This window comes from Lissotriton vulgaris, chromosome 3_1, assembly GCF_964263255.1.
Source record: "Lissotriton vulgaris chromosome 3_1, aLisVul1.2, whole genome shotgun sequence".
Classification (NCBI taxonomy): domain Eukaryota; kingdom Metazoa; phylum Chordata; class Amphibia; order Caudata; family Salamandridae; genus Lissotriton; species Lissotriton vulgaris.
This window is the reverse complement of record NC_141689.1, coordinates 1,018,836,605-1,019,941,581: the sequence shown is the minus strand read 5'-3', so window position 1 is coordinate 1,019,941,581 and position 1,104,977 is coordinate 1,018,836,605. Positions and strand designations below refer to the sequence as shown.

Sequence of the window (1,104,977 nt, the reverse complement as noted above, 5' to 3'; positions counted from 1 at the left end):
TAGATTTAAATATAACTTGAACCTAATCTCTGTTCTTCCAGGGGATATTCTTACCTAAAAGACCAAAAATACCCCAGCGAATAACCAAGACAAGGCAGCACACCGCGCCTCTGAGAAATAATCTTAAGATTGAGCCATCCCCCCTAACTGGTAAGAAACAGGGAACGATTAAAATATTCGCCTTTATGTTTTGATTTAAAAATAGTATCCAAGCATAACTATATAGACCTTCAGCTTAAAATTTATTTTTCTTTACTCTTCTCTTTATTTAAGAGCGATTTACTCAGGTCAACTGCATATACCTGATCAGAAGCGCGACACGACGCATGTCATTTATAGAGGTCGTCTGGTCGCACTAAAGTATCCACTTTTTGATGGACCCGAACTAATACTTTTATCCCCAAAGGGAATAGGAATTATATTAATAAACCACAGGTACGTTCATTGCAAGATTTATGGAGAATTATAAAAATTAGAATATACGTTAACCCAACCTTAACCAAGTGAAATATATGCTTCCTCTTATAGATGGTTTTATCTTTTAATTTCAAGAACCGCAGCCACTATAATTTGCAGAACAGTTCACGTACAGGAAACCCACAGGTATGCCATAGAGAACAAGCTCAAAGAATAGACATGTAGACATGGCGTATTCCAAAGCTTATACCTGCTAGCTTTGTAACTAGCTCTTCCTATCTCAAAAAGCAGTTCATATCCTTGAACAAATACCTTAGTCAGAACTAACATGGTTCAACATCTTGTCTAAACAACCAGCATGCTTCCGGCCACTCTACTTTAACTAAGGAGGGTCTAATTTCAAGATAGTATTGGTTCCGCCCTGGAATATATCTAGCAGGCTACCAATTCTAAACAGATTACATTAGTTAGTACGAAGTTTCAAAGTGGCATTCAAACAAAGCAGTTTGGAATTTGGATGTAGAGAGACCCTCCATGTGTTGAGATATTAGGCATGTATACAGTTACTCTCCATATAACATGGTTTGCTTAGATAATAGTATAAGCATTAATTCTCTACCAGACAGAGCTACCCTGTTTGGAAAATTAGATATCTAATCTCATGTATATCTATCTTAGGAGATCGATGAAGATCCATCTGTGAGACAGACAACGAAAACAACAGTCTTGATAAAGGTGGTACCTATTCACACGTTCAACCACCGAAACGCGTCGACGCAAGTCCATGTATAATTCACGCACCTCTCCCAGATGTATATAAGATTGTAAGGTTATAACACCAGGGTTGTTTGAAAAGTCTACTGTGAATATACGCTCTGTAAACTCTCAAGTCCTACGTTTTACAATTTAGTTTTGTCTGTCTTGTATTTTTTGTGCAGGTCACAAAATTTCAAATTTGTTTTTAATCTGTTTTTGGATATTATTTAGAAGTGTACCGTATGCTATTTTTATACTATAATAAACTGTTAAATACTTTTAATATTAATTCTGTTTTTATTCTTAATGTGTGTGATATAAAATTGTTCTGTGTTATAGCTAATTTTTAGCTATTTGTGTATATAACGCAAGGGAATCTATCTGTTTTGACTATGCTTAAAGACGTACAGTAACAATATTGCCATGTATTTCAAATACGTCATTTCAAATGCAAATATGTATTTTGGGGTGGGTAATGTTACACATGCATCTTATTGCTATAGTTTTTAGTAATTTGATGGACATAAATTCGTGGAGTGGGTGTCGCGTTCTAATCTAGGACCCCGATCAATACTGTGACCTTATGCCCCTATACGGCTATAATCCATTTGTACCCCTATAATGGCATAAACGTTCAAGTGTGATATTTCAGAAACTCGTCTCTGGCCTCACACGATCAGAGCCACATTTCAGAATCGCTTCCTCTGCAGCTCATTAGAGCAAATGACACAGCAGAAGCCACTATCTAAGATTCCTAGATTACACTCAGAGTTCTTCAACAAGATAAAACTCAGCAACCTGGGAAAGCCCCGCTTGCTATGTTTTGATTAGTAATAGAACTCTAATGAGCACTGAGAGACGATCACTTCCTAGTGACATCTTTATTGACGTCTTATGTCCAAAAACTTACGTCAAACAAGGCACCTTTCAGGTATAAATATTACCAACGTTGCCTTAAGCAAACGCTGATGCTGATGCCACCACTGCCTCAACGACATCGGCGAACGATGGTGTGGTGAACACAGGAGCAAAACAGATGTCCCTTGCAGAGCCCAGCGAATGCAAGCTGCCCACAGACGCTGCCCCTCCTCCTCCTCGACGCGCTGAGAGAGACGCTGTCTTTTCTCCTGCCGAGAAAATCCAGCTCCGGCGTTTCCTGCCTACTCTTGCGAGTGACTGGGATATCGAGTCCTGGAAGGAGATACAAGACCTCCAACATTCTTTTCCAGAGGTATGGTGTTGACTAAACCCTTAGAGAGAATTCTTGAAGCAAACCTTGGCAAAACCAACTTAACTTAAACTGCTACTTACTCCCTTCCACATGTTAGGCTTAGGTCAGGTACACTGGGGTAGGCGTAGTTAGAAGCACCAGTTGAGTACGTTAGCCTAATGTATATATGAATGTATATATGTTTTATTCATTTTAACCATTGTATGGCTAAGAAACCATATCAATGCTTTTACAGTATTATTTCGCAATCCCCATTTTACTGTACGCACTTTTTATAATAACTAGTCTTGCAATTGTGGCAATTCATTTCTCTTGCATGAGAAGAAAGACTGTTCAATAAATAATACCTTTTATTGAAAACGCCCGTCTCTCTATTCTCTGCATATTGGTGAAAGTAATCTGCACAAAACTGACTGAGTAAAATAACTGTCTATTGTTTCACACGACTCTAGAGATTGACTCTTATTCTAAGGAGCAAAGTTGTCATGTTTATGCGGTTGTTGGAAAACTGAATCCCTTCTTGTCTGTACCAGGGAAGCTGATCACTTCCTATTCAGTCAAGAAAGTTTCCAGTGACCTCTGAGCTAGTTGGTAAATAACCCAATTAAGTTTAGCATAGTCAGTAGAGACCTGGAAGACCGCACTTCTACGTCCATACTATTGTTTATGTTATTCCAATGCGCAGGGCCTATTGGGAAAATAGGAACTACACTACACTCATACACGTAACACCAGCACCAAGTGACGTTGTAGATATTATACCACAAGTAGAACAGCTGTTAAAGTCATTTATGCTCCCACTTATTGAGAGACTGAATATAATCAACGAGAAAATGGGAAAGTTAGAACAGGCCACCACAGAAAACACTCATATGCTGGAAAGTCTAACAGCCAGCCTCCAAACGGGGGGCCCTCAATTATACCCGAGTAAACAGACCATAAACCCATCACTAATGTCTTGCCCAGCTGCAAATACCGCAGCCAGCGAGCAAAGGAACATAACAATGAAGGAGCATGGGACTGAGGAAGGAAGAATTACTACACTGGGGGACAATGGTAGAACAAGTACCGCAGTGAAAACAGCAAGTATCGCAAACATGACACCTTATCATCAACACAGGTTGAGGGAAAAAGAAATACGGACAAATCAATCAGAATTGTTGATTACCTCCCTGTTATCGACCTACCCCCGCAATCAACCCCGCTGGTGTTAGTATTGGGTAGTGTACCACCCGTCCCCGAGGGAGCTAAAGAGGATTACAGCCAACTTAAAAATAAGGTTAGCCACTGTCTGTCTCATAACACCACAGAAGGACACACGGTAGGGCACAATGTCATCATGGCCCGACGTGTATCCTGGCTAGGCAGTTCGAGAAAATCTAGAAATGGTGACTGCATTGTGATACATTTTAATAGACCAGTAATAGTAGAAAGGATACTCAGGGAAGTAGAGCAAGTAGGGGAGTTTCGGGGTCAGGGTATAGAGATACTACCCCTAGGTTTCTTCTATAGGACAGCGACTCGAGTCCGACTCGATACCCGGAATGGGGATACTATGATAGGACACCCATTACGGAAGACAACAGGGAGGGGGTCCACTACTGTCGAGGCCACTAAGGGAACCTATTTGGGGAGGATATGGGTTTCCCCCGCCCATCGAGGGAGTAAACAGATACACAGTTCTTTCTGGTGTTAACGACTGCGACTGACTGTGTGGGAAAAATGTAACCCGTACCCACAGTATTATTTCACCCAAAGCCAGGCCCCCCTTAGTAGACAGTCCAGCACTTGAGCCTGTACCTGGGGTGGCTAAATTAGATAAATCTGCCTCCACCCTAGCCGATGGGCCTTTGGAAGAAAACTCTCCTGAAATAATATCGCCTGACCCTCTACGGGAGGTTGCTCTAGTTACTAAGGAGAATCATCATGATCACAACGTACTCTCGTGGAACATCACAGGTTTGGCAGAAAAGGTTACAGACCCCATATGGGTGCAGTTTGTTAGTAAATTCTCACTAATCTGTCTCCAAGAGACGTGGCTCGTCAACTGCAATATTGCGCTGAAGGGGTATAGAGCCTTCTTTGTTCCAGCGACTAAAGTAACCAGCGGTAGAGCCAGGGGAGGTCTGGCAATTTTTGCATCGTTGGCCCTAAGATGTAGTATCAGGGTTATTTGCCTTGACAATAGAAACATTCAGGCCATCTCCTTGGGCCAAAAAGACAGCACCCTCTACGTGATAAATTTCTATAATGCCATTCACAAAGAAGAGTGTTGTGGGATTGCCGAGTTGAATATTCATGTTGAACAGGGCCGTGGTTCTCTTATGAAGAATCTGCTCATTGTAGGAGATTTTAATGTCCACCCCCGTGGCGACCCTAAGTCTAACGCCATGGGGTCACTGGGTTGCCCACTAATATCGGGACTCCACTTTGAGCACACCAAACGGGGTATCGCCCTTAATTACTTGCTTGATGAGCTAGACCTATCCTCTGCGTTTAGCTTTGTCCCACCACATAGCAAACAAAGGGAACCTACGTTTAAAGGCTGAGGCTATGGTACTTTTATAGACCACATTTTACTGTCCAGAACCATCTTACCTCTTCTCCAGGGTTTTGCCATAATCCCAAGCACACACAGCAATCACAACCCTGTCTGTGTGACTATAGGAGGGAGTATAATGAAGAAAAAGGGACCAGCTAAAGGCAGTAACACATTACAATCGACTGATGGAGGGCGGCGGATTAAATGGAGCCAAGTAATTCCGTCCCTCTTTCACGATACACTTAAGGTTGCCTGTGAGGCAGAATTCTCCTGTTGCCTAGATGATGATTCCTTGCCCACAGGAATCTTAAAATCCTTTGAAGGGATTGCTTCTAAAGTGGGAGGCATGTTACTAGCCCAAGGGAGAACCAGTAAGTCTAGTGATCCTAAATGATTCTGTCACCTATGCTCAAAAGCTGCAAGAGAACTTAAGGCAGGTTTAAAAACCACACCCAGGGATAGATCCCTGATTAGTACACTACGGAAAAACTATAAAAATGCTGTGGCCAAACGTAAAGCGGAAATGAAAGAAGCACTATGGAGGGAACTCCTAGATTCCATGACCCTATCCAGCAGCTCTAGATTTTGGAGTACCTTTAACCGATCACCTTTTTTAGCGGAAGGGGTCAAAGAAGTGGGCTCCAACATTACAGAGGACGAATGGGTGTCCCACTTTGTTAACATATTTAAAAACACGTCTACTCCACTAGACTCACCTGATAAGATCCCAGACAAGGAAGCAGTGGTGTTTTCCATGAATGAAATAGAGGAGGGCATTAAGAACCTTACAAATAAAAAGGCCACAGGCCCGGATGGAATCCCCCCGGATCTTTTTAAATCAAAACCCTCATTATGGGCCCTGATCCTGACCGCAGCGGGTAACGCTGCAGCCAAGGAAGGATGCCCAGCATCCTGGGGAGTTTCAACAATCGTACCAGTTTACAAGAAGGGGGATCGTAACTGTACTATGAACTACAGGTCAATCTCCCTGATTGACTCTGTCGTAAAGGTCATAGGTGGAGTCATACTGAAGAGATTGAGCACCTGAGGAGAACAAGATCATCTCGGATACCCAGTATGGATTCCGCCCAGGCCACTCGACAATGGCTCAGTGCCTAAATCTCTACCTGATCTTAGGATCTACATGGCCTTCATGGACCTTTCTTCCGCTTTTGACTGTGTCAACCGGGGAAAGTTGTGGCAGTCCATGGTGGCCATGGGGGTGGAGCGAAACCTGGTGGACTTCTTGAGGGATATACACAGAGAAACCAAGGCTAACATCAGATACACCACAGATCTTAAGGTATCCAGGAACTTTAACACTGAAACGGGGGTTCAGCAGGGGGGCATATTAGCCCCCTTCCTTTTTAACCTTTATATCAACAACTTAGAAGGATCATTGCTAGACACAGGGGCCGATTACCCTTACGTGGGACGGCGTGGACTGCCCGTCCTGCTATACACGGACGATGCAGTCCTCCTGGCCCGCACCCCAAAAGGGTTACAATCTCTACTTGATGCCTTCCATGGATTTATGACCAAACGAGACCTGTCCATAAGCAACACCAAATCTGATGTGATGGATGTAGGGCCGAGTCTCAAAAGACAGTACCCTTTTGTGGTGAACAAAGTCAGAGTGTCAAACTGCTTAACTTTTTCCTATTTGGGTGTACTTTTAGACCACCGGCTCAATTGGGTCGCTCTTTTAAACAAAAAAAGGGGTGAGGTCACCAGGGCAAATGCCGCTTTATTTGGATTTGCCGCCAAAATGGATAACCGACCTGTGGCAGCTATGCTAAAGATGTACCGCGCCAAATGCTTATCAATAGCCGGCTATGGGAGTGACCTATGGGGATACAGTGGCCTTGATGGTCTTCAGGTGACTGAAAACAACTTTTTAAAACAGCTATTGAGCGTCCCAAAGGGGACAGCAAATATGTCAGTACATGAAGAAACCGGTATGCCCTTTATAAGCGACACACTGGCCCTGCGTCCCCTGACTTTCTGGCTACAATGTTGGCTCAACAAGCACCTTGGCCTTGCACATAACCTTTTAAAGGAGACTTTGAGCTTAGACCACATGATCAAAATTCCATGGTTTAAATATTTAAAAACTTGTTTTAGTGCGTTGGGACGTTTGGACTTATTTTTAAAACCAGAAGGCATCACCAGAAAGGATGTAGCGCTCGTAAAATACTCCTTCACCTTAATTAAAACTATGGAAAGAGATTAGAAAGAACTGCTGAAGCCTAGTGTGCGGTCACATTTGATGCTTAAAACTTCTCTAGATATGGAACCATACCTAGCATGGCCGTTATCAGCATACGAGCGATTTCATATTTTATTAGCAGTACCAAGGGAAAGTTACAAAGGGAAAGTGTTAGCACGCTGTGGCTGCGACAACAAGTCTCCTCAGGATCTGCTTCACTTCATGTTCCTTTGTAAATACTATGAAATGCCCAGGACTTTTTATCTAAAACCAATTAAAAAAAAGCTAAACTTTATGCAAGCACGTCCCGCTCTCTTCTATTTGCAACTATTAAAACTTGAATGTATCCCTTTTGTGGCTGGATTTCTGAAATGTGCAATGAAACATAGAAAATGTTTGGACTTTTAATTGGACATAGTGTTTTTTATGGCTTTTCTTATTATTATCATTATTAAATGGCCCATAATGACGCCCTCCCCATCATGTTTAATGCTGAAGTTAATTAATCGCTACTGTTTTTAATAAGGGCAACGTGTATTTTGATTGTATTTTGTAACTTGCAACTTTTATGGTTTCTCACAAAGTAAACCGAATAAAGTACTTTGAAATTGAAAATTGAAATTGATTGAATGAATTATTATGAATACAAAGATACGGCAATCCCTAGGGGCCACGCCCTCCACCATCCTCCAAAGTGTATACTGTGCGTGTCTGCAGCATAAACACATGAAATGAAAATAAACCCTTCTGTGCCTGAGCAGTACAAATTATCCACCAGTCTAGCAAAACCTTAGAAAGGCAAGAAAATTGTACCTTTAATTCATCACAGCACGACATCACCTCGCCCTTTGTACCTGGTGTTGCATTTCGATTTTCCCATCTAAATCTATAGCACCGCTTTCCTGTGATTACACATCAGAAACAGTAAATGGAAGTAACTGTCTATAATCCACACGGCTTGTGCTTTTTTTGCTTGTTTAGGAGCATGTCAGTTACAGATGTTCCCATTAAATGAACAGCAGTCATACTGTGGGTGCGCCTCTGCCCTTTAATTATCATATAATTACTCCCACGCCATCCTTAAAGTACACCTTGTAAAAGAATACGTTCGTTTCAAGAAAAAAAGCCAAGGCCTCCTAGGGTTCTTGCTCTGAAAGCAATCTTCCTGCTGACTTGAGGTAATTTGCTTTTCGTCAGCAGCTGCGAGAAAATAGGACTTTTTTTCTTTAAGAAGAAAAATATGACCTCCCCTCCTACCTTATGGAAACATTCACCATTTAAAATTGGGCGCAGTAACACAATACAGCCATTTTCCACTGTTTACAACACTGGGACTCGTGGCCATGAATTAATGGGGTCAAGTGCCTGCTAATGCTTAGCAAGAGGGTTGCTATCTTTCAAAGGTTTCAGAGGACTTGGAATCACATGAGCAAAGGGTGCCCGCTTCACCCATATTTGCACACCCACGGCTTTAGACTGTGTTCTGATACTGGCATGCCGGACCAACAACACTGTAGCTGTATGGCAGACTTGAGTTCTCACGGAAGTTAAAAACATATTTACTCTAAGTAAGATGTATGAACTTTTGTTTTTTCTCTCCCAAATTAGCTCATTACTTCTCAGCTTCCCAGAGATACAATGAAATGGAATACAGAGAATATTCCGAGAAGTTTGGAACACATAGCAAGTGTTCTCAAGTTACTGGTTATGGTAAATGTTCACCTCTACAGTAGGATCCTATAGATTAAGCCTAAGCAAACTTTCTAAGAAAGTGCCCCGTGAAGTCTTGTGATCTCCTGTGAAGTATTCGAGAATATGTGCAGGTAGACATATGTCAATCATGTGATGGAACCTTGTGGTACTTGAATGTGATGTGAATGTTGTGAGTGTGTATGATTTATATTTTTGGGAGGAGACACCCATTCCCCACTTATCAACTACCCTTACCACCCAATACCCTTACCCACACTTAAACCCTACAAATACTACATATATATATATTATATATATATATATATATATATATATATATATATATATATATATATATATATATATATATATATATATATATATATATATATTATATATATATATATATATATATATATATATATATATATATATATATATATATATATATATATATATATATTTCAATGGCAATGATACTCGAAGCGTTTCGAGGCAGACGCCTCTTCATCATGAGTTTCAAACAGAGGCAAGGAAGGCTCACCTGGTGAATCACTTTCTTTTATTTTCATTACATGACTCCGCCCACAGTGGGCTTGGCTTGCAGTTTATCGCCTTGATGCATGCTGGTCATTGCAGTTCAGGTGAGTGTTAGTGTTCTTCCATTAGTAGGCTCCAAGCCCCTGTTAACATTAAAAACATATGTTACATCCTTAAGTAGGTTGGCACTTCAGGGTTACATGCTAATTAAGCAAGGGAACATCGTGTCACAGATCGGGATTGTTGCCCTCTCAGTCCTTCCATTAGAAGTGGTGCACCTCCTGTTACCGCGGCTCGGGCAGCCGCGTTTCAAAATTCCAAACAATGCGCCCTTGCGCTCAGGATATGCACTCCACAATGTCCCTTCCACATTCATGGATTTTTAGCCTCTCTGCAGCATGTTTGCCTTGTGTCCATCAATGGCAATGATACTCGACGCGTTTCAAGGTAGACGCCTCTTCACCATGAGTTTCAAACAGAGGCAAGAAAGGCTCACCTGGTGAATCACTTTCTTTTATTTTCATTACATGACTCCGCCCACAGTGGGCTTGGCTTGCAGTTTATCGCCTTGATGCATGCTGGTCCTTGCAGTTCAGGTGAGTGTTAGTGTTCTTCCTTTAGTAGGCTCCAAGCCCCTGTTAACATTAAAAACATATGTTACATCCTTTAGTAGGTTGGCACTTCAGGGTTACATGCTAATCAAGCAAGGGAACATCGTGTCACAGATCGGGATTGTTGCCCTCTTAGTCCTTCCATTAGAAGTGGTGCACCTCCTGTTACCGAGGCTCGGAATGCCGCGTTTAAAAATTCCAAACAATGCGCCCTTGCACTCAGGATGAGCACTCCACAATGTTTCTTCCACATTCATGGATTTTTAGCCTCTCTGTAGCATGTTTGCCTTGTGTCCATCAATGGCAATGATACTCGTCACGTTTCGAGGCAGACACCTCTTCATCATGAGTTTCAAACAGAGGCAAGGAAGGCCCACCTGGTGAATCACCTTCTTTTATTTTCATTACATGACTCCGCCCAGAGTGGGCTTGGCTTGCAGTTTATCGCCTTGATGCATGCTGGTCCTTGCAGTTCAGGTGAGTGTTAGTGTTCTTCCTTTAGTAGGCTCCAAGCCCCTGTTAACATTAAAAACACATGTTATATCCTTTAGTAGGTTGGCACTTCAGGGTTACATGCTAATTAAGCAAGGGAACATCGTGTCACAGATCAGGATTGTTGCCCTCTCAGTCCTTCCATTAGAAGTGGTGCACCTCCTGTTACCGCGGCTCGGGATGCCGCGTTTAAAAATTCCAAACAATGCGCCCTTGCACTCAGGATGAGCACTCCACAATGTTTCTTCCACATTCATGGATTTCTAGCCTCTCTGCAGCATGTTTGCCTTGTGTCCATCAATGGCAATGATACTCGACGCGTTTCGAGGCAGACACCTCTTCATCATAAGTTTCAAACAGAGGCAAGAAAGGCTCACCTGGTGAATCACTTTTCTTTATTTTCATTACATGACTCCACCCACAGTGGGATTGGCTTGCAGTTTATCGCCTTGATGCATGCTGGTCCTTGCAGTTCAGGTGAGTGTTAGTGTTCTTCTTTGAGTAGGCTCCAAGCCCCTGTTAACGTTACAAACATATGTTACACGCTTTAGTAGGTTGGCACTTCAGGGTTACATGCTAATTTAGCAAGGGAACATCGTGTCACAGATCGGGATTTTTGCCCTCTCAGTCCTTCCATTAGAAGTGGTGCACCTTCTGTTACCGCGGCTCAGGCAGCCGCGTTTCAAAATTCCAAACAATGCGTCCTTGCGCTCAGGATATGCACTCCACAATGTTCCTTCCACATTAATGGATTTTTAGCCTCTCTGCAGCATGTTTGCCTTGTGTCCATCAATGGCAACGATACTCGAAGCGTTTCGAGGCAGGCGCCTCTTCATCATGAGTTTCAAACAGAGGCAAGGAAGGCTCACCTGGTGAATCACTTTCTTTTATTTTCATTACATGACTCCGCCCACAGTGGGCTTGGCTTGCAGTTTATCGCCTTGATGCATGCTTGTCCTTGCAGTTCAGGTGAGTGTTAGTGTTCTTCCTTTAGTAGGCTCCAAGCCCCTGTTAACATTAAAAACATATGTTACATGCTTTAGTAGGTTGGCACTTCAGGGTTACATGCTAATTAATCAAGGGAACATCGTGTCACAGATCGGGATTGTTGCCCTCTCAGTCCTTCCATTAGAAGTGGTGTACCTCCTGTTACCGCCGCTCGGGCAGCCGCGTTTCAAAATTCCAAACAATGCGCCCTTGCGCTCAGGATATGCACTCCACAATGTCCCTTCCACATTCATGGATTTTTAGCCTCTCTGCAGCATGTTTGCCTTGTGTCCATCAATGGCAATGATACTCGACGCGTTTCAAGGTAGACGCCTCTTCACCATGAGTTTCAAACAGAGGCAAGGAAGGCCCACCTGGTGAATCACTTTCTTTTATTTTCATTACATGACTCCGCCCAGAGTGGGCTTGGCTTGCAGTTTATCGCCTTGATGCATGCTGGTCCTTGCAGTTCAGGTGAGTGTTAGTGTTCTTCCTTTAGTAGGCTCCAAGCCACTGTTAACATTAGAAAAATATGTTACATCCTTTAGTAGGTTGGCACTTCAGGGTTACATGCTAATTAAGCAAGGGAACATCGTGTCACAGATCGGGATTGTTGCCCTCTCAGTCCTTCCATTAGAAGTGGTGCACCTCCTGTTACCGCCGCTCGGGCAGCCGCGTTTCAAAATTCCAAACAATGCGCCCTTGCACTCAGGATATGCACTCCACAATGTTCCTTCCACATTCATGGATTTTTAGCCTCTCTGCAGCATGTTTGCTTTGTGTCCATCAATGGCAATGATACTCGACGCGTTTCGAGGCAGACACCTCTTCATCATGAGTTTCAAACAGAGGCAAGAAAGGCTCACCTGGCGAATCACTTACTTTTATTTTCATTACATGACTCCACCCACAGTTGGATTGATTGCAGTTTATCGCCTAGATGCATGCTGGTCCTTGCAGTTCAGGTGAGTGTTAGTGTTCTTCCTTTAGTAGGCTCCAAGCCCCTGTTAACATTAAAAACATATGTTACACGCTTTAGTGGGTTGGCACTTCAGGGTTACATGCTAATTAAGCTAGGGAACATCGTGTCACAGATCGGGATTGTTGCCCTCTCAGTCCTTCCATTAGAAGTGGTGCACCTCCTGTTACCGCGGCTCGGGCAGCCGCGTTTCAAAATTCCAAACAATGAGCCCTTGCGCTCAGGATATGCACTCCACAATGTTCCTTCCACATTCATGGATTTTTAGCCTCTCTGCAGCATGTTTGCCTTGTGTCCATCAATGGCAATGATACTTGACGCGTTTCGAGGCAGACGCCTCTTCATTATGAGTTTCAAACAGAGGCAAGGAAGGCTCACCTGGTGAATCACTTTCTTTTATTTTCATTACATGACTCCGCCCACAGTGGGCTTGGCTTGCAGTTTATCGCCTTGATGCATGCTGGTCCTTTCAGTTCAGGTGAGTGTTAGTGTTCTTCCTTTAGTAGGCTCCAAGCCCCTGTTAACATTAAAAACATATGTTACATCCTTTAGTAGGTTGGCACTTCAGGGATACTTGCTAATTAAGCAAGGGAACATCGTGTCACAGATCGGGATTGTTGCCCTCTCAGTCCTTCCATTAGAAGTGGTGCACCTCCTGTTACCGCGGCGCGGGCAGCCGCGTTTCAAAATTCCTAACAATGCGCCCTTGCGCTCAGGATATGCACTCCACAATGTTCCTTCCACATTTATGGATTTTTTGCCTCTCTGCAGCATGTTTGCCTTGTGTCCATCAATTGCAATGATACTCGATGCATTTCGAGGCAGACGCCTCTTCATCATGAGTTTCAAACAGAGGCAAGGAAGGCTCACCTGGTGAATCACTTTCTTTTATTTTCATTACATGACTCCGCCCACAGTGGGCTTGGCTTGCAGTTTATCGCCTTGATGCATGCTGGTCCTTGCAGTTCAGGTGAGTGTTAGTGTTCTTCCTTTAGTAGGCTCCAAGCCCCTGTTAACATTAAAAACATATGTTACATCCTTTAGTAGGTTGGCACTTCAGGGTTACATGCTAATCAAGCAAGGGAACATCGTGTCATAGATCAGGATTGTTGCCCTCTTAGTCCTTCCATTAGAAGTGGTGCACCTCCTGTTACTGCGGCTCGGGCAGCCGCGTTTCAAAATTCCAAACAATGAGCCCTTGCGCTCAGGATATGCACTCCACAATGTTCCTTCCACATTCATGGATTTTTAGCCTCTCTGCAGCATGTTTGCCTTGTGTCCATCAATGGCAATGATACTCGTCACGTTTCGAGGCAGACACCTCTTCATCATGAGTTTCAAACAGAGGCAAGGAAGGCCCACCTGGTGAATCACTTTCTTTTATTTTCATTACATGACTCCGCCCAGAGTGGGCTTGGCTTGCAGTTTATCGCCTTGATGCATGCTGGTCCTTGCAGTTCAGGTGAGTGTTAGTGTTCTTCCTTTAGTAGGCTCCAAGCCCCTGTTAACATTAAAAACACATGTTACATCCTTTAGTAGGTTGGCACTTCAGGGTTACATGCTAATTAAGCAAGGGAACATCGTGTCACAGATCGGGATTGTTGCCCTCTCAGTCCTTCCATTAGAAGTGGTGCACCTCCTGTTACCGCGGCTCGGGATGCCGCGTTTAAAAATTCCAAACAAAGCGCCCTTGCACTCAGGATGAGCACTCCACAATGTTTCTTCCACATTCATGGATTTTTAGCCTCTCTGCAGCATGTTTGCCTTGTGTCCATCAATGGCAATGATACTCGACGCGTTTCGAGGCAGACGCCTCTTCATCATAAGTTTCAAACAGAGGCAAGAAAGGCTCACCTGGTGAATCACTTTCTTTTATTTTCATTACATGACTCCACTCACAGTGGGATTGGCTTGCAGTTTATCGCCTTGATGCATGCTGGTCCTTGCCATTCAGGTGAGTGTTAGTGTTCTTCCTTGAGTAGGCTCCAAGCCCCTGTTAACATTAAAAACATATGTTACACGCTTTAGTAGGTTGGCACTTCAGGGTTACATGCTAATTAAGCAAGGGAACATCGTGTCACAGATCGGGATTGTTGCCCTCCCAGTCCTTCCATTAGAAGTGGTGCACCTCCTGTTACCGCCGCTCGGGCAGCCGCGTTTCAAAATTCCAAACAATGCGCCCTTGCGCTCAGGATATGCACTCCAAAATGTTCCTTACACATTTATCGATTTTTAGCCTCTCTGCAGCATGTTTGCCTTGTGTCCATCAATGGCAATGATACTCGACGCGTTTCGAGGCAGACGCCTCTTCATCATGAGTTTCAAACAGAGGCAAGAAAGGCTCACCTAGTGAATCACTTTCTTTTATTTTCATTACATGACTCCGCCCACAGTGGGCTTGGCTTGCAGTTTATCGCCTTGATCCATGCTGGTCCTTGCAGTTCAGGTGAGTGTTAGTGTTCTTCCTTTAGTAGGCTCCAAGCCCCTGTTAACATTAAAAACATATGTTACATCCTTTAGTAGGTTGGCACTTCAGGGTTACATGCTAATTAAGCAAGGGAACATCGTGTCACAGATCGGGATTGTTGCCCTCTCAGTCCTTCCATTAGAAGTGGTGCACCTCCTGTTACCGCGGCTCGGGCAGCCGCGTTTCAAAATTCCAAACAATGCGCCCTTGCGCTCAGGATATGCACTCCACAATATTCCTTCCACATTCATGGATTTTTAGCCTCTCTGCAGCATGTTTGCCTTGTGTCCATCAATGGCAATGATACTCGATGCGTTTCGAGGCAGACGCCTCTTCATCATGAGTTACAAACAGAGGCAAGGAAGGCTCACCTGGTGAATCACTTTCTTTTATTTTCATTACATGACTCCGCCCACAGTGGGCTTGGCTTGCAGTTTATCGCCTTGATGCATGCTGGTCCTTGCAGTTCAGGTGAGTGTTAGTGATCTTCCTTTAGTAGGCTCCAAGCCCCTGTTAACATTAAAAACATATGGTACATCCTTTAGTAGGTTGGCACCTCAGGGTTACATGCTAATTAAGCAAGGGAACATTGTGTCACAGATCGGGATTGTTGCCCTCTCAGTCCTTCCATTAGAAGTGATGCACCTCCTGTTACCGCGGCTCGGGCAGCCGCATTTCAAAATTCCAAACAATGCGCCCTTGCGCTCAGGATATGCACTCCACAATGTTCCTTCCACATTCATGGATTTTTAGCCTCTCTGCAGCATGTTTGCCTTGTGTCCATCAATGGCAATGATACTCGACGCGTTTCGAGGCAGACACCTCTTCATCATAAGTTTCAAACAGAGTCAAGAAAGGCTCACCTGGTGAATCACTTTCTTTTATTTTCATTACATGACTCCACCCACAGTGGGATTGGCTTGGAGTTTATCGCCTTGATGCATGCTGGTCCTTTCAGTTCAGGTGAGTGTTAGTGTTCTTCCGTGAGTAGGCTCCAAGCCCCTGTTAACATTAAAAACATATGTTACACGCTTTAGTAGGTTGGCTCTTCAGGGTTACATGCTAATTAAGCAAGGGAACATCGTGTCACAGATCGGGATTTTTGCCCTCTCAGTCCTTCCATTAGAAGTGGTGCACCTCCTGTTACCGCGGCTCAGGCAGCCGCGTTTCAAAATTCCAAGCAATGCGCCCTTGCGCTCAGGATATGCACTCCACAATGTTCCTTCCACATTCATGGATTTTTAGCCTCTCTGCAGCATGTTTGCCTTGTGTCCATCAATGGCAATGATACTCGACGCGTTTCAAGGTAGACGCCTCTTCACCATGAGTTTCAAACAGAGGCAAGAAAGGCTCACCTGGTGAATCACTTTCTTTTATTTTCATTACATGACTCCGCCCACAGTGGGCTTGGCTTGCAGTTTATCGCCTTGATGCATGCTGGTCCTTGCAGTTCAGGTGAGTGTTAGTGTTCTTCCTTTAGTAGGCTCCAAGCCCCTGTTAACATTAAAAACATATGTTACATCCTTTAGTAGGTTGGCACTTCAGGGTTACATGCTAATTAAGCAAGGGAACATCGTGTCATAGATCGGGATTGTTGCCCTCTCAGTCCTTCCATTAGAAGTGGTGCACCTCCTGTTACCGCGGCTCGGGCAGCCGCATTTCAAAATTCCAAACAATGCGCCCTTGCGCTCAGGATATGCACTCCACAATGTTCCTTCCTCATTCATGGATTTTTTGCCTCTCTGCAGCATGTTTGCCTTGTGTCCATAAATGGCAATGATACTAAACGCGTTTCGAGGCAGACGCCTCTTCATCATGAGTTTCAAACAGAGGCAAGGAAGGCTCACCTGGTGAATCACTTTCTTTTATTTTCATTACATGACTCCGCCCACAGTGGGCTTGGCTTGCAGTTTATCGCCTTGATGCATGCTGGTCCTTGCAGTTCAGGTGAGTGTTACTGTTCTTCCTTTAGTAGGCTCCAAGCCCCTGTTAACATTAAAAAAATATGTTACATCCTTTAGTAGGTTGGCACTTCAGGGTTACATGCTAATTAAGCAAGGGAACATCGTGTCACAGATCGGGATTGTTGCCCTCTCAGTCCTTCCATTAGAAGTGGTGCACCTCCTGTTACCGCCGCTTGGGCAGCCGCGTTTCAAAATTCCAAACAATGCGCCCTTGCGCTCAGGATATGCACTCCACAATGTTCCTTCCACAATCATGGATTTTTAGCCTCTCTGCAGCATGTTTGCTTTGTGTCCATCAATGGCAATGATACTCGACGCGTTTCGAGGCAGACACCTCTTCATCTTGTGTTTCAAACAGAGGCAAGAAAGGCTCACCTGGTGAATCACTTACTTTTATTTTCATTACATGACTCCACCCACAGAGGGATTGATTGCAGTTTATCGCCTTGATGCATGCTGGTCCTTGCAGTTCAGGTGAGTGTTAGTGTTCTTCCTTTAGTAGGCTCCAAGCCCCTGTTAACATTAAAAACATATGTAACACGCTTTAGTAGGTTGGCACTTCAGGGTTACATGCTAATTAAGCAAGGGAACATCGTGTCACAGATCGGGATTGTTGCCCTCTCAGTCCTTCCATTAGAAGTGGTGCACCTCCTGTTACCGCGGCTCAGGCAGCCGCATTTCAAAATTCCAAACAATGCGCCCTTGCGCTCAGGATATGCACTCCACAATGTTCCTTCCACATTCATGGATTTTTAGCCTCTCTGCAGCATGTTTGCCTTGTGTCCATCAATGGCTATGATACTCAATGCGTTTCGAGGCAGACGACTCTTCATCATGAGTTTCAAACAGAGGTAAGAAAGGCTCACCTAGTGAATCACTTTCTTTTATTTTCATTACATGACTCCGCCCACAGTGGGCTTGGCTTGTAGTTTATCGCCTTGATGCATGCTGGTCCTTGCAGTTCAGGTGAGTGTTAGTGTTCTTCCTTTAGTAGGCTCCAAGCCCCTGTTAACATAAAAAACATATGTTACACCCTTTAGTAGGTTGGCACTTCAGGGTTACATGCTAATTAAGCAAGGGAACATCGTGTCACAGATCGGGATTGTTGCCCTCTCAGTCCTTCCATTAGAAGAGGTGCACCTCCTGTTACCGCGGCTCGGGCAGCCGCGTTTCAAAATTCCAAACAATGCACCCTTGCGCTCAGGACATACACTCCACAGTGTTCCTTCCACATTCATGGATTTTTAGCCTCTCTGCAGCATGTGTGCCTTGTGTCCATCAATGGCAATGATACTTGACGCGTTTCGAGGCAGACGCCTCTTCATTATGAGTTTCAAACAGGGGCAAGGAAGGCTCACCTGGTGAATCACTTTCTTTTATTTTCATTACATGACTCCGCCCACAGTGGGCTTGGCTTGCAGTTTATCGCCTTGATGCATGCTGGTCCTTTCAGTTCAGGTGAGTGTTAGTGTTCTTCCTTTAGTAGGCTCCAAGCCCCTGTTAACATTAAAAACATTTGTTACATCCTTTAGTAGGTTGGCACTTCAGGGTTACATGCTAATTAAGCAAGGGAACATCGTGTCACAGATCGGGTTTGTTGCCCTCTCAGTCCTTACATTAGAAGTGGTGCACCTCCTGTTACCGCAGCTCAGGCAGCCGCGTTTCAAAATTCCAAACAATGCGCCCTTGCGCTCAGGATATGCACTCCACAATGTTCCTTCCACATTCATGGATTTTTAGCCTCTCTGCAGCATGTTTGCCTTGTGTCCATCAATGGCAATGATACTCGACGCAGGCAGAAAACCAGAGCACACTATATTTATTCAAAATATATTCCTCATTGAGTACTTTATTGATTCCGGATAGATCACACCCAAAGTAGATTTTTCAAAAGAGTTTTATTTGTGAACAGTGTCCACTTTTCAGGATTCACTGTATCAATCACTTAAGCCTACACGTGTTTCATCACAGCATGTGGCTGTGACTCATCAGGGCTGATCAAATGATCGTGACTCGTGGTCGGGGAGCCGGTGATAATTCCAACCCGGTCCTAGTCGGGTGGTTAAATGGCACAGACGATTGTTACGTGTGCCGTCAGAAGATAAATTCAGTAGGGAAATGTTCTCAATTCAAATTCAGGCCGTGTGCAGCCCGGGTGCAGCTTGTAGAGCTTCTGTCTCCGAATGCGGGAACCCACTCACTCACCTGAACTGCAAGGACCAGCATGCATCAAGGCGATAAACTGCAAGCCAAGTCCGCTGTGGGCGGAGTCATGTAATGAAAATAAAAGAAAGTGATTCACCAGGTGAGCCTTCCTTGCCTCTGTTTGAAACTCCTGATAAAGAGGCGTCTGCCTCGAAACGCGTCGAGTATCATTGCCATTGATGGACACAAGGCAAACATGCTGCAGAGAGGCTAAACATCCATGAATGTGGAAGGAACATTGTGGAGTGCATATCCTGAGCACAAGGGCGCATTGTTTGGAATTTTGAAACGCGGCTGCCCGAGCCTCGGTAACAGGAGGTGCACCACTTCTAATGGAAGGACTGAGAGGGCAACAATCCCGATCTGTGACACGATGTTCCCTTGCTTAATTAGCATGTAAACCTGAAGTGCCAACCTACTAAAGGATGTAACATATGTGTTTAATGTTAACATGGACTTGGAGCCTACTAAAGGAAGAACATGAACACTCACCTGAACTGCAAGGACCAGCATGCATCAAGGCGATAAACTGCAAGCCAAGCCCACTGTGGGCGGAGTCATGTAATGAAAATAAAAGAAAGTGATTCACCAGGTGAGCCTTCCCTGACTCTGTTTGAAACTCATGATGAAGCGGCGTCTGCCTCGAAACGCGTCGAGTATCATTGCCATTGATGGACACAAGGCAAACATGCTGCAGAGAGGCTAAAAATCCATGAATGTGGAAGGAACATTGTTGGGTGCATATCCTGAGCGCAAGGGCGCATTGTTTGGAATTTTGAAACGCGGCTGCCCGAGCCGCGGTAACAGGAGGTGCACCACTTCTAATGGAAGGACTGAGAGGGCAACAATCCCGATCTGTGACACGATGTTCCCTTGCTTAATTAGCATGTAACCCTGAAGTGCCAACCTACTAAAGGATGTAACATATGTTTTTAATGTTAACAGGGACTTGGAGCCTACTAAAGGAAGAACACGAACACTCACCTGAACTGCAAGGACCAGCATGCATCAAGGCGATAAACTGCAAGCCAAGCCCACTGTGGGCGGAGTCATGTAATGAAAATAAAAGAAAGTGATTCACCAGGTGAGCCTTCCTTGCCTCTGTTTAAAACTCATGATGAAGAGGCGTCTGCCTCAAAACGCGTCAAGTATCATTGCCATTGATGGACACAAGGCAAACATGCTGCAGAGAGGCTAAAAATCCATGAACGTGGAAGGAACATTGTAGAGTGCATATCCTGAGCGCAAGGGCGCATTGTTTGGAATTTTGAAACGCGGCTGCCCGATCCGCGGTAACAGGAGGTGCACCACTTCTAATGGAAGGACTGAGAGGGCAACAATCCCGATCTGTGACACGATGTTCCCTTGGTTAATTAGCATGTAACCCTGAAGTGCCAACCTACTAAAGGATGTAACATATGTTTTTAATGTTAACAGGGACTTGGAGCCTACTAAAGGAAGAACACGAACACTCACCTGAACTGCAAGGACCAGCATGCATCAAGGCGATAAACTGCAAGCCAAGCCCACTGTGGGCGGAGTCATGTAATGAAAATAAAAGAAAGTGATTCACCAGATGAGCCTTCCTTGCCTCTGTTTGAAACTCATGATGAAGAGGCGTCTGCCTCGAAACGAGTCGAGTATCATTGCCATTGATGGAGACAAGGCAAACATGCTGCAGAGAAGCTAAAAATCCATGAATGTGGAAGGAACATTGTGGAGTGCATATCCTGAGTGCAATGGCGCATTGTTTGGAAGTTTGAAACGCGTCTGCCCGAGCCGCGGTAACAGGAGGTACACCACTTTTAATGGAAGGACTGAGAGGGCAACAATCCCGATCTGTGACATGATGTTCCCTTGCTTAATTAGCATGTAACCCTGAAGTGCCAACCTACTAAAGGATGTAACATATGTTTTTAATGTTCACAGGGACTTGGAGCCTCGTAAGGAAGAAAACGAACACTCACCTGAACTGCAAGGACCAGCATGAGTCAAGGCGATAAACTGCAAGCCAAGCCCACTGTGGGCGGAGTCATGTAATGAAAATAAAAGAAAGTGATTCACCAGGTGAGCCTTCCTTGCCTCTGTTTGAAACTCATGATGAAGAGGCGTCTGCCTCGAAATGCGTCGAGTATCATTGCCATTGAAGGACACAAGGCAAACATGCTGCAGAGAGGCTAAAAATCCATGAATGTGGAAGGAACATTGTTGGGTGCATATCCTGAGCGCAAGGGCGCATTGTTTGGAATTTTGAAACGCGGCTGCCCGAGCCGCGGTAACAGGAGGTGCACCACTTCTAATGGAAGGACTGAGAGGGCAACAATCCCGATCTGTGACACGATGTTCCCTTGCTTAATTAGCATGTAACCCTGAAGTGCCAACCTACTAAAGGATGTAACATATGTTTTTAATGTTAACAGGGACTTGGAGCCTACTAAAGGAAGAACACGAACACTCACCTGAACTGCAAGGACCAGCATGCATCAAGGCGATAAACTGCAAGCCAAGCCCACTGTGGGCGGAGTCATGTAATGAAAATAAAAGAAAGTGATTCACCAGGTGAGCCTTCCTTGCCTCTGTTTAAAACTCATGATGAAGAGGCGTCTGCCTCAAAACGCGTCAAGTATCATTGCCATTGATGGACACAAGGCAAACATGCTGCAGAGAGGCTAAAAATCCATGAACGTGGAAGGAACATTGTAGAGTGCATATCCTGAGCGCAAGGGCGCATTGTTTGGAATTTTGAAACGCGGCTGCCCGATCCGCGGTAACAGGAGGTGCACCACTTCTAATGGAAGGACTGAGAGGGCAACAATCCCGATCTGTGACACGATGTTCCCTTGGTTAATTAGCATGTAACCCTGAAGTGCCAACCTACTAAAGGATGTAACATATGTTTTTAATGTTAACAGGGACTTGGAGCCTACTAAAGGAAGAACACGAACACTCACCTGAACTGCAAGGACCAGCATGCATCAAGGCGATAAACTGCAAGCCAAGCCCACTGTGGGCGGAGTCATGTAATGAAAATAAAAGAAAGTGATTCACCAGATGAGCCTTCCTTGCCTCTGTTTGAAACTCATGATGAAGAGGCGTCTGCCTCGAAACGAGTCGAGTATCATTGCCATTGATGGAGACAAGGCAAACATGCTGCAGAGAAGCTAAAAATCCATGAATGTGGAAGGAACATTGTGGAGTGCATATCCTGAGTGCAATGGCGCATTGTTTGGAAGTTTGAAACGCGTCTGCCCGAGCCGCGGTAACAGGAGGTACACCACTTTTAATGGAAGGACTGAGAGGGCAACAATCCCGATCTGTGACATGATGTTCCCTTGCTTAATTAGCATGTAACCCTGAAGTGCCAACCTACTAAAGGATGTAACATATGTTTTTAATGTTCACAGGGACTTGGAGCCTCGTAAGGAAGAACACGAACACTCACCTGAACTGCAAGGACCAGCATGAGTCAAGGCGATAAACTGCAAGCCAAGCCCACTGTGGGCGGAGTCATGTAATGAAAATAAAAGAAAGTGATTCACCAGGTGAGCCTTCCTTGCCTCTGTTTGAAACTCATGATGAAGAGGCGTCTGCCTCGAAATGCGTCGAGTATCATTGCCATTGAAGGACACAAGGCAAACATGCTGCAGAGAGGCTAAAAATCCATGAATGTGGAAGGGACATTGTGGAGTGCATATCCTGAGCGCAAGGGCGCATTGTTTGGAATATATATATATATATATATATATATATATATATATATATATATATATATATATATATATATATATATATATATATATATATATATATATATATATATATATATTCACTGAAAAAACCATAGGTTATAGACCATATATAGTTAGGAATTTGCATTTACAAAACCTTGAAAATTCACTGAAAAAACCATAGGTTAGAGACCATATATAGTTAGCTGGACATTTTATTGACATAAAACCAATGAAATTCCATATATAGTTAGTTGCACTAACTATATATCGCGCACCCGCAATCCACTACTGATGATGTCACATATTACATCATTCATGACATGGTCAGTGACATCACTGATGACATCACTGATGACATCTCAAATGACATCACTGATGACATCACTGATGACATCTCAAATGACATCACTGATGACATCATCTAGTGTCTGTGTGTTTTTGTAAAGTTTAAATATGTTTTACATATTGAAGAATGAGTGGATGTATGAAAGACTGAGTGTTTGTGTGGCTGGCTGGGAGGTGTGTGACTCTTTGCATATCAATGTGTACTTGTATCAGTGATTGTATAAGAGAGTAAGTATGTGTTAGTATATGTGTGAAAAGTATGGTGTTCTGTGTTTAACTGTATAGATGAGGAAATCGAAGTGTGATTGATTCTTCACAGGACTGACTAGGTGTATGAGTGCATATGATAGTCTTGTAATAATGAGTGACTGTATGTATGAGTGATTGTATGGGTGAATGAGTGAATGTGTGTGTAGACGTAGGAATCAGTGAGTGCGTATGTAGTAACTGGTATTGGTGTGTCATGATGTCATCAGTGATGTCATTTGAGATGTCATCAGTGATGTCATTTGAGATGTCATCAGTGATGTCATCAGTGATGTCACTGAAGTATGGTGTTCTGTGTTTACCTGTATAGATGAGGAAATGGAAGTGTGATTGATTCTTTACAGGACTGACTAGATGTGTGAGTAACTCCATGGATGAGTGGCAGTGTGTGAGTGTCTGCATAGGTGTATGAGTGCATATGATAGTGTTGTAATAATGAGTGACTGTATGTATGAGTGATTGTATGGGTGAATGAGTGAATGTGTGTGTAGACGTAGGAATCAGTGAGTGCGTATGTAGTAACTGGTATTGGTGTGTCATGATGTCATCAGTGATGTTATTTGAGATGTCATCAGTGATGTCATCAGTGATGTCATTTGAGATGTCATCAGTGATGTCATCAGTGATGTCACTGACCATGTCATGAATGATGTAATATGTGACATCATCAGCAGTGGATTGCGGGTGCGCGATATATAGTTAGTGCAACTAACTATATATGGAATTTCATTGGTTTTATGTCAATAAAATGTCCAGCTAACTATATATGGTCTCTAACCTATGGTTTTTTCAGTGAATTTTCAAGGTTTTGTAAATGCAAATTCCTAACTATATATGGTCTATAACCTATGGTTTTTTCAGTGAATTTCATTGGTTTTTTAAAAGCTAATATCTATAGCTGTAAAATATATTCTTTATTACGTGACGTATCACGTAGCCACGTGAGACGCCTCATGGCGCGTCGCATAACCGTGACGTATCGGCTCTGCAGCGCAAACAAAACCCGTAACGTAAGCGTGCCGGAGCACGCTTACAGATATATATATTTTTTTTAACCTTAATTAGACAAAATCCACACGTGCACATATCTTGAGGCCTTGCAAAGGCACATCAAACAAACAGTCCCTACAATTTTGTCAAGTTTGCTGGAAATCTATTCCCTTAATTTTTTTTTTACTGTTTCTCTTGGTTTTCTCCTTGTTACGCTTACCGGGACGCTACCCGGTACGCGAACCGGACGCTTCAAAAACACAAGATGGCGGACTCCCGTTACGCTGCCGGTTAGCTGCCCAGTTCGCGTACCGGGAAGCGCCTCTACCGCGAAAAATCGCGGGGGACTTTAATATCCCCCTCATCAATCCTAGGGGGTCAGGAGGGGTTTACCTTGCCCCCTTTCCTTCATTTCCCCCTTCTTTTTTCACCACATCTTGTCTCTCGAACCTACCGAGAGACAAGATGGCGGCCGCTCCGGACTGTTTACAATGTTGACAGCTACGCTGCCGGTTAGCTGCCCGGTTAGCTGCCCGGTGAGCTGCCCGGTTCGCGTATCGGGACGCGCCTCTACGGCGTAAAATCGCCAAAAAATTTTTTTTTTTTTTTTTGCCCTGCGGGGCACTTTAATATCCCCCTCATCAATCCTAGGGGGTCAAGAGTGGTCTACCTTGCCCCCTTTCCTTCATTTCCCCCTTCGTTTTTCACCACATCTTGTCTCTCGATCGTACCGAGAGACAAGATGGCGGCCGCTCCGGACTGTTTAGAATGTTGACAGACACCGGAGAGCCAATCAACTTCGCTTCGCGAAGTTCCGTTACGCGTCAGGTACGCAAACCGGGGCGCTAACCGGAGCGCTGTCACAGATATATATTTTTTTTTAAACGTTAATTTCTCAAAATCCACTGGAGCACATATATTGAGACATAGCAAAGGCACGTCGGGCAAACCATATCTACAATTTTGCCAAGTTTCATGTAAATCTATTCAGCCGTTCGAGCTAAAAGTGAGTCCAACCGCCCAATGGAAAAATGAATGGGAAAAACGTGTTTTGGGACCCCCCTTGTTTCTCGGCCCCCCCCCTTGACGAAACCCCCCCAAATTTTCAGGGGCTGCTCAGAAACGAAATGTGCCATTTTCCTGAAAATTTCAGCCAATTCCGTCCACAAACGCCAAAGTTATTAGACATAGAATTTTCAGAAATCCCATAGAGAAAAAATCCTAACTATATATACCCACTGGCTATCGCCAGTAGGTAATATACATATATAAACATATATAATCTGCATATCTATATAAATATAAATGCATGCATACATATACATATATGCATACATATGCATGTTATTTACATGAAAGTTTTAAAAACACTAATAAAAGCAAAGCTAAAAAGCCACCTCATTACAAACAGAATGGCTTTAACTTAAACGAGGGCGAGATCTATTGCATTTTCCATGCTTGTTTACTTTGGTTCTATCAAGAAGGCATTCAGATGTTTCACACATTTGCCATACATTCTGAATGTTAGCACTCTAGTTGCTCATTAGATCACTGTAGTAAAGCTAGTGCTCACCAGGGAAGTCTGCTGCTAATCATGGTTTGCAGCCATTTTCCCGCATTTTTTATCCCGCAGACTTTCAGTCTGCATACCATTATCCCGCAAGGTCATTGACCTCGCATACCATTATCCCACATTTTTTCAAAACGCATGTGCATTTATCGCGCATGCCTTTACAAAGAATTACGTTTTAAAGGCATGTATGGTAAATGCATTTGCGTTGTGAAAACCACGATGACGAGAGAGGTAAGTGGGTTTGTGTTAATTTTTTCGTGGGTTAGTGATTGTGTAGTGTAGTGTAGTGTTGTGTAGTGTAGTGTTGTGTTAGTGTAGTGTAGAGTTGTGGTGGTTGTTTAGTGTAGGGTCATGCTGGGGGTAGTGTTTTAGGGTTTAGGGTTGTGTTGTAGTGTTTGCGTAGTGTAGGGTCATGCTGGGGGTAGTGTTTTAGGGTTTAGGGTAGTGTTGTAGTGTTTGCGTAGTGTAGGGTCATGCTGGGGGTAGTGTTTTAGGGTTTTGGGTAGTGTTGTAGTGTTTGCGTAGTGTAGGGTCATGCTGGGGTGTAGTATTTTAGGGTTTAGGGTAGTGTTGTAGTGTTTGGGTAGTGTTGTAGTGTTTGCGTAGTGTAGGGTCATGCTGGGGTGTAGTATTTTAGGGTTTAGGGTAGTGTTGTAGTGTTTGTGTAGTGTAGGGTCATGCTGGGGGTAGTGTTTTAGGGTTTTGGGTAGTGTTGTAGTGTTTGCGTAGTGTAGGGTCATGCTGGGGTAGTGTTTTAGGGTTTTGGGTAGTGTTGTAGTGTTTGCGTAGTGTAGGGTCATGCTGGGGTGTAGTGTTTTAGGGTTTTCGGTAGTGTTGTAGTGTTTGCGTAGTGTAGGGTCATGCTGGGGTGTAGTGTTTTAGGGTTTTGGGTAGTGTTGTAGTGTTGGCGTAGTGAAGGGTCATGCTGGGGGTAGTGTTTTAGGGTTTTGGGTAGTGTTGTAGTGTTTGCGTAGTGTAGGGTCATGCTGGGGGTAGTGTTTTAGGGTTTTGGGTAGTGTTGTAGTGTTTGCGTAGTGTAGGGTCATGCTGGGGGTAGTGTTTTAGGGTTTTGGGTAGTGTTGTAGTGTTTGCGTAGTGTAGGGTCATGCTGGGGGTAGTGTTTTAGGGTTTAGGGTAGTGTTGTAGTGTTTGCGTAGTGTAGGGTCATGCTGGGGGTAGTGTTTTAGGGTTTAGGGTAGTGTTGTAGTGTTTGCGTAGTGTAGGGTCATGCTGGGGGTAGTGTTTTAGGGTTTAGGGTAGTGTTGTAGTGTTTGCGTAGTGTAGGGTCATGCTGGGGGTAGTGTTTTAGGGTTTAGGGTAGTGTTGCAGTGTTTGCGTAGTGTAGGGTCATGCTGGGGTGTAGTGTTTTAGGGTTTTGGGTAGTGTTGTAGTGTTTGCGTAGTGTAGGGTCATGCTGGGGGTGGTGTTTTAGGGTTTAGGGTAGTGTTGTAGTGTTTGCGTAGTGTAGGGTCATGCTGGGGTGTAGTGTTTTAGGGTTTTGGGTAGTGTTGTAGTGTTTGCGTAGTGTAGGGTCATGCTGGGGGTAGTGTTTTAGGGTTTAGGGTAGTGTTGTAGTGTTTGCGTAGTGTAGGGTCATGCTGGGGGTAGTGTTTTAGGGTTTAGGGTTGTGTTGTAGTGTTTGCGTAGTGTAGGGTCATGTTTGGGGTAGTGTTTTAGGGTTTAGGGTTGTGTTGTAGTGTTTGTGTAGTGTAGGGTCATGCTGGGGGTAGTGTTTTAGGGTTTAGGGTAGTGTTGTAGTGTTTGCGTAGTGTAGGGTCATGCTGGGGTGTAGTGTTTTAGGGTTTTGGGTAGTGTTGTAGTGTTTGCGTAGTGTAGGGTCATGCTGGGGGTAGTGTTTTAGGGTTTAGGGTAGTGTTGTACTGTTTGTGTAGTGTAGGGTCATGCTGGGGGTAGTGTTTTAGGGTTTAGGATAGTGTTGTAGTGTTTGCGTAGTGTAGGGTCATGCTGGGGGTAGTGTTTTAGGGTTTTGGGTAGTGTTGTAGTGTTTGCGTAGTGTAGGGTCATGCTGGGGTAGTGTTTTAGGGTTTTGGGTAGTGTTGTAGTGTTTGCGTAGTGTAGGGTCATGCTGGGGTGTAGTGTTTTAGGGTTTTGGGTAGTGTTGTAGTGTTTGCGTAGTGTAGGGTCATGCTGGGGTGTAGTGTTTTAGGGTTTTGGGTAGTGTTGTAGTGTTGGCGTAGTGAAGGGTCATGCTGGGGGTAGTGTTTTAGGGTTTTGGGTAGTGTTGTAGTGTTTGCGTAGTGTAGGGTCATGCTGGGGGTAGTGTTTTAGGGTTTTGGGTAGTGTTGTAGTGTTTGCGTAGTGTAGGGTCATGCTGGGGGGTAGTGTTTTAGGGTTTTGGGTAGTGTTGTAGTGTTTGCGTAGTGTAGGGTCCTGCTGGGGGTAGTGTTTTAGGGTTTTGGGTAGTGTTGTAGTGTTTGCGTAGTGTAGGGTCATGCTGGGGGTAGTGTTTTAGGGTTTAGGGTAGTGTTGTAGTGTTTGCGTAGTGTAGGGTCATGCTGGGGGTAGTGTTTTAGGGTTTAGGGTAGTGTTGTAGTGTTTGCGTAGTGTAGGGTCATGCTGGGGGTAGTGTTTTAGGGTTTAGGGTAGTGTTGTAGTGTTTGCGTAGTGTAGGGTCATGCTGGGGGTAGTGTTTTAGGGTTTAGGGTAGTGTTGCAGTGTTTGCGTAGTGTAGGGTCATGCTGGGGTGTAGTGTTTTAGGGTTTTGGGTAGTGTTGTAGTGTTTGCGTAGTGTAGGGTCATGCTGGGGGTAGTGTTTTAGGGTTTAGGGTAGTGTTGTAGTGTTTGCGTAGTGTAGGGTCATGCTGGGGTGTAGTGTTTAGGGTTTTGGGTAGTGTTGTAGTGTTTGCGTAGTGTAGGGTCATGCTGGGGGTAGTGTTTTAGGGTTTAGGGTTGTGTTGTAGTGTTTGTGTAGTGTAGGGTCATGCTGGGGGTAGTGTTTTAGGGTTTAGGGTTGTGTTGTAGTGTTTGCGTAGTGTAGGGTCATGCTGGGGGTAGTGTTTTAGGGTTTAGGGTTGTGTTGTAGTGTTTGTGTAGTGTAGGGTCATGCTGGGGGTAGTGTTTTAGGGTTTAGGGTAGTGTTGTAGTGTTTGCGTAGTGTAGGGTCATGCTGGGGTGTAGTGTTTTAGGGTTTTGGGTAGTGTTGTAGTGTTTGCGTAGTGTAGGGTCATGCTGGGGGTAGTGTTTTAGGGTTTAGGGTAGTGTTGTACTGTTTGTGTAGTGTAGGGTCATGCTGGGGGTAGTGTTTTAGGGTTTAGGGTAGTTTAGTTGTTTAGTGTATGCTAAAGGCATATTCGTTCTAACAGTTTTCGTTATTTTAATTTGCAGCCTAATAGTACATGCAGGATTTTTTTTGCGGACTGATGGTATGCGGGATTTCGTCATATATTCGCTAATCATACTTTCTATGGCAAAATGAACCCCCTCATTTTGTTCCTTTTTAATTTAAATGTTTTAAGAGTTACCACTTTATTCCAATCAAGATGGCTTCAGGTGTGCCATACCTTTGTAATAAGTAGGACTGTTAGCACTCTAGTTGTTCTTTAGAACACTCTGGGACATTCTGTCATTGGGCTATAGTTGGGCTACATCTGGCTGATATTTGGGCTACATTTGTTTTTTTGTCTCTGGTGGCCATCTTTGGGCTACATTGGGCTACATTGGGCTACATTGGGCTACATTTGGGCTCCAACATATATATAGCCCAAAGTAGCCCAATATATATTTTTCAAAGTTAATTTTCGTAAAAACCACTGGAGCCTATATCTTGAGACATAGCAAAGGCACATCGGGCTACCAGTCCCTACAATTTTGCCAAGTTTGGTGTAAATCCATTCAGCCGTTCAGGCTAAAAGTGAGGCCAACCGCCCTATGGAAAATTGCATGGGAAAAACACGTTTTGGGACCCCCCTTTTTTCTCGGCCCCCCCTTGACGAAACCCCCCCAAATTTTCAGGGGCTGCTCAGAAACAAAATGTTCCATTTTCCTGAAAATGTCAGCCAATTCTGTCCTCAAACGCCAAAGTTATTCGACATAGAATTTTCAAAAATCCCATAGGAAAAAAATCCTAACTATATATACCTACTGGCTATCGCCAGTAGGTAATATATATATATATGTATATATATATATATATATATGTATATATATATATATATATATATATATATATGTGTATATATATATATATATATATATATATATATATATATATATATATATATATATATATATATATATATATATATATGTAGTTCTAGTTAGGACCTAGTTTCCATAGGAAATCCACAACATTCTATTTGGAATAACTTTGGCGTCGGTGGACGAATCTTCATGAATTTCTCCAAGAAAATTGCCTGCTCAATTCCGCTCCTTCCCTGAAAATTTGGGGGTGATTCATCAAGCGGGGGCCGAGAGAAAAGGGGATCCTAAAATGTGTTTTCCCAAAGCAATTTTCCATAGGGACCTTTAGCCAGGGCTACAGCCCGAACGGCTAAACGGAATTACACAAAATTTGTCAGAGCGGTAGAGTTCTGTTCGCAGATTGTGCTTTTTGTTAAATGGTGTAAATCAGTTCAGTTGTTTCTGAGAAAATTCCAAGTAAAACCATAGCGCTTTCTAGAGTCGGAGTTCAGTACGCGTACTGAAATCTATTCAATTACGAGCGCGAGCTGCATGCTGATTGGCTGTGAACTGTCTGTCAACACTCGAAACTAGGAAGTGTTGGCGGCCATCTTGTGCCTTGCTAGAACCGAGTCAGAAGATAACAGTAAAACAAAGTTGAGAAATAAGGGAAGGGGGTTGGGTAGAAATATTCTGACCCTCTAGGCTTGCTTAGGTGGTCGTATATGGATGTTTAGGCTCTATTTTTTATTTTATTTTTTTAAAGAAAGATCGCGGGGTACGCGTATGTAAATACCTACGATTACGAGCAGGAGCTCCATGCTGATTGGCTGTCAATACTCCAAACCAGGAAGTATTGGCAGCCATGTTTTTTTTCGGAAGAGCATAGTCACAGGAAAACAGTAAAACAAAGTTGAGAAATAAGGAAAGGGGGCAGGGTAGAAACATTATGAGCCTATAGTCTTGGTCAGGGGGTGGTACATGGATCTTTAGGGTCAATTTTTATTTAAAAATAAATAAAAAAAGGCGGGGTACTCGTGCAGTACTTGTACGCGGTGGAAAAGGTGAAAAAAATAGTAGAAGTCCGTTTTATTCATTAGGTCCCGGGGGTAAAATACAGGGGCAATTTTTCTGCATAATGGGGGCTTGTAAGGTGCCCGAGCACTGGGGAACGGCACTCCTCTGGTTTTATTTTGAAGTATGCAGGAGGGGTTACGGTCCTACTCCCCGCAGTCACGGGGAGCGGCACCCCTCAGGTCTTTTTAAAAAAAAATATGTTTTGAGCTCTCTCGCTCTGTCCTCGTACACGTCGCGGGGAACGCCACATTTCTGGGGCAGTGATATGTAAAATGACCTTCCATCTCCGGGTATCTGCATTGTCTGTAGTTTTTTATTAATGTTGGGAGGGTGGGCTTGATAATACGTCCTTGTTAAGTCCCATAGAAGCCTATGTTCTGGTGCTATCACGGGGTTCTATGGAAAATAACAAGGCCGTATTATGAAGCTCATTATCGCCGATTTATCAGCAGTTTCTTGCCAATAAAACGGCGATAATTTTAACACCGGTCCTTGATAATATGCACCTAAGTTTACTGGTAAAAAATAAAAGCAATGGTCCATATTATCAGCGAAAGGCGATACATTATCGTCGCATTTATTGGCAGGAAACTGCCAATAAAGCGTAAATAATGGGCTTGATAATATGTACTTGTGAATAACCATAGCAGCCTAGGTTAGGATCAGAACCTGGGCTGCTATGGGAAGTTACAAGGGCCTATTATCAAGCACATTATCGCCGCTTTATCAGCAGTTTCCTGTCGATAAAAGCGGCGATAATGTATCGCCTTTTGTATGTAAAGCTTTCCTTTTTTTTGGTGTAGCAGTTGTACTCTCTTTGCATGCTCAGCGTCGTTTCGAACCCCACATTTTCTTTTTCTTCAAGTTCAACAAGCAAACCTTTCTTTATATCAGTTAGTAAATCTGTCACTTTCTTTTCCCGGTTCATGTGATTCATCCGGTGCTGAATTTTAACACCGGTCCTTGATAATATGCACCTAAGTTTAATGGTAAAAAAAAAGAGCAATGGTCCATATTATCAAAAAAAGGCGATACATTATCGTCGCATTTATTGGCAGGAAACTGCCGATAAAGCGAAGATAATGGGCTTGATAATATGTACTTGTGAATAACCATAGCAGCCTAGGTTAGGATCAGAACCTGGGCTGCTATGGGAAGTTACAAGGGCCTATTATCAGCACATTATCGCCGCTTTGTCAGCAGTTTCCTGTCGATAAAAGCGGCGATAATGTATCGCCTTTTGTATGTAAATCTTTCCTTTTATTTTGGTGTAGCAGTTGTACTCTCTTCGCATGCTCAGCGTCGTTTCCAAGCCCACGTTTTCTTTTTCTTCAAGTTCAACAAGCAAACCTTTCGTTATATCAGTTAGTAAATCTGTCGCTTTCTTTTCCCGGTTTGTGTGATTCATCCGGTGCTGAATTTTAACACCGGTCCTTGATAATATGCACCTAAGTTTACTGGACAAAAAAAAAGAGCAATAGTCCATATAATCAACAAAAGGCGATACATTATCGTCGCATTTATTGGTAGGAAACTGCCGATAAAGCGGAGATAATGGGCTTGATAATATGTACTTGTGAATAACCATAGCAGCCTAGGTTAGGATCAGAACCTGGGCTGCTACGAGAAGTTACAAGGGCCTATTATCAAGCACATTATGGCCGCTTTATCTGCAGTTTCCTGTCGATAAAAGCGGCGATAATGTATCGCTTTTTGTATGTAAAGCTTTCCTTTTTTTTGGTGTAGCAGTTGTACTCTCTTCGCATGATCAGCGTCGTTTCGAAGTTCACGGTATTTTCTTCAAGTTCAACGAGCAAACCTTTCTTTATATCAGTTAGTAAATCTGCTGCTTTCTTTTCCCGGTTCGTGTGATTCATCCGGTGCTGTACTTTTGTACAGTATTAATAGTCATATTTTTTATATATTTATTTGAAAGGTAGTGCCGAGGTGCCAAACGTTGATTACGTACTCCGTCCACCGCCATTTTAGTAGTTTCTCACCGTTGTATTTATTATATCAGTTAGTTAGAACTCAGTCTTGAATATCTTACTATAGTATTTCAACATTATTTTTATTGTGAACCGTCATACCCCTCCCCCACAAAATAAAAGAAGTATGCAATTTTTTTTATTAACTTTTATTAAACAATAAATACAAATGAAACTCAATTATAACTATATTAGAACTGGCAAAATAAGTTAAACAATGTTATAAAGAAATTGTGAAATGGATTCCAAAAGATGTCCGATTGGTAATCTGCAAAAGAAAAAAGAAAATTAGACTTTAGAATTATGTAGATGTGAGTAAATGAGCTGAAGCATTACAAGTTGTGGTAACTCTACAGTTTTACGTGTGCAGTGTGACTCGTATATTCCTGTTCTGTTATAGTGCCACATCCAAGTGGTGTCTATATGGAAGTGCCTACTGCGTTACTGACGCCCGTTATGGTGACTTATTTCTAATGCATTCCTATGAAGGATTTGTAGATCTAGGCCTGTGTGCTTACCGTTGTATAAAGCTTGCGGCCAAACACTGCAGGCACTGGGATGGACAACTTCAGGTGGGCTGATCTTCTAGACGTCCAAGCAGACAGCAGTGTCTAAGTTTAAGAGAGATAGAGAAATGATGTTACAGAGATTGAGAGAGAGAGAAAACAACATTAAAACTGTGTCGCAGAGTCTGGAGTTGAGATTTTTTGTTGAACCAGACGTAGATTTACTAGCTCTTTGCATCACTTTACCCATGTTAAAAGTGACTCAAAAGTGGCGTAATAAGGTTGATGATCTGTTTGTCAGACTGTTGTAGCCTATCTGTTGTCTTGCTCGGAGGTAATTATACATTTTATAGAGAAGATGCTGTACACTACACACTCTGGGCCATAATATCAAGCCTTTGGCGACAAACATTATTTTTATAGGCAGGAAAGTGGCGCTAAAGTGGCGATAATCGGTTTGATAATATGCTCTATGGAATTCCAATCGAAGCTCATGTCAGATGTCCTTCACATCTAACATGAGCTTCGATTGGAATTCCATAGAGCATATTATCAAACCTATTATGGCCACTTTAGCTGCAGTTTTCTGCCGATAAAGTGGCGAAAATGTTGTCGCCAAGGGTTGATAATATGGCCCTCTCTCGTTTCAGAAATAAAGCTAACACTACAGTTTTACCAGTGCAGTGTACCTGGTACATTTTACTTGTTATAGTGCCGCGTTCAAGTGGTGTCTATATGGAAGTGGCTACTACGTTACTGACGCCCGTTATGCCAAATTATTTCTAATGCATTCCTATGAAGGATTTGTAGATCTAGGCCTCTGTGCTTACCGTTGTGTAAACTTTGCGCCAAACACATTAGGAAGTGGAGTTGACAACTTAAGTTGAGCAGATCTTCTAGACATCCAAGCAGACAGCAGTGTCTAAGTTTAAGAGAGAAAGAGAAATGATGTCACAGAGAGTGAGAGAGAGAGAAAACAACATTAAAACTGTGTAGCAGAGTCTGGAGTTGAGATTTTTTGTTGAACCAGACGTAGATTTACTAGCTCTTTGCATCACTTTACCCATGTTAAAAGTAACTCAAAAGTGGCGCAATAAGGTTGAGGATCTGTTTGTCAGACTGTTGTAACCTATCTGTTGTCACTGCTCGGAGGTAATTATACATTTTACAGAGAAGCTGCTGTACACTATGCACTCTGGGAAATAATATCAAGCCTGGGCGACAAAAATGATTGCCACTTTATCGGCAGGAAAGTGTCGCTAAAGTGGCGATAATGTGTTTGATAATATGCTCTATGGAATTCCAATTGAAGCTCATGTCAGATGTCCTTCACATCTAACATGTGCTTCGATTGGAATTCCATAGAGCATATTATCAAACCTATTATGGCCACTTTAGTGGCAGTTAGCTGCCGATAAAGTGGCGATAATTTTGTCGCCAAGGGTTGATAATATAGCCCTCTCTCGTTTCAGAAATAAAGCCAACACTACAGTTTTACGAGTGTAGTGTACCTGGTACATTTTACTTGTTATAGTGCCGCCTTCAAGTGGTGTCTATATGGAAGTGCCTTCTGCGTTACTGACGCCCGTTATGACGAATTATTTCTAATGCATTCCGATGAAGTATTTGTAGATCTAGGCCTCTGTGCTTACCGTTGTGTAAACTTTGCACCAAACACATTAGGAAGTGGAGTTCACAACTTAAGTTGAGCAGATCTTCTACACGTCCAAGCAGACAGCAGTGTCTAAGTGTACGAGAGAAAGAGAAATGATGTCACAGAGAGTGAGAGAGAGAGAAAACAACATTAAAACTGTGTCGCAGAGTCTGGAGTTGAGATTTTTTGTTGAACCAGACGTAGATTTACTAGCTCTTTGCATTACTTTACCTATGTTAAAAGTGACTCAAAAGTGGCGTAATAAGGTTGATGATCTGTTTGTCAGACTGTTGTAACCTATCCGTTGTCACTGCTCAGAGGTAATTTTACATTTTACAGAGAACTGCTGTACACTACGCACTCTGGGACATAATATCAAGCTTGGAAGACAAAAATTATTGCCACTTTATCGGCAGGAAAGTGTCGCTAAAGTGGCGATAATGGGTTTGATAATATGCTCTATGGAATTCCAATCGAAGCTCGTGTCAGATGTCCTTCACATCTAACATGAGCTTTGATTGGAATTCCATAGAGTATATTATCAAACCTATTATCGCCACTTTCCTGACGATAAAGTGGCGATAATTCTGTTGCCAAGGTTTGATAATATGGCCCTCTCTCTTTTCATAAATAAAAGTTACACTACAGTTTTACGAGTGCAGTGTACCTGGTACATTTTACTTGTTATAGTGCCGCGTTCAAGTGGTGTCTATATGGAAGTGCCTACTGCGTTACTGACGCCCGTTATGGCGACTTATTTCTAATGCATTGCTATGCAGGCTTTGTAGATCTAGGCTGCTGTGCTTACCTTGTATAAAGAGTGCGGCCACTGGAGTTCACCACTCCACTTGAACTCTGCTTCTATACGTCAAAGTATATTCAATAAGTTGCAGAGAATTCCATTGCTGTTGCTCGATAGGCCGTAGTTGCTTCTGAACGATGTTTGGTGAAGGAAACAAAAGGAGATTTTTATTAGTCATTGAAACTGAGTTCCGTAACTACTATCAAAACTGAATTTTAATGTGGGATCTTAATATTCCGTAGTTAAGACTGTTGCAGCTCCATGAAACAAAGGAAGCTCAATAAGTTTATAATGGCCTGGGACGCGTCGTGACGCAGAAAAAAAATACTATCATGGACGCACAATTAATAATAATAGAGGCCTAAGCACGTGGCGCAGTACAGAAATACGAAACAGAAATGTATGCACGCACAATTTTTAAGATTAGAGGTGTTAAGGACCTCGTGACTTATAAAGAAATATTTCAATTATGTAAGTACAATTTAAAACCATTGAGGGGTAGGAAAGCCTGTAGTGTAGTTCCTATATTCCCAATAGGCTCTGCGCATTGGAATAACATAAACGGCAGTTTAGACGTAGGACTGAGGTCGACTAGGTCTCTACTGAATATGTTAGACTTAATTGTGTGTGCCAGCTAGCTCAGAGGTCACTAGAAACTTTCTCGAATGAACAGGAAGGAGTTAACTTTCCTGATTTAGACAAGAAGGGATTAGCTTCTGACAACCATATAACATGACAACTTTGCTCCCTCCAGAACGAGGAGTATAGCTCCAGAGTCGTGTGAAAACAATAGATAGCTATTTCACTCAGTGAATCGTGCATGCTTAGTTTCACCAGAGTGCAGAGAAATAGAGAGACAGGCTTTTTCAATAAAAGGTGTTATTTATTGAGCAGTCTTCTTTGTCATGCAAGAGAAATGAATTGCCACAATTGCAATACTCATTATAAAGTAAAGTGCGTACAGTAAAAGGAGTATTATGAAATAATACTGTAAAAGCATTGATATGGTTTCTGAGCCATATGATACTTAAAACGGATAAAATATATACAATACATACAATGATAAAAGTTGACTAAACGTACTCAACTGGTGCTTCTAAAATACGCCTACCCCAGTGTACCTAACCTAAGCCTAGTACGTGGGAAGGAGTAAGTGAGCTGCAGTTTAACTTAAGTTAGTTTTTGCCAAGAATCTGAGTCAAGAATTCTCTAAGGATCTAATCAGCTCCGTACCTTGCTTTTAGAATGAAGGAGGTCTTGTATCTCTTTCTCAGCACTCGATCTCCCAGCAACCCGCAAGGGTGACTGGAAACACTGGAGCTGGATTTCTCGGCATGAGAAAGGACAGTGTCTCTCTCAGTGCGTCAATGGGAGGGTCGGCTTCCTTCGGCACTGCATCAGCTGGGCTTTGGATAAGTAGATAGCCGCTCTGCTCTAAACCACCGTGTGTTTGCTTAAGGCAAGTGCTGGTATATTTATAATTGGAAGGTGCCGTGTTTCGACATAAGACATCACTAAGAACTGTCACTAAGGGCCATATGTAGGAAGCCGTTTTTGAATCGCAAAGGCCGAAATTCACAGAATTTCGGCCTTTGCGATTCGCTAACCGCATTTTTGCATGATTTCCAATGTATCATACAATCGCAATTTAAGGAATCGCAATAATTTGAGATTCCTTATTTTGCCATAGCATTTAAGGAATCGCAAATTTTGCGATTCCTTAAATCATATGTATGATACATTTTTGAAGTGTGAATTTGTGTTAAGGAATCGCAATTTACAACCAACTTGTAGTTGGTGGTAATTTGCGATTTCTCATAATAATGCCCTATTTGGCATTCGTGAGGGTGGTATTAATTGCAGGTTTATATAGCGCTAGGATCGACTCCCGGAGGAGTATCTCCGCGCTTCGACCGCTGCGAAACCCTTCCTGGCTTCCCTGTGAGATGGTCCCTTATTGGGTATCTCCAGGGTGAGACCAGGCATCCCCGGCGGTCTGGTGGGGCCGTTAGTGAAGATGAGGCAAGCTAATGCCCAGAGTTGCCGAGTGTGATCGCTGATCAGAGTGGGCACTGGGGCGAGAGAATTATCGAGTCCGCTGACCCTGGTCCAGAAACCTGCCGCGTCGGGAATCGAACCCTGGTCCCGGGCCGTCCTCTGCTCTCGGGTCTGCCGACTCTAACCAGTGAGCCACACTACTTCATAGGGCATGTATGTATGCCACATGCACACACATGTAGATTTGAGGGGTGCAGCAGGGTGTCTTTGAGACACCCCTGCACCCTTGTAATAATTCTCAAATTGCGATTAGCAAATTGCAAAATCGCAATTTGAGAATTATTGCACCATCATTCCTATGGGCCTCATGGCCCATAGGAATGAATTGGAAATCATTCTTTATTTGCGATTTCGCAAATTGCGAATTCGCAAATAAAGAATGATAAGGAATCGCTAAAAAATAGCGATTTTGTACATACATACCGTTTTGCGATTTCTAAATAGCGATTTGCAAAAATTCGCTATTTAGAAATCGCAAAACTATATCTTGATACATCCGGCCCTAAGAACTGGCAGTTCGTTCAGGACTCTCAGGAGTTCTGGGACAAATCAAAACAAAAGCAGGGGCAATTCCCGGGCTGCTGGAGGCTTGGTTTGTTTAAAGAACGCGTTGTACTTTCTAGGAGTCTAGGGAAGTAGCCTTGCCGTATTTGGCCTGCATGGGCTATGACTAAATATGGATATGATTCTTATGCCTTTATAAGGACATGATTTATTATAACCATATAGGGGCATGAATCGGGAATATTTAATTAGGGTCCTAGATACATTCACAACAAGCCATATGAAGGATAAAAAAATGGTATTATGCATATACAATTTACAGTGGAGGCTGATGTTGTGACGTCTTTTCTTACCTTTGTTTCTGTCGTCTTTTGTCGTGTCTTGAAAGGCTGTGGTTTCGCTGAGTCTGGGGTGTTTTCGACAGTCTGTGTCTCATCGCAGTAGAGGCAGGCAAAAGAGAGCGTGCTCACGTCAGTGCCCGCATTAATTGGGAACCGCAGGGGCTAACCAAACCAAGCCCAGGGCTGTCATTGGTAGCGTTTTCGCGGCCTTTAAGAATGATGGACCTGGGGGAGATCACATTGGCTAATGTATTGGTTTCTAGGCTAAATGATAGCAAGCATGCTTAGGGGTGGCATGTGGGTAGTGTGGGCGGGCGTGCACCGCGCATGTGCAAGTATGAGTGTGTGCACCAACAATTAACAACAGAGAGAGATGGGGGCGGTGTTATAATGTATGCAGAGGCAGGCCTAGAATCGGATCTGAAAGTAGTCAGCACTTCTAATCATTTTCGCAGTCTAGTGAGTCTACCACCTTCGACACCATCAATTCCACTCATGTTAGATATGGGCTTTTATTCTATCAAACATCATGCCCAATATAGGATGGTTGCGTTATGGAGACGTATCTGGTCCACTCCAGACCTTTCCATGTTCGCTAAAGAGATACTGGACGTCAGATCGTTACAAGGGGCAGGGGACATACCCTGGTTCAAATCCATTAAGTCTACCCTTTTTAGAATGGGTCTGCATATGCTATGGTTAGAGCCAGGTGATCACATCTTCCCGTCTAAAAAAGACTTCAAACTGCAATATTGGGCTTTAGTGAAAGAAGAGTATGTTGTGCTCTCACAGAAATCCAATTTGACAAGTACATTCCTGATCTACAAAGTGGTTCCACATACAGAGTCCTATTGGGATATTATTCTTAAAAACACCAATAGGAAACTGTATCATCAGTTTCGTGTAGGGACGCTGCCAATAAGAGATTTTTCCAATAAGTGGCATAACCACCCTTCCTTGTTCTGCCCCTGGTGTAGTGAGCATAGAGAATCCTTAGAGCACTTCCTGTTTGCTTGCCCAGCTTATTGTGCACCACGCCAGAAATGGCTTAAACCATTATGTAAAAGATTAAACACCCGGGTGTGCGAGGAAGCATTGTCAATTCTTAGATTTAACACAGCCGAATGGCTGTCTATAGGGGTGGCAAAATATCTTGGATGGGCCTGGATTATCAGAGCAAGATGTTTACAAAGAACTAACAGCTGAAAGACAAGGGAGTTTTCCCAAACCTATGTATTTCTGAATCATATTTTATATTTGTATTAATTTTGGAAAAATCGTCTTTCGATGTAATTTAATTGATTTTTTAAAAGTATGATCTATGATAGTCTAAATTGTTTGTAAATGGTTGTATATACTTGTGTATTTTTTGTAAAGATTTTACATGCTTGTCTTTTATGAAGAAAAACTTCGAAATAAAGACGTTAAAAAACTGAAACTGACTTCTAATCATTCTCCTTAGCGCACCCTGAGCTCTGATTTGTCACTGAGAGGGTGATTGCACCATAGTTTGTAATGTTTATCATACTCAGCGTGTACCCGTGCATACAGTACAAATATGCTTTGACCTTACGCGTCGCATTAAAGCTTCGGTGTTACGTCATGTCCGGCGTTCTGTACGTGAAAGGGGGCAATGTTTCTACTTGGTTTAAAACATTTATTTATGTATTTAATGTATATACTAAGGGCAGACATTTGGGATAACTATAATTTTTTTTAAATACTTTTAATAATACTATATTACTTTTAAAAAGAATTACACAAATCGTGGTAGAAGATCATGCGTACTCGTATTGAAAGAGCAGCGCAAGCGCATCATAAGCGTACGCAAAGCCATGTGACTTTAAAAGTAGAGATTTGATTGGTTCGTAACTTTTCCTATTGCGAGTGTTGAATGTTCCGCCTCATTATAATTATTCGACTTTGACTTTCTAAGAAGAAGCATTTGTTGTGAGAATCTTCTCAAATAGAAGGAAGATCACCATAATAAGAGCAATGGAGTCATCTTCCAGCAGTTCTTCAGAGGGAGATTTCATTTGTGATGATCCTCCAAAGAAGAGGAAAGAAGCTCTAATTTGGAAGTTTTTCACTTTTCCAGAAGGTCAAAAAAAGGTTAATGCTGCAAAAGTAACCTGTAAAATTTGCCAAACAACTCTTTCAAGGGGTGATCCATGTAAAAAATACTCCTTTGGCACAGCAAATATGGTGCGACACGTGAAAAACTTGCACCCCAAGAACTTTGCTTGAGCTGAAAGACGGAGGTTGCACGAGACCCCACCTGCTGCTACACCAAGCACATCAACTGCGGCAGCATTTTCAGCAAGCAGTCCACACCTACATATTGATAGGGACTTTGATAAAGTTACAATTCTTTGCATTTATTGCGATAAACTTTTGTGTTATGGGGAACAGTCTATCGACCTGATAAAACGCAGGATACAGGATCATTGCTGTCCTCGACATTAGTTGTTCTTTTTTTCATTCTTTTGTTCCGCTTGGAATTTGTTGAGAAAACACAAAAAAGAATTAAAAACAAAAAAACTGTTCTTTTTAGAACTACCTTCACTGGTCAAAGAAAGAACTATATTTCTATGTTAGTGTGTAAAAGTTTGTCAGAATGAATGTGTAGTTCATAAATGAATGAATGAATATATTACTAGTGTATGGAGAATGTGAAAGTGCAGAACTATAAGGAAGTGCTACAGCATAAATCTATAAGGTGTTTACCTATAGTATACTGTAGTATGTGCAAAGCACTTGAATGTAACATATGTACATAAATATATTAGAAGTCTATGCTTCAATTTGCGCTGCTGGTGAAACTGCCTGGGTGAATTTGTATGTGTTAGGGGCGGATTTACAATCCCCTTGTGCCTCTTTTACACAGCCGTTGCGTCACTTTTGTGACACAGTGGTGGTGCAAAAGATGTGCCATGGTGTGTACTATTAACAATGTGACGCATCTGGAGGGTGCATTACATTGTAAAGCCATGCGCCAGAAGAGGCTTTCCTGTGCAGAAGGGGGGTGCAGCAACGCCTCCTAAACGTGACTGGGTGAAATGTATAACATTTCATTCAGTCACTTTTGAGCTTAAGCTGCGTCAAAACCTTGCACATGCTTGAAGCAGGTGTAAGGATTGATACAGCTTTGTGAGCATAGGGCCCCAGAGCATTGCTGGAGTTGTGTTATACTTGCAACCGAAGTCAAGCAATAATTAATCCAAAAATTACTTTGCAATTTAGTTTTGTTATTATTTTATAATAAGAATATGAAATATAATCTAAAAAATTAAATACAAATAAATATTTATATTAAAAATATAAGAAATTAGTGTAAAAAGAAAGACATAATAATTAATACATATATAACTTATCATTTACAAAACCTTTGAAATTCACTGAAAAAACAATAGGTTTCACAAATGTTATAGTTAGGAATTAGCATTTAAAAAACCTTGCAAATTCATTGAAAAAACTATAGGTTTCACACACGTTATAGTTAGGAATTAGCATTTAAAAAACCATGCAAATTCATTGAAAAAACCCTAGTTTTCACACGTTATAGTTAGCTGAACATTTCTCTCATACAAAACCTTTGCATGGTTTTTAAATGCTAATTCCTAACTATAACTTGTGTGAAACCTATGCATTTTTCAATTAATTTGCAAGGTTTTTTAAATGCTAATTCCTAACTATAACGTTTGTGAAACCTATGGTTTTTTCAGTGAGAATATTTATATATCAGGCAGCGTGAACAAGGACATACCTTGCCAGAAACGCGTAGCTGCTTTCTGTGTACCGAATAAAAATACCGATATGCTGATGTTGCGTGGTCCGTCTCCCTTCTGTTTGCTGGTGTGCTGAGCAGGCGCCGGAAACACCGAGAAATTCAGAGGAGTCACGTGTTTCATATATATATATATATATATATATATATATATATATATATATATATATATATATATATATATATATATATATATATATATACATATATATATATATATGGATCGAATTCTGTTTCCAGGTTGAACCCACAGAAAATACGGACCACCACACGAATTGCAGAGTGTCACAGCAGGCGTTTATTCAACCATTTTGCAGCTTAGGTTTTGGCATGACGCGTTTCGGGCAGGGTCTGCCCTTGGTCACATGACGGACATGCAGTGTTTTTTCATTTAAATAGGGCACACACTCATTTTTTTCAATTCACAGTGACACCACGTGATCTATACATAAACATAGAAAGTAGACTACCAATGTGAGGTGTTTCACATGTGCATACCATTGGGCACTGTCTATGGGCTATTTGTAAATCTTGGCAGCATATTTGTACAGGGCACCTGAACACAAATATTTAAAATAACAATTAAGTAACGATGTACATTTATAACCGCGTAAATGCGTGTTAAAAATGTGTGTAACAGTGAGCTAGCAGCATATTCCTATATAAATGACACTTTTTTTAAAAGAAGGGGTATTGCTACACATATCTGTACAGCGAAGCAATTATTTACACCAATGCATCAAATATATAACATATAAATATGTTAAAATTCTAAAGCGACAATATATAAAAGTCCATGGTAATAATTTATAATGCATAAATAAATAAATATTATGCTAAAAAATACATTGTGCAAAAATGGCAGTGTGTTCCACATTCGCTGAGATAGCCTTAGTGTATCTAGTTCATTCATTATAGTTGGAGCTAGCTTACTCAAGTATTACAATCCAATGTCACGTTACAATGTACAAATATTTGCTTGTATTAAAGTGCCAGTGCTGAACCATATAAACAGGGATAGAAACCTATCCCTTGCCCATTTGGCAACCCAGAAGGGTTGCACAACTTGGTCTTGCTCCAACAGCAATCCCAACTGTAAAGTGCTAAGTGTTATAAGTGCAACCAAAATTGTGGGAGGTTTTAAAAATGATGATTAACGAGAGAGGTAAAATTAACGGGATAGAAAAACTGATCATAAGTTCGTGGTCAACTTTGTATGAGTCACTAGGGCATTTATTAGCTTGATCTATTACACTACGCCCGGAAAGGATACAGATTTAGTGATTACATGATAGTGGAGATGGAGAATCAGGCAGGACCATTTAGATTTGAGTTAAAGGAAGGTATGTATGTCTTCCCTATCATTGAGGCCGTTAGGATGCTTACTGTTAAGATTCAGGATGTATCTGGTCTCTAACTGCCTCAAAGTCTTGTACCTATCCCCACCTCGCTTTAACACCGGTGCCTGGTCAATTACAAAGTATGTCAAACAGTTCACATTTTTATTGTGACTCACCTTGAAATGTCGGGCTACCGGGTAAGCCGGATCACAGTTAATGATTGCACGAATGTGCTGTAGGATACGCATGTAGACAGGGTTTTTTGTACTGCCTACATACCGTAAGCCGCATGTACATGTGAGGACGTATATGGCGTACTCAGTGCGGCAGTCATATTTTCCCCTGATGGATATTTCTTTTGTTTTAAAAGGGGTTTTGTATGTGGCAGTGTTGGCTCCAAAGTTACATGCCCTGCAAGTGGCACACTTGCGGAAGCCATTGCTTGTGGGCATCCAAGTTTGAATACTGGTGGACCCGGTTGGAATCTCCCTTGATAAGAGATTAGCCATGTTTTTAGATTTCCTGAACGTCACGCTGGGATGTTCTGGCAACGTGTTTCTCAGAATGGGGTCGGTTAGAACTATGGGCCAATTTTTGTTTATGATGTTACGTATTTTGCGTTCCTGTCTACAGTAAGTGGTGATGAGTCTAGGTGAATTATTCTCATCCGCTGTGCTCGTGTTACTCTCACTGGTGCTAGGTAGTAGGGTAGTTCTGGGTCTTTCACTTGTTTTTATCATGGCTTTTTTCAGAATTTCCTCACTATACCCTCTCTTGCGCATGTGCTCTAAGCATAATTGACTGCAGACATCGAATTGCTCCGATGTACTGCAGATACGCTTAAGCCGTAGCAATTCCCCGTAGGGTATGCTAGCTATTAAGTGACGTGGATGCGCGCTGGATGCATGTAATATTGCATTACCAGCAGAAGGTTTTCTGTAGGCTGAGGTAATGAGTGTCTCGTCAGTTACTTGTATCTGGACATCCAAAAATTCTAATTTGGAGTCACTCATGTTGGAAGTGAAGTGAAGATTAAACTCATTAATGTTTAACAGGTTGACAAATTCTTGTGCGCTTTGCATGCTTCCCTTCCAAATAACGAAAACATCGTCTATATAACGAAGCCATGATATCACATTATTTTCAAACATGTCCCTGTGTGTGTTCATGAGGACCTGCTTTTCCCAAAAACCCACGTGCAGACACGCGTAGCTCGGGGAAAAGCAAGCCCCCATGGCTACCCCCTGTTTTTGTCTATACATGTTCTTTTCAAAAGAAAAGTAGTTATTATTCAAGCACCATGAAATAAGAGACATTAACATTTTGTTATGCATAGCATATTCAGCAGGACGTGTGTTTAAAAAGTATTCAACACCACGCAGGCCACATTCGTGTCTTATGCTGGTATAGAGAGACTCTATATCCAGAGTTAGTAAGATCCAATCCTTTGACCAAGTTATGTTGTTGAGGTGTCTTAGAAAATCCCCAGTGTCTTTCAAATAAGAGGGCAAAGCTTTTACCAGGTCCTGCAGATAGAAGTCAATGTAAGAGCCCACATTCTCAGTCATGCTTCCTAACGCCGAAATTATAGGGCGTCCAGGAACAGGGGTGGTGTTCTTGTGGATTTTTGGTAGCAAATAAAGGAAGGGTAACCGGGGGTGAGTGTTGAATAAAAATTTGTATTCTTCATTTGATATCAAACCCTCTGATTTCCATTTTAATAGTTCCTTTTTAATGTTCTCCTTCGCTTTGTTGTATATGCTCCATGTTATTTGCTCATAACACTCACAGTTGTTTAACTGTCTCTTGGCTTCTGCATCGTATTGTTGTTTGGGCCACAGGACCACATTGCCCCCTTTGTCAGATTTTTTAATTATGATAGAGGCATCATTGGCTAGCTTATCAGTCAGCTTTTTCAAAGAAACTTCTCGTTGGTTCTGTGTGCGCCTTCTATTTCGATCAATAGAGCAATTCAAATCTTTTATCTCCTCCACGATGCGATCATGAAAGACGTCGATTGCGTCTCGTGGCATCAATGGCATAAAGGTTGACTTCGGTTTGAAAGGGCTTTCCCCAGCACCTTTTTGCAATAAAGTCAACTCCCTTAGTTTTGTTTGAGTTGGCGCTTGAGAACTCAAATCGTCTTCATTATTCAAGCTGTGTAGAGCCCAAAGTGCTGGTATTTCTCCAACTTGTAGGCCGGAGGAATCAGAGGCTGCCAGCTTGTCTTGTTTATCTTCTCCTAGATTTTTTAGGGTGTGAAACTTTCTGAGTTTTAGTTTTCTAATGAAGAGAAATACATCTACCCGTGTAGAAGCATAGTCAAAGTTGGTGTTAGGGCAGAAATTGAGACCTAATACATATATATATATATATATATATATATATATATATATATATATATATATATATATATATATATATATATATATATATATATATATATATATACATTTTCAGCAGCTTTGAAAAATAAACTTCAATCTTGAGTAAACTCACGGAGTCGGTGCCGTCCTTCATCGTGAGGAAGTGTGCTTGGTAAAAAATATATATATTAACTACTGGAGGTTGCCAGTAGGTAGTTATAGTTAGGATCTATTTTCCATAGGAAATCCGCAACATTCTATTTGGAATAACTTTGGCGCCGGTTGACGTATCTTTGCAAAATTTTCAAAACTAGTGGGGCGCTCAGGTCCACTCCTATCCTGAAAGTCTCGGGGTGATTCATGAAGCGGGGGCCGAGAAAAAAGGGGGAACGCAAAACGTGTTTTCCCCATGCAATTTTCAATAGGAACCGTTCATTGCGGCTACAGCCCGACCTGCTGAACGGAATTACACCAAATTTGGCAAAGAGGTAGTCTTTGGTTCAGACGTGTGCCTTTTGCTTAAATGGTGTAAATCCATTCAGTAGTTCCTGAGAAAATCACAATTAAAAGTACATATATATCTATGGCCGCGCAGGATCTGCGCACCCTGCCGAGCATGAGCTGTATTCTAATTGGCTGTCAACACTCCAAATCAGGAAGTGTTGGCAGCCATCTTGTGCCTCAATAGAACCAAGGCACAAGAAACCTAAATAAAAAACACACAAAACGCGAAAAGGGGGCAGGGTAGAAACACCCTGACCCGCTAGGCCTGTTCACGGGGTCCCACAAGAACCCCAAAGGCCCCGCTGAAATGTTCTATTTTTTTTATCTGCAAAATCCACGCAGGGTGCGCGGATCTTGTCGATAAAAAAAAACGAAACGCAGGATCCCGCGCTTCTTAGGTAATTGGTCCCCAGGGGCGCCAAATCCTGGGGGCAATACTTATGTAAAGGGGGCCCTGAGATGCCCTCCAGCCCAGGGGACTGCCACCCCCAGGGCTTTTTTTAATTATGTGCGGGGGGCTCTCAGGCCCCCCCAGCCCCAGGGCCCGCCACCCCCTGGGACTTCTTTCAATTGTGTGGGGGAGCTCTCAGGCCCCCCCATCCCGGGGGCAGCAAACCCTGGGGCTTCTTGAAATTAGGTGGGGGGGCTCTCAGGTCCCCCCCAGCCCTGGAGACTGCCACCCCTGGGGCTTTTTGAAAAGAATGGCGGGGGCTCACGGCCGCCCGCAGCCCCAGGAACCACCACCACCGTGCTTTTTTAAAAATAAAATACCCTGTGTGGGGGGCTCAAGCCCCTCCACGCGCCCCCCGGGGACTGCCAACTCCCCGGGGCTCTAAATATTTAAATTGTGGGTCCGTGATGGACCCCCCAGCCCCGGCGACCACCACCCCTCGGGGCTTTGAAAAAGGTGGATGGGTCCACGCAGCCCCCCTCCTGGAGCCCTCGAGTTCCCTGGGGACCGCCACCCCCCAGGGCCGGCTCCTGCAGTGTCCTGGGGTTCCCACCCCGGGACACTGTAGTTTGCAATGACAGGGCGGGACCCTCGCGGCTCGCACCTTGTCATTGCAAACTGCTTTGCTATTTGGAAGAGAGAGCAGGAAACCTTCCAAATAGCAAAGCAGATTGCTTTTCCACAGGGGGAGCATCATGTTAGCTGCTCCCCATGTGGAAAAGCAATGCCACATGGGGGATCGGGTCCCCGGGGCAAATTATGGCATCGGGAGGGGGGCCACGCGGCCTCCTTCCTGATTTCGACTTTTTAAAAAAAAAATTGGGGGCAGGCCCTGGGGAATGGGGTCCCCAGGGCCAATAAATTAAAAAAAGAAGGGGGGCCACACAGCCCCCCTTCTTAAAAATTTAGTTTTTTTTTAAACGGGATCTCACCGGAGGCCACGTCCCTCCTTGCACCACTCTGCAAACGCACCCCCGGTGCGTTTGCAGATGGGGAACAAATTCCCCTTGAATACTGGGGGTCCCTGGGGGTAAGTAAACAATTAAATAAATAAAACAAATTGCGTAGCGAGCGCTGCATCGCATTTACGCGGGCCACGAAATTTGTTTTATTTATGTAATTGTTTACTTACCTCCAATCATCCACATTCCAGTGTTTACTACTACCCACCCTGCCCGTCCCCAGCTCTGCCCTACCGCCCCATGGAACACCCTCCACGGGCCGCTAGTGGTCACCCCACTGCTTTCTAGCAGTGCGAGAAGAGTAAACATAAAATGATAATAACTTTCAGTTATTATCATTTTATGTTTGTGCTACTTTGCAGGCAGGTGGGTGGACGGGGCTGCTCACGTGGTTTGCCCACTCCTAAGTGCGGAGTGACTGTTTTGGTCGGCCCTCTTGGGCCACCCAAACCAGTCATGCACACTTTCCCCTTTCTCCATGCAGGCTGCATTTATAGCTTACATGGAGAACATGCTCAGGCCCCCAGTCCCTGCTTGCGCATCAAACCAGGATGCTCAAAACCAATCGCAATGCTGCATTGCAGCGTTGTGATTGGTCAGGGGAGCCTGGGTGACTACCAATTGATTGGTCTGTGGGGCCTGGCTGTGCTTCCTGATTCTTGGGAAGAGCATGGGTCAGAGACGCTGGACCCGTCGGGAAGCTACGTTTTTGTTTTGCGCATCCATGCACGACCCCCTCGCCCTCGACCCCCCAACCCATCGTCCTTCCCGCCACCCGTGAGTCATACTGGCCATGGGCGTAGGAAGTGTGGGGGACGCAGGGGATATGTTCCCCCCAGATTTTGGAGTGGGGGGGACACGGGGGACAAGGGTTTGGGGGACGAGGGGACAAAAGAATTTCCCCTCTCCCTTCTGTTATTCAGCAGGGCCATTAGCACGCGAAAGCGCTACCTAATGGCCCTGCACTTGACCTGCCTGGAGTCAAAGAGGCCACCCGCCCTCTGCCCTTTATTATGCTGCAGGAAGGCTCGGAGTCCTGGGAAGAGCAGAGAAGGGGAAAAAACTGTCTCTTTTCCTTCATACCCATTTCTGTCTCTGTTCCGATCCTCCTTAAGTTCTGATTTCAAGAGCTCTTATTACTCTCTCTTGCATCTCCTTTTCTTCATTTGTTTCTCTGTGAAATGGATCCAAAATAGGCAAACACTGGCTGGATATTTCCTCATTTACTGACTGTTTTATAATTCCAAAGAAAAACCTCGGGACGGAGAGAAAAAAAATGAAATACCTAAATCGAGCAATACAGAGTGGTCAGCAGACAGGCCAGATTGTTATTTACACCCACACACATTAGAACTACTTTCTTTTTTTTCCTTTCTTTGAACAACATTGTTTTCCCACGGGAAGTGCACAATTTCTAAAGGGACTGCAATACCTGGTTGATGAGTGGAGTGAAAATGTTTAATATGATCGTTTTCAACAGTTTTAATTATTTTAGCGTATAAAATGTGTGCTGCAGCTCTGTGCTCGGGGATGTGATTTTTTTTTTTAACCGAACTGCTTACATTTTGAAAGGATATAAGCGATGGACATTGAAAAGGGTCCCTTCATGGTCCTGTAGCCATGTCCTGAATTTTTCAGGCAAAATCACTTACTGATTTCTGAATAATGAGTTTAAAACTGTTACGGTAACCATGTTGTTCCTGAATACATTTCACATGATTTGCTTATTCTTGCATTCCTTATGAGTGTTTGCTTTTTTCAGGGTGTTATTCATTTTTTCTCAGGCAGCATTTTACTGTTGTCTAGTGCATAATTTGAATTTAGTTGCAGCATAATTGAGTTGTAGCTGAAGGCAGTGCAAGTTTCTCTCAGTGGGGCACTATGGTGTTCAGTGTGGGAGAGGATGTGGCACTCTGGCCAGAGCTGCTGAATTCTGAACTGGAGCACCATTTTCAGCCTTCATGACCAGTCCACCAGACAGCACTCCTGACAGAGCTCATTCCGATGCTACACCTTAGAAGGCCCGATAGACCTTAGAAGCCCTGGTGTCTTAGCACCCGCAGGTGGACCCAAACGGTGGCAAGTGTGAGTTAACCTGGAAGGCCTGTCCACCACAATCCATACTGCAGTTCACCTCCAGTCTTGCGAGCAGGCATACAAAGAAGCACACCCTAGATCGACAGTGACTGTCACTGAAGTCACAAGATCCTTGAGGCCAGTCCACCGCACCCATTGGTACCTCCATTGGCCTTTTTTAGCAGTAGTGGTGCAACTTACCAGGGGTTGGCAATGTATGATTTGCATGCACACCAAACTTAGGGGGTGATTATAATGAAGGTGGAACCGCCACGTCACCCCGCCAATGGCGGTCCCACTGCCATCAGTGACTGCATCAACGCCAACCATATCACAATGGTAGGTGCTTTCCTGGCAGTCGGAAAGACCAACTGCCACGCACCCTACTGGCTACTTGAGCCCGCCAGTGCGGCGGAGGGGCTCAAGGTTCCTGCAATGCTGGTGGTGCCTACCAGGCACCATAGTAGGGCTTACGATAACCCTTACCCGCCAGCATATCCATGGGGGTTCACCCGCCATGGAAAAGTTTGAGGAAAGGGACATTGGAGGCCCATAGTGGGCCCCTTTCCCCTCAGCCCCCAGATATGGGACCTGACAGAGCGTCCGCTTCCCCCCTTCCGCTCCAAAACCACCGAGATAATCTGCGGCGTACCCCAAGGCTCATCCCTCAGCCCAACACTGTTCAACATCTACATGGCACCATTCGCCCACGTCGCCTGACAGCACGACCTAAACATCATCTCCTACGCCGACGACAGCCAGCTGATCCTCTCGCTCACCAAGGACCCCCACACAGCCAAAACCAACCTCCACGAAGGAATGAAGGCTGTCGCCGACTGGATGAGGGACAGCCGACTGAAGCTGAACTCGGACAAGACAGAGATCCTCATCTTCGGCTCAACCCCATCTGCCTGGGACGACTCCTGGTGGCCAAAGGCACTAGGAGCACCCACCAACCACGCATGAAACCTAGAGATTATCCTCGACCCCACACTCTTCATGACAAAGCAGGTCAACGCCGTCACCTCCACCTGCTTCAATACCCTCTGCATGCTTCGCAGGATCTTCAAGTGGATCCCCACCGTAACTAGAAGGACGGTCACCCAAGCCCTAGTCAGCAGTAGACTGGGCTATGGCAACGCACTCTACGCAGGAGCCCCGGCCAAACTCCTGTCACGACGGCAACGCATCCAGAATGCCTCCGCACGACTGATCCTCAACATACCCCGCCACAGCCACATCACAACCCACCTGAAAGACCTGCACTCGCTCCCCATCAACAAGAGGATAACCTTCAAGCTCCTCACCCATGCACACAAGGCACTCCACCACACCGGACCGGCGTACCTCAACAGACGACTCGGCTTCTACACCCCCGCCCGTCAGCTCCGCTCCACAGACCACGCCCTCGCCATTGTCCCCCACACCCGAAGAGTGACCACTGGTGGCAGATCATTCTCCCACCTCGCCACCAAAGACATGGAACACCCTCCCCATCGGCCTACGACAAACCGAAGATCTTCTAACCTTCAAGAGACTCCTCAAGACCTGGCTCTTCGATCAGTAGCAGTCCCCCCCTCCCCCCAGCGCCTTGAGACCCTCACATGTATGTAGCGCGCTTTACAAATGCTATGATTGATTGATTGACATGTCAGTTTTTATATTGCGGCAGATGATGCAGCCAGCAGCACCTGCTGCAATGTAAAAGATAGGCACTGCGAACGCCATAGTGGCGGTTGCATTGTAATGCCTATCGTCGGGCCGCCACCTTGAAGGCCAGCGATCCCATTCCTCGATTCGATGGCAGACGGACTGAAGTTCCCATGAGGCACAGGAACAACAACAATAGAAGGGGGCTCCCCGTAGGGTTTCTTAGAGATATAGGCAGGCCAAGGGGGAAGAACAACTGTATAGAGAAAAATAGAAGGTACCCTGCCAATTACTTATAGAGGTCCCAGCTAGGGGATCCTACTGTGATAAAGTGAGGGGGTGGTTAGCCCAGAGGCTGAGGCTGCACAGGACAAAACTAAGTCATTCCAAACAAACTCAACAACATGTTTTGAAAAAATACATATTTTTTTATTTTTCTCTTCTTAAATATATTCAAAAGACATACATGTATAAATTTAAATAGTCAGTGATATTTCGCAAAACACATAGACAAAATTCTTTTCAGGATTAAGATCTGCCCACACTTCAAACAAACTACCACACTCATTCACACAGGGATTTTCCTAACTACGATAGAAACATTCAACTCTCATTCATCCATTCTTATAGTCCTGGCGTAGACAACAATAGATCTTAAATAAGTTGCCTAAAACGGGGGGTTCAACCAGGAAGGTGGTATTAATACGGGTCCTGATGTATTTGGAACGGGTTGCCGTATTCCTGGGACAACGTGCCGACGCGCGTTTCGGTGGAAAGCCAATATGGCCGCACCTTCGTCAGGGCCAAGGTAGTATGCTGGGCAGGGGTAAGGAGTAAAAATCTAGAAGTAAAAAAGTCATGTCTTAGTTCTGCATTTTTGATAAGCTCACACAAAGAAGACATATTCCATCATTTCATTTTACTTGAATTTCTATCACTCTACTGAACATTTATGAGGCGAGTTGATTCAATACATGCCAGGATGACATTTTTGACACTGTGCAGTAACAGACCACCTGAAGACACTCCCCAAGTTAGAATTCCCTGTTTCGTGGAATCCAAAGAAGGCATACAGATAGCCTTAGCCAAATGAGTAGTAGAATTTATATTACAACATCATACAACATCATACACCTTTTTTCTAATCTCACATACTTAGTTTCACCCACCTAAGACCTCTTGTTTCAGCAAGACAGTTTTTCATTTATATTTTTAATCAAAGAAGGTTGCTAATAGGAAAAGACGGGAATTATTTTCAACAGAAGGGTAACCAGGTCGTATTATCTACCTAGCACAGATTATAGCTATTTAGAACATGATATTATACCTGATAGTTTACTTTCATGAACGTTACCTGTTTAGTGAGGCACAGGGTCAGACTGATTTGCATATAGCCATGTCTGAACTGGGGTGGCAGAGTGGGCTAAAGAAAGGTGATGGATTAAACCCAGATCTTTTGACTGGGTGTGAGTGTTTGATTGATTCAGATGCTCCGTCCATCACCACCCCCTTTTGTACCGCTTTTGGCCGCCATAATTGTGGCAGGGTATACTCAGACGTGAGTCCCTTGCTCACTTTGCCACTGGATTCAAGCAAGCCGGGCTGAAGACGGCTGGAATGCCAGAAACCGGTCCTCGGAAGCTTGTTTCCGGTCCAGGGAAGACATGGCTTGGCAGTTCGGGCTGGACTGTTCCCATGAGGCACAGGGTCAGACTGATTTGCATATAGCCATGTCTGAACTGGGGTGGCAGAGTGGGCTAAAGAACGGTGATGGATTAAACCCAGATCTTTTGACTGGGTGTGAGTGTTTGATTGATTCAGATGCTCCGTCCATCACCACCCCCTTTTGTACCGCTTTTGGCCGCCATAAGTGTGGCAGGGTATACTCAGACGTGAGTCCCTTGCTCACTTTGCCACTGGATTCAAGCAAGCCGGGCTGAAGACGGCTGGAATGCCAGAAACTGGTCCTCGGAAGCTTGTTTCCGGTCCAGGGAAGACATGGCTTGGCAGTTCGGGCTGGACTGTTCCCATGAGGCACAGGGTCAGACTGATTTGCATATAGCCATGTCTGAACTGGGGTGGCAGAGTGGGCTAAAGAACGGTGATGGATTAAACCCAGATCTTTTGACTGGGTGTGAGTGTTTGATTGATTCAGATGCTCCGTCAAGTCAAGTCAAGTCATAGAATTTATATAGCGCACTACATACCCAGAGGGTTTCAAGGCGCTTAGGAAGGGGGGGAGGATTACTTGTCAAATATCCACGTTTTAAGTTGCTTTCTGAATGCCAGGTGGTTCTGGGTAAGGCAAAGGTAAGCGAGGAGTGAGTTCCATGTTTTAGCAGCCAGGTATGAAAAGGATCTGCCTCCCATGGTGGTCTTGTTGATGCGAGGTACAGTGGCGAGGGCTTGGCTGGAAGAACGTAGTTGGCGGGAGGGGGTGTAGAAGGACAGTCGTGAGTTGAGGCATTCTGGACCGATGTCGTAGAGTGATTTGTGTGCGTGGGTAAGCAGTCGGAAAGTGATCCTCTTATTGATGGGTAGCCAGTGGAGGTCTTTAAGGTGACCAGAGATGTGTTCGTTGCGTGGGATGTCTAATATGAGTCTGGCTGAGGCGTTTTGGATTCGTTGGAGTTTCTTCTGGAGTTTTGCGGTAGTACCTGCGTAGAGGGTGTTTCCGTAGTCCAGCCGGCTCGTGACCAGAGCGTGGGTGACTGTTTTCCTTGTTTCGGAGGGGATCCAGCGAAATGTTTTTCTGAGCAAGCGAAGAATGTTGAAGCAGGAGGAGGATACGGCGTTGACTTGTCTGTTCATTGAGAGTGAGGAGTCCAGGATGACGCCTAGGTTCCGTGCGTGGTCTGTCGGGGTGGGTGCTTTTCCGAGGGCTTCCGGCCACCAGGAGTCGTCCCATGCAGAGGGGGATGTACCTAAGATGAGGACTTCTGTTTTGTCTGAGTTCAGTTTCAGACGGCTTTGTTTCATCCATTCGGCGACTTCTTTCATTCCTTCGTGTAGGTTAGTTTTGGCGGTGCTGGGGTCCTTGGTGAGAGAAAGGATCAGTTGAGTGTCATCCGCGTAAGAGATGATGTTGAGGTTGTGTTGGCGGGCGATGGCCGCGAGGGGGCTCATGTATACGTTGAAGAGGGTGGGACTGAGTGAGGATCCTTGAGGTACGCCGCAGATGACTTCAGAGGCCTCGGACTTGAATGGTGGGAGGCGGACTCTCTGGGTTCTTCCGGTGAGGAACGAGGTGATCCATTCAAGTGCTTTTCCTTGGATTCCGATGTTATTGAGGCGTTGTAAAAGGGTGCTGTGGCAGACTGTGTCGAATGCTGCAGAGAGGTCAAGGAGCATGAGGGCGACTGTGTCTCCATTGTCCAGTAGAGTTCGAATGTCGTCTGTTGCTGCGATGAGGGCGGTCTCAGTGCTGTGTTTTGCTTGGAAGCCAGATTGTGAGGGGTCGAGGGATTTGTTGGCTTCGAGGAAGGCGGCGAGCTGGTTGTTGACAGCTTTCTCGATGACTTTGGCCGGGAATGGAAGAAGCGAGATGGGGCGGTAATTTTTGAGTTCGGTGGGGTCCGCTGTGGGTTTTTTCAGAAGGGCGGTGAGTTCAGCGTGTTTCCAGTCTTCCGGGAAGGTGGCGGAGTTGAGGGAGCAGTTGATGACGTCTCGGAGGTGCGGTGCTACGACGGAGTCAGCTTTGTTGAAGATGTGGTGAGGACATGGGTCTGTGGGGGATCCTGAGTGGATGGAATTCATCAGGCGGATGGTGTCCTCAGTGGAGATTGGGTTCCAGTCGTTAAGGGTGTTCACGGGGGGAAGATGATCAGCAGATGGTAGGGTGGGTTGGTTTCCAGGTTGGTTGTCAAAGCTGTTGTGGATGTCTGCAATCTTGTTGTGGAAAAATGAGGCTAGGGAGTCGCAGAGGGTTTGAGAGGGGGTGATGTCGTTGGAGTTGGCCGAGGGATTTGAAAATTCCTTGACGATGTTGAAAAGTTCCTTGCTGTTGTGAGCGTTGTTGTCAAGTCGATCCTTGAATGCTGTTTTCTTGGCTTTTCGGATTAGTTGGTGGTGAGTGCGGGTGGCGTTTTTGAAGGCGTCCTTGGTGCTGGTGGTTGGGTCTTTTTTCCAGGCCTTTTCACGGGAGCGGCAGAGTTTCTTGGACTTCTTGAGATCATCGTTGAACCATGAGGCCTTCTTGTTGCCAGGTTTACTTTGACGTTTTTTCAGTGGTGCTAGGGTGTCAGCGGTGTTGGATAACCATAGGGTGAGGTTGGCGGCGGCTTCGTTAGCGTTAGAAGAGAGGGCTGGGGTGTTTTGAAGGAGCGATGCGGAGATTTGGTCCGTGGTGATTTTGTTCCAGTTTCTTTGCAGGGTAGGTTGGAGGTGGATGCTGGGTTTACGTTTGTTGTAGGTGAAGTGAACGCAGCTGTGGTCAGTCCAGAGGAGGTCCGTGGTGTGGCTGAAGGAGACATGGTTGCTGGATGTGAAGATGGGGTCGAGTGTGTGACCTGCGATGTGGGTGGGGGAAGTGACTAGTTGTTTGAGTCCGAGGTTGGCGAGGTTGTCCACGAGGGTGGCGGTGTTGCGGTCGTTGATCTTTTCGAGGTGAAAGTTGAGGTCTCCCAGAAGGATGTAGTCTTTGGAGGGGAGCGCGTGTGGGGTGATGAAGTCCGTGATGTCTTCACTGAATTTTGCGCGGGGTCCTGGTGGTCTGTAGAGGAGGGTGCCTCTGAGTGTGGTTTTGGGGTCGATGTGGATCTGGAAGTGAAGGTGTTCGGAGTTGGCGAGGTTGGCGTCAGAGCTGGTTGATATGCGGATTGATTTCTTATGGACGATAGCGATTCCTCCTCCTGTGTGGCTGGTACGGTCTTTGCGAGTGATCTTATAGTCTTCAGGGATGGCAATGGTGATGTCTGGTGCGGAGGAAGCATTCATCCATGTTTCCGTGAGGAAGGCGATGTCCGGGGAAATGGTGTCTAGTAGATTCCATAGGTCAATGGCGTGCCTGTGGACTGATCGGGTGTTGAGGAGGATGCATTGTAGGTGGTTGGGGTCGGGAATCTGTGGTGCGGTCGTAGCGGAGATCTTGTCGGTGCCGCTGAATTTGCAGGAGAAGCAGGAGAAAGGTCCATGGGTGTGTCCAGGAGCGGCTTGGACGCAGTTGGGGGCGCGACCGGGGTTAAGGGCTAGGAGGGTGGCGGCATCGTAGATAATGCGGGGGGCTGGGCAGCACGAGGGGCAGGGGGTCTGGCGCTGGGCGCGGTCCAGGCGCGGACGGGCGTAGACAGGCTTACCTTTGGCGCACCTTCGGCGCGGCCGAAGCGCGTGGACGCTGCGCGTGGGACCATTGGCCATAAATGGATGGTGGGGGGGGAGGGGCGAGGGCGTCTCAGCTGGGAGGCGGGTCGGGCACACGAGGACGACAACAAACACGCAAAATGGAGGCGGGGGGAGGAGCAGAGCGGAGCGCTATTGACAAATGCGCAGTCAATGTACACAAGCAAAAATGAAGTCACTAAACAAGCAGAAATTGAAAGTTACAGCGCTATTTAGGCAAAGCGCTATGCAAGCTATCACTAAACAAGCAGAAATTGAAAGTTACAGCGCTATTTAGGCAAAGCGCTAGACAGGCACACAGCACGCGAAAAACAATGCAAATTTGAGAGGGCTTCTGACACGGAGCAGCGCTACGATACCAGGTGTCTGCCAGGGAGCGACCACTCCGACCGTGAGGAGGAGCGAGTCACAGGGTCTGCAGGGCGAGGAACGCTTTTACAAGTTAGTGGGAGGGCGTCTCAGCTGGGAGGCGGGTCGGGCACACGAGGACGACAACAAACACGCAAAATGGAGGCGGGGGGAGGAGCAGAGCGGAGTGCTATTGACAAATGCGCAGTCAATGTACACAAGCAGAAATGAAGTCACTAAACAAGCAGAAATTGAAAGTTACAGCGCTATTTAGGCAAAGCGCTATGCAAGCTATCACTAAACAAGCAGAAATTGAAAGTTACAGCGCTATTTAGGCAAAGCGCTAGACAGGCACACAGCACGCGAAAAACAATGCAAATTTGAGAGGGCTTCTGACACGGAGCAGCGCTACGATACCAGGTGTCTGCCAGGGAGCGACCACTCCGACCGTGAGGAGGAGCGAGTCACAGGGTCTGCAGGGCGAGGAACGCTTTTACAAGTTAGTGGGAGGGCGTCTCAGCTGGGAGGCGGGTCGGGCACACGAGGACGACAACAAACACGCAAAATGGAGGCGGGGGAGGAGCAGAGCGGAGCGCTATTGACAAATGCGCAGTCAATGTACACAAGCAGAAATGAAGTCACTAAACAAGCAGAAATTGAAAGTTACAGCGCAATTTAGGCAAAGCGCTATGCAAGCTATCACTAAACAAGCAGAAATTGAAAGTTACAGCGCTATTTAGGCAAAGCGCTAGACAGGCACACAGCACGCGAAAAACAATGCAAATTTGAGAGGGCTTCTGACACGGAGCAGCGCTACGATACCAGGTGTCTGCCAGGGAGCGACCACTCCGACCGTGAGGAGGAGCGAGTCACAGGGTCTGCAGGGCGAGGAACGCTTTTACAAGTTAGTGGGAGGGCGTCTCAGCTGGGAGGCGGGTCGGGCACACGAGGACGACAACAAACACGCAAAATGGAGGCGGGGGAGGAGCAGAGCGGAGCGCTATTGACAAATGCGCAGTCAATGTACACAAGCAGAAATGAAGTCACTAAACAAGCAGAAATTGAAAGTTACAGCGCTATTTAGGCAAAGCGCTATGCAAGCTATCACTAAACAAGCAGAAATTGAAAGTTACAGCGCTATTTAGGCAAAGCGCTAGACAGGCACACAGCACGCGAAAAACAATGCAAATTTGAGAGGGCTTCTTGTGGAAAAAGGTAGGGCTAAGACCTTTCTCAAGATTTGCCCGGCGCTAACCGCCCTTGTACCATTCAAGTTTACCAAGCAATGAGGCAGGCGCCGGAGACCAGAAGGCAGGAAACAGAAGTTTTATTCCGACGGAGCAGAACACATCAGATCAGACAACAAGGTATCATCTCGAGGTGCTCTAACAGCCTCTCGGAGGCCTGGCCTCTTATACACTGGTTTATGGCATGTGACCTTTCTTTAATACAATCAGATCTTTGTAAAGCAAGAAAAAGACATCCCCGTAATCCTAGTGTCAATCCCACCCCCATATACCTTCACAATAGAGGTCCTCAACCTGCTGATAAGAGGAGGGGACCATCACGCAGCTGAGTGTTCCGTCGAGTCTTAGGATGTGTGCGCCTGATCATATCACAGGGGGGTGGGGAGGCCTGGATCAATAGAGGGTCCTTTGAAGGAGAGCGACCTCATACAATAAAGGGCAGTAAATGATATCTCCCGGCTTAGGCAATGGCCTCGGACCTGTGTGGACAGTCGGACACGGGGTGAGGGGCCATCAATGGAGTGGTATTCATGCTGCGTGGACAATCCAGCGCAGGAGGGAGGTTTATCAACAGAGGGGCATTCATGGGAGGAGAGGAGGTGTTGGTCAGGCGTTGGCGTGACTCCCAAGGACAGGGTCATGCAGAAGGGTCATGCTCATAAGGAGGAGGAGGGAGGGGGAGCCAGGGTGCGCGGAGGATGCTTGCTGGGTCAGAGGGACGTGCTGGCGATTCGATCGTGGACAGGGAGACCATGATACCTAAAATGGCTGCCGTGCTCGTAGTAAATAGGTGACCTAGAATAGCCGCCGTGCATGTAGTACATAGGTGACAAGCTGGCGCAGATGATGTTCAGATCGCAAATTAAAATTCCACAGTCCTCCCTTTTAACATATCTCGCCAACTTGTCAGTTTGGATTTATCCCCATAAGGCCACGTATTTCTACTTCATAGAGGGGACTCATGTGCTCATTTCGGAAGTCCAAAGTCTTTGGGCACATACAGTTAGAAACAAGGCCGCACAAAGGTGGCAGACATTGGATACCTAAACAACACCCACATAAGATCACAACAGGTATCAGCACGAAGGAAAACAACCTCCAACCCCAATTCTTCAAAGTGTCCCAAAACCAGTTCCCAAGCGACCATCCTTCTTGTTCTTGGTGAACCTCTGAGGAAAGTCTGTGGAGGTGTTCAATGGCTTTGTAGACTGAAGGCGAGTTGTCAGGCACGTATGTGCAGCAGCTGGATCCGATGATGCGGCATGCTCCTCCTCGGTTGGCTAGGACCACGTCTAGGACAAGTCTATTTTGAAGGGTCACAAGGCGGACCGCCTGAAGTTCCGCAGTGTTGTTGGCGAGGATACCGGCAGTGATGTTGATCGTTGTTTCTACTGCCTGGGTCAGGTGCCGGATAGCACGGCTGTTTGCCATTGGGCCCCACAGAGGAACAAGTCCCTTTGCTGCATCTAGGAACTGTGCTCCGGTGGAGTCGGCTTGTCCAACGTCATCTGCACGCCTCTGTCGGTGATGGTTGGCAGGGGCTACATATGTGGGTGGAAGAACGAAGGCAATGTAACATGCGCCCTTCCAACCTCTCGGGAGCCAGGTGTAAGCTTTGGTGCCACACACAAAGTACATGTTCGGAGAAGCAACAAAGGAAGGGGGGTCAGCTGAGTCCAATGTTCTGGTGATTCGGCAGGCGCTGTGACCCACCAGTTGCGTTCCCTGGCCTTCTAGGCACACAAGGCCGGTGACATTGATAACAGACAGGGCCACAGTCAGAGTGGCGGTAGTTTGTTTTTGCAGATGAGAGAAGGTGGTTCTGGCTGGATTGTGGAGCACCTGTACTTCGACTCGTTCCTTGGCTGGAATGTCTTTGAGGAAGGTGGCGCCGGCGAGCGCAGGACACAGGGCAGTAGGAGTCTTTCCTGTTTTGTTCAGCCAGAACCCAGAGTAGAAGTGTGACACTGTCCGGCTGGAGGTGGCGTTGTCCTTGTGGCTCTCTTGCATGAGGATCAGCCAGGCGAGGCAAGAGCCGTGAACTGAGAAGGGTGAAGGGATGAAGGGAATAGAGTGTCCAGTGGCATGCGGGAGCAACCCGCAGATCCAACAGTTCGTAGCATTCGCAGCAAGGTTGTGTTGGTGCAACAGTTGCACGAAGGAATTGTTCCAGAATTCCCTGCGCCTTTCTCGGAGCTGAGGCGACAGAGAGATTAGGTGATGCTCTTTCAGGGGGGTCGGCTGTGCAGTAGGTAGCAATGCCTCATGAGCCGGTGTGCTTTCCTCCAGAATCCAGAAGGAGGTCATGAGGAGGAGGCAGAAGAGGAAGACAATGAGGAGTGCGATTGTCTTTGATTTGTGCAAGTTGTCAGTCTTTGGATTTCTATACTGGGTATTTCCTGTTGCTTCCATCATCTTCTTATCTGGCGCTTCCATCATCTTCTTATCTGGCGCTTCCATCACCTTCAAGGGGGCTCGGTAGCGGGCAGAACCACAGACTTCGTTTAGCTTCTCTCCCGGCAACCCTTGATTGTGTTTAGGTCACCGTTCTGAGATTTAACTTAGTCCGTGGCCTACTTAGCCGAAACTCCCTCCTTTCGACGCAGGAAATACCCTTCTCTGGATGGCACAGTGGGATCAGAGAATTTTGCAAGTTCGAGTGCCTCAGTATCGGGATAACAGTCCAATATCGGTCGGTCTTTGCTCAGGAGCTCTTCTTGGGTGCTGACGTTTTCTGTCGTGGCCAGGTTTGCAGAGACCTTTCGGCAATGATGCGCGTGCAGCCAGTGCTTCTTCCCCTCCACTCGGAGTGCCGTTCGGGTGGTGATCAGCACTTGCCAGGGGCCCGTCCACCGAGGTTCCAGACTCTTGGTTCGCTGGAAATTTCGTATCAATACGAAATCTCCCGGTTGGATGTCGTGGCCGGGGCCCCTGGAAGCATCGGGGATGGCCTGCTGCACCTGTTGATGAATGACAGACAACGTTTTAGTTAACTTGCACAAATAATCAGACAGTAGGACGTCCGGGACGTCATGAATGGAGGTCGGTTTGGGAGCAGTCCAGAGATTCATCGGTCGCCCAAACACGACCTCGTAGGGGGTCAGATGGTGCTTGGTGGGAGTGGAGCGCATCGATAACAAGGCCAGTGGGAGGGCATCCGGCCAGTTAAGTCCAGTGGTGGCCACTATTTTTGCCAGTTTCAGCTTCAGTGTGGCATTATGGCGTTCCACTAGACCGGCGGATTGGGGGTGGAAGACCGCATGAAACCGCTGCTTCACCCCCAACCCCTTTAGGATTAATTGGATAACCTCAGCTATGAAGTGGGGGCCATTGTCGCTCCATAAAATTCGGCAAAGGCCATAGCGAGGGAAGAATTCTTTCAGTAGTACTTTGGCAGTAGTCATGGCAGTGTTGTCACGGGTTGGATAGGCCTCTACCCATTTACTGAAGGCACATACAATGACTAGTACATACTTCAGGTTTTGGCATCTCTCTAGTTGGATGTAATCCATCTGAAGGACCTCAAAGGGGTGATTGGGGGTCCCAAACCCTCCCCGGGGCACTACAGTTCCTTTCCCGGGGTTGTGTTGCAGGCAGATAAGGCACTGCTGAACTAGGCGTCTGGCTGAGTCGGGGATTTTGTCATTGTGCCAGACTTTGGAAATGAGTTCGATCATGGGTGCAGATCCTATGTGTGCGGGGGAATGTGCCATTGTCAGTATGGGGATCAGGTATGAGTCGGGCAGCAACCATTTGTTTGCATCCTTCGTTCGCCAGCAACCCTCTTCGTCCTTCAAACCCACCCTTGCCCACTTAGTCAGTTCGTGAGGGGTGCTGGCCGACTGTATGTCTCTGATCATTTCCCTTGTGTCACTCCATTTTTCTGCTTGTGACCTGGTCACATATATGCGTGTCACCGTCCTATTCTCAGCTGTGGTTCGTGCAGTGATGTCGGCTAATGCATTCCCTTGTCCGACTAAGTCTGTCACCCTTTTGTGTGCCTGACATTTGATCACCGCTAATCGTTTGGGGAGGAGAACTGCCTCAATCAGAGCGGAGACTAAATCTCCGTGGAGGATTGGGGTACCGTGGGACGTCAGGAATCCCCTCTCCCTCCACAAGAGCCCAAAATGGTGGACCACTCCGAAGGCATACTGGCTGTCCGTATATACGTTCGTGGTGGTCCCTGCGGCTATGATGCATGCTCGGGTGAGGGCTATCAGCTCTGCTGCCTGGGCAGATCGTTGTGTGATGCAGGCTGTCTCAACTACTGTTCGGGCTGTCGTGACTGCATAGGCAGCTGAAGTGGTGCCATCTGGGAGTTTGATGCATGAGCCGTCCACCCATAGCTCTCCATCGGGGTCAGTGAAAGCAGTGTCTCGGAGGTCAACCCTACTCCTAGTCTGTTCGTCTGTGAGGGTCACACAGTCGTGTATGGGAGGAACGTCGGGGTCGTTCTCAGGCAGGGGTAACAATGTGGCAGGATTCAAAGTCGTGCATCTCTTTAGTGTGATGTGGGGTGCAAGCAGAGTCAACTCGTACCCTGTCAGTCGTGCGCTAGTCAGGTGTTGGGTCTTTGTCTGGTTCAAAAGGGTGTCTACTGCATGGGGCACTAATACAGTGAGGGAGTTGGAAAGTACAATTCCCTCGCTCTGACGGATAGAGACAGCAGCGGCAGCTACTGCTCGAAGGCAGGCAGGTAAGGCTCTGGCCACAGGATCAAGAGTGGCGGAGAAGTAGGCACAAGGGCGCTGCTTAGGGCCAATTGATTGAGTCAGGACAGACAATGCGCATCCCTCCCTTTCGTGGGTGAAGAGGGAGAAGGGTTTGGAGTAATCCGGCGTTCCGAGGACGGGTGCTGAGCAGAGTGCATCCCGCAATTCCTTAAAGGAGGCTTGACACTCAGTGGTCCAAGGAAGCGGGGAGGGGACATCTTTGGTCAGCAGGGCAAGTAATGGTTTCACAATGAGGCTATAATTAGGCAACCACTGTCTGCAAAAAGAGGTTAGGCCAACCAAAGAGCGGACCTGTTTTTGTGTTTTTGGGATGGGGGTGTCTAGGATGGTTTGGATTCGGTCAGGGGTAAGTTTCCTCCCTTCTTTGGACAGAAGATGGCCTAGGTAAGTCACCTGTGGCTGACAGAACTGCAACTTCTTTTTGGAGACTTTATGGCCATTTTCTGCAAGGAAGTGTAGGAGTTGGACAGTGGCTGTCGTTGCAAGCGGGGTGGTGTCGGCCGCCAAAAGGATATCGTCGACATATTGGATCAACACCACTCCCTCTGGTAGCTGGAAGGCATCCAGCTGTCTTTTGAGGGCCTGGCTGTAAATGCTGGGACTTTCAGTGTACCCCTGGGGAGCTCTACAAAATCGGTACGAGCGGGATTTTAAAGTGAAGCCGAAGAGGTAACGGCTGTCTGGATGGATGGGGATAGAGAAAAACGCGTTCTTAAGGTCGATAACAGTGAAGGTGGTGGCGGTGGACGGGATGAGGGTCAAAATGGTGGTGATATCAGAGACTACGGGATATTGGGGTACAACTACTTTGTTAATCTCTCGCAAGTCGATGATGAAGCGGTACGCTTTCTCATCTCCTTCACCTTGCTTCTTAACAATAGGTAGGATTGGGCTGTTGCAGACGTTACTAACCACCTCTTCAACCACTCCTGCATCTACCAGAGACTGAATGATCGCTACCAGTGCCTTCTCACCCTCTGGGGATATCCGATATTGCGGGAGTTTCGGGAGCATAGCGTCCTGTCGTACAGTTATGTGAATAGGATCAATCATCATTCGTCCCACATCAGAGTCATTTTTGGCCCACAGGTACGGAGGCAGGGTGTCAAGCAAGGACAGGTCAGCGTCAGTTATGGAGCACATGTGTCGCGGGGGAGGGGACCTGGGCATGTCTGGGTTGTCGTACAGGATGACTCGTATTCCATCTGGGGAACACCTAATGGTAGCTCGAAAATGCTTCAGTAAGTCAATGCCCATAATGGCGTCAGGGGAGTTGGAGGAGAGTAGGAATGTCGCGTCAGCAGTGTTGTTTTCTAGGTCAAAGGTAATAGGTACGGACAGGGGGTTAGTGGAGGGCGTCCCGTCGAAACCTATCGACGTTATGTGTGAGCCAGACAAGGGTGCCCTTGGAATCAGTCGTTTTGATAACACACTACGTGTCGCCCCAGTGTCTACCAAGAATGGAGACTCTGTACCCAAGACCTTAGCGGTGACATAAGGACCTTGCTGGTCAACACAGAGCTCGACTGGATCCCTCCCTTGCCCCTGGCAGTCCTATGCAAAATCGGGGGCATTTTCACCTTCGGATAGCTGATATTGGTTCTGTCGGGGACGGTCAAATGTGTTCAGTCTTCCTGATCTGTCATTGTTGGTGTCGTTGGAGTTCCCTCGTCCCTGTACTCTATTCCTCGGACCACCTGCCACATCCCTGGAATCCCTATTTCTATTCATCTCTAGCAGAACCGGACACTGGGTTTTCCAATGGCCGAACCCTTTGCAGAAGGCGCATTGGTCATTGCTAATGTCTCTCCGTCCAGTGTGGGATGTTGGGGTGTGATCTTTAGGAGGTAGATCTCTGGGGGTGTTTGATTGGTAGTTCCCCCTTTGATGTTCCCGTCCTAGCGCTATACCCTGTATCTGGGCTATCATTACCCTTTCCTTTAAATCTTTCTTCTTTTTCTCGGACGCCCTATCATTCTCATTCTTTTGGTGCTCGTAATACTGAGCCATCTGAAGGATAGCTGCAGGTTTGGAGGCCCCCCAACTACTCTCACTCGTCTGCAGTTTTTGGGAGACTTCTTGTGTTAGTCCCTTTACATAATTTTGCACAAACAGGTGCTGTCCGGTTGCGGTGGTCATGTCTTGGCCACTGTAGTCGGAGAACACTGTCTCAAATCGGGAGAAGTATTCTGACACATCTTCCTGGGGTTTCTGTCGACAGGCCGTGACTATCGACCAGTCTACTTTTCTTTCCGGGACCAGTGTTTTTAATTTCTGAACTATTTTATCTGGGAGTTCCAGTATGTCCTTCACTGGTTTACTCCCCGGCTCTCGCTGTCTATCTAGTTTACCGAGTTGGTCCCAGGTATGTCCAAACAGATCCGTGTGGTCAGCCTTCCGGATTTGCTTCCACACGTCAGCCGGCAGACATAACCCAAAGAACAAGTCAATATCTGCTAAAGTCATTATTGTCGAACCCAAGGCTGTGCCTAATTCGGTATAAAATGCTGTCGGGTTCTTTCTTAAGTCGGGCAGGGTTTGCTTAAAGGTTAGGATATCTTGTCGGTCCCATGGTTGGTAAACCCAATTGTACACAACCCTTCCCTTTGCATTTTCGTTATTAATATCATCGCTCGTTCCCTGGCCCCGTGGCGGGATCCAGTAAGGAGCCGCTTCTCTGATAGGCATCATAGTATTGGCTACTTCTGCCGAGGTTGTTTCAGGGACCGTAACCTTGGCTTCTGGTTTCTGTTCCGCGAGGTGGCGGAAGACCTCAAGCATTTGCATGAAGAGCTCCGTCGCCTCACGTTCAGTCCCATCTCCAACATTAAGCATGGGCGGAAAATCCGTTACGCTCGCGGATTTTGCGGATTTTCGGGAAATCCGCAATCCGCGAGATTTGCGGATTTCCCGCAAAATCCGCAAATTCGCACGCAGCGGATTTTTTTGGTGGCGCGCGGCGTTGGTGATACAATTTTTGCGGCGCGCGGCGTTTATCATCGTTTGCCGAGTTGTTTTTTTCGATAGTTTGCGAGTGCTGCGCCATTTTGGATCTTGCTGTGTGATCCCGCGGGAATTGGCGAGCGCGATTACGTCATCGCGGCTTGCCAGCGATAGTTTGTCAACGCGAGTACGGCGAGATCACGTCTCGCGGTACTTCGCAATTGCGAGATTTGAGATGCGGCGAGCGAAAATATAAATTTGCAATTCTGCACAAGAAATCCACCAGCAAGCAGCATAAACCTTCTAGAAATGATGATTTTTATGTGAATAACTCCTTAGTTTGACATTTGCCTGCACTTTTTTAGCAAGGAGTCCATTTTGGGGAGGGGGGCAGGGGGGTGGGAGGAAGGAAGTGCCCCATAGTCTTCAACTTCCTGTTCCTGTTCAGCAGGCTCCTCCCAGTGCTTTGTCCATCTCCTGGTCACTTTTCATTTGGATGTGGACCTGGAAGGATTACTTTTTGTGGATGCTGCTGGATCTTTGGATTTGAGGCCTTTTTGACTTTCTTTGGATCACTGTTGGATTAGAAATTTTACAAGTAAGTTTGTTTGGGGCATTACAGTTGCTGCAACTAAAATTTTGGGATCTTCGATTTTTGGGCTGTTTTGGGGCCTTTTGCCCAGGGGTACTCAGTGGTGGGTGGACTGATTCTTTCTGTGGGTTGTCTTGAACTTAAACATCATGGAGGCCATAGATGAATTGGGATTGTGCTGATTTTTCTGTGTTTTTCGATTTTTTTTTTTTGTAAAATTTTGTGTTTTTCGATTTTTGACCTGTTGTTGGGGCCTTGACCAGGGGTAGTGAGTGGTGCATGGGCCTAGTCTTTCTGTGGGCTGTCTTGAATTTAAACATCATGGAGGCCATGGATGGAATGGGATTGTGCTGATTTTGCAGTGTTTTTCGATTTTTGGGCCTGTACTTGTGGCCTTTTCACCAGGGGTATTTGAGTCTAGCATGGGCCTAGTCTTTCTGTGGGCTGTCTTGAATTTAAACATCATGGAGGCCATGGATGGAATGGGATTGTGCTGATTTTGCAGTGTTTTTCGATTTTTGGGGGTGTTCATGGGGAGGGACATGCCATGTGGCTGGTGGCCATTTTGAGTGCAGCTACAGGCACTGGCCATGTGCTGGCAGGCAAGTGGCCATTTTGAATGCAGGCTTTGTTGTTAGGCCTCCAACCATTTTGCCTACTTTTCAACCTTTATTTATGCCCAGGGGTAGTGAGTCTTGCATGGGCCTAGTCTTTCTGTGGGTTGTCTTGAATTTAAACATCATGGAGGCCATGGATTGAATGGGATTGTGCTGATTTTGCAGTGTTTTTCGATTTTTGGGTGTGTTCATGGGGAGGGACATGCCATGTGGCTGGTGGCCATTTTGAGTGCAGCTACAGGCACTGGCCATGTGCTGGCAGGCAAGTGGCCATTTTGAATGCAGGCTTTGTTGTTAGGCCTCCAACCATTTTGCCTACTTTTCAACCTTTATTTATGCCCAGGGGTAGTGAGTCTTGCATGGGCCTAGTATTTCTGTGGGTTGTCTTGAATTTAAACATCATGGAGGCCATGGATTGAATGGGATTGTGCTGATTTTGCAGTGTTTTTCGATTTTTGGGCCTGTACTTGTGGCCTTTTCACCAGGGGTATTTGAGTCTAGCATGGGCCTAGTCTTTCTGTGGGCTGTCTTGAATTTAAACATCATGGAGGCCATGGATGGAATGGGATTGTGCTGATTTTGCAGTGTTTTTCGATTTTTGGGCCTGTACTTGTGGCCTTTTCACGAGGGGTATTTGAGTCTAGCATGGGCCTAGTCTTTCTGTGGGCTGTCTTGAATTTAAACATCATGGAGGCCATGGATGGAATGGGATTGTGCTGATTTTGCAGTGTTTTTCGATTTTTGGGGGTGTTCATGGGGAGGGACATGCCATGTGGCTGGTGGCCATTTTGAGTGCAGCTACAGGCACTGGCCATGTGCTGGCAGGCAAGTGGCCATTTTGAATGCAGGCTTTGTTGTTAGGCCTCCAACCATTTTGCCTACTTTTCAACCTTTATTTATGCCCAGGGGTAGTGAGTCTTGCATGGGCCTAGTCTTTCTGTGGGTTGTCTTGAATTTAAACATCATGGAGGCCATGGATTGAATGGGATTGTGCTGATTTTGCAGTGTTTTTCGATTTTTGGGTGTGTTCATGGGGAGGGACATGCCATGTGGCTGGTGGCCATTTTGAGTGCAGCTACAGGCACTGGCCATGTGCTGGCAGGCAAGTGGCCATTTTGAATGCAGGCTTTGTTGTTAGGCCTCCAACCATTTTGCCTACTTTTCAACCTTTATTTATGCCCAGGGGTAGTGAGTCTTGCATGGGCCTAGTATTTCTGTGGGTTGTCTTGAATTTAAACATCATGGAGGCCATGGATTGAATGGGATTGTGCTGATTTTGCAGTGTTTTTCGATTTTTGGGCCTGTACTTGTGGCCTTTTCACCAGGGGTATTTGAGTCTAGCATGGGCCTAGTCTTTCTGTGGGCTGTCTTGAATTTAAACATCATGGAGGCCATGGATGGAATGGGATTGTGCTGATTTTGCAGTGTTTTTCGATTTTTGGGCCTGTACTTGTGGCCTTTTCACGAGGGGTATTTGAGTCTAGCATGGGCCTAGTCTTTCTGTGGGCTGTCTTGAATTTAAACATCATGGAGGCCATGGATGGAATGGGATTGTGCTGATTTTGCAGTGTTTTTCGATTTTTGGGGGTGTTCATGGGGAGGGACATGCCATGTGGCTGGTGGCCATTTTGAGTGCAGCTACAGGCACTGGCCATGTGCTGGCAGGCAAGTGGCCATTTTGAATGCAGGCTTTGTTGTTAGGCCTCCAACCATTTTGCCTACTTTTCAACCTTTATTTATGCCCAGGGGTAGTGAGTCTTGCATGGGCCTAGTCTTTCTGTGGGTTGTCTTGAATTTAAACATCATGGAGGCCATGGATTGAATGGGATTGTGCTGATTTTGCAGTGTTTTTCGATTTTTGGGTGTGTTCATGGGGAGGGACATGCCATGTGGCTGGTGGCCATTTTGAGTGCAGCTACAGGCACTGGCCATGTGCTGGCAGGCAAGTGGCCATTTTGAATGCAGGCTTTGTTGTTAGGCCTCCAACCATTTTGCCTACTTTTCAACCTTTATTTATGCCCAGGGGTAGTGAGTCTTGCATGGGCCTAGTATTTCTGTGGGTTGTCTTGAATTTAAACATCATGGAGGCCATGGATTGAATGGGATTGTGCTGATTTTGCAGTGTTTTTCGATTTTTGGGCCTGTACTTGTGGCCTTTTCACCAGGGGTATTTGAGTCTAGCATGGGCCTAGTCTTTCTGTGGGCTGTCTTGAATTTAAACATCATGGAGGCCATGGATGGAATGGGATTGTGCTGATTTTGCAGTGTTTTTCGATTTTTGGGCCTGTACTTGTGGCCTTTTCACCAGTGGTATTTGAGTCTAGCATGGGCCTAGTCTTTCTGTGGGCTGTCTTGAATTTAAACATCATGGAGGCCATGGATGGAATGGGATTGTGCTGATTTTGCAGTGTTTTTCGATTTTTGGGGGTGTTCATGGGGAGGGACATGCCATGTGGCTGGTGGCCATTTTGAGTGCAGCTACAGGCACTGGCCATGTGCTGGCAGGCAAGTGGCCATTTTGAATGCAGGCTTTGTTGTTAGGCCTCCAACCATTTTGCCTACTTTTCAACCTTTATTTATGCCCAGGGGTAGTGAGTCTTGCATGGGCCTAGTATTTCTGTGGGTTGTCTTGAATTTAAACATCATGGAGGCCATGGATTGAATGGGATTGTGCTGATTTTGCAGTGTTTTTCGATTTTTGGGGGTGTTCATGGGGAGGGACATGCCATGTGGCTGGTGGCCATTTTGAGTGCAGCTACAGGCACTGGCCATGTGCTGGCAGGCAAGTGGCCATTTTAAATGCAGGCTTTGTTGTTAGGCCTCCAACCATTTTGCCTACTTTTCAACCTTTATTTATGCCCAGGGGTAGTGAGTCTTGCATGGGCCTAGTCTTTCTGTGGGTTGTCTTGAATTTAAACATTATGGAGGGCATGGATGGATTGGGATTGTGCTGATTTTGCAGTGTTTTTCGATTTTTTTGTGCTCTATAACTGAACTGATGTTCCTCTGTCTTCCATTTTTTTTAGGTGCACAAGACTCAAGAGAACCACCAGTGCCAGGAAGAAGTCCTGCAGCGGTGTGTGTGTGCAGCATAACGTCACGCGACGTCACGTCTGGCCTCAGACAACTCTACAATTCGTGCAACTGCGGCCTGCTGTCTGACCTGCTCTGAAGAAGATGGCCCCGCCCCCAAAGAAAGTTCTCCGTAGCTCCTCTAGCAAGAAAGTTGCTAGTAAGGAGCAGAAGAAGCAAGTTACCAAGGAGGCTGGTGTGCCACCCGCCACTTTTTTTGGGAGCAAAAAAAAAAGTACGCCTGCAGCAGCAGGATCTGCTGGGGACCAAGCTGAGAGCAGCACCCCTGCTCCATTGGGTTCAGTGCCTCCACCACCACGCCAACTTAAGTCAAAGCCCTTGAGTGCTTCAGAGGCAGTCAGTGTACTTCTCCAATCACCATCGACCAGTGATGTTGGCTCATCGCAAGAAAGTAGCAGCAATGTCCCTGAATCAACACAGGTTGTTGTAACTCATCTGACAAGTGTTGACCAACCACAGCCGCAACAACAACACCATGTGCAAGTACACGCCCAAGTACATGTGGAAGGAGAGGCAGCAAAAGGAGATGCGCAAGCAAAGGTGCATGGAGGTTCACAAGTGCCCACAATAGTTGTTCCTCCCGAAGTAGGGGCACATTTGGAAATCGACAATGAAGCCGAGGTATCATTGGAAGCCACTCCTCCTGATGATCATTCATTGTCTTCCACATCCCTAGCAAGGAAAAGATCAAGGGGGGTGTCTACATCTTCTTCAAGCCCACCTCGTTCTGATGCAAGTGATCTGTCTTGGGAACCACAACTGCGGTCTGACAGTGAGGCACACCATGATCTGACACCGGTACCTAAGCGTAAAAGGAAGGTCGTCCAAAAACTCAAACCTATGGAGTGTGATGAGGCTCAACAAGAAGTGACAGATACTGCTGGTGATGAAGCCTCTCACGATGACGACGAGCCAGTCATCACAAAGGTCACTGCAGCCCCACCGGGCATGCAGCAAAGAGACATTTTGACCCTATCCCGAGAAGCTGCTGAGCGTGATGATGATGTCGGCGAGGAGGCAATGGAAATGGAATCATTAGATTTGGAGTTAAGTAGTACACCAAAACCTACCGCTTCCATATTTCTTCGCAAGAAGGTACCCACCTCGTCCTCGACCTCAATTCGTGGTGGTGAAAGTGCAAAACGTACTGAAGTTCGGCAATCCACATCCTCCACTTCATCTGTCATTAGCAGCAGGACCACCACCACCAGTATCGCCGCCTCCTCCGGCCCCCGAAGACATTTCAAGTCTCCAGTTTGGGACTTCTTTAGTGTTTGCCCAAAAAAGGAAAACGTAGCCATTTGTAGCCTTTGTAAGCTTCGATTAAGTCGTGGTAAGCTTGGTTCTAACTATGGTACCGGAGGCCAGAGAGGTCATCTTGAGAGAAGGCACGCTGTCCAATGGTTTCCGCACCTAGAGGCGGTCAAGAAAGCCGGAATTGCACGTAATGAAAACGTTGATTTGTCATCTGCTGATGACGAGGAGGTAGAAGAAGACGATTCAAACACTTCACTTACACCCAGTTCCCATGTCAGCAGCACACCCCATGGGAGCCACACTAAGAGTGTGGGAGAGAGTGAGACATCAATGCGGAAAAGTTCATCAGCGAGCGTAACTGGGTCGAAGAGATCATCATCATCCCGTAAATCATTGGTCCAGGGCAACATTAAAAAGATGTTGTTTACAGAAGCGCAATATGAACGCAACCACCCAATGACCCGTCTGTATAACACTAAGCTGGCTAAAATGCTAGCTCTGGACCTTCTCCCTTTTTCTTTTGTAGAAGGGGTTGGTTTTCTAGAATTAGTGACAGCGCTCTGCCCTAAATGGAAGGTTCCTAGCCGGTTCTATTTTGCCCGAGTTGCGGTTCCAGCACTACATGAAGATGTTCTGAAGGTGATTGGGGCAGCTTTGCAGAAGAGTGCTGTTCACACTATACATCTGACAACAGACATGTGGACCAGTGGCGCAGGCGCTGATTACATGTGCATCACTGCACACTGGGTCTCTTTTTCAGGGGCTAAAGCAAAGCTAAACTCAGGTGTTGACACTAACATTGTTTTTAAAGGTGCTCGGAAACATGCAACACTAGCCATGTTTGGTTTGGAGAAACGTCACACAGCAGAAAACATTTTGGATGTCTTTAACACAAAGGTCCTTAACTGTCTGTCCCCACTAAAACGCAAGGTTGGTTATGTTTCCACGGACAATGGCGCCAATATAGTTAAGGCCATGAGGGACGGTTACTATTTCAGAGTGCCGTGTTTGGCGCACTGTATAAACCTGGTTGTCCAAAAATTCTTGGGTAATAAACGCAGTGCAGCGTACAGTGTATTGGAGAACTGACGAAAAATTTTCAAGCATTTCAGGCATTCTTTTAAGGCCCGGAAGCAGCTGAGGAGCATGCTATATCAATGTCAAATGCCAGTGAAAGCACTCATCCAGGAGGTGGTAACACGTTGGAACTCAACCTTCTACATGCTTGAGCGTCTGTATGAGCAGTATACGCAACTCGATCAATATTTCTTGAAAGAGGGTATAGAGGAGCTGAGGATGGGTGGGCCACAATGGAACATAGTTGAAAGCCTAACACGCATGCTTCGTCCTTTTGAGGTCTTCACGCGTGCAGTCAGCAAGGAGGACTCTAATTTGGGAAAAGCTATCCCATTGTTGTACATGCTGGAGGACCAACTGAAGGAGGTGTGTTCTGTGTTTGGAAAAGATGACAAAAAGAAAGACTCTTTGCTTCTGGCTGAGCAATTATTAGAGCTCCTACAAGGTGATGAACGTCTTAAAAAGATCCACTCAGAACAGCATTACATTTGTGCTACTATTCTGGATCCACGCTACAAAAAGGCGCTGGCAGGCAGAGCATTCTTTCCTTTTGGTGATGAAGATGTTACAAAGTACAAACGTTGGCTAGCCTTGCCAGCCAAGAAGTTTGAAACAGAACGGCTGGAAATTGAAGGAAATGGCAGTACATCAGCAGGCCATCCCCAGTCAAAACAATCCACTTCTGCACCTGTGGCTGTGGCACAAGTGACCTCTCAGCCGTTAAAGACACCGGCAACCGGATCATCTGCACGAAAGACAACAGAAACATTGGAGGCTGAAGAGGATTGGCTAGCTCTGCGTGGGTTTGGTTCTCAAAAGGTCAGAGGCACAGCAAGAGCTACGCAAAGTGGAGGAACCTTGGAGGAGGACCTTGAGTCGATGGTGAAGGACTATCTGAATGACTCCACAGAGGTCTATGTTAATTCTGACCCATTGGCGTATTGGCATGGGAAAAAAGAATTGTGGCCACAGCTCACCAACCTGGCTTTAAACTACTTGTCTTGCCCACTCGCAAGTGTGTCTTCTGAACGGGTTTTCAGTGCGGCTGGTGGGATTGTAACTCCCAAACGGAGCCGCCTCTCGCCCAAAAATGTGGAGAGGTTAACAATGATCAAGATGAATCAGCACCTCATACCACCAGATTTCAGAGTACGAGAGAGCGTGCCGGATGAAGAGGAGGTGGCCAGCAACATAGATGAGGGAATTTCTACTCTGTCAGGTGGCACTGACCTCACCCTGGCTGAATTCGCAGAGTATGATGACGAAGCCTTATTCTTATTCCTGGACCGTGATACCGACTTCGAGCCCTGAAAATGAGACAACGAATCAATAACTTTCTTTTTCATCCTTATTCACTTTTATTCCTGTGTGTCTGTCTTTCTTTGTTGTGCACAGTTAATATAATTCAAACTTTAAACAGATAATCACAAAAACAAGCCCATCAGCAGAACTGTCTTCACTTGTTTGCTAATTTATTTGAAGGTGCCGCAGTCTGCATTCCTCAGGTTCACAAGTTCAGAAGAACATGCTCCTCTATCCTCCTCCTCCAGACTCCTATTTCCATCAAAGCAGAGGGCTGGTTTACGCCCAATGAAGAAAGACTCAGCACTTGTGGGGGTGTTGTTCTACCTCTTTGCAGGTGAGTTGACGGGTCTGGGGCCATTGCTGGGAAGCACTAAAAGTGGTTTGGACCAAATCCGAGGCGGAAAATTTTTTGTGTTTTTGATGACTTGCTTGCCTTTGAGGTGCTCTTAGGGGGGGGTTCCGTCTGTTTGTGGGTGAGTTTCGTGGTCTGAGAGCATTGCTGGGACACTCTAATCTTGATTGCATTTGCTTTTCAGGAAATCCGTCGTGCCAACCCCGACTTATGGCCTAGCTACGCAGCGCGTTTGGACCGAAGGCCCAGAAATATTGCAAGTATGAGATTTTGCTTTTGGCCTGTTTGGGGGTGTTATGCTTCTTGGCGGGTGGGTTGCCGGGTCTTGGGGCATTCCTGGGAAGGTCTAATACCGGGTAGAAGTGGTTGGGACAAAATCCAGGCCGATTTTTTTTTGGGCTATTTCTGACATTTTGCTCTATGTAGCGTTTTCGGGGGCCTGTTTGGGGGGCTTCCTGGTGTTTGTGGGTGAGTTTCGTGGTCTGGGAGCACTGCTGGGACACTCTAATCTTGATTGCATTTGCTTTTCAGGAAATCCGTCGTGCCAACCCCGACTTATGGCCTAGCTACGCAGCGCGTTTGGACCGAAGGCCCAGAAATATTGCAAGTATGAGATTTTGCTTTTGGCCTGTTTGGGGGTGTTATGCTTCTTGGCGGGTGGGTTGACGGGTCTTGGGGCATTCCTGGGAAGGTCTAATACCGGGTAGAAGTGGTTGGGACAAAATCCAGGCCGATTTTTTTTTGGCTATTTCTGACATTTTGCTCTATGTAGCGTTTTCGGGGGCCTGTTTGGGGGGCTTCCTGGTGTTTGCGGGTGAGTTTCGTGGTCTGGGAGCACTGCTGGGACACTCTAATCTTGATTGCATTTGCTTTTCAGGAAATCCGTCGTGCCAACCCCGACTTATGGCCTAGCTACGCAGCGCGTTTGGACCGAAGGCCCAGAAATATTGCAAGTATGAGATTTTGCTTTTGGCCTGTTTGGGGGTGTTATGCTTCTTGGCGGGTGGGTTGACGGGTCTTGGGGCATTCCTGGGAAGGTCTAATACCGGGTAGAAGTGGTTGGGACAAAATCCAGGCCGATTTTTTTTTTGGCTATTTCTGACATTTTGCTCTATGTAGCGTTTTCGGGGGCCTGTTTGGGGGGCTTCCTGGTGTTTGTGGGTGAGTTTCATGGTCTGGGAGCACTGCTGGCTATATATACTTTACTTTGCAAGAGGTTTGAAGCAAATCCATGGTGGCAGAGGGGACTTAGGGCCTAGCTGCAGAGCGCGCGCGGAGTGATTTGGGAAATTTGTGAAAAATTGACTAAGTCCCCATTTTTGTACTTTTGCTCTTTAGCTGTTTGGGGGTCTTCTACTCGTCTTCTCCTGGGTTGACGGCTCTGGGGCCATTGCTGGGAAGCTCTAATACCGGATAAAAGTGTTTTGGACCAAATCCCAGGCGGAATTTTTTGTGTGTTTTTGATGACTTGCTTGCCTTTGAGGTGCTCTTAGGGGGGGTTCCGTCTGTTTGCGGGTGAGTTTCGTGGTCTGGGAGCACTGCTGGGACACTCTAATCTTGATTGCATTTGCTTTTCAGGAAATCCGTCGTGCCAACCCCGACTTATGGCCTAGCTACGCAGCGCGTTTGGACCGAAGGCCCAGAAATATTGCAAGTATGAGATTTTGCTTTTGGCCTGTTTGGGGGTGTTATGCTTCTTGGCGGGTGGGTTGCCAGGTCTTGGGGCATTCCTGGGAAGGTCTAATACCGGGTAGAAGTGGTTGGGACAAAATCCAGGCCGATTTTTTTTTTGGCTATTTCTGACATTTTGCTCTATGTAGTGTTTTCGGGGGCCTGTTTGGGGGGGCTTCCTGGTGTTTGTGGGTGAGTTTCGTGGTCTGGGAGCACTGCTGGGACACTCTAATCTTGATTGCATTTGCTTTTCAGGAAATCCGTCGTGCCAACCCCGACTTATGGCCTAGCTACGCAGCGCGTTTGGACCGAAGGCCCAGAAATATTGCAAGTATGAGATTTTGCTTTTGCCTGTTTGGGGGTGTTATGCTTCTTGGCGGGTGGGTTGACGGGTCTTGGGGCATTCCTGGGAAGGTCTAATACCGGGTAGAAGTGGTTGGGACAAAATCCAGGCCGATTTTTTTTTTGGCTATTTCTGACATTTTGCTCTATGTAGCGTTTTCGGGGGCCTGTTTGGGGGGCTTCCTGGTGTTTGTGGGTGAGTTTCGTGGTCTGGGAGCACTGCTGGCTATATATACTTTACTTTGCAAGAGGTTTGAAGCAAATCCATGGTGGCAGAGGGGACTTAGGGCCTAGCTGCAGAGCGCGCGCGGAGTGATTTGGGAAATTTGTGAAAAATTGACTAAGTCCCCATTTTTGTACTTTTGCTCTTTGGCTGTTTGGGGGTCTTCTACTCGTTTTCTCCTGGGTTGACGGCTCTGGGGCCATTGCTGGGAAGCTCTAATACCGGATAAAAGTGTTTTGGACCAAATCCCAGGCGGAATTTTTTTTGTGTTTTTGATGACTTGCTTGCCTTTGAGGTGCTCTTAGGGGGGGTTCCGTCTGTTTGCGGGTGAGTTTCGTGGTCTGGGAGCACTGCTGGGACACTCTAATCTTGATTGCATTTGCTTTTCAGGAAATCCGTCGTGCCAACCCCGACTTATGGCCTAGCTACGCAGCGCGTTTGGACCGAAGGCCCAGAAATATTGCAAGTATGAGATTTTGCTTTTGGCCTGTTTGGGGGTGTTACGCTTCTTGGCGGGTGGGTTGCCGGGTCTTGGGGCATTCCTGGGAAGGTCTAATACCGGGTAGAAGTGGTTGGGACAAAATCCGCGCGGAAAAGCCTTTAGTTTTGGCACTTTTTGTAACTTAGGGTTTGTTAGGGTTAGCCCTAGCAGCAGGATTGCATGTGTTTCGGGGTGTTCTAGATTTTTCAAACTGAGTTCTGGGGTCTTAGAGCACTCGTGAGAATGTGTAATTTTGGTTGCAAGTCATTTGAAGAAAATCCATGGTGGGAAAGGGGGGATTTGGCATAGTTAAAGAAAGCCTTTGCCACTATTCTTAACTTAGGGTTCGTTAGGGTTAGCAGTATTTCTATTGCATGTGTTTGAGTGGGGGGGATTTCGAGTCTTGGAGCGATGCTGGCTATGGCTACTTTTGCTTGGTTGCTTGCAAGTGGTTTGAATGCAATCCACGGTGGGTAATGGGTAATTAGGGTACTTCGGCCTACTTTTACTTTCAAAGTAAGTTTTGTCACCAGTTTTCTGCTAGGCCTCGTTTTTTGAGATTTGATTGGGGGTCTTCTACATTTTTGCGACTGGCTTTAGTAAGGGTCTGGGTGGGAGCACTGCTAGGAAGATCTAATTTTGTTCTAAAACACAGTTTACAGTACACCTAGCTTGAGGGGCAAGATCCGCTACATTAATTTGCCCATACTTATTTATCCTTCAAAAGGTGACTCAGAGTACGCACTTTCAAAAACATTGTACTGTCTACTAGGAAAAACAAATTGTGACTTTTTGCACTCCACAGCCTACATACCTTATATTTATTTATCAGTGGTGTTGTAATATTATATCACTTCCTGTTTTTCGTTGAATAATTACAGGCCGGGTTTCAGTCTCTGCAATGGGGAAAAAAGGATGGAGTCAGGCTTCACAGTAGCGAGCCACAATTCAGCATCAGGCAGGCAGTGGACAGGGTGTCTTCTGGTGACCAACATCGGTGGACGAAGCGTCGGCTGCAATGGAGGAGTGCCGCTAATAGGAGGATTTTTTTTCTGCGGGCAACTTACTTACCACTTCCAACAGGACCACTACAACCACATAGATACAGTATCCCTTGCCTTTTTCTCTGACTGTGACTGCATTTCTTGGCTCTCTCTCGGCTTCTACATTGATCCCTTAACACATCACTTAGTCCACTCCACTATCTGCACCACACATAGTCATTTGTAAGTGCTCCTACGTAATTCGCAAGTCGCAGCACGCCCCAGGCCGTAGAGGACTGGGATGGCCCCAATGATGAAGCATGTCACCAAGGGGCAACCCTGGTGAGTGAGGGGACACCTAGAAAAAAAGCAATTTCTCCTTTTCTATCTACTATACCTTCTGTCAGGTTACGCAGCCCCTAAGCGCCTACCGTACTATGAAACTACATTTCCCATGAGTAGGCGGGAGACTTGCAGACTATTTAGTGAGACTATATGAGAGTACCCTTGTATGTTAGGACAGCACTTCACTGATGCCTGTCTTGTCTTCTGTTACAGGTATCCTTTCCCTGCTGACCCTACCTTTACCCATCCCACATTTTTTATTTTAGTTTGTTATTTTTCTCCCCCGCCTAATGCCTCGAACACCCTGTGTTTACACTTCTGGGTGTTGGTGACATTTGGAGGTGGAACCATATTTGCATCGACTGGATCACGGGGAGTAAACCTGACACCTTCCAGACCAACCCCATTGAGTGTTGTTGTGAATGGATTTATAGTGACCAGCAAGGCTCTCGGGTATCTGGCTACAGAGACCTTATGTTGAATATCGTTATCAATAATTCCACACAGGCCCTGTACTGTCGCATTCTTTCTTTCCACAGTTGTCGATGATATATTCTTACTCTGCTTGACAAAGAACCATTGCTAATGTGAAAGAACTTCAACCGAATTAGTAGTTATACTTTACCATTTGTTAGGCTACAATGTGGCACTGCTCTACTGTACTTCTGTCACCTGCTATATTCTCAGTTGTACCGTTGAATTGCTCAGGAGGACAAACCAGATTTCATTTTCTTTTTTTTCATAGGCATGCAACTGCCACTGTGTCACACCACTAGTACCACCGCTATGAGGAAATTTTATCCGACCAAGATTGCCAACGTTATTCGGTGTTTCCCGTGGAGCCAGCCCTGGGTCTAGCCCTACTTTCAAACACAAATTACAGGTAAGATAAGCGTTTGGTGGTTTGGGGGTATAATGGAGTATTAGTACGAGAGACGAGAGACTGAAGGTAGTACTACTAAAGTCCTAGGACTCTTGGATTCACTTCACTTAGTCTGTGAGAGGCACTTAGTGTTGAAAACATTTGGGCATTTACACTTAAAGGAAGAAAATGGAACTAAACTTTCAGGAAAACAGTCAACGTTAAACCCCCACCCACCAGACAAGCAGTAAAAAACAGGTATGCTCAGATAAAGTTTGAAAAAGTATATTTATATCCCTAACAAAATAATCTCCCGCAAGACCCTCCCTAACCCCAACGATTGTCCTTCAAAAGTCCCCAAAAACCCAACTCCCAATTCCCACCCCCCAAAAGTCTCTAAAAAAGGGGCAAGGGACACTATGGGTGGATGCTGTTAACTTTTTGGGCCAGGGCATTATGCTCCTCGCGGAGCAAGGCGAGCTCCTGCTGAAGGCGGGACACCATCAGGGTAGTGCGGCGCAGGCGTGCCTTCACTGCCTTGCAGGTGCAAGGCCTGTGAGAGGCAGCTGTTGGCCTTGCTGCTCGGCGGTGGCGTTTGCCTTTGGCAGCCCGGCTCAGTCTCGGTGGACCACTGTGCTGGGTGGCAGCCCGTGGGGCCACGGAGGCCGATGCAGACGACGTTGTTGTAGTTGTCGACTGCACACTTTCCACGTCCTCCAGGGCCACCAGCCGCCGATATTCCGCAACAGTGGCCTCGATCCTCCGTTGCCGGGCCGCTCTAGCCAGCTCCTTCCTCCTTGTTCGTTTGGAAGGAGAACCTATATGAAGAAAGAAAGACATAGTCTGTAACCAATGCTCTTTAAGATTAACTCAATCATTCAGCAGAAATTTGTGCTGCAGTACAACTAGCAACTTGCAAGCGCATTACATAACTATTGAGGCCAGTATCTATCTAACCTCACACTTCTTCATCCTTGCTCTAACATTAGTGGGAGTTTAAGGAACAAATTCTACGAGCACTGTGGACTTCCATTGGAGTCGACTATGAAAGTACACCAGTCTTATTCTTCTTCTTATCTCGTGTTTTGGAAAATTGGTACGTTATTTTCTGCAAGCCGGCATAATGCCAGCGCGGTAAACTTGCACCCGAGAAAAAGAGACGCACGCCATGAGGAGTGACCTAGACTTGCGTTGCCGTTGCGTTACTGTACCCGTCCAGTACATGCAGGTGGTGAATCTCTTACTTTTCTATTACGGGTGGCACTGAGAATACTCTGTTACAACTCAAGGGCTACTGCTTAATTAATTTAACTTTCACCCTACAGTGGAAATGAGTACTAGAAATGGAAAATTGAAGAAGATAAATAATCTGATTATCTATCACTTCACATGGGATGTTTTTGCTTATATATGGGATGACTTTAGGTGCTTTGCTTTTTATTGAGTGACCAGTGATACATCCACACATGAATGACTGAGTACTACTAAACTTATTAAGAGAGGTAGGGAGTGGCCACCATAATAACCGGATCTATGCAGTGCTTGCAATACAAACTACTGCTACTATTTATGGTAGTATTTGGACAAAATTAAAAGTTCTTTTCCTTGCCTTTCCTACACTGGAACGGACGTGCGGGTGCAGTGTTACATGCTCTTCAAAGTTACACTTAGTTCATCCACTGACCATCTACTCTCTCTAGATCATGGGTACTCACAAACTTTCTCTCAGGGGCTACATTTACAGTGTAGTTTGGGGCCGAGGGCCGCACTGGTGGGGGCGGAGTCAGAGGGGGCGGGGCTAAAGCAAAACGATAACTTGTGACCATGAGGTTGCACACAGGTCCCTGCAGCAGATGCCCTCATCCACTGAGCCACCAGACCCAGCATTTACATACATCTCTCTCCCTCCTGCTCTCCCTCCTGCCCTCCCTCCATCTCTCTCTCCCTCCTGCCCTCCCTCTCCCTCCCCCTCTGTCATCTCACTGTGTGTGTGTCTATCTGTGTCAGCCTTCAGCCCGGGTTGAGACCGCTTCCTCAACGCGCACACACAGACAACAACACCAAAGTACTTAACAGGTCTTTAAAAGACCATTAACATATTATTGAGGCTTTGTTTGTTTTAGCGCCCCTGCTTCTCCACCCTGACAATCACTGCTTGCCCGGCCCCACAGAGCAGAGGCTTTGTTCTATTTCACCTCTTTGTGGCCTTGCATCTCCACTCTGCTCTGTGGGGGCCGGGGGAGCAGTGATTGTCAGAGTGGAGATGCAGGGGCGCTAACAGGTGAAATACAAAAAAGCCTCTGCTCTGTGGGGGCCGGGGGAGCAGTGATTGTCTGCAAGGTCTGCGCACCGCCAACGAAGGCTTGCCGGGCCACCACCGGCCCGCGGGCCGTACTAGGAGTACCCCTGCTCTAGATACACATATGCTATCTAAGAGTCAGATAGTAGCATGATCCAGGTATATGGACACATACAGTTTCTGTGTCACCCACCCAGGCTGTTGTCCTTCCACCCATCATTGCTTCATCATTCACCCAGCCATGCATCTCATATTCTTGCCTTCCCAGCTAGTCTTCAATCTCAATAAGTAAGGAATATATAAGAGCTTACCTCTGGCCGCCACCACCACCGTCTCAACTCTCACAGCTGCCGCCGCCGCCTCCTCCCCTGAAGAATCGCCCTCCGCCTCCGTGTCGAGCACCACCACCTCCACACTGGCCCCGCCACCAGATGTTCCACCTACAAAGTACATTTAAGAATGTTAGAATAAAGCACTCACTAGTCACTAGTATTTGGTCTAGGAATGAAGACATGTGAAAACAATGTAATTTGTGACTGTCTACGTTAAAGTTAAAAAAAATGTCCCTTTTTCCAGGGAAGGTTGTCTTGCTGCACTTTTTGGCACAACTGATGAAGGCTGTTTTTTTAACACGCACCATTTTTCTCCACACAGACAGAAGATGGACTTCTAACAACAAGATCAAGTTGAAACCAGGTGAGAGCTCGGCTCGACCACAAGAAATGTCTTCAATTAATCGTCAGCACTAACCACTTTTCCATTATCAGTTAAACGTTTAGTTTTATTATGACTTCATTTTAATAAATGTGTTTACTTTTAATAAAGCTTTTAAACTTAAATACAATCTGTGTTTTTTGGTCCAGACTAGAGTGACTGAGCGAAAGGTTTTGCAATTTTTGCAAGCATGAGTCCAGATAGAACACTTCAAAAGACATTATGGACAATCCCAGAGGACTGCACTAAGTTGATAGAGCTATTGCTGACTAGAATCATGGGAGTTTCGCCAACCGTGCAATCTTAGTTAGCTACACAGACAGACTAATAAGAATAATCTAGTAATACCACAGGGAGTCATAGTAGAGGCAGGATAAGAATTTAGATACAGTCTACAAGAAGAGCAAAGACAATTTTGAAAAAAGTCAAATGAGGAACGCTAGGAAAAATAGGTACTAGTCTAAAATGAAAACTTACTGGGGCCAGCAGAGGAGCCCTCGCCTGCCCGATCCTGGCCTGTTGATGAACAGCATCCGCCGCCTGCTGCTCCTGTGTCCTCCTTTCGCCCCTGGGGGGAGCTGACGTACAACATGAAAGAAAGAACAGAAAACATGGATGATTGTTGCTTGTCAATGTCAACCAAATCAAACATTTCAAAAGAACAATAACAAAATATTTCTGCGAAATTATATTGATTATGGTTACTTTTCATTTATTTGCGGACCTGTGACTTCGAAAGTCACGTAACTCACTAAACAAAGTACTGAAACGTTCACCTAGGACTGGCAGGCAGCAGTCCGCAGGCAAGACGCAAAGTGACAGACAAACTCCATTGTGATTTCAGTCAGATCAGTGACAACACTAACAGTTGCCTGCTACATTACCAGTCATTTAAATAGTCAAACTATCAATCCACCGCCACTATTTTTCTTATTGTCAGGGTTACAAAGGAAGGGGCAGATTTAAGCCCTTGCGGCTCTTTTGCGCCGTTCTTGCGTGACTTTTGTGACGCAGCAGCTAAACAAAAAAGGGCGCCATGGTGCGGCGTATAATATTATAACAACGTGACGCATTTGGGAGATGCATCCCGTTATAAAGCCCTGCGCCATCAGGGGGCGTTCCGGCGCAAGGGAGGGCATTCCTGCGCTGGAACACATCCTAATAGTGGCTGAGGGAAATCTACAAAATATCAATCAGTCACCTTTAGGACAATGATGCGTCACACAAACCCTGCACCTGCTTGAAGCAGACGTACGGCTTGACCCAGCATTGGGGAGATAGGGTACCCCAGAGCATTGATGGAGCTGCGCCATCGTTGCGACGCAACTCCAGCAGTAAAGCTTCGGTGACGTTTTGGGCCCATGGTGCGCCGCATTGCAAATACGGCGCACCATGTTTGGTGGTGGTAGCGGGCCGCACAATTAATGGCGCATCCCTGCTACTTTGCAGGGATGCGACGGTAATTGCAATTCTGCCCCTTAGGGGCATACTTACTTACGCGTTCTGGCGCATCTCCAGAGATGCGCCAGATCAAATGCGTCACGCAAAACTACCCTTGCGACACGGCAGATGTGCCTCATTTACAATGCGGCGCGCCCTGGCGCAAGGGTAGGCACTTGCGTGAGGCATCTCGTCACGTAAGAGCGGCGCATCGCTGGAGTCACGTCGCCAACGCAATGCAACTCCAGTAATGCTCAGGGCCACCCAATACTTAACATGCTGTGTCAGTCCTTTCGCCTGCTTCGAGCAGACATAAGGAATTGAATTGACGTAGCAGCGTCGCAGAAGTGCCTGCGTTAAATCTTGTACATTTCACGCAGGCAATTTTGCGAGGCGCACAGCCGCTGGACCGCCCACCCTGCGTACTAGGAACGCACCCATTGTGGTGCAGGCCCATGGCTTTATAACATGACGCATCTCCCTAGATGCGTCATGCTGTAAATGACTCGCAGGGATGCGGCACGTTTACGCCGCTGTTGCGTCACGCAAGGCAACGTAAACGTGGCGCAAGGGGCTTGTAAATGTAATCTGCCCCCTAGTGTCTAGCATTACACAGTTCTGTAAAGTACACTCATACATAATAGTTACTCAGGCCAATGAGACCACGAAATAGAAAACAAATAAGCATAGTAGCAACGCCACTGAGAAGGAGAGCAGTGCACCTGAAATGCACAGAAGATTTTGAAATATAATTTAACTACAATGTAATCGTCATCAGCGGCATTATTGGCTTGCTCCATGTAAAAAACAAATATTTGCAATACAACAACACAGAGCAGGAGAAAACATCATAGTAGTGAGTGATTAAATGGCTACTACTACTCACCAAGCCCGGGGATCTCCAAGCCGAGCTGGTCCAGCAGGTCGCGCTCGCGGTCCAGGAGGTCCGTCCAGCGATGGGTGACCTGGCTGTAGGTGCGCTGGACCCCGTAGAGGTGGGATATGGCCCAGCACACCTTCTCCCACCGCTTCCGGCGCTCCCGCATGTTGTAGCCGCCGGCCGCGATCCTGCCGCCTCCCGCGATGGTCCTGGGCAGGCGGCGCTGGACGAAGTAGACCAGCGCGCCCACTTCCTCCGGGCTGAAGATCTCCCGTCGCGTCACCTGCTCCCCCCTCAATCTCCCGCATGCTGTCCTGCCACTGGGTCCAGCACTACTCCCCGCCGCCGCTGCGGCCCTCAAGTGCCTGGGCAGCTTCACGGCGCCTGGCTTGACCATGGTCTGGGCAGGTAAGGTAGGAAGAAGTAGAAAATTAAGAAAGAATAGGATAGGGAAGAAGAAAAGAAAAGAGTTTAAAAAAGTAGTTTAAAAGTAAAGAAAAATAGCAGAAAAGACAAAAATATACAGCTAGGAAAAGAGAGGGATAGATAAGAAGCAAAATCGTAAAAAAAAAACTGAAAACAAGCAAAGGATGGCAAAGATACCAAGAGGATTAAACACCATGCCCAGACACAGGAAATGAATGAAAAACAAGATGGCCGGCGCCCGTTCACGAGCGCAAAAGTAAGTTCGCGCGAGATTTTCCTCGCGATCTCGTGCGAACCTCTAGATTTCCCGCGCGATCTCGTGCGAACCTCTACTCGCAATGCGCTTACTGCGCGAGATTATACATAGCGGGCGGAAACGGAAATACGTCACGCAAACAAAATGGCCGCGCCCGTACTCGACCTTGGGGTAAATTCGCGTGTTGCGCTGCAAGCGGCTCGCGAATACTGCAAAAAAACTCGCGAAACAACAAGCCGCAAAAAAATAAAATGCTCATTCGCACGAATTGGCGGCTTCCGCGGTCGGTTTCGCACGACGCCGCGCCCCGCGAATAGCGCGAAAAAAACCGAAAAACGATTTCAGCAAAAGCAAAAGCAATGAGCAGGTGCAAAAGGTCAACCTCATGATTTGTAACGATTCTTTGTAGTGCTTCCTGAGGGGGCCCTCCAGAATTCGGTTGCCTGCTTGCAACTATTGTGTGACCCTGCTCTGACCTTAACTGTATGCCACAAAGGTCCTGATTTACAGCTAAAGGAGCAGACAAGCAGGTGCCAGGCTGGAACTTTAAATTCTTTCAGTGACACATTAATTAGCCCCTAATTCATTATTGTCAGTTGGGGCAGGGCAGGTGTTGTTAATAAACTAACCCCAAATTAATTCATGTCAGTTCAAGCAGGGCAGGTGGGCTTGCTTTTCCCCCCCATCTTCTACAGTGATGATGAACCAGAGGGTGGCATTGATGTAACAGAGGGTGGCATGGGTCAAAGAGAGGGTGCCAGTGGTAAAACAGAGGGTGCTGGGAGGCTGTGATGATGAACCAGACGTAGAAACAACATAGTCGCGACCGTTGCGAGCCGACAAGTAAGTTCGCAATTGCGAACTAGTACCAAATCCTCGCGAACTGGCAGAAACAATTGCGAACACAAAAAAAAAAAATCCGCAAATTCGCGGGAATTCGCGGATTTTGCGGATTGCGAATCCACAAATCCGCAAAATTCGCGAACGCGAAATCCGCAAAATTCGCCCATGCTTATCCAACATCAATTTTCCTATACAGTGTTGTTAGTTTAGCGGGTCCCTTACTCTGATACCTATCTTCATACGCGTTCAGGGTGTAGTAGCTGAATCGCAAGATGAAATGCCGTCTGTGGCTGTCGGCATGTGAATTATATACGCTCATTGTATAATCTTCGCTCTCCCTTCGTTCTACTAATGTCTTTGCTATTTTGTCGATCCCATCCCGCTCATCTTTGCTCAACCTATTTAGTCTGTCTGGTGATTGTTTGCTAGGCTCGGGGTCGTCTGATGAGGCTGTTAATGTGGCTGGTGCAAAGGCCGTAAGGGCTGGTGCACTAGCACTGAGATCGCTTTCGCTCACACTCGGAGCGTGAAAGCTTTGTCGGCAGGGGGCATATGGAGGGGGCATGTAGATGATTGGGGGACCTAGTAGTAACTCATCGTTCGCCCATTGTTTGGAGGGCAATTCAGGGTAGAGCGCAGAGGGGGTCCTAACAGGACATTGGCCTGTCGACCCTGATTCTTGGTTTTGCATAGTATCTTTTCTTTCTTTTATTTCTTCTTCTAGTTGCTTCGCGGCTAGGTGGGCTGCCTTTCGTAATTCTTTCCCTATTTTTGCTTCTTCTCTTTTCTTTCGTTGTTCCGTTTCTTTGCGCCACATGCCGATACTGTCGAGCATAGTGGGCGTGGTTTTATTCTTCTGGAGCGCTATTTCTAATGTTTTTATTTTATTTTCGTCAAAGGAACCTATCAGTGGCCACTGACTTTCAGGGTTCTTTTTCGTATATTTATGCCATAGTTTAGTGTAAGCTATAGCGACTAGTCCATACTTAGTGAACATGTCCTTATTAGGGGTGCCCTCCAGTGGAGCTGGATGGTTCATCTCTAATAAGCGGTCCGGGCTAAACAGGCTACCAACCAGTGGGGAGAAGACAGGCATGACGGATTACAACGGGGACAAAAGTCTGCACTACCTATCTTATCACGGCGGACAAAGACTAGACAGAATATTTCTATTCTACGTTATTTGGAGGCCGTGAATACCTCAAAAGAACCAATACCGAATAATCGGCCAATCAAACAATCCAGTGTGGAGAATAAGTGGGCACGAAAAGTTATCGTTACCCACTCTTTCTCTACCTGCAAAGAGAGACCTTGTTCTTCCCTGTTTGCAGACAAAGAATCTCCAGACAATAATCCACGAACGACAGTTCGGGAAACAGTGGGGGAGGAAGATAGGCACGGCGGATTACAATGGGGACAAAAGTCTGCGTTACCTATCCTTCACTGCTTGCAAAGAGAGAGCCTGTTTGTTTTTCCCCGTTTGCAGACAGTGAATCTCCAGAGGGTTTCAACAAAGCGTAATACTAGTATTATCCAAACAAAAACAATTTTCCTCAATTCGTCGTGTTTACACGACCTTACCCGGACCGCATGGACGGTTTCCTGTCCTCTGGATCCAGCGCCCGATCGTCCTCTCTCCTTCGTGTTGTTCGCGGCACTCCTGATGGTTCCCAGTCAGGACCGTAGATCACTCGAGAGAGGTCTGTTCAGAACTAGTGAAGGTCGGATGATCGGCTGTCAGACGAGGGTCTATCGGACACGAGCTCTTCCCGATCGTTGCAGTCGTTCACTCTGTCATCGGGACCTCTCCCACTGGATCCACGTGTCGCTGATGGGCCCCACGCTTTGGGACGCCAATTGTGGAAAAAGGTAGGGCTAGGACCTTTCTCAAGATTTGCCCGGCGCTAACCGCCCTTGTACCATTCAAGTTTACCAAGCAATGAGACAGGCGCCGGAGACCAGAAGGCAGGAAACAGAAGTTTTATTCCGACGGAGCAGAACACATCAGATCAGACAACAAGGTATCATCTCGAGGTGCTCTAACAGCCTCTCGGAGGCCTGGCCTCTTATACACTGGTTTATGGCATGTGACCTTTCTTTAATACAATCAGATCTTTGTAAAGCAAGAAAAAGACATCCCCGTAATCCTAGTGTCAATCCCACCCCCATATACCTTCACAATAGAGGTCCTCAACCTGCTGATAAGAGGAGGGGGCCATCACGCAGCTGAGTGTTCCGTCGAATCTTAGGATGTGTGCGCCTGATCATATCACAGGGGGGTGGGGAGGCCTGGATCAATAGAGGGTCCTTTGAAGGAGAGCGACCTCATACAATAAAGGGCAGTAAATGATATCTCCCGGCTTAGGCAATGGCCTCGGACCTGTGTGGACAGTCGGACACGGGGTGAGGGGCCATCAATGGAGTGGTATTCATGCTGCGTGGACAATCCAGCGCAGGAGGGAGGTTTATCAACAGAGGGGCATTCATGGGAGGAGAGGAGGTGTTGGTCAGGCGTTGGCGTGACTCCCAAGGACAGGGTCATGCAGAAGGGTCATGCTCATAAGGAGGAAGAGGGAGGGGGAGCCAGGGTGCGCGGAGGATGCTTGCTGGGTCAGAGGGACGTGCTGGCGATTCGATCGTGGACAGGGAGACCATGATACCTAAAATGGCTGCCGTGCTCGTAGTAAATAGGTGACCTAGAATAGCCGCCGTGCATGTAGTACATAGGTGACAAGCTGGCGCAGATGATGTTCAGATCGCAAATTAAAATTCCACATTCTGACACGGAGCAGCGCTACGATACCAGGTGTCTGCCAGGGAGCGACCACTCCGACCGTGAGGAGGAGCGAGTCACAGGGTCTGCAGGGCGAGGAACGCTTTTACAAGTTAGTGGGAGGGCGTCTCAGCTGGGAGGCGGGTCGGGCACACGAGGACGACAACAAACACGCAAAATGGAGGCGGGGGGAGGAGCAGAGCGGAGCGCTATTGACAAATGCGCAGTCAATGTACACAAGCAGAAATGAAGTCACTAAACAAGCAGAAATTGAAAGTTACAGCGCTATTTAGGCAAAGCGCTATGCAAGCTATCACTAAACAAGCAGAAATTGAAAGTTACAGCGCTATTTAGGCAAAGCGCTAGACAGGCACACAGCACGCGAAAAACAATGCAAATTTGAGAGGGCTTCTGACACGGAGCAGCGCTACGATACCAGGTGTCTGCCAGGGAGCGACCACTCCGACCGTGAGGAGGAGCGAGTCACAGGGTCTGCAGGGCGAGGAACGCTTTTACAAGTTAGTGGGAGGGCGTCTCAGCTGGGAGGCGGGTCGGGCACACGAGGACGACAACAAACACGCAAAATGGAGGCGGGGGGAGGAGCAGAGCGGAGCGCTATTGACAAATGCGCAGTCAATGTACACAAGCAGAAATGAAGTCACTAAACAAGCAGAAATTGAAAGTTACAGCGCTATTTAGGCAAAGCGCTATGCAAGCTATCACTAAACAAGCAGAAATTGAAAGTTACAGCGCTATTTAGGCAAAGCGCTAGACAGGCACACAGCACGCGAAAAACAATGCAAATTTGAGAGGGCTTCTGACACGGAGCAGCGCTACGATACCAGGTGTCTGCCAGGGAGCGACCACTCCGACCGTGAGGAGGAGCGAGTCACAGGGTCTGCAGGGCGAGGAACGCTTTTACAAGTTAGTGGGAGGGCGTCTCAGCTGGGAGGCGGGTCGGGCACACGAGGACGACAACAAACACGCAAAATGGAGGCGGGGGGAGGAGCAGAGCGGAGCGCTATTGACAAATGCGCAGTCAATGTACACAAGCAGAAATGAAGTCACTAAACAAGCAGAAATTGAAAGTTACAGCGCTATTTAGGCAAAGCGCTATGCAAGCTATCACTAAACAAGCAGAAATTGAAAGTTACAGCGCTATTTAGGCAAAGCGCTAGACAGGCACACAGCACGCGAAAAACAATGCAAATTTGAGAGGGCTTCTGACACGGAGCAGCGCTACGATACCAGGTGTCTGCCAGGGAGCGACCACTCCGACCGTGAGGAGGAGCGAGTCCATCACCACCCCCTTTTGTACCGCTTTTGGCCGCCATAAGTGTGGCAGGGTATACTCAGACGTGAGTCCCTTGCTCACTTTGCCACTGGATTCAAGCAAGCCGGGCTGAAGACGGCTGGAATGCCAGAAACTGGTCCTCTGAACTTGTTTCCGGTCCAGGGAAGACATGGCTTGGCAGTTCGGGCTGGACTGTTCCCATGAGGCACAGGGTCAGACTGATTTGCATATAGCCATGTCTGAACTGGGGTGGCAGAGTGGGCTAAAGAACGGTGATGGATTAAACCCAGATCTTTTGACTGGGTGTGAGTGTTTGATTGATTCAGATGCTCCGTCCATCACCACCCCCTTTTGTACTAATACTACTGTCTTCGTAATCAGCCCCTAAGTTTGCAAACTTCACGATCTCTGCTTCATGCACAAACACTTTTAACATGTGCAGCCTTCTTTCGGGCCATTGGAGTTATGCAGCAATGGAGGCCAAAATTATGTTGCAGTGTTCACTAAAGGATGCAACAATAAAAAGGCTGCAGCATAATGCAGTGCATTTTAAGATACTTTATTATTGTAACATATTTATACATACTAACAGCCTCTGCAAAGCTTTTGCCTCATTAGTACCTGTGTAACATACAAATGCATCACAGGGAAAGGTGACCAGTCAACCTTTGCAAAGGGCCCTACACTTCACAGCAACAGGCCACATTTCTTTTAGTAATTTTTGAACCGTTTGAGCTACAAACTTTTTTGGGTCAAATCGTTAGATTATGCAGCAGATGATGTATTATGTGGCAAATATGATACAGCCATAGTTAAGTGGAATTTTTTTTCCACTTAACGTAATTTTGCCCCAGTATTGTAGTTGATCAATTTATACGTTCCCCAAACCCAAAAGTCGAGTTTGGGCACAATTTGCATTTTAAAACCAGTCCTACAACACAGGGCGACTTTTAAACTGACCTCAGGCTTCAGCAGTGCACACATGCAAACGCCGAAAGGGCTGCTGGCTTCTAAACTGCCATGCCCTAATATATTCTTGGGACTTAAAGGTAGTTCTATTCTCCCTGCCCTACTATGAACTAGGGCCTTATAGGAGAGGTCATGCCAATCATAGGGGTACCCTAACCCATAGTGCACCCTAGTGTATGTAGGTGTTTTCACAGTATCTTTAAGTGTCTCTTTCAGAATAGTACTGGCCCTGTGCCTTTTCAGGCAGAGGACAGGGTCAGTCAGAGTCAGGTACCACCAGTACCAGTCAGCAAAACATTGGGGAGTGCCCAGGGCACAGGATGGCTTTGCAGCACTAAAGAAGCACACAATCAGAATTTAAAACATAACACCAGGGTTGCGGGTTCTCTTTAATAATCAGAATTGATTTCTATCCTAATGAACCCATTTTCCAACATTAGGATAAGGAAATATTGGGGAAAAATCATAATGTTCTAATCTATACCTTGAAGTTTTCATGCAGCTCTTTGATGAAGCTTAATAGCTCACTGTTCAATGTTAGGATTTTAACTTATAAACTGCAAATACCAACAGAATCTCTCAGACAAAGGCAGTAACTCACTGACCAATTTACATGATATGCATTTTGTGATCTGCGCGGTACACATTCTTTGCAGCATGCATATTAACCCACTGTGTCTACCTTACCAAGATTCAAAACTTCCACTAGACAAACCTTTGATCTCTCTCAATAAAGAACATTAAGCACCAAAGTTATCTTCACATTTTTATTGTTGCCTGAAAATTGCTGGAGACAAGGAATGCAGCAGCAGGTACTTTTCAAATCATAATGCACTTGCAAACACGACGCCCCCACCCTAAGCCAGCCACCTATGTTTGCTTGGTGCATCAAGATGATTCATATACATGTTTTTTTAACATTTGGTCTGATTACTATATGAATGTAAATAACAATAAAGCATAAATGAAAATTGTTACAACATGCCTGCTTTTCTTAATATTTCACTTCGAAAGTATGTGATTGCATTTGTTTAACAGGCGGTGATTTGTATAGGGTCACTGGAAAGTCCACAAGGTTGTCCCTGTCCCCACCAGAATTTTAGTGTCTCCTACGCCCCTGATACTGGCTGCTACTGGCTATCACTGGTGAATTCCTGTGGGTTTTTTTTTCAAAACGTTAATGTTGTCACTGACATATTCTCCTAACTATTCTGTTACTTTAGCCTTTGTTTTTTCAGTTAATGTATACATATACAGCGCGTGGGCTTCTTTCTGTCTGTTTGGGGCCGAGCAGGAGCTGCTAGCAGTAACCTGGCGGGCAGGCAGCAGCAGGGACAGACATGATGAAGAGCAGAGCTCATTAACAAGTGTCCCGGGCCGCGGAGGGAGCTGGGGCTGCCTGCCAAGGAGGCTGAGCTGAGAGTAAACACCGCGCAGCAGTGCAGAGCCCTCCACTCAAGACATCCTGCTGCCTTGTCTCTGCGGAGGGCTCGCCAGTGCCCCGGGCTCGCGAGGGGTTAGACACAACACGTCCCGGTGCATCTGGAGTGCAAGGCCGACCACAAAGTCCGGAATTTCACATCCTTTCCCGTAGATGTTTTTTTCCTCACCTCATTTAAACCAAGATTCCGGAGTCCGTGGTTCACACCACTCACCTTAGACGAAGTACTCTTCACGCGGTGCCTCTCGGATCCATTCTACCTGTAAGTAACTTTTCTGTACAGTCTTTGGAGTTGGCAAGTTATTCCTCTGTAACTCGATCAGAGCTTTATGTCTGCGGCTATTATTACTTGCCGGCTTTGAAACTGGGGAGGCAGGTTCGAGTCTCGGCGTCTGCTCAGCATCCTGTGATTCTGGGCAAATCACTTAACCTTCTGGTGCCTACCAAAAAGTGACTGTGTCCTTATGTAACGTAACAGGTCCTTATGTAAAGCGCTCCAATACCTTCGAGTCGAGCTCGTGGTATATAAAACTGCAAAAAACAAATGGGACACTTTAAAGTAACACCGTCAGGAATTGCCCTTTTAGTGAAATGGAGTTAGGAATCATCAAAGAGGGGGTGAGTGCCCTTCCTCGTCAGTCTATCTCTGGGGGGGGGGGGGGAGGGGGGGCAATTCTAGTACAGGAACTGTACTTACAATCAGGAATTCCAGTGTTCGTCAGGAATATAGAAAAATGCACCTTCATGAATCTTAGGTACAGGGCGAGCCCTTTAAAATAATTATCTACTTGGAAACATTTGTACAGCAGGGCGTTTGCTGCCCCCATACTGATCTAGCCTCTAAGTTATAAACTGGCGGCAGGAAGGGGATATCCGGTCTCGATTTCCTTATTTGACTAAATGTGTGATCCTGAGCAAATCGCTTTGAACATCTGGTGCATCCATTCCCAAATCTACAGGGGTAACCTGAGTCCCCGCAGGTCCTGCAGCGGAGGGGACCCCCAACCTTTTAAGGGGACCCCATCCAGCCCATATCTGTGATATATCGGGAGATATCACATTCTGCAAGGGGTCCCCCATCATTTTGCGTTACTTCACTACATATCCACCAAAAATGTTCGCTAACTCAGAGTGATTCTGGTCACAGTGTGTACTCTGTATAACAAGTTATTCAACATGGGAATAAAAATCGAGTTTTAGCTAGGTGCTCGCCACTGTGTGAACTCGTTTGGTGTCGCCCCTAGCTACAGTCTGCAAGCATTAGACTGACTTCCTGACTGAACTTCGTAGAACAGTTTATTCAGTGTTTAGTGCCCGGGTGGGACGTGCCAACATTGTTTGCCAGAGTCGTGTTAATGGGGGCAGAAAAATAATAAACACCTACGGTCTCGCAATCCGAAAAGGGGACCTCATACCGGGGGCGCGTTATAACCCCGTATAAACGCGTTATAAACAGGTAGTCGCCGCACCTTTCATTCCTGCCCATTGTTCGAATGTACCAACTAGCGACGAACCTTACAATAACGAGGGGGGCGCTGCGCTCAGACCACTGAGCCGTGGGCTTGATATTGCTGCCAAACTGTGAATAAAGACGCCGAGAGCGGCGCTGCGCACTTATACTAGCAGGGATGGTTTACATCTGAACCTGGAGGAAGGAAACTAGGTAACAAAAGCGAGGTAAGTGGGGTACTCCTGGGTGACCGATTATTGGACTCACTTTCTTTCTGCACTCAGTGACTTTCATTCCTCCATGGGCTGTGGATAGTTATTTTACTCGTTCCAAACGTCAGCGAACTCTGGCTTCTCAGAGAACAGCAGGATGCATTTTGGAGCGAGCGCTAATAATGCAAACCACCTTTTAACAGCATTCTACTCAGGGCCACTGGACGTATGCAATTGTACTACTGCGACGTTTTTCACATAAGCATACATTTGCCGCATTTGCCACACAATCCCTCATCTGCTTTATAATGCGTAGGTTTAATTAGAAAAAAAAGTTTGTTTCCATCGCAAACAGTTCAAAAGTTACTACAGACGCAGAAACATAATTTACGTTTTCTTGCCGCATTATTTACTCAACGCTGCCGCATAATTTGGTCCTTCCCTGCCGCATAATTCCAGTGGCAATGATTATACATTGTGTCACAGGCTTTTCACGTGACCATGGGCATAGCTGCCTTTGGTGCAGTGACAGGGGTGCAAATAGCCTTGAGCGTCCCAATGAACCCTGATTGTTGTTCAATTTTACTGTCCACCACCAGCCAAAGGGGTCATTTTCCCTGCTTGCCCCAGGACCAGTGCTATGCTACTGATGGCGACATGCAACTTGTCTCTTTTCTTAGACACCACAGGCTGCATGATGGTTACTGTCCTCTATGCTGTATTGAGGATGTAGAGCCCTCAGATATGCTCTTTCCTCTATGTTTGCAGGTGACTTTGGTGGGATTAAATAGGTCGGAGTGTGTGTGCACGGGCTGGGGGAGGAGGAGGCGTGGAGTGGCGCCAAAAGGGTTGCACAAGATGTTAATGATACACCTCTGGGCTCTGTGGAGAAACAGAGGGAAGCTAAAAGCTTCCCGACTCTTCCAAGCCCCCCGTGCTTTGACCACTTCTGTACCCCATGAGCTTCCTCGCCATAGAAGTTTAGGTGCGGTGCCCAGCCTATGTGAATACATTAATGTCCCGTTACACGTGTGTCTGCACTGATTTCTGTAGGCACTGGGAGTAGAGATCTCCGTGAAGGGCAGGAACCAATCAGCTGACCCTTGACCGGAAGCATTGCCTTTAAACCCCTTGCCCCCATTGTTGCCGTAGTCAGCTCGCGCTTGATGAATGGGGTTAGCAGTGACCCCTGGGCCAGGGCTGACCCCGGATGTGTTGTTGACCTGCACTCTCTGGGTGGTCTCCACAGCGCCTGACAGCAGCGCCCGCCTTCATAGCGCACCGGCAGCATACAGCCACACGGATGACTAACGTGCTTTATGGCACTAACACATGAAAACCAGGCACTAAATAGTCAGCGAAAAGGCCCCTGAGGAGATCGGCTGTTTTGTTTGTGTCAGGACAGTCTCTGTCTGAGTAGACGCCTAAGAAGACCTTGAAAGCTGGCTATGAATACAAAAATCTGCAACTTCACTCGCGCCTGTGTTTGAAGTGTTTGCTGTTCAGAGAAATGCGTCCAGTAGTTGTTCAGAGCCGCCAGAATAGCAGCCAGAAGATACCATGAATAACAAAAACGGGTCTTGACTCAAAACTCAGCAAGGCTGAGTCAACAATAACTGAGAAAACAGTACACCTGCCTGTGCTGAGAAACTATTTTTTAGAACACAACCGTTAGTACAGCATACATGAAAATAAAGCATGAACACTTGCTTTTAGAATTGCAACTTTTACTTTAATTCTTAGCTGAAGACTGTTAATTATTTTTAGTCTCTTGTTTTTTGTTTTTTAGTGCATGAGAATACAAACAACATGAATAATTGTATACATTTAGATATAAACAAAAACACACAAATTGGTATGTACATAGTTCCAACAAACTCACACTCAACACATTCTTGGCCATCCAATCATACAAAAACATTCATACTGGTCCCAATGTCATGAAAGCAATTGTGTAAAATGAAATACAATCCAGTTTGATGATTTTTGCACATAAATCAAAATTTTTCAAATTTTCGAAAAAGCAATATTTCAGTCAATTAGTGCATTTCATGTAGGACAAATGACAAGGGACCGGGTCAGGTCGACGCGTTTCGAACCCTAAAATTCTGGGGGTTCTCTTCAGGACCACAGTCTAACTGGAAAAGAGAGGAAAGAATCATCACTAACCAAAATCTGCGGAATCAACATCTCAACCGAAGCAAAGCTTCCCTCAGCCTACCTTGACAAGTGGGACGAGTCTCCACAGAAAACGAAAGGAAATGAGTGTATTCCCAATGAAAAGGGGAGCGAGAGGTGCTGCAAGAGAAATGAATGAAGTGCTTTCAATCTCACTGCGCGTCTCAAACATAGTTGTGCCTAGGCTGGTAGTAGTGGGTCTGTGCGCTTACCTTGGCGTAGCGCGTGTGTGCTCCAAAAAGGATGCTTCACAGTCTAAACGATCGCGATCCAGGGGATCGAATGCAGCGTAGCTGTGGCTGGCGAAAGGAAGAATAGCGCGGGTTACCGACATGCAAAAGCGGTCGCGTGACAGTTTACGCGTTCGCCGGCGCTTTGGTGAAAGCTTACCTTGCTTGATGCTCAGTATCAGGAAATCGATGGTACTCGCTCCTCACCCTGCAGACAATGGCGGGTTCCCGGAGTCATAGCACCGTATACCATATAGGTTAGGCCTCATGGAATGCTGGGAATTGTAGTACTGTAGTTCCAACAGAAATGGCAGGGTCCATGCGTACAGGAGAAGTGGAATTCTGGGAAATGAAGTCCATGAATGAAAGCTCAGGAGTAGGTTTTATAAATCTCGGAAATTTCATTTAATCCATTGACTGCTGTATCATATTTCATGATCAGCAGTGCTTCCCTTTGATTCAGTCTTGTTTCCAAATCACCGCCTCGAGGGTCATTTTCAATTTTTGACAGGACTGTCCACTTGAAATTATTCTTGTCATGTTTATTATTCAGCCAATGATGAACTAAGGGCGCATTTTCCACTTCTCTGCGTAACCTGGATTTATGCTGAGTGATGCGTTGCCTGACCTCTTGGGTAGTTTTCCCAATGTATAACTTGGGGCAGGGACATACAATGGCATAAACAACATTCCTCGTTTTACAATTTGTAAAAACTTCGTGTTTCCAGTGGATGTTGTTAAATGAGAACAATGTCTCTTCTATAGTATCTGAGCAGCAAATGCAAGTTCCACATTTATGGTGTCCTTTAATCTGTGGAAAGCCGAATAGGCTTCTTAAGGTCGGTGGTTCTTCCGTGGGCAGTGCTGCCCGTACAATATGGTTCGCCACGCTTTTTTCTTTTTTAAAGGCAAACAATGGCGGATTATTGAAGTCCTCATGCAGATTTTTCACAATGTGCCAATTTACATTTATCAACTTCTTGAGTTGATTAGCAGCCGGGCAAAAGGTTGATACACACACCAATCGATTTTGCTCCACTCTGGTTTTCTTGTGCATCAATGTCTCACGTGGCGTCCACCATGCTCTTTTCAGAGACATTTTTAGTAGCTTCCTCGGGTATCCTCTTTGGAGAAGCCTCTCCAAAAGTGAATTCGCATGTGCAAAGTATTCCTCTTTGCATGAACAATTTCTACGAATTCTAAGGAATTGCCCGAATGGCAAGTTTTGTCTCAGACTTCGAGGGTGATTGCTTGTAAATAACAGAGCTTTATTCCTATCTGTTGGCTTTCTGAATAAGGTAGTTTCCAGGCGTCCATTGCAAGGGACAACTTGTACGTCCAAAAATGTGATGGATTGGTTGGAGGACGTGCAATTAAACTTTATGTCACCTGTACGCCCGTTCAGCCATTCAACAAACATATTAAGGGAATCGAGGTTCCCGGTCCAAATAAGGAAGACATCATCAATATATCGCATATAATGCGAAATTTGGTGCACAAAGGGATTGTCATTATAAATGAATTTTTGCTCGTAGAGACCCATGAACATAACCGCCAATTCCGGGGCAAAGGGACACCCCATAGCTACTCCCTTAACCTGAAAGAAGTATTCGGAATTGAACGTGAAAAAGTTCTTTTTCAATGCAAAGGATGCCAGCTGAAGAATAAATTCTGAAGGGACCTGACACGGTCTAGCACGTGTATTCAAGAAGAATGAAAGTGTCTCAAGGGCTTGGTCTTGGGGTATCTGAGTGTACAGAGAAACGACGTCTAGCGTTACTAAAAGCTGGGTGCTTTGTTCAAATGATATTGGATTGATTCTATTAAGGAAAGACGTGGTATCTTGAAGATGTGCTGGGATATCTTCAATGAAGGGTTTTAAGAAGAAATCTATGTACTTAGCGACTGGTTCTAGTAAAGATTCGCACCCCGAAACTATGGGGCGTCCTGGTGGATTCACCTCGTCCTTATGAATCTTTGGTAACAGATAAAAAACTGGAGTTCGTGGATTCTTATTCTGTAAAAATGCCAGTTCTTTAGGTCCGATGAACCCTTGATCAAATCCTTTTTGAATCGTTGAAAACAATTCACTTTGAATTTCAACTGTGGGATTTTTTGTGATGCGTCTATAACATGAATTGTCATTGAGTTGACGATAGACTTCCGTTTTGTATTTATTAATGTCCCAGATAACCACCGCTCCTCCCTTATCTGCTTGCTTCACTACTATCGTTTTGTCATTTTTTAGAGTTGTTATGGCATCCTTTTCAGCTTTTGCAAGATTAAATTTGACGAAGTTCCTCTTCTTTTCAAGGGCTGATATTCCTGAAAGGACCGTTCTCTCAAAAGCCAAAATCTCCTTAGGAATTTTTGAACCTGCTGGACAGAAAGTTGATTTTTTCCGTAGTCCCGTTACTTCGAGTTGGTGTTCCTCGCATGTTTCCGAAAAAAATGTTTTAAGTCTTATTTTGCGGCAAAATTCAAGTGTTTCTAACTTCATCTTGATGAAGTCTGTGGGTCTCGACGGGACAAATCCAAGGCCCTTTGTCAAAATTGACGTTTCGGCTTCAGTCAGGGTTCTATCAGATAAGTTAAAAATCGATGGCAGATCTAACTCTTGTAGAACCGGGATCGTGTCCTCATTTCCCATGGCTGGACGGGTCGTGAGCGACCTCTGGTCTTCTGTGGGCCTTGTCCTAAAAAAGGAGCCTGATTCTGTTGTTGTCGTTGTCCCTGGTCTTGTTGATTACCTTGCCTGTTCTGATAGGGTCTGTTTGAGTTGTTTGAATCACTTCCCGATGATGATGTGTCTGAGAATGAGACAAATTTACGTCGTGAGCGACCTTGATTGTCCTGGAGGAATCTCCGTGACTCAGGGTTTGAATAAAAATCTTTCCTTAAATATGGGTAAACGGATTCCAGCGAGAAATTTTTCTTATCCAGCTCAAATTTATTGTTCTTTTGGGCAACAGTGAAGTCTTTAAATTCACCGATTTCTTTTTCCACCTTTTCAAGGAGTCCTTTGGAATCAGTTATTAGTTGATTATCCTGGATCTCTTTTTCAAGTGCTGCGATTTCTTCAAGTTCTTTTACAGAAATCCTATGTGCTGTTTCAATAGTAAGGACCATCAGGTCCCTACTACACTTTGTTTCAACACCACTGAATCCTTTCTTGTATTCAGGGTCATCCGTGAACACAACAGGAATATTGCGAATTTGAAGTCCTGCAGGGATCGTGCCCGATTTTAAATGCTGGAGCAAAAAATGTCCGTGAAGATCCGTTCTAATTTGTTTTTTCCGTAAACGTATAAGTTTTTCCGAATCGTTTAAGGTGTTTGCCGCGATGCTAAGGGTTGCTGATGCAAAGGGAGGCGGATCCCTGATCAGATTTTGAATATATTCCTCTGTATACGCTACCGTGTCATGTTCAGCCATACCACAACTGAACACACGTGCAAAGAGAAAGTAGAGTTAAAGAAAGTGTAAACCCAATGGAAAAAGGTAAAAGAAAAAGAAGTTGAAGAATACTAAAGCTACCAGCACCAACAACAAATGGGAAAGTGACCAATCAATGATGGACAACAATTAGTCCCGTGGCAGCTCCTTCTCTGCCCAACAGAACCTCGCGAGCGTGCGCCCGCTAACAGATATGAATAACAAAAACGGGTCTTGACTCAAAACTCAGCAAGGCTGAGTCAACAATAACTGAGAAAACAGTACACCTGCCTGTGCTGAGAAACTATTTTTTAGAACACAACCATTAGTACAGCATACATGAAAATAAAGCATGAACACTTGCTTTTAGAATTGCAACTTTTACTTTAATTCTTAGCTGAAGACTGTTAATTATTTTTAGTCTCTTGTTTTTTGTTTTTTAGTGCATGAGAATACAAACAACATGAATAATTTTATACATTTAGATATAAACAAAAACACACAAATTGGTATGTACATAGTTCCAACAAACTCACACTCAACACATTCTTGGCCATCCAATCATACAAAAACATTCATACTGGTCCCAATGTCATGAAAGCAATTGTGTAAAATGAAATACAATCCAGTTTGATGATTTTTGCACATAAATCAAAATTTTTCAAATTTTCGAAAAAGCAATATTTCAGTCAATTAGTGCATTTCATGTAGGACAAATGACAAGGGACCGGGTCAGGTCGACGCGTTTCGAACCCTAAAATTCTGGGGGTTCTCTTCAGGACCACAGTCTAACTGGAAAAGAGAGGAAAGAATCATCACTAACCAAAATCTGCGGAATCAACATCTCAACCGAAGCAAAGCTTCCCTCAGCCTACCTTGACAAGTGGGACGAGTCTCCACAGAAAACGAAAGGAAATGAGTGTATTCCCAATGAAAAGGGGAGCGAGAGGTGCTGCAAGAGAAATGAATGAAGTGCTTTCAATCTCACTGCGCGTCTCAAACATAGTTGTGCCTAGGCTGGTAGTAGTGGGTCTGTGCGCTTACCTTGGCGTAGCGCGTGTGTGCTCCAAAAAGGATGCTTCACAGTCTAAACGATCGCGATCCAGGGGATCGAATGCAGCGTAGCTGTGGCTGGCGAAAGGAAGAATAGCGCGGGTTACCGACATGCAAAAGCGGTCGCGTGACAGTTTACGCGTTCGCCGGCGCTTTGGTGAAAGCTTACCTTGCTTGATGCTCAGTATCAGGAAATCGATGGTACTCGCTCCTCACCCTGCAGACAATGGCGGGTTCCCGGAGTCATAGCACCGTATACCATATAGGTTAGGCCTCATGGAATGCTGGGAATTGTAGTACTGTAGTTCCAACAGAAATGGCAGGGTCCATGCGTACAGGAGAAGTGGAATTCTGGGAAATGAAGTCCATGAATGAAAGCTCAGGAGTAGGTTTTATAAATCTCGGAAATTTCATTTAATCCATTGACTGCTGTATCATATTTCATGATCAGCAGTGCTTCCCTTTGATTCAGTCTTGTTTCCAAATCACCGCCTCGAGGGTCATTTTCAATTTTTGACAGGACTGTCCACTTGAAATTATTCTTGCCATGTTTATTATTCAGCCAATGATGAACTAAGGGCGCATTTTCCACTTCTCTGCGTAACCTGGATTTATGCTGAGTGATGCGTTGCCTGACCTCTTGGGTAGTTTTCCCAATGTATAACTTGGGGCAGGGACATACAATGGCATAAACAACATTCCTCGTTTTACAATTTGTAAAAACTTCGTGTTTCCAGTGGATGTTGTTAAATGAGAACAATGTCTCTTCTATAGTATCTGAGCAGCAAATGCAAGTTCCACATTTATGGTGTCCTTTAATCTGTGGAAAGCCGAATAGGCTTCTTAAGGTCGGTGGTTCTTCCGTGGGCAGTGCTGCCCGTACAATATGGTTCGCCACGCTTTTTTCTTTTTTAAAGGCAAACAATGGCGGATTATTGAAGTCCTCATGCAGATTTTTCACAATGTGCCAATTTACATTTATCAACTTCTTGAGTTGATTAGCAGCCGGGCAAAAGGTTGATACACACACCATTTCCCAGAATTCCACTTCTCCTGTACGCATGGACCCTGCCATTTCTGTTGGAACTACAGTACTACAATTCCCAGCATTCCATGAGGCCTAACCTATATGGTATACGGTGCTATGACTCCGGGAACCCGCCATTGTCTGCAGGGTGAGGAGCGAGTACCATCGATTTCATGATACTGAGCATCAAGCAAGGTAAGCTTTCACCAAAGCGCCGGCGAACGCGTAAACTGTCACGCGACCGCTTTTGCATGTCGGTAACCCGCGCTATTCTTCCTTTCGCCAGCCACAGCTACGCTGCATTCGATCCCCTGGATCGCGATCGTTTAGACTGTGAAGCATCCTTTTTGGAGCACACACGCGCTACGCCAAGGTAAGCGCACAGACCCACTACTACCAGCCTAGGCACAACTATGTTTGAGACGCGCAGTGAGATTGAAAGCACTTCATTAATTTCTCTTGCAGCACCTCTCGCTCCCCTTTTCATTGGGAATACACTCATTTCCTTTCGTTTTCTGTGGAGACTCGTCCCACTTGTCAAGGTAGGCTGAGGGAAGCTTTGCTTCGGTTGAGATGTTGATTCCGCAGATTTTGGTTAGTGATGATTCTTTCCTCTCCTTTCCAGTTAGACTGTGGTCCTGAAGAGAACCCCCAGAATTTTAGGGTTCGAAACGCGTCGACCTGACCCGGTCCCTTGTCATTTGTCCTACATGAAATGCACTAATTGACTGAAATATTGCTTTTTCGAAAATTTGAAAAATTTTGATTTATGTGCAAAAATCATCAAACTGGATTGTATTTCATTTTACACAATTGCTTTCATGACATTGGGACCAGTATGAATGTTTTTGTATGATTGGATGGCCAAGAATGTGTTGAGTGTGAGTTTGTTGGAACTATGTACATACCAATTTGTGTGTTTTTGTTTATATCTAAATGTATAAAATTATTCATGTTGTTTGTATTCTCATGCACTAAAAAACAAAAAACAAGAGACTAAAAATAATTAACAGTCTTCAGCTAAGAATTAAAGTAAAAGTTGCAATTCTAAAAGCAAGTGTTCATGCTTTATTTTCATGTATGCTGTACTAACGGTTGTGTTCTAAAAAATAGTTTCTCAGCACAGGCAGGTGTACTGTTTTCTCAGTTATTGTTGACTCAGCCTTGCTGAGTTTTGAGTCAAGACCCGTTTTTGTTATTCATATCTGTTAGCGGGCGCACGCTCGCGAGGTTCTGTTGGGCAGAGAAGGAGCTGCCACGGGACTAATTGTTGTCCATCATTGATTGGTCACTTTCCCATTTGTTGTTGGTGCTGGTAGCTTTAGTATTCTTCAACTTCTTTTTCTTTTACCTTTTTCCATTGGGTTTACACTTTCTTTAACTCTACTTTCTCTTTGCACGTGTGTTCAGTTGTGGTATGGCTGAACATGACACGGTAGCGTATACAGAGGAACATATTCAAAATCTGATCAGGGATCCGCCTCCCTTTGCATCAGCAACCCTTAGCATCGCGGCAAACACCTTAAACGAATTGGAAAAACTTATACGTTTACGGAAAAAACAAATTAGAACGGATCTTCACGGACATTTTTTGCTCCAGCATTTAAAATCGGGCACGATCCCTGCAGGACTTCAAATTCGCAATATTCCTGTTGTGTTCACGGATGACCCTGAATACAAGAAAGGATTCAGTGGTGTTGAAACAAAGTGTAGTAGGGACCTGATGGTCCTTACTATTGAAACAGCACATAGGATTTCTGTAAAAGAACTTGAAGAAATCGCAGCACTTGAAAAAGAGATCCAGGATAATCAACTAATAACTGATTCCAAAGGACTCCTTGAAAAGGTGGAAAAAGAAATCGGTGAATTTAAAGACTTCACTGTTGCCCAAAAGAACAATAAATTTGAGCTGGATAAGAAAAATTTCTCGCTGGAATCCGTTTACCCATATTTAAGGAAAGATTTTTATTCAAACCCTGAGTCACGGAGATTCCTCCAGGACAATCAAGGTCGCTCACGACGTAAATTTGTCTCATTCTCAGACACATCATCATCGGGAAGTGATTCAAACAACTCAAACAGACCCTATCAGAACAGGCAAGGTAATCAACAAGACCAGGGACAACGACAACGACAGAATCAGGCTCCTTTTTTAGGACAAGGCCCACAGAAGACCAGAGGTCGCTCACGACCCGTCCAGCCATGGGAAATGAGGACACGATCCCGGTTCTACAAGAGTTAGATCTGCCATCGATTTTTAACTTATCTGATAGAACCCTGACTGAAGCCGAAACGTCAATTTTGACAAAGGGCCTTGGATTTGTCCCGTCGAGACCCACAGACTTCATCAAGATGAAGTTAGAAACACTTGAATTTTGCCGCAAAATAAGACTTAAAACATTTTTTTCGGAAACATGCGAGGAACACCAACTCGAAGTAACGGGACTACGGAAAAAATCAACTTTCTGTCCAGCAGGTTCAAAAATTCCTAAGGAGATTTTGACTTTTGAGAGAACGGTCCTTTCAGGAATATCAGCCCTTGAAAAGAAGAGGAACTTCGTCAAATTTAATCTTGCAAAAGCTGAAAAGGATGCCCTAACAACTCTAAAAAATGACAAAACGATAGTAGTGAAGCAAGCAGATAAGGGAGGAGCGGTGGTTATCTGGGACATTAATAAATACAAAACGGAAGTCTATCGTCAACTCAATGACAATTCATGTTATAGACGCATCACAAAAAATCCCACAGTTGAAATTCAAAGTGAATTGTTTTCAACGATTCAAAAAGGATTTGATCAAGGGTTCATTGGACCTAAAGAACTGGCATTTTTACAGAATAAGAATCCACGAACTCCAGTTTTTTATCTGTTACCAAAGATTCATAAGGACGAGGTGAATCCACCAGGACGCCCCATAGTTTCGGGGTGCGAATCTTTACTAGAACCAGTCGCTAAGTACATAGATTTCTTCTTAAAACCCTTCATTGAAGATATCCCAGCACATCTTCAAGATACCACGTCTTTCCTTAATAGAATCAATCCAATATCATTTGAACAAAGCACCCAGCTTTTAGTAACGCTAGACGTCGTTTCTCTGTACACTCAGATACCCCAAGACCAAGCCCTTGAGACACTTTCATTCTTCTTGAATACACGTGCTAGACCGTGTCAGGTCCCTTCAGAATTTATTCTTCAGCTGGCATCCTTTGCATTGAAAAAGAACTTTTTCACGTTCAATTCCGAATACTTCTTTCAGGTTAAGGGAGTAGCTATGGGGTGTCCCTTTGCCCCGGAATTGGCGGTTATGTTCATGGGTCTCTACGAGCAAAAATTCATTTATAATGACAATCCCTTTGTGCACCAAATTTCGCATTATATGCGATATATTGATGATGTCTTCCTTATTTGGACCGGGAACCTCGATTCCCTTAATATGTTTGTTGAATGGCTGAACGGGCGTACAGGTGACATAAAGTTTAATTGCACGTCCTCCAACCAATCCATCACATTTTTGGACGTACAAGTTGTCCCTTGCAATGGACGCCTGGAAACTACCTTATTCAGAAAGCCAACAGATAGGAATAAAGCTCTGTTATTTACAAGCAATCACCCTCGAAGTCTGAGACAAAACTTGCCATTCGGGCAATTCCTTAGATTTCGTAGAAATTGTTCATGCAAAGAGGAATACTTTGCACATGCGAATTCACTTTTGGAGAGGCTTCTCCAAAGAGGATACCCGAGGAAGCTACTAAAAATGTCTCTGAAAAGAGCATGGTGGACGCCACGTGAGACATTGATGCACAAGAAAACCAGAGTGGAGCAAAATCGATTGGTGTGTGTATCAACCTTTTGCCCGGCTGCTAATCAACTCAAGAAGTTGATAAATGTAAATTGGCACATTGTGAAAAATCTGCATGAGGACTTCAATAATCCGCCATTGTTTGCCTTTAAAAAAGAAAAAAGCGTGGCGAACCATATTGTACGGGCAGCACTGCCCACGGAAGAACCACCGACCTTAAGAAGCCTATTCGGCTTTCCACAGATTAAAGGACACCATAAATGTGGAACTTGCATTTGCTGCTCAGATACTATAGAAGAGACATTGTTCTCATTTAACAACATCCACTGGAAACACGAAGTTTTTACAAATTGTAAAACGAGGAATGTTGTTTATGCCATTGTATGTCCCTGCCCCAAGTTATACATTGGGAAAACTACCCAAGAGGTCAGGCAACGCATCACTCAGCATAAATCCAGGTTACGCAGAGAAGTGGAAAATGCGCCCTTAGTTCATCATTGGCTGAATAATAAACATGACAAGAATAATTTCAAGTGGACAGTCCTGTCAAAAATTGAAAATTACCCTCGAGGCGGTGATTTGGAAACAAGACTGAATCAAAGGGAAGCACTGCTGATCATGAAATATGATACAGCAGTCAATGGATTAAATGAAATTTCCGAGATTTATAAAACCTACTCCTGAGCTTTCATTCATGGACTTCATTTCCCAGAATTCCACTTCTCCTGTACGCATGGACCCTGCCATTTCTGTTGGAACTACAGTACTACAATTCCCAGCATTCCATGAGGCCTAACCTATATGGTATACGGTGCTATGACTCCGGGAACCCGCCATTGTCTGCAGGGTGAGGAGCGAGTACCATCGATTTCCTGATACTGAGCATCAAGCAAGGTAAGCTTTCACCAAAGCGCCGGCGAACGCGTAAACTGTCACGCGACCGCTTTTGCATGTCGGTAACCCGCGCTATTCTTCCTTTCGCCAGCCACAGCTACGCTGCATTCGATCCCCTGGATCGCGATCGTTTAGACTGTGAAGCATCCTTTTTGGAGCACACACGCGCTACGCCAAGGTAAGCGCACAGACCCACTACTACCAGCCTAGGCACAACTATGTTTGAGACGCGCAGTGAGATTGAAAGCACTTCATTCATTTCTCTTGCAGCACCTCTCGCTCCCCTTTTCATTGGGAATACACTCATTTCCTTTCGTTTTCTGTGGAGACTCGTCCCACTTGTCAAGGTAGGCTGAGGGAAGCTTTGCTTCGGTTGAGATGTTGATTCCGCAGATTTTGGTTAGTGATGATTCTTTCCTCTCTTTTCCAGTTAGACTGTGGTCCTGAAGAGAACCCCCAGAATTTTAGGGTTCGAAACGCGTCGACCTGACCCGGTCCCTTGTCATTTGTCCTACATGAAATGCACTAATTGACTGAAATATTGCTTTTTCGAAAATTTGAAAAATTTTGATTTATGTGCAAAAATCATCAAACTGGATTGTATTTCATTTTACACAATTGCTTTCATGACATTGGGACCAGTATGAATGTTTTTGTATGATTGGATGGCCAAGAATGTGTTGAGTGTGAGTTTGTTGGAACTATGTACATACCAATTTGTGTGTTTTTTTTTATATCTAAATGTATAAAATTATTCATGTTGTTTGTATTCTCATGCACTAAAAAACAAAAAACAAGAGACTAAAAATAATTAACAGTCTTCAGCTAAGAATTAAAGTAAAAGTTGCAATTCTAAAAGCAAGTGTTCATGCTTTATTTTCATGTATGCTGTACTGACGGTTGTGTTCTAAAAAATAGTTTCTCAGCACAGGCAGGTGTACTGTTTTCTCAGTTATTGTTGACTCAGCCTTGCTGAGTTTTGAGTCAAGACCCGTTTTTGTTATTCATATCTGTTAGCGGGCGCACGCTCGCGAGGTTCTGTTGGGCAGAGAAGGAGCTGCCACGGGACTAATTGTTGTCCATCATTGATTGGTCACTTTCCCATTTGTTGTTGGTGCTGGTAGCTTTAGTATTCTTCAACTTCTTTTTCTTTTACCTTTTTCCATTGGGTTTACACTTTCTTTAACTCTACTTTCTCTTTGCACGTGTGTTCAGTTGTGGTATGGCTGAACATGACACGGTAGCGTATACAGAGGAACATATTCAAAATCTGATCAGGGATCCGCCTCCCTTTGCATCAGCAACCCTTAGCATCGCGGCAAACACCTTAAACGAATCGGAAAAACGTATACGTTTACGGAAAAAACAAATTAGAACGGATCTTCACGGACATTTTTTGCTCCAGCATTTAAAATCGGGCACGATCCCTGCAGGACTTCAAATTCGCAATATTCCTGTTGTGTTCACGGATGACCCTGAATACAAGAAAGGATTCAGTGGTGTTGAAACAAAGTGTAGTAGGGACCTGATGGTCCTTACTATTGAAACAGCACATAGGATTTCTGTAAAAGAACTTGAAGAAATCGCAGCACTTGAAAAAGAGATCCAGGATAATCAACTAATAACTGATTCCAAAGGACTCCTTGAAAAGGTGGAAAAAGAAATCGGTGAATTTAAAGACTTCACTGTTGCCCAAAAGAACAATAAATTTGAGCTGGATAAGAAAAATTTCTCGCTGGAATCCGTTTACCCATATTTAAGGAAAGATTTTTATTCAAACCCTGAGTCACGGAGATTCCTCCAGGACAATCAAGGTCGCTCACGACGTAAATTTGTCTCATTCTCAGACACATCATCATCGGGAAGTGATTCAAACAACTCAAACAGACCCTATCAGAACAGGCAAGGTAATCAACAAGACCAGGGACAACGACAACAACAGAATCAGGCTCCTTTTTTAGGACAAGGCCCACAGAAGACCAGAGGTCGCTCACGACCCGTCCAGCCATGGGAAATGAGGACACGATCCCGGTTCTACAAGAGTTAGATCTGCCATCGATTTTTAACTTATCTGATAGAACCCTGACTGAAGCCGAAACGTCAATTTTGACAAAGGGCCTTGGATTTGTCCCGTCGAGACCCACAGACTTCATCAAGATGAAGTTAGAAACACTTGAATTTTGCCGCAAAATAAGACTTAAAACATTTTTTTCGGAAACATGCGAGGAACACCAACTCGAAGTAACGGGACTACGGAAAAAATCAACTTTCTGTCCAGCAGGTTCAAAAATTCCTAAGGAGATTTTGACTTTTGAGAGAACGGTCCTTTCAGGAATATCAGCCCTTGAAAAGAAGAGGAACTTCGTCAAATTTAATCTTGCAAAAGCTGAAAAGGATGCCCTAACAACTCTAAAAAATGACAAAACGATAGTAGTGAAGCAAGCAGATAAGGGAGGAGCGGTGGTTATCTGGGACATTAATAAATACAAAACGGAAGTCTATCGTCAACTCAATGACAATTCATGTTATAGACGCATCACAAAAAATCCCACAGTTGAAATTCAAAGTGAATTGTTTTCAACGATTCAAAAAGGATTTGATCAAGGGTTCATCGGACCTAAAGAACTGGCATTTTTACAGAATAAGAATCCACGAACTCCAGTTTTTTATCTGTTACCAAAGATTCATAAGGACGAGGTGAATCCACCAGGACGCCCCATAGTTTCGGGGTGCGAATCTTTACTAGAACCAGTCGCTAAGTACATAGATTTCTTCTTAAAACCCTTCATTGAAGATATCCCAGCACATCTTCAAGATACCACGTCTTTCCTTAATAGAATCAATCCAATATCATTTGAACAAAGCACCCAGCTTTTAGTAACGCTAGACGTCGTTTCTCTGTACACTCAGATACCCCAAGACCAAGCCCGTGAGACACTTTCATTCTTCTTGAATACACGTGCTAGACCGTGTCAGGTCCCTTCAGAATTTATTCTTCAGCTGGCATCCTTTGCATTGAAAAAGAACTTTTTCACGTTCAATTCCGAATACTTCTTTCAGGTTAAGGGAGTAGCTATGGGGTGTCCCTTTGCCCCGGAATTGGCGGTTATGTTCATGGGTCTCTACGAGCAAAAATTCATTTATAATGACAATCCCTTTGTGCACCAAATTTCGCATTATATGCGATATATTGATGATGTCTTCCTTATTTGGACCGGGAACCTCGATTCCCTTAATATGTTTGTTGAATGGCTGAACGGGCGTACAGGTGACATAAAGTTTAATTGCACGTCCTCCAACCAATCCATCACATTTTTGGACGTACAAGTTGTCCCTTGCAATGGACGCCTGGAAACTACCTTATTCAGAAAGCCAACAGATAGGAATAAAGCTCTGTTATTTACAAGCAATCACCCTCGAAGTCTGAGACAAAACTTGCCATTCGGGCAATTCCTTAGAATTCGTAGAAATTGTTCATGCAAAGAGGAATACTTTGCACATGCGAATTCACTTTTGGAGAGGCTTCTCCAAAGAGGATACCCGAGGAAGCTACTAAAAATGTCTCTGAAAAGAGCATGGTGGACGCCACGTGAGACATTGATGCACAAGAAAACCAGAGTGGAGCAAAATCGATTGGTGTGTGTATCAACCTTTTGCCCGGCTGCTAATCAACTCAAGAAGTTGATAAATGTAAATTGGCACATTGTGAAAAATCTGCATGAGGACTTCAATAATCCGCCATTGTTTGCCTTTAAAAAAGAAAAAAGCGTGGCGAACCATATTGTACGGGCAGCACTGCCCACGGAAGAACCACCGACCTTAAGAAGCCTATTCGGCTTTCCACAGATTAAAGGACACCATAAATGTGGAACTTGCATTTGCTGCTCAGATACTATAGAAGAGACATTGTTCTCATTTAACAACATCCACTGGAAACACGAAGTTTTTACAAATTGTAAAACGAGGAATGTTGTTTATGCCATTGTATGTCCCTGCCCCAAGTTATACATTGGGAAAACTACCCAAGAGGTCAGGCAACGCATCACTCAGCATAAATCCAGGTTACGCAGAGAAGTGGAAAATGCGCCCTTAGTTCATCATTGGCTGAATAATAAACATGACAAGAATAATTTCAAGTGGACAGTCCTGTCAAAAATTGAAAATGACCCTCGAGGCGGTGATTTGGAAACAAGACTGAATCAAAGGGAAGCACTGCTGATCATGAAATATGATACAGCAGTCAATGGATTAAATGAAATTTCCGAGATTTATAAAACCTACTCCTGAGCTTTCATTCATGGACTTCATTTCCCAGAATTCCACTTCTCCTGTACGCATGGACCCTGCCATTTCTGTTGGAACTACAGTACTACAATTCCCAGCATTCCATGAGGCCTAACCTATATGGTATACGGTGCTATGACTCCGGGAACCCGCCATTGTCTGCAGGGTGAGGAGCGAGTACCATCGATTTCCTGATACTGAGCATCAAGCAAGGTAAGCTTTCACCAAAGCGCCGGCGAACGCGTAAACTGTCACGCGACCGCTTTTGCATGTCGGTAACCCGCGCTATTCTTCCTTTCGCCAGCCACAGCTACGCTGCATTCGATCCCCTGGATCGCGATCGTTTAGACTGTGAAGCATCCTTTTTGGAGCACACACGCGCTACGCCAAGGTAAGCGCACAGACCCACTACTACCAGCCTAGGCACAACTATGTTTGAGACGCGCAGTGAGATTGAAAGCACTTCATTCATTTCTCTTGCAGCACCTCTCGCTCCCCTTTTCATTGGGAATACACTCATTTCCTTTCGTTTTCTGTGGAGACTCGTCCCACTTGTCAAGGTAGGCTGAGGGAAGCTTTGCTTCGGTTGAGATGTTGATTCCGCAGATTTTGGTTAGTGATGATTCTTTCCTCTCTTTTCCAGTTAGACTGTGGTCCTGAAGAGAACCCCCAGAATTTTAGGGTTCGAAACGCGTCGACCTGACCCGGTCCCTTGTCATTTGTCCTACATGAAATGCACTAATTGACTGAAATATTGCTTTTTCGAAAATTTGAAAAATTTTGATTTATGTGCAAAAATCATCAAACTGGATTGTATTTCATTTTACACAATTGCTTTCATGACATTGGGACCAGTATGAATGTTTTTGTATGATTGGATGGCCAAGAATGTGTTGAGTGTGAGTTTGTTGGAACTATGTACATACCAATTTGTGTGTTTTTTTTTATATCTAAATGTATAAAATTATTCATGTTGTTTGTATTCTCATGCACTAAAAAACAAAAAACAAGAGACTAAAATAATTAACAGTCTTCAGCTAAGAATTAAAGTAAAAGTTGCAATTCTAAAAGCAAGTGTTCATGCTTTATTTTCATGTATGCTGTACTAACGGTTGTGTTCTAAAAAATAGTTTCTCAGCACAGGCAGGTGTACTGTTTTCTCAGTTATTGTTGACTCAGCCTTGCTGAGTTTTGAGTCAAGACCCGTTTTTGTTATTCATATCTGTTAGCGGGCGCACGCTCGCGAGGTTCTGTTGGGCAGAGAAGGAGCTGCCACGGGACTAATTGTTGTCCATCATTGATTGGTCACTTTCCCATTTGTTGTTGGTGCTGGTAGCTTTAGTATTCTTCAACTTCTTTTTCTTTTACCTTTTTCCATTGGGTTTACACTTTCTTTAACTCTACTTTCTCTTTGCACGTGTGTTCAGTTGTGGTATGGCTGAACATGACACGGTAGCGTATACAGAGGAACATATTCAAAATCTGATCAGGGATCCGCCTCCCTTTGCATCAGCAACCCTTAGCATCGCGGCAAACACCTTAAACGAATCGGAAAAACTTATACGTTTACGGAAAAAACAAATTAGAACGGATCTTCACGGACATTTTTTGCTCCAGCATTTAAAATCGGGCACGATCCCTGCAGGACTTCAAATTCGCAATATTCCTGTTGTGTTCACGGATGACCCTGAATACAAGAAAGGATTCAGTGGTGTTGAAACAAAGTGTAGTAGGGACCTGATGGTCCTTACTATTGAAACAGCACATAGGATTTCTGTAAAAGAACTTGAAGAAATCGCAGCACTTGAAAAAGAGATCCAGGATAATCAACTAATAACTGATTCCAAAGGACTCCTTGAAAAGGTGGAAAAAGAAATCGGTGAATTTAAAGACTTCACTGTTGCCCAAAAGAACAATAAATTTGAGCTGGATAAGAAAAATTTCTCGCTGGAATCCGTTTACCCATATTTAAGGAAAGATTTTTATTCAAACCCTGAGTCACGGAGATTCCTCCAGGACAATCAAGGTCGCTCACGACGTAAATTTGTCTCATTCTCAGACACATCATCATCGGGAAGTGATTCAAACAACTCAAACAGACCCTATCAGAACAGGCAAGGTAATCAACAAGACCAGGGACAACGACAACAACAGAATCAGGCTCCTTTTTTAGGACAAGGCCCACAGAAGACCAGAGGTCGCTCACGACCCGTCCAGCCATGGGAAATGAGGACACGATCCCGGTTCTACAAGAGTTAGATCTGCCATCGATTTTTAACTTATCTGATAGAACCCTGACTGAAGCCGAAACGTCAATTTTGACAAAGGGCCTTGGATTTGTCCCGTCGAGACCCACAGACTTCATCAAGATGAAGTTAGAAACACTTGAATTTTGCCGCAAAATAAGACTTAAAACATTTTTTTCGGAAACATGCGAGGAACACCAACTCGAAGTAACGGGACTACGGAAAAAATCAACTTTCTGTCCAGCAGGTTCAAAAATTCCTAAGGAGATTTTGACTTTTGAGAGAACGGTCCTTTCAGGAATATCAGCCCTTGAAAAGAAGAGGAACTTCGTCAAATTTAATCTTGCAAAAGCTGAAAAGGATGCCCTAACAACTCTAAAAAATGACAAAACGATAGTAGTGAAGCAAGCAGATAAGGGAGGAGCGGTGGTTATCTGGGACATTAATAAATACAAAACGGAAGTCTATCGTCAACTCAATGACAATTCATGTTATAGACGCATCACAAAAAATCCCACAGTTGAAATTCAAAGTGAATTGTTTTCAACGATTCAAAAAGGATTTGATCAAGGGTTCATCGGACCTAAAGAACTGGCATTTTTACAGAATAAGAATCCACGAACTCCAGTTTTTTATCTGTTACCAAAGATTCATAAGGACGAGGTGAATCCACCAGGACGCCCCATAGTTTCGGGGTGCGAATCTTTACTAGAACCAGTCGCTAAGTACATAGATTTCTTCTTAAAACCCTTCATTGAAGATATCCCAGCACATCTTCAAGATACCACGTCTTTCCTTAATAGAATCAATCCAATATCATTTGAACAAAGCACCCAGCTTTTAGTAACGCTAGACGTCGTTTCTCTGTACACTCAGATACCCCAAGACCAAGCCCTTGAGACACTTTCATTCTTCTTGAATACAAATGCTAGACCGTGTCAGGTCCCTTCAGAATTTATTCTTCAGCTGGCATCCTTTGCATTGAAAAAGAACTTTTTCACGTTCAATTCCGAATACTTCTTTCAGGTTAAGGGAGTAGCTATGGGGTGTCCCTTTGCCCCGGAATTGGCGGTTATGTTCATGGGTCTCTACGAGCAAAAATTCATTTATAATGACAATCCCTTTGTGCACCAAATTTCGCATTATATGCGATATATTGATGATGTCTTCCTTATTTGGACCGGGAACCTCGATTCCCTTAATATGTTTGTTGAATGGCTGAACGGGCGTACAGGTGACATAAAGTTTAATTGCACGTCCTCCAACCAATCCATCACATTTTTGGACGTACAAGTTGTCCCTTGCAATGGACGCCCGGAAACTACCTTATTCAGAAAGCCAACAGATAGGAATAAAGCTCTGTTATTTACAAGCAATCACCCTCGAAGTCTGAGACAAAACTTGCCATTCGGGCAATTCCTTAGAATTCGTAGAAATTGTTCATGCAAAGAGGAATACTTTGCACATGCGAATTCACTTTTGGAGAGGCTTCTCCAAAGAGGATACCCGAGGAAGCTACTAAAAATGTCTCTGAAAAGAGCATGGTGGACGCCACGTGAGACATTGATGCACAAGAAAACCAGAGTGGAGCAAAATCGATTGGTGTGTGTATCAACCTTTTGCCCGGCTGCTAATCAACTCAAGAAGTTGATAAATGTAAATTGGCACATTGTGAAAAATCTGCATGAGGACTTCAATAATCCGCCATTGTTTGCCTTTAAAAAAGAAAAAAGCGTGGCGAACCATATTGTACGGGCAGCACTGCCCACGGAAGAACCACCGACCTTAAGAAGCCTATTCGGCTTTCCACAGATTAAAGGACACCATAAATGTGGAACTTGCATTTGCTGCTCAGATACTATAGAAGAGACATTGTTCTCATTTAACAACATCCACTGGAAACACGAAGTTTTTACAAATTGTAAAACGAGGAATGTTGTTTATGCCATTGTATGTCCCTGCCCCAAGTTATACATTGGGAAAACTACCCAAGAGGTCAGGCAACGCATCACTCAGCATAAATCCAGGTTACGCAGAGAAGTGGAAAATGCGCCCTTAGTTCATCATTGGCTGAATAATAAACATGACAAGAATAATTTCAAGTGGACAGTCCTGTCAAAAATTGAAAATGACCCTCGAGGCGGTGATTTGGAAACAAGACTGAATCAAAGGGAAGCACTGCTGATCATGAAATATGATACAGCAGTCAATGGATTAAATGAAATTTCCGAGATTTATAAAACCTACTCCTGAGCTTTCATTCATGGACTTCATTTCCCAGAATTCCACTTCTCCTGTACGCATGGACCCTGCCATTTCTGTTGGAACTACAGTACTACAATTCCCAGCATTCCATGAGGCCTAACCTATATGGTATACGGTGCTATGACTCCGGGAACCCGCCATTGTCTGCAGGGTGAGGAGCGAGTACCATCGATTTCCTGATACTGAGCATCAAGCAAGGTAAGCTTTCACCAAAGCGCCGGCGAACGCGTAAACTGTCACGCGACCGCTTTTGCATGTCGGTAACCCGCGCTATTCTTCCTTTCGCCAGCCACAGCTACGCTGCATTCGATCCCCTGGATCGCGATCGTTTAGACTGTGAAGCATCCTTTTTGGAGCACACACGCGCTACGCCAAGGTAAGCGCACAGACCCACTACTACCAGCCTAGGCACAACTATGTTTGAGACGCGCAGTGAGATTGAAAGCACTTCATTCATTTCTCTTGCAGCACCTCTCGCTCCCCTTTTCATTGGGAATACACTCATTTCCTTTCGTTTTCTGTGGAGACTCGTCCCACTTGTCAAGGTAGGCTGAGGGAAGCTTTGCTTCGGTTGAGATGTTGATTCCGCAGATTTTGGTTAGTGATGATTCTTTCCTCTCTTTTCCAGTTAGACTGTGGTCCTGAAGAGAACCCCCAGAATTTTAGGGTTCGAAACGCGTCGACCTGACCCGGTCCCTTGTCATTTGTCCTACATGAAATGCACTAATTGACTGAAATATTGCTTTTTCGAAAATTTGAAAAATTTTGATTTATGTGCAAAAATCATCAAACTGGATTGTATTTCATTTTACACAATTGCTTTCATGACATTGGGACCAGTATGAATGTTTTTGTATGATTGGATGGCCAAGAATGTGTTGAGTGTGAGTTTGTTGGAACTATGTACATACCAATTTGTGTGTTTTTTTTTATATCTAAATGTATAAAATTATTCATGTTGTTTGTATTCTCATGCACTAAAAAACAAAAAACAAGAGACTAAAAATAATTAACAGTCTTCAGCTAAGAATTAAAGTAAAAGTTGCAATTCTAAAAGCAAGTGTTCATGCTTTATTTTCATGTATGCTGTACTAACGGTTGTGTTCTAAAAAATAGTTTCTCAGCACAGGCAGGTGTACTGTTTTCTCAGAAGATACCATGAGGCACCCAAGGTGGGGGTATTTACTTTTCACCGAACAGAGGCCCGGGCTTTACTTTAAACAGTGGCACATACAAATGATTCGAAGGCACAGGAAATATTCGGTGATTGTTACCAGGGCAGCCCCATAGTAGCGCAGAATTATTCACTCCGAAATGGAAAATACTCAACGATTATCTTGAAAACCTGTGTTAGAGAAGCTGAGGAATATCTTTTGCAGGCCCTATGTATCAACGTAACAAAAAAGGGGTTCAGGAACCCCCGACCCTGAGGCCATAACACAGTTTGTATTTGAAGGCAACATGAATGCCAGGTGTCCCTGTGTGACCGAGGAATGCTGGGACGAATGCCAACTCCTTTGAAATATTTCGGAGCTCCGTGCAAACAGTGCTTGCCTGGCTGCTTTGTTCCGAAGGCTGCACCTAGGCGGCCTGCTCCTCTTGGGCTGTAAGAAATGCATATTTAAGAAACTTCTTTATTGTCCTATCACCTACAGGTGCTGAAGGGGTCAAACCGCACCGGGTATCCATGAACTCTTCGTTATTCCATGCCCTCGTCACATGCATGGGTGTCTGAGGGCCAGACGCTGTACCACAACACTGTTAGCTATTTACAAAAGTGAGCAAAGTTTACTTTTAATCAGATCTTGGTTTAGAGCAATAGCGAGAAAGGCAGAAAAGGGTGAAAGTACGAGATATAGGGTGGGCGAACCACTAAAAACTTGAGCCTGGCTCGAGCCTGAAGCCTAGCTCCCGCTCACCTGGAGGTACTGTTGGAACCGTGAGCCCATAACGAGTTGTGCTTTAATGTGGCTTCTGTCTCATGCCCTCCCTCTACCCAGGCAGTTCGGGATGGACTGTTCCCATGAGGCACAGGGTCAGACTGATTTGCATATGGCCATGTCTGAACTGGGGTGGCTGAGTGAGCTAAAGAATGGTGATGGATTAAACCCAGATCAGTTGACTGGGGTGAGTGTTTGATTGACTCAAACGCTCCGTCCATCATCCCCTTTTGTATCGCTTTGTTCGCCCTAAATTGGCAGGGTATGCTCAGACGTGAGTCCCTTGCTCACTTGGCCACTGGATTCAAGATAGCCTAGCTGATGAGGATTATGAAACCGAAACCGGTCCCAGGATGCTTGTTTCCGGTCCAGGGAAGACATGGCTTGGCAGTTCGGGCTGGACTGTTCCCATGAGGCACAGGGTCAGACTGATTTGCATATGGCCATGTCTGAACTGGGGTGGCTGAGTGAGCTAAAGAATGGTGATGGATTAAACCCAGATCAGTTGACTGGGGTGAGTGTTTGATTGGCTCAAACGCTCCGTCCATCACCTCCTTTTGTATCGCCTGGATGATGAGGATTATGAATCCGAAACCGGTCCCAGGATGCTTGTTTCCGGTCCAGGAAAGACATGGCTTGGCAGTTCGGGCTGGACTGTTCCCATGAGGCACAGGGTCAGACTGATTTGCATATGGCCATGCCTGAACTGGTGTGGCTGAGTGAGCTAAAGAATGGTGATGGATTTAACCCAGATCAGTTGACTGGGGTGAGTGATTGGCTCAAACGCTCCTTCCATCACCCCCTTTTGTATCGCTTTGTTCGCCCTAAATTGGCAGGGTATGCTCAGACGTGAGTCCCTTGCTCACTTGGCCACTGGATTCAAGAAAGCCTGGCTGATGAGGATTATGAATCCGAAACCGGTCCCAGGATGCTTGTTTCCGGTCCAGGGAAGACATGGCTTGGCAGTTCAGGCTGGACTGTTCCCATGAGGCACAGGGTCAGACTGATTTGCATATGGCCATGTCTGAACTGGGGTGGCTGAGTGAGCTAAAGAATGGTGATTGATTAAACCCAGATCAGTTGACTGGGGTGAGTGTTTGATTGGCTCAAACGCTCCGTCCATCACCCCCCTTTTGTATCGCCCTGTCCAGAGCTGCCAACTTTGGAACTGGGGAACCATATTCAAGTTCTGAGTCGGTTCAGTATTCTTTGATTCTGAGAAAATCACTTAGGGAGAACACGAAGCGTGGCCAGGTTAGACTTGCGCAAAGCCGATTTTTACAATGAGTCCTAAAGTTAGTTGCTCCAGGGAACGAGGAGAAAACGGCCACTCACGTCCCCAAAACTCCTCTGTGTAAACACAAAGAATACAAGAAAAAATAAATTACTGTTCCCGAGCACAGCACAATAAATATTGAGTCTTAAAAGAAGAGAAAAAGTAAATCAGATTTTTTCTGTATTCAAAGTTCGTTAAGTTAGTTCCTTTTATTTTCATTACTTTTCTCTTCACAAGCGTGAAATTTCCATCACATAGTCAGTTTTCATATAATGTGCATTGGAGTCATACAAAATTTAGCCAGAAAAAACAAAGCCGACACGTGTTTCCACACGGGAAGCAATCACCCAATGACTTCTTCAGGGCATAAGAGCTCCTCACGAACTCATACACCACATTCCAGATATGACCTGTCTACGGCCCAGTACTATATAAGACTAAGTAAAGTCGTTTACTCCTCAGACGGTCATGTCTCCATCCGTCATTTATAAGTTCAATATCTCCATATAGTTTATAAATCTGTTGTGATTCAAAAAAGGATATATAGAAATTTCTGGGAGAGTACTCCCGTCGTTGTCTACAGTGCTTCAAAAGTTGTGGTGACACAACTTTTGAAGCACTGTATACGACGACGGCCATTTGGTGATTGCTTTCCGTGACGAAACACGTGTCGGCTTTGTTTTTTCTGGCTACATTTTGTATGACTCCTATGAACATTCAATCAATCAAACACATTTATAGAGCGCGCTACTTACCCGCTAGGGTCTCAAGGCGCTGGGGGGAGGGGGGGGGGGCTGCTACTGCTCGAAGAGCCAGGTCTTGAGTTGCTTCCTGAAGGAGAGATGGTCCTTGGCCAGCCGTAGGTGGGTGGGGAGGGAGTTCCATGTCTTGGCCGCCTGGTAGGAGAAAGATGTTCCTCCGGTGGTGGTTCTGCGAATCCGTGGGACGGTGGCGATGGCAAGGCTGGCGGATCGGAGCTGGCGGGTGGGTGTGTAGAACGTGAGGTGGTTGTTGAGGTATTTGGGGCTCATGTCGTGGAGAGCCTTGTGTGCGTGGGTGAGGAGCCTGAACGTGATCCTCTTGCTGACTGGGAGCCAGTGCAGGTCTCTCAGGTGGGCAGAGATGTGGCTGTGACGGGGGATGCCAGGATGAGTCCTTCAGAAGCGTTCTGTATGCGTTGGAGTCTTTTCTGTAGTTTGGCTGTGGTTCCAGCGTAGAGAGCGTTCCCGTAGTCCAGTCGGCTGGTGACGAGGGCCTGGGTGACCGTCTTTCTGGTTTCGGGGGGGATCCACCGGAAGATCTTTCGGAGCATGCGCAGGTTGTTGAAACATGATGATGAGACGGTGTTGACTTGCTTGGTCATCGTGAGGGAGGAGTCCAGGATGAACCCCAGGTTGTGTGTGTGGTCCGTGGGAATGTGGGCGGTGCCCAGTGCAGGGGGCCACCAGGAGTCGTCCCAGGCGGAGGGGGATGGTCTGAGAATGAGGACTTCCGTCTTGTCCGAGTTCAGCTTCAGACGGCTGAGCTTCATCCATTCCGCGACGTCTCTCATTCCTTCCTGGAGGCTGGCTCTGGCGGTGGTGGGGTTGTTGGTGAGGGAGCGGATCAGCTGGGTGTCGTCAGCGTAGGAGATAATGTTTAGGAAGTGTTGGCGTGTGATGGCTGCGAGGGGGCTCATGTAGACGTTGAAGAGGGTGGGGCTGAGCGAGGAACCTTGAGGAACGCTGCAGATGATCTTGGTGGCCGCTGAGCGGAAGGGAGGGAGGCAGACTCTCTGAGTTCTGCCGGAGAGGAAGGAGGTGATCCATTCCAGAGCTTTTCCTTGGATCCCGGGGTGGTGGAGGCAGGTTGTTAGGGATGCGGTGGCAGACAGTGTCGAATGCGGCCGATAGGTGGAGGAGGATGAGGGCAGCAGTTTCCCCGTTGTCGAGCAGGGACCTGATGTTTTCGGTGGCTGTGATGAGGGCGGTCTCGGTGCTGTGGTTAGCTCGGAAGCTGGACTGCGATGGGTCGAGGGAGCCGTTTGTCTCGAGGAAGGCGGTCAGCTGTTTGTTGACGGTCTTCTCGATGACTTTAGCGGGGAAAGGGAGGAGCAAGATGGGGTGGAAGTTCTTGAGGTCCGAGGGGTCCGCGGTGGGTTTCTTCGGGAGGGCGATGATCTCTGCATGCTTCGAGCTCCCTGGAAAGGTGGCAGATGCGAAGGAGTTGTTAATGATGTTCCGGAGTTGGAGTGCGATGATGGAGCCGGCTTTGTTAAAGATGTGGTGAAGACAGGGGTCGGCTGGGGAGCCGGAGTGGATGGTGTTCATCACGTGGGTGGTGTCTTCAGTGCTGACGGGGGTCCAGGGGCAGAGGGTGGGGGTGGGGGGCATTGGTTCGGTGGTTGGGTGCATGGTCTGGGCACCGAAGCTGTTGTTTATGTCGGCGATCTTGTGGTGGAAGAACAAGGCGAGTGAATCGCAGAGGACTTGCGAGGGCGTGATGTCGTTGTTGCTGGCGCTGGGGTTGGAGAGATCTTTGACGATGGTGAAGAGTTCCTTGCTGTTGTGGGTGTTGTTGTCCAGTCGTTCTCAGAATGCTGTCCTTTTGGTGGTGCGGATCAGCTGGTGGTGTTTGGGGATGGCGTTCTTGAGGGCTGTTATGTTTTCTGTTGACTGGTTGTGGCGCCAGGCTTTCTCAAGGGTGCGGCAGGATTTCTTGAGGTCGTTGGTGAACCACGAGGCTTTCTTGATGCCAGGTCTGCTGGGAGGATTCTTCAGTGGTGCAAGGGCATCGGCACAGTTGGTGATCCACTGTGTGAGGTTGCGGGCTGCTTCGTTGGAGTCCGTAGTGGTGGTGGGAGGGTTCTGGCTCAGCGAGGTGGTGAGCTGGTCGGTGGTGATCTTGCTCCAGCATCTTCGGGGAGCCTGTTGTGGGTGGTGGTGGGTCGTGGTTTTTCTGAAGTTGAAGTGGGCGCAGCTGTAATCTGTCCAGTGTAGTTCGGTGGAGTGGCTGAAGGAGATGTGGTTGCTGGAGGAGAAGACTGGATCAAGAGTGTGGCCGGCATAGTGGGTGGGCGTGTTCACCAGTTGTTTGAGTCCGAGGTTGGCGAGGTTGTCCAGCAGGGTGGTGGTGTTGTTGTCATTGTTGTTTTCCAGGTGGAAGTTGAGGTCCTCTAAGAGGATGTAGTCTGAGGAGGTGAGGGCAAGCGGGGTGATGAAGTCTGCGATGGCTTCGCTGAATTGTGTGTGTGGTCCCGGGGGTCTGTAGATGAGGGTGGAATTGGGGTCGGTGTGTATCTGGAAGTAAAGGTGCTCAGCGGCGGTGAGGGTGTTGTCGGAGTTGGTCGTGATGCGGATGGTGTTTCTGTGGACGATGGCGATGCCTCCTCCGGTTTGGTTGGCGCCGTCCCTCCGGGTGATCTTGTAGCCATCCGGGATGGCTATGGCGATGTCGGGGGCTGAGGAGGCGTTCATCCAGGTTTCTGTGAGGAAGGCGACATCCGGCGCTGTTGTGTCGAGGAGCTTCCAGAGTTCAACGGCGTGCCTGTGGACGGAGCGGGTGTTGAGTAGGATGCACTTGAGGTGGTTGTTGCTGGTGCCTGGTCTGGCGGGTGCGGTGGGGTGCAGGTCCGGAGGCAGGTGAATTTGCGAAGTGGGAGGGAGCAGCTGGGCGGCGGGAGCGGGGCGGCGAATAGGGAGGGGGGAACGGGTACAAAAGAAAAGGGGCGGGGACGCAGGGGGAGCAGCGGCGGGGAGCAGGGGGGGTGCAGAGAGCAGGAAAACGGTCCCGGAAGGAGCGGCAAGGGAGCAAAACACAGTGACAATACCAGTGGCGCAGATACTAAACACAGGGCAAAGAAAGCAAAATGCACCAAATAAACAGGGCAGCAGGAACGGCGAGGAAGCAAAAACACAGTGACAATACCAGAGGTGCTAATACTAATCACAGGGCACAGAAAACAAAAGTCACCAAATATTCAGGGCAATAGGAGCAGCGGCGGACTAGCTGCAGCAGCGGTGAGGATCTGGACACAGTCACGGGGAGCCGCGCGGTGCGTGGAGCGACCGGCCCTGCGAGCAGGGTCAAGAGGTCACATTGTATGAAGACTGACTATGTGATGGAAATTTCACGCTTGTGAAAAGAAAAGAAAGGAAAATAAAAGGAACTAACTTAACGAACTTTGAATACAGAAAGAATCTGATTTACTTGTTCTCTTCTTTTAAGACTCAATATTTATTGGCTGTGCTCGGGAACAGTAATTTATTTTTTTCAAATCACTTAGGGGCTGATTGCGAGTTTGGTGGTAAGGCAACCAATATTAAAGTGGCGTCAGATTCCCCGCCACACAGTTGGCGGTCCGGCCCCGCCTAATTTCGATGTTGCTGGTCTATGACGGAAAGACCGCCGGAGTCCAGATGATGCCGGCAGCCATTCGTAGACTGCTGCGATGGCGGTATGGGGAAAGCAGCTGTCAGAGGCCGGTACGGTACAGACAAGTTCACCTCCATCGGAAATACGAGTTGGCTCTCCGTTGAGCCAAAAATGGTGAGAAGGCTGCCTGCTTTGGCCAGCAGAATCAAAGGAATTGCAGTGCATACTCACCCATTTCCTTTTATTCCATTCATCTCCTACTTGGACCCCTTTCCCCAGGGGCTCCCTTCTCTTTAACATCTTGACTCAGAAGAAAATGACCCTGTTGGCGTCAAAATCCAGGTAAGTCCGTTTTGAAGTATTTACCCATTTACTGGACTGGGCACATATGGTCTGGACTCCAGCAATAGGAAAGTACTGTTGGTAGGCATTTTTTCACATGTGTCACGCATATGTGTACATTTAACACTTATGCAGTCAAAATATACACACCTGCATCAACACATATGAAAATATGTTCCACGCCATCAGAAACACCACTGCTGGGCAAGCGGTGACATCGTAATACAGCGGGCAGGAGACCAACGCCGTGGCAATCATAATCAGGCCCTAGATCTCCCCGTGCCTGTTAAATTTAAATTCGTTCTTGTGTAATGTAACTGATGCTCACGTATAGTTCCAATACCTTCAGGTCGAGTTTGCGCCATAAACACTGTAGAAAAAGCACAAAGAGGTAAAACCAAAGTGCAAACATAAACAAGACAAATAGATACCCATTTAGTTTCAGATTTGTACAAAGTGAAACCAGAAAATATGGATACATTGCCATTTCCTTGCTTAAATTGTGTGATCTTACCTAAATATTTCATTTACTAAAACTCTGTTTTCTTCATTATCACATACAAAAACACTTTCAAATATGTGAGTTTAGAAAACTAGTTGTAGCAAAACCTATTGTGTTTAATTTAATAGACTGTAATGTTGCTCTATAAAAATCTGTGCCACATACAGGGTTTACATGACAACTGTTTTGCCTCTTAGTTCACTAATGGTTTATGTTTAAACATGTTCTCTTTTCATAAATATTTCTCGTGCAGTGTTACAATGTGACGTATTATTGGCAAACATTTCACATGTTAAAGAAGTACACTTTTATGAATTTTGAAGAGTCTTTATCATATTTTATGGGATGTTTGTTGTATGATTTACATAGCAAACATTTTCAGGGCTCAGTTCTTGCACGGGTTCTAAGAGCCAAGCCAAGCCTTGGCTCGGCTCGGCTCTCCATATTTATTTGTTGACTCGGCCAACTCTGAAAGAGAAATAGAAAAGTAGGAAAGCAGCAACAAATGGAGAAAACTGAGGGCCCAATTCACAGAATTAACTTAAGACAAAATCCTAAACTTACTACTTTTGGTATTGACAGAATTCACTTGCTACTTTTGGTATTCACAGAATGGATTTAAGACTACTAAATTAATGTTCGCAATTGGGCCATGGATTCTGGCCTGGAGGTGGGCATTCCGGCCCGGAGGGTGGGATTCCGGCCGGTGGCAGACATTTAGCCATGGCCGAAATCTCCACCTCCGGGCCGGAAGTCCCACCTCTGGGCCGGAAGTCCCACCTTCGGGCCGGAATCTCCGCCTCTGTGCCGCGAGTGCGGACGTAAATTTAGTGGTCGTAAATCCATTGTGTGAATACCAAAAGTAGTAATTGCATTCTGTGAATACCAAAATTAGTACGTTTAGGATTTTGGTCTTAAGTTAGTTCTGTGAATCGGACCCTGAATCTTCAAGAGTGACAAACAGAGGCATGGGGTATATGGTGGAGGAAGAAAGAGGCATAAGGAGGAATGAAGATCAGGCTACCTTCGTACTTGGCAGCCCTGGCATTTGTGGCATCTCTGGTGACAGGCTTCTAAGTAATACCAACTTGGGCCCCAGTATATTCTTTAATATTTTAACATTTTTTACAAGTTAAGCACTTTCCACTGGATGTATGTTAAACTTTATGATAGAGTTCTACATCCCATGCATGGATGCCATCACTCAGATGCATGAATGCTCTACATTGATGTCTGCAAGCCATAGCTGTACTTTCCTTGAACTTGAAAGAGGACATTCTATGCTCCATTTTATAGACCCTTCTCATTGGAATTGTCAAATGTACATTTATGCTTCCCCTTCAACGAACAGACAGCTAGGATACCAGACTATTACCTGACGTATGCCATTCATCCCTAAGTCATACAACAAAAGAAGAGAGGTCTGGTCAGTCACAAGGCTGCCAGGAATATGGAGCAAGAGATAAGAGGGTTTTATTACAGTCACTCTGATTGAGTAGGAAGGCCCTCACACACCGACCTGGTCAGTGTCATGCTTCATCATCGGGCCCCACCGAAGAGACCGAGTGTCTCTTCGGTGTGCTGCGACGCCAGAAAGACTGCGGAGCTGGTCGTGTGGGGAGGACGTGTTGTGAAAAATAGAGATTAAGAGTGCCTAACAGGGTATCAAAAAAACTTTAATGAGTGATCCCTAAGACACGTGTAGGTGGTATATGTGTCTGAATTTAAGTGCCAAGGTTGTTAGGATTTGGTTAAATTCAGCTAAATACCACGTGGTTAAATTAATCTGTCAACATGTTTCTGCCGTACTAGTGGTATGTATTCACCAAGGCATTCTTCAGGACTATACCCCGGCGGTATGGACACTCTAATAGTCCACCCTAACCTGGGGACGTGAAAGTGAAAAAAGAAAAGTGAAAAAAGTGCTTAAAAATTAGAAGAGCAAATGCTCATTCTGAAAAAAACCCAAATTCAGGGGTGTATCAGCACTTTAAAATAGGGCGCTACTAGCACCATGGGTCTCGGGAGGAGGAACCGGACCCCGACGATGATCGTCGGGGTCCGGTTTTGAGGATTCTTGCAGGTTGAGAAGCGGGTTGAGAGCGCTGAGGGCGATGTGCCAGGCGCGCTCCAATCCTCCTCCCGAGACCCATGGTGCTAGTAGCGCCCTATTTTAAAGTGCTGATACACCCCTGAATTTGGGTTTTTTTCAGAATGAGCATTTGCTCTTCTAATTTTTAAGCACTTTTTTCACTTTTCTTTTTTCACTTTCACGTCCCCAGGTTAGGGTGGACTATTAGAGTGTCCATACCGCCGGGGTATAGTCCTGAAGAATGCCTTGGTGAATACATACCACTAGTACGGCAGAAACATGTTGACTGATTAATTTAACCACGTGGTATTTAGCTGAATTTAACCAAATCCTAACAACCTTGGCACTTAAATTCAGACACGTATACCACCTACACGTGTCTTAGGGATCACTCATTAAAGTTTTTTTGATACCCTGTTAGGCACTCTTAGGGCCAGATGTAGGTAGGCATTTACCGGTCGGTAACGGCCGAATTCGGCCGTTACCGACCGGTAAATGCAATTTGAGATGTAGGGCCCTGTATTTTACAGAATCGGTAAATTTACCGATCGGTAAATTTACCGATTCTGTAAAATACCGAATCAGTATTTTTTCCGATTCGGTAAAATTGATATGTAGGTGGGACTCTTCTGAGTCCCACAAGCATTACAGAATCGGTATTTTACCATCAAATACTATTTGATGGTAAAATACCGATTCTGGTGTGCATGCACATGTGTGCATGCACACCTGTGCCATATGACAGGCAGACCTGCCCTTAGGGCAGGTATGCCTGCCACATGGCCCCCGAACCTTTTTTGGGGGTGCTAGAGGGTGTCAAAGTGACACCCCCTGCACCCTTGTCAGAATCGGTATTTACCGATTCGGTAAATACCGACCGGTAATGCCCCATTCATTCCTATGGGCTTCAAAGCCCGTAGGAATGAATGGGGCATTACCGGTCGGTATTTACCGAATCGGTAAATACAGATATTTACCGATTCGTTAAAAGGAACATCTGGATGTTCCTACATATCCACCCCTCAGATTTACCGATTTTTAATTACCGAATCGGTAAAATTCGGTAATTAAAAATCGGTAAATCTCACTTACCTACATCTGGCCCTTAATCTCTATTTTTCACAACACGTCCTCCCCACCCGACCAGCTCCGCAGTCTTTCTGGCGTCGCAGCACACCGAAGAGACACTCGGTCTCTTCGGTGGGGCCCGATGATGAAGCATGACACTGACCAGGTCGGTGTGTGAGGGCCTTCCTACTCAATCAGAGTGACTGTGTTAAAACCCTCTTATCTCTTGCTCCATATTCCTGGCAGCCTTGTGACTGACCAGACCTCTCTTCTTTTGTTGTATGACATTTAACCGGGGATTAAAAGAGTGTCCTTGATTCTCCCTACCTCTCCCTTTGTTGACATATATTCATCATAAGTGCCATACAACAGTTTAAATCCTGTCTGCATTCTTGTGCAATTAAGGAAAACATGGCATGTGCATATTGTAAAGGCTGGGAATGCGCACAGTGCTGTTCCACCCTCCCCCCACGTGCCAGTCACTGAGACTTAATGCTCATTGGTGGATTAAAGTAAATGTCGCATTTATGTCACACATTTGCATTGAGAAAGTATACTTTAAATATTCATTCTTCATATTTACAGCGAACTAATTCTTTGTTAGCAAACAAAACAAGAACATTCAATTTGAAATAGGGATCAACAATGAAGTTCCTTTCCGTCTTCTTATGCACGTGAAACTACACACGCCTTTTTGAGAGCGTAAGTGAGTAATTGGATGGACCCAGAGACGCTTCTCTCAACCACCAGGGCCTGTTCGGTCAATTGCAGAGGCTAGAGTCCCTTGCACTGCCAATGTCCTTATGGTCTCAATCGGCCCTTGGGTGAAAAACACGAAATACCATTGCCCTAATCAATCTCTTAATGTTTCTGAGTTGCAACCGGTAGGAAGATTGACTGCAGTACTCACACTGGAGCTTCTAACCTGCCACAACGGTGACTGGGCAATCCGGTTCATTGTGCCCCCATCCTTACCCCAAAAACTAAGAATGAAAACGCAAAAGACTCAAAGTGTCAATGATGACATTCATGCCCCTCCCTAGCAGATACAATACATTATGATCAGACATGTCCATACCCACTAACTGGGGACTGGAGCCCATCACAACCCCATGCCTTGGGCCATTGTCGAAGGCAGATGCAACAATCGCAAATCCCCAATGATCTGCCTTTAATAGTATGGGCTGTACACTGCTCAGGCCAGTCAGGGCTTGTTTTGCTGGATACTGTCAGTGACCTGTCACACATTTACACCCACAGTCACGTGGTACGCAAAAAATTTTTTAACACATACAAGAAAATAAAGAACCGTTGTAATCTAAAGGAATTCGTCCCATACATACACTTGTAGCAGCTACAGGACCCAGCCCGAATTTCATGAATTCACTTGGACTGAAGCCCATGCTCACTATCAAAATTGTCACCCTTATCCTAAAGGAATGAGGAGAGGAGTTGCAGGTAGGTATCAATGTCCACCACTTACAAGGCCGAAGAACACACTTCTGAAACCTGGTAATGCGAGAGGGATGTCCTGTCCACATGGATCAATAATGCAATGGCCATCCCGGGAGTGCTCGCTCACAAGAACTCCTTATGGGTTCTCACCAGACACCAGGGCATGTGTGACACCACAAATGAATACATACAACTAGAACCTTCCCTTACTGAATAGCCTTCATTTCAAGGTTGGGATTCTGATATCCGTGAAGGTCTGGCAAATGTGCAGGTGCGGCATCTGAATACCCCTGGAGTGGTCAGATTGGCATTCATTCACTATCTCCACTTTTTTCACCCTGCTTTGTGGCCTGGACCTGTCTTTTTTGTTGCCCTCCTAGATTCCTCTTCGCATTGCCATTCTCACCTCTCTAACTTACCTTCTTCTGCTTCCTAGCTGATTAGGTTTATGTTTTTTTAGATTCGCTGGTGGTGGGGGGAGGCCTGAGGTGGTTGGTTTCGGTTTTAGATTGCTGGAATTTGCTGAGATCTCCTTAGGCCAACTTTTCAACCACTTCCTAACTGCTGTGGGTTGCTGTGTTCTGGGTGGTAGTTCCAGTTAACCCTGGTGTTTTTTTTAGTGGAGATGTAGATGATGTTGTTTGAGGGTATGCCTGAACAGTGAAGGCCCCAATAAGAGACCCACTACTGGCCTGTATACTAAATGTCAGGGTGGAGGAACCTGACTCCAACTCAAGAGTCAGAGCTTGTGGAGCGCAATCGCCCTACACAGAGTTTCCTCCCATACCGAAAAGGCAGATGAGGCAGTCTAAATCCAGCATTGGTATGACAGTTACCATTGAGCCATATTAAGAGAAGGGCAATGTTGCATCCTACAAGAGTAATCCCGGAGGGTGATTTAAGGACAGGTTCTGCAAGAGTACAGGGGTAAAAATGCCAAGGTCAAGGCCACTTGTCAATAAGTACCCCTGTATAGTTTAGCTGGAACATCACCCCGTTCCCATTTTCTGCCATTTTCCATCAAAACAAAAATGGCTCTCCAGTTTTGACATGAGCTCTGTGGTAAACAGCTGCCTTTTCCTAATGGACCATGAATTCTATAGATAGGGTGAACCACATGGTGAGGGCTAACCATGTCCCCCACTTACCCAATTCCATTGCCGCTGGTGTAGGGCATGTGCTACCATTTTGAGCCAAGGTGCACCTTCTATTGAGTGCTGTGGCTATCCTAACTGCCTCTGGATCTAAACCAAAACAAAGTGGAGGGCACTTGTTATTATCCCTCACATTGGACCCTGTCTTTGAAGTCAAGTCAAAGTTTGCATGTGCTCATCACCTGCCTATTGCAACTTCACACTGCAACTTTCAGTGGGTTCCACAGACATTTCACAATCAATTTTCATATGTAAATAACTCAATCAAGTGACAGAATCATATTATGTATTAATGTAACTCCCAAAGTTGTCTAGCACTGCGTTGATAGTAACTTAAGGGCCGATTACGAGGTAACTAGGACCGACACCAACTGCTGTCGGTCCCACCAATATCTATATCTGCTGTCAGACCGCTACATTACGATGCGGTTGGCCGGACCGCATTGCTCTAGGGACCAAGCAACAGCTTCCAATGGGTCAAGAAGCCCATCGGGCGGTCACTCGGATCGTATTTCCCACAATGGAGGCTGTGTTTTCCCAGGCACTACCTTGCGGATTACGATGCACCTTTTCCATCAGCCATTATATGTCAGTTCTTCTGAAGTGAAAAGGCTGGTGGGAAGGCTGTACTGGGGACCCTAGCAGGACCCTATCCCCCTTGGCACTCCACTATGGGCCCTGGTGACCCCTAAACATCCCTGTTTTTGTGTGGCAGGCACTGCATGGTGCCTGCCACAGGGGGCAGGGATGTTTAAAAACATTACTTTTGGCATTGGGGCTTGTGCTACACCCTTTTTTCAGGCCGCAGCACAAGCCTCAATGCAAAGATGCATGTTTCCGACTGCCTACATTGTGGTTGGATCCTAATTTGGCGGTCGGTTCCCCTGGCTACCTGTCAGCCGGTGCCTTTACCGCAACGATGCAGGTTGGACGCTCATCCGACCAGCATCGCAATCAGGCCCTTAGTCAGGTAGCCGCATTTGGTCACACCACGTCATTACTGCACGTGATCTCTTTTAGTCTGTGTTCCCTTACTCCAAAAGTGGACAGGGCAGAACAGGGCTTTAACCTGGAGACTGACTGCAGTGCTGAAACCAGCTTTAATAAGCACTTCGTTTTAAAGTCCTGCAGTATATTACAGTTCATCCAAACTGTCCTATTTACTTATTGCAAAGTTATAAATCGTGACCAACTAACTACTTTTTAGTTGCTGCTTACACATTAGTAGTAATTAGGACCACTAGTGGAATGTGATTTATGTACTGGCCCAGATAATAAAACTGCAGGATAAGACCAAGCCCTACCAGTGTATAGCAATGTGTAAAGTATAATGAGATTTTATCACAGTTGATAGGAACAATGCAATTCAATCAAAGCACCAATCACAAAGAGATCTCAAAATAATTCCACCAGGAACCACAAATATTGTCATGTTTTTAGGAGCATCACTAGCGTGATAAAACGTCTCCTCCAAAAGTGGACAACTATCCATCTCTCTCAGCTGTTCATGTTAAGGTGGTGCTGCTGCAGCTCACCAATTCTTAGCAACATCTAGCTTGGTATTTAAGAACTGTTGTCACAATTCATAACTCAGGACTTCCATAATACCCAGTAGAATGGATTTTTGGAAAAATACAACCTGCCAACTCACATCTTGGAGCTTATGTGAAACACCTCTCCAGTATGCCAGGCTCATGCTACTTCTTCGGTTGTACATAAGAACCGGTAGCAGAAATATATTGTGCTACCAACATATTGTAGCCAAAATATTGACTGAGGCCATCATAGTGTCATGTTTGAAGCAATCTACTGAAGTCAGTTTGATGGAGAAGGAACTTGTGGGTAAATGCAAAGTCAGATCTACTAGATATCCATTGCAGTTCAGGGGTTGACACAATGAAGTAATTCAATCAAGGAAAGGATTGGTGGTTTGCGGAAAAAAGGTAAAAGATCTAACATGGGTTTCAACTCTGGCATGCACCTTTTATGGACATATTAAGAATTTGGCAGACAAGGTAATCTGCTGCAAATGTGACAGTGTACCCTATCCACCAAATTGTTGGTCCACCCACTCTCTCATGAGTTGGGGAAACTTCCCTGATTCTGCCAGCAGATCATCTTCTTTGGCCCACATTGGGAACTATTGAGCGAAGACCCCTCGGATATTAGGCTGCCGGTCAGTCGACATCAGACCCTCCACCCTACAGTGGAGGTTCCAATGTTATTTTTTCTGTTGGAAAATGCTAGGAAAATCCTGGTAGACCTTAACAAAAGAAATAACAAGCATTGGTATAGCCAATAGGTCTCGCCTTTGGCACCTTATAAGTGTTTAGCCATGCAACAGTTGATGTTGTTGCACCAAGGATATTGCGCTGGATAACTAAACACTTATAATGTCCAAAAGCGAGACCTATTGGCTATGCCAATTCTTGTTTCACCTTATGATATTGCATCAGTTTTGTAGCATGTCATCTGTGCTCAATTTTTCTCCCATCAGGTATTCTAGGGGTTTTAAGTTTCGTTGGGTTGAACCTCCAGGAGCAGTGACGTTTTACCCTCAGTAATGCGCAGACTTTGTTTGCTTCCTCCTTGGTAGAAGCAAGTGTCCATGGGGGGGCGGAGCTTGCCGGCGTCTATGGCGGACGTGTGAGTGCTGGGCTCCTCGCCTAAGCCCCAGTAATATCCGTTAAACTCATCCTAAGCCGTGCCAAATGAGGCCCTGACAACGCTGTTAACTCCCTAGCACCCCCGGGAGCCAGCGGCTAGACCTGCCGCGAATCAGATGGCCTCGGTGGTAAGGGATCTGCGGCGGCGGACCAGGCCTGAATCCACGGCCTCCCCTGAAACAACAGCCGGGCGACGTCACGCTACGTGCGGCCTGAACGGAGCTGCATGAGTCGGAGTTTCGGATCCATTGATGAAGCTGGGGAGTCCTGCGGGGACGACAGGTGTGCTACCCCCCGCGCCAGGAAGCACCTGAGTCGCGTTGAGGAGCGAGGCACCGAGCTCTAGCTGCCCGCTGTGGGAGGCAGTGGAGCCGGGGAATTGGAGACGTCACAAGACCAGACTTGGTGGACCCCGCCATTAGCTGCTGACCTGATACCGAGTGCTCACACTTTGCAGGCGACTCCCCCGGTGTAAGAGGGCGCTCCGGGGGAAAACGACACTCGAGAGCGCGGAGGGAGTCCTGCTGCGTCCATGCTGATAATCTGAGCACCTATCGTGAACACCCGTGCGGCCCTAGCGGCTCCGAGACGTGCATGTTTGGATAGCGCCTACTGCGGCCCCGTCCCCGCGCCCTGCTTGACACAAGCTAACGGAAGGTCTTGTTCGCCAACGTGGTGGTTTGGGACACTTGAGCAGTGTTTCTATGGGTGGTCCGCTGCCGGTACCCGGCCCACGTGGACGCCGCCATTTTGGAGCCGGGTTGCGCCTGGAGGAGACTTGTCGGGGAGGAACCAGCGGCTTGCACATTTGGCTGGGAGAACTGCTCGCCTGGGAGTGCGGGACCATGCACTGAGGTCGGTGAGCGATCGCAGTGGGACCCCCTCGATTGCTCACTACTTTGGGCCAGAGTGGTGCTGCGGTCCACGATAACGTAAGGAGCGCGAGTCTGGGAGCTCCTTTGGGTTGGCCGGACCCTGGTGTAGCTGGAGTGTATACCACCGTAGGACTCAGGAAACCACTGGTTCACTCTGTCTGGCCGCTGTATCCGGCGTCATAGAGTGTCTGGATGTCCACCAGATTAGCAATGGGTAAAAATGACAGAACGCAGGCCAAGCTCACTTTCGAGCAGCGCCGGACCAAGGGGACGGAGACGCCTGCTACTGAATCGTCTCCGAGGAGCGCTACCACCGACGGGTCCGCGGGAGCGGATATTCGAGAGCTGCTGGTGTCCATGGAAAAGGGACTGCACGAAAGCATAGCTGCCATTGGAACTAAGATCGATGCCCTGACGTACCGCATGGACCGCATGTCGGAACGGGTCGACAAACATGCCGAGCGTCTGGACATGGCGGAGAGGCGGCTCACAGAAGCGGAGGAGGCGCAATCAGAGTGGGACAAAGACCGTAAGCAGTTTGGCAGGCTGCTACAGGTGATTCAGGACAAGTCCGAAGACTTGGAAGCGAGGTCACGGAGGTCCAACATCCGCATAACGGGAGTGGCGGAGACCACACACACAGGCAAAATGGAACTCTTCGTGGAAAAACTCCTGAAGGCCCTGCTTGGTGAGGAAGCTTTCTCGCCCATGTTCATTGTTGAGAGAGCCCACCGCACGCTGGGACCTAGGCCGAAGCCAGGCGCGTACCCCCGTCCCATAATCGCGAAACTCTTGAACTACAGAGATAGGGACACGGCGCTCCGTCTGGCCAGAGACAAAGGCAAACTGCAATATGAAGGCATGGAAATCTCACTTTACCCGGATTTCACAGCCAAGGTGCAAGAGGAAAGGAGGCAGTTTGCCCCCTACAAAAAACAGCTGCGCGATTTGGGGTTGGACTACGCCATGATGTATCCTGCGAAGCTCCGGATAAACAAACAAGGCCACTCACACTTCTTTACGGACCCCAGAGAACTGCAAAAATCCTTGAAGGAATGGGCCAGAGAACGCAAGGCCGACCGGGGGAACAATCATGACGATGCCGCTGACTCCTCGCCCATGGACGAACAAGACTAAGTGTATAGGAGCTGGAAGTCTAGGACAAACACGGCTCCTGCAGTAGCCATCCCCCTGTTAACCAGGAGACTTTCCAGCATGACTGGCCCCCAAATGACTGAGTACCGGAGGACCACTGGCGACTCCCTGCCGGGTGAGATTGTTCCACTTCCTCTGGGTGTTTGGGGGGGCTGAGTGGTGGCCTCGAGACTTGGAACCTGCACTATGGGGGAGTTGAGTGGAGCGCGGGTGCCCCAGTATGAAACTGAACCGAGGGGCTGGGTGAGAAGTACAAACCTTTCCACTTGTCAACTTGGGTCTTGCCAAAGGCACCGAACTCTTAGCAGGGGCAAGGCGTGCGGGCACGCCAGCTTTATCGTGGTGGATTGGTGACTGGCTACATTTGGCTGGCAACCTCTGCCCTTGTGCTTTCGGCTGTTAGGCTCCATAGAGAGCCGATTAAGGGACTGTTTGAATTTGTGTTTTTGGGGTGTGGGGGGTGGTATGGGGTACTGTCTGACCAGGTTGGGGGTGGTCGGCTGTGGGTGGGCTGAGTACTGTCAGGCCAAGTTTGGGGAGGCCGGCTTTGGGTGGAGGGGGAATAGTGTTGGGAACTGTCCTCGCTATCTTGCTTATGGTGCTCTGAATCTAATACTGGGTGAAGTGTTGCCTGCTCTCAAGAATAGAGGGAGATTGCGGCACAGTAACACAGCTGTTGGTGACCTGTTGATCCTGCTGTTGAGATGACGAATGCTAATGACGAGAATGTCACTCAGAATTTGCAGAAACTGAAGATGTTGACATGGAATGTGAGAGGGCTCAACGATTACCGTAAATTACGTAAGGTACTCAGTTACTTGCACAGGCACCACGTTGACCTTGCTCTACTTCAGGAGACTCACCTCCCACTTTCCAGCAGAATGCTGCAGACCAGGGGACTAGGGGGACATACTGTGGCAGCAGGGTTCACGACACACTCCAGGGGTGTACTCACGTGGGTCAATCCGGCCTCCCGACTAAAACTGGTGCCACTGGTGTCGGACACGGAGGGTAGGTTTGTTATAGCTAAATGTATAGGCCAAGGGCTTGATTTGATTGTAGTTAATGTCTATGGGCCAAACTACGACTGTCCCGAATTTTTCACTACGCTGTCCGCCCACCAGCGCAGGACACACATTTCCTCCAGAATGTTGTGGGGTGGCGATTTCAATTTTGTCTTCGACCCAGACCTGGATAGGTCGGCGGGACCTGCCCGGAGGCCAGTGGCCTCGGCTCTGCACATGAAGGCAGAGCTGCTTAAATTAGATCTGGTGGACGTGTGGAGAAGCAGGCACCCCACAAAAGGTGGTTACAAGCACTACTCTGCTTACCATAATATTCACACTAGAATAGATTACTGGTTAGTGTCCCAGGCCCTTCTAGATAGCATTAAGAACTGCGAGGTACTGCCCCGTACCCTCTCTGACCACTCTCCTATACTGCTGCAATTGGTGATCCCAAAGAAAGTGATCCCCCCTTTACCTGGAGATTTCCCCCCTACTCCCTTCTAGACGACGTGTTTCGCGCGGTACTAGCGGAAGATATAGATGTATTTTTTGAAACGAACCTGGGGACTGTGGACAGTTTTCAAACTGTTTGGGAGGCTTTTAAGGTCTATGTCAGGGGTATGGCCATATCCAAACACTCCAGTGTGCTCAAATCCATTCGACGCGACCTGAAACAACTGGAAACCCGGCTGTGTACCTTGGAGGGTCGACAACAGGGCGACTCCGACGCAGAGGCTGACCCCCAAATTAACCTCCTCCTAACCGAATACCACGAACTAGCTGACAGGGAAATACATCACATGGGCAAATATGCTACGGCCCGAACGTACGGGGAGGGAGAGAGACCGGGCGCTTTACTAGCGAGAATGATTCGCAGCTCCAGAAAGCCACTTGTGATCGATGAGCTGCACACACGGGAGGGCGAGGTTCTCACAGACGAGGAGGAGATCCTACAATCCTTTCGGCAGTACTATGCTGAGTTGTACAAGACCAGATCGCTGCGGGTTGAGGAAGAGATTGATGACTATCTCGGGCATATAGCCATGCCTTTTTTGCCGGATTCAGACAGGGAATTCTTGATGTCCCCCATACAGGAGGACGAGATCTTGGAGGCGCTTGCGGGTATGCGGTCTGGCAGTGCGCCGGGCGCTGACGGGCTGACGGTGGGCTTTTATAAGTCATTCAAAGATAAACTGGTCCCCCATCTGATTACACTCTTCGACGATATCTGCGAGGAGGGCAGTATGCCTCACTCAATGAGAGAAGCCCTTCTTATCGCAATTTTAAAGCCTGGGAAACCCCCGGAATCTTGCAGTTCGTACAGGCCACTATCCCTGCTGAACGTGGACGCTAAGATATTCGCCAAAGTGTTAGCCACGCGGTTGGCGCTTCTAGTGCCGGAACTGGTTGCCCCAGAACAAGCGGGTTTCGTCCCCAACAGGAACCTGACATATAATATCCACACGGTGTTGGGAACCATGCAGCACGTGCGTCACGAAAACACTGCCCTAACGGTCTTCCTGGACATGGAAAAGGCCTTTGACTCCGTGGAGTGGCCCTTTATGGTTAGAGTTCTTAGGAAGTTGGGGCTGGGAGAGCCGTTCTTGCAAATGCTGGGAGCCTTGTACCACCGGCCTACAGCAAGGTTGAAGATTGGGGACAGAGTAACTGACCAGTTCGAAATCAGCAGAGGCACTAGGCAGGGGTGTCCTCTATCGCCCCTCTTATTGCGCAATTAGACAATACCACAGCCTGGAAGGTGTTAGCTTCCCCACTTATAAAATTGGCATATCAACATATGCAGATGATACCCTCTTGTACGTCCTCGACCCCCAAGTGAATCTCTCTGCCATCTTGCGGGAGGTTGTGCGCTTTGACGCTCTCTCCGGCTTAAAGGTAAACTGGGATAAATCCATTGCCTTTCCACTGACGCCCGTGACACAGCCTTTTGAAATGGAATATCCTCTGAAGTGGACCACCGAGTCCGTTAGATACCTAGGCATTCAACTCCACACTGACCCGAAAGTTTTGATCAGAGAAAATTACGGCGTAGCGTACACAAAGCTCGTGGAGGACGTGGACGCATGGTGCAAGCTGCCGTTGTCCCTTATGGGCAGGATTGCCATCATGAAAATGATAGTCCTGCCTAGGTTCCTTTTCCTCTTTACCAACATTCCAGTGGTGCTGTCTAAGGCTTTCTTCAAACAGCTCACACAGGTCCTCATCAGGCTGGCATGGGGAGGCAAACAGCCTAGAGTAAAGTGGACAACACTGATGCTCCCTTGCGAAATGGGTGGCCTGGGAGCCCCCGATATGGAGAGGTACTATCGTATCGCGCAGGCGTCACACTTGCACTCCTGGATTCATGGGGATCCGCGCATACCGCACGTTAACTTGGAACGCTTGTTTGCGGAGCCTCTCCCCCTTCCGGCCACTGTCTGCCTCCCGGAGGATCGTGCCATAGGTCAGCTGGACTCACTAAAGTCCACCAATCATGCCTGGCATGCGCTGGGACGAGCGCGAGATTGTAAACTCCAGTACTCGCCGCAAATGCAGGTTGACTGGGCACTGTGGTTGGGCCCACTGAGGGAAAAGGGAGTGACGGATGCTCTCCGCGCGCTAGGGCTTACGAAAATGGAGGACCTGTTTGCTGCAGGGGTGCCGAAGACTTGGGAACAGCTTACCCCCACGCCACTGGAGCCTACGCTCCTACAGCGGTTTCAGTTCCATAGAGTTCGGAGTGCGTTCAGGGACGCGCTGGGCCCCGAAATGGAGGAACCACAGGAGGTCCCTGAGCTCATTTATGTTATTAACTCCACGTCCTCCCGCAAGCTGGTTTCAAATCTGAACAATCTTGGTCTGGCCCATCGGCAGTTCCAGCATTCCAAAGCCAGAGACGACTGGCAGAACGATTTGCAGATGCCGATTGAGGATGATATGTGGAAATACTGCTGCACCAGCACAAGAAGACTTTCCCTTAATGGCAGACATAGATTGGTGCACTTTAAATTTCTGCAACGAGTGTACTATACCCCAGAGAGACTGCACCGATACGGGCTTAGACAGACAGCGGAGTGTGAACGGTGCCACGCGCCGGTAGCGGATTTTATCCACCTGGCGTGGTACTGCCCGGGAGTTCAGAGGTTTTGGGTGGCGATCTTCTCAGAGATTAGCGCGATCCTGGGCTCGGAGCTGGCTATCGGACAGGCATTGGCGCTATTGGGGTACTCTAAGCCTCTTCCTCCATCCCAACGTCGGCTGGTAGATATGGCACTTCTGATGGCTAGAAGGGTAGTTGCTCAATGCTGGATGAGGGGACCACTCCCCACCAAACAGAGATGGGCGGGTGACTTGCTCTACTGCTGCACTCAATCAGAACTTTATAGCAAACAACTCCCCCCCAGAAGTAGACCCAAAAATGTCTGGGGTCTCTACCAGGCGTATGTACAGCAGAGTGAAGAGGAGAGCTCGGTCAGTGACAGGGATCTGGACCCCCCGGACTCCCCACAAGGTCAGTTGGAGCAATAGCCGTAATCCCTTAGAGGAGATGGGTTGGAGGGTGATTGGGTACTTGGGTTAATGATTTAGGCAACATCTCTCCCTAGCAGGCTGGTACTCGGGTTAGGGTCTCTGGAGTGTTGGTTGCGGGTGAGGAGGCAAGAACTAGCTGACAGTACCACTGGGGGTGAGTTACTAGGAGCAGGATAGCAGACACACGGGGGAGGGTGGGGGGGGGGGTAGTTGGGGTAGTTAATTTGTTTGTAGACCTTTTTTCAGATTACTAAGGCTTTCGCCACGTGTGTGGGGGGTCCCGCCGATCAGCGCCTTGTGCGCACAGACTTGTACTGTGCATGCAGGAGACGCCATGTCTTTACAAACACTTATTGTTCCATCTGCTTCTACCGACATGTTAGGATTGATCACTACTGTCTCTGAATGTCTGTCACACTATACGCCACCGGGCCTCCGGGATGCCGGCTGATGGGCTGTGTCTACCTTTTCCCACTGGTGCTGACAGGCGGAGCTCCTTTGGTTGATGGCGGATATTGTATTCTATGTAATGCTTACTATGCATCATGAATAATAAAGGTCTTTTTAAAATAAAAAATAAAAAAAGAAGCAAGTGTCCATACTCTGTTCTCAGTGAGAGGTGCCATTTCGTCAAACAACATGTTTTATTTTGAGGAGTTTATACAGTTGGCACATATGGGCGAGCACTTGTATGTTTTATTAATTTCTGACTGTTGGGTCTTTTACTTACTTTATCACTTATTTTGGAGCCCCTGGCATGTGTGACTCGTAGTGGACATTAATGTCTTTCATCTTCCGCCACCGGGTTGAATGGTTTTGTTTCTGAGCCGTATCTGTGGTTTTCATACATTTCATTACAGCCAACAGCCGATTAGTTCGGAATGAGACGACAGCAGCACGTTTGCTCGCATCTTCCTAACAGGGAAAGGCCTTTTCAGTTTATTTTTCTGATGTTTGTGGCTTGTTTTTGAGTTGGTTTTTTGTGTCCCCTATTAACACGATTACCTGTGGGTAACTTTTATCAGCTGGTATGTTTTTCACAATGCATGTAGGTGGTGGTCTCTCTACCTGAATTGTTGCCGCATAGGTAGTCATTTCTGATTTAATTTTTTAGATGTGATCAGAATATTCCCCTGATGGACAGCATGTCTGAAATGCACTGGGAACCATTGAATTAGAATTCTGCTGTGACGGATTCATGTCGATGGAAATATCACAACGTGTTGTGTTTAATAAAATAAATATAATTCAAGCAAAGTAACAGGATGGGGACCAAACGCTTGAATCTTTTAGTTTCTTCATTCCAACTGTGCAACTTTAGTCAATGATTGTTTGCAATTGTACTAACTTGTATTCCTGTGACCCGAGGACAGAGGCAGCCTCGCAGCACAAGTTGCATTTTGACCTGATGACCCATTGGTACACTCGTCGGGAGGGCTTGAGAGACTTGGCACATTGTGTGTCCTGGAGCCTCACATGTATGACCCATGCATACACCTGCCGAGCCATGCACATGCACATCTCTGGCCTAGACTGTGACCGCCTGACATGTACCCCGACTGCCCATCTCATGAGGAACATGCCCCACATGGTACCCATCGTGAGGGTGGAGGGGGGTGATTCTGTTTGCCAAGAGAGGTGCTTTGTTCTGAGAGGGCAGTAGAAAAACATTCCCAAATGCCTTAAAAAAAGAGAAACCAGCGCGACCAGTGCTGATCACCATCGCGCCATCTGTTTCAAATTAACGCAAACTCGATAATTGGAAACAGATGCATTAATGCTCGCTCCCGAGCACCCTAGGCCAGGGAACAAAGAAGGCGGTACAATCACCCGCCTTGGACCAATTGCATGCTGTCTTTTTAAGAAAGACGCATGCACAGGCCAATTGTGGGTTAATAAATAAAAAGCACACACACCAGCGTGTGTTCTGAGTTCAAAAGCCCTTAGTAAATGACTCGCAGAGCAGCGCATGCACGCTTGCTGAGGCGAGACCTAAAAAATGACGTCATATACTGAGAGAGGACTCCCAATGTTCCACTGCCATTAATTTTTGGTTTTCCAAAATAAGTGAAGTATAGCTAAAAGTTAAAAAAAGCTTATTAAACTTGAAAAAGTAAAACTATTTTTGTGATAAATAGTAATGTAGATTCATTTTATATCAGTTCAGTTCAGTTCATAAACTTTATTCGATTTTCCATGAAAGTCATATGAGTACACATATAAACCCAGCAGGTCTTTACATACACCAATAAAATCCTTACGCAATAAGAACAATACATAAAAACAACCTAAGAACAATAATACCACAACAGACTTTCATAAGGTGCAAAAGTGTCATAATAAAGAATCCTGCATAGTTACAAGTTAGCACTACAGACACCTGCCAGTTATCTGTATATTACAAAAACTCAGTTTAGGGGTGGATAACAATTGTAAATATTGAAAGGTGGCCCTAATCTGTCGAAAGTTCATCAACAACAGAAGTGCCTGCTATACTTGGAGCACAGGGAAGATAATTTGGGGCAGATTAGCACTAAGTGAATGCTATCATACACAGAAACATTTTCACAGGTATAAAGGGGAAGACAAGTTGGCTTAAACCATTGCCCTTTTTGGAACAGAAGCTGATAATAAATACTCAGTCTAAAATAAGTTAAAAGATATTGATGATGTTCAGACAAATACAGGATTAGATACAGCTCGATTTCCCTCACTGATTTAATCATGTTATATGTACCCATGGACTGCTTGGGTACCACAGTTTACTCCCGCTCCGCTGTCACCCATCAGGAAAACGTCTGCATTACCCAAACCACATCCTTGTTAGGTGGAGCCTGGACAGTGCATGCGCTGCTCTGTGAGGCATGCTGTATTCAAGTATGGATTTGAAGCTCCGACCATATTTTTCATTGGGTTGTGCCATTGTCCTTTATAAATGCCGGCTTCTGATTCGTTAATAGGCTTGTTAGTCCCACCTTAGCACCGCCTTGTCTTCATTTGTAACCTCCCATGAGGGCTGACCCTTTTACTTCAGTTGTTACACAGTATGTCTTATTTAGTCAGTAAGCACTATTTTCTTTAATGCGTTTTTCCTACTGCAGGCATGACATATCTTTTCCTGCAAATTTCAGGGCGCCATGTGTGCTTTCACTTTTTAAGCAGACCTGCACAATGAAGTCCGAGGTCTCGCATTTACAAGAGTTTGAGCTTTTGACATTGTAAATGACAATGCCTTTTATTTATGTGTTAATTATCAAAACAGATAAATAAAATGCATTGTCATTTATAATGCTAATAGCTTAAACACTTGCAAATGCAAGACCAATTGTATTGTAAATGCTTGTTTTTCTATGGCTTTATGATCAAACAATGAACTAGACCTCCCATGGAGTTCAAAGCAGGATTTTATGTAGTTAAGCCAGCAAATTTAAAAGTCATTTTCTAAAGACGAATAATCCCTGAGAATCAAGTGATTCAAATCTCGTTCCTCCCTGTGCCAAATTGAACAACAAAATAGAAATGGGCTCAATCAAATATAATCATAAATACAATTCCTGACCAATTCTTCATGAGTAATTTCAGACAGAGTGCTTGGGCCCACTGACAACAAACCCCTTAGAAAAGTATTTTCAGTAACCTGGATAGAGTGAATTGACGCAAAGCCAAAGATCTCACTCCCAAATGTTGCCATAGGAATACATTATGGCATTTACACATCTAACATTAGTTTTATTGGCCTGCACCACAACCAGTTAGCAAAATCATTCAAACTTGAAATAGTCCTCTTTAAAACCCCAATGTTTTTTTCTTATGTATGGGGTTGCCAGCTAACATTAGAATTTTGAAGAATCCCCAGGTAGGAAACCTTTTCCACTCTACTTCAAGAGTTACAAAGTTGGCTGTTTATGTATTCTTAGGGCCAACCACCATGAAATTAGATTACTTGTGATTGATGGTGAAATCCATTGCATTCATAAAAGAAACAAATAAATTTAAGAGCTGCTGTAAGCTTCTGGCAGTACGATCAATTGAAACCGCATCATCTGTGTATAAAAGCACAGGGATGGGTCTACCCTTTACCTCCAGAACGTCTAAGCCACTACTGGACAGCACCCCTTTCAGATGGTTAATGTAAATTGTAAACAAAAAAGGAGTAAGAATGTAACCCTGTTGAACACCTCCATCCAACCCCTGTCTAACCACTCTCTCAGGTCCGAAAGAAGATCTCTCAGGAAGGTAACCAAGACCATGTCAACCCCCATGGACTCCAACTCAGCCCATCACCTATCATGATTTACCATGTGGAAGGCAAAGGTCAATGAAGGCCTAACTGATCGAACCCTTTCAGGCCAAAGCATATTTGTCAATTACAAGATACTAACTTAAGTTCTGTTCCATTGTCACTCTGTCACAAAGAAACTCATATTGAAGTTTAGATAAAATATTATTCTCATTGGCCCAGCAAGAGGAACCTCACTATAATAACCTTCCCCATAATTTTAACTTCAATAGCTACAAGGAAAATTGGCCTATAGCAGGCTGGGTCACTTCTATTTTCCTTCTTTAAACAACAGGACTATTAGCAACTGACCCCAGGTTTCAGGTAGTGGGCCACACACAGCTGCACTAACATGTAAAGTGACAACTAAGGACTTCAAAAGGTCACCCTGAACACCACTCAGGGGTAGAAAAAGTATAGCCTAGGGTATTTCTTCCCAGCTAATCTTAAGCCTTTCATCTCCAGGTGTGGACTGTGTCCCAGGGACAGAAAAATCATGATTATACAGAGCAGAAAAGTGACCCACCCATGCTTGAGTGGGAACATTACTAGCCAGATCATAAAGCTGAGAATCTTTAAAGAAGGAATGATTCAATGTCCTTCAAAATATAGTACTATCCTTCAGATTGCTTGCATTCACTAAATCCACCCATAGATCATTCTTCAATTTCAGCTTCCTTTCATGCAGCGCAGCTCTATATACAGTCTGGCACTACTCAATCTCTTCCTTGTCCCATGGTATTTTTTTCACAGTCAACAAAAGCACCTTTCTCTTCTTGGTAAAGTTCCAATCAAACCATCCACTGTAGGAGCCAAGTTAATAAAAGACAGATTGCATCAAAAGCCTTAAGAATACACGCGGGCTGGTCTAATTCATCTAAGCATCTCTTAAATTCTGCCTGACAAGCTCGAATCATATCCGCATTGAAATTCTCGGTAAAAACATGTTCCTATTTGAGCCAACGCCCATTGTCTTTGGAAATAGTTATAGTATTGTGAGCGGCATAAGTGGCACAGGTTTTCTTCCCCACAAAAATGTTGCGGTTAATGGGTTGTGGTCCCTATAAACATTCCATTCTACTTTGAAACTAGTCAAAATTGCATAAAGACTCTTAGGAATTAACATATCGTACCCCCTGTGGCCTTTGAATGTTGGCATAATATCCATTTGATCTAAATTACTCCTACTGAGTAAAATCAAGTTATAATCTGCAGCCATATCATTCAGAAAGTTACTTTGCGAAGTGTGCTTAATGTGCACCTGATTAACTTCATCCCCTTCTGCATTCACAGGGTTGTACAGATGACAATTATTATAGGGATGGAGATTAAAAGCTCCTGTTATCACTAGAGCTGTGTGGGTGAATGACTGAGAGCTAGAATAACCATTTAGGAATTTGGCATGGTCATTCGTGATATCTGGAGCATCAGTTCCATGTAAAGGCATTTTAAACATTAATACATAAAATGTTTAAATTATACTCAAAAACTAATAATGCGAACATAAAATACTTAGAAGTAACCATTGTAGGATTACAATTCAAGTCTAATTTGACTAGAGTAACGAGGCCCCCTCTGGTATGCCCACTCATCGATGAGATCCCTTTAGTACTGAATGATCGAGCAGCCTTTTTAGTGCTGTTCGACATGTCGGCCGCGTTCGACACGGTCAGCCATGCCATTCTGGTCAGGAGACTAGAGGAGATTGGGGTATCTGGCCTGGCCCTGGACTGGCTGGTCTCTTACCTTGGTAACAGACACCAGGTGGTAGCCTTACCGCCCTACCGTTCTGACATCAAGAAAGTGGGGCAGGGCGTACCTCAAGGGTCGGCCATTAGCCCTATTCTATTTAATCTATACCTCCGTCCCCTGGTCAGACTGATCAAGTCCTTTGGCATCGCGGTCATCAATTATGCCGATGACACGCAACTTATCTTCTCGTTCGAGGGTAGGGATGCTGTGTCACAGGAGACTTTCCACTGCTGCATGACAGCTACCACGGACTGGCTGAGTCTGAACTCCCTGCAATTTAACAGCTCAAAAACCGAGGTACTGCACTGCTCAATGGATCGCATCCCCCAGCCTTTGCCACCCGACTTTTGGCCTTCTTCCTCCCAGGGCACGGGGGCAGCGGCAGGTTCAACTCGGAATCTGGGTGTGATGTTCGAATCTAATCTACAGCTAGACGTGTTTGTCAATAAGACTGTGGCCACGTGTATGATGCTTCTCCGAACATTGCGGAAGATTCTTTCTTTCCTCCCGGTTCATGCCCGCCCAGAGGTAGTGCGTAGTATCATCTTAAGCAGGCTTGATTACTGCAACGCGCTACTTCTGGGTGTGCCAGCTACCCTAGTGGGTAAATTGCAGCGAGTGCAGAATATGGCTGCTAAGCTGGCTCTCTCTAGACGGCGTCTTGACTCTTATTCCTTGGCACTTATGGATCTTCATTGGTTGCCAATTGTCCAGCGCATTGATTTTAAAGCACTATTGGGCACATGCATCAACCTATTTAGGAAGTGCAAACGGTGCGAATCGGTAAATTCGGCCGTTTGCACTTCCTAAATACGTTTTTGGGATGCATCAAACTATTTTTCAGAATTCGCATTTTTTTGCATTTCCCAAAAATGCAAATGCATTTAAGGAATCACATTTGTGCGATTCCTTAAATGCAATGCATCAATTTAAAAAAAAATGCGAATTCTGAAATTGGAAGTGCAAATTAACACGAGGTTGACCCTCGTGGTAATTTGCAAAAATGTTTAAAAAAGAAAAAAAAATCATTTTTTACACTGTCATGTTACAGACACACATGTCCGTGTGTGAAACATGCACTTTCAAATGCATTTCAGGGGTGCGGGGGGGGGGGGTCCTTTGGACCCCCCCTGCACCCTTGGAATGCATCAACAAATTGCGAATTTGGAAATGCCTTCCCATTGACTCCTATGGGCTTTTTGGCCCATAGGAATCAATGGAAATTGCGAAAATGCACGTAGGAATTCGCTATTTATTTGGAATTCGGTAAAAATTGCGATTTTTACCGAATCCCAAATGAAAAGCCAAAAAAATGATGCATACCATTTTGCAATTCCTAATTTGCGATTCGGTATTTTTCGCAAATTAGGAAATGCTAAATGTATGAATGATGCATGTGCCCATATGTCTTGTTTTTAGGGCCCTCCATGGCCAGGGGCCGTCTTCGCTGCAGGCGATGTTCTGGTACATTCCTACCAGACCCCTTCGCTCTTCTTCAGCCTGTTTGGTGGTAATCCCTAAAATTGTGAGGAGTCGGATGGGCGGACGCTCTTTCAGATTCGCCGCAGCTAAGCTGTGGAATGCTTTACCCTTGCCCTTGAGAAGTAAGGAGGATTTCTCCTCCTTTAAAAAAGGATTGAAAACAGACCTCTCCCCCAGGATAGCGTAAAGATTGAGGCAGCATAACATCGCGTATGGCTGGTCAAGTCAAGCGCCAGGATACCCTTTGGGTGACAGTTTTGCCCTATATAAATATGCCATACATACATACATACATGAAGCGTTTCCATCTACATATAGACCTTTTCGAGTACCATGTTTCTTGTAAATTGATAATGACATGGGTGTAAGTATCTTCAACCATTAGGGGCCTTCAGATTTTCCTTGCTCTCCTGCTACGTTCCAACTCATGAATTTAACTCCCTTCATTTCTGTATATTTCTTTTAAATGTAGAACAAAAGAAGAAAATAATGCTACAGTACAATTAACTTAATTTGGAATAAAATCGTTAATTAAATTAAATATATTAAGTTAAATTAAAATGTTTTGTATGAAGTTTAAATTGAAAGATAAATTCCCACCTAAAGTAAAACACTATTTTATATTATGCATTTATAATTTTTAAGAGTGATGTTTAGATATACTGAAAAGTCATTTAAATATAGTTTATTAAAATGAAATATTACATTAATTATCAAATTAGTTGATAAAATATGTTATAACTAAATATTACATTTATGTTATTTTTAGAGTTTTTAAAGCATTACATTATATTTATTTATATTTTTAACTAATGTAAATAATTTATCATAATTTGACTTTATTTTCGATCTGGTTTTATTTTTAGTCCCTAACTCCATTATTTTCTGTGGGGAAGTGTTGCAGTACCAGTGGGTGGCCATGTGTGGTGCTGGATTTTCTTTTTGGCAGTAATAATTTATGCTTGTAATTTTGGCTCCAACTTCCTGATTAAGGGGGCGGAAATGTATAAGTCTACGCTTTTGAGCAACTTTACCCTCAGGCTGTTTTGAATAGCCAAAGGTAGTATTTATTTCTTTATTTATTTATGCGATTATTTAAAGCGCTGCAATTACCCATAGGTGTCTCGGCGCTGTGAGCTAAGTCTGATACCAATAATGTAAATCTCTGAAGCAATATTTTGTGTATTTTATGAATAATCAAGTCATTGAGAAAACAACCATGTCTTTAGTTGCTTTCTAAAGATAATCAGCGTGGGACTGGATTTTATGCTCAAAGGAAGGGAGTTCCATAATTTTGCAGCTGCGATGGTAAAACGTCTGTCTCCCCAGTTAACTTTCCTTGTTCTGGGTATATGAAGCAGATGAGCAGTATTGGAACGAAGCGTTCTGGGGGTAGATAGAGGCTTGAGTGAACTCCTAAGAAATTTAGGTCCAGTATTATTTATTGCCTTGTAGACAATACAAAGGGACTTGAATTTCGTGCGACTTTTGACCGGAAGCCAATGCAGTTGATCCAAATGTCTGGAAACAGAGCTAAATTTTGGAATGCCCAGTAAAACTCTAGCTGAGGCATTCTGTATCATTTGAAGTTTGGAGATGACCTTTTCTTGTGCGTTGAGGAAGAGGGCATTGCAGTAGTCAGTGCGTGAAAACACCAGTGTTGAGATTAGTGTTTTTCCTGTAGTTGTGGGAAGATATGGAAGAAGTTTCTTTATTTTCCTTAAGATGTTAAATGATGATGAAACTACGGCGTTCACATGATGGTGGAAAAGGAGTTTGTCATCAAATATTACTCCCAAATTTCTGACTTTACTGACTGGTTCAGGTGGAGTGCCCATTTCCTCCGGCCACCATAAGGGAGACCACAAAGGCTGAATCTTACCAAACAGCATTACTTCGGTCTTTGATGAGTTAAGTTTTAGACAGTTGGAAGCCATCCAACTGCTGATGGCCCTCATGCCATCTTTGAAGTTTGCTGCTATCTTGGGACCGTTTTTATGTATGGATAATACCAACTGGGTGTCATCAGCGTATGTTGTTAGGTTGATGTTGTAGGCTTTTTTTACCCTCGCTAAGTCCGAAACATAGATATTAAAAAGGGTCGGACTTAGCGAGGAGCCCTGTGGAACTCCACAAGGGAGGGTGAAGGTAGGAGAGGTGAATGTGCCTAACTTAACTGCCTGTTTGCGGTCAGCCAAGAAAGATGTAATAAGATCTCTGGCTTTGTGTTTAATACCGATGGCCTCGACACGGCCGATCAAAGTAGAGTGATCGACCGTGTCGAAAGCCGCCGATAGATCCAACAAAATCAACACAGCCTGTCCGCCGTAGTAAAGTTATAAAAAAACATAAGGCGATCGCTACATGTGTAAATTACTCACAAGTGTACATTACCTTTCTGAATACCCTTGATAGTGTTCTTGGTTTTGATAGAGGTTAGACCTACACTTTCCATCCATCCAATGTGCTTTGATTTTGCCAATTCCTGTGAGGCAATCACAGACCTTTTGCAGGGGCGTAACACAGCCCCCCGCAGCCCCTGCGGTGTAGGGGGGCCCAAAGCTCCGGGGTGCCCCCTTTGCACTGCACTCTGGCCAGAGAGCTCCTGATTGAGCATGGAGGGGGCCCCTCTTTGTTCCGTGCAGCGAGGCCCCCTCAATTTTCTTTATGCCAGTGACCTTTTCATGTCATGGCGATCTCTATAGTGTCCTCAAAAGTCAGGTTTTTACAACATAATACTCTTTCTTGAGTCTTGCCCTCAAAACAGTTGACCCCCAGCTCAGCTCTCAGCCATGTTCTATCAAATTTGCCTACAGACGTTTCATGCCATTGTTGTTTACATGTAAACAAAACTGTGGCTTTCTACAATGATGCTGAGATCCTCGTTGAAATGATTTTCAAGTCTCTTCACTGCTTCGGTGAATACACACCACTTGCCTGGAGAAGTTGGAACCACCTCAGGGAGATGGTAAAATATTGTCTGCCTTCAGTGCTTAAGCAATTACAACATTTCTCTCATCCTAATTTGTTCAAACCCCGGTTCAAACCTGATGCCATCTAAAGGTATTAAATTGCTGACAAAAGCCTTATACACCTGTTCCATTTCATTATTGGAGCTACCGGTTCTGGAAAAAGGGATTTTCATAAATTTACAATCTGTATTTTAAAAACATGCATAACTTATTCCCAGCCTGTTGATTGAAACTGGTCTGTTTTCTGTGGAGTCCTTAACAATTTAGCAGTTAGTTGTGAAAAGTGTGAAAATCTAATAGATGATTCCCACTAAAGTTAATATATTCTTCAAATGAAATCTTCTCAGCTATCCATAAATAACACATCTGTAACTGTGAGACCAATAAGAGCATTATGACCGGTCAGAATTACCAGTCCAGCGATTTTCTTTCATCCTTCCATCATGTGAAAGGGAGGTGGGACAGTTCCATAAGTTTCTCTCGCTAATTTGTTTGTGCATAGCGTGCTTTTAGCCGCATATGGCTTCTTTCTGTCCTCACTTTGTTGCAAGATCTTCATCCTGCCACCACACTCATACGCATGCATGTGAGTCTTCTCCGCATTAGGCATTGTTGCACTCTACCTTACTTCAACTTCCCTGTCCCTTATGTCACACCAACAGCTAGTGAGAGGGTATATCTCTTAATAACCTTCTCGTGCCTTCTGTACTTTGCATCCAGGACTGACTGGTGAGGAGGAGGACTTATGGGGGAGCGTAATAGACAGGGGCTGACTGGTGTAATGATCACTTCAAAGCAGCTGATTGTTTGCTGTGCAGCTTCTTCCACTCATATCTGCAGATACCAAATCAATTCTTACCAATATATGTTGTGATGCAACCAGGTGACAGGTTAATTTATTTTTATAAAAGCAAAAAACAACACACAACATCCCTTCAGCGGCCGGGTCCGACTCTGCTCCTTAACAAGCTAAAGACTGAAATTCCAACTTAAAGATGCTGTGATAGAACAAACAAATTAAAGGAAACAATCCTCAAAAACATGGGAATCAAAAGCCCATAAGAGTGTATTATCTTATTCCTCCACAATCCATATGTTTTCTCTTCTGGGCAGGATCTGGGTTCATAAAATGTATTTGAATTATCTCCCTGTAGCGCAGTCATACTGTACAGTAAACTTGGTCCCTTGAATAAATTAAATCTCAGGTTCCTCACCATTTTCAATGATTATGTATAATCAATGAAGCTCACATCTGCGATCACGGTTGCACACTTGGCTTGCACCATAGTGCAACAGCTGGAACTTTCACCTGCAGCCACCTTTTAGCCCCTTGACCACCCTCCCCACAGATGAAGGGGCTGAGCCACTCTTGCACAATTCCTTGTTAGGTCTTGCCAACAGACGGCTTTTAGCTGTCTGTATTCGAAGACCTATTGTGTACAAAACGAATTCTTAAAGTAGGATTTAGTCAGCCAATTTTCATAATTTCTTGGCTTTCTTGAAAATTTCATTTGCTTGCTTCTTATTCAGCAGCTTTCCTTCCTCTAATTGTGTCCCCTGTAGCATTGCTTCTTTATCATCCTTTTGAATGGATACCTTTTAGCCTTCCCTGGTGCACACCAAGAAATGCCTTTTCTTTCAGCTCTCCATGGAAGGGCATGTTTCTTTATGCTCTCTCCCACATTTTCTGTTTCACCCTTCATATGCCCGCCTCTCCATACTCTCCATGTAGCCCAAACCTCTCCCAGCTGCTCTGTAAAAACACAGCAACAGGTATATTTTTTGCCAGATTTGACTAAAAAGCATACTTTAGCGGGTTAATTTTCTTTTATCTATTGTCCTCCAAATGTTGATTGAAAGCTAAGGTCTTTGCCCAAAAAAGGAACCATTTATGATGACTGTTGAGGGACAGGTTCTGGACTCCCCCACCCTGCCTTTGAGTCAGAAGGTGTACTTAAAATAATTGGAAAGATGTCTTTTCTCCTGACGGCCCATAAATCTGCTCCTTAGGCTACTACAGATCACCATATACATTATGATATTTCCTCAGACAAGAGGTATGTTCCTTTAAGAACATGCAGCTACTCCTCAGCTTTTTAAGCTGATGCATGAGTATTTTGTTAAAAAGTTTGTTCAGAGTTTCCTGCCTGATGTGTGAGAAATAAACCACACCATTTATAAAGATTGAAAATATTACATTTAAAGTTCAGGTTTGCTATTCCGTAAAATGCCTGCTTGCTTTTCCACAGTATTGTTTGTGTTTTAATACAAACATTGTCAAAGTTAGTAGCTTATCACTCGCATTATGCCTAAAGGCTTTGTCGACATTAGCTTACCTTTATTCCTAAAAATGCTCTGACTGGTATTGGGGTAACTGGAGATGAGGGAGTGAGATGGGATATTTCTACAAAATAAAAAACAGCAAAGCTCTTGAGGTGCTGAATTTACACTCCAGGAAGACTGTCACCCATGCACTCAACAGCAGCAGGCTGGACTATGGAAACGTTCTCTATGCCGGAATCAACAAATAACTCCTTTGCAAACTCCAGACCATCCAGAATGCTGCAGCCAGACTCATCCTCAGCATCCCACAGCACAACCACATCACACAGCACCTCAACCGGTAAAGGTAGGGACGGTGGCAGAGTCTCTCCTTCCGCTTTTTCAAACTGGCTAGCGCTACGGCTATGAGCAAGGCTTCATGATTACATTTATTGCCAGCATTATTGTGACATATTTTTAAACTGATTGATTTTAAAAAGCATAACGCTAGTACTTTGTTTAATTGCAATTTTAAATACCTGATTAGCACTGATACTCCCCAAGGTGCCTGAGCTCGATCATCTGCCTGCACGCCTCGTTCCGACTCGGTGACTAGCACCGTTGAGCGGAGGGCGGACAGGCGAGAGCCAGACTCACTTCCGGTGTGCGAGCGGTTAGCGCTCTAGTTAACACAAGGGCGAGAGCCATAAAGCCCTTCTTTAGTTTCGAGCGCGCAGCGGTTGCGCGCAGTGGATCCCCTAAGAGATCCCCTAAGAGATCGCCTAAGAGGAGCCAAAGAGTAGCCCGTCTGCGCCCGTCCGCGCCAGAACGGGACTAGGGGCCACGGGCTCTGATTACTCCTCTATGGAGAAACCCACAATCAGGTATTCGGCTTTAAACTTGCTAAATCTTAGACAACCTTCACTGCCTGATTGTGTCACTGATACATGTCCAAATCCTGAGGGCCCTTTTTCCTGTCACAAATGCCATTTCCAAACATCCTGTTTTCACATTACTAGCAAGGCAAACATCGTAACTAATGTACCTACAAAAGGGATAAAGTGCTTACTTTTAAACGTTCGCTCTTTGCCCAAACATCAGTTACAAATATGGGATCTGTTACATTCTTCGCAAACCGATTTGTTTTTTTTTACCGAGACTTGGCTCAAACCCCACATAGCCTTAGGGATCCCCCAAGGGTATAAGTTTCTAAACATGGACCGCCCAGAGAAAGTAGGCGGTGGAATAGCCATTGTATACAAAGAAAATTTAAAAGTTACTGTTCTAGAACAAAAATGTTGTCCACAATTTGAAATATTTGTCTTTAGAGTTGTTACCACTACAAGAGCATCCTGGAAAGGAGCGTTAGTTTATCGCCCACCTAGATCTAGTTCAGTTTTTACTCTTTCTCTTCTTGAGCTTTTAGCCCCCCACCTTAGAGCCAATGAAGATTTTTTGCTTCTTGGCGATTTTAATACTCACATAGATAATCTAGAGCTTCCTGAAACTAAGTCCTTATTGGCTGACCTATCCACCCTAGGTCTGGAGTTGCAGAATCATGGACCCACACATATAGGGGGCCACTCCTTAGACCTGCTTTTCTCAAACGGCACCAAAATTCTGTGCCAATCCACCATCCAGCTAGACTGGTCTGATCATTTCTTGTTGAAATTCTGTCTGTCGGAAGAGGATAAACATCCTAAAAAGAACACTCCTCCACCAGCTTTGCGTCGACAGTGGCACAGGGTAACGGTGGAGGACCTACAGAGGGTCTGGATAAGGCCTAACTTTATGCCCACAGGCGATGTGGAAGAAGTTCTAGCTAAATTTAATGACTCCATGACTGCAGCAATAGATAAACTGGCTCCCTTAAAGCTGCATAAACAATCTTCTGTGAGCAAACAAGAAAAATGGTACACTGAAGCATTGAGAGTAGAGAAGCAGTGCTGTAGGAAGTTAGAGAAAAAATGGAGGAAAGATCGCACAGAAGAAAACGGCAGAGCACATCGTGCAGCCCAGTCTAACTATTACAAACAAATAAAGATGGCGCGGAAGAATAGTCTCACACAGCAACTTGCAGAGGCAGGCAATTCCTCTAAGGAACTATACAAAATATTACAAGCATTTGTAAAACCGACAGCCTGTGACAGCCCAGATGACTTCTCCCAATCTTTATGTGACAACATCTCTCTGTTTTTCGAAAACAAAATCAATCTGATATATGAGAAAATCATGAAGGCTCCCAGCAATCATAGCAATATTTGTACTCCCGTCCCATCCTCCTCTTCATCAACACATAGAAATGTTTCCTTGACAACTTTCCCTTTAGTTGGTGAATCAGACCTTTCATCCCTCATCAGCCATATAAAGTCAGGATCTCCTGACGACTTCCTACCAGCAAAAATGATGGTCCCCCTGAGTACTCTTCTTGGACCACAAATCCAAGATATCATTAACCACTCTCTCAGGGAAGGACATGTACCCGGGGATTGGAAAAAAGCGGTGGTGAACCCTATCCGGAAGAATGCAGCACTTCCATGGACGGACCTTTCTAACCTCCGACCCATCTCCCTCCTGCCATACCTTAGCAAGATGACCGAGAGACATGTGAACACCCATTTGTCAAATTACATCGAGGCAGCGGAGGGCCTGGACCACTCTCAATCTGGCTTCAGGCCCAATCACAGCACCGAGTCGGCCCTCATCTCAGTGACCGATAACATCAGGATGTCACTGGATGGAGGGGGATCAACGATTCTGGTGCTGTTAGATTTATCCTCGGCCTTCGACACGGTGTCACATGAAATACTTCTCGGTCGTTTGAGGGAGGTGGGCATAGGAGGCACAGCTCTGTCCTGGCTGGAAAGCTTTCTTTCGGGTCGCCTACAAGGAGTCAAGTTGGGCTCCCATAAATCCATTCTAAGGGAGCTCACCAAGGGAGTGCCACAGGGCTCATGTCTAAGCCCCATGCTCTTTAACGTGTACGTGGCCCCCTTGGCGGACATTGTAAGAAAATCCGGGTTCACCCTGGTGTCGTACGCCGACGACACCCAACTCCTATTCCCCTTCCAGACCCTCACGCCCGTAATTCAACAATCTTTTGCAGATGGGATGAGAGCAGTGTCAGATTGGATGGCAAAAAATTGCCTCCAATGCAATGTGACCAAGACAGAAGTCATGTTGTTTGGTGGGGCTACTCTCCTATGGTCCCCAGATTGGTGGCCCTTGGAGTTAGGACCTGTCCCCAGCCCGAAACAAATTGTTAAAAATCTTGGAATACGTCTGGATCAAACACTCCTGTTTAAAGAACACATCAATCAAGTTACAGGAGCATGCTTCCGTGTTATCGGCATGTTACAGCGTGTTTTTCCATTCTTGCCCGATAACTATAGGAAAACATTAGTCCAGACGTTAGTAATTAGTAGGATGAACTACTTCAATGGCTTGCTAATTGCAGCCAATGAGGAACAACTAAAAACTAAAAAAATTGCAAGTAGTCCAGAATACTGCGGCGAGGCTGGTCCTCAATGCTCAACCCAGAACCCCATCTCGTCCTCTTGTACACCAGCTTCACTGGTTGCCAATTAGGCAACGTATCGAATTTAAGACGTGTTGTACAATATATAAATGTTTGCTTGGCTCGGGACCCAGATATCTGAAGGAAAAGTTTTTACCATACATTCCACGACGCTCTTTACGCTCCAGCAGTCACCAATTACTTCAGGTCCCAAGATTTAGAAGAACAAGACAAGGTGGTCGTGCCTTATCATATAAAGGCCCAGTTCTATGGAATTCACTCCCCTCCACACTGAAGCAAATTACCAATCTGGAATCCTTTAGGAAACATCTTAAAACTTACTTATTCACTCAGTCTTAACAATTCTTTGCTATCAGTACATGATCATATCTGAGCCTTTCCTTTAGGAGCGCAAGTGCAGAGATATCCCTGCCGGGATTGATTCAGGCGCTATACAAGAAAATAATAAAATAAATGAATAAACGACCTCCACTGGCTCCCCGTCGAAAAGAGAGTACCTTCAAGCTGCTCAATCACACCTACAAAGCCCTCCACAACACCGGACCCCAATACTTTAACAAAAGAATCTCCTTCCACGCCCCCAAGAGAATCCTCTGCTCCACCAACCTAGCCTTTGCCGAAATCCCACGCATCCTCAGAGCCAAAATGGGCTCAGATCTTTCTTCTACATCACGGTCAAGACCTGGAATGAGCTCAGCCTCAGCATTAGACGAAGCCCTAGACTGTATGCCTTCACAAAATACCTCAATACCTGGCTCTTCAAATGACCTCAGAGCTGCCCGAACACCCCTACCCCAGTACCTTGAGACCCTTAAGGGTGAGTAGTGCGCTCTATAAATCACTGATTGATTGATTGATTGATTGATTGACTAGAGGGTCTGTCAGAAGAAATAATTAGTTCATTTTGTTTTGATTGATCTGGTTATTTTCTTCAAAATGCAACTTTGTTGACGGTTTTGCCACAAGGAGCGAAGACTCTAAGCTTTGATTCCCCCTGAAGATGCCTTGAAGTGATGTATGAATACACATGCACACACAAAAACAGATGCTACTATTAGACACACTGATACATAGATACACCCTCAAAATAAATATTGGTGTTGATTCGCATTCTGTTTTTCACATACATTTGATGTAATTTTTTACCATGAATGGTGAGCAAATACACTAGGTGGCGTAATGGCATAATTTGGGGGATTTCAAGTAACATGCAGAATGCAAAATCCCTGAAATTACATGAATTGCACCAGTGTGATTCAAATTTCACCCAAGCATAGCTCTTATCTTCTTTTGACAGCACTTTGCAGTGTGATGGAGAAAGTATGAGTGAGAGATAGTACATATCCAGATTACCTTAGCGTACTCTGAAGGTCCTGTGTTGAGTTTATGGTTACTTCCAACAGCTTTCAATCTTCCTGTGCTTGATACAGCAATGAGGGCATCCACTCTGTACATTTTGCAGGTCTAGGCAGGGGGGACAAGACAGAGATCTACCTTGGTGGTCTGCATCACAGTTATCCCTTTTGTAAGTTAATTATTTCTCCAGTAACCTTTAAATGCTTTAGGTTGTTCAGATTTGAATCTGGCAGGGAGCAAGGGATGCCAGTCATATGTGGCAGATCTCTTCATCCATTGGGTGCCTTTCCTCCTTGATGTTGAGTGACTTGGTTTAGGTGGATGCATTGTATTAGATTGTATTGGACTGGCATTTCTGTATCTCTTTTTATCACAAATAAGGTGCTGCAGTTCTTTGATGATGGGTAGCATGATGGATAGCACGCGACTCCATGGTATACTTATACCATCGAAAACATTTGTGATATACTCTGAAATTTGTCATGCAATCTGTTGTATAAAGACTTTGCAAACTGTCATTCTGTATGGCCTGAAGAGGTTATGCAATCTGTCATTAAGTGGCTATTAAGGTGATTGTGTGTGAACTTGTGTTGTGATCACGCAAGCAGCCATGAAGGGGCACGCAAGTTTCCATGCAGTGGTGATGTGACTGTATATATACCACCTGACAATATTGGTACCAATAAAATCCAATACTGCACCAACCCAGGGAACATCAGGAAACTAGACCCTGGTGTTTGAGGGAGGCCTCCAGGAAATATTACATCCATGTCCGAGAGATTTTGTTAGCATGTACACACCGCCTGAAATAAGACAAACTCAACATATCCCCCAATAGTTTCTTCACTTTTATGTAGAGAATGCATCGTTGTTGTCATTTTTTGAAGTATTCATAAGGCTATGATTTGCATATTTCAGAGTAGTCAAAGGTTAAATAGAAATATTTTGAGTACTACATAATCATTTTCTTTTGAACTATCTGGATTCATTATTAATGCATTTGCCGGACCTGCTTCTTTTTAGGGATCATTCATGATGATTTACCAACTGTATCTATTTTTCTTGGATCTCCTTTTTTAGTGTAGCAGCATCAGATTAATCGTTTTACCAACTTTATCAGGTTGTGCGTTGTGTTGGTGTGTAAAGAAACAAGTGAGGGCAAAGACAGACTTTGAGAACCTTTCAAAATAAATAGATAAATGTCTTCCATGATGCAGTATTCAGGATGGTCAACAACTTTCTTCAATATACATGTATTAAAGTATCTATGTGCATCATATCCCCATCAATATAATATTCTTCAAACAAGCATTCACTTTCCTTTGCTTCCTAATAATTTTGTATTCTTGGCTAGCACATCAAAAGGGATGTCATTTGTTCATAAAATATGTTGTGAAAAAGGATAGCATGAAACTCATTGACTGATTCCATTATAGCAACAAGTGTATTTCAACCAAATGCCACAGATCTCCCTTTTGCTCCATCCAGGGTTGAATTCCCATTCAGCTGTTTCATGAAATCCACTTCTCCATTCTTTGTATTGGTGAATTCACCTCCACTCTCTCACCACTGTATGTATCACTCTTTCGTGTCTCCTCAGAATGATACAACCCCTAATGGAGGATGAGCCCATGCCCAGGCACCCTTAGTATAGACGATTCCCCTTCATTGCACAAATATTGTAAGAATACCAACAATTTTAAATGGAGGAAATCTACCCTCGAAATGTACTTCCACTAGTTGGCAGCTTGTTCCTTCATCCCACTTCTGCTGATTTGCTCACACTTTTGGGGAATCTCTTTTACAAATCCACCCTCAGTGGGAATTCCCATTTCCCACTCTATTCAATAATCAGTCTTCCAGAGATTGACATACAGAGATCTCTGCTTTGGCCTAAAATTAAAAAATGAATTTCTTCTTAGAACTTTTTTCTCTTGAATTTCCCTTTTGCTTTACATATTAGTTGTTGGATGGATGCGCTAAAGGACCTTACAGTTCAATTCACATCTGCTATCAACATTATTCTAAGGCTTTTTATGCATTCTAAAGGTGAAAGTAAGGTCCCAGGAGTGAGCTGCAATTTTGAAAAAGATTTGAAAGCAAATACATATTTTCAATGTGCCTATCGTTCTGTGAGCTTTAGACGCTGAGTCAGACGTACAAAACTATTTTGTGGTTAAACGCAATTGCAAAATAGGTGTTTTTGTCAAAGCAAAATAGGTTTTTACTATAAACTAATATCATTTTGGAAGTTGCTAAACTTTTATCAACTTCTAAAATGCGATTGTGAATGGATACCAATTTGAAAGATTGCAAATCTGCATATCTGCAATTGCTAATTTGGATGCGATGTATCAATGTTTTGCAACCGTAGTCCAGTTGTAAAACATTGAAGAGTTACCAACTCCTAAGGTGTGATGACAATCAATTTGTAAAAGGGAAGAGCTCCTCAGAGGACCCCTTTGTGAATGTAAACAAAAAGTTTGCTGGGGAGTAGACATTGATCCATGGGACCAATGCCAACTCTCAAAAAAACTTTATAAAGAAAGAAATTCATAGCCCTGTTTCCTTTAAGGAAGATGGGCTGCATCTAAGTTTACTTTATATAAATGCAGTCACAGACATAGTGGTCTGCTGACCCTCACATACCATCACTTTAATAGCATTCTGTCAGCGTAATTCGTAATTTGTGACCTACCTCATTAATATTCATGAGGCAGGCCTGATTGCAACCCATTTCTAATGGGAATTTCGCTACCTACCTATTAATACATAGGCCCGTTCATAAAATGTAACATTGTTCACAAAAATACTGGTTGTAATTTGTGACCAATATTTTGCGACACGTGTTTTGTACATTCGACTCTAGGTTCCTTCAATAGGAGCTTGATGCATGACAGTGGAAGGTTGGCATGGAATGTTCCAGTTTTGAATGATGCATTGACAGTAATTTTCATGCAGTTAGATGCTTATCAGCCACATAGAATTGACTTAAAAAAGGTAAAAGGGTAGGTAGGGATTAGCCAGAGGTCCAGACTATCAAGTGGATGTTCATCATAGTCCACCTGGGAAAGCAAAGCAAATGCTTTTGAGATAGGGTCCTATGGGTTGTGGAAGCTGAGTTGAGGAATGTTGATAACAAGAGTCAAGTTTGGACATTTATGAAGTAAGGCAGTACGTAGGGCTTGAGCTTTCTGAAGTGGCAAGTAAATACAACATAAAAGTTGCTTGGCGGAGGTAACCTGCTGGGAAAAAAACACATGCTAGGATTACTGAAATAATTGACCAGCTAGTCAATTAGACTGCTATGCAAGTTCTGACTCTTTGCAGACAGCAATGTTTGTGGGATCATATCAATTCCTGCATTTGTCCTCAACAGGCAGATTTAACATTTTGAGAGGAGCAGGCTTGTCAGTAAACCCTTTGCTCAATTTGCATTTCTGAAAAATTAGGATATTTTTTGCAAGGAACTCTGGTTACATGTAAAGAGTTCAGTAGATTAAAATGCAGTCTTGACTTGTGTGCAGATAGAGTCTGTAATACTGGTATGGTCAGCCTCTTCAAAATACAGAGAAGTAGTTGTGCTACCAAGGATGTAGAATTCTGAAAGGATAGTGTGATCGTCACTCGAAGCAAGTGAGTATAACTACAAAGCAACGAATCCCTGAAAGTACATACATTTCATTGAGTGTGAGTTTAGGTCCATGATGATGAAGTTGCAGTGTGTGAGAAATTGGGTTGTTGGTTGACTGGGGTAGGAGCCCTGGTTGAGGAGTTAGCTGCTTGTTAAAGGTGGCATTTCCCATGCTGGAGGCCCAAACATCTTGAATGCTTAAATCCTCGATGGCCTGTTCTAAAGATTCTCTCCATGAGCCTTTTTGGTTGCTGTAGACAGAAAAGGGGGGAGACTGTTGTCTTGTGGAAGGGCTCGTGTGAGGTCTGCTAGATATAAGTTAAACAGGCTCGTGGCAAGTACGCATTCCTGTTTGAGGCTGTTTATTGTGGCGATTTTGTTTGTGACTCGGCTACCATCTCCTATTTTAAGTTCCACCCAGGTTTCTGAGTACAGAGCTGTAATTGCTCTCAGCAAATATTTTGGGATTTCCCATTCTTCCAGTTTCGCCCAGATACAACCCTGGGGAACCCTGTCAAAGACAGACTTAAGGTCAACAAACATGCAAACAGCTGACTTTCTTTCCGTTGGCCTTCTCTATTAAGATGCTTAGGGCCGTTAAGTTCATAGGTGTTCCCATGACTGGTCTAAACCCAGTTTGTATCAGATTTCTTTCACTGACCAATGCTTGTAAGTGATGGACTAAGCACGTCACTTATAGTTTTGCTTCTAAGTCAATTCTATCAATAAGGCAGTAGTTGTTTGGTAAGGCTCGGATTCCGATCTTATAGATGGGTTCAAGGATGTTACCTTTCCATGAGTCTGGAATAATATTGATGCAAAAGATGTAGATGAAGAAAGGTGCTAGATAGTGGACCCAATAAGTTATATCACATGTAACGAGGGCATTGGGGAGTCTGCTTGGGCCTGGGGCCCGTTCAGGCTTCAGTTTCTTCAATATGTTTACTAATTGTTCTCTGTCCACAATTGAAGCCACGTTGTTCTGTTGGTTTCTTGTGAATTCCCAGTCTGGCCAGAGTTCACCTAGTCACCATGAGTTGTGGGAACTGGCTGTACCTTTTGGCACTCCCAGGTTTTGACTCTGGGAGAATGACCTCCCCCATCTCCGTCAATAACTGGCTTTGCATACATTTCTTGAATATAGGCTTCCCAGTATTCTGCTTCTATCCCTGCGTTTTGTTGTTTGGCCTTTCCAGATAGCAACCCACCTACCACTTCCCAGAATTCTTTGCTATTTTGCTGCTTGTGTTAAATAAGAGCTTGTTCCACATTTCCCCTTGTAACTTCTTCTTTATGATCTCAAGTTTAGTAATGTGGGTTATCAACCTGCTGCCCTATATCTCCTTTCTTAATCTTCAAGATTCTCTTGCGATTTGAGTTTTTAGCTTAGGTAGCCTGCTGCTGTACCACTTTTTTTACTTCCTGAACCTCCTTTTTTGTTTGTTCTCTCTATGTTCCTGAATTGTTTTATTCTGACTGGTAGTTTTATGAGTAGAGTCGAAATTATGCTTGCTCATGCTTAACATAAGGTATGTGCGATCATGGCAAGTGCTGGGAGTGCATGATGTGGATATTAAGAAAGGCCAACTTTTTAGTATTGTGTGTGAAAAAATTAATTTACATCGCATGTCCTTGGCGTCTTCTCCTTACCTAGGGATTCCCACTTTTTAACCCAAATTTACTCTACCTTCTGAATATATGTGTTGCAAATTGTACACTCACATAAACCTCTAATGCTGGAATAAATTGTTGACGAGTCTTTTTTAGACTTCTGAAACTTCATTGGTTGAGTTTAGAAAAAAATAAGCATATATATTTTCCTAAAAACATATGATTGAAGTTAATTTGTCACCATCAAAAATTCTTCCACCGAGAAATAATATTTGTGTTCACTTAATAAACCGAACAGGTTTTCACGTTTGTACATCTTCATGCATGTCGGGGAAGTTTAGAAATAAACATATCGGGTGAAATAGCATCCAAAATCTTGGTTTTGTGAAAGAAAAAAATCTATACGTCCTCTAAACCATTTTTTGAAGTAAATTGCAACACAAGGTACTTTTTGGCGAGGTGACACTCTGGGCATCTGAAAATATCATGGGCTTCATGTACAAGCCCATTGCACCGCCGGTTCGTCACCTATTTTGATGCAACGGTGGCACAATGGGCTTGCCCATATTTAAAAGCCACTTAAAGTACCCCTGCGTGACTTTTCATGGCCTTGTAAATATGGGCCTCTTTCACACATTACTCTGCTTTAAAGGGGCGTTCCAAGGATGTTGCTGTAGGTGTTCCTACGCAACATCCATGGCACCCGACACATTCCCAGATTTACAATGTTTTGTAAAACTGGGAACGCATCAGAATCCGAATGGCGCAACGAGGAGAAATACTTTTATTTATTTTTCCTCTTTCTATGTGTGCTGCTACATTCTGCAGCATCAGAGAAAGGAGAAAATATCCGCAATGCAGGCAACCTTGCAAAATGACATAAGGATGCCTACACTGGCGCCAGGCAGCTAACTGTGCACCAGTGCATGGAAACGCACATGGATGCATTGTATTGCTGTTAATATGACGCATCCATGTGCTCTGAAAATGACGCAGCTCGGTGCAGCAAAATGGCTTGCAGCGCCGCGCTGCATCGTTTTCTTGTAAATGAGGCCCCATGTTTGTCACCTTCTAACCTTCCAAAGCGAAATCATTATGTTGCTGAATTCTAATATATTTGACACCTATTTGACCTTTGTGCATGATGCATACAATATCACTTGTTCTAAGTGTAATTCTACCTGAAAAGCTTTATGCCTGTCCCTCTACTCTTGCTCTTCTACTTCTGTCTTAGTTGGCAGGCTTTGAAGAGGATGTTGATACACTTTTCGTAACCTTGCTAGGTCTAACAGGAGACAATACATGTGCAGACAGTATTCTAACTGTGCAAAAGTATTTGGGTCTCAGAGGATTGTCTTTGTTTTCCTGGAAAGCTGAAGGACCCCAAGTCAGAAATGGAAATCAGACCTCAGGAAACGAGTCATGGTCGCCCAGGGCAGGGCACGCGTCAAATGTAGAAGTGCAAAGGATGCAAATATGTATTTACATTAATAATACAATATTGATGAAAGCATAAAACGCACAGCCTCCTTCTTAAAAATCACGTCAGGCAGGGCAACCAGAATTACTTCCAGCTGTCAGATGGTTGGTGCTATATTAAAAAAAATCTCAAAAACTCACATAAGGACATCAAACTTTGCCATAGGCAACACTGGAAGCAGTCTTAACATACCATGTTTATTAATCAGTTATGTCCTCACCCGACCTTATTTTCCTCCTCGTCATCTGGGTTTATTTGTGTTAGGATGTGGAAATACAAAGCTTACATAAATAAAAGGAAATGTCTAAATACGTAGTGTACTTCCAGTGGTATTCCTGGTCTTCCTGTCAAGGTTTATATAATAAACAATGTAAATAATTCAGATACACTTTTAGAAGAATCGGTAGTCAGAAAGCCAGCACAGTCGGCAATGACATTTTTTCCAATTTATATTATATTACGTTTCATTGTAAATGTAAAGGTATTGCTTGTCAGTCTCTCTGTCACCCTCTACACACCGAATGGGCCATCTGGATGGTAGAGATGCTTGTCATCTCGATTTCATCGAACTCCTGGCGACCATTGACCAAATTGGCCTAGGTAGGTTTCTGCACACTTTGGAGCACAGAATAGGTTCATCCACCATGCCCAAAGCTGGTTTGGCTAATTTCTAACAAATGGTGTCAGCCAGTGAAGACATCCATGGTGGACACCGATGCCCTGAGATGTTTCAGAGGGTTCGATACTGGCTCCTATCTGCTTCAATGTATATCTAGAACTCTGAGTCTGGTGTTAAAGCGGTCAGTAACACTCTTTAAAGAATATGTGTATAATGGGGAACAGCGTTTACAACGCAACTTTTACCACGCAGTACCTTTACCACGCAACTTTTACAACGCAAGTCGTTACAACGACTTGCGCTGGGGGGCCCTGTAGGATAGGGAATAGTTTAATTTACTATCCAAAACATTCCCTACTATCCACGGGGACTGGAGTTGGAATAGTAAATTAAACCATTCACTATCCAGTGCCCACCAACGCAAGTCGTTGTAACGACTTGCGTTGTAAAACCTGCGTGGTAAAGGCATGCATTGTAAAAGCATGCGTAGTAACGACATGCATCCGTGTATAATACACAACTGTACATTGAAACCACATCCAGACATGACATAGTCACCCTCCAATTCACCCACGCCAAACTCAAGCCCTGGAAGTTTGTTTCCTGCAATTGAATTCCTCCAAAACGAATCCTACTCACCGGCAGACACATACAACATTTTGTGTGCTATTTACTTGACAAAATCAAAGAAGAGGGCTTCAACCCACCGTCAGCCACTTCTGTTAAATCCCAGGCCTTCACCCTGGGTCCAGTGCTTAATTTGGAAAAAAGATAAGTGCCAGGGCCCTCAGTAGGAGGCCACTGCAACTTGCACCACCCATTGCCACTGTCAGTGCTGTCATTGACAGTACCTACACAACTACTAGCCATCACAATGCTACAAGTGTGACAGTTCAGACTGTTCAAGGCCTCCAAAGAAATAGGAATAGCTTGGCAGCAGGTATTAGTTGTTGTAAATGCATATTGAAATAATTATCAACTGGTGTTTTCCTCATCTTTAAATTACACAAATGGCACCACCATGTGGCAGCTGTCATAAGTGCCAGTGTCGACAATAAAGTGCTGGTGCCAAGCACCGTAAACCACTGGCTCAAATTAGGCACTGCCTGGATCCCTCATGTGAACTAAATTGCAGATCAACCAATCCTGTCATCCCAAGAAACTCAAAACAGGTCTCGCACCATCTGCACTGCCAGCTGCACACATGCACTAATCTAAATCTGTTTAGACAGGTGGAGGCACCATATTTACTGGAAGTTTGAAACCACTCTAGACCCCATAAAGGCAGTATTTACTCAAAAGCTCTCTGGTCTCCACCACAAAATCTCATCGCTTCATGCTCATTCTTCAAGACACAACTGGTTCCCCATCAAGGAAAGGATAACATTTAAAATAAGATGCTATTGATACTATACCTGTCACACCCACCATCAGACTTACCCTCCCAGCTTTCTTACCATCTCTGGAAAATGCCTGCAAATGTCACCATTATTTACTCAACAGCTCTTGTCATTGCATGTGAGCTTTTTGCGGACAGTCCTGCAGGCAGGCAGGAATACCAGCAGGGCCAAAGCTAGACACCTTCAGACTTGGCTCCAGTCTGAGGGGAATATCAGACAATTTTTAAGTTCAGAAAACTACTAAGGTTTATGCATGTCAGGACAAGGAAAATCTTCAAATAAATGGCTTCAAGTGTATTTTTGGTTTGGGCTCGTAGCGGCTCACATCCTGCTATAATCACGTTTTTTGCTATGTTTAAAGTTTTCCATTAGCCAAGTAGGTTAGATATCCATTTCTCAGTCTTTCCTCCAGGGTTGAGCCAGTACAAGGCCTTGGAGCTAGATCTGGACATATTTTTTTGTTCCTGGCATGGGCATTATACTGCATTGTTGGATAGGGCAGCATGATATAGCTATATCATAAAGCTATCTGTAAATCTTGCGCTGCGTACTATGCAAGTCAGATTAGGATGCGTCAGAATCCAGCTAAATGCATTTTTAAGATCCTTAAAGATCTCAGGTCCAAGAAGACTTCTATGCCTGCGACATCCTCAGCACAGCAGTGTGATGCTCTAGCTACCTTTTTTGTTGAAAAGGTACGTGCCATTTACCAGTCGTTTCATTCAGCTTCCTCCTGTTCTGCCTCGGTTTTCCCTGACACCGGACCACGGCAGACATTGTCGAAAATTCCTCATCTAGCGCCGGAGGAGCTTATCCGGCTGTGTGGCAAAATTAAAACTGGCTCCCCTGCTGACCCTCTGAGGCCCTCTCAAGTTAGAGAATCCTTTTCTATCTTTCAGGCCCCTCTTTGTAATATCATCAATACATCCTTCTCCAAAGGTACCGGCTCTCTGGAAACAGGCGTATGTGTCCCCCATTCTTAAAAAACCCACATTGGACCCATCTAAACCAGAGAATTTTAGACCTATTTCCCTGCTCCCTTGGGTGGCGAAGGTTGCAGAGGCCCATGTCACAACTTTCTGTCCCAATTCCTACAATCCAATGAAATTCTGGATGTCTCTCAGAATGGGTTTCGATCCGGTCATAGCACAGAGGCCGCCCTCCTGGCTACCTAAGAGCACCTGCGGTCCATTCTTGACGACGGTCAAAGTGCGGCACTTATCCTGTTAGATTTTAGTGCCGCCTTTGACACGGTCTCACATAACATCTTACTGCAGCGGCTTGAGGTAGCAGGAGTGACTGGATCAGCCCTGGAATGGTTCAGATCCTTCTTGACCATGAGATCCTTCAGAGTGTCTGCGCCTCCGTTTGTCTCCAAGGCCCATCCCATAGATCAGGGAGTTCCCCAGGGCTCTGCCCTGAGCCCGGTTTTGTTTAACCTTTACGTCCAATCTTTGGCTGTGGTCTCCAGGCAATGGGACCTGGCTATGGTCTCCTATGCCGATGACACGCAGCTGGTGGTCACCTTGGCGAAAGGTTCATCGCCTAATGCCTCTAGGTTCAGAGACGGGATGGCGGCTGTGGCGCGCTGGATAGCTTCCAACTGTCTGCAACTTAATGCCAACAAAACTGAGGTCCTGCTGGTGGGAAAAAATGCTGATCTCTGGAACGAGCAGTGGTGGCCTACTGTTCTGGGTACGGTCCCTACGCCTAACACCTTGGTAACAAATCTTGGGGTCTGGATGGATGCCTCCCTTTGTTTCCAGGACCATACCAGGAAAGTCGCAGGCACCTGTCTCAGCCTGCTGCGGGGGCTTAAACCCCTCCTCAAATTTTTTTACCCCACAACACGACAGCTGATTGTGCACGCCACCATTCTCTCACGCCTTGATTATGCCAGCTTTCTTTTACTTGGGGCTAGCAAGGCCAAAATATGGCGGTTACAACGCATCCAAAATGCTGCACCCAGAGTGCTTGTAGGTCTCCCACGCTTCTGCTCCGCTGCTGACACTATTCGGAAGCTGCACTGGCTCCCCATGGAGAGTAGCATTCAATTTAAAGTACTCTGCCTTTTGTTTAAAATTTTGAAATCTGCCTGCCCTAGCCTTCTGAGCAATCTGCTCACTCTGTATGTTCCTACACGCAGGCTATGATCGTCGGATCGGCAGTTGGTCACTGTCCCTCGGGTAAAGCGCAGCCGGGCGGGTGGTCGTTCCTTCCGCTACCTTGCAGCCAGGCTATGGAACTCTCTGCCGGAGCAGATCCGAGGCATAGACTGTCTACTTACCTTTAGAAAGGCTATTAAGACCTTCCGCTTTCCGTTAGCCTAACCTCTATTTTTTTCTGGTTTCCCCTTCTGTCTGTGGCCTTAAGCGTCCCTTACCTGTAGCTGTAAGCGCTGGGACGCCCCTTCGCTGGGGCAGCTGCGCGCTATATAAGCTCTTTTAACATAACATAACATAACATAACATAACATAACATGATATGTGGACTCCACCAACACAGGAAGAAGAAATACGAAAGAAATAAAAAGCAAGTATCTGCAGTAATGGACATGGTCTCACCCAATTTGCTTGAAAAATATCAGATATGATCAATTAGTGAACAATGCTCAGAGCCCAGTTATCTAATATCTACTGTGAGCACCTGCTCAAGGAGCAATACCTTCCTTAAGATTAAATGATAGCCAACACAGCTGTCCAGTGAAATGCAGAAGCAAGAACACTAACAGGAGAGGCTGGAACTGAGGCATACAGAGTAGCCCACAGCAGCAGGTGGCAGATACTGGGTAAATCTGGGGCCTTGCATTCTATGTGACGTGTTCACCGCAATATCTGCCTCGCTTTTTCTGGCATTTGACAAGCTGAAGTCGTGTCTCGGTGGTGTAAGAGCATGAATTGGAAGAAACAAGATTCCATCTTGAATCTCTACTACATCTCCCCCTGGTAAAGGGAAAGTCTTCCATGTGGCTATGTCTTGGGCCACTGAGGCAGTCAATAATAGACGGTATTCTAAATGCTTTTTTATCATTTATGGCATGTGTTGCCAGGCCATAAATGCTGTTGAACACCTATTAGATATCTGTTCCATATTTTAGGAATTTGTTTCTCGAGGAGTTAAGTGGAGCGAACAACGGCTACATGAGGTAAAAAGAGATGAACCATTAAATAATGCACAAGAAACAAAGTATTATTAACTATGAATTAAATAGGGAAGTGAAACTTACCATTTTCAAAAATATATGTTGCTATTGCCTTTGCATGGATAACATCTTTAAAGTATCCATAGCATTTACAGGTTAAGCACCAGATTTTCAAATAATATTGAGTCTTATGAACCCCATGTAACACTGTTTGGTGTTCTCCATTAGTTTCAAGTTCATGTTCACTGTTCTTCTAGTAGGGACACATGAAATTTGCTACCCCCCTCTTGACCTAAATATTCAACCAGTTCCAATTGAAAAATGGAATTTAGGGCTGGGATCTATCTTTTTCTTTAAGTCATGATAATTGTGGAACCATAGATCAAATAGTTTTAGATTCTGTCTGGTTAAATGGTTCTTCTGCAGCACAATGTCAGCATATGGGCGTCCAAATGTACTGGAGAGGTCAGGGATGCTGCAGACTCACTGCAGCTATCATAATGAAAATGGAAGAAGCAGCTTCTCAACTTCAGGTGATGCCTTGCCCTCGGTCTGTGATTCTGGCCAACTGGGATGCAGAAATCCTGTGGCTCATGGGTGGCATAGAATGTTGTGGCGGCATAAATACTGATCATCAGTCAGCTGGGGCTTGTCATATCTTCCTGACAGTCAGCAGGCAGCTCTTCTTCTTGCTGGGCAATTCAGCTGCCCTTCGTCTGCTCAGCTTGTAGTGTCCGCCCTAGCCAGGGTACATGCAAATGATCATACCATTCATGGACTTAATTCCTCAACATGAAACAATTAACTGAACATTCTACATCATGAATTCTGTCACCCATACACACGCACTTACGTTACTGTACTGTGGAGTCCATCAGGAACCAGAAGGGTCCTGTCATCTCTGACTCACAAGACACTACATCACCCCCTTTATTAAATAAAAAGTACCAATAATACATATACATTGCAACTCTTCAATAAGTCATTTTGGTGCTCGAATCAATCGCCCAGATTTGATCATGTGAGGTTGCGGAGTTACAGGAGAAGTATCCATTACTGGCACTGGTGACAGAGACACTGGTACAGTCATTAGGCTCTCCGGATGCTCAGGTGGGCAAATCTCACTTCTGACATCTGGAGCTGGTGAGAAATGCAAAGAATCTCTCGCAACCGACTTTCCAGGATGGTGAGCCGTCACCACATGTCCTTTACTATTCACAACCCTCAGTGGGTTAGCATCGGTCGTAGCATCAGACTTGTGTTTCTGTGTCTGCCTGACGATAACCTGGTCTATTCTGTTGAATACAGTGCTCTGAGCACAGCAGCATTTATCCACATAGGTCTTCATTTTACGTTTGTGAGACGAGTAAGTAGTGCAAAGTTTATCAATGTCAATAAATCTCTCATTTGTCTGCTGTGGCAATTTGGTGTCCATGGCTCTCTCAAACACTAAGTTAGAAAGGGTTTTTACCTGTGGTGGAATGTTGAGCTGACCTGTATGCATGAAGCGTAGACTGGATAACTGATTTGAGTTCAAGCTTTTCCAGCGCAGCATGCTGAAAAGTCTTCTTGAGAGTGCTCATAAATCTCTCAACCAAACCATTCGCCTGTGCCCAGAGAGGTATGCTTTTCTGCTATTTGATATTTAGATGAGTGAGAAAATCTTTAAATGCTCGGCTATTGAAAAGCGGGCCAGCTTCAGATATCAAAATCGAAGGAACACCTATGTTGCAAAGATACTTTCTAATCTCTCAATGACTCTGTCATGAGTAGTTGACAATAGACGTTCCATAACGGGGAAAATGGGAATATTCATCAACAATTGCTAGTAGATGATGTTCATTGTCAAGGGGCCCAAATAAATCAATTGCAATCCTCTCTCATGCATGCTTGTGAAGATCAGACATGTTTAATGGATGTAGAATTGTCTTGGATGACAAGCAGTTGCACAAATGACATTGCTTTAACTCTTTTTCAACTCTTTCATCAAGGCAAGGGAACCACAATCGGTCCCTTAGGGCTTGTGTCATAGCCACCACACCACGGTGTCCAGAGCCTAATTTGTAAGAGACTAAGTGCCAGTGCCATCGTCAGGGGGCAGCTGTAGCTTGCGACACCTATTGCCCCTGCCAGCACTGCCAATGACAGTACCAACATAACCAATCAATCCAATCCAAGAAAGTTTTATTCAACAGATATAAAATATTTAATTAATCCCATGTATAAACACAGGTTAAAACCCCTTTCTGTGTTTTTAAAACGTTTAAAATCTGTCCTCTAAAATGGTAAAATACAATTAATACAGTTTAAATTGACTGGGAATATTAATACTTATAAAACCTTTCAAGCATTTTACAATTCATAGTGTAACATGATACTCGGGCACCCAAATTACATTACTAACAGTTAGCACATGCCCGAACATACCAGAACAGTGCTACAGTACCTAGTATGCAAGTGGCCAACCCAATATACTCATATACAGAAGAACAGTAACAAATACAGGCCTTCAGTATGCGGATAGTGCTTGAGATCTGATGGCCCATGTCCATCCTAGAAACTTTGCCAATGCAATGACAATGGGGGGTTGATGTTTCCGAGCACAGTGATCTTAGCGAACGCCATTCCTTCTGGTGCCCTATGATCTGCAAATTGATGTCAAACGTGCTCGGCGAGGGGCAGCATAGGCATGGCAGACAAACAGCGGATGGGCTAGTGACTCCAATTGAGCATGACAAATAGGGCAGGACTCGTCATCCAAGTTACCCCATCTTGCTGTAAATGATCTTACTTGTAGTGAGCCTACCCTGAATTGGAAGTATAACTTCCGATCATGGGGCTTAGTTATTGTAGCCCAGTACTATTCCAAACCTGGGACTGATTTAACTTCTAGGAATCTTCCCATGAGTGAAGAGGTGTCACTATTCCTATAAGCATTTTGGGTCACCCATTCCCAATACTTTACTTGTAGGATAGCCTTGGGGGGTATCTGCTTGATTCTCCCAAAGTGATGCCATGCCAATACTTATTAGGGAGGCTCTGACCTCCTGCAACCATTTTATTTTGTTGAAGCGGTCTGCTCTGATTCGGTCCTTGAGGCCTGCAGCATAGGTTACCAGTTCTGGTGCACTCCAGATTCTCCGCCAATGAAGTAAATGACACAGTCTGGCTATGTCAGCCAGTGCCTTTCTGCCTAGGTCATAGAGCAGTGGGCGCACTAGGGTGCTTTGCGGGAGGTTGGTAAACTTACATAGGAAACTATTTTCTGCTGCAGTTAACTTGGAGAGATTCTCGTACCCCCATAGCTCAGCCCCATATAGGGCGGAGCTGACCACCAACATAACTATTTGCTATCACACTCCTACAAGTGCGATAATTCTGACTATTCCATGCCCACAATGCTATAAGAATAGCATCAGAGGCAGGTATGAGTCATTTTTAAAGTATATTGAATGAAAAAGCAACTGTTGTTGTCCTCATCTCTAAATTAGATATACATCAACACTATGTGGCAGACTGTCATAAGTCCCAGTGTTGTCAATTAAGTGCTGGTGTGGAGCACCAGAAACCACCGACTCAAATTAAGCACTGATGGTGTCCCTCATGAGCCAGTTCAATAACTTGTAGACTCAGACTCTCAGGTATGACAATTCTCGACCCTCTTAAGATGATGCTTCTGGGGTAGCTGAAAGTTATTCTTGCACATTTTTTAGTTTCTGGTATTCAAGGTCATCATGAAGAGGTTGATTATGTTGTCGCCATGATTGTGTTATGATAATGGATACTTACTTGTGTACTTTGTGGGGCACCTTATTAGGTGTCATCAACTGTATGTTGCTGTCACTGCCTGGATGTTCTATAATGCTGACAGAACATATGCTGGGACTGACAAGAGAGGTCAACACAAGGTGTTCTTCACCATTCCCATACAATAAATAAGGACTTCCAATTCCGAATAGTATGGTGTTGTGTTTACAGATTGGTTTATAATAATGTCTTTGAGTATTAGCAAACCCCTGTCAGTACTCGTGGCACCAATTATTTGTTCTACTGACATGGCAGCAAGGGTACTGGACTACTCAGTGAAGTTAACGTAAGCATCAGCAGCTTTATAAGCAGTGCCATGACACTGTATTGGCACACGTGAGAAGTAGTCAGCAGGGTATTGATGTTTTCCTGGATGATGCACAATCATGTAATCATACTCCTGCATTCGCAATCCACACCTCTCAATTCAAAGGGGCATCTTGGCTTTAGGATTTCTGAAAATGGTGAGCAGTTCTTGGTGATCAGTGACAACTCTGAAATGCTGTCCATAAGGAATGCATGAACAATTTTCACAAGCTCACACCGCATCAAGGCTTTCTTTTCCAGGTTGTCAATAGGTACATTCTTTCAATGACAAACTTTGTCTAGCGTAAGCCACAATGTTTCTTGGAGCATTGGGATGTTCATTGTGCTGGGTAAGGATGGCACCTATTCTCACTGTGTTTGCATCAACAACAACCTCCATCTGCAATTTGGGATCAAAGTATGCCATTTCATTGGCCTTCTCAATTCCATGCTTGATTTTCTTGAAGCTTTGTTTACATTCACTTGAACATTGAAATGGGACATTTTGTTTTGTTAAGTCTCTCAATGGGGCAAACTCACATATAAACCTTTGACAGTAACTGACCATACCAAGGAAGGATCTCTGGATAGTTGCAACTTTTGGGGTAGAAGTGGTTGACAAGCCCTGTACTTTATTTATATCTGGATTCATTCCCCATCAGAAAAGATATGACCAAAGAACTTGACTTTGGTTTGATGAAAGTCACGCTTTTCTGCGTTTAAAATGAGACCAGCATCGGCAAGTATGCAACACACTTGTGTAAGTGCTTTATCATATTCCTATTGTGTGGCCTCATAAACTAGTATGCCTTCACTATAATTGAAAGCATTTGTGACTGGCTGTATTATTCGATGAATGACATCCTGAAAAAGTTCTGCAGCTGGTGACACTCCAAAACCTACCATTTTGTATCTAAATAAACAAAAATGAGTCAAAAAGGTGGCAATCTACTTGCAATTCTCATCCAGTTCGAGATGGTGATATCATTTGCTCAAATCAAGGCGATAAAAGACTTTGGCTCCATTCAGCTGAGTAATCAAATCAACAATGTGCAGACCTGGATGTTGTTCTCTTTCAATCTCCTTGTTCACTTGGCACATATCCACACAGATGCGCACGACTCTTCCACTATCCTTTTTTGACACTAGTACTGTGGGGGGTACCCATGGTGTTGGACCAGTGGATCACTCAAAAAGTCATGCCTTAATAGTGTCTCAAGCCTCTTATAAATGAAATGCAATTTGATTATGTCTTTGAGCGACAGGATGGATGTCCTCATTTATGTGAAGTTGCACTTTCATGTTCTTAAGTCTTCCTGTGGAGAAGTGTGGCTCAGGGGTTAGAGGCGGCAGACCCGGAAGCAGAGATCGGCCCTGGACCAGGGTTCAATTCCCTGCCTCGGTGGGTCTTGGGCTAAAAATTCCACTGACTCGATAATTCTCGCTCCGGTGCCTTCTCGACTCACAGGTTCACACTCTGCGACTCAGGGCAATAGCTTGCTTAATCTCCACAACGGCCCCTCGCGGCGGTATGCCTGGCTTTCACCTTGTGGATACCTTGCCAGGGTTATCTCACAGTGGAATACCAGGACAGGTTCCCTAAGCAAGCGCCGGGAAACCTACTGCGGGTAGCTGTGTGCTATATAAGCTCAAATACATTTACATTTCCGAGTCCATGAAACAAAGATGAAAACTGATCTACCATATCATGATAGGCATTGCCATTGTAGTTTACAGAAATCAGCCCTATGCCAACAGCAGAACTGAAACTGAGTAAACATGGACTCGAAGAAGTGCCTGCTACGACATGAATTGGTGCTTGTACTGTTGTCTTTTTATGCTTCATAGTTGCAATGAGTGAACTGTGACTTTGCAGTGGCATCAAAGCAGCCCATATCTACACTTTGGTTTTCGAAGGAGTTAAACGGGGTGCTAGAGACAGTTTATTGTACTCTGTCACTTGCATAATGTGTATCGACACACCACTATCTGTGATGAAAAGTATGGAGCACCCATTCACTTTCAGTGCGATTTTGGGACAGTGTCCAAATGAATTTTGCACTTTGACTTGTCGACCTAGCTTCAACCGACATTCTTTCTTGCACTAAGCTAATCCTACATGTGCACGTTGTCCAGCAGTCAACATGGACATCGCACCCCATCTTCCTCACTGACGCTTGACAATAACAGTGATGAACTTTTAGATTAGGAATGTGATGATAATAGATGTCTGTTAGTTTCCACTTGCCTCAACTTATGTGGTCGCGGGGCCTTGTGGGAATGCATAGAACGTCTTTTCTGGAACGTTCTGGCATCCATTTTGTTCTTTCGTGAGGCACTTGAATTTATTTTCCTCCATTTTGTTTTCTTGACATGACTCACTGGATTTCACCCTTGCTTTGCAAATGTTACAACATGGTTCTCTTTCCCACAGCCTTTGCATATCTGTCCAATGGTGGGACATTTACCTTCATGTGGTAAGGCAAATCCACGTCGAAAATACAACTTTTTTTTGAAGACATTACTTTATGGCCTTCTGCCTTTTGTTTCTCCTTGCTTTTCACACTTAGCGTTGATTCATTTTGGGCCGTTCTGGCTTCCATGTTAGCTGCTTGTCAGCTCTTTCTTCCGCTTTGGCAGCCATGATTACTTGCTCCAAGCTGAGTGTCTCTTTCAGCATTCTTCGTCTGAAGGAATCGGAAAGGCAACCATATACTACTCCAAGATGCATGGCCTCTTCATTGTGGAACTCATTGGACTTGCAATGCTTTATGAGTAAATCAAGCCTTTCTACAAACTCAGCCATGGTTTCACCAGCTCACTGCCTTTCCTGACTGAAATTGTACCTTTCATAGTCAACATTTGGCATTGGATTGAACTTGGTTTGTAAGCTTCTTTGATCTGATGGTGTGTAATTTCATCACCTTGTGGTATTTCTTTATCACTTCTTTTACTTCTTTTGTCATTTTCTTCATCCAGCGCATCAATGAAATCATCAAAGGTTTCAATCCATGCATTCCATCTGTCACCATTATTCTGTTTTTTGGTGCTATCAAAGGGAGGCGGTGGGTTGCGAAATGGGGAAGCATCATAACCTGTGGAACTTTCTGCTGTCAGGAGTGGAGCTCGCTCCGCCAGGGTCTGCTGCCCACTTGTATTGGCAGCTTCATCATGCACTAGCCACATGCAGACATTTGGGTCCTAGTGCTCGTCTCTCTGGTTGTGAGGCGCTATCTTCTTCTTTGGCGGTGAGTAGCAGCTTTGTTCCTTGCATTGTATCTGATTTCTAATACCTTTAATGTTTCTTTGCATCAGAAATGTTCGCGCTTTTAGTGCTTTCTTTCACTCGGCTATCAGTGCCCTTTGTGCTTCTCTGAACCTGGTTGTCGCTGTTTTTGGCATTGTCGTACTGTGTGAATGATGGTTATGTCACACGTTTGGGAACAGTACCTCTTGCCTTGAGTTTACTAGCACATTTCTAACTGACAAGGAACTAACTTTCCATAAGGCCTTCACTTTCTTCACAGGCTTTGCACTGGTTGGAGTTGCGCTTTGAATCCATATACCCCCACTGTCGATTTTCACTTCGACTGAGGCACATGTGGCACACACAAACAGTTTGCTGGAAGATGGGAAACTCTCCGGCAGAGCACACTATGTTCTTTTGGTCATGGGGTTTACATAATCCCCTATCTCATCACCACTTGTAGCCCCCAGCCTGGGTATATGTAAATGATTACACCTATAGGAACATGCCTCTATTGACTTGGCTAGCCCCCCACTTTTTGCCTGATGTCTGATGTAATTCTGAACTGTAAGTGCTCTAGGCCCTTGCTAACCAGGGGGCATATTATCAACAACTAGCTATATTTATCGCTAAATAAGCTTAGTGACATTTTTTTTATCGCCGTGCATCGCCGGATTTTTTCGCAGAGATAACGTGCTATTAGCAACATTTATCTCCAAAGCGATAAAATATCCGGCGATATCGGCAAAATGGTGAATATCGCTGGAAATCCAGCAATATTCAGGCATTATCGCCTTAGCCTGAATATCCACCTCCTATTGGATATACAGGCTAAGAACTGGTCTGAGCAGGCGTTAGTTTTCAGTGATATTTACGCTTAGCGCAAATATTTTTGTCGCTACGCCTGCGTTGATAATAGGCAATAGCGATGTTAGCAACTGCTTTCAGTCGCTAACAGGTTGGATACCCCACTTTGCATGTCATTAGTGATAAATATCGCTGACATGCAAAGCGGGCCCCAAACTACTCGCTATCACCTAAAAGCTGTCGCTAACTGATGTTAGCGACAGCGTGCTAATAGGGCGATGAAACTATCGCTGCTTTGCGGCCGAAAACGGCCGCAAAAGCGGCAATAATTTCATATCGCCTGCCTTGGTAATATGCCCCCAGGTTCCCAGTGCCAGATCTCCGTTCCCAAACACTGTTCCACAATTGGCACAACTCCTGTTTCCCCTGTAAGCCCCAGTAAATGGTACCCTTGGTACCCAGGGCATGGGGACAGAAAACAGTCCCACACCCTGACCAGGCAGTACTGCTATTGCTGGCTGCGTGTCCAGGACTAACCAAGGAGTAGACATGGCACATGGCCCTGTAGGCCATGCTGCCCTTACACTGCATAATATATAGGTAAGTCACCCCTATGGCAGGCCTTCCGCCCTAAGGAAGTGTTCTCTATAATCTATACGAAGGCATATCAGCATGAAGCATGAAGATATGCCACTACATTGTCCAGCCTATTTTGGGTGTTGTAAGTGAACCGAGAATCATAAAGAGCACATGGCCTGGATATTTGTCAGCACGAGTTTCCTAGCTCCATGATGGCTTAACTGATTTCTAAGATGTTCGGTACCAAACATCTAGCTTTAATAAAACCTTGCTGATGCCAATATGTTAATTTTATTGATAAATTCACACAAGAGACCTGGCTGCTAGAGGGTTCCCTGAAACCTACTTACCGCTGGTGTTGTCCCTGTCTAGTTTTAGCCAGCCTGCCATCACCAGATATGTTTATGGACCCCTGGGTAGAGGACCAGAGCTCTCCAGATCCAGCAGCAATGCTTGCACTGGGCGGAGGTGATCACACCTTCCCCGCTGCAGAAGCTGCCTCAGCAGAATTGGGAAATTCAATGGACATGCCACCTTTGAACCCTGCCCCCAGTCCTCTGATGTTAGAAGCAGATAGTGATCCCCCATTCCTGCTCCTCTTTTGGTGGGAGGACTGGTGTTAAAATTTGGTAAAATTGGAGGTAGATCTAACTTCACCCTGGACTACCCCTCAGGTGGGGCAGGCGAGGTAGACCTCACTTTTCACTATCCACCATCTTGAGGATGGGTGTAGCAGACTATTATGAGTCAGGGTATGCCCAGCCACATGTGGGGTGAGCATAAAGAGGGTGTAGGCACCCTACAGGTAAGCAGCCCATTGGCTACCACCTAGCCCCCTCTAAAAAAAACAAAATTCAGTATTTAGGTGGCTCCAATTCAGAAAAAACTGGCGCAAACCCCTGCGCTGCTAAAGACTCGACCTTTGCAATCTGCTGTCCTTCCTGACAACTGTGACGCCTCCAAGAAACCCTGGAGCCCTTCAGCCTTCTGCAAATTACCAAGAACCTCTCTATGGGCTAGAGGCTCTAGTTCCCGGTGACTTCCAGTAAAGAACCATGATAGTTGAGGACCGGCACTTGTGTCGATGCGACTCCCCACTATAAAGAAACTTTGCAACGCGCTTCCATCACCTTTAGGGATCCTCTCAGCACAGCGACCAATGCTGGAAACAGCCCGACTCCTGAGAGCCTGCACGCTCCTGCTTGTGGCCCCGACGGTGGAAGCAGCAATGCTGGCACAACTGCCTCTCCTCTGAGACAGTCCGCCCTGAAACCCACCTGTGGCCCAACTGTTGCCAGTGAGCTTCGACATCCAGCCAGTGAAGAAGACCTCCGACCGTCCCAGATAGCGTGGTCCTCCAGAACTCAGCGGAGTCCTCCTTCCTGCAACCGAAAGGGTATTTGCATCAGCGGTACTCCACCAACCAAGACTACACCTTTATCCCATCAACCAGGACCGCCCGGGTTCGGCTGTGCCTCCATAGAGCTGCAGTGATCTGCTGCCGGTGACCGCAACTGTAACTGTGTTGGTAGTCAACTGAACCCCACTAAAGCTATACTCATTCCAGGCTTCCTCCCCTGACTGTGATGGTAAATATTTGATGATATCAGCCACCGTGTGCCTAGATACTGAAAACACTGCATTGCCTTTTATTCTGAATGCCACAGTCTACAAAGTATTTTAAAACTGTACAAAGTATTGCTCCGATTTGAAGTCTTCTTTCTCAAAACATATATAAAGAAACTTGTTATTTTTATATAAAATTGAACTCGGGTATATTCTTGATTTTGAATCTCATTTACTGCCTCTGTGAGTACAACAAATGCTAAACATTGTCATCTGTAAGCCGAACTGCTCGCCCGCACTCCCACAAAAAGAGAGTTAGTATTATCTTCTTGCTGCCTCTATCTACCTCTGGAGATATCTCGTACTCAGTACTTAGTGTACTTTATTTTAGTACAGTGTACAGTGAGGGGGTATCATACAACACCACAAATGAAGCTTGGTACTGCAAGCCTATATTCCTCAACGTGTAACCTCTAACTGAACATTCTACATTATGAATTCTATCACCCATACCCACATACTTACATCACTGTTCTACGGAGTCCTGTCATCTCTAACTCACAAGACTCCACACAGCATACGATAGCAAGGGTAAGCTAAAGATAATAGTTTGTCTTCAGCCGTAAAGGTCCTTTCTCTGGCAAACACAGTTCCAGCACTGGTGTGAAGATGCTTCTGGAAAAACAATAAAGTACATGAAACTCACTAGAGTGGTTCAATAATTATCTGAGTGGAGAGTAAAGGTGGAATATCTGTGATAGCCTTAATTAAAGTTCTGCATACGTTCAAAAACATACCCCAAGTAGGCACAAGTGCATCCTTTGTCTTTTCCTGGCTTCGGTGAGGTTTTCCACGTAGCCAGTAAAGGTTAGATTGGTGCAATTGGTCAAAGTAGTCAATGCACCTCCCCAGACGGCACAGATGCCGCGTTGAAGTACCGACGGAAAGAGCGGTGCTTCACCTATGTCCTGAGCTGCAGCCAGGTGGGGTGAGGTCTCCACATCTTACAAATCGGTGAACAACCGAATTTGTAAGAAGATACGGAACAGTACACCTAGGAGGTCCAGGTGACTTACATACCAGTATCTACGTTGTTTCACTCTTTTAGAACACTATTTCTTTACACTTTAGTTTTGTTTGCAGTAGCAGTAGTCGTTATGACAAGGTCCTGAAGAAAGCAAGGCCACTTGGCCATAAATTGCTGAAACATGTTGACCACGTTCCACTACTAGACAGTATATACATTTTTCTCTGTCTTGGCTATTTTTAATATTGCCATTGGAAGCTGTACCCAATTAAATTCAATGTTTTGCTTCCTAAACCAATTTTACTCCCTTTATCCTAACTCTTTGGTATCACATTTTCTCTGCACTGCACTTTTTCAAGTTACCCCGTCAGCCACATCAGTCTCATACAACCAAATACTTTTGACAAAAGGTGACCCCACCCTGCCTACAGGAGGGACCGTTTACTATCTATTAGGCCCTTTCCTGATAGAGTTCAGACCATGTGGTGTGTTGGTCCTCAGAACCCCAAATGATGAAGGGCGGTTCCGAGTGGTGACTGATGGGTGTTAGAGACCATACACTAGTTTGGCTCACGTCTATTTCACAAAGAAGAGTTGCGGTATAGCTAGTGGTAATAATTCTCAACCATTATCCAAATATTCCTTGTTAAGACTTTGACCCTCTGGTACCCTTGTTGTAGTCAATGCAGTAGCCACAATGCTGTGTTCGTTAGGGGGTAGCTGCCATACCACAGTGAAGGTTGTAGGGAGTAGGCAAGCAGCAGGCCTTTTTCTGCAACAATGGGAATGATAATTCTTCTTCAGACCCACAACACAGCTCCAGTTTAGAGAAGGTGGCACTGAACAAATGAAAACAAATCACCTTAGACAATAAGTGACTGAAGAAACCACACTTTTCTATAACTGTAAACAGGTGTTCCAATGGACACCTGTGCCTATCCACATGCCATTAAACACACACAAGCAGAACTCTTACACCACACTGAATATAGATGACGAAAGGCAAGAATCACAGTTTCGAAGTACTGGACAGACCTTTACTGGGGAGGGTTAGTGAACACTCCCACCCCTATGTCCCCCAAATGTGCAGGTAGAAAAGCCAACACATAAACTATCATCTGCTCTACTATAAATCACCTCAGAGTCTCATATAATGTTGCTGTGGCCACCTTCAACTGTGGTTGGAGATTCTCTTCAAGTGTATCTCTTGTCAGCATAGAAAAGCTCTACTGTAGCTGTATGCTGTTAAAATGGAGAGCATTCCTGTGGTGCTCACAGGGTGATGGGTCTCCTGTGGCAAAATTATAGAGAAGGTCAAAAAAGGAGATAGAAGTATGTACAGCTATTCCAAACTATGTGGAGGACATCTATCCTAATTTTGGGTCTCATTACCATTTGTACATATTCCATAGAAGCTACACAGGCACAGGCAGACACTTTTTCACTTTAGCCTCTTGGAGTGCTCTTCTTTGTGTGGTTTCAATAATGCCTATTTCAGGAACACTAGTTTCACCACTCTAGCCTTATTGACACACAGTATAGTGCATTTAAAAATTCAATTTTCCCTGCTTCCCCCCAAATCCCAGTCTGGCCATGCAGTTATCAATATCTTAGTCATCAGTGGTTGCTAGTTGTTGTGGTATAACACTGGAGTGGCTTCATTAACATCTATCCATATTGACTATATTTTATTGTTACCTTTGGCGTAAGATTACTTATGTCCTACATCTCCATAGGCCCCTGGAAACCATTATAACAATTGTTCTGGTGATTCCTTTGGGTGGTTGGATTATTGCTTGTTTTTAGGGTGTTCTAAAATTCCAACCTCTGCAGAATCGACTCTAGCTGCTGAGTTGTCTAAATATGATTTGGCTAAGAACTCAAAGAGACACTGTTTTAGAAATACCTCAATGAAGTCAAGGGCATAATAGGAGCCGGTTTGCTTCACTTTTGCACCACGCAACGTTGTACATGTGTGATGTAAACCTTAAATGCGATTAATGAGTCCATGCAAGGCCACTTGGAGTAGCCCTGAGTGGGTCCATAAATCTGGAGTAAAGCAGTGCAGGGCAAATAGTTGTGTTGCCTTACTCTGAGCTAGGGAGGCGTGCCATGGGCGTTGCATGGGTGTTCCCATTCAACTCCCATTTTTTTGTACGCATTGCCAGATTGACCAGAACTTGTAAACCTGGAAATGCACCGAAAATATATGCCTTCCCAGAGAGGCATTGCAAGGAGAAATATTTTTATTTGTCCTTGTTACTTGCTCTTCCTTTGTGTGCTGCATCCTGCAGCACACATAGAAAGAGGAATTTGCCTCTCAGGATTACCTTTGTGCAGGAACCTGCCCCTTCCTCCACAAAAACAATCCTGCATGCATTATAGCCACCTTTTGCACCATGATGCAAGGGTACCTGCATTGGCACTAGGCAGCCAAAAGGGTGCCAGCGCAGGGGAAATAGTGACTTAAATACGGTGTATTTCTGCCCTTTCCCTGTCACGCAGCACAGCCAGGTGACTTGCTGTGCTGCCCTGCCTGCCAAACTCGTAAATGTGGCATTCAATGCTTCAATTAGGTATTCTATACATTATAGCACATGCTGGGACTTGAGAGACTATCTAATTTCTGTGAGTGAAATCCTTAAGTTAGAGAATACTTCAGTAAACCTGAATGGAAAAAGTGCGGGTGGGCCATTGCCAAGAGAACTTTGACTTTTATCAGCATTTTTTAAGCTAATAATTGCAGGAGGGCTCACTGTTATTTGATTGGCAGCACCTGAAGTTGAGATTGGTATAATAACGTTTGAGGTTTTATCTTTTCACTGTTGATTGCCTGGGCCTTCTGGTGTGCTTTGCTAATCATCATGTTTAGTGTTCCATTGCAGTATAATTAAGTCTGGCACGTTTTCTATTCACAGAGAGAAATATATGTGGATATCTCCATACTCATAGATTTCTGGCATCTTCTGGGTCAACATCTCCACTCTGATGGTATTCATCTTTTCCTAGTGGAAATATCCAGCCATGGTGCAAGCATTTACTAGTATCAGTCCCCTTCCATGAGTGGGTACAGATTCTGGTGGCTAAAATTACAGTTGTAAGCTGAATACTAGTAACTGTATGAGCCGATTTTAGATGTTTGCCTGTAGGCAGAGATCTCTGCAATGAAGGTAGAACTCTTTACAACTACTTTGTAAATCTCAAACTGGAAACATTTAAGGAAACAATGTTCACCTAACATAAATCACACACAACTGATCAGCATTACCTTTGCAATCAGAGCCTCCCTGATGGAGCCTTCCTGATTCAAAAGAAAAAGGGACATCACCGAGGAGGAGACAGACCATTGTAGTTACCTGTGTTGTTGATCACTACATGGAACTAAATATCCTGCCCCTATCCACCTCAGTAGAAGGGAGAAGGCAGTCATGTGGTAGAACCTGACAGACTCTCGCAATGCATTGCTGGTGGAGGTATACGTTGAGAGGGAGATGGATGAAGAAGATGTTTTCCAGAATACAGGCATCAAAGGCTCTTCTTAGAGGTGTACCTGTAACACATCTCTGCCTCATCCCTGTGGATCAATGTATCAATCAATCAATCAATCAATCAATCAGGGAATTGAAAGCAGGCTACTCACCCATGAGGGTCTGCAGATCTGTTTAGCCGAAGAGCCAGGTCTTAAGAGTCGTCTTGAAGGTGTTCAGGGAGGGGGCACGTCTGATGTCTGCCGGTAGCTCGTTCCAGGTCTTGGCTGCAATGTGAGAGAAGTATTTTCCGCTTGCTCTGGCTCTGTGGAAACGCTGGGTTTTGACCAGTGCGAGGTTGGAAGATCAGAGGTTTCATTTGGGTACGTGGAAGTTGATTCTGTCATTGAGGATTTGGGTCAGTTGTTGTGTAGGCATTTGTAGGCGTGAGTGAGGATTTTGAAAGTGACTCTTTTCACCACGGCGAGCCAGGGGAGACTTCGTAGGTGTTGACTGATGTGTTTGTGTCGGGGGATGCCGAGGACGAGTCTGGTGGCAGTGTTCTGTATTGTCTGGAGTTTGCAGAGGAGGGATGCAAACTGACTTGTTATATTGCCTACTTGTTCTTGGGAATCCCAACACCAGGCCAGGTAATAATATACGGCCAGATTCATGAAGCTTAATTGCGCTCGCAAAGGGCCAGATTCTGAGAATCTGGTCCTTTGCGAGTGCAATTTTTGCATTTGGGATTCATCATCCCAATTGCAAAATTCGCTATTTAAGAACTCGCAAATTTGCGAGGAATAGCATTTAAGGAATCTCTATTAGAGATTCCTTAAATGCTATTCTTGAAACATTTAAAAATTGCGAATTCGCAATTTTGGGCCGCTATTTACGGCGAGGTCAAACCTCGTGTTAAATAGCGAATACTTAGAAAAATGCTTTTAAATGCATTTTTCTAAGTTGCATGTTACACACACATGTCCTTTGGACATGTGTGTGTGTAACATCTGTGTAATTTTACATTTCAGGGGTGTCACAGGGTGTCCTTTGAACACCCCTGCACCCTTGAAATCGCAATCTCATTTGCGATTAGCTAATTGCTAATCAGCAATTTGCTAATCGCAAATAAGGAATGTGTAGGAATCGCATTTTATTTTGCGATTCCTACATGAATCCCATTTTGCGAGTTTGTAATAGCGATTCCTTATGAATCGCTATTAAAGACTCGCAAAACGGGTCTTTGATGAATCTGGCAGATAGCCCCTAGCTTTGCATATCACAATTTGCTTACCTCTCCGTTCATATCACACATATATCACTCATACACATATTTACCCATTCCTAAGAGTATAAATTTGTTATACTCAATGTTTATGCAGTCTCCATATTTAGTGCATTGGTAGATGCAGCTGCAATAGGAGTAACCTCTAATGTAGAAGGACAAAAACCAGGCCACATTTCTAAATGCATCCCTACTAATCACACAGGTAGGCCACAATTATATCAAAGTCACTAGCACAGTAAAGAGATTCGAATATGTATTTGTATTAACATTGACATTAAGTCATCTTTATGTTATATATTCATGCAAAATGTACTTAACACATACATATATTGTAACTGAAATTGAATATATTAACTGTTCATTCATATCATGTCATCATTTCCTTCGATGGGCCTCTGTGTTCTGACCAGGACAGTGCCATCCACCTGCCACCACTTCATATTCTGCTCCTGCAGTGCATCAACATATGAACTTTCCACAGGCAACAGATCAATGGGAGAGCCTAGTAAATCTTCAAAAAGATCAATTGTAATCTTAACAAGCATAATTTTCTTGGCATAAGTGTCAGGATATGCAACATATTATTCAGTGGTGTAACAACATGTTGAAAGGGCCCATTGCAAGATATGCAGAAGGGCCCCCTCACAGTCACATCAGTAGTGGATGAGAGGGCCCCCCTCCACTTTGGGGAAGCCAGGGCCCCCCGCTCTGCAGGGGTTGCAGGGGCCTTTGTTATGCCGCTGATATTATTCCATAAGATAATATATACCCCATGTTCAGTATTTGTTATAGACATTTTCTAATGGATGAACTTATATGTCTAAACTCTCTGTCCTTATGTCACTAAATACATTGTTCCGTTGTGCACTTTCATTGATAAGCATGTGCATATGGCCCCTATCACTTAATCTGTTCACCCATTTCCTTATTTTCTAGAATTGTTGAGTGATATGTTTTTGTCACAGGACTTAGCACTCTCTCACATTATGCCAGTGTATGCCTACAAGTAACAATTTCATCTCACTAGCTAGGATCCAGGAGATTTTTATGCAGTTGTTTATGTATTATGGGCCTCATCTACAATATTTTGATAAAATTCATCCGTAAAGACATGGGGAAATGACACCATCAATTTCTTTCCCCAGTCAGGATCATCCTTTAAAACAGGCAAATTACATTCTTGCGTAGACTCTACAACCATCACCGCTTCTTTAGCATTAGGGTCAAGGCTCATGTTAAGATCCTTTTGATGACGCCACCCTAAAAGATTGGATCCATCTTCTGTTACACACACTCTACCATGTACACTGTTATTCTTGAAAAGTATATCCATCCATTCCATCCCCACAATGTTAATTCTTTTTCCACCGTAACCCACTGCTTTTATATCAGGATGTTGAAAGTCATTCATGTTTTTCTTGAACTCTTTCTCGTAAACATCTTTAGATATTAACGTGAATAGACTACCTGAATCCACCAACATTTTGATTTGAGTATTACCAAAGGTGATTCCACAATGGGGTTTCTCAATACTTTCCATTTGTATATCCTTATTCTCATTAATAATTATTTTATGATTGTGGTCAGGCATTCCACACTCACCCACAGATAGCATTAATTCTTCTCTTACATCTCCCAGATGTTCTACTGTTTTAACACTTGGACTTTGTACTTTAAATCTGCACATTTTAGCTAAATGACCCTTCTTCCCACCCGACCTACACGTCATGTTTCTACCCCCACAAGCAAAACTAGAGGCAATGTGCCCAGGGCCACCACATCTATAACATGTAATTTTTCTTTTTACAACTACATTAGGTACATTTTTTTTTTTATTGGATGCACATGGAACTTCAACTTTAGCAGTATTTTTCAGTCCAACCTCTTGTACATCCAGGGCAACAACTTCTTTTTCCGAAGATTTTACAGATAAGTTTCCCATGTCAATCTCCTTCATCCACATCACAATATGTTCCAAGCTCCTGGTAATCTGTACAGCTTCTTCTAATGTAGGATCCAATGACAAAAGTCTTTTTTTGACCTTTTTCTCTCTGGTACACCTCACATTTTGGTCACATATTAAAGACTCCATTAAAACGTGAAACTCACATGTTCCTGCCAAACCACGCAGTGTTGCTACATAAGTCATAATATCCTCGCCATGTGCTTGTGCTCGACAAACAAATGTGTTTCTCTCAAAAACCACACTAGACGCTGGGCCTCGTGCGTTCTTGTCATGGAATGCTGGTCTCTCGTGCCATCGCTCGAGCAGACAGCTTATTTAAAATCCAACTACAATTTGGCAAACATGAACTCAAAAACAATAGTAGTTACCAAATTTGAGTTGGCTTTAAAATACACGTTTAAGTTAATGATAAATTAATGTTGCAAACCACCCCAAACATGTTTTTCCATTTAGTCTTCAGTGGCAAAACGAGTAAATTCTACTTTAAAGGCTCACAGCAACGCAGGTTCACAGCAATGCTTGTACCATTAAACCAGTAACCAAAACTTCCAGAATTTGCCAAAAACAACTTGTTCCTCTTCAGTAAGGCAAATAAAAAAACGATGGAATTACTCACAGTTTCAATATTTAAAGAGCATGAGCAGGACCCCTCGGTAAGCTGCTTTTCCAGGGGTGGAGGTCACTCAGTAATCTGCCCCCTGCACAGAACCTTGTCGCCAAAAATTGTAGTAACCATGCTCATAGTGGTTAGTAGATAAAAGGTATTTATTCATAAGTACATCTTCAAAGTTGTACAGCAACCTCCAGCTTCCTTAACTGACTCTCTTTCCTAAAACTACTCAGTGATGTCATTCTATTACATCACCAAGTTCTACAATAGAAGAAAGAGATCTCCACATCTACCTTTGGGAGATCTACAGCACAGTGACAGTGATCATCATGGTGGCAGAGATCTCGACCAAGGTGGTAGAGATTTCTCTGTATGTGTGAAAACTTACAAGTAGTAACTTTACACTCGTAAATTTGGATTTGACTCTGGACCCCTTTTTCAGGGGGTGGAGACATGTAAGTCTGCATTTTGGAGCAAATTTACACCCTCAAATGGTAAATTGGACTAAGTCACATTTACCGCAAAGCGCAAAAGTTAATTTATTATGTGTAGGTTTATTCATGTGAAAATTTCCCTTCGTGAATAGGCCCCACAATGTCCTTCTCACCTTAAATCACTCTAGGTGGATCAAGTGGAAAACCTTAGAATGTGCTGGAATATACTTCAGAGGAGGATTTGTGAGGAGCAGGTCAATGTTCTATCTTGCAAACAAAATTTATAGTTGAATTACCCAGTTACTTTTTGATACCTGCTTTCCCCCTTCTTTCATATCCCTCTAGCTCTTAGCATGGGGCATAATGAGGTCGTCAGACTGTGACTGTAGCCATTTAAAGGGTAATACTACCATAGAGTTCATAATATACCCAAACAGACAGTGATAATACCCAGTTGTTACCAAACAGGGAGCATGATTTCTGCAGACCCGCCAAGTGGTGTCTAAAACCCAATGGAGTTTAGGAAGAGCCATCCAGGTAAATACTAATTATGTATGCACTTTGGGCTGGGAGGTGGAGTTTTCTGGGTATAGATGGCTAACCAAGCATATCATTTTGGCCTACACAACTCGAGAGTGCATGAAGGGCAGTTCAGGCACCTCGCATTAGGGTGTCCCCAGAGCCCTCTACTTTAGAAAATGTGATTATTGGCAACATTTTCTTCAAAATCGTAACATGCCTCACTCAAAAGAATTTATGAAAGCACGGTTTTAGACATTTTTGTGAATCACCCTCACAGACCTTACAGTCTTATAGCAAAATACGTGAGCACGCTTCCAGACGAGATGGGCCTATCAAAAACTGTGCAGCATCTTATAGCACTGTTTTATCTATGGTTGAGGAAACAAAGCATTTTCCAGTAAGACATACACATATCTACCACATCTTTAGTATATGGATGGGGGTGCTTATAGGTTGAAATCTTATATATTAATGTTGAGTTTTGGTGCCATGTGTGAGGACTGAAATGTGTGCTCCAGACTTGGTGCCATTTCACTCATGGGGTGGTGAGCTAAAAAGATCTGAGGATAGGTTCTCAGGCTGCATGCCACAGCCAGTCAGGGTGCTAGTCTGAGTGTTATTTGGGTCATGCTTTTGGTAAATGCCAGGTCCTTTGGCTTTTCTGAGTTCTTGATAATTGTTGATAGTCTTGAACTGATGTATAGCCATTTATTGGACTAAACCAAGGGATTACAGTTGCATGCATTTGAAATCTGCTGAAAATTAGTAACAATGTATAAAACATTTGGATTCTCATTTGTTTACTTGGAATTAACTTGAATGCTTAGATGGCATAATGCAGAATGTTCAAACAACCACGGTTGGTCTACTGAATGCTGAAAAGTGCATCTTTTTGGCTAATACAATGAAAAAGGAGAGAACCCGGATTTGAAACAACCTTTACACCACGGCTCGAACCACACTGTGCCTTTACAACAGCAAGGGTCCGAACCATGAACGCTTCTTTACAATACGCTCCTTTACCCCACACATCGTTACAATGACTTGCCTTAAGGGAATGGTTGTTGGATTGCTGTTGGACTTTTAAGTCCGACACTTTCCCTACTGTTGCACAGACTGGAGTTGGAATAGTAAATTATACAACTCAAGTACTTTCCCTAAAATGAGTTATTTTAATGACTTGCGGGGTAAAGCAACGCGTTGTAAAGATGTGTTGGTGGTTCAGACCATGTTGTAAAGGGATGCGGATAAATGCCTTTGAAATTCCGACATATATCCACCTTGAGTTTTGACATTTTTAGACTTGAATATTAAAAAGTGAAACATTCCTTAAAATGTCTGAACCATTTTATCAGAATTAGAAGACTGACAGTGAAATATACAAAACAAACAACATGAAAGAATATCAACTTTTGTACTACAGATTGAAGGGGAAAAAACACTGACTGTAATCATACAAATAATGAGACGAGAAATACAAAATAAAAACTGCAAAATTGTGAGCTACAATTTTGAAATGATGTAATATTAATTTTATATCTATTTGCATTAATTGACCTTGCCTTCTTAATTTCACAATTCTTTAATTTCAGCATTTAAATGTCTAATACTTCTTCTTTTTCAAATGGCGTTTCACTGATTGCACCACAAATGTTTGGATCATTTCATGTATCTATCAATTGAGCCATGGGGGCCTAAATTAAGATGCAGTTACTGCCAATGTTTTGTACAGATTGGTGTCTTAGTTTAGGAGTCGGAGCAGCACTATTTTACCACCTTAGACTGTGGTAAATGGTTTCTGTCACAGCCTCCAAGAAATGTGCTGCTTTTGTCTGGAAATATAGCATCATTTGTTGATATATTTAAAGTAAGCAAATGAATATAACATATCAACAGAGGTAGAACAATAACATTAAACATAACAGGGCACATAACTACTAACAGCACATCAAAATTAAAAGCAAAATCCAACACAACAACCACAGTACAACACAATAAAATCACATTGCAATAATTAAGCACAATCACATCAGCATAAAAAGTACGAAACACATCAACAGCAAAGTGCAACATAACATATGAGCACAAACGATATTATAACTCATTATCACGTTCAGGATCCTGTTTTCGTAACATGGTGCTTAAAGCTGTAATTTACTACTGAGACCAAAAAATAGTGGCAGTCAAAATGTTTTGTGATCTGAACAACGATTTCGGATCTTGCCACATCTGTTTTTTAATAATGGCCCACAAATCATTTCTTCCTCTACGATTATCGTCAAAGTCTTTACTGTCCATTTAATGCTGTTGTGGGAATAAGGAAAGAACTCGAAATGTGGAGAGATGTACAGTTTTATACGTATAGGATGCAAAAACTAGAAAAATGCAAATAACTATTGAATACCAAAAGAAATTAAATTAGTTGAAGGCACACCGAAAACCTAAGTGAAAACTGGCTTTTGTAAAGAAACAAAGTGATAGTACTTCGAGACTAATATGTACATCTGGAATGTTAGTATCCGGAAGGATACTCACAGGATATAAAGAAAGTGATGGCAAGGTGAAATCGAATCACTTGGTTGAGTTGACTTGAAAAATCAAGTGTTTACGGCCATTCTACAGACGACAAAGTCTCCATTACTTGTGGCCCATTGAACAAGGAAACTGGAACCAGCTGTGAACAATTTCCTTCTTCCAACGATTGAATTAAAGGGTGCTAATGTCACTTTAACAAGAGCATACTCATAGTGGGGGATGCTGCAGGGCCATACATTCATAACAGGACTTCTTGTAATAAAATATCATAACATGGCTATTCGCGTAGGCCATTATGTGTAGACATAAGCACAGGATATATGGTTGTGCTATTTGACTCCTGACTTTGTGACAAAGCTGAACTTCTTCAAGTGCAAACAAAATGGTTAACTGATTTTAAGAAGAAAAAATACCTGTAACATTACAAAGGAGTTACTAAAGGGGTTGCTTAACCTATTAGTGCGTTTTGCATTAAATTATTTTTTGCAATTTTGACATGTATGCACAAGGCGCTGTCTTCCTTGACCTAGACCTGTAGGCAACACATCACAGGGGAAAATATAACCCTTTGCATACAAATACATTGTTAGCTACTTTGGATGACGAGTGTATGAGTTAAACCTTGTAATGTTTTTGCACAACACAAAAATACATCAGGTACATGCTACCTTTATGTGAGAGGTCATGTGACTTTGAGTTCAGTTCGTTGACATTGTGCGATGGGTGAAAGATTGCTCTCTCCACTCTAATTTCTCTAATGATGCCTGGTTCTGTGTGCTTCTGTTTTTTCAGCATTCCAAGAAATTTTGTGAAGGACTCTGAAGCACGTTATTACATATGGCGTTGTCAGGACTGATCAACGAGTTTTATTAACGCAGAAAGTCTCTCTGAAAGGGCCCCTTATTCAAGTTCCAAGGAAAGGGGCGCGTGCCTCTACCTGAACCCACGCAGCCTGTGACGGACCAGTGGCCGCCATTGGATGATGTGTTGACGTAGTTCAAGGAAGAGAAGGAAAGAAAGACTCGCCCTTCTGAAATGAAGTGTCCCTCTTGGGAGAAACCACTGGATTGCCTGAAAAATATGAAGCCCTGTGGGAACGGCCAGCTGCTTCTGCTTTTGTTGTGTTGTTTTCTTGTGCTGCCGCACTCTAACCAATCGTTTGTTAAAGTTAACCGCGGGATAAGGGTGGCGAAGGGACAGTCGGCGTTCCTGTCCCGTGAAGATCTGGAGTTTTCTATTCCACGCGAGAAGGATGCATGCAAAGTGGAGGTTGTGATGAATGAACCGATAACGCAGAGAGTCGGGAAACTGTCACCCCAGGTAAGACGAACTTCTGTTAATATCAGCACTATGTGGCCCATGCCTATTTTTGAGAATGGCCTTCTAGGTCTTTCGTGATATTTTGATAATATGCCCCGACAATGACGACAGGTTTTTTAGCCTCACATTTTCCAGTCGTGTAATCATTTAACTTATGGAAAGGGACATGGTTTGATAAAGACAGTAGTTGTGGCTTTTGTATAATAGAATTGTTTCAAAAATATTCACTAACAAACGGCATATTTACAGTGAGGGCGGTAGAAATGTGTCGAGTTTCCTCATATGCAGAATGTGGCATGCATAATGTAAGTGCCTGTGAGGCGCAATGGGTTGTTGCACCTGTTTGCACTTGCTATGACCCGTATGTAGGGTCAGATTTACCACGTATTCACACACCGCAGTGCAGCAGTCGCAAATGCTGTGGTGCGCCAAAAGGAGAGAGGAGGTGAGCACCAATTTACAGAAATATTCCTTTGTCCTCCCCTTTCTCTAGCACCGGCGATAAAATCAGCTGCCTTGTGCCACGGAGACACCCTTGCACCATAGTGCAAGGGTGTCTCCCTGAGTCTAGCATGGTTTTGTACTGAAAGAAGATTCCCTTCTAGTACAAAATACTACACTCAGACTAACTTTAAAACTTTCCCCACCTTGTATGTTTGCTGTACAGTGCAGCACACACACTTAAAGTCGCAAAAGGAATGAGAAATGAAAGCATTTTTCCTTCATTGCCCCTATTTGAAAAGGACGCAGTTTTCTGAAGCTAAACCCTATCTACTTTATTCAGTAAATAATGTTTAGCTTTAGAATACCTGGGTGGCTGCATGTGAATGGCTGTGCACCACCCATGGTATACCCCATTGGCGCTAAGCAATGCAAATATCGATGCTTCGTATTACTTTCACGTTATTTTCAGAAAGTAAATCGCAAAAATAGATTTTACGCCAAATTGTATCACTTTTGTGACTCAAACACGACTTAACATCTTAGTAAATCTCCCCCTAAGCGTGTTCCAGTCGGAGTGATAGTGCATAAACTGTCCTGTCTTGGCAACTCAGCTGAATATCAGTGCATCAGCTCAATAATCCAAGCTTCAATCTGCTTTAAAAATGCCAGTGTGACATAAGATGAAATGCTTCAACAAATAGCTTCCTATGTTTAGTGATTAAATAGATTTCAGTTTAACATTCTCTTTTTATTCTTGAAAGTACCTCAACATTACACTTTCTCAACCCTTTTCCAACAACTACTCCTTTGCACAGATTTTTCTATGATTAAGGCTCGCGGGCAAAGTCTTCGTAATTTTATAGTTAACCAATTATACAGCACAAAAAACGTAAAATGTAGTTCAATAACGCCCCGGTTGTCCTCGTGCTTCATTCTAGTTGTGTTTGCTTTTTGTCTATTTATTGAAAATCCCTGAGAAAACAGCCGACGTGCCCCTAAATGTGCAGCATTTTAAAAACAATGTGCATTATTTATTTATCTATTTATTTGAGGATTTTTATAAAGTGCTGATGATCACCATGTGTGTAGCTAGTATTTTGGGCATGCTTGAGTCTTTTTGTGGTGGGGCGGGGGCAGTTTATTGTGAGGTCTCTTTGCCTGTGCATCTAAAACGTGTACAGTTTGATGCCTACACCATCAGGCACTGCGACATCCGTGCGCAGCAAGACAAATGCAGCAGTATGCAGCTGCAGGAAGGAAATGGCGGGAGGAGACCTTTCTGTGCCTAGAGCTCTCTTTCTGTTCGAAACTTAAAGACAATTGTTTACACATTACCAGAGACATTTTAAGGCATGAGCAAGGTGGACAATTGCCCATGGCCCCCACTTTACAGGGGTTCCTCTGGTAAAATAAATTGGACAGTCACAAGCCTTTCTCTCTTCTTACCCGTCTCTTTGTCACTCTCACTCTTTTGTCTAGTTCTCTATCTCTACCTCTCTCTGCTTACCTCTGCCTCTCTACCTATCCCTAACTCACAACACAATATCTTTCTTCCTCTCACTGCACCTCACTTACCTGAGGCTCCACAATTTCTCTCTCAATACGTTTTTCATTCTCTTTAGCTCCCTCTCTTCCTGAAAATTACTCTTACCGCCTACTGCGTTCTGTGGTTCCCTCTTACCTCTTTTTGTACCTCACCTTTCTCTACTTCATATCTACTTCTAAATTGTTTTATCTCATCTCGCTCGACTTCAAAAATCAGTAGAACCCCATCTTTCTCTCTACCCCCTCCTTGTACCTTAACTCTCTCAAACTCATCACGCCTGAGTGCTTGATCGGTCTGTGAACTTTGGGGATTTGCGGTTTAATTCATGTGACGTGGTTCAGCAGTTGTCCTTTGAAAGGGCTTTTCAAACTACCTCTTGCTTTTTAGGTCTCGGGCTTCGAGACCTATTGTTGCCGAGATGGGTCTGAAGGGACGTAGACTGGGGAACGAGTGCCGATTGCCCTTCGTGAACGCGCAAGCCCAGCCCCGCCCCCCCCCCCAGCCGTGCACATCTCTTGCTCCAACTGTGCACAGCAAGGCAGCCTCTCGCCTCTCAATCACGCGCACACACACACACACACACAGGAGCGCACAGACACCACCCCCCCTTACAACTAAGCGGCACACTCAGACACATGCACACACACATTCCCGCCCCCCCCCAGCCGACCGGGGTCTGTGGACGCGCACACACACAGGCAGGCAGGCAGTCACGAGCCGTGCACACACAGACACACACTCAGAGACAGACAGACACACGCACACACACACACCCCCTTCCTCTCTGCCCACTCCCTCTCTGCCGCCCCCCCTCTACCCCCCACTCACCGGGCTCTTTCCCTCGCAGCGGGTCAGTCATGGCAGCAGGCAGACTCGGTGTCTTCTCCGGGGATCTTCAGATGATGTGCACGCCCACGCTGCGTCTCGTGCACGCCCACCACGCTGTTTCGCGCCTGTTGATCCTCAGCTTGTTGCTTACAGCCAGTGGGTTGAACTTGAACGTACTCGACAAAATATCCTTATATAACTAAAAACTAAGCATCATCTTCATCTCACGTTTGTAAAGGTAACCATGAACACCAATTGTGTTAAAATATATTGAATACGATAGATCACCTTCCACTCGCCCATACATATACTTTAAATTCCTTATTCCTGATTTATTAGAACAAAGCAACGCAGAAGATAATTTTTGGTTGTCTGTGGGTGGGGAGATGCTGTTAGCACTCTCTGCCCCCTTTTCCTATCATTGACTCTTTGGCGCTTATAGGAAAAACCCAAGCTGCTTATACTGTAGAGGAATTCTGCATAAGGATTATTATAGCGTGAGTGCAGAGTGCGCACAGTTCAGAGTGCGCAGACTGCAGAGTGTGAAGTAGTGAGTGCAGAGTGAGTGAGCAGAGTGTGAGTGCAGAGTGCAGAGTGTGAAGTAGTGAGTGCAGAGTGTGAAGTAGTGAGTGCAGAGTAGTGAGTGCAGAGTAGTGAGTGCAGAGTAGTGAGTGCAGAGTAGTGAGTGCAGAGTAGTGAGTGCAGTGAGTAGTGAGTGCAGTGAGTAGTGAGTGCAGTGAGTAGTGAGTGCAGTGAGTAGTGAGTGCAGTGAGTAGTGAGTGCAGTGAGTGCAGAGTAGTGAGTAGTGAGTGCAGAGTAGTGAGTGCAGAGTAGTGAGTGCAGAGTAGTGAGTAGTGAGTGTAGAGTAGTGAGTGCAGAGTAGTGAGTAGTGAGTGGTGAGTGCAGAGTAGTGAGTAGTGAGTGCAGAGTAGTGAGTAGTGAGTAGTGAGTAGTGAGTGCAGAGTAGTGAGTAGTGAGTGCAGAGTAGTGAGTGCAGAGTAGTGAGTGCAGAGTAGTGAGTAGTGAGTGCAGAGTAGTGAGTGCAAAGTAGTGAGTAGTGAGTGGTGAGTGCAGAGTAGTGAGTAGTGAGTGCAGAGTAGTGAGTAGTGAGTGCAGAGTAGTGAGTAGTGAGTGCAGAGTAGTGAGTAGTGAGTGCAGAGTAGTGTGTAGTGAGTGCAGAGTAGTGAGTGCAGAGTAGTGAGTAGTAAGTGCAGAGTAGTGAGTGCAGAGTAGTGAGTAGTGAGTGGTGAGTGCAGAGTAGTGAGTAGTGAGTGCAGAGTAGTGAGTAGTGAGTGCAGAGTAGTGAGTAGTGAGTGCAGAGTAGTGAGTAGTGAGTGGTGAGTGCAGAGTAGTGAGTAGTGAGTGGTGAGTGCAGAGTAGTGAGTAGTGAGTGGTGAGTGCAGAGTAGTGAGTAGTGAGTGCAGAGTAGTGGGTAGTGAGTGCAGAGTAGTGAGTAGTGAGTGCAGAGTAGTGAGTAGTGAGTGGTGAGTGCAGAGTAGTGAGTAGTGAGTGCAGAGCAGTGAGTGCAGAGTAGTGAGTGCAGAGTAGTGAGTAGTGAGTGCAGAGTAGTGTGTAGTGTGTAGTGAGTAGTGAGTAGTGAGTGCAGAGTAGTGAGTGCAGAGTAGTGTGTAGTGTGTAGTGAGTAGTGAGTAGTGAGTGCAGAGTAGTGAGTAGTGAGTGCAGAGTAGTGAGTAGTGAATGCAGAGTAGTGAGTAGTGAGTGCAGAGTAGTGAGTAGTGAGTAGTGAGTGCAGAGTAGTGAGTAGTGAGTGCAGAGTAGTGAGTGCAGAGTAGTGAGTAGTGAGTGCAGAGTAGTGAGTAGTGAGTGGTGAGTGCAGAGTAGTGAGTAGTGAGTGCAGAGTAGTGAGTAGTGAGTGCAGAGTAGTGAGTGCAGAGTAGTGAGTAGTGAGTGCAGAGTAGTGAGTAGTGAGTGCAGAGTAGTGAGTAGTGAGTGCAGAGTAGTGAGTGCAGAGTAGTGAGTAGTGAGTGCAGAGTAGTGAGTAGTGAGTGGTGAGTGCAGAGTAGTGAGTAGTGAGTGCAGAGTAGTGAGTAGTGAGTGGTGAGTGCAGAGTAGTGAGTAGTGAGTGGTGAGTGCAGAGTAGTGAGTAGTGAGTGGTGAGTGCAGAGTAGTGAGTAGTGAGTGGTGAGTGCAGAGTAGTGAGTAGTGAGTGCAGAGTAGTGAGTAGTGAGTGCAGAGTAGTGAGTAGTGAGTGGTGAGTGCAGAGTAGTGAGTAGTGAGTGCAGAGCAGTGAGTGCAGAGTAGTGAGTGCAGAGTAGTGAGTAGTGAGTGCAGAGTAGTGTGTAGTGTGTAGTGAGTAGTGAGTAGTGAGTGCAGAGTAGTGAGTGCAGAGTAGTGTGTAGTGTGTAGTGAGTAGTGAGTGCAGAGTAGTGAGTAGTGAGTGCAGAGTAGTGAGTAGTGAATGCAGAGTAGTGAGTAGTGAGTGCAGAGTAGTGAGTAGTGAGTAGTGAGTGCAGAGTAGTGAGTAGTGAGTGCAGAGTAGTGAGTGCAGAGTAGTGAGTAGTGAGTGCAGAGTAGTGAGTAGTGAGTGGTGAGTGCAGAGTAGTGAGTAGTGAGTGCAGAGTAGTGAGTAGTGAGTGCAGAGTAGTGAGTGCAGAGTAGTGAGTAGTGAGTGCAGAGTAGTGAGTAGTGAGTGCAGAGTAGTGAGTAGTGAGTGCAGAGTAGTGAGTGCAGAGTAGTGAGTAGTGAGTGCAGAGTAGTGAGTAGTGAGTGCAGAGTAGTGAGTAGTTAGTGCAGAGTAGTGAGTAGTGAGTGCAGAGTAGTGAGTAGTGAGTGCAGAGTAGTGAGTAGTGAGTGGTGAGTAGTGAGTAGTGAGTGGTGAGTGGTGAGTGCAGAGTAAAGAGTAGTGAGTGCAGAGTAGTGAGTAGTGAGTGCAGAGTAGTGAGTGCAGAGTAGTGAGTAGTGAGTGCAGAGTAGTGAGTAGTGAGTGCAGAGTAGTGAGTAGTGAGTGCAGAGTAGTGAGTGCAGAGTAGTGAGTGCAGAGTAGTGAGTAGTGAGTGCAGAGTAGTGAGTAGTGAGTGCAGAGTAGTGAGTGCAGAGTAGTGAGTAGTGAGTAGTGAATGCAGAGTAGTGAGTAGTGAGTGCAGAGTAGTGAGTAGTGAGTGCAGAGTAGTGAGTGCAGAGTAGTGAGTAGTGAGTGCAGAGTAGTGAGTAGTGAGTGCAGAGTAGTGAGTAGTGAGTAGTGAGTGCATAGTAGTGAGTAGTTAGTAGTGAGTGCAGAGTAGTGAGTAGTGAGTGCAGAGTAGTGAGTAGTGAGTGCAGAGTAGTGAGTGCAGAGTAGTGAGTGCAGAGTAGTGAGTGCAGAGTAGCGAGTAGTGAGTGCAGAGTAGCGAGTAGTGAGTGCAGAGTAGCGAGTAGTGAGTGCAGAGTAGTGAGTAGTGAGTGCAGAGTAGTGAGTACAGAGTAGTGAGTAGTGAGTGCAGAGTAGTGAGTAGTTAGTGCAGAGTAGTGAGTAGTGCGTACAGAGTAGTGAGTAATGAGTGCAGAGTAGTGAGTGCAGAGTAGTGAGTAGTGAGTAGTGAGTGCATAGTAGTGAGTAGTTAGTAGTGAGTGCAGAGTAGTGAGTAGTGAGTGCAGAGTAGTGAGTAGTGAGTGCAGAGTAGTGAGTAGTGAGTGCAGAGTAGTGAGTAGTGAGTGCAGAGTAGTGAGTGCAGAGTAGTGAGTGCAGAGTAGTGAGTGCAGAGTAGCGAGTAGTGAGTGCAGAGTAGCGAGTAGTGAGTGCAGAGTAGTGAGTAGTGAGTGCAGAGTAGTGAGTGCAGAGTGGTGAGTGCAGAGTAGTGAGTGCAGAGTAGTGAGTGCAGAGTAGTGAGTAGTGAGTGCAGAGTAGTGAGTAGTGAGTGCAGAGTAGTGAGTAGTGAGTGCAGAGTAGTGAGTAGTGAGTGCAGAGTAGTGAGTAGTGAGTAGTGAGTAGTGAGTGCAGAGTAGTGAGTAGAGAGTAGTGAGTGCAGAGTAGTGAGTGCAGAGTAGTGAGTAGTGAGTGCAGAGTAGTGAGTAGTGAGTGCAGAGTAGTGTGTAGTGTGTAGTGAGTAGTGAGTAGTGAGTGCAGAGTAGTGAGTGCAGAGTAGTGTGTAGTGTGTAGTGAGTAGTGAGTGCAGAGTAGTGAGTAGTGAGTGCAGAGTAGTGAGTGCAGAGTAGTGAGTAGTGAGTGCGGAGTAGTGAGTAGTGAGTAGTGAGTAATGAGTGCAGAGTAGTGAGTAGTGAGTGCAGAGTAGTGAGTAGTGAGTGGTGAGTGGTGAGTGCAGAGTAGTGAGTAGTGAGTGCAGAGTAGTGAGTAGTGAGTGCAGAGTAGTGAGTAGTGAGTGCAGAGTAGTGAGTAGTGAGTGCAGAGTAGTGAGTAGTGAGTAGTGAGTGCAGAGTAGTGAGTAGTGAGTGCAGAGTAGTGAGTAGTGAGTGCAGAGTAGTGAGTAGTGAGTGCAGAGTAGTGAGTAGTGAGTGGTGAGTGCAGAGTAGTGAGTAGTGAGTGGTGAGTGCAGAGTAGTGAGTAGTGAGTGCAGAGTAGTGAGTAGTGAGTGCAGAGTAGTGAGTAGTGAGTGCAGAGTAGTGAGTGCAGAGTAGTGAGTAGTGAGTGCAGAGTAGTGAGTAGTGAGTGCAGAGTAGTGAGTAGTGAGTGCAGAGTAGTGAGTGCAGAGTAGTGAGTAGTGAGTAGTGAATGCAGAGTAGTGAGTAGTGAGTGCAGAGTAGTGAGTAGTGAGTAGTGAGTGCAGAGTAGTGAGTGCAGAGTAGTGAGTAGTGAGTGCAGAGTAGTGAGTAGTGAGTGCAGAGTAGTGAGTAGTGAGTAGTGAGTGCAGAGTAGTGAGTAGTGAGTGCAGAGTAGTGAGTAGTGAGTGCAGAGTAGTGAGTAGTGAGTGCAGAGTAGTGAGTGCAGAGTAGTGAGTGCAGAGTAGCGAGTAGTGAGTGCAGAGTAGCGAGTAGTGAGTGCAGAGTAGCGAGTAGTGAGTGCAGAGTAGTGAGTACAGAGTAGTGAGTAGTGAGTAGTGAGTAGTTAGTGCAGAGTAGTGAGTAGTGCGTACAGAGTAGTGAGTAGTGAGTGCAGAGTAGTGAGTGCAGAGTAGTGAGTAGTGAGTAGTGAGTGCATAGTAGTGAGTAGTTAGTAGTGAGTACAGAGCAGTGAGTAGTGAGTGCAGAGTAGTGAGTAGTGAGTGCAGAGTAGTGAGTAGTGAGTAGTGAGTGCAGAGTAGTGAGTAGTGAGTAGTGAGTGCATAGTAGTGAGTAGTTAGTAGTGAGTGCAGAGTAGTGAGTAGTGAGTGCAGAGTAGTGAGTAGTGAGTGCAGAGTAGTGAGTAGTGAGTGCAGAGTAGTGAGTGCAGAGTAGTGAGTACAGAGTAGTGAGTGCAGAGTAGTGAGTGCAGAGTAGTGAGTGCAGAGTAGTGAGTAGTGAGTGCAGAGTAGTGAGTGCAGAGTAATGAGTGCAGAGTAGTGAGTGCAGAGTAGCGAGTAGTGAGTGCAGAGTAGCGAGTAGTGAGTGCAGAGTAGTGAGTAGTGAGTGCAGAGTAGTGAGTGCAGAGTAGTGAGTACAGAGTAGTGAGTGCAGAGTAGTGAGTGCAGAGTAGTGAGTGCAGAGTAGTGAGTAGTGAGTGCAGAGTAGTGAGTAGTGAGTGCAGAGTAGTGAGTAGTGAGTAGTGAGTGCAGAGTAGTGAGTAGTGAGTAGTGAGTGCAGAGTAGTGAGTAGAGAGTAGTGAGTGCAGAGTAGTGAGTGCAGAGTAGTGAGTAGTGAGTGCAGAGAAGTGAGTAGTGAGTGCAGAGTAGTGAGTAGTGAGTGCAGAGTAGTGAGTGCAGAGTAGTGAGTAGTGAGTGCAGAGTAGTGAGTGCAGAGTAGTGAGTAGTGAGTGCAGAGTAGTGAGCAGTGAGTAGTGAGTGCAGAGTAGTGAGTAGTGAGTGCAGCGTAGTGAGTAGTGAGTGCAGAGTAGTGAGTGCAGAGTAGTGAGTAGTGAGTGCAGAGTAGTGAGTAGTGAGTGCAGAGTAGTGAGTAGTGAGTAGTGAGTAGTGACTGCAGAGTAGTGAGTAGTGAGTGCAGAGTAGTGAGTAGTGAGTGCAGAGTAGTGAGTAGTGAGTAGTGAGTGCAGAGTAGTGAGTGCAGAGTAGTGAGTAGTGAGAGCAGAGTAGTGAGTAGTGAGTGCAGAGTAGTGAGTAGTGAGTAGTGAGTGCAGAGTAGTGAGTAGTGAGTGCAGAGTAGCAGAGTAGTGAGTGCAGAGTAGCAGAGTAGTGAGTAGTGAGTGCAGAGTAGTGAGTGCAGAGTAGTGAGTAGTGAGTGCAGAGTAGTGAGTGCAGAGTAGTGAGTGCAGAGTAGTGAGTGCAGAGTAGTGAGTAGTGAGTGCAGAGTAGTGAGTAGTGAGTGCAGACTAGTGAGTAGTGAGTGCAGAGTAGTGAGTAGTGAGTGCAGAGTGAGTACGCAGAGTAGTGAGTGCAGGTGCAGAGTGGTGTGTGCTGTTGAGTGCAGAGTGGTGTGTGCTGTTGAGTGCAGAGTGGTGTGTGCTGTTGAGTGCAAAGTGGTGTGTATTGGCAATGTAAATGACAATGCCATTTATTTATGATTTAAAGAAAAAAAAGAAATGTCATGAGCAATGCCAATAGCTCCACCTTTAATGATGCCGAGACCATTGCATTGTAAATGCTTGTTAAACAATTCACCCAACTAACACGTGCACATGTCCACTACTTCCGATAACAAGTCACCACTTCCTCTTACTTATCCACCCCCATCTGGGACGCCAGAAATCCGCTAGATTTCACTGCACATTAGGGACGCTAATGAGCCAAACTCAGCCGAAACATCTTTCTAGTTTCACGAAAGCTGCAGCTATCCTGCCACCAGGGAGTGTAACTGATGAACAGTTGGATGAGTGTACTGATTGATGGTAACATTATCTGGACTTTTGGAGGAATGATGGCTGCCTGCTATTAGTAGAAAGGTTGGAAGCCTACCAGTGCGGTGCTGCCCTCTTGTCTGCTGAACGATTATTTGTCTTTAGTGAAGTGAAGAAGCTCGTTCACCACTGCCAGTGACCGACAGAAGGTTACTAAGACTTTCTTGGTGAATAAACAAATGATTTGTGTTTACAGCATCCAAATGGAATCCTAGCTCTGCCTGTTACTAGCCAATGTGCGGCTACGATTTATAAAATTAACCGTATATCTCTTTTTTTAATAAAATCCGTGCAAAATATTTTTTACATCTTTATTTCCATTTTATTAGTCAATAGAGAAGGATATACACAGGTCATTGCTGTCCGATGAAGCCAACATGTTCAATGAAAGTAAGCAGACCTAGAAGTATGCAGATCAATCTTGTAGCAGCTTGTAGAAAATTAAACTAATACTGGTCCCTAAACACCCCCCCTCCCCGCACCTCCACCCCTGACCTTCCATGATTGGCACATTGTCTTACATTGTGTACTGTGCGTGATAACAGAGTCATTCTAATGCCGGTAGTCCCTAATAGCCTGGCATTTGATTAGCAGGGACAATCTCCCACTACACCCCAAGGCTGTTATACATTCTCCCCATTCTGCTCTGGTGTGCCTTCCCATTGTGTACGTGTGTGTGCAAACAGGGCCTGCGTTATTTTAGCCCAGGCCGCAAGGGCCTCCTGTGCTTTGGCCATCCCTTCTCGTCCTTCCCATATGTACCTCTTCCGCTCCCGCCGGTTCCACTGCACCTGCCTCCCAAGCTTCCCTTGTTGGCACCCGAGGACTTATCCAGTGAATTGCAATATGCCTTTTTGCTATAATGAGTCCTAGTATGGTGTACCGTCTACTAAGTTTCTTTTTTGGGTTCTATGGAAGACAACCCAGCAGACATGTTCTTATCCTCCAACCCGTGGCCCCCTGCAACTGAACCAGGACTTCCGACCAAAAGCCCTGCACCAATGGACAGTGCAAAATCATATGCATAAAGTCGGCCATCTCCGCATGGCATCTCTGGTCTTTGGTTCCCTAGATGTGTTTGGGGGAAAGTTTGGTCAGGTGTATGAAATTATATTATATCTGCTTAAAACGGGCACACATTGCCACTCTTTTCACACCCGCATGGATCTTGAGCCCGTCCCGCTGAGATATTGGGTCCTCGCTGATCCGTGCAAAATGTTGTTGTGACTTTTCTATTTGCAGGTAATAACAAATTCATCTAAAGATTTCTTGCTCCTCATCTGTTGTAAAATGAGAGACAAGTGAGCATATACAAGGGCAGGAAGCAGAAAGGCAGAGAGGCAGACAGACACATAGTCAAGCCCTTTCACCAGTTCATAAAAGGAGAACCATAAGAAATGTCACATAATAAGAGGGGGAAACTCATAACAAACACTTTGCAGAACTATTCACCATTTGGCAGATCCATGTTATGCAGCATAGATGAAGTGGGATTGTGCTTTTCAGATAAAATTATAGATAAAACACCACAACGTAATTATAACTTGTGTGACTCACTAGTCCAACAGGGAGAGCTCCCTTGGTAGCTAAGGCCCGGATTTACTAATCGTTCACGCAATGCAATACAGCAAGCAAACTTGTTGCACTGCCTTGCGAGAAGGGGAGAGAGTAAAACGTGTTATATCTACTAAGATATGACACACTACCGCTCTCTCTTTGCTCTGGCACACTTCCAGTATCCTAGCGCCTACTCAGGCACCCTTTCGCAATGGTGCAAAGGTGCTTGTGCTACAGGAAGGAATATTTTTGTGAATGAAGGAATACCTTCCTACAGTAAAAGAATCCATAGAGGCTTATTGCTCTTTTGAATGTGGGCTGCATAATGCAGCACACATACAAAGAGAAAGTAACAAGGATAAATTAATGTGTGTTATTGTTACACCTGTCTCGTGTAGGCGCATCATTTTGGCGCAATCCCAGGTTTCCTGTCTATAGTAAATCCAGGTTTACATCAAAATACATGAGTGAATGCTTTGGAAAACCCCTGCTCACCCATTGCAAACCTCCCTGATGCATCGAAACGCAACTCACGAGGTGCTGTGTTGCATTACTTTTTTTTATCAAGCCATGCAAGGCAATGCAAATCGGCCCTTGCATGGCTCTGTAAAACTCAACTACCATTTTGCATGGTGGCTGTGCCAAGAAAGTGGTGCAACCACAACACAATTTGTGAGTAAATAAGGACTGACATATGAGTGCAGGATCTGTTGTAAAACACAGAGGGGCCGATTTGCTAAGGACTTGTGTTTGCATGAAGAAGGTCATTGTAGGGAAACGCAAGTCCATATCTGGGATTTACTACGCTATGACAAGTCGCTTTGTGTGGCTTTGTATGGTACAGTGAATATAAAGTAACACAACACAGGGCCATTGCTGCCATACATTACATGGTTGGAGCATGGGAGTTCCCATGCATCCATCCATGTATTTTGATGCAAATCCAGATTTATAAAGACATGTCAAACTGTGTTTGCACCAAAATGGTATCCTTACCGTATAGAGGCGTCATGAGGAGAAATATCTTTATTTCTTCCCGTTAATTCCGCCTTACATGTGTGCCGAATTCTGCAGCACGGGTGTAAAGAGAAATATGCCTCTAAGGATTGCTTTTGTGCAGGACAGTGCCCCTTCCTGCACAAAAACAATCCTGCCACAACACAGACACCTATGCACCATGGTGCAAGGGTGCCTGCATTGGCACTAGGCAGCAGGCTGTGCAAGTGCAAGGAAAGACCTGAAATGCTCCATATTTTTTTAAATATGAAGCATTCCTCTACCCAACCTTTCACACAGGATGTATGACATCACAATGCATGCTTTTACGTCACAAGCTTTTACATCGCAACTTTTACAACGCATGCCTTTACAACGCATAGTGTTGAGGTGTGCTGGATAGTGAATAGTTTTATTTACTATTCCAACTCCAATCCCCGTGGATAGTAGGGAAGGTGTTTGATAGTAAATTAAATCTATTCCCTATCCTAGAGCGCCCCCAGCGCAATGCGTTGTAATGGTTTGCGTTGTAAAAGTTGCGATGTAAAAGCACTGCATGGTAAAAGTTGTGTTGTAAAGGATGTTTCTCTTTCACACAGCACAACACTGAGCACCAAGTTGCCTTGTTGCATTGCTTTGCATGAACAAAATGTAAATGTGCCCTTCAGATTCTGAAACAGCCACTCCTGATAGATCAGAACAACTTTAATTATATATGTGACAAGGCTGTGTTTCACAAAGGTTTTCCTTCAACTGCAATAAGGAGAAGTAACTTTAATGAAGAGTAAACCATAACACATTTTGCAAACTCTTCTCTTCAGACCAACTGCCAAGAAACTAATCTTCAATAGAGAACACCAATGAAATTAAGGTTTTTGTACTGGAAAGCAATGGAACCTTCTACATAGACAGGAAGAACTATGCAGAGAAACCCCTACAACTAAGTCAAACACAACCACAGTATGCACGCATAAACTGATTACTGAAAAAAATCATATCTCTAAATCAATGGGGGAAGGAAGAACAAGATATTTATTGAGGCCCTACACCCTACCTCCACCCGGAAAGCAGTAAATTTGTTATCAAAATCAGGGTTGATCCTCTACTGCCAAGTGGACAAAATCGTAGATCCAGTTGGCTAAGTTATGTGTCACTGGAAGATCTGAAAATCAGAGCTTAGTGCCCTCACACAACTGTTAGGGTGTCATGCTTCATCATTGGGCGCTCCTCGTATAGCCGGCACTGCAATGCCTGATGAGCCTGAGGACTTAATTATCAGAGATCTTTTGATCTGGAGATGCCGTAAAGATGAATGCAGGTGAGAGACTTAAGTGAGTTACGTGAGTTGTGAGTGAGTAAAATAGGCTCTGGTAACATTAAGAAAGGTTTTATGAAAACAAGGTAGCAGGACTAAGTAAATCAGTGGTGCTAGCTTATGGTCTTCAGTTACCAGGATAGCTGCTAGACAAAAAATGGTCACTAGTATGGTGTGGTCAACATGTTTAGTGCCATTGGTGCCCAGTCTTCGGGTGGCACTTTGTCAGGACCAAAAGTCAGTTAATCCCCTATCTGGGGCTGACGGTCTCCTCTAGAGCAGAGAGAGACCTCTTAGTGTTTTGCCAGTATGCCCTGTGTGGGTGCCAATCAGTGCTTCCACCTGGGAAAATGAGACATAAGGTGGAAGGAACAAGTGACACACATTTTTAGATGAGGTGTACCAAGTTCATTCAATTATCGGTAAAAATGGTGCAATTGTGTATATATAAGTCCTATCGAAAGTAGTAACATGTATCTGGGTTGTTTTCCAGTGAGGTTAATAATCCTCATAATGCAGAGATCAACATACATTAGTTTAAAATGTTTATGCGCAACAAGTAGGAGAGTACATCAAAATGTAGCATTGAGTACGCTGGCTTTAGACACTTGAGGTAGAGGGTGCAGCGTTTTTGGTATGACAGTGACTTACCTCAAATGAGGCTTGGTAGTGCTCCTTAGGCGTAATGGAGGGTCCTGACCACAGTGAGGGACACGTTCATAAGACATAAAAGGAAGAGGCAACCGTGGTCCTCATTTCTAAACATTAACTCAAAATTCCATTGCGGGTGTCATCCTTTGTGATGAGTTACATTGCTTTTTGTTCTACTAAATGGGATGACTGGTTAATAAAGTGTAAAAACCTATTGTGCCATATTAAGATTTTCAAATGACCAGCTACACCCAGGTGTGTAAACAAGTGCAGGTGACTAATATGCTGGTTCTAAAAGGTGCACTAGCACTGAGCGGCACTAGTGTCACAAAAGGCACTGATATATGCTGGTTCACCAGGATGTGTTTACCATCTACAACCTTGTCGGAGTGTCATAGGACACTGTAAGAGTCATTGTGCTAGGGCTCTATAACCGTCGGGGTGTAGGGCATGTAGTCATATTTAGTGGTATGTCACGGTAGCGTATATCGGGGGCCACGTTGTGGAAAAAGCGACCCCTCATACTGGTCTTGTCATTGTGTAAAGGAGGTATGATAACCAATTACGCACACGCATCCCTCAATCGGTACGTTATGCGAGTCTACAGGGCCTCCCCGTACCCTCACCTATATCCTTCCCCACGGACTATGGGGCAGATTTATGATGCCCTTGCGCCTCTTTGCGCCGCAATTGCGTCACTTTATTTGACGCAACGGCGCCCTATTTACAACGTGACGCATCTAGGAGATGCGTCACGTTGTAAAGCCCTGCGCCATAAGGAGGCGTTCCTGTGCAGGGGGGGGGCATTCCTGCGCAGGAACGCCTCCTGAAAGTGGCTGAGTGAAATCTATGAGATTTCACTCAGTCACTTTCAGGCCAATGCTGCGTCAAAACCCTGCGCCTGCTTGAAGCAGGCGTAGGTCTTAACGCAGTATTGTGAAGATGGGGCACCCCCGAGCCTTGCTGGAGCTGCGTCGCGCTTGCGACGCAACTCCAGCAATGCGCCACCTTTCCGGCACAGATGCGTCACGCATCTGTGCCGTTTTTGTACCATGGTGCGCTGCATTGTAAATGGACTGGGTAAGAGTGGTCTGCTTAATTCAGACACTCTGTTCATCACCACCCCCTTTTCTGAATCATTTTTGTCCACCATAAGCGTGGAAGGGTATACTCAGACATGAGTCCCTTGCTCACTGCACCATCAGGATTCAAGCAAGCCGGGCCGAAGACGGCTGAAATGCCAGAAACCGGTCCCCGGAAGCTTGTTTCCTTCCCGGTATAAGAATTGGCTTGGTGGTTTGGTCTGCCCTGTTCCCATGATGCACTGGGTCAGGGACAGACTAATTTGCATGTAGCCAGGTTCTGAGCTGGGATGGTGCAGTGAGCTAAAAAACGGTGATGGATCAAGCCCTGATCTTTGGACTGGGTAAGAGTGGTCTGCTTAATTCAGACACTCTGTTCATCACCACCCCCTTTTCTGAATCAGCATTGTAAATGCGGCGCACCATGGGTGGCGTAGCTGTGGCGCACTGTGGTGTACATTAACTGGCGCATCCCTGGGGATGCGCCAGTTAACATAAATCTGCCCCCAATAATTTAAGGATTTTTATGTTTAAGTTGTTGAAAGGACTCAGTGGAGTTGTGTGTTTTTGTTTTTGTACATGCAATGGGCCTCGGGATGGGGGCTCCAGCCCCAGGACCCACCGTAACACTGGCCCCATTCTGTGCTTCTGAACCCAGCCGAGCAGGAGGAGCCTCCCCAGGCCCGTTGGACCCCAGTCCCATGGCTTTTGCAATGCAGCAGGATAGAGGACAGAGCCCCGGAGCAGGGAGCCCATGCCATAGCGCAGTGGGAGGCCCAGGCCCGATTCAGATCATCTGAACCTTGCCACATGAAGAGAACCCAGGGGCCTGGTAGGCTCGCAGACTCAAGTCTGCTGGCACCCTGACCCTGCGGAGCCCTGTTATTTCCGCTCTCTGGCTCAGAAGCCCTGACCAGGGCCACGGTTAGATGTTTCAAACCAAGCAGCCCACAGTTACCAAAGAGGCCCAACTATGCCCGATTGACCAGAGGCCGGTCTGGACCTTCCCCAGGCAGGCCCTCTGTCTGTGACCGAAGAGCCCATTTCTCCGGCAGCTCAGAAGCATGGCGGCACGGAGGGCTGCTGCATGGAACCTGGACCCTGCCAGAGTACTGATTGAGGGTGCAACAACAGCCTCCCTTCTTGATAGAAAAGAGGGGGGGAGGGCTTACCGGGCCTGTAGCTTCCCCTTTGCCAGGACCTGCTTATTCTTAGAGAAATGCTAAGCTTTGCGCTTGGCCTGCTGAGAGTACCTCCGGGGTAGCGCGGGACATCGACAGTCGCTGCTAATTGAGACAGGGTCTAGTCAACTGCTGAAGGCTTCTCTGAACTCTCCCGGGCTCGTGTTCTAGCTTATTACCCCGGGGTGCTGGGCCTTCATGCGAGACTCTATACCCCAAACCCAGTACGGGAGCAAGAGAATGCTCCCAGGGCCTGCAGCCACCCTGCTCTGGGTACTGACTGTCACCGCCATACCGTGGATTGCAGGGTGCTGCATTGGGTGAGTGCCGTCAACCTTTCTGGAGCCCATTGACCCAAGGAGGGTTAAGCCCAGGCCACATCCTCTGCCCACGGGCCAGCCTAGGAAGCCTATTTTCTTCAACTAGAGCTTCCAGAGCCGGGGGGGCAAAAGTTGGAGTTTGCCCGGTCTGCTGGCTGGCCGGCCATCTAGTCACCCAGCCAGGCGGGCCATCTGGTTTGGCATGCAAGGCGACTAAATGGCCCAATACAACCCAGCAACCAGATGGCCCTTGATGACCAGACCCCAGACCCAGTCTCACGGCAGTCCAATGATGACAAAAGTGGCATTGCACTCTGAGGCCGGTGGTCGGGAGGCTCCTTCACAACACAAGTGAGGTATCATTTTACTAGGGAGATCAAGGGGAATGCTGGGTGGTAGAATATTTTTGCCGGCGCGTTGATCCCACACAGGAAAATTAGATTGTTTTGTTAAATGTGAGCTTTGCAGGGGATTCTGGGTAAGAAATCTTTGGGGGATCCATGCAAGCCACACCTCCCTGGACTCCTCTGTGTCTAGTGTTCGGAATTGTCTGGGTTAGGTAGGTTTCTCTAGATGGCCCAAAAACTCAGGTTATCCCCTTGGAAACCACACCATTTTGTGATCGATCATTTTGATGCCTCGACAATATGTTTTGGGTCCTTCCCTATCACTGGCTCTTGGCCCACCTACACAAGTGAGCTAGCATTTTTAATGCGAGACCTGGGGAAATGCTGGGTGGTAGGAAATTTGTGCCGGCCACAGAAATATGAGGAAAACATGATTTTCTTTAGCTAAATTTGAGGTTTGCAAGGAATTCTGGTAAAGAAAATGTTCGGATCCATGCAAGCCACCCCTCCTTGGTCTACCCTTGATGTCTAGTTTTCAGAAATGTCTGGGTTTGGTAGGTTTCCCTAGACGGCGTCCGATCCTGGGACCAAAAATGCAAGTGACCCCCTTTTAAAACCAGGTCGTTTTGTGATCAATAATTTTGATGCCTCCACAATATGTTTTCGCCCTGCACTGTCACTGGACATCAAAGCCACATTTCTTCCAGTCTTCGACTTATACCGTTCTCCTCCACTGCTACAGTACGCTAAGACGGTGACCTGATGAAGGCGACCTCGCCGAAACGCGCGTAGTCTACACTACCGCCTTGCCAACATCATTTGTGTCTGAGTTTTATTTTGTACTGTATATGTGTTTTATACATTAAGAAACTATGCTAATCATGTTTTAGTAGCAAAATACCTTTGAGATTAGGATGGTAAAACTATTTTTCTTATAAAAATACCAATAAATATATAAATATAAAAAAATGATTGAAATCATGTTTGTTTTGAAGTAATATATGTTTAGGCCATAGCATTGTTAAAATATATGTTTTTGGGTATATTTATTTAAATGTCACAGCTTTAGACTAAGCTATAGACCTTTCCTTACACATAGTTTTTCAAAATGTACAGGATAACTAGGATTCCCTAGGTTCATTTATCAATCATCAATATCATAATTGTCATTATTATCAATTCCCTTTCTATGCATTTCTGACTTCCAAATGCAAGACAGTATGTAAAAAAGAAGTCATTTTGAAAAATGCCCTCTATTTCACATGCTAGTATGGGTACCCACAAGTTCAGAGATGCTCAAATATCCACTGTTTCTAAACTCCTTATCGTGTCCCTTTTTCAGAAATACATAGGTTTCCTTGATACCTATTGTTCACTCTTTAAATTTTACCAAGTGAATTGCTGTATTCCCGGTACAAAATGAAAAACCATTGCAAGGTACAGCTCAGTTATTGGCTCTGGGTACCTCAGGTTCTTGGTGAACCTACTAGACCTATATATCCCTCCAACCACAGATGGGTCCAGCAGACGTAACGGTATATTGCTCTAAAAAATCTGCCATAGTTAGTAGAAGTTACAGGTAAAAATATCGGCAAAAAGGGCTGGATTTTCTCAACTCAATTTCAATATGTTTTTATTTAAACTGTTACTTCCTATAGGAAAACCTTGAAGGATCTACACAAATGACCCCTTGCGGAATTCAAAATTTAGTCTACTTTCCAGAAATGTATAGCCTTCCAGGAATCAATATTAGTTTCACACCCATTACTACCACTAACTGGAAAGAGTTTGAAAGCACAAAAAATAGGAAAAATAGGATTTGTTGTAGTAAAATGCCAAAACTGTGTAGAAAATGTTCGTTTTCTGACAAAAGTCCGCCTGTTTCAGAAAGCTGGGAAGATGGGGATTTTAGCAGCACAAACCTTTCATTTATACCATTTTCAGGAAAAACAACAGACGCTTTCTTCTGCTGTACAGTTTTCCCAGTTGTCCGAAAAAAACAAGCTGTTGCTGTATTTTGGTTAATTTCTCAATCCCCTCCAGTGGAATCCACAAACCCTGGCTACCTTTAGAAACCTCTGGATATTGGAAAAAAGGACGCACATTTGGCATGGATACCTTATGTGGACAAAATGTTTTCGGGCCTAATCGCAAACTACCTCAAATTGCCAAAAAAGGCTTACCACCGGTTGAGGAGAGGGGTGAAGGCCTCGCAGCGAGTGGGTTAAGAGGAATACATCTCCCTTCACCCTGCTGATGTTGAGAAGTTTCAACCCTGCTGGCTAGGCCTCTACGGGTCTTGGGATTTAATCAGAACTTATAAGTATTCCCCGTGAAGTACAGTGTTATAGTCTAGTTGGCCTGTCTCTGTCAGTCAGAACACATAAGACACCATAAAATACACAAACATGCAATAGGACCTTTTTTGAGGCACACATAATGATGACTGTAATAAAACAATTTGACATTGATCATAGGTATTGAGTTTATTTCTTGTAATGGCACCCATCAAATGTACACCTGTCAGGTAGAAATGGTTGGGAGGTAACATTTTCACTCCACACTCTCATATCACTGATGCATCAGTGTATACTCATTTCAAGGACCACTATGCATCTAGTGTCATATATCCAGATACATTCAAAACACATTAAAAGTGACAGGTACTGTGTCATACTGTACTCTAATCCCTGCACTTTAAAAGTGGGTTGTGAAAGCAGGTCAAGCCAACTAAGGGTAATTTCTGTTAAAGAACTCAACCTGCTACTAACTCTCTCTAGAACTCATTTTGCGCACTGCCAGGCTCCACTGGCATAGTAGCAGAGTCCTCAATACAACCAGAATGGGTCCTTGCCTTGTCCTCCCCTCCCCAACTGTACTGTCCCAAAAATGGTTGATCCAGTCTACTGCTGGGATGTTAGAGTTTAGTGTAGCAACTGAATCCGGGGACCTGTCGGCCAAAACAAACCATGATCTCTCAATTATGAATCATATTAAAGTCACCCCACAAGGCCGCTGTCAAGGAGTTTCCTCTCAACATTAAGACTGCTTTCAGGGCCGCGGCAAGAGCTTCATAAATTCTTTTTTGGATAGACCCGGATGAGGCAATGAAACTCCACCTCAACTTTCGACGATTACTTGAGGGGACCAGCCTCCTCTGAAATGGTTCATTGAAACAAGAGGAGAAATTAAGCCCCCAATGAACCAAGATTAAGGTCTAGGGCATTGTGGTCACTATCATACCGCAGTACCACTTCCATATCAACAACTTTGGGCCATAGCCTAATATCAAACAGGATGTAATCTATTTGACTCGAAGCACCTGTCGATTAAATGTATCCCTCTCATCTTGGCAGAGGGGGTTCTCCCATTACATGCTCTCAAACTGCTGCTAAGAACAAAGCGTTCAGCTGCATAACAGCAGCTTACCACCTCCTAACAGATGGTAAAGTAAGAGCAGGTATCACCCATAGTTCATCCTCTTCGCCACTAATGAGACCAGATCCTGCATCAATAGGTTCAAAGCAACAATTAAAATCCCCCATTATATTCTAAGTGTATCAGATGGAAGAGATACAAGGTGGCCACTAACTAGGTCGATAGCTGCCAGGTCGGCCATATGATTTTCATTCCTTCAATCTACAGAGAACCCCCCTTGGCAAACTTTAAGTTCACATGTAAAACATCAGCGGAACCTAGATCAATCACTCTAGAGGAGCATGCAAGTGTGACACTGATTCATGTCAACAAGCCCCCTGACGGTGGGCCCCTCCTGCCTGCAACGGCAGAACAGTCATAGGAGGTAAACCAGTTCGAAATAAAGAACATATTTCAAATGTAACCAAAAAATGAGCCCATTCTGGATAACCCAACTTATTCATCAAGCCTGCAATGTTCCAGGATAGGAATGTATTACTCCTAGGTGCAGTGAGGAGGGTATTAACCTGCCAGGCACTAGTACCATTGTGGCCCAATGAATCAGGACCTTTGCCTGCAACACGATCAATCCATCTTTCCCCTGCTTGGAGCCATCAATCTTCCTAGGAGACTGATGATAGGAGTGCAGCAGTCTCGTCCCCTGCATCTGTTGCCTTGTCCTTTGGATTACCCATTGTCCAGTCCATTGGCGCAAGTCAGTCATTGGCATCCAATCCTGATTAAAAAGCAAACCTATTACTGGTTGTGACAGGGTGGACTTCTCCCTTGTTCTCTCTTAATGGGTCTCTTTGTGGCTGGGGCCTCATACTGTTTGGTTTGGTGTGTCTATAAAAAAGAAACAAAGGAACAATGTTTCAGGTGAAGCTGTTTTCTAGTCTTGGCTTCCCGAAAGGAGAAAAAACGACCTTCACTTCTCATCAGCCTGACCCGTGGCGCTACTTTGCCAGAGCGGAACTCTCTTGAATGACGATTCACGCAAGAATCTTTCCAAAAGACAACTAGGGCCCAAACGACATAGCTTGCAATGTACCAGGACTAAAGATTTGAAGAGGATTCTTACCTTTATTGGTAGCCAAGAAAGGGGATCTTAGATGGGTGGTAACCGAAGCACTACAGGGAAGTCTTAAAAGTAATTGAGCATCGACGTTCTGAACTACCTGAAACTGTCTAACCAGGTCTTCGGTCAACCCTATGTAAAGGGCGTTAGCCTGGTCTAATCTAGATGTACCAGCACATGAACTACGGTCTTCCTAGAATAGAGAGGCAGCAAGAAGAGAACTTTCTTAAGGGTGTGAAGCAACCAAAGCAGTAATGTACAACAGTAGAAACCTGCAGCTGGAGCAAGAGTTGGTTATCAAACTTGACTCCAAACTTTTTAGCCACTAGCGTTGGTGGCAAAGGGGTTGGTAACAATGCTGGCCAGCCCAGCTCCCTCAAGCAAGTTGACTTGTAGGGACCCAAAAAACAGAATTTCAGTTTTATCAGAGTTGCTTTTCAGTTTACTCCTGTGCATCCAACCGAAAATTGCATGCATGCAGGCTTTAAAAGACATCTCTACTGATGTTAGATCATTCTCAAAAGAGAGAAGCCCAGTCTGATGGCTGTAGCTTTAGAAACTCTGCGCCAAGGTTATGCAATGTCATGTATCTCGTGAAGTAGGTGCACACTGCTTAGTGCTGCATCCATCACACGTGACATGGACACGCTTCCCACATAGGATCAAAACACCCTTCCATCCAAACAACAACCTGGTGTAGCATGCTGCCTTTGTAGGCAAGTGCTTCAGTGCCCCCATGGGGAAAGTGAGCACCATATAAATTTTGCAATACAATACAATAATGAGAGAAAAACTGTGGCATGATTATTGTGACACTGGACCCCCCCACCCCCCATTGGCACCCCCAGGATTGTATGCAGGGACGGGCACCACCCTCTAAAAACTGTATCTGCATTGCACCGTGAAACCCGACACAGCAGTCTCACACACGGCCTAAACCATTGTGCAGTAAGGGCAAGGGTGGGCATCTGTCTATTAGCACTCTACCACGCATGGGGCCCTTGGCTCAATTCTAATCACGTTCATTGAACATCTCACCACATCGAAAGGGGATGAACTACCGCAGCTAAACACAGAATACCATTCTTTTTATGATTTAATCTACCTTCTGAAAATAAAAATAATTGTTTTTCAACCTTTTTTCTACTGTACTCAGTAGGTGGCGAGAACAAGTTACATTGCGATGAACTGTCACAATGCAGTTCCACAATACTTTGGCGGTGATTGGTGTTTTTGGTTTGGAAGGAAAGAGTTCAGTTAATGCAGGTTGTACGTGGTGGGCACGGCCCCTCATTTTTGTGCACTGGGACGTATTTGTCATCGTCAAACTTTGACCCAGAGCAGTGGCGTCACTAGGGTTGGTGTCACCCGGTGCGGGTAACTCATGGTGTCACCCCCTCACGACTTACCGCATGGACCAAGGATACCAGTAAAAACCCTGGGGCTTATTTTATTTACAAGCCGCTTGCGCCGCCGGTGCGCCACTTTTTCCCATATTAAAAGTGACGCACTGGTCGCGCAAGGGGCTTGTAAATAAGCCCCCCTGTGCTCCTAGAGCATGATGTATCACATATCTGAATGCAATGACAGAAACAGCAAAATACAAGTCAGTTGACACACCATGGTAAACACAGCTTTTTAGTGTTTTAAAACCACGCCCTCAGTGCTCCTAGACAGAGTGAGCATGATGTATCACATATCCGAATGCAATGACAAACAGCAAAATACAAGTCAGTTGACACACCATGGTAAACACAGCTTTTTAGTGTGCTTTAAAACCACGCCCTTAATTAAATTTAAAATTAAGATGCGCCATGTTATGCTTAGCGTGTACACACACTTTTAATGGCAGCTGCGCCCAGTGCACTAATAGCCCCCAGGGATCCAGCACAACTCCCCCCAACCACAAAAAGAGTGATAATACTCCCCAATCAAATAACTTGATTTTACATATTGCTGCATCCCTCGCTTATGCCATTTCAATACCTATACGTGACTGGGGCAGGTTACATAAACTTAAGGTGCAGATACCAGTGTCCAATTCATTTTGGACAATGTTGGCACTTTTCAAATATGAAATTGTCCCCAAAATGTTTGTCTGAGTCCACATTACAGAAAGATCTTTGTACCAGGGAAACGATTGTGGAACCATTGCTGACCATATCAACTCACTTTTTTTGCTTATAAATCAATGTATGCGATCATTGAGATTTTAACAGACAAGCCATTGTCCATGAGCAATTCTTCATGTAAAAGAACGAGCAAAGACACTTTAATATATAATATATATAAAATATGTTCAGACTGATTTTCCTTCAGATGTATTCCTAAATCGTGCACATTTGAAAAATGCTGAAAATGTTTTTTTCTTTACACATGCTTTTTAGAAAACAGTAACAACTGACTTCACTTTGTGTCTTGCTTGTCCTGGTGAAACCAGAATTTATCTGAATCCCTATCACAAAAGTAGCACAAATGGTGCCAATAAATATGCTCTGATTTTGGGGTCTCAGTGGGGTGTTTCTGCAAAACGGTCAGTGATGTTTCTGTCATTTGACTTAATAGTGCTCAGTTTACTCACTTTAGGAAGATGGAACGCTGACTCGACGTTTAAAGGATTAAAACTCGTGCCCTGGCGATCATTGCAGAGGGCAGACGGAAACGCCCAACTCACTGGACCATCTTGACGGCTAGTGCTTTAAATGAGACTGCAATGTCGGGTTCTGAGTACCTACACTTCTTTATTTGGAGAGGGAGAGTACCTGCACTCCATACACTTTAATGGGAAAGAACCGACCCTTTTCACAAGTAAACAGGTACTGTTGTATATAGGGTACCTGCACTTATTTTTCTTTTTAAAGCACTGTTGGCAGCATATATGAAAACATAAAAAAGGATGTCCCAAAGACTTTCTAAAGGTGGCATTTTGGGCAGCAGTCACCACACCTATGCAACATACGCTTGCTACCCTTTGTAAACTGCTTGCATGCTCTGTGGTTTAACCCAATTTTATTTTTAATTAAGTGTTCAACTTTTTAAAGTTGCAGTAACTGTTTTGTCAGTGCCCGTTGTCAAATATTAGCGTGCTGCTGCTTCGTTTCACAAAACTTTAAAACAGTTATGTCGTCCACTGGTCAAGTGTTCTGTGATAAAATCAGAGTTTTTTTTCCGTTTTATATAGCGCGAACAAGACCTGAAGGTATTACATGAGCACCAGTTATATTACACAAGAACACCATTTTTGGTAGGCACGGGGAGATTAAGTGATTTGCCCAGATTAGAATCACTGGATGTTAGCCGCTGCTGAGACTCGAACCTGGTTCCCCAGTCCCAACGTTGGCAGCTCCCTCTGGCCATTGCGCCACATCCTCTCTCCACATCCTCTCCTATAAGGGGCCTACAAGGTTGTTTCCGCTCCCCATTATTTTGCTAAAATGGTGTAGCCGAGTCTAGTCCTGTCCCCCCCTCACCCTTCCCTTCTTATATGTTGAGAGGCCCTTCCAACAAGAAGCAGAAGGCGAGAGCAGTGGAGCACACGCCTGGCACCATGCATGTTATTGTTGCCTCCTTGAGTGGGCAGGGAAACCACACCAAGTTCTCCTACATTATTTTTAAATCTCATCAAATCCTAGACGGAGTGAGCATGATGTATCACATACAGGGCTGATCACATATCCGAATGCAATGACAGAAACAGCAAAATACAAGCTTTTTAGTGTGTCTTAAAACCGCGCCCTTAATTAAATCGGCCACCGGCCTTTGAGAGAACCCCCCCCCCCATTTTTTATAGCCCACTTAAAGCCCTGTTGGTATCTATGCTACCCACTGAAAGCTCTCTTACCTCACTCGTGAATGATGCACTCCAAAGTCTGTCTCTATACAAGGCAGCCAGGGGTAGTTGACTAGAGAGCAGAACAGCGCCGACTCCTCAGGCCAAAATGAGCGCGAGAGCGCGTAGCCATGAAGTGCCTGACGCTAACTGCTACGTCCTACTCATCGCGACGCGGGGGCAGGGCCAGAAAAAATAATACATGATTTAATGTCGTCCCAGGGCCGTCATTGGTAGCGCTCGCGCTCTACAAGTCTGGTTGACGGTCCTGGAGGCTGGGACGGACGGGCGGACAGTAGCAAATTAAAATGCTGGCAGCAAAATGCGGGAGTCGGGACCGGGACGTTGCGACCGCAATTTTTGAAGAACAGTTGCGCGCACTTTCAAACTGGGCCACGCACAGCCTTTCTAATTTATTTGTGGACAATAAACAGTGTCCCAAGGCCCACATAAATAATAAAGGCCGCAAAAGGCCACAGTGCCACGCGACGCCCCCGAAATTGTGCCGCCTGGTGCGGACCCTCCCACCCCCCACCGCCCCTCCCTAGCTACGCGGCTGCAGTGAAAACAACAACGCTCACGCATTGCCCGGAGGCCGCCAAATCCTGCCAGGGGACCGCCAGTGATACTTCCGATCCGATCCTCGTGGCGGCCCCTGGGGTTTGGCGGCCCTGTGCAGGTGCACAGTTTGCACATGCCTTGGGCCGGCCCTGGTCATAGCTACAATCACTAGGAGGGCCTTTGTTGTATTGCACTGCCCAGTCCTGGCTCGGAGATTAATCATTTCTCATGTAAAATAATGAAACAATGATTTCGCATTTTAATCAATACCTATATGTACCATCTGAAAATATCACTAACAAGTTATAATTATCTGTGACTTTATTGGCACATGACATATAAAAAATTGGCCGATTTAGCCAGAACCCTAAACTGTTTTATGCTTTGGAGCTATAGAAACGGTAATTAATTGGGCTGATTTGGGGCACTAATTGAAGTAGACTCACAAACCTACACATGGTTTTGAGGCAGCCAGCAGCAGTACTCTGAAACAGGCTTAGCACATCTAGGAAAGCCAGGTTCAGGGGGTACTCCTGTTTGCCTCCAGATCCTGCGAGAGAAAGAATGAGACCCTCTATATTGCTCAATGCTGGTTGGAGCATTTTTCATCTGCCGTAGGTTCCTGTTTTATCAAGTGAAAATCCTCTTTCAGTTTTTAGAAAACTGTATGAATTCCCAAAAAATAATCAGGACCTGAACAGTAGGACCATTCAATCAACTATTTGGGCTCATTTATTAGGTTTACACTTCTGCTGTTGGCAAGAGCCAGTGCTTAATTTGAACTATTGGTTGCAGGTGGGGCCCACCGGAATTCTTTTTTGGGCACCTCTGCCTAATTTTCATCATTAGATGCTGAGCCAGGATGAGAGAAAAACAGAAAAGGTCGAAATAATTAGGAAGAGGAATGGAAAAACTATGTAAAAAAACGTGCAGAAGTGAGCTAGATGAGCAGTGAGTGTTTGTAGCTGTATTGCAGAGGCATGAGGTAGAATCGGGACAATGCATCCTTAGTATGCAGCCGCCCTGACCACCTTCTTTGCCGGCAGCAGCTTCTGAGCTAAAGTTTGGGCCATGGCACTTATGTTTAGATGCAGTGGTTACTTTGTAAACAAGCATTTGCACTGCTACTGGGCGTGCATTTATGCGAGTTTAAGCTATTGGCATTGTAAATGACAATGCGTTTTATTTATGTTTTAAAAACCAAAACATAAATAAAAGGCATTGTCAATTACAATCCCAACAGCTCAAGCTCGCGTAAATGTGATACCTATTGGATAGCAAATGGTAGGTATCACGGACAACGGGAGGGCGGGCGGGGCAGGGGGTTTGGGGTGTTGTGGAGGGAGAAGGGACGGACAACTGGAGGGAGGGCGGGGGGGGGGGGGGTAAACAAGGCACAACAACGGGAGGGGGGGTCACCGAGTCCCTGTCCTTCACACACGGGGATGGTGGTGCTGGGGGCTGTTAGGGCGGGCTGTGGCTACAGGACTGGCGGACGGCAATTAGCGAGCCCACTACTACTGGCTGCAATTATGTGCGTGCGGACATTTGATAAGTTGCGGCCGCCGCCTGCATGCGAGCTCTGCCATAAATATAAATAATGTTGCCATAACTGTACCTGAAACACTGCAACTTCACAAGGAGGCCGGTGGGGTCTGGTCTATCGCGTCGGGATCACACAGTGTGTGTGGCAGTCTATTTTGCGAGCGCGAGCTGCCATACCCATTGCATAACTTAGTGCAGTCCATAGAGAGAGACTGTAAGGCGCCCGCACGCGCCGCAGGAGTCAGGAGCCGGACAGTAGTTCCAAAGTAAACTTCCCGCCTTTCGCAGGCGCAGCAGGACGTGACGTCACCCGGCGGCGCCAGGTATGGCTTTATGTCATTGGGGCTCCCCTGCCTGTGATGTTAGTAGCCTTTGCGCACTACCGTGCGAGAGCGGAGAGACAAGCAGGGACATGATTTTCATATTTTGGAGCTGCCTAGCAGCTTTCAGTCATCTCACCACGAGGTGCACTTTCCCCCATACGCGTCTTCGTGTAAATGCCCAGCCTGAGTTCATATGTGGTGTAATATTCTCACGGTGTCACCCCATGAGGATGGTGTCACCCGGTGCGGTCCGCACCCCCCGCACCCCCCTAGTGACGCCACTGACCCAGAGGAAGAGACAAAAAGGCAGGAGAGGAAGAAAGAAGGAGAACAAAAGAAAGCAAAACAGTGACCAAGGGAGAAGAAACAGGGATGGAAAAAGACCCCCCAAGAGTGAAATGAGACAGGAAGTGTACTGAGTTGAAACTTGGAAGAAAGTCGCATGAACAGGAATTAAGAATATGTAGCCTTGGTGTTTGACAACCTGGCAATCGGAGTGGTGGGCTCCTGCGAAACCTGTGGTCCCTTATACTTTTCCCTTTTTTAAATCAATCAATGTGCTGAGGGCACTGTCGAGCTTGTTTCTTGCTTGCTGATCTTAAAGACTTGCTAATCATGGAAACGAGAGCACCTCAGAAATGCTCTTATATATTTTTTTGTATGGTTTCTTCTGTATGCCAATAAAAGATTTTTTTTAAATAAAAAAAAAAAAAGAGAGAGCACCAGCCTGGGAAATGCAAAGCACTTTCATTTTATTGCGAAACAGCTTCCCTTTGAAGCGACCTTCTGCTGTGAAAACACATATTGTGTTTCATCGCATTTACTGTCATTAGAGGCATTTGCGCAACAACGTGAAGCAAGTCACTTGTAACATGTCATTAAAAAAGAATCTGAAGTGGATAAACATGGCTAGACAACAATTAGAGAAATATTTAGATCCCTCGTGTTACAGTTGATGAACCTACTATTAAAGTTGCTTACAGTCTGAACAAACATTGGAAAATCCCAAACAGATGGGGCACTTTCTCTACCAGAAGGGTTTTTCATTTTTTCGGAGTACTGTATAATTACAATATGTGAGAAGAGAGAAGTGTCCATGAAAATGTTTCATTAACTAGCCAGAACAATAATGAAATCAGGGAATGCTTAAAATTAATTTCGACAGAGAAAGAAAACCATTGGTTTTATAAGTACCCCCCAAAATCTGCCCTGCACTTGTGAGTTTGCTTAGCTTTTGTACGTGCAAGAAAGGTATGGGATGCCGACTTGTATTAGAACATGACTGGGGCTATATTTTACATGTTGCACATTTTCCTAAAAGTTGCACCCAGCGCAATGAAGGAAAGTGCGCCATATTATGGTGAACGTCCTGAGAGAATAGCCCAGCACACTTTAACACACAATATAACAATTTGAATAGTCAGAAATGCAGAGTTTTTAAAGACAACTCGATGTTATGTTCCAGTTTATCCTTTATTTTTCATCTTAAAAACTTTTGAATCCGCCAACGCGTTTCGTCCCATCCAGGGACTTCTTCAGGGCTACCAAAGTGCACATAAAAAAAGACTATTTTACAATTTGTACATATACATTTAAAAACAGAGTTCCAAACATCGGCTTTCATAGTTATAAACTTATTTATCCTGGCTAGATTTACATATTAATTTCGAAAAATCAGGTCCTTTTCCATTCAAGCTTACCTATTCGTTATTTGTTACATTTACATTAAAAAAAAACACGACCATATCAAGAGATTTACACATACATTAGAGGAGGGAGGAACAACTCCATGTATCGACACTTGACATAGACCCTGCATTTACTATAAAAATGCATACCTTGGATAAATACAGACAGAAGTCTGGTATGACAAGTCATAAAAAGAACTCCTGTGTCCGAACTACACCCCTCCAAGATGGCGGCCCCATGTGCGCTTATAGGAGGCAACGATTACAATGCTTGTTACCCTCCATGTATAATCAAAGAAATCGGTTTTTTTTAGTTGAGGCTGATGATTATACCTCAATACAAAGAGGAAAATGTTTTGAAATCTTTGCAAATTGCAATTTCCTTTGCAAAATCCATGCACATTTTTACAAGACAAAGCAGGCCAATGTCACAGGGTGTGGATTTTGTTGTAATGAGGTGCAATAACATATACTAAACAGATGCAATTTCCCTTTTTCCACAACTGCTGATGTATTTTAAGCCTGTGGCCAGACCGGCCTTTTATTCGAGCAGGCATTTCCCCCAGTTGGCTGGGTTCCTTGGAGGCCGGTTTTGAAAGACCAAGGTTACTCCTGGTGCCTCTGTCACTTTCCCCAGCTCCCTGAGGATAATTACAGCAGGCATGGAAAGGCTTCAAGAGAGAAAGAAAACAAGTTTGGCATAGCCAATAGGTCTAGCTTTTGGGACCTTATAAGTATTTAGTTATGCAATACAATATCCTTGGTGCAACAACATCAGCTGTTGCATGGCTAAACCTTGTACCTTGTAAGTGTTTAGCCATGCAACAGTTGATGTTGTTGCACCAAGGATATTGTGCTGCATAACTAAATACTTATAAGGTCCCAAAAGCGAGACCTATTGTCCTATTAAAGCGTATGACAAAATTACACAGCAACTCCAGTATACTTGCTAAACTCCTGTTAGGTGAACAGAAAGCGCATTCAACGCATTTTTAGGAAGCTTTTTAAATTAAAGTGAATCAGAATCATGGAGGTCTTTAGTGAACTCCCATCAAACGTGCTTCCTGTTCGGCCAGCGGAACTTTAGCTAACATTCCCTTAGTGCTAATACATTTTAATGTAAAACACTGAGTGAAATTCCATTGGACGCACATTGAGGATGCTTGTTACTTTACAGTTTGTTATCACTTTGACAATGCTTACTAAATTCCTGTTGGGTGTACGCCTTTGGATGTAAAAAATGGTGATTGTTTGGGAGAGTGAAAGTAGTATAACATCCAGAGCTGCTAAATGTGGTATAAGGGAACTAGGTTTGAATCTTGGCATGCTCTCCACGTGCAATTAAAAATAAAAACCAAAGGAGAGATGTGCCGATAACAAAAATGTAAATACTGTATGGTTTTTAAAGGTCTGGTAGGGCTGGTATGGAATTAGTCATTTGTTAGACATTTTAACGTTTTTAAATCAGCTGCATTTGGATGCAAAAAATGCCGATTGTTTGAGAAAGAAGATGTAGCTTAACATCCAGAGCTGCCGTCTTCTCAAATGGGGAACCAGATCAAGTTTTGCCGTGCACATTGGTGCTTAGTAACAATCTAAAAGTCTGTGGTGCTAAAGAGAGTGTGTGTGCGAAATCCTGACCCTGTCTTCCACAATGACAAACTGATAAACACCATCTGTAGTTCTTTTATTGCTTTTTCTGTGCTGATGGGGAAGTGGCCAATGGTGCCAGCTATAATGAAAATCTCATTGACCAATATAACCCCTTTGTAATGGAAAACCCTCTGCTGACACCATCAAAGACTTCCAGAAATTGACCACAAATGTTGGGTTTACAGGTAAGCACTAATCTAACCACCTACATGCAACACGTTTTACAGTATTGCTGAACAAAACGAACTAAGCCGTCTGAAACCAAGAGACATGTCTTGGTTTCAGACGGCTTAGGAAAACACGGAGTGCTAGCTAATAAAAATAACAAGCCCGGGAGTTGTGTTGGCGCGCTAAAAGAAAAAAAGGACGCAAGTGGTGCCTGCGTACGCGACTGCAAAAGTGAAAGCAGGCTGGCGAGTGGTGTGCGATGTGCGCGCACCATAACAAGAGAGGAAAGCCAGATGGCGCCTCTGCTCGTCATTGTGCGCGTAACTGCACGATCTATGCCAGCCAAAAAGCTGTGGTCGGCTTTTTAAAGCCCACACACTAAATGTCCCGCCAGAGCAGCGCATGCGCTGGCTCAGGCAAGACCTAAAAAGGGAGGGGGGAAAGGGAGAAAGTGATCAGAGAGGGGAAAAAGAGACGAGAGACAGAGGGAGCATTGGGTGGATTGGATGGTGAGAGAGAGATATTACGCAAGAAGATGAAGGAAGCAGGGCTGGTTGAACATTTTTGGCAGTGCTGATGTCAGTTCCCCAATCCGGTCCTGTTTCTGCCCTGTTACCCAGTGCCATACAACTATAAAACATCCATATGCTTGCATATCTGGGGCTGTTCACTTTAGTGCGTCTGTGGGTGTTGCAAAAGTGTTTGATGCCTAAGCCAATAGAGACAGCCTTCGCACCCTCCGTCCTAACATATAAGCAATGCAGGTTCGCAATTTGTTCCTGAATCTCCATTATCTTGAAGGCATCTGGTGTAGTTCACCATATGATTTGGTTCAATGTACATTCCTCCACACAGTCAGTCATAGGGGATTCTGTGAATTCCCAAATTCTTGTCTCCAGTCATGTATTCTCTGCTCCTGCCCCAGACTTCACAACCAAAATCTTGAAGAATGCCATGTGGAAGATGGCGGGGATCACTTCAGTGCTTTATAATGTCTTTGTTATTTAAAGCAAAACATTGGTGGGCATTCACACACAACAGCAAAAGTTGGAGTTACTGTGGCACACTGTGATTTCATGATCATTAAGTCTGGACACTATCACCTCAATTTACAAATTGGGGGTTCCCTTCTGTCACTTCACCAAAACTGCAACTGGAACTGACAACACCTGCAACTACTACACCTTCTGCCCCATAGCTGTGTGCTGAGTGTAACCACTTAGATATCAGCAACTTTTCTGACCCTGGTCCACAAATGAAGACCTAGAAATACACAGAGGGACCCTGGGAACTAGCCTGCTTGGTTAATTGTGGTGGGGCTGCCTATCATGGGCGTCAGTGCTCACTAGAGTAATGTGGGTCATCTGAGAAATGGCGATAGCACATTGGAGGCCACAGTAATCAGTGGAACATGAGCAAGGTGTAGTGGTCTTTAGCAGTATTATATAGCAGCTCACAAATTGTTTTGGCATACTTGCAGATGCTGCAAAGATCCCTTATGCTGTTTAAAAACTAACAGAGTCTATTAAGCACAGCTGCTCAGTGTCTAGGAAGTGCCAACACATTCAATGCAGCCATTTGCAAAGACTGCACTTTGGAATCAGAAACTCTGAGGAGTAGTAAAGATTGGAGTTTCAGTCTTTGAATTATCTCTTCATATGATATCACAAGGGGTAACGACAGTCATTTGTCCATGTGGGATGCATAGTAAGAAAGACATCTTCCACCAAAATGAATGAAAATTAGGTAAAAGTTCAAGTCCAGTAAGCATTTAGAGGCATGCAGTGAAAAATAGGGTGTTGGATGAAATGGGAGCAATAACATTTTTAAAAGCAACAGCTTAAATTAACATCTAGAACAGCATCTCAACATTAGAGAATGAAGTTGGGAAAGCCGCAGAACAAATGGTGGTATCTAAGGAGGATACTGAAAGTATGATGCAAAGATTTAGTAGAGGTGCGGGAGACCTTTACATGACCCATGCAAAGGTAGTGCTGACAGGAGCTGAGGAATTGGATAGAAGGAGTAAAGAAGGATAGTTCTGCTCTCGTCCTGAAACATGGAAACCTAAGCACACCCATCTGCTGGAGAAACCCCTGAATGGTCTGAAGTTATTGGAAAGGCCCAAGCTTCATAAAAGGAGTGCTGGGCCACATCTTTAGCTGCACATGGACATAGGAGAACTGGCTTCTGGCTCTGTATTGGCCTTGGGAATTTGGTGAGCCAGTGACCACACTCAGTACCTCCAGATCATGGAAGAATCACCACTCTCTGAAGTCAGATAACCTTTGGAACTTTGGAACTTTTTTATGATACTCATATCCCTACTAGGTTTTGCAAACCTTGTAAACTAGCCATTCTTGCTGGCAGTCATCCATTTGTATAAGAGGTATACATGGAGCCTCTTTCTAAGGGTTCTTTCTCTCTCTCTTCCCTAAAGATGAATCAGGGATGAACACCTAAAGACAGTGCTTGTTGCAATTTCTGCAATACCTGGCTATTGAAAGAGATCATTTGAGAAGTGCCTGTTGGAGGATAAACTGCTTAGGGCAACACATGAACTACACATTCATTTTACCTTAGTCTTGGCAAGCCACAGGTCACTAATTCCTCACTAAATTGCGTGCCATCCAAACTCACTGATCTTTACTATCTCAGTAGAGGTGTGATTTTGCCACCAATGGTGCAAGTAAGACTTTACTGCAGCCCCTGCAACCAGGGAGGATCAGGGAATCCCACATCTACATATCGTAACTCACTCTGAATGGCAACCACCTAGAAAATATTCCTTAGAGACATTTAGATTTAAGCTCGGACACTTCACAAGTTGTTTCTTGGTCCCCAAACTCTGACTCTATGTCTTTTGATGAACATTTCTGAAATAAACATGGCTCATGAGAACTTTCTGTTCTCTGAACTTTATGCTACTGGTTAGACTCGGAAACCTGCAGGATGGGGAGGGACTGAGTACTTGATGTCCCATGGTGGGCTTTTATACTTTTTACTGCAAGGTTGCATTACTTTTTTCACCCTTCAAGTGGAGGCTATCTCTTTGTTCCATACATGCTTCGTCAATTTGGTTTGCCCAATGTGCTTTCATCTGTAGTTATTTTTTGGGGTTCTGTATACATATGTGAAATGCACAAGGGGTAAAGACTAGGACTAGGAACAGGTATTGGATTCAATTGAAGTACAATATTTCAGGCTACATATGTGAAATGAGCACTTAGGGCACACACCAACTTGTTTTCCACAGAAAAAGTGTCTTGTAATCAATTAAAGAAGGTATGAGTTTCCAGTGACACAACTGTAGCTTAAAAATGCTTTGTAGTGTATATATATATATCCTAGTCCTTGCTAAGCATCGAGGCTTGTTAACACAGAGAGCCAGCATTTTCAGGCGAGTGTAAACGTTATTTGTCCAACGCGTTTCAAGGCACCAGCCTCTTCCTCATGGACAGCTACAAATCTGCACAAATGACTCCAATCACTTTTAAATGTGCATGCAAAAACCCGCAGTGGATCGTATTTGGTGCTTTGTATAGAACAGTGCATGCTGGGATCAGAGGGAAGTGATTACCTTTGTAGGTTCTGTGTAGTCTTGAAATTAAAAGCATTTTCTTCGCACTTCAGTGTGCCCCCATCTGTTGTGCTGGCTGATTTATCTCGCAATTACTGTGCTGATTGCAGTGGCGGTATAGTTCCTGTCCCGCACAGCCTTTCCTTGCCTTAATGGAAATGGTGCAGCCTTCCACGGCCGGGCAGCCGTGTTTGCATTTTTTAACCAAAGCCCCAGGGGTTTTGAAGGCGCACTTCACAGTCCTTGCTAAGCCTCGAGTCTTGTTAACACAGAGAGCCAGCATTTTCAGGCGAGTGTAAACGTTATTTGTCCAACGCGTTTCAAGTCACCAGCTTCTTCCTCATGGACAGCTACAAATCTGCACAGATGACTCCAATCACTTTTAAATGTGCATGCAAAAACCCGCAGTGGATCGTAACATTCTATTTGGAATAACGTTGGCGTTGATTGATGAATCTTCTTGAAATTTTCCAAACTTTTGGCCAGCTCAGTTCCGCTCCTTCCCAAAAAGTTTAGGGGTGATAGGTGAAGTGGGGGCCGAGAAAAAAGGGGGTCCCAAAACGTGTTTTCCCCATGCAATTTCCCATAGGATTTTAGACACGGCTACAGCTCGAACGGCTGAACGGAATTACACCAAATTTGGCAGAGAGGTAGTCCTCAGTTCCAACTTGTGCCTTTTGCTTATATGGTGTCAATCTGTTCAGTAGTTTTTGAGAAAATTGCTGTTAAAGTCATTTATATATCTATGGGCGCGGGGATCCGCGGATTGTGCGAGGATTGGCATCGTAGCATAAGCGCACCGTCCCGATCACGCGCTGAATTCTAATTGGCTGTCAAGTGGTTGTAAACATTCGAAACCAGGAACTGTTGGCAGCCATTTTGTGCCTCGGTAGAAGCGAGGCTGAGGAAGTCAGTGAAATATGTGTGCAAAACATGAACAGGGGCAGGGTAGACACACCCTGACCCCCTAGGCCTGCTCAGGGGGTCTCATAAGGACCCGTAGGGCAAAAAAAGTAAGAACATTATTTTATTTGCATTTTGTGCCTCGGTAGAAGCGAGGGTGAGGAAGTCAGTGAAATATGTGTGCAAAATATGAACAGGGGCAGGGTAGACACACCCTGACCCCCTAGGCCTGCTCAGGGGGTCTCATAAGGACCCGTAGGGCAAAAAAAGTAAGAACATTATTTTTTTTGCATTTTGTGCCTCGGTAGAAGCGAGGGTGAGGAAGTCAGTGAAATATGTGTGCAAAATATGAACAGGGGCAGGGTAGACACACCCTGACCCCCTAGGCCTGCTCAGGGGGGTCTCATAAGGACCAATAGGGGAAAAAAAGTAAGAACATTTTTTTTTACAAAAAATGTCGCGGGATGCTCGTAGGATCCGCGCATTTCGTCGCTGAAAAAAACGAAGCATGTATTTTTGAAATATATATCAAGCATATGTGTTTAGATGTTGGGTGGCTCTAAAAAGAGCCCTTGTGTTTATTGAGACATTTTAGTACTTACAAGTAAGTACCGATGCAGAGTCTAAAGTTCATGAGGAAGACTCTGTTCCCTTCATCTGTAAATTGTACACTATCTGTTCTATAGATGCAATGCATAATGTAGGCACCCCGGGGCACTGCAGGAGCAGGTCGTGGTAGTTTCCAGGGCCCTCGAGAGCACCAGGCGGAGGGCCACGCAGTCTGCCTTCCATAATACACAAATTCCCGGGGGTGGTGATTCTCGGAGCTTGAGGGGGGTCGTTGAGGCCCACATACTTGTAATTTTGTAGGGGGAGGGTTTGACGCGGAAGTGGTGCAAGGGGGTTGTAAATCTGGTACACAGTGTTTTGTTTTACTTTGCTTTCCTTTTTGGTCTTGTAGAGGATCCAGGGTAAATATAACAGTTTTTGTACAGCCAATGCCTTTCAACCCTACCCCCAAACGGCTTTCTGTCTGTTACCATAGTAACAGTTCATGGAACACTTACTTGAGCCCAGAGGTTAGAAGTTCACCACATTATTGGTATAGACTCTGGTAAAGATCTGGTAAAGAGTTAGCCTCAGGATTATACTTCAAATTATAAATATCCTTTCTATTGTGGACTGCTACCCTCACAAAAAAAACCGTATATACATTTTTTAAATTAACTTTTATTAAAACAATAAATAACTGGAAACATAACTAAAAGATAACAATACAATAAATAACTAGAACCTTAACTTTAACAAAACAATATAAAAAACAACTTGTGATATGGCTGGAAAATAGAAGTACTGTAGGTAATCTGCAAAACAAAAGAGAAAATTAGTGTTTAAAATTAGATCGATGTGACTAAATGAGGTGAAACATTACAAGTTAAAGTAACAAACCCAGTCTCCACCACCCATGGAGCTTCTTCCCTGTTGTTGCCACCTTCATTGCTATACCTTATCAATCAAATGTCTTCACTTGACCCCTGGGTGTACCCGCTCTCAAAACGCTTCCACTGGCCATTGTACATGCAGACTTTGGTCCACAGATTTTATCCATTTTTGCAGTTTGAGATATAACATCCTACCTGTGTTCTTCATCTCCTACTTTCTCCTTTCAAATTCTCTTGGAAGGACCTTATCAAGCCTTCAAGAGAAAAAGTAAGAAGGCAGGGAAACCACTTTATATGTGAGTTCAGAATGCCATCCTAATACCCAATCATGTAATTTCTTGCATGCTACTTTTCTGTAATGCACTACAGTTGCAGTGTTCATTCTTGTCTGGCTGTGTGCGTTCCGACAATATTGAATGTTTTGAAATTAATTTCCACAAGTCTTAAAAAAGGTGAATGCAAGAAAAGTTACTTGCCGCATATGCAAGACTGTTTTCAAGAGGAGACCCCAATAAAAAGTACTTGTGTGGAACTGCAAGTATGCGGACGCACTTGCAGATCAAGCATCTGGTCAACTTTGCAAGTGAAGAGTTAAGGAGATTGAAAGAGGATCCTCCTGCTTCATGAGAAGGCCCAAGTACTAGTGGAGCAACACCGTCAACCTCTGTTGTACACCCTAATATTCGTCCCTAATTTGGAACCCTTTAAGAGAAAAAGTAAGAAGGTTGGGAGCTCTGTATGTCAACCTACTACCTAATCATCCATTAGTTATACAGAGATCCACCCTGTATCAATCAGACCCATTCGTACAAGTGTGAATTTGAGATTATCTGCCACCAAACACCCCTCGAGTACTTATATCCGTTACTTTTTAACTTCGTCGACTAGTCATATTGAGAGTATTTACCTTAACGTTATCCATTAGAAATTTGTGAATCTTTTTGGGTCCATACAGCAAAGAAGGAGTCTAAATGTAAAAAAGAAGTACATTAGTGCATCATAACAGCAATGGTACACATTGTAGTACCTAATTTGCTATATTTTCTACATGTTTTCAGGGGTTTACCAATCGAGTACATAGGACAGTCACAAATTTTAAGCTGTGCCTTTTTATAAAAAAAATTCAAAGACAAAACAAAGTACCAAGTAATCCGAAGTTTATGACACCACTAGGGTATTATACATTTTCTATCATAACATTCTGCAAACTGAAAAAAGAGTTACTAATGTATATGTTGTACAAATGTCCAAGCTTAATTTTAATGTACATAAAAACAATTGTTCTCAATAAGATTGGCGTTGAAAAGCAATCATCAGAGGTTTCAAACCAATCGCTTTAGGACCATACTAGTGGTTAGACAACATCATATGCGAATACCAATATGTTTTTGAGGGGCACTATGGACGCGCTCGGTAGGCGTTCAAAAGTGTCATCCCTAAGAGCCCTCTTTCCTATTTACAACTATTCTAACGAAAACAGTTATTACATTAAATAACATAAAGTAATGTATCTTCAACAAATTAATTTTTTGGGAAGTATCATTACCACCATGCAAACAACACCACAATTGTAGCTGTCCTGTTATCTTTGGTTAGATTCTATCACTAACTGCCATTGGTTATATTCGGGACGCTTCAATATCTGTAGGAAAACCTTTTAGAGACATACGATGGTTATGTAAAGTATTTCGCATGAAATACACAAATCCTCATCTCAGAATCCTATTTTATCATGAAATGTTGAAGTCAAACCTGATAACTCCATTAGGTCCATTGCAATTTTCGGCTGATAGCATATGGAGAGTAGTCAGTGGATCTGGTGTGTTGAGTTGTTGACCACAACCTGGGATAGTGCATGGGCAGGAATAAACAGCTTGTGACGACCAATACGTCCCATGGTTGAGACATCTGTTTAATGAGCTAGAACAGGGGGCAAATCAAGTTTAAAGTTATTAAAAAAACATGGAGAGCGTGCTAAAATACAATATTGGCCAATCGATTACATGTGCATTACCCGAGAAAAACTACATCGCATTAACTTGAACAGCACGTAGCACACTGCTGCGGGAACGGCCATGTGGCGCTTGGCAAATTAAAGAAACGTGGTAGGATTAAGTGATTTGCACAGAAGAAAGGATAAGAAATCAAGTTTAACATTATTAAAAAACATTGAGAGCGTGCTAAAATACAACATTGGTCAATCGATTACATGTTCACCGCATGGGGAGGAAGCAGCACGTGGCGTACTACTTAAAAAAATGAACGGCGGCAGGATTAAGATATTTGCCCAGAAACATCGCCTATCAAGGCAAGATATTTGAGGTATAAGAGCTGGAAACTATACTAAAACACACTACTGCTGAAAACCTTACTTTTGCAATGCATGGGGCACGTGACGTACTACTTACATGAGAAAAACTATATCGCATTAACAGCACGTAGCACATTGGTGCGGGAACGACCATGTGGCGCTTGGCAAATTAAAGAAATGCACCAGGATTAAGTGATTTGCACAGAACAAAGGATAGCAAATCAAGTTTAACGTTATTAAAAAACATGGAGAGCATGCTAAAATACCACATTGGTCAATCGGTTACATGTGCAGTGCATGGGGAAGAAGCAGTATGTGGCGCACTACTTGAATAATGAAAGGTGGCAGGATTAAGTGATTTTCCCAGAAACACTGGTTACCAAGGTAACTTATTCGATATACAAGAGTTGGAAACCTCACTATTGCCGAAAACATTACTTTTGCAATGCATGGGGCACGTGACGCACTACAACCACGAGAAAAACTACATTGCATTAAGTTGAACAGCACATAGCTCACCGGTGCGGGAATGGTCATGTGGCTCTTGGCAAATTAAAGAAACGCACCAGGATTAAGTTATTTGCACAGAAATTAACGTTACGAAGTCAACTTTAACAATATAAAAAAGCAGGAAAGCGTGCTTAAAAACAACATTGTCAAATCAAACAAAAATTCGCATTTACGCGGAATTTAAAGATAGTTCCGATTAATTAATTTAATTACTCTTAAAAAAAGTGCTCACCTACGAAGAAATGGATACGAACACTATCAATGGCTGTGACTGCAGAATAGAAAAAGTTCGAGAAGGTTGGCAGGTTATAAATGCTTTGCAGAACGATGATTGGTTGAGCATAATGTCACTGGGTGTGAGAGCTGTGATTGGGCATGTTGTAATTGAGCATGCGCAAATAAAATGAAATACGTTAGGGGTACTTAACCAGACGGTGGTGATAGAGCGCGCAGGTCGCCCGACTCTTAATTTTACCAGATTTCATGCACTTGGGCCCATGACGTGTTTATGACAGTATTTTTGTGAATCGGGCGATTTTACACGACACCATCAGTAATTCTATGTGTTTACTTTACCACTATTACCAGAATACCTGACTTACCACAGGTACCTCTTTCCTGACAGATCAGGAGCTAGCAGTGGACAGAAGATAAGACTAACCACAATACTTTATACATTTTAATCATACCATATACCTTATATAATGACCACAGACACCTGAAGGGTTTTAAGGATTTTTATATATAGAAGTTTAAAATCAGAATGACATAAGAATGAGACTAATACAGATTAGAATATCAATAATCAGTATTATAACTATGGTATAACTGTGAATGAGGGCAAGCACCATTGAGTGCGAGTGAAAAAACTACAGGGTAAGGGTAACAAGGAACATACTATTTAATTCAGGCTTATACTGGGATAGGTGAGTTTATAACACATTAGTCCGTGAATTTTGCTAAAGTCCTACAAGTGATTCAACAGATCTTAGTCTAACTGCTAATTCAAGCCTAGATTCTAAACACATGTGAATGTAGGTCACACTAATTAAGTAAAACAGTTTCAATAAAGTCCTACAGGTAAAGGGAAAAATGGAACATACCTAATAAACAATAACATGAATATTTTGAAAAAGCAGAGGAAATAATACGGGCAAGAATGCTTTATTAAAGAGGAAAGGAAGAATATAGCTAGACGAACACCCACAGCTATATTTACCTAGGACGGGAATGAGGACTAACCCTGGCCATGGGTCAGTTTGGGAAAAGGCGAGGACAAGGACCCTCAAGGATTTAGGATGCCAGTAGGGGAGCAGGTACAACTCATTGACAGTCAGGACAGGATACCCCTCAGGATTTGGATCAGAACTGGGCTCACCAAAGGGCACGACCAACACCTGCAGCTTTGGATGCAACGCCTGCGCTACTCCCTCTCTGCACGGAATCCGCCAATAACCCCGATTGGGTTCTCGAATCTCCTAGCAAAGTGCTTCGCCAGCACTTAAGACTATTCCACCCCTTGGAGTTTGTGGAAATTACGGACAGAGTGCTCCGCAGCCCTCTGTATCAATTTCCTATAGAGTTCGTAGGGTCGGTGACAGGTCTGCTACTCGGACAAGTCGGACAATTTCTCTAGCTAAACAAGGCTAGTTATACTAATTTCGGGTCATTAGACCACCCACAAATGTTGCAAGTGACAGGATCCCCAACATTGGATTGGTCAGGAGAGGTGGTTAGGTCATTGTCACCACCTAAAATTTTGGGTTCACATGATTAATATTTATATTTCAGTACCCACCCCTTACATTCCAGTTCCCATGCCCTAAGCAGCAAGGAATACAATAGGACACACAGTGAAGTATCAATTTGTTTCAAGTTCAGGTGTAGCTCGGCTCCTCTCGCTGGGTCATAGTTCAGTTTCTCATGAGCATCCCAGCTTCGGCAGCCAGCTGGCGGGGTTTTGCTTCTGCACAGTTTGAATTCTCCCTCATCACATGATTGGGGTGTAATGGGTTTCAAAGATGGAGCAACTCCCCACTCCCAGGCCCACAGATACGCGGTACATGAAAAGTAAGCGAAAACAAATTAGAAACACAGAAAAAATGAATACACTGTACACCATGAATAGCTGCACTTCATCCCTTACTTTATAATATCTATAGCATTAGGATTTTAGGCAGAAATAGACAGCTAGGCAAAGCAGCAGGAGCAAGCGGAGTGCATGGTTAAAGACAAGCGGCCATTTCAGCTGTAATGCGCATGAGCGAAAAATCCCTCCAGAACTGCGAGTGCGTCACATCACATGGGTATGACCGACGCATGCGCAGACTGGGTTTCTGCGAAGCAGCCATTCTGTAGTATGCAAGCCTCATTACGATTAATAGACACATAGGCAAGCATCTCTGGGACACCCGCGTGTAATGTAAAAGTGCAATATTAATGACAAACAGGTTGTTTAATGATATTACAAGTTAAACGAGGTTCTTGAATGTGAGCAAGGCGCTTTACGTGCGAATCCTTGCTCCATCAATCCCCTCTTTGATGATATTTACTATCATCACTATTAATGGAAACAGATGCCAACTTCCTTTCTTACATCTCACTCATTTCGATCTCGACAAATTTGTTGTTGAGCCTCTTCTCAGCATCCTTATTAGGATGGAAACTCTTGGCTTTCTTATAGATCTGGTTTCTCAATTCTTCTAATTCCAGCTCATCAACATTTCGTTTCACTCCCCACTTGTTTACTGTGTACTTCTTTCGGCATTTTTGGCATTTACAGCAAATTATAATAATCAACACAACCAAACTTATTCCAGCTATTGGCATCAGTATTTTTCCCACGAAACTTCTACCTATGTTAGAAAACCAACTACCTACAGAGGAGAGACCATCTGTCAGTCTCTTCCAGGCACTATCAACCTCCAGTGGTTTGAGTTCTTTTTCCAAATTAGTTATGTTTCTCACATATTTCTTAATTTCTACGCTTTTATCAGGAATGTAAGTGCAACAATGTTGCGCCTTCATCATCCTGCAGACTCCGCCCTCTTTTGCCAATAAGGTATCAAGAGCAAGGCGATTCTGTAAAACCATTGATCTGATCGCAACCATTTCAGTATTGACCTGCAGGAATCCAGCAGCAGTGTCAGTCGATAACCGATCCACTACTGTAGACAATTTGGAAATACGATGAGTATTCAGAACCACTCCCACTCCAGGTATCAGTGCACTAAACATATCACCTATAATTTCTCCTACACTTTCTCGTCTACTACGTACTAAACCATTAGTATTTTCATTGCTTCCAGCGGCGTTATTCACATGGTATATTTTCTGGAAGACAATGCCAAAATAGCAGCTTCCATACCAGTGATCTGGCAATTTGAAATAAGCCTTGTTTCCACATATATAATAAATTCCGGGAAACACAGGTTCTGACCCATTTTTGAAACCCCAACCTCCAATTACCTTGTAATTATGTTCGCATTCACTGGAACCGATGAATACATTGTTATAATAACTAGTCTTTTCTCTATGAAGACAGAGTTTCCCTTTCCGTTCGAAGTCCAGCAACAGTGCAGGATTAGCTTCACCATTTGAGGTGCTTTCCATGTTTTCAGCCCATTTAGGAGTTTTCTGCCTCTTATCATTTGCCTTTCTCTGGAAACTCTCCCTTCTCTTTTCTGCCATTTTCAAAAACATTTTCTCTTGCTCATGTAATGAACAAGTCAAATTATCTCTGCATGCTTCATTTAAATCGATGTCACCTATAGTCATGAAGTATTCTCCCATGTAACGAGTCACTTCGCTTCTAACATGTACAATGTTCAGGTTTCCCCGAATAGGAAGTTCAGAAAAGATTAGGTCAGTGTTTGAATAGTAGTACTTTAAGGTGTTTCTGTAAAATAAGCTTGCTAATATACTACAGGAAATTCCATAGGTTAGGGGTAGATGGTGATAGGTCACACCTTCAGCTACAGAAGTAGGTAGCTTCATGCAGACATAACAATCTTCTATTTCCATAGCTTCTACATAGTGCACTAAAAGATTTGCAAAGACATTTAAATGTGTTCTGTTCTTGATTCTGTGATAATGTAGTCCTCCCTCATCTGATGCTTCTAAGTCAGGTCTAGTTTGTTTCATGCTAACTGTATTTTCACGTCTTTCTACACTTCGTGGTGTTTCTTCGGTCTGTACAACTTCTGCGTCTGGCGTCACTGATTTAGTAGGGTACAGGTTAGTATCTTTACTTATCATAAAAGGTATAAAGACTGTTAGTCCTATCCATACTATCAGTACTATGGCTACACTACATAAGCATATTTTACAGCATGTTTTACAACAGTTTCCTCTAGGTCTTCCATTGGCATTTGAATCAGACATTTTGGCTCTCAAGAAGTCTTCCAACCCCTCTTTGTTACTTTACACAAGAGGCTTACGCAATTTTACTTTCAGGTTGGGTCTTCTTCTTCAGAACTCTGATCAGCAATCGAATCTTGGTCGCTTTTGTCGCTTATTTCAGGATCATCAATTTCTTCCAACACCAGGTAAGTCCATTCAGGACTCCGATAATTTTTGTTTTGTCTTTTTACTCTGGTACTTCGTCTGTTTGGCTGGCCTCCGGTTTTCTGTCTTTCACTGGCAGCCCTTTTTCGGTCTTCTAACTTTTCTTCTACTGTTTTTAATCTTAGTCTCAGTCTTTTTATGTATCTGGGTACACTTTTCTTCTTGGGCCTTTTAGCTGTCACTGTATTTTGGCTCTCTTCACGAGCTCCCTTATTTTCGTTCAGTTGTGGCACTGTTTCTTTGACGGTATCTTTTTCCCTTCCTGTCTGACTAGTCCCAAGTCTTTCTTCAGTTTCTTCCGCCTGGTTTCTAAACTGGCCTTGTTCAGGTATATTTTGGAATTGTCTTTGGTTTTCAACTATTTCAGGCTCTGCTTCCTGAACACGTTCATCTATTTCTATCTGCTCCTGTTCATGCACTTCGAACCCTTGATCTTCTTCCGCATGAACTTCAGTCTTAATTACTATCTGTCCCTTTTCAGTTTCTGGGGTCTTTGGAGGGGGTGTCGATAACTTGGTCTGTCCCTGCTTGACCTATTTCCTGATCAGGTCTGATGTGATTCTCGTTAACCTGATCTTCTCCTTCTATTCCTGTCTCATCCTCACTATCCCACTCTCTATCTAAGTAAGAATATTTTCTGGTTCTTATTGGATCAAGAATCAAATCGTCTGCTGGGAACCATTCGTCGTGACTGGTGCTCGGTAGTTCGATATCAGCTAGTTCCGGACCCTCATCTGGAGTTTCCTCAGCTGTACCACCTTCAGCTTCAGTCGCTTCTTCTCCGGTTACCCTCTTTGTATGGCTGGCATGAATCCACTTTGGCACGCCTGCGCACTTCACGGCGGTTGTAGTCACAAGGATCACTTGCCTCAGTTTTCCCCACTTTGGTGCAAGGCAACTCTTCCGGGTGTGTTTCTTCAACACAACCCAATCTCCAGGTTTCAGTTTATGGGCTGGAGTGGTTGGCCATTTGACAGCAGTCTCCCCAATCTGGTGAGAGATAGAACGCACTTGGTCACGCAGCTGCTTGCAGTATTCTAGTACCAAATCATCAGAAATACTAAGCAGTTTGTGTCCAGGTACCCATGCCTGTCGCATCACTCTTCCCATTAGTACTTCATGCGGGCTCAGGCCTGTCTTTCGGTTTGGAATGCTTCTCAATCCCATCAGGACAAGGGGTAAAGCTTGTATCCAGTTCAATCTTGTAGAGTTACACATTTTTGCCAATCTTGATTTTAGGGTGCCATTCACCTGTTCGACTACTCCAGAAGCCTCTGGATGATATGCACAGTGCAGCTTTGGCTCAATTTTGAATGCTTTATAGAGTTCATCTAGGATTTCGTTGGCAAAATGCCCACCTCTGTCTGTTTCAATTGTTTCTGGAAAACCATACCTAGGTATTAGCTCCCTAAGTAACAATTTGGCTACAGTAATGGCATAATTTTTCTTTGCTGGGTAGGCCTCCACCAATCTTGAGAATAGGCAGACTATAACTAGGACGTACCTATATCCTTTGCACATGGGCAACTGAATAAAGTCCGCCTGCATTCTGATAAAGGGACCTTCAGCTTTTCCAATTGTACTCTGGTCTACTACTATTCTTTTTCCTGGGTTAAATTGCTGACAAACCAAGCACCTGTGGCAAAGTGTCTCTGCAATGTTTCTGAATTTCGAATTGTAAAACACTTCTTGGAACATACGGCACATCGCATCTCTCCCTATGTGTGTGTCTCCATGTATCATCCTGGTCATTGGAGCAACCATGCTGTCTGGTAATACAGGTATACCTTTCACATTGACAATAACACCATCCCTGTCCCTAGGATGACACCCATCTGTCTCCCATCTCTCTTTTTCCTCTTCGTCTGCTGCCTGCTGCAACTCTTTCAGTTCCCTCCAAGTAGATACATTCTCAAACACCATAAGTTGGCAGCTGTTTCCGCCTCCCCATAATTTGATCTTTAGGGACATTTTGTATCGGGCACAATATTGGGCAATTTGGCCAGCATATCGATTTCCGGCTGTCACATCGTCGTTGCCAGATTTGTGAGCAGCACATTTGACCACCGCCAATTCTTTGGGTAACTGGATTGCTTCCAGTAGGATTTGTACCACTTTTCCATTTCTGATAGGGGTACCTGAGGAAGTCATGAATTCTCTTTGCAACCATAGCTGGCCGAAGTCATGCACAACCCCTAACCATATTGACTGTCAGTGTATATGGTTACTCTCTTATTTTTCCCTTGTTTGCAAGCTCTTGCCAATGCAATTAACTCAGCTACTTGGGCAGATTTTATTTCACTTAAGTAGGATGCCTCTAGGGTCGTTTCCAGTGTGACTACGGCATAGGCAGCACTCAACCCTCCATCCTCATGTCTCAAGCAGGAGCCATCCACAAACATCACAAGGTCTTTTACAGGTAATGCTGTTTCTTTTATATCAGGACGTGGTTTGGTGCTAAACTCAGTTAGGTCAATGCAGTTATGTTCAATTTCACCCTCCACTTCTGCATTTTGGGAGATGGGTAACAAGGTTGCAGGATTTAGAATATTACATCGGGAAATTATCATATTTTCTGCACCTATAAGAATTCTCTCATACTTAGTCAGCCGACTAGGTGTGAGATACTGGGTCTTTGTTCGGGTCAGCAGAATCACAACTGAATGTGGAACATATACAGTCACCGGATGTCCCATAACAATGTTTTCACTCTGCTCTAGGCTAGTGCACGTTGCAGCTACTGATTTCAGGCATCCAGGCAATCCAGCAGCCACTGGATCTAGAGTAGCCGAAAAATAGGCCACTGGACGTCTGGTCAGACCATGTTCTTGTGTTAGGACTGAGAGTGCACAATTGTCTCGTGTATCACAAAACAATTCAAAGTTCTTGGAGTAATCAGGCATTCCTAATGCAGGAGCTGAACACAGACAGTTCCGCAATTTTATCCACGCTGTCATGCTTTCGTCATCCCACGTGACTGGATCTTGTACTCCTTTCTTGGTCATTTTTATCAATGGTTTGGCCAAAACTGCAAATCCCACAATCCATTGTCTGCAGTATCCTACCACTCCTAGGAACATTCTGAATTCTTTCTGGGTTCTAGGTAAATCCATATCTCAAATTATTCTAATTCTTTCTGAAGTGACCCTTCGGATACCCTTTTCTATCTGGTGCCCCAGATATTTCACTGAGTTTTTACAGAACTGCAATTTGTCAGGTGACACTTTATGTCCTCCCTTGCCTAGATGATTCAATAAGGCAATGGTATCAGTAACACAGTCGTTCCGACTTTTAGACGCCACCAGAAGGTTGTCTATGTACTGGACCAAAACTGATTCTTTTGGCAGAATTAGTGGTTCAAGGCATCTTTTTAGAATCTGATTGAAAATTGAAGGACTCTCTGTGTACCCTTGAGGGACACGATTCCAGACGTAGACATGACTGTCAAATTCAAATGAGAAAAGAAATGTGCTGTCTGGGTGCAATGGGATGGAAAAGAATGCGTGACATAAGTCAATAACGGTAAACCATTCCGCATTCCATGGGATCTGGTACAAAATCACTGCAGGGTTCGGCACAATGGGACAGCAAGGTACAACAATCTGGTTTACCTTTCGCAGGTCCTGCACTACCCTGTACTTTCCGCTAGGCTTTTTAATTCCAATTATGGGTGAATTACAAGGACTGCTCATTACTTCCTGTATTATGTTTGACTCTAGCAACCTTTTTACTTCAATAGCAACTCCTGCTTTCACTTCTGCACTCATTTTATACTGTCTGGTTTTCGGGTAAATAGCATTTGTCTTGATGGCTATTTTAACTGGGTCTACATTTGCCATTAATCCCACATCTTTCCCAGTGAAATCCCACACATCGGGTATCACCTTTTGCTGGAGCTCTTCAGGTAAGTCCTGTATTGTCAGTGTCTTAATTTCTGTATCGGGCCTTAGTAACATCAGTTTGTACAATCCATCTTCATCTGGGGTCTGAATTTCGACGCCTTTTGGTGTGCAAAAGATGGTACAGTTCATTTTGCACAACAAATCACGTCCCAGTAGATTCACTGGACTAGAGTCACAGACAACAAATCTGTGCATTTCTTTGAAGTTCCCTATAGAAATCTCCATTGGTTCAGTTACTGGAGTACTTATTATCTGATTCGACACACCCACTACTTGGATGGCTTCTCCCGAGAGGGGTAGGTTTGGAACGTCCACTGTTCTCACAGTAGAACGGGTAGCACCAGTGTCCAACAGAAAGGTGACATCATTTCCTTCAACCTTTCCTTCAATGGATGGCCCTGTCTGGTCTACCGGTAAGGAGGCGCCAAGCACGCACTCCTCGCCCTCCCCTCTCAGGCCCCGTCAGTATGGTTCATCACAGAGGAATGTATCATTTAACAGGAATTGCGAAGTTGCTGCATGTCTTTCATCTCCTCCTTCCCATACCTCGACCCCCTCATTTTGCTGAACCTGATTCTTATAGTTAGGTCTAGGAGCTCGAGGCAACGGATGCTGTTTTACCTGTTGCTGGTTCTTTCGTGGCCCCTCTTTCTGCACCTGTGGATTTAAACCATTTATGGGGGCATTACCAGCCTGCAAATGTGGACACTCGTCTCTCCAGTGCCCTATCTGACCGCACCCGTGGCAGGGGAATTTTTTCTTGGCCTCTTCTTTGCTCATTTTTACTCGGGGCTTCCCTCCTCCCCCAGAAGTATTGTTTTGAGTATTATTATTATTCATTTTACTTAACTGTTTCTCTTGTTGTTCAGCCAATTTTACTTGTGCCCACATCACTTTCTCCTTCAGGGCTTTTCTTTTGTTCTCCATCTCATCCTCACAGTACTTGGCGTACTTGAGGACCTCATCTATGGGTTTGCCCTGCCAACAGATTTTATTATCTATGATCCACTGGGATATTTCAGGTCTCAAACCCAACACAAATCGATAAATGAAATGGGTCATATCCTTCATTTCAATATTATCGATTCCACTGTAAGTTTTGAACACCTGTAGTAATCTTTCATAATAGGTGTGCACTGTTTCATCACGGTTTTGAGTAGTTCTATCTATTCGGGTCCAATCAGTTTCTTTTGCTGGCACTTTCTCTTTTAGGTATTGTATGACTTTATCATACTTTCTCATTACTTCTGGCGAGGGAGCTCCGGTTCTGGAGTCTCTCTCATATTCTTCACTGGGCCAATCAACTGCAATTTTGCATTCTGTCCACAAATCTACAGGTACTACAATGTCAAAGAACCCATCCAGGTCCTTTAGAAGACATTTTTGGACCTTCACGAATCGCTCAACCTGCCAATACCACTCTACAGGTTTCTCTCGTAATTTTGGGAAGTCATTTGTAAAAGATACAATATCCTGTCGGGACCATGGGACATGTACATATTTCCCACCCGGTACTTCTCTCATAGGATACAGGTTTTCTGCCTTGCCTACTTCTTTTAGTACATATTCTGAAGTTTTTGGTTTGGCCTTACTGTCTTCTTTTTTCTTGGCCCACCTGGTTTTCCACTTGTCTAGATCTCCCCATTTCTGTACTATGTTCAGTAATTCCTTTATCGGGATCTTTTTCCCAGACACATTCATGTTTTCTAAATCTTTGTCTGAAAATTCTGCTCTGTAAGGTTTCTGTAGTACTTTGGATCGACTAACATCTATTCCCATATTTGCAGCTGTGTCCATTAATTTTTCATGGAACACTCTAGTGTTCCGGGTAAGGCTTTTGCATAGGAACAGCAATTCTTCTTCATCAAAGGTATTTAACCTGTCTAATCTCACATTCCCAGCCGTTAGTTCCTCCAGTTCTATTCTTAACTTGTATATGTCTAATGGTTTGGGCTGGGGAGTTTCTTTTTCTAATTCACGGGTCCACCGATCCAGTTCCTCCGGAGTCACTACCGTGGCACTCCGAGTTCCTGAAGCTGTTTCAATTAGGATTTCCTTTGGCTTGGTCTGATGTCCTGACCGCGGTACACTGGTTCCGGGTTCCCTTATGGGCAGATCCATTAGGGAAATCACAGACTCACATTCACTTGCCTGATCATCAACTATGAGCGGTTCTTTTCTTGGTGGGGCTACAATTGGTGTAATAACTGGGGTACTTGGACTAGCCTGTCTATCCCCATAAAGAGGAACAACAGGACCAATAGTTACTGGGATTGTCAGGGCGTCAGGACTGGGATTTATCTGAGCTATGGTCTGAATTAATTCATTTAGCTGTTTAATCAGTGCTTCTCTTTCTCGTTCATGCAAGACCCTTTCCATAGAGTTGTCATGTATTAATTGGGGTACTAATGGAGGGTATATACTTGGGGCAGTTGGGATTGCTAACCCTGGTCTGACTTCACCAAAAGGTTGGTATTTTGCGACCGCTGTGCTAGGTCTGCAAAATCCATCACTATCACTGGGTTTGCTACCAGTACCATCTACATCTGTCTCACTGGCCCTCCTACTTCTGGGATGTCGGAAAAACGGATTCTTTGAGCTTAGGGGTCCTGAGTCTTCAGCATAAGGAGGTGGATTTTTCATTAATAAATCCTCCAGGTACTCATCCTCCGAGTCCCCCATAGCCATCAAGTGTCGGGATTTCTCTGTCCTCTTTCCTCCCCCTGGTTCAGTTACCCCAAACATTGGAAACAGTCCCTCAACCATCATATTCTGTCTCCACTGTTTCATCTTTTTCTCTTTTGTTTCCCGCTGTACTTTAGGATACCATTTGCTCACTCCTTTATCCATTCGGGCCTATCTCTCTCTAGAGCCTCAATCTCCCATTCCTCTAAAGCTTCATATTGCGTTAATCTGGGTCGGGGTGTAGTTCATTCATTCGGGTCCTTAAGTTAAACAGGATTCTACCATTAAAGGTACCATCGAGGGGAAATGGTAGGACTCCGTCATCTTCAGTATACTTTACCCAATTTTCTAGCCATACACAGGTATGATACCCTTTGTCAAACATCATAAATGATGCGGGGGTATTAGGTGGTGGAATGATCACACCTTCTCTAGTTCTAATGGGTTTGTCTTTCTTGAAATAATACCTGACCTTTTCGGAAAATGACAATTTTCTCTTTCCTCCGTACATATTGTAAGGTCTACCTCTTAGCATCTGCTCCTTATGAAAACCTAGATTTTTCGGATTAGGTAAGAATTCAGGATACCACATACACCTTTCCAAACTATCTTCAAGCTCGGATTGATTAATTTTGTTTACTTAAGATGCTTCTAATGCTAGCGCGTCTTTTAATTCACAGCAACCAATCTGCACAAAGGTTGCAAAGACTCTTGACCAATGGGTGCGCGGCCCCGTCGTGAGACGCGGTCTCACTCTTCGGCGCTCACCCCTCCCTTACAATTCTCAGCCTCGCTACACACCCGCTGGCTACGCCCGTCCGCGCCTGGATCGCGCCCAGCGCCAGACCCCCTGGCCCTCGTCCCACCCACCCTACCCGCATTACTTACGACGCATCCACCCTTTTAGCCCTTAACCCAGGCCGAATCTCCACCTGCACCCAAGTCGCTCCCGGACACACCCATGGACCCTTCTCATGCAACTCCTGCAAGTATGACAGCACCAAGACCAACTCCTCTTCCACTAACACCAAACAGAGATCCGACACCAACCACCTAAAATGCATCCTGCTCAACACCCGCTCAGTCCACAGACACGCCATCGACCTCTGGAATCTACTAGACACCATCTCTCCGGACATCGCCTTCCTAACTGAAACATGGATGAACGCCTCCTCAGCCCCAGACATCACCATTGCCATCCCGGAAGGCTACAAGATCATCCGAAAGGACCGCATCAAGCAAACAGGAGGAGGCATCGCCATCGTCCATAAGAATTCCATCCGCATCTCAACCAGCTCTGACGTCAACCTCACTAGCGCCGAACACCTTCACTTCCAGATCCACACAGACCCCAAGACCACACTCAGAGGCACCCTCCTCTACAGGCCACCTGGCCCCCGGGCACAATTCAGTGAGGACATCATTGACTTTATCACCCCGCACGCCCTCCCCTCCGAGGACTACATTCTACTAGGAGACCTCAATTTTCACCTGGAAAAGAGCAATGACAGCAACGCCTCCACCCTTCTGGACAATCTCGCCAACCTTGGACTCAAACAACTTGTTAACACCCCCACCCACTACGCAGGTCACACACTCGACCCCATCTTCACTTCCAGCAAACATATCTCCTTCAGTCACACCACAGTTCTCCATTCGATGGACCACAGCTGCATTCACTTTGTCTACAAAAAGACCACATCCCACAACCATCCTCAACCTACTCTGCGAAGAAACTGGAACAAAATCACCATCGACCAGATCTCCTCATCGCTTCTTCAAAACCCCCCTGCCCACTCTTTGAACCCCAACCAAGCAGCCATTAACCTCAATCAATGGCTAACCAACAGCGCCGACAACCTAGCACCTTTGAAAAAACGGCAACTCAAACCAGGCAGCAAAAACGCTTCCTGGTTCAACGATGATCTTAAGAAATCCAAGAAACTCTGTCGCTCCCTTGAGAAGGCCTGGAAAAAAGACCCAAACACCAGCACCAAGGACGCCTTCAAAAACGCCACCCGCACACACCACCAACTGATCCGGACTGCCAAGAAAGCTGCACTTAAAGACCGACTAGACAACAACGCTCACAACAGCAAGGAATTATTCAACATCGTCAAAGAATTTACCAACCCCTCAGCCAACTCCAACGACATCACTCCCTCTCAAATCCTCTGCAACTCCCTAGCCTCGTTCTTCCACAACAAAATCGCAGACATCCACAACAGCTTCGACAACCAACCCGGAGACCTACCCTCCCAACCCTCTGCCGTACCCTCACCCCCCTTGAACATCCTTAATGAATGGAACCCAATCTCCACTGAGGACACCATCCGCCTGATGAACTCCATTCACTCAGGATCCCCTACAGACCCATTCCCTCACCATATCTTCAACAAAGCAGACTCCATCATAGCACCACACCTCCGAGACGTCATCAACTGCTCCCTCAACTCCGCCACCTTCCCGGAAAACTGGAAACACGCCGAACTCAGCGCCCTTCTGAAAAAACCCACAGCTGACCCCACCGAACTCAAAAATTACCGCCCCATCTCGCTCCTTCCATTCCCGGCCAAAGTCATTGAGAAAGCTGTCAACAACCAGCTCGCCGCCTTCCTCGAAACCAACAAATCCCTCGACTCCTCACAGTCCGGCTTCCGAGCCATACACAGCACTGAGACCGCACTCATCGCAGCAACAGACGACATTCGAACTCTACTGGACAATGGAGATACAGTCGCCCTCATCCTCCTCGACCTCTCCGCAGCCTTCGACACAGTCTGTCATAGCACCCTCCTACAACGCCTCAGAAACATCGGAATCCAAGGAAAAGCACTGGAGTGGATCACCTCCTTCCTTACCGGAAGAACTCAGAGAGTCCGCCTTCCACCATTCAAGTCAGAGGCCACTGAAGTCATTTGCGGCGTGCCACATGGATCTTCACTCAGTCCCACCCTCTTCAACGTATACATGAGCCCCCTCGCGACCATCGCACGCCAACACAACCTCAACATCATCTCCTACGCTGATGACACTCAACTGATCCTCTCACTCACCAAAGACCCGAACACCGCCAAAACCAACCTACATGAAGGAATGAAAGAAGTAGCCGAGTGGATGAAGCACAGCCGTCTGAAACTGAACTCAGACAAAACAGAAGTCCTTATCTTAGGTACCTCCCCCTCCGCCTGGGATGACTCCTGGTGGCCAGAGGCCCTTGGAAAAGCACCCATCCCGACGGACCACGCACGGAACCTGGGCGTCATCCTGGACTCCTCACTCTCGATGAACAGACAAGTCAACGCCGTTTCATCATCTTGCTTCAACATTCTTCGCATGCTCAAAAAAACATTTCGCTGGCTCCCCACCGAAACTAGAAAAACGGTCACCCATGCACTGGTCACGAGCCGCCTGGACTACGGTAACACCCTATACGCCGGTACCACCGCATCCAGAACGCATCAGCCAGACTCATACTGCGTAATGACCACATTTCGAGTCACCTGAAAAACCTCCACGGGCTCCCCGTTAATAAGAGGATAACATTCCGCCTCCTAACCCGCGCACACAAAGCACTCTACGAACTTGGACCCGAATGCCTCAACACACGACTTTCCTTCTACACCCCCTCCCGTCATCTACGCTCCTCCAACCAAGCCCTTGCTGCCGTACCTCGCATCAACAAAACCACCATGGGAGGAAGATCCTTCTCCTACCTGGCAGCTAAAACCTGGAACTCACTTCCCATTCACCTTCGCCTCACTCAGAACCACCCAGCATTCAGAAAGCAACTTAAAACTTGGATATTCGATAAGTAATTCCCCACCCTTCCTCTAGCGCCTTGAGACCCTCTGGGTATGTAGCGCGCTATATAAATTATTTGACTTGACTTGACTTGACAATACCAGCGCGGCACGGAGTGACGTCAGCGCAGCCTTGCGACCGACTCCCGCCTTCACAAGGTAACGGAAACTTTGAATTTTTCTTAAAGTGCACGTGCTTAGTTTAGTTAACAACGTATAACGTTCGCCACTGTGCTTGAGGGTTTTTAAAAGAAAAAGGGTTTTTCTCTTATTGCAAGTAAACCACTTCTGTCTACTTTTCATTCACTACGGGTAGATTTCTCCTACCTATCCCCTCACACAAGCATTAGAGAACCTGCTACTCCTTTGACTCATCCACTTCTTTCCGGGATATATACTAAGTCAAACTTTCACCAGCGGACTCCTTTGCTATCCTTCAAGCTCCGAAGAACCTATTACTCCTTCCGCACGTGACCCTTACTAGGTGATATCACAACGGAAGTTTCAACAGGGTACTTGTAGCTATCATATATTCAATAATTCAAAAAAATCTTAATTAGCACTTCCAGTTTTTCTTAACCATGCGCTAATCTCCCTCCTAGCCAGTGACCTCACAGCCAAGTGGATTCTACTCACCACTTGCTTTTCTATTTCCCCGGGGATTCCCACAACATAAAACAATTACGAACAATTGTCCAGAACGTGGACTTATTGGACACTCAGATCTCTGGCTGGTTAAAAACAGCAAGTGATCAGTTTGCCCCTCTCAAAAAAATCAAGATAAACCGGAAGGCAGATGCCCATAAATGGTTTTCCCCCGAATTAAAGGAGATGAAACTACTACTCCGCCAAAAGGAAAGGAGATGGAGAGCTCGCTATGACCCTGGAGACAAGCTCCTCTATAAATCAGAGCAGGCAAAATATAATACTGCAATCAAATCAGCCAAGATAGAGTACTTCTCCTCCAAGATTCTAACGTCCACAAACAAATCAAGAGAGATTTTCTCAATTGTGGATGAACTATCCAACCCTGATAGTGACGTCTAAACCTACTCCTACACAGGAATTATGTGATAAATTGAATACATTCTTCATAGAAAAGATCACTACAATCAAAGCCAGTATTGTATGCTCCTCACCAGCCGCGAGTCCATCTGACTCCTTCATGAATAATCGTACCCTGGATAGTTTTCCAACGATCGATCACGAATCTCTTATTTCCTTGATGTCTAAGGTCAAATCGGGTTCTCCCAGAGACTGCTGTCCCCCACATATATTGAGGGAAGTCTTCTCCACCATCCCCCAACCCGCCCTTTCTTTATTAAACTCATCACTCACCCAAGGTCGCGTCCCCAAATCTTTCAAGAACGCTACAGTGGTCCCTCTGATCAAAAAGGTCGGTACCGATTCAGCTTATCCATCTAATTATCGCCCCATCTCCCTGCTCCCATTCTTAGCCAAGGTCTTGGAGGCACATGTTGCTAAATCCATGTCCACCTTCATAGAAGAGTCTGGACACTTGGATCCCCACCAAGCAGGCTTCCGCCCAGGTCATTCAACTGAGATGGTTATCTTGGCAGTGCTGGATGAGCTCTGCAGGCAGGCTGACATTAGAACCCCTCAGGCCTTAGTTCTCTTAGATCTGTCAGCCGCGTTCGACACGGTGGACCATAAGATCTTGGTAGACCGTGTCGGACGGGCAGGCCTGCAGGGCAGGGCCTTGAGATGGGTTACCTCATTTCTGGCAGATCGCTCACAGGCGGTTCGCCTGGCTAACTTCACAGCTCCTGAGTTAAGCTCCACATGTGGGGTCCCCCAGTGTTCTTCCCTGTCCCCACATCTGTTTAACATCTACCTACTCCCCCTGATCAAAGCCTTAAAACAGAGGAAAGTAAAAACATTCAACTATGCAGATGATCTGCAGCTCTCCTTTACAATAGATAATTCTATCGAATCTATTACCAACTTTCAGGACACCATGGTGTTCATCCGTCATTGGATGGATTATAACCATTTGAAGCTAAACCCTGGAAAGACGGAGGTACTGCTGATAGGAGACAGCCGCATCTCCTGGGGCCCTCATTATTGGCCGGCCGAACTGGGGCCTTTCCCTAAACCCTCCTCCTCCGTCAAAAGCTATGAGGTGACTATTGATGGAGACCTGTCCCTTAACACCCAGGTGGGAGCAGTTGTTTCTAAATGTTTCTTCCAACTGCGTAAAATCCAGAAGATACATCACCTGCTCACCCAGGCAGCACTGATACAAGCTGTGATTGGCCTAGTCCTGTCGCATTTAGACTATGCAAATTCAATCTATTTAGGCCTTCCCTCTTTTCAAATCAAGAGACTCCAGCTTGTGCAGAACCAGGCGGCAAGACTGATATATCAACAACCTAAGTGGCAATCGGCCAGACCCCTGATAAAAAAGCTCCACTGGCTCCCACTTCTCCAACGTGCCACCTTCGAAACCGCCTGTCTCACATTTAAGTCCCTAAACTGTCACAGTCCTATGTTTATTAACAGCTTAATCGTGAGATACATTCCTTCCCGTGACCTCCGCTCTAAACATCAAAACTTTCTGGTCAGCACAAAGTATAAACGCAAACGGCACGGCGGAAGTCGTTTTGGCTACCTGGCGCCACAACTTTGGAACTCACTCCCATGGGAGATCCGCTCCTGTCCCCATCTGCTCCAATTCAGAAAGCAGCTTAAGACATGGCTGTTTATACAGGCACATGAGTAATTCACTCCCATTGCTATCATTTCAGAACAGGCTACTCAGTACAGTCTCAACAGCGCCATGAAACCTTGGTCAAAGTGCGCTTTATAAATTGGTTAAACATAAACATAATGACATGCAATAATATAGCAGCAATTCATAAATCTTATTTCAAAAACCTCTATAACATTTAAATGCAATAATTGAAAACTTATTTTAGCAGCAATAAATTTTAGCAGCACATTTTTATTTTTCACAGTTCCTAAAACTATCTTATCTATCTATCTTAACTAGTCCTAACCATCTATCTGCTACCAGAAAATTACTGATAGAGCGCACAAGTCGCCCGACTCTTAATTTTACCAGATTTCACGCACTTGGGCCCATGACGTGTTTATGACAGTATTTTTGTGAATCGGGCGATTTTACACGACACCATCAGTAATTCTATGTGTTTACTTTACCACTATTACCAGAATACCTGACTTACCACAGGTACCTATTTCCTGACGGATCAGGAGCTAGCAGTGGACAGAAGATAAGACTAACCACAATACTTTATACATTTTAATCATACCTTATATAATGACCACAGACACCTGAAGGGTTTTAAGGATTTTTATATATAGAAGTTTAAAATCAGAATGACATAAGAATGAGACTAATACAGATTAGAATATCAATAATCAGTATTATAACTATGGTATAACTGTGAATGAGGGCAAGCACCATTGAGTGCGAGTGGAAAAACTACAGGGTAAGGGTAACAAGGAACATACTACTTAATTCAGGCTTATACTAGTATAGGTGAGTTTATAACACATTAGTCCGTGAATTTTGCTAAAGTCCTACAAGTGATTCAACAGATCTTAGTCTAACTGCTAATTCAAGCCTAGATTCTAAACACATGTGAATTTAGGTCACACTAATTAAGTAAAACAGTTTCAATAAAGTCCTACAGGTAAAGGGAAAAATGGAACATACCTAATAAACAATAACATGAATATTTTGGAAAAGCAGAGGAAATAATACGGGCAAGAATGCTTTATTAAAGAGGAAAGGAAGAATATAGCTAGACGAAAACCCACAGATATATTTACCTAGGACGGGAATGAGGACTAACCCTGGCCATGGGTCAGTTTGGGAAAAGGCGAGGACAAGGACCCTCAAAGATTTAGGATGCCAGTAGGCGAGCAGGTTCAGCTCATGGACAGTCAGGACAGGATACCCCTCAGGATTTGGATCAGGACTGGGCTCACCAAAGGGCACGACCAACACCTGCAGCTTCGGATGCAACACCTGCGCTACTCCCTCTCTGCACGGAATCCGCCAATAACCCCGATTGGGTTCTCGAATCTCCCAGCAAAGTGCTTCGCCAACACTTAAGACTATTCCACCCCTTTGAGTTTGTGGAAATTACGGACAGAGTGCTCCGCAGCCCTCTGTATCAATTACCTATAGAGTTCGTAGGGTCGGTGACAGGTCTGCTACTCAGACAAGTCGGACAATTTCTCTAGCTAAACTAGGCTAGTTATACTAATTTCGGGTCATTAGACCACCCACAAATGTAGCAAGTGACAGGATCCCCAACATTGGATTGGTCAGGAGAGGTGGTTAGGTCATTGTCACCACCTAAAATTCTGGGTTCACATGATTAATATTTATATTTCAGTACCCACCCCTTACATTCCAGTTCCCATGCCCTAAGCAGCAAGGAATACAATAGGACACACAGTGAAGTATCAATTTGTTTCAAGTTCAGGTGCAGCTCGGCTCCTCTCGCTGGGTCATAGTTCAGTTTCTCATGAGCATCCCAGCTTCGGCAGCCAGCCGGCGGGGTTTTGCTTCTGCGCAGTTTGAATTCTCCCTCATCACATGATTGGGGTGTAATGGGTTTCAAAGATGGAGCGACTCCCCACTCCCAGGCCCACAGATACTCGGTACATGAAAAGTAAGCGAAAACAAATTAGAAACACAGAAAAAATGAATACACTGTACACCATGAATAGCTGCACTTCATCCCTTACTTTATAATATCTATAGCATTAGGATTTTAGGCAGAAAAAGACAGCTAGGCAAAGCAGCAGGAGCATGCGGAGTGCATGGTTAAAGACAAGCGGCCATTTCAGCTGTAATGCGCATGAGCGAAAAATCCCTCCAGAACTGCGAGTGCGTCACATCACATGGGTATGACCGACGCATGCGCAGACTGGGTTTCTGCGAAGCAGCCATTCTGTAGTATGCAAGCCTCATTACGATTAATAGACACATAGGCAAGCATCTCTGGTTCACCCGCGTGTAATGTAAAAGTGCAATATTAATGACAAACAGGTTGTTTAATGATATTACAAGTTAAACGAGGTTCTTGAATGTGAGCAAGGCGTTTTACGTGCGAATCCTTGCTCCATCAGTGGCAACTCCTAGGGGGTAAATACACAGATGGAGTTCGGATGTCGTTTGAACACCGGCTCCTGCAGGAGGCGGGAAGCCTGCAGGACAGTGGGGGAATTGGAGACTCTCCCACGGTCCCCAACGGTGACGGCCAAAATGAATTTTTTTAAAAGTCCATTTCCGTGGAATGGGGTCCCCGGGACCTTGAAGTGGCTTTAGGACGGGGGCTATGTGCCCTCCTCCATAAAATAAAAATATATAATTAGCCATGTCCCTTGTGATGGGGACCCCGGTGCCCGGAATTGGCCATGTGAGGGGGCCACGCGGCCCCCTTCCCATAAAAAAATGTAATACGGAAACTCCGCTTATTGTCATCGTACCATAAGCGTACCCTTCCGATCACGCGCTGAATGCTAATTGGCTGACAAGTGGTTGTCAACATTCGAAACTAGAAATTTTGTCCAGCCATTTTATGCCTCGGTAGAAGCGAGGCTGAAAAAGCGTGTGAAATGTGTGTTTAAAACATGAAAAGGGGAGTGTAAACACACCCTGATCCTGTAAGCCTGCTCAGGGGGTCCCACAAGAAGCCCCAGAGCCCCAGATTTTTTTTGGGGGGGGGTAAAATCGCGGGGTGCGCATATGATCCGCGCATTCTAGAGATATTCCGCGCCTCTTCAGTAATTTGCATTCTTTTAACTGTTTAGAGGAGATGCAGCAGTGCTGGATCCAGGATCCACCCCTGAGTAAGAAAAGGTAACAATAACACTATTTACCTGCTAAGTGAATTTCCTTTCATAGACTAACATTGACTGGTTTCACTTGCAAATTCTTCTAAGCGTGGAGTTTTGGAACTTTAAAATATTCACCTAAAGTCATCCGAACAACGAATTCCAATTTACTCACCTGTTATCAGGAGAGAACCCAGTGCTGCATCTTTTAGCCCAACACTGACCCTTAAAAGTAGTTCTAAGCATATTTACAAGTAACTTCTATTTCCTTCCACAGGAATCCCCTTCCTATAAAAAAAAAAGAATAAAGGTAGATTTGCGGGTCAGGCTCTAGGGGATCGGGTCCCCAGGGCCCAAAAAAAGTAAAAGGAAGGGGGGGCCACACAATGTAATGTAATTTAAAAAATAAAATATCTAAAAATAAAGTTTTAAAAAAATTAGTAAATCAGTATCAAAAAAAAAATATATGAATAAATATATTTAAAAATTGTCATTTACAAAACCTTTGAAATTCATTGAAAAAAACATAGGTTTCAGACATGTTATAGTTAGAAATTAGCATTTAAAAAATCTTTGAAATTCACTGAAAAAACCATAGGTTTGTATGATGAGGTGTATCAGTTTGTCACATGGATGATGTCAACAGTGATGTCATCAGTGATGTCATTTGAGATGTCATCAGTGATGTCATCAGTGATGTCACTGGCCATGTCATGAATGATGTAATATGTGACATCATCAGCAGTGGATTGCTGGCGCGTGAGTTATAGTTAGTACAACTAACTATAACGGGAATTTCAATGGTTTTGTACGAGTGAAATGTCCAACTAACTATAACACCCCTGAAACCTGTGTTTTTTTTTTCTGTGAATATATATATATATATTTTTGGACCTCATAACTTTTGTTTCACGGATGTGATTTGATGGGCTGCTCGTTGCCCATTTTCCAAGGCCACCCTGTGGGGTCGGGGGATCTTTTGATCGGAGGATGATGGTTGATGTGATATATGTATATATTTATATATATATATATATATAAGTATATATATATATATATATATATTACCTACTGGCGGTCCCCAGTAGGTAGTTATAGTTAGGACCTAGTTTCCATAGGAAATCCGCAACATTCTATATGGAATAACTTTGGCGCCGGTTGACGAATCTTCGCGAAATTCTCAAAGAAGATGGGGTGCTCCGCTCCTATCCTGAAAGTTTTGGGCTGATTTGTGAAGCGTGGGCCGAGAAAAAAGGGGGTCCCAAAACATGTTTTCCCCATGCAATTTTCCATATGGACCTTCAGACACGGCTACAGCCTGAACTGCTGAACGGAATTACACCAAATTTGGCAAAAAGGTAGAGTTTGGTTCGCAGGTTACGCTTTTTGTTAATGTAAATCCGTGCAGTAGTTCCTGAGAAAATCAAAAGTAAAATCATAATATATCTATAGACTAAGTACCGTACGCGTATGGTACGCGTACCCTCGCGAGCACAAGCTTTATGCTAATTGGCTGTCAACACTCCAAACCAGGAAGTGCTGGCAGCCATCTTGCCCAAGAAAACAGAAAAAGAAACACGGAAAACGCGAAAAGGGGGCAGGGTAGAAACACCCTGACCCCCTAGGCCTGCTTAGGGGGTCCCACAAGGACACCCAAGGCCCCAAAATATATATCTTTTTTTTTAAATCGCGGGATGCGCGTAGGGTACGCATACCCTGCCGATCCTAAAAGAAAATTAAGCGCGGCTCCCGCGCTTTAAGGTTAATTCGCCCCAGGGGGGCTAAATTCCGGGGGCTTTATACAAATAAAGTGTGGGGGGCCCAATCCCCCCCACACTGCACCGGGGACCGCCACCCCCGGGGTAAAGTATGTTTTATAGTGGGGCAAACGACCCCCCCACAGCCCAGGGGACCGCCACCCCCATGGCTTCATTGTATAATGATGGGGGCCCTCTAAGGCCCCTGAGCCCCAGGGACCGCAACCCCCCAGGGCTTCTTTAAAAAAAAAAAAACCTGTTTGGGGCATTCTAATATTCAAAATAGGGGGTCCGTGACGGACCCCTCAACCCCGGTAACCATCAACCCCCGGGGATTTTACCTGTTTGGAGGGGGGCACGCGCGGCCCGCGTGACCCCTTCCTGGAGCCTTGTGGTGGCCCTGGGGACCGCCAACCCCCAGGGCCAGCTCCTGCAGTGTCTCGGGGTGACTACCCCTGGGACACTGCTGTCTGCAATGGTAGGGCAGGATCCTCGCGACTCCCGCCCTACCATAGCAAACTGCTTTGGTTTTTCTTTTAAAAACAAAAGCTGATTGCTTTTCTGCATGGGGAGCAGCATGTTAGCTGCCCCCCATGCAGAAAAGCAATGCCGGCTCCCATCCCAAAATAATTAAAATTATTATTTTTATTTTTTAAAAGGAGGCAGGCCGGCCCCGGGGGATGCGGTCCCCTGGGCCTTAAGTGGCCTGAGGAGGAGGGCTATGCAGCCCCCTCCTTGAAAATTTGAAAAAAATGTGGCTATGCCCCAGGGGATGGGGTCCCCAGGGCCTGGATTAGCCATGGGAGGGGGACACGAGGCCCCCTTCCCCTTAAAGAAATAAAAAAATAACAAATAGGCTCCCCAGGGCCCAAAAAAAAGAAAAAGAAGAGGGGATACACAGCCCCCCTTCTTAAAAAAACAATTAAAAAAAACTGGATCGGGTAGGAGGCCACGCCCCCTCCCTGCACCACTCTGCAAACGCGCCCCGACGTATTTGCAGAGGGGGAAGTAATTCCCTTGAATACTGGGGGTCCCTGGGGGCCAAGTAGCCGACTAGAAACCTCCAGTATGCGCCAGGGGGCTACGTTGCAGAGAGGTGTAATGAGGCCATGCCCCTTTTTACACTTCTCTGCAACGCAGCCCCCTGGCGCATACTGGAGGTTCCTGGTGGGCTAGTTGGCCCCCAGTGATCCCCAGTATTCAAGGAGATGTAGTTCCCACTCTGGAAACGCGCCAGGGGGCTGCATTTCAGAGAGGTGTAATGAGGCCACGCCCCTTTTTACACCTCTCTGCAACGCAGCCCTCTGGCGCATACTGGAGATTCCTGGTGGGCTAGTTGCCCCCTAGGTACCCCCAGTATTCAAGGGGATTTAGTTCCTCCACTGGAAACGTGCCAGGGGGCTGCGTTGCAGAGAGGTGTAATGAGGCCACGCCCCTTTTTACACCCCTCTGCAACGCAGCCCCCTGGCGCAAACTGGAGGTTCCTGGTGGGCTAGTTGGCCCGCAGGGACCCTCAGTATTCAAGGGGATTTAGTTCCTCCTCTGGAAACGCGCCAGGGGGCTGCGTTGCAGAGAGGTGTAATGAGGCCACGCCCCTTTTACACCTCTCTGCAACGCAGCCCCCTGGCGCAAACTGGAGGTTCCTGGTGGGCTAGTTGGCCCCTAGGGACTCCCAGTATGCAAGGGGGCTTAATCCCCCAACTTGGAACGTGCTACGGGGCGCGTTTGCACAGTGGTGAAGGTAGGGGGCGGGGCTTGAGGTGATATGTGTGCAAACATGCCCTGAGGCGCATTTTAAATTGGGGAATTAAATTCTCTTCAATCCAGAGGTTCCCTTGGGGCCAACTAGCCCAACAGGTAACTCCAGTAAGCACCACAGAGCTGCATTGCAGAATGTTGTAAAAAGGGGCCATGGCCTCTGAACACCTCTCTGCAAATCAGCTCCCTGTCGCATACTGGAGGTACCTGGTGGGCTAGTTGGCCCATAGGGGACCTCAGGATTGAAGAGGAATTAATTCCTCAACTTAAAACGTGCCACAGGGCATGTTTGCACACATGTCGGCTCAGGCCCGCCCCCTTCCTTCACTATTTAGCAAAATATTCCTCTAAAATCAGCCGAACTACTAATTCCGATTTACTAACCTGTTATCACGAGAGACGTCAGTGATGCATCTTTGAGCCCAGTACCTACCCTGAAAAGTAAATCGTAGCGTACTTACCAGTACCTTGTATTTCCTTCCATAGGAATCTTTTGTGTGGTTTTCACCAGAAAAGTTTCTTAGTGTCTATTTTTGAAACGTACAAATATTCCTCTAAATTCAGCCGAACTAAGAATTCCGATTTACTCACCTGTTATCAGGAGAGACCTCAGTGCTGCATCTTTTAGCCCACTACTGATCCTGAAAAGTAACTCTAACCATACTTATAGTAACTTGAATTTCCCTCCATAGGATATCATTGCCTGCTACATGAAATATATATAAATTAACACCTTGGCTGCTAGGTGTTTTCCCCCCCCTGTGCTGGAAACTGCACTTAGGCTGCATTCATGACGAGCTCAGCTCGTCATCAGCACAGCTCAACTGTGCATCATGACGAGCTGAGCTCATCATCAGCATCGAAAGGGTTAAAAAATATATAAAATAAATAAAAAATATATTACAATTTCAATATTTTTTTAAACATTTTTTTTCAATTTAAAAATAAAAATATGTAATGTAATTAAAAAAATAAAATATCTAAAAATAAATACTTTAAAACAATGTAGTAAATCAGTATAAAAAAATTATAACAGTTAATACATTTAAAAATTATCATTTACAAAACCTTTGAAATTCACTAAAAAACCATAGGTTTCAGCCACGTTATAGTTAGGAATTAGCATTTAAAAAAACCTTAGAAATTCACTGAAAAAATCATAGGTTTCAGCCACGTTATAGTTAGGAATTAGCATTTAAAAAAACCTTAGAAATTCACTGAAAAAACCATAGGTTTCACACGTTATAGTTAGCTGGACATTTCACACATACAAAACCATTCAAATGGTGATGTCGTCAGTGATGTCATTTGAGATGTCATCAGTGATGTCATGAGTAACAGTGAGCGCAAAATCCGTTCCGCTCGCGGATTTTGCAAATTTTCGGTGAATTCGCGATCCGCGAACTCCCGCGAATTTACCGCGAATTCGCAAATCCGCGAGCGGCGGATTCCGGGGGCAAAAGTTGAAGCCTGGCTGGCCTGTCAACTTGTAACTATTTTACGATGGCGCCGGCAAGCTGCCAGCGCCATCCTAAAATAGTTACTAAGTTAGCTTAAACAGGAAGCTCTAATAAATAAAATAAAGCAGGTGCTCGCACCTGCTTTATTTTATCTATTAGAGCTTCCTGTTGAAGCTAATTTAGTAAGTATTTTAGGATGGCGCTGGCAGCTTGCCGGCGCCATCGTAAAATATTTACAACATGCCCTTCCTGTGAGTGACTCATTCATCAGCCCAAAACAATCGTGAGCGTCGTCGAGGCAGGTGTGCCCTCTTCCCAAATCTACCGTGGAAAATCAGCTGTGATGCTGGATAGAGGCTTTTGCATCCTTGACTTTCACGAGCGCAATACCCGTGCTGTTCCTGTGACCAGGAGCTTCTTTCTCTTCATCTGCTGAACTGATCTTTCTCTGACCTTTTATACACACAAGAAGCATGTGTGAACTCGCATGGAAGCCCTGCCCGTTTGGCCCCGCCCACACACTCGCGGTTTGCACCGTCTTCCCGCCATTCACCCACTATGATGGACAGCTCACTCAAGGGACCCCTGCGCCCTTCGGGGCGCCTGACTTTGGGCTTGGAAGCCCCCCCACACACTCGCAGTGTGCACCGTCTTCCCACCATTGACCCACTATGATGGACAGCTCACCCAAGGGAACCCTGCGCCCCTCGGGGCGATTGCATAGTAACACACACATGGCCGCTGAAAGCCGTGGAAAATCAGCTGTGATGCTGGATAGAGGCTTTTGCATCCTTGACTTTCACGAGCGCAATACCTGTGGTGTTCCTGTGACCAGGAGCTTCTTTCTCTTCATCTGCTGAACTGATCTTTCTCTGACCTTTTATACACACAAGAAGCATGTGTGAACTCGCATGGAAGCCCTGCCCGTTTGGCCCCGCCCACACACTCGCGGTTTGCACCGTCTTCCCGCCATTCACCCACTATGATGGACAGCTCACTCAAGGGACCCCTGCGCCCTTCGGGGCGCCTGACTTTGGGCTTGGAAGCCCCCCCCACACACTCGCAGTGTGCACCGTCTTCCCACCATTGACCCACTATGATGGACAGCTCACCCAAGGGAACCCTGCGCCCCTCGGGGCGATTGCATAGTAACACACACATGGCCGCTGAAACTAGTAAGCTGAAATGATTCAGCAGGGCAAATCCGCGGATCCGCAAATCCGCAAATCCACCGATTTTGCGGATCTACGATCCGCAAATCCGCAAAATCCGCGGATTGTGGATCCGCAAAATCCGCCCATACCTAGTCATGAGTGATGTCACTGACCATGTCATGAGTGATGTAATATGTTACGTCATCAGCAGGGCATTGCGGGCGCGCGAGTTATATTTAGCTGAACTAACTATAACGTGAGAATTTCAATGGTTTTGTATATACCATATATATGGAAGGAATCCTGACCGCTATCAACGCGGACACAGCAGGCGCAGACCACCTCTCCCATTAAGTTACTTCAAAAAGAGATTTTAAAAAGCCGCCATCACACCGTTAGTTGTGTTTGCAGTGAGGATTTTATTTGCAGCATTGACAGAGCAAGTGCTCTCCTTGACGCGTTTCGCTCCGCGGGCGGAGCTTGATCACGACACATATGTATGTATATATATATATATATGTATGTATATATATGTATATATGTATGTATATATATGTATGTATATATATATGTATATATGTATGTATATATATATATATATATGTATGTATGTATATATATATTCACTGAAAAAAACATGAGTTTCAGGGACGTTATAGTTAGAAATTAATTCTAACTATAACGTCATGTGATCAAGGTCCGAGAGGGACCGAAACGCGTCATGGCGGTGGTGTTGGGCGAGTAACTGCAATAAAGAAACATTCAGCACGATTTTGGGTCTGCATCGTCTCTTGGGATTCGATTCCTGTGAGCTAGAGGCAAAATCAGGAGGGATGTATGTATATATATGTATGTATATATATATGTATATATGTATGTATATATATATATATATGTATGTATGTATATATATATTCACTGAAAAAAACATGAGTTTCAGGGACGTTATAGTTAGAAATTAGCATTTAAATAACCTTTGATGTAATCAGTGATGTCACTGACCATGTCATGAATGATGTAATATGTGATGTCATCAATAGTGCATTGCTGGGGCGCGAGTTATAGTTAGCTCAACTAACTATAACCGCCGAATGTCTCTGGTTTTGGACGAGTGAAATGTCCAACTAAATATAACGTCCCTGAAACCTGTGTTTTTTGTGTGAATTTCTAAGGTTTTTAAATTCTAATTTCTCACTATAATGTCCCTGAAACCAATGTTTTTTTCAGTGAATTTCAAAGGAATTTTAAATGATAATTTCTAACTATAACTTCCCTGAAACCTATGCTTTTTCAGTGAATTTTAAAGGTTTTTTAAATGATGATTTCTAACTATAACGTCCCTGAAACCTATGGTTTTTTCAGTGAATTTCGAAGGTTTTTTAAATGCTACTTTCTAACTATGCCTACAGAGGTAGGACATGTGTAGAAAGAGGAAGAAAGCGTAGAAAGAAGCAAGAGAAATGCAGAAAGAGGAAACAGAATTTCAGAAAGACGAAGAAATGTGCAGCAAGAAGCAAGATATATGCAGAATGAACCAACAGTGGTGCAGAAAGAAGCCTTGTTGCAAAGTCATCCTGTGCCCCTAACTTTTTGCTGACTTGTAGTGGTGATAACTGACTCTGACTAACCAGGCCCAGAGCCGGTGTTATTCTGAAAGACACTTAGAATACAGTGAAAACTCCTACATACACTAGGGTACAGTATGGGTTGGGATACCCCTGTGATTGGCATGACTTCCCCTGTAAGGCCCACTACATAATAGGGCAGGGGGATTAAAACTAGCATATAAAGGGGCATGGCAGTTTAGAGTCCAGCAGCCCTTTCCGGCCAGCCCTTGCATGTGTGCACTGCTGAGCCTGAGGTCAGCTTAAAAGTAGCCATGTGTGTGCAGAAAGAGACACGAGAAATGCAGAAAGAAGCAACAGAGGTGCCGAAAGAGGCAAGAGAGGTGCAGAAAAAAGCAAGTGAAGTGCAGAAAAATGCAACAGAGGTGCTGAAAGACACAAGAGAGGTACAGAAACATGCAAGAGAAGTTCAAAAAGAAGTAAGAGAATTGCTGAACAAAGCAACAGAGGTGTAGAAAGAAGCAAGATAAGTGTAGAAATCGATGAGTGAGTTGCAGAAAGAAGCAAGAGCAGTGCAGAAAGAACCAGCAGATGTGCAAAAAGAGGCAAGAGGGCTGTAGAAAAAGGTAGGAGATATGCACAAAGAGGCAAATGATGTACAGAAAGAGGCAGGAGGGGTGCAGAAAGAAGGAAGATAAGTGCAGAAAGAGGCAAGAGAATTGCTGAAAGAAGCAACAGAGGTGTAGAAAGACGCTAGAGAAGTGCAGAAAGAGGCAAGTGAGTTACAGAAAGAAGCAAGAGCAGTGCAGAAAGAACCAACAGAGGTGCCAAAATAGGCAAGAGGGATGCAGAAAAAGGTAAGAGGGGTGCACAAAGAGTCAAGAGAGGTACAGAAAGAGGCAGGAGGGGTGCAGAAAAAAGGAAGAGAAGTGCAGAAAGCGGCAGGAGAATTGCTGAAAGAAAAAACAGGTGTAGAAAGAAGCAAAGGAAGTACAGAAAGAGGCAAGTGAGATGTAGAAAGAAGCAAGAACAGTGCAAAAAAGAACCAACAAAGGTGCTGAAAGAGGCGCGAACGGTGCATAAATAGCAAGAGAAGGGCAGAAAGAGGCAACAAAGGTACAGAAACAGGCAGGAAAGGTACAGAAAGAGGGAACAGTGGTGCAGAAAGAGGCAAGAGAGGTGCAGAAAGAAAAAAGAGGGGTACAGAATGAAGCAAGAGATCTGCAGATAAAAGCAACAGAGGTTTAGAAAGAGGCAAGTGAGGTGCAGAAAGGGGCAAGAGAGGTCCATAAATAGGCAAGTGAGATGCAGAAAGGGGCAATAGAGGTGCATAAAGAGGCAATAGAAGTACAGAAAGAAGCAAAAGATGTGCAGAAAGAGGCAAAAGTGGTGCAGAAAGAGGCAAGAAAGGTGCAGAAAGAGGGAACAGGGGTACAGAAAGAGGCAAGAGAGGTGCAGAAAGAGAAAAGAGGGGTACAGAAAGAGGCAAGAGATCTGCAGAAAAAAGCAACAGAGATGCTGGAACAGGCAAGTGAAGTGCAGAAAGAGGCAAGAGATCTGCAGAAAAAAGCAACAGAGGTGCTGAAAGAGGCAAGGCAGCTGCAGAAAGAAGCAAGGGGATACAGAAAGAGGAAATAGAAGTGCAGAAAGAAGCAACAGAGGTACCGAAAGAGGCAAGAGGGGTGAAGAAAGAGGAGAGAGAAGTGCAGAAAGAAGCAAAAGAGGTGTTCAAAGAGGCAAGTGGGATGCAGAAAGAGGCAAGAGCAGTGCAGAGGCAAGAGCAGTGTAGAAAGAAGCAGAAGAGGTGAAGAAGGAGGCACGAGGGATGCAGAAAGAAGGAAAAAAAGTGCAGCTAGAAGCAGCGGAGGTGCTGAAAGAGGCATGAAGGGTGCAGAAAGAGGCAAGAGAAGTGCAGAATAAGCAACAATGGTAAAAAAAGAGGCAAGAGTGGTGCAGAAAGAGGGAAGAGAGGTGTTGAAAGAGGCAAAAGAGTTGCACAAAGAGGGAAGCCGGGTGCAGAAAGAAGTAAGAGGGTTACAGAAAGGGGAAAGAGAATTGCTGAAAGAGGCAACAGAGGCGTAGAAAGAAGCAAGAAATGTGCAGAAAGAGGCAAGTTAGATGCAGAAACAGGCAAGAAAGGTACAGAAAGAGGGAAGACGAGTGCAGAAAGAGACAACAAGGGTGCAGAAAGAAGCAAGACAGGTGCAGAAAGAAGCATGGAAAGCTCAGAATGAAGCAACACTGGTGAAGAAAGAGGCAAGAGAAGTACAGAAAGAAGCAACAGAGGTGCAGAAGGTGGCACGAGGGATGCAGAAAGAACTAAGAAAAGTGCAGCTAGAAGCAACTGAGGTGCTGAAAGAGGCATGAAGGATGCAGAAAGAGGGAAGAGAAGTGCAGAATAAGCAACAATGGTACAAAAAGAGGCAAGAGTGGTGCAGAAAGAGGGAAGCGAGGTGTCAAAAGAGGCAAGAGAGTTGCACAAAGAGGGAAGACGGGTGCAGAAAGAGGTAAGAGGGTTACAGAAAGAGGAAAGAGAATTGCTGAAAGAGGCAACAGAGGTGTAGAAAGAAGCAAGTAATGTGCAGAACTCTGCAAACACGCTCCCTGGTGTGCTCTTGGATGGGGATTGAAGTCCCCTTCACTGCTGGGGTCCTTACGGGCCAACTAGCTTACCTCTTACCTCCAGTAAGCCCTTCACAGTAGGATTGCTGAGAGGTGGTCAAAAGCCACGCCCCCTTTCATCACCACTCTGAAAACACTCCTCCTGGCGCGCTCTTGGTTGGGGGATGAAGTCCCCTTTCCTCATTAGGATCCCTGGGGGCCAACTAGCCCTCCTGTTACCTCCAGTAAGCCCCATACAGCTGGTTTGCTGAGAGTGCTCAAAGGTCATGCCCCCTTTATATACCACTCTGCAAATGTGGCTTATGGCACACTGCTGCTCGGGGGATGAAGTCCACTTGGGTCCTCAGGTCCTCAGGTCCTCAGGACACAAGAGGACCATATCGCCCCACAAGCAGTGCGCCAAGAGGTGCGTTTGCAGAGTGGTGTAAAAAGAGGCGTGGCCTCAGACTACCTCTAAGCAATACTTGGAGGTACCAGGTGGGCTCGTTGGCCCCCAGGGACCCTCAGGAATGAAGGGGACTTAATCCCTCAACGCTAAATGCACATGTAGGGGATGGGGCCTCCCTCAACACTGGCATTTCATTTTCTTTTTGGAAGGGGGACTGTGTGCCCCCCTTCCCTTAATTATTTTTGGGCCCTGGGGACCCCAATCTCCCAGGGCCTCAGCATATTATCTTTTTTCTTTTTTTAAACAGAAAAGGGGCTGCGTGGCCCCCCTTCCCTGGGCCTATTCTGACCCCGGGGACCCCAACCCCTGGGGCATGGCCAGCCTGGTGCTTTTTGGGGGCAGGGGCCATGCCTCCTGAGGCCACTTCTGGCCCCGGGGACCCCATCCCCTGGGCCTGACCTCCTCTTTGTAGGTCGAGCCTAGCACAGCGTGCATGCGCTGCTCTATGGGGAGGCTTCTTGTAAGCACTCCCAACTTCCTACAGACTTCTCCATGTGATGGTGTTCGCACCCTCTCATTTTGGCCATTGCGTGTGGCTTTCAAAAAGGAAAGCACGCAAAAGGTCAAAGGCTGGGGTATGTCCCGCCTTTTCTGTAAACATTCACTTCCATGGCCTAAGGGCCACAGGAACAAGCAGAGGCGCGCAGTGTGCCAGCTGCATTGCAGTTTCAGGTTACTAATTAACCCAGCACACGGGGTGGGCACGCCAGAGTTAGGATCATGATGAAACGCACGTCCCAGAGGAGGTAAATTTCCATTATCCACCCACCCCCCCTAATCTGCACAGTGGGGGTCCCTCAGCAGAGTGGAACAGCCCCAAGCATGAGTTTGGCCAGGGCTGAGGCCCACAATGCACATATCTGAACTTGCACTTGCCTGCCTACCGGAAGACGTGGAAGACAACATAATGGGGCGGAAAAGGGCCCAGGACAATCAGACCAAATTGACATATACACTGTCATGCTGGGTTGTGACTGTGGAGCTGAGGGGGCCGATCCGCAACCAGATAGAGAAGAGCAGGGGCCGGTTCCATCCCTGAAAGACATTATGAAGGTGATAACAGGCCTCAGAAATATCCTGGAACTGAAACTAGACTCTGTTACGGAAGAGGTAAACTTACTCCGGGCCGACCAACGGAAACTGGGTGGGAAAACGGCGAAGGCGGAAGCAAACATTGGGAACCTACATTCAAGATTAAACACCTCGAAGAACAGGTCACAAGCCTTACAAAACAGCTCACGGATATCATGGCCCGGCTGGAGGACCAGAAGGGCAGTGCCTGACGCAACAATATTCAAGTTGTGGGGGTGCCGAGGGACTGTCTATGGATCTTTTTCTGGAACATATGATTATTCACCCTCAAACCAACGTATCTCTCGAAATTCTTCTCAGTAGAGCGAGTGCATCGTGCGCTGCGCCCAGGAGCACCCCCACGTCCGATAGTGGCCCGGATCCTCAATTAGAGGGACAGAGATACCATCCTACAAGCTGCCCGATCAAAAGGAGACATTCACTTTGAAAATGCCACAATCCGATTTTTCCTAGACTTCACACTACAAGTACAGCACCAATGGAGTGCCTTCGACTCTGTAAAAAGGACCCTCAGGGAACTAAACCAAAAATATATGATGTTATTCCCGGAAAAACTCAAAGTACTGGCAGATGGGAAATCACACTTCTTCACATCTCCTGAAACTACGTGGGATTGGCTGGAGGGCTGGACAACTGCTGGTCACGAAAGAACCCAACACGATCACCTCTCCAACATGACCACCTGATGAACGACCAAGGCCTGTATTCCCAGCCGGGCAATACTAACCACTGTGATACAGATAAGTGACACTTGGCTCCAGGGGTCATTCAAAAGAGTTCCAGATCAGTGAGCCATGGGACTGTGGGGCTGTGTCAGGATAGGGGAAGGCCACTGCTCTCAGCAATTTGGCACCTAAGCCCTCAAGAAGTGCTTGAAGAGCTGTCTGTGGCATGTATTTTATCTTCATACAGACCCCATCAGGTGTTTCCACGCATAGAACTGGGGACACTAGTATATCCATACTGAGCTCCGTTAGCTCTAAGGCAGTCGGTACTCGCTGCTTCCTGCACTGTTTCATCATAATGAAGTTATTAATTGGGCGACAGGCACTCTGCATGTTGGGGTGGTGGGGGGTTTGTAACTCACCTAGCAGGGATGCAGGGAGGGGGGAGTTCAGGAGTATTTGTTGTATTGTTGTTTTTCTGTATTGGATGCTCATGATTACACTATGCAACATAGAGCGCATAGGTAGACAAGGGTTAACAAGAATAGAGACAGGGCTACAAAACGCACATGGGCATGCCTGACATGGTAAAGGGAGCAGCCAAAATCTGCATATGGTCATGGAACGTAAATGGTCTTGGTGACAAGATCAAGCGTACAGACGTGGTGCTGCTTCAGTAAACACACTTAAAAGGTAGCCAATATAGAGCTTTAGATCATTTCGGCTATAGGCTGGCAGCCCACTCGGGTTACTCTGGATGTGGTAGGGGGTGGGCATTCTAGTGCGCAGCTCTCTGGCCCTAACAGTTCACAAGGTTGTGCATGAAGAGGCAGGTTGCGGGGTGGCCCTGGTGGGCGACTGGGAAAGCAGATCACTGACTTTTTGTTCCGCGTACGTACCACCCAGGTTACACTCGGTCCTACTCCAGAAATTAAGCACCCTATTGCTGGGGCTGCCTACAGAAGTTCTCCTGTTGGGGATAGATGCCAATGCAATAATAGATCAGGAGTTGGATAGGCAGAGCACCACAGGGGCACACGGGGGGGGGGTTCCCAGATTTCCTCACAGCGATGGGATTGGTGGACATATGGAAGGACCATAACTCACAATCAAAACAATTCACATACTATTCGGTCTGCCATGGATCTTTCTCGAGAATAGACTACATGCTCAAGCAACAAGACCAAATGGGTAATTTTAAGAGTCCAACACACTTGCCTAGGGGTATCTCGGACCATTCCCCCCTATGTGTCACTTACATGGGACCAGAGGGCAACAAAATTGGGTTAACCAGGATTGACATCTGTCACTTCTGCGACCCTAAGATGAAGGAAAAGCTTGAGGAGGAAGTAGAAATGCATTATAAAGAAAAGGACGGGACTGTGGATTCTTGTGTGGTGCTTTGGGAAGCATTTAAGACAGTGCTGAGAGGGCAGGCGCAGGCGCTAGTCAGGGAGAAGAAAAGGGAAGATGCCTCCCAAATCCATCTCATAAAGCAAGAAATAACGGTAATGGAACAGGAGGTGATAGAGGGTGGAAGCTCAATTCTCTGGCACAGACTAGCTCTGCGACAGCACGAGCTGCGCACGCTGGCTTGAAATAAAGCACAGGCGCATGCACTAGCCACTCAACGTAGAATCTACGATGTGGGCGATGAAGCCTAAAATCTATTAGCTTGGCTTGACAAACGGGACAGGGAAAGATCATGGGTTGCAGAAATCAGGGATGGGGGAGGCATTATTCACAGAACGAATGCCCAAATCGCAGAGGCATTTGTGTCCTACTATGAAACTTTATATGCCCCACGAGTCAGAGATCAGAACAGGACTGCGTGGAATTCTTAGCTGACTTTTCACTTCCAATGCTCATGGATTAAATGTATGACATCCTTGAGGCCGACCTGACTGTGGAAGAGTTAGCCGAGGCGTTGGGATCCTTGAGATCGGAAAAGTCAGTGGGTCCTAATGGCCTCCCTGTTGAGCTATTTAAAGGCATGGCCTCTAAAATCACTCGCCCATTGCTGGACATGTTTGAGGAGAGGATGGGGATCGGGGCATATTACCGTCAGATCAACAAATGGCCACTATAGTAGTATTGCACAATGCAGGAAAACCACCCAAGACATATAGTTCGTACAGGCCAATCTCCCTACTGAACTTCGAAGCTAATACATTAGCAAAAGCCTTAGCAAATATGCTAACAGTGGCCCTGAAGATTATTATTCATATAGACCAAACAGGCTTCATGCCCCGTAGGAATACTCTCTACAACCTACGACGACTCTAAAGGGCCCTACACATGACTGGCTCCCCTTCGTCTCCTCAATCGGAATTGATGGCGCTGGACATCTCAATGGCTTTCGACAGTATAGAATGGGCCTATTTATTTGCAGTGCTGGCCAAAATGGGCTTTGGCCCTAAATTCTGCAGCTGGTTGAAACTCCTATATCAAAACCCCTGGCACAGGCGAGGGTCAATGGGGTGCTATTGTGCCGGTTCTCGCTTGGGAGGGGAACCAGGCAGGGCTGTCCCTTGTCACCGCTATTATTTGCAGTGGCACTTGATTCACTGGCACACTGGATTAGGAGGGACCAAGTGATCTGGGGCATTCAGGCACCGGGAGGTTGGGAAGAACGTATTTTCCTATATGCCGACGGTATTCTCCTACACCTATCGAGACCCTACTTCTCCAAAGCTCGGGTACTCCATCTCTTTGAGCTATCTGGCATTCTCAGGCTTCACTATAAATTGGACTAAATCGATTGTTATGCCCCTAGCGGGACCTCCCCAGAGATTACCGACAGACCCAGTGGTACAGGGTGGCTTTAAAAACCTGGGCAAGTCAGGGGAGTGGGCGATACTAGTGTTTGAAGATACTGGATGGTCACATAGACTGCCCAGATGATGCAGTCCTACCTGTGTGATAACCTACCTGATTATGTCTCATTACTAATGATGTACTGACCCTGGGCTACTGTATTCCTGTTTATACATCTTGAACATTTGTAGCATGCACTCATCTTGTTGTAACTGTAATTTCATAAGCTTGTTAAATAAAAAGATTTATAAAAAATAAAAATAAACGGTTTCTGATCCCTTTTCAGTGTAGAAATCACTCAAACACACAAAGAAATTGTTGCGGGTGAAGGACAGACGATTGTCCATGCCAAAAACTTTTTTTCCCCAAGGAGAAAAAATAAAATCAAAGTACAATTGTACTAATGCAAAGACCTTTTCACATGGGTACTTTTAATTTAAGTACAATTAAACATATTTTCTCAATCGAGAAAATAAGAGAACATCATTAAGTTCAAATGTGCTGATACTGACACAGTGCAAAACCCAGGTGGAAGGAAAGTGAGTGCTATATAATAATGAGTGGTAGGATATTTCCATATTTAGCACAATAACATTGCAAATAAATAGCATACAAAAATTGGAGTACCATTCAAGAAATTGATTTTCTTGCCCATAAAAACATCATCAACAAAAGCACAGCATCCTCTCAACTATGGGAGTCTGTCCCTTCAGACAGGAATCAAATCATTAATAGCCTCTACTTGGCTGAACATTATCACCTCGTCTTTATCCCTAGAAACTGTCCCTGACTAGCTCAAAGTTGGTCATGTCACTCCATTACTAAAAACACAGGGCTCTCACCCCCTAATACTTAAACAAAATACTCCGCCTCTTAGCCAAATTGTTAGAATGCTGTGTTGAAACACTACTAGTTGAGCTCCAGTGAGGCCTCCAAACTTGGTGCAACATAGAAACAGCCACTCTGAAGATAATCAATGTCATACTCCAAATAATGGACTAAGGGGGATCTTGTCTCTTCATCCTCCTAGATATTTCAGATGATTTTAAGACTGCAAATCATGATTTCCTTCTGTCTATCTGCAAAGAAAGGGGGGCATTAATGGAGTAGTACTCAAATGGCTCAAGTCTTTCTAGGAAAACCAGGCCCCACAATCAAGAGTAGCAACTGCTTCTCTGACAATTTATCCCTGTGTCAAGACTCCCCCAAGATTTAATATTATCTCCCACCCTTTACAACATCTATGAACTCCACTAATATAGACCCATATGAAATAGTGAACCTGTGTGCAAAGATTTACAAAATGTTATGAGATTGGGACCCCAAAGAAGACTTAAGTCTACATTTATCATACATTTATGCTTACTTTTTAGCACTCACAATTTCAGAGTTAGACTCAGAAATGTACTCTTTTCATGGCTTTGCAGCTTTATGCCCTTTGCCTCTTCCCCTTGGATTACTAGTTTTAAGCCTCCTAACCTAAACTGGTTTTGGGCACAGATTTGCTGTGTATTTTGAACTTCTACGTAAAGTAGACTTGGGTCCTGATTCCACGTTTCATAGTACTGTGACCACAGCAACATCTCTGAACTAAAACAACTCACAGACCTTTGCTTAAAAGTTAAGAATGAAATGCATAACTTTTTCTCAAATAATTTCAACTACTAAAAACTTGAAACTAAAAAAAAGATTCTATATTTTAAATACAGCTGTGCAAACCATTTAAAATAGTTGCAACAATTGTGTATGAGTTTTTAAATCTTAAATCTGTATGTTAAAATGATATGGAATTACGTTATAATGAATTAATAGACATACTTAACTCGATTTTAAATTTCATTATTAAACTTTACGATTTATTTTAAAAGTTGGACTTTTTGTTTAAGAATATAATTCATGTATTTAAAATGTAAACAAGTGGTATACACCCCTGAATCAATTCTGCTGCTGCTCCCCTTATGAGCATAATTCCATGCAGACTGGCTCTTGTTTCAAACCACTGACAATAATTGATGTCATTGTGGTTTTCCAACATTTTCCGTCTGCTCTCAAAAGCTAGAAGGTATTTTATGGCCAAGACCATGTACTGGCCACTATATCGTCTTAGATAACAGATACAAGGAGCAAACCCTAAGAAGGGTAAATAACTTGGAGAAACTTGTAACATAGCAATGCCCAGAATAGTTCTCATAGACTAGACCCTTTAGCATCTTGTGGTTCTTCCCCGAATTTGACCAACAAGCGTGCAGGTTACTTATTTTTTATTACTTACTTCAATAAAATGCCTGAGAATGTGCTCCATTGTCTCACTTAAGCATTCACAAAGGCTGTTGATATGAGGGTCTTGGGTCCTGCTGGGTGGTTATACATCCTGCAGTTCTGCCAAAAGTTATTCATAACAAAAACCTGTGAACTGTTTTCCTAGATCTCTGTTGAAAGACTGACAGTATCAAATGTATGTATCAGTGCAGCAAATCCAGATGTTGGGATGATGGAAGTTAATATGGTGTGAAATTAATGTGGCCTCTGATTAGTGTATTACTTACTTATATAATATAAATATAACATATTCTGATTATAATTATCTCAGATCCATACTAACTTGGTTGAAGAGGAACAGACTATGAATGGATAAGGGAAAAGGAGAGGTATGGATTTTCAGCAAAGTCAAGTAAGGTATCAAATCAATTCTGACATTAAAACAGACCTATTGCCCATCTCGGATTTAAGGACACTATTACATTTGAGCAGCTTTTAGAAAGTTGCCACTCTGACCTGCAGCTAGTCCAGTGGCCTCACAAAGGCACTGACACATAGATGGGTTTCTGACTGCCTAGGGAGACGTGTTAATGACTCCCATGCCTAGGAACGAAGGCAGTTTCCTCAGAGCGTAGTGTCACCTCTTCTCCCAGGATGGCCACTCAGGGTGTTAGCCCAAAAGATAGACTTCAAAGGTGAAGCCACCATTGAAAGGCCACTTGTAACGACATCCCGGAGCAGGATGCCTCTTGTTCCAGCAGACAAGTAGGAGACAGAGCTAAGGAGGGAAACCTGTGTCCAAACCGTTTTTCCCATGGGCGTGTAGCCCACTGGTAAGCTACACCTCTAGAGTGCGCTACCCTGCTCCAGATAACTGAGGAAGGGTCATGCCATCTTGAAGGGGGCAAGAATGGGGCACTCTGGATAGCCAGATGCCACACATCACAGTAACTTCGTCACTAGAGAGGAAGGGAGCCAGAAGCCTATTGGCTAGTGACTGTGTGGACCCCTCTGGAAGCTTTCCTGGGATAAGTAGGGCATCCCTGGCATCATGCCACTCGATTGACATTGGAGAAGAGGACCGAAGAAGGACTAACCTGCTGCTTTTTATCTGCACAAAGAGAGGCTGCACCATTGTGAAGACTGCACCTGCTGCACTTTTTGGTTATTGAGATTGGGACTGTGCCTTTGGCTCATGTAAATGGGATTAGTCGATTTCCGAACTTCACCAAGCCAAGTATTTTTATTTATTTATTTATCAGATTTATAACGCGCATAGCTGCCCCAACGACGGGGCGTCCCGGCGCAGACCGCAGACTCCAGGACAAGAACCAGAGATCAGAAAGGCTTAAGACGGAAAAAGCCAGGTCTTTTTGGCCTTCCGGAATGCAAGATGGTTCTGGATCAATCTGATAGGCACAGGAAGTGAGTTTCAAAGTTGCGCGGCCAGGCTGCGAAAGGAAGGGCCACCCGCTCTGGCTTTCCAAACACGCGGGGTGTAAACGAGAGCTGAGGCTGCGGATCTTAAAGGATGCCGTGGCACGTAGAACTTTAGCAGCCCCGCCAACCCCACAGGTGTCTGAGGTGATAAGATATATGGGCCAAACAAAGCGCCTTGAATTAAATGCGCTTCTCCACCGGCAACCAGTGGAGATTCTGAAGTACGTGGGAAACAGAGCGAGAGTTCGGAAGGGCCACCAGCATGCGGGTGGCTGCATTCTGTGCCCTTTGAAGACGCTTGACACTAGCCTTATTCGCGGCCAAATATAGGCAGTTACCGTAATCCAGTCTAGACAAAATTGTAGACTGAAGAATGATTTGGCGAACTTTTGGAGGGAAAAAACCCAACAGTGGCTTCAGGCCCCGCAGAAGCCCAAAACAAGCCCCAGCCACTGACTTGGATTGGGCGTCAATTGTCAGGCCACTATCAAACCAGATGCCTAGGTTTTTCACTATCTCCTTGGGCGAGTGACTCCAAGACTAAGTCTGCTGATTTCCTGGAAGCATCTCCAGGACAACAGAAGCTGAAGCAGCCCAAATGGACACGTTGGTAGCCACCGCAGACGTTTTGCCACTTCCAGTCAGTGGGTACCACAAAGAGACCATCTGAATTCGTCGTATCCAAGTGACACAAATCTCCACCAAAATGGCTGCATCAAACCACGTTGCTGCAATACTGAGTAGTACAGCATCAGCTGCCCAGCTTCTGTAATGTAGAGGACTGCAAGGGACCCCGATTTCCGTGGCAAGAGTTGCCCCACAACACCAGTGGTCCGAGGTACCCCTGTGGAAGGCATCATAACCAGAGCATCCTTTTGATTATTTTTGCATGCATCCTTCAGCATTAGGACCACTCCATTGACATCTATGGCTTTCATGCTGTAGAGTGTGAAGCTTGCTCTAAAAACACTGTGGTAGCCAGATAACTGTCCAAAGTATCCATACTGCCCCCTAGACCTCATCCCTGTTGGATTTGGTCATCCAACTCGGGCTGGAGTGCCCACACTAACTTTTCAAAACTTTTGAAAAGCTTACAAACCTTTTGTTGACCATTGCTTGTTTGCAGTTGCATTTAAAAGTGATCAAATGTTTAAAATCTGTATCTCCGGAACCCTCTGGTGGATTTTAATGATCAAGGTCTCTAAAAATTCATAAAATATGCTCTATTTTTATAACTTGTTGTTGGGTGTTTATATTTGGTGTGTGATTTTCTTATTACGTTGTTTAGTTTTGTTAAAAGCTAAAAAAAAAAAAAAAGGGGGATATATAAAGGAGGGTCTAGGGTATAGTATTAATAGACCAACTAAACTCCCCACCCCTAATCACAGACACATATAACTACGGGGAGAAAGTCAGTCTAAAGAGTGACAAAAAAAACTCAAATGCTCAAAATAAACTTCTCACCAGGTCGACATAGTTTGCCCAAACACTGGCATGAGAAAAGTCTCCATCAGCCCACCAATTTGGCGGAGCATCGTCATCTGGAAGACTAAGAGAGGAGGGTCAGATGTAGCCAATGTTGCTCTAAGGCTAACAGGAATGGATACTTAACCTAATACTCTCAGAAGTTCTCAGCAACAGTTGTTGTTCAAAATATGGGACCACTGATGGAGTGCAGTGCAGGTGATAAGTGTGTGTAGGATAAAAATGACTAAATGGACAAAAAATATGTTTATTAAGTATTGTCCTGATGCCATAAATAAAAACCGCCTGATAGTTGTGGAAAAAGGAGGAGGAGGAGTCATATTTATAACAGAATGGCGAAGCGTTGCATTAAGAAAACACCACGCTTCGCCATCCTGAAAACGTAGGGATGAGCTATATTCACAAGCTGGAACTAAATCTAGCTGCCTAGCGCCGACGCAAACACCCTTGCACCATAGTACAAGGGTGTCTGCTTTGGGGGTAATGATTGTTTATGTGGTGGAAGGTGCCCCTTCATGCACATAAACAACTTAGAATGCCGATTTGAAACTCTAATGTGTGCTGCATTGTACAGCACACATAGAAGTTGCAAATTGGATTTTTTTTAATGATTGTCTATGTGCAGAAAGGGTCACCTTCCTGCACATATGTGTGCTGCACAACTCAGCACACATAGAAACCGCAAAAACGAAGAGAAATAAAGCATTTCTCCTCTTTTTGCCATGTTAAGACTAGGTTTTTCCCCGGTCTTAATTTTGGCGTTGCCTCCTATTTACACCACCCTTGTAAATAGATGGCAGCATCAAAGCCAATGGGTTTTGCTGCGGAATGCACACTGAAACACCCATTGCCCGCTCTTTTCACGTTAAGTATAGCATGAAAAGGTGCTTTATTTACAAGGCGGCATTAAGCCACGTTAAGTGGCTTAACGTCACCTTGCAAATTAGGTGAAACCCCTGGGCCCACAGGAGCATCTTTAAAAGTGACTTTCCTGTGGTGATAGGGGCTTGTAAATATGGCCCTTTGTCCCTGCACTGTTCGACATTGGGATAGTAAAGGGCAATTGGGTGCCCTTTCTTCATGGTGTGAGACCTCATGGCCTATTATGTAGTGAACTCTCCAGCCCTAAGCAATATAAAATGGCAAGTGGAACATCAATTTCGAATCTAGGGGTACTGAAATATTTGAAATATTTGAAATAAGATGTATCATTACTCACCAGCCATAAGCAACAGAAATGAAAATAATGAAATCCCTGAATCATCATAGATACAGGTTCAAAGTGATAAACATTATCGAACCAAGATCTAGAGACACCACATACACAGTGCTCAAAGTTTAAGCCAGATAAATATAAAGATTAAGATATCAGTAGGATCCATCCTGCAAGATAACCCTAGAAGGAGATATGGTAGATGGACATATGTAATAGTTTGAATAAATAAATGCAAAAGTAAATGGGTTGATTCCTTCAGCTGCCGTGACTTAACATGTTTGCATTGCGTTTCATTTTTCAGCTACTCGATTAATTTAATCTCTATAAATTTACATTTGAAGAAGTATAAATCTAACAATAAAGAGTTTATGTGTGAATGCCCTCTGGAATAATTATGTCAAAGATGTACTTCGCTCTGATAGTTTGTGCTTTTCCCTTAGGTGTTTGATTGTCACTTTCTTCCTGATGAAGTTAAGTATATTCATAATGGCTGCCCCATTTTAAACGAAGATGAGGTTATGCTAAGGCTGTACAGGTAAGCTTGAAGGTGGATGTTTTCTTTTCTGAAGGTAAAAAAGTTTGGATTTGCATAAAAGAATGTTCAAATTACAGTTGTAGAATATAATCTGAAATATTTTGGTCAATGTGTTTTTCTGAACAGAATAATAAGTTTCGTTAATTTGTTATATTAACTCGAAGTGCCCAAATTTCTGTGAGAAACTCTTGACAATGATGTTCTTAGAGTTAGTTGGGGTAAATATAGGGTACATATACTTCATGCAAAAAAAACAAGCATTTGCAATGCAATAGGTCTCGCATTTGCGAGAGTTTGAGCTGTTGGCATTGTAAATGACAATGCCTTTTATTTACGGGTTGGTTTTTAAAACATAAATAAAAGGCATTGTCATTTACAGTGCCAATAGCTTAAACTCTCGCAAATGCGAGACCTATTTAATTGTAAATGCTTGTTTTGTCATTTGGTCATCGCAGATCCACAATCTAGCCTGCTTCTGGTCTGACTTGATCCCATATCACAGACAATTCTATGCCCTCATTATACTTGTGCCATAACAGTGACTCTTCAGGGGAATTAGTGATCAGAAAAATGCAAAAGCCTGTCTTGTATCCAATTTCCAAAAATGTATACAATAGGCCATCACATGTGTATGGGACTATAAAACTGAAAAGATTCATTAGAGTATGAAGAAGCATTCTCAGATCCATGCAGAATAATAGGCAAGCCCACTGCCGCAATGCAATGTTTTTTGCATAGGTATAGATTTGAAACATTTGCCAGAAAATCCAATAAACTATTATAAAATGTGCCGTATTACGCCACATAATGTGCCTTTACTTGCTGCATAATTTTGTCACCCCTGCCACATAATATGGCCCAACCCAGCAGCATGATTCCAGTGGCCCTGATTATAGTTATTCCCCAGTAATGTTTACATCCACAGAAAAGTGACAGTATTGGGAAAGAAACCCATGATATTTGGCACAAAGCTGCTGAGCGATCACTGTCCGATGATTTGCGGTCAAGCATGTCCTTCCTCGAGAATCCATATTTCTCTAGGGTCCAGGGGCTTGCCCTCTCACCCACACCCCGCCTCCTCCACCCCCCTTGACTCTACAGTAGCACGTAGCTGACATGAGATGAAGCCATTGACGTACAGTCCAGAAACAGGCGTAGAGATGTGTTAACACAAATGTTATTTAACAGAAATATTTCTGTAATCGCTGAAATCCATAGGGAGGAGAGAAGAGCTGTCTCACGCTTTGATTTTCTAATTTTAACTTAATACTTACTTACTTCACCCGGCGTGTTCATTGAGTTTTCATTACACTGTATTTCGATGTAAGTGGAGCTGCATTGATAGGCGCTGCTGACTTCAGCGGAGCGTCTATGGACGCAAATGACTCATTTTCATTCACTGCAGGTTATGCTAAATGACTAGAGATGCGGGGTGAGTAGAGGCACTTTATTGGTGGCCATGCTCCTTTTTTTAGACGCTGCTCGAATATTTAGGTTACCATGAGCAGCGTCTAAACAAAGGGGCGCGCCCAACATTGTGAGCGCATATGGTGCTTTCACCCAAAGTAAAAAAAAAACTAATTTCAAAAGTTTCTGTAGCGCGGCTGCTTAAGTGAAAGCGGCCGGTGCTGGTAATTAAATAATTAAATAAGCGAATGCGTACCATGCCATATATTACATAATTAGGACCCGGACCCCCCAGCATTGTCCCCACCTCCCCCTATCTGACATTGACATGCAAGCCCACAATGAAATCACCATGAGATTTGAGTGGGTAAAAACGGCCATGTTTAATTGCAAAACAATGCATAAACATGACAAGCAAATAACATGCATAAATGGTATTTAAAAAACACACTTTAATAACGACTTTTATGATTGCTCTTCTCATGCCCTCAGCACCAAGGGAGGAGCTCCATCTGGTTCGCATCTCGCAACTGAGCATCCTACGCCAGGTGCCGCGCACCAGCCCCTTAGAGTGGTGGGCCCCAACCTCTGATCCTTGTCTGCCATTACCAGGGCCAACCCCTCGACCACCAGGCTGCCCAGGGACCCAGGAGGCTCGAAATCTGTCGCCCTAGCCTCCCCAGCCGGTGGTAACTTCCTCCCAGCGGAGAGCTTACCATATCCCCCCTCAGTGCTGGCCTATGGAGTACGCAAGGCGGACTCCCGTCCATTGTGTTAGTCACTGTTACTGATCGCAGGTCTCTTTACCGCCACAAGGGTGGCCAAGGCCCTCAGGTCTGACACCCTCCCCACCTGCGTTCAGAATAACCGACCAGTTCTTTGATAAAATTGTCTGTGCCCGAGTCCGATAGATGCACACCCTCGTGGTGATACCTTGCGTCCCCTGAGATCATCTGGTCCTGGCTATCACGCAAGCGGCCCTTCACTGAGCACAACCTTGCCAACTCTCCATAGACTTTTATCATTGACTTTCAATATCTTCTTCAGCAAGATTCAAATCTTCCAGCATGAGGGGCCTTCTACCTCGCATCCTCCCTGCCGAGCATCCGCGCGAGGTGCAACGCCCCTGTGCCCATGAGGATTGGGCCCCAAACCTCTGATCCTTGTCCGCCCTCCCCAGGGGACCGCCCTCAGACCACCAGGCTGTCCAGGGACCCAGGAGGCTCGTAACCTGTCGCCCTAGCCTCCCCAGCCGGGGCCATCTTTTGCAGCGGAGAGCTTACCGTCTCCCCCCTCAATGCTGGTCTGGGGAGTACGCAAGGCGGACTCCCGTCCACTCCGTCGGTCAATTTCCTGTTCCAAGGTCTTTCTACTTCGCCAAAGGTTACCCGGGCCCTCCGGTCCGTCGCCGTCCCCCACTGCGCTCTGGATGAAAGACCCAAACACTCTAGTTCAAGTATTCGTACCAATGCTTGATAACTGGATTCCATCCCTGCAATACATTGCCTCACCGGAAATCATTCGGTGTAGAATGTGACCCGAGCGGCCCTTCGCTGAGCACAACCCGGGCCATTCTTTGCAATACCTCACCTCACTAGAAATCCTTCGGTACCGAATGTGACGCGAGCGGCCCTTCGTTGAGCACAACCCGGCCCTGCTTCTTCTTGAGCCGCCTCACCGAGACCTTCCAGGCTCATGGCCACGCTCCGGAGCCCTTCGCCCTGCGTTGTATCATGTCCGACCCTGCGATTTCTCAAGGGCAAGACCCTTCCCCGCCAGGCCACCTCCGTTAGCGGCGCCTCTTTGACTGCCAGGGGAGAGTGCCCCGGTACCCCTACCCTCTCGGTAGGGCATCCTAATGCACAGGAGAGAAATGGAAAAATTAGGCACAGTCATGACCAAATTGCCAGCATCATTTAACAGCCACCCAGGCTGAATATGAAGTATTGGCTGGATATGCGCCCCACCTATTAGTTGTATTTGAAATGTTGACCAAGCGCTCTCCCTGTCTGGTGTTTCCTGTCCTGCCTTTCATTATTTTAATATCCCAGTCGAAAATGTAATCCTTGTGGCATAGACTACCATCTGACAATCATGCTGGCTGCCACTGACGTACACAGGGTTTACAGAACCTCCTTCTTTGTTTACTTTCATTTCGGCATCATGATGATGACGATTGTTGCCTTGAAGAGATCTCTTTTTCTATTTCGGATTTGTGATCCTAAACAGCAGCTGCCATTTTGCTCTATGGGGCCTCCATTTTAGAGCTGTTGGCCTCACAGGGGTACAACACGCTCCGGTGCACCCCACTACTGCAGCACACATTAGCTCAAAGAGAGAGAGATAGAGGGAGAAAGAGTCACACACTGCCCGCAGGAATTTCGAGATACCTCCCATTGCACTCCAAAATGAGGTTTCTTTCACTTGAAGCATATGTACTGACCTTGAGACCCTGAGCAACTGCAGGTCAGCAGTCAAGTTTGCTTAATTAAAGCAGCAGCTCAATGCTATTTTGAAAGACCGATGCACAGGCTTGATCATTAGTGTAAACTAGGCTTCGCCTCCGTGAAGTGTATGAAATAACACTTAACATGGCCTTGCTTTACCACATGCCATGAAGAAGGCTGGAGATCCAGATTTGAATTTTAAGGAGTTTAGCTTCAATTATGTGTTAATTTCCTGGTCTTCTCTTGTACTATGCTATAACCAATTGGTTATGTGACCAGCAATGTGCGCTAATGCACCAGTGCTTCCGGAGTCTTTCAGAACCCGAACTCAATCTTTTAAACATGACAGATGTTCGTGTCCAACTAGCTTCAGAAGATATGAGGAGTGTGAATCACCTTCATGGTAACCAAAAAATTCTTACATGGAAAGTACTGACATACAGGCAGCAATGCATCCTCAGTAGACAGGGCCACTAACTGTTGCCCAGACATACAGTTTTAATGATAAAACAATATTGCCCCTGAATGATAAATGAAATTATTCCCTTGACTATTTGTCATCCGTGCATCTCCAAGTAAAGTGTCTGGATTTGTATAGTTCCCACTAAGCCCATTGTGATCCATATACGAGTCCTACCACTAAGCGGTAGCCTTAACTTTTCTCTAGACTGATTTGTCTACTGCATAGCTAAAGGTAACATCGTTGAAGGACAGGATGTTAGCTGATTCCTCCACTGGGTATTCCTTTTATTCTGACCTAATTACAATCGACTTCTAGCTGGATAGCGGTAGTGATTGTGCTCATCTGCTCGAAATGTTGCCTTCAAACCGACTAACAGGAAGAGGATTAAGGCTCTGGCCCTTTTAAAGTTTGGCTAGATTTTGTTCAGGGTACCAGTCTTGATTGCTCTCCCAATTCCTTCCTTCTTCATGGGGTGTACTCGGCAGTCAGCTTTAGCCTTCGTTACACACCAAACTACTTTATATGGTGCATGGATAATGTTTATTTCACCGATCCATGCCCTCTTTACTCATTCAACAGTATCTCAGCACTGCGTCATATGTAATACGGGGTCGTCTGGGAATATCCCTCTTCTAGTGTTCCCACACACACCGCATCCTGCTACGCTGGAGTTGTGTAGATGCCTATATGGTTAGCCATAGCTACACAAATTGCACGTTTCTCCCTCTTCACTGCACCTCAGGTCACCATGCATAACATATTATTATAATTATCATTAGTAGTATTATATTCACTTTGTATTTAGAAGCACCTCTGTCAATGCCATCTTGCTAGACTATTTATCAATGAAATTCGTATCTCTTAATCAAAACAGACGTTCCTAAGCAATGGTGCTGCACAGTATTAGGTGAGTGACAGCCGGGTTTAGTAGTTAAGTGTACCATTGATTATAATCTAAGGGCTCACTCAGCCTTTCGTCCTTCTGAGGTAGATAAAAACGACTCGTTCAGCTGATTTGTAATAAACATCTGTTATCCAGCACCAACATGCCCTGCTGGGTGGGGGGAGAGTTGACAATTCATGCGTTGCTAGAGATTCCGAGAACGCACAATGGCACGTCATTTCTTAAAGTGCAAATATATAGATAGGTGCAGGTTTGTTCAACTACTTCGAGGAGCCTATTTTCCACAGCACCAGACAGAGCGTTAGTGCCACTTTTTAGCCCCGGTCTTTTGTTGCTCCAGGGCACCGAGACTCCAATTACAGCTTAGCTTGTTTTCACCTGGAGCGGTGCCAACATCAGACCTGAAGGTGTTTTAAAAATGAAGACATCTGGTAGCTGGCGTGCTAATAATTCCTTTGCCAACGGCACGCTGCACGCGCTGCACGCTGCACGCGCTTGGGATCCTCAGGCTGGCGTCACGCGCCAGGTAACACGCAGTCAGGTGAAGCCCGTGCGAGGTGAACCCACGCACTGATCTGCAGAGGTCTGTACCGAGTATAGCTTTACAGTGCATTTGTCGTAAGGTCCTAAAAACATGCAACAAGTTCTCATGGTCTCCCCATAAGCCTAAAAAACGTGAAGCTTTGATCTGTCCTCCCCTACGTGAAGCAATGTAACACACCTACTAGGCAATGTCTTAGGTATACGCATTTCCGGTTCTGAGAGTCAGCACATTTTCTATTCTGATTTACCACTGCAAGTATCTTTTTGACTCCATCAAACATTTTTACCACCACTGTGTACTCCTGCATTTTTCTATGGGGTTTCACTTTGTATACCGAGTTTCTATTTCAGCATCAAACATTTTGTCAGGAGATATCATAAATGCCCCTTTCAACAGTATAAACTTGGCGCAAGCTCCCCTGGGATTACAGGGTGCTTTCAAATCGCATTACAGAGGCACACATTCAATGTTTTTAATTGATCAGAATAACACGATCTTTGAGCCTTACACCGGACTCGAACCTGGGTTCCCGGCTTAAGAACCAGCCATCCTAGGCGTTGAGCTACCCTCGATGCCTCCTGTGCCACTGATTTCCCCCCTGTGCCAATCCCCAGTTGTACCCGACCCGTTTCGATGGGGAGGTGAGCAGCACGCCCCGAGGAGCCCCGTTGGCAGCCGCACCCACTTAGTACAGGCCATTAACCCGCAACCAGGACAGACCATTAACCCACAACCCTTACCCCTTTCTGCCCTTCATGGCTGCCCACGGGCCCCCGAAGCGCACCCCCCACCTCACCTGGCGACATGGACACCTCTCGACGCCGCGACTGCGCTCGTCCCAGCCTCAGTCCAAGAAGTTCGAGAAGGCCGGGTTCTGCAAGGGGATGGGCGGTTAAGCGATGACGGGAGGTCTGGGTGACTGGAGTGGTAGCAGGAATAGAGACCGAGGCCCCTGGGCTTGGACCCTAAATAGGCCAAAGGTCTCCGCCCTCTACCACTCCGGAAGTGCGCCACACCGTGACCCGGAAGTGAAAGGCGGCCGGCTGCCCATTGGACTACTCGGCCGCCCAACCACATGAGACCGGAGGGGCTGGGTCCTAAGTGCGCGCGTCACGATTTTCCGCGCTTGGCATAGGCGAGGCTGCTAAAGTGAATGCGTACCGTGCCATATATTAAATAATTAAATAGGCGCGGCCGCTAAAGTGAATGCGGACCGCACCGTATATTAAATAATTAAATAAGCTTGGCCACTATAAAGCGGACCACGCTGTAATTGAATAAAAATAAATTACTTTTTAAAACAAAAGCGGGCTGGTGCTGCGATGTCGAGGGTGGAATGAGGCAAGAGCATTAAAGAAAATAGTGCTCACCAGCTTATAAAGCAGAATGTGTAACAACCGAAGTAAAAGGACCAGTCCTCTTGGGAGGTTACAAGTGAAGACAAGGTGGTACTAAGGAGGGACTAACAAGCCTATGTACGATTCGGAAGCCAGCATTTACAAAGGGCAATGACATAAGCCAATTACAAATATGGGCAGCGAGTCGGGGGGGCTTCAAGGGCATACCCTAATACAGCATGGCTCGCAGAACAGTGCATGCGCTGCACAGGCTCGACTTAAAAATGTTCTGCTTTACTGAATGCAAAGAAAGTCTGTGGTTCTATAAGAATAAACTCAGGAATGTGGTCTCACAATTGTGCTGACATCACTGGAAAGCTGAGTAGCATCCAAAGTCTAGAGATGGCAGAGAGCAACATGCAAATAAGATGCTTTGTTTCTTTTTATGTTGCAGTCTTACTGTGTCATAAATAAAGCCAAGTTGTACTGTACTTCCCATTACATAAGGGCAGGAGGCAATGGGCAGTTTGTGGTATGGGACTTTAACATACATATCTTGGTTGCCTTCACACTGGCAGTTGGGGTTCATTTGTACTATGCTGTTCTAGGAATCCACCTCTTTTGTCATCAGTTTCCATATTACAATGCTGGAAGACATAGTGCACTAGTCTCCTATCTTTTTTGTAGTCTAAATATGGGCAGAGGGCCTGGTCTAATGCGCAGTAAGATGTTTTGTTTTTTGACAATAACTTTTGTGGACCTGGCTTTTGCAAACAACCACTTTACTCACCCACGCAAGCATGCTGTAAATGTTTGGCAGTAGGATCTTTAGAATTTCTTGATCAGAAAGGTCTGTTTCGTAAGACATTTTGAATTATAGATACAACCTCTTTACTAGTGGTGCTTGTCTGGAGTGGTTAACTTAATGTAGAATTCCTGCACTCACAATTCTGAGCGTCCCTCTGTTCCTGTATCTCTGAACCTGGAATTGTACAAACTCCAGACCCAATAATTTCACTACTGAAGATACCAGACTCAGTTTCACCCATTGCAGGTGTGCACGTGGTGAAACTATTGGAGGGGTTGAGGCAAGGGCAGGTGCTTTATACAGAAGCACATCCTAGCCCTTGCCTGACCCCTGCCGCACCAAAAGGTAACATACTCAAATGTCCACCCATCTCTAAATTGGATGGGCAGACCTTGAGTTTGACAGAGATTGTACTCCATTGCCGTTCCGACAGAGTACCCTATCTGCCAAACACTAAATCAGCCTCATAGTGTTTTACAGCTGATGTTTTTCCACTTTTCACCAATGGGAAAGTTTAATAGTTGGTGAAGCAATATTATATTTGTTGCTGGCTCTTGAATATGCTAGAACTACTGTAATTGCTACTATCTTTCAGTTTTTCAGTGAATTGACCAACAAAATACAGCCTAACCACCTCTGTGGTCACACACTGCAAAAGGGCAGACAGTGTCAGTTTTATCATCGAGTGTTCCTGTGATTAACTTTTTCTGCACAACTTCAAAATTCAGAATTTGTTTCTTAGAATTTTCATTTTTGTTCGGCCATCTTAATAATTGCTTTTTTACTTGATCCTAATGTTGGGTCAGGTGTGAGCAATGATGGTAATGCAAATTATTTTTCAGTGGAAGTGTGGACAAATATAGGCTGTTGCAAAAATACAATATCATTTTTAAATCTTTTACTATATTAGATGTTTTAATTTATTTCTCATCCTCCTGTGAGGTTCCGTGACGATTTGAACCCGTGTTTTCAATATTGTCGGAAATACATAATTTTGGTATCAGCGAACCGCAAATGATCCATTTAGCATATCCTGGTGTTTTTGCTACGATACGAGCAAGAGTACTCCTGTTATGAACACATTTCTGATCTACCCACGGCATCCATCTTAGAGCATGGCAGCCATTTTGTGTTTCTTGCCCTCACATACGCAATAACCTCTGATCACTTCATTTCGATTAAGGACACGTAGCCTTAGCCGGAGATTCACCTCTTTCATGACACGTGCACCTTAAACCAGATCACGCTGTAGCTACATGACTCGACAAAGGCTGCCTCCTCTGCCCGGGGCCAGCCCAACTGAACTGGTTCTCGTGTCCATTGTCCCGATCATGATTAGGCGGCCGAAGCCGGTAGCCTTGCCCATTTACAACCCACAAACATCTCTTATCCCGCTTTTCTATCTTCCACACCTGGCTCCGTTCCTTTCTTTCTGAATCTTTATTAGGGGGAGGTAACGAAATTTACGATGAGGCGGTCCGGCTCTTGAATACAATATTGACAAGGGATTGTGATGAACTAGTGGGAACCCCTCTTCGTAGATGTTTTGTATCAGATTTTATCAACGGTTCTTGTGTACGCCAAATATTTATTGTTTATGACACAAAAGGTTTTGGGAATGTACCAACATGTGAAGAATTCGCCTGAAGGCCAAAATTTAGTATATAAGGAGCAACCCTCTTTGTACAATTTGAACAGGCTCCTAGATACTGCCCATGCGTAGTTTCTGTGACTTCTGTGTCCCTGCAGTAATAAACCTTTGGTCTTTGACGCCACCATCGAGAAGCCCGTGTTTCTGTTCATTTGCGCACCAAGGCAGGTGGAACTCCGGGGTCTTTGGGTGTTGTTCCCTGACACCTCTGGACGGAACCAAAAAGTCCAGAACTCCAATTGGCGCCCAACGTGGGGCGACGTCATTCGGTACCGGTCCAAAAGCCTGAAGAGTTCGAGAAGCTTCGTGTGAAGATTCCTGAGGGAGGCGCCCCACTTCATCGATCCCGGCATATCGCAAAAGTGGCCCGAAGTTCTCTTCCACGAGGGTTCCCGTTCAGGACGGCTGCAGTGGGCCGTTGCCTTGACCGTCGCCCTGTCTTGGACCCGAGGTGCAGCCCTTAGTACAGCGAAACGTGACGGGTTTCTCCCTGGTGACGTCTTCAGTGCCTCAGTTAAGTATTTAGTGGTTGCTAGCTAGTGGATTACTTTGTGAGGGTTGTTAAAATCCTTTTTGGTTCTTGGTTTGGTTTAGTTTCGTAAGATTATCATTGGTTGTTCTAGTTACGATAATCTATTTGGTTCAGTTTGGGTATCGATACATTAGTTCGTTTTGGTAGGCCTAAAAGTTCTTGGTTCAGGTGCACATATTTGTTTCGTGTTTTGTTTGTTTTGTGTTCCGGACTGAAAAATGGTAAGTCGGAGAAATTGTATGTTGTCTTGTTTCGGTTGCAACAGTGACTCACGATTGGAGGACTCATGTCTGGTTCCTCCGATTGGGACTCCCCTATATGACTTATATTGTAAACATGGTGTGGGTCCTATATCTTATAATGAGGTGTGGGTCCGCTACACCGAGAAAGACGGTGTCCTTAGTTGGCCACTGCATGGTAGTTTTGAACCCGAAATTCTTGATAATTTAGAAGCGAAATTGTTTAGGAAGAAAGCCCGGCCGGCAATGTTTGATTCTTTCCGTTACTGGCGAAAAGAATCCAAACAGAGAGAAATGAAGAGGTTAAAGAAAGAACAGAAAGAGAAAGAAGAGTTGACTCTAGAGCAAGCAACTAAACAGTTGCAAGATAATGAGTGTGAGAAGGCCATAGAGGTGGCCATTAGAGAGCATAATTTAGCGATCGACAAGTGCTATCCTGCCTTGCCATCGAAAACAGCTAAGATACTAGAGGACCCCGAAAACGATCCTCTGTTGTCTTATCTGTTACGGTCACCTCCACCGTATGCACAAGGTGCTACGGCTCCACCTGTACCGAATGTTCAATTGCCGGTTGCTGGACAACCTGGTATTCCTGCTCCTGCCCCTCAGAATCAAGCTCCTGTACCTCCTGTAGTTAATGTGAATGTTCCTACGGCTCCTCCTCTTCCTGGGTTGCCGACTTCTATACCTGTATCTGTCTCACTTACACCTACTGTTCCACAAACTATTTTTCTCGACACTCCTACTGTTCCGCTATCTGTTCCTACCTCTACTGTGTTCTATACGTCTGCGAGTGTGTTGACTCCACTTTCTGTTCGTCGAAGAATCACTGATTCTGTGTCTAATATGCTGTCTCCTTTCTATAAAACCCTAATTAAGACTCCTACTTCTGACTCTGTTCAGAGACGTAGTCAGCATCCAAGCACTGAGGAACGGGGAATTTTAGATTCCACGGCTCTCAGATGGATTTCGAAGAGTAGGAGATATAGTACGAGAGATGTGCTAGATACATTTATGCAGTGGAAGGAACCAACGCAACGGTATGTCTTTGATGAGATGTGCTCGTTGTTACGTGAGGAGATAGAAGAAGATGATGTTGAATCGAATTTAGAAGATTTAATTAAGGTTCAGAAAGAGTTTGCTGCTGGTATGATAGTAGGTGAAAATATAGAAGAAGCGATGGAACTGATCTTAAGTTTTAGAAATGATCCATCTCTTCGTTCACCGAGAGATTTAGAGAAAGGTAAGACGAAGCTGAGTCGCCAATATCCAATGAGGGAGGTTCCTCCAATTTGTCGCGAAGCTGTGCAAGCTGATAATGTTCGTGGTATTGTAGCTGCTCCAGCGCAATTCCAAAGAGTGTGGATACACATTCCGTGGAAGCGAGCCGAAGTACTAGCAGTGAAACAGGCCTTACCAGATCCGCGTAAGAATCCTGCTGGATATTACAAGGAATTAACACAGACAGTTGAGGCTTGTATAATGAACTTAGCAGATATTGATATGTTATTTGGAAATGTAGTTCCTCAACCAGTGTGGGCTAAAATTCGTAGAGAGGATCATCAAGTTGCCTTAGGTGGTGATTGGGCAGCTATCACTGCAGCGGATGGTCAGCAAACGGGTGGTGCAAAACCTGAACCCCTAATTGCTAATCTTCCAGGTAGGATAATAGACTTAATGAAGACTCTGATGCCCGCATTGCGTGTTAATTGGGATAAGTTATCCGCATGTAAGCAAAAGAAAGACGAAAGTGTCTCCGACTTCTTCACGAGGTTCGAAGAGACTTTTGTAGATCATAGTGGTCAAGATATGAGCACAGAAGGAGGACAGAGACTGTTTGTCGATAAATTTGTGCATAATTTGTTACCTGAGTTATGCAATAAATTAAAGGATTCAGAGAGTGCGTGGGCTGTTTCTACAACTGCGCAAATACTTGCAACTGCACAGTATTACGAAAATAGGGATAAAGAGGAAAAAGAGAAATCAGACAAGAAAACGAAAGATTTAAAGACTAAAGTTCTTTTGCAACAGGCGTATCCGCCTCGCACGAATCAGACTAATATGCAACAGAATTCATATCAAAGGACAGATTATAGTTCAACGAGGCCTCAATATCAATGGAACCAGTGTGCGTATTGTAAGAAAGAGGGTCACTACAAGAATGAATGTCCGATCTTAGCGCAAAATAATGCAGCAGCAGCTCAGAGAGGTCGTGGTGGTTTTGTGCAGAACTCTAGAGGTCGAGGGCGAGGTGCTATGCCTCCATAGACGAATGATCGTTCTTCCAATCACTTTGATCAGCGAAATGGACAGTCAGCCCAGCAAAATAGATCTCAACAATATCTTGTTGAAGACTATTGTGAAGTCGATGAGGGATTTCAGCAAAACGAACTAGGACAGCCATGGACAGAGAGAGGGAGTAGTATCAGTTCCAGTGGATCAGAGTGGGCCTTATGTCGCAGTAGCAACATCAGGTGTAGTCGAACCGTTTCTGTTGGATACTGGTGCCGCAAAAAGTTCTATCATTCATGCGAAACTCCCTGGCGCACCTTTGTCCGGCTCAACAAATGTTTCTGTAGGTTTTTCAGGCGCCCCTGTTTACAACCCCATATCTGGCCCTTTGTCTATTTCTGTTGGACCGTGTCAATTGAAAGCACCCCTGATTTTGACGACGGGTTGTAATGAAAATCTGCTTGGTTTAGACTTGTTAAAACGACTATATGCGACATTGTACTGTTCTCCGGAAGGAGTACAGCTTACATTGGGTAAAAGAATAACCTCTCCGATGTACTTGTCAATGGATGCACTCCCGCCAGAGCTGCGTTCACTCCCTGATTCTCTTTGGGCGACTGGTCCTAATGATGTAGGCCTTTTAGAAATACCACCATATGTAGTAACTTTGAAAGCAAATGTGAAATTTCCAAGAATTCCGCAATACAAAATATCTAGTGAAGGTGAGCGTGCACTTTTATTGATTGTGCAAGATTTGATTAAGAAAGGTGTGGTTGAAGAAACTAGAGGAAATATTTGTAATAGTCCTGTATTACCGATTTTGAAACGAACTGATCCTACAAAGCCTCCAGTGTATAGGTTTGTCATCGACCTCAGAGAAGTCAATAAGATTGTGGTCCCGCAGTTTCCTGTGGTTCCAGACATTACTGCCTTGTTAACATTGATTCCTGCTACAGCTACTTGGTTTTCCGTCATCGACTTTAAGAATGCCTTTTTCAGCATTCCGATAGCCGAGGAAAGCAGAGATATTTTCGGCTTCTGTCTAGGAGGTCGCAGTTTCAGATTTAAACGCGCTCCACAGGGCTACTGTGAGAGCCCATCTATTTACAGTCAAGCATTAAAAAGTCAGTTAGATTCCTTTGTCCTTCCTCCAGGTTCTGCTCTAGTACAGTATGTAGATGATCTTCTAGTGGCTGCCGATGACAAGGAAACTTGCAAAGCGGCTACGGTTTCGTTATTACATCACTTGTCTAATTTGAATCACAAGGTATCACCTTCAAAAATGCAATACTGCTGCCAAGAAGTGACCTACCTAGGTCATCTCTTGTCAAAGGAGGGAAGGAAGTTGACCCCAGAGAGAATAAAAGCAATTACGCAGATGAGTGTTCCTCGCACACAGAGAGAATTTGGAATTTAAAAACATTTATAGAGCGCTCGTATACTAAAGCAGTTTCTTGGCGCTGGGAGCTACAGTGGTAAAAACAAACAAACGGGGGACGCGGCTAACCAGTAAATGCTTGCTGGAACAAGAGGGTTTTTAAGGCCCTACGATATTCCATATAGGATGGTAGGAGTCTAATTGAAGGGGGAAGGGCGTTCCAAAAAGTGGGGGCCAGAACTGTGAATTTCTGACCACCGGCTCTTTTCTTTTTAAAACGGGGTACTACTAGCAGGCCCAAAGAAGAGGAACGGAGGGCTCTCGGCGGGCAATAGTTTGTAACGGCAGAGTTGATAAATGCCGGAGCTGTGCCCGCTCGGGCTTGAAATGTAAGGCATCCTAATTTGAACAGAGCCCGTTGCTTGATAGGGAGCCAGTGAAGGTTTTTTAAAAGGGGGGTGGAATGGTGTGACTTAGCCAGGCCATAAACCAGGCGGGCTGCCTGGTTCTGGACCAGCTGTAGACGGTGAAGGGCGTATGCGGGGGCACCATTGAAGACGATGTTCCCATAATCAATTTTTGACAGTACCATGGCCATGACGATCAGTTTAAGTGCTGACACAGAAAAAAAACGGGAAATTTTCCTAATAGTCCGTAGGGAAAAGAAACAAGAGGAAACAACTGAACTAATATGTGAATGTAAGGTGAGTTGGTGATTAAGAGTAATGCCCAGCGTTTTAACTGAAGGGGAAGGAATGGGAGGGGTGCCTAAGGATGGGGGCCAAAAAAGAGGTGACCATGGATTTGCGACCCCGCCCGTCAGAACCAGCTCCGTTTTGTCCGGATTTAATTTGAGATGGTTAGTATTCATCCAATCACGGATGAATAGCATCACGGACTGGAAGCTGGTTTGACCTGGCGAGGTCGGGGATAAATCAAAAATGAGTTGGAGGTCGTCGGCGTAATTGTACACCGCGACCTCCATGTGCTGTAAAGCAAAAATAAGGGGAAAAATATATAAATTGAAAAGTAGAGGGGACAGCGAAGAGCCCTGAGGGACCCCGCACGTGATTTCACGAGAAGGGGCAACAAATTCTGCCAGATGGACAGACTGGGAGCGACCAGACAGGAAGGACTCCAGCCAAACCAACGGAGGGCCCTCGATGCCCGCCAACCTGACACGGCGTAAGAGGATGGAGTGATCCACCGTGTCAAAGGCGGCGGACAGGTCTAATAAAACGAGGGCCTGAGGTACGTTGGAGTCCAATCCCTCCCTGAGTCGGTCCAGAACTGAAATGACCACCTTCTCTGTGGAGTGGCGGGGACGAAAACCCCGTGCCTTTCTAGGTATTACCTCTTACTGTAGGCAGTGGATCCCAAATTTTTCTCTTTTAGCGAAGCCATTGGTAGCTTTGACTGGGAAAAATGTTCCGAGTCCGGTGCCATGGTCTGATGAATGTCAAGAGAGTTTTACTGAATTACGAAAAGCACTGTGTTCAGCTCCTGTATTGGGTACACCCGATTACAGTAAGCCATTCACGCTCTACGTTCACGAAAGAGAAGGTTGCGCGTTGAGTGTTCTGACACAGAAGTTTGGTGATAAACAACGCCCTTGTGCGTATTTCTCATCAACATTAGATCCGGTAGCCAGAGCGTTACCTAGTTGTTTGAGAGCTACAGCGGCAGCTGCGGCTTCCATTCGACAATCTGCTGGTTTGGTGATGGACAACATGCTAGTGGTCATGGTTCCTCATGCGGTGGATACACTCATGAATCGAACGAAGACACAACACCTTACCAGTGCGAGACTATCTGGTTACGAGCTGACATTACTAGCGAGTCATATTCAGATCAAAAGATGTAATGTATTGAATCCAGCAACGTTGTTGCCGGCTAATCAAGAGTCGAGTGATTCCGAACCACATGATTGTTGCTTTAGAACGGAGGAAGAGACAAAAGGACGTATTGACTTAAAGGATACTCCATTATCAGATCCAGATGGCACATTGTATGTGGATGGGTCATGTTTTAAATTGGAGAATGGTGATGTGACTGCTGCTTATGCAGTAACGACTTTGAAGACGATTGTGGAGACTGCAAGAGTGAATCAGAATTCTGCCCAAGCTGCAGAATTAATAGCTTTAACCAGAGCGTGTGTTTTAGCTAAGGGAAAGAGAGTGAATGTCTTTACAGATAGTCAGTACGCATTTGGCGTGGCCCATAGTTTTGGCCGTTTGTGGAGAGAAAGAGGTTTCATTACGTCCCATGGGACTAAGATTCAACATGGTCAGCTAGTTAACGACTTGTTGGAATCTTTAACCTTGCCGATTGAAGTTGCGATTGTGAAGTGCAGTGCTCATAAAGCAATCACGGATGATGTTGGTCGTGGAATTGCTTTTGCTGATGAAACCGCTAAACAGACAGCTAGAGACATGATGAGCAGAATGTATGTTGCTACGTCTGCAAGATGGATTGCTGAATCTGGAATGTGTGAGGATACAATGGAAAGTGTGAAAGAGATTCAGAAAGAGGCAACTGAGGAAGAGAAACGTGTATGGAGAGAGAGTACGGGCAAATTGGATTCGAATGGGTGTTGGATTGATTTGACAGAACAGCAGCGTTGGATGTTGCCTGATGCGTATGTGCTTGCAGTGGTGACGATGGCGCATGGAGTAGCGCATATAAGTTCTAAAGGAATCTGTAAGATGTTGGCTCCGGTCTGGAAGAATGATGGGATCAGTAAGTGTGCAGAGAGAGTGGTGAAAAATTGTATGGTATGCCTGATGCATAATCCTGGCAAGGGAACTCCAACTCCTGCTGGTCACTTCGCTCCTCCTTCCTGCCCCTTTGAAGTGATTCAGTTAGACTTCATTCACATGGATCGCTGTAATAATTTGAAATATGTCCTGGTGGTAGTCTGTGCTTTTTCCAGGTGGATCGAAGCATACCCACTAAAGGACAACACTGCCCTATCAACTGCCAAAATTCTTCTCAAAGAATATTTCCCTAGATTCGGTATGCCACGGATTGTATGGTCAGATAACGGAAGTGAGTTTATAGGGAAAGTTATGCAGAGTGTGTGTGCCGGCCTAGGTCTGAAACAAAAGTTCCACAGTGCGAACCATCCCTAGTCTGCTGGTTTAGTGGAGGGTTACAATGGCACCCTCAAACTGAAATTAGCTAAGATACAAGCATCCACAGGTTTAGCCTGGCCAGACGCACTTCCTTTGGCTTTGTTATCCACGAGAGCAACTGTACATTCTAGAGTGGGGCTTAGCCCGTATGAGATAGTGTTTGGCCGCCCGGCAAATATTTGGGGTGTGCCGAGGCCTAAGGAGTTTTGTTCTCTAGAATATCCTATGTTAATAGACTACCTTTACGACTTGACTGCTAAATTGAGTCTTATTCACCAACAGGTTTTCGATGCTTTACCAAAGCCTCCGGAGAGTCCAGGGCATCGGCTGAAACCAAGAGATCAAGTGGTTATCAGGAATTTCGCGAGGACGAAGAACCTTCAGCCCAGATACATCGGCCCCTTCCAGGTCCTGCTTGCAACGAGGACAGCAGTTCGTGTAGCTGGATGCAAGCATTGGGTGCACGCATCCCATGTTAAGCGTGTCCCTTTGCCACTTCCTTACGACGACTGGGTGAAGAAGGGAATTGGTGCCTCCGAGTCTGAACGCACGCCAAAGTTCATCCCTTTCAGCGATGCCGAATTGATTACTGACACTCCGAAATCTGACTCTCCTCCTGAAAAGACTCCTTTGAACTCTGAACATTTGTCTCCTGCATCAGAAGAAACTCTGTCATCTGCGAACTTGAACACTGCAACAAAAACCAGTGATACGCTATTTGCCGATCAAACAGTACCTGCGAAGCAAAGATATAATTTACGAAACCGTAAAATGGACAAATAAAGCAGGCAACTGCATATTGTGATATTTTGATATATTGAACTTTTGCCTTCAGCCAGGAAGTTTGCTATTGTTTTATTGTTTTTGAAATTGCCTTGCCGTCTGGGTAGCCGTAGGGTCGTGGCTGTGTGCCTAGTTGAATTTGCGGGGGTCTGACACAAGGTCGATCTTTCTGTTAGTTCTGGGAACTCCCAGGGCTGATAGAGGCATTTTCATCTACGTACACATCATCAGTGGTCGCGAGCGGATTGTAGAAGATGGAGCTTCCTGCGCTGCAACAAGAAAATGTGATTTATGTTCGCAGAAACAGACTTTACAGAATTCTTCACAGCAAATGCTTTTTGATGCAATGTGCCATTACATTTTTAATTGTTTTGATAACGTTGGTGGGTGGAATCGTTTTCGGTATAAGTTTGATTTATGTGCCAGTAACTACAGTACCTCCCCTTAATCCTGTTACTTCTACTGTTTCCTCTATACACTCTTTTCATTCGTTTCCTGAACATGAACAAGCCCGACGTTCAGAATTCATTAATAACACTTTTGTACAGCTCTTGCATCAACACCAACTAGTAGTTAACACTACAGACTGCTGGGTGTGTGGCTTAATACCCCACACTATGGATAAAGGCATTCCCTATCTGGTTTTGCCTTTCAGCTACAATGTATCATTTCAGGCCCTTCAAACCATCTTTGCTTATGCCCTTGAAACCTATCCTCCGCGTCCACCACGTTCTACTAAATATAACTCTGCCAACAAAGCCTTAGTCCAGGGAAATATTGACATGATCAAGGACGTCAATAATACTCCATCATACCCTAGAGACGAATTGCGAGTATATTTAAGTTGGAATTCTTCAGAGTATCGTCTTAGTTTGGGAGAAAGCAAGCGTAAAAGCTCAACTCCAGTCTGGGTCGTACCTCACCGAGGTCAGGTCTGTTTGCAAGGTAATGGGAGAAATCCGAGAGCTCAGCTAGGGAGGAGTGAGTGCATGGAGACTTATGTGTTTCCGGCTAACTCTTCCCCTGCTTTCCTTACTGCTAGGGGTACCTACTTCATCTGTCGAGACCGAGCATATACATGGTTACCTGCTGACTTTTCAGGTTCATGTTATATTGCTCGATTGTTGCCTCCAACATACACTGCTTCATCTGACTACCACAGAACCAGAGTAGCGAGAGGTGATCTCAGCAAGGAAGATACCGCTGGTCAGGAAGCTGGAGACTTCTTCAAAGGCTTCCTTCCGTTCTGGGGGCCTATGACCAATAGTAGAAACATACGTCAGCTAACACGGGTAGTTGAATCTACTATTACCGAAACTGCTGGTGCCCTTAGCAATTTGACAGCTGAGCTTCAGGCGGATAGACTCATGACGTTGCAGAACCGTATGGTTCTAGATGTTATACTTGCAGATCGAGGTGGGGTATGTAGAATGATCCAATCGAGCTGCTGTGTCTTTATTCCCAATAATGCTCCAACAGTCTATGAGGCGATCTCTAAGCTACACAAGATTTCCGACTCTATACACGTAGACAAGGGAAACTGGTCCTTCATGGAGTGGTTTTGGACTCTGATCTCAGCGTGGGGATGGAAGGTTCTAATGGTCATTGGTGTCATCTTAGTATTCCTATTCTCATGCTGCCTGATTATCCAGTGTGGTCCAGCCCTGTGTAGTCTTTGTGCTGCAACCTGTTTTAGGAAACCACCTGCGTTTGGAGAAAAGGCACGAGAAAGGATGATGATACAACAGCATGTCACTGACCTGATGAGCATAGAACTAGATTCTGACATAGACTGAGTAATTGCCTATGTAAGGGCAAAAGGAGGGTCTGAGGTTCCGTGACGATTTGAACCCGTGTTTTCAATATTGTCGGAAATACATAATATTGGTATCAGCGAACCGCAAATGATCCATTTAGCATATCCTGGTGTTTTCGCTACGATACGAGCAAGAGTACTCCTGTTATGAACACATTTCTGATCTACCCACGGCATCCATCTTAGAGCATGGCAGCCATTTTGTGTTTCTTGCCCTCACATACGCAATAACCTCTGATCACTTCATTTCGATTAAGGACACGTAGCCTTAGCCGGAGATTCACCTCTTTCATGACACGTGCACCTTAAACCAGATCACGCTGTAGCTACATGACTCGACAAAGGCTGCCTCCTCTGCCCGGGGCCAGCCCAACTGAACTGGTTCTCGTGTCCATTGTCCCGATCATGATTAGGCGGCCGAAGCCGGTAGCCTTGCCCATTTACAACCCACAAACATCTCTTATCCCGCTTTTCTATCTTCCACACCTGGCTCCGTTCCTTTCTTTCTGAATCTTTATTAGGGGGAGGTAACGAAATTTACGATGAGGCGGTCCGGCTCTTGAATACAATATTGACAAGGGATTGTGATGAACTAGTGGGAACCCCTCTTCGTAGATGTTTTGTATCAGATTTTATCAACGGTTCCTGTGTACGCCAAATATTTATTGTTTATGACACAAAAGGTTTTGGGAATGTACCAACATGTGAAGAATTCGCCTGAAGGCCAAAATTTAGTATATAAGGAGCAACCCTCTTTGTACAATTTGAACAGGCTCCTAGATACTGCCCATGCGTAGTTTCTGTGACTTCTGTGTCCCTGCAGTAATAAACCTTTGGTCTTTGACGCCACCATCGAGAAGCCCGTGTTTCTGTTCATTTGCGCACCAAGGCAGGTGGAACTCCGGGGTCTTTGGGTGTTGTTCCCTGACACCTCTGGACGGAACCAAAAAGTCCAGAACTCCACCTGTATGCCAGTCCTGGCGACTATGTTAACAAACCTATGAGGAGAACTATTAATATAATGATCGTTGACACACTGCAAACCTCTAAGAGAAAAGAAGACGTGATTAAACATGCTATTTTAGGTTACCATAATCTTAGTAAAATACTATCATAATATTGAGTTCTGCAAAAATGAATTTCATCTTGTTTGCTTGATTTTTAAATTGCAGGCTGATTGATATAAACCTTCACCACCGTCCTGTAAAGGGGCTTTCTGTCAGCAAGTGTGTAATTATGTTCCCTTTAATTGAATAGCTAGGAATAAAATACTATTCAGTGTAAATCACCTGACAATTGCCAATGAAAAAATGTTGGTTTCCAGTGCCATGTATGAAGCATCACCTTCCACAATAATTTTATAAGGCTTATACGTTGTTCCCGGTAATCTGAATAGATGAGAATACTATGCACTGCATGCTTCAAGTGACTATACATTTAATCTTTATTTAATGTAAATATATTAAATCAAATTAATATTTAACAAAAAGACATGTTTACCCATTTTTTAAGTTAAGTAAACTTTTTTTACTTTTTCCTGTACTTCACCATATAAAGACTCCACAGTGGATTGGAGATCTCTCTATAGTAAAATATAGGGTTAATTTAAGTAAAGTTTATTAAACGTCACAGTAAATTAGTAAAAACATGTATTTTTGTTTTAAATATTAAAGCAAATAATTATTATGTATTTATTTTAAATTTAGATTAAATAAAACTTATTTGATTACAAAATGATTTTGTTGAAGTTTAAATGAAAAAAGAAATTTCCATCTAACATAAATAAATATTTTTCAATATGCATTAATAGTAATTTGAAGTATATTTATTTATATTTTATTAAAATTCAAGCCACCATTTTTTCAAATGATTTGTATAAAAAATTCAAAGTGCAATGACAAAAGAAATAACATTTGTGAAGAAATATTGCAATGTTAAGAGATAAAATTAAATAATAAAAATATTATTATATCATTTTATATAAATAGAGAGAGAAGATATGTGGGTAAAAAGAATATGAATAGGAGAAAATGGGAGTGGGAAATAAAAAAGAGGCAGGGAAGGAAGAAGAAGAGAGAAAGATTGAATTACGGTACTGATGACTGCTAATAGAGAAATGTTGTGAAAAATAACCAATATAAATCAGTTGTAAACTTTTTATGTAATGTCAATGAAGAAGCAGTATGAAATTTATGTTCATCACAAATAAAATTCCACGATGTTAACATACATAATTTAGAAACATCTCGCCCACAAGTGAGTAGAATGTTAAAAGCAAGTGCAATAAAAAGATCAAGCAACAAATGTTTAGGAGATAAATGTTCAAATCTAGGTGCTAAGGAACCTACGAAAACATTTTGGAAGGTCAGTGGTAAATTACATTTAATAAATGAATAAACATTTAAACTAAATAGAGTTTCAAAAGTTATTAACATGAGAGAAATAATATAACATATAATAGGTGTTAAAGAGCCATTACTTATGGAGCATGACCACAAATTGAAGAAGCAGATGGGTCAAAGGTAGAAATACAGTCTGGAGTGATAACATCCCTATTGTAAACAAAAAATAAGGACTTAGTAATGTGAGCAGCTTAAGAGGTATTGAATATTTTAAGCCACATTCTGTCCCAAAATTGCACAGGCAATGATATGGATAGATCCAGAGTAATTCCAGTGAACTTTTAGTTCTAACAGAAGCAGAGGTGACAACAATGTTTGGTAATTATATTAGCAGCTTTGGGAATAGAATCACGTGGTCTATATCCAGAGATGTCAAAGGTATGGGTGTGACTTGGGAAGGAGGGATGTGGTCAATGAGAAAAAAGGAATGGAGATCAGATGAAACTAATTCATATTCTTTTAAAAAGGAGTTCAGTAAGTGATACTGTGTCTGTAGTTTGTGGAAAGATATATTAGAATTGTCTAATACAAATTGGTGAACAAACATAATACCCTTTTCCTTCCAGTGTTTGTAGTACAAAGACTTATGACGAAATGTAAGAAATTACCAAATTGAAAATCAAGATTAGTATAAACTAAAGTATGTCATAAATAATGTGAACATTTTAAAATGGGATTTATGATATCAAAGTACAATTAGACATATGAATGATATCTTTGAAAAGAAACCATTCTGTGAGACATTTTTAAATGTGATCCACCATGGGGTGGTGTATCAAGGCATAAAATTGCTGAATTAGAAAGGAGGAGTGGTAAAGCTCAAAATCAGGAAATCATATATCATCTTCACAAGGATATTTATTGTTACATATGAGTTTTGTACTAATGGAATCAGTTTGCACAAAATAATAATTAGAGACCTTAGAAGGTAGCATAGAAATTGTATAAAGAACATGTGGTACAATCATCATTTTAATGGTATGAAGTCTCCCTCACCATGATAAGTGCAAAGGAGATCAAGTTGAAAGTAATGCTTGTAATTTAGGTTTTAATGTCGCAAAATTGTGGCTTTGTGTGTTATATATACTAGAGGAAAACCAGACAACAAGATATTTAATTTTGGAGGGACACCACGAAAATGAATTATTAGCAAATATATATTGATAACAAGAGGAGTTCAAAGGAAAAATTTAATGTAATCTTCTGTAGTAAAACCTCCAGGTAGGTCAAGGTGTTGGTCATATAGATTAGACCTTCATCTGTGTAGGCAGACATTTAGGATCTTAATATGAGTTCGGTGGGCAAAGAATTTCCCACCAGAATAAAAATAAGTCATACTCAAGCAGGTGGTCCTTAATGGTTTTGGTGGTCTCGGAGTGTGGCGGCAGCATGGCCGCTCTCTCCGAGACCGTCAAAGTCATAACCAGGGCCCTAAATTCTAGGGAGTGTATTGCAATGGATACATTCAAGAAATTGTGCTTGGCAAAGAACAAACAGGAAAGGGGGCAACCTTGTCTAGTACCTCTGTGCATAGTAAAATAAGGAGTGAGGCAACCATGGAGAAAAACACTAGCACAGTGTCAGAATAGAGTAATTTTTAAATGAGATAAGTTTTGCACCAAAGCCAAACCAGTGAAGAATGGTGAACATAAAATAACCAATTAATGCGGTCAAAAGCGTTTTCAGCATCTAGGCACAAGGTTGCAAAAGGAGGATTGCTTTTCCAGCCAGAGAAAGAATGTAAGAGAACATCCTGGCATTGTCTGCAGCAAGTTTGCCCTTCATAAAGCCAGACTAATCAGATTTGTCAAGAAGTGGTAGTCAAGACAGGATACTAGGATTTTTGCATCAATTTTGCAATCATAATTGATCACTGAAATGGGTCGATCATTTTCGCAGAGTGTGGGGTATTTATCAGGTTTGGGAAGCATACCAGTCAAGGCTTCTAAATAGAAGCCACTAGCTTTTGAGCTCATAAGAAATTAATTTAAAAGTTCTAATAATTTTGGGGCAGAAAATGCTAAAAGGGATGAAATACCTTTAATGGAGACTCCATCTGGACCAGGTGCTTTAGCTCTTTTCAGGGGTTTGATTGCTTCAAAAATCTCTTGGAGCGTAATGTCAGCCTCTACATCCTCAAATAAATGTGAAAGGGAGCAAGGTTTAGGAAGACAATAATAAAATCTGTTGTATATTAGGTTTTAATGGGATAGTATCTTCTGTATGAAGTGTTCGGGATTGGAAGACTCTGGAGGTTCCAGAATCAGAAATCAAAGTGGAATTAGTAGATTCATTAAGAATGGGATCTATAGGTTTATGTTCTCTCTTTATTTTTAAATAGTTAGCAAGTATTTTACCAGCTTTATTTTGACCACTGTGGAATTTAGATTCAGCTTTAAGCAAAATGTTACATGCATCAACGGTAGCAAGTTTATTGAGAATAGATTTGAGTTTGATCAATTCATGTAAAATACAGGAAGACTTGGAGGCAACGTAAGTATGTTCTGTGTTTTGATTTGTTGAAATAGAGTGAGATATTGAGAGTTTAACTTTTTTCCCTTTTGACAGAATAAGCTATAGTAAAAGCCCTAAATGAGCCCCCCCCCCCCAAGCATTAGAAATGGACGCATCACAAGATTGGTTAATTTTAAAACAATCTTGAATAAAAGCAGTAGCTACATGTGTATCAGATAATAGGGTCTCCATCTGCCAGTTTTGGAGTTTGTATGAGATAAAAACCCAGGGCGGACTGTACAGGTTCATGGTCTGAAAGAAAACTGGAGCCTATTTTGGATTAATGTAGGGACACTAGTAAGGCTTTTATAATTTAAATATGATCAGTTCTGGACATTTTATGATGTGCATTGGAGAAAAAAGTAAATTCAAACTTATCAGCATTACAAGTTTTACAAACATCAAATAATGGCCGAGAGGCATGAGCAGATTGGAATGCCTTGTGAGATTGTCTAGATTAAATTTGCATTTGGACTTCCTATCAGTAAAGGGACCAATTATTTGTTAAAATCACCTGCCAATATAATATTGGTATTACCAATATTAGCAAGGTTTAATTTAATATAATGCCAAAAACCTGGAGCCGGTTTAACTGGCTTAACTGGGCCATAAATATTAAACAAGGAAATGTGTTTAATATGAACAATGGCGTTAAACAATGCCCATCGACCAGACCATCTGTATCACGTTCAGTAGATTCACTTGTATGTTTAATGCTTTGTGACAGAGAATAGCAACACCCCCTTAAAAATAACCTAGCCAATCCATTGTCATTTTGATTTAAGCGATTTCACATCATTACAATAAGTATCTTGTAATTGGATAATTTGGGAGATTAGCTTAGACAAATAAGAGAATACCTTTTGTCTTTTAACCGAATTCCGAAGTCCACAGACGTTCCACAAGACAACATTAACCCTGGTGGATACAGCAGGATAAGGGTACAGGATTTAGAGTGACCAGCTGCAAAAAATGGAAAGGGAAACAAAATGACAACATTTAATAAAAACCAAACAGGGCATGACACAGGCAACATAGTGAGTTTGGATGACTTATAAGCACTCACAGAATAGAAATAAAAAGAGGAACAGAGAGGAATGGAAAAAGGAGATATTAAAAAGTAGAAGTAGAAAAAAAATTATTGTTTAAAATCTTATAAATGAATAATATTTATATTTTATGTATATATTCATCAACATTAAATGTTTTTTTTAAACTATTTTAAATAATTTATTTTAATTGCTCATTATTTCCTATGGGGTGTTATTTTTTTCCCTACCACAATTGTTTTCTATGAAAGGGTGTTGCAGGACCAGTGTTTGCCAATGTGTGGTGCTTGACTTACTTCAGCTTTGAGCTGGAGCAATTTACTACTGTTGTGGGTCCCTTTTTGGTTGTAGTAACTTTAGAAGTGCAGTTTGTGAATAGCAGCTGCCATACTTTATTTGTGACTGGGTTCATGACCCCCTTAAATCCCTCCCATTTGGTAGTAAGTATTGCCCTTTATTTCACCTCTTCCCAAGGCCACTCCCACATTTACTACTAAAGGGCCGATTCCGATCTGGCTCGGAAAGCACTCCGACCGAGCCGGATCCGGGGTTTTTTCCGACCAATCCAGACTCCAGCAGTCCGATCGAGTATGATGTGGCCGTATACTGTTGGACTTGGTTCGGCCGGACTCCCATAGAAGTCAATAGGAGCCGGTCGTACGACCCGTACATGGGCTCCCATTGACTGAATGGGTATGTCGCGGACAAGTGCGCCCCCTACAGTGGGTACGCGTCGGTGCCATTCGCACCGTACATGCCTGTGTTGGGGAGACCCATGGGTCTCCCCTATGTCTGAGTCGTAAGGCTGCGGGTAACAGGGGGTCCGACTCGGACCCCCGAAGTCCAAGTCCGGGAGCTATTGCGAGCCGGACGCTCTGACTCGATCTGGCTGTCCGAATCGAGCATCGTACTAGCTCGGTTGTGAAACGTCTCCATTTCGCGCCACGATTTGCTTGTGACCGATTCGTACGGAGCGGTTCAGACTCGGAAACGATTTGGACGGAGATTTCGCACTTGTTCGCATCGTACTTCTACGTCCGGACCCGTGTACGACTCGGATGGAAATTCAGCCTCCTTATCGGATCCGCACCCGATTCGGTGCCCTTCCGATCGAGATCGGAATCGACCCTTAAGGGGGCGATTACGATGCCGTAGGAAACAGTTCAGAACATTAGTCGTAGCCGTTCCTACTGCATTGTAATCAGCAGTTTAGATTCATTCCCGACAGACCCATTTGGATGGAGTCAGTCAGAAATTAATCCAAACTGGATTTCCGAAATGCTTCCGATGGCCTAGGAGAGCCCGTCCGCCATTCGGAAAGCATCCTGTATTCCCAAGGGCGGCTCTTTCTGCCCGAGGCTTTACAATGTTGAATTCCAACAGCCTTTCTGTGCCAGCCTTTCTGCAACAGAAAGGCTGTCGGAAGTCAACTTTGGGGGCTCCCTTCAGGGCCCCCCGGGTTGCAAGACCTCCGGATAGTGGTCGAGGAGCACCTATGGTGCCCCCCTGCTGATCCCTGCACCCCATGACAGGCACCTTCATGGCGTGCAGGGATGACCTGGACCTCTTCTCTTTACACTGAAAGCATACATTTGGGTCATAATTCATGCCCCCATTGTAAAGAATAGGAGTGCAACTGAACAGTGTTCGGTTGCACCCTAATTGCTGGGTTGGAACCACCAACAGGAGGTCGGTTGGTCCCAGTACCCATTCGATGTCGGACGGAATCACTCATTCTGTGTCACTCCAGTCTTCGCCACACCACTCTGAACCACCCTACTCTACAGCACTCCATGACACTCCCAACAATACCACTCTACTGTACTTTATGCCACTCCATTCCATGCAATGCTACTCTACCCCACCCTATGCCACTCTACTCAATGTACTTACACGATATGCCACTCTGTACCATACAATTGCGCTCCACTCTATGTCCCTCCACTCTTCTCCACTCTGTGAAAAGAAATACAATTGCACACATTCAATTAATATTTCTATGGGTTTGGATTTGCTACTTTTTTGGTAAGCCACTTATAATATATATTTAAATTTCTAATCCAAAAAATGAAGAAATTAAAACCTCGAAATACCAACACATAGCAGACCTGAATCAGGGCCCCCAGACCCAAACTAGAAAAATGTAGTAAGTGCATTTTTCCAAATAGATAAAATCTCTTCGTTTACACCCCAGTCATTTTTGGCGGTGTTATCTTTCCTTTGCTATATTGAAAATGGATGTGCCCTTACCTTGGGTGTACTACTAATCTTGATAGAAGTTATTCCCCAACAATTCTCTTGCTGAGGAGCATCCCCACCACTTGTGGGTGTTCAACAACTTTAGCAGCAGTCCCCATCATGGAACGCTGGCAACTCGTGCCAGGAAATGTACCTACAAGTAACATTTCATCATACTGCTGTAATTTCGCTTTTGAGTAAACCTGTTTGTGTGTGCAAATCCATATTTTGTAAATGATCAAGTTTATTTTCAACGCATATTTTCTTCTGCATTTGTGCAAATAGCTTTGTGCATCAGACTCATGAGGTGGATCATGGCCAAATACGTAATATTTAGAATATATACAGTACCTGAGATTATATAGCACACTAATTACACTGATACATAAGTGGACACCTGTGGTTTACCGAAAGTGTGCTTAATAGTGGGTATTGAAATGAACATGCCATTAAAGTGCCCAAGATGTTTTCATACATAAGTTCAGTAAGTGCCAAAAGTACATGTATTTTTAAAGACAGAAACACAACCCTGATTCAGAGGTTTATGATTGGCAGGCGTTTCCTGTACCAAATGTGATTTGAAAACACGGAATCTCATCTCTGGAGTGACATTTCCACAATTCAAAATGTAGTTAGTCATACCAGTAAAGGTAAATGACATGAGTTACTTGCAATTGTGTGGACATTAGGTATTTGCATACCACTTGCAGATACTTTTGTGGATAATGGATATTTACATACCACTTACAGATACTTTCCAATCTTATAATATGCCTACAAATGTACACCTGTCCAGGGTAGATACTGCATTGTACTGTGGTGTACTGCATTGCAGCTGCATTTATATAGAGCTTCAAATCCCTAAATACAATTGGCAGAGGTGGAAAAGGCTTTTGTGGCCATATGTGGAGTTTAGGTGGAAATCCTTAGTGGTTAGTGTAAAGGTGATTTGGCAGCCATCTCACTGCACAAACAATTCTCTTTCAAAGTTCTTTTTTTATTATATTAGTTAACATTATTGGAGAGGTTACATCATTCTAAATGTGTTTGTGAAGTGTTCTTTTATATTTAATGTAGTTCATGTCCTCCAAACAAATGATTGTGTTCCTTTATTGTTCTAACCTTTCTTCAAACTATGCTATTAAAAGATTCAACACTAGAGGATTCCATTTTTTAATTATGTATCATTTTTGCTCATAAAAGATATTCACAATTCCCATTTAGGGACAACTGTACTTTACAGTGACTGAAATACATATGTAATGTATGCAATGCAAATTTTTGCTAAAAGGATTACTGGTAAACACAGTCTTGCTGCTGCTGACATTTTACAGGAAACACCTCAAGTGGATTTGTAGTTAAGGAACATTCTGGCTGGTGAATGTCCTTCTAAGTCGAAAGAAAGGGAGCTTGTACAGGATGTAAGGCATTTATCTGAGTGATAATGACCTTGTGAATTTTTGTTAGAGCTACTTGCATTTCCTTCTTACAAAATGTATCTTAGGTCAAAAAATGCTAGTGTGAATTGTGGGCCTTTTCCTACTAGCTAAGTATGCCAGTTAACAGACAAGGCGAGGAAGGCAGTAGTAGTAGAAAAATAATGACTGGCTGGTGGAGCATTCATTATTATACCACAAGCTGCAGATAAATGGGTCGTAATTTCAATAGATATTGTTAATACTCTGGGCATCCTATAAGAATTCCCTCCCAGAAAATGACAGGGTAATCATTGCTGGTGACTTCAATGTTACCTTTGAACCCTTTGGCCCTGAGACCTCTAAATTTACTGAAGACGAAGATGCAGCTTGGGGAGGTCGCTTAGCTAGACCTAGGCCCACCAGAAGATGCTCTCCCATTGCTGATCAATTGATGAGCCCAACCATTCACATTGCTATTAGGGCTTGTAACGGTAGGTCCCGTTCGGACCCTAGTGGTGCCTACACCGTTAATCGTACTTTGCAGGAGAGCTGTATTGATTACATATTCCTGTATCTCCTGCTACAGCCATCCCTCATAGACATGATAGTTTTTTAGCGCTATGATAGTGACCATAATGCCTTCCACCTATCCCTAATTGAGGGAAAATCTATTGCTGATCAATTTGCTGCCCCGGACTCTGGTGTTGCTCTGTCAATTTTAAACCACAAGAGGGCTCTAAAATGGGGGCTGTGTGTAAGGACCCAAAAATGAGGGTCCAGATATACAAACGAGTGGCTGATACCCTTGATGCATTGAACACTATGGAGCAATCTAGTATAGTACATAATTCAAATGCTATATATCATGAAAGTATTTTTGCTCCATTAATGGTATAATTAGCAAAGATGCCACAAGATCCAATCCTGCTGTACCTGGTTCAATTCCAGTTGCCGGAACTCTAGAGGTAACTTTATACAGTTAATTGGGAAGAACAGATGTGGGAGGACCTAGTAGCTGCAGTCAAGGCAGGTGATGTTAAAGCTTTCTGAGGAACTGTGGATCACGATAGGCAAAATGCCACTGCCAGTGCTGATTACAATTTACAGCCCCAGACCTGGGTGGATCACTTCCAAAAAATGTACGTAGCCAAGCCCAACCCAGAGTTTGCCTACTCAAGAAAAGTTCTAGGTCTGCCCCTAGATAAAGGTCTCCCTTTATCTTTCCATGCTGAGGATGTTATGGCGGCAATAAAGACACTCCCAGGACATAAAGCTCAGGCCCGGATTCCCTCCCCGGGGACCTCTTCAGTGCAGAACCTTTGATCTGATACACATACTTCCAGGCACTGTTCCATTCTATACATGCAGGTGGCCCGATCCCCAGTCCCTGGCTGATTGCACATATTATCCCGATTTACAAAAAAGGGCTCAAAGAAGACATTGGGAACTATAGGCCCATTCGCTTTATCAACACCTCACAGAAACAATTTTGCGGGCTCATATTGGACCGACTGGTTGATTGGGCAAAGAACAACTGTGCTTTCTCAAAGCTCCAGGCAGGCTTCAGAAACAGGATCAGTACGGTGGATCAAATACTCCATTTCTCTGTTTTGTATTGGAAAACAGTCTCTTGATAAGGGCCATCTTTATGTGGTCTTTGTCGACCTGAAGACAGCTTTCGATTCTATACCTAGGATCAAGCTCTGGGAAGTTCTGGAAAAGAGGGTGACCCCCAAACATCCTTTCTGTTCTTATCAGGCTGCATGCACTAATACTAAAAGAGTCAGGTATGACAATTGCAGTGAGTTCACAGACCCCTTTTAAGATTCAAACTGGTGTTTCGCAGGGCTGTGTGCTGGCCTGACCTTGTTCACTCTTTACATAAACAACTTAGCGCACACACTTGATTTCCCTACAAATGATGCACCCAAACTCAGGCCCCATAAAATCAGGACACTACTTTCTGCAGCTGACCCGCTCTTAAACAAAACCCCATGTGGTCTGCAGGCACTGGGGTTCCGATTCACAGAACTAACTTAAGACAATATCCTAAACTTACTACCATTTTGGTATTCACAGAAGGCACTTACTCATTTTGGTATTCACAGAAGTTAGGACTCCTAACTTTAGGACTCCTAAACTGAGAAAAATCCTAACTTTAAGACTTTCGGTATTCACAGAAGGCATTTAGGAGTCCTAACTTTACTACACCTAAACTGAGAAAAATCCTAACTTTAAGACTTTTGGTATTCACAGAAGACATTTAGGAGTCCTAAAGTTAGGGCTCCTAACTTCTGTGAATACCAAAATGAGTAAGTGCCTTCTGTGAATACCAAAATGAGTAAGTGCCTTCTGTGAATACCAAAATAAGTAAGTGCCTTCTGTGAATACCAAAATGGTAGTAAGTTTAGGATTTTGTCTTAAGTTAATTCTGTGAATCGGGCCTTACTTGACTGCTTTTTAATTTTTCTGTAGTGTGTGTGGTCTTGAATTAAACAAGATTTATGGCTTTTAATCCATATAAATCCGTTGGAGCAAGTCTTCAGGTGCAAGGTATTGCTCTAGAAAAAGTGCAGGATTTTGTGTATTTGGGGGTTTGCCTGAATCATAAAATGAGTAGGTCCTCTCATATTAAGAGATGTTCACTAAAACTTCAACAAGAAGCTGGCTCCATGGTCAAACTGCAGAAATGGACTCATTCATATTGTCTAGAACCAACACTGGAGATCTTCAACATCAAAGCAAAAAGCTCAGCCATTTGTGGTGTAGAATTGTGATTAGGACTCTTCTCAAATCCCCTGGTTGTTAGAGGATTGCTTGGTTTGCCTATATTAATACCACACTGTATGAGATTGGCCTACTTCTGCTTTGGGATACCCCTGCCATGGCAAAACAAGTCCCTCGCTCCCTGGTCAAAGAACGACTTAAAGAGTTTTTGTGGTTGAGGGATCTAAAAGGTGTAAAAGCAGGAAGCCTCACTGACTCCTTTTTAGACATCAAGCTCTCCCCCTCCTATGAATCTTTTTTGGATACTATCCCAGGTTCCATTCCCCAGCAACTCTACCTAAAAGGGAGGTATAGGGTTCTGCCTTTAAACAGCTTCTGTATAAACTGGGACGCACAGTACTGTAGCTCTAATGTGGGCCCTGTATGCAAGTCAACAGAAGAAACACTGCATCTTTTTGCCCTTTTTTGTCCAGTCTATTTTAGACCACAGAAACAATGGCTGGTGCTGTTCTGTAAACTTTTGGGCTTTCGCCATTATGCCCATGCAATACGCCCTTTACGCTCAGACACGAGAGAGGTAATTGTAGTTGGGGTGACAAAATATCTGCACACTGCCTAGATTACTCGTATATGCATTGACAAGTCCCCAAGCAATGATGCCCAATAGTGAACAGGCTTACATTTGTTATACTCTAGATGCAGCTCCCTCCCTTTTGAAATTACCCGTATACACACTATTGCACTTCTTATTTATTTATCTCTTCCCTGATCTTACTGTGGGACAAGGTTTTATGAGAATGGTGTTTTATGAAATGTCGTATATACTGATGTTATTTATTTTCTTATTTTGTTACTTGCTGTATTGTGTTTTATGGATCTTTGCATCCGAAATTAACATTTACAAAACAATATATTGTTGCAAATAATATTCACAAGTGTAATACATCTTAAACAATATGTTCCTTTAAATTTAATTTAATTTGATCAGGGACGTCTATTTTCTCTTTCCAGGTTTACAGAGACAGAGACATTCACAGAAACCTTTCTTCTAAGAGTAAAGCTACTGGAACCTGACTGCAACATCATAACACTGGGCTCAAAGCCACTGGAGGTTCCTGACTTCTATGGCCTTTCTAATGTGATTGACAAAAATGTGCTGCGCATTCACTACGACAAGACTCAAAATCTAGAGTGCACCATCAGACTGACCTCCTTGGAAACATCAGTGCCTGCTCATGGTCACGTGGTCATCGGAGAGCCGGAGAAACAGGTGCCACGTGGCGATCAACCTCACAGTTTTTATCCTGCATCCAGTAAGACATGGTTTACTACTATTCTGAGTATTACAACTTTGTTAAAAATGTTGCAATCAGCACAATCAAAATGGAGACCAGGCTGTTTGGATATACAACTGGAACATTAATGCAATGTGATGTAAACACGTTTTTGGCATGTGTATGTATGGCAAGAGTAACTGATAGCCTGGCGCATAGCATGACATGGAATAATATCTATGAAGGTACCCTAGAAAGTTTGATAGTCAATGTATATACAGTTCTAGATGTCTTGCTTATAAAGTATCCACTCTACTGAGCAATCTCCCAATTTCATTATAAAGCGCACTTTCAATCTATAAAATGAAAGCAGCTCAAAGAGATAAAACACATATATTATTCCATAAAAACAAATGAAGTATTAAATGTCCAGAGAGATCTGCAGTGTTGAAACAACACAGCGGATAATTTATTATGATACAGAATTCCAACAGAGGTCCACACAACATGTGATGATAGTAAAATAGTAGTACATAATGCAATCAGCAATGAAAAAAGTGTAAAACCTCAAATCTAATACATAAATCACTTACAGGCATCATTTACTGTCCCTTATAAAGTTACGAAAGCATAGCACCGCAGAAGATTTGCGAGTTTGACATACTAGAATCATATAAATGCAACCTATGGAAATGGCATCATTCACATCACAATGGAAAATATGTGAACATTACATGTCAATATACAAGATCCGAAAAAGCACTTTATACACTAGACCAACCAGCTCGAGCAAATCACTTATTCCCAGCCTCTGGAAGAAGGCAGTGGGCACTAAAAGGCAGAAGGAAAGCGAATACTGCCTATAAAAAACTTGATCAATGCATTCATTTTCAAGCATTTGTAAAGGGACAGCATGCATAATGCACGTACATAGAACATACATACGCAAAAGCACAATACATACCATTATTGCATGTCTAAAAAACATGACTAGAGGTAGCACTTTTTAAGATGAATGCATAAAAACATTTGAGACGTAAATTAACTTTAATTTCCAGAGAGAACGTTTTTAAATGCCAAAGTATGAATTTTGTAATGTTTTGGCTCTTTGTGTATCATGACTGAATCACACTGTACATTGCTTTCACAGACACAGCATAGCACATATGCATAACTAAGGGTGACACGACTACAATTACTGCCCAATTTAATGTAATGAGGCAGGCCACAGAGACACACATTTTCAGAACCTTTGTTGGGGTATGTTTAATGCTGAGTAAATGACAGAATCTTGAGGGCCTTGGTAAGGAGGGGAGGCTGAGGGCCACTTCTGACTGTTGGAGATATTTTTTTTTAGATCAGTCTCAAAGGAGCCGGTATTGAAGTGAGGTAGAGGACAGATCGGGGAGTTACATAGAGGACATGAGTATGAGGGCATGGCATTCAAATGGAGTAGTAGCAGCATTGTAAAGGGTTGGATCCCAGATGGTACTGATGGGTTATGGAAATGCTGAGGCAGTGGCGGGATAGGATTTAGAGGCAGGGCCTGTGCTACATTAAGGCTAGGCAATCACCACCAATTTAAGGGTGTCAGTTTGCCTCAGGAGGCATATAATGAGGCTTCACTTCCAAAAAATGGGTAAGAATGATGTTACAGCCTAGGGTATCAAGAATCATTGCACAAGCCCTGATTGAAAGGGTGGATTAAGGAACGTGGAAATAAAACTTCTTTGAAAACGAGGGGCAAGACATGAGGATACTTGAATCATACATACTATTTCGTCACCTGCTGTTTGCACTCATTCATTTTATTGCTGTTTTCTCCTCTGTTGCTATTTCCTTGTCAAGGTATGCATAAGCCTATTTTAACTCATTGATACTTGTACCTTATAATGTATCTATTTCCCTTTCCTTTGTAAATTATTGATCATTTAATTAAAATGCTTAAATTCGATATGACTAGTGCATTGGGCAATACCTTGCATCCTTAAGCTTGTAAGTGGAGGTGAACCTTTCATATGTTGCATACGTTGTGGCAACAGTCTGTGACAGTCGGGATGATAACCTTCTATTCACTGACAAAGTGGACTACTCAGTTGCAGGATTACAGAATAACTGTGGTTGTGTCCATTGCAATGGTTTTGCGCAGAATATACATTTTGAGTTGTAATGCAAGTGATATATATGATTTCTGTTTTTGTCCAAGGGGGATTATTAGGCAGTGTATGGCCATCCATTCGGGGGCAGTAGGGAAGCACCAAGGTATTTGTGACTGAAAGGAGGGGACAAGAGAAAAAGACAAAATGTACGTTATTTTAAATAGGCGGTAGGAGAAGCCAAATAGAGAGATAATGTCACTAGAAGAAGTGATGTCAAATGAAATGCTGGCGGCCTTGGCCTGTGCACTTGGAATCCTTTCTTTGAAGCTAAGTAGGCTCTGAAGACTCAAAACACCATGAAAAGGAGCAAGAACAACCTGATAGAAAGGAAGACACTATATGATGCTAGTTTATTCTGTGAGAAGTAGTGCTCCAGAATGTACACATGTATTAAGCTGTATTAATTGGTGGCTCTGGTGGCTCTTTCAGGAGCTGACCACACACACGGTTTTGTCAGTCAGTCAGTCAGTCGGTCAGTCAAAACCACTTTATTAGATTAGTTAAAATCATAAAAGTATTCTAGACATTTATAAAACAATTAAAACATTATTAAAAAATCAATTAATACAGTATTAAACATTTTCAAAAGTTAAAACACAGTTTAAAAGGGTAATTACACGATTTCATTTCCGTTTGAGCCCAACCGTACATTAATTCAATACATAAAGCAGAAATTGATAATCTTTCAATATTAAAAATCCGATCTTAACCTCAATCTCTTACTTCTTACAGATGCAGCCAGGAAGCTGGCGGTACGATACATGGTTACTGGAGAATCCATCATCTGTAAATATAACAATGCGGGCTTGTACTGCGTAAATCTCATCTCCTTCAATAATGGTTTTAAATATCGAATCTGGGGTTCACAATAAAAGGAGCAGAAAAACAGGAAATGCGCAGTGTCCTGGGTGGAAAGACCATCGCATTTGCATGGGGACGACTCCTCAAGCCTACACCAATCTTTCTCGTCCCAAAGGACCATATAAATTTGATTGAAACGGAACTTAGTCAGTAGCCATCTATGGAAGAAATGTGTAACCACTGACAAATAAGGAGCCAGCTCAAGGGATGAAGTTAACATTACATGCACCCTCTGGATTGTTTGCATAGTTCGACCGTTTCACGCTCGGCAACACAAAGCCTAGTAAAGTTAGTCTTCACCCACACTAGATCTGCTTTACACAGGGATTCTGGACTGTCAAAAATCTCAGGGCGTCCTAGTTTCACAGCCAAGGACTCTACATAGGACAGCTACTGGATATCCCTCCTGTGGTCTAGTTTGAGACAATCTTTTATAATCTTGTGGTTAAGGCTAAGGTTCGGGTTTAGCCAGAGCTTGGCCCAAATCAGGAGCGGGGCTAGATTTATTGTGTCTAGAATGTAACCAAGACCTAGCTCAAGGTGTAGGGAATAAGATGCAGTTGACTGAGGTAGGCCCAGCAACGACCGTAGGAATTTATTTTCCTCTATTTGGATGCGGTCAGATTTTACAAAACCCCAAATTGCAGCCCCATATCTCGCAATAGCGGCAGTCTTGGCTTTATAAATGGCCAAGATAGCCTCTATGGGTTTTCCCCCTAATCTCTTTGTGAACCCCAAAATTTGCTAGGCTGAACTTCTCACCACGTTTGCTTTAGATGTTAACTGCGGTGACCAAGTACCCCTTTGGTCAAAGATTACACCCAAGTAGGCGAAAACCTTAACACTAGAGATAACCTCGCCGTCACAGAAGAAGGTTTTTTCTTTATTTTTAGAACAGCCTACTGACATTGTATGGGATTTACTGCTATTAATCACCAGGTCAAGACTGGACATTAAATTTCCAAAAGAGTCAAGTAGCTTTTGCAGGGCAATTGGGGTCCTGGCTATTAACACCGCGTCATCGGCATAGAGGAGCACCGGGATTGGTGCACCCCCCATGCACGGGATATCCTGGGTGACAGCTGTTAGGTCATCCTCCAATGAATTCACGTATAACGTGAATAACATTGGGGCCAGGATGCAGCCCTGGCGGACCCCTCTACTTGATCTAAAACTTGCCGTACATTTCCCCTCTGTTGTCATTCTAATGCAGGCTTTCAGATCTTTATGGAGCTCCGCTAGGAAATGTACCAAGGAGCAATCAAGGCCCAACTTCAGGAGCATAATCCACAGCCTTGATCTATTGACTAGATCAAAGGCTGTGGATAAGTCCATGAAGCCTAAAAATATCGATCCCCCTTTTGCCCTCGTGTATTTGGAAATTATAAGATGAAGATTGAGGCATTGGTCCTCTGTACTCCTCCCCGACCTGAAGCCATATTGTGCCTCGGAGAGAATATTATTCCCTTTGGCCCAAGATGCTATTCTCGCCAGGACAACCTTCCCTAGAATTTTAACCGAGGAGTCCAGCAGTGATATGGGTCTATAGCATCTAGGGTCTCCCCTCTGACCTTTTTTGAACACTGGGATTATAGTAGCTGAGGACCAGGAGTTAGGGAATCCTACTGCTGCTGATGCATTAAAGACTTTGGTTAAAATGTTAGCCCAGTACAACGGGTTGGCCTTGAACATATCAGCTGGGACCCCATCAGGTCCCGGGGCCTTTCGGCCCGCAGTGCCCTCTATTGCCCTGATCACTTCCGCTATATCAAAACTAACAGGCGCCAAGGGGAGATTGGACGCAGGGACTACAAAGGGTTCCTGCTCCATGTTGCTACCGTAGATTTTTTCGAAATGGCTAAGCCAATCTACCTCAGATATGTTAAGTTCCAGCACAGTATTTTGGTCACAGGAGAACAGAGGAGTATTGATAATTGACCAAAACTTAGCGCTGTTTTTTAACCACATGGCTGCTGGGCGTTTTCCCCCCCAGTGCTGGAAAATGCCATTTTAGTGGCACTATGACGAGCTCAGCTCGTCATCAGCACACGACACCCGTGGGTGATGACGAGCTGAGCTCGTCATCAGCATCGAAAGGGTTAAGGTGGCTTTATCCATGAGCTCGGCCCAAGCATCACTCTTTAATTCATTTTTACGAGTTTTAATTGCCCTAGTATAATCTTTTCTAAGTTGCACTACTAGGGCTTCGCCCTCGGACGAGTATTGAGTGCTTTTTTAAGGAGGTTATGGGCTTTACTACAGTTGTTATCAAACCAGCCCGTCACCGGTTTATTTTTACCTCCCTGGCCTTTAGCTGTTAAATTTATGGCCACTGTCCGACAGACACCTTCAAAGGAGGATAAAACATCCTCACTCCTAGAGTGGGGGTTGGCACAAACATTCAAATCTACAGCAGCCGTAGATGTTAAGTTTATGAAAAAATCCTCAGGAACTACTTTTCCCCATTTGATCCTTCTCCCCTGGTCCTTAACCTTAAGTGGCATTGTAGCCTGGGGGATAACAGATGATTTTAGCAGCAAAAAAACGTTTACTAGCTCCATCCCCACGGGATTATGATCTCTCAACGGCATAGCAACAGCATTATAGGAAATCACATATTTAAGGAGACCTGATGATATAAAAATAAAATCAATTATCGAATCACAGTCCCTTCCCGTGAATGTGGCAACCCGTGTACAATTGTCATAAAACTCCGCCTCATACAGGTCATTTCCAATTAATAGATTTTCAAGAACCTGTCCCTTCTGAGTATGTTCGAGATGAGGGGGTGAAACACCATCCGGCCCATCTGCGTCCTTTAGAGCACAATTTAAACATAAATGTACATTAAAATCACCCATCAAAATAAAATGGCAATAAGTGGTTTGCTTTTCCTTATATGAGGTTAAAAAGTCTGTTAACCATACTAAGTGCACATTTGCAGGGTAGCTGTGCGGTGAATTGTAACAGTTTACAAGGAGCATTTTACAACCATCATCCAAGGTTATCTCTACGACAAGAAAATTATGCGTGGCACAATCAATCTTTGTAATTTTGCCCTTAACATTCACAGAGACCAACGTCAAGAGGCCCCCTCTATTCCGACCTGCTGGGGAGGGCAGAGCAGGTACAGAAAAAGAAGTAAAGCCATCCAACCAATAATCACATTCCGTGTCCCAAGTCTCTTGCATGGCGATAATGTCGTAAAGCTTTACAAAATTTGTCCAATTGGGGTCTCCCCTCTTTGACCGTAAACCGGCAATGTTCCAGCTTAACAACCTAACAGTGTCCCCTTTGCCAGGAATGACCGCAGCCGGATTATTACCATCAGCATCAGAAGAAGGTACAGGAGTTATAGGGGTAAATTCCACTATAACTTCATCAACTATACCCTCTCCGGCCCCCCGTCAGTCGCACAACTCGAGGCCTGAGAGTGTGTCAAACCTATTATGTGTTACAATGGGGGGTCCAAATCTGAAAAAATTGTCCCTTCCTGGTCCCTGACTTTGACACATAGACCTGGGCCCAAGTGGAGTAAAAGGACTTAATCCTTGTCTAGGAGTAGAGGCTACAGTAAGATGATTGTAAAAATATCCCAAAGGGCGCACTTGGATACTGTTACCGTCATTCATCCTCGATGCTGCCCGTAATAAGACTGTGGCCACGTGTTGTGGATATTTAAAATTTACTACCACGCAGTCCCCTGTACAGTTTTTTCGCGTGGGACCGATCCAGTTTACCCTCCTGGTCTTGATCATTTCTCCGGCGAATTTTGTAGGAAAACCACAGTTTGAACTCAGCCAGGATACCACTTTATTTTTAAGAGAATCATGTGATTCCTCGTGTGACTCGGCTGCATCTGGGTTTTGGGTCGGGACGTTAGCCAGTACAATTACGTAGGGAGCACAATCCGGGGGTAACTTAATAAAATTGCTTCGCCTACTTGGGACGGCATTTGGGTCTTGAGCGGGGCCTGGCTTAGGGTGTACTACAGAGGTAACTAATGGCAGGGGGAATGGGGCCAAGGGAGCAGTGGGGTCAATATCGGCTCTGTTAGCCTGTTGGGGGGTGTGAGTTGGTTTAGCCACCTTTGCTACGTTTTTTTCAACAGACTCTGAATGAATCGTACTAATTGAAGGGGGCGGAGGATTAACCTTATCTGGATGGACTAGCTGTTTCTCTAACAGACCTCCTAATCTTTTTATCTCTGCAGTAGCAGTATCCAGTTTGGCCACTAGGGAATTAAGGGATTCCTCGAGTTTTAGTTCAAGTTTGGCTTCTAAGGATCTAATTAGCATGCCAAACTGCTCAGGGCTCAGGGTTATATTTGCCTCTTTGTTACCCTCCAAGATCGAAGTAGCCTCCGGGGAGGTATGGCTGTCAGGCGGATAAGCATCTACCCTTCTTTTGTGAACATTCCTACCCCCCCTTTTACTTTGCTGCTTTCTGCAGGTTCTGACGGGTCTCGTGTTGTTATGCACTGGTACCACCTCTTCCTCCGGGTCCGAAAGCGACTTGTCAGGGGTTACTGTGTCCGGGGCCCGGTGGATCAGTGCTTCTACTACACTGACTACCTCCAACCCAGGATCAGCGCCATTTTCGCTCACTGGTGGAGCCTCCATTGGGGGAAGACCCACTAAAGATAGGTCATGATCTGATAAATTACCTTTATCCAATGAGGCCCTTCTGTCATTGTTGATCTTGTTAACCATTTTTACTAAAAAGTTGTCAATGGGACCTGCCCCCACAGAAGCCTTGTCCTTCTTTGATCCCGACATGAGTGTGATTTTATGCTTTAATGAGGGTTAACCTGATCACAAGTATCTCAAAATACTCAGCTCCCAATATTACAGTACATAAAAATAGACCCTCTGCCCTTTCAGTCACTTTACCCTGTAGATGCTGTTCACCGAGATGTTTGCACAGGATCTCTGGCCCAGCCCAGCCTCTTCCTGCCTCTGACGGCCGCAGACGGCCCGCCCTTGTCCCGGGCTTCTCCCGGTCGCTCCCGCGCGCGACTCGCGTGGCGAGAGGGGTGTCAGCCTTTTTCAAGCGCCTCCTGGCGCGTCACGGGCGCGCTGCCCCAGAGCCTGCTGGGGAGTGTGGTCCGGACCGGTAAGCCGGTCTGCCGGTCTGCCTCTGTCTGCCTCCGTGAACAAAGCCGTTCCCCTCACGGCACCGCCCGATGGCGTCGCAGTAAATATTACTCGCTCCTGGTGTTCCCCCTGGGCTTGCGGGGGTCAGCCTTTTTCAAGTGCCTCCTGGCGCTCCTGGCGCGTCACGGGCGCGCTGCCCCAGAGGCTGCTGGGGTCCGGACCGGTAGGCCGGTCTGCCTCTGTCTGCCTCCGTGAACAAAGCCGTTCTCCTCACGGCACCGCCCGATGGCGTCGCAGTAAGTATTACTCGCTCCTGGTGTTCCCCCACGGTTTTGTCAGCTCAGAGAGGAATTAGTTAGGAATGTAAAAAGCACACAGTACAATTAAATGTGTTCACTGTTTATTACATATTAGACTTTGCATCCGCGCTGAGATTCAGTAAGCTGCTCCACCTTGAAAAGTTTACTTTGTATATATAGCTCCACATAAACCTGGACATAGGTAGGACTCAATCTTCTCTCTCTCTCATTCCATACCCAGGAAAATATAATTATGCTAAGTTTAGAGGAGCGTATAAGTAGGGATCAGCTCCCTTTCAGGATCCTTTAGTAGCTAAGTGGTTTTGATTGGTGGAAACCCAGCAAAAATTGAAAGATACTGTAGTCCTGTGGAAAAGTCTCATTGTCACCGTGGTACTGCTTCTCTTTAATGGTCCCACAGTTGCCATGGTACTGTGTCTCCTATTTTGGTGTTTCCAGAAGATGCCAGCGTCTTCACTGTACTCCTAATGCTTCACCGTTGCAGTGCGGGATGGAAAGCTTTTATGTGCTTCTTTCATGTGTTGCTCGTTTGGTAGTAAATTACCAGTCCTCTGACTATTTGTTGCACAGAATGACTTTTCCGTGGTAAAAGAGGAACCTACAGCTCCTTTCTTAGGTTTAGCTTAAAGTCTCCCACTATTAGATCAGTATATTGATTGCAATAACCTTATGTTCAAGCTCTTCCCCATGTGTCAGTGGGCCCACAAATGATTCAGATGCTTCAACATGAGCGCCAATGGTTTACGTGGGGAAAGGAGAATGGGATAAGAGAGAAAACAGAGACACAAAGCTCCACACTTGAAATTGAATTGAATTATTGCTGTGGGTATATATAGCTTAGTAATAGCTTGTATAATCAACTCTCTAGGTTTCAATAGGTAACTAGGAAATCCAGAAAACCAAACACAAGGTAACATAAATATATTTTAGTTAATAACAACTCACTCGGATTCACCCTATACAACAATCTCTCCTTCTAGGAACTAATTGCCAAAAACTTAAGGTAGCTTGCTGCCAGCTCTCACAAAGAATCTCAAATCATTTCTTCCAGAGAGCAACTTTAGAACTGCTGTTTAAGATTTAGATAGAATTGACAAATGTAATATTTCTTTCTGAGTAACAAACTGTACATTTAAAGTAGATAAACTTTTGTACATTAACTTAAATGTTTTGAGAGTAGTAAGTCTGAATTGTGCTTATCTTGTGTTAGTTTTTTGTTGTTTTCAGTGTGATTATTTTCTGTTGCATTGCAGTGCACACAACCAACGAAAAGTGCAAAAAAGGATCCTGTTACACCGGTCTGCGGAAGATCCACACTTCTCTTAAGGTCAGCTGTGAAGAGTTTCTGCTCAGTGGATTCCGATATGAGCACCTTGATCCTCCCTCACCTGACATTGATTACATTTCCATCAGGCTGGACTTTACTGACATCAGGAGCAAGACAATACACAAGGTAACACTGAGTGCATTTCTCTTACACCATGCAAATTTAACCACTGCTCATAATCATATCGGAACGAAAGAGAAATGTCAATTGAAATTACGGACTTAATGAATGAATTTAACTTGTAAATGTGCATACATCAGAAATGTATTGGAGCAAAGGACCCAAAGGAAGTTCTTTAGAAAAACCCTAAATAATTAAGTGAATGGAAAGAGAGATAAGCAGCCTTAGGGACAAAAACAGAATCCAGTAGCACTAATTTCAGGAAAAACATAGGGAAAAAATTGATTTGCAATCCATAATCCAGATCATGTTGTAAATGCATATGGGTTGGTCAATTCTTAGAAGTGTCTTTATAGTGCTCTACAGTCCAAAGTGCTGTACATTTCAATTGTTGCTATTACCCAACTTAGAGCTGTGTGACATAGAGTGGGGTGGCATAGGGTGCCATAGAATGGAGCGACATAGAGTGGGGATAGTAGAGTGGAGTATTGTGTCATAGATAAGAGTGGAGTAAAGTGGCATAGAGGGAGTTGTGTAGAGCGCTGTAGAGTGGAGTAGTATCAGAGTAGCAATGAGTGGAGTAGACTGATGTAGAGTGGAGTGCATAGATTGGAGTAGAGAATAATGGAGTCCAGCACCATAGAGTAAAGTGTCATAAAGTGTAGTGTTGTAGATAGGAGTAGAGTGGCCTAGAGTGAAGTGGCGTAAAGTACAGTGGTACAGAGTAGATTGACGTAGAGTGCAGTGGCATAGAGTACATTGGTTCTGAGTAAAGTGGTTTAGACTGTGTTGGAGCACAGTGCAGTGACGTAGAGTAGATTGCAGTGGTGCAGAGTTCAATGGCATAGAGTCGAGTGGCACATAGTGGAGAAGATTGGCGTAGAGCACAGTGGGGTAGAGTGCAGCAGCATAGCCTAGATTGCTCCAGAGTAGAGTGAAGTGGCACAGAGTGAATTAGAGTATAGTGGCATAGACTGCCTTGGTATTGAGTGCACTAGAGTGGCATAGTGGCATTAAGTTCGGTAGCGGAGAGTGCAGTGGGGTAGAGTTTAGTGTCATAGAATGCCTCTGATGAGGGGCTAAGCTTCCCTTTCTGGGTGCATAGTAGCCCTCATTATCTAAGTGTAGGTGCTCTCATCTCTGTAGACTCTCCTGCACTGCCCAGCCCCTTGGCTTTAGAGGGGCAGCAACCCCACATTGGAACAGCACAAACACATGATCAGTTCCTGCCCTTCTATAATGCCAGTATGGGCGACCCCTGCAAATACTACTGTAGGTTGGAAGTTTTACCACCAAGTAAAGTGTCCATTATTGCTCCAGACTGGGCAATACCGTACGTTTTTATTCAGAAATTGAAGGTTAGAGAAAGAAATAAAAGAGCAAATTGCAATAAAAAGTGTACTCTCTATCAGAATGTGGATAAGTAGTTACCGAAAAGCAGTCAATTTTACAGAACAAGGTGGTATTTAAGTGTTAAGATCTGCTGACAAGGATTTCAACAAAAAAAAGACCTGGTGACAAGGCCCTTCCTGAGCTAAGCTTTAGTCTTGTCAATCTCAAAGTCCCGCCTTTAAATAAGAAAAATAATGTCTGTTCAGATCCACTGACCCCTTACGAGCTTATATTGATAGAATTCACAATTAATATGTCAGATACGGCTAAATGTAGGAGGTAAGAGCTAATATGAAATAAAATGATTCCAACTCGATAGATACTCTACAACTTTATAGTTATACAAAGTTTTGGCAAAACACAGGACTCAAACGTTGGATATCTTCTACATTTCACCTCAAGGATGTTCAGGAATTTAAAATGTCATGACTATTGATGACACCTGAAAAGCACATATTTGCTCTAGAAATGTGTTTTCTGATTATGTGTGTGTGTGTGTGTGTGTGTGTGTGGGTGTGCGTGTGTGTGTGTGTGTGTGTGCGCGTGTGTGGGTGTGTGTGTGTGTGTGCATGTGTGTGTGTGTGCACGTGTGTGTGCGTGCGTAAATGTGTGAATTTACGATTGACCCTGATATCAACAACCTTGCCTTTAATTATTTACTGTTTGTCCTTGGTGTGCTTGTATAAATCCCTAAACATTACAGAATGTATTCTCTTGGTTGGTCAAATTAAACCTTATGTATTTTCACGATCCTTTATTTAGTAATACGTTTCAATCGACTTCTCACAATCAAAATGTTTTTAATTCACTCATTGTGTTTTTTAAATTCTTTTAGACAGAACACGCCTGGATCCCAGTGCAGATCATGGGGGCTATTCCAAATCAGATCCCGCGTGCCGCATACATGGCCACATTCATTTTGGAGGTTGATCAGTTTATTTTGACACCCCTGACGACAGCAGCATTGGATGCAGAGGATGGTGAAACGCCAAAGTCACTTCTTGTTTTCAACATCACCGAACCACCACTCCATGGTTACATTACACATCTATCCGATCAAACAAAGCCAGTGACGTCCTTCACATGGAAGGACCTGAACGAGATGCTCATTGCCTACCAGCCTCCAAACTGCAGCCACACAGAGAGGAGGAACTATGAGGTAATGGAGAATTTAGACATACACCCATCAGTGTTCTTAAAAGAAACCTGATAGGTAGGTGGACCTTAGTGATGAGGACCAGTGAGGCTGAAACCAGTGATTACCAGTGGTTGAAGTTAGTTCCAGCATGCCACCCATCAGTTTTTAGTTTTTGACAACGATGCCCTCAATTTTAAGATTTCAACTTAATCCTACAATTCTGAACCTAATCCCTAAGAAGCAGAATACTTTGCAATGTGTGAGTATATGACAAAGGTATTGCTGCAGGCTCGAAGCTTGTTGGCTAGCGTCTATTTTACCAACATTAAATGCAGACTTAAGCAACCTGGGAGGCTGTAAGGCTGTGGAGATGTACTCAAGTGCCTAAAGAAATATGGGGCCTTTTTCACCATCACAAAACCTGTTCCACGCAAAGTTGGAAGGATTTGTGATAATGAAAAATGCAATACAATACATAAAAGGGTATTGCAAGTCACTAATGTAATTACAATTACAACTATCAATGTCAAAGTTGTGATTCCTTGCATATTGCAAGAAAAGAGAGGGGCTAAGGGGCACTTTCATGCAGGCACAAAACCCTTAAAAATAAATGGCTGCTCTTACTAGTCATCAAAGATACACAAAGTGGAAGATGTCCAGGAGATGGTCTCCTGTGTGCAAGTGATGGAACCAGTGCTTAATTTGTAAAATAATAAGTGCCGGGGCCCTGACCAGGAGGCCACTGCAATTTGCACCACACATCGCCCCTGTCATCGCTGCCAAAACAACTACTAACCATCTCTCTTGTCTCTAGACCAGTCAGATTATTCCAGGTCTCCAAACCTAATGGAATGGCTCAGGAGGCAGGTATTAGTAATTTTTATTGCATGTTGTATTCAAAGACAACCGATGTTCTGCTCATCTCTAAAGTAGATGAGCAGCGCCACCATGTGGTCATAAGTGCAGTATGACAATTAAGTGCCAATACAGAGCACAGAATGTAATGTAATGTAATATGGATTTATAAAGCTCACTATCACCCCACGGGTATCCTGGTGTTGACCAATTAAGTGACAGTGCCGAGCACCGGAAACTCCTGGCTCAAATTAAGCACTGGCTGGACTCCTGCATGCTGGCCCAGTTTGCCAACAGAAAAGTTTGATTAAAGTACTTAAATTCGGCATAGCTCATCCATACTCATAAGGTAGGTCACAAATTGCCACTCACTGTAATTGGCTGCCATTTCATGGATGTTGGCTTGCTGGTTTGAGCAGACCACCAAGTCTGTGATTGCATTTAATGACAGTACACTTTTTTTTTTAAATGCAACTTATTTTCTTTAAATGAAATGGAGCTGCGTTTAAAAAATATGTTTATTTCTTTTTGTTAAGCTTGTCTTAGTGTTGGCAGTGATCCCATAGACCACAAGTATTGTCCCAACAACATTTTTTTACATTCACAAAAGGGAAAGGATCCCAATGGGACCCCTCCACTTTTGTGAATGCATTACTACCCTATCTCAGGAGTCTGTAACATTTCAAAAGCATTGATACATACCAATCATAAATCACATTTTGGAAGGAAAGCCCTGAAAATGCCCCTTTCAAATACCAATTTGTTGTGCCTTTCTAAACCCATTTTGTGATTCAGCAACATGGTACAGATTAGTAAAACGGGTTGATTACATTAAAAAAGCCATCCTGTCCTTACAAACTCTGTGGGGCATATTATCAAGGGGGTTTATCTCCGCTTTTTTGGCTTTAAAAGCCAAGAAAGCGGAGATAAAATTATCTCCCTATTACCAAGCTGTCGCTAACACCAGTTAGTGACAGCTAATAGGAGATAGCGACCATCTTGGGCCCCGCTTTGCATGTCAGTGATATTTATCACTAATGACATGCAAAGTGGGTGTGCCAAGATGTTAGCGACTGGAAACACTCCCTAACATCGCTATCTCCTATTACCAACTTTTGGAGATATTCGCGCTAAGCGCGAATATCTCCAAAAGCTAACACCTGCCCTGAGCAGTTCTTAGCCATGTTATCCAATGGGAGGTGGATAACATGGCTAAGAGCATTTGCTCGATAATGCATGAATATCGCTGACTTTTCAGCGATATTCATGCATTGCGGCCGTTTTTTATCGCATTTGCGATAAACCTTGCTAATAGCAAGGTTTATCTGCGATAAAAATCGCCGATGTGCGGCGATAATTTTTGTCTCTAAACAAGTTAGAGACAAAAATTATCGCTAGTTGTTGGTAATATGCCCCTCTGTGATTTAGTGAATCATAGGTTTTGCGACTGTAAAATGGCTTTGAACATCTAGCCCTAATGAGGCAAAGTTTGTGCGAATTCTTGCGAGTGGCACTTTCACACTGTACCAACTTGATCCGTCTTGCATAGTTCACAGATTTATATGTGTGTTTGGTAGCAGTACGCAAAATAACTGTGATACCCAATAATACCCTTGGGCCCATCATAATTTTCTTCTATAGTCATTTAAATTGACAACTATGTTTCTATTCATTTCTGAATTTCTGAATTTGCATAAGTAGAACATAACGTCCGAGTTATATCGAACTTTGGGGCATATTACCAACAACTAGCGATAATTTTTGTCTCTAACTTGTTTAGAGACAAAAATTATCGCCGCACATCGGCGATTTTTATCGCAGATAAACCTTGCTATTAACAAGGTTTATCGCAAATGCGATAAAAAACGGCCGAAATGCATGAATATCGCTGAAAAGTCAGCGATATTCATGCATTATCGAGCAAATGCTCTTAGCCATGTTATCCACCTCCCATTGGATAACATGGCTAAGAACTGCTCAGGGCAGGTGTTAGCTTTTGGAGATATTCCCGCTTAGCGCGAATATCTCCAAAAGTTGGTAATAGGAGATAGCGATGTTAGCGACTGTTTTCAGTCTCTAACATCTTGGCACGCCCACTTTGCATCTCATTAGTGATAAATATCACTGACATGCAAAGTGGGGCCCAAGATGGTCGCTATCTCCTACTAGCTGTCGCTAACTGGTGTTAGCGACAGCTTGGTAATAGGGAGATAATGTTATCTCCGCTTTCTTGGCTTTTAAAGCCAAAAAAGCGGAGATAAACCCCTTGATAATATGCCCCTTTGTTCGCTATGTATTTTTTATTGCTTGTGATATCAACCGGTTTCTGTTATGTTGCCAGGTGGAGTTTGAAGTGCATGATTTCTTCTTTGAAAGGAGTTCTCCGATTACGACTCATATTTCCATCCGGACAGCAGATACAAACGCTCCTCGCGTTTCATGGAACATGGGTGAGAGGTCTCGCATGTAATGAGACATGTTTGAAAAGAGATTGTGCCCTGTGAGATCCAGGAAAGAATGCTGCATGTTGTGGTGCCTGTTAATGGATCAACCTAATGAGTCCAAACATGCTTTAGTACTTCAGCTGACATCTGCTGAAGGAAATCATGTGTTCTTGTTAGGTTCTTTACTGTATCATATGTTCAAAGGTACAACCATGAATGTGTTATGTATGTTAGAGGATCACCTAACTACTTTTCAAATAATTGTTTTACATGCTTGTTAAACTATTTTAAATTTGTAATTTAATTAATTTTAAAATTGCTATTGCTATATTTTTCTTGAACATGTTTACATTGATATTAAAAGTAATTTATTTATTTTACATTAACAGAGTGTTATATATAATAATTTTTTTGTTCATAAATGTTAAGGCTGTTTCAAGTTTAACATGTAAAAAATGTGGAGATAGACTTTTGCAGCCTCATTCTTTTCTGGATTTACATGCTGTGCATTATTCAGTAATCTAGTGTTTGGGTCCAGAACTCTCTCCTTAGTCCTCTGTTTCCCTCTATTCTATTTTTTGTTGAGCATCGGTGCCTGTTACCATTTGATGCCCTGTCCTCTCACTCATTCATCAGACGCCTGCCCACGAAGTCTCTGTGTGTGATCGCCATCTTGAGATTCTTTTATTAACAATCAAAGTAACTAATTTTTTCTGAACAACAGCAACAAAAAAGCTTTCTGCCAGTGACAGCGAGGAAGACCATGGTCCATGCACTAATTACATCTAGGCTGGACTACAGCAATGTCCTATATTTGGGAGCCAGTGCCAGATGCTTACAGAGGTTGCAGCGTGTGCAAAACAAGGCGGCCCTTTTGGTTCTGATGCTGCCCAAGAGAGCCGCCTCCAAGAGAGCACTGAGAACACTGCACTGGCTTCCAATTAGGGAACGTGTGGTATTTAAAGCACTCTGTGTTGGCCACCGTATCCTACAAAGGAAAGGACCTTATTACCTGCACAACCTGCTTACGCCATACCACCCGACCCGTCAACTGAGATCTAGCGGGACAGGGATGGTGCTGGCGCCTACGTTCAGGAGAGTAAGAATGGGAGGTCACTCCTTTCGTGTCTTGGCTGCTCAGAAATGGAACAAACTCCCTCTGGAGCTCCGGCTGGAGAAATCAGAGCTCAAGTTTCGTAAAGAACTGAAAACATTCCTGTTCCCTAAAGAGTAGGGCCAGGCTCTTCTAGGGTTTGTTCGAGCGGGTAGTATCAGCAGTTGATTGGCTTTAACGCAGCAGTCCATAGCGTGGGGACACACTAGTACAGTGTAACCAGGTGCTTTATAAGCTTAAATAATAATAATAATAATAATATTGCCAATTTTAAAATTTTCTGAGGTTTGACTCATTAAGAATGATAGAAAATGTGGTCTGAGTAAAGTCTGTCTTTGTTCACCATTATTCACTAGGAATTAGATCAGAGTTGTAAAGCATTGGTTCAAGAAGGTCAGAGCCAAGCCTGCTTTTTCAGCTAACTACTTGTTATAAAGGACATAGTGAATAGCGGTTATCCATTAAATCTGGCAGGGCTACATGATTTATGTTGGAATAAATCCAACTACATAAGTTTTAATAAAGAGAGCATGTTTAATCAAATTGATAGTGCAGAATTCAAGTTAAAAAAGCAGATATTTTTTTTAGATTGATCCAACCTTTGCTCTGGCCAATTAATTTTCTCCAACATTTATTCTGGTGTTCTAGACTATGGTGCTTTTTCTTTGGCAACTAATTCAATAAAATGGCTTCCATTACCATTTGCATGTCATAATTTAAAATGTTTCTGGGCCCCCTATCTGAACGTATTATCGAACAGTATAATAAAGGGAATGAGGATCCCCCTCTCATGGCAAGAAGCCGTCATCATACCGAATTTTAAAAAAGGGGACAGAACCATTCCCTCAAACTACAGATCTATAAGTCTACTCGATAACTCACAAAAAATCTTCTGTAGATAGGTCTTATTCAAACTAAATGAGTGAATACTTGTCTTGGAAGAGTCTCAAGCAGGCTTTAGATTAAAGGTCAGCACACTGGACCAAGTCCTCCACTTCATTGTGATAACCTGGAAATATAACACCCTGTTGCGTGAACACATATACGTCGCTTTTATTGATCTAAGAGTGGTGTTTGACCTGGTCCCGCGAAACACTCTTTTGGAGGTATTTGCTGTGTATGGCATCCCCTCAGACCTATTATGAATACTTAGGCTGCTACACAATAACACTTATGCGAGGGTCAGATGGAACTCCCAAGAGGATATGACCGACAAGATAGAGATCTTGAAAGGGGTCAGACAGGGGTGCGTCCTTGCCCCAACACTGTTGAGTCTATACATAAATGGAACAGTGAAGATGTTGATGGAATGCAAACACGACGCCCGAGAGTGACTGGAACACCAACCCCTATATTAATGTTTGCCAACAATACCCTGCTGATCTCCCGAACCCCTATGTGGCCCCAATCCGAACTAAATGCTTTTGTTACCTTTTGTGGAGAAAGGGGCCTAGAGTTAAACTCATCAAAAGTCATGACAATAAACCCACATAAAGGATATAGAGGTAGTGTGATTGATGAGGGGCTTCTGCTAGAGGTAGTCCACTACTTCGACTACCTTGGCATGAGGCTAAGTGATACCCAAGCATGGGGCCTTCAGATGGAAAAAGTAAAACCACCCTCCATCAGATATTCTCATCTTTCTCTATCAAGTGTTAATGATTTGTTGCACATACTTATACTGCTAATTTCTCTAAACCACATGACACCCACGTCTGCTATTTTTCACAACATCCCTGCGGGGTTCTCTGACTATCTTATGATTGACTGGGACACTCCCCTCCCAGATGATTAATTGGTTACTACGTCAGGTTCACAATCAGTTTTCGTCTTTTTACTCTTTTATCTGAATTCAATGTTTTTATCGTTTTTATAGCAATGCAACTGCTCTTTTATGACACTCGTATTTATATTGTATAACTTTTAAAGCACTTAAATTTTATATTCATTGTATCGTCTTGATATGTTTTATGGGCTGTGCCCACAATAAACGAATATATATATATATATATATATATATATATATATATATATATATATATATATATATATATATATATATATATATATATATATATATATATATATATATATATATATATATATATATATATATATATATATATATATATATATATATCCAACCAAACGAGTCGCTGTAGACCCCTGCCGCTTTCAAAGGCGGGCATTGGGTGGGATAGCGAATCCCAATCTATACAACCAAAACCTTCTCCAGTCAAGAAAAGAGATCCGGGCCACTTGTAGATGCAAAGCGTGTTTTATTTAATGGCTTTCTCGACGCGTTTCGCAGGTGAAACCTGCTTTTTCACGAGCTCTTATATTGTATAACTTTTAAAGCACTTACATTTTATATTTTATATTTAAATTTTATATTCATTGTATCGTCTTGATATGTTTTATGGGCTGTGCCCACAATAAACGAATATATATATATATATATATATTATATTTATATATATATATATATATATATATATACAATGTTTATTGTATGAGACAGCCTGATCAAAGTATACAGCTATCTCATTCATAAATTCACTCAATAATTCACTGCGTGAACTGATCATTTAATACATTAGATCAGTTTCACATATTTTTATGATTCCAGTAAAGGATGATAGATCTTTTCTCACACTCATATCAAACAGTAATAAAACACGTCGAGAAAAAAACAGATTTATTTTCTTTAGTGTCAAACGTCATCTCTTATAGTTCACATGTAGGCAGTAAGCTGATTTATCAGAGCACTTGATCACACGTTGCAATAGCGAGGCATTAAAAACAGCATCTAGTGGGGCAGTTTCTCCGGGCATCACTGTATATAACTCCTCGGCTGTAGCATCAACGATATATGGTGCCGAGATCTGGGGCTACGCCAATGCCAAGGGTTTAACAAACATTTAAAACAGGTTTATTAAATCACTTTTCAGCTTCCCTTAAGCTTTTCCACCACACCAGCATGCTTTGACTTGGGTCTTAATACTAATCATCTAATAGTGGTACTAAAGCTCCTATTATACTGGGTGAGATTATTGTCAACTAATGAATTAGCAACCTACAGGGAGTGTGTTAAAGAACTTATGGCTCTTGACAGAAACCAAAACCGTGGCTGAAACACATAAAAGAACTAACGTACAGAATAGAAATGAGCGAGCTGTGGACTGCCCCGGAGGCAATAATAAAACGCAATGTCCCAAAAATAAAACAGTCCTACAGGGAGGCAGTCACATTCCAAACATTGGAAATCTACCAATCTAATTCTATTACAGACACATATCTAAACCACAAAAGCCTGCCCAGGCCAGAACCCAACCTGAATAGAATGCACCCATATCCATTAAAATGCCTCTAATGACAATATATGTGTGGGGTTGTCCCCTTGAGATCACACACCTCCAAATGGGTCAATGCCACCGGCCAGGATGACTGCTGCCCAAACTGCCTGAGCATAGTTGAAACAGTCTCATTTCATGCTAATCTGCACTTCATATTGGAAGATCCGTAAAAAATGGCTTGTTGCTGTTAAAATAATATGGGTGTGAGACATTATTGGGAAGCGAAGAGACTTTTTAAAAGTGACACCAGCGAACCCTTAGCCTTCGCAGTCTCTAAGTATTTGTATATCTCTTGGGCTTTGAGAAAGAAGGCCATTCACAAATCTAAATCCCGATAGAGAATTGTGATATTCTCATCTTTCTCTATCAAGTGTTAATGATTTGTTGCACATACTTATACTGCTAATTTCTCTAAACCACATGACACCCACGTCTGCTATTTTTCACAACATCCCTGCGGGGTTCTCTGACTATCTTATGATTGACTGGGACACTCCCCTCCCAGATGATTAATTGGTTACTACGTCAGGTTCACAATCAGTTTTCGTCTTTTTACTCTTTTATCTGAATTCAATGTTTTTATCGTTTTTATAGCAATGCAACTGCTCTTTTATGACACTCGTATTTATATTGTATAACTTTTAAAGCACTTAAATTTTATATTCATTGTATCGTCTTGATATGTTTTATGGGCTGTGCCCACAATAAACGAATATATATATATATATATATATATATATATATATATATATATATATATATATATATATATCCAACCAAACGAGTCGCTGTAGACCCCTGCCGCTTTCAAAGGCGGGCATTGGGTGGGATAGCGAATCCCAATCTATACAACCAAAACCTTCTCCAGTCAAGAAAAGAGATCCGGGCCACTTGTAGATGCAAAGCGTGTTTTATTTAATGGCTTTCTCGACGCGTTTCGCAGGTGAAACCTGCTTTTTCACGAGCTCTTATATTGTATAACTTTTAAAGCACTTACATTTTATATTTTATATTTAAATTTTATATTCATTGTATCGTCTTGATATGTTTTATGGGATGTGCCCACAATAAACGAATATATATATATATTTTATATTTATATATATATATATATATATATATATATATATATATATATATACAATGTTTATTGTACGAGACAGCCTGATCAAAGTGTACAGCTATCTCATTCATAAATTCACTCAATAATTCACTGCGTGAACTGATCATTTAATACATTAGATCAGTTTCACATATTTTTATGATTCCAGTAAAGGATGATAGATCTTTTCTCACACTCATATCAAACAGTAATAAAACACGTCGAGAAAAAAACAGATTTATTTTCTTTAGTGTCAAACGTCATCTCTTATAGTTCACATGTAGGCAGTAAGCTGATTTATCAGAGCACTTGATCACACGTTTTCTATTAATTGAGAACGTGCGCTGGACAGATGGGTGCAAATAAAAAAACTGTTTCAGTCTCACATTTAGTAACGTGAGCTGCACAGACAAGGGGCTCAAGTGTGTAGCACAGAAACCTCACTGTTACAAATCCCTCGTGTCTACGCTTAACGTAGGAATCTTGGCTTAACTGTATTCGGAAGCTGACAATTATACCACTGCTGCAAAACAGAGGAGCTCCATTGCAGACAATGGAGTGCTCCCTGCTTCTACAGGCCGGTAAAGACCCGCAGAGCAACATTCCAATGTTCTACAAAAGCTTCTCGAAGCTTGAGGGGATTTATATCCCCTCGAGCTTCGAGAACCCTTTGTTTAATTTGTTAGAACATTCTGCCCTCTAGTGGCAGAATGTCCTAATAGCCTTATAGCCCTTCGTAGCAGGGCTATACCGGCAATTAAAGTCCAGCTGTCTCGTTAAAGTCCCTCGCCTACGGCTCAGGCCTTTAACGATTCAGCGGGCTTTTAATAGCCGGTATAGCCCGCTACGGCGGGCTATAAGGCTATAGGAAAGAACCTCAAGGCTTTTGGTCAGGAAAGGACAATGGGTGCACAACCTAAAGTCGACACACTGGTAGGGTTAAGCAAGTAGAGTGGTGCACCTGGGTGAGTGGAGAGCCCTAAAACCACTCAATGTTTGGTGGAAAAACCACCAAAGAACAAGATTAACAGGCATTCCCAATGCACTCAAAAGTAAAACATATGTACAGTAATTTTCAGACAAATACACAGTGTACAAAGCAACAGAGGGATGTGGGATTCTCCAGAGGAAGAGTAGTCCGATGGAGTCCTTTTATTTAGTACAACAGCCAGCCGACACATGTTTCATCGCTATTGCAAACCCTCAGGGCTTTGTATGGCTGTATTACACCAGGAGGTCGCTCCGATGGTGATAATTCTGACCCAGCTGGGCCCTTGACCATAGATGAACGAGTATAAAAGCTGTCGACCCTATGTGGTATGTAGGTTCAATCGGCACTTTCTTAGAGAGGCTGCATACGGGTTGTGAATGCATATATCTCTAGCCTTTCAGGGGCTTCAAACTGCTTGTGTGCAGTCCACGAGTCGGGTGCGACTCACTGCTTGGATAGAATGCCTGTCCGATGTGCTTGCAAGCGTCGCCACGTATTCCTCCGGTATGTGTTCCTGGCCAGGAACACATACCGGAGGAATACGCGGCGACGCACCCGACTCGTGGACTGCACACGAGCAGTTTGGACTCCATCGGACTACTCTTCCTCTGGAGATTTCCACATCCCTCTGTGTATTTGTCTGAAAATTACTGTACATAAACCTTGCACTCGTAGCATGGCTGGCTCGGTGGTGCGGCAAGCACAAGATAAGTGGTTTTATTTATTTACTTTTCACTATATCGTCGTATGTCGATTTCCACTATGCCCCACCCCGCCCTGCCCCACCGCTCTTACCTGTGCGAGTCACCACAGTATGTGTGGACTGTATTGCACAACAAAACAGCATCTTGATGTACTTTTATAAAATTGCGCATGGTTACCATGGACTTTGAGTTGATGTTTATTGCATTTTCAATTTGCATTTAGGAAATGCCTTGCACTTGTGCTAAGAAATCGCAAATAGGAAATCCCTAGTTGGTAGAAATGGCTTTTTACGATTCCCTCAAGGCCTTTGTACATAGGAAAATCCTGGTTAGCATTTCTTAATGGGCCTAAATTGCGATTCTGCCTTTTTACGAAATCGAAAAGGCCTTTGTACATCCGGCCCCAAATACCGTCCTTCATAAATTAAGTTCCCAGCTAAACTGCATTGATCAAATAAAGGCTGCCACCTGGCAGGGTTATCGTCCCTAGCCCCAAAGTGTACAAACAAATATGTGAGTTACTGGGAGTCTTGGAAATCACAGATGCACTGTCAAAATTAATTCCTGAGAAACAGTGTATTTTAATAATTCATGTACATTCCAATATCAATAAAACTCACATAGCAAAGTACAGATTTTTTTTTACAGTGCTTCAACTAATGTCACTGTGGGAGTTACAAATTCCAGGATCATGTTTACGTTTTTCTACACATGCCATCTTATAAAAATATATTTTCCTTTTGAGGGATACCTCTGATGAAAAGCCAGGCTTTAACCTTATCCAGAGTGTTATAGATTTTTTTCTAGATTTAGAAATGTGAGATTAATTTAAAGTACACTATTAAGCAGAGGGAACAATAGAGGATCTCATACCTTTAGATTTTTGTTTTATTGCTGCAGTCAGAGACTAAATTATGCATTGCAGGTGATGAAATTTAAAGGAAGGACATAACTCAGTAATGTAGTCAACGGAGATCTATTAATTATGGCTCCCAAAATGAAGGCCAAATATATAAAGTCTTTTTGTGGTCACAAATGGGCAAATAAACAGATTCAGCCCATCTGCAACGCAAAAAGGCTTTTTCACGTGAACAAAACCCATTTTGTAATTCTTGTAATTTATTACCGAACCATAAATTGGATTTGCGATTCTGTGTTAGGAAGGGGCGTATTTAGGGCGTTCCTTCCTAATACTTAATCGCAGTGGTATGTGTGAATGTTTTGCAACCGAAATGCGGTTGCAAATGATTTGCATTGTACCACCTACTTCAAGTAGGTGGTTACCCATTCGCACATGGGAAGGGGTCCCCAAAGGTTCCCTTTCCCTTTGTAAGAGCAGACAGTGGTCCCATTGACCCCTGCCTACTCCTAAATAAATGAAAAGAAAACTTTTTTTGAATTCTATTGAAACGCATTCTGGTTTCCTTTAAGGAGAATGGGCTCTATTAAAAAAAAAAGATTGCTTTAGTTAAAAGCAATCATAGAAATGGTGGTCTGCTGACCTCAGCAGACTACCATCACCATCCCTTTGATTTTAATGGGGCGCAAACCGAGACCTACCTCATTAATATTGATGAGATAGGTCTATTTCCAACCCACTGGTAATAGCAAAATGTGTATCAGAAACATTTGTACATTGGTGTTTGCAATTCCCAAATAGCGAATCGCAAAAATTCACTATTTGGTAATCGCAAACGATTACCTTTGTACATGTAGCCCACAGTTCCATTTGATTAGGCACCTGCTCCAAAGCAGCAATAATTTTTCACATCTCCAAAGCATATGAATGTGTGTACCAGGTACTAATTTACAACTTTAAATTTCTTACAATATATATAGATGATATACAAAAAATACACGTTTTTTTAATGAACCTCTGAGGAAATTTCAATACATTTGAGTTCACCAGTTTAGTCAAAAAGGGTGCATCTGGGATTTTGACTGTCCCTCAATTCTGGGAATATCTCCAAAGTATCTCGAAGTTGTTTGTAGTAAATTCGCCGAACATTATTTAGTTATACTTGAAAATAAACATTCAAAATTCATTAACCATCCACCTATCTAAATATTACAAAACTCTAAATGCCATCCAGGATTTTATGGTCATCATTTTAATTCGATATTCATTGCAATCCTTTCCTTAACTATCCCTTACTATGCAGCAGGAAGTTGGGCCCTTTCATATCCAAACTTCATTTCCATAGCTTTAAAGATTGCAACATAGTCGCAAAAATAAAATGTTTTTCCCGAATTAACTAATAAATAACGTCGACGAATTTGACCATGTTAATTCTGTTGGATTCTAGCCTACCTAGATTTCAATCAGATTAGGTCTTCATTTTATTTTGTTTGTGTGTGAGCTTGATGTGAGATGATTGTGCAATGTATTTTTTCACATTTCTTTGTATCTTGTGCATACTTTTTATTATTCCTATTTGTACAGGAATCAATTATATGGACAACCTTTTCTGATATTTCATAATTCACTATTCAACTGCATTTTATTTTCAATACTTATTTGCGATCAAGTTGCACATTAAGGGCCATATGTATCATACTTCCGTTTTGCAAATTTTAAATAGCGAATCTTAAGGAATCGCTATTTAGAATTCTCAAAACGGTATGTATGTAGGTAATCTAGGAATTTTAGCGATTCCTTACTATTCCTTGTTTGCGAATTCGCAAATTGCGAATTCGCAAATAAGGAATACTTCCCATTCATTTCTATGGGCCAGGAGGCCCATAGGAATGAAGGGGAAATTTGCTAACGCTATTTGCTAATCGCAAATTGTGCGAATTTTCAAGGGTGCAGGGGGTGTCTCAAGAACACCCTGCTGCACCCCTGAAAATGACATGTGTGCGCATATGGCGCACATACATGCCCTAAGGGCATGCATGTGCATCACATGCCACAATGAAAAATGCAAATTTGTGCTTATTGAAAAGGAATCGCAATTTACCACCAACTTTGAGTTGGTGGTAAATTGCAATTCCTTAATCCAAATTCGCAAGAGAAAAAAGCTTCTTACATAGCAATTCAGGAATCGCAAAATTGTGATTCCTTAAATGCTATGGCAAAATAAGGAATCGCAAAATTTTGCACTTCCTTATTTTGCTACTTTTTCATACATTGCAAATGTGCAAAAATGGCGGTTTCCGATTCGCAAAGGCCGAAATTCGGCGAATTTCGGCCTTTGCGAATCGAAAATAGCTTCATACATATGGCCCTAAATTTGTAAGGAAGTGATGTAGTGAAGGTAGTTATTTAGCACTCGATGTAGAAATAATACTAATAGCAATTACCAATTAGCGTTTGTTTGCGGTTCGCTATTTGGTAATCACTATTACTAATGTACAAAGGGGTCATTTAGCCCTTAATCCTTAAATAGTGATTCGTAGTGGGTAACAATTAGACCTACCTCATGAATATTAATGAGTTTAGGTCGTAATTTGTGACCCGCTACTATTCGCTGTCATCACAGGGATGGTAGGTAGCCTGCTGGGTTCAGCAAACAACCATGTCTGTGATTGCTTTTAAATAAACCACTCTATTTTTTAAATGCAGCCTGTTTTCCCTTAAAAAAAAAACGGTATGCGTTTAAAAAGAAAAGAATGAAACATTTAAGTTTCATTTTTTATGCGCAGGCAGTGGTGTTTTGGACCACTGCCTAATCTTAAAAAATCATAAAAAAATATTTTCCCATTTGTGAATGAGTTACCACTAACTTTTAGTTGACTGTAAAGTGCGTATTTTTCTCAACCGCATTTCAGTCACAAAACATTCGTACATGCCAATGAGAATCGGAATTTGGAATGGACGCCTTAAACACGCCCCTTCCAAATACTTATTCGCAAACCTAAATTGAGATTATGTTAGAATTTTGTCTTAAGACCAAAACTTAAGACAAAAGCCTAACTTTACTACTCCTAAATGCCTTTTGTGAATACCAAAAGTTCTAAAGTTAGGATTCTGTCTCAGATTACTTTTGTGAAGTGGGCTCTATGTACAGTAAGAGGTTGCTTCACAAATTGTACATTCACAAAAGATTATAAAATGATCTGCCTAAACATTTTTTAGGCAGCTCACAATTTGCAACCTTTTGTGATTGACTATGAAAACAGGGATGGTAGCCTGCAAGGGACGGCTGACCTCTGTTTATTTAAGCAAGTCGTGTCCATTAAAGACACAGTTGCTGATTTAAAACAAGGTTTCCATTTGGGAAAACATTAGGGGGAGCACACAGTGGACTACTGTCTGCTCCCCGGGGTTGCTCCACCCAATACCTAAAGGACAAGCTGAAACTAAAGAGCAGCATTCTCTTTGTGAATCAGATACCAGCACACCTCAGGTGTCAGTATCTGATTAATGGTTTACAGCCGCAATAGTGACCACAAACCTTTTTATAAATGTCATTGTGACTCGCAATTAGGAGCAGACTTTCCTTTCACTCCCCCACCAACTTGCATTTTGGAATAAGTCACACAACCACCTTTGTGAGTTAGAAAGGCTTTTCCTGAGCGAAAAAATGTTTTGTACATCTCAAGCCATGTTTTTGTGGCCCCAACCCTGTGATTTTGTGACCACAGAAGAGCTGTGTACATCTTTCCCTATGTTGTTTTAATTGCTTGTTGCTCGTACAGCTACTTGTTATCTCATCTGTAAATTGATAGTAATATTAGTTGCATTTTCTCTCTAGGCTTAGATCTCCTTGAAGGCCAGTCCCGGCCTATCACATGGGAGCAGTTTCAAATTGTGGACAATGATGACATCACTGCTGTGCGCCTCGTCATCGTGGATGGTTTACAGCATGGACGAATCACTGTAAGAGGTGAAGCTGAATTTTGTGTCTGCAGATTTGATATTCCTATTGTTACTCATTCATATATGTAACCTTCATTTCCTCCCAAAGGATACTGGAGCTTTCTACAATGTTCTCTAAAGCTGCATCAGAGGACACATTCACATTTTTAGAAAATAGAAATCAATAACGTGTCACTATTATGCAAGAAATATGATTTCACATAATCTACTTAATAATGTAGATTTTCCTAGTTATTATGACGGAAAGTCTTAATTTTATTAAAGACACGGAGGCGAGTATTATGCATTCTAATCTTGCATTTATTATAACAGCAGCCAAATAAGTGAAGAACCACGGTTCCCAGAGGCCCAGGCGACAACTGGGCCATGGGAACGAGAAAAAACGATAGTACAGTAGCCAATCACAACCAAGTAAACAGATAAGAGACCACACTGACTGCGCAGCTTCCTCTTTTTGCTGACGAGCTGGTCAGATAACATTAGAGAACAAAGGAAAAATAGCCATAACAATAGAAAGAGGCAAAGTCCAGGAGCAGATATCTTGAACCACAGGGAGCCAAGGCCAAAGTCCAACGAGAGCATCCGGAGAGGTAGCCGGGAGAGCCGAAGAAGTCCATGAGGGTGAAGCACGAAGTCGATGGAGAGAAGACCTCCTATGATGAAGCACGTGGCAAGGCCGGATTCGCTGTAGGGAGGGAGAACACAGATTAGAAGTGTAGCGGTGGTATAATACTCGCCTCCGTGTCTTTAATAAAATTAAGACGTTCCGTCATAATAACTAGGAAAATCTACATTTTATGGCAAGACTGGAGGCTCCTATTATGCTTGTTCAAAGCATATTAATAATATCAGAAGCAAGAGAATGAAAAGGCTTACAATAGAACATGCGGAAAACACTGTCATTGGACCAATCTGCTGATCTCAGGATGTCCTCCAAGCGGGAGCCGGACCAAAAGGCCCTAGAGGCCATGGCTCCCCTGGCCGAATGCGCTCCGAAAATGGAGAATTTGTCTTAGCTCTTATGCGAATCTGGAGCAAAACACCTGTAGGAGAAAATTGTCGAGAAGAAACATCTAAAGCTCTAACATCAGAGACTCTCTTAATAGAAATCAAACAAAGTAACATAGTTAGTTTGGCAGATAACATTTTGAGCGATAAGTCAGAGTCAACAGGCCAATTCATAAACAGTTTAAGAACCACAGAAACGTCCCACAAAAAGGTATACTTAGCCAACGGTGGTTTAGAACATCGAACACCCTTGAGGAGGCGACAGATCAGAGGATGTGCATAAACCGGTTTGCCATCGATCTGAGCATGGTTGAGGGAAATGGCAGAGCGATAAAGGTTAATGGTACGATAGGCCTTACCGGCACTGGCCTCAGAAGCCAGAAAATTTATTATAAAATTTAGAGGGGCTGAAAGGGGATCGATATTCCTTTCCAAACACCAGCTTACCCTAAGAGACCAGGCGGATTTGTAAGCTTTGGAAGTTCCAGGGGCCCAGGCCTGGTTGATGAAGAGAGCAGCCTCTTGCGAAAGGAGGACGTTAGAAGGGGGAAGCTGGAAACTTTCCAGGCCGACAGGGTCAAGGAGTTGTCCAGAATGAGACTGTGGCGAAGGCCTTGGGGGTTGAGGAGAAGATCGTCGAAAGATGGAAGGAGAACAGGAAAATCTATCGCCGTCTCCAACAAGGAGGGGAACCAAATTTGAGCTTGCCAAAAAGGAGCAATTAACACCAGAGAAGTGGACTGGTGGCGAACTTGAGACAGTACCCTGCTGATAATAAGGAAAGGAGGAAAAGCATAATTGAGGTGACAAGACCAATCCTGAAGGAATGCCTCCGTAGCTAGGGCCAGAGGGTCCGGCCGCCAACTGAAGAACTGGGGCAATTGACAGTTGAGGCGGGAAGCAAAGAGATCGATAGAGAAGGGACCCCATTTGTGAGAAAGAGAAAGGAAAACGGAGGGACAAAGCTTCCAATCGCTGGAATCGTGGAGGAACCTTGAGTGCCAATCCGCTACTGAGTTGAGATTCCCTGGAAGGTATTCCGCTGTTAAGGAGAAATGATGTGCTAGGCAGAATTCCCACAGACTTTTCGCTAAATCCGCCAGAGGCTTGGACTTGGTCCCGCCAAGATGATTGATATAGCGAACCGCAGAAACATTGTCCATGCGAAGTAGGATGGAACATTGGATTCTGTCTTTGGAGAGGCTTTGGATTGCAAAGGAACCTGCAAGCATCTCTAAACAGTTGCTGTGCAATTTGGACTCCTCTGATGACCATGTACCTCCAGTCGAGATTGGACCACAGCGGGCGCCCCAACCCGACAGGCTTGCATCGGATTCTAATACAAGATCGGGGGCAGTGGCGAAGATAGTGCGCCCGTTCCACGCATCTAAATGGTCTATCCACCATTGAAGCTCAGTGGGGGAGTCGGGGTCTAGGGCGACGAGATCTGCGTAGGCAAGGCTCTGTGAAGATGCCTGATTTTTAGGCGCTGAAGAGCGCGGTAGTGGAGAGGGCCTGGAAATATGGACTGAATGGAGGAGGAAAGAAGGCCAACGATCCTGGCTAGAGACCTGAGGGACAGAAGGGTCGACTGGAGGACAGAAGCAATCTCCGCTTTGATTCTGGAAACTTTGGAGAGGGGCAGGCGGAGGGAAGTGGCCACTGAGTCCAAAAGGAACCCCAGGAACTCCATGTTCTGAGACGGAGTCAAGGACGACTTCTCTGTATTGACAAGAAAACCCAGTTCCAGGAGAAGAGACTGAGTCGTCCGAAGATCGGACAGAAGAGAGAATCTGTCGGAATTCAGGATCAGAATATCGTCCAAGTAGATGATAAGTCTGATTCCGAGAGAGCGAAGAAAGGCAACCACTGGCTTCAAGAGTTTTGTGAAGCACCATGGTGCGGAAGAAAGACCAAAGGGAAGAGAAGTGAAACATTAGGTCACTCCTGACCACTGAAACTGAAGAAACTTCCAATGGGACTGATGAATAGGAACCGTGAGGTAGGCGTCCTGAAGGTCCAAACGAACCATCCAATCTTTTGGGCAAGGGTGTCCCGTAAATGGAGAATCGTCTCCATTTTGAAGTGACGATATACCACAAACTGGTTGAACCACTTTAGATTGATGACAGGATGCAGTTCCTTGTTTTTCTTTTGGACTAGAAAAATGGAGGTTAGAAAGCCGGAAGAGTCGAAGGGAAAAATCTGAATGGCCTGTTTTTGTAGCAACGTATGAATCTCGTTTGAGATTAGAGCGGCCATATGGGAGGAGAAGACTAGAGGAGGCGGGAAAGAGGTTTGGAGAGGAGGAGAAGAGAACTCTATGAGGTAGCCCTGAACAGTGTTGAGCACACAGGGGTCTGAACTTATGGTGTGCCATTTTGACAGAAACAATTTTAGACGACCCCCTACAGGAGGGGAAGAAGAAGGGCTTACCTTGCTGGTTGGAGTTGGAATTGCGGTCGTTTTTTTGTCCTCTACCTCGGAATCCACGGCCTCGTTGTGCGTATAATTGGGGCTTGTAGTCCTGAGTGGTGTTGTAGGAGCCTCTGGAGCCTTGGTTATAGGGACGGCCGGAAGAGCGACCCCTGCCTCGTCCGGCCCGTCCAAAAACACGAGGGGCAAAGACTTTCTTAATGGACTGTTGCGCCTTGTCCAGAGAGGCAAAGGTAGAAACGAACCTGCTGAGGTCCCGGACCAAATTATCGCCAAAGAGGAGACCATTGGCTTTGGGGCCTGGCTCCATGGGTGCAAGATTGGGGAGTTTGGGATCCAGCTTGATCAGAAGCCCCTTTCGTCTTTCATGGGTAATGGCCGAGTTGGCGGTGCCTAAAAGACAGAAAGCTTTCATTGGGCCCACATAGAAATGTCCTCCGCAGAGAGGTCCGAACCTTCCAGGCGGGCGGATTCCGCCATGTCCAAAATACGGGCCAGTGGACCCACAACATCCAACACCTTGTCCTGACAGGTGGACCACGCCTTGTCTACCCCTTTACGGGGGTCCTTGCCAAATTTGGAGAACAAAGTGAGGAGGGGCTGATCAATAGAGGGGACTTGGGTGATTTTTTCAGGCAAGGAGGGTTTAGGGCATTCAGATTTGAGTCTAGACCGCACCGCAGTCTCCAGAGGAAGGCGTAAACGGGCCGAAATATATTCGCCCTCATGATGAGAGGGAAGCATTCAGTGGAATTAGGGTGACGAATGGAGGAATGGTCGAACATGGGGAGACCCTCAGAGTCATAAACTGGCTCAAACGCAAAGGAGTCTGACTTGGGAAGTTTGGGAGGGGGGGAAGGGGGGTCAGCCACATCAAAAACATCAAATAAATCGTCAGCATCAGCCATATCATCGTCTGTGTCCAAGACGGTGGAAATAACCAATATTTTAATCGGTGACTCTGCGTGCTTAGTCTTTTGCTTTTTCTTGCTCTCGGAACCAACAAACCCCTCCTTAGTAGGAGGCCTGGGAGGCACTAAGTCCTCAGTCATATGCGAGAAGGACTCACCCATCAAAAGTGACGCTTTTTTAGGGACATGCACAGGAGCAGAGTGGTCCACCTTACGTTTTCTGCTATCCCCCGCAGAATGGGCCAAAGCCTTGGACATCAGGCTGAGCATAGAATTTTCCATGGTCTTTGACATGCGTTTCATTGATAATTCCACAGCATGTTCGACAGAATTATTAATAAACTTGCTTAAATCCTGTTTAAAAGACCCACTGTCCTCCTTTGAGGGAATTTCTTCTGAGGAACTATCACGTTCCATGATTACTAAAGCAGTAGTTAAAAAAGTGGCAGGCAAGGGTTAATAGAGCAGGGAGAGCACTGTGGGCGAGTGCGGGGCGGGCCAAGCAGAGCGAAGGGTGACGAGAGATAGAAACCAGCAGCAGAGGAGCACGAAGCCGGGCTGAGGCAGGGGCTCCGATAAATGCCGTGGAAAACCTGGAACGACGGCTGGAAGAGGTGCGAAGCAGCGCGAGGGAGCGGCACAGGGAGAAACCACCGGCAGTAAGAGGGAGGGGGGGAGGGAACAGCTGAAAAGACCGTGCGCGGTCAAAGAGAAATGGAAAGCGCGTGAAGCGCGAAAGTCAAGCGCGCCGCAGCGCAATACAGAGACGCCGAAAGGCGATATTAGGCAAATACAAACAATAAATAACAGTCAAATAACCACAATGGTATAAAAAAGCAAAGATAAAGATAAGAGAACACTTATCTGACTGCGAGCAGCAAGAAAAGAGGAAGCTGCGCAGTCAGCCTGGTCTCTTATCTGTTTACTTGGTTGTGATTGGCTACTGTACGATCGTTTTTTCTCGTTCCCTTGGCCCCGTTGTCGCCTGGCCCTCTGGGAACTGTGGTTCTTCACTTATTTGGCTACTGTTATAATAAATGCAAGATTAGAATGCATAATAGGAGCCTCCGGTCTTGCCATAAAATTAGTGCACATGTATTAATCGGTGTTCTAGTTACTATGACATTTTTTCTGCGTTGGAATTTTTATTTGTTTATAACACACAACCTAACATTTCAGTACAATCTACATAATGTCTTTATGCATATTAACCTCATTGTACGCATTAGCAGAGTACTACGTGGTATGCTTTCACAATGAGGCCCAGCTTTACTAACTCTGTGTCCCAGTTTGCTTTACTTTTGTAACTTACCTTCCAGCGCAAATCAGGATTTGGATAGTAAATCTGGCCAAGTAACTCAAACTACGCTGCACTACTTTGTTTCAAGGGGAGTCCCATTATTTGGTACATGTGCGTTCCCATGCATACACCTATGGGGTTTGACACAAATCGTTATCTACAAACAATGGTAGACAGGGATTAGTGCTAAAAAAAAAGCACAACTCCTCGAAGCAGGTGTAACTGTAGATCAAGGTTACAAAACCCTCCATATTTTTCCAGATTTCCATTTGTGCTGCATTGTGCAGCACAAATAAAAATGTTAAAAGACTTAAAAATAGTTTTGGTGCAGAAAGTGTCACCTTCCAGTACAAAACCAGGAGTTGATAAAATATACACACCCTTGCACTATGGTGTAAGGGTCAGCACGTTGCTGGATGGCAGCCTGAAGTGCATCAGCACAGGGAGACAGGGAAAACAGCGCCATACCTTAGTAGATATTACACTGTTCTGCTTGCTCTGTTTCATGGACCGCAGCGCAGCAATTTTGGTTGATGTGCTGCGTTGTGTGAAAAGTTAGTAAATATGCCCCTGGGAGTCTAAGACATAAAACAGTGTAACATGGGTTTCAGTACACTGCACTTCTATAAGTCCAGAAGTCTGTGGATAAATGCTTCATGATGAAGTGCCTCAATGGGCCATTATGGCAGCAAGGACATAATATTTGAATCACTTCCATTTTAACCCATCTTTGATGTAATTACTTCCTATATTGTATATTGAATATATATTGAATTGTATATTGTATATTGAATTATAGCCACAATTGTAGTTAAGTTACAAAAAATGTATTACTCCATCCGGAACAAGAGAATAATGCATATAAATTTTGAGATCTGCCAGTGTGGTTGCACAGCCCTGCTGTTGTGTGGTTGCACAGTTGTCTGTCTCCAAGAGAAGCAAGAACTACTGGAAGGGAGTGAAGGGGTAGGTACAGGGCAGAGTTAGGAGAGAAGGCGTAGCAAGAAGAATGACGTATGCAGCTACATTTGGAGATTTTAACTAGACGTGACATCTGAATAAATATATAGCAATACTACAAAAACCTAAATAGAAATATTTCCATGGAAACATTATTTTGTAAGTCATTGCATGCTTAGTTTAATTGGATTCCAAGAGAAATATGTATGTATATGTAGTCATGCCTTTGTAGTGCATTGTTGTGCACATTTAGCAATTTTCTCTATATTATTTTATCAGGTGGAAAAGGTTTTATGTTCATGGTGAAGGATATAAAAAATGGTGTTGTTCGCTACCATCATGATGACAGTGATAGCTCCAAAGATTTTGTGGTCTTTCGAATTTTTGATGGCCGCCACAGTATCAGACACAAGTTCCCCATCAATATTCTTCCTAAAGATGATAGTCCTCCCTTTCTCATCACCAATGTCGCCTTTGATGTATGTGAAGGCCAGACTGTGCTTATCGATGGCTCAATGCTTCAAGCCTCAGACATGGACTCCAGTGATGACTACATACTATTTAACATCACAAAACCATCCCTGGCTGGAGAAATCTTGAAGAAACCAGGGCCTGAACGACTCGGTAAACATTTTTATTTATTCAGTCTGCATTCATTATTGCAGTGTATCTTTTCTCTTCTCATAGACTTCAATTTCTTTTACATTTTTCCTGTGTGTTTTATGAAAGGTGGAAAATTGTTCACTCATGACAAGTTATATGTAATAGTTTTTATTTTGTTAATTAATTTTTAGCGAATTCATATTCTATGTTTATTTCTTAAACATCTATGTATTTAGGTGCGAGTTGTGTAACAAACAGTTATCTATTGATATTTATTCTGTGTGCAAGGACTCAACAATAGAATTAGCCTTTGTGTTATGTGCATAGAGTGTTGTCAAATGAACACTTAGGACATTACACAGCAACAAACCTAGCTACAGTAGCTACATTTACTAGAAAGGTGATTTTAGCAGAGAATCCTAATCAGATCTCCCTTTACCTTCCAATCAGATAATGTAGCCACTCCCTGCCATGCTAAACTTAATCGTGCAAACATCACCTCCAGTTTGCTCCCACACCCTGCACATCTCTTCCCCCGCTTGCGGCACTCTTATAATCTATTTCATCAAGGCCAGATCCTGTACAGCATTCCATTGCTTTGTAGCTCATTAGCACCATATAAATCACATGGATACATAAACAAACTGAGTTTCAGATTTTTGAATATAGCTGTTAAAAGTATTGTCGGAATTATAGTCATAAATTTATCAAGACAACAAAGTACTGAAATCCATTAATGTTCTACAATCATAATATTATGTCCTAATATAGGTAGCTGATTTTCCAAATGTCAATACTTTTGTGGCAATGAGGATAATGTACTAAAACAAATCAATGTCAATCAATGTATTTCAATTAAAGGAAATATGAGAGAATGTACAATAGAACATGGCCTACTTTCAACAGTTATTGTGAGGGACATATTAGCATTTATGATTTCCATGTGCTGTTGGATCATGACAGGTTATCCCGTCCCGAGTTTCCTGCAAAGAGACCTCTTCAATGGAATTATCTATTATCGTCACTATGGTGGAGAAGTGTTCCAAGACACATTTGACTTTGTTCTGTCTGACAGCCATGATCCACCCAATCTCTCAGAACCACAGGTACTGTATTTCATATCTAGATGGCTTTGAAACATGGTCTTTATGAATGATTTAGGTGCATTGAGAATATTGGCTACGTTTGTTGGAAAGATACATTTAAGCTCCATCTGAGGGTCCTCTTGTATGTGTCCTGTTGGACAGTCAAACTTCGTATGATTAGCATGCAAGGTAAAGTAAGTAAGTGTGCCTAGACACAAGGAGTGGGCTGTCATTGGTAAATTGGAGGAAAGTGATTTTTCCTGCATCTGCAGGACATTATTGTTTAGCATGAGATCACCCAACCCTTAAGTGTAGGAGATTAGTAGCTCTGACATGTTTTAGGGGAGAAGGAATATAGACAAAAAGAAAAAAGCACACCTGCTGTGCAAAATGTGTACATCAAATAAAAATAAAGAAATTTGCTGCCAAAAATAAATGTGGTTTACAATCTGTGACACACACCAACATTTGAGGCTTATCCAGAGGGGTGAGGATTTCGGGGGTGTATATGGTATGGCTGTGTAGCTTTAACATGGAATACACTCACAAAAACTGTCTCGGGTACAGTCAAGCTCGTTTAGGCAACCTTGAGCTCAACCCTGAGTAGCTATGGCTTCGAGCAGCAAAGCTTGCACAAAGGAACTTAGTGATAAGCATTTAACAGTACCAAACAACGAAATAAGAAAGCCACAGAACTTGAAAGAAACACAACACCAATTCTTTTATATAAATCATAGTTTTTAGGAATTCTTGGAGTCCTTGATTAGCAAAATCCACTGGAGGGTACTGGAGATACAGATTTGCAAATGTTTTATAACTTTTTGATTCAACCACAAACAAGCATTGGCCAAATTAAAGTTTGCAAACTTTTCAAAAGTTTGTAACAGTTCACCTACTCTGACCCCGTTTGGGAAACCAAACCCAACAAGGAGAAAGCCTGGTGGGCCAGTGGGGTAGATTTGGACAGTTACATGGCCACCAGAGCATTTTCTACTCCAGTTCCACCCTTTACAGTACCACAGCCATAGACAATTTAGGAGTGGTCCTGATGCTGAGGATACAGGATGAAAAGATGCTCAAGGATGATTCGGTTGCTGTGCAGTCAACGGGGTGCTTTTGTGGTGATTCCTCGGTATAAATATAATTGGGAGAGCATACTGAAGAAATAGCTTTGAAATATTTTCATTATTTATATTTTCACTTTAATGCACAGGGAGCAAATGATATGCTCAAGATAGCACAAAATGGTTGGACATGTGCAGAAGCTGGTATTAGAACGCAATGCCCGACACTCCAATAGCACCAATTTAGACACTAGACCACTTCGCTTAATCCTTTTCTTCTCACACATTGCAGGAGCAGAAGTTTTAGTTTGAGAGAAAGTAAAAATTACAGGTGATTGAGACTAAACAACAGACAGACTGGAACAATAATAGGTATTGATGGAAAATGGAAAATAGTGCATGGATTTAAGAGATGTTTCCAGTAGTACAAATGCAATTTGTGTCCTGTTACAAAATTAAGTTCTGCAGTGCATTAGTACCCTTAACGTAGAATATGCATTGAGTGCATATCTTCTGCTTAGGATAGGTGTTTGGGAGTGAACCCCTATTCAGATTAATTCATGGCCTTGCACAGGCAGATGAAGGCCCTCACTTGCTCATGCATAGGATCAGTGCTACATTAGTAAAAATGTGAGTACAGGAGTCACCATTTTTCTTTACACGCCCGGCCTCTGATGTTGCATCTTTTTCCAATACTTACACTTACTGTCTGTTTATCTCACTCTTGCAAGTTCTTTTTATACCAGCTTGCTCCCCTTACTCCCCTTATTGCTGATTTCCTATTTTATTCTTTCCTGTTTCTTTCTCCCTTTTCTGCTTTTCTCTCCTTTGCTCTGGGTCTAACTCTGAAGATGAAATATAAGTCCCAGTCCCCAACAAGGATTGCTTGAGTCGACCATCTGCAACCACCTATACAAATTTAGCACTGCATAGGATACAATGATGTGAACCACAAGTATGCGTCTCCTAATATATTCAATTTCAGTATGGCATGGGCTGACCTTTCCAGAGTACAGATTTGAAACAAAAAGTATGAAGTTATTTTCTGTAGTGTCAGTGGTTACAAAAGGAGGACAATGTATTGCTCAACACCTTCTACAATTATGGTCTGCACTTTGCTAGAGTTGCCTGGTGATTTTTTCAAATCTTATTACCAGATCCTTTAGAACTAGATGATAATTATTTACATGCATATAACACAGCTCCCAAATCCATAATAAATAGGTGGAATGCAGCAGCCAATGCATGACCCATAAATATTGTACTACTTGCAGAAATTCGTCATCACAGATAGGACTGTGATGATTTGTGTATATGGTTAATGAAGTATGCATATCATTTGTTATACGTTTTGTGATTCAAATCACATATTCAATATTTATGTCTCATAGGCTGTAATTGTGCATATAACTCCAGTCAATGACCAGCTTCCAAAGGAGGCAGAGGGGACTGTTCGGCAGCTGGTACTGAAGGAGACTGAGGTTGTGCCTCTGACAAAAAAGCACCTACATTTCTTTGACATTGAGTCGCCTGAGAGGGAGCTCACTTACACCATAAGCACGCCCCCATTCTTCACTTCCTCATCCAGGTATGTAAAACTCTTGCTATAAATAGAGACCTATGGACTTATCATTCAACTTATATAGAGAGACAGTGACTGCTATGTTAAAGTACTTAGGTGCATATTTATGAAATTATCACCTAGCGCAGTAAGTCACCTTGCTGCACTGCGTGAATGGGAAAGGGCAGGAATGCGGTGTACTTAACAATACACTGCGCAATTCTGTCATTTCCTAGTGCTGGCACACAATGTGCTATCTTGCTCCATGGTGCAAGGGTGTCTGTGTTTAAGCAGGATTGTTTTTGTACAAGAAGGGACACCTGGGAGGAATATTCCTTTTATATTTGTGGCGCAGAATGCAGCAGATGTAGAAAGAGGATGTAATGAGGCGTGATATAGATATTTCTCCTCGTTATGCCTCACTTGGGGAGACATAGCATTTTGACACATTCCCAGGCCTAGCACTGGTGTTAAATCTGGGAATGCACCGAAACCCACGGGTAGAAGCATGGGAACACCTGCGCTCCACCTATGGAACGCCTACCTTGGGAGAATAACGCAACACGTTGCGTCACTCTAGATTTATAAAGACACGGAAGGTGACCTTGCGTGGCTTGATAAATCTAGAGAAAGAGTTGAGTCACTCTTGTGCCCTGTTGCGCGGTAAATGTGCATATGTCATGAAGAGGGTGGGCATTTGACCATATTTTATCTGTCAGTTTAAGTGAAGGTGTGCAAGTGTTCGGCATACATTTGTTTTTGTTTGCTGTAAAAAAACAGAAACAATAGTATTATATTAGAATATGTTTGTTACTTCATGTACACAATATCTAAAGGTCATGCTACTGAACCATATTGGAAATGGCCCTGCAACGCCGCACATACATTACAAAATGTTGAGGTATTAGAGGTTTCTGTGAAGAAGCCCTCTTAATTTGTGACTGCATTTAAATTCCACATAAGGCACTGTTATTTTGATTGACAGGTGTGCTCCTAAAAATGCTCGAAATGTTTTCTAATTAGTTAAAAAAAAACATCATTAATGATCAACATTAGTAGAAAATGTCATAACTTTGTTCTCTTACTTTGAGCTGTGATAATTTCAGTCAAGACTCTGAACACTCAAGTGTGACATTACTGCAACAGCATGTTTCAATCAATGCCTTAGCCAGCCAGCAAGTCTCATCAAGGCTAATATAACCTACCAAAAACCTATATGTAAAGGATTTTTTTATATACATGGCAGTCAATGTTGCATCACTCATGGCTGGTGATTATCCTTAGTTGTTTCTTATTACCATAGAATGGATAAAAGCCTTTGATACATCTGGCCCTTAAAACAGTTTTTTAGGAATTAGCATATTTCAAACTGCTTGTTACCTTTTGGTTGTTTTGCAGCATGACTCTTCCTAGATTTCCATGCTGTGCATTATGCAACCATGTAGTGATTGGGCCCCGAAACTGTATGTAAAGGTAAAACGTTTTTGAAATTACTTCCCTATGACATTTTTACCCCCATTTCAATCCCAGAAAATACAAAATAATTCATAAACACACAGTTCTTATATGCGCTACACTAATAAACCAAACATGCACTAACCTACAGCTAATATACACTGCCTGATACACTTAAAATGACTAAAACTAAACCCAGCCAGCCTCATTTTCTCAAATTCATTCATGTATTTAAATTCATTTTTAAACGTTCTTACTAGATTTAATGAGGAGCCTGCTGCTGCATCCCCTGTAAGAGTTCCATCATGGTCAGGTTAATGTGGCCATATTTCTTCAGGCCATTAAATAAGAATGCTGCAAAAAGAAGATGCTCTTAAAGGGGTCTTTGTGGAGTATGGGAGGCCAATGAGCAAGGCATGGTCATCATTCAGATGCAAGCGTACAAGGCTTTCAATAGTGTTTATTGAAGTTGCATGCTTGGAGGAAATGTTTTAATATCTTAAGCAGAGGGAGGTGGTGTTAAGTCATCTTGGTTTTGTTGGTGATGTGTTCCTTGGGGGTGAGATTGTTGTGCAGGTGACTTGGCATTCTATAAAAGTTTGGGTTTGACTCTGCCCAGGTTGATGTTATTTAACCAAGTTCAAGAAGGTGCTAGAAATCCAGTCCTGGATTAGAAGCAGGTAGTGTGTAAGATGTTGGATGTCTGGTGTAGGAAGCTAGCTATATATATAGTGGAAATAAAAGAGGTAGACCGTGTAAAGAGTCCAGGCAAACCGCAAAGGAATTATGGAGGCACAAAAGACACCCCAAACTCTCTCTTTTGTGGTAGAGTGGGCAAGCAGTTAGGCATTACAGAGGGTAGTCCTAAGCATTTATTGCACACACAAAGGCAGTAAGTGAGTTCACTCTTAATAAAGAAATCTGACAATAATTTATAAAAATAAACATACCTTTATGTGAATTTAGATACCAAGATCATCAGACTCAGGTAAGTACTTTTTAAGTTATGAATTGTTACAGTTTTTAAAAATGGACACAGTGGAATTTCTGAAGCTTTAATGTTATCTTATGGAGGAAAGACATACACTGCATACAGGTACTTTACAGCGGCTTACAAGACCAATCTCCTAGGCTTAAGGTGGGGCAAGGTTCAAGGCAGCACCAGCATGGTCACCTTGGGCAGCACTGGGACAGCCGGGTGCAGAGGTGCTTTTCATTGAATTCTGACGTTTCTTAGCAACTTATGATAGCAATCTCCTGGACTTAAGGTAAGTATGGGGCAAGGTTCAAGGCCACACCAACAGGTCACCTCTGGAGGCACTGGGGCACTCAGGTGTAGAGATGTTTATGGCGTTGGGTGTCCCATTCAGTTTATGGTGAGCAGCCCAGTTGCAAAGAGGCTGCAAGCTGGGACTGGGAGACCAGTGAGGTTCAACCAACAAGGTGGCTAAGGTCTCACAATGCTCTGGTATGCGGGGACTCCTTTGGTCCTCTTCTTCCTGAGCAAGGGCGACCAGGTGCAGAGGTGTTCTTAGGTGTCAAGTTTTTGTCACCAGAGACACTCACAGTAGAGGAGGCCTTCACAAAGAGGCCGCAGGTGGCCTTGGTGAGTCTTCTGTGGCCAATTTCCGCAACAAAGTGCAGTTTCCTACAACTGGGCAACTGGGCAGCAAAGTTTTTCAATATAGTTGTGTGTCGTCAGGGTGTTGGTGAATCTTGATGCTGTTTTCAGTGTGTAGAGGCCCAAGGGACTCCAAGTAGAAGTAGAGTCAAGTCAAGTCAAAAATGTATGTTTATTTAGATCAAAATCTTTAAACATGTGTGAATGCATAGCTACAGAGTTAAAATATTCTACAAGGAGATAATAAAAGTCATTACAGGTAAGAATATTCCACAATAGTTTAAAAAGACTTACACACACTATATACATATCTTAAAAGCAAACACCAGCAAGATCCCTTTTTTAGGCAAATCCTTACCCTTATTAAAAACAACCTTTTTTCTCTTAGACAAGTTATATAGTTTAAGTATTTTAAAATTCCTAAAAATTACTCCTGGCTAGTCCATTTTTTGATATAATAATTTTAATCTCTTTTTTGTAAACGTCTTGAAAAAGAAATATATCAAAACCGTTTTTATAAAGATGTGTATGTATAAAACAACAAAAGAAAAGTAGAAGTAGAACATGAAGGGAGAATCTGCAGGTGAAAGGGATCTTCTGGGACCAGAGGTGCTCATGAAATGCACTGGTGTCAGTTGAAGATTGTTGCTAAAGGAAGCATTCAAAACTGTGGATGAGATTAGGGTAGTCAACAGTTTTAAAGGCAGCTGAGAAGTTCAGCAATATGAGGATGTATGGTTCACCTTTCTCTGTGGTCAAGAGGAGATTGTGTATGATTTGTAAGGTAGCTGTCTTTGCATTGCAACATGATCTGAAGCCTCATTGTGCAGACAATGATTGGAACTTATGTGATTTTGAGGTTGTGCATCAACTGTGTTTTCAAATATCTTGCTGACGAATGGTTGGTCAGTGAAAGGCCTAAAGTTAAGACGGTTGTCAGAACAAGCTGTGAGTTTCTTGAGGAGTGGTAGGATCGAGCCTGTCTTTAGAGCTTAGTGGAAAATGTGTTGTATGAGAGTGGCATTGTCAATAGTGAAAAGGCATGAGAGCGCTTTTCTGGAAAGGCCTCTGATGAAGGACATAGAGTAAATCATAATCTTTATAGATAATGGTTTTAGAGAGTTGAGAATGTTGGCGAGGTCTGCTGGAGACGGGGGTGTAAGTATGACCATAGTGGGATGCAGGAGAAGTATGCTGGTTGTTCTTGATGTTTTGTCAGGTCTTCTGTGTGTTTAATGGGAAAATACAGACCAATCCATGACATATGCAAAATTAAAAAAACACAATTATACAAAATAGAATGATAAATACATCATATTATAGCTTCAAATCTGTATTCAAATTCACAAGGCAAAAAGAAGTTCCTGTACATGTGGAAAATCTAACTATGCCCATTGTTGGGACAGAACAGTCCTCTACATGGTAAGAGACATGCATCCTTGTCCTGAGTGCCCAGCTGTACTGATGTCTGGATACCAACTGCACATTTGTGTTGTCCTAGGCAAACACAGATCATGTGTGTGCTCCATGACATAGGCCTGCCTCACGGATTGCGGTCTTGTTGGTCTGCGAGGGTGCCCAAAGTACTACCCTCATAGTGGTGGAAGGCTACTGCCTTCACTGGGAGTTAAGCAGCATGAGCATACTGTGTTTTAATTATTAGAAGTGAGCAGATTAATTTTAAGTTGTGTCACTGGACTGAGGTCTACAGGTTTACTCACTTTTTAAAGTTCCACTACTGTGTGCTTAACTCACCTTTGGCCCACATCGGTTTGGTGTGAAGTGCTGCACAGCACAGAGGTGTTATCAGGTCCAGCTTTATTACCCGGTGGCCACCTGTATGACAATGTTTGTTGGCGCCCCCTACAGACTCCCTCACTACCACCATTTAACAGTGCCCCTTCAAGTCTCCATAACCACTCTCTCTCTCTCTATCAGATTTGTTTGATTAGTTATATAGCGCCATCATTGCCATTTTAGGCAGTTCGGAGCACTTCACATTACACTAACATTACACAGAGACAATCAATCATATGTGTGTAAATCAGTGTGTAGGAAATGTTACATAAGCCAGAATACTACAAGGTGAGCCACATGTTATCCATACTGATTGTCAGTATAGTTTAAGAGTGCTTAGCCTGGAGAAGCACAGACTCAATTTAAAACATAACCCCGTGGTTGGAAATTACATTTAATAATAAGGATTTTCTTTTTTGCAAAATGCCCCTTTTGAAACATTAGAATAATGAAAGACAGAGGAAAAAAAACCATAATGCTCTAATCTATACATTGCAGTTTGCATGCAGCTCTTTAATGAAAGTTATTAGATCACTGTTCCATATTAGGAGTTTAACATCTATACTGCTAATAACAAATGGATCTCTCTGACAAAAGCTCTGATCTATTTGAACTATATGCACTTTGTGATCTGCATGATACACATTCTTTGCAGCTGGGATATTACCCTCTGTGCAGCCATAAAATGATTTAAAACTTCCACTTGACAAAACTCCTTCTCTCTCCAGAAAGAACATCAATCACAGAGTTATCGTTACGTTTTTATTGTTGAATGAAAATTGCCTGAGGTCAGCAATGCAGCAGCAGCACCTACTTTCAAAACCATAAAGTACTTTCAAATACGGAGCCCCCTCAAAGAATCAGCACCTGGTGTGGTGGCACCGGTCGCACCGCCCTAAAGCCGGCCCTGGGTGGTAAATCTGTGCTGAGTGTGTGTGTGCCTAGGTACAATACAGGAATAATGCAGAACTGAACAGTGCGTGCATAGTGAATGAATGTGCAAGGTGTATATGTGCCAGTGAGTGGTACAGTAGCTGAAGGATGTAGTGCTGTGCAGTGCATGCACGATAATTCTTGTGCTGGGTTTATGTGAACTTTTGAGTGGTACAACCCATAAAGGATGCAGTGCTTGCATGTTAAATGCATATTTTGGATGTATGTGTGCCTGTGGGTGGTACACTACATAAAAGGTACAGTGTTGGGAAGTGAGTGCATGTTAAATATATACGCTGAAAGTATCTGTGCCTATCAGTGGGACAGTACATGGAGGGTGCAATACTGTGCAGTACGTATATGCTGCATACATGCACTAGCTGTATGTTTGCCTTTCAAAAGTACCATACATAGGGCGTCCTGGGTTTTATTTGGTATACCCGGCCTGCATGGTGAAACATGGAGAGGAGGTAGAGAAATCCCCCAGACAAATTTGTGTACTGCTGCATTCCTATCAGGTGGGTGGATCCCACACTGGAGAAGGGAGAGAGAGGCTTCCCCTGTACACTTCAAAGGGTTTCTTTGATTCAGTGAGAGCTCACAAGAAAGGAACTGGGGCACATCTCAGGAAGAAGATGGGGCTGATAAGACACTCATAAAGTGTAGGGGCTTGGGCTAACCTTTTGATGCGCATGTCACTGTGGCTGACATCCAGGTGTGAACTCTAGTCACTCCCTTGGACTGTGTTATGGGGCTATCAGCTTGGGAGTCACTCCTGCTATGATAGACTTCTTTCTAGAGGGATTAGAGGGCTGAGGAGCGGGCACTTAAAAAAAAGCAGAACTCTGTTGATCGGGCTGGAGCCAATGAACTATAGGTTTTACTGGCCTCATATGTTAGGGTTGTCACTGGGAGAACCAATGGCTGTGATTTGTTCTGCCCCTTGCTGGAGAAGTGAGAACGCTGTGTGAGCAGTTGCACACCATCACCTAGGCGAGCGACCTCATCCAGGATTGTCATAGCACCCCCAAAAGACAAACATAACACTTATGCAGCAGGAGAAGCTGCAGAGAACCTCTGGTTGCTACAAAAGCCATGAGTGATTGATTCTGCAGTCGCAGAGTTCAGCAGCCTAGTCTGCGTGCAGTTGACTGGTCTCAAATCAACTGCAGCCACTGAGAGCGCCCACAAACTGGATGCCCACAAGAACTCTGAATGCTTTACACCTGCTGGTGTGGGCAAGACTGGCTTCAGGCCTGTCGACCACGGGGGAACTGTTGATAGTAGCACTGTGCCACTGGTTCACTGTTGACTGTAAGCTTAGAGTAAAAGTGGGATCTTGAAACTCGGACTACTAGTGGAGTATACAATGAATGTTACCAATAGTGAAGAGGCAATAACAACCATCACTCATAAGGAGGGAGTGGGACGGGGATTTACCATAGAAACACTAGAGGCCCGACATCAAGGGGTATTGTGTAATTGCTTGTGTATGCCAAAATTCTCCTTTATGCTGGAAGTGGTAGAAAAAAATACTTCTCTAGTAAAGTGAGTATTTGGCTGGACAATGATTTATTGCTGCAGCTGCACATATTTTGAGCTGTGAACCCATTAATTGTCCTGTACCCAGTTGTAATTCCCCCCCTGTTCTCCCCCCCTCCCCCCCCCCCACTTCCTCCAAGGGAGTCTTGTACTGCTTGGAGCCAAGTGCAAAAAGGGTACTTATCCCAGTTACTCAGGACATCAGGAGTAAAATGTCTCAATCATCATGACTGGGCCCAGTAGCCCTGCATGCCCCATGGCCCTCTGAAAGGAGTTTTGACACCAATTTATGTCATTCATATTCAATAGCCGATTTAGTATTGCATCCTCATTATTCTTATTTAATAACTTCAAGTCATAATTAAACCAGGCCAAATGTTTTCCTCTTCATATATTCTCCCATTGCCTATTTAAGCAATACATGATGAAATGTCTCGAAAGAACCTAAACAAAGACTACATATCCCACAGCAACTATTCTAAACCTAGCCACTGCCCAATAGCATGTAATGCACCTTGCAGATTGTTTCAGTTGTAAAATATTGATATATATGTCACCTTCATAACTGGTCATTATTCATTTGTTTAGCTAGCATTTGGATTCATCACTAGCATCACTAAATTTAGTATTTGAATAGTGCCCCATAATTAGCTGAATAATGTTTTGGTTATGCTTCGATTAAACTCATTTATTTTTCCACAAACTTCGATAGAATTCCTGGTTTCGTTTTCAGCAGTTTGAAATACTCTATAATAAATATAAATAGACAAGCATCCTGTGTTACCTGTAGACTGTGCATGTGCAAATGCAGCGCACCTTCCACCAGCATCCACTGTCTCTCCAGAAGTGCACATTGTACCCTGCACTAGGAGAGAGATCTAATCAGCACCTCCTTTGAAAACATATGTAGCTTGCCAATAGTGTTATTTTTTCTTTGCAAGTGCAACCATGGTAATTGTAGCGACTGTAGACCATAATTATCACTCATGTTTGAGGTCCTGATTTGTATGTTGTCGATAAGTATACTCCATCGCAATGGTCAGCATGGTAAGCGGTCAGCACTACCAGTTCAAGGTGCTTGCCTTGTCACCATGGCTCCAAAGGTCTTCGCCAAGTGTTTAGGGTGCTGGCTGCTCACATTATGTGGGGAAGAACTCACTCTTCCACTCCCTAGACGACTGGCTAATCAAGAGTGCAAGCAGGCAGGCATGTCTAGCCCACAACCATGCTACAATCTCCTTCCTACACAGACTAGTGTTCACAGTAAAGGCCACAAATTCTCAATTGGAACCACTCCAAATCCAACTCTTCTTCGGGTCAGTCATCATGTCATTCGTGGGGAAAGCTTTTCCCAGCACTCAGAAGGTGCAAGCATTGTAACAGTTTCTACATCTTTTTCAGCCACTCTGTCCACCTCCAGTTCATGAGTCTGCTAGGAATGATGCTTCATGTATTGCCATACTCCACACAGCCAGGCGTCATATGCACCTGCTTTAGGAGTGCCTCTCAAGCCAGTAAGTTACTCAAAAGGGGTAAACCCGGAATCACTGGGACCTCGGTACTAGACCGCCATTTTTGTCCTCACCATTGATGTGTGAGAGACCAAAAACGTCCCCATTTTACGGTGCCCCATAACCCCACTCCACTCACACACTGTCCTGAAGAAGACCCCAACTGTAAGGCTCTTGATGAGGCCTACGCCGTCAAGGGGGAAGAAACGTCGACAACTGTCCAATGCCAGTCTTCACCTACAGCACTTAAGTTACTGAGCAGTTATATTTTACATGGCATAACAGTACAGATATTATCTACTTCTACTCTTATGTTGTTTTTGATTCAAATACACTGGCACACCATTGGCACTACAATGTCGCCAATTGTGTATCTAATGTTCATGATGCCTTTCTCTGTTTGAATAACCTGTGACCAATGTCAGTGTGATTAAATAACACTATACTTAGAAAATTTGTTTTGATTTTCCTTAAGTATCGGTTTCACAATTTGTCTTGACCACTAACACTCTTGATGTTATAAATACTGGGACCACTCTTTGTTATACTCTCAAGCCAGTGGTCACAAGCGGAGGGTCAGTTGGAGGATCTAGTGTTGATTAGGGCCAGTACCACCACTCTCTGCAGTGGTGGAACAGCAACAATCTGTTGCAGGGCAAGCCCTTTGCAAACCAGGTTCCACAGGTGATCATCACCATGAACGCATTTTTTGTCGGCTGGGCAGCACACCTCAACCACATGACAGTCCCAAGTCTGTGACCACCTCATCAACAGGGTCTCCTCATGAACCACTTGGACCTGTTGTCATTTATTTAACTCTCAAAGCCTTTATTCAACATATTCAAGGCAAGGAAGTCCTTATGCAGACAGAAAATATGACTGTCATGTTTTACATTAAGGAGACACCCATTCCCCATAGCTGTCAGTCTTATCACAGCAAATCTGGCACTGGGAAACCATCACCAAGTTCTTCTCCTAGCAGAGTATTTTTTGGGAGTAGACAACAACGTTTCAGACCTTTTCAGCAGGACACAACAACAAGCCCATGAATGGAAATTCCACCCACAAGTCCTGCTCCTTTACTTCCAGAGATGGGCATGTCAGACATAGACCTTTTCACCACATATACGAACATGCCCAGAAACCACTACCATATTTCCGCCCAGACCTTTGGCAATGCTCTGTGGATTAGCTGGTCAGAGATCTTTGAATGCACTTTTCCTCCCTTCCTACTGATACTGTACTTGGTCAGGAAGCTGAGGCAAACATCCCTGGCCTCATCCTGGAGGTTCCAAAGTGGGCCAAATACCCATGTTTCTCAACCCTTCTCGAAATGTCCATTGCCCTGGCGATTTACCTCCTGAGGTCCTACAGTTTGTTTACCTTGGTGTAGGAAAGTGGCTCTGTATATACAGGACCAAAGTAAGGTACGGTGTGCACAGAGTCCACAGTCCCCAGAGGTATGGCAGAGGCTAAAGTTAGATATAACCTTACTATCTAAAGTGGTAGCTTGGTCGAGCAGTAAGGCAGTATCAGAGGACAGTGTAAAGCATTTGTTGTACACGCTCAGTCAGCAAATGGTCTCACACACTCAAGAACTGAACTCTAGGCCAATTGTTTTGTATATAAAAATATATAGTTGTTTATTTTAGAACCACAAGTATCATAAATACTTTCTCAGAATGAGATGTTGCAATTGAATACTTTCAAATAGCAATAGACTTTGGAATGCACTGGTTACAGTTGTTGCAATATGCAACACAAGTTAAATACAAAATAACATTGAGCTCAATGGGAAGTTTTAACCGCATCGCTGCGGCGCGAATTCCCCGCCCATGCTGACTCCGCCTTGCGCGGGCGGAGTCATGACGGAACGGTTCCGTCATCCGCACAGCTCACCCGACGTGCATGACGGAACCGTTCCGTCAACAGCATCGAAGGGGTTAAGTATATGCAATAAAATCACTTTACGGATGTTTTTCTTACTCAGGGCTGGATCCTGAATTCAGCCGAAGTGAATTACCTGTAAACAGTTGAAATAAATCGTTTTTGTTATACAGGCGATTTTTAAGGAATATTTGTAAGTTTGGAAAAATGACACAAAAGAAATTCTGGCAAAATCCAGGCAATGTATTCCTATGGAGGAAAATTGAGTTAACAGTAAATCATGGTTATAATTACTTTTCAGGTTCAGTGCTGGGCTCAAAGATACAGCACTGGGAACTCTCTTGATAACAGGTGAGTAATTTTGTTTTTGTTGATCGGCTGATTTTTAGTGAATATTTTAAAGGTGCAAAACTCGACACTTAGAAGAGATTCTGAGTGAAACCCAGCCAATGTTACCCTATGAAGAAAATCAAGTTATCGGTCTTTGGGTAAGTACTTGGCTGGCAGAGTTAAGGTTCTGGGGTAGACTCAGGGGTCTCCCAGGGTCAGATAAGTACAGTTGTTACATCCTCAGTGGCACAGGGGTAGTCTGGTGCAGAGTGAGTAGTTCCAATGTTATCCTATGGAGGATAGGGGACCTTAGGTTGATGGCTGCTAGCAGGCAGACCACGCGGCTTTGGGAGCTGAGCTCCTGGTCACTTACTCAGGGCAAGTGGGGGAGTAGAGTAGGGTAGATGCTGCACTCCCAGTGGCACTCGGGCGGCTGGGTGCACGGTGCTTTTGGACCTCCTGTCGCCCAATGTATTTCAATGGGAGAACTGGAAGTCGAACAAAGGCTGCAGGCTCGGGTACAGAGATTCTTCAGGTGCGACCACCAATTCGAGAGGTAAGTTGGGATCTTGAAGGATAGGTAGACACCCAGGAGTTGGGCACAGGGGTGTCGTTTGACGTCCAGAAATCTTACCCTCAGCTGGTCGCAGTTGAAGGGGTCGCTTGTTGTGAGGCTGCAGGCGTCGTTACGAGCTGGATTCTGGATCACAGTCGCCGGGGATACGTCCTCGTGGTCTTTGTCCACTCAGGCACGGGCCGGGCTCGGTGGGTGCACTGTGTGCTGCATTCACTGTTCCTGGCTGGCACCATGGGTTATTGCTGTTTGAGCAGAACCACTGCTCGTGGGCGTCCCAGTCTTTAGATGAGCAAGGCAGTCAGGTCCTCCAGGGTTTTTGAGGTTGCTGACCACAGGAGACACAGGGGTTTTAACAGGAGCAGGTTCAAGGATCAACAGGGCGGTAGGGCTAGGGCCAATTCAGTTGGTGTCATCCTCTTGTTAGCCGCTGCACAGCAGGTCTTCTTTCTTCTTGTTCTTCTTCTTGTTTCAAAATCGGGATCTGAGGAAGGAAGGTTCGGGGTGCCACATAATACTAAATTTAGGGGCGTTACAGGTAGGGCAAGGGCATGGACCAATGGGTCCCTGTCCCTGGGTGAGTACACCCCCTATCCTGCCACTCTCCAGTGGGAGCGGGCAGGAGCCTAGCTCTGATTGGGTGGGGCTCCCCATCATCAAGATGGCGGGAGCCCAGAGTTGTGCTCCCCCTCGCCTCTCCCTCCATGAGGGGTAGGGTTGAAAGAGGCTGGCACACCTACTTTCCTCACTTAGGGTTTCCGGCCTATCTTCCTGCCAGAGTGGAGGTGAGAACCGGTGAGGGCCAGTTGCTGAGTACAACAAGTGGCCTGGAGAAGCTCACAAAGGTGGCATGCCTTTGAAGCTTCCCCTGCCCATCCTAGCGGAGGAGGCTTGGCACCTCGTCCCAGGATGTGCATTGTTTCAGGCCCCCGAGAGCGGCAAGCTCTTGACCCAGGGGTCCAGAAACATGTCTGGTGGTGGCAGACTCGGTAGATACGCAGTCAGGACACTGGGAGTTGGTTAGGTTTCAGGGGGCATCTCTGTTGTGCATTTGGCATTAAATCCCACACTAGCTTCATTGAAGTTTAATGTGCTGGGAAGTTTGATACCAAACTTCTCAGTCTTCAGTGTAGCCATCATGGTGCTGTGGAGTTCATAATGACAACCTCCCAGCACCATATACTCTTAATGGCATCACTGCACTTACAGTGCCCAGGAATGGCCCTGGGTACTGTAGGGGCACAGGATTCATGCACCTGTGCCCACACCACTGGCATAGTGCACCCAGCTAGAGGGGTGACGGAGGTATGCCAGGGCAGTGTGTTTGTGGGCATGGCACACAGGGATGTGTGCCATGTCGACTCTCTGTTTAGTTCTGCACCAAGACACTCAGCCTGCAAAGGCAGTGTGTGTGTGTCAGGGTACAGGGCCTCTAAGGGTGGCACAATGAGTGCTGCAGCCCCTAGGGGCTTTCTCTGGTCACAGTGCCCTGGGTACCTAGGGTACCATTTACTAGGGACTGACCTGTGGCCAGAGATGCCAATTGGGTTTGAGCTTCAATGCAGTTTTTAGGTAAGGAACACAGGCCCTGGGTACCTGATTGGCAGGAACCCAGGGCACACTCAGTCAAAGTACATCAGCAGTTTAGTAAAAAATATGGGCATACCATGCATGAAAGATGGCATTTTCTCACACTTGGTTTACCTCAAAAGTGCATTGACATACTCAGAAAAGCTTGTAGGCTCACTACACACACCTGCTATGCTGCTAAGTGGAGGTTTTTTGTTCACCATTGTACTCCAACCCACATAAATCCTCTTGCTCTAAGGTACAATACATTAATTCTCACCTACTACACTTACAAAAGTCGGGGTTAGCCTACTCAATTACGCTATACCTATGGCCACTGCGGTACATATGCAGGACAGGGAACACACTCTCCTCTTCAAAATCACTGTAGTCAAAGTGTTTATGGAGGGCCTCAGATGTGTTAATCCACTAAGGGTCCTTCCATCATCAGTTTGGAATCTCAATATAGTCCTTACCAGTCTTAGAGGGCCCCCTTTCAAGCCACTGCATTCATGCCTTTTGCAGTTTCTTTTTTGGAATGTTGCCTTCCTCCTGGCATCACGTCTTTTCAGTGTATCAGCAAACTACAGGCTCTCACACTGCAGGAACATTTATGACACAGTGGTTCTTAGAACCAATTCTAAATTATTTCCTAAGGTGGTCTCCCCATTCCACCTTGTTCAGACAGTCGAGCTCCCAGTCTTCTTTGCATAACCTGACTTGGTAACCAAAAGAGAGATCCACACACTTAACGTTAAACGTACTCTTACGTACTATATAGATAGGACCAAATCCTTCAGTAAAACACAACTACTATTTGCATCCTTTTCACAATCTTATAAGGGCCATGCCATTTTTAAGGTAGGGATCACCAGATGGATTGTCAAATGTGTCCAAACTTGTTACTCTAAGCTTAAAGAACCCTACATTCCCACCCCAGACCACACTGCACACACACAGGGTGCTACTATGGCTTTACTGCTGAACATACCTGTAGGAAAGTGCCCCTTTTTGTCATGATCACCCACACTTTTTGCCACTGATACTGATGTGTTTCAACTAATGTGCACTGGGACCATGCTAACCAGGACCCAGTGCCAGTGCTCTCTCTCTAAAAACAAGGTAAAATGGTCTAATTGTAACACAATTGGCACACCCTTTAGCACCCCTGTAAGTCAGTAGTAAGGGCATGGGTACTAAAGAGAGTCCCTAAAAGGTGCAGCATGTATTATAACAGCCTAGGAGACTCCCGTACGGGTTGCATGCAGGCTGCCATTACAGGCTGTGTGTCATGATGCAAACCATAAATGAAAACATGATATGGCACACTCACTGTATCCCATGCCAAAGTCACTGAAATATATGTAAATCGCCCCTACAGCAGGCCTTGTAGCTTTAAGGCAGGATGTATTATATTACACGTGAGGCCATATCTCCATAGCAGCTACATCCCTGCGCTGTCTATTTCAATTACTAGATGGCACAAGTGAACCGGGAAGCCATCTGAAGTATATGTACTGGACACTGGTCATGATGGCTTTACTGAAATCTATGGTGTTTGGTATCAAACACCTTGTTTTAATAAATCTGTACTGTTGCAAGTCCTATATTTATTATGACTTGCACCCAGAGGGCACCTTAGAGGTGCCCCCTGAAAAACCTACCTGGATCTAGTGTGCTGGCTGACTGGTATTGACCAGCCTGCCACCACAGACAGGTTTCTGACTCCCTGCAGGTGAGAGTTGCGCTCACTGGGGCCAGAAGCAATGTCTGCTCCGGAGGAAGGAGTTCACATCTTCTCTAGTGGAATGGCTAGCGATTTAGCATATCAATGCCAGGGCTTCAAAGCCCTGCCACCTTTAATATGAAACCTCAGCTTCCCCCAGATCTGAGAGATACCACCACCTACCCTGAGGCCAAGTTGGCACCAGGACTGGCTTGAAATTAGCTATGCAGTAGGCGTGTTGCACCACAAGGCTAGGCCAGCCCTAAAGTGAATTGCCTAATGTGCTCCATGAAAGAAAGTTCCCAACATCTTTTTGTGGTGGAATTAGGAACTCAGGGACAGGTTTATGCCCACTTCCCACAGGAAGTAGTCATATGGGGGTGTAGTGACCCCAGGGGTAAGTAGCCCATTGGCTACTACGCTTCACTCCCCTTAACACCCTTAAATTTAGTATTTAGGTGGCCCTTAATACCAGGAACTCAGATTCATCTGTCTTAAGAAGAAGAAGGACAAAGAAGAGCTGAAGATGTGAAATATGTGGACCTGCATCTACCTTGGCGCAAAACCCTGTCTAACTGCTGCTTTCCCAACCATCACAGATACTGGGTCATCCAGAAGCAGAACAGCCTCCCAAAACCCTTGGATGTCTTCCAAGCACTTCTTTGACCCAGCAACGTCACCCTTGGAGTAAAGGAGCGACTCCCACTCACCAGCAGGCATTGACTGCAGCTTCCTGAAGTAGCAGCATCACAGCAAGAGGGCTTCAATCTCCAGAGAATCAGTCTCCCAGCCAAGTTTGGAGATGCCAGGACCCCTAGGAGCCACCCTGCACCAATACTTGCAGTTCGGGAGTCAGTTGCAAGCACTAAGGTTTGTTTAATTTCTGTCGGAACACAACTGCCTCCAATACGTACCTGAACATTGAGGGACTCCAAGAGAGGTCAGCTCCACATCGAGTGTGGCCCTGTTGTGTTTCTAGTCCCTCTTCTGCAGGTACACAAGAACCGTGAGAGCCTTTAACTCACCAACCCACCCGACAAAACACCTCTGCACCCAAGCTCTCCAGCCCAGCATGTTGTCTCTGTGGCCCTGAGATCCTCAAGAGCTGAGCCTACCCTTGGGTTCTGCAGGACTGGTCCCCGAGTTCCAACTTGCAGCCTTTTTCTTACAGGTACTTTTCCCATTGACTTTAATGGGTAGCGTTCAAGGCTACTTCTATATAATTCACATCTGCACCCGGACACCCGAGGGCAGGTAAACTTAAACTCTTGTTGCTTTCTTGGACCTTGGCCCCTCCTTGTCTTAAGTCCAGAAGAACAGTTCTGTAAGACGTCTGTAAGTGTGCCTATGCAGTGTATATTTATCTCATAGGATAACATGACAGCTTTTGAGGCTCATTCCTCAAATCTGACAATTTTTATTTTCTCCTGTATTTACTTTAAAATGTTATAACGTATAAAGTACTTATCTGATTCCGATAATCTTGGTGTCTAAAATTATATAAAAAAGTATTTTTCTAAATTGGTCTTGAGTGTGTGTCTCATTTATTGACTCTGTGTGTACAACAAAGGCTTAACACTACCCTCTGATAAGCCCAAACTGCTTCCCCACACTATCACCAAAGAGAGCATTTGGGCTTATTAATTTAAGCCCTGCAAGCCAATAAGGGTCTTCTGTACTTTCTACATAGTGTACCTGATTTTGGTAAACTACATAGAAAGCCAGCTTCCTAAAAAACTCATAGCGGATATTTGCAAAATTGCCACATGCTGCACTCCACACACATTTACAAAACATTGCTGTACGAACATCCTTACAAGACAGCACCCCTGACTTGGTCTAACTGTCCTCCAGCCTGGATCCAGTCCTCTGCACCATCCACTGGCTAACCACTACTTAGGGGAGTACTGCTTTACAGTTGATGAACAGCATGTGTATCTACAGCCACACATGAAATGAATGGATTATTTTACTTACCGTCCTCATCCCTGGAAGTCAGTGTTTCTTACACATTTCCTTCACTTTAATAGTATTCTGTTTCAACACGCATGGATGCTATTCTTTTCCTATTCACTACTCAATTCCTCCTCTTAACCCCGTTGGGTGAAAAACAATTCAATAATGGAGTCTGGGCTCCTGCGCATCCATGGCCAGAGAAGTCAATGAAACCTTGTGACTTGAAAGAATTCCCTAAAGAAAAACAACTTGCAAATGTCTGTAATATTTGTAAGTCAACCCTACAGCTGGCCTTAAATACCTAAGGCAGGGTGCATTATATTACATGTGTGGACATATCAGCATGAGCAGATATGACCCTGTGCTGGCCAGTTCAATTTCTGCCAGTACAAGTGAACAGGGGAGCCATTTAAAATACAGGTGCTGGACACTGGTCAAAACAGAAATCCCCAGCTACATGATGGCTTCACTAAAACTAGAGATGTTTGATATCAAACATATATCAATAAGCCCACACAGATTCCACTGTTGGATTTATTAATACATGCACCCATAGGAAACCTACCAACTACTGGTGTGCTGAATGACTGGTTTAAGCCAGCCTGCCACCAGTGACAAGTTTCTGACCCACAAGAGTGAGGGCCTTTGCTCTCAGAGGCCAGAAACAAAAACTTGCTCGGACAGTGGTTTTTTACACCCCATCCTACAGAATGACTTGCAGATTAGCATTCCAAGGCTTTGGTATGCAAATCTGGCTTCTCTCACAGGAGAGGGGAAGTCGACCCCCTTTGTCCAGAGCCCTCTGGCACCTGGACAGGTGGGAAAATTAGCTAGTCAGATAGATGTGTCCGCCCTCAGGCTAGTATAACCCATAAGGTGGGCTACCTGATGTGAATGTGACTTTTCAGAGTTAGCTATTTTGGTGATGGCAAACTTAGGAACTCTGTGACAGGGATATGCTGACTTCCCACAGGAAGTGGTCTTAAAGGTTGCGTAGTGACCCCAGGGGTAGATATTCTATTGGCTACTACCATACCGTTCCCTAATGCCTGTAAATTCAGCATTTAGGGGAGTTCCGGGCACCTGAATGGCAGAGCCTGGTGTCCTATGAAGAATAAGGACACGGCAGAGCTGCAAAAGCAGAAAACTGAAGAAGAGCAACTGACTTGGCACCAGCCCTGCTGGCATGTCTGCTGTTGCCCCTCAAACCTCACCAAAAACGTCTCATCTTGCAGTTTTTGTTCCTCCAAAGCCTGAGAGGATGGCCTGCCTTCAATAAAGACTCAGGAACTCCTGTGGACCAGCAGAACTGCTCCCCTACATCCTGCAGGCACCCCAAGAAGAACTATGAGGACTCCAGATCTGCCAAAATCTGAAGCCGCCAAGCACCACTACAACGAGCCCCCCAGCCCGAGTCTAAGTGGACCAATGGTGTCTGCGTGGTCCCCCAACCCCTCAGGAGACAAATCCCACTTAGGGAACTTCCCATCGTCATCTGCAGCCTCAGGTTGCAGGTCCCCTCAACTGCGAAAGCTTCTGGACAAAGAAGCCCCACACCTCAAACACCCTCTGCACCCAGCCACCCAAGCCCAAGGAGGTGAGGAAATATAAATTTTATGGTCAAGATGTGTTCCCTAGCGTGTACCCCACCGTCTCCATGTACGAGTTAAAGTGCATGTAACTTCCCTCCTGTACCAGCTATGAAGACGCAAATACATTTGCGTCCAACGTTAACATGTCCTCTTTCAGACCCACCTTGAATGGGTTGAATGGTCCGTTCCTAAGTATGCTATGCCAACGTCTTTTTGTAGTGTACTTCTCCGTTTTTCAGCTCTAGCTGAGTAGGCCCTGAATTTCTGCCACCGAGCCTCTTTCTTGGCTCCTGACTCCAAGGGCCTCTGCCCAGGCTGTCTCTGTACTCGTGAACTCTGACTTACTTTCAGCGCGACCCCTCGCGCTCAGCTCAGCCTGCTGCCTGCCAAGATTGACTATAGCCTTCGAGTTATCTGTTCCGCTCCTCGAAAATACATTCCTGCCTACTAGCTTCAGTAAACATCCTCCCAGCTGCAGAGCCAGAGGGCCGACCTGTCTCAGTGCAAGTAATTCATAGCTCCTGTTGCCATGCTCCCATGGAAGGCCCATGCCCCCACGCTTCTCATACTGACACTCAGGCGCTTATACACGCACTCACAGCAAGTATAGAATAGCTTCTGCCCTAGAGACCTTTCCGCCCAGATAGCTTAGTTCCTAAACATCAGATATCCGATATGATAGAAGCACAAGTTGATCTGACATGCCAGACTTCTGTCTCTTTCCGTCAGTGTAAATGTCAAGTCCCCTGCACCCCTCCAATCACACGTCATGCAGCTGCGCGCGCATCCAAGTTTCCGATTTCTGTTGACATTGCCACATTTCTGCCTAGTGCCACCCACTCGCGACACCTATCAGTGACGTTTCCAGCACACACCTCTAGTTCACGCCTCTTGACTACGCACTAGTACCACGTGTATACTGTTATCTTGTCTTCTCTCAGCTGTTACGCCTCCTGCACTGTTGTTTATGGCATGAATTAAGTATATAAGCTATGTACTGTTAATAAAAATGTAGCGCTCTATCCCTTCTGACACCCCTGTGGTGGTCAGAATCCGATATCTTGGTCATGACCATTCCTTTTTAAGGAATAAAACCCCTAAGAAACTCTAACACCACGGACTCTGTCTTTTTTCTTCCGATCTGAGTTATTATTGATTAAGTACTTACCTGCATAGAAATTAAGAGAGTAAATTAATTATTTACATCATTTTGGCGCCCGAATAGGGACCCCTCCCCCACCTCACGCGCCGGTTGGCGCATTGCAAGCTCTGTCCCCTGCCATCAGTTAGATGGACCATACGCGTACCGGCAGGATTTCCTGCATCTCCCTCTGACCCACGGTGGTGACGAAGACTGCGATCAGTGCCCAGACGAGGCGGTGAGGAGTGCGGAGGATCCCGACCAGAGCCTAGCCGAAAGAAACAAGGTCCGAGGTGTCAAGAGGCCCACCAGGTTTCCGAGGTTTTCCGAAGTTTTCCGAAGTTTTCCGAAGTGTCGAGTCGAGTCCAGTCGAGTTTTCCGAGGCCTTCTGTTCCGTGCTTCCCGGTGAGTACCATTGCTGGGACGTATCTAGACGGGTTTGGGTACACAAGTCCGGTCTGCACTGTTTTAGGCAGTGTATCTGTACTGTTTAGCAGTATATCTAGTCTGAATTTCTGCACTGTTACACCAGTGTATCTGTACTGTTTAGCAGTACATCCGGTATAGGTGGTAGTCATCTATGTCTCAAATGTCTTTTCATGTGATTAATGTTGTGGTATGAATGTGACCGTTTTTATGTGCATTATTGTGTTTTCTTGTATAACTAGTTATATTCAGAATTAAGTATCAAGGATCGAGCATTTAGTATCAAGTAGACAAAATGCCGTTTTTCAACAAATTAAAGCAGATAGGAACTAGGAAAGGGATACTAGAGGAAGAAATTCCTATCCCCCCTAGGGACACTCCAGGTAACTTTATGTACCATAAACATGGCATAGACGCCATATTGTATCTAGACTTATGGACTGATTACACTAAACACCTAGACGAAAGACACCGATGGCCCGTTAACGGAACATGGGATGCCGAGTGCATCATGAAGGTAGAGGAAGCACTATGGAAAAAGAAAGCCAGACAATCTCAGAAAGACGCCATAGAATTTTGGCGTAAGGAATCACATAAACGTGCTGAAAGAGCACTCCGTAGAGAAGACAGACTTAAAGAATCAGAGAAAGCACAGGAAAATGAACTAGTTACCGAGGGGATCCGAGTAAAAGGTGAACAGATAGACCGCGCACGACATAATCTTGTGAATAGTATGTATCTTGTGGCCGAGGGTACACCTGAGGCCCTATCAGAAATACCGAAAAACTTACCGTCACCATTAGTTCCAACTAAAGTAATGCATAAGACTACTAAAGACATATTCCTAAATTCATATTTAGAGGATGCAGTACCAGCTTACACCAATCTGCCTGTTCGTGCCCTGCCTGCTGACAGGGACAGGGATGGCACTCCGCCCCCAGATCATGCTCCGCCAGTACCGCGACAGACCTCCCCCGTTCCGCCAGCCCCGCCACTTCCTGCACTCAAAACAGACCTACCGAAACCACGTCTACCAGATCCTACTAAAAGACAAATTCAATTACAGACTCCACACAGAGAGGATGCCCAAGCTTCCGCTTCAGGAGGTGCGACCGCGGGTCTTCGGACCCCGCCCTTAACGCACAGATTATCACTAGGGGACATGCGGAGTCCCACCATGTACAAATCACCCCGTCTTGATATACTAAAAGGACAACTTACAGTTTGCAGATATGATCCAGTACCCGGAAAAGAGGATAGAATGATGATGGCATCATTGCGGTTACGAGCCGCTACTGATTTTCTGTTAATGTTTCCAGGAATGAAAGAGCACCTAGACAGAATCTACCGGTTTATACAGACTGGAAAAGATCCCGAAAGCATTAAAGACGCCTTGGAGCATCAGAAAGTTGACACTCAAGCATATATATTACGTTTTTTCATAAATTGCCTAATAAGAGAACGAGACAGGCCTGAGACAGATCAGGATGAAATAGAGGCTCTCCACAAGTGGGGTAAAAATATATCGGAAGGAAAACATGATAGACAGAATTGCATAGCTAGCATGTACAAGAAAATAAGAAAGACAGTAATAGAGATACACGAAAAAGAGAAAGACAAAGCTCCCTCCGAGGAGGAAGAAGAATCTGAAGAACCAGAAAAGACTACAGATACTATAGCGTATGTAGGTAAGGGAACTTACCTTAGGAAGGGCATCCGTCCTGAAAACAAGAGAGTTTTTCTTTCTGCTTTAACAAATCCGAATTCGTCTGAACATCAGTTCCAGGAAACTGATAAAAGGCTTCGAGACCGAATGGGGTACCATGTACTCAATTCTATGGATGAACAAGAACTAGCCCGGTCGGCCGTATTATGGGCCGAAAATCCAGACATGTATAATGATGATACATTAGCGCAGACATTCCTGAACCTCTCCCCAGACGAACAGAAATTAGCAGGTGTATATATGATTCAGCACCTCCTCATCAAGTACAGAAACCATCATTCCGACCCAGGTCCCTTACACGAAACACTAGAAGCACTACTTATGGACAGATGGAGAGGTTTCAGTACCAAGTTAATACAAATAATTCTAGAACAACGCAATAAATATAACACCTTCATAGGCTCTGAATATGTTCCCGCCCCGCCTCCAGAAAGGAAAACCTACCACATGCAATGCGGGGGTGGCATTGAAAGTCAGAACCCCTTACGAGAAGTACACCCTGTTATGGGTACAGATAATGTCTTGAAACGTGTATATGTACACACGCCATTGACCAAGCTAGAACTGTTAGAAATGAAGAAACTAGTCCCGTGTCATGATAAAGACCCTGCAGGTTTTCACAGAGAGCTTAAAGACATGTTACTAATGGGGGATTACACGTATGATGATATCATGAAAATGTTGAAAGTATTATTGCCCACGGGTATCTTCGAGAAACTGAAGGAAAAGGAATGGGAGGTGGGGGACACAAAGATTGCATGGGCAGAAATAGAAGACGAAGAAAGAAAACGGGTCCCAGGGGTAGGCCTTGGGGATAAGACTAAAGCATTACCCGGTTTGATAGTACAGGTCTTGCCAAGATTATTGACAACTAGAAAGGAAGATTGGGACGCGATCTCGTCCTGTAAACAGAAACATGATGAAGATACTAGTGACTTCTATTCAAGATTCGAGAAATGTTTTATTATTAACAGTGGCCTCAAACCAAGTAGCGAGTCATATCCGCATCTTTTTGTATCTAAATTAGTCGAGAACTCTCTACCATTAGTTAAAAACCGAGTGTATAAAGTTGAAAGTACTTGGCAGGCAAATACGCCATCCCAGATGTTACAAATGTTACAATATCACCAGAACAGAATTAGAGAAGAACAAGATCAGGAACAGAAACGTATGAAAGACACGAAGATGAAAATGTTAGTAGCACAGACGGTCCCAACCGACGGTCAGAGAAAAGGTGGGGCCCAGACAAGTCACCCTACAGCTCCCGTTAAAGGGACATGTAATTACTGCAAGCAGCCAGGTCACTACGTACATGAATGTCCAGTCCTAAAACATAACATAGCAACAGGCAAAACAAAAGAAAGACCGCATCCGCCTAGACAAGACCATAACCAACATCAGTCTCCACAGAATACACAAAATACCCAGCCTATGCATGCTTCTTCGCCTCCAGCACAGACAGTAGCGGTACCACAGCCACAGCCCATTGCCGCGTCTCAGCAAGTTTCACAGCAGATGTACCAGTATGCCCAGTCTGCATATCCAGATTATCCCCGATATACATGAAACAGCCTAGAGAGGGAAGGTGGCTTGCCTCTTATTGAGATTCCTGTAGATCAAGAAGGTCCTTATGTACACAGTCACGTATTGGGAAAAGACAGAAAGTTTTTAATTGACACAGGGGCAAGTCGCACTACGATCAGCCATGATGAAGTCCCAGGGGCACCCCTCTCAGGCTCACAGAATGTTTCCCTGGGTTTTTCAGGACAGCCTATTGTAAATGAGGTATCAGAACCAGTCCCCCTGGCTGTGGGCCCATTATCACGTGTTACAGACTTGTTACTTACAAAATCATGTCCGGAAAATCTGTTAGGAATTAAAACATTGAAGGCTCTAGGAGCTATAATATGCTGTTCCCCGGAGGGAGTTAGACTCTTTCTACGGGATTTCAAGGGTCATTATGTTTTGCGAGAATTCGATGTCAGATTGAAAAATGTACCAGATTACTTGTGGGCAAAAGGCCCAACTGATGTAGGTTGCATGCATATTACTCCATACCGTGTTACACTCAAGACAGGTGTTGTTCTACCACGAATCAGACAATACAAGTTACCACCCGATGCTGTAGTGGCTTTACTGAAAATCATTGAAGAGCTCATAGCCCAAGGAGTGGTCGTAGAGACCGACTCTAATGTCTGTAATTCACCCATTATTCCGATTCTTAAACGTACTGATCCCAATGCACCGCCAGTATATCGGCTGGTGATTGATCTTCGAGAACTGAACAAATGCATTATACCACAGTTCCCTGTGGTCCCCGATATCTCATCCCTATTGACTGCCATTGATTCAGAAGCAACGTTCTTTACTGTAATTGACCTCAAGAACGCCTTCTTCAGTGTGCCCATTGATCCAGAGAGCCAATATCTCTTCGGATTCAGTTTAAATGGACGAAGTTTCAAATTTTCACGCGCACCTCAAGGATTCACAGAAAGCCCCAGCATCTATAGTCAAGCACTGAAAAGACAACTAGATTGCATTCAAATGCCAGTTAACACCGCTTTACTACAATACGTCGATGATCTGCTGATCACCGCACGAAGTGAGCCCGAATGCGAACATGCATCACTGACAGTTTTACATTTCCTGGCAGACAAGGGACACAAGGTGTCCCCTTCAAAGTTACAATTCTGTGTTCAGCAAGTTGTGTACTTGGGTCACTTGCTGTCCAAAGTGGGGAGACAGCTCACTCCCGATCGCATTCAGTTAATTGTAAATATGCCACAACCCCAGACACAAAAAGAAGTGCGGGCCTTCATAGGCCTCACCTCGTACTGCAGACAATGGATTCCTCAATATGCATTTCTAGCTAAACCACTCATCCAGTTAACGACACAGGAGGCAGCGACTTCGACTGCCCTCCCTTGGACTCAGGAACACACACAAGCTTTTGAAGAATTAAAGAAAGCCTTATGCCAAGCACCAGTTTTAGCGACACCATGTTACAGCAAACCGTTTACACTTTTTGTTACAGAACGTGATGGTACAGCGTTGTCTGTCCTCACCCAAGATCAAGCAGGTTCACATAAGCCTTGCGCTTATTTTTCAAGTACATTGGATTCAGTAGCTCAGGCACTCCCTGCATGCTTAAAGTCAGTAGCAGCAACAGCGTTAGCAATAAGACAAAGTGATTCAATTGTTTTAGGTCATCAGTTAACAGTTCAAGTACCACACTCTGTAGAGGTTTTGTTAAACAGAACCCAGACTCAGCACTTGACTATAGCACGACTGACAGGTTATGAATTAACGCTATTCCAGCCACACATAGAAATCAGACGCTGCAGCATCCTGAACCCAGCAACACTGTTACCTACCGTTATGACAGACCCAGCCCCGCATGATTGCATAGAGATCATTAATGCAGTAACAAAGCCCCGACGAGACTTAACAGATGTACCACTGACAAATCCAGACCTGACACTTTATGTGGACGGTTCATGCATGAGAACAAGTACAGGAGAATTAGTGGCCGCATATGCAGTGACCACTGAAACCGAAGTTAAAGAAACACATCGTATTGACACACTGTCTGCTCAAGCAGCAGAGCTTATTGCTCTGACCCGAGCTTGTATTCTAGCCAAGAACAGAAATGTTAACATATACACTGATTCCCGCTATGCTTTCGGAGTCGTACACGACTTCGGCATACTATGGCAAGAACGAGGTTTCCTGACCTCTCACGGTGCCAAGATACAACACGGTCCCCTCATTCAAGCCCTGCTAGAAGCAATACATTTGCCCTCGGGCATATCAGTCATGAAGTGTAAAGCACATACTAAAGCTACAGATTCTGTTTCCCAGGGTAACGACCTGGCAGACCAGACAGCAAAACATACAGCACTGACTCACACTCAGACAACTGATATGACAAAGACAGTAGTACCGACAAAGTGTATGGCAGTCAAGGATCCCGCTCTAGATGTAATTGACATTCAGGCACATGCTACCCCAGATGAAATAAAGAAATGGATTGAACTAGGAGGGATCCAGACAGATCAAGGTTGGATGACGAAGGGAAAATCTACATGGTTTCTCCCTGACTCTATGGTTCAAGTCATGATAAATACAGCACATAGTCCAGCACATCTAGGAGAGAAAGCGATGTTAGACAGTTTACAAAATCTCTGGAGCAATAAACACTTACGAGCAGCCGCAAAACAGAAAGTGCGTACTTGCATGATCTGTTGTCAGTTCAATCCAGGAAAAAGCGTCCCTGTAGAGCAAGGTGGATTTCATCCTCCCGATCACCCTTTTGAAGTCCTCCAGATGGATTATATCCAGATGGACCGATGTCGAGGATTCAAGTATGTCCTTGTAGTTGTTTGTGCTCTGTCCCGCTGGACCGAAGCATACCCAGTTCCAGACTATACTGCTCCGACCACTGCCCGGCAGTTGGTTCGTGAATTCTTCCCACGATACGGTTTGCCTCGTGTCGTATACTCAGATAATGGACAACCCTTCTCGTCCGAGTTAATGAAGCAGGTTTCTTTACTGTTAGGTTACCAGTGGAAATTCCATTGTGTCAGACATCCTGAAGCCGCAGGCCTTGTAGAAAGGCATAACCAGACACTAAAAATCCGCCTTGCAAAGATATGTCAGGAGAAAGGGGTCGACTGGATAGTCGCCCTGCCTGTGGCACTATTCTACATGAGGATGGTCGCCCACTCAAGATCAGGGCTATCCCCGTACGAAGTGGTTTTTGGCAGACCACCGAATATGTGGGGGACGCCCATTCCGAAAAAAATCACTGATGTTGATTGTAATATGTTGACAGATTACCTTGCCTCCTTGATGTCTGCACTCCAATCATGTCGTTCACAGGTTGCCGCAGCCTTCCCTGACAACACTGATGTAAAGCCGCACGAGGTCCGTCCTGGGGACCTGGTATTGGTCCGAAATTTCGACAGGAAGAGTCCGCTGGAGCCCCGCTGGAAATCTCCGAAGACCGTCCTTCTCACCACGAGGACCGCCGTGAAGATTGAGGGGAGAAAGGGGTGGGTCCACACGAGTCATGTGAAAAAATTTTGTGGACTGAAACCTGATCGAGACTCGTCCACCCCCACCAAAGACTGTGTTGAGCTAAAGGACTTTACAGTATCCGAACGAGAAAAAACTCCCCAAGAAGAATATAGGTCGAAACTCCGATCTAGCAAGTCAGACAGTTTAATTGTTTAAGTCCTCCCCTAGGTGAATCGGTTAAATAGTTTCTGACATGTATCCCCTAGATCGAGATAGAGAGAGACAAGTTAAAAAAGGTGCATATTGTAAATCACTCCGTAGTCACTGTATAGTGACCCTATTAATCATGTTTATTCTAAGTATTTTAGTTATTGTTGCCAGCTTTCTGCTACCTATCTACTGGCCTATTTTCAAGCGTGAACAATCTGTTTACAATGTCTCTGCTGAACACACTTTTAGTGAACTACCTGCACACGAACTCTCTTACAGACTTGCGCTGCGCAACAATACATTCATTAGTATGTTACACCACTCCCATCAGACTAACAATGCTACAGACTGCTGGATATGTGGCCGACTCCCTCCCTACCAGAACTACAAGGGAGCTCTGCCCCTCTTTCCGTACCCGTTCACTCACAATGGCTCCTGTGGGGCATGGTTTAAAATAATTAATTCCTTAGATCCTGATATTGCTGATTTCGATGGGGGCTGGGTTTGGGGAAACTTGAACTTAGTCCTGCTCGACGTCTGTTACCCTGATAAGGAGGGACTCCCCACTCGAAGAGGAACTGATTTAGAAAATGAAGTATATTAACATGCAAAAAAAAACATAGATTTCTCAACAATGTCTCTAAGAACCCCTAAGTAATCTATCTTAGTTATGCAAGATGGTACACAAGAGGAAAGAGATGATGTGTAAGAAATGCAAACTGAGGATTTCAGAAAGCTGTGGGGAGAAAAGGGGATTAACAGCCTGATTCATCAAGCTGTTTGGCGCTCGCAAAGGGCCAGATTCTGAGAATCTGGCCCTTTGCGAGTGCGATTTTTGCATTTGGGATTCAGCATCCCAAATGCAAAAATCGCTAATTGCAATCTCGCAATTTTGCGAGGAATTACATTTAAGGAATCTCTATTTGAGATTACTTAAATGCAATTCATCATCCAATTTTTTTTTGCGAATTCGCAATTTCTGGCCGCAATTTACCGCAAGGTCAGACCTCGTGGTAAATTGCGAAAACTCAGAAGAATGCATTTTAATGCATTTTTCTGAGTTGCATGTTACACACACACATGTCCTTTGGACATGTGTGTGTGCAACACCTGTGTAAAATGTCATTTGAGGGGTGCTACAGGGTGTCCTTTGGACACCCCTGGCACCCTTCAAATCGCTATCTCATTTGCGATTAGCAAATTGCTAATCGCAAATAAGGAATACTCCCCATTCATTCCTATGGGCCTTTTGGCCCATAGGAATGAATGGCGAGTTATTCTTTATTTGCGATTAGCAATTTGCTAATCGCAAATAAGGATTATGTAGGAATCGCATTTCTTTATGCAATTCCTACATGAATCCCATTTTGCGAGTCCTTCATAGCGATTCGCTATAAATCGCTATTAGGGGCTCGCAAAACGGGAGAATGATGAATAAGGCTGCATGTACCTTATTTCTTTGGTTTCTGACATTAAAGAGTTACATTTGGCTTCACTGAAATCCTTCTTTATCTACCTTTTATTCCTTAGGATTGACATGATGAAGACTTTCATTGGGTTGTCTGGAACTAATTTGTGATGCAGCTAAAAAACCTTTTTTTTAAATATCTTTATTGGTTTTTGGGTTAATACTAGAATCAAGGGGGATATGCACCCGAGTAATAAAGCAATAAAGAAAACATCAACACCTTTGTAATAGTTGCAGGTAGGTGGGCTATGGGAGACATTATACGTTGTAGTGTAGCCCACCCCATCTCGGCAACAGAGGAGGAAATACCATATGTAGTGGTGTGTGTCTTTAAAAGGAAATTCTAACTAATAAAAACCTGGGAGTACGGTGGGGGGGGCACATCTAAGTTGCTGTGTATAGGTGTTGGGGGGAGGAAGGGGTTCGTAAGCATCTGTACTGTTTGGGGTGAGAAACGCCCACCTTCCCACGTGCCTTAGACTGATGGGAGATATAAGAGGAGAGAAGTCTCAATCAAGGAGATGCAGAGCCCCCAAGTAGGGAGGGTCGAACCATAGGAATTCTATCTTCAAGCGGTAGTCGATCAATGGTTGGCAAAGATGGTTAAAACGATTCTCAGTGTGGGAGAGTTTGTGAGATAACTGCTCCATTGCTTATGTCTGCCATTGGAGTTGGTACCAGGATACCATTAGGGGAGGATCCTTTCAATTTTAGTAAAGTGTGATGAGCTGTTATTGTGCCCCTGTCATGTGGCAGGTCAGTGCTCAATTTGCATAAATCATACCCTCCAAGTTGGGAGGTTTCATGCCAGAACCAGGGTAGCGGGGCAGCTGGGAGGGGATAGCCCAGTAGCTTTTTGATGTGACCTAATATCTCCTTCCAATATATATCACGGAGCAGGACCACCATATGTGCAGGATGGTCTCCATAGCGGTGCAGCAGCGCCAACATCTAACTTGTTTCTCTGAATCCCGCAATTCCCAAAATCACAGTGTTCATGACTTCAAAAGAGTGTTTTGAGATGCACAAAAATCCCTTTAGTGAGTCAGTAAATTTTGCTCTGCTCACAAAACAGATTTTTTAACTCAGTTCTGTTCAAAAACTTTATTCGATTCAATCGAATCATAAAAGTTTACATGCAATCTTAATACAACAAAATATAAATACTTTAGGCAATTTTGTACAAAGAGGAAGAGGCTCATACCATACTACAACACATTTATACAAAATACAAAGTATTAAAAAAACACTTTTTGACTAATTCTTAAGGACAGTCGAGAGGGGGCGTGAAAGAGGAGTTCTCTCCTAATTGCAATTTGCAGTGACATGCATCAATCATCTGTAACCACAATTGTGGTTGCAAACCATTGAGCAGATACCAACACCCAAGTAGGGATGGTATTTAATTGCAAAGAGATGCTTCCCATTTGTGAGTCATCTGCATCAGGCTCAAGGGAGAAGACGCTGGCAGAGAAGACCACTGCCAGCTCTTTACAATGACTTCCCAAATGGGAGCCTTTATTTATTATGTACTGAACTTCTAAATTACATAATTTTATGTATGAATCATGTCCGGTATCTAGGGTATATAATATAACATAAAAATAAATTTTCTCATGTTTTTAATATACAGGGGGATCATTTTTGCTTGATAACACTTCAAATAAGCAGAACACAATGCAACTTTGTTGATGATGTAAATTGATTTGAAGCAGTAGATAACATAGATTTTTTTTCTTAAGAGTTTTGTTAACCAGTTGTGCTGTAATACATTCTCTTTGCATAGTCTTTCAGATGCTGGTAAGATAGTTTTTGTAGACAGCGTACCCAAATTAATGAAGAACCCTGCTGCCATCACGCTTAGGACCTTTACTCAGGTATAGTATAATAGAGGAAACAGTAGTTATTATTTTTGCTCATTGTCATTAAGGCCCCCTGTCTGGTGAATAAAGTAAATTTCAATTCAACTCAACAAAGCTTTATTCGATTAAGGAACATTCATAAAAGCAAAACAGACACAATGAAATTCAACGCTGGAAAAAGCACAAGTTAAAATAGCCATTCAAACAGACAAACATTTACGTTTTAAAAACTGCTGATTTTAAGAAACTGCAAGCGTTAAAACCAACCTGAATGTTGGGTAGCATTCAGAAAAAACCCAATGCAAGTTTACACTGAATGCAGTCAAATGGAAGAGGACGCTTCAAAATGCTGCGTTGCATACAGTTTAGCACTAGGCCAAAACCAGGGACCAAACCAATTTTGCCCTGTTTTAAATGGTCATATTCTACAACGTTTTGAAGAAAGCAGAAATAGGGGCCATTGGTTTAGCACTGTCTGCTATTTCATATGGTACATTTTACCTCAGAGGCCCTTATATATGAGGGCTTGAGCCCCCGTTGCATTGCTTTTTTGTGATGCTGTGGCGGTATAAACAATGCACCACACTGCGTCGTATTTACAAAGTCATGCATCTAGGCACATGCATCACTTTGTAAAGCCCTGCCCTGCATTATACAGATATAATGCATGCAGGGTGGCCGTTTCCATGTAAAAAAGCCTCGTAGGAGTGGCGCAGTAAAATCTATGAGATTTCACTGCACCTCTCCTTCAACTTCACTCCATCACAATTCTTCGCCCGATTCAAGAAGGCGTAAGGAGTGACGCAGAGCCTTTTACATGGGACTTGCCCCATGTGTAATGACACATTACTGGAGTTGCGTCCTTTTACCACCACACACCAGAAATGCGTCATTACTGTGCCACCAGATACGTCAGGATTCCTGACGTATCTGTGCAATTCTGGCGACATGCTGCGCCTTAGTGTAAATACGGTGCATCCATGGTGTCGCAAAGATGGCACTATGAAGAGTGTCGCATCACTGTAGTTCCCCAGCAATGTAACACTTTTCATAAAGGAGGCCAGAATGTTCAAGGAATGGGATACAAAAAGCAGTCCTGTAGTAACCCGACCATCACAAAGACATGTCTAGTGCTCCATTTGAATGCCTGACTGTGATATTCATAACTGATGATCTTCTGCAGTGCCAAGCAGAAATGGAAAAACTCAGGAGATAGAAACTGTGTGGTCTCTTCAGCCAACAGAGTTGGCCTCTTGAGCATCCCCTCTGGGGGTTGGCAAGTTTTCACCCCACCCACAGTTCTCTAAGCTAGCTCAGGAGTCCTTCCAGAAAGCTGGCCAGATTTAGAACTGCGAAAGGCTAGATGGGCTCCCCTTCCCTCCAGGCCCGGACTGGCCGTAGCGGGCACCGGGCAATCCCCCGGTGCGCCGCACAGATGGGGGCCTGATTTGGGCCCCTGGGGGCCGATTTTGTTACAGGGCCGTGTTTGCAGCATAGCTGCAAAATCGTCCCTGTAACAAAATCGGACGAAACCGGCCTGGCAAAGAGCTCGGCGTCTCCCCCAACCCCCCGGGGTGGCGGGGGGGGGGGGGGCAGGGGGGACTGGGCTGCTGAGCACTTTGCCAGGGCCTGTTTGGGTTCCCAGTCTGGCCCTGCTTCCCTCTACAGTCCTTTGTAATCTGTATGACACCCTGAGAGGAATTAGTGGGCCTCTCTCCCCATGTAAGAGTGGTTCTTCTGCCTTCTTGATGCAGCTGAGCAGTGGTCTCCACAGACTGGACTTCCTGTTGGCAGAGCCCACTGTTTACATGACTTGGATGGCATGCTATGTACCCGGGGTTACTGTCCTGCAGTAGCCGAATAGATCATCTGCCTGCAAGGTTCTCATGCAATTTGACGGAATTCTATTGCAGGGATTATTTTGCTCTATTCGATACCTAGCTAACCTTGACCTCCTCTTAACAGCACAATTCCCCCTGTTGTCTCTCTTTAACAGTTAGAGCACCACCCATGATTCCACTTAAACCATACTTCCTCAAGAGGCGTATTGAGGTGCTTGTCTTTCATGTTCGTCTCCTACTTTTGATCATGTGTCCCTGAAATGTGATAAAAACTATGTAAATGACTGCAACACAGATGTCATCCAGCCTCAATTGCTATGTTTCCTACGCTCAACAAAGGCATCACAAATATTGTTCCCAAAGTTTGATAAAAGTAAAATGATGAATCAGTTACCAATTCTATGTTTCTAGTATTTTTAAATATATTTTTACTTCATTTTTTAAGGAATACATTTACAATATTCTGAAAAGTTAAAAGCACACATATAATGTATCCTAGCTTTTGAAAACATAATTAAATCAATATCGAACAGTGTGACAATGTATGCCCGACTATGAGAAAAGTAGTAAAGCATTCTATGTTTTGTCATTTTCTGGCAGAAATATTTCACACAATTCTCATTGGCATTCGGTAAATTCTAAGGCCAAAAAATGTATTCTTTTCCTGTGCCTTCTGTATGTTTTGTTTCGTTTTGTATGGCTAAACAATCCTCGTTAAAATAGGGACAGCAATTTATGCAGTAGCTTACAATCTCATCCCATAAAGCAAGAATATGAAAATGTGCCGTGAGGTATCTAATTTCTTACAAGGTGACAAACTAATATAATGTCAGTGTTCCTTCTTATACTTTCTTTAATTCTGGAATGTGTTTCTTAGGTTTTGATATGTTTTAAAGTAGCTTTGCATTATAACCAATTGTATATTTCTTCTTAGTTTTTCTCATAAACATATTTAAATGTACTGTCAGTAAATTTTTTCAATACACATTTAGATATTTTTTATCTGCTAGTATTTTAGGTGCTTGTTTAGATTTTGTTGGATATGCTATTCATCCAATTTAGAAAGTGACAATGTTGGGTAGTCATCGAATCTGTCAAAGGCTAAATAACTTCCTGACTTCCTTATTTCCCAAAATCTGACTCCCCTCCAAAAATATTCATGTATTGTGAACGTTTATTTGACTAATTTGTTTTTCTGTTTGAACGTGAGAATATTATTGATTCAATGTTTTGAGTGTTAATACTTTTTTACAGCATGCTGTGAATTACATGAAGATTGCCTACATGCCCCCGATACAGGATGTAGGTCCTGAAATTCAAAAGATCAAGTTTATTTTCTCTGTCAGCAACCAGCATGGAGGATTACTCTCTGGGATCTGTTTCGATATCACCATCTTACCTGTGGATAATCAGGCACCAGAGGTGTGTATAGTCATTATGCTATTAATTAAAATTCTGTAGGGGGTAATTCTGTAGGGAGTACAAGAACATTTTGTTCGATACCCGTGTGTGTGTGCTTGTGAATCTAATATCACCAACCACTCTGACACCGTCATTGCATTATGAGCGACTGTTACATAATTTTTTATCAATTTAGTTTATATTTGCTTTGTATGCCACAGGTTTGTAATGTTAATGTATTCTTATTGATGCTTTTTGCTAACACAATTCTGGTTAAAAAAGATAATGGCAGGATTGAACTGAATGGAAATGTGTTATCAGAGATGATATATTTGGGGAGAGAGTCAAGTTTCCCCCGCTTTTCCCAATGCTATATGATTATTCTCAATGTATATGTTTATCCACAATCTAAACTGAAAATATATGTTCTCCTCAACACAGCATTCCATTTTAGCAAAATAGATAGTTGGCTCAAGGGTCCAATGAGTTATCTTGTTTATCTTGAATGAGGAAAATATTTCAGCATCATGTAGAGGGTTGGCAACCTTGCTTCTTAATTAGTGTCTTTCCCTTCTCTTCTTGTGTTTATCCTCCTGGAGCAAATCTTCTTTAACATCCTTTTGATTGGATGACTCGTATCCTTCCACTGCCTATATTCAGGGAACTATTACATTCTTTTGCTTTTAGCAAACCATGTATGTTTTTGTATTTTCTTGCTCAGTGTGAATCATAGCAAGAAAAAATTCATCATCTGCAGTGATGGGGAACTAGAGCAGAGAAAGCTGCATAACTTCTAGATTGATTGTTAGGTCTATGTCTGAAAAGTTAGGGCTTGATTCATAAAGGCAATTTACATGTTTGATTAATTTACACTTTTGAGTAAGTTTACTAATTTCTGCTTATTTACAAACTTTGAATGAGAGTTATTACTAAAAAAACAATACAGTACTGCTACACCCAGCATAGAAAATAATGGAGGTAGGGAATTAAAATAAAATCACATAGGAAATAATATTAAATTAAATCAAATTATTTCAAAAAGTTCAAAATATAAAACATATAATGTATTGGTAAAAAATATATAACAATAGGACATATTTATTATTTAGCAGTACAAAAGGGGGTGGTGATGGACGGAGCATCTGAACCAATCAAACACTCAAACCCAGTCAACAGATCTGGGTTTAATCCATCACCGTTCTTTAGCCCACTCTGCCACCCCAGTTCAGACATGGCCATATGCAAATCAGTCTGACCTTGGGCCTCATGGGAACAGTCCAGCCATGCCATGCCTTCCCTGGACCGGAAACAAGCTTCCTAGGACCGGTTTCTGGCATTACAGCCATCTTCAGCCAGGCTTGCTTGAATCCAGGGGCAAAGTGAGCAAGGGACTGACGTCTGAGCATACCCTGCCAACTTATGGCGAACAAAGCTGTATAATTAAATATTTATTATTTAATTATAACGTATTTTAATACACTATTTTGAATGCATAAAATAATGTAACAAGATTTTTTATTAAAATGTGACCAAATAATGTTACTAATTCTGTACATCATATTTAATCATTATTAATGCTTAAGAAAAATATGTTCTTCTTTCGGTGAGAAATAATTTTTTTATTGAAACTCCAGATTTTTTTTTTAATTCAATGTAATATATTTCCATTTGTTACACAAGTTTTTTTTCAAATTAGGCCTGTAGTGTTGTACATCACTTTATTTTGTTCTACATCTCCGTCTTCACTGCAGACACAACTCCAACCCAGACACAAGCAATGTTTTGAACAAAACCATCCAAATTCAACTGATTTCAAACACACCTATTTCCAAAGCAAAATATTATTTTAGGATGAAAATTAGTTGTGCTTTCAATGCCCACCACAAGATCGTGATTTTTGGACAGCAAGTGAATGGGCATGCTGCAAATCATTCTTGCAGGTAAGTAACGTATTTCTTCCAAGTCTTGGAGAAAACAGCACAGTCATGTTCCCCATACATACATCTAAAGGAAGAAGTGCTTATCAAAAAAGTGGGAAATGAATGACCAGTCTAATTCAGGTTGCTAGTTTAAAAAAAAAAACATAACCCTAGTCAACTGATTTAGAGAACATCTTCCCATGTTTACTTTCTGGGCATTCACAAAGAAGGAGAGGAAATGTGTACTCCCATGAAAGTGGGCAGTGCCCTTAAGTGTGTTCTCTGGGAGTTCCATACACTTTAAGGCAGAGTAGAAATGGAAGAAGCCAGAGAAGTCCAAATGATTACGTTTATCTCCAGGCTAATCTTCATGGAGATTGCCACACATCCAATACAAGTTTAGTTAGTCTTTTGTGTTCAACCAGAATTATGGGCTGACTATATATTGCACCCAGAAAACAGACCTGGCCAAAAACTGCTAAGGTGTTTATGAGGCATCTCCACAACCATCCCTAAAGTCTGCTATATATGTAGTATAGTTTTGTGAAGAACACCCCACAGATTGTGTAGTCTCCATATACAAACTATATCACATACAGAGAGTTATCCAATAAAGCCAAGAAGGGACTGGGTAGTTTGATATACTAAAAAGAGAAAGAAATCTTGAGCACAAAAGAGATCCTTTTTATTTTTAGTATGTCTCCATATTCAAAAACACAGTGATGCACATGGAGAAAGCAGTGATCCAGAAAAGTGGCATGCTTCATCATAGTGATGAAGCATGCCACCTCAGGATGGGTGAGGGTTTTAGTTACAGAGAAACGTTTAGGACCCCGCTTTTTTAAATAACCTCTTGGTCCACGAGCATTTTTGTGTTTTGTTCATATGGTTAGGGGACAAGCTTGTTGGTCCTCAATCTCTCCTCTAACTCTCAAATTGTCCTGTGTTGTCTTAACCCCACCCCTGTGATGACGGAACCGCTTCGTCATCAGCTACGGTTTAGCTGTGCTGATGACGTAGCCGTTCCGTCATGGCCCGGCCGCCGCGCCTGCGCGGCGCTGTTTTCGCGCCTGCGCGGCCGTTCTATTGAGCGGGGCGGGTCATGACGGAACCGCTCCATCACCAGCACAGCTCAACCGCGGCTGGTGACAGAGCGGTTCTATCACCAGCATGCGGCCGCCGCGCGGCCGCCCCGCCCCGTCCGTTAGCGCTGCGGCGGAGTAGCCGCCGCAGCAAAAGGGTTAATATACATCATGTATGAATCCAAACATACAACAAACATGACAGATAACTCACTTGTTCAGTGGAAACTGAGTGCCTTTTACCTTGAGGGACTATTTTCTAACCCTACTAACTATCAGTCTCCCAATAGCCTGATTCAAAAGGTCAGCAGAGCATAGTTAGCTGATGTGCAATGTCAGAGAAAACAATTGACCACCCTCAGTGGACTCGCAGTTCGTTGAGTTTATTGAGGAAGAAATTAAAAGGTAGAGGTCAACACAGGTGTCCTTGTCATACAAAGGTTTCTCTAAACAGCAAAAAAAGTGATGGGTAAGGTGTTTGAATTGGATGGATAGTTTTGAAGCTTTTCTATTCCACTGCAGACAGGAACCAGCAATACACAGATCAGCCATGGCACCACCTCAGAAGGGACAGCTGAGACTGAACTACCATTCCAGGTTCCCGGGGATGGAAAACACAAACAATCAAAGACTTGTTGGACCTCATTAGTACCCTGAGTATTAGCAAACTCTGAAGCAGTGTCAGAGCATACCAATCTAACTTAGCGAGAGTCACAAAGAAAGCAATGGAATGTCTGAGTTAATCTCAGCTTCTAGTAATCACTTGTGTCTGGATTCCTGTCCATGGCTTTTAGGTCTCACCAGAGACAGCACATGCGTTGTCACTTGTGAGACATTTTGTTACCTGAAAGGGGGTTGGAGCAAATCCATTGCTATTGTTGGCTCTATGGTCATGCTCATTAGATTGCTTCTCATTGGTCAGCCCATGCCGGTTTCACTTCGTCTTCATGTGTTTGTCCCTTCCCTCGAGCATGGACTAAGCACTAATTAATTGCTTTTTTACAGTCCTCCCTCTGTTCGTGCTCAGATTGAGGGTAGTGTACTGCAGCTCTACCTATATTCTTGATGACATGAAATGACATAAATATTAGACATCTAAAATAAATTACAGTCAAATGATTAAATGATCACAATTATAAATTCACAAAAATATGTAAGGAAAACACTCACACTGAATCACGTCTTTGAGTTTTTTTATTAAAATGACGATACGTCAATGGTCAATAGCGACCTCGTTTTTGCAGATTTGTCATTGATCCTTCCCTCTGGTGCCTTAACAGGATCAGACCCTGTTCTTAGTACAAGGTCATTGTGTCTGCACAGGCTCAGGAGGGTTGTTTTTAAAAATATTCAGTCATAACAATGATTGTGAGGCTTGCGCTACCAGAGAGCATAAATTAAGTGACACACAGGTGGCGCAAGCCTCTCAAAAATAAGCCCCCTAAGGGTGAAGGCAGCTTGTTTCTAAGAAGCTAAAAAACAGATTTATTTGTAGTCTACGACTGACCAGATTGCTGACTAAAGTAGAGGATTCATATCAGAATGCTATTGTTTAGGTTCAGAGAGTAAACACATAAGGACTAATGCAACTCTCTTTGCAAAAGGTTACCATTTTCATCTAACTCAGCTGTTTTTTAGGCCATTTATTATCTTTTGTCACTGTGGTTACAATATCTAATTATGCTGCTTAAATAAATAATCAATTTTAAATGTGTTTGTAGTAAATACATTTTCATAAGTACATATTTCCATTCTCAGGTGTTTACAAACCCTCTGAAAGTGGAAGAAGGTGGAGAATGCACTGTAACTTCCGATCATGTACTGGTCACTGATGCAGACACAAAGCCGGAAAACATCGCCCTACAACTTCAGAGAGTACCACTGCATGGGGCAGTCCATCTCGATGGAATACCAGTAGAGGAAGGAGGCAGTATCCAATGGGTTGACATAAGGACTTCTAAAGTTAGGTTAGGACATGTATATATTTGTCCTCTTTAAGGTCTGCTGTTTTAAATAATATCTCAAAGTAACAGTCATTTTTCTGTGTCATCATTTATTAGCTAGAAAAACAGTGGTTTACTGAAAACTTGTTTAGGAAAATACACTTCATGTACAGTTAGATTACACAGTGTAGAATGGGTGAATAAGTGACAAGTACATATTCCAAGGGAGATGCATGACTCTTGTATCTAAGAATTTACAAAAGTGGGGACAGTAGAGCCTATGATTCATCAGTAGATGATAGACAACACTTGCATTCTGTATAAGCAAGTTCTGTTTACTAAAAGGGACACACTAGTCACTCACATTAAATACCCAGCTCCATGGCAGGGAATCTGACATCTTACATATTTAAAGTTAGAGAAAAAGTTGAGACTGTTTCGGCCCAACAGCCTCTAATCATTTACTTTGCCAAATAAAGTGGGGGATTTCCAGTGCCAGCTATCATGAGGGAAACTTTGGAGGGAACCAGCTACAAGATAGTTCAATTAGTCTTTCTTCCCATACCCAGATCACACATCCAATTTACATGTCAGGACCGCAACTGAATATGACCACAGGTTCCTCTGCCTTCGCCATGACAAGGCATAGTTCACCATCTTTCCGGTCCTATCACACAGGTTCATGGACCACCTCCCCAAAAGAGTGCTTAACCTTTACCTTCATTACACTATAGGAATTTGATTGGCCCTCCGACTCTTACCAGTGTTAGACACATTGGTCCCTGTTTGAAAATGAGTCAGATAAGTAAATGACATTGCTGCAGACAACTGGTGCCTGACGTGGGTCTCCTTGTCTGGAAGCATGATGCAGTTGAAGCATTTTGGTTCAACAGTCATGCTGGGAGTATGGGGCCCCATGCCCCATTCTTACCTCAGAAACCCCCAAGAGGGACTCGGGTGGTTACCATGGGAGGGCGTAGAGGTGTTCAATCTCTCAAGGCCCCTTGGGCACAGTGAACCCTGTGACATTTCTATATCGGAGCAGAGAGCCATCTGTCACCAAGAAGCCATTCTAGCCAACAAAGAGCATCTTGCAGCACATTGCTGCAGAAGAAATGCTTCCTGGGGGCCAGTTACATCCTAGTAGTGGTCTCATGGAGGGGATCCATTTCATAGACAACCCACCTTCCTTCTGTGTTGAATGCTGTGAGTGGCCTGCATGGGTCCCACCCATTTACCTATTGACAGTATCATGCCCTGTTGAACTCTCTCTTCAATGCTCTCCTCATCTCTCAATTACTGTACTTGTAGGCTACCAGTCTAATCTCCAATTTTGTTTTGAAATATTTACAATTCCCCAATCCCTTTCAGAAACAGGGTTTAGCAGGTTATCCACACCTGTTGGCAAAGGGTAGACATTTGCAGATCTGTTCAATGTAGCAGGCATGCAGCCCAGGGCATTTAAAGGCATATCAGAGCTGTTATTGCTCTGTCCTATGTGTTGAACACCACGTATCCCTCTAAGAAGGACCACCACTTTTGAAAGCACTGAAGGCGGCCGGGGTGACTGGTCCTGCTCTGGCCTGGTTGTCCTCTTTCTTGAGCTGCCGATCATTTCAGGCCATTTCTTCTAACTCCTCCTCCTCTGTTCGTTCATCTGTGCATGGGGTGCCTCAGGGGTCCTCACTGAGCCCTATGCTCTTTAACTTCTATGTGAGGCCCCTGGCAACCATCGTGGAAGATGCCGGTCTTTCCCTCTACTCATACGCAGACGACACTCAGATTATCTTTTCTTTTTCCTTGGCTGAGTCAGGTACTCCGTCTGCTCTTAAACAGGGGCTCAGCCGAGTGGCATAGTTGATGCAGACGAACCTCCTAAAATTGAATGGAGACAAGATGGAGGTGGTTATTTTGGGCAATCATGAGCATCTTTGGGGCCCCCACCATTGGCCGCCGGAAATGGGCCCTCCACCCCTTCCTATTGCGCAGGTACGAAATCTTGGCTTGGTTCTGGATGATTCGCTCTCCATGCGGCACCAAGTGGTCAGAGTGGCGGCCACCTGTTTCTCCATCTTAGGGTGGCTTTGGAAAATCCTCTGGATGCTCCCGGACTTGACAAGGCGCACTGTAGTCCAGGCTTTGGTCACCTCTCGCCTGGACTACGGCAATGTGCTTTACCTTGGAGTTACCGCGGAGATCCAGAGGAAACTCCAGCTTGTCCAAAACTCAGCCGCACGCCTTTTATGTAAGGTCCCGTGGAGATCTTCCATCTCCCCCTTTCTTAAAGACTTACACTGGCTCTGCATTGAAAGCCGAGTCAAATTTAAGGCCCTCTGCTTTATGTATAAGATCAAGCAGGGGTTAGCTCCGGCCTACCTCCAGTCTCTTGTCCAACAATACTCTCCATCTCGCCTTCTCAGATCCTCATCTCAAGGGAACTTTCTGATTCCACGTTTCAAATTGTTGAGAATGGGCGGACGCTCCTTCTCTTGTTTGGCTCCCAGGCTGTGGAATTCTCTCCCAGTCGCGCTGAAACTCGAGCCATCCTTGACGAAATTCCGCAGAGATCTTAAAACCTGGCTCTTCCCTCAATGACAATTGTTGGATTCACCTTAGTGCTATCTCAAGCGGCGCCGGGAGACCCCATGTGGGTAGCTGAGCGCCTTATAAATGTAATACAAATACAAAATACCACCAAGAGAATAAAGGTAGATTTAACAAGCTGTCAATCCTTTCAGTGTCAAGGTCGGGTGAAGTTTCCCGTGTTGAGTCACACTAAACCACCGGATCCCCTTCTTTTGGCACCCTTCCATCAATTCCTTTAAGTTTCAGCTTTGCAACCATACTTCCCTCAAAGACTTTGCTTTCCACGAAGTTGCTCGGCGGGTCCAGGGAGTAATGCTGCCGCATCTCTAGTCAGCATGTTTTATGGTTGGAGCTGTGATGGTATCTGATAAATTTCAAACTTTTATTCTTGATTCATGAAACTATTCTTGGCAAGTGCTTTCATTTTGGTATACCTTGTCATCTGTCCAAGACTTTCACCTCTAGCTGCACAACACAAATACACCGGCAATACCTCTTAATCATGGCTTGATTCCAAATACAAGGAAAATTGAATCAGAATCCTATTCTATTTTTCCTAGCTGAGGTATTCAGGTGCCGGCCACCTTTCAAAGTAAATAATTCAGTCCCCACAGGGCACTCAGTGAAGAGCATCAAGTGGGTGCCAAGACGCAGGGACGCAGGGCACGCTATAGCATACTTTGAGGCAGACTGCCATCTCAGTACCAGGGTCCAACTAAATGCCTTTTACTGTAGCAACCTTAATATATGCCATTGGAGCTGGCACCAAAGTTGCACTTCAATGGTTCCTTTAAAAATGATTTAAAGTGCATTCATTCAAATTACAGGGTCTCAAAAGATCCCTGTAATGTTATTTTGCATCACTTCCTCCCTGAGTTGGGAGTGGGTAAGCTGCATACCTGCTGACTTCCTTGGATGTGGTAGACATTTTGCAGGGTCTTTCTCCAGAATTGAACCCTGATTCCCCCGCAACACTTAGTCACCATGGTAGGCACAGAAAGTACCATCGAAAAGTCGAAATGGAAGACATGTAACTGTATCATCGCCATAGTGGAGCTGTGCGTTCAGCTCAAGGTAATCTAGAATCACCAAAGTGGCTGGGTGAGCCCAGATATGTCTTGGTCTGACAAATGCACACATACCAAGAAGTCAGCATTCGTCAGCGTGTATTAGTTCTTGAATTACCACTGTTATGCAAATAACAGATGGAGCTATTAAAGTAACTGATTTAATGGGCTTTTTCCAGTTTCACTGTAACAAACATGTATTTACATATCGATGGCTTAAACTGTGAGGCAAGCATCTGCTACTGGCTGGATCAAACAGGTACCTGCTCTGCTGGAGGGAAAAGAAGCCACATGCCCATACCGGTCAACTCTTGTAGCCTCTTGAGCTTCTTGGGGGAGCCCTTGCTGCCTGCAAATAGGCTGGGGGGGACTCAGTAGATGCATAGGCACCTACAGGCCCAGCCTGCTCCATGATAGTAAAGAGCCAAAACACGCCATGGAATGGTCGTTCTGAGCTGCTGCAGAAATGCACTGGGTGGAGAAGGTCAACAGAGTCAGATACATAACCTGGATGGCCAGCCAGCATCTGGGGCTATCTAAACAGCCCCATCTGCTGATCAGACCACTGGGGCTTGTGAACTACCAAGCTGGTTGTCCTTCGCTCTACTGGGTGGGAAAGGACTTCACATCTGTCAGACAGTTCCAGTAGGAGTGAAAGCTCTTTGCTTGAAATAACAGCTAAGGCTAGTCAAGCAGTACATCTATAAATGAACCAAATGTGCCCAATTGATCAAAGTGTGGTGCAGGGTAGACAATCCACAATCAGGCTGCCCATCACATGGATGATGCGGTACAAAAGGGGGTGGTGATGGACGGAGCATCTGAATCAATCAAACACTCCTTGTTTCCGGTCCAGGGAAGACATGGCATGGCAGTTCGGACTGGACTGTTCCCATGAGGCACAGGGTCAGACTGATTTGCATATAGCCATGTCTGAACTGGGGTGGCAGAGTGGGCTAAAGAACGGTGATGGATCAAACCCAGATCTTTTGACTGGGTGTGAGTGTTTGATTGATTCAGATGCTCCGTCCATCACCACCCCCTTTTGTACCGCTTTTGGCCGCCATAAGTGTGGCAGGGTATGCTCAGACGTGAGTCCCTTGCTCACTTTGCCACTGGATTCAAGCAAGCCGGGCTGAAGACGGCTGGAATGCCAGAAACCGGTCCTCGGAAGCTTGTTTGCGGTCCAGGGAAGACATGGCTTGGCAGTTCGGGCTGGACTGTTTCCATGAATCACAGGGTCAGAATGATTTGCATATAGCCATGTCTGAACTGGGGTGGCAGAGTGGGCTAAAGAACGGTGATGGATTAAACCCAGATCTTTTGACTGGGTGTGAGTGTTTGATTGATTCATATGCTCCGTCCATCACCACCCCCTTTTGTACCATCAAATGGATGATAGCTTCACATCCCAGCCTGCTCACCAGCAAAGCAGGGTCACAGAAGGGCCCTTAGGGTAGAGCTGGAGGAAGCCACAGACCCAGGTCTCTATGGGTGTGGGGTGGACCAGCCCAGGTCCCTACAGTATCTGAGTAGAATAGCCAGATGACAAACAGTTCTCGCCAGTCACCTTGTACCTACTAATCTGGAGGCAGGCCACTATCCTTTCTTGTAATCTGTGCTCTCTGGGTGACAGAGGGAGTGTTTGAGTGACTGTATCAGACCTCCTGAAGCCCTGGCTGTGCTTGATGTTTCAAATGATACCTTATTGGGACAGTTAGGGCAGTCACCTTGGTGTGCTAATCCCTCCTAATAAATGCAACCAAATTGCCAAGATGAGGGCAATGAGTGTCTAGTTGCACCCAGCCTTTTGAAAAGTCTCTGCTTGGTCTTGGAGTGTCTAGCCAAATGCAGAGGGACGCTGCAGGCCTGCTTCATGGAACCTGGGCTAGGCCCTATGCCAAACCAGGCAATAGGGGAGCTCTGACAGGATGCCCGGTTGCAGCTTCTAACACTGCTTAAGCAGGGGAGGCCACCCAGGGCCTGTGGAATCGCAGCCCGGCTGCTTTGCAACACTGCAGACCATTGAAAGGGGTTGAGGGCCAAGGGATCTATACCACTGGGCCCACCAGAGCGCTGACCGAGGTCCTGATAAGAGCTTCCCACTGGGGCAAAGCAGAGTGCCTGCCTGCGGACTGTGCAGCCCCAGCTAGGGCACTTTGCAACATAGTGATCCGGTGGGTGGGCCTAGGCCAAGGGAAGTGCACTCCCAGGCCTGATGGAGCTCTGACCCGAGTCCCAGTCAGAGCGTTCCACAAGAAAATCTTGGAGGCCCACCTTCGGAGCCCTGTCCCAGTACTTTATAACACAGTCCAGTAAATAGACCCAGGTCCATGGGACTGCACCCCTAGGCCTGCTGGAGCTCTGAACTTTCCACCCCATGAGAATTAAAGACTGGTCATTAGGGTTTCTTACCTGTACAGGCCTGCGCAGAGCCCTGTCCATGGCTTACAACCAGAAGGAAAGCAGGTCACCCATGCCCTATTCCCTACTAATCTACAGGAAGACCAGCAGTCATTCTTGTACTTCCTGTACACTGGGTGGCAGAGGGGGCTGTTCAAGGGAATGTATCAAACATTCTTGAGCTCTGGCTTGGCTTCAGTCTACACACAAGCCCTCATCTGTGCTTCAAGGGCAGCTCAGAATGCTAAACATGGAGCCACATGTTTTTGTTTATATTTACTTGCATACCTTGTTCATGTAAAACATCACCAGTGATGTTGGTGTGACACATTTTGTATACTACGAATTTGATGAATATTGCACAGGCATAATTTCACACACTCTTAATCATCTTCTGTCACTGACTAGAATATGAAAGGCTGCTAAAAGCACAGAATACACATATGCATGGGCAGTGACATGTAGATAAACTCTCAGATCAGTGCACTATCAAAAGAACCATGAGTGAATCACAACTACATACCCTTGGAACTGCCTACAGCAGTAGGGGTATTCTATAAAGTCCAGCCAGGACTATGGCAATATATTTTCTGCCACAAATCCCAAATAGCAAATAGATTGCCTATCGAATCTTAAATTGAGCCACTGAGTTGATCATAGTTAGCATGAAACAGATATTCAGTAAATCTAGGACTAACCCTTGAAAGATTACATAGGTTTTCAATTAGAGAGAGAATATAATTCAGACCCCATTGTGTTGCGAAATACCAGGTAGGCACAATGATTCCCAGCCTCTTCAAAAAAATGATGTCTGACGTTCCTACCAAACCATTCTCCTAATCACCACAGCCAAACTGTCCCTACTTCCAAAATGTCTTGGGCGGATGGTGAAGTGCTTCACACTTCAAACACATTTGTAATGCTTGAGATCTGTAAAGCTCTCCTGCTCCACATCAGGACTCACTCTTATCACCTTTTGTAAAGTGCTATGGCAAAGCTTTTTCTATTACCTGCAGTTAATTCTTGACAGATTAATTTTCTGTTGAAACTGCTTGTATAGGTTTACCTTTAAAATCAAAGCTGAAGAAAAAGGTTCTGATTATATATACTTTGTACCCTTTCCTTGATAATTTTTTTCTGCCCGAATCAGTTTCACCAGGTTGCCAAAAAATCAACCTGGTTAAAAACCTTGAGTGAGGATTATTTTATTGAGTTTGTTGTTTTGTTTATTTAAAATGGATTGCCCTTTAGCAGCCAAATTCCTCTTTCTTTTTTCTTTAATCAGGGGTTCCCTCATTAACCTCCTTTACTATCATATCACCCTCCTCCCTGCCATTAAACCCCCATTTGTGCTCCTCCACCTTCCTCTTCACTCCCTTTCAGAAACGTCCACGAGCCCATCTATGCTCCACTGGTCCATTAATCTCATCCCCCATCTTACTTTTGTTATCCTCGATTTTCCTTCTTCCATCATTTTTTTCATTTTAATCATGGGTCACAGGAGATATAAAATAAAGACTACTACAATATTTTAAATCTCATTTGACCTTTTCAAACAAAAACACTATTTTTGTTAGGTATTTAATCATTTTGATATTTCACCAAACTGAGTTTTCTCAGCCTGGTTTTGCAAAGGCTGATTTTCTTTATTTTGGGAATTGGTCAAATTGACCAAAATCCAATTGAAAGTACACTGCAGTTCTTTGAATATATTGTCTTTGATCACCCTTCCACCTCCCTTGTGCTTTTCCTCATTTGCCTTAATGGGGAAGCCCCATATATCTCTCACTCCTTAGCAGTACACCGTTAACCTGTCCCATCCCCTCCTCCAGCATCATCTTCATCTTTAAATGTTTTCACTTTTTATTCTTCCACCCTCATACTAACAACACATTTTTTACCATTACCTTGAATCCCCCAAATTGTGTGACAATGTCTGATTTTCCTCTGTCATGTGCTTCTTTTCATTGTCTGATGTACTTCCTTGTGTCTTCATTTCATGCGCATAATGGTAGACATGCATGACAGACTACCACATCTTTTTTTAAACCTAAAACATTGTGCTTTTTTTGCAAGAGATGTTAAAATATTTTCACCAAGTTGTTATTCAAGTTGTTTTATTTTGTTCAGGTGCCACACTCCCCCATTTTACATACTGCCAGTGTATTAACACCCAAACATTTTTTGTTAGCAAGATAATATTCATGGTCTGTCTATAATTACTTAACATTAGGCTGTGTATTCTTTTCTTTTCAATGATTTAACAATGGATATTTATAAGGGGAGTGACCAACAACATTCGTAATTATTCATCCCTACATTTGGGGTTGTATAGCCCTCTGATTGTTGCCTCTCCTCTACTTTTGAGTGTTTATTGTAAGGAGTGGGGAGGCTACAATGACCAGCAAAAGAAAGCCAGTAATTCATAATTGGCAGGAGACGTTAGCAAGAGACCAGAATACACATAATAGGTTTTATGAGTGTTCTTCTTTTTAGTACCTTATGAAGTTAGTGCAGGAGTAGAGGTCAAATACTCCGTACAGTAGACCCATGCAAGAAGATACAGTCCCACCCTCTCACATTTGTACCTCACTGACAGATTTATTGTTTGTTAGGGAAGCTGTCTTAGTGAGGCAACTGGTTACACTGTGCGTAAAAAGTCTGTTTTGATTTCTGGCTGTTGCTTGATGAGGAGCAAGTTCAGGGGGATAAAAGCAGTACAATATAAATACTGTTGGAATTGTTACTGTCTGGGGCTTGATGGGATTTGGTACAACCTTATAGTGACCCAGGCCCAAGGTAACGTGTCCCCAGACCGGCTATGACCATGGTCCCCGCCAGATTTTTCCATCCAACTGGAATTAGACTGCCATCTGGTTGCTTGCTTGTACAGGATTCCCTAGAGACCATGCATGGTCAGGGCAATCAACCAGATAAAAAGCAGGTCACCAATACCCTGTACCTCCTAATCAGGATGAAGGACTTCAGTCTTACTTATACTTTGTGTACACTAGACAACAGTGGGGGACGTTCAAGTGAATGTATCCAACCTCATGGAGCCCTGGCTGGGCTAGCTTTTTCAAATTAGCCTTCATTAGGACTTCCCGATTTCTGAACATAGATTTGCATGTCTTTTTTCTTTAATTATTTTTGTGTTTGTTTTATTCTTATTCTTTTTTCCCTATTTTGTGGGGAAGATACACTGCAATACTGTTCCAATTGTTACAGTCTGGGACTTGATTGGATTTGGCTCAACCTCATTGTGACCCAATCTTGAGACACCTATGGTCAACATCCAAGATACAAAACTTTGAGAGAAAAAATGATTCCCTTTTATTCCCTTCACAGTTCAGGACTTGACACGTCTTGTGAATCTGTAATAGAGACAACTAAGTGACTTTTTTCTTAGTTGCAGATGGAAAGTAATGCAAGCTAATGAAGTTGAATACTATTGGCAAGTGATTTGCAACAAAAAGAAAATACTTTTTTTAATGATTGTGGCAGATGTCTATGTGAAAGTTTCTTTCAGCGTAATTAATTGGTTAAAGACTATTTTCTGCCACAAATAAATATAGATATTTAACAGAGCAGGTAGTCCACTGTGTCATTTCGAAAAATATGCATGATATATATGACTCAAATCTGAAAGGTATGCCTGAACACCATCACTGAACTGAACTCCATATGATACTACTTCTGGCATGATTGGATCCTTCCAGCACAGTCTATGCTGGCCAACCCTGAAGACTCACCCATAAGCTAAGAGGAACAAAAACAGGTATTATTATTTATGATTTTTTTAAAATAAATAAAAAATGCATTGATACAAAAAAGGAAGGGTGAAACATAATAAAAGACTCTGGAACACAGGTCGATGAACCCTATCATGGTCATGACTTTTGGCAAGCTTACCCCCACCTGGTCTAATGCCTGGTGGCCCTCCAGCCTAGGTCCCCCACCTCTCCCAGTAACCAAGGTAAAACATTTGGGAATCATCATAGATGACAAACTCACCTATGCGGCACATGTTAACTCCATCGTATCATCTTCTTTCTTTAAACTCAAAACCAGAAAAAAGATTCTCCCATTCCTCCCCCCGAGTCTGGCAAAACACTGATCACCTCATTTGTCATGTCCTCAATAGACTATTGCAACGGACTCCTGGTCAATGCTCAATACAAAATCATTAAAAGGCTGTAGTCCATCCAAAACGCTGTGGCCAGACTGCTCTCAGGCACTCCAAAATTCCAACCGATCGCTCACATCATCAAAAGATATCACTGGCTAGCTGTGAAAAACAGAATCAAGTTTAAAGCCCTCTGGATTGCAAACAAAGCCACACACAATCAAGGCCCGCGATTCCTTACTAAATTCTTCGCCTTCCATGTCCCAAAATGATCACTTCGATCCATGAACGCCTCCATCATGAAGGTCCCACACACTAGGACGGTCACATGGGGTGACCGCAGCTTTACGGTGTCAACGGCCAAACTATGGAACTCCCTTGACGCAGACACAAGGGCTGCCCCCACTCTGACCATCTTCAGACGCAAAATAAAGACGTGGCTATTCTGCCAATAAAACCTCTTCCTCTTCCTTCCCTTCTCTCTGCTTCATCCACAGCGCCGAGACGCCCTTGGGCAATTGTTCGCGCTCTATAAATTCCATTAAGAAAAAAAAAACTCTTTATAGGAGTTGTTTAGAGTTTGGTAGACCGTCTACTACCAAAGAACATGCAGGCAGGGTACCTTGTCCACTGAACTGACGGTCCACCTGTTCTATTTAGAGTAAGGTGAATTGTCATGTTGTCACCCTTGGAGCCCATGTTGACTCCACCAGCATGGCCTGTGGAAAGTTTACACCAATGATCTGATGGACATACGGCCATCGGTTAAAGTACATCACACTGTCCATCTCAATTGGGCAGACAATCTACTTTTTTGTGTTCTTGACCTCCAGAGAAATCCTGGTGATCTTAAGCAAAAAAAAGAAAAATGTGCCCACACCCTTAGAGAAAACTCAGAGGGTGTCATGGTCATTAGTGATTTTTTTAAGGAAACAAAATCCTGCTTTGAGAGTTTGTTTTTGCAAAACACAAAAGATTGCTGAGCAGCCACATGAAACATAGCAGCTGCTCTAACCCTACGCGCCAGACCTCACTGACGACGTCCATGCGTATGATAGACGGGACCCTAGTGCATACTCAACCGGAGATTCTAGGTTGCTACCGGCACTACTACGATCAGTTGTACCGCAGTTGTGCTGTCAAAGACCCTGACCTTCTTGAGGACTATTTGGGATCCCTGGAGCTCCCGATGGTGGAGCCTGACGTGGCGAAAGCCCTGGGTTCCGATATCGAACTGGGGGAGATCCGCAGCGCCATCAAAAGGATGGCGCGGAACAAGACCCCGGGACTGGATGGTCTTCCGGTGGAATTTTATGCGACCTATGCCGACCTCCTGGCTCCGAGACTGGTGATTGTTTATAGAGAGGCGAGGAGGCTTGGCCGACTGCCTGGCTCGATGCGGGAGGCCCTGGTGGTTCCCCTCCTCAAGCCGGGGCGAGACTCGACCGATCCGGCATCCTACCGGCCCTTATCGATGCTGACGGTCGATTATAAGATTCTGAGCAGCATCCTGGCCTCGAGACTGATTGGCCACATGGCCTCCCTAGTGCATGAGGACCAGGCCGGGTTCATCCCCAAGCGCAATACGACAATGAACATCCGCAGGTTGTTCCGCTTGCTGGGTGAACCGCTGACGGATGCTCCATGCCCAGTGGTCCTGTCGGTGGACCTAGAGAAGGCGTTTGATAGCCTGGAATGGGACTACCTACACACGGTGTTGCGACGGTTTGGCCTCGGGGAAGGCTTCATCAAATGGACCGCGGTCTTATACGCCTCTGTGTCGGCCAGGGTTCGGGCGGGCCCATTAATTTCCTCACAGTACCCGGTAGAAAGGGGCACGAGACAGGGCTGTTCGTTATCCCCACTTCTCTTTGCGCTGGCGGTGGAGCCCCTCGCAGTGCTACTCCGGTCGGGGGCGCATTACAGTGGCTTCTGGACCCCTTCGGGCACGCACCAGGTTTCGTTATATGCTGACGACTTGTTACTCTTTCTGGAGGACCCAGTCGAGGCCCTACAGGGAGCTAAGACGGCGCTCTCGGCGTTCGGGGCGGTCTCGGGCCTACGGGTAAATTGGACCAAGACGTGCCTCTTCCCGGTCCGTAGAGGCACCCCTAGTCCAGTCCTTAATGGGGGACTTAGATGGGAACCTGACTGTTTCAGATACCTGGGGGTGTACATTTATCATAATCCATCTGACCTCCTGGACGGAAACATCGCCAGGTGCAGTCGAGCTCTACGGGGGAATATGGACTTCTGGGCTACACTGCCGCTTTCGTTGGCGGGGCGGGTCGCCCTCCTCAAAATGGTGGCTCTCCCCCGACTGCTATACTATTTCCGGGCGCTGCCAGTTTGGATCCCACCGGCCACGTTTAGGCTTCTACGGTCGACGGTGACCGGATTCCTTTGGGGCTCGGGCCGCCGTAGAGTGGCCCTTAAGACCCTGATGAGGCCGAAAGCCGAGGGTGGACTTGCGGTGCCGGATTTCGAGAAATATTATCTGGCGGCGCAGCTCCAGACCCTCACCCAGGAGGTTGCCAGGGAATTCCGAGGCCCGGAGGACAGGAGAGGTACAGGGATGGCTAGGCATGTCCTGTCTTTCATAGCTCTACGCCAACGTTTGACCTTACAGGACCTAACGTTGGAGGAAAAGACCATCCGACTGTGCTGGAACCGGGCTCACGCCAGGGGCCAACTCCGGATACCGTATGCGCCGGAAATACCATTGGGGATGCTGACGGCGTTGCCCCATGGCGGGGATTGGTCACGATTGGCGGTATGGGAGGACGCGGGGTTGCAGTTGGTGGGTGATCTTTATGAGGCCGGGGTACTTTTGCCTTTCCAGGAGCTCATTGATCGTTTCGAGATTCCCCCAGGGGACTTCCTGTTGCACTCGGCCCTGGTCCGTGCGATCCAGGCGCATTGGAAAGGCGGACAGGAGGAACCTCCTACGTCTCCGGTGTGCCAATACGTTATGATGTCTGCGGGCACGGTGAAGGCAGTCACCTGCCTCTACGGCAGATTGGTCAATGAAGGGTTGACCCCCCTTACGACCCTCAAGGGCCGTTGGGAGGCAGACATAGGCAAGGAAATCCCGGAAGCGACCTGGTCTCAGCTCGTGCGGCGAGCGTGGAAGGGGACGCGTCATGCCCGTTTTCAGTTGGTCCACTATTATGTACTCCATCGAGCATACCTGACCCCGGCAAAAATCCAACAGTATTTCGCTACGGACTCGGCAGCTTGCCCCAGATGCCCGGCGCCAGAGGCAGACCTCCTCCACATGCTGTGGACCTGCCCGGGTCTGTCCTCCTACTGGGCGGAGGTGGAGAAGACCCTGACGGAGGTGACAGGGAGACCCCTATCGCTTGATGCGGCGGTGGGGTTGTTGCATTGGTTTCCACATACCCCCAAAAACAAAATTTCCAGTAAATTTATTGATTTAGGACTTCTCTTGGCCAAACGAGAGGTGACCAGGAACTGGAAGGCACGCGCTGGTCCGACTGGGGGCAGATGGCATAGCGAACTATTGAAGTGGGCGGCGGGGGAAAGTACGCTGAGGTATCAACTGGCTGGGAGACAACGTAGCGAGCGAGCACAGGAGACAGCGCTGGAATGGGAGACACTAGTGCAGGCCCTCAGAGACTATTGCGCCCCCAGCGACTCTGATAGTGAGATGGAAGCGCGCCCTGAGTCCCGATAGGCGATGGTGTTTTCTGTTACTGATACGCTCATCTTGGGTCCTCTCACGAATCCTATTGCGGTTGCTACCATACACTGATGGCGGAGTTGGGTGGGGGAGGGATTTCTTTGCAAGTTAGTGTTTTGTGGGTGGGACTTTCTTTTGGGTTTGGGGGCTTGTTTAGAAAAGCAGATGACGGACGGTGGATTATCCGGACCAGCCTTTCGCTCCTGCTGAACCCCCTCTGGATTTTATCGCCCTACTGTTGAACTGTGGGCTGGATGATAATGTGTAAAAACGTGCTGCGGGGGGTGGACGGGAGGCAGTCGATTGATTTCAGTGTATTTTGGATACTGGTCATATTTGTAACAGTTTACTGATTCCTGCAATAAAAATATATTTCAAAAAAAAAAAAATGAAACATAGCAGCTGCTCGACAATCTTTAAGCGCCTTCAAAAGAGAAGCTCTATGAAGGCACAGTGATCACCGCAAGGTCTCTAAATATGGCAGGCAGTAGTTTGCCATGGTGCCAAAAGTAATGACCTCCCCCACCTTGATAGACGGTGGGCCACCCACCAAACTCTAAATGAGGGTTTATGTCTCTTAAAAGCAAATCAAAGTTTTCCAGTAGTGGAAGATAAAACACTGTAGCCATGGAATCCTCTGTAAGGTTGGAAATGAGTTCAGGGTCTTGCTGCTACCCTCAGTTTTGGTGCCAAGAGCTTAGAATGGGATCCACTTGAAATCTGTAGCTGCTGAGCTTGCTTTTTTGCCTGGGTCACTTGACTTAGCCATTTGTTTCGATCTTAAAATTCCCTAGTGCTGAAAGAAAGGATAGGTGGCTGAGAAAAGTTCTCTGAAGCCTGGTTCCTTGGATTTGGGTTCTGGTTGAAAACTCGGGTTTTGATTTCACATTCTTCAATCAGGATACATTTGAAAATTGTAGTCAGGAAAGTCATCTCATTGCTCAAGTAACCTTTTCTACTTTGGTCTACCTTAAGGCATTTTTTAATGGTTGGTGGGCTGCAGGCCATCCCTCAATGTGGTGGAGGACATTACACCCACAACTGTGATGGATTACAGCTTGCCATATCTACAGATCCCTTCTGGCTTAGCTGTGTTCTCTGTACCTATAAAGGGACCGTTGTCTTGGTGGTTTCTCTGGAAGCACTGCAAGTTTGGTACACTGCTGCCATCTTTCAGATGGCTGCTCATTATTCTTTTTATTTTTCAAAAACAAACTCCAAAAGCTGGAGTTTTTTATTGAAAAGCAAAAAACAAATAATGACTCCTACACCTTGGGAGCTTTCTTTCCATCTGTACGAGACCACTTCAGATGACAGAGAAAAATAATACATCAGGTCAGGGGGTCTGATGATCTTACTTCAATGGCCCCCTACTCTGACGGGTCATCAGAGGATTCTTTCTGATGGCTGAGGAAGTGGGAGCACTGCTGACAGAAAGATGATGATCCACCTGAGTCATGATAAAGCAGGCAGACTAAGAGTTTAAGGGCTAGGGTACCGCTCCCAATGTTTGGTATGGAATATCCTGTCCACCAACTGTAAATTGGGCCCTCAGCCACTTTTAGAGCATGAAATCCTTCAATTGTGAAGGCAGGGTTGCACAGGCAGGCAAAGCTTCACAAACAGTATAATATATCAATGACTTCCAGCTGAAGCTTTGTTTCTTGCGGTAAAATGTTCTGAGCAACACAGACCATAAAATCTTTCCCGTAGAGGTTCCATCTTTCTGGGGAAACCTCAACACCTTGATAGAATCCTTCAGAGGTTATAAAGCCTTTTAAATCCAAACATTTCAAGATGCTTCTTATATTTAACCTGCACATTCCTAAACTTCCCTCAGTGCTATAGACAGCCTTTAGGCCAAAATAGCACTGGAAGACAGGCTCAGCCATTCATTCCTGCAAGGACACAGTCACAATCCAATTTACAATGGTCAACAGATTTTTTCCATGAAGATGGCCCTCTTGGTGCATTATTTTTCTGGGACTATATGAAGCCAGCTGGTCGGACCCTTGAGGAGCACCTTCAATGCTTGGCTTGAAGAGAAAGCAGGATCCAAGGCCTTTATCTTTTCCTTGGAAGGCAGCAGCAGGTTCAAGATTCTGTTTACCTTCTCCCAAATACAGTTGTGTTGCAATATCTCTTGAGTGGGTGCTTTTCTGATAGTAGTCACTGACTGTGGTCAACCATCTTTGTCAGCACTTCAATTAAGTATATTGCAACACAATAACAAAACACTCTTCTGGGGCTTTCATGGATGGCAGAATAACACTTCAACTATTGGAGCTCTGTCATCCCCCCAACGAGCTAACCTTCACAATGAAGACCCATTTTTGCCCAGTAGTGGAATATCTACCCAGACTGTTTCGTAGCCTTGGTCACCTGCTTTGGTGAAAAAAGAACATAGATGTTTATGAGACAGCCGGCATGAAAGGTAGCATAGCAGCCAAGCTTGCTTGTTGAATAATCATGCTACTTTTGGAGTTCCTGTCTGGCCTTGTGGGTGCATAGGGTTCACTGTTTTCTTCCCTCCCCGGAAATTCCTGATATAGGTGGGAGTGTATTTCCCTGTTTTTAACTTCTTTCTATGTGCCAGCCAGTAATCTTCCAGCGGTAGCTGCCCCAAAAGGCCTTTTGTTGTCTATGATGTCTTTGCTAGGTGCTATTCAAGCTGGACTGGAGAAACCTAGTCACTATTGGTATGGGAGCCTGGCAGATCTGATGTATAGGACTTCAGTGTCTGAACAGAGATGAACAATGTTTATAGGAATTAGGGCATACTTAACACCAGTCTTAGGTTCACCAATAAATGATACTTTTAATAACTAGCAAACCGCTGTGAAGATGGATTGTCTACTCTTCCCCAAGCAAAGTTACAGGAATGCTTAAAACATTATGAAAATATAAAGGCTATTCTAGTCAATGCAATAAATAGCACATTTGAATCCTGTTACTGTGTAGAAGATACCAGTCTTGTGGTTGTCATGTCTAACTTGTCCAATTTATGAAGCAGAGGCCTTCATCCCACAAGGCACTACTTTACACATGCTTGGCTAATCTTAAAAGCAAGCTTTTAAAAATGTTAAATGACTTTGGGACCCATTAAAATGTTGGCGGAAAGGGTACTCCATCACAACAGTGACCGAGTACTGTAGGAAAGTGCCTCCCTTTGACACGGTCACTCTCACTTTTTGCCCTAGTACTGATGCTTTTCGATTGAAAGTGCATTGGTCCCTGCTAACCAGGCCCCAGTGCTCTTTCCCTAAAACAAGGTACATTTTTTCAATTGTTAAACCAACCGGCAAAGACTTTAGCACCTCTGTTCGTCCTTACTGAATGGTACTCCTTGTACCTAGGGCATGGTTACTACAGAGGGTCCCGCGGGGCTGCTTTATGTATTATGTCACTCTAAAGGATCCCCACACAATTTGCATGCAGACTCCCATTGCAGGCTGCATCAAATTGTTTAATCTATTTTGAAAACACAACCTGGCACACTGTGTGCCATGCCCATGCACACTGCGTATACTATATGTAAGCTGCTTCCTACAGCAGGCCTTAGTAGAACCCTAAGGCTGAATGCATTATTTTATAAGACATCACTGCATGAGTAGATATGCAACTGTGATGTCTGGTTCCATTGCCACAACATTGCATGTGCTTAGGAAGCCATCTTAAGTATATGTACTGGGCACTGGTCATCACGAGTTACCAAGCTACATAATGGTTTCACTGAAAATATGGCTGTTTGATATCAAACACCTCATCTTGACAAATCCATCATCTTGTTATTAGTGGATCTAGGAACTCTGGGTAAGGTTTATGCCCATTCTGCACAGGAAGTGATCATATAGGGGTGTGCAGACACCCCAGGCGTAGATAGCCCATTGGCTACTACCTTACACCCCCCCCTTAACACCCGTGAATTCAATATTTGGGTGGTCCCCTGGCACCAGACACCAGACAAGTCATATTCATCTACTAGGAACAAAAGAAGGATCAAGAAGAGCAAAAAACACAAGAACAGTGGAGCAGCCCCGGATTCAGTGCAAAACTGCCCACCTGCTGCTGTGAAGCAACTGTGCATCCTCCTAAAGCAATGTAGGGCTGCCAGCACTTCGCCAACCAGTCAGCTTCTACCCTGAAGTGGAGGAGCCACTCCTTTTCAGTCTGCAGGCACCGACCACAGCTGCCCATGGACGGAATGCTGAACATTGTCAAACATTTACCCCAGAACCGAGATCTTGGCCTAAATCCATAGTTTTTTTGCTCACCATGTCATTCCAGTTTGGAACCAGCCATATGCAAATCAGTCTCTACTCTGCTCCCCATGTGAACAGTCCATCCAAAACTGCTAGGCCAGGTCCTAACTGAACCACAAACAAGCATCCTATGACCAGTTTCGGGTATCACCCCTTCATCAGCCAAGCTAGCTTGAATCCAATGGCATAGTGAGCACAAGTCCCATATCTGGGCATGCCATTGCCACTTAGGGCGACTATAGCAACACAACTAGATCTGGATCTCCTCTAGATCCGGCATCCCCCCCCTCCACCCCCCCACACACACATTCTATGTAAAGGCATGAAATCTATTCTTTTAACAACAGTCGAAATTCTTAATTGTTCATTAGTTTCGGGAACTGTCCCAAAAAGCATGGAAAGTGCAATCATTAGACTGATGCTAAAAAGACACATCTAGATCCATCATTATCTATCAATTACCATCCTATTTCCCTGTTAAAAGCTGGGCACATCTTGTGTTAATACATATTTCCATGTTATTTCATTCCACTTGTTCTCATCTCCATTTCACCTTTGTCTTTCAACCCTTTAGTTTTTATGCATTCTCTTCAATACTAATTTATTAAACTCACACAACTGTTGGCTTTGTGCTGTGCTCTTCTCTCCTCATGACCTGTTCTCAATTTTAGTCTTTCAATGATGGTTGCTGTTGATTTGTTTTAGTAAACAATTTCACAGTACGATAAAGATGGTAATGTACATGAATATGTATTTCTTGCAGGTACGAACACGATGGTTCTGAAAGCCTGTATGATGACGTCCTCTTCACTGCCACTGATGGTACAAATTCTGCAGAATTCCTCCTCCAAATCAAGGTTAGTGATGTCACACAATGCTGTTCTTGAAGATGGTGTCAGCAGTAAATCATATCATCCTTGAAGCAATTCACATTTGTGAAAGAGTGCCCATCCAACAAACTCTAAATTAGGCCCTTTCATATCAGGTCCAATGTTTTATCTGAGACTAAGCAGCTTGTGGACAAGGAAGGCCTGATTTACAAATATTTTTCTGTAATTATGTATTACTTACTCCTGAATCTTCAGGAATGAGTCACACCTTCTCATGGAAGAAACTTGTGTGTATTGGACTTCCTCTGTTTTATCTGAAATATTCTCCTTGTTTCTTCTCTACCCTCCTCTTATGTCTATGAAGTACTGCAGTATTCCAAGGTTTGTAAGTGGTTAATCATGTCTGGCCACCACTGTTTAACCACATTTTTCACCTTTTACTAATGCTTCTCTCATTGTCTTTACTTTTCTCTTATTTTTGCCTTTTTATGATAATTTATTTGCAATTTCTACATTTGCCTTCCTTTTTTATTTTTTTGTATTCATTCATCTATTTATAGACGATTTTTAAAAGCATTCAGCAACAATGGATGTTGTTTATAAAAAATTTTGTTACAAAGCTAAAAACAAACAATGTTGGCAAGCGAGTGTCATTAGAAGGCATTGTAGTAATGTATAATACAGTATGCAAATTTACATTGGGAAATGGTTGGCATAGGGGAATGGCCGAAGAGAAGATGCATTTTTAGAGCTTCCTTAAAGGTGTCCAGAGTGGCAATGAACTGTAACTTAATGTGGAGTGTGTTCCAGTAATAGCATGTTAGCAATCTAGATCACTGTACCTTTGAGGTTGCACAATGAGATATGGGAATGCTAGAAAATGTTGTATTGCTAAGGGAAGATTGTGGAGGGGTATGCACCTAGCAAAGAATTCAGATATGTAGTTAGCAGTTCATCCATTCATAGTTTTAAAGTGCCCTTCCTTTCCAAAAAGTCTATATTATTCTCTGTTAGTAAATGCATTCATGTGTACGTAAATTCACTGCTCCTAGTCAGTTCAGTTTATTGCTATCACTATTTTGAAACCAACTCAATCTGAGCTCAATCGGTTTGTAAATGCTGTCAATGAAACAATTGATGGCATTATTCCGCTGAAAGTGTATAAACCCCGCCAAGCAGCCAGACAAGAAGTCTGGTACTCTGAAGACCTGAGACATATGAAACAAAAGTCCAGAAAGCTGGAAAAAGTGTGGAGACAATCCCGGAGTCAGGAGGACAAACAATGTTATCTAACATCCCTTAGATCTTATCATAAAGCCATAAGGATGGCCCGGAAAAGTCACATTGCTAGGCAACTTGCAGAGGCTGGGAAGGACTCTAAAGTTCTTTTTCAAATCCTGCAAACTTTCACCAAGCCTGTAGCATGCGAGACGATGGAGGTTGCTTCACAAGAATTATGTGATGGGATCTCACACTTCTTCATGAACAAAATCGATTCAATTTATGCTAAGATACTGGCCGCAAAATCGATTAAAGTTGCCGATCCTAATACCCCCTCTCACAAAAGTCCGCAGCGGGACACACAGGCCAATCAATTAAAAAACTTTCCCCCTATTTCCTTAGAGGAAGTCATCGCCCTTACAAAAGTGATTAAGAGCGGCAGTCCGCAGGACTCTGTTCCCGCCCGTATCATGCCCATGTTAGCTGAAACTCTTGGTCCTGGTATCCAGAAACTAATTAATCTATCGTTAAGTACGGGAGAAGTTCCGAGAGATTGGAAACGGGCTCTGGTAAGACCGCTAAGGAAAAATACCACCATTCCTTGGACGGATCTTGCCAACCTACGCCCCATCTCTCTTCTCCCTTTTATGGGTAAAATGATAGAGAAATATGTTAACAGACATCTGTCCAGGTTCGTTGAGGATACACATGGCCTGGACCCCTCTCAATCGGGCTTCAGGCCAAGCCACAGCACCGAGACCACCTTGCTGTCAGTCGCAGACGACCTACATATGTACCAGGATGGGGGCTACTCCGTCATCCTGGTGCTATTGGATCTGTCTGCGGCGTTTGACACCGTGTCACATGACATCATGACCACCAGACTTGTGAACATCGGTCTGGAAGGTGGAGCTCTGGCATGGTTAAGGAGTTTTCTGACTGACCGCACCCAGACAGTCATCCTGGGTCCCCACCGGTCAGAGGAGTTGGAGATCTCAAAGGGGGTGCCACAGGGTTCTTGCTTAAGCCCGACCCTTTTTAATATCTATGTGGCCCCCCTGGCAAACATCATGAGATCTCATGGGTTCATCCCTATGTCATACGCGGATGACACCCAACTCCTCTTTCCGTTCAAACATCTCACTGAGACGGTCAGGAACTCTTTCTCCTCGGGGATGAAGGTAGTGGCCCACTGGATGGCATCTAACTTCTTGCAATGCAACGTTGCAAAAACGGAAGTGATGCTGTTCGGTGAGGCAAAGCTCCTATGGTCCCCAGACTGGTGGCCGCAAGATCTAGGCCCAGTCCCAGAGCCAAAGCAGGTGGTAAAAAATCTTGGCGTGCGCCTGGATCAGGAGCTCTCCCTGAAACAAAACAGCAATCAAGTGGTGAGCTCATGCTTCCATGTGATCGCCATGCTGAGGAAAGTTTTCCCTATACTCCCTGACTCAACTAGGAGAACATTAGTGCAGGCCCTAATACTGAGTCGTCTGGACTACTGCAACGGGATGCTCCTATCAGCAAATGAGGGAGTTATTGCGAGATTGCAAGTAGTCCAGAACACAGCGGCCCGTCTTGTACTAAATCAGCCACCCCGTACACCATCGAAGCCTCTTTTGAACACCTTACATTGGCTACCCATTAAACAAAGGGTGAAGTACAAGATTGGATGTACTAAACATAAGAGCCTCCAGAACAGAGGGCCTGAGTATCTAAACAGCAGATTCTCCCTCTATAAACCTGTACGGTCCCTGAGATCTAGTGACCAAGCCTTACTACAGGTCCCAAGAGCTAGAAAGACCAGGCAAGGTGGAAGGGCACTATCCATAGCCGGACCAAGGTTGTGGAACAGCCTCCCTCTCTCTTTGAGACTATGCCAGGACTATCTCCCGTTCAGAAAACTGTTAAAAACCTTCCTATTTTCCAATTAGTGATATCTGTGTACTTACTGCCACAAGCTGTAAAGGTGTTCAAGGCGCGGAGATACTCCTTCGGGAGGTGATCCTAGCGCGGTATAAACCCGTAAATAAATAAATAAACTAATTTGAGCATATTTAAAAACAATTTACAGCTGGAAATTTAAAAGCATTAATTACATAAAAACAATGGAAACATGTTCACAATCAGCAAAGACCAGAGGCCCATATATAAGCTAAAAAAAGATTTAGGGGCAGATTTACAAGCCCCTTGTGCCTCTTTTACACCACCGTTGCTTCACTTTTGTGACGCAGCAGTGGCGCAAAGCCAGCGCCATGCTGCGGGGTATCTACAACGTGACGCATCTGGGAGAAGCGTCATGTTGTAAAGCCCTGCGCCACATGTAGGCGTTAGCATGTATTATGCCACCCATGAGAGGCCATGCAAAATGGAACTACAGGCCTGCTATTGCAGCCTGTGTAAGATGGCGCATGCACCTCTTACTTTAGATATATGTGTTCGAGGCATATGAGCTGCAGATTGTACACTGTGCATAGATCGCCACCTAGTTTTGGGCCCGGATGTTTGCAGTTTGTTGTTGTCCTGAAAAGTTCTTTGGAAGTCACGTGTTAGGTGACTCCTCCTCTGGACCACATTGCACATGGACATCGGCTCCATCCCCAGATTGTTTTTTTCTGCCATCGGGCTCGGATGTGTTTCCTGCGCTCCGGTTTGGAACCGAATTTCCTTCGGCGTGCAATCCTCACCCAGTTCGACGGTATTGTTTCGATCGCGCTACATCAACGCGATTCTCTACCACTTCGAAGTCTTCGATTCCGGTCCTCGATGAAGGCCTTCAGGTCTACCTAGGCCTCACTTTCTGGCTCATGGAAAGGACGCCATTCAAAAAGTGTCCTCAATGTGGGTCGAAGTTTCCCCACACCGACCTACATGAGGTGTGCAACCTTTGCCTCTCATCGGAGCACGAGGCCAAGGACTCTTCGGCGTATGCCTCATTCCGCTCCAAGAAGACCATTCAGGACTGACGAGCTCGAAGAACTATGGCTCGCTTCTCAGCTTCAATCCCCGACGACATCTTCGACGAGGGCGTCGACGTGCCAGAACACCAGCACTCCGAGGAGAGCATCGGATCCTTGGATGCCAAAGACTCCGATGTCGAGGAAGTCACTCCAGCTCAATGGGTTGTAAGTAAGACCGTCGACCCCACCCCTTCCTCGACACCCTCAAAAAAGGCTTCGGTCACACCCTCACCTACGGTCTCGGGTGCACACAGAGAGACTGCTTCCAATGCCCTGCCTTCGGGCCCGGCAATGAAGCCCATTAAGCCTTCAGGCCGCTCAGGCTTGAGCCAGCCTACTTCCGGTGCCGACCCAGTGCCGACACTGAAGAAAAAGCCATCTTCCTCTTTCTAGTTGACTGTTGCTTCGACACCCAAGCACACGGCGCCGGAGACTGGCAGCGGTTCATTGATGCCGAAACTGCACTCGGAGCCGAGTAAAAAATCAACCAAAGCTCCAGAATCACAAGCATCGGAGCTGAAAAAACTTTCGGAATCTAAAAAACAGGTTCCAGTGAAAGCCACTTCGAAGGGGAACACTCCTAAACCAGCTACCGACTCAGTGCCTAAAAAACCTACGGAGCCGAAAATTTCAAAAACTCTTGTAAAGGATCCTAAAACTGGACAATTGACTCTCAGCTCCAAGAAGAGACCACTTGAGGAGCCAGCACCTCCTCCTCCTGCAAAGAAGAGAGACATTGCAACCTCTCCCTTAAGGATCCCTTCTCCACCACCTCCCCATACTGTTCCTCCTCCTACACCACCTCCACCTCATCATTCTCCTACACATCTCATAATCCAGACGGTGATGTACACACAGATTCTGATTATGAAGGTGGGGGTGCCTATTACCCAGCACAGACTAATAGTCCCCCTCAGTCACCTAATCCATGAGATAATTACAACACTCCTGATGTGCCTAACGTCCCACAAGATGATGTATACCCTTCCAGACCTTCCCCACCAGAAGACACCATGGGTTTTAACCTATTAGTCCAAAGGGCTGCACAATATCATGGGCTGGACTTACACACCGATGCAGTAGAGGAAGACTTCCTATTGGACACTTTTGACAACACACAAAGGTCTACTGCCATTTTACCAATGCTCAAGGGCGTCATCAAGCACGCAACAGAGGTTTTTAAAGACCCCGTCAGAGCTAGGGTCCTCAGTCCTTGCATTGGGAAGAAATATAAAGCGGCCCCTGCAGACCCAGTTTATATTAAAGGCCCAGCACAATTGGATTCCTTTAGCGGTGTCCAATGCACGTAAACGTGCTAATTGCCAAACAACAGGCGAAGCCTCACCACCAGACAAAGAATCTAAGCTCCTTGATGCCTTTGGCAAAAGAACTGTGGTACAAGCAGCTAACATCTGGCGCATTGCCAACACCCAAGCGTTGCTGGCAAGATATGACAGGGCACATTATGATGAACTAGAGTCCAAGCAGCACCTACCTGATAAATATAAAAACAGAGCTAGCGAACTCATACAAGAAGGTAAAAATATCACCAATACCTCCATTCGTTGTGCCCTGGATGCCGCAGATACTGCCTCAAGGGCAATCAATACCAGCACCCTAGTACGTAGACATGCCTGGCTACGTATTTCAGGTTTTAAACCTGAGGTACAAAACTCCATACTTAACCAGCCATTTGATGAGACACACTTATTTGGCCCAAATGTTGACGTGTCTTTAGAAAAAATTATAAAAGACACTGACACAGCAAAATCTATGGGAGCCTTGCAGCAGCAAGCTCCCAGGCGTTCTTTTCGTCGCTCATCATACAGAGGCAACACAATAGGCTACTCAGCAGAAAGTCCCTCGTCTTCCTACAAAACCCCTGGCCAATCCACATTCACAAAGGGCTACCAGAGGGGGGGTTACAGGGGTAACAACAACAAAGGCAGAGGCAAAAACAACACCTCCCGCTTTGCCTCTAACCCTACCCAATGACTTTCCTCCCCTTCCCCCCAACATTCCACTCCTGTGGGGGGAAGACTCCAACAATTTCTGCCTGCCTGGATCAACATCACATCAGACAGGTGGGTGCAACAAATTATTCAGTCAAGTTACTGTCTAGAACTAACATCTACCTCCCCAAACATACCACCCAAACAGCGTCCAATGTCACAAGAACATCTATCACTGTTAAAGCAAGAAGTAGTATCTCTGCTAGAAAAAAGTGGAATAGAACTAGTTCCTCTGCACCAGCAAAACAGGGGGGTTTACTCTCTATACTTTCTAATTCCAAAGAAGGACTGCTCTCTAAGGCCTATTTTAGACCTCAGACCTCTAAACATATACATACAGTCAGACCATTTTCACATGGCCACACTCCAGCAAGTCCTTCCTCTCTTGTCACAAGACGACTTCCTGGCTACTCTAGACCTCAAGGACGCATACTTCCACATTCCCCTTCACAAGGCTCACACGATGTATCTCAGGTTTGAAATAGACGGGCAGCACTACCAATTCAAAGTACTCCCATTCGGAGTCACAACAGCACCAAGGGTGTTCACCAAGTGCTTGGCAGTGGTGGCAGCGCATCTATGAAGACAGCACATCCATGTCTTCCCGTACCTCGATGACTGGCTCATAAAAGCCAGCTCACACAAGCAATGCGTAAAACACAGTCATGCCACCATCCAGCTGCTCCACAACATGGACTTCACAATAAACCTCACCAAGTCCCATTTACAACCATCCAAAGTACAACAGTACCTTGGTGCCACAATAAACACCTCAACAGCGCTAGCTTATCCCACTCCAGCAAGGATAGCCAGCATGCAAAATCTCCTAACAAAGTTTCAGCTACAACACTTCCTCCCAGCACAAGTGTTCATGCAACTCATAGGGATGATGGTCTCTTTCATCTTCATAGTGCCTCATGCAAGACTTGAAATGCGTCCGCTTCAAGAGTTCCTATCACGTCAATGGGACCAGGCTCAAGGTCACTTGACAGACCTAGTGTTGGTAGACGGTCTGACTCATCGCTCTCTGCAGTGGTGGAACACCAAAAACCTTTCCAAGGGACGATCATTTCTAGAGCCAGTTCCGCAGATAATCTTAACTGCGGACGATTCGCTCTCCTGTTGGGGAGCCCACCTACTGCAACACACCGTGCAAGGCAGGTGGACACCGCAACAAATGTTACTCCACATCAATCATCCGGAGTTACTAGCAGTATTCCTGGCACTAAAGGCTTTCCAGAAGCAAGTAGCAAACAAAGCTGTGTTAGTCCGTACAGACAACATGACAGCAATGTATTACATACAGAAGCAAGGAGGCACGCACTCCCTGCAACTATCTCAACTAGCACAGGATATATTGAGGTGGGCCGTACCTCAGAACATATTCCTTCTAGCCCAACATGTCCCAGGAGTACAAAATACTATAGCAGATCTGTTAAGTCGTCAAACACAACAGACCCACGAATGGGAACTTCATATGCAAGTTCTTCAGCCATTCTTTCAGATGTGGGGACAACCTCAGATAGACCTATTTGCCACCCACGAAAACGCAAAATGCCCAAGCTTCGCCGCTAGATATCCACACCCACTGTCCAAAGGCAATGCGATATGGATGAATTCGTCAAACAAATTTGCGTACGCTTTTCCACCTCTACCACTCATGCCACTGGTAGTACGCAAACTACAGCAGCATTCTCTGACCCTCATCCTAGTTGCTCCAATGTGGGCCAGACCACCGTGGTACATCACACTGCTACAACTGTCTGTGGTACCACACCAAAAACTGCACCTATCTCCACACCTCTTAACACAGAACCGTGGAGAGATCAGACACCCGGACCCAGCTCAGCTCAACCTTGCGATCTGGCTCCTGAAGTCCTAGAATTTGGATATTTGAACCTTCCTCCAGACTGCATGAATGTCATTAAAGAAGCTAGACATCCTACCACTAGGTCATGTTATGCAACCAAGTGGAAACGATTTGTAATATATTGTCATAACAACGATATTAATCCCTTAGATGTGGCTATTCAACACATCATAGGCTACTTACTGCATCTTCAAAGATGTAACTTAGCCTATACGTCTATTAGACTACATCTTGCTGTAATAGCAGCATATCTGCAAAACAGACAACATCTATCTCTGTTCAGAGTTCTTGCCATTAAAAGAATAATTCCTCCCAGAGTACCACCTTCACCTGTATGGAATTTAAACGTTGCTCACACATGGCTAATGGGGCCTCCCTTCGAATCCCTTCACAAATCAGAATTACAATTTTTAACATGGAAAATTGCGTTCCTAGTAGCTATTACTTCTCTGCGCAGAGTTAGTGAACTACAAGCACTAACCATTCAAGAACCCTTTATGCAAATTCATCAAAATAAGGTTGTTCTGCGTACTAATCCAAAATTCTTACCTAAAGTCATTTTTCCATTCCATCTCAATCAATCGGTGGAACTGCCTGTTTTCTTCTCGCAACCACAGTCAGTAGCAGAAAGAGCTCTTCACACATTAGATGTCAAAAGAGCGTTGCTATACTACATAGAAAGAGCACAACCCTTTCGTAAGACAAAGGAACTTTTTGTGTCTTTCTCACCACCACACAAGGGTAATCCCATTTCAAAATCTGGGATAGCTAGATGGATTGTCAAATGCATACAGATTTGCTACCACAAAGCTAAACGTACGCTATCTGTTCCTCCTAAAGCCCACTCTACCAGAAAGATAGGGGCTTCAATGGCATTTTTAGGGAACATTCCCCTAGATGACATCTGCAGAGCACCTACATGGTCTACACCGCACACATTCACAAACCACTATTGTGTAGATGTGCAAACAAAACAACAAGCTAATGTGGGCCAGGCTGTTCTCAAAACATTATTCCAAACTACTGCAACAGATAGGGGTGGTCGCCGCTAAGAGCGGGTACTGCTATATAATCTATGCACAGTGTACAATCTGCAGCTCATATGCCTCAAACGGAAAATGCTACTTACCAGTATGCATCTGTTCTTGCATCTGTTCTTGGCATGTAGAGCTGCAGAGTTGTACACGCCCACCCGCCTCCACAGCTACCCTTGTCTGTTCCAATATTATCTTAATTAGTTACAAATTACACATCCTTCCTGTACTTGCAAAGCTCCATCATTTCCCTAATGGCAAAAAACAATCTGGGGATGGAGCTGATGCCCATGCGCAATGTGGTCCAGAGGAGGAATCACCTAACTCGTGACTTCCAAAGAACTTTTCAGGACAACAACAAACTGCAAACATCCGGGCCCAACATTAGGTGGCGATCTATGCACAGTGTACAACTCTGCAGCTCTACATGCCAAGAACAGATGCATACTGGTAAGTAGCGTTTTCCTTACTATATCAATAGGTTACAAACTTAAAACCTATAAGTCACCCCTATAGAAGGCCTTGACAATCTAGAAGGCAGGGTGCTGGGTTTTACCTGAGAGGGTGCCCCTACATGGGCAGAGCACCCCTGCAGCCTTCAGAGACCATTCTCCTGGGTTATTGGAGACGCAGCCAGACATATAGGTAGGGGTGCATTATATGCTCGCGTAAAATGCTATCTCGAAAACGGTTGCAACAAACCATGTTGTTTTTGGTATCAAACACCTTGGAATTATACCTCCACACTGGTAACCAGTGTGGGAGGTATGATTCCACCCTTCAGAGGCAAGCTTTGTGGGTTCACTGGTTTTCCCGTACCAGTCTTCTTGACCTGGGCAGCACAAAATGGTTTCTGCCAACCGGAGAAACATTTCTGCCCTCCTGCTGCTGAGCTAAACTCGAGCAGGGGAAGGCAGCACAATAGGCATCCTGTCACAGGGAGGTGTGACCACCTCCCACACAGGATTTACTGTATTGGAGCTGGGTGGGTGCACTTCCAAAGTTCCTGAAAGTCTGCACAAGGGGTACATTTGGTGACCCTGTGCATAGTCCAGCTCAAATCAGTTCTGGGAGCTGTTGGCTCCTGCTCTGGCATGAACTGGACAAAGGATATGGGAGTAACCTCCCCACTGTCCTGACCCTCCCCTGGGAGGGTCCTCTGAATCTGTCCAACCCTCTTGCGTTGGTACAAAATGGCTTGCCTGGCCGTAGGACTCCAGATTCGACGTGGACAAGATTCTGAACAAGAAACCACTGTCCTTCGACTGTATGGAAACTCTGGACTTTGACTGGGCCCGTCTTCATCTCCCTCTCTGTCCAAAGCAGCGTGTGTGCCCATGCACCATACAGGGTTCGTGCAGGACCTGTGAAGTATCAAGGACAACTGAAGTATCTCTCTTTGGGTGAAGGAGTCCCTCCCCTGCTTTTGCAGGTTCCGTACCGCAGCTGGAGTAATTATTGATAGGGGACTATCCATGAACGATCAAGCAAATAAAGTAGCAGCCACCTGCTTTACCATTCTGTGGTGGCAACGTAAAATCTTTTGGATACTTCCCTCTAACACCCAGAGATCCGTTGTGAGTGCCTTGGTGACCTCGAGGTTGGACTACGGCAACGCGCTCTGCCTGAGGTCCACCAAGGCCGTCACACGCCGCCTTCAACTATGCCAAAACGCTGCTGCACTGCTTCTTTGTGGCTGCCGGAAACATGACCACATCACAGAACGCCTGAGGGAGCTTCATTGGCTTCGTTTCGAAAATCGTGTAAAGTTCAAGGCTTTGAGCTTTATGCACAAGATCAAAACTGGGGTAGCTCCCCTATACCTTCAGGCCCTTGTTACTCCCTATACCCCTGCTCGTTCACTCCACTCCTCATCGCATCATCTCTTCAGTGTACCCAAGTTTAGGCTCTCTAGAATGGGCGGAGGCTCTTTTGAAAACCTGGGACCCAGATTGTGGAACTCACTTCCCTTGGGCATTCGGATGGAGAACTGCCACTCGCGCTTTCGCAGAGCCATGAAAACCTTTTTGACCAATAAACTTCTCTGGCTGGAGTTTTGTTGCACCTGTCTTTTAGCGCCGGGAAACCCTTATGGGTAGCTGTCGCGCTCAAAAAATTTAATAAATAAATAAAAAACTGACCCGTCTGCTGATCCTGAGCTCCTGCAAACTCGGAAGGCTCCAGCAACACTGGAGGTGGGTTCCTGCATTCATTGAGGTCGAGCTGCCCTCTCACCAAGTTTGAGGCTAATATGTCTTGTGGGGACCGCATAACCCGAACCCCTGTGCACCGTGTACTTTTGCAAGTGCATATGCTTGTTGGTGATCCCCAACTTTGTGCATTGGGCTGTTGATAGCCCCAACTTCGTACAAAGAACTTTGGCTTCCTCGCGCTCTGTGCCCTGCTAGCTGCTGTTTGGTGAAACTGCTAGAGGTCCCCTCGCGACTCCTGTGCCTTCGGCCTGTGGATCAATTTGAGGGACAATCCTGATTTTCTTCAGCTCCCCTGGTTGCTCCAGGCCTGCCCTGACTCCCCTTGCTGTGGTGAGTCCCTGGTCCTTACTGGGCCAGACGGTAACCTTTCTTGACCTTCTTCATTGGTTGCTGCTGCCAAGGCTTGTTGGTGCTCCCGCCAGACACCGACCCCTCAGCACTCGACATCCTTCATGGGACAGCTCGTATCCAGCTCCTGGCCAACCTCGACATCTCCTGGTCCCTGCAGCTGTAGGGTCAAGGTCTCCTTCTACACACCTGTAGCACCCGACATCAGTGAACATTCGTCTATCGAGCACCTGATCACTCCTGAGTGATCCAGACTCTGTCCCCTCTGCTTTCAGGTTCCTTCCATTAAGAATCCACCTGTGGGTTGCACCAGATACTTTTCTTCTTTCCAGCAGTGGCATTTCGTTGAAGACTCCCATTGAGAACGACGGCGGTTTCTAACGCCACTTCAGCCCTATGCAACCAGCTTCTCTGGGATAGGTAACTCTGGTACTTCAGTATCCACGGGTGGGGTGGCTCTCCAACCTTCTACGTTCCTAAGGGTTTCCTTGTAATCCACTGATACGGGTCCTTAAACTGTAAAACTCCAACCGCAACTCTCCCATTGAATTGTACATAGCACGTGGTCGTGTTCTCACACTTCACCCGTCCTCTCTGTGGTCCCTACTTACTCACCTGGGGTGGTTCCTCGGGGTCCCAGCGATTCTACATCCTCTAGACTCTGTCTTGTCTCGAGTCATGGTTATTATACCACTATTTTAGTATATGGTTTGGTCTCCCTTGGGAGCCCACTGTATATTAGTGCTACTTACGATTGTTTCTGTGCTACAGTATTGTATGTTTTGTGTTTATCTGCGTGTAGCAGATACTTTGAGGTATTTAAGGTGTTTTAATAATAGATATATTTTGTTATAACTACTGTGTGGTTTTCCTCTCATTTAACCAATACAATAAGTTTGCATTCTGTTAAAACAAGCTGCTTAACATTCCTTCAAGACTAAGCCTGAAGGCTGCTCTCCACAGCTACCACTTGGATAGCTTTCTAAGGTTATCTTTGAACACTTAAATCACCATAAGGGTTGTTTGGACTGGTGCAAGATGCCCACCTTATTACTGGACATCATATACCAGGCCAACTTCTCACACTGCTGATCAAAAAAAATAGCTGATTAACTTTTTGGATCAGCAAAAATCTTGATATCTGCTTTGCAAGACATTTAAGTGATAAATCCATGAAGTGAGCCACACATGTACAATCTTGTTAGCTACTCAGTAATTCATATATGTCGTGGCATTATGTACGGTAGGTCCTTATGAAATTAGTGATAACCAAACAGAGAGCATGAGATACACTTTCACATTCAAGACAGCATAGTTTGCAAATAAGATTGAACTTGTTTTCACTGTTCCATTAAGTTATACGAGATCCTAAGTTGTAATGGCAGAATCTGAGATACATAAAATCTCCTTGGACATGAGGCTACTTGCAGCTCGTTTCTAAATGTCTACCCTGATAGAATTTTTATCAATTTTATCCCGTTTACCCCAGTCTTGAGAGTTGTGAGAGAGATTAAGCACATATACAATTTTTTGATAATAGCTCTTTAATTGTGGAACTTAGAACTTAACTCTAGCAAAAACAGGATCCACAAAGACAAAAGCAAACAATTTGTTTTAATGGGTTGGTTGTTGAAAATAACTTGATGTAAAACAGCAAACTGTTGTCTGGACATAATTACATGATTATCTTGTTTTGATTTATTGCTCAGCAGTTGAATAATTTTACCTAACCATCATCTACTCCTTAAATAAATGCTCCCCCTTTTTGAGTGCCCATTTCCCTTGCAAATGCCTCCGCCTGTGACCCTCTTTTTTGGGTCCACACTATCAGCATTTTCAAGTGTGACATTGTTTTGTTGGAATGCATCAGTATGAAGCCATATTGATATTTCAGACAAATGAGAAGCCAACCACAAGATCACTCTTTTGGGGTTGAGTGTCTGCATGTAGTTACTAGGCTTGCAAAGATACTCACCTGTGGAGTTTATCAGAACAGCTTTTCTTTGAACAGGCTGAGCATACTAGTCAATATATACAATGAGAGCCACGCCTCAGCTGCACAACCATGGCATAGAGCAACATAAATAATGTAGAGTATCCATGTACCCACTGAAAATAGTCGCATAGTACAAAAAGATGACTTTCCCATCTGCAAAATTTTGCAAGATTCCTCATGGATATAAAGACTCCTTGTTCTTACGATCCCCACCCCTTTCACAGCAAAGGTTGCAATGGCATCCTTTATGCTCCTGAATTAAACACCCTAAATGTTTGCTTTTTCAGCACCTCGCTTTCAACATCGACTAAGGTTTCAGTCTTTTAGCCCATGTACTTCTTCCATACCACACGTACTTGTATTAAAATGGAAAACCATTCCCACAATGGAAAATTGAGTGAGACTAATACTGATGACACAAACATTCTTGTACATGAGGACCCTGTGATTTTCATCAAAGTTTAAAATGAAAATGTCTGGTACATAGGATCTGCGAGCTCTTGACTAGTATTGTAATTACATTAAAGTGGGGTTTTAATCAAAGTTTGTTCTCCCTCATCACAAATGTAAAGTGCCTTGTCAGCACAGGGACACATTGATTCTTTGAGGTCTATTGTACCCAGTACCTTCTGATAATGAATTAATTTATAAATCAATATTTCTATATTTCTCCAGCAATAGCGCCTACCTAAATCATATTAAAAGGTACATTAGAGGTTTAGCTACAAATGGCAAATTTACAATTTTTTTGATGAAATCCTGCTATTAAAATAGACCTCTATAAGAAGCTATAATGTGTTTCTTTAAACCTTATCTGTTCAGTGCCCAAAAGCAAATAAGTCAAAATGGACTTTCCAAAAGATAATGTAGCCCTTTCAGAAAATCATTTATGTGACCGGAAAGTAGTAAAACAAGAGTACCCTTTTAAGTTCTCCTTCATTTATTTGTCTATCTGCCTGAAACATCCAACTCCCTCATTAAAAGTTCAGAGAGGTTCCTGTCCTTTCTGTGTGTCCTAATTGTTTACAAATATTCCCTGAAAATTTAAATTTATTGTCATTTTAGATGTTTTTTGGCCATTTCATGGAGGTGAGAGTACATAAAAGTGTACGACTGGAGTGCTGCTTTATATTTCCAAAATCGCTATGTGAATAGGCCCCACTAACGCTAGAAAGCTCTTGCCTTAAAACAAAGGGCCATAATCTAAAAAGATGAATTTGGTCAAAAATGTTGAATTCATGACCATATATACCATCTTTACACCTGAATCAAATTCACAATAGATTGCTGACAGGATGTAAAATATTTAAGTGTAAAGAGATTTCCCTCATACATGTGGAGAGCTTCATAGCTTGATATCCTACTCAAAGGTTGGGAAAGTTAATGACTAGCCTTAAAAGTTTCTGTACAATCACAAATATGGCTCTTCATTGGCATTCAGAAACTCCTCTCTTTCCTCTTTTCACCTTGAAAGATATGGATTTTTACTCCTGCAGAGGGTGGATGTAAATCCCTTTCCAGGAATAAATGAACCCCAGATTTTCTTGTGGTGTAGTAGGAGTTTCTCCACAATGAAACTGATTTTCCCCGCAAAGAAAACACTGAAAAAGTGTGCATTTGCACAGGATATCCTATTTACACTGCATAGAGTTCTCCACTATGGAAAACTTCACACATTGGATATAGGTTCCTGCTGGGAAGGTGTAGCGATCTCAAATTGGAATGTCAGCCGCGAAAGTCACCACCACCATTCTTAACTACTCCTAGTGAGCCTCAGGTACCTTGGAAACAATGGGAATAGTTATTTTTAACATATATTTTAGCCATTGGTTGAGACATGAACAGACCAGTAAGGAGCAGGCAATAGTATGACATCATGTAGGAGTTGAAGGTTCGTGATTGCATGAAGATATTCCAGAATTATCTTTTGGATAGGGTGATGGACAACTGTGTAATGTTTATGAGATGTTGTCACAAATGTTAGATTTACAATTTACACCTAAAACTAATGTGGTTGTCGAACAACACATGTTTTTTTCTAGAATACGGCTGTAATGCCAGAAACCGGTCCTGGGAAGCTTGATTCCGGTCCAGGGAAGACATGGCTTGGCAGTTCGGGCTGGACTGTTCCCATGAGGCACAGGGTCAGACTGATTTGCATATGGCCATGTCTGAACTGGGGTGGCGAGTGAGCTAAAAAACGGTGATGGATTAAGCCCAGATCAGTTGACTGGGGGTGAGTGTTTGTATTGTCAACGCTCCGTCCATCATCCCCTTTGGTTGTTCTTTCACCTTTGATAATAAGTCATTAAAAGTGCTTGTAGATTCAGGAAGTCTTTATACTCTAATATCCAAGAAGACATATGAAGGTTTGTGGTCAGAGATAATGTATCACTGGAAAAACCTGACATTAATGCTGTGGGTTATGCAGACAAAGAATTGAGATTTAGGGAATGAGATGGATGACCATTAGATTAAAATTTGAGGGTTTTCAGGGGCAAGTTTATATGACCAATTTTGGATAAGACCTCTTGGTTGGCGCCATTTGAAGGATCTGAAAATTATCATAAATCCTAGTGCTAAGGAACTTGTCATGGTAATTGAGGTGATGGCATTTGTGGACACTGTGAGTGATGCTGAGAATAACTTAATATCACATTACCCCAAGGTGTTTACAGAGGAGTTGGGGTTCTTGAAAGGATTTCTCATAAAATAATACTGAAAAAGGAGCTAGACCTATTGTGCATAAAGCGAGGAATGTTCCTAATATAATGAGTGATATGCTATACAAGGAGTTGGATACATTGCTAAAACAAGGGATAATAGAGCCTATAGAGGCATCTGAGTGGCTGGCTCCTGTGGTGGTGGCACAGAAGGAAAATAGGGAGATGTGGCTTTGTATTGATTTAAGAGATTTGAACAGGAACGCATGGGTCGACAGGCAACCACTTCCCAACATTTCTGAGATGAAGAGATTTCATAATCAGTGATCGAAAAAGATGTCCTAGCTTGTTGTTGAGGAATTAAACATTTTAGAATTTACCTATGGAGCATGCCTTTCAAAGGCAAAATTAACCCTAAAACTCTAACCTATCTGTTTTAAGGGAAGAAAAGGGTTGGAAGGTCATGCCACTCCATGAATATCAAGGTGAATGTTGTCTGTGCTTGATTATAATTTTGGAGTAAAATATGTGAAGGGTTGTAGGAATGTCATCGCGGATTGTCTATCTAGGCTCCCTGTGTGTAAAGGAGAAGAGGGGAAGTATAAGGAGATTGATAGCGTGGAAAAGGTGAGACTGCACTTGGTGGGGTCGAATGGAGCATAGCAAGTGTAAGAGATTTGATGTTGAGTGAGATCAAGGATAGAGTTGTAAAGGGATGGAGTGAGCAAGATGCGACGATTAGGGAGTTAAAAGAGTTTTACAAGGTGAAAGATGAATTGAGCCTGATTGAGGGAAGAAAAATGAGGAGGAATTAAATCAAACTTCCTGCTGATATTGGTACTCGTATAATTGCCATTGCATATGAAGGCCATCCGGGTCACAACATGACTAAGAGAAGGCTACAACAGTCTTACTGGCAGCCTGGGATGGACAGACATATTGAGAAAGTAGTGAAAACGTGTCATGCATGTGCAAATATTGATAGTGTGTTGATTTTCCCTGGAGATCATGGGAAAAATTAGCTGTTGATTTTATAGAGCCAGTTAATTGTCTGGCTCTGAGGTGTATGTACAATTTGATAGTGATTGATTATCATTCCAATTGGTTTGTAGCGGAGACCTTGGAACACGTTAATATTGCTAATGTCATTGAATTCTTTGAGAAGATTTTAATGGAGGAAGAATTCCCCAAGACAAATGTCTTTTCTAGGGAGATGACTGACTATCTTGTTAAGAATGGGTACTGTCCATGAGAAGGTGGCTATATTTAGACCACAGGCTAATGGTTTAGTGGAGTGGGTGAATCGGCTGATGATGGAAAACATACAGCTCATACGCTAATCACCTTCCATGGATGAACGAACTGATGAAAATGGTGTGGTCACATAGAACAACTACCCATTCTGTAACTGGTGAGTCGCCATTTGTGTCTCTGAAAGGGAGAGAGCCAGGGAGAAAGGAGTGAGTCGAACAGAATGAGAGATGTGTAGGTAATCACAGTGGTATCAAAGAAAGGGTTAAAGAACAAGGCAAAGAAGTATTTTAACACAAAACGGAATGTAAAAATCTGTGGATGAAGGAAGGAGATTGGGTAGTCTAAGGCAAGGAGGAATGTTATAGAAGGGTAAGAACAAATACTCTGATCCTCACAGAGTTAGGAAAATGAAGCGTAATGTGGTGATTGTGGATGATGAAACTGCATGGAGTTTTGGAAATGTGTGTAAAATCAACAAAAATTGTGAAATTGTCTTGTAAACTGACAATATTTTTTTTTTAATTTTTTTTTATTGATTCAGTTCAAAACCGACATCTTTTCATATTCATACTACAATTATGATGTTATACACTTCCAGAAAAAAAACATTTAACCTATATTGATAAATAAGAGATAATACATTAAATGAATATTACCAAATATAAGACAGTATTAATGTTACACTGCAGTGAAAACCTTCCTTGGTCTAACTTTATACAAACATCACTCATCAACCCCCATATGATCAATCATCGCCTGCCAAACCTTAATCCCTCTTTGCTTTTTCTTAATTGACTTAGTGCAATATAGATTGTACTCCAGATAGAACACATTATAAAATTTCGCTCTCCACATCTCATAAGCTGGAGCTTCCGGTTTCAGCCACATTGAGGCGATACAGAGGCGAGCCACTGCCGTCACCATAAATAGCAAGTATCTATACTTGCGATACGATACGAACACATCTAAGTCACTAGATAGACCAAAGATAATCATTTCCTTGGAGATTATAACATCAACTTTTAGCATACTTGAAAGAAATTGTACAATGCATGTGAAGAATGAATTTAACACATTACAATCAACAAATATATGAACAATGTCAGCCATATTAGTTTGACATCTAAAACACTTCCCATTGTAGCTGTTACCCCACTTTGCCATTTTTGCAGGAGTATGGTAAAGGTTAAATAAAGTTTTGTAGTGCTGAGCACGTAAATTCGCCGATAGCATAATATTGGCCGCAATATTAATAGACTCATGTAAGGGTACAGAACTCGTAGCAAGCCTCGCCAGCCATTTGGACTCCTGCAGTGCAAGGTCATCCTGATGTAATTCGAGTAAATAATTATATATAATCCCGATCCGTGTCGGTCTCTTAAGTGTTGTCAATAGACCGTTAGGCAGGATAGATATTGAATTTAGATGTTTGAAAATAAAATCTCGTAACTGTAAATACTTAAAGAAATCATTCTGTTGAATTGCATAGGTGTCTTTAAGCTCTTGAAAAGATAGCACTGCACCATCTTTAAACAATGATCCAACCATTTTTACGCCTTTTTCACCCCAGATTTGCATTCTATAATCCCAAAATAAAGATGGTAGTAGTGCCGGGGAATCACAAGGAGTATGATAGTTAATGCGACGTAGCTGCATAATTTTGCTAATCATGCGCCAACCCTTAAAAGCAGTGTGCACCAACTTAAATTTCGTTCTCTTGTAATAACTAAGTTCGTAAAAACGAAGAAGCATCTGTCGTGCTTGTGGGCCAAGTAATAAATAAAAAATATCAGGGTCCTCAAATTGGGGTGGGTCATTTCCATTTACAGCAAACTTTATGTTCTGTAGCAAACAAGACAAATAATATAATATAAAGTTTGGAACGGCCCAACCTCCCCTCAACATAGGAAGTGTCATGAATTTAGATGCCCGACGTGGGGATTTCCATCCCCATATGAATCTTTCAATCGTTGCTTGAAGTTTCCGCACTTCCAAGGGTGGTACCTCAAGTGGAACTGACCTAAAGAAGTACAGCACTTTAGTATGGACATTTTAAGCACATTGCGTCGTCCCACCATCGATAAGTGTAAACATTCAATTTTTTCTAGTTGTTGTTTTATTGAGCGTATAAGATCAGTCCAGTTGACCATGACCAGATCATGAAGGGATAGTCTAATTTTAATACCAAGGTACTTGGCTTCTGGGGGTCACTCGGTTATCATTAGGGCATAATCCTGCCGTACATACAATTTGTGTTTTTGAAATATTGAGTTTGTATCCTGCTACCCGGCCAAACTCTTTAGTTATATCTTCAATCTCGGGGGCTGCAGTGTCCGGGTCTGATGTTACAACTGCAATGTCATCTGCATATGCTAACACACGCATGCTACCCCCCGGAAGGATCATAGATGGTATATGTGATGATGTAGTTAACGCCTGTAGCAGTGGGTCGATGTAAATAGCAAATAAGAGTGGCGAGCAGGGACATCCCTGACGTGTACCACAGCTAATATCTACATACCCTGACAGCTGTCCTGACATAGAAATCTGTGCCCTTGGATGCCGATACATAACCTGAATGGCCTGCAGATAGCGAGGTCCAAACCCGAGTTTAGTCATAACGGCCCATAAATACGGCCATGAGACGCGATCGAACGCCTTTTCTGCGTCTAGGAATACTAGACCTATATTCTTATGCGTCGTCTCGGCGTAGTCCAGGGCTGCAATGACTCGAGAAACATGATTAGTTGTGCCCCGCCCAGGTAGAAATCCATGCTGTTGGTTAGAAACCAATCCCGGGACCACACAGATCAGCCGGTTCGCTAGAATTTTAGAGTAGACTTTTACATCAACATTAATAAGCGATATAGGCCGATATGAGCCGGGCAGATAAGAAGGCTTATCTTTTTTCTTAAAAACTGCAATAGTGGCGTCGTCCCACGATGGCGGTGGATGTTCTGACTGGGCAGCTATGAATGTCTCCAGCATGTCTTTTTTAATAATTGGAAACAATTTAAGATATAACTCTAATGGCAGTTTATCAGGGCCCGAAGCTTTACCAAAAGCTAAGCTTGTAATAGTTGTTTCAAGTTCTAACATCGTAATTGGAGCTTCCAATTCCTCTCTTTGTGTATCCTCCACCGCATGTCCAGGATAACAACTGTTGACAAACTGCTCTATTAGCTCTGGGGAGGCATTATCTTGAGTATAGAGTTCAGTATAGAATTCTTGGAAAACTCTCATGATACCTTCAGGTGTCTCTATCCTCAAACCTTGTCTATTTTCAATAGAGGATATATGTTGCATCATCTGTCTTTGTCGCATTCTTTGAGCAAGACACCTCCCTACCGTCTCACCATACTCATACCTTTCAGCCTTATACAATTTATATTGAGCGGCAATTTTCTGACTCCAGACCCCTGTAATTTTCGCCTTGCATTTTGCCACTTTATCTTGAGTATTACAACAGTCCTGTCCTCTCCTTATATCACCTATCAACTCACATTCTGCATTGGCCAGATCTTGCAATAGCTGTTTCATTGCTTCCTTTTCCTTACGTTGCATTGCCCAGCCATAACTGCATGTCTCACCACGCAGCCCCGCTTTGAAGCAATCCCATACCATTGCACTTGTTGAGGATCCTCTATTGATATCGAAAAACTGTTGGGACCATTCTAGTATTTGAGAGACATACAGCGTGTCTACCAAAAGTTTTTTATTAAATGTAACTGACAATATTTTCAGTGGAGTATTTCAGTGTTCAATACAGTATTGTAAATGTGCATTTTATAGTTAAATGTTAAGTTTTTTAAAATTTCAATATTTAATTATTTACTATAAAGAGAAGATGATGTAGAGATCTTAAGGTTGGAATGCCAGCCGTTTATGGGTGACATCACATTGGAATGTGAGGGAGTTGAAGGAGATGAATGATTGAAGTGAGACCGTTGTCGCAAGATGGTGTCATATAGTTAATGCTTTTCTATATATTGTGTTAAGTTAGCATGAGTTTATTAAATGTTTAAACGACATATTTTCCTTCGGCTTCAGTTTGCACACGGCACATAATTATTATTGTAGCTTTCAACCTAGACGAAAGATGTGATTTATTGAGAATAATATGTCATTGCTCTGATATCAGTCGTGCCTGGGACACTTGGTACACTGTCTGCACACTGAGAGCTATAGCCTCTAAGAATAACCTAACACAAGGTTGCTGGGAGGTTGCTGCCAACATTGGGCTCTACGCGGGTTTAAGATAGAGTTACTGAGAATGCAAAAACACACTTGATGGTGCTTCGCATGAAGAGAGTTGGTAGCTGATGATGTGATCTTCTTCTGCTGACATTTAGAGGTATGGGCCCGCCCTGCTAAAACCCAAATGAGACCTTCTTAGATATAATATAGTATGCTAAATAGGGTGCGCGAAATATAGGTGATACAGATTTCTATAGATTTTTGCATTATAATATGCTATCACCGTTCGCTTACTATGGACTAGTGACTATGCTGATAACTCTGATTTTTATAATATGTATGTTGGTATTATATAAGATACTGCGTTTGAGAACCTTGCATTGAAAAATAAATATTTCTAACTTGCACGTGTGTTCTTTTACTCCCCGTTGTGGTTTGAAATGATTATAGAGCGAAAGAGTGTTCGTGTGTTCCACGATACCTGAGGTACCCTAAGTTCATGTTCTGGATTGTCTAAGTCATTGGGAGTTTGTTAGGACCAATGAGACACTGTAGCTAGCTCGGTAATGGTATTTCTGATACTAAGGTGAGTTTTGGGTCACCCTAATTCACCCAGGTTCTAGATCTCTGTGCACAGTTCTGTGGGAGAACAGAAACCCTGCTACATGGCGCCCAAAGGTAGTTGGCCTTATATCATGACACTCGAGTAGTATATCATTCTAACCTTAACTCCTTCATTCCCGTTTCCGGAAAACGGCGGTGTCGGAAAAACCTACCTATTTTTGAAATAGGTCTTTTCAAGCTTGAATCTATCTAAAACGGTTTCCTTGAATTACTACACAGTTGTACTACAAGGTAATCTTTGTTTTTTCACGTTCCTGTGCAATCATGGCACAAGCCGTGAACATCCCGCTGCATAGTCGCATTGCGGTGCGTGATCATTTGCGGACTTATGATGTTCCTTTGGAAGGCTTGTCTGTGGTTCTGGTGGTGAGTGTGGAACATGCTTACCCGTACGAACTGTTTTATTCTTGGGTGACGTTTCCGGCAGTGGACGCAAATTCTGGTGTGTTCCACTCGTACACTCCGTCAGCTGTTCCTGCTGCATATGCTCCGTACAGAGCACAGGAAGTACCTATTGATGTTTGGCAGCATGGAGTTTGGTTTGGTGGCGCACTACTACACGCTTTAACCGCTCCGAGGTTAGGTCCTTTGTCCATTCCGGGCACGCCTTGGCCGCTTTGGCTGGATTTACTCCTCACCCTAATCGCGCCACTTGTAATGTGGGTGACCTGCGACGTCTTCACGAGGTCGCGGTTGAAGTGATTAGGGCACTTGTTCATTACACAAGTCGTAATGTTCAAGGCGCAGCCCCTAGGGGTGCACAGCTTCAAGCAGGTCAGGCTGGTTTGAAAATCAGTCCTGTCATGGTGAATTCCGTAATGGGCAAGAAGCCCCAGGATAAGGATGACTTTCCTTTCTGGCTTGCCGAGAAATTCGACCAGCTGGAAGCTGTGCTTCCTAATACGAATCCTGGTGAAAAACACCGGATTCTTACGCTTAGTTTGCCGAAAGATTTGGCCCCTGAGCTTGTTGAATGTGAAACATGGGGTAAGACTTTTGCAGCGGTCTATTCGAGGTGCTTTGGCTCCCCGTCTATGTCCAACCTGTCTGCGGTCCTTAAACGTGTTCAAGATGATCACGGACCGGAGTCAGCGGTTGAGTTGGGTATGCGCCTGTGTGGCTCCTTTGAGGTGGTTTGCGATCTGATCCTTGCAAATGTCAAGGGGGATGCAGTGAACTTCCAGGTGGCTAACGCCTTGGCGCTGATTCCCGACGCGGACAAACCCCGTCAGTTGGCAAGGATAATTGTGGCGGCTTATAAAATGGTTGGCCGCAATGCCAAGGGTCTTAAGACTTTTCTGATAAGGAGAAAAAGCAGCCCCAGGGACAGTCTTCGGAAGCGAACGCTCAGCCCAAGTCCAAAAAACAAAATTGGCCTAAAAAACAGAATCAGGGTAAGCAACAACAACAACAACAGACACAGGTTTCACGCACTGCGTCTCCGTTGCCTGCGCAGTCGGAACGTGTTTATGATTTGCGCGACCGCGCGATGATTAAGTCACCTGAACGTTTTCAGGCTTCTGACCAACGCTTTCCTCGTTCCTTTCAGGACTCATCGGCTCCGTCAACCGGTGGTGGAGGGGGCGGCAGGGGCCGGGGTGGCCAGCAAGGACGTGGTCAGCCCCGCCCGCGCAACGGTGCAGACAAGCAGGAGGGCTCTACGCCTCAGAGACCGCAGTTTGCCAAGAAAAAAGTCGCAGCCTTGACAGCGCATCGATATGCCCCAGATTGTGAGAACGAGGCTTCGGAATCTGACTTGGGCTCTGACCTTGCTGGACAGCGCGGCGGAGATTACCATAGTGAGAGAGGCCCTCCGTCCACTACTGAAGGTGACAGCGACTGACACTTATGTTGTGATTGAAACAGCAGATACAGGAGTTGCTCCCCCTGATAGACTTTTTGAAATTGTCCTGTTAATTGAAGGTGACATACAACGTACCGTTAAAGGGGTATTTTGGGAAAATCTTTCGTCTACATATGACATTTTGCTTTCGGAGGCTGACTGGCCCCCACCTTTTGTGCTCGCAGCTCCAAGAGGGGAGGAGGTGATCCTCCCCAGTTTCGCGAACACAGTTTCGAGAGTGGAAGCGCTGCACTTTGCAGAAGAGTGGGCTCTGGCGCTTGCACCCGCTGTGTACCGTAATCAGTGTGGCTGGGATAAAATGTCCCCGAACCACGAGATTCCTTTACGGTCTCAGCCGCAGCCTCAACCTCAATATCCCATACGACGTGAAGCCAAAGCTTCGGTCGCAGCGATCCTTGAACAATTGGAATATCAAGGTGTTATTGAAACGTGTTTGTCACCGATGAATAACCCCCTTTTTACTGTAAACAAACCGGATGGCTCTTACCGTTTGGTTTTGGATTACCTGCATTTAAACTCGCATTGCCGTAACTGTGCAGTACAGAATACTCACGGCTCTGCCCTTGTAAATAGTCTTGTGCGTAAGCGGTTCAAAACCACGCTTGACATTTCCAATGGTTTTTATGCCCATTCATTGGACAGTCTAAGTTCCCAATGGACTTCTTTCACATGCGGCGGGGTCCAAAAAATGTTTCAGCGTCTTCCAATGGGCTATAAGAATAGTCCTGGCGTATTTTCCGCACGCATTGTCTCTCTGTTGGAGAGGATCGACCCAGATGCTTGTTCCTATGTGGATGATATCTATCTCACGGACGACAAACTTTGGGAGCATCTGTGTCGAGTGAACAGTATTATTTGTAACTTTGCAGACATGGGTTACAAGTTTAATTTTGCAAAATCGCACATTGCAGAATACACAGTGTTGTTTCTAGGCTATGAACTAACTAATGAAGGAAAAGGCTTGGCTCCTCACTTCCTGGAGAAGTGCGCTCAGTTGCGCTCTCCGACAACACTGAAAAAATTACAATCTTTACTGGGCTTTTTGAATTTCGGGAGGACATACATTCCGGAATATGCCCAGCGTATCAAGCCTTTGTATGCTTTGATACAACCATCTTTTTCCAAATCATGCTGGCTGCCTGAGCATTCAGCTATTCTGCAATCTTTGCAAGCTGATTTGCTCGCTTCTGAATACTTACAGACTCATGATAACCAGACCAACCTGGTGATAAGAATTGTCCCGGGGGCGGTAGGTTTCACGTACCTAACTTTTAATGAAGGAGATAGAGATACAGTACCTATGGCTTACAAGTCACACTTGTACACTTCGGCTGAATTGCGTTTTTCCACTGTGGAGAAAGTTTTGACGGCTGTGCAGATGGCCATTCTTAAGGAACGTGCCCTATCACAGGGAAAACGCATGTTGGTTGTTACCCCGTGTCCTGCCTTGGAGGCAGTTACGAAAGCCAGTGTACCTAATTCTAAAGCTTTGCACCCTCGGTGGATTCAATGGGCTGCATCCTTGTCATCCCAGGATGTCACATTTATTTTTGACGCCACTTTACGGTCGCAGGAGTTCTTACAGTATGAATTTGTTCATCCTGCTCCTTTAGCAATGCGGCCGTTGGAGGATTTCCATTGCATCATTTACACTGATGGTTCGGCGCAGGTTGCGCATGGCACTAAACATGCCTACGTTTCCGCTTGCGCCATTGTGGTCGGTGCCATGGTGAACGATGAGTTCAAGTCCAGTGTTGTGCACACGCAGACGCTTGGGGACTGCACTGCACAGTTGGCTGAGCTTCGTGCTCTGATGCTTGAATTGGAGTACGCAGATCCGAGTGTGACGACTTTGGTCGTAAGTGATTCTTACTACTGTGTCCAGTCTTACAATGAGAACTTGTTCTTTTGGATTCAGAATGAATTTCGTGATTCCAAAGGTAGTACTATAAAACATAAAATGATCTGGGTCCGAGTGGCGGAACTCAAAGAGAAGTTGCCTCTCGTGTTTGTAATTCATACTCTTGGCCATCAGCGCGTGGGGGTCCACGCTGTCGGAAATTCGCTTGCTGATGAAGCAGCGAAGTCAGCAGTATCAAAATACTTAGTTGCAGCAGTCACGAGGTCCAAAAATAAGGTAGATGATGACATTTTGGCAGCGGTTGCTGCTACTGAGAAGGGAAGTAAATATCCTGCGGGGTTCCCTTCTAAATACACATACCACTTAAGTCCCGATAAGGTTCCTTATGTGAAAATTCCTGAAGATGGTGAACGTTTAATTCCCAACTCGGATCGCAGGGCTTCTTTGATTACAGCAGCTCATGAAGGTGTGGCGTCTGCGCATGCGGGCGTCTCAGCCACTGTAACACAGCTACAACAGAGGTTCTGGTGGCGGGGACTGTACAAACAGACGCGCGATTATGTCCTTCAATGTGACATTTGCCAGCAGATTAAACCTTCAACTGCTGCGCGTCCGCCTCAGACACAGTTGTACATCTCTAATAAACCGCTTGGGTGCGTTTATTTAGATCACTGCGGTCCTTTTTCTTCTGATACTGCATATAAGTACATCTTAGTAGCAGTTGATTCATGCACACGCTTTGTGTGGGTATGGCCCCATCGTAGAGCTGATTCACGGACTGTCATTAAGGATTTGCGAGTCTTTGTAGGGATTTTTGCCTGTGGTACCTTCCATTCGGACCAGGGTCCGGCTTTCGCCTCTAAGGCGTATAAGGATGCTATGGTTTCGTTGGGGGTCCAAGTCAAGTTTTCGTCTCCGTACAGACCCGAGGGAAATAGTGTAGTTGAACGAATGAACCGTGACTTAAAGCAATCTTTGACAGCTCGAGTTATAGGCACTGGCAGAAACTGGTTAGCCCACCTCAATGGCGTGCAGCGTGCGCTTAATAATCTCCCTAGAAGGTCTCTGGGTGGGCGGACCCCATACGAAATGCTCTTTGGTATCAAGATGTACGTCCCTGACCTCGACGGTCTAGACTGCAAGGCCCAGGCCACGGCCTTTGACATAGATGAACATTGCAATGTTTTACAGGATCTACAAAAGACCAGAGACAGTCTAGCAAAGGAACATTTGCCCTCCACATCGATGATGCGTTGCAGATCCCGGTAGTTGGCTGGCTACCCCAAGTTGGAGAACTGGTTTGAGGGAAGATCGATAACAAGAAAGAGTTTGGTCCCTCATATCGTGCATCGGTTCGAGTTCTTGGAGTGAAGGGCACAAGAACAGTCATATTACCACCACTTCCAGGTCGTAAGGAAAACAGATTTATTTCTATTGACAATGTCAAGACACACAGGGTGGCCGATTCTTCATAGCATGACACCGGCTATATCCTGTCCTTCCATTGTGAGGCATTCTGTGCTGGCTATTACTTCTGGTGCAGAACAGGAGGTGTCCCTCGAGATGCCTTCCATATCCAGTCCTTTATTAAATACTATTCCTGTTACTAACATTGATGAGCTAAACTATACCTATCCTGCTGACTTATCTATGCCAGATTTGCAGACTCGTTTGGCCGACCAGTCAAGATTCTCTTTTGACTCTGTTTCGGAACTTTCAAAGAAACCCTCAACTATTGCAAAATATGCCACCTTGTTTAAAAAACATTTTTTAATTCCCCCTTGGACATACATTTGGTTGATTCTATTTTCATTTTACCTTTTTATGTCAATTGGTTTTGTGTTTTATTTTTTCCGCCTGATCGATGGTCACTATGTTAAAGAAAGACAGGAATTCGGTACCTTAATGGAACATTGGCCCCTCTTTCCTCTTCACATTCAGCACACAGACTGAAACGAAACTTGAATACAGTCAACATTACTGCTTGGCCTGTCCTTGATGGGATTGTGTGGGATGCGGTTAGATTTCAAATACATGGGCCCACTGAAGTGATTAATGTTCCGAATGTGCTTAGAGTAAACATGGGGGATGTGATTAAACAAAATATACGTTCTGATGATTGGGATATTCAGGCCGTAGAAGCATTATTCTCTGATTTGAAATACTATGCTGCCTTTGATGCTGAGGATTTATATTTAGATTCTATTAATTATGGTGATTTGTTTTGTTTTCAACATTATGGTAATCATTTTTTACATAAGACAAATTCCAGGAGGGTTGCTGTAAATTACACACAGTGGGAACATTGCCCTGCTCCATTGGGAGGCAGCTCCAGTACATTTCTGAAAAAATATTCTTATTTTACAGATTTTAATCAATCAAATCCTGAGTCATTTTATTTCAAAATGACACAAAAGTCCATGTCCAAAGTTAGACTTACCGATACAAAAATGCTGTATTCGAAGTCCTTTCTAGACAGATTAGCTGTAGATGGCTACGAGTTTTGGAAAGGAACAATTGACCTTAAATCGGTTTGGGGTACCAAAGATTGGCAGGTACAAGGCACTGAGGCTTTGCACCGAGCATGTCTCATCCCGAATCACATGTTGTTTCTAAATTCATCCATTTTCCAAACAACATGCTTTGGATTGGCTACTTCTAAAAAATTAAATACACCAATTATCCCCGAACTGGAAGAATATTCAGGATGGGGTAATTATACTGAATTGTCCATTCGTGAGTTACAAGCTCTATTGCACAATTCATCCTTTAATATATCCAGTTTGGATCCAAAGGGTTGGCTGATGTGGCAAAGAAGTGCTGATTCTTTCCAACGTCGTTTTCTGGGTTTGGCTGAAGGGTTCACACAAGTCAGACCTGATCCCCGTTTTGAAACTGATTATACTGTCACCACTTATTCTGTGGGGAAACTGTGTCAGACTTGGTTACAACATTCCACTTTAGCTGCAGTTAAACTACATCTGTCTCAGTTAACTGACAACGTGGATTTGAATGATTTTATAAAAGGCCCAGCTAAGGGTAGGTCTAAACGGTGGATTTATGCAGTTTACAATGAAATTTGGAAATTTTCGCAAATTCAGGCTGCTAAACGCCTAAGAGCGATTGACCAAGCAAATTTGGAAAAAGTGCTTGCAGTTGTCGATAACAGTATTAGCATGCTTTCTTCCCGAATTTACACGTTGAACAATATTGTCTCTTCTGTGGTTGACATTGTAAATGATGAAGTATCTGTATTGTACCATGGACAAAATCAATTGTGTTCTGTAATGTAGTTTGCATGGACACTACAGACTCTGAAAGCTGGTCGCGTTCCTTGGAGTTACATGAACGTATCATCCTTATTTGCTCCGTTTAATTTGACTGACAAGCAGCGCATGCTTTCTATGCGAGATGCATCGTTTTCTATGTTGCACATTGAAAAGTTAGAATCTTTGCCCTTTTCTGTAGCTGAGGCAGCTGCTGCTACATGGCTTATCCATGGTGTTATTACTTTACCTTTTGCTTTATATAAATTTACTAATTGTATGCGTTATATTGCAATAGGGAGATATGAACCACTAGGCAGTGCTTTCCTACATGAGGCATGGTCTTTACCATACACGTACAGATGCCTGAAGGATGGAAAGGAAGTGAATCTGAATGGTGAAGAATACACACAGTCGCCTGACCGCTCGCTGGTATGCAGACACATCCAGTTGCATGGTTCTTGTAATCAGGACCGGCCTAATTTAGCCTGTGTTTTAAAAGGCACACCGGTTCCTGCAATAGTTCCTACATTTACTTTATTGACAAACGGTAGTTATTTACTTTTGAATAACGAGGAAAGTTGTGGGTTAATGGTCGGTATCGCCTATGTGGTTACTGTATCAGAACGTGTGGTGTGTTGCAAGAACGTGTTATATCCACCCACGCATGGGAATTCAGATGTTTCCATCTGGCCGCGCATCCCAACCTTGAGAGCGGAGTTCAATGGTTTGAGCCGAATAAGGGCTCTTTTGTCTCAAAAAGAAGTGGCCCTGAGCTCGGCCCGTGAAACTTATGTCCTTCCCATAGCTAATACATGCACAGAGGTGCAGGCACTTTTAAATACTGACTTGCCGTTTCATTTCTGCGAATTAGTACATCAGATCTTTAATGCCTCCTCCACGTCTGGCTTAGCTCATTTTTTTAAATTGGTTAGCAGTGGTCTCGTGACTACGTTTGAAAAGATTTTTGGTGTTATCCCAGCTTTCTTCCATTCAATATTTTCGAGCTTGTTTGGCGGATTTCCTGTTTTGCTGGCTTTAGATGCAGGGGTTTTGGTGTTATTCTGCTTCCTAAAACATGGATGCCCATCCTGCGCAAGAAGCCGCTCAGCCCCTTCTGACACTGTTTCGCAACCGGATGCTTGATTACTATGGCACCTTGCCGCTTGCGACCTTAAGCACGGCATTTGGATTATCGTTTCGATTTTCCTATTTCACATGTGTCCAGCCTGTGTTTCATTGCCTGAGCTGCGAATTTGACTGGGCCATTGATTTGTGTCTCTGCTTGCCGTTATCTCCTGAAGTCGATTTTAATCACCTGATGGGCCCCGTAGTTGCTCACAAGTTGATTTGTTCTGGCGAAAGGAATATGGCCTTGGCAGCGATGCATGGACTAATGGGTCAGTGGGACATCCCCGCAGCGACGCATGAGTTTCTGGCACATAGCGTTCTTGAGAAACCACCGAGTTGTCCTCTGATGTTGCTAGAGGGTTCGGTGTTGGAGGAGCACGTATGTTCTTTCCCATTGCTTAATTGGATGGCTGAACTGTTTTCGGATGATGACAGTGATTTCATGTTGGAAGCTGTGGCTACCTATTTTGCATATTCTATCCACCCATGAGTGGCTTTGAAGACTTTCACTATACAGGCACGTGACTTTTTAGTAATTCTGAATGGTGCCATTTTTCTTACGAACAATTTACATGATATGTTCTAGGCCTGGGATTTTATATTAGGCCTCAAGTTCGAGATTTTTTACATTTCTGTTTGGCCACTATAGACATTCATACATATTTTGTATTGTTAATTTTTTATATACATATACATACATTTAGCTTGGCTCAATATTGTTGAACTCTGCTTTCATGTTATGCCTTTATTATATTATTGGCTTGTTTCTTGACCGTCCTCGGATCATTGGGGGGGTGTCATATAGTTAATGCTTTTCTATATATTGTGTTAAGTTAGCATGAGTTTATTAAATGTTTAAACAACATATTTTCCTTCGGCTTCAGTTTGCACACGGCACATAATTATTATTGTAGCTTTCAACCTAGACGAAAGATGTGATTTATTGAGAATAATATGTTATTGCTCTGATATCAGTCGTGCCTGGGACACTTGGTACACTGTCTGCACACCGAGAGCTATAGCCTCTAAGAATAACCTAACACAAGGTTGCTGGGAGGCCTGATCCTCGCACCACATTAGATATAACACAAATAATATTGCTGCCAACATTGGGCTCTACGCGGGTTTAAGATAGAGTTACTGAGAATGCAAAAACACACTTGATGGTGCTTCGCATGAAGAGAGTTGGTAGCTGATGATGTGATCTTCTTCTGCTGACATTTAGAGGTATGGGCCCGCCCTGCTAAAACCCAAATGAGACCTTCTTAGATATAATATAGTATGCTAAATAGGGTGCGCGAAATATAGGTGATACAGATTTCTATAGATTTTTGCATTATAATATGCTATCACCGTTCGCTTACTATGGACTAGTGACTATGCTGATAACTCTGATTTTTATAATATGTATGTTGGTATTATATAAGATACTGCGTTTGAGAACCTTGCATTGAAAAATAAATATTTCAAACTTGCACGTGTGTTATTTTACTCCCCGTTGTGGTTTGAAATGATTATAGAGCGAAAGAGTGTTCATGTGTTCCACGATACCTGAGGTACCCTAAGTTCATGTTCTGGATTGTCTAAGTCATTGGGAGTTTGTTAGGACCAATGAGACACTGTAGCTAGCTCGGTAAGGGTATTTCTGATACTAAGGTGAGTTTTGGGTCACCCTAATTCACCCAGGTTCTAGATCTCTGTGCACAGTTCTGTGGGAGAACAGAAACCCTGCTACAATGGGTGTGCGATGAAATAAAGAAGAAGACGAAATCCTGTGTCTAGAGCTTCTTTACAGAATGACTCATGACATTCCCAGTAACACACATGGAAATCTGTGCCTGTCACAGCTTTTCATGCATATTCCCGGGAATGTTTGTGAATTCCAGAAAGTAGTAAATCTGCAGTTGCATGCAGGTGTATATCAACAAATGCACGTTTCCTTACATGGAAAATACCTGCAAAAAGCTAATCATATAGTGCAAATACCGTTTTGCTGTTTTTTCCACTCGCTGTTAAATGTGCAGTAATTTATGATTACTCATGCCTGTTTTACAGTTACTGAACTGTGGAATTACAGTTCAAAATTCAACAAACTTTTAATTGCCCATATCTTTCATTTGCCTAAGCAAATGGAAGTCTCCATAGTCAGGGCAACACAAAGCCAGAGGGTCTAGAAAACAAGAATTAAAATATTGCATTAATCATGAAACAATAATTAAAATAAATTATTTCTACCAGAAAACTGAAGAAGTACGTCTATTCATTTGTCAACGTGGTATTTTACTTCTAATTTCCATTATACATAATCACAAGGTTTATTTTATATTGCAATTATTTGCGATTTTAGGCACAGGAAAAAGCAGTGATATGTCCACCATGACATAATGTTTGAGGAACTGTCAAGCAAAGTATAAAGCACAGATCTTTAGGTTACAAGGCCATCAAATTAAGCATTAGACCATAGTTCCTCCCCCAGCCTCCCCATTTATGAAGGCATTTTAATTGGCCTGAACTTGCCTATCAAAATTGTAGAAGCCAGCTCCACAGAGGAAAGTGACATCTCCTGCTTTGTGCTGTACCTGCATGACTAACAACAAACCTTTTTGGGCTGTTTCCTAAAGAGAACATTACAATACAAGTGACAGATAATGTGGAGGTACATTTGTAAATTTGGGAATATATTTGCCATAATCTGTTCCCGTTTGTGTACAAAAGAGTGAGAAAGAGGAGTGTTACTCATTTGAAGTGTGGGCTGCCTGAACTTTGTCACTGATGCCCAGCCAGAATAAGCTTGAAGAAACCAGAATGTGCCATCTGAGTGTACACCTGCCACAGCACTAGCATGAAATGTTCTGTCTGACAGTCTCACCTCTTGGCGACTGCCAACTGGCCTTGAAGCTCAGATGCTGTTCATTATTCCCATACTGCATATTTCACCTTGGCCCGAGATGCAACTACTAAAGACAGAATGCAGTAACAAAGCGTCTCATGTACTAAGATTCCAAATAAGAAATCGTAAATTGCGAAACATTACGATTTACAATTTTGTATTTGGAATGTACAAAATTGTGTTTGGTAGAAGCGGTTTTGTTATGCGCGCCCACTTCTATCTACCACATATATTGGTATTTTGTGAAACAACCTATGTATTAATACGTTTAAAAAAAAAACAAAATTCTAAAACCTTTATTGAAGATTTAGACACTGCAGAAGCATAGAGTTACACCATTGCAAAAGAATATTCAATTACGATATGTTGTACAAAATTAAGGACAACCTGATACAAGCACTGCAATCAATACAATCAAGACATAAATCGGAAATCCGCCAGTAGCAGAGCAGAGAAATCATCAGGGAACATAAAAAGGGGGGCAGTGTGGGGTAGGGGACGGAAGGGAAGCCTGGAGGAGGAAACTCATGGATCTGCACTGGGAGCTGCCGTGGACGAAGCGCTGACGGGGATCGCGGGAGAGGTCGCCGAGTGCTGGGAAGTGTGACTTAGGAGATAGGAGACAAGTGGGCACTAAATATCCAGCGGGCGGGCTCTAGCGGGCATTAGATCCCAAAATTCGGACAAGAGAGTCTGGCAGTGGGAAGGATCCTCTAACCAAAGGGACACCTTCGGTGCAAGTCAGCGACCCCAGCACATGGAATCCCTGCGCCGCACAAAGACTAACAGCATAGCAATCAGCCTACGGGAGGCATCTGGGCAAAATTTGACAAAGCCTAGCTGCCTAAGAGGCAAAGCAGAGGGTCAGGAGGGAGCGGGAATGTAGTGATGTCGTAATCAACAGCGCATACCTCACACCTTAGGGCATAGCGAGGCAAGGTGGGAGAAGTCAAAGGGGGCGCAGAGCAGCGCAGGCATTTGTCACTGGTAATGAGGCCCATGTATTAATAAGTTGATTTATAAACGTCTTGATTGACAGAGGTCTTAAACTAGAGACTTTCTCACAGTAAAGTGCAACAATACCTTAATGTTGCTATCATGCTAAAGAACTGGTCCCTTTTAATTGCTAAATGCTTCCCTGTATGTGGTTTGTGGTAGGTGCTGCCTGTGAATGATGAGCCTCCTGTTATGAAAGACGGTCTCCTTCCAACCATCCAGTGTCTGGAGGGAGAGGAAGTAGTTATCACTTCTGAGTACATATATGCCACGGATGCAGACAGCGATGACATGAGGCTGATGTTCATGATTGCTCGGCAGCCGCGCTATGGAGTGGTGCAGAAAGAGGGAGTTGTTGTGGATTGCTTCTCCCAAGCAGATGTTATTTCAGAAACTGTGACGTACCGACACACAAGTAAGTAAAACTTATGAAGGGCTTTATGTTCTACACTGGGATATATGGGGGATGGTTGGCAATAATTGTGTTGAAAAGGCATGTTGTTTGCTTAGTTAGAGATTGTTGAAAAATCAGGTGCTTCATGTAATAAATCAATTGATACAATGCCAGGCAACTGATCCTCAGTCCTGATGATGATCCCATATTTTTACTGGATTGAAACGTCATCAACATACACTCTGATCCGTTACACTATCCTTTGTAGTATTTTTGTTTTGGGTGCTGTAGTGTTTTAATTTTAATGAAAAGTGATCTAAAAGTGTTATATTAATGTTGCCACTGTTTGCTTGCCTGTATATGTCTATATGTTTTTTGTTTTCAGCTTTTAATACCTGGTTTTCTGTGCATTTTTTTTTTGCTCTCTTGGTCTTTGGTTTTGAAAATTATTCAAGCTGTGGTAATTCAAATTTTTGTTCGAATTGTAGTAAAAAAAATGTAAACCTCTGAACATTAAATGTGTTTATGGAACTGCTTTTTGTACCCATAACGACTGTATTTCTTTTTTGTTAAGGGTATTCATTTCCTCATCACTTTTCCCATCTGCTCTGTTTTACATATCGTATTACATGTCATGTAAGAAAATATGCACTATTTGTAGCTCTGAGAACACTGAATGATGTAGAACCTATGAATTTTTAGAATTTGCTTTGTAAAACCAGAGGTACCAGGTCATTAGTCAAAAGTGGCCAATAGGAGTACGTGAGGGATCGTGCGATTAGGTTTCTGAAAGGGGACTTGATTATCTCTGGCAATTGTCAGGTCCTTCCAGGAAAAGTCTTTAAGAACTGTTTCTGGAATTCGTTTTTCACTGAAACTATTCATGGAGGTCACTCCTTCACCTTCTGCACAGATCTTAACAAATCTTAGATTCCGTCTCCTGGCCTTGTTTTCTATATCCTCATTTTTTTCTTTTTCTTTTCCTCTTTATCAAGTCACTTGAATGTAAGTTCCAGACCTTCATTCTTCCCTTCTACTTCTTTAACTCCTTTGTCAAAGCCTTCTATTTTCTGGTCTATTCGTTCTAATTGGTCACAAATCTCTGCAATCTCTCTCCCATTTGTCTCTCCTTTGTAATTGAACTCTTGACCCGCAACTGGTCTTTCTGCAATAAATCGATCAGATCTGCCAGGGTTTTAAACGTTCTCGGTCTAAGTACTTGAATCTCTTTTTCTTTGTCAGCATGCTTTCTATAACGCACTTCTATTTTCTGATAGCCCAGGAGCTGAGCTTTCCTATTTGATTCATGCAACCTTCTCCAAGAAAAAAGAATGATGTCCTTGTACAAGTTGATAAGGGTCTGCTCCAAAATCTGAATCGCCATCAGATTCTATATATTCTCATGTTTCAAGGGTCTTAACACCCAAGACTAAATGTTGTGAATTGGAGTCAGAGTCCAATATAAAGTCAGATTTGGTTTCAGTCTCTTCCACCTTGGTCTCCATGTCCTGCTCTACTTCTGGTTGTCAATTTTTAGATCCCATTATGGAGAACTTTTGTCGGAGTTTGGGTCTAGACAGAAACAAAGTCCATGTGAGCTGGGTAGGGGTAAGTGTTCTGGCTGATTTCAATAACTACACATTTCTTTGACCAGTGTACACTTCTGTTTTGTGTTTGGTCCCTAGAAAGCACTGTGTCCATTCTTCAAAAGGTTTCCAAAAGTTCCTTCATAGTGATTATATAATTTAAGTCTGCTGGTGAGAATTAGAAAACCCAGTTACTGGGTGAATCTGGCCAATGCTTGGAATTCGCTGAGATCAAACACCTCCCATAGCACTATAAAAAGCATCCAGGTGAACAATTACTTAAAATTCTACATTAAGATGCAACAAAATAGTTTGCCCTAGAAAAACACTGCCTTAAAAAGCAAAGGGCCTGATCATCTACTCCTTCTGCAGTGGTAGAAATCGATCTTATGATCACAGAAAACTGATAAATTATAATAATTGGCAAAGCCTACAAAACTCTGAAAAACTTTAAATGAAGTTGCTGTAGGTGGTTGAATACCTGCTGACACTTTCTTTTCATCCATTTTCATCAGGGCCGGACTGGCCATAGCTGGCATTTCCCAGGGGGCAGGAAGGGGTGGGGGACGTTTTTGGAGCAGTGGGGTGTGTTTTTGTTACTGAGTGCCACATTTGCAGCAGTGCTGCAATATAGGCCCCTAGTAATGAAAGCAGCAGTAATGGAGGGGCGGTTTAGTTCAGCAGCAGTACTTTACAATAGCACCCTCATCCCCCTCTTCCCCGGGGGTCGGTCCGATAGAATTTCCAGTGTTGCTTTGTGTTCTCAGTCCAGCCCTTATCTTTATCCATCTCAGGTGAACGCCCACCGCAACACCCAATGCCCACCCCTTTCACGCTAAGTATAGTGTGAAAAGGGGCCTTATTTTCGAGGCAGCGTTAAGCCACTTTGGCTTAACACAGGCTTGTAAATATGGTGAAGCCCATATCGCCACCACAACGTTAAAAAAAAGTGACATTATGTTGGCGATAGGGGTTTGCAAATATGCCCAGTAGTGCCTTAGTCTATAATTTCTCTAAATGTAACCCCTGTTGTAATTTGGTTATCCCCTCCAAGATCTGCGATAGAGTAGTGTCAGAATCTATTGCTCCGGGTGTATGGCATCTTGGGCCATACTATCTATCAGAGTTCACTAACCTTGAGCTCAGAATCCAATGGGAGTGATGCACTTTTCTGTCTCTCACCACCTCCACCAATGACCATGTACAAAGGAATGTGAGGGCCAGTGTTAGAAAAGGAGGAACGAGCAATGGGATAAGACAGGAAACAGAGACAGGGGACTCCACCCCCATGACTCGTCACTTCTGTTGGCCAAGATGTTTGCAGAATGTAGTGAATATGTAAAGGAAAAGAGATATCTTATGTACCTTGCCATATATGGGTCTGTGCTTAACTGTAATGGTGAATAGATATACCTTATCAATATATATCTGTAAACAACTGTCTATACTTTGATATGGAATTAGTAATTCCTGAAAACGAAACATTCATAGAATTAGTACCTCACATATGTTCATTAACAATTCTCCCTATGACTTAAATAACTACCTCAACCTTTATCACTATGCATTCTCTGTGGATGATGAGTTATAGTTTCTTATTGTCTCTTGTAGGGCTGCAAGATAACAAACGAAGTTCATATTCTTCTGTTCCCTAGTTTTAGCAATTCATATGTGCATACAAGATCTCTAATACCTTATACTTTGACATTCATAGATGGCATGAGCAACATTGGGTAAGCTGAGAATCTTTACTGATCTGATGAAGGATAACCCTTCGAAAAATATAGTGCACCCAGACTTAAATGAGTTCAAATAAATATTTACAATATGGTTCAGATTTGTGCAAAAATACAACAGGACTTTCTGAATACCTCGGTATCCCCAATGTGTCAAGAATCTAGGTGTTATTAATCCAACAGGATCATAACCCTCTATTCACTTTTGTAATTGTCGCAGATACATGTCTTAAACAGTCAGTAGGAATGGTAAAAGAGAGAGAGAGAGGGAGAAAGAAAGAGAGAGAGAGCAAGAGAGAGAGAAACAGCACAGATCTTCGGGTGTCAGCTAATAGTGTGATGGTATCAGGGTACGTCCCTCATGGTGGAGGGCATTCAAAGGGTAAGTGGGATACTGGATATCCATACCTTATCTCTCATTACGAGGAAATAGCAGTAGCAACACAATTTCCCTATTGTTGATACATCCACCAATGAGACTGTGATGATTGCAGTGGTAGGCCAGAAGACATTCCCCCGAAAAGCACTAATGCCTGTAGTGGGAGGAATCTGAGACAGCATAAAGCCACAAAATTTGCGTAACTATGTTGGAGGTATAAGGAACCGAAGGACTGACAAAGGGAAAACAAAACAAACATGTGCGATGTATATATCAGGAGACAAACTTTAAACAGTAGGAAAAAACCAGAGCATGGCGCAGTTTCCAGGCTTTGCGCAAATTAACTATGTGCCTTAATCTGTAGATGGACGAGGTCTGACCTTGAAGTAGGAGTCACACAGAGAAGAACTCCTACTAACACTAGTCCACTCACCTAACATGTTAGCCGCCTTCTTCCAATTCTACATAATCACCAACCTCTTTGTCTCTGTCGTAATCCCTGACCCTTCAAATTCCTGACACAATGTACTTCAGTACAAATCCACAAAACATAGAGAAAGCTGAGCTAGCTTAGAGCCACTAAACCAGCCTTACTACTTAGCAGGAATAGGGAACCTAGGGCCCGATGTAGGTGCCCTAATACCGGTCGGAAACGGCCGAATTCGGCCGTTTCCGACCGGTATTACGGTTTTCAGATGTAGGGCATGCATTTACAGAATCCACAGGGCCACAGGGCTTTAAGAATCGGTATTTTACCACCCAATCCAATTGAGTGGTAAAATACAGAATCCAGGTGTGCATGCACATCTGTGCATGCACACCTGTGCCATGTGACAGACAGACATGCCCTTAGGGCATGTCTGTGTGCCACATGGCACACGTGCCTGAATTCGGGGTGCTAGAGGGTGCCAAAGTGACACCCCCTGCACCCTTGCACAAATCGGTATTTACCGAATCGGTAAATACCGATTCGGTAATGACCATTGATTCCTATGGGCTTCAATGCCCACAGGAATCAATGGGCTTTACCGATTCGGTATTTACAGAATCGGTAAATACCGAATCTTAAAGATTCGGTATTTACCGAATCTGAAATACCTACATCCCCCCCCCCCTCCATTTTACCACTTCTTAAATACAGAATCGGTATGATTCGGTATTTAAGAAGTGGTAAAATGAACTTACCTACATCGGGCCCTAAGGGACCTGCAAAGGGAAAACAAAACAAACATGTTGAATGGAAAGGCTGTTTGACAAGCTGTAAACAGTAGTTGAAAAATCACAGCAAATCGATCAGGGTCTAATTTATGAGATTTTGGCGCAGGGCAGGTGCCACAAGGAATCTTACTGCCCTGCGTCAAAAGAAAAGGGCAGGAATTCACCATATCTATGAGATACGGCGTTTCCTGTCCTTTTCTCCTGTGCTGGTGCACAATGGGCTGCCATGTGCCAACGCAGGCACCCTCGTCCCATTGTGCAAGGGTGTCTGGATTGTAGGGATGAATGTTTTTGTGCAGGATGGGACACTTTCCTGCACAAAATCAATAACGAGAGGTGTTTTCCTCTTTCTAAGTGTGCTGCAAAATGCAGCACACTTAGAAAGAGGAATTAAATAGGAGAAATAAGGATCTTTCTCCTTGTTGCACCTCCGGCGTTAGAATCCAACACATTCCCAGGTTTATGATTCCTCGTAAATCTAAGAATGATTCAGATTCCATGGGTGAAGCATGGGAATGCCCACAGCGACACCCATGGAATGCCCATTTCAAAACAGTATTCTGCATGAAAGGGGCATATATTTAAAGGCCATGAAAAGTAACCCAAATTGGCTTTGCGTGGCCTTGTAAATATGCTGCCGCACATTGCTCTACCGGAGCATCAAAAAAGTGACGCTGCAGTGCACAAAAGTGCTGCTATGGCACTCATACTTGAGGCCCTCAGTTGCCAGGCACTGAGCAAATGAACTACATGCCTTCATCTGTAGATGGACCAGTGCTGATCTGGAAGCAGGAGTCAAGAACTCCACCAGGGTGTTGAAACATTACACATATCATCACCTTACATTTTAGCCGTTTTTTTCCTGTTCTCCACAATCTCCAAACTCTGTGTCTGTGTCGTAATCCCTGACCCTTCAAATTCCTGACACAATGTCCTTTAGAACAAATCTTCAAAAAAAGTAAATAGGTAATGGCAAAGGAAACCTGAGACCTGCATAGTAAAGTCCTGGCTGCAGCAAAATAATTAAATCACGATTGACTAGCAAATACACTGTGGGCCATGAGGGAAGTACAACCCAAAAAGCAAGATAGCCATTGTCTACAAATTAAGCAAGTGTTCATGGCCTGCTGGGGATTGTGAGTTATTTTTGGGACATTGCCACGTAATGTATGTATTTGCTGCATGTGTGAAGCCCCAGTCCAGACAATGTCAGTGTACAATGACCATCAGCCTTTCCTTCCTTGAAAGAAACTGAGGGGCATATTTACAAGGGCATTCTGCCACAGGAACACAACTTTTAACGAGATTCGTGTGGAGCAATGCCCTGCTCCATATTTACAAAGTGGTATTAAGCCACTTTTTCTGGCTTAAAGCCACTTTATAAATATGGTACCCTTTCATGCAGATAGCTGTGTGAAAGGGGCGTGCAATGGGTGTTGCTATGGGCGTTCCACCACAACACCCGTTGCTTTTTCATGCTGCCCCAGATGTACCAAAGGTGTGTAAATCTGAGGCCGCGCCAAAAACTAACAATATGCAAGAGTACTCATTTAAATGGCGATACGAGGAGAAATACTGTTGTTTCTCCTTGTTTTTGCTTTTTCCATGCGTGCTGCATTCTGCAGCACACATAGAAAGAGCAAAACACCATGAATGATTGTTTATATGCAGGAAGGTGTTCTCTCCTGCACATAAACAATCATTTAATAATGACGATTTGCTGCTTCTATGTGTGCCGCATTTTGCAGCACACATAGAAGTAACAAATCACTAATATTGATTGTTTATGTGCAGGAAGAAACACGTTCATGCACATAAAAAATCTTTTTGTAATTCAAATGTGTGATGGAAGCAAATATTTTAATTAGATCAACCCAAATCAGGACACTTGGTGAGACACAAATGATAAATATTCACTAAAACCCCCTTTCCACACATTATCACTTGTGTGCAATATATTTTAATCAGTAAAACGGAATGTCTGTACAAAGTTAGTGGCCATTTCAATTGAAAATATGCTGCCTGTAAATGACAGTGCACTACCACAGGATGCTTTAGTTACATTAAAAAATCACCCGCCTCATATCAAATATAGTTAGGTGACTCGAAAACGTTTGTCATTCTAAAAAGTTTGGAAACCACTGGTTGAGCAATATATGGGCATCCCAGAACTATGATTGATGGCACCAGCCAAGACTCTGATTGACTTCGAAACACACCCTTTAAATCCATCTATACTATCTACTTTCTTTATCAATAACTGCTTTATACGTGTAGTCTTTTTGAGACAAATCTTAACCTGTGTTGCTGTTCAATCTGTTTGTACAATAGGAGTATTGAATAGAGCCACAACTTTTGTTGGCAAAGTGCCAGTTGGCATTCCTAATCCCCTAACGTCATTAGAAACTATAGAGTAAAAAGCAACTGAGTTTTGAGTACATTCAGAATGTACATTAATACAGTTAATTCCTAAGTATTACTAGCAGGAGGCATCAGAATATAAGCAGTGGTGGCCGGCACAGGTAAGTGCGGATGGTGGCGGGGCAGGGCTGTGATGGGGAGGGGGAGTCAACAGACGACAGGATAGGTAAAATTAAATAAAAAATAAAATAAAAACACTTACCTTGCGCTCGCCGGAACACTGAGTCTTTTTTTAATGTAATTTTACCTATCCCGTCATCTGTCAACTCCCCGCCCGCCGCACCCCTTTTACCTGTACCAGCTACCACTGAATATAAGGTTGTAGGTACAGCCAACTACTTACAAGGTTTTACCTATAGTCAAGAAATCAAGATCATTTAAAACTAACTAGGAGAATAAGCTATCAGAATGCCTCAAATTACTAAACCAATATCAGCCTTTGTTATTAAGGAGAGTAATTTGGTAAAGAAGATCCTGCTTCCTTAAATGTCTTTATTTGTTCAGTGCTCTATATATATTTGTTCCTGCATCTTTCATTGGAACACTTGATGCTGCCATTTTTAGCATTCTGCAGATATTGCCTCCACTATGGTGGAAGGATGGTATGGGGCAAAGGGAGAAAGGAGATTTCACCCAATTCTTCATTTTATTATTGGGCCTGTTTTGGTCGGTGGTTCATGGAAAACAATCATATTTATCCTCTCAAGACCTGTTCTGACATTTTGGACCTGATTTAGAATTTGGTGGGCAGGGTACTATGGCACAAATTTAGCTGAGTGCCCTGGCCACAAAACTGATGGTCCCCTCGCCCTCTTGAGAGTTAGGCGGACTGCCATGTTTCTGATGCTTCCTCCACCATCTGAATCCCTACACCAATGGCCTAATGAAGTTGGGGGTCATCTGTGTAGGTATAGCAGACGTTTTGCTCTATTTAGTGTGGACTGTCTGATGTATTGTTTTCCTGCTTGAGACAACAGAAAAACTAGAGAAATGTCCCCCAAACCCTAGGAGAAAGCTACTAAAGTAACAGGGCCATTTCGGTTTTGTTTTTCAAAAACAAGCTCCCAGTTTGAGAGTTTGTTAATGAAAAACTGAAAGATTTGGTCAACAGCCTCCTGAAATATGACATGCGTTCACTAAATTTTCAGTGCTGTCAGAGGAGCTGTCGTAAAAGCAGCTCCTCTGAAGGCACAGAGATTTCCATAGGACCAGCAGAGATTTCTGCATATGGCAGGTAGTAGTCAGTCAGTGGCTGAGGAAATACCTCAGCAACCCTGAAGGGCAGTGCCCTGCCCTCTAAACTTTAAATCAGGCCCATTATTTTCATATAAAAAGAGATCTCTTACCCAAATTTGGTGTTCTGGGGCCTCATTTATGAGAAATTACGCATTGCTGCGTGAAAGCAGCGATGCATCACTTCTCAGTGCGCACTCCTTGTGACATTCCTGAAGTGTCATATTTAATGTATGACGCATCATGTCGCAAGGAGTTACAGATACGTCAGTTTTTCTGACGTATCTGTAAGCGCAAAAGTGAAAGGGCCTGCATCAGTCTTACGCCTGCTGTGAGGCAGGCGCAAGATTTTGATGCAACGTCGTCCTATGAGATTTCACTGCGTCACTTCTACGACCCTTTCTTGCGTTAATATGCCCCCCTTGCATACATTATACCTGGCGCAGGTATAATGTGGCGCAGGGGTTTACAAAGTGACGCATCTACCTAGATGCGTCACTTTGTAAATATGGCGCAACAAGGCGCATTTTTTACGCCACTAATGCGTCACAAAAAGTGACGCACCGGCAGCGTAAAAGTGACGCACAGCCTCATAAATGAGGCCCCAGGTTCTTTAAGAAGGTGCAGCTCAAATTGGGAACTTGTATACGACCAAGATTTTAGTGATTTGATAAAAATTATGATACCTTGTGCCCATGATGTATCCATTAATTGTTGGCATTGTTTACAGCTGCCAGTTTTTACCAATGGACATTGCCTGGATTGGAAAGCAGGTTCATTACCAGATACTTTATCAATTCTTATAGGTTCTGAAGCTATGCTGCGCATTTGGGATATTCCAACAAAATATTTTAAATTATATCCAAATAAGAGGTTATTTATCACACATTAGGGTACTTTTGAAGTGTCTGGACTGTGTTGTTGTTACCAGGGTCTATAAGGCTGCCTATCAGTGATGTTTGCTCCTTCTTATAGAAGGTGATTTGTGCGAATGGGCTGAGAAATTGCCATGTTGGTCCATCAAAATATCTTTGGACCTGGTCTGCTGTTCCATCACTGGGTGGCACTATTCCCATGACTTTCAGATATAGAATAAAACATTAAGCAATTCTTTACTTTTACTATTGGCAAAATAAATAAATGGAGTGGTGGGAGTAAGGAATATCTTAGATGTGAATCAGCTGGTGCAGATAGAATGCATATGTTTGCTACCTGGCTTTCTTTATGAGTATTCTGGAGATAATAGCTATGTGTCTGCCTGGATTATTGGGGAAATAGGTTCTGTTGGATGGATCAATAATGCTATTTGGGCTCAATCAGACTAATAATGACCCACTATTATTCGGTGCATTAATTGTAACCAAAAGGATTATCACATTAAAATGGCTTAGTAAATGGCCAACAATCTTTTTCAATTGGTAGAAAGAGTTGTTGAAGTGTTATGTGTTTGAAGAGGATATAACAGAAAGACTAATCATCTTGCTAAAATTGGCTAGATATGGCCCAAATTTCATCTGACTTGTGGGCTTGGCAGCTAATTTGCAATGGACCCAAAATGTGTATGTAAATGTAAATGTATTTGAGCTTATATAGCGCACAGCTACCCGCAGTGGGTTTCCCGGCGCTTGCTTAGGGAACCCGTCCTGGTATTCCCCTGTGAGATAACCCCAGCAGCGTATCCACGAGGTGAAAGCCTGGCATCCCGCCGCAAGGGGCCGTTGTGGAGATTAAGCAAGCTATTGCCCAGAGTCGCAGAGTGTGAACCCGTGAGTCGAGAAGGCACCGGAGCGAGAATTATCGAGTCCGTGGAATTTTTAGCCCAAGACCCGTCAAGGCAGGGAATTGAACTCTGGTCCAGGGACGATCTCAGCTTCCGGGTCTGCCGCCTCTAACCCCTGAGCCACACTTCTCCACATATGTAGGAACTGTGTTGCCCAATAACTTTGTAGTAGATCTTGTTTACATTTTCTCTCTTCTTGTGTTCATTAAAGGTTCATGTCTGGTCCGGATGGGTGTGTTACATGACTACATTTGTTATACATCCCAACAATAAAGGGAACTACCTTTATTCAATAAGCTAAACATTCTAAGTTTAGAGGCCTTTTTGTTTTTATAAAGTTGTATATATAAAATGTATTTTTATGTTTTATACTTTGAAGTAGATATCAATGCTGCTTGGCAGAATGGATCCATCACTAGACATGATGCATTGCTTCTTTCTAAATCGGTTCTCATATTTAACTGCATGTCTCTGTCTTGCAGGTGGGGAGATTGGCTTGACGACTTGCTTTGACACAATCACCCTTGTGGTGTCTGATGGTGAGGCTGGTGCAGATGGTGGCGCTTGCTGTGTTGGGCGAATTCGATCTCCTTCCATTCCAAATCATGACTCATTTCCAGTTTATGACATTAACATTACGGTGTTACCTGTGGACAACCAACCTCCATCAATTGCAATCGGTAGGTACTGAATTCTGCTCCATTTTTGATGCGCTAATACGAAGAAGAAAAATGTCTCGTATGTAATTATTATCATCATTATTATTCATTTATTTACTTAGGAGATTTGAAGCAAGCTTTCAGATTAGTATAACTTCAAATTACTTAAAACACTAACATTTAATGCTTTAATGCAACTGCTGAAAAGGGCCATTCTATGTTTTTGCAACATTAATCTTATCAGGAAAAGGATGCAGTATAATGCAGATGGTGTTAGGGACTCTCTTGTGTAATAAATATATAATGCAGATAATGCTTTTATTTAACTTGTTTCTCTTTTTAAGCAAATAAGCCAATAAATGGTTATAATGAAGTGGTGGAATGTATGCACTGCTGTTGCTCTGGTGTAAAAAACACACACACACTTAAAATTATCCATAGTGATTCACAAACTAACTAGTTAGATAATACAATACTGCATATAATTGAAGTTTTCATCAAAACGTGCAAGGGGGAAGACAGTTTAACTAGGACAGGGATCTCCAACATTTCTGTAGCAGGAGCTACATCACATTCAATGTAAGTCATCCTGAGCTACTACTATTATTAGTGTTGTAATAGTGCCCAAATCAGACACAAATAAATTAGTGGCCACCATATGCAAGATAACTAGCAGCGATCACCTCGGTGCATCAGGCAAGATTGCCAAAAGTAATGTAAAAAAGCTCTTTATAAATGTTGAATGTCTCAATATGGGTATTCCAGCAGGGATAGCTGAATTGCCCCTGGCGCTAAGGTTTGAAATATTAGTATTAGGGGCTAGATGTATCAACATACCCTTTTGCGATTTCCAAATAGCGATTTTTAAGGAATCGCTATTTGGGAATTGCAAAATGGCATGTATGTAGAAAATCGCTATTTTTTAGCGATTTCTTAAAATTCCTTATTTGCGATTAGCAAATTGCTAATCGTAAATAAGGAATAATTTCCCATTCATTTCTATGGGCCAGGAGGCCCATAGGAATTAATGTGGAATTATTCTCAATTTGCGATTCGCAATTTGCTAATCGCAAATTGAGAATAATTTCAAGGGTGCAGGGGTGTCTCAAGGACACCCTGCTGCACCCCAAAAAAATGACATGTGTGCGCATATGGCGCACATACATGCCCTAAGGGCATGTATAAGCGTCACATGGCACCTTAACAATTTGCATAAAGTGCATTTGTTAAAGAATTCGCAAATTACCACCAACTACATGTTGGTGGTAATTTGCAATTTCTTAGCCAAAATTCGCTAAAATGAAATGTTTCATACATAGCATTTAAGAAATTGCAATTTGCGATTTCTTAACTCCATCGGTGCGGCGCATTTTCCCGCTGTGCGCTGAAGATTTGAAAATCCTGCGGTTCATGATGAGCTCAGCTCGTCATGAGCGTACGAGAGGTGTACTTCATGACGAGCTGAGCTCGTCATCGGCGTCAAAGGGGTTATATGGTTGCGCAATTTTAAGGAATCGCAAAATTTGCGATTTCTTAATATTGCAAACTTTTTGCATGATACATCTCATTTCCCGTTTTTCTTGTCGCAAACGCTGCTATTTTGCGAATCACAGCGTTTGCGACAAGAAAAAAGCTTAATACATCTACCCCTAAGTCTTCCCAAAGCCACATGATTTATCGCTGAAAATTCAGCTTTAAATATGTTTTGAAATTTGAGGTATTTTCCCCGAAACATCAGCCAATGAGTTCAAAAAATATAAACATTTTCACCTCAAATGCACACACTCAATTTGCTGCACATATTAATGCAATCGTGTAAAAGCTTCTAATTTAGTATGGTGAGCTACACACAGGAGAGCTATTCACATGGTGGAGAGCTACGATTAGCTCACGAGCAACTTGTTGGGGAATCTGGAACTAGGAGATCATATACTTAACTCATCAGGCACCGCTGACAGATACATTGTCAGGTTTTGTCCATTAGCCTGAAACGGGGCACAGTAGATTGTTAAAAAGAGAGATGGGTGGTCCTTACAGAAATTAGTCTAAATTAGTCTAAATTTGAAATCACTTTCCATCCCTGGCCACAAGATGTCCTCGTTTCCAAAAAGTTGGGAATCGAGATGCGAAAATATCTGTAAATTATGCTTTCACGACCCTTTATTAAATTCGACAGTGTTTTTGGTTTTAGTACATGTTTATATGAAAGTTTTATCATCACGACTTTTACGGTTCACAGGGAAAGATTCGTGTATTTGGATTCATCATTTTTCAAAATATTTGGTCGAGAACTCCACACTGTCCTCGTGCAATAAAGTTCTAAACCAATGATTTGAAATTGCGCATCAGTCTGTCGGGCTCGTGATATGAGTCAGTCCGGTCGTGTGTTTACATTTCATAGTGCCAGTAGAGTAACAAGTGTGCCATAGCCTCGATGCCCCGGTTCCACTTCACCTGCTGCACCAATGAAAGCTACACCCCTGATAATCAGTTTTGCCGAATGCTGGAGTTGTTGCACATGAATGCTACATTGTTTTGATTCCACACCATTCCTCTTTCTTCTACCACCCTACTCTTTATGTCTCTTGGTCTCACGATTAAAGGATCTCTTTTAATGCTAGTTGCCAGTTTCCTCTGCTTACGCCGTTTTCCTAACTCTCGCTTACCTTCTTTCTCTCTTTTCTCTCTTTCTCTATTTTGCTGTTACTCTAAGTCTGGTCCCGAAAGTTATTCATGGTCCCCAAAAAATGAGTGCAAGAGCCAAACGCCTGTAGCCACCAGTGCAAACTAAGCACTGGGTGCCCCATTTATTATAGTTTGATAAATGACAGCAAGTTTTCCTGCTGCGCTGCCAGACGTCAACATAAAATGGCAGGAGTGTGCCGTATCTACAAGATACGGCACACTTCTGTCCTTCTCCCCTGCACAGGCGCACAAACAGCAGCCGTGCGCCAATGCAGACACCCTTGCGTCATGATGCATGAGTGCCTGTGTTGCAAATATGATTGTTTTTATGCAGGAAGGAACACCTTCCTGCACAAAAACAAACATCGATGGCATTTTACTCGTTTCAACACTCCTACACCTACCCTGGGGGAGCATAGGATTCTGGCGCATTCCCAGCTTTAGAAAGAGTTGTAAATCTGGAAATGTGTCATGTTCAATGATGTTGCCTGGGAACACCCACAGCAACACCCATGGAACGCCCCTTTCATGCAGAGTAATGCGTGAAAGGAGCACATAGTTACAAGGCCGTGAAAAGTCACGCAGGGTGACTTTATGTGGCTTTGTAAATATGGGCAAGCCCATTGTGCCGTCAGTGCGTTAAAAAAAGTGACACACCGGCGGCGCAATTGGTTTGTAAATGAGACACTGAATTTCGTGAAACTAAGGTTTTAAATTTCAGGGATCATGTTTTCATGTTGAGAACTCAGAAATCAGCCACTACCCCAGATTTCCTCAGTGTGCAGTGGCGTAGACCCCACAGCCATTGCGGCTTCGAGGGCCCCCGTTCAGGCAAATAAAAATATGTTAGATATGGGAGACTTAGGGGCCTCTCTTCACATTCCTTGGGAGGGAGGGGGGTTATTGAGGGACTTCAGTGACAGATTCAGGCAAGCAGTCATCCGTTAGTGCACTAAGGAATGTATTGTTTGATTCAGGTAACATGTTCTTTGTGGATGAAGGGGGCTCCGCCGCCATTACCGAAAATCACTTGAGAGTTACAGATCCGGACACAGAAGAGGCCGACCTGAAGTTGGTGCTGCTGTCTCCGCCTCGCTTTGGCTACATTGAAAACATCCTCCCATCCCCGGGATTTGAGAAGAGCAACATGGGAATAAGTATAGGTAAGAACTGCCTTCAAACTGAAGACCTTTCCTGTTTGAATGGGATGCTCATTCATCAGAAATAGACCTCCATTTTGTAAACACCTGATACAAAATCCTTCATTCAGAGTTGCATGTTGTTTGAAGACTGGGGCCATTTCTTCTATGACCACTCATGTTTCTTTAACTACTTTTTTATATGGACTGACAGCGGGCCGATTATTTGTCTAGACGTCATTAATTACTGAACAATAATCACAATAAATATTAGAAACAGGTGATGGCTTCAAGAACAAGTAATGTAGTAAGGAATGTGATATACTAAATATATCTTGGGCTTCCAGCAACCTAATGGGGGGGCACGAGAAGTAGGAACACATTGTTTCAACTCACATTTTACCCATACGTATGCCACCATTGCTGAACAGGTGATATGCTAATTCCTGAGGCTTTCACACAGATAGATATAAGTAAAAAATATTTTTTAAATTAAGACTGGAGCCTTGAAACGGGGGCGGGGCTTATTTATAAGCCCCTCCCTTTCACCTCCGGTGCGTTCCTTTTTGTCACGTTCCGTGGCACAGGAGCCTGTCCCATATTTACGAGGCAGCCCTAAGCCACCTTTTTTGGCTCAATATGGCCTTGTAAATATCGTTCTCTTTAGCCCCGGTTTTGTTGTTAAAGGGGTGTGCAATGGGTGTGTTCCCAACAACAGCCATGATTTTTTAACACTACCCCAGATTTACGAGAAATCCAATCTCTAAGGCAACACCAAAAACCCACGCCTCCCCAGGGGAGGCAGAGGCATAAGGTAGGCACAACGAGGAGAAATATTTAATTTCTATGTGTGCTACATTCCTGCCCTTTTCTTTTGCCGTAGGCCAGCGCAGCAGGAAGGCCTGTGGCGCTGGCCTACGACACACACTCATAAATGAGGCCGTGGGGGGGGATTTTGTAAGGGGAGGAACGAGTAGACACTGATCAATGGAGACGCACTAATGGAGGGAAGCATATGTAGATTTCAGGAACCAAGTTTCCACAACTCCACCACAAAACAGACATGGCTACCCTTGTTCAATAAAGTTAAATGCTGTCTAGAGAGATTTACACATATATTTTTCAGATATTAACATATATTCATGTTTGCGTACAGGCAATGAAGATCGTTCTTTGTTTTCTAAAATATAGTCAACACTGCTGAATATTATCCTAAGATATTTTGACTGTATAAAATGTGGGAAATAGTTGTTGATTATGGTCTAAACTGTCAATGCTTTGCATTTATGTGGAACCCAGGTGAAATAGATTCCTCTGCTACTAATACTGTGACCAATGGCTCTGGAATGGATTTTCCCTTGTTGGTGTCAGTGCAAATATAGTGCACACCCACAACGTGGTAGCTTTACGCTCACAATGTTAACCTAAACAATGTCGCTCCAAGTGTTTTATAAAAGTGTGGAAAGTTTCCCTTCCTACACCAGCTTTTAAGGGGGTTTTAAAGACCCAACATTTTCACACCGATAAATGGTTTCTAGGTGAATAAAACACATTGGGCCCGCTGTAGGTGCCCTAATACTGGTCGGAAACGGCCGAATTCGGCCGTTCCCGACCGGTATTACGTTTTTCAGATGTAGGGCATGCATTCACAGAATCGGTATTTTACCGATTCTGTATTTACCGATTCGGTAAAATTACCAAATCGGTAAATACAGACTCGGTAAAATACCGATTCTGTAAATGCAGATGTAGCTGGCACATGTCAGAGTGCCATAGGACTTTAAGAATCGGTATTTTACCACCCAATCCTATTGGGTGGTAAAATACCGAATACTGAATACAGGTGTGCATGCACATCTGTGCATGCACACCTGTGCAATGTGACACACAGACATGCCCTTAGGGCATGTCTGTGTGCCACATGGCACACAAGTCCGGAATTGGGGTGCTAGAGGGTGTCAAAGTGACACCCCCTGCACCCTTGCAACAATCGGAATTTACCGAATCGGTAAATACCGATTCGGTATTCCACATTGATTCCTATGGGCTTCAAGGCCCATAGGAATCAATGGGGGATATCGATTCGGTATTTACAGAATCGGTAAATACCGAATCTTACCGATTTGGTATTTACCGGTTCTGAACTACCTACATTTCCCCCCCTCTAATTTACCACTTCTTAAATACCGAATCGGAATGATTCGGTATTTAAGAAGTGGTAAATTAGAATTACCTACATCGGGCCCTATGTGCGAATGTTCATTTTCTATAGTGTAAAGTTTGCAGATTTAGGTTTAAAGAAAACGGTGTATGCACGGAAATCGACAAATACCATCAATTTCCCTGGCAGATGCCTAGAACATAGATCGTAAACATATACTTTCTGTAGATGTAGGGTGACACATTGGAAGTTTATGACTTTATTTTGTGAATCGGGCCAATGTGAGTATTCTATCAAAAAGTCACAAAAGGGGGTTGAATAATGCAACAAATCAGTGCTACCTTACCACCATTTCTCATTTTCACCTTTCTCCAGTTCTTCCTTCATCCACTGGATGTCCTGACATAGGGTCTGATTATGAGTGCTGTGGGGTGAATGAGATAATAATTGCGTCTTATAAAATCCGACAACAAGGTGTAGAGAAGTTATTTGGAGCAATAATTATCACCTACATCGAGTTTTGCTTAAGATTGGGGCATACCAAGTGCATGTTGCCGCCTTCCACGCCAAAATCTGCCTATCCCAGTATTTTTTGGGTCTTTTCCACCCTTTAAAATCTGCAATACTTTACCTTTATCGTGCGTGGTAACTATTGGGTGCAATAAACATTAAACTGCTTACATTTGTGATCCATCTGTATCGATGGCGGACGGACTAAAGTTCATCTGCCATCGTAATCAGGCCCTAGATTCCCAAACACATTAATATGCTCTTTTTCTAATACTTCACGACTCAACCAATGGGTAGGGCCAGAATGATCATTCCACCATCATTTGATGAAAATACTCCAGACTAGGAGGATGAATGCTGTATGCAGAATGATGTCTCCTCTACTCTAAACAGGATTTGCAACAACTGTCAGTCACCTCATTGCCTGTTCCACAGGCTTAATTACACAACTATCCAGTAGAAGACTCAGCTCAATGTACATTCTACAGATCCAGAAAAAGCAGTGTGGCCCCAAGTGACACCGCCTTCAGCTGCCCCTCTTCAGTGCTGCACCTTCCTTTCATGCATTGTGCAGATGAAGGCGCCACAGAACCTGCAGTTCCAAAGGTCAAAAGATGAACCTCACCTGCTGTCTTTCAGGAAAGCTCTAAAAACATGGCTGTTTAATCTCTGACTTGCTATGGCACTTCTTACCGGATGAGCTAGTGCCTTGACACTTTTGGGTAATTGTATTGCCTTTATAAATCTCTTTTTCATTTCATTTCATTTTACTATATTTTTAATGGGGGGGTGCCATACCTCAAAAGCAAACATTCTACCATTACAGCCCCCTGCAGCTCTCTGCCACATTATCAAGCCCCTCAGTAGTTCCACTACGATTTATGTAGCTTTAATCACATATTAGTGCATATTTCGTACCTTTTTATCCCAGCAAAAGAAAACTTGATTGTAGAATTATCAGTGAATGAAGGGAGATGCAGTATCACAAGACATTAATAGTTGGTAGTGTTTTGCAGCCTGCAACCTGCTGAATTTTCAGTGTGCATTACACCAGGATTCTTATATATAGTGTTCTGCAGTATGCAGAAAAATCAAACAGCAAAAATGGACCTGTTAACCGCACCTTCCACACAGTTTCAATCAATTAAAGTCTGGTGCACTTTATTTCCAGTACCAGCCGTTGTGTGATACTGCTGCTGAGAAGAAAAAGATTCAGAAAAAAGTGGAATGGTGCACCCAGAAATATAACAGTTCACAAATGTTTGGTTTTGTTTAAAAATTATTCTTTCTTTATTTAATTCTCATGTAATGTGCAAAATATCCACTAAACGAACATCCAACCAACACGTTTCATTCCAAAAAACTTTTGAACTTCATCAGGGCTTTTTTGTCTTAACAATCATTAGACTCCTGGTTCATAGATTGATATTAACAATTTCCATGTTCATTGGTCGTGTCAAGCAAAAAGTGATTCAAGATCTCCATATTATTAAGCCAAGTCTGGCAAGAGTTTGCAGCTAATCCAATATTACATAGAGCAATAGTGATCCCCATATGATACCTGAATCCGTATCAAATTCGGTCTTCAGTGCCTCTCCAGTATTCCACAGTATTACTGGATTAGAAAGATGCAATACAACAGATCTCACTAGTTGGAATTCTTACTGGTAACATCACTGAATCTCCACGGTGCAGTTCTTATCCCATGTTGTCATTAGGTAATCTTTTGTAGCTTAGAAACATTAGTGATGACAACACCATAGTTTTCTTAATATCTAGTGTAGGTAGATACCACTTGTTGCACTGAACTGTTCCAGTGCAAATTCCCACTTCCCTGAAGTCTGTTAATTTGAGCTTTACAGCCAGTGCTATTTGTTTCCCATGAGTTGAAGGACATGACTGAAGAACAAGGGTTCGGCCATTCCATACACACCAACCACACTTCTCTGTCCCTATGCAACAACCCCTTAGAAGTTCCCCTGCTGCCTTTTTCACATTTCAACTATTGGATACAACATGGTTTACAATGTCAATAAGGTAATTGAGATATTACAAGACCACATTAATAGGTGGTGTTTTGTGGATTTATTTGCAGAATTACAGTATGCACTACAAGAGGCCACTACTATCTGTCATTCTGTGGTACTGATGGACTACAAAGATGCAGCTCTAGCTATCAATATTACCAAATTTCAATGGTGCAATAAATATTGCAAGTTTATGCTAGGTGGTGTATTACAGCCTGGATTCATTGCTGCATTATGGGGGTGTTAGTAGCAAATGTATGTTGCTAAGTGGAATTCTGCAGCTTAAACACTATTTCTGAGGAATTAAACAATGCCAAAAGCTTTCAACTTATATCTGCAGACAGAAATCTCTAGAGAGAGACTTTGGGTCCAGAGAAGTGGCAATGTGGTCATCTGGTTCTGCATCAGCAGACACGAAGGTAGCACACTTGGTGTGCAGGAAGGATTCTGTATCTGCCCTGCCCAGGGCAGTGAGCAAGCATTGGCGTAATTGCAACAACGGCATTCATGCATTGTTTCTGCTGGTAGTTGGTTCTCTATGTGCAGTGTGGAATGTCAGGCTGAGACTTCAAAGGCAGGAGTAAAGTAGTATGGAGGATCAGGCATTTGAGCTCTCTTCTTGCACCAATCATACAAGGACAAGACCAATTGTTCTATGACAGAGGGGGTGGTTAGAGGTATATTCAATCCTAACAAAGAAGCTGGTCTTCCGAGTTTGTGCTTTCAGAGCGTCTAGAGCAAGACGGTGTTTGGCTTATTTTCTCTGAAGTCATTTTCTACTCATATATTAGGGAGCTCAGAGAGGAGCATTATCTGGCCCAACAGTCTGATTCACCTGTTTTTTTATCAGGTTGATTGACCCCCCCACAGATTAATTTTGTCCCTGATTGTTGCTCTTTTTTCTGTAGCTGCTTTTTCAAATTGTATTCTTCAACGTGGCAAATTATGTTAATCCCTTTCTCTAATCTGTCTCAGAGTAGATGAAGGCCCCCATTAGGATGGCGGGCGGACTTTGCCTGCCCGCCATGCCAGTGCAAAACGGGACCTCCCGCCATAGAAGCGGCGGTCCCGCCTTGTCAATTAGGATGCGCCCGCCACACTGGCAGGTGCATCCTGTATTTTGACCATTGTAGCGGGCGGTGCTGAAAGTGCCGCCCGCCGCAAAGGTAAAAATGCATGTTGTGCATTTCAAAGCACAACATGACAGGCACCGCGTGGTGCCTGCCATGTTGCACTTTGAAATGCGAGGGGGTAGTATAGGTACCCCCCAACCCCCGGAGTCCCATGCGCCCCGCAACAGGCCCCCGCAGGGAGTCACCGCATGCCTTTCATAACGGAAAGGCATCTCTGCAAGCCCATCCTAATATGGCTGACGGTGTCTAATAGACACCGCCACCATATTAATCATTTTCTGCCCCGGCCGCAAGGCGACCGGGGCGGAAAAGCGGCAGACGTGTTTACGTCCGCTGCAGTCCACCCCGCCGTAGTAATATGGCGGGGGAAATGGGTGGTGGGCGGGCATTAATATCGGGCGGATTGCCACCGCCACCATGGCGATGGCGATCCGCGCGACATCATAATGGACCCCTTAGTGTTTTGCTAAAACTCAAAGACACCTGACACTTTTTAAGCGTATGTTTATTGCAGGATGACACTGCACCCAATCCTTTACAATTCATTAGCATGGCTAAGTATGCATGGATGTATTTAATAATGTGGTTGCATGTATTTAGCATCCCTAAGATTTTGAAAAAATGGTTTTATGAAAGAAACAATTGTAGTACTGACAAAACCCTGCAAACACAGTTAACATTAGCCAATGTGATTTGTTTTAGAGTGGATAAGCTGTGCCAGTTGTATGGCTATCATTGATGAAGACTTATATCAATGTTAGTCCTTGTGTCTATCTACCAAGACATACAAGAAAACAAATACATATTTTTATTGTTATGATTGTTGAAGCTGGTTGTTTAAGAGAGAGAGAGTATCTTCTAAAAGAACATTGCTCAAAGATTTGTCTTATTCAGGTTTCCAGGTCTATCCATGTCGACAGCTAATTGCCACTTACTCATTAATAGTCTATGAATAGTGTTTTTATTGTATATTCTCATAATGGGAACTGTTATATAAAAGACAAGAATTGGTTGGCAAAGTTCAGGCAAAATGTGGTGCTTTCCACTCTTTAGTCGTCTAACAACAAGACCCAAATCTGTTTTCCTCCGCCTGTCCTTCAGTGCATGTCACACTCCGAAGAGAGTAGACCTATATCCTCCCTTATCTAGATATTACTGAAACAGAGCATGCCAAAGATAAGCTAATCTGAAAATCTTTTCTCCACTTCTGTCACTGTCCTGGCTTTTCTTACCACGTCTGCATACTCTTTTTCACTAGTTCTTTAGCAAATTACGCTACAGTTTCTTCAGTTGTACAACTTCTCCAAAGTTTCATGTTCATAACATAAAGTAGCCTGCGCTTAACTAATAACTCAGAATGCTTATTGACTAATGTAAATGACCTTTCATTCATCACCCCAGTTTGAGTTTTCCACACTGCATTGAAATTCATGTAACTTGTCTCTGTTGTATAAGGTGTTTTTCTATTGTTACTTGTTAATGTTTTTCATGTATTTTCTTCTCACTAGCTGCATTTCAGTTGAAGGACATGAAGGCATTGCACATTAACTATGTGCAGTCCAGGCACATAAGGATTGAGCCAACCAGCGACCAGTTCCTGATTTACGTCAGTGATGGAGCTCATCGCTCTGTGGAGTTGCCATTTTATGTCATTATCAACCCAGTCAATGATGAAGTCCCAGAGTTCCTAGCAAGAAATATCACTGTAAGGAAACCATTCAACGTTTTCTGTTTGGTGTTTTTGCCTGTTCTGTGTGCAATCTTTTAGTTCTAAAATTATCTATATCAAATGGAAGTTAGCCCCCAGATGTTCCTTCAACCAAAATAAAATCCTTAAAGGGACTCCATCCTATCAGCCAATAAACATTTATTTTGAAACTACCATGAACTCTGCAACTCAAAGCATTACAGGCGGATGTCTAATCTTCCATGCCTCTTACTTCGACTGCCCTAAAATACAGGTAGGCAGGCACCTATCAATGATTTCAACCCATGTTTACTTGTTCTCCTGGAATGTGCCTCTCCCCCTCCCCAACCCCCACGCATCCCTGTCTGAATGCTCTCAGACTAACTCATTTTCAGTACTTTAAATGATTATATGATGAAGTAAATGTAACATGACCGTTTACTGCAACATTTCAACTTTATCATCATAAAACTGTAACAAAACATGCATTGTTAGTGTACAACACTGTTCAGAAAACCGCTTTGTCAAACAAAAGAAGGTTTTAATATATTCAGAATGGAAGAAAGGTAACAGTAGTATATTTTCCACAATGCCACATGAAGTCCATTCTCCCTAAGATTTAAGACTGTATTTCTGGCCTTTCTTTCCAGGTTCTGGAAGGACAAATGAAAGAACTTGATCCAGCGGTAATAAATGCCGTGGACTTGGACGTTCCGAGGAATCCTTTGATGTTCACAATAACGGAGCCACCACAGCACGGACTTGTTATGCATGGAGTGTACGGCAATGACATCACCCGCTACAAACGGCTAATCAGCAGCAATCAAAAGCATGGACTTCCATTGCATGACTTCTCTATGGACCATCTAAAAAATGGTGTGTATTTAGCATTGAGTGTGCTGATGCTTTACACAGTTTGCACAAGTTTAGCCAAATTAATGAGTGTCTAGAAATGTAAATTCAAAGTTTCGCACCTGAAGTCTAAATAGTATACTGCTCCTTGTCCTATAAACATGCACTGTACTAAACAGTACCATCCATTCTCTTCCTGGTTGAGGTATTAGTCAAAAGGAATTAATGCTGGCACAAAATCAAAATCATATCATTAGATTAATTAGAGTGTGGGCTCTCCATAATCAGATCTTTAGCCTTGCACCTCTGTATTATCATGGGACTCATCTATGACCTCCAATATGCAGTCAGTGTACTTTATCTCATATATCATGCACATTTTAATCCAAGGGCAATAATTATGGCCAAGACATGCAGTGCTGTGCAGAAAGTCACCTTGTTGCACTGCACAGCATGTAAGGGAAAGGGCTGGAATGAGCTGTATTTAAGTCAATACAGCAAATTCCTGCCTTTTCCCCTGTACTGGTGCCCTTTTGGCTGTCCAGCTCCAATGCAGGCACCCTTGCACCAAGGTGCAAGGGTGCCGCTGTTGCATATATAACTGTATTTTGTGCAGAAAGGGCCAGCTTCCTGCACAAAAACAATCCCCTGAGGCTTCTTCCTCTTTCCATGTGTATGGGTGCTGCAGATTGCAGCACACATAGAAGAAAAAACAAGGAGAAATAAAGATATAAAGATATCTCTCCTTGATACTCCTCACCTGGGGAGGCGAAAGTTTTGGGTGTATTCCAGGGTCTACCACTTCTGTTAAATCTGGGATTGCTTCTCAATCTGTGGATGTTGCATGGGAACACTCATAGAAACGACTTCCTGGCACAGGGTAATGCAACTCATCAATGTGCGCTGTGTTGCATTACTCGAGTTTTATGAAGCCACTCAGGGCCACGCAAGATGGCCTTGCATGATTCATAAATCTCATTATTAAGATGCGTCCCTCTTGCACCATGGTGCATGGTACAAGCGTGACTCAAAGGGGCTTGTAAATATTCCCCCAAGTCCTTGCATTTCTTTATCAGGGTTTTCACACAAGACAGATGTATTCCAAAAAGCACAGAGGTGGATGATATATTTTGGAGATTCCTTAATCAGTATGCACCCCAGCAAATAGTAATCAATCAATCAATCAATCAATCAATAAATCAGGGATTTGTTAAGCGCACTACTCATCCATGAGGGTCTCAAGGCATGGGAGGAGGGAGAGGATAAGCAGATTCGGTCAGTCAAAGAGACAGGTCTTGAGGGTCTTCCTGAAGATGTGCAGAGAGGGGGCGTGTCTTATGTTGACCAATAGCTCGTTCCAGGTCTTGGCCACAATGTAGGAGAAGTAATTCTCATCAAAGTGTAGGCAGTCTGTTGTACAGTGGGCAATGTTATTCAAAAGAAAATACAAAAGGCATTGAGTTTACAATCTTTTGTCTGGCAGCATTTGATTTAATTGCTAGCTGATGGCTGAAGTTGAATGTAAATACCAAACGTGAATCTCAGTCAATTCATTTTCTAAATAAAGAAGAATAAACTGTTCCCCAGTGAGTATGAAATTTAGCACATCCAAGATAATATATTCATTTACACTGTCCCCAATATTCTTTTCACATTATGTTGTAATTGCGATGGGTAATGTGACCTTCTTGTTCAGCTCTTTATTTCACAAGAATGTCAAATCTCTGTGAGAGTATACATAAGTCAATCAGCTAAAAGTTGCCAAGATTCAGTGATTGCTTTCTGAGTATTAACTACACCATTCTCCAGACAACCCACAACTCATACAGCTCCAGGGAGCCTTAATTTTGTTGTTACAAAATAAGATGTATTTTTCTAGCACGCCATGTTTATTCACATGGGGAGACTCTCAGACTCTTCTGTTGCTACATCTTTTACGTATGACATGTCTTTCCTTTTGCCAATTTAAGGTACATTGAGCTTTTATAATGGTTCCCTCAGTATTAGACTTTGGTTCTTCATATTTTGACTGCCCATCCACTCTCAACAATACCTATTCTGGTTTGCTATCTGCAGAATTGATGTGCTTGATTCCACATTTTTTTTGCTTATTTAAGCTACACTTAAGTGTGCAAACATGTCATGTGAATGACAATATCCTAGACTCTGCTATATTAAAACTTGTCTTTTTCCAAAAGGTTTGATTGTGTTGCAAGATGTTTTAATTTAGTGCCATGTGGCAAGAACAACTGTCCTCCTGTGGGGAAACCACTCTCTCTCCCACCACAGAGTACCGCAGAGCCAACATACCTGCTATGTGACAGTGCACTTTATAAGTAATCCAAATAATTAAATAGCAGGATTTGCAGACATTTATACCCCTACTTGAAACTTGAATAGGGACAGGAATGTGGAGGGGTGTGTTTGAGGGTGAAGAAGGAGTGGCTTTACTTCAGGAAGCTATGGTGAAATCCACAAAGTAATAAACTAGAGGTCATTGTGTTACATGCCCAATATATTTTACACCCCAGCTTTATAAAAACATTACCCCTAAAAAGTTTTCCTGATCAACCCACTTTCAAAGCCATTTAGAGAAATGTTTTTCCTCCCCAAAAATGTTTTCCTGTGAAGAAAATAGAACATACAAAGCTTAATGTACTAATGCAAGTTTCTGCATTGCTGACTCCTGCAGATTGAATTCTATGTGGAAAATTGATGTGCCATGCCACGTGAACTGTGCCTCAAAAATTCTGTCCATGCTTTCTATGTGACCTGTTTATGGTATTAGGATAATTTCATCTGCGGTAACACATGCTTCCACAAACCATCTGGCCTGTTGACAGTAGCAGCCTCAAACTGGAAAAATAATGACCATTTCCTGGAGAGGAGCAAGCCTTGTGCATTACTGTAGAGGAAAATGGCTGCAGAGGCAAAAACCATCACAGAGCATACTTGTTAGTGTCCTTATGCAAGACAAGCCACTGCATAGCGATTTAATCTATTTGAAAAGTAAAGTGCTGCCCCAAGAGGTAATGCTGCAATTATTCAATGTCCCAATTTGAATCAAGGCTGACCTTCTCAAGGGTAGAACAGAATAATTCATGTGGGAGTAGCCTATGGCGAATGAAAAGGATTGGATGTACTCCATCAGAGAATTGCAATGCCAAAGCTGCCAAAACTCCACCCCAAAGGCCTCATTTCAAAATGGAAAAAGAAGGGAGATGCTGGGGAAAAGTAATATTGGCTCAGATGTCATGGCCATCTATAGGGTATAGGTTACCACCAAAAGGGGCAGCCCTAAGACCTCAACCTGGGGCAAAATAAAGACTGGAAACCGAACAAAGGTTCAAGTAGTGTAAAATAGAAAGTAACAATACTAAAGAATTGAACAGAAAAATGATAAAGTCGCGAGAAAAGGGACAGAAAGAGAAAGAAAAAGGAAAAGGAAAGAAATATGACAAAATTACAGGAATTTTTTCAATATATTTTTTTAATTATAACAAACGTACCTAAAAACTTTTTTTTTTTTTAAATTCTTTCCTTGCTGTGGATTTATCATTCATAGGTGATGAAATTTTTAGGTTATTTCCCTGGTTATTCCGGTATCGGAAATATTCTCTTTCTATATCTACCTCTTGGTTCTTGTTCAGTACCTATTTGTACGGGGTGTTGGCACTTCTTTGTTTTACCTTTTGAACACTTGTTTCTTCCACTGATCTTTGTAATAGCGTTTGCATTTAATACTGATCACAATCGGAGGAGCTACGCCGCGAACCAAGATGGCCGCATAAGCTCCCGGCTCCGCCGACCTCCGCCGGGGGCTCGTCTATCCTGTCGTTTATCCTCTACCCACGCCCTGTGCCTGGATGTATGAAGGTTGCCTGATGCCAACGATGCTTTCCCGGTTTTCCTACCTTATTCAGCGACGAAGTTATGTCGTGTCCCATTCTTGGCCTACTCCCGGGCTGCCGCCGGGACCTCGATTTTTGAAACACCCGGAGGGACCTGATCAACATCCGCTGTGGGACCGCGAATGTGGCCGGTCTTCCAGGTTTGAATAATTCTTTCCGCTTGTGACTCTTGTCCTCGCTGATGGATGGTGCCGGAGAAGAGACACTGATGTGCTGCGATCCTCCTGCACCGTGGCTGTGGGTTGTGTGCCTGACCCTCGTTTTCCGGTCCGGGGGCTGACGGGCTGCACCCACGGCCGGCGTTTGTGCCGAGTGTGCCAGTTCGGGGCGCCCTTGTTGTTGCGGTCGCCAAATGCGTGCCCGGAGCCCGGCGATGTGGGCTGGAGATTGTGTCCCCCTCCGTCCTCTGGACCCCGGGATGGAGGGGATGGATGGCGCACATTCATTGAGATCCGTAATGGTGGCGATTGGGGCGCTCCGCTCGCAATTCACCGGCGCATGTGTCTCCCTGGCGTCGAAACTGGATGATGTCTGCTCGCGACCGGCCACGGACGCTGCAGCGCCTGCACAGAAGTCTGCGGTCCGGTCGAACGATTTGACCTACCGTCTTCGGGAGCCCGAGCGGCAGCCCGACTTTGCTCCTTTGAGAGTCGGCCTCACTTTTCCTTCATCTGCTACAGTACATGGTCTTCCCTCTAAGCCTCCTAGCCGATGGTGTATCGTCACTGGATGCCATGTTCTTCATTGCCGAGTCTCAGGGTTCCGTCGAAGGGGATCGCCATTTTCCTTTGTTCTGGCCCGTTTGCATAACGGATGCCACCATTTTGTGACCGGACTTTGCCTCACCTTCACTGCCTTGGTCTGCCATGGACGCTTTGACTGCCTCTGGTCGGATGTGGCTTGGTCGGGATGTGCTCCGGAACGGATTCGCTCTGGTCAGGGTTGACTTTGACTTTGAGGTTTTCTTGCTCCTTGCCACTGCTTTGGACCATCTGAGACGCTCCCTTTGTTTGCAACTGTTATGACTTTGGCGATGAATCTCCTCGTGAGGCTTGCAGGGTTGACTTCTATTTCCCTGGGGTTGCTCCGTTTACTTTTGCCGGGACTGCACCGAATACCTCACCGGGCCGGGGGTAGGATGGGGGGGGGTTTTCCTGGTGACTGTCCTCCCCGTGATAATGCTGACCGTTTTGCTTTGCTTGATGATGATTGTGCTATGGGGGGGTCACCGCCGGCGGGGGGTACCAGGTGTCCGGGGGCCTGTTTGTTTTTCTCCTCCTCCACTTCTTCTTATATTTTCCCTTCTGTGGGGCAGTTCCGGGGCGACAGGCACGCTGTTAGTGGGTTAGGCCGTAGCCATTACAGGGGTGCAGGGTGGCGGGTGTGGGGGGGTTTGTTATTTTAGTTTGTTTTGTTCTATCGTCCCTATCGCTCTTTTCCGGCTTTGGGAGGGTTCTTTCCTCTTTAGTAGGGTTGGCTGTCTCTTGGTCTTGCACCTTTTTTTTTCTTTTTCGGCTTCTCGACAAGCCTCTGTTTTTCTGTTATTGGGGGGGGGTAGGCTCTCTGGGGTGATTCTTAGAAATGTGGATTATTGTACTGTGGTTTATTGTCCAGTATTATCGCCGTGGCTGCCCAGATTGCATATTTGCTTTAGTCATAGCCTATCTCCGACTGTAATTGGGGTAAGTCCCAATCGTCTCCTTTGTGCTTCTGTCCTGTAAGGTGTGATGTCCTTGTTGTTGTAGCCCCTACTCTTTTTCTAAAATTTAAAAATGAAAACCTCATATCCTGTTGCGAGCCCCACAACCACATCTGGTGTACTTTGATATATCCTGTTTACTGATTGGCTCCAGTTTCTCCTGTTTTCATTGATTGTCTTTGCGGCCGGCCATGATGGATGTGGGCCTGCGCATGTATCTCCTTCTTTTTTGAATAAAGGTTTTCAAAAAAATTAAAAAAAATAAAATACTGATCACAATCACAGGTTTTTAGATACCAATTCCTTTTGGCCTTTTCTCCTTTTGAAATTGGTTATTTTCTAGTTATTTTATCCATCCTTCGCTCATGATTTGGCTGGAATGACTGATCTTGTGCTATGATGTGACCCCGACGCTCCAAAAAAATTTCTGATACCCCTTTCTTCATTTATAGACTTTTATCAAATTTCCAATTAGAAGCTCTGGTTTCCATTCTTATTTTTCCTGATGATGAAAATCTAATTCTAATATGGTTGAAACGTGGTTGATGCCTACATGTTGCCTTGATTGAAGAGGACACATTCTAGCTATGTGTTGTTTCTGCCATGTTCAAATCACATATATGTAATGTAAGAAAGTGAGTTTCTGTTGCAGTACCCCCCCCCCCACTTTTTGCCTGATACCTGATGCACTTTTTCCGTGGTGTGCCCTGGGTCCCTGCCAATCAGGTACCCAGGGCCTGTGTTCCTTCCCTAAAACTGTGTTAAAGCTAAAACCCGATTGGCACCTCTGGCCGCCTGTCCGCTCCTAGCAAATGGTACCCTAGGTACCCAGGGCATGGTGACCAGAAAAGACCCCTAAGGGCTGCAGCACTTACTGTGCCACCCACTTACTGTACCATAACCACTGGCCTCTCAACCCCCCCACACTAGCCTGACTCAGCTCTCAGGGGATTCTTAGTCCTAAGCTCGAGCTTCAGGAATTAACATCTCTCCTACCCGTTGCGACCCCCCACCCCCTTCAACTAAAAGCGTGGCCAGCTCGATTCTGACTGTCATTTATTTAAACACCCGCTCGCTGGCCAAACACCAGTTAGAGATTTTTCATTTATTAGATTCAGAGAAGCCTGACATACTCTTTGTGACGGAAACCTGGCTCAATGAGGAGTCGACCTCCGACATTTTGGCGGCGGTGCCCCCAGGCTATTACATTCTCCAGTTTAATAGATCCTCTGGTAAGCCCGGTGGGGGGTCGCAGCCATTGTTAGGCACCCAACCAGGTTTTCGTCTCTAGAGGCTGTTGATATTCCCTCAGTCGACTACCTCATTCTAAGACTTAATTCCTCCCTTTCCCCCCTTATATGTGTTCTTGTTTATCGCCCTCCCCAACACATGCCTGGCTTTCCATCGCTCTTTGGCGATATGCTTTCCCAACTAGTGATCAACAACTCGAAAACGCTGATCATCGGCGATTTTAACAATTGGCCCTCAGATGCTAGGGAGAGCACGGATTTCTTAGCAGGCATGAATTGTATTCAACATATCCAGTCGGCAACGCATATTAAAGGCCACGTTATAGACCAGGTCTGGACGTCCAATTTGGACATCTCCCTACCTCTCATCTCTCCCTGTCCGTGGCCTGACCACTTCATCATTACGTTTTCCCTGGCCTTTTCCCCCCATACCAGCCAAACACCTACGGGGGACCTCCTGACCAGGAACTGGAACAGGGCTGATCTTGATAAATCTTGCTCCTTACTCAGCGCCTCTTCCCCCATCGAACAGGACTCCCTGAACACCCAGGCTGCCAGTGTGAAGCACTGGCTTGATTCCGCTAGTAACACTGTGGCACCCCTTAGACGCCTTAAATTAAAGCGCCCCCACAACGCCCAGAGATGGTTCTCGGATGAACTAAAAGCTAAAAAACTTACACTTAGACGGTCCGAACGTAGTTGGAAGCGTAACTACGCCCCTGAGAAAAAAGTGCTATTCATGGCCCAGCTTAAAGACTATAAACTGTCCATCCTCCACGCTAAAACCTTGTATTTTTCCAAGAGGATTACTGACTCCGCTTCCAAGGCAAAAGATATTTTTTCCATAGTAGGAGAACTTTCACACCCTGACAGAGTTACCATTAAACCTTCCCCTTCCCAAGAATTATGTGACTCCCTTAATTCCTTTTTTGTGGAAAAAATTGCAAAAATCAAAGAGAGTATTCCCCATCGCACAGCATCTTCTACACTCACAGTTGCCCCAACATTTATTATTAGCAACTTTCACACAGTGGACCAGCTACCCCCAATTTCTGAGGAGGAATTTCTAGCCTTACTAAAAAAGGTGAGCTCTGGCTCACCTACAGATTGTTGCCCCCCCCCCCATATTCTACGTGAGGTTTTTACTGTTTGTCCCAAACCCCCCCTGGCACTTCTTAATAAATCCCTCCGGCTTGGTCTGGTCCCTGACTCCTTCAAAACAGCCGAAGTGATACCCATTTTAAAGAAACCTACTGCGGACCCCTCTCTTATGAGCAACTTCCGTCCCATCTCCCTGCTCCCCTACCTCAGTAAAGTACTTGAGACTCATGTCACCAACTTCTTGAGCTCGTTCATTGAACGCACCCAGTTCTTCGACCCTCGTCAGGCTGGGTTCAGACCGGCCCATTCAACTGAGTCAGTCATCTTGTCAGTGATGGAGGAGCTGAGGGGAGGAGCGGACCTTGGGATCAACCAGGCCTTGGTGCTCCTGGATTTGTCGGCTGCCTTCGACACGGTCGACCATGATATTTTGGTCGACCGTGTCGGCGACGCCGGTGTCCGGGGGCCGGCTCTTGGCTGGATTCGCTCTTTTCTGAGCAACGGTCATCAGGCTGTGCGTCTATCCAACTTCTCAGCGGATAAGGTCAAGCTGTCATGTGGCGTCCCCCAGGGTTCTTCCCTTTCCCCCCTTCTTTTTAACCTATACCTGACTCCCCTCATTCAGGCTCTGCGGGGGTGTAATGTCACTGCAGTCAACTACGCTGACGATATCCAGCTGGTCTTTGATATTGACTCCTCCGAACAATCTATACATAATTTCCAGTCCACCTTATGTCTCATCAGTAACTGGATGGAAAAAAACCACCTAAAGTTTAACCCCGACAAGACCGAGTTGGTCTTGTTTGGAGGTACTTCCAATCCCTGGAACCCTAATTTTTGGCCTTCTGGCCTTGGTCCCCCGCCCTGCCCTGTTAATTCAGTAAGAAGCTTAGGAGTCATTATCAGTAAGGACCTCTCCATGAAGCCTCAGATTAATGCTGTGGTATCCTCCTGTTTTTTTCATCTTCGGAAAATCCGGAAGATCTCTCGATTTCTAACCATGGAGGCCCTGACCCTGGCGTTGCTGGCCCTGGTAGTCTCTAGGATTGATTATGCCAACTCCCTCTATGTTGGCAACCCGGCATACCAGCTGAATCGCCTTCAGCTGGTGCAAAATCAGGCCGTGAGACTAGTCTTCCATCAGCCCAGACACTGCCATGTTCGTCCCTTACTCAAATCCCTTCACTGGTTCCCAGTGGCCAAACGCAGAGAATTCAAACTTGACTGCATTATTTTTAAAGCCCTGGCTGGCCTTGGTCCTGTTTTTATATCCTCTCTTCTCCATCGTTACTCTCCTCTGCGTCATCTCCGCTCTTCTCACCTGGCCCTTCTCACCACCCCCACATTTAACCGTAAAAAACATGGCGGTCTCAGATTTTCATTTCTTGCCCCGTCTCGGTGGAATGCACTGCCCTTGGAGCTGAGACTCACTCCTTCTTATCCCCAATTTAGATCCCTTCTGAAAACTTTACTGTTCTGTCAAGCTCATGCATAAACATTTTCCTTTCTGATCCTTCCTAAATCCACTACACTGTTTCAATGTTTTGCTCACCCAGTGTTCACAGCGCCATGAAACCGTTCGGTGTAAGTGCGCTATAAAAATATTTTTAACATAACATTTTTAACCCTTAGGGGCCCTGTACCCTGGCACCCACACACTGCCTTTGCCGGTTGAGTGCCTAAGTACAGAACTAAACAAAGAGTCGAAATGGCACACATCCCAGTGTGACATGCCCACAAACCCACTGCCCTGGCATACATCAGTCACCCCTCTAGCTGGGTGCGCTATGCCAGTGGTGTGGGCACAGGTGCATGAGCCCTGTGCCCCTACAGTACCCAGGGCCATTCCTGGGCACTGTAAGTGTAGTGATGCCATTAAGAGTATATGGTGCTGGGAGGTCGACATTACAAACTCCACAACACCATAATGGCTACACTGACGACTGACAAGTTTGGTATCAAACTTCTCAGCACATTAAATCCACATTGATGCCAGTGTGGGATTTAATGAAAAATGCACCACAGAGGGCATCTTAGAGATGCCCCCTGAAACCTAACCACAATCCACATCTGGACTGAGAGGTGCCTAGGCTGCCACTCAGCAGACATATTGCAGGACCCCTGGGTGGAGAGCCCCCGCTCTCCTGGGCATGCAACAATGCACATCTTGGGCGAGGTGCTAGGTCTCCTCCCCCAGGATGGGCAGGGGGAAGCTTCAAAGGCCTGCCGCCTCTGTGAGCTTCTCCAGACCATTTGCTGTACCCAGCAACTGGCCCCCACCAGTCCTGACCCCCACTCTGGCGGGAAGACTGGCGGGAAAAGCTACGTCAGGAAGGGGGTGTGCCAGCCTGTGCCAACCCCACCCCTCAGGTGGGGGAGACGAGGTGAAGCACGACCCGGGGGCTCCGGCCATCTTGAAGATGGGGAGCCCTGCCCAATCACAGCTAGGCTCCTGCCCCCCTCCCACAGGAGAGGAGCAGGCTATGGGTTGTACCCACCCAGGACAGGGACCCATTGGTCCCTAACCTTGCCCTACCTGTAACACCCCTAAATATAGTATTTAGGGGCACCCTGAACCTTTTTCCAGAGATCCTGATTCCGAAACAAGAAAGAAGAATAAGGAACACGAAGACCTGCCGTGCAGCTGCTAAGAAGAGGAAGACACCAACTGACTTGGCCCCAGCCCTACCGGCCTGTCGACCCTCGAACCTGCTTCTGCTAAACCCCGGCGTCTCCAGTGGTCAGCAACCTCAAAACCCCGGAGGATCTAACTGCCCTGTGACTCTGACTACCTGGGTCTCCCACGAGCAGTGGTACTGCTCAAAGCAAGTAACAAGCCCTGGCATCAGCCCGGAACCGCGAACCCTGCACTTTCTGCACCCGCCAAGCCTGGCCTGTGCCGGAGTGAATCAAGACCCTGAGGACGCCACCCCCGGCGATTCTGACCTGGAATCCAGTGCCCAAGGACCCTCCTCGATGACTCCGACGATGCCTGCAGCCTCGAGACAAAGGACCCCTCCGACCGCGACCAGCAGGGGGTAAGGTTTCCCGACCTCAAAAGACACCCCTGCACCCTGCACCCTGCGCCCCACGGCCCCCTGTGCCCAACTCATGGGTGTCTACCTATCCTCCAAGATCCCAACTTACCCCTTGGAGTGTTGGTCGCTCAAGAAGGTCCACCGTCGCCGAGCCTGCAGCCTTTGTTCCCTTTTCAAGATCCTCATTGAATAACATTGAGCGATCGACAGCTCAAAAGCACCCTGCACCCATCCGCCCGAGTGCCCCTGGCAGTGCAACCTTTGTCCTATCCTACTTCCCCATTTGCCCTGAGCAAGTGACCAGGAGCCCAGCTCCCACAGTCGCGTGGCCTGCTAGCCAGCAGCCACCAACAGAAGGCCCCCTGCCTCTCATTGGATAACATTGGCCCTAACTACCTCTGCACCAGGCCGCCCCTGTGCCGTTGAGGGTGTACCAACTGTACCTAACTGACCCTGGGGGGCCCCTGGGTCTATACCCAGAACCTTAACTTCACCAGTCAAGTAATCACCTGAAAACTGATGACTCTCTTTCCTGCCGTAGGATAACATTGACTGGTTTGACTCGAAATTTCATTTAAGTGTGAAGTTTTGAAACTTTAAAATATTCATCTAAAATCAGCTGAATAACAAATTTCGAATTACTCACCTGTGATCAGGATAGAAGCTAGTACTGTACCTTGTAGCCCAGTACTGAACCGCAAAAGTAATCACAACCGTGTTTGCTAGTAATCTACATTTCTGCAATAGGAAACCATTGACTGTTTTTCTTTGAAAATTCTTCAAAGTGTGAAGTTTTGAAATGTTAAAATATTCATCTAAAATCAGCCGAATATTGAAATCCAAAGTACTCACCTGTAATCAGGAGAGACGCCAGTGCTGTATCTTTTAGCCCAGTACTGAACCGCAAACGTAATCACAACAGTGGTTATTAGTAATCTAAATTTCGTCTATAGGAAACCATTGACTGTTTTTCTATGAAATTTCTTCTAAGTTTCTACTTTTGAAAAGTACAAATATTCCTTAAAAAGCATACCAACTACTAAAACGTAATCACTTACCTGTCTTAGGTAGAGACTCCAGTGCTGAACCTAGGAGTCCGGTACTGGGTTACAAAAGTAACAAGAACCTACTTTACCTATGCTTTGAATTTCGTTCCATTGGATAACATTGCTGGTTTTTCACTGAAAAGATTCTGTCAACTTTTAAAATACCTTTATATTCTCTAAAGATCTTTGCAATAACTAAAACATTTTAACTAAACTGGTTTCAGCTTAGACCCCAGGACTGAATCTAGGACCCATTCCTGAAGTTACAAAAGTAATCTATAAAGTAATCAGCTGCATTTATGTAGAAAAACCCATTGAGCTCAATGTTAAATTGTGTTTAGAATTGTGTTGCCTACTGCAACCATTGTATCTATTGTGTTCAAAAAGTTTATTGCCTCTTTGCAAAGTAATTACATGAGAGTACTCATATCGAGAAAAGTATATTTTGATACCTGTTGGTTCTAAAAATAAAACCACTATATCTTTGGATATAAAAAAATTGGCCTAGAGTTCAGTTCTTGAGTATGTGAAACCTTTTGCTGACTGAGTGTGTACAACGAATGCTTTACACTGTTCTCTAGTACTGCCTTACTGCTCGACCAAGCTACCACTTTGGAGAGTAAGGCCACATCTGGCTTTAACCTCTGTTATATCTCTGGGGTTTGTGGACTCTATAAACACTGCACCTTATTCTGGTCCAGTATATATAGAGCCACTTTCTCACATGTAATTTTTCCTCAGCCACCTTTTTATGTTTACACAGTATATTGTTTTTATGGTTGTTTGTGTAAGTTGTTGAGCGCCATTATTGTTTTACTGCTGCTATTATTACTGCCTTACTAATACATTTTCTACATATATATAATATAATCGAATCTAAGTAGGGGTATCACCTGTTTAAAAGTTTTTAGGTACTTTTGTTATAATTTCAAAAAGAAATTGTTTAAAAAAAATCCTGTAATTTTGTCATATTTCTTTCTTTTTCCTTTTTCTTTCTGTCCCTTTTCTCTCGACTTTATCATTTTCTGTTCAATTCTTTGGTGTTGTTAATTTGCATTTTACACTACATATGAACCTTTGTTAGGATTCCACCTATAAGGTATGACATGCACTCTGTAGGGCTGCACCCCAAGAACTCCTATTGTGAAACTGATTTCTTAACAAGTCATTATGGAGGATTTTTATTATATAATTTGAGTATATTTTTAAGTGCTTCATTCTTCATGTTAAGCAGGTGAATTGTGCGATTTTCCATAGTGTACGCTAGTGTTTTTTTTTACTTGTGGTGCGGTCACAACATATTTTGAAGGATTCTCTATGAGGCTTACCAGATAGAATGTTCAGAGAACAGTTTCCAGGTGAATGAGATTTGTAGACCAGGAAAGACTGATGAAAAAAATGTTGCCCTTTAATTTCTACAGAATTTCCGTATTCGTTCCATTAGCTTTGAAATGTCGCTGATGCTCTGTGCAGGTCAAAAGTGGGCACCTTAAAATGAAAAAATGCATCTCTGATGAAGAAAGTTGTTTTGTGCCTGTCCTCTGTTCGAGATGATGCTTCAGAGTACTCTTTGTTTAGATTGATCGTGTATGGAATAGAAACCAGAAGTAGAGGCTTTGTTTACTTGTCTGACGTCTATAAAATTGAAATATGATTAACAGTAATCATTGTTTTGAAAAGCCTGGTTATAACTCAAAAACTACTGAATGGATTTACACCATTCCATAAAAATTATGCCTTCTGAGTAAAGTTCTACAACCATGCCCAGTTTGGAATAAATCCATTCCGCGCGTTTTGCTGTAGCCACCTACAAAGTTTCCTGCAGCAGACAAATTGTGTGTGGATCCATCCATATAGACCATAATTGTGGCCAAATTAAACAATGCCTTTTCAGTGGAAAGCGCGGCTGAACCATAACTCCAATTGGCAACCACGAGTGTCAGATATATATTTGCACTGATATATTGAAAGCCTATTTGCTAATTGCTATGTACTATTAAATATATCTACGCTTGATAATATCTGCTATCCTCTATCAATGGTATTGACAACAAGCGATGACATGTGAATGAGCTGCATAACTCCCCATGTACTGTTTTCCATGTTTCAGGAATGAATGTGATGTACATGCACGATGACTCCGAAAGCCTAGCGGACAGGTTCACAGTGCAACTCTTTGATGGGAAGCACACCGTTGAGCGAACCATTTCAGTGACTATCCTTCCAGTTAATGACGAAAAGCCAGAGCTGGTCAGGTAAGAGACTTGCCTCTTGCTCCAAATCATGAAGTATAAGAGAAAATTGATAGTGAAGGTGACAGAATACAGCCAAAGAAAACACAAACTAAATCTCACCTATATCACAGATCATCATTCATTTCTCTAATTCAATGACATTTTACTTTAGTTAGAACTTCAGTCTTCTCTCACCTCAATTCAAAACTGGTTTATTTATACCCTTTCCCAAGCTTGTACTGTTCCCAGGTGCAGATTTTACCATTGTGCATTATTAGGGGGAGTTTGCCGAGATGGAAGAACACGCATATCACCGCTGTTCTCCTGCCCTGTCGAGCAAGGGAGTAACCAGAAAATTAAAATAACCCCCAATTTGAGCCATACCTGTAGTCACACTGAGCCTGCAAAGCCAGCGAAGCCGACCCTCCTTAGCAGAGTTTCATTCACACTTTCTTCCTCCTTTTAACCATCTTATCTCTCCATCCTCTCACCTTTCCATCTATTTATTCATCAGCCTGCTCTTCCTTTCATCTTTCCAACCACTCACTCATCCAACTAAACTTACTTTAACCCCTCTATCCTTACACTTTTGCATATATACATTCATTCTTGCACGTATCACTATATCACTGCATCTATTTATCTTTACACCCACCAATCATTTCTCTTCCTTTCTCATCATTTCACATACCTGTTCATTCTTCCATTCATTCAGACTGCCACTTATTGATCCTTTCACTCTTTAGTCCATGCTTTCACCTTGCCTATATTCATCTTTTAACCCATCCATTTATCATTTTACCCTACATCTTGTACATCCTTTCACCCTGCCATCAATTCTTTCACCCTGCCTTCCTTTCACCTATTCATCCTATTTTCACACTTCCTTCATTCTTCCCTTTTATGTTTTCTTCCTTTCGACCACCCTTTCCTTTCTTTATTTACCACTAGCTGTACCTGGCCACGCATTGCTGTGGCTCAGTCTGGTTAAATGGAAAAGAAAGAAAAGAGTAAGCGCACGTTTCTAATATGTTTAATTTCACAATTCTTGTGGGTATACAATATGTTTTTGTGACTATTGTCTATATGCGTCCCTTGTAGTTGTTGCGCAGCAAGCAAATTGATAGGTTCTGTTCGGCCTTTCGATTAAAAACACACGCGTATTGTACACGATAATATTCAAATCCAACATTTTGTATATATAAACGCGCGAATGTTGCTACATGAACCAACTCCTCCCCCCTCCCTCCACCCACTTCCTGGTCTGCCATCCTGACACCAACTGTCCATCCTAATCTATGTAGACTATTGTCTCTTATGCGTCCTTTCTTAATGTTGCAAAGTGAACCAACTCCTCCCCACTCCCTCCACCCAATTCCCGGTCTGCCTTCCTGACACAAACTGTCCATCCTAATATATGTAGACTATTGTCTCTATGCGTCCCTTGTATTTGTTGCTCAGCAACCAAATCGATAGGGTCTGTTCCGCCATTCGTTAAAAACATGCGCGTATTGGACACGGGCATATTCGAATCCAAAGCTGTGTATATATAAACATGCGATAATGTTGCAAAGTGAACTAACTCCTCCCCCTTCCCTCCACCCACTTCCCGGTCTGCCATCCTGACACCAACTGTCCATCCTAATCTATGTAGACTATTGTCTCTAAGCGTCCTTTCTTAATGTTGCAATGTGAACCAACTCCTCCCCCCTTCCTCCACCCACTTTCCGGTCTGCCATTCTGACACCAACTGTCCATCCTAATTTATGTAGACTATTGTCTCTTTGCGTCCCTTGCATTTGTTGGGCAGCAACCAAATTGATAGGGTCTGTTCGGCCTTTCGATTAAAATCATGCGCGTATTGGACACGCGCATATTCGAATCCAACGTTGTGTATATATAAACATGCGCTAATGTTGCAAAGTGAACCAACTCCTCCCCCCTGCCCCCTACCTCCACCCACTTCCCGGTCTGCCATCCTGACAACAACTGTCCATCCTCATATATGTAGACTATTGTCTCTATGCGTCCCTTGTATTTGTTGGGCAGCAACCAAATTGATAGGGTCTGTTCGGCCTTTCGATTAAAATCATGCACGTATTGGACACGCGCATATTCGAATCCAACGTTGTTTATATATAAACATGCGCTAATGTTTCAAAGTGAACCAACTCCTCCCCCCTCCCTGCACCCACTTCCCGGTCTGCCATCCTGACACCAACTGTCCATCCTAATATATGTAGACTATTGTCTCTATGTAGTTGTTGCGCAGCAACCAAATCGATAGGGTCTGTTCGCCCTTTCGATTAAAACCACGCGTGTATTGGACACACGCGTATTCAACTCCAACATTGTGTATATATAAACATGAGCTTAATCGAATCCAACGTTGTGTCAAAATGTAAAAACAATCAGTGAAGAACTTTCGGAGATTGAAGATTTTGAACAAACGAACATTGACATTTTTATGTGTCCGTTTGGGCTTTCGATTAAAAACATGCGCATATTCGACACACGCGTATTCAAATCCAACGCTGTGTCAAAATTTCAAAGCAATCGGTGAAGAACTTTTGGAGATATACGATTTTGAACAAACCAACATTTACATTTTTATTTATATAGATTTGCATCTACTCATCTTTCTTCTCCCCCTTTACATTTACATTTTGTTTTTATCTCTATCGCTTACACCTTCCATTTCCCTCTATCTGTGGTTCCCCATTTTCATAATTTCTTTTATGGCTTTCTTCACTGCACAGCCGTCTGACATAACATTTCGTAAGGGTGCTATTTATGACCGTTTTCCGACAAACATGCGGAAACATGAGGCCCATAAATAATGGATATTGTAGAGGGAGTGAGTTCACCAGCCCATGGTACCCAGTGACACCCCGCTTAAGCTGCTAAAGCGGGGGGTTCGCTACGCCACTTCTGTCGAGCTCACATTTACCACATTGTATAGCTCACATCTTTCCTGGACGGGTGTCCTGGCGCTGTGTAGTCTGAACAGATGCAAATTCAAATAGACTGTGGTAAAAGTGGAAGTGGAAGTGAAAACCTAACCAGTCACACAAAGTAGTGTTCCATGTTGGATTCATTTTCATAGTTATAGAAATAAGGAAAACCTGAATCATCAATACCAATTTTAGAATGTTCAAACTGCTGATTGACAGCTGGTGCGTCCACCAGCTGTCAATCAAAAGCTGTAACCTACCCATCGAAGGGTCACTGCTTTTCATGTACCAGGAAGTCCAGCCGTTTCAGGGATTTCCTTCCTAAGCAAAGCTGCCCTACTTAGGTCTGCCATGCGAGTCATGTAAGTGCCAAGCATGGAAATGAAACTGGCTCCTCAAGCGCAGGGAGAATACAGATGGTACCTCGGGGGTCACTGATTTTTGTTTTTTACAATATAATCTGCTTTGGGAGCTTGTTTGTGAAGAACAAAAAAAAGGTTAACTTAGCATGAAGGTGTACCCGCTCAGCAGTCAGCTGCCATAGCGGCAGATGCACTTTAGACCAGTGCCTAATTTGTAAAAAAATAAGTGCCAGGGTCCTTCTCTAAAGGTCACTGCAGCCTGAACCACCCATTGCCCCTGCCAAGGCTGCCACTGACAGTACCAGCACAACTAGTGTCTCCTAAAAAATGGCAGTCCTAAAAGTATGACAGTTCAGACTATTCCAGTCCACCCAAAGCAATAATAATGGTGTGAACAGCAGGTATTATTCCTTTTCAATATATATTGACTTATTAAAAACGGTTGTGCTCATCTGAAAAGTAGACAGGCAGCGTCACCTTGTGGGGGACTGTCACTAGAGCTGGTGCTGGCAATTAAGTGCTGGTGCAGACTCAAATAAAGCACTGCTTTTAGACATTTCCTGCCAGGGTGGCGGTGCTCTGGAGTGGTGTTTAATGTGTAGGTGTCGGTATTTTACTAATGTGGGTTTGTTTGCAGAGTGCAATTTCGCAATATTAGCTGACAGTTTATTTTAAACTTGCCTACTAGGACACAATATTTATGCCAGAAGACCCTTCTGTGCAGCATATTGTGACATAAAACCCACAAACTGACTAGTTCACATTCACAAACTTTAAAGGTCTACCTCACATTGTAGTGCCTGGTCCTTGTGTGGTATTTACTCTTGCAGTAAAATGTTGTATGAGTGCAAGGTATCCCTTTTTAAATATCTTGCACTCTTAAAACCAGATGTTTGTGGTAGTGTCGTTGTGGATCAGGCCAATCCTGTCTATATTGTGCCTTTCATCTTCTTTATATTTCCTAACAATACCCTACTTACATGAATTCAAATGGCACTGAGGGACCCTTTGTATTTGCTGTATTTAGTGTGACAAAGTGTGTGCTTAGCAATGTATTTCGTGGAAGAGGGTGGGAGAACTTAATATCTTCAAGGTCCTAGAGGGAGACCAAGACCTTCCCTTCAAATACTTGCCATTGGGGGCTTTACCAACTTTAAAGAGCTGGCCTCCTGGATTCCAGAATTATTTTATTTTTGTGTCCTGTCTTTGCAGTACCAAATGTACTATGGTTTAATGTCAAGACAGGATATTCACCCTAAAGTCCAGGTCCAGTCCTGTGTGTGCCCCCCAACCTAAAAATCCTGAATGTTTTCATGATAGGAGCTTCTAAAATGTAGTACCCCCAAAGTATGTCAAAGTGTATGCTGAGCACTACTGAACAGTGTCTCAACTGGGCACACACTGCTAATTCCAGGTGGCCCACTTTCACTGAATACCACCAAAACAACGGGTAAGTCAAATCTTCACCATTTAATGTACATGCAGCAGCTTGGGCTTCATCCAACTGAGCTGTCCATGGTTATACCTGAAACCACAGACCATTGACACGAAGAGGCATACATATCAAAGCTAACATTACTACTTTGCAACTCTATCTCTGGTATGTCTGGTATAACTGCCCCTTTCACCGGGACTGTGTTTACAGGTACTGTTGCAAAACTGATGAGTCTCGAATTAGCTAAGCAGTCACAAATACTTCTCCCAGGTGCCCTGTGTTTTTTGTACTCTCATATGTAAATTCACTTTGTTCCTACCCTATTAAAATGATAAACACATTGACACATCCCTATTGTTCATCCCTCAAAGTGTTATTGGTCCATTCATGCTGCATGTGATGAGATAACAGCATTTACAACCAACACAATGCTGCTTGATACTGCTGCCTACTCTTAATAGATGTTAACAACAAAGTCGCGACATCTTGCGTCAGTAAAAGAACGATTGCACGGAAACAACCCTAAAGGCAGTTGTTCTGTTGACCTGTGTAATCTTGCACCAATTGTAGGAACAGGCTTAATAAAAAACAACTAACAAGCTTTCAAGATGACCAGAACAACTTCACATCACTATGGTAAACCATGAGGCTCCAGGCTAGCTTACTTAACTCACAGGTACTTGCTAACAGTGGCACAATGAACGAAGAATGCACAGAAGACAGAAGGAAAAAACAGCACATACTCCAACAGCAGCACCTACACGCGTTCCTATAAACAAACCCCTCAAGCACATCAGTACAGATTACAGTGGCGTGACGCAAAATTATGGGGCAGGCTGATTCTCCTATATCTCATGGGATATTCCTTGAATTGAGTGGGGGCCACGTGAAAGACTGGGGGCCTCTGGAAGGTTGGGATCCCCCTTGTGCCACAGGGGCTGTAAGGACCTGCATCACACATATTGTTGCATCCAGGGGGTTGCACAAAGATTTCCTGGCTGCAGTGTGCCCCCCCCAAACCTGGGGTGGCCCGTTGATATCATCGGCGATCTTGTCCGTAAATCTAGGGGGCCCACTACTATGTGTGCATTCTAGCCGCAGGGTCGCAGTAAGGCCAGGGTGCCCTCTTCCTGCCAACTGATGACCTCGGGAGGCCTCAACCTACAAGTATGCTGCACCCTCTTAGGGAGGAGCCCCTGGCTGAGATAGCACCCATGTCTCTGTGAAGCCCTGCAGCCCCCACCATTTCGACAGATGAGGCAAAGGTGACCGCTTCATAGCCTCGCACAGTGGCGTCACTAGGGTTGGTGTCGCCCGGTGCGGGTAACTCATGGTGTCACCCCCTCACAACTTACCGGATGGACCATCTCCCCTCTGCCTGCACCATTTCACCCCCGCCTGAACCATCTCTCCCTCTGTCCGCACCATCTCTCCCCTCTGCCTGCACCATCTCTCCCCTCTGCCTGCACGATCTCCCTTCTGCCTGCACCATCTCTCCCCTCTGCCTGCACCATCTCCCACTCTGCCTGTACCTTCTCCCCCTCTGCCTGCACCATCTCCCCTCTGCCTGCACCATCTCTTCCTCTGTCTGCACCATCTCTTCCTCTGCCTGCACCATATCACCCCCTGCCTGCACCATCTCTACCTCTGTCTGCACCATCTCTGCCTGCACCATCTCTCCCCTCTGCCTGCACCATCTCCCCTCCGCCTGCATAAAATCACCCCCTGCCTGCTGCCTGCTCCATCTCACCCTTTTGCTGCACAATCTCCCCTCTGCCTGCACCATCTCATCCCCTGCCTGCACCATCTCTCCCTCTGTCCGCACCATCTCTCCCCTCTGCCTGCACCATCTCATCCCTCTGTCTGCACCATCTCTCCTCTGCCTGCACAATCTCCCCTCTGCCTGAACCATCTCCCCCTCTGCCTGCAGCATTTCCCCCAACTGCCTGCACCATCTCCCCACTGCCTGCACCATCTCCCCTCTGCCTGCACCATCTCCCCTCTGCGCACCATCTCTCCCTCTGCCTGCACCATCTCCCCTCCGCTTGCACCATCTCTTCCTCTGTCGGCACCATCTCCCCTGCGCCTGCACCATCTCACCCCCTGCCTGCATCATCTCTCCCTCTGCCTGCACCATCTGACCCTCTTCCTGCACCATCTCCCCTCCGCCTGCAACATCTCACCCTCTGCCTGCACCATCTCCCTCTCTGCCTGCACCATCCCTCCCCCTCCGCCTGCACCATCCCTCCCCCTCCGCCTGCACCATCCTCCCCCGCCTGCTGGTCTTTTAACCCTTTCCTCGTCGCCTTCTCCACCCAGGGTTCCTCCTGATGATAAAGCAAAGCATAGCTGCCAAGGTTTTAGTTTGCTACGTGTGACATTTTCATATTTTTAGTGTACTTATGAGTGACATTACCACAAATAGGAGTGACACCTTTCACAAGCAAAATCTGTGAAGACGAGGGAAACACAAATATCATAAATAACACCTATATGAGCAATGAAAAACTCGTAAGTTTGCTGCAAAGCACCACAAATGGAAGAGCAATAACGTAGTGCCCTTCACGACTAGGCCGCCCTAACAATCATGTGCGAGGCTCCAACAAACTCTTACCCAAAGCAGAAGAGGTCCACGGCCCAGTCAGCACGCTGCTACGTTCCAAGCACCGGTGTAGCCGGCGGGGCACCGATGTAGCCAGCGGCCCAGGTGAGTTGCCTTAATGAGCCAAAAAACTTGAGTGGACTTACAGGCGTCGCGTCAGAGAGCCCCGGTCCGCTTATTTATTCCGGGGACAAGGGTGCGAGGCGCGCACGCACGCATGCACAAGAGCCATTGCTAACGTCGCATGATTTAAATAAAGTGCGTTACAGCGAGCCGCGCTACATAACGCACATTTTACCTGCAGTAGCCACAGGGGGTGAACAGCAGACTGCAAATGCGGTTTAAGGCCGGGCCGCCCCACGCTTACATAGTGAGTCCTTCAGGCCTCAACTATCTACTGGACTCCCTCAGCCCGCTGCATTCAAGGCTCAGCTGCAGTACTGTAGCGTGTGCCTAAGCTCCAGCCGCGGTCGCGTTGATTCTATCACCGCGGCCTTCACAGTCGCAATTGCCCAGCCAGGCTTCCAGTTCCAAACCTGTAGCCTCAATCCCGCCACTGCAGGAAGCGGCAGCGTAACATTACATAACGTTCTGCAAAGCGAAAAGAGCAATTGGGCACGGCCTCTACTGACACAGATCACTGTCAGAAAATTAGGCTGGCCCAGGAATACTTTATACAAGCAGGGCAGAGGCAAGGCTGCAGAGCTGTCACTGTGTTACATGCGCAGCGTAACCAGATGGTGTCACCCCATGTGAGGGTGTCACCCGGTGCGGTCCCCACCCCCCGCACCCCCCTAGTGACGCCACTGGCCTCGCACAGTACACAGCAACATGCTTCGAAGGTAGGGGTCATTCATGCAGTGATGCAGCCCTCCTGACCTGCACTGGCATGCTGGTGCCAAAGAGAACCTCTGTGGACCTTGACCCATGAAATTGGATAGCATGGGCGCTCTGCAATAGTAGAAGTAATAGAATTGAGACAGACCCAGTGCAACTCTCCTGCTGCGATTAGGTGCTTTTGGGGGGGGTCACTGATCCATATGCCAGCTGCAGTCCTGTGAAGATGAGTCCCCCCCATTCAGAGACAAAGTCTACACCTCCTTGTGGCCCTGCATCAATGACCGAAGGGCCTGACCATCATCTTACTGCTTGAGGGGCTTAAACCCGTGAGCCTGCTGCTGCCTCTTGAGGGACTTGGAGGGTAGGTGACCAACAGTCCACCTCCCCCCCCCCCAGTCCAGAGCATCCACATCGACTGCCTGCCCACTCTCAACATTGATTGCCCAGTTGGTTCCAGCACTCTCCTCCTCCGCTATGCCCAGAGGAAAAGCTGCCAGGGATAATTCTGTTGCCTCCCTCTGGGCTAAGTCTTCAGCTGCAGACATGAGTGGCATAGTGGAGACCTACTCATAGCCCCTTGAGCAGTTCACCACTCTCCCATCATGCAAGTCTATATGGAGAAGTTCCTCACAGACATCCGGCTGGAGATTAGCTCCCTCAAAATAGATTTCAAAAGATGCTTTCAAGACCTTCGCCAAGACATCACCTCCATGGGCGAGAGAGTGGATGATCTTGAGAGCACAATGGGTTTGTGTGTAGAGGGCCAGGAGCTTCCTTGGTGTCACATGGTCACTCTGGAAGAGCAAAAGACTGAACTTGCATGATCCAGTAGACATGGCCTCTATTAAGGACGCAATAACCGTATATTTTGAGCTACATGCCCTGCCCGCTTCCGACCCCCCTTACGCTCTGGGATGGCTTTAAGGCAACAATCTGGGGTGTCATTTCCTCCATCTCTATTGCTCAAGTGTGGGAGTCCCGCATCTTAGAAGCCAACCTCACAGAGTAAATCTGCACCTTAGAGCCCTCGGCTAAGAAGCAACCCTCTATGCATGCAAAGCATCTGCTACTAGTGCTTGGAGGTCAGCTGTAAGCACATCTGGTCACAAAGGCTGAAAGGTCTCTGCTGGTGGTTAAGCACAAGTACTATGAAATGAAGGAATAAAGTGGGCACCCTTCTGGCCCATAGGGTGCAAATGCAATATGCCTTCTCCCACATTTCTGAGCTGCAGGCTGGGGATTACATCCGGGCTACCTGGAAGCTGGATAAGCAGGAGGCATTTTGTACCTTTTATCACCGTCTCTATTTTCAGAGATGGAGATGAGCCAGTTTCCATCTACTCCTATCTGTGGGATTGCCCCTGGATGACCTTAGATCCCCAAATCGTACAAGATCTTGAAGCCCCTTTCACAGCCCCTTTATTCCCAAACTGGTCAAGTACCCTATTCTTTACATTTTTTAGCAGCCAATTGCATTGCTGAACATGAATGCCAAGATGCAGTCCCTGCTGCTGGGGATGATATACCCCGACTAAGTTGGCTTCATCAAAACAGAGGCTGGGTGCTGATAACATCCGGTGTCTAGCCCACCTGATTATGAAGGTCCGGGTCCAAGGTTTTCAGGTTTGCCTTCTTTCTCTTGATGCAGAGAAGGCATTCACTCGGGTCAGCTGAGCCTTCCTGTGCGCAGTCCTACACAAGATGGGTTTGGGCCCCAATATGATTAGCAAGATCATGGCCCCTTATGCTGAACCCATGGCTACCATACAAGCCGATGGTCAGGTCACTCAATCTTTCACTCTCCATAGGGGTACCTGGCAGGGGTATTCCATGTCACCCCTGCTTTTGGCCCTTGTGGTGGAAACCCTGGCCTTCATCCTAAAGACAGACCGGACTATCACCGGCATCTTCTCTGTGGGGCACTTAACATGGCTAAATCTAAAATATTTAGCTTGACCATCCCACCGTGCCTGACAAGCTTAGCTCCCTTCCAGTGGAAGTTTGCTCCATACAATACTTCAGCCTTCAGGGAGGACCTGGCCTGGCAGTTCGGGCTGGACTGTTCCCATTGGGCGCAGGGTCAAGACTGATTTTCACATGGCTGAGTCCAAATTGGAATGGCATGGTGAGCAAAGAAACGAAGGCTTTAGGCCCAGATCACTGTACTGGGGTGAATCTATGACAGTGTTCTGCATTCTGTCCATCAATTGTTGTTTTTGCATTTGTCACCCCAAGTGGGATGGGTATGCCCAGACGTGGGTCCCATGCTCTCCATGCCACTGGAGTCAAGCTATCCTGGCTGATGAGGGCTGAAAGCCCGAAACCAGTCCTAGGATGCTTGTTTCCAGTCCAGGGAGGACCTGGCCAGCAGTTCGGGCTGAACTGTTCCATTTGGGCGCAGGGTCAAGACTGATTTGCATTTGGCTGGGTCCAAACTGGAATGGCATGGTGAGCAAAAAAACGATGGATTTAGGACCAGATCACTGTACTGTTGTGAATGTATGACATTGTTCTGCATTCTGTCCATCAATTGTTGTTTTTGGAGTTGTCACCCCGTGTGGGACTGGTATCGCCAGACAAGTTTCCCATGCTCTCCATGCCACTGGAGTCAAGCTATCCTGGCTGAAAGCCCGAAACCGGTCCTAGGATGCTTGTTTCCAGTCCAGAGAGGACCTGGCCTGGCAGCTCGGGCTGGACTGTTCCCATTGGGTGCAGGATCAAGACTGATTGGCATATAGCTGGGTCCAAACTGGAATGGCATGGTGAGCAAAAATACAAAGGGTTTATGCCCAGATCACTGTACTGGGGTGAACGTACAACATTTTTCTGCATTCTGTCCATAATTGTTGTTTTTGCATTTGTCACCCCGAATGGGACGGGTATGGCCAGACGTGGGTCCTGTGCTCTCCATGTCACTGGAGTCAAGCTATCCTGGTTGATGAGGGCTGAAAGCCCGAAACCGGTCCTAGGATGCTTGTTTCCAGTCCAGGTACGACCTGGCCTGGCAGTTCGGGCTGGACTGATCCCATTGGGCGCAGGGTCAAGACTGATTTGCATATGCCTGGGTCCAAACTGGAATGGCATGGTGCACTGGGCCAGGGACAGACTGATTTGCATATAGCCAGGTTCTGAGCTGGGATGGTGCAGTGAGCTAAATAACGGTGATGGATCAAGCCCTGATCTTTGGACTGGGTAAGAGTGGTCTGCTTAATTCAGACACTCTGTTCATCACCACCCCATTTTCTGAATCGTTTTTGGACACTATAGGTGTGGCAGGGTATACTCAGACATGAGTCCCTTGCTCAATGCACCATCAGGATTCAAGCAAGCCATGCCGACGACTTTGAAAGGGAAATGGCTTTTAGGTTGTCAGAGAGCGGGCGCTCTGCCAGTATGGAAGCACTATAGGAAAACAAAGTAGAGTGTGGTGCAACTGGGTGAGTGGAAAACCATATAACCACCCAAAGGAGAAGCGAGCAAGCTCACTGCTCCACAATACCAAAAGACAACAAACCCTATGCACACACTTGACAAGTAAAAAAAAAAAACGGATTCAATGTCCAGATATGAGAATTCGATAGAGCAGAGAAACCAAAGTAATGTTTGAATTGATATATAAAAAATGAGTAAGTATCAATGAAGAAGTCTTGGTCTCCTTGTTTTATTCCAACACAGCATGTGAACAACCAGCCGACACGTGTTTCATCGCATCTTGCGAATCTTCAGGGCTCTATTGGTTGTGCGCTTGTTATGGGGTGCCCGGGGGAAGATGTAGTGCTCGGTCACTTTGTATCTGAAATTCCGAACTTGCTCAATTCTAAGGGATAATTCCGTAGCCTGTACCGGATTCGGTGTCTTAAAGCGTCTTGTTGCTCCCTTCTCCTCCCGGGTCTCCTCGTTCGAAGTGCGAACTTCGAACGAGGAGCACTACATCTTCCCCCGGGCACCCCATAACAAGCGCACTACGCTTGCAAGCTATCATACCTCACCTTTTCAATAGAGCTTGGATGGTCTTGGGCCCTTCCGGGTCGGAAGTATCACCGGAAGAGCGACCATAAAGTCCGATGCACAACCAATAGAGCCCTGAAGATTCGCAAGATGCGATGAAACACGTGTCGGCTGGTTGTTCACATGCTGTGTTGGAATAAAACAAGGAGACCAAGACTTCTTCATTGATACTTACTCATTTTTTATATATCAATTCAAACATTACTTTGGTTTCTCTGCTCTATCGAATTCTCATATCTGGACATTGAATCCGTTTTTTTTACAAGCCATGCCGACGACGGCTGAAATGCCAGACCCCGGTCCCCGGAAGCTTGTCTCCTTTCTGGTGAAGAATTGGCTAGGTAGTTTAGTCTGCTCTGTTCCCATGATGCACTGGGCCAGGGACAGACTGATTTGCATATAGCCAGGTTCTGAGCTGGGATGGTGCTGTGAGCTAAATAACGGTGATGGATCAAGCCCTGATCTTTGGACTGGGTAAGAGTGGTCTGCTTAATTCAGACACTCTGTTCATCACCACCCCCTTTTCTTAATTCAGACACTCTGTTCATCACCACCCCCTTTTCTGAATCGTGATGAGGGCTGAAAGCCCGAAACCGGTCCTAGGATGCTTGTTTCCAGTCCAGGGACGACCTGGCCTGGCAGTTCGGGCTGGACTGTTCCCATTGGGCGCAGGGTCAAGACTGATTTGAATATGCCTGGGTCCAAACTGGAATGGCATGGTGAGCAAAAGAACGATGGATTAAACCCAGATCTCTTGACTGGGGTGAGTGGTTGAAAAAATTCAGTACTCCCTAAATCATCTTGTTGTGTTTGCTGTAAATCATCGGGCACATTCTGGACCCACAATACACTGTTAAAGCTCATGCCAGTCTCAATATATGCTTTCAATTACATCTTCGTGCCCTTGAGGATGAACATCCCGGGGGATGCCATTCGTACACATCTCTGTCAGACTCCACGCTGCAGGATCCGGTCGTTGTACATACAACTCCACCTCCCGACCTCACCAACACACTGTTACTAAAAACACAGTGTGTTCGAGGGATAGGGCGAGGGAAAACAAAGGAACAAAACAAGGAGGGGACGGAAAGGGACAGCAGGGAAGGGATGGCTGAAAGACAAGAACACAATTGTACAGGTTGCCACTGATCACAAGGGAACACCTACTCTCATTTCAATCTCACTAAGTAGACTAAAAAGGTCACCTTTTCAGAATGCCTTGTCTTCCTCCTCCTTCCCGTGTTGTGAATATGACTAAACCAAACAGTGAGTCCCTATGGAACAATAATAACAATTACACTCTTACTTCACATGAACACATGCACCAATTTCGCTCTGCTGTGGTTATACGTACCCTGCCTAGTAAATGTTCCGTGCCCAAAATATAAACGTGTTACTTAGAGTGAACTCCACCCTTGAATCAAAAACAAAAGTCAAGTGTTTGGCAGTAAAAAAAACGTTCCAGGTTAAAATCACCAATATACTCCAATTGTAGACACGGTAAGACGAAGCTTCCTACTACCGTCTCCCGTTCTAAGCCTGCTCCTTTACCAACAACTCCAAACACGGCAAGGTGTAGAAAACCCACTACCTTCCGCTTTGGCACTTGACGTATTAGACACTAGTGCCTTTCTTCGTAGCGGTTGTGCTCAGAACAATAGAGCCCCAAGAACACCCCGCTCTCTCTTTACTTCAACAAGAAGGCGTTGTTGCAGGGCGCCGCCGCGCCTGTAATCTTCTCTGAGTTCTTTACACTGGCAGTCTAAATTTAAGTACAAAGTTTCTCCACATACGCTACGCGTTACAGTCACGCTGAGCATATGTTACTCACGGTACTTGCAAATGGTCTCCTTCTTGGATGTCTATCCTTTCCTTATCGCCACGAAAGTACTTTGGCTGCTAACTCCCCTCGGAGGTCCGATGATTGCAATGCGCTTCACAACGTGCTACTTGGAATCCCGAGTTCAAACTTCAAAGCGCGGTTTCGTTTTTCCTCTCGCCGTTTTCACGGAGATAAATGCCAAAATCAGGCTTCTCCCTGCTCGGATTCCAGAACAAACGAGCCGCTGCTATTAACCACGGAAATCACCAAACAAACCCTGCGAGTACAAAATCACGAACAAGGGGGGGATGGTCCTCCCTGCCTTTATAAAACCACACCCCTTCTAAGGATTCTGGGAGATGTAGTTCAAAGGTATGGTAGGCGCTTTTGGAGGATCCTGACAATCTCATTATATGGTAACCCTGCGGGTCACATGGGTATTATGGGCAGAAAGCACACTGCGTTCCGTATGCCCCTTCTCCTTTCTATTCCAATACAGTTTAGTCAAGAGCAGGCTCTTTCCCTTACTTCATCAAAGATCTGACACCACTCTTCCACCTACGTTTAGCCACCTTCCAGACCACCGCCAAGTACTGATGTGGGCTCGGCATCCATTTACAGGATGGGAGCTGTCTGCGGGTGGCATTCCCACTGACGCATCTGTACTAAGTGGCTATTGGAATGCTGGGAGTTGGAGTTTTAATTGACTCCTGAGCGCCCTGCTGTGGGTAGGGAAGCGATGGGGATAGAATTGTTTCGGATTTTGGCGCTTCATGGGGTGTCCAATTAATATATTGATTTCTGTATGTTTTTTTTCATTACAATATAGTTTAAATCGGGGAGTCTAATCTCACAGAGTTATTGGTGATTGCCCGTGTTTTTCTTGGCAACTACCTGGGATTGTATATAAAAAAAGAAGATGGGTCTTTTGGCTCTTTATTTTGTATGTGTGTGTGTGTATATATATATATATACATATATATAAATATATATATATATATATATATATATATACATATATATATATATATATATATATATATATATATATATATATATATATATATATATATATATATATATATATATATATATATATATATATATATATATATATATATATAAATAAATATGATTGTTTGTCAACAATGGAGATCTTAATTTGGTTTACTTTGGTTCCTTCTCCACTTATCATAGTCTATGCATCCTTTTATGCCGGAATTAGGTCATCGTATTCAATCTCTGTGTGACTTGTTTTCTTTCTCTTTCAAGTTGTACACCCCTGGCGGTCTTTCCGGGTTTGTAGAGTTACTCCTATATCCCATGTTAGATACAGTCTATTGCTCATCTATGTCTTTAACAATTGCGTCCATGGGAATTCTTCATGTAATCCCTGCGATGCGCTTGAAAGTCTGTAAATCCATCTCTGTTCATTTCGCAGTAGCTGTTGTTCTGTCGGAGACAGAGAGAAATTTTCTATAACGAACCAAGTGAACCCGTTTTCTGACTGACCCGTAGAGAGGAAATGATGCACCAGCTTTATGTTTGTTTTTTTGCACCGAAAAGTGCTCCTGTGCTCGTTTATGCATGTTTTGACTTTCTTGTGGTCATACCTATGTATTTTAAACCACAGCTGCATATCAGTACGTACACCATATTGGTACTGCTACAGTTCCTATGCTTCTTGAGAACCCAGAGGGTCAGTAAGCCTAGATCTATATCTTTTTTTGCGTTGGTGAGGGACCACTACCCCTGTCTGCAGGGGCAGTGGCCAGTTACTTCAGGCAAGTTACTTACGGTACGAAGTGTCTGCCCGGTGATCTCCTTCTGTTTGGGCCTTGTGTGGACCAGTCAGTCCTTCATTGATTTCCCTCTTTTGAAGGCGGACATTGGTCGTTCAAAATCCAGGTATGCTGAAGTCTACATTTTCCAGTGTCGTGAAATCAATTTTTTCATTTGGTTTGAATGTGTTTGAAAAGTGGTGACACTCATTAGTCGTTCGTTGTCTGTTTTTTCATAGATTTGTAGCAAGGAGTCTCTCAGGCATTGCGGATATAATTTAGCCTCCAGTTTCTTTGTGAGTAGACCTGCATTGCCGTCATAGGTAGATCTTTCAGTGTAGTTTCAACGTAGCCTGAGAAATTGTTCTACTGGTAAATGTCTCTTAGGGCCATTGGGTGAGAACTACCATACCGGACAAAGTTGTTAGCATCCGTTGGTTTGTAGAAGATTTCTGTTTTTAGGTGGTTGTGTTCTGCCCAGGTTCTGAGGTCCAGGAAAGTAATATATTCTGTGCTTGTAGTCATAGTGAATCTCAGGAAAGTATATTTTGAATTCAGCCACTCCAGGAAGCCTTGGGCCTCCATCTCTCCCCTCTCTAGATGGCCTGAACATCATCAATTAACCTTTTCCATAGTTTTATGTTATTGGAGAAGGGGCTTGTGCTGTTTTATATGTTTTTCTGTTCAATGCCATGGACATACAAACGCCTATACTTGGGGCGAATGTACTGCTCATTGGTGGTCCGTACGTCTCTAGGTAGAAACGCTCTTCAAATTGGAAGTAGTTGCCCGTCAGTTCCATGCTCTTTCTTCTCTCCTTGAGACTTTCCCAGTGGTTCTTGACGTCTCAAGGTTCTCTCATTGGGATTTTACCCATGATAGAACTTAAGTGGCTACATTGAAGGTGGCCTTTCTTGTGGTTATCACCTCAGCACGAGAATGGGAGAATTAAGAGCATTATTATGCGAACCCCCAGCTTTAAGAACTTTGGAGGGTAGTCTTGTCTTAAGAACTGACCTGAGTTTTTTGACTAAAGTTCCTTCTTTGTCTCATAGGGAGCAGGAAATCGTTCTACGTTCTTTTTTTTCTCAATCCTTCCTCACAGGAGGAAACCTTACTTCATTCCTTGGATGTTTAGAGAGTGGTTTCGGTATAGTTATATGTAAAAAGGATTTCAGAAAGACAGACCATTTCTTTGTTACATTTGGTGGAGTTAACCAGAGAAATAAAACCTACAGTATTTCTAAACGTAGATGGGTCAGTGTTGCCAATTCATTCGTTTATGGGATTTCCAAAGTTCCTGTTCCTGATATAAATCAAGGTTATTCAACAAGAGCTGTAGCAGCTTCTTAGGCTGAGTATAAAGGGTTTCCTTAATGGAAATCTGTCATGGAGGGATCTGTACGAATCCCAACTTATTTTTAACATTACAGATATCAGGGTGCAGGATTTTCAGGTGATAGATTTGGTCAGTTTTGGAGTCAGTAAAGAATGCATGATGTAGTATTCTATTATCCTTAGTCTATTATCCTTAGTCTGTAATGCCCTCGTCACAGTCACTCTAACCTACCCCCCCCCCCCCCTTAGAGCTGCTGGCATCAGTGGGCTCATACCAGGAAGCTTGGGGGGCTGGCTATGACTTTTACCGCCTATAATTGGTGGGCCAAGGAAATATTCACTCCTACTTCCAGGTTTTAGGCATGTGGTGACGCTGGAGCCACCTGATGTTGAATGACTCTGATAAGTAACCAGAGCAGTAATGTGTGCCCGAAAACAGGAGCAATTGTGGCCAAACGGCCAGAGCAGCCGACATTACACACGCGGTCCCGTCCCTAAATAGCTTAACAACCTTGTGCCCAAAAAACATAAAAATGTTTATTATAATCTGGTGCTCATGTAAAGCCCTTGGCCAATGTTACGACAAGTAAGACTGCAAAAAGATAAATTCATTTTAAAAAACGTATTAGGGCGCACATGCACTGGATGTCAAAGAACGCAGGTCGACGTTAAAACGTTTCTCCATTGCTATAGAGCCAGATGACTTTGAATGCAGGTTTGTGGTTTGGTCGTCCTCTGCGGTCTAACTTGCATTATAAGACCAACATCAATAAACTGCTCTTTGCGCGTATTTAAATGAAAGTCATGCAACTCGAACAGAGCTTTCTCGTATTAAAAATAATGATTTTTCATGGACGTTCCGGACATGAAGTTACCTACTGCTGTGCAGCATACCGAAACCTGAATTATTTTTGGATTTAAATTGGAAAATACTCTTGTACTCTAGCAAGTTATAAGCATCAGCTCGAGCAGTTTATGCATCTTCTAGTTCTATGCACCCCTGCCTGTATTAGCACATTTGGGGACATGTTTTACCAAGATCTGCAACATTAGCGGACCATAAATTCGATTTCATTTTCTCTTCATAAGTAAAATGAATTAATATAAGAATAATGCACCAGCTGCCGTTTTGTAGGCTACTCTTAATAAGATTACTTAAAAAACATAAAAATCCTTTGAAAGACTCTGTTTTCTTTCCGTAAATAAAGAAAGTTATTTCAGCTAAATATGGGGGTTTCAACAATAAAAAGCTTATTTTTGCGTGCAACTCCACGGGATATGGCAAAAAAAGGAACCCAACAGGGTAAAAGCGTTCAAAAAGGTAAAACAGGAAAAATCATTCACAAAAGCAAAATGTCTGTCTTTTTCAAGTCGAACCTGCATTGTTGCGTAAAATACATATGTGCATATTGGTTGAGAGTGGCTTGATGTCCGGTTTGGGATGTGCTCCTTGGTGTTTGTAATATTTTGGTTAGGTTTGTGTGTGAGAGAATGCATTTCAGTCTGGCCTAGTAAATGACATAGTGAGACATCCAAACACCGATTGGAGTCTGGGCAGAAGCAGGCGAATCAGTGATTAACCTATCAATAAGGTTTTCAGCCCCAGTGCACAGGAAGCTATATGTCAGGGAAATGCACCCCAACCCCCCTGCTAGAGTGAAGCTGAGTCTCTGATCAAGCTCTAAAAATGGTGCTTTCTCAGTTCTGAAAGGCAGCGCCAAAGTCAGAGGTGTACTGCCTGAGAAGCACACCAGCACTGATGCTGAGGTACTGCCGCGCTGCTAGTGAGGTGGTGTCACACTGGTGCAGAGGTGGTGCTGTGGGATTGGTGTCAGTACAACGCGTTGTGTTACAACGCATTCCGTTACAACGCAGATTTTACAACGCGGGATCCATTACAACGGATGTCATTACAATGCATGGCATTACATCGCAGATGCTATTACAACGCATGGCATTACATCGTAAGTATAGGTAAGTATACCTTTTTTTAAAAATGTTAATAAATTAATTTAATTAATTTAATTTAATTAATTTAATTAAAATACATTTTAAAATAGCCATTAATTTAATGTAATAAAATAATATCTATTAAATAAATGTAATTTAAATAAAAAAGGAAATAATTTATTTTAATTTAAATAAAGAAATTAATTTAATTAACATATTTAAATAATTGAAATTAAATTAAATTAATTGAAATAATTTAATTAATATAATTAATTTAATTTAAAAATGTAATTAATGAAATAAAATTAATTTAATTTATTAAATATATTCTAATTAATTTAAAAATGCTAAATATTATTTAATTATCCCAAAACACAAACCTACCCCTGAACCCTACAATACCCCTGTACCCCAAAACCCAAACCCTACCCTAAAACCTAAAAACACCCCTGTACCCCAAAACCCACACCGTGCCCTAAAACCTAAAAACACCCCTGTACCCCAAAACCCAAACCCTGCCCTAAAACCTAAAAACACCCCTGTACCCCAAAACCCAAACCCTACCCTAAAACCTAAAAACACCCCTGTACCCCAAAACCCAAACCCTGCCCTGAAACCCTGCCCTAAAACCTAAAAACACCCCTGTACCCCAAAACCCAAACCCTGCCCTAAAACCTAAAAACACCCCTGTACCCCAAAACCCAAACCCTGCCCTAAAACCTAAAAACACCCCTGTACCCCAAAACCCAAACCCTGCCCTAAAACCTAAAAACACCCCTGTACCCCAAAACCCAAACCCTGCCCTGAAACCTAAAAACACCCCTGTACCCCAAACCCCAAACCCTGCCCTAAAACCTAAAAACACCCCTGTACCCCAAAACCCAAACCCTGCCCTAAAACCTAAAAACACCCCTGTACCCCAAAACCCAAACCCTGCCCTAAAACCTAAAAACACCCCTGTACCCCAAAACCCAAACCCTGCCCTAAAACCTAAAAACACCCCTGTACCCCAAAACCCAAACCCTGCCCTAAAACCTAAAAATACCCAAACACCCCAAAACATATACATCAGTACCCCAAAACATATACTCCTATACTCATACTTATTTAAAAAATTACTTAAATTAATATATTTAATTTATAATATTTAAAAACGAAATAAATATTTTTGTTATAATAAATAATAATTAAATCAATTATAAAATATTAAATAAAATTAAAAAAAAAAAAAATACTTACCAATACTTACGATGTAATGGTATGCGTTGTAATAGCATCTGCTATGTAATGCCATGCGTTGTAATGGCATGCATTGTAATGGTATTTGCGATGTAATAGCTGCGTTGTAACAGCATTACGTTGTAATAGTTGCGTTGTAAGAGTAACACACCGGTGCTGTGCTGATGTTGCGGTAGTGCAGTGGTGCTGCTCTGGTGCTGAGGTGGTGCTGTTCTGGGGCTGAGGTGGTGCGCCTGCACTGATTGATGCTGAGGTGGTGCTGTACTGGTGTTGTGGTGCTCAGGTGGTGCTGAGTGATGCCCAGGTGCTGCTGCAGTGCTGCTACTGAAGTGGTGTTGAGTGACGCTGACTGCTGCTGAAGTGGTGCTGTGCTGATGCTGAGGTATTGCTGCTTTGGTGCTGAGGCAGGCACTTTCTACAGGATATATTGTTAAGTAATCTCACATTTGGAGAGCACGAGGAGGCATCCCTTGATATTGGCTTCATTTCACCAATGATTGAAACCTAAAAGAAAGCATCAAAAGTTGAAAGCACGCAACTTAAAGCTGCTTCCATTCTCATAAAGCAGAGAAATAACAGCATGTTTACCTTTTTAATCATATCCAAATAATCAGGCTGTCAAAAGCACAATTTAAATTGGATTCCACTATCAGCCTTGTTCTTAAACTACACTTTCATTAAGTAAGTATATTATTTAAAGTTTGGACATTTGAGCTAATGAAACCAAAAATGATATAGGATGAAAAACGTATAGCCTCCAACTGAGAACGTGTTTGCGAAACCAAAGACAGTGGAAAACAAGATCAGGACATGATTTGCAGCCCTTGGCTGACACTTTCCGATTTCCAAAACAAGCCAGGCAAAAGAAAAAGTAGTGCACCGAAACTAACTTATGGCCAGTAGTGAAATGATCCATGTAACAGGGCCAGTCGCCAGTGTGTGACCAAAACAGCAATAGGAGGGAACAATGTATACTATTCACCAATGAAAACAAAGGAATTTCGAAAGGCACATGAAGGAGCGAATTGAAAAGGATGGGCCTGCTGAAAGCCCCTACAGTAGATACAGCATGTCTCGAAAGACGGCTCATGAACTGCCTAGGCGAAACCAAAAAATGATAACAAGTGTTGAATGCGCACTGAGGGTCGCAAAGAAAGCCCACAAGTGAGAAAAGGAGAGACAACAAAGGGATACCACTCTGCTTAACAGAATGTGATGGAAACACACACATTACTCAAAGACGTAACACGTAGAGGGAAGAAAACCTATTCATACTGGTTCAAGAGCAAGCAAACAAGACACTGAGAGATGATGGCGTATGCCAAGCCCATAAATGGTGTAATAGGATAAATCAAGACTTGCCGAAGGTGACCTAAATCTGCATCCAAGAGATGCAACGTGAAAAGAAGGCCTATTCATAACAAGTTGGAGCAAATTAAAAGGAGCCTGAATGAAATGATGCAAGCAATTTGAGGCCATTTGGAACTACTGTGCACAAGAGAAATGAAAAAAAGGAGCACTATGAATGAACTTTCTAGCAGACCATAGGGCTCAGAGTCGAGGACTGGAGCTTTCAACAAACAAGTGTATGTCCTACAACTGAATCATGAGGACTTAAGGAATTGGGTGCATAGATTCAATGTACGAATCTGAAATGTGAGGGAGGATGCAGAAAGTTAGAACAATTGGGAATATGCCCTGTCTCTGTTTGGCAATGTTCTCTGGCTCAAGGTGGAAGCAGTCCATAGGAGTTGAAAAAGCTCTTTGGATGCGCCAGAAGATGAGGGGTAACAGAAATAGTGGCAAATTATCCTTTTGCTCGCAGAATGAGGGAATCTTTCAGAAATCGCGGGAGCACTCACCACTGATATTTGGAGAAGACAAAATCATCCTGTTGTAGGATCTACCGCAGATGAATCTGGTGAAAATATAGTTCAAATCCCTGGTGGAAAACCTATAAAAAAAAAAACATACAATTGAGGTGGATCTTCCTATATGACATATATGACATATATCACACGGTACACAGACAAAATATCGATTTTTAAAAATCGATATACAATTATATCGAAGTTTAAATATCGATGGGACAAAATATCGAAGGTAAGTAATATCGACAGTCTTAATATCGATATTAGTATGATATCAGTAATATCGAAGTTTTAAACATCGATGTCAATAATATCGAAATAAATAACTTCGATGTTACTAATATAAATTTTTAAATAAATTTAGTGTATATTATATTGTATTTATTATGTTTTATTATTTATTTTTAATGTAATTTAATTAAATATTGTCTTTTACTACTGTAGCGGGTTGTGGGTTTATAGGGGAATATGGTGGGAAGTAATTTAATTATGTTAAATTAGTTATTAATTAGTAGGAATTATTTATTAATTAATTGAGAATTAATTGTTATTTAATTTTAATTAATTGATTAATTGATAAATATGTTCTGTAGCGGGTTATGGGTTTATAGGGGAATAGGGTGGGAAGTAATTTAATAATAAATAATTAATTAATATATGTTTGTAAATAGTTTAATTAATAATTAATTGGTAATAAGTTATATTAATTAGTTAATTAATTAATATAATGTTGTACATATTTTGAATTATTAATTAGTTGGTAATTAATTAATATTATTTAGTTAATTACATTAATTAGAGTAATCTTTTTATATATAATTTTTTGTTATTCTTAATTAATTAATTGGGAAAAATAATATTAATTATTAAATTAAATTAATTACTGCTAATGTGCTAATATATTTACTTTATTGTTATTGTTAATTAATAATTAATTGGTAATTAAATAATATTAATTAATTTTGGATAAAGGAGTATTTTTAGGGTTCAGGGTCAGTTTTCAGTTTTTGGGTAAAGGGGTATTTTTAGGGTTCAGGGTCAGTTTTCAGTTCTTGGGTAAAGGGGTATTTTTAGGGTTCAGGGTCAGTTTTCAGTTTTTGGGTAAAGGGGTATTTTTAGGGTTCAGGGTCAGTTTTCAGTTTTTGGGTAAAGGGGTATTTTTAGGGTTCAGGGTCAGTTTTCAGTTTTTGGGTAAAGGGGTATTTTTAGGGTTCAGGGTCAGTTTTCAGTTTTTGGGTAAAGGGGTATTTTTAGGGTTCAGGGTCAGTTTTGGGTTTTTGGGGTACAGGGATATTTTTAGGGTTCAGGGTCAGTTTTGGGTTTTTGGGGTACAGGGATATTTTAAGGGTTCAGGGTCAGTTTTGGGTTTTTGGGGTACAGGCGTACAGGGTAAAAATAAAAATAATTTACATTAAATCAATAAATGAAATTAAAAAAAAGAAAATTACATTAAATTATTAAGTGTTTTATTTATTTTAAATGTATATGTATTAGTTTTAATTTTGTTTTAATATTTTTATTTAATATTTGTAAAATTATATGTATTTTAAAATTATTTTTACATTATTATTAATACATTTAAAAAAACGATATTTTTAACTTCGATATTTTTGTACTACGATATTATTTTTTCGATATTTTTGTACTTACCTTTATGAAGATATGACTTCGATATTTTTGATGTCGATATTTTTGTGCCAATATTTTTGTATTTCGATATTCTGTCTGTCGATATTATGTCAGACATTCATATGACACCAGCCACCAACTTGGCTCTAAAATGCATCACTTGCAAACAGTTCAAGATTTCCTCTAGGTTATAGGGCTACAACCAGACAAATAGGAATCCTCCCACACAAAAGGACACATAAAAGGAAAAAGGATGAGCGAGACACTGATATACATGGCACCGCCATTCCAGAGAATGTCCAGTTGGTAACAGGACAAGCCAAGAGGATGTCCCTGAGAAGGAGTCAGGCTCCGAGGAAAGAGACTGGAATAGTCGACAAAGGCAAGGTATCAAAGCATTATTTTGGTTGAATTATGTTATTAACTTTCACCTCAGTTGGCGGTGAAGTTGGTGCTTTAGTTGTGGTGTGTTAGTTTAATGAAAATTGGAGAGAGAAGAATACATTAAAGACATGCTTTAAACAGCAGGAAAGACAAGACCTATGATCTAAATCAAAACAAACAAAATTCCAGATTTTTAAGGTGGTTAATCTCCCTTTGAAACACTCTTGAAAATGTGACTACTTACTAAGTGAGAAAGTAGATGTACTGGCCCGACAGGAGATCCATTTCACAGCAGGAGACTTAAATCTAACTTTATAATATTTAAGCATAGATGACCATAGGATGCCAGGATAGCTTGACTCCAGTGCCATAAAGAGCACAGGACCAACCTCTGGGCATACCCGTCCCACTAAGGGTGACACATTTAAAAACAACAATTGATGGACAGAATGCAGAACAATGTCATACATTCGCCCCAGTACAGAGACCTGGGCCTAAATCCATTGTTGTGGTCCTCATTCCACTCCAGTGTCGGGCTCAAGACTGATATGCATGTGGCTGGGTCTAAACTGGGGTGGTATAGTGAGCAAAAGAATGATGGATTTAACCCAGATCTACTGACTGGGGATGAATGTTTGATTTGCTCTGCATTCCGTCCATCATCTGTGTGTTTTTTGCTTTCTTGCCCTAAGTGTGCCGGGTATGCCCAGGCTTGGGTCCCGGGCTCACTGTGTCACTGGATGCAAGCTAGCCTGGCTGATGAGGAGTGATGCAGAAAACCGGTCCCAGGATGCTTGTTTCTGGTCCAGGGAGGACATAGCTTAGTAGTTCGGGCTGGACTGTTCCCATGAGGCACAGGTTCAAGACTGATTTGCATATGGCTGGGTCTAAAACCGGGGTGGCATGGTGAGCAAAAGAACAATGGATTTAACCCAGATCTATTGATTGGGGGAGAATGTTTGATTTCGCTCTGCATTCCATCCATCATCTGTGTATTTTTTACTATTTAGAAAGTGGGCATTTCTCTGCTCTTACTTCTCTATGCGCCTTGCAGCCTGTCTCCAATACACAACTGGGATGGGTGTCAGCTACACTTTGTGCATTTCTTCTAGATAGCCACAAACACAGGAAGGGTGGGTGTGACAGAGAACTCATCTGCATTCGTCTACATTCTGATAGCTCTTCCTGGGAAGGGACAGGGAGCTGATACTTAGATCTGAATAAGCAGGGTCTTATGTTCCAACACAAAGGGCTGCACTTCTCAAGAGCAAACAAGTACTCTAAATAGTGATTATCTGCACTTTTAAATTTCCATTTAAAGCAATGAGAGAAACACATAAAACTAATAGTCCAAAAAGTTATACACAGTGCATTCTTCATAATGTGTAGTGTTAATACATCTACAATCATATTTATAAGGCCGAAAGCATTACATTGCAAGCATAAGATTTCAATCTGGCCACACTATTTTACTTTAGAGGATACATTCCATAACCATAGTTGTTATTTATTTCAGGAATAACGAAATAGAGGTGAACATGGGAGAGAGATGCCTTATTTCCAGTGTGGTGCTTTCAGCCGAAGATAAAGACACTCCAAGAGAAAAGATTTTCTATGTGTTTGAAACAATTCCTGAAAATGGAGAGCTTCAAATCAAGGTGAGTGATGTGTTTCGGTATGACAAACTGGCTATGATGCCTGTAATGACCCTAGGACTAAGTTTGACCCGGAAGGATCCACACACATTGTATCACCCTCTGGCCAGGTGTGCCCAGAGGCTATAAATAAAGGGGCAAGGACCGCTCGGGGTCTTTTGCCCGTACCACTGCCACGAGGTGTACGTGTACGTAATTTCAATGTGCTATTAGGCTGCGCTGCCACCCAAGCACACCAGCACTTTACAATGCCCATTGTCATTTTCTATACAACTTTTGGGAGCTTTAATGCTTCTTTGTGATAGGCGGAGAAATGCTCTGGTACAGAACTAAGCAAAGTCCAAGCTCTCTTTGGTTAGGTTCGCGGCCTCGATAAATATAATTATAAAATTAAAGGCCAATTAGAGAAGTCACAGTCATCACAAATAACATAAATTAGTACTAAAGTCCATTCTCTTTTTGCTCAGGCATCATAAGCGATATTGAGACTTGTGTAATTGTGTAATATCTTGTGCCACGTTCCCCTACAGTTGCGTAACCGACTCCACCCTCGTCAGGTGAATTCAAGCAGAACAGATTTTGGGAATAAGCAACAAAACGACGATGAACAGCTTGATGGATAGAGTCAGAAAGATGCCCTCCATGCCTTGAGTAGCTATATACCCTCTTCTAACAATGCATTTTGCCATACGTGGGCCGTATTTAGGAGAATTACTATGAACAAGGTTTATGGTTAATTAGAATTCTGAGTTGTACTTGTAAGGGAAACTGGCCAGACGGAATTCCTTATGTCACTGGGAAAAACTGCTGAAATGTGCATGAAAAAGGGCCAGAAATGAGGGCCTACGTACCAAAAAATGTTCATGCCAAATGATAGGGAAATCAAATGAAGCAAAAAGTATCGCCGCATCCCGTTCTCATATCTATACAATGAAACCTAGCAGTGTGAGTCGGCAGCCAATCAGCTCTCGGGCGGTCCCTTTATGGCTCACAACCAACCACTGGGGAGATGACAAGAGATCCAGCCACTTTCAGAAAGTAATCAAACATTCTGTTGAACAATGGACACATACAAGAGTGGGAAAGAAATTAATGTTAATATTTTAAGGAATTTGTTTGCCATCCACTGTTTACCCTGAAAGCTGCTTCAAGTTGCATGGCACCATTTGAATAAATAGTCTGCCCTTTTCTCTGATCTGTCAATGTAGTATCTGGGGAAGTCTGTTCCTGAGGCTGCAAACAGGACCCAGTTCTGTGTTCCCGTCAAAGATAACATTTTTTCTCCAAAACATTATATTGAGATTTTCTGTATAATATAGGGACCAGTAACAGCAGCAATCAGAGGCACTGGTGCATCTGTGTTGTGCCACTATTGGCCAGAATACTGTACCTGTGGGATTTGTATTGCTCGCTCTCTATCACATGATTAAGAAATCAACAAATAACCTGGGGAGGTTGCATACGGCAGTCCTGGTCATGTGATTGTTTTTTAATCAAGGGATCAGGAGGGATAGGGAACGAGCAATTAAAATCACACAAAATTCTATGTTTGTAGGACGTTTAACAGCAAAAAACCTAGGCATAATCACCTACTCCTCCAACTAAAGACGCATATTTACAAAGAAATGATGCAGCACAGTGCTGAAAGCATTTTGGCAGCGCTGCATCATTTAAAAAGTGCATGAATGCACCGTATTCACAAGAATACAGCGCACCCCTGTACTTTCCTTTGTACCGCCACCAAAAAAGTTGCCTAGCGCCAATGCAGACACCCTTGCACCAAGGTGCAAGTGTGCTTGCATTGCAGGGATGATTGTTTATGTGCTGGAAGGGACATCTTCCTGCACATAAACCATAATTAAAGACGATTTGCTCCTTCTACATGTGCTGCAAAAGGCAGCACACATAGAAAGACCAACACGCCTCTTTCACGCAAAGTAACGCGTGAAAATGGGCCGTATTTACAAGGCAATGAAAAGCCATGCAGGGTAGATTTGTGTGGCTTTGTAAATATGGGCCAGCACACAGCGCCAACAGAGCTTCAAAAAAAGTGACTCTCCGGTGGGGCTAGGGGCTTGTAAATATGCCCCAAGGTCATATTTCGCCAGTTAAGTAAGGGGGGGTGATGATGAAGTATGTCCCCTCAGTGTGTGTGGGTCCTCGACCTTTTTAATAGGAAACCCACTTCCAGTGTATCTTCTTTTGCAGGATAGGACCTTAAGGTACCCTCTGTGACACAATTATAAGGCTGCGTCAAGTACTGTTGTGATACCCAAATTTCAAGCAATCAGTTATTTTTTGCTCAGTCGACCACTATGGACGGGGATCAAGCAAAAGCAAATCAACCCTGGTCAGCCCCAAAAAGGGTCAGTCCAGTCCAAAGTGATTTTTTTTATATTCCCTCTGTAACAGTGCACAACTAACCTTAGATATATATGGTTGGGCTTAATCATTGAGGGCTACCTTGACTTCTCTAACACAGTGAACTATGGGATCCATAACTGGACAAAACCCTGCCAATTTTGCTGACTCAATAAGAAACCCAAAGAGTAATGAACTGAATGCTTGAATTAATTTCAACCAATGGCGCTCAGTCACATTCCAATCCATCATTTTTTGCTCACCATGGCACGACATAAATCAACCAAATTAAATGTTGGCCCGCCTCACACTAAATAAACCAGCATTCAGTAACTGAAGCAACCTGAAGCTTGTTGGGCTTAATTAGTAAGGTGCAGCTTGGGTCCTATGGCACGCAGATCTAAGATATGGACAGTTGAACGCCTGAAGCCAAAGTTATAAATCTATGAAACGACTACGTAATAGTGCTACATTTGTTGTTGCTGAATATACTACACACTTTGCATAGTAGACACAATGAATAGAGAAAGGAAGAGCAGTGTACGTTTGATCTAAGACTTGTTTTTCTCACTCTTATGTTTCTTCACATTGTTATGTGCTTCCAATCATCTTAGAGGTGTTAATAATATATTTCCATTGCTATATGTGTTTGCTGAAAGATGAACATTTGAGATCTGCTAGTTAGTAATACATATTGTCGTGCATATTTTAAAACATGTAGGAGCCAGACGTAGAAAAGACAGAAAAAATAGTGAGAGAGGAATAGACGAGGAGAGAGAGAGGGGAATGTTTGTGAATAAAGTTTTGGCGTTTGTGTGCTATTTAAAATAAGATATTATGCATAAAGCATACTCACACAGAATTTATAATCAACAATTCTGAACTCTCAGGACAGAAAATGGACGAGGCATCATCCATGAGAGATCAGGTATCGCAGCTCAGAGAATAGACAATGTAAGACGGGGCTTCAAATGACAAACTCCCAGTTTCTTGCTGACACTTTGTGGTCCTGAGCAGTTCACCTGAATAATTCTCTGTAACCTGAGAAATAGATCTACTGTCTGTTGCCAAAGCTTGTAAATTCAGTTTAACTGACGGGATACTTCTGATATGAAAAGTAAAGGTTTGCAAGCTATCTGTAATACAAGAGGTACTTTAGCTATCTATAGGTCCGCATAATACTTTGGCGGGTGGAGGATAAGTCAATCTGGGCAAAAGAGTAAATTATTCTGTAGGATGTAATTTGTATGCATATGCATAATATGCATTGGCAGGTACTGCCATCACGGTGGTTCCTGTCAATGCTTTGTAAGTTTGACTCACAGCTCCATCAACAGGATGAAGCCGTCCATCAAACTTTTATTTTTTATTTTCAAAAAAGAAAAACCCAAAGTGGGATTTTAATTTTGAAAAAAATATATTTTTTTGGTTTTTACAGCCCCTTACTGCCAGCTAATATGAGCTGGAGGACATATAGCCATTTCTCTGACAGCCCTTACTCCATCAGGCCATCGGAGAAGTTTGGTCACAGCACAGATGGAGTAGTATTCGCTATTGCCAAACTTAAGTCTTACGCATATAAAATACGGGCCATTATATTGGTGGTAAGGATACTCCATCACTGTTATATAAATATAAAATATATAAATCCGCTTGATAGGCTAAAACTAGTCCGCTTTGTTTTATTTGAGATTTAGCAGCACTGTTTGGGGCTTGAGTCTGTTAGGTTTGTGAAACATTAGTCATATCTCTGATAAGAGAAAATTGATACCTTTAAGCTCCTTTTTCATTGAGAGGGCGCTCTTCGTTGTGATGCCCAAGCTTGGATTTGGCCTAGGTATAGTGTCAGCTAGTTCTGTGGTGTGAGGCCTAAGCATGTAAGTTCTAATTCACTAAAATTCCATCAAATATGTGATTAGTGGTGCAGGAAAGGTTAAGGCAGTAGAGTGTCAATAGTTCCCTTAGCTATTATAAATGTGGGTTCTCAACAGTGTGATCCATTGATGTCAACAATGTTTTCCCCTGGTAATATCCTCCGTCTGATTCCCAAGAATCGTACTGGGCAGTGGAAAAGTCTGTCTGCTTGTAAGATTATCCACTGTTGGAAAGGGAAATGTTCCTGTCATGTTTGCAAATCCTGTGTTTGTCAATCAGAATCTTGGAATTTCATTCAAAAATGTTTTCTCCTGTGAGTGATAGAGGAGAGAAAGGTGCCATCAATTGGCCCCAACATTAACAGAACTCAAAACTATGTTTTTCTTACAAAATGTATTATGGGCCAATGGGTCAAACACAACAGCATAAAATGCACTATCACCATATGAACGAACGAGGGGAATAGAGGCGCTGTAGCAAAACCGGACAGAGGAAAAGGAGGACAACACTCAAAGGTGGAGGGTATGAGAGTAAGTGACAATTGAGTCCCTCCTCCAATAACATCCCCAATATTTAACATTATAATATAAACATCATAGTTCTAGATGTTTATGAGCTAAGATTTTTTATTGCAAGACATGTGCCATGGATATAGCTTCTACTACCATTTGCCTTTGAGTAATTTTGGCATGATGTCAGAATGCTGGTTGTTCATTTATTCATAATAAGTTACAACTAAAACTGTTTGTGGTTTTCTTAGAAGCATCAATCATGGGCGTCCCTCCAAAAAGGCATGAACTGCACTCAGGATGACATAGACATGAATTTGCTGCAGTATGTTCATACTGGAGCCATGGGGTCAAAGAGTCAAGACAGTTTCACCTTTCACCTCTGGGATGGAGACAACCATTCACCAGCTCTACAGTTCTACATTATTATCAAGGACATGGTGAAAGGTAACTCTCTTACTGTTGTATTCACACTGCCGCAGGATTGACTCATACCAATGGGACTCAAATGTATGTTCTTTAAGTTTTTTGGTCAAAAGCCATATAATAAATAAATAAAGGTTTCCGTCCATTTCACAATCGTGTTTTGGAAAGTTGCCTTTCAGTGGATTCACTGAAATTCTGAGCAGGTTGTACATTTTTAAGCATACTCTTGTTGTCCTAAACTTACTTGTGTGGTCTGTATGCATGGTGGTCAATCCATCGGACTAAGTGTTTGATTTTGTTCTCTCTACAAGGATAATATTTTTCCTTCCCCCCCCAACCCATTTAAATATAGGGACATTTATGGAACTTTTCATTTCATTTTTAAACTTTCTACTACTTTTTGGGAAGTTAATCTACACATGCAAATGGAATGGATAAGCATCAGGAATATTGCTGAACATCAGCAAAGTTATAAATGTGTGGGTCTTCAATCCCTTCTTAAAGGGTTGTTAGCCTCCAAAGGCAGAATCCGTTGTATCTCCCCTGTTTCCAAATTTAGACCATCTCTAAATCTGCCAATCCTGCAGATTTTCTCTATTTATATATACATTTGCAGCCCTACTTGTGAGTCGGAATCCGATATGTATGACTGAAATGCTTAGTTAATTTTAACTGATGTTTTTTTCATCATTGTCAAAAGTTACAATAGAGTTCTATGTCATTTTGAATGTGATTAAAAGGCAACGTACCCATCCACAGTCAGCTTGTAATAATCAAACTGTCAACAACGTTTCTTTTCAATCGATCCCATTGTTGTGCTTCTCTTCCAAGAGTGCAATATAACATGATCGTTCTATTCACCGCGGTCAGACACATCCATTACCTTCCCATGAACCTCTGAACAAGCAGCAAATGCTAAAATCAGCAGTACACTTATGTTAAACATCTCCTCAATACTTATTGAATTGTGTATCTATTGAAAGACCACAGTATCATGCTTATGAATTGACTCACTGACCTTCTAGCTCTTCACTGCATAAGTTACATTACTTTTTCCTTAACTCTAAGTCAGTCTCAGGTGTCATGCTCCCATTATCACTTTGCTTCAATCCCTGTTGTGCTTCCTCAACCAAGTGGTTAACAACAAAGTTCTCTTTGACAATGATAACCATGATAACAACTGAAGATTTAATATCAGCGGCCACACATTCCATTCTGAATGCAAGCATTGGTGTCAATGTTTTCATTTCATCTTTTTTTCTCACTGTTACTCTTTTCCCTTGGAGCACTGAGACACTGTTATGTCTAAGTCTGATTAATACTCGATTTTCAGCCTCAGTTCCAACCTCAAGAACAGTTAGGATTACAACTAAAACGCGATGGCGGGGCATGAGTTAAGCAATACATGAGGTGGTATTACAGAGAAGGTAAGGTTTGGTGAAGACCTGGTTAAAAGTCTAGGAAATAGCTGACTGAGCAGAATGATTTGTCAAGGAGAAGACTGGGTAAGTTAAACAGGGACAAGAGTAAATGTATCAGATAATGCAATAACAAAGTTACAAATTGAGAAGAGGATTTTAGTTCAGAGGTATGAACAGAGCATGTAATAATTGTAAAAGGTTCAGCTGTGAAATCATATATATATGAATCAGCATAGAAGGCTTTGAGCTGCTAGGCACATATGTTGATGTCCTGAATAAAGGCTTCAAGGTAAAAATGAAGTGATGGTGCTGATGGTATCCATGACAAAATATAGCTCCTCCTAAAGGGAAATAGGCTAAGTGGGCTCTAGAGGATGAGGATGTTCTGTCTGAAACAACATCAATGGCAGACTGGCACATGCTCAAATATTAAGGAGTTATTATGGTGATGCACCTACAGTACTAAAGAATGAATTGTTGAGGCTTGATATTTTTGTGTTGTCATGAGCAGAGAATTTTAGTAGTCAATACACAGCCTTATATAGAATCAAGGTACCTTTGCCTAGGACCACAATAGGCTTTGTTCAGGTCTATTCATGATGTATTGCTCAAAACCGGCCAATCAGAATTCTGACATCTTCCTCTTTATTGCAGACACCTTTAGGAAAGAGCTGGGTATTGTTGTCATAAGTTTGAAAACCCATGTCATGAACTTCAAATAGATTGTGTACTGTCCCGTGAGACTCTGCATTTGATTGTGACATCTAAAGCAATATATCTGCTGCAAATTGTCTGGGAGAATAGTTTTGTTTGAAATCCTTTTAGCTATCCTATAGATTGGTGTACATATCTGCAGTCAACAAGCCAATAACTTAAACAGTGATGTCTTCCCATTGCCATACATCATTGTCATTGTTCCCTTAGAACTGAACATGTCTGTTGTTTAGGGTGCATCCATAAGAGACTTTACTCTGTATTAGAGGACCAAGGTTAGCCAATGCTGGTCTTTTATCTCCTTACCGACCTTAAATCTTACAAATGAGAGCTGACTACGCTCTCTGCCAAGCATGACACCAAAAGGTCTCTCATCCAGCACCTTAATCTCCATATGTTTTTCAGATGTTTATTAAGTTGCTGAGTAATTACATTTTGTTATTTTTCCCAAGGTATTATGTGCTTGCAAACAGAGGGTAGGTTGGCGGCATCTGTTGAATCCAACATGTGTGATATTTTCCATGCCATCTTTGTCATTCTGACATTGTGTTCTACAGAAACGTCTTCAATTCAAAAAAGGCGGTGGTGGTGTTAATAAAATTTGGGACTCATTCAAGCTCCTCAAAAAGGGAAAATAGGTCAAGAGGACATTTCATTCAGATAAGCAGATTTGTGTTAATTGCAGGATTTATTAAATGAATTATCTATAAAGTGTATTTTTCTGTAACTGGAGAAAAATGTAATTCTTTCAGGTGCCTTCTGTGTTCACATTTAGGCTTCTTTAGCTCTTTCAGTGATCTAGGGTCAATTGTTCATTACTAAATCTATAAGGTGAGCTAAATGGAAGTAACACCACCGCAATGTGCTTTGCTTCCTGTATGATTACATATGGCATACTATTGTGAGAGTATTGTACCAATACCTAGTTTGACCCCTCCTTTAACTCAAGTTTCTGTTATTGCAAGGATATCAATATTTTCATCTTGCAGTTCAAGAAAACCTTTAAGTGTATATGCTACTGTTGAGCACATATTTATTGTGGTCATTTTCCAGATCTATTTATGACTTCTGAGTGTATAATCCTGTTTCTTTGAGATGATGCTTCTTATTTTAGCTTTAATTTGGTAGGTACTGATTTCCTCTTTACCAGTCACAGTAAATAAATTCAGGTCTATGGTAACCTCAATGTTATTAATGTGTAACAAGAGTGATTTAGTGTTCGAGGCATATGGGCTGAAGATGGTACATTATGAATAGATTGCCATCTGGTGTTGGGCTCGGATGATTGCACTTGTTTTTCTCTTGGAGAAGTCTTTTGTAGTCACGAGGCTGGTGACTCCTCCCTTCAGTGATAGTGCGCATGGGCATCGGCTCCATCCTTAGATTGTTTTTTTCCGCCATCGGGTTCGGATGAGGATCGAAGCGCTCCGGATCGACTTCGAGAAAAAGTTATATTTCGGCGCGTATTCCCTTTCCAATTCGACGGTATTGTTTATGGAGCGCGAGTTCATTCCCATTTCGACGAGCATCGACGTCAACACCGAAGATTTCTAACTCTATGTCGACGGGACAGGGAGGCAAATTTCGACGTAGTCTAGCCCGGAGTCCATGGAAAGGACTCCATTCAAGAAATGTCCAACGTGTGGTGCTAAATTCCCACACAAGGACCTACACGAGGTGTGCAACCTCTGTTTGTCACCTGACCTCTAATCCAGGGATTGTGAAGCCTGTGCAGCTTTCTCCTCCAAGTCGACGATTAGAAACCTTCGAGCCCGAAGACACAAGATGTCGAGGATGGAGTCAGATGCAATCCCAGAACTGTTCGAGGTCGAACACTCCGAGGAGGAAGAAGATGAGGACGGGTCGGGGTCAGAAGCGGACGAGTCTGATGTCGAAGAAGTCGACGTTCATCAAACCGTGAGTGACGACGTCCCTTTGCGACAAAACGGACCCCAATTGGTGTCAAAAAGTTTCCGAGGCGCCGCCTTCTGGCTCGGCTACGAAACCGAAACCGAGACACTCAGTCTCCCACTATGTCGGATCGAGAAACGGTCGACACCGACACCGAAGCTCCATACCAAAGAGAGCTCGAAGTCGAAACATTCCATGCCGAAACCGAAACATGCTTCAACGCCGAAGACTCCCTCGACACCGAAAAAATCGGACTCGAGCAGACTCTCGGTGTCGAAAACACATAACACTGAGACACAGAAGCAAAAGCACCTATCAGACCCAAAGGCTTCGATACCGACACAGGGGCAAGAGACAGATCTAAAACAAAAGACTTTGTTCATTGATCCACAAACTAGCAAGGTGGTGACAAAACCACCTAAAAAGAGGAAGACTCAACCGTTGGAATGGAAAGCTCCTCCTCCTAAGAAGAGAACAATGGGGACAAATACAACTCCTCCCCTTTCTCCACAGCCTATGGACACACCCTCTTCTCTTCCTCATACTCTGCCAGCTATTCTTCGACTTTTTACACCACACCCATCTACACCTCACACAGATGTAGAAAGTGACACAGGGGATGGGGACCTTCCTGGGGATGATAACAATACTATCCCTGAAGACACAGACCCATGGGAAGATTATGATGCAGTGACAGATAAAGATAATGACCCTGACCTGTATCCCTCAAATCCCTCTCCCGCTGATGATAATTCGGGTTTTGCACAATTGATTAATAGGGCAGCAAAATACCACAAGGTAGATTTACATACGGAACCTCAGATTAAGATTTCCTTTTAGAAACACTACCTGCTGCACAAAAATCTTCAGGGACCCTACCAATGCTTAAGGGTCTCCTCACTCACACATCAGATATATTTAAAGATCCTGTGAGGGCTAGGGTGTTAAACCCAAGAATTGACAAAAAGTATAAGGCAGCCCCAAAAGACCCAGTATTTATTAAGGGCCAAATACCTCTGGACTCGTTAGTAGTCTCAAATGCTCGTAAGAGGGCGAACTCACTAACAACAGGAGAAGCTCCTCCTCCTGACAAGGAGTCTAAGTTAATAGATGCCTCTGGCAAGAGAGTAGCATCTCAAGCAGCAAACAGCTGGCGCATAGCAAATACGCAAGCGCTACTTGCACGCTATGATAGAGCTCATTATGATGAGTTAGAGAAACTCATTACATATCTCCCTAACGAACATCAAAAAAGGGCAGAGCAGCTGATACAAGAAGGGAAGATAATAACCAACACTTCCATTAAGTGCGCCTTAGACGCAGTAGACACTGCAGCAAGATCTATAAACACCAGTATCATGTTAAGAAGACATGCATGGCTCAGGGTCTCAGGGTTCAAACAGGAGGTACAAACTTCTTTATTGAACCAGCCTTTTGATGGGAAAGCACTCTTCGGCTCAAGCACAGATGAGGCATTGGAGAAAATGAAAAAGGACACAGAAACGGCTAAGTCAATGGGAGAATTGCAACAGCCATCTCAGAGAGGTTCCTTTCATAGGTCCACCTATAGAGGTGGATCAAAACATACAGGCACAACCCAGCAATCAACCTATTTTACACCAACATCACCTAAAGGTAATTCTAGAGGCAGTTACAGAGGTAACAACAACAAGGGTAGAGGTCGGGGAAACAACAACAACCACAACTCTCCTACCCCAAAACAGTGACTTCATACAGCTCCCCCCAGACCATGCGACACCAGTCGGGGGACGCCTATCACAGTTCCTACCTGTCTGGGAAAACATCACATCAGACAGGCGGGTGAGACAAATGATCCAACATGGTTATTGCCTAGAACTCACTGCTACCCCACCAAACATCCCCTCAGACAGCGTCCAATGAGTCAAGATCATCTGACATTATTAAAACAGGAGGTACTATCGCTGCTACAAAAGCATGCGATAGAGGAGGTTCCACAACATCAACAGGGAACAGGAGTATACTCTCTATACTTTCTAATTCCCAAAAAAGGCGGATCTCTAAGGCCTATACTAGACCTCAGACCTCTCAATGCATACGTAAATTTGGAACATTTCCACATGATCACGCTCCAACAGGTACTTCCTTTACTGAAGAAAGGGGACTTTCTTTCTACACTGGATCTAAAAGACGCCTACTTCCATATCCCAATTCACAAAGCTCACAGAAAATACCTAAGATTTGTAATAGAAGGACAATATTATCAATTCAAGGTCCTTCCGTTTGGAGTCACAACAGCACCAAGGGTGTTCAAAAAATGCCTAGCAGTGGTTGCAGCACACCTAAGAAGACAGCAAATACATGTCTTCCCTTACTTGGACGACTGGCTAATAAAGGCCACGTCACAAGAGGAATGTCTTCAAAACACACAAAAGACAACTCAACTGCTGCACCCGCTAGGGTTTACGGTGAACTACACAAAATCCAACCTGCAACCAAACAAGGTTCAACCATATCTAGGGGCTACTATAAATACAGAAAGAGCCATAGTATACCCCAATCCACTCAGGATTCAGACAATGCTCACCCTAATTCAAAGATTTCAACTGCAACACTCATTAGCAGCTCGAGTGTTCATGCAGTTATTAGGGATGATGTCCTCTTGCATACTGTTAATCCCATATGCCAGACTACAAATGCGTCCGCTTCAAGAATGTCTAGCAACACAGTGGAATCAGGCTCAAGGTCAGATTACAGATCTGGTGTTGGTAGACGACCGCACGCATCGCTCTCTGAAGTGGTGGAATACAACAAATATTTCCAAAGGACGGTCGTTCCTAGAACCAATTCCACAAGTGGTACTAACAGCGGATGCATCGCTCACCGGATGGGGAGCTCATATGGAGAGATACCAAGTACAAGGGAGATGGAGTGTACAGCACAAACGACTGCACATAAATCATCTAGAACTACTAGCAGTGTTTCTAGCATTAAAAGCTTTTCAAATGCATATTCTCAACAACGCAGTCCTGGTCAGAACAGACAGCATGACAGAAGTGTATTACATTCAAAAACAGAGGGGGACACACTCTCTCCAACTATCCAGACTAGCGCAGGAAATTTGGAGATGGGCCATTCCTCAAAACATCTATCTGTTAGCCGAACACCTTCCAGGAGTTCAAAATCAGATAGCAGACATCTTAAGCAGAGAGTCAGAACAATACACAAATGGGAACTGCACAACCAAATACTGCAGCCGTTCTTCCAAAGATGGGGACAACCGGCGATAGATCTCTTTACCACTCATCAGAACGCAAAATGCCAAAGCTTCGCATCCAGGTACCCACACCACCTGTCGCAGGGCAATGCATTATGGATAGATTGGTCCAACAAATTTGCATACGCTTTTCCCACTCTCCCACTAATTCCATTAGTGGTTCGAAAACTGCAACAACATTCAATGACCATGATACTGGTAGCACCCACGTGGGCATGGCAGCCGTGGTTCACCACGCTCCTACAACTCTCACAGGTGCCACACCAAAAATTAAGAATCTCACCCATGCACCTTACACAGAACCATGGAGAAACAATGCACCCACATCCCAAACAACTGAACCTAGCGATCTGGCTCCTGAGGTCTTAGAATTTGTATTCTGAAATTTACCTCCAAACTGTATGGAAAATATTAAGCAAGCAAGACGTCCCACCACCAGAGCCTGCTATGCAGCAAAGTGGAAAAGGTTTGCTGTATACTGTAACAGTAACAACATCAACCCTCTGGACGCATCTACACAACATATTATTTGCTACTTACTACACTTACAGCAATGTAACCTTGCTTACACCTCCATTAGAGTACATCTTGCAGCTATAGCAGCATACCTGCGAAACAGGCAACATCTATCCCTGTTTAGGGTACCCGCAATTAAGGCTTTCATGGAAGGCCTCAAAAGAGTTATTCCACCAAGACTACCACCTTCTCCAGTCTGGAACCTCAACATAGTACTCACCAGACTAATGGGGCCACCTTTTGAACCTATGCATAGGTGTGAAATACAATTTCTTACATGGAAGGTGGCCTTCCTTATAGCCATTACCTCCCTCAGGAGAGTGAGTGAGTTACAGGCATTAACAATACAAGAACCATTTCTACAGTTACACCAGAATAAGGTAGTTCTTGGAACTAACCCAAAGTTCTTGCCTAAAGTAATTTCAGCAATCCACATCAATCAGCCAGTGGAACTACCAGTCTTTTTTCCAAAGCCACAGACGGTAGCAGAGAGGGCCCTACATACAATAGATGTAAAAAGGGCAATATTATATTACATAGAAAAAACACAAACTTTCAGAAAAACTAAACAACTTTTTGTAGTGTTTTCCCCAAAACATAAAGGCAACCCTATATCTAAAGCAGGTATTGCCAGGTGGATTGTAAAATGTATACAGATATGTTACATAAAGGCAAAAAGAACACTAACGGTTCCCCCTAGAGCTCATTCTACACGCAAACTAGGGGCATCTATGGCATTCTTAGGGAACATTCCCCTAGATGACATATGCAAAGCAGCAACTTGGTCTACACCGCATACCTTCACGAAACACTACTGTGTTGACGTGCAGGCAAGACAACAAGCAAATGTGGGCCAGGCTGTATTAAAAGCTTTATTTCAGACTGTTGGAACAGACACTGGTGACCACCGCTAGGGAGGTAACTGCTATGTATTCTATTCATAATGTACCATCTGCAGCCCATATGCCTCGAAAGGAATATGCTACTTACCAGTATGCATCTGTTCTTGGCATAGAGCGGGCGCTCACTGCGCCTGAGTCGTGCTAGAGTCCTGCTCGTCTGCGCTCGTCCACGCTAAGGAGGCGCTAGGGCAGGGCTCTATAGCCTATCCCTGTGACTTCTACTCTTTATTTTTCTGGTAAGAATGTATTCCAGAGCCGATTTACTTCATTTTCGGTACAGTACCGTGTTTTGCTCTCATGCTCCTCTACATCCTCTCTATGGTCCTTTCCAATGCCCTGATTGTGCTTTCCATCTCTTACCCCCGGCCCCTATTCTTGCCCACGAGATGGTTTCCTTAGATTCTCCTATTATTACGCCGTCATCCCAGGTGATATCGCAGGGCCTTTCTGACCTTAAGGTATGTCACCTCAATGTTAGATCTTTGGTCAAGCACCATCTAGACATTTTTAATCTTCTAGTGGGGGAGACTCCTGACATGCTCTTTATGTCAGAAACATGGCTTCATGAGGAGGCTCTGGCCGCAGTGAATCTGGCGCTCCCCTCTGAGTATTCGATTTACTCCCTTAATCGTAACTCGAGAGGTGGTGGCATTGCGGCTGCGGTTAAAACTTGCTACCCATGTACTTGGAAGGCGATGGATATAGCCAGCTGTGAATCTGCCCATTTTTCTGTCACCGTTAACCACCACTTTACTTTTTCCGGCTTACTTATTTACCGGCCGCCCGGTCCGGATGCTGTTTTCAGGGCCGCCCTTCCTGATACAGTCGGCGTACTGGCCTTAAAAGCCGCCAACTTTAGTGTGGTGGGTGATTTAAATCTCCATTTTGATTCTCTCTCCTCCCCTGCGGTTAGCACTACTCTTGCCGACTTGGAGGCTCTTCAGTTATTCCAGCAAGTTAAACATCACACCCATGTGGGTGGTCATATCCTGGACCCTTTCTTTACTAACCTAACCTCGGTTACTGTATTGCCCCCTAAGCCTATGGCCTGGACTGACCACCACCTAATTGAGATACACCTCGCGCTCAACTCTCCTCCCCTTGGAGCCCCTACTCCTGTTATTCTTAGACGTCCCTGGAAAAAGTTATAACTGGCTGATTTTCATCAGCTTCTTGAACTTTACCCTTTGGGTTCCTTTACAGATGTGGAATCTGGTTATGCTCTCCTTTGCAACTGGCTTACTAAAGCTCTAGATATGCTAATCCCTATCTCTGAGAGTAAACATCGGCGCACCAAATCTAGCCCCTGGTATGATGATTCACTTCGGCTCTTAAAAAAATCTTGCAAACAAGCTGAAAGAGCTTGGCGCACGTCTTATCAGCCTGAAAAGAAAATGTTATATCTTGCTAGGATCAAGATTTATCACAAAGCGATCTGTAAGGCCCACGCTGCCTACTTTTCCCTTGAATTCAGCACCAGCACCAACCCGACTAAACTTATATTTAAGGTGCTCAAGGATCTTACAGCTAGTAGAGCCCCAGCCGCTGAGATCTGTTCTCCTTCCCATTGCGAGGATTTAGCTGCTTTTTTTGTAAAAAAAGGTGAAGGACATTTATTGCTCTTTTGCTGGCACTACTATATCATCCGAAAATCAGGAATTTGTTTCTAAAACTACTACGTCCCTGTCTTATCTTCCAGAACTTTCGATGGAGGAATTCAACAAAATTGCAGTTAAAGTTAAAACAGGCTCTCCTCTGGATCCCCTACGACCTACTCAATTCAGAGAATCTGCTTCCCTCTGTCTCCCTCCGCTGTGAGATCTCGTCAACCTATCATTATCTTCAGGTATGGTCCCGGCTATCTGGAAACAGGCGCAGGTTATTCCCATCCTAAAAAAACCTGCCCTTGATCCTTTGAAATTGGAGAACTACCGCCCCATTTCCCTCCTTCCTTGGGCTGCCAAACTGACTGAGGCACACGCTAATACCATCCTATCCAATCATCTTGACTCTGCGAATTTATTAGACCCTTCGCAGAACGCATAGTACCGAGACTGCGCTGCTCTCTATGGTCGAACGTCTTCGGACTCTGGTAGATTCTGGTCACACTGCGGCACTGGTGCTTCTTGACCTCAGTGCCGAGTTCGACACGGTCTCCCACGCTGTTTTATTACAGCGTTTGGTTGAGGCAGGTGTCGACAATGTGGCCCTTGAATAGTTTTGATCTTTTCTATCTGGTCGCACCTTCAAGGTTACCACTCCACCTTATGAATCTAGACCTTACCCCATTGACCAGGGAGTCCCGCAGGGCTTGGCCCTCAGCCCCACTTTATTCAACCTCTATGTGCAGCCGCTGGCTGCTGTCGCTAAGCGTTGGAACCTCACCATGGTATCCTACGCGGACGATACGCAGCTGGCGGTTGCAATAAGTGGGGCTTCTGATCTTGAGGCTGCCAAGTTCCGTGAGGGATTTCTCTCAGTGGCCCGATGGATGACAGACAATTACCTTCAACTGAACGCCAAAAAAACCGAGGTGCTCATTGTCGGTAAGCAGAGTCATCTCTGGGATGATAAATGGTGGCCATCTGAACTCGGTCCGACCCCTACTCCTGTCATCGAGGTTAATAATTTAGGGGTCTGGCTCGATTCCCAACTGAATTTTGTCACCCACACTAAAAAAGTAGCCGCCACTTGTTTTGGCACTCTTCGTAAACTCAGACCTACTTTTAGGTTTTTTGACGCTCCCACTAGACAGCTCATTGTACAAGCCACGATTCTGTCCAGGTTGGACTACGCCAGTTCTCTTTTACTTGGAGCTAATCAGGCTGAAATATTAAGACTCCAACGCGTTCAAAACGCCGCCGCCAGGGCTCTGGTAGGCCTACCCAGATTCTGCTCTGCCAAAACAACCATTCAAAAGCTCCACTGGCTCCCTGTGGCTCAGCGTATTACATTTAAGTGCCTTTGTCTTTCGTTTAAAATCCTTAAACTTTCTTCTCCCCAGATCTTGGAGAATCTCATCTCGCCGTACATCCCCACTCGCTCTTTGAGGTCCTCTAACCTGCATCTGGCTATTGTTCCACGCTTTAAGAGGTCCAGATCCGGCGGCCGCTCCTTTCGTGTGCTTGCTGCCAGGTTGTGGAACTCCCTCCCTGTTCATATTCGTGTGATTGACAACCTTTTGGGTTTTAGGAGAGCTGTAAAAACCTTCCTCTTTCCTCTGGATCTCTAATTTTGTTGTGTTTGTTCATTCTGGTATTGCTTTATTCGGTTTTCTGTTCTGTTAGCGCCAGGACGCCCCTTTGCTGAGGCATCTGTGCGCTCAATAAATTCGGATAACATAACATAACATAACATAGAGGGCTGCAGAGTGGTACATGCCCTCCCTGCTTCCCCGGAAACCTGTGTCTGTTCCAACATTATCTTATTTAGATACACTTACATGGGCATCTCTTTCTGTATTCTATCATACTACTCCTTCTAACCCTACTATGGCAAAACAATCTAAGGATGGAGCCGATGCCCATGCGCACTATCACCCAAGGGAGGAGTCACCAGCCTTGTGACTACAAAAGACTTCTCCAAGAGAAAAACAAGTGCAATCATCCGAGCCCAACACCAGATGGCGATCTATTCATAATGTACCACTCTGCAGCCCTCTGTGCCAAGAACAGATGCATACTGGTAAGTAGCATATTCCTTATAGACCATGTCTCTGGAGCCATTCATATATAGGTTCATTTTTGAGATGTGTTGGGACTGGGTTGAGAGAATCTGTAAGAGATTGTTTGTTGGGTAAAGCCTAGGGTAGGCGAATTCTGTCTGAGAAAACCATGATGAAATGATAAAAAAAGGAACTATGCAGTGAAAGTGGTTTGGAAGTTAATCTTTGATGTGTTGACTGGTAGCATCCACTACAGAGACTTGCTAAAGTATTCACCTGCTTCACCCCTAACATCAAGAAGATTGAATGATTCCAATCATTTGATTTTAAGGCATCACACACATTTCTTTGGTAAACAACCTTTACAACGAAACTTTTACAACGCACTACCATTACGACGCAACTTTTACAACCCAAACCATTACAACGCATTGCGCTGGGGGGCGCTCTAGGATAGGGAATAGGTTTAATGTACTATCCAACACCTTCCCTACTATCCACGGGGACTGGAGTTGGAATAGTAAATTAAACTATTCACTATCCAGCGCCCCAAAGCACTATGCTTTGTAAAGGCATGCGTTGTAAAAACGGCGTTGTAAAGGCATGCGTTGTAAAAGCATGCGTTGTAACGTCATACATCCCAGAGCAATACAAATAATCTTATAAATAAATGATGTTTACAAAATGCCATGGGCCTTCATGGTTCCAAAATGTGTAGCTGTCTTTTGCTGTCCATTGACTTTTTTATTCTTCCTGTTTTTGCCTTAACTAATTTCCCTCTCTTAATGCCACCTCTTCCCACCCAACAAAAGTCTTCAAGCAGCTTATTTCACCACATAATGCAATCCAAACTCTTGTGCTAATCCGTCAACGTACCAAAGGTTCTCCTTCCAATATCCACAACATGAACACCACATCTGTACCTTCTGTGCTATGTGTTCAGTACATAAATTAACCCCAGTGGCAGAAACTCTTTGTGGAAAATTCTATCATGCATTCAATCCAATGGCCATGCTCAAGTGTGTAAAAGTGCTTGTTGTGCTAAGTTATGTTGTGGTCTGCAACCTAATGTTAGAGCGCTGACATCTGTAGAGCTCTTGTAAAGTACTGTTTGCAGCACTTATAGCTGTAGATCACATGCTTTTCACACACTTGCCATCGAGCATTGGACTTAAAACATTCCAAGTTGGTTTTCTTCCAAAAAGGAGTTTTGGTTTTGGGGGTGACTTTGAAATTGAAACCCCCTGAAACTAACAATTCACTGGGACTGAGAGTCCACCTCAGATTGATTCTTTCCGCCATTGGGTTAGGATGTGTTCTTGGGTGTTCCATCCCACTGCACACCAATGCAGCATTGTAACATTTTACTTTTATTTTTAAAAATATATATCTATTAACAATTACCTTTTTGAAACATGGTATCATTTATAAAATAATTCACTGAAGTACATGGACAGGAGCAGCCTTTGTGGAGAACTACTCTGCAGTTTATCAAAGAAAGAACCTTTCATGGAATTTCACATTTTTCTGTCAAGTATAATACATTAACCTAAGATATAACTAGTATTCTTTGCACTTTGCTTGCTAAATTCAGGTGCAGATTTTAAAAGAACATCAACAGGAGTATTTATTTGTTTTACCATAGAAGTGATCACTTCAGCCATGCTGTGAAGAGCTGAAGTTACGGATGCTGATTACATGGCAAACATTACACTCACAGTAAATTATGGCAAGTGTTAAGTCCAGAGTGATTTATGTGGGTGCTTGAGGTGTATAATGTATAGTGTGTTGGCGGCCTGAGCAGTTTGTTCCAGTAGCTAACCCCTAACTCAAGGGTTTTCAAACTGGGGAGTGGGCCCACCTAGGGGGGTCTCAGGTGAATCCATGGGGGGCTCCAGGTTCTGGCCATAAGAAGCATTATGCTCTGTAATGGGCCATCACTAACATGATTTGCCATTTATATCCTAGCTGGGAGTATGTGTCAAAAGGGAAAGGACTCCAAATATTCCGCAAAGATCCCCTAGCCACACACTGTGGAAACTGTCAATAGATACAATGTAATAGAATAATTATGAAAAATTCTGAGAGAGGGCTGATGATTTTTCCCCCCCTTTCTACTGGGGGGGGGGGGGGGGGGGGGGCATGAAAATGTTTGAAGAACTCTACCCTAACTTTATGGAAGTATGAGTTGGCATGGGAACACATTAAAATGGATACCTGGCTCCCTTTAAGTGTTGTACCAGATTGCAAGCAAACTTACTTAGAAGGAGAAACATCTGTTATCTCTGTAGTCTAAAGCATCCATCGCAGGGACCTGCACTGGACCCTATTTTCACAGGTTTGAGTCGTGAAATCCTCCTGAGGTCGATAAATTGACTAGCACTGGCTTGGGTAATGATTTATATCCTGTATCTGTCAGTAGTGCCAAGAGACATCATCCCTCTCCCCAGTAAACTAATGCTCGACAAAAATACATGATATGCTGTAGATAAAGCAACACTAAAGACGCAAAACCGAATTAACTTTGATAATCATGACATTTGAAATATGTGGTAGTACTAAACAACACCCAAACATTTCTTAAGCTGGGTAAATAAAATGCACTTCTTTTGTTGACATGCCCTTGTGTGTCTTGCAGGGGATATTGCGATCTTTGCACGACCCCTTAATGTGTCAAAGGGTGACAGAGTCTTATTGACGACTGATGTACTGTTGGCTGTTGATGGAACGGATAAACCGGAAGAGCTGCTGTTCGAGGTCACTTCCCCACCTCAGTATGGACAGCTGGAGTATGTCAGCTATCCAGGAGTTGCTATCACCAGCTTCAGTCAGATGGACGTGGCTGCTCAGACTGTTTGCTATGTCCACAACAGCAAATCAGCTACTGCCAAAGATACGTTCAGGTAAACCTAATATATATATTTATATATGGCCTTTGTCTTCAAACCTAATGTATGGCAACAGAGGTACAGATAAAAAAAAAACTAAACATATGACCCTATAATACCTTGTTTTTTTTTAACACAGATAGAAAATTTTCATTACTACCCCCTACTGTATGTACTTAAATTAACGTGGCTTTCAGACTGTTTCCTCTGTTCACAAAGCGCTGTCTAGCACTGCAATATCATTATGGGCTGCTTTTCCCAGGTATAATATATGGGCTGTTTAACTCCTGTTCCTTTCCTATCATATGCTTATTCTGCAAAAGCCGTGGGAGAAATGGAGCTCAGCCACTCAAACACAACTCTGAAGGAAGGCGTGTGGAGTTTCAGTGCCTCAGCTCCACAAGAGTCTGTCCATCACCATGGAGAGCTCTTCTTCCAAGGCTTGTTTTAGCGATGTTGACGCCCTGAGCGGCAATCTTTTTTGGCACCTCCCCAATGCCCTCCTACATGGCTTCCCTCACTACCACCCTCCAACAGTGCCCATCATCTCTCCATAGCCCCTCTCTCTCACATGCATTTCATTTGTGTAGGATGTCAGAGCACTTTACATCAAACACACATTATACAAAGACTGTGGATCATTAATGTGTAAATCAGTCTATTACATGAGACAATGAGGATTACAAGGTGAGGGAGTCACATGTCATCCTTTGTGTTGAGAAGCACAAATTCAGGATTAAAAATGTGCCACAGTGGTTGGAGTTGGCTCTACTAATAAGAATGTATTTCTACTCAAACTAACGCTTTTTAGCAACATTAGTCTAATAAAAGACTGGGGAAAATCATAAGGTTCCAACCTAATGCCTATCAGTTTTCATGCAGCTCTATGATGACAGTTTATAGGTCACTGTGCTATATTAGGATTGTGACTTATGAACTGCAAGTTACTAAAGGATCTTTGTGACAAAAGCAGTAATCCACTGAGCTATCCGAAAAACACAGTTCTGTGATCTGCATGGTACACATTCTTGGCAGCAGGCATCTTAACGTTATACGCTACTTTAGGATGAGTCAGAACTGCCACTAGACAAAACTCCAATTCTCTCCAGCAGAAACATTAACCACCAGAGTTATCTTGACATTTTTATTGTTGCCTGAAAACTGTCTGATTCACAAGGAACTCTACAGCGGGTGCTTTTGAACCCGTAAATTATTTCTAAACTCAGAGTCCCCTGAGGTCTACCAGGTGTAGCTACACCAGTCGCACCACCCTTGAGCTGGCCTTGCCTCCTGCCAGTGTCCCTGCCTTGTTTAGGCAAGAACTGTCTAAGGAGATCAGATTTCAGCTTACAATAGAGTGTTACTTTAATAAGAAGCAGTGATTCAGAGCACAGCTGAAAAAAATAGAAAGATTAGAATGAAAGCACTTGGCATAGACAATAGCTCCTATTTTTCTCCTTAACGAGAGCTTCCTACAGTGTTGGCATAGAATTATTTCCGAAAGTGGTCATGCAAGAAAAACCATTGCTGAGCTGGCTGCCATAACATAGTGGAGTGCTCTTTGATGGGTTTTCACAGGTCGTACCCCTGACAACATAGCCACTAAATGAGCGGGGAAACTGCAGGATTGTCAATTTGAGAACCATAACTTCCCTGCTTCCCCAATCCCTAGATTACTTCCTAAATCCCTATCCAAAACTGTACTTTGCATTCTTCATGACAGAGGATGTGTGTATGGCTGTTGATGATTGGTATCCTTACCAGTAGCAACCATTAGTCTGATTTAGAGTTTGGCAGACAGGTTACTGGATCACAAATGTGAAGATTAACCCGTTCGACGTATTACAAGAGCCATGGGATATAATGGACTTGTAATATGGTGGACGGGATATCCGGTTGTAATGGAGTAACATGGTCCACCAAACTCTAAACCAGTCCCTATGTTTGGTGAGGCAGGACAGACGGCTTTGTCAAAAAACACCTGCATGACTTCGACGTTTTACAAATAATACAAATAGGTGTAGTTTATACCAAACAAGGGTGTAATTTACATGTAAATAAGCCCAAAATTGAGAATGACTGCTAAATTTGTAAGGTTTAAAGAAGATGTCAAGTCAAATGTGTTATCCAAAACTATTACCTTTTGAAAGCCAATACCATCCGTTTTTGTTTTCAAGGTACAAAATGGTTAATAAGGAGATTTTTAAAGTTTTAATTGATTGATAATTTTTAACTTTAAAAATGGCATTATTTTGTAAAGTGTTTAAAAGTAATTTGTTTATTTTCCCAGCCAATATCAAAGTTTTAGAAATGTGCTAACGTTTATAGTACAGGTTTGTATGATTTATATTAAGGTCTACTCTCTTAACCTTTAAAAAAAGCAAACTAGCGGAAAATATATCAAAATATGGCAAATAAGTTAGGGAAGATGTCAACATTGCCATGCACAAATGTTCATCTACTGCCCTCCAAATTGGTAGGTTCCCTGTGTGAATTTAAAATGCTACTTCCTTCACCCCAAAACCTCACATTAAGACAGTCTCTCTAACTGGTAGGAAAAAGTGTGACTCTGTGAGGCACGCTGATATTACAGTCTTGCAAACACAACAGTTGATGGACAGAATGCAGAACAATGTCATACATTCACCCCAGTACAGAGATCTGGGCCTAAATCCATCGTTTTTTGCACTCCACACCAACCCAGTTCAGACATGGCCATATGCAAATCAGCCTTGACCCTGTGCCTCATGGGAACAGTCCAGCCCTAACTGCCAAGCCATGTCTTTCCTGAACGTCTGAGCATACCCATCCCACTTGGGGTGACAAATGCAAAAACAACAGTTGATGGACAAAATGCAGAACAATGTCATACATTCACCGCAGTACAGAGATCTGGGCCTAAATCCATGGTTTTTGTTTGTGCGGGAGGGGGATGCACATGGGGGGTACCTATGGTACCCCCCTGCAGTTTCATGCACAACATAGCAGGCACCGCGCAGTGCCTGCCACGTTGTGCATGGAAATGCACAACTTGCCTTTTTGGCATTGAGGCGGGCGGTCCTGAAAGTACCGCCCAACGCAATGTCAAGAATGCAGGATGCGCCCGCCAGTGTGGCGGGCGCATCCTAATGACCCCCACGGGACTGCTGCACTTATGACAGGCGGTCCCTTCCTACGTCAGGATGGCGGGCGGCATCCTAATGATGCCCTAAGTGTTTTTGTTTAAACTATGCATCTAGCATTGGCCCGCTTCTCTGTACTTGATGGTGATTTCTGTTATTTTTCCTGTCTGAGTTCCCAGACCTAACATAGTTGTAAGACCTAACATATTTGTAACATTTTGGTCATAGTTTGTATCCTTCTAGTAAACACATTCCTTGAGCAGAAGAGCCTGCTCCTCCATCCCGTGTACATACAAATGTTCACCTGTGATTGATACCAGCTCATATGTGAATACCCGTCACCTCCATCCCAATCACCAGTATCAAGGACAACCACCTACAAATTGTTGCTCTTCATTACCACTTACAGCCTGCATTCCATTATATTTGTCCCTTTGTCTCTGTATAGTGTGTGTTTTTTAAAAATGCATGGCCACAGATCATAACCACACCAGCATCAAAGGTGTCTTCTTACAACCTGTAGTTCTTTAACCACCCATATCCGTAGGCACTGGGATATGAAGTACAAGCCAGAACTGATACGCTGAATGGAGACTATCCAAATATACATCTCAGGCGCTCAAATTATACCAAACCACAGGCAAACCACATGCATAGTGTGCACCCATGGATCATATGAAGGGACACAACTGAAAATTAGGCCTTCTGAATTGACAACCCAAGCACTGCAAATACCACATCTCGAGAAGAGCCACACACAACATCAACATTCTAGGGCACAGTTGTTCCATCTGATTTAAACTCTCTCTCGCTCTCTCTGTCTTGCTCGCTCTTTCCCTTCTTTTCCCTTCCTTCTCTCTCAGCCTTTCTCCCACTCACACACACACATTCATGCACACAACACACAAACAAGACACACACACAAACACTCATATCATCTGGCGTTCGGCAAAACATTCCGACCACAAAGCCAAGGGACATATATATTTGCAGGCAGTAAACAAGCCCATACGATACTGGCTCATGGAACAATGACCAATAGAGACATCAAGGCCACTGTATCAGTGCCCAACTCATAAAGTCCATAGCATTTACCGAGCATATCCATATAAAATATAGTATAGAAATATAAGCAGAGACATAACTTCCACTCCTGCACACATAGCATATTTCCGACAAAAAAGCAACAAACATACAGACACACACACACTCACACACACACGCCACAAAACACACATGGCACAAAACCCAACACATCTATGATAGTGATTCCAGTGCTAAAGCCACAATATAGAATGACTGTTAACCACTCAGTTACACACAGTTATTTGCAGCACACTTCCACTTATTTGCAAGCTACTAAATACATTCACCACAATACGCAAATTCAAGTTTTCTCTCCAAAAGTTATATAGGAGCATATGGTTCACATAACAAAAGTATTTCTTTAAAATTCTAAAATTTTAGAATTTGAGATTGGATGGAACAAATAAATAACTAAATAGGCTCTTTAACTCAATTATGCAAGCTTTTTCGGACGGTTTTTTCCATTACAACCAATAAGGTTATTTCAGGTCATTCAATTTTGGACTAATACACAGTATCTGATGTTACTATAAATTATGCAGCATCTACTCAGTCCCTCGGCACTATTTTACTAGATAGCGAGAAGGCTTTTTATCATTTCAGCTGGGAATTTTATGGAACACGATGACACATATGGGGCTCAAGGGAATGTTTTTATGACTCATTTGCCAATGTACGTGGGCCCTTGGTGCATCATTATGATTCATCGGTACACTGAGAAAGAAGCTGGAAATGCAGCGAGGCATGATGGAGGACATCTCCTCCTCTCTGTTGTTTGTTGGTATCGAACTAATATTGAGCCTGTTGCATTCAAAAATATGCTTTTCAAATCCTAGTTGTATTTAGGAGGTGGAGTTCTGTAAGCACAGAAATCCGCATTTTACAATAAAGTATGGGATTAGTTTAACTGAAGTAAAGTGTGATTGAAGGATACTAAAGTCTTTCAGGGTAGCAGGACAGAGCAGTCAAAGGCCTGACCAAGGAAGAGAGGTGGGTTAGACATCCAGAATACAGTTTACTCCGTAATACCAGCTAATAAGATCAATGTCCAGTCAGTACTTTAATGCACAGAAGACAATTATACTAAAGATAAACTAAAATACACAGTGAAGTCTCTACAACTCTCTGGGCCAGGTTCCTGTCCCCAAACAGTATTATAGCACTTAGAGGCTTAGTCACTACAAAAAAAGCTAACATTGCAATATACAGACCACGTTGCATAGGGTCACTCTTCAAAACTGGAGCAGTGATACCTTTAATTTACGGTGACCAGACGTCTTGGATTTCCCAGGATAGTACCAGTTTTCGGTGGACTGTCTCCGTCTCCCGACACTTTTCGTCATTTTAAATACATGTTCCGAATTTTGGAGAAAAGGTCAGGTAATTCAGTAAAGCAGAATCAAAAGGTATGCTCTTCTTTCACATGGGCCTCTGAAGACCGAGACACATTGAGTCATTTATCTGTTTCTGTGAGGCAGAGGAGGTCGACTGAATGCTTCCAGCTGTGGTGAGACAGGGTGGTGAGAAGGGCAGGGGTTCAGGGTGGACGTCCTGCCATCCTGCCATAGATAATGTTATGTATATATATATATATAGAGAGAGAGAGAGACTCGCACACATATACAAGGCTACATTTAAGAATGTAGCATTATCTATCACAAGATGGCAGGACCTCACAAGAGGTAAATGTTTTGTGCATATTCTACAGTACAGCTGGGTTAAGGACCACAGAGTAATGTTTCCAATGAACTTGTGCACATGTAATTTCGGCAAAGGGATTATTCCTCGACCCAAAATTGGCTGTAAACACGCTTGTGGGCCTTTTGTTAAGCTGTAGTGTAGAATATGCATAAGATATTTACCCAACGAGGTAGCACTTCTAATTAACCAGATGAAAGTACTCCAATTGGGTAGACATTTTTGGCAAAACTGGGGACTCTTCTGGGAAAAAAGGAGATTCCAGTCTGGCCCTGGTGTGCATTTAGTTTGGAAGACAAAGGTCCTCGAGTCCATCTGTGTAGTAGAAGTCAGGAGTCATTGAGTGCCTTTCAGCAGGATTAGCTTCTCTCTTCTGGCTAGGCATACCTTCAGTGTAGTTTTCTCTAGGCCCAGAGGTTCTATCTATTAAGCAGGGGTTTTTAAGTGCAGGGTGGAAAATTCCACTGTGTAGGCATCTTTGCCCAATCAACTCCAGCCCTGCCCCAACCCTCCTGCATAACCTTTTGGGACTTTCCAAAATGGAGACTTCAAATAGTTTGTTGAAAGTCCTGCTCTGAATCCTAAATCGTGCCCCTAAATGCAGAGCTGCGTAGTCCCATCCCCTCCAAAACTTCAAAGGGGAGTCCTTCCTCTGAGTGGCTGCAGATGTGTGTCTACCCTCCTTAGTTTCTGTGGGGTTGAGTCTTCCCATGCAAGGTACGGTAGGAGAAGTAACTAGCACATGCATATTCTGTCCCCACCTTTTCATCTATCAAGAACATGCCTAATCACTGATTTAGCCTTATTATGTGAGTCAACCTTTCCTCCTCCTGCTGACCAGCAAAGTAGTTAACTTGGCTCAGAAGGGTGATCCAAAGCCAGAATCTAATTAGGAGCCAAATCAGAGAAAAATGATGAATCTTGAAGTGCTAGACCGTTTGAAGATATGTGGAAACTAATATAATATTAGCACTCGGGATCCTTCTCTATGTAGACTTTTGTGCTTCAAGTGCCGTGCTAGGCTGAACTAATGCAAAGTTGTACTTTGAGGCAGCTTTGACCAACACAATGAAGAAATAAATGTTTCAGTAAAGCACTATGGATGTGCATACTCACAGTATAAATGCTCACTCACCTTATCACTAGTCAGCACCAATTATGAAGGGTCGCCTCTGTGGCAGCCTACCTATCTATGTGCTGATACTGGTACTCTCATTCACTCAGCGTGTGTGCCACCTTCCCAGAGTGCCCTATACCAGCAGTGCTGCAGTGGACCTTTTTGAAAAAGTGTGGACACTGGTGATTAGCAATCCCGATCCATTTGCACAGAGTTTGCCGTAAGTGTGACTCACTCACAATAGAAGTGCAAAAACTGGGTAGTCCAAAAATAAAAAATCCAGGTGGTAAAATGTGTTTGAACCCATTACAAATATTGATCAGGTGGACAAAAGGCAGCAATACATCCCTAATATGGAGGATCACTAACCCTTAATGAAGAAGTGGGGATGTGCAGCAGAGGTATTCTGAATAGACATAGCTGATGAAGTTAAAATCTGGGAAACTAGTTCTAACCAGTCACCAGGTCATGACTCGAAGGGATACCCTAGCAGATGATCACCTCCTTATAACTGAACTACATATCACGTATAAATAAGGAAGGCCGGAGAAACATACAGGGAAGAGTCTTGGTTTGGTAATGGTTGTTTCTTGCAACAGAAAGGACACTTTTTTCCTTTGCAATTAAGTGTGGTTTCGCAATTCAAAACTCATGCAACTTGTAAAACAGTCACAGTGGAACTTGTCATAAATATGCCACAAGACAGTGAACATTTCATTGACAAACCAGTTAATGACATGCTGGAATAAGCTAAAATATAACAACACTGCAGGAGAAACGGGAGCCCTACAAAGTTGAGGCACATACAGTTGTGGAACATTAGCGCAGAGGAAAAGAATGGGTAAACAAATATACTCCCAAAAGAGTTATTGTCATCACCAAATGATATGCCTACACTGTTGACTTGTGGCCTTGTGGCAGCAAGGACAATAGGCACAGATGCAGCAGTCATCTTATGCTAGAGGAAATGAGAGGGGACAAAGCCTAGGAGGCTCCTCTCCTCTACTCCAAGTGATAACCTGTACACTCCTCCTGGTTGTACCACTCCAGTCGAGAGATGTATGATGTTGCTTTTCAAATGAGAACCCAATAAGTTATAATTTCAGCCAGATGGATCCTAGACATTGTGACAGAAAAGTTACTGCATAGAGTTCTTAGCAAAAACCAACAAGGGTAAGAACAAAGATCAGAGTGGTGGAACTGAAGCATATTCCACTGCTGTTCAAAGCAGTTCAGGCTTTACTGGAAAAGGAGACAGTAGAAATGCGCTAGGCCTAAAACAAGATCATAGGGGAAATTATATATATCAGCAACCCAAAGTAAAACGAGATTTTACTACCAGTAGTTGTTCTACATCCATTAAACAAGCCTGTCAAAACAACTTTCAAAATGATATCATTGCAAGGTGTTATTCCAGTACCGCACGAAACTGACTACTAGGCAACAATAGACTAAAAGATGCTTTTTTCCACACTCTCGTGCAATAAAACCACATAAAGTACCTTTTCTTTGTGATGAGTGCCAGACATTATCTGTACAAAATTGGTCCATCCAGAGCCTAAAGCCTGCAACAAGGCTGTTTACAAGTGTTTTGCAGTAGTGGCAGCATACTTAAGGGGAAGTGTAATTTACATGTAGCTGTAACTAGCTTTATAAATGTCAGGAATGTATCAACCAACTAATTCTGTTACTTTAATGGTTAATGTTTACAGTCACTATATCAAATAATCTCAAATTCCTGCTCAGATTAAAACATTCCTCGACATTACAATAATCCCTCTATAATTTAAAAACAGCTCCTGGTAGATTAAAGTCCGCACCTTTTGAAACCACGCATAAGCCAAGTTTAAAACACCTTACTTCCTTATAGCAATCACATGATAAAGGAGTGTCGGTGAACAACACGATTTTACAGCAGATACATAGATCGAGTTGCCATACCTAGAAATCGAAAAATTACACCTAAGGCGATTTCAGCTTTTCACATGACTTAGATCATATACCTGCCTGCAATTTTCAAAGATCCTTCTGCAGAAGCTCCAATGGCCATATAAACTCTCGGTGGAGGATGGTAGAGTATTGCAAAGACATAATAAATCCGAGAAGGCAGTCCTAACAAATGTATGCTCTTCTGTTACTCAATCACTATCTTAAAACTGTCTCAAAGGGAACTTTTGCCCGACAGATTTTAGAAGAAAGCCAATGGTGCTAATTTACCAAGAAACATTCAAGAACACCGTCTATGAGGAAAAATGGTTCACTGCTATCTTTCTAGTAATGTCTCATCAAAAGCAGTAGCTTGGTTGGCCTTACACATGTTTACTGAACTCTACTGTGTGGAAGTGCAGTCAGGGAGAGAGGCCACAGCAGGCCAAACAGTGTAAAAGCATCTATTTGCTCCTTTATGGGATTCTTACCATCCACCCAAAAGTGGATACTGCTTAATAGTCAAAGAACTGCATGTGAATCTAGACTAATTCCTTATCTGTACCAATAATTTTGAAGTTTGAGGTTTTTCTAAATTCATATGCAGCTTTCCCACATCCCCAGACATGTGGAACAGCATTTTTTTTATATATTTAACTTATCCTCACTTGTATCTATGGAAGCATAAAAATGAAGTCTTAAAATGGTTAGCATAAAATGGGGTGTTTTTGGATTATAGTTAATGTCATCAGGAGCACATAAACTTCTCCTATGATCAACATCCTAAAATAAAAAGTTTATTTACTCATGAGTGTCCTTCCCCAACCAACCACAGGATGGAAGAATGTTACCAGGCTCAGCCACAAGTCAGCAGAATATTTTTCCCTTAGCAACTAGGAGGCGGCAAACTGTACAGCGCGTCAATCTTGAATTGTAACACTCTGGTAATCTGCTTTTCTTTCCCACTTACATTTTTTACTATTTATTAGTTGTCTCCTTTCTCTCATAAGGAAGTGTCCTTAGCCTCTAATATCACAACTAAGGGCCTCATTACAATGTCGATCGAAAAGGCTCTGAATGGCATTCAGATTTTCCTAACCTATGTGGGAACCCATGTTTCCGAACGACTCTGGAACATTTCCGACTGACCGATTACGATGGAAGGTAACCGTTCGGTCATTCCGAATCGGTTCAGACCGGCATTCGGAGAATCTGAGTCAGTTGGAGTGGATTCGTACAGCTTAATGGACAGAGTTTCTGACCAACCGATTACGATATCGGATTCTGACAGCCTTTCCAAGTTGGACTGTCTGACATGAAAAGGCTGTTGGAAAATGACTTTGGGGGCCCTTAGCAGGCCCCTCTTCACCCTGAGGGCTTCAGTTGGAGCCGAAGGGGGTACCCAAGGGACCTCGCTTTAAAACCATGCACAGTGTGGCAGGCACCATGGGGTGCTTGCGACAGAGTGCAAGGTTTTCCTCAGCCACCCCTTTTTTTCAGTAGGCTCCTGTGTTGTCGGTCGGAACACAGGCTCCCATTGAAGACAATGGGAGAGTTTTCGAACGGTGTTAGGAACCATCGTAATCGGTCGGTTGGACTCTCAAAACATGAGTCGGTCGGAACTTATTCCGACAAAGAGTCGGTCGGATTTCTTTCCGACCAAAATCGTAATGAGATCCTAAATGGACCCTCTATAAGGATTGCACTTTTATTTGGGAAGGTAAGGAAACTTTCATATCATTATACTCTGTGGTGGTAATGAACTGGCCTACTATGCTGCAGAAAGAACAACTGATGGACAGAATGCAGAACAATGTCATACTTTCACCTCTGTGTAGAGATCTGGGCCTAAATCCATAGTTTTTTTGCTCACCATGCCATTCCAGTTTGGAGCCAGCCATATGCAAATGAATCTTGACCCTGCGCCCAATAGGAACAGTCCAGCCCGAACTGCCAGGGCAGGTCCTCCCTGGACTGGAATCAAGCATCCTTGGACCGGTTTCGGGCTTTCAGCCCTCATCAGCCAGGATAGCTTGACTCCAGTGGCATGGAGAGCACTGGACCCACGTCTGGGCATACCCGTCGTACTCGGGTGACAAATTCAAATTGAACAATTAATGGACACGATGAAAAACAATGTCACATATTCACCCCAGTACAGTGTTCTGGGCCGAAATCCATTGTTTTATTGCTTATTATGCCAGTGCTTCTGATTCAGGGAGGACCTGGCTTGACAGTTCGGGCTGACTGTTCCCGTGAGGCACAGGGTCAAGACTGATTTCCATATGTCTGGGTCTCAACATGGGATGGCATGGTGAGCAAAAGACCGATGGATTTAACCCAGATCTGTTGACTGGGAGTGAATGTATGATTTATTCAGCATTCCGTCCATTATTTGTTTACGTACTACTATGCTGCAGACCATTCCATCATATTAAAATTGATGAAGACTTGCTTTCATTCACTGATGCTCTTTAGGAAACATTTCAGCCATAGCTAACATTAATGAAATTACATTTCCTTTTTCTATTGTTAACATGTATACATGCACCCGTCTGCTGGATTTGGTGGCAGTTTTCTATCATTAAAAATAAATGATGGGGAAATATTACCCTCCCTCCATTATCCTCCTTTACTTCCCAACTGTTTGGGATTAGAAACGAAAACTTGTGACCAAAATTTCATTGGATAGCTTAATGCAAAAAGGTTCTGACTGTAAAGTGTAGTCAGGAAGTTGAAACAGGGAGTGTGATGTTGAAACATCTAACACAGGCTTTGCCAAAGAGTAGCTTTTGAGGTCCTGGCAGCGCTTCAGCTCCCTGTAAGTAGCTCTGCTGTGTGCAGCCCAGCCTACTAAATCAGAAGCCTTTGTTTGTTTGAATTAATATATGTATACCAAATTTGAAAAGCAGGTATTCAAGATGTGAATGTTTGCATTGTCAGAACGTATAATCTGATGTTTGGATAAAAAATGTTTGACTTTCTAAATATATTTAAAGCCATCAGGCAGCTTAGGGAAGACTTATTGCTTATATTATTACCTTGGTACCAGGGGTCTTACAGCTATTTCTGTTTTTTAATACCCATGTAGAGGCAATAGAAATTGATAACGTTTTTTTTGCATTATTGACAGCAGCCTTGTCTGTGATACTGAGATAATCACTGCTGGTAATCTTGTATGGTGAAATCACTAATGTAATCTTGTCCGATATGTTCACTATTACAACAGTAATAACAGTAACTCTGAATAATAATCCTTGAACATAAGTGGCTCTTGCTACAGAAAAGGTTGGAGACCCCTGATCTAGCATCATAATTATGATACTGGGACAGGTGCCATACAACTATTGTCCGTGCAACAGTTTTAATTGGCTGGATGGGTACCTTTAGTCATTTATTCATCCGGACATGACATTGTTTTTCTAATCTCGAGTATTTTGAATAAGTAATGAAAAGCAAAAGAGAGACCTGATTCAGCTCTCGCATCTTGACAATGAGTGTGCTTCATCATGTGTACCCAGACGAATGGGGGAGCTGTGAGCCAACCGGAAAAATAGATCTGCAACCACAACTCTATGTTTAAAAGCTGTGCTGTGTGCCTAGCATGGTGCCCTAAGTACACCTTAAAATCAGCCGGAAATGCAAATTACACACAAGCTAATTATAGGCAGGTGGACTATATTGTTATTTAGCGGGTGTCCACTTTGCAACAGATTTTACGATGTACTATTCCCTGCCCCTCAAATGGATATTTACATGTGGTTTAGTCATGATTTTCCCTGGACTGGGTGGCCTAGACTGCTTAATTTGCACCAGCAATTTGCACCGAGTTTTACATGCACAGCTCCCTTGCATGCCAGTGAGTGTGTGTGAATTCAACGTCATATATACCTAATTTTATAGTGTGACAGGAATTTCAGCAAATTGCTATTGCATGCATTTTGCACTATTTATAATTGTAGCATATATAGGGGTCTATTTACTGAAGGGTCAAATACGAGTTACCGCCAAACTCGTGGTGGAGGTGCGTTGGCGGTCATAGACCGCCACACCAGTGGTCCGACCATCTTATTAGGAGTACGGTGGTCGAACCACAATAGGACTGCCGCAACCGCCAGGGATCCGTGATCCCTGGCTGTGGCACGGTGTTCTGAGGGTCGCAATCTGCTGTCGGTGCCTCTGCAGCACCACCAAGCCTATTATGAGTTTCCTCACATCCACCCTTTTCATGGCGGTGAGCCTGCCCTGAAAAGGGTGGCGGTGAGGAAATTTAGGGGGCCCTACCCCCTGTTTCCTCAGGTCCATGGGATGCATGCAGCGGGGCACATGGTGTGCCCCCTCTCTGCATGCACCCCCTTCCCTGCACGGCATGGACTTTATAGTCCATGCCGTGCAGGAACGAGCATTGGCCCTTCCATTGTGATGCCTTTTTATTAGACCCCGCTGTGGGAATGCCAAAGGACAACCCTCCAGACCGCAAGATAACTCATAATCTGGCAGGTGGTGGTGAGGTTTGGCAGTGTGGTAGCGGGCCGGTGTCATGACGGCCCACTCCTACACCACCAAACTCATAATCAGGCCCTAAGATTTTACACTCTGTTTACATCACAAAAGTGACGCAAATCCATTTGAAATCTTTTTTACCTATTTACTTTCAGAGCTAAACTTCTTTAGCACTGGAAAATCACTTTAAAGTAACACAAAGCAGCGCATATCGCTGCTTTGTATTACTTAGTTCCAACGGGGCATAGCATGAGTGGTGCATGGACTTTCCCCTATAACCACCCAAGCTTTCTGACGCTAAGCCCTATTTACTTAAAAAAGTAGACAGGGCTTAGAGTCGGAAAATAGCTCCCATTTCCAGTAGGCGTTATGAAGGAAAAAAGGTTTTTATTTCTCCTTCCTTTTTCGACTTCGCATGGGTGCTGCACTGAACATCACACTTACAAAGTGGGAAAGGGTTTAAAGTTAGTCTCAGCATAGCATTTTATACTGGAAGACTATACTTCCAGTACAAAACGATGCTAGACTCACGCAGACACCCTTACACTATAGTGCAATGGTGTGTGTGTGTGGCACACAGCAGCTAATTTCAGCGCCGGCTCTAGTGAGAGAGGAGGGGAATGCCATATTTCTATAAATATGGCGCTGTCCTGCACTCTTCTTCTCGCGCAAGCTTTTTTGCCTGCTGCGCTATGTTTCGTGAGATTTGAGTAAATCTGCCCAATAATGTTTTATTTGTGGTATGTTTAAAGGTGCGTTGGAAAAATAGAAAAGTGAGAGATTCCTGAGTGCATCATTTAATTTATTTTAAGGCTCCTATGACTTCACAGTAGTTTCTATTGAATTTGTGTGAGGTTGTAGAAATCATGAAAAAATGAAATATGTTCGCCTTCCATAAAGCAAAGATGTAATTTTCAAACAAAAATGTAACCTTAATCAGGTTTAAAAAAGAACAGGGAGGGCATCTTGGTTTTGGAATTACAAAACAAATACAACCATTCGAACGCTAAACAGATGTGTTATAATATATATAAATATATATATTTTTTTTAATTATCAGACAGTCACAGGATCGTGGTACTATTTCGATAACCATTCAAAATAAGACCTAAATTATGCCTGAATAGCACATGTAAGGGAAACATGAGAATTGCTCGCCAATAAGTAAAAACTGCAATACTGGGTTACTTCATAGAGGTGTAAAACCTTAATGGATTAGGGTGAAGAAATGTTGTAAACATATTGGTGCAACTGCAACCGCCTGCAGTATGAAAGCATCTCCTCACAAATATCTGAGTGCTGTCGATTTTTGGAGGCGAACATGTCCATCTGCTGTTTGAAAGGTCAGTTTCCACTTGGGGTGAAAAGAATTACCTGCGTATGGCCTGGGATGATGTGTGCCTTCCGGCAGGATGACTCTACCCCCATCATTACAAAACACAGAAGTTTTTTTGCTTCTGCTAGAAAGTCTGATATTTCGTATTATCGTAATAATCACTTATGGGATCTGCAAACACGACTCGAGAAACAGTTACATAAATAAAGAGCGTTCCCTACCAAAGAAATAAAATGTGGATTATTGAGATCCATAGTAGAATAAAACCAAAATAGAAATGTGCCTGCAATAGCACATGTCAGGGTCATGGTTTCCCGTTCCTCACAGAGCATATGGTCGCATCATCACCACGACACCTGGTCACACCAGACCAGCCTTTGCAAAGCAATGCCGTTTGTCCAAGACACTGACTCAAAACCATCGCGGAATGTCCGTTTTAATGAAAATATGATTAAAATCCTCTAAGACAAAGGCCTGTTAATTTTAAACACGTTTAATTAACATTTCCACCAGTTCAGATCTGGCAGGGACCGGGGGCTGTTAATATGGCGTGATCATGGCTGCATTCTGCGCCCGCTTCGAACAGCAGGAACAACATTAATTAATAGGCTTTCAAATGATCGGATTTTATGTCCCACTAATGCACTTTTCCTAGTCAGAATTCTCCAACATTGTTTGCTGCTGCTGGTCTGGAAGAAAAATATTGCACTGCGTGTTTGGACAGATGACACCGAGTGATTAGCAGGCCTGACATCAGGTGCTGCCAGCGGAACATGAAAGGGGACGCGCATGGCCTCCATTTTGACACGCTGGCTTGATTCTGCAACGAGCTGGCGCTCTTTAATGCTGCTCCCATTTTGCTCAGGTTTTTTGCATCTTCTTTTCAAATTCCACGGCAGATGGCCTCTTCTGCAGCCAATTCCATTGCCATGGAACTGCAGAGCGCTCAGAGCATGAGCAATGGCGATGCAAAGCCCTGCGACTATTTTTGGAGAACCTTGACAGTTGCCCTAAAGGTTTGTCTTGAGAGGACGGCAGACTTGGCTTCCATTGATGTACGGGGGAAATAAACCTGAGGCGTTAGTCATAATAGTTGGCATCTGAAATGCAAGACTTGTAATCCATAGGTTTGCTTCTTACAATCTGTAAAAATGGCTTACTTTGTAGTTTCTATTTTTCTTTTTTTTTTGGAAGGAACATTTTATTGCTGAGTCTACAGCATCGACTTACTTGTTCCAGTCCTTAACAATGTGCGGTTTGTGCACCTCGTAGAAAGGCACCCTGCTACTCACCTTAAACAAACAAGCACTGGCAAGGACAGGAGGTAGTGCAGGACCTTAGGGTATCCAAAGGGATCTCGGATATGACAGTTATTTTTGAGCTGGATCCTGGATCCATGCTGGCCCCAGTGAAATATGCCTAATTTGTGCAGGTGTACTGTGCCAACACCGAGGCACATTCCGTGCATGTACGCTATCTGTTTTCCAGGTTGGGTGCACCAACCTGCAGGAAGTGCACAGAATTTCATATTTTCACTTCCTGCTGGGCCCTAAACAAAGGCCTCCTTTAAAGGGACATCAACCCCCTTCCTTTGTTCAAGTATCATCCTAGGTGGAAGCTATCTGGAGCCTAACTAATACCTAGATGTCAATGCTACAGAGAGAAACAAAGCCACACAGCTTGCTATCACTTCACAAGTACTTAAGAGAAACTATGATTTACAGGCAAGTTATTGATTTTTTCCAACCCCTGTATGTAAGTGATATGGGTGCAGTGTAAGAATGTCAGATATATCTATCTGTATGAGTAATAACAAAAAAATAACTTCTTTAATAGCACTTGCTAATTCATTTGTATATTTAATTATTTTATAGCACTACATATCAGACACACACAGTTTATACAGAGACAAAAGATGATACAAGGGTGTAAATAAATGTACAGGCAATGTTATAAAAGCCTTTGAGGGTTTCAAGGTGTAGTAGTCACATATCAGCCATACTAATACGCATTATATGTTAAGAGTGCATGGTTGGGAGAAACGCAAAGGTAGCATTTAAAACGTAAAGAAGTGGCTGGGATTCTCTTCAATAATAAGACGCTATCACTACCCAACCAACCCTTTTTAGCACTTTTAGAATAAAGACAGATTGAGGAAAAATAGCATTACGTTGCTAAACCCATGCTTTGCAGTTTACATGCAACTCCTTGATGCCAGTTCATAGCTCACTGTGCTATATTAGAAGAATTACAACTTATGAACTGCAAGTAACCAAAGAATGGGTCTGTCAAAAGCAGTAACCAACTTTCCTATCTACATAAAATGCAAATCTGTGATCTGATTGTTACATGATGTGCTTTGAAGCAGGCACATTAACGCTCCATGCTACAGTATAAGCCTAAACTGTGACAAGATAAAACACAGATCTCACAATGTTGTCATTTATTGCAACATTTTCAGAGATACTACCCATAAAATGACTCTCAACAATAAAATATGATAAGGAATTACAATGTAATAAAGGAATTTAAAAAATGTAAATAGTGTATAACAAATATTAGATGTTTTTGGATAAAATAATGCACATAGAACTTTTGAACTGGTTTGCAGATTCAATTTTACTAATTTAGGTCTTGAAAATCGTTTTTGATGGGCTACTAATTGTGGACACAAAAAAGCACATGATTTAAATCTCGGCTATCTGCTTCATAAAACTCAAAACCACGGTGTCTTTCTCCATCTCATCACCCACCCAAACAATCTCACCAATAGGGACGTTTCCCAACCTGAAATTCATATCAAATCTATTAACCTCAAAACTATTATTTGATTTTCAATAAAATTCCGTTTACATTTAGGGGCCCATTACGATCCGCCCGCCACCGTAACAGTGAACAAGACTGACCACCAGAGGGGTAGTGGCCCCGCTGTGCTCATTAGGATACAGCCGCCACCCAGGCGGTTGCATCCCGCACATTTAACATTGTGGCGGGCAGTGCTGTAAGCAGCACCCGCCACAAGGTTAAATCTGCATGTTGTGCATTGGCATGCACAATGTGACAAGCACAGCGCAGTGCCTGCCACCTTGTGCATTGCCAATGTAGGGGGCATGTAGGGGGTACCATAGGTACCCCCCAAGTGCAGCCCCCCACCTCCCAGGGGCCCGCAACAGGCCCCCAAAGCAATTCCTGCATGCCTTTCCATGGCGGTATCGCTGCCATGGAAAGGCCTTTTCCGCCAGGCATCCTGATATGGATGGCGGTGTCTCCCAGACACTGCCACCATATAAGGCCCGAGTTCCGCCCGGTGGGCAATCAGAATGATTCCCTGCCAGCGGAAATTCGGCGGACGGTCTTCCCATCCGCTTCTGTAACCCCCGCCATTGTAATATGGTGGGGGGTAAATGGAGGGCGGGCGGGGAATGATGTCACGCGGATCGCCACCGCCGATCGGGCAGTGGAGATCCGCCTGACATCATAATGGCCTCCTAAGTCTTACAAAAGCACAACTACAATGTTATCTTTTTATATTTACACAATGTGATAAATCATGAAAAAAACTGTTTTTGTTTAGCAGTTATTTTCAACCATAATTGCATTGTTGTTACATTTGTTTGATTAAGAACATCTTGGTTAATTTTTCCAAAGATTTTAGACAAAAGGATACTCTATTGAAGCTAAAAGGATGGTGGAGCCTTCTTTAATACTGCACCTAACCAAAATAACCAAAGTAAACTTCTACCAGGTGCTATACGGACTGGAGAAGATAGGACGTTCACTGAAGGAGACCGCTTGAGCCGTCATCACATCGTTCCGTGAGTCGGCCACGGACATATGGTATTTCTTGGCTCCATACTGGGGATTGTCGACTGGAACAATCACATTAGGGATCAGATTTATCCAGACACATAGGAAGGCTGCTTTTTTTGACTAATTGGTAATATCGTTCTTTTTGGTTTGGAACTGGAAACCAGGCCGTTGGGACACACCGGATATATGGTGTTTGCCTTGACATTACATGAAGGTCTGGATTGCCTAGAAAATTAAAGGTTTAAACCTCAGCTGCTTATCCGTCGCATCCTATATAGGAACCTGGTCTCCTTCAATAATAAAGTGATCTCTTTGAAATATGCTACAAGTCTGTATAGAGGACAGCAATTATCGTTATGATTGTCCATTTCCACACAACCGGCTAAACTGCTCAAGAAAAACCATCTTCTTTAAGCTTAACTCGCCCTGAAGAAGTCCCATTGGGGACGAAACGCGTCGGCTGTTCTCTCTTATAAATGGAACAATAAAGAATAATCTTTTTTGAAAAAATTGGACATTACTCTTATTATCTTTTGTGACAAACTTGTGACTCAGTTTGTACAATCTACATATGTGGTGCACCTGTGCTTATAAATTCAAAAGGATACACTCATTTAGTGAGTGAAATATTTCATCAATATCATCAGATAATGCAACCTAAATTAATGTTTTTAATTTCGATTCAGGGGCTTTTGCGAGATGCTAAATATAACGAGCTGTTTGAATAAAAGCGTCATTTATTATTAATATCAGGCACATTTCTAAGCTTAAATCTTCTGCTGAGTTGATAGTCAAATGCCAAAATATGCCATCCACAGTTGGGATTCGATTTTCAGAAATGGAACAATTGGAATAGACGATTGTACTTCGATAGCATAAAGTAGAGGGATTTTTACAATGTAACATCTCTTTTTCCTTAGGTTCTAAAAACTGAAAATAGCCCCAAGCCTACTGATCTGGCTTTTGCCGGCTATATTTTACAGTGGCTAGACCACAATAACTTATTTGTCACATTGCCTTCTCAGAAGAAAAAGCTCTTAATGATCTCAAGATCTTTTTTATTAAAAGGCCAATTCCAGGGAGCCATTATTCAATGAGTGCTTCATTGTTAACCAGTAAGTTATGTGACTTTGCAAAACTTCTAATGCATCTAGTTGACTTTGTAATCTGACTGTTGTAAGATCCATCAAGACCAAACCATTCCCATACATATAGACAGAAATTTCTTGGTCTCCTAACTTTAGAAACAAATGAACGAGACAACTTTATATTCCTTGGCATATCTGACAAGTATAGTGAAAATAATAATGAGGGTAAAACACATCCTTGCTTTAAGCTGTTCAAAACAGGAATTCTAGATAAAAATTAATTAGTCAATCCCAACAACATGCATCCAGTTGTTAGTAAGCAGATTCATTATACTATACAACAGATCATCAGGAATGACCATAACTATAAGTTTATGCCATAACTTAAGTTTGAAAGCATTGCTAAAAATCAACAAATGCAACAAATCATTTAATTCTATTTTTTGTACATATTTTTGATATAACAGTTGGAGGTATATGATGTTGTCTACTGTAGAACAGGAGGGTCAAAAACCCAATTGCTCGACAAGTAAAACCTGTCTATCTTTTACCCAGGTTATTGATGCAGATAAAAGTACCACAGTAAAAGCTTTTCCTGTGACATTGTGGAAGGCGATTGGATGATAATTTGAAGATACAGTTCTGTCACCTGTTTTATACAAGGGGATAATATGAATGTAATTCCAAGGATCAGTGTTACAATTCAAAAGAATACCGCATGTATAGAAATATTTGAGTAATTGATCCCATCCAGAATGTTCAATTTTCAGTAACAAAAGAGGAATACCATCAAGTCCCTGAGCATGGGAATGATTTGTAACTTTTATATTTTCTATGATTCTTTCAATTGAGAATTCATCCTAAATAGTTGAGATGGGCTTGTACTTTATTACTTCAAAGTCAATATCAGAGGCCCACTATAGCTCTTTGTAGTAAATGCACCAGTTGTTTTCGTCTATCGTTATGGGCATTTTATCTATACTTTTAACAATGATTGAAAGGAATGCCAACATCTTGCTTTTTGCTTCTCCCTTTTGCATTTAGGTTGTTGCTTCAAAAGATTTTTATTTGTGATGAATCATTTAGTATTGTGACTTGTGAGATTAATAATACTAACAATGTAAGTATAAGTAGCTGATGTAAAAATATTGAGTACTGATAATAGTAGGCCAGAAAGGAAATTCAAATGTACTATATTTGGCTCAATAAACTTATGCAGCAAATAAGGCATTTTTGAAAATATATACGATTTAAGCAACGTCTATATAAGTTTGAAGGTAAGTGTTGTGTCAGAAGTCTTATAAGCTAGCTTTTCTAATTATATTATTAGTCGAGAATAGTCATTCCAAACAGTTGATTCTAATTTGAGACTATTTATGATTCTACTTCCTGTATATCCTATAAAGGTTTAATCAATTAATGAGCATCAATCTTTTCTATTCCATGTGAATTTGCCTATTTGAGTATCTTCAAACAGGCCATTCATTAAAGCTACATTTAAGCTCCTGGTTTGCCGCTTTATGGGCAAATTGTCACTGTGCCTATTGGGAAGGGAAGAAAAAGATAAATCTCAAATGGAATACAAATGTAGAACGCCACTTTTACACTGTAGTGCATTAGTTACTCAAACATTAAAATCACATGCTACAATAAGGGAGGGATTTGGATCATTTTAAGTAACAGCAATACATCTTCCAAATGCATCTCCAATTCTACATCAAATCACAAGAGGTTAACTGTCACACAACTGCAATGCCTCTTTATTCTTTCATAAACTGAATTGTTTAGGCATCGCAGTTTCACCACATCATACCCAGAGCATGAAGTGTCCCTTACAGACTCCTGCTGCTGACACACACACAACTCAGGACATAACGCTCCTCTGTTCTTTATCACAAAACAGCTAATACCACAGGAATTCTATATTAGGGTCACAGTTCACCTGGCTTATAAAAACACAACATGAACATGTCTCAAAATGTAATATATTAGAGTATTGAAAAAACAAAACAGTTATGTCAAACCATCACACACCCAAAAGGCACCACTCAAAAGTCTCAGACTCAAACACAAACAGCCAGACTAAAGACTATCACCAGGACCTACACAAATGGAACGTAGCACACAGCAAAACATGTACAATGCATCCCCTGTAGATGTGGCAACCAAATTAAATCAGTATGGACATATACATCATAGTAATCACACCGGAACATATGAAGATGTGAATAAGGTCTTTATTGTCTACGGTATTTATTGTCTAATTCCTCAAAAAATCTCAACTGAGCTCTGCACAAAAGACTTCTACCCACCACTCTTCATATTCCCAGGATCCTTTAGCCTTGAAGTTTTCTCCTGAAGAAGCTGTCTCTCATTACCCCTGAAAAGACAAGAATACATCGAATTGTAACAGTCCTTTTTCAAATAAATGTATTTATACTATTCTTCTCCACCTCCAGATGACTTGTACATGTACCCACACAAAAAGGTGTAGCAAGCCATTTTAGCCTTAGAATTTGTAGAAAAACAAATAGCCAGTATGTGGTTAGTGATTTTCCCACTGTGATTGGTCACTTGCTGCTTTTTGTCATTTAGTGCTCCTAATTGAAACCACCTGTGTCCCTTTTGTGCAAATGATTCCCAAAAGTGAATTTTAAAACCAATTTCATCAATCCCCATCGCGTGCCTGTAGTCACATTCCACACCTAAGAGTGTGGCACAAGGGGATGCAGCTTCCTACTGTCCTGGAAGTCATGTGAGCAGGTCAGGACTCTCGGTTTGCAGGTCCGCCAAACAGGTTTTCTCTGGATCCCTCATTAAACCAGAATCCAAAGAAGGCTCATCTTCTTCCTTTCTGGCATCTTGAGGTATTTTCTCATCCACTGTCTCCTCTTTGCTTTATAATCCCCTTGACTCAAGAAACACCTTGCCCAATTCACCCCCCACTAAAACTCTTCTATGCTTCTCTTTAAATTGCCATTGATTCTCTTCTCCTTTCCTTGCTCATTCCCTTTGCACCTCAGCATTCACAGTGTCCTTAAATCCATGTGACCTGGAAGTCCTCTGAAAGTATTTCCAGGATTCGATTTCGTTTGCACCATGCCCTGGAGATGAGTTAGCCTCCCCAATACTTACTGTATTGTTCTATTGTATAGCCATTTCCCTTCATTTTGCCCATTACCAGTGATAAAACCTAATTATTGTGATCAGCTCAATATTAAGATCCCTTTCACATACCTCCACACCATGAGCTGTTAGATCGGGTCATGCATTAGAGGGAACTCATGATAAGAAATCAACATTTATTAGTAAACGTCCTTCCTTATGTACATTCTCTAATGAAAAAAGTTGGAGAGCTAAAAGCCATCTCAGAATACAGGAATTAGTATGTTTACGATGAGCCAACCACATCATGGTAACGTGATATTTATAAAGGGTTTAAGAGCTTCCCAACAAATTTTATTTCTTCCACTGCCCGCTTTATGGCCAGCCAAGAAGATGAATTGTAAATTGGTACAGACCGGAAGGAGTCAGGAAAGCTGTTTACTCTTTTGCTAACTGTGTAAAAGGAATTTTCAAGTATAATTTTGTCAAAAATGTAGTGGACAAATATTTACCATGTCTCAGCCATTTCAAATGATCATCCACCTGTGGCATGGGGTAAGTATCACAGTGAGTGAAAGCATTTACATGCCTGGCGACTATACATAATCGAAGGCTAGTTACTGCTTTTGAAGCTAGTACAATTGGGAAACAGCAAGCACTCTTTTAACGTTAAAGTAATTTACCCATCATTATGCTCTCTTCCTCTTTCTCCTCTGACTTTCCCCTGCCCTCTGGTATTATATATGGTCTTTGAAGTTCTATAATCTTTTGTGGAGTGAAAATGTAATGTTAGATAAAATTTGGTCTTCCAGGTTTCACTGAAAACAAATCTTGGACTAACTTTAGTAACTCACGCAAATCTGTTTTCTGTTTATCCTGTAAATTCTCACAGAGAGAGGCAAGATGTCAAGTGCCGGGTCAGATGCATAAGCAGCAGCTCCCGGTCCTCCCTCCCCTCTACATCGTAATGCATCCCTGAGCATGCCGGAATATAGTTTTTTTTCTTCCGTGCTCACATACCTGCGGGGTCCTGTATTGCCACTGGTGGAGCCGATTCTCGGACTCTTGACCCGACTCCTGGTGATTCCTGACGTGGCCGCCTTGCTCTCTGTTCCCACGGCTCCTGCCAGCTTTTTGGTGGAGGTGTTACCGCTCCTGTTCTGGCCGTGCCCTCTCTCTTTATGCTGCCTAAGACAGCCAGAGGAGAAAAATCTCATTCGGCCTTAGAAGCTGCCGGGACCGCAAGGGGAGGGCTTGATCCTGGAGTGCAGCGCAACTGTGCTGGCTTGCAGGAAAGAGCAACAGCAAGACTGGACAAAGTTCATGGAGGTGAGCAGTGGTTATGTCTGCCAATAATAGGAAATCCACATTTCCTCAAAAACCACTTCAGGTAGACCGGAAACAGACAGAGTACTCCCCATATTGCTAGTGCACTGAACTCTCTGCGGCAAGCGATTTACCCCTGGAATATGCTCAGCAGGCTCAGGAGTCCCTGGAGAAGCCTAGTAAAGCAAGCCTAGCAGGAGTTCTAAGTAGGGGGGATGCAGGCAACAATCTGGTACCAGTGGGAAATCAAAGTTCATTATCTTCACATCTTGGAAATTATGAAGACACCCTCAAGCGGTACATCGAGCCTACTGAATCAAGCACAGCATCGCAATCTATATCTAGTTTGAATACATCTAAAGCAGGAGGAACACCAATGGCTAGAGAGCAAGGAGCAAAACACTGTGGTGACACACGGGATAGAGTGAAGGAATGGGACTCTGGGGAATTTTTTTTCTCTATATCGGACTCTTCTGACTCATCAGACAAGGAAGTGGAGGCGGTCCGTAGAACACGCTCTGGAGGAGAGTCACCGGGCAGTGGAGGAAGTGAGCTTAGTAGCACGCAGTTTGAAGAGGATGCCACTGGCAACATCGATATAGGCCAGATGAACATAGGTAAAAAGCAGGCACTGCTGGAAACGGTGACACAACAACATGATACAGACACCCTGTTATGGGATGATTCTTTCTCAGCAGGGCTGGCACTGGACGTGGGAGCCACCTCCAATCACACAGGGAAGCCCTACCGGAAAAACCAGATGAAGGTTTCTCGCTGGCTGGGATTTATCACAGCATAATGGCTCACAAAGCTGAGACTCATATGAAGAGGCAGGAGACACAGGGTGCCTGTCAGAAACTCAAGAATACGGTTAGGAGGATCGCAAAATCCTGTGAAAAGTTCACGGAAAGGATCAACAAAGTGGAGGCTTGTATATCTAAGTTGTTCAAAGATTTTATATAAAAAACACTTCTTCACACTTAGGGGTTTTTTAGTTTGCAGTAGCGTTATTTTAAGGTCCTGAAGAAAGCAAGGCCACTTGGCCATTATTTGCTGAAACATGTTGACCACGTTCCACCACTAGACAGTTTATATATTTTTCCCTGTCTTGGCTATTTTTAATATTGGCATTGGGAGCTATATCCAATTAAAAATTCTTTTGCTTCCTAAACCAATTTTATTCACTTTTTCTTTATCCTTTGATATCACTTTGTTCTTTGCACTGCACTTTTCACCCCGTCAGTTACATCACTCATACATAATCTTTCCAACTGAAAGCGACCGCGCCCTGCCTACAGGAAGGTCAGCCCCTTCCTGTTAGAGATAAGACCAGGTGCTGTGTTGGTCCTCGGAGCCCCAAATGATGAAGGGCGGTTCTGAGTGGTGACTGATGGGTGTTAGAGATCAGACACTGACCTGATCTGGCTCTTGTTATTTTCACTAAGAAGATCTGTTGTATGGCTAGTGGTAATAACTCACTACTATTGTCTCCAATAATCACTTGTAGAAATTCTGACCCTCTGATACCCTTTTTGTGATGAATGGCTTGTATATCCACCATTGAGGATGAACTAGCAGCTCAGAGATCCAAAACTGAGGCCATGCATGCGCATAATGATGTCACACAATGGAAACTTGTTGACTTAGAGAATCGCCTTCAGCGGAATAACTTGAGAATATTGGGCATACCATAGGGAATTGAGGGGCAGGATATACGGAAATTTGTGGTGGATCTTTTTAACAAGGCCATTCCGGAGTTATCACTGTGCAACTGGGACCAAGAAATCCATAGGGCACACCGATTCCCTTTTAAACAACTACCTGTCAGAGCAGGGCAATCTTCTCCTATGCCCAGGGCTATTTTGATCTGCCTAAATAACTTCCTGGCTCGCCAGGCAGTATATAATTTAGCGCGACCCAACGTTAAGCGGGCAGGGAAGGGGGCTCAGTTTTTTGTTAGACCTGATTTTTGTCACCAAACGGTGGAAAAGCGCTAGCAACTTCATTAATTAATCACACCATTTCAAGGCAAGGGGGCGCAGGCATTTCTGCTGAACCCAGCAACGTTAAAAATAGTTTACAAGGAGCAAACACATTTTTTTTTCGTTGGAGGGGCAAGCCAAAGAATATCTACAATAATTGTAGGGGTGGCCTCTGATACGGGACATAGTACTACCTGTTTGTTAAATTCCTACTCAGCGGTTTGACATTTAATTTCTTTGTTTCCCAAAATAGGAATAACATATTAGTGAGATCTAGTGGGTTGGGTAGGTGAGCTAATGTGAGGAGGACATACCGGGTAGCATGGGAGCGTCCCATCTCACGGGACCTTGGGTCCTATTGCCTCGTTTGTGGTAAGAGTAGGGGGGCAAAGGGTGTGTTGGGAGAGGGGTGTAGGGCAGTAGGGTGGGGTGGCACAGAGACGAGATTGGGTCAGAGGGTGTGGTGAAGGCGGTGGTGTGCTTTTGGGGAGAAAAGTTCAATCCATAACATGAGGAAGTTGGACGGTTGTATTTTTGTTATAATTGGTAGAAGAGACATCTGTTGGTTTAATGTTAAATTGAATAATGGATGTAGGGCGACACCTTTAAGGATACGTATATGCTTGTTCAATGTATGTGGCCTGAATAGCATATAGCTATGGGAAAAGGCAGCAGGCGGTCGCGGATTCGCGGTTTATGAAACCAGACATTATTTGTTTACAGGAAACTACATCCCGTGGGGTAAGCGGAGGGTTTGAAATGAGCTTGGCTATTCATTGATTGCCTGTTTATGACAAGCTACAACAAACAGGGGTGCAGCTATTTTGGTGAAACAGGGGATTCAGGGTATGGGGAGGATATTGGCTGATAATCATGGCAGATGGGTCATCACGGAATGTGTTTAAGGGGCCATCAAGTTTGTTTTATGCTCGGTCTATGGGTTGAACCTAGACGAGACATTAGTATTAGAAGGGCTGAATATAGAGCTGGCTTCATGGTCTACCCCCTTGATCCTATGTGGTGATTATAATATTTACTTGAGCTGTAAGGAATCGGAGTTAGATAACAACAATTACGGTGGTAAAAACCCCAAGGTTTTTTAGGCACTGCAGCAGCAATTGGGTGATCACAGATTGGTTGTTGTGTGGCATACTCTGAAGTATCCAGATCCAGGATTTACATTTTTTTCACGCCCACTTAATAAGACTGATCTGGTTGGATTACTTCTTTATGTCAAGGGTGTTTATATCTTGGGCTAAAATTCAGGTATGGCCGAGGATCATGGTGAACCATGTGCAGCTGTTGTTGCATATTCCCGCCATTAGCAGAATTGCCCCTGGCAAGATCCTTCTCCTTTGACAGGAAGCTTTTGCTGGATACTGTATTTCTTAACCAAATTAAAAATTGGCTAGTGCAGTTTCTTGATATTAACCGGGACTCAACTTTTAGGACTCTGGTTTGGGATGCCCTAAAGGCTGGATTCTGGGATGAAGCTCTCCACTATGGACTCTTTAAAAAGAAACAGCTTAAGTCTACCATGCAGGGACTTCTGGGTGATCTTAGAAATGCTGAGGAGCAGCTTATGCAAGGGTGCTGGTGCTGCCATAACTGCACTGCAGACTGCCATAGCCCACTTTAAGGCTAAAATGAGTTTTGTTTGGAGCAAGGAAATTGCTAGTAAATGTAAATTATTCAGAGAGGAGAGCTGTTTGGCACAAAGGCTACAATCCAAAGAAACAGCACAAAGAATCGGCGCTATGACTGGTTCAGGGGGGAGGATAGTGGAAACAAGTGATGGGATTCTAGATGTCTTTCACGCATTCTTTGAGGCGCTGTATGCCGAGAGCAATCCCGGTGGTCAAAATGGGAATGCTCTTTTCCAAAATCTATATACTGAAGTGCTAGGTCGGGAAGAACAGACTATGTTGGACACCTCGATTACTATGGATGAGCTTGATGCCGCAATACATTTTTTAGCCAGTGGCAAGACGGGGGGTCCAGATAAGCTTCCGCTAGAAGTCTATAAAATCTTTTTTAAGGAGCTAAAGGTCAATATGTTGTCCACTTTTCAAGACACACAATGTGGAAATGCTCCACCCTCTTGGAATGAGGCAAACATGATTGTTTTTATAAAAAAAGATAAGCCTCCGGCTTTGCCGAGTTCCTATAGACCAATCTCCCTATTAAATTTCTACGGGAAAATCGATGCCAAAATGTTGGCATCTAGACTGGCACGGGTGAGTACCCCATTGGTCTCCATCCGCCAACATGGTTTTATACCGGGCAGGGGCATGGTCAGTCATATAAACAGGTTAGTGACCCTGTTGGACCTGGCAAACGTACAACATACAACCTTGGGTCTGGTGCTACTAGATGTTGAAAAGGCATTTGACCGTGTCTCCTGGGGGTTTCTAAGGGCAGTTTTGCAACGGTTGGGCTTTTGGTCGGGTTTTATCAAGGCCATTAGAGTTATGCATAAGAGCCTGATTGCCAGAATATGCATAATGGGTAAGGAGTTTAAATCAGTTTGTATAACTAGAGGGACAAGGCAGGGCTGCCTGTGCTCCCCACTTTTGTTTGCTTTGTATATCAATCCCTTTCTGACTATGTTGGAAGGTAGTAACAGGATCAGCTCTGTATCATGTGGGCGGCTGCAGTTCCGGGTGTTGTCTTATGCAGACGACATTGCGGTTGTGTCATAAGATCCAGCTTCAGCTATCCCGGAGATAGAACGACTGGCCAAGGTGCTTAGCAATGTATCGGGCTTAAACTCAACCCGACTAGCATACAGAGTATCTGCACCAAGGCGGTCTGTCCAGGGGATCTGAGGGTAGCTGATGAGTGTTAAAATCAAGGTGTGTCTACAGGAACTAGTTGAGGTCAATTGGGGATCCATTCTTGCTGGAATTAATCAAGAATTAGATCATGTGGAATGTCTTCATCTCTCACTGGCTGGGAGGTGTAATGTTCTCAAAATGAAGATTCTACCAAAGGTTTTATATTATTTTAGAGCAGTACCACTTGAATTAACTCGGGCAAAGACTACAATCAAATTGTGGTAGATTTATGTGAGGTCAGGGTAAGTCTCGCAGAGCACTGAAATACATGACATTACCTCGTAAGTGTGGGGGTGGGTTGTCCCTAACTTGACATTTTATAATTATGCTTGTATTCTACAGAACATGCACATTTTGTTAACAGAGTAGGAGGTGGGAAATGATGCTGATGTACCGTCTATATATCAGATGTTGCTTGGCTCAGAAGCTAAGAACTGTTTATTTAAGCTACTATAAAAAAGTTTTAAGGTAGTGTGAACGGCTTTTAAGGTCAGGAAGGCGGTGCGGAGAAGCCTTCAGATCCAGAGGATATGTTTTTATACACCAGCGGCTGCTTCGACACTATTACCCTCTGTCTTTTGGGATTTGATAACTGATAGATGGAGATCCAAGAGAATAAGACAACTAGGTGATTTTTACAATGATGAAGGCCTCTCCTCTTTTGTATTCCTGGCTGAAATTCTTTTACTATTTAAAACCAATTTTTTTTTGTTATATCTGCAGATCCGGGACTTTTTATGTAGAAGTCAGAAGCAGAGAGTGGTAAAGCCTAATCTTCTGGTTGAACCCATAAAACGTATAGATAAGATTGGTGTATTATATAACTGTTTGTTGGATACAAAGCAGGACGACCTGGCTGCTCAAAATCTTAAATGGAGCAGTCGTTTGGGGCAGCAAGGATTTTTTATGGAGCAGGCTATTGATATGGCCAACAAAATCTTGGTATCAGCCAAGCTAAAAGCAAAACATTATATGACGATATTTAATCTATATCACACCCCTGCAAAAATGTCAAATTGGGGTGGGTCGAACGATTGGAAATGCTTTTGCTGTGGGGAGGAGCAGGCTGACATTGTACATATACTTTATTTGTGCACTTACTCTAGCACAATTGGTGAGACACATTGAAGGGTTTTTGACCAAGATTACTGGGGTAGGAATCAATATTTCACCAGAAGTAATGTTACTAGGTGTTGGGGGCAGGCCTATGGAGGGCAAGGGGGTGCATATGTTTCGTTATTTAGTCTTTGTAGCCACAGCGGTGGCAAGGTTATGCACTGCTTCAGTTTGGTTACAGAAGGATGCTCCTACCTTCGAGATGTGGAGAGACATATTTTATGCTGTTTACAATCTGGAATATATCTTATATTCAGTTAAGGGCACATGAAGACAAAAACTGGTTGTGCAGATATGAGGGCCCATGATTGAGTATATGAAATAGCTAAATGAATTTATACGGTATCCCCTATTTTTGTATTACATTTTTACCTTGTTAGTAAGTGTCGGCTTCTATTTTCTTAAAATAATGTTTGTATTTTGTATAATGAAACATGTTATGGATTGAAATTTAAAAAAAAAACATTTTAAGTGCATTCTCACAGATAAGTATTGATGTCAAAAGAGGGATGTCGGTGGTCATTAGTTCTATCCAGAGATGTATCTGGTACTAGTTAGGAAGTAAGTTAATGACGGATCTGAAATCATGTCCAAAGTTTTTCCAATTTTTTTAGCAGGTTGACATAATTTATCTGGTTAGAGTTCCTATGTTGAGGTTATGATGTATTATAAGTAACTTGCTTTACTAGTTCTCCAATTTGATACAGTCCTTGTCACTTAGCCAACAATTGGTTGTCCATAGAAGGCAAAGGCACCAAAATATTATCTCCAAAGAAAACACTCTTGGTTTGGCATTTCGGTCACAGAGGTTTTTGTTTAATCTAGTTTGAGCAACATTTAAATTATGTCTAAAGTTCTTCCTGAGTTGACCTAAAGTGGTTTTAAGAGACAGTGTATTCTCAGGAATATTCTACTCCTCATTTTCTTTTCCTCCCAGTGCTTCACTGCCATATCAGTAAAGACTGAGGTTGTCTCCCGAAGATGAGTTCAAAGGGTGAGAACTGTGTGGACTCTTGGGGGATAAAATCTTATGGCATGTAACACTGATTGTATATTCTTGTCTCAGCCTTTCCTATGTTTCCTTACTGATTTTATAGAGTAAGAATTTGGTGGTTTTCTACAACATTTAACCAGATCATCAGTTTGTGGGTGAAAAGCTAATTGGCATAACTGTTGCATACCCAAAAGGTGGCATGTTTGATGCATGCTAAGTTTGGATCATCATGGCTTGGGATACTGTTTGTGTAGTCATGATAGGTAAGGGAATGGCCTCCGGATATCTTGTAATTTAATCAACCAAACGTAATCTGTACGGGTACCTGTTAGAGAGGGGTTCAAGAGTCCCACCAAGTTCATTCCCACTTTATGAAAAATAGTGTTGATTACTGCCATGGATATAGGAGAACATTGTTATCTTGGATGGTCTGTACAATTTGCACTTACCGTAAGACAAACCATACCTTTTGATATCAGAAAAAACTCAGGCTAATATAATTTTTTGAGGAAATATTTATTGACTGTAATGGTTCCCTCCTGCCTGTTTATGAGCCAAGTACAAAACATAAAGCTGAAAATATGTTGGTACCAATATATGCTTTGCCTTCTCCTGAGCAGGAACTCCATACACTATCCTTTACACCAAAGAAAATACAGCCCTACCATTTATAATATCAGTTTCGATAACTGCTTGTTTCCACTAATTTTCAAGAATGACGTCCATTTTTTGGACGAATCTAAAGCTTTGTTGATGCTCTCCCATATTCATTTAAAATATCAAAATGTTAATGCAGAATGACTCTATCCTAAAACGTGTACACTTATCTTGCCAAATAATACCGCACCACCAGGGGGGTAGAACTACAACTGGTGTAGCTGGTGCAATGCACCAGTGCCCAGAGGTGGGAGGGGACCCAAATACAACTGCTCATTGAGTCCTGAGAGGGAACCTAAATAACCATGCTAGAGGTCCAAAGGCGAACAGAGCATTAAACATGACTTTACATTTAGTTTTTGTGTTGACACAAATGTCTGTCTCTTCTTTTAACAAATTGCTGCATATTCTTTTAACAAGGAGACTGATGGTTTCAGTTCCTTAGCTTACTGCAAAGTGTAAGAATTTTATAAAGTGAACTATGTGAACATTTTGCTGGTGTGAAAGGAAAGGCTTTAGGATGCCCTTTTCTTCTAACACACAACAAAGTTAAATCCCTATAAATGAACTGTTCAACATTTCAAAATAAATACACAGGAAAGCACAAATGAAGCACTTTTTTCTAATTCTAAAGTGTAATGGAAACAAGGATTTTAAAGGGGGCCGAAATAAATCATGACACTTTACTTGGTGATATGCAAATGACAAATATTCACTGAAACCCAAATTTCACACATTGTCTGAGCGCTATATCGTTTTATCAGTAAAGTTGTGTGTCTGTGCAAATTTAGTGGTCATTTAAATGGAAAATGTGCTCTATGTAAATGATAGTAGCACCTCATCATGTTTAGCAATATATTTGTGACAGTGTGCTCGTGAATGCAACACCAGCTTTATACTACACCCTTACTACGCTCCTGCAGGATGGGCATGGTTCATTTGTGACACTTTTTCTTTGTGTGACGCTTGGATTTTTATTAATCCGTATGGATTCAGTGATGTAAAATTGAAGGCAGCACCATCAGCCTGTAAATTGTTTTTGCATTACTGCTGACTAGGGCCGCAAGAGCTCTTACGGCACTTGAGCTTGCTTCTAGCTCTGTCCGATTACCTCAGCCTCATGATTCAGGTTCCGAGTAGCAGAATATACTGAAGCACCAGAGGGGGCACTGGGAAGGCTTCATTGCACCCACACTGAATGGCCAGGGAGTGCGCATGATCACTTTTGTAAATGCAGAGTTCCCCATTCTTCCCTGGCCGATTCTTTGTCAGCTGAAGTCAAAGAAGTAGTTATGCCCATGCTGCAGGGTGGCTTCTGAAGACACCACATCAGACACAGTACGCACTACATTCAGAATGACAGTTGGAGGGTAGACGATGGCAATTAATTAAAGAACATAGACTTAATTAGGACACAGTGGTGGAACTGGGAATATGAATGATTTGAGCATTGCTTGTTTCTTTTATGCAAAACAATGCACAGTGAACTTTAAACAACTTCTTGGGGTTGCTTATGAGCAAAACTTCCTTATTAAAACCAGAAGTAGGAATAATTATCCTACTGAGACCCCTGGAAACCGGCCAGAATCTTGGAGAACATAATGCTGCTCCCAAAAGTGAGATACTGAGGGGGGAAACTTGAGTAACTGTTATACACAGTACTGGAGAAGAGGTGGATGGGTCAACAAAAGTAAAAGGGAGAGTTAAGGATCTGTTTTGGGTCTTAAAGGCCATCATGCCTCTTAACCGCTTCGCCGCGGCGGCTTTTCCCGCTGTGCGCGGCAATTTCAAAATTACCGCGTTACGTGACGAGCTGGCCTTGTCATCCGCGCAGGACAGGTAAGCGCGATGACGAGCCCAGCTCGTCAATAGCCCCGAAGGGGTTAAGAGTTCAGGAATGAGCTGAGACATGGCAACATTTTGCAAGGAATTGTGCTACAATTGGAATGTACAAATATGATAAAGTGTCTTCAAAATTCAAAAAAGTATATTTCCTTTACAACTGTTTCACCTTAGTACATCAGACAATATCATTGCATTGAGAGGGGTTTAGTAAATGTTTTTGAAACATGAACTTAGAAACATTCATGCTCTCTGCTCAGACAATACCAGTAGTGTGTTAGGAGGCATGTGAGTTGTCATGTGCACCCTATCTGTGGGCTACATCTTATTTTACACAATGTAACATTATAGTCTATTAAGTCAAACAAAAGAGATTTTTGTGCGGCACACATCCTCGCGTATTACAAGGTGTTCTTTCATAAAATAATGAAAAGGTAGGAGGCACAATAAAATTAATGAATTGCCTAGGATCACACAATTTGGTCAAGTGGTCAAGCCGGGACTGATATTATGATTTTCTGGTCTCACACTGTGTATTTCAGCCACTAGACTGGTATCACTTTCACAATCCTGCTTGACATCATAGTTTAATGCCACCCGAAAGCTCATTTTGTGCTTGAGAGCTCAATAGGATATTGAGCTGAACCAGGGCCAAGCATTTAGCTCGACCCTTCATTAGCTCACCCACCTCTACACTTTACTCTGGTTATTTTGTTCCTGAAATAAGCTTAGATGCTGCTGCCAGTATGATAACTGTTTTATACGTGATTATATCTTAGCGTGCACTGCTGATGAATACCTAGTACCTGTGCTGTGTGTGAGGGGAACTTACACTGCTGCCAAATGCTACACATTGTGTGTGTGTTTGTTTATGCAAAGGCTTGGACGGCTGCTGCAAGTGCTGCCTATGCTCTGTGCATGTGAGTGAAACTTGCATTGTTTTTGACCAGATCAGAATGATGTGTTCTGTGGGCGTAATGGAAGCATGCACTCGCTTGATACCGATTTTGTGTATGGACATTTTGCTGTGCATGAGTCAATCCTGCACTCATGCACCTCAGTTTCATGCCTTACACCTGTACCAAATCTGAAATGCTGCTTTCCCATTGAGCGGTGTACCTGTGTGTGAGCAGTGTGCTTGTGTGAGTGCAGAAGAGCCACCATGTTTTGTGAGTGCATTGTGAGGGATGTGCCTGTGTGAATAGAGGAATAGCATTGTCTTTTGTGAATGCTTGGTAAGTGGTCTATAGGTCAAAATGTGTGCTTGTGTGAGCGCAGAGTGAGGCCTATGCCTGATTTAATGCAGCATGAGGGACGTGCCTATCTGAAGTCAGCAGTTGAGTGTCGGGCGACTGCATATGTCTTTGTGTGTTTCACTTTACAAAGGCCAAACCAATTGGCTTTGGTAATGCTTTTTAGGGCTATGGATTTGACTTGCAGAAATGCAGTGAAAGGAGTTGAAAAACAATAGTTATGTGTATGAGAGGGGTAGTGAGTTTTGATATGACAGATGCAAACTCTGTCAAAGGAGGTTGAGAAGTGTCAGGAGCTGACAGACTGAGATGGCACACTAGTGAGGGGACCCAGTTTATTTGCTTGTAATAGGCCCCATTGTAACCCAGGTACACTGCTACACACCGCATAATAAGTTGAGCTTTGCAGAACTCAACTGCCGTCTCCTGAGTTCTGCTGACTTGAGCACGATGATTCAAGGAGGACCCTGTTACCACCAACCAATGGTCAGTATGCTGTCCTCACAGCCCTCCAGCGAAGTGTTCTTTTTCCAAATACTGATCTGTTTGTACAGGAGAAAATCAAAGATGCTAGTGCTTTAAATCTAGGTCCCAACAAGAGGGTTTGCCATGAAATGCACTGTGGATAGATTTATAATTTTAAATAAGTGTGCTCCCTCTCTACATTTTTCCCCTGGAATCACTGATAGCCAGATTGTGTAGAAATCCAATGAACCTGGCCTGAACACTGTACTGTGTACATGATGGACATTTTGACGTGTTCATAGAAACCTGCAGTCCTGTAACGTGGTGTATACTGGACTATAACAAAAATTTGCTACAATAACAATCAAACAGCTAGACTGTGCATAAATGTGACCGTGTAAAGGAAGAAATGAAGTCTTTTCTCTGGAAGACAGAAGAAAGCATTAAGTTTGAAGTGTTTTGTAAGGTACATAAAGCATATCGAAAATTAATCCTGGGTGTATGCAAAATCTTCTCCCCGCCTACACTGGACACGGGCTGGACCGGCCAATTAAGGCTGTGACGTCATGTATGATTTACAAACTTTGGTTCGACATTGGTGACAGTGGTTGCGCTCCCCTGTAGGTCCTTGTGCATGTAGGCTGGGACCTTAACGACTAGTTGTAGTACAGTGTTATGCAGTATTTTTGCAAGTTTGGGCAGCTGACCGTTGTCAGTCCACTCTTGGGTGAGGGAGTTGGGGGGTTTGGTTTGTTGTTACATACCAGGAGGTCTACAGCAATTTTTTGGGCAAATGGGGGTGGGGGGTACCAGAGAGGGATAATGTGGGGATGAGATGGCATGCCAGATAGACCAGGCTGAGGGGTTCAAGCTCCTCACATGGAACGTCAAGGGTATGGTATATTAAACTACATCAGACGTAGAGGCGTGCATGTGGCGGCGCTACAAGAGACCCACCTCACAGAATCGGAGGTGGTTAGAATGAAACGTAGATGGAGAGAGCAGCTGTTTGCAACTACTTACTCGGCCTTTGCCAGAAGAGCATTAATGTGGATTCGGCCGGGGGTCCCCTTTCAGCTCTCCCAGAAATTGATAGACACAGACTGAAGGTTTGTGGTGATTACGGGCAAGCTGAAAGGCAGGGAAATTATGATAGGTAGTGTGTATGCACCGAACCGGGAACAGATTCCCTTCCTAGAACATTTCTCAGGAACACTGGCGGGTGTGCCACACGAAAGCCTGATACTGGGAGGGGATTTTAATTGTGTGTGATATTGACAGTGTCAGATCTATCCCCCCTTTGCAGGACACATTCGCTGCTACCACGGCTACGGGTCTTAGGAGTTGGGTCACGGGATGGGACCTGTTGGACATGTGGAGATTACATAATGCACACCAGAGAGCATACTCATACTACTCTCACCTCTATGACTTGCATACACAGCTGGACATGTTTTTCTGCTCAGCTCCTTTAGCTCCAATGTTGTCGGAGACTGAATATTTGGGCAGGGCCATATCTGATCACACGGCAGATTTTTACTGCGGCCCTGAGCACTTATTTTGTGGAGAATCAGGGTACCGCCAGCTCCCCATTAGTGGAATGGGATGCATTTAAGGTAGTAACCAGGGGACAATGTTTGGGGCAGGTGGTGGGACTCCCACGAGAGATTACGAAGGAATTGGGGGCATTAGAAACTCAAATTCAGGACTTTGACAGGGAAATGGCTAGCGGACTTACAGTGCAGGATAAATTGGCGGAGGTACAGAGGCTTTATAATTTCACCTGGGATAGGCTACGGGTACTGGACCTCAAACTGGACCTCAAACACTATCAGGCAAGGCAGCACGAGGAAGGGGATGGGGCCGGTAGGCTGTTGGCATGGCTGATTAGACTAGAAAGTAGATGTGCGCCAATTCCTAGTGTCTCCAAGGTAACAGGGCAAACACTTTGTTCTCCGGGGGCTAATAACAGGGCGTTCGGCGAACACTACGTGAAGCTTTATGAGCAGCCGGGAGTTATTCAAAGAGATGTAATATTAGCGTATCTCGAGGAACTGGGCTTGCCGGGATTAGAGTGAGACATTAGTAACTCACTGGCGTCACTGGTCAAACTGGGCGAACTCAGGAAGGCAATTCATGATATGGCACGGGGGAAAAAGCCTGGTCCTGATGGCCTACCGGCCGAGTTTTACATTGCATTTGTGGATATATTAGCCCCACGATTGGTACAACTGAATACATCTGAGCATGGAGAAGAATGGCTTCCGCTCTCCATTAGGGAAGCATTGGGGATCCCCTTTTCCAAAAACCACGAATGAACATCCAACAGTGACGGATTTTAGACCCCTTTCCACGCTGAACATAGGTTTCAAAATCTTAAGTAAAACGTAAGCAACTAGGATTTTACCACAAATGCAGAGATTAGTCGACACTGACCAAAAGGGTTTTATCCCCTCGCGCTCCACATCTAATAATCTGAGGAGACTATATAATGTACTGCTCCACAGGGATTTGGGTAGTTACACTGACGCTGTAGTGATGTCGATAGACCTGGAAAAGGCTTTTGGCTCCTTGCGCTTGGACTTTTTACTGGTGACGATGGAGAGGATGCAGATGGGAGATGGGTGGTTAGGCTGAGTCCGCCTCCTATATGAGATCCTAGAGAGAGGGTGCGAAAGGGAAATACAGTGTCTACACCTTATAACATTTATAGGGGGACTCGACAGGGTTGTCCCCTTTTGCCACTGCTTTTTGCTCTGGCGATGAAGCCGCTGGAGGCACGCATCCGACAAGAAAGTGAGAGGTTGGGGTGGCACTCGATGGGACCCATCATCTAATATCATTACACGCCGATGATGTACTAATATATCTACGGGATGGGCCTAGAGGGATCCCGGTGGTGCTACACTTACTGGAAGAGTTTGCTGAACTCTTGGGGTTGCGACTTAATAGGAGGAAGACCCATGTGTTCCCGCTACACCCTACCCTACCGAGACCTCAGATCCTCGGACCTGGGATGGGCACCAGTCTCATTTTAGTACCTGGGAATTAGGCTTTATCACACTCAGGAGGATTTGTTGGAGGGGAACCTTGGAGGCTCATTAAGAGAGCTTTGCTCGAATGTGGCATTTTGGCGCACACTCAAATTACCAGTAAAGGCTAGAGTGGCACTATCCAGTGATAATGCCTAAGAGCTGGTTCAATACACTAGACGTGATATTGAGGGACTTGGTGTGGGATGGTGGCTGAAACAGAGTGTCTCTACAGACCTTGAGACTCCCGCTGCCGAGTGGTGGATTAGGGGCCCCAGATTTTGAGGCTTATTACTCTGCAGCCCAACTGCAATGGCTCGCTCAGTGGCTCAACTGCATACGACTGGATACCTTATCTTTACCTCCTGCTTCATCGCCAGCAGTATTGCTTCCTAGGATGCTTGACCATCGCCAGAAGATCAAGCAAATGGGGGTGTTACTTTCTGGAGCAGTGTCATGTTGGGACAGGTGTGCGGCACGCTCAAAAGAGGCATCACTCTACTCGCCTAGAATTCCCTTGGTAGGACTCCCACAGGCAGGAAGGTGCCCTCCACTCACGTGGTGACAGCTAACAGGCTGGGAATACACAGGAGTGCAGACGGTTGGAGACTGTTATAAAGAGGGGCAACTGCTGCCACTCAATGAATTCCTGGAGTAACACGAGCTGCCACTGCGACAATTTTTTCATTACCATAAGATACGGGGCACTCATAGACACTTGGGGGAAGGGAGTGTAGAACTGGATACTCATGCTCCCCTACATGCAATGGTGACACTGGACTCGGCCAGACACTTAGTAAAGTGGCTCTATCAGGCGACAATGGAGATGATGGCCCATCCACTGCCTCACCTACGGGAGAGGTGGGAAGGCACACTGAATAGGCAATTGACGGAGAAGGAATGGAAGAAGGTTCTGTGGGGCCCCAAAATGGTGTCTAGAAATGCGGCTTTTAAATTCCTACAGTTTAATGTACCCCACAGAACTTATCTCACCCACATCGCCTGAACGTGGTATATGGGGGGGTTGAACAGGTCTTTGCCAGATTTTCACAGAGGGATGCAGACTTTGACGATATGGTCTGGTCCTGCCCGGAACTTACAGCTTATTGGACCAAGGTGGTAGACATGATCAATGGGGTAATGTCCCAGAACCTGGCATGCACCCCGGAGACCTGTCTCCTAGGTTTATTCCGAGACCCAAATCCAAACGGCTGGGTTTCAGATTCGTGGATTTGGCATTGCTCCTGGCCAGGAGAAGAATAGCTCTTAAGTGGAAAGGGTCCCTTAGTGATCAACTGGGCAGACGATGTAGCTTCTTGGGCGCAAGCAGAGGAGAGGGCTTTCATTAAAGAAGATAGAATCACGAAGCGACGTAGACCGCTAGCGAAATCCTGGGCTGACATAGTGAAGGCATGGGAAACACACATTTGCCGCAAGATCCTAAGATACACACTTGACGAACTCTGACGACTTGGAGGGGCTGCACACACCTGCACCTTTTCCACGGAGTGATGGGTGAAGATTGACCACGTAGATTGGGACTCATATGGGGTGGAGGAGGTGTGGATGGGCACCCGGGTGGAACATCAAAATGGGTTTCGACATGGGCTCCCCTCCCTACCACCCCTTACACAGGCCCCCCCCCCCGATCACCCAGGCAGCATTGGCCCATTATTATAAGCAATTGCTTGGACTAAAGACCACTGGTAGTTCGTTACAAGTTGTAGTTTGCTGTGCATTTTATGGTGACGCGGAGTGAATGTTTTTGCTCATGAGTTGACACCCTTCTTTTTCTGTTTTTTTTGTTGGTATTATATGGTTGTTAATTTCTTTCATACCATACCATAACTGTACTTATCGATAAGTGGAACAATGGGATTTTAGAACTATGTACAGCTGGGGTGGGTATTGTAGATGACAGCCTGACTACTCTCCATTGACAAGTATACCATGGAGAGGGAACTTCCTTCCCTCTTGCGTCCTTTTTTTAAAAATTGTTTCTATTAATGAGGCCTGGAAGAAGATGTTATTTTAGAGAAAGTGGCTAAAACCGGGAGTTAAAAATGTATAGAAGTGATCAGGCTTCCACAGTCATACTTCTTGTAACGAGTTGCTTCTCGTGTACAATTATTGTGCCATATGTTCTTGACTTGACGGTAATATTGAAATATATATAAATGCCAATAAAAAAGATTTAAATAAAAAAAGGATTGCTCAACACACCTCCAAGAGGCAAAAGCTGGGAGACAAGATCTCTAGGCATTCAAGGCTCAAAACTGTGGAACAGTTTGAACGTGATCCCTATTTGCATTTTAAGAAACTCTTAAACACTGAGATATTCACTAAATCATCCAATTGATGACAGAGGTGAGGACTGTCTAATAGAGGTCCTGCCCCCATAGATGTTTTCATTCTAGGGTCCTAAATGCTGCACCTTAACTCAATACTGTACTACAATCTGACGTTTCGGTAGATGAAGTACAATAATATCTGAAATTGCGAAATATATTAAAAATAAGAGAAAAAACATGTAGCTACAACTTTATTCATGTGGGTTCTGAGTGAAAGATCAGAATTGAATACAAAGCCCAAGATGCAAAATGTTGCCGCTGACTGTAATGTTTTACTTTTCATCTGCCCAGTGGTCCCCTGGACCCCAAGAACGAAAACCTCTATTATATCAGAGTGTAACCAATACATTTGGAATGCGCCTTTGTAGGAATGGCCAGGTCAATAAGAATTGGGTGGAGAGAGCTTCAGATTTTTCGACAAACACGCTGGGGTATAATGTTAAATATTATAAGAGAAACAGAGCATCGGGGGAGCTTAAGGGCCAATGGAAAGGGAAAGAGAAAGGAGTGTGGATTGTGAGGGGCACTTAAAACAGAGTATTTTGTAAACTACCCTTGTTTTAAGACCTTCAAAAACAAAAGAGTGGATGCATGTTTTGTCTGAGTGAGTATATAAAAATCCCACGTGAAATCTGACAGACACATTACCATATCCGATTGAAAGCTCCTGTACCAAACTATTTACTAAATAATACATTTTTGGGGGGTTGTAATACCCCAAACACCCTCCTTGAAACTACACTCCTGGGAAAGGCGGAAAGACATTTAAGATTTGGTGTGTAGCAGAAGTATTGTCATCTAGTTTCATCTACCTATGAGAAGAAATTTAAACCCTGTGAGTGGATATGTTAAGCAAGTGGAGAAACATATATTTGAAAAATGAGTGGGACTACGAGCCAATCCCTGAACATTGCAGGTAAGGATCTGAAAAGAAGATATGAACGGTGGTAGAGAAACAACCTTGGCACAAGCAGTTTTAAGTTTTCTGTGATTTTAGACAAGAATGGCAACAGTGAGAAAGGGTGGTAGGTGGACGGTACTGAAGGATCAGCAGAGGAATTTTTAGGAAGGGATCAACCATGGCACTCTTCAAGTACGTCGGCACCACCCCGGTATCCAAGGAATGATTACAAAGTGATACCAAAGCAGAGGTGGTAGTATCTTCTGCATTTTTTATTACTTCGATTGGTCATCAATAATGTAGTTCAATTTAGACATTAAAATAATGTTGTGTGCTACAAGTATTCCCCACTCGTATTTATTTTTTTATTTTTACCATTTGTAGAGCGCACTGTAACCCTGCGGGCATCCTGGCGCTAAGACAGCAAAAAACAGACCGGAGTACTAGACAGATAAGCTGGGTGGGTGCCACTGATATCCAGTTAAAGACTCAGGGAACAGACTTTAGGAAAGAGCCAGGTCTTTACTTTCCTGCGAAAAGGCATTAGGTTCTGAGTGCTCCTAATTTCCAAGGAAAGGCTGTTCCAAAGGCGGGCAGCCGCCACACTAAAGGCTCTTCCCCCATGGTTGCTCTCTTTGTCCTTGGTATCCTGACCGAATAGGCAGAAGCAGAGCAAAGGTTACGAGTGGGCACGTACCATTGAAATCTGGCTTGGATCGGCTTTGGTCCTTGTCCAGGAAGTTCTTTAAACGTTACGCACAAGGATTTAAACAAGATCCTTTGCGCTACTGGGAGCCAGTGAAGCTCCGCTAAGGCCTCTGTTGTCGAGGAGCGACATGGGGGCGGCTCAGCACAAGCTTGGCTGCAGTTGTCTGGACAATCTGGAGTCTTACTTTGCATAGCATGAAAGGATCTTCTTTTCTGGCAGATAACATGTAAGTTGGTGATGATTTCCTCACAATGTGCCCCAGTATTTCTGGTCATCAAATTAATAGGATGTGCATGATGTATATCACTGAGTAAGTTTGTAAAAATAAGTTATCAAGCACTTTCTTGTACATTAACACAATAACATTGAAAGTGTAGCCAGGTCATACTCACTAACCTGCTTTCCTTCTCTGCAGCATAAATAACAATTGGAGATGGGTACACATTTGTTGTATGATATTCCATAAAGATTTGAATTGCCACTAGAGATAATGGATCCCGCCCCAGCTGCTGGCCCACCAACCCTGTTTAAGCATCTGTCGAAATCTAGATTTTTAAAGTGCTTCTCTTCACATAGAGGGAGCACTTTTTGCTAAAAGTAACAATGCCAACAGGCCAGCCTGCCTACTGTGCTATGGCGGTATGATGGTCCGGCCAGACAACTGCCAAAGAACAATCCACTCTTCTAAACACAGCCTCAGCAAATTAAATACGAGTATTGGTGATGGCTTTTGTAGTTCATATTCTTCTACCAGATCTCAGCTTATTCCTCTTGCTGTCTGGCTTCCCCGATCAGAAGCATCAGTGTCAACTATCTGGAAATGCAAACAGAAAATGGCAACCTGCTATTACAGGTAAATAGCATGATACATTTCTCTAGCTGCATCCAAATTTAAGTGCAATCCATTGTTATTTATAGAGTACAAGATTATTAATCATGTTTTCAAGAAATTTTAATCTTACATTTGACTCTTGTGTATTGAAAATTATATAATTTTAGTTAGAGCTTTACTTGTTAGTATCCATATTAAGTAATTCCCCTTTTAATCAATGCATAATTTTCTTACATTTGGTTTAGGCTAAGTCAGATAGTATTTATTTCACAAAAAAAGCAGATTACAACTCCAAAACCAAAAATCCCAGAAGGTGAAAAGTTTGGGAACTCTCGCAAACTTAACCAAAGCAGTATCCAGGACAGATAATGAGCAACGTATGTAAACTGAAGTAAAACAAAACTTCAAAGTTAAATAAATGAACCAGGAGATCAGTCTTACAATGCCAATCTCATCACTAAGTAAGTCCAGCCAAGGGAATGAGCCATTTAGTCTTTGCTTGTTTGAGATTATACACCACAAGGTCATCCCCTTGAGTAAAGGTGTGTATTATCGTTTCATTTCTGTAGATGGTGAAACAAGAACACATGCTGAAGGATGCCTTGCCTCTCTTTGTCAGATTTCTTGTGAGCAATGGACTGCGCACCAAGCACGGGACCTTCGAAATCACCCTGGAGACTGCTGACCGAGCCTTACCCGCGGTGTCCAGGAACATGGGCTTAAGGTTAACGGAAGGCGCCATGGCCCTCATCTCTCCCCAGCTCCTGCAACTCTCAGACCCGGACACCCCTCCGCAGAACCTGACCTTCCTCCTGGCACAGCTCCCGCAGTACGGCCAACTTCACCACAGAGGGCACTCGCTACTGCGACACCACTTCACCCAGCAAGATGTGGACGACCTGGACATTGCCTACAGACATGGCGGAGGAGATGCTCAGATTGACAGGTTCACCTTTGTTGCCACTGATGGGAGTAATCAGGGCTTCCTGATCAATGGGAGACTTCAGAGCGAACCCGTGGCGTTCACTATTCAGGCAAGTAGAAGCCATCATTGTCTTTGTGTCAACTTGACAGCTAAGAAAGATTTTCATTGACGTACATGCACATTTTCATGTTGAAGTCAGGAGAGTGTGGCATTGTAATTGTTAGAGCGACGCGCGTGAGTCAGTAAAAACAACACCTGTGGTAAATAACGTGGGTGTCGTGTGCTGCCCCACTGCCAGCATCAAGTAATTAATGTGATTACTGCATCACGATCTCATTGCAAGCTGACACCGAGAACACTTCTCCATGTTCTGGAATAATTGTATCCATTAGTTCTAAAAAAAGTAATATTTTTCCTTTGTCGTAAAGAAGAGGTTGTATCCGACCATTGACTGCTCTGAAATCAGGCCCCCTGCTTTATAAGTGTGGCAAATGAAGCCACGCGGCATTCATGAGGCAATAGCTACAAACCTGCTTCAGACTGTTTTGTCAGTGTGCTCATACACTAAAGGTAGAAAAAGTTTATAATTCGCCCAACTAGCTACATGCGACTCAACTCAAACACTTTTTTAATCAAATGTGCCCTGGCCTAGAATTCCTGATATCTGGATTACAGATTTAAATAACGCCTCTCACAAACTTTATTTAGCAATATGTAGTTATTATGAAAGAAAAGTCATGGTTCGTGATAGATTGTGTATCATGTGGAGACTGTTATGCCAAGGACATACAGATAAGCTTTAACTCACTACACCCGAAGCGCCATCTTATTTTCTTCTATGTGTGTATGTATGTGTCTGTGTGTACGTGCATGTGCGTGTGTGCCTGTTTGTGTGATTTTGGAATCCTGTCTTTTATTTCTTGAATATCGTTGGAGATACTTACAAGCACAATGCTTCTTTTTCCAGGTCGCACGAGCATTTAACAGTGAAATACATGGCTTTGCCTTTTAAAATGAATTTAGAAAGACATATACCATAAACTTCGTGGTGTTTAAATTCGGACCCTAATTGTTAAGTGATGAAATACGCCGAGTTCAGAGCTGCACACTCTGGATGGTTGGCACCGTGCCACCACTGTCTACTGTGTGTGTTGCTTGGCAATAACCTGGCATCTTCCTCCTATCACAGTGCTGGATCGCAGCTGTTTCCGTTCCAATGAGGACTTTTCTACCAATCAATTTAGAGACCCCCCCCCTCCCCTACCATACCATACCATACCATACCATAACGGGTGTCCCAGCGAGCTTTATAGGTAGTGTGGAGCACGATGGACGAGGTCAGTGACACTCCGAAGCACCAGGTCTTCTCATGGGAGCGCCCATGTGAAAATGGGGGAGAAGGCAAAAGGTGAACATTTTCAGACACAAAGGGCCCGGTTCTGAACACCCACCGTCTCTACACAGGTGGACTGTGCTCCGAGGGCGCCAGCAGCGGTGTCTCTCATTTGCATATCCACCAGCTGCTGCGCAACGGTGCTGAGGAGCCTCGCGCGAGCCGGGGGAGGAAGCGGGGACACAGCTGACACCAGTTTGATTTGTATTATCCGCTTACGGTCCTCCCATTGTAATTTGAGGATTTTGGTGCAGGGCCACGGTGCTTATAATATTAGAGAGGGGAGAGCGCGTGGGCAGCGACGGCTGCCATGGTAATGTTCTATGGATGAATGGAATGGCTGTAGCGTTGGCCAAGTAATTAAACATGGTAACTGGATTCACAAAATGTTTCCACGTCTCTGCCCTTTGAGTTGTCTCTCTCTTGCCTTCACAGCCCTCTAAGCTGATTGACTCACGCCAGCTTCCGTCAGCCTCTGACCACGGGCTGTGACTAGAGTCGGAGTTGAGTTGTGTCCAAAAAGATAATTTATGCCTCGGTGTTTCTACTCGCTGCGCCCTCTGGAGTGCTTCGGCATAATCAGATCACTGCATGCAGCATTACCCTTATAAATGGTTGCTGCACCTGAGCCCCAGATTAGGAAAATAACGCGTAGGAAAGCGGACGCAAATCAGTTTTTATTAAAAATGTAGAAACTCTTCCTAGCTTTGTGGTTTGATTTATTTTTCTGAACTACATGGAGCACTTTGGATTTTGACAACAGGAAATGGTAGGAAAGAGACATGATGGAGAATGTTGGGCATCAAAATGGCGCCCATATCAGGGGGTTACGAGGAGGGCTTGATAATCTAAACATAGAGAGGGGAGGTAAGAGAAAACTTGGACATTGGCCTGGACAAACTCAGGCATTGGTCAAGAGTCATTTTATTTCTCAAAAGACGAATTATCTGACATAGTGTTCGAGGTGTGTTAAGAAACATATGCAGGAAACTTGCGTAGGTTGAAGCTTGTGTTTTATTTAAGCTTATTCCGATTTCAAACACCCACAGCCAGAGCCATCCAGTCGTGAGGAAGCCAACGTCCAATCTGACGTGCAAGGAATCCTCACGACTGAAGAACTCAGTTCCAGAATCATGGAAGAGAACTCTCGTGCTAGCAAGCACGAGAGCGCAATGAAAGGGAAGTAATCTCAATATATAACATCTTCCCCACTAAGAAGGGAAACAAAGCAAACATAGAAGATCTTAACAAGAAAAAAAAAACAAAAATTAACGTAAGCAAGTACAGGGTTAAGTAAGATCATTCTAAAACATAATCTCTCAACCTGCAGGATAGTTGTTTCAAACGAAAAGCCCTTTTTGTTGCCACTTCAGAGGTTTCTAGAGTAGTCGAATCATGTGGAAGGGAAATCTCCTCGGAAACAGAGGATGTTGACAAAGCGGATGTGGAGGGGAGAGCTTCAGGGGAAAGGGAAGAGAGAGCAGGAGCGGTGTCCGTTGAGGACGTAGGGATTACGGGCACTGGTTCGTAGGAATGTGGTTGGGGGCAGAGAAAGTCAAACCAATCACAATGCTCAGAATCTGAAGTGGCATGTTCCTTGATGACATGGGCTTGAAGTGGAGAGATCTTGACAAGAGCTCGCTTGTTCCACCATCCACTGTCATCAAGAAGGGCTGAGGTCTTACCAACTTGTGTGACCAAATTTGGAGAAGAAAATTTAGACAACCCTTTAGAAACTCTTTTGGGATTCTTGATAAGAACCATATCTCCTTTTTGTAAAGGCTGATCAACAGAATGTTTACCTTGATCAAAACGTGACTTCATATACAATTGTTTAGCAGATACACGATCTTGAACAGAAAAGGAGAAATCAGATAAACCAACATTCTTATGCAACCAAGTGGGATTGAGAACAGAATGAACTTTCCTTTTTCTGAGTAAGCTAAAGGGTGAGACCCCGGTGGTCGAATGTGGGGAAGTATTGTAGGCCCACACTTTGTCATGAACAAAGGGTAAAGGGTCAAGGCGGGAAGAAATGGCGGTTTGAACACCCTCTTTAATGATGCGATTGCATCTCTCAACAAGGCCATTTGAAGAGGGAGAGTATAAAGCAACTTTGTGATGAAAAATATCGTTACGTTTGAGAAAGGAGCACATCTTTTGGGAGACAAAATGAGTTCCATTGTCAGTAACGATGGACTTGGGAAAACCCTCAATGTCAAAAACAGACTGTAAAAAATTAATGGTATTGTCAGTAGAAGCAGAATTGCAAAAAGAATAATAGAGCCATTTGGAGTAATAATCAACCAGGAGTATGAGAATCTTGTGTTCAGAGGGTAAAATATCAAAGGGACCAGAAAAGTCCAAAGCTACTTTGTCCCACGGGCCGGCCGGTAGAGAGACAGGACATAAAGGTGTGGAAAGGGTCTTCCAATGTTTGTCAGAAAGAATGCATTGGGTGCAATTGTCAATCATCTTCCTAATGTGAGAGTCCATAGAGGGCCACCAGTAAAATTGTTTGATGCGTTGACAGGTTTTAAAGATGCCAAGGTGACCCTGATGAGCAGAGCGAATGATATGATCACGAACAGATTGAGGGGGAACAAAAAGATCATTGCGCATGACCATATCAATGACCAGGGAAAGTTCTTCTGAAACATTAGCAAAACCCCTGAGATCAGTGGATAAGGTTCTACGTTCAGGCCATTTGCCGACGATGAAATCCTTAACTTTACAGAGAACAAGATCATTGGCATAAGCTGTATTCCATTCTGCTTCAGAAATGGGTTGACACTCGGCAACTGCATCAATGGTGGCAACAACACACTCAATATCATCATTTACAATTGAATCATCAGTTAGGGACATTCTAGACAGGCAATCGGCCCTGAAATTTTTACCTCCGGGAATGTGTTTGATGACAAAGTGAAATTCGTGAAGCTTAGAAAGGAGACGAACAAGTCTAGCGGAAGCCCTATTGGAGGTACTGTCAGAGAGCAAATGCATAAGTGGCTTGTGGTCTGTGTAAATTTCGAATTCGCGACCCCAAATGTAGGATTTGAACTTTTGAATAGCCCAGACGCAAGCCAGGGCTTCTCTTTCAATTGTGCTGTACCTGGTTTCAGCAGGAGGGTTCTGGATGCAAAGGCAACCGTGTGTTCTTTGCCCTCAACCCACTGACCCAGGACAGCGCCCAAACCGGTAAGACTGGCGTCTACAGTGATGAAGCACATAGAGCCGTCACAAAAGGGATTCAAAGCAGGTGAGTCTTCGATGATCCTTTTGACTTGGTCAAAAACTTTTTGCAAGTCTTGGGACCAAACGAATTTTACACCTTTCCTTAAGAGTGATCTTAAAGGTTCAACAATTTGTGCGTAGCCATGAACGAACCTTGCGTAGTATTCGGACAAACCAAGGAAGGAGCGAAGAGCATCACGATCCTTGGGGGGTTTAGCATCACGAATGGCTTTAATTAAGGAGAATTTGGGTTTGATACCATTGGGAGAAAGGGAATGACCCAAGTAATCGAGTTCTTGGACACCAAATTTACACTTATCGTGTCTAACGGTCATGCCAGCTTTTTCTAGGACTTGTAACACGGTATTGAGAGTGCGATTGTGTTGAACAGAGTCGTTGGCATAGACCAAGATGTCGTCTTGGTACGCTTGTACACCAGGAATGTCTTGAAAAAGGTTGTCCATAAGCTTTTGGAAAATGCTGGCTGCAGAGGCCAAGCCAAAGGGAAGTCTGAGGTACTTGAAAGCACCAAAGGGAGTAATAAAGGTGGTTAACTCTTGAGACCTGAGGGACAAGGGAATTTGGTGATAAGCAGACCTAAGATCAAGGAGGGAAAAGAATTTAGCCCCACCCAGATTGGCTAATAGGTCGTGAATTTTGGGAAGGGGGTGACAATCAACAATGATATTATTGTTAAGGGAGCGTAAGTCGGCACAAGGAGACGGTGAAACGTTGATTTCTAGAGGCAGTGGAGCTTGTTCCGCAATTGAGGCGTGGCGCGCGTGAGATAGCGCGAGCAGGAAATCAGAATGCTGCGCGGATGACCAAGCGCGAGGCGGTAACTGCCAGAGAAACGTAGCGCCAATGGAAAAGGCGATGAAATTGATAAACTTTGCGTCGGGAGCCAGGAAATGGACAGGGAAATTGTCCAGAAGTATACGACCTGGTGTGGAGGGAGGCGGACTGGAGGCAGGCTCAGCCGAGGAGGCACAAAGCGAAGTGGTAGATTTCAGGTGAGCTGGCGTGGGTGTAGCAAATCCCGATCGTCGCCAAATATGTTAAGAAACATATGCAGGAAACTTGCGTAGGTTGAAGCTTGTGTTTTATTTAAGCTTATTCCGATTTCAAACACCCACAGCCAGAGCCATCCAGTCGTGAGGAAGCCAACGTCCAATCTGACGTGCAAGGAATCCTCACGACTGAAGAACTCAGTTCCAGAATCATGGAAGAGAACTCTCGTGCTAGCAAGCACGAGAGCGCAATGAAAGGGAAGTAATCTCAATATATAACAAGGTGGAATTTAGAATAGGGACATCATTCCTAACGACCCCAGAATAGGCCAGTAATTCACAACCCTGAAGTTATCAATTCAGTGGGCACCAGTAATTCCAGGGGCAGTGAAAATCCAGCCCATTATGAATTGGCCACTAGGGGTCCACTAATAAATGAGGAATTACTGGAGAAATTGGTAATTGTGGATAGACTGCTCCAGTAAGTCCACAGTTTGCTATTGACATTCACCAGGAGATTGTTGCTGCTTGCCCAAGCCAGAATGCCCCGGTGCAGACATGCAGTATCCCCAGGTATCTCATAATTGTGCCTGGCGACACCATCAGAATGAAGTGGGGACTCATAATAAAGGCTTAGAGATGGAAGCTGTGTAGCAACATGAATATATAATTTTGTTATTAAGAGAAGCAAGATGCCCCTAGCAGAAGTGATAGAAACATACATCCCCATGGCTTAAAACAGTCTAGTCCAAACACATGGTTGCTCTGGAATTGGGGACGCAGGGGTAAGCCCAGAAGTCAACTGAGGATATTGGTATTTTGAATTTACAGACTCTTTATTCCTGCCAAAAGGTTCCTGACGTGAAATTCTGCACTGATTTTTGGCATTGCAGGTGCTCTACCCATCAGTTGTATGGGCAATCTATGGACTCTCCATCAAAATGTCTGTGATTCAGACGCAGTAGAAAGCAGTGAGGGGAGCAGGGAAAAGGCGGAGAAGCAGAATGCGTCAATGAGGTGGGGGATAGAAACAAGATGGTGCAGCATTACAGGTGGAAAAGTCAGAGGGAGTGGCACATAGTCACGGTACTGGGAGAGAAAATTATAGTGGGCATGAGAGGGCAGATCCTGGAAAATGACGGGGCAGGACTTTACTGTTACATGAGTGAGGTGTGGAAGTGATCAGCCATTAATATTTTTCGCCAAACAGAGCACTGACCCAACTAAGCAATTGAGTTAAGCCTCGTTTGCCCACATGAAATACAGGTGTGTAGGGGTATTTACCATGCTGATCTCTACCCCTTCATGTCTATACAGTGGTATGTACCGTGCCAAAAATGCAACAACCAAGCACACTGGCAGCAATCGTCAACATTCTGACTATGAACTTCAAATTTTTTATCAATCACATTCGGATAACATGGTACCACAATTTAGCCAAGTACATTAGAAGGTTAGAGTTGGGTTTTAATTATTAATATGTCGGTTTTTGTGTAGCATCAATAGGTGAATTTACTGCTGTTGTTGAGTGTTGCTTGCTACTGGTCATGGGCCGGGAAGCCAAAGCTGGACCAAATTGGGGCCTGTAAAGAATGCCTAACAAAGGTGGAGGGCCTACAGAAGCGGGAGGAAAAGCCCGCAAAAATGCATGCTTGCGTTTGACACGCATGCTTCAACCTGCCCAATGCAAAAGCAGGAGCATGGCAGATAGAGAGGTCATAAGCAAGGGCACAGGACCCTCAACACAATTAGCCTTTCCACTTTTGATGATTGAAACCTTGCTAACCTCTCTGCGCTTGCCTGCTTGCATGGCCCCATGGACTGAAGAAGTACCCAGACGTTGTAAAGTGCCGACTTGGGAGTACCTGCGGAGGACACAGTTCAGGTGTGGGGAACTTTGAGCTCATTAAGCATGAGCTTCTCTTGAATCTGAGGTCTTCTCCACATGGTGAGAAAGCGGAGTCGTTGGCAGGTTCCAGCCAAAAACCTGCATAAAGTAGGAACCACTCATCTGCTGACTGCAAGTTACCACCAGCCGAACCTGGGCAGCGGGCATCGCCGCAGGATTAACATTATCAGTGGGTGACTGAGGGCAGTGGTGAGATCACCTCTCTCCCCACTCCCTGCACCTAAATGCCTCCAGAGCACACCGCAGGTTCACCGATTGTAATCAGACAAAGATAGCGGCAAATTACAATGCCGGGCCCCCGAGAGGCATCTTGAAAGGGGCGGCCGGCAGGCGGGGCAGGAACCAGCACCTGCGCCGGCCTACTTGTGTGACTACATTGTGGCTCATGGGTGTCACAGTGGAGGGCCGAAACACCTGAAACAAAGTCAAGCGGCAGTGAGTGGCAAACAGCTTTGCCAAAGGGCAGCAGACCTGACAAAGTGGTGTGGGAGAAACAGAAGTTTGCCCGCTTCCATGATGAGTCTGCTGAGAACGAGGCAGGATCAGCATGAGGGAGGTGACGCACACCTCCGAAGGCTCGAGAGAACGCCAGCCCGAACTGGATTAGGACCTCTAGGCCCTGCTCGACAGAGAACACGTGCTAGTGGCCAGCCGGGGTAAGGTCAGTGAAAAATAATTGCATTCCCTAATGGAGGAACCGGGCAAAAAGCAGAGGCTCAACCAGGATGTACAGCCAGAGGACACTTGCAAAGATACAAGTCATCTCCCAAAACCCCTTAGGAAGGGGCCTGTAGCCAGAACAGCATCCGCTTTCAGGAAGGGTGGTGCTAAGGCAGCCAAGTGGTTTCCACTTAGGGAAGACGTCCTGTGGACAGACAGGGGCAAGGGTCAGTACAGCAAATGCCCAACAAGCCAAGCACAAAGGACACGAGTCACCACCCACCCTCCTAAAGGAAGAAAGTAAGAACTTTGGGAACAACAGTGAAGCCAGCAGCAATGACCACCAGGAGGGGCCTGTAGCCAGCACAGCAGTACCCAAGGGGTCTGACATGGAGTGAGAAGACAACCCAGGCTCAAATTATGGTGAAAGACAAGTGCAAAGCACAGGGGCAGGGGCATAGTCAGGGGTGCATGGGCAGCAGCTGGGTCCTGGGGCAGTAACAGGGGGGATTGCTTACTATGGCACAGAAGTGGGTGTTACGAATTCCACATCGTAGGGTAAGTTGGGGCAATGAGCCTAACAACTTCTCCAAACCAGCCATTTGGAGACTTGGGGAGGAGCGCCATACCAAGGAGGGCTGGGTACATGGGGGCAATCTGTCCTGGGTAAACCATTACCGCACCAATTGCCTTTATGCCTTGGTGGCCATGGCCACGGCCAGGAAACTCATTTGTCCCAGGTTGTCTTCCAATGGGCTAGCCAGGCATAAACCCCTGGCAGGGTCAAGGATTCGGGGGTGGGACTCTGGGTCACCATCACCTATTCAAGGCAACACAAACACAGGGGAGGTGGCAAGCAAATTGTGTCCTGTATCCTTAGAAAGTGGGCCAAAAGACCCCGGCACAGCAAAAGACAGCTAGTCAAACAAAGGAGCACCCCACACAGCACCCAAGACCACCGCAACAATGTGGGAGGCCGATCCATCCAAGGCTTGAGCTGGGGTCCACCCAAGGGGCGGCAGGCGGTAACAAGCCGGCCAGTGAGTACACCTTCCCCGGGGAATGCACCCATTATTGCGCGGGAAACAGGGTTAGCAAATCTCATTCCTCTCACAGTTAAAGAGCGGATCTGGCACAAAGAGTACATAGATATTTTCTGACTCCTGGAAGTACACTAGGTAGGGTTAGACTTGACCACATATGATAAAAAAAGAAGAGGGATAGGTGCAAACCTAGGGTAGAGCGATCCATAGAGGCCTGGTCACAGGCCTTTAGAACCCTAGCAAGCATTTTTGTGGAGAAATTCCCGCAGAGTGCGGCAGTGCTATTTCTGCATGACAAAATGGTGCATGAGGCTTAGCAGAGGTACCAAGGGGAAGCCTGACTCTATAACGAGGGCTTTTGGGAAAAGATGCAGATCTGGCCCAACATCGAATGGGACCAGCTGGATGTTGAGGGTTTTACTAATCATATGGTGCCAGCCAGGGAAGGGGAGCGCACATAGGGTCACCTTTTTTCTCCCATAGAGAAAAGAGAGGCACGAAGACTTCATGCAAGGCACCAAGGCCAAGAGGCACACAGGGGGTAAGCCTGGGTGGAGCTGCACCACGGTCTTTTGGAAATTTGACAAAGATGATTGCACGTAAGGATAGACCTGCAAATTTAGACATGCCTGTAGCAACTGTGGCGGGACACACCAGGCAGTTAACTGCAAATGATCGAAGGGAAGGGGGGTCACAAGGACAGCAGTAACAGGAAGTAAGGGCGCGCCACAGAAGAGGGCATTCTAGACACCTTCAGAACCCCTTCCCACACCCATTAAGATCAGCCCTAACCAAGTACTGAATAGTTATCACAGAGTTAAAGAGAGTCAACTACTAACGAATGGTTTTACAGCAGGCTTCCCTATACCATACGATGGCCCCCAGGCCAATCACCTTAGCCAGAACTTGAAGTCAATCAGGGAGAACCCAGGCATGGCTAGGCTGAAGTTAGCAAAGGAACTTCAAATCAGGAGGGTGAAAGGCCCATTTGAGGGACACTCTCTTTGACGACTTCATGGTTTCCCCACTGTGAGTAGTGCCCAAAAGAGGAAGGGAAATACCACCTCATTCATCAGTTGTTGTATCTGCCGGGCGGATAGATAAACAAATAGCTGGATCAGGACAGCTGCTCTGTGGCTTACGCCACCGTGGACAAATCAGTCAACTCAATCAAGCTATCAGGTAAAGAGGCTTTGCTAGCCAAAACAGATGTTGAATCTGCCGTTGTGCTGCTGCCAGTGCACCCAGTTACCATCTGCTGGAGTTCCAACTCAACAACGCCTACTATTATGACAGATGCCTGCCCATGGGATGCGCAATCTCCTGTGCCTATTTTGAGACCTTCAGCAGTTTTTTAGAATGGAAGTTAGGGACATGGCACCCAGCGGGTGTGCATACACTACCTGGATGGCTTCCTTTTAATTGGCAAACCAGGCACCTCGGACTGCTCAGGCCTTCTCCAGTATTTAGTGGAAATAGCAGAAGAGCTTGGTGGGCAAAAAACCAGAGTACCCGATCATCGGATTGTCATTTCTAAGGATTGAGCTTGATACAGTAGAAAGGATTTGCAGGTTTCTCAGGGCAAAAGTGGCAGAACTACATCCGATAATCGGACAGCTACTCACAAAAGAAGAAAGCAACACTGGGGGAGCTGCAGCATCTGCCAGGTAAACTTAATTACGCCAACATTGTGATTCCAGTGGGCAGGCCACTTGCTAGTTGCCTGGTGTGGCTGGCAGAAGGTCTCACTAAGAAGCATCTCAGGGCTCGACACATACAGGAATTGAAAGAGGAAATGGAACAGAGAGCTGCCTTCCTGGCCAGCTTCAATGATACACTGATGTGGTGAGAGTCGTGGGTGACTGCCAGGCAGCTTGAGCTATTTAGAGATGCAACTGGGAGCCACGGCTTTGGGGCCATCTTGGTCTTGGTATGGACAGCTACCTGTTGGCAGGACACTTGGCATGCTAAAGGTGACACCAGAAACATTATGCTGCTGGAACTTTTCCCCATCATAGTGGCCTTTTCCATATGGAGGCAGAAGCTCGCCAACAGGCAGATCACCCTTTGGGCTGACAACCATGTGGTAGTGCAGGAATTGAACTTAGGGACATCATGATGCCCACACGCAGAGCAGAGCAGAGCATGACAATGGTGCCCGAGTGGACCCAACCTAGCGATGCTGGTGGACAATGTGCTAGCCCCAAGACGGTACAAAAGGGGGTGGTGATGGACGGAGCATCTGAATCAATCAAACACTCACACCCAGTGAAAAGATCTGGGTTTAATCCATCACCGTTCTTTAGCCCACTCTGCCACCCTAGTTCAGACATGGCCATATGCAAATCAGTCTGACCCTGTGCCTCATGGGAACAGTCCAGCCCGAACTGCCAAGCCATGTCTTCCCTGGACCGGAAACAAGCTTCCGAGGACCGGTTTCTGGCATTCAAGCCGTCTTCAGCCCGGCTTGCTTGAATCCAGTGGCAAAGTGAGCAAGGGACTCACGTCTGAGCATACCCTGCCACACTTATGGCGGCCAAAAGCGGTACAAAAGGGGGTGGTGATGGACGGAGCATCTGAATCAATCAAACGCTCACACCCAGTCAAAAGATCTGGGTTTAATCCATCACCGTTCTTTAGCCCACTCTGCCACCCCAGTTCAGACATGGCCATATGCAAATCAGTCTGACCCTGTGCCTCATGGGAACAGTCCAGCCCGAACTGCCAAGCCATGTCTTCCCTGGACCGGAAACAAGCTTCCGAGGACCGGTTTCTGGCATTCCAGCCGTCTTCAGCCCAGCTTGCTTGAATCCAGTGGCAAAGTGAGCAAGGGACTCACGTCTGAGCATACCCTGCCACACTTATGGTGGCAAAAAGCGGTACAAAAGGGGGTGGTGAAGGACGGAGCATCTGAATCAATCAAACACTCACACCCAGTCAAAAGATCTGGGTTTAATCCATCACCGTTCTTTAGCCCAATCTGCCATCCCAGTTCAGACATGGCCATATGCAAATCAGTCTGACCCTGTGCCTCATGGGAACAGTCCAGCCCGAACTGCCACGCCATGTCTTCCCTGGACCGTAAACAAGCTTCGGAGGACCGGTTTCTGGCATTCCAGCCGTCTTCAGCCCGGCTTGCTTGAATCCAGTGGCAAAGTGAGCAAGGGACTCACGTCTGAGCATACCCTGCCACACTTATGGCGGCCAAAAACGGTGCAAAAGGGGGTGGTGATGGACGGAGCATCTGAATCAATCAAACACTCACACCCAGTCAAAAGATCTGGGTTTAATCCATCACCGTTCTTTAGCCCACTCTGCCACCCCAGTTCAGACATGGCCATATGCAAATCAGTCTGACCCTGTGCCTCATGGGAACAGTCCAGCCCGAACTGCCAAGCCATGTCTTCCCTGGACCGGAAACAAGCTTCCAAGGACCGGTTTCTGGCATTCCAGCCGTCTTCAGCCCGGCTTGCTTGAATCCAGTGGCAAAGTGAGCAAGGGACTCACGTCTGAGCATACCCTGCCACACTTATAGCGGCCAAAAGCGGTACGACTCACACCCAGTCAAAAGATCTGGGTTTAATCCATCACCATTCTTTAGCCCACTCTGCCACCCCAGTTCAGACATGGCCATATGCAAATCAGTCTGACCCTGTGCCTCATGGGAACAGTCCAGCCCGAACTGCCAAGCCATGTCTTCCCTGGACCGGAAACAAGCTTCATATGGCCATGTCTGAACTGGGGTGGTGTGGAGTGCAAAAAAACGATGGATTTAGGCCCAGATCTCTGTACTGGGGTGAATGTATGACATTGTTCTGCATTCTGTCCATCAACTGTGGTTTTTGCATTTGTCACCCCGAGTGGGATGGGTATGCTCAGACGTGAGTCCCATGCTCTCCACACCACTGGATTCAAGCAAGCCGGGCTGAAGACGGCTGGAATGCCAGAAACCGTTCCTCGGAAGCTTGTTTCCGGTCCAGGGAAGGCATGGCTTGGCAGTTCGGGCTGGACTGTTTCCATGAGGCACAGGGTCAGACTGATTTGCATATGGCCATGTCTGAACTGGGGTGGTGTGGCGTGCAAAAAAACGATGGATTTAGGCACAGATCTCTGTACTGGGGTGAATGTATGACATTGTTCTGCATTCTGTCCATCAACTGTGGTTTTTGCACTAGCCCCAAGACAGCACAGAAACACAGTAAGTGTTGGGAAGTCTTTCGAGCCTCGACCAGTGCAACGAGCAGTGCCGACATGATGACCAGGGATGTAACAGGATTCACACATTGGGCATTCAAGGGCAAGAGAGGCAGGTCATGGGCACATGCACATCTCAGCGCACTATCCTATTATACAAAGCTGGTCATGGGGAGGGACCCCGACGGCTCATTCTATGGCAAGGCAGCAATGGAGGGTTGGGAGCGATTGCACGCCAGGTGCAAGGACCAAAGGCGCCCCATTGATTTCACTTTGCTAAGAAAGGTACTGGAACCCCTCCCTGACATTTTTTCAGGCCTGGGCACGAGGTTGTGCTCTTTAAAGTGAACTTTGCACCTGCCTTCTTCAGGGTTTACAGAGTTAGCGAGCTAGTAGCCAACTCCAAATCCAACCCGGGGTCAGCATGCATACACACCAGAGACGTGCAAATAGGGAAGGGGTACATGATATGTTTATCCAAAACAGCCCAGGAGGCTAAAGGTAAACACCCCCATCTGGATTGTCTTGACGACAGTGCATGCTGCCTGGTGTGCTGCCTGCAAGATTACGTACAGCAGGGCCTGCACAGGGGGAGATCGCATTTCCTACACAAAGATGATGCACACCTGAGCCACTTCAAATTCACTGCTCTGCTATGAATGGCCTTAGCCAAGGCGGACTTACCTTCAAAAGAAAGGGGCCCAGATACCGCAAGGGGATCTGGCTACGCAACACAGGGTTTACTTGGCTGGGACGTCCAGGCATGAGATGGGCTCAACTGCTACTAGCTGTCCAAGAAGCATTGAGACAGGAAGAAAAAACAGATGCTGTCCTAGTACTTTTAGGGGAAAATAACCTGTCATGCCACGGAAGGAAAGACCTCCTGATGAAATCTGGCCTCACAGCTTTTGCTTGGCTTGTCTGCCCAGCAGATCTCATATGGTCAGAAATCATAGCCCACCGGTAATGGAGGGGCAGTAGAAAAGTTCAGGCATAAGCTGAACATCTCCATGGCTAAATTGTGTAGGGCGAACAGCTGGGGATTCGTGAGGCACGGGCTTATCAATCTCAGAACGTCAGGTTACTACACAGCAGACAGGGTACACTTAACCGGGGTGGGCATGGGCATGTTCCTTCTCAATATATTGAGGTTACTAGAGCAGCAAGGTTTTTTTTAAATGAGCAAACAAGATAGAGCTGCTGACTATCGAGAAATCCCCAGCAGTGTGGCGGAGACAGCACAAAGTCAGCCAGAAAAGGACGGTAGCCTAACAAGAAGAGCAGCTTAAACAGTGTCTTTGGGGTGCCTCATGGCAGGGGCACTGGGAGCAGGTGATTAATGATCCATATGTTATGCAATGTGAAATAAACTGCAGCATTTTTACACCAAAAGCGGCTTCTCCGTGTATTTAATAAAGCAGCCATGGACTATTCGCATGAGGGAGAGGTTTGGGAAGGCAAAGTCAGACTGAATTGGGGCCCATGAAGAACGCCTACTGAGGGTGGGAGCCAACAGGAGCGGGGACCAACACGAGCGGGAGAAAAATACAGTGACCTGCCTATCTATTAAACTGTTTAATGCTGAAAGGATTTGCTTTTTACATCCCTTTATGATTCATTTATATATTTGTGGGTATAATTTTAGGTGGACCATGTAGACAGAAGGGCCCCTAGAATTGTGCACATTCAGAATCCATCCACTGTGGAGCTGCTGAAAAATGGGCGCTATGGCATCTACATCACTGGCAAGGATCTGAAGGCCTCTGACCCTGGCACTGAAGAGGGAGCAATCATTTTCCGGATTTTACGGGGTCCACATTACGGCTACCTGGAAAATATAACCTCAGGTATTGTGTTTTCAAATACATACTGAATAATGTGTGTACACATGAACAGCAGTTGTGATTGGCCAGAAGTAATATTCGTGTGGGAATGATATCCAGAGGCTGACACAGGCCTTAGTACAGTCACCAGTTGCATTTCAAATTGTACAAATCAAACAGACAACCCTACAACAATATTATACTTCAACAAACAATGCAAAACAAATTCCTCCCCCTCTCAAAACTAGCCCAGGAAATATGGACATATGCCACAAACAGAAAGAGAGGGAGGATGGCAGGGTTACCAGGAGAGCAAAACACAGAGGCAGACAGACTGCCCAGACAAGGAGGGGTAGCCCATGAATGTCAGTCAGGATATTTGCACCCACTAACAATAGCACAGGAAGAAGTAATCATAATACACATTCAATAGACAGTGGGCGCGATTCGCAAAGGTAAAATGAGCCGAAAGTCTAACTTTACGACTTTTGGTATTCACAAAGGGTATTTGCTACTCGTAAATCCCCTTTGTGAATACAGACAGTCGTAAAGTTTAACTTTTGGTATTCACAAAGGGCATTTACGAGTAGTAAATGCCCTTTGTTAATACCAAAAGTCATTTTACTTTTGTAAATCGAGTCCTATATCTACTTACAGCACAGCAGAGAAGGGTTTGTCCCCTAGATCATGTCAGCCTCTACCCGACAGCATGCCTCCCGATGGCCTTGATTGTGGACATTGTAGCGGTCTAGTTGTATATTGAATGATAACCCACCCCCGGAACCACTGCCATACTTTGTATCACTCTCTGGCCAGGCGTGGCCAGACATGGCCAGAGAGCATAAATAAAGGGGCCGATGTCGCTCGGGACTTCCGGCCGAGACTGCCAGCAGTGTGTGTGTGTCGCATATGTTCTGAGTAACCAGCCCTCAATTTACAGGTGACCCATGGTGCCCCACATTGCCTGAGAACCCCCACAGACATCTGCCCCTGCCTACAGAGTGCATCAAAGTTATTATTCTAGCAATGAAGCCAACTATTCATAAGTGTTATGCCACAAGATGGAAGCGACGCATTATGTGGTGCTCAAGAATACCTACAGGGGCAGTTCACAAATTAAGACGTTATTGTATAATATCTGATTACTTGTTCAAATCCAAACTGTTAGATGCCCTACCAATCGTACAGTTATCTACCACACAACATACACTAAGGGGAAGAAAGAAAAGAAAGGCCAAAAAGTAAACTTACCTAGGCCACAATCACTTCTAATGGGTAACCATAGCCTGGTACTTATAAGACTAATAAAGCAACGCTTTGAAACAGTGGAAAAAAGCTTGTTTAAGACATCGCACTTTACAAACAGCTTTCCTCTAAGAAAACTCTTTTTGCAGCTTGAATGAGATTCAAGGCCTAACTATTCAGACACTGTGCCTGCAACCCCCTAAAGCAAAGGTTAAAATAAGAACCAATCCTCACTTTATTCCTAAAGTAAAATCACGTTTTCACGTACATCATTCTTTTCACCCGCCTGACGTTTTTTCCCCAAAACACAGGCTTAACTGCAAGGTGAAAGAGCACTACACACACTAAATATTAGAAGAACAATCATGTATTACGTACAAGAGACTAAAGCAGAGTGGAGAATAATGTTTCCCATCTCACATTACAAAGGTAAAGAGTGTACCTATAGCCAAGGGAACAATAGCAACATGGATTTTATAAACTATATATTATTCTGCTCTTTTTGTAAGGTCAGGACTTTAAAGCTGTACGAAGCACAACCTTCTTGAGGGAACAAGCACTGGCAAAGCCAATACTTCTCACCTATGCAAGACTAATTGGCGTTGTCAATGTTTTAAAGACATGTTGCACAGTAGCGTGAGCTGATGTGCAAGAAGGCTTGAAGTAAAAAAACAAAAAAACGCTATGACGTGGCTAGTGTTGACTGCATAATTTTGCATTTTTTTAAGCCATGTTGCATAGCAGCCAGCGCTGCTGTGCAATAAGTTGAAAAAAATGTGGTTAGAAGTAACACAAGGGGAAGTAGGAGGGGGAGAAAGTAGCAACAGCAGACAGTGAGAGAGTGGGGGTATGGGGAAAACAAAATGAGGGAGGTGGGAGGATGAGGGAGGTATGTACCAGACAGAGGCAAATGGAGTGGGCAGCGTGTGGTTTGCTTCTATTTGTCTGAATTCTAACTTGTGTATCAGAAACTTGAAAGTTGTTGCTGCACATGAATGTCTGAAAAACAACTGCAATAATCCTTTCTTATTATTTGGCAGGTGGCTTTATTCGTGAGCAATTCACCCAGAGAGATTTAAATGGAAAAACAATACTCTATGTGATCGATCCCTCCCTGGAAATGTATTCAGATAGGTTAGAGCTTCAAGTCATGGACCCTACAGGAAATACCTCTCCTCCCCAGATGTAAGTGACATAAGTTTTAAATATGCAAATGCATCCCCAGGTGTTTCCCTTCCTTTCTATCTCAACGTTATGGTTTGCAGCTGTGTAACAGAGGGAGTCCTGTTTAAGTTTCTTATATGAGACAACAGCAAGGTCTCTTCAATATCCCCTACATACTCTTTTCTCCTGTCCCAACTCTCTATGTCGCCTCTCTCTCATCTCTAATTTTACGCAATGTTTGAAGCACATGGCAGGAGATGTAATATAATTGCTGCCATTGAAACACCTGACAAATAATTGTGTTGTTCTTGGACAATTACTTTTCTCTCTGTGCATGATTGTAGGTTTATGATATGTAAAATGTCACTGTGTGTGATCATAATATGTAAAAGTCAGTTCAGTAGTATAGTGTGCTGTTAATACTCTCCATATTTCATGACTCACGTCAAACTCCTCCTCAGAACCTGGTTTCTGAAATCCAGTCAGAACAGGACTTGAGACAACAAATTGTTTTTATACAACATCATCCCGTGTAAATGAGATTCTACTGCAGCAAAACCCTATTATCTACAAAGCACCCCACTGGTTCTTGGATGTCGGTCTGAACTATCTCAAATACATATGTTAAAATAAATAACAGACTATAACAAACTAATGAAACGCTGTGCAAGCAGCCGATTTGACTTTCCATTTGTCAAGTTTTTTTGAAAATATAAAAATACAAATGCAAATAAGATCAATGTATATTGACTGTTGGTTTGATGACACACTTAATTCATTATATATTGATGGGTGGTTGCATTACCAGCATTTTCTTCCATTGCTCACTTTCTGAATTTGAGTTGGCCATCTGATTGTCTTATATGGGTTGTACAGTTTTGGGCCAGCAGTCTGAGAATTTGGGTTGTTGGTTTGAGGCGGGCTGAAATCCCCCTACTCAAGCAACAGCCACAATCCCTGTCATGGTGAACCACAAAAAGTCACTAAATTAACCTGTTCTAACACTCTGGTAGCTTGGCACAAAAACGCTCAGGTTTATATTAGAAGCATTGTGTAAAGTATATATGCAGAATAGAAATAGTAATAAAGTGAAAACACAACACAAGAACAATTCCACACAAATTTAGAAAAATAGAGTTCATTTTAATAAATTATTTGACACTAAAATGACAAAAATCCAAATAGTCAAACCAGTGAAGTACGATTTCCAAGTTTAAAGGTAGGTGTAAAAGCACAAAGCGCCAACTCTGGTTATCTGGTCGCGCCAGACCAGGACAAAGTCACAGGTTCAAGCCGATTGCAATGGAGTGCAGGCCTGAAACAGGGACCATGTTAGTCCCACTAAGAATTGTACCTTATGTCCTGGACGCAGAGTGTTTGATTGTGCTGCCTCGGTTCTGATGAGGAGCTGCAAGGGTTGCAATGTGAGATCCTGCATTGGGTTGCGTCGCACTTCGTCGGCTCCCATAAAGAGCTACGAGGACTGCAATGTGAGATCCTGGGGGAGGCATCTTTTGGGGATTAGGACTCACTCCATCAGAGGTCAGCAGCAAGGGACAGGCAGATCTAGTTGCGTTTGGGCAGCTGGGAAGATGCAGGGCAGGTTTCTGGAGCTGGTTATGTCTCTGTAGCTCAGAACAGGAGGCCAGTCAGCTAGTCGTTGGAGTCACTCTGGTGATTCTGCGTTCAGGGAGCAGGTCCAGGCTTCCTTCTTCAGGCAGCAGAGTAGCAGGGCAGACCTTCTTGGAAGGCACAATGGTCTTTTTGCCCCCCCCCATGGGGGACAGAAAGCCCACTAGACATCAGGGTATTGTACAAAAAATGAGAGAAGTGGAGCAGTCTAGCTGGCTTGGCATAGAGCCATTCCCCCTACCTAAAGAGCCACAAAAGTCTTTCTGCTGCATTAGAAGAAAGACAGGTGATAAACCCTACTGCTCGACCTGTGGTTCAACAGAGGCATGGCTTGATGCTTAAGCAGTAGATAAAGAGAAATATCCTTTGGAATTTATAGCAACCTTTCATTTGTCATTCATGTGTACCTCACAATCTAACTGGTGTATACTCACCCTTCATACACAGTCACATATACACTCGAGAAAAATGTACCATATATCTCCCACAAAAACTCATTAACCATCAGAGTTACAAAACTATAAATCGATTTATTAATTAAAAAACAAATGATAAAAATACTGATTAAAACCAGGGAAAAACCCTGAACCTAACACATACCAAATGTCATAGTGTCACATCAAATATATACACATGGACTCAAATATACAATCACAAATAAATAAACAATTCATCCAAAAAGAAATACATAAAAATAATAATAAAAAAGAGTACATAACACAGACAAATTCGATATGTCCCTTGCTTGTTACATATCTGTATTGCGACAATGATTATGGTGTAGATCTTGGTGCACAGTACTCAATGACCTCCGCCATTCTTACAGGTTATGTATTGAAATGGGCGTTGACACGTTTAGATGGATTAACATTTTTTCACCATCTTTATCAAGACAAAGCAATTTGTACTCTCTAAAATCACAAGATTGTATCAGAATCAGGTGTTTCAATTTCACCAGTGCCTGTGTGATGGGAAACAAATGTCAGTTAACTAGGTCCTGACCAAGCAGCACTTCACAGTCAACATACTTAATAAACTATGAACCCTCAAACAAAAACTAGTACATTTAATAAGGCCCCATTCTTTTTATTAACATCATGTATTGCCTCCCAGTCATAGCCCCACTTAAATCATCTTCAGGCAGATGCATCAAAGAAAATACCGGGAGCAAACGGGCAGATTCTCAGAATCTGGCCGTTTGCTCCCGGTATTTTTGAATTTGGGATGCATCATCCCAAATGCAGAAATCGCAATTTAAGGAATCTCTAAATAGCGATTCCTTAAATTGCTCTTGTATTTAAGGAATCCCAAAATGAGATTCCTTAAATGCAATGCATAAAACCCCAAAAAATAGCGATTTCGCTAATGGGGGAGCAAATTACCATGAAGTTGAACTTCGTGGTAATTTGCTAAAACTTTGAAAAATGCACTTTTGTGCATTTTTCAACGTTACATGTTGCGCACACACATGCCCTAAGGGCATGTGTGTGCGCAACATGTAACTTTGAAAAATGTGTAACATTTGAGCACGGGTCCATTTCAGGGGTGCTACAGGGTGTCCTTTGGACACCCTGGCACCCTTGAAATAGCGGAACATTAGCGATTCGGTAATAGCTAATCGCTATTAAGGAATGGCTTTCCCATTCATTCCTATGGGCCTTTAGGAATGAATGGGAAAGCCATTCCTTAAAGGCCCATAGGAATGAATGGGAAAGCCATTCCTTAATAGCGATTAGCTATTACCGAATCGCTAATAAGGAATCTGTAGGAATCGCTAATAACATTGCGATTCCTACATGCATCCCGTTTTGCGAGTCTTTAATAGCGATTCCTTAAAATTCGCTATTAAGGACTCGCAATACATAACTTTGATGCATCTGCCAGCTTATTGTTTAAATACAAATTAGTTTCACATTAGAAAAATGGTAATGGATTATTCTGCATCCCTCACGATAACTAAAAACCTCAACTGGTCTCTGTTGTACTAAAGAGTTGTATGGTACACTTCTCTCACTCTCGCCTGCTTAAAAAAACAGCCCCACCCCTTCTTTTAAAATATTTCCCCCTGGTATCTAGTGGGGAAAAGGGTAAAAAAAAAGCAAGGGGTGAGGTTGGCTACCCTGGCATTAGGCCATGTCCTGCCTAGCTGTCTTTCTGCTTCCGGGGGGCAGAAATCCCACTACCCAATGCACATATATTTTTCCTTTTTTGGGGGGAAAAATATAGGGTGTGTTCAGCCTGTTCAGATGCACAGCCTATCCCTCACTCCTGCAGCCCCAACATTCTTTTGTAGTTTTGAAATGTTGGCTGGCAGAGAGAGGAAAAATCCCTATTTCATGTTGAGTGGCTGCACTATTCAGGCTGTGGTTTAGGTGGCAACCTTGGAACCCGGCGAGCCCAAGGGCATTTCTTAAACCTAGGGACTCAGATTAATCCAGGGTGATGTGGCTTGCATGAATCCTGCTACATTCTCTTGTCCATAATGCCCTGTAAACATCAAACTTTAGTTAGAAACACTATCTCGTGTTTCCACTCTTCTACCAATAAAAACGGTACCTCACTTGTGGGACTGAACCTAGCGCCTGAAAAAAGAAAAGGCCCTAAAACCTAACGGGGGGTATCACAGTTTCATCTCCAAAATTAATCCATTCAGGTTATGTGGGTAGCAGCAGTGTTTGGGCCTAGGCTCGGCACCACCCAGAGAAACCTATTTAACCCAAACATTTCAAAATGACAGACACACAGGGAAGTCCAGAGTGGTATGACTTGAGAGGATCCCAGCATGTTTTCTTACCCAGAATGGCATGAATCCTTGGCTAAAATAACTAATTTTCCTCATATTTCTGTTGGGAAACACTCTGTCATCTACAGAATCCCTACAACCCAGAGTTCCCACACTTCTCCCAATTAAAATGGAACTACAGTTGTGTGTCTGGGTCTATCAACTGCAACAGGAACTGATTAAGCCAGGGAGTGTTATATGATCATAGCATTTATCTGTTCCTGTCGTTGGCACTAGGCACCCTGTCAAGATTTTCATTACTTTCAGAACATGATCACAGATACAATCAAAACATATCATAATAGACCTATGAGATTCACTTAAAAACACCTAAGGCAGGTTAAAGTACCCTGCACTTTACATACTATGTTAATAGAAAACTTAAATGGATGTTATTCTGTTCCACAGAAAATCTAAATGATCTCACATGCATCAGTTAAGTTTAGCCACACAATCTTAATAATGCCCTATTCATTTCCTATGACCTCATACATGATATCACAGATTCCATCATGCACTACATTATAAGCTCATCAAAGCAATATTCAGACTAAGTCAAAGTTTTTGGATAACGTTACTGTGTGTTTTAATAACACTACAGCAGATGAACTTGAGCGATTTGACGCTTGCGGTCTCGTTTTCTGAATGTGGGGTGGGCTGCTAACCCACTGGCTTGGTGGAGGCTCTTGCCTCCATAGCCATCAAAGGACCATCCTACATATGTAGACATCTCCAACAGCCTGGAGGAGACTGTAGTGTCTTGTAAAAGGAATAGCGGGACTCTTCTGGTCCCTGATGGACTCCTTAGGAGAATTACATAATTGTTCGGGTGTGTCTGGGTGTGCTTAATAAAGTTCACAATGCAGTGCGTAGGGGTAACGTTTGCACTCTGAAGAATAAAGATGTGAACTGCAGAGCTCCGTGTGTGGTGTGGTCATTTGCATGCTTCCGGGCTGGGGAGGATGCTACAAATGGCGACAAGTTAGGGGATCTGTAACCCGAAGTAACAAGAGTGTTCTCCCTAAGAGTTCGCTGAGGTCCAGAAACTGCTCATGCATTTCACGTGAGCCTCAGTTGAAGTGAAGCAGTTTATGGTTGGTCTATGTGGAGTCAAAGTGACAGCCAGTGCAAGGCTTTAGAAGAAGGCGAAGGCAAAGGCCCTACGGAAAGTTCAGTCACAGTCAGCCCAGAACTTGCTGGTATGGCCAAAAGAAAAGGTACTGTACCACAACATGACACAGCAGGTATACAGCCAGGTACAGAGAAGCACAGAAGGGTGCTATAAACAGGTGCAAAAAGCTTGCCAAAAGCAGGAGCCTCCAGGCATCAAGAAATGCTAAAGGCAGTGAAAATCAGGTAAAATGTAGAAAGTTGAGAACGGAGAAGTTCATGCACATAAGACAAAGCAGTTACTCACCACCAAAGATAAAAAAAGAGGCCATGCGACATCTAATCGGCTGCGACAACACTGATGCAAGTACGCCGCTGGTGCTTACAGATGGTGTGGATGGTGCTGATCCAAGCGGTTGGCAGACAGCACTGTCCAGGCCTTACCTTCAATGTCAATGAGGTCCACACCTGGCAGTAATGCCACTGTTTTCCTGAAACCTCCGCTCCCATTCAATATCACCAGAAAGCAGAATATTACTGCCAGAAGGACTGCCTAGGTAATAAAAATGATCATTTCATCGGCATGCTCGAAGAAACAAATGACAAAAAGATCATCAAATACTTGAAGAACGTTGCAGGTGATGGTGTGAAAGTAGTGATATAGAAAATACCACAAGCTGATGAAACATTTTAGCTTCAGATTAAGGCGGCATTAGGAATCAAGTTCAATCCAGTGGTGGACATCGACTATAAAAGCTACATCTTCAGCCAAGCCAAACAGCAAGCTGGAGAAAAGATGGTTGAGTTTGCGGACAGACTTGAGGCCCTCATCAAGCAGTGCAAGTTCAAGGATTTCAATGATGAAGAAGCTATCTGTCTCAGTGGCATCAATAGTTGCCTATCAACTCATTCAGATGATGTATGCTGCACAAGACACTCAGTTTGGAGAGAGTGCTTATGGCTGCGAGAGCAGTAGAACGTGCACATCAACAAGAGGCTGATATGAAAGCTGGTGTAGCCCAGAAGGAATCAGCATTGAATGTGAAAAGTAAGCAGAGATGCAAAGTCAAGGCCCATGAATTGATATCTCCGAGGAAAAAGAAATTGTGTTTCAGATGTGGATTCACCTTTCAACACGAAGGAAAATGTTCCACCATTATACAAACATGCAAAGGCTGCAAGAAAGAGAACCATTTTGTAAAGGTTTGCAAAATGAAAGAAAAAATAACAGCATTACTTCGAGAAAAGAAAATGGACTCTTGAAAGCTCCATAAACCCTCTAGTTATGCCCACAAGACCAAGCGGCTTCATGCAGAGAAGAGTCCAAGTGAGATCGCCATGTGAAACAACCACATTCCTTTGGACATTGCCCCAAGTTCACATTAAAGGTGGTGTATCGATAAACAGGATGCCGGCAGAGAAGTACAAGGAACTGTCGCCGGTTCCACGCTGATCACCTTTGAAGACATAGGTATACATGTGGGATGCCTCTACACCATTGCATAGTCAAGGATCTTTTGTAGCAACCATGCAACACAAGAAGACGAAAGTACAAGCACTGAATCATGTTATTCAAGGTACTTTGTCAAGGGCATGTTTACTCAGTGTCAGTACTGCTGCTACATGAGTCTGATTTCCATTAAGAATAACATGAAAGAACATGCAGTCATGGTAACTCAGTTTCTGTCGTTGTTTCATGGACTAGAAAAGACCAAGAACCATGAATTTGCTACTTCATATCAATGAGCACAATTGTCCTGCTGCTCAACAACATTGTCTAAACATTGTCTAAATGCTTTTCACTTGCACAAAACTATTGAAAAACAACTGGAAAAGCATGATATCATTCAACGCTCTAGTGGTCCAACCACATGGGTTTCACCCATAGTGGTAGTGTCCCAAAAATGAGAGTTGAGGTGCCATGCGCGTCTGTGTCGACATGCACCAAGCTAACAAGTCAATTGAGAGGGAAAACCATACATGTCCACACATTGCAGATATAATTACACAGTTGAATGGTGCCAAAGTCTTTTCTCGTCTTGATTTGAACAAGGAGTGTCATCAATTCGAACCAGACGAAAACTGCTGGTACATTACCACCTTTTCGACCCACATTGGTTTGTTCAGATATAAAAGACTACGTTTTTGGGGTGTTGTCAGCTGCAAATTTTTTTCAGGATGTAATTTGCTGCATAATGCAGCCTGTCACACATGCTTTTAATTAAAGTGTTTATATATTGGTATTCGGGGCCACTCAAAAAGAACATGACAAAGTATGCCGCTTGCTGGCCAATGCCCATCCCACTTTGAACGCGGGAAAGTATAAGTTTCACAAAACAAAGCTGAAATTCTATGTGCATATTTTCTCTGAAAAGGGGATGACACCAGATCCAGCTAAAGTACAGCCTTATCGCCCACTACTCCACCAGGACCCGTTACTGTCAGTACCCCTATGAGAGACTTGACGAAAAAGAACACTGTGTTCAAGTGGTCACCTGTATGCAATTGAAGCTTTAAGAAAATCAAAAATACAATTGAGAATGCTACTGAAATGGCCTATTTTGATCCAAAACGTCAAATTGAGATTGTAGTAGATGCTAGCCCAGTGGGGTTGGGTGTTATCCTTGCCCAGCACAGTGGACACGACAATGCTCACAGGCCCATTGTGGCTTATGTAAGCCGAAGTCTGACACAAACTGAACAGGCTTATTCCCATTCTGAGAAAGAAAGTCTAGCTGTAGTGTGGACTTGTGAACACTTCCATGTGCTTCTATATGGAAAGCACTTCGCTCTTATCACTGACCACCATGTGTTGCTCACCATTTTTAGGAATCCAAAGGCCAAGATGCCCCCTTACATTGAAAGGTGGGGTTTGCAATTGCATCTGTATGATTACTATATTCTGCTTAGCCCAGGGAAAGATCAAAATCCTGCTGAGTACTTTCCAGTGCAGTGTCACAGTACAAAGTCTAAAGCGCATGAGGCCTATATGAACTTTATAGTCAAGTAAGGCTTACCTGCAGCTCTGTCGGTGGAAAAAATTCTTGCTGCTACAAATAAAGATAGAGATTTGTGTGTTCTCAAAGACATTATTGCCCAGCAATCCCGGAAGAAACACACTCGACCTCTTACAGATGACTTTAATTACCAAAAATTCAAAAATATGAGCGAGGAACTCTCTGTCACTCAAGAAGGCATTATAGTAAGAGGTTCTAGAATTGTCATTCCAGTGAGTCTTCGACAATAAGTCATTAAACTTGCCCATGAGGGTCATTGTGGCATTGTTGCCACCAAGAGAGCTCTTCAAGTATGGTTTCCTTGCCTTGATGAAGGAGTTGAAAGAGAATTAAATGCTTGTCATCTGTGCAACTGCCTGTCTCCCAAAACAATGCCTCGTCCATTAGTTATGTCTGACCTCACAAAGCAGGTGTGGGAGAGAAATGCGATTCCAATAGGTTTACTGGTAATAGAATCTGGATTTTATTAAAGACAAGGAGGCTAGCATTATGCATTAAACTTTTATTTCCGACTTCTCAGGAGTACCATTAAAAGCTCATGGAATCCTTAAACATCACAATCAAAAAGAATCTTCAAGTCCATAAATAACACTTGACCACCATCTTCATCCTCTTTTCGTTTGCCTTGTCCAGCTTTCCTTCACTTCAGAACTCATGAATTAACCATACTTAATTCTCTATAACAAAACAAATAAACAAATTTAGCAAACGTAAACCACTTCTTAATGCTTGTACCAAAGAACTCTAAACTTAACAGTAACTCCTAAAACAAATCTTAAACATATTAGAATTATTCCACACCTAAGGGAAGCGTGGGAGGAATAATGCTAGCCTCCTTGCCTTTAATAAAATCCCGATTCTATTATCAGTAAACATATTTGAATCGCAATTTTATGTCAAGACAGGAGGCTAGCATAATGCATGTTCAAAGCTTTTTAAAACACATTTTGAAACATGTTCAACTGATTTAAAATAAAACCTCCTGAACGTACAGACTGAAGACCACAGTCTGCTACTTTCATAGTATACCATAATCTTCCACCTAACATACTCACCTTACTTGTCATTGCTCCACGGGTAGAATGTGCTGTGAATTTAGACACATCAACACCAGCCTCCTTCATGGCGCATTTAACTCATCTAGCTATAGTTGCATTAGAAACTGCATTAGAAACTGCCTTATAAGGTTTCACATAAGAAATCAAAACCTGATCTACACCTGTTCCCCTTTTTTCAAGCATTCTGCTTTCATATTCTTTTAAAAAACTAGATAAAAACCAGAACTAGACATAGTCTTAGTTCTTCTACATAACTCAAAAAGAACCCCATTTAAGTCTCTAAAGCCTCGACATCCGAAACTCTCCTGGAAGATATAAGGCACAATAATGTTGCCAACTTCCAGGACAACTCCCTAGACTCCAAGAATTTATTACTTGATCAATCCACAAACAATTTCAGAACCAAATCAACATCCCATAAAGACTTATACTTAGAATCTGTAGGTCTCTTAATGGAATCCCTTTCATAACTCTACATACTAAAGGACTCCTTCCAATTGGCACACCATGACTTAAAGAATGGCCTGCAGAAATCGCTGACCTATAACAATTCACAGTCCTATATGACATTCCCTTTTCAAACAAACCAGCCAGAAAATTAGCTACTTGAACATCAATTACTTCCAAGGGATCCAAACCCCTTTCCAAGCACCAACAAATCCAAACCTTCCAAGATCCTTTATATATCTGCCTTGTCCCTGGTGCCCAGGACTCAAACAATAACTCTGCAGCCATTCCAGAAAGATTAGTGAATGCTCTTGAACCCCTGATATCCAAACTAGAAGGTTGAGAGAACCTGACTCCACTAAGGGTTGTTCCTTCCATTCCACATTCTTCAAAAGACCTCTGTACTCCCAAATTAAAAGTGGCTCTGTCACTGCTAACTCAATTACAGAGGGAAACCAAGCTTGACTCTTCCAAAAAGTAGTCACCAAAACTATTTTGCATCTCTGTTTCCACACATGAACCAACACTATCTGAATCATAGAGAACAGGGAAAGGCATAACCCTTCACACCCCTCCAATCCTGCAAGAACGCATCCACTGCCATGGACCCTGGATCTGGCGTCCAACTCACATACCTCTCCAACTGGAAGGTTAACCTTGATGCAAAAAGATCCACTTCCAGAAGACCCATTTTCTCCAACACATTTGTATGAAAATGTCCTTGTTCAGCTTCCAATCGCTGTAATCTATCATATTTCTAAAGTTCCAATCTGCCAAAACATTCCTGACACCCGGTAAATACTCTACCTTCAGACTAATCTTGTGTTCCAGAAAAAACTCCCATATTTCTTCGCTAACTCAGCCAGACCCTTCGACCGAGTGCCTCCCAGTCTGTTTATGTAAGCCACTGCAGAGACATTTTCCATTCTGGGCAGCACTGTCCAGCATAACAAACCTCTCTTGAAACTTTTCACTGCAAACTAGCCTGCTCTCATCTTCAAACAATTTATACGACTCTCCTTTTCCCACGGGGACCACATTCCCCAGTCTCTTTCTCCAGACCAGATGAGCCCCAGCCAAAATAGCTCGCAACCGTCTCCAAAACAAAATCTGGTGAAACACCAAAAATTGCTCGTCCTTTCCACGCATCCATGTTCTCTCTCCACCAAATCAATTCCTCCTTTGCCTCCAAAGAAACGTCCACGATGTCTCCATACCACAAACCTTTCAACAGCCCATTATTTATCAAACGCTGTTTTGCCCTGTAATGTAAGGGACCCGGAAAAATTACCTGAATTGATGAAGATTAAAGACCAATCACTCTTGCCAAATCTCTCAAAGTTACTCTGTATATAACTTTCTGAATTTCTTGCTTTATCTTCTTCACCTTCCTCTCTGGAAGACACAATTGACATGCAATTGTGTCCACTACAAAACCCTGAAACTCCACCTTCCTTATAGGTTCCAAAACGGACTTTTCTGAATTTATTTGAAATCCTAAACTTTCCAAAGTGTTCATTACAAAAGACAAATGTTCCTTTAGAATCACAAAATCTTGATTAATAATCAAAATGTCGTCCAGATAAATTATTAATCTGATACATATCTCCCTGAAGAAGCCTTCCACAGATCTCATTACCTTGGGGAAACACCAAGGAGCAGAGTAAAGACCAAATGGAAGGCTCTGAAATTGATAGAATCGTCCTTTCCAACTGAACTGTAGGTATTTCTGACTTTCTTCCACTATAGGAATAGTGAAATACGCATCCTTTAGATCCATTTTTACCATCCAATCTAACATCTCCCAGAACATGAATACCCTCCATTTTGAAATGACGATAGGACACAAACTGATTCAAATTCCTTAAATGTATTACTGGTCTCCAACCTTTGTCTTTCTTTGCTACAACGAACAGAGTACTTACAAATCCTTTCTTTTCCTCTCTCACTTGCAAAATGCGTCCTTTTCTAACATCATACATACCTCGTTTTCTACTACTATAACCAATTCTTCTTGAAATACTAGCTCTTGTGGCTCCTTTACCTGAAATGGGACACAATCAAAATCTTTCCGAAACCCTTCTATAGTTTCTAATACCCAAGCATCCTGGGTCATCTCCCTCCATTTTTTCTTGAATTATTTCAATCTTCCTCCTACACTTTTTAGGATAGAAGAAGAAACTGTCTTCATACTCACCCTGGTTCTGATTTTGTCCCTGACTTTGTCCTCTTCCTCAATCAATCAATCAATCAATCAATCAATCAATCAATCAATCAATCAATCAATCAATCAATCAATCAAGGCATTTGTGAAGCACACTATTTACCTGTGAGGGTGTCAAGGCTTTAAGGGGTGGGGAAGCTGTTACTGTTCGAAAAGCCAGGTCTTGAGGAGTCTTCTGAAGGTCAGTAGGTCTTGGGTCTGATGTAGGCGGATGGGGAGGGTGTTCCATGTCTTGGCGGCGAGGCGGGAGAATGATCTGCCGCCGGCGGTCACTCTTCGGGTGCGGGAGACAGTGGCGAGGTTGTGGTCGGCGGAGCGGAGTAGGCGGGCAGGGGTGTAGAAGCTGAGTAGGCTGTTGAGGTACGCTGGTCTGGTGTTGTGGAGTGCTTTGTGTGCGTGGGTGAGGAGCTTGAAGGTTATCCTCTTGTTGACGGGGAGCCATTGTAGGTCTCTCAGGTGGGGTGTGATGTGGCTGCGGCAAGGGATGTACAGGATCAGACATGCGGAGGCGTTCTGGATGCGTTGGAGCCATTTCAGGAGTTTGACCGAGGCTCCTGAGTAGAGGGCGTTTCCGTAGTCCAGTCTGCTGCTGACAAGGGCCTGGGTGACCGTCCTTCTTGTTTCGGTGGGGATCCACTTGTAGATCCTGCGGAGCATGCGGAGGGTGTTGAAGCAGGAGGAGGATACGGCGTTGACCTGCTTCGTCATGGAGAGGGTGGAGTCGAGGATGACCCCTAGGTTGTGTGCGTGGTCGGTGGGAGTTGGAGCTGTTCCTAGTGCGGTCAGCCATCAGGAGTCGTCCCAGGCCGAGGGGGTGGATCCGAGGATGAGGACCTCCGTCTTGTCTGAATTCAGAGTCAGCTGTTTCTCAACCAGTCGGTGACAGGCTTCATTCCTTCGTGGAGGTGGGTTTTGGTGGTGTGGGGGTCCTTGGTGCGCGAGAGGATCAGCTGGGTGTCGTCAGGGTGGGAGATGATGTTGAGGTCGTGCAGTCGGGCGATGTGGGATAGCGGTGCCATGTAGATGTTGAACAGTGTTGGGCTGAGGGATGAGCCCTGGGGTACGCTGCAGATGATCTCGGTGGCTTTGGAGCGGAAGGGGGAGAGGCGGACGCTCTGTGTTCTGCCGGAGAGGAAGGAGGTGGTCCAGTCCAGGACCTTCTCTTGGATCCCGGCATCGTGGAGGCGTGTTTGTAGTGTGCGGTGGCAGACTGTGTGGAAGGCAGCTGACAGGTCTAGGAGGATGAGGGCCGTGGTTTATGCGTTGTCCAGTAGGGCCCTGATGTCGTCGGTGGCAGCGATGAGGGCAGTTTTGGTGCTGTGGTTGCTGCGGAACCCGGACTGGACGGGTCCAGGATGCTGTTCGCCTTGGGGAAGCTGGTTAGTTGTTTGTTGATGACCTTCGCCGGGAACAGGAGCAAGGAGAGGAGTCAGAAGTTCTTGAGGTCCTTGGGGTCCGCCTTGGGTTTCTTGAGTAAGGCGTTGATCTCGGCGTGCTTCCAGCTTTCCGGGAAGGTTGCTGTCTCGAAGGAGATGTTGATGGCTTTCCGGAGATGGGGTGCAATGGTGCTGCTGGCTTTGTTGAAGATGTGGTGTGGGCATGGGTCTGAGGGGGGATACGGAGTGGACGGTGTTCATGATCTTGAGGATGTCGTTGTCGTTAATGTTGGTGCAGTAGAGCAGGCGGTTGGTGCGGGTGGTGGTCGTGGGGCCGGAGGTGTCTGTGGTTGCCGGGCGGTCGTGGCGTTGAAGCTGTTGTGGAGGTCTGCGATCTTGCGGTGGAAGAAAGTGGCCAGCCTGCGCACAGGTCTTGCGAAGGTGGGATGTCGTTGGTGTTGGAGAGTTCCTTCACGATGTTCAAGAGCTCTTTGCTATTGTGTGCATTGTTGTCTAGGTGGTCTTTGAAGGAGGTCCTTTTGGCAGACCTGATGAGGTGGGGGTGTCTGCGGGTGGCGCTCTTGTGGGCTATGTGGCTTTCCGTTGTTTGTTCACGGATCACTTCGTGCATGACTTCTTCCTCTTTGGGGAAAGAAACTGTAACTTCCTTGTCCTCTAGCATAACCACCTGTCTGGTTCTGGTAACTGGCTCTGAAGTTTGCTCTGCCGGTAGCTTGCCCTCTTCTACCAGCCCGACCAAAAAAACTACCATTATTAAAAACTCTGATCCAAACTTGTGAATGTACGGACATATTTGGATAAAGATTTGACCATTCCTTCCCCAAATAATAGTCAGTGCGTTTCATCACTGGAATTTTTATTTGCCAAATCACCTAACAGGGTTAATTCTCATCAGAATTGTCTTTCTTCTCTGAGAGAATGCCTGCATTTGCATTCCCTAATAAACAGATTGCCCTCTTGCACCAACCACTCAAAAGTGTAAGATCTAGTTACTTTTTTTGAGGTATGTCTCTTCAATGGCATACATTTTTTTTGCCAAAGGTCCACAAATATCAAGAACCTTGTCCTGACATTGTTTCAGTGACCTATCTAATCCTTTTCTAGGATCCTTACCCATTTTATAAAGGTAAGTAATTAATTTCGGATCAATGTTTGGAGTCATTGTAACTTTATCATCAATGTTAGGCCTAGAACATTCAGCCCGCATTACATTTCTTTCTTCCCTTTCTAAAGGCTTCTTAATGCTAGCCTTGTTGTATGCTGCCACACAATTAAGTGACCACTAGTGCTTTCCCCTTGGATGTCTAAGGTCTTTAGAACTGAACAAATGGATCTACAACTGCATCCTTATTTTTTCCCCTTTCACTCTCCTCAATCTCTTCTTCAAAGCCATCCTTGTACTCAAGATCTAAAATATACTCATCCAACTCCTCATCACTGATATTAAATGCATCACCAGATGCTCCTCCTTGCTTTCCAGTGTCAAACTGGCTACCTTATGTATCGCGTCGGATACCTTTCACATTTGAGCCGCCTGGGACTCCACTTTGATGATATTTTTCTTTTAAATGCTTCTTTTTAGATAAGCATTTACCTCCTGGTCCTCTTTCATTCTCTTCTTCAGAGACTGAAAAATATTCTTCTTCCTCATTTACTTTTCTTTTCCCTAAAGCCTGCTTAATTGACTCCTGAATAGTCTCATTTAACTCCTTATTGATTAAGGGCCAGATGTAGGTCGCCAATTACCGGCCGGTAACGGCAGTTTCGGCCGTTACCGACTGGTAATTGGTTTTTGAGATGAAGGGGGCCCGAATTTTACCAAATCTGTAAATGTACTGATTCGGTAAATTTACAGATTCAGTAAAATACAGACTCGGTATATTTACCGAATCGGTAATTCCAGATGTAGGTGGCACAGTTTGCAGTGCCACAGGCCCTTAGGAATTCTTATTTTACCACCCAATCCTATTGGGTGGTAAAATACCGAATTCCAGTGTACATGCACATCTGTGCATGTACACCTATGCCATGTGACACACAGACATGCCCTTAGGGCATGTATGTGTGCCACATGGCACACAAGCCTGCAATTGGGGTGCTATAGGGTGTCAAAGTGACACCCCGTTCCCCCTGCCAGGATTCGGTATTTACCGAATCGGTAAATACCGATTCAGTATTTCCCATTGATTCCTATGGCCTTCAAGGCCCATAGGAATCAATGGGAAATACCGATTCGGTATTTACCGATTTAGTAAATACTGAATCTTACAGAATCGGTAATTGGAAAATGAAAATGACCTACCTCTGCCTCCTTCCAATTTACCTACTCTTAAATACTGAATCGGTATGATTGGGTATTTAAGAGTAGGTAAATCAGAATTACCTACATCGGGCTCTATATCTCTTATTATTTTCTCTTGCCCATCGTTTGAACCTTTCATTTTATTTAAAATGATGAATTATTCTAATCTGTAAACACTCTAAACATTATATATTGTCTAATTTATCTTTGTTTTTCACTCGTTTTTATTTATTATATGTATTCGCTCTTAAACTGCGCTTAAACACTCTTCTCAGCTGTTTAACTGCCACTCCCCTCGACACGAAGCACCACTGATGCATTGTTGCCTAGGGAACGGCCTCACAGAGCAACAGGCTGTAGAAACAACTAAGCCTGCTCATAAATAAGCTCTAATTCCCTTTAAAAACAGCCTCTGGGATTGCCAATGAGAGAGCTGCTTATGGGCGTGTGCCCGCGTCAAGTAGCTCGCTCTCCCAAAACAATACGCTGTTTTGCAGCGTGAATCTTTCCGGTTTCACTATGCTGTGCATTATTCTTCCATCTAATAATTCGGTCTGGAATTGTAGTATTTCTTCTCTTTTTTGTTGTTGTTGGTGGGCATCGATGACGTAGTACCATTTGGTGTCCTTTTGTGCTGTCGACAGGCTTCCTCCATAAGCTCCCACCTTTGGTAGCCATTTTCAGAGCCTTTTTCTCTGCAGTTGGGTCTGGATCGTTAAGGAGAGGCTCCCAAGATTGGAGAGAAAAATCGAAGAAATAAAGAAGATAAAGTGTGAGGAAGTTCTGTCAACTACCCGGAGCAACAGGAGATCAACGAGGAGTCGAAAATTGAAGATATTCGACAACGATCGAAGAATGCGAATGCAGGGGGCACCCTGGACGCGGTAATGGACAAGACACTGTTCAAATTTTGCCAGAACTTGTCACCACAAGTACGCACAGAATTATCAGCACCCAGTCTGTAACCTGTGCCTGCCGTTGGATCATCAGAGCGCCGACCGCAACGCCTGCGCGGTCTTCACCCCGAAGACTTTGAGGGTGAGAGAAAGACAGCGACACACCAATCACAACATGCAGGGCCAAGGACCACCGCCGTCGTTGCGAGACCTGGGCCTCTCCAGTGAAGAGGAAGATAATGTTGCCGAAGGACCAGAGGGTGACGAGAAAAGAGATATTCTGGTCATGGACGTCAAAAAGAAGCCGTCGAAAGAGCTAAGGGAGTTGTCAACCCTGAAATACCCCAAAGAGTCTCGAAAACCAGGCTTGAAACTGACTAAGGGAGCCCTGGAGCCGAAAATGTTGACAACTGCGTCAGCACCCAAGCCAAAACACACTGTAGGATCCTTCAATAAGGTCCTCGAAAGGGCGAAGACGTCGGAAGACGCTCGACAAAAGAATGCTTCAGCTCGGAAAAAAGAGAGACACAAGGAAGAAGAAAAGGCTCGAGGCAGAAATGGCAAATATACTGCAAAGAAAAAGAGACTTAGACGAAAGCTTGAAGTTTTTCAAGATCCCGCCGAAAACAGAAGACACTGCGGGAGACAGTCGCTAAACTAAGATAACCTTTGCTTATATAAAAATACAATAAAATCACATCTTTTTAGCCTTAAATAAAATACTCTAAAAATATATAATTTATACTCTAAAAACCAAACAAATTGGGTATCTCACTAAATTATATCATTTAATCCACATTATCACTCAGAATAACTCAAACTAATTAATCAATACTTATCTGGTCAGAAGCAGCAAACAAAAGGGAATGAAGATGGTGGTCAAGTGTTATTTATGGACTTGAACATTCTTTTTGATTGTGATGTTTAAGGATTCCATGAACTTTTAATGGTGCTGCTCAGAAGTGAGAAATACAAGTTTTATGCATAGTGCTAGCCTTCTGTCTTAACATAAAATTGCAGTTGATTTCTTTGGACCCCTTAACAATGGCCATCATTCTATGGAAGTTGATGATGAGTCCTCATGATTTCCCCTTGTGGAAGACTTGTCATTAAGCACACATAACAAATTCAATGGGACATTAAATTACATTTTTGAAACATGGGGTGTCCCCTCCATTCTCAAGTCTGACAATGGCCCACCTTTCAACACCTGAGAGTTTAAAGATTTTCTCACTAACATGAATCTTAAACATCAGAAAAGTATCTTTCTCTGCCCACAGACCAATGGTGTTGTCGAATGCTGCATGGGCACCCTAAAGAGAGTAGTTCAGCACGCCGCACTAGAAGGAAATGATCTCAAATTGGCTCATAGTTCAGCCCTTTGTGCTTACAGATAAACTCCTCATTCCACTACAGGGAAAAGCCTTGCCACCTTGAGGTTTGGGAGAGGAATGGGAACGAAATTGCAACAATGGACCTCCCATAGGTTGACAGATGCGGATGAGATCCGTACAATATATTACTTGCCAGAATGAAGACTATTGCTGTTAAATGCCTATGTGCTAGGGACATGGTTTTCAAGGAAGGAGGCCAGGTCCTGGTCAAGCAAAAACGGAAACGCAAGTCTGATGCTCCGTTTGATGCTGAACCCCTGAGGTTGTGACAAGCAAAGGATGTGTGGTAACCGTTTAAAGTCCTGGAAAGTCGATCAAAAGATATTCATCACACTTCAAGACCCTTTCTCGATGTTCATCAGCTCCAGATGTCAGAAGTGAGATCTGCCCCCCTGAAGGTTAGGAGTGCCCATCTCCTACAACAACCTATACATCCCTGGTGCCTGAGGCAGACTCCACTCCACTGCCTCATCAACGTCACATGACTAGTCCTGGCAGACTGCTTCAATTACCTCAACAACTCATCGAGAAACTATGATGTATATATGTAATATTTGTACTGTTTATTTAACAGAAGGGGAGATGCAGTGTATGGTATATACAAATAGCGGGACCCTTCTGGTCCCTGATGGACTCCGCAGGAGAATGACATAATCATTTGAGTTTGTCTCCATATGGATAATAAAGTTAATGACACTGTGCGCACAATTAACTGTTGCACTCTAAATAATAAAAACATACACTATAGAGCTCATGTGTAGTGTGGTCATTTGCATGCTACCAGGCTGGGGAGAATGCTACACAGATCTTTAGATATGACTCCCCATAGCAGGACTCAGACTCCCCATAGCAGGACTCAGCCACTCATAGGCATGATTCCCATGAGAGATGCAATATTGCACCTCATACTTCATTATACACACATAGTATTGACAAGGGACCCAAATGAACTGCCTGACACCTGCATGTGATGAAGGAAAGCCTTCTCCTACCCATTACACCACATGTGCCTCACCTACTCCTGGACACCCAAACGCCGGCACCAAATATAGTGCTAGAGATGCATGACCTAAATACAAACAAAGGTCAATCTGCCCAAGCAACCTCACAAGAATCACCTTCTTTTTCCAACACAATGCCCCATCTCCTACATATCACACCAAATCTGGCACTGTGAACAGTAAGTCTAGAGGGTCAAACGCAACATCTATATCCGCCCTAATCCAAGACTGTGACGTTGGCCCTACTTCACTTATGGAAACCAAGATCTGTTTATCCTCCATATCACTATCTTACCACTAGGATACAACTATCTCCACCCTGATAGAACAGAGAAACTGGTGGCCGGCTCAACTTTATCCACAAGACGTCCCTTAAATGCAAACTGATTAACTCAATAAAGCCCACCTGATCCAGTACCTCACTGTGGACATTATAAACACACCTAAACCACTCAGCCTAACATACCTAGCAATAAAAAGATTTATTGAGACTTCATTTGATCACACCACTGTTCAACTCCTCTTATGATCAGATTTTCTCAGCAGATTTCAATCTACACTGGCAAAAAAGTGAAGGTTTATGCACGTCCTTCGTCAAATTCTTTCTATTGTACTACCTACTTCGCATTGCACCTACCGTACTCACAATCAGGGTTCTAAACTGCATCTGTTTTTTTATAATGAAGCACAATATACAGATCTCTAACCCTCTGAAATAGGATCGATGAGACCACATTTTCATTTGTTTTTAAATCAAAAGAGTCATGCTGCAAAGATACACGGCATCTACGTGCATTTGGGCAAGCTTGCGTTTGCATTGGTTAATATAAAAAAAAACAAGACCTATTGGTTGTGCCAGTGCTTGTTGTGCAATCTAGTGGTTTCAGTCAGCGAATAAATGAATGCTGCTGTCGCAGTACAACATTTGACCGTTAGATGTCCCTGCAGGCATTACAATCGCAGGTGCTATCACATTAGTAAGTGATGTTTGCGCCGTTTTTGGTTGAACACTTCCTAATATCCCATGTAAGGTTTTGTTTTGATGATTAATGACAGATTGGCTGACCTGCCTGTATGCGGCTCTCTCCATTATTACTTACAATTCAGACAGTAGTGTGTGTATATAAAGATAGGGCTCTAGAAAATACTATGAATTAAAGTCAAACAAATAATCAGTCACACTAGAAGCAGAGTGGTTTTGTGAGAGCAGTACAGAAGGTTCTTTTATATTTCATCCGAGTTCACGTTTATCACAGACTGTCCCAGAGTAAATGGATCTATTATAAACAAATACTGTCTTTTTCTGCATTGTCATCTTCCACCCTGGAAGTCAAACGAGGGGCATACGTTATGTAGACTGTGCAAGGGGGGAAAAGAAGACATTGTGCACTTGGTATGTCTGTGCCCTGCCATAGACTCAGAAAGGAGGTTAATCCTCAGGAGGTTGTTAAACGCACGAGAAATAAGAACCTGCAGACAAGCAATAATGGCGTGCTTAAACCCGAATGACCTACCAATGAATGTTGCTTTTGTAAAATGTTTAAATGTGATTGCCAAAAGTCTTAACGAAAATTTTATCTAGTTATATTTTTCTCTGTTTCTCTCTCTTTTTAATTACATTTACTATTTGCATGATGTTTTAATTGTGTATTGATGCTGATATTTTCTCTAAAGTCACATTTTTGTAAGATTTTAATTAATCAAACAAATAAACTTAAACAAACATTGTCCCACTCTGCCGTCGAAGCTGCGAAGTGGTGGTGGAGGAGAAGAAATACTACTAACAGCATGGAAAACGAATTAAAAATATACAATTGTACTTACTTGCCACTCCGGCGGCCGACATCCCAGTTTAGACCCAGCCAAATGCAAATCAGTCTTGACCCTGCTTCTCATGGGAACAGTCCAGCCCGAACTGCCAAGCCAAGTCCACCCTGGACCTGAAATAAGCATCCAGGGACCAGTTACGAGGCATTGCCCCTCATCAGCCAGAGTAGCCTGAATCCAATGGCACAGTGAGCCAGTGAGAGCGGGACCGACAACTGGGCATACTCAGCACACTTAGGGCGAGAAAGTAAAAATGCAGAGCAAATCAAACATTCAAACCCAGTCAAGAGAACTGGGTTAAACCCATCATTCTTTCGCTCACCATCCCACCCCAGTTTAGACCTAACCATATGCAAATCAGTCTTGGGTCGGTTCTTCATGGGAACAGTCCAGCCTGAATGCCAAGCCAGATCCTCCCTGGACCGGAAACAAGCATTAAGGAACCGGTTTCGGGCGTTGCCCCTCATCAGCTAGGCTAGCTTGAATCCAGTGGCACAGTGAGCCCGGGACCCACATAGGGGCATACCCAGCGCACTTAGGGCGAGAAACCAGAAGACACACAAATGATGGACGGAATGCAGAGTAAATCAAACATTCACCCCCAGTCAAGAGATCTGGGTTAAATTAATTATTCTTTTGTTCACTATTCCGCCCAAGTTTAGACCCAGCCAAATGCAAATCAGTCTTCACCCTGTGCCTTATGGGAACAGTCCAGCCCGAACTGACAAGCCAGGTCCTCCCTGGTCTGGAAACAAGCATTCTGACAAATTGTAAGCATTCCTTCCATCACCTTTTATGTGTTTCATGTACAGCCCTAAGTGGCATTGGTATGGCCAGAAGTGAATCCCATCCTTGCTGTGTCACTGGATTCAAGCTAACCTGGCTGATGAGCGCAAATACCCCGAAACCGGTCGGAGGATGATTGTTTCTGGTTCAGGGAAGACCTGGCCGGTAGTTCAGGCTGGACTGTTCCATAAGGAGCAGGGTCAAGACTGATTTGCATATGACTGGATCTCAACTGAGGTGGCATGATAATCAAAAAATCAATGGGTTGGGATTGTACCCAAGCGATCGCCATTGGTTAGAAAAATTGTAAGCATTTCTCCCATCACCGTTTGTGTGTTTTATGTACTGCTCTAAGTGGCATGGGTATGCCCAGACATGGATCCCGTGCTCACTGTGTCACTGGATTCAAACTAGTATGACTGATGAGCGGTAATACACCGAAACCGGTCCCAGAATGCTTGTTTTCCGTTCAGGGAGGACCTGACCTGGCAGTTCAGGTTGGACTGTTCCCATAAGGAGCAGGGTCAAGACTGATGTATGGCTGGGTCTAACTGAGGTGGCATGGTGAGCAAAAGAACAATGGATTGAGATGCTACCCCAAGCGATTACCAGTGGTTAGGCTGAGACTTGCACTTTTGGCAATGCATATGTAAGGATTATGGTTAGAGAAGCTGCATGAATGTAGTGAGGCAAAAGCCATACCCTGCACAGACCAACAGTAAGCTACTACACCAGAGTCACAAAGGTAAACCTATACTTTGTTATAAGTTTACTAATGGTTTATTATTCACAAAATACAGGCCTCATTTACAAAGAACTGGCGTAGGGCAGTGCCTCAAGTTATTTTTCTGCACTGCCCTACACCAATTGAAAAGGGCAGGAATGCACCATATTTGCAAGATACAGTGCATTCCTGTCCATTCAGCCAGCTCTGATGCACAATTTTCAGTTGAGCGTCAATACAGGCCCCCTTGCACCATGGTGCAAGGTTGTCTGTGTTGTTGGCATGATTGTTTTTGTGCAGGAAGTGGCACCTTCCTGCAGAAAAACAATCACAAGAGGTGTTTTCCTTGTTCTATGTGTGCTGCAGCACAAGTGGCAAGAGGAAAAACAGAGGAGAAATGTAAACAATTCTCCTCGTTATGCCTGCCCTGGGGACATTTAAGTTTTTGCCGCTGTCCCACGTTTATGTGACATAATAAATCTGGGGCAGTGTCAAAATCCATGGGTGTTGAGTGGGAACAGCAGCATAAATTCGGGACCCCCTCTACTACTCACTTATGGCCAGGGAAAAGAGGGGACAGTGGCAACAATACAAAGACTTCCCTCGTGGCCTCAACCTTATTTACCAATCGACATTGTTCAAGTATTTTCAGAAGATCATTTCTAATTAACACGGGTACGCTAATTTATTCAAAATATATTTGATATTTTATTCATTTTTTTCAACACATATCAAAGTTACTTTTCATATTTTTAATATACATTTCTTTTTTGAATTTTCATTACATTATTCTTTTCAGTTGCATTAGCTAAAAATCTATTCTTCAAATACATATATAACAAATTTGGTGTACAAAAAACATTTTTTTGTGTTTTTCCTCTCATAAAAAGATCAAAGATACCCTCATAACCACACACCTATCATCAAACATACACTGCACATTCATTCCTCTACAAGCACTTCACTAAGCAGTCAGGACAATCTCTTTTCTCTGTATCTGAGGTTGTAAAGGTAAAGTTGGTTACTCTTCACGCCAGGTCGACGCGCGTTTCGGTGGGCTTGTACCACCTTCCTCAGGACCAACAGACAAAAGTATGCCTCCTTAAAGTGTGGATACAGGGTATCTGCAATTACAAATACAACATCATGTACCCATACTATTTCAAAAAATAAAAACAGTCAAACATAATTACATACATATTTAATGATCTCATGGAGAATACACATACCACCAACGTGCTACAATCACCAAGGGTGTGAAGAAGCACGTTGGTGGTATGTGTTTTCTGACTGTTTTTATTTTTTGAAAGCGCTGTATTCATACCGCTGTGGAACCCTTCCTAGCTTTCTTGTGAAGTGTCCACTCCTCGGCACCCCCAGGTGAAACCAGGCATCCAAGCGCTGCTGGGGCCGTTGTGGAGATTAAGCAAGCTATTGTCCAGAGTCACGGAGTGGGACCCATGGTTAGACTCGGCACCAAGGCGAGAATTATCAGGTCCGGGAAGATTGAGTCCAAGAGCCACCGAGGCGGGAATTGAACCCTGGTCCCGGGCCAGACCTCAGCATCAGGGTCTGCCGCTCTAACCATTGAGCCACGCTTCTCCATTAATGCCTAGTTTAACCTATGGTTTCTCTTGCACAGGCGCCGCTTCCACTGGACTTGGCACTGTCACCTGTGACTTACTGCTCACAGAACACACTACATATTCTCTCACCGAATTCTCCACCACCCTGTCCAATTCAGGCCACCAAAATGTGTACCTGACTCTCCTCTTCATAGCTCTCATGCCCATATGTCCTTCATGATTCATCTAGTAGAACTACAAAATCTGAGACGTCGGATAAACAACCTAGCAAAAAGGGAAATGATTTTCTCTAAGTCTGAGTCAGAAAATCTGCAGGAAAGAAAGAAATGTATTTCTTGAGTCCTCTCACTTACCAGGGTTTCCCCTTGGTGACATGCTTTATCATAGGGGCCATCTCAATCAGCTGCGGACTGCGGCATACTGAGACTTGCAAAGTTACGTAGGAGCACTTTTGTGAAAACTGGGAAACAACACTTACAGCGCAACTTTTACAACGCACTACCTTTACAATGAAACTTTTACAATGCAACATCCATTACAACGCATGCCATTACAAAGCAACCATTACAACGCATGTCACTACAACGCATACCACTACAACGCATGTCATTACAACGCAGTCATTACAACGCATACCATTACAACGCATACCTACACTATCCAACACTTACCCTACTGCTGCACCCCCTGGAGTTAGAATAGTAATTTGTACCCCTACACTATCCAATACTTACCCTACTGTTGCACCCCCTGGAGTTAGAATAGTAATTTTTCCCCCTACACTATCCAACACTTACCCTACTGTTGCACCCTCCTGGAGTTAGAATAGTAATTTTTACCCCTACACTATCCAATACTTACCATACATGCAATGTAATGGTATGCATTGTAATGGTATGTGTTGTAAATGTAGTATGCGTTGTAGTGGAATGCGTTTAAAGGTAGTTTCAAAGAATTCGTTGTAATGGCAAGCGTTGTAATGGAATGCGTTGTAAGGGATGTTGCGGTGTAAAAAATGCGTTGTAAAGGTATGCGTTGTAAAAGTATGCGTTGTAACAACATACATCCGTGAAAACTATGTGTAGTGCAGTGGTGTTGTGGAGTGGGAAAGGTGAGTTAAAAAATACCTAACTAGAGGGTGAAATAACTTTATTCTGGCTCCTAGCCAGTATGTTTAAACACAGGGTAAGATACAGGGAGAAACCTAGCTATAATGAGTAAGGGGTCCCTGGTATACGTCAACATGTTTCAAACTTTCTTTTGGTTCCACTCCTTTTGCTTATAACTTTTGACCTAGGTAATCCACACTGGTCACACCGAATTGGTAAACAGCCTTTACAACGAAACTTTTACAACGCACTACCATTACAACGCGGTCATTACAACGCAAACCATTACAACGCATTGCGCTGGGGGCGCTCTAGTATAGGGAATACATTTAATTTTCTATCCAACACCTTCCCTAGTGTCCACGAGGACTGGAGTTGGAATAGAAAATTAAACCTTTCACTATCCAGCACCTCTAAGGGCTATGCTTTGTAAAGGTATGCGATGTAAAAACCGCGTTGTAAAGGCAGGCGTTGTAATAGCCTGCGTTGTAACGTCATACATCCCACCGAATTGGCACCTACTCATTTTCAATGGGATATCTTTATCCTTGAATATAGCCAAAGCCTCGTCATATTTCACCTCATTCATCCTGAAAAAACAATGTCATCTGGAAAACATTTCCCTTTGTCGACACCCTTGAACATGGTGTAATAATGTCTGGGATTGGGGTGAACATTTTCCCTCCAAATTACCTCTCACATTCATGCCAAGTGATAAAATACTATGGCTGCATGCCTGCCAGACCATGGCAGGAAGAGGACACCATTGTGTGTGCACTTCCTGGAACTGGACCCCCAGAGTAGAGGTCCATTTTTAGGCCCCAGATCACAAATGCCACTCAAGCGCTTCTAGTCCTTGCATAGGGGACATTAAACATGTTGTTCGAGGCATATGAGATGCAGATCTCACACTGAGCATTAGATCGCCACCTGGTGTTGGGCTTGGATGATTGCATGTTGTTGCCGTCTTGGAAGAAGTCTTAGTAGTCACGAGATAGGTGACTCCGCCGTTGGGCGATAGTGCACATGGGCATTGAATCCATCCTTAGATTGTTTTTTTCCGCCACTGGGTTCGGATGTAACTTTTCCGCTCCGGTTCGAAATCTACTTTCTAAGTAGTTTGACGTGTAAAAAACGTACTTAAACTTGCCAAACAACTTTCGATATCAATAACCATTGACTCAACTACTTCAGCTCGATTCCGGTCGTAGAGGCGGGCCGTTGGGCTTATCCACGCCGGGAGGCCTACAGCTCATGGAAAGGACGCCGTTCCAGAAATGCCCCCAGTGTGGAGCAAAATTCCCACACAGTGACCATCACAAGGTCTGTAACCTGTGCTTATCACCAGAACACGAAAAGTCCAGCTGTCCAGCCTACGCATCCTTTCGATCCAAGAAGACCATTCGGGATCGGAGGGCCCGTCAACACATCATGCAGGGATCTGCTCCGGAACCGGTGGACATCTTTGACGAGGGTCCAGATGTCCCAGAGAAAGATTCCGAAGATCTCGAAATCATATCTGAGGCAGACGACTCCGATGACTCCATACCTTCAGGTCAACGTGTGAGTACTACTGCCCCTATCCCAACACCGAAATCGAAGGCAAAGGTCAACACTCCGCCTCCGGGGCCCAGTCGCGACCAAAAAACGACTTCAGAAGCCCCGCCTTCGAGTCCGGCTCTGAAGACAATTCAAAAACCTTCCTGTAGCTTGGGACTGAGCAAATCGCATGTGCCGATACCACCAGCTCCCTCGGCACCGAAACCGAAAAAAGTCCCGGTTCCGAAATCCACTCCGAAACTGTCGACTGCGAAAGAAAAAACGTCTCTGAAAATAATAAAGCCTGTTTCCGACGCTTTCAAGCCAAAGAAACCAGGTTCGGCTCTAAAACCAAGATCGTTGGAGCCAAGACCTATGCCAAAGGACTCTGCCACAACTCCTAAGGCTAAAGACAAATAAAGGCAACAACCACACTCGGAAACGAAAAAATCGTCACCGCAAGCAGTTCCTGAAACAGAGGAGCTTTTTCACCCTGATCCTAGACAGAAAAAGATCTATATTGGCCCAAAGACAGCACATGTTTCTACTGTGCCAGACAGAAAGAGGAAGTTAGATAAAGCACCTCCACCTCCATTGCCTGTAAAGAAGAAGGACTCTGCCAAGTCACCTATGCACCTTTCTTTGCCTATTCCTCCCTCTATTCCACCTCCTCTTCCTGCACCTATTTCACCTCAAAATTCTCCTCCTCATTTTTCACCACAACATACACCTTCTAATAATGATGATGATGATATTATGGGGGAGGGGATGACCAAATGACCCTTTTAACGACCCAAGGGATCCACCTGACACAATGCAGTCAGATGAGGCAGAAGAAGAGACACTTTTGAACAATCCCAAAAGTCAGTTCAGATATTACCTATGATCAAAGGGGTCATTAAGCATGGACCAGAAGTGTTTAAAGATCCTGTACGTGCTAGGATTATAATCACCAGAATATAAAAGAAATATAGGCCTGCTCCTGGGGATCCTGCCTACATTAAGGGACAGCTACCTATAGATTCCCAAGTCGTTTCCATCGCTAGAAAATTAGCAAACTCCCAAACCTCAGGTGAAGCGCCACCTCCTGATGAAGAGTCAAAAATGATTGACGCTTCAGGCAAGAGAATAGCTGCCAAAGCAAGCAACACAATGGCGCATAGCTAACACACAAGCCCTCCTTGCAAGATACGACAATGCTCATTATGATCAGTTAGAAACACTCTTACAGCATCTACCTCACCAATATAAAGCACAAGCAAATGACCTTATTCAAGAGTGTACGCTAATTTCCAATGCTTCCATCAAGTGCGCACTTGATGCAGCAGACACTGCATCTAGAGCAATGAACACTAGTGTCCTCCTTAGACGCCATGCATGGCTACGCATCTCAGGTTTTAAGCAAGAGGTGCAAACGACCATCTTAAATCAGCCATTTAACCAACAGCAGCTTTTTGGGCCAGAGGAAGACACAGCACTTGAAAAAATGAAAAAGGACACTGACACTGCCAAATCTATGGGAGCTTTGCAGTCCCCACAAACACAAGGCTCCTTTTGTCGCTCCGTCTATAGAGGAGGTTCCAAACAAGCTGGAGCAGACAATTCAGCTTCCTTTAAAACCAATACGCAAACATCCTCCAATAGGGGATAGTTTAGAGGAGGCTACAGAGGCAACAACAACAAGGGAAGAGGTCTAGGTAATAACAACAATCAAACCTCTCCCACCACAAAACAATGACTCCCTTCCACTCCCCCAACAACATTCCACTCCTGTAGGAGGGAGACTAACACAGTTCCTACCTGTCTGGAATTCCATCACAACAGACAAGAGGGTAAAACAGATTATCCAGTATGGTTACTGCCTATAACTTACAGCTACCCCTCCACGTATACCACCCAGACAGCGTCCAATGTCCACAGAACATCTTACGCTGCTCAAACAAGAGGTTCTCTCATTGCTTCAAAAGGATGTAATAGTGATAGTTCCATTACAACATCAAGGGACAGGGGTTTACTCGCTGTATTTCCTAATACCCAAGAAGGACGGAAAACTAAGACCAATTCTCGACCTCAGGCCCCTCAATCTGTATATACACTCAGATAATTTTCACATGATCACTTTACAAGTGCTTCCATTGTTGCAATAATGTGATTTCCTTACTACACTAGATCTCAAGGACGCCTACTTCCACATTCCCATACATCCTTCTCACAGGAAGTATCTAAGGTTTGTACTAGAAGGACAACACTATCAGTTCAAAGTCCTTCCATTCGGGGTCACAACTGCACCAAGAAACTTTACAAAGTGCCTAGCCGTAATAGCAGCACACCTCAGAAGACAACACATCCATGTCTTCCCATATCTAGACGACTGGCTCATAAAAGCCAAGTCATTCAATCAGTGTGTCCTACACACATCTCAGACATGTCATACATTGCACAACTTGGGGTTTACAATCAACTACACCAAGTCGCAACTCCAGCCCTCTCATGTACATCAATATCTAGGGGCTACAATAAACACTTCTACAGCTCTGGCTTATCCCAGTCCAGCCAGGATACAGAGCATTCAAGCCTTAGTCACAAGGTTTCAAGACCAACACTCTCTCCCAGCCAGAGTGTTCATGCAACTAATAGGCATGATGGCATCTTGCATTTTTATTGTACCATATGCAAGACTGCAACTGCGCCCATTGCAAGAATGTCTAGCACATCAGTGGAACTAGGCTCAAGGACAACTTACAGACCTGGGGTTGGTGGACAGCCGCACACATCACTCACTGCAGTGGTGGAACACCAAAAACTTGTCCAGAGGGTGGCAGTTCCTCAAACCTGTTCCACAGATAGTACTTACAACAGACGCATCTCTGACAGGATGGGGAGCCCATCTCCTACAACATACAACTCAGGGAAGATGGACCACTCAACAGAAAGTGCTCCATATCAATCACCTAGAGCTGCTAGCAATATTCCTAGCACTGAAGTCCTTCCACATACATGCACAGAATAAAGCTGTCCTGATCCGGACGGACAACATGACAACCATGTACTACATCCAAAAACAAGGAGGCACACATTCTCTGCAAATGTCCCAGCTTGCACAGAACATTTGGAGATGGGCCATTCCACAAAAAATATATCTACTAGCATAACACCTTCCAGGAGTTCACAATCAGATTGCAGATCTGTTAAGTCGACTAACACAACAGATTCACGAATGGGAACTACATCCGCAAGTTCTTCTACCACTCTTTCACAAGTGGGGTCATCCAGACATAGATCTGTTCGCCACACACAAAAACTCAAAATGCCCAACCTTCGCCGCCAGGTTTCCACACCTGCTGTCCAAAGGCAATGCGATATGGATGAACTGGTTAGGCAGATTTGCGTACGCTTTTCCGCCACTCCCACTAATACCACTAGTAGTGCGCAAGCTACAACAACATTCTCTCTAAATTATCTTAGTAGCTCCCACATGGGCACGCCAACCATGTTTCACAACGCTGCTAGAACTATCTCTAGTTCCACACCAAAGACTGTGTCTAACCCCATCCATGCTAAAGCAGAACCATGGAGACATCAGACATTCAGATACAAGTCCACTGAATCTGGCGATCTGGCTCCTGAAGTCTTAGAGTTTGGTTACCTTAACCTGCCACCAGACTGTATAAATAACATTAAGGAAGCCAGAAGACCTACTACTAGAGCTTGCTATGCTGCAAAATGGAAACGTTTTGCAATTTACTGCAACAATAATCAAATTGATTCCCTGGATGCTTCCATCCAGAATATCATCTGCTATCTTGTACATTTACAAAGATGTAATCTAGCATATTCATCTATACACCTACATCTTGCAAACATTGCTGCGTACCTACAAAATAGACAACATCTATCATTATGAGTGCCTGCAATTAAAGCATTCATGGAAGGATTAAAAAGAATCATTCCTCCTAGGTTACCACCCTCTCCAGTGTGGAACCTAAACATTGTTCTTACCAGGCTCATGGGAACCCCTTTTGAACCTTTACACAAATGTGAACTGCAATTCCTCACATGGAAAACAGCTTTCCTTGAAGCTATTAATTCTCTTAGGAGAGTGAGTGAGATTCAAGCTTTCACTATACAAGAACCATTTTTACAATTACACCATAACAAAGTGGTCCTAAGATCAAATCCCAAATTCCTTCCTAAAGTCATCACTCCATTTCATCTAAACCAATCAGTAGAGTTGCCAGTGTTTTTTCAAAACCCGGACTCTGTAGCAGAAAGGGCTCTACACACTCTAGATGTGAAAAGATCCCTTCTCTATTACATTAACAGGACCAAATCCTTTCGCAAAATAAAACAATTGTTTGTAGCTTTCTCTTCTCTCCACCACATAAGGGCAACCCCATATCTAAAGCTGGAATTGCAAGGCGGATTGTAAAATGCATACAAATATGCTATCAAAAAGCAAAACGTACATTAACAATTCCTCCACACATTCAAACTAGGAGCCTCTATGGCTTTCTTAGGGAATATTCCACTAGAAGACATATGCGAGGGAGCAACAGGGCCTAACACACATACCTTCACTAAACACTATTGTGTTGATGTGCAAGCCAAGCAGCAAGCTGCTGTAGGCCAAGCTGTCCTCAAAACTCTTCGTTAAAATACTGCAACTGATACAGGTGACCACCGCTAGGGGAGACATTGCTGTATAATCGATGTTCAGTGTGAGATCTGCAGCTCATATGCCTCGAACGGAAAATGCTACTTACCAGTAGCTACTAACTCCATCAATTCCCATCATGGTGAAAAACAATCTAAAGATGGAGTCGATGCCCATGCGCACTATCGTCCAAGGGAGTAGTCACCTATCTCGTGACTACAAATACTTCTTCCAAGATGACAATAACATGCAATCATCCGAGCCCAACACCAGGTGGCGATCTAATGCTCAGTGTGAGACTCTGTAGCTCTACATGCCAAGAACAGATGCATACTGGTTAGTAGCATTTTCCTTCTTTGCTAAACTCCCCTAGTTTAACTGAGGATTTTGGAAAGAAAGGATGCAATTTTCATGTGAACGGTGTATACCAAACATTTCTCCCACTGGTCAAGTTTCTGGTGGCTCTGCTACCTTGCACCTCACAAACACAGGCCCTCTAAATAAGGAGGCTGCTCAGAGATGAGGGGGCGGTTTTCAGCCAAGTTTTTTAGGGGAGACTGGTTTCCTTTCTCCTCAAATTAAAGCCCTTAGACTACAAAGAGGCAAATACACCGATTGAGCTGTTCCTTAAAAAAGAACAAACCAGTGTACAATGATAGTGACTTTTAAAGGTATGTCATTTGTTTATATAGTGGTGAAAATGATCATACTATGCAGTATACTCACCTGAGATATGGTCATTGTAATTACAGTCAACATAAAGCAAGAGAAATTACTTCTGATACACATGGCATAGCTGCGTGCTAGGTATTTGATAAAAATATTGGCACTGAATAAAGTGCAAATTGATTAGATGGGCCATAAAGAGGTCAAAAAATGTTTTGGGGCCATGTACTACTTCAGTGTTGTGTCTTTTCTTCACAGCTTGGAATTAAAATGGTCCAAGGTTGAATTCCTGCAACATGACATTGAGGTGTGTGAAACCGTGGGTCAAGTGGCCTTGAAGATTGTCAGAACAGGGACTCCAAAGGACTCTGCCTTCATTGCAATAAAGGTAATGAGACATACGAAAACATTGTCATAACGTCATTCTTGGAATTGAGGCGCTGAGCGTTTTGTAAGCAGGGTATTTTGCATGTAACTTTACTCTTGCATAGCGCACATTCTCGTCTGCCCCATAATTCATTTTTCCCCAAAACAGAAAGTGGTACAAGAAGAATGTTGAATATTGAGTATTAATTTTCTCTGAACAACTTTAGGCTCTTCTCATGCAATCGCCTGCAGTGGACTCTTTGAAGGGCCAAGAGTCCTCACCTGCAACAAAAAACAACTAGACCTTCCTGTCCTTGTTCGACTTTTTATACCAGACTCTGTTTTTTCCATGGTGGAGGGGCTTCATGAATTTTTTGACATGGTTTCTTTAATGGTTAGGAGACTGTAGAAGAGTTTCGGGTTGTATCGGCAATCGCCTGACTCTTATTCCAGACTGAATTAATGGTTTCTCTAGACTTTGCAATTCTGAAGTTACGTACATTTAAAACTGTGGTTTTACTTGATCTTAAACAGCTGTTCTCTCTTTTTACTGGTTGACACTGTTGGTGCAATGTATCCCTTAATCCTTATGGTGCCCCTGAATATTGAGCATATGGACCTTGAGAAGCCTGCTCCGAGATGCGGGCTTCATGATGTTTATGATGTACTATTCAATTATAACAACCATCTTTAAGAAAATGAAACTTTACGTATTCTTTTTTATTGCATTAACTTTGTTTTATAGATCATTTATGTGTTGTTCTGTGTTTGCCGCTTGTGCTAACATGTCTAAGGAAGTGACGACATATAGCCCTTATAAAGACACCATCAATCAACGCTGACATCAGTTCCTTCCTTTCTGTGCATTGCGATGTAGATCCAGAGCTCCGCTCCTAACTTTTAGTAAATGTTTTCTGAGTTATAAAAATGTGATTTGGCAGATAGGGTGCCAGTGAAAATGTCTACCCCACAGACCACAGGGTTTAAACTTAAACCGTGCAGTGATTTCAGGAAGCAGATTTCAGTCACTGAGCCACAGCATGTTTGCTAGGGACTAGGCAGGAGTCTGTGGGGTATATTTACAAAAAAATTGTGCAGCGCAGCACTGCAAGCAATTTTGCTGCACCGCACTGTACTGCGTCATTTAAAAAATCCAGGGATGCACCATATTTACAAGTATACAGTCAACTTCTGCATTTTCCCTGCGCTGACGCTACAAAAAGCTGCCTAGCGCCAACACAGACACCCTTGTGCCATGATGCAAGGGTGCCTGCATTGCAGAGATGGTTCCCTGCAGCTGAGGCACCCTTGCACCATGGTTCAAGGGTGTCTGTATTGCAGGAATGTTTGTTTATGTGCAGCAAGGGACACCTTACTGCACATAAACAATCTTTAAATGCAATGTGCTCTTTCTATGTGTGCTGTAGAATGCAGCACACATAGAAAGAGCAAAAAATAGGAGAAATAAAAGTGTTTCTGCTTGTTACGCCACTCTAACACCTGCTATCCAGTGGTGTTAGATTTTGGTTCTGCCTCAGATTTACACATCCTTGTAAATCTGGGTCAGCATCAAAAAGCTATGGGTGTTGCGGTGGAACACCCATAGCAACACCCATTGCACACCTCTTTCCCTCAGGTACCTGCGTGAAAGGGTACAATTTTATCAAAGCGGCATTAGGCCATGCAAAGTGACTTAACGCCACCCAAATTGGCTTAACGCCACTTTGTTAATATGGAGCAGAGCATTGCTCCACTGGAGTATCCTAAAAAGGGACGCTCCGGTGGCGCAATGCCCTTGTAGATGCACTTCAAGACCGTTAGAAAGTGGGCAGGTCCTGGAGCAAGCAGATGATCTGCTCAAGCTCCAAGTCATGGGGCCACTCTTGCACAAGTACCAGGTCCTCTCAAAGTTGCAGTCCCCTGGAAGGTGGAAGATAAAGTTAAGATAGATAAGCCTTGTCACAATCTCAAAAACTCCTGACTCATCGATATGCCATCATTCCTCCCATCAAGAAAAGAATTGTACAGGTGATACTCAATGTACCAACTTCACTTCTATCGTCTGATTTAGAACACAGCCCGAGGTTGATCCCAGCGCCCTTGTGTTCCCAAGGTCGTCGCCAACCCCACAGCAGATACAGATCTCCAAGGAAGCCACGCTGCAACTTTTTTGTATCACTCTGGCTCATTCTGGAGCACCTTCAGACCCCATGGAATCACAGGGTCCTCAGTTGCACTTCTGCCAGTGAGTCCTGCCCTAGCGCTGCCTGACCCTGTTGCAACTTTACCGGCACCACCCCATGCCACCATTCCTGTATATCCTTGTCAGTTCGATATGTTCCAGTACCAGCTTCGGCTCCAATGGTGCTTACCCCCAAATCAACGCCTAGCTTGGATCCAGAGTCGACTTCGACTTACGCCATGCCTATGTCTTATTATGGGATTAACAATGCCCAGCCCCTAACATTGAACAAACCCTAGCCTCCTGCCTGATGGCAGGACTTTTGTATTCTTTAAGGCCTTGTTAGGATTGCATCTGTTCTGTTAAGAATGGATTCCGACTCTGTTCAAAAGTGAAAATCCAGTTTATTTTGGCAGTACAACAGTACTGGGAAGAAGCATCCTCCCAGACTCAGTAACCTCGGGTTCTTCTCTTTGCGTCGGGCCGTGGATGTTGGTGCTGCATGGTTGCAGTGGTAGCTACATGAAGACTTTGGACTACCAACTGGCTTCTTCAGCTGTTGTGTTCGAGTGCTGCTAACAGAAGGCACGTCGCCTGGCAATTGGAGTTCTCCTGGCTTGACTGAGCTCTGGAGACAGCTTCTCATTGAGCAGTAAATGACAGGCACAGCTCCTCTCTACTCTAGACACAAGGTGCAGCAGGTGCAGTCATCGTTGGTACAGCCTCTTCTTTGCTGGTTCTTTGGTGCAGCAAGGTAGTCCTTCTTCAGTCCTTCTTCCAAGTTAGTTGAGATCTGAGCTTTGGGTGTCAGGGGTGCCCCCTTTATGCTCAGAAAGTGCACTCTGGACAGGATGCAGTTGGTAGCTAATGTGCAACTAGATTCTATCCCACCTAATGACCGCTTTCTGGGGAGTGTGGCATCTGGCTATCCCAAGATGCACCATCCTGCCCACTCCCAAGATGGCGATAACCCTTTCTTGGGGTTCAGACCTCACTATCCCACCCCCAGGGTGTGGCTACCTCAGGGCTACACATCCCTGTTGAATCCTGTTTGGCAATTGGATTTACCTCTCTGCTCCCCATGCCAGCCTGTCTATCTACACAATGGGGCAGTCCTCCCCAGTGGTTTTGTGCCGCTGCTCTTCAAAGGCGTGTTCTCCTTTGAAGCCTGACTTTTGGGGCTAACCTCTAAGTGGCTTCCTGGAGGAGGGCGATGACTACTCCCTGGCCTACAGTCGCTCATTATTCTCCTTCCTGAGAGTCATTGGCATGTCTCCTAAGGAGGGCAGAAAGTTGTCTCCTGGAACAGGCTCCATGTGTGCCTGGGAAGGCACAGGAGTTTTAAAGGTAACAAAGTGGCAGCTTTGCTAAAGCTGCACACTGCAAAAAGTTATATTAATTTTAACTTGAGATACAAGTTGTGCTTAATGTAACGAGTTGTTTGATATCCTGGAGTGCCCACTTTGGTCGCACCATTCAGGAGTGAGCAAGGCTGAGGAGTCAGCATGTAACCCTGTGCTCACCAATTGGGCGATCAGGTCTTTTCACAGTAAAAATAATAGTTTTGCATGTTTACTGCCAGGACAGTTAAAGTACAAGTCCTGCCTCTGTCATATGTTGCCCCCTGCCTTAGGACTCAGTAGGCCTTCTCGAAGGGGACTTACACAGATGTACAGGGGAAGTGGTAACTTTCCCATTGCTTTCAATGGCAAACTCAGTCTAGCAGTGCAAGACTGCACTACCAGTCTGCAGTGGTGGAGTGGGGTACCTGTTTTACTTGAGGGGCCTCCAGGGTGGCAGAAGCAGGGCCCAGGGGTACCCCTCCAACTTACATGCCCTGGGTACAGCCAGTGCTGCAAGCCATGGATTACCCCCTGTAACGTACATGCCCTGGGTACCTGAGTACAATTTACCTGGGACTTACAGGAAGTTATCCATTTCCAATTGGGTGCATTATATTCGACATACACTTTAGGGTCAGGGCACTCAGGTCTGGTTAGCTGGCCTCAGTGCACTCTCAAAGTCGAAAGTCAGCAGCATAAGTTGAAAACCTTGGGGGTGACCGAACAAAAGAGGCATTTTCTTACACACATGTACAGGAAATACATTTTAAAAGAGCCTTCTGGGAAGTATCCATGTAATAATATTTCCTCCATAGGTGTGTGCAAGATGCTACTGCCACTTCTGATGCTGAAGCTGTGGCACCTAATCTGTCAAAAGTGAGGTATGGTAGAATATGGACTTAGGTAACTGAAATACTCCTTTCATCTTAAATATTTCTAACAGGCAACAAAAGTCCTTTGTAAGTGTAAAGATTGCACATGCTGCAATGACACTGCCCCATTAGATAGCTTTTGACTAAGACACATAGAAATATCTCACCATCAATATCCTTCCATTCATATGTGAGCAGAGACATACAGTGTTGTTGTATGGCGTTTTAGATTCTGAATGAATTTTACTGATTCATGCCCATATATAGGTACAATTCGTGTTGCCCTTATATAGGCATAGAAATCCAGTCCTTATTTAGGCATAGCCCATGCTACCCAAATACAGGCATGGCTACTTCCATCTGTTCATCTACGTCACAACGAGTTCCAGGAAAACCAGGCTCTTATTATTATTATTATTATTATTAAGTTTTGTAAAGCGCGTAGTCACCCGTAAGTATCCCAGCGCTAAGATCCGAACAAGCTATAGGGTAACAGGGGGGGAGAGGAGGAAGAGAAGATCAGGGGAACAGGTGAGTTTTCAGCTGCTTCCTGAATCGGAGATAATCTGGTTCCGTCCTAAGATCACGGGGGAGGGAATTCCAAAGGCGGGCTGTGTTGACAGAGAAGCGCCGTCCACCCGTGCGCACCTTCTTCACTCTGGGGATAGTGATGAGGTATTCATGGTCGGATCGGAGGGATCTTGAGGATTTGTAGGGCCTGATGAATTTTTTTAGGATGGGGGGGGCCTTTGTCCTGTAGGAGTTTGTGTGATAGACAGAGAGCTTTAAACTTCACTCGCTCTCTCACTGGAAGCCAATGGAGGTGTTTCAGAGCTGGTTTGGCCGAAGATCTAGCCGGGGTATTGGTGAGAATCCGGGCTGCGACGTTCTGGATCCTTTGCAGTTTATTGAGGGTTGCCTCGGGAGCGCCCAGATAGATGGTATTGCTGTAATTCAGCCTTGATAGAAAAAGGCCTTGGATTAGCAGTTTCTGGGAGACAGGAGGGAGTAAGGGCAAAATCTTCCTGATAGATTTGAGAAGCCCGAAGCACGTCCCAGCGATTTTTTTGGCTTGCGTCTTGAAAGACAGGTCTTTTTCAAGCCAAATTCCCAGGCTCTTGATCTCAGACTTGGGGGCAGGGGGTTCACCCAAGCAGGGTGGCCAGATGTTCTGAGAGAGGGAGAGCCCCTTCTGGCCAAGGAGGAGAATATCTGTTTTTGAACCATTAAGTTTCAATGACGAGCTATTCGTCCATCCTTGAATGTCTGCAAGACAGTTATATAGGTCCGAAGGTTCTTGGTTTGGGTGAGATAGAGACACCACTAATTGAGTGTCATCAGCATAGCTGATGATTTTCACTCCGTACGGGTTGACAACCTCCTCCAATGGGCACATGTAGACATTGAATAATGTCGGGCTTAGAGATGAGCCCTGGGGCACACCGCATTGGAGGGGGGTTTCGGGAGAGCGGGTGTCATTCTCCCAGACCTGAAAGGAGCGGTGGGCAAGGAAGGATTTGAACCAGGTCAGAGCAGTGCCCTCGACACCGATGTTCTTGAGTCGCTGGATTAAGACCCGATGGTTGACGGTGTCGAAGGCCGCACTGAGGTCCAGGAGGATCACTGCCTCTGATCCTCCTGCGTCCAAAAGGGCTCTGGCCTCCCCCACTGCTGCAAGAAGGGCAATGTCAGTGCCCTGCCCTGGGCGGAATCCAGTTTGCGAGCATCTGAGCAGATTGTTGGTCTCCAGATACTGCGAAAGCTTTTTGTTAACTAGCTTTTCGGCGATTTTACTGGTTCCGGGGAGGAGAGAAATTGGCCTGTAGTTGGCCAAGTCTGTGGGATCCAGAGAAGGTTTTTTAAGTAGCGCCTTGACGACAGCCGCCTTCCAGCTGGGGGGAACTTTTCCCTGGAGCAGTGAGGCGTTGATGAGATGAGTGAGTGGAGGAGCGATGGTGGGGGCCACTTTCTTAAGGATGCGCAGGGGGACTGGGTCCCTGGGGGATCCGCTTTTGATAGTATCTAGCGTGGTTGAGACCTCTTCAGCAGTGACTGGTCCAAGAGAGATTAAACGGGGAGAGGTAGGGTTTGAGTTCATGCAGTCTTCCTCGCTGAAGTCGATGGGTGGAAGAGAGGCAAGGATTTTCTGAATCTTCTCCTCGAAGAATTTGGCCAGTTTAAGGCATTTCTCTTCAGCTGCCTTGGGGTCTGGCAGATTCTTTGGTACAGGGTCTGGTGCTTTAAGTAATTCTTTTAAAATGATGAAGGTTTCCTTGCTGGAGCAGGAGGAGTTTTCTTTCCTTTCCTGAAAGAATGTACTTTTGGTGTTGCGAAGAGCGAACTTGTAGTTTTTTAAGGAGGTACGGAAGGCGTCTTTCTTGACTGTCGATTTATCCTTCCTCCAGGAGCGCTCCATTCTTTTGCACGCCTTCCGTAGGAGGTTAAGCTCAGGAGTGTACCACGGGGCAGGGCTCACTCTTTTAATTCGCCTGAGGGTGGAAGTTTTAGGGAGATGTTTGTCCAGTGATGTAGTGAGCCATGAGTTGAACTGATTATCAGCACTGGCTGGGTCAGAGACTGGGGGGGAGAGAGGCCCTGTAAGGGACTTTCCCCTGCTTGGATATTGATTTCTCCAAGAACTCATTTATTATGCATGTTTATCCATGACGTTCATATGCCCGACTTTACGTCAAAGCTGGCATTCCTAAACACCTTCAAGGTATAAATATACCTTCACTTGGTATGGCAAAGCACGGCGTGGTTCGGTGCAGTTCGGCTACCTACTTGTCCGACACAGCTCGCTACAGCAAGTGCCAAAGGAAGCCGACTCTCCAACTGACGCACTGACAAAGAAGCTGTCATCCTCCTTCAGAGAATCCAGCTCCAGTGTTTCTGACTTCCCTTGCGTGGTGTTGGGAAATCGAGATCCGAGACAGAGATACCAACCTCTTTCATTCTAAAGGTATGGAGCTGATTAGAACCTAGAGAAACCTTTGACAATTCTTGGCAGAACTAAAACGTATGCTAAGCAGCACTTACTTCTTCCCTGGTACTAGACCTAGGTTAGGTACATTGGGGTAGGCGTATTTTAGAAGCACCAGTTGAGTATTTTAGCCTGTGTTATTTATGTATGTATTTTTATATGTCATAGCAACAGACAATGCTATTACAGTATTATTTTATAATACTATTCTCGATGTATGCATTATACTTTGCATTCTGTCTAACAATTGTAGCAGTTCACCTCTCTTGCATGAGAAAGAAGACTGTCCAATAAATCCTTTTATTGAAACGCCCGTCTCTCTATTTCTGTGCAACTCTGTAGAAATGTAGAATGCACGACTGACTGAGTAAAATAGTTATCTATTGTTTCCATGACTCTGAAGATATTTGTTCCATTCCTAGGGAAACAAAGTTGTCATGTTTATGCGGTTGTCAGAAATCAATCCCTTCTTGTGCATTCGAGAATGTTTCTAGTGACCTCTGAGTTAGTCGTCACACACAATTAAGTTTAATATACTCGATAGAGACATACTGACATACTGACCTCAGTCCTATGCCAAATCTATAGAGTATATTATTCCAATGCGCAGAGCCAATTGGGAATATAGGAACTACACTACAGTGTAATGAGCTTGAAATGATCCTGGTTTTGCCAGAATAGATGGTCTTTCTGAGGAATTTCAGAGGTATCAGGAATTGGTGAAAATGTTACAGAACCTTTGGCAATCAGTGTCCCTGTACATACTTTGCCAGGGGCTTACAGTTATGACATGCGTTTTTAGCCTGTAGATCAGGATAAACAGCATCTGGATCAATTCTTAGTTGCTTTACAGCTGGGTGTTCCTCCTCCATATCCTATGCAGCAGTGACTGCTTGGTACAGCATAGCCTGTAATTCTGGGAACCTCATTTCTGGCTTTTCAACGGTTGCTAGGCAACCATCAATCAAGAACCAGTCTTCCCTCGTCACTTTTGGACCAGGCAGGGGCTTAAGATAAGCGACATTGCTAAAGTGTTTCCACCATCTTTAGACAGGCACCCATGACCACATTCACAATAACGTTGACGGAGGTCATCCTTCTCTTATCGGCATCTCCACACGCCATCACTGCAATGGATATGTGCTCCTGTAGGATGTAAGTAAACCAGACCCAGATGTCCTCATCAATGTCACAGCATTAGTTTAGATGGTGTGATCTATTAAGTATCTTTTGTTCTTAGATTGTAGCCTGCTGTGGGGTTGAACAGCTGGATGAGATTCTAAGAGGAAATCCATAAAAATCCATAAAAACACTGTACTAAAATGCACAGCAGACAGAGTACACCTGGCACTTGCAAATGCTGTTTTACTTTTAATTAGTTTCCTAAATGCTTGATGTATAGCCTTATGTATTTACTTCTTTAATTGATGTTTGCATCAAAACACTATTACTGTGAGATAATCACGTTTGGTGCATCTGTCTGTTCATAAAACAGTTTTAAGAAAACGTATATAGACAGTCACATGAACACACCCACTTATGAAACATGTTCAAAATGTATATTGTGTGTACTTGTTTTATGAATAAAATAGACAGTGTTTTATATTAAAGGGGCAAGTGGAGTTACCTGTTTTCTGCATTGATTGTTCGACCTCATATCCATCTGTATTGTGGAAAGTTTCCCTGCATAATTCCTTATAAAACCTTTGGCTTTTCTGTGTTTTTTCTTTAGAAGGTCAAGTTGCAGAGTGCCGTATTTGGCGCTGGTTTTAGATCTGGCATGAGCCAAGGCTTTTTGATTTTACTAAAATCAATTGTATAGTATACTTACTTAGAGGAGCTTTCGCCAGCCTTCTTCATCCATTGGCGTGTTATTATGTTATTCACATTTTGGCTTCTGTCCACTACAGCATACAATATTGGTCAACGGGTCAGCCTTCAGTGCCAGGAACTAACATTACAATGTGTGTTTTTGAGACCAAAACCAATGCTTTTTTAGATTGATGATGGCCCAGCAGTTTCCCTAGCAATATCATTTTGCAAAATCCCTGATCAAACAAAAAAAGTATTGAAAAAACCAAAAGTCTGGCAAACAATGCCAGAACTATTGACTGCAAATTCTTCTATACAATTGTTTGGGCGATAGACTGATAGAAGCAACAATGGGGGAAGGGGTTGTTTACATTGCTAGGTTGATGCACTGTAAAGATTTTATTTACACACCACTTTAAGGATGCATCTAATTTGGTTTTCTAGTGTATCACACAATACTATTTAGCAGTCATTAACAATAAGGTGAAGGGAATGGCATTGATGAGTTAGCGGCTGGACCACTGTAGGTGGAAACAAAGTATTAAGCATTGCGGTGGGAAGGCCTGCAAATGCAAGGTTTTAGTTCATTCTGGAATTTAAGGAAGTATTCCTCAAGTGTAAGGTAGAGGAAGAGAGAAGTGGTGGACCCTTGAGATCACAATTCTGTGTTCGAACCATTGGGTAGTTGATATTTCTGTAAGAACTTGAGGCCAGATGTACGACCTGCCAAATAGCGACTCGCAAATGGCGATGCTTTTGCGACTCGCAATTTGCGACTTGCTATTTGGCATGTCTTGGACACTGTTTGCGATTCCCAATGGAGTCGCAAAATGCGAGGCTCATGAATATTAATGAGCCACTCGCATTTTGCGACCCCATTTGGAATGGTTGGCCCTCCCAGGGATGGTGGTCTGCTGGGCTCAGCAGACCACCATGTCTCTGACTGCTTTTAAATAAAGCAGCTTTTTTTTAATGCAACCCATTTTCCTTAAAGGAAAAGGGGATGCATTTATTTTGTTTTAAATGAAACGGTTTCGTTACATTTTTTTAAGGCCAGGCAGTGGTCCCTGTGCCCACTGCCTTTCCTTAAAAGAATATTTTGCATGCATTTGCAAAGGGGAAGGGGTCTCCTGGGTACCCCATTCCACTTGTGAATGCATTACCACCTACTTTAAGAAGGTGGTAATTTGCAAGTGTTTTACGACAGCAATTGGGGTTGCAAAACATTCGTACTTGGCTATGGAGTCACTATTTGGATCGGAACGCCCCTTACAAATACCGAGTAGCAAAACAGTATTTACGAGTCGCAATTTATTCGCGACTCAAAAATACTGTTTGTACATGGGCCCATGGTTTTTAGCGTGCACAAATGGGTCTAAGACCCATTTGTGCACGCTAAAAAACATTTGTACTTCTGGCCCTTGGTTAGGTGGATCAAAGCTCTACTTACCTTAAACTTCACCCGCCATCACTGGGATCATGATGTCCCATGATTGAACAATTGTCTGCATTCTCATCAATTGGGGTTGAACCAATAACTGGTCCAGTCACTTTCTTTACTGAGTGTAGATCATATTGTTATTTATTTTATTGATCACAGTATCATATTCTAATGTTATGAGGCCCAAACCAAAAACATTTGGTACAGTTAGAAACAACTATTAGATGTAAAGGCGGTTTACAGATACATTTGTATATATGGTTTTGTTTAGTTTCTTCCTCTTGCCTAGATCGATTTTACATTACTTGTACTTCTGAGGGAAATATACAATTCAATAATGTACGACAAAAATTCCTGCTTAACTATATGAATGTCTTCTTATGAACTCAGTAGGGGGACGCAGTTTCGTAAGCGTTACACAACCTAGCCATTCACAAAGTGATATTTTATCCCTTCTAAGGTGAATGCTGTATCTGCCAAAGATGGAGAAGACTTTACCTCGAGTCCATCCAAGCTCATCCAGTTCGATCCGGGTACGTGTACATCACATAGTTGTCATTTAATGTTTTTTGCTCATCATTTAATCAAGATAATCTCATAAGTATATCAGCCCAGTTCAATTGCGAGTTGTTTGTTTTATTCAAGTGGGATGATATAACTCAATGATATTTCTTTGAAACATTGTGTCTACAATGAGGTTCTAACAATTTAAAATACAATGTGTGCCTTATAGTCAGATGCTTCTGGTGTAAAGGGCTTTGAAATAATCTGTAAATAGGAGATCCACCAAGACTCCTGTGAAGGTCTAGCATAGTAATACATTATTGAGTGCAAGCTCGAAGTAGTAGATATGCGCAGAGCGTAAAATTGTACTTAACTGTGCTGTTAAACTGGGTTTTTGTCTTGTGAAGGAAGAGCAGTTTTCAAAGGTGAAACTGGCTGTTTTGTCTGGATTGAGTCAGAGGGATGTGTATGCAACTGATAGGAACACTTGCTTAGACCTCGGTAGAGGAATCACCATGGAGAGCCGCAAAGTAATAGCTTCATGCTGAACCAGGGTGGATGTTTAAGAAAGAGGTTAATCGTGAACATCTGCCACTACCACAGATTTTAACTCTCATGCTACAATCGGGAAGACAGCCATTTAGATTGTACTGTGAGAAGGTTGTGGCCTAAGAGAAATGTAAGAGGAAGGCTCACATCTGCTGGAAGAAGTAACAGCAATGGCCAGGCTTATATGATTAAGCAGAGCAACTCCAAAGAAAATCCTCTACCAAACAAAGATTACATAAAGCTCCTGGTCTATGCTATTCAGGTCTACACTATTCTTGAGTATGCTGTTCTGGTCTTTGCCAATGCTGCTGCCTTAATGATCTATATCTTTACATCAAGAAATTCTATGGGTCATTGAAAATGATTTTCTAGTACAGTTTTGATATGTAACCAGCTACCCAGAGTCCTGATCTATTAAGCACAAGACAATGTACATAAACTTCAAGGGCCGCATTCCATCTGCCAGCAGTATTAAGTTGGTTTAATACCACACCTGGTGAATACCTATAGTATCTGGTTAATTTTTTGCATTGTGTGCTGTTACCAAACATTTTGAGTTCTTCATCTTGGTAAGGGTGATAACTTGGAAATGCTATGTTTTGCCCCGCTTCAAGGTACAAACCATGGAATTTTGAGACATTTTGCCTCAAAACAATTGCCAAGTTTTACCTTCCAAATGTTTTCTGGGGTGGAATTTTTAAAATATATTGGAATCCTAATTTCGTTGCAAACAGCCATTTGCACAAAAATTGGGATTCAGGCAGCCTTTACAATGAGGGCCTGAATCGTAAAAATTGTGTTTTGAATAAATCTTGTTTTTCATAAAAGCAGGTTTCATTTGGGGTTGTGTATAGGGGTGGGTGAAATTTGCATAGTCGCACTACGCAAAGCTCTGCGAAACGGTAAAAGATCTCCGCCAGCACGCAGAATCGTTGTTACGCCAGTTCGCGATGCTTTTTTTCTGTTCGCGAACACTGTTTGTGTGCTCGGGCAAAATATCTCGCAAACACGCATTTTGAAAGCGCAAACAAGCAAAAAATTTAACGAAGTTGGGGATCGCAGAATTTTTGGCAATTCTGCGTTCTCTGCGGATTGCAAAATCACCTAAATTCTGCGAGCGGGATGGAATTTACTGCCCAGGCCTAGTTGTGTAGTGCCTATGTGTTTTTAAACATGGCTCATTTCTACTGATTCACTAAAAACTTCGCATACGGGCTTGATTTGTTTTACACACTGAGCTCAAAGGATCGGGTAATTTGTGCTTGATAGGCATCTACGTGTCATTTATGGAATGCCACAGCTTCTACTGATGAACTGAGTTGAACGTTTTTGACTGTAAGCAGTAAGCCTGTCTCAAAATCTGATCCTCTATCAGGAATGAAAAGTGAAAAGAAACATTTGGTAAGGGGCTAGAAAGGAGGGCAAAAGCAAACTCCTCTCTGTCCAAACTTTGGCTGCTTTTAAAGAAATGCCTTAGATTTATTTTAGATCGGAAATTGACAAAGACCACCATTCTAAATGTAGACACAATCTTGCACCAAACCTGCACACAATTTTAATTGAATAATCCATAAATTGCCCTAGAAATATTAGTACCCTTTCTACAAATGAAGTTGGTTTGTTGAATTTGTAACTTATCCAAATTACACTTGTTCATATTTATCATAGAGCATTGTATGATTTGGCCATGTTTATTATTTGCTCTGAGTTCAGCTAGCAACATTTATAATACCAGAAATTAATATTTTGAGTTTATTTATAGTTATTTGAAGGAAAGCAAGTCAACCAAAACGCTAAACAGAATCAAGGTTATATATTGGACATCGGGCAGGGGCGCAACTAGACCTGAACTTCGGGGGGGGGGCTAACACTCCCAGCCAGGGCTAGCCCTAGCACTGGTCGCACACAGTGCAACAGTCTTTTTTTGGTGCCCCTCCCCCATTTCCTCCTTCTGCATGAATTCGCTCACTACCACTCACCAACAATGCACCTCATATCTCTATAGCAACTTTCTGACAAACATTCAATTTTTTTATATCACTACTCACAGTTTACTCACACTCATTTCTGTGATCTGCATGGTACATGGTACATGGTTCTTTGTAGCAGGCACATTAACCATCTGCGCTGTGTGGGTGGCAGGAGTGCCCATTTGAGTGCACCGTGTGTGATGAGACAGTGTGAGAGTGGGGTAAGAGGAGTGATTGAAGGGTGAGTGAGTTGACCATATGAATTTGGGTGCGGATGTAAGTGCAGAGTCCGATGAATGTATGGATAGTGATGGGCTTGGGTGAAAGAGATTGCAGATTGAGCAGTGAGGGGGACAGGTGAGTGAAGTGTCACATGAGTGCAGGGTGAGTAGTGTGCTTGTGTGACTGGAGGATGAGGTATAGGGTGAACAGCGCATTTCCATTGTGCAGAGTGATCACTGTGAGTGCAGGGTTAGTGGGTGAATGGTGTGAGTGCATGGTGATCAGTGTGAGTGCATTGTGATCGCTGTAAGTGCAGGGTGAGATTGAAAGTGAAGTGCGAGAATCAGGAGTGAGTTGTCTGAATGCTGTGTGTATTCCCAGGCACTTGAAGTAATTCTGCATGTTATTGACGGCATCGTAGGGTTTCAGATATAAGTTAAACTATTGCTATTATCGCATTAATCAGGGCTCGAGGGTGGAAGAAATAAATAATGTTCTGATCCTGCAACAAACTTCCAATTTTATGATTAGGGTTGCCACCTCATTATTTTGATTTCCCAGACGGTACAAAAATAAGCAGTCACCTAACGCTGTATTTTCAGCACATATCTTTGTATACTTCGAGCAGCAAATATAACTAGAAAGCACTTTTAATTGTGTTCTAGGGCTGCCTGAACGACCCATGACTGATAATTAAATAGAACAAAGAGCAAAAACTCACATTACGAATGAATACATACTTTTTTATTTATAATTCTATTTAGTGTCAAGACGAGGTCTTTGCATCCTCTTTAAACAACACATGGCTGGCATTTTTCTTTAGTCAACCCTGCTTTATATTTCTTTTCATGAAATGCATTCTTTCATTACAGCAGTAAATGTAAAATGCAAATGTAAGAAATAGGCAGAGTGGGGGTTTAGGGGGTACTGGAACCAGAAAAAAATCTAAGCCTCGGTAACCAGTTAACAAAGGTCTTTGAATATGCAAATGGTCTTTAAAGACCTGTGAAAAACTCAGGGGTGTCGGAGATAAGACTCCAGACACTGCCCAGCCGAGCCCACAGCAGCTCGAGCTGCAGCAGCCTTGGCTGAGACACACACGGGGCTGAAGCCCTTTTATCCCTATGGGCGTTGTGCGCCTGACATCGATCAATGTGGTGGCATAGAAAGGTGGGTAAATAGGGCGTGGATCTGTCAACTGTAAGGTGGGTCATTTGTGCATGTGCTCGATGCAGCTAAGGTCAAATTTAAGGGGCTGACTTTAATATGCAAGGAATAATTTGATCCAAGATTTGTTGAGGATGATATTCCATTGAAAAAGTCCTAACAGATCCATGACACTGAAAATGGATTATGCGGTGTGTATGTACACTTTAAGGACATTTTATATTTGCATGTATGTTGCAAATATGAGGAGAAATAAAAAATATTTCTCCTCGCTACGCCGTTCTCCGGGAGGACCATGATTTTGGCTCAAATCCATGCTACATTTCTTTGTAGAGCAAAACACACAAGATGATGGACGGAATGTTGCACATTGACAAAACATTCATCCCCAGTCACAGATCTGGGTTTAATCCATCGTTATTTTGCTTACCACGCCACCCCAGTTTAGACATGACCATATGCAAATCAGTCTTGACCCTGTGCCTCATGGGAACAGTCCAGCCCGAACTGCCAAGCCATGTCTTCCCTGGACCGGAATCAAGCATCCTAGGACCGGTTTCTGGCTAACAGCCCTCATCAGCCAGGATAGCTGGACTCCAGTGGCGTAGTGAGCACTGGACCCATGTCTGGGCATACCCTTCCCACATAGGGTGAACAGCAAAACACACAAGATGATGGACGGAATGTTGCACATTGGTAAAACATTCACCCCCAGTCACAGACCTGGGTTTAATCCATCGTTATTTTGCTCACCACGCCACCCCTGTTCAGACATTGCCATATGCAAATCAGTCTTGACCCTGTGCCTCATGGGAACAGTCCAGTCCGAACTGCCAAGCCATGTCTTCCTTGGACCGGAATCAAGCATCCTAGGACCGGTTTCTGGCTATCAGCCGTCATCAGCCAGGATAGCTTGACTCCAGTGGCGTAGTGAGCACGGGACCCACGTCTGCGCATACCCTTCCCACATAGGGTGAAAAGCAAAACACACAAGATGATGGACGGAATGTTGCACATTGGCAAAACATTCACCCCCAGACACAGATCTGGGTTTAATCCATTGTTATTTTGCTCACCAAGCCACCCCAGTTCAGACGTGGCCATATGCAAATCAGTCTTGACCCTGTGCCTCATGGGAACAGTCCAGCCCGAACTGCCAAGCCATGTCTTCCTTGGACCGGAATCAAGCGTCCTAGGACCGGTTTCTGGCTTTCAGCCATCATCAGCCAGGATAGATTGACTCCATAGGCGTAGTGAGCATCCAGGCTGATGAGGGTTGAAAGCCCGAAACCGGTCCTTGGATGCTTGTTTCCAGTCTAGAGAGGACCTGGCTTGGCAGTTCGGGCTGGACTGTTCCCATGGGGCACAGGGTCAAGACCGATTTGCATATGGCTGGATTCAAACTGGATTGGCATGGTGAGCAAAAAAACTATGGATTTAGGCCCAGATCGCTGTACTGGGGTGAATGTATGACATTATTCTGCGTTCTGTCCATCATCTGTTGTTTTTGCATTTGTCACCCCGAGTGGGACGGGTATGCTCAGACATGAGTCCCGTGCTCTCCATGCCACTGGAATCAAGCTATCCAGGCTGATGAGGGTTGAAAGCCCGAAACCGGTCCTTGGATGCTTGTTTCCAGTGCAGAGAGGACCTGGCTTGGCACTTCGGGCTGGACTGTTCCCATGAGGCAGAGGGTCAAGACTGATTTGCATATGGCTGGGTTCAAACTGGAATGGCATGGTGAGTAAAAAAACGTTGGATTTAAGCCCAGATCTCTGTACTGGGGTGAATGTATGACATTGTTCTGCATTCTGTCCATCCCCTGTTGTGTTTGTACATTTCTTCGTAGGCCACAAAGTCAACAATGTTCCAAAGGTAATCAGTTAGAAACATTCAATGCGATGGCAGGGGTTATCACATTCAAAACTTGCCATGACAACAAATGGCCTTCATTAACCTAGTTCCATTGGAATACACAGTGCCCCTCCTTTCTTCTGATACAATTGTTTGTAGACATGTATTTATGTCAAAGTCCATGGGTGGATGTGCCGGGATGCCCATGCACCACCCAAGAATTGACCCATTCTCCCATGGTGTGGGTGTCATTAAAAAGTTTTCACTGCCCCTTGTCGCCATATTTTTCATGGCAGTGATGGGCAGTGGACACTGGCGATGTGTCTGCGCAATATAAATATAGTAGCCAGGCAAATGGCAAAATCGCTGACGGCCCAACAGAGTAAGTTTTGTATAGGCAGTGGAGACAGAGTACTCTATACACTGAAGGTCCACCAGTCTCTAATTAAGGCAGGCGGGCCTTCAGGTTGGCAAAAAAGGTACTCTGTCACCATTGCAACAGAGTACCCTTTCTGCCAACATTTTTATCCGCCCCTATGTTATCTCTGCTTGGTTTGTGTGAGTCATATATTTGTTTGCAGTGCACACAATCAGCCGCTTATCAGTGCACTCTTGTCTGATGGCCATATACATGACTGTGGATGCAGAGAAATAATTTGACTGAGTATAGTTCCAAACCCTGAAGTATTATAATATTTCATTCGGACCTTTATGCCCCATGCCTATATAGCTATTGAAACTAGTCCTATAAAATCGGCTTTTGCTCCATTTTTAAGACTATTTATTTGGGAGGGAGTGTAACCCTCAAAGGCCCAATACCCTAAAACACTGCCTGAATCTAGGGGGTGGAAGATGTGGATGAGTGTGCTCACTGTGTTAAGCTGCGCTGTACATTATAGGGCTTATAGTCAAGGCTCACCTGTATTTATGTTCACTACCCCTAAAGACAAATAGCACAATATAAAACAGAGTGCACTACAGTTTAGCAAATCATAACAAACGTCTTGCAAACAACGCAACCCACTATGTGCAAAATTCAATTCTGTAGGAAATTTCAGAAAATTCCAGTCCATACAATATTTTTTAGCAATATCAGTGCATACATATGCACCAGAGTATGCCACTTTGTTACAGTGCATGTCCCAGTACTGCAGAGCATGCCTCATCAATGAAGAAATTGTGCCAAAAGGTCTTCAAAAGAGGGGATATAGCCACAATTATCTCCCTAGGCTTTGTTTAGAAAATAGTTTCATATTGCAACCTGGGATGGATGATGGTCAGGCAATACCACTGACAGTATTACTTTGCAACTTAAGTGTGTGTCACTGTCAACTCATAACATTCTTTTGAAGGAGAATGTGCATTGGCAAAGCATGTTTGTAGATTTAAAGTGTTACATATTCTTTCTAACAGACAGATTTGTGATTAGAAGCCTTTGACTGTAGCATGAACTTATTTCCTCAGCTCTGGTGTGGAATCCTTGCTTCAAACAGTGGTGTTCAGCTTTGTTACAAGATGGTAGCCAGAACCCAAGGTTCATTAGGGAATGTAAAGTCTACTTCACATTTACATCCAAACTGGAAATTGTGGGGGTGGAAATTGACACCACAGTGAATGGCATCTCATTGCTGATGCTCCAAGGAGAACAGCAAGCCCTAGTCAATTCCTGTTCCTACCAGCTTACTTATTTTTAGAAAACCCTACAAAATCAAATATCAGAATTCGAGCTGTGGCCGCCGTGCTAATTCCTGACGTGGCTGGCTGTCTCATGGCAGTATGGCCTACTGCCCTCTTTGTTTGATTTCCTGCATATTGTGCACACGTCCATTTTGGGAAACACCTTTCCTGTTTAGACGGAAGAAAGCGAATCTTCCCTTCTCGGCTCCTGAAACCTTCCGGGCTCCAAATAAACAACTAACAGTCTCCAGGTCAGACATATGCTCTAATTTTTTTTTGTATTTTTCTTCTTTCCTTTTTTTTACAAATGAGATGTCTCCCAGCACAAGCCTGAATTGCCTATTTAACTCTCTACAACAGACATGGGATATGCTGATTTCTGGCATATACACCTTTCTGGTCATACCCTGAAAGGACTACACAAGAGTACAGTGCCTGGGGTGTTCCATTAATGACTAGTTTTTCTCTCCCTCTTCTATTCCTCCAGTAGGTTGGTGAGCACGATAATTTGGCAAAACATTTCTCAGCTAATTTTATTCTCAACAGCTACCATCCTAGATTGGGCCTTTTTCACAGAGCTCATTATCAACTCCATTGCTTTCAAAGTGTCTGGCACAACCACCAGTAAATGAGGAGGGAATACAGGAGGGAAGAGGGTTTTACAGAGAAAAGAGCAGCAAAAGATATTTTTGCCCCAAGGGTTTTTTTCTCTATGTCACAGTTAAAGCACGCCAGGCACTTGATATACTCTGAAGTCTCATTAACCAACCCCATTGACAAGGAACCCTCATCTTTCATGCAAACACACTGAATATTCCCCATCAGTTAGTTATACTCTAGTAAAAGAACTGTTGGACATAAAAAATGTGATCACTTAAGAAAATAATGGAGTTTCGGCAACTACTCTAGAAGTGAAATCTCCATGGAACGAACTCGACCAATTAGAATTACACACGCACCTTACGGATGGACGCATTACAGAAATTGAATTATGACTTGCCAAGCTCCCTGAACATCTGGTATCTCTAACAAAAAACAATTGATTTGAAAGATTGAAGCAGAAGAGACAATATCAGTATTATTGGAATGCTGGAGCAACTAGAGAAAGACAACATTTTTCAACTCTTCACTAATCTGATTCCTACACTGATTGAAATCACATCCTCATCCAAACTTGAACTCCACGTGCCCACAGATTGCGCTCAGAGAACTCTACTAATACTCAACAACCCTGTCAAATCCTGGTTTTCTGCTAGTGCCTCCAACAGGCAAACAAAATCATCACAGAAGGAAGGAAACACAGCCCATACCTCTACAACAAAATCCAGATTTTCATTACCTCAGACTTTTCTGATCCAACCAACCTCAAGAGGAAGCAATTCCTAGCTCTACAACCTATATTAAAGAAGGGAGAAATGAAATATGGACTGTTGGAACCGACTACAATGCTTATAAGCTAGCTAGGAAAAAAAAGAGATTATCTAGACCCAAGCAAACTGGAAGCTTTTCTGAATGACTTGGACAGCATTTAGTCTACAATGGAATGTAAAAACACTCTTCCACCAACCACGCACGAGCCAAGCTGCGATAATGCTTCAGACTGGACGAACATGGCAGATGGGAAACTGTGACTCAGAATTGGTCCCATGGTGGCAAGCATAGAGCTTGGAAGGTATTGACACTGAGAGACAAATCTATATCACCTTTGAAAACATATCTAAGGGACTCCAGTAGAGCCTGATTATTGTATTGCAAAGACTTGTAATGTATTATTATTATTTATGTTATTTTTCATTTGCTTTTCTTTCTCTACACTTTCCTGCACTGTGATAGATAGACTCATAATGCCATATTTTGATATATAAAGTATTATTGATACCTTCTTTCCTCTTCATGATTTTTGTGACATAACTTATCAAGATAATGTTTGCAATTTTTATCTTCCTAGTACGATTTTAACTTTGACAATCGATATTCATACGGGACGCTGTTATTAAAACCTCTTAAGTCTGCTGGCCTTACTTACCCTTAATCCCACATAGCCTCATACGCTTCCCTCCAAATAAAAGTTAAAAGCAGAGTGTAAAAAATTGTCTAAACACTTTGGGCCCCATAACGATGTTGCATATGGGTATGAAAATCGCCCGACCATGAGTTGGTGGTTCCGTATACCTAATTACATGGTGTGGTTGCAAACTCCCATTTCCCTATGGGAGCTTGTGCTGCGGCCGTAAACCAGTCGTAGCACTCGCTCCCATTAAGAAATGGCAGTTTATGTCAATCCCTGCACCGCGGGAAACACACATCACACGGTGCCTGCTACACGGTGCAGGGATACACAGGCCTCCAACCGGGGGCTGCAGGGAAAAAGGGGCCCTGCCAGGGGCCCCCAAAGTCACTTTCCGTCTGGATTTTCATGTCAGAAAGCCTGGCATGGAAAGCCTGTCGGAAACCGACGTCGTTATCCCGACGGTGGAAACGTCGTCCTCAGGGATTATCTTGTGGTCTCCGACTGGTCGACGGGCTCCTGGAGCCTGTTGGAATTCAGCCGGAATGACCGGCTGGTTTCATTTTCGACCGCCGTAATCGTAATACTTTACAAAAAGCAGAGTGCCAGCCACACAATTATTTCAAATCCTCTTCTTTTGAGGAAGAAACCAAGTTAAACTCCTGTGTTTAGCTGGGTATTACACTTTTACCCTTTTTCCTTTTTATTATAATTCAAATTTTATATTTCTTGTATGGAAAGAACAACTTGTCGTATTTTTGTTTACACAAAAGACAAATATTCACTTTACCACATCCAAAAACACTTATTAACAACACAAAACATTTTGAGACATCAACACATCTACTTGTATATACATACTGATTCACTTTGATATATACACAAAAATATCTTGAAAAAGACCAGAGTTGTGATCGATATGGGTTCGAGATTTCAAGTAGACTATTTTTCAAAAGTCAGAAGAAAATTATTACAAACAACTTAATAGGATTTGCAATTCATTTCATAATCATAGACCACATATTAATTCATTTAGTCTATCAACAGACAACTGTCTAATCTCTTTCACGCCAACGCGTTTCGAATCCGGTATGTCCACTCAACGGATTCTCCTCAGGGCTCTACCTTTAAAGAACATATCTAAAAAGTGTATAAAACAAAGCCAGTTTTAGCTTTTGTGTTTTTAGAAATCCTTTGCTTCCAACTAAACAGTTACAATGTTACTCTTCTTACCTGGTCGCCAGCAATTGCCGGTCTGCAGGAAGATTGAGTTTTAGCCTGCGGTCCTTTAGCTGATTGTCTAAAGGTAAATGTAGGCATAATTACTTATCTTGTTTAACTAGTCAGACAGCATGGGACATGAGTCTTTTTACACATACCTTGTGGGATCAAGTCCTTGTCCCCTCTGGTATGTCTATGTTTCTTTCCAATATTGTAGGTTCATTACAGCCTGCAATAAGTAAAGTATTTTATATAGACATTTGTATTGCACAGAACAAAAGAGAGAGCGTTCACTGCTCTACGAGGCATACCTGTGTCAGTTTGATTTCTAGTATAGACGTTTACTCTTCAGGCTACAAGCGCATACCATGCGCACTCCAAATCCGGTTTTTCAAACGTGACCCTACAGTGATTAAACATGTATTTTAGCTTTCTTTTAAGGCTGTTAGCCGCTTTACTCACCCATGTCTCGCTAAACTTACATGTATTGTCGTTTGGCGGCGGCTGACTCTCAGTCTCTAGATGCGGTTGTTATGCTCCTTCGAGCGCACTCCGTTCAGGGCTTGTCAATCTTCGCCCTGCAAGGGTAAAGCGTAATACGGCGGTCGAAAGTGAAACCGATGCTTAAACTCGAAAAACTCCGGCCTGGGGTCAGAGGCTTTCCAAGTCTCACTGTAATTGGGCCCTTTGTGTTGGACACATAACTAGAGCATTGTACTTATACCCATTTTTCCCATAACTACCAGAACAATAGTACTACTCAGTAGCTCTTTAGTGACCTCCTTTACATCCAGAGATGACTGTCTCACATTGACATTACAACCCATATTACAACTTTATCTATATATCTATATCTACAACTATATCAAATAATCATAGTCAATAAGCCCATTAATTTATTTCTTCTTTCATTCAAAAGTTTAACATACTCTCAGCCTTTCATTTAAATGTAATACCTTTATCAACCTCATGCAATCAACAGACCCAAGATCACTTAAAGTTGCGTTTTTGATTATAAATGGTTTAATGCATTTTATCAAAATGAAAAAATACTTACTTAGATTGGTCACAACAAACCTGGTAATGCACTGTTGTAGGAAACCCACCTTACCCAACAAGAAAGTGAAACATTGAAACCAGATTGATTGGGACAGGTCATAACTGCGAGTATCACGACTAACCCGAAATCCAAGGAATGCACACCTCAAATAAAATGCAGGGTAGCCATTCTTTTTAAAAGTACCTACCCTACAAAATATTGCAAAAGTGGGTAGATACTGATGATATATACATCTTTGTTAACCTTTTTAATAGTATGTTCCATATATGTTCCTAGGGACTCTAAAACTGTCTTTATGTCACAACTTAGTAGGCTATTGACATCTTGTGACTCCTCCCGAGTTATAATCAGAGGAGATTAAAACATTACTATTGATCCGTTTTTTGACAGATCGGGTAAACCTGATACACATCACAATAAAGACAGACATATCCTTATGGATTTCATTAAAGATCAAGCATTACAGGAGCCCTGGATGATGTTAAACGCTAATGAAAGAGACTATACTTTCACCTTATGCTTACGATCAGTACGTACGAGAATCAACTACTTTTTGTTTCCTCCTCTGTTTTACAATTAGTAATGAATATGAATATCACCCCCTGCAGCACATCGGGACATGATCTTCTAGATATTCAGATGGATCTGGGACTCACAGAACTCCCGAAGCCTCATTGGAGGTTGAACCTGACTTCAAATACAGCACATCGGTGAAAATCACCAACTATGTTTATATGTTGAGCAATTTCTAAAGGATAATGAACACTCAGTAGCTAGTGCTCATGCATTATGGGGAGCCGGAAAAGCAGTGCTAAGAGGCTTGATTATGAGGGATACTGCAATTGCATAAAAACAAGCAAACATCTATAGAATATGTTTAGAGAAGGAACTCACAAATCTGACATTCAATTATTTTCAGATGCAATACCCAGACATATTGAAGAAACTACTTTCTGAGAAATTTGCTCTCACCAACCTCTATGCATCCTATGCTGCAAAGTGTCTATTTGCATTCGTCAGCACTACTATGAATGAGGAGAGAAGATTGGGAGACTACAGGCTCATCAACTTCGCCCAACAAAAATCTTCCAGAACAATCCCTGCTATTAGAAATAATATTATCAACTTACTCTACCTTCAGAAATTATTTTCCAATTTCAGAAATACTATGAAACATTTTGCACATCCAGAAATTGTTCAGATCAGACAGAAGAAGAGGCCTTCTTCTCCGAACTCAATATCCCCAAACTTACACTAGAGCAGAAAGACAACTTGGAGGGTGAAATTACAATCGACAAGGTAGTCGAGCTCATTGATTGTGTGGCCACAGTTAAAGCACCCCATTGAATTTTACATATTTACCAAACATTATACCATTCCAATTTTAGAATCAGTCTTTTAAGAAGTATTGCATACAGACATTTACCACCTGATTTTTTAAGGGCGCGTACCATGGTCATCCCAAAACCAGGCAAAGACCCCATAGAGTGCTCTGGTTATAGACCAATCTCATTAATCAATTTGGATGTTAAAATTCTGAACAAAGTCATGGCCACTTGTCTTAATTTGGTAATTACCTTTATAATATACCCATCACAAGTCGGGTTTGTACTGGGACATTCACCTATAACGTGTCTCTGCAATCTTTCACACAATTTATCGCAACTGAGGCAGGACATGGAAGAAAACGTCCTCCTTTTCCTAGATGTAGAAGAATCAAATAGAGAGGAGTTATGTGTTCCACACTATGGAAAGTATGGTAGTTAGCATAGATTTTGTCACTTTAACTTAAGGAATGTATCATTCACCTACGGCCTCTGTTACATGCAGGGCTTCACATCTCCTTACTTTGAAATCTATTGTGGTACCAGGCAAGGGTGCTCATTACCGCATTTGTTGTTTCTTTTTATTCTTGAACAAATGGCTATAGCCATATGGAATAATACTGATATCAAAGGCATTCAAACCACCGTGCGTGGAAAAAAGCCATTATCTTTGAAGATAATATCCTACTGACTCTTTCACAACCAATGCTCTCCGCAACCTCTTTAATATTTCAACGGACCATATTTTCATCAACTGGACTTGCATTACCACAAATTCCCACTACTACCTATGCCTCTCTTATAAATCTCCCCTTCAAGTGGCTCAATTTGAAGTTAAAATTATTAGGGATACTTATTAATCAAAGATTAAAAGACATGAAGAGCGTGGCTTGGAGTGCCAGCATGGCGGATGTGCTCTAGACGAGCTCCGTCTGGCCCGACATAGATCCTCCCTTTATCCTGGCTCCCGCAGCAGCTTGAGGGTTCTCGAGGCTCTCTTATCCTCAGCGCTTCCCTTGACGAGGCCCGGGCGGTGTTTTCAGTGATCCGACGGTAATTGGTCAGAGCTCGGGGGCCCCGGTCTGGTGAGGCCTAGTTGCGGCGAGTGGAGCCGGGGCCTCGAGTGAAGAGGCTGCCCCGGTACGGTGGTGCGGCAGCAGCGGCCCCTCCGGGAGGGCCCGTGGGCCAGTGGACCCTGAGGGCGGCGAGTTTGGGGCGCATCGACCTCTTGAATATGGGCAGCGTGGACAGAGTGAAGGGTGCCCGGCCCTGGAGGCGAGAGTATTGCCGGCGATCCCAGGCGGCCGGGACGGCAGACACATGGTGCCGGTTGCCTGGGCGGAGGAACAGTGCGTGCCCTGGGGCGCTGCTGGACTCGTGTGGTGTGACACCCCGCTCCAACTGCGGTGTCTGCGTGGGGGCCCCATAGAGTCCGTGATCATCTCGAGGGCCCGTGGAGTCGAGGGTGAGGCCCGTGGAGTGTGGGTGAGCGAGTGCTGCAGCGACGGCACGCCCTGGGCTGGCGAGACTATGGTGGTGGGCGCTTTGCCCTGATTGGTGCCCTGGGCCCCTGAACGAATGAGCAGAGCGTGGCCCAGAGGAGAAAAGCCTGCTGAGTGCCGGTTGGTGACGGGGACTGGTGGCGCTGTTTGCCGTGGATTTTGGCGGACGCGCAGTGGACTGGCGGTAGAGCCTGCGACAGTGCCAGGGGTTCTGGAAGAGATCGTGTGGAGGCCCACTGGCAATACCGGATCTGCCTTGGACCCACAGCGTTAAATCTACATTATTCTGGTGAGGAAAGTGCGGGGGTGGTGCGGCGCCCGGAGGTCTTTTTTCCCCTCCCCCAGCACGGAAGGAACTCTTGTGGAGGGCCACGCAGGGGCTCTAGCTGGTGAACACTACTGTCACTGGGGGCCCCCATCGCAACGTGAGCCTAGGTGGGAGAGGATCCGAGGACTGGGCCCAGTCGGGCGGATAGCTGGAGACCGGCTACCATGACAACAGGCAGAGGAGGGGGGGGGGTGCCGCGACGCATGGGCCCATTGATAAATTCACCGGGCCGAGCAGAGGAGCCGGAGCAAATGGGGGACAGCAGGAGCCTGGGCCGGACAATGCAGCCTTGATGGCGGCTATCACGCAGTCCCGGGATATGTTGCATGCCGAAATTGGCGCAGTGGGGGCAGATGTCACACTCCTGCGGCAGGACCTGCTGAATTCTGTATCTCGCATCACAGAGGCAGAGACGAGGATCTCAGGGGTGGAGGACGACGTTGCAGCCCTGAAGCGGCAAGTGGCCAAAATGGAGAGTGTCCAGAAGGGTCTGGCTCTGCGGACCGAAGATGCAGAGGGACGTGAGCGACGCAATAACTTGCGCTTTGTTGGTTTTTTGGAGGGCTGCGAGAAGGGTGACATGGAATAGTTTCTGACACAATGGCTAGAGAGCTGGCTCCCCCCCGGATGCCCTGTCTCACTGTTTCGTAGAGGAGCGGGCTCACCGGACCCTGATCCAGAAGCCTCCTGTGGGGTCCCGCCCGCGGCCAGTCATCGCGAAACTGCTGAATTACCATGACCGCGATGTCATCTTGAAACAGGCCAGGGCTAAGGAACCGATACTATTTGAGAACAGTCGCATTATGGTCTTCCTGACTACACACGCCTGGTGCAGCAGCAACGCCAGTCGTTCCAGGCGGCCAAGGCCCGTCTTCGAGACCTTAAACTCCCATATGCTCTTCTGTTTCCTGCCCATTTGAGAGTGGTATTTCAAGCACGCACTCACTTTTTTGATACCCCGGAGGAGGTCTTTAAGTGGACTGATGAGACAGTGAGAGTGCGACCACATACGCTGCCGGGGCTGGACTCTGGGAATTGGCGATCCCGGTCGCAACAGCGCTCCGCCTCTGGAGGGGCCTCCGCTCGGGGACCCCAGTCTCTAGGCACTGAGCAGCGAACATGTGACCTGTGTAATGCATATGCTTTATGGAGGTTTGCTGGCTCCCCTTTGCGGGAAATCTGTGGTTCTGTGTTTTAGTTACTGGCTGCGGGAGGAGAATATGATATGGGCTGTTCCCCCCTTTCTCAGGGTTTGGTGTTGGGTGGGGGTGGACTAAGATGATATGGGTTGGTGGGTGGGGATTCATTGGCATGCGGGACCTCGGGGCCCACGTTTGGGATGGGGTGCCCACCTTGCCACAAAAGGTACTTCAACTGTTTTGAGGTATTGGGGGTGGCGGTGGGGGGTTGCTTGTTTGGGGGTGGGTTTGTTAGGGTGGGGTAGGGTTACACTGGGAAGTCCTATTTGTTTGTTTTTTCTTTGTCCTTACGTCCGTATGTCCGTGAGATACCTGAAGCAACTCTCAGATGATGCATTGCCCTGATAAACCTCTGGGGCCCCATAGTACCCTGCGTATACTTGCTGCAATGTCCGAGGGGTATTAGACAAGATAAAGCGGGGAGCGGTGTTGCGACAGGCGAAGCGAATTGGGGCAGACATCCTCCTCCTACAGGAAACCCATCTGGTGGGCACTAAAGCCCCGTGTCTGCAGAGATTTGGCTATCAGCAGGTCTATCATGCTGGGTTCATGAGGGGATCCAGGGGCGTGGCTATACTCATACACCGTAGAATCCACTACACTCACACAATGCTCTGGACGGACACACAAAGAAGGTATCTGGTTGTGCAGGGTATGGTGGGGGAGGTTCCTCTGGTCTTGGGTTGTGTCTATGCCTCGCCACCATTACAGTGGTCCCTGATTGAGAAGCTATACACGGTCTGGGCAGACATCCCGGATGTGCTGACTGCGGTTGGAGGCGACTGGAATGATGTCCTGGATATCACCAAAGATAGGTTTCGGCAGGTGGGCGGTACATACATAGGCCACTCCACAAAGCTACAGGGTATAGTGAGTGGTATGGACTGGGTAGATTCGTGGAGGCATTTACATGGCGATACACGAGAATATACATTTGTCTCTGCTGTACACAGGTCCTTCTCAAGACTGGATTATATCTTTATTCCTCGGGCAGCGGCTGGACGTGTGGAATCGGCAACGATTCTCCCGCGGGGCCTCTCTGATCACTCGCCGGTGTCTATGGAGCTTCGGTTGGGTTGGGGGAGGCAGCCATTCCGATGGCGCTTGTCGGTGTGGCACCTTCAACAAGAGGATTATAGACAACACATGCGCAAGGCGATTTCCAATTATCTTACTGGGAATGTGGGATCAGTCTCGAGTGCCGCTACACTGTGGGAAGCATTGAAACCTACACTGTGATGGATAGATATTGCCTGGTGCGCGGCCTGTGTGGAAGCAAAGGCGGGAGGTCTTGGTGCGTGTGGAGGCCGAGGTGGGGGACTTGGAGCGTCGAGCACGACTGACGGGGGAGGCTTGTGTTGTGAGCCAGCTTCGTTGCTCATGGATGAGGCCAGACAGGTGTGGCTAGCCACACGCAGTAGAATTTGCCAGTGGGGGGATAAATCTAGTAAAATGTTACACAGGCTCTGTCAAGGGGTCTTTCATGCGCAGAAGTTGCCCGGGATTTTAGATGGAACAGGGGATCCGTCAACGGACCCAAGAGAGCTGTCGGAGAGTTTCGCTCTGTATTATGCAGAGCTCTATGCCCCGCGGGAGTGCCTGTCGGCTGATCAGGTTAACAAATTCATAGCAGATCTGCCCCCTAGGACGGTATCTGATGAGGTGCGAGATAAACTGGATCTTCCCCTGACAGATGAGGAACTGGGCACCACCCTGAGGGAGTTGAACTCGGGGAAGGCCCCCGGTCCGAATGACTTTCCCAGTGAGTTCTTCAAGAAATACAATACCCAGTTGGCCCCACATTATCGGGCGGCGTTGGAGGAGGCCACAGGTCAGGGCAGGCTCCCCCCGGATTGGAGGCATGCGGAGGTGGTGGTATTTCACAATCCGGGTTGTCCCCCGGAACAGCACTCCTCCTATCGTCCGATCTCGCTCCTCAATGTGGAGGCCAAGGTCCTGGCCAAGGCTTTGGCCAATCGGCTCCTTCCCTATATCTCAGGACTGGTACACCCGGACCAGGCTGGTTTTATGCTGCAGAAGGCGACCAGACACAATATCAGACAGGCGCATGTGGTGATGGAGGCAGTTAAGGGCATTGGGCAGCAAGCTGCGTTTCTCCTGGCTGACATGGACAGAGCATTTGACTCTTTAAGTTGGGTGTATTTGTTTTCACTGCTTCCGCGGCTTAACCTGGGCCCTCATTTCCTGTCGTACCTGCGCCTTCTGTACACTGACTTAACGGCCTTGGTTCGTGTTGCGGGATCGGTCTCTTCTACATTTCAGATTCAGCGCGGTACCCAGCAGGGGTGCCCTCTGTCGCCCTGCTTATTTGCCTTGGCTATGGAGCCACTGGCGGCATGGCTGATAATAGATGCACAGATGAGAGGGTTTGAATGGGCGCAGGGCCTGTCAGACAGAATTGCGCTCTACGCAGACGGCATCCTCTTTTTCCTTACGGACCTTCATAGATCAGGGCCGCGTCTTTTGAGAATCATGCAGATTTTTGGGGAGTCGTCGGGGCTCTGTATGAATCCCTGCAAATCCACACTGTGGGTGCTTGGAGAGCAGACTCATGCTGTAGGTGACTGGGCCGCTCCGCTCCAGGTAGCAGTAGGAGGACTTAAATACCTGGGGGTATTCCTGTCGGATATCCCAGCCGTGTCCTTGGAGCGGAACCTGGTGCCGGTCTGGGATCGCGTACGGGCCAAACTCAAAACCTGGTCGCGTATGCCACTTACCATATATGGCAGGACGGCGATTATTAAAATGGTGCCGCTCCCACGCCTGCTGTATCAACTGCAGCATCACCCGTACCCAATACCCCCGAGCTGGTTTCGCCAGATAAACTCTGCGTTGGGTCAGTTCCTGTGGGGGGGGGGGGCGGTTCATGTGGCGTTGCGCACGTGCTTCCTCTCTATCTATTGTGGGGGCTAGCGACCTCGAATATCCTCTCCTACAACCAAGCCTCCCATTTATTGGTGTTAAACGAGTGGTGGTACGGGGATAGGACTGACCCGGCATATGCCATGGAACGATACCTGATGGGTTCAAATACACTACACACCATCCTCTACTCGGCATCCCTGCGGAATGCGCTGCCGGAGGCCTCCCGGGTGGTGTTTCACATCTGGTGGCAGGCTTTGCGCCGTATGGGGTGGTGGGACACTCTGACAGCGGAGACTCCTCTGTTGCACAATGGACGGTTTCCTGCCCTGGCGTCGCTGCAAGGCTTTACGGGGTGGGACAGCATCGGCATCTCGACCTTAGGGGACGTGATGCATGGTACAACACTTAAATCCTTCCAGGATTTTAGGGACAGCTTTGAGATGCCCAAATCCCAATTCTTCAGATACCTTCAATTTCGCCACGCCCTGTCCCCCAGCCTAGAGGGGTTAGAGACTCTCCCCGAATTCAACCCACTGGAGGGGGGATCTGGAGACGAAGAAAATATCTCGCATTTATCAGACACTGGTCACACACAGTTCCCCCACACTATAGAAGCTTAGGGAGTATTGGGAGGAGGAAGTAGGTGGGCTAGAGGAGGAAGATTGGAGGGAGGTGCTGGCCGCACCCAGGGGTGTCACCATAGCGATGCGTCTTCGCCTTATCCAGTTCAAATATCTGCATAGGGTCTATTATACGAGGGTTCGTCTTTGGCGGGCGGGACTGATTGCCTCACCAGACTGTCTCCGCTGTCACAGGGAGGAAGGGACGTTTCTACACACGGTCTGGAACTGCGGAGCTCTTGTTCGTTTCTGGAGTGGGGTCCTGGCCTTTCTGTCTGAGGTATTGGGGTGGGAGCTCCCCCGCATGCCACAATTTACCTTACTGCGTGTCATGGATGGGGTGGGGGGCAACATATACAAGAGACACTTGATGTTACTGGGCCTCACGACAGCCAAGAGAGACATAGCTAAAGGGTGGAAGGATCCACAGGCCCCATCGGTGGCTGTCTGGAAGAGGGGACTTGATTTTTACATGGGATTGGAGCGTCCGATTTTTGTAGCAAGGGGGTGCCCGCAGAAGCATTTTAAAATTTGGAAGCGCTGGGCGGACTACAGGGGGTGTGGCTGGAGCTCCCAGTAGAGCAAGATGAGCTTCCTCAGGAGGGGTGAGGTGGAGAATGCAGTGGAGTGTGGAACATGGAACGGACGGGACAAATGGATTTGCTTATATTTTTCTCTTTATGCTGTATATTGTTTACTATGATAGAATTGGACCTAATGAGGACTGTGCGACTTTGGGGAGGGGGTGGTAGTTGGTTGGGATGGGGGTTTGGGGCGGGGGGACTGGGGGAGGGGAGGTTGGGTAGGTAGGGGGGTTTCTTTCTTCTTTGCCCCTTTTCCTTTTTCCTGGCTTTATTTGCAAATGTTTGCCTGTATAATGAAAACTGCTGATGCTGTTATGTCAATTTTTGTGGTTTTTCCCTGGGTAACGGCCCCTGCATTACTTGTGCAATCTGACAATAAAATGTGTTTAAAAAAAAAGATTAAAAGACATGATCATGGGCAATCTGTACCCTGTAGTTGAACAAATTAAGTGAGACTTCCCAACGCCGGCCGCTTCTGAATCTTATCACTTTGGGGTAGGGTAAAGATCATTAAGATGAATATGATCCCCAAATGGAATTATATTTTTGAGATAGTACCTTTATCTATCTCACATTCATTCCTCAAAACCATGACCATTTACCAATTTATTTAGGGGGAGGGGTGATTGACCTCGTCTGAAGGGCTCAAAATTGTATCTGTCTTCAGCGAAAGGGGGTTTATGTCTACCTCACTTAGACAACTATATGATTGCAAAAAAAAATGCTCACTCTATATATATGTTATCTACTCATAGAAAAACTCCCCCTTGGGTTACATTTGAACATACATTACACAAATCAGACATGGAACTGGCAATTTTTTATACCAAGCATCCATGATTTAAAAATTCTACTAATTTGATAATTTATTCTTCACAGTTAGCTTCGCAGAAAACTTACAAATTCTCATAATTGCTTACATTCCCATGCTCCACTCTGAAATATTGCAGATATTGTGCATAGGGGAGGTGAGTTCATCTGGCCCCTTTGGGTTAAACATAAAAGAAACCTAGATAATGATAAATTCATGCAACAACACTCTTTAAAGTAATTCTCATAACAAGAATTTGGACTCCCTTCTTCATAATTCAATAGAATAAATCAGCCCTTTCATCAATAATTAGGATTTCTGCATGGGGTTTTAGTAATCAGAAAGTTTTGGCACACATCAGGTGGCGCTGAGAATAGAAAGAGTACAAAAATAAGAACGGTGCTACTTGGTCAGGGGAAACCCAAAACCCCTGAAAAAGAGTGGGTCAAGACCCACCCTGTAAATTGTTAACACTGAGTCCAGAACACACGTGACGTTAATTGTTGCGACACATGTAAGGTGCGAATATCAAAGTCATTTGTAACGAAATAACAAGAGTAAGGAAACAAGATTGACAAACAATAGTTGATTCTTTTGATTTTATTTATGATTGTGGTCCTCCTTCAACAGGAGATCCAAAGAAAAAACCAGCCAATACGTGTTTCGTCAGACGGGTAGTTACCCGTGATTCTTCAGGGCGAATAGATATATATATATCTATTCGCAACCCTTTACCACGATCAGGACCGGGTTGGAAATATCACTGGTCCCCCGATACCGCACTTTTGAGATATATTCAGCCCTGAAGAGTCTGTTCTTTTTTTTTCCCTTTTTTAAATTGGATTATCATGTACACACACTCATTTGTAATTTATGTATGATTATATTTATATGCTGAATATACCGTTTCTTTTTGAAATGCCAAGAAAAATTGGAGAAAAAAAACCCTGGAAATTATTCTACTGCCCATCTTCACTTACGAATCATCCAGTCATCTTCAGTCAGATCTATGCCCCTGGACAATGGAATCATGGTTCTCATCTGCAGTACTGTTACCACAGTGTCTATCTCTCACCCATCTCTATGTTCATGAACCACACCTCAAGCTAAAGAATTGATGCTGGAGACATCTCCCTCACTGGCAGTGAGGGGATCCAGAGTTGACTTTGACATAAAATATATGCCATTTTCCACCTTCAGGTAGATCTGGTAAGGGTCCTTGTCAGCCCCTCAGCTCTCTTAACACACTGCCTCTGAGGTAAGCCTGTCTGCTCGTGGCAAGCTACCAGGGGGGTGCGCAGGGGTTATTAAGGGGTGTAATCCACTTATCCTGACTTAGAAGTAAGGGTCCCTATTTGGACAAAGGTGAATACCATTGCCAACTAGAGACCCCCAGATCTAACATTGGTGGTCAGCTGTGAGAATTTGGACTTTGCATTTGTGTTTCATAAACAGTGATTGGTGTACACTACTAGTGAGTGCAAACCAAACTCGACCACATACTTTTTTTTAGAATCCTTTTTCCTTGGACTGTTAGTTTTTTCCTGAAAACTCCTAATTCTTACTACCATGAGTAAACCAGCATCTGTTGCATCTATGGATCTTGATTTTGAGGAAGAGAGGTTGGAAACTTACACTGTGAAAAAGCTCAAGTATCTCTGCAGGAAATTTAAAGTTGCTACACCAGGCATTTCTAAAAAGGAAGACTACTAAAAGGCGCTGAGGGCCTGGGGGGTAGAAGCAAGAAATGTACCTGATCTTATGGTGGAGCCTGTTGGGGATGCAGATGGGCAAATTGATGGGCCAGTGTTTCCAGTCAGGGGAGGGGTGCCGTCCCCACCTGGCAGCAGCATCTCTTCCAAAGACCTGTCCCCAGAGAGTTGGAAGACAAGGAGAGAAATAGGGCACAGAAGCTGGAGATGGCTAAGCTTAAGATGGAGAGTCAGAGCGAAACAGAGAATAACAGGTTGTCTTTGGAAAGGGGGAGAATGAGAATGGAGCATGATAGCATCTTGAGGGAGTTAGAGTTCAAGGCTAAGGGCTTAGAAATCCATCCCTCTAGTGGCAGTGCACCATCTGTGCCTTCAGAAGGCAGAATACATATTCCCAAGGATGACATCAAAGATTTTCACAAAGGTGAAGATATTGGTCAGTGGTTTGCAGCCTATGAGATACCGTTTCTTTTTGAAATGCCAAGAAAAATTGGAGAAAAAAAACCCTGGAAATTATTCTACTGCCCATCTTCACTTACGAATCATCCAGTCATCTTCAGTCAGATCTATGCCCCTGGACAATGGAATCATGGTTCTCATCTGCAGTACTGTTACCACAGTGTCTATCTCTCACCCATCTCTATGTTCATGAACCACACCTCAAGCTAAAGAATTGATGCTGGAGACATCTCCCTCACTGGCAGTGAGGGGATCCAGAGTTGACTTTGACATAAAATATATGCCATTTTCCACCTTCAGGTAGATCTGGTAAGGGTCCTTGTCAGCCCCTCAGCTCTCTTAACACACTGCCTCTGAGGTAAGCCTGTCTGCTCGTGGCAAGCTACCAGGGGGGTGCGCGGGGGTTATTAAGGGGTGTAATCCACTTATCCTGACTTAGAAGTAAGGGTCCCTATTTGGACAAAGGTGAATACCATTGCCAACTAGAGACCCCCAGATCTAACATTGGTGGTCAGCTGTGAGAATTTGGACTTTGCATTTGTGTTTCATAAACAGTGATTGGTGTACACTACTAGTGAGTGCAGACCAAACTCGACCACATACTTTTTTTTAGAATCCTTTTTCCTTGGACTGTTAGTTTTTTCCTGAAAACTCCTAATTCTTACTACCATGAGTAAACCAGCATCTGTTGCATCTATGGATCTTGATTTTGAGGAAGAGAGGTTGGAAACTTACACTGTGAAAAAGCTCAAGTATCTCTGCAGGAAATTTAAAGTTGCTACACCAGGCATTTCTAAAAAGGAAGACTACCAAAAGGCGCTGAGGGCCTGGGGGGTAGAAGCAAGAAATGTACCTGATCTTATGGTGGAGCCTGTTGGGGATGCAGATGGGCAAATTGATGGGCCAGTGTTTCCAGTCAGGGGAGGGGTGCCGTCCCCACCTGGCAGCAGCATCTCTTCCAAAGACCTGTCCCCAGAGAGTTGGAAGACAAGGAGAGAAATAGGGCACAGAAGCTGGAGATGGCTAAGCTTAAGATGGAGAGTCAGAGCGAAACAGAGAATAACAGGTTGTCTTTGGAAAGGGGGAGAATGAGAATGGAGCATGATAGCATCTTGAGGGAGTTAGAGTTCAAGGCTAAGGGCTTAGAAATCCATCCCTCTAGTGGCAGTGCACCATCTGTGCCTTCAGAAGGCAGAATACATATTCCCAAGGATGACATCAAAGATTTTCACAAAGGTGAAGATATTGGTCAGTGGTTTGCAGCCTATGAGATAGCAATGTTGGCCCACCGGGTCCCTGAGAAGGATTGGGAAGCGGGGTTGTGGGGCCGCTTTCTGACTAAGGGGAGGAATACTTTGTTAGACCTACCCAATGAGCATAGGATGTCTTACCACCACATGAAGGAAGCACTGATGACAACGTATGGGTTAACTCCTGAGCTCTATAGACAGAGGTTCAGGAATTGTAATGAACTGGTGGGAACCACTTGGGTAGAATATGTGTCTTTCTTTTGCAGAGCCATGGATGGTTGGGTGAGGGGTAGCAATGTTGATATTTTTCAAGCGCTCTATGATTTGATTGCTAGGGAGCACTTGTCTGCTAATTGTTTTCCAGAGCTACACCAGCACCTTATTGATTGCAAGTTGACTAACCCTAGAAAGCTTTCTGAAGTGGCGGACTGCTGAGTCAGTACCAGGGTCCACAAGGGTCATGTGGGAGACTCCGCCAAAGGTGGGCAGGGTCTCCAGCAGAAGAGTGGGGGGGACAAGGGTAAACAGAGGGAGTTCCAAAAAGGTCCCCAAAGTAATTCCCAAGGGAACCAAGGTAAGGGTTCCCAGCCTCCCCATGAAAAGAAGTCATGACCCCGACAGGTAAACCTGTTCATAGGGGGCCTGATACCTGCTTTCAGCGTAGGCAGGTGGGACACCGTTGGTATGATCCCCAGTGTTCTCAGAAAGGACAGTATGTACCACCCCATGCACCACCCCGTCAGATGGCCAGTGTAGCCCTGGGTGGGGAGGAGAAGGGTGCCCAAGGTGAGTGGGGTCCAGCAGAAATGTCCCTTGTCTCATTAAGAGACTTTGAGATGCTGCCTGAGAACACTAAAAAATACAGGCAGTGGGTGACCATCAATGGCCATAGAGTGGATGCTCCTAGAGACACAGGAGCAAGTGTGACAGCTGCCAAGTGTCATTTGGTCTCTGAAGTGCAGGTAGTCCCCAATGCATTCTTCCCAGTTGTTGCCGCTGACAACACAGAGAGCCATTGCAGGGTGGCTCAAGTTCCCTTTGAGGGGGGGGAGGGGTCTCTGGTACTCTTCAAGTAGCTGTGAGGCCATTCATGCCTGTTGATTGTCTGTTAGGCTATGATTTAGAAAGCTCCCCTTAGGCTAAGGTGGAGAGGAAGGCGCATATAGAGATGTTGGGTCTGCCTGAGTGGGCATGTGTGACCACTCGGTCTATGGCAGCTAAGGGTGTTCAAGAGACCCTGGAGCCTGAAAATATGGCCATGGGACCTGCCTTAAAGAGAAGAGGTAGGGGGTGCGGGAAACCAGCCCCCATTGTTCCCATGGTCCAGGAGGAGGCAGACATTGAGGGGAATTCCCTGGAACCCAACGGGGAGCAAGTTTCGGAACTAGGGAACCTACCTGAGCCGACCCATTGGCAGCAAGAAGGGGGTCCCTCCAGGGAGGAATTTTGTGAAGAGCAGAATAAGTGCCCTTCTCGTGTGGGTTTGAGGCAACAGGCCACAAACCAGGCAGCAGGTGATCAGTCTGGATCACATTGGATCTACTGTCAGAATGGTCTCCTTTTAGCGAGCCTAAGGTTGCTGAGCCTGGGTCAGCCCATGTGCTGGTGGTACCCCAGCGCTTTAGAGCCTTCCTACTGGGTTTGGCTCATGGTGTTCCTTTAGCTGGCCATCTGGGGCAGAACAAGACCTTTGAAAGGCTTGACTCCCACTTTTATTGGCCCCAGATGCGGAAGAGTTCAGATACTCATTGTAGGACCTGTCAAACTTGCCAGGCAAGTGGGAAAAGTGGAAGGAGGCACTAGGCCCCTCTCCAACCTTTCCCTGTAGTCAGTACCTCCTTTGAACAGGTGGGCATTGACATTGTGGGGCCACTGGACCCCAAGACAGCCATGGGCAATAGGTTTATCCTGGTCTTGGTGGACCATGCTACCTGGTACCCGGAAGCCATTCCGCTCAGGACAGTGACGGCCCCCGTGGTGGGACTTGCACTGATGGAGATCTTCTCCCATGTGGGGTTCCCCAGAGAGGTTGTGTCTGACCGAGGTACAAACTTAATTTCCAATTATATTAAGTCTCTGTGGAAGGAGTGTGGTGTTACCTACAAGTTCACCACTCCTTACCACCCACAAGGAAATGGGCTGGTTGAAAGATTCAACCAGACCCTTAAAGGCATGATCATGGGTCTTGAAGAACCAATGAGGCGTAAGTGGGACATCCTTTTGCCATGCCTTCTGTTTGCCTACCGTGAGGTGCCACAAAAGTCTCTAGGGTTCAGCCCCTTTGAGCTTTTGTATGGTCACCCGGTAAGAGGACCTTTGAGTTTGGTCAAGGAAGGCTGGCAGCAATCTCCCAGGAAACCTCCCCAGGATCTATATAGCTACATGCTGGCCTTTAGGAACCAGACTCGGCGTTTCTGGGATCTCGCTCAGGCGAATCTGGAAGCCAGCCAGGAGGAAATGACGCAGTGGTACGATCAGAATGCCACTCTGATTGAGCTTCAACCTGGACAGAAAGTTTGGGTCATCGCCCCTGTGGAGCCTTGTGCGCTCCAGGACAGGTGGACCGGTCCATATGAGGTGGTGGAGCGCAAGATTGATGTCACTTATCTGGTGAACTTGCGGTCTCCCAGGAAACCCTTGCGGGTCCTGCATGTTAACCGCTCGAAGCCCCACTTAGAAAGGTCCGAAGTGGGCATGCTCCTAGCGACAGATGATGGAATGTAAAAGGAGACCGAGCCCCTTCCTGACCTCCTGTCTGCAACAGAGCAAGATGGGTCAGTGGATGGTGTCAGCCTCTCTGCCACACTGACCCCTGATCAGCAGCAAGATTGTCGCCAACTGTTGGGCCAATTCTCTGATCTATTTTCCTTGGTTCCTGGTGTCACAGAGTGGTGCGACCATGATGTGGACACTGGTGACAGTCCTCCTGTCAAGCACAAGGCTTACAGAGTGACTGACAAGGTTAGGGCTTACATTAACCCCTTCAGCACTGATGACAAAGCCAGCTCGTCGTGGGCGTTACCTGCGCTACGCGCATGACGAGCTGGCTTTGTCACGTAACGCGCGATTTTCGAATTTTCAGCGCGCAGCGGGAAAACCGCTAGCGAGCATGCGGTTAAGGAGGAAATCTCCAAGTTTGCTTTAGGGGTCATTGAGTCCTCAAACAGTCCTTGGGCCAGCCCAGTGGTCTTGGTCCCAAAGGCTGCCTCGCTAGGTGCCACACCCGAACTCCGGTTCTGTGTGGACTACAGAGGGCTCAATTCAGTCACCAGGACTGATGCACACCCCATCCCCTGGGCTGATGAGCTCATTGGTCGGTTAGGGGCTGCACGGTACCTCAACAAGTTTGATTTGACGTCTGGGTACTGGCAGATCACCTTGACTGATAGGGCTAAGGAGAGGTCAGCATTCTCCACACCAGATGGGCACTACCAATTCTGGGTTATGCCCTTTGGGATGAAGAATGCACCTGCCACCTTTCAGAGGTTGGTCAACCAGGTGTTGGCTGGACTGTAGGATTTCAGTGCCGCCTACCTGGATGACATTGCAGTGTGCAGCGCCAGTTGGGAAGAACACTTGCAGCACCTCTGGGAAGTGTTGGTGGCACTGCGCAAGGCAGGCCTCACGATCAAGGCAAGTAAGTGTCAGATCGGGCAGGGCTCCGTTGTGTACTTGGGTCACCAGGTAGGAAGTGGCCTGGTGGCACCCCTACAACCCAAGATTGATACCATCCTGGCATGGGAACCCCTGAAGACTCAGACACAGGTGAGAGCCTTTTTAAGTCTCACGGGGTTCTACAGGAGGTTTGTCAAGGGGTATGGCAACATTGTTGCACCCTTGAATGAGCTGACTTCCAGGAAGCAGCCCAAGAAAGTGAACTGGACTGACACCTGTCAGAAGGCTTTTGACGCCCTGAAGACTGCCAATTTTCACAGCACCCGTGCTTCAGGCACCCAACTTCTCAAAATAATTCATTGTACAGACAGAAGCTTCTGAGCATGGTGTGGGGGCTGTTCTATCACAGATTACTGAAGAGGGCCTAGACCAACCTGTAGCCTTCATCAGTAGGAGGTTACTTCCACGGGAACAGAGGTGGAGTGCAATTGAGCGTGAGGCATTTGCTGTGGTCTGGGCACAGAACAAGTTGAGAACATACTTGTTTGGTACTCACTTCCGGGTTCAGACTGACCAAAGGCCCCTCAGATGGATGATGCAGATGAGGGGTGAGAACCCAAAGTTGTTGAGGTGGCCCATTTCCCTACAGGGTATGGACTTTACGGTGAAACACCGCCCTGGTACAGAACACGCCAACGCTGATGGTCTGTCCAGATTTGTCCGCCTTAGTGAAGAGAACTCCCAAGGGGCAGGGTAGTTCTCCCCACTTTTCAGCTGGAGGGGACATGTATTAGACCTGACGGATTGCCTCCTCTGTTTTGATATGTTTTTGCTGGATTAATGCTTTGGGCACTGTGCCACTGCTAACCAGTGCCACAGTGCAAATGCTCCCCATGTTAAATTGATATACTGATTGGATTCCATGATTGGGTTATTTGATTTATCTGTCAGTCCCTAGTACAGTGCACCATGGGTGCCCAGGGCATATAAATAAATCAAATGCTGCTGGTGGGCTTGCAGCACTGGTTGTGCCACCCACAGAAGCAGCTTGTAAAGTCTGTCTCAGGCCTGCCATTGCAAGGCCTATGTGCAGTCTAGCACTGCCATGTCGACTTGGCCTAGTGCACCCACTTGCCAGTCCCTAAACCTTCCCTTTGCTTCATATTAGACACCCCTATTGTAGGCCCAAATGCAGGGTGCATTGTAAGTATAAGGTAGGACATGCTCTGATGTGTGTACCATGTTCTAATAGTGAATTACAGCCATTTTCGTTTTTCACTATTGAAGGCTACCTGTTCTCATAGGCCAGAATGGGCAGTTACGATAATTACATCCTTATAATCCTAACTGACTCAGGGAACACGGTAGAAATTCGAATTTAGTATGCCTGAACTCAGAATAATAAAATACATCTTTTAGTAAAGTTTATTTTAATATTCAGTGTTTGCACATACACTTTTAGAAAGCAGGTATTTGCCTGCCTAACCATTTGAGCCTGCCTCTGCTGGGTTGTGACATGGCTGGGAAATTCCAGGAGACAGGCTGGGGCAGCCCAGTGGTGAATAGAGAGATCTGCATCTAGATGGGAGGGAGGAGTTTCACCTGGGACCTGAATAGGGCTGGGCCTTCCCTCTACAATGCTGGCTCCACCACCTGTGGCTTGTCTGACGTCTCTGCCCTGCACTGTGAAAGGAGAGGAGGAATCATGTCACCAGAGCACTCCTGAGCTGTATCTTCCCTCCCCAGGGCTGGCTCCACCTCCTGTGGGGCGGCTGATGTCTTTCCCCTGCACAGCGAAAGGAAAAAGAGAGTCATATAAACAGAGTGCTCATGAACTGGTTTGAACTAGGCAGAGGCCTCTCTACCTTCATAGAACAAAGGATGTTGGGATATAAATATTGGGACCCTGATCCTAAGAAATTAGATCACTTCTGGAACCAGAAACCTTTCTGCCAAGGAGAAGAACCAAGGAAGCTGCAGGAGTTTGGACTGCCCCTCTGCCAGTGTGCTGTTTGCTGGGTTGGCCTGCAGTGGTTGCTTCATTGCCAAGGGAAAGGAGAAGGAACTTTGTAAGGACTTTCATCTACAGAATATTCTTCAAGGGCTTGAACTATGCTTGCCTCCTGCTGAAGTCTCAGGGACAACAGACTTCACCTACAGCTCCCTCCTGAATTTCCTTGCTGGGAATTCTGACTCCAGACACTTGCGTGCCGCTGGGAGCTGGAAGCGCGACGCATCGAGAAGAAGCGTGTCGCCACCGCAGCTGAAATCATCGCAACGCAGGAGAAGCGAGCCTTCATCGCATCTCCCTGGAAGCGTGTGCTCATCGAAGCTGTCTGCAGTCACATCACCGGAGAAGCATGACGCCATTGTGAGAGTCGCCATCGCATCACCAGAGAAGAGTGTCGCAGGGCCTGTCGCGGCTACCAAGTACAGAGTCGTCGGAAGGCTGCCAGGGCGTCATTGCATCATCATCGCATCACCGCATCAAATGCGCAATCTTCTCGCATCGCAACCGGATCATCGCAGAGCATCAAGGCACCATCTTGCGCAAAGCAACGGGCCCGCATGCCGAGAATCTACGCATCACCTCCGCACCGGTAAGGCTCACAACGAGTCCCCTACTCTGCGCACGCAATGAGGCAGGACGCAACTGTTCCCCCGGGTCACGGAACCGACGCATCTCCCCTTTTGTGAGCCTTTTGTTCACTGTGCGTTACGCATCCAGGTACTTTGTTGAGAACTTTGTTGCATTTACCAACAACTTGAACTAAGAGACTTTAATCATCTTTTAAGTAATCTTAAGTGTAGTATTGTGGATTGTTGTTGTTTGTGGTCTTGTGTTAAGTCTTTATAAAGAATACTTATTTTTATAAAACCTGTGTTGTGTCCATCTGTAGTGTTATCACTGTATTACTGTGTGTATTGACAAATTCTTAACACATTGCCTCTGAGATAAGCCTGTCTGCTCGTGCCAAGCTACCAAGTGGGTGAGCAGGGGTTATTAAGGAGTGTAATCCCCTTATCCTGATTTACAAGTAAGGGTCCCTATTTGGACAAAGGAGAATACCATTGCCAACTAGAGACCCCCAGATCTAACAACAGTAATTTCCGGGGAACAGCGTTTACAACGCAAGTTTTACCACACACTACCTTTACAACGCAACTTTTACAACGCAAGTCGTTACAACGGGGGTGCTGTATGATAGGGAATGGTTTAATTTACTATCCAAAACCTTCCCTACTATCCACGGGGACTGGAGTTGGAATAGTAAATTAAACTATTCACTATCTAGCGCCCCAAACGCAAGTCGTTGTAACGACTTGCATTGTAAAAGTTGCGTGGTAAAGGCATGCGTTGTAAAAGCATGCGAAGTTACGACATACATCCGTAATTTCCTCATCTTCTGTTAACAGCTAAGCACAACACCACCAATGAGTCCAGTAGAGAAAAAGTGAAGTGTGCCAAAATATCTAGGTTACAATTGTATAAACATATAGTCACAATTCAAAATCCAATGTTTGAAGATTCACTAAAAGTTAATAGACTGCTTAATCCAGTTTCAAAATATTTGTCAATCATTTCTTCAGATGGACTTGACTCCAATGGACTCACAATTTTAAGGGGATGTCCACATTTTTTACTCTGTAGACCAAGTCAAAGTGTCATTTGAAATCGTAGCACTTTTAAGGTTTGCATCACTAAATCTTCGATCCCTTGTAAGTCTTACCTGTCACTTCCGTTTCCTAACTTTTACTCAGTTTTCTCCATCGCCTGAGTCGTTGCACGATTACCTTTAATTATTTCAGCGCTGATTATGTATGTCTGCACTGTATGCAAAGGACCCCACCCCCATCTCAGGCACGAAAGGGTGTAATGATCTAATAAAACAACCTCTATTTTTGTACAGAGGTAGATGTGCTTTTGCGTATGTTACCTTGCATGTGTGTATGTCTGTCCCTTCGTGTGTTGTGTTCATGTGTGAATGTGTGTCAGTGCATGTGTGTGTGCATCTGTGCCTTTGTGTGCGTGTCTCTGTGTGTGCAATGCTAGGTTCCTCAGACGCTGTCATTTTGCCAATGATGTATAAGATTTCACGTTCGAAGTGCCAATCTGACTGTAGGAGAAACAGATGCAGGATGAGAAGCCACATCAGTGACAGCCGAAAAAAGATAGATTGCATCTGCCTGGTGGGCAAAATAACAAACAACACTCGTCTTAAGACAATCAAAATCCGCTATCAGTATGTTTCAAACAAACAGCACTAAACCTGCCTGTAATTACTGAGCTATCGCTTACATGTCTTCAAAAACAAACTAGATTTCTGCAATTGAATTAAAAGCAAGCTTTTATCCATTAGTCCATGGAATCAACAGTACAGATGCACCATTGTTAGTATGTGTTGCTTAAAAATGCCTCATGCACCATTAGACTTCTCGGGGATTATGGAGGCCACTAAGGAGCTAAATTATTTAATTGCTTACTATTGACCTCATTACACAAAGGCTGCTTTCATGTCAAAATTATGACACTCTGCAGATGAGTCACCTCTGGAAAACTAACACTGACATTTGACCTGTACATTTTGAAATATGTGAAGCCTCTTCCTTTCTCTGATTAAATACACACTTGAATGTTCCACTAAAATCCCTCCTATTTTACCAAAGCAATACCACAAGGGTCAGGAAAACGCATTATAAAAGTAAGGAAAACACAGAACCTTGCAGTGTGACAGGAAGAGTACTTATCAATGTAATGAGGATTACCAGTTACTAATCAGAGTATTTTTACTTCCGCCCCCTTCTTCAACACTGTCCTAACAATAGGAGAGGAAACATAGGGCCTCATTACGACCATCCCTCGAGCCATTGGGCTGACGAGCTCGGATGACGCGCCTACGCGCCGTAGGTGGTACCGGACCTGATGGTATTTGGCAGCCTGAAACACCGGTGTCCATCGTTGGTGCTGCGGCTTTGCTTATACACTTCGAATTCTACGACAGGCGCACTCGCTTTGAAGAGCTGCGTTTGCCGTGGTGCTCCTGGGGTATGCCCGCTGGTGGGTGGAGTGGTGTGCGACCCATTGACTTTCATTTGGACCTGTAATTGTTTGCTCTGAGAGGCTGGGCGGTGTCTCACGGTACCCTCTAATTTCATTTATATTGTTTTCTTAAACTTGTTTTTAGCGATAGGGGGTGGCTGTTTCAGGCGGGGGGTCTAAAGGGGCCGGGAGCCCACATGGATATGCCCTCCTCCGTTCTTTCTCCTACCTTTGGGTTTTAGTTATTAGGGGCGACAGGCACGCTGCTAGTGGGGTCAGGCTATAGTCATTTGCAGGGGTGCAGGGTGGGGGGTTGGAGTTTTTTTTTTTATTTTGCCTTTTTTATTTTCTATGGCCTTTCTTTCTTTCTTCCTCTCTCTTTTTTAAGGATCAGTATAGCTATGAATCAACTGGTTTCATATTGTGTGCTCGTATTTCGTGCTTATGCTCTTATGATATCCTGATTCCCGGGTGGGCAGGCTCTGAGTGCCGGAGCAATATGGAATATATATTTTGTTTTCTTTCGTACAGATCTATATGCTCTGGCGCCAATTCTCCATTATAGTAGTTACTTCATGCATATCCTGTTTTTCTACCCTGTCCCCCGCATTCTGTTTGATTGTATAGCACCTGATCCTCTCGTATAAAATATAAAATGAAACCTCTGTCTCACCCTGGAACCCAGCTGTGCATTCTAAATACAAGCCTTAGCCTGAATCGCTGCCGGACCTCGGGATTGTCGGCTGATGAGCTGGGTTGTATGGTGATATTGGAGATTTTAATTTTACTAGCGGCCGGCCCCCGCGGTTGTAGGCCCACACTTGTATTTTTACTGAATGCTACAATAAAGGTTTTCAACAAAAAAAAAACATCCCTTTAGTGGTGTTTGGACAAAGTATCAGTATAAATCTTTTGTGAGATTAAAATATTGGAAATTAATATTTTTTGTTTTTTTGTTTTTAAATATTTTTATTTTTTATATAAGCAGAGCAATCTGGACAGTTTTGCACATATTTGTTTACATCATATAACCGTGCTTCTGCTGGCATATCGCAGTTGCATTGGATTTTGAGCTATAAATATTAAACACAATACTTTAACATAACAGTGCCCCACCCCCGCATCATGACCGTGTTCGATTAGTCTAAGTCCTCCTCCACCCCAACGGCACGTGGTGGCTCACAAATGTTACCCCAAAACTTGTTCCAAGCCCCCCAGACTTTATCCCACTTCCCTGGGCAGCCACGGTGGATGTAGACAGCTTTCTCTGCCACCATCGCCTCATCCATGTCTCTACACCATTTACTAAGCGTCAGCGATACTGCCAAGCCCCACAGCATGGCGATGTTGCGCTTCACTATCAACATGCCTAACATCACCCAGTCTTGTTGCCGGTGGTTAAGGTCATTGGGTTCCCACACATTCAGCAAACAGCGGCGAGGCTCCGGCAGTAAGGAGATGTCTATTGCTTGGGAAATCATGCGCATTACTGCTGTCCAGTATAATGTCATGTGCCTGCAGTCCCAGATGGTGTGGAAGAATGTTCTCTCCTCCCCACAGTTACATAGGCAGAATTTATGTGTAGCTTTCCCTATTTTGTATAGGGTCGTTCTAGTATAATACGTATGATGCAGTACTTTAAGTTGGACCAGCTTCAACCTGGAGGGAATGACAGTTTCCCGTGGTGAGGAGAAGACCTCCTGCCATTCAGAGTCTTCAAAGGAGCCCACCTCCACAGACCAGTTCTGTTTCAATGTGGACGTCACGTCTGGTAGGTTATTAATGAGTTTCTTGTAAGTGAAGGAAGTGGCCTTGTCCTGCATGTGTTCTGTCAGGAGTCTATCTTCGAAAGGAGATGACTCCTGCAAGACGGCGCCTGTCGGTATAGTGGACTGCAGAGCATGCTTAATTTGTAATTATCTAAACCTCTCCGTCTGCGACATCTCATACTGTGTTTGCAGGTGGGCAAATTCAACCACTTTACCTTCCTTCCAGAGAGCACCCACCACCGATATATCTATGGCGTCCCATGCCTGGAACCCCTTACTATTACGGAGGAAGCCCAATTGGTAGAAGTCCCACAGTGGTGTCATTTGGGTGATGGCTTTGTACCATAACTGCACGGAGTGCTGTGTCGGACCCATCAAATCTGGGGGGTGGGGCGGCGGCAGTAAAGATTACGAAGCAGTCCCTTGCCCTCCAAAGAGTGTCTATCGGCGAGGTATGCCGGTTCAGTTTGTGGGGCGTGCTGCCAGAAGTTAATTTGCTTAAGATGTGCCGCCCAATAATATAGTTCAATATTTGGAAGCGCTATCCCCCCATCGTACCAGCTTCTAGTTAACTTATCTTGCGCAATTCGGGGTGGCCTCCTGCCCCACAGCAGATGAGATACTGTTGCAGCTATAGCTTTAAAATACGCTACAGGGACCATTGATGGGATGTATTCAAGCACTTACAGAAAGCGTGGAAGCGCCATCATTTTATGGCAGTTCGGGCTGGACTGTTCCCATGAGGCAAAGGGTCAGACTGATTTGCATATAGCCATATCTGAACTGGGGTGGCAGAGTGGGCTAAAGAACGGTGATGGGTTAAACCCAGATCTTTTGACTGGGTGTGAGTGTTTGATTGATTCAGATGCTCCGTCCATCACCACCCTCTTTGTACCGCTTTTGGCCGCCATAAGTGTGGCAGGGTATGCTCAAACGTGAGTCCCTTGCTCACTTTGCCACTGGATTCAAGCAAGTCGGGCTGAAGACGGCAGGAATGCCAGAAACCAGTCCTCGAAAGCTTGTTTCCAGTCCAGGGAAGACATGGCTTGGCAGTTCGGGCTGGACTGTTCCCATGAGGCACAGGGTCAGACTGATTTGCATATAGCCATGTCTGAACTGGGGTGGCAGAGTGGGCTAAAGAACGGTGATGGATTAAACCCAGATCTTTTGACTGGGTGTGAGTGTTTGATTGATTCAGATGCTCCGTCCATCACCACCCCCTTTTGTACCGCTTTTGGCCGCCATAAGTGTGGCAGGGTATGCTCAGACGTGAGTCCCTTGCTCACTTTGCCACTGGATTCAAGCAAGTCGGGCTGAAGATGGCAGGAATGCCAGAAACCGGTCCGCGGAAGCTTGTTTCCGGTCCAGGGAAGACATGGCTTGGCAGTTCGGGCTGGGCTGCTCCCATGAGGCACAGGGTCAGACTGATTTGAATATAGCCATGTCTGAACTGGGGTGGCAGAGTGGGCTAAAGAACGGTGATGGATTAAACCCAGATCTTTTGACTGGGTGTGAGTGTTTGATTGATTCAGATGCTCCGTCCATCACCACCCCCTTTTGTACCATCATTTTATACAGCGCCGCCTTGCCCAAAAGTGTGAGAGGGAGAGTCTACCATACTTTAACGTCGCGTTTAAACCTCTCCAGGAGGGGGCAGAGATTTAGATTGTAAAATTCGTCGGGGTCTGGTGTAATGAAAATACCCAGATATTTGAATGCTATCGTTGAGGTCCTCAGGGGGCAGCCCAGGGGCAAGACAGGTGGGGGGCCCACGAGAGCATAAAGGATGGACTTAGTCCAGTTGATCTTGTAACCAGACACTCTACCGAACTTCTCACAGACGTTTAGTAACTCGAGAATAGATTTTTTGGCGGAGGTGAGATATAGAAGGATATCATCTGCGTATAGGGATATGCGATCCTCCCATACATCAGTCCAGCGGAGCCCTTTGATAGAGGGCTCCCACTAATCCAGATCGCAAGTGGTTCCAAGATCAGTGCAAATAGCAACGGAGACAGTTGGGATCCCTGTCTCGTGCCTCGGCCAAGAGGAAAGTCTCGTGAAATGTGTCCATTGGCGGTGACATGCGCCAGGGGTTTAGTATATAACAAACTAATCCAGGCGCAAAATTTGGGGCCAAACCCCATGTGCTGGAGCACTGCGAATAAGTAAGGCCATTCTACTGTATTGAACGCCATAGTAGCGTCCAGTGAGAGGACAACTGCAGCTTCCTTGATATGTGTTGAGCGCGCCAGGACCGCGTGGAGTCGGCGGAGGTTAAGGGCCGTGCTCCGATGTGGCATGAACCCCGACTGGTCCGGGTGGACCAGCGACGCGAGGTGTGGAGTCAGTCGTGACGCCAGCAATTTGGCCAGTATCTTAGGCTCCGCGTTTATGAGAGAAATCGGACAGTAGGAGGCACAGTCGGTCTTTGATCTACCAGGCTTGTGAATTGCTACAATCATGGCTAGTCGCTGATCCCTCAGCAGCTCCCCTATCTCAAGGCTGTCGGATAACATACTCAGGAAAAAGGGGGCCGTCGTTTGCACCGTTCTCTTGTGCAGTTCCACTGGGAGCCCGTTTGGTCCCAGCGCCTTGCCAGACGCGAGTGCGTAGATAGCTGCCTGTACCTCGTCAGTGGTAATGTCCGCCTCCAACAGAATTGCTGCCTCTGGGAAGAGTTTAGGTATCATGAGATCCTTAATATAGTCATATGCCTCTGCAATCATATAGGAAATTAAATATTTTGATACAAATATTGTTATGCACAAATATCGTTGACTAGAGTATCGTTGTTTGTGGTAAGTAATATTATTTTAAACAATATCCATTTCTTAATAAGGTTTTCAATAATATAGGGTTAAAAATATAGTTTTTTAATTAATTGAATGTGTTTTAGTTGAGACAATATTTTATGTGCTTTTGTTGTTTTTATAAATGTTTCTAACTTTTTTAAATATAGCTTGTAATTTTAGGTGATGTAGTAATTTTTATTTTATTTTAATAGTAATATACAGTATTGTAGTGGGTTGTTGGGTTGGTAGGGGGATGGGGTGAAATTAATTAGATAATAATTATGAATTATGTAATAATTGTATTTAATTATATGATTTATATTTATATTGTAAATTATGTAATACTGATTTATTTTCGTTATATGGTATTAGCAGGCAGTTACGTTTATAGGGGTATAGGATGCGATGTTAATTGAGTATATATATACTCAATATATATATTTTACCAATTCAAAGCTGTAATACTGTGCCTGGAGTGATGAATGGCTTTTGTCATTTTACAGCTCGGCAAGGACAGCACTGTGCTAGTCCTATGCTTAAAGACTTTGCTGTAGAAATGGCAAAAGACTTTGTCCTTTTCTATTTCGGCATGGATAGCACTGTGCTAATCCTATGCTTAAAGACTTTGATAGAAAAACAGGCATTTGAGGTAAGCAGATTTAGAGTGTCGCTTGCGTTGAGAGTGCTCTAACAGGAGCGGCTTTCCACCTAAACTGGAGAACTACCCAGAGTTCTCTCCTTCTTTTTTGCATAATTTATGCGTCACTCTATGCCTGAAAGCAGCTCTAGAGTTTCGCTGGTGTTGAGCGTGCTCTAACAGGAGCTGCTTTCCACCTAATCTGGAGAACTACCCAGAGTTCTCTCCTTCTTTTTTGCATGTATATCTATATATATATATATTTTTTTATATATATATATAGTGTAACATAATTAATACAAATATTTATTTTAAATTATATTTTTTTATATATTTTAAATGTATGACTGTAAAAATACAATATATATTCATATGGACAATTTTATAGTAATACATTTAAAATTCCAAATAATTTATATATCGTAAAATAATGTATTACTATGACAAACTATATACATATATTTTCATAGCAATACATTTACAATATTAAAAATAGAATGCAAAATAAATATCTTTATGAACTATGTTACTAGATATAGATTTATGATTCAATGAAAAAGCTTTATTTCGATCTCTAGGATCATAAAAGCAACATACATTGTACAAGACAAATGACATAGAAAAACAATAAACGCACTTACATAAAAAAAATAAAAAAATAATGATCCCCCCAAAACAGGTACTTTCTGGGACCACCCTCACCGACAGCTCTCATGCTGTTGCCATATTTTTGACCAGTGATTTGAAAGTGCAAATGCAAATACATATAAAATACTGCTCCCTAATAGAGACAAGTACATTAAAAACATATAAACAACAGGTTGACACTTAAAAAAATATATACTGGGTTTTTAGCAAGCCATTTATAAAATGGAAAATGCTAGCCCTAGCTATTGCAATTAGGATATAGTACAGCACCTCTAGACAATAGAACTAGAAAATAATCAAGAATACAAAATTAAAATACAATTAAAATGCCCTGGATATATATATTTATATACTAACACAAACACACAGATACACATATATATATATATATATATATATATATATATATATATATATATATATATATATATATATATATATATATTCACAATTTTGCTACCGCAACAGGTTCTTTGACAGGGAAATTGGTCTTTATTTACGAATGGTGTAGATATTGTCATGGTTTTTCTCTGTCCCTGTAGTGGTCAAGAATTATAACAGGCAGCTTATATTGCAAGTAATGAATTTTTTGCATACAAAAACATGCGTGTTAATGAAATTGTTTTTAACTCCTTAATTTTGGTTCATATTTATGTTTTGGTTTTGCACTTGCACTTTAAAAACAAACTTAATATATTGTTTGTACTATATTAACCTACTGTAAGATGGCCACCGTACAATTTACATCATTGGGGTTGGTGAAATGTCCATCGTTTGTTTTCATGGTTATGACAAGGCATGGAGGGTTACAAATGGTTGTGTTACACAATGGTAGTCGACATTGAAAAAGCCGCGAGGCGAACCGCGTCTGTCGATAGGGGGAGAAGACTAATGCACCGAATAAAGCATTCCTAAGCTTTAAATCTGCTCCGTGTGTGCCTTTCATTTTTGCAAGCCAAGAAGTGCCTGCTGCGTGAAGCAATACTTAGCGAGTCACCATCTCTGAAGTGTGCACCCGGGAATACGGAGCGGCGGCGGTGAAGTCCTGTTTCGAAAATCAATATGGCCGCCAGCCCGGAGGCTTCGAAATCAACAGTAACGCCGAGGGAAATGCGGGCGTGAAGAGAGAGCGATTTCCGTGGAGAAGAACTTGCGGATTAGCGAACCAACAAGCCGCGATGCTGCATTGATGAACCAGCTGGAAAGTGACTCGACTTCCGTGAGGGAGCTGCGGCGCCGACCTTTGGTGAGTCCTTGCTTCTAACGCGTGTTCGTATGACTGCTAATAATTAAGCTCTAAGCCTCTATTCCGAGGAGCATAAAACGGTGCATGATAGCCTTCTCCCTCCCTTGTTTCCAACAACCAGTGCAAGTGCAACTGAGGGCGCAATCAAAATCACGCCGAACAACGCTGAGATAGAAGGCGATATGTCTAGCGTAAAGGAGCGGGAGGAAATTGCCACGGGGATGTTCAAACCAAACTCCGGAGGGAGGCCCAAACAAACTACAAGCAATCAAACTACAGCGACCTTGGCCAGTAACCTGACAATACTCTTTCAAGCACTAGAAAAAGCCCACGAGAGGGAATTAAGAAAATGGTGCGAGGCCACCTCCCTACAAGGTTATGTAGACTGTGACCGAATACCGAGGGGTCTTAGAATCTACACAGTACCGGCTTATGAGAACCCGGACCCTCAATTACTCAAAGACTGGGCTGTATACACTGCTGAATCAGCGAAGGGCATGGTGAAAATGTTAATTCACTATGCCTGGAGTGACAGGAAGAAAGCCCTTGCTGAAATTGAAAGACTAGATGATTTAATCGGGAAAGAGCAGGATACTGAAAGCGCAGCTGACTTAAAAACCGCAATGCTCAAGAGATTGAAGGACTATGAACAAACGATCAGACGAAGAAAACAAAGTAAATTTGATCGAGATGAACAGGATTATGCGACAGGGCGCATACTGACTTTCGCACGAAAATATGACAACGCCCGGAAAAAACTAAATAAAGCTGGCGCCACTGTTATCGAGGGTCAGGAAACATCTGAGTCAGAAGTAGAGTTATCTGAAGATGAACAATCAACTGGAGAAGCTGGCTCTAGCGGACAGAATGTGGAGACTGAGACAGACCCCCCGTTTTTTCGGGAATACAAACATATCAGGGAAAGTCGTCAAAGAACAACACAACAGACGCACACCCCGGTACTGAAAATATCGAAAAACCAAAAAGGAGGAAAACAAGGCGGGGCAAGAAAGGCGGCAGAAGAAGTGCCAACACAGAGAGAAACCAGGAGTCAACGGAACAAAGCCAAGAACAAACATTAAACAAAAAAACGGCACAAACTGTGGTCAATCTCTCTAATAGAACATTAACCCAAGAAGAACAGAAAGTCTTGGAATTAGGTCCCACCTTTTGTCCAACCACAGGATATGACTACGCCAATGTTCGTATAGACTTATTCAAGTTCATACGGAAATTAAAATTTCAAAAGATTTTCTTGATCAACCCTAAAGATGAGACATCGACATCTTATTCCGCTACTAATAATGGGGAATTTACGGAGACACAATCTACAGTAAATACTTTTCGTGCACTGTCAACTATGCAAGCATTGGAGAGTCTGGGCGCGGGGGAATCAACAGTACCCAGTACTCAGGAATATCTAGAACAGGCAGGCATCAGACAAGTAAGCGGAAACAGTGAATTCAAAAGAAAATCGAGGAAAATACCACATACATCCTTTGATGCTATAGACGTTTTTAATGAGGCTGTCATCGTTGATTTAAAAAACCTGGCCAAACAAACAAATAAAGAAATTGAACATTACAACATCCCACAGAAGTATTGGGAAGCATTGTGGAAAAAGGTAGGGCTAGGACCTTTCTCAAGATTTGCCCGGCGCTGACCGCCCTTGTACCATTCAAATTTACCAAGTAATGAGGCAGGCGCCGGAGACCAGAAGGCAGGAAACAGAAGTTTTATTCCGACGGAGCAGAACACATCAGATCAGACAACAAGGTATCATCTCGAGGTGCTCTAACAGCCTCTCGGAGGCCTGGCCTCTTATACACTGGTTTATGGCATGTGACCTTCCTTTATTATAATCAGAACATTGTGAAGCCCGGAAAAAGACATCCCCGCAATCCTCGTCTCAATCCCACCCCCATATACCTTCACAATAGAGGTCCTCAACCTACTGATAAGAGGAGGGGGTCTTCGTGCAGCTGAGTGTTTTGCCAAGTCTTAGGATGTGTGCGCCTGATCATATCCCAGGGGGCGGGGAGGCCCTGATCAACAGTGTGTCCTTTGATGAGGGGTGATTCCATACAATAAGGGGCAGTAAATGATATCTCCCGGCTTAGGCGATGGCCTCGGACCTGTGTGGACAGCTGGACACGGGGTGAGGGGTCATCAAAGGAGTGGTATTCATGCCTCGTGGACAATCCAGTGCGGAGGGAAGGTTGATCAACAGAGGGGCATTCATCGGAGGAGAGGAGGTGTTGGTCAGGCGCTGGCGTGACTCCCAAGGACAGGGTCATGCAGAAGGGTTATGTTCATGAGGGGAGGGAGGGGGAGCCAGGGTGCGCGGAGGATGCTTGCTGGGTCAGAGGGGCGCGCTGGCGATCGATCGTGGACAGGGAGACCATGATGCCTAAAATGGTGATCGTGCACGTTGTACGTGGGTGACAAGTGGGCGCAGATAATGTTTAGCTCACAAACTAGAATTCCACAGTCCTCCCTTTTAACATATCTCGCCAACTTGTCAGTTTGGATTTATCCCCATAAGGCCACGTATTTCTACTTCATAGAGGGGACTCATGTGCTCATTTCGGAAGTCCAAAGTCTTTGGGCACATACAGTTGGAAACAAGGCCGCACAAAGATGGTAGACATTGGATACCTAAGCAACACCCACATAAGATCACAACAGGTATCAGCACGAAGGAAAACAACCTCCAACCCCAGTTCCTCAAAGTGTCCCAAAACCAGCTCCCAAGCGACCATCCTTCCTGCTCCTGGTGAACCTCCGAGGAGAGTCTGTGGAGGTGTTCAATGGCTTTGTAGACTGAAGGCGAGTTGTCTGGCACGTAGGTGCAGCAGCTAGATCCGATGATGCGGCATGCTCCTCCTCGGTCGGCTAGGACCACATCCAGGACAAGGCGATTTTGAAGGGTCACAAGGCGGACCGCCTGAAGCTCCGCAGTGTTGTTGGCGAGGATGCCAGCCGTGATGTTGATCGTTGTTTCTACTGCCTGGGTCAGGTGTCGGATAGCGCGGCTGTTTGCCATTGGGCCCCACAGAGGAACAAGTCCCTTTGCTGCATCTAGGAACTGTGCTCCGGTGGAGTCGGTTTGTCCAATGTCATCTGCACGCCTCTGTCGGTGATGGTTGGCAGGGGCTACATATGTGGGTGGAAGAACGAAGGCAATGTAACATGCGCCCTTCCAACCTCTCGGGAGCCAGGTGTAAGCTTTGGTGCCACACACAAAGTACATATTCGGAGAAGCAACAAAGGAAGGGGGGTCAACTGAGTCCAATGTTCTGGTGATTCGGCAGGCACTGTGACCCACCAGCTGCGTTCCATGGCCTTCGAGACACACAAGACCTGTGACATTGATAACAGACAGGGCCACAGTCAGAGTAGCGGTAGTTTGTTTTTGCAGATGGGAGAAGGTGGTCCTGGCTGGATTGTGGAGCACCTGTACTTCGACTCGTTCTTTGGCAGGAATGTCTTTAAGGAAGGTGGCGCCCGTAAGCGCTGGACACAGAGCAACAGAGGTCTTTTCGGTTTTGTTCAGCCAGAACCCAGAGTAGAAGCGCGACACTGTCCGGCTGGAGGTGGCGTTGTCCTTGTGGCTCTCTTGCATGAGGATCAGCCAGGCGAGGCAGGAGCCGTGAACTGAGAAAGGAGAAGGGATGAAGGGGATGGAGTGTCCTGTAGCATGCGGGAGCAACCCGCAGATCCAGCAGTTCGTAGCATTTGCAGCAAGGTTGTGTTGGTGCAACAGTTGCACGAAGGAATTGTTCCAAAATTCCCTGCGCCTTTCTCGGAGCTGAGGCGACAGAGAGATTAGGTGATGCTCTTTCAGGGGTGTTGGCTGTGCAGTAGGGAGCAATGCCTCATGAGCCGGTGTGCTTTCCTCCAGAATCCAGAAGGAGGTCATGAGGAGGAGGCAGAAGAGGAAGACAATGAAGAGTGCGATTGTCTTTGATTTGTGCAAGTTGTCAGTCTTTGGATTTCTATACTGGGTATTTCCTGTTGCTTCCATCATCTTCTTATCTGGCGCTTCCATCATCTTCTTATCTGGCGCTTCCATCACCTTCAAGGGGGCTCGGTAGCGGGCAGAACCACAGACTTCGTTTAGCTTCTCTCCCGGTAACCCTTGATTGTGTTTAGGTTACCGTTCTGAGATTTTAACTTAGTCCGTGGCCTACTTAGCCGAAACTCCCTCCTTTCGACGCAGGAAATACCCTTCTCTGGATGGCACAGTGGGATCAGAGAATTTTGCAAGTTCGAGTGCCTCAGTATCGGGATAACAGTCCAATATCGGTCGGTCTTTGCTCAGGAGCTCTTCTTGGGCGCTGACGTTTTCTGTCGTGGTTAGGTTTGCAGAGACCTTCCGGCAATGATGCGCGTGCAGCCAGTGCTTCTTCCCCTCCACTCGGAGCGCCGTTCGGGTGGTGATCAGCACTTGCCAGGGGCCCGTCCACCGAGGTTCCAGACTCTTGGTTCGCTGGAAATTTCGTATCAGCACGAAATCTCCCGGTTGGATGTCATGGCCGGGGCCCCTGGAAGCATCGGGGATGGCTTGCTGCACCTGTTGATGAATGACAGACAACGTTTTGGTTAACTTGCACAAATAATCAGATAGTAGGACGTCTGGGACGTCATGAATGGAGGTCGGTTTGGGAGCAGTCCAGAGATTCATCGGTCGCCCAAACACGAACTCGTAGGGGGTCAAATGGTGCTTGGTGGGAGTGGAGCGCATCGATAACAAAGCCAGTGGGAGGGCATCCGGCCAGTTAAGTCCAGTGGTGGCCACTATTTTTGCCAGTTTCAGCTTCAGTGTGGCATTATGGCGTTCCACTAGACCGGCGGATTGGGGGTGGAAGACCGCATGAAACCGCTGCTTCACCCCCAACCCCTTTAGGATTAGTTGGATAACCTCAGCTATGAAGTGGGGGCCATTGTCGCTCCATAAAATTCGACAAAGGCCATAGCGAGGGAAGAATTCCTTCAGTAGTACTTTGGCAGTAGTCATGGCAGTGTTGTCACGGGTTGGATAGGCCTCCACCCATTTGCTGAAGGCACATACTATGACTAGTACATACTTCAGGTTTTGGCATCTCTCTAGTTGGATGTAGTCCATCTGAAGGACCTCAAAGGGGTGATTGGGGGTCCCAAACCCTCCCCGGGGTACTACAGTTCCTTTCCCGGGGTTGTGTTGCAGACAGATAAGGCACTGCTGAACTAGGCGTCTGGCTGAGTCGGGGATTTTGTCATTGTGCCAGACTTTGGAAATGAGTTCGATCATGGGTGCAGATCCTATGTGTGCGGGGGAATGTGCCATTGTCAGTATGGGGATCAGGTATGAGTCGGGCAGCAACCACTTGTTTGCATCCTTCGTTCGCCAGCAACCCTCTTCGTCCTTCAAACCCACCCTTGCCCACTTAGTCAGTTCGTGAGGGGTGCTGGCCGACTGTATGTCTCTGATCATTTCCCTTGTGTCACTCCATTTTTCTGCTTGTGACCTGGTCACATATATGCGTGTCACCGTCCTATTCTCAGCTGTGGTTCGTGCAGTGATGTCGGCCAATGCATTCCCTTGTCCGACTAAGTCTGTCACTCTTTTGTGTGCCTGACATTTGATCACCGCTAATCGTTTGGGGAGGAGAACTGCCTCAATCAGAGCGGAGACTAAATCTCCGTGGAGGATTGGGGTGCCGTGGGACGTCAGGAATCCCCTCTCCCTCCACAAGAGCCCAAAATGGTGGACCACTCCGAAGGCATACTGGCTGTCTGTATATACGTTCGCGGTGGTCCCTGCGGCTATGATGCATGCTCGGGTGAGGGCTATCAGTTCTGCTGCCTGGGCAGATCGTTGTGTGATACAGGCTGTCTCAATTACTGTTCGGGCTGTCGTTACTGCATAGGCAGCTGAAGTGGTGCCATCTGGGAGTTTGATGCATGAGCCGTCTACCCATAGCTCTCCATCGGGGTCAGGAAAAGCAGTGTCTCGGAGGTCAACCCTACTCCTAGTCTGTTCGTCTGTGAGGGTCACACAGTCGTGTATGGGAGGAACGTCGGGGTCGTTTTCAGGCAGGGGTAACAATGTGGCAGGATTCAGAGTCGTGCATCTTTTTAGTGTGATGTGGGGTGCAAGCAGAGTCAACTCGTACCCTGTCAGTCGTGCGCTAGTCAGGTGTTGGGTCTTTGTCTGGTTTAAAAGGGTGTCAACTGCATGGGGCACTAATACAGTGAGGGAGTTGGAAAGTACGATTCCCTCACTCTGACGGATAGAGACAGCAGCGGCAGCTACTGCTCGAAGGCAGGCAGGTAAAGCTCTGGCTACAGGATCAAGAGTGGCGGAGAAGTAGGCACAAGGGCGCTGCTTAGGACCAATCGATTGAGTCAGGACAGACAATGCGCATCCCTCCCTTTCGTGGGTGAAGAGGGAGAAGGGTTTGGAGTAATCCGGCGTTCCGAGGACGGGTGCCGAGCAGAGTGCATCCCGTAATTCCTTAAAGGAGGCTTGACACTCAGTGGTCCAAGGAAGCGGGGAGGGGACATCTTTGGTCAGCAGGGCAAGTAATGGTTTCACAATGAGGCTGTAATTAGGCAACCACTGTCTGCAAAAAGAGGTTAGGCCAACCAAAGAGCGGACCTGTTTTTGTGTTTTTGGGATGGGGGTGTCTAGGATGGTTTGGATTCGGTCAGGGGTAAGTTTCCTCCCTTCTTTGGACAGAAGATGGCCTAGGTAAGTCACTTGTGGCTGGCAGAACTGTAACTTCTTTTTGGAGACTTTATGGCCATTTTCTGCAAGAAAGTGTAGGAGTTGGACGGTGGCTGTCGTTGCAAGCGGGGTGGTGTCGGCCGCCAAAAGGATATCATCGACATATTGGATCAACACCACTCCCTCTGGTAGCTGGAAGGCATCCAGCTGTCTTTTGAGGGCCTGGCTGTAAATGCTGGGACTTTCAGTGTACCCCTGGGGAGCTCTACAAAATCGGTACGAGCGGGATTTTAAAGTGAAGCCGAAGAGATAACGGCTGTCTGGATGGATGGGGATAGAGAAAAACGCGTTCTTAAGGTCGATAACAGTGAAGGTGGTGGCGGTGGACGGGATGAGGGTCAAAATGGTGGTGATATCAGAGACTACGGGATATTGGGGTACAACCACTTTGTTAATCTCTCGTAAGTCGATGATGAAGCGGTACGCTTTCTCATCTCCTTCACCTTGCTTCTTAACAATAGGTAGGATTGGGCTGTTGCAGACGTTGCTAACCACCTCTTCAACCACTCCTGCATCTACCAGAGACTGAATGATCGCTACCAGTGCCTTCTCACCCTCTGGGGATATCCGATATTGCGGGAGTTTCGGGAGCATAGCGTCCTGTCGTACAGTTATGTGGATAGGATCAATCATCATTCGCCCCACATCAGAGTCGTTTTTGGCCCACAGGTACGGGGGCAGGGTGTCAAGCAAGGACATGTCAGCGTCAGTTATGGGGCACATGTGTCGTGGGGGACGGGATCTGGGCATGTCTGGGTTGTCGTATAGGATGACTCGTATTCCATCTGGGGAACACCTAATGGTAGCTCGAAAATGTTTCAGTAAGTCAATGCCCATAATGGCGTCAGGGGAGTTGGAGGAAAGCAGGAATGTCGCGTCAGATGTGTTGTTTTCTAGATCAAAGGAAATAGGTACGGACAGGGGGTTAGTGGAGGGCGTTCCATCGAAACCTATCGACGTTATGTGTGAGCCAGACAAGGGTGCCCTTGGAATCAGTCGTTTTGATAACACACTACGTGTCGCCCCAGTGTCTACCAAGAATGGAGACTCTGTACCCAGGACCTTAGCGGTGACATAAGGACCTTGCTGGTCAACACAGAGCTCGACTGGATCCCTCCCTTGCCCCTGGCAGTCCTATGCAAATTCGGGGGCATGTTCACCTTCGGACAGCTGATATTGGTTTCTGCCGGGGGCGGTCAAATGTGTTCAGTCTCCCTGATCTGTCATTGTTGGTGCCGTTGGCATGCCCTCGTCCTTGTACCCCATTTCTTGGACCACTTGCCACATCCCTGGAGTCCCTATTTCTATTCATCTCTAGCATAACCGGACACTGGTATTTCCAATGGCCGAACCCTTTGCAGAAGGCGCATTGGTCGTTGCTAATGTCTCTACGTCCAGTGTGGGGTGTGGGAGTGTGATCTTTAGGAGGTAGATCTCTGGGGGCGGCTGGTTGGTAGTTCCCTCTTTGATGTTCCCGTCCTATCGTTATACCTTGTATCTGGGCTATCATTACCCTTTCCTTTAAATCTTTCTTCTTTTTCTCGGACGCCCTATCATTCTCATTCTTTTGGTGCTCGTAATACTGAGCCATCTGAAGGATAGCTGCAGGTTTGGAGGCCCCCCAACTACTCTCACTCGTCTGCAGCTTTTGGGAGACCTCTTGCGTTAGACCCTTTACGTAATTTTGTACAAACAGGTGCTGTCCGGTTGCGGTGGTCATGTCTTGGCCACTGTAGTCGGAGAACACTGTCTCGAATCGGGAAAAGTATTCTGACACATCTTCCTGCGGTTTCTGTCGACAGGCCGTGACTATCGACCAGTCTACCTTTCTTTCTGGGATCAGTGTCTTTAATTTTTGAACTATTTTGTCTGGGAGTTCTAGTATGTCTTTCACTGGTTTCCTTCCAGGTTCTCGTTGTCTATCTAATTTACCGAGTTGGTCCCAGGTATGCCCAAACAGATCCGTGTGGTCAGCCTTCCGGATTTGCTTCCACACGTCAGCTGGCAGGCATAACCCGAAGAACAAGTCAATGTCTGCTAAAGTCATTACCGTCGAACCCAAGGCTGTGCCTAATTCGGTATAAAATGCTGTCGGGTTCTTTCTTAAGTCGGGCAGGGTTTGCTTAAAGGTTAGGATATCTTGTCGGTCCCATGGTTGGTAAACCCAATTGTACACAACCCTTCCCTTTGCATTTTCATTATTAATATCATCGCTCGTTCCCTGGCCCCGTGGCGGGATCCAGTAAGGGGCTGCTTCTCTGATAGGCATCATAGTATTGGCTACCTCTACCGAGGTCGTTTCAGGGACTGTAGCCTTGGCTTCTGGTTTCTGTTCCGTGAGGTGGCGGAAGACCTCAAGCATCTGCATGAAGAGCTCCGTCGCCTCACGTTCAGTCCCATCTCCAACATCAATTTTCCTATACAGTGTCGTTAGTTTAGCGGGACCCTTACTCTGATACCTATCTTCATACGCGTTCAGGGTGTAGTAGCTGAATCGCAAGATGAAATGCCGTCTGTGGCTGTCGGCATGTGAATTATATACGCTCATTGTATAATCTTCGCTCTCCCTTCGTTCTACTAATGTCTTTGCTATTTTGTCGATCCCATCCCGCTCATCTTTGCTCAACCTATTTAGTCTGGCTGATGATTGTTTGCTAGACTCGGGGTCGTCTGATGAGGTTGTTAATGTGGCTGGTGCAAAGGCCGTGAGGGCTGGTGCACTAGCACTGAGATCGCTTTCGCTCATACTCGGAGCGTGAAAGCTTTGTCGGCAGGGGGCATATGGAGGGGGCATGTAGATGATTGGGGGACCTAGTAGTAACTCATCGTTCGCCCGTTGTTTGGAGGGCAATTCAGGGTAGAGCGCAGAGGGGGTCCTAACAGGACATTGGCCTGTCGACCCTGATTCTTGGTTTCGCATAGTATCTTTTCTTTCTTTTATTTCTTCTTCTAGTTGCTTCGCGGCTAGGTGGGCTGCCTTTCGTAATTCTTTCCCTATTTTTGCTTCTTCTCTTTTCTTTCGTTGTTCCGTTTCTTTGCGCCACATGCCGATACTGTCGAGCATAGTGGGCGTGGTCTTATTCTTCTGGAGCGCTATTTCTACTGTTTTTATTTTATTTTCGTCAAAGGAACCTATCAGTGGCCACTGACTTTCAGGGTTCTTTTTCGTATATTTATGCCATAGTTTAGTGTAAGCTATAGCGACTAGTCCATACTTGGTGAACATGTCCTTATTAGGGGTGCCCTCCAGTGGAGCTGGATGGTTCATCTCTAATAAGCGGTCCGGGCTAAACAGGCTACCAACCAGTGGGGAGAAGACAGGCATGACGGATTACAACGGGGACAAAAGTCTGCACTACCTATCTTATCACGGCGGACAAAGACTAGACAGAATATTTCTATTCTACGTTGTTTGGAGGCCGTGAATACCTCAAAAGAACCAATACTGAATAATCGGCCAATCAAACAATCCAGTGGGGAGAATAAGTGGGCACGAAAAGTTATCGTTACCCACTCTTTCTCTACCTGCAAAGAGAGACCTTGTTCTTCCCTGTTTGCAGACAAAGAATCTCCAGACAATAATCCACGAACGACAGTTCGGGAAACAGTGGGGGAGGAAGATAGGCACGACGGATTACAACGGGGACAAAAGTCTGCGTTACCTATCCTTCACTGCTTGCAAAGAGAGAGCCTGTTTGTTTTTCCCCGTTTGCAGACAGTGAATCTCCAGAGGGTTTCAACAGAGCGTAATACTAGTATTATCCAAACAAAACAATATTTTTTCCAATCTGTCGTGTTTACACGACCTTACCCGGACCGCATGGACGGTTTCCTGTCCTCTGGATCCAGCGCCCGATCGTCCTCTCTTCTTCGTGATGTTCGTGGCACTCCTGATGGTTCCCAGTCAGGACCGTAGATCACTCGAGAGAGGTCTGTTCAGAACTAGTGAAGGTCGGATGATCGGCTGTCAGACGAGGGTCCATCGGACACGAGCTCTTCCCGATCGTTGCAGTCGTTCACTCTGTCATCGGGACCTCTCCCACTGGATCCACGTGTCGCTGATGGGCCCAACGTTGGGCGCCAATTGTGGAAAAAGGTAGGGCTAGGACCTTTCTCAAGATTTGCCCGGCGCTGACCGCCCTTGTACCATTCAAATTTACCAAGTAATGAGGCAGGCGCCGGAGACCAGAAGGCAGGAAACAGAAGTTTTATTCCGACGGAGCAGAACACATCAGATCAGACAACAAGGTATCATCTCGAGGTGCTCTAACAGCCTCTCGGAGGCCTGGCCTCTTATACACTGGTTTATGGCATGTGACCTTCCTTTATTATAATCAGAACATTGTGAAGCCCGGAAAAAGACATCCCCGCAATCCTCGTGTCAATCCCACCCCCATATACCTTCACAATAGAGGTCCTCAACCTACTGATGAGAGGAGGGGGTCTTCGTGCAGCTGAGTGTTTTGCCAAGTCTTAGGATGTGTGCGCCTGATCATATCCCAGGGGGCGGGGAGGCCCTGATCAACAGTGTGTCCTTTGATGAGGGGTGATTCCATACAATAAGGGGCAGTAAATGATATCTCCCGGCTTAGGCGATGGCCTCAGACCTGTGTGGACAGCTGGACACGGGGTGAGGGGTCATCAAAGGAGTGGTATTCATGCCTCGTGGACAATCCAGTGCGGAGGGAAGGTTGATCAACAGAGGGGCATTCATCGGAGGAGAGGAGGTGTTGGTCAGGCGCTGGCGTGACTCCCAAGGACAGGGTCATGCAGAAGGGTTATGTTCATGAGGGGAGGGAGGGGGAGCCAGGGTGCGCGGAGGATGCTTGCTGGGTCAGAGGGGCGCGCTGGCGATCGATCGTGGACAGGGAGACCATGATGCCTAAAATGGTGATCGTGCACGTTGTACGTGGGTGACAAGTGGGCGCAGATAATGTTTAGCTCACAAACTAGAATTCCACAGCATTACAAACATTAAAAAACGACAAAACCATTGAGATCAAACCATCAGATAAAGGTGGAAACATGGTGATCTTCAACAAAGAATATTACCAAAGGGAAGCAATGCGGCAACTGGAAGATGTTGAATGTTACACCCAAATCCACCACAACATATATGTGGAAAGCATAACTAAATACCATCAACTACTTGGGCAATGGAAAGAGGAAGGCATGTTAAGCAACGATGAGTACCTCTTCCTGTTTTGTGATGAACCAACATTACCAACTTTCTACCACTTGCCAAAAATTCATAAACACTTCACAAATCCACCAGGAAGACCTATTGTGGCTTCCATCAACAGCCTCTTGGAGAACACGGCGATTTATGTAGACTCATTTCTATCTCCTTTTGTGAGAAACCTGGCATCATATATACAGGACACACAGGACTTTCTCAGACACATACAAGGGGTTAGATGGGAAGAAGATTTATTGCTTATAACCCTGGACATCACAAGTTTATACACCTGTATTAGTCATTCAGATGGTTTAACAGCAATAAGATGGTTTTTGGGTCAAAAACATCCAAAATGTACACAACACAATGAAATGCTGTTACATATGGTCTCATATTGTCTCCATAATAACATCTTCATATTTGGTGGGCAACTGTACCTACAAAACCGAGGTACAGCGATGGGTACGTGCTTCGTCCCCAGCTACGCAAACCTTTTCGTCGACTGGTGGGAGAAGCACGTAGCCTGGGGGGAGGCCAATGATCAATGGTTGGACAGGATCGTGCTTTGGTCGCGATATATTGACGATCTGTTTATTATATGGAGAGGCGATCGACCCTCGGCAGAGGAGTGTATCGCATCTCTAAATAATAACGACTTAAACCTGATTTTTACAGGGAATATCTGCAATAGTACGGTCAATTATCTGGACCTTCAAGTCTATATTGAAAATAATGCCTTACTAACCCGTCTTTTCAGAAAACCGACTGCGGGCAATGCAGTTTTGCACGCAGGCAGTCATTATCCAACCAGCCTGATCAAAAGTATACCCTACGGGGAACTTTTGCGCTTAAAGCGCAACTGTACCACCGAGGAAAGCTATACAAGTGCTAAAAATGATGCATTGACATGCTTTAAAGATAGAGGATATAGGGAAGTATATTTAAAAACTGCTGAATTAAAGGTGCAGAATATTGAGAGGAAAACATTACTGTCCTTTAAAAATAAAACAACTAAAACCGATGAAAGCATTGTATGAATGATCACTATGTACAATGACAAATCTGCCCAAATAATTCAAATTTTCAAAAAGAACTGGCATATCCTCCAAACCGAAAATATATTGAAAGATCATATTCCACAACGCCCTCCCATCACATATAAAAGATGTCCTTCAATCGGAGACCATCTAATACATAGCCACTTTACTAAAACCAACACAATACAGAACAAACTGGGGATAAATGGCTTCTTTCCATGTCGGAAATGCAAAGCCTGTAAATTTAGTAAAAAAATTACCACTTTTGAAGGTAGGCCAGGGGACCCTAGGCCGATAAGAGCAATCAAAATGTTTTATAATTGTAACTCTAAATACACCATATACTGTCTCATCTGTCCATGTAAAAAAATAAATATTGGCAGCACAAGAACCCCACTAAAAAACGAATATTAGAACACATGCGGGCCATCTCGAACAAAGACCCAACCTACCCCGTCGCAAGACACTTTGAACTATATCACCAAAGTAACAGGGATCTGTTACAGTATTATTGTATTGATGGGGTAGAAAAGCATGAAAGGGGTGGAGACAGGCTATAAAAACTCAGAGCAAAAAAGTCCAGTTACATTATAGAGCTCCAAAGTATGAGTCTGGCTGGACTCAATAATGACGAAGAACTTTGGACTCGCCTTGAGTAAAAAGTGGTCAGGCTATATCTAGAGGGCAGACACAGCTTCATTGTAAAAACTAGGATTAAGCATAAATGTATATATATTTTTTTTTTCCACTCCCTGAATTCCTTTACGGTACAAACTGCTGCTTAAAATGAAATAATCAAAAAGGAAAGTTTTACAAGCAGCATGTTTCTTTCAGACACAGATGAAATAACAAGCCCATTCAGGGCACAATTTTGCTACCGCAACAGGTTCTGTGACAGGGAAATTGGCCTTTATTTACAAATGGTGTAGATATTGTCCAGGTTTTTCTCTGTCCCTGTAGTGGTCAAGAATTATAACAGGCAGCTTATATTGCAAGTAATGAGTCCCTTGCTCACTTTTCCACTGGATTCAAGCAAGCCGGGCTGAAGACGGCTGGAATGCCAGAAACCGGTCCTCGGAAGCTTGTTTCCGGTCCAGGGAAGACATGGCTTGGCAGTTCGGGCTGGACTGTTCCCATGAGGCACAGGGTCAGACTAATTTGCATATAGCCATGTCTGAGCTGGTGTGGCGGTGTGGGCTAAAGAACGGTGATGGATTAAACCCAGATGTTTCGACTGGGTGTGAGTGTTTGATTGATTCAGATGCTCCGTCCATCACCACCCCCTTTTGTATCGCAAAGAGAAGGAGAGGCAGAGATTGGAGGAGACAGTTGAGAGGGGTTCTACAAACAATGATGAGAATCTTAGCTCAGACAGAAGGGAAGGCAGGTGTGAAAGAGAGACTCAAAAAATAGACAGGATAGAAATACAGCTGAGAGAGGTGGGGAGGTGAACAGTTGAGAAAATGGTGATAAAGGTACAGTGCTGAATGAGAATGGGAGTGGTTATAAAATTTAAAGCGTGATAGAGAAAGTGGTGATTAGAAGACAGAGACAGGTTATGAAAAAAAGCTGAAGAAGGGATGGGAGAAGGAAATGTGAGATATATAGATAGTGAGACAGAGAAAGGTGAGAAAGAGATAAGGGAGTAAGGGTGGTGGGAGAAAAGTGAACGAGAGATGAAAAAGACGTAACGTGTGAGAAAGTCAGGGGAGTGAGGGGAAGATATGTGTAGTATTATAGGGATATGAGTGTCAGCCAAAGGTTGTATTGTATTGTAGTTGCATTTATATAGTGCTTACTCCCCCTGACAAGGCGTTGAATCGCTTTTTCGGCGAGTAGCACGCTACTCCGGGACCAAAAGAGGATTAGTGTTGAATTAGTATAGTGAAACATGCAAGTACATTTTAAGTGGTGAATAGGTTAGTCAGTTATTTGGATTTGGAATCATAGCAGAAGGATAGAGGAGGAAAAAAGGTTTGTATTCATATAGCGCTTGCTACCCCTGATGGGGTTTTGAAGCGCAAGTAGCACGCTACTCTGGAACCCATCAGGATTAGGGTTGAATTAGTATGATGAAACATGAAAGTAATTTTTCTCTCCTTTTTGATAACTTGCTGTTTAATAACTTTTAAACTGCTTGTATTTATGGATTTTATTTCTGTGCTTGTATGTATTTTATCTGCACTTTTCTGGTCAATGACCGAAATAAAGTTATCAAATGAATGAATTTTAGTGGTGGATATGTTAGTCAGTTATTTGGACTGAGAAGGGTTCTGGAGGGGTAGAAAAGAGGGAAGAGTTTAGAAAGGTTTGTTTTGGGGGATTGGTATAGTAAAAGAGGTGTCAGATGATGCAATGAGGGGTAGTGTAGGGGAGAGTCTAGAAAGGGTTATTTTGGGGATCATAGTAGTGGTATGGGGTTTGGGATAAATGAGTGAGTGCATGTAGAGGATATATTGATAGATGTATAGGATGAGAGCTAGGGTAGTGCACTGGAAAGATTAGTAGAAAGAAGTTTGAGATGAGTCAGAAGGTTGGGCAAGAAGATATATTGAGCGAAGTATAGGCTGAGAAATAGGGAAGTGCATTGGAAATGCTAAATTAGAAGAAAGTGATAAATATATTGATTCTTTGTACATTGAAAGTATATAGATAAATAAAAGAGGTATGTATATTGGGCAGCATTTCTGGCCCTAGTCCCAACCAGTCTCGAACAGGCTCAAACAGGAAAATACCCCTGTCCTCTCTGCCCTGAACAGGCTCAAACAGAAAATTGCCCTTGTCCTCTCTGCCCTGAACAGGCTCAAACAGAAAATTGCCCTTGTCCTCTATGCCCTGAACAGGCTCAAACAGGAAATTGCCCTTGTCCTCTCTGCCCTTTGCCTCGACGCCCGGGGTGAGACGCCCTAAGCCTGGCCATTTTTATAGCCCTAGTAATCAGGTGACCCCTTCAGCCAATGGGATCCCTACCCCTAACACTACCCAATCACAACACTAGCCCTAAAATCTAGAACCAATAGGAGACCAGGAACTTACAGCCAATCTTAGCCCTAGTCCAAGCACCCAATCAGTTAAAAAACCCTGACCTCTACGTCCAATAAAGGCTCTAGCCCTACCAGGAGTCCCAAAACAAGTCCATGCAACCAATGGCACAGGTAGCCCTAGTCCCTACTTCCAATAGAAATCCTAACGCTAGCCCTAGTCCCAACCCTACAATGATTGAATCACAGACCCAGAAATCAATCAGAACCCTCAAATACCTAACCAATTAGGACATTAACCCTAATCCAATAGAAACACCAGATACAACCACCAACCAGTGTAGACATGTCCCAACCACTAGCAGCCCATATAAGGTCCCAGCGACCTCAGACAAGGTTTGCTGGCCAGGGAGTTGGAAGCTGCTTCTCCTGTTCAGAATCTCCTAGTAGACAGATAGGCTCAATCCACTCTTTGGACTTCAGCAGGTAACGGGCCTCACTAACTTGAAATCTAACAATACTGTTTGAATAAAGCTTTACTCCCCTACTGGTCAAAAAACGAAGTGCACAGGCCCTGATGTAGAAAAATCCCTGTTTCTGGGGGGGCAGGCAGGGGGGCTGGCTTCACTGGCTTGTGAGTCCACAATATGGTGGCTGGAAGTGCACTGTTTTAACATACAGGTTTTAGCACAGGGCAAATGAGAAATTTTGAGGGAAAACAGAATTGTCACCAAGGAATGAGAGGGACAAACTACAGAGGTTGAACTGCAAATCCCACAATTCAACACACTAAATGGAGGCAATCATGGGCAGGGAAAACCACAAATTTAAAACACAACACAGGTGATAAAATATGCACGTACAGGCAGGCTAAAACTACAATTTTTAACTGTAACAATCACAGGCATAGACTAAACACAGAAAGTGAACATCGTTTTTTAAATAACTTTTTGTCTTGGGAAGAGACAGCACTAGTCTGTCTCCTTACCAATTCCTGGACTCTGCTCACTGCAATCTGGGGCACAGGTAGGCTGCAACTCACAAGATGGAGGAGAATGATTTGGGGTGCACCCAGCAAGGCCTTAAGGGGCCTGGGCATGTGTGAGAGGAGGGCTCAGATTTGCCTGGTAGCTGAATAGCCAATGGTCTGCTGGCCTGGGGGTGGGGGGTGGGCAGCTGCTTCTGTTGTTCAGAATCTCCTAGGAGACAGACAGGCTCAATCCACACTTTGGACTTCAGCATTGCCTCAACACTATTAAGAACCAACCACCGAGTATTGGTAAAGCTTATAAAATAGCCTGCATTTTCAGTTATAAGCCAGACCTATTGGCGACACAAATAATGTATACATACATATAGAAAGAGAAAGGTACAGGCTAGCAGTGGTGCAGGCAGAGAAAGGTGTGGCCAAGAAAAAAGAACATGCAAGGAGAGATGCAGACAGCATCCTGGCAAGGAAATTAGCCGACGTTGGGGGTTGATGCAGATAGGCAGAAATAAAGGTAGACTGGGGTACAGGTTGGAAGCGCAGGATGTGCATACAGACGGAGCATCTAAGAGAGAGAAGAACTGTTGGGGAGAGGTATGATCAGGAAAACAGACAGACACGGAGAAAAGCGAGCAGACACGGAGAAAAGCAAGCAGACAGGGAGAAAAGCTAGGAGCCCTAGAGAGTTTGGCAGGCAAAGGTATCCGCTGGGAAAGAAGCGAGATGGGTGCAGATAGTTCCAGGAACAGGCATAGAGTTAGGGAGATGAGAGAATGGAGAGTTTGTGGCAGTGATCTGTACAGCAAAGTAGAGGAGCAGGCAAAGAGAAGTGTGGACAGAAAGAGAAGAGGGCTTGGACAGGTGCAGGTTGGGAGATATATGGGCAGGAGAGCTACTGGCTAGGAGTGGAAGGTGGATATTTACAGTTAGGGAGAGGTAGAAACAGGGAGATGTATGGGTTCAGAGTGGCATGGCCTGAATGCAGACAGGGAGAGGCGCAGGCAAGGAGAGGTGAGGCTTGGAGAGGTGCATGCGACAGGAAGCGGTGCAGGGAGATGCGCGGGCAGGGGGGGATACAGGCAATAGGATAATGAAGGTTCTAATAACTAAAAGCACTGTTGGTGAAATATCTTTGTGGGGACTAGGTTATAGCACAGTGTGTTTAAGTTTTAAATACAGTAAGTTGTTATCATGACAAAAAAAAGTGCAAATGTGATAAGCAACTAACGGTGTGTAGTTCCTCATAAATAAAAGATACCGTTCAAGCCGCATCTGCAGAATTACAAAAGAACTACTTCAGGTTCCATCATCCAAGGTCAAATGAGAGTACAAATGGGACAATACGCCCATCCTCTTAAAGCTGTATCCTTCACGGAGAACCCAGCCAAGAAATGGCAAAGCATGAAAAATACATGTAAGCTAATGTCTCGAGGGGGCTGACCAAAAGTCAACTCTCTGCTTCATATTGCAGCTTATTACAGAATTAATAGCCTGATGTCTTTCAGACAGATAAAGCAGCCTGTGGCTAATCATAGAAATGTAACTGAAAGAAAATATAGAAAGGAAGAGATCTTAACTAGATACAAAGCAGCATGTGGCATTTTGTCTGAAACACAGCAATAAGCAAGGATCACGTTTGTATGATTTTAGACAACTATAGACTGGTTGTTTGTTTTCTGATTTATTATGATACTGTAATGTGGCAGTAGGAGCGGCAATGTGGTACTTTTCCTGATACACTCGAAAGGAAAATGTTCTTGCTTTACATCTTACTGGGCTGTAAAACAGCAAAAATAAAAATCCGATTTACTTGAAATGTTTCGCTGTTGCTTTTTCAATCACTATATGACTTTCAAAGCATGTCCTTCTTTCTACAAATCCCTGTCCCTTGCAGCACACCGGCCATCTGTTTTAGCATGATAAAGCTTTGTGCACACATTGCATGCTTAATTGTGTCCAAACTGCGCCATATCCGCTTTGTTAAAACGTTCGTCTTTGTGGGGCCCAGCTACTGAATTGCTTCCAACATCTCCAAATTGGTTCAGCGTTTCATTGGTCACCCACGAATTAATTATCCGCTGCGGCTCCAGGATGATTACTCTGAGCCTCAAGTGGTGTCCAGAAGCTGCTGTTTTTTGACATTTTGAAACGGAGGAAAGCGGGTCTCCTCTGGCTTCTCATGCGGGCTCTTCTACGCAGCCGTCTTTGTCCAGCGCGTCCGTGCGCCTCGGCGTCATTGTCCGCGGAGCACGTGCAGCGCCTTCCGGGGACTAGGAGAACAGCAGGCTGTCACTTAGAACTTTGGGGGCCCGGCAATGTGCACGACAGTTCCCACTCTGGCTTCAGACGTGCTAATTGATATATATTTTTTTCCTCCTCACCATGCCGAATGAAATGGTAATTAAACGTGTAATTGAAATGTTTACTTGTTGCAGGAGTGTCAACCAAGACGTGGAACGTAGCAATTAACCGTGACGGCTTAGAGGAAGACGAGGAGATCTTTGAAGTGGTGCTGAGCTCTCCTGTGAATACTGTTCTTGGCACCAGAACAAAGGCCGTGGTGAAAATTGTGGACCCCAGAGGAGGTATTCTTTTTTGATCTTCATTGGAAGAAAAACATGGTAGAACAATCTTGAATGAGCACCGTCTCGCTTTCAGCAGCAAATTGTCTGCGGAAGTTTCATTTGGTTCAAAAACACCCATTACCGCCTTTTGGATTCTTAAAAATATAAATACCTGAGGGGTGGGTAACAGGAAGTGCCTCAAGGGAGGGAGGTGGGCAACAGGCTTTAGTGCCCACTTTTTGATCCTCCAGGGTTATTTTCCTATTACAGAAAGGGTCAAAGACACTTGTGCAGCCCAAACTGTAATATTGATTGCACTAGGACACATTTTGCACCCCAAGTCATTGTCAAATTTACAAGGGACTTTGCTTCTCTGCGCATTTTATAATACCAACATAAACACAGGGGCAAGCAGACTCAAGGGAGGTGTCCTAACCGTGTGTCACCTAGAAAGTGGGAGCACAGTTATTTTTCCTTCCAATGTTCCCATCGCAATGGGTTCACAAGGACCCATTGTAGGCATGGGTAGTCGCACACCGCAGTAGACATCTGGAGGATCCCTGCCCCTCTTCAAAATCCAGTCTAACTGGTAGTGAACGAAGGACTCTGTGGTTTGAAACTCTCAAGTCTTTCCTTCGCTGTTCCAATGAGCCTGGGGCAGGTGCAAGTTTGCATCTCCTCCTCGCAGTGATGTGGAAAACACTTCATAAGTAATGACTAGTAAAAACAAGGGATGTAGAGCTAATGGGGACACTGTGGGGTCAAGTGATTTTTTTGGGATCAGAGCATTGAATCAACCAGTAATGTCAAATACAATGTACTGGTGAGAGCCCACAACTTCCGACTCACCACTTACACTTATGGTGTTCACACCTTTACTGCCTCTGAGTGGTGTACTATGCAATTGGATTGAGCTGACTTTCGTGATTCCTGGACTGTTAGCACCATCATTGTAGTCCTGTAGTTGCAGGAGTATCATCATTTAAAGTCACAGTCGGTGACTAGCCCTAAAGCCGGTTATAACTGGTGAAACCTTGGTGTCATGGGTGCCTCCATCTTGTGGATATCTAAGCTTAAGAGAATCGTGACCATGAATGTTCTTTTTTGAGACTGAACCTCTATAGTTCTGGCATTTTAGAAAAGTGTCAAAGTGTGCTGAGCCACTATTACATCTGCTCCAATTTAAAAAAACGTGCTGATCAGTTGGTCTGCAACTAGTCCCTTGTTCTGAATATTATTGTGACTGGGTACTGTTTACAAACTCCCCAAAGGATTTTAAGCTGGACACCAATGGTCTTGGCACTTGACTAAGACACCGTTCATCAACATTGTAGCAAACCTGAATAGTCTGAAATTCCTTTAGGTTCACCAGAAAGCATCCACATAAGATAGCATTTGTCACATGCCTTATTTTACAGAAAATCTAGAATATAGCACATAAACAACATAAAAACATTGAGATCGTATCTCAACCCTAGAAGGTCTTTGCTTTCTTGCTATATCACAATTATAGCTCTTCTTACTTACTTGAAATCATAAGTTTAAAAATGGTGGCATTCAGTGTGTCAAACTTTATTTTCTGATACACTGCATGTCTAACCAATTGGCTCATAGAGTAAACGTTGAGGGCCTCATTAATGTTATGTTATGTTATATGTTTTTTAAAGCGCACAGCTGCCCCAGCAAAGAGGCGTCCCAGCGCTGACAGATCTGACTGGAACAAAAATCCCCAGAGGACAATTTATGAGAAATAACGCATCGCTGCGAAGCAGCGATGCATCACTTCTTAGTGTGCCCTCTTTGCGACATACCTGATGCGTCATATTTAATGTATGACGCATCGTGTCACAAGGAGTTACAGATACCTCAGTATTTCTGACGTATCTGTAAGCACAAAAGTGACGCATTGCTGGAGTGTGTCACAAAAGTGACGTAACTCCAGCAATGCATCTTTTCACATAGGGCAAGCCCCACGTGCAAGGGCCTGCATCAGTCTTATGCTTGCTGTGAAGCAGGCGCAAGATTTTGACGCAAAGGCGTCCTAGAAATGACACAGTGAAATCTCATAGATTTCACTGCGTCACTTGTACGAGGCTTTTTGCTGGGTAACGCCCCCCCTGCATACATTATACCTGACACAGGTGTAATGTAGCGCAGGGGTTTACAAAGTGACGCATCTGCTTAGATGCGTCACTTTGTAAATAGTGCGCAACAGGAGGCATGTTTTACACCGCTGATGCGTCACAAAAAGTGACGCAGCGGAAGCGCAAATCCGATGCAAGGCCTCCTAAATAAGGCCCTGGATGTTTTTCGTCACTACCACCCAACTTGTCTTTCCTACTCAGGAACAAGTATTCATAGAAAACTTTGAATGTTTTTTGTCACTACCACCCAACTTGGCTTTCCTACTCGGGGACAATAGCGTTGGTGTCCCATGGACACCAGTGGTAAAGAACAGCAATCGCAACCGATACCACCTAGTGACCACTGAAAAGGCTCGAAATTGCTAAAGATTCATGCACTAAATTGTGGCATCTGTTAATTTGGGACTATCTTAGTAGAAACAGTATGCAAGAAAAAAAGAGTGCCAACTGAATACACATTTTTCCTCTCATCCTTTACTTCCCGCCCCTTTCATTGTTGCTCTTCCTGATTCTGAATGGCCCACGAACACTATACCTTCCCCAGACTAATGCACGAGCAAGGCAACACCAGGAAAGCAAAGGTCAATTGAATGACTGTTAATGCTGAATCTGAGCAAAATCATAAATCAGCAATAGCCAGAATGGTCATCAGTTGCTATGTAACCCGAATTGATTCAAATTGTGTATTTCGATTATAAATGAGCATTAAAACAATGTACATTAACTCCTTCCATGCTCATGATGATCTGAGCTCGTCATGAGCCACGGCGCTCCGGTGCTCATGACGAGCTCAGCTCGTCATGAGCCGTGCAACACTCGCATGCGGGGATAATTCCCCTGCTGTGGTGAGCGTTCCACGGGAACGGGTGTGGTCATGACGAGCTGAGCTCGTCATGAGCACAGGAGCGCCGTGCCTCATGACGAGCTCAGCTCGTCATGAGCATGCGGGCGCCGTGCGCGCCCCCCTCCCCCCCAGCACAGCGGGAAAATAACCCCCGCAGCGAAGGGGTTAAAGCAAAAAAATGAATCCTATTACAAAATACTTATTCAGTATGTACAGTGAGTAAGCATGGGCGAATTTTGCGAATCTGGGGTTCGCAAATTTTGAGAATTTGCGAACTCGCAATCCGCAAAATCCGCGAATTCTCGCGAATTTGCAGATTTTTTTTTTGTGTTCGCAAGGATTTCTGCCAGTTCGCAAGGATTTCTGCCAGTTCGTGAAGGTTTTGTACCAGTTCGCAATTGCAAACTTACATGTCGGCTCGCAACGGTCACGATTATGTTGTTTCTACGTCTGGTTCATCATCACAGGTTCCCAGAACCCTCTGTTTCACCCCTGCCACCCTCTGTTTCACCCATGCCATCCTCTGGTGCATAAATGCCACCCTCTGGTTCATCATCACTGTAGATTATGGGGGAGAAAAGCAAGCACACCTGCCTGCTTCAACTGACATGAATTAATTTGGGGTTGATTTATTAATGTGTCACTGTTTTAAAATTCCAGTCTGGCACCTGCTTCCCTTATCTGTAATTTGCTTTCTGTTGCAGTGCAATTTTTTTTCCAGGACCTTTGTGGCCTACTTGTAGCTATTCTATGAGCCTGCTGTGAGGGTCAGAGCAGGGTCATATAATTGTTGCAACTAGCAACTGAACTCTGGAGGGGCCCTTGTCAGGAAGCACTACAGAGAATGGTTACTAATGATGAGTTTGAACTTTTGAACCTGCTGAATGCTTTTTTTGTGTTCGCAAGGATTTCTGCCAGTTCGCAAGGATTTCTGCCAGTTCGCGAGGGTTTTGTACCAGTTCGCAATTGCGAACTTACATGTCGGCTCGCAACGGTCACGATTATGTTGTTTCTACGTCTGGTTCATCATCACAGGTTCCCAGAACCCTCTGTTTCACCCCTGCCACCCTCTGTTTCACCCATGCCATCCTCTGGTGCATAAATGCCACCCTCTGGTTCATCATCACTGTAGATTATGGGGGAGAAAAGCAAGCACACCTGCCTGCTTCAACTGACATGAATTAATTTGGGGTTGATTTATTAATGTGTCACTGTTTTAAAATTCCAGTCTGGCACCTGCTTCCCTTATCTGTAATTTGCTTTCTGTTGCAGTGCAATTTTTTTTCCAGGACCTTTGTGGCCTACTTGTAGCTATTCTATGAGCCTGCTGTGAGGGTCAGAGCAGGGTCATATAATTGTTGCAACTAGCAACTGAACTCTGGAGGGGCCCTTGTCAGGAAGCACTACAGAGAATGGTTACTAATGATGAGTTTGAACTTTTGAACCTGCTGAATGCTTTTTTTGTGTTCGCAAGGATTTCTGCCAGTTCGCAAGGATTTCTGCCAGTTCGCGAGGGTTTTGTACCAGTTCGCAATTGCGAACTTACATGTCGGCTCGCAACGGTCACGATTATGTTGTTTCTACGTCTGGTTCATCATCACAGGTTCCCAGAACCCTCTGTTTCACCCCTGCCACCCTCTGTTTCACCCATGCCATCCTCTGGTGCATCAATGCCACCCTCTGGTTCATCATCACTGTAGATTATGGGGGGAAAAGCAAGCACACCTGCCTGCTTCAACTGACATGAATTAATTTGGGGTTGATTTATTAATGTGTCACTGTTTTAAAATTCCAGTCTGGCACCTGCTTCCTTATCTGTAATTTGCTTTCTGTTGCAGTGCAATTTTTTTTTCCAGGACCTTTGTGGCCTACTTGTAGCTATTCTATGAGCCTGCTGTGAGGGTCAGAGCAGGGTCATATAATTGTTGCAACTAGCAACTGAACTCTGGAGGGGCCCTTGTCAGGAAGCACTACAGGGAATGGTTACTAATGATGAGTTTGAACTTTTGAACCTGCTGAATGCTTTTTTTGTGTTCGCAAGCATTTCTGCCAGTTCGCAAGGATTTCTGCCAGTTCGCGAGGGTTTTGTACCAGTTCGCAATTGCGAACTTACACCGCACGCAGCAAAATTGTATCACCAAGAAAAAAAAATCCGCTGCGTGCGAATTTGCGGATTTTGCGGGAAATTCGCGGATTGCGAATTTACCGAAAATCCGCAAAATCCGCGACCGTAACGGATTTTCCGCCCATGCTTAACAGTGAGCATCTCTACTAAAATTCCACAGTTAACCTAGTGATATATTGTGATAAAAGCTGGAATGGCACAACAGTTGTGAGTCAGAATATTGATTAAAATTATTAGAATATTATCTGACATAAATATTATGACCTTAATATTGTTCACACAAATATACTAGTCTACTATCTGTAAATTAGTAAGGCTTTATTTTTGTAAACGATATGCATGATATTTAACAATGATAGCTGCAAAAATAAACACTGGCAAAGCCAATAGGTGTCGCCTTTGGGACCTATTGGCTTTGCCAATGGATGTTAGCAATGCTGCACAGTATTCCTTATATTGTGGAGCATGGCAAAAGAAAAAGGCACTATGACACAGCGCCATCTAATTTTGTAAGTGCAAGGTCGGTTGGTGGGAAAACAACAAGGAGGGCATCGATGGGGGGAAACAATATGGAGGGCACGAGTGGCGGGAAGCAAAACAAAGTGTGCAGGTGGAGAGAAACAACATGGAAGGTGCAGATGGAGGGAAGCAAGATAGAGGGCATGGTTGGAGGGAGAAGCATCAGGTGAGAGAGAACAGCATGGGGCGGCCAGAGGAGAAGGAAACAGTACATGGATAGAGCAGGGGAGAAGCACATGCGAGTCGGAGAGCAACACAGAGCGCGGCCAGCGGAGAATTAAAAAAGGGAGAGGGCTGGAAACGCATTTATTCTCATGGAGTGCTTAACCGATGAAAAAGGTCATGCTTGAAAAGTAAGTAGCAAGCAGTGGAATGACCCAAGTAATATGTCCATGCACCAGGGGACACAAGATGAGGAAGGAAAGCCCACAAAGGTTAATGAATAAAAAGCAAGTAAATGAGTGGCAGCAAAGCCAACCAATGGGCTGGCTGTAAGCCAACTGGATGCTGACAATAGGCCCTTTCACCAACAGACCGCTGTTAGGTGGTACCTAGGCAGTACCTAAAAACAAGTATGAGTTAAAAATAAAACACAACACATAGGGAAGCCCAAATTCCAACAAGTTTTTTATGCAAAATAGAAAGCAGCTAAATGAGAAGATCAAAGACAATTTTTTATTTCAACTGACCATGGTTCTCGACAGAAAACGTTCAGCAAAGAGCTAAAACAATGTAACATCAACCAATAATTTTTCTCAATACAAGCCAATGTAATATCACCACATTACAGAAACTTATTGGTCTCAGCCAAACCTTATCTAACGTGCAGGTGTCAGGAACTTTCTCTCAAGGATGTGCAGGATGACCTTGAAGGGGAGATATTGTTCATATGCTCAAATCTAGCTCAATTCTTCTTACAAAATCCTGCTTCCATTGTCAGGTTTGAAAACAAGGTTACACCACAAGAAAATGTTCAATGTACAACATGAATGATGTTATTCTCTGGGCCTGTCAAGGCCAGGCAACATTTGCGATTAATACAATACCATGGAAAACGTCAAGCACATATAAAACAACATTGGTATGTGTTTAGCTGTGTATACTTTTGTAATTACATATATGGTTATTAGCATTTCTCTTCATGGATGTACATGAACATACTATAAATGCATTTTAGATAGGCTTTCACACATGTCCATGTACAGGCAAAACACAGCTGGAAAAGAAACTGTTAACAGCAAGTACTCCACATTAGAGATGTTTGCAATGTGGGCCATGGAAGTAAGCACTGCTTTAGTATTATATGGAGAGAAAACTGCTAATCAGTCCTGCAGTGTAGGAACAAATAAATCATAACAGGAAATTCAGAAAGAGTGAGCAGACCAGCAGTCAAGAAAAAGAGTATGGCAGTGAGTAGGCAAAATCCATCTAGGAAGGACACCTAGTAAATAGATGCTTGATACTGGCAACGTATCAAGCTGGCTGGAAAGGCAAGGTGTGACTTTGAGATTTGAGATTTCGAGATTGAGATTACATGAATCAGAGCGACTGGCCTGTCTTCCTGCTTGATTTAGCGTTCCAGTTAATATGTGGATTTGTGAGGATAATTGATACGACAAACGCAATGGAGCATTTATCATATTCAGTGATCACAATATATTTCTTGTGGTTCCATTTCAGGTGAATGCAAATCTTTACATTCCTCTGCTCAAAAGAAGGACATTGTGTGGGGTGCAGATACACTGCTTTCAGGTTCCAGGCACTTATCGCGTCCTGGTACTGTGCACTTGGAAAGAATTCCTCTCCCAGCCCCAAAAGAGACAGCAGTGCACACCAGAGGAGATACACCACAGGACTTCGAAACACAGAAGCCTCCAAAGGCTCGGCTCAGGGCAATCGGAAATGGCAGAATGGTGAGTAACATCTATTACTCATTTTTGTAGTAATTATTTCTACAGGAGATGATTTTGGCCAAACTCAGTGTTATCTTGATTGTGGAACCAATCCAATCCAATGATGGAAAGGTAACCTGAGGGAAAAGATGAGCGCATGTGAGACTGATGCAGAGCAATGCATTATCCAATTTATTGTGAGGCATTCCCACCCACTCTAAGGCACATTTTAACTCACTTCAAGTATAAGCTGAATGCTGTGCTCTAACTCCATTGTCATTGCAATTTTCACTAAACTCTAAATTTACACTAAATGTAGGAATTTATAACTGTATGTTCGAGGCATATGGGCTGCAGATGGTACATTATGAATAGATCGCCATCTGGTGTTGGGCTCGGATGATTGCACTTTGTTTTTCTCTTGGAGAGTCTTTTGTATCTTGGTGACTCCTCCTTTGGTTGGTAGTCCGCATGGGCATCGGCTCCATCCTTAGATTGTTTTTTTCCGCCATCAGGTTCGGATGAGGATTGAGACGCTCCAGATCGACTTCGAAAAGAAGTGACTTATCGGCGCGTATTCCCTTTCCAATTCGACGGTATTGTTATCGAACGCGATTTCATTTCCATTCCGGCGCGTTTCGACTCCAACATCGAAGAAAAAACTTTGATCTACGTCGACGAACAGGAGGCCTTTCTCGACGTAGTCAAGCCCGGAGTCCATGGAAAGGACTCCATTCAAGAAATGTCCAACGTGTGGTGCTAAGTTCCCACACAAGGACCTACACGAGGTGTGCAACCTCTGCCTATCGCCTGAACACAAATCCAGGGACTGCGTAGCCTGCGCAGCATTCTCCTCCAAGTCGACGATTTGAAATCTTCGAGCTCGAAGACACGAGGTTTCCAGAATGCAGTCGGAGGCGATCCCGGAGCTGTTCGGAGACCAGCAACTTGATGAAGAAGAGGATCATGAGGATCAGTCGGGGTCGGAAGGGGACGAGTCGGATGTCGAAGAACTCGACGCGCAACAAACCGTGAGTGACGAAGTCCCCTTACCAAAAAACCGACCCCGTGTGGTAACGACCCCGCCTTTGAGCCCGTTCAAACCGCAGAAAAAAGTTTCCGACGCCCCGCCTTCGGGCCCAGCAACGAAACCGAAACTGAAACCGAAACACTCGGTCTCCCACCATGTCTGATCCGAGAAGAGGTCGACATCGACTTCGACGCCAAAGCTCCATGCAAGGGAAAGCTCGGCATCGAAACATTCCATGTCAAAACAGAAACATGATTCGACGTCGAAGACTCACTCGACACCGAAAAAATCGCAATCGAGCAAACACTCGGTGCCGAAAACACCGAACATTGACGATCGAAAACAAAGGCACCTTTCGGAACCGAAGGCTTCGGTACCAACACAGGAGCAGCACGCAGATCCCAAACAAAAGTTTTTGTTTATCGATCCACAAACTGGCAAAGTAGTGACGAAGAAGAGGAAGAATGAACAGATAGAAGACAAATCTCTTCCTTCAAAAAAGAGAACACTGGGGACAAATACAACTCCTCCTACTTCTCCTCGACCTAAAGTCACACCCTCTTCTCCTACTCCTCACACTATGCCAAATATTCCTGCACCTTCTACACCAAGACCATCTACACCTCAGTCTGATGTAGACAGTGATACAGGGGAGGGAGAACCTCAAGGGGATGATGACACTATCCCAGATGAGGATGACCCATGGGAAAATTATAACGCAGGGTCAGATGATGACAACGACCGAGAGTTATATCCCTCAAAGCCTTCACCACCTGATGATAACACAGGGTTTGTACAGCTCATTAATAGGGCAGCAAAATATCATAAGGTAGATCTACATACAGAACCTCAAATAGAGGACTTCCTATTAGAGACACTACCTAATGCACAAAGAACATCAGGTACTCTACCTATGCTGAAGGGTCTTCTCAGTCACACAGAAGAAATATTCAAAGACCCAGTGAGGGCTAGGGTGTTAAACCCAAGAATTGATAAAAAAATATAAGGCGGCTCCAAAGGATCCAATATTTATCAAAGGGCAGGTACCTCTGGACTCGCTTGTAGTTTCAAACGCTCGTAAAAGAGCGAACTCATTATCTACAGGAGAGGCCCCTCCACCTGATAAAGAGTCAAAATTAATAGATGCATCAGGCAAGAGAGTAGCATCACAAGCGGCAAATAGCTGGCGTATAGCCAATACACAGGCGCTACTTGCACGTTATGACAGGGCACATTATGATGAATTAGAAAAACTCATCACACATCTCCCCAAAGAACATCAGAAGAGGGCAGATCAGCTAATACAGGAAGGAAAGATAATAACTAACACTTCCATTAAGTGTGCCCTAGACGCAGCAGACACTGCAGCAAGATCCATCAACACAGAGGTGTCATGTTAAGGCGACATGCATGGCTTAGAATCTCAGGGTTCAAACAAGAAGTACAAACATCCTTATTGAACCAACCCTTTGATCAGAAAACACTTTTTGGCTCAAGCACAGATGAGACCTTAGAAAAGATGAAGAAAGATACAGAAATGGCTAAGTCAATGGGAGCATTGCAACAGCCAATACAAAGGGGTTCCTTTCGTAGATCCACCTATAGAGGAGGCTCAAAAAATACAGGAACAAATCAGCAATCCACCCCTTTCACACCTACGTCACCCAAAGGTAATTCAAGAGGTAGTTACAGAGGTAACAACAACAAGGGTAGAGGCCGCGGAAATAATAACAACCGCAACTCCTCAACCCCAAAACAGTGACTTAATACAACTTCCCCCAGACCACATAACACCGGTCGGGGGACGTCTATTACAGTTCCTACCTGTCTGGGAAAACATCACATCAGACAAGTGGGTGAGACAAATTATCCAACATGGTTATTGCCTAGAACTCACAGCTACCCCACCAAACATCCCCCCAAACAGCGTCCAATGAGTCAAGATCATCTGACATTGTTAAAAGAAGAAGTACAAGCACTGCTACAAAAGCATGCAATAGAGAAGGTTCCAAAACATCAACAAGGGACAGGAGTATACTCTCTATACTTCCTAATCCCCCAAAAAGATGGGTCTCTAAGACCAATCTTAGACCTCAGACCTCTCAATGCATACATAAATTCGGAACATTTCCACATGGTCACGCTCCAACAAGTACTTCCTTTACTGAAGAAAGGGGACTTTCTTTCTACACTGGATCTAAAAGACGCTTACTTTCATATCCCAATTCATAAAGCCCACAGGAAATACCTAAGGTTTGTAGTGGAAGGACAACATTATCAATTCAAAGTCCTTCCGTTCGGGGTCACAACGGCACCAAGAGTGTTCACAAAATGCCTAGCAGTGGTGGCAGCACACCTAAGAAGACAACAAATACATGTCTTCCCCTACTTGGACGATTGGTTAATAAAGGCCAAGTCACAAGAAGAATGTCTTCACAACACACAGAAGACGATTCAATTGCTGCACCACCTAGGGTTTACGGTGAACTACAAAAAATCACACCTGCAACCAAAAAAAATGAAGCAATACCTGGGGGCTACTATAGACACAGAAAGAGCCATAGCATACCCCAATCCAGTCAGGATACAAACAATGGTCGGGTTAATACAAAGATTTCAACCACAACACTCACTACCAGCACGAGTGTTTATGCAGCTGTTAGGCATGATGTCCTCCTGCATACTGCTAATACCACATGCCAGACTACAAATGCGTCCACTACAGGAGTGTCTAGCGACACAGTGGAATCAGGCTCAAGGTCTGGTGTTGGTAGACGACCGTACGCATCGCTCTCTGAAGTGGTGGAACACAACAAACATTTCCAAGGGACGGTCGTTCCTAGAACCAATTCCACAAGTGATACTGACAGCGGACGCATCGCTCTCCGGATGGGGAGCGCATATGGACAAATACACAGTGCAGGGGAAGTGGAGTGTGCAGCAAAAGAAACTGCACATCAACTACTTGGAACTATTAGCAGTATTTCTAGCACTAAAAGCTTTCCAAATGCAAATAACGAACAAGGCAGTCCTGATCAGAACAGACAACATGACTGCAATGTATTATATTCGAAAACAGGGGGGGACACACTCTCTCCAACTATCCAAACTAGCACAGGACATTTGGAGATGGGCCATTCCTCAAAAGATCTATCTGTTAGCAGAACACCTACCAGGAGTTCAAAATCAGATAGCAGACATCCTAAGCAGAGAGTCAGAACAAGTACACGAATGGGAACTGCACGACCAAATGCTGCAGCCATTCTTCCAAAGATGGGGGCAACCAGAGATAGATCTGTTTGCCAATCATCAGAACGCAAAATGCCAAAACTTCGCATCTAGGTACCCACACCACCGGTCCCAGGGCAATGCACTATGGATAAATTGGTCCAACAGATTTACTTACGCTTTTCCCCCTCTCTCACTAATTCCGTCAGTGGTTCGGAAACTGCAGCAGCACTCAATGACAATGATACTAGTGGCACCCACGTGGGCAAGACAGCCGTGGTTCACCACGCTACTACAACTCTCACAGGTGCCACATCAAAAGCTAAGATTATTACCCATGCACCTTACACAGAACCATGGAGAAATAATGCATCCAGATCCCAAACAATTGAACCTAGCGATCTGGCTCCTGAGGTCATAGAGTTTGTATTTTTAGATTTACCACCAGAATGTATGGAAATCATTAAACAAGCAAGACGTCCTACCACCAGAGCATGCTATGCAGCAAAATGGAAGAGGTTTGCTATACACTGTAACAGTAAGCACATCAACCCTCTGGACGCATCCACTAAACAGATCATTTGCTATTTACTACACTTGCAGCAATGTAACTTAGCATATACCTCTATCAGGGTTCATCTCGCAGCTATAGGGCGTACCTACAAAACAGTCAACATCTTTCCCTGTTTAAAGTACCAGCAATTAAAGCTTTCATGGAGGGACTCAAAAGAGTCATTCCACCAAGACGACCACCTTCCCCAGTCTGGAATCTCAACATAGTACTTACCAGACTAATGGGACCACCATTTGAACCTATGCATAGGTGTGAAATACAATTCCTCACATGGAAGGTGGCCTTCCTCATAGCTATCACGTCACTTAGAAGAGTAAGTGAGTTACAAGCTTTTACGATTCAAGAACCATTCATGCAGTTACACCAAAACAAAGTGGTTCTTAGAACAAACCCAAAATTCTTACCAAAAGTAATTTCTGCATTCCACATCAATCAGTCAGTGGAATTACCGGTCTTCTTTCCAAAACCACAGACGGTAGCGGAAAGGGCCCTACATACATTGGATGTCAGAAGGGCAATATTGTACTATATAGAAAGAACACAAACTTTCAGAAAGACAAAACAGCTATTTGTTGCGTTTTCTCCTACACATAAGGGCAATCCCATCTCTAAAGCGGGTATTGCCAGATGGATTGTAAAATGTATTCAAATATGCTACCTAAAAGTAAAGAGAACATTAACTGTTCCTCCTAGAGCTCACTCTACACGTAAACTAGGAGCATCTATGGCATTCTTGGGAAACATTCCACTAGATTACATATGCAAAGCAGCTACCTGGGTTACACCGCACACCTTCACAAAGCACTATTGTGTAGATGTGCACACAACACAACAAGCTAGAGTGGGACAAGCTGTATTAAAGACTTTATTTCAAACAGTTGCAACAGACACGGGTGACCACCGCTAGGGAGAGAACTGCTGTATAGTCTATTCATAATGTACCATCTGCAGCCCATATGCCTCGAACGGAATATGCTACTTACCAGTATGCATCTGTTCTTGGCATAGAGGGCTGCAGAGTGGTACATGCCCTCCCAGCCTCCCCGGAAACCTGTGTCTGTTCCAACATTATCTTATTTAGATACACTTACATGGGCATTCCTATCTGTATTCTATCATACTACTCCATCTAACCCTACTATGGCAAAACAATCTAAGGATGGAGCCGATGCCCATGCGCACTACCAACCAAAGGAGGAGTCACCAAGATACAAAAGACTCTCCAAGAGAAAAACAAAGTGCAATCATCCGAGCCCAACACCAGATGGCGATCTATTCATAATGTACCACTCTGCAGCCCTCTATGCCAAGAACAGATGCATACTGGTAAGTAGCATATTCCAAACTATGCATCGTTTACTCAGTATTCTATGTTAATTCACATAGATGTTCCAGTTCCAGGATAGCGATAAGTGCAAATATCCCATCAGAAATCTTTCAATAACCATACAGCCTTAATGTTTCTTGTGTTGTATGTAATATTCGACAAGCTGCCCCTGAACAGGCAAGCTAACCTCAGCCTTTCTAGAAATTAAAGATAGGTTTAGCTTTGAGCCGGCCCTAGATGATATCAAACCGGCAGCTGCTAGAAAGCTTTACCTCCAGTTCAGGCATGGGGTTCTGCCTCTCCTCTGTTTTACATATAAGTGGGGGGGTCTGCAAGTTTTGAACTGTCCAGGATTTGACTGCCCGGAAGAGTCAGTACTCCACGTGTTTTTTAGCTGCTCTGGCTACTATAAGGCAAGAAAACGATGGTTGGTGCAGATTTGTAGGAATCTTGGAACTAGACGTTGCTCTGAGGCTTTCAGGATACTGAAGCATGATACCAGTACCCCGATTGTTTACTTAGTTGCAGGTTTCTTATTTTCCATGTGATGTACTCGCAGGATACTCACAAAAACACCCTAAAAAGAGCTAGTATGTGCTCCCGGTGGAAATGTAACAATTTTATTATTAAACAGCCGGGAAAAAATACCTATCTGTGGTTACTTCCGCTAGTTTTAAATTAGGTCTTGTTTTTGATTAGATCAAAGTGAGCCAGTTCACTGGCCCATCAGTCATGCTACAGGAAAATGGTAATTTGTTAACATACTACACAACTATTGTAAAAACGTTGTGTAGAAGTAACCTGTAGTATAGGGGACTCTCAATGTTAGGACTAATTATCTGTTGTATGGTGAGAATGCTGGTCATCCTTTTTAGGAATCTTTTTTATGTAACTTATTTATTTATTTATTTATTTGTTTATTTATTCGCACTATGCACTTTCCAAAGGTGAATCCTTGTTTCTTGCCTAGAATAACCCTCTGTGACTTATGCTTCTTTCGTCTTTCCTCTGCGATTTAATTTAGGATTGTAGGCTTTTTAAATGGTGTGTGGAATCCAGTTATTTTACATGTGCGCCAACTATGTCCATATTGATTTCCCCATCTCTTTTAATTATATGCAATTGACTTCTGATACAATTTTAAATGTACTTGTTTGGATTGTGATTGTACTTTTGAGGTCACTGTGACCGAAATAAAGTTTATAAAGAAGAAATATTCGACAAGCATTTTATTAAGTGCATTACCGCTGGATGTATCATAACCCTTTTTAAAATCATTTTTAACCATGCTGCACAGAAGCAATGTTACTATTCAGCATGGGTATAAGTAGTTGCCAAAGTCAGCAATGCCCATGCTGTACAGCATGAAAAAAAGGCAATGACAGAGCTAATAGTCTCAAAGGCAAAACTTATTGACTTTGCCAATTCTTTTTAGTTCTCAGCACAGCACCCCTGTGATTCTGAGCAAATCAGTTAATCGCCCCATGTGTGAAAAAAGAAATATGCCATTTGGCAAAAAATGTTATCACACGATGAAAGCAATTGTGCCCATGCCCATGTGTTAGTGAAAATACATTTGGGAGCAGATAAAATCTGTTTTCACAATAAAAGTAGATAACATATGTTGTTATGATAAACAATAATTTCAAAGGAGAAAAAGGCTTCTTTGAAGTGTGTGTGTAATAGTAAAACACAACCATGAACGTCAAGAGGTTGAACAAGGGTGACAAGGATGAAGATGAAATAATAGTAGTGCCTCAATCATAGCACGGGCAGCAGAAGGACAGCAGTCGAGCTGAAGCAATCGGTACTTAGTGCATTCTCTAGCTAAAAGAAGAGGGTGAAACCAGCACACACAGGCAGATTAGAAGGCTGCAAGTAAGAGTGACAGCGAAGCCAATTTAAAGTAAGCGATGGGCAGGATGCAAGACTCTTGTATACAATATCTCTTGCGGGCGAGAGCGCCTTCAGTGTATGCCTCTACCGCCCCTTATATAGATCAAAAATGTCCTTTTATGTTGGGATGTGTGGTATTTCCAGTGTTTGTTTCCATTGAGCGGAATGGACAATTGCTACTGTAGATCTTCCATCACTTGATATATGCTAGAAGCTAGAGTGGCACCCAAAATAGCGTGCTCTTTCATTAAATAGAACATGAGAAGGCATTCTACCCATATATTTCACATACATTTTTCTTAATATATATGGCACCTTGTACAATCTGGTGCATCTTATGGCATGTCTACTTTTTTTCGAAACACTGCAAATACTATGTCTTCAGTACATCAGATAGTTTTCACATGTAATTGATAAACACTACTGAAAATTTCGATAGCACAGTGACACCACTCTGAATGTAGTGTAACCAGTTAGGTCCTTTGCACCACAAAAAAACCAACAGCCCCAATAACTAGAATAGGAATTTTGTGGAATCTGCCTCTATCACCTTAAAAATGTTTGACATATGGGTGGCCCTCTCTTCCAGTTTTGGATGTTGGATGTTTGGGCATGCTGATGTTTGGAACTGATTTTACTGGGAGCTCAGCTGCAGAGTCTCACACCTACTCAGTTGCCCGGGCTTGTACCCAGAGCAAGAGACCTAATATTAAAATAATACTTTGTATTTTCTTGTCGCCACTTACGCCCCATTGATTGATTGAAGTAAAGAACCTTGTAGTAAGTCATGATGACCTCTGATGTTTTCTGAGAACACTTTGCGATTTTCTCTGCATATTATAATTTTAAATGGACTATATTTCCTTCCTACAGTAAAACCCAAGATAAAGCACTGAATGGACTTTGGAGCACTGAATGGACTTTGGGTTTATTGAGTGTTATTTACTATGTCATACTGTATGCTTGGGCTGGAGATTCAGCTGGGGTCCCATGTGCAGCAACATTTCAATTTCACCTTAAGGGGTGGAAGAGGCTTGGAAAAGGACATAACATTTTTAGTCAATAGTATCAAAAATGTAACACCTGTCACCGACACTTTCACTTATGTAGAATATTAATTTCGGTCCTGTACAGTTGGTTGCCAGTTGGCAAATAAGAAAGGCAAAATCTGGAAGATCTGCATTATTGATGTGACAGCCTGCATGGTATTGTTTAGAAGCAACTAGCAGATATTGAATTTTGTTTAATTTGCATAATTAGTAATGTTGGTGCTGAACAGGAATTGGGTTAGGGAACATTGGGGATATTAGATGCAGGGTTATGCCTTGCCAAGATTGAAAATAAGTTCTGTATTTAGATGTTATTAATAATATCACGGTGATGTAGTGTCATTTATTCCCAGAAATGTGTTCTTGCAAATAGTTTAATGTCTCAAATGCTGTGCTCCTACTTCCAGTCCCTTTCTGTGACCTCATTTATAGCTCTATCTGACAGTCTGGAAATGTGGCTACACAAATAAGTGTAGACAGCTTGGAGATTGGTATGGAACGGAAGGTTTGTGTGTCTGATTTGGGATCAGAAAGGACGCCTGGCATCTCTGTATGCATAATCACGTAATTTTGAGAATAACCCTAATAGGATCAAAATAAATGCTTCGCCCATCCTTCCACAGTAGTTGGCCATAATTATTTCTGGTAGGAGCCTACCACGTCCCTAAAGAGGAACTAGCCAACATAACTGGCAGCCTAATAAAACTCCTCATGCTGTTCTCATCAACCTATCATCAACTTCTTTCTGGCTTAGGAAATTTTCCAAGATGCCCTTAAAAATGGGGCAAGTGACAGGGTTTATCATGAAGCACAAGCTGAATCCTGAAATGTTCACCCTCATCCAACCAGTTGCAGTATCCATTTGCAAGGTAAACTAATAAATGGGTTACTATTCAGACGGCCGAACAGGTCTACGAAAAAAAACATTCTGGATGACTAACAATCTGGCTTTTGCCAACACTGGAGCACTGACGGTCCTAGCCTTAAAATACGACTATACATTATCCATATCGTAAAAACATTGCTCGTAGTCCTTTCTAGATTGCCATGCAATTTGAAACAATTGACCTTAGAAGAGAACTGAGCTAAGGCACGCACTTTCAAGAGAGTGTGCGGTAATGGTTTGCATCCATCCTGATTGACACATAACAGTTAAGTCGGGATAGTAAGTGCAAACTCGAGATTTGACAAAACTATCTACCACATACACCCTGATTCTCTAGCATGCCTGTATTGTTCAATCCCTGCCAACGGGAATACTGCTAGTCATACACCACTATTCATCAATGAGTGGAAATCACTTCAGCTATGCTAAGCACCTCATCGACTGTCAAGATTTGCATGTCTCAAGCAAATTTGGTCAGAAATAAATAGGTATTTTTTTAACTTCCAAAAATGTGATGTTTTGCTTCTGATATCAAAAGAAGAACAAAAACAGTTGAATAAACATGGCTTGCTGAATTCCATGTACACAACAAACCCCCGCTACTGGTCTCAGTTCTAAAGACCGGTCTGAATGTGGCCCTTCACATCTACGCAAACTGTAAAATTGGCAAAGATCAATGTGTGCTCGAAAGTGAGTATCTCACATCTTCTCCAATCTAAGGAGCTTTGCACATCTACCCAGGTTTCTTAATTTTCTGTATTGGTCTTGCAGGCCTGCACAATCTTTCCTGGCACCTTTAAAAGATGTCATGCACTCTGCCGTCAGCCTAATTACCAGACAAGAACATTTGACCACAGCACGCCACTTTGTAGAAACCTACTTTGCTACCAGTGGCAACCAGAATTAAACTGAAACCAGCTTGTCTCATTTACATCTGAAAAAACAAAATTCTCTTCTCAAAATTTTGTGTGGCTCCAATGATCTGAGGTGCAAAATAATTTCTGGTCTCAAACTCCCAAATTCATTATCAAATAGGTCTATGTCAACTCCCACTCGGATTTTGTTGCCTTTTTCCAAGTTCTCTTACTTCTGAACACTGACTCAACCAAAGTAGTTGTTGTTACACAGGTACCTAAAATATTTATTTTTTTGCAGTTTCCTGGAATGCTCCCAGGAGCATAGCTTAAGGTGGGATGATTGTGGTGTAACTCCCCAAGTGCTTAATTTGAGCCTGTGGTTTCCGGTTCTGGACAGCGGCCCTTAACTTTAAATGCAGACACTTATGAAAGTCTACCACATAGTCAGTTTAATTCAGTGCTTTATTTGTCAAATAAATAAGTGCCAGGGCCCTCATTAGGAGGCCACCACAGGTTGCACTGCCCATAGCCCTTGTCAGATGCCATCACAGTACTTTCACAACTAATAATCATCGCATTGCTACAGTATGACAATTCAGACATTCGAGGCCTCCAAAACTATTAGAATGGCTTGGGTGGCAGATATTAATTGTTTTTAATGTACATTGAACTATTTAAAAACAAAACTGTTGTTCTGCCTTTCTCTAAATCACCTAAACAGCGCTACCACGTGGCAGCTGTCATAAATGCTGGTGCTGACAATTAAGTGCTGGTGCTGATCACTGGAAACACCAGCTCAAATTAAGCACTGATATGTGTGTGTGTGTGCGCTCCTGTGTGTAAGTGCATATATAACAAAGTGTTCCTCTATGGCATACAAACTTACACAGATACATTTAACTGAAGGTGTATGCACATACAAAGGCAAGTTGATTCTACTACCTATGGCATGATTCAGTGTAAATATAAATAGACTCTGAGAATGCTGCTGGGCATCATTTAGCACAAACATTCTCTAAACCCTACTTAAATACACGTAAGTGTATTCCAGAATTTTACAGACACTAATTGCATATCCATTGATATTTCTGACTCTTCCATCAGCAACACCAATGTCGGTTTGCCTGGAAAACTTAGCCAATAAAATTGAATTGTAAAATATATAAAATAGGGTTTGGTTCTCATTTGTGTCTTAAGATATGGTTATGGTTAATAAGATAGCTGAGTGTATTAATGAGCCTTATGTTGGCTCTATTAGCAACCAGGAGACAATGAGACAAATTCGAATGAGAAAATCTACGCACTTTTCCATCCTGGCCGATAAAAAAAACGTCATGTCTGTTGAGGATAAGGGCACAACTGGGTGTGCTAACCAGAACCTAAGAACATGAATTTTAATCACTCTTATATTCATGACCGCCATGTGTGATTTTGGACAAATTATTTTTGATGTACCCTAGGGCCTAATGTATCAAAGAGCTTTCTCGTTCTGTGTCTATGAAGAAATGTGTTGATAGATGAGGGCCGCAGTACTCATACAAGTAGTTGTACAGACGAAGGGTTTGATTCACAAGTATAAATAATAAATATTATTATTTTGTGGGGTATATTTCTAAATATCTCAGTTATAAAAGTAACATGTTAAAGCTATAATAATAAAATTAAATTTAGTGTTTGAGTTTCAAAATGATCGAGTACAATTTAAGAGACTAAGCATTGACTATATTTGAGCAGCATACCCTCCACAAGCAGAATTTTGTTACCTTGTGGCATTTTCCTTCTGTGTGGCCATAGAGTTCTTTAGCCCTAGTTTCAACTAGCACAAAACAGCGTTAGTACTCAGAGGCAGCACTTGTTGCTTTGGAATGCCTGCATGAATTCTCATCACAGTGCGTGCCTAAGGTTTTAAAGGATTGTGTTATTGTGTTACTGTGTTATTGTGCAACACGAGTGCTGCCATCCTTTTCAAATTAAATTATTGTGGCGCCTTATAAATAAATATGTTTACGGCATTACACTACTCCTTGATCTTTATTGATCTGACGTCAATAGTGTAAGATTGTTATATATGGGCATCTAATGTAGCATTTCTACCTTGAAGTAAGATTAGATACTGATATCCAGCAAAGACACAACTAAAACAGGAGTCACCATTAAATTAACTGCTTGGTTTCTTTGAATATGGTCTTTCTCTTTTTCTGACATTATGTGGGCTTGTTGATTTTTGGGAAATCCTTTGCTTTTCTCCTACATTTATACTCTGCATTGTAATAAAAGATGTTCAACTTTTATTCTGTTCATGATGCCCACATTTAGTGACTATGGGCCATATGTATAAAAAACGTGTTTTGTGATTTTAAAATTGCGATTTTTAGGGAATCGCAATTTGAGAATCACAAAATGTAATGTATGTGGGATTTGCAAATAATTTTGCGAATCCCACATATTCCTTATTTGCGAATCGCATATTGAGATTCGCAAATAAGGAATACCTTCCCATTCATTCCTATGGGCTAGGAGATCCATAGGAATGAATGGGAAGACATTCTCAATTTGCGATTCTCAATTAGAGAATCAGAAATTGAGAATGCAATTTCAAGGGTGCCAGGGTGTCAAAAGGACACCCTGTTGCACCCCTGAAATGTGCATGTGTGCACATGTGGCATACATACATGCCTTAAGGGCATGTATGTGCGCCACATGGCACATTGAAAAATGCAAAAAATTGCATTTTTCATAGAAATCGCTAATTACCACCTACTTGAAGTTGGTGGTAAATTGTGAGTTCGTAAGGAGAAATGGCACAACTTGGGTGCTTTTTACATAGCATTTAAGGAAACGCAATTTGCGATTCCTTAAATACTTTCGCAAAATAAGGAATCACAAATTTTGTGATTTCCTAATTTGCGAGGGCCTTTTGGGATGATACATCCCAAAAGGCTTTTTCCTGTTTGCAAATGGGCCCATTCAGAGAATCGGCCCGTTTGCGAACGGAAAATATGCTTCATACATATGCCCCTATATCCTGTTGAGGTTCTTATAAGGGGCTGATGCTATATTTTGGCATAAGGCTAACTTAAGTTCAAATGTCTACGGAGAAACTAGGGTAACCAATGAAGGGGGCCAAGTGGGTTCAATAAAGCACTGCAGTACCGCTCTGACACTCGGTAAAAGGATGGGGAACCTGTAATGACGTGGGTCGGAGGGGTTGGAACAGCTAGCATTGAAAAGAGAGGATTCGTAGTGGGCCTGTGACAAATGGAGAAGAAGTTGCAATATATGTGTAATAAGGTATTTGAATAACGTCAATAATACCCACGGGTGCTTATGGGTGTTGCTTTAATGGGATGAAAACTGACTTTATATCGAAAGTGATAGTCAAACAGTGATTGTAAGATAGAAAGTCAGAAATGAGTGAAAAAGAAGGGAGAAGCGGGACAAACACTGCCTGTGCCCTTAGCGAAGCCCTTCTGGTGTCGTGCTGATGTCTTTCAAGATGTGTGCCCTGGGATTCCAAAATGGAGGCTGGTTTCACTCACACTCCTATCTCGGTCACCACATTTCCAACATCTGTCTCTGGTCCGTTCTGCATTGCTGTTTTCTTACTTGTTTTTTCCACAGGTACCTTCGGGGAGAATCAGAGGCACAAAATGTCAGATTATTGTTTGAGTGATGGAAAGGGGGAGAGGAAACACCGACTGTTCACCAGAAGTATACTTTGCCTCAGTTTAACAAACCATTTATGAGGGATTATTGATTGATCTGCCTAATGTATGTGCTGTGAAGACCTTGCATGTAGTCATCGGGCTATGTTACCTTCTGTTCTAGGTGCGACCTTCATCTGTCTCTAGAAACGGAACCAATGTCGTATTTACAGTAAGAACGCCTTTTTGATGATTTCTCAAATTTTCCTATCACATAGAAACGGGGTTTACACACACAGGAATGGATAAACGCCGCACGGGGTATCTCATACTGTGACAGACCAACGTCATAAGGCTTTCTAGAGTGACGCAGTGAACAGCCTACATCTTCCAAAACACGTGCTGCACTTCATGGTTCAACAAAAGCCTCTGCCGCCCAAATAAGAAGTAAAATGAATGTTCCATTACTGTGCAAATAGCAATATTATTTTGCCAATATATTGCTTATGTTCAGATGGGCAGAGTTTAATATGCTATTTTTTGGGGCTGGGTGAGCCAGCAAATTTAGAAAGAGGCTGAGCCAGAGCCAAGCCAGGTCACAGGCTTGTCTCTGAGAGCCAGAGAATCAGCAGAGCATTGTAAACGTTTGGCACATATAGTGCTCGCTCTTCGCTTTTCACATTGGAAGAAATCAATGCAGTCACATCTAAGTAAATAGTATTTAAACATGAACTTTGTCCACCCAATCCTCTGGCCACATTGCCAAGAGACGTTGGTTTGTCATGATGCCACTTATAGGGCCAACGTTGCTGTTTTATGCGGTGCAACATTTTTGTCTATTGAACCATAAAATAAGTTTTTCTATTATGCCGTCATGAATTGCCTCAAGTTGCTTTCAGATTAGCCCAGTAGCGGCTGCTACCAGACGGGGGTGGTGGGGCGAGGAGGATGGAGAAAAAAAGGACTTACCTGGAACAGCCGGCCACCGCCTCTCCACCGTCCTCTTCTTCCTTTCTGTCTCCAGTCCTGACCGGCAGCAGGAAGCACCGGGCACAAAGGCTCCCCTAAGCCAATCACAATGCTGCAATGCAGTGTTGTGATTGGTCTGAGTGCCGTGGTTCGGTGCTAAGACGGAGACAGGGAGCCTGTGCATGTTCCTCACCAGGCTGTGTAATGCAGCCTGGTGGGTAACATGCAAAGTGTGCATGACTGTTTGGCCGGCACAAGAGGGCCGGTCAAACAGTCATGCACACTTAGGGAGGGCAAACCACTCCTCCCCCTGCTCTGGCCAGCTCCACCCCGCCACTGACTGCAGTAGGAGAATTCAAATGATAATGATGATACTTTATTATCATTTTATTTTTCCTTTTGAGGAGTGGAGCGAAGCCGCCAATGGATTTACCACTCATTCAAAATGAAACACAGTTAAGTAAAGTGGCTTGGGTAGGATCACATAATTTGGTTAAGCAGGAGAGCCAGGATTTGAACCCAGGTTCCATGGTTAAATTTTGTTCTACGGATCCCTTGCATGACTTTCTTTTGGCTTGGTAGTTCATATGGGACAATAGTTGAACCAGCGCCATGCATTGGGCTCGAGACTGGTTGTAGCCTTACTTGGCTAACCCACCTCTACTATTTATTACCATTGTTGAGTGTGGAGAAAGACCATGACTCAATTAAGGCAAAACTTGAGTGGGTCATGCTGCTCATCCCCTCCCTCAACAGAGCTAACAAATTGATTATTACTCAGTATATATGTCATGCACGGTTTTTGCCTAGCTGTTCTTTCATGCACATTATATTTTAAAATGGATGCAGAAGCAATCAGAGAGCGCATTTTAGTTGCACAGGCAAATAGTGTGTAGCAGTGATGACAGAATACAATCCTGGGTGAGAAAACCCAGACCATGCAACAGGTAGAATCTGATCTATTATTATCCCTCAGAATCAGATGTTTTCACTATGGTAATAAATGTCTGCTACGCTTGTTGCAAATTTGGGTCTTTTTTCTGAGAGCCCTGCATCACTTTTGCCCCTTGTAAAGCGGTAAATGTGTGACACAGAACTCTCAATCCAATTTATTAAGCCACACAAAGCCACCCTCTGTGGCTTTGAGTTGCCTCATAAATCATGAGTAAGGCAACACAGCGCAAATCGCTGTTTTGCCTTACTCAGTGTCCAGATGCATTTCATAGGCGTTGCGGAGGGTTTTCCCAAGCAACACCCATGGAATTTAACACTGCCCCAGATTTACAAAGTCGTGTAAACCTAGGGAAGCGTCAAATATGTTTCTATGTGTGATACATTTGAGTTGCCTCATAAATCATGAGTAAGGCAACACAGCGCAAATCACTGTTTTGCCTTACTCAGTGTCCAGATGCATTTCATAGGCGTTGCGGAGGGTTTTCCCAAGCAACTCCCATGGAATTTAACACTGCCCCAGATTTACAAAGTCGTGTAAACCTAGGGAAGCGTCAAATATGTTTCTATGTGTGCTGCATTTTGCAGCACACATAGAAAGGGGAAAATGCCTCTTGGTATTGTTTTTGTGCAGGAAGGTATCCCTTTCTGCACAAAACCTATCCTGTCTGCAACAGAGGTACCCTTGCACAATGGTTTCTTTTGCACATCTTTTCTGGCCAACCGTACCCAGACAGTGAAGTTGGGTAACTTCTATTCTCCTGTCTCTGCACTCCCCTGTGGAGTTCCACAGGGTTCCTCGCTAAGTCCAACGCTATTTAATATCTATGTAGCAGACTTAGCGAGGGTAATAAAGGCCCATGGGTTGCGACTTACATCCTACGCAGACGACACCCAACTGGTTCTGGCGATCCACAAGGACGGCCCAGCGGTGGCAGCTAATTTTCAAAGGGCCATGCTTGCTGTCAGTACCTGGATGTCCTCCAATTGTCTGAGGCTTAACTCAGACAAAACCGAGGTCATGACCTTTGGTAAACTCTCCCCGGACTGGTCTTCCACTTGGTGGCCTAACCAGCTGGGCTCTCCACCTGTCCCAGTTGAAAAGGCTAGAAACCTGGGAGTTATTTTTGACAGCAAGCTGTCATTTAACCTTCATGTCAACAAGGTTGTGTCATCTGCGTTCTTTATTCTAAAGAAAATTAGGAAAATACTACCTTACCTCCCCACCTCAGCTGGGAAGACCCTGGTCTCCACCCTAGTGTTTTCCAAAATTGACTACGGGAATGCCCTCTTCCTTAATACTCAGAAACTCGTTCTATCTAAGTTGCAGTCCATACAGAATGCGGCTGCAAGAATTCTTCTTGACATCCCCCGCCGTCAGCCAACCACCTCAGCCATTCGTCACCTGCATTGGCTAAGAGTAGAGGGCCGTATTAAATTCAAGGCCCTCTGCATCGCCTATAAGGCAGTGCATGGCGTCGGTCCAAAGTTTCTGATTGAAGCGTTCCAGTTGTATAGCCCCAAGAGACAGTTGAGATCTGCCAACACCTGACTGCTTCCGGTACCTCGCACGAGAACGGCAACCTGGGGAGACAGGCGCTTCTTGGTTGCCACACCCAAACTTTGGAACCTTCTGCCACTCACCATCAAAACTGCCCCCCATCTGATGAGCTTTCATAGGCTCTTAAAGACATGGTTGTTCAACCAGTAAGCCTGCTGCTCGGTCTCTCTATCCGCCACATGCGCCGAGAAACCTTCGGGTATTTGTTTGCGCAATAAAAATCTCGAAAATAAATAAATAAATAAATAAATGGTGCAAGGGTGCCTATGTTGGTACTAGGCTGCCAATATGGCCCCAGCGCAGGCAGAAAGGACAGGAATGCCCCGTATTGCGCTGCCCTATGCCAAAATCCCATAAATAAGCCCCTCAATGTTTTATTGGGTGACATTAATTTCTACTAGCATGGCATAAAAAAGATACACTAAAATGAGGGTGTGATATTTTTTTTTGCTAATTTTATTCGCACCTTGGGTTTTTGATGTGGCAAATGGCCTTTGCATTATGGATACCCATGAAGAGCGTTTTTTTAAACAACGTATTTGGTAAAATTCACTACCCAATTTAATTTTCTTTGTGCTGTTTTATTATGTTATTCATTTCCTCTGAATTGTGGAATTAAAACTTCTGTGGGCCATTTCATAAATGTTGCATTTGTGCAAAAAAGGTGCAAAAACGGTTTTGCACCATTTTCCTGCTTGCATAACAAGGAATAAAGAAAGCACAGTATGTTCCACTACATAATGCATGTTTGTACAACAGTAAAAATAGAGCAAACGGAATAAGCTCTTAATTCACATAGTAACATATCGAACAAAAAGATATTTCTTGAGGTTTAAAATCAGGTATATGAAAGTAAGTAGCAAAGGTAGTTTATATGTATCATAAATAGTGCAATATCATCTTGTTTGATTTTGGCAAACATTATTTATAGGTCTAATGTCTACTTTGTTGAAAACGTTTTTACACATTAAACTGATTTGAAACGAAATCTGTCATATATATTGTTACATTTGTTAAGAATCTATTTCGTTCTTTTTTGCTTTGGTGCAAAATGTGTATGTATATGAACAGTGGCAAAAGCCAATTGGTTCATTCTTTCATAAGCAATTAGCAAAAAAGATGCAAAAGCTTTGCACCATTTTTGCACCAGTGCAGAATTTAGGTAATTGGTCTCCTTGGAGATTTAAATTCTTGATTTGCCTTTTCCTGTGCGCATTGGTTAGTCAAAATGCTCCTTTTTGTGTTTTTTCTTAAGTACCATGGGCTTGTATCGCTTAGAGTGGAAGATGATGCCCCACTCTCCAGGTCAAATCAGGAGGCCAAGGTGTTGGTGTACAACAGAGGGCAAGAGAGGCACAGTGTGGATCCAGCCAGGAAGACCGACATATTGCAAGCAGACAGAGCGGGCCTAACTTCATTGTCACACGTTAGTAGTCAGGTATGAAATTTGTATAGTTAACTCATTGTTACAGGCTGACATGCTGTCTGTGTTTATCACTCTTATGCTTCCACACTACTGAGACAGAAAAAACAACTTACAATCCACATTTGCTTTCTTATTTTGAAAATCCGCAAAATTGGATTAGCGTGCAGCAGATTTTACATACATCCACTGATTTATTCACATTGGTCAATGTACACATGAGTAAATCTCTATGTGTAAGTTTACTCTTACACTTTGTAGTAAATTTGCTATTTTTGGCTATTCACCATTTACCAGTATGAATTTACTACAAAGTGTAGGCTTACAGGACCCTACCCCCTGAAACCAAGGGGTTGAGCCTAATTTGTAAGTGTAAAGTTACTACTTGTAACTTTTCACACATACACAGAGATCTCCTATGGTAAAGTATAGGAGAAAAATGAACATTTTCTTAAAGTAAAAAATATTAATAGGAATATTTGTAAGATAGAAATAAAGTACTTTAATTTTATATATTTACATTAAATGTACAACAAAATAAGAAAGTGGTACTTCACTGTTAACTTAATTTTTAACTAAATATTTAATTAATGTAAGTATAATAACTAAAATAAAAAATATTTTGTAAGGTCTTTTAAAAACACCGAAAGTAAAATGTGGTTATTTATATATTATATATTTAAAATGAATACAAGTTATGTATTGCATTAATTTCCTTAATATAATTACTTTTTATATTATTAATGCTGTTTATTTTTAATTTTAAAAATTGTATTACATTAATTTAAAAGAAAGTGTGTATATATATATATTTTTTATTTATTTATTTATTTTTATTCCTCCGAGCTGTTTTTTTTTTTAATCCCTCCCTCAATTATACTGCATACTCCGAGACAGGCTGGAATACATTTACTAATGGGTTGGGTCCTTTTTGCTGTAGTAACTTTAGAAAAGCAGTTTATGAATAGCAATGGGCTTACTTTTTTGTAGGTGGGCGCTTGTTCCTTACTAAACTCCTCCCTAACCATCCATTAACTGACTTACTTTTTCCCCAAACCCCTCCCATTTAGCAGTAAGTATGCCCATTTTTCCAGCCACTCCCCTCTGTCCTACCCACATTTACTGCTAAAAGACGTATCTGTGTGGCGATCTCCACAGTCGGGTGGAGATCTCCACACAGAAAAGATAAGAGAGGTGGAGGAGGACACCTCTGCATGTTGGTTCGTGAATAGCATTTAGTAATGCATGAGTAGCAATAGTGCTGTAGTACTGCTAAATGTACAACAAAATACAGTTCATGAATATGCCTCTCCATTTGCTATATTCACTTTAGGAATGCCAGTTGACCACTTTGAATTCGTTTCTGTTGGATGCAGTTTAGCTAATGGGAATTTGGACAGTGAAAATTCAGATGGGTAAATCAGATTGCACATTTTGAAACCAAAATATGTTGTTAGTTTGTGCACTCCAATTACTTCGACCCCATTACATCAGCTAACCATTATATAATTTGTAAGTGCTGTAAATAATTGGAAACATCCTTTACAACGCAACTTTTACAATGCAGTGCCTTTACGATGCAAATTTTACAACGCAAACCATTACAATGCATTGCGCTGCGGGGCGCTCTAGGATAGGGAATAAGTTTAATTTACTATCCAACACCTTCCCTAGTGTCCACGGGGACTGGTGTTGGAATAGTAAATTAAACTATTCACTATCCAGCACCCCAAAGCGCTATGCGTTGTAAAGGTTTTCGTTGTAAATACCGCGCTGTAAAGGCATGCGTGGTAAAAGTATGCGTTGTAATGTCATACATCCGTAAATAACCAGTGGTACTACTACCAAGTTTGGTTTGCTGGCTGCTGAAGGATGAGTCAGCTGTGCCTGTCTTGCAGATTTCCACATACTTCAGCTGTAACCATTGAACTCATTAAGCCAGCTGCCAGTCACCAAGGGCCTGATTATGAGTTTGGTGGTCCGTTGGACCGACAAACCCACGGTGGCGGTGCTGCAACTGTCGAACCGGTTGTCCAACCACTGTATTATGGCTTTGGCGTCAGGACCGCGATAGGACTGCTGCTACCACCAGGGATCTGTGAACAGATCCCTGGTGATCTTGCAGCAGTTTGAGGCCACAATATGCTGCTGCACTGCCAAGCATGTTATGAGTGTCCTCGCTGCCCTCCTTTTCATGGCAGTGAGCCCGCCATGAACATGGTGGCGTGAGGAAACTAAGGGAGCTCTACAGGGCCCCCTGGTGCCTCGGGGCAATGGGGTGCATGCAGAGGGGTACATGGTGTGCCCCTCTGTCTTTCTGCACCCCTAGTTCCTGCATGGCTGCGCTTTAACGTCCCATGGTGCTTCCTTTCTAAGGGGCTCCTATGAGCTTTTTAAAGGCAGTGCTGTGGGCCCTCTGCCAGAGGACCGCCTGCTTGGATTACAACTTGTAACCCGTCAGCCAGCCGGTGGTGTGGGAGTGGGTCGGTAGCGTGCTGCCCCACTCCCACACCTCCAAACTCAAAATAAGGCCCTTAGACTTCACCACTACATGGACTATGATCATTACATTTGACTTTGACTAGCACTAAGATTTCCAGATCTGTAGTTAGAATAATAAATCATTCCTTTGAAAGATATGACAAGGCCCATTGCTAGTCATGGTTGATGTAATGTTCTGGTCAGTGTACTAAAGATGAAGGATGTAACATACATCCAATTGAACACTTATTAGAAGCCCGAAGACAAAACTCGAATGGTATGTAATATTTTTAATTCAAATTCATTAGGTTTCAAAAAACCAATATGCTAGGAGTTGAATCTGGTAGAACTCATTTCTGCTATCGCTTTGCACTGCAATCCTTGAAGAAGAATTTTTTTCCGGATGGGTCCAGATAAATGTCAGATATTTACAATGAATAGTTATGTGGCAAGGGAAGAGTATCAGCATGTGTCTTACATATCAAACAATTTAATTTTGGAAGAGTTAATACCAAAACACATAAGGGCCAAAACATTAACTGTTCTGCTTTTGTGATTTCAACTCCAATCATGAAGAGAGGGTACATTTGAAACAGTGATCCGCCGATCATAATATTTTATTGTAGCTTTTATATAATTGCAAAGATCAAAGAGAATTGTCAAAATTTGTTGAGACAGTATTTTGTGATTCAGTTTGATTTTGTTCTCACAGTAAGTTCATTTCTTTCCCAGGATCAGATTCTGACGTTCCCTAAGGCATGCACCATGGATTTGAATGGGCTTCTGCATTTTGAAGAAAAGGCTCAGAGGCTATTTCAATGTGATGGGGTTTCATGGAAAGTCTGGGACTCAGGAACGCAGGTAATCTTCATTGGAGAGCAGCAGGCATGCATTCTACCTTACCAAGAGTTAAGGCTTCTGAACTATGCTCCAATGGTGGTCTGTAGAAAGACGCAGTTGACTAAATTATGCAGCCATGAAATAAATTAAGAGGTGTCACATGGCATTAGAAGCAAATCATGCAACAAATTATTTTAAATATCAAACAGCTGGATTTAAATTTTAGCATAAATTAATTCAAAAGTTACCCCAGTGCTTTAAAAACAGATTTGGAGTTTGGTGTCACAAATGTGGGGGATGCCCTGTCTGCCGTATTACAAGTGCATTTAAAGCCTATGACTCTTGGAATACAATGAACAGGATATCCACCGTTTTTTGACAGAGTATCCCATCTGCCAAATTCTAAATAAGGCCCTTTGTTTTCTAAAGAAACGTAATATACAAATTAGCAGATGCTGTGCAAATTGTAATTCACCAACATTAATGATTGTTGTTGTGTATAGAAGAATAGAAGCACCATTTTTATAGTGCTGCACATTTTAATAACAACAGTAAAATAGATTATGCTAAAAACACACAAGGCGCACTCAGGAGAAAACAAAGCTGTATGTACACCCATCTTTTTATTTTATTCTGCCCATCTCCCCTAAGTTCCAAAACCTAAGTTCATCTCAAACAAGCATTGACACTGCCAATAGGTTTGATCGTTTAGGCCTATTAACTTTCCCAATGCCGTTTGCTGCTGCTGTGCAGCATCGGCAAAAAAAATAAAAAAGATATGTGATGCAACCGCTATTGCTGGTCAGGTCATTTACCTTGCATGGATGGACCTACAGAATGACCCAGGTGTAATTTTCATTATTTGCCCCTTCCTGCACAACAAAAATCTTGCATGCAACAGAAGCACCCTTGCACCATAGTGCAAGGGTGTCTGCATTGATGGTAGCTAGCCAAAAGGGCGCCAGTGCAGGGGAAAGGACAGGAGTGTGCCATTTTACCCTAAATACAGTGCATTCCTGCCCGTTCCCTATCATGCCGTGCAGCGTAGCAAGGTAACTTGCTGGGCTACATTGCATGACTGTCCCATAAACAGGCGCCTTAGTGCAGGTGGTCACATTGTCATATTCTAAAACTGAGTTCATTCTTTTTGCAATTTTGAGGCTTCTTTAAGAGGAAATTAAAAAAACAGTATTTGTTTAAAACTGAAGTTTTGCAAAACGTGAAGCACATTGATCTATCACACTATGCTTGCTCTCTTACATTATAAAAATTGATAAAAATAAATGTTCTGCCTTGAGAAAAATAGGACTGTGGTTGAAGAAAAATCAATTGGTTCAATTTTTGTATGACTACAGCAAAAAAAATTTGCAAAATTGTCGCTCACTTCCCAAACATAAGCTTTATATCTTTAATCTGATTTGGGAAGGACAGCCAGATGCTCTTTTCCTAACTGAAACATGGCTGCATGACACGCAGGTCCTGATATAGCTACAGCTCTCCCCACCAATTACGCCATCTTGCGGAGATAGAGCACTGAAAACAGGAGGTGGTATTGCGATTATTTATAAAAAACGCTTGAAATGTAACTTCGACCCATTAAACATTCCTAATTGTGAAGCTGCTGTCTTTAAATTAACTTTGACCCCGAATTTCACTTTATATGGAATATTGGTTTATCGTCCTCCAGGAAACCCTACTCAGTGGGCTACCACATTTGCCAACGTCATCACCCCGTTTCACATTAGTTCTAAAAACTTCTCTCTCATTGGAGATTTTAATCTTCATTTAGAAGATTCTTTCAACAATACCTGTATTAACCTGATTAATGACCTTGCCGCTCTCAACATTAAGCTTCTTAATTCCAGCCCCACACATTAAGCAGGACACTTACTAGACCCTATATTTTCTAGCCTCTCTGAGATGGTATGCTATCGTGCCATTCCTATATGCTGGTCAGATCACTTTTTATCTAAATTTACCCTTGAGCTTCCCGTCCCAGGCACCTCTCTTTTTTCCCCCAAAAGTTTACCGCGAAGGAACTGGAAAAAACTTGATCTCTCCACTTTAAACAAAGCTTTGTGTGATAATTCCCCCCCCCCAGATGGTCTTGAAGTAGAAATTGCAGCTGAATCCACACAAATCTGGCTCTCTAATGTCGTTGATCTATGTTTGCCCATATCCAATAAAAAACTCAACAACCATCGACCCCCGGCACCATGGTTTAATGAATCGCTCAAAATAGAAAAATCCAAATGTAAAGCACTTTAGAGGAAATGGCGCAAACATTACTCAATTATATATACCAAGGCCAGAGGCCAGAAATGACTATCATACCACCTGCATAAAAACGAAAGCTGCTTATGTATCTAAAACTATCATTGATGCCACCAATCGTTCTAAAACTCTGTTCACTATGATAAAAGAATTGGCTGGATCTCAAACAGTCGCAACTCCTCGACCTTTAAATAAACTACAATGTGATAATCTCGCTCAATTTTTCAATATGAAAATTGAAAATATAATTTTGGAAATTAACATTTCCAACCCGGACAATACCATTTCCACTAATCAAGAGGATAATGCAACCTCCCCTGCCTCCACGTGCATCTTAGATTGTTTGCCTCCCATGAGTATGGACAAATTCAAAACCATCCTTGAAAACATTAAATCAGGCTCACCCAATGACCCCGTCCCCATCAATATTCTGGAACAACTTGATACCCCTCATCTGAAGGTGATTCTTAATACTCTCAACACCTCACTTTTGCAATCCACTGTACCTACTCCCTGGAAACAGGCAATGGTGACACCCCTTCCGAAAAAAATCTATTGCTGACCCTGAGGTACTATCCAATTACAGGCCTATTTCCCTCTTACCCGTCTTTTCAAAGATCTTAGAAAGACATGTTCATTCACTTCTAACACACTTTGCCGAAACCAATAACTCTCTTCATCCCTCTCAATCTGGTTTTCGGGCAGGGTACTCCACAGAAACCACATTACTGGGTGTCACCGAAAATCTCCGAAAACTCCTGGATGAAGGTCAAACATTCGCAGTTATTTTATTAGGTCTCAGTGCGGCTTTTCACACCATCTCGCACAAAAGGCTAATACAAACACTTAAAAATACCGGCATATGTGGCGCGGCACTGGAGTGGATCATTTCCTTTCTAGATAATTGGACTTTCCAAATCAGGTCAACCACAGCCTGTTCAAAAACATATACCTCTTCTCACGGAGTACCCCAAGGTTCAATTTTGAGCCAATTACTATTCAACGTTTATGTTAGACCTTTAGCGGACATAGCTGATCAAGCTAGACTGACCCTGTTTACCTACCCAGATGATTCTCAAATCATCTTCTCCCTCTCTGACTCTAATCTGCTTGCTCCTTCCCATCTCAAGCAAGGTCTCACCAACATCTCCAACTGGATGACCAAAAACCAGTTAAAACTAAATGGTGACAAGACTGAGGTTCTCATCTTGAGCAAACAAAAAGACATTTGGGGACTTGCCCATTGGCCTACTCAAATGGGAAATCTCCCTGAACCTACCAGCCACGTCCGGAATCTGGGCGTTATTGTGGAGAACACACTAACCATGTACCAACAAACTGTTAAAGTAGCTGCACTATGCTTTACAATTCTAAAATGGCTCAAGAAGATTCTATGGATGTTGCCCGTCTCCACTCAAAAGACTGTAGTCAGTGCTCTTATTACATCAAGACTTGACTACGGCAACATTCTCTACCTTGGGTCAAACAAGGTTGTGGTCCGCAGACTGCAGTTAATCCAGAATTCTGCTGTCAGGTTGCTCTGTAGGATCCCCAAAATCTCCAGCATCTCTGGATATTTACGTGATCTTCACTGGCTCGGGGTGGAGAACCGTATTAAGTTCAAAGCCCTGAACTACATGTTTAGAATAAAAGCAGGTACTGCCCCTAATATATTCAAGCATTAGTGCGTCCTTACGTACCTAACCGTCAATTAAGATCTGAAACCTCAGGAAATTTCTGTACGCCCAGGGTTAAGCTTTCCAGAATGGGAGGGAGATCTTTTTCCTATCTAGGCCCTTCCATCTGGAATACGCTCCCTACCTCCATTCGTAGAGAAACCAACTACATACGCTTTCGAAAACGCCTTAAAACCTGGTTGTTTGATCAATAACATCTGCTGAAGGTCATGTGTCACTCCTTGTCTCCGTCCTGGCGCCGGGAAACCCTTTTTGGGTAGTGAGCGCCTTACAAACTTAATAAATAAATAAATAAAATAAATAAATAAACATCTCTTACCCCTATCCTGTAATATAAAAGCAGCAAACGGTGCAAATGTGCCAGGCAGAGCTGCTGTTAAAACTTATGAGCACCTGAGTCATCAGCTGCTGTATTTTAAAAGCTGCGGCTGTAGGTCAGCCTCTTTGGCCCAGTAATGTGTTTTTACTTTCTCTCTGCATGCACAGTTAGGTATAGATATAACTTTTAGAAGAAATTTCGAAAAATGTTAAAAATCTGCAGAAAATATGTAACATTGCCAAAACTTTACGGCACTAAGGAGTCTGTGGAAGTGTAAAAAATCCGTTTTTACCGAAAATACTATCAACGATTTGGGCAGACGCTGCTAATGGGCAGTTTGTGCATGGACGTTATTTAGGGGTTGGCAGGAGTTGCAGCTGTGACCACTCGTTTGCCCATTGCGAACTCTGGCATTGCATTGGCGACCACTGCCTCAAAGGTAGCAAAATGATTGCCAGCAACTCAGGAGCAGCTTGCCCTTATGGACATTGGTTGGGGGTCCCAATTCTCCTTGTTTTTTGTCAATTTTATTTATTACACTAACGGGAAATTTTGGTGTGATAAAAATGCTCAATTACCTGGAAAATGGCCTTCCCTGGCTGTAGAGGTAAGTAAAAAATGCTTTTAAATATATCCTTCCGCATGCGTGCAGGTGAGAGAGAGTGTTTATGTGAGAGAGAGTGTGTGTATGTGTGTTTGTGTGTACGTGGTGAGTGAACTTGCAGGTCAAATGGCGTGTGATGTCACTTCCGCTACTCCTGGCCTTTTGGTAAATTTGCGTTCATGAGCATGTGTTAATTCTTATGGTGCCATGAGGACAGTACTTATGGCTATTGAGAATATTTGTAACATTTATAAGGAACCATGTTTCCTACTTTTGGCTCATGCACGTCATTTATCCCACACAAAAATTAAATTTCAGTGCTAAAACGTTTCTACAGAACTCTGATACTGATTCAGCAGACCGTATTCAGCTAAAAATATCAATTTTCGGGTGTGATTCGCTCCTGTGGGCAATCGCCACTTTTGCAGATTGTTATTAAATCTCGAGTGGCGGCAAGGGATAATCTGGAATGTTGTGCAGGAAAAGGTGGTTGAACACCCACAAACGCATAACTCTATGGAGATTTACAAATGATGTACAGGAATCAATCCCTTTCTGGGGGTGGGGGTTGGGGGATAAATACGTGGCAATATTCCATAGAAGATTAAAAGACAGGGCTCAACTTGACTAATAACAAGTAGTAAAACTGTGTGCGCTTGCATGCCACAGACAACCCCTGAGCGCTACTGACATAGTACTCCGTCTACACACCTATGGGAATCTTCGATTTGTTTAGTTGTATGTGCTTTTTTTCATTGTGATTCTACGGAGCCCTGAAAATCCGTAAATGTATGCAAGCTGTAGTTATAAGCCTCGGAGAGTTGATTGGGGTATTTTCTGTGTATTGAAACCTTTGTGTCTTTACTGTGCTGAAAGGTTCACCGCGGGTTAACCAGAGAGTGAGCATGTGTCTGCCCTGGAAGCGAGCCAGCATTCTGTTGTTCAGTCAAATGTTCTTGGCTATTAAGTCTGTTGTTTGGGTGCTAATTGTGTCTAATTATGAAAGGTGTTTTAGTGCATAGTAGACACCTATACATCAGCATTAGGCCTGAAACCATCTGCTCATTTCGCACTGACCACACACTGACTCCCAGACAGACTGTAAATGGCTTATAATTGATTCTAATCTAGCCTGGTATTGCCCCCAATGGCTGTCTCCGTGGGAAAAGTCTTTTACCGCTCGAAGACTTTGCAAGTGAATTATGGGTACGAAGCAGCCTCGCGCCCAGGCGCTGACGTAACCTTTTGAACGGGTAAAAGATGCTAAGGGTAGCGGGCCACCGGAAGTGTTAGTCTGATGTCTGTGAGGGGCCCGGGGGAGTAGCATGCGGCGCCTACTAAATGTCTGTCACCAAAAAAATTCAAAACGGTAATAGATTAAACAAGGTGCAGTGCATAAAAGACGTGCGACTTGAACCCCAACTGACCCACTATTTTTATTAATGTTCTTGTCTCTCTATAGAGGAATCATTTATGTGACTGTTATGCCATAGTTTATTAAATCGTGTATTAATGAGGCACTAACCAGTATAACTGTATTCTAGGATGCCAGCACGAAAAAGTGCCCATCGGGTTGGACCCGTCACGGGGGCAGATGCTATCTTCTCAGCACGGAGCATAAAGTCACCTGGAGTGCGGCGGCTCGAGCTTGCCGGGAACGGTAAGGGACACACCTTTTGCGTTGCAGTGACCTAATCCATTTGTTTTTTTTTTTATTTCAAATGCCCCTAGTTTCAGTAAAAGAAAAGAAAAATAAAACACCTTCACCCTGATGCTCATCAGACACCGTGTTCTGATAAAAATATGGTTGCAGTCTGTTATTGAGTGGGAGAGGGAGGACGTCCAGGGAAGTGTGCCAAAGTGGCACACACCATCATGCTCAGCGCTTTAATTTAACGCTCCATTTGCAAGCCCCGACAGATGATACAGGCTCAGTAGGCGGCGCCAGAGTGTTCACATCATTCAGCAGAGAGAAGACATTTTGTTTTCCACCAGAAAGCTAGATGACCACGAAGCATTAACATTGCGATCAGTGGCGCTATTATCTGGTGCTTGCAACAGTGATGGGTAATGTTGGAAGCGCTCAAAGCGTGAACCACTCCGCGTTTTGTGTTTTATAGGGTTTGGCCGCCACCTATTGGCTCCAATCCAGAAAGCAGGACATGCACAAGAAATGATCAACATGAAAATTACATGATGGGCAAACGGGATTTTAGCTCACTATTTGCCTGATAATGTGTTGTATTACTTTTGTGAAGTTTTTACAATATATGACGAGCATGTTACTTAATAATCAGTTTTTGATCAATATATTTCACTTTCATTATTCATAATAACAAAAAAAATTACATTCTTACTTCATACAGCGTGGGGCAACGAGTCCGTGCATATATTTCTCTACAACTTCGCGGAGTGATTTCATAAATCACTTGAAACGTGGCTCTATATTATTTAGGTTAATAAGGAGCTAGCTTCTTACACTTGTCAGTTGCAAGATGCCTTTCAGGTGGCTGTTTCTGCTGAAAAATATGGTAATAAGAGCAAGATATGTAGACTAAGGGGTAAATATGAATTTGACCTATGCTGCTTAGATGTACCATTCTTTTGCTGTCCCCTATCCTAGATTTAATTAATCTTTGACATACTCCTTTATAGACTGGGGGCTCTACATCAACCTCTTAAGTCTCAACCACACATAGTTGCCTGTTCCATCAGACTAGCCTTATTATGGACCTTGCTTTTGTTACACACAAACCCTTCAGTTCTTATCCTGGTTAATAACAGTGGTACCAGAGACAAAAGTTCTGATGACAGATTTCCTTTGTGAAGTATAACATCTAACTCTAGGCCTGGGCAAAAAACCTTTGCGTACATGAGGAGATGGTGGCTGCCAGTCAGTTTTTGGATGTAAGGTTTTGATAAGCACAGACCAGTTCAGGCATTGGGAGGGGCGGGGGGGGGGGGGTGTAGAGTTCCAGTTTGTGTGCTTGAGCAGGGCTTTAAGTGGGATGAAAAAACTGGGGAGTATTACAAAGGGGCGAGGCTGATGTAATCAAGGGCATGGCTTAAAAAGACGCAAACTAAAAATCTGTGCTTAGCATAGTGTGCCGCCCGACTTGTATTTTGCTGTTCTTTCATTGCATACAGATATATGATAAAAGTAACACCATATACAACACAACGAGGATAGGAGGGTCTCAGGGAAATGTTTTAAGACCTGCCCAGGTTACAATCCCCTAATATCTAACATGAAAAACCAAAAATAAACCTAGGGGTCTACTATTGAGGGAACTGTACACTCAGAAACACTAAGACTTATGCCCAAGAGTTTGGTGCAAAGTAAATTACTTACAGTCTTAAGAGAAGTGCTCGTAACCCAACACACATACCCACCAACAACAGTAGGTGAGACCAAATAAAACCAAGAACAGCGCAAAAAAGCAGTTTCACCAAATAGCTGCATAAGGGCCGACATGTTTCTGCCAAGTAGGGAACAAACTCCCAAGGCTTTCCTCAGGGCTTCTGTTCTAAACCTTATTTTGCCACTGCAAGTGCATGCTACATAGAAATAAACCATATACTCAATCGTGAATCAATCAAACTGAAAAGGATATGTATTACAATTCCTCTGTGTCAAATGGTATAATATTCACCCGTAATGACAGGGGATAGGACCTCCCCCAGACTTAGGTCCAGTCAATTCACTGAACCAACATATTGTAATTGTAAGTCTGAATCAAACGACTCATTACTCAGAGCTATCTCTGGAGCTAAAGATTACCACACAAGAACTGAGGCCTGGTACATAACTTTGTACATCCTGTTACATATGTATAACTTTTGTATCCATTGTTTTAAAATGTTGATTATTTTCATTCATTTGATTAAACGGAATTAGTCAATTGCACTGGTAGTGCATGGAATCGGATATGCTAGTTCTGATGGTAAAACTGCTCATTTACACTTAAATGTGCCAAAGTAATTTTCTGACCTCTTGCACACATGTAATTACATGTTTCTTTCAAGCCAGGTAAATTTCACATCTTCTTGCCACTGAAAGGTTCTTATATGTAAACCTATTAGTTATATATTACTTGTTAGACAAATTATTAAATATGGCAGCCTTTGCCCACGTCCCTCCTCAATTCCACGGTTGAATTCTTCCCTCCCTATTGTGGGGCTATATACGTGTTCTACATACGTTTCATAAGCAAGGTTTAGTACATTACAAATGATTCTTACATACACAGAAATGCCTCACGCACAGGGCTTTAAGTGGGCCGGGTCCTGCCGGTGCTGAACACCAGCAGTTTTTGAAAAGGGGACCTCGAAACGGGTCCCTTCTAAGGAATGGAGAATATACAGTATGACGTTGTAAAGGAAGAGAAATCCTTTGAGGAGAGTAATTTTCTCTCTGGATTTCCCATCTCTTTTTGAAACGCAGGAGAAGCAACATTATCCTGGTGTCACCAGGGTTTTGAGTGGAAGCTTTTTCAATATTATGAACAACAAGCCATAGTTGCTGCTTATTTATCTTATCCAACCAACAACCATTGACAAAGCCAATAGTCCTAACTTGTTATAGGTATGATGATACTTGTGAAAAACCAAAAATAAACCTAGGCGTCTACTATTGAGTGAACTGTACACTCAGAAACACTAAGACTTATGCCCAGGAGTTTGGTGCAAAGTAAATTACTTACAGTCTTAAGAGAAGTGCTCGTAACCCAACACACATACCCACCAGCAACCGTAGGTGAGACCAAATGTCCAGAGATGGATTCCCATCAAAGTCTTGTTAATGATCAATATTATCATATGGTCATCCAAAGGTAGGACTGGTTCGCCTCTAGATCATTAAGACAGTATCCATGTCCCCATGAAAGACAGGGTCTCGACCCGCATTTGCTCGTAGACCATGTGTGTGACCATTAAATGGGAACAGGTGCAGTGCAAAAAGAACTACGTGAAAGTGAGATTAAAAGTAGAATAGAGGACAAATAGCGAGAAAACTTTAATAGCTATAGGTCTCTTTCTGATTAAAACCAAGAACAGCGCAAAAAGCAGTTTCACCAAATAGCTGCATAAGGGCCGACGTGTTTCTGCCAAGTAGGGAACAAACTCCCAAGGCTTTCCTCAGGGCCTCTGTTCTAAACCTTATTTTGCCACTGCAAGTGCGTGCTACATAGAAATAAACCATATACTCAATCGTGAATCAATCAAACTGAAAAGGATATGTATTACAATTCCTCCGTGTCAAATGGTATAAGCGTTTATAAGTTTTTTCCTTCCGGAATCTACGAGGTTTTAGCAGAAGATTGTTAGTGCCTCTAGTGTTTCTAGAGCCGCCAGAGATTGACAGTTTCTGAGTGAGGTATCCGGGAGAGCTCAGGTGTATAGCCTTGTGTGTCATGCAGGCGATTTTCAGATGTATTCTGGCTTCCAAAGGCAGCCAGTTCAAGGATTTCAAGTCAGGGGAGATATGCAAGTGTTTTTTTGACCCAGTGATGAGTCTCGCTGCAGCGTTTAGAGATGCTCTTAAGGGTGCAGTAGTCGTTAACGGAAGACCGCAGAGGGCGATGCTGCCGTATTCAATTCGCGGGATTACTAGTGCTTGTACTGCAGTTTGGAAGTCTTTGGCTGGCAGGAAGGGTTTAAGTTTCCTCAAGGTATTGATTTGAAAGTTCGCTCCCTTAGTAGCCTTGCTGATATGCTGCTGCATGTTGAGATTGGAGTCGAGAGTTATGGCTAGAGATTTTGCTGAATCCACTATGGTGGGTTGGACATTGAGTGCAGTTAGCTGTTTAAGCTAGGTTTGAGTGGTAGAGATCTTCGCGGGAGGTGAGATCAGAAGGAATTCTGTTTTCAGAGCATTGAGTTTGAGATGATTATCGGCAAGCCAGGATTGGGTGCTCCTGATCGTTGAGTTCAGGAGTAAAATGTCATTGGGGGATTGTAATTTGAGATATAGTTGGGTATCATCTGCGTACATGTGAAAAAGTACATTGGATGCTTGTAGCAAGGTGGTGAGAGGTTCCATAACTAGGTTGAACATAGTTGGTGATAGGGAAGGTCCTTGGGGGACGCCTAACGAAACAGGTATTGGCGAGGACATCAGGTTGTTACTCTTGAATTTCTGCGACCTGTTGTGTAAAAAGGAGGTGAACCACTTGAGAACAGTCCCAGATATACCCATTCTTGTGTTCAAAAGTTCGAGTAAATTCTCATGTTTAACAGTGTCAAATGCTGAAGAGAGATCAAGAAGGATGAGGAGGCAGGTATCATTTTGATCTAGGATTTGAAGGGCGTCGTCAATTATGTGAGTCATAGCAGTTTCAGTACTGTGTCCTGCTCGGAAGCCTGATTGATGAGGGTTGAGGAGATCAAACTGATCAATGTGTTTAGTCAGTTGTAGTTGTACGCATTTTTCCAATAGTTTGGCGAGATTGGGAATATTGGTAATGGGGCGGTAGTTGTTTAGGTCGGATGGGTCGGCGGTAGGTTTCTTTAGTAAAGGTGTGACTTGTCCAACTTTGAGGGAGTCTGGGATGGTTCCTTGTTGGAGCGAGCTGTTGATAATTTTAGTCCAGAGTGGAAGGAGCAATGGAGAGAAATCTTTGACAGCTTTAGCAGGGAGGGGATCCGTGAGGTGATTGGAAGGTTTCAAGGTGCTGAGCAGTTTGCCTATTTCTTCTTCGGAGTAGGTTTCAAAGGAAGACCATGTAGCATTGTTTTTTGGTTCGGTGGGTGTTATGCAGTTGGGTGTGGCGAAGAGGCTTGCGTCAGTGCGGAGATCACTCTTTATGTTGTCAGTTTTTTGGGTAAAGAAAGTGGCGAAGTCTTCAAAGGAGGGTGCTTCGCATAAAGTACTTAGAGGTTGGGGTTGTTCCTTGGCTTGTGTTCTGATTAGCTCAAACAGTTTTCTTGGACGGTTTTTTGCTTGGTCGAGCTGGAGGCTGAAGAAGTTTTCTTTTGAGCGCTTTATTTTCCTGAAGTAGGCGTTTCTCTTTTTCTTCAGGATTTTCAGGTGCAGTGCAGAGGGAGCTGTTCTCCAGGTGCGCTCTGCCATTCGCATGGCTCGTCTATCTTCATTGAGACTCCCGTCGTACCATGGATTGGAGATTTTAGCGGAGACTCTTTTTAGCTGCATGGGAGCCGCCTCATTAATTATTGAGGTCATGGCGTTGAGATAGTGGTCAGTCAAGGATTGGACATCTGTAGCGCCCGTAGGAGGGAGCAGGAGGTCACTGCTGTTCGGGGGTAGGGAGTATGGGTTGAGTTTTTTCAGATCTCTTTTCCAGACTTTAGGTCTGGAGGATTGACCCGTGTTGAGTTTGACTTTTTCATTGAATGTGACAATATGATGGTCTGACCAGTCACATGGTTGGATAGACTCAAGTTGGATAGCGTCCTCTTTGGCGATGATAAGGTCGAGGATAGAGCCTTTCTCGTGGGTCCGCCTGTTGCATATTTGGGTGAGGTCCAGGGCGTCGAGGAAGTTTTTAAGACTATTTACCACCGCATCATTGTAATCGTTCCAGTGGAGGTTGAAGTCACCAAGGTATATTTGGGTGGGCTGTCGTCCGGCGTTGGTTGAAATCATGTCCATGATTTGTTGGACGAAGGAGAGGTTGTCTCTGGGTGGGTGGTAAAGGCTGTGAGGAGAGCATATCGGTTTGCCCTCACTGATAATATCGAAGCAGATGCATTCGTAGGAAGTTGGGGAGGGTAGGGACGATGCAGAGATTTTCAGAACAGAAAGATTGTTCCTGTATATGCATGCAATTCCACCACCGATCTTGCCAGACCTGTCAAGCCTAATGATGTGGTAGTTGGGGGGAACCAGAATGTCCATTATAGGTGTAGAAGATTCGGTTAGCCAGGTTTCAGTCAAGATGATTAGGTCAAGGTCCAATGTTAGGATTAGGTCAGCGATGGCGAGGAGTGTCTAGAAGCCGATCTGCAGTTTAGGAGAGTGCATTTACGACGGGGTGTGTCAGGGGAGGTAGAGGGTACTAGAGAGAGGGGGACTTTTCTAAGGTTATTCGCGACGGAGAGTCTGTTGTTTAGTGTGGAGGGTCTATGGGGATTTGAGTGTATCGTGGGAATGGGGAAGTGCGAGGCGGTTGTGTGGTTTAGGGCAGCTGGGTCGTAGGAGCGGAGGAGGGTGAGAGTGTCGAGATCCGAAAGAGGGTTGCATGTGCGACGGGGGCGGTTGTTGCGATTGTGGGCAGGGATCGCTATCCAGTGTGGGCGACGGGTGCGGTTGTTGCGATTGTGGGCGTGGGTCGCGGTCCTGTGTGAAGGATGTAGCTTGGAAGCGTCAACAGGACGGGTGGAGAGCAAGTTGAGAGGGGGGGTGGTGGTGAGTGAGGTGTGTCTGCGGGGTGTGATGAGTAGCTCTTTGATGGTGTGAATGTCTTCTTTGATGGTGTGAATGTCTTCTTTGAGCTGTAGGAGGGAGGACATAATCTTGTCCAGCGTGGGATAAGTGTGAGTGCTGGGGGTGGGAGTCATGGGTGAGTGGCTGACCTGGGGATTATCGTGCGAGTGGGAGGGTGGGTTGGTGTTCACGCAGGGCTCCGTGGTGTCGGCGTACGGGATGGTGTTAGGGAGGAGAGAGGGTATGGGGGCGATAGGAGTGGATGAGGTACGGAGGAGGTTGGTGGCGTAGAGGAGGGTATTGGTAGCGGGCGGAGAGAGCGGGGTGGAAGTGGATTGTATGTTGGTGGTGATGGGAGAGCCTTAAGGGTAGTGAGGGCTGAGAATGGGGGGGGAGATGGGGTTGGGAATGGTCCTGTCGTGGGGAGGGGGAGTTATAATAATAGGTGTGGTGTGCTCTGCGTGGTTAATTAGCGGATGGTAGTGGGGACTGAGAGTGGGGGGGGGACAAAGGGTGGGATTTGTCGCTATGTGTGTCGTTCTGGTGCTGATCTAGGTTGGAGGGGTTGTGGGTGGGGGTTGTTATGTCCGGGGAGAGAGGAATGGGTGTGGTATGTGTGGGGGTCAAATGGTTAGTGTTAGAGGGGCGGCTAGTGTATGAGGGGGAGAGGTTTGTGACTGTGATTGAGGAGTGTGGGGTGGTAACAGCAGGTGGTTGATTGCCTAGGGTGCTGGGGGTAGAGGTGAGGTGCGTGTCAATCTGATGCTGAGCTAGGTTAGACGGGTTGTGGGTGGGGGCTGTGACGTCAGGAGTGATAGTGCTGAAGGAGTTATGGGTGGAGGTCCGCAGCTTGGAAAGGTGTTCTTTGAACTTGGGGAACAGGTTGTCTAGTAGTTCCAGGTTCTTGTCTGTGGATTGAATTAGGACAATCCCGTTATTGTAGATAGTAATGGTGATTTTGCCAGGGAAGAGTTGGGATGGTGTGATGGAGAGAGTTAGGCCATGAGCGGTTTTCCTGGTGGTGGAGACGGTGAGTAGGGTGAGAAACGTTTTTCTCCATTGAGCTCTGCGTGAGGTGTGGAAGATGATATCAATGTTCAGGGCTCCATTGACCGGTGAGAAGTAGGTGTCGGCAAAGGGGGTTTCAGGATGGGACCTCAGGAAGTTGTGTTTAAAGTGTTTAGCAGCTTTTTTGGTGAGAGTGGATGGGTAGTTGATTCTATATGTGTGCTTGCCGATGAGATCCATGTTGGGATGGCTGTATAGGTGGGTATGGGAGGGAGAACGATAGTAATACACATATGCAAAGAACAACTGTCAATTGTAGGTTACATAGCACAAGAGTGACACTAGTGAGTGGCCAAAAATAGCCAAAAATATAGGAGGTAGCAATCGGTGCAGTCCAGAAAAAAACAGTGAGTGGGTGCAGCTTACAAAAAATGTACAAGATATATGAGGTAGCAATCAATTAAATGGAACCAAAGTGACACTGGTGAATGGCCAAAAATAACCAGAATGTAAGAGGTAGCATCGGTGTAATCCAGGAATAGAAAGTGATTGGGTGCAGCTTACAAGAATGAACAAAATATATGAGGTAGCAATCAGTGCATAATAGGGATAAAAGTGAGATGGGTGCAGCTTACAAAATATACAGTAGACAAATAGGAATAAAATACTAAAGAAATACTGGAACCAGTATAAGTGCAAACAAAAGGCTACAATAGACAAATATGACACTAGTGAGCAACTGGTAAAATATGAGGTAGCAATCAGTGCACCACCGGTGAGGGAAAAGTGAAAATGGGTGCAGGTTATACAAATGTACAAAATACCAGCAAAAGTATAATACTGCAACAAAAGGCAGACACTCAATCGCATGAAGATTTAGATACAGAGCGATGTAAAGTCTGTGGTAGATGAGATTGGTCTAAAAGGCCAGTTCTTAGGGTATGTTCAGATAGTGGGAATGACTAGTCCATGATGGCTGCCAAAGCGAGAGAGAGTCTAGCCCAAGATGGCCACCAAATAGGGGAGATCGAGATGATAGTCCTCTTTTAGGTGTTGTTGCTTTTAGAGCAGGGGAGGACAGTTTCAGTTTCTATATGAACAAGCCCAGTTCCTAGCTTGCTGGGACCGCGTTGGTATGAAGCCTCATGGTCAACTGTTGGGCAGGAGGGCGATTTATGACTCCAGTTTATGGCCCCAGCCATATTGGCCAATGGTGAGTGAGGAGACCGCAAAGCCCGCGAAAATGCATAGCCTACAGTGCATTCCGGGCATAAAATGAAAGACCGGCATGAGAGTTTAAATTAGTAGTTTTGCGTGCAAAAAATTCCGGGCAGAAAGTGAAAAACCGGCATGAGTCTATATTGAAAAATGTTTTGAGATAGTTCAGTTACCTTCTGGGTCGTCAGGCTGCACAACGCTGCTTCAAGTCAGGCATCTCCAGAGCAGAGCTGCGCAGTGGCCGCCCAGACACACAAACAAGGGCACACCGGGGACGCTTCAACAGCCGGTTGCTCCGTTTTCGATGTTCAACTGGGAGGGGGGAAGGGGGCAGGCCCTTTCCTGCAGATCCCCCGCCCAGCTCGCCTGTGCAGAAGCGGGCAGTAGGGGGCCGCCTTAATTTCCACGTCTCCTTTATTGGGGAATCCTCAGGCTTGGGGAGAGCTGGCAAGAACTGTTCTCCGCTAGTGCCCAGGTTTGCAAAAAGATGAAATGCAGGGTCGACTCCGCCCGCCACCTACACTGTCCGCCTCCTCCGGCGTCGCCGTGATGCGCGGGACTCAGCTCGCAGCGAGCAGCCAGGCGTAGAGCCCAACGGGTGGGGACGCCCTCGCTCGCCCGCGTTCGGCTAGTCCGCCATGCCTCTCACCTCCTCTGCCTCCACGACCGCGGGGCGCCTACTTCTTCTGATGTCGTGATGCGCAGGAATCAATCCTGGAGCTAGCAGCCAGGCACAGATCTCAGCGGGCGGGACAGGGTGCACAGCTCCCAGCGTGAGCGGGACACCGGGGGTCTCAGCAGTAATTACAGGCGGGCAGGACCGTTCCGCAGTGGGGTTTCCGTTGTACTTCAGGCGTCAGCAGTGATCCTGGTCCGGGTCCACTTCAGCGATGTCCCGTAGGCAACCACTGACTCCGCTCGGTCCACCAGTCATCCACAGCGGGCTCTAGGCAGCAGGTATCCTTATCGGGTTCCGCAAACTGGTCAGCGGGGAGCCCAGGGTCCGAAGAGGAAGGCGGGAACGGCTCTGTCTTCTCCTGCGAGTCTCAGCCTCCAGGCAAGTCGGGGATCCTCAGCAGTTTTCGTTCAGGCAGGTAAGCAAATCCAGTTACTTGTTCCAGTTACTTTTGTGTAGCTTTGCACGGTGCAGCTCGGAGCTAACGGGGATAAAAACCAAAGAATGGGATCCCCAGCACTGGAGCTCTTACCGAGAGCTCCTACCCGGCTCCTACCCGGCGGTTACGAGCACTTCTCTTAAGACTGTAAGTAATTTACTTTGCACCAAACTCTTGGGCATAAGTCTGAGTGTTTCTGAGTGTACAGTTCACTCAATAGTAGACCCCTAGGTTTATTTTTGGTTTTTCACAAGTAACATCATACCTATAACAAGTTAGGACTATTGGCTTTGTCAATGGTTGTTGGTTGGATAAGATAAATAAGCAGCAACTATGGCTTGTTGTTTATAATATTGAAAAAGCTTCCACTCAAAACCCTGGTGACACCAGGATAATGTTGCTTCTCCTGCGTTTCAAAAAGAGAAGGGAAATCCAGAGAGAAAATTACTCTCCTTAAAGGATTTCCCTTCCTTTACAACGTCATACTGTATATTCTCCACTACTGAGAAGGGACCCGTTTCGAGGTCCCCTTTTAAAAACTGCTGGTGTTCAGCACTGACAGGACCCGGCCCACTTAAAGCCCTGTGCGTGAGGTATTTCTGTGTAAGTAAGAATCATTTGCAATGTACTAAATCTTGCTTATGAAACGTATGTAGAACACGTATATAGCCACACAATAGGGAGGGAAGAATTAAACCGTGGAATTGAGGAGGGACGTGGGCAAAGGCTGCCATATTTAATAATTTGTCTAACTAGTAATATATAACTAATAGGTTTACATATAAGAACCTTTCAGTGGCTAGAAGATGTGAAATTTACCAGCTTGAAAGAAACATGTAATTACATGTGTGCAAGAGGTCAGAAAATTACTTTGGCACATTTAAGTGTAAATGAGCAGTTTTACCATCAGAACTAGCATATCCGATTCCATGCACTACCAGTGCAATTGACTAATTCCGTTTAATCAAATGAATGAAAATAATCAACATTTTAAAACAATGGATACAGAAGTTATACATATGTAACAGGATGTACAAAGTTATGTACCAGGCCTCAGTTCTTGTGTGGTAATCTTTAGCTCCAGAGATAGCTCTGAGTAATGAGTCGTTTGATTCAGACTTACAATTACAATATGTTTGTTCAGTGAATTGGAGTATTTCGGCATTTGATTACAGAGGTATAGATGCCATCACAAGTAAACACTGTAATACTACAGTGAAAACTCTTGGCGCCTGTGTATGACAAAGGGATGGAATTAAATTGGAAAGTGCAGTGCCTGGATTCTAGAAGGATAATACAAAATAAGACTTTAATGAATTTGTTCTTGAAAAGGTCGATGTCAGGAGCCAAGACCAGCTCAGCTGGAAGGGAGGTACATGCTCTAGGGCCACAGTCTGAAGACTACAAGAATGTTGCTTTCTCAAATTTATATTTCAAATGAAGCTAGGATACTCACAACACAACATGTATCCCATGGCCTGTGCAACTTCACAAATCCCTAAACCTACAAGGGACTGTGGCTGCCTCCTGTTGGGTGGCTAGTTTACATCTTAGAGAGCAGCACAAATGAACAATAAATGCTGATAATGTTGACTAGAGTCATTCAAATCCTTTGGACTCTGTTTGTGCTTGCTAGTCTCCCAGTTTTGCCTTCAGCAAAGTGTAGCTACACCTGCTATTGAGAGGCACTTGGATCTTAAAGCAAAACAAGTGATCAGAACCGTGCCCTGATTTACTGAGGTTTTCCATGGATTATATCAGTTTTAAGAATGTTTTAAGGGAGAGAAAAAAGCCACAGGACAGGGTTAATTCAGGGAAAATCCCTCAGAAATCAGAGCCATCTTTCATTGCTTAAGACTGTCTTAGGTCGAACAACTTTAGTAAACAAGGCCCAATAGTTATGGCCAAATATAGCATAAACAAAGGTTAATATATCTACTAACAGGCGGCCTAAATTTTATATTCATAGTAAGACATATTTGAAATGTTTATGTTCTTTGGGAAGTCACAGATACCTACGAAACAGTACAATCTCTTGCTGTAAATATTATTGCTCTTGTGGTCATTTAGATTTCCACCCTTTAGCATGTGCTCAGTGACTTAGTTGCTTCCTATGTTCAACGTGTGCATCACAACGTCAGATCCCAACACAGCAAACTCATCCGTTTATCCTTCTGAGATTTAAAAGACCAGGACAATTTGTTGTTACTTTAGTATGTGTTAGTAACTATTAGAGAGACACCAACAAAATGTCAGTATTGCAGTATCAAGTGTTACATTAGAAACAAGTTTATTATATCGACATTCCCTTTAGAGTGCCACTTCAGTATAGAGCTGGTCTGTGACTTTCAGGAAGACATTTCAAATCCCAGCAAGGCCGCCTGGGTCGCTCCTGTTTCTGAGGACATTCAATAGACATCCATTAGATTATGTATAAGAACACCTGGGGCCTGAGTCTCAAACTGCATGTTGTAGTAGGTTTTATAGTAGCACAAAGCGTACTACACAAAATGCAATTCACAAACTACACACAGAGTTTCACAACTCACACTCCATATTCTTATGTGTGTTGAGTTCTCTGCCCCAATTGCAGAGTCTCTGGGTGGTGAGAACTTCACTTACATCAGTATAGGGAGTGCAGAGTTGTAAAACTCTGTACATAGTTTGCGTATCAAAAAATTAGTACATTTACTATAAAGTGTAAGTTTACGTTGGAGAATCAGGCTCCAGGTATTTATCTATGGTAGCAAGAGCTACATGAAAGCATGTTTGTTTAATTAAAATAATTTGCTGCTGTTGCATTGCTTCACACATCAAGAAATAATTGTTTGTATAATCTCAACTAAATCCATAGGAAACCATAGGATTTATGAAGTTTTATGAACAACACCAAGGCATCATTTACTTTATGACAACATTTTACCTTACTCATTATGACTTACTATGTTTTGCAAATATTTTACAGGTTCCTGGCTGAGCTGGTTAGTGTGTTCAATAAGAGTCACATGGAGTGGTTGTGGGACTTCAGTGGAAGAAAGCCTTTCTGGATAGGTGATTATTTTACTAATATTCACTTCACACTTCAAGGCTGGGCAACACATATGTAATGCAGACTGCTTCATGGAAACAAGTGTACAGTGCTACGTGCACACTTCAGGGATATACTTACCATTTCTGGAACTCATTTGTTGTCATCGTTTGTTGTTTTTATAAGTGCTGATTCTGCAACAATTTACTCCAAGATGTCCCCCCTCTTTCTCCGTGCATCTCACACGTGGTATGGTTGCAGAATATCATGGCTTAATTATCATCTGACAAAAATATTGTGTCCTAAATATAATTTACAAAAATATCTCCCCAATGGAGTAAATTGTAGAACATCTACACCAAATGGAGCAATACATTTGTAAACCATATTCAGGCCAAAATGTTTATGTCTGATGATGTTTTTTTAATATATATTCTGACATAAAACCCTCATATATATTTTACCTTTCCAGTACAGGCTGCTTTGTTTACCCTTGCCCACCTGCCCTGACCCAGGCAATTAGCCCTCAGGGTAATGTTTTTTCACTGTTGGCTGGCTTCCTTTATGTTCTTGCCTTACTTTGCCTTGCTGTATTTCCTGCAATAGTCCCAATTTTTCAGTTGCAATTATCTCTAAATATCCATCCTTTTGTGCCCTCCTCCTTAAGATGTTTCCTTCTTTGCCTCTCATCAGTTATGAAACTCAAGAGTGCCGCTTACTTGATCTGCCTCTCCCTTCCTTGCCCCCTTCCACTGCTGTTTCCTCCCCTCATTTTCCCTTGTTATCATCCCTTCATCTATTGAGTGTCCCTCCTTTTGCCCCCACATTCTTCTGTGCAGCTCTCATTTTCATAGCCCCGGTCTGGCCTTAAGGCCAGTCAGGGGATTGGTTCCAGGGTCATGCCACTTCCTGTCAGACCATTCCTCCAATTCCTCTGGTGCCCTTCTTTCATTCTGCAGTTACCAGTAAGTCTCTGTTCCCTTTGCTGTCCTTCCTTCCTACTCTGTTCTTCTGTGCACTTTCTGTCCACTATATGGATTAGGTGTGCCCCCTGAAATCTGTCCATTATATTTCTATGCTTTCTCCTGCTAATGGAATTGCTCTGTGTACCCTCTTCTGACAGTCATCCAAGTACCTCTCCCACATATGTCACTCCTTTCTGTGACATTTCCCTTCCATTGCTTTGCCTTCTTTTCCCTGACGTTCCGTGCATGATGTCTTTCCTATTGAACCTACTTTCTGCTCCTTTTCCATCCCATTATCTCCTTTACTGCACCACAGTGACTCATATGCTTCCTCCCCGACCTTTCCCTCCCTCCCTCCCAATATCTTGGGCTTGTTGTGTTTCATTGCCCCCTAACCCTGCCCTACCTCTGTGCTCCACATGCCCCTTTAATAATGTTGCTACTTTCTCTGCCCTCTCTTTGACTTTTCTGTCTCCTCCCCCATAAACAATTGTTTTCATAACCCCATCTGTCATTCCTTTCTTTTCCATATTCATCCTCTTTATGTACCTTGTTTGCCCTTTCCTCACTCGTGAACTATTTGCCATGTACTCGACCTCCGATGCTTAATTTCTGCCTGTGTTTGCAAGGGTTGAGCCCCGAAACTCTTTTGGTGGTCCCAGGCATATCTGTGGCAGCTGCACTGAGACCCTCATTGAGGTGTTTTCTGTGTCTTCTGCTGTGTTCTGTCTGTTCAATATGCTTCCCTCCCAATCCCTGTCTGACAATGCTTCTTTTCAGGAAAACTTGGCATGCTTATTTTCTTTGTTGATAATTTAGCCTCTTTCATTAATACAAAGTATTCACACAGGAGCCCCATTCACACACTGCTGCCTTTCTCCTTCCTTCTCCTTTTATTTATCCTGCATCTTTGAAGCTGATTTACCATCGCTTCTTGCCACTCGTTTGTAGGAGCTATTGAACTGTGACATTTACTTCCCTCTCATCATCATAGCACTTTTTGGATTTAAGATAGGTATAGTGCATGACAGATGCAAACGTTTATAGCAGACCACCATAAATCCCATCCAGATTATATCTGGCAAGATGGATCAGTAAGGTAATGATCACATCCTCATGGCGCAAAACCATCGCACACCTCCTCAATGTACAATGAACCAGGAACATACCGTATGGGACGAAGCTCACGATAGTGCCCCCTGCAAACTTGCAAGCTGACCTCACCATCACCCTTTACAAAAACGGCATCGTCTTGATCCAAGCTACAACGAAAAACCTCAAAATAATTTGCGGACCTTTTTACTCTCCTCAAAAACCATGTGCACGACACCTGCAGGGTAACAAACACCCGCCCGACGAATCCCCAACTAGCATGCTCAGCCACCCACAACCCCCCCCCCCCCCAAGGGCTCACAACTCAGATGAACCTAACCCCTCTCTCACACCATCTGGCCTTACCAATAGAATTGTTCCCAGAACTTTGGTCTCCTCTCCGTTAGCTCCTCCCTCCTCCCTCTGACCTTGAGACTGAAACTATTTCATTGGCCTATGACACAAGTCGACTCAGCCCCTCTACCCTACCACCAATGCATGCCAATAGAACCACTACCAAACACTGACTCACTGCCTTCAAGCGCCTCCCTCTTATATGGATATCGAAACTGCACTACAGAGCAGCCAAATTAACACAGAGCATCCATAACTCCATTCTGGATCTAAAGAACCTCCTTCACCTCACTGAACTCTCCTCTAAGTTCAAGCCTCAGTGGAAGCCCACCCCCCTCCATATCCCAGAGCCCCACAATCACCCACTACCGCTATCCTTGAGACACCTTCGCCCTCGCAAGCAACCATGCCAGCTCTCAGAGGAGGAAATTCTAGCTCTCCTACAACTCTACCCTTGCCCCCCCTAGTCTGCTAGACCTTACTGGAGAGGAAATTCTAGCAATCCTTCTTTCCTACAACTCTACCCCAGTAGAGTCTACCCTAGTCCACTAGACATGAATGTCAAACATGCCATCCGCACGGTCGCAATCAACCCCAACAGATCAGCTACCCTCAGCAACAGAGGTGTGGTTAATAGCAACCTAGCGGCAGTACCCCTGTCCACCCCATTGCACAAAACTCTCTCTGACCCCCTTTGCCTGGCCTCCTAATTAACTGCCGCTCAGCAGTTAAGCATGCAGCCGATATCGCAGATCTCATACTGAGCCAAAACCTTGGCTTAGCAATCCTGACCGAATCGTGGCTCAACGAATCCTCATCTCCATGCCTGGACCTCCTAGTCCCTCCTAACTACAACATTGCAAGGCTGGATAGGCAATCTAGTAAAAAAGGGGAAGGCATTGCCTGCATTTACCACTCTAACCTCCTTGTCATAGAACTGGCAGATACCACTGACTCCTGTGAATACCTCGTACTTTCCATATGCAGCAACATCACCCAACTGTGCAATCTGCACATCTTTTACCACCCCCCGGCATGGATGACGCCTTTACTGACCACCTCATGAAAATCATCACAGCCAAGGTTTCCTCCAAATCCAAAGACATTTTCCTTGGTGACTTCAACCTGCACTGGAATGACCCCAAGGATCCTCATGTCAACGCCATCAAAGATTTCCTGGCCGACCAAGCCCTACCTAAAGCCTGCTCACTCCCTACACATTCGAAAGGCACCACTCTAGACTGTATCATCACTAAGGAATCAACAGTCAAGCTTATCACTATGGACCCTTGTGACTGGTCTGACTACCACGCTATCACTTTCCTAGTATCTGGCACCCACAAGACAAGGGCACCGGAACAGGTGATTCCTAAACGCTGGGTTATAGACACCAAGAACCTTGATCCTAAGGAACTGGCAGCTCGCTGCAAGTCTGACCTACCCCCCTCCATATAACAATGGTCAGTGACCTCTATGATCATTACTCTGCGACTATAACTAACATTCTTGATGACCTTGCCCTGCTGAAAATAAAAAGAACCCAAATCAAAGACAGAAGCCCCTGGTTCAATGGGTCCCTCAACAGTGAGAGAAGATCCCTCAGGCAGTCAGAAAGAATCTGGAGACAGCACCCCTCAGCTGGACATTGAAAACTTCTCCGCCGGGCCAGAAATGCCTACAACAGGAACATCTTCAACTCAAAAAAATAATTCTTCAGATCTGAACTAGGGAACCCCAAGAACAGACCCCGCAAACTCTTCGAATTGGTCAAACACCAATCTAACAAACTGGGCAAAACATCGAAAGAAACCCCTAAGTCACTAATATCATCTGAGTAATTCTCCTCTTTTTTCTCTGACAAAATCACAGCCTTAGGAAACGAACTTAGCTGCGCTACTTACTCTCAACCCCTTCCAGATCTGACTCCTCCCTCCGCTCTTCCTCCACAGGCTTCACCCAAAAACCAAGCACACTTGACCGACTTCAAAATCTATGACGAACACTCCGTCTCGAAAATCCTATCCACCTTAAACCGGAACAACCACTAATGACCCACTGCCCTCTAACTGCCTAGCTGCCACCACCAAATCCATCATTCCTAGCCGGACTGCAATAATTAACGCCCCCCTTTCTTCAGAGATCGATACCCGACTCTCTGAAAGCCGACCAAGTCCTCCCCATCTTAAAAAAAACGTTGCTTGATCCTGCCTCCCCTGACAACTTTAGATCTATTTCTACCATCCCACTCTTAGCTAAAGTTCTGGAGAATTGTGTGCAACAGCAGCTGAGCCAACACATCACCAACTTCCACCTACTAGATGACTTTCAATCCGTTTCAGGCCTGGGCACAGCATGGAAACCACCATTCTCCACATCATGGATGATGCCCTCCAAGCCCTTGACCAAGGCAAAACCTGTCTCCTAATCCTCCTACATCTATCCTTGGCTATCGACATGGTCAATCATGAAAAACTACTCGAACGCCTCAAACTCAGGATGGGAGTGGATGGCTCTGTTCTTGAATGGTTTAGGTCCTTCCTCCATAACCGGTCACAGAGATTCCTAATTAACGGTAACCTGTCTGCTCCCTCTCCAGTCTCGGTTGGAGTCCCCCTAGTATCAACCCTGTCCACCACCCTCTTCAACCTTTACCTCGAACCGCTTGCTGAAGTACTACACACCACGAATATCTCATACAACATGTATGTTGACGACACCCAGATCTACATCAAGAGCTCCTCTCTCGAAGGAGATTCTTTCTCTGAATGAAGCCTTGAAATTGACTGTCCAATGGCTCTCCTCCAATCGACTCAAACTCAACGCAAAGAAGACAGAATTTCTACTAATTTTCCCACCCAAAACCAAACCTGAGACTCAAGTATGGATTAAGGCCTTCACAGCCTTAAACTGCCCTCCGAACATCGTGGACTCGGCCAAATCCCTCGGAATAACCCTGGACTGCAACTTGAACATGCAGGACTACATCAACTCGATGGCCAAATCTGCCAGATTCCACCTGAGCTACCTAAGAAAACTGAAACCCTTCCTTGATACTCCTGACCTAAAAATGGCAGTCCAGGCACTCTGACAGCGCTCAAATCATTCTCAAAATGGATGGTGGTTTAATAACTGAGAAAACACAAGTTGATGATGGACACAGCGCCGTAAATTTTCAGACGCTCACCCCCAGTCACAGATCTGGGTTGAATCCTTCATCGTTCTTTAGCTCACTTCACCACCCCAGTTCAGACCCAGCCATATGCAAATCAGTCTTGACCCTATTCCTCATGGGAACAGTCCAGCCCAAACTGCCAAACCAGGTCTTCCCTGGACCAGAAACAAGCATCCTGGGCCCCATTTCAGGGGAACACCCTTCATCAGCCAGGCTAGCTTGAATCCCATGGCAAAGTGAGCCAGGGACCCACTTCTGGGCATATCCTGCCAACTTAGGGTGAACAAAGCAAACACAAGTAGATGATGGACTGAGAGCTGAAACTTTTCAGACACTTACCCATGGTCACAGATCTGGTTTGAATCATCATCATTCTTTAGCTCACTTCACCACCCCATTTCAGACCCAGCCATATGCAAATCAGTCTTGACCCTGTTCCTCAAGGGAACAGTCCAGCACGAACTGCCAAGCCAGGTCTTCCCTGGAAAGGAAACAAGCATCCTGGGAATGGTCTCGGGGTAATACCCCTCATCAGCCTGGCTAGCTTAAATCCAGTGGCAAAGTGAGCAAGGAACCCACATCTGGGCATACCCTGTAAACCTAAGGCAAACAAATCAAGCACAAGTAGATGATGGACGGAGCACTGAAGCTTTTCAGACACTCACCCCCATTCATAGGTCTGGGTTGAATCCATCATCGTTCTTTAGCTCACTTCACCACCTTAGTTCAGACCCAGCCAAATGCAAATCAGTCATGACCCTGTTCCACATGGGAACAGTCCAGCCCGAACTGTAAAGCAAGGTCTTTCTTGGACCGGAAACAAGCATCCTGGGACCGGTGTCGGGGTAACACCCCTCATCAGCCAGGTTAGCTTGAATCCAGTGGGAAGGGTATGCCAGACACGGGTCAAGTGCTCGATACACCACTGGTTTCAAGCTAGCCTGGCTGACAAGGGGTGAAGCCCCGAAACCGTTCCCAGGATGCTTGTTTTCTGGTTCAGGGAGGACCTGGCCTGGCAGTTCTGGCTGGGCTGTTCCCACAGGGCACAGGGTCTAGGCTAATTTGCAAATGGCTGGGTACACAATGGAATGGAGTGGTGAGCAAAATACAATGGATTAACCCTTTAAACGCGGTGAAATTTCCGCAGCTGTGTGGGTTAAATAAAAGGTGGGCGTGGTTCGGACGGCCCCCGGACGTCCTCCGCACACGCCTCCTGTGACATCAGGGCCGTTCGGCGCATCCAAGGGGTTAAACCCAGGTATGTGACTAAAAGTGAATTTTGACAATGTTCAACATTCCATCCATCATCTTTTTGTGTTGCATTTTCACCCTAAATGGGAAGGCTATGCCCAGCCGTGGATCCCGTGCTCGATACGCCAAAGTTTTCAAGCTAGCCTGGCTGAATAAGGGTAAAGCCCCGAAATCGGTCTCAGGATGCTTATTTTCCGGTCCAGGGAGTACCCGGCCTGGCAGGGTCAAGGCTGATTTGCATATGGCTGGGTACAAACTGGAATGGTGTGGTGAGCAAAATAATGATGGATTAAACCCAGATATGGGACTGGGGGTAAATGTTTGACAATGTTAAACATTTTGTCTATCATCTATTTGTGTTGCATTTTCATCCTAAGTGGGAAAGGTTTAATAAATCATCAAACCAACTTGAAGAATTTCCTGTCTTAAGTAGCAAATTGGATGAGAAGAATTCCTTGAAGCTAAACTCTAAGAATTTGCATCTAGTCTTACAATTGGTAGTACACCAATCTCAGCTGTCCCAGTTCCCCCTTGCATGTTCAATGTGACCTGCAAACTGTTTTTTTTTTAAATCTTGATTTGACCCTATCTGCCAAGGTCTGCAAGGTTTCATCTATATGCGTCTTAAAAGGGGTTTTCTTATTGAACAGCTTGCTGTTACACATTTTGTTGTGATTTGAGCCATTGTTGGCTCCCGCCTGATATAATCAATTTCCCTGTAGCTAGGTCTTCCATGTATCTGATGCACCATCTCCAGCTGATAAAAAATTCAGCAGTCTGTCTATTCCCAAGGCTACTGCATATGTTTCCCATCACTAGACACTTCAAGTAGCTTTACTAATTGCTTAGGTGGTACAGTCCTTTCTTAACCCCTTCAGTGCTGATGACAAAGCCAGCTCGTCATGGGTGTTACCTGCCCTGCGCTTATGACGAGCTGGCTTTGTCATGAACAATGGTAAATCTGCAAATCCAGCATGCAGCGGGAAAACCCATAGCACCCAAGGTGTTAAGAGCCTCTGCATTTACCACCAAGCCTTTCATGGCCAAGGCCCAGCATCCTTCAGAAGGCGTTTCACTTCTATCTGTCATGTTTACTCTACAATCTACACTATCCCACCATCCAGATTCTGCAGAGCATGTTGAAGTGTCCTCTCCTTAGTTTAGTTAGTTGTCAAACTATGCAATTTGTCTCCCTCTCGCATCCATGAAACCTCTGACCATCTTGGTTTGTATGAGTCGCTAATGGCATGGCATTTCCCTCTAATTTTACCTCAACTATGCTGTCGGTCTTTTCCTAGTACCAGAACTCCCAAAACTATAATAACTTTTTCATTCGGTGCTTACAAATGGCAGAAGTGTGTTAAGAAGTGCTATAGAGATAATGCAAGATACTATTGTTATTCAATTAACCTGCTTCATTCTTTAACTTTGGTAGCTAAGTACGCCTTATCTGCTCTATTCCAGGTTTGAATGATCGAATGAGCACTAGTCAGTGGGAATGGAATGGAGGCGAAGTTGTCACCTTTACCAACTGGAAGCGAGGACCCCCGCGGCTATCAAAGAAGGGAAAAAATTGTGTTTTGGTGCACAGGCGAGGAAAGTGGCAAGCAAAGAACTGCAAAAAGGGAAAAGGACATAACTTTATTTGTGCAAGAAAATTATAGTCTGAAAGCAATATGGACATCTATAATACACTGTACCACCACTTTGTATGTATAATATTCAAAGGATATTTATTTAGTATTTGAAGAAATGTACAGTTTGATGAAAAAGAAAACAAATATTGTTGTGATATGTTTCTTATGTGGCTCAAATTCAAATGCAGAATTTGCTAGCTTCCCCATTGTCATTGTTCAAAAACAGGTTGAGGGGTTTTGCAGCCTGCACATTTCTATGTGATTCAATGTAATTTCCTGTCCATGCATTCTACCATAGTAATTTTTTCGTTCATTTAAACCAGGAGGGCGTCACATACACGGAGTACGTTAAATTGTGTTTGGAGTTGTGTTCACAGCATTTCAGTTAAAAATCAGGTTCTAGATGAGTTCTCATTTTGGGATTAGAGCATATAATTTAAGCAACAGAGCATCAGTTCTTGTTTCTTCCAAGTAAGATGAATGTGGGGTTTGAGGCATGTTGCAGAAACCTCATGAAGTAGTCTGGTTGGATCATTTGAGGGGTTTGTTATACAAACTTACATACTTAAATACTTAAGGGCTAGCACATAGCCCAAAAATTGGTGTCAATCACAGAACATGCTCTGGAAAAAGGGAGGTGTGGGCTCATAAGAATGCAATATGAACAGCAGCATTATAATTAGCCATTAGGTAGACCTGCAGCTTGCATGATGCAGAAAATCAGATGAAATGACATTACATTTAGGCTCGTTTGTTACCAGATTTCCACTAAAAAACATTGAAACATAAAATATTTATTAGTGTGCTTCAGTTAAGAGTACAGTACATGAAAGTACTCTTTCAAATCGAAAAAAATTGGAAACCTATGTTTTAACATCCACACATATTTTCTTTAAATCTTTAGACAACAATCACTGTCTTCCGTCATTACATTTCTTCTCTACACTTCATCGGTAGGGCTGTGGAATACAATAATAAACCCTCACTACCAGTGGTGGCTGGTGAAATCTTCAAGTTGTGAGGCATAAAGCCCAAATATTGCAAGGAGCATTCCTGTGAGAAAAGTTTGAACAGCTTGTAAAATTGAGAATTGTATTCACATTTTCATGTAGAAATTGATTGAAAAACTATAGGTTAAAAGGCAGGTGTGAAATCATACTTTTGAAATGGTCACATTAACAACTCACCCCTACTGACATAACAATATGAGGCCTTTCAGTTTTTAAAACATGTAGAACAGTCAGAATTCCAGAAGGGAAACTGAAAAAAACTATCTTCGCCGATGTGGGCAAACATACATCGGGCCCTTTTCGTGCAACTGTACAGCCTAAATCTCAGTAAAAACCTGGTTCACAAATGTGAGTCAAATTCACAAAGACTGTATACCTTCAGGGAGAGAGGAGTACTATCTTTGCTCCTACCATTCCCTGCTACAACTTGGTTGCACAACTGATATGATCTACTGAGAACACAAAGGAATCGGTAATACTGCATAGACACAAAGTCACTATTATTGTGACGTCACAAGAGGCTACTTGTGGAGTTAAAGACAGTGGTCATGCACACCGTTGTAACTGCCCACTGAGATTTAACATTTTTAAAGAATAAACTAAAATATGTGCAATCATAACAAATCTTAGAGTAATACTGGAAGCGTTCCTGTTGCTCAGTCAAAGACTACTCAATTAAGTCCCAAAGTGCTGCAACTTTTTACCTGGGAATATTATTATTTTTTGAATAAACAGAACAGGCTGACTTGTTATTTTTCAGTTTTATTAGTTTCATGCCAAATATAAGTGAGAGTATGTTATAAGATAACAGATCACATCATTAATTCAATGTAAATTAAGATACCATAGCTTCAATCGGCATTTCATAAATCTACCAGCAACTACTTTTATGTCATCTGTCAAACATTCTTAAATCTGCTTAGATTGCTTTCCTTAACATTTTAACAGCTTAACTTTTCCACCGGTAGAAAGTATTGAAACGGTTGTTCAAAGACTTTAGCAAAGGGAAACCTCCCTTATGTGCTATAAAAGTGCCATTTGTGACTACAAATCACAGAATCTATACACAGGTTCTATAACTCAGTTAATTAATGCAGAAAATCTGCAAAGTGGCTAGATTTTCCACACATGCAGAGGTGACAAAAATGGTTATTGGCATCTGAAATCTCATTGTTAACCAAAAAAGATATAATCGTGTGGGTGTTCACAAACAGTTACACTCCTAAAACTAGGCTTACTTTAATAAGGTGTAATTAGTTGCACAAAAGGGCTACATTCTATTTAAACTTCATTAGGAAAGGAAATCGACAAAAGCAAGAAATTACATCATGCAAAAGACTAAAATAAAAACCTGTGCACCCGCATTTTTACCCGGACCATATCATAGGGTATAAGTTAGTCTTAGTCAAGCCTGACAGGCATAAGCCAGGAAAACTATGAAAAACATAGTTACCCATGGCCTGTAAGATCTAAACACCACACAAAGAGTAAAACTACACATATCTTTAATGCAAACACCCATGCCACTGTTGATTAACTTAAACAAAGAAATTGGCTTCAAACTTGTCAAAAGAACTCTAAATTAGAAATCGAGCACTCCTTTCTGCTGTATCATTGCTATCTTCCAAAAGTCATTGCAATGTCTCCCTCTTTTAAATACTTTCCTTAGGTGAAAAGGTATAACATGTATGATTAATCATTTCTCGTTAGGTATCTTATATTTTTTGCTCAGCACCTTCTACAATGCAAATTTTCAGCACAAAATATTAACCGAAAACTTCACTCTATATTGTAATTACTGACAAAAATCAGTCACAAACAAAACAATCAATGTTTTACCTTTCAGAGAAACCGTCTTTTTTAGAAGCTGTCACAATACATACTGCTTATGTACCATTGTTCACAGATGAAAGCAAGGGATCATCTGCTCTCAGCCACACTCTCTGGATTGGTAATCCTTTACTTATGGTTCCACAAAACAGTTCAGCGAGAAGGTGTCCCCATCCGTCCACTCAATAAATAATCCCACTATCCTTCATATACAACTTAGTAGGTTTGAATTCTTTATTCATAACTGTGAAACCCTAGCGCATTGCCATCTGTAGGTAACAGAATGCAATGACATAGGACATAACACAACCGCTCTCTTAATAATATGAAGACAAAATTCATTTTCAGATACAACAACCCCACATATAAAACAAAATAGTCGTACAAAGTTATTGCAAAATGCTACATACAGAACACATTTTAAAAAAACTATAATAATAACAAGTTCCTGAATTGTACAAAACTGTAATTGTTTTGGTAAGTAACATTAACACTATTCCCAAAAGCAGTCTATCCCATCACATAATCTTCCCAGCTCTTAGGCCATTGCAGAATACACCCAGCCCTAGAAATCCTCCACCAACTTCATATGTAGAACTTTCATTCCTCTGCGTCACATTCTCTTCTAAAACTTCATCTATCAAACAATGTCTATTACCCCTTCTGACTCACTCTCCCTCCTTACATTTTCATCTTCGCCACTTGATCTTCCATCACATTTTGCCAATTAACTAAAATGGCAAACTTTCCTATCTCTAATTTTTGGCTGAACTATTATAAATAGGGACTACTTTGAAGGATCCCATAAATCTAGTACACCCATTTTCTATCTTCTTCTGGTTTTTCACTTTTACGTAATCACCTACAAGCAGTTTTGCTCCTTTAACACAATGTTTACAATCATACAGTTTTATGTATATTTCCCATTATTCAGTTTTATTTTCTCTGACCTTTTCCTACCAGACTTGTTCTTGTCTTTCCTCCTTCATACATGTATGTTTGTTTTTGGTAACAGGATCTCTTCCCCTCAAAATTGTGAAAGGCGAGAATAATTTTATAGTGGGTGTAGTGCAGTAATCCCAAATCAATCTATTTATTTCTAACTGCCCATCAATACTCTGTTGAAGCATTCCACCACACCATTCCCTGCAAGCTGATATGACAAAATGTGCTTCCACATAATGTTATTCCTAGACAAAAAGTTCTGTAAAATCTTTGGAAACAAATTGAGGCCCATTGTCACTCAGCAAAGATGATGGTATGCCCTCACACTGGAATAAATCAAGAAATTTTACAACCGTAGAGGAATCCACTTTCTCTCCCACTCTTTCTCCAGGCCATTTAGAAATAAGTTGGCCAAAACAACTATATATTGGCCAACCACATTTTGATTCTGCACAGCCCTAAGATGTCAATGCTTAAAGCTTCCCAATGACTATTAGGGCACTGCAAAGGAGACAAAGGTGGTCTAAAGGTTACTAAACTTGTATCTGCATTCAGACACTACACACTCACTCACCAACCTTCCAAATTCCATGGCTTACCCTGGTCACCAATAATGCAACTTGATTTTCCATTTACTTTTGATTATATGGAAATAGCCTTCATGAGATGTTTCCAGGACCTCCCTTTTCAGGGCTAATGGTGAATTCACTATAATTCCCCTTAGAAGAAAACCATCATCCCCCCTGAAAACACATTGCATATTTCCCTGTGTAAGTGTATCCTTATCTAAATATTTCATCTCAGGCCAACCATTCAGCATATACTCCTTTACGTGACACAAAACTGTGTCCTTGTCATATTGACTCAACCATTCTTCTTCAATGATGAAGCCAGAGGTGTTTTCTTTGATGACAGCCACACACACATCTTCCCACCACACAATCTCTGAACTCCACACTTCAAGAGGGGTTCTACTTAAATAATCCACAACTTTGTTTTTAGACATTTGGTAAATATTGCACCCTTTTGGTGTAATCTAACAATTTTAGGGCTAATCTGGTTAATCTTGGTGTGGCTTTCTCCAAACTCTTTGTTGTGAGTATTTTAATAAGGGGTTTCTGTTTATTGCAAAGTAAAATATCTGAACCATCAGACATACTGCCAGAATTTCTCCATTCCCCACACACACACAACAGCATTTCTCTTTCTATGTTGAAAATCTTTTCCTCAGCATATGCCAGTGATCGTGATGCACATGAAACAGTATATTCGTGAGAGCCTCCACTAATTTGTGAAAGAACCCCCAAACCCCGCCCACTAGCTATCATCCGTGGGAATAATGTTCGGTGGTCTTGGATCAAAACATTGTAACGGCAAAAAAGAGCAAATTTAATTTTTTATGCTTTCAAAACAATTTTGCAGTTCCATTCACATGTTTTATCTTCATTTGTCGTATATCAAAGTTCTTGGCAGCAAAATCGTTCACTAATATGCATAAAATTCAGCTAATCCATGAAAAGGATCTCACATTATCCTTTGAAGTGGGAGTAGGAGCTTCTTGGACAGCCTCAATCAATTATTTTTGGGCAAAATACCCCGTTCAGAGATCTCATGAACTAGATATGTGATAGAATTAACTGCAAAATGACATTTTGTGATTCTGCACTTAAACCCTGGTCAATCAATACGGCCAACACATCTCTCACTCTTTCGTCATGTTCTTCTGATTCCTTTTCATTATAAGAATATCAGCCTGAAAGACCATAATCCCCTCAGATCTTTTAAATTTGGTACATTAGGTGTTGAAAAACTGCCGCCTCAGATGTCAATCACCCAAACGGCGAGATAAAGTTAAATATTTACTTTTACCATTAAGCAGCACTTGGTGATATGCAGATGCAAAATCTAAAGATGTTAACAACTTCATCGTCATTCCAAACATCTCACTAATTTTAGGAAGATAAAACTTGTCTATAACAATATTTTGATTTAGGTTAACAAATTAATACATAGCCTCACCTTCCCTTCACACAAGGGGTGCCAACCATTCAATCGACTCAGTGCTCTTGATGATTCCATCCCTCTCTAGTTTATCCAATTCATCCTTGCCTCTAGGATATTCCTCCTTCATTTGTTGTGCAAAGTAATCTTTACTATCTAACAACAAAACTTATTCCTGACTTTTGGGATCTACAATGATTTCCTCGGGTCTATCCACCTTAAAATTGATGGCCCCTTTTCCACTACACACAGGTTTCCTCCTGCTTGTCTGTCCTTAAAGTCAAACTTGATGATTCTGTACAATGCTATTTGTATTGGTTTATTGGTAAACATTCCAGGATGAATATTAGTGGGAACTAACATCTCCTAATGTTTCTTAAAATGTCTTGTCCCACATTGTTCGGTCAGCAATTTCGTTAAAAAAAACAGAATCCGCTACAATGTCCACCAAGACACAAAAAAGGTAAAGGAGCATACAGGTTTAGACCGGATGTGCTCTTTCACCCCTAAAACATTTGTATCAATGCTCGAATCACGATTTATCCCAACATAAATCTCAAAGACAAATGTTGTTCAGTGAGTTTTTCAACTGTACAGTTAAAATCCATTTTCTCTTTTGCAAAGTGTCCTTAAGTGCCACAAAATCAACATTTTTGTTTCCATGCTGGAGAAAGGTTATTCTTGGAAAAGTGGTCCTTGCTTCCACATCTGTAGCATGAATTCCGGTTGTCTCGTCCCCCACTTTCTGGGTGGTCACTTTTACTAGTATGTGGTATTTGTTCTCCAGATTTCTTTGTTTCTGAAGACCCAACTTTACACAAATTCTCTTTCCTTCCTGTGACACCCACACCCGCTTTCATACATCTTTTTGATAATTGTGCTTTTATAGCTATGGCCATTGCTTCCTTTAGACCTAAATCACTACAAGCCCAAAGTCTCTCCTGAACATTGGAATCATGTGTGTGCATAACAATTTTATCTCTAATTAGTTCATCGTAAAGATGATCAAATTTGCACAAAATTGTCCGGTTTTTAATTCAGCTACATATTTCTCAGTCGATTCTTGTGCACCTTGCTTCCTTTGTTAATAATTTAATAGATCAATAGAAAAAACGGACAGTGTAAAGTGATTATCCAAATCCTCAATGAGGTTTGTGAATACATCACCCTCAGAAGAATTATGGGGTGCTTTTTTCCAGTTGGTCATACATCCTTAACCCTTCTGGACCTAATGCATATAAAAGTATCTTTTCCTTCGATTAGGTGGTAATTCCTTGCCTAAATCATCTTCTATAGTTGTATTATATTTAAAGAAATATGCTTTCCATTGCGGCCACTTCATAACCGTTTGGGCCAGTCCAGAGAAGAATGCTTGTGAAGGCATTAATGTATAAGACTGTGCACACATTGTTCTATAGAACTATGTAGTTCAAACAGTGAGTAATAACCAGTTACATGTTTAACTCGTGATTACACATGTATTTTCCATACCAAATAAATGGTTACATTTTAAAGGAAAATAAATATTTTCTTCATGTGACAACTTAGCAGTTGGCATTTACTAGTTTATGCCAGATATGTACTTGAGGTTTTCACGCATTCACTCTCAAGTAAATAAACATGCCCATGTGGCTCGTATAACCTCTGTGAATTGCATCAAAAATGGCGCCATACTGTGTATGTCAGCGTGTGTCCGCTTGCTTGCCACATAGGGTTCATTGATACACAAAGACTTCAGGGCGTGTCTCACAAGAATAATTAAGTTGTGTGAGCTATGCAAATAAAAGGAGCTTGTGTTAAGAAGTTCAGCTTAAGCCGGCACAAGAGCAGTCATTTTTGTTTAAGAATTCAACGGTGTCCTGCTTCAACATTGGTGGTCAAGGTGCTAGACAGCCATTAGCTAGAAGTTGATAAGCTGAATGTACTCACATACGTGATGACCACCAGGCAAAATCTGTAAATTGTGTCCATTAAGTCTGCTTTGCCTCAATACAGAGTATGTTCTTGAATAATTCAACATTATGTAATTCACACAGCAGTGTGAGTTTACTGGAGTTTTCCCCTTGTTGCCATTCATTAAAGACGCATAGTAGATTTGAATTCTTTATTAAAAACTGTGAACCCCAGCGCATGGAGCAAAAACGCAACCTTCCCTTTGTGCTCTCTTCCAACGGCTCCTTGCCACATTCTGTTTTTCCCTGTCCTCGCATTCTGTCACCTACAGAATGCGATGACAAACGACATAGCACATTCCTTAACGTGATAGAAGCACCCTGCCTTCTGGCCCAGCTATGTTCTGCACCAATATTCATCTGCATTAGAAGATTTTCATATTAGATCTTCAATACACAGTACTTAGATCTTTGTTTTACAATGTATCTGCCTAGTCTCATTCGACAAATTCATAAAAATGAAATACTGCTCAAACAACCCAGATTCATCTGAGAAATCAAATATTCATTTAATAAAAATAGCATCTCCCTAGTCCTTACGTTTTGAGTGGCATTTTCCTTAGTCATACATTAAAGGAGTGATTAAAGAAAATATCCCGATAACCATCTGATTGGGTATTTGTTAGACCTAAGAAAAATAACAACCTTGGCTAATCAAATCAGGATTCAAGATTTTCATTTAAGGACAGCCTACAGATATGTTGAAATGTAACTTCAACACATGTTTATACATACATATACATGGTTAAAGGGTGTGTGTGTGTGTGCGAGCTCTGCCTATCGTGTGTACATTTGTTTGTTATGACAGGTGCATTCCTAATATAGCAGTATTATAAAGCCCAGCAATGTTTAACAAACAGGATTGAGAGAAACTGGAAACATTTGCTGCATATATTTTAATATTTCACTTTATTGTAATAGTTAAAACAAAAGTGGATATTTAACTACTGGGTGCTTTTGTTGTTCTCCTGTCTCTGTGGTTCTAATACTTCAAACATTAAACATTTCACGTGTATTATTATGCCAAATAATTATTGTTGTACCAAAGCTGCTCACTAATAAACCAAATTCAGTATGTTTCTTAACTATGGTTTTTGTGCTCCTTTAGTCTCTGAACCCTGTGTTTGTTTATCCATGTTTTCCAGGCATTTATCTGTGTTCGGCTATCAGTGGTGCATAAAGCAATGTACAGAAAAAAAGTATTTCAGAAGATGCTTTTAAAAAAGGAGGCTAATTTGCCTTCAAAAAGTAAAACCTTAAACGCCAACACAAGAATGGAAATATTTGAGGTGTCCTACCTGTTATCCCCTGATTACGAGGTAGGCAGAATCACACACAAAGATTCCAGTGGTGAAAATACCGTCACCGGCCAGTATCTCTACAAAGAAGCCTAGCTATTGTAACTTGGACACATAGAAAGAGAAATAACTTTGCAAATACAGAATTCTACATGGTTTTCCCTATTTTGAAGAGTTTACCACTCCCATTTACCACCTGCTCCAAGCAGGTGGAAAATGGTGGCAGTGGTTTCCCATGCACAGTAGTGGAGGAGGTAGGGGGCTGGGAGGGGTGGAAAATAAGACGCTTTGGGATGGACCGGGGGACGAGGCTTGGTTGCGTTTGCACAGAAAGCCTCACGCACTTATACCAGATGATAAAACCAGACTAGACAAAGTGCAATTCTTTGTGGTAATTCCGCTACCCCAATTCGTAATCAGGGCCTTTATGTCTATTTGTTGTAGTTATATGCAAATCGTTGCACATTTGCACATTTTTCCATTGGCACCTATCTATCCATTTATAACTAACGCTCCCTGGTTTCCATTTTTACTGATTTTATAGATAAATACGGACAAAAAACATTTATTTTCTTGTCTGTATTTATTTTTAAATTTGAATTAATAGGGATATTGTGTTGCTTTTTGAGTAATTCTGATCACTGTCTGCCAAGACTGCCAGGCCAATAGATGTGTGGGTTGATAGAAAAGGGAGTTAAAAAAGAAAGACATTTTAGTAAAGAGGCTTTAAAAGCAGTAGATATGCGCAACGTTTATACGGAAATGTGCATATTTACATGTAAGTGCACTTATTTATCTTCTGAGGGTCTTCACAGTGCTGAAACCTGGCAGACATTCAAGTATGAGTGCAAATTTATCGGTTAAATAAATGTGGAAATATACTAATTTCAGGTTAATTTTTCCACAAAACAAATATGGATGAATACAGATAAAATTAACAAAACATAAATATGGATAAAACCAGATGGAAATGGCAAAATAATAAATATCATAAAACCGGGAGCCCTATTTATAACATCATCAGAGAGAGTTTTGGTGTTTAAGTAGAAAGCTGACTTTTGTCTGTCTGAAAACAAAGAAATTCGTAATGTATGCATCCATAGATTATGCAAGCATAGATGTAGGAAACTAAAAGTATTTACATTTCATTCTGTTTGATCCTTTTATTTATGAATAAAAACAGTGCCCCAAACATACTACACCGTACTTGGTTATAGCATGCTTGCGTGACAAACATTACTTTTCACTTTGCCTTCCAGAACTCTTTCTTAAGCTTTTTCAGTGACAATAAATACATAGCTTACAACAAATTGCAATCAGTGCCAGTCTACTGAGACTTCTTGAACAGAAGCATGGGATTTCTGTCTCCATTGATCTTGTATGTAGTACATGGTAGTCATAGTGTCTGTGTGATTCAGTACAATCTCATTCGCAGATCACACTTTTGCTTAAATGGTGTAAATCCCTCCAGTAGTAGCTGCATGCTGATTGGCTGCCACTGTCTGTCAACACTCCAAAACAGAAATTGTTGGCAGCCATCTTGTGCTCGGTAGACCGAGGCACAAGAAAGCAGAAAAACAAATGTGTAGAACTCAAAAATGGGGCAGGGTAGAAGCACCCTGACCCCCTAGGCCTGCTCAGGGGGTCCCACAAGGACCACCTGGTCTGTTTTTCTTCAAATTACCCCCCCCGGGGAGACCAAATCACGCGGCATAGTGATAAAGAAGTGTGGGGGGCCACAATCCCCCCGCGCCGCCCCCCGTGGCAAAGCAACGCAGCCCCCTGGCGCATACTGGAGGCTCCTAGTTGGCCCCCAGTGACCCCCAGTATGCAAGGGGAATTCGTTCCCCCTTCTGCAAACGCGACAGGGGGCTGCATTGCAGAGAGGTGTTAAAAGGGGCATAGTCTCTTTACACCTCTGTGCAATGCAGCCCCCTTGCGCATACTGGAGGTTCCAGGTGGGCTAGTTGGCCCCAGGGACCCCTAGTATGCAAGGGGAATTAGTTCCCCTCTGGAAATGCGCCCGGGGGCTGCATTGCAGAGAGGTATAAAAAATGGCGTGGCCTCATTACACCTCTCTGCAATGCAGCCCCCTGATGCATATTGGAGGTTCCAGGTGGGCAGAGAGCAATAGTGAGCAGGAGCGAGCAGAACACCAGTCGCCATACTCAGTGCAGCGAGTCACAGCAGCCGAGCAGCAGGCGAGCTATCCTATCGCCCAGAGAGAGCCTCCCTTGGACTCCTCTTGGCCGCCACCCCCCCTTGTGACCAGTAACCCGTAACCCAGCGAAAGGGCTCTCGGAGCTCAGCGGAAGGAAGGGACAGAGGAGAGGTCAGCTGGGGAGAACCGTGCGGCGCAGAGCTGTGTCCATCCGGCTCTTGGCTCCCGGCTTCTGGGCATTCGGCCCCCCCGGTCCCGCGGCTCCCGCAAGAGAGGGGGTATAGGAGAGTGGCTCGGTGGGACGCCGCGGACCCTCGTCAGCAGCGAGTGGCAGCTGCGGTCTAGCGGGCTGCTATCTACCCGTGAGCAGCGACAACTGGCTTCAGCCCCCAGTTTGCTTCCATTTGCATAAAGTATCGGAAACATCGGACAGAGGTGCTCCCGGGAAGCCGACTAGCAGCTGAATTGGTTGCCCTGATTGCTAGCGAGATTGACATCGACACGTCTGGGAGCGCTTGCGAGACGCAGGGGGACGAAAGAGTAAACCTCAAAGAGAAAGCCGCCGAGGATTGTGACCTGGATGGGGATGCAACTGATTTTTTGACTCTTTTTGTGACGCTTTTTTTTTCCAACTCACGGCCCTTCGGTCCCGGGCGTTTGGCGAACGGACTGGATCGGACCAGTCAAGAGCCCGGTATCGTCCCGGTATAGACCCTCGCCGTCTTTCATCAGAAAGCAAGCAGCCATCAGTGTGCGCCCCCGGCCACTGAACCTTGGCCTTGGGCCCCCGCTCTGGCTTCAGTATCCTGTACTAGCCAAGAGGCCAGTCCAAGCTCAAGCCTCGTGGAGGAGTAGGAGTTGTTGAAGGCCTCTTTCTCCCGGCAGGTGACTCGTTGGCTGAAAAGGGGCTGATGTAGTGGCACAGTTGGTAGAGTCCTGCCCAAAATAATCACTGGTCATTCAACATTAAGTGCATAAGCCGAACTCGGATTCACCACAAGGTCTGGTAAAGTGAGGAAGGCTCCAGGCGAAAAGTCAACGGCCCCTAGGGGAACTGCTAAACGGAGACAAATTGACAAAACAAACACAAACAAGGCAAGCAACATTTTGCAAAATCCACTAATTTCCCCAATTGCGTCCCTATTTGAAAAGTCTGTTTTAAATAAAAACTCTTCAAAGAGCTTGCGATTCCAGTTTTTGAAAGACCCTGGGGCAGCATTGTTTTCCTCAACTGAGGGGCCTCATGGGACTGTCGTCTCCCATAGCCCCGGAAAAAAACTCCGCAGCCAACGTCCTGCGGCTGGATGATGCCACTTATACATCCATTTCAGAGAAAAATTGTGACTCCCCTAAAGGGCCAGATCAATTGGAAAACGAAGACTACAAAGAAAGTCCATTGGAGAAAAAAAGCAGTTTTACCACAGCAGCAATAGTACCTTCTGCCTTTGATGTTTCTAACCCCATAACTACACAGCAACAGTTTCCAATAAATTCAATAAATCAAAGCTCAAGTCCGGAAGCAATGAGAGAACTCCAACATAACCATATACTATCTTTGCCTTCAAGCCTCGATGAACTCTCCCATTTCTGGCCTAACTCAAGCCATTCACCAGACAAAAGCTAAGGGAATGAACCATTGGCTGCTACAAACTCAGTCTATGAAGAGGCAGTCGCAGCAGTTGAAAAGGGGAGTAATGAAGAGGTCCAGCAATTAGCCAGCTTGCGCTACAAAGAGAATCTACACAGGCCAACGGGCCTCAGCGCGGTCCACTTACCATCAGTAAACGTGAGGCACAATAATTCATCAAATAATGAGGTCAAGACTAATTTACTCAAGGATGTGGCGCCGCTGGATCTTGTTGCTCCCCTATTACAAGCACTTCAAACATCAACGACGACCGTAACAATGCAATCAGATAAGTTGGACATTCAAATCGATCTAAGAAATGTTATTGCCTCTTATATAGCTGGTATAAATACGAAATTAGATAATTTAAACAATCTAATTAATAGAGCACAAGCAAATACTTATCAACTCAAATCTACCTGTACTTGCGGACCAGTCCTTGATAAATTGAGTTCACTACCAATTATACTAGAGCAGATACTCACTCTAAACCAACGAATTATTAACTCTGACACAGAGTCTGATAAATTGAGCATTGCCAAAACGGATCTACCAGCCGACAATGAGCTTTCATTAGTGCAACCTAACAAAGAAGAAATCATTAGACCCGAGAACGTTGAAACTAGCGATGATACCAATGATATAGCTACGACCGAGGCAACTATCTCAGAACCAATAAAGCAAACCCTAACAAAGAGACAAAGGAAAAAAGAACGGAAAGCCAGGAACAAAAAATGTGAAGCTGACCCACAGTCAGGCAGCAGAATATACCATATTTTTTCAAATTTAAACACAAGATTAATAAAAGAGGACTGCGCTAGAGAAATTTGTTATGAAGTAACAGAAAGAGATGACATGTCCACCAGTGCTAATCTGATGACCACAAATAAACTTAAGCTTTCCCAACTAAACTAACAGGCAGCGCGATTAGCTCCTTACATACTGCACAAAATCAGCAGAATGAGATGCCAAGAGTGAACCATTTGCCTATTATTGGTTCTGATAAAAAATACAATAAAAATGGCGATTTTGGTTTTAAAGAGATCACGCAGTCCAAAGTTATTCGGAAGAGTATGTCTCCTCAAGATTTAGTCACAGCCCTGGAAAATTACAACAAGGTGGGGCATTCACAATCATCCGGCACTATAACAAATCCAAAACCTCAAATCCCGCAAGTTGCAAATTAACAAGCTGGTGAAAAAGGGGTACTTGATTTTATAATCAGTCAATCACAAACGGAACATCGCAGTGAAGCAGGGGTAAAGGTAACGTCTGTTTCCCCTATACAAACAGCGTTAGAAATGGGAGTCCAAGATATTGCAGATAATTCTCGACGTGATCATCAAAGATCGACATCAGAATCCCAGAGCAACTTGATCCAGGGTAAATTAAGTTTTTGCATAACGAATAAGGAAACAATACAATCAAACGAGGCGGATGGTACTGAGCCAAGGATAGATTCATCCAAATCGGGCTACAATTGTCATCAAATTATTTGGACCCAGAGTATAAGACACAAGGTTGTCATGATATACTGAATAGGAGTAACATCCTGAAACTCATGGCCGAAATTGAGGAACTTAGAGATATTAAATCGATAGATCTTGAACAGGTACAATTTCTAAGAGAGTCCAAGGACAGAACAAACGAACAAACACTGACCACTTGGAAAACCTTAGGGATAGTGCAAGCAATCTTAGTGAGATCAGACCTATTTCAAACATGGGGCATTCAACTATCTCAGCCCTCCTCCCCACGTTATCCGTTTCCACTAAAGAAATATCGTAGGGTGCAACTCACCAGGAAAATGGATGAATTTCCTCCAAAAAAGCCAGTTTACTCGATTTTATATAACGCTAAAGGTAGAAGTGATGCAGTTCTTACTCAGGAAGGACTGGAAGCCGATAGAACCAGGGAATCACAACTATCAAAGGATAGCTGGAAATGGCTTCCCAGTATGCTAAATGAAAAGCGGAAGAACTGACCGAATATAGATAAGGCGAACCAAGCAGCAAATGATGGTATACATGTATTATCATGGAACATCGCAAGTGCAAAATGATTATTGGAGGAAGGACTCGCCTTAGATGAATGGGCTGACTGCGACAGAATCGCCTTGCAGGAAACATGGCTGAAAGAAGAAATTGCTCTGGCAGGTTTTATACACTATATTGTAGCGGCTGAAAAATGTAAAATCTATGGACGAGCAATTGGAGGCCTTTCAGTTTACGTGTCAACATCTTTAAAAATTAACTCGGAACAGCTTAAATCTCTGGATCCAAGCATTCAAATAATTAAACTATCAGGACAAAATGTAAACAGCAATAAGTCGACAATCCCGATTAATTATTATACACAACCTAAATTTCAAGTGAAAAAGATAAAGAATGCTTTATTGTGTAATGTAATAATGGGCTTTCGCACCACAGAGCCATCATGGAACATTATAATAACCGGCGATTTCAATTCCAACTTAATATACTCTCCAGAGGAAGACGATATTTTAGTTTCAAAAGTGTTTTTATTGAAATTCTTAACAGGCATATAGTAAGACATCTCTGTGAGAAAAGTAAACTCAGAGCATACAGTGCGGGCGGGACAGACAAGCATGTCTTCCCTTGTGCAGCAGAATAAGCAATGAAGGTATGCCCAATGAGCGATGCGACGTCATGCTTGGAAGGGCAAAAGATTGACATAAGTAAAACAACACGAACCAAAAACCCCCACCCCTCCCCCACAAAATCCCCCCTCCCTCCACCCCGACCAGTGTGCCCAGGAAGGTCAGTGACACCTGCATTGTGTCGCGGGAGTGTGACGGGGCCATGAGTAGTAGAGTCACCGGGAGTCATCGGCGGTGCTAGTGAGACGCAAAACCCTAAGATACTTGGGGCAGGTGATTTCATTGAACTCCTTGGATAAGAGGGTCAGCAAAGGGAGCCATGTCTTGCGAAAGGCGTCTGTGGAGTTGGTGAGAGTGGCATGGATACGCTCCATCCCAAGGGTGAACCACAGTTTGTGGAGCCATCCCGTGTGTGTAGGTTTAGTCGTAGTGCCCCATAGTGACAAGATGTGTTGTGTGGCTGCCTGCATAGTGATGCCCATCTGTCGGCCTCGTAGTGATTTGAGGGGAAACATTAAGGCATTGGGCAGGCCCAACACGGTGTACGCAGGAAATCTCGGGACTTCAGTTTCGAAAGTGGAGTCTATGTCATCCAGGACCTGTTTCCAAAAGTCTCCCAGCTCGGGGCACTCCCAGAGGATGTGAGTCAAGGTACCACGTTCCCCGCACCCTCTCCAGCAAAGGTCGCTGCGCTTCGGGTTTCCTTGGTGTAATCGGGCTGGAGTAAGGTGCCAATATATGGCGAGTTTGACTGCAGTTTCTCTCGCCTTGGTGTTTCGTGTAGTGTATGAGGCTCTATGGTAGATGTATCCCCATTCTTTGGATGACAAGGTCCTCCCAAGCTCAGCCTCCCAGCGCCGTTGACCGGGTGATTTAGCCTGGGAGGGTGAAGGGGCAAGCATTTTATAGAGTTCGGAGATGAGGCGCTTGTCTGTGGTCTTAGTAAGCAGCCACTTCTCGAAGTCCGTCATGGGGCGGCCCACTAGGGTAATGACATTCGGGTCAGTGAGCCAGTGTCGGAGCTGGAGGTATTGGAAGAAGTGGGGGTGTTCTATCCCGTATCCTTGTTTAATGTCGTCGAAGGAAAGAAATCCGTTCAGGTCAAAAAGATGACCCGCAGCTCGGCACGCCGAGCCCCGCCATTGAGAAAATGCACCTGGGCCCTCACCTGGGGGAAGTCAGGGTTGTCCAGAAGGGGAGTGAAAGGGGAAGGGAAAGTAGCCAGTCCGCGTTTGAGCGCCACCCGATTCCATACCTGTAGGGTTGTGCGAGTGATTGGGGACCATGACATATATTTGGGCCTGTGATGTTTGGCCAGGAATGGAACCCGCCACAGCGGCGTCTGAGCCATAGCTCTATCTTGGAAGAGCCATCTCTTCTCCGATTCGGGTCTGTACCACTCCACCAGGTACCGGAGTTGGGATGCCTGGAAGTACCGCGCCAAGTCCGGGATTCCGAGACCGCCCTCATCCATGCTCCTGTATGCAAGCAGTTTGTGAAGTCGGGCTCTCTTCCCCTCCCAAATAAAGCCAGACAGTAAGTCTTGTAAGGTTTTCAACGTGCCCGCTGGGGGCACAATGGGAATTGTTTGAAACAAATATAAAATCCGCGGCAGGACTGACATTTTTATAGCTGCCACCCTCCCCAGCAGAGAAAGAGGTTGTTTGGACCATCTCGCCAGGTCTGAGCGTATCCGGGTGATGAGAGCTGCGTAATTAGTGGAGACCGTGAGGTCGGTTGAGGGAGTCAGGGTGATACCTAGGTATGGTATCCGGTCGGCCACCTGTAGGCCGCTGTGGTGACCCATTGCCGGGGCCTGCGGGCGTGCATTTTTGCCTAGAGGTAAGATGAGGGATTTTGCGATGTTAATGCGAAAGCCTGAAACAGCCCCAAACGAGTCAAGTTCCTCCATGAAGGCAGGTATAGAAGTATCAGGGCTGTGTAGAGTGGCTATGACATCGTCCGCGTATAAACTGATAGGATGGGGTTCGCGCCCGAAGTCGATGCCCTCTATCCTCGGGTTGTCGCGGACTCTCTGTGCTAGCGGCTCGATATACATCGCGAATAGGAGGGGGGAGAGGGGGCACCCCTGCCTGGTACCTCGTTGGATCTCAAACGGGGGCGAGCGCAGGCTCCCCAGGCGAACCGTGGCCTGTGGGTGATGATAGCAGCCCGCTATGCGCGAGCAAAAACGGTCACTGAGACCGAACCGGCCCAGTACGTGTTGTAAATAATCCCAGTTCACGCGATCGAACGCTTTCTCCGCGTCGATGGCAAGAAGCGCAGAGTCCGAAGCTCGAGAATGTGTCTTGTCAATAAGGTGGAGCACCCGTTTAGTATTGTCTGCACACTGGCGGCCTGGAACAAAGCCAGATTGGTCTGGTTCCAAAAGACCAGGAAGGCACGGGCCAAGGCGGGCAGCAAGGATACCTGTAAAAAGCTTCAGGTCTAGGTTCAGTAACGAGATTGGGCGGAACGCAGAGCAGTGCGTGGGTTTTTTCCCGGGTTTGGGAAGCACCACCACTTCAGCGGCTAGCATGTCCGGAGGTATGGCTGCCGCCCCCTCGAAAGAGTTGAAGAGGCGAGCAAGCACCGGGGCCAAACGCCGATTGAAGAGCTTATAGAAGCCCGCTGAGAAGCCGTCTGGTCCTGGGGATTTAAGTGGGCGCAGTCGAGAGATGGCAGCTAAGACTTCTTCCTGGCTTATGGGGGCATCGAGAGCTTCTGCGGTAGATTCAGGGATCTCGGTGATAGCCACAGTATTTAGGTATGCCTCAATATCCCTGGATGGGACTTCCTCCCCCCCGTACAGGGAAGCGTAGTATGAACGAAACGCCTCGGCCACTTGGGCATCGTCTGTGAGCACTTCACCGTTGGTGCCAACTAAAGTGGTGATTTTGGCCCGTTGGGTCTTGGCCCTTAGAGCACTGGCCAGTAGACGCCCCGTTTTGTTCCCTCCGACATAGTAAGTATGCCGTAGGCGGAGAGCTGCAAATTCCGCCCTGTCTGTATCCAGACTGGCGAGTTGGGCCCGAGCAGCTTTTAGCTGTTTCCACACTCCAGGGGCACACGTGCGACTGTGTACCCGTTCCAGCTCCGCCACCTGCGCCGTAAGTTCCTCTCTCTTGCTTTTGCGGTCTTTAGCTTCCGCAGCCGAAATAGCTATGAGTTCGCCCCGCACGACCGATTTCAGAGCCCCCCAAAGAGCCGTTGCTGAGATGCCCGGTGTATCGTTGGTAGATAGGTAAGTGTCTATGCAGTCCCCAATACGTTTAGTGACATCAGGGCGCTGTAGCAAGGGTTCGCGGAGGCGCCATGGGCCTCGGGGGCGGCGGGGTGCGCGGAGAGCGAGGGAGAGTTCCACCGCGTCATGGTCAGAGAGGGCTGCGGGCGTGATGGTAATGTCCTCAAGGGTTGGAAGGAGGTCTGAAGAACCCAGGAAGTGGTCAAGCCTGGCGTAGGTGTGGTGCACATGCGAGTAGAACGTGAATTGTGAGGCAGTTGGATGACGGGCCCTCCAGAGGTCCACCAAGCCCCTTTCGGACAGCCAATCATGTCCGGCAGATGACAAGGCCCCAGCGTCTCCGTAGCGGTGGCCAGACCGATCGGCATGTGTATCCATAACAATGTTAATGTCCCCGCCCAGGAGTAGGGGTGTGTGTGGGGTCTGGAGGGCTTCGGAAATGGCGCCTTTTAAGAAGGCTTCCTGACCTGTGTTTGGAGCGTACAGGGAGCCGATTGTGAGTGTTGTGTCACCCACGGTGAGAGTGTATGCCAGGAGGCGGCCTTTGATTTCCCCCACCTTGCTACCCACCCTCCCTCTAAAGGAGCTAGAGATTAGGATCGCAACCCCGGCATTCTTTGTTGGAAGGGAGGAAAAGAATTGTTGTGGGAAGGCTCGCGAGCGCATTCTGTGCCAGTCCTTCTGGAGGAGATGCGTCTCCTGTAGCAGGCAAATAGCGGCTCCAGAGTTTTCCAAGTAAGAGAGAACAGCTCTCCTCTTGATCGGGTTGTTAAGCCCCTTCACATTAAGCGTTATAATCTTAAGGGTGTTGTCTGTCATCGCGCAAGGGGTGCGTGATGCAGCGCTGATTGGGCCATAGGCACGCCAAGGGAGCACGTGGCGGTTCTTGGCGAATAGTGTATGGTATGGTCTCTATTTGTGTCTGGGTGTGAGCCATTTGTGTGGGTGAATACTCCAATTCGGCATATGCATCTTGGTGAGGGGTCTCTTCCCGCGAGAGCTGAAGTAGCGTGGCACACTGGTCCCCACCCTGGATCCCTCCCTAACCCAACATCCCCCCCAGAAACAGCCCGCAGCCACCAAAGTATGCAACGTAGTACATGCAAATAAGGACAGTAGTAGGCCGCAGCGTAATAACAAAACCCCAAACCCAGTTCCCCCCAACCCAAACCCAACAAAACGGAAACCTGTAGTCCCAATCCTGTCAAGGCACACAGGATCGTGGTAAAGAACAATGAAGGGGTCATTTCCGATGGCGGCTCCTCCGGGCCCCCCGCCCTACCCGCCAGTCGTCAGGGCTGAGCAGGTGCGATACACAATCTCCTTAGCGAGAGTTAGTATCACTCTGGGGAAGAGGTCTCTTTCATCACCTCTGCCACTGCAGTCTCACGCTCCCGGGAAATGACAGAGGCATCGGGCTTGAAGCGCTGAGGAGGGGATCGTTTGCGGTGTACAGTCTGCCAACCCCCTCTGGAGGAGCCCTGTGAGCTCCTGAAAACCGGTTCAGCATCCACTTGGTCTAGACCCAGGAGATCACAAGTGTCTTTAAGAGATCGTAGCTGCTGTAGCCGTCCGTTCCATTTGAATATGATTCGAAAGGGATGCCCCCAAGAATATGAGATTTCTTTTCCCCGCAGGAAGTCCGTGACTGGCTTGAATTCCTTCCTTTTCTGGAGAGTCGTGGCGGAAAGATCTTGGTATAGGGCAATGGGATGGCCTCGAAACTGGATGGGCTGAGCTCTCCGGGCTTCCCGGAGGATCCGTTCTTTGAGCGGGAAGTCCGGAAGGAAGGCCAATATGTCCGGCGGTGGGGCTGGGGCTCTGCGAGGCAGTCCTACGCGATGTGCCCTGTCAATGCGGATGTGGAAGTCGTCTGTCTCTCCCAGAATGCTCCTGAAGAGGGTCTGCAGGTACGCGGTGACATCAGCCCCCTCTTCTTTCTGAGGGACCCCCCGGACCCGTATGTTGTTCCGTCTGGAACGGTTTTCCAGGTCCTCCGTATGGGCCTGGAGGTCAAGGTGCTGGTCCGTGAGTCGCAGGACTTCTTGCTGGAGCAGTTCGATCTCGGAGCTCCTGGCTTGATCAGCCTCCTCGACTGCGACCACCCGTTCGCCGAGGTCCTCCACATCCCGCCGGAGTTCCTTCACTTCCCCCGCCACCTCCTGTTGCAGGGATTTGAAATCTTCCCGTAGTGAGTTGAAGAGCGTCTCCAGGAAGGCTTTGGTGATGGGCACTTGGTCATCCGTGGTCGCCGGTGATGCCTTCCCGGTTCCAGGGGACGGCGGGTCTTTGCCAAGCTTGGGCTGCGATTTAGCCAACAGTTCAGGGAGGGTTTGCGATCCCTTCTTGCCCCTTTGTCCCGTCATGGCGTGTGAGGGGATAGGGCCTTGACAGGTAGTTGGACAGTGGAGCGCGTGTCCTAAGAGGGACCAGTGAGGAGGCGGACGGGGAGTGGGGGGTATGGCAGTGTCCAGGCGGCTGTATATGTCTGTGCACGGGCAGGGACCGATGTCTCCAGATGACCGCAAGCCCGGGGGGGGGGGGGAGGGGGCAAGGTGGTGGCCTCCGCCCGACCGGCGAGAGACCGCAATGAGTGGAGTGCGGCTTACCCCCCGGAGAGGTGCTCCAAAGGTATCAGTTAGGGTTCTGCGGTGGGGGCCCACAGGGATGTCCGTACGCCGGGGACTCGATTGCACCCCCCGAGCTCTCCCACTCCCTTCTCCACTCTCCTCACCTGTGGTAGGTCGGTGTGCTCAGGGACTCCGTTCGCCAAGCCAGGTCAGCTGCGTTGCCACGGGTTGCTGGGGGCCAACTGGAAATCCAGGGGGCAGTGTCCAGGGCCCCTCCGGTTGCGGGGCCTGTCGGGGCTCAGGTCGGCTCTCGGCTGGAGTCCGAGGTAGGTGGGGGAGTGAGCTAGGCCCGAAGCCGGGGCCTCGATTTGCACGGCTGCCGGGCCGCTCGCCGGGATGCTTGGGCGGCAGCCTCCGCCTCAGGTGACATGCGTGGCAGCCCGGAATGCAGTCCAGGAGGTCCGCTGCAGAAGGGACGGGCCGGCGCCTTGCCGGACTCGCCGCCGGCCCGATGCACAGGCCCTCTCGCGGTACGCGAGTAGGCCAGAAGCCGGGGTCTTGCGTGTTCCGCCACCGGACCAGGGCGGCCCGGGCAGAAGTGTTGGTGCAGCGGCAAGCCCCCAGGGCCCGAGCGGGCGGCAGCGGGGCTCAGCGAAGCCTCGCCGGGTGTCCAGGAGCGCCCCCACCTCACAGGGGGACAGCGGGCCGCTGGTGGCCACCAAGGGGACCCCCTCCGGTCCGGCGGCGCAGCCGTTGCACGATGGCGCCAAGTCCGGGTCCCCGGCGGCTCCCTCGCAGCAGGCGCAATGGGCGTCCGTCTCTCGGTTGGTCGTGCACCAGCGGGTGATTCCTCTGACCTCCGGGTGCCGATGAACGGAGAATTGCAGCTATTTTAGGCGAAGTGGCGGGATCGGGCAGGGAGCTCCGGAGACCTGCGTCCGATCACGCCGCCATCCTAGACACGCCCCCGGAAGACGACATTTTAACGGCAGATAATATGCATTGGAGTGCTCCACAACAGATACAAGGCGGGACAAGCATTCGAAAGGATCATTTAGGGATCCAATTGGTAACAGAACTAAAGTACCTTGGAATGCGTGTCCTGAACGGAAGGACAGAGGGAGATCAACCTCCAAGTAAAACTTATTATGGTCTGCATGCTCAATCAACGTTGGACTTTACTATTGTAAGTGTTTCGTTAATCCCTCTATTAAACAGTTTCCACATTGAATATACACCTATGAGCGATCATGCGATGCAACATTCTAAATTCAACTTCAACATGGAAAGAATGCAACCATCGTGTATGCTTGAAGGCCAACTATGTACAATTAACCAAAAACACATAAATTGGTCTAATTCAAATAAAATCGAGTGGTTCTCGATAATAGAGGACACGTTGAATGATTTAGGGAACGCCCCAGTGAACAAGATACAAGCATGGACTCTCTTCCTGGAGAAATTAAAGACAAAAAGGAAGTCACCAGATACGAAGACTAAAAGAGACGGTCCATAAAGGAAATTGTCGAAGGAACTGCAAGACCTAAGAAGGTATCTGCGAAGAACTCGCAAGAAGTTACAGTAGAACGACAAAGATGCATGTCAATTGGATATCTTTCTTGCACAAAGAAACTTATATAAAAAGAAGGTCTGGGGGTTCAAAAAGAGGATGAATGAGAGTTTTTCGTCCAAATTGCTCTATAGCTCCAAACTCCCGAATTCAAGTATATTTTGGAAGACCATAAATCAGTTAACAAGACCTCGAAATGTTCTTACATCGAATGTGCAGGAAACCGAATGGGTGACTTTCCTCTCGTTAAAATTTAAAGAAAATTCACTAAAAGTCCCAGGGAACGAACTCGATCTAATAAATCAAAACAAAATGATAATTGAGGAAGAACAAGGTAGTTGGCCATCAACAGGTAACCTGTGCAGAACTTCAAGTTCTGATGCATTGTAAGACCCTTACACCGCAGAGCAGATAATAAAAACAATTAAAAAGGGCAAAAGTAACGGGGCTGAGTGGCATCCCGCAAGCTGATTACAAACACGCACCAGAATATTGGAGCTTACTCTTTGCAAAACTCTTTGCAGATGTGCAAATCTATAATCTAATTCCGGAAAGCTGGAAAGGCTCCATAATTATGCCAATATTTAAAGGTGGAGAAAGAACCAACCCACTCAATTACCGATTAATAGCATTGCAGGATGTTGAAGGAAAATATTTTGCATCGCTACTCTTAAGCGATCTGATAAATTGGTCAGGAGAAAGAGAATTGATCCCAATTAACCAAACCAGGTTCAAAGAAGGGATCGGAACAATATCAAACATCTTATCCATCACAATGATAGCCGAAAAATGCTTGCGCACCAAACAGGACTTCGACAGTGTGGATCGAAACTTTTTATGGGCGAAATTAAGAGCATGGGCTATACCAGAGAGGATCTTAAGGGGCTTGTTCTTATTCTATTCTGACACCTGGACGCAAGTAAAACTGGGGGATGGTTCCCGTTTATCGAGAAAAGTGTTTACATCAATCGGATTAAAACAGGGTTGTGTCCTTGCTCCCCATCTATTCAATCTATTCATTTCAGATCTTTCTGGAAAATTAAATATCTGTAACGCTCACTCTCCGAAATTAGGCAGCCTACTGCTCACACATTTGGCATATGCCGATGTTATCGTGCTTATGAGTTTGACAAAAGTTGGCTTGTCCAGGTTAGTAATAGAGTTTTCAGTTTTCCTGTCTGCAAATAAGCTGGCCCTCAATGCATCCAAAACCAAAACAATGTTAATTACCAACCGACGTCCAAGATATAATAATGGCTGGTTAGAAGGAAAACAGTTGGAAAGAGTATCAAATTATAAATACCTGGGATATTATATCGATGATAAGCAAACCTTAAAAGATCAGAAAAAATATCTGACACAAAGAGCAGGAGCCTTAATATTTGCACTTAGCACTCTGTCGAAAAAATTGGAAGGTCCACCTTTAAAACCATTATTAACGGTGATTGCTAAGAAAGTCCTTCCCACCTTAGCTTATGCAAGTTCGGCAATGTATGGTAAGGATTCTGTTCTTTTAAACAACTTAATATCCAAAATTTACAAAAAGATCCTTCAACTTCCCAGCTTGCTTCACCAGCGCAAATGCGCCTAGAATTCGGCTTAAAGAACAAATCATTGGGAAGACTTTATTCATGCATCAAGGTGTGGTACCAGATTAAGAAGAAATCCAATGATAATAATCTCAATACATTTCTATGGCAGGACATGGAAACACATAAAAAAACAGAAGCAAACAAATTCCTGTCATGCGCGTTGGAGTGAACATGTTCTGCAAATCTTTGGGATAAAAATTTGCCATTCGCTTCATTCAAACAGACATTAAACAAAGCTGCCAACTTTCATTCATTGATCACAGATAAAGAAATGTTTTCTCATCGCTCCCATTCATGGGCAATGATCAATAGTTACAAATCACTTACCCCGGCAGCCTATTTGGATACAACTTACTCTGTCTTTATTAAAAAGAGCTGATGGCCCTGAGATTTGGTAAATTTTCAACCTTAGCTGATGAGCCTGCCTGGAAACAGATCGAAGCTGTCGCCTGCCGTCTCTGTGGTAGTACAAAAGAAGATTTAATTCATATTATATGCCACTGTATGATGCTGAACCTGGAACGAACGTTATTTTTAAAGAATATCTTTCGGATTAAGAGATTACGCACTTGCAGGACTGCCGTCATCGGAGGCTTGGACTCAACGGCTCCTCAAATAAACTGTAAGATGGTAAAGTTCCTGCTGGCCTTTGAAAAACGCCTTAAAACTATTTCAGTCTAATAAGGTCAATGGACAAATTTCTTGTCTCTTCCTTCTTTTATTCTAATTTTAGTATTTAGTGAATTATTATTAGGATTTTATTTTGTTTAAATTAATTTTTTAAGTGATGTATTTTCCCTTTTTTTATGAGATCTTAATTTAAATATTGGTTGTGTACTGTAAAGGAAATTTGTTATGGTTTTAATTAACTAAACAATAAAGACTAAAATAAATAAAATAGGTGGGCTAGTTGGCCCCCAGGGACCCCCAGTATGCAAGGGGAATTAGTTCCCCCTCTGCAAACATGCCAGGGGGCTGCGTTGCAGAGAGGTGTAAAAAGGGGCATAGTCTCATTACACCTCTCTGCAATGCAGCCCCCTGGGACATACTGGAGGCTCCAGGTGGGCTAGTTGGCGCCCAGGGACCCCCAGTATGCAAGGGGAATTAGTTCCCCCTCTGCAAACGTGCCTGGGGGCTGCGTTGCAGAGAGGTGTAAAAAGGGTGTGGCCTCATTACACCTCTCTGCAATGCAGTCCCCTGGCGCATACTGGAGGTTCCAGGTGGGCTAGTTGGCCCCCAGGGACCCCCAGTATGCAAGGGGAATTAGTTCCCTCTCTGCAAATGCGCCCAGGGGCTGCGTTGCAGAGAGGTGTAAAAAAGGATGTGGCCTCATTACACCTCTCTGCAATGCAGCCCCCTGGTGCATACTGGAGGTTCCAGATGGGCTAGTTGGTCCCCAGGGACCCCCAGTATGCAAGTTGAATTAGTTCCCCCTCTGCAAACGCACCAGGAGGCTGCGTTGCAGAGAGGTGTAAAAACATTTTTTTTCCATTTATATTAAAAATATGTAATGTAATTTAAAAAATAAAATATCTAAAAATAAATAATTTAAAATAATGTAGTAAATCAGTATAAAAAATATAACAATTAATACATTTAAAAATTATCATTTACAAAACCATTGAAATTCACTGAAAAAACCATAGGTTTCACACACGTTATAGTTAGGAATTAGCATTTAAAAAACCTTGCAAATTCACTGAAAAAACCATAGGTTTCAGCCACGTTATAGTTAGGAATTAGCATTTAAAAAACCTTGCAAATGCACTGAAAAAACCATAGGTTTCACACACGTTACAGTTAGGAATTAGCATTTTAAAAACCTTTGAAATTCACTGAAAAAAACATAGGTTTCACACCAGTTATAGTTAGCTGGTCATTTTACTCATACAAAACCTTTGAAATTCCCCCGTTATAGTTAGTTCAGCTAACTATAACTCGCGCGCCCGCAATGCACTGCTGATGACGTCACATATTACATCACTCATGACATGGTCAGTGACATCACTCATGACATCACTGATGACATCTCAAATGACATCACTGATGACATCATCCTTGTGAAAGAGTGCCAGACCTCCTCTCACTCTAATATAACCTTTGATACACACTTTCAAAAATAGAAACAAAAATTTTCAAGAAAATGGAGATACCAATACCAGTTACAACAACCTATTCCAACATCTACTTCCACATCCACTCATTCACCAACAGTTCTATATAGTCACTCATACATTTACTCAATCATCATATGTACTCATACACCTTTACATCCTGTTACACACCGATACTCATCCATAGAGTTACTTACACACACATACTCACACATGCAAATAAACTATCAAAGATCCATTTACTTGCATATACAGCTATACACACAAACATACACATACTCTCTTAACACCTTGGCTGCTAAGGCAATTTCCAGCCTGTGCTGGAAATTGCTATTTGACATTATTTATGACGAGCTCAGCTCGTCATCAGCACAGCTCCACTGTGCCTCATGACGAGCTCAGCTCGTCATGAGCAGGGAAGGGGTTAAACAATCACATCACTTATAGAAACACATACTTAGTTATACAGGAACTCTTCAAATCTCTAACTCTCAGATATACTCACTTATATACATCAATACTCACATATAGTAGTTTAACAAATATGCACTTAGTCATAAAGACAGTATTGAGACAGTCATTCACTCACTAACACACCTATACACACACTCATCCACCCATACAGTCCTGCACACATGCTGTCTTCAAACACATATAAACAGTGAGTCACTCATTAATGCATCTATGTGCTAAGTAATATCCCCACCAAACCATATAAACACTCAGACACTCATACTGATACTCAAAAAAACAACTAATAACCTATATAGACACTCATGTAGCTACTCACCAAACCATGCAGCCACTTATTCAAAAAATGTGTGAGACTGATACAGATATTTAGATATTTAAACATTACTTTACTAACCCATGTATTCACTAAGATACAATTAATCAGTCAGTTATACAATCACTTTTACTAAAAAGTCATCCATTTAGACACTTACTTACCCATTTATTCTTCCATCGACCTTTAGATACACATATATAAAAAATATTTATTTTTCAGAAAGACACACATCCACTGGGTGATGTCATCAGTGATGTCATTGGTGATGTCATTTGAGATGTCATCAGTGATGTCATGAGTGATGTCACTGACCATGTCATGAGTGATGTAATAGGTGACGTCATCAGCAGTGCGTTGCGGGCGCGCAAGTTATAGTTAGCTGAACTAACTATAACGGGGGAATTTCAAAGGTTTTGTATGAGTAAAATGACCAGCTAACTATAACTGGTGTGAAACCTATGGTTTTTTCAGTGAATTTCAAAGATTTTTAAAATGCTAATTCCTAACTATAACGTGTGTGAAACCTATGGTTTTTTCAGTGAATATATATATATATACACACACACACACACATATATATATATATATATATATATATATATATATATATATATATATATATATATATATATATATATATATATATATATATATATATATATATATATATATATATACATAAGAAGCATTTTTCTTGTGCCGCCATGCTCGCAAGAAAGCCTGCCCTCCAGGGTAAATCCTTAAGTTGTTTATTCAAGCTATATACAGGGTTTATCTCCATTTATATATAGGGTTTATATTTCCTGTAGAATACTTACATTTTCGTGATAAAGGTATGCATGGCAAAGGCATATGCTTGCTTAAAAATGTACCCACCCCAAACCCTAAAATTGCCCTTACCATCCAAAAACCCATACCCACCATAAGCACTGAAATTACCCCTGCCACCCAAAAACCCATACCCATCCTAAACACAAAAAATTCCCTTGCCATCCAATAACCCAAACCCACCCTAAGCACTAAAATTACCCCTGCCACCCAAATATCATACCCATCCTAAACCCTAAAAATTCCCTTTCCATCTAAAAACCCATACCCACCCTAAACACTAAAATTACCCTTGCCACCTAAAAACTTATACCCATCCTCAACCCTAAAAATTCCATTTGCCACCCTTGTGCGGCCCCCCTCCCTGGGCTGAGTTTGGCCCCGGTGACCCCAATCCCTGGGCCCGGCCTCCATTGTAGGTGTCCTGATCCCACCCAGGGCACCCAGTCACATCTGCTTTGGACTGTGGGAGAAGCATCAAGGCCCCTGCGGTCCCTGCCGGCTCTCCAGCTCCTGCGGAAACTAAACATGCAGCTCTCTGTATCTTAAAGCAACCCTGCTCTGCTTCCAGCAAGCTAGAGTATTTTTTTAATGCTCATGCTTGTTGGAAGCAGAGCATTTGCTATGAACTTGGCAAGATCGGTAAAGGATCTGTGTCCCTCTATAAACAAATTGGGATTTTCCTTAATATTTCTAAAACTACTGAATGGATTTATGTCAATTTACAACAAGCATTGGCATAGCCAATAGGTATCGCCTTTGGGGCGTTATAAGTGTTTTGGCAGAATCATGGGCTTTGTTAACGTTTTTAATATGTGTTGTATAGTATTGTGAATGTTGTGCAGCATGTTCAAAAGTTATGTTATAATCAAAAAAAGTGTTATAACCATTTCTGGCACCTTATATATAACCTAAAAAAACATTATATACAACTGAAGTATCGTAGGTTACGTTTGCTCTATAAGCGTCGGTATTAATCATTAAGTGCCTTGGTGAGTCCCGGAAACCACAAGCTCAATTTAAGCACTGTAGGTTACAAAATGCAAAAAATATATTAAATGGCACACACAATAACAGCATCACAGTCTATAAATAAAAGCTACATCAGAAATGTGTTTTACTTGTGCGTGTTATAAAAGCCAAAGATCATGTAAAACATTGCCCACAATACAACATCACAGTTTATAAATACAAAACATATCAGAAATGAGTTTTACTTGTGCGTGTTATAATGTGTTTTAATATATCTTTAAATGGTGCTTATAAAAAGCACTCCAAAACCTTTGGGTCCAGTTTGCAATGTAAGCACCGGAGTTGACAATTAAATGCGGTGGGGAGTGCAGGAAAACACAGGCTCAAATTAGCACCACTACAAAAAAAAAGGAACAGATTAGGAGAAGCAAATGTCATTGGAGAAAGCTATTGTTTAACATGCAAAGATGCCGACTTTAGACCTGGGGAACAAAGTTCGAGTCTTGGAGTCGGCTCAACATCCTGTGATCCTGGGCCAATCACTTAATTTCCATGTTTGTACCCAAACATTCTTATGCCCTTAAGTGGTATTTATAAAAATAACAGTGTTTGTTCCATAAAGTAATATGTCCTTAAGTAATGCTTATAAAAAGCACTCCAAACCAGTTTATGCTATAAGTGCCAGTGTTTATAATTAAGTGCTGTGGTGAGTTCCGAAAAGCACCAGCTCAAAATAAGCGCTACTATAGAAAAAGTAACAGATTAGGAGAGGCAAATGCCATTAGGGAAAAACTATAACATAGCACTGAAAGGTGTCGACTTCAGAGCTAGGGAACAAAGTTTGCGTTTTGGCATTGGCCCAACATCCTGTGATACTGGGCAAATCACGTAGTCTCCACTTTTGTACCTGAAAATAATATGCCCTTAAATTATGCTGATAAAAACATTCCAAAATTTGTAGGTCCATTTTGTTGTATAAGTGCCAGTGTTGTTATTGAAATGCTGTGGTGAGTCCTGGAATCCACTGGCTCCAAAAAAGTATTGGCGGTTACAAAATCAAAGCACCTTATTAAACACCGTAAAAAATAAGAATATCAAGATCTAAAAATAACAAGTATCTCAAAACCCCGAACTCTGACTTGCTCTGCCTCAACCCCGTTGGCCTTTCAGAAGCAATGCCCTGTCCTGATTTGCCTAGACCCCTGAGTCCACCAACAACTTTCACTGGGGTTTCAAGATCCACCAGGGAACTGTTGGGCTTATTAAGAAATAGAAAATATGAGTGACAGGGAGAGCGAAGGGAGAGGAAAGGTAATTTCAGAGGATGAAGACCTGAGATTTTATGCAGAAGGGAAAGGAGTAACATAAGCTGAGTGGTAATATAGGCAAGGATAGGAGAAGCTCCAGCTTTATTACAGAGCATGGACAAAGGAGAGTGCAACTGACCTATCATGGCCGCACACCAGATGAAGAACAGGTAACACTGGATGGTTATTACTGTAGAGTGATTAAGGACGGAGTAAAATTGACCGTGAATCGAAGGGAGTGAGACTGACCGCTTATTACTGCAGACTGAACAAAGGAAACTGAGCACAAGTGACTGGTGAGGACTACAGATTGCATGAAGGAGGAGTAAGAGAGTGTCACATCATTCATGCACGCGGCACATGCAGGAGAGTGACTGCTCACTACTCCAGAGTGCACACAAAACAGACTGAGCACCAGACTGCAGACTACAAAAAAAACTGATGGGGGGAAGTGACAGATAATTACCAAGTAAGAACTGCCAAAGTCATTCCAACATTTGAGACAAGCGCGGCCATGCAACAGTTCAAGTGAAAGCAACCATAACATGATCCAAAACACATGGCACCCTGCACGCCCCTGTTCGCTCCCGCAAGCTGGATGCTGTGGGAGGAAACAATTACTGGAAAAGGTGGGACATGCACCCGCCTTTGGACAATTGCGTGCTTTCATTTTTGAAAGCCACACGCAAAGGCCAATACAATGTGTGGAAAATCGAAACACACAATCACGAGTTTTCAGAAAAGCTGGAGTGATTCCAAGAGGCCCTCTCCTAGAGCAGCGCATGCGCGCTGCGCTAGGCTCGACCGAAAAAGGGGGCTTTCTGGACCAACTGCAATCTTTCTGCCAAATTTGCTGCAATTCCGTTAAGCAGTTTGTGCTGCAGCCATGGCTAAAGTTCCTGCGGGAATTAACATGGGAAATGCATATTTTTTTACCCTCCCTTTTTTCTCTGCCCACGCTTAACAGATCATTCCAAAACTTTCCATGCAATACAAGAATCACCTGCACACTTTTTTGGGAAACTTTTGTGAAGATTTCTGAAACAGCGCCAAAGATATAAGCAAGTCATAAAACACTTTTCCTATGGAAACCAGGTCCTAACTATAACTACAATAGGGGGGCATGGCCACGGAGGCGACCAAGATGGCCGCCTTAGTCTGAAGCTCTGCCGGTCGGGCTTTGCAAACTTCGAATTTTACCAATGTAACTGCATCTTAGCTGCAGCAGACACCCTCCATCTGCCCCTATTCACAAATGAAACAGCCTGAGGCCTAAACGGGACGGCGTCGGCAGCGCGCTGGCATGGCGTCAGTCGGACCGGCACCGGGAGCAGGTGCAGCCTAGCGACCTTTCCCCCACGAAGATCCGGCAGCCTGATGTAGCGATGAATACAGCCCTGGTGGGGGTCCGGCGCTACCCTGCGCTCATTCTTGACTACTCCTACGGGCCCGTCCCTCCCGCTGCAGCTCCCGGCTTGGTCCCGGCATTTGAGGGGCACTTTCGGGTCCTCTCCAGCCTGGTGGGCATCTCCGCTCCGAAGCCTCGATTGCGGGTTGCGGCGAGAGGTGTGGCGGGCTAGTGCGGAGGCCCCTACGTCCCGGCCTGAGGCAGTGAAAAACGGCTGCCTGTATGGGAGGCCACGCATGAGCAGGTGTACATATCCGCCTCTGCGATGTGCTTTTGAGGCCGCCTGCTGCCCTTGGATTCTGCGATCTCCCCCACTAGCCGACACACGCTGAGGGCCTACCTGTTTGTGCGAGTGGGCTCTGCCAACTCCTCTGTGTTTTTGGAGGCTCCAGCAAGGCCTTCCTGGCTAGCCCTTTCCTGCACTCTCCAGCGCTATTACTTCGATATGGGTCGTTGACGCATTGCCGCATTACCATCTGGCATTCTCCTCTGCGCTTTGCCTCGGTCCTGCCTTCGGGCCGGTTGCTCCACTCCAGTGATTTCTTCTGTGTGCAAACCCGCCTTTACTCAGTCGCCCAGCGATACAACGGCTGCCCCTTACCGCCGTCCGCGACGTGCTCATTCTGCAGCTTCACTCCTTGGCGCAGTCACTCTCCCACACGCACCCTTCGCCTCTCCACCCTCTGGTTTCCCCTCGGCTGAGACCTTGCCAGTCCACCAGCAAATCTCTTTCCTCTGCCGGCGGTATGCGAAAAAAAAGGACCCCAACCAACGCAAGTTGCAATTTGACAAAGCTCCTGGTCCCACTCACTCCAGGTCCAACTAACGGGGCCATGGGCTCAAGTGACTCTGAGAACGCTGCCTCCCTCACTACGGCCATGCATAACGAAATGAGGGCCGGTTTCAAATCCCTCCATAGCCGATTCGATAACCTTGACAAGAAATTGGCTGATATGGGGTCTAAGGTTCAAGCGCACGATCTCAGGCCTGATGTGGTTGAGGCAAGGGTATGGGACATCGAAGATGGTGCATTGGCCTCGCTGAAGCGGCTGGACAGGATGGAGAAGATCCTCAAAGACGTTGCCATCAAGAATGAGGACTTAGAAGCTCGCTGTAGGTGGAACAATATTCGAATCATCGGCGTTTCGGAGACGACCCCCACTGGGCTTATGGACATCTTTGTAGAAAATTTGCTCACAGAGCTGTTCGGCAGAGACACGTTCACTCAGGGCTCTTCGTGGTGGAGTGCGCCCACAGATCGTTGGGGCCCAGTCCTCGTCTGGGTCTTCCCCCACGACCTATCATTGCTAGACTTATGAACTTTAGAGACAGAGATGCTGCTCTGCTTTCGGCTCGAGACTTAGGAGATGTCAAGTGGCAGGGGAACAAATTGGCTTTTTTCCTGGACTTCACCATCATGGTTCAGGAGGCAAGATGCAAATTCAATGGTGTCAGGGCTACCCTGAAGCACCTGGACCTTAGATACGGCATGCTCTACCCGGCGAGGTTGGAGGTCGATGTGGATGGAAGATTTCGCATCTTTGAAACCCCCACGGAGGCGCAGGAATTTTGCCAGGAATACAGGAAACGCAACTCAGGGGCGGCTGCCATGCCGCGAACGGGATCCCCGTCCCAGGGGTGGTTCGCAAAATAGCGTTGACCTATTCTCCGATCCTGTGACTGGTTGACTGGTTATTGCATTTATCTATGTGTTCTTCTGTGCTTAATGCTTTCATTTATTTCCTATTCGCTTGATGACATCTTATTGCTCTGTGCCCGACCGTTGTGACGTTGCCGCGCTCTATGGTGAATACCAAAGTTTCTCTGATTTGTATGATCTTTTTGCGATGTGCTTAATTGTTTTCTATTGTAATGGTAATGTTCACACTGCACTCGTGTTCGACGAAGAAAATTGGTGTTTGCCTCTTTGGGGTTGACAAGAGACTGGGTGGTGGGCGGTGGGTGGGGTGTTTGCTCAATTTCATTGCTTCTTTAAAATCATTGCTCGGTTTGTTCGTTTGTGGAGGTGGATTTGCATGCATTGCGACTCAAATCTGATTAGGTTTCTCCAATGGTTAAGCTAGGGCACCATCCCGGCCCGTCCAGGCTCTCCCTGATGTCATGGAACGTTAGAGGTCTAAATAACACTAAAAAACTGAGACAAGTCCTTAACTATATTGTCAGACATAACATTGATATTGTATTTATGCAGGAGACCCATCTGTCCAATTCCGACCTTTCTCCCATCGCCAAGAGCTGGGGTTCCCACAAATTTATTTCCAATTGTCGCATGTTAACTGGCGCATCCCTCGGGATGCGCCAGTTAACATAAATCTGCCCCTTGGTCTCTAAATTATACAAGCAATGTTGTGAGTCCATACCTATCTCTGACACCAGGGTGCATGCTGCATGGGAGGTGGACCTAGGGAAGCCCATTACTGATGACCAGTGGGAACAGTGCTGTAGGGCAACAAAGGAAGTCTCTTTAAACAGCAGGCACAAACTCCTTCATTTTAAGTTTCTTCGCAGACTGTATCATACACCCGCACGCTCACACAGAATTGACCCCAATAGGCCCCACCACTGTACGACATTTGGGGCTCCTTTCGCTGATTTTGCTCACCTCTCTTGGACATGCCCTAAAATACACCAATACTGCTCCTTGATACACACTACACTGGGCGACATACTCTCTATGCAGCTCGTTCTCACCCGTGAGATCGCATTGCTGAGTTATGTGGCCAATTTCCCTCAGACAGTAAGAAAACTTGCAGCGATGGGCTTCCTGTTGACCAAGAGGGAGGTTGCTCTGTTATGGGGCAGCAAGAGATCCCCAGCACTGAAGGCGTGGCTTGGTAGTTTGGCATTTTGTAACGTTAACTGCGAAGAATACTCCACTCTGATTCCTAGCGCATCCCGACCAGTGGACATTTGGGGCCCATACTGGGAATACATTGCCAAGAAAAGTTCCAACCAACAGTCGCAGACAGGAAACGGAATTGTTCCTGAGGGGATTGGCTAAATGAGAATTTAGGTACATGTGTTTGTATTAATGCTGAACTCTTGTCATACTGCCACTGGTGTTGCTGTGTTGCATAGGACGTCTCCACTTCCTTGGGAATCGTGGTCTTATAATATTGCATATCTCTGTTTTGTTCGCATTTGCCTTGTTATTGATATATGCCCGCAATGCATAACTCATTTACATCATAAGCTGCTGTTGTTTACGATTGATTTAATGTGCATGCTCATCTTACTGCTGCTGATTTTATACTCTGCAATGAACTGATCATTTTATTCCTGTATGCTGAATTTGGGAAAAATAAAGTAAAAAAATAAAACTATAACTACAATAGGTAGCTACCTACTTTCCTGGAACTCTGTCAAGCGGGGGCCGAGACAAAGGGAGGGGTCCCAAAACGCATTTGCACCATGTTAATTCCCATGGAGATTTTAGCCACAGCTACAGCACAAACTGCTGAATGGAATTACACCATAATTGGCAGAAAAGTAGCTTTTGGTCCAGAAAGTTTTTGCAAATTGGCCTAAATTCGTTCAGTGGTTTTTGAAATATTAAGGAAAAGCCACATTTGTAAATAAAGGGACGAGGATCCAACAGTCCTCATGCTGAAATCTGATTGGCTATCAACACTTCAAACAAGGAAGTGTTGGCAGCTATCTTTGGACTCTACTTGAGTCGAGTCCCACAAGAACATTTAAAAAAACTGAGATGTGGCAGGTAAGGAATATCCTGACCCCCTAGGCCTCTTGGGGCGGTACCAGAGGGACCCCAACAGGGCAAAACATATTTTAAAAAAAAGATTTTGGTGGGAGCTGCACTGGAGCTGCAGCTCCTGCTGAAAACTAAAAATAAAGAAGTGCACACTCCCCAGTTTCTTTTCTCATAGGCCCCTGGAAGGGCCAGGTCCCGGGACATGGGCACTTATAAATATGAGGGGGTGTTGGCGCGGCACTCCCCATGCTCCAGGTACCACTACCTCTCCGGGGCAAACATTTGAATAAATGAGGGGGGACTGCACGACCCCAAGGAGCCCCAGGGACTGCCCCCTCCCCGGGGCATTATCAAAATATTCATGCGGGTGGGCCTGATGGCCCCACTCACACCCCAGGTACCGCCACTTCCCCAAGGCAAATCATATTTAATTGATGTGTAGGGGGCCACCAACTTCCCGGGACAATTTAATGCATTTTAGGTGGCCCGCTGCAGCCCCAGGGACCGCCACCACCCTGGGGCTAATAAAAATATTTGTAGGGGGTCAATCGTGGACCCTTAGCCCCAGAACCACCATCTTCCCGGGGGCATAGTGTTATAATGGAGGGGGGCTGTGGGGACTCCCTCGTGGAGCTATATATGGCCCTGGCAACAGCTACCCCCAGCTCCTGCTATATCACGGGTGCTCACCCTTGGGACATAGCTGCTTGCTGTGGCTTGGTGGGAGCTTTAACAGTTCCCGCCAACCAGGAGCAAACACTCTTCTTCCAGCAAGCAAGAGCAAAGAAATACTCTTTCTTGAGGAAGCAGAGCATTTCTCTGTTTGTATGCCTGCTGTCAAGCGAGTTGGGAAACAGACAAATTGCTTTCAGACACAGGAAGTTGCAAGTTTAGCAGCGCCCTGTGTCTGAGATGCAATACCGGCTCTCGCAAGAGGCGGGGAACCAACAGGGACCCCGGGGGTCTTGAGGCTCCCTTAAGGTCATACCCAGGATTAATGGCCAGGTCCCTGGGGATGGAATCCCTGAGGTTGAAATCGTCCCGGAGAGGGGGGCTGCGCATTCCCATTTACAAATCAGCCGGGCCCAGGGGGATGGGTTAATCAAGGCCAAAATCAGCCTGGGGAGGGGGGCCATACCGCCCCGCCATAAAATATACATTTTTTAAAAGGCTGGCCCTGGGGAAAGTCCCGCCCCCTTTGTCAATCACTCTGCAAAGGGGCCTCCAGGCGCACAGCTTGTTGTGGTATAAAGTCCCTTGGCTGGTGAGGGTCCTTGGGGACCAGCAAAACCTCCTGCTACCTCCAATAAGTCCCAAACAGCGGGATTGGTGATAGGTGATCCAAGCCCCTCCCCTTTTCTCCACCACTATGCAAACACGCCTCCTGACACACTATCGTTTGGGGGATTATGCCCCCTTAGATGCTGAGGGCCCTAGGGGCCAACAACCCCCTCCTGTTACCTCCTGTAAGTCCCACACAGTGGGACTGCTGAGAGCTGTTGGGAGGTCCTGCCCCCTTTCTCCACCACTCTGCAAACACACCTCCTGGTACACTACTGGTTGGGGGATGAAGACCCCTTGGCTCCTGAGGGTCCTTGAGGGCCAACAACTCCTCATGTTACCTCCAGTAAGTCCCACACAGTGGGATTGCTGAGAGGTCATCTGAGGACCCGCCCCCTTTCTTTACCACTCTGCAAACATGCCTCCTGGTGCACTACTGGTTAGGGGATGAAATCCCCTGGTATGCTGAGGCTCACATTTGAAGCATACAAAACTATCGAAATTAAGCAGTAATTTTTATCTGAGCTAACTATAACTTATGCCCCTGCAAGCACTGCCTATGACCTCACATATTATATTACTCATGACACGGTTGTAAAATCTTGCGTAGTAAAGGTTATGTAGGGTGATGGCACTAGTGCTGTAATGACCTTGTTGTAATGGCATAGCATAGCGGTTGGTGCCGAATGTAATTTTTGCTACAGGCTGATGCTAAGTACAGGGATTACCAGTGGATACTGGGTGTTCGTCTATGATCTGTTTTATTTTATTTTTACTAAATTTGCTTTGTGATGGTTCTGACAGTGGTCCAGTTGGCCCTGTCATATGTAAACAATTCCCTTTGTAAATATCATCTAGTGCCAAGTAGCATCATGTATACCTAGATGAAGGGCCCAACAAACCCCAGCGGAACCACAGGAACTTCCAAGCCCCCCATCTTCTTCTGCTAGCGATCTGGGACTAATCACCTCACCTCCAGGACGGCACATTAGTTCAGCTATCTTCACCCGACGTCTGGAATATGTGCCCCCTCTACGTCCGTTTATTTCTCCTCACCATGGCTCTTCTAGTAGCACCCTTCTCTTATACCCCACACCCTCCTCCTCCTCATTGTCCCAATATGGCCACCACTCGAGTTAAGGCTGGAAGTAACTGCTACAAAATCATTTATTCTCCCAACCAGACGAAAGCTTCAGTAAAACGATTGAAGCATAACACTATTGAACGTATCCCTGATTCCCTTTTTGTTGATCAATTTTACAATGGTCGGTTTGGGAGACTCAAAAACAATCTAATTTTCTTCACTCACAACACCCCCTGTTCGACCACCAGCTTATATAATTCCCTTAACGTCACCTCCTCCTCCTCTGTCCCTCATGGGAAACAACAAAAAATGTCCCCATCTGAGTGTTTCAACGGTTCCCTTACTATCTCGCTCTATAACAATGGTACTGTCATGATCCAAGGCAAAGACACCTGTCTCTCTCTCTTTGACCACTTCTTCCCCTCCCTACTCCCCTCTTCTGCGACCGGGTCATCCCATGACTCTTCATCTAGCTCCACCCATTTCTCCCTTTCTCCTCCCCTGACCCCCCGCACTCTAATAGGCTGCACCCCCGAGAAGCACAGGTCGGCCATCAATCCTCCCCCTCTCCTGTGCCCTCCTCACACACCCCCCCCCACAGTACACCCCCCTTTATAACTTCAGCCTTACCTCTAGCTAATTCGCTCCTCGTCCAATCTGCATCGTCCCGGTACTCCAAACGCATCTCCTCCCACCTATTCCTATCTGCCACCCCCCTTTTAGTCCACCGCTCCTCCAACCTTCCCCCAGTTAACTTTCCTTACGCTCCCCTTATTCTTCCCTCTCCCCCTATTCTCTACCCCCTCCTCCCCTCGCTATTTACCCCGAATTTTCCACAAACCCATTGCATCTCTCTCCTTCCCCCCACTCCTCCAGCATTGCTATGCTACCCCCTCTGCCCCTTTGGGAACCCTTTCCATTTCCCTCCCTCTGGCCCAACAGAACCATTTCCTTTATTCAACTTCCCTTTCTACCAACCCCCCTCACTCTGCCAGATGCCCAGTCCCTCACAGCCACCTTTCCGAGCTGACAGGACCTCTCCAATCACCTCCCCCCTTTACGCCCTAACCTCCTACTTCCCTATGATTCCACGCAGTCCTCCCCTCTCCTTCTACCCCACCGCCTTGAGCCGCACCCCTCTCCCCCTAAATTTGTCGTTAATTCCTTTCCTTCTCGCAACGCCAACAAAGACAACCCGCCCTGCACCTCTGATACACCAACTCCTGCTCTCAATCTCCACTTTTCCCCTCCTATGAACCCTAGGCCCCAACTCTCCTCCTGTCTTCCTCCTGTCCTGTCTTCACCACCAATTCCACCGCCTCCTGTTTCCATCAAGCCACACAACCTTCCTTGCTCTGCCCCACTCTCTATGGAAATTAAGCTAGGCTCTCTTATCACCTCCATCTCCCAGCTTGTAGCTACCATTTCATTTTTGAGCTCCAAGATCTCCACTTTTGCCTACACCTCTACTCCTTTGGAAAACTCTCACCTTCCCACGAGATGCACCTCGCCCCCCACCCTAGTATAGCCAAGCATAACCAATCGTCTGCAACCATCGTTAATCCACACAAGCCCTTGAACGCCATCCTTTCTCAACTTGCATCTCTGAGTAACCCAACTATCTACACTATTCCGACCATCTCCTCTATCAGAGCCAAGCATCCACCTAAACCCGCCCGTGCACCCCCTTCTAAGTACAATATCCCTATCACCCTTCATAGCCCAAGTGCCCCCATCACGAAAAAAGTCTTGACAGAGCTGCTCTGTCTGCTCCACAACTGCAGATCTGCAAGAAAACACAAACTTGAATTCTCAGATACCATCACCTTTCACAATATTGACATGCTCTTCCTCACAGAGACCTGGTTCAACGATACCTCTCACTCTATGTTGGATCTCCTTTAACCCACAGGCTATTCGATTTTCAGAAATGACAGAACTGAAAAAGTTGGGGGATGTGTTGCAGTCATCTTTAGAAACTCCCTTCAACTTAAGGCTTTTTCTATCAGCTCCTGCTGCACTTTTGAATGCCTATCTCTTGAGCTTCAACTACACCACCGCTCACCCCTCAAATTCCATGCCATTTACCGCCCGCCTGGCAGCGGCCCAGCGTTTATGGAGGAACTCACTGACTTCATCAGCGACCAATACTCACAAAGTGACAATCAGACCTTCGTGGGTGACTTCAATATCCACTGGGGCTTAGCGCAAGACTCTTCCGCTAATTCGCTGTCCACCTTCCTCTCTGCAAACAATCTTATCCAACACTGCACAGAATCAACACACTCCAAGGGCTCAATCCTGGACCTTGTTATCTCTAAAGCAGGCATGCTTTCTATCGCTACCCCGATTCATGTTGACTGGTCTGACCACCTCCTCATCCCATTCTCTCTTCACCTTGCACACTCTATAACTCTTGGCCAACCTAAGAGGTTTTGTGACACTAAAAATATTGACACAGTTTCCCTCTGTGACTCAGCTTTGCTGTCACTTCCAAGACTAGACCCGAGCCTAGATGTTGGTGAACTCACCTCCCAATGCCTCACAGTCCTTGCAGTGGAAATCAATAACGTTGCTCCTCTCCAAAGCAAAAAGAAAAGGCCCATTCCCTCAGCACCTTGGTTCAACAAGTCCCTCTATGAAGAAAGGAAGCAACTAAGACTCCTGGGGAAAACACAGAGGTAAGCGCCCTCCACCGATAATTTGACCACGCTTCGTTCAGCAAGATCCAAGTACCACAAGCACATCTTCCTTGGGAAAGCATCGCACTTCAGAACCCTCCTTGATTCTGCCAAAAATAGACCCAAAAAACTATTTGATCTCATCAAGAATACTAACTGCTCTCCCCCAAGAGGATTCTACAAAGAAAGCAGCGGATTTCGCTGTATTCTTCGACGAAAAAGTGATATCACTGGTGGATCAGGTTGCTCATCCTATCCCTCCTGAGGAGTGCAAATCACTAGTCATTTGGCAGAAGTTTGACCCCATCTCTGAAGATGCCTTCCTCTTCCGCGAAACAAAGCCCTCCAACCATTCTCTTGACCCCATCCCTAGTACCATTGACTTCTATATCCATTTGCCTCCCTATTGGACCACTCTAGTCAACCTCTCCCTCTGTCAAGGCTCCCTTCCTGCCCCTTCAAAACTGGGCAGGTCACCCCTCCGATTAAAAAACCCACTGCTGATGCGAATGACCTCAACAACTTCCGCCCCATCACTATCCTTCCCTTTCTTGCGAAGATCACAGAAAGATGTGCAGAAAAAACAACTCTCTCGTCATATCAAGGACAATGATGTTCTTGACAATTTTCAGTCCGGCTTTATCCAAAACTGCAGCACTGAAACAGCCCTGCTGCAAGTGATTGATGACGCGCTGCGGATACTCGATTCGGGAGGGTCTTGTCTTCTAATTCTCCTTCACCTTTCTGCAGCCTTTGACACTGTCAATCACAACAATCTCCTCAACACTCTTCAACAGAGAATGGGCATGGAGGGCACTGTGCTTAAATGGTTTGCTTCCTTCCTCTCTGATAGATCCCAAATGATCAAAATAGCGAACAGTCTTTCACCTCCGTCTGCGGTAGGTCAAGGTGTTCCTCAAGGCTCTATACTTGCACCCACACTGTTCAATCTCTATTTAGAACCACTGGGAGATCTCCTAAGTAAATCCGGGGCCACTATCATCTCTACTCAGACGACACTCAAATCTACCTCAAGGTTGCCTCCACTCACGATCTCTCCGTCCTAAGCTCTACTCTGGACTCCATTCAAAACTGGATTTTAACAGATCAACTGATTCTGAATCCCTCCAAAACTGAATTCCTCCTCCTCTCCTCTCCTCCCCCGGTTCAATCATGGATGGATTAGTTGAATCTACTTAACAATAAACCCATCATTGTTGACAGTGCAAATTCCCTGGGTGTCATACTCGACAAAAAACTCAATCTAATCTCCCATATCGACTCCATTGCAATTCTGCTCGATACCAACTGCGCCTTCTTTGGGGAATTCGTCGCTTCTTCCCGAAACAAGACCTTAAAACCCTGGTCCAATCGCTGGTCCTCTCCAAACTGGACTACTGCAAGCAGAGCATGCATCCAAGGAGCTTTTCTCTATTTACAAGGAGCTCACGTCACTTAATCGGACTCTAGCTCCAGACACCTACTCCACTGAGATCTGTGAGGCTCTAGCTGACCACTTTCTGCATAAGGTAGAGACAATTTACAGGTCTTTCCCTATGAGATCAGAGGAGATATCCACAGGAAGCACTAGTGAAGTGAGGCTCAGGGCTGATATGTGCCGTAATCAGTTTGTAGTCCCCGATCAATTTGAATTTGAATTTGAATTTAAAAACATTTATTGAGCGCGCTTCTACCACGCGGTTTCATGGCGATCAAGTAGAACTGATGAGGATAGCTCGCAGTATCCAATCGGGTTCCCCAACGGATGCAGCCCGACCTAAGATCTTTAGGAATCTGCTGGAACTTTTGATAAGTCATATAGGACATATGGCAGAGCTGTCCTTCAAAGCAAGCTATGTGCCGCAGGATTGGAAGACTGCTCAGGTCATCCCAATTGAAAAGAAGCCCAATCTTAACTTATCCCATCTAGACAATGTTCGTCCTATCTCACTCTTACCTTTTTGTGCTAAGGTGGTGGAAAAAATTGTGAATGCTCAGCTGGTCAATTATATGGAGGAGGGCCAACTTTTTCACACATCACAGTCAGGTTTTCGAGCTAACCACTCCACAGAGTCGGCCCTGCTTTTCTCCACAGAGCTGATGCGCGGGAAAGTGGATGAGGGACGGACGACCGCGCTGTTGCTGATAGATCTAAGTGCGGCATTTGATACCGTCTCCCATCCTGTACTACTGACCCGCCTCAGGGAGGCAGGGGTTGCATGGCCGGGTCACGCGTGGTTGTGTTCGTTCTTAGCAGACAGAAGGTTTCAAGTCCACTGCCCCCCTTTCAAATCGGAGGTGCGCCTACTAAAGCAAGGAGTTCCACAGGGCTCTATCCTGAGCCCCACGTTATTCAATCTATACATGGAACCCCTTGCGAAGAAAGTGGAAGCTTATGGGGTGGAGATCGTGTCCTACGCAGACGACACGCAACTGGTGGTGACACTGTCTCAGCCTCCGGAAGAGGCTACAGCTAATTTCTCCGCCTGTCTAAAGGAGCTGGCAGGCTGGATGAATAACAACTACCTGCGCCTGAACGCGGACAAAACTGAGCTTCTAATTATAGGGAAGGCACCATCAATATGGTCCTCATCATGGTGGCCGCTGGAACTGGGGCCGACTCCTAAACCTGCGGAACAAGTGAGTACTATTGGACGTCACTCTGTCCTTTGAACATTACACGAGAGGGGTTGCCGGTAAATGCTACGGCATTTTAAAAAGCCTGCGTGAAACCCTGGACCTACTCCCCATCACCTGTAGGAAAAAGTTAATCCACACTCTTGTCACTCCCCACCTGGACTATGGGAATTCGCTGTACATCGGTCTTAGCACCAAAAGGTCTGCACCGACTTCAGTGTGTGCAGAATGCGGCCGCTAGGCTGGCACTGAACCTTTCTCGTAGGTCATCCGGGAGACAGGCCTTGGCCACCTTGCACTGGCTCCCCATCCGTGAACGAATTGTGTTTAAAACGATGTGCATGGCACACCGTATTGCACTACTGACCGTGTACCAGCCAAAACGGTTGCTGAGATCCCTTGGGAGTATGCTTTTCCAGGTTCCGCCTATCTATAGAGCACGGATGGAAGGCCGCTCCTTTAGATATCTAGCCAGCAAGCAGTGGAATGCTCTTCCGATTGAGCTCTGCATGGAACCATCCGAGATTAGGTTCCGTCAGAAATTGAAGACATACCTCTTTCCCAAGATAGTGTAGGTCCAATGCCTCTTTATGGCCCTTCGAGCTCTTTATGGATGGCCTATTGTAGACTGTATGGTTCTGTTTCCACAGCGCGGGGACACACTGTTTTCCTAGTGTAACCAGGCGCTTTATAAGCTCTATTATTATTATTATTTTGATAACTTTATTTGATAACTTTATTTCGGTCGTTGACCATAAAAGTGCAGATAAAATACATACAAGCACAGTAATAAAATCCATAAATACAAGCAGTTAAAAAGTTATTAAACAACAAGTTATCAAAAGTTATCAAAAAGGGGGAGTAAAAGGAAAAAAGAATAATAGAGGGGGATTGCTCCAATTAGGTCGTTATCAGAAAGGTGGTCCTTCTACGCCACATACCGTGTAAGAAGCGGGAAACAGCAAACACAATAGGAGGGGAGGTATCATATGTTAAAATTCTGCAAGCCTGTACACATTGTCTAAGTCCCAGGTTTCTGCACAGTGGAGCCACCCAACATTTCCGTAGTTTGCTGTACGCCGGGCAGAAGAACAGGACATGCACGATATCTTCTGTGCTATTATTACAGGCTGGGCAGGTTCCCTCATTTGAGATAGTCCATTTAGAGGTCAGCACCCTAATGGGCAAGCAGCCATGCCTCAGTTGGATATATAGTTTTTTTCGCAAGAGGAGGCTGCACTAGATCTAAAAATTCCTCCTTCTTGGGCGCAGTTTTCACCTGCAGGAATTCAGTTGTAAGCCTGCCCAAAGTTGTCGAGCTGTGTAGCGTGTTAAGGCTGTGGTTTCTCAAAATAGCCAACAGTTCTGACCTTTGGAACCTAGGACAGCTCTCCCCCGGGGACTCCCACAATTGAGGCAAGCCAATTTGGTAAAGAAGAACCTTGATGTGGGATAGCCAGGGTATATTTTTGTTCTTGAGCTGCCCCCAGACTGCTGAAAATTCCGCTCTGTAATCAACAAGCTCCGGTACAGTCCAGAGCCTTCTCCAGTAGAGCAAGGGTCATGCGGCTATTATTATTATCATTATTCTCTCTGGCCTCTCCAAATCCCACCTGTCCCCCCTTAAATCTATTCTCCATTCAGCAGTTCGCTTCATTTATGGGGCCAAAAGAAGCAACCACATCACACCCATGCTATCCACCCTCTGCTGGCTTCCCATCGAGGCAAGATCTATCTACAAGACTGCCTGTATCACCCACAAAGCCTTGCACTCCTTCTCTCCTTGCTACCTGGTGAACAAACTGAAACTCTCTGGAGGCTCCAGCCCATCACGTAATGCGGAAAATGTACTGCTTGAACCTCCCACTTTCAAGAAGGAAAGATCTATGGCCCAATCCTTTTCAGGCAACGCATTGAGAATCTGGAACTCACTTCCGCCTCAGCTCCGGACCACCACCTCCCCCCAGGCCTTCAAAACTGACCTCAAAGTTCTCCTTCAAAGACACTTCCAAATGCAGTTTACACCCTCTCTATTATCTGAAGGAAGACCCTCCTTTATAGAGAATCCTTTTCTCAATGACTATGGAAGTGCCTTCCCAGTGTGTTCTACCAGTTATTGCAATATTACCCTTCTACCTGTGTTTGTACTCGTTTGTAACATGCACACGTCACTTTTACTTGTAACACACTGTTTGCTACCTCTTACATCTTGTTTGCTTTAGATATTTGCACAAGGGCCACCATTGCCTACGTAACGATTGTTCTTTTGTTTGAGTGTCTGCCATGTATTGCAGTATTATACCTCTATTTGTACTTTGTACGCTTTTGTAACCTGCACACTTGTCACTTTTTCCTCCTGTAATGCACCGTTTTCTACCTCTTGTATTTTGTTTGCTCACAATTGTCATTTTTGCCTCATGTAACTTAACGTTTGCTTTTGTAATGTGTTCATTTGTAATGTTTCTCCTCATGTATCAGTTCTGTTCCTACTGTGAAGCGCTGTGACATCTTCGGGTATAGTCTGCGCAATATAAAAACGCATTTAAAAAAAAACAAATTGTTACAGCCACGTTGAAATGGCTGTTTCCTCCCTAACAGATATTATGTGATCAAAGGGCAAGCAAATTGAGTTATCAATGTTCTCAGAGGCTGCTTTTCCCCGAGGGCATCTGGCTCTAGTACTTCTAGTGGTGCCATGATAAGTTCCATAGCTATATTGCTATGTATGGCAAAGGTGGTGCATTAACTTTTGCCTCTGGTCAGGTATAGAGGTTTCTAATGATAATCTTTGCCCACTAGTTTGCTGGAGGGTGACTTTTCATTGTTGCTACAACCCCGAATTGAATTGAAAGTTTTCGTTTGGGGTTGTTTTTTATTCGTCCCCTTCAGGACGAGAAAAATGTTCCCCTTGAAAGGCCACACTCAACCGGTACTATTGTACCACAAGCCTAAACCCTGAAATTCCTAGTCAAGTGTGATGTCTGAGGCATAAGGCTGTATTGGTATGTTTGCAGGAAGTAAATACACATACACTTACTGCATTTGAAACAGTCTTTCCTTTCTGAATTTGTTCCTTAATTAAAAATATGTCCACAGCTTCCTCATCTGTATCGTCCTGGTACTTGTTCCAGTCATCAAGCTGACCTTCCCCTATGGCTGATCTTCTTGCTGTTGTAATTCCTCCTCTGAATTTGTGTCCAGAGGATGTGGGGATGGATTCAGCACCTATTCAGATTTTGTTTTGTTTGTCAAGGGGAAATTAGCATATTTATGCAGAAATAGCCGCTTCAGTGTTTAGTTCTCTCTTTTTTGTCATAAGTCCCAGAATGTGACCTTCTTGTGGATAGATATGTGTCCTCCCAGGCCTTTTATGGTCACAACCACTGATGTCTGGTGAGTCCTGAGTGTCTGTACAAGGTACGTTTTGTTTACAGATTTGAAAATCCTTTTAGAATTATTTGGAGTCCCACCACATCATTATCAAGTTATGGACATGATTGTTTAAGCACCGACCCATTATATTGTCGACGTCAACCTGGGGTGTATTTTCAACGTATCAATATATATATATATATATATATATATATATATATATATCTGCAACAGTATTGACAGCAACATATAGACTTGTAGAATATCCTCAAGTTGATGTGAATTAGAATAATAAATGTATACTTCCCATTGTATGCTTACTTCAACTCTTTTTTGAAAGTTGATATTTTGAAGTTAATACTGATGCAATTTTTATGCTCAATATTTTGAAATACCACACAGATTGGGCTGTGCTTTTTTCCAGGGCTGTTATTTCTCTTGCCCCCTTTTCTACTTTCGAGGTCAAGCTTGATATTTTTTGGAGTCCATTTCTTGAAGTTACTTATCTTTTTGATGCCTTTCTACTTTCCAATGTTAATCCTCTTTTCGAGGCTGAGGGCTTTCGGATTACATTTTGAATCTGTGTATTGATGTAGTTGTGTGACCTTGGTGTACTGTCTGTTCATGGCACTGTGGGTTTCCTTGGTATTTAGGAGATGTATAGTCTACAGATTGGGAGCACCTGCCTCAGAAGAAGACAGGTTCCACTCCTTCTCCTCTAGGCTTGCCCATATTTATAGGCCACGTTAAGTCTCCTGCATGACTTTTCATGGCCTTATCAATATGGGCCACTTTCTCGTATTACTGTGCGTAAAAGGGGCATTCCATGATTGTTGATGTGGGTGTTCCCACGCGACATCCATGAAACTTGACGCAGTCCCAGATTTATAACATTTTGTAAAACTGGGAATGTGTCAGAATCCTATGCCTCCCCAGGGGAGGTGTAGGAATGGTGCAAAGAGGAGAAATACTTTTATTTCTCTTCGTTTTTTAGGTCTCGCTCCTGCGATACAGGGCAAAGCCCTGTCGCAGCGAGACCTATTGCTGCCGGCTCGGCTTACAAGGAGACAGGAGATGGGCACGCGCAGCCTCAGGAATCGGATCAGGTCGCGCACGCGTTCACCATCTCCTGTCTCCCTTGAAAGCCTTCAACACACACAGCCACACCTCCCCCTGCTTTCGCACACGCACACGCACACACACACACAAGCACACACACAGAGAGACACACACACGAGCGCACATACACGCACGCATACACACGAGCGCACACATACAGTGACCGCCGCACACACACGAGTGCACACACACACCTAGGGAGAATTTAGAGAGGCCTTGTGTTTTAGAGTTTCTTGCACTAAAATGCCTGATAGGTGAGCCACTTACTCTCATCATGATACCTCAGTGTAAAGAGGTAGCATAATCTACGGATATCTGCCCAAGGAAAATGGGTATTACTCAAAGTACATCATTGTTCATATTTCACCCCCCTTGTGATTTATTCTCACATGTCCTGATGTGATTTGTTGTAAGTGTGTATGTTGCGTTCAATGGTTCTCTGGTGTCCCCAATGTCATAAATCTCCTTTCATAACATAACAAATGTATTTGTAAGGCACACATTTACCCTTGCATGTCTTGGTTCTGAAGTTAACAGATATTTATTGTTGCCCTTACTCAATCATATTATATGAATTTTACCAACTTCAGAAGGATAAGGGACCCACTGAGACTCAAAGTTGTGACCTTCAGATCAAACACAAATTCCTAGTAGATGCATTGCTCAACTAAGTCAACAGACCCAGCATAAGGTCTCAATATATGTTTTAGGCCAAGCCTGGGCAGCACATGCGCTGCTCTGTGGCATGCTGTATTTAAGTATGGAATAGAAGACCCACCCACTCTCCGCCCATATTTGTCATTGTCTTATGTCATTGTTCTTCGTAAATGCTGCCTTCTGTTATGTTGATAGGCTTGTTAGTCCCTCCTTAGTACCGCCTTGTCTTCATTTGTAACATCCTATGCAGGCACGACATGCTTTCCTGCAACATTCAGCGCGCCATGCACGCTTTTACTTTCCGAGCAACCCAGGACAATGGCGGCCACTTTTATGAATATGTCTCGCATTTACAAGAGTTTGAGCTATTGGCATTGTAAATGATACTGCCTTTTATTTATGTGTTAAATAGCAAAACCGATAAATAAAAGGCATTGTAATTTACAATGCCAATAGATTAAACTCTCGCAAATGAGAGACCTATTGCATTACAAATGATTGCTCCTTTTGTGAGGCCGATCCAAGTCTTGCATGCTTAGCACTGGCATACAGGTGGAACCTGAGGATGGAAAAAAATGTAAACTTTGAAGTCGACAACACCACAAGCCCCAAAAAAGTGCCACATATAAGTAACATGTTAGTTTTGAAGTCTGAAAATATTTTAAAACAATGGAGATAAATAATGCATTTTACATCACAATATACTAAGTGGTGTGGCCTATAATGCATAGGCTTTAAAGCTATTGGGATGGGACTGTCCCTTGCATGGTAGACATGCATGTATTTTTGTGCTAAGTGCACAGCTGCATGTGAAATTGTAATCCTGACTTTTATTCTGACCTTGGTCTCTCACTAATTTACAGTCTACAATGAGGCCTAAGCCTGTCCATGGTCATGTGATGTCCTTATGAAGTATACAAAAAAGTGATGGATAGAATGCTTGAATCCATCTCAGCCATTGGTAATTACTTGGAGCTGCATCCCAACCCATCGTAATTTTGTGCGCCATGCCACCTCAGTTTGGACCTAATCATATCCAAAACAGTTTTGATTCTCCTCCAATAGAACAGTCCATCCCAAATTGCCAGGTCAAGTTCTCTCTTAACCAGAACACAAGCAACCTAGTCCCGGTTTTACCCTTATTAGGACTCATCAGTCAGGTACAGCTTGATTCCAGTTGCACAGTGTGCACAGGACCCACATCTGGGCATACCTGTCCCACTTAGGGTATCACATTTTAATATACAAAAAAGTGATAGATGAAATGCTTGAATTAATCTCAGCCACTAATATTTACCTTGAAAGCATCCCACCCCAGTGTTATTTTGCACACCATGCCACTTCAGTTTCAACCCAGTCATATGGAAATCTTTCTCGACCCTGCTCCAATAAGAACAGTCAATTACGAACTGCCAGGTCAGGTCCTACCTGAACTGAAACACTAGCAACCCATGACCAATCAATAAGCTTTATTTAATTGATTTGTGACAATCATAAAAGCACAGTAAAAAAAACAACCATATAATAACATTTTAGAAATGTATCAAGTTGAACAGACGAATGGCATTTTTTTACAAGCACCCAATTGCAGGGAGCACCAAGGGGCTAGATGACATACACACGAAATTAAGTGTGCGTTTGTGCTGTTAAAATCCATGTAATTTTAAAATTGTCAATAAAAAGGTAGGCTTAGAAAACACAGAATATTTGCAAAAAAAGATAAAAATGATTTAGAGTTTGGGTGGAAGCCTCATCACATCGCCAGATTAAAATGGTCGCTGAGTCATACTGTCCAAGAAGAAAACGCAAGTAACTCCTAACAGTGTCGAAATGAAATTTAGTTAACAGAGACCTTTCCCACAGGTATTTCTCACAATCTAAATAGGGTTCCAATACATCGCAATTTTGGGTCATGGCATAGTCCCCGAAAGTTTCCCCGCTTCTCGGTTTGCCCTGCAAAAGGACATTTATAATTTTTTAACCCTTTTGATATCTTCCTTGACAATTAAATATGGAGAGTTAAACAATTCAGACTTGCCCAAGGATGCGAAATGCTCTTAATATAAGTTAACCATTGCATTTTATAGCCCCGGTCACAGGCCAGGCAATTAGTAATAACCATACAATTAAAATGGGCCTGCTCGTTTCCCCATATAGAGATACAAGGGAGAAGTGGTGCAATCCTCAATTAAAGGAAGCCCCAGCTCCTTATGTGTGAATAACTAGATGTTGGGACTCCCAGCAGTTGCCTACAAAAGCGATTCTAGTCCTGCTGTCATTTTGCACAATTTCAATAATCCCAAATGACGGCCTCATACGTCAAGACTGGGATGTACATTTGTACATTTCTAAAATAGTTAATACAGGTTTATTTTCCACCTCTTCGGCTAACTTAAAAACAGCTCCCACAGATTAGTTAAAATGAAGACACCTTTGCGAAATGCAGGAAAACATGGAAATCTGCACGCCGAAAATCACAATACATAAAATCATTAACTCTCGAGATAGGCTTTCCCTTAGTTAGTGATTGGTTTAACCTTGTGTTGCTGGCGACCACAGACCATGTAATGGGTTTTAGAGATATTAGTCTCGAGGTCCCGGTTGCCCATAAACTTGACAAAACTATCAAAGAGGCTTCTCAAGCCACTGCGGGTAGGGGCAATTAGAGAAACATTGCATAAAGTAGTGCCGGCACGGTGCAGAGCGGGAATATCGTCGTAAAAATATCGACTAACCTTAATATCGCCGCAGAAATATCTACAAGAAGAAATATCGATGTCAAAAATATAGTTTGACCAGAATATCGACAGACAGGTAAGTAATATCGATAACATTAATATAGTTGTAATAAATATAGTTTACAAAAACATAGTTTACAAAAATATCGTTATTTAAATAATTATAAGTAATGTAGTGTTTTTAATGAGTATTGGTTGTCAAAGTAGTATTTTTTGTAGTATTTTATTAGTTAATAATGTATTTTATGTTGAATTTAGTGTTAATAGTTCCGTAGCGGGTTGTGGGTTTATAGGGGAGTAGGGTGGGAAGTAATTTAAATATAATAAAATAATAGATTAATTAATGTTTTAATTTAACATAAATAGTTTAATAAATAACAGTTAATTAATTTCAATTAGTTAATTGATTAATAATTATGTAAATTAATTATGTTAATTGTTTAATTAATTTTAGGTGTGTACTGGAATTTTTAGGAGAAAATGTAGTGAATTAATTACATTTTAATTGAATAATTATTAAATTAATGATTAATTAAATAAAAATAAAGATTTGTTAATTTTTAAACGAGTAAATACATTTAGTAATTTTTACCCCTACACTATCCAACGCTTTCCCTACTATTGCACCCTCTGGAGTGGGAATAGTAATTTTTACCCCTACGCTATCCAACGTTTTCCCTACTGTTGCACCCTCTGGAGTGGGAATAGTAATTTTTACCCCTACGCTATCCAACGCTTTCCCTACTGTTGCACCCTCTGGAGTGGGAATAGTCATTTTTACCCCTACGCTATCCAACGCTTTCCCTACTGTTGCACCCTCTGGAGTGGGAATAGTAATTTTTACCCCTACGCCATCCAACGCTTTCCCTACTGTTGCACCCTCTGGAGTGGGAATAGTCATTTTTACCCCTACACTATCCAACGTTTTCCCTACTGTTGCACCCTTTGGAGTGGGAATAGTAATTTTTACCCCTACGCTATCCAACGCTTTCCCTACTGTTGCACCCTTTGGAGTGGGAATAGTAATTTTTACCCCTACGCTATCCAATGCTTTCCCTACTGTTGCACCCTCTGGAGTGGGAATAGTAATTTTTACCCCTTCGCTATCAAATGTTTTAACTAATAATATATTTTATATTTTAATTATATGTATGTATTATTGTTGTTATATAAAGTAATGTGTTAAATATATGTATATGTACACATTTATTAAGTTTATAATGAAAAAGTGTAGTTAATTTGTTTTAAATAGTTAAAAAATAAAAGTAATGTAATGTATTTTGTTAATAGTACTTATATTTATGTATTATTTTATGTAATTTTAATTAATTTAAAAAGTCGATATTTTTTACATCTATATTTATTACAACAATATTTTTGAGTAGATATTTATGTACTTACCTGTTTAGGTATAGGGTGTCGATATTTTTGTAAACGATATTTTTACAACTATATTTATGTCAACTATATTTTTGTAATCGATATTTCAACACCCTACCGTGCCGGCACAGACATGGAGTCTGTCTTTGGCTGGTCCTTGCCATTAGTCATAAAAAAAACTCACTCAAACCGTTGACAAATAGAATGTGGGCAAGAACCAATTTAGGGCGGACAAAGCAAAACCAAAGGGGATGGTGTACGGAGTGTTGAACAATGCAAGCACTCACCCCCAGTCAAATGATCTTGGTTTAATCCATCATCATTCTTTAGCTTCCCCTTAGGTTTTGCTTTGTTCGCTCTAAGTTCGCAGGTTATGGCCAGACGTGGGTCTCTTGCTCACTTTGCTACTGGATTCAAGCTAGCCTGGCTGATGACGGCTAATTAGCCAGAAACCGGTCCCAGGATGCTTGTTTCCGGTCCAGGGAAGACCTGGCTTGGCAGTTCGGGCTGGACTGTTCCCATGAGGCACAGGGTCAGACTGATTTGCACGTGGCCATGTCTGAAGGGGGTGGCGGAGTGAGCTAAAGAACCCAGATCAGTTGACTGGGGTGAGTGCTTGCAATGTTCAACACTCCGTCAACACTCCGTCCATCATCCCCTTTGGTTTGGCTTTGTCGTGCAAGAAGGGTCTAGCGAAAAGTGGTGCAACGCTGTTTTGTCGCAGCGATGCAACACTTTTCATGAATGAGACCCAGAAATTCGCCCTAGCTTACTGATGGTGCGCATTCCTGTCATGTAGTTTTGTCGCAGGGCAGCGCAATAACATTCCTTGCAGCGCTGTCCAGCACCAAAACCTTCTGAAATGAGTCCCCAAGTATTTGCGACATTTTTAAGACCAGCTATTTTCAGGTCTTAAAAACGACCTCTAGCTGCACTTAGAGGCAGTTTTTTTGGTTTTGCACCATACAAGAATTCCTTGTAAATATTGCGAAGTGGGGTTAGCGGCAGTTTTTGCACTGGAATGCCTACCTTGCATGTCACTTTCGTTAACTCCTGTTAACAGAAGTGGCGATCTTAAAAATTCACGTTTTCGCCAGAAAATCAGTTAGCGACAACTTGTAAATAAGGCGATAAAAAAAGCTGCCGTAACGTAAAAATGTTTACGCTACAGCGGTGTTAACCCCTTGTACATATGTCCCTTGGGATCTTGGGGCATATTACCAAGGAGTGCGTTGGAAAACGCACAACGCCTAGTCCCGTATCGCCGGCTATCGCCGGATTTCATCGCCATTTTATCACGCAATTATCAATGCGCATCAGGTAGGCAAATTGAAATCCGGCGATAGTCGGCGATATGGCACATTAGCGCATGAAAACAAACGTTGTTTTCACACGCTAATATGGGCCTTGATAATATGGGGGGATGGATTCAGCTTTATGATCCACACCCCCAAGTTATCAATGCCTAACACCTGGTCAGAGCAGGCGTTGGGAGACCTGCTATAAACGAGTTTATCGCAGGTCTTTTCCTCCCAACGCCTGCCTTGGTAATAAGGTGTTCCCACCTCCAACCACATTATTCATGTGGTTGGACGTGGGAACGCCCATTTTGCATGTCATTAGCGATGTTTATTGCCGACATGCAAAGTGGGCTTGGGCCAGGCTTTAAAATGCCCTTGTTAATAGGGCTCTACCAGTATCGCTGCTTTCTCGGCACAATTCGCCGAAAAAGCGGAGATACTTACCCTTGGTAATATGTCCCCTTGTTTGTTGCCTTTCTTGTATATTGGAACAATTGTGGCTGTCTGCCATAAAGTTGAAATACTAGTGTTCATGGCAGCTTTTAAAATGTTGGTTATGATAGGCACCCAAAATTCGATGTTCGATTTGTTCAACTCCATAGGCACCCCATCAGATCCCGATGCCTTAAAGAAGAGCCTAGCATTAATGGCATCCACAACATCAAGTGGAAAGTGAATATTTAACTGGAAGGTGGGAGGGGCATCCGGCACTGCATTAGTGCCATCCGTGCCGAAGAAATAAATATTGCTAAAATGCTCCACCCAGCTGTTGGCACCAATGCTGGTGCCATGTCCATTTGAATGATCACACCTGCTTTTATTGATGTTCATTATTTCCAAAAAAGCACCAGAATCTTGGCCTTTACAGGATTTAATCAAGTGTTGCCGGGTTTCATCCTTAATTTCTGCTTTCCATTCTCTAATACCTAGCTTGTAATGATTTGCAGTGAACTGAGGTTATGAACTGCTCTAGCACTGATAAACTTGGCTGGGTTTCTAGGGACACAATTCAGGGCGCAGGGTAGCCTATCATTAGCTGATCTGCAGTCTTTAACGAACCAATCTGGAGAGGGGCTATTCCTTGCAGAAACGGGGCCAAGAAGAGCTGTCTTAATAATAATATTAAGCTTAAGGGAAACGCCATAATAAAATAAAGGGAGCGGTTGAGGGTCAGCAAGCGCTCGTTTTTTAAATCAACATTTGCGCTATGGATAGAAACAAGTGAAGTTGGGAAGTGAACACTTCTCCATCGCAATCATAACTCTTTTTCAGTACTCTCTAAACCCTTGATCAAATGTCCAGTGGGTGATTCCATGCCTACTGTCTTGGAGAATGAGATTTCATTTGGGTTGCGGTTGCTGACACAATTTTCCATAGTCCCCCAAGAAAAGGCTAGCTCAGTCATGAGCTTGGAGACAAAAGACAAAGGGCCTCATTTACTACAAAAAGACGCAGTGCGCTGCTGCAAGCCATTTTGCTGCACCGAGTTGTGTAATTTTAAAAGCACAGAAATGCACAGTATTAACAACAATATGACAGATACATGTGCTTTCCCCTGCGCTGGCACACAAATGGCTGCCATGCGCCAGTTCAGGCACCCGTGCGTCATGTTGTAAGTGTGCCTGCATTGCGGGGATGATTGCTTTTCTGCAGGAGAGGGCACCTTCCTGCACCAAAACAATCATAGTTGACATTTTCATCTTTATGTGCGTGCTGCAGAATGTAGCATGAATAAAAAGAGAAAAAAAATGGAGAAATTAAATTGGATTTGTCCTTTGTTGCACCACTCCTCGGGAGGCATAGCATTCTGACACATTTCAAGCTTTAACCACATCGATGCTGATGACGAGCTGAGCTCGTCATCAGCTACGGCGCTCGTATGCTGATGACGAGCTGAGCTCGTCATGTAACGCGGTAATTTGAAAAAATATGCACACAGCGGGAAAAGCCGCCGCAGCGATGCGGTTAATAAAACATTGTAAATCTGGGAATGTGTCAGGTTCCATGGATGTTGAATGGGCACACCCACAGAAACACCCATGGAACGCCTCTTTTATGCAGAGTAATGCGTGAAAGGGGCCCATATTTACAAGGCCATGAAAAGTCATGCAACGTCCTTTACGTGGCGTGTAAATATGGGCAAGCCGATTGAGCTGCCGGTGCGTCGCAAAAAGTGGCACACCAGGACCGCAATGGGCTTGTAAATTAGGGCCACAGTCTATAATCATTACTTGTCCTCAGCCTACGCAGGTGGAACTCTGGTTTCACTTGTCCCCCAATGTTTCTGGCATATTCAGGAGGCCTGATTCTAGCAGATATCTATATAACTTGGTATCCCTGCTATCGGCTATTAAGGTGTTAACCATCCTATCCCAAATTAAAAAGGGTTATGATAGCTAACATTGAAATGGTTATATACTTCAAGTGATCCATTCTTACAAACGGTTAAAAAACGGAAAATGGTAACAATGTCTCCCTTATTGTTCTACATATTAACTGAGTTATAAAAATGAATATAACCCAAGGAATTTGAATTCCCATTCGGGAAAATACGATTGGTTCAACATTAAACACCCCTGAATTGTGAACAAAAGTAAGGGCCTCCCCCGAGCTTGGTCAATAGTAGAGAGCATAATGGGGATGCTGAAATATTATCCCAAACAATGCCTTCAATAAACTGAGGGCCATATGTATGACCCTGTTTGCATCGCTCTTGCACGACACAACATGGTGCAAGAGCAACGCAAACCTTAAGTCCGATTTTGTAAGCCATGCAAAGCTATTTTGCGTGGCTTTGAATGGCTCCAAAAATCTGGAGTAACGCTGCATTACATTTACTCTGCTCTGGGTAGTCATTGCATGGGTATTTCCACCACCTCTCATGTTTTTTAAAAAAAGTAACTTTTATTTATGGAAGAGTTAAAGGCACATATATTATTTTGTTTCAGATACCACTTTAACGAGTAGAGTCCACACAATATGCATTATTTGTCACTTTCTATGTACATTGTGAGAATACGTTTACCTAAACAATTTTGGTTTTTACAGCGATATAACATTCAATATCATTTACATTTGGCTATTCCGATTCCTGAGGTATAACAGGTAGTTCACAGAGGAGAGGCATAATGAGGAGAAATATCTTTATTTGTATTTCTAAGTCTGCTGCATTGTGCAGAACACATAGATAGAGGAATATGCCTCTCAGGATTGTTTTTGTGCAGGAAGGTCTTCCTTCCTGCACAAAAACAATCCTGCAAGCAATGCAGGCACTCTTGCACCATGGTGCATTGGAGCTAGGCTGGCCATTGCGTGCCTTTTTCCAAATTTGAGTACGCCAGTCACATCCTGTTGACATAGCCATATCTATAGTTTCTTTTAACACAAGGTTAAATCTCTCAACCATTCCGTTGGTTTCTGGGTGTAAAGGGAAGATTTTTTGTGTTTAATACCATGGTTAGACAAAAAGGACTCCATCTCTCTGGATAGAAATTGCACACCATTGTCCGTAAGTACAGTTGAGGGTATGCCTTCCCTGTCAAATCGTTTTTCTAAGAATCAAATAACATGTTTGGTTTCAATGCCTCTAGAGATGCCTATTTCAGGCCACCTTGAATAAAAATCAACTAAAACAAAAACATACCATTCAGAACCGGAGGACTGTATTGGACCAAGAATATCAAGCCCAACTTCTTTACAAGGTGCATTAGGTCTATCTCTAATGATCATGGGTTGCACCTTTGGTTTAACAACTCTCTCACTCAGAGCACAGTCAACACAATCGCTTATTTTGCGCTCCACCTGTAAATCCATCCCTGGCCTCAAATAAGACATTCTGAGTGTTTCTTTTGTCTTAGATATGCCTTGATGTGTCATATGGGCAAGGAAAATGAGTTCTTCTCTAATAGAAATAGGTGGAACAAGACTCATACCTCTGAAAAGCAAACCATCACTCTCAGACAATTGTTCTCTGACGTACCAAAATCTCTCCATGCTCTCATCATCCATGGGTTTACCCTTTCAACCCATATTAATGTTCTGTAGAACTTTTGCCCAAACCCATCTTCTGATGAAGCTTTTTGCCATTTTCCTTTATCAATTATGCTGTCATCAATGGCACAAACCATTTCATCATCTTTTAGAAAGTCATTATCTTCGTCCATTTCATCTTTAACAACTAGTCTAGACAAGTCTAGACTTTTTTTCCTTCGTGTCGACACAGTTTAATCCACAGGTGAAATCTTGGGTATAAGCAGGAACACCACTACAGTTTGGAACGAAAATATCAATAAAGTTTGTAGGTACAATATAGTCAGCTGTAGATGGCCATTCCCAGAGAACTTAGTCAATGAATTAGAGCAAGGATAAATTCACTTCCAGAAAGCCAGACCAGACCACAGTCATAATTTCTCACGAAGCATAGGAAAGAAAGTTAATAAAGTTGTTGTAAATCAAAGCCTTAGAAAAACGAGTGCTGTCCATCAGAGGAGGTGCTGTCACTCCAAATATTAAGAATATCGTTCTCTTTCTGCGTGAAGGCTGTATTCTACACCCAGAAATAGTATTTAAGAAAAAGAAAGTACCTTATACTCGCAGAGATGAAAATAATATATATATTTTTTTTAAAAACCTTTATTGATAAACATGGATACATAATAGCAATCATACAGCCACATCGGGTCGACTGGCAACATTTCCAATAATCATATCAGGATGAATGAGTACACAGCCCTTCAGCCGACAACCCTAGGGCCCGGAGGCAAATAAATAATCATGTCATGTCATACATTACATCACAGGAGGAATAAGGGCTTTGTTTTGTGTTTTTTGAAAAACCAACCAACCAAAAAGTAAAGAAAATAACTGCGGAGGCTAAACGCAAGGCATATACATAAATGATCCTTCTGGGGAGGGAGTACCACATCCACAACTGTTACATAGTCTATAAGAAGAGAAGACGGGAGGGGGGGAGGGGAAAGAGAGCTGGCCAGCAATACATAGGCAAAAAATCCAGACCAGAAGGAACATCACGCTAAGGGGAGTGTAGCACCTCCGGTGGAGGTTCAAAGGGGGGAGTACAAATTTCACCGCGATACTGGTTCCACTGATTCCATATCCTCCCCCATTTCTTGGGCCTGCCCCTAGCAATGTAGACAGTTTTTTTCACGAAACATGCACCAGTCCATATTTCTAGACCAGGCCAACAGACTGGGTGTCCTCGACGATCCCCACAATTGCGCAATGTCACGCTTAGCGATCATATTACCCAAGGTGGCCCACTGCGTCTGTGCTACATTATAATCATTGGGCTCCCACACATTCAATAGACACTTTCGGGCCTCAGGCAAAAGCGAAACACCCGTCACCTCAATCATAACACCATGCACACGATTCCAAAAAGACACTACTGCCGGACATTCCCACAAAATATGAAGGAACGTACCCACCCTTCCACAGCCGCGCTTACACAAATCATCCGAGACATACCCCATACGTAACAAGCGAGGACCCGTCATGTACACTCGGTGTAGGATTTTTAATTGCACCAATCTCAGACGGGCCGAGATTGCTACCTCCTTCGGGGAGGATATCGCCGCTTGCCATTCCTCATCCTCAAGTTCCAGTCCATCGCTGGTCCAGGCCGTACGGAGCTGTAAAAGAAGGTCCGCTCGGTCATTTATCAGCTTTTTATATATAAGAGAGATCGTACTGTCTGGAACAGGGCCGTCGAGTACTCTGTCCTCCAGGGGTGAGGATTCTGGAATGAGCGCGCCAGCCGGAAAAACAGAGGAAAGGGTGTGTCGGACCTGTAGGTACCGAAAGTATTCTCGATTACTGAGTTTGAATTCAAGTTGCAGCTCTTCAAAAGACTTTATCTTGTCTTTCCGCCAAAGGTCCCCCACCTTACTAATCCCAATGAGGTCCCATTTTTCGAAACCCTTGGTAGTCCACAAATTCCCCAACCTCTCGGCGCGTAGAGTGGGGTCGCTCGGGTGAGAGTGTCCGACCAGCCCATAGCAGCATTAGCGTTGTACCAGACCCGCACTGCAACTCTGGTAGGCCCAGTCAACGCTACATCAGACCGTTTGGAATAAAGCACCCTGTTATAGTCCCCGCCCGGCAGCAACCATTTGTCCATAGCAAAAGCTGGGTTAGAAGCTGGACCGTACATCGCATGATTAACCGAGCTCAGTTGTGAGGCCCAGTAATATCATCTTATATCCGGTAACGCTATACCGCCATCATACCAAGGCAGCGTAAGCTTAGCCAAGGCAATCCGGGGACGTCCGGCCCACAGCAGTTTCCTTTGTAGGCACTCGATCTCGTGGAAGTAGCTGGAAGGCACTAGATCCAATGTGTTCTGAAGCGCATACAAAAATCTTGGAAGGGACATCATTTTTAATAAGGCTGCTCTGCCCACCAGGGACAGCGGCAGTCTGCTCCAGGCTTTCACGTCTGCTTTTAAGCGAATAAGCGAGGGGAGTAAGTTGCGCTGATACCTGACAGCCGAATCACACGAAACATAGATACCTAAATATTTGAACCTGGTAGATGAAATTTGTATTCGGCAATTGCGCGGTACGAGTGGAGTATCGTCTGTGAGCGAATAAACACAAGATTTCCCCCAATTGATGACTAGTCCAGAGTTCCTCCCAAAGGAATTAAGGACATCGAACAATACCCCCCAGAGATTTCCGAGGGGAGGTGAGGTAAAGGAGAATGTTGTCCGCATAAAGTGAGATGCGATATTCAAAACCGGGAGACCACCTTATACCCCTGAGGGACGGCTCCCATCGCAACCAAGCGGCCAAAGGCTCTAGGGCCCAGGCAAAAAGCCACGGAGACAGAGGGCACCCCTGCCTCCCCAGAGCAAAGGGAGCCGACACTCGACCGTTAACGACTACCTGGGCCAGGGGCTCCTCATAGAGTAATCGGACCCATCCGATGAACACCGGTCCGAAGCCGAACTTCGCCAGAGTCGCCCAAAGATATGGCCATTCCACTGTGTCAAATGCCATAGTGGCATCCAAAGAAACCAAAATGGCAGGCTCACGTAGCGTCTCCGCCCTCGCCAGCACACCATGAAGACGGCGTAAATTCAACACGGTATTACGGGCCGGAATAAAGCCAGACTGGTCTGGGTGCACCAGGTCTCCAATCACTTTAATCAGACGGTTAGCTAACATTTTCGCCAAAATTTTAGGCTCCACATTCAGAAGTGAAATAGGTCTATAGGAGGTACAGAGTTCACGGGGTTTACCCTCTTTAGAGATCACCACGATAGACGCTAAACGCTGGTCCCGGGGGAGCGAACCCCTCTCCCTGGACTCCAAGAAAATCGAGCAAAGATACGACGCCATTTTGTTCGGACACAACTTGTACAGCTCGATGGGTATGCCGTTTGGGCCCATAGCCTTTCCAGAGCGGATGGAGCGAATAGCAAGCGCTACTTCATCAGTGGAGAAATCCGCCTCCATTAGCTCTCTGTCAGAGTCGGACAGGCAAGGCAAAGCGATATCCCTAAGCAAGAGATGGGAGTCCTCCTCCGGCCGGTCCGAGACCGGCGCATACACCGTTCGGAAGTGATGAGCGAACTCCTCCACAATCTCCAACGGATCCGTCACACGTACACCATCCACTCGCTCAACCACCGGTACCACTCGATTCAATCTCTCCCTCTTGTCCAACCAAGCTATCAACTTCCCCGCCTTGTCGCCCACATCATACAAACGGCCCTGTTGTTCTCGACTCATGGCTTTCGCGGCATTCGTGAACAGGGCTTTATAATCAGACTGCTTCAATTGCAAAACATGCACTTTTTCACGCGTGACCCCACACTCAAGATCCCTCTCCAACGCCACTATATCAGACTCCAGCTGCTCAACCTCTCCATTGTGGCGCTTCCTAGAGCTGGCGACTAGCGACAGTGTCTGACCCCGTATCACAGTTTTAAAGGCCTCCCATAGGGACACAGACGAAGACACCGATCCCACATTTTCAATGAAGTAGTGATCTATAGCTGTAATCACCCCAGCCCTGGTCTCCGGAACTCGGAGATTCCGGGATTAATTGGGGCGACCCGGCCCCCTGCATCTAAATGGAGATCTATATGGATCCATAGCGGGGAGTGATCCAAAATACCTCTAGGCAAATGTCGGGCCTCTTGCACCGCGTGGCCTGGGCTGCGGGCACAAGAATATAGTCAAGTCTGGCTAAGCTCCCATGGGCCCTGGAGTGGAAAGTATATTGAGCCTGCCCTGGGTGAAGCATCCGCCAACAATCCACCATACCAAACGTTTCCAAGAAGCCACTCAGGCAGGACTGCGATGGTGTAAGAGCCCTGGGAGGATGTCGATCCTCTAGGCCGTTAACCACCGAGTTGAAGTCCCCTCCAACCACCAGAATCCCCTCAGGAAGCCTCAATACCAATTTCCCCAGGTCGACAAATGTGGTGGCCTGTAAACCCGGGTGGGACATATATCGAGAGGATGGCAACCGTTCTCCCCTCCCACCTACCAACAATCGCCGCATATCTTCCCCTGTCATCCAATATCGTTTCATCAATCTCCAAGGGAAGGGAACTACGAATCATAACACCAGCCCCTCTAGAGCCCGAAGTGAATCCCGAGTATGCCACCAACCGGTAGCCTCTCCGGTTCATTACATGGAACGTGTTCCCCACCAAGTGCGTTTCTTGCAGTAATACAATGTTGGGGGAATGGCGCTTCACATATTGGAGTACAATTCCCCATTTTATTTTGTCCCCCAAGCCGTTGACATTCCAACTCAAGACTCTTAACCCCCTAACCCCATCCCTAAAATGAGTAGCCGGGTCCCCCAGACCCCACGAAGGAAACACAGAATAAGCCATACAGCAATACGTAGCCTCAAGAACAATGCAAACAGTAAAAAGAAACCCCCCCCTCCCCCAAGATACCAAACTAACAACCCCCCACCCTGCACCCCTGCGATAAAATCAGAAAACCACCCCATTCTGCAGTGTGCCTGTCGCCCTGCCCCAGAAAACTAAACTACAAGTAGAAAAGGAAACACCCCCGGAGGAGGAAAAGTCCCCAACTCCCCGCCGCCCCAGGGCTTGTCTTTAAGAGTGTCATTGACCCAAAAGAAAGGATAACAATCCACCGTAACACGATACGATACGGTGGTAGCATACGGTGGTAGCACACGCCGGTGCCCTTACTCCTCCTGGTATCGTTGGCTGCCTTCAGCACCTCTAGATTGTTCCGCGTTGTCCCGTGGCACAGATAGTGTGTCCAACCAGTCACTGACCACCTCTGCCATATCAAAGAAGAGCACCCGCTCATTATGTTCAATGCGCAATCGGGCGGGGAAAAGCATAGCATACTTCATGCCCAGGTCTCTTAGTCTCCGCTTCACCCCAGAAAATCCCAGTCTCTGCTTCTGCACCGAAGGGGTAAAATCAGGGTAGAAGTTGATGGACGCATTCTCGAACTGGGTGGGGCCGCTGGTCCTCGAAGCCTGCAAAATGGCGTCTCTGTCCCTATAATTAAAGATCCTCGCAATGATGGGTCGTGGGGCAGCCCCCTGCTTGCGTCTGCCGCCCGGGACTCTGTGGGCACGCTCCACCGCAAAAAGGTTACTCAAGCCCTTAGGGGCGAGGTGGTTGAGGATCAGATCTACAACGAGTAAGTCCGTCAATGGATCGGCTGAGGACTCCGGAACTCCGACTATGCGGACATTATTGCGCCTAGCGCGACTTTCGAAATCCTCAAGCCGGCGGGCAAACTGGTCACTCGAGGTCCGAAGAGACCGGGTCTCAGTCTGGAGATCGGAGACATCAGTGGTGAGACTGGCCGTCCAACGACTTGACTCTCTCGTTAGTCTTGGCCAAGTCCGCCGTAATCACGCCTACATCCACCGACCGCCATGTCGATCTTGGCTGCCAAGGTTTCGTATTGTTTGACCATCAATGATTGTATACTGGCAATGGCGCCCATCACGTCTCGAAGAGTTGGCGCCTCCGACTCAGGGGGGCCACCACCAAGGTCCTCCGGGGTTTTGCCAGTCCCACTGGGCGAGCCCTTATTGCGCGCAAATCTATCCATAATGGTGTTCTGAGTTACGCCACGGCGAGTCGTGTTCTTGAGGGACCTCTTGTCACCTTCCGACTTGCCCGCCATGGTGGGTTGCGCGCCCCTCAGGGGCTTTTGGGACCTGGTGTAAATGGCTCCCCACAAAGAAAAACCACAAGAGACTGGAATGCAGGGCGTCGGCGAAGATCAGTCAAGCGAGTGCGCTCGCAGGCCAGCTTGATCACTAGGCAGCCACCTCCAACCTTCTTAGCCAGAGAAAACGAAACCAAAAGTAGGCCCAGGGTAGCCGTCCCCTTCCACAAGCCGTTGTTGTTCGACTACTTTCGGGGTGCACCGGATGCCCAAGTCCCGGGATGAGCCACGGTGTAGGCCTCCAGGCTTCAGGGAGGAGTAATTCGGGCGTCCAGCATCCGATTTAAAGTCTGAAAAAGGCCTTTCAGATCAGGAGAGTCTCAGCTAATAAAACCCGTCATCAGAAACAGGATTTGGGCCAGGATAGATGGTGGAGGCGGCGAGGGTCTCGGGAGCTCACAGCTCACGCGACCATCTTGGATGCGCACTAAGCTCCTCCGGCAACGTTGAGATCCTTCCATTGAAGCCATCCTCTGTCGCCAAATGTAACAATGACTCTGAGAAGAATGGATGAAAAGATGTTTATTCCTCAAATGGATCCCATCCAGTTCAGACCTCTTGACAGCACTAACAGCAAGCTTCAACTGCCTGCTCACAGTTTTAGTCAAAGTATCTTGCAAGACATCATAACATTCTAAAGCACCTGGCAACAGACATCACAGGATGCCACATATCGCTTCTAAAATGTCTAAACCATAGTTTGTAGATTGTAGACACAGAATCTGAACCCTTTAAGGAAGAGAGGTCATGGGAAGAGGTAGAGGTGGTGTAACGCCTCACTGTTTAATGTGAATTGGATTAGAAGCAGTATTACATTCCTATTAAATTATGTAGTATTTAGTCAGACCCCCCAGGATATAGCGGCATGGATTAGCAAATTTGGCGGCACAAATATGGAAATTTAGCTGCACAAATATGGAAATTTAGCCGCATTTTTCCGGCCCTTTATTTTACTCATAATCATTCATTTTCAGCCTTAAATCAATGGAAACTGTTTTAGCAAAGTATTTCACTTTGAATAGGCAACCTGGGATATGGAACAGAGGAAGCAGTTCACAGGTGAAGGCTCCTTAACCACCGCCTCCCCTTCCACACACCCACCAGGCAGTTCCGCTCTGCCCAACTGGCCCTGGACCCACCCCACCCCACGGGTCCACAAGACCATAGCTGGAGGAAGATCCTTCTGTTACCTTGCTGCGAGGGCTTGAAACTCCCTGACTTTACATCCCAGCCAATCACCGTCTCTGCCTCAATTCAGGAATGTTCTCAAGACCTTGCTCTTCGACTGACTCATAGATCCACTCCACCCAATCAGCAACTTGAGACCCTAACGGTGAGTAGTAATGCTTTACATTTGACAATTGACACTGTCAGCAGTTTTGCAGCATCAATCAGACCGGGGATTGAGCTGGGTGTGTTACGCGTGGATGAAGGAGAGCGCTCTTCCTCAGTTTCTTACAGTTATTGCAGGCAAAGTTCACTCTTGTACCTGCATCAAGCCCCTGCCTCTGCCTTGGTGCTGTTTGACTGAGGATCCCATGATGCATTGTAAACCATGTTTTTTTCCAGGGACTAAAACGCCATCTACACAAAGAGTCTGCCTGCAGTTTTGCCTGAGAAACACACTTGAAAGAAAACTGCCCCAAATTGATTCAGAAGCCGCCCACTATGTTCCAGTCCCATGTTGTTTTTGACCAAGTATGGAGTGCTCCTCTAAGGCCCTTAAGAGGTGCTGTGTAACCAGTGCTGGTGTCTTCTTGACGACCTACATCCCAGAGGTTAGGATACCACCTAAAGACTGCACTTACTGCAGGAAGAACTAAAGGTCTGCTCAGTCCCTATAAGAATCCCTACGTGTTGTGAGAGGGAATGAGTGTGCCTGGCCTTGCAGGTGGAGAGACTTTCAAGGAGGAGAAGAAGGGTGTGTTTCCAGTGTTTTGCACCACAGAGTTAGTGGATAACTTCAGTGAGTGAAGCCATGAGTGACCAGCATCTTGAGGCGGTCCACCAGTCTTTTTCTGTGGATCCTACATGAGAACTGTCCCAAAGACTGTTTCATCCTACTGTGTCCATATCTATTGTCCACTGTAGCCGTGATGTGCAGCTTCTACTGCACCTTGAAGCTCAGAACCTGATCTGCCCAGGGGGCCATACCTGTACATTGTCGCTGTGAACCTAATCAGCCTGGGAGGCTGTACCTGCGCATTGACAGACCAGATGATTAGGCCTCCTCCACTGGCAAGTGCAGCCCTTGACACCTGTACTTATACTGTATCCACACTTCATACTTTCTGGTTCACTATAATGAACCGGGCAGTAGGTCAGGTGCTGCCTCCACCTCACAGAAGTGATTTCGGGGGCACTTTTGTAAAAATTGCGGCATTTTTACAAAAGTTCCGATTTCGCAGGCACTTTTGTAAAAATCGCTGCATTTTTACAAAACTGCCGATTTCACGGCAAAACGCGAAATCGCGAAATCCTGGAGGGTCTGTTTAGTTCTTCTGTAGGCAGCCTTTGACTGCTCGTCCTCATTACCCAGGTGCAAAATGCTTAAACTTGGCACAGTTTACAGAGCCTTAGTATGACAGACCACAAGACTCCCATTTGCAAATCAATCAATCAATCATAGCATTTAAAAAGCGCACTACTTACCAGTGAAGGTCTCAACGGGCTGGGCGGTGGGGTATGCTGCTACTGCTTGAAGAGCCAGGGCTTGAGGAGTCTTCTGAAATGACCTCAACCATTATTGTTGGGGCCCATTAGTCCCTATCTGCCTTCTGAAACAGGGCCAGATACAAGCTGTTCTGAAGAGACACTAATAAAATACTCTAATGCTTCATTATTGTGGCATAGCATATACTGTATATAAGGCAAGATTGGTGGTGAAACCTTGTTTCGTCAACATTTGGAGAAACCTTTAGTTCAGCCCTTTAGTACACTACAAGATGGCCGCCGCATTATTAGAACTCTTATATAGCCTTTTAAACTCTCGCAAGAGTTTAGACGGAAAATGGTGAGCGGGCGCAGTTTGCTGCACACTTCAATTCACCTGAGAAGAAGTATGCATGGTAATTTCTGCTCCAACTCAGGAAGTATGAGTGAGGTAGCGGTAAGTTCCAGTCTGCCACTCATGTTCGGGAGATCGTTTCTCCATTCTTAGAGGCAGCAAGTTTTCCCTGCAAGAAGATTAAAGAGTTCCAGGCTCTTGAGGCGTCTTAAGCATTTTACTTGTTCTACCTGTTCTCCGCTTGAGTAGTCAGTCGGCTGACTGATTATGTTCTCCGGACCAGTTCCAATCATTCAGTCTTCGCATAGTGATCCTGATAAGTACCATACTCCAGGTTCAGTCTAATCCTCAAGTAAGATACCTTTGTGTTTTTGAACTTCACAGCAGCTTCTTAGAGGCTCTATTGCTTACAAACAGAGCGCTATTAACCCCTTCTGTGTGCGTGAAATTTCCACGCTGTGCTGGAGATTTCATTAGTGGGCGTGGATTCGGACGTCGGGTGCCATCCTGTGCACATGCCCACCGTGCCGCGTGACGGCTCCCGGACGTCACAGGCACGGAAGAGTTTAACTCCTGCAACTTTGGACATAACTACACATTCATGCCACCCTTGTGGCCTTTTTAGCTTTGAAGATTATTAGAATGTGTTCTCTCTTCCCAGCTCATCCTTGCAATCTAAATTCACTATTTCTGTCTTAAAAGACTTTGGCTTGTTGCATATTTTGATAAACATGTTTAGTTTAAAACACCTCTTTTTATAATGTGTGTGAATTAACAATGCACCAAACACTACACATGGGGCTAAATGCTTTTTTTGCATGAAAAGCTATCTAAAACATTAAAGCGTGGGTATGTATTAAGTATGTGCGCTGTATTAACTGTGTGCGCTTTTAAAATTTACACTAATGCATAATAATGTTATGTTATACATTGCACATTTTTGCATGTTGTACATAACCAATCATAAAAGCTGCTTTAAACTAATAGCTTGGCTAGGTAAACATTTATAAGGGGTATTAGTATGAGGGAGGGAAACATAATGGCGGATTTACATGAAATTAATATTCTATTTTGTGTTTGTTTTGTTTTGAGTCTACAATTAAATGGCTGCCTGTTAATCCAGCAAGGCTGTGACTTGCATTAAAAGAAGAGAGCATGCGCAGAATTGTGCCTGCTTTCCTCATGACAAGAAGGAGTCAAGGCTACTGTGAACTGTATATTCTTGTGATTGTGCCAATGTACCAGTTGGCTAAAGTATCCTTCTGTGCTGTGTCAGGAAGGAAGAGGAAAAGATAGAAACATTTTTCCTAGCAAATGTTGCAAACAAATAACATTTATTTATTCATTTATGCTTCTTCTCTTAAAACTGGTATAGTCAGGATTTTAGAATGTCAGGATAGTGAGACCTCATGCCATCGTGGCTGACCAATCAAGTACAAGCTTTTGTAAATATAAAACAGTTTTGTTTAGTCTGCCAAGAATTAGAGTATAAATAATGACCTCTTTGGAGGCGTGCTTGGCTTTCAGCTCATTTAGGCTTTTAGCTCATTTTGGCTTAGGCTGAGGCTCTGCTTCATTCATATGGGTTAGGTACGAGAAACGTTGCGGGAGATAGCTTGGGTGAGATTACTTTCGAGGAGAGGGGAGGGGTTTCCCTTGCTCATGTTTTTTTTTCAGAAAGTCCTGGCACGTCATAATTTGGCACGGCAGGCCACATTCCTTTGAGGTCTTGTGAAGGGCGGGCTGTTTTGCTCTTTAGGAGGTGAGAGTGCAGATGATTAGGATAGAATTAGATGCTAAACTTTAAGTTTATGCTTTGACTAATTAATTAGGTCTGAAAGGATTTATTTATCTTATGCATTTATTTCTCTTTATGGGAGATTTTTGCCAACTATTAGCCTTGCAAACCCACTATTTTTCTTAGAAACTCTTTAAGAGTTTTGACTGATATTTTGCGCCACATTTTCCTTTCTACATGTGATGCTTATATGCAGACTGTAATATGTTCAGTATTAATGCTATTTTTCCTGTTTTCCAAATTCTGTAACCTGATTGATATTTTACTAATGAATAAAGGGTCAGAGAAAAACTTAACTTTTGACTAGAAAATAAAACCCTTTAAAATACTCAACAACTGTCTACATTTGGCTTAAATAATAATTGCATTTTTGACTGTTCATGTTTATTTAAAGTCTCCTGAAGGTAATACATGGTGCCAAGGGCCCAACACCTTTTTCAGCGGTAAATAGAGGTAACATGAGGGTTTTGCATTGAGAAAATACCAGAAGAAATTTACCGCTGCATCAGTCCTTACCTACTTGAAAAACATATACTTAGAAATTGTCAAGTCAAGTCAAGTCAGGGATATTTGTATAGCGCACAAATCACATCCAGGGAGTCTCATGGCGCTTGCAGGCATCTCTGACAAAAAGGTAGGGCAGTTAATTTGCAAAGAGCCATGTCTTTAATTTCTTGCGAAAGCAGCTGTGTTCGGGGATGCTGCGGAGGTGAAGGGGCATTTTATTCCATGAAGCGGGAGCCAAGAAAGAAAAAGCACGGCCGCCGCTTCTGGACATTTGTATTCTTAGGGGTGTCAATAGAAATTCCTTATTGGATCTGAGTTCTCCTTGCGACCGATACCATCTTAATTTTTTTGACCAATATCTGGGACCTTTCTCATACATATGTCTGTGGACCAAGCACAGAGTTTTAAACAAAATACGCTTTTTTACCGGGAGCCAGAGAAGGCTTCCTAAGCATGCAGCTGATGAAGTTCTTTGCGGGAGGTTGAGAACCAAACGCGCTGCAGTGTTCTGAAGAACTTGGAGCCGGCTCAGGTGGTGTTCGCTTATGGATGCCAGGAGCGCATTTCCATAGTCCATCCTATTTATGATTAGACCTTGGACCAAGGGTTTTTGAGCCTGAACAGGAATCCACTTGAAGATCTTCCTCAAACTACGCATTAGTTCGAAACAGGTACCTATGATATGGATAATTTGATTTTTCATGGATAATGTGTTATCCACATAAAAGCCCAAATTCTGGACTGATTCCTTTGGCACTGGACAGCTACCTAGGCTAGTTGGCCATAAGTGCATAAGAAGAGAAGCTAAAACTCGCGCTTTAACTGGTAGGGAAGGTCAGAGTCAGAATTGCAAAACCCAGTGAAGCAAGAAGGGTAGGAGGTAACCTTGTTTCTATCTATCCCTTTCTCTGTGCATTAGGTCCTCTCCTATCCGGGAACCCATTGACTCTCTTGGAGATAAGGAGAACGTTTCCTAGGCTGACATAGAATTGGCAAGGTTGGAGTTGTCTCTTCTCTGTCTTATTCCCCTTTCCCCCTCACTGGTGTAGCCATAGGAAATATCCAATTCGGCAACACCGGTGGGTAGGCATTAAGACCAGTCAACCATTCTGCTTCCGTGAAGACCAGGTACTTGACAGATTGAAGTGCCCACAAATCTTCTTCTCCCAAGCAGAATGGCAGAAGGGTTTCGTTTCAAAGCCCTGGGAGAGATGTTGGAAGGTATACAAAAAGAGGTAGTGGCAGTCAGAAAGGAAAACAAAATTTTAAAGCAAGACTTAATAGCTTCCCATCAGGAAACTATGTTGTTGTCACAAAAGTTGAGTGGGTTGGCCCTGGGGATACTATCTTTTTCCCAGTCCCCGTCAATTAGCTCTACACCGGAATCTAATCAGAGAACTGTAGCTCAGGTTGTTTACTCTGTCTGCCCTTTGATTCCCCTAGCTCCTCCTGAAAGGTTTAGTGGGGATCCACAAAAAGCTCAAATCTTCCTCATGAAATGCCCTTTGCATTTTATGTGTTGCCCTACCCTGTTTCCTGACGCTCAGTCTAGAGTATCCTTTATTTTATCCTATTTGAGTGGAGATGCTGCTAATTGGGCTATGCCCTTGGTAACTAGAAATGACCCTTTTCTTTATGATTTTGAATGTTTTAAGATGGAGTTCCTCAGAATTTTTGATCGAAGAAAGATCTCTCAGGCCACTGACAATGAACTGTTAGAACTCCGTCAAAGGTCTAAGGATTTAATAACATACTTTACCCAATTCAATAAATTATTTGTTGAGACCAGCTGGCCAGAAGAAAAGAGGGCAGCACTTTTTTATCATGGATTGCGTGATGAACTAAAGGATAGGCTCGCCCAGATCCCATTCGACCTACTGAATTATCTGCCCTCGTGGATTTGGTGTTGGAAATCAATTTTTGTTGGTAGGAACGAAAAGGAGAAAAGAAGAAAGAATTCTGGATGAACATTCCTCGGTTTGATCGAGTTAAGTCTGATGTGGGAAGGACTACAGGAACCTCTTCAGAAGTGGAACCGATGCAGATCAGTACTGTGGGGAAACATCCCTAACAACGCGGTCAGTACACCGCAATGCTGTTACAACGCGGTTGTTACAAGGCCTGCGATGTAACCACGCTATGCCATTACAACGCAAATCTTTACATCAACTTGTGCTTGATGGCTTGCTAACTTTACAAATAGTGTAGTTTACTATCCCAACACCTTCCCTACTGTTAAGTGGACTGGAGTTGGAACAGTAAATTACACTTTTCTAATGTTAGCATGCCATCTAGCGCAAGTTGATGTAAAGACTTGCGTTATAATGGCATAGCGTGGTAACATCGCAGTCGTTGTAATGACCGCGATGTAACGGCACGCGTTGTACTAACTCGCGTTGTACAATCATACATCCGTACTATGCAAGGCCCGTTGAGTAAAGAAGAGAAAGAACAGCGTTGAATTAAGAAATTATGTTTGTATTGTAGAGTTTCTGGGCATTTCGTGAAAGAATGTCCTAAAAGACCAAAGTTTACAGTTAAGGGCTCAAAACCATCAGTAGACAGGGTCGTTCTAATGGCACAAGAAGAGAAAACGATCCCAAGTTCTCATCAAATAATCAATACGCTTCAGACTTTGGCTCCTCATTTGGTTTTACATATGACGATCAAGTTACGTGACCAGGAAATCACTGGGGTAGCCATCATGATCGATTCCGGAGCCACTGGCAACTACTGCAATATTAATTATGCTCAAAGTATCGGAGCACAAGCCATTCTTAAAGAGAGAAGCGAGCCCGTTTGAGACGTTTATGGAACTAACCTCTACTCTGGTCCCATCACTCGCCATACAGAGCCTTTGGAATTAATCCAGACAGATGGACATCGAGAAATACTTAAATTCAACCTAATTGATGCCCCACAATTTCAACTGATTTTGGGATTGCTTTGGTTGTCGGTGCACATCCCTACTAGTAATTGGGAGAATCGGACAGTTGAAATGAAATCTGCATATTGTACTGCACACTGCTACCATTCTTCTGACAAAAGCGCTGACCCTTCTCAAGCCTCTTTGCTGTCGTTTGGAGGAGAATCTATTGGGGTTATTAACTCCATTGAAATTCCTACTGAATATAAAGAATTCGAAGAGGTATTCAGCGAACAAGAAGCAGAGAAGTTGCCTGCTCATAGTCCATACGATTGTACAATTGACTTAGAGCCAAGAGCAATTCTTCCATGTATTAGGATATATGCCTTGTCCGAAGCGGAAAACTGTTATCCAAAAGAATATTTGGCCAGATATCTCGCAAACTGATTCATTAGACCTGCACAGTCCCCTGCCTCTTCCCCATTGTTTTTCATACCAAAGAAAGAAGGGACCTCTAGAACTTGTATTGACTATCAAGCATTGAATCAAATCACAGTCAAGAACCGCTATCCTTTACCCTTGATTTCTGTCCTGATAGACCAAATCAAAGAAGCGAAAACTATTACTAAGTTAGATCTCCGTGGGGCCTATCACCTCATTCATATGAAAGAAGGTCATGAATGGAAGACTGCATTGCAGACTAAATATGAATTGTTTGAGTACCAAGTCATGCTTTTAGGCCTTTGCAATGCTCCTGCTGCATTCCAGCATTTTATCAATGATATCATGGGAGACTTAATCGAAAAAATTGCAGTGGTTTATTTGGACGACATATTTATTTTCTCCCAAAACCCTTAAGAACATCCAGTGAATGTCCTAATGTTGCTTGATCGACTACACATTCATCAACTTCATGTTAAGTTGGAAAAATGTGTTTTCGGTACTCAAATTGTAGAATTTTTGGGACATGTTCTGTCCCCAGAGGGGATCACCATGGATCCGAAGAAGGTGCAAGCTGTAGTAAATTGTCCGTCACCAAAAGATATCAAAGAAGTCCAGAGATTTCTTGTTTTTGCCAATTTCTACCGGCGATTCATCCAAAGGTTTTCAAAAAAGATTGTTCCTATTACCCGCCTTCTTAAGAAAGGGGTAAAGTTTCAATGGTTGGAAGAAGCGGAACAAGCCTTTGAGTTTTTAAAGAAGAGTTTCACCTCTGCTCCTATCCTATTATATGCGGACCCAGCTGAATCTTTCTTGTTGGAAGCTGATGCATCAGATCAAGCAATTGGTGGAGTGCTTTCACAACGTCATCCGAACACTGGTCAACTACAACCGTTGGCGTTTCGATCGAGAAAACTGAACTCCGCTGAGATCAACTACACCAATGCAGAAAAAGAATTATTGGCAGTAAAGGATGCTTTCAAGGATTGGTGACACTACTTATTGGGCGCCAGATACACAGTGACAATGTTCTCTGATCATAAGAATCTCTAGTTCTTGAAGACAGTGAAAACTCTAACCCCTAGATAACTCTGGTCTCTCTATTTCGCTGATTTTGATTTCGTAATTACGTATCAACCTGGAAACATGAATGGCAAAGCAGATGCTTTATCGAGGATTCAAACTGAGACACAGGAACATTCAGTAGATCCCCAGCCAATAATCCTAAAGTCCAAAATTGTTTGTACAATCTCTTTTGAAAATTTTCAATAGGAAGTTCGGAAGAGTATGCCCTTGGAGGAAATGTCAGAGTGGTCTCTGCAAGAAGTTGGAAGAAAGATACAAAATCGGTTACCATACTATAAGGAAACATTGTATTTACCAACCACAGCCCTTTAAGAAATAGCTTTACATGAATGTCACGATCAGCCATTAGCTAGTCATAAAGGTCTATTAAAGACTTTAGATCCTGTGCACCACTATTTTTGGTGGCCTGAAATTAACTCTCACATCAAACAATATGTAGAAACTTGTGAAGTTTGTGCTTGGGGAAAATCAACTAAACAAGCTCCCCGAGGTCTCTTAAAACCTTTACCTACCCCTTCTCATCCTTGGCACACTGTCACCATGGACTTGATATTTGAGCTGCCCTCCAGTCATGGGTTCAACACCATTCTGGTGTTTGTGGATACCTTTACTAAAATGGGCCATTTTGTTCCTTTACCCGGGGTTCCATCTGCTAAGGAGTTAGCCAGGCAATTTAGTGAGTACATTGTAAAAGCACATGGGGTTCCCAAGATTGTGATCTCTGATAGGGATTCTCAATTTGTATCCCATTTCTGGAAGGTTTTCATGCATGGGTTGGGAGTAGAAGTCAGACATTCCACCAGCTACCACCCTGAGACGGATGGACAAACCAAGAGGGTTATTCAGGAATTGCTACAGTATCTTCGGTTATTCACCCTAATCCTTTTACTACCCATGAAGATTTAGAGGTGCCTGCTGTAGGGAATTTAATGAAAGATTTTAGTCTTATTCATAAGTCTGCAGAATCAAATTTAGTGAAGGCAAAAGTCAGTTATAAGAAACAGGCAGATAAATATCGAAAATTAGCACCAGAGTACCAAGTGGGCATTCAGGTTTGGTGATCCTCCCGCCATCTTCATTTAAAAGGCAATAGAAAGTTTCAACCTCGTTTTGTAGGTCCCTATTCAATTGAGCAAGTTTTGGGGCCAGTGACTATCAAGTTGAAGCTCCCTCCCAATTCAAGTATTCATCCCATTCTTCATGTCTCTTTATTAAAGAAAACAGCACCTCACACAAGTTTATCCAGGCCTCCTGCCCCTCTGTTGGTGGATGGACATCCAGATCATGTAGTACAGGGAATTTTAGTCTCTAAAAGAATCAGAGGGAAACTTTACTATCTGGTTGATAGGAAGGATTGCGGTCCTGAGGATAGATCGTGGGAACCAGCAGAAAATGTCCATGCCCCTCAATTGAAGAGACAAATTAATTCACAGTGTCCTCTCAAACCTGGACTGATGACACGGTCCTTGAGAGGGGGTACTTTTCAGGAATCGTATTAATGTAATTGCAATTCCGCAGAGTATTAATAGTAAGGTCAAGAAGAGAAAGGCAAGATTGGTGGTGAAGCCTTGTTTCGTCAGCATTTGGAGAAACCTTTAGTTCAGCCCTTTAGTACACTACAAGAGGGCCGCCGCAGTATTAGAACTCTTGGATAGCCTTTTACACTCTTGCAAGAGTTTAGACGGCAAGTGGTGAGCGCACACAGTTTGCTGTACTTCAATTCACCGGAGAAGAAGTACACACGTTTGTTTCTGCTACTCCTCATGAAGTGTGAGTGAGGTAGCGGTAAGTTCCAATCTGCTGCTCATATTCGGGAGATTGTTTCTACATTCTTAGAGGCAGCAAGTTTTCCCTGCAAGAAGATTAAAGAGTTCCAGGCTCTTGAGGCGTCTTGAGCATTTTTCTCGCTCCACCTGTTCTCCGCTTGAGTAGTCAGTCGGCTGACTGATTATGGTCTCCGGAGCAGTTCCAGTCATTCAGTCTTCGCATAGTGAGCCTGATAAGTACCATACTACATGTTCAGTCTAATCCTCAAGTAAGATACCTTTGTGTTTTTGAAATTCACAGCAGCTTCTTAGAGACTATTGTTTACTAACAGAACACTATTAACTCCTCCAACTTTGGACATAACTAAACATTCTTGCCTCTCTTGCATCCTTCCTTTCTTTCTTCCTTCCTGTTGCTCCTTCCTTGTTCCTTTTTGCGTGTTCAAGCAAGATAGAAGAAACTGTTCCAAGCACAAAAGCGCAACTCTACTCTACACTGTTGAACTAAAATAGTTTACAGAGAAAAGACTGTATTTTGCATTTAACTGTTTATAATGTTTATGGAAGACTTTCGGGCATGCAGAAATATGCATAGATGCAAAAGCTGTTTACAATAGAAGAAAAGTTAAACACCTACTTAAGCAGGTAGAGACGGTTCGAGTAAGAAGGGTATACACAGTGTAGTTAGAAGAGTATGAACTTAATCTTGTTTCAATCTTGTTCTTCCTTAGTGCATTAGGTCCTTACCTAATTGAGAAACATATACTTAGAAATTGTGCATAAGAAGAGCAGCTAAAACTCCCGCTTTAACTGGTAGTGAAGGTCAGAGTCCGAATTGCAAAACCCAGTGAAGCAAGAAGTGTAGGAGTTAACCTTGTTTCTATCTATCACTTTCTCTGCGCATTAGGTCCTCTCCTATCCGGGAACCAATTGACGCTCTTGGAGATAAGAAGAAGGCTTTCTAGGAGACTGAGATATAATTGGCGAGGTTGGAGTTGTCTCTTCTCTGTCCCATTCTCTTTTCCCCCTCTCTGGTGTATCCGTAGGAAATATCCAATTACAGTGACACCTGTAGGTGGGCATTGGGACCAGTCAACCATTCTGCTTCCGTGAAGACCAGGTACTTGGCATAGCCTATAGGTTCTCCATACCCTATCACCCTCAAACAAACAGACTTGTTGAAAGGTGCAAAAAAGACCCTCAAAAGCATGATTATGGGCCTGCCTGGCCACATCAGGCAGAAGGGGGATGTTCTCCTGCCATGCTTGCTGTTCACCTACAGGAAGGTGCACAGTTAGGGTGTTGAGTTTAGCCCATTTGAACTCGATGAATACTCTGATAGGGGACCTCTCAGGCTTGTGAGGGAGGGGTGGGAGCAAGCTCCCAGGAAACCTCCTCTGGATGTGGTTAGTTACATTCTGGCACTCTGTAGCCTGATGCAGCAATTCTGGAAAAAGGCAAAAGATAATCTTAATCCCAGCCAAGAGGTAAAGAAACTCTGGTTTGACCAGATGGCCTCTCGGGTGGAGCGTCAGGTTGCCCAGAATGTATAAGTCATGCAGCCTGTGGAGCCCAGAGCTCTCTGGGTCACTGGACAGACCCATATGAGGCAAAGGAGCAGAAGGGTATGGCACCTCCCTGGTGGATCTCCAGAAGTCTAGAAACTCCTTAAAGGTGCTCTACATAAACTGCCTCAGACCACACTTTGAGAGGTCTGAAGTCATCATGCCCTTGGTATCAGATGACAGAGTCATAGAGGAAAGTGAACCTCTCCATGACCTTTTGTCTTCCAAGGAGCACAATGAGTCAGTAGAGGGCCTTAACCTCTAATATAGTCGGCCCCCAGAACGGGAGATTGACTGATGTCAGCTTCTGGAGCAGCTTTCTACTCTATTTTCTCACATCCCTGGGCTTACATATTTGTGTACCCACAACATACATACTGGAGATAGTATGCCTCTCAAAAAAAAATACAGGCTGTTGGTTAAGGTGAGGGAGGGCCAGCATTAAGTAGGAGGTCTCCAGGAAGCTGGCATTAGGAGGGATTGAGCTCTCCAACAGTCCCTGGTCCAGAACAGTTGTGCGTACCCAAGGCTGCCCCACTGGGTTCCTCCCCAGAACTCTGGTTTTGTGAGGACTACAGGTGACTCACTCAATATACAAAACTGACTCTCACTCCATTCCTAGAGCTGATGAGCTCATAGCAGGCTGAGCGTTGCCATGTTCCTCTGCACCTTTGATCTCACATCAAAGTACTAGCAGATGGCTCTGACTGGGGGGCAAAAGAGAGGTCCTCATTCTTGACCCCAGAGAGCCAATTCCAGTTCCAGGTGATGCCCTTTGGCTTAAAGAATGCCCCAGTCACCTTTTATAGTTTGTTGAACAGGGCTCTGGCTGGGAAGGAGGCCTTCAGTGCCACCTACCTTGATGACATAGCTGTCTTCAGCTCCAGCTTTGAGGAACACATGTACCACATCAAGGAGATTCTTCACCCCCTGCAGCAGGCAGACCTAACCATCAAGGCCAGTAATTGCCATATAGGACAGGATACCATGGTGTGGCTAGCCCACAGGGTGGCCGAAGGTAAGGTTCAGCTCCTCCAGGCTAAGATTAAGATTGCAACCTCACCAAAACACAGACTTAGGTGAGGGCCTTCCTGGGTCTCACCAGATATTACTGGAGATTTGTTGAGGGTTATGGCACCAGTGTTGACCCTTTAGCTGGGCTGATTTCGAGGAAGCTTCCCAAGAAGGTGATCTGGAGAATGGCCTGTCAAAAAGTCTTTGAGTCCCTCAAGGAAGCCATATATATAGCACCTGTACTCAAGGCTTCTGACTTTTCCAAGAACTTCATTGTGCAGATAGATGCTTCAGAGCATGGCATAGGGACAGTCTTAGCACAGTTAAATGAGGAAGGACTAGACTAACCTTTAGCCTTCATTAGCAGGATGTTACCTCCTCAGGAACAGAGGTGGGGTGCCATTGAGAGAGAGGCCTTTGTTGTGGCAAATACCTCTTTGGGACTCACTTCTGGGTTCAGACTGTCATATGACTCCTACTTTCTCAGTAAAAACTGTGCATTTGTTAGACAACATAAACATCAGAACTGTGTAAGACTGATTCTACGCACATCATCAGGATATGTTGGCGTTAGTCCTGCTAGCTCACAGTTAACCATCTGTACCCCAAACCCAACCAGGGAACAAATGGATTGTGCAACTTCAGAACATGACAACCCTGACTCCCCAAGGACATCGTGGTAACAGGTCTAGAAACATTTTGGTTGTTTACTCACGTATGCCCAAGTGGATACACAAGAAATACACAACATACAGTTTCAATATGTTTATTATTATTATTATTTAGAGTATATATCGCGCAAACTAGACCCGACACATCGGGTATCAGAGCTCTTTACATGAGCACCAGTTTTGTTACAGAAGGACACTTTCATTTTTGTTAGGTACAGGGAGATTACGTGATTTGCCCAGAATCACAGGATGTTGAGCGTCTTTGCCGAAACTCATCTTCAAGGTCGACCGCTCTAGCCGTAAGGCTACATGCTCTCCTCTATTTATTAAAGCATTGTGATTCTTGAGTAAAATACGTGTGCTGAAGTAATCAATAGAAGGAAACTGAATAACGTTATTAGCATTATGAGAATGGTGAAGAAGATAAACAATTCAACCATTGTGCTGGTACGGAGAATATATGCTTGCATATAAGTACTGTTATATATTGTACTCCTACCTAGCACTACCTGGAAGACAAGGGGCAATCGACAAAATTAATATTGCTTGAATTGTCTTCCGCCTTCGACACAGTCAACCATAGTATTCTGCTGACCATCCTCGAGGAGACTGAAGTGGTAGGTGTGGCTTTGCCTTTGTTCTGCCCCTATCTTTCGGGTAGACATCAGGCGGTGACCCTTCCGCTGTTTCAATCTACCTTCACCGATATTGGTCATGGTGTCCCACAGGGGTCTGCTATTGGATTATGTTTAATGTTTATCTTAGACCTCTGATTGATATAATTCAGGCCCATAAGGTGAAGTTGATAAACTATGCGGATGATACCCAGATCATTTTATCCCTGGATGGCACCCAACCTTCAGCGCTGGAGGATTTTCATGCTTGTATGCGTGACACTGCGCAATGGCTACGGCGTAACTTTTTACAATTCAATTCAGAGAAAACCGAGATAGTGCACTGGGTAGTAGGGAAGGTGCCTTTACCTCTTCCCTTCAACTTCTGGCCACTAGGTACTTCCTCTCCCTTGGTCCCGGCCAATACGGTCCGTAATTTGGGGATTCTGTTCAGTGCTAATCTGACCCTGGAGGCACAGGTGAATAAAACAGCGGGATGCTGTTTTGGGCTGATTAGAGCCTTGAGAAAGATTCTCCCACTGTTGCCTGCCTCGGCCAGAGATATAGTAGTGCAGGGTGCAATTTTAAGTGGCTTAGACTATTGTAATGCCCTGCTGCTGGACTCTCCTAAATACTTGATCCAACGTTTGCAACCGGTTCAAAACATGGCGGCAAGATTAGCTCTAGCTAACTTGCGAGACTCGTCTGTATCACAATGCCTGGCCGAGCTACATTTGCTACCTGTGTTACAAAGAGTACAGTTTAAGTCCTTGTGCATTGTGTTTAAGGCCTTGCATGGCCTTGGACCAAAACCTCTGCAAGAAAAACTACTCTGGTACATTCCCACTTGACATCTTTGCCCCTCTTCGGCCGGTTTGGCGAAGGTTTCTAGATTCAAGAAGGTCAGATTGGGTGGTTGTGCCTTCAGCATTGCTGCAGCAAGGCTGTGGAATGAGCTACCACCTGATATCAGACAGTGTAATTCCCAGCTGCTGTTCAGAAAAAGGATTAAGACGTGGCTGTTTCCCAGAATCTTATTGTCTTTCTTCACTATCTGTCTCTGTCTCTCTGATTAATATTGGTCCTCTAAATCACAAATTGTAGCGACAGGGTACCCGTGGGGTGTTTGTTGTGCTTAATAAATACTATATACATACGTTATGTTATGTTATGTTAATTTCGATTTATATAGCGCCAAATCACCGACAGGTCTCTTAGCGCTTGCTTTGGGAACCCGTCCTGGCTTTCCCTGCGAGATAACCCCTACTGGGCATCCCCAAGGTGAAGACCAGGCATCCCATCGCGGTGGGGCCTTAGTGGAGATTAAGCAAGCTATTGCCCAGAGTTGCAGAGTGTGAACCCATGATTCGAGTAGGCACAGAGGCAAGAATTATCGAGTCCGTGGACATTTTGAGCTCAAGACCCTGCTGCGTCGGTAATTGAACCCTGGTCCCGGGTCTGACCTCTGCATCAGGGTCTGCCTCATACATACCTATCCTAGTGTACCTAGGGTGGATGAATCTGCCAAAATCCCTTTAGGATGAACTAACTTCCTGTTATCTGTGGCTAGGTGTCATCTGTGTGCCCGTCATGGTGGAGAGCTGCGATCCTCTCTCAGAGAGGTAAACAGGAATCAGTTGGGCTGTAATTCCGGCATTTTGTGGCCTCTCAGTGCCAGCGAAATGCTCCTCTAAATAAACAAGGAAGGGATGTTGTTTATGTAATAAACATCACTCATGTTGCCATGCCGAAGTCCCAGTTAGGTCGCTCTTGTTGATTCTATTGTGATAGCTCTATTGTGATAGCTCTGTCACAGAGCGGACAAAACAATCAACTACATTTTGCGTAGTGAACTGAGCCCCTGTACAGAATGTCAAGGTATATGGTAATATGCCTACGAAGTATAAAAGTGATCAAAACCCATTTAGGAGAATATTATCCTGCACAGGCACACAATAAAATGTGTGTAAAATTGCAATGTTCAATCTTCGAGAAAAGATGTCAAGTTAAAACCATGAACTTGAAAAATTACGATTCTCCAAGTGCTATGCAGAGAGAATCTTGATTTAATTAAAGACAGACAGAGGCTACCATTATGCATATACTTTTATTTGCTGCCCCAACATGCAGCCCTTTAAAGAACATTAATACATCATAAACATATAGATTGTTCGTGAAGAAGTATAACTATCTAGTGCACAGGGCTTTCTTCCTCTTTAACCTGCAAACATACAAGGGTGAAAGGTTTCCATTTCTGGCAGTATGAAAAAAGCAGAAGTTCTGTAATAACATCTTGTTGCACATCTCAAACCTAGGTGGAATTATTTAAAATAAGAGAAAAGAGATTATAGAATAAAGAGAAAAAGGAGCATTGGATATTAGAAATGTACACGTTAGCAACATTTACAAACTCAAAAATCTTATTACCTCTTCTCTCCTCATAGGGTGAGGAGGGTGGGATAATGTTAGCGTCTGTCTGTCTTTAATGAAATCAAGATTCTCTCTGCATAACAATTGGAGAATCGTCATTTCATTACAAGACCGGAGGCTACCATCATGCATGTTCAAAGCTGCTTAGAGCTACACTGCTAACATGCTATATTGGTCTGAAATAAAATTTTGCAAAGGTGTTAGCGTTTGACCAATCAGCTGTTTTAAGAATCTCGGAAAGACATCCTCCTGACCAAAAAACCTTACTATACTGTGCCCCTCTAGATGAGTGGGATCCAAATCTTGACAGGTCTATGCCAGCCTCACTCATTACGGCACTTATCCATCTAGCTAGAGTTGCTGATGAGACTGGTTTATGGGTTTTACATAAGATAAAAGCAGTTGATCAACTCCATTCTTTCTAAATTCTGCAATCTTGTTATCATAAACGTTCATGCATCTTACCACACATTATTTTTCAGAGTCGTTAAAAAAGGGGTAAAAGACAGAAACAGACATAGTCTTTGTTCTCTTCCAAATGTCGAAATGTACGCCCTCACAAGAATAAAATCTGTTAGATAACTCCAGAACCTTTATATCAGAAACTCGTTTGAAAGAGATCAGGCAAAGTAAAGTGGCCAATTTCATGGAAATCTGTTTAAGGGTTAAAAAGGTATTATCTTGCCAACATAAAAAAACGTAGAAAATTAAACTAACATCCCACAAAGAATCATAAAATGCTTTTGGGTGGTCTTTTAAGTCTAATGCCCTTCATCACTCGTTTAATTAGAGAGTTACTACCTATTGCTAGATTATTTACTAAAGCATGCCCAGATGAAATTGCGGATCTATAACAATTAATGGTGCTATAAGAGAGACCAGAGGTAAAAAAACGGTCGCTAAGTAGTTTGCTAATTATTGAACAGAGACCTCCACGGGATCCAAACTCCTCTCCAAACATCAACTGGCATTTTTTTCCACACACCCTTATATCTTTTTCTGGTTCCTGGGGCCCAGGATACATCCAAAAGGGCCCTGGATTCATCCAATAGGACCTTTCTAATGAAAGGTCTGAATATCTATTAGGTCCCCGAAATCCTCCAGACAAGAAGGTGAGGTGAGGCTATGGAGACTCACGCCCTCTCTGTAGCACAGGTGATTGTTGCCCCGCCCACTGCAGAGAAGACTGCAGTGAAGGTTGTAATGGTGGATTGCTCCGAGGCGCGGAGAACGCCAAGACGCTGCCAGTACTTTTTCTCGGTCCCAGAGCGGCAGAAATAAGCTAAGGTGAATCGAGCATTTGTGTTAGGAGCCTTGAAGCCAAAACAAAGCCTAATTTCTATCTAATTGTGATCTCCGAACTCTGATGAAAGGGCAGCCAGAGGGCACGGAGACTGAATCCTGAAGTGTTAAGGAGGTACGTGAGCTCCTAAACTGCTGGAGGCTGGAGGCTGCTGGCGCTGGCAGGAGCTGTGTCTGTGCTCTGTGAGAGCATAAAAAAAAAATGTTCCGCAGCCCAATTTATATTCCTGCCTGAGGTACTTTGAGCACAAAAGTTTCCACAGCTTGGACATTTAAACTACTGCGAGTTAAGCTATTTAGGTCTGCTGGTAAGCCCCCAGAGAGGCGAGAGAGTGGCTTTTGTTAGCCCTGATGCCAGTACTTGCTGGCATGAGGCTCCTGAGAAAAGGAAAAAAAACTAAAAAACACATAAGATGGGCAGACATCTGAAACAAGCCAATGCCGTTGCAAAATTGGATGGGGCGACTGGGTTGAAAGCCAAAAAAAGCCTGGTACAAGCAAAAGGTGCCCTGAGAGGTCTACAGAAGATTTGTTTGAGCTACCGTATGAGCTACAGTCGCATCAAGGGGGAAGGGGCGATGGTCCTAATGAAGGGGAAAAAGCCCAGTCCAGCGAGCTGAGTGAGACCACGCCTGGAACCATTAAGGCACAATTAAACATTTCCAAAGATTTTCCCTTATTTGCTAAGAAGAGCACCCAGTTGTTAGCCACCCAAGACTTAGTACATCTAAGTACAGCCTTGCCAGTAACTTCAGGGGAAGAGTCAGCAGGAACTCCTTCTGAGAGGTTAAATATTTCTGAACCTTCCCAGGTCCCATTAATGTCTCTGGTACCTTTAATATCCTTTTATCCTGAGGGGGAACATTGCTGACCCTCTAGGCAAGTCCATCAGCCTCATTTGTTCAGCATTCACCCCCCTCACCCCCAGCAGGTCTCCATTGCAGATACCATCTCGGAGCAGCTTCAAAAGAGTCTGCAGCAAATACCGGAAATTTCTTGTGCAATAATGGAGAGGGGACCGGAATCGTTGGGTCAAGGTGTTCATGCAGGGATTCAAAATCCACAAAATGAATTTTTCATCCACCGGGGGTAACACGCAACAGGTGGAAATTAAGACTTTGCTTAATCTAATTTTGGAGGAGATCCGAGGTATGAAAAAGTCGGGAAACATCCTTAACAACGCGGGCATTACCCCGCGCTGCTATTACGACGCTGCCTTTACAACGCAAGTCGTTACGACGACTTGCGCTGGAGGGCGCTATTGGATAGGGAATAGTTAATTTTCTATTCCAATACCTTCCCTACTGTAACATGGGCTGGAGTTGGAATAGAAAATTAAACTATTCCACTATCCAGCCCTTACAGTAAAAACAGCGTTGTAACGGCACGCGGTGTAAATGCCCGCGTTGTAATGCCGTACATCCGAAAAAGTCCCAGGCGCTCGAGACTGCTGCATTTCATCTGAGGCTGAAAAAAATAGAGGAAACTATCTCTGGCATTCCGGTCAGACTTGATGAGGCAGAAATTAGGCTAGCTCTTTTAGAGGATCGGATGACAATGCAGAAAATAAATACTGTGAAGGCGGAGAAGACTGCTCTGGAGAATAAGCTGGAGGACTTGGAAAATCACTCACGCCATTCTAACCTTAGAATTGTGGGAGTGCCGGAGGGGAGCGAGGGGACCAATACCCTCCTCCGGGTTCAAGCCCTCCTTAAACAAAAAGTGGTACCGGATTTTAGTGGGGATTTGACATTAACTAGGGTTCATCTGGACCCAGCCTACCCCATCCCTGGCTCTAAATATCCTCGCACAATCCTAATTAACTTCGCTGACTATAGAATTAAAGAGAACGTCCTGACTAAAGCTATTCAGCAGAGACAGTTTGTTATCAGCGAGGGTATTAATTGTCGAATTTTTCCCGACATGTCTGCAGGAGCAGCACGTAGGCGTAAAGAATTTGTTAAAGTTTTGTATTTATTTAAGCCCCAAGGAGCACAGGCATCCATTGCACAACAATCTAAACTAAGGTTGCTGGCAAAAGGAAAGATCCATATGCTTTTGTGGGTAGAAGAAGCTCAGAAGCTTCTGAGTGAGATTACTACGGCAAGATGAATTTGTATTGTTTGTGTCTAACTTTGTCAATTTGCTCTACGTTTTGATTCACGTCATTTTGTTTTGCAAATTCTATGTATTTCAAAGAAAGAACTGGCTAATCCCTATTCTAAAGACAATGGGTCTTCGAAGATGTCGCCCAGCATTTCTTCACTTGCAATTCCTAGGGGAGGAGTTTATAGCATATCAGGTAGCCAGATTTTTTAAATCAACGCTTAGGTGTAGGGCAAGGTTAGACCATAGTACGAATTTGTTATGCTGAGAATGTATCTGGAAACGTGTAATGTCATCCATAATATTCTGTTTCCCTTGTTCTATCTAATGGCCCCGATAATCTGATATCTTTTTTAACTTATGAAAATATTGCTTTTTTACCCATTGCCGTAATGCTTATGTACATAGAACATTTTAAACTTTTTATCACATAATGATTATTTTTTTATGATATGAACTTTCATGGTTTTTCCGACTTTATGAAAACCGAAGAAAGTATTTGAATTTGAATTTGATTCACGTCCACCAGGGTATTTATCTCTCCTTTGTTGTATGGGTGGGGGGCAGATCACCTAGGGTGCAGTTACAGGGCACCTCATTGGCTAAGGGAGGGAGAGATGTGGGATGCGGGACCGGAACGGTTGACCACATTTCTGTGGGAGAGGGGTTGGTTCAGAGTTGTTGTTTTTTTTTTGTGGGGGGTGCATAGATGTAGGAAAATATTAACAAGAAAAATGTAAGCAAATTTACCGATTTACTTTACTCAATGCAGGCCATGTTACTTGGGAATATTCAGATTTACAGATGAATATGTTTAAACGCAGAATGTGAAAATTGTATCCTGTAATGTTAATGGATTACTTAACCCGCGGAAAAGTGCTGCTTTTTTAAATTGGGTTACTTATCTTTCCCCTGAGATTGTGTTCTTACAAGAAACTCATTTTAGATCTGATAACCCTAAGATAGTACTTCCCAAAAGGTATTCACAGACATTTTTTTATTCCGCCAATTTAGTCGTTCGAGGGGTAGGAATTCTACTTACAAACACACTTCACTGGCAGGTTATGGATGTCCAGCGAGATGGGAAAGGCAGATGGTTGTGGGTTAAAGTCAAGCTGCAGGAAACAATGCCGAATTTGGTAAATTACTATGGCCCTATCGAGGACGATACCGCATCACTCGGACAAATTTACCAATTAGTAATAAGTATTGAAGGTGTTTTAGTTCTGGCCTGTGATTTTAATTTTATTCAGAATCTAACCCTGGATTCATCAAATAAAACAAAGCGTCAACTAAAACCTAAAACCGCAAAATTAATTAATAGCCTAACAGAAGATTTTTCACTAGCGGATCCCTGGAGATTAGCTTATTCCACTCTCTCCCAATATACCTGCTACTCTGGTAGATTTAGATCGGTCTCAGGTTTGGAATATTTTTAGTGGATAAATGAGTTGCTAGGGGTCCGGCAGAAATTGTCCCCAACTCGTTTTCAGACGACTCGCTAGTTTCTTTTACACTATTATTAAATAAGAGCGTGAAAAATAGACCCAGATGGCAATTTGATAAATCCCTTCTACAAGATACGATCTGGTTAACAGAATCAGACGATTTATCAAGGAGTTTTTTTCTACACAATGTAAATATGGCTCCTTTATTTACGACATGGGAGGCCTTTAAAGTCACATTTAGAGGCCAGGTTATTTCTTATAAGGCAAGAATTAATAGCCTACGGAGACATAAGATTGCCACACTTCAAACTATGGTGGAGTAGGCTAGATGAAAGATAACTCTTGCAGATTCCCCAGCGCCCATAATAAAGGCACAGCAGCAAGAGCTTGCTAGGGCAATGGAGAAACTGAAAGATTTTTTCTTAACAGATGAAATTGCAGGAAGTAAGACTTACTAACAAAAACTTTACGAGGAGAATCATCAGATTGGCAGATTCCTGGCCTGGTCCACGAAATCACAAAAAGCTGCACAGTTAATCTCTCAAATAAAAAATCCAGCAACATGCCTCCTAGTAGATGATAAGCAGGGTATTGGTGAGGTGTTTAGCTCACATTTTAATCATATCTATGGAGAAACGCAGGGGGTGGATGAGGCAGATCTTGAGAGATATTTTCAGTCATTGGACCTACCTGTGCCATCTCAGCAGCTCTCAGAGGCATTGAGCTCTCAAATAGAAATCGCTGAAACACAAGTAGTATTAAAGAGTATGGCTAATGCTAAAGCTAGTGGAGCAGACGGAATCCCTGTAGAAATGTATTCGATATTTCAGGTTGAACTGCTTCCCTTTTTGGTAAGATTGTTTAATGAAATCAAGGATGGTATAGATACTCCCAAAGGTTTTAAGGAATCAGTAGTAATAGTTTTTCTTAAAAAGAATTAGGATCCTGCCGATCCAATCTCTTATCATCCTATCAGTTTGTAAAATACAGATTATAAATTTCCTATGAAAATCTGGGCAAACAGGATAGCTCCCTGGGCACATCAGGTGGTTCATAATGATCAAAATGGTTTTATTCCTGGACGTTTAATGGCATCGAATACGTATTTTTTAATGCAAGCCATCAATTACTTTTCTATTAATCAGACTGAAGCGGTGATTATGATGATGGATGCTGAAAAAGCTTTTGATTTGGTAGACTGAAGTGCGTTATATTTTATTTTACGGAAGTTTGGTTTTCTACAACAACTTATACAGATGCTAACAAAATGTATAGAGGGGCAGAAGCTACAATCATGATTAATGGTTTAGTAAATGGTAAGGTTACTATCAAACGAGGCACCCACCAGGGGTGCCCGTTGTCTCCTCTCCTATTTTCATTGTTTATCGAACCCCTAGCTGAGAAGATCCGGAAGAGTATTGTCCCTCCCATTGATGGTATGGCAAAAATTAAGCTTTATGCAGACAATATCATTTTATATCTGAAGGCAGGGGCAGATAACCTACAGAATGTGTTGGATGAAATTCAAAACTTTACCCAAATTGAAGGATACAAAGTTAACCAGGTGAAAACCGAAATTTTTGCATTTAATATGACTCCTTTGGATTTCCTACCTGCCATCCATCTAAAACCTCTGCACCAAATTAGATATCTGGGGATACATGCCACTAATGATTTTGGGCAATTATTTTTTTTGAATCATACTAGATTGCTCACGAAAGTCAAAAAGTTATTTGATAACTGGTCTCTGCTTCAACTGTCCTTAGTTGGGAGGGTCTCATGGTTAAAATTACGGTCCTTCCACTGTTTTTGTTTCTATTTATTAATCTGCGCTTGAAAATCCCGAATTATTATTTTAAGGAGTTGACTCGATTATTAAAGGAAGTTCATTTGGAATAATAAACAACCTAGGGTTAAGTTCTCTATATTGCAACTTGATGTAACTTCAGGAGGACTGGCACTCCCACTTTTTTAACATATTATCAGGCTTCTTTACTTAATCTGTTTACCCAATTGGGTAAGGAGAATTCTGTTTTTGATAAAAAAAAATTGACGCGTATCTTGAATGAAAGCGCCATTGGACTCCCCGTGTTCCTACGTTTGGCGAAACTTCCCAAAAAAACATGATATAAGGTTATCTTCACACTGGCTGAAAGAATGCAGTTATTTTTTAAATCACGAGATGTCCCTTTATTTCTCGCTTACACCCCTATACAGGATGGGGCAGTAGGAGGTCTTAAACTCTCCGAAGGGCTTTTTCAGGACTGGCAATAACTGGGTTATCTTCAGCTCGGGGATTTCTATAACCTTGATTCCTTAATTAACTGGGAAATGGTTTGTCTCCAGGGCACTCCACCGAATACTTCGCTGGCCCTGAGCTTTGTGCAAATATCCAACTTCCTTAAAATTAACTACGCAAGGCTAGATGAGACAGTAAGGCCAATTGTCAAGCAGATAGTAAATAAAATGGTAGGGGTTGGCTGTTGGTATCAGCTACTTCATCAAAAAGCCAATTCGGAAGAGATCCTGACAAAAGAGGTCCAAAAAATGTATTCAGAGACAGGCTGCAAGTTCAATACCAGAGAGTGGAAACAGTTTAGTGATCTAGCGAATAAAGCTCTCAGAGGCGCCAATTTTAAAAGAATTAATTTTTTATCTAGATGGTTACTATATTTTACACCCCGGAAATTGTCTAAAATGTTTCTAACCTGCCCAAATAAATGCTTTCGCTGTAACAGAGAGGGTGAAGGGGGCTGGGTACATATATTTTTCGAATGTAATGATTTACAATATTTCTGGAAGAGGGTTTTTGCGGAAATGTCTTTGATTTTATCCATGCAAATTAGTTTGTCAGCCATGCTGGTGCTATTTGGTTCTTCAGGAGAAGTGAAATGTTTTATAAAAAATCAGCAATATTTTATTTTAATTGCTATTGCAGTTGCCAGATCACTTGTTCTGCAAAACTGGAGAACCAGCTACAACCTAGCATTGGTATAATGAAATGTCTAGGACTTGTAGACTTGAAGAGGCCTATGCCCAACGTATAGGAGCTGTGGTAGGATTTAGGGGTATTTGGCGACCTTTTTTTTCCTCATGGGTTCATAGATGAAACCTGATGATCATGAACTAGTTAAAAATAAGTTATATATGCATGCTGCACTTTGTCGAAGTTATCGTATTCCTATATTCGTCAGACACGTAACAAAATGACTTGCACTTTGCACTTTTTTTATTCATCCTATTTAATGTAACTTATTAATTAAAAATGTTGTTAGGATATTCTAGTTAGAGGCGGTAGGAGTCTGATTCCTTGTAGGTTGCCATTGGAAATTGTAATATGGAATGTTTTTTATAACTGTTACTATGCTTGATTAATTTATTGGTCTTGCTATTTGATATGTAAACTGACATGTAAACTATTTATTTTACCAATTTTTCCTGTTCTAATAAAAATATTTTTTTTTAAAAGAAGGCTCATTTCCCCCTCTAAAACCAGAGGGTGGTCCTCACCTTCTGGGTCCTGAAGGAGGCCCAAGGATGCTGTAACTAGATGAGGAATATCTATGGCTAGTTCCATCACTCCCAGGAACCCCACTTAGTATTTACAGAAGGGAGTCACAAGGATGATACTGCTGGAGTCTACCCTCACTTTCCACAAGGCTCTCTGGATTAAGGAGAAGGGGGAAATGCATGGGCTATGTTCTTGCCTCAAGGTTAAAGGAAAGCATTTATTGCCACATCCCCCAGGTCTGGTTTCCAGCTGAAATAGGTTTCAACCTGAAAGTTTGATCTGCTCGCACTATCTGGATTGGGCCCCATAGGTCCTGAATCTGAGCGAAGACCTCTGGGTGTAACTTCCAATTGCTGGAATCCCTCAGGAATCTTGAGTTCCAGTCTGCTCTTACATTCTGAATTCCTTGAACGAATTCCGCTCTTAGAATATTCCAGTGTTCCAAACAAAAATGCCATATTTATTGTGCTAAGTCTGAGAGTACATTGGATCTCGCACCTCCTAATCTGTTTATATAAGAAACAGCTGTGAAATTGTTTAAGTGAATCAAAGTGTTTGAATTTTTTAGAAGGTCCTTGAAGCTCATAACAGAGTTCAGCCCACCATCATTTCCAAACAATTTATATGAAGAGACTTCCTCTGGGGACTATCCTCCCCCTGTCTCTACTTCTCCTAAGTGGGCTCCCCATCCCGTGTTGCTTGTATCTGACTCTACTATAAAGTCTGGTACATGCACCTAGGTTGTTTAGCCACCAAGTTAGATCCTCTTGTGCATCTGGTGAAAGGGAAATCAAACCTCTGTACCATAGCCCTTTCATTAGACCTAAAGGGGCACATTTACGAGTTCTGGCACATCTCTGCAAATCAGCAGGGATGAGCTAGAAAAGATGCGACACGCAATTCCCTCCCTGCGCCACCATGAATGCGTTGCATTTGTCAATGCGGTGCACCGTGGCGCAAGGATAGGGAGATGCGTGTTGTATCCTGTGGCATAAGGGCGGCGCATTGCTGGAGTCGTGTCACAAGCGAGAAATGACTCCAGCAATGCTCAGGGGCGCCCTATGCCTAACATGCTGTGTCACTCCTTACGCCTGCTTCAAGCTGGGGCAGGGTTTTGACGTAGCATGGATGTAAATGTGACTCAGTGAAATCTTGTAGGTTTCCCTGTGTCACTTTTACAAGGCGTTCCTGCGACAGAACGCCCACCCTGCGCCGGAACACCCACATGAAACCTACGGCAGGGTTTATGTGGTGCAGGGCTTTACACCGTGACGCATCTCCCTAGATGCGTCATGTTATAAATAAGGTGCAACGTGGCGCATGGTTTATGCCACCTCTGTGTCATAGAAGTGATGCAACTGCGGTGTAAATGTGGCACATTCGGCTTGTAAATCTGCCCCAAAGTCTTTAGTCTCTGTAAACCCTTGTAGTGCAAGGGGCCCGGGACATATGGCTTGGATAAAGGACAAGAGTAGTCCCAAGACTCTTTCTAGGTCTCTGAGAAGTATTGTGTCCTTAGGTAAAACGGACTTCACGTCTTTTTTATCTTTACAACTTTTTTGTGTGCCAAAATCAGGTGGGATAGGACCGAATCTGCCTGAAAGCCAAGGAAATCTATCTTTTGAGTGGAAGTCAGAACCAACTTCTCCGTATTTATAATGAAGCCCATACTCTCCAGAAGATTCATAGTCATAAGTAAATTATTTTGATCTCTACTCTGTCCTGTGACATGAGTATGTCATCTAGATAAATGATAAATCCTACTTCTCACTCTCTGAGGTAAGTCACTACTGGACGAAGTACCTTCGTGAAACACCACGGGCCGAGGACAGCCCGAAGGGAAGTCAAAGGAATTGGTAAAGTATGCCCCTCCATCTGAAACAGAGATATTTCTGGCTGTCCTTGTCCATTGGAATCACAAAGTAGACGTCCTTGAGGTCTAGCTGTATTAACCAATTTCCTGACTGTAGGATATCTCTTAAAAGGTGAATACCTTCCATTTTAAAAATGCCTGTAAGTTAAGAATCTGTTCAGGTATCTCAGATTTATGACTGGCCACCACCCTTTGTCCTTTTTCTTTTCCAGGAATATTCTACTTACGAAAACTTGTGTAATCTCTTGGTTGCCTACTATTGTTAGAGCTCCTTTGCTTAGCATCTGAGTTACCTCTATGTCTATACGGGTCATCTTCTCTTTTTCTAAAATTAGTTCCTTCTGTTCCCTGACTTGATGCAGTGTTTGACAAAAATCTATTTTGAAGCGAGTATCTGTTTCTAAGACCCAAGTGTCGTGAGTTATCATTTCCCAATTCCGGAAAAAGAGTCTTAGTCTGCCCCCTACTTTTACAGTTGAAGAAGAAGAAGAGGTGCTCACCTTGATATCCTTGAGCGGAGGATCTTGATCTTCCTCCGTGGTTTCTTAGGGTTCTGCCCCTCTGAGGGTAAAAGTTTGACCTCTGGCGGTAGCCTCTCCCATAGTATTGGGGATTTCTGTATTCTTGCTGATAGAATTGGGACCTGAAGGATCCATGGCTGGCAGGTGGTCCGCTTTTGTCAGCCCTTCCAAAAAGTGAGCGTGAACCAAAAACCTTGTGCATATTCTGCTGCGCTCTACTGAAGGCAGTGAAGGTTGAAACATATTCACCCAATGTTTTAATGAAGTTTTCTCCAATTAGGAGACCATTAGTGTGATTAGTATCTTCCTTTGAAGCTAGGTCTGCCAGTTTGGGATTTATTCTCATCAAGACTTCTTTACGACTTTCCATATTGAGGTTGGCGTTTGCATTACCTCGCATGCATAAGGCCCTCTGTGCCCAACCTCTGAGTAGCTCAATGTTAACAGGTATATTTTTGCCACTGGCATCTTCCGTCATATCCAGGATGCATGTGAGGGGCCTAGGATATCTAAGAGTGTATGTTGAGATTGTTTCAGGCATCCCTCAATACCTTTCCTAGGGTCTTTGCTGAATCTGAATAGGAAGATTATAATTTCGGGTTCCAAGTTGGGTGTAGTGCACACCTTGTCCTCCATGGAGGGTCTTGGACATTCGCTTCTAAGGAGATTGGGTGTGTCCTTATCAAGAGGTTTCTTGACCCAGAGACTTAAGAAATTAGAGACGTGTTCTAATGGCCACCAATCTGCACTGCAAGGGTGTTTAATTGTGGTGGGATTAAACATCTTGTCCCCAAAGGTTTCCTTAATTCCCTGAGAAGTAGAGGGTTGGTCCATGTCATCATCCAAATGATCTAGCAGATCAAATTTGTCTTGTGGATCAAAAATAAATTTGTCCATGTTGTTATCAATGGTGTTATCTGCTGATGACATTATAGTTTCTTGATCTATTTTACCAATAAGGTCACTCGTTCTTAGTGTGCTGCTATGGGCAACCTTTCAGTGTGCCCCGTTAAGGTGGCCATCCTCTCTTGTGCTGCTGAGAGCACCTGAATTTATTATAGCGCAAGGGCTACCAGTACTATAAGCTGATTCATTAGCTTTAATTAGGAGTTTGCTTTTATGAGCCACTTTCCCTACCACAGCAAATAAAAGTATATGCATAATGGAAGCCTCCGGTCTTGTAATGAAATGGTGGTGTTCCCACTTGGGACTCAAATGTGACCTCAGGTCCTTCGATGGCTCATGCAAATGAGGGGTGAATAGCTCAAGTGGCTGAGTTGGTCCATCTCCCTAAAGGGAATGTATTTTACGGTTGAACACCACCCTCGGTCAGACCACTCTAATGCTGATGGTCCCTCCAGGTTCTTCTGCCACTTTCAGCTGAGGGTCCACGTGTTAGACCTGTGCACCTTAGCGTGGTCTTCCCCCAAGTTGTTTGCCTTACTACTTTATTTTTGCTGTTCTCATGTTTGTTGGCCTTAGGCTTCTGTGCATTTTACCACTGCCAAACAATGCTACGGTGTGTGAGGTCTCTCCTTTAAATATGGAAAATTGGCTTACACTCAATTGGCACATTTAATTTACTAGTAAGTGACTAGTAACGTGGTACTACATGTACCCAGGGCCTATAAATGTCACCCACATCAGGAGCCTTTAAAACATATTTCAGGCCTGCCATTGTAGCTTGTGTGTGCAGTTTAACCTGCCATTTGGACCTGGCAAGCTTAACGTCGACCAAGCCTTAACCTTCCTTTTTAATGCAAATAAATCAACCCAAGGGTAGGCCCTAAACAGCCCATAGGGCAGGGTGCTGTGTATATAAAAATCTGAACATGTACTTTTAACTTTTATATGTCCTGGTAGTGAAAAATTCTTAAATGTGTTTAACATTACTGCAAGGTATGCCTCTCTCATAGGATATGTTGGGTTAACGTATTAAATATAATAAGTGACAACTTTCAATTGGGAGCAGGTTGGAACATAAAGTTTGGTGTCTAAAGAATTGTAATTTAAGCCATCATTAATGGTAAAGTTGGATTTTAAGTGACAATTCTGAAAATGACACGTTTTAGAAAGTTAGCATTTTTTGCCCCAGCAATTTGGTGCCTGCAACCTGCTTCATGGGTCACATAACTAGGTGTAGCTTGCAGTTAGTCTTTGTATATTGCTCAAAATATATTTTTTGTCAATTCTACAGATATATTATATTTAGACAGTGGAATAACGAAACTCTATGAACAAATTGAAATATGTACTCCCAGACAGTTGACCCTGTCATGCAAATCATTTGTCTGTCAATTTACTGTGTAAAAACACAGGGGCCTATTCACAAACTTCATTTTGTAGTACGTTTAGTAGTACTACAATAGTACTACTCACATGTTTCAAAATGCTATTCGCAAACCTAGTGTGGAGGTCTACACCTCTGCCTTGCCTATCTTTTCTGTGTGGGGATCTCTACCCCTATTGAGATAAACTCCATAGACGGACACTTAGGTTTTACTAGTAAATGTGGGAAGAACAGGGAGTGGCTGGAAAATAGGGAACACCATTGATTAAATGGATGGGGATTGGGAGGAGAACTGAGGGGTTATGGTAGATTTAGGAAGGATTTTTTAAGGAGGGATATGCACCCACCTGCAAAACACCAAGCCCCTTCCTATTCATAAAGTGATTCTCTAAAGATTCTACAGCCAAAAAGGACCCAAAACTGTTGTAAAACTACTTCAGATCAGCATTACATATGGCCACTCACAGATACTACAACACTCTCCCATAGAAAATAATCCAGCAGAGACTTTAAATGATACCCTATAGGAAATAATGTTGAAATAAATCACTTTATTTTGACTTTTTAAAAATAGATTTGATTTTTTTATGTGAAAAATATAAATATATAACACTTTTTATTTTATTATAAAATATTATAATAACCTTTTTAAATGTAAAAATAAATGTAGCTTTAACTTTAATATAACAATTTTAAATAAATTCTATATGTAAATTAAGGGGCAGATTACGATGTGGCTTGGAAGGCTCCTCCGAGCCTCATCGTAATGTGCTCCTAGGTTTACTTTCTGACCACCTAATTAAGATATAGGCGGTCGGAAAGTAAACTGGCCGGTCTTTCCGGCTGGCTTCTGCTGGGCTCAGAGGGCCCATCGGCCAGCCTGAATCTGACCAGTAATCTCCAGGACGGGCCTTTCCACCCTTGAGATTACAATGCACGGTTTCCGACATGGTTTCCATGCCGGCCTGTCCGACATGGAAACCATGTCGGAAAGCGTGTTTGTGGGCCCCCAGCAGGGCCCCCTTTGGTGCACGGCCTCCAGCTGGAGGCCGAGTTTACTACCTGAATGCATGCTCCCATAGTGAAATGTAGGCATGCGACCGAACAGTGTTCGGTCGTATCCTAATGAGGTGGTCCGGACCGCCAACCCGGTGGCAGTTGATCTCATGACCGAGTCGGTGTCATCCGCCTGACATCAAAATTCTGGCCTTTAGTGATTTTTATTACATAATAAATAAATATAAACATTTTACTTTCATTTTTTTTATCAATTTAAAAAAATATACGTCATGTATAATTTAAATTCTTACATATCTATTTCTAACTTAAGTTGAGTGTTGTAGAATTTTTTTACATTTAAAATAAATATGTAAAATTAATTAAAAATAATATGTAACAAAAAATTATATGTTTTTAAAGTTTGATCAACTTCTTGACTTTTTCATATCTTTATCACAGGGAGATCTGGGCTCTGACTGACTCCAGCGTGTGAAAAGTTACAAGTAGTAACTTTACATTTGTAAAATAGGTTCTACCACCCTGAATTCAGGGTGGAGACATTTAAGTCTGCACCTAGACGGAAGTAGTGCATTTGCTACAAAGGGTGAAAGTAGATGTACATTTTTAGATTTAATCAACTGTAAATGTACCTTTGTGTACAGCCCAGAGAGGGAAGAACAAATGTTTTGATCAAGGTTTTCTCAGGTGAGCCTAAAATGATTTCCTGGATTTCTTCCAACAGTATTTGTGCATTTGCAATATGATTTAGAAAAACAGCCTGTACGACAAGAAATGTTTGAAAGAAATGTGGCTGCCCAGTACCCAATGCCCAGTAACATGATGTTCCTGGCTCACATCCTAAGAAAGAATTCTGCAAATAACACCACTTACTGAACACCCATCAACCTCCGAGGCATAAATCACAACATGCAGGCTGCATGCCCAGCAAGCCATTTTCTCTTTATCAAGATGTATCAACAACACACTACTAGTCATTAGACAAAGAATTTAAAGATTAAAAAGAAAATGTTGTTGCAACTTGCTGGCCTTCAGCTCCCAAGGGCCACTGCGCTCCCACACACTTCGGCAATTGTGAAAAACTAAATTTTCAGGAGATGAAAAGGAAATGTATTTAGAATTATAACTTAGCAACATTGAATACCAGGAATGTTTTGCATTCAGAACTTTTAAATGACATAAAGTAGACAAGGAGAGAGAAGTATGAGTTGACTTTAATGTTGCTCAGTGCCCTGTTAATCACTTCATACCCTTCTATCATTGTATGTTATATATGCCCTTCAAATAATCTTCCTCAGCTTTCAATGTTATACAGGGGCAGAGGAGTAATGAGACAGCCGTACAAAGCATGGTCCCTCCTCCACCCAAAGTTAATAAAATACCTTGCCGCCTTCCACCCAACCCCACCACTCTCTACAATTAGCCTTCTCCTTGCACATATTTAAAAACAAGCATTTACAATGCAATGGTTTCGCCTTTGGAAAAGTTAGAGCTATTGGCATTGTAAATGACAAAATTTGTATTTATGTGTTGGTTTTGAAAACAGATAAATAAATGGCATTGTCATTTACATTGCCATTAGCTTAATCTCGGCAGTCACTCTGCACTCCCTAGCAGTCACTCTGCAGTCACTCTGCACTCCCTAGCAGTCACTCTGCAGTCACTCTGCACTCCCTAGTCACTCTGCAGTCACTCTGCACTCCCTAGTCACTCTGCAGTCACTCTGCACTCCCTAGTCACTCTGCAGTCACTCTGCACTCCCTAGTCACTCTGCAGTCACTCTGCACTCTCTAGTCACTCTGCACTCCCTAGTCACTCTGCACTCTCTAGTCACTCTGCACTCCCTAGTCACTCTGCACTCTCTAGTCACTCTGCACTCCCTAGTCACTCTGCACTCCCTAGTCACTCTGCACTCTCTAGTCACTCTGCACTTACTAGTCACTCTGCACTCCCTAGTCACTCTGCACTCCCTAGTCACTCTGCACTCCCTAGTCACTCTGCACTCCCTAGTCACTCTGCACTCTCTAGTCACTCTGCACTCCCTAGTCATTCTGCACTCCCTAGCCACTCTGCACTCCCTAGTCACTCTGCACTCCCTAGTCACTCTGCACTCTCTAGTCACTCTGCACTCCCTAGTCACTCTGCACTCTCTAGTCACTCTGCACTCCCTAGTCACTCTGCACTCTCTAGTCACTCTGCACTCCCTACTCTGCACTCCCTTCTCTGCACTCCCTACTCTGCACTCCCTACTCTGCACTCCCTACTCTGCACCCACACACCCAGAGCCACACACACACACCTAGGAGAGCAATCACAGCGAGGGGGCAGGGAAGCAAGCACAGTGAGGGGGCAGGGAAGCAAGCACAGTGAGGGGGCAGGGAAGCAAGCACAGCGAGGGGGCAGGTAACACCCATCAATCCTGAAACCCAACTTCAAAACAACAGTGCAAGCCTTGGGCCTTACCTTGTTAGGTAGAGGCAATGCTCTGCTTAACAGCATCCTGAACATCACACTGGCACTCCTGAAATACATCCTACACGCTGCTGCATCAACGTCCTGAAAAGCCTGGCCACATAATCCCAATATTGAAGGTACTATGCTGGCTCCCCTGCAGGTGTCCATCAACTTCAAGACCTGCTGCTAGTTTATAAGTCCATCAGAAATTACTTCTTTGCATACCTAACTGTGAAATTATCCATCTTAGGTGGAAAGTGTTACACCAAGTGCCATGATGAGCTCCTTGTTTTTAGGAAGGTTGTCAAAACCTTTCTCTTCCCCGTAGCTCCTTAGTTCTGCTGTTGTTGTGTTGTGTCTTCCACCTTCTGTCCGGTTTTCTGTTCTGCACTAGCGCCAGGACGCCCCTTTGCTGGGGCATCTGTGCGCTCTATAAATCCGGATAACATAACATAACATAACATAACATGACATCACCAGATTGGAAGAGAAGAACTACCTATGGAGAAGACGGAGAAGGTCTTGTCCATCTACCCACCTAGAACATGAAACATTCCCATCGACAACCTGTAGTTCAGAAAAATGCAGACAAAGCTTTCAATGAACACTACACAATACAACTTACATTCTACCTGCCTCACTTTAAACACAAGTACCACACACTACTGGATTGTAAATAAGGGCTCATGCCTACTGTTCAGCGCTCCAATGCTCCACAGCTTGGCTCTCATAAGTACTACTACATGCATACATACACGCATGATGCAATAGCAGGTCTGTAATCCATCACGCTTGCAGAAATTGTCAACTTTTGCCACACTGAACATGGAAGACCTGTCTTTCACATGCAAAGATGAGGCTGTTATAAATGGCCATGAATTAAACCATGCATTCGTCTATGGTAGGAAGGTGGGTATTTTTGTGTGCTGGAGGGTAGGATATGCGGATGCTGAGGGAGGCAGGCAGGATAGCATGAGAGGGTGCCAGCTACCTTGATGCAATTTACCAGGGGGGTATCAGAGTGAGTTGGGGAGATGGAAAGACCAGGAATTTAAAATAGTTTCATGAAGAATAGTGGTGATAGGAGGCAGGTATGTTTTTTATTGACGGAAATGGGCATCAGCGTGGTGGGTGTGCCGCTGATGATCGTATCTTAACACCTTTCAAAGTACAGTGCTTTGCTTAGCCAAGCTATATTTCTACATTGCTGTCCTAAGTCATTAAACAAAATCATCATTGATTTTTCTGTCCACGTTTCCTTAAAGCATACAATTCTATATAGTTGATGTTTTCTGCAAATCCCGACAACCATATAAATATTACAAAAAGAAAGACATCCGCTTTTTTTTTGTTCGCAACAATTGATATTTAAAATGTTGCCATAGCGTACCTGTATCCGGTGCAGCCATCTTTCTGCTCTCTTGAGCCATGCCCTCGAGGAAGTGTAGGTCGTGTAAAGTCCCGCTTCCATGCTTGGCTCTTGAATCTAGGATTTTCTAATTTATATTTTTGAACCCGCTTGAAGGTCGTCTGCCTACGTATTAATGATTGCAAGATTCTGCCCGGTGGAACTCGTGTTTCAGACTCATCACTTGGTCTCCACTGGAGCCCTGTATATGAAAACCTATGCGTTTAGGCCTTGACTCTTCTTGAGCATCAGTGGCACATTTCTGGCACTGGCTGATCTCTGTTGCCTGTTTCTGTGATTCACAGCTCGATTTTTTTCTTTTGTCAATAAACATTTTCAGCCTTTGAATTAGCATGCGGACATACCATCTTTAACAAGAGCATTATAAAGCAGCTCACAAAGGAAACTGCAATTATACCTGGATTGCAAACACTTCTGTTTCCATAGTGGAAACTGCAGAACACAAATACCTGCAGGTGTGTTACGTAAGAGCCCCACAATGTGAGATGTGAGATGTGCTTTGTCACAAAGCCTAGGAGCCCGTGACAAACTCTCTCCGTTCATTCCTACACCTGTCTTTGTCTGCCACAACAAAGGAGAGGCCATTCAAGCACCAGCACAGTCACAAGGTGTGCTGAAGCAGGCTACGATTGGAAGACACGTGAGCACTGCAGAATCCACACCTGCAGCCCGCGCTTTGTTACTTTATGTCGCCCAAGCCAGGCCACTCGTCACTAGAAATCAGTAATATGTTTCATGAAATGAGTGCAAGTGAGAGCGTTGTTGTCTAAATAAAGCAGGTGCCACTTGGAGTTTCGGTTGCCCTGTTGCTTGTCGCGGGTCGCCATTAAAGCAGTGAGCCTGTGGCCTGCCCACAGTGAGACCGGCCTGTCCTTGCAGTCAGCGACCTTCTGTGCTGCTGACTGTGCTGTCCGAGCAGCCGGGCGGGGAGAGAATGAAAGCAGAGCTGTGAACATAAAGATTGGGTAAAGCGCCTTCTGTAGCAGTGAAGGCGCTGCCTCCTCACACATGGAGGGAGTGGGCTTAGCCTCACCCCCCTGGGTACAGAGGGTTCTGAGGCTATGCGAATCACCCACCAGCTGGGTGAAAGGCCATTGTCCCAGTTCACAGCTCCTCAACACATCACACATAACAATGTGACCTGAGGCCTGCCCCGGAGGAGGCGCTGCCCAGCAGGGTGGGTGGAAACAGCTGACAATGGAAATCAAGAGCACGTCCATTTCTACCCGGGGATGGCAACGGGGGGTGGGGGGGCACCAATGTGGATATGAAGGCGGGGTAATGGTGGTTGCCCAGTGCGGGGCGTGGGGGAGGCTTGGGGGTAGGGGTGGAGCTCGAGTGGGAGGCGGGGGCCTCTCGGGATGCGGGACAAAAAACATTCATGGCAAAATATAAAATGAAAGATGCAGGCAAAAATGCAGGGTACCGATGCCGCTTGACCAACCTGGCAAGCGTGCTCGACATGTGATCAAGGGGTGGCCGGCTGTTTTTCACAGAGTAAACACAGCATATTTCCTTATTTCCCAACTCCATGCAGTGAAGTATTGCAGCCACTGCTCACACATGTGAGTAAGGAGAGCGGGCTGTGCAACCCTGAAGTCACCACCGCAGCCTGCTCCCCTGTGCGCTCGGAGAATGGGGGTCTGGAATCAGTGGGGGAGTCTGGGGGCGGTGCCATCAGCTCGCATTATCTGGCATTTCTCAGACCCTTTGAGGTGCCAGGGTGTGAGAAGAGGCGGCTTGCGCGTCCTGCGGGGGAGGGGGCTATTAACATAAATTCCACAACATGCCCCGCCGGAGAAAGACATGGAGGGGATTGGGGGTAATCAGATAAGACTCTTCAGGGGTCGTAAATGTTCTATAGATTCAATTACAAACACCAATATATACAGGGATCACGCAGCCAGCTCGAATTGTCATGGGCGCCACCTGCAGTCAGTCTAACTTTTTAGACAAGAACATCAACGCCTGGCTTTTAGTGTCCTTCGCATCTGGTGTTTCAGTCGCTGCCTCGGGCTGCAATGTACCGTGGACTGAAAAAACAGTGTTTGTGACACAGTGCTTTTTCACGGAGTTACAGCTGCAACGACTGCTGTTAGAGCCACCCTACTCTTCGAGCGAAAATATACTGCTTACCAACAACTCCGCACAAACTGTCTTGCGATGTGAACTCACGGACTCCGAGGGGCTTCGGGTCCCGGCTTCGCCTTCCACGGACGAGCTGCCGCCCATGCTCTTCAGTGCGGAGTGCGGTCCTCACGTGCACCGACCCCCTCACCCGGCTCTGTTTCTCTTTGGGGGTGGGGGGGTCTCATGGTTTCCTTCGTGCGAGCTTTCCAGCTTGAATGAGCAAGCACCTACGGGCACACGGGGAGGGGGGCGGGTACGGACAGCGGGAGGGGGGGCGGGTACAGACAGCGGGAGGGGGGGAAGGAACGGGCACTCACCTGGACTTCTTCCGGCGACCGTGGTCGGCATGAAATGAGGAAAACAAACACCCCAAAAAAAAAACGAAACTCCGCCCACCGCCCAATGACGATGCAAAAAGGGTGGAGAGGGAAAAAAAGGCAGGAACGCCCACGAATCTGGTCCGGCCATGGCGGACAGATCTCTGTTCCAATGGCTAGCCTCCATTTATGGAGCTAGCCATTGGAACAGAGGGCGGATTCAAGTCCCCCATACTGCAAACTAAAGATTTCTCCTGGGGGCGGAGCTAGGATTGAGTGAAAATGCAATGGTTCTTGCCTTTGATTATGTTAAAGCCATTTGCTTTGCTATTGGTATTGTATAGCAAAGCAAATGGCTTTGACTTAATGAAAGGCGAGACCTTTTGCATTTTAATGTCACCTAGGAGTCATCATTGTCTTGTGTTACATTTCCAATACCTTGACTTGCACACATATGAGTCATAAGTGTGATGTGAAGCGCTCGATACCCTACAATGGGATGAGTATCGCTATAAAATAAATTAAATACATGTGAGAGAGGGTCTGTAGAGAGCTGATCGGCACTGGTGGTAGCAAGAGAATCCTTGGAGAGAGAGGACTTTGAGGGTGTGAAAGCTACAGCCACCAAATACTGTTGCAAGAAAGCAGGCCCTGTTCCTACTTCTGTGTCAGTGGCAAGTGCTGTTATTAATGTTTCGAAATCTGGCCTTTCTACCAGCAATAATGCTGATGTGAGAGGATGTGGCCCAACGGCCAGAGCTGCCAACTTCATTACATTATGACCTAGTCATAGTTCTAAGAATGCTTACGTGCAAATCCAGAGATAGAGATAGAAACTATTGTTTCCTAGCAGTCACAGGCAGTGAAGACCCGGAGACCCAGTAGTGGCTAAATCCTGGATCTGGAAACCAAGGGTTGCACCATATGAACCCTGTTATTCCATCTTCAGTGTCTGTTTATTCACTACAGTACTATTAAGAGGTACTATTCTTTGGTACAAATAGCAACACTTGAACGAACTGTGTAATCCTTTCTCACCGCTCACCTCTACTACAGTTTCAAGAAAGAATGTGGCATAACAACCAGAGCTGCTGACTTGAAACTGGGGATGCGGGTTCAAGTCTTGGGATCTGCTCAACATTCCGCGATTCTAGCCAAATCCCTTAATCTCCCTGTGCCTACAAAAAATGAAAGCATCCATGTAACAAAAAAAGCCCTGTCCTATAAAGAATTGAGCTACAGCTACACTTGGTCACATTGAAAAGACGGGGGAGATCCAAAACGCATCACTACACGCCTTCCAGATTGTGAGTAGATTCTGTCTAGCCCTGTGACTGGTGATGTTGCGTGGCACTGCCAATTAACCGCATCGCTGCGGCGCATTTTCCCGCTGTGCGCTGAAGATCCCGCGGTTCATGACGAGCTCAGCTCGTCATGAGCGTACGAGAGGTGTACTTCATGACGAGCTGAGCTCGCCATCAGCGTCGAAGGGGTTAAACCCTTCAAGAGGTATAGACTGATTCAGCATCCACGCATTCGCAGGCGTTTTTGGGAGTTGTAGTCAAAAAGTGTCCGGAACGTGTAGTCAAAAAGTGTCCAGGACGCCTGATGTTCATTGCTGTTGACAGAAACAAGAACCACACCTCCCAGTAGCCTGTTGTGTTGTGACAATAAAAAAACAAGAGTGGGTTCAGCTGCAGCTTTCCTCTCTGTCCGAGAGGCTGAGGCACACACAACACATTTAGTGTGCATGAAGCAGTCAGTCTGAACTGATTATGTGGCGTGCCCCTCCACGGTGACTCAGTGCTGATTAAAATCGCCCGAGACTGCCAGACCTCACTGACTCAGTGCTCACTCAGGGTGTAACTTTTACAACCTTTCACATCTAGCTGTGATTTCTAGGAAGAGCTTGCCCCCACTTTCTGCTCTAGGACAGAATCTCAACGTATAGAGACTAATTGTGTGTTCTTCATGCTTCTGCTTCCGCCATACATTGAACACCGCTTCACCGTGCTGTACTGCCATGATAATTACGAAAAGGGGGTGGTGATGGACAGAGTATCTGAATTAAACAAGACACTCCTACCCAGTCAACAGATCAGGGCTTGATCCATCACCGTTTTTTAGCTCACTGCACCATCCCAGCTCAGAACCCTGATCTGTTGACTGGGTACGAGTGTTCTGTTTAATTCAGATACTCTGTCCATCACCACCCCCTTTTCTGAATCGTTTTGTCCACCATAAGCGTGGAAGGGTATACTCAGATGTGAGTCCCTTGCTCATTGCACCATCAGGATTCAAGCAAGCCGGGCCGAAGACGGCTGTAATGCCAGAAACCGGTCCCCGGAAGCTTGTTTCCTTCCCAGTATAAGAATTGGCTTAGTAGTTTGGTCTGCCCTGTTCCCATGATGCAATGGGCCAGGGACAGACTAATTTGCATGTAGCCGGGTTCTGAGCTGGGATGGTGCAGTGAGCTAAAAAACGGTGATGGATCAAGCCCTGATCTGTTGACTGGGTACGAGTGTTCTGTTTAATTCAGATACTCTGTTCATCACCACCCCCTTTTCTGAATCGTACTGCCATGATGTCCTCACTCGGGACACAGACAGCAGCCCAGAGCCTGCGGCGGGGGCGCTTGTTATAAAACGCACTATAGTTGTCCTACACATCACCCGCCCCTTTCCACCCACACGCGTCATCGTGCATTGACCTGTACAATGGGCATGTGTTTGGCCATTGATGTATGAGCCTTGCATGTTGTGAGATGTTCGAACTTTAAAAACGCCGACCAGCCTCTGAATGAAAGTGCTCATGGCAACCTTCTCCTCCTGTTTCCTCTATGGTCTTTTGTACCTGAACAGATCGCGGTGCGATGCTATAGTTACCTACATGTTGAATTACGTCATAGATGCGCCGATCCAGCTTGGGGGTTTAGTTCTTATCTTGATAGGTTGTGGAATCCTTTTTATCGAATTTAATCGGGTCATTCTACATATCAGATTACATTTGGAGAATTACAGAACATTCAAAAGAAATCTAGATCCTCTTTATTCTCGTACCTTGAGTGATGCCTGGTGTTCAAGATTAAAACAAGCTGTCTCCATTGCCCTCGTCTGGAGCCGGGAGGAATAAAGCGGCAGAAGCAAAACATTAGCAAGAGGCGTCCCTGCGCAATAGAAGCATGTAAACGTTAACAAACTGGCGCCATTGGTCGAAAGAGTCAAAAAAAGTATGCATAGAGTAATTAAAACAAAGAGTCTAACGCTGCGAGTAAAACATCCAGGGCGGGGGGCGGGCCAAAAGTGGACAGGATGGTAACCAGGAGGGGCTAAACAGCCTCCCTTACATTCATCACACTCCGTTTACCATAAGTTATGATAGGATCCAACCAAAATCACGGGCGGAGCAGAAAGCCCACTTTTGAGTCTGTATTGATTCCAAGAAGCCCTCGCATGGCGAGAGCAGTGCATGTGCGCTGCTAACGCCCAGCGTTTACCTAAAAAGTACTTGGTCTCTAGCTATCCAACCCATCACAATCTACACATATCCTCACTCACCCACACCCATATGTAAAAAAAAAAGAAATTGGCCTCCTGCCCCCCATACCCACCAACCGCCCTCTGTTTCTTCCCTCCTCTTCCATGCCAAAGCCTAGCTCTACACTGTTAACGGAGAGCAGGTGCTGCAATGGGTGGGTCTACAAAGACCTGATGGGCAAATATGGCAGCTGGCACCGGTACAAAACTGCCCACTGTCTCCCACCTCTCTAGGCTCTGTGGAGACACAGGAGAGGAGGAAAAAAAGGTGAGTGACACTGCCAAACTCCATTCTGCCACCATGCTTGAGCCTCCACATACCAGAGGCAAGATGGCAGAACACAGGCAAAGGAAGAACTTCTGGTGACATAACAACAGACGGAAACAAATTTTCTTTTCTAGCAGACAATTATCGGATTTCAACCCAGTTACTCTTCATAGGTCTTAAAGATATTATTACATTTATAATATTATGTTTTAAACTACCTGTCTATGCCTGCATCGAACCTTGAATATTGTTACATTATTCATAACTTGATTCATCTTAAATGTCCTGTGCCGTACTCCGATCATTCTACTTTTGAATACCTCAGAGCGGAACTGAAAGTGCTAGGCTTCCCTCCAATTCGACTACACAATAGCTACCATCCTCCTGGTGACCCTCTTCCTTTTGTTGAGGAATTGTCCGACCTACTTACCCAATCCTCAATTTCCAATTCTAAAAACCTCTTCCTTTTTAAGATTTTAACCTTCATTGGAACAAAAAGGATGATCCTATGGTTAACCTCCTCACTGATCTACTTAATATCAATGACTTGAAACAACTCTGCCACTTTCCTACTCACTCCAAAGGAGCCACTCTCTATGCTATCATTACAAGAAATGATCTGGGCTCCTTTTCCTCCATCGTTCCCATCGACTGGTCAGACCATCACCTAATCCTTTTCATGATCACTAACACTGAGCTACCCCCTCCACCCAAAAACACCAAACAGATGAAATTGACTAGGAATCTTCATCTTATTCCCCCAGGTGAACTTGAGACCAAAGTCAAAGCGCAACTTTGACTCTCTCCTCCCTCCCAAATTGCCAATGACCTAACCGAACGCCTTAATAGATCCATTGTTGAGGTGCTTGACCAAATTGCCCCAGCCAGACTAAAACTACAGATAAACTCCTCCTCCAAATCCTGGTTCAATTCAGATCTCAACAATGAGAGGCGTGCACTTAGATTGACTGAACGCATATGGAGGCAACGCCCTTCTCCCTTTAATCTCTCTCTCCTCAGATCTGCTAGGTCCAATTATAAAAAACACATCCTCAGTGCTAATGCTAAGACATCCTTCTTCCGCTCCCAACTCGACCGGGGCCAAAAACAGACCTTTTTTTATCCCTGGCTCCCTCTCTCCTCCCCCTCTCACATCTTCCTTTGCCCACTAACTTCTCCCACTAGGCTTTCCCATAGGACCTGCTTCGTCCCACTTGAAGTAGTGAAGTAGTGTGGCTCACTGGTTAGAGGCGGCAGACCCGAGAGCAGAGGACGGCCCGGGACCAGGGTTCGATTCCCGGCACGGCAGGTTTCTGGACCAGGGTCAGCGGACTCGATAATTCTCTCGCCTCGGTGCCCACTCTGATCAGCGATCACACTCGGCAACTCTGGGCATTAGCTTGCCTCATCTTCACTAACGGCCCCACCAGACCGCCGGGGATGCCTGGTCTCACCCTGGAGATACCCATTAAGGGACCATCTCTCAGGGAAGCCAGGAAGGGTTTCGCAGCGGTCGAAGCGCCTTGGGACCCTACGGGTAAGTAGTGCGCTATATAAATGCCTATACATTTACATTTACATGTACTTGGTATTGCCTTAACCTCCCATTGCAATATATGTAATTAGATTGTGTAAAACTGGAGCTGTCATTTACTGTCTGTATTGGTTTTGAGTCCTACCTCATTGTAATTCTGTTATGTTACAATTAATTACCCATGTATAGCGATATGATATTGCTTTAAACCTCCCCCTCTCCCCAGCCTCTCCCCATTCCCATACCCTACCTTCCTCTTCTCCATCCTTTCCCTCCCACACTAGCCTAATCTCTCTAGAATTGCTGTAGCCCATTGCAACTTATGTAATTAGATTGTGTAAAATGTGAGCTGTTTTTTACTGTTTGTATTGGTTTTGAATACTACCTCATTGTAATTTTGTTATATTGCAATTAATACCCATGTAAAGCGCTCTGATATCCTTGGGTCCAGCCATCGCTATATAAAACCTTTTAAATAAATGAAATAAAAATAAAATATTAGCTACGTTGGAATAACTCAGCTGAAAATGGTCATATGTAGCACCTTGAATTAATTGGGAGGATCAGAGGCACTTATTGTTGACTTGATTTTATAGTCCATAGTCAGTGATGCTGTACTGACTTTAATTTCTTATGCTTACTTTTTAACCATTTTTAATTTTCTCTCTCCGAAGAAAACAGCTATCTTTATGTAACTTTTTCTGAACAATCAGAGGGGCAGCTGAGATGAGAGGGTTGTTTGTGTGGTACTGTGTCAGGTAAGAGTGCTATACAATTTCTTGGGGCTGGGAGTTGCATTTGCTGAGTTTCATGCTAACAAATCCATTTAAACCTTATAGCAACATATCAGGTCCTTGGCCCACATGCATCAAAGTGATTTGCATTCGCAAACGGTGCGAATCGCAAAATTCGTCCGTTTGCGAGTGCAAATCTTTGTTTTGGGATGCATTAACCTTTTTGGCTTTTTCGCAATTTAAGAAATCGCAATTTATTTTGCGATTTCTTAAATGCAATGCATCATCTGAAAAAATTTGCGAATTCGCAGATTAGAAGTGTTAAATTAGCATGAAGTCAACCTTCATGGTAATTTTAGAAACGTTTCAAAAATGCACAAAAGTGCATTTTTGACACTTTCATTTTACACTCACACATGCCCTTGGGCATGTATGTGTGAAAAATGGACTGTATGTTACATTTCAGGGGTGCAGGGGGGGGGTCCTTTGGACCCCCCCCTGCACCCTAGAAATTGCATTCTCATTTTGTGATTCCTTAATTGCGAATCGCAAAATGAGAATGCCTTCCCATTGATTCCTATGGGCCTCTAGGCACATAGGAATCAATGTAAAGGGATTCCTTATTTGCGATTCGCAAAATTGGAAATCGCAAATAAAGAAAAATAAGAAATCGCAAAAATATATGTGAATTTTTAATGCATAGGTATTTGCGATTTCTAAATTGCGATTCCTTCATTTTCGCAATTTAGGAATCGCAAATACCAACAATGATGCATGTGGGCCCTTATCTTTAAGGGATCTTATACCATACGGTGTTCTCTTTGGTGGCCAATGAAGCTGGGCGAATCGCCCATCTTGGCTGAGTCAGCAAATAGATTTAGGATTCTTTTTCTAGCAACTTCTCTCCTTTTCAGAACAGAATAACCATGTTTCCTCCACTTGCTTTTATTACATTAGTGTGCAGCACACAATCGTCCATTTTCTCCCCTCTCACTACCCTAAGGTTGTTGTACAGTCTGTTATCTTCTCCCAAGTAGATTGTGCTAATGTTCTCTGTCTTGGACTTCTTGTCTTTTGAGTTTGGTGCCTCTCAAATCATTCAGAACACTGCCCAGCTCTTCATCTGAGTCTGCTCCATTCCTATGCCATTTCTTCTCACCTTTCTACTGTTTCTTGGTTTCCGGTTACCAAATGCTCTATCTGTAAAGCCTTATCCATTTGTCATTGTGCACTACATAAAAAGGTGTTCTCTTTCTTCTGCACCATATTACTCCTTACATTCATTTCAACATCCTATACTCTTTGACAACCAAGCTCCTGTGACGTTCTAAAGTTAAGGAGGCATATATTGAAGGCAGATCCTTCTCTTTCTACCTGCTCAGGTCTGGAAATCTCTCCCTATTGCGCTGTGGAGTAACTCCAATCTTCTGGAAAAAACATTTAAAACTGGCCTTTCCCTACATTAGTACAGTCAACACCTCTGCTTTGGAAATCCCTTAGCGCCTGGGTGCCCTGTTAGTGTATTTTGATGTATCTTGTTAAATAGAATATTGTCTAAAGAACGGCACTTAAACTACACCATTTGCTGAAATTTTACAAAATGTTCTCAGGAAAGGGGAAGTGAGTGAGCCTAAATATCTTCTACATGTATTTTGAAGGCCTATGAGGTGGAGCTTAAAGCATCTACCCCAGTGTGTTTAACAGAGCATCATTTGTCACTAACTGTCACCAACTGTCCAAGAAACTAGAACCATGAATGCCACTAGCACTACTGTCTCAAAGTATATTACAATACAACATTTACCATTTGTTCTGCTAAAATTCTTTAAACGAGTACCCTAAACACGTGTAATAGTTGTTAGATACAGATATGCTGCAACCAGTGTCACAGACCAGTGTGCTTTAAAATGCACAATTTGCCACATATTGTCTATAAAAATTGACTCCTCATGTACCACAACAGATAAGGAAACCCTGCAAGTAATTTTAAGTTGGACGTTGAATTTGTCTCTGCCTCCTGCATTTGATGTGTTGGCCCCTCCGAAGTTTGGGTCTAAGTATGCCCCTGGTCCAGCCCTTCAAGGCCATGTACAAAGGTGTCCTCCACTGAGAATCACAGCCATGGTCCACTGCTGCTTGGCTCAGGAGAGGGATCTCCCTTTGCCTGAGCTTCACAGCCATATTTTGGCCATGAATCAGACTTTAGGGTGGTCCCGCTTTCTATGTTCTGCAGGTTTGTCCGACTTTTTGGAGGGCAAGGCACCAGAATTCCCGAACTTTGCAGTTCTCTGGGGAAAGTTTCAAGAGGCTCTTCAAGCCCATTTGAACATCCTGGTAGGGTGCAACTTACTCAGTTTTTCAACCCTCTATGCCCTGGTGGCTTGCTTTTCTTTCCTGCAGGACTGCGTGGTAGGAGCTGCAGCACAGGAGGAATGCTTCATAATGCACCTTCAGGGGCACAGTTGTTTTTATAGATTCTAAAACTTAATGTGTACAACCACATTTAAAGGTCCTGAATATGTGGATAAATAGCTTGCCAAGGCATAGCCTTAAAAAATGTCTTTGGTATTTATTTCATTTAGCCTGATTCAAATTCTACACCTATTGTTAAATTAGGGAATCGAGGCACACAGAGATTATGATAATGTTCGTAAAGTAGTAGACCCGAGAATGCACAACAGTACTGCATGCTCCAAACACTATAACGTTACCACCTTTTACAGTTTTGTTAATAGATGATGAGACTGGGTGCTGTTGACATCCATAACCCCAAAGGTAATATTTAGTCCACTTTGGGGTTTTTCCCACACACACTGGCTGAAACCTTTAAATTGATATAAAATCTCCCAGTCTTTGTACCATACAGGAGCAGAACAATAAGATCAATAAGTGGTTGCCAAAGAGCATAGAGTTTGGACAAATAGGAAGGCTGAGATTGCAAACCATGTCTCCTGGACCACAATTTGTGTGGCAGTGACTCTGAAGGCAAAGCCAAGATACTACCCTTCCTATGAAAATGTCACCTTGTTGTTGGACCTGTCCACATTGATGATCCAGTCTTAATTTCCAGCATATTTGGGTAAAGACTTAAATCCAGATTTATATGTAAAGTCTCCTATTTCCATGGCCAAAATATGTTATTCGCCCACATCTAGTGGTGTTTGCCAACTCCAGTGAATTGCCTATCTTGCTAGGGGTCCTGTCAATGTGTTTTTGTTTTTACATCAGTCACTACCTGTATTGGGCCTCTTTTAAGCTCTTCCAATATTCTTATGTAGTGGATAAAAGGCAGAAGTATATTGTGAGACCTTTACTTTGAGTCTGGAGCATTGGATGGTTAATTGGGAGGATCCGTGGAGGATATCATTGTTTACAATTGCTGTTTCAGAATTTAAGACAATGTAATTTAATTCGGATGAGTTCTCCATTTTGGAAACTTGTCTCTCCAAAAGTGGCAATAGTGAGCAGTCAAAACTTACTCCGGCAGGTATGATATTGGACCTCAAATACAGTATGCCTTATTTATCTTACTTCATACGCACCTTATTAGCCATTCTAGTTGTGCTTTTAAAATGCTCAAATTTAGAGAACTTGGTTATGGAATAAAACACCAGAAAATGAGCTCTGTGAATAATAGTCCCCGAATCCCTAACAAACATCTTACAATATCACAAAGAGTCCTGTGAGGTGACAAGTAAAATAACCACCCTGCTAGGCAAGGAGCCAGGAAATCCAAAGTTGACCTATAATTCTGTTGCTGGGGTTAGCAGGTGGGACAATTATCCCTTTAACCAAAATCCAGTACATTTATCTGAGGTCAGGCGCAATTTGACTATTACATCTTAGGCTAATTATGAGTCAAGTGGCTTGGTTCTGGACCCTTTGCATTTTGGCAACCATCTTCTCGTTTTTAAAAATGTAAATCTCTGGCATTTCAGTAGCTTTATTTTGCAAGTTAATCAGCACCTCTTCCAACCTATACACATTCCACCTTGCTGGATTTCCTGTCCTTATAGGTATAAACTGCACACAGTCTACTATAATAAGTCCCTCTTTTTTTGTTGCTTTACTTGATGACATGACAATTGGCACGCCATCATTACAATGAAAGTGAAAGTGAAATCAGCCTATCGGCTCCTTTCACTTTCACTGCCTACGTGCTCGTGATCCAATCTCAGCCCCCGAGCACCTAGGCAGACATGGGAAGTGTCATAGGAAAGGGGAGAAACTCCCCTGTCCAATGTTACCTTTCCCTAGTGGATCCCTGCATGGGGGTCACTGCAGGAGGGCGATCCCCATGCAGGGACCCACCACTAGACACCAGGGAGAGGGAAGCAACCCCTTGGGCAAGAGCCTTTGCAACCCCCTAACTATTTTGGGCACTTTCAATCTTTCTGCCCCCCACCGGGGGAAGATGGGAGCAATAGCCCCTGATCTGCCCCCCTCCCCCCCCCAGGGGCCAGAACGCACACTCTGCACCAGGGCTTATTTTTATTTGATTATGTAGGGTAGGGGGATGCCCCAAATGGACATGCCAATGCCCCACCCTCCAAAAAACAAAAGGGACAGTCTCTCTGCCGCCTCTTGGGTCTTGGGGACAGATGGGAGTAATAGCCACCGATCTGCCACCCCCCCCCCCCCCGGTTGGGGCAGAAAACACACTACGCACCAGGGATTTTTGGGGGGATATGTAGGGGTGTGGGCTGCTCAAAATGGGCATGCCAATGTCCCATTCCACCAAACACTAAAGGGACAGTCTTTCTATGCCCCCTCCGAAGGGGGCAGAAAGCCCACTAGGAACCAGGGATTACATTTTTATGTAAATTTAGGGGTGGGTGCTGACCAGAATGGGAATACCAAGGCTCCCAACTCCCCCACCAAAAAAAGTCACAGTCTTTATGCCCCCCCCCCCCACCCCTGGCCAGAAAGCTCACTAGGAACTAGGGATTTTTTTTAATGTAAATTTTGGAGTGGGGTGGGGACTACCCTGAATCAGCATTGTAATGCCCCCACCCCACCCACAAATGGACACAGTCTTTCTACCTCCACTAGGGGGCTGATGATAGCAATAGCCCACGATCTGCCACCCCGAGGGGGGGAATAAAGCCCACTAGGAACCAGGGATTACGTTTTTTTAAAACTCTTTTTATTGAAAATTTATTGCAAACTAATACAATAACCAAACTTCCAATCAGCACTTGCTCATAGTTTACATGTCTTATATGCAATAGAAACAGACACATATCATGAATAAAATATTATATGTTTTGCCCCCTCCCCCTTCTATTCTGTAACATGTAGATGTTGGAGATCTTGCATTGCATTGTCGCAGGGATTCCGTTCTCATACAGAACTGTGCATAGAGACTTGGAACCTCAGTGAATTAGAGTGTACCAAAACTCACCTTAGGACCCAAAATCCTCTACCAGACTAGCTACAGTGTCTCATTGGTTATCACAAACTCCCAATGCTTAGACAAACCAGAACATGGACTTAGTACACCTCAGGTAACGTGGAACACATGAACACTCTTTCGTTATACAATCATTTCAATCCAGAACAAGGAGTAAATGAGGACGCATGCACATTTGAAATATTTATTTATGAATGCAGTGTTCTCAAACGCAGTATCTTAGCTAATACAAGCAAACATATTATAAGAAACAAAGTAATCAGCATAGTCACTAGTCCATAGAACACAAAAGGTGAAAGCATGGTAAAATGCTAAAACGAATAGGGTTCAGTAACACCTAATTCTCACCCTCCCTAGTTAGTATATTATATTATATCTAAGAAGGTCTCTTTGGGTTTTTAGCTGGGCTGCCCCATACCTCAAGATCCTAGTGGTAAGGGATCACATCATGTTCCACAGCTCTCTGCATGCGAAGCACCAACAAGTGTGTCTGTATGCTCTGTGCAAAGCAATATTTAAAACGCGCCTAAAGCCAGAATTTGGCCGCAGCTGCATGTATGTTATGTCTAGGAACGTGCGAAGATCAGACCTCACAACAACCACTGTGTTGAGATATCCTTGAAGGTTTCAGCACTCACTGTACAGACACAGCTCACCAAGCAAGGCTGATATCAGAGTAACAACATATTATTCTTGCGTGAATCAAAACACCCTACTAGGCTCAAAGCTAAAGCAACAGATATGTGTCGTGTGCAGAAGCAGCAGAAAGGTAAAATGGTGTTTAAACTCCTAATAAGCTCATGCTAACTTAACACAGCATATAGTCAAAGCATATCTATATGACAGCATTGCCCCTTCCCTAGTGGTTCCCCCCGATGGGAGCTATGCTCAACAGGGAGGCAGATCATTCCCCTGATTTTATTCCATCCACCCCAGATCCTTGACCATTGTTGTGGGCAACCCCTTCCTCTTTAGACCACACTTTCAGCTTGCATGCACCAATCGATATCGACCTACCAATCTCGATACACCGGTCCCGACTCCACCCTTCATTTTCTAGCAATGTTACGTTTAGCTACCATAAAGCCTAGTGTAACCAAGGTTCTTTCTCCTGCTGTTAGATATGTCTGCTCCCAAATGCTTAAAAGACACCATTGTGGTGCAGTCATTAATTCCCTCCCGTTCAGTGTCCACATGCATGTGATCATTTTATTCCAGTAGATCCATATTGTTGGGCAGTCCCACTATTGATGCAAGAACATACCCACTTGACCACAGTTCCTGGGATATTGCGTCAAATTTGTTTTTCCCATTTTAACTAGAGTAATATTTGTATAGTATGCCCAATGCAATATCTTCAACTGTATCAATCTAAAACAGGAACGAATTTCACCCTCCCGGGGGGGATGCAATTACCTCCTGCCACTCCTCATTAGTTATATCTCCCAGGTCCTCTGCCCACCTGGCTCATATTTTCCACAGTGTTTCCGGAGCGTTGTTCACTATTTTATTGTATGTCGCTGATATAACCTTTTCCTTCAAGTAGTCATCTAAGAGCCTATCTTTTAAAGGAGATGAGGCCGGGATCTCCGCATTGCGAGGAATGGCTCTTTGGAGTGCACTTTATACCTGGAGATAACGGAAAGTTTCTGCAGGGTCGAGCTCATAGTCTCTTTGGAGATCTGGAAAAGACAGAATCTTCCCTTTCACCCATAGGTCTTCCACCCTAGTGAGACCAATAAGGTCCCATTTGTCAAAACCCGGTTGTCCTGCCAGCAGTCCCAACAAGACTGAATCCCAAAGCAGAGTCGCCAGCATGTGCTTGTCCCTCCACCCCAATGCCGCCGATGCCTCGTGCCATATTTTAATTGTTGTCGACGTAGGTGTTTGTGTTTGTGCCATCTGTTTCCCACCATAGATGGCCCTTTGACAGCTTACTGGCCCAATGTTCCATCTATCCATTCTATATGCTGTTTCAGCATTAGGAAAATGGGCCCATTGATTTACCACTCTGAGCTGTCCTGCCCAATAATAATATTGTATTGCCAGGAGGTCAATTCCTACCTCATACCAGCTCTTTGTCAGATTGGTTAGTGCTATTCACGTGACTCCACCATTCCACAGAAGTATTCTTACTTCCGATTCTGTAGCTCAGAAATACCTAGAGAACACTGGATACATATTTTTGTGAGATATAAGCGAAGCGCGGAAGTGCCTTCATTTTATATAGGCAGGCTTTTCCCAATGGCGACAGGGGAAGTGTCCTCCAGTGTCGCACTTCTTCCTGTAGTCGACAGAGCGGGGAGCGAAATTGCTCTCATAAAAGACTGCCTGGTCCTAGGTAATAAAAATTCCCAGGTAGCGAAACCCTTCAGTCACTCTCCTTGCCATACAAACTCTGGGAAGGTTGATATTTGGTACCCCAAATGCCATATAATAACGATTTGTGCCAGTTTATAGTGTATCCCGAGTCTTTTTAATTCAGGGTAAATATATGCATCATCAAGGAATATTGTTTAGAGCAGTATATCATCTGCATATAGGGAGATTCTATCTTACCGATCCTCTGTCCATTTGAGTCCCTTAATAAGCGGATCTCCCCTTATTCATACCGCCAATGGCTTAAACACTAGGGCAAAAATTAGCGGGGAGAGGTGGCATCCCTGCCTAGCCCCTTTTCGCAATCCGAAGATCGATGATCTTCCCCATTCACTGTCACTTGAGCTAGTAGGTCTGAATAGAGAAGCCAGATCCATGCTAAGAAGTTTTTAACCAATCCAAATATCTCCAGGGTCAGGAACAGAAAGGGCATTCTATCATATCAAACACCATTTTGGACTCTAATGACATTACCGCTGCTTCTTCCTTGATGATACTATTTGCCCTCCCCAGCACTCCATGAAGGATTCTTGAAATAAGAGCAGTGTTTCTACCCGGCATGAAACCCGATTGATATGGTTGGACTCAGTTATGTAACAGTGGGGCCAGACGTGTTGCAAGGATTTCCCCCAGAATCTTGACTTCTGCATTCAACAGAGATATGGGTCTTTATGATACGCATTCGTCAGGTGCCTTGTTACTTTTGTGTATTACTACGACATTGGCCAACGTTTGATTTAGGGGAGTGTCCCTAGCTTGAAGCATTCTTGATACATTTGCACTAGGTGCGGGGCAATTTTGGATATGGTCATTTTGTATAACTCTATCGGTAGGCCGTTTGGGCCCATTGTTTTACCGGTCTTCAGTGCTGTGATTGCTTGTATCACTTTGTTTTCGGCCAGATCTGACTCCAGAGTCTCCCTGACTGCCTCCCGGAGGGAGGGCAGATTAAGAGTAGCTAGAAGCTCACAGACTTCCATCTGGATGGTCAATTTTGATGGCATGTATAATTGCCTATAGTATGTTGCAAAGGCCTCCAGTATTTCTTGATGATCTCTAAGTGATTTCCTTTATCCTGGGCAATTTCAAACACCCCTCTGGCCGCGCCTTCCCATTTCTCTAGGCACGCCAACAGCTTGCCCGTCCTGTCTCCCACCTCATATACTCGATGCAGGGTCGCCCGGTGTTGTGCTCTAGCTGCCTCTTCAGCCATGTCCTTATATTCTTTCTGTTTTAACTGCAATCTGTGTTGCTTTTCCGGTGAATATGTCAGTATTAGCTCCGATTCTAATTTTTTAATTTCATCTTCTGTTGTCATCAACTGTTTCTGTCTCTCTTTTTTATAACCAGCAATTGAAGAGATTCCCTGCCCCCTGATAACTGCCTTATAAGCCTCCCACACGGTTTAGGTTTTTTTTACTGACCCCTTATTTTCAATATAATAATTTGTTGATGCTTCTTGTAAGTTCTCCTTGATAGGTGGTATTTTTAAGTACCAGGGGTTGATTAACATTCCCTGTCTCTTAGTGGTGGGTGTACAGCCATAGAACGTGCTGAGTGGGGAATGGTCGAAGATACCCCTTGGGAGGTGGGCCAGCTCTTTAAACATTAAGAGCTGGTCTGCCAAGCCGAACATATAGTCGATGCGTGAACCCCAGAATGGAAAGTATACTGGCGGGATGAGGGATTGTGCATTCGCCAAACATCAACCAATCCCAGGGTCGATAATATTTCTTCTAGGGCTTTCCCTGGTGCTTCTCGTCATCTGACTGGCCAACAATCCCACTCTCCACTGAGGGCCGCATTACAGTCACCCCCTATGATTAGTTCTCCCTGGGGCATATTAATAATATGTGACCCTAAGTCAGCGAGGGTGGGGGCATGTAATCTTGGAGGGATATAGAGGGACACAATGTTTAAGGGCCTGCCCTCCCAGTGCCCTGACAGAGTGACAAAACGCCCCAGCAAATCGTGTGTTACTGTTACTTGTATTTTGAAAGGAAAGGATTACGCAATAGGATCCCAACCCTTCCTGAACCTCTGGTATATCCTGCATGGGCCACAAGTTTATAACCTATTGAGAGCACAGTAGGAGGTCCCTTGTAAGTGGGTTTCTTGCTACAAGGCAATATCCAGGGCTTGCTTCTTCAGATATTGCAGTACCAGTCCTCTTTTGATTTTGTCCCGAAGCCCATTGAAGTTCCAGGAGAGGGTCTTAAAATTACAGGGTGGGGGAGCCCCTCTCATGTTACCATGGATATATAGTGGTTGGACAACACCTCCTGGGGAAGGGGCAATTTGACGGGGGCAAACCTGCAGTGATCCACAAAACATTTCAAAGGACATTTGTCCTACAACCATTTCCCCCCAAGACATGCGTTGTGCCGTACTGTTTCTGTTATCCAATTTATGTGCCAATAAACATTATAAAACGAACTACTGAAACCACCCCACCCCACCCCCCTCTCTGCTTCCCTGCACAGTGGACTTAGAACTGCCCACCCCCCAACTTTGCTGAGTGCCTGTGTAGCCTTACCCTCATATCTCAACATTGGGGGACGTATCCCAGCTGACCACCCACCCCACCCCATACAGCCCCCTTAGCATAGACAAACTTGTGCCACTGTATACAGATTACTTTCAGCCCATGCAATTCATAGTTGAATCCAACAAAAGGCACAAAAGCAAGAATCAATAGTTTGGGGATCAATCGAGCCAAGTTACTGTCTTACTGTGAATCCCCTCCTCTATAAGACTGATTAAATGTATGTCCCCAGGGAGGCTAATAGCAAACCCATGATATATCTTACTTCTCCCAAAGTCTCCAGGAATATCACACCGACACACCGACCGGCCAGTGTTAGTCCTTTTGTTCCCCTGTTCCGGATCATCGATTTGTCGCCATCCTGAAAGCTGCCAATCCTTCTCATATTACTGCTTCTGGAGGTTGGTTTGTTTGTTTCCAGGTATCCTCCACCCCTCCAGCCCCTCCCAGGCATCTTCCGGAGACTCAAAGATTCAGGGCTATCCCTCTGACACTACTTGAAGCATGGCCAGAAATAGCATTGCATATTTCATGTCTTTGTCGCTGAGTGCCCGCTAGACCTCCAAAAAGGAACGTCTCTTCTTCTGGACCTTTGCTGTAAAGTCTGGGAAGAAGTTTATAGTAGAGTTGTCATACTTTCAGGGGGGAGCCAAGCGTGCAGTTTGTAGGATTATATATCTGTCTCTGAAATTGAAAATCCTCGCCAGGATAAGCTGTGTTGGTGCACCTGTTCGCGTTGGACCTCTTGGTACTCGATGGGCCACCACCACAGAGAAGTAGTGAAAGAGGGCCTTGGGCTGAAGGTGGTTTTTTTATTAGATCTTCAACAAATAAGTCTGTGGCTTGGCCCTCGGCTCGTTCTGGAACCCCCAAAATACAAACGTTATTTCTATGTGAAAGCCCATCATAGTCCTCCAATTTCCCCTCCAGGTCTGCCGTTGTTATTTGGAGCTTTTTCACATTGGTTTTGAGTGATTTAGTAGTAGATTGAAGCGTGGTAACCAAATATTCAGTAGCTTTTTATTCAGTCTCCCAAGTTGTGAAGGTCAGGGTTCATTAGAGTGACCTCCGAGGTGACCGTGTCGATCTTGCTTTCGAGCGCAGTTCATACTCCTTGAATTGCTGTTATTATGTCCTGTAGAGTATGGGCTACTTCCTCTGTTACCTGTTTATGGCTTTGGACATCACCTCCAATCCGTCTCATTGTCCATTTGAGGGGGAGTATATTTGTCAAGCTTTGGCTTAGTCCCTTTTGGATTCAACATCTTGACGAAGGGTGTATTGATCCCCTGTCTGGCACACTGCAGCGTTACCAGTTTGGGTTGAAGCCACTGAAGATATGCGCTATTGGTGCTCTGTTTATCTTGTACCTGATGAGTGCTTAGTTCTTCCTTTCAATTATCAAGCGCCCTGATTTACTGCACTGCATAATGCACCATGTCATGCCCTCAGCAATGTCCACTTCCCTGGGATCCCGAGGGGGACAGTATTTATCCCTCCCTTCAGTTCAACTCACTGCAGGGCTGTATCAGCTTTGGCTCCCTCCGATATGCTCATCAATCTCCTTGATAAGCTGCTGCCATCGTTGATGTTATGGTGATCACGTCCCCACCCGGGCCCCGGATTGGCCCTTCCCTGCACAGCATGTTGCTGCAGGTCAGGTGCAACTTCGTCTAATTTGCCCAGCCTCCGCTGCCATTTCTACACAAGCCCTTTGTGCCAGAGATCAGCTGGCCCATCCGCGCACCCGAGCGGCAGCTCTCTACACCTCAGGGCTACCTGCGCCCATCTCTGTCCAACGATTGCTTCAGCCATGCCTCGGCGCATTGGCGTGTCCACCACACCCGGCTTGAAATGATCGCCAGAGGCAGGGATAGCTCACTTCTCGCTGTTATCTGGGCCCCAGCTGGCTCTGTGGCAGCGCGGTCCCCTGGTGTTCACGGTCTTACTCTCTTTCAGCTGCTCGATTTCCAGGGGCCTCTGACCTCCTCTCTCTGGACTTCACGGTGCTGTTGTAATGGCTACCGTCCGTATCTTCGGGCTGACTCACTGTGGGAAGTTCCAGCGCCTACCAGCCATTCCCCGGTGTATCGGGACCCTCCGGACGCCTGGCGTATCTTGGCAAATGGATCAGTGAACCAGATGATCAGGGATTCAGCAGGTGGTTACAGAAGCTTGCATAGAGAACGGCCATCTTGGGTGGCTGCTAGACACGCCCCCCAGGGATTACATGTTAATGTAAATTTAGGCATGGGGGATGTCCAGAATGGGCATGTCAGTGTCCCAACCCCACAAAAAATAACCCCAGTCTTTCTGCCCCCCCAGGAGGCAGATGGGGCAATAGCCCCAGATCTTACCCACTGGCAGGTGGAAAGCCCACCAAGCACCAGGGATTATTTTCTTACCCGGAGTAGGACTGGGGTCCACCCAGAATTGGCACGCTAATGCCCCCACCCCACTCAAAAACAAATGGACAGCCTTACTACTCCCCCAGGGGTATATTGGGGCAACAGTCACCAATCTGCCCCCCATGGAGGCATAAAGCCCACTAGGCACCAGTGATATGTTTATGGGCATGTTAGGACCCGGGACCAACAATGCAGGTGCTCCCTATCTATCACAAAACAACCTGTTTTGCAAGGGAGGGCACCTGCCTTTTTGGTCCTGAGCTCTGTGGCCATCTAGGGAAACCAACCAAATCTAGACATTTCTGAAAAGTAGACACCTGGGGAGTCCAGGGAGGTGTGGCATGTGTGGATCCACCAACATTTTCCTTCCCAGATCCCCTGTAAACTTCAAATTTAGTTAAAAAATCAAATGTTCCTCACATTTCTGTGGGGAAGGTTGCAGGAACACTGGGTCCACATACATTTCCTACCATACAGAATTTCCCTAGGTCTCCTGACAAAAATTCTATCTCACTTGTGTGGGTTGGCCAAGTACCTGCGACAGGGAAGGGCCCAAAATGTATTGTGGAGACATCAAAATTATCACAAAACAACCTGGTTTTGCAAGGGGGGCTCCTGCATTTTTAGTCCTGGGATCTTCTGCCATCTATAAAAACTTACCAAACCCAGACATTTCTAAAAACAAGACACCTGGGGGTGTCCACAAATGTGTGGTTTGTGTTTGTCCCCCAAAGTTCTCCTACACAGAATCCCCTGCAAACCTCAAATTTAGCTAAACAAATCACATTTTTCCTCACAAAGCGTTGGGGAATCCGCGCAAACCACACCTCCCTGAACTCCTCCGGGTATCTAGTTAGGTCGAGCCTAGTGCAGCGCACATGCACTGACCTAGGAGATGACCTCTAGAAATTAGTCTGCTCTTTTCCACACACTCGTGCTTGTGGTGGCATCCACCTTGCGGGAGCGAGCAGCAACGCGCAGGGGCCATCTGTTTGTAATTAGCGTGGCCACGCGCTTGCTTTTCCACTGCCTGTCTCAACCTCGCTCTCCCTTGTCTAATTAGCTTTCACTTTCGTGGTTTTTCGAGCAGCGGAGTATCTGTTTTTTTCTAATTAGCTTTCACTTTCGTGCTCGTGCTTTTTCGAGCAGCGGTGGCAGCCATATACTCAAGAGCACTTATTTGAAGCATCAACGTCATTGCATTGATGAAGCCTCAAAGTGTATATCTATGCCCTTGGTTTTGCCATTACAAAGCCGACTCTGCGTTTTGCATTGTGTGGAGTTAACATGCAAATGAGCAACAAAAAACATGGGTGCACAAAGCTCCAGCTGGCAACTGAAAGAAACCAGCAAAGCTAATTATTTCGCTGAGTTACGGGTTCAGATGTTCCAATCACCCCATGCCTTGCGGCCCTCGCCAGCCCTGGTCAATGCCCCTCGCCCTCATTTATCATTCTACATTCTACTCTTCAGAGCGCAGGGCCAAGAGGGGAAAATACAGCTTCAAATCCCCCCTTCCACGACGCCACTTCTCCAGGCGTTCTTTGTACGGCTTCAAAGGGCTGGGATGCTCATGCTGCGAGAGGCTTTGGACATGCCCCTCCCCCACCTTTTTTATTCACACACATTCGAAGAACATGAAACAGAGTGTGAGTGGAGGACAAGATGTAAAACAAAAACCACACAGAATGTCCATAGGATTCTACCTACAATGTGGTGTACCGCTTTTTAAGATTTTGCACTGCTCGCTTGATTGTAATAAAGTGTGGCCTATAGGCCTGAGCTGCCATCTGGGGAACCATGTTGGTTCAACACCCTGGCGTGCTGGGCACATCACTGAAACTTCCAGTTCTCAAGTAAGTAATCTGATTTTGTGTAATGTGGTCCTCATATAAAGTGCTCTGGTGACTTTGGGCGAAGTTCGTTGCATATAAAACTGCACACAAATTGACAATAGATGTATTTGTGGCACATGTGCATGTGTGTTTTTACATCGGAATAAAAGCAATTATAATGCGATAGCTGTGTGCCCAACTGTCTCTGTAGTGGCACCCATGTGGGTGCTTATATCTGTGTATACATACATCTGTGTCCAACTATGTGCCCATAAGTATGTCTTCATGTCTAACTTTTTGTGTGCACGTTTAAGTATAATTGTCTATCTTTAAGAGTGTTTGTTTTCATGTATCTGTGTTTTAGTCGGTTGACCTCCGTAGATGTGTGTGTGTTTGTGTTTTTCTTTAGGCTGTGATATGTGACTGTATGTGTATTTGAGGTCTTGTGCTTATCAACCTATCTCCATGCCTAGTCTGTTTGAGTTGTGGTGAGTTGATGTAATTTTGCCTTCTCTTGCCACATAGCCCTGCCGTATAATTCCAGCTGCCCTGGCCTTTGTACGTTATTGTGTGAATATGCAAGTGTACTTCAATGTGTCTATAGTAGTGTCTATCTGTCCGAGTTGTGGTGTGTTGGTGGCATGTTAGAGTTTTAGTCCAGTGTCAGTCGGTGGCGTATAGTGTGTTGCTGCAAATGTGTCAGTATGCGCATCCCCTTTTTTCTGTCTGAGCTAGGGTTCGCAAGTTTGTGTGTACGTCCACATGGCTGTCTTTTTGGGTGTATCCCCATGTCTCTTTTTTAGTTATATTGTTTTACTTTGTGTGTGTATGTCAGTTTACCTAATCTCTATGTTTGGATTGTGGTAAACTCCTAAACCTGGGTTTATTGGCGAGTGTCTTTGTGCTGATATGTGTGAGTTTGTCTATCCCTGTGTCAGTCTACCAGGGCTGTAATGCGCGTATATTTGAGATGTAGCATGTAGGTGTATCTGTGTTTCTTAGTTGTGGTGTGTTGGTGGACAGATGGCAGTTTTTCCATGTAAAGTTACCCAAACATCACAGCGATGCAAAGCATAATTACGGCACACAGCATTACATAAATCCCTGTTGACATAACAAAGCACCTATGATATATGATAATCTGGTTGTGGTGTGTTGTGAACATTCATCACCGCTTGCACCCTCTCCCATGTCTGGGTTATGGTGCTTGGTGTGTTTGTGTGTCTCTGTGTCCTCTGTCTGCCTGTATGGGTTGCGGTGCATTCCTCTGTGCAGAGTACCCTTCCCAATATGGGAAGCAACATGTTTAGCCCAGGCGAAGGCAGGAGATACTACTGACGTCATGCCAGCACCCAGCAGGAAAGAGTTCTCACCTGAAGCAGCTGATCCCACTTCCTCTGGAACCTAGGCCTGGTGGACAGCACAATGGGGCAAAATAAACTTTACTTTCATCCACCTCTGTGGCATGTATGTATTTCTACGTTTTTTCCAGTACTTTTCCATATATATCTAAACACAGATTTTCTTTATAGTAAAGCGCATATAGCAGTCTTTCTAGAAAGCAACAGCAACCCCTTCTTTACACCAAGAAGTCAAAAAAGCAATATTAAGATTCCTGCTCCATGCTCCTCTGTAACAGGTTTGTAAACCATGTTCTTATCTGAGAGGCCTGTTTACTTTCATTCTCTGACTTCAAAAGGAGCCTTGTGTATACGAGCTTTTGTGGCATTTGAACAGCAGACTCTTAAATGGCAATAATTTTTATTGTCTTTAAAAGTTTAAAGGCATTTCCAGGTTTATAAAAATAAATAATGAAATTATAAAATATGGAGCTTTGCTGGTGGCAACTCTTCAATCCCTGAGGGCACAGCTCCCAGGATAATGTGCTGCATGGCTAAACACTTATAAGGTCCAAAAGGTGAGACCTATTGGCTATACCAGGGGTCTCCAACCTTTTCTGTAGTGAGAGCTACTTCTGATCAGTGAAAACCGACGTGAGCTACTAAAGGCCGAGCAACTCGCAAATTGTTCCTAGAGTCCCCCTACGCACAGCTTCATTGACTAAAGGGCCACTACAGAGAAAGAGCTGCCTATTTAGTATATGCAATGCACAACATGAAACCAGAAAACCTATTCCAGCTTCTCACTTCAAGAGATTGTGTGATCCTGGGCTCTGCAGTCACCAGCTAAGCATACTACAATCATAAAATTATAGGGACTTGCAGAGCTGTGAAAAGCTACCAGCAAGTTGAAAGCCATAAACTGAATCTCGGTCTCTCCTACCTGGTCATCCACTATACTGCTCCGTCCCATAACACAGTAAAGGCACCTTGTTGGTCATCACGTATGACACGGAAACGCTGCCACACAGGATCACAAGACAATGACAACACCATACCAACCACACACCCTACATGGCATAGCTTGCTGGCCATGTATGCAAGTACCTCAGTGCCCCACAAAGGGGTAATAAGCTCTAAATATAAATGCTGCAATACAACTTTATTATCACACATAACTGTAACTTGAAATGCTTGAGGTCATGGTGTGCAGTGTGCAAAAATCTCACCCAAGAGGATATAAAGCTGTTACATGTGCATGCATCTTAGTACATTAATATAGCATTGTCATAACACAAGGGACGGTGGCAGTCCATGACTGTTTCATTTTTTTAAAACTCGTTGAAATGCTTCTCCATGTTGGAGAAATAAAAGAACGTCATTTTTTAATGGATACAATTTTTTTATGACTTTTGTGTCCTCATTTGCAATATTTTAAAACATGTGCTAGTGCAAGGAAGGTCATACACCTAAGTTTGATTCATGTTTCAGCTTTCCTTGTTCATTGGCCTCAGAAAAATATAGCCACTGCAGGGGTTAGGTACTTTTTTCAAATGGGATACATTAAAAAAAAAAGTGAGGTGTTGAGCCTAATGCTCATTGTGCCATGAAATTAAAACTTGATTTTAAATTTCTCCCATTATTTCATTAAATTAAAGCAGTGTTTTTCAGGGATTTTTTTAAAATAAGGTAGCTCTTGTAAGTTGTCCCTAGGCACAAACCGAAGCCAGGAAGTTATTATACCTTTCTCTCATCAATTCATTACATTTTAATGAAAAGAAATGTAAAATGATGTTCCTGGGACCGGTTTGTGGCCAGAAACAACGTCAACACCTGTCGAGTTTTCAGGTTGCTTATGTATGACATTTAAGCATAATATCCATGGAAACAAATATCACAAATTGCCCACTTCTGAAACATGAAAAGTTCTGAAACAGATATAAAACTTCTCAAATGGAAGGTCACGAACCACAGTGTCTGACCTTTAAACAGAGCAGGCCTCGAAAAATGTGTTCAAATAACTTCACTTATATGCTCACCCTTTAAAGAGGAAAGCATATTTTTACTTAGTGTAAAAATAAAGCAGTTTGGTCATAGACTTAAAAGCTAACCGCACAAAATGCATGATCTTATGGACATTAGTAGAAGGCGTCACGGTCTATTTTCTTTTTTTTTTAAATATAGGATAAATTAAGGGTGAGGTGCATACTTTACTCTCTTGTTGTTTAATGTATACAGATACAGACGCCCCTCTATGCAATACTACACAGCGACCTCAGGCCAAGCATAAATCCAAAACGATTACACATGTAAGCTGCACCAAGGTTTTTTAAACTACTTAAGACTAGTTATAAACTAAGCATATGACTTACTTATTTGGCTCTCCACAAAGTGCACCCAGATGATTATTTAATGTAGAGTAGACTTACTATAAATTGGTCTTACTGCTGGTGGTTGCGGTGCTAATCTGCTGGCATCACACGTACAACAGGGGCAGAGGCGCTATCTCTGAAGGGGGCATGCTCCGCAGGTGGAGTGGCATCATGTCAAGGACACTGCTGGCTGCAGGCATCCCTCGTCGCTCTGTGACCTCAGTCAATGCTGGTGCTCTGCTGCTGGCGTCATACTAGGCAAAAATGCAGATTTCTCTCTTGACTGACCCTGGGGCTCAGCAGAGTGCAAGGACTGCATGCTGCCTGCAATGCTGTTCTACCGTGGCTGCAAAGGAATCTTTTTAACGGCAGCAGCAGTCTTTTTAAAGACAGTTCAGCGCGGCTGGGAACAGCGTGATTAAACAACAGGTATGTGCCCCAGCCTCTCCAACATGCAGGCCTGTCAGGAGAGGGCCCTCTCTATGCAATCTGGGGTGACAGTGTGCCCTATGCACCCTCCAACACCCGCAGGAAGTCTCAGGTCAGTGCTCCTCCTGTTTTTACTGGTGGCAATCATTGTTTGCTAGTGCTTGGGGTGGGCTGGCCTCCGAAATAAAACACACATTTTCCGATACATAGTACATCCGGCACCAAAGAGCATGACCTCCTCTGCCTTCTACGTAGTTAAAAGGTGCTACTTGAGCATAGCAGCGGCTGGCACCAGGAATGGCAAATTTAAGCCATTATCGACATTGTCCAGACACCCTGCGTGGTCATGGGGGTTGGGCAGGCGCGCCTTGCCAGAAATAAAAGGTAAAGCAACGCCCCTCTGATTCATGGGGGGTTACTGCTCCATGATGCTCATGCTGTGACAGCCCACGTGGTATTAAGGAGGCCGCAGCAGGGCTGAGTGAGTCTCCATTTGATTGCTGGAATCACGCAGCTAGCCCAATTCCACAGCGATGTACAAATTGTGCATTGCAGGTCCCCGTAGAGCTGCAAACTAACTCTGCTTCTGCCAGGTCGACATCACCCACTTCTCCCCGCCCCTGCTAACTTATTAGCCAATAGCAGCAGTGTGATACCGGAAGAAACACCGACAAGAACAGACGAGGCCAAAAAGGCCTAAAAAAGACATCATGACAGTGATAGGGTACTAAAGTGGGCATCGGACCGCGAGCTACCGGTAGGCTGATGGCGAGCTACCGGTAGCTCGCGATCGACCGGTTGGAGACCCCTGATGTATACAGATACAGACGCCCCTCTATGCAATACTACACAGCGACCTCAGGCCAAGCATAAATCCAAAACGATTACACATGTAAGCTGCACCAAGGTTTTTTAAACTACTTAAGACTAGTTATAAACTAAGCATATGACTTACTTATTTGGCTCTCCACAAAGTGCACCCAGATGATTATTTAATGTAGAGTAGACTTACTATAAATTGGTCTTACTGCTGGTGGTTGCGGTGCTAATCTGCTGGCATCACACGTACAACAGGGGCAGAGGCGCTATCTCTGAAGGGGGTATGCTCCGCAGGTGGAGTGGCATCATGTCAAGGACACTGCTGGCTGCAGGCATCCCTCGTCGCTCTGTGACCTCAGTCAATGCTGGTGCTCTGCTGCTGGCGTCATACTAGGCAAAAATGCAGATTTCTCTCTTGACTGACCCTGGGGCTCAGCAGAGTGCAAGGACTGCATGCTGCCTGCAATGCTGTTCTACCGTGGCTGCAAAGGAATCTTTTTAACGGCAGCAGCAGTCTTTTTAAAGACAGTTCAGCGCGGCTGGGAACAGCGTGATTAAACAACAGGTATGTGCCCCAGCCTCTCCAACATGCAGGCCTGTCAGGAGAGGGCCCTCTCTATGCAATCTGGGGTGACAGTGTGCCCTATGCACCCTCCAACACCCGCAGGAAGTCTCAGGTCAGTGCTCCTCCTGTTTTTACTGGTGGCAATCATTGTTTGCTAGTGCTTGGGGTGGGCTGGCCTCAGAAATAAAACACACATTTTCCGATGCATAGTACATCCGGCACCAAAGAGCATGACCTCCTCTGCCTTCTACGTAGTTAAAAGGTGCTACTTGAGCATAGCAGCGGCTGGCACCAGGAATGGCAAATTTAAGCCATTATCGACATTGTCCAGACACCCTGCGTGGTCATGGGGGTTGGGCAGGCGCGCCTTGCCAGAAATAAAAGGTAAAGCAACGCCCCTCTGATTCATGGGGGGTTACTGCTCCATGATGCTCATGCTGTGACAGCCCACGTGGTATTAAGGAGGCCGCAGCAGGGCTGAGTGAGTCTCCATTTGATTGCTGGAATCACGCAGCTAGCCCAATTCCACAGCGATGTACAAATTGTGCATTGCAGGTCCCCGTAGAGCTGCAAACTAACTCTGCTTCTGCCAGGTCGACATCACCCACTTCTCCCCGCCCCTGCTAACTTATTAGCCAATAGCAGCAGTGTGATACCGGAAGAAACACCGACAAGAACAGACGAGGCCAAAAAGGCCTAAAAAAGACATCATGACAGTGATAGGGTACTAAAGTGGGCATCGGACCGCGAGCTACCGGTAGGCTGATGGCGAGCTACCGGTAGCTCGCGATCGACCGGTTGGAGACCCCTGGGCTATACCAATGTTTGGTTTTAGAAATGTCTGGGTTTGGTAAGTTTTCCTAGATGGCTGCCTAGCCTGGGACAAAAAGTACAGTGGACCCCTTGCAAAAACATGTTGTTTAATGATAGATAATGTTGATGTCTCTACAATAGGTTCTGGGTCCTTCCCTGTCACGGGTACTTGGCCCACCCACACAATTGAGGTAGCGTTTTTATCGGAAGACCTGCAGAAATGCTGGGTGGTAGAAAATTTGTGTCGGCCTGGTGATCCCACAACTTTCCCACACAGAATTGTGAGCAAAATGCGATTTCGTAAGCTAACTTTGAGATTTGAAGAGTATCTGGGTAAGAAAACATTGGGGGATCCACACAAGGCACACCTCCCTGGACTCCCCCAGGTGGCTAGCTTGCAGAAATGTCTGGATTTGATAAATTTCTCTAGATGGCAAAGAAGCCCGGGAGCAAAAGCGCAGGTGACTCCCTTGCAAAACCAGGTTGTTTTGTGATAGATAATGTTGATGTTTCCACAATAAGTTTTGGGCCATTTCCTTCTGCAGGCACTAGGCCTACCCACACAAATAAGGCACCATTTATATCAGGAGACCTGGAGGAATACCGGGTGGGTGGAAGTTTATGGGCCCCCACAGATTACAGAACTTTCCATCACAGAAATGTAATAAGAGCCACACAAGTCACCCTATGCTGGATTTCCCTGGGTGTCCAGTAGACCAAAAATCTACAGGTTTGCTAGGTTTCCCTAGGTGTCGACTGAGTTAGGGCCCAAAACCTACAGATGAGTACTTTGCAAAAAAAGGGTCAGTTTTCAGTGGAAAAATGTGTTGCATTTTGGCCCGTTTCCTGTCATAGGCACTAGGCATTTTCACCCAAGTGAGGTACTATTTTTATCTGGAGACTTAGGGGAACAGAGAATAGTAGAACAAGTGTTATCACTATTTGTATTTATATGCATTTCTGCTCTCAAAATGTAAGACAGTGTGTAAAAAATAAGTCATTTTGAAAAATACCCACTAATTTACATGCTAATATGGGTACCCACAAATTCAGAGATGCACAAGTAACTACTTCTATTAAACTCCATATATGGTTCCCATTTCAGAAATACGCAGATTTCCTTGATATCTATGTTTCACTCTTCATATTTTACCAAATGAATTGCTGTTTACCAGTTGCACAATGAAAAACAGTTGCACAGTGCAACTTGGTTATTTGCTCTGGGTACCTCGGGTTCTTGGTGAACCTACAAGCCTTATATATCCCTGCAATCAGAATGGCCCTGCAGTTGGAACGGTTAAAGTTTCTACCATAGTTAGAAGAAGTTACAAGTGAAAATGTAGACACAAATGGCAGTTTTTGTCAACTCAATTTCCATATTTTTTATTTCAACTGTTACTTTTGAAGGAGCTGAGTTCCAGGTTCTAGATCTGTTCTAGAACTTTGAGTCAATGGTATTTTTTCTCAGCATGAAAGCATTGGGGGACAGAAATCATTAGCAGACCAATCATTTCAGTTCCAACTCACTAAGACTTTAAGGATCACAGACTTCCAAATAAGATTAGTTGATTTATTACAAAGCCAAGTATAACTGGACATACAGGCACCTCAAGATGAGGTGGAGAAATATATTGGAACTAATACATAGCCAAATCTACGGATGAAGTTAAGGCAGTGCAACATGCACAAGATGATTAGTGCGAGAATTATGATACAAAAGATTACCGAACAGACATCCAGGTTCCCCTTCAATGAAAGTTTGTGGGTATAAAGCATTAACCTGCCCCTACACTACACTGTGACATCCCTACATAGCATTTCCCCAGGCAAGATAAGTTAAGGTGTCAGAGTGTGAAGCCTTCCTAAGTAGTCCTCTCACATTAGTTAGGTCAAGCAGCATAAAGCTACTGAGACAGAGCGTGTTCTAAGGTGCTCTCTCTCTCAAGGCAAGGCAGAAGTCCCCAAACACTTTCCCCAGTTACGTTACATCAATAGTACAGGTAGTATCTAAGGCTCCTTTGCAGATCTTGCCATCCGGTCAGGCCACATCCTCATATTTAATGTTTTAACACGTGACATAAGCAAATAAAATACATGAATAATTGTCAGCGGTATGTACAAATTCTGCACGTTAATGTTTTCAGCTCGTTACATCTAGTTTCAATGTTGATTTCCTCACATTTACATTGAAATGTCCCTAAAACACCACGATTCTAAGCATGGGCGGAAAATCCATTTCGCTCGCGGATTTTGCGGATTTTTGGGAAATTCGCAATCCGCGAGATTTGCGAATTTCCCGCAAAATCCGCAAATTCGCACGCAGCGGATTTTTTTTGCGGCGCGCGGCGTTGGTGATACAATTTTTGCGGCGCGCGGCGTTTATCATCGTTTGCCGAGTTGTTTGTCTCGATAGTTTGCGAGTGCTGCGCCATTTTGGATCTTGCTGTGTGATCCCGCGGGAATTGGCGAGCGCGATTACGTCATCGCGGCTTGCCAGCGATAGTTTGTCAACGCGAGTACGGCGAGATCACGTCTCGCGGTACTTCGCAATTGCGAGATTTGAGATGCGGCGAGCAGCAAGAATCTCGCAGAGGCGAAAATATAAAATTTGCAATTCTGCACAAGAAATCCACCAGCAAGCAGCATAAACCTTCTTGAAATGATGATTTTTATCTGAATAACTCCTTAGGTTGACATTTGCCTGCACTTTTTTAGCGAGGAGTCCATTTTGGGGAGGGGGGGAGGGGGGTGGGAGGAAGGAAGTGCCCCACAGTCTTCAACTTCCTGTTCCTGTTCAGCAGGCTCCTCCCAGTGCTTTGTCCATCTCCTGGTCACTTTTCATTTGGATCTGGAGCTGGAAGGATTACTTTTTGTTGATGCTGCTGGATCTTTGGATTTGAGGCCTTTTTGACTTTCTTTGGATCACTGTTGGATTAGAAATTTTACAAGTAAGTTTGTTTGGGGCATTACAGTTGCTGCAACTAAAATTTTGGAATTTTCGATTTTTGGGCTGTTTTGGGGCCTTTTGCCCAGGGGTACTCAGTGGTGGGTGGACTGAGTCTTTCTGTGGGTTGTCTTGAACTTAAACATCATGGAGGGCATGGATGGATTGGGATTGTGCTGATTTTTCAGTGATTTTCGTTTTTTGGGGCTGTACTTGTGGCCTTTTCACCAGGGGTATTTGAGTCTAGCATGGGCCTAGTCTTTCTGTGGGCTGTCTTGAACTTAAACATCATGGAGGCCATGGATGGAATGGGATTGTGCTGATTTTTCAGTGATTTTCGTTTTTTGGGCCTGTACTTGTGGCCTTTTCACCAGGGGTATTTGAGTCTAGCATGGGCCTAGTCTTTCTGTGGGCTGTCTTGAACTTAAACATCATGGAGGGCATGGATGGAATGGGATTGTGCTGATTTTGCAGTGTTTTTCGATTTTTGGGGGTGTTCATGGGGAGGGACAGGCCATGTGGCTGGTGGCCATTTTGAGTGCAGCTACAGGCACTGGCCATGTGCTGGCAGGCAAGTGGCCATTTTGAATGCAGGCTTTGTTGTTAGGCCTGCAACAATTTTGCCTACTTTTCAACCTTTATTTATGCCCAGGGGTAGTGAGTCTTGCATGGGGCTAGTCTTTCTGTGGGTTGTCTTGAATTTAAACATCATGGAGGCCATGGATGGAATGGGATTGTGCTGATTTTTCAGTGATTTTCGTTTTTTGGGCCTGTACTTGTGGCCTTTTCACCAGGGGTATTTGAGTCTAGCATGGGCCTAGTCTTTCTGTGGGCTGTCTTGAACTTAAACATCATGGAGGGCATGGATGGAATGGGATTGTGCTGATTTTGCAGTGTTTTTCGATTTTTGGGGGTGTTCATGGGGAGGGACAGGCCATGTGGCTGGTGGCCATTTTGAGTGCAGCTACAGGCACTGGCCATGTGCTGGCAGGCAAGTGGCCTTTTTGAATGCAGTCTTTGTTGTTAGGCCTGCAACCATTTTGCCTACTTTTCAACCTTTATTTATGCCCAGGGGTAGTGAGTCTTGCATGGGCCTAGTCTTTCTGTGGGTTGTCTTGAATTTAAACATCATGGAGGCCATGGATGGAATGGGATTGTGCTGATTTTTCAGTGATTTTCGTTTTTTGGGCCTGTACTTGTGGCCTTTTCACCAGGGGTATTTGAGTCTAGCATGGGCCTAGTCTTTCTGTGGGCTGTCTTGAACTTAAACATCATGGAGGGCATGGATGGAATGGGATTGTGCTGATTTTGCAGTGTTTTTCGATTTTTGGGGGTGTTCATGGGGAGGGACAGGCCATGTGGCTGGTGGCCATTTTGAGTGCAGCTACAGGCACTGGCCATGTGCTGGCAGGCAAGTGGCCATTTTGAATGCAGGCTTTGTTGTTAGGCCTGCAACCATTTTGCCTACTTTTCAACCTTTATTTATGCCCAGGGGTAGTGAGTCTTGCATGGGCCTAGTCTTTCTGTGGGTTGTCTTGAATTTAAACATCATGGAGACCATGGATGGAATGGGATTGTGCTGATTTTTCAGTGATTTTCTTTTTTTGGGCCTGTACTTGTGGCCTTTTCACCAGGGGTATTTGAGTCTAGCATGGGCCTAGTCTTTCTGTGGGCTGTCTTGAACTTAAACATCATGGAGGGCATGGATGGAATGGGATTGTGCTGATTTTGCAGTGTTTTTCGATTTTTGGGGGTGTCCATGGGGAGGGACAGGCCATGTGGCTGGTGGCCATTTTGAGTGCAGCTACAGGCACTGGCCATGTGCTGGCAGGCAAGTGGCCATTTTGAATGCAGGCTTTGTTGTTAGGCCTGCAACCATTTTGTCTACTTTTCAACCTTTATTTATGCCCAGGGGTAGTGAGTCTTGCATGGGGCTAGTCTTTCTGTGGGTTGTCTTGAATTTAAACATCATGGAGGCCATGGATGGAATGGGATTGTGCTGATTTTTCAGTGATTTTCGTTTTTTGGGCCTGTACTTGTGGCCTTTTCACCAGGGGTATTTGAGTCTAGCATGGGCCTAGTCTTTCTGTGGGCTGTCTTGAACTTAAACATCATGGAGGGCATGGATGGAATGGGATTGTGCTGATTTTGCAGTGTTTTTCGATTTTTGGGGGTGTTCATGGGGAGGGACAGGCCATGTGGCTGGTGGCCGTTTTGAGTGAAGCTACAGGCACTGGCCATGTGCTGGCAGGCAAGTGGCCATTTTGAATGCAGGCTTTGTTGTTAGGCCTGCAACCATTTTGCCTACTTTTCAACCTTTATTTATGCCCAGGGGTAGTGAGTCTTGCATGGGCCTAGTCTTTCTGTGGGTTGTCTTGAATTTAAACATCATGGAGGCCATGGATGGAATGGGATTGTGCTGATTTTTCAGTGTTTTTCGTTTTTTGGGCCTGTACTTGTGGCCTTTTCACCAGGGGTATTTGAGTCTAGCATGGGCCTAGTCTTTCTGTGGGCTGTCTTGAACTTAAACATCATGGAGGGCATGGATGGAATGGGATTGTGCTGATTTTGCAGTGTTTTTCGATTTTTGGGGGTGTTCATGGGGAGGGACAGGCCATGTGGCTGGTGGCCATTTTGAGTGCAGCTACAGGCACTGGCCATGTGCTGGCAGGCAAGTGGCCTTTTTGAATGCAGTCTTTGTTGTTAGGCCTGCAACCATTTTGCCTACTTTTCAACCTTTATTTATGCCCAGGGGTAGTGAGTCTTGCATGGGCCTAGTCTTTCTGTGGGTTGTCTTGAATTTAAACATCATGGAGGCCATGGATGGAATGGGATTGTGCTGATTTTTCAGTGATTTTCGTTTTTTGGGCCTGTACTTGTGGCCTTTTCACCAGGGGTATTTGAGTCTAGCATGGGCCTAGTCTTTCTGTGGGCTGTCTTGAACTTAAACATCATGGAGGGCATGGATGGAATGGGATTGTGCTGATTTTGCAGTGTTTTTCGATTTTTGGGGGTGTTCATGGGGAGGGACAGGCCATGTGGCTGGTGGCCATTTTGAGTGCAGCTACAGGCACTGGCCATGTGCTGGCAGGCAAGTGGCCATTTTGAATGCAGGCTTTGTTGTTAGGCCTGCAACCATTTTGCCTACTTTTCAACCTTTATTTATGCCCAGGGGTAGTGAGTCTTGCATGGACCTAGTCTTTCTGTGGGTTGTCTTGAATTTAAACATCATGGAGGCCATGGATGGAATGGGATTGTGCTGATTTTTCAGTGATTTTCTTTTTTTGGGCCTGTACTTGTGGCCTTTTCACCAGGGGTATTTGAGTCTAGCATGGGCCTAGTCTTTCTGTTGGCTGTCTTGAACTTAAACATCATGGAGGGCATGGATGGAATGGGATTGTGCTGATTTTGCAGTGTTTTTCGATTTTTGGGGGTGTTCATGGGGAGGGACAGGCCATGTGGCTGGTGGCCATTTTGAGTGCAGCTACAGGCACTGGCCATGTGCTGGCAGGCAAGTGGCCATTTTGAATGCAGGCTTTGTTGTTAGGCCTGCAACCATTTTGCCTACTTTTCAACCTTTATTTATGCCCAGGGGTAGTGAGTCTTGCATGGGGCTAGTCTTTCTGTGGGTTGTCTTGAATTTAAACATCATGGAGGCCATGGATGGAATGGGATTGTGCTGATTTTTCAGTGATTTTCGTTTTTTGGGCCTGTACTTGTGGCCTTTTCACCAGGGGTATTTGAGTCTAGCATGGGCCTAGTCTTTCTGTGGGCTGTCTTGAACTTAAACATCATGGAGGGCATGGATGGAATGGGATTGTGCTGATTTTGCAGTGTTTTTCGATTTTTGGGGGTGTTCATGGGGAGGGACAGGCCATGTGGCTGGTGGCCATTTTGAGTGCAGCTACAGGCACTGGCCATGTGCTGGCAGGCAAGTGGCCTTTTTGAATGCAGTCTTTGTTGTTAGGCCTGCAACCATTTTGCCTACTTTTCAACCTTTATTTATGCCCAGGGGTAGTGAGTCTTGCATGGGCCTAGTCTTTCTGTGGGTTGTCTTGAATTTAAACATCATGGAGGCCATGGATGGAATGGGATTGTGCTGATTTTTCAGTGATTTTCGTTTTTTGGGCCTGTACTTGTGGCCTTTTCACCAGGGGTATTTGAGTCTAGCATGGGCCTAGTCTTTCTGTGGGCTGTCTTGAACTTAAACATCATGGAGGGCATGGATGGAATGGGATTGTGCTGATTTTGCAGTGTTTTTCGATTTTTGGGGGTGTTCATGGGGAGGGACAGGCCATGTGGCTGGTGGCCATTTTGAGTGCAGCTACAGGCACTGGCCATGTGCTGGCAGGCAAGTGGCCATTTTGAATGCAGGCTTTGTTGTTAGGCCTGCAACCATTTTGCCTACTTTTCAACCTTTATTTATGCCCAGGGGTAGTGAGTCTTGCATGGACCTAGTCTTTCTGTGGGTTGTCTTGAATTTAAACATCATGGAGGCCATGGATGGAATGGGATTGTGCTGATTTTTCAGTGATTTTCTTTTTTTGGGCCTGTACTTGTGGCCTTTTCACCAGGGGTATTTGAGTCTAGCATGGGCCTAGTCTTTCTGTTGGCTGTCTTGAACTTAAACATCATGGAGGGCATGGATGGAATGGGATTGTGCTGATTTTGCAGTGTTTTTCGATTTTTGGGGGTGTTCATGGGGAGGGACAGGCCATGTGGCTGGTGGCCATTTTGAGTGCAGCTACAGGCACTGGCCATGTGCTGGCAGGCAAGTGGCCATTTTGAATGCAGGCTTTGTTGTTAGGCCTGCAACCATTTTGCCTACTTTTCAACCTTTATTTATGCCCAGGGGTAGTGAGTCTTGCATGGGGCTAGTCTTTCTGTGGGTTGTCTTGAATTTAAACATCATGGAGGCCATGGATGGAATGGGATTGTGCTGATTTTTCAGTGATTTTCGTTTTTTGGGCCTGTACTTGTGGCCTTTTCACCAGGGGTATTTGAGTCTAGCATGGGCCTAGTCTTTCTGTGGGCTGTCTTGAACTTAAACATCATGGAGGGCATGGATGGAATGGGATTGTGCTGATTTTGCAGTGTTTTTCGATTTTTGGGGGTGTTCATGGGGAGGGACAGGCCATGTGGCTGGTGGCCGTTTTGAGTGCAGCTACAGGCACTGGCCATGTGCTGGCAGGCAAGTGGCCATTTTGAATGCAGGCTTTGTTGTTAGGCCTGCAACCATTTTGCCTACTTTTCAACCTTTATTTATGCCCAGGGGTAGTGAGTCTTGCATGGGCCTAGTCTTTCTGTGGGTTGTCTTGAATTTAAACATCATGGAGGCCATGGATGGAATGGGATTGTGCTGATTTTTCAGTGTTTTTCGTTTTTTGGGCCTGTACTTGTGGCCTTTTCACCAGGGGTATTTGAGTCTAGCATGGGCCTAGTCTTTCTGTGGGCTGTCTTGAACTTAAACATCATGGAGGGCATGGATGGAATGGGATTGTGCTGATTTTGCAGTGTTTTTCGATTTTTGGGGGTGTTCATGGGGAGGGACAGGCCATGTGGCTGGTGGCCATTTTGAGTGCAGCTACAGGCACTGGCCATGTGCTGGCAGGCAAGTGGCCATTTTGAATGCAGGCTTTGTTGTTAGGCCTGCAACCATTTTGCCTACTTTTCAACCTTTATTTATGCCCAGGGGTAGTGAGTCTTGCATGGGCCTAGTCTTTCTGTGGGTTGTCTTGAATTAAAAATCATGGAGGCCATGGATGGAATGGGATTGTGCTGATTTTTCAGTGATTTTCGTTTTTTGGGCCTGTACTTGTGGCCTTTTCACCAGGGGTATTTGAGTCTAGCATGGGCCTAGTCTTTCTGTGGGCTGTCTTGAACTTAAACATCATGGAGGGCATGGATGGAATGGGATTGTGCTGATTTTGCAGTGTTTTTCGATTTTTGGGGGTGTTCATGGGGAGGGACAGGCCATGTGGCTGGTGGCCATTTTGAGTGCAGCTACAGGCACTGGCCATGTGCTGGCAGGCAAGTGGCCATTTTGAATGCAGGCTTTGTTGTTAGGCCTGCAACCATTTTGCCTACTTTTCAACCTTTATTGATGCCCAGGGGTAGTGAGTCTTGCATGGGCCTAGTCTTTCTGTGGGTTGTCTTGAATTTAAACATGATGGAGGCCATGGATGGAATGGGATTGTGCTGATTTTTCAGTGATTTTCGTTTTTTGGGCCTGTACTTGTGGCCTTTTCACCAGGGGTATTTGAGTCTAGCATGGGCCTAGTCTTTCTGTGGGCTATCTTGAACTTAAACACCATGGAGGGCTTGGATGGAATGGGATTGTGCTGATTTTGCAGTGTTTTTCGATTTTTGGGGGTGTTCATGGGGAGGGACAGGCCATGTGGCTGGTGGCCATTTTGAGTGCAGCTACAGGCACTGGCCATGTGCTGGCAGGCAAGTGGCCATTTTGAATGCAGGCTTTGTTGTTAGGCCTGCAACCATTTTGCCTACTTTTCAACCTTTATTTATGCCCAGGGGTAGTGAGTCTTGCATGGGGCTAGTCTTTCTGTGGGTTGTCTTGAATTTAAACATCATGGAGGCCATGGATGGAATGGGATTGTGCTGATTTTTCAGTGATTTTCGTTTTTTGGGCCTGTACTTGTGGCCTTTTCACCAGGGGTATTTGAGTCTAGCATGGGCCTAGTCTTTCTGTGGGCTGTCTTGAACTTAAACATCATGGAGGGCATGGATGGAATGGGATTGTGCTGATTTTGCAGTGTTTTTCGATTTTTGGGGGTGTTCATGGGGAGGGACAGGCCATGTGGCTGGTGGCCGTTTTGAGTGCAGCTACAGGCACTGGCCATGTGCTGGCAGGCAAGTGGCCATTTTGAATACAGGCTTTGTTGTTAGGCCTGCAACCATTTTGCCTACTTTTCAACCTTTATTTATGCCCAGGGGTAGTGAGTCTTGCATGGGCCTAGTCTTTCTGTGGGTTGTCTTGAATTTAAACATCATGGAGGCCATGGATGGAATGGGATTGAGCTGATTTTTCAGTGTTTTTCGTTTTTTGGGCCTGTACTTGTGGCCTTTTCACCAGGGGTATTTGAGTCTAGCATGGGCCTAGTCTTTCTGTGGGCTGTCTTGAACTTAAACATCATGGAGGGCATGGATGGAATGGGATTGTGCTGATTTTGCAGTGTTTTTCGATTTTTGGGGGTGTTCATGGGGAGGGACAGGCCATGTGGCTGGTGGCCATTTTGAGTGCAGCTACAGGCACTGGCCATGTGCTGGCAGGCAAGTGGCCATTTTGAATGCAGGCTTTGTTGTTAGGCCTGCAACCATTTTGCCTACTTTTCAACCTTTATTTATGCCCAGGGGTAGTGAGTCTTGCATGGGGCTAGTCTTTCTGTGGGTTGTCTTGAATTTAAACATCATGGAGGCCATGGATGGAATGGGATTGTGCTGATTTTTCAGTGATTTTCGTTTTTTGGGCCTGTACTTGTGGCCTTTTCACCAGGGGTATTTGAGTCTAGCATGGGCCTAGTCTTTCTGTGGGCTGTCTTGAACTTAAACATCATGGAGGGCATGGATGGAATGGGATTGTGCTGATTTTGCAGTGTTTTTCGATTTTTGGGGGTGTTCATGGGGAGGGACAGGCCATGTGGCTGGTGGCCATTTTGAGTGCAGCTACAGGCACTGGCCATGTGCTGGCAGGCAAGTGGCCATTTTGAATGCAGGCTTTGTTGTTAGGCCTGCAACCATTTTGCCTACTTTTCAACCTTTATTTATGCCCAGGGGTAGTGAGTCTTGCATGGGCCTAGTCTTTCTGTGGGTTGTCTTGAATTTAAACATGATGGAGGCCATGGATGGAATGGGATTGTGCTGATTTTTCAGTGATTTTCGTTTTTTGGGCCTGTACTTGTGGCCTTTTCACCAGGGGTATTTGAGTCTAGCATGGGCCTAGTCTTTCTGTGGGCTGTCTTGAACTTAAACACCATGGAGGGCTTGGATGGAATGGGATTGTGCTGATTTTGCAGTGTTTTTCGATTTTTGGGGGTGTTCATGGGGAGGGACAGGCCATGTGGCTGGTGGCCATTTTGAGTGCAGCTACAGGCACTGGCCATGTGCTGGCAGGCAAGTGGCCATTTTGAATGCAGGCTTTGTTGTTAGGCCTGCAACCATTTTGCCTACTTTTCAACCTTTATTTATGCCCAGGGGTAGTGAGTCTTGCATGGGCCTAGTCTTTCTGTGGGTTGTCTTGAATTAAAAATCATGGAGGCCATGGATGGAATGGGATTGTGCTGATTTTTCAGTGATTTTCGTTTTTTGGGCCTGTACTTGTGGCCTTTTCACCAGGGGTATTTGAGTCTAGCATGGGCCTAGTCTTTCTGTGGGCTGTCTTGAACTTAAACATCATGGAGGGCATGGATGGAATGGGATTGTGCTGATTTTGCAGTGTTTTTCAATTTTTGGGGGTGTTCATGGGGAGGGACAGGCCATGTGGCTGGTGGTCATTTTGAGTGCAGCTACAGGCACTGGCCATGTGCTGGCAGGCAAGTGGCCATTTTGAATGCAGGCTTTGTTGTTAGGCCTGCAACCATTTTGCCTACTTTTCAACCTTTATTTATGCCCAGGGGTAGTGAGTCTTGCATGGGCCTAGTCTTTCTGTGGGTTGTCTTGAATTTAAACATTATGGAGGGCATGGATGGATTGGGATTGTGCTGATTTTGCAGTGTTTTCCGATTTTTTTGTGCTGTATAACTGAACTGATGTTCCTCTGTCTTCCATTGTTTTTAGGTGCACAAGACTCAAGAGAACCACCAGTGCCAGGAAGAAGTCCTGCAGCGGTGTTTGTGTGCAGCATAACGTCACGCGACGTCACGTCTGGCCTCAGACAACTCTACAATTCGTGCAACTGCGGCCTGCTGTCTGACCTGCTCTGAAGAAGATGGCCCCAAAAAAAGGTCTCCGTAGCTCCTCTAGCAAGAAAGTTGCTAGTAAGGAGCAGAAGAAGCAAGTTACCAAGGAGGCTAGTGTGCCACCCGCCACGTTTTTTGGGAGAAAAAAAAAAGTACGCCTGCAGCAGCAGGATCTGCTGGGGACCAAGCTGGGAGCAGCACCCCTGCTCCATTGGGTCCAGTGCCTCCACCACCACGCCAACTTAAGTCAAAGCCCTTGAGTGCTTCAGAGGCAGTCAGTGTACTTCTCCAATCACCATCGACCAGTGATGTTGGCTCATCGCAAGAAAGTAGCAGCAATGTCCCTGAATCAACACAGGTTGTTGTAACTCATCTGACAAGTGTTGAACAACCACAGCCGCAACAACAACACCATGTGCAAGTACACGCCCAAGTACATGTGGAAGGAGAGGCAGCAAAAGGAGATGCGCAAGCAAAGGTGCATGGAGGTTCACAAGTGCCCACAATAGTTGTTCCTCCCGAAGTAGGGGGACATCAGGAAATCGACAATGAAGCCGAGGTATCATTGGAAGCCACTCCTCCTGATGATCATTCATTGTCTTCCACATCCCTAGCAAGGAAAAGATCAAGGGGGGTGTCTACATCTTCTTCAAGCCCACCTCGTTCTGATGCAAGTGATCTGTCTTGGGAACCACAACTGCGGTCTGACAGTGAGGCACACCATGATCTGACACAGGTACCTAAGCGTAAAAGGAAGGTCGTCGAAAAACTCATACCTATGGAGTGTGATGAGGCTCAACAAGAAGTGACAGATACTGCTGGTGATGAAGCCTCTCACGATGACGACGAGCCAGTCATCACAAAGGTCACTGCAGCCCCACCGGGCATGCAGCAAAGAGACATTTTGACCCTATCCCGAGAAGCTGCTGAGCGTGATGATGATGTCGGCGAGGAGGCAATGGAAATGGAATCATTAGATTTGGAGTTAAGTAGTACACCAAAACCTACCGCTTCCATATTTCTTCCTCGCAAGAAGGTACCCACCTCGTCCTCGACCTCAATTCGTGGTGGTGAAAGTGCAAAACGTACTGAAGTTCGGCAATCCACATCCTCCACTTCATCTGGCATTAGCAGCAGGACCACCACCACCAGTATCGCCGCCTCCTCCGGCCCCCAAAGACATTTCAAGTCTCCAGTTTGGGACTTCTTTAGTGTTTGCCCAAAAATGGAAAACGTAGCCATTTGTAGCCTTTGTAAGGTTCGAGTTGGTCGTGGTAAGCTTGGTTCTAACTATGGTACCGGAGGCCAGAGAGGTCACCTTAAGAGAGCGCACCCTGTCCAATGGTTTCCGCACCTAGAGGCGTTTAAGCAAGCCGGAATAGCACGTAATGAAAACATTGATTTTTCTTCTGATGATGACGAGGAGGAAGAAGACGATTCAAACACTTCACTTACACCCAGTACCCCTGTCAGCAGCACACCCCATGTGAGGCACACTAAGAGTGTGGGAGAGAGTGAGACATCAATGCGGAAAAGTTCATCAACGAGCGTAACTGGGTCGAAGATATCATCATCATCCCGTAAATCCTTGGTCCAGGGCAACATTAAAAAGATGTTGTTTACAGAAGCGCAATATGAACGCAACCACCCAATGACGCGTCTGTATAACACTAAGCTGGCTAAAATGCTAGCTCTGGACCTTCTCCCTTTTTCTTTTGTAGAAGGGGTTGGTTTTCTAGAATTAGTGGCAGCGCTCTGCCCTAAATGGAAGGTTCCTAGCCGGTTCTATTTTGCCCGAGTTGCGGTTCCAGCACTACATGAAGATGTTCTGAAGGTGATTGGGGCAGCTTTGCAGAAGAGTGCTGTTCACACTATACATCTGACAACAGACATGTGGACCAGTGGCGCAGGCGCTGATTACATGTGCATCACTGCACACTGGGTCTCTTTTTCAGGGGCTAAAGCAAAGCTCAATGCAGGTGTTGGCACGAACATTGTTTTTAAAGCTGCTCGGAAACATGCAACACTAGCCATGTTTGGTTTGGAGAAACGTCACACAGCAGAAAACATTTTGGATGTCTTTAACACAAAGGTCCTTAACTGGCTGTCCCCACTAAAACGCAAGGTTGGTTATGTTTCCACGGACAATGGCGCCAATATAGTTAAGGCCATGAGGGACGGTTACTATTTCAGAGTGCCGTGTTTGGCGCACTGTATAAACCTGGTTGTCCAAAAATTCTTGGGTAATAAAGGCAGTGCAGCGTACAGTGTATTGGACACCTGCCGAAAAATGTGCAAGCATTTCAGCCATTCTTTTAAGGGCCGGAAGCAGCTGAGGAGCCTGCTATATCAACGTCAAATGCCAGTGAAAGCACTCATCCAGGAGGTGGTAACACGTTGGAACTCAACCTTCTACATGCTTGAGCGTCTGTATGAGCAGTATACGGAACTCGACAATATTTCCTTACAGAGGGTACAGAGGAGCTGAGGATGGGTGGGCCGCAATGGAACATAGTTCAAAGCCTGACACGCATGCTTCGTCCTTTTGAGTTCTTCACGCGTGCAGTCAGCAAGGAGGACTCTAATTTGGGAAAAGCTATCCCATTGTTGTACATGCTGGAGGACCAACTGAAGGAGGTGTGTTCTGTGTTTGAAAAAGATGACAAAAACCAAGACTCTTTGCTTCTGGCTGAGCAATTATTAGAGCTCCTACAAGGTGATGAACGTCTTAAAAAGATCCACTCAGAAGAGCATTACATTTGTGCTACTATTCTGGATCCACGCTACAAAAAGGCGCTGGCAGGCCAAGCATTCTTTCCTTTTGATGATGAACATGTTCCAAAGTACAAACATTGGCTAGCCTTGTCAGCCAAGAGGTTTGAAATAGAACGGCTGGAAATTGAAGGAAATGGCAGTACATCAGCAGGCCATCCCCAGTCAAAACAATCCACTTCTGCTCCTGTGGCTGTGGCACAAGTGACCTCTCAGCCGTTAAAGACACCGGCAACCGGATCATCTGCACGAGACACAACAGAAACATTGGAGGCTGAAGAGGATTGGCTAGCTCTGCGTGGGTTTGGTTCTCAAAAGGTCAGAGGCACAGCAAGAGCTAAGCAAAGTGGAGGAACCTTGGAAGAGGACCTTGAGTCGATGGTGAAGGACTATCTGAATGACTCAACAGAGGTCTATGTTAATTCTGACCCATTGGCGTATTGGCATGGGAAAAAAGAATTGTGGCCACAGCTCACCAACCTGGCTTTAAACTACTTGTCTTGCCCACTCGCAAGCGTGTCTTCTGAACGGGTTTTCAGTGCTGCTGGTGGCATTGTAACTCCCAAACGGAGCCGCCTCTCGCCCAAAAATGTGGAGAGGTTAACAATGATCAAGATGAATCAGCACCTCATACCACCAGATTTCAGAGTACGAGAAAGCGTGCCGGATGAAGAGGAGGTGGCCAGCAACATAGATGAGGGAATTTCTACTCTGTCAGGTGACACTGAGCTCACCCTGCCTGAATTCGCAGAGTATGATGACGAAGCCTTATTCTTATTCCTGGACCGTGATACCGAGCCCTGAAAATGAGACAACAAATCAATAACTTTCTTTTTCGTCCCTATTCACTTTTATTCCTGTCTGTCTGTCTTTCTTTGTTGTGCACAGTTAATATATTTCAAACTTTAATCAGATAATCACAAAATCAAGCCCATCAGCAGAACTATCTTCACTGGTTTGCTAATTGATTTGAAGTTGCCGCAGTCTGCATTCCTCAGGTTCACAAGTTCAGAAGAACATGCTCCTCTATCCTCCTCCTCCAGACTCCTATTTCCATCAAACCAGAGGGCTGGTTTACGCCCAATGAAGAAAGACTCAGCACTTGTGGGGGTGTTGTTGTACCTCTTTGCAGGTGAGTTGACGGCTCTGGGACCATTGTTGGGAAGCTCTAATACCGGATAAAAGTGGTTTGGACCAAATCCCAGGAAGAATTTTTGTGTGTTTTTGATGACTTGCTTGCCTTTTAGGTGCTCTTAGGGAAGGTTCCGTCTGTTTGTGGGTGAGTTTCGTGGTCTGGGAGCACTGCTGGGACACTCTAATCTTGATTGCATTTGCTTTTCAGGAAATCCGTCGTGGCAACCCCGACTTATGGCCTAGCTACGCAGCGCGTTTGGACCGAAGGCCGAGAAATATTGCAAGTATGAGATTTTGCTTTTGGCCTGTTTGGGGGTGTTATGCTTCTTGGCGGGTGGGTTGGCGGGTCTTGGGGCATTCCTGGGAAGGTCTAATACCGGGTAGAAGTGGTTGGGACAAAATCCAGGCCGATTTTTTTTTGGCTATTTCTGACATTTTGCTCAATGTAGCGTTTTCGGGGGCCTGTTTGGGGGGCTTCCTGGTGTTTGTGGGTGAGTTTCGTGGTCTGGGAGCACTGCTGGGACACTCTAATCTTGATTGCATTTGCTTTTCAGGAAATCCGTCGTGGCAACCCCGACTTATGGCCTAGCTACGCAGCGCGTTTGGACCGAAGGCCGAGAAAGATTGCAAGTATGAGATTTTGCTTTTGGCCTGTTTGGGGGTGTTATGCTTCTTGGCGGGTGGGTTGGCGGGTCTTGGGGCATTCCTGGGAATGTCTAATACCGGGTAGAAGTGGTTGGGACAAAATCCAGGCCGATTTTTTTTTGGCTATTTCTGACATTTTGCTCAATGTAGCGTTTTCGGGGGCCTGTTTGGGGGCTTCCTGGTGTTTGTGGGTGAGTTTCGTGGTCTGGGAGCACTGCTGGGACACTCTAATCTTGATTGCATTTGCTTTTCAGGAAATCCGTCGTGGCAACCCCGACTTATGGCCTGGCTACGCAGCGCGTTTGGACCGAAGGCCGAGAAATATTGCAAGTATGAGATTTTGCTTTTGGCCTGTTTGGGGGTGTTATGCTTCTTGGCGGGTGGGTTGGCGGGTCTTGGGGCATTCCTGGGAAGGTCTAATACCGAGTAGAAGTGGTTGGGACAAAATCTAGGCCGATTTTTTTTTGGCTATTTCTGACATTTTGCTCAATGTAGCGTTTTCGGGGGCCTGTTTGGGGGGCTTCCTGGTGTTTGTGGGTGGGTTTCGGGGTCTGGGCCCACTGCTGGCTATATATACTTTACTTTGCAAGAGGTTTGAAGCAAATCCATGGTGGCAGAGGGGAGTTAGGGCCTAGCTGTAGAGCGCGCGCGGAGTGATTTGGGAAATTTGTGAAAAATTGACTAAGTCCCGTTTTTGTACTTTTGCTCTTTGGCTGTTTGGGGGTCTTCTACTCGTTTTCTCCTGGGTTGACGGCTCTGGGGCCATTGCTGGGAAGCTCTAATACCGGATAAAAGTGTTTTGGACCAAATCCCAGGCGGAAAATTTTTTGTGTTTTTGATGACTTGCTTGCCTTTGAGGTGCTCTTAGGGGGGCTTCCTGGTGTTTGTGGGTGAGTTTCGTGGTCTGGGAGCACTGCTGGGACACTCTAATCTTGATTGCATTTGCTTTTCAGGAAATCCGTTGTGGCAACCCCGACTTATGGCCTGGCTACGCAGCGCGTTTGGACCGAAGGCCGAGAAATATTGCAAGTATGAGATTTTGCTTTTGGCCTGTTTGGGGGTGTTATGCTTCTTGGCAGGTGGGTTGGCGGGTCTTGGGGCATTCCTGGGAAGGTCTAATACCGGGTAGAAGTGGTTGGGACAAAATCCAGGCCGATTTTTTTTTGGCTATTTCTGACATTTTGCTCATTGTAGCGTTTTCGGGGGCCTGTTTGGGGGGCTTCCTGGTGTTTGTGGGTGGGTTTTGGGGTCTGGGCGCACTGCTGGCTATATATACTTTACTTTGCAAGAGGTTTGAAGCAAATCCATGGTGGTAGAGGGGAGTTAGGGCCTAGCTGCAGAGCGCGCGTGGAGTGATTTGGGAAATTTGTGAAAAATTGACTAAGTCCCCGTTTTTGTACTTTTGCTCTTTGGCTGTTTGGGGGTCTTCTACTCGTTTTCTCCTGGGTTGACGGCTCTGGGGCCATTGCTGGGAAGCTCTAATACCGGATAAAAGTGTTTTGGACCAAATCCCAGGCGGAAATTTTTTTGTGTTTTTGATGACTTGCTTGCCTTTGAGGTGCTCTTAGGGGGGCTTCCTGGTGTTTGTGGGTGAGTTTCGTGGTCTGGGAGCACTGCTGGGACACTCTAATCTTGATTGCATTTGCTTTTCAGGAAATCCGTCGTGGCAACCCCGACTTATGGCCTGGCTACGCAGCGCGTTTGGACCGAAGGCCGAGAAATATTGCAAGTATGAGATTTTGCTTTTGGCCTGTTTGGGGGTGTTATGCTTCTTGGCGGGTGGGTTGGCGGGTCTTGGGGCATTCCTGGGAAGGTCTAATACCGGGTAGAAGTGGTTGGGACAAAATCCAGGCCGATTTTTTTTTGGCTATTTCTGACATTTTGCTCAATGTAGCGTTTTCGGGGGCCTGTATGGGGGGCTTCCTGGTGTTTGTGGGTGGGTTTCGGGGTCTGGGCGCACTGCTGGCTATATATACACTACTTTGCAAGAGGTTTGAAGCAAATCCATGGTGGCAGAGGGGAGTTAGGGCCTAGCTGCAGAGCGCGCGGAGTGATTTGGGAAATTTGTGAAAAATTGACTGTCCCCGTTTTTGTACTTTTGCTCTTTGGCTGTTTGGGGGTCTTCTACTCGTTTTCTCCTGGGTTGACGGCTCTGGGGCCATTGCTGGGAAGCTCTAATACCGGATAAAAGTGTTTTGGACCAAATCCCAGGTGGAAAATTGTTTGTGTTTTTGATGACTTGCTTGCCTTTGAGGTGCTCTTAGTGGGGCTTCCTGGTGTTTGTGGGTGAGTTTCGTGGTCTGGGAGCACTGCTGGGACACTCTAATCTTGATTGCATTTGCTTTTCAGGAAATCCGTCGTGGCAACCCCGACTTATGGCCTGGCTACGCAGCGCGTTAGGACCGAAGGCCGAGAAATATTGCAAGTATGAGATTTTGCTTTTGGCCTGTTTGGGGGTGTTATGCTTCTTGACGGGTGGGTTGGCGGGTCTTGGGGCATTCCTGGGAAGGTCTAATACCGGGTAGAAGTGGTTGGGACAAAATCCAGGCCGATTTTTTTGGGGCTATTTCTGACATTTTGCTCAATGTAGCGTTTTCGGGGGCCTGTTTGGGGGGCTTCCTGGTGTTTGTGGGTGAGTTTCGTGGTCTGGGAGAACTGCTGGGACACTCTAATCTTGATTGCATTTGCTTTTCAGGAAATCCGTCGTGGCAACCCCGACTTATGGCCTAGCTACGCAGCGCGTTTGGACCGAAGGCCGAGAAATATTGCAAGTATGAGATTTTGCTTTTGGCCTGTTTGGGGGCGTTATGCTTCTTGGCGGGTGGGTTGGCGGGTCTTGGGGCATTCCTGGGAAGGTCTAATACCGGGTAGAAGTGGTTGGGACAAAATCCAGGCCGATTTTTTTTTGGCTATTTCTGACATTTTGCTCAATGTAGCGTTTTCGGGGGCCTGTTTGGGGGGCTTCCTGGTGTTTGTGGGTGAGTTTCGTGGTCTGGGAGCACTGCTGGGACACTCTAATCTTGATTGCATTTGCTTTTCAGGAAATCCATCGTGGCAACCCCGACTTATGGCCTAGCTACGCAGCGCGTTTGGACCGAAGGCCGAGAAATATTGCAAGTATGAGATTTTGCTTTTGGCCTGTTTGGGGGCGTTATGCTTCTTGGCGGGTGGGTTGGCGGGTCTTGGGGCATTCCTGGGAAGGTCTAATACCGCCGGGTAGAAGTGGTTGGGACAAAATCCTTGCGGAAAAACCTTTTGGCACTTTTTGTAACTTAGGGTTCGTTAGGGTTAGCCCTAGCAGCAGGATTGCATGTGTTTCGGGGTGTTCTAGATTTTTGCAACTGAGTTCTGGGGTCTTAGAGCACTCGTGAGAATGTGTAATTTTGGTTGCAAGTTATTTGAAGAAAATCCATGGTGGGAAAGGGGGGATTTGGCATAGTTAAAGAAAGCCTTTGCCACTATTCTTAACTTAGGGTTCGTTAGGGTTAGCAGTATTTCTATTGCATGTGTTTGAGTGGGGGGGATTTCGAGTCTTGGAGCGATGCTGGCTATGGCTACTTTTGCTTGGTTGCTTGCAAGTGGTTTGAATGCAATCCACGGTGGGTAAGGGGTAATTAGGAAGGGGGTACTTCGGCCTACTTTTACTTTCAAAGTAAGTTTTGTCACCAGTTTTCTGCTAGGCCTCGTTTTTTGAGATTTGATTGGGGGTCTTCTACATTTTTGCGACTGGCTTTAGTAAGGGTCTGGGTGGGAGCACTGCTAGGAAGATCTAATTTTGTTCTAAAACACAGTTTACAGTACACCTAGCTTGAGGGGAAAGATCCGCTACATTAATTTGCCCATACTTATTTATCCTTCAAAAGGTGACTCAGAGTACGCACTTTCCAAAATATTGTACTGTCTACTAGGAAAATCAAATTGTGACTTTTTGCACTCCACAGCCTACATACCTTATATTTATTTATCAGTGGTGTTGTAATATTATATCACTTCCTGTTTTTCGTTGAATAATTACAGGCCGGGTTTCAGTCTCTGCAATGGGGAAAAAAGGATGGAGTCAGGCTTCACAGTAGCGAGCCACAATTCAGCATCAGGCAGGCAGTGGACAGGGTGTCTTCTGGTGACCAACATCGATGGACGAAGCGTCGGCTGCAATGGAGGAGTGCCGCTAATAAGAGGATTTTTTTTCTGCAGGCAACTTACTTACCACTTCCAACAGGACCACTACAACCATATAGATACAGTTTCCCTTGCCTTTTTCTCTGACTGTGACTGCATTTCTTGGATCTCTCTCTGCTTCTAAATTGATCCATTAACAGTACACATCACTTAGTCCACTCCACTATCACATCTGCACCACACATAGTCATTTGTAAGTGCTCCTACGTAATTCGCAAGTCGCAGCACGCCCCAGGCCGTAGAGGACTGGGATGGCCCCAATGATGAAGCATGTCACCAAGGGGCAACCCTGGTGAGTGAGGGGACACCTAGAAAAAAAGCAATTTCTCCTTTTCTATCTACTATACCTTCCAGACCAACCCCACTGAGTGTTGTTGTGAATGGATTTATAGTGACCAGCAAGGCTCTCGGGCATCTGGCTACAGAGACCTTATGTTGAATATCGTTATCAATAATTCCACACAGGCCCTGTACTGTCGCATTCTTTCTTCCACAGTTGTCGAAAGTACTACTTACTTTTCACTGACATGCATGCAGTAGTGCATGCACTTTCAAAGATTGATGGATAGGTTTGTTGTACCCAAAGAATTGTTTATGTTCAATTGTTTGTCTATGCTGTGCTTTTTTTACAGGGTGTCTTCTGGTGACCAACATCGATGGACGAAGCGTCGGCTGCAATGGAGGAGTGCCGCTAATAAGAGGATTTTTTTTCTGCAGGCAACTTACTTACCACTTCCAACAGGACCACTACAACCACATAGATACAGTATCCCTTGCCTTTTTCTCTGACTGTGACTGCATTTCTTGGATGTCTCTCTGCTTCTAAATTGATCCATTAACAGTACACATCACTTAGTCCACTCCACTATCACATCTGGACCACACATAGTCATTTGTAACTGCTCCTACGTAATTCGCAAGTCGCAGCACGCCCCAGGCCGTAGAGGACTGGGATGGCCCCAATGATGAAGCATGTCACCAAGGGGCAACCCTGGTGAGTGAGGGGACACCTAGAAAAAAAGCAATTTCTCCTTTTCTATCTACTATACCTTCCAGACCAACCCCACTGAGTGTTGTTGTGAATGGATTTATAGTGACCAGCAAGGCTCTCGGGTATCTGGCTACAGAGACCTTATGTTGAATATCGTTATCAATAATTCCACACAGGCCCTGTACTGTCGCATTCTTTCTTCCACAGTTGTCGAAAGTACTACTTACTTTTCACTGACATGCATGCAGTAGTGCATGCACTTTCAAAGATTGATGGATAGGTTTGTACCCAAAGATTTGTTTATGTTCACAATTGTTTGTCTATGCTGTGCTATTTTTTCTTGTCTCCCAAAACCTTTCCCAAAAACCCCCGTACCCATCCATTTTTCAAACCCTAACCCTCTTCCCCCGGGCTGTGTGGTTTTGATTGATGTGTGACTAAATTACAGCAATAAATCCACACACTTGCTGGGGAGGATAAGGTGATAGCAACAGGCTGGTGAAGAAATCCGAGGATATATTCTTACTCTGCTTGACAAAGAACCATGGCTAATGTCAAAGAACTTCAACCGAATTAGTAGTTATACTTCACCATTTGTTAGGCTACAATGTGGCACTGTTCTACTGTACTTCTGTCACCTGCTATATTCTCAGTTGTACCGTTGAATTGCTCAGGAGGACAAACCAGATTTCATTTTCTTTTTTTTCATAGGCATGCAACTGCCACTGTGTCACACCACTAGTACCACCGCTATGAGGAAATTTTATCCGACCAAGATTGCCAACCTTATTCGCTGTTTCCCGTGGAGCCAGCCCTGGGTCTAGCCCTACTTTCAAACACAAATTACAGGTAAGAGAAGCGTTTGGTGGTTTGGGGGTATAATGGAGTATTAGTAGGAGAGACGAGAGACTGAAGGTAGTACTACTAAAGTCCTAGGACTCTTGGATTCTCTTCACTTAGTCTGTGAGAGGCACTTAGTGTTGAAAACATTTGGGCATTTACACTTAAAGGAAGAAAATGGAACTAAACTTTCAGGAAAACAAAGTCACTGTTAAACCCCCACCCACCAGGCAAGCAGTAAGAAACGGGTATGCTCAGATAAAGTTTGAAAAAGTATATTTATATCCCTAACAAAATAATCTCCCGCAAGACCCTCCCTAACCCCAACGATTGTCCTTCAAAAGTCCCCAAAAACCCAACTCCCAATTCCCACCCCCCAAAAGTCTCTAAAAAAGGGGCAAGGGACACTATGGGTGGATGCTGTCAACTTTTTGGGCCAGGGCATCATGCTCCTGGCGGAGCAAGGCGTGCTCTACGCGGAGCCCCTCCAACTCCTTTGAAAAGTGGTGGAGCTCCTGCTGGAGGCGGGACACCATCAGGGTACTGCAGCACAGGCGTGCCTTCAATGCCTTGCAGGTGCAACGGCTGTGAGAGGAAGCTGTTGTCCTTGCTACTCGGCGGTGGCGTTTGGCTTTGGCAGCCCGGCTCAGTCTGGGTGGACCACTGTGCTGGGTGGCACTGGCAGCCCGTGGGGGAACGGAGGCCGATGCAGACGACGTAGTTGTTGTGGTCGACTGCACACTTTCTTCGTCCTCCAGGGCCACCAGCCGCCGATATTCGGCCACAGTGGCATCGATCCTCCGTTGCCGGGCCGCTCTAGCCAGCTCATTCCTCCTTGTTCGTTTGGAAGGAGAACCTATATGAAGAAAGAAAGACATAGTCTGTAACCAATGCTCTTTAAGATTAACTCAATCATTCAGCAGAAATTTGTGTTGCACTACAACTAGCAACTTGCAAGCGCATTACATAACTATTGAGGCCAGTATCTATCTAACCTCACACTTCTTCATCCTTGCTCTAACATTAGTGGGAGTTTAAGGAACAAATTCTACGAGCACTATGGACTTCCATTGGAGTCGACTATGAAAGTACACCAGTCTTATTCTTCTTCTTGTCTCTTGTTTAGGAAAATTGGTACGTTATCTTCTGCAAGCCGGCATAATGCCAGCGCAGTAAACTTGCACCCGAGAAAAAGAGACGCACGCCATGAGGAGTGACCTAGACTTGCGTTGCGTTACTGTACCCGTCCAGTACATGCAGGTGGTGAAGCTCTTACTTTTCTATTACGGGTGGCACTGAGAATACTCTGTTACAACTCAAGGGCTACTGCTTAATTAATTTAACTTTCACCCTACAGTGGAAATGAGTACTAGAAATGGAAAATTGAAGAAGATAAATAATCTGATTATCTATCACTTCACATGGGATGTTTTTGCTTATATATGGGATGACTTTAGGTGCTTTGCTTTTTATTGAGTGACCAGTGATACATCCACACATGAATGACTGAGTATTACTAAACTTATTAAGAGAGGTAGGGAGTGGCCACCGTAATAACCGGATCTATGCTGTGCTTGCAATACAAACTACTGCTACTATTGATGGTAGTATTTGGACAAAATTAAAACTTCTTTTCCTTGCCTTTCCTACACTGGAACGGACATGCGGGTGCAGTGTTACATGCTCTTCAAAGTTACACTTAGTTCATCCACTGACCGTCTACTCTCTCTAGATCATGGGTACTCACAAACTTTCTCTCAGGGGCTAAATTTACAGTGTAGTTTGTGGCCGAGGGCCGCACTGGTGGGGGTGGAGTCAGAGGGGGCGGGGCTAAAGCAAAACGATAACTTGTGACCATGAGGTTGCACACAGGTCCCTGCAGCAGATGCCCTCATCCACTGAGCCACCAGACCCAGCATTTACATACATCTCTCTCCCTCCTGCTCTCCCTCCTGCCCTCCCTCTCCATCTCTCTCTCCCTCCTGCCCTCCCTCTCCCTCCCCCTCTGTCATCTCACTGTGTGTGTGTCTATCTGTGTCAGCCTTCAGCCCGGGTTGAGACCGCTTCCTCAACGCGCACACACAGACAACAACACCAAAGTACTTAACAGGTCTTTAAAAGACCATTAACATATTATTGAGGCTTTGTTTGTTGTAGCGCCCCTGCATCTCCACCCTGACAATCACTGCTTGCCCGGCCCCACAGAGCAGAGGCTTTGTTCTATTTCACCTCTTTGTGGCCTTGCATCTCCACTCTGCTCTGTGGGGGCCGGGGGAGCAGTGATTGTCAGAGTGGAGATGCAGGGGCGCTAACAGGTGAAATACAAAAAAACCTCTGCTCTGTGGGGGCCGGGGGAGCAGTGATTGTCTGCAAGGTCTGCGCACCGCCAAGGAAGGCTTGCCGGGCCACCACCGGCCCGCGGGCCGTACTATGAGTACCCCTGCTCTAGATACACATATGCTATCTAAGAGTCAGATAGGAGCATGATCCAGGTATATGGACACATACAGTTTCTGTGTCACCCACCCAGGCTGTTGTCCTTCCACCCATCATTGCTTCATCATTCACCCAGCCATGCATCTCATATTCTTGCCTTCCCAGCTAGTCTTCAATCTCAATAAGTAAGGAATATATAAGAGCTTACCTCTGGCCGCCACCACCACCGTCTCAACTCTCACAGCCGCCGCCTCCTCCCCTGAAGAATCGCCCTCCGCCTCCGTGTCGAGCACCACCACCTCCACACTGGCCCCGCCACCAGATGTTCCACCTACAAAGTACATTTAAGAATGTTAGAATAAAGCACTCACTAGTCTTTGGTCTAGGAATGAAGACATGTGAAAACAATGTAATTTGTGACTGTCTACTTTAAAGTTAAAAAAAATGTCCCTTTTTCCAGGGAAGGTTGTCTTGCTGCACTTTTTGGCACAACTGATGAAGGCTGTTTTTTTAACACGCACCATTTTTCTCCACACAGACAGAAGATGGACTTCTAACAACAAGATCAAGTTGAAACCAGGTGAGAGCTCGGCTCGACCACAAGAAATGTCTTCAATTAATCGTCAGCACTAACCACTTTTCCATTATCAGTTAAACGTTTAGTTTTATTATGACTTCATTTTAATAAATGTGTTTACTTTTAATAAAGCTTTTAAACTTAAATACAATCTGTGTTTTTTGGTCCAGACTAGAGTGACTGAGCGAAAGGTTTTGCAATTTTTGCAAGCATGAGTCCAGATAGAACACTTCAAAAGACATTATGGACAATCCCAGAGGACTGCACTAAGTTGATAGAGCTATTGCTGACTAGAATCATGGGAGTTTCGCCAACCGTGCAATCTTAGTTAGCTACACAGACAGACTAATAAGAATAATCTAGTAATACCACAGGGAGTCATAGTAGAGGCAGGATAAGAATTTAGATACAGTCTACAAGAAGATCAAAGACAATTTTGAAAAAAGTCAAATGAGGAACGCTAGGAAAAATAGGTACTAGTCTAAAATGAAAACTTACTGGGGCCAGCAGAGGAGCCCTCGCCTGCCCGATCCTGGCCCTGTTGAACAGCATCCACCGCCTGCTGCTCCTGTGTCCTCCTCTCGCCCCTGGGGGGAGCTGACGTACAACATGAAAGAAAGAACAGAAAACATGGATGATTGTTGCTTGTCAATGTCAACCAAATCAAACATTTCAAAAGAACAATAACAAAATATTTCCGCGAAATTATATTGATTAGGGTTAGTTTTCATTTATTTGCGGACCTGTGACTTCGAAAGTCACGTAACTCACTAAACAAAGTACTGAAAGGTTCACCTAGGACTGGCAGGCAGCAGTCCGCAGGCAAGACGCAAAGTGACAGACAAACTCCATTGTGATTTCAGTCAGATCAGTGACAACACTAACAGTTGCCTGCTACATTACCAGTCATTTAAATAGTCAAACTATCAATCCACCGCCACTATTTTTCTTATTGTCAGGGGTACAAAGGAAGGGGCAGATTTAAGCCCCTTGCGGCTCTTTTGCGCCGTTCTTGCGTGACTTTTGTGACGCAGCAGCTAAACAAAAAAGGGCGCCATGGTGCGGCGTATAATATTATAACAACGTGACGCATTTGGGAGATGCATCCCGTTATAAAGCCCTGCGCCATCAGGGGGCATTCCGGCGCAAGGGAGGGCATTCCTGCGCTGGAACACATCCTAAAAGTGGCTGAGGGAAATCTACAAAATTTCAATCAGTCACCTTTAGGACAATGATGCGTCACACAAACCCTGCACCTGCTTGAAGCAGACGTACGGCTTGACCCAGCATTGGGGAGATAGGGTACCCCAGAGCATTGCTGGAGCTGCGCCATCGTTGCGACGCAACTCCAGCAGTAAAGCTTCGGTGACATTTTGGGCCCATGATGCGCCGCATTGCAAATACGGCGCACCATGTTTGGTGGTGGTAGCGGGCCGCACAATTAATGGCGCATCCCTGCTACTTTGCAGGGATGCGACGGTAATTGCAATTCTGCCCCTTAGGGGCATACTTACTTACGCGTTCTGGCGCATCTCCAGAGATGCGCCAGATCAAATGCGTCATGCAAAACTACCCTTGCGACACGGCAGATGCGCCTCATTTACAATGCGGCGCGCCCTGGCGCAAGGGTAGGCACTTGCGTGACGCATCTCGTCACGTAAGAGCGGCGCATTGCTGGAGTCACGTCGCCAACGCAATGCAACTCCAGTAATGCTCAGGGCCACCCAATACTTAACATGCTGTGTCAGTCCTTTCGCCTGCTTCGAGCAGACATAAGGAATTGAATTGACGTAGCAGCGTCGCAGAAGTGCCTGCGTTAAATCTTGTAGATTTCACGCAGGCAATTTTGCGAGGCGCACAGCCGCTGGACCGCCCACCCTGCGTACTAGGAACGCACCCATTGTGGTGCAGGCCCATGGCTTTATAACGTGACGCATCTCCCTAGATGCGTCATGCTGTAAATGACTCGCAGGGATGCGGCACGTTTACGCCGCTGTTGCGTCACGCAAGGCAACGTAAACGTGGCACAAGGGGCTTGTAAATGTAATCTGCCCCCTAGTGTCTAGCATTACGCAGTTCTGTAAAGTACACTCATACATAATAGTTACTCAGGCCAATGAGACCACGAAATAGAAAACAAATAAGCATAGTAGCAACGCCACTGAGAAGGAGAGCAGTGCACCTGAAATGCACAGAAGATTTTGAAATATAATTTAACTACAATGTAATCGTCATCAGCGGCATTATTGGCTTGCTCCATGTAAAAAACAAATATTTGCAATACAACAACACAGAGCAGGAGAAAACATCATAGTAGTGAGTGACTAAATGGCTACTACTACTCACCAAGCCCGGGGATCTCCAAGCCGAGCTGGTCCAGCAGGTCGCGCTCGCGGTCCAGGAGGTCCGTCCAGCGATGGGTGACCTGGCTGTAGGTGCGCTGGACCCCGTAGAGGTGGGATATGGCCCAGCACACCTTCTCCCACCGCTTCCGGCGCTCCCGCATGTTGTAGCCGCCGGCCGCGATCCTGCCGCCTCCCGCGATGGTCCTGGGCAGGCGGCGCTGGACGAAGTAGACCAGCGCGCCCACTTCCTCCGGGCTGAATATCTCCCGTCGCGTCACCTGCTCCCCCCTAAATCTCCCGCATGCTGTCCTGGCACTGGGTCCAGCACTACTCCCCGCCGCCGCTGCGGCCCTCAAGTGCCTGGGCAGCTTCACGGCGCCTGGCTTGACCATGGTCTGGGCAGGTAAGGTAGGAAGAAGTAGAAAATTAAGAAAGAATAGGATAGGGAAGAAGAAAAGAAAAGAGTTTAAAAAAGTAGTTTAAAAGTAAAGAAAAATAGCAGAAAAGACAAAAATATACAGCTAGGAAAAGAGAGGGATAGATAAGAAGCAAAATCGTAAAAAAAAAACCGAAAACAAGCAAAGGATGGCAAAGATACCAAGAGGATTAAACACCATGCCCAGACACAGGAAATGAATGAAAAACAAGATGGCCGGCGCCCGTTCACGAGCGCGAAAGTAAGTTCGCGCGAGATTTTCCTCGCGATCTCGTGCGAACCTCTAGATTTCCCGCGCGATCTCGTGCGAACCTCTAATCGCAATGCGCTTACTGCGCGAGATTATACATAGCGGGCGGAAACGGAAATACGTCACGCAAACAAAATGGCCGCGCCCGTACTCGACCTTGGGGTAAATTCGCGTGTTGCGCTGCAAGCGGCTCGCGAATACTGCAAAACAACAAGCCGCAAAAAAAATAAAATGCTCATTCGCACGAATTGGCGGCTTCCGCGGTCGGTTTCGCACGACGCCGCGCCCCGCGAATAGCGCGAAAAAACCGAAAAACGATTTTAGCAAAAGCAAAAGCAATGAGCAGGTGCAAAAGGTCAACCTCATGATTTGTAACGATTCTCTGTAGTGCTTCCTGAGGGGGCCCTCCAGAATTCGGTTGCCTGCTTGCAACTATTGTGTGACCCTGCTCTGACCTTAACTGTATGCCACAAAGGTCCTGATTTACAGCTAAAGGAGCAGACAAGCAGGTGCCAGGCTGGAACTTCAAATTCTTTCAGTGACACATTAATTAGCCCCTAATTCATTATTGTCAGTTGGGGCAGGGCAGGTGTTGTTAATAAACTAACCCCAAATTAATTCATGTCAGTTCAAGCAGGGCAGGTGGGCTTGCTTTTCCCCCCATCTTCTACAGTGATGATGAACCAGAGGGTGGCATTGATGTAACAGAGGGTGGCATGGGTCAAAGAGAGGGTGCCAGTGGTGAAACAGAGGGTGCTGGGAGGCTGTGATGATGAACCAGACGTAGAAACAACATAGTCGCGACCGTTGCGAGCCGACAAGTAAGTTCGCAATTGCGAACTAGTACCAAATCCTCGCGAACTGGCAGAAACACTTGCGAACACAAAAAAAAATAAAAATCCCCAAATTCGCGAGAATTCGCGGATTTTGAGGATTGCGAATTCGCAAATCCGCAAAATTCGCGAACGCGAGATTCGCAAAATTCACCCATGCTTACACGATTCACATTATTACAGTTCATGTCCTACTATCTCATGTTAATACAATGAAAGAATATATGCGGGTACGACTACTTGTGATTATGAAGCACCCCAACAAATGAAAAATTAATTTTGCACCTCATCACTTTCTATAGGAAAACATTGCGGGATCTACACAAATGAACCCTTGTTGAATTCAGAATTCTGTCCACTTTTCAGAAATGTATATTTTTCTGGGTTCCATTATTGGTTTCACACCCATTTCTATGATTAACTGGAAGGAGGTTGAAAAATAGGAAACATAAGCTATATCAGAGAAAAACTCTAAAACTGTGTAGAAAGGTGTGCCTGTTTTTGAAATCTGGGAATATGGTGATTTTAGCACCACAAACCCTTTGTTGATGCCATTTGCAGGAAAACACCAGATGCTTTCTTCTGCAGCACTTTTTTCGTATTTTTCTCCAAAAAAACAAAATGTAGCTGTAATTTGCATAATTTCTTGGTTTCTCCAGGAAAATCCACAAACCCTGGGTACCTTTAGAATCCGCAGGATGTTGGAAGGAAAGGACTCAAATTTGGCATTGATACCTTATGTGCACAGAATGTTATGGGGGCCTAAGTGCAAACTACCCTAAATAGCCAAAAAAGGGTGTGGCAGGGGGTAGGCCCGGCAGCATAAGGGTTAATCATGTGCTAATTTGGAAACAGGTAGTAAACATTGCAATAATTGTAGTAGTTTTGTGGATATATAGGCCTAGCTTTCCACCTAATTTGGCTAATGTAATGTATTTTGCTTGATACAGGTTTAAAATATACATACTTACTTGATAAGGGCTATTATTTGTATGTTTAGCCATTTTACTAATATCCACACAAAGAAAGTATCTTCTTTCAATATTACTTCAATGATGGAAAGAAATTAATGGTCAATTGATGTCACTTCCTGTGAGGTTACATCTCACTCAAATTATAGGGCCCTCGTGTGTCCTATTCTGCCCACAAAGGGCCCCACAAAGCCTTGTACTTGTCCCGATGAGGAGATACTATTAGAGTCACATGACCAAACCCTGTCCAATCAGGAGAAAACTGTCTGGGACAATGATGGTTAGTTATTCAAAACTGCACACTACATTGCTTAAGTGTCAGTCAGGTGGTTTGCCATTCTTGAGAGGCTTAATATTCAGCGGGAACTCAAAACGGTGACAGCACCGAAGCGATTATACGAAGGACGTTAATTGTTTTATTTTCCCATCTGGTCAAAAAAAAAGAAAGTCATTTTCAAAAATGTGAGTGATTAGCTGTAAGTTCAGGTTGTCCTATGAAATCCGCACAAAGGGACGTTTCAGAGGCAATGTTATCCTGCAAGGAGAAGATGACGTGACATGGACATTATATGGCCAGTATTACCCTTTGACAAACTGTCAGGTCGACTCCAGTATGTTTAGTGTCTGATAGGCCCTGAAATGTGCACTTACTTCACACAGAATTGCCCGGTGTAAGAGAGAGGAAGAAAGTGCATGCTTATCATAAAATTGTTTAACATGTAGGGTTTTAAAGTTTCTTTTCTAGAAGGTGAGGAAAGGGTGAAACAAACGACGGGGTTTGTTTAGTAAAACGTGGTTGCTAACGTACTTAACGGCTGTACCGGCAAAGCGCGAACTGGAAGAGCAACATATTTCCACACATTCTTTAATGATGAAAAAGACACTTGGAAGCACTGCCCTCTGAAACAAGTGCGACACCGCGGAGTCATATGAGCAGCCTGTGAGCTCGAACCCCTATCGAGCACAAAGACAGCAGTGAATTTTAGAGACCGAATGATAGGCATTAATTAACACTAATCATCAAACTGTTAGAGACAAATGGGTGCTGACCTAATACTCCAAGGACAGTCACAGCAGAATCGCTGAAAACACGACCAGCCGGGCACAGAAGTAATCACTGCCAATTATTCTAACCTCCACTGTCTCGCGCCATTTTTGTGGGCCTGATGATATGAACACAGCGCCATACCCAATAAAGTGCAAATCTCTGCTTAGATTTTGGAGTAGTCCTTTGTGTATTTGCGTATATTATGTGTACTTGAATGTCTTTAATACAATCAGAAACATAACTAAGGCTCCCGGTTTTATGTTTATTTTTTGGGGAATTCCGTCTGTATTTATTCGCATTTATTTTTGGGCCATTTATTGGTATTTATCCATATTTTACTTTATGTTTTGAGAATAAAATGAGTAGAGAATTGTATATTTCCATATGTATTTAACAGATAGAGATGCACTCGTACTGTGAAGCCTGTCATCCATGTTGCTGTATTTAAGGGAATCTTATCCTGTTTTGAAATCCCCACGGTGTCTATCTGCTTAGCAGTTGGAAAATTACAGCAGGCAGTTGTGGCTTAGTTGACCGCACCTCTCATTATACAGTAAAGGGATGTTAGAAAATTCATAAGCTATGTATGGCTGGTGCTGTATTGGCACAGTAGCACCGTAGTACCACAGATGCCTAAAACACGTTGGTGCAAAAGTACCTCCGTGTGAACATGAAAAACCGTAGTACCAAAGCACCCAAAAGTAGTCTGACAAAGTAATTTAAATAATAACAAATTTCATTATTTGGATACTGTTGATTCTGATCTGAGACAGATGAGAAACGTGCATTGAGACCAGGGAAAGACAGCCAACACATGTTTCGTCATGAAGTCACTTTTTCCAGGCTGTGTATATATCTATATCTATACTACTATTATAAAGGAAGAAGTTTGAACCTTTGAGGCGGGTAAACTCGGGAACCACAGCGCCAATCCACACACCTGATACATCGTTGTAATCGTCAGGGTGTGCAGATGGACATGGGCTATATAAAGTTAAAAAATATACGTTATTTATAAAATGTAGTGAAAAAAAAGTAGTCCCGTGGAAGAAGCACCGGCCGCGACCTGCGTGCTGACACCTGCGTGCTGACGTCAGGAGCGCGGGGAGGAGCGGCGTCCAGGAGCGCGAGGAGGAGCGGCGGACATGGCGCGGGGAGGAGCGGCGGACAAGCGGGGAGGAGCGGTGACGAGCTGCGGACAGGCGGTGAGGAGCGGCGGACAGGCGGGGAGAAGCGGTGAGGAGCGGCGGTGCGGTGAACTGAGTTGCGCGGGGGAGGAGCGGTGGCTGAGGTAAGGCTCCGGGGACCCACGGAAAATGTCGGGGCAGGGGCGGGGGGTCGTGGGCAGGCGGGGGACGGGGCGGATGGGTTACTTGAACACTCATTTCGGGACGGGCTGCTATGTCGGGGCTGGCGGGGTCGGGGAAGCCTGATTGCTCCCGGACAAGGTCAGGGCGGGCTGCTAGTATGTACATAAATGCAATCATTTACAATTCATCCTTAAGACATAGCTTACATTACAACAAAAAGTAAAAGTAACACTGTTATCGTATAAGAAAATAGGAAGGAAGCCATTCATGCATTGGCACGTAAATGATGATAAAGGTAGCCTTGCACATGTATTCACCTACGTTGACATGAACCAGGTGTGAATATAGTGAATATATAGTAAGAAATTAAAGGAAACGACACACATCAAGACTTCAACCAATGTATTTTCAAGCCTAAAATCCCCCCCCAAGGAGTAGTTATTGGTGAAAAGATTACGTCACACGAAATATCACTGCATCCATTATGAAATGAGAAATGTCCACCACTTAAATGTGCTGACGCAATAGTCTCACAGTTTGATTGGTCAGAGGTTGTACATTTGGTGCGCAGAGTAACTTGTTGAGTCGAAACTAAAAATAAATGGTATAACGTATTATGTTACAGAAAAACACAACGTAGAGAAGGGTCTGAGGGGAAAACTTTAAAGACCTGCTTGCATCCTATCCCCCAATCTAACTAGCAAAAACACACAAGGGATGCTAAGGATCTGAGTAAGGCTCAAGAAGTCTGCTATCTCAAGTGTAGTGTGTGAAGGACTGGTCAGTGTAAGGAGAGAAAAGAGAAAAATACCCATCAGCCCACCCATTGGCGCAGTCTCATCATCTGGGATTTTTTCTGTAAACTGGTATCTACTAGGTACCTCACTGTGGGTATCGTGAGGGATCCTAGTGTCAGATCCACCAGTGATAGAGAACCAACAGGCTGTGGTGATAATGCTGAATGGAGAAAGTTGCAGTGCTCAAAAAGGTGTGTGAAAAGATAATAGTAAAGAGTGATGTTTAAGATTGCCTATTATAGTGCCAAGACAAAGACTTTATTAGGGGATCATCCTAATGGCAAGATTAAAAACAGAGTGTTGATCGTATGTCAACAAATACTACTATCAGTAGATGGAACTATATGGTCGACATGTTTCAGCCAAACATAGCTTTCTTCAGGACCTGTAAATATTACACTACCGCAACAGTGATGACAAAATAAACTATATTCGTCCAAAGAAAATCAAAATTAACCATGCACAGAGAAACCTATCGTATGTAGAATACTATATGGTAGTATTATAAAGTCATGGCTAGAAGAGTTCTCTCCTGTAACAAAAAACAAGTGTGTCCAAACACATATTATCAGAAATGAGACAGCAATACATATATATATATGTGTAGACATGTAGTAGCCTACGGTCAATTTTTATTCAGCATTTTGCAAAAATTACTCACCCAAAAAGTTGTATGGAGATGGCCTCACCTCGCCTGGCACTCACTCAGGTTGAGAGGCCTTGGTCTAAAGAGATGGGAAAGGAAAAATAACAAACAATTTGCGTATGTCATGTTGATAATTTCCAAAAATGTACCATCCCTTGGAAACAGCTCTGCTGTGTGGTGAACATAAAGATAAGATAGCGATTTCAGCACGCCAAAAAATGGCTAAGTCAGTAAGACTCAGTAGTCTCATTTTGGAAAATGAGACCCTAAGAATTATGCTGCTATGATATTAAAACATGACGAATTTCCTTGCCTGAAGAAATGTGGAGCAAAGGTTTTGTGCCTCCATTTTTTAAAATTTATATATACGAATAATGCCGCGGGAGACTGTAGGCTTCAAAGTACAAAAAACCTCTAGTTTAAAGAAACTTCTCCCAACTGGCAAAGTGTGGAGACAAGATTCGTGCCTCCATATTTTCAAGATCTATAGATAATGCCCTAAGAGATTGTAAATACAAAAGGGCTTAAGTTGAGAAAACGTCTCTCGAATGGCAAAAACGGACTGCCTTGCATAGAGTTGTAAATGAAAGCGGTATTCAGCCTCACAGTAACTGAGAGTCCCGCCCTCCATATCCAGATTGGAAAACGTCATCGTTTGAAGCAGAGGGCCCACCCACCTGTCCGTCGCTACCTCCGGCGGCCTTCTGAGCCGAGGGGAAGGTATCGGACAATGCGGCGCGGCCAGCTATAAGAGAGGGGTGCGGACCAGAGAGGAGACAGGGAGGGAAACTCCTCCTGATACGTGATTGGCTGTTTTGAGAGAACGGAAACGGAAAATAAAGGTTCACACAATCCTTCTCTCATAGATGTGCGGGCTGGCGTTAGCGCTTGACAGGCCGTATCCACTGATTGGTTGTTTCCTTAAGACGGAAACAAAAGGCTCAGACTCGTATCTCCTGTGCGCGGCCAGCTGTGAGAAAGGGGTGCGGACCAGAGATGAGACAAGGAGGAAAACTCCTCCAGATACGTGATTGGCTGTTTCTAGAGAACGGAAGGGTCGCACAAGTCTTGTCCCGTAAATGTGCGGGCTGGCGTAAGCGCTTGACAGGCTGTATATACTGCTTGGTTGTTTCCTCAAAACGGAAACAAAAGGCTCAGACTCGTGTCTCCTGTCATCGACCTTGCTACGCAAAGAGCCCTGACGTGCCGGGAAACCGTTGCGTCTGCCAAGGATATACAAATAGTACAGAAGGCGCTGTGGTCTCTTAATCATAGTATTGAATGTACCTGACTGATTTCTATCTGTGGCTGCCCCAAATCACAATCGGTGGGGGACGCAGGGAAAAAAATCACATGGCGTCCCACCGGTATGATATTTAAAGAAACATAGGGCAGACAATGGTAACAAGGACAACCAGACAGCCAGATTGGTTTAATCGTTTAGCAATAACTGTTTCCTGTAAATGGAAATGGGCAATGAACCCCGGGCACTCTGTTAATAAATGCAGTAGGTGCATTCGGCGTGGCATGGACATAGATGTGTCTTGAGCTCTTCTGTGAAGTAAAAACAGAAACACCTGGGTCATGAACTCAGGTTCATAATCATAACATGGAGACCCGGCCCTACAAACCTTGTAATCTCAGATGCACATGCAATGAGGTTACACATGTTCATCATAACCGGTATAGCACCGTATATGTACCAACGCTATGGCTCTTCTAATACCAGACACCCATGACTGCAAGTCCAATAAATAGAAAGGAACTTTAACACAGTTTGATCTGTAGGAAGGACATTGCAATCAAACAGGTGGCGGTCTTACCAAAGAATAAGTATAAGTATCAGAGAGTTCAGTATTGGGCCATCAGATCTGAATCCAAGGGATTTCATCATTCAACCCTACTGTGTCGCACTTCAATTTGAAAATCCACTTCTGTTCTTTGATAAACAGATATCGGGAGATGTCACTAACATGTTGGGGAATGAACTGTTGTTCGAGGACCAACCACTTCATGTCTTCAGCAGTATGCTTCATAGTTAGAAAATGGTTGGTCAGCCGTGTGGCCTGTTTGTTACGCCTGATAGTACTTTTATGCTTGTGGATTCTAAGCTTCCCCTTTCTAGACGTCATGCCAACATATCGGAGGGAACAAGGGCATGTTATTAAGTAGATCACCCTCTCAATATTGCAGTTGGTATGTCGTTTTAGCACCCAAGGACGCGGTGTGCCTATGTCAACTTTAAGGGTCTTTTCGGTCTGTGGGCACACCGAGCAGGTGCCACACGGATGGTTGCCCTGAACAGGTGGAAGGTTCCACAATGTAGTTACAGGTTCTTGTGGAGAAGACCGAGGCCTGGTATGTACTAGGTCATCTCGTAAGCTTCCTCGGAAGCTTGTTTACGGTCCAGGGAAGACATGGCTTGGCAGTTCGGGCTGGACTGTTCCCATGAGGCACAGGGTCTGACTGATTTGCATATAGCCATGTCTGAATTGGGGTGGCAGAGTGGGCTAAAGAACGGTGATGGATTAAACCCAGATCTTTTGACTGGGTGTGAGTGTTTGATTGATTCAGATGCTCCGTCCATCACCACCCCCTTTTGTACCACTTTTGGCCGCCATAAGTGTGGCAAGGTATACTCAGACGTGAGTCCCTTGCTCACTTTATTTATTTTATTTATTTAAAACACTTATAAAGCGCAGCTGTCACCTGGCAGGTATCCTGGCGCTGAAAAGCTTACTCCTGAGTTAGAAGCAAAGGGAAATTGATTATGGGGGGGTGGATGTGGCGGGGGAGAACTAGGGGAAGAGCCATGTTTTTATTTGTTTCCTGAAAGGTAGGAGCTGTGGAATTTGACGAATGTCGGCAGGCAGACTGTTCCAGAGCTTGGCAGCAGCTACTCTGAAAGATCTTCCCCGATCCTGACCTTCTTAAATCTGGGTACCGTCACAAGGCAGGCAGTCGCGGATCGTAGAGTTCTGGTTGGGATATACCAAGAAAACATTTGTTGTAGGGGTCTTAGTCCTGATCCGTGTAATGCCTTGAAGACCAAGCAGAGAGCCTTGAATGCTATTCGTTGCTTCAAGGGAAGCCAATGTAGCTCGGCTAAAGCAGCTGTGGCCGAGGATCTCCTGGTCCAACCAAGGGCCAATTTGGCTGCTGCCGACTGGACTCGTTGGAGTCTGTCCAAAAGTACCGTAGGAGATTCGAGCAAGAGGGCATTGCAATAGTCAAGGCGACTAAGAATAGTACACCTGACTATCAATGCTCGGGCCTGGGCTGGTAGTAGTGGCAAGATTTTACGCAATGAGCGCATAAGGGCCGAGCAGGTAGCGACTGTTCTGGTTACCTGCGTTTCCATGCTAAGGTTGTTATTTAGCATGACGCTCAGATTGCGGACACTGGCGACAGGTTGAGGTTTATCTGGGTTTTCCGGGGGCCAGAACTCCACAGGCAAAAGGCGAGGGATTCGGCTCGCGGGACAGAACAAAACCTCGGTTTTAGAGGAGTTGAGATGGAGGGAATTACGGTGTAACCAGCCTGCAGTGTCTCTTAGGCAGTCGTGGAAAGCTTCCATGGGGATGGAGTTTTCCCCCTCCCATGAGAGAATGAGCTGGGTGTCGTCCGCATAGTTTACTGTTTTCATTTTATGGGTTTTGATTAAAGTAACCAGTGGCTTTAAGTAAACATTGAAAAGGATCGGACTGATAGAAGAACCCTGGGGTACACCGTGAGGGACTGGGGAGATGGCAGATTGGAAAGGGGGGAGGGATACAGCCTGTTTCCTATCTCTGAGATACGAGTGGAACCAGAGCAGGGCAGTGCAGTCAACCCCAGCCTCTCTCAACCTCTCTAGCAGAATCACGTGGTTAACAGTATCGAATGCGGCAGACAGGTCCAATAGGATCAAGGCCACTGCTTGGCCCCTGTCTGCCCGCACGCGAAGTTCTTCCATGGCAGTAAGCACTGCTGTTTCGGTGCCATGGGCTGGACGAAATCCAAATTGGAAGTCGTCCAGAACGTGATTCTGCTCAAGGTGTGTTGACAGGCAGGCGCTGACCCATCGTTCCACCACTTTCGCTGGAAAGGGTAGAAGTGATATGGGTCGAAAGTTGGAAAGGCACTCTGGGTTCAGAGATGGTTTTTTCAGTAGCAGGGTGATTCCTTCCAGGGGTTGGGAACGAGTCCACAGCATAGAGATTGATTGCAAATCCTCCGAAGGGTGTGGAATAGTTCCTTTCCGCATGCTTTCCAAGTTTTAGGGGGCAGTGGGTCCAGGGGGGACCCGGAGGTGATGCCAAGTGCCAGTCTCTCAAATTCTGCTTCGGGGATATGGGGAAAGGCCAGGAGACTTTCCCTAGGAGGGCATACTGGACTCGGAGGATCACGGTTGGCGGTATCGGCTCCGGGGGAGGTTAGAATGTTTTGCGATGGGGGGGTTGCCAGATTGTTAATGATGGTCTTGATTTTGTCCATGAAGAACTGTGCGAGATTGTCATAGAGAGTCAGCGAAGGGGGGATAGTTTTCTTGGCGCAGTCAGGGTGTATGAGGTTATCCAAGATCTGGAATATGCTTTTTGAACTGTTAGCTGCGTTAACTATAGTGGAGCAGTAGTAGGACGATTTGCTCTCTGCGATGGCAGATTTGTATTCACGGAGCTTGTTTTTCCAGATGGTTTTGTTGTTGACACAGTATCCCTGTCTCCACTTCCTCTCAGCCTGTTTGCAAGCTGATTTGAGAGTTTTCAGGGAGTCATTGTACCAAGGAGCAGGTGCTCTGCCTTTAGGTTTACAATGTTTTAGTGGGGCAATAGAGTCCGTGATGGATGTTATCCTCGTGCTGAAGGCTCTGTAGTTGTTTTCAGCCGAGCTAGTTGGAGAGAAACTATCTTCCACATCGAAGACATTGGTGGTAGAGCTCAATTTTTTCAGGGCTTTCCAGTTTCTGTACGTAAATTCTGGTAGAATGCTTTTGTTCAGCTTTCTTGTTATAGTGCTGGTGATGTAAAATTTGATAAGTGAGTGGTCCGTCCAGCTCATAGGCAAAATGTCACTTACGTGTGTTAGGTCAGGACTCGAAAAAATAAGAGCGAGTCGATTGCCTGCTGAATGGGTGGGTTGCTTAACCAATTGGTGAAGCCCCACGCTGTCACAGGACAGCAGGAGGTTATCTAGACCAGTATCTAGGCTGCCATTTGGCCAGAGGTTAAAATCCCCTAAAATGATTAGTTTGTTGTGGGAGGTTGCCATATTTGTAAAGGTTGTGAGTAGTGCTTGCTGTTGCGGGATGGAAAATGCCCCTGGAGGTCGGTAGCAAATGATCGCCGTGAAGATATCTCCTAGGTGGCAATTTATGGCCAGGCCAAAGAGCTCAATCCCGGGCACTGGGTCTATGTCTATGGTGTTTATTTGCCAGGAGGCTCGCAAGATAATGCCAACTCCGCCACCGTGGCCTTTGGGTCTAGGGAGATGCAGAATATTGAAGTTAAGAGGGCAGGCAGATGCTAAATCAATATCGCAGTTGGCTTGAGTCCAAGTCTCAGTTAGGAAAAGGACATCTAGATGGTGGGATTCTATAAGGAGATTGATTTCAGTAGCATGCTTAGGTAGTGATCTGACGTTCAGCAGGCCTCCCATGAGCAGGCCCTTGTGGGTGACGTCAAGTAGAGGAAGCGCTGTGTCTTCAAAGGTGAGCTTACCTTCATGAGCGGACCCTCCTAGATTAAGCAGTGAGTCCCGGGTGTACCGTGAGGGCTGCGGGCAGATTTGGGCATAGTTGGCGGCGCTGGTCACGTCCTCGTCGCGGACGAGCGCAGACGAGCTTGCCTTAAGCGCGTCTTCGGCGCGCAAACGGTGTGCCCGCTGCGCTTCCGGTATTGACTCATAATTTGTAGTGGCAGCTGCAGACGTAGGAGGGGAGCGTGGCCAGCAGAGATGGGCGTGTCTGTAGGCTCCCTCTTTGCCACTGGATTCAAGCAAGCTGGGCTGAAGACGGCTGGAATGCAAGAAACCGGTCCTCGGAAGCTTGTTTCCGGTCCAGGGAAGACATGGCTTGGCAGTTCGGGCTGGACTGTTCCCATGAGGCACAGGATCCGACTGATTTGCATATAGCCATGTCTGAACTGGGGTGGCAGAGTGGGCTAAAGAACGGTGGTGGATTAAACCCAGATCTTTTGACTGGGTGTGAGTGTTTGATTGATTCAGATGCTCCGTCCATCACCACCCCCTTTTGTACCGCTATAATCGATACAACACCTCAGGCCCCCTTTTCTCTTCGGGATGAAAAAAGAGACGAAGAGGCTGGGGACTGAGAGGGATGTATAAAACCTGTTTTGAGCTGTTGTCCAATTAGTCTCTTAGATACAAATTTTCCTTTTCAGTAAGGGAATACACTCTACTACAAGGTATTTTTGCACCAGCTTGTAGATCAATACGACAATCGTATGGTCGATGTGGGGGGAGACTCGTGGCCTGTCCCACATCGAAGATAACCTTGAAATCTTGGTATTCTGAGGGTAACAAATGGTCTTCAGCAGGAATTGTGGTGTCAGTAGACTCAATAGTGTGCAAGGTACATACAACGTGTTTACCGCAAACCTCTTGCCTGAATTCCAGGGTTGAATGCACCCAATCTGTTGGGATCCACCAGGCCCGCGCACTGCAGGAACGTAGCATGCACCAGTCCTCTCCCCCTGCCCAACTGCCACTCACAGAATCAAAACTATAAGTGCGCAGATGAACCTGAAAAGAGGGTGGTATATGATAAGACACCAAGTCTTCCACCCTGTAGATCACGATAGGACACCGCTTCCTTCTCCACGCCTCTGCACCTGTAGAACACAAAAAGGGGACACACACTTCACAGTATATGTACTACTGTATTCTCTCCACGTCAATAACCATGTCCTGCCATGACATCCACAACTTCTTACCATTGGTTAGTGCAGGCTCAGCTTCGTAGAATCACCAAGGAGCATGTACAGGTAATGAAAAGTAACTGTTCACCACGTAGGTCAGCACCCCAGAAAAGCAATCGGTGATTAAACAGGTGTCCTTCGTGTGTATTCGTCGTGGGATAAGGGAATGGGAAGAAGGGAAAAAAACGGGCACCCAGGAAACAGAATGTCCCAAAAAAAAAACCTCTAAGGATAGCAGCAGGTTTCAATGTGCAGGGGACAGACAGCCTACCACTCGGTATACCGAGTAGCCCAGTATCCGTAAACAAGACTGCAAGCGGAATGACCCAAAACGTCACTTCCGCGTGCAACGAGGCAGATAGAGAGTCAAGTGAGGACGCGCGTAACCGGAGCTGAACGCTCTGAATGTACCAACGCGTATCCCTGCCCGACCTCAGCCCTTAACAATAATGCCACAAATGCGAACGGGAGCCCCGAACACCAAGGCATCCACGGGTACTGGGAAAAACAATGGAGGGAAGGAAAAAGGCGGGAGTGAATGGAAAATTCTAACCTGACCGAAGGGAAAGGAAAACAGGACAGGGGTCAAGGGATCCAGAACAGGAACAGCAAAGAATCCCCCACGAACCCGTGAGGGATATAAGGAAGGTCCGAAATTCAGCACGGTCAGCCAAACACAGCAACCAGGAAACAGGAGCCCATACAGAAGGCAATAACGAGCAAAGAAGTAAAGGTAGGACCATCTTTTATCCTACTGCCCGCAGTCATGTGATGCCAGTACATGGTTACTGAAAAAGGACTAGCCCCCAATTCCTAACAGTACCCCCCACCGATGATCCTCCCCACCGGGCGGGGCTTTGAGGGATGATGTCTATGGAACAATCGGGCCCAACGTGGAGCATGCACAGCCCCAGCTGGCACCCAAGTCCTATCCTCCGGGCTATAACCTTTCCAATCGACTAGATAAAAAAGGTGACCCCTAACCCGCTTGGAATCAAGGATAGCCTGAACCTCGAATTCCAATTGTCCGTCCACTACCAAAGGAGCAGGTGGGGGCAATACCTGATCCGAGGGGATAAATGGCTTTATCAGAGATGTGTGAAACACGGGATGGACCCCATATTCATGTGGCAAACTCAACTTCATAGCCACTGGGTTAATCACCTGAATCACTGGAAATGGACCTACAAACCGAGGCTGCAACTTGCGCGAACCCTGCAATCTCAGATTGCGAGAGGCCAGCCACACTTGGTCCCCCACCTTATATGAGGGAGCAGGGACTCGATGTCTATCCGCCTGTGCTTTCATAGCGGTCTTGGCTTCCAGTAGGCTTACCCTGGCCGACTCCCAGATGTCTCGTAGTCGCCCACACACTTCATCCATGGCTGGCACATGACCCGTAGGTTGGATAGCTACCGCTCTGGGATGATACCCCAGGGAGCAATAAAACGGTGTCATGCCCAAAGCGGAGTGAAAACTGTTGTTATATGCGAACTCCGCTATGGGCAAGGCTGTCACCCAATCACATGACAGAGAAGTAATGAGACACCGCAGGTATTGCTCCGTAGTCTGATTTGTTCGCTCGGTCTGCCCATCCGACTGAGGATGGTATGCTGAAGACAAACGTATCTCTGTCTTGAGCATCAGACATAGTTCAGTCCAGAAATGGGACACAAACTGAGCTCCCCTATCGGATATTATCACCGCCGGCAAACCATGTAACCGTACAACCGAGGACATGAAGACCACTGCCATTCCCTTTGCCGTGGGGATTTTGTCAATAGGGATAAAATGCGCCATTTTAGTAAAAGAGTCGACAACCACCAAAATGGCAGTGTAACCAGACACAGATGGTAAGTCGGTCACGAAGTCCATTCTTATAGTGTGCCAAGGGGCAGGAGGGACCTCCAAAGGATGCAACAGCCCAGAGGGCTTACTGTCCGAGGGCTTGCTGATGGCACATATAGGGCAAGCACGCACATACCCCTGTATATCGCTCGCCATTGTCTCCCACCAAAACCACCTCATACATAAGTCCATTGTCTTACGTATTCCAGGATGTGCCACCAGGGCAGAGGAATGACACCACTCCAAAACCAGTCCTCTCAGTACAGGGGGGATAAATAATTGACTTTCATGATACAATAAGCCCTCCTTTACCACTAACTGAGGCAATGACAACCATGGAGCCAGATCCAATTGACCCAACCGTTCTTTCACCACTACCGGGAAGTCATCCGTGGTCAACGCCCCTAGAATCCTTCCTGTCTCAATTATAGGCCTGCTTTCCTTCATGGTCTTGTCTTCCCTAGAATCAACATGTATCCGAGAAAGGGCATCAGACTTAATCTGCTGGGCCGCTGGTCTATACGTAATGACGAAGTCATATTCATTAAAAAAAAAGGACCCAGCGCATCTGTCGTGGTGTTAAAGCCCTAGCCGAACGGAAGAACTCTAGATTTTTATGGTCAGTGTAGATGGTAATGACATGTCGAGCGCCCCATAAATAGTGGCGCCATTCCTCGAATGCCAGTTTCACAGCCAACAATTCCCTTTCGGCCACCGTATAATTACGCTCCGCCGGCAACAAGGTCTTAGAGAAGAAGGAAATGGGGTGCATATGACCAGTGGCTTCATTGCGTTGGGACAATACCCCACCAACTGCACACATAGAGGCATCGGTTTCAACAAAGTACGGCAAGGTGGAATCAGGATGCACCAACACCGGGGCCGATGTAAAACGCTCAAGCAATAACCGGAAGGCATCCTGAGCCTCAACTGACCAATCGAACAGAACACCCTTCCTCAACAGACGAGTCATCGGTGCCACTATGTCAGAAAAATGGGATATAAACCGTCGATAAAAGTTGGCAAACCCTAACAGCACCTGAATCTGCTTCACTGTAGTTGGTACCGGCCAGGTCACAATGGCCTGTATCTTCTTTGGGTCCATCCGTACCCCTCCTGCCGAGATAATGAACCCCAGGAACTCCACCTCAGGAGTACTGAACTGGCACTTCTCCAACGTTGCAAAAAGTTGATGTTCCTGCAATTTCTGTAGCACCTGGAGTACATGAGCAGTATGGTCTGTTTCATTCTCAGAATAGACGAATATCGTCCAAATAGACGATAACTGTCTGATCTAGGTAATCACTGAGCACCTCATTGATAAAAAACTGGAACGCCGCGGGCGCATTGCATAGGCCAAACGGCATAACGTATACTCATATAGACCATACTTGGTTTTAAAAGCCGTCTTCCACTCATCTCCGGGTCAAACCCGAATGAGATGGTAGGCACCCCGCAAGTCCAATTTGGTAAACACCGTCGCCTTGCGGAGCTGGTCCAGCAACACGGAGATGAGTGGAAGAGGGTACCTGTTCTTCACTGTGGCTGTGTTGAGGGTTCTATAGTCTACACAAGCCCTCAAGGACCCCTCCTTTTTTGGAATAAAGAAGATAGCCGATGATACCGGCGAGGAGGAGGGACGAATAAACCCTAACCGTAACATCTCATCTATGTATTCCTTAAGATGTAATTCTTCAGGTTCCGACAAAGCATAGATGCGGCTGCAAGGCAACGGGACCCCTGGTATCAAATCAATCCTGCAATCATAAGACCGATGCGGCGGGAGACCCTGCGCACATCCTTTATCAAAAACGTCTTTGAAAGCAGAATACTGAGTGGGATCCGTTCCCTCATCCGTCACAGCACAGGTCAAGGGATGGATCCGTTTCTGAGCCTCCTGATAACAATGTTTCAAACAATGCACGGAATCCATCGTCACCAATCTCTGTACCCAATCAATCTTAGGGTTGTGTTCCTGTAACCAGGGAACCCCCAACACCAACCCAAAGGAAGGGGCATCAATTAAGTCAAAAACCACCACTTCAGAATGACCATTCTCACACAACAACCGAAGGGGAATGGTCTGTCGAGTGATACATCCTGATGTCAACTCAGTCCCATCTATAGCCCTCACTGGTTCCGGTTGCTCTTGCAATATACACGGAATCGCCAATTTCTCTGCCATGGAAATATCCAGAAAGTTACCAGTAGCGCCTGAATCCAGCAACACGGACACCGGGACATGATTCTGCTCTGCTAGTATCAAATGGGCATTAATGATGAAATGTCTGGGGGCCTGATCTATTGTCCCCAATACCTCATATTGCGTATGTCGTTCCCCCTCTGCACCCCGTTGGCCACCCACCTGTAAGCATGCAATTTTCTTGCCATAACCCGCACCTGACGGCTTTACCGGGCATTCTCTAGCAAAATGGCCTCCCTGTCCACAATAGTGACACAAATTCTTCTCTCGCCTCTTTTTCTCATCCGGTGTCAAAGGACCTCTCACCCCACATATTTCCATGGGTTCGGGCGCTGTCTTGCTCTCTCCTCCCGACTTTAGTTCAGCCCTCACATAGCTCCCCCAGGAGGCTTGGAATCGACTGCGCTCCCCTTTCCTTTCCGACACCCGATGGTTCAGTTTAACTACAAGGTCTATGAATGCAGCACAATCCTCAGGTGGATTCACTACCTGTGATACAATATTTTTCAGCTCATCACACAGACCCTGATAAAACAGGGATGTCCTTTTCTCAATTGGCCAGTGAGTCTCTGATATCAACCGGTTAAAGGAGGCGATATAAGTTAATAAATCCTGCCTTCCCTGCCGCAACTTCAGAAGCTCCGCATCACTCGCCTGCATGAATGCATGTTTGGCGAACAGACCCCGCATCAGTTCCTTAAACGCAGTATAATTATACAGGACACGATCGTCACTTGCCACTAAAGGAATGGACCATTGGGCAGCGTTGCCAGCCAAATAAGAAAGTGTGAAGGCGATTTTAGCCGAGTCATCGGGGAAGGCACTAGGCCTACACATAAAGTGTAGCTGACACTGGTTCATAAACATCCCAAATTTGTCACTATCCCCGGAAAATCGCTCAGGTGGGGCTAATGGTACAGCAACAGGAGTGGTGACTGATACCGCTATGGGATTGCTACCACCAGCCTGGCTTTGTCCTGATGCACCACCATACTGAAAGGTAGCTGGTTGCAGTACAGGACCCGTCCCCCTGTATGGCAACTGCTCTCAAGCCTTGACCGCCACTAACTCCTGCTTTAATCCCACATTCTCCTGCTGTAATTCCTGTACCTGAGTCTGCAGTGTATGCACTGCCCCCATTATATCTTGCATAGAAGGACCACCTGTGCCCCCTCCTAACGGATTCCCAGCCTCATCCATGCTTGTCCGGGCAGTGCGGTTTAACGTGGGCTCGTTATTCTGTTGGGATCCACCAGGCCCGCGCACTGCAGGACGTAGCATGCACCAGTCCTCTCCCCCTGCCCACCTGCCACTCACAGAATCAAAACTATAAGTGCGCAGATGAACCTGAAAAGAGGGTGGTATATATATGATAAGACACCAAGTCTTCCACCCTGTAGATCACGATAGGACACCGCTCCCTTCTCCACGCCTCTGCACCTGTAGAACACAAAAAGGGAACACACACTTCACAGTATATGTACTACTGTATTCTCTCCACGTCAATAACCATGTCCTGCCATGACATCCACAACTTCTTACCATTGGTTAGTGCAGGCTCAGCTTCGTGGAATCACCAAGGAGCATGTACAGGTAATAAAAAGTAACCGTTCACCACGTAGGTCAGCACCCCAGAAAAGCAATTGGTGATTAAACAGGTGTCCTTCGTGTGTATTCGTCGTGGGATAAGGGAATGGGAAGAAGGGAAAAAAACGGGCACCCAGGAAACAGAATGTCCCCAAAAAAAACTCTAAGGATAGCAGCAGGTTTCAATGCGCAGGGGACAGACAACCTACCACTCAGTACACCGAGTAGCCCAGTATCCGTAAACAAGACTGCAAGCGGAATGACCCAAAACCTCACTTCCGCGTGCAACGAGGCAGATAGAGAGTCAAGTGAGGACGCGCGTAACCGGAGCTGAACGCTCTGAATGTACCAACGCGTATCCCCAACCGACCTCGGCCGTTAACAATAATGCCACAAATGCGAACGGGAGCCCCTGAACACCAAGGCATCCACGGGTACTGGGAAAAACAGTGGAGGGAAGGAAAAAGGCGGGAGTGAATGGAAAATTCTAACCTGACTAACTAACCTTACCGGAGGGAAAGGAAAACAGGACAGGGGTCAAGGGATCCAGAACAGGAACAGCAAAGAATCCCTCACGAGCCCGTGAGGGATATAAGGAAGGTCCGAAATTCAGCACGGTCAGCCAAACACAGCAACCAGGAAACAGGAGCCCATACAGAAGGCAATAACGAGCAAAGAAGTAAAGGTAGGACCATCTTTTATCCTACTGCCCTCAGTCATGTGATGCCAGTACATGGTTACTGAAAGAGGACTAGCCCCCAATTCCTAACACAATCTATAAGGGGGTTATGAGTGCGTAGCCATGGTAGCCCTAGTAATACAGGAAACTGAGGGGATTGTATAAGATCAAACTCTAAGTATTCTCGATGGCCTTGAGTCAAATCCAATTGCATTGTCACTGTATGGTGCATTAAAGGCCCTGATTTTAGCACACTACCGTCTATGGTGGTCACCTTCTCCCAGACTTCTTTAGGCCTACGATCAATGTTGTGTCTTTGAGCCCACTCTTTGTCCATGAAATTAAATTCCTGGTGGCCCCTGAGTCTACCATTATTTGAACATCCAACTCCCGGTGTTCCCAAGTTAGTTAGACAAAGAAAAATGACTGGGATGATTTATCCTGGCTTCCATTGATGAGACAATGAAACCTGAATTACCCGAGGTCCCAGCCTCACAGGGCCTCGTGCTCTCTAGTTTTCCGATTTCTTAATCTGAGTAGGTTTAGTAGGGCAAGTCTTTAAGAAATGACCTGACTTACCGCAGTAGAGACACAACTTATTGTCTCTTCTACGTTGTCTCTCGTCTGGACTCAAAGGACCTCTTATATTACCTATCTGCATGGGTTCTACATCTTCTACTGTCTTTTCAGTCTCAGCTCTTTTCTCTCGAAAGATATAGCCCTTGGTGTCAGACCTTCCTCTTTCCCGTTTTCGTTCTTGTATTCTATGGTCTAATTTAACCACTAGATCAATTAGTTCCGGACATCTTTCTGGAGGATCTACTACCTGTGCTAATGCGTCTTTGAGGTAATCTCGAAAACCCTTATAAAACAAGACACTACGCTTTTCTTCTGGCCAACTTGCCTCTGCCACTAGCCTGTGAAAGGTGGTAATATATGTGGCGAGGTCCTTCGTTCCTTGCTTCAAGGATAACAATATGTATCAGCAGAATGTGTGAAAGTGTGTTTATCAAATAATTTTCTTATCTCTTTTCTAAAGGCCAAATAGTCCTGTAACAAAGGATCATTTCTCTCAATTAGGGGTATAGACCAATTAGCCGCTGACCCTCCCAAATAAGAAATAGCAAAAGCAACCTTAGCTTAGGAAAACAACGAGCCTTGCACATAAAATATAGTTGGCACTGACTAATGAAAGCAGCAAACCTAGCTGTGTCGCCTAGAAAACGTTCAGGTGGGGCTAAAGGAATGGTTTGGGGAGTTGAAACATGTATGCCTGGAGAAGAAGCGCTGAGAACAGCCCTCCCTGGATCAGGGTCCGTTCTTCTATCTCTTTGTAATGCATCTACTCTGGTTGTCAAAGCTTGAGTTTCCAACTGTAGATTCCCAATCATTTTGGCTAAATCAGCCAATGTTACTTGATTCAGCTCCATGACACTCGGGCAGAAAAACAGCATGGGCTTCACGTTCTGTAAGGCTCCATGCGTACTTTCTGCAGGAGTGTCCTGGAACCGAAGACAGACCCAACCCCTCCCACCTACACCTATTGCGCCTATCAAACCCTAGACCACAATGGTGATATGGTGGGAAAGGAGGGTACAAAACAAGGAAAGGAAGAGGGAAGAAATTCCTTGGACTGGATGAGTCTTCAATCAGGCTTGTAGGACACAGGTACTAAAAAAGAAGGATAATGATCAATAGACAACAAGAGAGAGGAAAACAAAACAGGCTATCCTTTCATACGTTTACCTAAGGTCTTCTGGCAGGTTCCCAGAACACAGGTTACTAAAGTTTTATCAACCGATACCACAATAGATTGGACCAGAGACCACCACTATTCTAAGCACCCTAATAAGGAAAAGAAAAGACATATAAGAATGTGTGAACATGCTCAATCTCTACCTTATGACACCAGAGCCTAATATGTCTCAGCCTATCTGGCTGATCTGCAATAGGCGTATGTCTTTAAGGAATCCTAGAATCTATCAGTTACCATGTATGTTCTGAAAGATATAAGGCAGTGTAAGCTCACAGCCACATTAAAATGGAGGAAGTAATGCGAAATTAGGGCAGGGCACCTTTACCAGTCCCTCAGGAATTCGCTGCCGTGAAGATTGCCTGGAGCCCAGACTTCAATGGTATCCAAGGAGTGCAAAAATATAAGGGGTAATGACAATAAAGTAGTGCGGACCTCAACTACCACAATGCCCCGGTGAAGCCAACGGAACTGCACTAACCAAGCCCAGCCGGCCGACGGAACAACAAGTCCGGCTGACGAGCGGAACCCATAAAAAACAGTCTGGTCAGCCCACGGGACAGAGGAGAAGAAAGCCGCACAAAGAAAAAAAAAGGGAGGTTCCACGTTGCCGCAATAGGAGAAAAAGCGGCCACGCTACTCGGGCGTTTCACAGCTGCACAGGTTGAAGCTCCGGGGAAAGCGAAGAGCCGGCAGGGGAACTCTTGGAGACTCAAAAACAACAAAGGTCGAGGGGTCTAACAGGAACGTAGGAAATCCGACGAGGACAGAACAGAGGGTGGCGCGGCGAGGCGGAAGTGACGCGATGAAGAGTCGAACACTAGAACGCGAAGCACCTCACACATGGGAAGTCAGGCTTTTAAGGCTGCCTGACCTCCTCGCACATGCGCTGTGTGTGGCGGCCATCTTTGATGTGGAACTGGCAATCGTGACAATCCCAGAACGTTGTGTGTTAGGAAGACCAACATTACAAGGCACATACATCTTGCCCCGAAAGCAGAAACTCACACACATCTGCATTTGGTAACACACCTCATCAGCCAAACAAGCTTGAATCCAGTGGCAAAGTGAGCAAGGGACCCAGGTCTGGGTTTATCCTGCCAACTTCTTGTGAACAAAGCAAACACAAGGAGATGATGGGCAGAGCACTGCAACTTTGCATTTGTCACCCGAGTGGGACAGGTATGCCCAGACATGGGTCTTGTACTCTCCATGCCACTGGAGGCAAGCTAGCCTGGCTGATGAGGAGTGAAACCCCAAAACCGGTCCCAGGATGCTTGTTTCTAATCTGGGGGGACCTGGCCTGGCAGTTCGGGCTATTTTATTTATTTTTTATTTTATTTTATGTAGCTTATAAAGCGCACAGCTACCCCCGGAGGGGTGTCCCGGAGCTGGGCTAGACTGTTCCATAGGGAGCAGGGTCAAGACTGATTTTCATATGGTGGGGTTCAAACTGGAATGGCATGGGGAGCAAAAGAAATATGGATTTAGGCCCAGATCTCTGTACTGGAGTGAATGTTTGACAATGTTCAACATTCCGTCTATCAATTGTTCTTTTTGTATTTGTTACTGGGACTAAACCACATCTTTCACTTCACAGGTTTTCATGAACCTCTTCAGACACACCCATGTTGTCGAACTCTTTCATTAGTTCAGTGCAGCGTTTCTGATCAATAATGATCTTGCTCTTGGATCAACCCTGCTCACTTATGCCTTGGTTTATAAATTACTTAAAATGAGATATGTTTCTAGTTATAAATGGGCTTCCCTATCTAGATGAGAACAAGGTCCATTATGTTGAAGTTACAGTCAATGGCAGGGGTTTGAAGATTGGATTGAACTTGCTGCCTTGAAGACTTGTGAGGCACTATTTATTTATTTAAAAAGTTTTGTATAGCGCGAACAAGACCCCGGAGGGCAGCAGAGCGCTTCACAGTAGTGGGATGGGGACAAAGTAAGGTTACATTGAGGTAAGAGGGCTAACATGATGAGTTAATACCATTGTACATAAATGCTAGCAGAAAATACCTTAATACGGTATGGGAAAATGTTACTTAATAGGTAAGGCCAAGAGACACAGACAATACAATTGTTAGGAAAGCAACCAAAAGGGACATTTCGACAACAGACGAGCCTTACTCAAGTAAGGCAGGAACTTGTTCATTTGGATTGTATTTACTCCATGGTTGAACGCGGCCTTGTAGGGGATTCTGCAGATTTTCGGTGGGAGAGAGTTCCAGATCTTAGGTGCCGCGCCCGAGAAGGCTCTGTTTCTATTTGCAAAAAAGTCTGCAGTTTGAGAAGCAATGAGTTTGCACTTCTGGACGGTCTAATACCACCTGATATTTTCAGTTTTTGAGCCAGGTGTCCGGATGTTTTGAAATGGAGGGCTTTGTGTCCCATACAAGCAATCTTCAAGTGTATTCTTCCTTCGTAGGGTAACCACTTTAAAGATCTTAAGGCAGGGGAAATGTGATAATTTCTTTTTGTGCTTGTGATCAATCTAGCCGCGGCATTCAGTAAAGCCATAAGCAGGGCTAAGGTACATTTAGGGAGGCCAGAGAGCGTTGCACTTCCATATGTAGAACAAGTGCTTGTACCACCTGCTTGAAGTCCTCTTGGGGAAGAATTGTTTTAGGTTTCTAAGATTCCCTATTTGGTGAATTGCACCCTTGCCCATCATACTAATATTTTTCTTCATGTTCAAGTGTGAGTAGTCAAGGGTGATTCCAAGAGATTTTGCTGAGTCAATGATAACTGGGGAGTAGTTGATGGTAGTGAGGTGTTTCATCCAGAGGTCGAGCGTGAGGGTGTGCTTAGAAGGAGAAATGAGAAGGAATTCTGTTTTGGTGGTGTTCAGCAAGAGATGGTTTTAAGTTAACCAGTTTTGGATAGTCGTCAAGGAGGAGTGGAGTGAGATGAAATCTTCAGAAGAGTTGATTTTCAGATAAAGTTGTGTGTCATCTGCATACATATGAAAAAAAATGTTTGTGGATGATAGAACATTCGCTAATGGTTCTAGGAAAATATTAAATAGTATAGGAGAAAGGTCAGAACCTTGCGGGACCCCCATGGAAACTAGAGACAGAAGGGATAAGGTATGGTTCACCTTAACACTTTGGGATCTTTTGTGAAGGAAGGAAGAGAATCATTCCCGTACGAGGCCAGAGAGGCCCAGTCTGTGTTCCAGAATAGCTAAAAGGTTGTCGTGGTAACCGTGTTGAATGCAGAAGAGAGATCAAGGAGGATAAGGAGGCAGGATTCATTATGGTCCAGCATTTTTAAGATATCAGCAATAATGTGAATGAGAGCCGATTCAGTACTGTGACCACTCCTAAAGCCAGATTGGTATTGATCCATCCAGATCTCGATATGCGTGCAAAGTTGTGACTGGATAAATGTTTCTAAGAGCTTAGCCAGAGTAGAGATGTTGGAGATGGGGCGGAAGTTTTTGAGATCAGATCTGTCTGCATCAGGTTTGTTTAGAATGGGGGATATCTGAGCTGACGTTCTAGGATCTTGCCTTGAGATAAACCCTGTGTAGCATTAACCCCTATAATCACTTTAGCAACCCACTGCCTCCAGTTGTCTTCAAAGAAATCTAGGAGGCTCTCATCCCCCTCTGGACTAAAACTGTCAACGCCTCTTTATGGAATGGAATGGAAGGAGTTCTTATATAGCGCAAACTGTCACCCTATGGGTATCCTGGCGCTTCGACCGAAAAAGAAAGACCATTCAGCAACTGGCTTTAGGCACTCTTAAAAGAAGAAGGATCAGACCCGAGGGAAGAGCCATGTTTTAATGCTGAGTTCAGCATTAAAACATGGCTCTTCCCTCGGGTCTGATCCTTCTTCTTTTAAGAGTGCCTGAAGAATTTGGGAGAAAATAAAAATGAGCAGGGAACACATAGAAATGTACAATTCTTGTAGAGAGGTGATGAGCATGAAAAGTGGGGCAAACTAGAATGCACACGTAAAGTAATAAAAAGAGAACAATGAAAAAATACTATGCTTCACATGTTACTTGGTGAATTGTAACCAGATAGGAAATATTGAGGCCACTTAGTTCAGGTTCCAAGAGCACACAGAACTAACCCCCTTATTACAGCACCATCATTTTGGCTTCAGGCTTACAAGAGGCACTAAGACAATTGTAAATAACAGAAGGGAGACATCCTTACTCCCAATGGACAAAGGTAAGAAAACAACTCTCATATTCATTGACCTGTCCAAGTTGTAGAACACTGACGACCACCCAATTGTGTTGCATTGATTAGAAAACTTGTCAATTAATCAATTACTTTATTTCGCATTTAAATAAAATGCACAGAAGTACATAGGCAAAAACAATTCAGTGCATGCAGAAAACAATCTTCACAGCCATAGCAAAAGTACAAATACAGTTTAAAATAATTGGGAGAATTCATCTTAGGATAAAAGTTGAATTATGTAGAAACATAAAATGCCACCAAGATGATCAAAATTTCGAGGAATAAAAGTTGCAGGTTTTAAAAAGCAGGAGGCATCCTCATAGTACATGATAATGATCAAAGTCACTGATTTACAAATGGACAAATATGAGCACTTCTAAATCTCAGCTTTTAAGATTAAAATTCTAAATGAATAAAAGCATGTGTATAACAAAATACGATATATAAGAATGATGCTGAATACCATCGACCTAGGCAGTGGCGCACCAACCAACATTAGGTACAGAAACTGCTGGCCAAGTAGGGAGTGAGATGTTCTCATATGGTGGGATCCCTAGAATGGAACTGGTGTCACACCGACATCCTTGAAGGCTTTTATGGTGGCCAGCAGGAAAGGGGTTAGTGCATAACAATCAAACGGGGTTTTCTAGATGGTATTATGTGGATAAAGCTAGTACTGGAGAGGACAAGGTGATTTTTTTCAGCAACTGGATGATAAACTGTTTTCTCTCATTTGTGTAAAAGAGGCAATAGAATAAGATGTGCGCGGTCGATTGGGTCGATTTATCGTTAGAGGGACAGGGAGGTAAGTGACTTATTGAAAATAAATTCACTGGATGCCCCAACATGAGCGGAATAAAATTTAAACGAAATCTGGTTAGGATGTATTGATGCTGTGGGTTCTCTACAAAAGCGAGACAAGAGCAGGGGCCTTGGGGCAATGCAGGTTTCCCTTGATATACCTTTACAGATTATTTCCGCTGCATCTTTCCCGCTCTTCATTCTTCTTTGGTGACTTCTCTCCCTGACTTATCTGACCTCTCCCTTGATCTCCAGCCTGATGCCGTTAACACGTGGCTATCTACTTCCTGTGACTCGGTCGCCCCCCTCAGGAGGGTCAAGGCTTGTCGCCTCCACGAAGCCAACAAATGGTTTTCCAGTGACCTCAAAGCCCTTAAATTGGCTCTTAGACAGTCAGAGCGTCAGTGGAGGCGCAACTACTGTCCCCTCCTGAGGGATCGATATAGGTCTCTGTTAAAGAACTATAAGAGAGCTATCCTCTTAGCTAAATCTGAGTACTTTTCTGGTAAAATCTTACTTGCGGCTAACAAATCCAAGGAGATGTTCTCCATTGTTCATGACCTGGCCGCATCTGACCGTGTTAACCCTAACCCTGTCCCTTCCCTAGCACTTTGTCTTTCCCTGAATGATTTTTTTCTTGAGAAGATTGCCAATATCAAACGGAACATCCCTCTGATATCTTCTCCTCTTCCCCCTCCTTCCCTTCCTCCTTTGTCCTCTTCCTTTAATTACTTTCCACTTATCTCGAAGGAATCCTTCCTTGCCCTGCTCAGGAAGGTCAAGTCAGGCTCCCCTGCTGATTGTGGACCGGCCCGCATCTTAAGGGAGCTATTATCTGGCTGTCCCGATCCCCCTTTATCCCTTCTGAATGCATCCATCTCTCAAGGCATAGTTCCGTCCCTCTTTAAATCAGCCACCATTATCCCCATTCTAAAAAAACTGGTTCTGACCCTACTCTCCCTGCTAACTTATTTAGGTAAAATCCTGGAGAGCCACATTACCTCTTGCTTGTCGACCTACATTGAGACCAATCATTTATTGGCCTCCCACCAAGCGGGATTTCGTCCGGTCCACTCGACCAAATCTGTGGTCCTCGCTGTCCTGGACGAGCTGAAGAGCAAGGCGGATTCCAACTCTCCTCAAGCCTTGGTGCTTCTTGATCTGTCAGCTGCTTTTGACAATGTCGACCACTCCATCCTTCTCGACCGTGTCAGGGCAGCGGGCATCCAGGGCACCGCTCTTTCTTGGCTCACTTCTTTCCTTAAAGGCCGGACGCAAGCTGTTCGTCTGTCTGGCTTCTCCGCCCCCTCCCTTCTGGTGTCCTCCAAGGTTCCCCAAGGTTCCTCCCTCTCCCCTCTTCTTTTTAATCTTTACATTTATTCCCTTATTATTTCACTGCTCAATATGGGGGTCTCTGTATACAATTACGCTGACGACCTCCAGCTTGTTTTCGATCTTTCCCCCTCTCTTGAGCCCATTCTTAAATTTCAAACTACCCTTATTTTCATTTCTGATTGGATGAACCAAAACCATCTCAAGCTCAATCCGGACAAAACGGAGTGGGTCCTGACTGGCGGTCCTCCTAGCCCTTGAACCTCTGCCTTTTGGCCTTCCATTCTCGGCCCTCCGCCTCAGTTAGAACCTTGGGAATCAAGGTCAGCCAGGACCTTTCCATGCGTCCGCAGGTCAGCTCTGTTGTGTCATCCTGTTTCCTGTCCCTCAGGATTATTCGCAAGATTTCTCATTTTTTCTCATCTGATGCCCTCAAGATAATTGTTCTGGCTATGATCCTCTCGAGATTGGACTACGGGAACTGCCTGTATGTGGGCATCCCAGCCTACGAGCAGGGCCGCCTCCAGACAATTCAAAACCAGGCCGCTCGTCTCATCCACCGGCTCCCTAGGTCTCATCATACCACTCCCCTACTCAAGTCCCTCCATTGGCTTCCCGTCCTGCAGAGAGACCTTTTCAAATTGGGATGCATAGTCTTCATGGCCCGCGCCCATACGGCTCCTATTTTCATCAATTTTAGGATCACTCACTATCTCCCCTGCCGCGATCTCCGTTCTTCCAGTCAGGCACTTCTCAGTGTACCCCGCTTCCGTAAGTCCAGAACTGGCGGCACAAGGTTCTCTACCCTTGCCCCGCGCTTCTGGAATAGTCTTCCATTCTCTAATAGGTCTATTACTGACTATCTGTTTTTCCGTAAAGCGCTTAAAACTTACCTGCTTGCTCAAGCTTTTCCTTCTTAGTAATCTCCTGGTGCCCTCTCTTTCTGCTACCGCCCTATCCCTCCAGCGCCAGGAAACCGCTTGGCCACAGTGCGCTTTACAAATACTTTCAACTTTCAACTTTCATTTGTCTGAAGCCATTTTTTTGTTCAAAAGTTCTTTTAATCTCGATTTGGGGAAATGTAAGCTAAGGGTCGGTGTATCATATAAGTGTACTAACCCCAGCGATATGAGTGTTTGTGGAACATAGACTAACTATGGAAGTTTGTGAGCATGCTCTAAATTAAAGACAGCTTTTTAAATCTTTTGGGTCAGATCAACGGTACTTTGTTTCCACACTGACAATCACAAGAATAAGGGAGACAGCTTAATAATGCCAAGGCAGGCATGCTTCCTTATGTACATTAAAATTATTACATGCTGGGGGGACGGGCAATAATCTTTGATAAATGTATCCTTTATAACTTGAAGTTGCTGCAACGTGAAGTTGCTGCATTAATATCTCTAAACTCCTATGTAAATACCTTCATGGAGTGTCATTTTTGTGCTGTTGCCACTTGTGCAGCGAACAAAGATTCAAAACATTCCTCTTCCTTCCTTGTGTTAATCATGTATGTTGTCTGTTTTTAACAGTATAATCCATAAGACTTTTCATTGTTTTGGAATACTGCTACTGTGGGTAGATTTGCACCTGCACAGATATGACACTGTAAACTCAAAGAGCAAAAGATGCTCGAAGAACTCTGTGGAGAGAGGTCCCACAACCCCCATATCAAGCTGTTGTCGTCCAGATTGCGGCCCCGTAAGTAGTGATTGCTGACGATTTGTCCAGATACATTTCAATAATTTCCTGTATAGGCTGCAGTCCAGTTTCTTTCAAGAATCTAGAGATTGCAGCAATGCTTTTGGCCATATGAGTCGCTCTAGTCTGTACCATCTCCTTCCAGTTTAATTTAAAATCAAAGACCACTCCTAAATATTTAAAACTATGGACTTGTTCTATTTTTTCCCAGGCTAGGTGGAAACTTCTCAACTTCCTTTTAACACCACCTGTCACCATACTGAAGGTTTACTTTTGTTAACATGAAGGCCCAGATCGGACATGAAGGTCGAATATTCAACAATAAGATTTTGAAGGTCCAATAAAACTGCATCGTCCGCGTAAAGCAGTATTGGAACAGCAGTCGACTGTACCTTGGGAGTATCTTTCGAGTTATTAATCAGTGCCTCGTTTAGTTTGTTGGTATAAGGAGCAAACAGGAACGGGGCCAGTCTGACACCCCTCTCGATTTTAAATGATGTCGTGCATTCACCTTGCCTCCCTTAACGGACCATAGCTGTGGCGTCGGTGTATAGCTCTCTAATAAAGTTAATTATTGACACCTCCACTCCCATTTCCACTATGATGATCCACAGTTTGCTGCGTACAACACAATCAAAGGCTTTGGACAAGTACATGAAGGCCATATATAATTGGCCTTTTTTGACCAAAGAGTATTTTCCAGCTATTAGTGTCAGGTCAGATGAAGGCACTGATCAATCGTATCCCTACCCTGTCTGAACCCGCACTGTACTTCAGCCAGAATCTTCTTTTCCGCCACCCAGGATTCAAATTTGTTTAGAAGGAGCCTTCCTATTAGTTTCGTTAACTAAAATTGGGATGTCTCCCAGGTTTCTTGGGCACAAATAATGTGGAATTCGGCCATGACTTTGAGCCACTCCTCATTACATTGTTTGCTATTGTAGCCAGCTATATTCCAGGAGAGTAGGGTGTAAGTTGGGTTGTTTGCTCTGGTGGTGGGGACCCTATCATTGTTATACGCTGATTCTAGAAAGTGAGTTCCATTTTGCCTACCCTGCCCCGCCTCCCCCTGTATCACATTTTGGGAATTCATTTCCTTGCTCCCAATGGCCTCTTGATGAATTAGCATCTTGGGGCCCTCGCTATTATTCTCCAGTCAATCACAAGAGTCTAAGGGCCAGATTTGTATTTGGCTTAGCTGGATCCAATTTGTAGCCCTTATTTCAACCTAATCGTACACAGGTCTGAACGACCAAGTACGATGCGAAGATTGCATAAGCGCCAATCTAATGGTTTCCCGACCTGAACCGCTCTGTACAGCTCATTCGTAGCCAAATTGTGCCACGCATTGGAGCTGATTTCCGACCGAGCGAGTACGATGCACGATTCAGACAGCTGCTTCACGTTGGTCTCTGCTAGACGGAACGGCTGTCAGAAGCGTACTTCGGGGGCCGTTGCAGGCCCCCCAGCACCCAGGGCCCTCTGAATCTGTCACAGGGGTGTGCCTATGGGTCCCCCCAATGCAGGCATGTACAGTGTGGCGGGCACCATGGGGTACCCGTCACAGAGTGTACAGTTTTCCCCACCCACCCCTTTTCTGCTATGGGAGCGTGTACACGTCTGTACACAGGCTCCTATAGAGAATCCAAGCAAGCCGAGTCCGTAAACCTACGGCAGCATCGTGCTCGCTCGTCCGGACTCGCGGAACATGTTTCGCTCGGAAAGCCTTCCGGATCCGAGTCATATGGAGGGCTTTCCTAGCAATATCGGAATCAGGCCCTAAGTGTGATAATGGGGCCAATCTATCGAAGGAGAGGAGACCTAAGGTTTCGGACATCAGTGGCCTGCTATTACCTGGTGGGGTTCTATAACGGTATTTATTATCTTGTTACCTATGGGACTGAGTTGTTATAAAAGAACCCCAGTGGTGCCGGGAAGATCTGAGTCGCTGTCCTGTGAGGAAGTGGGGGTTGGAATAGTAAATCTCCTACAATACATGAGCTATTGAAATTTAGTACGATGCAATCACCCTCATAAACCTTTGTCGTTGTTCCTACCCATGGAATTATCCTAGCCATAATGAAGTGTTTCTGGGCTAGGTGCCCTGATCTAGTGTGATTAGTGAGCCAATGGCGTGATTTATCCATCATCTGGGAGGTAGATTCCGTTTGAGTTGGTCCTAGAATCGAGACGTTTACCAGAATTAAAACAAAAGGGCAGGCCGTGGGGGCGTGGGGGGGTGGTGTGGAGGGTTGGATGGCTATATTCTTTCTGATGCTATATGGAATCACTTGGAGTTGGATTGGTGATAGTATTGTTGGTAGACCTAGAAGGTCTGGGTCTGACCCACCCATCCAGCAGTCTGCTGAGAATTGGCCTGTCGTCTCTCAAGCCCGGAGTAGAAGTACATGTAGTTCTTACTACTGGTGGCCTTTCAGATGGATCGAAACCTCGCCCTCGAAGTTGGAGTGTGTTAGTAGTATGTGTCTTTTCGAGGGCAGGCTCCGAGATGCCCGTGCAGTTTCCCCTACCAGCTTGAAGGTGTGGGAGTAAAGGCATGGGATGGTCATTTTGGAAGGATATAGACTGAGTGTTAGGTATGGTGACCTGTGTTAAAGAGTAGTTAGTTTTCAACAGGTCTTGGAGCTTGATATCGATGGAATCCAGCTGTATAAAAATGGGCTGTAACATGGAAGATATCTTATCTAAGACAGACTCCACACTGGGGGAAGTCTGCGATAGTTCAGTGAAGCGTTTTCCAGAATCTGGCAAAGTCTGAGATGGCATAGACTTTTTTGGTTTCTTAGATTTTGTGAGAGTAGGGTTTTTTGTAGGGCCTTGCTTCCTCTTACCGTTTGTGGGCATGGACTGTGGAAAGGAGTGACTTTGTTACATTTATCAAGTGTTGGGAAATGGGTATATCAGCAGGGGGTGTCTGAATTTCTGGTGACAGACTAATAGCTTCTAACAGGCTCTCAGTCGATATAACATCAGTTACCCATTAGCAGGCGGAATCCCTCCCCTGCAGGCAGGGCTGCCTTCCCCCAAAGAAAGTCTTCTTTCTGCCTCGGCGATCTCCTTAGATATGGCATCAGAGGCTTTAATTAGAAAAGTATCAAGCGTGGATATAGTTATCCCGGTTGAATCCAGGGGTGTTGTCTTTTTCTTTGCCATGATGAGTTTTGATCAGCTAGGGCTGTAGATGGGCAACCAGGGGCCAAATGTTAGGGGGGGCCCAGCCCACCTCCTCCTGTCTCCAACGGGCGTGGCCGTCCACTTCGACCGCAGTCAAAAAATCAGGATCAGAACAGCCGGATATTCCACTTGTCTTTTAGCCTGTTGCTTCCTTTTCTTGGCATAGCTTTTCGAGCAGTATCAAGTAGATATCAACATGTATTCAGAGAATACCCAAATTTAATTGCAGTTAGACAAAAACTGTACAGCAACACTGACATCACTTAGATCTTCAACTACATCCTCCACTAGAGGAATACGAGCTTCCTAGGTGTTAAAATACCTAAGACAGAGATCAATGTATTGGGAGAAAATGAGCAAGTCTTGTTACTTTTCACTGGCTACTGCGTGGCAGCTCCTCCCTTCCTTCACCCCATAAACCTGGAACCTAATCTAGGGATGCTCTTTACTCAGAAATATTTCTTATTCTAGAAGTCAATGTAGTGGTGATTGGGATAATTCTCCATCTCTCCATAATCACCATTCTACATTGAAATCGTGCACGCCATAGTATGCCACATCCAGGGCCAAAAGAAATATAATCACAACATCGAAATGATGAAACTCTACTGGTTTCCCTTGCTGGCCCACACCATTTCATAACCAGCTGCATCATTGACAAAGCCATCACGACCAGAACCTCCGCCTATCAGACCGGCAAGCTCACCATTTCCAGTGTCTCTTGGCACAACTGCAGCCAGGACACCTTCAGGCAGGAGACAAAACCAAGAAAAAAACCAAGGCAATAGGCCTGTTCTATCTATCCACGCATTATCTGGAATAACATTAGTGTATTCTTTAGGGCTGCCCCAACCCTGTTCCAATTCAGGAAGAAATTGAAGGTGCACGTCTGTAAAATAACACTACATCATGAGGCAGTAACAGTCAATAAACAAGGTACCTTTCAAATCACTTGTTGCCTCTATCCTTGCCTTTGAATCTATACAGCACTCTGATGCTTTTGGCTAGGTTTACTCTGTACAAATACCACATACATGCATAAATACACACATACTCCACAGAACATTGCCTTGACTCTAAACTGAACAGAGAAGGAAACTTACACGAGCCTTGATTATGTACCGCCCACCTAGACTACTGCATGATTATCTACTCTGGCTTCATCAACATGCTTATTGCAAGGCTATCAAGACTAGAAAATCAAGTAGCCAGAGATTGCCTTGGCCAGTGTAAGTAAGACCACATCAAGCTTGCCTTGATAACAGTCCACTTGATGCCACCCAAAGCAAGGATCAACTTCAAGTTTCTCTGCATCTACCACAAAGAATTTGGGAAAGGGCACAAAAGAACCTTGCTTTATGATACATCCCAGCTATAATCCTTCCATAACTGGCTGCTAAACTGATCCAAGATAGAGCTTGTAAGCGGATGAAACAGGAAGGCAGATGACAGGGAGAACAACGCCTACGACTGTGCTCCTCTTTGAGATCCAAACCCAAATATACGAGCTTCAGGAAACTCCTGAAAACAGAACTCACTTATTAAAAGGATCTTATAGATTGCAAATGGCTGAGATCAAAGCAACGGTCACATATGATTGGATACCCCCCACCCTCAGAATGCTTGCTTCAGACTTCTCACCTCCCCGTGCTTTAAGAGAAATGTTACATGTAGCATGCTATAAAACTCTGAAATAAATAAAGGCATCTTAGTCGGATAATATACCTACTGCATGTAACCACTAGGTCACAGGTTCCAATACTGCATAGATGTGTGTACATTCTGCAGGTCATAGGCTCAATTTCTTGTTAGATAGCTCATTTCTATCACTACAATGAAAGTGGGAGCTCTAAATAAGGTGGTCCCTACTCCCTACCTTAAAAAGATAACATTTTAAACGTCAAGACATTGAAACATTTACATCATTTCTACCCTTAAGCACGACAACCACAAACTCTGCGCAGTCAGAGAACGATAACTACTCCCCAGTACTCACCCACATCTGGGGCCCACTGATAAGTTTGACTATGGTCAGGGCTAGTGCTTGCATAATACACTGTAAGGTAACAGCCTTAGGGGGCCACCTAGTTGATGCTCCTAATTCCTACAAAGAGCTCGACGATGGACCTTTTCACTGTACATGGGAGCGCTTCAAAGCAAAATGTTATTATGCCTGGTGCACTGAAACTCTTCGCCCTAATCCTGCCAAAGGGGCCTGCCATCAACTGACGGCTAAGCAGCTTATAGTCTGCACTACATCAAGAGCCAATTGTGAAGCTTCTCGCCATCCTAATCATTATGTTGCACTGCGCAACCAACTCACCAACTCACCAAATCACTTCTTCTCATCCCTCCGAAACAGAAAAAGAAAACGACCCAATGTCGGTCCTTCTCTGGCAAAGTACCCAGGATGTTGAACGCACTCCCGGTCGACCTCAGATGCAACCCCTCCATCTCTTGCTTCAAAAAGGACCTGAAACTCTTTCTTCTCAACCAATACTTTACTGACTGAGGCAACCGTCCTAGGCATCAATAACCTAAAGGACTCCCCACTAACTTTGACCTTCAAGGATGGTGGTTTTCTGACTGTCTCAGCCACCTGCGTCCTTCTCCCCTCACTGGATACATAAGTATTATGTCTTTGCTTTTTAGGTCGAGGACCGTAGGCTGCGCTTGCGCAGTTCAGTCCGAAGATTTTATGTTTTTAGGTTAGGGGGCTTGAACCAGCCTCTCTTTTCCATTGGCTGGCTTCCTAAACGGAGACCAGCCATTGGAGGAGAGGGGCGTCACTCGGTTCAAGCCCCGTCCTTTTCGGATTCGGGGGCGTGTTTTTTGCGTTCTTTCTATCTTTAACGTCATCTGTCACTCAGCAAAAAACACGCCCCCGATTCAATCAAGTTTCGGAGCTTTGCGGCAGCCATTTTGTTTGTTTTTGGTTTGCACAGTCCCAGGCTGGCTGCACGCCCCGTTGGGCTCCCCTGTATTTTTATAGCCGTGGACAGACCCCTCACGAACCCCCACCCCTGGCTAACCCGAAGCAAACCCTAGCAGTGCTCCCCACTTATTCGGGCCTACTCTTTGTCCGTCCGCGCCCCCTCCCCCCAGCAGCCCGCCATGATGCCCCTGCCCCGGAGGATGAGGATGCGGGAGCTGGTGTGGAGCGGAGTGTAGAGGTGAGTTGCCTTGTTCTTACACAGTCACTGCAGTAAACATCGCTTGCATATTATGCTGAAGCGGATATTTCCACTTCTTCAGTCGCTGCCCTTCCCATAGGTCTGCCAAACTCTTAAGTCGTAGTCAATCTTGCCATACAGGCCCACGGCCTACATGAGTGCAGTCCATGGAATACGATTGGCTTCTGGTGCACTCATACCATTACCAATACCACTGATAAAGGATTGTAGTGTGATTGGCACTGGGGTACAGTGAAATGTAACAGAATGTCTAAAGACCCACGGGCATGCAGCTGGTTTAAAAGTGGTGTAAGCAGAGGGCTCATTTGTATTTGGATGGGGGATTGTTGTATTTGACAGAGCTCTGATCCTAAAACAGACAGAACTAAGTGGAAGGGGTAAAGAGAAAATACATTAGCTGCTGACATGAATAAGTTATGTCTCACCACGCCACTGAGCGAATCTCTCTTCCCCTTAAAGCCACCGCACGTGCTGTCTGCCTATATGGGTCCGAGTTCGATTTTGCGTGATAAAAGTCAAACTCACAGCGATAATGATTTACATTGAACATCTGCTAGTCCGACCCAAGATTCGTTAGACTTGGCCGGGATAAACAAATACTTGTTCTTAAGGTCAAATACGTGTCTGTTGGACCACAAATCCTCCACACCATATTGCTTTTGGCATTCTCCGTCAGTGGCAATATATATACTTAGTCTATACCTGATGAAAATATCAAAGAACAAAACGTGCGCAACAAATTCACCCTTCAAGGTACGCAGCCTACACATTTGTCTACCTTCATAGGACCCCTTTCACTTGCCAGTGTCTAAAAACAGATGTGCCTCCGATCGGATTAATATAAAGTATTTTTAAGTCCTAATAAAATTAATCTACATGATAAGCTGGAAAGAAAAGTTTGTTCGAGTTTAGGGTATAGAATCTTTTACCTAACATAAAATCCATGCCCATAGTCTAAAACATGTAAATAAATATGTATTTAAGTCTTTTTTGTAGCCTGTCATTGACATGATTTCCTCCGCCAGTATCTTAACAGGGGGCAATGTCAGTGATTGATTACTAAAAATACATTGTTCACACTTCACAAGAGCCAGGTTTAGGGCCAATGTATGGGATACATTTGACACTGGCTCCATTTCTTATCATATTGCAGTGTAGCAAATCGTAGCTAGAGAAGATCAGTCAGGAGATCAAATAGCAGAGTCCTCAACCTCCTCCACGAAATACAGATGGCCCCCAGCGAGTGTTGTGCCAGAACCGTCTCAGAAGAAGAAGTGAGGTGCTATATAATGTTACCTTGGATCATATGACCTTTCACTGCCTATAAATGGATAACCTTGTTCATATTTGACACTCAAGAATATTTCGAGATTAACTTCCACCATACAAAGGACATTTATCCAGAATGCAATCCAAATATGGAAATACACTCCTTTCCTAACAGGGCATATCATAATAGAGCTGTGATGCCCAGCATTTGCTTGGAATTAGGCATTCAAGTTTAGAGAAGCGAGGCCTGGTTTCATGAATTTTACTACCAGTAAGATTTCCGTGTCAATCTTATTATTTGGATGGGTTTAAAGTCCCATTATTAAGGTTAGTGGCTAGTTTAGAATCTTGCATGTACTTCATATCTAATTTATGTTGTGCAGAAGTACCCAATTGAAGAGAAACTGACATGATAGTGGATGTTGAAATCTTAAGCCAAAATGAAGATATGAGAATAATTATAGGAGGTCAGTTTAGAATGCGCTTATCAGGAAGGGTTACACTGTCTTAAATCATATAGAATTCACATATCCACACTCTTACAGATGGTAAAGTTTAAAGAAGAATTCCACATTATTCTAATGGCATTATTAAAAGAGGGGCATGTAGTGTATCAGATTGTAAATGAACTGTCAGCAAGAGGAGCTCTGCTTTAAAACTCCAGTCTCTAATACAGGCCTTACAAGATCACAGAAAATCTACCCTGGCTCTATTGAATGAGGTTAAGTTTTAGTTATGCACTTGACATCCATTTTGAAACACCAGTGTTGCTGCTCATTGAGGTGCATAGGTACACCTGCGGTTCAGTTTCATACTGGTGTATTGCGGTGTTATGATGGACCAAGAGCAAACCAAGTGATTTTGTGTGGAGACTGATGATGTGATAGGATAGAACCTTGAGGATCATTGAAGGTCACTGCAATTTGCTGTGATCTGGGCGAGTTCATCTAAACTAATTAATGCCCATTGGATAGGTGGGATGTAAACTATTTTGGCATTGTCGTTCATTCCCATGCACATTTATAGGGTGTCCAGCAGTGCATGATGGTGGACTGTGTCAAAGGTAGCCAATAGATGCCGGAGAACCATGATAATATTGAGGGTGTCACCAAAGTCAAAGTCAAAGTCAAAAGATCTTTATTCAGATTCAACATCCATAAAAGTACATAAAATCTCAACATCGTGGAATATCATACAAGAAACCAAGTCCAATGCGCTTACATTTAAAATCCTGTAATAAAAACAACAAATTCATCATGGGCTGTATGTGCAAATGACTTCAAGATTCGAAGTATCGAGTTTTGAGTTCATAAAAAAGAGTTGCAGTCGGCGACTCTACGAAAGATAATTCTATCATGTGTGCAGGACGCAATTATTTGTGCAAAATAAAGCAATGTGCGAAAACAGCAATTCACATTACAAAACTTTTCCGGGCAGATTCAATGACACTCTTGAGCGGACTTCATGTTAAAAAGAACTACGATTGGCGACTCTATAAAAAATAATTCTATAATGTGTGCAAGAATGCAGTAATTTGTGCAGAATAAGGCGATGTGCAAATCAGCAATTCACAGTACAAAACTTTTCAAGGCAAGTTCAGTGATGCTCTAGAGCGGACTGCAGATTTAAGAAAGCAACTGACTCTAAAAATGTCTTCGTCACAGCTTAACCGTAATAACTCTACAAAAGCTAGTTCAAAGTCAAATTGGTCAGTATTACGAAAATATGGCATTAAAAAATGTTTGGTGTATTTAACATAAAAACCACAAAAAAGTGTAAAGTGCAAAAGGCTTTGTTTGCCACCATGGCTACAAGGACAGTTTAGGTGCTCCAAATTCCTATTAAATCCTATTGGGAAGCATAATAGATTTTTAATACTCCCATCCCTGAACCGGAACAGCAAACTCCTGTTCCATCTACTCATCTTTCTGCACAGATAACTTTCGGGTAGATTAGGAGGCCTGTCGCTTGGTGTGAAAAATTAAAGATACCTTAGGACTGCCGGTTTTGTGAGGTCTTTCTTTTCTCTTTCACAGTTATAGTGGCTATACAGGGCCCTTTTTACTAAGTTCTTATGTGAGCAGTCTATTATGTGGGGAGATGTAAATAAATGTCCCTGCTCCACACTCCGCAGGCTTTTTTCCACCGCTGCGAGCCACGGTATCTGGGTGGCCCGGTCACATTTCAAGCAGTCCTTAATGATATCACGGGTCAGGGACGCGGCTTGATTCCTCCATATTTTCAGCCAAAACAAAGCAGGTCTGGCTTTTATAAAGTCCTCCGTGTATTTAATGCGCAGTTCTTGGTGGCACAAGTAAGTTGGGGCAGAGATAACCCCCCCCCCCAAAATCTTCCTGCAAAATCGGTTCTCCTCTGTTTGTATGTTAGTACAGTTTGTATATCCCCATACCTCGGCGCCGTAAGTTCCTGTGGGTAAGTATTGGGTCTTGTAAATATGTGACATTGAGGCAATGACCTCAGCGCTTTGTGGTTGGCGAAGAGAGGTAACAGAATTTATGGCTTTCCTCATTTTGTTTCTACCTTGTGCCACATGCGGTTGCCAAGACCCAGAATCAGCAAACAACAAGCCTAGGTAAAGGAAGGTGTTAGTGCACTTTAAAACATTGTCCCCTATTGAAATACAGTCGATCTTATGCTTTTTTGGACCACAGCACATTATAAATGATTTGTTAAAATTTGTACAGAGCCCCAGGTCTGCCATATAGGCAACAAATCCTGAAATTAAAATTCGTAGTGCATTGGGTGTGCGGGCCATAAGTACCGCGTCGTCCGTGTAGAGGAGAGCTGCAAGTGGTCTGCCATTCACTTGCGGCACATCAGATGTCAATTTATACACACAGTTACTTAATTCATTTATGTACAAGATAAAAAGCAGGGGGGCCAGGACACACCCTTGTCTGACCCCCTGCCAATGAAAATATCTCTGGATACCTCGCCTAGGGTGTTCAAGCGGACGCGGGCTCTCAGATCACTGTGCAAATGAGCCAGGAAGTGAACTAAAGATTCATCTAAACCATAATTCAACAGAACTGTCCATAAACGGGAACGGTTAACAAAATCAAATGCAGAACTTAAATCCATAAAACCTAAATAAAGGGGGGATTTTTTTAGCAATTGTGTACTTTGCCATTACTAAATTTAAATTGAGGCACTGTTCCACGGTGCCCACGTTGCTTCTGAAGCCTAGCTGGCATGGATGTAAAATGGAATTTTCTTCTGCCCAAATACTAATCCTGCTAAAAAGGACCCTGCCTAAGATCTTCAGAGTGTTATCGATCAAGGATATTGGTCGATAACAGGCAGGGTCCAATCTATTGCCCTTTTTGAAGATGGGCACAATGGTGCTATTTGACCAGGTTACTGGCGGGGGGTATGAGATAAATGATTGAAGATGTTACAGAGTAGTGGCGCCCAAAATTCTGGTTCCGATTTAATTTGGTCGATGGATAGACCGTCGGGACCAGGGGCTTTGTTCCCTGCGCTAGCTGAGATGGCATCCTCTACCTCCATTATAGTGATGTTAAGAGGGGTTAAGGGTGGGACGGGGCCCGTGGTGTTTAGTGGGGCCTCATATATTTTCGAAAAATGTTTCACCCACTCGTCCCCAGGTATATTACAATTTATCGGGGTGATGTTAGTTCCCATTGATTTTAAGCTCTTAACCTCACTCCAAAATCCAGTTACATCCCTCAATGTAGCAAAAGGCACAAGGGAATCCCAGTGTTCTTGTAATAGCTCCTCTGTCCTTCTTTTAAGTACGGTTTAATAACTAGCCCTCAGTCTCCTCACAGCAGACTGGTCACGTGGGACCATAGTTAGGGCTGCCCTGAGATCGCGATTGGCTTTAGAGCATTGGGAATCGAACCACCGTGGTTGTTTATTGTCGGTGGTTCGGGTTGGTTTCGAGATCTCATTTTTCATAGCCTTACAGAGGTCCATAAAGGCCTCTATGATCGTATGTTCTGAGCTGTCGGTGGAAAGACAGACTGACACTAGTTGGGGGTATATCCTGACAATACGGGCCAAAACTTCCTTATTATCAACCCCCCTCCAAACCACCCTAAGTCTGTCTGTGGAGACTGCAAAATTTTGTGCGCCAATTTCTATCCTCGTCCCCTGTTTTTTGATGGATTTTAGATTTATTAGTATCGGATAATAATCACTGTAAGGGACGTCAACTACCTTGGCCTTTAGTAGGAGATCTCCTAAGATCGAGGATAGAAATACATAATCTATGGTGGTTGAGCACCCTCGCCCTACATAGGTGGCCTGTGGTTCTTCAGTCCCTTTGCTTTTCATCTCATCCATGACGTTAACTAGGTCACGAGAGGTTATGTGGTCAAGTGGTTCCATGCCTCTTTTACTGCTAGAGGTTCTTGAGTGGATGTGGGCATTAAAATCACCCCCTATACAGATACCATCAAAGTTGCTATATTTATGTCCTTCCACAATTTCGTCTATAAAATCAAATAATCTTGTAAAATTCGGGTTAGGATGAGTTACAAAATCATTATTATAAAAATTGATTATGCATAACTTTATCTTGCTGGTATATGCCAACACCTGAAAACTCTTGTCATTAACAGGTAATAGCTCGGTTTTAACTCCTGCCGTGATTTTAGCCCAGATAATTAGACCCCCCCGCTTGGTCGGCCCATGGCTGAAGGGAATGCATTCTGGTTGTAACAACTGTACCCTTCCAGGAATAGGGGGCTAGTACACCATGTCTCTTGCAACATCAAAACATCAAAATTAGTGACCCACTCTATCCACTCTTTGATTTGTGTTTTGGCGTGGAGACCAGCAATGTTCCAACTCAGGATGGTCAAGTTGTCAGTAGAAGGAGGAGTGTGCGTGCCCTGGGAAGGTGTTAGAGGTGTGATTGGTAGGACCGATATTTCTGGTTCAATGGGGGCCAGTGATTTAGTATGGCGTGGTGTTACAACGTTGGAAACAGTTACGAGTGGTTGATCAGTTTGTGATGTTTCCAAAGTGGATGTAGGTGGTGGTCATTCGAAACTACTCATGTCCGATAAGATACTAAATCTGTTGAACAAGGGGTAAGGTGATGGTACTTGGTTAAATGATCTCTGAGGGGGCCTATAAAAATAGCCTAATGGGAGTGAGGTTATGACGGTTGATGGGCCAGGGTAAATATTGTTGTTATTCAGTATGTATTTTGCTGTCCCAGGATGGCGAAAATTGAGCACAATACAGTCGCCATTAATGTTCTTAAATAAGGGACCAACCCAGCTTACCCGGCGGGCTGACAAGATTTCATTTGAAATGTCATGTCCCACCCCTTTGTGTTTACGCAACCAGTCTATACATTTATTGTTTAGCTGGACCCAAGACTCGCCTTGCCCTTCTTTGAGTGGTGGAACGCCGGCTAGGACTAAGACATATGGGCAAGCATCTGGTGGTAAATGCAGGGTGGTTCCCATAGTCTTCGCAGGCCTTGGTGTGACAGCCGGCCTTTTATCAGGGGCAGTAGTGGTTGTAGCCGTTGTAGCCCCTGGTTTGGGGACCACCGGGGTCAGAATGTCCTTCGGGGGTACGCTGGCCGTACTAATGACGGAGGTGGGGCTAGAGGGTGCAGCTGTCGTGACTGTGGTTTGCTGTGGTTTCTTGTTAGATTGAATTTTAGCAGTGATGTTGTTTTGCGGGGTAGCGGTGGGTGCAGATGTTGGTATAGGTGTACTATTGTTAGCAGTGTTTGGCCCTTTGCCTAACTTATCCTTACAAATTGACTCTATGTCTTTCAATAGACGATCTCCCCTCAGTAGATCAAGGCTAATTTGTCCCTTCCTTTTTACGTCATCTTTCTTAACAAGATTTTCCAGTCTATCTAAACGTTTAAAAATACTATTAAATTGCTTGATCATTTGACTTTCCATCTGTTTAAAAATAGTGTCTACGATAGTTTCAATCAAGTTCCCATTAGTTTTTGGTTGGCTGATGCTATCGAGTAGTGACTCTGTCTGCGTGCAGACAGAGGTATGGTCTTCATTTACCAGGGCAACTAGAATCACATCATCAGGCAGTATAGGCTCACTTGTGTCAGTGCCACCACTTAAGGAATCTTTGTTCCCTTTGGACCACATGCTCTGAGGTGTTGGCTGGCTCTTATTGCGAGGTGGTTGCTTCCTCTTATTTCCCGTTGGTTTGGGGACCCCTCTTTTCCTTTTTTCAGCTCCCAGTTTGTTGGTAGAAGTCATAGGGGGTGCTGAGTCTAGTGGGGATTCCGTTGTAGAGTTCCCACCTAGCAGTGGTTCTAGAGTGCTGGCTGGTAGAGGTTGTTTCGAAATAATAATCGTAGGAGAAAGTTCTAAAAACATGGATTTACGGATTATCTGATGCAAAATGTAAGACTCTAATCTAAGGACATCTATAGCTCAGCTACCATCCCCAAATATTTCATCTTTGCAGTGAAATCAGCAGCGCCAAGATGCTCCATGGAGTGTATGTGCGCTATACAAAAACCAACAAACATCAAACATCAAACATCAGAAAGTGGAAGGGCAGAGTTTGCATTTTGTAGAGATGACACAGAGAGTGTGGTAGCTAAGCCCATTGACATCCTCCTCTCAGTGTTGGCAATCTCATTGGTTACCATGTTATAGGGATTCTCCAGTATGCTTTCTAGGGAACTTTGTGTCACAAAAGACCCTTCGATAGCTGATACCACATTAACAGTGTTCCTTTTCCCCATTTCAAAGGTGACACTAGCAGACTCACCTAATACAGCAGCTTAGGGGGGTGGCCCAACCCAGCCTCTTCTGGCCTCTGAGGGCCACAGAGGGCCCGCCCTTTGCCCGGCTACGCTCCCGCGCGCTCCCGCGTCGCGGGGATGGGCCGCTATTTCAAGCGCCTCCGGGCGCCGAGGTGACGTGGCGGCGTTGCGCCGATGTTGGAGCCTGGGCAATGTAGTGCTGTAATCCCCTCCTCGCCGGCCGCAGTGGTGGTAGAATGCAGCGGCGGGGGGACCAGCTGTGCAGGGAAGAAGTGTCTGTCAGCCCGGTAGGACCCTCGCTCACTCAGGACCCGAAGTGATTTTGCCAGTTGCTGTCTGTATGTCTGAAGCCTGATTTTTAGTCCTGTAGTAGGGTGTTGATTTGTTTTCATGTAGATGAACAGAAATTGCTTTTTTGCAATTATCTTGCTTGAACAGGTAAGAATTTTAATCAGTGAAAGACGTGAGATCTTTGCCAGAGAGTGACTTTAATTGAAGAGGGAAGACATTGTCTTGGTAATTGGTGACCTTGAAAGTGTTGAGAATGTCTGAAGTTAACACACACTAGTTTTTTGAAGGTTGTACACTTAGGTACGTTTTGTGGTGGAATTAGGAGTATAGTAAGTCCATGTTGTGTATGTGTGTGTGGCGCTCTGTGTGTGTGGCTCTGTGTGTGTGGGGCTGTGTATGTGTGTGGGGCTGTGTGTGTGGGGGGCTCTGTGTGTGAGGGGCTCTGTGTGTGTGTGTGTGGGGCTGTGTGTGTGTGTGTGAGGCTCTGTGTGTGTGGGGGGGGGGGCTGTGTGTGTGGGGGGGGCTCTGTGTGTGTGGGGGGGCTCTGTGTGTGGGGGGGCTCTGTGTGTGGGGGGGGCTCTGTGTGTATGTGAGGGGCTCTGTGTGTGTGTTTGTGTGGGGGGCTGTGTGTGTGTGGCTCTGTGTGTGTGGCTCTCTGTGTGTGTGTGTGGCTTTCTGTGTGTGTGGCTCTGTGTCCACGAATACTCTCTACTACTCTCTAATGCTCACCTATTGCCATTGTAAATGACAATACCATTTATTTATGTTTTAAAGAAAAAAAATGTCATGGGCAATGCCAATAGCTCTACCTTTAATAATGCTGAGACCATTGCATTGTAAATGCTTGTTATCTTTATGCAACCTCATGTCCTGCGATGTTATGCAACCTTCTTCTTTTCCTTTGTGCATGTAAAGCGCTCTGATACCCACGGGTCTAGCTAGAGCTATATAAAACTTTATAAATAAATGAAAGCGCAGTGACACTAGTAATTGAAAATAGCATTATATATAAAATAAATAAGTACAATTAAAATCAAGCAGAAATGACATAAAAGAGCAGCACTCAGATGCAAAAACAGCTGTCAAGCATCCGTACAAAACGTGAACCTTCCTCGGTCAGTCGGATATAAAAACGCAAAAAAGGACTAGCAGTCATCATGTGGGAAGCGGAAGAAATGTCCTGTGCACCTAACTAGTTCCTGGGTCACACATCAAGTCTCCACTTCAGAGAATAACTCTTGACAGAGCCGAGGAAGGATGCTTCCCTCCTGTTTTAATTCTCGGGAGGGATTCGTATTTCAGTGTGTGCCGTGAAATCTCCAGGGATAGAGGATAACTCACCCAAAAGAGTCTTGTAAGAGGATTCCTGGTCGGCAGGGGCCAGGGCCAGGATATCCGTTAAGTGTCCCTGTCCTTTAATTGAATTGGTCGCGCCATAAAACACACACCGCTCTCACTGGCATCCGCAATCCTGTTACAAGATGCGTCTAAAAAGCCCGTGCAGGCAAAACCTAATTACAGCCCCAGACAGCTCTTTTTACCGCTACTGCACAGTCAATCAACAGATGGGGAAGTACAGTAACAGTGCACGCTCTTTGCTCTTATTCTTGCCGAGGGGCCCGAGAAGCCTGCACGTTCTCTGTGCATTGTGCTAAACGTTATTGTAAAATCTCCAACCTCCAGCATCTCACTTTCGCAAAGAAACATAAAATTGGCCGATACAAAATGGACGCCACGCCCATCATGTCCCTCCATTTCCTGCCTGCTGTTCACACTTACCCACTGCATGGCCTATCTGATGAATGCCCCTTTGATTTCATATTTTGTTTTTGCCTGCTCACGTCTGATGAGGCTATTCTTGAGCATTTTTATGACACTTATTTTGTAAAATCACTTCTGAGCCTTTCCGACGACACATCCTTCAGCCTGTGAAGGATTTTTCTGCTGAAAGTCCCTGCATTTTGCACTATTTCCTCAAGGGCTTCAAATGTTTCCACAATGAAAGAAGGTAACTAGATTTCTGGAGTGCAGCTGCTACTTAGTGATTGGCATCCTGCCGCTGTACCACTATAACACATTTATCTGCGGTGTGCTCACACTGGGGCAATACACGTTTAACATCCCAGAATCTCAGATTTCATATTGTCTAAGTGCGGAGACCACACATCACAACATGTCTGCCATTGTTGAGTACCAAAACCCAGCATAAAGATATCTGCTGCCATGCCACCAGGAGTCACTTTTCGTACAGTACCTCATTTCTGTGCCACAACTCATTCTAAAATACAGTGGCCACAACACACAGGTTAGCACCACAGCTTAATGTTTGAAAGTATAAGTGCAAGGGCCCAAAGTTCTACTCAGAAGCCTGCGACCAGCGCGATTTATTGTCAGTGTGTTGAATGTTGCGGTTGCATAATCTTAATTCCACCTCATGCCTCTTTAATCCACCGCCAGCCGCCCCCTGCTCCACCATCTCACTCTTGAAGGTACCCTCCGTCTGCATTTGTCACGGTTCTTCTATGATTTTCTTCCTTCTCCCTTCTCCCTTTTCTTGCTCTGGGTCAAAGTCTGAGGAGGAGAAATACGTTTCGGTCCTCGAAGATGAGTACCAGTGGCCTTCACCTGCCCCCAATGGCTCAAATGAAAAACTGGTTAACTCAGCAGTCCAACTTTCAATAAATACTGGCCCATTTCAAAAATACTCACCTGAATGAGGTGATCCAGCTCAAAATATTCCCAGAGACTCCGCAGACGGTCGAGTCAAAATTCTATGCAACTGCGGGGTTCCTAAATGTGATAGAAGACATTGAAAGCACCATCAGACACTGGTTGTTCCAAAAGTATACAGTGAAAGGATAATGGAGTATATTTCCCAGAGTGCACCCATTGTTCTGACAGATTTCCTGCTTCAAATAATTGTGTGACCTACCTGCGAAACAGCTGCATACCAAGCACTGTGGAGAAACATCAACAAGGCATGACTTGACTCCCTAGTACGTATGGTAGCAAGCCCCCCCCCCTCTTTACAACAGGGATACCTTACTATAGAGAATGTGTATCTTCAATGACATGTCACGCAGCATAACGTTTGGTGGACTCTATACATCTCTACACAGCAGCTATCATCTTGTCACTATTGAGGCTTTGACCTTAATGCATGTGCGAATATTCTACACCATCATTGATGGATGTAAGTGCTCGCCTGCGTGCTATTAGGTCATTTCATGTATAATTCGAGTGGGTAAAGTACAACATACATTTCAAATCAAGACGTTGAGGCCATTCACAAAACAAATTATGAGTAAGGAATGTTGTACTAAAGTATTTCTATACTTACTCTTAACTGTCTTTGGTAATCGACCCAGAAACATCCATGTCCCTCTTAGTAAAAGTACAAAGAGGGATCAATCCTTTCTATGTGTACTAATGGTACGTGAATACTCCAATTTTATCCCATTTTAGAAGTGTTGGGGCAGGATCCCAAAGGCATGTAAGACTACATAAAAGATTACTACCTTATGCAGTTTTGCATGCCTTTTGGATTGGCCCCTATACATTTGGTGGGATTGTGCATGATACCCCCATGTCTGTGAATATATCCCCATGTTGGTGTCATTATGGGTAAGAACAATTGAAGCCAAGAGGCAGCTTTGGTCTCCAAGTCATCTCACCTCTGATGGAAATGGCATGGTGTCCTACTGATAAATGGATGTGCTCATTGGTCACAACGCTAGCCAATAAACACTATTATTGAAATGTGCAGTGAAATGAAACACATTTGAGAAACGTACATCCATTGCAATTTACTTCAGATACCCTCTGATGAACAAGAAAGACGGTCACCCATGCACTGGTCACAAGCCCACTGGACTACGGAAACACCCTTTACGCCGGAACCACAGCCAAACTACAGAAAAAACTCCAACGCATCCAAAACGCCTTGTCCAGACTCATCCTAGACATCCCCGCCAAGCTCACATTTCCGATCACCTGAAAGACCTCCACTCGCTCCCCGTCAACAAGAGAATAATGTTCCGCCTCCTCACCCACGCACATAAAGCCCTCTACGACCTAGGACCTGAATTCCTCAACACGCGCCTATCCTTTTACACCCCCACCCGCCAACTACGATCGTCCAATCTAGCCCTCCCCGCAATTCCACGCATCCAAAGATCCACCATGGGGGGAAGATCCTTCTCCTACTTAGCAGCTAAGACCTGGAATTCTCTCCCCACCCACCTCCGCCTTACACAGAACCACCGTGTGAGAAGTTGGCCTGATATATGATGCTCACTAATTCTAGTGATCACCTTGTATCAGTCCAAACAACCCTTATGGTGATTGGTTGTAAGTCAACCTTATAGACCAGCTATCCTAGTAGCGTGGACAAAAGCAGTCTTTAGGCTAAACTCTGAATGGCATGTGAAGCCAGCTGTTTTACCACATATAACCCCTTGAATACCAAGTGAAAGGACACCACACAGGTTGTTATGAAAATAAACAGATATTTATTAACTAACATACACCTCTGAACTCTTTATGAGGTCAGAGGGCTAAGCACATGACAATACTCAAAAGGAAATACGAGTTCGCACAGTATTTACAAGAACGCCTGAGGGGCGCAACAAACCATATACTAAATAAATGGAATGCGAAAGTCAATCAAAGGAATGGAGCTGTCCAGAGGCTGTAGGATCGCTGGGACCACACTACCCTAACTGGAGGTAAGTGATAGGAGGCCCACGGAGCGCGTGTGCAGAGTGTGAACTCACACGCGAGATGCGTACAATCGTCTATGGACAGTACAGTTTAAAGAAAAGGTGAATACGGACGACCCTGACTAGATAGGACTAAAACGACTGTGGAACTGGACACTAGGAGAGTCAAGCTACCCTTGAGCACCGAAATGCTCGTGTTACCTCACCCACAGGCTGCGGGTGCATAGGTGCCAAGTCGTGTCAGGTTCCGGTGTTGAAGTCTATGGAGCCTGGAGGAAAAGATGCTGCAGGCGGTCAGGAGGAAGATGTCCGGTGTGATCCAAGGGTGGATCAGTGAAGAGAAGAACCTGAAAGCAGAGGGGACCATGTTCAAAGTCACTAGCCAGTGACTGGAGTGGAACCAGGAGTGGAACCAGATGTCGTCGTCGCGATCAGGTGAAGGTGGGCGCTTGTCTCTGCAGCCACGTGGACCAGGGGGTGTCTTCGACGACCAGGATGGAGGCACGAGGTGTCCCACGCAGGCTCTCGCTGTCTGCGGTGTCGTCTCCGGATTCGGGTTCAACAGGCCTTAGCAAAGGCAACCCACGCGGTGAGTGGAAACGGCGTCTGGAGTGGACAAGGAGGGTCCGGGGTGCTCCTCTTTTGGAAGGGAGCAAGGGTCAGTCTGGAGCAACCTGACCAATATGCAAAGTTGTCGGAGTTCATCGTCTAGGAGGTCACAAGCCAGCCGGCAAGTGGCCAGACAACGCGTCGAGCAGCAAACAGGCAGAAGGGCCCCACGCAGATCTCGTGGATGCTGGAGGGCTGATCTTCGATGCAGGAGCTGCTCGGGGTTGGGGCTTCTCAGTCCCCAAAGCACTTGGACGAGGATGCCTCTGAAGTCGTGCTGGAGCGAAGTGCTGCTTCTTCCAAGATGGCCGGTCCCACGTGTCTCGTCGCACCCACGGGTCTCAGCTGTGCTGCAGATGTGGGTAGAGGTTGGAGAGGTCTGGGAATCCGGGTCTCGTTGGGCTCTGAAGTCTGGATCCTTGCAGGAAGACGACAAAGGGAAGCCACTGTACGCTGATGGTGCCTGCTGGTGCAGGGTGGACACTCCTTGCCCACAAGGGAGATATCTTCAGTCTTCTGTGGAGCAGAACGTCGAAGTCCAGAGTTTCTTCTTGGGAAGTTGTTCAGGATAATCTGATTTGGAATGGGACCAGCTCCTACCTTTATCCGGCTAAAGGGGGCTGCACTACGACTAGGTCACTCCTCTGGGTGGGACCAGGAAGGGGGGTGGTTACACCCCCTTTCCTTTGTCCGGTCTTGCGCCAGCTCTGGGGCTGGAGTGCCCCAGGAACTGGTTCTGACCGGTGTATGCACAGGGCACCTTGTGTGCCCCAGGCATGTCTCACTCCTTTGAGCCCTGTCCTACCTAATACACAAAATCCTGTCTGGGGTGGTGCTAGCACCTCCCAAGGCAGGAAACCCTTTGTCTCAGCGTCCCTCGCTGGAAGGACTCCCAGCAGCAGGAGGTCAGACTTGTGTCTGTGGTGGCAGCATCCATTTTGTGATGCTGAGGCTCGAGTTAACTTTAACAGGGGTTCACAGTTACATACATGTCGTGTCCCTCTAGAAGGGTGGAATGCTAACCCCGTCGCCAGAATTGGCGAGGGGTTAGTATTCCAATTCGTATGACACCTTACTCGACATGTTTTGATAATGTTATACCAAAGTTAGCATTTGACCGCGAGGTTCATAATGCACTTAAGAGTATATGGTATAGCGTTATCATGGAACAGCTATTAGGACTTGGTTCCGCAAGCTGCAAACGGGCTCAGCTCATGCCAGAGCACCATCTCACATAATTCCAAGCACTCCGCCTTCAGGATTGATAAGGCCTTCCATAGGAGTGACTGATAGGAATATATGTGTCCATTTTAGGGTATAGATATAGAGATACTATATCTAAAGCAAAGGGTGATTACACCACCTTGCCCGAGCTGTCGTGCAGCCAGTTGTGTCAGTTTTGGATGGCCATCCAGGGGTGGCATAATACATGCTGCAGCCCCTGGTAGGCCCTGGGTACACCTATGCCTTGGATACCTAAGGTATGCTGTACAGGGACTGATAAGGTGGCCCAGTACCAATTGGTAAATGCACCTAAGGTACATGCTTGTCAATTTAGAGAGAGAACAGCTAGGCTGTGGGTCTGATTAGCAGGCCCACAGCCAGGGAAAGTCGTAAACCAGTGAAGCAAAAAGCAAAAATCGGGGGTGACCATAGGATTGAAGACCCTACTCTCCTACACACCTCTCCTTCAGAAAACAACTACAATCTTGGATATTCAATAAGTAAAGTACCCCCTCCCTCAAGCGCCTTGAGACCCTCTGGGTGAGTAGTGCGCTATACAAATTTTAAACTTGAACTTTATGACTCAGGACATCTCTCTACCGGTGCCTACAAGTAACAAAGCCATATGCAGACCCATAAGATCGTAGAAGTAGAATATACATTTACCTTACATAAGGCATAAGGCAGAGAAGAAAAAGTAATGTTATATATCTGTTTTATGGGACGCCACAATTTTGTGGGTAGTCTAGAATAATGCTCATTGTTGATGACCTATATCACACTAATGTTTGACGATGATGAGCAACCGTAAATGGAACCTAAGAGACATGATGCACAGCAAGAGGATGGCAAGAGCACATTCATAAGGCACAGCATCACTGCAAACTATTTTTTATATGTGAGGCACTCCAAAAGCAACAGAATGTTGATATACATGTTTGATAGATGTAAAACTATTTAGAACAAAAGTTCAGAAGCAATAGACTTCAAAAGATTGTAAAGCATTTTATATACCATGCAAAATATTAAATTATATTTTGATTTTATATTAAAAATGTACGTTAATTGAATACATAACTTAATTCAATTTACTAAATATTGATTAAAATAGTGAGGAGGATGGATTTTTTAAACTTTATTTCGAAATTATATTTACAAAATAAATTAAGTATTTAATTATTAAACATGTATTTTGAAGACATAATGTGCTGTAAAGTTTTATTTTATTAGCTATAGGTTAAAAATAATAATTTAAAATTATTTTATATTTATATTTTACAATAAAACATTTGTAATATGTTTAAATCAATAAGCTCTATTACTTTTCTCTATATTTTACCATATGGAGAGCTCCACCACAGTAGTGGAGATCTGGGTTTCTGGCATTCTTGCCATCTTCAGCCAGGCTTGCTTGAATCCAGTGGCAAAGTGAGCAAGGGACTCAGGTCTGAGCATACCCTGCCAACTTATGGCGAACAAAGTGGTACAAAAGGGGGTGGTGATGGAGGGAGCATCTGAACCAATCAAACACTCACACCCAGTCAACAGATCTGGGTTTAATCCATCACCGTTCTTTAGCCCACCCTGCCACCCCAGTTCAGACATGGCCATATGCAAATCAGTCTGACCCTGTGCCTCATGGGAACAGTCCAGCCCGAACTGCCAAGCCATGCCTTCCCTGGACCAGAACCAAGCTTCCGAGGACCGGTTTCTGGCATTTCAGCCGTCTTCAGCTCAGCTTGCTTATATCCAGTGGCAAAGTGAGCAAGGGACTCCAGTCTGAGCATACCCTGCCAACTTATGGCGAACAAAGTGGTACAAAAGGGGGTTGTGATGGACGGAGAATCTGAACCAATCAAACACTCACACCCAGTCAACAGAGCTGGGTTTAATCCATCACCGTTCTTTAGCCCACTCTGCCACCCCAGTTCAGACATGGCCATATGCAAATCAGTCTGACCCTGTGCCTCTTGGGAACAGTCCCGCCGAACTGCCAGCCATGCCTGCCCTGGACCGGAAACAAGCTTCCGAGGACCGGTTTCTGGCATTTCAGCCGTCTTCAGCTCGGCTTGCTTGAATCCAGTGGCAAAGTGAGCAAGGGACTCACGTCTGAGCATACCCTGCCAACTTATGGCGAACAAAGTGGTAAAAAAGGGGGTGGTGATGGACGGAGCTGTGAGCAGTGCCATGATTGGTCAAGGGAGCCAAAGAATAAGAGTCTCAAAGAATCGCACACTGAATAACTCTAACGTCTCAGTAAAATCAGACTGCCTGGCAAGCACAATTGAGATCAGAAGCCAACTGTTGATTTCTGAGCACAAGTCTGCAAAACAGCACATTAAGGGTAGAAAAGGTATAAGTAACGAAGGAGCCACGGGCGAACTGGAGAGGTAAAAAAATAACAAAGTGAGAGGAGCCCGATAGCTAAGTACAAACTAATGCCAGAGGCTTAAGGACAATGCAACCACAAGAAGTTGCCAGGCACAGTCCAAAGTAATGGGCTCTATTTTATACTGTCACTGCACTTAATGACATAGAAGTGACCTAGCAAATTGAAATTATAAAGCTAAGGGATAGGCTAGCACAAGCACACCCTTAGTCTATGGCCTTCCAAGCCCAAGTACCCCACATTCGCCATGAATCATTTAATCTTGCAAATAAAATGTTCCCCTTGCCAAGTGTTATCATGAGGTGAGTGTGAGTCACGCCGTCACTGAGTTTGCTTCACAGCGGGAATTGTTCATGGCTAATAGTTCATGGCGCTTTGCAAGCCGATGATCCCTTGATTCTGACACGTATGTGCTCCTTTCGATTTCCGCCTTGAAGCTACCTTTGAGTACTGCATTGTCTAGATTTTTGGATGTTGCTGAGGTTGGGTCCTGAACACACTCACCCACAGGGAGATCCTTGTCTGATCTGTTAAGGTTCTGCCAGCAGGGATCTATTTGTTCAAGTAATGTATAGCTGGTTTCTCCAACACAATAATCTTTACCTGTGCATTTTATATGCATGTTTAAATATACCACATTGTTATAGGAACAGGTGACTCTGGTATTTATTTTGTAGCACTTCTTCTCAGAAGTGTGTACTGGCAGAACAGACACTTCTTGTTTTGGCATGATCCATTGTCTGAGTAGGTAATCTCCTTCTTACCATAAGACTTTTCTGTGTAAATGGTTGTCAGAGTTCAAAAAGGAGTATATCTGGGAAAACACCTCACAGTTATTCATTGTACTGCAGAATGGATTGTAATTTCCTTCCAACCTTGTGCAGAGTTTCTAGTGGTGGGATATCTGTAATAAGAAGCCAGCCCTATCTTGGGCCTCTTTTGCTATGCGCTGAGGGAGACTAGTTGCTTTCTGAACTTGGTTGTCCACAATTTGGTGGATGGATCCATAAATTCATATAAAAAAGCGTTGATAATTGTTCACCCTATTTCTTTCTCTACCATTCTACACCCAGGCTATCCTCAGACACCTGAACCTGGTACAATTCAAAAGGCCCAAATAATCAAAAACAAACATTTGCACTGCATGTACCACCTGCACATCTACTAAAAAGCTCAACACTCCGATATGTTATCTCATTTTCATTACATTCAGTGCTATACCAACTGTCCAGCTATCAATATGTATCAGAATAGTAAACTCATATTACCCTCCTTGCTAGCCTATAATCCAACAACTTTCTTACCAACACTGCTTTCGAACCCACCTCCCCTGCTTGTTATGTTATTGGCATTCGCATAGCCCACAATCTGCCTTTGGTATAGCCTCATAGGGCCTAATTACGATGTTGGTCAGACGAGCAACCAACCGACATCGTAGTGGAAACGTACTGCCCGACAAGGAGGCAGCCATTCTGCTTCCACAATTAGGATGCAACCACTTTCATGGCTTTTGCAAAGTGTACAGGCGCAGTTTGGGAATTATCAGTCCTGCTGATACTCCCTCTAATGGGCTCCTTGAGCCCGTCAGAAAGAACAGCAGAATCCCCCTGCGGGTTTCTCTGTGACCGCCGGTATTGTAATACGGCAGTCAGAGGGAAACCATTGATGTCAGGCGGAAATCATCAGACTAACTGTCAGATGGTTTTCCGCCCAACATCATAATTGAGCTCATAGTGATTTCTGAAATCCATTCACAACTACCAAAGAGTCAAAGCCGTCCAGTTGCCTGTGTACAACTATTAATATGCATTTATACACCTTGACATCAAGTCATGTATGCAATATACTACACATACACATGCATAGGCAGATGCTGTGACATACGGTGCATCTAAAAAGATCATCAAAACAAAAATATGTAGCTTCATTGGGACTAATTCTCAAGCCTCCCATAGCCACATAGCAAGGCGATCTCAAACTGGTATAATACTTCAGACAGCTCTTAGGAATTGTGCAAAGGGAGCCCATAAAAGATAAGAGCATACAAGAAAGGGATAAATGATTGCTATACATATCTTCTTAATAAAACATAGAAGAACATACTGAGTCTATAGAATCAATGACGCAATAACGTGGTAAACAATATCGCTGACAAAATATTGTGTCAAAAAAATTGTTTACCACAATATTATGTTCCTATACATATAATGTAAATGACAAAAATATGTGGGGAAAAATATAGTGGACAGTACTATCGTACAAAACCATACAAACATACTGATTTTGTAAGATAAAACAGTTTAAAGTAGTAAATGTTAAATATTATAATATATCAAATTAATATAGTAAAAGTAAACAAATTCCACTAATTATTTAATGCTGTATACAAATATATAAACACACACACAAAGTGCTGGACTTTGTAGGGGTTAAAATTACTATTCCCCATCCAGTCTAAGCAAGAGTAGTAAAAGCTTATGACTTAAAAAAACATTATGCACATGAATACAAATTCTATTAATTTTAGTATATATTTGTGAAAACGTAACACAAAACATTATTAAATGAACAAATTCAGAACTAAATAAATGTATTTATTAATAAAAGTAAATAAAAGTTAACCTATAAGTTGGAAAAGAAAGAAAAACACATACACTGTCTTCCTTTTCACTGAAAAAAATAACACAATTATGAAATAATTATGTTTCTATTTAATTTCATTTCATACATATAAAACCAAATACATTTCAATATCAAATATTATTGCAGAAACTAAATTTCACAAATGCATGCCATTAAATAAATTAATCTATGTTATGTAAAATAATAAATATAAATACATTATACATAATTAATCACCGATTAATAAATTACATTTAAAAACAAATAATATAACATTTTATATAATTCTTTTCTTCACCGCCAGTCACCTAAAATATTAACTCAGCTTTAAAAAACACATGTGTAATAAACATATAAAAACAAAAATACATATTGAAATATATTAAACATTACAACAATTAAACAATAACTAATAAATTAAATACTTTATATAATCAATAATTAAATATTATTTAATTTCACAAAACAGTATTTAATTAAATAACATTTGATTTAATTCAATTTACAATCCTATCCCCTACAAACCCAGCAAACTGCAACTAAAAAATGACTTAAATGAATTAGTACATATATTTCCATAACTAACAATCAATTCAATAATTAAGTAACAGTTAAAAGTAATTCACAATCATTTTATACTTTTTATAACTTAACTAACTACTCAACCTGTATTGCGACAAAACAACCAGCTTATAACTAAAACATTACTTAATATTACTAATAATAAAAATACAGTAAAAATTAAAATCTCAATTTTAAATTCAAAATCTGCTGCAAAGCTGGCCACTTACAGTTTTTTCCTAATTCCCCCAGAATTCATAGAAATATGCTGAACTTGCCCCGGTTTCATTTTCTGTGCATTGGGACACTTTAAGCAGTGCCTGCTTGTTGTCTGCTTTTGTTCTGAGCAGCAACGTGCAGGTGGGGAAGGGGTTTAACAGATTACAGCTTTGTCTATTAGATTACAGCTTCGCCCATAACGAAAGCTGGTGATAAGTGGCCATTAGGTCTCTTTTGGTTGGAGTATCCTGACTGGGAGCTATAGGCAGCCTCACACCTAGATGCAATGGAGGGGAAACAAAGGCTCACATCTTATCACTTCACAGCTACTAAAGAGCAAAATGCTTTTGACTCCCTGTGAATTAGAGATATGCATACACTGTAAGAATGCCAGATGTGTTGGTTGCCCCAGTATTTACTCAAATAACAATTTAAATACTACTATTTTGTTTTATTTCTTTCATCGCACTCTAGCACTTCTTATCCCAATGCAAGATGTCAGAGCACTTTGCATTGCAGTTACAGATTATACATTGACAATAAATCATATGTCTGTATATCAATAAAAACAGTGAGGGTTACAAGGTATAGGAGCCAAATGTCCTTCATAACTCACTGTGCTATATTAGAAAATGTACAATTTATGAACTGCAAGTAATGAAAGGGTCTCTGTCTTAAAAGCAGTAACCCACTTACCCATTTACATAAAATAAAAATCTATCATCTGCATGTTACAAAATGTGCTTTGCAGGAGCCATAGTAACCCTCTATGCTACTTTGATTCAAAACCAAGACTAAGAAAAACACAGATCTCTGCAGCAAATCTGTTATCCTCCAGAGTTATCTTACCCTTATTAATATTCTCTGAGAGTTAGCTGGCACACAAAGATCTCTGCAGCAGGTGCCTAAACCCCATAAAATAGTTTAAAATACAGACATTGCAAACAAATAAACAGAACAGATTTACTGAAACGTTTCTAGTTGTTGCCAATTTCTTTGTGATAGGGGTTTAAACATATATATATATATATATGTATATAAGTTGAGGCTCAGATTTTGTGTGGGGGTGTGTCAATATATTGGCACAACTCCAATGCAAAATCTAATTTGTTAAATATTGTAATGTGCTCCAATGTATTCATGATAGACCTGCTAAACATATGTGAGGTCTTAAGATCTAATGACACTTCAACTGAGGTAATGGGTTGTGATGCCACTTCCTGTGATGCTACATGAGATGTCACACACTGTGATGTCACTTCCTGTGATGTCACACACGGTAATGCCACTTCCTATGATGTCATGCACAGTAATGTCACACACGATGATTTCACACCCATTCTGCCTAACTTGGTGAGCCCCCTTACTTCTTTTTCTTAGGACTTGAGCCCTGCCTACCTCACAGCAATCAGTGACACAATAAGTGGCCTGCGGCGTAATGATAGCGTCATCTTGTGGCACTTATTTACCCACTGATTCTTTGACTAGTATCACTAAACACTGGATTTGCTCACTCGTGTTTTGAGTAAGGTTTCCCTAGTTACTAAAGTACTCGTTAAGATGCAATCGCGCAGAAGAGTGATTTCTTTTCATGATTTAGGCATTGATTTTCTAAAGTTTAATGCTTTTAAAATATTCTGTTTCTCAGATCGGCTTACATTTCGTGTTTTTTACCTATCAACACTGTCAGCCCCTTAGAGCCACGTTACCTCGCCAGCTGTCTTTCTGCAGGGGATGTCACTTTTGACATCCTCGGTCACCAGGGAAGAGTCCAGACAGCACAAGCCAGAGGGGGCGGAGGGAAGCAACATTTGCCTTTCTGCGTTACAAACTGAAACAATGAGGCCTCTGGTGCAAATTCCAGTTCATCGGTTACAAATTGCTGGTTCCGGCGGCATCTTTGATATCTACTGAACTACTGCCATGAAGAAAATTCTAGATGATCAGTATTTCAGAACTGGTTATTGGTGTCTGATGAGGTCTACAGGTTTCACGTTGTTGTGCTGCGCATATGCAGTAAAATACCTAAAAAGCCTCATGCTGTACGGACATCCAATTAAACTATTTGCAAGTGCTCAGATGGAGTTTGCTTAAGGAATAATTCAGGAATCCATAAGGAAATGAAACAGTGCTTATATTTGCTAATATGGTGTGGCTTAACCTTTTGATTTATATGTATCCCGACCAGATTACTATCCCAGTTTGAGCAATATCTAAGAATTGAGCCTGAACAACATTCACAAAACTAAAGAAACAGACATACACAAATTATTATATATTTTCTTTAATTCACAAGCAAAAAATATACTCAAAATAGACATTTTAATTAGAATGGAAAGGTTGGAACTTTTAAAAATATGTTTTTTTTATAGAAACAAAGCGATATGCTAGATTTTAGCATATTGTGTTATCTTTTACGCTCCTATTGCATCATCTTTTTCAATACACACTGGTGTTTCAACTGAAGCCACCAATAGTTGCTGTACTAGTGCTGCTGCCACGAATCAAGGTAAGGATACCAACTTTCTAATTCCTTCACATTTACAGAGCATTTTAAAATGTTAAGTTTACATTTTGCATTATGTGTATGTATTTTGTTAATTTGCTTATGTTATTTCTTTTTTTTTTAAAGTTGCAAACCCTTCGAGTCGGTGTTGCATGGGCCACAGGTTACGAACCGCTTTCACCTGATTCACTCTTGATATTTCCAATGTGTGATTTCATTATTGTATAGAGCGCTTGGTGAAAATTGTGTAATTATTCCACATATATTGTTCCATAGTTTCTGTTATATAGTACTTCCTAGCCCAGTTATGGCACAGAAGTGCATTTGTGGATGGCTAGCGCTTTGTTTCATGTGAGTGCTTCAGATGTAAAACTCAGTCTGTGCCGGCATCGCTCATGGGTGGGGGGGTGGGGACCAGGCAGGGGGGTTCGTGCAGGGGAGGTTTAATTTAATAATAATTTGTAAAAAGTAAACTTACAATTTCCGCTGGCCGGGTCCTGCGTCTTCTCTGCTCCTGCTCTCCTGCCTCTGGCAGGAACAAGAAGCAGGCAGCCAGGCTCTCTCCCCTAAGCCCATCACAACACTGCAAGCAGCGTTGTGATTGGTCGTGATGCCGCCCAGCCAGAGGCTTATGGGGAGGCCATGTTTTCCATGTAGGCTGCATTGCAGTCTGCATGGAGAAGGGCAGAGTGCACATGACTGCTTTGGACGGCCATGGAGGACCGACCAAACAGTCTTTGCGCTCCTCCCCTGCCCTGGTTGCAGAGCAGCCGTGACCACCCTCCCGCGCCAAACCAAACATAAAATGATAAAAACTAAAAATTATTACCATTTTCTGTTTCTGCTTCTCGCACTGTGAGAAAGCAGTGGGGTGAAGCTCCGCCACCCTAATGGAGGAACCGCTCCTGGTAAAACTGCATGGCCTTTAAGGGTAATGATTTGATGTCATACATTTTGACCAGTATTGTGCTCCTATTATGACTTGCCACTGCACCTTGGCATGAGATGAAGCAAAAATTAGTGTGACAGAAGATGCTTAATCATTATATACCACTGTATGACAGAAAGCGTGTGAGTCAGTGTAGTCTATGTCAGAAGTATTCTAGTGTAGTGTATGTGTGACAGAGACTTCAAAGCATGTTTCAGCACACATACCTGCACATGCTTGTGTGTGTGACTGTGGAAGAAATAGGCGTTGGCACAAATACGGATACCTTACCCTACTCAGTGGTCTCTCTCTACCCTACAGTTAAAAAATCATGAATATGAGCATAGTGAATACCCAGACATCAATATTCACGTACCTCCCAAAAATGTTTCAATATCATGAAACTCCTAACTCTCATTGGACAGGTAAGGGGAGGTGATCATTACACAATGCTTACATATTACTCTTTTCAGTTAGCCTTTTGTTGTTAAACCCATCCCCTTTATTCTTTATTCAAACGTTATTCATAAGTCTTTATTCTCACCCGCATTCACATCATAATTGTCACAAATTATAAAAGTTCTCAGGTTCCCATCCATGTAACTGGACTGTCGTTCCAGTTCTCAGGAAAATAATCCCTTCTTAACCTTGGACGGGATTCAAGATGACATTGCTTCTTACAGCTCAATTGTACTACGCATGTGCAGGAAACAGGAGGGAACAGACTATTGTTCACGTTAAAATGCCCATAATAAGCACTATTGACGCCACACGCCCACGTACTTGGAGGAGGGAGAGCTGTTTGTTCCGCTGTGTTTCCCTGATTCTGCTGAACCTCGCGGTCCCCGCTTCGCGGGTCCCGCATCGCCCATCTGCTGGGAGCTGGACTTTGTCTGCTGGGGCCAACATCTATTGAGCAGTGAAGAGTGGGAATTGCAGGGCTGCGAGCGCCAGGTGAGAGACAGGGACTCCATTTCCCAGGAGTCCCTGCGTTGCCATCACCTGCACCTGGTCGCTCTCCCTGCTTGACCCCCTGAGCACCGAGTGAAAGGTGCCTGCTCGCTGCTGCCTCGTTGTGAGACGCCACACGCCCACCTACTTGGAGGAGGGAGAGCTGTTTGTTCCGCTGTGTTTCCTGATTCTGCTGAACCTCGCGGTCCCCGCTTCGCGGGTCCCGCATCGCCCGTCTGCTGGGAGCTGGACTTTGTCTGCTGGGGCCAACATCTATTGAGCAGTGAAGAGTGGGAACTGCAGGGCTGCGAGTGCCAGGTGAGAGACAAGGACTCCATTTCCCAGGAGTCCCTGCGTTGCCATCACCTGCACCTGGTCACTCTCCCTGCTTGACCCGCCCCCTGAACACCTCCCACCTATAACAGGAACCATTACTTCCGCTGCGCGGGAGCGGGCGGGAGTGCGCCGGGAGAAGCCCGGGACAAGGGCGGGACCGTCTGTGGCCGTCAGGGGCCGAGGGAGGCCGGGCTGGGCCAGCCCTCTGACATTGACCCTAACGGAATATATAGTACCAAGTAAATTGCTGTGTCAGATAAGTGACCACAAAGTATGTCTGTATCCCCAAGTAGCATCATTCCGATGACCCTACCGGTCGAGGCTGGGCCAGTAGTTATTGGACCTTTAGACAAATTTTTTAACCGACCGACCCAGAATATTGATAAAGAAATAACGCTCGCTGAGAGGCGTGCTGAGCGTAGATTATCTATTGAACTTCTTAAAAATCCTGTAGACAAGCGATCTGTACAAATCTATCCTGCATTGGTAACGCCCTTATCATCAGTAAACCTGCCTGTTGTAGCTGAAATATGTCATGATGTTATCCCTAACGAGGTAAACCAGGGTACTGTAGTTGAACCAATTTCTTCTTGTGGGAGCCATACTGACCCTATAATATGTACAGCTGAATTATGTGCCCAGGTTTCCCTGTCCCAACCTAAATCTGGGTCAAAGAGAAAAAGGACTACTGCATCTAGAAAATGTTATCCAGCTAAACCCCCACACAAACTTAGAAAAGTAAGCAAAACTACGTGCCCTAGTAAGGCTGTCACTGAAGTAAGCCGTAGTAGGGAAATTATACAAGAGGGGGATGTTGTGCTATTAGACAGCCCAGATCCTAGTACTATTAATCCTTCAGAGACTGGCTTGGCAATGGCCTGCAAACTGCCACTTCTCTGTAACCTGTTTCCTGACTTAGAAAGGTTGCTACGGTCAATTCTGCTCCCAATAGAGGAACGAATTAGTAAACTCTCTGACCGGCTAGACCATTTTGAGCAGGTAACATTAGATAACTTTTTCTCAACAAAGGCATTGATAAAAACTCAAGCAAGGCTGGACGAAAGTAGCAAGCCCCAGAACAATACTCAATGGGTACTACAGGACAAGGAACGAAGGCAACAAACTAATTCTCCAATGCCACCTAAGTCAGGTAGTGCGGCTGTGAAGAGGCCACCCAAGCCTCTTGACTTAGTACCACCGGGACCTCCTAAAATCCCCCTAACATTGTAATTTCAGCTCAGATTGCGGCGCAACAACCGCCGCTTAGTTTAAACCCTTTGCTTACTGTGGGAGCAGGGGGTAATGTGTGTTTTACAACAGGTACTGCCCCACCAACTGCCTCACTAACTAGTAACCAGCCTATAGCAAACAAACCTGCACCCCGCCCTGCTCCTATAGTTCCCAGACCGTCCCTACCACCCTTGATAAAGCCACCTCAAAAGAAACCCCCCATGAACCTTACCCCAGATTCCTTTCCCTTTGTAGCAGTCCTTATAAATGTCCCACCACTTTCAACGGGACAGAGAGAAACCTTCCAGATGCTCAAAAATAAGGTTATGCACTGGCTAAGGGTGAACCGGCCTCTACCAGGGGAAGTTGATTTATTAATATTGGGGGTGAGGAGAATAGACTGGATAGGCTGTACTACCAAAAGCCTGGGGGGGGGGACTGTATTGTGGTTAATTTTCAAGATCCAAGGGTCGCAGGATGGATAACAAGACAGGGATGGGGCACAAATAACGGAGGAATTGGCATTGTTGACCTTACTTTCTTCTATCCACGTCCTACTAGTGTTTCAACTAGCCTGCTTAATGAGCAAAACCGTCTTTCCAACCTCCCATGGCCAAGGATTTCCACACCTGTCCCACTGCTACAGTGCCAAAACCATATTACTGGCCCGAATTATAATCCCCCGGTGGGATGGCAAGATCTAGGGTGGGGATGCTGACAAACCCTTGATCACATGTATACTAGTAGGGGAGGAAATAGCAGGAACCAACAAGGGGATTGTGATGAATTTGATTTAAATGTTGGTCCGACGTTAAATGTCATGAATATTGGCATTGAGATCGCGAATATGGTGGAAGGATGTGGGGAAGTAAGTGTCAACGATGGAGTGGGGGAGTTACCCACACTAACTGCAAATGTTGATAATGATATGAATGGGGGTAGTACGAGGAAAATCGAGAGATTTGTCGGGAATGATGAAAGCTCAATGAACCACCAACCATGTTCTAAAACAAATGCAGCGCGTGGGGACGGGCTTAGTTCTGGGAAGTTTTTATCCTGGAATATTGCTGGGCTGGGTAGCAAGTTAGAATCACAAATCTGGTTAGATTTTATTAATGGGTTCGATGTGTGTTGCTTTCAAGAAACATGGGCCTGCGACCCTGTTTTCCTCCGTGGGTATTGATATTTTTCAATCCCAGCCTCTAGAGGGGTTAGGGGTCGGCCAATGGGAGGGCTTACAGTATGGATAAAACAGGACCTGGACATTTCTATTAAAGGGTTGGATTTGGGCCTTAGTGATATACAAATGTTAAGACTGTCCTCAGAAAAGTGGGATGTGATCGATCTGTATAACATCTACGCAAGAGGTACTAATTCAGGGAGTTCTTCCACCTTAGAGGCATTGTCCGCCTTCTTAGAAACTAAGTCCCTAGGCAATAGAGTAGTAGTAGCTGGGGATTTAAATAGGACCTTCGAACCACTTGACAGTACAAATGATCCCCTAGGTCAGGATGAGGACATGCTCTGGGGAGTACCATCTTTGTGTATAAATCCTGTCAAGCGGTGGACGAAGGACATACTGCTACTAAATGCCATGTGTATGGAGCATGGGTTAAGAGCCCTAAATGGGAGGACACCAGGGGACAAAGATGGTGTTTGTACTTTTGACAATGGCCACAGTAGGAGCAGAATAGATTATGTAATATGTAGTCTTTCACTCTGGCAGGGGGTTCTTGATATGGTCATCAAGGGTAGATTGGAAAGCGATCACAATCCCCTTTGTGTGACCCACAAATGGTGGAATGTTGGGCCCCAAAACATGCATATAAGAAATGACCAAATCCCAGTAATGGCCAACGATATGCGAAGGTTGAAATGGCCAAGGGTACTAGCAAATGAAGAAACAATGACCTTTATTAATGTTGAGGTGGATAAGGCTCTTACTTCTATGGAAGCGGCAAAACCCACAATCCCTGGTTCCAGGGATATTACAGATATTCACAACAAGTTTTTCTGCCTCCTAAAACCACACTTTATGCAACCACAAAGAACCAAAGGCAAAAAACCTCCTAAAGCGGCCAGGTGGTTTAATCGCCAGTGTAGGTCAGCACGATTGGCACTGGGTCATGCTATTAGAGAAAGAGATAGGGCTGCAATTAGTGCAGCCAGGAAATTGTATAAAACAAGCATTTCTCAGGCAAAGAGAAAATGGGATGAAGAGCACTGGGCAGAGTTAAAGGAGGCTTCCAGTAGTAAGGACTCCAGGCTTTTTTGGAAGATTATAAAGTGGGGTAGAGGCGGTACCCCTGATAGGCCTGATAATAATGTAGCTAAAGAAGCCTGGGTTGAGTACTTTAGACCACAATATGCAGAAGTAAAGAAGGTTGGGATAGGGGAGGTGATATTGCCAGTTTTTGCCACTGATAACCTGTTTTCCCTTAAGGAAGTTGAAATAGCAATTTGCTCTGTCCAAGGGGGGAGGGCACCAGGGTTAGACGGGATACCCTCGGATGTCTTCAAACATGACATGAAGAGGTGGGTGAGGTATGTTTTACTATTGGGTAACGCCATTGCCAAGGGAGGGGTGGTCCCTGAGCTGTGGCAAGGTGCCATTATCATACCCATCTACAAAAAAGGAGACCGGTCTCTCCCAGCTAATTACAGGCCAATAAGCTTGATTGCAACCATACAAAAAGTTATGGGGAAAATGGTTGTAAATCAGCTTATGGACTGGGTGGACGATAACAATGCTCTTTCCCCCTACCAAGCAGGATTTAGGCGGGCCACCAGCACAATTGACCAGGTTTTTCGCTTCACCATTTTGCGGTGGAGGACGGTATTGCTTGGCAAAGGCTGCCTGTATGTTGCATTTGTCGACTTGCGGGCAGCCTTTGATTTGGCCCCAAGGTGTAAGCTATGGACGGTCTTACACAAATTAGGCATTCCAGCTGAACTCCTTACCCCAATCATGCGATTGCATGAATGTAATTTTGCTAGAGTCCAGTGGGGTGGGAACGGCGAGTCATCACCGGATTTCCCGGTAGAAAGGGGGGTCTGCTAAGGCTGTGCAATGGCACCCCTACTCTTCTCACTATTTATTAATGGGATTGTGGGGAGGATGTTAGATGTTAGTGTAGATGCACCTTCGTTAGCGGGCGTCAGGGTCCCGATCCTGATGTTCGCTGACGATACCCTAATTATGTCAAAGACTCCTGCAGGTTTACAGCGTGCCCTAAACATATTTGATGATTTTTGTAAAGAGCACGGCCTTGAAGTAAATGTGCGTAAGACGAAGCTAATGGTCTTTTCCCCGCGCCATGAAGCCCACCCTAGGGTATTCTTGAATAATACTAAGCTAGAGGTGGTTAGGGAGTTTACATACTTAGGGGTCCAAATAGCAGATGGCCTGGGTTGGTCACATCATCTGGAAAAAACGGCATTAAAACATCAGCAAATCTCAGGGGCATTGCGGGGGGAACATAGAAAATCTAAAACCAAACCCATCAAGCCTGTCCTCATAGTGTATGATGCAAAGGTTCTAGGTGCTGCCCTATATGGTGCAGAGTTGTGGGCCTGGGAAAAGTTATCGACCTTACAGACATCAGAGAACAGGTTCTTTAGAGGAATTACAGGTGTACCCCAGAGCACCCCCCTAATTCCACTGCTTCTTGATATAGGTAGACGATCAATTAGTGATAGAACGCGATTGCGCCCCATTCTCTACTGGAGACGTCTTTGGACAACTCCAGAGATTAAGCATTACGCAGATGGATTCCTGGCAATAATTAAGGAAGATAATTTTCATAAGATCAACTGACTAAAAAACCTAAGGGCCATGTTAATTGAACTGGGCCTTTTTAATCTTTGGACCAATCCACAGGGGGAAGTCTTTCCAAGTAAAAAAGCCCTCAAGTCTCTATATTGGGATTGGGTAGATAGCAGCCTCCTGAGGGGCGCGAGATCTGATTCTATGGCTGGCCGCTTTCTGGAAGTCAAAATCTGCCCTATTCTAGAAAACTATTGGGACAGTATTACTGCCCCATTGGACAGGAAGTTAGTCTTCCAGTTAAGGTCTGGATCCCTTCCGCTAAAAATATTAACTGCAGGATGGCAGAGTTCGATCTCTATGTGTTGCCCAGTGTGCAAAGCTGCTACAGAAAGTCTAGGCCATTTTTTATTTGTCTGCAATGCTTATTCGTTGCGAAGGATGGTATGGTTAACTCCAGTTTGTAAAAATCTTGGGACAGGACACAGTGTAGTGGCTATGAGAATCCTGTGCACATCCACTCAGGAGTCGATTGTTCTTGGAGTGGCCAAATATCTGGGGTGGGCTTGGTCAATCAGGCGGAGGTTGATAGGTAGGCTTACTTAATTTAAGGTAATTTTTAAATGTAATTTTAATGCAGTTTGTTCTTATTTTTGTGTGCAATTCTTATTGTCTAGTATTGTATAAGCTTGCACAACTGTTTTTTAGAATATGTATATGTATAATGATGATGAATTAACTGTTTTTATCTGTATTGTATTTGATTATATGTTGTGCTTTTATGAGAAGTTATCTCGAATAAAGCTTGTACTACTAAAAAAAAAAAAGAGTCAAAAAGACAAATGTTAAGATACAAAATAAATGGTTTCACTGTATACCACATATCTCTATTCTAACCCCATTTACTTATTAATGCTTTCCCCGCATTAGCATAAGTAAAATAATTTTCAGCAAAACAGCTGCCAAGCATGTGAGTTACTTAACAGCTATCTTGTTAGCAACTGCGCAAGTGCTAGAAATTCCCTCCAAGCAAAGTTATGTCATACTATGTAGATACAGCCTACACATGTGTACTAAAGATTTTCAGTTAGCGGCCATTTTAGAATCACACTTGAGTTACTGGTTAGTAAGTCACATAGGCAAGCTTCTCTTTTCTTGTAAGTGTAATGTTGTGCATATTCATTTTCACAATATGTGGTTAATACAGGGTTAAAAGTTACTTTCCAGGATTGCATCTGAGCAAGTCTCTTTTCTATGAGTCCTTGCTCCATCAATCCCCTCTCTGGTGGCATTTTAAAGCCATCACAAAATCACCCCTCCCTAATCAGATGCCAACTTTAGCAATTATCACTATCTTTTCCTTCTTCATTTTAGCTTTTATTCTTTATTTCTCTCATCCTGTCATATAACATTTCCTTCATTTCCTCTAATTGTATATCGCCATACTTTCTCTTGATTCCCTTTTCATTTATTTCATATCTCCTTGTTCTCAACTTACTAGTGCAACACTTACACCATATTATTTTTCACAAAACTACTATTGCTATACCAATTAAAGGAAATACAACTCGTCCTAGGAAACTTTTCCCTATATTAGTAAACCAAGTCCCTATTTTAGACATACTTTTTATAAGTTTTTCCCAGAAAAAAACGGGGTTCTAAAAAAGCCACTAATGTAGCTCGCTGGCTTTGACTCCTCACTGTGTGAGTCAGGACACAAGTTACCTAAAAGCCTACAAGGACAGAAAAAGCAGGAAAAGAAGCAAAAAACAAGTGATTACCAGTGAGATCCAAATACAACTAAATGGATTCCCATCAATATATCGCAATGATCAATCTTCTCATTTGGTCATCCATGTAGCGGGATGGTATGTCTCTTGATCATAGATACTTGTTGCCATACCCACGATATTAGGCTGAATTGGATAAGACCCACAATCACTTTAGACCATAAGTAGTAGATCATAAGGGAATTCAGTGCAGTGCAGAAATACAAAAAAGTTGTGAGTAAAATAGGGTGAAGAGGCGAAAAAGGCACTTTTTATGAGGATATCGACTCAACCCCTGATTAAATTCGGACCAGTGCAAAAAGCAGTTTCAGCAAATAACTGCAGTTTTTTTGCAGTTATTTGCTGAAACTGCTTTTTTGTGTTTTTGCACTGCACTGAATTCCCTTATGATCTACTACTTATGGTCTAAAGTGATTGTGGGTCTGATCCAATTCAGCCTAATATAGTGGGTATGGCAACAAGTCTCTATGATCAAGAGACATACCATAAAGCTACATTAGTGGCTTTTTTAGACCCACAGTTTTTTCTATTTATTATAATTGAGTGGCAGGGGACGTGAACCTGGGCAGGTCTTTAAATATCCCTATGATCCTTTCTCTCCCTGTGGTGTTTATGATAAGTTTTTCCCAAACACTGTCAACCTCCAGTGGTTTTAATTCTTCATGCATTTTTGTAATATTGTTTATATATCCTTTGATTTCTGTACTTGTATCTGGTATATAAGTGCAAGAATGTTGCACTTTCAACATTGTACAGACTCCGCCCCCTGTTACCAATAATATGTCAAGCGCAAGTCGGTTCTGCAAAACCATATATCTAATTGCAATCATTTCTGTATTCATCATCAAGAAACCTGCAGCGGTATCAGTCGAAAGACGATCAACTACTGTTGACAATTGACAGATTCTATGTGAATTTAAAACCCCTCCAACTGAAGATATTAATGCCTTAAATATATCACCTATTATTTCTGAAAAAGTAGCTCTCTTTCTTCGTGTTAGTTCATTAGGGTTTTCATTACTTCCTGTAATTCTCGTCACATGATAGATTTTTGTTAATACTATACCGAAATACCAGCTCCCGTCCAACGTGCAGGCATCTTATAATAAACTTTATTCTCACACACATAGTAAACTCCAGGAAATACTGGATCAGTTCTCCCCTTTAGTCCCCAACCTCTCAAAATTAGGAAGTTATGTTCACATTCACTAGAACCAATGCATACATTATTGTAATCTGTCTTTAATCTATGGAGACATGTTTTTCCTGTCTTCACAAAGTCTAGGGATATCACAGCAGGAGCCTTGCCAGCTGTATAAGTTCCCTTTTTCTCCGCCCATTGCGGAATATGGTGTTTCTGTTCAACAGCTTTTCTTTGAAAATCCTGTCTCCTTTCTTCAAATAATTTAAAAACACTTTCTCTTCTTCATATAATGAGCATGTTAGATTGTTTTTATGTGCCTTATCTATATCTAATGACTTCATAGTTAAGAAAAGTTCACCAATAAACTACTGTGTACTGGATTAATATTCTTTCTAATAGGAATTTCTGTAAATACTACATCTATATTCGAATAATAATATTGAAGTTTTCCTGTTCTATAAAATAAACTTGACAATGTACTATATGAAATACAATAGGTCAATGGTAAATTATGGTACATAACTCCCTCAGCTACTGAAATAGGTAATTTCAAACAGACATAACAATCACTAATCTCCATTGTGTCTACATACTGAAACAACAACTTTGTACACTTATTTAATGAAGTGTCATTATCATATATGGTGTGATCTAAATCTGTCTCATCTGATGCTTCTAATTCTGCTCTATCTTCTTTCTGGTTAGCAATCGTTTCATTAGTATTTGTGTCATCCTTTTTTTATCCATTATCATAAGATAAGGAATTGTTATTGTTAAGAATAGCCCTACTAAAATCACTAATACTATACTACATATGCAAGCTCTACAGCATTTCTTTATACAATGCCGTTTTGGTCTTTCTGCATCTTTGTCCTCATCCATTTGGACTCAAGAAGATTTCTCTTCTTTTCTTAGTTACAAATTAGAATCGTTAAGTACTTCAAAGAGGCCTTGCTTCCTTTTCGTCAATCTGTTCAGCATTTATTTCATCATCAGATTCTTCATTTAAATCTAAATTCTCAAATTCTTCAAGAATCACATATGTCCATTCGGGTCCTTTGAACTTTCTATTTAGGACCTTTAATCTTGGACTGATCAGTCCGAGTTTGGCTAGTAACTTCATTTACTTGTTCTGGATCTTCATTTGTCTTTCTCAAGTGATATTTCAATCTTTTGACTCCCCCAGGCCAATCATCACCTTTTCTGACCCGTTTAAATTGTACTGCACTGTCACCTTCTCATCTCTTTCACGAGCTCTCTTATTCTCATTATGTTTTGGCACAACCTGGGTTTCTTCAATTTCTGAGTTCCTCTCTACCTTTCCTTGTTCAGGACTTGTTTGTACGGCCTTTTCTGCCTGAAATCTTCCTCCTTTTCCTAACTGTTCCTGTTCGGGTACTTTCTTAATCTGTTTTTCTTCTTCCCGAACTTGTTCTTCTTTTCCTGACTGGTCTTGTTTAGGTCTTAATACAATTTTGATCTTCTGCCGTCTGAACGTGTTCTTCTATGTCTGATTGTCCCTGCTCAGGTTCTTCGACTGGTTGGTGTACCTGAGTTTGTTCTTCCGTCCCTATCTGGTCCTTCTCAGGGTCGTTATTTTCTTGGTCTTCTTTTTCCTGTGCGTGTTCTTCTATACCTAACGGGTTCTCTCTGATATCCTGGTCTTCTAATCTGGTTCTGCTCCTTGTTCTGAAAAACACTTTCGGTATGTCAACCACTGGTATCCAGTCCTCCTGACTTGTGCTTGGTTGCTCTCTGTAATTTTTCCTTGAATCTTGTGCTGTACATTCTTCCACTGTACAATCTTCAGCTGGCCCAATTGTTTGAGTTTGTTGTGGTCCTTCTTCTTCAGGGGCTGGCACACTTTTGGTATGACTGGCATGAATCCAGTTTGGTATACCTGCACACTCCACTGCTGTGGTGGTGACTAATATGACTTGCCTTGGTTCATTCCACCTTGGTGCTAGGCACCACTCTCTGGTGTGATTCTTTACTACCACCCAATCTCCTGGATTCAAATCATGTGCTTGATCCAGCTGCCTGGTCACTGCATCTTCTCCAACCTGGTGAGAGACAGAACGCACAAGGTCAGCCAATCTTTTGCAATAATCCAATTACAGATCATCAGATATATTCAGCAATTTATTTCCTGGTATATATGCTTGTCTCATTGCTCTTCCCATGATAATCTCATGGGGACTCAGTCCTGTGTTTCTGTCAGAAATACTTCTGAGCCTCATCAGTACAAGAGGCAATGAGTCTGGCCATCTCATTGAGGAGGATGCACACACCTTGGCCAGTCTTGATTTGATTGTGCCATTCAATTGTTCTACCACTCCAGAAGCCTCTGGGCGGTATGCACAGTGCAGTTTCTGTTCAATGTTGAATGCTTCACAGATTATATTAAATTATTTCATTACTAAAATGAGGTCCTCTATCTGATTCCAAAGTTACTGGAAAACCGAAACATGGAATTAGTTCCCTCAACAACAAATTGGCAATAGTCATACTGTCATTTCTCCTGGTAGGGTATGCTTCCATCCATTTTGAAAACAAACATACTATCACAACAACGCATCTCATTCCCCTACATGATGGCAATGTTATGAATTCTAGCTGTAGCCTTATGAAAAGTCCTTCTGCTTTTCCAATTTTTCCCCAACTGACCACAGTCTTTCTGCCTGGAATTATTTGCTGACAAATTAAACATATCTGGCAAAGGCTTTCTGCCACTACCCTGAACATTGGATTGTACCAATTTTGTCTGAATAGTCGTATAATTGCCTCCCTACCTACAAGTGTGTCTCCATGGTACATTTTCGCCATTTGTGAGAGCAAACAATCTGGCATGACTGGTCTGCCATCATGGTATACCCACATTTCATCTTCTGCCCTCTTTTCACAACCTTGTTTTATCCAGTTCTCCTTTTCACTTTCTTCCACTTCATCCTTCAACTGTCTCACCTCTTCCCATGTTTCCTTAACTGAAAATGACATACGTTGGCTGCTGATTCCACTTGTTTCCATTTTTCTGTTTATTGACATGCTGTTCTTAGCACAATATTGAGCAACCTGCTCAGCATATTTATTACCAGCTGTCACATAGTCATTTCCTGACTGATGAGCAGCACACCTAACCACTGCTAGTTCTTTTGGCAATTGTATTGCTTCCAATAGTTCTTTTACAAATTTCCCATTCCTTATAGGGGATCCTGATGAAGTCATAAATCCCCTCTGCAGCCAATGTTGGCCAAAGTTGGCCAAAGTTGTGCACAATCCCGTAACCAAACTGGCTATCAGTAAATATGGTCATCCTCCAATTTTTCCCAATTTTGCATGCTTTTATTAAAGCTATCAATTCGGCTACTTGTGCAGACTTGACTCCAGGTAAACAGGATGCTTCAACAATTCCAGTTAATTTGTATACAGCATAAACTGTACTCAATCCACCTTCCTCAAGCCTAAGGCAGGAACCATCAACAAATAGTTCACAGTCAGATTCTTTCTGAGGCTCTTCCTGTATGTCAGGTCGGGGCTTATTGCACATCTCGGTCACATCTAAGCAATCATGTTCTACCTCATCTCTTACTTCTTCACATTTTGAGTCTGGCAATAGTGTAGCTGGGTTAACCATGGTACACCTAATTACATTCACATTTTCTGCTCCCAGAATTATTCTTTCATACTTAGTCATCCGACTAGGGGCAAGATGCTGTGTTCGAGTCCTTGTTAATAGAATCTCGACTGAACATGGACCATACACTTTTACTGGATGACCTCTTACAATTGACTCACTTTGTTCTATGCTCATACAAGTAGCAGCTACTGCTTTTAAGCAGCCAGGTAATGCTGAAGCCACAGGATCCAAAGTAGCAGAAAAATATGCCACTGGACGTCGGCTCAGTCCATGCCTTTGTGTTAAGACTGAGAGTGCACGACCTTCTCTTTCACAGCAAAATAGAGCACATTATTTCATACAGTCTGGCATACCTATGGCTGGGGACTTACATAAACAGTTTCTTAATTTTACAAATGCTTCTATACTCTCATCATCCCAAACTATTGGATCATTTACTCTTTTTCGTGTCATCTGAATCAGTGGCTTCACCAGTAAGGAGAAACCCACAATCCACTATCTACAGCAGAGGTCTTCAAACTTTTGTAGGTTGAGCCCCCCAGCTGAATTTTTTTAGCTGTTGGGCCCCACCACCACCTGACAGAAATTTCTGGAATCTGGTACACTACATAATTTTTGATGGGGCACGACATGCCCATACTTGTGTACAGGGACGCAACTAGACCCGAACTTCGGGGGCTAACACTCCCATCCAGGGCTGGCCCTAGCACTGGACGCACATAGTGCAACGATCTGTTTTGGCCCCCTCCCCCATTTCCTCCTTCTCCCTGAATTTCCTCACTACGACTCACCAACAATGCATCCCATCTCTCTATAGCACCTTTCTGGCAAACATTTCATTTTTTATAGCGCTACTCATAGTTTACCCACACTCAGGGGCATATTACCAAGCAATAGCGATAATTATCGCTATTGCTTGGTTAGAGACAAAAATTTACCGCTGAGCTGCGGCGATTTTTACCGCAAATAAACCTTGGTATTACCAAGGTTTATCGCAAATGCGATAAAAATCGTCACAATTTGCATGAATATCGCTGAAAGTCCGCGATATTCATGCATTACCGAGCTAATGCTCTTAGCCAGGTTATCCACCTCCCATTGGATAACATGGCTAAGAACTTCTCAGGGCAGGTGTTAGCTTTTGGAGATTTTTGTGCTTAGCGTGAATATCTCCAAAAGTTGGTAATAGGAGATAGCGATGTTAGCGACTGTTTTCAGTCGCTAACATCTTGGCACGCCCACTTTGCATGTCATTAGTGGTAAATATCACTGACATGCAAAGTGGGGCCCAAGATGGTCGCTATCTCCTACTAGCTGTCACTAACTGGTGTTAGCGACAGCTAGGTAATAGGGAGATAATTTTATCTCTGCTTTGTTGGCTTTTAAAGCCAAAAAAGCGGCGATAAACCCCCTTGATAATATGCCCCTCAGTTCTTTGATCTGCATGGTACACATTCTTCATAGCAGGCACATTAACCCGCTGCAATTTTTGGGTGGTAGGAGTGCCCATGTGAGTGCACGGTGAGTTATGCGACAGTGTGAGAGAAGGGTAAGAGGAGTGACTGCAGAGTGAGTGAGATGACCATATGAATTTGGGTGCGCATGTAAGTGCAGAGTGGGACAAATTAATGTATGGTTAGTGATGGTCCTATTTGAGTGAGTATGCACATTGAGCAGAAAGGGAGACATGTGACTGAAGTGTTTCATGAGTGCAGGGTGAGTAGTGTGCTTATGTGACTGCAGGGTGTGGTACAGGGTGAACAGCACAAGTGCATTGTGAGTGCAGAGTGATCACTGTGAGTTCAGGGTGAGCGGGTGATCAGTGTGAGTGCCTGGTGATCAGTGTGAGTGCATTGTGATCGCTGTGAGTGCAGGGTGAGAGGGTGAATGGTGTGAGTGCATGGTGATCAGTGTGAGTGCATTGTGATCGCTATGAGTGCAGGGTGAATGGTGTGAGTGCATGGTGATTAGTGTGAGTGCAATGTGATCGTTGTGAGTGCAGGGTGAATGGTGTGAGTGCATGGTGATCAGTGTGAGTGCATTGTGATCGCTATGAGTGCAGGGTGAATGGTGTGAGTGCATGGTGATCAGTGTGAGTGCAATGTGATCGTTGTGAGTGCAGGGTGAATGGTGTGAGTGCATGGTGATCAGTGTGAGTGCATGGTGATCACTGTGAGTGCAGGGTGAGAGAATGAATGGTGTGAGTGCATGGTGATCAGTGTGAGTGCATGGAGATCACTGTGCATGCAGGGTGAGCATGAAAGTGAAGGGCGAGAATGAGAGTAAGTTGTCTGAATGCAGGGTGCATTCCCAGACACTTGAACTAACTCAGCAGGTGATTGACGGCAGCATAGGGTTTCAGATATGTTAATCTATTGCTATTATGGCATTAACCAGGGATCAGGGTGGACGTAATAAATGTGCTGATCTTCCAACAAACTTCCAGTTTTATGGTTAGGGTTGCCAGCTCATTATTTTGATGGCGCAGTTGGTACAAAAATAACAGTCACCTGACGCTGTATTGTCAGCACTTGTCTACTTTGAGCAGCAAATATAAATAGTAGTACTTTTAATTGTGTTCTATAGCTGCCTGAATGGTCCATGACTGATAATAATATGGAAAAAGACAGAAACATCACATTACAAATGTTTATTTATAAGCATATTTTGTGCCAAGAAAAGCAGGCTATTTAAAAAACACATGGCTCATTTTTCTGTTGGTAACTTGAAGCCCTGTGGGTGTTGCAGCGCCTGCCTGTGTAAATGTAAAAGAAACATTGTCTCCTTTCTACTAAGAGCTTCCTCCCAGGACGGGGTTAAACTAGTAAAGCTGAAATGTTTCAGCTGCTTTGGGAGGCAGGATGTCTACTTTCCTAAAACTGAAAGCAAGGAAAGACCGTCTTTTCAGCTGCAGTGGGAGGCAAGGAGTCTCCTCTGCTTTGAAATCGAATGCAAAGGAACAGGACTGTCTGTTAGTTTTTTAGCAGAGGAGACCCTGCCTCCCACTGCAGCTTAAGCATCCAAGCTCTACAAATTAACCCCCTCCTGGGAAGGTTAACTGTTAGCTCTTAACGTGACAAAAGCACACGTCCTGCCTCATCTATTTCCCCTCCCTCCCACCTCCAGCCCTCGGTTATGGGAGCATTCCCATTTGAACTTGTGACACCTTGAGACACTAAAAGACTCTGAAAGGGAAGATCTTTGTGTGGAGTGCGCGCCCCCCTGAGAGGGTGTCGCTCCCTGGGGTCGCGCCCCACAGATTGAATAACTCTGGTCTACAGTATCCCACCATTCCAAGAAACATTCTGATTTCTCTCTGAGTTTGGGGCAATTGCATTTGCTTGATTATTCTGATTCTCTTAGTGGTCACTTTTCTCACACCTCTCTCTATTTGGTGACCTAAATATTTTACTCCTGTTTGGCAAAATTGCTATTTTTCTGGAGATACTTTGTGTCCTCCATCAGCCAAATGATTTAGTAATGCAAATGAATCAGTAACACAGTCATCTCTACATTTTGAAGCTAAAAGCAAATCATGACAGAATTTCGAAGCATAACTAGCTTCTATAGGCACTTTTTCAAAATATGATTGAAAATTGAAGGACTTTCAGTATATACCCTTGAGGGACTCGATTCCCTACATAAACATGATCTTCAAATTTAAACGAAAAGAGCTACTGGCTGTCAGGGTGTAAAGGATTTGAGAAAAAGGCCTGACACAATTCAGTTACAGTAAACCATCCAGCGTTCCAAGGTATTTAATATAGAATTACTACTGAATTCGGTACTACAGGACAACATGGTCCTACAATCCTATTAATCTTTCTTAGATCTTGAACTATCCGGTATTTTCCACTAGGCTTTTTAAGTCCTATTATAGGTAAATTACAAGGGTCACTCAATATTTCTTTTAAAATGCCTTGTTTGACCATTCGGTCAATTTCAGTAGCCACTCCTGCTTTAACTTCTGGACTTATTCTGTATTGTCAGGTGTTAGGATAAACTGCACCTTCTTTTACGGTTACTTTCACTGGGTCTACATCTGTCATTAGACCTATTTATTTTCCAGCAAAGTCCCACACTTCTGGATTCACTGTTGTTTTTAATTCTTCTGGCAAATCATTCTTTGTCATTAGAGAATACATTACATCAACTATAGTGCCTTGTTTAGATAACATTATTTTGTACATCATGACTTCATCTGGGGACTGAATAGCAACACCATCCGGTGTGCAGTAAATTATGCAATTCATCTTGCAATAAAGTTCTCTGCCTAATAAATTAACTGGACTAGAATCACAAACTACAAATGTATACATCTCTTTGAATGTTCAAATTCGTACCTCCATAGGTTTTGTGAGTGGGTTCTAATCTGCTGATTGGAAACTCCAACTACTTGGATCGATTCTCCAGAGAGGGGTAGGTTTGCCATGTCTGCTGTTCTCACAGTAGAACCGGTAGCACCAGTAGCCAAAAGAAAATCGATATCATTGCCTTCCACTTTCCCATCAATAAATGGACCTGACTGATACACAGGCAAGGATGCACCAAGTACGCATTCCTCTTTCTCCCCCCTCAGGCACTTTCATTGCATGAAATTATTTTCTTTGTTATTGTTCTGTAAAAAATATTGTGAAACCACAGAATTTTTCTTACCACTTCCTTGAAATCTGGTGTCCACACTGTACTGTGTCTGATTCACAAAATGTTGCATAGTGGGAGGTGGCAACTGACACTTCTGATTAACTACCTGTTGCGGTTGATACACTTCATTCTGCGTCTGTGGTTTTAAATTTTGAGTTGGGCCATTATTATTCTGAATATTTTTACACTCGTTTTCTCAATGACCTAGCTTTCCACATCCATGACAAGGAAACTTTTTCATTGCATCTTCTCTACTCATTCGTCCTTTCTGTTTACCACCACATGTCACATTATCATTCTGATTCTGTTCCTTTCCCTGACTTTCCATTTGACCATTTATCTTGTTTTCCTGCTGTTCTGCCAATTTCACTTGTGCCCACATCATTTTTTCTTTTAACTTCTTATGTCTAGCCTCAATATCATCGCCACAATATTTGGCGTATTTCAGTATGTCATCAATGCTTTTGCTTTGCCAGCAAACCATATGCTGCTGAATCATTTGACTAATCTCAGGTTTTAAAACCATAAACAAATCGATACACAAAATGAGCCATATCCTTATTTCCAATGTACTCAAACCCATTATACTGCTTAAATACTTGTAACAATCATTCATAATAAGCATGAACAGATTCATTTGACTCTTGTGTCATTCTATCCATCTTTACCCAATCTGTTTCTTTTGGAGGAATTTTCCCTTTCAAGAAAGTAATCACTTGGTGTATTTTCTTCATTGCATCATCTGATGGTTCTCCTGGTTTCGAATCTCTTGGGTATTCATCGCTAGGCCAATCAACTGTGATTTTATATTCTGTCCATATGCCTGTAGGTAATACTATATCAAACATACCTTCCAAATCTTTCAGCAGAACCTTCAAAACCTTCACAAATCTTTCAACTTGTTTGTACATTTCAACTGGCTTTTCTCTCAGTTTTGGAAAATCATTTGTAAATGACAATATATCTTGTGGACTCCATTGAACATGAACATATCCTCACACCAGGTACCTCTCTCATGGGACATAACCTTTCTATTTTCTATGTTTCTTTCATTAGATATGCAGTAGATGCTTGCTTTGCCTGTGCTTCCTCCTTTTTCTTTAACCACCTTACTCTCCATTTATCAATGTCTCCCCATTTCTGCAAAATATTCAACAATTCTTTTACTTGTAATTTCCTTCCAGACACATTCATATTTTCTAAATATTTGTCTGAAAAATCCACTCGATAGAGCTTTTGTAATACTTTTGATCTCCTTATGTCTATTCCCATTTCAGATGCAAGTTCAGTTAACTTCTCATGAAACAATCTCTCATTCCTAGTTATACTTTTGCATATGAACAACAATGCTTCTTCGTTGTAAGTGTTTAATCTATCTATTCCCACATTTCCAGCTATAATTTCTTCCAATTCCACTTTTAATCTGTAAATATCTAATATTTTAGAAGGTGTACTCTGCTTTTCTATCCCTGGTGCCCATCTTTCTAAATCTTCTGGAGTTAGCGCTGTGACACTTCTGACTCCTGATTATGTTACTGACCTTCCTTCTTTTGAACTACTAGGCATAACTCTCTTTGGTGTTTCACTTACTAAGTCTCTTATTGGTAGATCCATTAATGAAATTACGGAATCACACTCACTGGCTAGGTCATAAGTACTCATAATTTATTTTCTGGGATTGTTCAAAGGAGTCATTGCAATTTGTGGCTTTGGACAATTTACTTTGCTTCCATACAAAGGGACAACAGGACCTAAAGGTATACAAATTTCTGCTAGCAATCTAAATTCAGCTTTCACTCAAGCTTCCAATCAAGCTTCAGGTCACGCTAGTGGTCAAAACAATACCAGCGTGGCCTTTCAGATGTTGCCAGTCTTGCTCCTTACTACTGACCCCTCCTGTACAAATCCGCATCAGACACACACCTGCTGTTTCCACCTATCCTAGCGCGGCTCACTGTGACATCAGTGCTACTCCGGCGACTGACCCTCCTTTTTACAAGGTAATACGAGAAACTTCTTTCACTACTTTTCTTTCAAATAATCCTTTAGTAACAACACAAAAATATTTGCTACTCTGTCTGTTCCACTAAATTCAAAGGCTAGATTAATTCTTTCAACTGCAAGTAAAACCTTCCGCTCACTCTTCTCTGAGTAAGACCTTCCGTTTACTTTTCATACACTACGAGTAAAACATTCTGTTTACCCTTCAACCAAGCTCGTAAGAACCTGCTACTCCTTCGGTGTTACCCTTACTAGGTGATATAAGACCAAAGTTTCACCAGCAAACTCTTTGCTCTTAATCACTTTCACTTTTACACAGAAAATAGTCCCTACTTTAACACTGTCAGCCCTGCATAGCTTCTCACTGCTATTCCAACAGACGAGTAAACTCACTGCAGTGTGGTTTCTATCACCACCCGCTATTCAATTCTCTGGGAATTCTGGACAACATCAAACATGACGTAAATTCCTTTTGTTAAACATAAATCAATAATCAACATCAATAATCAATACTAATCACCAAACTAGTCAATAATAACCATAGCTCTGGTACCAGAAAACTGATCCTGCTGCTTACCATCAACAGGTAATCCAACACTATAAACTGACCTGGGCCCATTCACATAATATACTACAACCTGGCAATAACCTCTGGGGTCATGTTTTATGAATTTCATACCATATCAAGATTAGTCATTTCTGGCTCCTAACTAATCTTTCTGGCTCCTAACTAATCTTTCAATCTTTCAAAGTTATTTCCTCTGGTCAATGGACCATTGAAGTAGTTGATGGTGAAATGACATAAATCAACTTACAGGCAAATTTAAAAAATCACAGAGTCGGGAAGAGTTTTAAATCTTTATCTAAGAAATTATTTTCATGTGAATCACTTACAAAGGTCAGAACACTCTCCGTCTATTCATGAAAGGATGATTCGATAAATCAATTATTAAATACATTCAATTTTTCTATACATTGTTGATGCATGAAAGGAGAGGATAGAGAGAAAAGGACATAGGCACATTAAACGGACATATAATTATAATTACCAAGTCGTTGTGAAAACTAACCCCCTGGCCAAGGAGCCTGGAAGGGTCACCGGGGAAAGATCTGGTGACCAAAGGCTTCAGGACAGGAATCAGGACAGGACAGATGACCTCTTATCACTGACGATTGTGTAGCACCCCTCCCTGACACTCTCTTCCACCTCGGGATTCTTCTGCGATCTTCTTCTAAATTAATTAGCTTAAGATAGATGGTTCTGCAATTCAATTCTTCTTCAGCATCTCTTGACACTCCGATAGCATCTCGGCCTCTGCAGCATTCTGCATCAACGTCTTTCTCTAACTAACTAAGAACTACCTCAATTATACCCTACAATATTCATGTAGGTCCCAAACAAATTTCAATATCATGAAACTCCTAACTCTGATTGGACAGGTAAGGGGAGGTGATCATCACACCATGCTTACATATTACTCTTTTCAGTTAGCCTTTTGTTAATAAACCCATCCCCTTAATGCTTTATTCAAACTTTATTCATAAGCCTTTATTCCAACCCGCATTCACGTCATAATTGTCACAAATTATAAAAGTTCACAGGTTCCCATCTATGTAAGTGGACCGATGTTCCGGTTCTCAGGAAAAGTATCCCTTCTTAAACTTGGACAGGGTAAACCTTGAACAGGGTTCAAGATGACATCGTTTCTTCCAGCTCATTTGAACTACACATGTGCAGGAAACAGGAGGGAACGGACTATTGTTCATATAAAAAGGCCCATAATAAGCACTATTGAAAAGAGTAAAAAAGACGAATGTTAAGATTAAAAATAAATGGTTTCACTGTATACTACCTATCTCTATTCTAACCCCATTTACTTATTAATGCTTTCCCTGCATTAGCATTAGTAAAATAACTTGTTTTCGTTTTCAGCAAAACAGCTGCCAAGTATGTGAGTTTCATTACGGGCATCTTGCTAGCAACTGCGCAAGTGCTAGAAATTCCCTCCTAGCAAAGGTACGTCATACTACGTAGATGCAGTTGACGCATGCGTACTAAAGATTTTCAGTGAACGGCCATTCTAGAATCACACTAGAGTTACTGGACACATAGGCAAGCTTCTCTTTTCTTGTAAATGTAATGTTGTGCATATTAATTTTCACAATACGAGGTTAATACAGGGTTAAAAGTTATTTGAAAGGATTGCATCCGAGCAAGTCTCTTTTCCACGAGTCCTTGCTCCATCAGTGGCACCTAGTGCAAATTTAGTGCACTAGAACGCCTCCCAGCAGGTCGCAATTGAGTTAGAAAGATATCGCTCTAACAGAAAATCTACTCAAGTAGGCAAAATGAAGCAGTGCCCTCTTGTTCAGTGCCATTTCCGCTGATTTTACAGCACAGAACAAGCTCTCAATGCTAAAAATCAGTGCAGCGTGCTAAATATCGCCCACTCGCTGAACTCCGCTCTGAGTTTTTATGTAACTCCGCGGAATTCCAATGATTTCCACCCACCCCTAGTTTTTACCATTGAATATGAGTGCTATCAGTGCAGGTCATCTTTTGATAAGTGTTTTACACAAGTTGCCATTTATCTAAAGTTGTCAGTGGACTTTTGAGAGTGTTCAAGTTTCCCAGGTGCTGTACTTACCCAAGCTCAATGGTATTCCAACAGCTTGTCAACCAGTAACGGTTCATTCTAAATTGTATGAAGTCAAGAATTATGTTTGCTGTGATCGGTTCACCCAGGAGTGGGATGGTAAAACCTACAGGTGTGCTATTATTGTCATAAATCTGCTCAGATTTAGCTGAGCTTTGTGAGTGCCTTTCCAGGATCATATAGTACATAGATCATATGTTTTTAATTTTTGTGAGTTAAAAAGAAAAGCAAATAGTGAGGTTGGTGGGAAATAAAAATATTCCTTGATTATGTCATGGGATATTTGGGGCTCATTAGTTGACTGATCCTTTCAGGGAACAAGGTGAGTGTTCTTAAATCTAGCAGCCAGAGTGGGTGCTGCTTGTATTTGTAGATCTGATAGTATAAATAAGTGCATCATTCCGAGAATCTGATGGGAAAGTGTTTACCTCATGCATCCAGAGAAGTTACAAGAGTCCTAGTTCTCTCTTCAATGTACTTACTTAATTTAGGCTGGAGAGGCATGGTGCAGAATGACTCCGTATGACCAGCCCTGGTTTCTTGTTTTGAATCGGGAGGCTTCCAGGTGGCATGGAGAATTCATAGCGCAACCTGTCAAAGATATCCTGGAAAGTGTGTCCCATCAAAGTGGGTGCCATAATTAGGAGTTGGCCCCAGCAGAGGGGAAGGGTTCCCGTCTAAGGTAGTTAGTGTTTTTTGGGCTGAATGAGGGGAGGCCTGCGAAAATAGGCTTCCACCAGAACCAGACATGCAGGCAGTGAGGGCTGAACACAAATGTGGCCATCCTTCGCAAGCAGTTTAAATTCCCATGCCAAAAATCGTTTGCCCTTTTTGTTTTCTACTACCCGTAGCTGCCTCCTGCCTATGCCAACTCACACAGTATTTTCTCCCTTCCCACCCCACTCTCAGTTTGGCAAGGATGTGTGTGTTTTTTTGTGCTTTTGTCTTACAGTGTCGGATTTTGTGTTCTTTTTATGCAGGTAGGCTCATGAATTGCATTTATAAGAGTAGACATCTTGGCATCCTATGTCAAATTCCACCTTTAAAATGTGGTTGTTTTTATCTCACATGTGAGTTTGGGAGATCTCTCAGTGCCAGGGGGTTGGAGGGCTGCTTCTGTGACTCTTTCTAAAACGATTGCCTCTGTACTTCATCTGCTGCTTACGCGGCACATAAGATGGGCTTGTACAAGGGAGAACAAACCAAACACAAAGAGATGATGGACAGACTGCTGAACTATTCAGACACTCACCCCAAGTCACAGATCTGGTTTGAATCCATTATCGTTCTTTAGCTCACTTCGTCAGCCCAGTTTCGACCCAGCCATATGCAAATCAGTTGTGTCCCTGTTCCTCATGGGAATAGTCCAGCTCGAACTGCCAAGCCAGGTCTTCCCTGGACTGGAAACAAGCATCCTGGGACTGGTTTTGGGGTAACACCCCTCATCAGCCAGGCCAGCCTGAATCCAGTGGCAATGTGAGCAAGAGGCCCACCTCAGGGCATACTCTGTCAACTTAGGGTGAACAAAGCAAACACAAGGAGATGATGGACGGAGCGTTGAAATGTTTCAGACACTCACAACCAGTCACAGATCTGGGTTGAAACCATCATCGTTCTTTAGCTCACTTCGCCACCCCAGTTTAGATCCAGCCATATGCAACTTAGTCTTGACCCTGTTACTCATGGGAACAGTCTAGCCCAAACTGCTAAGCCATGTCTTCCCTGGAAAGGAAACAAGCATCCCAGGATGAGTTTCGGGGAACACCCCTCATCAGCCAGTGACAAAGTGAGCAAGGGACTCATGTTTGGGCATACCCTGCCAATTTAGGGTGAACAAAGCAAACACAAGGAGAATATGGACGGAGAGCTGAAACTTTTCAGACACACCCCCGGTCACAGATCTGGGTTGAATCTATCATTGTTCTTTAGCTCACATCACCACCATAGTTCAGACTCAGCCATATGCAAATCAGTCTTGTTTTGTTCCTCATGGGAACAGCCCAGCCCGAACTGCCAAACCAGGACTTCCCTGGTCTGGAAACAAGCATTCTGGGACTGGTTTCAGGGTAACATCCCGGCTAGCTTGAATCCAGTGGCAAAGTGAGCAAGGGACCCACGTCTGGGCATACAGTTGTATTTTGTGTTCTTGTTATGCAGGTAGGCTTGTGATTATCATGTATAAGATTAGACATCTTGGCCTCCCATGTCAAATTCCAATGCTAAAATGTAGTTGCATTTATCCCACAGGTGGGTTTGGGAACTCTCTCAGTGCCAGGGGGCTGGAGGGATGCTTCTGAGACTGTTTCTAAAAGGTTTGCCTCTGTACTCCATCTGCTGCTTACGGCGGCACGGGCAGGGCCGGACTGGGAACCAAAACCGGCCCTGGCAAAGTGCTCGGCCGGCCCCCCACCGGCCCGGGGGGTTTGGGGGTGCGACGGCGCTCTTTGCCAGGGCCGGTTTTCGGCTGATTTTGCTAAAAGGCCGTTTTTGCAGCAATGCTGCAAAAACGGCCCTGAAACAAATATGGCCCCCCAGGGGCCCAAAACCAGCCCCCACCCTTGCGGCGCACCGGGGGGGTTGCCCGGTGCCCGCAACAGCCAGTCCGGGTCTAGGCACGGGAGATGGGCTTGTACAAGGGAGCCAATGACCAGTTACATCTCTCAGAAGGGTCTCAGGACATCCCAAAAAAGACCCACTTTAGAGCTGCACTTATCAGGTCCACGTCAGAACTAGCCTTGCTCCTCAGTAGGGAAGCAGAGAGACTACAGCCTTGATTTTGCATAAAATGTTGCGTTATGGAGTGTGGGAAACATTTTATGATGGATCAACCATGAGTGTAACCAGCTAACTCAAATGACTGTTCTAATTTAGGAGTCAAAAAATATGATTTAACAGGGAATACGTTGTGCTTAATCTGTTCTAGTCTGCCTTGGAGTTAATGACTATGATAGAAATGTTAACATAGATACATTCTCGAACCTCAATGTTCAGTGTCTGGTCATATTATTGTATGGTCCTTGCTGAAAGGCTCTCCCCTCGACGGGTTCCCTCCTGTGATGAGGATGCAAAGAAGATATAATGCTGGTCCAGTGTCAACTTTTCAATTAAATGGAGTGGGCTACGTGAATGTGGTGGAAGGTCAGAGCAGGAAAGTGATCAAATTGATGCTACGAAGAGGGCCGGCCCTCCAAATAAGGGACACTTCAGAACTAAGCGAACTGTCCTTTCACAAAATGCTTGGCGCCTGAATTATACTGTTCAACAGGGCTGGTTATCTCTCAAGCTTGTACATTTTCTTATTCTAAACGACTTTTTGTTTTTTATACATTTAGCTCTCCATCCATATTTGAAAGATATACAGACCTTGGGGGAAAAAAAATAAACGGGTGCGTTTATTCTGTGTGTGGGGAGGGGGGCGCTCTACGATAAATACGTAATAAACATTAAAACGGCGACTTTGGAACTGGATAACCAAGTAGGAGTCCCAGCGTCACTCAACATCCTTGGGCCTAGTTCTCTCTATATAAAACTGTAAAAATATATTTTTCAAAAGTACTCTCGATGTGAACAAGCAAGGTAGGAGTGTGCTCCCAGTTTCACAATTCTCTTTAGTAAATAAACGTTGACTGATGTGGAACTGCTGGGCAGGGCCGCTGTGCATAACATTTGTTTATCCAGTTCCGAACACATGGCTGGTCTGCATTTCTTTGAAATACGCACTCGTGGGTCGCGCAATTGCTTTGTTGATTTAGGTAATACACACCCGAGGGTGGGCAGCCTCTTTCCCAGACGGCGAATCAACAACTTCTGCGAGCTGCCCCGCCAAGTAATGACCCCCCGGGCCGCTGCTTGAAAGCGCCTCCCTTACATACACACGCCGAGATGACGAGCTGGCGGTTCAATTAGCACAAATGCCCCCATTATAATTAAGGCCCCGTGTAAATGTGCCAAAGCTGCTGCCCCAGGGACCCCCTGAGGCAGCCACGACGCTGCTTCCGGTATAAAGAGACAGGGCCCGAGGGCACCCCTGCACACATAGCCCGAGGCCTTGAAGAGACAGAGGAGAACCAGGATGCGTCTGATACTGTTTCAGCTTTTGGTGATGACCTGGCTCGCAGAGGGCAGGCTAGAGAGAGGCCTGCAGGCCAAAAAGAGGAGGCAAGCGCGACTGCTGTCCTACCAGGACCAGGTCCGACTCGGGAGCGAGGGCCAAGTCGTGGAGATGTTGGAGGTCGAGCCCAACGCCTTCAAAGACATGCTGCAGCACGGTGGGCCTGGTCCGGCTGCTGAGCCAGACCTGGCCGAGGCCTTACACCCAACAGGAGGCAAGATGGCGGGAGAGAGAAAGAAGGTCCGGCTGAGCCTACCCCCCGTCGAGCTTCATTTGGGAGGCAGCCTGGGAACGTGGGGGCTGCCGGACACCGAGAACATTCCATTGGAGGCTCTGAGCCACGCTTTCCCACCGCCTCCCCCCGAGAGGAGAAACAAGGAGCCCACAGGCATGAAGAACGCCAAGAAGTTTTGGAACCTCTTCCTGCTCAGGAGGAACTCGGCCTCGGAGGAGCTGGCTCTGCCCATGAAGACCGAGGGGATGCAGCAGGAAAACTGCCGCACGCTGCCTTTCTCCCAGGTAAGAAGCATCTACGGGTAATGGCTGTATAACCTTCTTTTACCACTTCTCTCACTAGCGTCTTGGCGCATTGAAGCAGACTTCTAACAGCCCGTCGCAATCTATAAATCAACAATGGTACCACAGCACAATAATATATCATGATACAAAAGCAGAACATAGCCACATAACACATAGAAACATTTGGCACACTATAGTGTGCAGAGTAGCATAACATAGCACGCAATTCCATTCAGCATCAGACTAACCCATACATGACATGTTTATGACGTAAACAAAGGGATCCATTGTGGCGGCTCTAACAAAGTGGCCCGATTCTTACAATAAATGTATATCCTTATAATGCTGCTCTCAATCTTTTACGTGGAATCTAACCTTCTATTTGGAACAGCAGGATCAAATACATTTAACGTCTTCGAGTTCTTCAGATACACACCTTTGCCCCACCCCGCCTCCTTCTGAAAACAACAAAGATGCAACTTCAAAACACGACCTGTCCGAGGCCTTCAAATAACGGGCCCGGCTAGTAGTGACCGAACTGGGGACTACGGTCACGTCAACGCCTTGCTTTACATTTGCGCCATCTGTAAATCGTCCTCTATTACCAGCGCTGCGAAGCAGGAACAGCGCAGTGTGGGCACTTTACAAAAAACACGAAATACAGTTACCGCGTGTTTCTCCAAAATGTACGCTACAAGCTATGGTTACTTACTGCCCGTTACTGACAGACGCAAGGAAAGATTTCCCAAATTTTAGCGCCAGCAAAAATTGAATTTGCACTTATGTAATTGCATATCAACGCTACCCCAAAACCGCAGAATTGTATAAAGCAATTCGTTTTCTGAGAGGTAGTGGCTCAGCAGTTGATTGAAAGTGTGTGTAGGTCACAGGTTCAAACCCTGGTGTGTCCACTCAGCCTTTCATCCTTCCGAGGTCAATAAAATGAGTACCATTGAGTTGGCTAACAATAAACATCTGTTATTCAGCGCCAAGATACCTTTGGGTGAAGGTGCGCTTTATGCATGTTATGTTATGTTATGTAGGAGTGACTACTGATATGTGTTAGGCAGGTTGGACTAAGACACTTAACTAATGACTATTCGACTTTATGAGGCCTGGTGCGGGGTGTGTGAATGGGGCAATGCAGGGTATATTTGGCCTCTCCCTGGAAATAGCCAGGGTCGGATTGGGACAATTAATATATATGTCCACCAAAATAAAATTGCCCCCAGATCAGGAAACCAGATAGCTAAAAGTGGCCCGTGTTTGGAAATCAGTCTAGCAATGAACTTTTAAGGACACGCTATGTGTGTATTTTGCAAAGTATAGGAGATGGCATGCTTTTATGTTTGCTGCATGCAATGTTTGTTTAAATATAATTGAAATCAACAGTAAAAAGCAGCCCACCTTGCCACAAAACAAGCTCACACACTACAAAAATACAGACCCGAGAACTGATCTGTTAGACCAGCCCATCGCACACTACCTGGTTGCCCTATAGGCCAGCGCAGCTCTTAGTAACAATGGTAGGTTCGTCTATAACAACAGACAGAGCGCCAAGACCCACCAGTCCCTTCTGCATCACTTCCCCAATGGGAAGTCGAGATTTTATGAGGCAGAGTGCCGAGTGAGCTGTGTTACCGAATCCTAACTCACTCCATCCTACATTGGGCCTTGAGTTGTCGACATATTTGTTTTCCAGGCAAAGCCTCCGAGTCCTATTCTTTTCAAAGCCTGCAAATGTTTTAAATCTAATGCAAATAATGTACAAAGAGTGCACATGGCCGGCTTTTTCCACTTAACCATAATGCGATCCTCAAATCGGGATTTGGTTCAACCTTCCAATGGTCAGAGTGGCGTCTTACGAAGAAAAACGCGCGACAACTTACAACTGTTGACATTTTTAGCTGCCTTCAGATGTGCATTCCCTGCTGGAGGGGCGCAGTTGGAAGTCACGGGGGTTGTGTCCTAATTTAGGTTTCTAGGTTTTACGAAGGCCTTTTCAGCTCCGCGGCTCACGTGCCTTGGCCCTATTATTCAAGCACCAACGCGCGCCAATCAGCAGCTCTACCGCGAGCGGCGCAGTCACTCAGATGACTCTGAGGGGGAGTCCCTTGAAGACGCCGGCGGCAAATATTATTGCAGCTGCTCAGGGGGTGACCACAAGTCACGTGACAGTGACATTGCAAACCAAATGCAACCACTAACATACTCATTTAGACCCATTCGTGCTGCATACACGGGCGCAAATGCAGTCAACACCTGTTTAAGTAATCCATGAGTAGTTGAGGGCAAATTGCACCCACTAACCCATTATCTGTGCAGCCAGGTACCACTGTGACGTGGTACTCACACACACAAACACAACGCGATAGTATTAATAACAAACATAACTGCATCTTCGCTCTTCAGTCTGCTTTTTTAACCCAGTTTATAAATGAGATTCAGAATCACGCGGTAACAATAATAGACGCACCAGGATGTTTTTTAAACCGATATTTATTGGTGGTGTCCCCATGACCCAGAAGTTTGTAAGTCGTACACATCCGTTTCAGCGGTGGTGGCCTCTCAGTGATGCTCTCCCGGAAGAGATCTCTTACTGGGAGCTAATCTAGCTCAACTGAATTACATTTAAATCTTTCTTAGAGGCAGTGGTCGAAGTGGGCAGGATCTGAGGGGCACGACGCAACCATACTTTTTTTTTATTTAAGAAAGACAGCTCACTTACTTTTTGTGAAAAAAACAACCCTCCTGAGAGAGTTATTTCGGGAGTCGAAATGCTTCAACTAAAGTGTAAGGCGGGAAGTCTCTTGTGCCCTGAAACCGAGGAGGGGCAGACAGCTAAACAAGCCTTCTTGCCAAGGTGCCTGCTTCCCTGAAAGAAATGTAAATGTGCACAACTGGTTCATCTGTAAATGTAAAGGGTGCTTGGAAGCCGGTATTGTCTTTAATTGATGGAATCCCTTGAAGCATCCTGATGACATAGATTTATTCTTTTTGAATGGCATTGCAGACTGAGCTGTGAAGTGTGTGCTTTTAAATACTGTTATAAAAAATGCATCATGTACATACCATCTAGGTATTGATAAAATGTATATTTTGGAAGCACTTTTTTATTTTAAATCTTTTGTGCATTCTGTAGCAGCCTATCTTGGAAGACTAAACACACACAAGTCACTATTCTTCACTGCACCAACCTTGTTTCAATTCTGTGGCTCTCAGGTTACAGACACAGACCTCTGCAGTGCATTAACTAATAGAAGTTTAATACTTTACAATAGAGCATTTCCCACTGGTTAACTTTACTTGTATTTATTTTTCATTTTAGCTCAGCCATTACTTTTTAGGTAGCTACCTGAAGGTGAAAGACTGAAAAAATGTACAGAATATTGTGTGTTAGCCATGTCTTTGATCCCGTCCCCACACTCACTCACCCTGCCCCCTTTACGCACAGCATAACAATTCCCATACTTTTTAAAATCCAATTGACCACTTTTTAGCGTCCTCCAGAAGTGGAGGTCTCTGTCCATGGGTAGGATTCAGGGTGCAGTAATGACAGGAACCCCAATCATTGCTAGAGGTTCCTGAATACATTCCATTGATTTGTTATAGAAATGCATCAATGCGTGGCAGCCTCCTACTAGATGCCTGGAGAACTTTTTATGTGTAACTCTTCCTATCCGTGGACATGTGACACCAGGCTTGCGGAACATATCTCAATTTACCTTTCCCTATGATGAGTTGTCCAGAAGCCATTGTAGATCCTGATATAATGCTGTTTGTGGCGTGTGGTGAGTGAATCCAGAAACTTCTGCGTAAACACCAATAAATAAATGAGGATATTTGTGGACAAACCACACATGTAATTAGCTCTCTTAAAACATTTCTATGAATATGTCACTCTATATAATTAAAGAAAAGATCATAAAGACAATACATATTTTGTTATTGTACTTATTGGATAACTGCGGGTCCACCGGGCAGTGAGTTTTTTTTGCTTACAAGTGTAGTCCAAACCTCCAAGGCTCTTCATATGTGTTAACCAAAAACATGTAAAATGAGTAAATTGCTGAAACAAAACTGAACTACAGTAACCAGAAATGTTTTAACATTTTCAGAGCATTGTCCATGAAAACTGTGAGAAGGTCGTGGTGGAGAACAACCTGTGCTTTGGGAAGTGCAGCTCTTTCCATGTTCCTGGCCCGGAAGACCATCTTTACACCTTCTGCTCCCACTGTTTGCCGACCAAGTTCACCATGCACCGCTTGCAGATGAATTGCACTGGTTTCACCACACTGGTGAAGGTGGTCATGATAGTCGAAGAATGCCAGTGCGAGGTCCAGCGGGGAAAACACACAAAGCCAGCTGTCTTTCAGGCAAACCTAGACACGGATGTGCCGGACAGCAAGTAACTCACATGTGCCTGGGCACCAGGCAGCGGACTACTTTTAGCTTCTTGTCTTGAGAGCAGCTTAGTGCCACAGTGTTCTGTGTGTCTTTGAGGACTGATTACTAGTAAAATGGCTACCAGATTTTCAAAATGTGACCTCCACACTCTCAGATGCAGTGTTGTGCAATGGTATCAACTGTATATATTGTTTCTTAAAGAAATAAATTCATATATGTAACTACAAGTTTTTTTTTCGAATTATATTCTTGGAATGCCACTATTAGCCTGCATGCATGATTCTTTGTGTTGTGTTTGAGAATCAGTTCATCAGTTCAATTGTGCTATTTCCTGTGGAATATTTCATAATGCAATAAATTGAATAAAGAAAACATTGTTTTCTCTCCTACTACGTTTCATAGAAAAATAAAAAGTAGTCCTATCCAAGGATGAACTCCCACCCTCTTCTCCTTAGCAAGTGCCATCACATTGCAACCTCTCTGGAAAAAAAACAAGCATTGCCTCATTTTGAGTGCCACGCTTGAGTTGGGTGCAAAAAACCCTGAAAACTACTGTTTGAGCATGGTGTCAGGTAGCATTTTTCTGCTGACGTTTTCCCAATAAAAATGGGGAATAACTTGCAGGTCTTTGAGGCCTTTTCACAGAATATCCCAATTACAGCACTGTGGTGCCTGCACAAATTCGACCAGGTACCACCTGAAGGAAATTATTAGCACAATAACAATGTAACAGGGTGAAGTTTGCTCCAAACCTGTGACTGTAAAGCCGAGTGCAAACAATGTCTACACACGATTTTAATATTATCACAGAACTTAGAAGAGGCCAATGGAGTCTTGTACATTCTCTTCAGTCTATTTTGAGTTAGTGAAATGCTATGTCATATTTCCTCAGCTGCCAAGGAGGATTATATTCCAGCTAATTGAACAGCATTCTTTATTACACCATTAGTGAATAATATGCTATTATTCACTACTAGTATAATAAAAAAAATAAGACAAAACAAGGAAACTGAAGCCCTAACTAGTGTCATCAAGGACAAGCTGTCCCTGTGTTCCTGGCACTGAGTCTGCCATCTCTGATGGTAGGTGTCGCAAAGGCAGTGACTTGAGGCGCGAGGGGCAAGCCAGGGGTTGCTGCTGTGATCCCCGGCAACCCCGAAATAACATCCATGGTTTTGTACGGCACTGTATGTCCTAGTACACAATCAGTTCTAGAGCTGTCTGGCAGGAAATTAGGCGACAGACGTGACATTACCACTCAAACTCCCCCAGGGGTTCCAAGGCCTGAACAATCTATGCCCACATTTGTCACAGCCTAATAAAGAAAGCAACATAAATATCATTTGTATGAATTCTCACCCATAATTTTGTGTCCCAACATTAAAACAATACAGTAAAATTATTTAAGACTGCCCCTCAAGGAACCATTTGCACCCATGGAGGAATGTTCAAAGCACTCAAAAATATACATCCCAGCTGGGACTTACCATTCCTGCCCTGCAGACCACTGACCAGTGCCAATGACACCAGTGCCAGTGTGGCAGACCAGACCCCAAGCCCCAAATGCATGGGAGCAAAACTGTACCCCAAAATTGGGACACCCCACAATTTACTTCATTCGGTTCTCCCACAGTTTCCTGGATTGGTGATGGTGTTTTACCCCAGTTTCATGAGGCGATTTGTCCCCTCATTAAAGCACCTCCAAAAAACATCAAATTAGCAGAATAAGCAGCCCATTAAGTAATGGAGTCCACTCAATATCTGAGTTCTAGATCATAGAAAGTTAAAGGGTCTTATTACAAAATTCAGAACTATAAGCGGTACTGTGTTAAATGCAGTGAAGACTCTGAGATGCAAAGTTATACAGAGTATGTGAAATCAGAAAATATTCTATGGGTCTGATTTAGAGTTTGGTGGATGGTTTCCATGTCACAAAGGTCAGCTGTATTACAAGTGCCACAGGATATAATGTAGTTTTATTATGGAGGATGGCATATCTGTCATGAATGTGACAGAGTAACCCGGTCTACCAAACTCTAAATCAGACCCGAAGTTTCAATGGGCAGCAAAATTAGTAAATAGACAGCGCCTCTAGTAGAATAAATAAAAAAGTCTTCTGGCTCACCCCGCAAAAAAGGGGTTCTTAATACATAATTCCTGTATCAAACATTAGTAATAGTGCAAGCTCATCATGGTTTGAGCAAACATATCATTTCTTTAGCAAATCAGAACAAAAGAATAATGTACATCATTGGCTTAGCACCTAAGTGCCATCCAAATTCTTCTAAAATTATTCAACACCGTCTATGCTAATGTCGGTATCCTGACAAAATATAGACTCCCAAAATATCCCCATACAAAAATATTGTGACCAAAATATTGATGTCAAAAAAATATCTACATCCTATACATACAATTGAAAGTACAAAACTATCGGAAAACAAATATTGATGTCATAAATATAGTACAAAAATCGTTTACATATATATATTACCTACTGGCGGTCGCCAGTAGGTGGTTATAGTTAGGACCTAGTTTCCATAGGAAATCAGCAACATTCTATTTGGACTAACTTTGGCACCGGTTGACGAATATTCGTGAAATTCACAAAGATGGCCCGCTACGCTCCTTCCCTGAAAGTTTCGGGGTGATTCATGAAGCGGGGGCCGAGAAAAAAGGAGTGTCCCAAAAACTTGTTTTCCCCATGCAATTTTACATAGGGACCTTTAAGTGAGGCTACAGCTCGAACTGCTGAAGGGAATTACACCAAATTTGGCAAAAAAGTAGAGTTTGGTTCGCAGATCACGCTTTTTGTTAAATGGTGTAAATCCGTTCAGTAGTTCCTGAGAAAATCAAAAGTAAATTCATAGATATATCTATAGACGAAGTACGGTACGCATACAGTACGCATACCTTCCCGAGCACAGCTTTATGCTAATTGGCTGTCAACACTCCAAACCAGGAAGTGTTGGCAGGCATCTTGTGCCTCGGTAGAATCTGGGCACAAGAAAACAGAAAAAGAAATGCGAAAAACATGAAAAGGGGGCAGGGTAGAAACACCCTGACCCCCTAGGCCTGCTTAGGGGGTCCAAAAAGGACCCCCAAGGCCCCAATTTATTTATTTTAAATTGCGGGATAAGCGTACGGTACGCGTATCCTGTGGAAAAAAAAAACGAATTCTGATTTTTTTTTAATTAGCCCCCGGGGTGGGCCAAATCCCGGGGGCAACATTGTTCATTATAATGGGGGGCCCAGAGGGGCCCCCCAGCACCGGGGACCGCCACCCCCGGGACTTGAATGTTATGTATGCAGGGGGATTCAGGCCCCCCCCCGCATCCACGGGGACCTTCACCCCCCGGGGCTTCTTTTTTTAAAATAATAATGGAGGGCCCAGAGGGGCCCCCCAGCCCTGGGGACTGCCACCCCCTGGGGCTTTAAAATTATGTATGCACTGGGGCTCACAGCCCCCCCACAGCCCCGCGGACCGCCACCCCCTGGGGCTTCTTTTAAAATAATTAAAAAAAACCTGTGTGGGGGGTGCTCAAGCCCCCCACATGCTCCGGGGACCGCCACCTCCCGGGGCTCTAATATTTAAATTGGGGGGTCCGTGACGCACCCCCAGGGCTTTACAAATGATGGGAGGGGGGCCGCGCGGCCCCCCTCCTGGAGCCTGTGAAGGCCCTGGGGACCGCCACCCTCCCAATGCCGGCTCCTGCAGTGTACCATGGTGCCCACCCCCGGGACACTGCTTTTTGCTATGGTAGGGCGGGAGCCTCACGGCTCCCGCCCTACCATAACAAACTGCTTTGGTTTTTGAAAGAGAGAGCAGATAACCTGCTCTCTCTTTCAAAAACCAAAGGCAATTGCTTTTCTACATGGGGAGCAGACTGTTAGCTGATCCCACGGACCCCAACGGAGAGGGCCAGGCCCCGGGGATGGGGTCCCCGGGCCAGAAGTGGCCCGGGAGGGAGGCCACGCGGCTGCCTCCCCAAATAATAAAAAAAAATTTTTAAAAGAGGATGCAGGCCGGCCCCGGGGGATGGGGTCCCCGGGGCCTTAAGTGGCCTGAGGAGGGGGGCTATGCAGCCCCCCTCCTTGAATTTTTTAAAAAAAAATGTGGCATGCCCCGGGGGATGGGGTCCCCGGGGCCTGGATTAGCCACGGGAGGGGGGCCACGCAGCCCCTTTCCCGTTAAAAAAATAAAAATAATTGGGGGTCAGGCCCTGGGGGAAGGGGTCCCCAGGGCCCAAAAAAAAGAAAAAGAAGGGGGCTACACAGCCCCCCTTCTTAAACCCCCCGCAAAAAAAAAGGGATCGGGGAGGAGGCCACTCCCCTCCCTGCACCACTTTGCACCCCTGGCGCATACTGGAGGTTCCTGGTGGGCTAGTTGGCCCCCAGGGACCCCCAGTATTCAAGGGGATTTAGTTCCCCCTCTGGAAACGCGCCAGGGGGCTGCGTTGCAGAGAGGTGTAATGAGGCCACGCCCCTTTTTACACCTCTCTGCAACGCAGCCCCCTGGCGCATACTGGAGGTTCCTGGTGGGCTAGTTGGCCCCCAGGGACCCCCAGTATGCAAGGGGATTTAGTTCCCCCTCTGGAAATGCACCAGGGGGCTGCGTTGCAGAGAGGTATAATAAGGCCACGCCCATTTTTACACCTCTGCAACACAGCCCCCTGGAGCATACTGGAGGTTCCTGGTGGGCTATTTGGCCCCCAGGGAACCCCAGTATTCAAGGGGATTTAGTTTCCACTCTGGAAACGCACCAGGGGGCTGCGTTGCAGAGTGGTGTAATGAGGCCACCCCACTTTTTACACCTCTCTGCAACGCAGCCCCCTGGCACAAACTGGAGGTTCCTGATGGGCTAGTTGGCCCCAGGGACCCCCAGTATGCAAGGGGACTTAATCCCCTAACTTAGAATGTGCTACGGGGTGCGTTTGCACAGGTAGGGGGTGGGGCTTGAGGTGATATGTGTGCAAACATGCCCTGTGGCGCGTTTTAAGTTGGGGAATTAATTCCTCTTCAATCCAGAGGTCCCCTAGGGACCAACAAGTTCAACAGGTACCTCCAGTAAGTGCCACAGAGCTGCGTTGCAGAGTGTTGTAAAAAGGGGGCGTGGTCTCTGAACACCTCTCTGCAAAGCAGCTCCCTGGCGCATACTGGAGGTACCTGGTGGGCTAGTTGGCCCACAGGAGACCTCAGGATTGAAGAGGAATTAATTCCCCAACTTAAAACGCGCCACAGAGCGTGTTCGCACACATGTCACCTCAGGCCCCGCCCCCTTCCTTCACTATTGAGCAAAATATTCCTCTAAAATCAGCCGAACTACGAATTCCGATTTACTCACCTGTTATCACGAGAGACGTCAGTGCTGCATCTTTGAGCCCAGTATGGACCCTGAAAAGTAAATCTAAGCAAACTTACCAGTAACTTGTATTTCCTTCCATAGGAAACTATTTTGTGGTTTTCATCAGAAAAGTTTCTAAGTGTCTATTTTTGAAACATACAAATATTCCTCTAAAATCAGCAAACTAGGAATTCCGATTTACTCACCTGTTATCAGGAAAGTTCTCCTTTCTGCATCTTTCAGCCCTCTACTGATCCTGAAAAGTAATTCTAACCATACTTACAGTAACTTGATTTTCCTTCCATAGGCTAACATTGACTGGTTTCACTTGTAAATTCTTCTAAGTGTGGAGTTCTGTAACTTAAAAAAATTCCTCTAAAATCAGCTGAACTACGAATTCCGATTTATTCATCTGTTATGTGTATTTCTCCAGCTTTGTTTCTTGATGTGATAATTGTGCTAATATGTTTTTTTTATATAGCAATGGTTTTAATTAACTAAACTAAATAAATAAAAACACTTTGTTGCTTCCAGTCTAAATTTTTGGAGGTAAAATATTCCCGCAGAAGGGGCCATATTCTTTCTTGCTAGTTTTAATCTGAAATGTGAGAAAAAGAGATGTAGCTGTTGCGGCTACGGGCACAGTTTGAGACATGGCAAAATCTTGTGAAGATGTCAATGGAACAACAACTTCAATTTAACTTCAGTTTTTTCATGAATTTTGTAGAGTTTCATCTAGAGATAAAATATTGCAATCATGAAGATTCTTTTGGAAAATATGGTTAGGTTCCATCAGGCTAAACCCTCTAAAACGCCGGTGCGGCCGGTACAGAAGAGTCAGTCATGTCAAGTGGCCAAAGGAAGGAACCATACATGCTATACAAGTTGGAAGGATCAGGCAGAGCACATATTCAGGATCACAGTAGAGTGTAGCCCATCACTCTCCACAGACATAAGACATTGGTATGGAGTGCACCAAAAGCCACCTTCAGAAACTGTCTTTTATAACACGCTGACCATCTCATCTTCACCTACAACTCCCCCCCCACGAAATAGCCCACTGCCAACCCCAAGTGTGCCCCTATCAATAAATGCATCATTTCAAGAACAACCCACTCTACCCCTAGACTACAAACCACCTCGCTAGAGCAAAATCACAATCTTCTCATCTTCAGGCTGCATAATGGCTTAATGTAGCATCTCCCCAAAGCCACCTGGTCCTGCTGCACCGAGTAGGACCTGATGACACGATCACCAAACTCCACTTTCCCTCATCTGCCTTGGTGACCTTTTATCTTAACGGGAAGAATAGCCAACAAGAAATTGTCTTTGCTCAACTGTTCATGATCCAATCAAGGGCAAGTGGGTCGGTCAAATCTTGGATAAACTCTTGAACATCATCAACAATGTTTTGCTGTTATGGCATTGGCAAATGCTGTCCATCAATGAACGATTTTGCAAAGCTAAATTGATGTGCAGGCCCCCTCCGAGCTTCAATCCCGGAGTATTGTAAGAAAGCATGTAAGAGGAAGCCGTCTGTGTCGGTATATGAGCCAATGATGACAGATTTCACCTTGTTCTTAATTCACCACTTCAAAATACACCCCTCACTATTTTAAAAATCTGTATCACTTTTACAGCCTTTACTCAAAAATGCCATCATATTAAAACTCCCAAATACTTTAGTAACCTACAACCTCGACATTTTTAAGCACCTAAAAATGTGAACTTTTTCACCAACATTCTCTCTAACTTTATATAATGTTTTAGTTAACAATTCATACTTGTTCATACCCCTTCGGTATTAACGTTGTAATTAACACTTTCAACTCTTAAGCAATTAGTAAATACGCATATTTTACAAACGTTATAACAACTTATTTTCACTTTTAAATTAACAGTTGAAATTAAATCATCTGTTATCAGGAGAGACCTCAGTGCTGCATCGTTCAGCCCACTACTTATCCTGAAAAGTGATTATAACCATACTTACAGTAAGTTGAATTTCCTTTCATAGGCTAACATTGACTGGTTTCACTTGGAAATTCTTCTAAGTGTGGTGTTTTTGAACTTAAAAAAATTCTTCTAAAATCAGCCGAACTACGAATACCGATTTACTCACCTGTTATCAGGAGAGACCTCAGTGCTGCATCTTTCAGCCCACTACTGATCCTGAAAAGTAATTCAAACCCTACTTACCAGTAACTTGAATATCCTTCCATCGGATATCATTGCCTGCTATATAAAATATATATAAATAAAAAAATATATAAAATAAAATACAAAAATATTACAATTTCAATATTTTTAAAAAGATTTATTTCAATTTATATTAAAAATATGTAATGTAATTTAAAAAATAAAATATCTCAAAATAAATACTTTAAAACAATGTAGTAAATCAGTATAAAAAATATAGCAATTAATGCATTTAAAAATTATCATTTACAAAACTATTGAAACGAACTGAAAAAACCATAGGTTTCAGCCACGTTATAGTTAGGAATTAGCATTTAAAAAACCTTAGAAGTACACTGAAAAAACCATAGGTTTCAGCCAGGTTATAGTTAGGAATTAGCACGTAAAAAACCCTAGAAATTCACTGAAAAAACCATAGGTTTCACGCATGTTATAGTTAGCTGGACATTTCACTCATACAAAACCATTGAAATCCCCCCGTTATAGTTAGTTCAGCTAACCATAACTTGCGCGCCCACAATGCACTGCAGATGATGTCACATATTACATCACTCATGACACGGTCAGTGACATCACTCATGACATCACTGATGACATCTCAAATGACATCACGGATGACATCACTGATGACATAAATCCTTGTGAAAGAGAGGCAGACCTCCTCTCACCCTAATATAACCTTTGATACACACATTCAAAAATAGAAACTACAATTTTCAAAAAAATGGGGATACCAGTACCAGTTAGAACAACCTATTCAGTAATTCCAACATCTACATAATGTGATCAAGGTCCAAGGCGGGACCGAAACGCGTCGTGACGCTCAAGCACTGAAATAAACAAGAAGCATGAAATTTGTGGTCCGTGTCCGTATCTTTTTTGACTACCTGGATTGTGGTTTTCTGCCTCTTGATACGGAAACTGTGTGATATATATATATATATATATATATATATATATATATATATATATATATATATATATATATACACACTTTAAAACAATTATTAAATTAATAACTTTAATGTATTTTATAATTTTAAAATGATATAAAATATGTGCACATATATAAGCACTACACTACAAGACCCAGCATGCCATTAAGCACAGACAGCCCGTGGGGGTGGCCACTGGATGGCGAAGTTAGCTTAAGGAGCCGAGCTGAATAGTGACTGCTAAGCCTGTGTGAAGCCTGGCCCCCTTCCCTGACGAAGGTCGAAGTGTATCGACCGAAATGCATCGGAATTCTGGCCGTGCTGCAACATGAGAAATAAATGGTTTGAAGAGACGAAATTGTGTGCGGCTCACCTCCTTTCTTCTTGAAAGAGCTGTGTTTGATATATATATATATATATATATATATATTAAGTCAGCAGATGTCCGCCAGTCTCCCGGCCACACACGGCGGCGGGCTCGAGTGAGGAGGCGACCCTCGAAATTTTCACAAAAACAACTTTACCATCACAAAGTTGACTCCAGCCCAGGTCCTTTTAGCGCGTTGTTTATTTCACACACAGAATGTCAATCAACACCCGACGCGTTTCGGTGCAGCCGCACCTTGGTCACGGGTAACGATGTTTACTCACATCAACATTTTTAAAGTAAAGAAAATGTAAACATAAACGTAGGACTACTCGTCCTCACACCAGTGTTTGTTCTACCACTATATGGCAGCCATATTTGAATGTATAACTGGCCACAGGTATAGTATACATTGTATAGAGGTCCAAAAGCATATTTGAACTCCCAAAGTTTTCCAAATTAACAAATGTATAGTCCTGTGATTCCATCTTTCAAAGCTGGACACTTTCTGTAGGTGATCATAGGTTGATTCCCCACAGCCTTTTTTAATGTTTCGTCCAACTGGAGTACATGCCAAAATTTCTTCAGACTTTTTCTGACCTGCCATGTTTGGTCAGAATATGTGGTGATACATCTGAGTGGCCCCTCAATCCCTTAAAAACATGAATTTGAAGCTGTCTTGGATGTTTAAATATTTGTGTATATTTTAAAGTGATTATATTTTTTATGTTTGTAGGAGACACATATGTCGCCTCACAGGGATGATGTAACACCACTGGTTGCTGCGGATTTGATTTGATTGGATGGAATCACAGGACTATACATTTGTTAATTTGGAAAACTTTGGGAGTTCAAATATGCTTTTGGAGTTAAAGGACATTGTTATGAGATTGGAATGAGGCAGTCATGCCCACTGGGGCGGAATTGTCACGATACATGTATCTGAGCATTGGTACATTCGCCCACTTGGGCTAAATTTTGTAAGTTTGCAAATCCGTGATTTGGTGAAACTTTAACGCTTTCGAGCATCTACATGTAACAAATTGATTTAAATGTTACAATAATTAATTTCTGTGGTCCTTAAACAGTCTCACCTCTATACAATGTATACTATACCTGTGGCCAGTTATACTTTCAAATATGGCCGCCATATAGTGGTAGAACAAACACTGGTGTGAGGACGAGCAGTCCTACGTTTATGTTTACATTTTCTTTACTTTAAAAATGTTGATGTGAGTAAACATCGTTACCCGTGACCAAGGTGCGGCTGCACCGAAACGCGTCGGGTGTTGATTGGCATTCTGTGTGTGAAATAAACAACGCGCTAAAAGGACCTGGGCTGGAGTCAACTTTGTGATGGTAAAGTTGTTTTTGTGAATATATATATATATATATATATATATATATATATATATATATATATATATATATATATATATATATATATATATATATATATATATATATATATATATATATATATATATATATATATATATATATATATATATATTAAGTTCCACAAAGCACCCACGCTTGAGGCGCACTCACTGTCAGCTCATATCAGGTAAGGGAGAACCAGGTGCAGCCTGCGCCATGCAGAACCTGACGCGTTTCGGGCAACGCCCTTCTTCATAGGTTCACTGCTGCTGGGTAACTGCCGCCAAGAAAACTACCAATGTTTAACCCCTCATTTATTCAATTCAGGTGAGTCAGAACATCACACAATGCATGTTGGGATCAGTAGTTTCAAACATCATTCCCCAGTGGGCTGGAAGGCAGTCACTTCAGAAATTTTCAAAACATCAAGGGTGCACCGTTCTGTTACATCCCCGTTCAAGTTCTAAGCCTGACTGTCCCAATCCGCTGATGTGACCATCTGCAGTGGAGTCGCTCAATCATGCGATGGTGCGCCTCCCGACCGGGTCGGCCGTTCAATATTAAGTTCCACAAAGCACCCACGCTTGAGGCGCACTCACTGTCAGCTCATATCAGGTAAGGGAGAACCAGGTGCAGCCTGCGCCATGCAGAACCTGACGCGTTTCGGGCAACGCCCTTCTTCATAGGTTCACTGCTGCTGGGTAACTGCCGCCAAGAAAACTACCAATGTTTAACCCCTCATTTATTCAATTCAGGTGAGTCAGAACATCACACAATGCATGTTGGGATCAGTAGTTTCAAACATCATTCCCCAGTGGGCTGGAAGGCAGTCACTTCAGAAATTTTCAAAACATCAAGGGTGCACCGTTCTGTTACATCCCCGTTCAAGTTCTAAGCCTGACTGTCCCAATCCGCTGATGTGACCATCTGCAGTGGAGTCGCTCAATCATGCGATGGTGCGCCTCCCGACCGGGTCGGCCGTTCAATATTAAGTTCCACAAAGCACCCACGCTTGAGGCGCACTCACTGTCAGCTCATATCAGGTAAGGGAGAACCAGGTGCAGCCTGCGCCATGCAGAACCTGACGCGTTTCGGGCAACGCCCTTCTTCAGAGGTTCACTGCTGCTGGGTAACTGCCGCCAAGAAAACTACCAATGTTTAACCCCTCATTTATTCAATTCAGGTGAGTCAGAACATCACACAATGCATGTTGGGATCGGTAGTTTCAAACATCATTCCCCAGTGGGCTGGAAGGCAGTCACTTCAGAAATTTTCAAAACATCAAGGGTGCACCGTTCTGTTACATCCCCGTTCAAGTTCTAAGCCTGACTGTCCCAATCCGCTGATGTGACCATCTGCAGTGGAGTCGCTCAATCATGCGATGGTGCGCCTCCCGACCGGGTCGGCCGTTCAATATTAAGTTCCATAAAGCACCCACGCTTGAGGCGCACTCACTGTCAGCTCATATCAGGTAAGGGAGAACCAGGTGCATCCTGCGCCATGCAGAACCTGACGCGTTTCGGGCAACGCCCTTCTTCATAGGTTCACTGCTGCTGGGTAACTGCCGCCAAGAAAACTACCAATGTTTAACCCCTCATTTATTCAATTTAGGTGAGTCAGAACATCACACAATGCATGTTGGGATCGGTAGTTTCAAACATCATTCCCCAGTGGGCTGGAAGGCAGTCACTTCAGAAATTTTCAAAACATCAAGGGTGCACCGTTCTGTTACATCCCTGTTCAAGTTCTAAGCCTGACTGTCCCAATCCGCTGATGTGACCATCTGCAGTGGAGTCGCTCAATCATGCGATGGTGCGCCTCCCGACCGGGTCGGCCGTTCAATATTAAGTTCCACAAAGCACCCACGCTTGAGGCGCACTCACTGTCAGCTCATATCAGGTAAGGGAGAACCAGGTGCAGCCTGCGCCATGCAGAACCTGACGCGTTTCGGGCAACGCCCTTCTTCATAGGTTCACTGCTGCTGGGTAACTGCCGCCAAGAAAACTACCAATGTTTAACCCCTCATTTATTCAATTCAGGTGAGTCAGAACATCACACAATGCATGTTGGGATCGGTAGTTTCAAACATCATTCCCCAGTGGGCTGGAAGGCAGTCACTTCAGAAATTTTCAAAACATCAAGTGTGCACCGTTCTGTTACATCCCCGTTCAAGTTCTAAGCCTGACTGTCCCAATCCGCTGATGTGACCATCTACAGTGGAGTCGCTCAATCATGCGATGGTGCGCCTCCCGACCGGGTCGGCCGTTCAATATTAAGTTCCACAAAGCACCCACGCTTGAGGTGCACTCACTATCAGCTCATATCAGGTAAGGGAGAACCCGGTGCAGCCTGCGCCATGCAGAACCTGACGCGTTTCGGGCAACGCCCTTCTTCATAGGTTCACTGCTGCTGGGTAACTGCCGCCAAGAAAACTACCAATGTTTAACCCCTCATTTATTCAATTCAGGTGAGTCAGAACATCACACAATGCATGTTGGGATCAGTAGTTTCAAACATCATTCCCCAGTGGGCTGGAAGGCAGTCACTTCAGAAATTTTCAAAACATCAAGGGTGCACCGTTCTGTTACATCCCCGTTCAAGTTCTAAGCCTGACTGTCCCAATCCGCTGATGTGACCATCTGCAGTGGAGTCGCTCAATCATGCGATGGTGCGCCTCCCGACCGGGTCGGCCGTTCAATATTAAGTCCCACAAAGCACCAACGCTTGAGAAGCACTCACTGTCAGCTCATATCAGGTAAGGGCGAAGCAGGTGCAGCCTGCGCCATGCAGAACCTGACGTGTTTCGGGCAACGCCCTTCTTCATAGGTTCACTGCTGCTGGGTAACTGCCGCCAAGAAAACTACCAATGTTTAACCCCTCATTTATTCAATTCAGGTGAGTCAGAACATCACAAAATGCATGTTGGGATCGGTAGTTTCAAACATCATTCCCCAGTGGGCTGGAAGGCAGTCACTTCAGAAATTTTCAAAACATCAAGGGTGCACCGTTCTGTTACATCCCCGTTCAAGTTCTAAGCCTGACTGTCCCAATCCGCTGATGTGACCATCTGCAGTGGAGTCGCTCAATCATGCGATGGTGCGCCTCCCGACCGGGTCGGCCGTTCAATATTAAGTTCCATAAAGCACCCACGCTTGAGGCTCACTCACTGTCAGCTCATATCAGGTAAGGGAGAACTAGGTGCAGCCTGCGCCATGCAGAACCTGACGCGTTTCGGGCAACGCCCTTCTTCATAGGTTCACTGCTGCTGGGTAACTGCCGCCAAGAAAACTACCAATGTTTAACCCCTCATTTATTCAATTCAGGTGAGTCAGAACATCACACAATGCATGTTGGGATCGGTAGTTTCAAACATCATTCCCCAGTGGGCTGGAAGGCAGTCACTTCAGAAATTTTCAAAACATCAAGGGTGCACCGTTCTGTTACATCCCCGTTCAAGTTCTAAGCCTGACTGTCCCAATCCGCTGATGTGACCATCTGCAGTGGAGTCGCTCAATCATGCGATGGTGCGCCTCCCGACCGGGTCGGCCGTTCAATATTAAGTTCCACAAAGCACCCACGCTTGAGGCGCACTCACTGTCAGCTCATATCAGGTAAGGGAGAACCAGGTGCAGCCTGCGCCATGCAGAACCTGACGCGTTTCGGGCAACGCCCTTCTTCATAGGTTCACTGCTGCTGGGTAACTGCCGCCAAGAAAACTACCAATGTTTAACCCCTCATTTATTCAATTCAGGTGAGTCAGAACATCACACAATGCATGTTGGGATCGGTAGTTTCAAACATCATTCCCCAGTGGGCTGGAAGGCAGTCACTTCAGAAATTTTCAAAACATCAAGGGTGCACCCTTCTGTTACATCCCCGTTCAAGTTCTAAGCCTGACTGTCCCAATCCGCTGATGTGACCATCTGCAGTGGAGTCGCTCAATCATGCGATGGTGCGCCTCCCGACCGGGTCGGCCGTTCAATATTAAGTTCCACAAAGCACCCACGCTTGAGGCGCACTCACTGTCAGCTCATATCAGGTAAGGGAGAACCAGGTGCAGCCTGCGCCATGCAGAACCTGACGCGTTTCGGGCAACGCCCTTCTTCATAGGTTCACTGCTGCTGGGTAACTGCCGCCAAGAAAACTACCAATGTTTAACCCCTCATTTATTCAATTCAGGTGAGTCAGAACATCACACAATGCTTGTTGGGATCGGTAGTTTCAAACATAATTCCCCAGTGGGCTGGAAGGCAGTCACTTCAGAAATTTTCAAAACATCAAGGGTGCACCGTTCTGTTACATCCCCGTTCAAGTTCTAAGCCTGACTGTCCCAATCCGCTGATGTGACCATCTGCAGTGGAGTCGCTCAATCATGCGATGGTGCGCCTCCCGACCGGGTCGGCCGTTCAATATTAAGTTCCACAAAGCACCCACGCTTGAGGCGCACTCACTGTCAGCTCATATCAGGTAAGGGAGAACCAGGTGCAGCCTGCGCCATGCAGAACCTGACGCGTTTCGGGCAACGCCCTTCTTCAGAGGTTCACTGCTGCTGGGTAACTGCCGCCAAGAAAACTACCAATGTTTAACCCCTCATTTATTCAATTCAGGTGAGTCAGAACATCACACAATGCATGTTGGGATCGGTAGTTTCAAACATCATTCCCCAGTGGGCTGGAAGGCAGTCACTTCAGAAATTTTCAAAACATCAAGGGTGCACCGTTCTGTTACATCCCTGTTCAAGTTCTAAGCCTGACTGTCCCAATCCGCTGATGTGACCATCTGCAGTGGAGTCGCTCAATCATGCGATGGTGCGCCTCCCGACCGGGTCGGCCGTTCAATATTAAGTTCCACAAAGCACCCACGCTTGAGGCGCACTCACTGTCAGCTCATATCAGGTAAGGGAGAACCAGGTGCAGCCTGCGCCATGCAGAACCTGACGCGTTTCGGGCAACGCCCTTCTTCATAGGTTCACTGCTGCTGGGTAACTGCCGCCAAAAAAACTACCAATGTTTAACCCCTCATTTATTCAATTCAGGTGAGTCAGAACATCACACAATATATGTTGGGATCGGTAGTTTCAAACATCATTCCCCAGTGGGCTGGAAGGCAGTCACTTCAGAAATTTTCAAAACATCAAGGGTGCACCGTTCTGTTACATCCCCGTTCAAGTTCTAAGCCTGACTGTCCCAATCCGCTGATGTGACCATCTGCAGTGGAGTCGCTCAATCATGCGATGGTGCGCCTCCCGACCGGGTCGGCCGTTCAATATTAAGTTCCACAAAGCACCCACGCTTGAGGCTCACTCACTGTCAGCTCATATCAGGTAAGGGAGAACCAGGTGCAGCCTGCGCCATGCAGAACCTGACGCGTTTCGGGCAACGCCCTTCTTCATAGGTTCACTGCTGCTGGGTAACTGCCGCCAAGAAAACTACCAATGTTTAACCCCTCATTTATTCAATTCAGGTGAGTCAGAACATCACACAATGCATGTTGGGATCGGTAGTTTCAAACATCATTCTCCAGTGGGCTGGAAGGCAGTCACTTCAGAAATTTTCAAAACATCAAGTGTGCACCGTTCTGTTACATCCCCGTTCAAGTTCTAAGCCTGACTGTCCCAATCCGCTGATGTGACCATCTGCAGTGGAGTCGCTCAATCATGCGATGGTGCGCCTCCCGACCGGGTCGGCCGTTCAATATTAAGTTGCACAAAGCACCCACGCTTGAGGCGCACTCACTATCAGCTCATATCAGGTAAGGGAGAACCAGGTGCAGCCTGCGCCATGCAGAACCTGACGCGTTTCGGGCAACGCCCTTCTTCATAGGTTCACTGCTGCTGGGTAACTGCCGCCAAGAAAACTACCAATGTTTAACCCCTCATTTATTCAATTCAGGTGAGTCAGAACATCACACAATGCATGTTGGGATCAGTAGTTTCAAACATCATTCCCCAGTGGGCTGGAAGGCAGTCACTTCAGAAATTTTCAAAACATCAAGGGTGCACCGTTCTGTTACATCCCCGTTCAAGTTCTAAGCCTGACTGTCCCAATCCGCTGATGTGACCATCTGCAGTGGAGTCGCTCAATCATGCGATGGTGCGCCTCCCGACCGGGTCGGCCGTTCAATATTAAGTCCCACAAAGCACCCACGCTTGAGAAGCACTCACTGTCAGCTCATATCAGGTAAGGGCGAACCAGGTGCAGCCTGCGCCATGCAGAACCTGACGCGTTTCGGGCAACGCCCTTCTTCATAGGTTCACTGCTGCTGGGTAACTGCCGTCAAGAAAACTACCAATGTTTAACCCCTCATTTATTCAATTCAGGTGAGTCAGAACATCACACAATGCATGTTGGGATCGGTAGTTTCAAACATCATTCCCCAGTGGGCTGGAAGGCAGTCACTTCAGAAATTTTCAAAACATCAAGGGTGCACCGTTCTGTTACATCCCCGTTCAAGTTCTAAGCCTGACTGTCCCAATCCGCTGATGTGACCATCTGCAGTGGAGTCGCTCAATCATGCGATGGTGCGCCTCCCGACCGGGTCGGCTGTTCAATATTAAGTTCCACAAAGCACCCATGCTTGAGGCGCACTCACTGTCAGCTCATATCAGGTAAGGGAGAACCAGGTGCAGCCTGCGCCATGCAGAACCTGACGCGTTTCGGGCAACGCCCTTCTTCATAGGTTCACTGCTGCTGGGTAACTGCCGCCAAAAAAACTACCAATGTTTAACCCCTCATTTATTCAATTCAGGTGAGTCAGAACATCACACAATATATGTTGGGATCGGTAGTTTCAAACATCATTCCCCAGTGGGCTGGAAGGCAGTCACTTCAGAAATTTTCAAAACATCAAGGGTGCACCGTTCTGTTACATCCCCGTTCAAGTTCTAAGCCTGACTGTCCCAATCCGCTGATGTGACCATCTGCAGTGGAGTCGCTCAATCATGCGATGGTGCGCCTCCCGACCGGGTCGGCCGTTCAATATTAAGTTCCACAAAGCACCCACGCTTGAGGCTCACTCACTGTCAGCTCATATCAGGTAAGGGAGAACCAGGTGCAGCCTGCGCCATGCAGAACCTGACGCGTTTCGGGCAACGCCCTTCTTCATAGGTTCACTGCTGCTGGGTAACTGCCGCCAAGAAAACTACCAATGTTTAACCCCTCATTTATTCAATTCAGGTGAGTCAGAACATCACACAATGCATGTTGGGATCGGTAGTTTCAAACATCATTCTCCAGTGGGCTGGAAGGCAGTCACTTCAGAAATTTTCAAAACATCAAGTGTGCACCGTTCTGTTACATCCCCGTTCAAGTTCTAAGCCTGACTGTCCCAATCCGCTGATGTGACCATCTGCAGTGGAGTCGCTCAATCATGCGATGGTGCGCCTCCCGACCGGGTCGGCCGTTCAATATTAAGTTGCACAAAGCACCCACGCTTGAGGCGCACTCACTATCAGCTCATATCAGGTAAGGGAGAACCAGGTGCAGCCTGCGCCATGCAGAACCTGACGCGTTTCGGGCAACGCCCTTCTTCATAGGTTCACTGCTGCTGGGTAACTGCCGCCAAGAAAACTACCAATGTTTAACCCCTCATTTATTCAATTCAGGTGAGTCAGAACATCACACAATGCATGTTGGGATCAGTAGTTTCAAACATCATTCCCCAGTGGGCTGGAAGGCAGTCACTTCAGAAATTTTCAAAACATCAAGGGTGCACCGTTCTGTTACATCCCCGTTCAAGTTCTAAGCCTGACTGTCCCAATCCGCTGATGTGACCATCTGCAGTGAAGTCGCTCAATCATGCGATGGTGCGCCTCCCGACCGGGTCGGCCGTTCAATATTAAGTCCCACAAAGCACCCACGCTTGAGAAGCACTCACTGTCAGCTCATATCAGGTAAGGGCGAACCAGGTGCAGCCTGCGCCATGCAGAACCTGACGCGTTTCGGGCAACGCCCTTCTTCATAGGTTCACTGCTGCTGGGTAACTGCCGTCAAGAAAACTACCAATGTTTAACCCCTCATTTATTCAATTCAGGTGAGTCAGAACATCACACAATGCATGTTGGGATCGGTAGTTTCAAACATCATTCCCCAGTGGGCTGGAAGGCAGTCACTTCAGAAATTTTCAAAACATCAAGGGTGCACCGTTCTGTTACATCCCCGTTCAAGTTCTAAGCCTGACTGTCCCAATCCGCTGATGTGACCATCTGCAGTGGAGTCGCTCAATCATGCGATGGTGCGCCTCCCGACCGGGTCGGCCGTTCAATATTAAGTTCCACAAAGCACCCACGCTTGAGGCTCACTCACTGTCAGCTCATATCAGGTAAGGGAGAACCAGGTGCAGCCTGCGCCATGCAGAACCTGACGCGTTTCGGGCAACGCCCTTCTTCATAGGTTCACTGCTGCTGGGTAACTGCCGCCAAGAAAACTACCAATGTTTAACCCCTCATTTATTCAATTCAGGTGAGTCAGAACATCACACAATGCATGTTGGGATCGGTAGTTTCAAACATCATTCTCCAGTGGGCTGGAAGGCAGTCACTTCAGAAATTTTCAAAACATCAAGTGTGCACCGTTCTGTTACATCCCCGTTCACGTTCTAAGCCTGACTGTCCCAATCCGCTGATGTGACCATCTGCAGTGGAGTCGCTCAATCATGCGATGGTGCGCCTCCCGACCGGGTCGGCCGTTCAATATTAAGTTGCACAAAGCACCCACGCTTGAGGCGCACTCACTATCAGCTCATATCAGGTAAGGGAGAACCAGGTGCAGCCTGCGCCATGCAGAACCTGACGCGTTTCGGGCAACGCCCTTCTTCATAGGTTCACTGCTGCTGGGTAACTGCCGCCAAGAAAACTACCAATGTTTAACCCCTCATTTATTCAATTCAGGTGAGTCAGAACATCACACAATGCATGTTGGGATCAGTAGTTTCAAACATCATTCCCCAGTGGGCTGGAAGGCAGTCACTTCAGAAATTTTCAAAACATCAAGGGTGCACCGTTCTGTTACATCCCCGTTCAAGTTCTAAGCCTGACTGTCCCAATCCGCTGATGTGACCATCTGCAGTGGAGTCGCTCAATCATGCGATGGTGCGCCTCCCGACCGGGTCGGCCGTTCAATATTAAGTCCCACAAAGCACCCACGCTTGAGAAGCACTCACTGTCAGCTCATATCAGGTAAGGGCGAACCAGGTGCAGCCTGCGCCATGCAGAACCTGACGCGTTTCGGGCAACGCCCTTCTTCATAGGTTCACTGCTGCTGGGTAACTGCCGTCAAGAAAACTACCAATGTTTAACCCCTCATTTATTCAATTCAGGTGAGTCAGAACATCACACAATGCATGTTGGGATCGGTAGTTTCAAACATCATTCCCCAGTGGGCTGGAAGGCAGTCACTTCAGAAATTTTCAAAACATCAAGGGTGCACCGTTCTGTTACATCCCCGTTCAAGTTCTAAGCCTGACTGTCCCAATCCGCTGATGTGACCATCTGCAGTGGAGTCGCTCAATCATGCGATGGTGCGCCTCCCGACCGGGTCGGCTGTTCAATATTAAGTTCCACAAAGCACCCATGCTTGAGGCGCACTCACTGTCAGCTCATATCAGGTAAGGGAGAACCAGGTGCAGCCTGCGCCATGCAGAACCTGACGCGTTTCGGGCAATGCCCTTCTTCATAGGTTCACTGCTGCTGGGTAACTGCCGCCAAGAAAACTACCAATGTTTAACCCCTCATTTATTCAATTCAGGTGAGTCAGAACATCACACAATGCATGTTGGGATCGGTAGTTTCAAACATCATTCCCCAGTGGGCTGGAAGGCAGTCACTTCAGAAATTTTCAAAACATCAAGGGTGCACCGTTCTGTTACATCCCCGTTCAAGTTCTAAGCCTGACTGTCCCAATCCGCTGATGTGACCATCTGCAGTGGAGTCGCTCAATTATGCGATGGTGCGCCTCCCGACCGGGTCGGTCGTTCAATATTAAGTTCCACAAAGCACCCATGCTTGAGGCGCACTCACTGTCAGCTCATATCAGGTAAGGGAGAACCAGGTGCAGCCTGCGCCATGCAGAACCTGACGCGTTTCGGGCAAGGCCCTTCTTCATAGGTTCACTGCTGCTGGGTAACTGCCGCCAAGAAAACTACCAATGTTTAACCCCTCATTTATTCAATTCAGGTGAGTCAGAACATCACACAATGCATGTTGGGATCGGTAGTTTCAAACATCATTCACAGAACGGTGCACCCTTGATGTTTTGAAAATTTCTGAAGTGACTGCCTTCCAGCCCACTGGGGAATGATGTTTGAAACTACCGATCCCAACATGCATTGTGTGATATTCTGACTCACCTGAATTGAATAAATGAGGGGTTAAACATTGGTAGTTTTCTTGGCGGCAGTTACCCAGCAGCAGTGAACCTATGAATAAGGGCGTTGCCCGAAACGCGTCAGGTTCTGCATGGCGCAGGCTGCACCTGGTTCTCCCTTACCTGATATGAGCTGACAGTGAGTGCGCCTCAAACGTGGGTGCTTTGTGGAACTTAATATTGAACGGCCGACCCGGTCGGGAGGCGCACCATCGCATGATTGAGCGACTCCACTGCAGATGGTCTCATAAGCGGATTGGGACAGTCAGGCTTAGAACTTGAACGGGAATGTAACAGAACGGTGCACCCTTGATGTTTTGAAAATTTCTGAAGTGACTGCCTTCCAGCCAACTGGGGAATGATGTTTGAAACTACCGATCCCAACATGCATTGTGTGATGTTCTGACTCACCTGAATTGAATAAATGAAGGGTTAAACATTGGTAGTTTTCTTGGCGGCAGTTACCCAGCAGCAGTGAACATATGAAGAAGGGCATTGCCCGAAACGCGTCAGGTTCTGCATGGCGCAGGCTGCACCTGGTTCTCCCTTACCTGATATGAGCTGACAGTGAGTGCGCCTCAAGCGTGGGTGCTTTGTGGAACTTAATACATATATATATATATTACAGCCCCTGGTTCAAAGTTTACCATCCTATTTGAAAGACTCACGAGACTTCTTGAAAAAGATAGAGGGAATCCAGTGGGAACAGGGATGGCAACTTGTTACCCTGGATGTCAACAGTCTCTATACTTGCATCCCACATCACCTAGGGATTCAAGCCTGTAGACATTTTCTACAAACCAGATCTGTCTCCTTTATGTCACATACAGAGATGATTCTTGATATGGCAATGCTTTGCCTGACCCAGAATTATTTTACATTTGATGGGCAGATTTACCATCAATTGCTTGGGACCGCAATGGGTTCTTGCTTTGCTCCCAGCTTTGCTGGACTTTTCATGGGCTGGTGGGAGGAGCAGGAGGTCTATAGGTCCCAGGAGTTCCAGTCCAAGGTGGTCACCTGGCTGAGGTACCTGGATGACATTTTTGTCATCTGGAATGGTACCGCAGATGAGGCAATTGAATTTGTGAATTCCCTCAATACCAACAACCTGAACCTCTCATTCACTTGTCATATTGACAAGGAACAAGTAGACTTTCTTGACCTGAAAGTGCAAGTGGTGAAAAATACCCTGACCACTGTACTTTTCAGGAAAGAAACAGCGGGTAACAGCTTACTGCACGCAAGCAGCTGTCACCCGGGCTCCTTGATTAATTCCATCCCCCTAGGCGAATTTCTAAGAGCCAAGAGGAACTGTTCAGACAACGTAGACTTTGAGAAAGAGGCAAGAATAATGACCCAGAGATTTACTGCTAGGGGTTATAGCAACAAAAGCATCAATGCTGCTCTCACCAAAGTAAGCAATTTGAACCGCACAGAATTACTGAATGACGGGGACTCTACCCGTGAGTCTTCCACTGTCACCACCAGGTTCATAACTGATTTCCATGGCCAAAATAGGGAGGTGAGGAAAGCCCTGGACAAATACTGGAACGTCCTCACACTTGACAAGGACATAGCAGCAACACTCAGTGAGCACCCCCAGATTACTTTTAGAAAAGCCAAATCTCTCAAGGACACACTCTGTACTACCCTGGTGCCCAAAAAAGCTAGAGACAATCCTGTCACGGGATTTTATATCTGTGGCAAGTGCAAAGCTTGTAAGAACAGCACCAGCACCAAAACCATTCAACTTTCAAAACATCTGGACCCTTTTATCATTCGAGTGCACACAACATGTCAATCGGACTATGCAGTGTATGCACTCATGTGCCCTTGTAAACTGACCTATATAGGTAGTACGAAACTACCTGCTAAAGAAAGAGTACTTCAACATATGAGGGCGATAAACCACAAAGACAAAAGCTACCCCATAGCCAGACATTTTGAGTCCTTTCACAGAAGCAACCCTAACCTGTTATCCTTTTGTGTGTTGGCATCCATACCCACAAGGGAAAGGGGAGGCAACAGGATTCAAGAATTGAGGAGGTTAGAATCCCTTCTGATCATTAAATATAGAACGAAGCAGCCGAATGGGCATAACCTTGACGAAGAACTGGAAGTCCATCTGGGTTAGCTATGTACTTCATCCCTAAATACAATTGATTCCAGGGTGAACACCAGCTCAGCAATGTTTTTTAACTCTGGTTAGTGAGAATATTGTTGTATATAGAATTTGTTTTAGACTTGTCACTGATGCACTTCTAATCACTGAACTATTTATCTTCTTTCACCAGATAATTGTGAAGAGTCACTCGTTTTGGCAATGCACGAGCACTTAAATCACGTTTTCAAGTATGGAAGATGACACGTATGGGCAGCAATATGAGCTTGGAAGTCTCTATAATTCAATGACCTGGTATGCCTTTGATGATCGGTGTTGCATGCCCACTGGGGCGGACTGATACTTTGAAATAGGCACTTTTGAATGAATGCCCACTTGGGCCTGAGATGCTCCTCTTATTTTCATTTTCATTGTCATTTAAAAAATCCTGGCTACGTTTGATAATTAGACAGATAGGATGTCTAGTTTGCCAGGGTTCATATATAACCAAAACATGACTGTGCAGTGTATTACTATACATTAGACACCCAGCACAAAGACTGATCATCCCCAAGACAATGTGTAACTTTCCACAAAATATCTGAATTAACAGGCTGCCTTTTTATTGCACCCATGTATTTATATAATTCCAATCGTAATGACTTTACATGATGAAATAATGTTTTGGTCAAAAGAAAATACTGTCTTTCCATACATTTGAATTACTTTTTTCTTTTTAACATAGCATTTAAATATTATATGCTGTGTATTGTATTTTATTTAATTTGCATTTGCCAGCATTAACACCGATATAATGCCTAGTGACTATACCATAAGTCTGTTTACTATGTTGTTTTGGAAGGTCTTGTGACCATATTTAAACATGAGAATCACTCACACTCACGCTCGTGATCAAGAGGTTGTACCTCGAAACGCGTTGAGTAGAAGCTAAATAAAAGCTCTTGGATTACTTTAAGCTGGCCTGGACATTCCTGATTTTATCGAGGGGAATTGAATTTGGATACCTGGGGAGTGGCTGCCCCGTCCAGGCCCTCCGCTGCAAGCGGCAGGGGTTCAGAGCCCGAAATTGCTTTTGGATATATATATATATATATATATATATATATATATATATATATATATATATGGAAGAAAGGGTTGCCCCATGGTGGGAATGCACTTACGGGTAGGAATTAATGCCACCGCAAGGGCGCGAGCCCCGGACAAAGTCCTTTTCCTGCCAGACGCGTTTCGGGCCAACGCCCTCTTCAGTGGCAGACCATGTGACAAGACGGCAAGCGGCAAACACCAGTAAATACCCACAGTAATTATATGCAGGTGTAACACCTGAAGCAAAGCTTTCTGGGACTGGTAGTTTATGAGTAGAACCCAAGTGGGTCGCCGCCGCCATTCACATGTAAAAAAGTATTGAAAGGATTGCCAATGTCCCCGCAAGCACCCCGCAAGTAAAAGGCACCACTTGGGTTCTACTTATAAACTACCAGTCCCAGAAAGCATTGCTTCAGGTATTACACCTGCGTATAATTACTGTGGGTATTTACTGGTGTTTGCCGCTTGCCGTCATGTCACATGGTCTGCCACTGGTCTGCCACTGAAGAGGGCGTTGGCCCGAAACGCGTCTGGCAGGAAAAGGACTTTGTTCGCGGCTCGCGCCCTTGCGGTGGCATTAATTCCTACCCGTAAGTGCATTACCACCATGGGGCAACCCTTTCTTTCATTTGTTAGCGGCCGGCCCGGTCGCGGGTTTGCACTACCGCATACATACTGCGGGTCCACAGCTGCCTCATTTGGGTAGCGTATTGTGGTACGGGAGGTGCCTTTTACTTGCGGGGTGCTTGCGGGGACATTGGCAATCCTTTAATACTTTTTTACATGTGAATGGCGGCGGCGACCCACTTGGGTTCTACTTATAAACTACCAGTCCCAGAAAGCATTGCTTCAGGTATTACACCTGCGTATAATTACTGTGGGTATTTACTGGTGATTGCCGCTTGCCGTCATGTCACATGGTCTGCCACTGAATAGGGCGTCGGCCCGAAACGCGTCTGGCAGGAAAAGGACTTTGTTTGCGGCTCGCGCCCTTGCGGTGGCATTAATTCCTACCCGTAAGTGCATTCCCACCATGGGGCAACCCTTTCTTTCATTTGTTAGCGGCCGGCCCGGTCGCGGGTTTGCACTACCGCATACATACTGCGGGTCCACAGCTGCCTCATTTGGGTAGCGTATTGTGGTACGGGAGGTGCCTTTTACTTGCGGGGTGCTTGCGGGGACATTGGCAATCCTTTAATACTTTTTTACATGTGAATGGCGGCGGCGACCCACTTGGGTTCTACTTATAAACTACCAGTCCCAGAAAGCATTGCTTCAGGTATTACACCTGCGTATAATTACTGTGGGTATTTACTGGTGTTTGCCGCTTGCCGTCAAGTCACATGGTCTGCCACTGAAGAGGGCGTTGGCCCGAAACGCGTCTGGCAGGAAAAGGACTTTGTTCGCGGCTCGCGCCCTTGCGGTGGCATTAATTCCTACCCGTAAGTGCATTCCCACCATGGGGCAACCCTTTCTTTCATTTGTTAGCGGCCGGCCCGGTCGCGGGTTTGCACTACCGCATACATACTGCGGGTCCACAGCTGCCTCATTTGGGTAGCGTATTGTGGTACGGGAGGTGCCTTTTACTTGCGGGGTGCTTGCGGGGACATTGGCAATCCTTTAATACTTTTTTACATTTGAATGGCGGCGGCGACCCACTTGGGTTCTACTTATAAACTACCAGTCCCAGAAAGCATTGCTTCAGGTATTACACCTGCGTATAATTACTGTGGGTATTTACTGGTGTTTGCCGCTTGCCGTCATGTCACATGGTCTGCCACTGAAGAGGGCGTTGGCCCGAAACGCGTCTGGCAGGAAAAGGACTTTGTTCGCGGCTCGCGCCCTTGCGGTGGCATTAATTCCTACCCATAAGTGCATTCCCACCATGGGGCAACCCTTTCTTTCATTTGTTAGCGGCCGGCCCGGTCGCGGGTTTGCACTACCGCATACATACTGCGGGTCCACAGCTGCCTCATTTGGGTAGCGTATTGTGGTACGGGAGGTGCCTTTTACTTGCGGGGTGCTTGCGGGGACATTGGCAATCCTTTAATACTTTTTTACATGTGAATGGCGGCGGCGACCCACTTGGGTTCTACTTATAAACTACCAGTCCCAGAAAGCATTGCTTCAGGTATTACACCTGCGTATAATTACTGTGGGTATTTACTGGTGTTTGCCGCTTGCCGTCATGTCACATGGTCTGCCACTGAAGAGGGCGTTGGCCCGAAACGCGTCTGGCAGGAAAAGGACTTTGTTCGCGGCTCGCGCCCTTGCGGTGGCATTAATTCCTACCCGTAAGTGCATTCCCACCATGGGGCAACCCTTTCTTTCATTTGTTAGCGGCCGGCCCGGTCGCGGGTGTGCACTACCGCATACATACTGCGGGTCCACAGCTGCCTCATTTGGGTAGCGTATTGTGGTACGGGAGGTGCCTTTTACTTGCGGGGTGCTTGCGGGGACATTGGCAATCCTTTATTACTTTTTTACATGTGAATGGCGGCGGCGACCCACTTGGGTTCTACTTATAAACTACCAGTCCCAGAAAGCATTGCTTCAGGTATTACACCTGCGTATAATTACTGTGGGTATTTACTGGTGTTTGCCGCTTGCCGTCATGTCACATGGTCTGCCACTGAAGAGGGCGTTGGCCCGAAACGCGTCTGGCAGGAAAAGGACTTTGTTCGCGGCTCGCGCCCTTGCGGTGGCATTAATTCCTACCCGTAAGTGCATTCCCACCATGGGGCAACCCTTTCTTTCATTTGTTAGCGGCCGGCCCGGTCGCGGGTTTGCACTACCGCATACATACTGCGGGTCCACAGCTGCCTCATTTGGGTAGCGTATTGTGGTACGGGAGGTGCCTTTTACTTGCGGGGTGCTTGCGGGGACATTGGCAATCCTTTAATACTTTTTTACATGTGAATGGCGGCGGCGACCCACTTGGGTTCTACTTATAAACTACCAGTCCCAGAAAGCATTGCTTCAGGTATTACACCTGCGTATAATTACTGTGGGTATTTACTGGTGTTTGCCGCTTGCCGTCATGTCACATGGTCTGCCACTGAAGAGGGCGTTGGCCCGAAACGCGTCTGGCAGGAAAAGGACTTTGTTCGCGGCTCGCGCCCTTGCGGTGGCATTAATTCCTACCCGTAAGTGCATTCCCACCATGGGGCAACCCTTTCTTTCATTTGTTAGCGGCCGGCCCGGTCGCGGGTTTGCACTACCGCATACATACTGCGGGTCCACAGCTGCCTCATTTGGGTAGCGTATTGTGGTACGGGAGGTGCCTTTTACTTGCGGGGTGCTTGCGGGGACATTGGCAATCCTTTAATACTTTTTTACATGTGAATGGCGGCGGCGGCCCACTTGGGTTCTACTTATAAACTACCAGTCCCAGAAAGCATTGCTTCAGGTATTACACCTGCGTATAATTACTGTGGGTATTTACTGGTGTTTGCCGCTTGCCGTCATGTCACATGGTCTGCCACTGAAGAGGGCGTTGGCCCGAAACGCGTCTGGCAGGAAAAGGACTTTGTTCGCGGCTCGCGCCCTTGCGGTGGCATTAATTCCTACCCATAAGTGCATTCCCACCATGGGGCAACCCTTTCTTTCATTTGTTAGCGGCCGGCCCGGTCGCGGGTTTGCACTACCGCATACATACTGCGGGTCCACAGCTGCCTCATTTGGGTAGCGTATTGTGGTACGGGAGGTGCCTTTTACTTGCGGGGTGCTTGCGGGGACATTGGCAATCCTTTAATACTTTTTTACATGTGAATGGCGGCGGCGACCCACTTGGGTTCTACTTATAAACTACCAGTCCCAGAAAGCATTGCTTCAGGTATTACACCTGCGTATAATTACTGTGGGTATTTACTGGTGTTTGCCGCTTGCCGTCATGTCACATGGTCTGCCACTGAAGAGGGCGTTGGCCCGAAACGCGTCTGGCAGGAAAAGGACTTTGTTCGCGGCTCGCGCCCTTGCGGTGGCATTAATTCCTACCCGTAAGTGCATTCCCACCATGGGGCAACCCTTTCTTTCATTTGTTAGCGGCCGGCCCGGTCGCGGGTTTGCACTACCGCATACATACTGCGGGTCCACAGCTGCCTCATTTGGGTAGCGTATTGTGGTACGGGAGGTGCCTTTTACTTGCGGGGTGCTTGCGGGGACATTGGCAATCCTTTAATACTTTTTTACATGTGAATGGCGGCGGCGACCCACTTGGGTTCTACTTATAAACTACCAGTCCCAGAAAGCATTGCTTCAGGTATTACACCTGCGTATAATTACTGTGGGTATTTACTGGTGTTTGCCGCTTGCCGTCATGTCACATGGTCTGCCACTGAAGAGGGCGTTGGCCCGAAACGCGTCTGGCAGGAAAAGGACTTTGTTCGCGGCTCGCGCCCTTGCGGTGGCATTAATTTCTACCCGTAAGTGCATTCCCACCATGGGGCAACCCTTTCTTTCATTTGTTAGCGGCCGGCCCGGTCGCGGGTTTGCACTACCGCATACATACTGCGGGTCCACAGCTGCCTCATTTGGGTAGCGTATTGTGGTACGGGAGGTGCCTTTTACTTGCGGGGTGCTTGCGGGGACATTGGCAATCCTTTAATACTTTTTTACATGTGAATGGCGGCGGCGACCCACTTGGGTTCTACTTATAAACTACCAGTCCCAGAAAGCATTGCTTCAGGTATTACACCTGCGTATAATTACTGTGGGTATTTACTGGTGTTTGCCGCTTGCCGTCATGTCACATGGTCTGCCACTGAAGAGGGCGTTGGCCCGAAACGCGTCTGGCAGGAAAAGGACTTTGTTCGCGGCTCGCGCCCTTGCGGTGGCATTAATTCCTACCCGTAAGTGCATTCCCACCATGGGGCAACCCTTTCTTTCATTTGTTAGCGGCCGGCCCGGTCGCGGGTTTGCACTACCGCATACATACTGCGGGTCCACAGCTGCCTCATTTGGGTAGCGTATTGTGGTACGGGAGGTGCCTTTTACTTGCGGGGTGCTTGCGGGGACATTGGCAATCCTTTAATACTTTTTTACATGTGAATGGCGGCGGCGACCCACTTGGGTTCTACTTATAAACTACCAGTCCCAGAAAGCATTGCTTCAGGTATTACACCTGCGTATAATTACTGTGGGTATTTACTGGTGTTTGCCGCTTGCCGTCATGTCACATGGTCTGCCACTGAAGAGGGCGTTGGCCCGAAACGCGTCTGGCAGGAAAAGGACTTTGCTCGCGGCTCGCGCCCTTGCGGTGGCATTAATTCCTACCCGTAAGTGCATTCCCACCATAGGGCAACCCTTTCTTTCATTTGTTAGCGGCCGGCCCGGTCGCGGGTTTGCACTACTGCATACATACTGCGGGTCCACAGCTGCCTCATTTGGGTAGCGTATTGTGGTACGGGAGGTGCCTTTTACTTGCGGGGTGCTTGCGGGGACATTGGCAATCCTTTAATACTTTTTTACATGTGAATGGCGGTGGCGACCCACTTGGGTTCTACTTATAAACTACCAGTCCCAGAAAGCATTGCTTCAGGTATTACACCTGCGTATAATTACTGTGGGTATTTACTGGTGTTTGCCGCTTGCCGTCATGTCACATGGTCTGCCACTGAAGAGGGCGTTGGCCCGAAACGCGTCTGGCAGGAAAAGGACTTTGTTCGCGGCTCGCGCCCTTGCGGTGGCATTAATTCCTACCCGTAAGTGCATTCCCACCATGGGGCAACCCTTTTTTTCATTTGTTAGCGGCCGGCCCGGTCGCAGGTTTGCACTACCGCATACATACTGCGGGTCCACAGCTGCCTCATTTGGGTAGCGTATTGTGGTACGGGAGGTGCCTTTTACTTGCGGGGTGCTTGCGGGGACATTGGCAATCCTTTAATACTTTTTTACATGTGAATGGCGGCGGCGACCCACTTGGGTTCTACTTATAAACTACCAGTCCCAGAAAGCATTGCTTCAGGTATTACACCTGCGTATAATTACTGTGGGTATTTACTGGTGTTTGCCGCTTGCCGTCATGTCACATGGTCTGCCACTGAAGAGGGCGTTGGCCCGAAACGCGTCTGGCAGGAAAAGGACTTTGTTCGCGGCTCGCGCCCTTGCGGTGGCATTAATTCCTACCCGTAAGTGCATTCCCACCATGGGGCAACCCTTTCTTTCATTTGTTAGCGGCCGGCCCGGTCGCGGGTTTGCACTACCGCATACATACTGCGGGTCCACAGCTGCCTCATTTGGGTAGCGTATTGTGGTACGGGAGGTGCCTTTTACTTGCGGGGTGCTTGCGGGGACATTGGCAATCCTTTAATACTTTTTTACATGTGAATGGCGGCGGCGACCCACTTGGGTTCTACTTATAAACTACCAGTCCCAGAAAGCATTGCTTCAGGTATTACACCTGCGTATAATTACTGTGGGTATTTACTGGTGTTTGCCGCTTGCCGTCATGTCACATGGTCTGCCACTGAAGAGGGCGTTGGCCCGAAACGCGTCTGGCAGGAAAAGGACTTTGTTCGCGGCTCGCGCCCTTGCGGTGGCATTAATTCCTACCCGTAAGTGCATTCCCACCATGGGGCAACCCTTTCTTTCATATATATATATATATATATATATAGATATATATATATATATATATATATATATATATATATATATATATATATATATATATATATAGATATATATATATTGTTCAGCAATGCGCCAAGCGCTTTAGGAGGGCTACCCACGGCACACCAAACCATCCAGCTTCTCTGTGCCCCAATCGATCCCACAGCCTCCCTCCAAGTGTTAGATCAGAAGTCCGACGCGTTTCGGGGCAGACACGCCCCTTCTTCATGGACGTAAACAGATTGCACAGGACACTCACCACTTCGCTTTAAATGCATTTTATTTAAAGCGGGCCGCCCTAAGTGGGCGTGGCTCATCACGCTGTGCTGCTCAGGAAACCTGGTAGCTGTAGTTTTTCGTGGTGAGTGTGAAGTTGTCCCTTGAGTAGGTTGTGCAACTTGTCAAGTAGTCATATTGGTTATTGTTCCTCTTTTGTTCGAGGTGGGGGGTGGGCTCTGGGATGATATTAGTTCACTGATGTGCCGCACTGTATGAGCAGAGATTCGTGTCTTTGCTCCAGTCCTCGTCATCTGTTTTGCTCCAGGCGACTGGCGAAGTGGAGCCCCTCCCACGGTCATGGCTGACCGGAGTAAATGTTGTTCAGCAATGCGCCAAGCGCTTTAGGAGGGCTACCCACGGCACACCAAACCATCCAGCTTCTCTGTGCCCCAATCGATCTCACAGCCTCCCTCCAAGTGTTAGATCAGAAGTCCGACGCGTTTCGGGGCAGACACGCCCCTTCTTCATGGACGTAAACAGATTGCACAGGACACTCACCACTTCGCTTTAAATGCATTTTATTTAAAGCGGGCCGCCCTAAGTGGGCGTGGCTCATCACGCTGTGCTGCTCAGGAAACCTGGTAGCTGTAGTTTTTCGTGGTGAGTGTGAAGTTGTCCCTTGAGTAGGTTGTGCAACTTGTCAAGTAGTCATCTTGGTTATTGTTCCTCTTTTGTTCGAGGTGGGGGGTGGGCTCTGGGATGATATTAGTTCACTGATGTGCCGCACTGTATGAGCAGAGATTCGTGTCTTTGCTCCAGTCCTCGTCATCTGTTTTGCTCCAGGCGACTGGCGAAGTGGAGCCCCTCCCACGGTCATGGCTGACCGGAGTAAATGTTGTTCAGCAATGCGCCAAGCGCTTTAGGAGGGCTACCCACGGCACACCAAACCATCCAGCTTCTCTGTGCCCCAATCGATCTCACAGCCTCCCTCCAAGTGTTAGATCAGAAGTCCGACGCGTTTCGGGGCAGACACGCCCCTTCTTCATGGACGTAAACAGATTGCACAGGACACTCACCACTTCGCTTTAAATGCATTTTATTTAAAGCGGGGCCGCCCTAAGTGGGCGTGGCTCATCACGCTGTGCTGCTCAGGAAACCTGGTAGCTGTAGTTTTTCGTGGTGAGTGTGAAGTTGTCCCTTGAGTAGGTTGTGCAACTTGTCAAGTAGTCATCTTGGTTATTGTTCCTCTTTTGTTCGAGGTGGGGGGTGGGCTCTGGGATGATATTAGTTCACTGATGTGCCGCACTGTATGAGCAGAGATTTGTGTCTTTGCTCCAGTCCTCGTCATCTGTTTTGCTCCAGGCGACTGGCCACACCATCTGAAGAAAATCCCTATCCCAGACACCCACTCGGTGTTTAAAAAGCTTTATTCAGGCAAAATTATTTTCATGTCCTGAAGATGATCCCTTTATAACCGAGCTTGGGATCGAAACGTCGACTCCTTTTAGAGTAATTCATACATGTGACTCCACTGCATTATTGTTTGTATGAGTAACTCCAGGATACACTGTCAATGTAAATTCATATCAGTGACCTGCAAGCTCACTCTGTTTGCCTGTTATTTACTTTCACCTCTTCCCCACGTACGGCACAGGACTGTGCCCTACTATAACCCCACTGTTTCAGGTTATGTGTTGTATTTTTAGATCAAACAAACTATTAAACCAATAAATACTCCTTGCCCGGCTGGACAAGGATTTTTGAACTATATAGGAGCCCACTGTGGTCTATATATAATATCATTGTTTTCTCTTATTCCTGTATGCTCAGGACCACTTGTTAAATTGATAAATACTTGATACCCATGGTCCTGAGCCATTTACTGGGTTCCCCTTGTCCCTCTTCAATGCCAATGTGGTGGTGGCATCCTAATTGCCGGTGCGGGACTGCCGCACCACTGGCGGCCGGACCCAGCACATCCACCCGCCATCATAGTAGGCTCCCTAGTATCATGTAACAGCCATTCATTTCTGACACATTTATTTTGAGGACCTATTATGACAGATTGCTTGTAAACAGTTGTGTGCCCATTTCTGGATTTCTTTTCATGTGTAATTGCTTAGCCTCATATTTCATTCCCTATTTTATTTTAAAATTACACCATAAAGACCTTTATTAATTACACTTAAACATCCATAAAAGACTCTTGCAAATAATTTCTTAAACCTATTTGCATTATCAGCACACCAACTGTACTGCTCCTTGCTAGTACACTGTGTTCCATGAGCATTTGTACCTGAAATCCTACTTGTCTCACATTTTCTGCCAATGGAAATGTCTGGAGCTCAGTACTAATGATGCAGATCCCCTACCTAAGTCCACATGTCTCACTTATTCTATGTGCCCAATATGAGCCTCAATCTGTGCTGTCTGTCCAGCACCTATCACTACACTGGATTGAGATGATGAAAATTACACTGGGTTCCTGGCTGGACAGGTGTTTTAGGAAATATAGACAGATACTTCTGTGCTAAAGTTCAATGGTATGCTTGATACTGCATTCCTTATGCCATACTGTAGGTAGCAGCACCCATTGCTAGAAGTCTGCCTGCTCCTGGCTTTGACTTACCTGAAGGAATGAGGAGAGTCCAATTGGTGAATAAGTGAAAGGACTAGTGGCACCCACCTCTCTCGTCTATAAATAATGTTTGTGACTCACACCCACAGTAAATTACAGGAGTTCTTGTATGCTCTTCTTATACCCATTTCTAACACACACTTGTCACACTTCCTAACTTGGCTTTAGTAGAATTCACCCAAAAAAGAGATTGATAGAAAAAAATCACAAAACACTGTTGTAAGAAATTGGGGTATTCGTTGAGGTATGTGTACCCACCTCAAATAATAAGCACAATTCTTGTCTAGGTGAACCACTAAAATCACACAATTAATCTTAGCTCAACCCCCTATCTAGCTGTGGCACAGAGCAGACAGGCTTAACTTGAAGACAATGTGTAAAGTGTCTATTCAGTACTCAAACAGTAATGAAGTCAAAATGGAACACATGAAAAATCCCAAACCAATTTGAAACAAGAGTAATTTTAATAAATAAAATGCATCTAAAAGACAAAAATCCAACAAGTTTTACCGGAGATATGATATTTCAAAGTTTAAATTCAAAATAGCTCTAAAAAGCATAAAGTACCCGCTGTAAGTACTAGTTGTACTAGATTGGGTCAATGTAAAAAGTTAAGGCTGACGGCGACGGATAGTTAGTCCGATATAATGACTAGGTTCATCCCAGTCGAAAGGTGACCCTCTGACTTCTAAAGGTCTCTGGAGAAAACGTGGTTGTCAAAGATTTGCCAGCAGGGCACAATGTGGTGCCACTCTGTCACTACTTTATGCCTTACATAATGTTTACACTACTAATGCGCAGTAGAAAATTCCCAATGTATGATGGCTGCGAAGAGGGTGACCTCAGATTGTGAAGTGTTCAATCCGGATTGACTTCTTAGGGAATAGTGGGGAGTATTGCACATTGTCAAGAATGTATTTGAATTGTGCATTGCTGAGTTAGTTAGTTTCAGATGCCCTTTCAACTTACTTAGAGGAAGTGCTTTTCTTTGCTTTACCACAGGATTTAGACTCCTGGGCAAATCTCTTCCTGCTTACTTGACTGAATCTTTGTGTGATCCCTTCTTTAAAAGTTTTTTTTTTGCTGATACTACCTGATTTACTGTTTTTGTTTAACCCATATTTTCCAAGTTTAATAAATTAGGGAATTTTCCTTCATGAGAAATATTGCTTGCTTTGATTAATTTCATGCGGTACAAAAGGGGGTGGTGATGGAGGGAGCATCTGAATCAATCAAACACTCACACCCAGTCAAAGGATCTGGGTTTAATCCATCACCGTTCTTTAGCCCACTCTGCCACACCAGTTCAGACACGGCTATATGCAAATCAGTCTGAGCCTGTGCCTCATGGGAACAGTCCAGCCCGAACTGCCAAGCCATGTCTTCCCTGGACCGGAAACAAGCTTCCGAGGACCGGTTTCTGGCATTCCAGCCGTCTTCAGCCCGGCTTGCTTGAATCCAGTGGCAAAGTGAGCAAGGGACTCACGTCTGAGCATACCCTGCCACACTTATGGCGGCCAAAAGCGGTACAAAAGGGGGTGGTGATGGACGGAGCATCTGAATCAATCAAACACTCACACCCATGAGGCACAGGGTCAGAGCTGATTTGCATATAGCCAATGTCTAACGCAGGGTGGTGTGGAGTGCAAAAAACCGATGGATTTAGGCCCAGATCCTTGTACTGGGGTGAATGTATGACATTGTTCTACATTCTGTTCATCAACTGTGTTTTTTGCAATTTTCACCCCGAGTGTGCTGGGTATACTCAGACGTGAGTCCCAGGCTCGCGACACCACTGGAGTCAAGCTATCCAGGCTGATGAAGGCTGATAGCCAGAAACCGGTCCTTGGATGCTTGATTGCGGTCTGGGAAAGACATGGCTTGGTAGTTCGGACTGGACTGTTCCCATGAGGCACAGGGTCAGAGCTGATTTGCATATAGCCAGTGTCTAAACCAGGGTGGTGTGGAGTGCAAAATAATTATGGATTTAGGCCCAGATCCTTGTACTGGGGTGAATGTATGACATTGTTCTACATTCTGTCCATCAACTGTGTTTTTTGCAATTTTCACCCCGAGTGTGCTGGGTATACTCAGACATGAGTCCCAGGCTCTCCACACCACTGGAGTCAAGCTATCCAGGCTGATGAAGGCTGATAGCCAGAAACCGGTCCTTGGATGCTTGATTCCGGTCTGGGAAAGACATGGCTTGGTAGTTCGGACTGGACTGTTCCGCTGAGGCACAGGGTCAGAGCTGATTTGCATATAGCCAGTGTCTAACCCAGGGTGGTGTGGAGTGCAAAAAAATGATGGATTTAGGCCCAGATCCTTGTACTGGAGTGAATGTATGACATTGTTCTACATTCTCTCCATCAACTGTGTTTTTTGCAATTTTCACCCCGAGTGTGCTGGGTATACTCAGACGTGAGTCCCAGGCTCTCCACACCACTGGAGTCAAGCTATCCAGGCTGATGAAGGCTGATAGCCAGAAACCGGTCCTTGGATGCTTGATTCCGGTCTGGGAAAGACATGGCTTGGTAGTTCGGACTGGACTGTTCCCTTGAGGCACAGGGTCAGAGCTGATTTGCACATAGCCAGTATCTAACCCAGGGTGGTGTCGAGTGCAAACAAACGATTGATTTAGGCCCAGATCCTTGTACTGGGGTGAATGTATGACATTGTTCTACATTCTGTCCATCAACTGTGTTTTTTGCAATTTTCACCCCGAGTGTGCTGGGTATACTCAGACGTGAGTCCCAGGCTCTCCACACCACTGGAGTCAAGCTATCCAGGCTGATGAAGGCTGATAGCCAGAAACCGGTCCTTGGATGCTTGATTCCGGTCTGGGAAAGACATGACTTGGTAGTTCGGACTGGACTGTTCCCATGAGGCACAGGGTCAGAGCTGATTTGCATATAGCCAGTGTCTAACCCAGGGTGGTGTGGAGTGCAAAAAAAACGATGGATTTAGGCCCAGATCCTTGTACTGGGGTGAATGTATGACATTGTTCTACGTTCTGTCCATCAACTGTGTTTTTTGCAATTTTCACCCCGAGTGTGCTTGGTATACTCAGACGTGAGTCCCAGGCTCTCCACACCACTGGAGTCAAGCTATCCAGGCTGATGAAGGCTGATAGCCAGAAACCGGTCCTTGGATGCTTGATTCCGGTCTGGGAAAGACATGGCTTGGTAGTTCAGACTGGACTGTTCCCATGAGGCACAGGGTCAGAGCTGATTTGCACATAGCCAGTATCTAACCCAGGGTGGTGTCGAGTGCAAACAAACGATTGATTTAGGCCCAGATCCTTGTACTGGGGTGAATGTATGACATTGTTCTACATTCTGTCCATCAACTGTGTTTTTTGCAATTTTCACCCCGAGTGTGCTGGGTATACTCAGACGTGAGTCCCAGGCTCTCCACACCACTGGAGTCAAGCTATCCAGGCTGATGAAGGCTGATAGCCAGAAACCGGTCCTTGGATGCTTGATTCCGGTCTGGGAAAGACATGACTTGGTAGTTCGGACTGGACTGTTCCCATGAGGCACAGGGTCAGAGCTGATTTGCATATAGCCAGTGTCTAACCCAGGGTGGTGTGGAGTGCAAAAAAAACGATGGATTTAGGCCCAGATCCTTGTACTGGGGTGAATGTATGACATTGTTCTACATTCTGTCCATCAACTGTGTTTTTTGCAATTTTCACCCCGAGTGTGCTGGGTATACTCAGACGTGAGTCCCTGGCTCTCCACACCACTGGAGTCAAGCTATCCAGGCTGATGAAGGCTGATAGCCAGAAACCGGTCCTTGGATGCTTGATTTCGGTCTGGGAAAGACATGGCTTGGTAGTTCGGACTGGACTGTTCCCATGAGGCACAGGGTCAGAGCTGATTTGCATATAGCCAATGTCTAACCCATGGTGGTGTGGAGTGCAAAAAAACGATGGATTTAGGCCCAGATCCTTGTACTGGGGTGAATGTATGACATTGTTCTACATTCTGTCCATCAACTGTGTTTTTTGCAGTTTTCACCCCGAGTGTGCTGGGTATACTCAGACGTGAGTCCCAGGCTCTCCACACCACTGGAGTCAAGCTATCCAGGCTGATGAAGGCTGATAGCCAGAAACCGGTCCTTGGATGCTTGATTCCGGTCTGGGAAAGACATGGCTTGGTAGTTCGGACTGGACTGTTCCCATGAGGCACAGGGTCAGAGCTGATTTGCATATTGCCAGTGTCTAACCCAGGGTGGTGTGGAGTGCAAAAAAAATGGATTTAGGCCCAGATCCTTGTACTGGGGTGAATGTATGACATTGTTCTACATTCTGTCCATTAACTGTGTTTTTTGCAATTTGCACCCCGAGTGTGCTGGGTATACTCAGACTTGAGTCCCAGGCTCTCCACACCACTGGAGTCAAGCTATCCAGGCTGATGAAGGCTGATAGCCAGAAACCGGTCCTTGGATGCTTGATTCCGGTCTGGGAAAGGCATGGCTTGGTAGTTCGGACTGGACTGTTCCCATGAGGCACAGGGTCAGAGCTGATTTGCACATAGCCAGTATCTAACCCAGGGTGGTGTCGAGTGCAAACAAACGATTGATTTAGGCCCAGATCCTTGTACTGGGGTGAATGTATGACATTGTTCTACATTCTGTCCATCAACTGTGTTTTTTGCAATTTTCACCCCGAGTGTGCTGGGTATACTCAGACGTGAGTCCCAGGCTCTCCACACCACTGGAGTCAAGCTATCCAGGCTGATGAAGGCTGATAGCCAGAAACCGGTCCTTGGATGCTTGATTCCGGTCTGGGAAAGACATGACTTGGTAGTTCGGACTGGACTGTTCCCATGAGGCACAGGGTCAGAGCTGATTTGCATATAGCCAGTGTCTAACCCAGGGTGGTGTGGAGTGCAAAAAAAACGATGGATTTAGGCCCAGATCCTTGTACTGGGGTGAATGTATGACATTGTTCTACATTCTGTCCATCAACTGTGTTTTTTGCAATTTTCACCCCGAGTGTGCTGGGTATACTCAGACGTGAGTCCCTGGCTCTCCACACCACTGGAGTCAAGCTATCCAGGCTGATGAAGGCTGATAGCCAGAAACCGGTCCTTGGATGCTTGATTTCGGTCTGGGAAAGACATGGCTTGGTAGTTAGGACTGGACTGTTCCCATGAGGCACAGGGTCAGAGCTGATTTGCATATAGCCAATGTCTAACCCAGGGTGGTGTGGAGTGCAAAAAAACGATGGATTTAGGCCCAGATCCTTGTACTGGGGTGAATGTATGACATTGTTCTACATTCTGTCCATCAACTGTGTTTTTTGCAGTTTTCACCCCGAGTGTGCTGGGTATACTCAGACGTGAGTCCCAGGCTCTCCACACCACTGGAGTCAAGCTATCCAGGCTGATGAAGGCAGATAGCCAGAAACCGGTCCTTGGATGCTTGATTCCGGTCTGGGAAAGACATGGCTTGGTAGTTCGGACTGGACTGTTCCCATGAGGCACAGGGTCAGAGCTGATTTGCATATTGCCAGTGTCTAACCCAGGGTGGTGTGGAGTGCAAAAAAAATGGATTTAGGCCCAGATCCTTGTACTGGGGTGAATGTATGACATTGTTCTACATTCTGTCCATTAACTGTGTTTTTTGCAATTTTCACCCCGAGTGTGCTGGGTATACTCAGACTTGAGTCCCAGGCTCTCCACACCACTGGAGTCAAGCTATCCAGGCTGATGAAGGCTGATAGCCAGAAACCGGTCCTTGATGCTTGATTCCGGTCTGGGAAAGACATGGCTTGGTAGTTCGGACTGGACTGTTCCCATGAGGCACAGGGTCAGAGCTGATTTGCAAATAGCCAGTATCTAACCCAGGGTGGTGTGGAGTGCAAAAAACGATGGATTTAGGCCCAGATCCTTGTACTGGGGTGAATGTATGACATTGTTCTACATTCTGTCCATCAACTGTGTTTTTTGCAATTTTCACCCCGAGTGTGCTGGGTATACTCAGACGGAGACGTGAGTCCCAGGCTCTCCACACCACTGGAGTCAAGCTATCCAGGCTGATGAAGGCTGATAGCCAGAAACCGGTCCTTGGACGCTTGATTTCGGTCTGGGAAAGACATGGCTTGGTAGTTCGGACTGGACTGTTCCCATGAGGCACAGGGTCAGAGCTGATTTGCATATAGCCAACGTCTAACCCAGGGTGGTGTGGAGTGCAACAAAAACGATGGATTTAGGCCCAGATCCTTGTACTGGGGTGAATGTATGACATTGTTCTACATTCTGTCTATCAACTGTGTTTTTTGCAATTTTCCCCCTGAGTGTGCTGGGCATACTCAGACGTGAGTCCCAGGCTCTCCACACCACTGGAGTCAAGCTATCCAGGCTGATGAAGGCTGATAGCCAGAAACCGGTCCTTGGATGCTTGATTCCGGTCTGGGAAAGACATGGCTTGGTAGTTCGGACTGGATTGTTCCCATGAGGCACAGGGTCAGAGCTGATTTGCATATAGCCAGTGTCTAACCCAGGGTGGTGTGGAGTGCAAAAAAACGATGGATTTAGGCCCAGATCATTGTACTGGGGTGAATGTATGACATTGTTCTACATTCTGTCCATCAACTGTGTTTTTTGCAATTTTCGCCCCGAGTGTGCTGGGTATACTCAGACGTGAGTCCCAGGCTCTCCACACCACTGGAGTCAAGCTATCCAGGCTGATGAAGGCTGATAGCCAGAAACTGGTCCTTGGATGCTTGATTCCGGTCTGGGAAAGATATGGCTTGGTAGTTCGGACTGGACTGTTCCCATGAGGCACAGGGTCAGAGCTGATTTGCATATAGCCAGTGTCTAAACCAGGGTGGTGTGGAGTGCAAAAAAACGATGGATTTAGGCCCAGATCCTTGTACTGGGGTAAATGTATGACATTGTTCTACATTCTGTCCATCAACTGTGTTTTTTGCAATTTTCACCCCGAGTGTGCTGGGTATACTCAGACGTGAGTCCCAGGCTCTCCACACCACTGGAGTCAATCTATCCAGGCTGATGAAGGCTGATAGCCAGAAACCGGTCCTTGGATGCTTGATTCCGGTCTGGGAAAGACATGGCTTGGTAGTTCGGACTGGACTGTTCCCATGAGGCACAGGGTCAGAGCTGATTTGCATATAGCCAGTGTCTAACCCAGGGTGGTGTGGAGTGCAAACAAACGATGGATTTAGGCCCAGATCCTTGTACTGGGGTGAATGTATGACATTGTTCTACATTCTGTCCATCAACTGTGTTTTTTGCAATTTTCACCCCGAGTGTGCTGGGTATACTCAGACGTGAGTCCCAGGCTCTCCACACCACTGGAGTCAAGCTATCCAGGCTGATGAAGGCTGATAGCCAGAAACCGGTCCTTGGATGCTTGATTCCGGTCTGGGAAAGACATGACTTGGTAGTTCGGACTGGACTGTTCCCATGAGGCACAGGGTCAGAGCTGATTTGCATATAGCCAGTGTCTAACCCAGGGTGGTGTGGAGTGCAAAAAAAAGATGGATTTAGGCCCAGATCCTTGTACTGGGGTGAATGTATGACATTGTTCTACATTCTGTCCATCAACTGTGTTTTTTAATTAATTTCATGGCAACTTTAAATTACTTACCTTAGGCACTCTGCATTGCCTTCAAATATTTGCCCAATCTAGGTCCTGAATATCTCAAATGATAATTTTGGCATTAGACTCCAGTCATACACCTACAATCAGCTTCTGTCTACAACCTAGTGATTCCCACATTCGAGAGATCAAACTGTGGTGGGAGGAGGTTTGTGACCTGCAAAGCCTGGTTGTGAAACTCCATCACCCTCAATCTTAAAATGATGACCGATCTCAGGAATTGGGCTTATCCACCACTCCATCTGGTAGGCTTTCTCTTTTTAGGCTAGCACCTAGACACCCTCGTGTATTAGAGCACTTTATACCTTTTATTTTCATTTCATTTCATTTTCACTGTATTTGCTATTTTGAACTGCCCTGAATTATACTGATTGTATGCTCTAATTAACCAATTACAGAACTACGACTAATTTGAGTGATTTGAATTGTAACTTTGCTGCATGCTAATAAACTTTTAGGGCTCGAAAATCTAACGCTCTCTGTCATTCTTGTGGACCCTTATGTGCTTTGCTGTCATTGATTTTTTATGATTGGTTGATGTTAAGCCTCAGCCCAGGACTACAGCTTATACTTGAGTTTGCACAAAGATCTGCACAATGCATGTCCCCGTTGCATCACTGGCAATCTACATCCAAAGAGGGACACAGAGATAGCAGGCCACTGAACAGTGTAGTCCTGGTATGGGTGTTGACGAAGGTGGGGAAGCTCCAAATGGGCAATGTCTGAAGTCTGTGCCCAGGCAGGCATCAATGTAGATAGGATGCCATAGGGCATCAGTCCAGATGAAACCCTCTACATTCAAATGTAGAAATTTCCTGGAAGACGGATCTCCTTCAGTGAGGCAAACCAGCAATTTCCTGCTGACTGGTGATTTGACGTTGACGGCTTCAACTGTAAATCCAATCTCTATTGGTTTTCCAGGCAGAAAGTTGATAAAAAGTTTCTAGGTTCCACTTCTTGCAGTTTGGGGACACGAGAAGTACAATCTAACACCAGCCAAATATCCGGGACCTGGGGGGACTACAGAGCTCAGCAGCTGGTTTGAAATTGGTCAGCGGGTCAGTTGCAGGAAGAGAGGCCACTGGAACTTTCTAGTGTCTGTGTATATCAAGAGGAGGTCGGTCAACAGACCCTTGGAGTCACTTCTGGGCTTCTGGGTTCAAGGCAAGCAGGTCCAGAATTTCTTCAGGTTCCTCATGCAGCATGGCAGTCCTTCTTTTGATTCTTCACAGATCCATGAATAATCTCCGGAGGCTATTGTAGGTGCCACATGTAAGCACAGTTCCAGCTTGTGCATGAGGAAAACCCCTTGCCACTCCCTAACCAATGGGGTAAACGTTCCTAGGGGGTGACCCTGTAGCTCTTCTTGCGTGCTTTATTGTAATCAATCCCACAGTACCAGCCTCTGCCCAAAACCAATATGGCAGAAAATGACTTCCCTTGTGCAGAGCACCTTTGCCCACCCTAGATGTATAACCAGAGAAATGACCAGTTCAGTGGGCAGCTCCATTCCCACTGGGTCTGTTGCCTGACTGGCTAAGTAGGTCAGGCCCACGTGCTAGCTACATCCGCTTGTGACAGGGTAGGCCCATTTGAAGTTAAGTTCCTGGGATTAGCCCATTTAACACCTTCCCACACCCAATGCCTTTGTGGTAGCCCTCAGAGCAAGCGTACACCTCATCAGAGAACTATTCAGCTCCTGTCAGGTCTAAGCAAGATCCATACCGCCACTCACACACCCAGTTAGAGGCCCATACGGCCTCCTTTTCACCTACTCACACACAACATCAAAATCACAGACCTATATAGGCTCTCCCACACTCTCTTAGATACCCATGTAGCCAGTTATATGCCTATTGTATTAAATGGGTTGTCGTTTTACATAAATGGTTTTGGTTAAGGAAAACCTGTTGCTATTATATGTTGAATGTGTACTTTTGGTTTGGGATCAGCGATGCTCCAAACACTAAATTGTGACCTATGCTCCGCACTATGACCATTTGGAGGGAAGAAGGTGTAGCACAAAGGAGAAGGCTGCAGTAGAATGAGTCAGTTTTGAAGATGAAAGGTAGCTCCATTGGAGGACAGCAAGTAGAACATAAAAGAACATATTTGATTGGATGGTGGAGATGTGCATGAGCTAAAATTACATAGTGATATGGAAAAAAAGTAACTACATCTTTGATTGGTTTAAAAAATATATATATATTTGTTGTTAGGGATATGCTTGAAATTGCAACCAGTCAACCACACCTGCTACATTTTAATTTGAAGCTAGTATACTTCTTACAGAAAGTAATGTGTACTTTTGACCTAGTGATATGTAGAGAGTGCTCCTAGAATGGTCACCATGGACATGGAGCTAAAATAATATGAGGTAGGGGAACAAAAAGTTGATTACACTGTGAAACTCAAAAAGAGTGGTGTGGAAACATTGGTAATTAGTGAGTGTTTGACGTTTAATTAAGTAGTTTTTACAAAGTAAAACATAAATGGAACCTGTTAATAGTAGATTGTTAAATGCTTCTACAGTCTTCTGTGTGGATCGGTGGGTCCACCCCAAAGTTACTAAGTGGGCTCGCTAAGCGTTGTGGTGGATCTGCGAGTCCACGGATAAAAACATCCAAATTGGGCTTCATTCCAGGAAATCTGGGAAGGGTTAAAACATACTGACCATTTAGAAGTGGTATAAGAAAAATAAAAGATGAGCGGAAGCTGTGATTTGTTAACTACAGGAGTATAGGTAAGAGTACATTGTGAAAGGTAGCCATTTAGCTGCTTGGAGGATGATTGCCATTGCTCTGACTAGAGATTTCTAATGAAAACAGAAGTTAGCATTGATAGAAATGAAAGTTGGAGAGTAGCAAAAAGCTTATAAAAAAGTAAATTTAGATAAAACATTGTGAGTGTATGTAAAATGAAAGAAAATGTGTGGCTTCTAGACACTTTACTAGAAGGCAAAATGGAAGGTAGCTTAGATGAGAACATTAACTAAAACTAGGGTGAGTAGGAAAGGAGAAGGAGGAATTGGTATACTGAAAGTATATACATTTTATTAAATCAGTATGTATGAATGCATTTGTAATTAGATATGTGTGTTTGCTTATAGTAAGTTATTTAATAGTATGTAATTTCCATGCACTTTCACAGTCAGAAAGGCACTTACACACCCAATTAGAGTCCCATAAAATCACTTATGTATACCCACCACTCATATAGCCAGGCAGTGACTGACACACCCATAAAACCAATCACACACACCCATTTACTCACCCATACATACACTTATTGAATTATTTACACACTCATATTGGCACTGGCACACCCACTCAGACACCTGTACAGGCATACATATACCTAGGGGCGGGCAGAAATCTCCACTCTGCTGGCTGAGTTTGTGGAGTTTCTGGCACTGGTGGGAATGCAAAGTTTAGCAAAAAAACTACACCACACCGGCGTCGCGGAGTTTACCGCCCACTAAGTTCCCGAACATGGAGCTTACCTCCTTTCTTGAAAGAGAAGGTCTGCAAACTTCGATTACAGCTGCTTCTGCCTTGCTGTTGTATTTCTATCTAGGACCCTAATGCGATATTACCGATTTATGCCCTTATGCGGTTATATTTAATAAAATCCTTATAAAGGCTTAAGAATCATATCCATATTCAGTAATAGCCCATGCAGTCCAAAGCACAGCACGGCTACTCCCATCAACTCCTAGAAAGCACAACTCGATCTTTAAACAAACCAAGCCTCCAGCAGCCCGGGAAATTCCCCCCTGCTTTTGTTTTGATTTGAAAAAGAACTCCTGGAGTCCTTATATATCATAGCAGTTTAACCAAATATCTGCATGGGTCGGCCCCCATGCAGATATTTGGTTAAACTGCTATGATATATAATTTTGCGCTGTTCTTGGTTTTAACAGGAAGAGGCCTTCCCTAATAAAAAGTTCCTATTTTGGTCCTCTATCCTATTTTAACTCACCACTTTTATTATTTTTTGCACTGCACTTGTTTCCATCAGATCAATACCACATGGCCCAACAGTGATTGTGGGTCGGAATCCTAATCCACCAAAGGGTACGATCTATGTCTCAATGATCCAGAGACACACGACCCTAAGGATGACCAAATGATAACATTGATCATTACAAGTCTTTGATGGGAATCCTACAATAGTTTTGATCTACAATCACAGGTGGCACTCTGTTAAACATTGCTTGTCTTCTGTCAGAACTATCTAGTCTTGACGCTATCTTGATGTACTCTGTCAGACGTCAGGGTAGTTAATAAGGAATTTCCAAGATATTTTCCTGTAGAGACCCCAAGGGTTCCTTGTTGTTTATTTAGCTCTGGAGAGGGGTACAACCTAGGCTGGTCTATAAATATCCCTCAGGCCCTTCACTAACGTATTGTTATTTGCATTTGAAAAAACAATCTTAACCAACTTAACTTAAACTGCTACTTACTTACTCCTTCCCAAGTATTAGGCTTAGGTCAGGTACATCGGGGTAGGCGTAGGTAGTAGCACCAGTTGAGTACGTTAGTCAATGGTTTTATGTATGTATATCTTTTATCTATTTTAAAGTATCATATGGCTAAGAAACCATATCTATGCTTTTACAGTATTATTTCATAATACTACTTTTACTGTACGCACTTTACCTCATAATAAGTATTGCAATTGTGGCAATTCATTTCTCTTGCATGAGAAAGAAGACTGCTCAATAAAATAACACCTTTTATTGAAAAACGCCTGTCTCTCTATTTCTCTGCACTCTGGTGAAACTAAGTATGCACGATTGACTGAGTGAAATAGCTGCCTATTATTTTCACACGACTCTAGAGATACACTCTATTCTGAGGGAGCAAAGTTGTCATGTTTGTATGGTTGTCAGAAGCTAATCCCTTCTTGTCTAAATCCGGAGAGTTAACTCTTTCCTGAACATTCGAGAAAGTTTCTACTGACCTCTGAGCTAGCTGGCGAAACTAATTAAGTCTAATATAGTCAGTAGAGACCTAGTCGACCTCAGTCCTACGTCTACACTGCTGTTTATATTATTCCAATGCGCAGAGCCTATTGGGAATATAGGAACTACACTACATTGCTTTTGACTCTAAAACTACTTCAAAAGCTGAAGGCACGCACATTTTAATGGGAAAGCTACTAGTTTGCACGAACTGAGAGGCTAACAGGGGTACCTGGATAAGCTCTTGGCTGTACGGGGCCGTAGAGCTTTCAATTAGAAAGTAACGTACCAAGTCAGAAAAGAAAATATGCTCCACAGGCACCACGGAAGTGTCAGTCCACGCAACCCTGTAGAAACTGAAGCAACCGCTGATGCAGTTACAAACTTTAAATAGTACCATAGAGTTCCACTATAGCACTAGAATGCTGACTTTGCTAAATACTGTGCCATCTCCTGTGTGTTACCTTAGTTTTGTTTCCTGCACTGGGACTGCTTCATGAACTGAAGCCCTTGTGGAAGGAGGCTTCGTCCGACGAGAACACACACTTAATCCCCCCCGTCCTCAGAGTTTCTGCAAAGACTTCTATGTTGGCATGGATTGTGTGGAGGAGCAGCAGCGCCAGGGCTGCCTGCGGAGGAATAACCCACAGCCTGTCTTGCTGTGGAGGGTGGGCACTGTGTAGCTGACAGCAGCTGGGGTGTACAACATGCTCTGTGTGACACTGTCAGCATCCGTCTGCATGTCTCCACTCCCCGCTCCAGAGACCCCTTCAGTGCAAGAAACCTCAGATGCCCCTGCTCATACTGCCAGCCCCCACTGCAGCAAGGGTGGGACAACCACACACCAAGTGGGGGCAGAGAGTGAGCAGGCATGGTCCGTAGACTGGAAGGTCACCCAGTGAAATAGGAGACTTAGCTGCACTTAACTGTGTATGCTGGAATAAAGCCACAAGTAAGTACTGTATTCTTTTTGACTTTGGTTGCTACCAGTACCTTGTTTAAGTTGAAGCAGAAAATGCTATTCCCAGTGATTTGTATTAGTTAGCAGTATTTGTGGTCAAAGAAGAAGCATGAATCAGGGCAGGGGTGCTTTGTGAATGTTGTAGGTGCTGGTGGCTGAGCAATACCAAAACTCCGTCTCTTCACGGAACTCCGGGACTCAGTGGAATTCCGCAGAGTGAAACTTCACGATCTCTGCTCAGGCCTAAAATAGTTAGTAGCCCAGTCTGCCGCCAATGCATTGTGCTGATTCGAAACAATGTTATCCAGTAGAAAAGGATTGCCTAAAGTGTGGAAAGAAAGGTCACCTGGCAAGGATGTGTAAACAGCAAGGAAACAAAGTGGGTGCAGTGGAAGAACCACAAACATCTTATAGAGTTATAGTTTTTGATGGAGGAAATGACCATGGAATAGCAGAAGTGGCTGGAGAAGAAAAGAGAAGATCACGACCTAGAGCTGATTTTGAAATTGATGGAAGAAGTGTATCTTTGATGGTGGATACTGGATCTCTTCATACCATACTTCCGCAGAAGGTGTTTCAAGAGACATGGCCAGAAAAGTCTTTGTCTTCCACAGATGTTGTTTTGAAATCCTACTAGGGTAACAATATCAAGGTGGTTGGTTACTTGGAAGCGAAGATCACCTTCAAAGGTAGACATACCAATGGGAAAGTGTATGTCGCTGAAGAGGGACCACCTATTTCAGGATGGCCACATCAATTCGATTTAGGAATAAAGGTTGATCCACGGTCGGAAGAACCTGCGATGGTTGTGGATAATCAAAATCTCGATGAAATTTTGGAGCAGTACAAGGCTGTTTTTGAGCCAAGGCTAGGACAATTCAAGTAATATGAACATGAAATAAAACTGAAGAAGAACTCTATTCCTATGAAACATGTGGCAAGGAGTGTTCCTATGGCTGCGAGAGGAAAAGTTAAGGAGATCATTCAACAACTATTGGAGGATAAGGTCATGGAACCTGTTGAAGCGACAGAGTGGTTATCTCCGGTGGTGATAACTAACAAGGCGGATGTAATGTAATGTAATGATGTCTTGTAAAGTGCATGAATCACCCCACATGGGGTATCTCCACGCTGTAAACCGCTGGGGAACCTGTCCTGGCTTTCCCTGTGAGATGGTCCCTACTGGGTATCGCCAAGGTGAAACCAGGCATCCCCGGCGTATGTGGGGGGCCGTTGTGGAGACGAGGCAAGCTAATGCCCAGAGTTGCCGAGTGTGATCCCTGGTTAGAGTAGGCACCGAGGCCAGAATTATCGAGTCCGCTGACCCTGGTCCACGACCCTGCCACGTCGGGAATTGAACCCTGGTCCCGGGCCGTCCTCTGCTTCCGGGTCTGCCTCCTCTAACCAGTGAGCCACACCACTCCACTTAGGTTCTGTGTGAAGTTAAGAAGCTTGAATGAGAACGTAATAATGGACACATTTCCTCTCCCAAATATTAATGAATTGGTGTTGATGCTAAATGGTGTAAAGTTGTTTTTGAAGCTAGATATGAGAAGTGCTTATCATCAGGTCAAGTTATCTTCACACTCTAAATCTTTAACTTCTTTTATAACTGGTGAAGGCACATTTCAGTTTTGTAGACTCCCTTTCAGATTATTTTCAGCTGCTAGTGTGTTTCATCGTTTGATGTCCTCTGTTCTTGCAGGTGTGGAGAGAGCAGTTGTGTTCCAAGATGATGTCCTGGTGTTTGGAGGGGATGAAGAGGAGCACAACCAGTCTTTAGCTAAAGTGTTAAAATGCATAGCCATGGCAGGTTTGAGCCTGCGCAGAGAGAAATGTAAATTTAAGATAAAGGAGATGGAGTACTTAGGCCATTTGGTTACAAGCGAGGGGGTTAGACCTAAAGAAAATCTTGTCAGTGCAATAATTAATGCTTAAAACTCCACAATACAGAGACACATTGAGATCCTTTACAGGTCTTGTAGAGTATTATTCTAAGTTTGTGTTTGATTTTGCACAAAAGACAGAACCCTTGAGAGAATTATTAAGACGTGGAAGAAAGTTTGTTTGGGAAGAAAAACAACAAAAAGCTTTTGACATGATCAGAAGTGATATTACACATGCTGGAGTATTGACTCCATTTAAAAGTGGGTTAGAGAGTGTATTTGCTTATAGTAAGTTGAAGACCAGTACCTAAAACCCCTAGTCCAACAGACGCCTACCTACCTCAAAGACATAAGAGACCTACTCAACCTACTAACAGAAATAACTTACTCGGAATAGACTATGCTATTAGTAGGACTTGACGTGGAGAGCCTCTTCACCATCCTCCCGCAAGAAAAGACTCTGGACACTTTGGAGAAACTACTCTTCAACACCCAATGGGACTACAAGACACCAAGACATTTCATCTTGGAATGCAGCTGACTAGCTCTCACAGAGAACTACTTCGAATATGATCATGCCCTATATCAACAATGCCACGGAACTTCAATGGGCAGCACATTTGCCCCAAGCGTAGCAGGGCTCTTCATAAGTGACTTTGAGGAGACCTACATACAGAATGGCACGAATCCATATTCACACAGAATCCTCTTCTGGAAAAGATACATTGACGACATCATCGTCATATGGGAAGGCAATAAAGAGAATTTGTAAGAATTCCATCAGTGGCTGAACACAAAAGCCGACTGGCTTAAGTTCACTTACACAGCTGACAATAAGAGCCTAGACTTTTTGGATCTAACCATCTATGCACAAGACAGCTTATTACAAACGGCTTACTTTCTTACAAAAGTTTCCACCCACGCCCACTGAGGGAGAATTTACCCTATAGCCAATTCCTGCGTCTAAGACGCAATTGCAGTAACATACGAGACTATGAGAACCAAGCGGAAGATCTCTGCACAAAATTGAGAGTGAGGGAATATCCTGAGAAGGTAATCAACAAATGCAAGAAGAGAGCTAGAAAACAACCTAGAGAATGCCTCCTCGAAACCCATACAAGAGCTCCAGAAATTGACGTAGTAACTTGTGTTACCACCTACAATGCAGCATCTAACACAATCAAAAAGATTGTAAACAAGAACTGGAGAATAATCAACTCAGGCAACATTTGCTGGCCAAAACCAAGATACTGTTAGTGTGCCGTATTGAGTCTAGAACCATGAGTCCATTAATAACACTGAAGTGATAGCACAGGGCCACCAGGTCCGTGGGGTTTTCAACCACCACCACCATTTGCACAACAGCTTAATCCATATCAGTACCTCCAGTTTTTCCCTGATCAGTCTTTTTTAGGGCGTGGCCGGGGACAAAACAGGGGCAGAAGAAAAGGACCACAGACTGTCCAGTGGGAAGCCGACCAGACGTTCCCCAATACCTGGAGCAGGAAAGCAGCTCAACAGAGCAACAACACAGAGACGAACGGAATTTGATAGTCAACCTGAGTTCGCGTGCCCTGACAAATGATGAACAGGCAGTCCTGGGAAAGGGTTTAGGCTTTGTTCCAACCAATCGAGGAGATCCATTCCTGATGAGAACCGAACTTGAATTTTTTTTTCGGAAAGTGCGTCTTCACTTCTTCTTTAAAGATAGAGCTGAAGACTCTCAATCTGGTGACGTCATACCTACCAACACAGGATTACGTCCGGCATCCACCTTTACTCCTTTGAGTCATCAAGTTCCATCTCATGTTACCGCCTTTGAACAGGCAGTCAGACATGATGTTGCACAATTGCAGGACGCTGATCGGAGAATATTCCACAACTTTTCCAAATCAGAACAACAGGCCCTCAAAAGTCTCTCGCAAGATCCATCTATCATTATAAAACCTGCGGATAAAGGGGGAGCTATTGTAATTATGGATTTGGCCCAATACCGACAGGAATGCCTGAGACAATTGGATAACGATAAATTTTATCAACGTTTGACTGAAGATCCCACCCCTCATCTACTTACCGAAATTAAAACTCTGGTAGATGAAGGCAACACTGAAGGTTGAATCACACCACAGGAAGCCAGATTCCTGGTGACAGAGAAACCCATTACCCCTGGCTTTTACTGTCTACCTAAGATTCACAAAGCCACTAGACCACCACCAGGACGTCCCATAATTTCAGGGATTGGTTCCCTTTTGGAACCTCTTTCCACTTTTGTGGACTTTTTTCTTAGACCTCTAGTCAAGAAAATGCCGACTTATTTAGAGGATACAGCTGATGTTCTTAGACTTTTACCAACTGTAGAATACAATGTAGAGACTGACCTGTTAGTCAGCTTTGATGTAGAATCGCTCTACACTTGTATACCTCAACAAGACACACTAGACACAATCAGAAGTCTGTTGTCGGTGGAGGATCTTGACAGTATCACCCCAGTCAACTTCATCTTATCCTGTGCAGAACTGGCCATGAAGAAAAACTTCTTCAAATTTGAAGAACAATTGTTCCTCCAAATCTCCGGGACCTCCATGGGGAGTGTCTTTGCCCCAAGTCTTGCCAACCTCTACGTACACCAATTTGAACAAAACCACATCCTCAACCATAGCAACCCATTTTACGATCAGTTGGTGCTATGGAAGAGGTATATAGATGATGTTCTGGTGGTATGGCGAGGCTCCGTAAGAGAAGTCCAGTCATTCCATCTATGGCTTAATGAACGCAATCAACACCTTAACTTTACGCTAGAGTACAGTCATGAAAGACTCTCCTTTTTGGATTTATCTATCTTTCCAGAAGCTGGTGGCTTACAAAGTGAGCTCTTCACGAAACCTATGGCAAGAAACTCACTTTTACTCTTCAACAGTTACCACCCACGTTCCCTAAGGGAGAATCTCCCTGTGGGCCAATTTCTCCAAGTCAGGAGGAATTGTTCATCAAACAATCTGTTCAACAAACATGCCAGTGTACTAGCCACCCAACTACAGGAACGTCAATATCCAACACACCTTGTAAAAAGAGCATGGAAACGAGCATCAAATAATAATCGTGAGGCATTGATTGAAAGACGCCCACCCAAACCACCAATGGAACGACTCACGTTTGTCAGTACATTTAATGTATTGTCGAACAATATTCAAAAATCTGTTCGCAAACATTGGGGGATCTTGAATATTACCGATGCCAACATCCCCGTACCTCTCTTTGCGTTCAAAAGGGCACCAAGCCTGCGAGACACCCTTGTCCATACAAGACCTAGGACATTTAACACTGACAGTTCGACAACATTATGGGGTCTTCCACCGGTTTCTGGTCGTCATCCGTGTGGGTCATGTAGTGTTTGCCCTCAAACGGCCAAAACTAACACAGTCGACATAGTTTATGTTATGTCATGTTAACTGGATTTATTACGCGCGCAGCTGCCCCAGCAAAGGGCAGGTAGGACGTGGGTCCTCAAGAAACATACAAACTGCAACACCGACAAAGTCATTTACATGATTACCTGCCCTTGTTCCTTAAGATACATCGGTTACACCACCCGAAAAATCAAACTGAGAATTGGGGAACACAAAAGTACCATCAGATGTCGCAAACAGGCCACCAAACTTACGAATCACTTCCTGGATCTTAGGCATACAGCTGAGGAAATGAAGTGGGTGGTCTTAGAGCAGCCGTACATCCCTCCCCACATTAGCGATGTGTCGAAGTTTCTATTTAAGAAGGAACAGAAGTGGGTTTTCCTTCTTAGAAGCCACATTAAGGGTCCCAACGATGACATACCCTGGACATCACTGCAAACAACCAGTGCGGGCATGTCATTGTCTATGAATGTCTTGCTTCAGATAATTGACCCAGTGAGGTTGAGAATATTACATTACAACTTATTGAGCAGTTATACATCTTACACTGATCTCTCTTATGAGTCAAATACATTTCTTCCACATTTGCGCATTAATCATACAGCTCTCATGACACTAAACCCCATGACGCATGCGTATTAACATTACATCCGTTTTTTGGGTCACGCAAGCGCAGTCGTTATAATATTTCACACGGCGCAAGCGCGCATTAGCGTCCTCACTTTTGATTTTGCGCGAAGCGTCTATAAGCTACTCTTAGACGCTCCACTCGTGTGCTCCTCTGGTTGCGCATGCTCAGCTAGTATTGCATTTTACACGGCGCAAGCGCGCCTTAACAATAGCGTCTTTCCTCACAATTCAGAAAAATACGCCCACAAGCTACCCCTGAACAGCTGAAGGCGATTAGTCAATCTGGATGGGTATAAAAGGACATGCGCGTTCATTAGTCAGTTACCTCCACTCCCTCTCGGATGTTGGTGTAGAGGTACCGACGGACAGGTAGGGCACTTCACTGTGTTGCCCCAGTTACTTACAATAACTTTTTAAATAGTTGCCTATCGTTTTTGGTACTTTTTGTCATCATATCGCCATGCATACAAGCCAACCCTCTACATAGGTTATTCAGGCTTGGCTTCTCCCTTGACTTCCCTGCACAGTCTTAGTCTATTGTTCATATGAGGTTGAATCTCTTTCATTACAACTAATTTTTGTTAGTAGATTACTGGAAATGTGTGACTATATGTATCTTAGTACCTCTGATATTTCTCTGAGGTCCTTATTTCATTTCCACTCTAAACAGAGCGGGGCGTCCTTCTTCCCGACTGGGTGCCGGGTGAGGTGAGGCATACTCCCACAGAATGCTGGGTGAGTCTACATGTTTTTATTGTTTGTGACCTATACACATCGAATCCGGTAGTACTTTATGATTACTGAGTGACGGGGAGACTTTCTCCTCCGCATTGTTTTTGTGCCTGTTGTCTGTCTTTTGTTTCCTTGACACCATTACACACGTTCAATCTGTTGTACACTTCTCTTTTTTTAGGAGACATCGTATGATTGGATTACCACCAGTACACATCTAGGCTCAGAGTAGCTGGTAGGATCTATCCATTATAAGTGTACAAAGTCACTATTTTGTAAATTGTTTACTTTAGTTTGCAGTCGCAATTTTCACCTGGTCCTGAAGAAAGCTAGGACCAATTGTCCATCTAGCTGAAACATGTCGACCTCAACACCATGCCTCTATATAGTTATTATTTAAAACTATCGGGCGTTGTTTTTAAATTTTGACCCTAGTACCATATTCATTAAACTTATTTTTGGTCCTTGGAGTCAATTTTATCCTCACTTTCACTTCTCACTTGCACTGCACCACATTGGCATCACCAGTGTAGCACTGTGGTTTAAGATTATATCCACAAAATCCATCTCCGCATCATTTATCAGGTGCATTGATTGAGATCTGGATTTACGATACATCTCCCACATGACGATACTCCACCAGATGGGTGGGCTGATGGGAATTTTTTCTAGCCCTGTGCTATCACTTCAGTGTTATTAATGGACTCATGGTTCTAGACTCAATACGGCACACTAACAGTACTTTGGACCAGGCTACTTTCTTTTTGTTTTGCTAGTTGTATTAGGGGCTTAAGTTGTCCTGGTCGTTAAAAATGCCCTTCTGACCCCCCCCACAATATTTTTTCAAAACCAAGATACGCCAATAAGAGAACCCGCAATCTGAAAGACATACTGGTACATCTGGATGAGAAACAGAGCTCCGTGCAGCTCCGTACGATTGATGCAACAATCGAGGGGGCCATTCAGTTTATGTTGAGGCTCACATGAGGAGCCAACATATACCTTCCTCTCCAGCTGGTACGAGAACAATTGGCTGGAAGAGGTCCCAGAGTACAAGGTGTCCAACATTGGTGCAGTGACAAAGTGTCAAGCCCTGATGAATCTGCCGGAAGTTTCAGTGGCAGTGAAACATGTTGGCTGTAGGTAATGGTATGCAGAGTTAGCTACCAGCCTTTTTAGAACACACCTAATTACAAAATAAAGTTGTGCGACAGGTGTGCCTGTTGATTTTAAGCACTTTTGGTCACAGAAGGGAGTGAATGCTTATTGCTCCTTTGCACTTTACACTTCTTCTTGGTTTGTTTTGGACACTTTTCTTTCTTTTTCTTTTTTGAATTGAATGACTACCTATGATGAGAAAAGGGCCACAATCTGGTGAACACCTGCCAGTTGCCCCGAGGGTGGTGCGCCCATGAGGTGTCATTCTTTTCTCCACACATTTTTTCAAACGTAGTAATTGTGGTCGGATGTCCTGTGTACATGACTGATGCAGACATCGTTTAGTGCTCTGTTTTTGCCTGTCTTTTTGAAGTTTACTAGGAATTTTCCTTATTTTTATGTTTTAGAATTTTGGGCAAAATACATTAAACACACCAACCAAATATTTTCAAAGATTGGTGGTGCAGCATTGGACTTTGACCGTTTGTCTCTCCATTGCATTAATAGGAGTTTTGATATTGAACGCCCTGGGGACAAGGTTTTTGTGATATTGTCAGTTTATGAGTGGGGGGCAACCCTGATTCCCCTTTTTCCCTCTTGGCTCCTCTTTGGAATAGACACCAGACGGCCCCAGCCATGAGAGGCAAACTCACTCCTCAACTGTGGAGCAATAAACCCGTCATAGGGCATTACCCATGCGGCTCCTGTTCAGTATACGAGTTAACAACAGCAACTAAAACACTACAACTTCTCCCAAATCTGAAATGGACCATCAAATACCATACTAATTTCAACACTACCCATGCAATCTATATGATCACCTGCCCTTGCAACTTGCGCTACATCAGCATGACTTGCCGTAAGGTGAAACAAAGAATGGTGGAACACAGAAGCAACGTTAAGTGCCAATGTAACATGACAAAAATGAGTAATCACTTAATTGAAAAGAAACACACTGTCAAAGACTTAAGATGGGTAATCCTGGAAACATTACCCTCAAGAAATCATAATGCAGAGAAAATCCTTTTCGAAAAGGAGCAGAGATGGGTTCACCGTCTGCAAACGAACATTCACGGACTAAACAACAATATTCCTTGGCTCTGCTTGGGCAGCTAAAAGAAATGGCCCATAGACGCATACCCCCTCACCAACCCAAGTCATATAAATTTTTTTACAAACACCTGACACCTAATAACTTAAGGTGCCAATCCCTTATGATCAGAGTCACCTCCAGTATAAAACCACCACTTGAAAAACTCCACGGGTAGAAAAACCACCTCATTTTATTTACCTTCCATAAAGACCCATAATAACACATCCATCATTTGAAATCATGATATCTGAGAATCACCCCTACAAACAAACGTTACCATGGATACACACATCAAACATGTTAACAGATCTGGAGGGAGGTACAGTGACCTGAATATCCAACAAAGCAAACTGAGAGTACTTTTAACTTTTAAGTATCTCCCCTCCCAACCAACTCTGGGCTGCATAGCTCCTATTTTCATGACACGATTAATGTAGTATACATTTACTGTCACATAATTGGCTATAGAAATTTATCTTAAACAAAAACCCAACAATGAGTCTTTCTTCCGTTCCCCCTGAAATGCCTATTTGAATGAAAAAACCACACCGCCTCTGCTTCCGGGGTAAGAGGAGCAGAGGCAGCACAAGTCGTGTCCGACCTGCACAGAAGGTACAACACGCACCTCCCGGATCTCCACCGACAAACCGTAACGTATCTAGCACGATGTTATGTTTTGACTCTATGTGGCATTGTTATTCCATTAGCAGGAGCTACGCCCTCAGCACGCCCGAAGAAGTGCCGAACCAGACACTAAAAGGTACGCGCCATATCAAGTAAGACAGGGGCTGAATGAGCATACTCTACTGATCGAGTATTTAGATAGGGGTTAACTCATGATTATAGCTCCTCGAGAAAACGTACGAAGACCTCGCATAAAATTCCCTTCAGAATGCTTAGCATATTTGCACATGGCCGCTACAACTTAGATTTGATATTTTATTTTACAACATACCTGTACCAGCCATGCGCATCACTGGGTCTCATAACGGGCTCTTAGTTAATTAACCAATGCATGAACAACAGAAAAGAATCCACGCCTCAGTGGGCTGCATTGAACACAAACGAGTAGGATCGCTATAATTTACCGCATGTGCTATCATACGAAACGGCACACATGAATAACAATACTAGCTCCCAACCATTTATATACTTGAGGAGTACAGAACATCACAATGATTTTCCAAATGAGAGTGTGTTTGCCTTTGTGGAAATGAGAGAATTTTGCCTTTGTAGAAGAGAATTGCCATTTATGGTTACTTATTTTCTTCTGTCTACCAGGGTGTAACAGCAATAATGGAAACGCGCAGTGACCCTATCTATGTGTTTGTATTGTCTATCCCCTCCCCCCCTTTTTATCACTTTACAGGTACTCCCAAGACCTTTAGCAATTTAAAAATTTCCCAAGACTCAACCTACAGTTCAAGGTTGTTCTTAATAGCTTTTGTTTTTTTCCATATTTTTTACTATAGTTATTGGGTCCTGAAGAAAGCCAACCTGACCCTTTATGGGCTCTCTATGGCTGAAACATGTTGACCTTTTTAAGGACAACAATTAGTGCGAAAACTCCCTAACACAGCTTTCCATGCACGCCAATATTTTTAAACAGGTTTTTCCTCTAGTAATAATTAAAACTAACGTTCACTGGACCTACAAGCCTTTTTAATCACCTCACATGTTCCATTTTTCTTTCTAATCTCTACTGCATTAACCAGTGGTTACCTCCGGGTGGAGGAAGCATACAACAAGAACCCAATGATGATGCTGTCATGTTGTTAATACAAAGACGAATAATCAAGATATACCGCCACCGAGGCTTGGTACGTGAATGAGGTTTTTTTATCAGAACAGGAAACAAGGAGAATATAAAACCCTGGTTACTCAGGACAAGTGATCCTTTCTCCCCCCTATTGATTTTTTGGTACTGACTACAAGGAAACTGAGAGGATCCTACCCTTTTCCTTCTCCCCCCACTTGATAAAAGATAGAGAGTGTTGTTACAGTAGTTGCGAGTGCTGTCGGAATTGGAGCGGTTTTTGCACAAAAGCATGGCAAGGAAGAGAAAACTGTCGCTTTTGCATCTCGATCTTTGACTGAGGTAGAACGGAATTATGCAGTGATTGAGAGGGAGGCATTGGCGGCAGCCTGGGCTACTAACTATTGTAGAATCTTTTTGTGGGGTAGTCCATTTATATTGCGGACGGACCATAAACCTTTATTAAAAGTCCTGGGTCCAGAGGGCATTAAGAATTGCTCTGGGAGGTTAGCTAGGCTGGTTGTGAGATTACAGGAATTTGACTGCAAACTCGAATATGTACCAGGGTGGAGGAACAAAGTGGTAGACTGTTTGTCATATTTGCCGGACAAAGAAGGTTTGGTGGTGGACTTACCTATTGAAGAAGTTGTGGCTAATGTGGATGATACATTGGAAGTGTATGCAAATGCAGTTCAAAGGAGTGCTTGGTTCAAGCATATGAAAGAGGATGGAGTTTTGAATGGTGTTGTGCGTATGATGAAAGGCAGTATTTGGAGAGAGAGTATCTTACCGGTGGGTGTCAGACCATTTCTTAAGACTGTAGATGAGTTATCTTTGACTGAGGATGGCATCATCATGCGCAGTGACAAATTTGTTCCACCATATAATTTGCGATCTAGACTAATTAGTTTAGCACATGAGGGGCATTTGGGCCAGACCATGACTTTAAAGAGGTTGAGGGAGAATTATTGGTGGCCAAATATGGACGGTGAAGTAAAGGATTGGGTGGTGAGATGCCAAGCTTGTAAAGAATCATAAAAAAGATTAAGGGTAGGTTTGGGAGTTTCTAAAGAACCACAGCATATTTCTCAGGCGGAAAGAGTCTGGGAGAAGGTGTGTTTGGATTTTATTGGCCCTTTTACACTACTACCTGAAAATGAGAAATATGTGTTAGTTTTGGTTGATGCCAAGTCAAAGTGGATTGAAGTGGCATTTATGAGTTCCATTACCACGACTGCCATCATTGGTGTTTTGCGTGAGGTATTTAGGAAGGAAGGTTTTCCATTAGTGATTTTCACTGATAATGGAGCGCAAGCCCCAGCCCCGGTGAAGCAAACCAAATCCTCTAAACAACTCCCTTCTACACCCGGACCGGGTCCCTCGGTTGTCGAGCTTCTACGGAAAATGCCTGCTCCTCTTTCCTCCCTCACTCCTACTCACCTGTCAACAGCTACAGCGACGTCTACGGTGGATCGGCCCTTGGTGGCGAGCCCCTCCCCTGGTTTGGAGACTGTAGGAGAGGTCGGGAGACCACTGCCAGGAGGTGGTGCTCTCACTCATGGCCAAGAGGGGGTACCGATTGGGAAGTTTGACGCTTGTTGGACTTGGCCCTTAAGGCAGGTTCACCCCTAATCTTTTTGCTTTAGATCTGTGATCTGTATGGATGATTTTCTGGTCTGTGCGCACTTTTTCCCTGTGTCCCAGAGTAAAGTGCGTGCATGTAGTTAGGCTGGCCTGCTCTCCCATAGGAATGCATGGGGAATGTCTGTGTCCCTGGTAGTTCCTGATGCGTGGGGAGTGCATGCTCGAATTTGGTATGTGCAAGCTCGTGAGAATGAATGCTTCGCAATGGTGTATGTGGCATGTGTGTGTCATGTGTAGAAATGCCACTTCTAGGACTTGGCATATTAATGTAAAATATGCCTGCCATGTGATTGGCGGGAGCTGGCTGGTGAGCCTGGCTCCAGGAAGGCTGGATGGGTCTGCCCGGTGGTGAGTGTGAGATTAGCATGTTGATGGCTTGGGAGGAGTGCACCTGGTCCCTGATGGGCCTGGACTTTCCCTACACAATGCTGGCTCCACCCCCTGTAGTGCGACTGATGTCCCTAGCCCTGCCAGTGAATGAAATGGGTGGTTGAGCTATCAAGGGTGCTTCAAAACCAGCTGCGACTGGTTTTCCCCCACCCTGCACCTACAGACAAAGGGATTTTACAGTATAAGAAGGGGCTGTGTCCCCATACAATTTGTCCTTGGTTCTGCTTGTGGATCCTTGCCAGAGTGGGCTGCTGCTGCTGCTGGGGCCAAGAGGACCGCCACTTGGCTTGTCTCCCTGCCTGGAGACCCAGTGTGCTGGCTCTGGCCCTGCCTTGCCCCCCTGCCTGCCTCCAGACCTTGCTGGAGCTTTGCTGTGCCTGGAAGCACTTTTATTTGATTTATAGCGCTAGGCGCGCTTTATTTTCCTTTTAGCGCTGAGCTCGCTTCTCTTGGCGCTTGAGAGCGCTTTCCTTTGTCCCTGGTGCAGCCGGTGCCCACCCGGCATCTGCCCGTTTGGATTTGCCGTTTTTCAATAGCGAGTGCCCACCTTGCTTTATAATTTTATTTAAAGGCCAGTGCCCACCCGGCATTGCCCGTGTGATTTTATTATTTAAAACCGGAGCCCACTCGGCATTGCCCCGTGATCACCGCCGCAGCACCGGGCCGAGACAAAGAGCCGCCAGCGTCATCGCCAGGCCGCGCTGGGATTGGCCCAGCCGGCCGTGCCTCCCGCCGCGTCACCGGGGGAGGAGCCAAGAAGCAGGAACCGGCAGCCGTGTCCGCGAGGCTCCCCGCGTGAAGAGGAGCCCCGTGCTGCCCAGCATAGGTGAGCCGGCAGTGTCCCTGCCCTCGCAGCTCCAGCGAGGACCCGGTGAGTGCGGGGGCGGGTCCTTTGTGATTCTTCGAGCGGCCCCAGTTGGCAGAGGGCCGTTCCAACGCTGCAGCATATCTTTGTGGGAGCAAGAGGCTCCAGGGGCATTATTTGATCCTGAGTCCCTCGCAAGGGACTCCAACGTGCCCGCAAGTGTATTTACGAGCCCCGAGGCTCGAGGAGGGGCACATTCATTTTTGAGCCCACGAGGCTCCCGGCCACATTGATTTAGAGCCCTGAGAGAGGCTCTGGGGGCCATGTTCCTTGTTTAGAGCGCTGAAGCTCTAAATTGCCTATTTGCTTTGCGAGCCCTTGAGAGGCTCTTTGTCCACCTTTGTTCTTGCGCCCACGTGGCTCCAACGTTTGCCCAGCTGTGATTCACAACTGTCCAGCACTTTGTGGACAGTTGCTACGTTTAGGCTTGTGGTTCGTGCTGCCTGCGCAGACCCCCTGACATTGAGACTCAGGGCATTCAGCCCCTTGCGAGGCCAGTTGGCCTGAGGGACAATTCTAGTGTTGTGCTATGTGCACCCTGCGCATTGTAATTTACTGATGTATGTGATTCTTGCGCAAATGTTCTAACCTGCACCTCTGAATGTGTTTTAAGGCCTCATGTGCGATGGTTGATGTCCCATTTTATGTTTATCCCCTTTGCTAAGAGTGACCTGCTTAGTGGATTGTTGATGTCCCATTTTATGTTTATCCCCTTTGCTAAGAGTGACCTGCTTAGAGGATTGTTGATGTCCCATTTTATGTTTATCTCCTTTGCTAAATGTGACCTGCTTAGGTGATTGTTTAGGTTTCCTTCCCTTTGCTAAAAGTGACCTGCTTAGGTGTTGGTATTCCTTCCTTAGGTCCTGATGATAAGGTCCTAGTTCCCTGCGTGATTTTCCTACAGTGTTTAGTGTTGCGTAGGAGGTATTTACTCTTTACCAGTGATTACTGGTTGTGTGCTACATGTACTATTTTGGTGCTAGTCATTATATGTGTATGTGCTAAGTGTATACCTACAAGTATTATTTCTAACAAGTGCCTACCCCTGACAGTGGTCCATGTGGCCCTGTCCTGTACATAATCCCTTGTAAATTCTGCCCGTGCCTGTTGGCACATTGTAAAGTTTGTGTGTTATCTAATGTGTTTTTACTATAATACAAAGGCTATTTTTTTATATAACCTTGTGTGGAGTTTCCTTTGTGGTGGGCCTTGGGTGTTGTTGCTGGGGTGCGTGCCCAAATACTTAACTCATACCGCCTCCAAGTTTAGCCTTGCTGCTCGCGTCACGTTATCTAGAGGGTGAGCAGGGGTTATCTTGGCGTGTAACTCCCTTGCCCTGACTTAGGAGTGGTGGTCTCTGACTGACTTTGGCGTGAGCCCTGGCCAGCCAGGGATCCCGTTTCTAACGTTGGCGGCAAGCGGTGAGGATAGGGATTTGTGTTTGCGCTGTACCACAGTGGCGACAGGCCACACTTCAAAGCTCTACATTTTTAGATAACCACATTTTGGGGATTATTGTTTTTTAGGTGAAGATCAGTATTGCTTCTCCTGAAAGGTGTCATTTTGTATTTTGTCCAGTACCTTGTTCCCCGCCCTGCTCCCAGAGTTTGGTACCTGTGTCGCTTGTGGTCAAGTTGAGAAAATCAGGGGTGGTAGAAACTGCCTTACCAGTCCGAGGGGAGGGTTGTGTGTGAATGAGTGTGTGTTTACCTGGACAGTGGAGTGCAAGTTCTCCGAGATAGGAATCTTGCTGAATTTTGTTGATTCTATTCTTCTGTTTAGCTCAGACCCCCAGGTTCCCTGTGTCAAACTCTTCTTGAGAACGCCCGCCAAAATGGAGCCTACTTTTGATTTCTGTGATCTGTTTAGATACAGTATGTTGGAGTTGGTCAGATTCTGTGAAGAGAGAGACATAGGGGTGGATGAGTTAGATACTCAGTCCGAACTTAGGAGCAGCCTGATCCTATGGCAAAAGGGTCAGTGGGATCTTGAGCACATGGAGAGAGATAGGGCCCGGGCCGCACGCCATGAGGGTGGTGAGTCTGTGGGGAGCCCTGAAGATTCTGATGAAGAATGTGAGTTGGATGATGATGACAGTGAATGGGCACCAGCAGATAGTGAGGACCCCATAGGTAGGGAGTCCCTTGCTGGGTCCAGTGTCAGTACCAGCGCCCCATCCCTTTCCCTGTCCCCAGAGGATTGGTTAGATAGGAAGGAAGAGTGGGAGCATCAGCTAGCGATGGAACAGCTCATGTTAGAGCATGGCCAGGCTATGGCGCAGCTGGGTGTTAAGAAACAACAACTAGAGGTCGAGAGGGCCCTAGTGTGGGAGAGGATAGAGGTGGAGAGAAGGGCCATCATCCGTGAGAGCGCAGCCCTAGAAGATAGACTCTCCCCCGCCCACAGTTGTAATTGTCTGGATTCCCCAGGGAGGGTGGAGTCCAGTGGTGGCAGCTTTTTAAATGTCAATGTAGACAGTTCCACTCCCAGTTCCCCGAGTATGGTTCCTGTTTCCCCAGAGGAGGAGAATAGGTTGAGGTTTAGGAACCTTAAGAAACCGTCTCACCAGAAGTGGGGGTATTTTGTGGATGACTGTTCAGATGCAATGTGGGACTGGCTGAGGGCTAACTCGGACAATGAGGTGGACGGTGTGGTGAATATGTTCCTCAAAGAGCAGTTGCTCATGTTGTTTGTCCAGAGTTGCGCCAGCACCTGCTGAAGTTGAAGTGTTTTTGTCCTTGGGACCTTGCAGAAGAAGCAGAGCGCTGGGAAGGTGCAAGAGGTTCTCTAGCGTCGCTAGTGAGTGATTCCAACAATAGTGGGTCAGGTTTTCTCCAGCCCAGTGTGGTGGAGGAGGGTGAAAGTAGCCCAGCTAGGTCCCAGTATAGTGAGGAGGGTGTAGGGGATTACTGCCTGTCTCAGTGGAGCGGGATCGAGTGTGAGACCGAGAGTCCACAGACGCCCGAAGCCCTGCCTCAGAGCCTGGATGGTTTCTTTAGGGAACACCAGGTTGGGGACCTAAGCTTACCTGTTAGTCCACTTGAGGGAGATCTCCTAGTGTGTGGAGGACCTGGAGCATCTGTGAGCAGAGCTTCTATAGTTGTGGAGTCTGGCAGTACTGCTCCAGTAGGGAGAGTACAGAAGTCCAGTGAAAAGAGTGATGAGGGGATAGGATGTGAGTCCCCAGAAGTCCTGGAGTGCCAGGCAGTGGTTCCACCAAAGGTTCTAGACCGGAGGTTGGAGGTCCAGGTTCAGGGTTTGCCTGACCTGAAGGGTGGGAATACTGTAATCAGCGTCCTGACCAGTTCTTTCTCCAGAGGTACCGCCCCGGTTGGGAGGGAGCAGGACTCTGGAAGGGGGTGCAGAGGGTGGGAGAGCCCGCCTCTGACCCCGGTACCACCTGAGGGGTTAAACCCTAGGTTGGGAGAATGGTGTTTAGAGGGTACCCCTCGCAGGAGGAGGAGGAACCCTAGGAGAAGAGGTAAGGGGAGGAGAGCCTTCCCTGAGACTCCTGGTCCACCTAAGGTTTTAGACCCTAGGCTGGAGAACCAGTGGCAGTCTAGCCCTGTCTTGCAGACAGGAAGAGTGGAAAATGGCTGTTATGTGCCAGGGGTTACTACCCCCCACTTTGTGAGTAGGCAGGAACCAGTGGCACCTGGGTGGCCTAGGGCCTGGTCCTGGCCGAGGGCAGCTGGAGAGTACTAGTGGGGTAGTCCAGTTAGTCCCTACCATAGTTTTAGAAAGAACTCCAGGGGTTCACCGTGGCGTAAAACAGGAGGGTGTCCCTGCAGTTGCGGGCCCGCGTCCGTGTTTTATCACCCCAAGCAGGGAAGTCCATCACAGTGGTGATTGGTCTGCCCTGCGTTTTGGCAGGAAGGGGGTTGTGTTGGACTTGGCCCTTAAGGAAGGTTCAGCCCTAATCTTTTTGCTTTAGATCTGTGATCTGTATGGATGATTTTCTGGTCTGTGCGCACTTTTTCCCGGTGTCCCAGAGTAAAGTGCGTGCATGTAGTTAGGCTGGCCTGCTCTCCCATAGGAATGCATGGGGAATGTCTGTGTCCCTGGTAGTTCCTGATGCGTGGGGAGTGCATGCTCGAATTTGGTATGTGCAAGCTCGTGAGAATGAATGCTTCGCAATGATGTATGTGGCATGTGTGTGTCATGTGTAGAAATGCCACTTCTAGGACTTGGCATATTAATGTAAAATATGCCTGCCGTGTGATTGGCTGGAGCTGGCTCGTGAGCCTGGCTCCAGGAAGGCTGGATGGGTCTGCCCGGTGGTGAGTGTGAGATTAGCATGTTGATGGCTTGGGAGGAGTGCACCTGGTCCCTGATGGGCCTGGACTTTCCCTACACAATGCTGGCTCCACCCCCTGTAGTGCGACTGATGTCCCTAGCCCTGCCAGTGAATGAAATGGGTGGTTGAGCTATCAAGGATGCTTCAAAACCAGCTGCGACTGGTTTTCCCTCACCCTGCACCTACAGACAAAGGGATTTTACAGTATAAGAAGGGGCTGTGTCCCCATACAATTTGTCCTTGGTTCTGCTTGTGGATCCTTGCCAGAGGGGGCTGCTGCTGCTGCTGGGGCCAAGAGGACCGCCACTTGGCTTGTCTCCCTGCCTGGAGACCCAGTGTGCTGGCTCTGGCCCTGCCTTGCCCCCCTGCCTGCCTCCAGACCTTGCTGGAGCTTTGCTGTGCCTGGAAGCGCTTTTATTTGATTTATAGCGCTAGGCGCGCTTTATTTTCCTTTTAGCGCTGAGCGCGCTTTTCTTGGCGCTTGAGAGCGCTTTCCTTAGTCCCTGAGCGCTGGGGAGCGCTCGTTGTGCAGCCGGTGCCCACCCGGCATCTGCCCATTTGGATATGCCGTTTTTCGATAGCGAGTGCCCACCTCGCTTTATAATTTGATTTAAAGGCCGGTGCCTACCCGGCATTGCCCCGTGTGATTTTATTATTTAAAACCGGAGCCCACCCGGCATTGCCCCGTGATCACCGCCGCAGCACCGGGCCGAGACAAAGAGCCACCAGCGTCATCGCCAGGCCGCGCTGGGATTGGCCCAGCCGGCCGAGCCTCCCGCCGCGTCACCGGGGGAGGAGCCAAGAAGCAGGAAGCCGTCTGCCGTGTCCGCGAGGCTCCCCGAGTGAAGAGGAGCCCCGCGCTGCCCAGCGGAGGTGAGCCGGCAGTGTCCCTGCCCTCGCAGCCCCAGCGAGGACCCGGTGAGTGCGGGGGCGGGTCCTTTGTGATTCTTCGAGCAGCCCCAGTTGGCAGAGGGCCGCTCCAACGCTGCAGCATTTCTTTGTGGGAGCAAGAGGCTCCGGGGGCATTATTGGATCCTGAGTCCCACGCAAGGGACTCCAACGTGCCCGCAAGTGTATTTACGAGCCCCGAGGCTCGAGGAGGGGCACATTCATTTTTGAGCCCACAAGGCTCCCGGCCACATTGATTTAGAGCCCTGAGAGAGGCTCTGGGGGCCATGTTCCTTGTTTAGAGCGCTGAAGCTCTAAATTGCCTATTTGCTTTGCGAGCCCCTGAGAGGCTCCTTGTCCACCTTTGTTCTTGAGCCCACGTGGCTCCAACGTTTGCCCAGCTGTGATTCACAACTGTCCAGCACTTTGTGGACAGTTGCTACGTTTAGGCTTGTGGTTTGTGCTGCCTGCGCAGACCCCCTGACATTGAGACTCAGGGCATTCAGCCCCTTGCGAGGCCAGTAGGCCTGAGGGACAATTCTAGTGTTGTGCTATGTGCACCCTGCGCATTGTAATTTACTGATGTATGTGATTCTTGAGCAAATGTTCTAACCTCCACCTCTGAATGTGCTTTAAGGCCTCATGTGCGATTGTTGATGTCCCATTTTATGTTTATCCCCTTTGCTAAGAGTGACCTGCTTAGAGGATTGTTGATGTCCCATTTTATGTTTATCCCCTTTGCTAAGAGTGACCTGCTTAGAGGATTGTTGATGTTCCATTTTATGTTTATCTCCTTTGCTAAATGTGACCTGCTTAGGTGATTGTTTAGGTTTCCTTCCCTTTGCTAAAAGTGACCTACTTAGGTGTTGGTATTCCTTCCTTAGGTCCTGATGATAAGGTCCTAGTTCCCTGCGTGATTTTTCTACAGTGTTTAGGGTTGCGTAGGAGGTATTTACTCTTTACCAGTGATTACTGGTTGTGTGCTACATGTACTATTTTGGTGCTAGTCATTATATGTGTATGTGCTAAGTGTATACCTACAAGTATTATTTTTAACAAGTGCCTATCCCTGACAGTGGTCCATGTGGCCCTGTCCTGTACATAATCCCTTTTAAATTCTGCCCGTGCCTGTTGGCACATTGTAAAGTTTGTGTGTTATCTAATGTGTTTTTACTATAATACAAAGGCTATTTTTTATATAACCTTGTGTGGAGTTTCCTTTGTGGTGGGCCTTGGGTGTTGTTGCTGGGGTGCGTGCGCAAATACTTAACTCATACCGCCCCCAAGTTTAGCCTTGCTGCTCGCGTCACGTTACCTAGAGGGTGAGCAGGGGTTATCTTGGCGTGTAACTCCCTTGCCCTGACTTAGGAGTGGTGGTCTCTGACTGACTTTGGCGTGAGCCCTGGCCAGCCAGGGATCCCATTTCTAACAACGCTGTACTGGCAAATGGAAACCCGAGCATTTTAGAAGCAAACAAGGTTAATCATCCGCAGGTTGTCGGAGTACAGATAACTTTGGACTCAGAAGGTATTGATTTACAGACCTCAGATCGTGTTCTGTCTATTCCTACTCCTACCCCTGTGGCTATTGTATCGGTGTCTGTACCTGCCGTAAGTTTGGACTTGGAAGATCCTAATGCTTCGCTACCCTTAATAAACACACTCACAATGCTTAATGAACCTGATCCTGAAGCTGATACTGAAGCGATTGCACAATCTATGGTGCATAGCATGGAGCGCCCGGATCCAAGGGGGAAGGCAGGCAAGGCTTGCAAGGATTGTACTATATCCGACTCGCGGGACACTGATAGAGACCCGTCCGACTTTTACTCGATATCCGAGGGTCTTGAAGATCTTAGGTGGTCACATGATTCAGAATTAGAATCAGAGATTGATACTGGCTCTGATACCAGGCAACGGAAAATGACCATGACCCACCCCAGGGCGAACCCAGGGGGGGTAGGAGGACTGTACGGAGGAAGAAAAGGACCCACCATGGTGCGTCAGGATTAGTATGGGATTATTCTCCAGCACCAGCCCTTAATCCCCAGGAGCATGCTCCCATATTTCATCCTGAGTCATCCGTCTCTATAGACCAGCAAAGTGCTACATTGACTACTGTAATGGATACAGTTCTCCAGGCCATCGCCTCCCATCGGGAGCAGACCTCGAGGGATGGTCGTAGGGCACAACTAGCGCTACACAAGGTACAGGATGTAGTTCGAAAACTCTCAAAATCTGTTGCGGCTTCTAATGCAAGAATGACGGAGATGGAAGATCGCATAGTGAATAACGAAGCAGAAGCCACAGTCACTCAGGAGCGAGTGGAAGCCCACGAGGAGGAACTAAAGGATGTCAGATGGAAGTTGGAGGACATGGAAAATCGCCTTCGACGCAATAATCTCCGCGTCCTCAGAATTCCTGAAAAAAGTGAGGGCGAGGATATATGTACGTTTATTGTTCAGCTATTTAAAGACACACTCCCTGAGCTTGCATCTTGGAATTGGGATTTGGAAGTCCAACGAGTCCATAGAGTCCCATTTACTTTGAAGGCCTCTTCACTGCAGGGGAGATACCCACGTGCATTTTTAGATAGTCTGACCTGAGCTTTGACATCATGATAACAGTTGTGTAATTGAATATCTAGAATATGTTGAGATTGAGCCGGGATAATGGTTACAGTAAACCAGGGATGGCTATAGGTTAATAGAGAGTCCATCTGTAGTATCTCATAGGTTAATATTCTATTTGTCTTGGTTGGCTATTTGGTAGTTATCTATCCGGCATATGTCTTTGTAGATGAGGAGCCTTGGCCATAAAAGAAGTATGCGAGACTTTATAGCTACAGTTATATATATAAAGATATAATCTTGACAATCACGATAATAGGTCTATGGACGCTAAATAGCCACCTTGCTCCTCTGTTATTTACCTTCTTTTATGGCACCTCCTTATTCTTGGGTATTTCTCCCCTGTTTCATGCATTATATTCTCTTTTTTTCGAATTTTTCTTCGATTTTTTCTTTACTCCATCTCTGATTTATTACTCTGGCACTTCCTCAATTCTATGGGCTTTTGAGCATATAAGTTCACTGTTAGTGGTACTGGTCAGGGAACGTCTCACCATCACCACAGACTCTTTTAGAGTCTAAATGCCTTGATGGTTAATGTGCGGGGGGGTAGGGGGAGGGGAAAATTTACAAAAAGGAGCAACTTCACTCAAATAAGAAAATGTCAAGCATCTTTATGTATGTGGTATCAAATAATGATAATAATGAGAAATCAGATTATGAACCTGTGGCTTGCTATCTGGTGTTATATGCTTTACTTTTTTTTGAAGGTCAGGTTTGGGATCTACCATCCTTGATGGGGAGAGTAAAACTCTGCAGCTGGAATATCGCAGGTCTTAATGATAGAAATAAAAGGGCGCAATTATATCAATTATTACGACAAGATCCTGTTGATATTCTATGCTTACAGGAGACCAATATTACAGAATGTGATAAAGAGTAGCTAAAGATCCCGGGGTATAATGTGATCGTAGCCACCTCTCAAACATCTAAAATAAGGGGGGTTGCTATTTTAGCAAAACCTGCAATTGGTGATCCTAGACGTAGACTGGCCGACAAACATGGTAGATGGGCTATAGCTCAATTAAAATCAGGTCTCACTATTTGCACAATATACGGATCAAATCTGGATGATCCCTTAGTGTTTAGCGATCTAGAAATAGAGCTGGCTTCTTGGCCGGGTCCCCTTATCCTTTGTGGAGATTTTAACATTGCTCTAGGGACCTTTATAGATAACCACTTACCTCGGAAATATAAAGGACGTAAGCCTAAGGTATATAGGGCATTACGCCAATTGATTGATAGCCACAATCTACTTGAAGTTTGGGACTTGAGAAAAAACAACGATTCAGGATTTACGTATTTTTCATACCCGCACAACAAATATGTCCGAATAGACTATATTATGACATCCTTAGCGGACTTGGATCTGTTGGATATAATCAAGTCTCCAAAAACAATTTCTGATCATAACGCACTCACCCTTATCTTTAATTTGTCCAGGTTTCTTAGACCTAAGCCTCAATGCTCCTTGTTAATTCGGAATATATAACCCACATAACATCCTGGGCTCAGGGGTTCTTTGACTGCAATCAATATAGTGCACCCAGATTGATTGTCTGGGACTGTTTTAAAGCAGCATTAAGGGGTGAAACTATATCATTTGTGGCCAAGTATAAAAAGACAGAGGATAACATCAACTTGAAGCTTAAGCAGGAATTGTCTAGTCTTGAAGCTTATCATGCCACCCAAATCCATCAAGGAGATTCATCCTCTGACACTATTCAAAAAATATTAGTCCTGAAGACTGAAATTAATAGCTCCTTAATCCGGAAAGCTGCGGAAAAATATCAAGCAAAGAAAAGCAGCGTATATGAATCCGGAGAAAATGTAGGTAGGCAGCTAGCCCTCCGAACGCGCCAAAAACAATCTTATAATAAGATAAAGTTGATTGAGTATGAGGGTCAGCAACACACCTCCCCACAGGATATTGTAGAGGCTTTCCGGAAGTATTATCAAAAGTTATACCAAAGTGAAGATCTTTATTCCGGTATAGATATAAAAACTTTCCTTAATAATTGGCTATCAGACCTAGACCCCAATCTCTTGATTGAGGAATCAGTCAAAGAAGATCTTGAAAGAGAAATCTCAATTACGGAGCTGGAGCTTGCACTTTCTGATCTCGCAAATGGTAAAGCTGCAGGACCTGATAAAATCCCCTTAGATCTTTATAAGGTCCTGGGTAAACAAATACTTCCCTATTTATTGGATCTGTTTCTAGGGGTTCAGTATCATGCAACACCACCTGAGTCCTGGAAACACACCAATATTCCGATCTTCTCTAAAAAAGGCAAGCCGCCCGAGCTCCCATCCTCATATAGGCCCATATCTCTTATAAACTCCGACTCAAAACTATACGCCAAGGTCCTAGCTAATCGGCTGAGTCGGGTAATCGAGCGTCTTGTCTCCCCGTGGCAGCATGGCTTTATTCCGGGGAAGGGTACCACGGATCATACCCGAAGAGTCATTACCCTATTTGACATCATGGGTGCCACGGGGGTGAGATGTTGATGATCCTTCTCGACGCCGAGAAGGCATTTGACCGTGTCTCTTGGCAATTTTTGTGGAGCATCTTGGAACTTAATAACTTTGGGCACAAATTCATCAAAGCCATAAAGGCCTTATATGTAGAGCCAAAGGCAAAACTTTCCATCTGTGGTTCTGAGTCAGAGTTTATTGAGATACGAAGAGGTACGGGGCAGGGTTGTCCCTGCTCCCCGATTTTATTTGCCCTTTATATCAATCCCCTAATCTTAAAGTTGCTTTCCTCACCCATTATTCAACCTGTAAAAGTGGGTCTGTTTTCAACGAAAATGTTGGCGTATGCTGATGACCTGGCTGTTTTAACTACTAATCCAACTGTAGCAATCCAGGAAATTGAGTTAGCCACCCATATCTTTGGCTCTTACTCAGGTTATTCCCTTAACAGAGATAAAGCAATGGTCCTATGTACAAATAATACAATATTCGAGAGTCCCTATAAAGTGAAACAGGCCACTTATTTAGGTGTTTGCATGTCCTCTGATGTGAATGAAATTAACCATCTTAACTACACTCCCTTGATTAATAAAATAAAAGATGATCTTAGGAGAGTGGATAATTTACATCTTTCTATAATTGGAAGGGCCAATTATTTAAAAATGACTATCTTTGCAAAGATACTTTACTTGTTTCGTGCAATTCCGCTATCGGCCGGAGGTAGTTTTATTAAGATTCTTGACTCCTCCATGTCTAAGTTCATCTGGAGCTTTGGAAAGATTAAAAGAGCCTTACCACTTCTGATTCTACCTCAAGATAGGGGTGGGTTAGCTATCCCTAGCCTAACCTTATATCTATGGGCAAAGCTCATTCAACATATGGGCCCTCTGCTAAATTGTAAAGCACCCACCTCAACTACTATGTTATATCCCTTCCATTTATGAGTTGAGTCTTGGGGACAAATGCCAAGGGCTATTTTTAAGGCAGGTTGAACCATCATACTTTAAAAAAAATAAGTTAAAGGTAGTTACAAATGCGAGGAAGGTTTGGATGGAAATCTGTATCGAAACAACTAGCTATCCCAAAATTTACAAAATATACCCCCCTATGGCGCAGCTCGATTCTTCCGGCCTGCCTTAATGATAGTACTTCTCGTAGGTGGGAAAGTCTAGGTATTAACACAGTTGCAGATTTTCTTGGCCAAGAAATTTCTTCCTCTTTTGAGTGGTTACGGCAGAAGTATTCTATTCCAGCTACTGATTTTCTCAAATACTTTTAGGTGTTCACAAGTATTCGCAACTGTATCCCCAGAATCAAATTAGATAATATTCATCTTTTTTCAATCATTGGGAAACGCTCCACTAGCATTGGCAGCCTATATCAGATACTGATTGAAAATGCTGTGGATGACTTAGAGAGGGTTGAGCAAGCTTGGGCTGCAAGGCTGGGTAATCCAAATATTGACATTGATTTCTCTCTGGCCCTCTCATCAAAATTGTTTATTGCATCTTATCTTAAAGCCCAATACTATAGAATCATATACAACCTTTATTATACTCCTGCAAAATTGTTCTCTTGGGGTTTACGGGCCGATGACAACTGCCCAAGATGTAGACAACCTCAAGCGAATCTAATTCATATGTTCGCTGAATGCCCCAAACTGGACTTATTAAAGGTAATGATTTGGGGATTTTGGGCCCAGGTATTTGGACGAAATATACGAGATTCAGTAACCTTTTATTTGATGGGTCATGACGATTCCCTCGGTCATAGTATTGAGGAACAAAGGACCATTTTCTTAGGTACCCCAATCTTCTGTATTATTCTTGCTGCCCGATGGAAGGACCCTGAGCCGCCTACATTTCAGATGTGGCTTAGTCGATTTCTAGCCACCTATAAACAGGAGATTTCAATTTAAGGTACTAAAGGCAAAAAAGCTAGGCTTCTTGGAGCCCAGATTTGGGCTCCAATCTCTGGTTGGTACGCTAATGTGAGGCCTCCTGCTCTCCTTGTCCCGGTTTTATTTGATTGGTTTACTGTTGTTTAATTTGTTTAACACATGATTCATTTAATTCTCTCTTCTTTTTCTTTCTATTTTGTCTTATTTTCCTCTGGGTGATACAATTATGAATATGCTTGCCATCTTTTTTGTTTTTTTGATGTTCTATTATGACTGTAGTATCTTTTATTCGTTTAATGAATATGTATTATTGAATCCTTTGTTTGAATCTTGCTCAATAAAAAAAGAATTAAAAAAAAAAAGATAATGGAGCGCAATTGACGTTGTGTGAAATGAAAGAATTTTTGGATTCTCTGGGGGTTAAACACTCCTGTTGTTCTTTGTATAATCCCCAGGGTAATGGTCTGGTTGAGCGTGTAAATAGAATGGTAAAGGGAACTATGCAATTGGCACATAGTGCTGGCTTGTCAGTAGTTGGTTCTGTAAGTGAGATGCTGTGGGCATATAGGGCATCTTCAAACTCTAGTGTGGGAGAAAGTTCATTTGCAATGATTTGTGGAAGGCAAGCTGGTACGATATTACTATCATCATGGATGCGTGAAAAGTCTGTTTCGGATGATGTAAGAGAATCTGTTAATATGGAAAGAGAGAAAAAATGTTTCATTAATGTGGGTGATTAGGTTAAAGTAAAACCTGGTCTTCACACTCTTTTTATACATAAATTCAGAGGTCCGTTTACAGTGAAGGCTGTTGGTGCAAATTGGGTTAAGATTGATGAATGGGCAGACATGGAATTTGAGACGGGTTGCTTTGTATCAAAGAGAGAATGCAAAATCGAAGTCAATCCAGAACAGGTGTCTGATTTTACTGCATCTTCACCTTGGATGTTGATGACTGATGCAGAATTTTCAAAAAGAGAATCTGATTGTAATTTGCATGGGCTTGGTGTTTCTGCATTTGATGGGAAAGTTAATGGTGGAAAGGAAGGAGATGGGTTGACAGGCTCTTCGCGTGTCTTGAGGGAGGCAGGGGAAAGAAGAGCTCCTGCTTATTTGAATGACTATGTTGCTTTAGTATGAAATTGGACCTTTTCGAGTAATTTTTTGTTTTATTGGATCTTCATTTATTTTCTTTTGTTTTCTGTATCTCCTCACTCATCTTTACTTCTTCTCTGTTTTATTTCATAATTGCCTATTCTTGTTTTGTTAAAATATAAGACGGGGAGATGTGTTATATTGTATTAGCGCTTTTTCAGCCAGGCTGGGATGACGTTTCTTTATGATGCATGTAGTGTTCTTTATTCGCTGTTATCTGGAAGCGATCTGTTACAGTTGGTCCAGCTGCGTCTGCAGGGATCGTTTGGGGTTTTCTCCGACAAATAAACTTCAGCCAGAAGATTTATATGAAGTTCCGGCTTTGTTTATTTATGACAGCCCAGCACTCAGATAGTCAGTTAGATGTGTACTTACACACCTATTCACCCAGTCACCCACCCATAGAGATACTCACATACCTTTTTCAAAAACCTTACAGGAACTCACACACTCAGTGACCTTTTTCAAAAACCTTACAGGAACTCACACACCCAGTGAGAGAGCAACAGAGGCACTTACACATACATTCACACACCCACATGTCACTTATGTATTAAGTAGTAACTCAGGTAGTTGAACACACAGATACATAAGCCAAAATTAGCTATGACAGCCGGTACGCAATTCCATACAGCCACTTACATACACATTACAGACCCATAGCGTTACTAAGAGAGCCAGGCATACATAGCAACATAGTTACTCACACATCTAGTGAAACACCCAGAGAGGGACTGATACATTTATTTAGATATGTACTGAAGAACTGATACTCTTAATCACCCACGCAGATAAGTAGCCCTATAAACATGGTGGGCCTGCTACTGCTGAGTCTGTGTGTGCAGTTTTACAGCCAAGTCGAGTTGACATTTAACATACTGTGCCAAGCTTTCAAATTCCTGTGCACTACATATAAGTTACCCCTAAGTTAGGGTGTGCGTAGGCCATAGGGCAGAGTGCTATGTGCTTAGATGGTAATACATGCAGTCTCAGTCAGTCACATGTGTAGTTTGAGATGCCTAGGCACAGTTAAATATCCAGTGTCTTACCCATACTGCAACTTACCTACATATTTGCAAAACCAACATCAGTCACCTAGGCAGTCAGAGGGAGACCTCACATGCCCATACAGCACTCATGTATGTAGCAGTAAGATGGCCAATTGCACACACAGTTACATGCCACAACACTCAGTAAGACAGCCAGTAAGCAATCCATACAGCCAGTTACATACCCATATAGAGACCCATAGAGATACTAATACAGCTAGTCATTAGCGGCATAGTCACTTGCACATCCAGTGGCACACCCAGAGAGAGGACTGAAACTATTAGATATGTAGTGAAGCACTCATACTCCTAATCACCCATGCAGACAAGTGACCCTTCAAACTTGGGCCTGCTACTGCAGAGCCTGTGTATGCAGTTTTATTTCTAAGTCGAATTGGCATTTAACATTCCTTGCTAAGCTTTACACGTCCCTTCTCCTAATAATAAGTCACCCCTAATGTTAGAGTGTAGGTAGGCCATAGGGCAGGGCTATATGTGCTTAAAAGATAAGATAAGTACTTTGAAGTTTCAGTGAGTCACATGTCCACTTCCAGACATATTTGCCCAGTTAAATATCTAGTCTCCCGCCCATACTGTGACTCACAGACCTATGTACATAAGCATAGAGCTACTCATACACCCTGTTAGACAGAGACAGAGTCTGTGACACATTCTATCATATGCTCACAGAGCACGTATGTCTCCAGCAATAACAGCGTTAGTTGCACAAATAGTCCCATACCCCAACACTTACTAATAGAGCTAGGAAGGATACATACAGCCAGTTACATACACATATACACATCCATACACAGCCAGATACATATTGAGATAGTTACTTACACATCCAGTGACACACCTACAGTGGGACTAGTACACTCACTGGCATATGTACTCAAGTACTGACACTCCTAGTCACCCATCTAGGCACGTATCCCTTTAAACATGTCTCTGGCCTGCTACTGCAGAGCCTGTGTGGGCAGCTTTACTGCCATGTTGGCTTGGCATTTAAAACACGTTGCCAATCCTTAAACATCCCTTGTACTAGATATAAGTCACCCCTCAGGTAGGACGTGGGCAGGCCATAGGGAGGGTGCTATGTGCGCAAAAGTTAATATTTGCACTTTGAAGTTTCAGTGAGTTGCATGCACAATTAGAGACCCATACACCCAGATATGCATCCAGTCTTCCACTTATAATGTGACTCACATGCCTATCTACAAAAGCATAGAGCCACTCATACAGCTAGCCATACAGAGATAGAGGCACTTACACATTCAGACACACACCCACACATTCTTGATGTATGTAGCAATAATAGAACCAGTTGCATACATAGTTACATCCCACTAGACTGACTAATGCAGCCAGAAAGCAATACATACACCACTTACATAAACATATACAAAGCTATACATGTACTAATACTAATACAGCCAGTCATATAGTGGCATAGTGACTTACACATCCAGTGACACAACCAAAGAGGGTCTGATATCGGTATTAAGTAATCTACTCAAGTATTGATACTCTAAGTCACCTATCTAAACAAGTAGCTGTTTAAACATGTTTCGGGCCTGCTGCTGCACAGACTGTGTGTGCACAATTTTAGTACCAGGTTGAGTAGCTATTTAAAATCCCTTGCCAAGTCTTAAACTTCCTTTTTTTCTACATAAAAGTGACCAAAAGTTTAGGCTGTAGGCATACACAAGCACATCCAGACCCACTCTAATGCAAGCAGAAGCCACCCAGAAACACTGATGCATACACTAACACATTCAAGGACACACATGTGTGTACACTAACACGCACAGGCTCAAACCCATACATGCAGGAAGATATCCAGGCATACACTGATGAATACACTGACACACCCACACACTCAGGCACACAAGGATGTATATACTAACACACCCAGATACATACCTATGCATACACTGACACACCTAGGCACACACTGATGTATACACTAACACACACCCAGGTACACACTCTGATGCATACACTAACATACCCAGATATACTGGCACACCTTCATTCATACACTAATACACCCAGACACACACTGATGCATACACCAACACACCCAGGCACACACTCATGCATACAGTGACACACCCAGACAGACACTCAAGCATTAACTGACACACCCAGGCACACACTCATGCTTACACAGACACACCCAGGCACACACTCATGCATATCCTAACACACCCAGGCTCATGTTGATGCATACACTAACACACCCAGGCACACACTGATGGATACCCTAATATACCCAGTCACACACTCATGCATACATTTGCACACCCAGACACACACTGATCAATATACTGTCACACCCGGGTAGACAGTTATGTAGATGCTGGAAAACACAGATACACTCTGATGCAGACCGTAATATACCCAGGCAGACACTGATATATAGAAATACTTTCCCAAGCAGACAGTGATGGATACACTGACACATTCAGGTACACAGTTATACATACACTAACACACCAAATGACACACTTATGCCTACACTGACACACCCATTCACACACTGATCCATACATTATCACACCCAGGCACACACTTAGTCATACATTGACACACCCAGGCACACACTGATGTATATGCTGAGACACACACATAGGCATAAAGTGATCCATAAGATGATACACCCAGTCACACATATATGCATACAGTGATATAGGCAGACACACACTGATTTAAACACTGGTAGTCGCATTAGCAGAGTGGTGGAGAAAGAGGGGTGGTCCTACAACCAGCGCTCAGGAATTCCGCTGCATAGGACTTACAGAAGGTACCAGGAGGGCTACTTGGCTGCCAAAGTCCCCCAGGAGTAAAGTGGACTTCATCTCCCAACCAGTACTGTGCCTGGAAGCGTGTTTGCAGAGTGGTGGAGAAAGTGTAGCGTGGCCTCCGGAGACCTCTTACCCATCCCGCAATGTGGGATTTACTGGAGGTAACAGCAGGGTAGTTAGCCCCTAAGGTCAGCCTTGGGGGCCAACTACCTCTCCTATTACCTCATAGTCCCATACAGCAGGAATGCTAAGTTCTTATAGTAGGCCATGCCCCCTTTCCCCACCACTCTGCAAACACACTTCCTGGCATACTCTTGGATGGGATTAAAGTCCCCTTCGCTGCTGGGGGTCCTTAGGGGCCAACTACCCTACCTGATACCTCCAGTATGCCCCAGATAGTTGGATAGCTGACAGGTGGACACAGGCCACGCCCCCTTTCTCCACCACTCTGCAAACACACCCCCTGGCGCGTTTAGGGTTGGGGGATTTAGTTCCCTTGAATCCTGAGGGTCCCTGGGGGCCAAATAGCCATACATTGACACACCCAGGTACAAACTGATGTATATGCTTTTTTGGGGCCTATGGGTCCTTGTGGGACACCCGGAGCAGGCCTAGGGAGTCAGGGTATTTCTACCCTGCCCCCTTTTCTGTTTTTTTATCCTTTTTTAAACACATTTCTTGTAACTCGTTTTTACCAAGTCTCAAGATGGCTGCCAACACTTCCTGGTTTGGAGTATTGACAGCCAATCAGAATGAAGCTCGTGCTCGGGAGGGTTTGCAAATCCTCCTTGGCTCTCAGATATTGATATATATTTTTTTATTTCTCAGCAACTACTGAGTGGATTTACACCATTTTTTTTTTAAAAGTACGCTTTCTGGACCCAGACTTACCTTTTTGCCAACTTTGGTGTAATTCCGTTCAGCAGTTCGGGCTGTAGCTTTGTCTAAAGTTCCTATATAAATGAACATGGAGAAACGCGTTTTGGGACCCCCTTTTTTCTCTGCCCCGTTTGACGAATCACCCCGAAACTGTCAAGACAGGAGCTGACCTGAGTGAAATATTAGTTTGGAAAAGTTTGCGAAGATTCGTCAAATGCGCCACATATATTGGCAAAAGAAAAAATGCGTTTTGAATAGAAACAAGGTCCTAACTATAACTACCTACTGGCGACCACCAGTCGGTAAAATGTAGAGATAGATAGATAGATAGATAGATAGATAGATAGATAGATAGATAGATAGATAGATAGATAGATAGATAGATAGATAGATAGATAGATAGATAGATAGATAGATAGATAGATAGATAGATTCACTCATGTTATAGTTAGGTTCAAAATTTACTCAAACAAAAACATAGTTTAGCAGTTATAGTTACCTGAGTTAACTGTAACTTACGGTCCGCACTACTTGTGACCTATTACATCACTGATGACATGCTCAGTGACATCACTGATGACATCACTGATGGCATCTCAAATGACATCAATGATGACATCATCCAATGAGTATTAGTGTTTTGTAAACGTTTTTGAGACTTAAAGATATTTACTAAGATAGTGCAAAAGTTAACTCAGTATTCTTTCTGTAGGACTAATTAATTATACTATTTCTAACATACGTCATCTGGTCTATAATACCGTTTTTAAAGCGGGTGTACTATTTATCAGTAAACTAGTCTCTACACTGACAGATATCCCCTGCTGATTTATGTGTATAGTAGTGCTTTGCAACAGTCTAAGCTGTTCATTCAGTCTTCACAGTGATGGTGTAGTGTAGTTCCTATATTCCCAATAGGCTCTGTGCATTGGAATAATATATACTATAGATTTGACGTAGGGCTGAGGTCTACTAGGTCTCTATCGAATATATTAGACTTAATTGTGAGTGCCAGCTAGCTCAGAGGTCACTAGAAACTTTCTCGAATGAACAAGAAGGGATTAGTTTCTGACAACCGCATAAACATGACAACTCTGTTTCCCAAGAATAAGAAATGTATCTCTAGAGTCGATGAAACAATAGATAGATATTTCACTCAGTCAATCGTGCATGCTTCGTTTCACCAGAGGTGCAGAGAAATAGAGAGACAGGCGTTTTCAATAAAAAGCATTTATTGAACAGTCTTCTTTCTCATGCACAGGAAATGAACTGCTACAATCGTAATACTGGTTGCAAAGTATAATGCGTACAGTACGAAGAGTATTATAAAATAATACTGTAAAAGCATGATATGGTTTCTAAGCCATAAAATACATGGAATACATACATTAATAAATAAAGAGTAAAAGTACTCAACTGGTGCTTCTAAAATACGCCTACCCCAGTGTACCTAACCTAGGTCTAGTACAAGGGAAGAAGTAAGGGCCCGATGTAGGCAATCCCAGATTACCACTTCTTAAATACTGAATCATACCGATTCGGTATTTAAGAACTGGCAATGGGGATGTAGGTATTTTTACCGAATTAATTACCGAATCGGTAAAAATCGGAAATTACCGGTTCGGCAATTACCGAATCTGTATTTGCCATTGATTCCTATGGGCCTTGAAGCCCATAGGAATCAATGGCAAATACCGATTCGGTAATTAATTACCGAATCCTGCCAGGGGGAACAGGGTGTCACTTTGACACCCTGTAGCACCCCTGTTTTTGGCTTGTGTGCAATGTGACACACATACATGCCCTTGGGGCATGTATGTTGCCACATGGCACAGGAGTACATGCACAGATGTGCATGTACACAGGAATTCCTTATTTACCACCCAATTATATTGGGTGGTAAATAACGAATTCTTAGAGGCCTCTAGCACTGTCAACAGTGCTACCTTCATTAGAATTTACAGATTCTGTATTTTTACCGAGTCTGTATTTACCAATTCGGTAATTTTACCGATTCGGTTTATACAGAATCGGTAAAAATACCGAATCTGTAAATAAATGCCTCCTACATAGGAAAAGACCTTTACCGGTCGGTAACGGCCGAATTCGGCCGTTACCGACCGGTAAATGCCTACCTACATCGGCCCCTTAGTGAGCTGTAGCTTAGTTTCAGTACTCTTTTGCCAAGAACCTATCCAAGAATTCTCTAAGGGTCTAATCAGCTCCGTACCTTGATTTATAATGAAGGAGGTCTGGTATCTCTCTCTCAGGACTCAATTTCCCAACAACCCGCAAGGGTAGCTTGGAAACACTGGAGCTGGATTTCTCGGCAAGAGAAAAGACAGCGTCTTTCTCAGTGCGTCTGCTGGAGGGTCGGCTTCCTTCGGCACTTGTTTCGGCGAGCTGTGTCGTGTAGGTAGATAGTCGAACTGCTCCAAACCACTGTGTGTTTGCCTGGGCAAGTGTGGGCATATTTATACCTTGAAGGTGCGAGTTTGACGTAAGGTTGGACATAATAACGTCATGAAAGACTCAGTTCTTTGAAAACTCCATGAGTTCTTGGTTAAATCAATATTCAAGCAAAGGGAAGTCCCTGACTGCTGAAAGTGAGTTTTTCCAAGAAATTGTTGTGGATTTTCGGAAAATTGTGGAAGTAGCAATGCCGTATTTGGACTGCATAGGCTAAGTCTAAATATGGTTATGATTTCTATGCCTATATAAGGATAGGGTGATTTATACCTATATATGGACATGAATCGGGAAAATTACACTAGTGTCCTAAATTCATATACAACACCACTCCACTTTATTATGTTTAGCATTACTAAATTATAAGCACTAAAACAAATCTAAAGCATGTGTTTACAATCCCACCCAAAATACACAAAAATGCATTTCAACATGGTTGCACACGAAAAATGAGCATTTGTACAGTACGCATATAAAAGGAATGATTTCATCCTAAGCATATAGTATGATATTGGCAATGCTAACTGAAAGAATCAAGAGTTTACATTTTTTTATGAAATGGTTCTAGGTTTATAGAAGAAAAAGGTTGAGCCCATTCCATAGCAGAATATATAGACTGTTATTGTTTTTGAGGACAAGGTCAAATATTGTCTCTAGGAAGTGTTCGAAAAAGAATTTCCTGTTCTCTAAGAATAGTTCTACTTTAAGCAGATTACTTTGTGCCAAAAAATAAATTAAAAAAAAATTTGGGAAAAAGTCAAATCAAAATAGTAGAAAAAATAGAGTTCCAAAGTTAGAAGCTTTGTTTTTGAAAAACGAAGGCTGAATTCAGAGTTCATAGAACACTGTGTGCAGATTTTAAAAGTTATTCTCGGTGTCAGGAGAAAACATCAAATCGTCTAGGCTGGCAAAGAAATCGTCTACCACAATAGGTGAAAGTGGAACTACTTCATTAAGTAGATCAATTGTGCACAGATGAGAAGCATCGCCGTCAGCGTCATCCGCATTAGCAATGTTCGTAGCAGATGGTACCTGTGTGCCTGCTGTTCCAAGTACCTCACCATTAGCTGTAGTTGCTGGTGAAATCTCTATGAATGCCGTCATCAGGATTGGCAGCAGTTGGGGGCAACACGATGCATGAGCCGTTACCGGACCTAGCAAAGCATCAACATCCGTTGGCAGTGCTGATGGAAGTGTAAGGCAAACGTCCAACACGCATTCTTCTCCACAAAGCAGGCATCGTAGAACAGGTAAGATGCAATCTTGCCAGATTGGTCTGAACGAGAGAAACCATGTGGTATTCAGATTTTTTAAACGAGCCAAGCCAAGAATCTGTGTAATTCTGTCACGGTACCGCATGGCTAGGAAAGCATTCTCAATGGTAGTCTAGGTATCGTTGGCGACTGCACTTGCCATACCAGAGCAGAAGAAACAAAAATAGAATTCCTGCTACGAGTCCCAAAATAAGAGGGAGGCCGCCGAACACAGAGTGAACGAAATTTGGAAAAATGCCTAGGACTGCTTCAAAGGGTGCTAACAGCCCCAGAAATCTGCCTTAAATACATGTACAATACCACTGCTATCAGACATGTTTAAGATACGACCTAACATTTCTGCGAAATGTATTGGACAGTTCGTTGATAATAGGGCATGTATCTCCACAGAAGTTCTTGCAACTTGCAGATCATAGGTTTCTCTGGACGAGGTCAGTGGCACAGTTTCTTGCAAAAGAATGGCTTTTATTCTGCTTAAAGTATCAATTCGTATAGAAGAGATATTCAGTGAAGGCCATAACAGCGACTCCCCGTCTGTCTTGCTTTTAGCAAACAATACTTGCATACAACAAGTGACCCTGGCTGACACACTAACTAGCTAGGCTATGCCTGGCATCATTCCACTACAGCTGTGATCACTCAACATTATGTAGCTACAATTGGATAGCTGCCTAAAAACTGGGTCTATCACTGCTGCTGGAGAACCGTGCAGGTGGCAAGAAAGGTTATTCAAAGAACCCTCGCAGGCTCCGTGTAAATTATTACCTTGACACAAAAGTGTACCACTTAGCGAGTTCTTACAATTTTTTCCACTAATAAATACCTCCTTTCCCCCACTCCAACATTTGCGTGTGTATGGTAAATTCCAGGTCGACTTAATGTATTCTTTACCCAACCTTTCATACAGGCCCGCTGGTATGTGTTTTAAGCAATACTGAAACTGAAAATTTGTCACTGGTATCGTGATGGTGCCTTGTATTATCCATTCCACAACTGGTTTCTCAGAAACAGTTAATGGCAATCTTTCCAGTTTTTCTATGCCCAGCACTGTATAGTCTCATCCTCTTTGTGCCAAAGAGATTTTTTTATCTGTAAGGTTAAAGACGGTAAATAATGACGTGGTATTGATTAGACGCCATGGCACGTAGCCTGAACGGAGATTTTGTAATGTCCAGCCTAGCAGCATTATAGAACGTAATTGAGACTGGCCATGTTGTAACATTAGCAAGTCCTGCTCTATTATGTCAATGGCAGAGGATACAATGCTGTCCAAAGAAGAAATTCTGAAGGATAGAGTTGGTAACTCATTGTCCACTACAGAGAGAGCTTTCTCTTAATTAATACAATCAATTTCTTGTATTCTTTCTGCAGTTTCCATTTGCGTGATTTTCCATGCTTCATTGTAAGCACAGTATATACCGCCGTATATGAAACATTTTTTACGTGGTTTACGAGGTCCAAGTAGGAAGTCTCGTAAATCAACGCCTTCTGTAAGTAAAGGTAAGTGTTGTTTAATTTCGGGAATTTTGGATTTCTGTAGCCTCTCAAGGCATAGTTTTCCTACACTGTATGTTGTAACTATCCCTGGATGTTGTCTCTGGGAATATCTTGGATCTGGCCTAGTCACTGTCAACCCTTGTGTTTTGTTCAGGAATCTATCTTGACAGTTATTTGTGTCGGTGGGCCAGATTAACCATTTTTTCCAATCAGGATTAGTTCTGTTCTGTTGTAAAATCTGTTTTACGTCTACCTCCTCATCTGCAGTGCTATTACTGTCAGTTGTGGGCTTAGGTACGGACGGTTTGTTTAACTCTTTTATCTTAGCCATGCCAAGACAAGATGTTTGTTGAATAGTATCATTTAAAAACATTATTTGTTCTGGGATAATACAGGCTCTGAATAAGGCTTCGAAACCTTGTACCTGCCAGTCTTTTGTGCCCCAGACAGTTTTTGTCTCAATATTGTCTTTCCAAAAGTTAAACCCTAATGTAGACAGTTGAGCATAAAAGTTTGCAGAATAAATGTGTTTAGTATTGGTCAACATGTTTTTCATTCCTGTCTTATTCATATTTTTGAAATAAAAAGTTTTTGAATTTGTGACATTAAAACCTGAGAAGTATGGAAACTTTTCATAAAATGTTTTAGAGCTGCCCTTTTGTGGCGTTGGACAATGTTCCCATTGATTGTAAGTAAAAACATTTCTAGGATTTGCCGATTTGTGCAAATAATGGTGACCATAATGATTAAAACAATACATTTGTTTATAATCTGATGAACCTTCTAAGTATTCATGTTTAGTGAATTTAGCTGACGCTTCTAAATCTGCCATCATATTAGTAACAGTTTCAAAGTCCCAGTCATCAGAAAATGTGCTGGGTGAAACAAAGTCACTCAAAGAAACCTTAAACTGGTATGGGATCTTCAACAGTTCCACCAGGCCATAAATGCCATAACCAGTTGTATACCACCAGTTAAAGGAACGGCTGTGATTTTCACTGATGATAGGCCTCTTCGCTCATGATGAGATGATTTGTGAGGTTTCAGGAGCAAATTGATGTTCTTACTTGCTGTGTCCATTGTACTGTATTTTCCATCTATCATATTTCCCAAACTTAAAACAAGAATGAGCCAAAGTAGGAGAAAAAGTACACCTAACACAATTCAAAATTCAACCCATGGTGAAACCAGATATGTATTTTCAAGCTGATGATTGAGCTCTGTGATATTTTGTCTTTGAAAGTTTTATTTGCTGGCGTAGTTTCAGATTCACTGGGATCCTCAGAAAATGTATCAAAGTTGATGAAATAGCCAGAGGCAGTTCTGCCAATTGTTGGAATTGCATCAGGATTGTTTGGAATCATTGGAGCTGCTTCTTCCTTTGTCATATTTGTATAGTCAGAGGCTATATCATTGTAGACAGGTGTTTCTTGATGAACTGTTATTTGGGTCTGAAGAGGTACCAGTTCCATGGCTTGGTTGCATAGTCCTTCTTTTCTCACTGCAGGTTTATCAAAGATGATAAGTCTTTCAGTTTGAACCTCTTGGATTGTAGCAAGATTTGGCCGTCTGCTACATCTCGGGAGTCCACTGGGCCTACTACTTATTATCGGCCACATGATGTGGTTTTACCAGCATGATGGATACAGACCTGTTCTCCTTTCTTCCATCAAGGGGCAGCAGTAACACTGTTCTTGTTCCGTGGATTGCTAGTACAGGCACTGGTTTTCTGTAAGAAGGCCAAAATTCCTTCTTATCCGCGATCTTTTCTCTGATTAGATCCCCAATCTTTGGAATCCAAACAGGTCTTGCTGGGACAGGTGGTTTTTCTTCAGTGGTAGTTGGCTTTTGTGTTGTGTTGTGTTGCTCAGACTTCTTCTTGTTTCATTTAAGTCCTGTCAGTCTTTAATATTAAAGGGTTTTTGTTCCACCACTGAAGTGTGACGATCAAGATCCTGGATGATCATTCTAGTACCAAATAGTAATTCATATGGAGTGATTCCACCCAGAGAATTTCTTGGCAGATTATTAAGACTACGTTGGACACTTATTAGATGTTTGACCCACCCGTCACCCGAACCTAATACCCTAGCTGTTATAGATTGCTTTATGTCACGTTTTTTTCTTTCCACTACTGCATTTCCCTCAGGATGGAATGGACTTGAGTACCGCAATGCAACGCCCAAACTAGCCATGGCCTCCTTGTAAGCTCTAGAGCTAAACGCAGGACTCTGGTCAGAATGCAACGTGCCAATTGCGTATGTGCCGATAAAGACTCGCAAATCTTTTATAACAGTTCGGGCGTCAGCCGAGCGCTGAGGCCACATCCAAATGAATCTTGTCCTAATAGTTGTGGGACCGCATTCGTTCATGGTGACGTTTGCGTGTAGATAGTCGAATGCTGTCTAACAATGGTGTCTGAACTGGGCTGGCTACACTGTAGTCAGGTATCTGGTGGTTTTCAAAGCTATGATCTCTGTAACAGACATCGCAATTAATTCCGAATTCGTAAACCTGTACGCTCATTCCCGGCCACCAGTACATCTCTTCTAATTCTATTAGAGATTTTAAGATCCCTTGGTGTGTCAGACCCTCTCCCATATGTGCTTCGTGAACCAAAGCACCTCTCCGGTTCCTGTTTGGAATTACTCTATCCCCCTCTCCAGGGATTCGAGCAAAAGGAACGGAGTTTGCATCAATTATGTATGATTTATGTATATCCGAGTGGATAATTTAGAGGTAACGCTGCATAGCTGCCTTTCATTGAGGCATTGACCGCTAGCATTCTTTCACCGTCTATTTTTGTTTTTGAACGAGTGATTGCAGCTACGGAAGCCATTTGCACAGCTGCCTTCGCGGCTTCATCAGCCAATAAATTCCCTGCATTGTTAACGCCATCCCGCTGATGACTCAGTGTATGGATCACGTGAGTCTTTTGTAGTTCTTTCTGTAATAGCACTTCTTGTTCCCAAAGTATTTTATGCTTGATTGTGCCACCTCTTGCGTCTTTGAAACCGTTTTGAACCCAGTTTTGCAGATATTCATTGTAAGACTGGACGCAGTAATACGAATCGCACACTATGAGTGTGGGGAATTCGCAATTGGTATTTTCAGGCGCCATCTTGAAAGCCTGTAGTTCAGCTCGCTGAGCTCTACAGTCTCCGAGTGATTGAGTTTCAGTGACCATTGGTCTAAATTTACCTTCGCGCCAGCGACCTTTAACAATTGCGCACGCAGCACTATAGACTTGTTTAGCCCCAATTGCGGGCTGTTCTGATCCGTCTGTATAAATTATACAACCGTAATGTTCTAGAGGCAGGATCTCGGTTGGCAGAGGACATTCGTGTTCGTATTGTAGAAATTCTTGTGTCTTTAAGAGGAGTCAAAAACGTATTCAATGTCTGTCGCAGCAAGAGAATTAACCCATTGTATCCATTTCGGATGTAAAGCCTTAGCATTTGGAATGCTCGCTTTTGTTTTTGCCTCTACGGCAGGTACAGGTGTAACGATCATTATGCGTTTACCCTGTGCGAGAGCTCTCTCTTTTGCTACTGCAGTTTGAACCGCTGTCAGAATCTTTTCTGTTGAATTGAATTTCATTTCAGCCTGTTTGTACAAGTGTGATTTGTAAGCTATTGGTACCTTTTCACCCTCATTAAAGGTCATGTACGTGAATCCGCATCTCCCTGGGATGATCCGAATCACAAGGTTGCGTACGTTGTCGCATGTCTGTAATTGTGTTTTTGCTAACATGTCTGTTTGAATTGAACGCAAAATTACTGTGTGTTTTTGAGTCCAATTAGTTGATTTGAAATCAGGTTTTATTAGTTCGTAGAGAGCTTTAAACCTTTCTGCGTAGTTTAGAACATAAGTTCTTCCAAAATTCAGGAAACCTAGAATTGACTGTTAGTTTTTCAGCGTTTTTGGATGTTGGAGCAGCGCCCATTTCTCTAGAAAGTAGGCTGCCAGGCTTTTGCCTTCACTTGATAACTTGTAGCCTAAGAATAGGACGTTGAGGTGGGCAATTAGTGATTTCTTGAAATTGAATTTATACCTTTCAGAAGCAAACCCAAGTATTATGGTGTTCACTCTTTTCAAGTGTAGGTCCAAATCATCATCTGTAAGATAGATGTAGTCGACATAAGATAATACCTCATCATCATTCGTTTGTAGTAAGTCTGTTACTCTGGCTGAAAATAAACCTGGACTATTCTTGAATCCCTGGGGGAGACGGCAAAATGGTCGCTGTGTCCCCATTATCGAGAAAGCGGTCAAGTACCTACTTTCTGGTGCAATGTTTTGACAGAAGAAACCGTTAGAAATATCTAATGTTGTTTTATAATTTATCTGCATGATGTTATTCATCACTGCTGCACTGTGTGCATTTTGTACTGGAAAAGTTTTGGAACCTGTTTTTTAATATCTATAGTCCAAAACTAGATTATATGAATTGTCTGGTTTGGAGACGGGAAACAAAGGATTGTTCATAGATGAGGTGCATGTTTCAATCATCCCTTGAAATTCAAGTTGATATAAGATCTCCCTGAACTGTTCTTTAGCTTATTGCTTAACTGGGTACTGCCTCTGTGCAGTAGGTGGATTTTTTAACTGGATTTTATGGTGAGGAGAGTCCTCATCCCCTCCTACGTGAATTTTGTATAATGCTGGAGCCTGGGCTACAGCCCATTTTCTGCCATAGGTGTATTTTTTATGAATTGGAATGTGATTAGGGAAGGCTGGCATAATTATCTCTTCGCCATGTGGGCACTCCCTGACAAATTCAGGTGGCCAGTCTTGTTCAGCTAGAAGAATGTCATAACCCTGAGATAGCTTCTCCCAAAAGAGTGCTTTTATTTTCCTTGTTATGTCCCCCTCCATCCGGAGTGTTACTTCATATAACTTATGGGGTACACTAACCCTGTTGTCGGCAGTTTCAACTTAAATGCATTCATTCAAATCCACTGTCTCCAGATGATCCTTCAAGATCTTACGAGCTATGGTGATTTCTGCTGCGCTGTCTAGCATTGTCCGGGCCCACTCCCCGTTCTTGAGTTGTGTCCTCAAGATCCTCGGCATGTCTGATCTTCAGACTTGCTACCTTCTTTTTGGTGAATTGGATCTTCTTATTTTTCGGAACGTGCTGTTCGTCTTTAGACGTCACGCGTTCTTCCTTTTGTTCTGATCGTCCTCTTCTTTCGGATTTCAGCGAGAAAGTCTGAAAGGTACGAGAGGAACGTGGATCAATATCTTGAAATCTATCAGGTTTTCTCAAATAATCCCTATTTCTGAGGTTATATCTCTTTTCAGAGGGCTCCTTTTGAGGAGACCTACCTCTGGACTGGGAGCGCTTCTCTTTAGGAAGCGTCTGTTTACTATTTTCCCACTTCTTTTTAGGAGTAGTGAGATTATTTTTTAATAAAAACCTTTTCAGGATTTTCGGTTAGTTCGGGTTTTACTGGTTTCCCCCCCCAACTATCTCTTCCTAGTTCTTCATAGGATTTTTCAATAATTCTTGCAAGTTCATATGGTTGCTCTGTTATATCAGTTTCTTTTCGTTTTTGGCAGATTGCCACGGATGCCGCTTCACCTTTGATGTTAGCTAATAGTATAGCCGAGACCTGTTTGAAATCTTTTAGTAACTTCATACCAAGATTTAAGGCCAGTTCTGGTCCATATTCATTTTGAATCTGTCTTAGGATGTCTGGTATTACCGCCAGAGACGGAACACCATGTGTTTTTGTGTAGATTGAAGCAAAGACTGTACCCCAAGTGTCGCAGTCCCCTACGTGTGGTGCAATCCCCATTGGTAAATAGATTGTTAGAATCCTGTGTTTCTCATGAGGTGTACTATCGGGAAATACTGCCTCTATTTGAGTAATTTTTTGTGCTAACCAGAACGGAATTTGTTCCCTTTTTGCGGGCAATTTACCAATGACTGATTGTATAGTCTGTGGTGTAATTTTGTTTGTGTTCCCCTGATGAGGGGTGTGCTGTGGAATCCTTATGGCAGGTTGAACTGTTAAAGTCTGCATGACATATTGAACCAACTGTCTATGTATTTTAATTAATTGTTTTAGCTGAGCTAATAGTTCTGGACCTGTCATTTGTTCAACGGCAGGATGTGGTGTATAGCTCGCTAATACAGGCCATGTTGCTCCTGGTCTACCTAGTGGACCGAGCCAGGTAATGTGATTTTGATGTTGTAGGGCGCCTTTGAACCAGAGCTGATGCTCTTGGTAAGTTAGTGGAATTTCAACGTGCTCGAACGGAACGTATTCCACTGGAGGTTCCTCTACTTTGTAGTAGTGGATCTCATGTGTTACTGGATTTGCTGCAGGAAACAGAATCCATGAATAGAAAACCTATGTCTGCCGATATTCATGTGCCTCCATAGCAAATATTACTTTTACCACCTCTCGATGATACTCCATTATTTATAAGCTTTATAGTGATTGTTTTCCTTATATTTACCGGGATGAGTATAGCATCTGGGTCATTTTGTTGGAGACTTGTGTCGTCTAAAGCTGCCTGAGCTGCTGCTGCAGCTCTCCCTCTTTCGTCGTCACTCTCTGACATTTTGTTGACGGAACGTTTTGCAGAGCAAGTTTCAAGGAAACAAAGATAAGGTGCACAATATTCTTAGAACACTGTATCCTTCAACGTTGAACAAAACCAAAAACTAATACATAGGATTCTTGTCCTACTCAGTTATGGTGGATATTATATCCTTTTACGCACTCCAGACGTCTACTGGAGTATTTTACGGGGAAAAAGGGGTCTGTGTGAAAAGCACGACTGAGTTACTCTAGTATCTAGCATTAAATTATCGCCTTAGCAAACGTTGGGCGCCATGTAGTGTAGTTCATATATTCCCAATAGGCTCTGCACATTGGAGTAATATATACTATAGATTTGACATAGGACTGAGGTCTACTAGGTCTCTATCAAATATATTAGACTTAATTGTGAGTGCCAGCTAGCTCACAGGTCACTAGAAACTTTCTCTAATGAACAAGAAGGGATTAGTGTCTGACAACCGCATAAACATGACAACTTTGTTTCCCAAGATTAAGAAATGTATCTCTAGAGTCGCTGAAACAATAGATAGATATTTCACTGAGTCAATCGTGCATGCTTCGTTTCACCAGAGGTGCAGAGAAATAGAGAGGTAGGCGTTTTCAATAAAAAGTTTTTATTGAATAGTCTTCTTTCTCATGCAGAGGAAATGAACTGCTACAATCGTAATACTGGTTGCAAAGTATAATGCGTACGAAGGAGGTCTGGTATCTCTCTCTCAGGACTCGATTTCCCAATGACTTGGAAACACTGGAGCTGGATTTCTCGGCAAGAGAAAAAACAGCATCTCTCTCAGTGCGTCAGCTGAAGGGTCGGCTTCCTTCGGCACTTGCTTTGGCGAGCTGTGTAGTGTAGGTAGACAGTCAAACTGCTCCAAACCACCTTGTGTTTGCCTGGGCAAGTGTGGGCATATTTATACCTTGAAGGTGCTGAGTTTGACGTAAGGTTGGACATAATAACGTCATCAAAGACCCAGTTCTTTGAAAACTCCATGAGTTCTTGGTTAAATCAATAGTCAAGCAAGGGGAAGCCCCTGACTGCTGAAGGAGGGTTTTTCCAAGAAATCGTTGTGGATTTTCGGAACTAGTGGAAGTAGCCATGTCGTATTTGGACTGCATAGGCTAAGTCTAAATATGGTTATGATTTCTATGCCTATATAAGGATAGGGTGATTTATACCTATATATGGGCGTGAATCAGGAAAATTACACTAGTGTCCTAAATTTATATACAACAATGGCAGTGTATAGTTCTGTTTTATGACATGCTATATAATTTCCTTATACCCCTCTCCTTATGATGAATGACTGTAGTAGTCGATTGCAATAAATTAATCTGTTCACTAAGACCCTTATCTAGGGTGATGGCTTAGTGTAGTAGACATTTACAACAGACTCACATCAATGCTTACACCTTTGTCGATGAATATTTGATTAGTGGGTGTGACACAGTGGCCTGTCCGCTAAGACCACTCTACTGGTTGTTTGTTGTAGTGGTTTGAATTTGCAGTAAAACTTGATTTCCAAGTTCATGAATGGTCTTGTGGTTTGCACTAGACTAGCCGACATGGTTAGACGTATTATTTTGGTCACTCATGTTTACAGTAGTCGTTCAGGGCAGTCCGTCATTGCCACTTTCAAGGAATCACAACCCACAGCCTACCCTGCGGCTCTCTTGCCAACGTTGCCGCAAGTTGCCAGCACGCCAGGAGGCACTTTTTAAGCAGATCAAGACTCCCGCTGCGTGGGATCCCGTCATTGCCACTTAGGGGTTGCAAGGAACCACAACCCCGAGCCTACCCTGTGGCTCTCACGCTGCCAATGTTGCTGCAAGTCACCAGCGCACCAGGAGGTGCTTTTTAAACAGATAGGGGCTTCCGCTGCACAGGAGCCCGTCATTGCCATTTAGAGGTTGCAAGGAACCACAACCCCCAGCCTACACTGCGGCTCTCACACCGCCAATGTTGCCGAAAGTCACCAGTGTGCTAGGAGGCGCTTATTAAGCAGCAAGGGGGACCCACTGCACGGGAGCCCGTCATTGTCACTTAGGGGTTGCAAGGAACCACAACCCCCAGCCTACCCTGCGTCTCTCACACCGCCAACTTTGCTGCAAGTCGCCAGCATGCCAGGAGCTGCTTTTTATTTGTATTAAGAGGGATCCCAGAACAGGAGAGTAGATAAAAAAGAAAGTTCAGAAAAATGAAAAAGAAATCTATACAGTTTAGAGTACAATGTTATTTATTCACAGAGTACTCCACCTTCTATTTGGTGTACATTGCATGTAAACTATTCATTGATACCATGTTTTGCCCAAAGAGAGGGAGGGTGCGGATTCGGAGGGAGTGAAGTGAATTAAGTTAGTGTAGGATAAGGAAATTGGTGCAGGTCAAATGTACAATATTTACAAATACAACAATTTAATGGCTTCCCATGGGAGCCAAACATGAGTGCCACAAATGGCCATAGGGTTTATATAACCAGGCTTCAGAGGTACGCTGTGTTGGGCAAAAAATTGTATCAAGGAATTTCCTAAGGTAGCTCAGGTGAAATCTGGCTGTTTTGGCCATCGAATTGATGTGGTCCTGCATGTTCAGGTTGCTGTCAATTGTAATTCCCAGAGATTTGGCCGAGTTCACAATGGTCGATGGGCAATTTAAGGCTGTGATAGCCTGAATCCATGATTGAATCTCGAGGTTGGTATTGGAAGGGGAGACCAGGAGAAATTCTGTTTTCTTTGCATTGAGTTTGAGTTGATTGGATGCGAGCCATTGGACGGTGAGTTTCAGGGCTTTGTTCAGGGAGAGAATCTCTTCGAGGAATGAGGTTTCGATGTAGATCTGGGTGTCATCAGGGTACATATGATAGGAGATATTAGCTGCGCATACTACTTTGGAAAGCAGTTTGAGGTAAAGGTAGAAAAGGGGGGGGACAGGGTTGATCCTTGAGGGACTCCAACCAGAGATGGGGACAATAGGGTGCTGTTGATTAGGAATCTCTGTGACCGGTTATAGAGGAAGGACCTAAACCATTCTAGAACAGTACCATCCAATCCCATCCTGAGTTTGAGGAGTTCAAGTAGTTTTTCATGGTTGACCGTGTCGAAGGCCGGGGATAGGTCCAGGAGGATTAGGAGACAAGTTTTGCCTTGGTCAAGGGCTTGGAGGGCATCATCCAACGATGTGGAGCATGGTGGTTTTTGTGCTGTGCCCTAGTCTAAATCCAGATTGGAAGTCATCGAGCAGGTGGAAGTTGTTGATGTGTTGACTTAGCTGATGTTTGAAGGATATGCCCAGACGTGGGTACCGTGCTCACTACGCCACTGGAGTCAACCTATCTTGGCTGATGATGGCTGATAGCCAGAAACTGGTCCTAGGATGCTTGATTCCGGTCCAGGGAAGACATGGCTTGGCAGTTCAGGCTGGACTGTTCCCAGGAGGCACAGGGTCACGAATGATTTGCATATGGCCATGTCTGAACTGGTGTGGCTTGGTGAGAAAAATAATGATGGATTAAACCCAGATCTGTGACTGGAGTGAATGTTTTGCCAATGTGCAACATTCCGTCCATCATCTTGTGTGTTTTGCTGTTCGCCCTATGTGGGAAGGGTATGCCCAGACGTGGGTCCCGTGCTCACTACGCCACTGGAGGCTAGCTATCCTGGCTGATGACGGCTGATAGCCAGAAACCGGTCCTAAGCTGCTTGATTCCGGTCCAGGGAAGACATGGCTTGGCATTTCGGACTGGACTGTTCCCATGAGGCACAGGGTCAAGACTGATTTGCATATGGCCATGTCTGAACTGGGGTGGCGTGGTGAGCAAAATAACGATGGATTAAACCCACATCTGTGACTGGGGGTGAATGTTTTGCCAATGTGCAACATTCCACCCATCACCTTGTATGTTTTGCTGTTCTCCCTATGTGGGAAGGGTATGGCCAGACGTGGGTCCCGTGCTCCCTACGCCACTGGAGTCAAGTTATCCTGGCTGATGACTGCTGATAGCCAGAAAGCGGTCCTAGGATGCTTGAATCCGGTCCAGGGTATACATGGCTTGGCAGTTCGGGCTGGACTGTTCCCATAAGGCACAGGGTCAAGACTGATTTGCATATGGCCATGTCTGAACTGGGGTGGTGTGGTGAACAAAATAACGATGGATTAAACCCAGATCTGTGACTGGGGTGAATGTTTTGCCAATGTGCAACATTCCATCCATCATCTTGTGTGTTTTGCTGTTTGCTCTATGTTGGAAGGTTATGCCCAGAAGTGGGTCCCGTGCTCACTACGCCAGTAGAGTCAAGCTATAACTGGCTGATGACGGCTGATACCCAGAAACCGGTCCTAGGATGCTTGATTCCGGTCCAGGGAAGACATGGCTTGGCAGTTTGGGCTGGACTGTTCCCATTAGGCACAGGGTCAAGACTGATTTGAATATGGCTATGTCTAAACTGGGGTGGCGTGGTGAGCAAAATAACAATGGATTAAACCCGGATCTAGGACTAGGGGTGAATGTTTTGCCAATGTGCAACATTCCGTCCATCATCTTGTGTGTTTTGCTGTTCGCCCTATGTGGAAAGGGTATGCCCAGACGTGGGTCCCGTGCTCATTACGCCAATGCAGTCAAGCTATCCCGGCTGATAGCCAGAAATCGGTCCTAGGATGCTTGATTCCGGTCCAGGGAAGACATGGCTTGGCAGTTCGGGCTGGACTGTTCCCATGAAGCACAGGGTCAAGACTGATTTGCATATGGCCATGTCTGCACTGGGGTGACGGGGTCAATAAAATAACGATTGATTAAACCAAGATCTGTGACTGGGGATGAATGTTTTGCCAATGTGCAACAATCCGTCGATCATCTTGTGTATTTTTCTGTTCACCTTATGAAGGAAGGGTATGCCCAGACATGGGGCCCATGTCAGTACGCCACTGGAGTCAAGCAATCCTGGCTGATGACGGCTGATAGCCTGAAATTGGTCCTAGGATGCTTAATTCCGGTCCAGGGAAGACATGGATTGGCAGTTCGGGCTGGACTGTTCCCAAAAGGCACAAGGTCAAGACTGATTTGTAAATGGCCATGTCTGAACTGGGCTGGCGTGGTGAGCAAAATAACGATGGATTAAACCCAGATCTGTGACTGGGGGTGAATGTTTTGCCGATGTGCAACATTCCTTCCATCACCTTGTGTGTTTTGCTTTTCGCCCCATGTGGGAATGGTATGCCCAAACGTGGGTCCCGTGCTCACTACACCACTGGAGTCAAGCTATCCTGGCTGATGATGGCTGACAGCCAGAAAGCGGTCCTAAAATGCTTCAATCCGGTCCAGGGAAGACATGACTTGGAAGTTCGGGGTGGACTGTTCCCATGAGGCGAAGGGTCAAGACTGATTTGCATATGGCCATGTCTGAACTGGGGTGTCGTGTTGAGAAAAATAACGATGGATTAAACCAAGATCTGTGACTGGGGGTGAATGTTTTGCCAATGTGCAACATTCCTTCCATCGTCTTGTGTGTTTTGCTGTTCGCCCTATGTGGGAAGGGTATGGCCAGACGTGGGTCCCGTGCGCATTACGCCACTGGAGTCAAGCTATCCTGGTTGATGACGGCTAATAGCCAGAAACCAGTCCTAGGATGCTTGATTTCGGTCCAGGGAAGACATGGCTTGGCAGTTCGGGCTGGACTGTTCCCATGAGGCACAGGGTCAAGACTGATTTGCATATGGCCATGTCTGAACTAGGGTGGTATGGTGAGCAAAATAACGATGGATTAAACCTAGATCTGTGACTGGGGTGAATGTTTTGCCAATGTGCAACATTCCTTCCATCATCTTGTGTGTTTTGCTGTTCACCCTATGTGTGACGGGTATGCCCAGACGTGGGTCGCGTGCTCACTACCCCACTGGAGTCAAGCTATCCTGGATGATGACGGCTGATAGCCAGAAACCGGTGCTAGGATGCTTGATTCCGGTCCAGGGAAGACATGGCTTAGAAATTCGGGCTGGACTGTTCCCATGAGGCACAGGGTCAAGACTGATTTGCATTAGGACATGTCTGAACTAGGGTGGCATGGTGAGCATAATAACAATGGATTGAACCCAGATCTGTGACTGGGGGTGAATGTTTTGCCAATGTGCAACATTCCGTCCATCATCTTGTGTGTTTTGCTGTTCGCCCTATGTGGAAAGTGTATGCCCAGACGTGGGTCCCGTGCTCATTACGCCAATGCAGTCAAGCTATCCCGGCTGATAGCCAGAAATCGGTCCTAGGATGCTTGATTCCGGTCCAGGGAAGACATGGCTTGGCAGTTCGGGCTGGACTGTTCCCATGAAGCACAGGGTCAAGACTGATTTGCATATGGCCATGTCTGCACTGGGGTGACGGGGTCAATAAAATAACGATTGATTAAACCAAGATCTGTGACTGGGGGTGAATGTTTTGCCAATGTGCAACAATCCGTCGATCATCTTGTGTATTTTTCTGTTCACCTTATGAAGGAAGGGTATGCCCAGACATGGGGCCCATGTCAGTACGCCACTGGAGTCAAGCAATCCTGGCTGATGACGGCTGATAGCCTGAAATTGGTCCTAGGATGCTTAATTCCGGTCCAGGGAAGACATGGATTGGCAGTTCGGGCTGGACTGTTCCCAAAAGGCACAAGGTCAAGACTGATTTGTAAATGGCCATGTCTGAACTGGGCTAGCGTGGTGAGCAAAATAACGATGGATTAAACCCAGATCTGTGACTGGGGGTGAATGTTTTGCCGATGTGCAACATTCCTTCCATCACCTTGTGTGTTTTGCTTTTCGCCCCATGTGGGAATGGTATGCCCAAACGTGGGTCCCGTGCTCACTACACCACTGGAGTAAAGCTATCCTGGCTGATGATGGCTGACAGCCAGAAAGCGGTCCTAAAATGCTTCAATCCGGTCCAGGGAAGACATGACTTGGAAGTTCGGGGTGGACTGTTCCCATGAGGCGAAGGGTCAAGACTGATTTGCATATGGCCATGTCTGAACTGGGGTGTCGTGTTGAGAAAAATAACGATGGATTAAACCAAGATCTGTGACTGGGGGTGAATGTTTTGCCAATGTGCAACATTCCTTCCATCGTCTTGTGTGTTTTGCTGTTCGCCCTATGTGGGAAGGGTATGGCCAGACGTGGGTCCCGTGCGCATTACGCCACTGGAGTCAAGCTATCCTGGCTGATGACGGCTAATAGCCAGAAACCAGTCCTAGGATGCTTGATTTCGGTCCAGGGAAGACATGGCTTGGCAGTTCGGGCTGGACTGTTCCCATGAGGCACAGGGTCAAGACTGATTTGCATATGGCCATGTCTGAACTAGGGTGGTATGGTGAGCAAAATAACAATGGATTAAACCTAGATCTGTGACTGGGGTGAATGTTTTGCCAATGTGCAACATTCCTTCCATCATCTTGTGTGTTTTGCTGTTCACCCTATGTGTGACGGGTATGCCCAGACGTGGGTCGCGTGCTCACTACCCCACTGGAGTCAAGCTATCCTGGATGATGACGGCTGATAGCCAGAAACCGGTGCTAGGATGCTTGATTCCGGTCCAGGGAAGACATGGCTTAGAAATTCGGGCTGGACTGTTCCCATGAGGCACAGGGTCAAGACTGATTTGCATTAGGACATGTCTGAACTAGGGTGGCATGGTGAGCATAATAACAATGGATTGAACCCAGATCTGTGACTGGGGGTGAATGTTTTGCCAATGTGCAACATTCCGTCCATCATCTTGTGTGTGTTGCACACATTTCTCCAGCACTTTGGCTATGAGGGGGATGTTGGACATGGGTCCGAAGTTTTCGGGGGCTCGATCCAGCAACTTCTTTTTCAGAATGGGGAGGACTTGGCCGGCTTTTAGAGTGTCAGGCCCCATTCCCTGCTGGAGGGAGGTGTTGATTATTGTAGTCCAGATAGGAATAATGGATTGTGTGATGGCAGCTAGGCAGTTGGAAGGGAGCGGGTCATTAAAATGGTTGTTCGGGTTTAAGGTAGGTAGGATTTTAGAGATGGAGTCTTCTTCATAGTCATTGAAGATAGTCCAGTGAACATGATTTTTGGGTGGAGCCTGTGGGTGCGTCGAGGTGGGGGAGGAGGCGGGTCAGGAAGGGGTTGAGGGTGTGTGATGGAGCTGAGTTTGTTTCCGAGGGCTGAGAAAGAGGAGAATTCCTCTGAGGATATAAGAGACTTGGGGGTTTCTTTCAATGTTTTGGAGATCAGGATTCATTGAGCCATGATTCTGTCAGGATTGCTAAGTCAAAGTTTTTGCAAAGGATGAGAATACCTCTTTGAAGAGCTCTTATGAAAGCGAAACACGTGTCAGGGGTTGCTTTTATTCATTTCATGTTTGCTGGTTGGTATTTTTCCAATTCAAAGCTGTAATACTGTGTCAGCAATGGTAAAAGGCTTTTGCCTTTTTACAGCTCGACATGGATAGCAGTGTGCTAGTCATATGCTTAAACATTTTGATGTAGAACTGGCGAAAGACTTTGTCGTTTTCTATCTCTGCGTGGATGGCCTGTGCTAATCCTATGCTTTAAGACTCTGATAGAAAAGCAGACATTTGAGGTGAGCAAATTTAGAGTCTTGCTGTTGTTGAAGGTGCTCAATACTGGAGCTGCTTTCCACCTAAACATGAGAGCTACCCAGAGTTCTCTACTTATTTTTTGCATAATTTATGCGTCACGCTATGCCTGAAAGGGTATTTTTTATCATATTATATATATATATATTCACGGACAAAACCAAAGGTTACAGGGGTGTTACAGTTAGGCAATACAATTTAAAAAACCGTAGAAATTCAACGGAAAAAAAAGTTACAGGGACATTATAGATAGGCCCGGATTCTACTCATACAAAACCATAGAAATTCAGCAGTTATAGTTACCTGAAGTATTTATAACTTATGTCCCCACAATAAACTGTTTATGACCTCACACATGACATCACTCATGACATAGTCAGTGACATCACTGATGATATCTCAAATGACATCACTGATGACACCATCCACAGACAAACTCACACACCCACTCACACCCATATACAACCTCTCACACACCCACTGACAAACCCACAAAACCACTCACATACCCATTCACAGACCCATACAAGTCCTCACTCAACCACTCGCTCATCCTTAGAGCCACTCACACACCCACTCATTCACTCATACTGCTACTCACATGAGTCACTCGCCCATACAGCTAATGATACAATCAGTCACTCTCCCATACATCCAAGTAGTGTGGCTCACTGGTTAGAGGTGGCAGACCCGAGAGCAGAGGACGGCCCGGGACCAGGGTTCGATTCCCGGCGCGGCAGGTTTCTGGACCAGGGTCAGCGGACTCGATAATTCTCTCGCCTCAGTGCCCACTCTGATCAGCGATCACACTCGGCAACTCTGGGCATTAGCTTGCCTCATCTTCACTAACGGCCCCACCAGACCGCCGGGGATGCCTGGTCTCACCCTGGAGATACCCATTAAGGGACCATCTCTCAGGGAAGCCAGGAAGGGTTTCGCAGCGGTCGAAGCGCCTTGGGACCCTACGGGTAAGTAGTGCGCTATATAAATGCCTATACATTTACATACATACATTTACCCACACAGCCACACACTGACTCATAAAGCTACTCACACATATGTATTCACCTATACAGCCACGCACACACCCACACGCTTAAGCACACAGCCTCTTAACACAGCCACTCACTCTTCCATACAAGCACTCACACACCCATACAACCACTTACATACCCATTTACACATCCATACAAGCAATCCCACATCTTCGCACTAACCCATAGAGCCATTCACAAAGACACTCACTCTTCAATACAGCCACTCACACACCAACTGTAGAAAAGCGCCTCTTTGACATGGATAGCCCTCACTGTTTGCTTGTTGCCTGGTGTGATTTCGACCTGTAAGTGAACTGGGTCCTTGATAACCAGGGTCCCAGTGCCAGATCTCTTTTCCAAACTATACTATGAGTGATACACCTTCAGCCACCCCTGTAAGTCCCCGGTAAGTGGTACCTCTGGTACCTAGGGCAAAAGTACTGAAAAGGGTCCACTTGGGCTGCAGCATGAATTTGCCACCCCAGAGATCCCTCACCAAGGCCATGAAAACTGACATTGCCGGGTGCGTGACTTGGTGCAGAGAAAACCTACGGGTCAACATGGCACACCGACCTGTGTGGCAAGCCCTCATACACTTCATGAGATATAGGTAAGACACCCATACTGCAGGCGTTACAGCCATAAAGCAGGTTGCACTATATTCCATGTGTGGCCATATATGCATGAGCAGATATGACCCTGAAATTTCTGAGCCATTCTTGGATTTTGTAAGTGCACAGGAAGCCATAGAGCGAACATGGGCTGGATACTTGCCATTACAAGTTCCTAGCTCCATGATGGCTTCACTGTGCCCTAAGATGCTTGGTAACAAACAACTCCTCTTATTAAATCCTCACTGATGCCAGTGTATGATTTATTAATTAATGTACACAGCAGCTCCTTTAGAGGGCCCCCTGTAAACCTACTACCACAGATGTGGTCTCTGACTAGTCATAGCTAGCCTGCTAACCCCAGACATGTTTCTGACCTCATGGGGTGAGAGCCCACACTTTCAGAGACTAGCAACAAAGCCTGCTCTGTTTGGGCAGAGGTGTTTCACACCTCCTTCAGCCCGGAATGGTCTTCCAGAGCAGGAAGCTTCAAAGGCGATTACATCTTTGAGGTGCAGCACAGTCTTCCCCAGTTAGTAGGGGATCCAAGCACCCCTTTCCGGTTCCACATTTAGTGGGAGGACAGGTGGTAAACTTAATTAGATGAGGAGGAGAGTCAACATTCAGCCAGCACCACCACCAAGGTGTGGCAGGCAATGTAACCCCTCTCATGAAATGTCACCATTTTGAAATGGTGGGTTAATAACCTATTAGGGCTAGGATACTGTCCCTTCCCACAGGAAGCAGTCACTCGAAGGGTGTAGATACCCTAAAGGTAGGTTGCACATTGCCTACTACCTGTCTCCACCTCTAACGCCCCTATATTTAAGATTTAGATAGCATCCCTGGACCTTGAACCTTAGATTCGATGGACAAGAAAAAGACACAGACAAAGAAGAGCTGCTGCTCGGTAACTGAAGCTCTGCTGCAGATAAAATAGGCACCAAACCAGGCCTGCAGCTTCAAGGACTCGACATGCATTGATGTGCAGTCTTGTCGTAACCTGTGACGACTCCAAGAACCCAGAGTTCTCCAGCCTTTGAGAAATCACCAAGAACTCCCTTGGAGTGAAGGTATCACTCCTCTGTACAGCTCAGGTACCGATCTTGCTAAGTCTTGTTTGTTGACATGCTGATCCCAGACGGCTCCGATGCAGTACCTGCCCCAAAAGAGATGGAGGGTCAGACCTATCACCCCACCAAGTTTGGAGACACCAAGACCTACCAGAGCTGCACCATACATACCCTTCAGCAAACAGCAAGATGAAGAGTCCAGGCCGGACTCCAACTATCCCAGAGGTAAGCACCCATCAAGGGATGTCGACACCCATGAGACCCACATTGTGAGTGGCCCAGCTGGCCCCAAATCGCTTCTCCAAGTTGCCTGCTCCTGACTGCGAGGACTCTCGAGAGCCAGCTTCATACACCAACTCTTTTAACCAAACACCCACTCAAACAGCCACTCACTCACTCATAAATCCATTCAGACACCCACTCACTTACCCATACAGCCACTCACACACTCACTCTCTCCCTCATCGATACAAACACTCACAGAGCCACATACTCACCCACACAGCCACTCACACACCCATACAGCCACTCAGACAGCTACTCACACATAGGTACATACAGTCACGCAGCCACTCAAATAATATATGTTAGAAGTAGTATTACTCATTGGTAGTACACCGTATAGTAGCTGAGTATATATGTTTAACTTATAGTAGCTTAGTATATATGTTCAACAATCATAAACTCTTAGAAAATACTTACAACCAGACAACCATTCACACACCCATTCGCAGACCTATAGAGCCACTCACACACCCACTGGCAGATCCATAAGAGGCACTCACACTCACAAACTCATACAGTCACACAGCAACTCAGGTAACATATATTAGAAAGTTTACTAATTTAACTAATGTAGTAGCTTAGTATATATATTTAAATTGAACACACTTTTGCGAAACACTCACACTCACTGGATGAGGACATCAGTGATGTCACTGACTATGTCATGCGTGATGTAATATGTGAGGTCATAAGCAATCTGTTATCAAAAGAGACTAGCTTAAATATGACCAATATTGTTAGGACTCTGATTAGATTTGTCATGGGCACCTCGTTGGTGAGTTCATGAAGCCCTCACCCCCCAACCTGGTTGGTGGCATGCTTCATCATCGGGCCCACCAAGTGACACCTAATGTGTCCCGGGTGTGCTGCGACGCCTGATTACAGCGGAGCTGGTATTTTACTGAGAGTGCAGTGTGAGGTGTAAAGTGAAGTGTGAGTTAAAACGGCTTGGCGAGGGTCCCAGTACCCGAGGGTAAATTACATTTTAATAACTGGGCCCCGTCAGCGGTTAAAATAAGGCTTGGGGATGTTTAGGGGAGGCGAGTTACTACATACTACATCCATCAGTTGGTCGACATGTTTCAGCCAGTGCCTTAAACTAAATCTGGCTTTCCTCAGGACCTTTTTAAAATAAAGTGTAGTGCAGGTTAAAAAGGAGTGTAATCCAGGCTATGTGTTACACTCACTAAGGTGTTTCTCTAAGTGTGAGAGGGGATTCCCTTCTCATATATGCGCTTAGAATTTGCAGCCAATGCTTCCAGGAGTGAAGCAGTAAGGGGTTGACCAGCTTTTCTGGTCAGAGCCTGCCTTGTACCTGTTGCACCGTCCTCGTTCTCCCACCGTCCTTAGTGAGTGTAACACATAGCCTGGATTACACTCCTTTTTAACCTGCACTATACTCTATTTTAAAAAGGTCCTGAGGTAAGCCAGATTTAGTTTAAGGCACTGGCTGAAACATGTCGACCAACTGATGGATGTAGGAGGTAGTAACTCGCCTCCCCTAAACATCCCCAAGCCTTATTTTAACCGCTGACGGGTGCCCAGTTATTAAAATGTAATTTACCCTTGGGTACTGGGACCCACGCCAAGCCGTTTTAACTCACACTTCACTTTACACCTCACACTGCACTCTCAGTAAAATACCAGCTCCGCTGTAATCAGGCGTCGCAGCACACCCGGGACACATTAGGTGTCACTGGGTGGGCCCGATGATGAAGCATGCCACCAACCAGGTTGGTGGGTGAGGGCTTCATGAACTCACCAACGAGGGGCCCATGACAAATCTAATCAGAGTCCTAACAATATTGGTCATATTTAAGCTAGTCTCTTTTGATAACACATATAAACTACGGGGACTCGGACTAGCTTTCTAGTCTTCTCTCTCTCTCTTGATACGCGCAGGTCATAAGCAATGGCATCACGGGGTGTAAGTTATAGTTAGCTTACGCAACTATAACCGCTAAATTTCAATGGTTTTGTACGAGAGAAATCTGAGCCTAACTATGTATATTTTTATATATACATTCACTAAAAGAAATTAAAGGTTACAAGGATGTTATAGTTAGGCTCAGATTTCCCTCACCTTTTTCAGCCCTTTGGTCCCCATCCTCCTGGGGCCCAGCCTTAATTGAATGAGGGGAGTGGGACGATTTCAGCCCTGGAGACCCCACCCCCGGGGTCTGGCCAGGTCTCCTGATTAAATGAGATGAAACTTCTGCTTCCAATGGGTGGGAGCACTTTGGAAGCTCCCGCTTGCTGGAACCTGAGTGTTTGCTTTGACTTGGTGGGAGCTGTCTTGCGTAGCATTCTCATGTCATCAAGGCCACAGGACGTGGCGGAAACGCGCCAGGGACAGCACGAAAAGAAATAAACTTTACGTTTGTCACCAGCAAAAATATACCACAAAATGCAGTGATGTGTGATACAAACCAATATTTCACAGGATAAATGGTATTGATCCAGTTGAGTAATCTCAGAGGGTGGCAATGCATTTTGATAAGACATACAAACAGCACTCTTTAGAGCTTTGCCGTTAGACACTGCTTAATCAGAATTCTCTTCTTCAACACTAAACTAATCATGAACATTCTAATTGCAAACAGGGCCCTTTATGAAATTACTCTTACAGGCAACAGCTTTAGAAATCTCTCATTTCTACTGACAATATGTGTATTGTTTAATATAGCAAATCCTGTTTTATAAGAAAAAGCTCAGCAAACATGTATCTTTATTTTTATTTTACTACAGAAAACCAAATGGTATAGGTCTGTATTTTAGTAAACATCTCCCAGTTTGAAAAAAAGTATATTTTTAGCGCTACCTACCTGAAAAAAACAAGCAAATAAAAAATCCAGAGAAAGTGACATGTAAAATAGTGCCACGTTGTCATTGTGTTTTCTGGTAATATTTCCAAATCATTTGCTCTATAGATTTGTGCTTCATAATATTACCAGAGCCCTTCCAGAGCAATATAAGACCATAGTTACCAGTTAAACACTCTCTGTACATTTAAGCGTATGTATGTATTTGAAATATGTTTGGGAGCTTTCATTGCACAAAATTCACTATAGCAAAACCCATGTTTCAGAGAGAACCGTGAAATATGGGAAATATTTCACACTGTGAAAAATTGATTTATGATCATAATAATATCTCCCAAAAAATTCTGTTGATCTTTATTATTATCAGGGCCATCCCGGAATATGTGGCAATATAGGACTAAATTATACAGCACTATTATGTAAATTATGCAGCAAGAACAGGCACATTATGTTGCATACACATTCTCTGGCAATATTATTTTGATGCAAATGAGCTAGAAATAACAATTTTTGTTGAAATCTAAAAATGATGAGGGGAAATTAAGTGCCAAATGGGGTAAATCCATTAAAACTTGTGTCATAGAATGACATCATTCCTCTGGTCCTGTCCATTGTCAATTAATTTAAACAGCAATATATTCAGCAAATGTAAAAGAAAATGTAAACCTTCTAATTCCAATCAGTGCCCACTGTTAGCTGCTCCTTGTAAAGACCAGCTTCAATTATATCACCCTGCTACAGAGATAATGTAGGTAAAATAATGCAAAAGATTGTTTTACTCTGAAATGCGGCATTCCCATCTGTACAATACCTATTGTTCTCGTCATTTAACTGCAGTCAACAAAACAGTTTAGTTCAGTATTTCATGTACTATCTTCAAAACCACTTCCCTGTTTAACCAAAACACCCTTTTCAAAGTAAGCACCCAAAAATATACAAGTAGTATAACAGTGCATATCAGGTAACATATGTAATATGGTCATCTAGGCAGTGAGGTAACGCAAAATGATGGAGCCCCTAAAAAAAGGGTGGTGACAGGACTTTGAGACTCCCAAATCTCACAAATACTCTAAGGTTGAATGGGGGGCACTGAAGGGTGGGGGTTCCCCTGTGCCGCAGGGGCTGCAGGAGCTTACATTAAGCTCCTGTCTTTATGCCATCTAAGAGTTAATGTAGCATTGATAACCCAATCACTCTTTGGGTTATGTGTCACCAACATGCCTCTGCGGCAATAGCATACCATATTAAATTATGTATCATATGGGTATTATTGTGTGTGTTATATTTTCATTACCATTTTATCTCCTGCATGAGTTATAATACTATCAACATACCATTTTTAGCCTAAATGAGCAAATCTATTTATTTATTTATTTTGTGTTTTATAGAGCGCGAACCAGACCCGTGAGGGTATCAGAGCGCTTTATAGTAGTATCAGGTTGGTTACAGAACAAAGGGGGGGGGAGTGTCCAGGGATAAGGAAACAAATAGAAACAGTATATGGTAAAACAAACAGTCATCATATTCGACTACTATAAGGGATAGGAGCAAAAACGATGCAATAAACTAGAAAAGCAGTCTCATCACCCTGAGGGATTGTTCAAAGTACAGGGTAGGAAACATAGGGGAAGGCAGCCAAGGAATAGTGCAGTGATGAGAGGTAAAGTCTGGTTGAGGGGGTGATTGAAGCGGGAGCTTTAGGAGAGGAACTTGCCCATTAGGAAGGATTTGGTCTCCTTTTTGAAGTGGGCTAGAGACGGTATTCTTCTAGTGGCGGGTGGGCGTGAGTTCCATATTATTGTGGCGGCCCCAGAGAAAGCCTGATTGTATGTTTTTTTTCTTGAAGCGTGCAGGTTGGAGCAAAAGGGTTTTAGCGGGCCAGGAGTTTCTGATTCCTTCGGATAATACAAGTTTCTGTGCGAGAAAAGCAGGGGACTTGGAGTAGAGAGCCTTGTGGGTGATGCAAGCCAGTTTGAACGGGATTCTAGCTCAAGAGGAAGCCAGTTCAGAGCTTTAAGGTGGAGCGAGATGTGGTCAAACTTCTTGGAGCCAGTTAGAAGTCTGGCGGCTGTGTTGAGGCAGGCTTTCGAGGGTGCTAGAGAGATCTTGGGTAGGCCTGCGAGAGTGGAGCAACCATATTCTAGTCGAGAGATGACTAAGGCCTGCATAGCCGATTTTAGATCAGGAGGGTTGAGGAAAGGTTTCAAGTTTCATAGGTAGCTCAGGGGAAATCTGGCGGTTTTGGCCATCGCGTTGATATGGCCCCGCATGTTTAGGTTGCCGTCTAGGGTAATTCCCAGGGATTTAGCAGAGTCCACAATGGTAGGAGAGCAGTTTAGTACTGTGATACCCTTGGTCCAAACTTGAATATCTGTATTGGCGTTGGGTGGAGAGATTAAGAGGAACTCCTTTTTTTGGAGTTGAGTTGAAGCTGGTTGGATGTGAGCAAGTGAACAGTTAGTTTCAAGTCCTCATTCAGAGAATGGATATCCTCTGGAGAAGAGATATTGATGTAGAGCTGTGTGTCATCGGCATACATGTGGTAGGAGATATTGGCAATGCGCAGCACCTCTGAGAGTGGTTCGAGGTACAGATTGAAGAGGGTAGGGGAGAAGGTTGATCCTTGGGGGACTCCAACTGTGATCGGAGAGGAGGCGGATAGGTTGCCATTGATCAGGACTCTCTGCGAGCGGTTCTGGAGGAAGGATCGGAACCAAGCCAGAACAGTGCCATCCAAGCCCATCATAAGTTTGAGGCGATTCAGGAGAATTAGAAGCAAAAAACTTTTTTAAACTACATTAAATTGATGATTAGTCAACTACATGAAATACAGTTTGTGAAACATAATTAAGTAGTAAAAGAGCGAAGAGTGTAAGAGAAACACACTATCCGACAACAAGCAGAATTACAATGCCTTAAGTTGTATGTAAAGGACATATTTTTTATCACGTATTTTGCATTAACCCCTTGGGTGCTTATGATGGAACCACGCAGTCATGAGTCACGAGCGGCAGTACTCATGATGACGTGGTTCCGTCATGCAGCTGCCACTCCGCCCACGCGGTACTAATTCCCCGCCTGTGCAGGCAAATGAATGAGCGGGCGGGGTCATGACGGAACCACGCTGTCATGAGCACACGCTGAACGTGACTCCGCGCTCACCCCTCCGGGCAGAGTAGGGTACTCTCTTTAAGACAGAACCAAGGGCGGCTCCTCCACTAAGGCAGAGAAGCATTGCCCCAGTGATCTCAGAGCAGTGAAATATGGAAAAATAAAATGACAATAACAATGTTATTATCGTTTTTTTCTTAGCTACTGGGATAGTTTAGGACGGGACTAGGGTTACAGGGGGAGGTGTGATGGTAACACTCTAAGTGCGCAGGACGGTTTGGCCAGCTGTCTTGAGGCTGGCCGAAAAGTCATGTGCACTTTGTATGTCCGAACATTAGGAACAATGGGGCAAACTCTCGCCCCATTACCGGACGCACAGCGATCATAGAAGCATTCCAATAATGCAACGTTATAAACCAAGTTCATTCCAACCATAGTTCAAAGTTTATTCAAGTTGTTCGCAATTTCCAAGGTTTATCCAAAGTCAAGAGCGAGGCATTATGTATGTCCGCCACCACGCTGTAATGAACAGCCTGGTGGTGAACATGAAGCTAATAGTCCCCGTCTGAGCGCCAAACCACAGAGCTCAGACCACTCACAATGCGACATTGCAGCGTTGTGATTCGCTAAGGGGAGCCTGTGTGCTTTCTGCTTCTGTTCCGGGAATCATCGGAAGGGAAGCAGAGGAGAGACACGGCCAGCTGAAAAGGTAAGTTGTTTTTTTAATAATGTGTTTTTTTGCTCCCCCTCCCACCACCTGCCGCCCGCCAAACCAGTTCCCTGCCAGTCACCACTGGACAGAACTGATCTTGCTTAACTGTTCCATAGAGGTGGCTTCATTATAGTTTGCCCTTTTACTTATATGATTTTTACTCACTTGAACTTCAGATTAATTAATGCATGCATAGATTCATTATTCATTGACACTAACTTGATGATTTTGTCTCTGGAAGCAATTAACCTTTAATAAGCCTTCATGGTTTGAAACCTTAACCGCTCTCTGTCTTGCTTGTAGACCCTAATGTGCTTCACATTATTTAAAGCAAAAGACACACAGATGATGGATGGAATGTAGAATCAAACCTTCACCTCCAGCCATAGATCTGGGTTAAATCCATTGTTCTTTTGCTCGCCGTGTCACCTCAGTTTGGACCCAGCCATATTCAAATCAATTTTGACCCTGTAGCTCATGGGAACAGTCCAACCTGAACTGCCAAGCCAGGACCTCCCTGGATCGGAAACAAGCATGCTGGGACCGGTTTTGGGGTCTCACCCCTCATCGGCCAGGCTAGCTTGAATCCAGTGGCACAGTGAGCCCGGGACCCGTGTCTGGGCATACCCGGCGCACTTAGGGCGAGAAAGAAGAAGACACACAGATGATGGATGGAATGCAGAGATCTCTGTACTGGGGTATGATATTGTTCTACATTCTGTCCATCAATTGTTGTTTTAGCATTTGTCACGTTATTTAAAGGCATTTATTTGTCTAACAGCTTCAGTTTTGAATTTCGATTTATCAGAGAGCGCTTTCTAGGCTCAGTGATTGTACAAAGAAAAGCGCTAACGGACTATGGCTGTCAGAGAGCAAAAATATTGCTTGTGACCCACGCCCCGCTGTCAAAC

At 44.4% G+C, this 1,104,977-nt stretch overlaps 3 protein-coding genes across 3 annotated transcripts; all 3 read left to right on the top strand.

Moving 5' to 3' along the window:
- Positions 1-192,318: 192,318 nt before the first annotated feature.
- On the top strand, positions 192,319-756,386 carry FREM1 (FRAS1 related extracellular matrix 1). Its single transcript, XM_086961404.1, has 36 exons — positions 192,319-192,846; positions 275,974-276,068; positions 309,103-309,404; positions 319,055-319,254; positions 321,476-321,799; positions 324,975-325,083; positions 337,042-337,173; positions 344,061-344,405; positions 345,348-345,490; positions 347,925-348,121; positions 378,364-378,454; positions 381,535-381,702; positions 386,441-386,649; positions 405,536-405,629; positions 440,162-440,414; positions 451,229-451,426; positions 455,068-455,253; positions 462,569-462,765; positions 463,398-463,623; positions 477,755-477,899; positions 503,610-503,751; positions 508,745-508,940; positions 523,942-524,206; positions 567,899-568,313; positions 583,296-583,497; positions 585,759-585,903; positions 618,292-618,421; positions 629,493-629,565; positions 689,084-689,233; positions 696,525-696,757; positions 711,412-711,459; positions 715,964-716,146; positions 719,345-719,473; positions 725,891-726,006; positions 739,036-739,121; positions 747,397-756,386. Exons 1-36 carry the CDS (start codon positions 192,562-192,564, stop codon positions 747,594-747,596), a joined length of 6,612 nt encoding a protein of 2,203 aa, XP_086817530.1. The 5' UTR covers positions 192,319-192,561; the 3' UTR covers positions 747,597-756,386.
- Positions 513,847-514,692, top strand: LOC147727323 (uncharacterized). The gene has a single exon (XM_086961405.1). The coding sequence runs from the start codon at positions 513,847-513,849 to the stop codon at positions 514,690-514,692; it is 846 nt and encodes a 281-aa protein (XP_086817531.1).
- A 234,176-nt stretch (positions 756,387-990,562) lies between the features above and the next one.
- On the top strand, positions 990,563-995,617 carry CER1 (cerberus 1, DAN family BMP antagonist). Its single transcript, XM_086963092.1, has 2 exons — positions 990,563-991,120; positions 995,239-995,617. Exons 1-2 carry the CDS (start codon positions 990,563-990,565, stop codon positions 995,530-995,532), a joined length of 852 nt encoding a protein of 283 aa, XP_086819218.1. The 3' UTR covers positions 995,533-995,617.
- The last annotated feature ends 109,360 nt before the right edge of the window (positions 995,618-1,104,977 follow it).

Excerpts from the sequence above, each read along its gene's own strand:
- FREM1 (XM_086961404.1), top strand. The coding sequence starts at position 192,562 with ATGAAGTGTCCCTCTTGGGAGAAACCACTGGATTGCCTGAAAAATATG. Across the intron at positions 585,904-618,291 it reads AATACCTCTCCTCCCCAGAT|CTTGGAATTAAAATGGTCCA; the intron begins GTAAGTGACATA and ends TTTTCTTCACAG. Across the intron at positions 716,147-719,344 it reads TGTCACACGTTAGTAGTCAG|GATCAGATTCTGACGTTCCC; the intron begins GTATGAAATTTG and ends TTTCTTTCCCAG.
- LOC147727323 (XM_086961405.1), top strand. The coding sequence starts at position 513,847 with ATGCTTAAGGGTCTCCTCACTCACACATCAGATATATTTAAAGATCCT.
- CER1 (XM_086963092.1), top strand. The coding sequence starts at position 990,563 with ATGCGTCTGATACTGTTTCAGCTTTTGGTGATGACCTGGCTCGCAGAG. Across the intron at positions 991,121-995,238 it reads GCACGCTGCCTTTCTCCCAG|AGCATTGTCCATGAAAACTG; the intron begins GTAAGAAGCATC and ends TAACATTTTCAG.